The sequence below is a fragment of the Oryzias latipes genome, chromosome 20 (genome assembly GCF_053564925.1).
Source record: "Oryzias latipes strain Hd-rR chromosome 20, Olatipes_Hd-rR_3.1".
In the NCBI taxonomy this organism is placed as follows: Eukaryota; Metazoa; Chordata; class Actinopteri; order Beloniformes; family Adrianichthyidae; genus Oryzias; species Oryzias latipes.
This window is the reverse complement of record NC_136256.1, coordinates 23,919,067-25,067,392: the sequence shown is the minus strand read 5'-3', so window position 1 is coordinate 25,067,392 and position 1,148,326 is coordinate 23,919,067. Positions and strand designations below refer to the sequence as shown.

Here is a 1,148,326-nt window from a genome sequence, read left to right as displayed (position 1 = left end):
GCTTATTTGTCCAAAATACATTCATTAAAAACCAGTTTGTCACAAAAAAACAATTTAAATAAATATTTTATCCTCCAAGATACCTTTAGTAAGTTTCAATAATCCTCAAAAATGTTGCTAAATTCCTTTTTATCCTTTTCAGGACCATTAGTTTGAGCTAAAAATGTATTTTGGCTCAAGCGAACCAAAAAAAAAAATGCTTAGTATTCAGAATTCCATACAGGTTACGTGAAGCTGCATCTATTTTTCCCTCCTAACTTCCAGTGGAATTTCCAGATTTTGAATGAAACCCTGCCAAACGGGAATCGTGAGGTCAACACCGCTGACCGTCCACTCCTCACCCCAAACCCTTTGCACAACAACCAGAGGTCCCCACCCCATCCATTTTGAGCGCTCCACAACGGCTGTGCCAAGTCTTTAATCTGCCGGTGACATCCCAGTGTTTCCTGCATGGGAAAAGGGAGAGATAAGCATGCTCCTCTGTGCGGTAAATCACTCCGCACTCACACTCATTCACTGATATCACCATTATTCTATTAGGCTGCATTCAAATGGTTTTGGTTTATTTGGATCCAAGGTTTGCACGATGTTTGCAAACTGTTTTCTGAAACCTAAATTTTTATTTTCCTCTTACTTTAATAGTTTTATGGTAACTGTTCAACAACAAATGCTAACATTTAATTACTTTAAATGTATAACCATGAATTATTACTATTAGCAACTTTAAAAATCAATAAATTTATCTATTTAGCACTTATAGAAGCAGAAGCAACCAAAGTGATGAGCATGAAGTAAATTATTTTAAAAAGTTCCTTAACAATAAAAGCGACAAAAAACAAACAAACAGTAAAGGCAATAAAATAATAACAGAAAGAAAAAACAGTAAAAGCAATAAAAGAATAAAAGTTACTATAAATTAAAACAGATTATGGCAACTTTGTACAATAGAAAAAAAGTGAAACATATAGGGAAATATGAGTAGCACTCAATGTGATTTATGTGCTATTTATTTATGATTAGGAGCAATTATAATGTCATGGAGATAACTCTGTTTCCTTTTTTTATTTTTTGATCAATTTATGCAGTAATATATTTTAGATATTCGATATAGGTATTTTTTATTGCCTTTTCCTGAACGTCTTTCAAATAAACCAAGATTTATTTAGAAGTTCATGTTTATCTGTGTGTAAAAATAGAAAAACTTCAGTAGGCAAATAGGTCTATGAAGACTCTCATTCATCCGGGTTGATTCCATTATAGTAGTAGGTTGACTACTTCAGTAAGTAAAATGAAAACGAACCAATGTATCACCAAAACTAGTGAAACTATCCCCCAATTTTAAAATCCCTGCATTGGCTCCCCATGTGCCTATTTTAATTTTTAATTCCAGTGCTTCCCCAGGTGGATTCTCTCCTTCTGGGTCGGCTGCTGTTCAGCTGCTGCAGCTCTAGATGCGGACTTCCATCGTCGCTCAGTGGCGAGGCTGGTCCCTGCTGGTGATGCTGCATTTGGCTGGCTATGCAGTTATCCACAGCATATTTCCCATTGTCTATCTCCATCAGTTAGGGGGTGGGAGGTGGGGGGCTGTGTATAGGTCTGGGAAGGGGTCTCTGTTTTAAATTTTGTGCTTATTGTTAGATTAATTATTTTATTTGTTTTGTTTTAGTGTAAAGCGTTTTCTGATATGATCTGCTATATAAATAAAGTTTCATTTGATTTGATTGGATAGGCTACACCAGGCTTAATATGAGCCAACTGACACGCTTTTCTTCATTGTTACTCGCCTATTAACAAATTAAATAAGGGAACAAAACCATGAGACATACATTGAGAAGAAAGTAAATCACTGCATCCCTATTGCTTGTTGTACCAACGGTTGGCATTTTAGCACATTTCTGTAATAACCAGGCCTGAATCTTGGAGGATTCCAATTGGGTGACAAAAGTGTGAGAACAAAAACAAATAGCATCAATTTTTACCATCTGTGCAATCGACACAAGCTTAGGCCAAGACCCACTCCAATGAAAATTGTGTCTTTAACCTGTTTTTGTGGCATTTTCTGATGACTCAACTAATTTCTTTATTCATATCATTGTGAATCGGTAGTATACCAAAAAATGCAGTTTGTAAAAGAGTTAATTTGTGAAATAGAAAATACGTTGGGTGTGCCGCAACCTCCCTACCCCAAGCTCTTTCAGGACTGTGGAGGGTAAGGGGGGGCGGGGTTGCTTCACGCCAACAGGCTGCCCTCAACTTTGAGGCTAATTTCTAATGAACTTCTACCACTTTGTAGAAACTTTGTCCTAGAAATCAACATAGGTTTTTATTTTAATGATTATTTTGGCTAAATCTGCATAAGCAAAATTAAAAGACCACTGAGGAAGCTTTGAAAATAGATCAAAGGGTGATTCGAGTTGATCTTTAACGTTTTCAGATGGTACTTTTCCTTTGGCTAAATATTTAACCAAATGCGTAGCCCCAGGTCCTTGCACAGTGCCCCCTTCTGGTCACTTTTGTACTGCATTTTCCCTTCGACTCATTCAGATTTGAGCCATTGAGCAAAATAAGTGTCACAACAACTATAATTATTACCCAATGCTGAAAAACCACATGTGGAAGAATTGATTGGGAAAGTTTCTAATGACGATGTGTATACTATTATTTATATAGTCAGTGTTTTGTATTAAGAAAATGATTCTATAATGCAAGTAACGTATGGAGCCGTTGGTCTTTTTAGAGCCTGGTTATTGGGACGAGGTGGTTTATTCACAACAAAGCCTCTCAACATAAACCTGATATGCATAGAATGTGGACTATTATACTCCAGGGGACAGTGGCAGGCAGGGTCCTCCTAAACAAAGGGCTCCATACCAGGGGCTGTTGGTTTTGGAGGGCCCGTGGCTGAGGGCCAGCCCGCTGACAGGACAACCTGGCTACACGCGACCCAGATAGCAGCCCTGGGTGAGGAGTGATTTATCCGTCTGTGTTCGCATCGGTCAACCTTCCTCTGATGAAGGGTCGGCCTCTGAGCCTCTGACAGAGCTGAGTGGAGAGGGCGAGACGTCGGCGTCCTAATGGGCGAACAAATGAACTTCCCAGATGCTTTTGTCCACCAACAGCGACGGTACAATCATAGACATTTTGTGCACACACTTCATATTTCTGTCATCTTAATAATTTATTCTTAAATACTCAAACACTGCAGCCACGATAAAGAATCATTGAGCCGACCTTGATGTTCCCTGAACCGGACAACTAAAGGATGTGGTGGATCTGAGTTGCCCACTGTTTGACTTGTCTCTGCGGGCCGTTAAAGATCAGCATTCCTGCTGTTCAGAGTTCACAAACGGGTTACAGCCTCCATTCATTTTCATGCAACTGCTGCCTGTTGCACACATGACAGGGAATTCTGCACTACAAATGTAGTGGCAAGATTTCGCCCAGACTGTTTTTATAGCTTTTTTATTCTTTAAAAAAAAAAATCAGTTTTATTTGTGCGTGACAGTAATGAAGTTGCCCATAGACTCTTATCATTCAGTTGTGCTTTATTGCATTCAAAAGCTTGCCTTTTGTTACTAGAAAAGCAAAAACAACATTTACAGATTTTCTTTATGCAGAAAAACACTTTTTTTAATATATGCATTTTTCAGAAGAGAAAAAAAAACAGGTATATAACAAAGCAAGAGAGTATTATCTTATAAGCCTAAAATACCAGGCTGTGCGTCACCATGGCAGGACTTATGTCAAGGATTACAATCTCGCCAAGGTCCATACAGGGCTCGTCGCAGGCTCACGTGCTTTCCCCTTTCCGTGCTCCACAACTTCTCACCCAGTGACTCCAGGGATCACAATCTGCTGTGGAACAGTTACTGCTCCTCCTGTTACAGTTTTTCTCAGTCGCTTTAGTACAATTCTCAGATCAGAATGAAATTCCCAAAACTATTTGTTCAATCTTCACATCATGATGTCACTTGTGCACATCATATAAGCAGTTTCTCACTTCTTTGAACAAGTTGCAATTGCTTTGGTACATCCATGCAAATGATTATGTACAATTCTCTGCTCTTTGCTACATTATCAATTGTTTATGTCATGTTGATCAAAATGTATTACATAGTTCACTGTGCAATAGTCTTTCTCCTCAAAACACCTAGTCATTAGTTCATCGTATAAGTCATTAACGGCAAAATGGTTGACCAAGGTGTCAAAATGTGACAAACATATTTCACTGCATTGCAAGAGAGGATATTCACTGTGATGTGGATGAGAATTTGTGGCCTAACATACAGGAACGACAAGAGGTGTAGGAAGACCACACCAATTCCTACTGCACTGCCTGTACTGTTGTACAGAATATTGTCCTATCTTTTTTTCCCTTTGTGTTACTGTTTGCAGTGGGTTTTTTCATACCAACATATGTTGGTATGACATATGTTGACAACATATGACAACATATGTTGTTACCAACATGGTCAACAAATTACAATATGAACAATAAAAGTGTAAAACAGTGTAAATGTGAATCTTGTCCAGTCTCTTGCAATCAAACAAAAAAGGTGTAACTTACATTTTACAATAACTGTCATCAAAACTTTAGCAATATTTTACATCACAACCTCCCTCTAAAGTACACAGTTATATTGACAACATGACTAAGTCATTTGACTGTCTTGTTCATAGACAATGACACAAGGACTTGACATTCTGATGGCACTGACATGTTCAATGACATAAAGACTTAGTTTTGAGAGATAAACGAAAGATTTTGAGCAAGTTACAGGCTTTTGCAAGAAATCCATAGTGTTTTGCTGTTTGTACAAATTGTTTTGAGAAATGCACACATGTATTTGCAAACTTCAATTCTGATCTGAGAATTGTACTAAAGCGACTGAGAAAAACTGTAATAGTGTTTTTTTTTAATGCACGTAATTGATGTGGTTTCATGTCATATTTTAAATGTTGTAAAGAAATACAAATTGTGTTAAATGGCTTTAAGTATCTTTTTGTCTGACAGGACTGAAGGTTTGACTAATAAAATACTAATTCAAAGTGCAAAGTTTTTCCTTTATTTTGAAATATATTAAAAGTTAAGCACAAGTATTCCCTTAGAGTGCCTTTAACAACATGAAAGATATTTTATTGTTAAAAATAAGCTTTCATTTCATCACCTGAACTAGTCGTTTAATCAAATACTGTAATTTGTTTGCCATAAATTGAAAATTTATGGCAATTTTCAATAAATTGAAAATACACAAGTTGTTGGCACAGCTTAGGCATTTAAATACAATACAAAAAAGTTAAAATATATAAATCTGTTAAAAATATCAGTAATTATATTGTTAAGGTATATATTTAGGTTAATAGTTTCTTTACCGAAAGAACTTTTTATCAGTATTCCTGTGCACAGCTGCCCTCTGGTGGCAAAAGGTGGCTTTACACGTTCTCATAAAGGCCCTCAGTGATGAGTCAGACCGGTCAGCTTTTATACAAAAATAAAAAAATGACAAAAACAAGAACAAACATATGTGTTTTATTCTAAAATACTCTACTTTTACTGTGTTAGCAGTCGCTTCTGTCTTGAAAGAACAAAGGCTCAGCAACAAAAGAGAGCCTTTGCAGATAGACGGACATACAGCTTCAGAGGAACTGGAAGTGGACTGTTTGCTGTTTCAGTGGAAACATGTTTGATATTTTTTTTTGAAGTTTCTAACCCAACAACAGGAGCACAAAGATGCTTCCTGTGCGAGAGTCAGCTCTCAGACCCACAGTGTTGTTGGGAGAAGAAACTCCAAAGAGTGTCTAGACAATGTTTACCTTCGTTTAGGAAAACATTTACTTACAAACACTTATAGAAGCTTGTCTAACTCAAGTGCAATCTGTACTAATTTAGTTAGTTTCGCTTCATTCATTCACTGCAGTATTATCAGTATTGTTGTTGCTTGTTTAGACCCAAATTTCTACAATCCTTGGCTTCTCTTTCAGCCACAAATTTTATAAAAAAGGAATTAGTTCAAATATAAAATTCATTTTTTTTGGTCTAAATACGTTGTTTTCTTTTTGCCAAATTTCCTAATAAACCAATAAACAAAAACATATTCATACCAGCATGAAACAAGTAAATTTGCTATTCACATGTGAAATTATGAGCACAGAGGAACACTATGTAAACGCAGCTCTTCACACAGAAATACAACAAAGGAAAAGCTGACCCAGGTCATGACACTCTTCCCTGCCCCCCCCCCCCCCCCCCCCTTTATTTAGACCTCCTTTTTCTCGTCGTGTGTTTTATTCTTTAGGAAGTCCTACCAGGTGATTCCCAAAATGGAGCGAGTGGTGTGAATTTCACAGAGCATGGCTTCCTCTCGGGCAGAGGATGTTCCCAGCCAATCTTTCATAGATACAGCAAACAGAAGTCATCGGAACGAGGAAGTGGGGACAGGTGCTCTTCTGGAGATTCATAGATTGACACTGAAGAAAAAAACAAAAAAAACAATGGTCCACATTTATCTTTTCCACAAAAACACATGAAATCAATTCAATTTTATTTTAGGCTTTTGTGTTCTGTCAATCATTCACCTAATCTTTTTTTATTGGATTTAATTTACACTGTTAGTAGTTTTCTGTCACTACTTTAGCTCCTGGCTGTAATATGTTTTATTTGTTTTTATTTATCTTTGCTTAGTTGAAAAAGACTTATTTTCTGTTTTAAATCAATACTTCATCTGTTGTTTTTTAAAATGCTCCAACAGTTTGATTAAAACTGGCAATATTTTAGCTGCTGGTTAATATGAATGTTAGCGCCAACTATTCACAGTATTTTATGTCAATTATCTCAACTATAAGTTTAGCAATTTTATTTTTATTTTGGTATTTAGTTTGTTATTTGTTTAGCCATCTAGCTGATATTTTGTTTGTATGGTTTAAAAAGTTTCAAAAGCAAGATTTGCTGACAAAGACATTTTCACAGACACTTTTATAAAATTACCAGAGGACAAAAACACTCGTGTTAACCTTTCTAGAGGTCTTTGGAAATTAAATTTACTAATTCAGTTTTTTTGTTGTTGTTCCTAATCTGTTTTAAACATTGCTGCTCGATGAGATTTAAAGTGCAAAGTATATTAAAACTAAATGTATTTTATGGATTATTATCAGTGATAAGATTAACTATTCAAGTTAGTGATTTTAAATGTATTTTGGCTACTGAAGATAAGAATAAGTATGTCAAAACAGCTCATATTGTCTTGGTTAAATGAGTTTAAAGTTAAATAATAGGACTTTTTTGTAACTTTAAGTTCTGTGAACTGATTTGGTTCTTTAAAATTCACACCTGCATACTTTCCTTGAGTGTAAAATCTCCTTTTTATTTGAGAATCAAAAGATTACAGTGTGGCCCAATTGTAGGACAGTTTGTAAAAGATCAATGATAAAACTCATAGTTTTAAGTTTTCTTCACATTTTCACCTGAAACTGCACGGATTTGTATGAATTCTAAGTACACGCTGTTTCTTTTAATGTGTTATTGTGTTTTCTTGGTTCAGACTGGAGCCGTCATTGACTGACGCTGCATTTAGTCACATTCCACAGCCGTGTTCTCTGCTGCTCATCAGCATTGCTCAGTTTCCTCCTTGGAAGCGTGGTCCAGAGCCAAGTCTGCTCCCAGTCCTGTTGGAGTCAGCGAGAGCAGAGGGACGCTGTCCTCGGCCAACACCTTGTTCCTCCAAAGAAAAACACAGCAGAGCGGAAGCTGACTGCCCATGATCTCAGTCTGACGACTCGCTGGGACATGAGCTAAAAATTGTCCTGAATGCCACAAGGGGATTCAGACAAAAGAGCAGAGCGCTGATCAGAACGGGTGGATTCTCCTCCCTGAGTCAAGTCCTGATGGAGGGGGGAGTGAACACACAAGCCTTGAGTTTCAAATTCAAATTAATTGTATTTATATAGCACCTTTCCTGTAATAAACAGCTCAAGGTGCTGTGCATAAAAACAAACAAGAATGCAGAAAGTTTTCAGAAAGACTTTGAGCATCAGTTCTGTCAGCACCTCTCATTTCGTCAAGAAAGACATTTCTTTAAGCACACTTTTAAAGCTTTTCCTAATTGAAAATTTTAATGAAAAACATCACAAACAATTTTAAGTTTCCTTTTATCTTTATTGTTAGTCTTTAGCGGTTTATGCATGTTTAGGTTTCACATTTGATCTTTTTTTAAAAGTACAAAGTGAAATATTCAAAAAGTGAAAACCTATTGAAGTTTTTGTTGTTTAAAAAGCTGCTTTTAATTTGAATTTTATTTATTTTTTGACTTTTTTAAGCACTTCTTAATTAAGAATCTGTCACTTTTTCTGTTTGAACAAAAAAAAAAATGAAAATTACATTTGTAAAATAATGAATTTAGTGTGTTTATAGATTAACAAGAAAAAGCTATTCCTGGCAAAGAAAAGGGAAAAAGTAACTGATCATTCATCACTTTGGTCCAAGTGTAGTTAGGAAGTGACAGAAGCAGGGTTGGAGTGACAGGTACAAAAAAACTATCAGGTCAAGTATTGAGAGATGATCTGAGATTGACCGTATGTCAAACTATATATAGTGGGGGCACAACTGGACGGTGGTGTGCAGGCAGAGACCATAAAAGTGACCAGGCCGGAGAGGGACAGCATTTGCCCGGGATTATGAGCAACCAGCCCTGCTTTAGATGAGCAACACACCCTCTCCTGCAGCTGTCTCGCATTCTGCATTTGCAATCTACTATCAATAACTTAATCAGCTGGGATCCACGCAGCCTCCATCTGCCGCCTCTTTCGCTTTCTCTGAAACTGGACGGAGGAATTGCTCTGTCAACAATCTTGGCTGCGACCAATCGCAGACACTGATTGATCCCGCTGGTATGTAGTGCACACCGGCTTTGCTTTTTGAGGAATGTCTCTGTTGATCCAACCCCAAATTTCCACAAGTTATTTTTAGGCACACATTGGAGAACATATTTTGCTTCAACTTAGAGGTTTTGTGATCTTCCCACAAAACATAGAGAAGATAAACGTGTTTAGATGTTAAAAATACTAAAGATTCTGTAAGGATATCTACTAACAAACCTCATTTAAAGAAAACAAAAGGCATCCAGAAAATGGGCCTTTTTGGTTAAACAACATCCATTATAGGTAATTGGTTGCACCTGGATTCAGTTCACCTGCACCATCATTGCTTATTCACTAGATTCAGTTCATGCTGCCGCTCCTCTGAAATAATAATAATGACCACTAATCCTAGACTTGTTTGTTTTTTTCATTTATCCACACTTGCAACTGGTTTGTTAAACAGAATATGCCGTCGACTTTGTGGGGAAGGGAAGCCGGGTTTGGTTGGAGTGTTTGTGAAAGGCAGCTACCTGAGATGAGATTAGGGCAGTGGCATGATTAGGTGCTGCTGTGTTAATGTTGCCGCCCGTGTTGTGGTAATCTCTTAATGTGTTTCCGTAGCAGGGAAGCCCCAAGACATACAAACTCATGAACATTAACCTTAGCAAAAAAAAAGAACATTTTATAAAAAAAAAAGAATACAAGAATATTTTTTCTTAAGTAGCCCAGGCCTTTTTATAAACTACTTCCCAGCTTTTCTCTAATAATTTACCTTTAAAACAGATTTTTTTTTGGAGGGGGGGACAATGCTTGATTTCAATCTTTATATTTTTGATTGTATTACACTAACTCCACTATGAACCTAAAACAATAAAAATGGTAAAATTGATATCAAACATTTTTTATGTTTAAAAAGTAAAGAGATGTAGAGATAAAAAAAACTAAGTCAAAACAATGTAAAAAAGTCCAAAAAAAGTAGGCAAAACTAAACTAAATGATTTATTTCAAGGGGTATCACAACTGTGTGTCATAACTCTTTTTGAGTTTGTTTTAAACCAAAATAGCTGAAAACCTTTTGAAACCTTCACGTTGAATTTTGAATGAAACTGTACCAACGGGGGGGTCTGTGTTATTCCTGCATCACTATAAACAGCCGATGAGTTTAGCGAACGCAGCCATAAGTTCAGAGACTGCTGAGAGTTTTTGTGTTCATAAATTTGATATGAAATCCCTTTTTAAAGATGCAGTTAGACTGACAAAAATAATAATTTGGTCTTTCTTTTTGTCCGATTTGGCTAACAAACGTGTCATTCTCCCCTCATCCAAAGCTCTTCCTCATCTATTAGCATGTACAGATAATATCATGGCTGACATGGGGGGTCTGTTTTGCCTTAAGTCTATCCAAATGACCCCCACCCACTTTGCCGAAGCCTCAGGGATGGAGGCCTGAGCCTGTTGTTATGCACCCATTAGTTGTAACAACAGGGAGGATAAAACTGCCACTCAGCCGCAGACTGAATTTAAACCCATTTGCACCAGTTATGTCGGATTCTGATGCTCGGCCTTGAGGCAAACGGGTTAGTTAGGATGAAGTCAAAACCCCCGGACACCCTTAACATGCCAATAAGGCGAAGAAATTGAAAATGTTTTTGTTTTTTGTAAGAGCGGATTCAATTTTTGGAGCAGTCCACAATATTTACCCTAAAACCAACAGCTCCTCCCGCAAGGGAGAATATTTAAAAACCCAGAGCATGAGCACGACACACAAACATATACACCTCTGTAACATACTTCCTCTGAAGTGCTAAAAATGGATTGTGGGGTCAGGGCGATTGACCCCTCAGAGAAAAACCTCTTCCTTTTAAATCTGGGAAAATCTCTATTTTTAAAGCGGCGCTCTTGCTTAGTTATAAATACCTTAAATCATTCTCAAGGTTTCTGTCTGATCCGTTAAAGATTTTTGGCTGATAAGTTTGATTGATGTGGAGGCAGCAGAGGGGCTTTAAAGGATAAATATACCATAGGCGTCCATTGTAACGCACAGAAATAACACCTGATGTCATGACTGGGATATTAAGCACAACTGGAGGATGAATGACGAGGTAAACCTGTTGTGGTGCTGCGAAAAAGCAGCGCGTCACCATTGTTCACTGGAGGTGCAATGCATCACACTGAATTTTAATGGCCTCAGCATTAATCAGAGGAAACCAAATCATTTGTAGGGAGGGTGTCCGGGGAATAAACCGCACTCCCACGCTGTGAAAACAAGACGCCATATAATGCGGACACTGGGATTACCTTCACTCCGTCTTGGCCAGGAAGCCCCGGTTGTGGACCTTTTGGATGCTCAGCTTCCAAACTTTTATGCCTAGAAAGATCATTTTAAAGTCAAAAGACGTAATTAGAGAAGTGTAAAAGTCCACATTAGCCGTGCAATTGTGGTTCCCGTTAGACAAATTGCTCAAATTTTGACAAAAAAAGGACAAGAAGTTTGGAGATTTGTATTTATTTATCAAAAGTGCAAAAGTATAAAAAACACATTCTGTATAAACTTTAAAATAGTGACTGTACAGCTGTACATTTTTATTATGATTTAACACACTTCCCTGCAAGATAAGAAGACATTACAGCCAGTGTTCAGATTATTCTATTGCTTTACTAAATTACTAAACGAATAAGGAGGAACAGCTTCTTCAACGTTGCATTTAAAGCCACTTTGTGTGTAGTTAAAAAATAAAGCAAAGTTTTTTTTTTTGTTCAAATTTAGCAACAGAGACTTGAGGTCAGGTCAAGTGTCCTTGCAGCAACGAGGAGGTTAGGAGTTGTTGTAGCTACAGTAATACACAGCTGTGCTGGCGTCTGACAGCACCGATGATATGAGACTTTCGGGTCCTTGCATGCCTGGCTCGTGTGGCCCGTATGGCAAGCCCGTCATGTCTGCACGCGCTGAGGAGGAGCTTAGATACTGCTCGAACTCGTTGCGGTCGACCTCACCGAGTAGCTCTGAATGGTGCATCTGCTCCATGCTGTCGGCTGACTGAGAGTCTGGAGGAGGGGAGAGCTGTCCTGCCCCCCCTGGGTGCCGTTTGGGGTGGTTGGGGCTACAGTGCTGGGTGTAGTACATGGCTAAAGGGTTGTGGCATCCCATGTAAGCTTGAGGAAGGTTTGGAGTTTGGTGGGGCTGCTCTGAAACTGAGGCAGGGTGTCGATGCAGGATGGTGTTGCTGTGGTGGTTGGAAAGGTGTTCTTGGGGCTGAAAGTCTGCCACCTGGGAGGGGTAAGGGTATGCAGACATCATGTGGCAGTCCTCCTGCGTGTGCGGGGAAAAGAACATCGAGTCTGACTCCACAGCATCCAAAGGAGATGTGTCAGGGGTGGGAAGGCTGTATGGTTCATAGGAGGGGCCCCCAAGAGCTTGAGGATCCCTGTAGTGGCCGAGCGGCTGCGAAGGAACCTGGAAACCGTGCTCGTGGTAGCCAAGGCCCAGACTCTCAACGCACACTCTGCCATCTCCAGGCATCGACTGGGCCTGGTGGTCGGACACGCCGTGGACCAGGAAGCCGGAGTCCAGCCTCTTAATCCTCTTCACCTGTTTCCGCCGCCGAGGCCGGTACTTGTAGTTTGGGTGATCCTGCATGTGCTGAACCCGCAGCCGCTCGGCCTCCTCCACGAAGGGCTGCTTTTCTGTGACAGGAAGGGCTTTCCACGATTTGCCTGTAAATCAAGAGCAGAGTGTGCATCAGTGACACGTCAGGAGACACTGTATGTAATCTGCGGATGCTCACAAAAATAGCCTGTTGGCCTTTTAGGGAGTAGAAACATGTTTTTAAGGTTACAGCTGAAGCTTGATTTTAACAGCATGGTAATTTTTAAACTCATCCATTTCAAAATCAACATTTATTTAAAGAATGTTTCAGAAGAAACATAAAATAACCTAATGTAGCTGAAAGTCTGTAACAGTTTGGAAACAACAGAAAACTTTTAGGGGATACATTTCCCTCGAGTGGATAAATTCACGTACCCAGCATTTTGCTCAGCTCTGCGTTGTGCAGGTCCGGGTTCTGCTGCGCGAGCCTCTTGCGCTCATCCTTAGCCCACACCATGAAGGCGTTCATGGGCCGGCGGATCCGCGGCTCGCTCTTCCCGCGACTCTGGCTGCCCGAACCCGAGGCGCACGGCTCGTTCTTCACTTTGGCGTCCCCGAGAGGACTGAGAGCGTCGGCCCACTGGCAGTGTCCAATTCCAGGCATCATGACTGACATCGCACACCTTGCCTGGGTCTGATCGTCGCTGGCGTAACCCGCATCGGGACTACTCATCTCTGTCCAGATGGGAGGATTGAAAAGCCACTAGTCTGGACGGCTGGCAGAGAGAGAAGTAGAGAAATTTTACCCAAAAAATCTATTAAAGAAATTATCAGGATTTCTGACAGGGTGTAAACGTGATCACATCCATGCGCCGCTTCCAGCAGCAGAGAGGTAGAGACAAGCAATGAATGTGAAAGCGGGTGCTCTATAAACAGACAGACAGCCAATCATCATGGGGAGGGAGTGCCCGCTACTACAAAGGTGTAAAAAAGTTCAGAGAACCCGCCTCCGAGCCTTGTATTGAGCTTTGAGAGTCGTTCAGGGAGGAGCAGTGACATTTGTGGGGAGCGAAAAGATCACAGCGTGACTATGTACAACTAGATTTAACACTTTAAAAGCTGATCCGTAGATTTTACCTCCTTTTAAATAAAGGGATTCTATGAATCTCCCTCGGGGATTCTAGAAAAGCTATAAATCCAAGTTACGCACGGGGTACACTTTTTTGGCAACTTTACGCACAGCTGCTCTTTTTGATTTCAAACGTTTTTTTATGGGAAGCTTTGGATGCGTTCGTTTGTTTTCTTTTAAAAGTATAAAATAAACTGGGGAAAAAAAGATTGCTGACCAAATTGTGTTCATCGAAATGATAGGAATTTAAAATGATGGGAACTTTGCGCTTTTTTACGCATGAAAAACTTTCCCTTACGCACAAAGGCAAACCTGGGTCTGAGATACCAATAGGAAAAACAATTTCTCATAAATCAGGAGAGCAGTGATTATCTGATAATTTTGGTGTTAGTTTTACCAATATTCATAAAAAGTCAGACCAGATTATTCAGGGTGAATTAAAACTAGAAAACACAAACTACAACTTGTACCTTCATTTTGATTAAAAGCAGAGACTAAAAAATCCACTAATAATGTCCATGTCTTTTATAAATTGCAATTTTACTTGATAAAGATATGAAATAATTAAAAAACTAATAAAGACAAACAACGGATAGCTCCAGAAAACACACAAGAGGAAGGTTAGAACAACCTGTTGCACCTGCAATAATCAGTCTGGCTGTGTTCATGTTGCAGAAAATGAACTCCACATTTGTGTTCAGAAAAGCAAACAGTTTCTTATCAGAGCCAGCAGAACCCAACCTGTCAGCTCCGTCTTTTCTCGAACCATTCCCATCTTGTTGTGGTCTATGGTAATGTCAAAAGGGGCTGACAGAAATATGAGAGATGCTTATGCAACCTTTTCATGCCCTTAGCAGACAACAGCAGGGACTCCAGTGCGTGCCCTCTTGGGGTTAGTGGGAGTATGGTTTGGATGGAGCTCCAGCCAGGCTAAGCATGGGACAGGATCTGGACTATAATCATGTCATCGTCTATTTTACCACCGATGACCTGATAGGGTTTCCCCCCCCATCGTTCCTAGGACAGAGGAGAATGAGGGACCCGATGTGTGTGCGGCGTTTGCACGTGTGTCTCCACGCATGCGTGTGTTGACATGGGCGTTGGTGTGAGCGTGCCCTAGCTGCCATTCGCTCTGTGTGGGAGTGAAAAAAATCCTGCCGTTTGATGGGAGAAGTCATAAAGTCTGGAGTCGTAGCCATGTTTCCTCTATAAGGTGAGGTTCAGAGTCAACTGAAAGGAGGGGGTGCAGGGAGATGAGGGGAGGTGACACGCCTCATATCCCCTCTCCTCCTCCCTCCATTCCTTCCAATGTCCCTCCAACAAGTCCCCCACCCCATGCCTGGGGAGTCTGGGGCTGGGTGGGGGCCAGGGCTCCCGACGCCAGCCTCTGGGCTCTGCGCTCAGGGAGAGGTCACTTGGCTTGCTTACACAATGGCATTATCTCAGTTCCAGCTTCGGCTACTGCAGCGGTGAGCACTTCCTGTCCCTCTGCAAGCACTTCCTGTCCTTGGCGTAGCAGCACAAACTGTCCGCCTTCCAAGCCAGTTCTGAACACAGCTGAGCCGCTGGCCGCCAGTCTTTCTGTAAATGTCTGTGGGTGGCTTTCTTGGGAATTGCACAATGTGTTTGCTGGCTCCTTTGTGCTGAGCTGTGAGGCAACACTGTTAGTTTAAATCACAGGGAAGGAAGATATATATATGTTAGCACTCTGTGCTGATCCCCAGAGCTGCACAGGACAAAGCCAGAGCTCCTATAGTGCTCTGCTAATTAGCAGCAACCATCACAGTTATTGTCCTTTTTCACAAAAAAGGATGAGGCCATAAAGAAATGAGCCATTTAATCAGTTAGTCATCCTGCGATTTTGTTTGAATTTCCAGTTAATCCCATATGTAGTCCCATCCCTACATGTTTAGGTATACATGTCTTTGAGAATTTGTAAGCACAGTCTGTTGAGTTGTTTAACATTTGGATGAAATTTCAAGATTTAACTTAAACCTGCTGAAATATTTGCAACATAACCTAAACTGACCTTCTCGAAACATCTGAACACACAACTTTTCTGACTTGTTGCACAGAAGGCTGTTCTCTATTAAGGTCTGCAGGCCCAGCAGAAAATCAAAACAAGGGTCTGATCAATCTTAGTGCTGTTTGCTTCCTTTATTGCTGCAGCTAAACTAATATTTTTGTCTTGAAACGGGGATTTCTGTGCTAATCTGTCTGTTTCCTGTTTTTTTCTCTTGTTGCTGCAGTTTTATTCTCCTGAAACATTTGCCCCACTGTTTTTGTGTCTCTTTCCTCTCAAATTCCAACCGGTCACAGCAGACTTCATCTACTGAATTGGGTTCTTCTGGAAGTCTCATTCTATTCTACCATTTAGAGTTCTCCTCTCCACTGTTACCTTGTGCTTGCTCAGTTCGGTGATCACATAGATTTTAAAGATCCACTCTAACGAAAATCATGTTTTCATTCCATTTTTCTAATGATGAAAGAAAAATATTAAGAAAGCCTAAGAAGCCTAAAATTGCATTGCAGGTTGGGTTGCTCCACCGCAATGGTCCAAACCACAACTCAGAGGCAAATTTCTAATGAACTACTACCGCTCTGCAGGAATTATGTCCAAGAAAACAACACAGGCTGTAAAATTTCTGGCTAAAAACAGCATAATCATAATAAAAGACCACTGTGAATTGGCTCAAAAGATGATCAGAGTGGGCCTTGAAAGGCCTGACTGGTTAGACTAAAATGATATGGAATCCAACCAGTGACACATTTCAAAAACTGTAATATTAATCCTAATCAATTTAGCTTGATTTGATATTTTTGCATTTTGCTTTCATACAACCTGAAGTGGGACTAAACAAACTGGACTAAATTGAGGGAATCAACCTCTACATGTTCTGGTGGAGTTCCACACTTCAGAACTGTGAACAGTATCAAACCTCTTTAGTCAGGTGACGCACAGTAAAATATTGAGATGATTGACATTTATTTCCAAAAAATTCCATTGCTGTTGCTAGCTTTTGTTAGATAATGTAACTAAACTAAAAGTTATTTAAAAAAAAAAAACTCAAGATTTTAAGCTAAGTGACTGCAGTAAAGTCAACTTTCCTAAAAAGTGTAGTTTGACTTGGATAAAGCTTAAAAGATTGTCCATCCACTTCTCTTATTTATTTTAAAGTGTCATTTGTCTTACTTTAAATTACATTATCCCAGTTGATGGACTTTTAACATGTTTAATTGGGCCTAAAGATTAAGTATGACCATTTTAGTGTGATTTGGCATAGAGTTAATCTGTGCTGATCTTGTAAAATGTTCTCAAAATTAGATCAATATGAACCCTTTGAGAGATGGTGCAAATCCATACTTCAATGATGTCAATCGGAATGATGATGTGTTTCCTCATATGCGTGGTTTCTAATTATACACATCTGATGTAATAATGCTTATTTTTTCAGGAAACAATTGACAAAAAATTGTTAATTCGATATTTTTAAATAAGTTTTGGAATTTTATTTATTAAATCTCATTCTTTATTATATTTGAAACTGTAAAGGTTGAAGTTATTACCCGCTAGGTCACATGAAAAGGGAAGTGTTCTCTATAAATGTCCCAGAGGACTTTCTGAAGGCAGCCCATAACCTTTTTCAAATTGTAACCACTTAATTTCCAGGTTTCTTTTTACCTCTTAGCCCAATCAAAGGGCCATTTAAAACCAAAACTAAAAGTAGAAACATCAGTCATCTCCAGAATTACTGTAAAACTATAGGATCAGAACAATAATTTATCCAGAAGTTTTACGATTCATGTCAACTAACTTTTGCCGGTTGAGTTATGTAGACTTTTGATGACTAAGTTTGCCCAAACATCGTTGGTGGACAACTAAAAAATAGAGGAAACCATAATTTTAAAAACGTATTTAAGAGATAAGAAAATATTCCTTTAAAAAATACTTATACACTTTCAAAGGAGGAAAATAATTCACACCTGCCGGATATAGAGACCCAACCCTCATGGTGCATAACCAACAGGTACTGTGGATCCTGCTGAGTCGGGTGTCTTCTTACAGTGTTCTTACACATTAGGAGTTAACATAAAGTGATTTATTGGGCAATGGAAAGGCAGCCCAACAAGCTGTAAAAAAGGTCGCCTTATCATCCACATTAGCATTCAGTTGGAGTCATGAGTCTGCTATCTGGTGACGGTAACTAGAGCACACACACTCTTCTTTAAGCTCTGTTTTTGCTTTAAGAGCGCTTTCATTGGATAGGGTTGAAGACTCAGTGTGAATGGGCGGGGAGGGGGATAATAAAAAATTTCACACCTCCATTTGGTTCGGTTTGCTTTCACACTTGAGCAGATCAAACCGCTCAGAAATGCCATGCAGTAACATCAGCTGCTCATTTGGAGGCATTATTGCCCGAGACGAGCGTTGACCGAACGAGTGCGAAGAGGGAAAACTGGAGGATCCCGCTAGTCGTCTGGCGATCACGAACCGATTAATGCTTTCACCTCTGTACTGCACCTGTGAGGATTGAGCACTTTAGCTAGTTTGGTGGTTCGGTTGTGTTTTTGGTAATGTTTTGAGTTGTACCCCTGTCAGTCACTCCCGTTTCATGTTAATAACCATCCACAGCTGTCTTCACTTCTGTAAATTACCCTCAGTGTATTTAAGGGTCTTGTTTTCAGCTCTTTGTTGTCAGGTTCTCTGTTTAATCACCCTTTTGTTGCTCTCTTGGTTTTGTTTACTTTTATTTATTAAATGTTCAAGTTTCTGGCACCACCACTGGTTCCTTACAGAATGACTTGGCCACCCTTGACGCAGCAGGAGAATCTTTGCTGCTGTGGCAGGTTTATTGCCACAGCAGTCAAGATCATGCTGTACCATGTCAGATGAGTTTTACTGCAGCCATTTCAGAGTCACCCCATGCCAAATCCGTGCTTCCGCTCTTGAGGGGGATTGCCGGGACCATGCTTGCATGTCCTGTTTTTGAGTAAGGTCGCAGTCGCCGCTCCTCTTCATGTGCCTTTTCCTGGGGAGGGTTGCCATGGCCATTCCTCCTCTGTTCTTGAGACGGGTCGCTCCTCTTCATGTGCCTGTTCCTGGGGAGGGTTGCCATGGCCGTTCCTCCTCTGTTCTTGAGAAAGGTCGCTCCTCTTCATGTGCCTGTTCCTGGGGAGGGTTGCCATGGCCGTTCCTCCTCTGTTCTTGAGAAAGGTCGCTCCTCTTCATGTGCCTGTTCCTGGGGAGGGTTGCCATGGCCGTTCCTCCTCTGTTCTTGAGAAAGGTCGCTCCTCTTCATGTGCCTGTTCCTGGGGAGGGTTGCCATGGCCGTTCCTCCTCTGTTCTTGAGACGGGTCGCTCCTCTTCATGTGCCTGTTCCTGGGGAAGGTTGCCATGGCCGTTCCTCCTCTGTTCTTGAGAAGGGTCGCTCCTCTTCATGTGCCTGTTCCTGGGGAGGGTTGCCATGGCCATTCCTCCTCTGTTCTTGAGACGGGTCGCTCCTCTTCATGTGCCTGTTCCTGGGGAGGGTTGCCATGGCCGTTCCTCCTCTGTTCTTGAGAAAGGTCGCTCCTCTTCATGTGCCTGTTCCTGGGGAGGGTTGCCATGGCCGTTCCTCCTCTGTTCTTGAGAAAGGTCGCTCCTCTTCATGTGCCTGTTCCTGGGGAGGGTTGCCATGGCCGTTCCTCCTCTCTTCTTGAGAAGGGTCGCTCCTCTTCATGTGCCTGTTCCTGGGGAGGGTTGCCATGGCCGTTCCTCCTCTGTTCTTGAGAAGGGTCGCTCCTCTTCATGTGCCTGTTCCTGGGGAGGGTTGCCATGGCCGTTCCTCCTCTGTTCTTGAGAAGGGTCGCTCCTCTTCATGTGCCTGTTCCTGAGGTGGGTTGTCAATGCCACTCCTCTCTATGTTCCCTGTCCCTGAGGGTAGTTGCCATTTTTCCCCCTTGGCCCTGTTTTCTGTCCCAGAGGAGGATCCCTATGGCTGCTCCTCTTTATGCCTGTTCCAGAGGAAGGGCTCTCCATGTAACCCCGCAGTGTTGCAGGAACCTGAACTGTTTTCTGTTTCTGTTCTGTTGCTCCTCCAGATCTCCCCTGGAGAGGTGTTGTAGTTTGAAAGAGCATCTTGAATCTCTCCTTTCGTGGAGAGATACTGTGAGGATTGTGCTCTCCAGCTTGGTGTTTCAGTGATATTTCTGTTCATGTTTTGAGCTTTACCCTGTAACTCAGTCCAGGTTTTATGTTAAAATTCATCCACAGTTGTCTTTTTCTCAATTAAGTGTCTAACACCACCGGTTTCTGACAACACCAAGACCCCCCCCCCCCCCCCCAACATCCCTCTGTTGACCTGCAAACGAAACAAGACTCTTGTTTTTAGGCGGTCCAAGGTTTACTCAGGTGACTTTTCACACTTAATAAATAAAACACTAACCAGCTTAGGTGTACCAAGCGGTTCAGTGTGAATGAGCCCCCAACCACATCAGTACATCTTAATGCTAATGCAAACTTCTTTAGAGGCTTTAAATGTTTGTACCACATTTTTTATCTGCATTTTATCAAGCATTTCACATTCTTGCTGAAATGACAGCATTTTTTATGTAGGATAAGTTAAAGTTTGGTTGCAGATGCAAACCTTGTGATCAAACTGGAAAGTATAACAGGAATTGCTTCATTCTCAAAGCGCTTTAAAGGTGTACAGACATCTGTCATTATCAGCTGTAAGATAGAGGTTGTTTAGATTGCCTGATTAGACCATGACTTCCTCCAACACCTGCTCTGAAGAGTGGGAGGTGTTTCAGGATGGCAGGGGTTTGGGAGGCGGAGCTGTCCCGTTTTTCTCGGCAAGGAGGTTAAGGTGGGGAGCACGTAGCAGGTGTGTGGGAGAGAGGGAGAGAAAAATGCCAGAGATTTGTTCTGCAAATAGAAATGACACGTTTCCCCCCCCGCCCCCCCCCCCCCGATGCTTTGACACTAATCAATTCACCCAGGAATCATTTCCTCTTTTTTTTTTTTTTTTAAACCGTCTGCCAGTCAAAGACGTGAAATTAAACAGCCTGACTCTCAATGATGGTTTGATGGTTCGGTGATCTTTGGTAACCTTAAAATCACCCCACGTGGGGGAATGCAGATATGAGAGATCATCCACAGGCTAAAGTGGTTTTATTAAGTGCTTATGTAGGATGTGAGAGTTTGTGTGAGGTCATGTTTTTTCCAGGGTCCTCAATGCAACAGTTGCGTTTGGGCACAAAATCAGGGACTTTAAGTTCTGGCAAATTAGGTTTCCAAAAAATGACAGCAGGTTTTTACTTCTCACCAACATGTACACAGATGTTTTTAAGTGTTACCATCGGTATAGTAGTTCTCTGACCCCAGGGGATTGCTGGGAAAGTTTCCTTGCCGGAGAGCACACACACTAAACCTTGCAGACGGGCTAGCATTGGGGATGCTATATGCAGCAGACAAGTGGGGACACAGAGGAAGCTGTCTCCACTCCTGTCTCATTGTTCTGGAGGCGTTAATCTGTCAGGGATCTGCTGGGAATCAGGTGGGAATCTACTCAGCACTGGTGTGTTTATTCCACTTTTTGCAACATTTCGACATGTTCTGCAGCATCGTCCTCCACCCCCCACCTCAAGGAGATGCTCTGATGATAAAACAACTTCTTGTTTGGGTCTGCTGCTGTTTGGAGATGAGCAAATCCGCCTCGTCTTTGCGTCTCGCCCTCATTCTCCGGGTTTCGAAAACTCAAGTCCGAGTCCAAGACAAATCTTAAATATGCATTTGGTCACTCCAACATGAGGATGTTTGGAAACTTTTTACCACAAGTTGTGATGACCTCTGGGGGTTGAACACTGCCAGGGGTCAGCCAACAATAAAGCGGAAGCAACAAGTAAAATAATCAAAGTCCTTTTCCTGAGAACATCCATGGAGCTGCAGTTTCACTCAGCCGACAAAAGGGATCTCAGAGAATTCATGAAGCCAGTCAAACGACCAACTGGGCATCGAAAAAGTGACTTAAAAAAAGTCAGATTTTTTTCAGATTGTTTTGATTTTTAATGAAGAAGCATGAACTATTGAAACTGAAATAAAAGGAAAAAGGTGAAAAATCTGACCATCAGAACATGATTGTCTCCATTTGGTCTGTACTTTTTTAAACCAGGATTAAAACTTCTCACTGTAGTTCAGAAATTACACGCCAAACACCATCAGTGTGTCACACGTGCTTGTAAAAAGCCAAATAGTAAATTTACTTTAAAATTTCTCATGTGGTATGAAACAAAACCAGAGTTTGACCATTTTCTGACTGAAAATATTCAACATTTTTTCACATTACGAGTTAAAGTGAGAACAGTTGAAGATGTGAGCAGCGTTGTATAGCTCGCAGGCACCACCCTCCTTCCAATTACCACCTTTGTACCTGCCCTCACCGGCTGGGCGCCTGCTACACGCCCCTCCCTCTCCCCGTCTGCCACCCTGGTCAGAGCTGTAATTGAAAAATTATTGGGGAAAAAAAACATTTTTTTTTTTTAATGGCAGCTTTTTTATTGGTTTTATCTCCATAGCAACCATTTTATATTTTGGTCACCTGGGGGTGACGAACAGATTTATGCATGTATCAGAAGAATTGACAAAAGTAAATCTTGGAGTTTCCTTGGCAACTGGGGTTTTTGTTTACCACGCCCACATTCCTAATATGTTCTTATCATAGGTCATGTTGTTTTGGTCAGCTTCAATCAAGAATGACTGCATTCAGTTTTTTTACAATATAAGTGTGTTTTGGTTTCATCACTGGATTTTGAAATATTTTTTGGGCCCCAAGAGGGTTTAGGCCCCATGCTCATTTTCACTGGGCACTAGGTGCATCCAAAAGCAAATTTTGATGGGTTTTTGAGTAAGTGTGCCTTTTTGACTGTGAAAAGGGACAGTTAGTAAAAGGAAGTGTGAAAATATTATGGCTGTTGCAGTCCAGGACGGCTGCAGGCCTTAACTATACCTCACGTTCTTCTTAAAACTGCAGCTCAAGCTCAAACGCATTTTCTTTGTTCCGTCTTTGATATGCCGACATCACAAGGATTAGAAACTATTAATAAAGCATCTCTATTGACTTATTACCATAGGTATGCAGGGAAAGGGAAAAGCCAGATTTCCTCAGAGGGTCTGAAGGGGAGGTCAACTACACGGGAGTGCGGACTCTTTCATCTCTGCACTTTTTACTGGTCCGACCCTAATCCTCCCTACTGGTGAAACGCTCATTGTCCTGACGGAGGCTAATGAAGCCCAAGTTTATCATTTTTATGACTTTATCCACGAAGACAGAGGTACAGTCCACTTCCTCTTTGTCTGGGTTTCTCAACAGACCCGTCGCATTATTAGGGTCAAGCTCAGCTCTTGTGTTAGCGCAGCATTGTTTCTTCTGCCACTATGACCATTCCCAAACTGATAAGACTTGACTATTTTGGGTTTTTCTTTCCTTTTGCCCTTGAGCCAAAATGAGCTTTTTTTTTTTTTTTTACATTAAACCCAGACCTGTGAGACATAATTGTTGTCTTTGTAGATTTTTTTTCAACGAGAGTCAATTAGTTAACCCCCAAATCCGAACCATCAAATTTCACATGACAAGCTCAGTAACAGCTTTGTATCTTTGGGTGAGAAACCAGATGATAGATCATGTTTAAGTTGCATTATTGTTTTCCTGACGGCCACCAGCTCCATAAATACTGCTCTCCACAACTTGACCTGCTTTCGACCCCTCCGCCCAAAGAAGCCCCTCAATCCATCTAATCTGTTCTGCAGCAGCACACTTCTTTCCTCAGCAAACGGGAGATACCAAAATGTGCGATTTTTATGACGATTGACTGACGACCAGTCTAAAAATGAGGACAGGGACGTCTTTGTACATGACAGTCAGAGACTAAATTGATTCCCTGGTTGTGAAAAAAGCTGGGAGTCCTTTCATATGTGGCCTTTGCCTTGCTGAGGTGCTAAAGCATCACCGCAGAACCAAACGCTGATAGCCTGAGGGTGCTAAGAGGACGCCATGTTGGACTAAGGTGGCCCATGATGATCAATACCAGGGTGTTTGATCAGTGGCATCATAGCATGTAGGAATCTGGATCAATAGGAAGCTTTGGAAGGCGTCAGATAAGGGGAAAAAAATCCTCAACTCTTCCTGTGGGGCAGATTATGATCATAAGACTGCTTTGATACAGGATTTTTCAAATATGTTTCCTCTTGCTGCGAAAAGGTGCACTGTCATTTCTGGAGATTACAGAACAAATACTCCCAAACTCACGGGCCCAACTTCCTCATAGACACAACAACTTCTCTTATGATGGACTTTGGTGTGGAGCCTTTCATGCTGTTTCCCCACATCATTGTCGAATCTTTAAACGTCTCCTTATCATGCAAATAGTAGCAAATATAAAACTACATATCACTTCTTGATTAATTTGGGGACAAATCAAGAGTTTTTCTTGTGCTGAGGAATGCACCTTTTGTTGTTTTCAGACAGCTGTGGTTTATGGAGGAAATGCACTGTGTGTGAGAGCTTCCTCTCTGCCTTGTTCCTTTTACACTGCATAGAAACAGGCATCAGTGATAGGAAGATCCGACCCCCCATCGATCCAGTTTGCACACTTTTTTTTACAGTCAAATCGCTCCTTGTTGCAGGAACGTCTTCAGCTCCGTTGCTGGACAGGTGGATGTCCCACCACAACTCCCCTAAAAGCAGAGGAATTCGTGACGAACTAAAAACATCCACTTTTTCCGTTTTTTCTTATTTTAGAAAAAAGGTAAATCTGGGTTTCTACTTCCACAAATGCACCTTTAACACTTTTTTCATCACAGGAGAGCGTCAGATCGGTTCATCCCTTCTTTATCTCACATATCTGGCATATCTTAAACTTCAAGGAGTTTCTGTGTTTGACTAAACCTCTCGGCGTTTGACTTTGCCTGATGGAAATTATCTCCTCGCTTCATTTACACACAATGCTCTGGAGCATCAATATCTGCTCACTCAGCTGAGGTTAGAGTGCACCCAAAGGGTATCGAGGGACCCGTTTTAGAGAATTCAATTCATTTTAAACTTCTTTTTCTTTTTTACCTTTTTTCTGTTATTTAGTGATTTATTTTTTGCCTTAAAAGCAACATTTTTAAGAGGAAATTAACTTTTTTTCTCACAAATCCAAGCGTTATTTGTAGAAATGGTTAAGCAAAAGCTTTTACTAACTTAAATGTCTGCCTTAAAAATGAATGACTTCTTTGTTTCCTTTCAGTTTCATCCCAAAGATAACTAAGAAAAAGAAAAGTTCAAAACAATGAAATCATGATTGATTTAGTGGTTTTCAGGTTTTTTTCCTTAATTGTTAAAAAGTGGCTTTTACACACCATCAGCTTTGCTTAAATGTTTTAAATCTCTGAATTCTTCCAGTTGTTTTTTTTTTAACCAAATAGGACTTAATGTAAGAAAAAAACCTTTAAAACAATGAATTGTCAATTTATTTAGCAGTTTTTAGCATTTGATCCTTTATTTTTACTCTGGAAAAGTAATGCGTTTAAGGTTTATTTCATGGTTGAACTGCATTTTACCAGTTTTGAGATGTAGAAACCTGCACAAGTCAGTCAGGTGTTTGTTTGATGATACAAAATGATCTTACAAGGCTTTTTTTGACTCGCTAATAGCAAGTAACATGTGACCATTTTCTAAAATTCTCAACTCTATGCAGCATTTACATCCAGTCGGAGACAGGAAGTTGTCCTACAACCAAAATCTCTCTTTAAATGCTACTTAGGAAGAATAAATTTAACTTTGCAATCTTGAATGAGATTGTAGGTGAATATTTCTGCAAATTATGTGAGCAAACAAACCTAAATCAGTAAATATCTTGATAAAAGCAGTTCCATAACTGTTCATGAACGTTGTGGGAGAGCAGAAATCATTCCTGTGTTTATTCCTATTTGATTACTTGGGAAAACTCAGATCAGGAAACTCAGGGAAAGTCCCCCTTGATATCACCACTCACTGTTTTCAGACAAAAGCCTGACATACTGTTAATGTGTGAAACAATGGATGCCCCAGAGAATGCTGTATCTGCAGCTGAAAGCTGGTTGCAGGCATGCAGATCGATGCATGCCATAGTGGAATTTGCAACTTTGCAGTAAGCGTTGCATGAGGGTGCAGCAGCAGGTTCAGCTCTTTTGGTCCAATACTATTCAAAACATGTCTTATCACTGCAGGCTGTGGCGCTCCAGGGCTTATCTGATGGCCTTGTGGCCTTACAATAACACATGCTCTATCATGCCTCAGCAGACCTCTATCGGGCCACATCGTCATATAACAGCAACAAGCCAAGCACCTCACAATACCCGAGATACCTCTGCAGTCCTGGATCTATTCTTAAGATTCCTGCAAACTTGAGAACACTTTTTGAAGCAAAAACGACATTTTTCTCCCATCTGTGTATCACGAGGCGCAGATTTATAGAGTAAATCAAAGCAGACAATTTCCTCAGCTTAGAGGAAAACCCCTCAGAGGAGAAGGAGTTCCAATGTGCCCAGCGCTTCCTTTCAGATAAATAAATACATAAATACAAACACGCCTGGACTCCTAAGATTTATTGTTCCTTTGAATAGGCTGTGAAGTCCAGACTTCATTGTTTATAATAAGTCAATTAAGAGAATTGGTCCAGATGAGTGACAGGGGTCCCCCCCATCGCCCCCCTGTGGGCTTCCAAACCCCAGTGGGGCCAAACAACTTCCATTTAAGGCAGCGAGCGCCAAGGGAAAAGGAGGACTACAGTGTTGGTCTGACTGGGCTGAGACCGCGTCACGTTTTCTGAAGTGATAAGAGCCGGAGCAGGAAGCTGCGAGAGGGCAGGAAGGAAGAGGGCTTAAGTCTGGAAGGAGAGGAGCTGTGGATGTGGGGGATGCGGGAAAAGAGAGATGTGAGAAGAGAGGAAGGGTAGAACGAATGAATAAATGAAAAAAAATGGTTTTAAAAGCTGCAAATGAAATATGTGCAGAACACTGCTGCACACGTTTGTCTTCTCTGCTGCATGCAAAGAAGGGAGAGGAAGCTGTGCTGGAGGAGGAACCTGGGGTCCAGGCGGAAGTGAGTGGATGACTAACCGGGTTCTGAAAGGCCACAGTAATGTACTTATGTACCTGCTTCCCGCAGGCGAACAGGCTGAACCACGATTAACCGAAAAGAAAAAAAATCACAAAATCTAAAACAAAAAAACTGCTCTTGACTCGTCAGCACAGATCTGGATGCACTTCTAGATGCAGCCTGTAAACGATTCTCCTCTTGGAGCTCTTTCTGTTATCCTGCTGCACCTAAGCAGCTGTGGTTAAACCTTCAGCTAAAATTCAACACATCCCAGCATCACACTGAAGTGTGAAAAGCCACAGTCATGGCAAAAAAGTTCAGCTTTGGTCAAAAAGGTACAACTTATCCTGATTTCAGTTACGCACCTCACAAAGGGAATTAATAACAACTGTCCTCATTGATGGATATGGGCTGTCTGCAGGTGGAAAATGGGCAAACCTGTAGGGGACACTCAGGAATGTGATAGTTGTAGACCACTCAGTAAATTTGTAGAGTGAAAATGTTCATGCCAATTTTTTGTGGGAGCTGGTAGCAAGACAGTTAAAGACTCTCTCTGATGAAAATTGTGTTTTGGGTGTTTTTCATAATGTTTTTGTTGCATTTTGTTATGAAGAAAATTAAGCTTAGAATTGCATTTCTTTATTTCCTTGGTTGTTAATCATGAGAAGATGCTTCTTGGAAAAAGATGGTAGACGTCACGTAGAAGCTACCAGGCTCAAAACTGTACGGATGGATGGCTCCAATATTTTTGTTGCACTGGTGATGTTAGTTTGGGGTTTTGAGGGGTTGTAAGCTATCAGGGGAGAGAGAGTAACACGGGGGATGATGGGAAGTAAGGGCAGGCTTTCTCCATGCCAACAGTCCTGCCCACAACTCAGAAGCAAATTTTCTAATGAACTCCTGCCGCTCTGCAAAACGGTTTTTTGATTTTGTCTTAAAACGGTATAAGCAAATCAAAATAGAAAGACCACTGGGAACACTTTACAAAATAAATCGATAGCTATTCCGAGTGGGACTTCAAACGATAGATGAGTGAGGGTGAAATAGGTGACATAGGTGTGTCGTACATACTTATTTTTAAACTCCCACTAGCATGCTCTTTGAGCACTGTGCAAGGAGCATGTTAGTGGTGTTCAAACGATAAGTGTGCGCTACTTGCTGTGCAGCCTGACTGTTAGAAATGAGGATATTAGACAATCAGAGTGTAGTTTGCGTGAGCATAAGGGGTCAGTACATTTTTTTGTCCGGTCCACCAAATGAACACAGATGGCAGCTGAAGGCCTCTTGTGATGCACATGTTTTGCTTTTACAATCATGGAGTGCGTTAATGTAAACCTCTTTTGTAATAGAAATGGAACTTTACTGAGGTTTAGCTGCTTGGACAGCATTTCTACATAAATGTACAGTATCTACAGAAGACTTCCTGCCACACTTCACGCCGACCGGCACCTCGTCGTGCAAGTACGTGCAATTGCACGTCCAACAAAGAAACAAATAAAACTTCCACTATACCTGCGTTTAACCAGAAGGAATAAGTGTGTACGTTGAATGGCTTTGTGTTTCCTGATGTGTACTTGATCACATTGAATTTTCCAGTGAGAGCAGGTGGCCCAGCAACCCCCAGAGCCATTGCAGACAGAGCAGCAGTCCTGCCCCGCAGGCACCCAGGGCCCCACCCCAACAGACAGATGCCTACGAGCAACCGCCCACAAGCGTACTAGACCCCTACTTTGGGCACGGAGCGAGAGGACACGCCCCGCTCCAAGTAAACAGAAGAGCTCCGGGGCCTGGACGGGAGGCAGGCCACCGCCGGATGGTCCACGCCACACCTATGACCCCCTGAAGTTGCTGCCCCTCCTCTCTACCACCCTCGTTGGGTCCGGACAACCCAAAAATCTACAGTTCAGGTCAACCCTAACATTTGGGTGCATGTGACGAAGGCTTCGGATAAAAAAGCAAAACTTACAGGTGACATAAAATTATGTAATCTGCCAGCAGATCCAGTAAGGAGAACAGGCCAATACAGAAATGGAGAAAATCTGTTTTTTGTTATTTTTTTTAATAACAACATTTAAAGATTTCAAGCTACAACAACAGAAACGCAAACCTGCACAGAAGTCTGACTTTAGTCAAACATGCAGAGACTTCAGGCCTGACTTGAGGCTTGAACTTTAGGACTTGAAAACAATGTTATTTACTTTGGCAGTTTATCTTTGGCCTTATACTTAGGAAATGACTGTCATACCTGACTTTAAGCTCTTTTGTTACAAAATAAGCTGTAAAAACTATGAAGTTCAGCTTCACAAGATCCAACTCCACATCAAAGGATTTAACTTAGACGTTAAGAAATATTTACATAAAGAGACAATTTCACAGTAAACCCCAATGGAACCTCAATAGCGTAAAGGATAAAGAAGTATCAGTTGACACAGTTTAACTGTATTTTACATAAAGTTTAGTTTTAGCAATAAAATGACAACAACAAAAAAACAGCCCATAGGGCTGTGTAAGTATGACTATATTTCATCCAAGCAATAAGCACAAAATGTATGTGACATGACCTATAAGAGACAAAAACTGACACAAGCAGTGTAGATTTAAAGTATTATGACAAAAAGCGAACAACGGAAAACACAGCTTGAAAAATGTGAATCATGGTAACATCGGTGCTTCCATCACAGAAGTTTAACATCCCTGTTTTCCAGGATTTGCAGAACTTCTGCTGAGCTTGTTGATTGACACATGTCAGAGGACACAAAACCAAAGCCAAACGTTGGCATTTTCTTTTTTAATATCAGTTGGTTTGCTTAAAACGCCATATTTTTTGCTCCATCACTGCTTCATTGAGCTTCTCAGATCTCAAAACAAGCTTGATTTTAAAGTTTACACTCGCTTACATTTTACCCATAAAAATTACCCGAATTGGTTGAGTTTTTTTTATGAATTTCTGCCCATTATATAGGGCTATTTTATTATATTTCTATTATATATTATCCTTAATATTATATATTAAGGATAATATTCCTTTCTGGTTCAGTTGCCCCATTTTTGAGAAAAAAAGGCTTCAACAGGCTGACATTTGAAAACAAGGAACATAAAAAACATGTAAAACTTGTGACCTTTTATGTCCAAGGTAATGCCATGTGTTGTATACTTTGAACAGACTGTGCACTTTAAAAAATGGATGTTACAATGTTTAAATCTCTATTTTAAATCACTTTTCTAAGGTTGGCCAATAAACCATGTTTTTCCTACATCAACCTGAGTAATTCAAAGCTTTAAGGGAAACTTCTTTATGGAGATTTGACAAGGATCATGCGCATTTTCACACAAACAATAACACAAACTGACACAATACTTCTAAAAGCTGTGATTATCCTTGAACTCTACAAGAAGTTATTGCTGATCCCAAGACACCGTTTCTCACAAAACTGAGCTGCAACTTTTATTTTGAAGGAAAATGCATTTCCTTTAAGGCTAATGGTGGCTAAATTGAGTTGAATGTGATTGCTTTATTTGCCAAACAAGAAATAATCAATCTATTGCCCTCTTGCATCTTGGTTTTAACAAAACATTTCATCCAAATAGCAAAGTGCAGATGAATAAAAAAGGTTTAAAATCGTGTTCATGTGCACCACTCAAAGCAATGACATATTGGTTATAACTTTAACCAAACCAATTGTGCAAATGTCATCTGTGCAAAAAAGGCAAAAACACTTTTTATTAGAGATTACATTTATTAAATAACAAACAAAAACAGACAAATCAGGAGGCACTCAAACATAAAAATATAAAAATAGTTTCAACTTCTATTTCAAGAAGCATAACAGTAAATATTACTGAGATCCAAGTTGGCATGGCCCCTTTTCTCATCTCCCATGTGAGAATATCAGCTGCTGGCTTCTTCCACCCACTCATCTGTCCCCTTTTTAATCAACCTGTTCATCTAAAAAGGATTTCTCTATTTTGAGATTTTAATCCAGTGTTTGAGATAATCTCTGAAATTGAGGGATTGAAGGAGAGGGTCGGACGGGGCATCAGAGCCACTCATCGGCAGCCGTGCTCTCACAATTACACCCACAAGGCATCAAGGGGACTAATAAATCACACTCTCAATAAAGCCTCTTGAAAAAATTAATTTTTGGAAGCTTACGTGCAAAAATTAAGGTCAGATAGTTAACATAGGTTTGGTCACTTGATTTTTTACTTTTTTTTTTTTTTGCATTTATGTAGTGGTATTAGTACAAAAAAGATAAACATTTTCAGTTTTGTATTTAACACAAAGAGATCATTTGGGGCTGAACTATAATGTCAATGTCCACTGAGGTGAAATGTCTGTGGAGCAAAATTTATTCGATATTTGCAGTTTGAAGGAAAATATTGTCTTGCTGGGGTGAAACTTTTTTTCACATTTTTATGTAATTTGTTTTACCTTTCTGCTTTTTATATTTTTACAGCTGATGTGCAAGTTTAAATATTTTGAGCACAACAAGGGGGGCCCTCTTCTGGCAGCTATTGGTATTACACAATGAAGATTTTTCTTTTGACGGTTTATAATTTTCTACTTTTTTTCCCTAGACTGTCAACATTTATGCAATCCTTCTTAGTTAAAACGCATGTGATCATGTGAATAATTGAATATTTAGATTGAATTAATGAATGAAGACCACAGAAAACAACTGCGTGAAGCAAACGTCCTCAATTTTCACTGTTGACAGAAAAATTTGAAAGAATTCAAAAATGTTTTTGCATCGTTTGCTTTACTTTTATTATTTATTCCAATGACAGAGCCATTGAGTCTGGCCTCTAGGTGCCCTCTGAAGTCTTTATTAGTAGTCTATTACTGTAGCACTGCTATCAGTAACTGGGGGTGGGAAGGCTGGGAGGGTCTCCCAGGCTGCCACTAAGCAGTAAATAAATTTGAGCCCATTGTATTCTTGTAGCCTCACTGTCCTTGCTCTCCCATGCTGAGTAAATGCTCACGTACAATGGGGGGCTGGACTGACTTGTCATTCCTGATCTCCTTGCATTGCTCCTCTGGGTCTCCTGCCTGGGAAAGCGGCTGCTGTAGGAGGAAGAAGCAATGAAAACGGGATCAGACGTTGAAGTCTGCAGGCAGAAGGGAAGCTGGTGGCTGGTGTGATCTTTTTTTTATTTTGCACGCTCTGGTCCGATCAATCAGTGAACATAAAAGTATAAAGTCACACATTTGTGAGTCTGAGAAGCTGCAGATGACCTATGATCCATTCTGCTTTACATTAAATCACAGTTTTCCATTAGTGTTAAACACGAGTTATAGTTTTGTTCTCTTCGCCCCCGACGCTGGCTCTCTTATTCATCACTCATTGCTTTCCTAAATTAGACGTTGCTGCTGATGTCTGTCAGTGTGGTCACAGAGTCGTATTCCTGCACTTTTTTTGTGTATCTATTGTAGTCGATGACAAACAGAAGCTTTATTTTTTTTATTTTGATGCCGCTTTTCATCACTATATTTTACTTTAAGAAAGTTTTTTTTTTTCTGTTTTGTTTGAGGCATATAAAAAGGTTGGGCCAGCCACTTGGAGCAAAGATTAAATATTAAAGCAAATAATAAATTAATAACCTGTGACATGGTAATAAATGAAAGAAGGCGCTCAGATCCAAAGTGTCTTCTGTACTTTCTGTGCTCTCCACAGTTCCAGCATTTAACTGACTGATGAGGAAATGAGAGAACAATTGTATACAATCAAATAGAATATCTGGATGGAAATAATGTGCAGAAAAGCTGATTAAGGTTGGGCTTGACATGGAAGGAACATAAATGTTTCCAATTAGGCCAACAAGCTGGAAATGCCAAATTTGTCTGTATAAAGGTTGCATGAATAAACTCACGCAGGTAAAAATTAGGCAAGGCAAGGCAAGGCAAGTTTATTTGTATAGCACAATTCGTACACAAAGTAATTCAAGGTGCTTCACAAAACAGAAAAATGTATTAAAATCACAATATATCATAGAAATAATCAACGTAAAATTTACTTTAAAAGAAAAGAAAAAAAAATTGAAAATTGATTTAAAAATAAAGGAAGGAAAGGAAAGAAAAGTGCAGATAGGACCTTTCAGTCATATACACGGCTAAACAGAAATGTTTTAAGTCTAGATTTGAACATGAACACAGAAGAGGCCTGTCTTACGCCTTCAGGGAGGCTGTTCCAGATTTTAGCTGCAGAATATTGAAACGCTGATTCCCCTTGTTTAGTTCTGACTCTGGGAATCAACAGGAGGCCGGCCCCTGAGGTCCTCAGAGTACGAGATGGTTCATATGGCACTAACATGTCAGAGATGTACTTTGGTGCTCGGCCATGGAGAGACTTGTACACAAGCAGAGCTGCTTTGAAGTCTATTCTTTGAGGTACAGGGAGCCAGTGCAGAGACCTGAGCACAGGACTAGCACAGGAAATTAGGTAATGGGAATCTACTTAATTACTACTTAATTAAGCAAGAACATCCCATTTGCTTTTAGAAACATAAACAGAACTTCAATCAATAAATTTAAAGACGTTTTTCTACAATCGTTAAAAAAAGGAAAAAACACATTTTATAGAAGACTAAAAATGGGAAAATTACTAACAAAAACAAGTAATTAAGGAGATCACCATCCACAAATCTGAAAAAAAGATGGTGCTGTATATAGCAATGTATTACAAAGGATCTGAAATAGACGACAAAACTGAAATGACATAAAAAAACAATATTTCAGATTACGGTCTCAATAAAAAAAAAGGTCAAAAGAAAAACTAAAACAAAACATTCTGATTTGGAGATTTTAAGTCATTTTTGTTTTTATCTGGATCTCATCCTTTCCTATTTTAAACTTTTCTAAGATTTGAGGCCTTTAAGGTCCGGCTTTTTTTGGTTTTGGTTATTTACGCTTTGGTTTGTCCAGGTCATGGTTAGTGGTTCAGTTTTCTGTTCCTGCACCTGTAAGTTCCAACCATGGTTTCATTTTTCCATCATAACTTCCTGTCATTTAATTACCTGTCAAACATTGTTATTCAAAAGTTGTGTTTTTTTATCACAAGCCAAGTTCTCTATTACTGGTACTCAATTCTTTTATTTTGACAAATTATAGTTCTGAGGTTTCTAAGTTCAGCTTTTTATCATGTTGATGTTTAATAATTTCATTTCAAATCCTTCTGTCATTTTTTTTGTATTCAGAAAACTAAATCTTTTTCCAAACTACAGCATAACTTTATTCATCACCACTTTTGGAGTAAGGGGTGAATGAATAAGTGTATCAAAAAGACTGACTAAGAGGGACAGTCTGAACTTCAATTTTAGGTTCAAGGTTCATTTTTTTTCTCTAATTGATTTTTTTTTGGTCATTGTTTCTTTGCTTTTGTATCGGAACACTTTCAAAGAAGGCTTTAAATACTGAACTCTGAACACTAAAAGTATTTATTATTGAGAAGAGTTCTACCATTTATGTTTCGTTTGGATGGAACAAAGAAACTGAAAGTTGCGAAGGACCTCCTCGAGCAGCCTGGTGGAGCTTCCTCTCCGGTTTCTCCACAGGAAGAGCCCTGACCGCCCAGCCAGGAGTCACAGGGGTCCAGTCATGAAGGCAGGCCTTGAGCCAGGACGCGTGGAGTGTAGCGTCATCCTCAAGGGACAGCATTATTCAGGCCTACCCCGACCCGGTGGGCCTCTGGGCATGACTCTGCCAGCCCCAGGCAGAGGGCGGATGCTGCCGTCCTGTAATCACCGATGACATACACAAAGTACTTTTCCAGATCAGCTTTCCTGTCCCTCCAGCTGAGTGTGGGGCAAACAGCGCAGGAAGAATAAAACCCATCCCCGGTTCAGGGAATGTGGCCTCCACAAACACGGCGCACGTTAAAAAAATAAAAGCTGGAAGGCACGCTGCTCTCCTGAAAGCAGCGCAACCCTGGAAGTGAGGCTACGTCCAGCCTCATCCAGCAACAATGACCTGTCAGTCAACCCAAATGCTGTTTACTCTGACTCAACCGTAAGGTGCTGAGCTCAAAAACAAAACTCCTGTTCTGAAAAGGCTTGTTTCTTCTTTTTCTATGGCTGTTAAACCAGCTTTTATCAGCCATTCTTGAAAGAAAACTTTAAAGATTTATTGACATGTTTCAAAAATGTATATTTAAATGATCATATGAAGTGGAAACCCCTCAGTTTCTGGCTCCTCCTCCATCCTTATCATTTCACGACCCTTCAGACGGTCCCGTGACCCTCTGTGGGTGTTCTCACACCAGAAACAAGAAGCTCTTTTTTAGCACCTGACATCACAAAAACCAAAGCATTATAAGCAAAGTGGCTTTAAAGCAGCAGCAGGTTAGCACACAGTGACCTTGCAGCATGTGTCATCGTGCTCGCAGCTCGCTGCCTGCTGGGAGACCCGGCAGGATGGGAGGATTTGACCAGATAAGTCAATCAGCGGAGGTGTCAACGACGCCGCGTCAACGCAAACTTACAGAAGCCTCACTGATGTCCATAAGTGGGGAAAAATAAAGACAAAGTTGCAGAAATTCTGACTTATTTCAATGTAAATGATAAAAAAAATCCCTGCAGAGTTTTGGAGGAGCCAGCAAAAAATTATAATTAACTAGAGAAAATATCACTTTTATTTTGGTTCTTCAATAAAATACAGATGCAATGCCTTTTTTATTTTGCCATGAAAAATAGATGTCATTTGCTGAGGTAACCATGATATTTAATAAGTGAAATCAGCACCATCCATCTGAAGAAAAAGCATTTATTTTCATCATTTTTGTCAGAAGCACATTGCTGTTTGGTTTCTAAATTTTGAATTGTTTTATTTATAGAGGGAATCTTTTCTAAGGTTCACAGCAGATGATGTTTTAAGCGGGAAGGGAAGCATGGACTCAAAAAGAAGGCCACGTTGAGGCTGTTGAGGTCAGAAAACATTATCATAATTTGCGGGCTCATTCTTCACAGAGAAACCGAAACTGTGAAGGGGACTTTTCAGGTTTGAAAAAGTGATACTGTGGAAAATCCAGGTTTAAGGGGTTTATTCCCATTTGCACATCTAAGATGAATACATTGGAATTTTTTTTTCCGGCAACTCTCAGGTCAAGGTAACAGAGGGACAACAAAATGACAAAACTAACAATGTTCATAAATAAGATTAGGGACAAAATGTAAGAAAGAGATGAGCAGAGTGAAAATGAAAACATAAAATAAAAACACAAGAGTATAAAATAAAATATAAGTACTGCGGCGTCCCAACCTCTTCTTTATTGCACTTTTGTCAGGTGTTTGACACTTTGTGGTAGTTAATTGTTCATTGCACTTAGTGTCAGCTGGTTAGCATGCTGTGTGGTTCAGTCCCGTCTTCCCTGTTGTAGAAGCTGTTGTGGAAGCGTGTGGCGTGTGCGTGAATGCTTTCCGGCCTGCGGCGTCTGAGGTTGTGTCCTGAGGGGTGGTGTCTGTCCCTGAAGATCTTCACTGCTCTCCTCCTGCTGTGTTGTCTGTAGAGGGTCTCGATGGATGGAAGGTTGCAACCGCTGATTTTTCCAGCTGTGTTGATGACCCTTTGCAGCATCTTCTTCTCTCTTATGGTTGTGTTTTCAAACCAAGCTGTTAGTCCGCTGGTGAGAATTCTTTCTACAAGCCCCCTGTGGGCTCGGGTGAGGGTCCGGCGCTTGAGTCCGGCCTTCTTCAGCAGCCTGATGAAGTACAGCCTCTGCTGGGCTTTCTTCACTGTAGCAACAGTGTTTCTTTCCCAGCTGAGGCTGTCTGTGATCTGCAGACTAAGGAACCGGTGGCAGTTGGTCCGCTCCACCACTGTCCCGTTGATGGTGAGCAGCTGATGTGGCCGTGCTTTCTTTCTGTAGTCCACGATTACTTCTTTAGTTTTTCTCAAAGTTGACAAAGTACAATCACCCACAGCTTTGTCGGTGAAGAAATGGCATCCACTGCTGTCTGGGACAAAAAGCGTTTGGCAGCAGAAACAACTTTGTTGCCTCTTGTGACCACACTTTGTCTTGATGAATCCAAATAGACGTGGTGCTGCACGCACGGAGTTCACCAGGACAAATGTGGACAAACCAGCCCTGCTGTGGGTTACTGTAAAGCCCACCACAATCACCTGTTTTGCTCATTTTGGCCTCAGATTTACCAACGAGCTCAAAACCTTTCACTATGAATTGAAAGCAGGACTAATTTACTTACTTACTTACTAACAAAAACAAAAAAAATCAGTCTGGATGATGTGAGCTCAGAGAAATTCCTGATGCATCCAGCATGATTTAAAAAAAATCTAAAATGTCAAATAACAGATTTCTTTCTTTTTTAAACTGTGTAATCATGTTCTTCAATGAGAGTTTTTTTAATTTAACCCTGGAGAACCCAACAATAATTTTCTTCAGGGCTTTTACAGATGATTAGAAATTAACTTTCATGAGAACAATGAGAAATGTGGTTCTTTTTGGGAAGAGGCAATGAACAGCACCCAAAAAAGTAAAAATAAAAAAAAATAAAAATATACGAAAAAAAATTACATAACAAGGGCCAAATTTGACCCTGTGTGTGTTCTCCAGAGTACAAAAGACAAATTAGTAAATGCTTCCTCTTTATTCCTTTAACGCTGGAGAACCAAAGAACAGTTTTCTTCTGGGGTTTTTTCTAATCTGGAATGGACAGCAACAAAAAAAGATTTTACATCTTCTGCCATGATAAACTGCATAAACAAAAGTCCTTCAATGTTTGCTTCAAATGAGGCTGGAATCCATAAATTACAGTGTTATAAGAAAGTTTGGGCACGCCTGATCATTTTCAAGATTTTTCTTCATAAATCATTGGTTGTTTGGATCATCAATTTCAGTTAAATATATCAGCAGATGAACACAGTGATATTTGAGAAGTAAAATGAAGTTTATTGGATTAAAAGAAACTGTGCAATAATTACTTAACCAAAAATAGGCAGGTGCAAAAATTTGGGCACCCCAACAGAAACATGCCATCAATATTTAGTAGATCCTCCTTTTGCAGAAATGACAGCCTCCATTCGCTTCCTATAGCTTCCAATAAGGGCCTGGATTCTGGTTGAAGGTATTTTGGAACATTCCTCTTTGCAAAACGTCTCCAGTTCAGTCAGATTTGATGGATCCGAGCATTGACAGCCCACTTTTAATCACACCACAGATTTTCAATAATATTCAGGTCTGGGGACTGACTGAGATGGCCATTCCAGAACATTGTACTTGTTCCTCTGCATGAATGCCTTTGTAGAATTAGAGCAGTGTTTAGGGTCATTGTCTTGTTGAAGTATCCAGCCCCGGCGCAACTTCAACTTTGTCACTGATTCTTGAACATTGTTTGTAAGACTCTGCTGATACTGACTGGAATCCACTTTGACAAGATTTCCAGTTCCTGCACTGGCCACACAGCCCCAAAGCATGATGGAACCGCCACCAAATTTGACTGTGGGTTGTAAGTGTTTGTCTTGGAATGCTGTGTTCTTTGTTCGCCGAGCATACCGCCCCTTGTTATGTCCAGATAACTCCATTTTAGTTTCATCAGTCCACAGCACCTTATTCCAAAATGAAGCTGGCTTATCCAAATGTGCTTCAGCATACCTCAAGCGACTCTGTTTGTGAAAAGGCTTCTTCCGCATTACTCTTCCATACAGCATCTCCTTGTGCAAAGTGCGCTGAACGGTTAAAAGATGCACAGTGACACCATCTGCAGCCAGATCACGTTGTAGGTCTTTGGAGCTGGTCTGTGGGTTGAGTTTGATTGTTCTTACCATCCTTCGCCTCTGCCTATCTGAGATTTTCCTGGGCCGGCCACTCCGGGCCTTTGCTTGAACTGTGCCTGTGCTCTTCCATTTTCTCACTATATTCCTCACAGTAGAAATTGACAGCTGAAATCTCCTAGCAAGCTTTTTGTATCCCTTACCTAAACTATGATGTTGAACAATCTTTGTTTTCAGGTCCTCTGACAGCTGTTTTGAGGTTCTCATGTTGACATTCTTCAGAGAAGATAAAAACTTGTTCTTGGCCACCTTAATGCCTCTTCTCATGATTGGCTTCACATGTGTATGTAGGTCAAGGGGTCAATGAGCTTATAAACACATTTTGTGTTCCAATAATTATTACTAAAGGTAGTCAAATCCATAAAACAACAGGGGTGGCCACATTTACGCACCTGCCTATTTTTATTTAAGTAATTATTGCACTGTTTCTTTAAATCCAATAAACTTCATTTCACTTCTCAAATATCACTGTGTTCATCTGCTATATGATATATTTAACTGAAATTGATGATCCAAACAACCAATGATTTGTGAAGAAAAATCTTGAAAATGATCAGGGGTGCCCAAACTTTCTCATTCCACTGTACATCTACAGTGACTTATTAAGGAAGAAAGAAAACAAAAAAGAGGGTTTATAGTTTAAAAACAGACCAGTAAAATCATGTAAAATCTTGTGGTTTTCAAGCGGTTTTATTTAAATGTCCAGCAGAGAATGGTCACATAAGTGAGGCAGAAACAAAAACAGTGCAGAAAATAGTAATTCACATTTCTGCTAAGTCTAGGGATCGGGTTAATCATCCTGTGTGTTTGTTTGTTGACAAAGAGCTAAGAAACCCCGACAGAGTATTGTATCTGCACAGCGGGTCATGCTGCCACACCCGGCAACTCTGTTCTGATCCCCCGTGTTCCTGCAATCGTCTGTCTGACGGATGCAGAACGGGCCTAAACTGACGACAATCACGCAAAAGTTGTGTTCTGTCATCTCTCATCTGTGCCTTTATTTATTTATTGTTCATACTGGACCTTTCAAAATAAAAGCAGGCTGTTTCTCCTCTGAACAACAGGAGTCTGGCACAATATATGACCATCTCGTTACGTCTATTCCATTTACATCATCAACACAAGATGACTGCAACAACAAATATTAATAAATAAAAATAAGTAAACAGTTATTTATTCCAAAATAAAACCCACTTCCTTAACCGATCTAAGTTACTGGTTTACAGTTTTATTTAGCCTAATTAATCTCCATTTTAGGCACTTTAACGTTGGGAGTTGGGTCATCTAGACCCACTAGACAGTGCTCTGAACCTTTTTTCTTCAATGATTTGTGATCTTCACTGGTGTCCATGGATTACATGAAATCTTTCCACCTTTATCCACCTTTGTCATGGTAGGGAGAACACGTCAATGGAAGGGGGGGGGGGGTCATATAAGATAGCACAAGGGTTAAACATCTACTTACTTTTAAGTGTTTGTTTAAATGTTATATCCACACATTAACACCATAAACTGATGTGTCTGTTTCAGAATTGTCCGTGCATAAGGAGTTTAAAAATTACATTTCCTCCTTTTATTATCTTTTTTTTCGTTATTCAAATATAAGTGAAATATACCATAATGTAATTTTTTTTTTTTTACAAATTTTGGTTGGAAAAACACAGAGAAAGCAATCATTATAAAAACAATTAAGTGGTTAAAAGAAAAGAGGGAGTTTTTTTTAATTATTTTGCAAACAGTAAATTAAACCTTTTTAATTATCTAAATCTGAAATGTTTACAGTGGACACTTGGGATAATTTCAGTCAAATCATGTTGATATAAAACTGTCACCATGAAATCAACAGATTAATCCTGTAAGACCTTATAAATAACTTAATGATATTTTAAATCAATTTTAAACACGTTTAGATGTGTTTTTGCAGACTTTTTCTCTTCTCTTAATGTGCACAGTTAGAAAAATGTTTCATCTGCATGAACAACCGCTTTCCTAAGAGCATCTTAATAAAAATATTTATGTCATATTCCCTTATTTAGACTTTTAAATAACTTTTTTTCTTAAATCTAATGTTAAAAAAAAAACTTTTCTTTTTTTAATGACATTTTAAACTTGATTTTTTTCCCCCTCTTCTTTTCTTAATCGATGTATTTTTAACATGAATCTGTTAAATTCAAAAGCTATTCTACTTTGTGTTTTTATTATTATCTTACAGATTGGAGTCTAAAACCAAAATAAGAGGATCTTAAAGGAAGGGGGGTGTTGAGGATGCAAATCTGTGAGCCCATTAAATGAAAAAGTTCACTGCAGAGCTGCTCTGATGAGGTTATAGTAATCAGATAGGCCCAATTAGTGCTTGATTAGACTGGATTGTCAGGAAGTGATCAAACAGTTCAGCCAAAAGACTATTTTCTCTTAGATGTTTTGACTGGATTAAGGATTTATAAGTAAAGATTTTACTGCAGACACAAAGGAAATAATGAAGCCTTCACTTTGACTCATAATTTGCATGGGATTATAAAAAAAGTGTCTCATTCAGAACTCTTCCTGCTGAAACTTCCTCCTCTGCCCCGTGCAGAGCAGACGTCCCTGCAGAATAATACTCGGATGAGGATTATCTGCAGACGGCGGCCTCAACTTTACTCAACGTGCACTCTGGACAGGAAACTATTGATGACCTTCATGTTGAAGCAAAGACAAGAGAAACCTAAATATGGCTCACAAAATCTTAAGAATGTGTTTGGTTATTCAATGCAGGCCTGTTTTTAGGTTGATTATAAACTCTAAGCTATTCCTGTGTCAACACTGCATATTTATGCCCTTTAATCTCTAACAAGGAAAGTATTTTAGGGGTGAGGAATGTTTCCTCTGAACTGTTTGACATGAACAGATTCCTGACATTTTTTGTCGAGGATAAAGCCAAACATGCTTTTGTTAACTGCCAGCACATTTTTATTGCTACCTTTAATTGATTTGTACATAATTTTAATTCATTTACTTCATTCTTGCTAGTTTAAAACCCTCCAAATGCAAAAAAAAAAGAAAATCACAACAACCTAAACATTTGTGAATTGCAATGCTGCTGTTTCCATTGCTGTTTACTGTTAATTATATTTTCACCTGAAACTCTGATATCATCCAGTTGTTTGTCCTTCAGGAAGTTCCTGCAACTCGTAAACTGTTGCCCAGGGGCCGAACTTTGAGGAAAACAAGCAACAGCTTTCAGCTCAACCCACCAGGAGAGGAAATTTAAGGCCTGAGGGTTTACTTTATTTCGCAGATCTACTGCATTGCTGTGTTTTTTCTGCATTTCACGTGACCGCGCGTTTTGTAATTCTGCCATGGGAGTTCAAACTGACGTCAGATTTCTTCCGCTCATTCAGGTGCCGCTGGACCACAGCAGGTCTTCACTTTCCTAATCAGCTCCTCTGCTCTCTCATCCTTCCCTTGTCCACTTCCTTCCAACATTTTAAGATCTGATTTCCACTCGTCTGACTCATAACACTTCCCTCAGAAAACATATGTCCAAACTGTCTGACTCCCCAGGTGGCTGCTTAAGAATATGTCAGGTTTGAGAGCTCCTCCTCTTGAGAAACTTCTTATTCTAGTTTTCAGCAAATCATGGTTTCCAGACCTCCACATGGATATGTGCTTTTATTGGATTTAGAGTCTGAACAGAGTTTACGGAATGCATTAATAATAACTTCATTTTAAAAATTCCTGTGTCATGGTCTGGATGGATTATTATAAAATCCACATCATAACTCATTCACAAAAGAGCATCTCTGCGTCACATTCAGCATTGTTTCTTTATTCAGATAAACAGATTTATTCATTTTATTCTTAATTTTTGACTTTCTATCAAAAAAACTGCTTTTTATTTCAAATTATTTCATATTTAAGATATGAAAAACCAACGAATTAGAATTTTTAATGACCTGTAAAAGATCATAAATTCTATATTTTCAGATACATATTGTTAGTTTGTGTTGCTTTTTGTTAAAATTATACAATTCATGGTTGATATCTGTGGACATTTTTGTCTGATTATTGGGTAATATAGCTGATTTAATTACCAATAACTCTAAACTATCCTCGTTTGAAGTTTTACAGAGCACTTTATTAGCACATTTCCTTTCTTTTTTTCTGTCAGTGTCTGGGTTACATCAGAGTGTAGGCTCTTCAGTTTGACATGTCCCTGACCAGGTGCTGACGGTTGGATGGATGACTGTGGACCAGAAAAAAGGAGCTGGACCAGCAGATTGTGTACACAAGACTGGGCTCATTTGGGTTATTGTCATCTTTGTTGGAGCCTTTCTTTGAAATCTTTTTCTCCTGTTTATTTCACTGGCTAGGCGGTAAGTTTGAACTTTTATTTTTTATGGTTTTCTTTTTTTTTTTAGAAAGTCTGTTTTCTTTTTATACTAGAGGTGTTTTGTTTGTTGTTTTGCTCTTGGCTCTTATTGAAGCTAAGAAGCTCCTAAATAATAAATCTAAGTTATCATCAGTTTTATTTTATTTTTACTCATCTTTGTTGGCCACATGATGGAGAAACAGTGTGGCATCACACTTTTTCTTAAGTCAAAGCTTAAACGTGTGGTCGGCTGAGGAGTATGATGTAAAAACACAAAGATGATACTGTTTTTTTGTTTCATTTTATTTTATTTTTTTTACTTTTTTCTCTGCAGTTTGTAACAAAAGCTGGAGAAACTGGTCTCCTTACACCAGTCCAGAGTTCAACCTCAAGACTCCGACAGAAGATATGGGACCAGGAAGTAAACATTCACCTAAATGGGTAAACATTTGGCAGCCAAAGCTGAGCCAGTGTGGAGATTTGTTGATTTTTGGAGCATATTTTTAGAGCCTTTGTGACATGTTTAAAAAATGAAACAGGAAGTTGGGAGCTTTATGCTTTTGGTGCCCGCCATGCTTTCCTCACCAACATGGACATGAATAAAACAGGGTGTCAACAGTTCGCCAAATGTACAACTATAACAACATTGTACTACTATAATCGTGTAACAGACAATTTAAAAAGTCATTTTTAATTCCTAACTTTATACCTTAGATGCTATTATTTTCCTATTTCTATGTTTTTATTTGAATCCTTATACAAAAAGAAAATAAAACTATATAAAGAATTATCGTAATAAAAACAAATCAATGACTGATTACTTCCAATTTACAAGGTATGACATCAAAAATTGGAAATAAAACATCCCTGGATCAATAAATGTTTTGAGTTATGAGTTGATTTGATCCGATTCATTTTGCTGGTTTAATCGGTGTTTATGCATTTTATAAAGTGACATTGTTCAGAAAAACACAAACTAGATTATTAATTTGATATTTTATCAAACTGATAAAGTAAACTGAGAATATTAAGTGGTTTTGTCGAGTTGCACTGTGGGAAATGTGGGATTTAACTCAGAAGTTCTTGTTCCTTCAGACTTAACGGCTTGAAAGATGACTTTTTTCCCCCTAAAATTTGTTCCTGACTGACATCATATTACAACGTTTTAGGGCCAGTTTACAAAGAAAATTATTTTTTTATTACGACTTTTATGTCGTAAATTAACGAGAAAGAATGTCATAACTGTTAAATTACGAGATTTTAATTTCAAGAAAAAATCTCGTACACTTATGGAAAAAAAAGGTCATAGAACTATAAAAAACACCTAAGTTTTCCGTTTATCGGAGCCTAGCTTGGGGATGAAATATGCAAAGCCTTTTGTGAAGCTTTAATTCAGGATAGGTTTAAAAAACCGAGATTCGGAACCTTTTGGCGAAATTTACAAGTTGTTTTCTCATAAATTTACGACCTTAAATCATACTTTTTTAATTACTTTTATAATTTATTTTTTTTTGGTGGCCCTAAAACTGTCGTATCATTTTGCTGCATTAACTTGGATATTTTCTTTTCAATATATTTTGCTAAAACTGAGTTTTGATTATCAATTTAAAAAAAAGGGAATCTGATGTTAAGTTAGAAATATTTATTGATATCATTGATTATGACAGAAAAACAACACACTCAACTCAATATCACAAACAAAAATATAAAATTCCCAACATGTTATGAGGTGACATAATGGAATAATAAAAAAACTACACTAAGCTAATGAGATTTATGACACTGAATTTGTTTCTTTGTTGCTGCTGGGACTTCCTGACTCCGGTTTGTGAGGAGCTGGGCCCAAGTACTGTTCAAACTCGCTGCGGTCCAGATCATACAACATGTCCAGTTGAACCTGCTCTAAGTAAAGCTCCAGGGAGGGGCCCCCAGGGTGCTGTGAGAGCCCACAGACTTGGGACTCCCCCTGCTCAGCGCGAGGACCTGCAGAGCTGTGGAAACCAAACTGCTCTTGCTGGGAGCCAAAGTACATCTGATGCTCTGTCCTCAGGATAGGCGGGGTTGAGTGCATGGCAGGGATGTTACAGAAAGCCTCTGTTTCTGATGCTGATCTTGGGAAATGTGTGGGGTCTGTATAGGCGCCATGCATGGGCACGTGAGAGAAGGAAGGTGCATTTTGCTGCTGGTTCTGGAGCAGGTAGGTGAGGTTGTAGGGAATGCCGAAGCCTGAAGAAGCTTCTGATGTTTGAGCTTTGGCGCCCTTCTTCAGCTGCTTCCTCCGACGAGGCCTGTATTTGTAGTTGGGGTAGTCAATGGTGTGCTGCACCCGAAGTCGTTCAGCCTCCTGCATGTATGGACGCTTCTCTGCCAAGGACATGGCCTTCCAGGTTTTTCCTGCAGGGACACAGACTTGTAAAATATTTCTCCATTCATTAGTTTGGCAAACCTTTGACCTTTACAGTCAAAGTATCTGAGAGCATCATGAGGAAGACCAAAAACGTGCCCCCTAAGGTGAGCTACAGATGCTTAAAATCCACAACACATAATTCAAATGCGTCATTACCAAGGATTTTGCTCAGGTCCGTGTTCTCTAGGTCTGGGTTGAGCTGCGCCAGCCTCCTGCGCTCCTCTTTGGTCCAAATGATGAACGCGTTCAGGGGTCTCCTGACCCTCTGCGTCGAGGCAGACTTGGGTTCGGGACTGTTGCAGCTGGAGTCCGAGTTCACAGACATGGGGCTGGAGGGCCTTGAACCCGGCGAGCGCAAGTCGCTCATCTGTTCCCGCTCGGCGGCCCCTGGCTCCTCGCTTTCGAACATGTTTGCGCGGGGCTGGAGGTGAGCGAGGTCGTGGCTGAAACGCATGTTGGAATCGATGACACTGATGCTTCGGCTTGGCGGCAGGCCACTGTCATCCTTACGGTGAAGCGGAGTGACGGATTTAAGGGGCCGCTCCACCAACAGGAGGAAGAGGAGGAGGAGGACAAGGAGGAGTGGATTCAAGGTGTGAATTTAAGGTATTTTCTCAGGTCGGTGATAGGCCCACCTGAAGCCCCCCAATCAACGACCCCACAACGTTTCAGCTGGAAGACCCAAACATTAATAAACTTCACAACTGATTCACAGAAAAAAGTGAATTCACTCAAAAAGCAAAGAGTCACCTTTGCGCTTGGGATGCGTAAAAAGCGCGTAATGATGACCCTTTCATATAAATGTTTAAAGTCAAGCAAATATAATACAAGTTATAAAAAATATGCATGTAATTGATTATTGTCACAATTATCAAATAACGTTGGTTTTATAATAATTCAATTTTAAAAACTTGAAATCTGAACTTAAACTTTTAAACAAAGGACAGAAAGAAATCACGACTCTTCCTCTTTGATTCTTTAAAAGTACTTTTGAAACCAGACGACACCTTTTACCGCCGCAAAGAAACAAAATGAATAGATTCTTAGGTGATGAGACGCACGCGGGATAAACATCAAAGTTTTCTCTGGTTACTAATTACATGGCTGTACTCAAGCTCTTATCGGGCCATCCACTGCCTTTATCAAAGCGCATTTTACAGGACTGAAACAAACATGATCAAGACGTGTTTATTACACGCTCACAAGTGTTTGAAAAAGAGGAGGAAAAGATAAAGGAAGCGTGATGAGCTCAGGTCTCCATGAAAAGGAAAATAGGCTATCTTTTGTTTACCTACTCGTGGAAAAAGAGGAGCAGGTTCACAATCAGAGACGCGAGATTCCAGCACTTTAGTCTTTTACAGATAACATGGTACATTTCTGCTATTTTCTAAATAAATTAATCAAGTAATTAAAAAAAACACAAAAGTTATTGACCCAACTTTGTTTTGACCAGTGAAAAAGTTGAATTTCTACGCAAAACGTTTGGAAAATTATCCTAAATAAAGTTCCAATTGGAAAACGCCCCTCACCCAAGCCTCATGAACATTCCAAAATCTAGAAATAAACACCTCTAAAGCAACAAATTGGAAGTTATTTTAAGGATGCCATTAAAGATTTAATGCCTATTTTGTTCCTTAATGAACATAGGAGAGATCATGCTGGACGATGTCATTCCAGCTTCCTTCAGTAGATTTCATGATGCTGACAACGCCAGCGTGAAAACTGCAACACGCTTTCCTGCATTAACTGCACCTGCACCCACAAGCTTCCTTTTAAATTCACAATCACTTCAAAATAAAAGCAAGTGTAATTAAGGCAGCCCCAAATAAAATGTAGTTTGTGCAAATGTTGATGTTGATCTCCGTAGAACATTTAGTTTTGATGAATTAAAAGTTGTAAAGCAAATGAAATTATCCATCAAAACAGCCGTGCCTGCTGAAGAACGATGTGGAAACCTCATGATCCAGGTAAATGTGTTTCTCTCAGGTCGTCAGCATTAGAGCCCGAATCCACATCCGCCGCGTGAAAAGGCGCACGCTCCAGCGCGCAACGAGGAGCGCAAATGGATTTAATCAAATAGTTTGAACGTCCCAGCTGGAAAACAAAAACGTGAGTTTCGGCTGACCCTTAACGCGAATGACGTCATCTCAAAGAACAGAACAGAATATTTGTGTGTTGTGGATGAACTGTCTGAGTCATCATTATAATCATTTTTTCTGTAAATTTCACCTTAACGTCGTTCCTATTGGTAATCCTAATCTGTGCTGACCCTATCAGAGCATTGTTTCATCAGATTTTTGCAAGTCAATGTGCTTTCTAAATGGGTATTGTTCTCTAAGAATGTGTCATTGCATTGGACAGAACTCATATATGGGACACTCCTCTTCTTCTTCTTCTTCACTTTGGAGCAGTGATGATGGGGCTGGCACATGTAGAGGACCTGCAAGAGCCGGAGAAGCCGAACTGGATTTGCGGGGAGATTCTGACTGTTCTGGATTAGGGATGGAGCTTGCAGCAAATGTGGAAGTAAGACATTACACTCATTTGGGATTTAGAGCACTTCTGATTTTTAATCTGACGGACGTAAATAGATTCTAGACATTTGTCTATCCAAGGGAAGATGAGGAAATGACAAAAGTGCAACCAGCAGGCCCATCTTGGCCTCTGATAAAGAAAGCATTGTATTCCGACTATAGCGTCGACAACTGCATTGTTTCATAGAGGTGTGAAGAGGACCTAATACTGTTGTCTCAAGTGACCATGATCTTCGCAGCGAGGGACTTTATTGCATTGTGTTGGGCACAGCAGGTCAGCATCAAGATGCACTGTAAAGTCTCACACACTATATGCAGCCCCCCCACCCTCCCACCCCACTCCTCAATCATGCATTTCAGCAAATTCATTTAAAAACTAAAGCTTGCAGGGCAATGAGTGTGAGCCTCCACACTCCCCATGTAAACAGCGCCCTGCCCAGCGAGGCCCGGCCCGGCCCTGCGTCAGAGGATTACATGCCTCCCGGTGGGGAGCAGCTTAATGTAGCCTTATTAACAGAACACTGATGCCCCCACCTCTGAGCAAAGACAGCCGTTCATCCAGGCTTCAAACACTAGCTGGATGCAGGTTAACGTTTTTCACTCCAGACGACTTAACTTTAACCTCTTGGGATCTGGCGTCCACGCGTGTGGACATCACGTACAAAATTCTGCTTAACTGGGGCTGTGTCAAAGGAAAGTGAAACAATTTCTTGGGTCTTAAGAGGTTAAGCCAATGTCTCCTGAATGAATGAGGACAGAAAAGCTTTTTCGTAATATTTATTCCACTTGAGTATGGAAACAAGCAGCATCTTTCTGAAATTGAATATTTATGTCAGCAGATTACTAAACTGTTACTACTACTCAAGTTTTAAACTAAAAACCTTTATTTACCTTTCCAGGAGTAAAACATTACTGTTTGTGACTTCTGGTGCTTTAACTTGTTACAGAACATTTGTGATTTTTTCCAACTCCCCGTAAAAGTTTATCAGTGCTTTAAATATTGTTTATTTTATTTTATTTTTTATTAATAACCGTCTGCAACCCAAGGTTCTAGAGCCACACTCTATCCTCCCTTCAAGCTCTTTGGCTGTGACGAAAAATGCTAACAATTTGAATAAATAATGGGTTATTTAGTTAAGTTTGGTCATTAATTTTTAGATTTTTTATCTTACGTGATTAAAAAATAGTAGCTTTTCCATTCCTTCAAAATGCACACATAAGATAAATAAGCAAAATGAGAGTAAACTGTTTAGGATCTATCATTGGAATAAGGTTAAACTCATTCTTTTATTGTGTCTAGTTGCTGTTCAGAGACAAAGTTCTTTAAGTTAATTGCAAATCTATAACAGCAGGATCTTATTTGACACAAGGTGCATTTTATTTTTGAAAGATGTGCTGCTGTCAAAAGTTAGATAATAAGAGTAAAACACTATTATTTCATTCCTGTACATTTTTACAAGCTATTTTTTTAATCTTTTATAAATGAATGGCTTGATGGCCAAAAAAATATAAATAAATAAACTGTATTTTTCTAAACGGTAAAGTTGGACTTTGCAGCTTTTGCCGAGTTTTGGTCATTGAAATAACAAAACCCAATGGCTCTTTTAGTGTTTGTAGGTCACGGACCCCTGGTCTGGCTCCTTTTCTGGCTCTATAAGTTAATTTAGTTTGTCGACCATGTTGGCTTCTAAAGATTGAAGGTGACTAACGAGGCAAAGCTCCTGTCTTGGTGCAGGAACATCTCTATTCTTTGCAAATTAGTAATTGTATTCTGCAGTGATAAGACTCTTATCTGTGGAACTGATGAAGTCCCACTTCTGAGCCTTGTATGTCCTTCGCTTTTAACATCTGTGGTGTTTTCCGTTTCATCCTGATTCACCCTCTGACACTCGACTGTCCTCTGCAGACAGCAAAGGAAGATTCTCGCAATTAGCTGTAATTAGCTCTAATTATTACCCAGAACTTGACTGTCACTTGTGAGACACCGTGTCTGTCCTAAACGGCTCATTCACGGCAACAATCTGCTCAGCTTCTCCGGCAATGTCTGAATGTTTAATTAAAACGTGTGAACTGGTTAGACTCAGACATTAGATTATTTGGAGCGCCAACTGCAGACAACAAAACGCTGACAAACTCTCCTGGGCCAAAGTAAATGAATGGTTTCCAGTTCTTCCCTGTTTTCATGCAAACCCTCAGCAGCCACACGTTCACAGGCTGGATGTTTGCGTCTCGGTCACTCCTGCTCCCTCTCTGCTGCTCGTCTGAGACCTGATACAAATTCAAAAGGATCTGCTGCTTTGAAGATAAGCGCTGTAGTTCTGCCATAAACAATGATTGTGCTGTTTCTTTCCTGTGGCGTGATTTATTTAAAGTATTATGCTATAAGAATTTGGGCTGGTTTTTCCTGGCAGGGCTGCCTGTGTGTGTCCACTGCTTTATGAGACACTTCAGATTGAGGGGAGACCTTTGACATAAGACCATTTTATCACAATTAATAGGAAAGCCCATTCTAAATATATATATTTTAATACATATATAAGGAAAACACCTTTTCTTTAATGATTACTTACATAGAAGAGATTTCTTTTTAAAATAATGCTATTTCCTTTCATTAAAATATTCAGCGTTCCTTAAAACAATGTGTAAAATGTCAAACTATTAATAGAGCGGCATTTTGACTTTAAAAATAAATATGGGTGTATATTAAATAGACATTTATATTAAGCAGACATTACAGCCTCAGACATAATCTGAAAAGTCAATTTAGTCCCAAAAACATGTCAATGTAACATGTTTAATGAAACTTTCGGCACTTTTTTTTTTAAATATCTGAGAAGTCATATGATTGTTTGCCTTTGATTGTATCCCAACAGGGTGAGGAGGGGGAGTTTGGATCCATTGAACATCAGGATACAGCTGCCTATGACTAATTTCAGACTCCCCTACTAAGGTCCGTGCAGCCCGCTTCACAAGTAGCACACATCAGCGGGCATCTGTTTCCTGTTTTCATTCTTTGAGTTATCTTATTTTCCTCATTTCCTCCTCACCTGCTGCATCTCGCGTTCCTTCCATCATCTAACATGAGGCAGATACGCTCAGACTCATCAACATGGGGTGTGCGCAGCATTGACTATCATTAAACCGCATGAAATCTACAAAATTGAGTCTTTAAAGGATTCCCTTTATTTAAATCACAGCATTATTTTCAATATAAAATAATATACTGTACACAAAGAACCTATGACGTGTAGTATTTCAGCAGTTTTTCATCAGTTGGTTTCAGAATTTTCCTCTCTGCCATGTTAACAACCCAGCCTGGAGAGAGCCCAAAGAAGACCTGTCGAACATCCTTCCTCATAGCCAACATGTGATAAAGTTCGTCCCTTGAAATATCTGGCAACACGTAGCCGTACTTCTGCGCCAGGGCCAGCCGGGCCTGCTGGATTTTGTCTGGATCGGCCAAGTAACCTCGGTTTTCAGCGCTCGTGTAGTACGGAACCATGTCCTCCCCGGGTAGCATTCGCTTCGGGATGGGTTGGCCACGCATGAAGAATGGCACGGGCCTGATGAGAATCTCTGTAAGAGAAAAACACGTTACAGCCCGTCCTACTAAAAGCATGGACATATGAAACTGAGAGCGCTCACTGGTTAGTTACCAATACTTATGGGATCATAGAAGCTGGTGGTGATGACGCCTCCGTTTCGTTCGACAGCAGCGATGGCTCCTTCAGATGCTCTCTGAACCTCTATGTTTATTTTGGCTGCAAAAATATCAGAACCCTGAAAGAGCAAAGATAAAAAGGAGCAGGTGAACAAACATCTTTATCTGTGTATGTTAGACAATGCTGTCCTGCAGTGCCCCCTGGTGGCAAGAGTCAGTTCTGGTTGAAAATGTTCGTCTAATAGCTTCAAAATCTGAATGCAGACTTGTAAAAATAAAAAAAGGTTTGCATGAAAAGTTAAAAAACCTCTATAGCATCTTTATTGACATATCAAAGTGAAAATCCATTAAGGATTTATTTAATAAAACCCAAATTTGTTCTTTCTTCTATTAGCCAACCTTCAGGAGAGTAGTACTCATGTATACATATTTACAACAGACTATTATGGAAAAATATAACTTTGAGTTGGATTCTAACTCTTTACAGTGTGTGTTTTAAACAAGTACAATTTAGAGTTACCCTTAACCTCTACTAAGAAAGCACAACAGAGACCTGGTTACCTCATCAACAAGCTGGACTCCATAGTCCCTCTTCAGAGGCTGGATCGTCACTCCTCTGGCATTGACGAGCTGGGTCAGGTCTATGGGCTGGGTCGGGTCAACACGGCCCAGATCGATCAAGTACTGCAGTCGTTTCAGTGACAGAGGCTGGTATTGAGGACGTCGACTAAGAAAAACAAAAAAGACAAACTGGTCTTAATGAGATTTTCATTTATCTTTCCTACAGAAACAATGCAAAAATCCACGTACAAAATGGAGAAAACCTTAATGTTTTATTGGTCATTTTGACTGAGAATATTTGATTTCAATCCTCAAAGTTTTACATGAGTTCAGTTTGAAGTGCCAGGTCTGTCAAAACAGTTTGATGACGATAAGCGTGTGTTGTTGTTGTTGTTTTTTTTAATGAAAACATGAAGTTGAAGTATTTAAAACTTTAAATCAAATATGATCTTTTGAATAAAAAAAATGAAATAATTTAAATTCACAGACCTTATAAAATACATACTGTAAATTAGTTAAAATCATAATAATAATAAAGAAGCCTTACAACTAGTACTTTAGAATTGTTTTTAAAAATTTATTAGAATCCATGTTTACTTTCATAATTTTTGGCAATATTAACATGTCTTCTTGTTTGAACGTATATGAAGCTGGATGTTGTTTACCTGTGTCCTTCATTAAAGCCATATTTAGGTATAGCTAGATAAAACGGGGTCTGCCCTCCCTCAAACCCCAACCGAGGACGGGTCCCCCTCTGCCGCTCTCCTTTGTGACCTCGTCCGCTTCTGTTTCCCCCGTGCTGTCCTCTTCCCCGTCTTCTCTCCTGAAACACAAAAGCGTTAGTTTTATAGTCCAGCAGCCATGCATGGTCAAAACCCTTCACAGGGTTTAAGCTAACTACTAGTAGCTACGTTAGCAACACAGTGTTAAATAAATGTTAATATAACAAAAGGAAGAAAAGTAAAATTACCCGTTTTCTCGCTCCTGGCTCAGGCCGTAAATTCGCTAATGTAATTCGCGGAAGATTCTGCAAAACATCCAACGCTTTACCACCAGGTTTTTTAGGAAAAGACATGATTCCGGCTCACATGCCAAAGTTAGCAAACCAAGGACATACACATCACGTGATTTGGCGGAAGCGGATGTAGGGGAGAGGAGTTTTCTGTTAACTTCAAATTAAAAGTTTGAAAACTCCACGAAATAAACTTTGCGTAAACTAGTGTCAAAGTCAGTCATGAATATTAGATTTGATTGAAAAATAATATTTATACATAGTCTTCTTTGTTGTTATTTTTAATGATAAATAATTTAGGGAGCCCAAGCATGTTATTGTTTGTTCAGTGGCTACATTCCCTCCTCACTTTTAATGTTTAATATTAGCCCATCGTTGCTCCTTCATTATAAACTTTTGACAATTTAGACACCCAGCTAGTAAATTATTTCAATTATTTTTATGTTTGTAACATTTTTTTTTTTTTACTAAACTGACTAAATCCTTTAGAATCAGTTTTCTAACATGTTTTGGCCACATTTTTATTCAAAAACAACTTTTTGTTGCAATTTGTTTTAACATATTTTATAAATCTGTAACTTGATCCAGCTACTAGCAGTAATACAAGCACTTTCGCAGCAAGTGTAAATTTTTTTTTTAGTGGTCACTACTCTTACTGTGAAGGCAAATCAAAGTGACATGTTTTTCAACCAATCACATTTTCCCTAAAGACGGGGAGCAAATGAAATTAAAGGTTGTTGCTTCGGGGGCGGGGCTACAAAGGTTTGTCTTAGCAGAAGGCGAATAGCGGGCGAGTAGCTACTGAGCTGACTTGGCGTGTTGTTTACTTGGATATTTCCCTTTTTTTTTAAAAACAACAACATATCCATCTACAGGTGGCAGGAGGCAGCGCTACTTTATTCTGGATGGCCAGCAGGTGTTTGTTTATTTTAGCGTCGTTTGTGCTCTGAAGCCCGTAATTTCGACTCAGATTGACAGCAGGTCACGTCGTTATTAGCAACAAGGTGCTAACATCCCCCGTGCATATCAGCTGTCTCAGCGCTGTATGTGCGGCAACAACATGTCAGCGCCTTTACCTGCCATAGTGCCTGCTGCCCGGAAAGCCACCGCGGCGGTGAGTTTACAACAAACAACACAACGACAAAGAAAGAAAGCGTTGATTTCCACGCGCCCTTCCTGATTAGTAGTGTTCTTGTTGTTTTGTACAGGTCGTATTCCTGCATGGACTTGGTGACACTGGGTATGAAAGACAGGCTTCTTCTGTTCTTAGGTGCTGAATAGTTTCATAAAGAAAGTGTTTGTTTTTGTCTGTCTTGACAGGCACGGCTGGGCAGAGGCTTTTGCTGGCATCAGACTACCTCATGTGAAGTACATTTTTCCACATGCGTAAGTTTGGAAAAGTCTTAATTGCTCTGATTGATATTTGCATGTACTTGCTCAACTCCCCTCTCTGTTTTTTCACAGCCCCACCATGCCTGTCTCATTAAACATGAGGATGTCCATGCCTTCTTGGTGAGGGTCACCGTTGTTTTTCTTTGGACCTGTTCATGCCCGGTGTGCATGTCAGATGCCCGACTGCTTCTTGAACGTGGGTTTAGCACACGGTGCTTAAAGTGGACTGTTGCTACCCAAAACAAGCGCATGTACTCGGCGTTAAAGGAGGTGTGCAACGTCAACGGAGTGCAAATCTTGCTCCAGGCTTTTTTCTTTCAAAGCTCTATTCCAATATATGAAAAACTTTGTCATTTAACTGCAATTTGTAATTTCTCCTCCAAGATTGATTTTCAAACGCTTGGCTCTTCCGTGTTTTAGAAGGGATGCCATCCATCGATACTACCAAACCCGAGTCCCTGATTAAAGTTCAACTTTTATCGTTCAAAATGAACCTTTTGACCTTATAAATGTATAATAATATTCATTTCTCGCTATAAACAACCCCAAAGCAGTCATTTTGATCCATTCACGCATCTTTGAGCATTTATCTGAAACCCTGCTCTCTGAGCACCAACCCCTCCCAATCCACAAAAATGAGCGGGTTCTCACATTATGACTTCGCAAAGTGAAAGAGCAGAGACTGAGCTGTCAGCTCCGCCCCCTGGCGAACACACACGCCCACTTCCTCAGTGGAGCCAGGGGTGATCGGTTAAACGCTTTCCTTTTATATACACAATATGCACATCCACAGCCGATGCTGCCGAGGCCGGTTCTAGGTTTACCCACAAGGAGTAAAAGCGGAGCCGTAGAGATCCAGGCGTCTTACTTCCGGGTAGGAAATTAGCTGCGAAAATAACTCACATTTCATAGGAAATGTGTTCTTTAGAGTGCCAAAGGTAACGTATGATCTAATATATGGATGTCGTTTATTCTGAAAGGCTGAAGAATAGCACGATATAAGCCCTTTAACCCTTGTGCTATCTTAGATGACCCCACCTTTTACATTGATGTGTTATTCCTACCATGACAAAGGTGGATAAAGGTGGAAAGATTTCATGTAATCCATGGACACCAGTGAAGATCACAAATCATTGAAGAAAAAAGGTTCAGCGCACTGTCTAATGGGTCTAGATGACCCAACTCCCAATGCAATAGTGCCTAGGATAGCACAAGGGTTACAAAACTAGCCAGAGCTTTGAACATGGAAGACCAAAGGGTGCATAAACGAGCGTTTACGTCGACATTTCACTGGAAGTGGTCGCTTGAATTCCCATTTCTAGTGTGAACATAACAAAAGTTTGTCTTTTTCAGGTTTGACATCTATGGGTTGAGCCCAGATGCAGATGAAGATGAGGCTGGAATCAAGAGAGCTTCAGAGAATCGTGAGTCTTTAATGTGGGTTTTAGTTGCGAGTTATTTTATTGCAGATTTGTCAGAACTTTTCTTTTTTTCTAAATTTGATTTTCAGTTAAAACCTTGATAGAGCAAGAAGTGAGGAATGGCATCCCTTCACACAGAATTATCCTGGGAGGATTTTCACAGGTAAGTGTTGCAGATGTCAGAGGGTGCAATAAATAACATAAATCAGTGTAAAATATGACTAAAGCACTCTTTTGTTTTGTTTTATCAGTTAAAAGCACACTATAATTACATTTATTCAATAAAAAATATATCAATTATTTCTTTTTAGGGCTCAAAAGAGATCACTAATACAAAAAGATGTTATGATTTAAAGGACAAAAAGCCTATTTTTGTTGGAATCGGAAGCTTCGCACCACTTCCCTGTTGACATGATGCTAGAAGTGTCTTGTCTGTTGTCTGTGGTGATAAACAGATCCTGTGTGAGACAAACTGGATGGTGGGTTTGTTTTTCCAGGGTGGAGCATTGTCTCTTTACACAGCACTGACAACTCAGCAGAAGCTGGCCGGCGTGATCGCTCTAAGCTCCTGGCTTCCCCTCCGCAAGTCATTCCCTCAAGTTAGTCAAAACTACCGTCTTCATCCTTCCAGTTCCAAAACATATTCCAAGTAGCTGCCAATAGGCGCTTTCATGGATTTGAGCAATCCTACAGTCATGTGATAATCGGTCGTAATCAGATCATAGGAATAACCCTAATCTCTTCTATTCTCAGGCAGCAGCCAACAGTGCTAACAAGGACATGCACGTGCTGCAGTGCCATGGAGACGCAGACCCTCTGGTCCCATTGATGTTTGGCACCCAGACGGCAGAGAAAATGAAGAGTTTGATCAACCCGGCAAACATGGCCTTCAAGACGTATCGAGGTCTACCTCACAGCACCTGTCCTGAGGTCCGTGTGCTGCGTCCTCCAACCGGTTCCCTTCTTTGACTTTTGTCCTGTCCTGCAAAAATGGGGCAAAAATCTCTTATGGGCGTAAAACATGTGTTTCAAAATCCACTAACGAAACCAAAAACGTGTCTGTGATATCAAAAGGGAGTTTGGAAATGATTATGGGATAGCTGCAGGTTCTACGGCTTGGCAGCCGTTAATGTGACAAAGTGTAAAATTGAACAATTTCCACATTTTCGCACAACTTGAGAACCGGAAACGTTTTTCTAAGCTATTTTTTTACGACATTTCAGACACACTCCATCTGGTTAAGTCTAAAACCACAACCAGAACTTTTTTTTCTTCTTTTTACCAGAATATTGTGAAGTTTTAATACATTAATCTTTGGCGTTAAATATGAATGTTTTAGAAATGTGAGCATTGTTGGCCAAAAAACAACAACAACCCTGTTGTGAAGATAAAAAAATTAATTGACTTTTGTCGATTCTTCTAGAAATTACATAGACCGGTTTGTCATCCCTAGGTGACCCAAACATAAAATAGTTGCTATGGAGATGAAGCTGACAAAAAAGCCAATATATACATTTTTTTATGATGAATTTGTCACATATGGTTCTTAGCAGGGTGGCTGGGGAAGAGGGGGAGAAAAAAGCGTGTGTAGCCGGTGAGGGCGGGTCAAAGGGTGGCGGCAAGAGAAGGGACAGGTAGCACTTTTGCGGGCCTCACAACGCCGCTCGTGGCTTTAATTCATTTATGTTTCTGGCTTTTGCAGGAAATGGTGGACGTTAAACGGTTCATAGAGAAACATCTTCCCGCCGTTAGCGATGAATGAACTTCGGGCATTTTTGTTTGGATTCAGTCAGAGCTCCACTCCAGCGAGACCAGACCGGAGGAGCACCGACTCACTTGACAAAAAATCCATGCTGCTATTCCATAGATTCAGACGGGGACTGGGACAGTTTTCCTGGGAGAGGCATGACTGGCGCGGTGCTGCATTCTGACCTGGAGCCATGCGCAACCCTCAGTGTTACAGCAGAAATACCTTATTTGCTTGATTGTTAAGATCTTGCCATTCAGATGAGCCATTTCTTACTGGAAATGTGTTTTAATAACCAGGGCTATACATTATGACTTAGTATTTACTTTCTTATAAGTATTTTTTTGCCATAATTACTTAGTGTAGTACTAATTAAAGCTTGTGTTGATTCGTTGAATTAGATATTTCCAATGTAAGATCCGTTCTTTGTTGCTTACAGATTTTTAAATTTGGATTTTGCTGCTTTTTATTTTTGGATTTATCTTAAAAGAATTTCTTTCGTGTTTATTTTTAAACAAGCTAAACATGTGGGCTTCTTGAATGCCTTAATTTGTCTTAGCATCCTCTGAGGGCAATTTTGAAAATCATGTGTAATTTCAAGGCAAGCCAGTGCAAAGCTTTAGCTTTAGAAAAGAGTGGAATATTCTGTGAATGTTCAAAAGAAACGGACAACAAAACGTGATCTGATTGTGCTTTATTTAAATTGTGAGAATTCAAATAACTATTTCACACAAATTGGTTTTAAATACACAAATATCAGTGGTCATAATCATGTATTCAGTGTTTGCTTTCTTCCCTGTTTGGTTTAAATGAAATATGTGACTAACATCACAGTATTGGGACACAGGCGAGATTGATTCCGGGCGTCAGCTCATCGAGTCGTACAAAGTTTCGTCTTTGAGAAAGAGCTGAAAGCACCAACGTGTGAAGTCACTGTCGCACCATTCGTGTTTGAGCAAAGATGCTTGTGTAGAAGATGTTATTCCAAGGCACTTTCCTTCTTTTTAGGATTACAGTTAAAGAAAACCTAGACGTTTCTACAAGAACTGGAAATGCATTAAGGCTCACAAATACACCTAAATACAAATGCAGTGCTTACAGATACATGCTTCCTTTCACTAAATAAGGTAGAAAAGTGCAATGTGGAGCGCTAGGGAGTATTTATAAAAATATAGATTTGTTTTTTTTTTTCTTTTTAACAATTGCAGTAACTGATGCTGAACCTAGCGCTTGATCTAGTTTGCTCTGAGGGTTTTGGTAAGCTAATGGTGGGTAAATAAACAGCAGTTACAGCTGGACACAGACTGGGAGTCTTCAGTTCTCCACCAGTTGGTCTGGAAATAGCCGGACGCCAACACGAACATGAAACTTCTCTGTGTGGGATGCATGCGCCGCAACCTGAAGTGCCTGGCAGGGTGGGGGGGAGAGTCTATGGCTCTGGAGGAGCCTCCTCCAGGTTCTTGAGGAGATCCGTGTACATGGACGAGTTTATGAAACGAGGGTACGAGTCTCTCTGCATCAACGTGTAAATCTGCTGCTGAGCATCGTCGAATGTTTGAGAGGTCGGCTCCAGCATGTTCTTGTTGATCACCTCTCGAACGCGTGAATCCAGACTGACCTGGAGAGGAGGAGGAGGAGGAGGCATAGTGAGGAAAATATTGAATAAGTCACCTGCTGAGGTTAATGCTGGGCAAAACTTGTTGGACTACATACAATTTTTAAGTTTTCATTTGACATTTTCATACCTGAAATTAGATTCTGATGTTTTGCTAAAAGTCCACAAAGATGCTCTGATACTTTAAACATTACTTACATACAGATTAATAAAATTTTCCGCTCGTATATTATAAAAAAAAATCAACGTTTTGTTTTTAAAAAGAGGTAATAATCCTTTATTTCCTTTTTTATAACTACAAACCTAAAAATAGTCATATATAGTTTATTATTGGACCGCATTGATTACCAATTGGAGAAAATCCATAACATTCACTGTATGTCAATGTTATGGAACTGGAGCGAGTGAGCATGATGTCACCCAGGCTACAGGAAATGAAGTCAATTCGGTCCCCAGATGACATCAGTAAGCTGCGATTGGTCCAAATCGGACCAACCTTTTCTGTGGCAACTATTCTCACCAATCAGGAGTGAGCTTGTTGGAAGTCCACACCACTCAGGGCTGGACAATAAACCGATTTTATCTAAAAAATGTAAACATTTTTGGGAAAATTTTAGATTTTATTTTCCCTTGCACTCTGCTTTCTTGGGTTTCCGTTGTTTAGAGTAAGGTCAACCTGCCCATTTCAGCAAAGAGGAGCCTGTTACCAAACACGAACCGCTTCTTCTAATAGAACTAGTTCGGTTTTGTGACTTCTGACAAACGACGTGCTGTTTGAAGGCTGTTGCTAACGAAAGTGCGACAAATTTCTGTCAACACCTGAAACAGAAACTCTGTCAGGTGCAACAAAAGTTTCTCTTCACGAGTTGCTGAAGCTAGTGGTAGCTCACAAAACACATTGCCGCTTTGTTGCACTTTGTGTTCAGGCCAACTTCCAAAGAAGATGTTTAATAAAACAGTTTTTGTCATCATTTGTAATTTTTGTTCAGAGAAAGTAAAGGGAGAAAATCAGAAATCGAATTAGGTGTGGAAAAAATCGAGAGGGACCTAGCTGCAGGCAAGATGGAGCCTGACATCATCGGCGGCTGGTTGCGGAAAGTACACAACTTACCCTTACCTTAACCCTTGCCCAAAAAAAGGTTCAAAAATGTAAAAAAAAGAAGAAGAAAAACTATTAAAGCTTAAAATGGAGAAAATTTGTTTATTTTCAGGCGATATGGGGGAACTTTCAGTTCAATTCGAGGACTTCTGGTACTGGATGTTGATGTCTGCAGCCAAACAGGCTAATTAAATTATATAATATATATAGAAGTCTATAGAAGTCTACGGGATTTTGGCTTCTTGGAGTTAATGGGTACCATTTGGAACGCCTGGGAAAAGGGGTCACTCAGTCCAGTTATCATATACAGCCAATGATCCATAACAAACTATATGATCAATTTTGATTTCCCTAATTTATCAGTTTTTTAACAGAAACATATTGCCTAGTTTGACTGTATATTTTTCAGTAGTAGTCACCTCTTTTGGAGATAGGATGGAGATGAAGTCCTCATAGATCTGACGTACTTTCTCCTCCACCACAATCTTGTTAGTCTCCTTTTTGAGCTCCTCACAGGCGAGCCAGAACATCATGTTCTCCTCGCTGAACTCTGTCCTCAGGAACTGCCTGAAGCAGCTCCGTCCAGCTGCACTTTTCATCACCCTTTCAAACGACACTGCCCAAGAGTTAGCGTCTTCCAAAGTGGGCTTTGGACTGGAGAAAAACAAAAAAAGAAGAGATCAAGTTATTCATTTGAAGGCTTTACTCCAACATGCTAAAGGTGTTTGTCGTAAGGTGGTGCAATCACCTTTCTTCACAGTTATTGGTTGTCTCTTCTGTCCTGTGTTCAAATGTAGATCTCTGTATGGTTTCGTCTTCCCCTCTTACAGTCAAACTGAAACGAACATCCGTTTTAACATCAGTTCACCTCTAAAGTGCATTTTAAGAAGCAGCTGAAAAAGAAACCATGTCCAAATGAGAAGTAGCTTTCTTGAACAGAGATTTTCATCACAGCGGATGACTTCAGAGGAGGTCATTCCATGTGTACAAGTAACATTTCATGTCACAGCTGAGCCTTTTTTTATATCATTTTTACTTTTAAATGTTCCTTTTTCATCCACGTAAAAGTGTGGATGGAAATATTTCACTTCCTGAACATTTTATATGCTTAATCAACAGAAGCAGCCCCATACTATGATAGTACCCCCACAGGCTGGCAGAATAGGGAATAAGGTATAAGATCTAGGTCATGCCATTTGCTGTTTTTGTCACCTAGGAAGATTTTGGGACAGAACAGGGTAAATTTAAAGTCAAACACCGTGGTAAATGTTTTGTCTTTATCTTGGGGTGAAGTTTAGGTCCTCTATTTTATTTCAGATCAGTATTGTTGATGTAAATTTGAGATTACACATCTCGTTAGTCCTGATCTCTGTAAACTCACAAAAGTTCCCTTACTTGTTCTGTGGTTTTGACTGAAAACTTTATGAACAGATTTGGATCTTTTGAAATGTTCGTCCTCTTTTCAGGACATAGTTTCTGCAGGTCGGCAGTGGTTCATTTGAAATTTGCCACTGAGTTGTGGGCGGGTCTGTTGGCGTGGATTAACACCCTCCCCCCCTTGTTGCTGAGAGCTCTCTGTTTACATGCTCTCCCTCTTGTGGCCCACCAAGTGTGTTTTCTATGTCACAAATAAGTTATTTTTCCAACCTCAATTTTTTCATCTGCTCCTGATTCACATCAATTTGGAAAAAGAGATAGTCAGAAATGTAATTTTAAGCAAAAATGTCTTTAAATATCTCCTCCATCATCAGAAAAATGCTAAATTGTGTTAAAAAAACACAATTGTCATCAGAGTGATTGAGTCTTTAAAAAACGATATAAACCATTGTTTTTCCAGGTTTCCATCATATAATATGTCGGAACCTCTCCTAAAGTATCTTGTTGTTGGAATGTTTCAACATGACAATACATTTTTCAGCCTGGCTGGTAAAGAAATAATGAGTGTGACCCACTCTCATTAGGGGTAAATTATGTTTACAGGCTCTCAGCATGGTAATCACTCCAGTACTTTTCCCAAAAATATGTGTTTAATTAGTTTAGTTCAGTCTTTAGATCTAAAAAAAAATAAGTCATCTTAATTATAATTCAACATCATAATCTGGAAATTGTAATGCAACATTGCCACAATCCTTTGTGTTTATTTCTCATAAAGCTGATTCAACCCCATCCAGAGGGAACTGTTGCGTAAATAATAAAGTGTATCAACTGCCTTCTTCATTGTGTGGGTCTCACCTGTGTGTAATTAAAATGTTCCCAGTACCTGTAGGAGCAGCTGGGCTTTGACTAATTGGTTCAGGTGAGTCCACAATAAACCCTATTATATGTATGATGATTACAAGGCATTTAAATACATCGTGGCGACAACATATATTCTTGTCCTCAGAGGGGGGAGTTAGGAATGAGTTAGGAGTCGACCAATTAAAACTAAAAGTGAAATTCTGTAAATTATTGCAGAAATAACCTGATGTTTTGCTGTTCATCGACCAGCAGGAACTCACATGTAGTAGCTTGCAATGAGAGACAGACTGGTCTCATGCACAGAACACACAGTCTGGGATTACAGTACAGAAAGGGAAAGTATGCTCACTGCAAATATTGGTTTGTTTCTATATTTAGTCTCAAAATGAGAACAAAGCTTTGAGATGCATTTTATTGTTTGGATCACAATTGTTAATGAGGTTCCATGTTTATTTTTTATTATATTGTGAGGTTTGGCAATCTATTGCTTTTGTGTTGAAACCAGCTGTACTTTTATTTATTTTTTACCTCAGTTAATGTGTGGGGTTTTAAAAATAGCATCTTTTATTTATGTAAAACCAAAAGCTGTGCATGAATGATCAACATCACAGGCTCTGAAATGAAAAGAAGAAAGGACAGGGTGCAGTACTGCTGTTGACCAGCGTGTGGCTCTGCAGTTTTTTTCCCCCACTCCACCCTTTTGTTCAAATATGGTAATTCCTCAAAACTTCTTAAGGACAAGCTAATATCAACTTCATAGGCATACAATTTTTAGATTCTCGTTTATTTATTCTATATTTGTGCAAACACATTTTAAAGATAAGTAAGTTTAAAGAGCTGACATTTATAACCAAAGCAGCACATTTGATTCAAATACCCAATATTAGGTGACTATTTTCTAATTAACTTATTTTAGAAGTTGATCAAAATTAGATATTTTTGTTTTGTGTGGAATAAGACAGTACATTTTATTTGGAAAAGTTGCAATTGGGCCCAAACCGCATTTGTATTTTAAACTATTGGTCTCTTATCTGGAGAAAAATGCTGTGTGTTACCAGGAGCAGCTACAGCAGCAGCACCAGCAGAAGCAGCAGGCGTTTGAGGCGTTCGTGGGGGTGTTTCCCATTCTGTGGCGCGCTTGGAGGACACTGGCAGCTGCTTCCTGATGAACCTGCATCTGTCTCTTGCGCATCTCCGCCCGCTCTGAGCCCATGGACTGCTAGCAAAGGAAATCAGGGATATTAATGGGAGATAACGCACCAGGAAGATGCTTCACAAACAATTAAATGATCAGATTACACATCCAAAGCAGGCCTGAAATGTTTCAGAGTTTCCCCGAATAAGCTCTACTGATTGTCATGAAGGGGAAATACCTGCGGAATGCACTTTAGGATGTTGATGTGAGACTTTTACGCACGCGAGCTTGAAAATCGATGTGTTTGTATCCACAAACAGCGCTTAATGGGCTGCAGCTTAACAAATAATTGAGTGAAAACAGCTCAGGAAGCCATCTGCAGATATTCCACTGAGTATGATGAACAGCAGACCTCCACGCCTCCCTCTCATTCCTCTCCGCGCAGGGATGAGCAGTGATGACAGCGACAAGGCGTCACTCTGGACCGCAGAGATCGCATCCATCAGTTGTATCCTCGGGAGGATGCGCACGCGTGATGGTAGACGCAAGAAAGGCGCTCACCCCCAAAGCAAGCAGCCATTTATAGTAACACAATGAAATTATTTGATCGAATAGGGTGAAAATGTGTGTTCTGACAGAAAAACAAAAATCGGCTGTATAGGTAATGATGTCACAAATCCAAATCGCTTTGGATGACTTATCCAAAATGAATCCTAATATCCATCATGCTGGAAAGATGAAGATGCTCCAATCTCAAAGGATTCCCTCCGTTATTTTACCATTTAAGACGAGTGTTTAAAAAAATGGTACGAGCAGTACAAAAAGGCTTATTGTTAGAAAAAAATATATACGAAGGATTACTTACTGTGTCACCATGAATGCCAGAATACAGGTGATTTTCAGCTCGATCACATCCGTCTGCATCGATTTGACACAAACCAGTTGGTTTCATCTACGCGCATGCGTTTCCTGCAAGTGTGCAAAGATTTTTCTGCGCTCATGCATTGATGGCCAGAACACAATGTGCGCTGCCTTCTGCGATGGCTTCCTTCAGGACAGGCTGGAGCTGGCAGGCTGTTGCGCGGCGCGCATCACAGTTCCGTCACCGATGACTTGAGGAGCAAAATTACGCAGAACTTCATTGCAGCTCTGTTGTCACTGATACATCCCTTTATTGTCACCCATGTCTTCATTCATCCACAGCTTTATTACCTGTTAAAAAAATCTGAATCTGAACGCGTCATCCTGTCCGTAAATGACGCAGTTCCTCCCAAATATTTAGATACAGCGCGTCAACGCTTTAAAAGACTCAGTAAAACATCTGGAAACCTCAGTTTCAACATCTGTTATCGTTCTGTCTCCTGGTTCGGCTGATTAGGCCTCGCATCCACCAGAGGGCAGTGTTGATTCAATCAAAAACACTGTGGTCCAGCTTTCCAGTACAGATGAGACACCATGTAGAACAGAGAAGACTAGAAGTCAAGTCAGTACGGCTGCAAACTTTATGTAACTGTGAGCCTCTGAAATATAAAAAACAAACCCTGCGAGGCGTCTTTTGGAGATGTCATGGATGTCATTTTTAAAAATGTATTTATTCTTTTTCTTTTTTTAAAACGTTCTTTTTTAGTTCTATCACCATGTCTGGCTACTGTTAATTTCTGCTACACAGAACAAACAAACATAAAAATAAAAAATAAAACACAGTTAAATTACCGTAACTTTAAAGACCCACTCCACTGAAAATGATGTTTTGGTATTTTGAATCAGTTATTGTAGAATTTTTCTGATGATGGAGGACAAATATATAAAAGATAATTAAGCTTAAAATAGCATTTATCAGTATTTCTTTGTTCATATTGCAAATCAGGAACACACAACAAAATGTCGTTAGAAAAAAATCTTATTTTTGATGTAGAAAATATGGCCACAAGGTCTCTGCTCTGCTCCATTCTGATGCATCCACTTGTAGACAAATAGATGCACATGCATCTTAATTTTCCTTTAATTTTGAGCTGGCATTTGGCCCACAACTGGCTGTAGGGCTCCAACATTGCTCCCCAGTGTTATGTTGGGTTTGTTTGTGTCTGTAAGCTAGTGGGAGAGAGTGTGAACAGATGGATGATTAGAAATGGGGCCGGCTTACTCCATGCCAACAGTCTCGGCCACAACTAAGAGCTGAATTTCAAATAAACTACTATTGCTCTGCAGAAACTATGTCCTAGGAAGAAAAAGTTTTTTTTTTTGTGGCTAAAAATGGCATCATCGTAATAAAAAGGCCACTTTTACTTTAGATCAAAAGATAATCGAAGTAGGACTTTAAAAACTCAGAATAAAAAAAATTGTTCTTGGGTTCTCCAGGATCGAAAAAGAAGATCTATATCAAAAGTTGTGTGAGCAATTAGTCTTAATAATATATTTTTGTCCAAACTGAGGAACATAACAAGTAAAACACAAGTGTGAGTCAAAGGGGTAGTAGAGAGGAATGTTTTTGAAAATAAACTGTGACTTTTTGGTTTAAAAGTGACCACAGACTTGGAAGGACACATTACAAAGCACCCACGTCTAATGTACAGAAGAACATGTACAAGGTACACTTATGTAACAAAACCTTAAATTATAATATGTTTTTGCTTCACAGTCTTACTCTGATCATCTCAAACATTCAGAAAATGTGAGAAAAATCTAAATGAGCTAAACTGTGTGTGTTTGCTAAACTCCAAGTTCATCCACATCCTAAAGTCTCAGAGGGAGACAGATTATCTCCAAGTCTACAGTTGCATAAATCCTTCAGAAAATTTGTTCTAGTTTTTTTTTTTTACTTCAGCTAAACCCATGGAAAACTGCTGCATGATCTAAGCAGAATAGGATTTGCAGAAAAAGTTGCATGAGCAGCAAACTCATTCACTAAACGGAATAAATATACATTTGTGAGCCCTGTTTTGCAGCTTTATTGCACATCTTGGTATAATCCGTCACCTGGAGTTACAAATGCAGCAGAACGAGGTGTGTCCATCACATCCCTTATATATGACAAAACGCTGTTAAACAGATTCAATATGGAAGAGTCTCTTCCTCAAGCCAACAACATAAATCATACTTGTTGTAGCTGCAGTAATGTTTGAGAGTTATTGCCTCTTTAATGGACCCTGCTCTCTGGTGAGATAACTATTACTGTGATCTACAGCTGGAACATATAAACACACATGCAAATCTTTTCAGCGTTTTGCAAGGACCTAAGTGCCAATAAACTGCAAGCAAATCTGGCTTTGCTCTATGAATCTCATTTAAAATTTCAATGCAGTTTCTGCTTCAAGAGCCTGCAGCCTCCTGCAGAAAGATCCAGCCTCAGAAACCCGTTTGGTAAATCACCCATCCAGCTCTCTGCTGAGGCAGCTTCCCACAGAGCTCCTGCACAGAAAATGTGCTCCTGCATTCACTCGGAATATTATGATTCCATTCTGTAGCTTGATACATTAAAAGTCATCATTTCTACTTTGGAAATCAGGAGACATTTTTTTTGTTGGTTGAGTCTCAGGAATAATTGTTTTCCACCAATTCTCTTTACTGTGTAATCTCCAGACTTTGGGAGGCTCAGCAGAGTTTATCTCAGAGCTGCAGAAGTTTCCGCTATAATGATTCTGCTTCCTTTTTTTTTAACTGTCTGTCTGCTCAACAGTTTGGTCGGCTGTGCTGGACTGTCGCTGAGTGCGAGGGTGGCAGGAACAGCCCCCAGGCCCAACAGGGCTCTGGCACGAGCAAGTAATTGAGAGGTGAGGACACCTGAAGTGTGCTTTGGGGAAAACATCTCTGCCACTCAGAGCTTCAGCTGCACCAACATTGCAAGCAAGAAAACAAAAATCAGAATGAAAAAAAAAACACATTTCTGCACAAACTGTAAAAATGTTAGAATTAAATATCTTGACCATTTATTAAAGACTCACTCCATTGAAGACCATGTCTTTGATGTTTTTAACATGATCCTGTAGCATTTTTCTACTGATGAAGTAAAGAAAATTCACTTAAAACAGCATTATGAGTCATTCTTTATTCCGAAAAAACACATTTACAATAGATCAAAACGTGATTGTAGTGAGTCTCTAACATTTAAATTTTCCTTGGATCAGAAATGATTTACCACTGTGCTGTGAACATCAAAATCCCCAAATCTTAATTCAATTCAATTCAATTCAATTCAATTCAATTCAATTCAATTCAATTCAATTCAATTCAATTCAATTCAATTCAATTCAATTCAATTTTATTTGTATAGCCCAAAATCACAACAACAGTCGTCTCAATGGGCTTTGTGTGGATAATCTTCGAATTTGTAGGTCAAAATTCAGAGAATCTTGAAAAGATCAAGGTCAACCAACAGTTTGAAATATATATACATATATATATATCCTCCATCATCATTAAGTTTAACTAAATTAAATTAATTGTTTTCACTTTTTATATTAAACTTTTATGCTGAACTTACATATTACAGACAGATCTTATACAGGGCATTAAAGTGTTGCATGACAAGAGGATTGAACAAAAAAAAAACAACAACAACTGGCTTAATTTAAGAATAGCATGTACATTTTACAGATTAGTTTGCTATTTTTAATTTCTTAATCCATTAAGAAACTACAACAACCGTTTTCTTTGTTGCAGAAGCAGATGGGCTGTTCTTGATTCTGAGTTGTTGCTTGGCGACCAGCGGAGACTCACTCCAAAATCATTACTCTTTATTTCTGTCCCACAGACGATCTTTTTATAATACAAAACCCAAAGTTTTCAACAGCAGGACATTTTATCAGCAAGTTTCTGTCTGATTAAACTGCAACCTTACGTTGAAAATGTGCAGACCTTCACAAAGCAAGTCATGCAAGTTGAATCCCTTCTGCGCAGTAGGATGTATCTCTTCCCAAAAATAAATGATTACATGGTTTTTCAACCAGGGTTTTCGTAGAATTGTTAGTTATATTTTTGTTTACAAGATATCATTTAAGGGCAGCTTGCATATATCAGTTCTTACTGGTCTATATGAGGACCCACTCATTCTCGTGGAATACACAGAAATGCATGAATGGATCAGAATACCGCTTTGAGGTTTATTTTCATGAGAAATGAACATTAGATTATACTGAAAAGTTCAAAAATTAGATATTTCTTGATAAAGACACTTTAAAAACACCAAAAGCCCAATAAATGTGTGGCAGAGCTGAAAAATACTCCAAAACAATTTTTTAAATAACCTTTTGTTAAGAAAAGATCTTAAACCTCTTAAGACCTGGCATCCACATGCATGGACATGACACTTTGGGTTATACTACCACAGTATTTTTTTCTGCTTAGCTGGGACTACTTGTGTGGAGGGTTAGCTCAAATATTAGCCTGCCTCTCAAGAGGTTATTTGCTGTCAAGTAATTTTAAGTAAAATGTTGCTGAAATAAGGCACGTTTTTTTGAAATTCTCTCATCATTGTTCTTGCTGAATATAGTCTAAGAACTAAACTTCTTCCTGGATAATTAGTTTTCCATTTTAACCCAAGTCACTGTGACTTTTTAGAAGCTAATTTCTAATTATTGGAAAAAAAGTGTTTTCTGAGTGAACATCAACACTTATCCACCGAGGACCTTAACTCCCATCCTGCCAGTCAATCCAGATAGATTATTATATCGACATTTTCCTTTTGATAAAAAGAGAATTTTACCTGATTTGTTTGTGTCGGTGATGGGATGCTGAGTCAGCGTTTTGGGATGCAGTTGTTTCTTAGTAAACAGGAGGCAACACTCCAAGACTGACACGCAAAATGAAAATCATTATTTTAAATCTTTGCTGCAGGGAGAAGGACTTAACTGATGCATATTACCTTGCAGTAGAACATTACACTCCTATATTTTATTCAGGACTCAAATAAAAAATGCATGGTTCTGACTTGAGTTTAAACAATGTGCCTTTGTGCTGGAATTACCCCCAAATCCCTGCTTTCGGGTTGTGGGCTTCCAAAGCAGCTCTGAGAGTTCTGTGACACTTAATATTTAAACTTTGATTTACAAAAAGACTTACATTTGGAGATTAAGTTAAAAAAAAAACAGTTTGGATTTAGCTCACAAATGTGCTTCTTTGTACTTTTTCTAGTCAATTTGGATCTATTTTCTTGCCAGTTTCAAATATATTTCTGGGTTCTTCTTCAACAGCTCTGTTCACATCTAAAATGGATTTTAACTAAAAAGATTTGATTTTAACTTGCAATATGATCTTTTTCTGCTAGAATAAATATTTTTCAGTTTTACAAACAGACTTCACCTTAGTTTATCAATGATGATTCAGTACAAATGAGCTTAAATACAGTTGCAGGCTGTATTTTCTTTAACATTCAGATGAAAAAACGTTTTTTCTTTACATAACTTTAGCAGCAATTTGACCAAAAATGACAATAGGCGGGTTCAAGAAGGTTAAGATGACTAAATGCAGCATTTGGAGGATGTAAGTACCTAGCAAAAATGATTACTGCACATCCTTTTTTGATAATTAATTTTAAATATTTCCCTTTAAGTTGCAGATTCGTGCATGAAATGTAAAAATCTTTTTTTTTTTTTTAGAAATCACAAATCATTAATATCAGGTTTTAAAAAGTCTTTTCCTTTTCAAATTGGTTCTGAGTTTAACATCTAATCTTGCTTGAATGAAACCTCCCACTGAAAAACATTTTGTACTGAGAGCAGTAGAGGACAAATAATATGGTTTTCATTTTGTTTCCCTAACAAGGTTACTATGGTGGCTTCTCTGTGAACCAGAGCATGAGGCAACAACAATAAGTATGGCTGGAAAAAAAAGATACTCTCGACATGGATCACTGTAATGAATTTTATTAAATCCACAAAATTAAATGGTTTTCTTGTTATGAAAGTTGAAATGAAATAGCTAAATTAAGTAATGAGCTGCTGAGTCACTTTATAAAACTTGCTTTCTTATTAATTAAAACACAATATTAAACTGGATCTCAAAGTCCCACTCTGAACATCTTTTGATCTATTTTGAAAGCGATCTCAGAGTTTTTTTTTTTTAATTATGATTATGCTCTTTTTTGTCAAATTCACAAACCTGTGTCATTCTCTTGGACAGTGGTCCCCAACCTTTTTTAGGCCACGGACTGGTTTTATGTCAGACAAGATTTTCAAGGAGCGGTCACTGAAAATCCCGGTCCGACGTTTTGCATTTAATATCTTTAAGCTTCGGTTTTAAATTAAGATGCTACTCAGAGAGTTTTAGAAACTCAGAAAACAATGGTGGATTTATTTTTTCTTACAGATAATGAAGATTCAATGAAACAAAATTGTTGATTTGTAAAAGTTGTTTCTGATTTGTCAATAAGTCAATAAAAGCAACACTACAGTTTTTTTCATAGAATTTTAAACTGAAATCTAAACCAAGTCTCAGTCAGGGCAGAAAGATTTATCATATTTTCATCGGAGTTTGTCCCAAAGATGATGTTTGAAAATCATGTTACTTTAAATTGTGCTTTGTTCTTTTAACTTGGGCTTTGTGTTTCCTGTTTATTCAATTTTAAATTGACCTAATTTGTAGGTTTTTCTTTTAAGCTTTTACTTATAGTCTTTAAAATGTTTTTCTGTCTTATTTTTTCTGTTTTGGTTTATTTTCCTGTTGTATGCATTACTGCAAAAACGTCTATTCATATAATTACTGTGGCAAGAATATGGCATCATCTTCTTATAGTTATGCCAATTTTTTAAAATTTTCTAATCAGTGTATTATAATTTCTGAAACGGGTTTGATATTAAAGCTATTTTTTGTAATTGTTTTATTGTCTAATTCTATACTTAAATGCTTTAAAAGTCAAATCAAATCAAATCAAACCAAATCAAATGCTTTCATTTCAATTCTCATTGATGAATTTTGTGCTTAATTCTAAAGACAACTCAACAACACATCATTTTTCTTTGTTCTACTTCCTAATTATGAAAACAGTAGCATTTAAATTATTGTCAAGGACGATCATCACATTTCTCTATTTACCATCCAATTATTTTGTACTATTTTCTATGTTTAAGAATTTACTTAGAAGTGCATTCATTTTAACTATAGGAGGGTTTTTCTCTTTTCTTTGCTAATTCAACAACCTTTCCCGCAAAGAAATAACACAAACACCGGTGTGGCGTGCTGTCACCCATTTCAAAAGCTTTGCAGTCAGAGTGCATATCCAGGGGGAAACAGTGTAATGAGAAGGCACAGAGAGCAGGTAATAATGTGATGAGGAGTGAAGTACTTCATATTCATGCCTCATTCACCACCGCCGAGCAACAGTGTCCGCAGAAAGTTAAAAGGAAACACACAGAGAGCTGCACAAAACAACAACAGGTCAGCATTGACTCTGATTCCACACGGGAGGCTGGGATCATTATTTAGCTGGTTTTCTGGCTGATGAAACGGGCGTGTTATCCAGCTGTCATGTTAAAATGATGGGACGATGTGATCCAGCTTTCTGTGTGCCTGTGGGTGCTCACAGTTTCATTTCAGTGAAGTCGTTCACCTGTGCATTCTCACCACATGCAGCCCCAGAAAGGGAGACTTTTTAGAGTCTGTCAGAGCAGAAGCATGTTAAGATTTAATAATCTGACACCACTTCTCTGTTCTTAAGGTCCAACCCGTCTGCAGCTCGGACACCGGCTTAAAAAAATTGCTGCAGCTAATTAGTCAGGCCTCAAGAATGAGAGGAAAGTTGGGTGAAATGGAGTATGCTCCACTGAAATAATTGGACTGTGATAGTGCAGCTTGGTGACATACACGGCTGCACTCAGGCGAGGAAAAAGAGAAGAAAGAAAGACTTTATTGGCCTCAGCTTTAGCATTAGACGAGGTCTTGTTTCTTGTACTACTGGATGTTGCAGAAGAGGGGCGAGCGCTGTTTATAAAAAAAATGGTAAAGGAGCAATGGATTGAGAAATAAAATCTTTTTAAACAGTTTTCACACAAACTAAGAAGGAAACGTCACTTTTGCTGATAACGATAAGTCTCTTAAAAAAAAGAATAACATTTGTTCAAATTTATGCAAATGTTACTATCTCATACAATTCCCTATTCTTAAATTTAGCCGCAGATAAATTCTTTGAACTCCGAATGAGAACTACGTCTGTGTTTTTCCAGGATCGATACAAAATCCAAACAAAAACAAAACAAAATAAAAATCAGTCCTTAAAGCGTTTTTAAATCAAGGAGAGATTAGGCATAAATGGTGTTTCTTTAAAGGCTGTAGAAAGAATAGAACGATGTTCTGCAGGCACGGATTGCTCCAATGTCTGCACAGTGGTGTGATTTTATTTCAGCCGCCGATGTTATGTCTGGGCAGAAATATGCCTCAGAATCACCTCATTCAGCCACATTCTTGTCAGAATCTGTTTGCTTAGACATTGGAAAGGCGTCCCATGTCACCGCCGTCGTCTTTCTCATTTATAAAATGTTAAAATTGCTGTCACTTTCTTACTGACAGGCAGTTCTGGCCAATTTTTTGGCATTATTTTAGAATTTATAGTGACTCAATACTCCTCTTTTTGTTTTGCTTTTTAATATGGTTCCTTTACTAAGTCTTATATATTGTATTTATTTTAAGGTATGGGCGATGTATCGCTGACAGCATCGGTATCGGCTGATATTTGAACAATTTGAGTGTATCGGGATCAGTACAATATAAAAAAATCCGCTGATGTACCTCTGACTGCTTTCAAGAACACTTTATTTTTTTATTGAATATTTGTTCCTAATAGACTGGGAAGCTTATGTTTACAGTCATAGTCAGTAATTGACCTTTTTCAGGTACATTTCTGATGGGGATATGTTTTCCTAATGGATCTCTGGCAATGGGGAGCTTATGGTTTACAGTGATGTCCTATTATCAATAAATGGTCTGAATGCTGTCAGACATATTTATAGGAAAGTTTTAAAGTGATTATTGTTCCTATGAGATCCTTTACTGTATGTTAAAAAGGTCAAGTACAGAGTGATTGTCCAGTAAAACAAAAGTTATGCATTTCTAAAAAAGAAACAAAAAGGAAATCTAGGCAAATATCGGCCACATTTGCAGAGGAAATATCGGTTATTGGTATCGGCTGGAAAAAGTTACATTGGCCCATCCCTATTTGTCTTTACACATCTATCTGATCTCTTTTGTGTGCTGGTATATATCCCACCCTTGTTTTTAATTGTCATTGTGATCTTAAATATGTTTTTGCACTTAGTGATTTGTTGGCATGATTTGCACTTTGGGGTCACCATTTTCTTTAATGGCACCCCATATAAACGTGTTTTATTAGGCTTTTATGAGTTTTTTTTAGCAGTTATTATGCAATGGAAAATGTCTATTGTATTTTAGGTCATGCAGTCGTAGTTTAGTCTAGTGGCAAATCAATTCTTGTTGTGAAGATTATGAAGTTTTCCACCTGTCCATCGTTGGTAAATACACTTTCAAAGAACTTGTTCTTAATTCACAGCCTCTGAAGCCCTGCTGTGTCATTTCTGACTTTCTGAGTCACATCCGTCTCTGGAAAAATTGACCCATGAGCTCGTTGAGGTCCTATAAGCTTGTTAAGGTCAGGGGAGTTATTGTTTTTTTCCTATTGTCTGGGAGCAGCTGTGGTCGATTGAGCGCCGGCGGAAAATTAGAAGCGTTGTGCATTTAAAGTCATTTAAAAAAAGGACTAAAAACTAAACATTAGGTTTAAAAAAATAGACACATTTGGAAATTAAAGCAGTCATGTCAACAGAAAAAGGAATTACTGATCTCTCATTTGCTTTGCCTTCAGCCGCCAGATCAATAATAACAATACAATAGTCCTCTATTTTATGTCTCTCACGTCAACTGATGCTGGAAAGAGCTGCAGGCCTGTTATTCAAGATTTTGACAAAAGACGAAGACCCACAAGTGCAACCAGACATGATGTCCTTGATGTTCAGAAACACAATTTGTGGGTCTGTATGAGGAGAACAAGGTCAATATTCGATTTTTTTACAGAAGAAAATAAAACATTTGATTTTCGTTAAAAAGGAAATGCAAAAATAAAAAAGATGTGATTGTGAGAAAGACAAAAGTGTTTTAAATCTCAAATAAACATCATTTACGGTTGTCCGATCAGACTTTTTGGCCCTGATCCGATTCAGAGTCATTTGATTTGAGTACCATGTCCGATCTGATACTTTTGTAACACATTTAGAAAATGAATAAACTTAATACAATTTAATGAGGTTTTCACTGACTTTAATCATCTTTTTTCACTTAAAACTTAAATGGAAAACTATTGTGAAGTAGCTTAAACAATCAAGTAAAAGTAGTGCAACTGTCAGCTAAGAACAATACTAACTAGTAAAAATAGGTAATAATTAGTCCTGTCAGTTAGTTTGATGACTATCACTTTAGGATTTTCAGAACATTTGAACATTTTTGGTTAATATGTCTATTAAAATTTGGAAAAATTCTCAATTAACTCTTTTGTTGTAGTATGTTGATGATAGGTATTCATGATTACCTCAAATCAATGTAGATAGACGATCCCTTGGCCGCCATCTCACTGCCATCTTTTTTTTAAACTCTATTTAAAAATTAAACATTTTTTTAGAGATGCCTATTTGGGTCGATGTTTTCTACAGACAAACCAATAGAGACACCTGCTGTCAGTTTGAAGTTATGAAGCCCGGAAGTCCGAATCTGTGAATAATTCAGCTGAACTGTGTAAGCTAGTGGCATGTTTTGCTATTTTAGGACAATAAAATGTTATAATTCGTTCATGATATGCAGTTTCTACAACAGTATTTATCTGTAATAATAAACTTAAAATACATAGCGCTTATCATAATAATAAGGATAAAATAAATGTCCGATTCCTAATCGGAATGCAACATCGATAGAGTTTGAAAGCATGGGATTGGCTGATTTGCGATCACGTGATCAGATTGAACATTAATGCGTCTTTGTATGTAAAACAAGGAAAATCCTTGAGGTGACCTGAACTAGCTTCTCCTCGTTATGCTTGTTTGTACAGTAAAGGTGTGCACCTTTGTTCAGATAGATTACACTCGTCCTCTACTAAAAAACACATCTTCTTTAAAACATACAGTTATTCCTAGCTAAATGAACTCTGTAAATGAATCTGGATGACATTAAATAATTGTAACCCTAACCAGTGGTTTGGACTAATTACCTGGATAAACAGTGAAGATATAGAACCTTAATGACTTTGTTTTTCCAGGATGACATCCTGCTTTGAAGTGGCCACTCTGCCCGTGAAATGAGACCGGACTGAACGAGTGTTGTGATGCCTGAGCAACACTGATGTTGTTGATCAGTTGAGGATTTTCGCTCACAGTGGACACAATGGCAAAAAAAAAAAAACAGTTTCAAATTTACTGACATAATGTGAAAACAAGCTTTTAGTGTCGGCCCATTCAAAACTGCATGGACAGATGAACAGATGGACGCTTTTCCCACCAGCATCATTAACATGTTACCTAATTATAAGGAGAAACTGTCAGAGAAAGCAACTCCAACAGAAACAAACCAAAGAAAGGGAGGTAAATAAACATATCACAAATAGATTAAATTGATGCCATTCATTTGTACCAGTGCTTTTCTGTACTTTAAGCATTTATTTTTGTCTAAATTAAAGAAAACTTTAAAAAAAATCAAACTTTATTTACTCTATAAAGCACTTTTCAAGCATATGTACGGTTGCCCTGAAGTACAAATCACATCAACAAATCACTCAAAAAAAAATACAAATTGGAATGACACTTTAAAAGCAAAACAGATAAAAAGGAAAAGGCAACATTAAATTTTAGAAATAAAATAAAAAAGTTATGGTCAATATGCTTTATATCATTTTAAAAAGTCATAATTGTGTTATTTTTAATACATTCTTGTGTGATTTTTCTGGTGATGGAGGACATATAAAAAGAAAATCAGCTTAAAATAGTGTTTCTGAGTATTTCTTTATTCAAATCGTTCCCTCAACAACGGGGAGGCGCTAATGTTTCTGCCCACAACTCAGAGGCAAATTTCTAATAAGCTTCTGCCACTCTGCAGAAACTATGTCCTAGAAAAGTAAACAGGCTCTTTTTTGGGGGGCTTAAAATAAAAAAAAAGGGCATAATCATAGTTAGAAGATCACTGGGAACTATTTTTAAATAGCTGAAAAGATTATTGGAGTGGGACTTTAAATCTTTGGTTTGGGTCTGGACTGACGATGTCTTGCAGGTGTCACAGGGGGATTTTTCCTACTTGTACCATTTATGGGTTTTTAGTCTTATTTCTTATTGATCCTGGTTGTGTAACCTAAAAATCCAAGGGCTCTTGAATGGCTCATGGCAAATCGGCTGAGTCACAGGTGTGTGTAATCAAGGTGGGTTGGAGTTTTCATCCTTTAACCCTTGTGCTATCTTAGATGCCCCCACCCTTACATTGACATGTTCTTCCTACGACAAAGGTGGATAAAGGTGGAAAGATTTCATGTAATCCATGGACACCAGTGAAGATCACAAATCCTTGAAGAAAAAAGGTTCAGCGCACTGTCTAGTGGGTCTAGATGACCCAACTCCCAACGTTGAAGTGCCTAGGATAGCACAAGGGTTAAAAAGGATGAACAGCCGGACTTGGAGAGGGGATGCGACGGACACTGCAGAGGGGTGTGGTTGCGACCCACCCCTGTTTCAGACAAGTGACTTACCTTCTTAGTGCAAATCAGTATTAGCCCAAGACAATGACGTTTTCTGAACCCCCTCTAATGGATTTTTATTGCATGTGTTTCTACTATTTTTACTGTTTTATACTAAGTTTTATTTCATTTTGTGTTTTTTTTTTCTTTTCTCGATTGGTGTTTGGATTGCGAGCTCCCCAATCATCCTGGACCATTTGGACTGCCAGAGGCTGCACACTTTTGAACATTCTGAGAATAAAACTTTTGCATACTTGTACCTGGTTGATCTGCTCCTTACACTGAATCTGATCTACTAGAATCTACCTGTGTTACACAGGCATTGGATAAGCTCGGTTCAGAGGCTTGACACTGATGGTGGTGAAGGGCCAGACCATGCCAGAGCTCCCTTCCAGGTGGAGACCTGGGTGACGGAAGGCCGACAAAACTAGAAATTGGAGAAAGGAAAACTTGTGAATTTAAAGGTTAAATGTGAATGTGATTTGCTGAAATGAAGGTGGATAATTTAGCTAAAGGAACCCAAAATTCCAGGAAACAAGATGGATCTTCCTCACTGAAGTTTCACAAAAACTTCATCAAACATCTTAAAGAAAGGCCTGTTTAGTTTTCCATCAAATTTTGCAAGGAATGAATCATTTATACTTTCTTTTATTGGAACGTTGTCCTTTTTTGTGCGGAAATTGCGTCTTTGTGTCTAACTTCCAGCTTTCACACGGATCTGGCTTTTTTTCCTGCAGCAAATTTAGAGCATGGAGGGTAACCAAGCTGCTCCAGGTAGTGCAAAGAAAAGAGCTATTTCTGCTTTTGTTTTTCCCCCCTACACAACTGGTAGATGTTTAAGAAAATGAAAGTTATTTGTGTCTGTTTTCCATTTGTCCGAATCCCTGGAGCTCAGCTCAAATGAGGCCTGTATGAGTCGAGCGTACCTGAGAGACTGAGAGATGCTGTCAGAGTCAATCTTATCTGATGGCTGTCCGAGCTGTTTTAGAGCTGCATCTCTCTGGGCTAAGTGCACTCCGGCTAAAAATACTGCAACAGCCGGGAGGAGTGCTCAACTTGAAATTATTGTATCTACTCAGCAATTTTTCTGCTGCAGGTTCAGTGTGGGCAATAAAAAGATAAGAAGAGTAACACGGAAATTCATTAACCACACTGGCCTTGTGGAAAACTTTTAGAGACGTGATGAACGATCTCTCCAAGTCAGTTTCCACAATAGACAAAGAAACATAAAGAGGATTATTTCACTTGTCTTAAAATTTGCTTTTTATATTTATTTTTTTGGAAAACCTAATGTGATATCTAATTAAAATAGGAAATCTGCCTTGGCATTGTCATGGAAAATTAAAATTCTTGGAAATTTTAAAATACAAATGAACAATTTTGGCTGAGGATGGGATTCATAAACCTTCTCTGGAATTGCAGCACAACTTACAGATGTTTACAATTTGCAAATCTGTGCCTTGAATACATTGGTTATTTTCTGGCTATGATGGGTCATATTTTGCATAACAAAATATTCTTGCTATGTCTGTCATAGAAAATACTCCTAGTTTTTTTCTCTCCTTAACTCGATGTCTATCAATGTTTAAAACTACTGTATATTTTGGAGTCCTGTTTTTTTCTTTTTTTCTTCTTCCATAATTTGGCCAAGTTTTGGCCCACTTAAAAGCGACTTATGTTTGATTTAGAAAATAAATATTGGCTCAAATATTTGCAGTTTTCCTACCAACAACTTGTTTCACTTTAGTGGTTGTTTCCCACTAACAACCGCTAAAGGGCACTGTGTGTGTGTGTGTATGTGCGTGTGTGTTTGTGTGTGTGTATCAGTATTTGATATATAATTGCTATAGAATTTTCTATAGAATAGATCTTTTGTAAAAACGCACTTTGTAAGGACATTTAAAACTCTTCACTTAAAAATGACACACATTAGACTGTCAGAAGTAAGACCTCTGTCTCCCCCTCTGGTCATTGGTGGGAACCATCTCCAGAGTTATGATCACACTACATCTCCCAGCAACCCCAGCACACAGTTTCTGGATGCCACACACCTGACTCATTTGCAATCACTCACAGTGTACTTAAGCACTGTACTGAGCCTCACTCAGTGTCAAGTATTGTTTGTGCTACTCTGCCTGCATTACTGAGCATTATGGCCAGACATGAGCTTATGGTTCCTGACCCTGTTTTGTCTCTGATGCTGTTTGTCTACCCTGACTCTCACCTGGATCCTGTCTAACCTTCTTGTTATTGACCACTGCCTGCCTGACCTGGATTCAGCTGTGTGGACTGTTAGCTGAGCTAGCAAACCTGCATCAGTTGGAACCACCTCTGTTTCGTGACAGAATTGTCTGAGCTCAATGCTACTGCCGCTCCACCGACGTCCTGCCCGGCTGATGGGGTGTACACCCCTCCGTCCCATCGGAAACGGGTTCTCCACCTTGTGCATGACTTGCCTGCATCTGGACACCCAGGTATGTCCAGCACTTGAGCATTAACTGTGAACTCTTTCTGGTGGGCCACTCATATTGGTACACGTGTACCAATATGTAGCCGGGATGCATGGTATAATGCAGAATGCTACCAGGCTTTTAGGTACACAAAGAAAGCAATGTGCACAGTAACATGCATACAGGAAAACCTTGTCAAATTCTTTTGAGAAGCAGCTTTTTCAGCAAACTGGAATAAAGGTTGTTTTTTTAATTTTATTTAATTTAATTTTTTTAAATCACCAGCAAATCATCACTAAAGTTGCTGCACGGTAGCACAGTGGTTAGCGCTCTTGCCTCACAGCAAGAAGGCCCCTGGTTCAAGTCCCAGCTGGGGGTCCTGAAACAGAACAACAATGGGGGACCTTTCTGTGTGGAGTTTGCATGTTCTCCCCGTGCATGCATGGGTTCTCTCTGGGGTCTCCGGTCTCCGATTTAAAAAAACTTAAATCCCTGATTAAAATTCAAAATTGATGGAGCAATCTCTGCAAGTTTTATTTTTGAATTTCTTTTTTATTAATGTAATTTACAAGAAATTTATATTGTATGTCATTTGATTATGGGATGTTGTCACACCATTTTGTTTAATAAATGGTTTATAGTTTTTGTTTTTTGAAGTATTTTGGGGTTCGGTTTTTACCGAAGGTCAAGTTTCAAAGACTTAAAAGTTTAATTCCAAATGAAACGTCCACCAAGTTTAAACTATGGATAAGAAACCCTGAAAAGAAAAACTGTAAATTTTGGTTTTCTTCATATCTAACTGAGGAGATCTTGACTAAGGTTTCCAGAAAACTGGTCTCCCTACAACCCTGGTGTTGGTCAGCAGATGCTGCTTTAATAATGTTTTTGATCTCCTGACCCTGTTGGTTTATCACTGCAGCAGAGACTTTCATGCTTGTTCCCGAATAAGTCTATAGATGAGCCAAATGTTTCCGTGTTATTAAATTAATAATAAAAAAAAAAAAACTGCAGCACATAACTGGTTAAAACTGATGCAGACTCGCATCAAAGTTGATACTTTCAGCAAACTGCAGGATTGAGAGGAAAAACAAAGCATCCACTTTAAAGAAAAAAATTAAAGAACTAAAGCTCCCATTTAGCCTGTGTTGAACCCTAGCTGGAATTTCATAGATAACTGTTTAGGGAAGTGAACAGCGGCAGTTATGTGACCGTTTAAACTCATCCTGTGGAAGGCAAAGGGCATTTGGTCCAACAAACCAGTGATGTCGGTTTCAATCCCTGTCAAACGAGCTATCATGAAACAGCTGTCTGAAGCTGTGAACCCAATGGCGGGGCAGGATGGAGAGGGTGTAGATACACTGGAGGGGGGGGCAGAGCAGGGGGTTATTGATCTGATCTGGACATTGCTTTATTTTTTAATTTTTTCTGAGTGACTATACAGTTCTATAGAACATCCTTCATAAATTTATCCTCTCCACTCTGAAACAAGATAGATATAAGGAAGCTGAAAAGTTTTTCGGGTTTCCAAAAAAAAACTATATCTAGATAGATATCTCTTAGTTAGTAAATTGTGCTTACTCACAGGTGAAAATTTGAAATGATTCACCCTGCACTCTAATAATTGCAATATATAATATAATCAGCCATACAGACACCAGTCAAGCTTTTAATAATTAAATTTTGTGAATAATTGGGATTTCTGATTTGTAGAATTGGGATAAAATCTAAACGCATATAATCTTTAATTTATAAAGAGTAAAGTTAGGTCATACTTACCTGTAGTTAAATATCAGATTTGCTTTAACCAACAGAGAAAGAACTGATAGAAATTACTTCCATAATGGCTTTTGCATTAGCCGCTGCGAAGATGCCGCATGGGAGTGTTTGGCACTCCGAGGGTCACAGAACAGGGTAAACAAATGTAAATGCTGTTTATCTGCCTCTAATGCATGCAGTCCCCTCTTGGGGTTTTATATTACAGCTTGACAGTGCAATTTCTATATTCAATGCAGAAGTAGCTTGTTCTGAATTATGTTGTCCTGTTCTGAGCAAAAACCATTAGCCCACCACTGTTCAAACAGAAATCACAACACTTTAATGTGGCCAGTGTATAATATCTCCAAAGTTAAAACCTTGTTTTTAGGCATTAAGATGTTTTAACAGGTTTGAAGTTAACTTTTTTTTTTTTTTTTTGCTTTCTTTTCTCAAAATCAGCGCAGTGAAAAGATTAACAAATTTATATATTAGGAGCTATGGACTAAAAAAAAAGAAATGTATTATTAAAATTGAGCATCATTTTGTTCAACTCTTGACGAACTTGATTTATAGCTCAAACTCAAATTACACTGTAATGTTTGGTAATTTTTCAACAAACAATTTCAACAAATGTTGACAAGATCATGGTCAGAAATGTAGATTTATATTCTAAGAAAAGTGATAGTTTTAGATTTTGAGGATTCATTTAAGATGGGACAACTTGTGCTAGGAGAAAACTCTCATTTTGATCTGAAATGGGTCATTTTCACTTATTAAACCAGTTTATTCTACTTCAGAATAAACTACAATTAGGTACATAAAACCGCAAAAAATACAAGAATTACTTTAACCTATTTTTTCCCCCTTTTTAAACACTCGTCATTTTAACTCAAGTTAAAATGACTTTCTGCAGTAACAGATCTTTTTCCTACTTTCTACAGATTTTCTTCTTAGAATTAGTTCTCTTTTGCTATTTCAGGCTATACCTCTTTTTACTTGCAAAAGTCTTTTTTTGTTTTTTTGTTTATGTGACCAAATTAATAGGGCGTCTTTGTTTCAATTATGACATGAAATTCATTTTACTTTAGTAAAACTAGCAAATAATTGTACAAAGAGGCAAAAAACTTATAAATCCTCTGTGGCTTGTTGTCAGATAAATGCATCTAGACGTTAAAGAAAAACACAATTAGAAACAACAGACCACAACAGGAATCAAGTTTCTCATGCACGAGGGAGAAAAGCAAATGTGATGGAAAGGCCCACCATGCTTCTCTTCTCAAAGGACTGCTTCTCCCCGTGCTGTTTTGATTAAAAATTCAAGTGGGAGGTAACAATTTTTCTAGACAGAGAAAAGTTCATTAGGGGGTGTCGTATAATGACCCATTTGGGTGGATTCTAAGTTCAAACAGTATTCCTTATCAACTCAGGACAGCGTGTCGTAAAACCCCTTCATCCTAGATGCATTTATCTGACACTTGTCTATTGTGCCATTTTCTAAACCAGCACAAAATGCTGAATGACTCATGTTGCTGCTGTTTTAACACAGTCAAGCTTTTAACTCTCCAGACATGTTTTTATTAATATGTTCCTTTATTTTCTGTACTTTGCTTTCTGGTTTTGGTCGATTTTTAAAGGAATCAACCAAACCCACTGCAAGAATACGCCCCCAAGAAAGAAGTTAAAGTTTCTTAATGTTGCTGCTGCGGTGGGGTCTTGGTGTGGGGGTGGCTGGTTGCTCCTCCTCCTTCTTTTCACATTCCATCATCCATTTTAGAAGAACATAAACACTCAACTGAGCACAGGTGTTAGCTCACCTTTGCACTAACAGTTTGCGTGAATGAATTAAATCTCACACTAGTTGGCTTGAAGGCATGAGTATGCATGTGTGAACAATATCTGTACTGTGTACATGTTGACATATGGACATTTTTGCAGCTAACAGGTGTGTTTATAACATTTGAGTGTGTGTGGACAAGCCCCGCCCCTTTGAGATTTGTATTCTATCTGAACCTTACTGTAATGATAAACACCCAGTAACTTGTTGCTTTATGCTGCTTCATGGTTTTACCCCCCTCACCCTCCTATCCCCCCCCCTTTCTAACATCCATCTCCCTCCTTTCCTTTTCCGTCCGGTCCAACAAAAGAATTTCAAAAACAATTAAAATGAATAAAGTTTGGCATCGATTACAAAAGGGGTTAATTCAGACATACCTCTGGTTTGTCATAAGATTAATAACCCCTGTTGTAAAAGTAAAATATGTCCAACACAAGAGGCCTTCAGCCCTCAATTGTCTGCCCAGCTGTTGGACAGGACAAGTTAAAAAAAAAAAGTCTTAAAATGTGAACATTTTTCTTTGAATAAGCTAGAAAATCTACCGATAAGGTAAGAAGAAATGCTTTTACCAAGAATTATTTTAGACATAAATTAAGACATTTTTTCTTGAAGCCAGTTTTTATTTTAAATCTTAAATTCCATTTTTGCAGTGTTGAAAGTTGTCTCTGGATAATTACCCTGCTAAGGCATTTCTACCAAAGCAAATATTTTCCTTCTTTTTGAGAGGAGGGGCTTGTTACTCCTTAACTCGGTTGGTGCTTTACCCCCCCCCCCCCCATCCCCCAAATCTTAATGAAAAAATAAAAATAAAAACCTGCTAGATTTCTGGGTTGATAAACCTGGTTAATAGTTTTGTTTTTTGTGACTTCTAAAGGCAGAAACGCCTAACAGACAGGAGCACAGCTTATCCAAGGTGTCACCCCATTTCTGTCTTTCTGAAGTGTTGGATTTGCAGATGATAAGCTCTTTAACTGCTTTAGATAAAACAATAACTGCTCTATTATTGCTTCTGGCATGTAGTCTGTAGCATGTAAGGTCATCCTGGCAAATCTAGAAGGCATACACCTCCCATTAGCCGGCTGCCTGTCAGGCTGATGACCATTACTACAATCGTACTTGCCGGTTGTCACCTCCATTAGCGTGAAGAGCAGTGTGGGGAGCCTTGGGCTCTAAAGGTCTTAAGCAATATAAAGCTGGCTGTGGGTGAATAATGCCACTGAAACTGATAAATTATGCATAGCCTGAGCTATCATTCTGTATATCTGAATCTCACTGCTCTGGTTCAATCAAAAACTGATCATTAAATAAGAAGTTAAAGCAACTAATAACCTTTGGCATTCAAGCCCTAAAGAATTTTTTTTTGCCCTCAGCTTGAATGCATTTTATATATTAAATTACATGCATTGGAAAACACTATCACAATAAATATCTGTTATCTTTTGGCAGTTTGCTTCAATCTGTGTGATTTTTTTGATTTAAAAGTTTTTCTTCACAGCAGGAAACCAAAATCATTTTAAAAATGGGGCTTCCATTTTTGTCAGCTTCCATAACTTCGGCTCATACTATATTATTTTCTTTTAGCTTGTCTAAAAAAAAAAATAGAAATGGCAAGTGTTGCAAAAACAAGGATTTGCTGTAATAACCCCAGACTGGGGTATTAGCTCCAACTTTAGATGAAAACGGAATAAATGACCTCGAAGAATTTTCCTGCTGTCATATGTTTAGAAAAATCTGATGAAAAAGTTTTTTTTTTTTTCCTTGTCAGGGTAGGTTTGCAGGAGCTGGGCTGCTGAGCTAAATGCAATTAAACTCAGTCTGTTGAATTTTAAAAAGCAGATCTAACTAAATATACAGCACAACAACCTGGTGCAATAATACAGAAGAGGATTTGGACCTTAGAGAAAGGAAAAATAAAAGGGCATAGAACATTCAGACTTTCATCTCAGAATTCTGAGATTCAAAGACAATAAACTATTTCAAAGTCCTACTAGTGGTCACACAGCTGGATGTGTGTAATTTGTTCTCGCATTGGACCCATCCCCTCGGGGAGCTGTGTGCTGCAGACACAGCTGTGCTCATGAACCATTTGGTGTTTTAAAACCCCCAATCCAACCACTTAGTGCTGCGTGTCAAGCAGGGAGGCATTTGGGTCCCATTTATTTATTTAGTCTTTGGCTTGACTCAACTGTGAATTTGAACTCTTGACCTTCCAGTCTTGGAGAAGACACCAAGGCCACAGAGTTGGTCTATCTCTAATTCATGGAAAATCATCCACACTAAATGAAATATGAATAATTTTTATTTATATTTCTACTTTGTAATTTGATTTGGCATGAAGCAAAATTACAAAAATAAACATGTTAAATAGAAAATGGCACTTTTAAATTGATGGGCAAAAAAGGAATTATTGAACACTGAAATTGGAATGCACATTAGTTAAATCATTGACTCAGATTTTGTGTTCAAGCTGTTTCTGTGCAGTTTTGAATGGGTTTCTTGGATTGGTAACGTGGTACTTGTGTATGTTTGGCTCGTCACCAGTGAACAGAATATTGGCGCGAGTGAATTGTTTTGGCAGGAACGTGCTGCTGTAATCCTACATGTGCTGCAGCTTCTCAATGTGGAAGCCTGATTTTTCTTTTTTTTTTTTTTTTTTTTCTATCCTATCCCCACACCCCTTGTTACCATGGAGTTTTTACATGTGAGGAGAACAATAAGAGACCCAGAGCTAGAGAACTGCAGAAAGGAGAGAGTTTGGTGATTGGATCAATATCAAATCAAACTTTATTTATATAGCACTTTTCCTATAAAAACATAACACAAAGTGCTTTAAACTAAAACAAATAAAATAAATAATATAAAAACAAGCACAAAAATTCAAATGGAGCCCCCTACCCAGACTTGCACACAATCCCCAACCCTTTCACCCCTCCCACCCCCTAACTGATGGAGAAAGACAATGGGAAATGGGCTGTGCACGAAAACAAAATTTGGTTGTTGGAAATCTAATATTCCCTCCCTGTGAATAGCTGCATAACCAGCCAAAAGCAGCATCACAGGTGGGAACCAGCCTCACCACAGCTAAGTGGCGATGCAGGCCCCCCAACTTCCCTCTGGGTCGACAGCCCAGAACAGCCAGCAGCCGACCCAGAGGGAAATGCCCTGAAAATGAAAATAAAGATGTGAAAAGTAAACATACTGATAAAAGCAATAAACAAGGAAACTCTGAAATAAGGAATATTAAAATGGGTATTAATAATCTAGTGTTAATTCATAAAACATGATGATGATGATGATGATGATGATGATGATGATGATTATTATTATTGAGCATTTGTGTTTTATGTTAGTTTTTGGAAGACCAACAAGCAGTTACCAGGAGAAAAATATTTTAATTTTTACCTCTGTTAAATTAAACATTAATGTGATCAGAGCAGCCAGAATGTCTGGATTAATCTCCAAAAAGTGTCCCTTGATGAACATTACATAGAGACAAAACCACCCTTTCTTTGTACTCCATTAAAACTCACAATGAGAGAGTTGACTCTAAATCAGTTGAATAATACATTATTGAAGCAAGTTCTCTCCAAAAATTCAAAAAGGAAACAAAAAACATTGGTAAATCACACTGTATATGATGCTGGAGTCTGTTTTAAATTGAAAATAACAGGAATTAAATGTCTGCATTGTAAGTCCCTTTCCTCTTTAAACAGAGGCTGCAATTATTTTTACTCTTTTTTTAAATCTCAAACAAGAAGACAGGATTTCTACTTTCAATACCATGTAAATGTAGAAAAATGAAAATTCAATTTAATTTGCAACCATAAATGTCCTTAACAGCTTGCAGTGTTCAAACCATCATTCTCACAGGGTTAAAGTGTGTTAATGTTCTTCAAACACTTGTAACACAAACAGAAAAACTTTAAAAATCGTCATTAAATATTTTAGCTCCTCTTGAGGAAACTGTCAGTTAGTTAGCCCTGGTTGAGGATAGGCCATCAACTCCCAGCTATCGTGTCCTTGGCTTTCCTTTCCAGCTCCCTCCAGGTCTCCTTAACATCAGCCTTCATAACCCTTCATGTGTTGCTTAGTCCTCCTTGCTTTATCTTCCCCTGGGGATTCCAGGTCCGGGCCTGACAGGTGATGCTGGACGTTGATGTCCTCAGGGTGTGGCTGATCTAACCCCATAGTCTTCTGCTCTTCTTCTAATGGCGCCCTTGTGTGTTCTTTGCCAGAGCTCTTTGTTGCTGATCGTTTCTGGCCAGTTGAGCTTGAGAAATCTTCTAAAGTCTCAGTCACGTTGACCCGCAGGGTTAACTCGTATGGGTGCTGCAGGTTTTGGGGTTGTCCTGGCCCATGGAGGGTCATAGACAGGAGGTGTGTCTTACAGTTCCCTTGGGACTTGTGTAGCCACCTGAAGGGAAGTAATAAAAATGCTAATACCATTGTTGTTCATGCTTTAAGTGTCTCATTAAGTATTTGGAGAGCTAATGACATTTTTACATTCTCAACATGTACGGCTGATGCTGTAGTACAGTGCCCTTATGCCAAACTCTAGTTTTTAGTAAGGTGTGAGTACTGGCTTATTATGGAACGTACACAAATGCTGCGCACATGAGATGTGCAAGTAGTATGTAAATAGGATGCTCGTAGGATAAAGACATAAGCTACATCCTGATTAATTTCTTAATTTCCAACAGTAGCGTACATAAAGAAATGTGTACTTATTACTTAAAAAGCCCTAATAGGTTTGGAGGGGTTGAACAAAGGAAAAATCCATACGGCACGCCTGCTTCTCAACTACTTCACCTTAAAGTATCCTTAGAATTGTAAAGGTGCTTGCAATGACCCGTCGCTTGCAGCATGCCTGCAGAAAACACATGTTGCCTAATATTTTTACTCTACAGGCTCACCGGGTGGTCCTCATCCTTGACATGTTGTGTGGATCATCTGTTTGCTCCATATTGGTTTGCCCATTTTTTGCCCACAGACAGGAATTGATAAAAGTCTGTAATCCGTTCATGGTGGCTTTTGTTGATCTCCATGTTTCAGTTCTGCACAGCAGGACAGACTTGATGTGTGAATTGAACTTGCAAATCTTGATGCGCATTGTGATGAGGTTGGATCTCATGAAGTTCTTGAGATTCCACTTGCACATGCGATGAAATCCTTGGAGAAGTTCTTTAAAGATTCAAAACTCTTAAAACTTGAAATTGCTTTAAAATGAATTAGAATTCGGGATGGTGATTGTCATGGAGACTTTTCCTTTAAAAGTAGGAGATATCCTGACTCCCTTAGCAACCGAGCCAGTGTCCTGACCCCACTTCAATAACCTGAAAGCTAATACATTTAACTCTGCAAACATGCTGCCATAAAACAAATAATCTATGGAGAGAGTATCTTTTGATTATAATTGGTTTTATATTCTAAATGATGAGTTTTTACAAGACTTTATAAAATCTATTCAAGCTCTCCTGGACTTTAGCAGGCACTGGTCTAAACAACCTGTATCTTATCCCTAGAAAGCTCAGTGACAGAGCATTTGCATGGATTAACAAGATTATTAAAGCACGTGATAGACTAATGCAAACAGAAATATAATCAAAATGTATTTAGACAACGTGAACTTTATTGTGGCTATAGGAAAGAAACACTACATCTGTAAAGGCTGCTCATTTTCTGTGGTAATTATCCAGCGTTTACTCAGTTACTGAGATAATTAAGGCAGTCAATGTTATTTGCTGATGGATGTCTGTGTTCCACCCTGACAAGGCTTATTAGTAAGAGTAATGTTTTCCGTCAGGAGTCCACCTCCGAATGGATTTTTTTCCTTGCTAAGTAAAGGAAAGTTTTTTGTTTTTTTTTTCTTTTTGTTTTTTTGTGACTATCTAAAATTTATATGCTCATCTAAAATGACAAGGATCCAAACACTCCTGCAATTAAAATGTCAATTTCAGTTTTGGATTTGGACAAAACTTACCTTTTTGTTTTTATCAGAAATTCTTTGTCTAATAAAAATGCTTGATTCATATTTTACTGTTTCAAAGTTGAATCTGTGGTCAACACGCTGTCTAGTTGAAGTTCCAATGATTCATAAGTGATTCAAGAGTTCAAGCATTTAAAAAGAAGGAATAAAATTCACCCTTAATCATCTGTATTAATTTTAGGTGTTTAAAGTAATAGTTCTCTCTTAAAAATGCGGTTTCTTCTAAAAAGAACACTAAGTCACTTATCTGTGAAACTGGCATTTTTAAAAAAGAGAAATGCCCTTTTTGACACATTTGCTGTGGGTCTTCATGAAATGTCACAATCTTTGGTTAAAGAAAAGCTTTTCTTTCCAAGCTAAATGTTACTTTTCTGTTCTCACAGCTCTGTGATGGTTTGTGAATCAGCAAGACATTAAAAGCTTTATTTGCATGTCATGTTTATAAATTAATTCAGATGTAATTTTTTTTTTTTAGTTTGGTTTTGATGTTTTTGGCACATTTGTTGTGCTTGTATGTCGTATTTGTTTTTTTTTCCGTCAAACATTTCTTTTAACGCAGGGACTGGCGGACGATGAAAGGACTCAAAGATGTCAATGGCTACTAATGGTGTTTTTCTTTCTGTGCTTATTTATGAAGCAAGAAGCCATATTTCATGTAAACGCATCATTTAGGTTAATTTTTGTATAGAAAAGCAGACACAAACGATTGGGTGAATAAGGTGTTGTAAAATTCTTTGCACATTAGAAAAGCATCACACGGTCCATGGAAACAGAGTTTGACAAATCTCTCATTGGCTGACTCTGGACTTGGATGCAGACTTCTGTGGAGAGACGTCTCCGGTAATGAAAAGATTTTCTGTTTACAGATGGATGTAGTGGTGGAAGCAGACAGAGCAGTGGACAGAGATCTGTGTTGTGTTCTTGTTTTAATTACTTGACTTTAGAATGATTTCCTGCTCACTGGATGAAAGCAGTGCAAGATTAGAGAGGACTAATTTTAGCCAAGGGTACAATACCATCAGCTGATCCAATTTGGCAGCAATTATCCGGCTTATCTGGGTTTTTGAGTCTTGCCGCCGATGGGATTGTTTACCATTCTGTCAAAAAGGAGAGCACCTTAAGCTTTTGCTAAGTATTTGATTCGTCCAACCGGGGAATTCTGGAGTTATGCTATTCTGGAGTTAAGTATTAATAAGGGACTCTTAGGGTGACTTAAGACGGGAAACATTTGGTTTGCTTTAAGAGAACCAGAGTTCATTTCCCCCGACAATCCGGAAAGAATTTTTCAGCCGAGTGGACCAGGAACCGCTCTCTGACCAATCTTTTGATGTAGTCTCTGTTCGTTTCCAGTCGGACTGAGCTCCGGTTCATTCTGAGTTTCCCCAGTCAGAATATGGTCCAGAACAACTGGACCAAACGGCCGCCGTAGCCAGGCATTACGATGTAAACGGAGAGCCGCGGAGAAATGTGAAGCTATGAAAAGACACAGCAACTCATTGAAATTTGGTCAGATTATGCAGGCTCATTAAAACAACTTTTAACATGATACACATTGTGTCTCACAACCTACATGTCATAAACCCTTATCTATATACCTTCATAGCCGTCGTCTCCTCAGCAACTGCCTTGTAGCTTGCCTCAACTGTACCAAAGCAGCATTAAAAAGCGTTGTACCTGATGTTGATACATAAGTTTTAAAATTGATCAACGAAATGTAAAACTAAGTGAAGTATTCCAACAAAGACTGCAGCACTGGACTTCCGTAACTTCTGCCTCTAGCTGCCTTTCCTTGCCATCATAATTCCTAGCCAATGATTGAAAAGATCTTTAGTCACGTGGTTTTGTTTACAAGCTTTGGTTCCAAACTGGAAAATGTGCTTGACTGCAGTCTAAATACAGACCAAACGCAAGGTTCAGGACTCGATCAGGACCAAATTAACTGAACTCTGTCCGGACAAAACAATTTTTCCAGTCTGAATACACCCTTATACAGAGAAAGGGTGGATGTAATAGAATCATTTATATAGGGGCAGTTTACGGATTTCTCATTCATGACTGGGTAAATTAAAGCCAAACGTGCAAAGACAGATGCTGCTGAAGGTCCTTTCAAAGAAAGTCAAAGGTGATTTTACAGATAGTTCTTTCACATGCAATTCTACACATCTACATCCTCAAACGTATGGAATTGTCTGTGGAAAACTTAAAGACCAGCTCCAATGAACACTGTTTTTAACATGTTCTTGTCAAAAGAATGTGATTCACTACATCATGGCATTTTCTCATGATGGGTCTCAAAATTGAGCTTAATTTAGCATTTCTGTATTTAATTTGTTGTAAATTAGAAGCAGATGAAAAAATGCCCTTTTAAAAATAGTTTATTTGTTATGTATAAAATATGCTTCTGCTCCTCTCCATTCTAATGCATCCACCTGCAGACAAACTGATCCATGTATGTCTTTGTTTTTTTCATCTGAGCTGGATTCTGGCTCAAAACTGTATGCCATTTTGTTAGACCAGGAATGTCAGGTTGGGGGTGTGAGAGGCAGTAAGCTAGCGGGAGAGCATGTAAACAGAGAGCTCTCAGCAACAGAGAGGGGAGGAGGGATTGCTCTGTGACAACAGTCCTGCTCACAACTCGGAGATGAATTACTGATGAACTGAGGCTGTCCTAGAAAACTTAAATTTTGGCTAAAAATGGCATAAACATAATTAAAAGACCACTGGGAATGCTTTGAAAATGGATGAAAAGATGATTGGAGAGGCTCTTAAAGTTAATTTACAGGATGTTAGACATGGATGTGATTATTTATTTTTCTTCTCCCTGAAACTTATAACAGCAAACTATTTTATTGTCCCTTTTAATATATTCAAGGTTCAAGCTTCTGGGTTTTGCCCCCAATTTTTCCAGACAAATGTTCTTTTCTTTTTATCTGTTGGTATTTCTCTGGAGCTTTAAATCAGTTTTTCATTCAGATTTACTCTGAACTAGAATGAGTCAGAGAAAGGGTCAGTCTGTGGAAGTCTTGTCCTGGCTCTCAGCCCGCAAGCCTCTGTGCAGATTAATAACATTGTTTGCAGTCTGCTCACAGTGATGGATTAACTTCAACAAGCCTCTGGAATATCTACTCGGTTTTTCAGAATAAAATTAATGAGCTTCACAGTGAATATCTTCTTCAGAGCAGAGACTTTCAAAGGGAGACAAATAAAACGTTGTAAAACGGTTGAAATTGTCACACTGATCTAATAATCATTTTGTGTATTTTTCATCATTTCCTTTCCACAAGTCAGTTAAGTGCTGAAAGCTAACAAAAGGCAGGATATTATGAAGAAATTACTTTTTTCCTGGTAAGTTTGGACAATCACTGGGAATGCTTTTTTTATTACAATGGATTCAAATAATTTATTTTTGCTTTTACAGTTAAAATATTGGAATGGAAAGCGTGAAAGTTTATTCATTTAAATGTGCTGAAAACCCCTTTGGCTGTTTGTTTGGACGTCTTCTTATATGTTTCACATCAATGCAATGAATTTTTCTTTACAGCGTTTGACCCCACATAACAGTAGTTCAGCTCTTCTAAGATGCACTGCGGCGTGCTCTGATCCATCTGCCCTTCATGTTGAGATGTTCCCTTGCTTCAACACACCTGATTCAAATGCATGCCTCATTGTCAGATGTCTGAAAGAGCTTTATGGGATGCTGCAGGGCTGATCCTTGACTCTGAAAGAGCGTCTTTGAGCTGAGAAGACGTTAACTTGTTGACAGCTTAGTGTCCCCAAGACCTGGATTAACAACCAAAGCTCTTTGGGTCTTTTTGGATAACAATCTGATAAGAGTGAAGGAGGTAATATGTGTCCATGAAACAGATAGTGTTGCTGCCCAGGCAGAGAAAGAAATGCCTGAATCAGACTTCTTCAAAACTAAAAGTGACCCTTTCCATGGTCTTTTCTGAAATATCAAACATTTTTGGCTGTTTTCACTAGATGAGACATTACTGCTAACATCACACTGGAAACATGGAATCTTAAAGTACTGACCCTCATTAAAGAAAAGCATTGTAGCGACCCAGCCGGACCGTCACTTAAGCGGTAAAGAACCAAGCTGCTACCGTAGAGGCTTCATTGGAGAATTATCGTGTCCCATACACTGTACGACTCCGGACCGACTCCGGTTGCAAGAAACAGGCAGAGAAGTCAAGTGGCCTTTTCAGCATCAAACCCATTTATTCAAACACACCTATCAAACAGCATGGATGTCACTTCTGTTGCCAGTCCTCTCACTCATGGTTGTCACCCCAAAACTGTCCACTTCCCATCAGCCTTAGGGGCTAACCCCCAGGTCGCTATAGTATCTTATTTTATTCCTTCCACATAAAATAACTGTATAAATTGATAGCTAAATAATCTTATTTTAAGAAAATGTGTCTTAGGCTACGTTCACAAGGCAGGGCTTAATGCTCAATTCCGATTTTTTGAAAAAATCCGAATTGTTTGCTAGACCGTTCACATTTCCAAGTAAATCCGAACTTTTGTGATCTACAGTGTGACCATGAAACAACCCAGAGTAGACCCGCATGCGCAGAAGAGTACTCAACGTCGAATGACGTCACTCGTTTGCGGAAGTAGCTTACGTTAACATGGATGTCAACAACAGTGTTGTCAACAGCGGAGCTCTTTTTTCATTAATACATTTATTTTCACAAAGGAGCCAGCACAATAACAATCTTCCCATTTTTAAGAAGGCATTGGAGCCAGGATCGTCTGTAACCACTGTTGTGGAATGGGAATGTGTATGTATTGGGCCCCCACGCGCGCGCGCGTTTGTGTAAAGAGCGCGTGCAGCGGGAGAGAATGGGGGGGCGGCAGTGTGGGCGCGCATTCATGTTGTGTGTTACGGAGGAAGGACAACGGTAATAAAAGAAGGTTTCCCCCAAAATAAATGCTATGGACTCTTTATTAACCCATTCCGGAGAATCCTGGAGAATCTAAGGGTCAGAACAGGGAGGAGGAGGAGGATCCGCCTTGGGTCCCCCGCGCTTCTGACCACGGTCGGGAAGGGGAGAAAGAGAAAAAAAAAAAAAAAAAAAAAGTACTCGCGAGAAAATGTTCAACACCACGCTCGGCCATTTAGCTGTTAATTTTTTTCAAAAACCGCCCGGTTGCGATAAGAGCCCTGGAGTTTGGCCTGAATAGTGCTGTCACTCCAAATATTAATACAATCGGGGACATCGCTTCCCTTCCACTGACGGGTCTCTGCAGCATCGTCCGCCGTGGTTGCTGTTTACGTTCTCGTTCCCGCCTATTTCAACGCAGAATGATGACGTTTGTTGCGTATCGATGACGTACGATTCGGATTTAGGTGGCCTGGCCGGTCAGACGGCGGTCGCAATTTAAAAGATCGGATACGTTTCGGATTCAGGACGGCAAACCCAAGTGGCCTGGGTCGCATTTGAAAAGATCGGATCTGTGTCATTCAGACTGTCATGAAAAGATCGGAATTGGGTCGCATAGGGGCAAAAAAATCGGAATTGGGTCGTTTCAGCCTGCAGTGTGAACGTAGCCAAAGTGACTTAATTTTTTTTCATAAAATAAGAGTACATTCTTGGTAAGACTTTTTTTTTTGTTTGTTTTGTTTTCTCCACTGGAAGATTTGTTTTACTCATTGAAAGAAGGTTGATCAACTTTTAATTTCTGACTAATTTCCGAGGAGGCAGATATTCCAGAAAATAGTGGCTTGGACGAGTTAGCTTCTACTCTGAATTTTGGCGAAACTCTTAAAACAACTAAATTTGCTTTTGGATTTCGCCAGACAAGCCAAAGAGATAAAGTAAAGCAAAGTTAGATAAAGCAAAGATAAAACTGAAACCTCATATCCAAAGAAAAATTGTCCATGGGCCAGATGTGGAAAATAAATCAACAGTTGACTACTTTTCTTTTTTCTTTGAGGTCGGTGCTTCTTTCAGAAAAAAAGGTTGTTGTTTCTCTTTCGGCTTTTCCCATCAGGGGTCGCCACAGCGAACGAGTCGCATGGTAAACTTGGTAATGTTTTAGGCCGGATGCCCTTCCTGACGCAACCCTCTCAAAGCAACCGGGCTTGGGACGGGCACAGAAGTAGAGAAGGGAACAGGGAGCGGCCCGGAGTCGAACCCTGGTTTCACGGACGGAAGGTGCCGCAAACCAGCAGAAATATATATATATATATATATATATATATATATATATATATATATATATATATATATATATATATCCAAACTCAAAGGAAAGGATCTTGCAGAGTGGGAAATGCTAAATAAATAGTTGTCTCACAAAAAATGAATAGAAAATGCAGGCATTTATAGAGCCACATGGTGTAAGGATTGTTGCTATTCTGGAAACTGAGCACAATTTTTGAACAGCTCCAATCCGATTTTACGTAAACACCCATCTGCCAAAAACCCTCGACAGACATCCGCGCATGTCAACAAATGACGAATGCAAGAAACGACACGACATGGCATTATTTATGTGGTTAGATTCAGGTAATCTGTTCTGCTTTGCCACCTTCCTTTGTTTCTTCATGCATTTTGTCATTTATTCTAAGTTTGAGTTTCTGCTACCAAGCATTTTAGGTCCTACACCTCTAGTTCCTGACACTAGAAATTCTACAAAAATACTTGGGATGTTGCGTTGTTGCAGTGCAGACAAACTCCACTAAAGAAGCATGTAGAGGACATCTGTAGAAAATGTGCTTTAGAGTGATTAAACTCACTGAGATTTATTCAAATCAACAGATGTAAAAACATGTATTTTAGCATTCATTTCAAGAAAAAATGCATAAAAACACTCCACAGAATCAACTTTATTGGTCTTTGTTATCAGTATTGACTACAAAAAGTAAACTTTAAGAACTAGTAGCAATTTAGAGGGTCTGAAAATTCCCCTTATGTCTCATATTTCTAACCTGCGTTGATGACTAAAAGGAAAGACATGACCTGGCCCTTCATTATTTCCGACTTGTCATTAACCACCAGCCTTAGTCGAAGTCATTTGTGTGCCACGGTCAATTGCTCTAAAGAGCCTTGCCGGGTAGCTTTTGTATCAGAGCAACACAACCTGACAGTTATTAAAGACCGTACAGAATCCTTATCAACATGTTCTGTTTACACAAAATGTTGTGGTCTCAGCTTTCCTTTCCATTTGTAACCAAAGAGGGAGTTTAAATATAAACCTTTTATCCTTTCAGCCATTAGGAAATCCCACAGTAAAGAAGTAATCACAGCTAATATCTGCTGGGGTGGATAATATTTATGGTGAAGTATTTACAAAGTTCTGACTTTAAAGAAAAAGAATGAATGTAGCATCATAAGCCTTGAATTCTGCATTTTAACTGGATTACAGACTTTTTTTAATTTTTTTTATTTTCCCAGGACATTGATGTGTCTCTGATGTATTCAGGTTCTCAGATGCATTAAGCTTTTTCTGCTCCCACTGACGCAGCATCCCATCATTATTCCACTAGTAGCAATCTCTGGCTATTTACAGCTCCACTTCAGATGAAAATTAGGCCAAATGGAGCCACTACTCCCATTGGTCAGCAGCAGGTGTGTTGGATCCATGCTTTTTGAAAGTGACTCTTGAGGCTTTTAGAAAGGAACAGCAAATAACTGCAAATGTACAAGATAAGATCAAACTGAACAAGCTTGGAGGCCCCCCCACCACCACCACCGTTTTCAGACAAATGACGATTCATCTGCCTACTTTTGAGACAAGCCTGGATAGATCTCAAATGTTATTTATGAAGTGATAAGATTTCTTGCATAAAGCTCAAAACATAGTTGAGGTTAAAAATGAGCCAGGAATGACTCATTCTGTGTAAAAGTGGATGAAAAAGTTCCCATGAGGTTTCAACCTTCTCGTTGTCACTTCAAAGAGTTTTTCTTGAGGGGAATGATCTTCAATTTTTTTCTTTTCTCCCTCTTGAGATTTTAAAGATAATTTTCCTTTGCGCTTATTCTCTTCACAGCTGACTAAACACAGGATATATCGGCAACTTTCCTCAAATACATATTTCGGTCTGTGAATGGCATTGTTTTTAGAGGTTGGATGTTATTAAATACATGTTTTTTTTATTGGTTTAAAGGCACTTAGTGTCCACATTTTCCAACATGTAATTAGACGTTGTCAGAATTCTCTTCTAATGCTTTTTGCATGTCAGAAATGAACTTTTCAAATGTCCAAAACGTAGTCAGACAAATAAAAGGCGTGATGACTTTTTATATGCGCATAAAAGCCGTTATCTTATTGCAACCTCTTTTATATGTTAATAGCTGTAAGGAGTTACTGCGTTGCAAACATTCTTGAATAACATTGAACAGAGTTCTACAAGTGAACCCATTAGTGACCCCATGAAAAAAAAACTGAATGTGGGAATTATGCTCTTGGATTTGGTTTTGTCAGTTGTCTTGTTTTTTGTCAGGTCAGAAAGACAATTTTGATGTCTTTTGTCATCAGAAAAAAATGTCAAGAACGTGTTAAAACGTCAAAAACCAAATTTTGTTTGAATTGTTTTCTTTAGGTTTATTAATTAAACCTTTGAGTGTCTGCCAAAAGCCTGGTGTCCTGCATTTTGGGTCTAGTTGGGTTTATTCATCTCTTCTAAATAAAAAAATATAACAACAAAAAAAACACCAATTTGTTCAATAATATTATTTTGAATATTTTGCTTAAGAAAAAACAAAGACAGCATGATCGTTGAGAATAATTGCCCTCATCTCACACCCACAGCCTGCCGATGGCGCTTTGACCATATCAGAAGCCTCGACACGTGATACTCCACTTTGTCAATTTGATGTTTCATGAGGCCTCGTTTTTGCTATCCATACTCAAAACTGTGTCTCCAAACTCTCACTTTAGTCTGGATTTATATCAATATACTAAACCACTTCCTGAATCATACACGTAGTACAGCAGGGCAGCGAAGCTTTGGACAATGTCATTTTCAGTTCCTTCCCTAATTGAAGCAAGCCAAAAATACGGGCTTCACTGAAAGCCTTCCTCCACTACTCCTCCGTCACATGACTAGTTTAAATTTAAGCGTAGGGACTTAAATTATTTGGCCTGAAACTCTGAGGCAGGTTCATTTTTTTTGTAATGCACAAAAGTAAACCAAATACTCTGTCTGATAACTTCTTGAATTTATTCTTGAGCATAAAAAATGAGTAAACAAAAAAGGCTATTTTTCAAGGTTTTTCTAAATCATTCAATGGAATCTGTTGACATGCAGGGATGTCTGTCGAGGGTTTTTGGCAGATGGGTGTTTATGTAAATTCGGATTGAATCTGTTGAATGATGAATTCCCATTAATTCATTTCCAGTTGTGTATTCAACTCTTAGTCACTTTAATTAAATTTTATAATAAGGTCTATTGGTTCTGCCTTTGCTTGTTTTAGATAAAAGAAATGACATCATTCATGTTGTAGAAATACCTATGCAGGTGAAGGAAACGCCACTCATTTCATTTTCTGACTTTTTTTTTTTACTTGGTTCATTTAAATATTTCTATTTGTTCTTTATATAAACTGTACAACTCTTTTAGTTTTACTTTTGTTTTAGTTACTACAAACACACACAAGACAATGTTAACAAAAAAAAAAACTTGATTTCCTAAAGTAAAGTGCATTCATTCTACATTCCCAATTTGTGTTTTTTCATTCTACTTGTATTGATTTTATGCTTAAATAAAGTTTCTAAATGACAGAAATGATTTTCAGAAAATGGGCTTCAGCACAGAATTTTGACTCGGTGTTAGGCTGATCTCTGAGCGTGCCCCATTCTCCTCTTTGTCCATAGCAACAGCAGATGCAGAGAAGACAGTTCTGCTGCCAACCTTGTTAAAAAGACATTATGTGTTTGCACATTATGTAGCCAGCTCCCTGTGCTGTGGAGCTCTGGTTTGTTTTTTCCAACAGAGCCAGCTGCTGTAACATTACTTAAATGAATAGTTGTTGATCTACTTTTGCAACTGGCAAAGTGGTTTCGCTTCAGTTTAGTAAACTTAAGGTGATGGATGAGAACAGTGACAGAAATAATCCTCTTGACCGTTCTGCCTTTTTAAAGATAACTTTAAGAGACACCTCCTCTTGATTTTTAATAACTTGAAAAAGTACAATGTAAACTAACTGAAAATCATGAGATGGATTCTACACACAATGAAATGGAGGCAGACCAATGTAAATCAGCCATAAGGCTTTCGCATGAGGCAGGCTGGTAAATGATTTGCTGCCTCCCAGATGCTGAAGGGTGTGAAGAATGCGTTTTTTTTTTTCCTGCTCTTCATTCTAGCCGATGTGAGTGTGCTACAGGTCTGAAATTGTGGATTATCCCCTTATGATGAAATAAGAGATCTGCATCATGGAAGTACAGCTAAAAAAAAAAAAAAAAAACAGCAACTGCTTTGCATCAATAAGAGTCAACATCTCTGAAGAATCCTTGTAAATCTATGCCACGAACCACGAGGTTGGTTCCATTTTCACAGGGCGCATCTCTTAAACTTGGCTAGTCAGTTTGTACATCTCTGGAAAAAGAAAAAAGCTGCACCTTTGATTCTAAATCTCAGACCTGCATGTAAAATTTCAGCTTTTGTGTTCTCTGTTTTGATGGACTTCTGTGATGCTGAACGTGCTAAGATTTCACATTCTAAATATCGAAGAACATAATGTTTCATGTTTTTTTTAGACGTATTTTGCTGTTCATGAATACTTCAATTATTATCCTCATCATCTTAGCTATTTTGAAACTCAGCTTTTCCACAGAAAATGCTGCCTCTGATTGAGGACACTTCAGGTGAAAGAATGCTTATTGCCATAATGAACAATAAAAAGCAGAATTGCTTATTTATTTATTTTTAGGTAGGTATGCATACTGCTGCTCTCCATCAATCCTCGTCAGAAATCGGGGTTAAATAGCTTAACAGCTGCACAAATACAAGACAAAAAAGGTTATGTAGACCACCTTCAATTCCATACTTCCTACACTATTTGCACTATTTTCTCACTGTATCGTTTTGCTCTGATTGATAAGTTCCATATACGCAGCTCAGAGAGAGGATTATAAAGATGTAGAGGGGTTACACATGACAGAAATGGGGTTCAAATTGGGTTTTGGTCTGACAGGCCTGCAGGGAAATTTTCAACAGCAGCAGGGTGACTTTTTCATCCACGCAGCTCAGGCCAAGCTGACATCTCCTCAAGCTGGACGTCAAATTTTTGCCATCATCAATTCAAGCAATCCCTTTGTGGCAGAAATTCGGGCAGCGAGTCCAGTGAGAGCACATTCAGGCACATCTTTGTTTTTGTTGCATTCTTGACGAGGGGCACAAAACAAGAGTTTTTAATGAGGTTCGCTTTTGCACGGCTTTTAGGATCAAAGCATTTGGATGCTTGGCCAAAAGGCTTCTTCATGGTCAAACTTTATATTCAAACTTCATTAAGTTGTAGCTGCAGGTGCAGTTTCAATGGTAAAAGGGAGGGAAGGACTTTTTAAAAACACCTCTTCAAGCAATAACATGTTTAAAAAAAAAAAAAATCTGCAGCACATATTTTTGGAAATATGGCTGCCAATTTACTTTCATTACCTAAATCTCATTCTGCTGACTGTTAGACCAAGTTTGAAGCCCCAAAATACACACTAACTACACCAAGTAAGCCCTGACAGTGCTCTCCTGGTCAACGACATTCATCTTTGTTATCTTTATAATACAGGAGGAGCTGACAGGGTTTAATAGAAACCCACTTCCAGCACTTTTAGCGTCCCTCTCTGCCTGATATTTTTATTAATATTTGCCTCTTAAGATCCATGCAGTTCCCTTTAAGCTGCTGCCTTGTGTTTGTGGGGAAATGATTGAAGCGATGCTGGAAAAATATCAGCCTTAAATGCTTCTGGAGATGAGGCAAAGTGGTTAAAAAAAATAAATGCTTTGCAACAGTGCAGACGCAGACGGACTGAACATTTTTATTTCTGCAAAAAGCAAAGTTTCTACATTTGGCATGCTGGAAAACTCAACTTAGATCTGTATTTTATTTATTTCTTTTCTTTTCCATAACACAACAAAAACAAAATATCTTATACCTGGGAATTAAAAGGGAAAAGAAAGAAGAGCATTTTTTTTCCTGCACCTTTTACATACTTGGAAAAGAAAATGCAACAGAAAAAGTTTTTTTAACACAAATAATTACAGACACTGTCTGGCAAGTTTGTATCTTATTCTACTATTTGGTACCTTGTATTTTGTAGCAAATATTTACTTGCAAGTTTTTGAACGTGACTGAAAACAAACATTATTTGTTTTCTTTAATTGTCTGTTTCAGACTGTTCCAGATCTTGAATCCTTAAATGAAAACACATCTTTCCTTTGTTTTTCTTCATTTTTGCAATGAGAAAAATCTTGTCATTTTAAATTTTAAGTACTTTGTTTTTTTTTATCTTTCATTTTATGGTCATTTACAGATCAGCTAATAATCATTTGCTCAAAAAATTGGACCTACTCTACCATTCTGCCATTTCATTTATAACAAATGCTCCCTGTAAAACCCACCACGGTAGCCTCTACTCTTCACTAAATCAGACTTCCTCATGCACTCAACGTAAAATTCACTGGTTTCTGTTAATTTACAAAACTCTCCTCCTTGTGAACAAGCAAGCTTTGTCACACTTCAAGTACAACACACTCTGCAAAACTGATTCTGTAACAGTTCCTGCATGGGTGCTGCTTTCAGTCTGCAGCACCCATGCAGAGACTGGAATAATTAACAAAACACCTTTTAGACAGGACACTTTTATTTCTAATCAGTTTTTCAAAGGAATTTTAATGATTGTAAAGGAAAATGTTGCTGTAACCTAGTTTTATGGTTATAATTGTCTGTGTTAATGCTACTTTGTCCTGATTGTTCCTGTCTGTCTCCTTTAACTTCTTTTATTTCTCTCTCAAAAGGTCTTGCCTTTTTCTTTGCTAAAATAAGAATGTTTTCTTAATCTGTCTTGCCTGGATTAATTAAGGTTAAATAAAGTAACGTACCAGTAAATAAAGTAAAAAATATATTGTGTGGCAGACAGTTCTGACTTGCTTTATACATCTCAATTTAAAAAAACAAACATTTTCTGAGGCATCCGGCCACTTATTTGGATCTCCATTTCAGCATATAAAAAAAAAAAAAAAAATGTGACTTAAGCCAAACCCAATAAAATCATCTGCCGATCTCAATCGCCACCCTCTAATGTGTGTCAGCTTCAGAGCATTTGCAGTGGTGTTGATGAAGACGCACCCATAATGTGATGGCACAAAAGCTTGTCAGGCTGATCATTTATTCTCGTGGCCTAATGCACATTAGCATCAGTTCCAGTTCTTCCACTGTAAAGCATGAAATCGGCACTCTTCCAGCTGTTTATCTCACAGCTCAACATCAAGTCAATTTTTCCCTCCGACACATGAATTAATTTTTTTCCTGGTCCACCAACAACATGCACATGTTGGAATTAATTATTAAGTCCATTACAAAGCGATGACTATACTGCACTCCTCGCAGTCCTGCTTTCCTTTCAGTGATTTAATTTTCCAGGTGCTCCAAACACCTTGTAGGCACCTCATGTCTTTATTTAGTTAGTTTTATTTGCAAATAATTAAGAAATATACCGAATAATTCTTTTTGAAAGGTCACCACTTGCCTTGGTTGCCATGGAAATGCCAACAGGAGAAAAAAAAGGAAAGAAAAAAACAAGTCATCCGCTGCAACAGAAAAAGTCATTACATTACCACCCTATTTGTCTAACGTGCCAGTGGCTGTGATTGCAAAAGCTTGACAGAAAGGGGAGGGGGTCTCTTTTGACGCACAGTGGTCCTAATGAATATTGATGGTCTAAAAATTTCACCTCCTTAAAAATGCTCTTCTGGATCTTAGGGGCTTTAAGAACATGGATTTAAAGCATCAACTCACAGCTCAGTTCATAAATTGGAACTTTGTCTTTTTCTATTCAAGGACTATTTTAAAAAGAGGATTGAAGCATACTTAAGCTCCTAAAAAGCAATCAACATGAAATACTTGTTTGAGATTACTTAAATTTTTTACACTTTGTTTAGTTTTATGTTTTTCTTGCATTCTTTGTCAATGTCTTCATAAAGTTTGCTTTACAAAAAAGCAAAACTTAATTTTACTATTTCAACTTTTCTAACAGGATGTTGTCAAACTCAACCTAGTTATCCTTTGGACAAATGACAAACTAAAGACTTCACCTCATAAACCTTGAACAAAACAAAAATCAAAATTGCACTTTAAGATCCATCTCATTCAAAGCGAATAGAACACAATCATTGTGGACAGTGTTATCATAAGCGTGTCCTGTGGCTCATACACTAATACTAACGCCTATGAATTACTGCCACTTTGCAGAAACAAGTTTCTAGAAAACGACATGAGTTCTTTGATATAGATGGATAGATGTTTCAATCGATCTTTTTAATTCTCTCTGTTCATGTGCTTGTTGCAAAAAACATATTCTAACATTATTATGCATTTTTTTAATACTATAATTTACTAAAAGACGCTGACAGTTTGGCTGTGCTGTATCATGAGTTACGTAAGGGTTAATGGCCGACGAAGTGTGCGGTTACTACTTTTTAACGCACGCCGTGGAAGCCTGAACCGTCCGACGCGAAGCGGAGGACGGTTGCTTCCGCGAAGTGCGTTAAAAAGTAGTAACCGCACACTTCGAAGGCCATTAACCCGCTTATACCATGGTCACTTACAAAAGCAATACATATTAACCAGGTTTTAGTCCTTAATTCTTGTTTTTTTTTCCGATTTGTATCACTTTTCTCATAAACAGCGTACTATATGTTACGTGATGCGGCGCATCGCGCCGCATCACGTAACATATAGTCCGCGTCGCGCAGCACCACCGCTGCAGTTAAGATTCGGCGATATATATATGCTGATCGTCCCGATGGGTTGAATAAAGCATCAATTCAGAGGGAAAGTTAATCGCTTACCGCTTGTTTTTGCCCCGATGATGAAGCAAAAGGTTGTTTTACAGAAGCCGGCGCAGTGATACAAATCATTTAAGCTAGCCGACCGGAACTTCTTTTTTCACCGTGCGGTTATCAGGTTTTAACGCATACCCAGCAGCCAATCAGAATCGAGTATTCAACCGGACCATGGTATAAATGAGGGATAATGGCAGATGGACGGCTCAGCTTTTTGTGGCGTGCATTGGTTTCTGATAGTGCACACTTCAAAGGCCATTATCTCGCTTATAGCATGGTCACTTATAAAATAAATAAATATTCAATTAGCTCTCACAACTTTATTCTTATTTTTTCAGTTTAGATTGCTTTTTTTTCCACAAAAAGTGTACTATTTGTCACGTTGCGCCGGGTTGTCACGGTGACCTGAACTTCTTATTTAGGTGTGAATAATCACTGTGGATTATCAATTTTTAATTCATGCCCAGCATCCAATCAGAATCAAATATTCACCCGGACTCTGGTATAAAATGACTTTAAGTGCAGACCAGAGAAGTGTTATCATCTGCTTTCATTAACTTCACTGAGAAATACTGACATGGAAGTCGTCCAACATTTTTTGGTGAGACTTTTTATCCTGGTGACTGAGCGTAAAATGCATTTGAGAGCAAACGAGTTGATTCTTGCGCTGCTCTAAACACCTCAGACAGAGAGGTGAAAGCAGACAGTCCTTGAAATGAATGTGTCAACAAAACTCATTTATCACCTCATCACACTAAAAAAAAACATTTTGTCATGACACAAAGTCCATTATTCAACCCTCCACAGAAATGTGGAGGGTTGAATAATGGACCTTGTGTCATGACATGGAAAAAATAAAATTCCCATAAATTAATATCTTGTTCCCATGAGTGAATATTTCGTTCCCACTAAAGACTACTTCGTTCCCTCGAAATAATTAATTTGTGCGAGCGAAATGATTATTCACGTCATAAGTCATTCATAAACACGGATATGGTCTCCGTCCGGCCGCAAAAGCCGCTTTCAGTGGTAACTTCCGTTACTCTGTGACCCACATTCGTTCAAAAAAGGGAATATAAAAACAAGAATGATCAATTTATTATTGTCTCAATGAATATAAGAAAAATATAAGATTTAGGATACCTAGTGGGAACAGAATATTATATCGTGAGAACAAGATATTAATTTGTGGGAACGAGATATATTTTATTTTTTCCATGTAAGAACATTGATTTTTTTTTTTTTTTTTTCTTGAGAAGTTACAAAAACTTTTGATATTCCGGTCTAATTTTCTAATTAGCAAAGAGGAAAGTTTTTGAGAATTTGTTTTGGCATGAGGTTTCATTTAAGCTTGTTTTGATCTCCACATCCACACTGAAGTTTCAGTGGAGTTTTCAGGCGGCAGCCGCAGACCTTTGGGAATAACCTTAGAGAAATGTCACAACAAAGAAAAAGTAGAGACTTTTACATGCCCTTGCCCACAGGCTCCTTGTCTCCTGATATATCCATGCACTGAAGGCTAGCCGCTGCACCGCTGCCTGTGCAGGACTGAGGTAGTTACAATGAGCTATTGTTTGTCTCTGGCCACGAACAGCATTCTCAGTTATCGTAAAAAACAAGAAGCTGCTTTTGTGTTTATCACACAGGCATTCATCAATAGACAGTGTTTTAAGAAAGTTGAGACTTTAAACATGGAGGGTGCTTTTTAGAAAAAAAGTAATTTTGTACAGCTTAATAGTTGAATTACATATGGAAATAACGGTTTATTGCTGACAAAGCATTCAATGCACTACTGCCTCTTTGGATCGGGTATTTCCTCTTCTGGCCCTGTATATATAGTGATGTGATTTTATATATAATTTTTTTTTTTTTAACTTGTTAGTCCAGCAGCTGAGCAAACAGATAAAAAAATGAAGGTCTCGTGTTGGACATATTTTACTTTGACAACTTGGTGTTATGAATCTTCTGACGCACAAGGTGTGTATTTGTATAAATCGCTTTTGTCATGATTTCCTTAGCGTGGCAGACCCAAGTGCTGGAACCCAGAGAACGAGATAGGTAAGTGACAGGTAAGAAGGTCATTTATTATTTTCTCCCAGGAGGTCCGAAGGTCCGAGGGTGATCCAGAGGCGGCTGTGGTTGGTGGCGTGGCTGGAGGTACGAACGTGTTGGGATTTCTCCAGCGGTGCTCCGTGAAGCGGGTCCTGAGTTCCACTGATGTCACTCGTGGCAAAGGTTCCCTGAAGCAGGAGAGCAAGGTTAGTCAAAGGCGAGATGCAAGACAGAGAGCAAAGCAAAATCTGACTTGAGACCAGGCTTAGTCACCATAAGGGGTAACGATCTGGCGATGAACTGGTGGATGAGGTCTCCTTTTAACAGCAGGGTTTGATGAGGTTGAGTGACGACAGCTGGTGGTGGTTAGGAGAGGAGCAGCTGGAGGAGGGGAGGGGAACTGATCCGGGCACCATGACAGCTTTTGTAATTTAGGCCAAAATTTATTTATATTGACTATATTTATTTCAGTCTTTTGTTGGACCAGATGGAAAAGAGGAGGGAAGAAGAGAGAGTAAAGTAAGGGCACAAAAGAAAGGCGGGGGGGGGGGGGATCAGGGAAATAGGGGGATGATTATAGACTGTCAGGTGTAAATGTTAGTCTAAAAGGGGCGGGCCTGTCCACACACACTCTAATGTTACAAATATACCTGTTGGCTCCAGTAATCTTCACAAACATGTCAACATGTACACAATAATGCTACAGTTCACACGCACATACTTATGCATACAAACCAACACATGTAAAGCATTCTGTCACGCACACTATTTGTGCAAAGGTGAGCTGGCACCTGTGCTTGAGTGAGTGTTTATGTTCTGCTGGGGTGGATAATGGAATATACGAAAAGAGGAAGAGTGCCTTTTCATCCCCACACAAAGACCCCCACCGAAGCAGCAGTGGTGGCCAGAACCCCCGACACCCGCACAATATAGCAGATCTTCCTGCTGGGCGATCAAACAAGCCACCCTGACGAGGGCTAACAGGGCCGCCACAGGGGCCCCCAATGCCATAGAGCAGGTAGGCACAGGAGCACCCCCCCCAGGGAGCACCCCCAGCCGCAAACGAGGAGTTCTGAGCATCCTTCCAACCCCAGGCACAAACCAGGGCCCCCCAAGGGAGACCCGCCCGCGGTCCAGGCAGCCACCCACCCGTGGGAAGTCCAGGAGAGCAAGCAATTCAGGGGCCACCCATAGACACCCAGGAGGACCCCCCCCAACCCCCCAAGAGAAGTGAGAGATTTTCAAGGGTTGTACAAGTTAATAATATTTACATATTTCCGTGCACTTAAAGCATTCATTCATTTTTCTTACTGATTTTTTTATTTTTTGTTAATCTTATTTTCTTTCGCCTTGATTTATTTTGAAAAATACTTTTGCACCTGATGTACAGAGCTTTTGTGAAAATTGAATTTCCTCATGCTGAATATATTGTTTTGCCTTTTCTGCCATGATACAAAAAAAAAAAAATTAAATACAGTGATTTGACATTACAATTTAAAGATGTTTTTGTGCTCATAACTTATAGAATTATGAAAACACTATAATTTTTTAACATTTTTTTGTTCTTTATAAACTGCAAAAAAAACTAACTGCAACATTTTTTTTGCCTTATCTTGAAAAAGTAAGTTATGAGGGTAGAGCTGAAGTAAAGACTAAGTACTTAGATGTTTAATGAAGTGAAATATGCTCCACCAGTTCCTGAGACAATCACGCACCTGTTGCACAGACTTTTCTCATATTTAATGACTTGAGTTGGCTGCTAGTTGGTTTTAAAATATTAAAAGTGAGACTCAGCTTTAAAATGTACTTTGAGAAAACCCCCGTGTACACACTTCCACAAACGTAATAAAAAAAACATCAAGTATGGCTGCTGCCGGATGAGGCATGCCATCTGTGGGATGGTGTTTGTTACAGCGAGAAATACAAAGTGATTCAAAAGCAGTGGGAGGTCTCATGTTATGTCACTGAATATTCCTGGCATCCGCTTAAAGAACGGTTAATTTTAGCTGCCGTTGTGGTGCGTTGGTGGTATCTAGAATGAGAGACACATGCATACATCGTGTTTTTGTGAGACCAAAACTGCCTAAAGCAGTGTGTGAGGCATGAGCACTTGCAAATGCTGGAGCAGAACCTCCAACAGGAGTGAAGTAAAGATGCTGAGATATGCATCACCACGCCTATTGATTCTGTCCATTGACAGCTCTCACCGCTCATTAAGTGGCTGGCATAAATCAAAGGAACAGCAGGATCTCAGCAGGAAGCTGCAGTGACTGATGTGCAGAGAGGGCCGAAAACCTGTCACGGCGAGCGAATGCATGAGTATGCTGCAGAGTAGATCAGGATTTAATATGAGACAACGCGCAAGGCTGAAGTGAATCTAGGCATGGATAAAACACCCAACAAAGATGTTCGTGTCTGCAGGGAGGCCAAAGTGCTGTCTGCACAAGTACAGGCAGCAGTTTTGATGTTTTGAGACAAGTAGTTCACCCTTTAGGTGTTCGGTTCAACTTGATGAACACTTCAGCACTTTGGGATTTTATTGCATCCTTTAATTAAATTGATTCAATCATGAAATTATGGTAATTGTGAGCTACCAAGATTTCTTTTGTGTGTGTGTGGAATTTATGTGACCTTTGCTGATTGAAAAAAGTTTTATAATTATGGATGTGACTTTTGGTTTATTTATCATATTTTTCTCATTTTGGTAAGGCTTTCTATTACAGTATGATGCATACAAAGTTTACAAGGTACTTTTTGCTATGTATTAATGTGGTGCTACTTGGTTCATACTTTTGTTGTGGCTACTAAGTATTTAAATACTACCTATTGGGTATTTATATTGTACCCGCTGGATTTTGACATAGTACCTACTGGGTATTTACGTGTTGAGTTAATGGGTCTCGTCTAGTTATCACCCCATCAAAGGACTGGGTGAGTACAAAAACTTTGAACTTTGCGTCTTCAATGTGTACATATCAATTAAAGAAATGTATGCTGAGTTTATACAAATATACACCGCATGTGTCCGAAGATTCATAACCTCCCTTTGCAGCAGTAAAATCTAAGTCAAGAGACCTTTTGCTGTTTGCTCAGCACGACAAGTTAGAAAAAACAATGTAGGTGTCAATGTATTGTATATTTTAAGATATGTAACAGTGGTCCCCAACCTTTTTCAGAAAATGGATTGGTTTAACGTCAGATAATGTGGACCGGCCTGTACGAGGCTGAAGTGAGCATATGATAACTAAAATCTTTTTAGCTTCCAGTTCCCTTTAACTTTTGAGGGTGAAAGTTTATCTTTATCCTCTGTAAAACATCTGCTCGGCTTTAAGTTGTATTTTTTGACACGTCACCGAGTGATTGGCATGTGTCAATTACTTGGTTGGGAGTGGGGAGAATCCAATAGTTTTTCAAAATAAAACTTCTTTGAGAATCAAATTGTAAATTGAGTGGAACAAATGTATATTCTTTTTTCTTTCTCTGTGGCCCGGTACCAACTGTCCCACAGTCCGGTACTGGTCCGTGCCCTGCGGGTTGGGGATCACTGATACATTTAGAATAGAATAGAATAGAATAGAATAGAATAGAATAGAATAGAATAGAATGGCTTTATTGTCATTGTGTATAGTACAATGAGATTTAAGCATCACCATCAGTGCAAGAACAGTAGTGAAGGGAAAAGTAGTAAAGATAACATTGTAATATAATAAAATCAAACAAGGGATAGTGGCAGACGAGGTGTGCATTATCAGCCTGAACCAGGAAAGCAAGAAGGTGCAGTCAGACGGTAAAGTGCGTTAAAGACTGATACCATAGTCATTCACAAAAGAAATGGGTGTTAAATCAATTTTTGCATTTTTATGGCCCGCAGCAGCAGTCACTGACTGCAAGGACCATATTGTTTTCGCAGTTGGAACGACGACTTCGCCGCCTTTCAGCGAGAATTTGACCCCCGCCGCATGCTCGAAAAGTCACCAAAACGTGCACGCACCTGGGATAAATTGCAAATGAATATTCCACAAAGTCAACGTCACCCCCCCGAAGACGATGACATCACGGCCAGCGATCCCGTCAAAAAAATGAATGGGCCGAAAATCGCGTATGGGGCCGAACAAAATGTACTTCAAAATACAGCCGCGAAACCAAGACACACGTGTCGGGGATATCCCAAAGATGTTTTGAAATCATTATGGGACAGCCACACGACCTACGGCTTGGCGGCCATTTTGTGGCGAACTCTGAGAATTGGCGATTTTCGTGTTTTCCCACAATATGGGGAAAAGACACTTTTGTTTGAACGATTTTCAAGCAATTGCACACACTTGCTGCCAGCTCCAGTCTACAAACACCCCAGAAGTGTCGTTGACCTTTGACCTTGGGAAAAGGCCGCCATCTGGAATTTTCTCAAAAAAGCACCTTTAGCACCAGATACAAACGAAAACTCGTCGTTGGAATTTTCATCAATCGTCTCGTAACTTTTCGGGCACCAACGGCCAGCTACTCTGGACAAAATGTTGGAATTAGAAGTTGTAGATTTTGAACGGCGTGCGCGTGGCGAGCTAGCAACCGTTGCCATCTTGGCTAGCTCGCACATTTTTCATCGGAATGTCGTGAAGAGGAAATATGCGATTCCTTGGCCCGCGCTGAACAAAACGATGCTACGCACGACAAGATCGGTAAAGGAATGTGGGCGTGGTATGCAAAAAACTGTCGCAAAAAATTGTGCCGACTCGGCAAAAACGAAAAAATTCGGAACTTTTTTTGAGAATCGACTAACGAAACCAATATACCCTTGTCCGCGATATCCAAAGGACATTTTGAAAACATTACGGGATGGTGACACGACCTACGGTTTGGCGGCCATTTTGTGCCAAAATCTGCCATTTTGAGTTTTCGCGTTTTTACACAATATGGAAAAATGAACTTTTTTTCGAGCGATTTTCACGAAATTTGACGCGCATGTCCCTAGCGTAAGTCTACAATCACCTCTGGAGTTTCGTCGACCTTTGACCTCGGGAAAAGGCGGCCATTTTGAATTTTCTATAAAAAACACCTTTACCACCAGATTCAAACGTAAACTTGTTGTTGGAATTTTCATCGATCGTCTCGAAACTTTTTGGGCATCAACGGCAAGCTACTGTGGAAAAAATGTTGGAATTAGAAGTTGTAGATTTTGAACGGCGTGCGCGTGGCAAGCTAGCAAAGTGGCGCACTGTTATAACTCCCATGCATTTCAATACGATACAGTGAAAATTGAATGCATGCATTAATGCCTGAAACTGAATACATTAAAAAACACTGAATATGGACATATAAGGAATGTGGGCGTGGTTAGAATAAAACCACTGATGCTAAGGACAACAAAAAGTTTACTTTTACCGATTTGTCCGAAACTGACGTCAATCTGTTCGTCCTCCCGAGGGGACCAAAACATAAAATGGTTGCTATGGAGATAAAATCAACAGAAAAGCCACCATTTGGGAAAAAGTGGGTTTTTTATCAACTTATGACATATAGCTCTCGCCAATGGAGGAATGTGTTTTTCTGAGTCAGTTGATGATGCTAATCGCTATGCTAGCACTTTTAGCTATGTTAGCATAACTAGCATAGTTAGCATAATTAGCATTTCAGGTAATGTGTTTTTCTGAGTCAGTTGATGATGCTGATCGCTATGCTAGCAATTTTATCAACATTACCATAGCTAGCATAGTTAGCATAATTAGCATTTTAGGTAATGTATTTTTCTGAGTCAGTTGATGATGCTGATCGCTATGCTAGCACTTTTAGCCACATTAGCATTGCTAGCATAGTTAGCATAATTAGCATATTAGATAATTTATTTTTCTGAGTCAATTGATGATGCTGATCGCAATGTTAGCACTTTTATCCACATTAGCATAGCTAGCATAGTTAGCATAATTAGTATTTTCGGTAATGTGTTTTTCTGAGTCACTTGATGATCCTGATCGCTATGCTAGCAATTTTAGCCACATTAGCATAACTAGCATAGTTAGCATAATTAGCAAATCATGCCTTGACTAGATTTTAATTTGTGGGCGGTGAGGTAGGTAAGGGCGGCGGTGGTGGGTAGAGTTTGGCGTGGAAGGCGGGTTGCGTCTGCGGGCCTTACAACGCCGCTTGCGGCTTTAATTTAGGTTTATGTTTAAAAAAAAAAAAGCTGGCTATTTGATAGATGATGTAACGCGTTGTTATGGTAACGGCTACAAAGGCCACACCAAACTTTTTCTGCAGCATTGAAGAAAAGTGATGTGCTAAACTTCTTGATAAATTAAACAAAATATCAGTTCAGTTCGGTTCAGTTGCTACGGTTACCAGCTGTAATTTACCCAGGCCAGTGACGGAAATCATTTGGGCTATGTGACTAGTCTAGTTAGTAAACGTAAGCTACCATTAAAGTACTGCGAAGAAATGTCCAGAATTTCATATTTTACTTAGTAATTAATAAGTCAAAAAGTACTACATAAATACACAGCAAGTACTATACAACAAAAGTACCAAATAATTCATTCATTCATCTTTACCGTTTTTCCCTTTCGGGGGGTGGTGGGGTTGCCGGAGCCTATCCCGGCCACAAGGGCGTAGGCAAGGGATGCCCTGGATTGGTCGGCAGTCTGTCGCAGGGTAGAATATCCTCAATCACACGTCCATTCACTCTCACCTATGGACAATTTAGAGTTGCCAATCAACCTATGAAGCATGTTTTTGGACGGTGGGAGGAAGCCATGTTTTATCCATGCCGGAGAGAACCCACGCATGTACGGGGAGAACATGCAAACTCCACACAGAAAGGTCCCCCGTTGATGTTGTGTTTTTCATGTCCCCCAGCCGGGCCTTGAACCGGGGGCCTTCATGCTGTGAGGCAAGAGCGCTAACCACTGTGCCACCGTGCAGTACCAAATAAATACCATTTAAATCCCCCAATTAGTACTGTACCGTAAAGTGTTACCTAATTTTGTTTTTAGGTATTTTTCTACTAAAACTTAAATTCAGTGCCATTTGGGAGCAATAAAGCCCTTTGTAGGGCAATTAGTGTTAACAAAAAAATAAAAGCATGGTGTGAAAAATATATTAAGGATTTAAGACAAAAAATGCTGTAGTCTATTTTCTTAATAACTTTCATTGACAAAAGTACATTATTTAAATCCTAACAAACACTCTGTTTAAATTATATGATTAAACTGTTGCACCATTAACATATTCCTGTAATTTCAGTGTGATTTTTGGCGAGGTTTACTAAAAAGGAAAAGGGTTAATGGCAGATTGCTGCCGTTCTAATAAACTAGAGCAGAAGGCTGCTGCCCAAAAACTGTTATGAAGCCTCTTTTCCCTGAGAACAACAGGGGAAGGTCTTTTTACTTCTAAACAATGTATAAATACAAGATCATCAGGGATCAGACTCAACTTCCAATATAAAACTGTGAATGAAATGAATGCCATGAGAAACACCTGCTCTTCGAAGGATCTTTCATTTGGATTGACAATGTTCTCCTCAGTAACAAAGCACTCTTGACCTCCTGTGTCTATCAGCTTCAACTTAACTGAGATGAAATCACGCAACAAAAATGCTCAACATCAAATCTAAGAGTGTAACACAGGAACATAGTTTATGCGAACTGATGCAACAGAGAAAGACACTTTGCTCTGAACCCACTTCTAGCATAATTTGTCAAAGTGTCAAAAAAAATAAATCAACAAGATTACTTTAACACATTTCTGACAGCACTGAAAATGAAAGCAAGGTCACAAAGCTTTCCTCTGATCCTTGGTGGGTTATCACTTTCATCTAAGAGGGTGGAGGTTTCAATGGTGTTTTTTTTTTGGGATATTTTTTCTTATGCACTTTAGTTTTTGCCTCAGTCCTGCAGTGCCTCTCAACTGCAAATAGAATAAAACATATGCATAATTGGAATGGACCAAGTAAAAATGAGCCACGGGTTGTAAAATTATGAAAAAAGTTGGTTAATTTTATTTCCCAAAAACAGTAACGTTAAATATCTTTAGAAAATTTCATATTGGGTCTATAAAAGATTAATTGAACATAGGTCAAATGTACATATTTAATAGCAAACAAGAGCTTCATCATGCCTGACTGACTCAACAAAGAAACAAACTAAAGTTAAATGCAGACAGTTCTTGAGGGGTTTTATATAAGAGCTGTTCAGACACATTAGACACAGATAACTACACAATACATTTATGTTTTACACATAAAATTAAATCACTTGAACAATTATTTTTACTAGTTTAGTTTAGTATTTTAACAAAATTCTTACTCGAACAATCCCAACATTTACATTCTTTCTCTGTCTCCGGTGACCTCCCAATGAGATTCAGCACAAAAATAATTTCCACTCCCTTTTTGGTACCCAACTCTGATTTTATTAAGTTAAAATGAACAACTTAGACATCAATTTTGGTAATAATTACTAAAAAAGGGTGTTGAATCTTTTTTTTTTGATAGCGCAGGCATTAATCAAGAACTAACGACCCGATCATATTTTAAACAGTATATAAAACCGAAAAAACAACAGTTCACAACCTGGAGCATTACAGAGAATAATCTGTTTCATGTTTTGTTGAACATTTTATAGCCTAAAATTAGTTAAAATCTTCAGGAAACTTAATCCTCCAATGTGTATGATTAATTACAAATAATCTGACAAGTTGCATAGGAGATGATTAAAGAACAGAATGTTTAGAAAAATGTTTGTCTGATTACAACTAGGACACATTTATTATATATGAGTTTGACTTTGGCTACGATAAGTAATAGATTGGAGTATTTAAGTGAATCGTCTATTGAAGTTTGAGGTGCAGAGCTGCAGTCTTGTTACACCCTTGAACGATGATTGCTCTAGCCAGTAAGGCAAGACTCTCTTTTACTCCGTTGCCTTTTCATTTTGTCTAAAACTTCCATCACTTTGTCTCTTTCTCCAACTTTTCTAGTACATCAACCCTTTTACGCTCCGGCTGTCTTGGTATGGTGATCTAGAGGACCATGTTTTAGCGGTCCAGTCGCTCGGTCAAGACTGTTAATGTCCCCTTTTCTCACAGTGCACATTCAGCAGCTTTGGAGATGATCTACTGCTCCCCCGATTCATTGATCAAATCTAGTGAGCTCCTCTGGCTCCAGTGTCGAGCAGTTTCCGCCTTTGCCACTCACCCCCCCATGCAGAGGAACCCCACCACTTATGCCCCAAAACAATTCCTATGGATGCAAAAAAATTCTTCAAAATTGTCACATAGTTTGAAAAAAATCCATCAAAGAATTTGCATGTAAATACAACAAAGCACAAGAATAAAATCAAATTATAGTTGTGTATAATGTAAATATATTTAATATAATTTTATAGTTGCACATTAAATATTTAACTTAATTGTACATAACACTTAAGTTTATATTTAATAACTTCTAAATTACATTTTGACCACCATTTGGTAAGATTTTTGATAAAACTAATGACAAAAAAAAACTACAGTATTTTATTGCAGTTACTTTGAAAAAAACACTTTAATGTTCTTATGCTTTAAAGTTATTGATGAATAAATAATAGTGGAATACTACAAAGTGACTATTTGTATCCAATTTTGTAAATACAGTACATGTGCCCAGTGCTAAACCTTTTTCTTGGCCGCACGGACGTACGTGTGGCAGTAACTGAAACATAAACTTTGTAAAGGAAAATTATTAAAGACTGCAATCCAAACAACCGCCATATTTATGTAGAAAGTTTTTTTTTTGTCATGCATTGTATTTTATAGACCATGAAGTAAAAAAAAAGATTGTTTTTCTAGATTTTTGCTATCATGTTATTTCATCATAGGAGTGTGTATTGGCATACGATACGATACATATCGGGATACATCCAAAGAGTGTACCAGAACAAGTTTCAATTTTTTTTTTTTAAAGAGTATGACTTAGAAAAAAAACTCTATCACTAATCCTTTTAATGGAATAAAATGGTAAAATTTCTTTTATTTAATGATCACAACTTTAAGTACTGCACATGTATCTCATTTACAAGCACAAATTCATAGTGGTTTTTTTTACATTAGGGGTATATTTGCTCCTAAAGAGAACAGTCAACATTGTCCAATTTACACAACAAAACAGGTTTTAGTATGAGAAAAAACATATAGAATGAATGCGCCTCAAACAATAAGGCTCTGTAGGTAGTGCATGCTTCATAACTGAATATTTAACAAGAGCTGATTCTCGCGAGATCTTGTAGTTGTTTTGTGTGGTGTAGAGCTGCTCACAGAGGCTCACTGTGCTGTGCCACGGTTGTCAGATGCTGAAGGATGCTAATCAATAAATACATAACATCTTGACAACAATTTAAATCAATATGTGTCACAAATGAAAAATCGAGATATATCATCGAATCAATTTTTTTTCCTCCTGCACCCCTATATCATCCAATCATTTTGCATCATTCCAATGTTTCCAGAAAGTTGGGTTGTTTCCACACTGATCTGTTTTCTTGTCTTTACATGTCTTTACATTTTTGGTTTATGCTTTATATTCCTGTTACTTAACATTTTATAGCACTGAAACTTTTTACATTCCTAAACTTTATTGATTTATTTATTTGAGTCTCCCAAATGACTTGGAGATCATCTTTTGATCTGTTTTCAAAGCGTTCCAAGTGGTCTTTTAATTATAAATATGACGTTTTAGCCTAAATAAAAAAAAAAAAAACCTGTTGCTCTTTCTAGGACATAGTTTCTGCAGAGCGGCAGGAGTTCATCCGAAATTCACCTCTGAGTTTCGGTGAACCAGTAAACTTTTGCGTACGTTTACTTTTAGATAAGTCGTGCTTAAACAACATATTGGGAATAACAGCCAAATTACTGAGGTTATTGCTAATTGTCCAAGGTGTGTTCTGAACTATTTAAAAGTTGATGCAGATCTGAGATATTTTAGCCAATGTTTATATAGGATGTCCACAAGGGAGACCTTTAATCATTAGGGGGATGGTTGGAGGTAAATTAAATCTCTGGCAATTGGGATCCGCAGAAATTATCATGCAAAATGATTATAACTGGCTTGAATCTCACAATCTAATCTTTGTTTTTGCAACAATGTCATAAAATGTTTTAATAAACAATCTAAGTTCCTAAAGATTATTATCTTCATTAATGAAGGATGGTAACTTCTGAAAATAGGGTGTGTTTAAAAGACAAAATCAGGATTTTTCTTCTTGGATTAGCTTCCATTTCCTTTGCTTTGGATTCACTTCTTGATTATGTATAGTTTTAATTAAAACGGGTTGACAGCTCAAACGTCAAAGAATCTCAGTGATGTTCTGGAAGCTGAGCTCAGAATCCCTCTGGTGCCTTTCATTTATGGTCTTTATGGCTCAGAGGCTTGGATTAATGACACGGCCACAAGCACATTTCCATTTGAAATAATTTGTTTCTTTGTTTCCCTGATATGGGACTCTATGAATGAGTCAGGCTGCAAATGGCTTTGTTTATTGAGTGCAGCCCATGTGTATTTGTCAGATTTTTATGCCCACAAGAAGTTCAGACCAGATAAACTGTTTCCAGGGTGCTAGTGAAAACACATTGTTCAAAAAGAAAATCTCACAAAAATGCACTTTCATTGCCATTAAAATTCCAAAAGTAACAGAGCTTCTACAGCCACATTTTTCCATTATTTCCATTCACTGATAAGAATGGTCACTGCCTTTGACGCAGCTGATACAATTTGCAGACACAATTTATCCTCCTGACCTCCGAGACAAGGGATTACTACCAGTCTTATTTATTTATTTATGCTTTTTCAGCAGCACAGAGATGCATTTCAGTGCTGAGAGTATTTTTAATAACTCGCAACCATAAACAAACACATTGCCTTCACTTCTAATGGATGTATAGCTGCTTTCACGTCTGAGCATTTTCCATCCCTGCCTCTTACAGAAACCCACTCCAATGATAATTGTGTTAACATGTTCTTGTGGCTTTATTTTTCTAATGATGAAATTGCATTTCTGAGTATTTGTTTATTCAAATTTTTGGGAATCAGGAGCTGATGGAAAAATGCAGTTTGAAAAAGATTGTATGTTTGACAAAGCAAACACAATCGGCGGGTCACAACCCCCTTTCATTCCGATGCATCCACTTATAGATCCATGTACGTCTTGGTTTTCCTCGTCCAAGCTGGTCTGTACTGTATTTTTAAACAAATGCAATATTGCTCGCCATTCTTGTTCCACAGGTAATGTTAGGTTGGGGTTGTGAGCTACCAGGAGAGCATTTAAACAGAGAACTCTGCAATGGGTGAGGGGAAGGGGGGCGGTGTTGCTTTGAACCAATGATCCCGCCCACAACTTAGAGGTAAATTTCTAACAAACTCCTGCTGCTCTGGAGAAACTATGTCGTAGAAAACGACAGAGTTTTTTTGATTGGCTCCCAACAACAAAAAAAGCAAAAAACAGTATAACCATAAGTTTAGAGACCACAGGGAACGCTTTGAAAATAGATTAAAAGATGATCGCTGTGGGACTTTGTTGTTTTCTTTACTTTACTTTACAATCCCTTTTTACTGCTATAGCTCTTTATTGTCAATTCAATAAGACTTTAAAATGAAACGACATATATCAAGAAGGGAAAAAAAAAAAACAGTTGGATGCCAAATTGGTAGTGTGTGTAGATGAGAAGAAGAATGAATCACAGACAACACATAATGAGTAATGTTTGTCACCTTGTGTGTGAAGTGTGGAAGAAAACCCCCCAGCACGTTGGCGTTTGATTAAAGCCTCAATAAGGAAGGTTTGTGGGCGTGACTGTGCTGGAAGGACACAAGCAACCCTTTTGTCATTAGACACTGAAGTTCGATTGAAGTTTCCCTGTCTGACCCGCTCGCGTCTTCAGAAACATGAAGAGTCGTCCATTTGTCCGTTCGCGTCTGTGAGTTCAGCCGGAGTCGAGAAAAATACTCCGGCAACCTCCCACACGTTATCATGAAAGCTGCAAATATAAGTGAACTGTTAATGTCATCATTGGTCAAATTGATCGTGCCTCCTTTCAGAATCGGATCAAAACATTTTTCAAAGCACAAAGTGAGTAAGAAATCAATCTGAAGACATATATGAGCTGGTAACCAGCAGCCTTTAACGCCATACTTGCTTCCAATGGTTTGTGTTAGATTATTGTACTGCAAATACATCAACAATTTTAAATCTTTATCTCATCTCTGTTACTTGCAGCAAACAAAGCAAGGCTCATCTGATGCTGTTCACTGGTGAGGACAGTCACAGATTTCCAGACTAATCTCCCTTTAAACCTATTTAATCCCTCTTTGTGGCTTTATATAAGTTCCATCACAGTAGTCACACATTGATTATTTTTATTTAAGCTCACGACATTTGGAATCTGTGTGTACAGAGGGTTTGATTTGTTGAAGAATAATAATGTAATTAATTGATCCTCAAAAGGTGACTTGTTTAAAATGTCCTCTTCATGTCAAATCAAGTTTAGTTGGCAGAATATTGTCCGTGTTGGCTGCAGTCAAACAGTCCAAGCCAAACTGTGTGGATGACAGCAGATTTCAGAGAAAGCTGAACAGATGTGAACAGGAGATTAAAGCACAGACTTAACTCTCCAGCAATAAAGGGTCTAAGGTTTAAAAATGACACAGGGATTCCTGTCTGTTGTGTATCTATCAGTGCTAAACTGCTGGATGGCAAAGATGCAACTCGAAAGCAGCTAAGAGTTAGATGGATTAAGTAAGGGATAATGGGCGACAAAGTGTGCATTAAAAGAAATTAACACACGGCGTTGAAGCCTGAACTGTCCGCAGCAAAGATAAAAATGTTTAACCAGTTTTTAGTACTTTATTCTTGTTATTTCTACGGTTTAGATCACTTTTACTTCGCAAAAAGGGGACTGTTTGTTACGTGGTGCTGGCTCAGCCAACGCGAACCTTGAGTGCAGCGGCAAAGGAAAACAATATCTATACTGATTGTCACGAAGGGTTAAGTCAAGTATCAGTACAGAGAGAAAGTTCACCTCTTACCGCTTTTTTTTTTGTCCAGATGACAAATCTAGAGATTGTTTTAAAGAAGCCAGGGCAGTGATGAAGAATATCTAAACTATGTGAAGGGAACTTCTTTTTTAGGCATGTGCTTATCACTTTTTAATGCACACCCAGCAGCCAATCAGAATCGAGAATTCACCTGGACCATGGGATAACAGCTTTTCTAGTGGTCTTTTGATTACGATTATGCCATTTTTAGCCAAAATCATAAAAACAAAGCGGGAGAGCAATATTGCAGCTATCCAGCACATTTTTGAGCCAGATGCCAGCTCGGTCGAGGAAACGAATAACACCATTGTCATCAGTGGTTCTTTAAAAGAAAATGATCATGAGCGGTCTTCCTGCTCAAAGGCAACTAACTTCTTAACAAGCCAAAGTCAGCATGAGTCTTCTTAAAAGTAAACTATTTAGTAGTAAACATGCAAACGTCTATATTTCCTATTTTCTGTGGCTGGATTTTCAGATTTGCACTTGGGAACTTTTTGATAAACCTCAATATTTTTCTTCTTCATGTGGTCACATATTTGGCAAGCATATCTTTTTTTTTGCTTTTTTTAATTGCAGATAACAATCAAAATCCATAAGTTGTCCTACCTGTTGTCCCTTACTTTAAAAAGAGAAATTGTCTGTAATATGTTACCCTGCCAAGATGGTGACCATATTATCTTATAATAAACCAGTGATATATCTGATTTTGGCTTTTTTTTCTTTTATGGTCACTGAGTATGAGCCATGGAAGAAGATGGATGAGGAGATCCAGGGTGTCACCAGAATGCAGATGTTCCAGGAGGACATCAAATAAAGGGTCTATCAGGTCCTTTTTTTTACAATTTAGACACAAAGCAGGGAGAGGTAGATCTGTACATGTTAGGAAGAGCGACAGAGACGGAAGGATGTGGTGTAGGTTAGAGTGATCAAACACATGGATGAACATGTGTTGGCAGGTTCTACAAGACTGAATAAAGATGGAAAGAGACTTTGAAGAGCTCACGAATGAGGAAAACATTGGAGTATACAGAGTAGTGGAGACAGCTGTTGTGAAGCAGGAAGTAGCAAAGATCAGTAAGGATGAAGTGAGGAAGACTTTGAAGAAGATGTCAAAAAGCCTGACAGCACACCTGTGGAGGTATGCAAGAGTTTCAAATTGGTGGCAGAATGGTTTCTGACTAGTGAAAGGATGTCTGAAGAATAAAAAAAAGTGATCTGGTTCTATTTTTAAGAAGAAATGATTTGTACAAAGTTGTTGAAACTACAGAGGAATTAAGCTGATAAAGATATGGAAAAATGGTAGCTAGACTGAGATCAAAAGTGAACAATTGAGTCAACAGTTGGTTTCATGTAGAGAAAGAGAACCGCAGATACAACATTTTTTTTGAGGATGTTTCCAGAGAAGAACAGAGAAGGTCAGGAGGAGCTGCATTGTGTCTTTGTAGACCAAGAGAAAGTCTATGACAGAGAACAGAGAGGGGAGCTGTGGTTAAACAGGATTGTGGGGTTTGCAGATGACCCTGTGATCTGTAGTGGGAGCAGGTGGAGGGACATCTGGAGAGGTGGAGGTTTGCTCTGGAAAGGAGAGGAATTAAATGCAGCTGCAGCAAGACATAGTCTCTGTGAGTAAATGAGAGGAACTCAAGAAGAACAGTGAGGTTACAGAGAGCAGAGGTGAAGGTTTTTTAGAGTGTAGGAAAGAGGTGAAGAGGTGTGTGCAAGCAGGTTGGAACGGATGGAGGAAGGTTTCGGGTGTTTTGTGTGACCAAAAAGCAAGAATATAAGGAAAGGTGATGTAGAGGACTGTGGTGGAGCAGTCATGTTTGTTCTAGAGCAGGGGTCTCAAACTCAGTTTACCTGGGGGCCACTGAAGGCAGGGTCTAGCAAAGGGAGGGCCGCAACTTTGACGCACACACATGCAACTTGAGTGTCTGAGAGCCAATGAACTTGTATGGAACATATACTATGCTATTAACTATACTCTATTATTAACTGTTTTAAACACAAAAGAAGACTCCAATTCTACAGTTCTGTAACCTCCATCAATGGGTTCTTCTGAACACGGCTTCTTTTCTCTACTTCTTACTGCTGGACACTTGGCAGCACTTATACAGCTGAGACCCTCAGTGTGATTGAAGATGATTGTCTGTAAATCTGGACTGTACTTGAACTTATTGAAAGAGAGTATGTGCTCCCAATTTTGAGTCTGTGGAGACATCTTTTTTTTAAGTTTACTCTTTAAATCAAAAATCAGTAAAGGAAAAAAAAATTCAGTAACCATTTTTAGATTACCTTGGTCACTAGTTATTGTAGAGCAGCCGGTCATCCACTCCTATATTTTTATACTGGATTCAAACAATGGTTCCTAAAAGAACGGGGGCTGTTCACTGGAGATCAGAACAATCGTTACAGATCTGAGATCAAAGAAAGGCTCAAAAACGGATGGAAATGCATGTTGGCGACACCAAATATGTGCAGCCAAGATGCACAATAAGCATGTTTGAGATCACCCAGGTGGACGAAACGCTGCGCAGATCACCTGGTGTGTGACATATGTTTTTGTTCCAACATCACCTGTCAATCATCACAAAATCTCACGAGAAAGGGGCGGGAGCAAGGCCCCAACTAAGCAAACACAGCTGGAAAATTAGTACCGTGCTGACCGCAAGCCGCCAATAGACTACAAAATAATGCATTATGGGAAACGTGTCCTGATGGTTTTTGTAGTTGAGTGATCAATTCAAATCATTTCAAATACCTTTTGATTAAAAAAAGGCTACATACATTACACAACATTAAAATAAATATATAAGATACAATAACACAGATCATGCTAAGGGGAAGAGGTATATTAAAACTAAATTGAATGTTAAGGACAACAACTTGCAGTTCTCCTTCAGTGTTGCTGCCCCCCCGGCCTGGTCTCGCTAACGATCCAAGCGAGGAGCTTTGTCATCTCAAACACGTCTGTTGTTGCATTTTCCACACGTATTTTCAATGTGTCTAAGACTACATGTTGTCGCTCGCACATGTTTAATGTTGAAGCCCCGTTAGCTGTCACGCATGTAGGTGTGGGACATTTATTCTCCTCAAACTGGCCCATCTCCTGGGGGAGCGGTGGTTTGCAGTGACAGCTGCGCACGAGAACCGTGCGTAACTGTAACCATAACCTTAACCCTCCTCTGGGTCTGTGCGGCCCAGAAAAAAGTTCAGCACAAACTGCATGTATTTAGAAAATTATGAGCGAATAAATACGTTCTAAAAAGGAAAGTAAGTAACTCCTAAATGTGGGAAGGAGGGGGCTGTCAGGTGTCCAGCCTTAAATGTTCCCCTGCTTTCATGCCCGGTCATTGTCACGCCCCCCAGAGTCATATACCCCACTGTGATTGGTTAGTTTGTCAGCTCTGCGCACAACACAGAAAAAGTGTCATTCATACAAACTGGCAGGACGCATTAACATTAAACTTCCATATTAAGGCGAGGGCCGCAAAATATCATCTTGGGGGCTGCAAATAGCCCAGGGGCCGCAAGTTTGAGACCCCTGCTCTGATGCTATGTTCACACCACCCTTGTAACTCGCATTCAAGTGACCACTTTCAATAAAAAAGTCAACGTAAACGCACAAATAGGGACATTTTGGGCACAAAACGTGCACCCATTGAACGTGCGTTAAGAGTTTAACCAGTTCTAACTTTGACCGATTAGGGACTCGGATCTGGTAGTGATAAATGAATGGCGTACCTTTCAATTCATGGAAGTACCAACCATTTAAAAAAATTATCAGGAAAAAGAAAATAATAACTGCTGTTTGTGGGTGGCTGGACTTACACGACACCAAGTCTTTCATATACCAGACTAGAGCTGTAAAAGAAAAAGCCTGAAGCAAGATTCACGAGATTTGCACCGCTTTGACATTTTGCATAAAGCCTCTTTCAACTGTAGGTGCTTTTAACGAGTTCTAGAATGCACATTGGTGTGAACGTAGCATAAGAAAGAGACAGGAGGCATAGCGGAAGATGTTGAGGTTCTCTTTGGGAATAACAGGATGGATAGAATCAGGAATGAATCCATCAGAGGAACAGCTCATGGTTGGTGTTTGGGTGATAAATGCAGAAATCAGAATGAGATGAAATGGACATGTTTGGACAGTGTTGGTAAAAGGATGCTGAGGGTGGAACTACGACGAAAGAAGCTTAGAGGAGGTTTGTGGATGTAGTAAAAGATGACTTAAAAGAGGTGAGGAGGAAATAGAGGACAGTGTTGGGGAACCCAAAGCGGAGCAACCAAAGCCAAACTATATTGCAAAAGGACTAAATTTGTCTCCGAGATGGGAAAGTGATGTCTGAGTCCGGCAAAGGTCATTCCTTCCATGATCAGAGAGAAAATGAAGATGTCTACCTAATTTAATTTACAGAGGTTCCAGAAACCAATCAGCTTCTTTTCATTTAGGTTTGATTGTATTATGACTCACTTTATGATGAGAAGTCATGTTCCTGTCTCAAATAATCATGGTCTTGTGATTGTGCCTCTCAAAGCTTGTTGGTGGATTACCTGGAGATGAAATGGTGATTTATAGCAGATTAATTATGTTGGTAAGCAAATCTGTAAAATCATTCGTCACACAGAAATTAAGTGAAATGACTAAATGAAGGATTTGGAAACCTATTTTGAGCTTTGACACAAAAATTGTGTTAAACTTTTAAAGATGAAGATGACACTTGATATGAAATGAAGTTTAGAAGAAGAACAGTGTACTTTAAAAAAAGCAAATGTCACATAAAAAATGTGTAAATGGGAGATTCCTTGACAGACTACATATAAAGAAGAATCCCATAAAGCTTTATAGAAATAAGTCATTTCCAAGTCTGTTTAAGTTGCTTTCTTCCTGTCTCTAATAATGATTTTTCCATGAAACATTTTCATTTGCATTTACTGGAATAAGCTCACATAGCTGTGTCCTCCTGAGAGCCTTCAGGAAATAACAAATGAGACCTTTTCGTGTCCCCAGATGTTAGCGGTAATGCACGAGACTGGCTCTGACCCCAGCGAGGACACGTTAGCAATGATTCATGCAATGACCCGGTGCAAATCAATGCACTGTAGCATGCAGAAGATTACCCTCAGGGCGTCTGATGTAAACATTTAGATTTTCTTTTTTGTTTCATTCTAAGTGTTATTTTTTAGCTGCTGCACCCTCAGGACAGCTGTTCTGTTCAATGCAAATGAAAAATATAATGTGATGTAATAAAGAATCCACTGAGGACTCAACGGTTTGGTAAAATGTGCTCCTCTGGAATGATTTGGATAGTACAATTGTACTGTGTGAGGGGTCATAAGAGAGTTCGTATAAATGTACAAACTTAATGAGGAGCTAAATTTAAAAAGCATATTTTCTAAACGTATGTGCAACACAAAGTGTGTGATATATAAAAAGCAATAAAATTATCTAATTTCTAGTTGCTGTGCTTGACTGTCCATAATTTTCTTCCTTTTTTGTTGATTTACGTCATTTTCTGTGATAGATGTTGTTTGGTTTTTTTGGAGCCAAAAGGCCTCAACTTTATTTTTCTTACAGTAACAGGAGCGTCAATCTCTCTCTCTCCTGCTTCTTAGAAGTAATTCCCTTCAAGTGTATTTGCATCGGTCCTTCCATTCCGACTCCTTTTCATTTGATCCACACGGGGAACCCTTGAAAATTCTGAAATCAGAATTTTTTTCAAGTCTTTAGACAAGTTTGGCTCTTTGGTTTGCAAGTCTAACTCAAAGATATTTGATTTGCAGCCTTGTCTTACATTTCTTGACAGAATTTAGAGATGGATGGATGGATGGATGATTTCACAGAGAAAGGTAAATAAAAAAACAACTACTTAGCCAAAAAATAAATAAAAAAATAAAAAAACTTAGATAAAAATCCTAAAATGAGAAAAAAAATACCAAAAAATATATTTTTGGAAATTAATATTTAATTTAAAAGTGTGAAAACAAAACAGAAAAAACAGTGTCTGGTGGTGGAGGGGGAAGCAGGACTTCCACGGTCTGTCTGTGGAGTGCCCAGGGACAATGGATGAAGGAAGCTTCTCCTTTCTTAGAACACAGGACAGTTGGTGGTTTCCATGAAGGAGCAGAACGTGGCCAGCCTTCTCTGCAATGTTAACTGTCTTCACGAGTCCAGTCTCAGTCCTTCAGTCCCTGCCTTCTTTAATGATTTGTTCTGCAGGCTGACACTGCTCTTGGTGCTGCAGCTTCCCCGCAGCAGACCACGGCTTACAGCGGCACACTGGCAACCAGTCTGTGAAAATATAATAAATAAATAAATAAATAAACTGCCAATCTGGTAAATGCATTGGTAGTTGGATACATTTGTGGCAAGCATGTTGTATAAAACATTGTTTGATGAAGACAAAACATTTACAAGGTCTAATAAAAGGCTGCTTGTGTAAAAGCAAAAAGATTAGTCATAACATAGCATGTTAATACTTGTGTTGTTACAACTGTATTTTAAGTGGGACAGTTTTGAAAGTTCTCAGATCCTCAGGTTCTGCTCTCTTATCTCTACCTGAGAACGAGGATTCACAGCGAGGCCTCTTTTTTGGACTGTGGTCCTCATCTGCAGAATAACTTAACTATGGAACTGAGACTTTCTGCAACTGTGGAGACGTGAAAAAGTAAATGAAATACTTATCTTTTTAAAGTTCCACTCTGATCATCATTTGATCTATTTTTTAAAGCGGTGTTGTTTTTATGATTATGCCCTTTTAGCCAAAATTTAAAATGTATGTCATTTTGTAGGACATAGTTACTGCAGAGCTGCAGTTTTTTAGAATTTTGCCCCAAAGTTGCAGGCTGTAGCAATGGTTTGAAGTGAGCCTTCCTCCCTTCCCATCATCCATTTGTTTAGACTCCCCCTGCTATCTTACAGCCCCTCACACTCCTCACACTCCCAACCCAACATTAGTGGTGTAACAAAAATGGCAAGCAATGTTGGAGCTATCCAGCCGTACAGTTCTGATCCGGATTCCAGCTCAGACGAGGAAAATGAGGACATACATGGATCTATTTTTCTGCAAGTGAATGCATGAATAGAATGGCGCAGGATACTTGTAGTCTTCTGATTATAGATTCTATTACCCAAATTAAATCTGTTTTAAAACCACATTTTTTTGTCTGCTCCAGACTACAGTGATTTGAATAAAGAAATGCTCAGAAATGCAATTTCAAAGTAAATTTTCTCACAATTTCAACATGAGAAAAATGGCAAAACAACACGTTATAATATTAAAAACACAATTTTCGTTGGAGTATGTCTTAATATTTTCTGCTTTTAAGTATTTAGTGGATTTAATGGTTGATTTTTTTCTACTTTTTTTGCCCTTACAACTTTTAACCCTTGTTCTATCTTAGATGACCCCACCCTTACATTGACGTGTTCTCCCTACCATGACAAAGGTGGATAAAGGTGGAAAGATTTCATGTAATCCATGGACACCAGAGAAGATCACAAATCATTGAAGAAAAGAGGTTCAGCGCACTGTCTAGTGGGTCTAAATGACCCATCTCCCAATGTTAAAGTGCCTAGGATAGCACAAGGGTTAATCTGTTTACTTCCCTACATTAGTCAGTGTTTCTACCGTCTTCTGTTCATCTTTTGTTTTAAGTCTATTGTGTTTTTGGACTCCTTATTGTTTTAACCTATGCTTTTATATTACAACAAAGTGATTGATTTAAAAAAAAGATTCAAAGGTTGTCATCTGGACTTGGTTTTTGAGGTTGAAGACATTTCACCTCTTATCCAAAGTGCTTTGTCAATTCTGAAATAGCTGGTAAAAGAGCTGGTTTATATGTGTTCATGGGGGAGGAGTCAGACCTGAAACTGGATGGCATTGTCTACTTAGACCAGTGTTTTTCAACCGGAGTGCTGCTGTGGGAGATGGCCAGGTGTGCCGTGGGAAATTAACCATTTTCCCTGATCTAAAAACATATTCCATCTCCAGGATATCAGCTCTTTGTTAATCAAAACAGGCCCTGATAAAACACTGATTAGTTATGAATATGAAAGATATACTTTTTTCTTTGTGTTTATTTGATTCTATTAAAGACACTTTTATAAGAATTACGCTGCCATGATTTAGCCGCAGCTATAGCTCTGATTTTTGGAAAAGTCCCGCCATCATTCATACGTCATCAGTCTGACCAATCAGAAGTGGTTAAAGTGTTCACTTCCTTGTTCCGATTTAGCTCATGTCTCTCAGTTCCAACAAAAATACCAGCTAAATCTCGTCTTTAGCGGTGTAGCTTTCCACAGAATCCGGTGTCAGAACAAGTGAACAAAACAATGAAGCTCAGAGAAGCAAGTCTGTCTTCGTTTGGTGGCTGTTTGCACTACATCTCCCATGGTGCATTGGGTTAAAGTGACAGCGTCTCAGCGTACAATGAGTCTTCCTGTTAAACGTCTTGAAACCACAACGAACACACAAACAGTTTTTAAATCTTCTTGATGAAATTAGAGGTCAACAGTTTAGTTCTCCTTCAAGGTCTGTGTTTATTAACAGCCAAACATCCCAGAGTTTGGTCCAAGTCATCTTTCTAACTGAAACACTTTAACGTCTGGATTATTTGTCATGATCGGTAGGCGGGACAGACCCAGACGCTGAAACCCAGAATGATCACAAGAGTGTTTTAATGTCAATTCTGTTTTGGTTGGAAGATGATCCTTGGCGAGAGCGTGGCTCGTGGCGTGGCTGGAGGCAGAGTAGCGGCTGAGCGTCTCCGTATTCCGTCGTAGCAACAGGTAAGCAGCCGAGGTTTTCCACACAGGTGACCTTCGTCGTGATGAATCCTGTGACAGGGATACACAGGGTTAGAACGTGGCAAGACGAGAGTAAACAAGGCATGAGCAGGCTGACCAGGCGTAGTCACCATAAGGGGTATCGATCTGGCGTCGAATGGATGGACTGGATCTCCTTAAGAGCAGACGGGTTGATGAAGGTGAAGTGGTCACAGCTGGTGGAATCAGGAACAGAGCAGGAGGAGGCGGGGCAGACAGGGGCACCGTGACATTATTTTATATGTTAAATTTGAGAAGAAGTGAAAACAACATTTAAGAAACAGGATTAAGGTGAAGTGGCCAACAGACACAATTAAACTAAACTAAAACAATTTAATCATCTAAAAAGAAATGAAACCTTTTTGTTAAAGTTTTCAAAAACTTCATCTTTGATTAAGACAAAAGAAAACTGATCAAACTTCAACATGTTTACTGTTTGTGTAGCTACAGAAAACATAAACATAATGTTAGTCTTTTTGTGTAAAATTTATCAAACATATTGTGATCATATTGTTCAAAAATTACAGTTAAGTTTGCACCAACATTTAAAAAATATATCACTATTTAGAAAGAATATATATTTTTTTTTTGTGAGGTTACATAAAATTGCATGTTAATAAACCGGAGGAAAAAACAACCACCAGGGTAAAATTTAGTTAAAAATTATTACTGAAAACTAACTTAACTTTTATTACATCTTTTAGAAAAAACAGCTAAAACTTTCAGCTTTTTCTGCCACAATTATCACAAAAATGCACGTGAGATTGCGGAGGGGCTGTAGATCAATACAGACCATAGAGTTTCTTCTTTTTTAAGTTTTGGATGCTGGTGAGCCGTGGGATTTTGTCAAAGGTAAAGTGTGCCTTGGCTCAAAAAAGGTTGAAAAACACTGACTTAGACTGTCCTCAGCCGGGCTTCCCTCCCCAACCTAGGTTAAACTGGTTTGGTTTGTTTGGGTTTCAGAACACTGCTGTAGATGGATGGATGGAAGGATAACCATTAAATGCAAGAATAAACCTGAGACCACCATTAAATAAATGTTTCTTGTTTAGCTTTTTTTTTTTTTACATCAAATATTTCAGAGCGGAACTAAAGGAGTTTTTTGGCTGCATTAAAAATAACAGAATCAACAGCATGTGTAGAGCAGATGCTTTATTTTTAAATTGAATGAGGCCTTGGTGAGATGCCATGTAAGAGTTGCTTTCTGAGAAACTAAAGTGTTGCTTTTTTTTATACTTCTTGCCAGTTAGTTGTCTGGTGGGGAGAAATTCACCTAAACACAATTGATCGACATTTTTCATCCAAAAGAAGCATTAAGTCCACTGGCAGCTAAGTCGGAAGTGCTATTTTGTTGGTTTTTAGCAGCATGGGATATTTTTATTGCTCTATAGAGTTGGATGCAGGAACTTTAAGGTTTATATAAGAAATAAAACTAACAAAGTCTTCTTCAGGCACTGATCCTGAAACGAAAAAGTTTAAAAGACTTGCTGGAAAACTTCTGGGTTGGCTGACACCTGCAGCAGATTCATTAAATCACAATAACTCATTTTCTTTTTTATATAGAAGTGAGAACAAAAGTGAAACTTTTCATTGTAAGGTGAAGGTCTGCTAAAGCTTTTTAAACCCATTATTGATGTGGGAGTGAGAATCCTCCTTTTGGCCGTAGGGGCTGTGGAGCGGGAACCTGCTGGGACCAGCTGAAGGAGAGATGAAGGGTCATCAGTGATGAATTTTATTTTTCTTTTAACCTCAGGTATGAGAGAGTGGTGAATTTGGCCCCACACCAAAGGTTTTTGCGAGTGTTTGCCTTTCTAGTGAAGAATCTGATGGAGAATGGGAAGAGGTTTGAAAACCTTGTTTGTTTGTCTTTTTTGTTTTTTTAGATGTGAGGCTGTTTGTGCACCCTTACCCAGAGATAAGGGTGAAGCCCTTTGAGATGTCGTAATATTGAGCAATATAAATAAAACTGAATTGAATCTCTGTATTTATAGGGGTTTTGACCTGTAACAGCATGGGGCTGGTGTGGGCAGACAGTTTTTTTTCCCAATACTATACAGATTTCTAAACTCTTTGACTTGTAGGTCAAAAACCATGTCCCCACAACAAATGGCATTACAAGATTTTTTCTATTTGAAATCCCTCTATGATCAAATGAAAAGTCTGATTGGGTGGTCTAAAGCTGCAGCTTTATATAGTGGTTTAAAACTGCAGCTTTAAACCACCACATATCACATTTGTTCTGTTTGTGAAATGCAGTAAGCAGAAACGACCTGAAATGTGCCTGATTGTGTCCTGTGGAAGCGGTTATGACTCCCTATCACATTTTGATGCTCCAAAAATACCCTAAAGTGCTGACTAAAAATGCCCTTCAGATAGGTATCATTTACAAGGTGTTTTATTTAATCTGCTTAGGGCTTTGCATTAAAGCGTAAATGAGAGATGCCCTGCGTAATGATGCTGAATGCCTTTTTTTGTGACTAAATTGCGGGGAGCTGTGCGCCCGCCTGCAGGTTATTGTCATCGCTCTGTCAGCTCATATTTTCAATGACTGTGCGTGTGGGAGTGCGTCTGTGCTGGGCAGGTCTAGCCTGAAAGCGCGTCACCTCACCCACCATCCATCAGTGCGTGTGCACGGGGGTCCGCAAAAAGCCAAAGCCGCTTCTCCTCTCCGCGCGCGAGTAAAACTTTGATGGGCTTTAGACACGCGGCCAAACACAACCAGGGAAGAATTAAACACCTGGAGGACACAGCCTCTCCATACTGTCGCGCTGATTTTGGGGGATAAAGGTGAGTAACCCGAGAGATGCGGGTCAGTGATGTGGCTGCGCGGTGCGCGCTTCTCCAAGAACGACCGGAGATGCGCATGTTCGTTCCGACGATCTTTTTGCATGATCCACAAGAGAAAAAAAAATATTCTTGCAAATGTTTGTGCAAAATGACCATAAACACAATTTTTTATTCTTTTTTCTGTCGGATTTAAGTGCGTTTCTGTGGCTCCGACGCGCATCCTCGTCTTTTCCAAATCTCACACGATCCAAAGTCATTTTCTTGTATTCGTCAAGACAGGTGTCGCCATGGAAAATACTCCTGTTGAAATTTTTAAAGAAGACAACAAGTGCCTATTCCCGCTGCTGGAGGGCTGTCCGGGGAATTCATCAGCTTGGATGTCCGGTTACTCTGACAGCCGCAACGTGACCCACGATGAGGGCAGCTGGGAGCAGGAGGGCATGTCGCCCATCATCCCCATCATCACGGCTGTGTATTCGGTGGTGTTTGTGGTCGGCTTGATGGGAAACTGTCTCGTTATGTATGTCATCATCAGGTGGGTTCTTCTTTTTCTGGTTCTTTTTGTTTGATAAGCCACGAGATGCGCCAAAAACAAATCTGTATCCCAGAAAATATGACTCAAAATGACTTTTCTTAAAAAAGAAAAAAAAAGGCACCCATGCAGTCAGAAGAGGGCTGGATGCGCTTTCAGATGTTTCCTGTAGAGCTACAGGCCTGTGGTTTATCAGCACTGATGTTAGATATTTGCTATCGCCATAGCTTGCATCCAAAAACGGATGAACTGTAGAAAGTGTCTCTGTTATATAAAAAATTTCCCAAAAATCTGTTTTTTTAATACAATAGCTCTCAAACCTATTAAAGTACAACACTATTGTCTTGAATTCTGCATGTGATATTAATTATAGATATAGAAGTGCTGCTTTATCAATCTGATGGACCGCATGCACCTTATCATTTATGATCTCCAACTCCAACAAATCTGATTTAGTGTAACTGGTTTGCAGAGGCTTCTTCCAGAATCCTTTAGTCAACAGGACAATTATCATATAAGAGATGAATTGCTGCTTCTGTTGGTGCCAAGTTCATCACTTCAGATGGAGAGGGGAAAATTATGAGGCCAGTTCAGTCTAAAAAATGCACATTTTACCTCCATGGAGGTCAGTTATGCTGTCAAAATGCATCATCTCAGGGTGATTGGGAGTGAACAAATGTCTGGAATCGGTCTGATGGACTACAGAGGAGATGTTCAGTTGTAGAGGCTTGGCAGAACAGTTAGTAGTTCAATGTGCTGCTGTTTGGGTGAAGTTATTTGACGGATGCACACATTTTTATTCCACAGCTTTTGGTAAAACAGAAGCAAAACTATTAAAAGGTAACGCATTTCAGTGCATTAAAACTATTAGAACACATTCATGTAATCTTTTTAATTAGGTGTTTTGGAGGATTTACCCTGCGGCTGAGGCAGCAATTACTTACTTCATTAATTAGGAAATTCAAAAGAAAACTATTAAGGAGAAGATGCCAAAGCTGGTGACAAAGTAATAGCAAGTTTTAGAAAGATTTTTAGAAAATGCACATAAATCTGTTAGTTTCTACAAAATAATCTTTTCAGCACTGCTGTAAAATGATACTTGTCTTTTTGTGTGCCATCGTTAGATGAGATATGTCCAATTTCCCAGCTGTATTTTAGCCACTTTGATTTCAACTGTCAATTTTTAAATTGAATGTTCATTTATTTTCATTTTTTTATTAAGATACTGTTTATTCCTACAAAAAAGTAAGCAGCTGTGTTATGCAAGACAATGCCAAATAATGAATCTGCATATCAGTAAGAAAGAAAGATAGCATTGATGATATGGGATTTTTAATTTTTTTTATTTTCTCATCATTCATCCATCTGAGATTAAAGGGAATCACTAACTGTTATCCCTGCATTTTAGTTGATTCTTTGACAGCCAGGATGTGGGGAGCCGGTTTAGCTCGTGCTGGTTTGCGGCGCCTTCCATCCGTGAAACCAGGGTTCAACTCCGGGCTGCTTCCTGTTCCCTTCTCTACTTCTGTGCCGGTCCCAAACCCGGTTGCTTTGAGAGGGTTGCATCAGGAAGGGCATCCAGCATAAAACATTGCCAAGTTTACCATGCGACTCGTTCACTGTGGCTACCTCTGTTGGGAAAAGCCAAAAGGGAAACAACAACTTTGACAGCCAGGATGTAGATTTGAAGATTAAGTACATAAATAAATAACATGCATTTGTCAAATTGGATTTAAGTCACAATTAGTTTGAATCAACTATGGTCAGATTTTTGCAGGTAAACTTTAGCTGAACTACATGAAAAATGGGGTCAAATCCACAGGATGTAAGCAGAGTTACTGGTCCCCTCTTCCCTTTTTTGTTTTTCCTTTTCACCCACCTTTTCTGAACAGTTTGACGGGATGACTCTGAACAGAAAAAACAGTTTGACTTATAGATTTATTCTTTTTTTTCCTGGTCTACAGCTGTGAGATTCAAACTTGTTCTCATCTGAATATTAAAACCCTTTAGTTTTAATTCATCACCATGGTTAAATACCTATTCAGATGGAAAATTGTGTTTTAAACATGTTCTTGTGGCACTTTTCTCATGATGGAGGTCATAGATTAAGAAATGTTAACACACAATTGCATTTCTGATTATTTATTTATTCAAATTGTGATGAAATAGGAGCAGATGAAAAAATACTGTTGGAAAAAGATTGCAGTTGGGAAATGGAAGCTAAAATAAGCAGGCCCCTGCATCCACTTGTGGACAAATAGATCCATGAATGTTTTTGTTTTCCTTGTCTGAGCTGGAATCTGGATCTAAACTGTTTGGCTAGCTAGATCGTTCCAATGTTGCTTGTTGTTTTTGTTGCACCGGTAAGCAACGCTACCACCAACAACTTGGAAACAAATTTCAGATGAACTACTGCTACTTTGCAGAAACTGTCATAGATAACAACACAGGTTTGGTGGATTTTTGTTAAAAAACGGAAATCAAAATTAAAAGACCACTTGAACTGCTTTTAAAAATAAATTATATCTATGATAGATGATTGGAGTGAGTCTTTAAAAATAGTAACCCATCAGATCCAGAAACAGTTTGTTTACAAGATCAAGAGCAGGGATCAGACCCTGAGATCAGACCAATTGCCTTGGCACTCTTCCTCCTCCTCAGTGCCTTCTTCCCTTCTTAACTTTGCTATTTGTTGCTCCGCAAAGGTCACTTTTTGTTGTTGATCACTGTAACCTGCTGCCTTACCCCCTAAAGATTTACCCCACCCTCATGTGTGTTCAATCTGTCATTTAAGTCCTAAATGTTCTTTGTTTGACCTTTGCCTCCTTCACCTTTACTTTACGCTCCATCGCTCTCTACTTCTGTCCTCTGTGTCCCACTTTTTCTTGTTTATCCCTCTCCTGTTAACATCCCTCTCCGGTCATCTTTTGATCTGTTTTGAAAGCCTACCCAGTGGTTTTTAATTATGATTATGCTTTTTTTAGCCAAAAAAAAATCAATGTTGTTTCCTTGAACATAGTTTCTGCAGAGTGAGTTCATCAGAATAATCAGAATTTTGCCTCCGAGTTGTGGGTGGTTCTTTGCCGCTGAGTAAGCCTTACCCCTTTTCCCATCATCCATTTGTTCACACGCTCTCCCGCTAGCTTACAGCCCCTTAACTCCAACCTAACATTAGCCATGCAACAAAAATGGTGCACATTATTGGAACCGTACACCTTTAAGCCAGATGTTAGCTCGGAAGAGGGAAATGAAGACGTTCATGGATTCGTCTACAAGTGGATGCATTAGAATGGATCCTTCACCTTCCTGGAGCTTGTGGCCTGCCGACTGTTTTTCATCTGCCCCTTGATTCACAACAATTTGAATAAAGAAATACTCCGAAATGCTATTTTAATTTTAATTCTCTTTATATATGTCCTCCCTTCATCAGAAAAATGCCTGAAGAACATGTTAAAAACACCAGAAACAGGATTTTCATTTGAGTGTGTCTTCAACACGCTCCTTACCTTCTTCATTCCACCACAAAGTCTCTGTATCTGCTTTCCAGATGACTCACCAAATGCCTTCTTCCTGAGCATGTTAGTTGGAGATGTCCAGTCTTCTGAAAGAACCTCCAAAAGCTTGTTTCACCTCCTCCCTAAAAGCCTCACAACATTCTTCCCTTTTAACTTCCCCCACTTGGCTGTCTTCTCTTGTGCTATTCATCTTCCTCACTACCAGAGTCATCCTCACACCACCATCCTCTGCTGTCCATAGCAGTCTGATCTCTTTCAGATTAAACCATCTGAAAAGATGGAATCACTTTTTGTTCTCCTCTCTTTTCTGGAAAATTGTCTTCATCACTGACATTTGAGAGACATGTCCTTCTGGATTTCTGTCCTGAACACTAAACTTCCTCATCACTTCCTCGTCACTTCTGTTTCCTTCACCCACATCTCATCTTTCCTCATCCATCATCCACCAGAATTTCTCCTTCTCTTCTAGATTACATTTTTCTAGGCGAACATCACATTTTTTCTACTTCCAGCTTCATTCTCATCACCCAATCATCACCCCCTCCATGTCCCTTTCCACCCACACCATAAACCCTTCTAGGTCGACATTCCTTCTCTTAGTCCTAGACTCCTCCTCTTACTTTTCTCTCTTTTCCTACAAATATGTCTTCCTCTTCTTACACCCATTGTACTATAGTCCAATTTCCAACTCCACTCTATACTGTAGGTGAGAGACAGCTAGACAGGCAGGCAGGCAGGAAGATGCTATCCAACATGGACCCCAAAAAACATCTCAGACAAAATGTAATCAAGAAAAACCAAATGTGATGCTTTAGCTTTAACTGGTACAGACTTTCCTGTGGGGGTGTAGTGCAAATGTACAGAGAAATGACTTGCCTGTTAATCATTTTCTCATGATACCAACCAGCCAATCAAATGTGTGATTTACAGGTTATTAAATTTAAGCAGAAGAGGAAGTCAGAGGCAAGTTGCACTCAAAAAGACCAGGGCAACATCCATAATTCACTGGAAACAAAAGTAGAGAACCAGGAAATTGTACCAACTTTTGGAGACATGAAGACTATTGCACATGAGAAATGTGAGAAAAAGGCAGTGCTCACAAAGAGAGTGAAGCAGACAACACAAAGGGACAGAAAATAAGACTTAATTGGCGTTCTCCAAGAAAAACCAAGAGTGGACAGCGGAAACAGAGTGTTTAAGCTGAAATCAACTGTTCAGACTTCACTTTGAGAGCACATGCAAGGGCCAATGTGAAACACCAGCACAGAGAACAGAAAGGTTTTTTTTTTTAAACAAACATTTCCACCTAAGTAAGATCACAGAAAAGAAATAGCCTCCAGAGAGCTCAGTGTTTTCACTCATTCACAACCTACAACCTGTTCAGGAGTGTTTCCTCCGAATTTCTTGGATTTTGGCCCAACACAAAAAGCCATTTACTAATGGAGAGGTTCCTGGAGAATGCAGTATTGGAAACCCTACTTGAGGAAAAACAAAAGCAAGAACTACAGGATAAAATAAAACAACAAAAAAAGATACTATTGCCCCCTGGCTCCAAATGGTTCCTGAGATACCTTTTTCCCATACTTCTTGTCCACGTTTGACTCTATATGTAACTGCAAGGCATCTTTCTTTACAGTGTATAATAATAAAACCATCGTTTAAGGCTCATCAATGAACCCCTTTATGTATAAATCCACTCCAACTCGGATTCAACTCCTGGCAGGACACGCTGTGGCTCAGATGTATTCACAGAGTAACAAAATATAAGAGATTTGACTCTTAAAGGAGCAGAAAACAAGCCTCTAAAAATGTCCAAATGTGTAGAAAACATCCCTAAAACTAATTTGAGATATTGAACTTCAAAGACCATTTTAGTGTTTATTTTATTTTTAAGTGCATATGTTAGTTTGTTTTGAAAGACAGCTTTATTTCTTCTAAGTAAATGAGAAAATATTAAAGTTTAATCATCTTTCGTAATCTATTGTAAAAGCCCTCCCAGTGGTCTTTTAAATATGACAGTACAGTTTTTAGAGGCAGGAATTCATCTGAAATTCACCTCTGACTTGTCGGCGGGACTGTTGGTGCGGAGTAACACCGCCCCCCTTCCCCTCCCCGTTGCTGAGAGCCTAGAGCAGGGAACTTGTGGCCCGCCCAGCATATTTCCTACGTCTACAAATAGGATCTTTTTCAAACTGCATTTTTGTTTCCGCTCCTGATTCTCCTGATTCACAAAACCAATTTTGCTTAATTTTCTTTGTTTGTCCTCCAAATGCCACAAGAGCATGTTAAAAACATAAAAAAAACACCATCAGAGTGGGTCTTTAAAGAAAGAAAGAAAGAAAGAAAGAGTGGGTCTAAAAAGTCTAAATAGAAAAGACTAAAAACTGTTTATAAGTGATAAAAAAACCTGAACATCTGGGACAGCAGCTTAGTACAATATCGCACTCTGAGAAGGTTATATTTTTCTTTAAATACTTTGATTACTGTCAGCCTTAAGCTCATATTGTGGTCCCTTAAAAACTTTGACAACATGGTGACTAGTCTGAATATATTACTGTCCTCCTTAGATTAATTCTGAAGACACACAGCAGGAATAAATGCTGCATATTTGTTCTGCAGGTGCAGAAGGATTAAAAACCAGAAATGTCCCTGTCTGAAAAACGGTTCTCTGAAATCTAACAAAAGGGATGTTTTTTTCTTCTTATCATCCACACAAAGTTTTACTGGGTTCGCCTTTTTCCTCCTTATGTAATCTTGCACCAAATACAGTAAATGGAGCTGACTTTCTTTATCTTTAAACCTCAAACTTCGTACAAGTCAGCCTAAACAAAAGGTCATTGCGCCTTAATGTGATTTAAATAAGCTGATAATGCCTGCTTTGCAGCGAGCAGCATTGCATACATTACAAAGGGAAGAAAGCCTCGTTGGCAACTGTTTAAGGTCCCACTCTGATCATATTTTTATCTGTCCTAAAGGCTTTCCCAGTGGTAATTATGACAACACAGTTGTTAGCCAAAGTAAAAAATAAGAACTGTTTTTTTATAGGACATATTTCCTGTTGAGTGGCAGTAGTACATTAGAAAATTTGCCTCATCTCTGAAATGTTTTCGTAAAGACCACAACTTTTCTGTCTTTTTCCACGTATTCTCATGAATGACCAATTTTCATCTGTGCAAGTTGTACGTATGTTGCTGTGTGGCGTGGCCTTTACAGCCCCTCACAACCCCAACCTAACGTTACCGGACAGCAATTTTGATCCAGATACCAGCTTAGACGAGGAAACCCAATACATCCATAGATCTATATGTCTGCAGGTGGAGGAATTAGAATGGAATGGAGCGGGGAGCTTGTTGCCCAGCATATTTTCTACGTCATAAATAAGATCTTTTTCAAACATTTTTTCATGTGGTCATGATTCAGAATGATTTGGATGAAAAAAATATTAAGAAATGCAATTTTAAGATACATTTTCTTTATTCTTCATCATCAGAAAAAGGCTACAGCATAATAAAACACCAAAAGAAAAAAATGTTAATAGAGAAACAGCCAAGAGGGAATTCCAGGTAGAAAACAAAGCAATCACACCTGCCTGAGGAGTTGGTTAGCTCACGTCTCAACTGGACGGCTTTGTGTTCTATGTGTTTAACAGGTACACAAAGATGAAGACAGCCACCAATATTTATATCTTTAACCTAGCGCTTGCTGATGCCCTAGTCACCACCACCATGCCCTTCCAGAGCACGGACTATCTTCTAAACACCTGGCCCTTCGGTGAGGTGGTGTGCAAGGTCTTCATCTCCATCGACTACTACAACATGTTCACCAGCATCTTCACTCTCACCATGATGAGTGTGGATCGTTATGTGGCCGTGTGTCACCCGGTCAAGGCCCTGGACTTCCGTACCCCCATCAAGGCTAAGCTGATCAACGTGTGCATCTGGATCCTGTCCTCGGCTGCAGGGATTCCTGCCTTTGTCCTGGGCGGCACCCAGACGAACAGCGGTGAGAGCGCTTTTTTAATCATTTTCCCAGCAACTGCAGATTCATGGCAACCTTGAACTAATAGGATTTTAAGAGCTGGAATATTTTTTCATCAAATCCATCTGTCAGTGGTAAGTTTTCCATTAGCCACACACCATACCCATTATGTCTGAAAACAGATGATGCCAGACAAAAGAGCAAAATGTTCCCTTCTGAGTGCTGATTAGCCTTCCACAAAAGCTGACTAAATTGATGGAAAGCTTCAAAATGGATTTTTATTCATGGTAAAACAGAAGTGCACTTTGTCATTTAATGATCATTTTCTCCCGCCTTTCCTTCTGCAGACATCACTGAATGTGCCTTACAGTTCCCGGAGCCGTACGCTTACTGGGACACCATGATGAAGATTTGCGTGTTTGTCTTTGCCTTCGTCGTGCCTGTGCTCATCATCACCGTGTGCTACTCCCTCATGGTCCTGAGGCTGAAGAGCGTTCGAATGCTGTCCGGTTCGCGCGAGAAGGACCGCAACCTGCGGCGCATCACACGGCTGGTGGTGGTGGTGGTGGCCGTCTTTGTGGTCTGCTGGACGCCCATTCACATCTTTATCTTGGTAAAAGCTCTTGTGAGCGTGCCCGAGACCACTGGGATTATGGCGGCCTATTTCTTTTGCGTGGCGCTGGGCTACACCAACAGCAGCCTCAACCCTGTGCTCTACGCCTTTCTGGATGAGAACTTCAAACGCTGCTTCAAAGACTTCTGCCTGTCGGCCAGACTCAAAGGTGAGAAAATGTCGGGGAGCAAGAAGACTCCCAGCACCTTACAGGAGGCCGCTATTGCCCTGGAGAACCCGGATGGGACTAGTCGGCCAACATGACTAGCGGTGGAACTGTCTTCGATTTCTCATATAGGAAAAGAAGACTCCAATGATCTGGGTTTAACACACATCACATCAGCCATGTAACAGGATTTTTATCAGAAAACAGTGCCATTATTGATAGAAAAATGCTTTTTCTATTATTTCACTGGTTACTTACAAACACAGCGTTGTTGTTGTCGATTATTCTGTCATCCAGGGTGTTGAGTTTTAACCCTGCTTCACTGCGAGCAGCAGAAGTTGGGTTTGAAAAACAGGCAAATGTAAAAGAAAATGTTTCTTTTTTCCAAGAAAGGCACTACTCCTTATTTACATGCAGTACTGAACTGAAGAAGACCTTTTCTCTCCGAGGACATCTTGACAGGAATGATGGAGAGCCGATGATGACTGCACTGCGTTTAAGGGAGCCATCTTTGCTCTGAATGGCTCTAACTGTCGTTACTCAGTGAGACGCTTGATGGAAAAGAGCTTTGGTGATGTTTTTCAAAGGCATCTGTGCCTTTTCTGCTGCGTAAAAGCAAAATGTCATCTGTGAAACATCTACATTGAACAACTGCAGAAGAAATATTATATTATTTTAATCTTAAAAATGGCTAAAGTCCCTCTTATCATCTTTTGAGCTATTTCAAAAGCGTTCCCAGTCGACTTTTTATATAATTAGACAATTTTTTTTAGCCAAAATGTTTTAAAAAACGTGTCGTTAAAAAGGTTGCAAAGCGTTCATTAAACACGTGTATCACTCACATTTGATCTGCTTCTATAACATGATTCAAATACGGATAATTATTAAAATCACCTCAACAAAATGAATTTTAAAAAAGTCACAATTGCTGCAGCTTTCTTGCAGAATCTCCTTAACTTTATTTTTAACTTTTGGGCAATCATATAAAAACTTTCTGTATTGAAGACCCACTCCAATCATCTTTTGATCTATATCTATGATCTAAAATCGTCCCAGTGGTCTTTTAGTAATAATTACGCTATTTTTAGGGAAAATGAAAGAAAAAAAAAAATGTCCTATTTTTTTTATTTCTAGTTCATTTGAAATTTGCCACTAAGTTGTGGGCGAGACAGTTGGAGTGGAGCAACCCTGTCCCCTTTCCCCTCCCCGTTGGTGAGAGTTCTTTGTTTGCACACTCTCCTGCTTACAGCCCCTCACAATCCCAACTTAACATTGCTGGTGCAACAAAAATGGCCAGCAACGGTACAGTTTTGAGCCAGATGCCAGCTCAGACGAGGAAGAGGACGTACCGCAATGGACTGGAGCACGAAGCTTGTGGCCACCCAGCTTATTATCTACACAACGAATATGCTATTTTTCCAACTGCATTTTTATTGTCTTCGCCTCAATCACAACATTTAAATAAAGAAATACTCAGAATTGCAAATGTGGGCTTAATTTCCTTAATGTCCTCTTTTATCAGAAAAATGCCAGATGTTAAAAACACCAAAAATACAATTTTCATTGGAGTGAGTCTTTAATTCGTTTTATCAAAAAGTATTCTAAAGGGAACTGGCAAAGAAAAAGAAAAAAAAGCATTTCATTAAAAATAGAATTTATTATTATTTTTACTATATCATTGCCATGTTTGCCAAAAGTGCCTTCAACAGTCCAGGATAACATGACGGTAGCAGCTGAAGTGAATACCGTTTGCAGTGAAACAGTACCTTGCATGAAAAGGTAAACGTTAAAGATGGTGACACGAAACTCTGGCAACAGACATGTGCCAAACGCTTTTTAACCCCCCCTGAAGTGCGTGAACAGCACTGATTGACCTCAGTGTGAGTGACTCACAGTGGAGGAGATGAAGTTAGGCAAGAGTTAGCTGAGAATAAAAAAAAAATAACGATATATTCAGCTACGACAAAGCTCCTTTATGGAAGAGACAGAAATGGAATCAAATCCTGGACTTGAATGTGCATTTCAATTTGACAGAGGGCTCCCTATCAGTGTCCAGACTGATACATTCATGTGTGAGTTTATACCACATGCACTGTTTATGGCTTCTACCAAGATAAATCATAGTCCTGTTATGCTGTGATTGTTGTGCAACCTGAGCTGCTGTTGTGCACCTAGAGTACATGCTAACACCTGCAAAGTGTGGTTCTGTAAATTCTTTATTTTGTATAGATTAAAATAAGCAAAGTATTCATGTACAGAGGTCATTCAAGCAAACTGTAATTATGGCATGCTAACCATTTTTGTTGTATTTGTAAATGTAACAACATAATGGACTGCTGTTAGTTTGAATGTGCCACAAACAGACTGTAGTTTGTAAAAAGAATTTCAGCTCATTTAGAATTAAAATAGAGGGGGAAACTCTGTAACTGGCTGCAACATGTAAACAGACACACACAAAAAATGACATTATGTAAAGCAAGAGATGATTCCAAGAGTTTACAAACGCATTGACAGTTTTGAGCTTTTCAATCTCAATGCTCACCCTTTTAATATGTATGTAGATTTTGTCTCCTGTCATTTGTACAGGATGTGTATTGATCCTGTCTGTGATGCTCTAAATGTTAACGCAAGTTTAATAAATCTAAACTTATTCCGCTCTCCCACAGTGACAAGCTCATCTTATTGTCAGGTTTCATTTGTGGCGACTCAGTGTGACGGTGGAATTATCCCCGGCTTTGCTGTTCATCAAAATCTCATAGAGTAGACATTTGCTTTTAAATCAAAGCCTCCACACACGTTGATTTTCACACGTTAGGCATCACAGTTTTAGTTTTTGCACGGGGATGGATTCATGTTTTATTCTGGTCAAGCTTCTCCCCCTGGCGGACAGACAGTGTAATAAATAATACAACATTTTGAAAATAAGTTTGCGTTTAAATGTATTGTTGGTACAGACAGTAAAAGTTTCTGATTAAATGATTTATGTTATAAAATTGGTAATTATATGTGAAGTAAAATCCAGTTAATTTAATTACTAGCAATTAAAAAAAGAAGTAAAGTTGGGCACTAAAATGAAATAAACTAGAGAGCAAAACTGTACAAATATGCTCATTATTTCTTCTTATTATTTTATTTAATTTCTACTAGATAATGGTTGTGGGCTTACGTAGTTAATAAACAAATTGTATTTTAATAAAGTTGGGTGTGAAATATCTCTTGGGGGCGTTACCAAATGAGTAAGCACCATGTGACTCTTCTGACGTCATCTCTCAACATCTTCCGGGTGCGGATTGTCGACAAGGGAGCAGCCCAGCTTTTCTTCTACTTTTAATTATTAAATCTAGTCAAAATGAATCGTATTTTTGGTACAGGTAAACCCAAAGCTCCGCCACCAAACCTGTCTGACTGCATCGGAAACGTAAGTCTAAACCTAAGAGACAAAACTTTATTGACTTTTGTTGTGAACAAAGTAAACAACCCTGCTAACAGTTAGCTAACTTTGTGAACAGAAGAAGGGTGGAAAGTAAACGATTTGACGCAATTTCCACGTGAGTTGCTAAAACAAAACACCTTGTTATATATGTTAAATAAATATTCTTTATGTTGACCATGACTGAGTGTGTAATGTTCTATTGCCTACAAAAACCACTGATTACAGTTTTTTTCTTTGATGAAACATTTGCGGATTATATGGCTTAAGCTCGTTTCTTTTATTCTTATTTTGTAAGTGAGGATGGAAAAGTTTCATACATTTTTGAGCAGTAATTGGATCCTTTTAGGCTCTTTAGAGTTGCTAACGCCATCTAGTTTTACCGGTTGGTCGGCTATATTATTAGCCGCTTGGACTCGAGCTAAACCAAAGAAGAAGTCATATTTTCCTTCATATTTAACGCCCTAATAACCCCGCTGATTAAAATATAAATATTTACAAGCTTTTTGGTAAATTAACTACATACTATCTTTGTATATATATTTATTTATTTTAACCATTGTGTTGTTTGCTTGTAGGTTGATTCTCGGACGGAGTCCGTCGACAAGAAAATCGCGAGACTTGATGCAGAACTGGTCAAATACAAGGATCAAATGAAAAAGATGAGAGATGGGCCCTCTAAGGTCAGATTAATTTCCATTTCGTGGTGTAAATATGGACTTCAGGAACCTTTCAGTCTCTCTATAGAGATATGATTTATGTTGTTATTCTACAGAACATGGTGAAGCAAAAAGCAATGAGAGTTTTGAAGCAAAAAAGGATGTAAGTTGTTGTTTTTCTCTCCACCTCACAATGCCAAATGTTTTCAACTAAATGTCTGTTTTATTTCATTTATTTTCTGTCCCAAAAAAATGTTTTTTCCAGGTACGAAGGCCAAAGGGATAACCTCATGCAGCAGTCATTCAACATGGAACAAGCTAACTACACCATCCAGACACTTAAAGACACTAAAACTACAGTAAGAAGTTTGGCATGGAGAGGGAAAAAAATATTTCTTTGTGCCTAGGTTTTTTTTAATGTCTCTTCTTTAGGTTGACGCCATGAAAACAGGCCTTAAGGAAATGAAGAAGGCATACAAGCAAGTGAAAATTGATAAGATTGAGGTATGTTTGTGTTTAGTTTTTCCATCACCTTAAAAGCCTGTTAGGATAAAACAGATAGGGGTTTTAATGGATTATTGTATTTTTTAATAAAGGATATCCAAGACCAACTTGAGGACATGATGGAGGATGCTAATGAAATTCAGGAGGCAATGGGGAGAAGTTATGGCACACCTGAAATCGATGAGGACGACTTGGAAGCAGGTTGAGAGACAATTTTTGATCGTTTGATTCTCCTAATGTTCAATGGAATAGCTCTTATTTTCAAAAGTGCTTTTCCACACTTATCAAGGTGCTTTTCAATAATTCACCAAACTTAAAAGGTGGAGAGAGCAAATATATATTTATTGTGTTTTTCCTTCATTTGTCTGCTTGAGAAACGAACCGTTGGATAATGAAAATTCTACAGATCCTAAAACTAACAAGTCATTTTTATCCTCAGAACTGGATGCTTTGGGAGATGAGCTCCTCATGGATGATGACAGCTCCTACCTGGATGAAGCTGCGACTGCTCCCTCCATCCCAGAGGGAAATCCGGGCGACAGAACAGCCAACAGGGTACAAAAAAAAAATGTTCTTGGTGTAATTACTGTATTTTACCCCCAGGCGTTCATAGCTAAATCTTTTATTTCAGGATGGTGTCCTGGTGGATGAGTTTGGCCTCCCTCAGATTCCTGCTACATAAAGAAGCGATCCCACTAGTTTCACGTGTATCATCGCCTCTTTTCTATTTATCCAACTGGCACTCCTGGCCTTAGAGCGCAACAATGTAAACCCAAAGCATCTTCTGCCTATGAATGATTGAAACTGCTCTATAAAATAAGACTCGGTTCTTCGACTAAACTTGTGTGAAAATTTTGGGGGGGATGGGGTTTCTCTTAATGCTGTACAGTTTCTGCAGTTGCAATAAAATAAATTATATTTTTCAAACAACAGATAAGAGTGAGACTGAATTCATGTGACATTTTTTGATAAATAGCTTTTATTCGCATAATAAATAGGCTGAAATCAACGACTGCTTGCAAAAATAAAGTCTTTTTCTCTAAAGTAACGGTAGAGATCAGACCGTTATCACCAGCTCATCCTGTAGGTGTGGGGGAAGATTTTTTGATGAAGGTACTCCACCACACTGGTCTTGCTGTGCAGCTTTTCAAATTCATAGTAGGGAATCTGAAAAAATAAATAAGTTAGGGATATTTATGGTTAAGTTTTCATCAGTCCAGGCAGCATGTATCTGATGAGGATTAACTGTCTAACCTGAGCCACTTCGTATCCCAGGAGCCGCAGATGCCTCTGCTTCATGGTCTCTTTTCCCAGCAGCTGTCTGGAGTTTGAAGTGAACCTCCTCTGTCCATCAATACACAGAGCTACTCTGTAACGCAAATCAATACCGATCGATCAGCTCCTCATCGGGAAGTTTCCTCTTCTATATAGGATCATTTACCTCTTACAAACGTCGTCAGTTTGACTGGCGTGCAGCACGTATCCTCCCTCGTCCAGTTTGATCTCCACGTCTACAACAGAAGAATGCTGCACACTGAGTAAATATACAGAATTACAAAAAAAAAGAAAAAGACTTGTTTTTTACCGAGTGTATAGCAGTACGGAGTCAGGACTTTGGATGCAAAGTACGAGCGGTCTCCTAACAAATCCACTAATCCATTTTTCACAGCGTTGTATAGATGCTGATCCACTGGTGTCTCCAAGGAGCGACTGGACATGAGGAAAGATTTGACTCTGTACTTTGGGAGGAGCCTGGGACCCTAAAGATGAGGATGGACAGAAAAAACATTAAATGCAGTTTATACTATAATATTTCTATTTAGTCGCGTAAGGACAACAGAAAAAGGTGTGTGAGGTTGTGGAATAACGAGGTACAAATGTTTATGAAAAAAAGAAATACAAACTCAGACTTTTGGTCAATTACAAAATAAAAGGCATGATGGGACATTGCACAGACAGTCATGAAGTCACCTTTATGTTTTTTTCTTTTGCATCTATGTGGATAATAGTCAACATTTAAAAATGTTGTGCATAAACAGTCGTAAGATTGGGAGTTGATTCAATTTTTCTTTTAACCACTCCTTTTTTCTTTAAGGGATTTATCCATTTCTGTTCATCCTGATATTTAAGTATCTTGAGTTTGAAATCAAAAGAAAATTGACTGTAACAATACATTTTTGCCACATGATTTTGTTTAAATGTTTTCATTTAAATTTTGCACAGAAAGCCTGAGTCGTCAGCCTTTTTGTTGCTGGAATCAAGTTACAGAACATACAAAAATAAAAAGGTTTTTATGAAAAACCTTAAGAATGAAGTGAAAGATTAAAAAATAAACTTCCAGGAAGCCTTAAAATCTGTTTTTATATTTTTATTTAATTATAAAAACTTGACCTCTAGTCTCATAAACGTTTATCTTTTTACTGAAAGTAACAAAAAGCCTTTTTTTTTTTTTTTTTTTTACCAAAAAACTATTTTAGAAAGACTAAATATTTCGGGTTCTTAGGTTTTGTGTTTTTGCCTGCAAGACACAAAACAGAAAAACTGGTTCTGGCTGCAGATGCCTGACACACATACTGAATAACACAGACGGTGCGCTTCATTATCCTCGGTAACGAAGTATTTCAGTACCTCGTAGAAAGGACACTCTAGCTTCACCGTCATGTAGAGCTGAGTCAGCTGCGCCAGAACGGCCCGGTCCAATCCGGTGGTCTCATCTACGCCACAAACACAACAATCATCACAAACTTTCCCTTTTCGCCTGCTTCTGCCTCCATTTGGGATGCTCACCTTGAAGCTGCTGGAGGAAGTAGCTGCTAAAAACTTTGGAGACAAAATTGACGGGGAACCTTTCCACCAGGGTGCAGGCGTGGAGCAGGCTGAGCAGCACCCGCGGGTGGAAGTGGGAGAAACGCAACTGCAGGACGGTTTCTAGTTTCCCGAAAACCTGGCCCGCGTTGGGCGGGAGGTAACCCAGCTTTCCAAAGGCCACGATCTGCCGGGCGACCTGGGTGGTGGTGTAGTCATCCGCCCGGTACACAAAGCTCTCCGCAAGCGCGTTGAAGACGACGGGGGACAGGATGTTCCTCAGAGCGAAGAACTGCGCCACTTTGGTCACCGTCTCTGGGTTGGAGGTAAACGTCATCGTAGGGACATATTTCTCCATGGCCTCAACCAAGTAGTGATCGCTGTGACCAAAGTGCATGAGCGCATCCAGGACACAGGAGAGCTCCTCGTCGGTGAAGTAAGGTATGTGGCGCACAGCTTGTTTGCACAGAGTGATGACAAGAGGCATGGCCTGTGTCTGGTTAAGGGCAACTAGAGCACTCAGCAGCTCACTGACACCAAAAGGATCCATCCTGGAGGCAACTGTCATGGCTTGACTGTGCATCTTATTCAGCAAGTTCCTGTGTTTTCCAACATCACCCCCACATCCCTGCAGAAGTCTATAAGCAGCGACAAGTTCTTCCAGGCTCCACAGAGCCGGCTCCTGCCTCTGGATGAACTCCATCGCCTGCTCCAGCATCCCACTGGTTGGACCCTCCATGGCCAGCATGGCCTGGCCCAGGGTGCACAGTTGTCCCACCGTCATCCGTCCCTGGTCGAGCCGGGCCTGGCTCTCTGACGCCAGGCGGACCATCAACGTGCTCCCAGGGTCCAAGAAGAGGCGCGTGCCGGCCAGAAGGGCTGACACCAGCCCAGCGTCCGTCAGCCGCGCAGAATCCTGCTCCAGCTGGAAGCACAAAGCCCGGATGGTGTCTTTCTCCAGCACCGTGGGGTCTTTGAGGGAACTTCCGTCCTGTTCCAGGTCAGCCACACGATGAAGCGCAGCTGCAGCCATGGTGTCAGACAGGATCTCCACCGAGTGCAGGAGTTTGAAGACCTCCTGGGAGGAGGAGCATCGCTGGAGTTGCTGCTGGAACCCCCGTTCCTCCCCACACGAGGGGCGATGCAGCTGGGTTAGACAGAAGTGGAGAAACGACTCCTTGTGGAGTCCGACGGAGCTGCTGGCGACGAACACGGGCTCCCTGATGGTGGTTGTGAGGCGCCTCGTCCCGCAGTTCCGCTGGAGGTTTCCGTGACTTGGGACGGTGCACGGCCCACACAGACATGCTGCGCACTGGAGCGGGTTGGAGGTTCTCAAAAGGCCGGTGGGACAGACAAGTCCAAGTGCAGACCAACAGATCCTGGACCTCTCCAGCAGCAAAAGCCTCGGGACGCGTCCCAAAGCCATAACCTGCTCCAGAACTGCTTGATCCAAACGGAAAATAGAAAATAAAAGAGATGGAAGAGCAAAGGTCATGACCTATGACAAAACCAAAACAATCCATTCCAATTATGAAAATAGAATCATATACAACGCCATGAAAAGCAGTTTATATAACGTTTCATCCTAAATGGGTCATTTCATTCTCATTCCAAAAGTTTATAATTAAAAAAAAAAACTTTCAACACTTCAGAGCTTCTCTTCTCATAACAAGCCAACCTTGAGCCTCATCAGGCTAACATTAGCCACCTACGGCTACTCCAGGTTAGCATTTCCTCAACTTTAAAGGTTTTCTGCTGCAACAAGCAAACACAAGCCCGGCAACTTCTCCCTCGACAAGAACCAGTGAAGCAGGAGATGCGTGGAAACAGCTAAATGCTCACCTGGAGCCGAAAAAAGCCGGACAGGGTCACAGCGCCGCTGAGATGTTACCAAACGTGGGTTTCAATCATGACGCGTTCAGGAAAGCTCGGAAGATGGAACACCAAAAGCTAAGAAGTTGTATTTTGTCCTCCATGTGCTCTTAGATGCAAATATTAATTAAGTTATAAAATACCTATATACTTCTTATTTTTACAGTTATAAAATACACAATTAGCCTATTCTCCCATCAAGCGAATTTATTCATTTCCTTTTTTTTTACTTAATAAACATTTATTTTGGTCAAATTTACTTTTCCCCCCACTAACTTTAAGCTGATCCTGATCCAAACAAGCATAAACTGTACTACTTAAAACGTACAATGCGATTGTGACGTTTCCAACTTTTTATGAGACATGAACGCATCACCTCCAAGTTGTGAGACTTCCCCTTAAACACTAGAGGGAGACAAAAACTACAAATATGACCAAAATAAGCTGTAACACTGGAATCCCGGAGCCTGGAAGAGTACCCATCTCTAGCCCATCGTCGTGGCTCACGATGAGCCATGAACTAACAGGTTGTGTGGGGGAAATGGTTACCTGATGTGAGTCAAGACAAAGCATCTCAATGGCAGCAAGACAGTCAAGAAACTCCATCCTGTGGAGGCCTTATCTCCTTTTCAAGCACTCCCAGATGTGGACTCTTGAGGAGTTGTGAAGAAGATTTTTGAGGAATCAAGAGTTCATCCTCTCTGATGAGGATATGCCAGTACAAATGAGTTCACAGCCTCTCCACATGAGACCAACTCGTAAGGAGACTAAAAGACATAACTGTTGAAGAGGACGATGAGAAGCCTTCATCAGTAATATGAAAGTCTTCCCAATTCAAGAAAGGCAATCAGCATGTTGAAGACAAAAGTGCCAAAAACACAGGTGCAGTTGAGTCTTCCTTATAGGCCTGGTCCTCAAAACATTTTTTCTTAGATGTGTAGTACACTGAAGAGCGTGAAGGAACCAGGGTTATGCACCCAGGTCTAATTTGCAACTGGAAGGTCCAGTCATGAGGGTGATCACCACACTACCTTGAGAGGGGAGGGGGACTTTGCAGCAGAAGCTGGGGGTTCTTCTCACAAGATTTAAATTCAGAAACTTCAGATCTAATTGATTTCTTGGTGGTAAAACTTTTTTTCCAAATACCCAAAAAGCGTCTTTTTTTAATTGTTAAAAATGCCTCATTTTACAGACAAGGCTCCACCCACCACTACCTTTCCACCTCATTTAAACTTGTGCTCGTCAGAACACGTTGAATGAATTTGTGGAGTCCAATGAGGACTTGTTGAGACAAACTCCCAACGTAAAGGAAACCACTGAAGAAGAATATGTAAAACCAAGAAGAAAAGAAAAAAAGACTGTCAACTTTCAGATTGTGTTTTATGGAAGAGAAACAGTCAGCAAAAATACAACTTAATAAAGGGCTTTATTCAAAAAGTCATTCATGTATAAATTCAGCTAAACCTGATTGCATGAGTTTCATATTTATATCCCTTGGAGCTTCCAAAATTCGGTTACTTCACATCTGCTCATGATGTTCTAAACAAAACTATTCAGATGTGAACCTCTGGCAGAGGCACAATTACAGCAAACAGTGTGAACAGTTATTGCTTTGGTTTGTTTGGAGAGTGGAGGTTTGTGGCACGGTGTTGTAGCTGACGGCAGACAGGCGGGGCGGGCGGGTTTGATGTGACTCCTTAATCGTCCTTATCCCTTGCGCCGTGCTTTAGGATGCGCGTGAACTCCACATAGTTGAAGTTACTCTTCTTATCAATAGGGGCCTCCCTGAAGAGCTCATCCACCTCCTCCTCTGTAAACCTGTCCCCCATTGTTGTGAGCAGCTCCCTGAGGTAATCCTCTTGGATGAAACCTACAGTCAAACCAGGTAAGATCAATATTTTTGCGTGAAAAAAGGTCTTTTTCTAGAAGTTACCGCTAGATTATTTGTTACCAGGAAGAAAAAAAAGATTTTAAAAATGAAAATCTAACCAAAAACGAGAAATTTCTAACTGAACCACTCAGAAAGGATATCGGAATACAGCACAGGATTCCAGGTGTTGGGACTTACCTGTTCCCTCTTCGTCAAAACAAGCAAACGCGTTCCGTATTACGTCTTCGGGGTCTGTTCCGTTGAGCTTTTCTCCAAACATCGTGAGGAACATCGTGAAGTTGATCGGTCCTGGAGCTTCATTCATCATAGCCTCCAGGTAATCATCATTTGGATTCTTTCCTGTGAAAATAAATAAATATGTTTATTCAATGAAAGCCTCACATTAGTGATCTTTTGAACAGACGTTTATAGATTATTTAAACTTTTTAATGCTCATTGGGAGTATTTTTTATAGTAAAAACAAAACCCAGTTATGGCAAATATGTTTAGAGTTTCAACTTTAACAAAACGATTTTAAAAAGATGAAAGCAAATTGTGAAAGTTGAGGTATGTGAGCTTGTAAAACTAGTTTTCCACTTTCACTGACTTCAACTTCAAACCAGCAGCTTTTTCAAAAGTCTTTCGTACCCAGGGAAGCCAGCATGTCGTGGAGATCCTCCTTGTCCACAAACCCGTCCCGGTTCTGGTCAATCATGTTGAAAGCCTCCTTGAATTCCTGAATCTGGGACTGGTCGAACATGGCGAAGACATTGGAAGTGGCGCGCTGAGGGCGCTTCTTTGTGGACTTGACCTTAGCCTTTTTGCTAGCCATCGTGAAGGGTGGTTTCTTTTTTAAATCTGTTGAGGTAAAAACAGATGGTAAATCATTGAATGTGGTTTGAATTTGACAAAAAGCTCCAGTCCATCAATCAATTCCCATTCTTACCAAGTTTTATAAATAAGATTTAAATTCAAAAAAACAAAACTTTAAGCAGAACAAATACAAAATTAATCTAAAATGGCTTTACGAAGAAAGATGTTCTATTTTTCTGTCAATTTTTTGCAGCATTTTTCATCCTTAAACTGAATATTGTTTGTCCTTTATATATTCAAGTAACTAAATCCTTTAATTTAACAGCTTTGAAGTTTGTTTGTTTTTTGCATTATAGGCTGCAAACATTGCCTGGAGGCAGTATGTCCAAAGGTGAAGCAGATTAACCAGTTCCCTAAAATATCTCACCCCATCATTTCTACATGGTGCTGTAACTTTAATGGCAGCGAGTCTCCACAGTTGTGTCCCTGAAGGATCTAAATATGGAAATGTTCTTCATTTTTGTAGGTTAGTCAGCTCAATGCTCTCTCAGCGAGAACGAACACATTCCTCAGACTAAGTTATGCGGCCTTATCAGGGAATCTCTCCTATGTAGAAAATAGGAATAAATAACAGTATTGTGTCTAAATTGGAGTGTAATAGTTCTAAATTAACTTAAAACGTGAGAATTTAACTGATAAAAATTATCGAGTATTTTTACGTGCTAATGTTTGACGCACATTACCATTTTTAAGCATAGTTTTTAACTTTTAGTCTAGTTTTGCAACCTTTTTAAAGATGATCATTATTTGCTTGTGAAAGTCTATTTTTACCTAATGATCCCACCTGGCGCAGTTGCGTTCATGCTAACTTTGCGGCCTAATTTGAACCGCCCACAATATAAAGGATGAACCCACAAACAACAGTTACAACGATTTTATCCTGTATTCTCGAAACAAATTCCACACAGATGGTAAAAGTTAAACTAGTAGTGGTGCCGATAAATTCTATGCCAGCGTACCGAGCATAACAACATTAGCTGCGTACCTAGCTTAGCTAGTCAGGTTTTCAATCGGGTCTATCGGAAATACAAACATCGCATAGTGGAGAAAGTTCGAAAATAAAAAAAGCTTTGAGACTTTAAATTAATTTAACACAGAGAAGACGGAGGATGAAATCATCGGCTACGTACCTTACAACGACAAAACACTCGTCAGCTATCCCGGAGCGAGTCAACCACCGCCCTTTACTTCCTGATTTTACAGTTGGTTTCGTCTAAACGATCAGAATGAACCAACTAAAACAATAGGGGTGACAGAGGACTGACTTAACCACTCTGGTTAAATAAAACAAATACAACAACGCTAATAGTATCTAAATACTACTTCATATTTTAATTAGATTAATAATAAATCACAAAATTAGGCACACACTATCTTTATAACGGATAATAATGTTGAGAATTTACTGAGCTACCCCTCAGGTAACTGTAACTTCCACAAACGCTCCCGTTGTTGTATATTTCCTTTTAAGGAAAGAAAGGTCTCTTCCTCTTCTGTAAGGCACATTTTCCTTTCATGATCCTATAAGGAATTTTAATTCTTTTCAATTGGAAGACCGCCACCACAGCAAATGCAGAAACTTAGGGGAGAATATGGTAGTTCGTTTGTTTGTGAGAATTAATTAAAATAATTTATAACATCATCATAGTTTTATTTGTCACAGAAAACAGAATTTTTCCACAATGATTTGAGATTTTCAATTCTGTTTTTTTTAGATCCACCTTTTCTTTCTTTTATTAATTATTTTAGTTTTTGTTTTATACTGTTTAGCACATTGTTTTTTATACTCTAGCTTAAAGTACAAAACGATCCTGTTATTTATTTTTATTTATGTAAGGGACAAATGAATGGAAAAATGACAGGATGGATGACAATAGACTTTGACAAGTGAACCAACAGTTGTTGCTTCAATCAGTGCACCAAACTAAGGCTTAGTGCTCCAGCTGACTCACTTCTAAGTGTCATGAAGCCATTTGACATTCAAAGTAAACAATAAAATACATTTTTACTATCCACAAATTAAAATACATGAAAATATGTGGTAATATTTACAAAATACTGTAAACACGAACACTAAACAATAAGAAGTAGAGCAGAAATTTTCCATTAAGATATGTATTTATTTTTAGACTATGATTTATTTGAAATACTTATACTTCACTTGTAACTTGTGGCTTACTCAATGTAAGTAAAATGTTGTAAACATATTCAGCTTTACTACAATAAAGAAACATTTTTGAATATTTTTGAATATTTGCAATTTGTTTTTATTTTATTACACATCACCATCATCTATTTTGCCCAGGGGGCCTTAACCTGTGGCTCTGGAGCCACATATGACTCTTTTACGCATCCATTGTGGCTATCTGGTTAAAAAAAAAAAGGAAAAAGTAACCGTGAAATAAAAAGTAAGTAAGCACTGGTAGTAAAGTAAAAAAAAACAAAGACAAAGTAAGGTTAGAAAACTCAAACTTTATTTGACTCATTCACAAAAAGTTGGGTACCACAGGTTGAAATCTGTTGGAGGTAAGCACACACAGATTTCAGGCAAACCAGATTACATGGCAAATTTTCCATTTTTGACTAGATTTTTAAGGATTTCAAGTGGTTTGAAAAATACAGTAAGGTTAACGGAATTAGCTCTTGTTAGTAAGATTTAAATAAACTGTGCTTTGGTTTTTTAACCCTTGTGCTATCCTAGGCACTTTAGCATTGGGAGTTGGGTCATCTAGACCCACTAGACAGTGCGCTAAACCTTTTTTCAATGATTTGTGATCCTCACTGGTGTCCATGGATTACATGGAATCTTTCCACCTTTATCCACCTTTGTCATGGTAGGGAGAACACGTCAATGCAAGGGTGGGGTCATCTAAGATAGCACAAGGGTTAAATCACTACTGACATTACACCACCTACTACTACATTCGCTGCATTGAGATGATTCAATGTGAAACAAGGTGTCTTGTATTTTGAAATAAAGCTACGTAAACCTCTATCAAAAGTTAAAAATTATTTTGTAATGAAAAAGAAAAACACAGCAATTTTCTCTTCAGGTTTATGTTTTATTTATGTCAAAACTATATTCATTATAACAGTAACTATATCACAAATACAAGTCAGTGTCTTATTTTTCTAAAACTTTGTGGCTCATATTGGGTCGTAAAGGAGCCACAAAACCTCTTTAAGTGTTGAAGGTCGTAGACTGTTAATTTAGCCGATCCATTAATTGATAGATCAATTGGAATGTGTGATCACATAACAGAAAACTTCAAAAGAGAACAGATATCTGTGTTCAGTTTAACAACTTAACCACAAAAATAATCCCTGATATGTAAGGTTTTATTCACAGGTGATGAGGAAATCGGCACAAAATCCTGTCGTGGATTTGGGGCCAAATTCTTCCTAAATCTAGGAGCATCTGAGCCCAATGCTGGATGTTGGTGACCTACAAGCCTTAAAGTAAAACGATCATGTTGGCAAGAGATTCATTGGTTTAAAGTTTAATATAAGAGTAATGAAATGTATTCGATCAACAGCATGAACTCTCGTAATCCGTCTTAGTTTCTGCATTTGCTCCATCAGTGTCCAGTATAGCGGGTTAATCTCGTTTAATGGGCTCAGGCTTCATATGGCTCCCAGAACATTTTTGCTATGCTGTTATGCTGACCGTTGTATTATGCTGGAATGTTCTGGGTGAGCGCCAGACAAGAGGAACGTTTGTCACAAAAGGGATAAGTGTTCGGTGGCATATATTTGTGTTTTAGTCTTTTTCCAAGATCCATTTTTGTTTTCCAGCAAAGGGACCCCTGAGATGACACGGCCATTTGGCTTCATATAACTTTCAAATATAAACACAGACACATGCATGTCCTTCAATAAGACTGAAGCTGAAAGAGAGAGTCACGGCAAGATTTTAAGTGGCATTTGTTGCATGTGAATAACAAAAGCTCAGCTAAAGTTAGCAAAGGTCACAGCTGAGGCTTTGGCAGTATAAAGGTAGCATCAGAGCTGGTGGGAGAGAACAGCACAAGCCAGACAGGCAATTGACCTGCAAGGTTGTAGCAGACTTTTTTAGGGAGAAATGTGAGATTAATGTCAATCAAACATTGGGTTCAAGTTTTGTTTTGAAAAACTGATTTAAAAAGACTGAAAATTATTTTTTTTCTGTTAAAAAACACTGTACATTACAGAAATAAAAGATAAATCACAAAATACAGGTGCAAAATGACCTTGTATATATTTTATAAATGATCTAGAATGGATTTGCAACCTTCAACCCTTAAAGAGCCTTTTGGGTCAATTTTTCACTGATGACAAACCAGTAGGAACCACTTTTAGAAAAGTAAGATTTGTGTTTATCATATTGTTACTATTATAAGTGTTGGCCTAAACAAAACCAAAACATGACGTAAAAAAAGTCTTTAAAAAAACATATTTGTTTTCAACTTTTGACAGAGGTTCCCATAACTTCCTTTCGGAAATAAAATACACCCTGTGTACTGTAGAATCACCTCAATGCAGCAAATGTAGTAGTAAGTACAGAAGAAAAGAACAAAACACAAAAAACAATTTATTTTATTGTTTGTGATGTGGTGCATCTCACCCAGAAAATTTGTAAATCTAACTAATTGATTTTCTGTGGTACATGGAGCTCAAAGATGTGTTAAAATTTTTTTATAATTTTGACTCTGTGATACGTACTGTCCTTCATCTGTTTGGGAATCAGTTGAATAAAGTTTGAGTTTGTTTACCTTAGTTTTTTTTTTTTATTTTACTACTTGTTTTTATTTTTCACAGTTAATAAAAAAAATACTTTTTTAAAATGTTTACATTTTTTCTTTAACCATAGAGCTTCAATGGACAAAGAGCTGCAAGTAGCAAAACCCTTGACCTAGGGAAAAAATGAGAAAAATGTTGATAAAATCATTTGACATCTTGGATTTGTTTCCTCATCAGGCAACTTTGATTGTTGCCTTAAAGACCTTTACTCATTAATGCATTGCACTACAGGAATTAACCTGACCCCACCAGCTTTTCTCTCAGCTATATTTATCTCCTCCGTCACCATAAAAGGCTGTGACTGCTGCTTGGACAGTGTGGCAAGTGCCTGCATTATTTTTGTTGGGTAGACTGCCGCTCTGTACACACTTGTCTGTAGGTTTCCTGGGATATCAAGCTGTAAAAGCGGAACTGGACAGTCTTTTGCTTTGAAGCGTGGAACTTGAGGGAATTTGTCCAGGGTAAGAACCTGAAGGGGGGTGGAATGTGCTTTTTTTAAGGTTATGGATGTTGCATATGTCTCTGTTAGCATGCTGAGAAAGTGCCTGACTGTATGTCTTGAAAGCCGTTTGAGTATTTTGAAGCCTCACGAAGCTTGATTTGATCAATTGGTGGTAGTTAATGCGACAGAGAAATTCATTTTTTTTCCGATCAGCATCAGTAAGTTAAAGCATCTTTTTATGTCAATGTTGTGGTTATTCTCTGCACATAACGTCAAATCTTGAATACTAACATGACAACAGAAAGAAAAAGCCTGAGGGAGGTGAAGGAGCGGCCTGAAACATGTCTGGTTCTATACCATTCTACCAGAAGCACCATCGCCACTACGACCGTAGCTATCGCAGCACGGAAGCAGAATCTAAAATGAGCCACTACACAGCCAGCAGCAGATATGCTGCTGGCAGCAGCATCTCCAGCACCAGGAGCAGGGGGTAAGGACAAGGACGGGGAGAGGAAGATGGACCATAATAAGTTTTGTAGATCCTTTTTTTTGGAAAGCCCCACTATACCTTTCTAATTCCTCTGCCGTCCCCCATCCCAGCTGATCAGGTTCACCTCCATTACCCTTGTTGGTCGGATCCCTTCCCTGTCACAGCTTTGGGATCATCTTTCCTTGACACCAAGTAACCATCTTTCCCCCCCTTCTGATTTTTTCTGCCCTCATTTACAAAGAGAAAACCTCTGTAAATCTCACCTCTAACCTTTGGTGCATGCTGCCTGATAGACATCGTGTTTGTTTTATGCATACGTTTTAATATTTAAAGCATTTTTCACAAAGTAACTCTTTTAATCCTCAACTTTTCATTTTAGGGTGTTCAGGGAGTTTGTCAGCTGTATGTGAATTTCTTCAATGTGGATTTCCTTAGAGCAGGATTTTCATGGAAACTGGTTGTGACGGAAAGGCATCCGGAGTAAAAAATATCTCTATCCGTGTGACTCGGTGAAAGCTGCGAATCCCTGAAGGCATATAAAAGTCTAGTGTTGTTTACCAGTTTTTAATGGTGTGCGGCGCAAACAGAGAAATACAAATGTATTGAGCGGAAAAATTTAACATTTGCTTCGTCTCCCAGACATTTACGTGATGCGGGTGGACCCTGAAAAACAAAACACTCAGTTCAGTGATGTGTCAACTTTTAAATACACACATATAGAGTGTGAGCAAATCTAGGGATTTCATTTGATTGTTAGGGTGACTCTAGAGCTGAAGAATATTTTGCTATGAGGAAATAACATTGATTTTGACTGAGAACTGGATCCAGTTAGTGTGACGTCACCCGCAGAAAATGGTTTACATCCGGTTTCAAACAAATGAAGTCAATTCAGTTGCCCTAACCCGTACGTGGGCCACACAAAATCTGTCAATCAAACGTGGACGTGAGATCACCTAGTTTTATTGAGGCATTTTATGAAAAAAACCCAGCGGGTACTCCCTTTTGGTCCAAGCTGGTCAACTGAATATACACAGTAAATTTAATTGGGCTTTATGACTGACCCAGATAGATACTGGAAAAATCGAGGACAGCTGTCTCTTCTCCATCACCACCTTTTTGTTATATCAGACAGATAACGTCCACTCTGGTCCCCAAAGCTTATCCGTTTAAAGTAAAAGACGTGCATTTGTGTCTCTGTAGTGTTACTTTAATGCTCAGAACTTGTGCACTGTCTCTGTACCGTTGTTTAAATTTGTTAATGTCCAAACTAAACCAGTGCCATCCTCAACATTTCATCTAAAACTAATCAACCCTTGGCTTTTACCTCCATTCATTTTCATGGTATGGTGCTGTGTCTGGCTGTTGGCCAGGCTGATGGTGTTCTGTATGTCTCAGACTAAACGTGTCTTCACACTCGGGGTTGGAGGAAAGCAAATTAAGTCCGGTTCCCAAGAGAGCAAAGCCATCTTATTTGGCTGTGGACAAAGAGAATCAAATCATCGGCTATGTAGTGCCGATCTTCAGAGGCAGGTAACAGAGAGTTGCATTATGTTCTTCAGGAGCACCAAGGTAATTCCCTTCTAACACTATGCTTTACTCTTTCAATGCACTCCTGCCTCAATCGGCTCCGCTGACTGCAATAGCCAAGGGTTTACGACAGGATTGTCAGATACAGAGGAAACCAGAGTAAGAGAAACTGCTGCGTACATGGCACACAGGAATTTGTTCGCCAAAGGTCTGGAGATGGAGAGGTCAGAGGTGATCTCCAGGAAGGAGGCCATGCGTGAGTCGGCTGAGCGCATCTCTCTGAACAAAAGGGTCAGTGGTAGAGTCTTCCCTGCTCATAAAGGGTGTAAAATGTAAAATAAAAGTTTTTTATTTTACTTCATGTTTGCTTTAGAATGTTGTTAGAAGTTAGCTCCTATTCGTAAAACCATACAGGATCCCATATGACAACATAAAACTGAAATGTGCAGCATCATGAGGGACCAGTTTTGTCCAAGAACCTGAACACGCACTATAACATTTACAGAAAAATGGTAGTTTAGTTTGAAATATTGTGGGTTTCTTAAATTTTTCACATAACTACCGGTAAACATTTTTTTGGGGGTGTGATATATCTCAAAAAGTACCCATCCCAACCTCACAACCTTTGTGCATCATAAAATATGGTAAGATGACAACAAAAAGGCTTATGATACATGCCAGCAATACGATCTAAATCTCATTTGTGAAATGTATCTTGTAACTGTGACACCGCAGGGAATTAAAAAAATGTATTTCAACCATCATACAAGGATTTAGACATTATTTTTATTTGCGCTGCCACCATCAAAATTCAACTGACCACAGCAAACACAGACAAGCTTTGGAATGTCAACCACATGAGGATAAATTACTTTTATCACCCCTCTTTACCCGGGGGAGTTATTTATGCCTGTGGGTGATTATGTGAAGTAGCGTCCCGTCATTTAATGGACATTAAAGTAACCAAAGTTACACCCCCGCTATAATCATCTATCTCCACTCTGCCAGACGGCTCCTCTTCAGAGTGACAAATTCTTCAGGAGATCGTCTTTCTTAAGACACAAGGAAGCTGTGTCCCAGTGGTGTTGTCACAGTGTGTGCTTCACATTATAACTATTCATTCCTTTGCTATTTATGAGACACAATGGACAAAAAAAAAATCCTAAATTCCCAGCAACAAAAGCAGCACATTCTGTGTCTTGCATGTGCATGAAAATATAGGTAGGATTATGCAATGTTTGCAAATGGGATCCGTTTGTTTTTGATGCAAGTGTGCATTGTGATGTTTTTTCCTCTTGAGAATAAACTTATTTGCTTCAAAAGCAAAGCTGAAGTTGTCGTTAAGATTCACTCAGTTCTATTTTCAGATCCATGATCACGAGGAACACTTCAAGCGCATGAACGAAGACAGCCTGATGCACCCCCCAGAGTTTGTGATCAAGCCACGCTCCCACACTGTGTGGGAGAAGCAATGTGTGCGGCTCCATTGCACTGTCAGCGGCTGGCCGGATCCCAGGGTCATCTGGTAGGCTTTGGTTATCGTTCAAAACATTCTATCCTGTCAACACCTGACTCAACACGTTTTCATATTTTACAGACTTACATTTTTTTGACCGTTGTGTTTTTCTGTAAGGTACAAAAACAATGTGGCCATTGACCCTATCACCTCCCCTGGCAAGTATAAACTTGAGAGCAGATACAGCGTCCACTCACTGGAGATCAACAAGTTAGTATACAAGCAACAGAACTTAAATCATCTCCCTAAAACAGTATTGTTGACACAAGTAAAGCTGTAAGATGGATATGCGACAGAGATGTTGAATTTTGAGCATCTAGAGCAGGGGTGTAAAGCTCCTGGCCTCTGGGGCTGTCTTCCTGAATTCCTGCCTTATCTTCTGCTGTTTACCTGGATCAGGTGTGTTTAGCCAATGGGGAGCTTCAATGGCAGGTTGGTTGGAAAGCATGTCGGACGCCGGCCCTCGAGGCCTGGATTCTGACACGCCTGATCTAGAGTACACCTTGGATTTATCTATGAATCCATCCAGTTTCTAAACCCGCTTTAATTTGGGTTGTTTGGATCACTGGGTCACTGGACCTGACTATTGAGGGGAGAAGTTGGGGACAGTTTTCCAGTCCATCGCAAGGCATCACAGAGACAAACAGCCACACACACTTTGGGAAAATTTAGAACCACCACTTGACCAATGAAGTATGTATTTAGACTGTGGGAGGAAATCTCCCACACCTCTACACCAGTGGTCCCCAACCCCCAGGCGGCTGGCCGGAACTGGTCCATTGGACAGTTGGTACTGAGCCACAGTGGGAAAAAAAACTTGACTTACATTTTTTCTATTGTTTTATTTAGAATCTGATTCTAAAGGAAGTTTTATTTTGAAAAACTGTTACAACTCCCTACCACATCCGACTTGTTGCATGTCAAGTCACTCGGTCATGTGTTGAAAATGCATCTGCTGCTTTGTTAGCGTGGCTCCGTTGACCAATGATTTGAACCCCACAAGCTAGCAAAGTTAACTAACGTTACAAAAACAAACGTAGTTGAAAAGTCTTTTTATAACAGAAAAGAGCCAGTAAGGAAACATCAGAAGAGCCACCAAAGTAAAAGAAAGCTGCATTTAACAAAAAAACAGGAGTCTTTGCACCAAATATGGATTTATTGCAACAGTTGTTCCCACAGACCATAATTATAATACAAAATCTAGAGTATAAAAGATATTTTTAAAAAAATGAAGATTAACTTTACCATTAAAAATTTAGGGAAACTGGAGGCAAAACCCCCGCCCCCCAAGAAAACCAGAACGCCCACTTCAGCCTCGTACAGGCCGGTCTGTGAAAATATTGTCTGACATTAAACCAATCTTGACAAAGTTTGGGGACCACTGGTCTACTCCGCCGTGCAACCACACCTTGAATCTGCCTGTGACAAAATTATCATTCATACCAGATATTTATACTAGCAAACAATGATACACAATTTAGTGAAAATGAAAGGAACACAGGAAATGATTTGATTCGACAAGACACACATTAGTGGGAGCAATTGGACGTTTATTTCTTTCACGAAGGAGGGTCTAAGGGCAGGGATACCAGTTTAGTTTAGTCTGTTTAGTTAAAGTTTACTATTCTCCTATTGAATTCTATGCATCTATGATCCTTTTGATTGTATGTTAACTTTACAATTACCGGTACGAAGCCCACTAAGACGACTGTTGTTGTAAAGTTGGGCTATACAAATAAAATTGAAATTGAAATACTTTGCACTTTGAATTTGGCATTTGAACCACACAGTTTAATGCCATTTTACCCACAATGCATTCATATTTACCTTATACCATTTTATGTAAAGGGTGGCAAAGTAAAGTCTATTAAACTTTCATTTTATATTTAAAACTGTTTACATTTGGGCCTTAAGTTTCTGTTCATCCTATTGGAGATAAATATTAAAGCAGATTTTACGTTTCGGAAAATATGTTGGTGTCCCATACGTGTTTCATCTTTTTACCCCGTCTGAAGCTATTTGAGTCCATAGATGTCTGTAGTACTTCAGTGTGGATGTGTGCTCCTACAATCTAAACCTGTGTGCAAGATTACAATCAAACAATTCCTTCACAAAACTATGCAGCAGATCACCTAAAAGAAACAACACCAAGCATACTTTCAAGTACAGAGATCAACAGCTCCTGATGGAAATTACATCACTCATGGTGTCTATTTATTGCTCAAGTATTCCTGGCAGGGTTTTTGGAATGCGTTACAGCTGAAGCCCTCGTAGTTAGTATCATGCACGTAGCTGAGAGAACTAAGGTTGGAGGAAGGGCATTAAACGTGAATCTCCGTATCGTGGTCACCGATCAGCTGATCTTGGTTTCTTGCAGATGTGATTTTGATGACACAGCCCAGTATCGTGTCTCTGCTATGAACTCTCAAGGAGAACAGTCTGCATTCGCCTCTATTGTTGTCAAAAGTAAGCGTCCACACATCTCATCCCCACCATAAACTATTCAGAGAACAGAAATATTTTTGTAAAAAAAATCTTTTAAAGGTTGAATTCTGCTCATTTGCTGATGTAAAGATGTAACTTAAATGTTTAGAGATAGTGTAAAAAAGAAAAGTGCAGATATTTTGGTAGAATAATAAAAAAATATATAACAATAATAATAATTTTCGCCTTTTCTAAAAAAACAAGTGGATCATTGAATCTCAAATATGTGATATTTGAAACATTTATTGTTCACAAAAAAAAACAGCATTACCAAAAAATATCCCCAAAAACTGAAATAACTGCAGTTAGTTTTTACGGTCCGTAGTGATTTTGTTTACATGGCTAAGAAAACCACAATGCACACCTGCGTCAAAAACAAATGGATTCCATTTGCTCAGTTATTCTTTTTACAAACTGTAACTGAGGTCTAGCATCCCAAACACAAGTCATAGTTGTCATATTTGTGTCCTCACATTTAACAAACCAATACATTGTTTCAGGTCTACTAAATGTTTTGTCTTTCACTTATTAAAACTAAAACAGAAATTCAATAATTGGAATCTGATATCAACCTCATTTTCACTTGCTGCTTCAACAACTTGCATTATTTTTTTCCCAATACATTTGAATAAAATGCAGTTCACGTTAATTTATATTTATAAAATCTTACATTTTCAAGTGAACAGATTTTAATTTTGCACAGATCTATAAAACGTTAGTGTGTTTTCTAATGGCTGCAATACTGTACATTCAGTCCATCCTGCTGACATTCAAGCTTGTGTGTTAACTGTAAGTATTAATAGTAACTGCTGCTTGTCTTCAAAGGGTTCAAAGGTGAAGTTGATGAAGCCCTGCCTCCACCCAGATGTAAGTGTGGACTTATGTCATCTATTTTATTTTGAAGACATATTTTAATACAAATTTAGAACCCCCCCCCCCCCCCCAACTGCTGCTGATGTTGACAACAGCAAAACCAAAACCGAAGCAAAACTTCTACAAGAAGGCGCATCCATGGACTGCATATTTTCCTTTATTGACACAACTGATTTTGCTCATCTGTATCGCAGACCTGACAGAAAGCCACTGTTATTTAATTTAAGTGAGAGATGGGAAAATGATAAAACATTCAGGGTAGTTCATGAGGACCTGGATTAATAAAACATTTAGCCAGGCAACATTAGCATTTGTTTTAATATTAGTTATTTTGTTAAAATGATCTTTGGATTTTATATCTGCCTTTCTGAAAGGCAACCTTAGTGTGAGTTTTTTGGAGTTTTGTGGAAAATAGAAAACTGCAGCTAAAAAAAATCATTTTTTTTAATCTCTCATCAGTATTCCATTTAAATATTTAAATTTTAGCAGATTAACTTGAATTAAAACAGGTCACTATCAGCTGGAAGCAACCTCTTGTAGACAACGAAGGAATACATTTGGGGAAAAACTGGCTGATTAGCTTGAAGCACTTATAAACATAAACAGTGTGCCAAAAATAATAAAGTACAATTTTTATTTTATTTTAATTTTGATAGTCATATTGTCTTGTTGACATGCACATAACTGACCTAATTTGGGCAAAGGGTAGTGGGTGGGAAGAACAGCGGGTGCTTCTGCACTAACAACTGTTTTGTTTCCTTGATGCTTCGGCGACAATGCAGGGACCGTTGCCAAAGGTAACAGGGTCATAAACCTATATATGAACTTGAAAGCTTTTCTTGTGAATTACCTTCACTTGCATCCATGCATGAATCCACGTTTTGCCTTTGAAATGTCACAGTAAATATCACATGGTGTGTTTGACTCACCAAACAGGTCAAAAGTACAGATTGTCCTGCAACCACTTTTGCATTTTCATCTCTTTTTGCACAGTTTTCCTGCTGCAAAATTCCTCCTGATGCATTACAAGTCGCTTTTGATCACATATTTCCAATGATTGAATGCTGATTCTTATCAAAACCATAAAATTTATGTAAATTAAAAAACTTACTAACATCAGATGAATATTTTAGTAGATCTTTCAGTTCTGGTAATGTAAAATAGATGTAAAAACAGCATTTTATGTGTCTTCTTTGTTCAACTATTTCATGCATGACAACAAATTGATTTTTCTTAGCTCTTTTGGCAGGAACGAAGACATTTTTGGCTGTTTTTCATCTTCTTTATTGTTTTGATTATTCAAATGGTTGCACTTTATATTTTTTAAAGTGCAATGCTTCTTCGGTTGCGTTTTTTTCATATCATCAGTGACTTCTTGTAAAATTATACATCAAAAGTTCAGATTTTGTTGCTTTTCTGTTTAGATGGCCCAATTTCTGAGTACGGCATCACCTTTCAGACACACATTGTTGACAAGTTTGGTGTGTCATTTGGAAGAGAGGGTGAGACCATGAGCCTGGGGTGTACGGTCATCATCTATCCTGCCTTGCACCGCTACCAGCCAGAGATCCAGTGGTACAGAGATGGTTGGTGGAATTGATTGTTTCTGCCTAAAACAACCTCTTCATGTTACCAAGCTTTGCAGAAACGTGTGTTATTTTTGCTCCATAAAAGATGTACTGCTGACTCCATCTAAATGGACCCACGTGCACTGGAGTGGAGATCGAGCCACACTGACGCTCACACACCTCAACAAAGAGGATGAGGGGCTTTACACCCTGAGAGTCATCACCAAGTCTGGATATGAAACCTACTCGGCCTACGTGTTTGTCAGAGGTGGGAAAATACTTTTGAACATCTCTCCTTCAGTATTTAGGTCCAAAATAACCATGCAAAAGTACTTTTCTCAATGATTACACCTCAAATTTGTATACAAGTAAGAGGAGAAAAAAAACAGATTTAGTGTACTGTCTATTATAACCAGGACACTTCCACAAATAGATTTTCACAGCGTTTACTGGGAAAATGTACTCTGCCTTGTTTTTGTATTGTCAGATGAAGGTCACAGTCACTGCAGCACGTCCACTTACACCAAATAATAACCCTGTTGTTCCAATGGCAGGGAGTGGGTTTTAAATAGGATATATCGAATGGAGACACCACTGGGCAGAGTGTGTCTGGCATCTGTCGGAATACCACAGAGAAAATCCTTCTGTCAAATCTATCCTTGGTGCTGTTAAGGACACTTGAAGCTTACCGAAATCTTCTGTTGAGGTTAGAAAATAGACCCTGTTGTTTTCCCTCTGCGGCTCAGAGTCACTTAACAAAGTAGACGTCCGATAAAGTCTCCATAATCAAACGCTGTGGCCCTTTCTGCAGGCGTGCTATTCTGAGAGGGCTCTGCTATGGAATGAGTCTGATGGAACGAGTCTGGCCGTGAGTGCAGAGCTGTCAATACCAGATGGAAATAAAAATAACAGGCTGTTGAATTTCTGTTGTTAGTGCACATCCTGGAAAGCTTTGCAAGCCAGAAATGATAATCCTCTTTGTTTAAAAAGCAGCCCTGGAATTTTTGTTAGGTTTGCACTCCACCTTTTTGAAGTTTAAGTTATCTGGAAAGTGCTCATTATACTGACCAGTTATCACTGAGATCATACAAGACAATGGGTTGTAGTTAGACTTTTACTAAGGAGCACAGCGGACACATTTAGAAATTCACCGGTATCAACCTTGCTCTCTATATTTGGCCCCCTGTGACCTGCCTGCCTAGTTTTTAAAAAAAGAAATTGCATCAGGGATTGTGAATGCTCAACAAAGACCAACAAGGTCATTTCAGTGGTTTTGCAACATTGACTCAGATTTTCAATTTTAGAACCACAAACCAGAATATTTAGTGAAAAATTTATTTTTAAACCAATTTTCTTCATTTTTCACTTAAAAAACAACACTGATAAAAATGGCGTTTTTGGCATTTGTAACACCTTCTTGAAGAAGAGCTTAATTGTGGGTCTTTATTTTATTAAATGAAGCCAAAGTGGTGCATCCATTGGCAGTGCCAACCCAAGTTTAGCCTGCTACCTTAGTTGCACTGTAGAAGTAGTAGCTTTCCTTTTTTATTACCCTGACCCCTCCCAGTTCTTCACAGCAAAGTAAAGCAAAGTAAATGTTTATTTCTATAGCACCTCTCTCAGGTAAAAATCACAAAGTGCTTCACAAAAGTAAAAACACATAAACTTAAAACCAGGCAACATACATATATCGCAGACTACTAACTTGGAAAAACAAGGTCTCGTCTGGTTTTATAGCAGGTTTTTGTATTTGTATTGCAAATTTGTTGGAAGACCTCAGGGAACAGGTCAAAGAGTAGAAGGTTAAAAGGTCAGCAATGTAATCAGGGGTTGATTTTCATTTTTTTACATTTTAAACTTTTAAAATGAACTTTAAATTGAACTGTGAGCCACTGTAGTTCCCTTTTGTTGACCCAGCATCATTCTGTCAGCGTCTGGCATAAATGGTGAAAACATGCTCAAAGCCATGCTATTATTAACAATGAAGTCATTACCACATGCTTTAGATGCGGATGCTGAAGTGGAAGGTGCTCCTGGTGCTCCTCTGGATGTGCGGTGTCTGGATGCCAACAAGGATTACATTATTGTTGCCTGGAAGCAGCCAGCTGTTGATGGTGGAAACCCCATCGTGGGCTACTTTGTGGATAGGTCAGTCAGTGTGTAATTAAAAAATGACAAAAAAGAAACCTGTTGGAAAACATAAAGAGAAGCAGTGTTGTAAAGAAGACTTATTTTGATGTTTTTGCCCAGGTGTGAGGTGGGAACCACTCACTGGTTTCAGTGCAACGACACTCCGGTCAAGTTCGCTCGTTTCCCCGTCACTGGTTTGGTGGAGGGGCGCTCTTACATCTTCCGTGTGCGGGCTGTTAACAAGAGCGGCATGAGTCGTCCATCCAGAGTCTCTGAGCCGGTGGCGGCCATGGACCCAGCAGATCGCCTCCGTATGAGAGGTACAAGCACCAGGCCGTTAGACGTCACGCCCAGGACGAGATTTCCCCTTAACACAGAGGTTCATGAACATCGATATCCAATAGCTGAAGACTATTTGTAAAACTTGGGCATCGAAGGTCTTTCTTGACAAAAGAATTTAATCATCTCTTTTGATTATCATATTTTTAGGCTAGAAAAATATTTGAATTAGTGTAAAATGTAGAAAAAGGAAAAATCCAAAGCCTGATCCTCCACAGGGACTTCCGCTCCCTGGACTGGACAAATCATCGTCACAGAGGAAGAACCTGCAGGTAGAATACCAGTTTTAATTTATAGTCGGTCAAAGTAAATTCGTTCACTTCCTGTTTCTTTTAGCTTTTTGAGCCTGAATTCTTTCCTAATTGGTCATCAGAGGGTGTTGTTCCTGGCAGACCTCTGGATCTACAGGTCACAGAGGCCACCAAGAACTACGTTGTTTTGAGCTGGAAACCGCCTGGAGAGAAAGGCCTTGAAGGCGTTATGTACTATGTGGAAAAGGTGAACTTTTAAAACCACATTTTTACTTCGTAATGACTATTTTTTAATGTTGCACCAGCCATGAGCCAGTACTGGCCTTTTTGTCATTACAGCCTGACCCTTTCCTCTTTGTTTTACAGTGTGTCGCTGGCACAGACAGCTGGCAGAGGGTGAACACAGAGTTGCCCGTGAAATCCCCTCGCTTTGCTTTGTTTGACCTCGCAGAGGGAAAATCCTACCACTTCCGCGTCCGCTGCTGTAACGCTGCTGGTGTCGGCGAACCTTCCGAACCAACTGAAGCCACAACAGTTGGCGACAAGCTTGGTCAGAAAATATAGAGTTAAGCAAATGTGTAAACTGCTTTATATATTTTCTCCCAAACAATGCAATCAGACCAGCCCAGTTCTGGTTTTAGCAAAATCAAAAGACACAACATTTAAGTGGAAGCATTTCACAGGGATGCTTGCAAAGTCTAGTCTAAATCAGAGTTGTCTCCGGGGCCTCGGAGCTTACATTCTGCTTTGTAGTTGAGATATCTCTGCCCTACCTGATGCCGATCACCTGGGACAGGTGTGTTTTGCCAAAGAGAAACTACAAGGGCAACCTTTAATTCAAAAGTCAGCCCTCAAGGCCTGGGGTTTGACACTGGAATTAAAGTAGTGTTTTGTGTATTGCGTTAGCTTAGTGTTTTGGTTTATTTAAAAGCAATTTAGGAAATATTTTGTTTTTGTGCCTAAAACCTACACATTCATGCCATCATAAAGAGCAGTGGTTTCTCTTCTCAGTGATGAGTCCTAAACATTCTCATTTGCAGACATCCCGTCGGCTCCAGGAAAGGTAGTTCCCACCAGGAACACGGACACATCTGTTGTCGTTAGCTGGGAAGCGTCTAGTGATGCTAAAGAGTTGGTGGGGTACTACATCGAGGCCAGCATTGTGGACAGTGACGTGTGGGAGCCGTGCAACAACAAACCTGTTAAGGCCACCAGGTACAGGGAAATCCCTCCTTTTTTGTATTCTGTTTGTGCAGGTTTACTTTAAAAAATCCTGTCTTAACCGCCTTTAGGTTCATCTGCCATGGGCTGGTAACAGGAGAGCAGTACGTGTTCAGAGTGAGGGCAGTAAACGCAGCAGGACTCAGCCAGTTCTCTCCAGTGTCAGAGCCTGTGGAAGTGAAGGCAGCAATTGGTGAGCAGCATGAAGAGTTCAACTGAGAAAACACAATCGGGAAGGATTGTTAATATGTTTCAAGCATCGACTGTATCAGAGAACTGGACTGATGGAGTGTGACATCATGCATTGAAAATGATTTACCTCTGGCTCTAACCAAATAGTCAGTTCAGTCGCCATTTTTGCATGAGACAGACGCCACCATGTTGGAGCCAGACATCGTCAGAAAGCAGTGATTGGTCCGAGTTGGTCTGAGTCCATGTTTCTATGGCAACCACTCTGGCCAACTGGGAGTGGTTGCCTACCAAATGAAAGCGGGCTTTATAAAATCTGTCAAATGTTTTGAACGTAGGACAAAGGGGCCAGCAGGCTCCACCAACTTTTATTGAGGCATCTGATTGGCCAGTTTACAATTTGAATAGCTTGCACTACAGAAAAAAATATGGAGCTTGTGGGCACTCCCTGTTTGGAAAACAAGGGGGGAGGGGTCACTCAGTCCAGTTTTCATATACAATCAATGGTTTTAAATACAATTTTTAGTGTATTATTGTGTTGTTTAGCTTTTTGGTAGCTTATTGAAATATTGTTTTGTTAAAATGTGCAAATTAAAAGATAACACATATGAATGCATCTTAAAACCAGACTTGAAAAGATAAATATGTAATTTAAGGCTGAGTTTTGTTTAAAAAAATAACTACAGATTGTTTTTCTTTTTTGCTAAGTTGAACAAAAAAATATTATTTTGCAACAACACTAAGTTGTTTTATAAAAAAGTCTGGGAAAATGGAAAAAGATTCCTCAAGTTTGCACTTTGTTATCAGAATTCAGGGTGGCCTGTCGGGCCTTTTTTTATTCTTTGAAAGAAAGATGTCTTCAGTCCTTTTCAACATCCATCAATACCCTTTTACATTCAGCATCTATTACAGCTCTCTGTCACATTGCTGTACACCGCTTAGTCCTCTCCCACCATCTCCTCCCACCTCCACCACCTCCTCCCTGCTTGAGGCGGGTTCGGGGTCAGGACTTGTAGACTTCCTCTCTTTTGGATCGGTTCGATCCAATTCAGCGGTTGATACAAACCAGCTCAGTGTCACACACCACCTCCTCCACATGCTGCTCCCTTCCCTCTTCCTTGGACACAGAACGTGTCGGCAACCCCGCCTGGTGCTAAAAGGTACCACCACATGGACCTGCGAAAGCACCAAACTGCTGCATGTTCTGAAAGCCTAACAGCATGTTATTGCTTTGTGACTCTAACACACAACCTTGACTAATGTCTGTTATTCTAAAATACAATTTCAATGTTTTCGCTTTTGCTACAGAAATGACAAGAATTCCCCCCTTATTTACTTATTGTCTATGATTTCACCCAGTTTCAGGGCAAGTACAAATAAAAATGTCTACAAATTTATAAAATGCGTTTGTAGAAGACTGAACACAGCTTAAGCGCTAGTCAACACTTCCCTTACATGTGGATGCAGGTAGTCTGCAGGCGAAAAATATTCCGCACGAAGTACCAAAGATTGCCGGGTGAGCTCGTAAGGAAAAAATATTCATGCCCTGTTTTTTTTCTACGGGCACACTGCGGATGACAGGTTATGGCGAACATTTAAACAACACGTAAGGGTGAAGTGGGTGAGACGCAGGCGTTCCCCACATATTTTTCATTCTTTCAACCTGTCCCAAATCCTACCCACTGTGCAAGGAGCCCGTTAGTTCTTTTCCCATAGTATGTTCCATGCTGCAGCCTGACTGTTTGAAACAAAGAAATTAGACTATCAGAGGGTAGTTTGTGTGGACATCCTTCAGGTACCTACAGTATATATATCGCCTACTCAACCTCTGCGTCAAGCATCAATAAGGAGCCTGTACTTTCACATTACTAATGACTAGAGTGTGGCATAAGGGCACCGTACGATAGCATCACCTGTACGCCATTAGTGCATTGAACTTAGTTTTGCTGTACAAATACTTCACAAAACTATGAACCATGACAATGGTACGTTCCATTTTCATGAGGTCTCTTGAGGCGGCTGCAGTCGCCTCAAGACACACCTGCAGCCAATACTCTCTACCACCCTCCAGGGGCAGGGCAACCCAAGAACCCACAGCACGGGTCAACCACCCACGCTGGTTCATGTGACTATGGCTTTAAGTAGTGACATAATTATTTTTCCACTTGATTTACTATGACTCATCAATTGAGTTTATGGCCAGCTAGAAACATTTCAACAAAATATGTATTAAGGAAAATCAGCATACAATAAAGTCCTTGAAATATTATGCAAACACAATATTATAATATTATAAACTAAATGTTTCTAATTCTCTGTCAAGACACAGTAAATATCTGTCATGTTAGTGGGTAGAATCACAACCACATTTATTTTTTGTTGCCTTTAAAAAAGAAATAAAATTCATTTAGAATATTGTTTTTTTTATGATAAAAGGATCCAAAGGAGCTAAAAATTGACAGACTGAAATTTGGTAATAAATCACACTCTTCTGTAGTTTGATCATTTTAGCTGGAATTGTGAGATACTTTGGTATTTGACCCAAACAACAAAGGTTCATTTGCTGTTCTGCTCTCTTTGCATGATGTTCAGCCCTAATTTGGATGTTTTTTGTTCGTCATCTTGTCTTCATTTTCACTCCCATTAAAATGAAGACATTGTTCTGTGTTTTACAGGCTCATGGGATGAATATTTCTATTTTCATGCTGCTTTTGTGAAAACTGAATGTTTTTGTCTGTTTGTAAAAAGCCTCTTTTGCTTTTCTCTGCTAACACCTATAGGGGGCGGCATCCCACACGGTGTGTTGCTGAAGACAGGGCCGGGGGGTAACGTGGGCCAATTAATCCAGCACATGCCACTCTGGACGGTCGTGCATGAAACTGTCCAGTGTCCCCTTGACACTGAAAGCAGGGAGGGGGCCAGGGCTGCAGGCAAAAGGGGCCATGTTTCCTGGGCCCCTGACCTGGTTGATAACCTTAGCACAGGCTCAGTTTCTGAGCTGATTACTGGCATGGCTGCATGTTTTCCGGTTACCATAGAGGGTCACGATGCAGGGACAGCAGATGAGCCTGAGGGCCAGCAAGCACGTAAGTTCTCCAGAAATGCCTCTGCTCGCCTGGAACAAGATGGCACGGACTGTCAGCGTCAGGATGATGCAACAAAGGTTGAAACTAAGTTTCTCAATAATGCTTCTGCTGATCAAGATCCATGCTCTAAAGGGGATTTGGTCAATGAAAACTGGCAAGCATGTAGGTTCTTCACCAAAGGGACGGCTAGTTACTGGAAAGGTGCTACTGAGGTGCAGAAGCTACCAACAAAGACAGTTAATGAGCATGACGACCAGATGGCATGTAAGGTCTCTATAGATGCTGTCACAAAGTGGGAAAGTTCAGAGCAGAGGCCCAGAGGAGAACAGAAAGGTGAGCATCAGTCAAAGAGGAAAATCAAATCAGAGGAACACCAATTTCCTCCTTTTATACCTGCTTTTAAAGTACTACAACAGTTATGTTGTAAAAAAAAAAAAAAAACACCAACAAAACTACACAAGTGGCTTGTTTACAGGTAAGTCACTGCTGATGGCACCTCAGCATGATTTAAACCTGCACAATCAAGCTTCCTGGCACTTCCTGACCTGGGGTCAGTCACCTCCATGCCCAGAGCACCCTAACACACAAACACTCCATTATACCCGTCTCCACCTGGGTCTCCTGACTCAAGAGCTTTCTGGGAACGCAGACCTCCTAGGGTCTTTGAACTAAATATCAACCTGCACTTGGAGAGGCGATCAAGTTCATTCGACTGTTTGTTTGTGAGAGGAAGAGTTCGTATCAGCTTTGTTACACGACCCGGCTTTTGTGGAGACTCTTTGCTCACAGGGGTTTCTTTAACATGACGTCTGAAACTCCTTTAAACAGAGGTTTTCAAATTTGGTTTCCTGAAAGGAGCAGCTTTCTCATGAGATTTCTCATCAACATATATAACTTTGTTTCAAAACTTGTTCCTCAAATGTAAAACAAATATCATATAAAAAGGCAAAATAAATGTCTGTGAGCATTTCAAAAGGGAAAAGCTAAAATAACAAAAACTGAAACCGAGACATGATGCGCATTACAATTCTTCCAATGTAGGTTTGTTGAGGCAGCAAAACTCTGACTTTCCACAGCAGGCATTCGCTGTTTTCAAAGCTTCAGTAACCGGTTGCCGTGGAAACTGACTGGATTTTAACTCGTTTCAAGAAATTCAGCAATGAGAAAGTGATGACAGGCCCTCCCATTGTTTTTTTTTTTTTTATAGGTGTGTTAGAATCTGAATCTGTTTGTTAGAATAGACAAGCTCCTTCCAGGGGTGTTTTTCTGAATCTGCATGTGAACCAACTGTTTTAAGAGGCAACCCATCATCAGATCAGTCAGGTTTCAGTCTTTCTAGTTAGTTTAACTAGATCATACATTCAAATTCATTAAATACTTTTTTATTGGATTTACATTTTCAAATCCAGTAGAAAAAAGAATTAAAAAACTACAGTGAAAAAATTAATTTATCCAGATATTTTCCAAGTAAATTTGTATCCCTGTTTACTTGTGTATACTTTGTGTACTTTACTTGTGTATACTTTGTTTTGCAGTGCAATACATATTTTATCATGAACCAATGATTTAAAGAAAAATTAATAATAAAAAAGCATCTTTATAACTGTCAATAATCTAATCAGTTGCATAAAATATTGTTTAAACCTAACATTACACATAAACAATCCTTCTATTATATCTTATCTTTTTTTTTCTCGCAACAAAGTATAAATATCAAATGTAGATTTAAATCACTGCAAGTGTTTTTTCTATTATTCGTTTTCTTTGTTCTCTGATTCTGATACTATGAATGATCATAACTATAAGTAAACTATAATTACACTTTTTCATCTCATTTTCTTGTCAAAATATAAACACCATTTTATTGTGTGTTGCCTTTTGTATAATCTTTTTTGTTTGGTTAGTTGCTGTTAAAAAAAAGAAATAAATAAATAAAAACACCAGTAAAATACATAGAAATAATAGATCTTTAGAGAATCCGTGGTTCCCTTTTCAGACTCTCGTTACACCAGGCAACAAAGTGTTAATTAGAGTCTGTGTCTCAGCCTCACCTGCTCCACCGTACGGCATCTCTGTTCTGGAATGTGTGAGGGACTCCATGGTGCTGGCCTGGAAACAGCCAACCTTCATCGGAGGCGCAGACATCACCGGTTACTTTGTGGATTACCGTGAGGTAATTGATGGCGTGCCAGGGAAGTGGCATGAGGCCAACATCAAGGCGGTCAGCGAGAGAGCCTACAGGGTGAGGAGAGCCTTCCATCCTGGTCTGGATCTATCTAAGCAGCCATGGTTATGGGAGAGCTCATCCGGTGTGTTCGTGTTCAGGTGTCCGATCTGCAAGAAAACAAGAAGTATCAGTTCCAAGTGCGAGCAGCCAACATGGCCGGTGTTGGCATCCCCTCACTGCCCAGTGAGACCTTCCTGTGTGAGGAATGGACCATTGCTGTACCAGGTTGGTGAAACCCTGTTAAAACCAATTAATCAAAGTGTACTGTTTTATTTAAAAAAAGAAGGTATTTATGTATTTAAAATTGTGTTTTTGGTATTTTTAATATGCCCTTGTGGCATTTTTTTAATGATGGAGGACATCAATTAAGTCAATTGATGTAATTGCATTTCTGAGTATTGCTTATCTAAATCATCATAAATCAGGGGCAGCCGAGCAATTGCAGCTTGAAAAAGAGCTTATACAGGAGGTGGAAAACACAGTGGGAGGGCCACTGCTCTCAGCAACAGGGAGGGGATGGGGGGCGGGCTTGCTCAGTGCTAACTGAGCACAACTCAGAGGTGAAGTTTTAATGAACTTGTGTCGCTCTGTAGGAGCTGTTTCCTTGAAAACGACACAGGATTTTGATTTTGACTAAAAATGACATGATTATAATTTTAAAAAAATGTGGAACCCTTTGAAAATTAATGGAAAGATGATTGGACTGGGACTTTAATAGTTTTTTGAATTTTCTTTTTTTTACTAATGGAGAAAGCAAGAATCTTTCACACTGTAAAAGAAAATTCTGTTTTTTAAACAAAAAAAACTGTTTACAGAATAAATATGTAAAATGTTGCTGCATGCATGAAACATGATCAAGTCACATGATTTTGGTAAATTGGGTGAAAGGAAATGTTTTCAAACATAAACAGAGATGTTCATGAAAAAAATAGGAATAAAAAAGATAAAATTAAACAAATGCTTGTTCAGTCAAATTTGTACTTTTTAGTAATCTGCGAGGATTAGGTTTCTCACATTATTGCCAACAAATTGACTACAAAAATAATCAAAACAAGTATTTTAATCTTTTTTCGTTGTCAAACACACCTTTTTTTCATTGCACGTTTTTTCCCTCCCAGGACCTCCTCATGACCTGCAGATCACAGAGGTGCGAGGCGACTCTTTGGTGTTGCTGTGGAAGCCCCCAGTCTACCAGGGCCGAGATCCCATCAATGGGTTCTACATTGACATCAAGGAGGCAGATGCACCGGAGGAAGCCTGGAGAGGAGTGAACACCAAGGCTGTAGAAAAACAGTTCATCAAGGTGTCCAGCAGGAGCACGCGTCTCAGACAAAGTCTTCCTCGCACGTGCCATCTTAACTCTTGGGTTCCTCGCTTCATCCTGCAGATTAAGAACCTCAAGGAGGGGGAGACGTACGTTTTCCGGGTGCGTGCACAGAATAAAGCTGGTGTTGGAAAAGCCTCAGATGTCACAGAACCGATCCCAGCTGTGACCAAACCAGGTTAGAAAGGACTCCACCAGAAAGTGCACTACAAAAACACAAAGCATATTTGTCTCATTCCTCAAAACTCACTAATGACTTTCTTTAAGATGTGATGATAAATCTTAAATATCCTGAATAATTTGATTTAAAAACCATCTTATATTGAGTAGAATCTCTAATAAAACATGTTTTTCTTTACTTTGCATGCTATATTCATGCAGAAGTTTTGTTTGTGATGGTGAGTGCAATCTTGTTTCAGAAAACAGACCTGCTTGATTTAGGAAAACTAGAAAGTTTCATTTGACTCATTACACTGACAAGTCGTTTAATGACAATATACCTCAAAATGTAAGTGTCATTCTAGTATTACTGTAATTATAGGACTATAAGTTGCTCCAAAGTAAAAGCTACAGCAGCCAAAAAATGTGTAACGAAGAAGATACAATTCCTGTAAAAGTACCACCTGAGACTAAGACCAAACTTTGCAAAAACCTGCAACTTATACTATGAAAAAATATGGTACTTTTGGATGATTGTAATGCTCATAATAGGATAATCTGGGGGAAAAGTGTTTAAAACCCTTGTGCTATCCTAGGCACTTTAACATTGGGAGTTGGGTCATCTAGACCCACTAGACAGTGCTCTGAACCTTTTTTCTTCAATGATTTGTGATCTTCACTGGTGTCCCTGGATTAAATGAAATCTTTCCACCTTTATCCACCTTTGTCATGGTAGGGAGAACACGTAAATGTAAGGGTGGGGTCATCTAAGATAGCACAAGGGTTAAATAGACCTACTTTAAAGGTATGAAACCCATTTTTGAATAATACACGCTTAGTTTAGGACATATTTCTAATTACCAGATCAATATACCTCAATATAGGTGTTTATAGCTAATTTAAACTTTAATTCTGCCTTAAAGGGAAGGTCATCACAATTTATTTTAATAAATATTGAACTTCTACTAGTTCTATTGGCAAAATTATTCACCTATAACAAGAAAAAACAATCTTACATCCCATATTTTTTTACTTTGAGAAGGGCAATATTTCCAATGTGCCTCTGTTTCATGTTTTTTTAGGTACCAAAGAGATAGTAGTGGAAGTCGACGATGAAGGTGTCATCTCCCTTAACTTTGAATGCTGCGATACAACTCCTGACTCCAAATTTGTGTGGTCCAAGAACTATGAGGAAATCACAGAGTCCTCCCGCTTGACAATCGAGACCAAGGCAAACAAGTGAGAGGAGGATCGTTTTAGGTTTGCTTAATTGAATATTTTATTGGGTTTAATCTGTGTTTACCTGACAGGTCCAAAACTGTTTTTAATACTCCCGGGGAAGAGGACATCGGCATTTACTCGTGTCTTGTCACCCATACTGATGGTGCTTCATCCAGCTACACTTTCTCTACAGAAGGTTGGTTTGAAAGAAGGAGATATTTTTGTTGAAATTATAAATGTCTCTATTATCCTTACGATCATTCTCTTGTTTTTTTTTTTTTTTCTAGAGTTGAAGAGGCTGCTGGAGATCAGTCATGACCACAAATATCCCAGTAAAAACCAGTTTGTGTTAAATTTACTGGTCTTTAGATGTGAAATCAGTTCCATGTATCACTCTCCATCCTTTCCATAGTAATTCCTCTGAAGTCAGAGTTGGCTGTGGAGCTGCTGGAAAAGGGAAGAGTGCGCTTCTGGCTGCAGGCAGAGCAGATGTCGGCGAACGGCAAAATCGACTACGTTTTTAACGACAACGTCATCTCTCAGAGCGAGGTCCATTTTTCTGTGCTCCCATAAACTTTTGATCATGATGTTGTGCTTTTTTTTTAAAGACAATTTCACTTTTTTTTTTTGTTTTATTTAACTGTGCAGAAATACAAAATGAACTTTGACAAAAACAGTGGCATAATTGAGATGGTCATGGAGTCCCTGACCCCTGGGGACGAGGGCACCTTCACCTTCCAACTGAAGGATGGAAAAGCTACAAATCAGTCCAGCTTGGTGCTGATTGGTGACGGTAAGTTTAACAACAAAATCGAATAATTATTGGACAAGTCAGATAAAGTGAACTATGGAAAAGAACAAATTCATGTTAAAGATTAAATTGCTAGTGACTATGATGTTTTCATTGGGAACTTTTGTGGTATTTAATATATTAAGACAAAAATACAGAATCCAAAAGTGGTATCTAGTCAACACCAGCATGCAGTAAAACAGTAAGAAAGCAGCTAGGCCAGGGGTTTGCAACCTTAAACTAAAAAAAGGCCATTTCTTCCAAAACTTCACAGCGAAAACCACAAACTTCCACTTCACTGTTTAGAAAAAACACTCATTTATGCTTTTGTTGCCATTAAACCATCCATTTATAAAACTTTGCAATACAAATACTCATCAGAATTGAATGTTATATGAGTGTTTTTAAACTTCTTTTACTTATGACCGCAACACACACAAATCCTTTCAAAATAAAACTGACTTTGTTAAATAAGATCCTCCAGCTGCAGAAAATTGTTTTGATTAAAATGAAATTTTTTATCACTGTGACTGTGCACCTTCCTCCCTTTTCTCCTTTTACTTTCAAATATAAACAATATTTATGTAGAATCCGATTTTTAATATAAATCTATACATATAAATGGATTTATATACTTTAAGAAGAACTTTGCTTCTGAACAGCAACTAGACACTGTTGTGCAGCAGAAGATAATGTATGTGCTTTAAAAAGCTTTTTATAACAGCAGTAGATTAAACCTGTCACCATCATTTTGCTCAGTTATTTGACATGTTAGATGTCTTAGCATAAATGACGACCCCTAATAAAACAAAACAAATTGACCACAATAAAAAAAAAAACCATCATTTATTTAAATTATTAGCATGTTTTGGCAGAGCAAAAGAGCCACAATGGAGGCGTATGTGTCTCTGCAGACCCATGAGCTGTTCCAAAGTTTCATGAGGTGGTTGAACATAAATTCACATCCATAATAGGTAATCCATACTTTTAAATGTCACATCAATAGTTTTTTTTTTATTAGGAATAAACAAATCAGGGTAAAATAAACAAGAAAATAAGCATTTTTCTGGGAATCTTTTATAAAGTCAAGAGTCAGATGTCATAAATATGCTTTTTTTTAAATAAGTTTCCTACAAATAAAGAAGCTAATTTTGAAACTTTGTTGAATTTTCATGCAAATACACTCACTGGTTGTATGTTCAGATGCAATTAAGCTTTATTCAGCTTTAAAGGAAGCAACAAACACAAGGAGCTCCTGTTTTTAAACATTTGAAAACCAAATTTAAACCCAAGAATTATTTTTAATGAAAATCTATTTGTACGAATTCTGTTCACAGTGTTCAAGCAACTGCAGAAAGAATCTGAGTTCCAAAGGAAAGAATATTTCAGAAAGCAAGGTACGCCACCGGACAGCTGTCACATAGGCTATAAACGTTCATCTTTGTGCTGTGGTTGTCGTCTTTAAAAGCATCGCTTGTGCTCCAGGTCCTCACTTTATTGAGTATCTGGGGTATGAAGTGACACCAGAGTGCTGCGTCCTGCTGAAGTGCAAGGTGAGCTACAGCTACAGGAAGAGACGAGCCATTTCTTCTCTCGGAGCATAAATCTGTGAAATCATCTCCCCGCTGCTCTCCATGTCAGGTTGGGAACATAAAGAAGGACACCTCGGCTCTGTGGTCCAAAGACAAGCATCAGATCAAAGCAGACGAGCAGCTGGGTTTCACAGAGGGAGTTCTGAAGCTGGAGATCGCTCAGGTAACTTTCACCTTTTCTTAAAAGAAAAACAAAACAACTTCAAGCGATCCAACTGTTTGAGTGACTTTTCTTGCTGACAGATTTCCAAGAAGGATTCTGGTGTGTATGAGGTTGTTCTGAAGGATGACAGAGGACAGGACACTTCTACTTTGAGTCTGGTAGATCAAGGTAATGCCACTCTAAGAATTAAAACTTTACCATTAACTTTACCTCACTGCCAACCCAACTTTTGTTTTGTTTTTTTAGGTTTTAAAGACTTGATGAATGAAGTGTTCAGCTACATAGGTAAGGCAAAAAATCTACCTAAAAGGATCTAACTGTATCAAAGTATTAACATGTTTGTCTTTACAGCCAAATCCTCGACCCCCCTGAAGATCACGAGTACAGACGTGGGCATCCGACTCTACACCTTTGTCAGCTGCTATAACGATTTACTTCAAGTCACATGGCAGCACAAGTAGGTCTACGAAGAAAAAAGAAATCCCAACCTCTTTAGGATGTTTTTAGAGAGTTTCTCTCTCTGTCAGGGATTCTGCCATTGCCTTCTCCGACCGCATTAAGAGCGGCGTGGTGGGAGAGCAGCTGTGGCTTCAGATCAACGATCCCACAGAGAAAGACACGGGAAAGTATGCCATCGAGTTTAATGATGGGAAGGGCGGCCTCCAGAGGACTGTGGAGCTCTCTGGTCAAGGTGAGATCACAGCTTGTGGACAAAAACAACTAACTTTAGGAGTAGTTGAGCGGTTGATCTTTATTCTTTTTAATTTCTTCATAGGTTTCACCATAATCATTGTTTAAAACAATGTTTGAAGTCCCACTCAGATCATCTTTAAAGCGTTCCAATTGTTTTATTAAAATATGATTAAGCCGCTAAAAAAAACAACTGTTTGCTTTCTAGGACATGTTCAGCAGAGCGGCAGTAGTTCAGCAACCCCATCCCCCCTTCCCCTCCCCGTTGCTTAGATCTCATAAGAGGGAGCTTGAGGACCATCCATTGTATTTTCTGTCACAAATAAGCTTTTTTTCAAACAGCTCCTGATTGACAACAAATTTTTTAAAAATAAAGAAACATTTTTAAAAAACGCTATTTTTAGCTTAATTTTCTTTATATATATATATATATATATATATATATATATATATATATATATATATATATATAATTTGATCTCCATCAAAAGTAAAACACCACATGAACATGTTAAAAATACAATTTTTAACAAAGTGGGTCTTAGATTTGAAGTTGGGAGTAAATTAAACCTTTTTCCTTTAAACATTTTTTGGGGAGATGTTTAAAGCCTTCTTTTTTTTTTTTTTTTTGCAGCATTTGATGATGCTTTTGCAGAATTCCAAAGACTCAAGTAAGTTTTTAAAAACTCTTCAGTGACCATTATAATTTACATGATAGAATGTTTCACTAAAAAGCACCTGAAAGGAAAGGGTCAGTGAATAGATTTGAACATCAGAGTTGTGGCATTTAAATGTTGCTTCCCTGCAGAAGGAGCAGTAGGCTAAATCTGCGGCAGACATTCATTTTTGTTTTTTTGTTTTTCACTGGTTTTAGAGTCAGTCAGTTAGGATTAGGTTGAGCCATGCTAGTGCTGACAAAAGGATAATCTATTGATCCACGTGCCCATCTTTTCACTTTATATTGTACCTGCACTTCAGGTTTTTGACCAACGTATTTCGTCTAATTTATTGGATTTCATTTAGGATCATAACCTCACTTATTCTTACGCTGGTTTGATGAGCATAACCTAGTAAATATTACATTTGTATAGAAAGGAACAATAGGAAGTAAAGGGGAATAATTTTGTATCAAAATATGATTGGTAATTGCAGATTAGGCAATCAGATATATGACACAGAGTGTTGTTTAACTGACCTACTTTTGTCTCGAGTTATATAGTTTTATGAAGAGAACTCATGCTAAATATGTCAGAAATGCAATAAACTTGAATCTAAAAATCTGATCTATTCTCCTGTTTCTTTGTTTAAAACCTTCAGAGCTGCTGCCACAGCAGAGAAAAGTAAGTAATAGTTTGCCCTTTTTTTATGAAAAAGCAGATTTTATTTTAAAAGTGCTCATTTGCATTTATCTTGATTAATACATTTTGCATTTTGAAACAAAATCTATGATAACATTTATTAAATTATTTTTTCCTGCCATTAAAGTTACAATTTCTAAAGCATCTATTAATAGGAATACATATTTTTTTCCAGATCGTGCCCGAGTAGCAGGAGGTCTTCCGGATGTGGTCACCATACAGGAGGGCAAGGTAAACTAATTTTTTATTTGGCATGTTTTTACCCTCCATTTCCTGGCATTTGTCGCAACCCTTCTCCCCCCCACAGGCTCTCAATCTGACCTGCAACATTTCGGGTAACCCTGTGCCAGAGGTGACCTGGCTAAAGAACGACAGGGAGATCACGTCTGACGAGCACTGCATCCTCAAGTTTGAGTCGGGCAAGTTCGCCAGCTTCACCATCACTGGTGTGAACACCTCAGACTCTGGCAAATACAGCATCCTGGTGAAGAACAAGTACGGCACAGAGAGCGGCGACCTCACCGTAAGTGTCTTCATCCCTGAAGAGGCAGCCGGCAAGAACAAGTAAAGTGCGGTCCAAGTCTTATCGTAAATATCTGTAAATGACAAACATGGGAAAAATGATTTAAAAAGGCTGTAGAACTATAAAAATGTGGGTGCTCTGAAAGGACAAAGAGTTCGGAGTCCAAACAAGAAAATATTATTTGTATTCCTCCAACATGAAAATATCAATCTGTCACTGATAAAACAAAAAAACAAACAGTTTTTTGTGTAAAATTGTGGCATACAGAAGGACATTTTGGTCTTAAAAAAGAAAATCAGGCTCGACTTTATAGATTGATTAGTTAATTAAATACATTTTAGAATGTCTATAAAAAATATTTACATTATTTGTTTTCCATTTGTTAATAATTACGTGGGCTTCAGAGGAAAAAATTTGGAATTCACATGAGAAATCTTCCGTTTTTCCTGATACTTTTACTTTGTCAAACAATAAGAGTTTAAAGCTTCCATCGGTTTTGCACCAATCTGATATGACGAAGATATTTATAGATAAGAAAAATATCACAGATTTTAACTGACTGAACGTCTCCAAACTTGTGTTGCCTGTAGATTTCTTCCTAGAAAAAGGTTTTTCCTTCCTGCTTAAAGATTCCCTCCGAGCATTTTTTCATCTATTTTAAAAGCGTTCCCAGTGGTCTACTAATTATAAATATGTCGATTTTAGGCACATTTTTAAAAAGAAGTGTCATTTTCTAGGACTTAGTTTCTGCAGAGCGACGGGAGTTCAGTGGAAAATGTTGTGGGTGGGAATGTTGGAGCAGAGCAACCCTGCCCCCATTCCCATCACCTTTAACTAAGAACCCTCTGTATGCAGGCTCTCCCACTAGCTTACAGCCCCTCACATCTCCAACCTAACATCAATAATGGAGCTATCCAACACAGTTTTGAGCCAGATTCAAACTCAGACGAGGAAAACCAAGACATACATGGATCTAATCATCTACATGTGAAGGGAGTGGAGCTTAATTTTCTTTCTATATTCCCTTCATCATGGGAAAAAGCCACAAGAATTTTGTTTTTTTATCTGAGTGGGTCTTTAAGTTCTTTTTTTTTTAACACGTCAACGTTGTTTTAAAAAGTTGAGGACAAAACAGACAAAATAGATACAAAACAACGCCTTTTTTTCCTGAACTTTTTTGTTGAAGCTAACCTTCCCAGTTTGTCTAATAATGAGAAGTAAGATGGAAGCAAATATTTCATCAGTTCACCTTTGTTTGCTCCACTGTTTTCTGTCACTTTGAATGCGATCATCACTTTGTCTCACTGTCTGTAGTAATCAGTGTATGTTAGAACATCACTGCTGTTAATGTACTTCACTGTTGTCATGGCAACCGTATCACGGTCCACATAAGTATTTATTACGGTGTACGCAGTGATTGGGTCGCCACAACAAGGAAGCCTGTGAGTTCTCTGTTAATATATAATAGAAATGATTCACTTCCTGTCCCTCCTGATGAGACTAATAAAAGTAGCACATATTTCCCTACCTCCTCCTCCTTCTTCTCCTTTTTTGAGTTGTCTCACTTTCAATCCTTCACTTTTAGCCTCTCACACTCTTCTTTTTTTTCCTAGTTCACTTTTTCCCTCTCTGTCCCAGTTTCTGCTGTCCAGAGTTGGACGGAGTTTAAGATCTGCAGCCAGCATGGAGACCAAGCAAGCCCTACTGTTTGACCCCGATAAGCACTAACAAAAAAAGATATAAGGATGAAGATCAATCATCTATTTTTATTTTTTAGGTAGTATGAACTTTGGGTAAAACTATCCACTTTACTACAATATAATACTGAATAAGCCCTAATGGTTGATCTGGAAGTAAAATAAATATCAAACAAAGTTCTTTTTTTTTCCCAGTCCAGCTTTAGAATTGATCTAGACCATCAGTCTGCAACCTTTAACTCTAAAATTGCCATTTTGGCCTGTTTTCACAGACTAAAATGCGGTCGCAAAGCTGCATTTCACTGTCAATATTTATGTTTTTCTGACCATTATAAAATTTATTTATAAAACTATAGTTTTTGAATATTTAAAATAATTATATTACAAAATCAATATGTCTTTATATTTTTGAAAATACATCGTCTTCCTTTCTTTTGACTTCGGCACATACAGGTTTCTTTCAAAAGAAAGAACACATGTCAAATGAGATTGAAATTCAGCAGCATATTTACTTGACCTGCAAGATCAAAAATAGCACTCTTTTAAAATGACGTAAATATACACAATCCCCCTTTTTCTCTCCTGAATACCAAATAAAGTCTTGGAAACTCTAGTTTTTAAAAATAATGTTTAAAATTTATATTTTTTAATGTGAAATTGGCTTTACCCCAACTAGAAAATAATGATAAACTATTTTAAAGATGTATCAAACTTTTTAACAACAACTTTGTTCAATGATCTGAAATATGCTCATTTTAGATGAGTGTTAAAGCAGCTGTTTGGGGTTAGAGGTTAATTTAAGCAGTGGTCACCCTCTTCATACCGGAATTTATTTCCATTTTATGCACAAAAAATATTCTGCAGTGTTTTTTAATGAAGGGAAATCCTGGAATAAATGGTACAGTGTGAATTAGTGACATACATGGCGTGAAGAGGTTAAGAAAAAACACAAGAATTATCTCCTCAGTTGAAGATAATCTCAGTTCAAACAATAAAATGATGTTTAATCGTCAAATTTGAAAACCTAACTAAATAAAACAAATTAATGAAACTTTATTAACTATTTAAATGAGCAGCTTTTCTTTTTGAGGTTGCAAACTGCACATCCCAACTTTTCTCCATACAAGTTATATCTTTGGCTTTTAAAATGGACAGTTTTATTCCAAAAAATCAAGTAGAATAGGAAGAACAAAAATAACCACACACACAAATCACACACAAATGTATTTAGCCTGAGGTGTCTTAGTGATAAAAGTCATTCATTCTAATCAACAAGGCAGTGACTCTGAGACCAACTCAAAAACTTTTAACATCTTTGTTAAGAATGTTGGGCTTTTTTTCTTCCAGTAAAATTGAGTTCATTGATTCGCAACTGTAACCAATGAGTGTCTGTGAAAGCTTCTGTCACTATAGGCATGAATGAATGCTGTTTAAACACTCACATGTTTGACACAGAGTTGGTTTCTTCCCATCAACATTTGGAGATCACGCTGCCAAAGATGAGGCTCAACTTTTTTTTTTTTTTTTTTGGTATTTTAGGTTTTGCGGGAAAAAAAATCATGAGTCACAGATAAAAATAAACAAAATCTAACTTATGCCTTGGTCACAACTGTCCTAATAGATGGACAAGGGCCGTCTACAGTAGGTAAAATGGGCAAACCTCTACAGAGTTTGGCAGGAAATTTTAAAATTGTAGACAAACTATTGAGCCTATAAGGGGAAAATGTCACCGCACATTTTCATGCTGTGGGCGACAGGTTGGAGTGAACACTTAATGATGCAGGCATGTCGTATGGATTTCTCATTTTTTTAACTCCTTCTGAGCCATGGGCATTGCGCAGGGAGACTGTTAGTGCTGTTCAATAGAAAGGTGTGCGGTCCCTGTGGGGCAAGGAAAACAAAATGAGGAAATTGGGCATTTAGAGCGTCAGTGTGGACATCCCACAGGCACTAAGGTATCAAGCTACATTCACACCGCCGTCATCAACGCATGTTTAAATGACCAGTTCCAATGAAAAGTCTATGTAAACGCGTGCAAATACACCACTGACGCATGGATGGACGCCCTCTTCATTCACAGAAGATCCAACTGTTTAAAATAAAGCAAAAAATAAATATTTCTTTTATTGGAATAGAGCTGTAAAGAGAAAAAGCCTGGAGCAAGATTTGCTCTACTTTGGCAGTTCGCACCACACCTCTTCCAACTGTGGTGCGGATGTTCAAGTGAACTGTAGACAAAGAAGAAGAAGAAGAATTGCATCCCTGTTTGTCCAGCATGAACACCACATGTGTGCGGTCAGTAAGGGGCCGGTATTTGCACCTTACTAACGTAGAGAGTGACGTAAGGACACTAAACGTCATTAGTGCGTGTAAATTACAAATATTTCCTGATACATGGAATGGTACATTCCAGTTTCATGATGTCCCTCAAAGAGAATTGCAAGACACACCTGTGCTTCCCTGAAGATGCGGTTGCAGCTCTCTATGACCCTACTCGAGCCCGGACAACCCTAAAACCTGCAGCACCCGTAAGGTTCAACCTCCCGCAAGGTGCATGTGACCAAGGCTTTAAAAAACAAATCGGATTGTCCAAAGTAAAAGTTATGGCTGCACATAAATCCAATTTAGGAATGTATACAGACTTGACTGCAGAAAAGGCAAGAAGCTTTTTTAACAGCCGTCAGTGTTTACATCACAAAGGTTCCGGTTTTCTGCAAGAACTTGTAACTGAGTGATAGGTCTGACCTCAGTCAGTAACCTTGGTAAGTAGTTAGCATCCCTTTTTAAAACAATCTTGATGTGTTTCATGCTGAATTTGTTGTTTTTATCTCATGACAGCATATTACTTCATTTCCCCTTTTGCCAGCTTGATGTTACAGAGGGAACACCCGACTTGGGCGTGACCTCCTACTGGACCGACGCCGAAGGAAATGTGGTGTTTGGTCCAAACACTCCAAAGGACAAGTTGAAGACTTCGGTCGTTGGAAAGAAAAGTCAGAAGCGGAAGGGTAACAATACAATCCCGTGAATCTTTGGGGCCACAGTTTGGGTCACAGGCAGTAAAGTGCCTCAAACATTCATCTCCTGCAGATTCGATCTCTCAGAAAGCTTCTGTGGAAAACCAAGATGTTTCAAAGGCAGAGCAGTGTTCAGAACAACCAGAAGATGGCAAAGTTCTGAGTGACCAATCAGTGATCGCTGACAGCTCAAATGTGCCGGCGGATCCTGTGGAGCCTGAACGAGAACCTGAGACACAAACGGAAATCACTGAATGAGCACAGCAATGATCGTTTTGTTTTGTGGTATGAATTTGACTCATTATAAACAGATACACTTGTATATTTGCATGTCTCCTTGACAATAAGACTATTTTGTACACGTGTATTAATAAAAATTGTACTGTTGTGCAGTAATTAGGAAATAACAATAAAGTGCATTTGAATATGAAAAATGTGAGGTAACTGTGCCAGAATAATCACAATGCACAGTTATAAAAGAAACTCAATGTGCTCAAAGATAAAGTATACTTTAACAACTTGGTACTTAACAGTACCCTATTGGTCTGCACACTGCAGCCAGGGTTAACTGGGTTTAGTACAATTACAGTATTTTCCAGGCTAAACTATGAAAAAACCCTGCAACTTATACGCCAGAAAATATGGTAACCAAATAGTACACGTAAAGATAAAGAAATTAAAAGAAAAACAACCTTATAATTACAAGATTTGATTAAAAAAAAACATCAACAACATTTGCATGCAAAATAGGTTTTGGATTAAAAGTTTATCCAGGATTAATTGCTACAATTTATTATTAATTATATAATAAACTTTGTATTAATTGTATTGATTAAAAACAGAAAGAAAAGTAAGTTACATTATAGAAGGGACAGTGTGTCGTTGCTGAAAGTTGCGGGAGGAACCCCGCATCAAAGTGAAAGTGACGGTCACCTGCTCTCCTCCGTCACGGTGACGTCACGCGCGGCGCTCTAGGCAGCGCAGCGGAGGAAGTTGCTGCTTCCCCGGCTGAGGCGCGGAGCGACGGACGGCGCGTCCGCCTGCGGGTGACCGTCTTCCATCAGGTAGGATGGCTTCTCCGCCGCCTTTACGCACACAGCTGTCCCGTGGCTGCGTGAGGTCGACGCATTTCCGCTCCTAGATTCGCGTCTGAGTTAACGGATACTTTGGATGTCGCGACTCCTGTTGGAGACTTTAATGTCTTTCAAACTTCACGGTCATGTTTATTTTAAGCACTTCACGCTTCTTCATTTAATCTGGTTCACCTAAAATCTTCGTTGTGTCCGTCTGTCCTTGAACGCCTCATCAGTTTATTACTGAAGTATTCTGCATGAAATCATAATGTGCATTAAAAAAAAAAAATCCGCATGCGCACATCAAAGGTGGATATTAGGATTAATAGTAATTTAAAATGAAGTTATTAATAAATATATACCCAGGTAAATGTATAGGAAGAGATTTGAACGCAGCATGTTGTGTTGCTTGTTTGGGACACCCTCACCATCAATCTTATTGTGTTTTGTTGCATTGTGTTTATGCATAAACACAGCATAGAGATAAACAAACTCAATCACTTCTTAGTAAGAACTGAATTATTCCATTTTATGATTAGTAATTGTTTAATGCAATTGGTTAATTATTTGACAGCCCAATAATAAAAAAAAAGGTTTAAATAGATTTGTTATAAATGATTGAACAGTGCTCAGAAGGACTTGGACTGCGAGCGGGAGAAACGTGCCAAGTGCTGGGAAGCTGGATCTGTTCTAATCTTGTAAACAGGCTTAATGCCTCTTAAGGTCCAGTCACCCCACACAGTGAGAGTGGCGTGGATGGAAGCCGATTTGTTCAACGATGTGGTAAAGGCCCCTTTAAAGCACTGACTCTGCAGAAACTGCAAATGAAGAAGAAGTCTGTGCAAATAAACATGGAAGTGCACCTTCCCCTTGTCTCTGCTTTGGTGGGTTTTTCCATTAAATTAATAGTTTAATAGTCAGCTCTTCTGGTGGATTTCCCAGTTTCTGAATAGATTATATTTAGGCTGCAGGACAAACTATGAGCCGTTCACACACCAGGGAGACCTCATTGTCATCTGCCGCCCATAGCAGTCCTGGTAATGCTTATCTAGACACTTCTGTGTTGTAGCCTGAACAAGAGCTCATTGCAGGTTCACAATACACTCACTGTAATGCTCATTTATGTTGGGTTTCATCAATGTTTGCAGCTTACGCCTTGGTGACAACTGTCCTTACGGGCGGTTTCTGTGGATGAAAAATGGAGAACGACAAGATGCTTGCCGAAATCATCGAAAATTATACAACTTACCTTAACCCTAACCCTAAGGGCTCAAAGTTGCAGAAAAATATTTTATTCAAGATCAAAATGGGAAGAAAAAAAGCGCAACTATTAGGGTTGGCAGTCAAAATAAAGTTTTTCATATGATACGAGGCACTTCCAGTTCTGGTGGAGGACTTCAGGGTTCTGGAAGTTAATGTCTGCAGCCAGGTCCTCCTGGAAAAATGGACAAACCTGCTTTTGGCACTCAGGTGTCCTGCATAAAATATCAAGATCGCAGATTGCTCGGTTAGCCCGTAGAGCTAAAATGTCATTGCACATTTATTTTGTACGTGAATGCTGCACAACAGGTCGTAGAGAACACTTGAACAACATATCACACACATGTTTTAGCTGTGTATTAATTACCTACACAAGCCGTACATCATTTTTTCAATCCCCCCAAAGCAGCTCAAGTGATAAGTGTGTGCTCTTTGTGTGCAGCCTGGCTGTCATAAATTAGTAAAAATGCACAATTGGAGCTTAGTTCGTGTTTGGGAGTCCTCCGGGCACTTTATGTCACCTGCACATCCCATATTTGTCAGTAGGACACCAGTTTGTACCCCTTGCTAATGACTACAGTGTCACCCATCAGCCGTACATCATAAGTGTGTGCAACTTCCGTTATCTGTATAATTATTCCACAATTTGTTTACAACAAGCATGACAATGGTACGTTCCATTTTCATGACGTCCCTTAAGGTGGCTGCACTGTGAGATGTGGCCTCTCTATGACCCTCCACAGACCTGGGCAACCCAAAAACCCGCAGCACCCTCAGGCCACATGTGCCTATGGCATAAATCCGTGAATAAGCAACAGTAACGGGGATATATTCACCCAACAGTCGACTACCTTTTTTTTCCCCCCACATCACTAAATTTTAAGCATCTGGGTTGACGTGAGAGATTAAACAATTACTCAATCAAATTCGATTATAGCCGTTTTGCAATCATGAAGGTTTTTCAGAGCACGACAGCGCCAGCCGGAGTTTGGTTTTAGGATTTGTTATGCAAGACGTTGGTGGTCATTTACCCAGAATGCACGAAGCTGGGTCACAGCAGCTGTAGGCTTTCAGGACATGGAAGGCTGAAGCTCACCTTTGTGTAGTTCGGGTGGCATGGAGCTGGAAGGGAGGCTTCTTGTAGCGCAGCAGGACCAGAGCTTGAAGTCCCCCTGGACATTGGTGAGCTTCCACACTGATTTGGTTTAGGTCCTAATAGAGAAATATCAGGCAAATATCTCAATTCAACAGTTTTAACAACTAACTTTAAGATTAATAACTAATTGTGCATTGTACAAGGTTTTAAAGACTTGCAGGAGTCATATTGAATAATCAGATGATGCCTTTGGTGTGGCCCAAAAAAATTAAATAATAAAAATTAAAAAAGTAGCAACTGAGGTGAAAAAAATGTTCAAACAACAAAAACGAATGAACAACTTTAAAGATACTTACAGTTTTATTTTTTTTAAATGACAAACATCTTTTGAAATATTTACATATCAATTAAATAAACAAAATAACTTTGTTAAAGTACCATGGATCCTAAAAGGGGAAATGTACATTTACTGAGATTTTGCACATATTTTGCACTAAAACCACAGAAGCAAATTTCTGTTTTTAGTTTGATTATTATTTTTGTAATTTTAGAATTTCCTTCTTTTCTGCCATGATTATTTTTAGCGCCTTAAAGCAACTTTGATTATAAATGGTTGGTTTTTTTTGGTGAAGATTTCTGACCTACTTTTAACTTTGCAAAAACTCAATAAAATATCCGTGTATCTATTTTAGTAGCTTAAATCATAATAATCTCTTTATTACCTACTGTTAATGCAGTTTTAAGGCTTGATTTTTCTTTAATTTTTCACACTTTGGAATTTTTCAATGTTTCTGTCGGTAGTTTATAATCTTCTAAGCATATTTTTGCTCTGCTAAGTGCTTTAGAGTTGAGTAAGTACTGGTGCTGCCTCAAATCTCAAAGACTAAAAGGGTTGAAGGTCCACTCAACTGGTCTCCCCTTCTGATTTAGGACGTTTGAATGAACAGAAGTAGTAATTTATAGGAACGCACACATGAAAAAGAGCACAAAGGAAGTGGTTGTGTGCCATGCCAAGCCTGAATGAAGCTCATGTATGTGCTGAACAGACTGAAACGTGTTTGTTTTTTTGTTTATGGAAGTGTACACAAAGAAAGCATGCCGTTGTTCTGTTGCTGCGAAGTAAAAAAAAAGCCAAAAGCTTTGTGAAAAATATGCCATAATGTGGAAGTGAAAGGTGAGATCTTGTTATACCAGATTTATTTTAACTTAGTTCCTACTCAGTAGTACTGATAACTTTATCAACACTCACTTGACATTTAATAGTTGTGATTATGTTCCGTAATTTCATCCAAAATGGTAAATGATGCAATGAAAGCCACACGGCTTTGGTTAAGATGAATGAGGTGCACGTTCTACAAAACATCCGGCGCATAAATCATTGCCGAAGTTGAGCCACAAGCATCCTGTCTGTGTTTTCACAATGCTCAGTGTAAAGCGACATCTGCAACAATCTCAGATTAGATAATGACCTTTTTGATTGTCTCTTCTTAAACGGGGTTTGTCTTCATGATTCATGTGATTTTTTTTTTGCAATAACTTTCTGATAAAGAAAGTAAATTTCCACTGAAGTGACCCAAAAAATGTAAAATGCACACTACTCTTATTGTTACACACTCTTTTATTGTCCTTATACTCACTATTGCTCTGTGCACTGCTGCTGTTGGACCACCCACAATTTAACTGCTGCTGGCAATTACTGTAAAGTCTATTCTATTCTATTCTGTAAGTGTTCGAAACAGCATCATGGGTGAAAGTTTACTTTATTTTGACTTTAAAAAACGTGTACTTTTTGCTGTGTTTAATTCCAGACCATGCTGTGTGTAAAATAGGCTAATACGGGTTTATAACAGCATTCTTGGAAAATAGTTGGCCTAATTCGTTGTCATATGACTTTAGGAACACTCTTGCACACTGAAAACTACATGTGGTAAACAATTTTATGACCTAATTTGAGTTTTTGCAGGTCAATCTTCACCCACCGACCAGTGTAAACATCAAAAACGTTAATGCAATAAAAAGGCGTTGAGACCTGGACAAAAATTCTGATCAGGAAGGAAAAGGGGACAGGAGGGGACAGAAATGATGCTGCGTTCAGGGACTCCATGTTCCAAAAAAGAGAATATTTACTATTTAGTTCATGCCAACAAAAAAAGATCAAATCAGAAATGAAGGAGGTGTGTTTATGCATACAGGTGGACACCATGAACTATGTGGGCCAGCTGGCAGGCCAGGTCCTGGTGACGGTGAAGGAGTTGTACAAGGGGATCAATCAGGCGACTCTGTCAGGTTGCATCGACGTCGTCGTTGTCAGACAGCCCGACGGGACGTTCCAGTGCTCCCCGTTCCACGTCCGCTTTGGAAAACTGGGGGTTCTGCGGTCCAGAGAAAAAGTGGTGAGTCTGTGCCGATGGTAAGGTGTCCCGCAGCAGTCCTGGACTGCAACAACCGTAACGTTTTCTTTTTTTTACAGTGCATTTAAGAAGCAAATGTCGTCCCGTCACATGCTTGACATAGTGAACAACGTCGCCCTAAAATATGATGACATTAAGAAACTGTCAAAAAAATGAATGAGGCCAAAATGGAGGCCAAAAGTGTTGGGGGTGTACAAAGGAAGTTTAAAGTTATTATGGGATGGCCACAGGATGTACGGCTTGTTGTGGCAAAGTGTGAATTTTGGGGACTCACTTTTTTGCAAAATATGGTAAAAAAAATATTTTATAAATTTCACATGCATGCTGTCAGATGAAGTCTACAACCACAACCATATTTTCATTGACCTTTAACCTCGGGAAGAGGCAGCCATCTTAAAAAAAAAAAAAAAGAAAATATATGAAACACAAAATGAACGTATTAGAAATGTGGGCAAAAAACTTCAGCTGCCAAGGAAATTCAAAAATTTACTTTTGCCGATTCTTCTGAAAACAACATAGACTTGTTCGTCCCCTCCAGGTGACCATGAAATAAAATGAATAAATACATTTTTTTATGAATTTGTTGTGCAGCTCGGACCATGGTGGTAGGGGCAGAATGGGAGGGTGAAGGGCATGTAGCCGCCGCTCAGCCAGTGAGGGCGGGTCAAAAGGGGGCGGCGGAGGTGGGTAACACCTGAAGGCCATACAACGCCACTTATGGCTTTAATAGGATTTGTCGCTCCGCTTTTCTTTTGTGCTTTGAGGAAAAATATATGTCTATTTAATCGAGTTGTAAAAGATACTTCATTGAAAAATGAACAAAGCAGCAAAAAATGACCAAAAAGCTGCTCTCCGGACACTGACAAATTCTTGTATGACTAAAAGTCTAAGGAGGAGATGCTCTCAGGTTTTTGTCGGCCGAACTGCTCTTCTCTCTTTCCATCTCAAATGCATGGAGATCCATTTCACTCTGCTTCTCCTGAGAGCAGGCAGGCCCTTCTCGCTATTTATAGAGACCGTCTGCTGAGGCCCTGTATGGAGGGCACGGACTGAAAACTTCATTAACCACATAAACACTCAACGTGGAGAGGTTTATCTCATTAATAGAAGCTTCCTACTGTGGCGCCTATCTAAAGTTACAGGGGAGTTAGACCATGCAGGAAGCAGTGGATGATGCTGTGATTCCTAAGGTGGTCTGATGTGAAAGTATAAGCAGGAAAAACAAAAGAAATTAGTTACTCTGTTTTGTTTTGTAGATTGACATAGAGATCAATGGAGAAGCTGTGGAGCTGCAAATGAAGCTTGGAGATAATGGGGAGGCCTTCTTTGTCCAGGAAACAGAGCAGAACACTGTGAGTTTTGGCTTTAATATTTAATCTATTGCCTGTTTTATTCATCTATAGATCTATAAGTTTGTTTATTGATGTGTATTTCCTGAAACAGGAGATTGTTCCCGCCCACCTGGCAACCTCGCCAATCCCCACAGAAGAATCTCTGATCAGGAGCAGAGACTCCAGATGTGAGAGGTCGTCAGCAGGGATCGGTCAGCCCAACGACACAGCAGATCCAGCCTCTGGAGACCTTCATGTCTGCTCCGGCACCACCGGCAAGAAGAAGAAGAGACGAAGGAGGAAGCACAAAACCGACCCACGCAAGGAAGAGCAGACGTGTGCCGTTGTAGAGCCAGATGAGAACAGTTCAGATGAGGATCCGCATGTGGTTGGACGGTGAGAAGAAACTCCGCTCTGGTTGGATGTTGGTCGTAACTGTTTGTAATTTCAATGTTTTCTCTCATCAGTGAGTCATCACTGTTTTTGACAAAAGAGGACTGCAGACATTCCCCTCTCAGTGCTCTGGAGTGGGACAGCTACCCGTTCTCTGATGGAGATTGGTCCCCCTGCAGCGTGTAAGGCCATCTCAAAGAGTCCATTCAGTCTTTACTGAATTTACAAAACAAAAAAAAAAAGAGACAAAAAGACAATTAAGCGAGTGAAATGTGATTTTTATGCTGACTTCAGGGATGGGTCCGACTCCATTTCACCTAAAAGTGATTCGGAGCTGATGGTAAAGCCGGAGGAGAGCCTGCTGAGGGCCGATGCTCACATGCAGTGGAGCTGGGGGGAGTTTCCAGAATCAACCAGGGTAAGAAGGCTCATGAACTTCTTCATTTTCAATCTGCCTAGATTTAGTAGCAATCAAAAAAATAGGTTCAAGTTTTTGTTCTTCTTTAGGTCAACAAAAAGGATAAATCAGAGCCAAAGACTTTAACCATCACCCCTTCAGAGAACACACACTTCAGAGTCATCTTGAGCTCGGAGGCCATGGTGGAAGGACCCGCTGCAGGGCAGGAAACCACACAACCAGTTTGCCATCTTGTTAAACCAGAACCTCGGACCATCAAACCCGACCAGTGCAGCTGCATCTCAGATCACCCCGATGCTTCGACACGTGGTCCGAACATCCCAGCGGCCAAGTCAGACCTCCCTAGCAGCTTCTCCTCTGAGCCGAGCGTTTACAGTTCAGACGTTAGAGCAAAAACTACTCCCAAAGCCAGGTGGACTTCTTCTCCACCAAGTCGCAGAGACAGCTGCTCTGCTGCCAGTGCCAGAAACAAAAGCACCGGAGACTCGACAGCAGTTTGTCCCGATGCAGGAGCCGGCAAAGTCACAGACTCCCCAGTCAAGAGGAAGGGTAACTCTGCTTTTACTGTAACTTATTCTGACACCTCTAATAGTTTAAGCACTATTATTTATATGTAAAAAAAAAAATGGAATTTGGATTCCCTGGGATTCTAAACCCTTTACAAATAGTAGGATTTCAGAATTTAGTTTATCCAAAATACACTTTTATAATTTAAAAAATGAATCTAAAGTTTTAAACTGTTGGGGCTTCCTTCAGGTTTACAGTCACCTCACCCAGTTTGAATGCATGTCAGTGTGAACAGGAAGGATGTGGTTTCTGTTTGTCTAGGACTGATCTGTTTTCAAATGCAGAAGTTAAAAGAGAAAGAAAAGCAAAAAGAAAGAAAAAATAACTCAGCAGTTTCCGAGAAGTCACTCTGTGTTTTCTTTTGTTTGCTTATAAATTGAAGTTGTGAGAAAACGGAGCCAACATCAGGGGCCAGAAGATATATACTTGGAAGACCTGAATGCTCTTGAACCTGATGTTGCTGCTCGCTACTTTCCTAAAAGGTCCAGATATTTCATCAGTAGTTTTCGGTTATTGTTGATTCACTATACTGTTAGTTTTGGGTTGTTGTTTGAGTGTTTCTAAAGCTGGGCTGTCCACATTTCAGTGAGTCTGACCAAGCCTCTAAACACTGGGTGGAGACGAGTCAGCACTCCGGTTCCCAGTCGCCCCAGTCTGTTGGCAGCGCAGCGGCGGACAGCGGGACGGAGTGTCTGTCGGACTCTGCTGGTGACCTTCCTGATGTCACCCTCTCTCTGTGTGGAGGCGTGGGGGAGAACTCGGAGATCCCCAAAGGTGATAAGAGTCCAGGCCGAGTCAGACTTGTTACCATCCCATGGTAGTCATTGACTGAAATGACTAGTCTCTAATTTCTTTTTCATTTTTGAGTTGAAATTTTAAATCTTTAACATCTGAGGTGCAGAAGGTAAACAAATGACTGTTTAGTTTACATTTTTATATAATAGTATCTTAGCTTTTAAGTCAACTGCAGGATTTTTCTTTTGCTTCTCTTCAGAAAAATTTATGGAGCACATCATCACCTACAACGAATTTGCTGAAAATCCAGCAATCATTGACAATCCTAACTTGGTGGTCAGAATAGCAAACAGGTGAGTTGAACACGTGGATTGTTTTTAATTATCACATAGCTAAATATTAATTTAACTCCCCTCTCCAGATATTACAATTGGACATTGGCGGCACCACTGATCCTTTGTATGCAGGCTTTCCAGAAGAACTTGCCAAAGGTATCCATCTATTGGGAGGAGTTTAGAATCACCTGATCGCACGGCTAGTGATCAGTACTGCTCTGTTTTGAAAATGTTAGGCCACAGAAGAGGCCTGGGTGAAGGAGAAGATGCCCAAAAAGTCTGGACGCTGGTGGTTTTGGAGAAAAAGCAGCACAAAGCAGGCATGAGCATCCCACCTTTGGGTTTCATTTGAATAAGTTTGCATTGCAAATGATGAACATTTTGTGCAAAAGGCATCTGTAGTCGTGGCATCTGTGCATTATTTGTTAAAGACTCTTCCTTCATCCTGGTTGATAGTTCTTTGTGACACAAATGAATCATCGAGGTACTCGCACTTCCTGCTTTCTTTAGTTATCAGAAACGAAGCTGGAGAGACAGGAGTCGCTGAGCACAGAGAGCCCTGCCCTCCACCAGGCCGCAGACACGCGGTGAGTCAGTACATCAGGCCTGGCGTCTCCTCCAACATTCACCAACACAAAGCAGTGTTGGGTAAACATGTGTCACGCTGACTGGATTAGCTCGTTAGCCAAAGAACAGTGTTGACATCTCAAAACTCCAAAAGAAAAAGCTGAATTTGAAATGATAAAATGCTTTCAGCTCTGGTTCTATAAAAGAAGATAATATTGCATAGTCAGTATGCAGAGATGTTCAAGTTGGGTAATTCTATTTCACTAGTAGCTTTTACAATGTTGCACATTTTGAGTAATATTTTCTTTATTGTGCAGGAAGAAAGGTGCGGAGTGGTCCAGTGATGACGAGACTAAAGAACTGAACACAGCAGCACCAGCTCGTACGGCCACTGAGCATGTGCAGACGGACGGCTCAGCTCCGGCGCAGTGCCACTTTTACAAGAAATCCCTGCGCCTGTCCTCTGATCAGATCGTGAGCCCACTGTTCCCACTCAAAACACAGACAAACCACAGAGAAAGAGTTACTGCAACAGGCAAAAAATACAACATTTATCTTTTAAATTAGAGAGCAATAAATTTCTGCATAAAAATTAGAATAACATGCTGAAAAATACACATATAGGGATGTGCAAACTAGAGTGAACACTCCAAAATAAAGGCAGCAATTATTTCTGCCTTAACTCAATGTCAAGATTTGATGCTTTTTAACCCTTTTAATCTAAGTGACAGTTAAGTAGTTCAGGTCTTTGTTTTCAGTGAAAAATGTCAAATATCAATGTTTTTCATTATAATCAAGACCGCATCAGCAGTCTTGGACTGCAGGGACCGGATTCTTCTTATGTGTTTGCGTGAAAAATATACCCGCGCCACATACTATAAAAATTAACAAAATGTACCTAGTACCCGTTGAAAATGAAATTTAGGACGACCTTTACCAAAAAAAAAAAAAAATTATGACATCCAGCAGGAGAAACCGTCAAAAAAATGAATGGGGTCCAAAACCTCTTATCGGTCTCAAAATTGCTCAAAATCCACTAATAAAACCAAAACAAACGTGCTGGGGATATACAAAGGAACTTTAAATTTATTATGGGATGGCCACAGGACCTATAGCTTGGCTGCCATGCTGTGGAAAAGTGTGAAATGTGAAAATGTTTTCTTTGAGGAATCCTAACGAAATTTCACACACCGCCAGTTTAAGTTTATAACCGCAATAAAAGTTTCACGGTCCTTTGACCCCGGGAAGAGGTTACCATCCTAAATAAAAATAAATGAATAAATACGTCATGTTGAGTTCCATCCATAAAATTTAAACTACGCCTAGGGATTTCGAATTGATTTAGGCAAAAATGTTAGTTTTAAACTTGGTGGACTCACTAAAGTGACGTTCCCTTGTTGCTTAATACATCAGTCGTTGGCTCAAGCTAAATCCAATACAAGTACCTTATATTGAATGGAAAACTAATTTACATGTTTTTTTCTCAATTTTTTAAACTCAAACAAGAACAGTAAGTTTAGCGTGAACACGTATTCCTACACTATTCGAAGCATAAATCTTTTTCTACCAGTCAGATTCATGAATCGTTCATTCATTCATTCATCTTCTTAACCGTTTTATTCCCTTTCGGGGTCACGGGGTTGCCGGAGCCTATCCCACTTGGGCGTAGGCAAGGGATGCCCTGGACTGGTCGCCAGTCTGTCGCAGGGTAGAATATCCTCAATCACACATCCATTCACTCTCACACTCACACCTATGGACAATTTAGAGTTGCCAATCAACCTATGTAGCATGTTTTTGGACGGTGGGAGGAAGCCGGAGATCCCGGAGAAAACCCACGCATGCACGGGGAGAATATGCAAACTCCACACAGAAAGGTCCCCCATTGATGTTGTGTTTTTCATGTCCCCCAGCCGGGACTTGAACCGGGGGCCTTCTTGCTGTGAGGCAAGAGCGCTAACCACTGCACCACCGTGCAGCCCATGAATCGTATTTAAATAAAATGTTATATAAGTAAAGTCAAAGTTTCTTCCAGGCCAGTTTGAAGCTGCGAGACGGACCGAATGATGTTACCTTCAGCATAACTACTCAGTACCAAGGAACGTGCCGCTGCGAGGGCACCATCTACCTGTGGAACTGGGACGATAGGGTCATTATCTCTGACATTGATGGAACCATCACCAAGTAAAAGACAGAACATTTTATTTCTCTCTCTTTTTTTTTTTTTTTTACTGTAAATGATTGATTGTTGCCTTGCTGTAATGTTTCTCAGATCGGACGTGTTTGGACAGATTCTGCCTCAGCTGGGTAAAGACTGGACCCACCAGGGCATCGCAAAGCTTTACCACTCGGTTCACGAGTAAGACCCAGCCACACCTCCCACCCTCCCGACAGATCACAGAGCTGACCACTGAATACCTGTCGCTGCAGGAACGGCTACAAGTTCCTGTACTGCTCAGCCCGAGCCATCGGCATGGCCGACATGACTCGGGGGTACTTGCACTGGGTGAACGACAGAGGGACGCTCCTGCCTCAGGGACCCCTAATGCTGTCTCCCAGCAGCCTCTTTTCTGCTTTCCACAGGTGGGAAATCCGCGGTTTTCTCATCAACAACATAAACTGGAAACAACCTGGATTATCTTTAGGATTTCACTAATGAATGTTTTTCCAGATTTGAATCTGCGCCTCCAGGAAGTTTCAGTAAACACAAAAACTGAAGGACGTTTACAGTGTTTAGCCTTTTTTTTTTTGCTTGTTTCTGCCAATATAGCAGGTCATGTGAACCGCAGCCAGTTAACACAGTAATTATATGTAAACCAGCTTCTCACCGATGACCTGATTTAAACCCTACTTTACCATTCGTATCATATTTGATACAAGGATTCCTGAGACCCTCATCTTATCAGCATAATCAAAGCTTAAACTACCTAAAAAACTCATTTTACAGAACTTGGTCCATGTTTTCTGCCCTGTAGTTTCGCTAATTTTCAAAACTTTATGGCACAACGGAGTGTTAGTGCCACCATAAAATTAAAATTATGAGAAAAAATTCAGAATTTCACTGGAATAAAGGCGTACGTCTATGAAAAAATAGACACATTTACATAATCAAAAATTTGATTTAGAAAGTCTGTTTGATAAAATATATATAAAAAAAAAAAAACGATTACCGGTAACCTATATCACAATATTAAGAACACCATAAAAGAAACATGTATATAATGATATATTATATTAATATATTAATATAGACATGTCATATATTACATTAGTACATATAAATAAAATTATGAGAGGAAAGGTAACATTTTACAAGAGTAAAGTCTTTAATTTGTGATTTCAAAAGTTGTAATTTTACAAGAAAAAAATTGCTTTTTTAAAAATTGATCTGCTATTTGCAAGATTTTTGAGAGGTGTGATGTCTGACCAATTTTTTTCTTCTTTTTTCTCATCTGAGCAAAAACTTTCTAAATCACCCAATGCATCATAATTGATACTATTTGTATATCTCTATACTTTTTATATAAATGACATGTAATTCCAAAAAAATGTAACTTTTTGTCAATTTTTTGGACTATATTGGGTTAAAAGGATTGGACTTTACAAGGTTAAAAGAATTGTTTCATAGATGGTGACTCTGATAATAGTGGGAGTTTTCATGTTTTTTAGAGAAATCATCGAGAAGAAGCCAGAGAAGTTTAAGATAGAATGTCTCACAGACATTGAGAACTTGTTCCCACCAAACACTCAGCCCTTTTATGCTGCTTTTGGAAACAGGAAGAGTGTAAGTTTAACTTTTATTTCTTACCTTTTCATCACTTTAGACATTTTTATTCAATTTAAAGCCTACTGGTTTATTTTTGTGCATTTAAAGGATGTTTTCGCTTACAAGCATGTGGGTGTCCCTGTGTGCCGGATCTTCACGGTGAATCCAAAAGGGGAGTTGATCCTCGAGCAAACGAAAGGCAATAAAACCTCGTAAGTAATCAGAGCCTCAGTGGAGCTCCTGTTTGTGTTTTATTTTTGCTCAAACCATGAATTAAAAAACTGTGTTTGTCAGTTATGGCAGGCTGAGCGAGCTGGTGGAGCATGTTTTCCCTTTGCGAGGCACTCAACACAACGTCACTTTCAGCTGCCCAGAGTTCAGCTCCTTCAGTTACTGGAGGCAGCCCATTGCTCCGGCGTGTCTGGAGGAGCTGCTCTGACCTCCAGTTTTCCTTTAAGTTGCAATGGGTTCCCCCTTTTTTTTTTTACACGCTGCTAAATGACTGTGAATTTCTTTGACAATTTCAAAGATTCTAAACTATAGAAACTATAAATCTATGTAGTGACTTTTGTGCCATTATTCCAAGCACAGAACACACTGTTTTAAGCATAAAACAAACGGTTTCGTCTGCTCAAAAATAATTATTTTGGTTGTGAAAGTGAAAAATTCATGAAATATAATAATTTTGCTCTTAAAAACTGAAAAACACGTGCAATCCAAACAATTTACATTTGAGAGAACTGACACGTAAACCGTAATTTTTTATTTTTTCTTTGTTTCAAGTGCATATTTCTGTTTTAAAAACAAAATAATTTTTCAGCAAACAAAATTGGTAGTTTCACGCTTGGAATAATGGCACAAAAACCCCTCAGATCAGCTTAAAGGGAATGAAAAACCAGATTGTAAATCTAAGAAGAAAAAAAAACTTTAACTCAATCACACAAATTGTAAACTTAAAGGAAATATTGAAAATTAAACATGTTTTGAGATATATTTCATTTTGAGTAAAAGTTGCACATTTTAATGAAAGAATGTATTTCAACTTAAAAAGAAATCCAAAAAATTTTTTAAAACATTGCGTCCCTCCTCTAAACACTGTTTTGGAGCAGAGACTACATGACCATGACTCTTTTTGACAATCTTAGTGTTTAATATTTAATTGTATCCTGAACTATAATCAAAATAGCTAAAATGTTTAGTAAATTTATAATAGTGAATAAATAAACTAATAATAAATTAATTATTTACCTATGTGAATGTATACCGGTACATATTTTTAAATAAACTATCGTGACTTATCATAATAATTAATATATCCTTGTATAGATATACTTTTCTGTTTGCCATGTTTTTGTATTATTTCTGCTTTGGTTGCTTGAAAGATATTTCCAAATGCAAATCTGTCACCCAATGTAAATCATGTCCCGGTGGCCAATGGGATGAAAGCCCAACTCCCACATAAAATTCAAAGTAAAACTGTAAGTTTTACTTTTGAAAGAAATGAAAACGTTGGAAATGCGTTAGCTGTTACAAATAAAAAAATTTCATTTTGTAACAGTTTTAAGCTTTAAAGTTTTTATAATAAAGTTTCCAATTCATTTATTTTTTTCAAAATGTCTTTCAAGTTAAAAAAAATATATTTTTTCAAATCTTTTTTTTTTTTCATTGTTGATACATCGTTCAAGTTAAGAATGTGTTCTATCGAATTAAAAGCCGTTTTCAGATCTTATTATTACTTATTTATTTAATAATTTCTTTTAAATTCACAATGTAGTTTTTCATTCCCTTTATGGTTTATGCTGATCTTGATTTGACCCCATACCAATCTTCTTTAAAAGTGTTTAAATTAATTTGCAAAAAAAGCATGTAAAAGAAGGAGATCGGTCGTTTTTTCTTTCTTTTGTTTTTGCTACAAAAGAAAACTAAGTAAAGTGAAAGTGAGTCAATAAGTATGTGGAAACTCCCTAATGACGACTATAAACTGACATATTGTGTTAAAATCTAACATGTTGTACTAGGAGCTGCTTTAGTTTTGTCCATTTAATGCCTTATTTGTTATTTAAAGTATGTTATTACTGCTGAAATTAAGTTAAAGCCTAATTTTTTTCACAAACCTTTATTTGGTTTGTTGGACCCATATAGGTATTTCAAATAAAATGTAAAGGTTTGCAGCTATTTTTCCCCCCCAGATGTTGTAGTTTTTTTTACCGGCCTCTTATCTCCGTAAAAACTGCCTACGACTGACTTAATCCTTTCTATGAAAGTGACACTTTGTGTGGAGACAACACACAGCTCCTCCTCCTCCTTTTATCAACTTTATTCTGATTTTGGTGAAGATTGTTTTTGATGCTGCTGCATTTTATTGTTCCTATCTGATAGTTAAATGTCCAAAGGAAGAAGAACTGAGGCTTTTGCTGTATACTTAGTGTTTGTAGTAAAAACTGCAAAAAGCTTTAATAAAGAGATTTATGAGCATCAGTGATGTTTTCTGCGGAGAACTCTTTATTTGTTTCTGGTTGTCTGTTTTTTGTGAAAAATTATGGACGTTATATGCAAATGTAAAACACTAACAAATAAAAACATTTCTACATAAACAAATCAATATAATAATACGTAGAAAATACATTTTCGTGTTTTTACGACTTTCTTTTTTCCCTCAAATCTTAAATATAATGTCTTTCTGCTCCTTAAAAATGCATCAAACAGCTCTTGGTGTGTCACCGCACCTCGAGTGAAGGAATAAAGGAACTACCGTTTGGTAGGGGCGGCGTACAGGAGCACAGCACTGAAAGATGAGAGGATCTGTGGTGACGCTGAGATGGCGAGCTTTCCGGCGGTCAGAACAAGACCGGCGCGGTCTCCCTGCCTCAGAGACAGAACCAGGCTGAGAGAGGCGGAGCTGCTGCAGTTGCATTGTGGATGTGATGTGGATGCTGCTGCAGCTTCAGACCAAAACCCAGCAGAGTCCAGCTTCTGGATGCTGCGATTGGACACTGAGAGAACTGCCTCGATCTTCTGGCCTGGTTGCGCCGTGAGCACAGCGGTCAGCAGGTAGCGGCCATCTGTGGGAGCTGTGAAGATGCCTGAAGCAAGATGGGGTGCTATTAAGCACTTAGATGGACATTTGATCCATTTCATGCTATTTTAAAACCAAAATTACCACAGTGATGCACGAAAAAGTAACTTCACATTTGCTAGAAGCATTTCCCATTGAGTTTGGGAATTAAGGACAAGAAATTACTTTTCATTTTACTCAAAACTTTCTTAAACCTAGCATAAATAAAGGCAGAAAAACAGTTAAAAAGATCACAATAAAACTTTTGGGAAGGTGTTGGAACAAAATGCTTTTCATCACAGAAAAATGAAGTACATTTTTTGTGGAACACGCTTTGTTTTTGTTCTTGACCACTAAACGGATATATGGTAGCCTACCGTATATTTTCTAAACAAGAAATTTGTCACGCCAAATTACGTTGTACGTGTACCAACACACAAATGAAGACCTTTGTGATCTTGAACATGAACGGCACATTTGTTGTCAGTTTTCAGACTAAATGTTGGGCTGTGTGCCATGTTTCTGTTTCACTGTAGGCTAACTTAAGGGTGTATTCAGACTGGACACATTTGGTTCACATTTTCCATCTGAATACACCAAAGCGGACCCTGGTCTGGGACCAGGAACAGCCAGGCCTAACAGCCACCGTAACCAAGGGTAAGTGAGGGTTAAAGGGATATAGCGGGGGGAAAAATGGATGGATGGATGGATGGATGGATGAATGGTTAAAGAACTGCTTCATCCTCAAAAGAGATCAAACATACCTGTATCAGAATCATAATGTCCTCCATCGTTGACCAAAACTTCATTGAAACGAATGACTCCAACGTCTCCTCTGAAGGGTGGAAGAGTCAGACCAGCTGAGAACGACACTTTGTCCTCTGAAAGCAGGAAGAGAGGCATAACGTAAATGTGACCAGAGCCACAACAGCTGAATTACCATTACATGGCGCATACCATTATATGCTCTTTATCGAAATTCTTGAAATGTCAAAAAAAAAAAAAACACAATTTCACAATGACACGGTTTCCATGAAATCAGAATTATGTGAATAAAAACAAACCAACTTGTGCGATAAGTCATTCAAGAACATGGCGACTGATGTCAACAATACTGTTTTTACAAGAGAAAAATGTACATTTCTGCCACGGGACTAGCGCTCATCATCATCTATCAAAGGACACGTTGGCGTTTCATTCAGGTCGTGGAGCAGCGAGCGCCTTACACGTGGGAGCGGCTATGGATGAAGCCATTTTGGTAAATGTTGGGTGGTGATTTTACAGAGGAGCTGTGGATCCAACAATTCCTGCTGACATGCTCAACTTTTGATGAGCTGTGGGATGCTGTGGTCTCTTGTGGCGCTCGCTGTGCGGCGCTCAAGGTTGTTGGTCATTTGATGAAAGCGAGTTTTTGTGTTTGTGTATTTATTAGGTCAAATTTATTATTATGCAAAACCAATTTGGACAATTTCATAGTCAGTGGAGATACAGCAAATGAGAGCTCACCAAGTCCCTTAACCCAAGCTGTGCCACTTCTCCTTTGATACTTTTGATTATATTTCATGCATCATTCCCAGAAAACCATATGCTTTCTTTATGTACAGCACTAATAATACCAAAAAAAGGCACTGTAGCTCCTTGGCTGTCACCTTAACAAGGCCTATGTAGATATTTTGGAGCAATGAATCAGATGTTTTACAGCTCAGTGATGAGCACTGCAGAGAGGGGGTTTGAGCAACATGAATCAAAAGAGGTCCTGCGTGGGTTTAAGGCAATAAAGCTGCTGTTTATTGCAAACATGTGTTTTTTAGGGGCTTTACGTCAACCAATGACTTCTAAGGTCATTTCTGGGCCTTATAATCAGAAGAAAAACACAAATTGAGAATTTACTCTTACCTGCTAGTGTGGCAGTTTTCTCAGGTGCAAGTCTTTGTGGTTTGCTCACACCTGCTGATCAAATGATAAAGGTTTTATGAAAACTGCAAACAATTGTGGCGTGGCACAGAAAAGGAGCCTTCACCTGAGATCTGGAGGGGGTCGGCCTTTGTGGATTTTGGAGCAGAAGCTGCGAATTGAAAGATGAGAGATGAGATGCTGCTAGGACATGTGCAGAGCTGAGTGTGTGGATGAAGGAGATTTCACCTGGAGCTCCGGCAAAGCCCTGAACACCCAGCATACTGCCGGCAGTCCCCTCAGGCAGTTTGGACAGGGTCATTTTGCCTGGGGGGCCTGCCTCTCCGGTTTCGATCACAGGTGGCCGTGGGAGGGAGGAATCCGGGGGGAAAACCGACAGCCTGACAGTCGGAGTGGAGCTTTGAGGAAAACCTGCTTTTCCCAGTCCAACCTGAGAACCTGAGATGGAGAGATGAGGTGATCTCAATGTTTGAGGACTTCAAAGGAGCTAACAAATCCGCTGGTTACATGTCATCTTAATATATCTAGGGAGTCAGTTTTCAAGCTGACAAACCTCAAATCTGCCAGAAAAGGTTTGCTGCCATTATCCGGCTGTAAATCCTACAATTCAGTGCTGATTTTTAGGAAGCAGTTTGGACAGCTGCAGCGTTTAGAAGCAGCCCAAGTTGTGTCAATCTGCACCAAAACGTCATCTCTGCTGATGATCTGGCATGAACACTGTCTTAGTAAAAGCCTTTTAGTAACAATTTACTTGTTTTATTTTTTATAGAAAAACTCTGTTGTAAAACTGTCTCCACCCAAGTTCATATTTGTGACCTGCCGTTTGGATGTTGCCTCCCCTCTGATGGTAGTAATCATCACCAGTTTAGTGTTTTTATATATATATCTATATATATATAGATATATATATATGCTGAAAGGCCTGCTGACTGGTGATGAGTTCAAGTAACACCCTAAGACTTTGCTGTATTGCAAGGTTAGCTGAAAGGTTATAGGTTATAACTAAAAACTTCAGGACCTTCTTGACCCAGCGGAAACTGCATAATGATGCAAATCATGGTGACACTCCCTGGAAAGGCTGCAATAAATGTGCCAAGATGAAAAGGGCAAAGGCTAACGTGGACCCACTCCTCAATGTAATGGAGCATTACATCAATTAGGTTTGCATCTGTTTTATTTTTGCACAACTTTCAACCTTTGCATTTCAACAGAATTAAGGTTTAAAGGCCTTTTTAAGGCCCTATCAGGTAGATTTTTACATCGGTGTCTTGATGCACGAGCCGGTGTCTATAGCCAGTTTGGCCGGCGGCATAAAGATCCTCATGTCTTAGCTTCCAGTCCAATTCTTTGAAAAGTTTCAAACCTTCTGTAAACTCCGATAGCAGCTATCTGAAAGTCAACAAATGAACTACAGGAAAGAAATACTTCAAGGACGAATTGGGGTTTTACCTGCTGAAAATGTCCCTGTGGCCCCAGATGTGTTGCAGCGTGTTGCAAACTTTGAGATAAAACCAGCATGTCTATTCTACAAATCAAACATTTTTCCCTTGTGCATTGGGTTCTGTAAAAACTTTGCAATAACTTTTAAATATGTCCCTCTTTTACATGATTTGAAGAATTGATCTATTATTAAATATTTATTACATGTTTATTATTAAAAAGTTCTTCAAGACTTTTCAACAGTTGCTGTTGCATTTCCTCGCTACAAAAGTAGATATGTTTTTAGAACAGATATCCCAAACTAAGCAAATTTTCACTTCTAATAAGCAAATTGATCTGCCAACATTGGAAAGAAAAGAATGCTCTTTAAAAACAATGTTTTCTGTCCCTGGTAAACATAACTTTTCAATAATTGTGTTGTATTTGTTGTGTGATAAGTTATTTAAATGGAAATTGTGAAAATATGCTCGATAAAATTAATGAGTTAACACAACTTCTCTCTTAATTCTGCTATTTCTCACTTATTTTGCTTTAATTCTCCCCTGACCAAACACTTTTCTACCTATAAAACTAAAATAACCAAAAAAAAAAAAAAGGAAAACAGCAGAAAGAAGAATGATTTATTTTAAAATAATTAACAACTATTTATTTTACAATGGTTTTACTTTAAAAAATGAGCAATGTTTTACTACTAAAAGGCAAATTGATATGTGAATGGATAAAAATGAAGAATTATTTGTTAAAATAAATCATTCTATCTCAGCTAAATATACATTTTAAATCACAGTGTTGTATTTGTTGTGCAACAAGTTATTTTGATAAAAACTGTAAAGAACTAAAATGACTCAAAAAAAGGAAAACAGTAGAAACTACAATGATTTGTTGTTATGAAATACATTGTAAATGAATTCATTTTAGCAAATTGATCTGAAAAACAAATCAGTAATATTTTGAAAAATTGTGGTTTATATTTTATTTTTTTCTGCTTTTTCTCACCTGACCAATGATTTTTCTACCTAAAAAAACTCAAATGCTTCAAGAAAAAGTCAACAGTACAAACTAGAATGATTTATAGTTAGAAAATACATCCCAAAATAAGTTATTTTGCACTTCTGATTAGCAAATTGATCTGCCAACAGTAAAAAAGTATAAAACATTTTTTATTAAAACAAGTCATTCCATCTCAGTCAAACATACCTTTTTTTTAAAAAAATAATTGTGGTTTATATGAAGTGCAAGAAGTTGTTTTGATGGAAATTGTTTTATAGAATTTACATTTTGGTAATAAAATAAAACATCTTTTTTAATTCTACTTTTTCTATTTATTTTACCTGTTTGTATGGCAGGACTACTGGTTAACCTCATTACTAAAGGTCAAAAAATGACAAACGCACAAACCTGGGCAAAAAACCAGGTAAAAAGTGAAAATGGTGGATTTCTATGATCCAAATATCCAAATGTCTTCATTCTTCAGCCACTGCGTTTCCGCCTCCACCCAGAGGGGGTAATTTGTAAATCACGTTGTCGCGGTTTTGTCCTCACAGATCCCCCCCCCCCCCCCCCCTGACAATTTGCTGCTTTGAAAGGGAAACCATAACATGAAAGGAATACCAGCAGCATACCGAGGCTGGGCCGCATGTTCAGTCACCTGGCAGCTCGTCTCCTCACCCCAGGGGGGGGGGGCTGGTTTACTGCAGAAGCAGAGATCTGCTTGTTAAACTCAACATCTGCTGGGAGACCGGCCTGCAGCCATATAACAGCACTGGGGGTGGGGGGCACGTCTGCACTTTGGTCTGCTTTCCTCAGTCATGCTGCTCCTCTTAAAAAGCGAGGCATGCTCTCCGTAGTGCTGACTTTGATGTGAGCAACTAAAAAACAAAATGGATGTGGTGCCCTAAAGGAGGAAGGGCAGGATGTGTATCAGTGTTTATCCGGAATGAGGAGGTGAGCTGTAAACACTCGCAGACAGATCAGCTGCAGACCTTACAGAGTGCATGAATGCTCGAGTGTTTATAGTTGCTCAAGCAGGAGTTATGGTTTTAAGAGTCCCTCGTTACACAAAGGTGACACTTTCTCCATCGGCCCTGGAATCCACAACTACGACTTGAGCAATTAGGGATTTCAGTAGAGAAAGCGAGCAGCTTTCATTTATCAGGAACGCCTGTCAACAACGGCTTGAGCAACAAAAGCTTGATTGTTCCGTCAGGCTTCATCTTGTTTGTGAGGGGATCGTGTTTGACCACTGACTGACGGGTGTGCGCTTTATCTCCCACAGGTCAGAGGTCAACAAGCCTCAAACGCAGAGCGACGTCAGAAGCAGGGAGGCGTGCTTTCTTATCGCCAAAGTTTCCAAAACAGAAACCCCAATGCCTGAAGTTGCTCTACTAAAGACCAACACAAGTATCACAGGAGATGAGGCTTTAATACATTCTTCTACCTTACAGACTGTCCAGAACCTCTACAGTCTTTACCAAACCACAACATACGATGAAGATGAAGCATCACTATATTTTTATGGTCTTCACCTGCGTTTAACCACCAAATCCTCCTAATGTTGCTTTTAGCTCAATTTTGTCTGGATATTTTAGAACATCTATAGTTCCTTAAACTATGCATACTTTTATATGCATTTTTGACTAATTATATTCATACCAATAATCAATATGTATTAGGTAGAAATTATAGTGGTTTTATTTTATGTCAGCTTGGATGTGAAAGCACTTTTAAATAGCTACACCTTTCATATTTTTTCCATTTTATTCATATTGTTGTTTTCATTTTTGAAAATAATTCATTAAATTAGTAGCTTTCTTATTACTAATACTATGTGTCTGATGTTACTAATCTTTAGTGTTTCTGATCTTTAAATTCCTTTTTTATAATCTGAACCTACTGTTTTTTTAAGTTTACATTGAAATTAGTGCCCTTTTAAGCATTTTTTAATTGAAATTTCAGTAAAGTTGATATTGCTATCACTCAGTAACACTAGTTTCTAATAAAAAAAACATAAAACTCCGTAAACTGTTTGATGAAAAAACAAAACAACACTAAATATTTTAAGTCATAAAATTATGACAAAAAAATCAACTTTTTACAAGAATAAAAATTGTAAATGTATTATTCAAAAAGTCGTAACTTTACAAGGACCAAGTCGAGTTTTTTCAAAATGAAAGTTGTAATTTCAAGAAAATAAGTTGTATATCTGTAGAACAACTTAAAGCAGGTTTAGCTCTATTCTTCAGCAGAGTGATGTCATCTGGATTCTCTGAATTGTCTGCAACATAAATCAAACTATTGTTTTTGTTGAAACATTTTAAAGCCAAAGGTAATATTATATTGCCAAAATACAACATTTTGCCTTGCAACTTTTGGAAGCATACATTTACGACTATATTTTTTAATTTTTGTAAATTGTTTAATATTTTCTTGTAATTGGACACAACTCTTCTTTTAATAAGGGAAAACTCTTTTAGTAAAAACCTGACTTTTTCTCATGATTGAATTACTTTATTCTCATAAAATTATGACTTTTTTCTTAGACCTTATTATCCTAAATTGTTTAAATGTTTTTCAAAATCTTAGGCTACGACGTTTTATTATAATGACAACTATTTTTTTGCAAAAATCTGACTTTTTTTCATAAAATTTGAAATTTCTTTTCCAAAAAAGTTTATTGTCATAAATTATTAAATGTTTTTAAAGGCTATGACATTTTTTCAAAATGGTACGACTTTTTCTAATAATTTTATGACTTTTTAAAATAAAATGTACACTTTTTTTTCATAAATTTACAACTTCATTCTAAATAAATTCCTTATTTTTTTCCTCATAACAGAACAACTTATTCTCATAAAACTTGGATTTTTAAAAAGTAATTTTACATGTTTATTTGCATAATATCTTTACTTTTTTCTCATATTTTAAAACTTTAAACTCATAGGTTTTTCAGCCTTCTCATAATTTTTCAAGTTTCTTCTTGTTAAATTGTGACTTTTCTTTATAATTTTAAAACTTTTTTCTCATAATTTAATATCTTTCTTATCATGACACGTTTACTTATTCCTCATATTTTAAGCTTTTATTCTAATGTATGTTTATTTTTCTTGTTTTATGGTAGCCCTAGTATTTTGTTGTAGTAACTTGCATCCATTATGGTTGAACTATTCCAAGCATGGAGACTTGTTTTCCCACGAGATGAAATTCAGAGAAACAAATATTTCCAAACAAATACTTAAATTTAGGACATTAAAGGTTCAGGAAGGATCTTCATGTGATGTAATGTGTCATGTTAACATGCTTAAGCTGTCCACAGCTATGTTATATTCAATGTATCACCCAAATTTATACTATTTTATGCCATTACAAGGAGTAGTAAATAACTCCAAGAGTGTTGGAGTACACAGTGAAATGACAGCTCCTTATTTCCATAAACAACTCCTCTGACATCACCAAAACATGCTTCCATTTGGCCTTTGGGAGCTCTGCAAATGGATGGCAGGCGCTCAAAAATACGAGAAAACTCCAGACCGAGGAAGAACTTAACTTCTAATCTCAACACGTCAGCGGTTTAAGATGAAGAAGTGATCACTGATTAGTTCTTAGCAGATTGTGACAGAGCAGAATTTTCCAGTCTCTTGAGTTGATCCGAGGGACAAACATGAGTATGTGAGAAGTGTGAGTTAAAAAAAAAAAAAAAAACAATCCACCAAGGACAGACTGATTCATTGATCGGCATAATGACAAACAGAGACGGGTGGAGAAACAGCATTTTTCAAATCCTGACAGACTTCTCCTTTGGAACGGAAAAAAAAAACCCTGCATGTGTGACTCAGACAGAAAATGCCTTTTTATGAAATAATCTGTTGGCCCAAATAGAGAAAAAAAATCAGACCCACCTTATATGTATTTTTCAGACTGGCTGTAAATGACTGAAGCTGCTCCCAAAGGACAAACCGTGGCTCATGAACAGCATGAGAACATACAACAGTAAAAGTCGATCTTCTTCTCGTAGTATTGAGCACATTGGAACAGCGCAACGCATTCACCAATGTGAAACCTCTACTAGCAGCCAGCTATCACATCAGCAATGATTGTTTATTTGTATGATCTGCCGCGTACCTACTTAAAAGATTTGCCAGGTGCGCCTCTTGTTAGAGCCAATCATTGAGTGCCCAAGTAAGACGTGGGGAAAGGTTGCCCTACAAGCCGATTGTACTTTACATTTCAACCAAAATACTGTGAGGCTAAGATTGCACCTTTGACTGTATGAGAACGAATTGAGTGACCCCACCCATGGTGTTACAAACAGGAAGCACCTGCTGGCTCCAGGAAGCCAAAAAAATTCCCAAATAGGCTGTTCTTGATAATCCTAGTTTTTCTGTAGTATACATATTCAAGTTATAATCTGGTCAGCAAGGCTCCAGCAACCCCGTAACCCAGAAAGGGATGAAGCAGGACTAAAATACAGAAAAATGTATCTGTCATGGATGTCACACAAAGCACAAAACATCGCCTTCTAGAAGAAATATGGACAAACACACACAAATCTGCTCCTAGATGCACAAAAAAAGCCTGGTGAGGAATATGTTTTGTGCCAAGGTATTGCTCAACTCAAAAAGCCTTGCATGTGTCTTCAATTAAGTCTGCCTTCTTCAACAGAGAACACACAGTTTAGGAATAGTCTAACTTCCTGCTGCTCTGACTGCGGCACACACTAACTATTGGAGTGAGCCTGTCAAATGAAAGCACAGGAAAGCACTGGAAATCTGCCTAGCAACAAAAGGAAGTACCATAAGATAACATTTGGTCAGAATTTTGTAATTTAAAGTGAGAGGTCAGACTGTGGAAAACTTTCATACTAATAAACTATGTCAGTTGTCGTTTGTATTTGGGGCCGACTTACCTTCTTTTCCGGGAGAACTGTTCTCCAAAACGTGGAGGTTCCTGGAAGCGTCTGTGTGATTGTTCTGGAAGATCTGTAAAGATCCCCTCAGCTCTACAATGTCACGAGCGTGACCTCTAACTGTGACATTCAGCTGGTTCACACAAGTCCACAGTCCGGTGACGTGCTTGTTCAGCCCCTCTTTGATCCTCTGGAGGCTTCCAGTCATGGGGTCCAGCTTGCTGCATACCGTTTCCATCTTATCGATGCGGGCGGCGATGTTGGAGGCCTCCTCTCCTGCGTGTTGCGTTGCTTCTCTGCAGCGGTCGGCATCTGCTTTGACCTCCCTGCCCAGCTCATCCAGCTTCCTCCTCATCTCCTCCTGCTCGTCCTTGAAGATCTTTAAAATATGATTGGGCTCCTGTTCAACCTCTGCGCTGACCTGGATCCAGGAGGAGTTTAGACTGTTTGGTGCTTCAGAGTGCTGTTGTATTGATTCCAATAAAGACTCCTCTGTTCTGCCAGCAAGGCCTTGAAGGTAACTTAATTTGGTGTTTATATCATCAATGCTGATGCTGTGGTTAAGGATCTGCTGGTCCATGGCTCCAATATCTCTTCTCTGATCTTTTAGATTCGTTTCCAAAACATCTACAGTAGCTCTGAAACTCTCCACGTTTTGCTGCAGGGTATCTCCAGCAGTCATATTTGCCCTCCACCCTTGTGCACAGAAGTTGTTGAGTTTATCATCCAACGTTTGGACTGAAACTTTCAAAAAATCAATATCTTTTTGCAAATGATCTTGGTTCTTAATCTGATTTCCAGACAAACTGGTTTTGGTGTCCACCAGCAGAGTTTGGAGCCTGTCCTCCATGGACAGCAGTTTGTCCTCCACAGTCTCTTTCAGCTTTTTGACAGCATGCTCCTGCTTGCTCTGCAGTTTCTCCTCCGCAGAGCGACATTGCGCTGTCAGGGTTCTGTCCGATGCGTTGACGTGAATTTCCAGCTTCTCCACACGAGCCAGAACACCTACATTCCCTTGTTCAGAAAGTTTGGCCTTGAGTTCTTTTATCTCGTTACGAAGATCACTTTCCTTCGAGTCCATGAGCTCAGCTAGGCTAAGGTAGTTCATCTCCTGTCCTTCACACTGCTCCCGAACAGAGAGGACTTTATATTCACAGGAGCTCTTTAGGTCTGCTAGTTTGATTTCGATGCCTTCCATCATTTCCTCCCTCAGTTCCTGAATCTTGTTGTCGAGGTGGACTCGCATGTCTGTGTTCGTGGACGGAGTAGCAGGAGAGGGTGTGGACAACAGGGTCTCCATCAACAGACGGATTTGGTCATCGTGGTGGTTGACTCGACCCAGCAGGTCATCTAAATTGCTCCTTTTGGACTCCAGATCATAGGTGACCTGGTTGATCTTGTTCATCAGCTCATCCACCTGTGTTGTCTTCTGATCATAAGTGAAGTCCTGCACCTGAAAGCTTTGAATCTCATCGCCGCGCGCACTGGCAGGGTGCTTGACGTTGCTGAGTAATGAAACCAGCATTTTACTGGCATCCTCCTGGAAATCCAGCCTCAGATTTGAGGCCATGTCTGTCATTCTGGCCTGCATGTCCAGAACCATCTGAGACAGGCGCTGCACCTCCTCCTCCACGTGTGCTGGATGTTGGGATCTTTCCTCACCACTGATTAGTTCTTCTCCACTCAGTGACGGGTTGCTCTGGCCTTCAGATCTTTGGTTTGGGACTAAAAAAACATTAACAAACAAATATTCAGCTTTTCTTTCAGTTTTTTGGGGAAAAGCCGTCACACATGTGTTTTGATCGGTGATGCCCACCTTGTGGGGCTGGACGACGCCCAGAGACGGGCTGGGAGAAGGGCGGACGCTCTGCTTGAAGCACCCTTAAGTCCTTCACCTCCATGCAGTCATGACCTCTATAACCCGGACAGCATCTCCACTCCAGCTCTGTCACAGTCTTGAAAGCAATTTTATACATGGGTCTGAAATGTGTTTGATATCTGAGAAAAAGAAATGTAAAAAAAAAAAAAAAAAGTTAGTGAGTAATGCATTAAACTTTAGTGACCCACTCCAGTGAAAATTGTGCTATTAACATGTTTTTCTGGCATTCCTCTGTTGACGGATATAATCAATTGAGAAATTTGAGCTTAAAATTTCATTTTGGAGTATTTCTTTATTCAAATTGTTGTGAATTAGGAGAAGACAAAAAAAAAGCGGTTTGAAAAATATCGTAGCTGTGACGAGGAAAATACGCTGGGTGAGCCACAAGCTCCCTGCTCTGCTTCATTCTGATGCATCCCCTAGCAAACCAATAGATTTAGACGTCTTTATTTTCCTCATCTGAACTGGAATCTGGATCAAAACTGTACTGCTGGATAGGTCTGATATAACAGTAATATTTGGTTTGAGGGACTGTAGCTAGCAGGAGAGAGTGTAAACAGAGCACTCTCAGTAATGGCTGAAAGGAACAGTTCTAAAAACAGTTCTAATACAATCCTGCCACTCTGCACAAACTATGCTATAGAAATAACTTCTTTTTTTTTTTTGCCTAAAACAGCATAGTCATATGGAATGCTTTTACAATTAATCAAAAGTTGATCAGAGTGGGACTTTGATTTGTTTTTTCTCATTTATCTTTAATGAAATAGAAATTTTCATGGTCATCCCTGTGAATAATGATCTATCGGCATTTTTAAAATTTCGTTATTTAGGTCAAATTTTGACGCGTAACTGAAGTGTGAAGACAGATGTGGGGCAAACCACTGTGGGAAATGCGCAAACGCGCAGCTCTCATGATGCACTACTTTTTGGTTTAGTTGGACACTTAAGCGCCGAAACAAGCAAAAACCAGAGAGAAAAGTGAGATTTGAGTCTGCAAAACGTATTTAGGTTAAAAAAAAGTGAAAAAGCTAGGGTTTCATTTTTCTACTGACTTACATGACTTGTTGCGCACAATTGGGCAGCTCCGGCGGACAAGGCAGAAGCTCCGGTTGCGCAAAACTCTCCGTTCCGCCAACGACTGCGCAGCTCACATTTTTATGCACAACGTATGCGCACCAGTTTCTGCAAACATATTGGGTCCTCGTTGCTGTTGATCATAAACCGCAAATGCATGAAGTTGGATTAGAAAAGTCAGGGAACTTACTTGTTTCTTTGACGCGTTCCGGAGGCAGAATGGGCTTTTCCCTGAAACATGCTGTAATGGAAAGGTGTTCCACTGACGAGAGGAAACGTTATGGCAAAGCGGAGGAGCTGCAGTCCGGGCTTCATGGTTATTGCAGCTGCGGATGTTCTGTGCGCAGTGAAATCATGGAGACAAGCGCCGCTTGTGAGGTTGGATCAGCCGCTGCAGCGCGCAGAGCTTCCACAGGCTCCTTTTCCAGCGTCCTTGGATGTGACGTTTGACATACCCCCCCCCCCCCCCCTTTCCACAGACCTCTCCCCCACACAAAATAAAAAGCAGACCCAGCTGTGTTTATAGGTAATTGCCCCATCAGATTTACACCCACTTATGTTTGTATAATGATCATCTTTGCGTCCTAACAACCGTAATTGTTCGGTGTGTAAAGTTTCTCCGCACTTAAAACTAATTAATATGCTCCAGAAAAGTGACAGAAAACTTTTAATAAAACAATTTATTTTCTTTTTGTTACATTCAGAATGATAAAGTCTTTTGCAAAAACAAAACAACCGACAATTTCAAGAGTTACACAATAAAGATGAAAAGATTAAAACAAAACTTGTCAGGAGTCAGTTATGAGGAGAAGAAATTTCCTCTTTGTCTTTTTGAAACATTGGAGGGCTCAGCAGAACATCTGGATGGCCTCTTCTGTGGTCTTACTGATGCTGCAGGGAAAACATCCAAAACAAAAACAAGGTAGTTAGAAAGTACGACATTAATAAGGGCGCAAGCAGCAAGTGCTAACCATCATCGCCCTTCCAGACCCCCCATTACGTCCTTTATACCTGCCCTCACTCTGCCCCTTTGCCACCCTGATCATTTTTTTTTTCAAAACGGCGGCTTTTCTGTTGATTTTATCTCCATAGCAACCATTTTATTTTTTTGGTTGCCTGGGGGTGATGAACATCTCATATGTAACTTTTGGAAGAATGTGCAATAGTAAAATTTTGGATTTCCGTGGCAACCAATGTTTTTGGTTAACCACACCCCACTTTCCTAATATTTTCAGATTGTATGTATTATAGCTTTTGGTGCATGTTTTTGGAGGGTGGGAGGAAGCCGGAGTCTCCGGAGAAAACCCACGCATGCATGGGGCAAACATGCAAACTCCAAACAGAAAGGTCCCACATTGGTGTTCTTTTTTAGGTTAATTGGTTTCTCTAAATCCAGGCCTCGAGGGCTGGCGTCCTGCATGTTTTCTAAGCAACCTGCCATTAAAGCTCCTTATTGGCTAAACACACCTGATCCAGGTAATCAGCAGCAGATAAGCCTGGGTTTTTTGGGTAACCCAGGATTTCCCCAGCCTTCGCCCACAAGCGGCCGGGATAGGCTCGAGCAGCCCCGTGACCCCGAAAGGGACAAAACGGCTTAGAAGAAGACGAATGAGTGTTTTACAGTTTCATTCAAGTTATATTTGAGTTATATTTTATATTTAAAATATTGGGAGTGGGTCTTATATTTTTATACAATATTATGATTAAAAATATGCAAGAAACAGGGAAACGCCACTTTTGCCAGCTCAGCACGTTTACGTTGTTCAAAATATACAACTTCTAAATCCAACATTTTTTCCAAGTAGCTTCCCAATGACACCAGAGGAGCTAGGAGGTGATAGATCAAAATCCCTAGAAACTAAAATTTCTAGCTGGTACTTAAGGTGTTTATTGTTTTGTTTGGAAAATTTGAGACTGCAGCCACCAAGGTCAAAGGTCAATTAAACTTCTTAACCTGGCGGCATGTGTGGGAAATTTTGTGAAGATCGCTCAAAAAAAAGTTTTTTTTTTTTCTGATATTGTGGGAAAATGTAAATACAACCAACAACATGCACACCAAGCTATAGATATTGTGGCCATCCCATAATAATTTTAAAATGACCCATGTGTTTTGGTGTCATTAATGGATTCTGAAATATTTCTGGAGCCCAATAAGAGATTTTAATACCATTCAATTTTTTTTTTTACCATTCTATTTTTTTTTAGTGTTTTTTTACGCAGTGTGAGCAAATTTTGGTGAGTTTCTGAAAATGCGGTGGGGGGGGGGGGGGGGGGGGGGATTTGGGCAAGAAGGCGCAGTAAGAAAGAAAAATAAGCAGAAAACAATCTGGTTCTTGCCGTCCATGACAGCAGCGGGACAGAAAAAAATCTCACCAAGTTGCTTTTCAATCTCCTGAAGTTGCATCTTCATCTGGGTGACTTGTTCCTGCTTCTGCATCATTTCTGGCGATTCCAAAGTCTTTAAGTGATTCCTCTGTTCCTCTTCGGCTTTTTCCTTTTTCGTTAAGGCAGCAAAGTACTCGAGCAGCATGTCTGATTCACAAAAAAACAACAAAAAGACACAATCAAAGTGAGCAGATACACACAAACAGAGCAGCTACGTTCACACTGGACATGTCACATGCATTAAAGAACACGCTTCTAGTGGGTTCTTGAACGCGTGTGTTGCATGTCGTGTTCACACTGGACTGTCGCTACCCAATACTAACGCATGTGTGCATGCAGACGGAGGAAGCTTGGTGCAAATCTTTCTGCAGGTTTTTTCTTTCACGCCTCTCTTCCGGTACACGACAGACTTGGGCTGAACCCGAAATGCTTCCCTACCGCTCAAACTGTTGGGGCATTTGAAGCTGTAGTGGTGTCCAAAATAGTTAGACCTAAGTCTGGTCCCTCCAGCGATAGCGTGATCCGCATCGCACCGTGGAGGCGAGGAGGAAAACATCTCTTCACGTGAATTGAAAGGGACGCCACCCATAACTCACTTCCTAATCCGAGTCCTTGATAGGTCAAAGTTCAACCTGGTTTCACTGAGTGTTTTGAATGTAGAACCCAAAAACGGTTGTAGAAATGAACTCGAACTGAATTCCAACTTTTCATTGAAAGTGCTGGCTTGAACGTGCGTTGCCGAGGGTGATGTGAACAGAGCATCAAGTCGAACCGGGGCGGCTCTCACCTGTTTCCTCCTTCAGAGCGTAGTAACGTTTAGGGAAAGGCGCTGAGAAGACCTGCAGCCCCTCAATCCTAGGCGCTTTGTTCTGGGAGCCTCCAAACTTGCCTTTGGCGCTGACCCGGTTCCCATCTCTGGTTAGTATGGTGGGGCAAAACGCCTGGTTCCTCAACACCTGGAAAGAACAACTCATTCAAAAAGTAAACAAAAAGCCCCCCATTTCAGGAGGAGCCGCTCCGGCACCCACCTCCCTCCTGTAGTTGGTGGCAGAGTTCAGGTCGTCCATCACAATGGTTTCCCCAAGGAGGTTTTTAAACACTGGGAGGGAAACAGAAAAATGAACACAAAATCTGAACTAGTCCCACAAAAAACCCCCAAAGAAATCATAATGAATACATTAATTTACAAGTCACGTCACAGGAAGTCCCTCCCCCTGGGAGTCCCTCCCAGGTGGAAAGATTCGCCCAAATGCAAAATCTGAGAGCCTTTCAGGTTTGAATCTTACAGAGATTTGCTCACCAGTGTCACAGATCTGCTTTTCCTTGGGGCAAATCAGCAAGTGGCGGGCATAAACCGGATTCCCGGCCGGAGCAAAGAGCGCGCGGCCGTTTTTTGTGTGTGGCAGCGGTCTGCGAGCAGATCAAACTTGTATTTTAGAAACTCGGCGTCAGCAAAAGACAAAACAATCTAAACAAAGCTAATCTTTTAAATGTTGATTTCACATTTTCCCAGAATATTTTTGCTTTACCCTACACGGCTAGTAAAAGCTGCCTTTTTTTATCAGCCTAGTTTTAATAAGAAAACACTTTATTCCTGTTTGAAAGTGAAGCAAGAAGAAAAATTATTTTAAAAAATAATTTAGAAATAATCCAAAAAACTACATTTTTGGATTATTTCGATAAATCGAGGGCAGAAGTGCAGAAAAGCAGAAAAGCCTCCTGACTACCAGCAATGCAAATATCCCCGACCACTGCATACTACTGAATAAACTCCTTTTAGTATCTACAGGGGACATTTGGATTTTTCAATGATACCAAAGGTAAAAAAGGAGAGGGCTCTGGGAATTGTAGTTTTTTATCTTCTTTTACTGGACTACAGATATTTCTCTCTGGTAGTCAAGAGGATTTTACTGTGGCTCTGAAATGTGAATCATACCAACAAATTACTTAATGCAAAAACATATTAAGTATAATACATATACAAAATAATTTCTAGAAGTAAAAAAGTTCAAAAAATGAAACCAAAAGAAATTGGAAAAGGTATATTAAGGAACGTCCCTGATTGGATGATGGTGTTTGAAGTCTTATGTCTGAGTTTTTTTAAATGTGTCTTCAATGTTCCAATAGTTTGATCAGTACGGAGCATATTCAGTATCGCTTCATGCCAAATAACTTTTGGAGAAAATGACGGACAAACGCCATCATCCAATCAGCGATGTCCCAAAATAACTACCTTTTCCTGTTTCTTATTATGTGTCATTTTTAACTTTTTAAACTGAATTCTTTTTTTACTGCAACGTTTTATTTAGTTTTTGGCTCATTTTCTTGGAATTTTGTTTTGATTTCTAAACTATAAAATAATTTTATCAAGACTTTCAGTAATGTTTTGATTAAACCAGGGACTCCCCCTGTTGGCTGTATGAGGAAATTGCATAAACACTTTTGGAACTTGGTAGAAAAAGTCGTAAAAAAAAGATCATCTGACTTCCTTCTTTCTCATTCTTTTTTTTTTTAATTTAGTGTACATTAAACCAAAAGTGCTTCCCTTCAGATTTTTCCTTTTAATGAGCTGCTCAGAGTTTAACAAAAGCATAAAAAGGATCCATTCTGTACCGTTCTGCTGTATAATTTGAAATGCTGTCCAGGGGCATGACTTGCTGATTGCCATGAGTGTCGGCGTAGATGCTTCTGGCTGCTTCTGTTGTTCTGGTGATGACGCAGTCCATGTCCCCTCGGAGATGCCAGGAAATGACTCTTGCAGCCTCATCGTCCTCGATTAGTGCCAAATGTCCAACCTGCATTTAAAAATGACAGATTTAAAAGGCTCTAGTTTGCAAAAAGAGAGAAAAAAGAAGCAAAAGCAGATGTTTGTTTTTTTCATAAAATTGCCAGTACCACTCCCAGAACATCTGGCCCGCTGAAGTTGTTTGGGATGGAGCAAACTCTCCTTGGTGCTCTCTCAAACTGTGCAGCTTCAGCGGTTTTCTCACTAATCATCTGCTCAATACTTGCGATCTGCAAAGGAATAACACAGCAGAAAGAGCTAACTCCACATTCACACGTGAGATTAATACCATGACTCATATAATATTTTATCGATGACTTACAGATACAGATGGGAGGATTTTCAGGCCCCGTCTGCTCATGTCATTTCTAAGGGCTGTCACTTTATTGTTTGCATTTTTGGATTGTTCTAACAAGAGAAAAAGAAATGTTTTGTTTTTTTAGTTAAGTGTATTTTTAATAGATGAAAATATCAAACATTAAAGTTGTTTTTTTACTCACGTCCATATAAATTCTGGAGTTTGCGAAATGTTTCATTTGTTTGATCAAACTGAATAATGGCTGCTGTGAGATTTTCTTTCTTCTTGGTCAGTTCTGACATATTTCGCTGGTTTTCAACATCTGATAAAAAAAAAGTAAAACATAATGACAGGAAACTTCAAGATACAAAAAACCTTTTTTTAAAGTTATTATGCGTTTACAAGCTTATTCTGACACGGCATTGGTCTGGAAAAACGTGCTCTGAATGAATTAAAAACCCACTCCAATAAAAATGGTGTCAAAATGCAGAAATAGTATTTCTTTACGACCAGATGAAAATAATGCCGCTTGAACAAAAGCTTATTGCTGCGAGGCCACAAGCTCCTTGCCCTGAACTCTCAGCAATGGAAAGGAGAAGGGGAAGAGGGGGTGGGGTTGACCAACAATTCAAAGGGTGAATTTCTTTTTTCTTTTTTTTTTCTCCCAAATGGGTGAATTTCTAATGAATGACTGCTGCTCTGCAGAAACTTAATCCTAATTAAAAGACTTTGAAACAGATCGGTGTTTGTTTTTCAAAATAGAAACGTTTCATGAAGTTTTCCTTCGTGGCTCCAGCAGGTTTAGTACCGTTGTAGAAATGGAAGTTGAGCTGAAAAGGATCCAGAGGTGTGGAAACGTGTGGATGGAAGATCAGGACGTAGGTGCTGCCGTTCTCACCGGGACTCTTCTCCATGAGGGCCAACCTCTGAGAGCAGGGATGGCACAATGTTTGACATGGATGACGACAAAACACCTGATGTTTTCTGAGGAAGACGGCTTACGGAGATGTGGGCTTTTCCTTCTTCTAAAGTAAAGTCAACGCTCTTGGCTTTCCCCTCAAACAGAGGAAGATTCCTGCTACCCTCCAGATCGGGACAGCTTATGGAGACGGTCACCTTCCCCTTAAGGTTCTGTCCTGCAGGGTTTCCAAACTTATCCTGTAATCAATCAGGACAACTCAGTCACTTTGTCAGCTTCATTCATGGGTTTGTCTAAGTCTTAGTCACATGAAAGCGTATGGCTGCTGTGGGTTTCTGGGTTGTCAGAACTGGTAGAGCAGCTGTGCCCAAATCCAGGCCTTGAGGGCCGGTGTCCGACATTTTTTCCAGCCAACCTGTCATTGAAGCTCCTTATTGGCTAAGCACACCTGATCCAGGTAATCAGTAGCACATAAGGAAAGACTTCCGTAAAAACCAGCAGGAGGTCGGCCCTTAAGGCCTGGATTTTGGCACCCCTGCCGTAGATCGTCGCAGAGAGGAGCGGCGAGGGCGTCTTAACAGTTCCCTCGAGGCTCGTATGGTCACCCTAAACGACGTCATGAAAATGAAATGTTCCATCGTCATACGTGTGGTAGGAATATCATGAAGCATTTGTAAGATATAAGTTCTGGCTGACAATACTGGCCCCTTACTGACAGCGCACTGATGCTGCACACACGGGGAGTGCGGGGGATGCATAAGCGCACGTTGGGACATCCGAACAAACTACTCTCTGATTGTCTAATTTCCTCATTTCTAACAGACAGGTTGCAGCCATGCAGGGAGCGTTGAAAAAACTAAATAGCCATGAGACACGCCTGCATCTCATCTGCTTCACCCTTACGCGAGGGGGAGTAATGTTAAGCAGCATGCCTGTAGAGAAATATATGAATAAATGAATTTTCCGTTTGCGGGTTCACTGAGCGCTCTACGATCTTAACATTTCTAGCGGCCACCTGCCCGACCCGTACAGGTTTGCCCGTTTTTCACCCACAGATCCATCTATAAGTCCAGCTGCGACTGAGGCTTTAATGCTTCAATAGGTTATCAATAAAGTAAATCTCTCCGTGGACCGAAGCTCACCATAATAACCAGAGTGACGTTCTCCACCAAAGTTCTGCTGGCCACGTCGACGCTGTAGGAAACAGATGGAGTGTTGAGGGGGGAGGTGGGGGCCAGTTTGACAGGATGATTGGGGACAACGATTATCCGGATCTGGCAGACGGAAAACACGGAAATCAGACAAGTTTTGATAAACAAAGCAGGATGGTCTTTAAAACACAATTGATCAAAATTAATGTTTGATTAGAGGGTAATCAATACGTTTAATTAGGCTAAACCAGTTTCTCTGTTGAGCTTGGTGACATTTATTCAGGTTTTAGAGCTGATGCAGTTCATTTAATAGACATAAACTACATAAAGTTTCCTCACATTTCAAAGTGATACATAAAAAATCCTCAAATGTTGAGGAAAAACAACAAAACTACACTGAAAACTATTTTTTCCACACACACACAAAAAAAACTTCAATAGATCCAGTTTGACTTTAGCTGCCTGCAGCTACAATGAGAACAAAAGCGAAGCTAACATGCTCTGCTTCATTTGCTCTTTTTTATTAGAAATAGGTGTAAAGACCGGAATGTGATTAAACATTTAAACCAACCTGATTGACAAGCAGAACTTCTTTTTTGTCGTTTTGCAGGGTGAACTGAATGGTGTGTGGTCCGATCTGCTCTGGGATGGACTTTTCTCTGCAGCCAGAAGCACAATCATGTCAGCAGGGGTGGGCAAACTACAGCCCGGGGGCCATTTAGGGTCAAGCTATTTAGCATGGCCTGCCAAACTGGAATAAATCATATCGATAATTTAGGTGTCAACCCATACATAGTGCACTACAAATAGATTAATCTTTGTCTGTGTGCACAAAGATACTCTGCATCCATGTGGTGTTGGAAGATTGGTTGTTGTTTTGTGGTCATGTGCGTTTTCAGAGTTGGAAATTCATTTTTCCGATCATTCCAACACCACATGAATGCAGCATTTCTCAAAGTTTGCATTTTTTCAGATGGACATAGATCTATTGATGCAATTGGCAATAAAATGAGAAAATAAATACTATATATATATATATATATATATGATTATCTAACTGCTGAGTGTTTGGTGCATTTTGTCTAATTGGATAAACCATTTCAAATCAAATCAATCCAAATTGAAGCATGTTTCTTATTATTTCTTAACAGTGCCTTCAGCCTTTTGTAAAGTCCAATTATAACAAAATTCACTGGCTCTTTCCTGCAAAAAAGCTAACTTGAAGGTATAAATTCTTTTGCACAGCCGCTTTAAGAAAGTAGCAGATGGAATTTTGACACGTAACCGAGCCACTTGAAATCAAATTTCCTTTAGAATCAGATTATAAATAAAGCAGAAAACAGTGGGGGTTTTTTTCTCTGCAGACCGATATCAACAGACCCGCGGGTCAGTAAAGGGGGTTGGGGACCCCCGCTCTGCAACACTGACACGACAAATGTCAACAGTTTCACTAATCATTAGAAACAGTAAATTCTCCGGATGTTCAGACTCCCAGCGTCACTCCAAACGGATGAAAGAGGATGTTACCTGAAATAATAACAATCGTTCTTTCCATTTACCACTGGTTTGCTGCACTTCAACGTGGTGACCTGAGGGAGATGAGAAAACAACACAACAGAGAGCTTTAAGACTCTTTTTTTAAACGCAGTGTAAAACCTCTCCATCTTTCTGTATCTAAAGACCGTTTTTGGAGGAGTGGGTGACTCTCCCTTCCACAGCAGCATGGAAAAGTCCACTGGGTTGATGTCGGTTATTGGACTTCCCTCGTCGGACACTACAGTCACTGAGAAAACTGAAGACAAGCAGTTGAGTTTAGTGTGCTGGACAAAAACAGACTTAAAAAAAAAAAAGGCCGACACAAACCGGGGAAGGTGCCTCCTGCGAAAAGCTTGGCCTTTTTGTTGTACTCCACTGACAGTTTCACAGGTTTGTTCGGATCAGGAATAACAGTGAGGGAAACTGAGGGAGCTTTGATGGGTTTGTTGTTGAAGGAACCTTTAAAATTCAACTGATGGTACCCCCTAGAGACAAAAAACACACATTTAAAGCCTTGAAAATGATCTTAAGAAGACAAAAGAATGCTTTAAGGTCTGGAGCGAGTCTTACTTTGCACCGTTGATGGCATTAACATAGAATATGGCTTTCCCTTCTGCATCCACGGGCTGGGACAAGACTGGAATTGTCAGCTATCCAAGAAAACAGATCTCATCAGCTTTCTGTGACTTTCTGTGTACATTGAAAAGTGCTGCTCAGCCAACCTTCAGTGATTGTCGTGAAGATGCTATTTCTACCACCACTCTCTGATCTGGTGAAGGGTTTCCCCACTCATCACACAACTGCAGGAGGAATGGGGTGGGGATGCCCTGGCCTTTTAACACCTGCAACGGCTGGCAAACACAGAATTTTGGCGTTTGGGCGGTTTTAGTGGGACTTGAGCTTTGGGTTTCGCGCTTTACCTGCTCTGGTCCGCTGATGAGTTTAAGCTCTGCAGGGTCCCCAGCTGTCATTTTGATGATGACCCGCTCCTCAAAGCTGCTGTAGTGGAAGCAGAGCTCCCTGGGGCCCAGCGGGCCCGAGTGGAAACGAACACCAGTGACCGCAACAGAACTTCTGCTTTGCTGCAAAAAACCAGAGGGCAAATGGTTCAAATGGAACTAAGGCTGTGTCCAAATTTCCCCCCTAACCCCTGTTTAGTGCACTATATAGTGCATTCGCCAATGTAGTGTTGTCTGAATCAACAATTCTCAAATCGAGTGCCCTAGAAATTTCCCAGAATTCTCTGCGAAAAACAAGTGTGCTTCAATGCTCACTAGTTCTGCGACTGCAGACCACAATGCATTGCGTCGGAGGTATTTTTGCCAGAAAAAATGTATTTTTTTAATAAATCATCAACGTTTTTATCTTCAGAAGACAGTAAACTCATAAATAATCATCGCAAAATGATCAATTAATTCGATTTTAACTTTGTGAAACGTCATATCTGCCGTTTACAAAAAAAAAAAAAAAAAGTAGTGAGCATGGAGTCCAAATTTGGGAATCATCTTTACAGAGTAAAGATGTAAAATCCCAATTTATATCTAGCTTTACATAAAGTAGGCGTTGATTCACTAATAGTTGCCAGTTATTTGCAAACTCTTTTATGACTTGTGTCCCAAAAAAAAAAAAATCAGTCTAGAATGATTTAGCACTAATTCAGGATTCCTCATTTTTCTTTGTTGACATTGAAAACCTTTGCTTTTTGCAAAGGCGAAGAGCAGCAGCAGAGGCCTATTGTGGTCCTGACTTTGAACTCGCAGTTGATGTATTTATGTTTGTTCCAACCTGCCATGCGAAGGAGATTTTGGATTTATCCAGCCCCTCAGCTTCTACAGTCATGTCCTTCACACAGCTCGGCGTGAGCCTCCTGGTTTCATTATCATATTGGTCCACGAGGTTCAAGTCTGCAGGACAAAACCACCAAAGGTCATTTAATGTGCAAAGGAGAAAAAAAGAGAAGTTACAAGGGAAATGAAACTCACAGATGGGTTCTGTCATGACCTGACCGAGCTTCAGTGTGTTTTGAGGAAGAGTGGCTTTTAGCCGCGATGGTTCATTCGGACAAGGCCTATTCAAGAGAAAGCACGGAAGTTGAGTATTTTTGCAGATAATCACACTGAAATGTGATATACCATCAATATCTATTCTAATAGTTTCACAGCTATGGCTTCTTCAACCTGCAGAGATTTGTAAATGTCTTTAGTGGGAGTTCACATTATTGAAGACAAAACCAAGAGCCAATGATTTAAATAGAAAATAGTGGCTCAAAATCAATTAATAAAAAAATTAATTAATTAAAACAACTTTCACAGATGAAAGACTAGTACACATCCAAAACAGAAAACAAGACTTCTATGATTCAAACTTTTTTTAAATAAAAAAAATTAACTTAAAATTTAGTCTTTTTTTTGGAGCTGCCTTCTACCATTTTTTCATTTGCTCCTGATTTACATGGATATAGTCAAAAATGCAATTTTAAGCTAAATTTTCTTTATATTTGTTCTCTATTATCAAAAAATCCTACAAGAACACACTAAAAACACCGAAAAGACCGTCTTTAAGTCTTCGCTATTAACCTTAGAGGAAGAACTCACACGATGATGAAAGAAAAAGACACGTTCTGCTCCTGGTAGGAAACCTGACAGAAGCGCTCCTCCTGCAGCTGAGTGGGCACCGGGATTTCCGGCAGCTTCCCGAGAACCAAATCCTTAATATTTGTGTCTCGTGTCCAGTTAACCTACAAAAAACACAGTTAGAGGGCAGAAACCTAAACTCATTTAGTGCAGAACAAGTGCTTACTAAACAATGTTGGTAGTAACCCAATGCCTAAGCAAAGTAATATATTACTTTTTATTTTAACAAGGCATTACCAGTGAATTCTGGGTAACATTTTACTCATTACATGTCCAGTTATGTGTGTATTTTAATAGAATTACCTACATTTAACGCTCCTTTTAGGATCCCAATCTTTTTTGGTGACTTTATAAATTTTAAATGAAAGTCCTTATAGTTTTATTCCTTAGAGGTGTGTCTATGGTCCTTTTTTTAACCCAGAAATGCCTGTTTGGTCTTTTTTACTTTGACTTATTTCAAAGCAAAAAGAAAAAATGAAATCCAGGTGGGATTCGCTTTTAAGCATAATAATTTATAATGAATGAAAACAATGTCTCATATGTGTGTACTTTATAAATAACTGAAAATTTGTCTATTTATGATTATTAGTAACTTCAACGTCAGGAAGATGGTATCATCTTCTTTTGTCTTTATTTTCTAATTAACCTGTGACTCTATATCTGAAATAGGTTTAACATGTTAATTTTTTTTATTGTTTTATTTATTAATTTTTATTTATTTATTCCGTTATTTTTAATGATTGAAATAAAAAGATGAAGCAAAGCACCTTCTGCCTTGCATGGACTAAACGGACTAAAACTGAGGGTTGCTCTTTTACTTGGGCTTTAAATTTCCAAAGGGTAAGCAATGTTATTAAAAGTCTACCATACATGTTTTGTAGGAACTGCGTCAGAATCAGCTGATCCACGTTGATCGCGTAAAAGGTCGAAGAGTTGCTGTATTATGTCATTTAAGCGTAGCCGGCAACATCTCCGGTGTTAAAGGGTTAAAAGTAATTTAAAGAGACGTATCCTGTAAACAATAATAATAAGTAAGCTGTAATGTCCCACACACCTTTATCTTGGAGGTGATCTTAGCGGTGAGCGGCACCTCAACGCCGCGCTCATCAAACAACCTGTAGCACAGGTTCTCCAGCAATCCTCCTGCTGGCCAGCTGATTTTCTCCTCGTTCTTCAGAACCAAACACTCGTTCTGAGAGTAGACCTCCATCTGCGCGACTCGGCTACTGGGTACGACTTTCAACCTGATCACGACAGGCGGGACTTTTTCCGGCTGCGAATAGAACGCGGGGGGAAGACGTTGCAGTCTTAGAAGAGATTTAAAAAAAAACACAGCTGAACTTTTGGTTTCTAACTTACAAGAAGCTGAAAGGTCACTTGAAGCATCTGCGGCTCTCCGCCCGTTATGTTCAGCTGAATGGGCTTCGTTACAACCTGGCCCGCTCCTGTTTTGCTGCAGTCAATCACAAACGGTTTAAGCCCCTCAACCTAAATAAAAAAAAAAAAGATTTGAAAACACTCCAAAAAGGTCATTTGAGTGCTAAAGGACTAAAGATTGGTGATTTTTAAAGAATCTCCATGTCCTGGCGGATCAGCAGTTCATACCTGATAGCGGACCAACTGTTTTGGGTTGGCGGTGAGGTTTCCAGCCTCGTCATGAATTTCAACATTAAGAATGGCGGGGCTCCCATTCTCCACTGCCACTGTCTCTTCCTTCACGTGCAGAGAATGCGGAGCGCCTGAAACATGTTTACGTCATATATGTTAAAACACCTAAAAGACTTCCTTTGCGGGTGAGACACTGAAGGAAAACAAACAACAACGAAGAAAGGTAGTGGACGGAGCTCTAAAAGGAAGCCCATTAAGATAAGATGGTCGCACAAAGTAGTTTAACCCTCCTGAAAATAGTAAAAATTATTCTTAATTGGCCTACTTTTCCCTTCCAAACATTGTCAAGATGAGTTTTTTTTATCAGTTTGTTTGGAAGGTAGGAGGTGTGAGCGGATAAAACCGAAATGCTTACATCTTCCTGTTTTGACTATTGCAAAAATAATGCTTAAAAGCTAAAACATGTATATAATATGTGAGAAATAAAGACTATTTCTCTATAGTAGAGGAAGCATCTAAAAAGATCAAAACTTTTCAATGTAAAGCCAAATTACCTGGGAGAAGGCCAATTTGTTCGGTCTGTTTGGGTGTGGTCAGACCTGGCAGGGTCACCTGAAGGTCATAATTCTGCCAAAGAACACATTTATGTTAAAAATGAAGGGAAAAATCACAGTGTAGTTGCAGTTTTTTTATGTATTTAGAGTTCAAGTTTGGGAAAAACAAATCAAAATGAGGAAGCATCTTCAATCTAACATGCTCTTATTTTGAATTGATGGCGGTACAGACAACAGTTTTATGGGTAAAACTTTAAAGAACTGGTTCCTGTCTGGGTTATTTAGACTAGAACTTGTCTGCTCACCTTTGCCTGCTGGTGCATCTGGATCTTTCCTCGCACTACGACCCCTTTGATGGTGACCTTGGTGTCACTTTTGCTCACCGTTTCATAACTTATGTCAAGGCCACTGAAGGAATCGTTTGAAGACATTACTGAAGCTGTAACATGACGACACTTGTTTTGCAGTTTGTTTGGAGACTCACCTGCATTTCAGGACGGGCTTGGTGTCGGAAGACAGAGGTGTAGGGTGGCCGTAGCAGTCCTTTATCTGCAGAACCATGTTGAAGGGAATTCCCACACGACAGGTTGGGCTCAGCTGGCAGACAGTGAAGTTGTCTTCTTTGGCCGCTAACGTGGATAAAATGTGGCAAATGTGATAGATAGATCCAGGAAGAAATACACAGAGGATTGAAATATTTAAAATTTGGCTTTGGTTTACCTTTGATGGAGAAGTGGTGAGTGCTGCTCAGAAGAAGCCTGTTTCCAAGAGAAGTGGAGCTCAGTTCACCTACAACGGTGCTCAGGACTAATGTGTATTTGCCCAGATCGGTTAATGGTCCTCGAAAAAAAAAACAATCATACGCTTTCAGCTGTGGATCATGAAAATGACAACTGTTCGAGCAACATCAGAAAGTTGGAGAGAAAAAAAGTACCGATTTTTTTGAACCAGTGTCCATTTATAGCCTTCACAAATGGTGCGCTAAAAGTGGCTATCGTCTTTTCTTGTTTGGGTTCTAAAACCAGAAAGCATAAAAATATGGAGTCAAATTAAATCAAAATACATACATCAAAGCAAGAATGTAGACATTACAGTTTGACCGTACCGTGTCGGATGACTTGGAGCTTGACACTCATCGTCCCTCGTCCCTGACCACCCGTGTTGATTTGAGAAATCACATCCCCCTTTCTGTTCAGAATCTCCACTTTTAGAGGCCCTGAAATATTCCATATATGTGAGCGTTAGGCTTTTCCCGAAAAGGCAAAAGTTTGAAGTAATTTGAGGAAATAGTACCGATTGAAGTCCCGGCAGGAATCTCAGGGACGATGACGTCCTCTTTCCAAGGGATTTGCTCCTGCCACACCAGGCTAAGTTTGTCTGGAAGCCTAAAATGAAAAAACAAACATAAATATTAGGGCTGCAAGATATGAGGAAAACCTGCGATATTAGTGAATGATATATAACTTGCGATTCATGAACAAATAGCAAAACAACAAAATGCATAATTTCCGTTTCACTGCAACAGTTTAATTTAAATAAAAGGTAAACATAACTTAAATTATACTTCAAATACCCCTTTTATGCCTCAGATGGAGGCATAAAAGGGCTCCTTCTGATTGGTCAATGATGTAAAGGAGTCCATCTGATTGGTTAAATGAATAAATCGATTTATTCCATTTGTTAAATACTTCAAAGTACTTTAAGGTAACCATTTGTCGCAACCTTCGCCGACTTATGATATGCGTATTGCACAGCTTGATACTGCGATGAGGATAAATTTGCCATATATTGTGCAGGCCTAATAAATGTAAATATCAAACACACACCATCACACAGGCATGTATAAATAAAGCATTGCCTTACTTGTCATTGTCTTTCGAAATGCCCTTTTTGATGACTTCATCGCTGGCGGTTCTGTCAATTTTGGAAATAGGCATGGTTTTCTTCTCATTATAAAGAACAGACGGCTCCTGTAAGAGGAGAACGTATCGATGTTAGATTGTTCAAATTCAAAAGAAGGTTAAGAAAATATTGACACCCTTAAAGCTAATCAATGATTGTTGTGTATTTCCTGGTCACTTCACAGTAAACGAAAACCTAGAAAATGTAACGATTTGTTTTTACAACAATTATATTTATATCCTAGATTGTGATTGACGATCCGATTCAGTTGATTTTGGTTCATATTGAGCGATCCGATTCACTGACCTAAAATCCACCCAGAACATCCTCAACCAGTGTGACTCAGACATAAATAGCTGGGTACTAAACAGGAGAAGTTTTCAGGATTCCTTGGATTTCTAGCAAGATAAGTTCTTTAGTTTCCTAAAGTTGTTTGTCCACATCAAAGTTATATAAAGGGAACATTAATACCGCACTGTATGTTCACATATCTTTACAAACTCAAAGTGTTTCCACACATTGGATTGGACTGATCCTTTTTTGCTGCCTTCACATGCGTCTTTTCTGCTGTGATGATATTTGGTCTTTATTTATGCCATAGTAACATAAACCTACCGTACCTCAATGCAAATGGTATTTTCCAATATCGATATTAACGATTATTTCATTTTTAAATGATTTTATAATGATATAGGTTAATCCGATTAATAACTTGCCTCAGACAGATTGATCTGGTTGGATTGTCAGAATATAAATCGAATCATCGATTAATTGTTACACCCCTAACGTGAAATTTGAAAAAAAAAAAAAAAAACCTGCAAAAGCTCTGGGACAAGGACAGAACTGAGAATGGAGGAAGAGATCCTTACACGAGTGAACTCCACCTCTCCCCCGGTGGCAAAGATGTCTCCATCATACTCCCCACAGAGCAGGAATCGAACCACGGTGCCGTACAAGGTAGGCGTTTTTCTCTGAGACTTTACCTGCAGAGGACACACAAATACTTAAAGTCCAACTCTGATCATCCTTCGATCTACTTTCAAAGCGTTCCCAGCAGTCTTTTAGTTATGATGATGCCGTTTTCAGCCCAAATCAAAACTGTTCCGTTTTCTAAGACATAGTTTGTGCAAAGCGGCAGGAGTTCATTAGAAACTTGCAGGACTGTTGGCGCTGAGCAACCCCATCCCCACCTTCTGTCACCAATGTGTTTGCAGCCCTGCAGCCTCTTATACCCCAAGGTAACTTTAGTGTTGCAACAAAAAGGGCGAGCAATATCATCAGAGCAATCCAGCCGTTCAGTTTTGAGCCAGATGCCAGCTAAGACGAGGAAAACAAACACGCTAATATATTTATTAGTCTGAAAGTGGATGCATCAGAATGAAGCAGAGCACGTAGACTTTGGCCCACTGATTTTAGTTTCTATGTCACACAAGAGAGCTGTTTCAAACAGCCTTTTTTTATTTGCACCTGATTCATCCCAAATTCTATAAGAAAATAGTCAGAAATGCAGTTTAAATCTTAATTTGTTATATATGTGTCCTCTATCATGAGAACAATGCTGCAAAAACATGACTTTCATTAGAAAAGAACTTTAAAGAGCAATCATGAAATACATTTTAAGTTAAAAAAATAAAAAACTTTCTTACAAGTTGGCCAGCTCTGTAGATTTTTCCATCCCATTCGATGGCAGAGAACTCTCCCCAGGGAGTGTTTTGCTTGCCGGGCCCATCAGTTCGCGTTATGGTCTTTGTAAAGCCGAAAAACTTCACCTGCTTGTCGTACCTTTCATGGCAGTTTTGAAGCCACTGCATGAACTCCTTCTCAATGTTCCCTCTTTTTGAAAACTTTTGCTGAAATGCAAAGAAAAACATTGTAAAGAAGATTTATAAGAAAGGGAAAAAAAGAAAGAAAAAAAAGACACAAAAGCTTGGTTTTTGCACCAAAAAGGATCCATTTTTAAAGCTGTATGGCAGGAGGCATAGATTTTAAATTTTACTCACTAACAGTAAAATACATAATAAAAAAGGAATATTTTCCTAATAATTTTTCATTTTTCAGGTTTTAATTTTCAAATTTCATTGAGTTTTTGCAGTTTTCTTCAGGACTTGGTGAAGTGTTGCTGGTCACCTGGTCTTTAAAAATGGGGGTGAAGATGGTTTCCTTGTTCCTCAGCTTCAGCTCCAACTCCATAAACTTGAGTTTGTTGGTGCTGACGGCAAATTTGTCATTGGTGAAGAGAACCCCCGAAAGGCGGCTGAAACACTCCGCGGGCAAAGCGCAACTTTTCTTTGGTCGAGAGCACCAGTCAAACCTGAAGGATGGAGCAGATAGAGAACATCAACGAAAGCAGTTCAAGGGCAAAACTCTAGATTTTCTTTTTAAAACAAAATAGGTGTTTTCTGCTGTTAATGTTTTACAGAAATCTAACATGTGCCTTAAAACAGGGAGGGTCCCTAAGGTGGAGAGAAGAAACAGCCTTTCCTGCACTGAACACATCTTGAGGAATGGCAATCTCAAGGTTTTATTCTGATCAGATCACCTCCTTCTTCTCTGATGCTATGCACTTTCCCCTCATGGAAACCTTAAAACTGAAATTTGCAGAAAAACTCTTCATACTTATCATCCTTGCCCTGCACCAATGAAGCCAGATTCCAGATGAGCTGAAATGGTTTCACATCATGCTTTAAACAAAAAAAACAAAACAAAGACATCTAGACTAAAAAAGTGAATTTATCTCCTGGTGGTTCGGATTAAAACTGTGGCATTGTTTTTATTCAATGCACTTAATTATTTAATGTTCTTGACAAGCTATTTTTTATCATCTTTGTGTCCTTCCAAAGCTCTTTGAACTGTTACATAAAGGTGCTTTTGCTCATCGCATAAAAGACGTAGAGTCCAATGACAGAAGGGAAAGCTCCAAACGAGAACCAGTCCCTCCCCAGCACAGACTAATGCTGCATTCACGCCATCAAATTTGCGCCCGCCACCTCGTCAAATTCGTGGCTCCTCCCACACTCCTGCTGCGTGTGGGAGGAGCCACCAACCTAAGCTTTTACCCCCATAGCTACATTATTGAAGTTGTTGAGAGATCCGGTTTAACTGCAAAGGCGTTGGTAATCATGTCTGGATTGATCAGATCCTTTGGAGACTCTTCCAGTACGGTGAGCTTCACCATCTAGTGCAGGAGCTGCGTCTAAAGTACACCTTTCACGGTACTTCCATCTTTCTGTGACTCCGTTTAAAGACTTGAAAGACTTTAAAGACTTAAAGACATTAGTCAGAGGAAGGAAACAATAACATTAGGAGAGGACCTTTGTAATTGCCTCCATACGACTAAGAAAAATATCCTAAAGCTCAGGAGAACAAACAGCAACGTCAGCTTTTTCTCCATGTTGGTTTTGGACTACAACCCCTGCTCAAATCATCAAGACGTCATCACTGAAGACTAATGCCCCATGTATTTTAACTCTGGAAATATTGCGCTGTGTCTGACGCTCAAAATGGCTCATCATGTGTGTAGATTGACTTAACGTAAAAACTGGACGCCCCTGCCGGCCGCGTGAATGGCGTTTAGCGTGAAAGCAGCTTCCCATGTACATACTCAGACACGGTGGTGTACGGGACGAGCCGTCCATTCCAGAAACACTCAAAGATGTCTCGCTTCCCTCTTGCTTCACTTTCATTGTCATCACAGTCATCATCATCGGACTCTACAAAACAAATTGCACATTAGAACTAAAGGTTCGTCGTCTATTGAGAGAATATCCCATGTTTGAGTACCGTGAGAAGCACTTGGATCTTTGGGGTACGTCTCCTTGTCGTAGAGGAACGGATGATACCGAAGCACGCCCTCCACGAAACCGTCATCCCCTGGAGGGGTGGCCTGGAACTCGAAGGTGTCAGCAGCAGAGTTGATGTACAGAGTCTGCATGTCATTGTTCACCTCCCTGAGATTCAACGAACAGAGAGCTTTTGGAGGCTTTTCCCGCAACGTGACCTGCGTAAAAACAACAAGTTTGACTTGAAAACAGCCTTTCCAGCAAACCTGCAGGCGTGCACACCGACATACTGGTTCATTATGAGACGCCTGAAAGGCCCACCTGAAACGTGAGGGCCTCATCTACTGTGGAGGTTTTTAAGAAAAAGATAAATATAAAAAAAAACATAAAATAAAATATCTTTGTAGTTTCGCTTTGTAGATAAAGTTTTACACTTTTTTGGTAACTTTGTTTTAGATTTTTCATTGACTGCTTTTGTTTCTGTTAGTTTCATATGCATGTGTGGTGGATTATTAAAGTGTTCTATAAATAAAGTTGAATTTGAATTTATTTTGATCATTTTTACCGCCTAACTTGTTGTTGTTCAGCAGCAGAGCAGATAGATAGGTGCTGAAGCTGTAAGACAAACTTTAATGTCACAAAAAAGGTTGTTATTCTTTATTCTTTTCATATTTTTTAATTTTGAACCCTTAACAATTTAAAGAAAATTAAAAATGTGATAACAAACCAAACGTAAAACCAAAAGTCCAACTCCTGAAAAAGCTTAAAGTTTTGAAAATAAGAGTGGCTAGTATAGATGACAGCATGTTGAAGATTCTATGTCCCCGAAAAGAAGGAAAAACCAGGGGCCGCTTTATGAAACTGAGAATTAATTTCCTCACAGGAAACGGCAAAAGCAGAAACCCCTCATATAGGCAGAAAATCCTGAAGAAAGTTTCAATACGACATTCGGTCAGACTTAAAGAGTTGTCAAAACAAAGAGGATCTCAGAACATTGCATTTGTGATTCCAGATTACAGCAGATTACCGGGATTTTCATGCAGAAAGAGAATAAAACCAGGCAGATTTATGAGCCTCTTAAATTAATTGAGCTTGAAGGAACTTAAATTGATTACAGCCCACTCAGTGATAACAAATGCCTGATCCTAGAGCTAGCACTGTGTAGACGGTCCCTAGGCAGTCATCTCTTCCTGAAAATTGCTTTACCATGCAAAATCAACTTTTGGAGCTTTTAAGTGTATTATAATCTTCATTACTCACAAAAAACAAAACCAAAGTGGCATTTTGCTCAGGTGTTGAAAAGAACATGTTGATTAAAAAAAAAAGATTGTCAAAAGTACAGAAGATTGCTTGAAAGGGAGTGGGAAAAAGGAAATTTATATAATCCCACCCATGCTTTGCTTTACTTAACTTTTGATATTTTTATTTTCCTCTCAAATTAATATTCTTAGCTGTCATTTATACTTTGCCAATATAGATTAGGGTTATTAAAAATCCCTAAGATTCAAAACTTCACATGACAAGGATGAAGTACATATTGATTATGTAAATACACATAACTATTTCAAAACTCATCCTACCTTGTGCAGATCAAGTGACAAAAATATGTGCAGATTATTTGTTAATAGAAAAAATATCTACCGGAATATAAAAACAGGATAATTCAAGAAATTATTTTTACCCATAACATATTTGCCTATCATCAGGAATTATTATTTTAAATCCCATATCAGGAAACACAGTGAAGTAATGTCAGATAAATGCATCTAGACAGTAAAGAAACACACAATTAGAAACAATAGACCACAACAAGAATCAAGTTTCTCATGCACGAGGGAGAAAAAACCAGTGTGACTGAAGACAACCGCCACGCTTTTCTTCTCAAAGGTTCTGTCTCTCCTCATGCTGCTTTTATTAAGAACACAAGAAGGAGGTAAAAATTTCAAGACAAAGAGAAAAAGTTCATTAGGGGGTGTCGTATAATGACCCATTTGGTGGATTCTAAGTTCCCTTATCAGCTCAGGACAGTGTGTCGTAAAACCCCCTCAGCCTTGCTGGGGGATGAGAAGCAGATGAACAAACACACAACTGTTTTATAAAAAGGTCGATCTGAGTTAACATTTAAACAAATACATTTAACCAAAAACATTTAAACAATGATAATAATAAAACAATTTCCTTCACAAGTAATATGGTTAAAAATCGAATTACTTAACAATCATAATTTATTCATCTTCTGCCGTTTATTCCTTTCGGGGTCACGGGGGTGCTGGACCCTATCCCGGCTCGGGTCGCCAGTCTGTCGCAGGGTCACAATCACACACCCACTCACACCTAGGGACAATTAAAAGTTGCCAATTGACCTATGAAGCGTGTTTTTGGACGGTGGGAGGAAAGCGGAGTCCCCAGAGAGAACCCACTCATGCACGGGGAGAACATGCAAACTCCACACAGAAAGGCCCCCCATTGGTTTTCTGACTTGAACCAGGAGCTTTCTTGCTGTGAGGCAAGAGCGCTAACCACTGCGCCACCGTGCAGTCAATAATAATTTATGTATTTATTTTATTATTTTTGACAGTTTATTTTATGTTTCATAGTAATTTTTTAGCACAATTAAATGTTGTGATATGCAGGCTACTAGTAGAGTATTAATTTGAAAAAATAAACCTGATATCCATACTCATAGATCATAATAATGAGAGAAAAATAAATATCCAATCCCTGATTGGGATGCAACATTCAATTTCAATCGAGTCTGAAATTAATCGCACTAGATTTCGGATCACATTGGTGCACTAATTGGTGCATTAATTTGTTCTCGACACATTGGTGCACAAGTATGTTGTGTTATCCATATATTTGGGTACAAACATTTCCACCTTCTCAGATTCCCACAAATATGAGCAGCAGAGAGAGGCTGCGTCAACATCCAAGTAATAGTAAATTAGTAAATTAATAGTAAAACAGCCTTACCACAATGTCGATTCTCTGGGAGGGATCTCTTGGTTGACTCAAGACATTTCCATTGGCGCCATGTATGTAGTAGTGATAAATGTGCCTGCAAAACAGAAACCCCTTAAAAAAAATAAATAAAAAAGGCAGAAGGCTTAGGATGGATGTCGTTGTTTATGCTATAGGGGGGCTCACGCTAGCTCTCTGGTCCACTCTTCAAAGTCTTCCTTCAGGTGATCAATGTGATCTGGAATGATTCCTGTGATGACGACAACAGTGAAGCTTTGTTTTTCAGACTCCTCTTGAATAACATCATGGAGGAAGCGCTCGTCCTTTGTTATGTGGGAGGAGACGCCGGGCTGCAGAGAGACAGTGCGATGACACCTTTACATCGCCCTGTTATTTTACACAAAGGCTTTGGAAAAGCACCCACCATTCTGTTTAAGATGGTCCCAGAGAAAACATCCTGGTTGCTTTGCTCTTTTCGCTTAAACTCCTCTTTGGATAAGAGCAATTCATGAACATATGGAGAGTCCCGAGGTTTGCTGATCATCTAACAGTAAATAAACAACAACAAACAAAATAGCGTCATTTTGTTGCACTTTATACAAAAAGAAAAAAAATCCTAGAAGTGTGTCATTTGTTCAAGATTCTTTGATTTGTCATATAGAAATCATTCCAAAAATACAACCCAAACCAGATCAGACAACAGAAATACCCACAAACAGTTCAAGGTTGATTGAGGCGCACCTGAGATGGCACGCCTTAGACAGCATGGGTGTAGATGGGTTACAGGGGGACGATAAAGTCATTGGTGACAAAAAAAAGGTTGCATCTCCACAATGTGTACGATGTGTAGACCATTGACTGTTTCTGAGAACTGGACTGAGTGATCCCTCTCCCCTGGTTTTCCAAACAGGAAGTAAGGTATTCACTGGCTCCAAGAAGTCATTCTAGCAGTAAAGGCCCGTACACACCGGGACGAATATTCGCCAGGCGTTATTCGCCAGCGTTTTTCGCCACGTTTTTTGTGTTCACACCCAGGCGATTTTCGCTGACGATGAGTGGAGTGAACATGCAATTTCATTCCCTGACATTAGATGGCGCTTAATGTAAAACAGAAATACTCCTGTACACAAGGTGGCGCTGCGCAACTTTACGCTTCTTAAAGTCGCTTTTCACTCAGAAGAAGAGAGCAAGTATTTACACGCTTGTCAGAATCAAACAAAGAAAACATGAATATTTCAAGCACCAGTAGCTCCAACTGGTACTTGGTTCGGGGATGTTTTAGAATGTCCGTCATTATTGCTTCGCGGCTGTGTAGACGCTACTTGGCGTCTATCTTCTTCGCTGGTATGTGTGCTCAGCAAGGCAGTTTTGTGTTTGAGCGCCCCCAAGTTGTGTTTTACTGTAACTTCAGAAGCTCCAGACACGTGAGCAAAAGCGCCATTCTCATTGGTCGAGTAGATTTCGACGCGACGCGTCGAAAAAAAAAAACGAACCCGAGGCGTTTTTTTTTTGACGCGTGGCGTTTTTACGCGTCGGTGTGCACACTCTCATTGGTGCCCTTTGTTTAGTCACGAGGCGTTAAACGTCGGCGAAAATCGCCGGCGAAATTCGTCCCGGTGTGAACAGGCCTTAAGAATAACTGATTTACCTTTATTTTTCAACATGTTCTTGCAATTTCTAATTTTTCGTTTTATGATATCTACTGTAGTGCAAGTTACTCGTGTTATAAACCGACCAATCAGATGTCTCACTAAAAACATGTGATGCCCGCTGGCCCCCACATCAAACGTTTGAAACATTTGATTGACAGATTTCCCGTTGTCAGCTTTCAAGTAGTGAGGATGTGAACTTCCAACAAGCTCACTCCTGATTAGTGAGAGTGGTTGCCATAGAAACGATTACTCAAGCCGACTTTGACCGATCACTGCTTGCTGACAATGTCTGGCTCCAACATGGTGGTGTCCATATTGCAAAAGAAAAAAGGCAACTAAATTGACTTCATTTGGTTGAAGCTGGAAGTATGGGTGACATCACACTCACTCAGTCCTGTTCTGATTTACAGTCAATAATGGTGTAAACACGCAAAAACATAATTACACACGGAAACACAGTCCATGTGGTACAATGTGGATTGGTGAATTAATCCCGAGGCAAAGCTATTGGGCACATATGCACCACAACATGTACACGGGGGGGAGGGGGTGGGTTACTGGAATCTCAAGGTCAAGAGCCGAAAGTGTCTTTCTCCACACAACAGCAACCTTTCACTGTAGAAGCAGGTATGTTTGAAAAGAGCCAAGTGCAACACCCTCAGCTCAGAGGAGTTGGGGGAGTCAGATTTCATAACATTCTTCCTCGTTACAGCAGTTGTTTCGTCTTCTTGGCTTTGTCCTTGACTGGTCCAATAGAGTATTTGATGCAAATTTAATGGTTCGCCCTATGGGATATTTTGATCCGGTTAGTCTGTACTCCCCAAAGTGTCTTTCCGCAGAGCTCTGAAAGCGCATCGCTCGCTTTTTTCCCGATAAATCAGGTAGTCTTTTGCGAGGACTTCAATAATTCTAGAAGTGTCATTTTTGGCTTTCTAAATCAATCAGGCAAGACAGTATTATACCTGATGTGGACAAACATTATTTGTTCAAGAACTTCTTTTTTGTTCAGTTTTGTTCAGGCCTTCCTGGACTGGACTTAATGATGCAGTTCATCAAATGACCACAAGAGGTTGGTTTCAATGAGAAGAATTGACTCCCACGTAACAAAGTCTTAACTTCTGACCATAATTTAACATAGAAATGGCGAGGTGTCAATGTTTATTTTATGGTTATCCCATTACTTTACAATGACGTGTGTACGTTGCAAAGTGGTAAGCAGCCTTGTTTTAAAGCCAGAAGCCCTTAGTTCAAATCCTAGGACCTTCCTGTTGTGGACTTTGCATGTTCTCCTCTTGCAGACTTGGGTTTTCTCCAGGAACTCTGGTTTCCTCCCACAGTCCAGGAAACATGTTTCATAAGTATATTAGCAACTCTAAACTGTCCAACAATGGCTAGGATAGGATCCAGCAAACGCATGACCCCAAAAAGGATTAAACGGGTTTGAATGAAAGATGGATGGACAGATCTTATATTTGTTTTGTATATAAATATATTCTTGGTTGGACTTTTTAACATAGTAGCTCATTTCTGAAACCAGACACTTGAAGAACAGCAACATAAATATTTGCAGGTTTGTTTCAAGTTGCAGAGCAGAGATTTGGGTTTTGACGCTGAGACTCACCCTGACAGAATCCCCAATGAAGAATGCAGCATGCTTTCCTCCAACTCCAAAGTAAGATATATCACTGTTTAGACTGCGGTGGATGTGATCAGGGCGCACATATCCCTCTTTCTCACTAGAGTGGGTGTGGGGGTGTAAAAAGTTATTTAGCTCAAAGCGACAAAAACTATTCAAATGCATACAGTGAAGCATTTGAGTCAGACTTCGGAAGTGAAAGAATTCAAACAAACCTTGTAAATTTGTTTCTTTGCTTAGTAAATTTGGAGAGCCTGTAGACGGCCCAGTTGTTCAGCTGCTCTGATGTCATGCCACACCCATTGTCCAAAACAAGAACTCCATGTTTTCCGAGAGTTTTGTCAAAGATCTGGCAACACATAAGACATTTAGCCAGAAGTTAAAGATAAAATAGCAGAAGATAAAGACTTTTAATCATATCAGTGAATAAAATGGAAGTGTGTAACAAACCAGTCGGATTTCTATCCTCCTCAATCCTTTGTTTCTAGCTGTGGCTGAAAGGGAGTTGTCTACCAGCTCAGCAAGAGCATAAGCTGGGAAAAGGAAAAAGCAGAAAGATGCACACCCATGTCCATTTTCACAGGACTGTTTGATACCGTAAACACTCACGCAGAGATTTCTGGTTTTCGGAGTAGTACTCATGAGTCCCACTCTTGATCAGGGTGTCATAATGAGGCGTGAACATGATGTTCTTCTCTGTCGCAGTCGGCAGAGTCTGACCTTCATGCTGCAACAAGTGCAGGGTGCAGTCATCCTGAAGCTCATCTGCAAAAAACAGGAACAGCTGAGTAGACTCTTCAAAAACAGGTGCGTGCATCTATTCTCACACTCCGGTTAACTTTTGCACCACATTTACTCACCAAATCTGTCTTGATCCACAACTACCCTGTCAGTTGTGACCAGGGCAAAAGTCTCTCGTACGTCAATACCAAAACTCTAAAAAAGGAAAACACAAATAAACCTTTCAGCTGGACTTCTTCAGATTAAATAAATAATAATTTTGATCACCAAAGCAACCTTTACGGGTCCTGCAGGTTTTTGGGTTGTCTGGGACCATGGAGGGTCATAAAGAGGAGCAGTCGCTCCTTGAGAGGCCTTAAGGGACATCATTAAAATGGAATAAACCATTGTCGTGCATGTGGTAAGTACATTGTGAAGTATTTTTAAGTGTATTGTGAATTGCTCACACTCATGACATTTGTGTGATGCTGTTGTACGGTGGAGCACTTACGCCACACTCTAGTCATTAGAAAGGTACTAGTACTGGCCTCTTATTCACTGCACGTAAATGCTGCACATGATATGTAAATGCTCGTAGAACACCCTTAGGATATGCCCACTAACTAGATTCAGATTGCCCAAGTTCCTAAATTCAAACAATTGGGCTGCAAGCAAGGACAGCGTCAGGAGCGTGCACTCATCACATGAATGGAACCAACGAGGCCCTTGCGCCGTCTGCAGGATTACTTATCCTTGCATGTTATTTAAGTATTCGCTACAACATGTTGCTTGCAACATCCCAGTAGAAAAATGTGCACGAACATTTTCGCTCTACGGGCTCACCAAGCGGTTTGAAACCTTGATAGTTCATGCGGCCCGCATACCCTACTGGTTTGCCTCTTTTTCGTCTAGAAGTCACCTATAGGACATGCTGTACTTAAGGCATACTATATACCAGTAATCAATATTTTGTATTACTAGGTAAAACCACATTTTCTGGTGTACTTTTATCACTGCCCTTTCTTTCTAATTTCTTTTTTAGGTCTGTTTTTCTTGTGTACTCTTGGCACAGCATTTATTATTGTGTTGTGTTTGCGTTTTTCTGTATGATTGATTGGACTACGAGTCTGGAATAACTTCTATCTATCTATAATGAGAAAATGTATATACATTAGCAGGGGTTGACATAGCCCAGAAATTTGCACTGGCCCACAGGGCCAGTAGTTTTTGAAACTTACTGGCCCTGCCTGAAAGTTACTGGCCCGACACCGCGCATAGCGGGACCCGCCGCTCCGCAGGTGCTTGCAACTTTAGGGGGGTCCGGGGGCATGCCCCCCCATAAAACTTTTAATATGGTGCAATTTGGTGCATTCTGGTGACATCACTTATTTCTACACTTTTCAATGACTGAAAATAGACCATATCAAATTAAAATCTGCTCTAGTCTGTTTCAGATGTTTTGAAGAGAGCACTGCAGTGTAGTAGGTAACACTAGTTCAGAAGTTTTCATGGTGCTTTTAACGGCAAATATCGCAATAAATCATAAACCTTAAATGTGTTAAAACAATCTAATGGCAGCTTGAACCATTTAACGAATCAAATAAATCCCTTAATGCATTTGACCAATCGGATGGACGCCTTCACATTGTTGACCAATCAGATGGAGCCCTGTTATGTTAGATGTTTGTAACCTATGTCAACGTGGGTCATTTGGAGTATAATTTTTAAACTGGGAATGGTTATTTGGTTATTTTGCTGTTTGTTTATATACCGCAAATTATATCGTTATCGCAATTTTAATCTCTGATATCGCATATCTCGAGTTTTCCTCATATTGTGCAGGTCTAACTGAGATCATTCAGCTAACTAGAAATACTTACTGCTTACAGTGTTGTAAAGAAAAACAAAATTAAGTAGTTTAACATTCTACTGCATTTGAGTCTGAGATTCAGGTATTTGGAGTTGCCTTTGATTCTTTGACATTCAGCTTAAAGCTTAGTGGATACAGTTTCATCTTCAATGCATTCATTAAATATCTTGCTGTCCAAACTACTAATTATACCCACTACTCCATCCAACATATTCCTATCTATTCCTGCCATGTCTTCCACATCTCTGACATGCTTCAGTCTCTCTTCAGTGACGGTGTCGGATTTATAATCAAATGTAATAATAACCCACTGGCTTGTGCCTTCGTTGTTGCTGTTTAACATTGTTTTGTATTGAATTTTTACATTCAATAAAGTTTGAAAAAAAAAAGTAGTGAGCGCGTGCCGCGTGGTGCTCGGCAGTGAAAGCCGCGCGGCGCGCAGGCGGGAGAGAAGGAGAAGTGATCAAAGGTTTCCCATAGAAACCCTTGAAGTCTGAACACAGGACTAGCAGAAAAACTAAATTATGAAGACGAGGTAAATTTACACGTTTTCGCAAAATTTACTTTATTGAAAAAGGTGAAGAATATATAAACCGTTAGATATTTTAGTGGCCCGAGCGGACAAGTGAAAAGTAAAGTCTTGTGGTCCGCACTGCTCGAAAAACAGGACCGGGCCAGCGGACAAATGGCTATGTCGAGCCCTGCATTAGGGATGCCACAGTTCTTGGTTCAAAACGGAACTTTGTTACACCACTAAACCAGATTGTGGGGAAAGTGAAATGTTGCATCCTTACCACATACGTTTACATGTGCTGAAAGTGTCAGAGATGTCAGAGGGTATAGGGATGCCGTCAGATTCCCTCCTCCCCGTCAATCACATCCCCCAGCCAATCAAAGGCTGAAGAGGAGGAGCCTTCAGCCTTAAATAAATACGCTTTTTGGATTGATTGACGTTTTTTGTGTTGTTGTTAGATTGTAAGTAGGCCTGCCCAATATACTGCAAATTTATCGTTATCGCGACATCAAGCTGTGCAATATGCATAAAGCAAAAGACGGGGAAAATCGCAATTAATTGTTACCATAAATATGCTAAAACAATCTTTTGGCGGCATGAAATATTTAACAAATCATATAAACCCATTTATGCATTTAACCAATCGAAAGGACCCTTTTATGTTTGATATTTGCCTCCTACGCCGACAAGGATCATTTGGAGAATACATTTTAAACTGTTGCAATGAAATGGGAATGATTATTTTGGTTATTTTACTATTTGTTTATGCACCGCAAATTATATTGTTATCGCATTTTTAATCACCAATATCGCAAGTTTCCTCATATTGTGCAGCCCTAATTGTAAGAAGAAGAAAATGAAAAAAAATGAAAATGGAAGAAATGAAAGAGAAAGACTACATTCGTGTCTGCACACAGAGGCGCAGCTGTGACCTGACAAGTATTAACAGATATTTGTCCCTGCATTTCCATAGAAAATAAATCGCATGCAAGTTAAACTTGTTAAACAGGTCTCTCATTAATTTTCTCTGTCATCTGAGTTCGTTTTTTCTCACTTCCTCCTGTATGGGTGTCAATGCTTGAACCTCCCACAGCTCATGATAGCTGCATCTTGCAACTGGGTGCGATTTCTGCTTGCAGAGAAGTTTTATAGAAACAAAATGTTTAACCTTTCTATAAAGTATGATTTAGCATTATAATATGAATATTACACTCAAGCAAAAAAAAAAAAATCAATAAAAAGTATATTAGGAATGCAAAGACTCACTTTTCCCACAATTCAGTTTAAACCTCGATTTTTGGGTCCCGGTTTTGTTTAAGTTCGAACTATGATTGGTGAATTTCAAAACAACTACAAAAAACTAGAAATTCAGAAAAATCCTTTTTCTGATTCGCTAATCAGCAAGTAACAGTCAGATAAATGCATCTAGACCACAAAGAAAAACACAATAAGAAGCCACAAACCACAACAACAAGTACGTATTGGGGCTCCAAAATTCCTGAAAAGTAAACCACCACTTTTGTGATTTTCTTCTACATTTTCATCAAAAATAGGATCAACGTCCCGCTAAAAGCAAAGGTTAGGGTAACAGGGTTAGGTGCATGTTTGGGACACAAGTTAAATAGATAATTATTTGAATTTTAAAAAAAATATATATATTAAAACTAATGTTCCCACAGCAAGAGTCTTCAATAAAACAATAATTTAATTTGAACTTTTATTTAAAACTCGATTTTTTTTTTGGGAGGGAGATGAGGGAAAATGGCATTTTAGAGACGGAATTACTATTTTCAAAACTAATTTCAAGCACTCTCTTCTCTTGGTTTTCAGTAGATTTGGTCTGAAGACTTGTAAGTTTAGCATGGTGTAATTAAGGTTTTTGAACATGCGTTGAGCAATGGCAATCAAAAAGTAGGATAAGTCACCAGGAAAAGTAGAGTATAGACCAGCGTTTTGGACGTCAAAAACGACTTTTATACTCAAGCAGCAAACGTGCCGCGCAGCGAAAGGCGGTCGACGCCGGTCCCCACATAGACTCTCAACAGCTCCTCTTAAATAAATCATTGTTTGTTTTTCTACCACACTTCAACATCTTCTTTCTTGAGACTTTGGCAAAAAAAAAAAAACATTTCAAAAGTGCAATCTATCGACAAGACAATGCATAAAAATCTGGTACTTATTAGCCTCATATGAATATGCTTTCCGGTTACTTTACTTTTTGGAATTGTTATTTTACAAAAATATTGCATTTTTTTTAAATATATATAAAACTAATGCAGTCGCTCAGAACCCCCTAAAATCCTGGAGCCGCCCCTGCTGTAGTCCATGTCCCTCCCACGACACTGAAGTTGGCTTCCAATTCGCTAGGGCACTAAAGTAACATTCCGATGCATTTTTCGCACTATGATCACCTAAAACCGGGTCCTGTTCAAAAACCGCTGGACGTGGACTGCTCAAACCTGGATTAAATTATGCATTAGATACTAAAGAACACATTAAATACAGTTTCTGACTTGTGAAAATGTAAAATAGAAGGATTTTTTATCGCATGATTCTACGCACTGAGTCCACCTTAGTTAGTCCAGGTCCTGTGCAAAAACCACCGGACATAAGATGCTCAAAACCTGGATTAAATTATAATTTAGAGAGTAAAGAACACATTAAACAGTTTCTCTGATTTGTGAAAATGTGAAATAGGTTGATTTTTTTCGCAGTGGTTTTTGCACAGGACCTGGTAGGTGGACAGTTCGGTAAAGTTAGAAAGATATTCACAGATTCGGACTTCCGGCCTCAATAACTCTTCCAATAAACGTTCAAATGTGCCAGCAAGTATCTAATTCCTTTTGTATTAACCCAGAGAGTGAACTACAAATGCACTTCAAAAGAAAAAAGATCGTTTTTTCACCTTTTGATCAAAATTGTTCTCTTCGAGGTGTGAATGCACACACGCAGCGAGCCAGCAGCCAAGGGACCGTCAAGAAAGTGCAACCTCTGTGAAACACCTTTCTATAAAAATCAATACTCTTTTGAAAAGTGAATACATCTCTACATTTATATGAACTGCTAATGAATATCTGTCAGAATATTCATGCTAAAATAAATATTTTGTGTGTCTTTCTTTATTATATTTTATTGCACATATTTTTCACATTTATTAGGGACACAAATCAAAATTAAAGTGATCAATAGCTTTTAAAAATACTGAAGCTACAGTCACCAAACTCTCTGTACTGACTAATCATGACCTTATTGTCCGACTACAACAAAGACTTGGTCAGAAATCCGCTTTGTTTATGTTTTAATGTTTTCATATAGAAATATGGATCATATTCTGTCAAAAATCCTCAATAGCTCTGAAGATACTGAAGCTACAGTCACCAAACCTTTTGTACTGATTAATCATGACCTTATTATCCGACTACAACAAAGACTTGGTCAGAAATCCGCTTTGTTTATGTTTTTCTATTAGTCATAAAGAAATATGGATCATATTCGGTCAAAAATCCTCAATAGCTCTGAAGATACTGAAGCTTCAGTCACCAAATTTTCGGAACTGATTAATCATGACCTCATCGTCCTACTCTTTTGTTCTCTAAATATAATTTTATCCAATCTGTCTTATTGTTACCTTTTTGCTGAGAAAACTTTTTAAAAACATGTAATTTATTGGTTCTTAAAAAAGAACAAAGAAAATTTCTGACCAAATATCTGTTTTAGTCGGACAATAGGGACATGATTGTTGTGTACAGGAAGTTTGGGGACTGTAGCTTTAGTATTTGCAGAGCTATTAAACATTTTTGACCGAATATGATCCATATTTCAATATGAAAACATCAAAACATAAACAAAGCGGATTTCTGACCAAGTCTTTGTTGTAGTCGGACAATAAGGTCATGATTAGTCAGTACAGAGAGTTTGGTGACTGTAGCTTCAGTATTTTTAAAAGCTATTGATCACTTTAATTTTGATTTGTGTCTCTAATAAATGTGAAAAATATGTGCAATAAAATATAATAAAGAAAGACACACAAAATATTTATTTTAGCATGAATATTCTGACAGATATTCATTAGCAGTTCATATAAATGTAGAGATGTATTCACTTTTCAAAAGAGTATTGATTTTTATAGAAAGGTGTTTCACAGAGGTTGCACTTTCTTGACGGTCCCTTGGCTGCTGGCTCGCTGCGTGTCTGCATTCACACCTCGAAGAGAACAATTTTGATCAAAAGGTGAAAAAACGATCTTTTTTCTTTTGAAGTGCATTTGTAGTTCACTCTCTGGGTTAATACAAAAGGAATTAGATACTTGCTGGCACATTTGAACGTTTATTGGAAGAGTTATTGAGGCCGGAAGTCCGAATCTGTGAATATCTTTCTAACTTTACCGAACTTAGGTGGACTCAGTGCGTAAAATGCGATAAAAAATCCTCATATTTCACATTTTCACAAGTCAGAGGAAGGTTTCACAAATCATAAACTGTGTTTAATGTGTTCTTTAGTATCTAATGCATAATTTAATACAGGTTTGAGCAGTCCAGGTCCAGCGGTTTTTGAACAGGTTTTTAGGTGATAGTGCGATAATGGAATGTTCCTGTCCGTCCCTCCCCTTAGTCATCTAAAATCTTGGACCAACATTTCATCCTACATCATATTTAGCACTTTTTCTGTATGTTCAATTGATTAATTGTATTTGTCTTGTTTGTTTTTTTTTTAATGTATTGGCCTGCTTGGCTGACCCGATACATTAGACCCGATAGATTTAGTCTCGAAAAAGTTTTTGAATTCTATTTTTTTTTTTTAAGAAACACAGAATGCTAAAAGATATTTAAAAATAAAAGTACAATAAAAATGCATGCCCACACTACCTTGTGGAGGATTTGGAGGAACCCATGGAAGTCCAAACCCCTGGTTTCCAGAACTTTACTCGCCACATCTTCTTCATCGCGGCAGTCGTAAACAAGGATCCGCTTGTTGGGTCTTCCTCCTTTCAGGAGGGCAGCAGCGGCTGCAGCCCCCGCCGGGATGCGGTGCATTCTCCCAAAAAAGACTTAAATTACTGCTACCAAAACTGTTTTCGACACCGTTTGTTATAAACAGATCAGTTAGTGTTCCCATCTGCGCGCTGGTGCGCCGCGCATCTCTTCAACACCATAGCGGATCTACGGGTAGCAGGGAAGGACAATCGTGTTTTGTTACTCTCGCGCCCGGCGGTTAGCTTTCAGTTTTGTTTCTCGCAAATCCAACGATTTATTTCGCAAATGTTTCTGTTCCGATTTGAACGGCATCGTAATTGTGGGTGGTCCAAAGGTAATCTTCATGTCGGTGGTGTTTCAGAACAGCTCCGGATGGGTTCTGGACGCGCTCCCGCTAATCAACGGAAGCTATCAGCGGTGCGTCCGGATAGGAAAAGGTGGCTCGAGCCTGCTGAAGTGTAGTTTTAAAAGACAATATTTCCAAACATCAAAGAGCTATTACTGCCAAAGCCCCACTGCTGCCTTAGCTGGAGGAAAAGCGGATGTTTTGCAAGCAACAGATAAAAAATCGAAGGTAATTCTGCTGCAGAAACTGCATTTAGCTTCTCGTTTCATTAATTTGAATGTTGTAAACAGTTTGAGAGCACAGTCACACCGGAAGGGTCCATATAAGGACATGTTACTCACTGTAACTAAATCAGCCAATTGTGCAATGAAACAACACAGTTTCCCCTAAAATCAACAGATTTACATATATAATCTATACAAATTCTGTAAAAAAAACATTTAACACAATATTTAAACACTGTTTATACATCCACACTATGTGAAAAGCACAAATTAATTATAACAAATTGAATTACGTAAAACAATGTCGTCTTTCTTTTGGGAAAAAATATTTTTTGCAGCTTTTTTCGCAAACATTTCTATTAGATCAGGTCAGTGTGAATCAGTCATTTATTATTGACCTATGATTGAGGATGATTGCTTTGCTTAAATTAAACAGGATTTTATGAAAAAGCTCACAGTGGGGGTGACATTTCTGTTACATGTGTTATTCTGTTCTTAGTTGAAGCTTGAAAAGTACACTTCAAGTTGAAGAAACAGCCACTGATATTTATTTTTGTGCTAATCAGAATTGCTGTTTTTCTTCAAAGCTGATGATTTGCATTGCTGCAACTACTCAAATATCTGCAAGCCTGTTTTGGTTTTTCAAAATTAAAGCTCCTGCTGTGAACAATTTCTGGGGGATTTAGCAGATGAGTTGAGTTGGCGATAGGAGGGACATTTATTTGCAAATCTATTTTAACAAATAGCAGACAGTATTTAAAGCTGGAGCAACATTGTTTTATTGCAAGCAACAACAGGCTCAATTTGCATTTTCAAATAAACTTGAAGAGATTTTGAAGTCATCTTGATTCTTGTAAAAAGATGGTTTGTTGACCAGATTCTTTTAGAATGAACTTATAAGTATTTTAGTCATCATAAAAGAGAATTTCTATGGCGCAACATTTATTTTTGAGAAACTCACAGGATGACATGCAGACACCAAAATCATTCAATTTAGACAGATTGAACCTGCAGATATGCTGATACATTTATTTTATATATTTTTCAAAGGTTTTTATGCACAAATTTAGTTTTAATATGTCCTATTTTGTTTGATTTTTATTCATGATGTCTTTTAGAAAAGGAAGCGCAAACGCAGTGAACTCAACCAGGGAGAAGTCGATTCCCAGGCCTTCCACCAGAGAGTAAGTTCAAGTCTCTAAAGGAATTTCATTCTGTCAAATCAAAGATTGCTTTTTCTCCACTCAAACCCAAAAGTAGAATAGTCTACAGTCAAAAAATATTGATGTGAAGAATGGTTCTTGGAGTCAGCTGTTTTCAAAATGTCTATAGTAATTTTTTAAAAGTTTTTTACAATCTGGTTTTTCATTCACCTTAAGCTAATCCTGAATTGACCCCATGAAGGACCTTCTTAGTAAAAGTCAACACATATCTATCTACCAGACAAACAGGAGATGTTAACATGTGAAGAAGAAGCTGCTTCCTTTAAATTTAAGTTGTATTTAAGTTCAGAAAATGTATGATATTAATGTTTTTTGGCAAAACACATAACATGTGTGTCATTCAAATCTCAGCCAACACACTATTACACTACTTTCTTCACATTTTTCAATGTTTTAGTCTAACCTTGCACTTACATAGAATATCTATGGTGTAATTAGGACTTTTAATACATATCATGACGCAAATCTGTGTGTGTGATGCAGGTCAGGTCTGTAATCCTGGAAGGAACCAAGTCTTTAGTGGCTTCTGCCCAATCCCGCGGTTACTTGAATGGAGACGCAGATGCGGAAAAGGAGGCTCTTCCGGCCCCAGAGTGCGGCCTTGCCGCTCTGTGTGAGATGGCTAAAGAGCTTCCACCGGTGGACGATGAAGAGCTCAAGGAGCACCCTCAGCTCCTCATCACAGACGGCAGCTGTACCCCAAACATTGACCTGTTCACCCAAGTGACAGAGCACAACTCGGACTGTGGTGCAGTGGTCCCACTGATGGGGCAGGAGTACGTGATCCCGCCTCACACAGCCTTCCTGCTCTCCGATTTCACGAGAATGAAGCCGCTCATCGACTGTGAGTGATTATGAAGCATAAGATACAAAAAAGATGAATTCCCTTAGAATTTGACTGTTAATGGTTTAGGAACCAGTTTGTAATGATTCCACTAAACATGTTTGTGTTTTTTATTTTTCAGATGAAAAGAAATTTGACCTGATTGTCATGGATCCACCTTGGGAAAACAAGTCAGTGAAGAGGAGCCGAAGGTGAGCTGAAGATTTTTTTTAAGAAGAATTTACTTTCAGGTAAAAAGAAAAAAAAAGGAAAAGATAAAAATTAAAGTGGCTAAAGGAACTTGTAAGTGAGAAAAGCAGACAGAGATGAAGATCCATTGAAGAGATAATTAAGAAATCTCTTAAAGTTCTACTGCAATCATCTTTTGATGTATTTTCAAAGCGTTCCCGATGGTCTTTTAAAAGGCCATTTTCACCCAAAATCAAAAAGTCAATCATTAGAAGAAGTAACATTTTTGTCTGCCTCAGGAGGTTTACCTGGTTTCATAAAGTATATAAGTGAACGGCAAAAAAAAGGCTGATTGGATTAATATTTTTTCAACCCAGATACGGTTCTTTGCCTTCATCCCAGCTGAAGCGGCTCCCCATTCCCCAATTTACATCTCCAAACTGCTTGGTAGTCACCTGGGTGACAAACAGGCCCAGCCACCTTCGCTTTGTGTGCGATGAGCTGTATCCATACTGGAATGTGCAGGTCGTGGCGAAATGGTTCTGGGTCAAGGTACAGGAGATTTCACCTAGTGTGGAATTCAGGATCGTCATGCCTCGGGTCACTTCAACTCATTCTGTTTGTTTCCTGTTTCTCAGGTCACCACTTTGGGTCAGTTTGTGTTTCCGCTCGACTCACAGCACAAGAAGCCGTATGAGACGCTGGTGCTGGGCCGATATCACCCCTCTGCTCCCCCGAGGTAGAAGACCACAAAATCCCACCAAGTATTTTCCTCCATTTTCTAGATCAAATAAGATATGAGACAAAACTAAGTTACCAGTAACAGTTGTAATGACTTGTTTTAGGACAATAAATCTTGAAATATTTATTTACCGGTGTATTTATTAAGAAAATTAAGCTTAAATAGGCATTTCTGGGTAATTCTTCATTCAAATCATTGTGAATCAGGTGCAGACAAAAAAAATGACGTCTAAAAAATGATGGAATTTGTGATGTAGAAAATACGCTGGGCGGGGCCACAAGCTCCCTGCTCCGCTCCATTCTGATGCATCCACTTGCAGACAAATAGATCCGTGCACGTCTTTGTTTTCCTCGTCTGAGCTGGAATCTGGATCAAAACTGTACATCTGTATAGCTCCAATACTGCTCACCGTTTTTGGTGCAGCTCTGCTGTTGGATTGAGAGGGGCTGTAAGCTATTGGGAGAGCGTGTAAACAGATGGATGATGGGAAGGAGGTGGGGTTCCTCGTGCCAACAGTCCTGCCCACAACTAACAGATACATTTCTAATGCACTGCTGCCGCTCTGCAGAAATGATGTCCTAGAAAACGACAAGTTTTTTGTTTTAGCCTAAAAACAGCATTTTTAAAATGGGAACGCTTTTACAATAGATCAAAAGATTATTAAGTAAAATTTTGACTAAACCAAGTTGTTTTATTTTACATAAGAATTAAAAGCAGAAATTTTATTTGTCATGATGACTGATTTTGTTTGATTAAAAGAAACCAAAATGTTATATGTGACTCCTAACACAAGTATGAATGTATTTAACAACAACAGGAAAGACGGACATACATTTGCATTTAATTTAATTCTTAAGACAAATTCATCTTTAAATGTGTAATTCTAAAATAGTTGTAGTCTAAAAATGTTTAAATATACCTACTTTGAGGTAATAAAACTATTTTTTAGGCAAGAGACAGTCTTGCCAATAACAATTCACCAAAATACGAGTGTTTATAGCTAATTTTGAGATTTAATTTGGTTTTAAAAGGCAGAAGATCAAAGCTTATTTTTAGAACTCTTACCAAGAGAAATTGTACTACTTCCACTGTCAGAGTTTTTTTTTTTACTAATAACAAGTGAACTTTCTGTTTGGATATTCTATATTTTTCAACTTGTTTTGGGAAGGACATTTTTCAACAACTTTGTGTGTGAAGTGAGATATATTCAGATCACTTTTGTTCTTGTTTCAGCACCTCAGAGATGAAAGAAGTTCTCCTAGAAGACAGCCGCTTGATCGTCAGCGTCCCCTCAGCTCTACACTCCCACAAGCCCTCACTCTCAGGTAAGTGCAGTCCCTTACTCGGCCACTAGATGGCAGTGCTGCAGCATAACTGATTGTTATTTGGTACATTACATTGAGGAGTTATGGCTCCATTGTTGAGGTGTTTAGCTTTGCAAAATGAAAATGTTAACATTACTTAACACGTTAGCAGGGTGTTCAGTCTTATAGGTTTCACAATTGAAAAAAAAAAGTTAAGTTTTCAAACGCAAATTATGCAGGAATAGGTTTCTTTTTTATTTTCTTCAACATAAGTTAAACTTTTATGACCATTCTGGGCTCGTCAGCTTGCTTTACCGGATCAACTTAGGACCATCAGCAATGAATATGCAGCGATTGTGAATAAGGAAAGCTTGACGTCATCCGGCCCCTCTCAGGGGAGCACGATTTATTGTGTAGTCTGAAGAAAGAAACATGGCCGTTGTTTGCTGGTGCTGCTTTCAGCAGCCCAGAAAAAAAGAAATAACTGGATATCGTTTTAATACATTGATTTAAATTATAATGATGCCCCTATGGAGCTGTGATACCATAGAGATTAAGAAGATTAGCAAACAGATTGTGTTTAGTCTCCATGTGTGATTGTTTGTGCAGAGCAAAGCCTCTCAGCACGTTTACGAACAACTCTAGGAAGTTTTCTTTTGCAAATTTTAGGGCTGAAATGTTTTTTTTTTTTCAGATTTAAATTATTTTAGATTATCAGAGTTCAAAATGGTTTGCGGGAAAAGGAAAAAGCTGCACTGATTAAATGTGTCCTAACTGTGACACAGCGACACATTCAGAGAGCTGGACTCTGATCACCAAAGCTTATACAGCTTGATTTAGTGAATTATTTCCCATGATTTCACACCTACCAGTCAGAATTTAATCAACAGAAATCCCGAGCCTTATATCATCCCTGTTTTGAGAAGAGTTTATTTTTTCTCATCGCAACTTTGGTGGCACGAAGACGTGGAGGCCACAGTGCAGAAACACTTGTTTCTCTCTCAGATGGAGCTCCTGTCACTGGCATCCTTGGTTGCCATGGCGAGGAACGATGCAGCGTTGCTCCATAGCAGATACAATCTTGCCAGATGGTCAAGCAGCAGAGGAAAAAGTGTTTTAAGCTTTTTGAAGAGGGAACACGAGTCAGTTGTTAATTATGAGTGCGATGTTTGTTGTAATCAAGGTCTCGTTAAATTAGATTTGCCTCCTAAACCTGCTTGTTGGAGATTTGGACTGTCAACAGCGATTAAAGTGCATTATTGTATTCATAAAACTGTAGAGGACAAATCAAATAATTTTTCATGTTATTTTCTGTCACATTTGCATCCGCATCACTCCATTAAAGTTTTTTCTAGGTTCATCATCTCCTATAAAGATTTTTCTTTTCTGGTGTTTAGTTTACAACCTTTTAAATTCAGTTTTATTAAGTCTTTGTTTTTCAGTCTGATATCACTGTTTAGCTACAATGGAGTAGTTTACATAAAAACTCATCAGGGGCGGAGCTAGAACATTTTATGTGATCAACAAGTGTTTAGATGAACAGATAAGAAAATATCTTTTTGATTGATTACTTTATTTTAAGCATTTATTTAAATAGATGGAAAAAAAGATAATAAGAAGGAAAATACATAAATATATTGAGAAAAAATAAAATTCATAAATTGATTAGAAAATGAATAAAAGAACAGGATACTATCTTCTTGACCTTATAATCACTTCTAATCATAACAATACATATTTTCACACATGCAGTTCTTACACATATCACATTTTTGCTGTGCATTTGTTTCCCTTTTGCAACATTTGTGTATCAAGATTATCAGTCTGCTAATCAGACACGCTAAAGGAAGACACTAGACACCCACAACAGAAATTGTGCGTCACATATATTTATTTATGGGCTATAAATAAAGAGTAGGTTGGGATTTGAAATCCGGCTGAGTCCTCTCCGTGTGGAGTTTGCATGTTCTCCCCATCCCTGCGTGGGTTTTCTCCAGGTTCGTCCCACAGTCCAAAAACATGCACTGCAAAAACTAAATGTTAAGAAAGTAAAACGACAAGAAAAAACGTCTTATTTTTGGTCTTGCAAGAAAATAATCTAATCAAGGAAGTTTCTCAATAGAAAAAATTATCTTTTTTTTTTTTTTGTTAAAATAAAAATGCTGTTACTCCACTGGCTGATTATTTTTGTTAATTTTAAATATTTTTTTAACATAAAGGATTTCTTACATGTTTTTTTTAAGTGTGCACAAAAGGTCCAGGTTATAAGAGTTAAATGAGAATTCTTCCCTTAACTTGATTGAATACATTAAATTTCCATCTGCTCCTCCTACTTTTCCTGTAAATTCAAAGACACACAATAGTTACCCTTCTTTGCATTTTATAACAGTCTCAATCCAATAAAAATAGCTTTTTTAGGCATATACATTTATTAAAGCATACCCTAAGATTGTTCTGAAACTTTTTCAGCTGAAGCCTGCACACACTGCTGTAAATACAGGCTGAGGAGGTGTCTCGTGGCACAAGCATCTCACCCACAAATCCAGCTCTCTGTTGGTCTTTTCTGCTGAGAGAACTTAAGAGCCACAAGCCAATATCTTCCCGTGAGTGACAGAAATAGACTGCATCCGTCTCTGACTGTGTGATGTTCCTTTAGGGAAGATGAACATTATAAAGCTTTCTTTGGAAACACACAGGAGCTTCGAGGAGAAAGATGCCCACAAAGCCGCAGTAAATGGAAGCAGTTCCGTAAACAGCTTTTAATGGAGGGAGAATCGTCTTTATGACGCACACATTCAAGAAAAATCAGATTTACTTTCCTCTTCAAGGAAATAGGACATTTTCCAAACTTTGAATTTGAGATCAATGCAATAAACTAAATTCTTCTGGAAAACCTCTTTCAGATTTTCTTTTTTTAACACGCATCCCTTTGGCAGAGTGGAAAGTAGTGGCACATATTTGAGAACCGACAGGTGACACAACTGTCCAGCTGTGAATTGGACAGACTTTGGCGCTGTGGCTGCTCAACAAGGTCACGCACCTCCCACTTTAAAGTCCTAAAGTGATGATTGAACCAAACGATGCCCTGCTGAGGCGGTTTGGTCTGATGGATCTAGTTGTAGTACTCAGTCATCTGGGCTCATGGCTTTCTGTAAGGTCAAACATGCAAATGTTAACCCTCTCTTACTGAGACACCCACACCGATGAAAATGTTGTTTTTGGTGTTTTTAACATGTCATTGTGGCATTTTTCGGAAGATGGAGAACATAAATGAAGAAAATTAAGCTTCAGGCCCAGATGTAAATATGCAGCTTAAAAAGGATTTGTGACATAGAAATTACGCGTGGCGGGGCAGAAGCTCCATTCCAATGGATCCACCTGTAGACGACTAGATCCATGTTGGTCTTCGTTTTCCTCGTCTGAGCTGTCATCTGGCCAGCTGGTCGTAGTATGTGATGTGCAGGGGTGAGCTATTTGGAGAAGTGGCATCAGTCTAGGAAATGAAACAAAATAATCCAGATCTGTGACAGATCCGTGCCTAGAGTGCCTCCCTGTCCATGCGATGAAGGTTTCAAAATCTGCAAGGTCTTTCCAAAAGAAGTGCGGCGCAGAATATGAATTTACTTACACGTGACTTTATATTCCTTGCTGCACTTACAGGCGGACAGATTCACGGACACGGATGTGTCCTAGAGTTAAGACGCAGTGTGAAAACAACTTAGTGATCTAGCCTAAAAATTCAGTGCTAAGTTGACAAGTGTAGCATTAAGCATTTAATTAAGTGTAACCTAAAGCCACAAAAACGGCAAAAAACGGCATAGTAAACACAAGATCGAAGAGTTGGCACAGATTTATAGGCAGCCTGCTAAAACTGACATGCGCAGTGAGTGCTGGTAGGAAATTTTCACGGGTAGGAAGGATTTATAGAAACTGGAAAGAATGTAAATGGAGAGCTCTCAGCGACGGGGAGGGGAAGTGGGATGGGGGTTGCTCCTTGCCAACAGTCCCACCCACAACTCAGAGGCAAATTTCGAATGAGCTTTTGCCGCTCTGCAGAAACTATGTCCTAGAAAACGACCGATGGTTTTTTGATTTTGGCTAAAAACAACACAATTATAATTGAACGACCACTGGGAACGCTTCTGAAAACAGATCAAAAGATGATCGGAGTGGGACTTTGAGAGATTTTGTGGATGGAAACTGCATCCTTTGACTGCGTTAATCAGTGAAAAATAAGCTTTTCTGCAATAACAAAGAAAACCTATTTACATGAGAAAAATATGAGGAAGGAGAGATAAAGCTTGTTTGATTCTCTTAATTGTTAAATATCACCAGCAAGTTTTCGGTGCAAAGATAATCCCGAAGTGACGCCTTTCACTGGGTTTTAATGGCAGAGGTTTGGCTCATACCAAGGCAAAGAGAGCAATTAGGCTTTAACTGGCTTTTCATCTTGAGATCTAAGTCATCGTTTGAAGATGGGTTAGCTACAGGACTGCGTATTTGGCCTTTCCACCCCAAGGTTCTGTCTCTATGGCGTACAGAAAAAAAAAAAGCAGAAGTTTGTGAAGCCTGGCGTGGAGTTAGATCAGTTTTCAGATCAGACGTTAGAGCTCATTACCTCCAAGAGTGCTGCCTGAGCGGAGTGTCAGAGGGGCAGAGGAAGTGAAACGCATCTGTCAGGTGTGCCTCTTCTGCAATATTAGAACTTATAGAGACAAGGTCACTGCAAGTCTCTGCAGATAAAGATCTGTGGTGTGAAGGAGCTGGGCAGGAGCCAACGCCGACCTCTCATTACAGAGAAACAGGCAAAGAGCTTGATAACATTAATGAGGCGGTTTTCTTCTAATGCCAGTGAAGAACCAAAGAAAGTCGAAAAAAGCTGGAAAAATTCAAAAATTGGATGAAATTTGTGGAATGACATTGTTTATTTAATAACATTTTTTATTAATAACTTTGACTTTTTTATGTTTCTGAATGTTTCAGAGTGATACTTTGATTAAACAGCTATAGGTGATGGGAAGGGGGGGGTCCCCACCAACGGTCCCACCCACTCAGAGGTAAATTTCAATGGAACTACTGCCGCTCTGCAAAAACTATGTCCTAGAAAATGACACAGATATGGGGGGATTTTGGCTAAAATGGCAATATTAGAATGAAAAGACCCCTGGGAAAATTTTTAAAATTGATCAAAAGATGGGACTTCAAAGCTGCAGCATACGATTGTGGGGCATTTTTTCCTTCTAATATTATTTCCCAACATTTTTGCAAAACACAGGGACACTTGGTGAAGTTCCACTGATGTTTATAAGATAATCTTTGATGTTTTAAGTTTAGGTCATCTACATGCTTGTCCATCACTTTGCTTAGCTATGTTTTAAAAATAAAGTATATTTAATTTTAGCGCTTTATATGACATTTTAAAAGAAGAAGAAAACATATCTTTGAGGCAGATGTGGTCAGAAAAGAATAAACTAAACTGCATTTTTGTTACTTTATTTTCTGAAAATTATGACTCCTGTGATCCGGTTTAGCACAGAAACATGCTTTAAATGTCCCACTCCCATCTTTTTAAAGCATTTGCAGTGGTCTTTTATAATGATTGTCGTTTTTAGCCTAAATTAAGGAATATCTGTCGATTTTGGGACATAGTTTCTGCAGAGCGGCAGGAGTTTTGCCTCTGAGTTGTGGGCGAGGCTGTTGGCACGGTCTTCCCATTATTCCTTTAGTTTCCCACTAGCTTCCAGACCATGACAACCCCAACCGAACATTGCTGGTGCAATGCAACAAAAAATGCAAGCAACATTGCAGCTATCCACCTGTAGAGTTCTGATCCAGATTCCAGCTCAGATGAGGAAAAAAAAGTGGCTACATCTGAATGGCGCCAACTGTAGTTTTTACAAAGGGCATTTTTTGTCTGCTCCCGATTTATGACGATTTGAATAACGAAAATGTCATAAATGCAATTTGAAGCCTTATTCTCTCTTCATATTTCCTTTATCATCAGAAAAATGCCACAAGAACACATTAAAAACACAATTTTCATTGGAGATTAAAAAATTAAAGATTGAGGCTGTTTTTTTAAGAATAAAAGCAAACTCTGGATGTGTTCGCTCAGTGAAACTGTTTTGCAGCAGTATACGAACACCAGAGGCCCTCCAGCGTGCCGACCGTGTTCTGACTTTTGTCCCACACCTTCTCTTTACAGAGGTATTAAAGCCATATATTAGGCCTGGAGCAGAGTGCTTGGAGCTGTTCGCCCGCAGTCTGCAGCCTGGATGGACAAGCTGGGGCAACGAGGTGCTGAAATTTCAGCACAGCAGCTACTTCACTTTGACACCTGCAGATGATTCAGCCGACACCTCTAAAGAGGAGGCTCCTGATGGGCCCTCAGCTGCACCAGCGCGCAGTTCTCCCCCCCATCACTACGTGAACTGATGACTAACGTGAAGCGCCCCTCAGTTTTTCCATTTGTTTTTAATGAAGATTCAGCACCAAAAATATTGCTCTTGCAACTCCTTTTGATCTAGAACGTTCATGCATGCACCTTTGATTTCTTCTTTTTTTTTCTTCAAATGAGTAAATATTAAGGTGGTGAAATGCAAGTCTGAATATGCTGTTAAGAGAGATGAAAGAATGTTTTGTGCAGCAGTTTTGAGCCCAGCTGCTTTCTACACACAAACCAAACACTTCTTTTGAGCTGTTATTGGCACAATTTCTGTCTTAGGGACGATCAAAGTATTTCTATTTATACTTACTCCATGCTGTTGGGGTTAAAAATATTGGATATTTTCTGTTTTTTGTTTTTTTTATCGCTCTAAATGTGAAAAAATGTTTTGAAACGGACTCCAGCTCCAAGGTTTTTCACACCAGTAACTCTACGACGTCTCCTCCTTTATCCTCTTGTTCTGTCAAGGGCATTCAGATCATTTGGCCCCTCATTCTCCCCGTTTTTCTCTGAAAGATGAGCTCGCCCGTGTCACTTCTAAGCGGCCGGCCTGCCTTTTCATGTCGGGTGGGGCCTCTCTAATGAGTCAGATTGTGCTGTGTGAATGAGAAGGGCTGCCCGTGAGGAAGACGAGGAAGAGTTGTGGCCTCTGTAGCACACATCAGAGCTAACGAGGTCAGAATGCCACTCCAGCAGCATTGCGATCACATTATCTTGTCAACCTGGCTGTCCTTAACACACACACTGTTAATCAATAGACTAAATCATTTAAGTCTATGTAGTCTTTAGTAATAGTTATAAGTAGGTCATAGTTATAGTTTTTTTTTAAAGACTTTGTTTTGTAAACTTGCAGCTCTTTTAATAAAATACAGAAAATTTGACTATTATTCTGTTTTTGTTATTTTTGGTCCATTTTAGTGCTCAAACAAGCCAACTGTGGGTTTTTCTTCAATGGATTCTTTATTATTCTGGGTTTTACAAGTAAAAAAAATAATTTTCTTATGAATCCAGCCAGTCCAGACCACAACCATCACTACGACAGGGACAGACTGCAGAGAACCATCAGGTCTGCAAAGAGGATTTATGTTAAAGTTAGGTTCCCATTAGTTGTCACACATCTTGGTGTGTGAAATCTGTTCTCCGCATTTCACCCATCCCCTGGGGGAGCAGTGAGCTCGCGCTAGGAAACCATTTTGTGGTTTAACCACCCAATCCAACCCCTTAATGCTTAGTGTCCAGCAGGAAGTCCATTTTTGGAGTCTTTGGTTTGAGTTGACCATGAACGTCCAATCTCAGGTCAAACTCTCCTCCACTTAGCCACTATTATAGATCTCAACCTTCCCTCCATCCCAGCCCTGTACCAGTCCAAGGGTTAGGTAGCTAAAATACTAAAATCTTGCACTCCCCTAATTTTAGGCTCCTCCCCTTTGGCTGGCCTTTCAGAGTTCTGTACGCCAAAAGCACCCGCCACAAGACAGCTTCTTCCGATCAAGTTGTAACCTTGACCCCATTGAATACGAAACCACATTTGAGAATTTCCCCCCCACACACACACACACTTCTTTATGCTTTGTCCTTGTACATGAAGGCATAAGTATGTGCACTCATACTTGACCCATCAAGCCGATTCTAAGCTTTGAGCCAGAAGTAAAAAAAAATAAAATAAAAATAAAAAAGGTAAATAGTGGAGTTCTTTGAATACAAGGGGTTTAGTTAAAAAGCTCAACGCCTCCTGAAGGGGTCATTTTCTAATATTGTCACAGGCAAGATGTCTGATTTACAAAATGATCCAAAATAAGCAAACGACTTGCAGATACCGGTTGGTGGGGTTGTGCACATTGATTGGCTCCTGTGCATATGCTCGTGTCGTGTCCATTGGAGGATTCTGGGATGCGCCAAGGTCTTCTTTTATCGCAGTTTATTATAGCTTAACTAATAATACTTCACTGATGGGAATGTCCGACACAATTAAAAATAAAGAGATGGAAAAAAATCCTGTATTGATTTTAAAGTCATCTACGGCCTTATTGGACCAGAACTTTGTCTGATCTGAAGCACAGGACTGGTGACCTTAGCGAGCCCAAATGCTCATTTACAGGTGTTTTGACCATACATGTCAACAAAAATAGCTCACATCCTTAACCGTCTAAAAAAACAAATTACTGTAATGCATCTTTTCACCTTGAAGTTCTCCAGACAAGAGGACAGAAAGATGCAAATGTGTTTCTGTACATGGAGATGGAGGTCATGGAGGAAACATGCTGGTTGATGAGATTTTTTTTTATGGAGGTTACCACTCCATGGTGTTATGAGTTTGTGCACACAGAAACAGTGTTCAGGAAAAGGAGAAATTGCTTTGCAAAGCTTATATTCACTAAGACTATAGTCACATATCCCAAATATACAGTAAATGCAAGTTTTTTCTACAAATTCAGCACGTGGTTTTGGTTTTGTTGACCCAAAGCAACTGCATGAACCAGAAGACTCCGGCCATACCACTTTAATTCATGCAGTTCTGTTAAGCTCACTGGAGCATGAAATCCACCCAATCTTTGACAAAAACATGAATAAAAATGCATGTCGTGGTAAAATCTTGTATTGACAATGACACAAAAACTTTCTTGGTGACAAGAGTTTCCTTATGTCATACAGACATCAAAAGGCAGAGAACACAAAAAGTACTTTTGGATGCGATATTGTGAGGTTGCAGTGGAGAGGTCCTCAGCGTTGTCAATCAGGTCTCCAAGGATTTTTCCGATATTGTCTGTGTTCCCATAGAAACAAGAGACAATCAAGGAAGTAATCCTTGAATTTCTCCATTCTTTTATGAAAATCTGCATTAAAAAAAATGCTTTCAGGCAAACCAAATCGTCTGAATGACACTGTGCAATCCAGATCTTTACAGTCCGATCATCATTTTTAACCAGTTTTGGAATATTTATATTTGCATGTCCTTCAATGTTGTTCTTTTTTAATGTTATTTTTTTGCCACTTTTAATTTGTGATAACTTTGCATCTTTATTGAAATTATTTTTCATTGAAAAGACTTTTATTTTTCTCTTTTAGCTAATATTGATTCGTTTTTCTCTTTTTAAAAGTTCTCTGATCATCTCTCGATCTTTTTTTCCCAGTGGTTTCTTGATTATGATCAGATGATCAAATGTTATCATCATTTTAGTCAAAGTCAACAAACCTCTGTTGTTTCCTAAGACCTCGTTTCTGCAACTTGTGGGTGGGACTGTTGGTGCGGGGCAACCTCGCCCCCCCTTCCCCTCCCCGGTGTGAGATTACAGGTTCAACAAAAATGGCGAGCAATATTGGAGCCATCCAGTCGTACAGTTCTGATGTGACGTCAGAAGAAGACAGCAAAGAAGTACATGGATCTATGTGTCTATGAGTGGATGCATCAGAATGGAGCTTGTGCCCCCTCCCCCCGGCATATTTTCTACATCACAAATAAACTATTTTTTAAAATAGCGTTTTTAAATCTTTTTTAAATTCAAATAAATACTAGGAAATGCTATTTTAATCTTAATGTTCTTTATACATGTCCTCCATCACGACAAAAATGGCACAAAAACATGTTAAAAATTGAAAAATCACACATTTCATTGGAGTGTGTCTTTAAAGACAAATGTTGAATTTATTAATTTATTTAATTAATTTATTTTGACTTTGTAAGAGCTCTAATTTCTGCTGTATTGGAGTGCCAGAAAGAAATTGCTCTCTTCTGCCACCAGCTTCAAGAGGTCTTTTGAGGAACTACAGCCTTTGGTGTTTCAAGGACCTGTGGATTTGCTCTTTTTTTGTTTTTTAACCCTTGTGCTATCTTAGATGACCCCACCCTAATTTTGACGTGTTATTCCTACCATGACAAAGGTGCATTAAGGTGGAAAGATTTCATGTAATCCATGGACACCTGTGAAGATCACAAATCATTGAAGAAAAAAGGTTCAGAGCACTGTCTAGTGGGTCTAGATGACCCAACTCCCAATGTTAAAGTGCCTAGGATAGCACAAGGGTTAAAGTAACCACAGCAACATAATATCTGATTTTAAGAAGCACAGGAACAGCTTATTCTAAAAACTGAAGTCACAAATGGACATGCTTACAATTTTGTGGCGTTGTTAGATTTCAGTGCAAGAATAGCAAAGAACAACGAAATATAATATTAAATAAATAAATCAGTATATACAAGTGTACAAATATAAACTGCAATAAAGAATGTCCGAAATTTGAGTGCTAAATTCCGTACAAAACTGTGTGTGTTTAGGAATTATGGATAATTTTTCTTGCTCTGCGTTATAAATTTGGGGGAAAAAATACTCAAATTAGCTAAGGACAAACATATGTTTACTTTTTTTTTGTATTAGTGGGCACAGTGTCATTTCTCTCTGTCAGCTCTTCTTTCATGTTTTCTTCTGCTGTGTCTCACACTAAGCGATGAGTTCCAAGAACCTCGATGCACCAGAGGATGAAGTCATCCGTTTTTACAGGCGCCAGCATAGCCAGCGAGTCCTGTCAAAGAGAAGATAAAGCACACGAAGAAAAACAGTAAAAACACTTATCTTGGAATTACACTTTCTTCCTGTTGTCTGCTGAAGAAAGGAGCAAAGCGGAACATCAGCCTGTCTTAGTCTGACTGATTTGTTGATGTAGTGGTTGCCCTATTTATTTATGACTGATTCTACTAAAAATACATGCTCACTTCTCATATTATTCATAGGCATTAAAGAATAATTTCATAATTTTGAAAAGTAACACCAAATGATCAAAGTCTTATTTTCATGTTATGGAACAGAAAATAAGCAGCATTGTTAAAAAAGATGAATGGACACAGGCATAGGAATGTTTTTCATGCCAAGAGCTCATCCTTTGCAGAAATTGAATTACAAAACTGAATGGTGCTTTTACATTCAAGGTTAGAGCAGAAACATAAAGAGTTGTTTTTCTTTTAGTCATTGGTTTGACAGAGCGTATCTCACTTTGATGACAGAAGAAAACATTTCATTGCCTTTTTTTTAAAGAAATCCATACAAATGAAAGTCTTATTCATCTGAACGTCTACTATTCTCACAAAACATTTAATTGGAATTAGCATGACGTTATCCTCTCCATTAGAGGTTGTGAAATGTTTTTAATGGCCGTTTCTGAATTGATTTGTAAGATAAAGAAGCCTTTTAACGCACATGTATCTGAAAAAGTTATATCAGGTGAATCGTGTCCATTGGTATCAAACTGCAACTTTGTGGGCTGTGTATAAACAGGCTTTCAGAGAAAACACATAGGTTAGCATGCATGACACATAAAAAGTTGTGCTGGCATGCAGATGAATTATTTTTGGTAAATGCATAGTTTATATTGTGGATGCAGAACGCCACTTGGCAGATTTTGGTGCATTTTGCATTAATGTGCAAAAGTTAAACTGCAATTTTTTACTGTTCTACTTGCAAAAACAAATGATGACCAACACGGTGACATCAATAAAGAGGTCGATCAAAGAAGGGCTGGAGAGTTTTAGGAATCGGCAAATAAAAATTTCCAGAAGATTTTGATGATGATGATTCCTGCTTTGGGGCGTTTTTTCTCTCCTCACAGAGTTCTTAAAAGCTAGTTGTGAGGAAAGAATACAAAAACAGCAATATACCAAATGAAGGAACACTACCAAACAATTCCATCACAGTCAGGTAAGGCCAGATACAGGGAAGAACCACCAGCAAAGATCGAATAAAGTTCCAAGTTTTTTTTTTTTTTTTTTTTTAACAAAATATTCACTAACAATAGTACGGAAAAGACACGCACCAATAATGACCCTTCAGATAAATCAAGGGATCTTGCACAAGACAAGGCCTCACTGAAGAAATAGAGATTTCCTTAAATACAATTGGCTAATCAGCAAAGTGCAGACATATATTAATGTTAATGCTCGACAGGATCCACAGCTGAATGGGCAGAATCACAGTCAGCCTTCACAGAACCCCAAGAAAAAATACAGAATGAATCAAACAAATCATAACAAATTCAACACTAAAAACAGAGGTTAAAACAAAAAGGTAGAGTAAAAAAAAAAAAAGACAAACATTTTTCAAATTTTGTAACAAAAATAATTTTAATAGCTGTATTTCAATTTTTAAACTTTTTAAATTTCAAAAATGTTCTAAACTTTCAAAAATGTTTTAAGCTGACAGGTGTTTTTTCAACATTATGCATCATCATTAGCTTGTGTTCAAAAATGTAAAGGTAATTTCCACTTAATTATATATAACCGTAGTTTTAATGGGATCTCCTGTCCTTTCATTTTCTCGTATCACATCTGAACTAATCAACACAAACAAACAGAAAAAGCAAACTGAAGAACAAATGAAAGAGAAAGAAAAAAACAAAATATGACCACACACTTTTAAATGCAGATTTGTTCTTAATGCACCAGTTTGCATGCAAGAAAAGATGCATGACTTTGTTTGCTTCATTTATGCCTCCAGCCCCGGGTTTCAGTTGAGAGCTAAATAATATACAGAGTATAAACTGCAATATTACTATATACCAATGCACAGGAGACAAGTGGCCAAGAGAAGGTGTTTATTTGAATAAATACATATGATGATTTAAAATTCACAAACTCTTTTGTCAAGTGTATCCTTGTCATAGTCTGCCATAAGAATGTGCAGAAATGTGCTGTTTTCTTAAATATATAAAAATGTTGCTGCAGGTAAAACTGACATCAGCTGGTAAAAATATTTCATTTGATTAATTTGTGGATCAAACAAAAATTGTGTTGTGAAAAACAGCTAAAAAACTTGGTTATGAACACTGACACTATTGACAATTGTGCTATTGGTGTTTTCAATTTGTTCTTGTGGACTTTTTCTGATGATGGAGGACATTTATAAAGAAGATTAAGCTCAAAATTCTATTTTTGAGTATTTCTAAATTGCATTTTTGAGTATTTCCTCATTCAAATAGCTGTGAATTAAGATTAGATGAAAAAAATGCTGTTAAAAAAGTTGTTATTTGTGAAATAGAAAATACGTATCCAGATGCATCCTTGCAGACAAATAGATCCATGTACGACTATGTTTCCTTCGTCTGAGCTGGAATGCGGCTGGATAGCTCCAATACTGCTCGCTCCTTTGCTTGGACTGGTAAAGTTAGATTGGGGGTATGAGTGGCTCTAAGCTAGTGGGAGAGCATGTTTACAGAGAGTTCTCAGCAACAGTGAAGGGAATAGGTGTGGTGTTTCTCCAAGCTAACCCAAAACCAATGCTACGTTCTCCCCTAGGCCTGGAAAACGTTTGTGCTAGTGACCACTTCCAATGAAAAGTCTAAGTAAACGCACATATAGGCACATTTTGGGCAAATTGAAAGTTAACTCGGTTTGACATAGAGCTGTAAAAGAAAAAGAGTGGAGATTTGCACCGCTTCAACATTTGCATCAACTATAAGTATGGATGGGTATCGTTAAGGTTTTAACGGTACTGCTACTCTTATCGATACTGCTTATCGATCCGGTATTTTAACGGTACTCTTATCGATACTTTTTGAGGACGAAAAATAAATAAATAACAAATTAAGAACATAAAGTGTTTTATTTCCTCATTATGCAACAACACTTTTTTTTTTTTACAAAAAATTTTACTTTATACATGAGAATGTTCCAGACAGGATATTTATTTAATCTAATTATTTTTATTCTTTCTGAGCGTGATGTTTCCTTTGATCTTTTGTCCATTTTCCAAAACCTTGAATAGACTTTTCTGTCTGTCAAACACCAGAGTTAGGATTGAGTGAGATGATGGAAACAAATTCACTTTGATACAGACTCCTTTCTATTTATTTATTTTTGTTTAAATCCAGTAAACCCAATAATTTATATTAATTTTACGGATGACAAATATCATTAGTCATTAATTATTATTAAGTATTAGGAAGTATTTTGTATGTTAATACTTTGTTCAATAAAGTTGAAAAAAAAGTATTAGGAAGCAGCTGATAGTTTGTCACGGGTCTGGAATCATAGGCGGTGAATTTAAGCCCCGCCTCTCTACCTGTTTGTTTTGTGTAGAACACGCCGCCCCAGCGTGTTCTACACAAACAGCGCAACATGCGGTCATCGTAGCAGCAAGGTGACAGCATGGTAGGGGCTCCTTGATGCAAACTTCATTAATTTTACGCAGAAAAGGGTGTTCTTAGTCTAGGGCGCTCACGTGTCCCCTACGAGATCGCCACTGACTGTGTTGCGCTGCCTTGTCTTGTGTGTGTGCGCGCGCGGCGCGTGCTGTCTGAACAACAGCCCCGCCCCCCGCTTCAACGAGAATACTGAAATTAATATCATCATTAATTAACGGAAAATTGACTGACTTGGTGAGTTAAATATTGCAGATAACACTTGTGGGACACATAAAAGAAAAGAAAAAGTAACTTCTCCATTACCGATAGCAGAACCGTTCAGGTCAGATCTTAACGATACTGCGGTCTTGAACAATGTGGCCCCGGGGCTGGTTCAGTACCGGGGCACGGTACCCATCCCTAACTATAAGTGCTTTGAGTAGTGACATGTGCCAGTATTGGGTAACAGCAGTCCAATGTGAACACTATATCATAGTTCAAGAACCCAAGTTATTTATTGTGCATCACATGCCTGGTGTGTAGGCAGGTGAATTTCAGATAAACTCCTGCCGCTCTACAGAAATTTTGTCCAAGAAAACAACAGAGGTTCTCAAATTTTGGCTCAGAAGAGCATTATCATAATTAAAAGGTAACCGGGAACACTTCTGAAATAACTCAAAAATGACCGGAGTGGGTCTTTAAAGCCTGCCTGTTCTCCCGGTTCCTTCACTGCGGAACATCCCAGGGCCATAATGCAATCCTAAAGCTAAACGTTTTCTGAGGAGCAGAAAACGTTTCATAACCTTCTGTCCTTGATCAGATACTTGTGCTATCAGGCACTTTGACATTGGGAGTTGGGTCATCTAGACCCACTAGACAGTGCTCTGAACTTTATTCTTCAATGATTTGTGATCTTCACTGGTGTCCATGGATTACATGAAATCTTTCCACCTTTATCCACCTTTGTAGGGATAACACCTTTGCTATCCTATGACCCATAGGCTAGCACAAGGGTTGAGCTTAAGTTAATTACTTTTTTTCTTTTTTACATTTTTACATTATCAAACTACGTCCCTTATAATTAGAATTTGCAGATTTAAAAAAAAAAAACATTGTTGTGAATATTTAGGAGCTCCGTCAACACTTTGTCTCCCAGTGGGAGAAAACAAAGCCTCAGGTTATGGAAAACCGTGGAGCAAACTGGCAGCCGTCATGACCGGATCTCCCACAGGATGGCATGGGGGGGAGGATGAGCGAGAGATAATTATTTCCTAAGAGGTGTCGCTTGTATTCATCTGTCCCAGTCCCAAAACCCTGATCTCGGTGCTGTTCTCTGCTAGACACGCTCACACAACTCCGACTTCGAAGTTGGCAATAAACACGCATCAGCATTTGGTAGTTTCGTCAGTCTGCCTCTTCAGAGAGAATGTGAAATCCGAAGTGTTCCCAAGGTGTAAATTTATAACCAATAACTCTTGATGTTTGAAGGCAGCAGCTCCAGTGTGATGGATTTGTAAATTAGAGTTTTGTGAGCAAAAACCTGGACAGGGCGGAGGTTTATCTTGGTAGCCAAAGAAGCAGCACCTCCTTGTTTATTTTTAATTAGTAACTTTTTTTTCCCTGCAACTCATCATCACCAAATCCTTATATCAAGCTGAGCAAAAGTATTTTTTATTCATGAAGCTCTTCTGTCTGATGCCAAGTCAGATAATCATTTGAGCCCCTTTACCCTTAAATTTGAGATTTGAAGAATCAAAGTAATCATTTTTAAAAGTATTAATGAAGATGTGATTTAATACAGTACATCAAATGTTTCAAAGTATCCCCAATGGACTGGATACATCTGGCAGCCATTAAATATACGCATGAAGGAAAGATGCAGGAAAAAAGTCAGTTTTTACAAGCTGAGGAGTTTATAATTTTACAAGAACATCGTGTGGCTCTCATAGGTCTCGCTCTATTATCCAGAGTATGCATTGATGCTGAGCAGCAGTATTATCTGGATCTGTCTCAGTGGTCACAGCATGAGTTGGTTTCTTTGTGAAGCAGTAAATTAAAAGTGAAATTTGAACTACGATCAGAATATTGTGCTTCACAACATGATTTTCCTTCAAAGAGAAAGTGGAAACGTTCATGTGTACCTAATTGTAAAAACAACAGGCTCCTCTTTTCACTCTGTTACAGTTCTGACATGAATAAATGTTTATTTTTCATATCATGAATTAAGTTGAAAATTGTGACAGCGACAAAAATGAACAGTTGGTTACTTAATTTATGAAATACAGTGAATATTTTCAGACACTTTTCACCTAAATAAATATGTCTAAAAAATAAATAAAAGATTTGTCTTGTTAAGAGCTCCCACTGTTTTCTTCCTGACTTGAACCATTGAATGCCTGATTTTCTGGTGCAATTTGTAATGTAAAAAAGCAAAAATGTACATTATAAACATTTCTTTTTATTGTAAAGTTATCTGAGGTAGGAGCAGTATTTAAAATCAAGAGTTTTTGGGGCTCCAAAAGTGTAATTCTACAATTTATGAGGTAGGAAGATTGCTTAATTGTGTCTTTGTTTGGGTTTTTGTGGGATAGAAAATCATTTTATTTCCTAATTCCTAATATTTTGGAAATTTTAAAAAGACGTTCTGCTCAAATATGTAAAACATTTAGTGCTCAACCTCAGCTTCCAGTTTTATGATTTCAGTTTTTGCTTTTTAAGTCGACTTAAAACTGTGAAGTGATTTGTCATTCAAATGTTTTTTTTATGTCAAAAATGTTGCCCACAATTCAAATAAAAAATGTTGCCCACAATTCAAATGACAATATTTATCCCCTTGGATGGTCTGACAGACTTGATAGGGTTTGTTTTTTAAAAGTCTACTGTTTTAATTTTTTTCACGCCGCACGTTTGAGAGTGAATGGAAGTAGAGCATTTCCAAAAAGACCAAAAAAAACATGAACCGAGTAGCCCGGCTTGTTCTTTGATGGTCATACATGTTCTCTACTCCTAACTAGACCACATTTACTTTGACAAATATGTAAACGTTTCTTCATTTTCAAAAGTTTGTTTCATTTACAGTCTTTGTTTCCCTTCTGCTCTATATAACCTGTGTGGATTCACACTATTCCACTAACAGCTGACCAACCCTTCATCCATAAAGTTCACGTTTAGTTCAAATCTGCTACTTTAATAAATGCATTTATCCATTTACTTATTTAGAACTGAGAAAATAAAAAATAGTCACCATAACCAGAAGTATAACAATGAATGACTATATATGTAAAGTGATGAACTATTTATGAAGTTTAAGATCCATTTTTCAATTGAATCCAAACTTGAATGTATATAAACAGTATTTTTACAGAATTGCAAGAAATAAACGCTAAAAACAATCAATTGTGGTAAAAAAAAAGAGAGACAAAATCGGAATAATTCTTAATTTATCTTGTTACTATATCACCCTTTTTGGGTTAAATCTTTTTATGGATTTAGAATTTTATGGAATTTTCCCTGCAGTTCCATATCTGAAGCCCTCTTGAGGAGATATAGTGACGTTTAGCACAGCTGGTTTCGTCAACATACTTGATCCTCACAGATTGCATTTATTATTCCTTAGATCAGGGGTGTCAAACTCATTTTCCCTGAGCGACACATCAGCATAGTGGCTGTCCTCAAAGGGCAGATATAACTTATACATCTAACTAAATGTAATGAAAATAAACACAACTACTCCTTAATGTTAGTACTGTCTTTTTATTATTTATCCTCTCTTGTCTTACTCTTTTACACTTTTTTTAAATATCTTTCTAGTTTGCATGAGAGGATAAGACACTGAAGCCAAATTCCTTGTACATGCACTGTACTTGGCCAATAAAGCTGATTCTGATTAACACAGCAGCACCAATATATTCAACGTTTTTAGTTTGAAGAAATAGGTAAAAAAAACATTGTGCTGATTTTTTTTTCTAAATGATCGATTATTTATAATCTCATAAAGTGCAGCTGTTTTCCTGTGTTACCTGCTGTCTTTATGTCAAATACTGACACCAACTAAACGACAGGCAGACAATGAATACATTGACGGAAAATAAAGACACGTCATCAAAATGTCTACAATAGTTCATAAAGAATGACATTATTAGCATGATCTGAATAATCTAAAGGCACCGAAGATCCTGGTATTGCTCAATCCAGGCAGGGCTTGCAGTGCTCCACGACAGTCCCCCTGGCAGCCTGAGCCCTCTACCCCTCCCCTCTCCGGAGACAGGAGCAGCTGCAGCGACAGCAGTTCACAGTTTTAGGCTGTTCAAAACTCTGTTATATAACAGATAATAGTAAATCAATAGTGGCGCAGATTTTATTCCAAGCACTGAGCCGCTGTCACCCCTGCCCCCCGTTAAATTTGCGCCCCGGACAATTGCCCGTATTACCTGTGCCTAAAACCGCCACTACTGCGCGCCCCCCCTGGGTTTATATGGACAGTGTTTAAGTCCTAATGTATAGTTGCTCAATCCGATATTTCAAGTCCAATTTCCCCTGGATAAAATTAAATGCACACCAATTTTTATTTTTTTATTTTAAGAAATCATACATCACTTACATAAAATGACGTGGCGGGCCACATTTGGGCCGTGAGTTTGACACATGTGCCTTAGAATGGACAAGGCTTTGGTATCTTTTTGGTAATTGATTGGAATCATTAGGAAATCAACCAGGTCTCCAAATACTAATTATTTCAATTGATTAGTGAGTTATTATTATCTTATTAAACAGTGAGTTTAGTAAGATAATCTGTGACCTGATTCACATAAAAAAAAAAATCGAAGTTTCTCAATATAATACCTGGATCCCAATTTCTTCCTTTTTAACCAGATCAGTGGGTAATTACAAACTAAACCAGGCTAAATTATTAACTTTTAAAATCTTGATGCAATGAGGAACTGAAACTATTTAGAAAGGCTGCAGTTTTTGTGGAAGGACTCTGATGCTGATCAATTATGAAACATGTAAAACGGTATTGAAAGAAAAACCCTAAACGCTGCAAACGCCTTGAAACAGGAAAAAACAAAAAAAAAACAAAGGGATGGCAAAACAGAGGTTTTGATTGAGAAACTGAAACCTCTTTAGATGACAAATCTGGTGTAAACCTAACGTTAGCTAATAAGTTTGATTCAAAGACTTCTATATCACCAATCCACACATTTTTGTTTCTTGAAAAGAATTTACCATCAAGTCCATATTCAGATTCTCCTCAGTGACCCCAGTGAGTTAGCATTAAGAGCCAGCGGTGCCGAACGGCAGATGGACGCTTCCATCCATATTTATTCTCTGGACAGTTCACGTCTCTCATGTAATCTGTCTGCGAGCACAAAGCATGTGTCAGTGAGCCAAGGTGTCGAATAAGAAAACATCTCCACATCTGAACACGAAAAGCCGTCCAAAATTTAACCAGAGGTTATAAATTGAGGGGTTTGGGTGTCAAAAGGGCTGACAGGTGGACAACAGCAGGCAGGAAATCTTTGTGTGCCGTATTTACAAACCTCCTCAGGTTGTCAGAAAGAGAAATCTGGGATCGCTTTCCCTGACAGACATTCTGATTGTTGTGTTTTAATGTTTATGTTAAATCTCGAAATTTAAGAACAAAGTGAAATTTCTCTAAATTCGTTTGTTTATGGTGAAGCTGTGCTCCATGAATTAGAGGATTTTATGTTCATGGGTTAGTGATGGGTCCTGTTGTACCATAGCCAGTGCAATTTGTTTAGAAGTAAACAAATAGCTGCATATCTTTGAATTTGAGAGGGAAAAAAATAAATCAATGCTGGTAACCCCTTTTGCGCCGTGAGTAGAAAATGTACATTTTACCAGTTGATTCCAGGACTCAACTTAATTCAGCATCACCTTGAATGGAAAAAACACAGAATATTTTTGTTTAATACAATTGGACATAAAGTCAAGCATAAGGAGACTAATGATATTTAGTTACAGAACTAGCATTTTCTAAAAAAAAGAACAGCATTAAACAAGTTATGAAGAAACAATTTAGTGCATTTTCTGGCTTTTTAAATCAGTCACTTTTTTCCCTTTAGAATTTATTTTTAGAAAAGTCTAAAATAAGAAGTAGAGAAGAAAAGCGCACTAACCAAAGAGCAGTCCCATTTCTGCACAGGCCATCACGCTGTGAGCTCAGAATAAGGAAGCAGTCCTCCTTGTTCGGCTCGCGCTCTTGGCGTGATTGCAGCAGTGTAAAATCCAGATGAGATCAAAGAGATTTTTTTTCTCTTCATTTTTGAGGGTGAGATAAAGGCCAAATGAGAAAGATTTGTGTCAGCTGTAAGTGCCATCAATTATCAGATGATATGGTGAGACACACTGTGAAAGGGAGGATGTGTTTGTGTTGATGAGGCTGCAGCGCGGCCAGACTGCTGGCAGCTGGAGGCAGCTGCTCGGACATTCAGAGGTGTTTCCATCCATCACAGTCACAGTGGTGCATCTACACCTGCCTGAGCTGCCAGCTTTTCATTCCACCAACAAAAACCTCGATTTCTTCCGGACCCAATTTGACAAAATCAAGCAAAAACCGAAAAAAAAAGGGAGTCGCAGTTTTCCTTTTCGGATGTAAAATTGTGTAAATGAATGACTTTAATTTCACATGTGAATCATTTAAATGAGTGTTAATTGTTGCCTAATAACTGCAAACAAGCTGCCGACACAAAGTTTAGACTGGAGAGTTTTTGCAGTTTGATTGTTTTGGCGTTGAACTTAAAGTGGTAAAAGCTCTAAATTATTATAAAAAATTGTCATTTGTTCCATAGGTTTATTAAATATTCACCTTTTACCAGTCTTTAAAATTACTCTAAAACGGAAACGGAAAATTACTTTGTGTTTATGACAAATAGATTTATTGCTTTACATGGTTGAAGCTAAAATGTTTTTATTTGTCATCTTTATTTTATCCAAGAAACATTAAAGAATCCAAAACAGCTGCAAATTTTGAGCGTTTTCATTGAAATGCATCGTTTAACCCTTCCGCTCCCTTAGGTTGGCATGTGCTTTGGGGTCTGCATGACCCCCCTCCAAAAAAATATAACTCCCTCCGCTGTTTTACAGGGCATAAGTGACCCCACGAGGCATTTCTCGGTGGCCAGCACGAAACCCATTCCCTCCGCTGTTTTACAGGGCAGAAGTGACCCCACGAGACAATACTTTATTTTTAATTTTTTCTCTCCATCCTCTCTTCATTTTCCTTACACCCCAAGACCACCAGAAGGTGGAGAGGGAAGGAGGGGGGTAATCAATTTTTTTTTTAAATTTATTTTCATACCCCTCGCGCTGTGCTTTCGCTTGCATTCGACCCCGTATTATTAAAAAAACATTCACTCCGCTGTTTTACGGAGCTCAAATGACCCCAAGAGACAATACTTTTTTTTCTCCAAAAAAAGCGTTCACTCCGCTGTTTTACGGAGTGCAAATGACCCCACGAGACAATGCTTTTTTTTTTCACCCACTATTCATTTCCTTACAGCGCACGACCACCAGGGGGAGGGGAAGGGGGGGCATCAATTCATTTATTTATTTACATACCCCTCGCGCTGTGCTTTCGCGTGCATTCGACCCCTGTATTATTTAAAAAAAAAGCGTTCACTCCGCTGTTTTATGGAGCTCAAATGACCCCAAGAGACAATACTTTATTTTTTTTTCTCCAAACAAAAGCGTTCACTCCGTTGTTTTACGGGGCTAAAATGACCCCAAGAGACAATACTTTATTTTTATTTTCCTCCAAAAACAAAAGCGTTCACTCCGCTGTTTTACGGAGCTAAAATGACCCCAAGAGACAATACTTTATTTTTTTTTTTCTCCAAAAACAAAAGCGTTCACTCCGCTGTTTTACGGAGCTCAAATGACCCCAAGAGACAATACTTTATTATTTTTTTCTCCAAAAACAAAAGCGTTCACTCCGCTGTTTTACAGAGTGCAAATGACCCCACGAGACTATGCTTTTTTTTTCCTATCTTCATTTTCCTTACACCGCACGACCACCAGGGGGAAGGGGGGGGGGTATAATTTTTTTTTTTGTTTATGGCATTTGGCAATTCCCTCGCGCTGTAGTTTGGGGTGCATTTGACCCCCGTATTTTTTTTCAAAAAAAAATAAAAATTCCAACCGCTGTTTATCGGAGCACGTGTGACCCCACGAGGCGTTTTTTTTTTTTTTTTGGTGGATGGCATTTGGCAATTCCCTCGCGCTGTAGTTTGGGGTGCATTTGACCTCCGTATTTATATAACCCTCCCACTCGCTCAGGTGGGCATGTGCTTTGGGGTCTGCATGACCCCCCAAAAAATCCGCTGTTTTACGCAGCTCGTGTGACCCCACGAGAAATTTCTCAGTGGCCGGCATAAAAAACATTCAGTCCGCTGTTTTACTGATCGTAAACGACCCCACGAGAAATTTCTCTGTGGCCGGCATAAAAAACATTCAGTCCGCTGTTTTACGGATCGTAAACGACCCCACGAGACAATACTTTTTTTATCATCCTCTCTTCATTGTCCTTACACCCCACGACCACCAGGGGGTGGAGGGGGAGGAGGGGGGCATCAATTTATTTATTTATTTTCATACCTCTCGCGCTGTGCTTTGGCGTGCATTTGACCCCATATTTTTTATCATCCTCTCTTCATTGTCCTTACACCCCACGACCACCAGGGGGTGGAGGGGGAGGAGGCGATGAGGGGGGGCATCAAACTATTTATTTATTTTCATACCCCTCGCGCTGTCTTTTGGGTGCATTTGACCCCGTATTTTTAAAAAAAAAACATTCACTCCGCTGGTTTACGGAACGTAAAGGACCCCATCCTCTCTTCATTGTACTTACACCCCACGACCACCAGGGGGTGGAGGGGATGAGGGGGGGCATCAATCTATTTATTTATTTTCATACCCCTCGCGCTGTCTTTTGGGTGCATTTGACCCCGTATTTTTTTTTCTTCATTGTCCTTACACCCCACGACCACCAGGGGGTGGAGGGGGAGGAGGGGGGCATCAATTTATTTATTTATTTTCATACCTCTCGCGCTGTGCTTTGGCGTGCATTTGACCCCATATTTTTTATCATCCTCTCTTCATTGTCCTTACACCCCACGACCACCAGGGGGTGGAGGGGGAGGAGGCGATGAGGGGGGGCATCAAACTATTTATTTATTTTCATACCCCTCGCGCTGTCTTTTGGGTGCATTTGACCCCGTATTTTTTAAAAAAAACATTCACTCCGCTGGTTTACGGAACGTAAAGGACCCCATCCTCTCTTCATTGTACTTACACCCCACGACCACCAGGGGGTGGAGGGGATGAGGGGGGGCATCAATCTATTTATTTATTTTCATACCCCTCGCGCTGTCTTTTGGGTGCATTTGACCCCGTATTTTTTTTTCTTCATTGTCCTTACACCCCACGACCACCAGGGGGTGGAGGGGGGGAGAAGGGGGGCATCAATTTATTTATTTATTTTCATACCTCTCGCGCTGTGCTTTGGCGTGCATTTGACCCCATATTTTTTTCATCTCTTCATTGTCCTTACACCCCACGACCACCAGGGGGTGGAGGGAGAGGAGGGGATGAGGGGGGGCATCAATCTATTTATTTATTTTTATACCCCTCGCGCTGTCTTTTGGTTGCATTTGACCCCATATTTTTTTAAAAAAAAAAACATTCACTCCGCTGTTTTACGGAACGTAAAGGACCCCATCCTCTCTTCATTGTACTTACACCCCACGACCACCAGGGGGTGGAGGGGATGAGGGGGGGCATCAATCTATTTATTTATTTTCATACCCCTCGCGCTGTCTTTTGGGTGCATTTGACCCCGTATTTGTTTTCTTCATTGTCCTTACACCCCACGACCACCAGGGGGTGGAGGGGGGGAGAAGGGGGGCATCAATTTATTTATTTATTTTCATACCTCTCGCGCTGTGCTTTGGCGTGCATTTGACCCCATATTTTTTTCATTTCTTCATTGTCCTTACACCCCACGACCACCAGGGGGTGGAGGGAGAGGAGGGGATGAGGGGGGGCATCAATCTATTTATTTATTTTTATACCCCTCGCGCTGTCTTTTGGTTGCATTTGACCCCATATTTTTAAAAAAAAAAAAAAAACATTCACTCCGCTGTTTTACGGAACGTAAAGGACCCCATCCTCTCTTCATTGTACTTACACCCCACGACCACCAGGGGGTGGAGGGGATGAGGGGGGGCATCAATCTATTTATTTATTTTCATACCCCTCGCGCTGTCTTTTGGGTGCATTTGACCCCGTATTTGTTTTCTTCATTGTCCTTACACCCCACGACCACCAGGGGGTGGAGGGGGGGAGAAGGGGGGCATCAATTTATTTATTTATTTTCATACCTCTCGCGCTGTACTTTAGGGTGCATTTGACCCCGTACTTTTTAAAAAAAAAAACTTTCACTTTCACAAACTTTCATTTACACAGAGTATAAATGACCCCACGAGACATTACTTGGTGGCCTGCATTTGGCAATTCCCTCGCGCTGTACTTTAGGGTGCATTTGACCCCTGTGTTTTTTTTTTTTTTTATCCATCCACTGTTTTACTGTGAGTGACCAACCAGACATTCTTTTTTTTTTCTCTCTCTTCATTTCCTTACCCCTCGCACTTGCTTAGGTTGGCGTGTGCTTTAGAAAAATCCCCTCCCCAGACACAGGGACACAGACACAGAAAGCTGTAGAACGAGCTCAGAGAACACGCGCGAGAGAGATAGAGGGGGGAGGGAGGCATGCGGAGACCTCCGCTCTGTGAGGCCGACCGAGGCACGTTAGAGAAATCCCCTCCGCTGTCAAGCCAAGAGAACAGCCAGAGAAACAGCAGGCCAGACGCAGAGGAGGGACCGTGCTGCCTGCAGCTGCGAGGAAAGACCAGAGTTTTTTTTTTTTTTGAGGAAGCAAGGGAACTCGGCCGATCAGCAGCTTTCTTCTGTGTTTCAAAGCAGGGAGGTTCTCAGCTCAGGGAGCGGGCAGGGCCCTGCAAGAAAAGCAGCGTCTCGCAGCTATGCCGAGCAGGATTTTCAATGTCACTAATCACAAAGAGAAAATAAAAAGGATGCTCGTTGGAGCATTGCTGGTTTTACACGCCTGAGTGTCTGCAAGTCACGTCCAAAGCCGCTTGGCTTCGGCTCATTCGCAGAGCTCCCTCCCTGAAGACGACGTGTTTGCATTTTTACACACACCAAATACGTGTCCACAGCTCAGCTTTTTGTGGGGCCAGATCAGAGATGAGGGCAGTGGGCAGACACAGAAAGCTTTCCGAAGGGGCTCAGAGAACGCTCGCGACAGAGAAACAGAGAGAAAGGGAAGAAGGAGGAGGTGGAGGAGGAGGAGGAGGAGAGAAGGAATGTGAGGCAGAGACTGGGGAGAGGGGGTTGGAGACAGAGATGATTTGGCCTCGGCTCTTGGAGAATGACTGACTCGGACCGCCCAGTGGAGCTTCACTCACGAGCGGGCGGGAGAAACAGCAAGGCAGACCCAGAGGAGGAACTGTGGTGCCTGCAGCTGCGAGCAGGGAGTTTTGAGGAAGGAGGGGGCAGGGAACTCGGCCGATCAGCAGTTTTCTTCTGTGTTTTCAAAGCCGCACAGCCTCTGAGCTCTGCGAAGACAGGGGCCACGGCTCAGGGGGGAAGAATGCAGCCTTACTCTCAGACGAGTCACACAGCCTCTGAGCTCTGCGAAGACAGGGGTCAGCCCAGGGGCAGGCCGCAGCCTTTCTTGGTGGGGGAAGAAAGCAGCCTGTCGAAGCAGAGCCAGCCGCACAGCCTCTGAGCTCTGCGAAGACAGGGGCCACGGCTCAGGGGGGAAGAATGCAGCCTTACTCTCTGACGAGTCACACAGCCTCTGAGCTCTGCGAAGACAGGGGTCAGCCCAGGGGCAGGCCGCAGCCTTTCTTGGTGGGGGAAGAAAGCAGCCTGTCGAAGCAGAGCCAGCCGCACAGCCTCTGAGCTCTGCGAAGACAGGGGCCACGGCTCAGGGGGGAAGAATGCAGCCTTACTCTCTGACGAGTCACACAGCCTCTGAGCTCTGAGAAGACAGGGGTCAGCCCAGGGGCAGGCCGCAGCCTTTCTTGGTGGGGGAAGAAAGCAGCCTGTCGAAGCAGAGCCAGCCGCACAGCCTCTGAGCTCTGCGAAGACAGGGGCCACGGCTCAGGGGGGAAGAATGCAGCCTTACTCTCTGACGAGTCACACAGCCTCTGAGCTCTGCGAAGACAGGGGTCAGCCCAGGGGCAGGCCGCAGCCTTTCTTGGTGGGGGAAGAAAGCAGCCTGTCGAAGCAGAGCCAGCCGCACAGCCTCTGAGCTCTGCGAAGACAGGGGCCACGGCTCAGGGGGGAAGAATGCAGCCTTACTCTCTGACGAGTCACACAGCCTCTGAGCTCTGTGAAGACAGGGGTCAGCCCAGGGGCAGGCCGCAGCCTTTCTTGGTGGGGGAAGAAAGCAGCCTGTCGAAGCAGAGCCAGCCGCACAGCCTCTGAGCTCTGCGAAGACAGGGGCCACGGCTCAGGGGGGAAGAATGCAGCCTTACTCTCTGACGAGTCACACAGCCTCTGAGCTCTGCGAAGACAGGGGTCAGCCCAGGGGCAGGCCGCAGCCTTTCTTGGTGGGGGAAGAAAGCAGCCTGTCGAAGCAGAGCCAGCCGCACAGCCTCTGAGCTCTGCGAAGACAGGGGCCACGGCTCAGGGGGGAAGAATGCAGCCTTACTCTCTGACGAGTCACACAGCCTCTGAGCTCTGTGAAGACAGGAGTCAGCCCAGGGGCAGGCCGCAGCCTTTCTTGGTGGGGGAAGAATGCAGCCTGTCGAACCAGAGCCAGCCGCACAGCCTCTGAGCTCTGCGAAGACAGGGGCCACGGCTCAGAGGGGAAGAATGCAGCCTTACTCTCAGACGAGTCACACAGCCTCTGAGCTCTGCGAAGACAGGGGTCAGCCCAGGGGCAGGCCGCAGCCTTTCTTGGTGGGGGAAGAATGCAGCCTGTCGAACCAGAGCCAGCCGCACAGCCTCTGAGCTCTGCGAAGACAGGGGCCACGGCTCAGGGGGGAAGAATGCAGCCTTACTCTCAGACGAGTCACAGCACGGCTCAGAGGCAGGAGGCAGGCTGGAGGCGGCAGCCTTTCGCCATCAGAGACGCACAGCCTCTGAGCTCTGCGAAGACAGGGGTCAGCCCAGGGGCAGGCCGCAGCCTTTCGAAACCTGAGCCGCACAGCCTCTGAGCTCTGCGAATGAGCCAAAGCCAAGCTCTTCCTCTCAGAAGAGTCACAGAGGCCACAAGACAGAGCCGTGGCCTATGTCTTCGCAGAGCTCCTTGGGAAAGGTTTTTCTCTAGCTGTATAACAGAAATCAAAAATAAAAAAAAGTGACAGAAAATCCAAAGCAGCACAGAAATTTCTTTGGTGCGCGATGACTTTTTATTTATTTTTTTTTCATTACAACCCAGGGATAGCTCAGCGAAATGGAGAAAGAGTTGGAGCAGGATATTCAATGTCACTAATCACAAAGAGAAAATAAAAAGGATGCTCGTTGGAGCATTGCTGGTTTTACACGCCTGAGTGTCCGCAAGTCACGTCCAAAGCCGCTTGGCTTCGGCTCATTCGCAGAGCTCTGAGAGCCTGCCCCCACAGAGGGCCCCTGAGGAAGCAGCGGCAGGCAGGCCAGAGTGGAATTTTCCTCTCTGAAGACGACGTGTTTGCATTTTTACACACACCAAATACGTGTCCACAGCTCAGCTTTTTGTGGGGCCAGATCAGGGATGAGGGCAGCGGGCAGACACAGAAAGCTTTCCGAAGGTTCTCAGAGAACGCGCGCGACAGAGAAACAGAGAGAAAAGGAGAGAGGAGGAGGAGGAGAGAAGGAATGTGTGTGACTGCAAGAGGCACAGACTGGGGAGAGAGGGGGGAGAGAGACAGAGATGATTTTGCCTAGGCTCTTGGAGGCTGACTGACTCGGACCGCCCCAGAGCCACACAGCCTCGTCGCTCTGTTTGCATTTTTACACACACCAAATACGTGTCCACAGCTCAGCTTTTTGTGGGGCCAGATTAGGGATGACGGCAGCGGGCAGACACAGAAAGCTTTCCGAAGGGGCTCAGAGAACGCGCGCGACAGAGAAACAGAGAGAAATGGAAGAAGGAGGAGGAGGAGAGAAGGAATGTGTGTGACTGAAAGAGGCACAGACTGGGGAGAGAGGGGGGAGAGAGACAGAGATGATTTTGCCTAGGCTCTTGGAGGCTGACTGACTCGGACCGCCCCAGAGCCACACAGCCTCGGCGCTCTGTTTGCATTTTTACACACACCAAATACGTGTCCACAGCTCAGCTTTTTGTGGGGCCAGATCAGGGATGAGGGCAGTGGGCAGACACAGAAAGCTTTCCGAAGGGGCTCAGAGAACGCGCGCGACAGAGAAACAGAGAGAAATGGAAGAAGGAGGAGGAGGAGAGAAGGAATGTGTGTGACTGAAAGAGGCACAGACTGGGGAGAGAGGGGGGAGAAAGACAGAAATGATTTGGCCTCGGCTCTTGGAGGCTGACTGACTCGGACCGCCCCGTGGAGCCTCACTCACGAGCGGGCGGGAGACACAGCAAGGCAGACGCAGAGGAGGAACCGTGGTGCCTGCAGCTGCGAGCAGGGAGTTTTGAGGAAGGAGGGGCAGGGAACTCTGCCGATCAGCAGTTTTCTTCTGTGTTTCAAAGCAGGGAGTTTCTCAGCTCAGGCAAAGACCAGAGTGTTACTTGTTTGTTTATATCTTTCTTTATTTTCCTTTACATATGTAAAATACATTTAAAAAAAAAAAATACAGATTGCGAGAGGAGCAGGAGGGATAGACCAGCATTTCAACAGTTTGATTTCTGCCTGAGGCCTCCAGCACAAGCCTTGTCTACAGAATCAATGTCTTTTCTCTTTCTTTTATCGCGAAGCCCTTTTCGCACCTTAAAAGAGTTGTAAAGTGCTATATGTATGAACAAAGTGTCATTCGTTCAGGTTCCCTTCAATGAAATAACAATATTTATTAAAATATAACTGCCTCATCCAGGCCTGTGTTTGTTGAGAGTAATTTCTGTTTCCCTTCATCTGCCGTATGAAAAACAGCGATGCAGGACAGCCTCCGGGCTACATGCTGAATTTGACCAACATGATTCCAGCTGGAGCTCCAGACTCTCCTCCTCCTCCAACATACTCCAGTTAGGTTTTTCTAGTAACCGTAACGGCGATGCTGCTCTTGGTTATTTTCATCCTCACCTTGTACCCCCTTTACGGTCCAAAATGCAACACAGAACCAACGATAATGTAAAGATTTGTCTGAAATGTTCACTGATTTGTGCGTGCGTGTGGAGTGAGGAATTTGGAAAACAAATCTTCAGGCTTTGAAGCGAGCCGGACTTTCCTGGAGAGTTCTGTTGGTGGAGCAACACCAAGGTTCTGTCTCTCCTCGTGCTGTTTTTATTAAGAACACAAGAAGAAGGTAAAAATTTCAAAACACAGAAAAAAGTTCATTGTGGGTGTCGTATAATGACCCATTTGGTGCATTCTAACTTCAACCAGTCCTTATCAGCTAAGGACAGTGTGTCGTCAAACCCCCTCAGCCGTGCTGGGATGAGAAGCAGATGAACAAACACACAAATCTTTCTAAAAAGGTAAAAAGGTCAATCTGAGTTAACATTTAAGCATACACATTTAAACCAATGATAATACTAAAACAATTTCCTTTACATAATCCAACACACACACTTATCTTGCATGTCAGAACGAATGGGGGGAATGGCTGTAAAGAGTCCAGCCTGGTCTCATTAAAAAATAAAATAAAACGAACGAATGACACTTTGTTCATACATATAGCACTTTACAACTCTTTTAAGGTGCGAAAAGGGCTTCGCGATAAAAGAAAGAGAAAAGACATTGATTCTGTAGACAAGGCTTGTGCTGGAGGCCTCAGGCAGAAATCAAACTGTTGAAATGCTGGTCTATCCCTCCTGCTCCTCTCGCAATCTGTATTTTTTTTTTTTTAAATGTATTTTACATATGTAAAGGAAAATAAAGAAAGATATAAACAAACAAGTAACACTCTGGTCTTTGCCTGAGCTGAGAAACTCCCTGCTTTGAAACACAGAAGAAAACTGCTGATCGGCAGAGTTCCCTGCCCCTCCTTCCTCAAAACTCCCTGCTCGCAGCTGCAGGCACCACGGTTCCTCCTCTGCGTCTGCCTTGCTGTGTCTCCCGCCCGCTCGTGAGTGAGGCTCCACGGGGCGGTCCGAGTCAGTCAGCCTCCAAGAGCCGAGGCCAAATCATTTCTGTCTTTCTCCCCCCTCTCTCCCCAGTCTGTGCCTCTTTCAGTCACACACATTCCTTCTCTCCTCCTCCTCCTTCTTCCATTTCTCTCTGTTTCTCTGTCGCGCGCGTTCTCTGAGCCCCTTCGGAAAGCTTTCTGTGTCTGCCCACTGCCCTCATCCCTGATCTGGCCCCACAAAAAGCTGAGCTGTGGACACGTATTTGGTGTGTGTAAAAATGCAAACAGAGCGCCGAGGCTGTGTGGCTCTGGGGCGGTCCGAGTCAGTCAGCCTCCAAGAGCCTAGGCAAAATCATCTCTGTCTCTCTCCCCCCTCTCTCCCCAGTCTGTGCCTCTTTCAGTCACACACATTCCTTCTCTCCTCCTCCTCCTTCTTCCATTTCTCTCTGTTTCTCTGTCGCGCGCGTTCTCTGAGCCCCTTCGGAAAGCTTTCTGTGTCTGCCCGCTGCCGTCATCCCTAATCTGGCCCCACAAAAAGCTGAGCTGTGGACACGTATTTGGTGTGTGTAAAAATGCAAACAGAGCGACGAGGCTGTGTGGCTCTGGGGCGGTCCGAGTCAGTCAGCCTCCAAGAGCCTAGGCAAAATCATCTCTGTCTCTCTCCCCCCTCTCTCCCCAGTCTGTGCCTCTTGCAGTCACACACATTCCTTCTCTCCTCCTCCTCCTCTCTCCTTTTCTCTCTGTTTCTCTGTCGCGCGCGTTCTCTGAGAACCTTCGGAAAGCTTTCTGTGTCTGCCCGCTGCCCTCATCCCTGATCTGGCCCCACAAAAAGCTGAGCTGTGGACACGTATTTGGTGTGTGTAAAAATGCAAACACGTCGTCTTCAGAGAGGAAAATTCCACTCTGGCCTGCCTGCCGCTGCTTCCTCAGGGGCCCTCTGTGGGGGCAGGCTCTCAGAGCTCTGCGAATGAGCCGAAGCCAAGCGGCTTTGGACGTGACTTGCGGACACTCAGGCGTGTAAAACCAGCAATGCTCCAACGAGCATCCTTTTTATTTTCTCTTTGTGATTAGTGACATTGAATATCCTGCTCCAACTCTTTCTCCATTTCGCTGAGCTATCCCTGGGTTGTAATGAAAAAAAAATAAATAAAAAGTCATCGCGCACCAAAGAAATTTCTGTGCTGCTTTGGATTTTCTGTCACTTTTTTTTATTTTTGATTTCTGTTATACAGCTAGAGAAAAACCTTTCCCAAGGAGCTCTGCGAAGACATAGGCCACGGCTCTGTCTTGTGGCCTCTGTGACTCTTCTGAGAGGAAGAGCTTGGCTTTGGCTCATTCGCAGAGCTCAGAGGCTGTGCGGCTCAGGTTTCGAAAGGCTGCGGCCTGCCCCTGGGCTGACCCCTGTCTTCGCAGAGCTCAGAGGCTGTGCGTCTCTGATGGCGAAAGGCTGCCGCCTCCAGCCTGCCTCCTGCCTCTGAGCCGTGCTGTGACTCGTCTGAGAGTAAGGCTGCATTCTTCCCCCCTGAGCCGTGGCCCCTGTCTTCGCAGAGCTCAGAGGCTGTGCGGCTGGCTCTGGTTCGACAGGCTGCATTCTTCCCCCACCAAGAAAGGCTGCGGCCTGCCCCTGGGCTGACCCCTGTCTTCGCAGAGCTCAGAGGCTGTGTGACTCGTCTGAGAGTAAGGCTGCATTCTTCCCCTCTGAGCCGTGGCCCCTGTCTTCGCAGAGCTCAGAGGCTGTGCGGCTGGCTCTGGTTCGACAGGCTGCATTCTTCCCCCACCAAGAAAGGCTGCGGCCTGCCCCTGGGCTGACTCCTGTCTTCACAGAGCTCAGAGGCTGTGTGACTCGTCAGAGAGTAAGGCTGCATTCTTCCCCCCTGAGCCGTGGCCCCTGTCTTCGCAGAGCTCAGAGGCTGTGCGGCTGGCTCTGCTTCGACAGGCTGCTTTCTTCCCCCACCAAGAAAGGCTGCGGCCTGCCCCTGGGCTGACCCCTGTCTTCGCAGAGCTCAGAGGCTGTGTGACTCGTCAGAGAGTAAGGCTGCATTCTTCCCCCCTGAGCCGTGGCCCCTGTCTTCGCAGAGCTCAGAGGCTGTGCGGCTGGCTCTGCTTCGACAGGCTGCTTTCTTCCCCCACCAAGAAAGGCTGCGGCCTGCCCCTGGGCTGACCCCTGTCTTCACAGAGCTCAGAGGCTGTGTGACTCGTCAGAGAGTAAGGCTGCATTCTTCCCCCCTGAGCCGTGGCCCCTGTCTTCGCAGAGCTCAGAGGCTGTGCGGCTGGCTCTGCTTCGACAGGCTGCTTTCTTCCCCCACCAAGAAAGGCTGCGGCCTGCCCCTGGGCTGACCCCTGTCTTCGCAGAGCTCAGAGGCTGTGTGACTCGTCAGAGAGTAAGGCTGCATTCTTCCCCCCTGAGCCGTGGCCCCTGTCTTCGCAGAGCTCAGAGGCTGTGCGGCTGGCTCTGCTTCGACAGGCTGCTTTCTTCCCCCACCAAGAAAGGCTGCGGCCTGCCCCTGGGCTGACCCCTGTCTTCTCAGAGCTCAGAGGCTGTGTGACTCGTCAGAGAGTAAGGCTGCATTCTTCCCCCCTGAGCCGTGGCCCCTGTCTTCGCAGAGCTCAGAGGCTGTGCGGCTGGCTCTGCTTCGACAGGCTGCTTTCTTCCCCCACCAAGAAAGGCTGCGGCCTGCCCCTGGGCTGACCCCTGTCTTCGCAGAGCTCAGAGGCTGTGTGACTCGTCAGAGAGTAAGGCTGCATTCTTCCCCCCTGAGCCGTGGCCCCTGTCTTCGCAGAGCTCAGAGGCTGTGCGGCTGGCTCTGCTTCGACAGGCTGCTTTCTTCCCCCACCAAGAAAGGCTGCGGCCTGCCCCTGGGCTGACCCCTGTCTTCGCAGAGCTCAGAGGCTGTGTGACTCGTCTGAGAGTAAGGCTGCATTCTTCCCCCCTGAGCCGTGGCCCCTGTCTTCGCAGAGCTCAGAGGCTGTGCGGCTTTGAAAACACAGAAGAAAACTGCTGATCGGCCGAGTTCCCTGCCCCCTCCTTCCTCAAAACTCCCTGCTCGCAGCTGCAGGCACCACAGTTCCTCCTCTGGGTCTGCCTTGCTGTTTCTCCCGCCCGCTCGTGAGTGAAGCTCCACTGGGCGGTCCGAGTCAGTCATTCTCCAAGAGCCGAGGCCAAATCATCTCTGTCTCCAACCCCCTCTCCCCAGTCTCTGCCTCACATTCCTTCTCTCCTCCTCCTCCTCCTCCACCTCCTCCTTCTTCCCTTTCTCTCTGTTTCTCTGTCGCGAGCGTTCTCTGAGCCCCTTCGGAAAGCTTTCTGTGTCTGCCCACTGCCCTCATCTCTGATCTGGCCCCACAAAAAGCTGAGCTGTGGACACGTATTTGGTGTGTGTAAAAATGCAAACACGTCATCTTCAGGGAGGGAGCTCTGCGAATGAGCCGAAGCCAAGCGGCTTTGGACGTGACTTGCAGACACTCAGGCGTGTAAAACCAGCAATGCTCCAACGAGCATCCTTTTTATTTTCTCTTTGTGATTAGTGACATTGAAAATCCTGCTCGGCATAGCTGCGAGACGCTGCTTTTCTTGCAGGGCCCTGCCCGCTCCCTGAGCTGAGAACCTCCCTGCTTTGAAACACAGAAGAAAGCTGCTGATCGGCCGAGTTCCCTTGCTTCCTCAAAAAAAAAAAAAACTCTGGTCTTTCCTCGCAGCTGCAGGCAGCACGGTCCCTCCTCTGCGTCTGGCCTGCTGTTTCTCTGGCTGTTCTCTTGGCTTGACAGCGGAGGGGATTTCTCTAACGTGCCTCGGTCGGCCTCACAGAGCGGAGGTCTCCGCATGCCTCCCTCCCCCCTCTATCTCTCTCGCGCGTGTTCTCTGAGCTCGTTCTACAGCTTTCTGTGTCTGTGTCCCTGTGTCTGGGGAGGGGATTTTTCTAAAGCACACGCCAACCTAAGCAAGTGCGAGGGGTAAGGAAATGAAGAGAGAGAAAAAAAAAAGAATGTCTGGTTGGTCACTCACAGTAAAACAGTGGATGGATAAAAAAAAAAAAAAACACAGGGGTCAAATGCACCCTAAAGTACAGCGCGAGGGAATTGCCAAATGCAGGCCACCAAGTAATGTCTCGTGGGGTCATTTATACTCTGTGTAAATGAAAGTTTGTGAAAGTGAAAGTTTTTTTTTTTAAAAAGTACGGGGTCAAATGCACCCTAAAGTACAGCGCGAGAGGTATGAAAATAAATAAATAAATTGATGCCCCCCTTCTCCCCCCCTCCACCCCCTGGTGGTCGTGGGGTGTAAGGACAATGAAGAAAACAAATACGGGGTCAAATGCACCCAAAAGACAGCGCGAGGGGTATGAAAATAAATAAATAGATTGATGCCCCCCCTCATCCCCTCCACCCCCTGGTGGTCGTGGGGTGTAAGTACAATGAAGAGAGGATGGGGTCCTTTACGTTCCGTAAAACAGCGGAGTGAATGTTTTTTTTTTTTTTTTAAAAATATGGGGTCAAATGCAACCAAAAGACAGCGCGAGGGGTATAAAAATAAATAAATAGATTGATGCCCCCCCTCATCCCCTCCTCTCCCTCCACCCCCTGGTGGTCGTGGGGTGTAAGGACAATGAAGAAATGAAAAAAATATGGGGTCAAATGCACGCCAAAGCACAGCGCGAGAGGTATGAAAATAAATAAATAAATTGATGCCCCCCTTCTCCCCCCCTCCACCCCCTGGTGGTCGTGGGGTGTAAGGACAATGAAGAAAACAAATACGGGGTCAAATGCACCCAAAAGACAGCGCGAGGGGTATGAAAATAAATAAATAGATTGATGCCCCCCCTCATCCCCTCCACCCCCTGGTGGTCGTGGGGTGTAAGTACAATGAAGAGAGGATGGGGTCCTTTACGTTCCGTAAAACAGCGGAGTGAATGTTTTTTTTTTTAAAAAAATATGGGGTCAAATGCAACCAAAAGACAGCGCGAGGGGTATAAAAATAAATAAATAGATTGATGCCCCCCCTCATCCCCTCCTCTCCCTCCACCCCCTGGTGGTCGTGGGGTGTAAGGACAATGAAGAGATGAAAAAAATATGGGGTCAAATGCACGCCAAAGCACAGCGCGAGAGGTATGAAAATAAATAAATAAATTGATGCCCCCCTTCTCCCCCCCTCCACCCCCTGGTGGTCGTGGGGTGTAAGGACAATGAAGAAAAAAAAATACGGGGTCAAATGCACCCAAAAGACAGCGCGAGGGGTATGAAAATAAATAAATAGATTGATGCCCCCCCTCATCCCCTCCACCCCCTGGTGGTCGTGGGGTGTAAGTACAATGAAGAGAGGATGGGGTCCTTTACGTTCCGTAAACCAGCGGAGTGAATGTTTTTTTTAAAAAATACGGGGTCAAATGCACCCAAAAGACAGCGCGAGGGGTATGAAAATAAATAAATAGTTTGATGCCCCCCCTCATCGCCTCCTCCCCCTCCACCCCCTGGTGGTCGTGGGGTGTAAGGACAATGAAGAGAGGATGATAAAAAATATGGGGTCAAATGCACGCCAAAGCACAGCGCGAGAGGTATGAAAATAAATAAATAAATTGATGCCCCCCTCCTCCCCCTCCACCCCCTGGTGGTCGTGGGGTGTAAGGACAATGAAGAAAAAAAAATACGGGGTCAAATGCACCCAAAAGACAGCGCGAGGGGTATGAAAATAAATAAATAGATTGATGCCCCCCCTCATCCCCTCCACCCCCTGGTGGTCGTGGGGTGTAAGTACAATGAAGAGAGGATGGGGTCCTTTACGTTCCGTAAACCAGCGGAGTGAATGTTTTTTTTTTAAAAATACGGGGTCAAATGCACCCAAAAGACAGCGCGAGGGGTATGAAAATAAATAAATAGTTTGATGCCCCCCCTCATCGCCTCCTCCCCCTCCACCCCCTGGTGGTCGTGGGGTGTAAGGACAATGAAGAGAGGATGATAAAAAATATGGGGTCAAATGCACGCCAAAGCACAGCGCGAGAGGTATGAAAATAAATAAATAAATTGATGCCCCCCTCCTCCCCCTCCACCCCCTGGTGGTCGTGGGGTGTAAGGACAATGAAGAGAGGATGATAAAAAAAGTATTGTCTCGTGGGGTCGTTTACGATCCGTAAAACAGCGGACTGAATGTTTTTTATGCCGGCCACAGAGAAATTTCTCGTGGGGTCGTTTACGATCAGTAAAACAGCGGACTGAATGTTTTTTATGCCGGCCACTGAGAAATTTCTCGTGGGGTCACACGAGCTGCGTAAAACAGCGGATTTTTTGGGGGGTCATGCAGACCCCAAAGCACATGCCCACCTGAGCGAGTGGGAGGGTTATATAAATACGGAGGTCAAATGCACCCCAAACTACAGCGCGAGGGAATTGCCAAATGCCATCCACCAAAAAAAAAAAAAAAACGCCTCGTGGGGTCACACGTGCTCCGATAAACAGCGGTTGGAATTTTTATTTTTTTTTTGAAAAAAAATACGGGGGTCAAATGCACCCCAAACTACAGCGCGAGGGAATTGCCAAATGCCATAAACAAAAAAAAAAATTATACCCCCCCCCCTTCCCCCTGGTGGTCGTGCGGTGTAAGGAAAATGAAGATAGGAAAAAAAAAGCATAGTCTCGTGGGGTCATTTGCACTCTGTAAAACAGCGGAGTGAACGCTTTTGTTTTTGGAGAAAAAAATAATAAAGTATTGTCTCTTGGGGTCATTTGAGCTCCGTAAAACAGCGGAGTGAACGCTTTTGTTTTTGGAGAAAAAAAAAAATAAAGTATTGTCTCTTGGGGTCATTTTAGCTCCGTAAAACAGCGGAGTGAACGCTTTTGTTTTTGGAGGAAAATAAAAATAAAGTATTGTCTCTTGGGGTCATTTTAGCCCCGTAAAACAGCGGAGTGAACGCTTTTGTTTGGAGAAAAAAAAATAAAGTATTGTCTCTTGGGGTCATTTGAGCTCCATAAAACAGCGGAGTGAACGCTTTTTTTTTAAATAATACAGGGGTCGAATGCACGCGAAAGCACAGCGCGAGGGGTATGTAAATAAATAAATGAATTGATGCCCCCCCTTCCCCTCCCCCTGGTGGTCGTGCGCTGTAAGGAAATGAATAGTGGGTGAAAAAAAAAAGCATTGTCTCGTGGGGTCATTTGCACTCCGTAAAACAGCGGAGTGAACGCTTTTTTTGGAGAAAAAAAAGTATTGTCTCTTGGGGTCATTTGAGCTCCGTAAAACAGCGGAGTGAATGTTTTTTTAATAATACGGGGTCGAATGCAAGCGAAAGCACAGCGCGAGGGGTATGAAAATAAATTTAAAAAAAAAATTGATTACCCCCCTCCTTCCCTCTCCACCTTCTGGTGGTCTTGGGGTGTAAGGAAAATGAAGAGAGGATGGAGAGAAAAAATTAAAAATAAAGTATTGTCTCGTGGGGTCACTTCTGCCCTGTAAAACAGCGGAGGGAATGGGTTTCGTGCTGGCCACCGAGAAATGCCTCGTGGGGTCACTTATGCCCTGTAAAACAGCGGAGGGAGTTATATTTTTTTGGAGGGGGGTCATGCAGACCCCAAAGCACATGCCAACCTAAGGGAGCGGAAGGGTTATATTGACAAACCAATACCTTTTTACATGCTTATCACAGGTAAGATTGATAACCCTTGTGCTGTCTTAGGGGGAAAGAAAAGCATGGATTAAAAAAAAGGTAAGGAGGGGGGGTCATTTTAAAAACGCATACCCCCCTTTGGTATTGACCCCAGACAGGTACACCCGGTACACCCTCCCGCAATCGAAGAGGGTCGAGTTCCTGAATTTATTTTCACTGTGGATTTACTCAGTCAAATTCAGTGGGGAAATCCAGCTTCTTTCAGTCAAAGCAGCTGGTTAAAGTCAAATTGTTTTTATCAATAAAGCACTTTGACACAGTAATCCGCGCCTTTATTTCTATTCGACTGGATCAGTGTAACTCTCTTTCCATCTCTCACTCGTCCTTATCCTGTCTCAAACTGGCAAAGATCGCTGCTGTATGTTTGTTAACTGGCATGTGGAACAGAGAGCATATTACTCAAGTTCTGACTTCTCTACACTGGCTGACTGTTCATTTTAAAATTCTTTTATTTGTTTCTAAATCTTTAAACAGTCTGGCTCTGCCCTGTCTCTCTGAGCTGCTACAGCTGCATTCCTCTTAGATCAGCTGACCAGCTGCTGCTGGATGTGCCAAGGACACAGGGGAAACTCAGAGTGTATGGGGCATTTTCCTTTGCTGGCCTCAGCTTGTGGGATGCACTGCTCATGCAGGTTAGGCAGGCCAATTCTTCGAATGATTTTAAATCCAAGTTGAAAACTCCGTTTTTCTCACTGGCTTTTAACTGAGTTTGAGTTGGTGATTGTACTGATTTTTATTACTTTTGTATTATGTTGTTCATTTTGGATCGTTGTCTTGTTTTATCTTTCATCATTAAGCACTTTGGTCAGCCTCTGCTGTCACAAAAGCGCTTTATAAATAAAGTTTACTTGACTCATGCCTTGCTGGAGTGAAAACATAGTTGAAAGAAAGAAACAAAAACAACAAACAAAACACATCAACCCCGTCATTGTTTTTATTGAGTTTCACAGGCAAGTTTACTGTAGCACAAGCAACAGTAAAAAAAAAGCAAAAGCATTTTTAAAACTAAAAAAAAAACTATATTTCACACACTCAAAGCGTCTGCCAGCACAGAGTCCTTTCACTGCTAGCGCATTTCACAGGAACAGGCTGGACTGTGAATAGTAGTCGCCATCCCCGTATGTTTTGGCAGCATTAAGACCGTCTCGATGAGCGTTGTGCGACATGAAGGCGTCTGTATTTCTCCCGTCGCCTTGCCTCTCTTTGAGCACTGTGGAGGTGAGCACCATGGTGATCACGTACATGGCGTATATGAGAATGTTGAACACTGCTATGGCGCACTCCACGTTGTGCATCCTGTGTTCGTCACGAATCAGCGGCCTGTACAAGAGCTCCATGCAACCAGAGACGACTGCCATGAACAGCTCCAGATTCATCATGATCAGACAGGCCAGCACCGTCCGGGTGCTTTTGTTGAGCCTTCTGGTTCCTTCCTCGGCGTCGTCCATCTTGCGCTTGCTCTTGGCCGCGAAAAAGCTCAGCACCACGCTCACGACCATCGCCAGACAGCCCATGGTTATCACAGCTATGCCGCCGTGTATGTAAGCGTGATCGTAGCTACTCCTCTCCTGAGCCGTAGAGGAGCCGAAGGAGACGTCCCGAGCGCTCCCCCTCACGGCGTGACTGCTATCTATCAGGTAGAGGATGTTGTTGGGCAAGGCGAGGAACCCGACAATGAGAGAGGTGATGACCGCGATGGCGGCCCCCAACTTTCCCCTGAACCTGGCAACGCTCAGTACGGGGTTGGACGTCCTCCCCATCAACATCTCTTTTCCGGACGAAATCAAAGAATCGAAGCCTCCGACGAGGCCGGACCTGGTCCGCTGCATCCCGCCCAGCAGAGGTGGGCAGACGGGGTCGCGTCCTGTGCACGAGAGGGCGGAGCCAGCATAGGTTACCTACCCCCCTTTAACGGTTACTGCCGCACAGCGTCTTGGTCCACCCCGAGACATTTAATACGATGAAGCTCGGGAGGCCCGTGATCGAGTTCAGAGGGTCGAGAAGAGACCTCCAGGCGAAGGCCGTGACGCAGGACCGGTGGTACAGGGTCCGCGGCATCACGAGGACCTTGAATTCGATCGCGCGCCGCAGGAGAGGCGTCCGATCTCACAACATGATATGTGTGGACCTATACGCTAGGTTCCTTAGCCACCTCGTCCGTGACCGACGAAACCCGCTCTGCTGGTTGTCTCATCACTTGGCCATCCTGAACGCGCCTGAGGACCCAGCCCGTAAGTTTGAGGGCGAGTTGAGACGCCTGCTGGCATACGGCTCTCTCAACTTTGAGTCGTGCAGGCGCGCCTGGGACAGGAGCCGCATGTCCAGGGGCATAGGAAACGCAGTAGACGCTCAGTGCAAGGACGTGTTCAACGGAAAGAAGGCTGCTTCAGAGACCGGGCCCGTGTCTCGCCTCCTGCTCGCCCAGCTCGAGGCCCTGCGCCTCAAGCCGATCTGCGCGGGCCTCAAAGTGGCCGGCGTGCCCACGCCCGACCGAGGCGGCAGCACGTACCACAACGGCTGCACCCGGGGCTGCGGGCCACTGCCTGGACGGAACACCTTCTACACGGAAGTGGACCTGCTGGCTCACGATGCAACGACCGACACTGTGGCCCTCCTAGAGCTCAAGACCCGAAACAGCGACGTTTTGGATGCCCCTACCCTGTGGCGGTACAACGCCCAGCTGTGGCTGACCTGGACGATGTTCTCGCTCACGTACCCGAGCGTGGCGGAGCGCTCAAACGCTTACCTGGTGATCGTGAGGCCAGGCACGAACACGGTCACCATAAGGAGCTGTCTGAGGCCCTCCGTGACCAAGACGCTGCGCACCAAGTTCCCCTGGATAAACTGCCTTTGTCCGCAGGTGCTCAACTGCCTCACGCCGACCTGTGTCAACGTGAGAGTGCAGGCCTATCCGAAGCCAGGCTCTGGCGGCAGGGCGAGCATCGACCCAAAGGACCTCTGTTACAGGAACGTCATGTTCAACCGAGAAAAGGCCAGAGTGCGTCAGAGACGTTACCCCGATCAGGGATCGCAAGGCCGTCCAGCGCACCCAACGCCCTCCTCCGAGACGAGCGGGGCCCCCCAGGGGTCCTGGGTCCGCATCACGTGGGAGCCGAACACGGCTCCCACGCAGGCATGACACTCGATAAAAAGCCCCGCATGTTCGAGCGCTGGATGGAAACTGACGGACAACTAGAACTGACATGGGTCTGAGGCACCAAGCGCTCCACGGCATGCTGGCCAACCCAGACGTGTCCCCTTTCAAAGTAATCGAGAAACCCAGCGAACAGCAGGACTGGATCCTGATAGACCATCTCATTGTCACACACACAGTCAGAGAAAGCGATTACAGGGAGAGCGAACCGGAGATGTCGGTCGCGAGGATGGCGAGCTATTTCGCATCCTGGTACGTCAGAGAGAGGGCCCACGGCCGATGCGTCGTGCTCGTAAAAGACGGTCCGGGGGCGCAGAAGCCTAGCGTGAGGGAAGAAAGGGCCAACAGGACGGTCCCTGGTCACTTGAAGTTCTGTAAGGCTCACCTGGCCGAGATAGAGTACGGCACGATGAAACTGTTGGCCGACGTGGGCATGAGAGACAGCTTTTTCTTAGTCACAGGGGCGGTAGGCGAGTCGCGCTGGGCCCAGACCGCCGGCGAGCGCGCCAGCAACCTGGTCTCGTTCCACAACGAGCGCGGGGGAGAGGGGGCCAGTCCACTCACGGAGCCAGACCACTTCAAAATCGAGACCCTCCATTTTCCCGTCGTGGATCTGAGCTACTGCGACGGCAAGACCTACAGGCCTGAGGGGACGCCTGGAGTTTTCTTGACAGCTTTCGGGAGCCCGGAAGACGAGCGGCTCCAGGGCTTGCTAAAGGCTTGCGTCGAGTGTCGAGAAACGGAGGCCGACACGCTGATGGTGGAGTTGGCCAACGCCCTAACGGGCTCAGTGACAGTGTGCACAGGGGACACAGATCTGATAGCCGTGCTCGCTGCGAGCGGACGGCCCGGCCTGACACTGAGGTTGGACAACAAAAGCTACACTGAGGACAGAGCCATGCACGAATCGCCCTTCGGCGAGCTCCTTGTCGAGCCAGCGGTCCGACGGACCGCCAACAGAGCGCCGGGTGCCACAGACGACTGGCTGAGCGCACTGTGCGACCTGGGCTCCGCAGAGCACCACCTGTTGCCCAACGGCGCGGCGGAAAGACACGCCGATCTGGGTCGCCTTCTGGAGAGCCACGGGGGCGAGGCGTTCAAACTCTCAGTGTACGAGTTCTTGTACCGGGGCGGTGTTCGAGGCTCGGTTTACGTCGCTTTCCTGAGCGCGTTCTTCGAGTCTGACGCGAGGAGCAAACTGAGTGAACTGGCACTGGAGAGCCAGAAAACGTACCCCCCCGGCACACGCAGCGCAAACACGTTACGCTTCGCCTTCACGGTCCTGTGCGGCGCGGATGACCCGAAAGTCTTAGGCGCGGGGAACGCGCCCTCGTCGCAACTTTTCGGTAACGCAGCACGCTCGGTCGAGCGGGGATCTAAGCGCCCCCGCGAGCCAGAGGTCGACCGGGAGGGCGAAGCAGAACCAGAGATCGGATCCGACCCCCAGAAGACCAAGGTAAAGATCACGGCTGGGCTCAAGCGCACGGCCAAAGCCTACGCGGACGGAGCAATCCCGGAGTCCACTCACGCCCGTTACCTCAGACTGGCTCGCTCCGGAAGGCACCTGTTCCTGAGAGCCAAAGCCAGAGCGCAGGAGGACCAGAGCGTCCGATCCAAACACTTGCTGTTCATGGCCCTCTGCGGAACAGACTACAGCTTCACTCCAGTGGGGCTGGGAATCAAAAGGTTGCTGAGTGGCGCGATACGCAACCGAGAGAAGTTCAGCTCTTGGTGCGCCAAGCTCGTGACCGCGCTGTGGTCCCAGGACGGAGAGGATGGCGGAGGGAGCGAAAGGTCCCTTGAGTTTCGCGCCATGGGCGAACAGTTGGCCAGCCTCACAGGAGTCCCCAAGTCTACGAGCTCAAAGCATTGGACTGGAAAAAAGTTTGAAATCATGTGCAGGACGCTCAAATACGTGTGCGACCTGTGGACCCTGAAGGGTCCCCGGATCGGTCCCCATTATGGGTTTCGTGTGCACGACGGAGTCGTGCGTTTCATAGAAGAGGAAGACCCAGAGTCTGTGTCTTGAGAGTTGATACAGGGGCGAGATGTATTTCATTTCATTTTCTGTGTAAAAAATGAAGAAGAAAAAAAAAAAACGAGCGAACAAACACAATAAGAGGATGACCCAGAGTCTGTGTCTTGAAAGTTGATACAGGGGCGAGATGTATTTCATTTCAATTCCAATTTCTGTGTAAAAAATGAAGAAGAAAAAAAAAATAAGCGAACAAACACGATGGAAACAATAAAAGTAAATTCAAACACACCAGTGCAGTTTTCAGAGTTTTATTTCATTCGGACACGTCTGTATTTACACCACACAATGTCGATTTCAACTCTCGAAGCCATCTCTAAATTACCACTGGAGTTCGTCGTGTGTCAACCGAAAGGATGATTGGCGTACTCGAGCTTGCTCATCCATGTACATTAAGGTCATAGGCGGCGCTAAGGATGAACAAAGGCCGCAAAAGAACACTAAGAAGCAGGTCGAGGCCCCTGGCCCACAAGCGGGGAACAAGAGCGGTCGAGCCAGAGGATCCTCGGCCCGACTCGCAAGGGCAGCGCGGGGGGCCGAAGCCGGGCCGCTACGAACCCTACGACTGGGATTCGGACTCAGACGGGGGACACAGAGACGGAGGGGGTCACGGTCGAGTCGGCCGCAAAACTCGCGCGGGCCGGCGATCCCATCCGCCGGGGGACAAAGCCCGTGAGCCTGATGCGGCAGCGGTGGAGCCCGTGGGTCCTCGGCACGACTCGGAAGGGCAGCGCGGGGCCCCGAAGCCGGGCCGCTATGAACCCTACGACTGGGATTCGGACTCAGACGGGGGAGACGGAGGGGGCCACGGTCCGCCGCGGGACGAAGCCCTCGAGCCTGATGCGGCAGCGGTCGAGCCCGAGGGTCCTCGGCACGACTCGGAAGGGCAGGGCGGGGGAGACGGAGACAGAGGGGGCCACGGTCAGGTCGGCCGTGAAACTCTCGAGGACAGGCGATCCGATCCGCCGCGGGACGAAGCCCTCGAGCCTGATGCGGCAGCGGTCGAGCCCGAGGGTCCTCGGCACGACTCGGAAGGGCAGGGCGGGGGAGACGGAGACAGAGGGGGCCACGGTCAGGTCGGCCGTGAAACTCTCGAGGACAGGCGATCCGATCCGCCGCGGGACGAGGCCCACGAGCCTGACGATGGAGCGGTCGAGCCCGGGGGTCCTCAGCATGAATTGGAAGGGCAGGGCAGAGGCGACGAACCCTCCGATTGGGATTTGTACGAGTGTGAAACGGACGTGGACGAGCTCGATGGTTCTCAAAGTGAAACGGAAGAACAGCACCGGGGCCCCAGGTCATCGGGCGAGGAAGACGTCGAGGAAGCCGTTGAGGAAGACGCCGAGGAAGACATAGAGGAAGAACCAGCCGCAGAGAGCGCGAGCGTGTACCCGGATACATTTTCCTCCAAGAACGGTGAAATAAAGTGGTCAGCGAACGAGCGTGATCGGTCGAGCGTCCGGGCGTCCCCTCCTCACCAGGCCTCAGGGCCTACCACTGAGGCGAGGGAGGGGGCTCAAGACATCCTGTCTTCTTTTCTTTTGTTTTTCACTCCGAATGTAGAAAGACTGATTTTGATAGCTACCAACCGCCATAGCGCCGATAAGGCCCACGCCTTAAAGACTCCGAAACCCATGGACGAGATTGAACTGAGAGCCTACGTGGGACTGCTGATCTTGGCCGGGGTGTACAGGTCTCGAGGCGAAGCGTTGGTGAGCCTGTGGGAGCCCGAGTGCGGACGACCGATCTTCGGGGCAACCATGTCCCTTAGAAGCTTTTACCAGCGCTCTGCGACGCTCAGGTTCGACGATCGAAGCACGAGAGCCTCTAGGAGCGCTTCGGACAGATTGGCCGCAGTCAGAGAGGTGTGGGAAGAGTGGTGCGATCGGCTGCCCAGGCTTTACGACATCGGACCCGAGGTGACTGTGGACGAACGAATGGTTCCTTTCAAAGGTGCGGTTTCAGCCTCCCTTTTTACTGTTCTCAGGGTATCCTTGACGTATTCGCGTCTGTCTTAACTCTTCCTTTTGTTTTTCTTTCTCTACGCAGGACGTTGTTCTTTCAGACAGTACATTCCCAGCAAGCCTACCAAGTACGGCCTCAAACTATGGGTCGCTTGCGACGCAAGGACGAGCTACGCTTGGAGGGTCCAACCGTACATGGGCAAGCTGGCTTCGGGTGCTCGAGAGACAAACCTTGCGTCCCGAGTGGTTTCGGATCTCACCCGGGGACTGGAGCACCGTAACGTCACGTGCGACAATTTCTTCACTTCGTACGCGCTCGCCACCGAGCTCCTGAAACGGAACATCACCCTGCTCGGTACGATCAAAAGCAACAAACCCGAACTGCCTCCGGAGCTCGCGTCGGCCCGCGGACGAGAAGCACTCTCCTCCAGGTTCGCCTTTACGGACTGCGCCGCGGCCCTTTCCTACGTGCCCAAAAAGAACAAAAACGTCCTGCTCCTTAGCACGAAGCATTCGAGGGTCGAAATATGCCACGAACGCAGGGACAAAAAACCAGAGATGATCTTGGATTACAATAAAACCAAGGGCGGCGTGGACAACCTGGACAAACTGCTGGCCACGTACAGCTGCAGGAGAATGACCAAGCGCTGGCCCTTGGCCATGTTCCACAACATGATCGACATGTCGGCGTACAACGCGTACGTGATATGGAGGGAAATGCACCCGGACTGGATGCCGTGGAACCGCAACCGAAGGAGAATCTTCCTCGAGCAGCTGGGCAAAGATCTCGTCAGACCGCTCGTACTTCGCAGGAAGCGTGTTCCTCGCGCAAGGCCGGCCTACGACCTAATGGTCAGCATGCAAGAAGCCGGCGGGACGAGCGCGCGCAGCGAGGGCAAAAGAAAACGATGTCAGATATGCCCGCGCTCCAAGGACACAAAGACGCTGATCTCCTGCAAGAGCTGCGGAAAGAGCATCTGCAGAGGCTGCACTGTCCCCTTTTGCCCCCTTTGCTCCGAGCGCCAGGGAAGGGACGCCGACACAGACGCGTCCCAGTGAAAGGGATCGAGCTGTCTGGTAGCGCGACCTGATGCCTCGTTTCCCACTCGAGTAACTGAAAATCTGTTCTGTTTTGATATCAGCGAGTCTGTCCTCTGTGCCGCCCTGTATGTCCTCTGAAAATAAAACTGAGAACTGCTGTCGTACAAAGGTGTCTGTGTGCGCGTGTGTCTGTGTGAACATTCGAGAAGCAAAACTGTTGAAAGGGTTTGAGGGGTCTACGCGAAGGTACGGATATTTCGATCCAACGCGTTCGATTCACAAAGAAAGGCCTACAAACAGGGCTGGTTTGAGCTTGCAAAGCCTCTCAGCGCCCACAGGCCAACTCTGTCCTCGTTCGAGTGGATAAACAGAGTCAGCAGGGATTCTAAGCTTTACGGGGAGAGAATTGGCCTGCAAGCTCTGAGGCTTGGCGTTCTGGAGGTATCTTCACATTCAGAATGCTTGAGTCCGGAAAGATTTTTTTTTTTTCTTCCCACTCGAGCTGTCAGAATTACATGTGGAGCCAGTTTGGGGAGGGAACCGCAACAGCCGAGAGCTCAGCGGAAGGGGAAAAAAATGAGTTGGCCTTGTAGCACCAAATCTCTTATGAATCCTATGAGCTCTCCACCTAAACCTACTGTGAATGTTGTGTGAGATTTTCACTGGGTGTAAAATAAAATAAAAACAGAACAAATAATCGAAAAGAACCCAAACATTATAGTTTGTTTTTTTTGTGTGATTCGGGGATGTCTTCTGATGCAAAAGGCTCGTAGCGCTGGCCAGCCTTCGCGATCTGGTCTGCGCCCTGGAAACGAGCAGCGTGGGTTTGCGAGGGTAGCCGAGCTGCCACACGGCTGCTCGTTCTGGGATAGGATTGGCCTGCGAGCTCCTCTCATCAACGACACGCTTCAGTTTGCCTCTGATTCGGCTTCCCTGACACAGCGCGCTGTGATGTGACTCGCAGAGCCACACATCAAACCCTTCCCATAGAGCTTCATGTGCTGTCAGAGTGGAGGCGATCGGCCTGCTCTGGGGCTGGGCTCCCCTTGGGGTTGCTTCACATTTGGAACATTTGGAGATACAAGCGGAGCCAGCCCGGAGAGGGAACAGAAACGGACCACAGCTCAACGGAAAGGAGAGAATGTTGGTCTTTGAGCACTCCGCCTGAAGCTATCGCGAATATTCCGTGAGGTTTTCACTGTCTGTAAAATAAAAATAAAAAACAGGACAGAAAATCCAAACGAACACAGAAATTGTTTTTATTTTGTAAGACTTTTTTATTACAACATGACCTGGGTATCCAACCCAGGGTGGAACCGAAACGGTCAGAGCTCAGCGGAATGGAGAAAGTCGGCCCTCCTTGACACAGAGCGCTGCGGTGTGACTCGTGGCATCCAGCCTGTCTCTCAGTCAGCTCACTCTCAGGCGCAGGCTGCGTGTGTTTTTCAGACGCGAAAGGCCCCAGCCTGTCTCTGAGGATGCCCCCCTGCCCCCCGACACAGAGCTCTGTGGTGTGTGGATTGTGTTCTGAAAGGGTTTTCTCACTCGAGCGGTCAGAATTACATCCTGAGCCACGCAGAGCCGCTCGTGCGGTTCCCTTCACCCAAACCTGAGCCTCTCCACGGAGCTTCATGTGCTGTCAGAGGGGAGAGGGTCTGCATGCGGGCTGCTCTCAGCCAATGCACGATCTAGCCTGCCCCTGCGCGGTCCAGCCTTCCTCTCATTCTCCTCCCCTGCAGGCGCGGGCTGCGTGTGTGCCTCAGACAGGAAAGGCTCCAGCCTTCCTCTGCCTCGGCCCCCCTTGAAACAGCGCTCAGTGGCTTCACTTCACGCAGAGCCGCTCAGGATTTTTCCCTACACACACCCCAAGCCTTTCCGTCGAGCTTCATGTGCTGTCAGAGGGGACAGGCTCTGACTGCGGGCTGCGCTGCAGCTCGGCTTCCTTGAGGTTGCTTCAAAGTTAGAACGCTTGTGTTCGGAAAGGGTTTTCTCACTCCGGCTGTCAGAATTACATCCTGAGCCACCCTGGAGAGGGAACAGAAATGGCCCAGAGCTGAACAGACTGAAGAGAATGTCCTTCTTAGAGCTCTACGCCTGAATCTATCGCAAATGTTCCGTGAGGTTTTCACTGGCTGTAAAATAAAAATTAGAAAAAAACAGAACAGAAAATCCAAACGAATTTCCCCCCGGGAGGGGCTGCGTGTGTTTCTCAGACGCGAAAGGCTCCGGCCTGCCTCTGAGAGTGCACCCTGAGCCTCTGCAGAGAGCCTCCGTAGAGAGCCTGCCTGCGAGTGGGGACTTCCCGACAGAAGCGGAGCCCTGTGCCTTGTGACATCTGTTTCGAAAGACCGCAGCCTGCTTCTGCTTCTGCAGCTTGCTTGACACGGATTTCTGCGGAGCGTGGCTGGTGTTGGGAAAGATTTGTTTTCTCACTCGAGCGGTCAGAATTAAGTGCAGGGCCAGCTCTGGGAGTGAACCGAACGGGCCCGGAGCTCAGCAGAGTGAAGAGAAAGTTTGCCACCGAGCTCTTTGCCCGTTGCTGTCTAGAGTGTTCTGTGAGGTTTTTGCTGGCTGTGAAATAAAAATGAAAACGAAGTAAAAACGGGACAGAAAACCCAAAAGAACACAGAAAATTTATTTTGTGTGATGACTTTTTTTATTACAACACGAGCTGGGTATCGAACCCAGGGGTGGAACAGAAACGGTCCGCAGCTCAGCCAACCCTGCCTGACACACAGCTCTGCCGTGTGACTCGTGGCATCCAGCCTGTCTCTCGCTCGGCTCACTCGCGGGCGGGGGCTGCCTGTGTTTCTCAGACGCGAAAGGCTCCGGCCTGCCTCTGAGGGTGCGGCCTGAGGAAAGGTTTTTTTTTTTTTTTTTCCCTCTCGAGCTTTCAGAATTACATTTGGAGCCAGCTTGGGGAGGGAACCGCGACAGCCAAAAGCTCAGCGGAATGGAGAAAGAGTTGGCCTTCTAGCACTAAATCTCTTATTGTTTTTGCAAATGAGCTCTCCAACTCATGCTACTGTGAATGTCGTGTGAGGTTTTCACTAGATGTAAAATAAAAAACAGAGCAAAAAATCCAAAAGAACCCAAAAATTATTGTAATTGTTTTATTTTTTATTTTTTGCATGATGATTTTCTTTGTTGAGACTCGGGGATGCCTTCTGATGCAAAAGGCTCATCGCGTTGGCCAGAAAGAGTTGAATTCAGAAAGAGTTTTTCTCACTCGAGCTGTCAGAGATACAAGCGGAGCCAGCCTGAAGAGGGAACAGAAACGGGCCACAGCTCAACGGTCTGCCTGCGGGCGGCTCTCAGACAAAGCACGATCCAGCCTGCCTTCAGTCGCTCCCCTGCACAAATCCAGCCTGCCTCTCATTCCCTCCCCTGCAGGCGTGTGTGCCTCAGACGCAAAAGGCTCCAGCCTTCCTCTGCGTTGGGCCCCCCCTTGACACGAGCTTCAGTGTCTTTACTCCACACAGAGCCTGCCTGCGGGCGGCTCTCAGACAACGCACGATCCAGCCTGCCTTCAGTCGCTCCCCTGCACAAATCCAGCCTGCCTCTCATTCCCTCCCCTGCAGGCGTGTGTGCCTCAGACGCAAAAGGCTCCAGCCTTCCTCTGCGTTGGCCCCCCCTTGACACGAGCCTCAGTGTCTTTACTCCACACGGAGCCTGCCTGCGGGCGGCTCTCAGACAAAGCACGATCCAGGCTGCCTTCAGTCGCTCCCCTGCACAAATCCAGCCTGCCTCTCATTCCCTCCCCTGCAGGCGTGTGTGCCTCAGACGCAAAAGGCTCCAGCCTTCCTCTGCGTTGGGCCCCCCCTTGACACGAGCTTCAGTGTCTTTACTCCACACAGAGCCTGCCTGCGGGCGGCTCTCAGACAAAGCACGATCCAGCCTGCCTTCAGTCGCTCCCCTGCACAAATCCAGCCTGCCTCTCATTCCCTCCCCTGCAGGCGTGTGTGCCTCAGACGCAAAAGGCTCCAGCCTTCCTCTGCGTTGGCCCCCCCTTGACACGAGCCTCAGTGTCTTTACTCCACACGGAGCCTGCCTGCGGGCGGCTCTCAGACAAAGCACGATCCAGCCTGCCTTCAGTCGCTCCCCTGCGCGATCCAGCCTGTCTCTCATTCCCTCCCCTGCAGGCGTGTGTGCCTCAGACGCAAAAGGCTCCAGCCTTCCTCTGCGTTGGCCCCCCCTTGACACGAGCTTCATGAAGTGTCTTTACTCCACACAGAGCCTGCCTGCGGGCGGCTCTCAGACAAAGCACGATCCAGGCTGCCTTCAGTCGCTCCCCTGCACAAATCCAGCCTGCCTCTCATTCCCTCCCCTGCAGGCGTGTGTGCCTCAGACGCAAAAGGCTCCAGCCTTCCTCTGCGTTGGGCCCCCCCTTGACACGAGCTTCAGTGTCTTTACTCCACACAGAGCCTGCCTGCGGGCGGCTCTCAGACAAAGCACGATCCAGCCTGCCTTCAGTCGCTCCCCTGCACAAATCCAGCCTGCCTCTCATTCCCTCCCCTGCAGGCGTGTGTGCCTCAGACGCAAAAGGCTCCAGCCTTCCTCTGCGTTGGCCCCCCCTTGACACGAGCCTCAGTGTCTTTACTCCACACGGAGCCTGCCTGCGGGCGGCTCTCAGACAAAGCACGATCCAGGCTGCCTTCAGTCGCTCCCCTGCACAAATCCAGCCTGCCTCTCATTCCCTCCCCTGCAGGCGTGTGTGCCTCAGACGCAAAAGGCTCCAGCCTTCCTATGCGTTGGGCCCCCCCTTGACACGAGCCTCGCGGAATGGAGAAAGAGTTGGCCTTCTAGCACTAAATCTCTTATTGTTTTTGCAAATGAGCTCTCCAACTCATGCTACTGTGAATGTCGTGTGAGGTTTTCACTAGATGTAAAATAAAAAACAGAGCAAAAAATCCAAAAGAACCCAAAAATTATTGTAATTGTTTTATTTTTTATTTTTTGCATGATGATTTTCTTTGTTGAGACTCGGGGATGCCTTCTGATGCAAAAGGCTCATCGCGTTGGCCAGAAAGAGTTGAATTCAGAAAGAGTTTTTCTCACTCGAGCTGTCAGAGATACAAGCGGAGCCAGCCTGAAGAGGGAACAGAAACGGGCCACAGCTCAACGGTCTGCCTGCGGGCGGCTCTCAGACAAAGCACGATCCAGCCTGCCTTCAGTCGCTCCCCTGCGCGATCCAGCCTGCCTCTCATTCCCTCCCCTGCAGGCGTGTGTGCCTCAGACGCAAAAGGCTCCAGCCTTCCTCTGCGTTGGGTCCCCCCTTGACACGAGCTTCAGTGTCTTTACTCCACACAGAGCCTGCCTGCGGGCCGCTCTCAGACAAAGCACGATCCAGCCTGCCTTCAGTCGCTCCCCTGCACGATCCAGCCTGCCTCTCATTCCCTCCCCTGCAGGCTCGTGTGCCTCAGACGCAAAAGGCTCCAGCCTTCCTCTGCGTTGGCCCCCCCTTGACACGAGCCTCCGTGTCTCTACTCCACACAGAGCCTGCCTGCGGGCCGCTCTCAGACAAAGCACGATCCAGCCTGCCTTCAGTCGCTCCCCTGCACGATCCAGCCTGCCTCTCATTCCCTCCCCTGCAGGCTCGTGTGCCTCAGACGCAAAAGGCTCCAGCCTTCCTCTGCGTTGGCCCCCCCGTGTCTTTACTCCACACAGAGCCTGCCTGCGGGCCGCTCTCAGTCAAAGCACGATCCAGCCTGCCTTCAGTCGCTCCCCTGCACGATCCAGCCTGCCTCTCATTCCCTCCCCTGCAGGCTCGTGTGCCTCAGACGCAAAAGGCTCCAGCCTTCCTCTGCGTTGGCCCCCCCGTGTCTTTACTCCACACAGAGCCTGCCTGCGGGCCGCTCTCAGACAAAGCACGATCCAGCCTGCCTTCAGTCGCTCCCCTGCACGATCCAGCCTGCCTCTCATTCCCTCCCCTGCAGGCTCGTGTGCCTCAGACGCAAAAGGCTCCAGCCTTCCTCTGCGTTGGCCCCCCCGTGTCTCTACTCCACACAGAGCCTGCCTGCGGGCCGCTCTCAGACAAAGCACGATCCAGCCTGCCTTCAGTCGCTCCCCTGCACGATCCAGCCTGCCTCTCATTCCCTCCCCTGCAGGCTCGTGTGCCTCAGACGCAAAAGGCTCCAGCCTTCCTCTGCGTTGGCCCCCCCGTGTCTTTACTCCACACAGAGCCTGCCTGCGGGCCGCTCTCAGACAAAGCACGTTCCAGCCTGCCTTCAGTCGCTCCCCTGCACGATCCAGCCTGCCTCTCATTCCCTCCCCTGCAGGCTCGTGTGCCTCAGACGCAAAAGGCTCCAGCCTTCCTCTGCGTTGGCCCCCCCTTGACACGAGCCTCCGTGTCTTTACTCCACACAGAGCCTGCCTGCGGGCCGCTCTCAGACAAAGCACGTTCCAGCCTGCCTTCAGTCGCTCCCCTGCACGATCCAGCCTGCCTCTCATTCCCTCCCCTGGAGCCAGCTTGGGGAGGGAACCGAGACAGCCAAAAGCTCAGCGGAATGGAGAAAGAGTTGGCCTTCTAGCACTAAATCTCTTATTGTTTTTGCAAATGAGCTCTCCACCTCATGCTACTGTGAATGTCGTGTGAGGTTTTCACTAGATGTAAAATAAAAAAAACAGAGCAAAAAATCCAAAAGAACCCAAAAATTATTGTAATTGTTTTATTTTTTATTTTTTGCATGATGATTTTCTTTGTTGTGACTCGGGGATGCCTCCTGATGCAAAAGGCTCATCGCGTTGGCCAGAAAGAGTTGCATTCAGAAAGAGTTTTTCTCACTCGAGCTGTCAGAGATACAAGCGGAGCCAGCCCGAAGAGGGAACAGAAACGGGCCACAGCTCAACGGCCTGCCTGCGGGCCGCTCTCAGACAAAGCACGATCCAGCCTGCCTTCAGTCGCTCCCCTGCACGATCCAGCCTGCCTCTCATTCCCTCCCCTGCAGGCTCGTGTGCCTCAGACGCAAAAGGCTCCAGCCTTCCTCTGCGTTGGCCCCCCCTTGACACGAGCCTCCGTGTCTCTACTCCACACAGAGCCTGCCTGCGGGCCGCTCTCAGACAAAGCACGATCCAGCCTGCCTTCAGTCGCTCCCCTGCACGATCCAGCCTGCCTCTCATTCCCTCCCCTGCAGGCTCGTGTGCCTCAGACGCAAAAGGCTCCAGCCTTCCTCTGCGTTGGCCCCCCCGTGTCTTTACTCCACACAGAGCCTGCCTGCGGGCCGCTCTCAGTCAAAGCACGATCCAGCCTGCCTTCAGTCGCTCCCCTGCACGATCCAGCCTGCCTCTCATTCCCTCCCCTGCAGGCTCGTGTGCCTCAGACGCAAAAGGCTCCAGCCTTCCTCTGCGTTGGCCCCCCCGTGTCTTTACTCCACACAGAGCCTGCCTGCGGGCCGCTCTCAGACAAAGCACGATCCAGCCTGCCTTCAGTCGCTCCCCTGCACGATCCAGCCTGCCTCTCATTCCCTCCCCTGCAGGCTCGTGTGCCTCAGACGCAAAAGGCTCCAGCCTTCCTCTGCGTTGGCCCCCCCGTGTCTTTACTCCACACAGAGCCTGCCTGCGGGCCGCTCTCAGACAAAGCACGATCCAGCCTGCCTTCAGTCGCTCCCCTGCACGATCCAGCCTGCCTCTCATTCCCTCCCCTGCAGGCTCGTGTGCCTCAGACGCAAAAGGCTCCAGCCTTCCTCTGCGTTGGCCCCCCCGTGTCTTTACTCCACACAGAGCCTGCCTGCGGGCCGCTCTCAGTCAAAGCACGATCCAGCCTGCCTTCAGTCGCTCCCCTGCACGATCCAGCCTGCCTCTCATTCCCTCCCCTGCAGGCTCGTGTGCCTCAGACGCAAAAGGCTCCAGCCTTCCTCTGCGTTGGCCCCCCCTTGACACGAGCCTCCGTGTCTCTACTCCACACAGAGCCTGCCTGCGGGCCGCTCTCAGACAAAGCACGATCCAGCCTGCCTTCTGTCGCTCCCCTGCACGATCCAGCCTGCCTCTCATTCCCTCCCCTGCAGGCTCGTGTGCCTCAGACGCAAAAGGCTCCAGCCTTCCTCTGCGTTGGCCCCCCCTGGACACGAGCCTCCGTGTCTTTACTCCACACAGAGCCGCTCGTGATTTTTGCTTCACACAAACCGAGCCTTTCCGTCAAGCTTCATGTGCTGACGGAGGGGACAGGGTCAGCCTGCGGGCTGCGCTGCAGCTCCCGTGAAGTTGCTTCAAAGTCAGAACGCTTGTGTTCGGAAAGGGTTTTCTCAATCCGGCTGTCAGAATTACATCCCGAGGCAGCCCGGAGAGGGAACAGAAATGGCCCAGAGCTCAGCAGACTGAATAGAATGTCGGTCTTAGAGCTCTCCGCCTGAAGCTATTGGGAATGTTCTTTGAGGTTTTCAATGAGTGTGAAATAAAAAAATAAAAAAAAAACAAACAGGACAGAAAATCCAAATGAAAACAGAAATTGTTTGTTTTTGTATGACTTCTCCAGCCTGCCTCCTGCCTCTGAGTCGCCCCTCCCTGACACAGAGCTCTGTGGCGTGTGACTCGTCTGAGAGGAAGTCTCCCGTCTGCCTCCTGAGCGGGCTTCTCCTGACAGAAGAAGAGCTCCGAGGCTGTGCGGCTCTGGTTGCTAAAGGCTCCAGCCCGCCTCTGAGCGGGCTCCCCTCGACAGGACGCACAGCTCCGTGGCGTGTGACTCGTCTCGACCAAAGGTTGCAGCCTGCCCCTGAGTCTGCCTCTCCTGACAGACGCAGGGCTGCCTGGCGTATGGGTCGTTTTTGGAAAGGTTTTTTCTCTCTCGAGCGGCCAGTATTACATGCGGGGCCAGATCGGGGAGTGAACCGAAACGGCCCAGAGCTCAGCAGAACGAAGAGAAAGAGTTGGCCTTCAAGCAACAATTTTAAAGCTATTCTGAATGTTCTGTGAGGTTTGCGATGGGTGTGAAATAAAAGAAAAAAAAATCAAACGGGACAGAAAATCCAAACGAACACAGAAATTGTTTGTTTTGGTATGACTTTTTTATTTCAACCCAGGGATAGCTCAGCGAAATGGAGAAAGAGTTGGCTTTCCAGCCCCACACCTGAAGCAATTGCAGCCCGCAGAGCTCAGTGGAGTGTGACTCTTCTGAGAAGAACCCAGATTTTTGTTTTGTTCTTGTGGGCATACAACGGGGAACAGAGATGCTTCAGAGCAGGCTCAGAGACCCCGCCGAGCTTTGGAGAGTGATAAAAAGAAATGAAAAGCAAAAGAAGCTGTGCTTTTTTTTTAAAAAAAAAAACGGTGCTTAGAAAGGCGACTGGTAGTCGTGCGAAACACTTTCGGTGCTGCTGTTAGATACTGCACTCTTCATTCTGTTTCAGAGTCTGCCCATCGGAGTCCTCGCTGTCCCCAGCCACGCATTTGAGAGGGAAATACCGCCGCCCCTCACTACGGCACGCTGCCCCACGAGTAAATCCCACGCTCGAACAGTCAGGGGAAGAGCCTCGGGATTTACATTTAGGGCTGACCCAGGCTGGAAACCAAAAGGGCCCAGAACTCCGTCACGAGAGGAGAGGGTTGGCGTTCGAGCAATAGGTTCAGAAGCTATTGCAAACATTGTGTGTGGTTTTCACTGGCTGTGGAATAAAACAATAACAAAACGAATAAAAAAGCCACAAAGACACCCAGAATTGGTTTTGCGTGGTGATTTTTTTTTTATTACAGCATGACTTGGAGACGCTCTCATAGACAATAAAATGGAAAAATACAAAAGATTTGTCCAGCGAATCGCTCAGATGTTCCTAGTCAACGTCTCCGTCGCTTGTCAAGGCTCTCAGAGCAGACTGACCTGGAGGTCAGCCGTTTGCGCGAACGGCCCATCCCTCTCAGTCCAGAAGTCCTCACTTCGTGCCGAGTTTCACCTGCGCGAGACTGGGTCGAAGGCCACGTTCTCATCTCCAGAGCGGCGCGACCGTCGGCCTTGCGCAAGACGCTCACCGCGCGGGCCAACCTTCGCGATCTCATAGGCGCCCTGGACGCGTCCTCCCCCTTGACCACAGTCATGGCCACGGCGTAGTCCCGTTTCAGGCTTTCGACGGTGAACGCATCATGACCGTGCAGTCTGTTGAACACCTCGCAGGCTTCCAGCCACTCCCAATCCGGTTCCAGCTCGACGACGGGCCGGCGGGTGCCGTCTTCCTCCCTCAGCAGAATTCGCTCCTGGTGGTACACGGTTCGCGTGGCGCAGAAGGAGCTCACGTTTTTCACCGGCAGGCCCGAGTACTCCGGCGAGTAGACGCTCAAGCGAGGCCCGTGAAAAGTGTCCGCCGGGCCTCTCTCGGACTCCCTCTCGTGCAGAGGGTCCAGAGATCCCCACGGCGGGTCGTCTCCCCTGAGCCTGAAGGCTCTCGCCACCAGCCCTCCGTAGTACAAGGGCGCAGTGCAGCGAAAGAGCTGTCCCCCGATGGCGCATTTGTTGAACGAGAGCTCGTTCAGAGGATCCACTCCCGCCGTCGCCTCGAGTATCAGGGAGCGAACCGGGTCGTCGCCGAAGTCCAGGGAAAACACCAGTCTAGCGCTCCGATCCATCTCCTCGTCCCCGTCGGCCTGTGCGGTCCCGAACGCGTTGGTCTTTTCGACCGTTTCGTTGTCATAGGCGTCCATCATCGCTTCGCCCAGCTGGTCCCAGAAGCCCCGGTGCGCCTCGGGCGCGTACAGAGCCAGCATGTCGTAGACCGCTTCGAGAGAAAGGGTGACGGAGCTCACCTTTTTGGGCCGAGCGTGTCCACGCCTGCCCTGCTGCGTGTTCTGAGAGGGGGCGCATTTGTACGAGCAGAGCCTGCGGCTCCTGGGACCCGTCCCGCCACGTTCGGGAAACGTGCAGTTCGAGCAAAGCTGGAGCATTTCGTGAGCGGCGTCGTTGCCGCCTCTAAATTCGGGGCCCGAAAAACTCAAAGAATCGACGCCCGAAATGCACATCTGACCGTCCTTGACGGCGGTCTTCAGGCCCTTTTCCCGCACCTGACAAAGAAGGCGGCCCAGCGCCTTGCACGCGAAGCGTCCCTGCGCGTCCAGCACGCGGGGGCAAATGTCCGGCAGGCAGGCGGCCGCGCAGAGCTTGAACGCCGCGTTGGTCTCCAGGCAGATCTGTCCGAAAGACAGCCTGTCCAGGGCCCTCAGTCTGTTCCTGTTCAGCTGCGTCCAGAAGCCGCGGAGGTCCGGGAAGCTCCCCTCGTCTGGCACCTCCGTCCACGGAGGGACCCACACGTCGAACACAAAGTGGCAGGCCAGTTTCATGGCCTCGGCGAAGACCAGCTGGTTTATGCAGAAGGACACCCGTCTGCTCAAGGCTCCCGCGCACACGACGTGACTGGCGTACATGGCCTCGACGCAGGCGTCTCTGGCTGCGTCGAACCTCCTGTCGAACTGCATGATCTCGGACTCGGCGATCATGGTGGCCGACTGCACCAGGTTCTGCCTGTACAGGCAGACGGCAGCCACCTTGTCCATGGATCGCTTCTCCACTGTGTCCTGCAGCTGTTTCGAGCTGCGCGTCCGAGTCACGTGCGCCGAGAACTCGGATTCCATGATCACGCAGCGGTCGGCCCAGGCGTCGCTCACGAACCCCAGGGTGTTGGTGTTCCACACGAACCCGCAGTTGTGCACCGCGTGATACCTCACGGTGTCCACCTTTCCGCTGCACGCGTCCTTGCCCACCACGTCGCTCTCCAAGACGCTGGTGTCCAGCAGGTTCTTGAACGTGTTGGGTATCACGCTGGACTCCTTGTCCAGGGCCTTTAGGTTTTTCTCGTGGGTGATGTGAGCGTCGTCTATCATCACCACGCAAGCTTTCCTCTGTTGCTTGTACTTGAAAGCTTGCGGGGTGAAGGACGTGAGCGTCTCTATGCAGCCCTTCACCTGCCTGAACTGGCAGTTCAGCACGTTGTTGGCGTAGCTCTTGCCCTCCCCGGGCCCGGTGACGTTGAACAGCATGATCCGTTCGATCGTGTACCTGGGCGCGGTGTTGGTCACCACGTAGTTGAAGGTGGTGGAGGCCTGAAATAGCCTGCCCACCTGGAGGCTGTCAGAGAACATGTAGCGCACCAGCGCGTGGTCGTAGACCTTCACCGGGTTCAGCGAGCGCGGGTCCTCGGCGTAGTCGTCGTAGTAGTCCTCAGCCGGGAACTCCAGGCACAGCTCCTCGTGTATGTCGGGGAGAGCGCGGCCGAGAGACAGGCGCGAGTTGAGCATCCCTTCTCCCATCAGGTCCCGGAGCCCCGCGTACAGCGCGTCGGCGTGCGAGGAACGGCGCTTCGCGAGGATGTCGAAGACCATGTTGGCTATGCTCTCGAAGTGCCTGTGTCCTCCGTATTTCGTCTTCATGTCCTTGCTCAGGCGTTCGAGTTTTCCCAGGTGAGGGTACAGGTGCGCAAAGTAATGGTTGTAGTCGCACCTGCTCACGGAGAAGGGGTGCTGCTCGCACACGTTGTAGAAGCACGCGTACGCAGTCTGACAGTCTTCCCGGCACCTCCTCCCTCGACGATCCTGGTCGACGGCCGGGCCGGGCCGGGGGCAGGGGCAGTGGCAGCGGCCGCCCGTCAACAGCCGAGCGAGGTGCCGGGTCCTGCGGTTGGCCCTGATCTCTCGCAGCGCTCTCGAGATGCGAGGCTTCGTCACCGGCATGTGCCTGTGGAGCATGGAGTTCAGGAAGGCGTCGGGTTTGTCCCTGTCTATAAGCCTTTCGATCGAGTACCTAAACACCAGGAGCCTACCCACGCAGACTTGGGGCGCTGTCCCGCCCGCGAGGGCTCGCGTGAAGGCTCTCACCTCCTCCAAGAATCTTGCGTCGTTTGGGATGCTCGAGCTGTACCTCTGCACCACTTTGTGCCTTCTCCAGTTGTCCTCTGCGAGCCTCGAGACCAGGCGCTCGAAGAGTTCCTTGCCTTGGTCCCGACTCTCGGTGTCCGTGATCCTCCCTATCGCCTCGGCCAAGGACTTCAGCGTCAGACCGGTGATCGCCTCGGGCAGCGCGGTCGTCTGCTTTCCGCCCTGGCAGGCGGGCACGTACATCGAGCCCTGCAGTTCCTTGACCTTTTTCCGATCTATCTTGTCGGGGTTCAGCGTATCGCTGCGAATGTCTAACCACTCGAACGCAGGGTTCAGTTCTCCCTTGGGGTCTCTCATGACGATCATAGCGTTGTTCAGCGACACAGCTTTCTGCCTGACGAGCTGAAGTCTCATGAAGGCGTTGTAGGCCTCCTCTCCAAGCTCGTAGTCGATGGCGGTCCAGTCGTGTGGCTCCTCGTCGCCGTCATCGCCCTCGTCAGGCTCGCTGTCCACACTGGTGTCGGAAGGCTCGTCTCCGCTCGCCCCGGGACTGCGGAACACGCTCGCGTCCGCCTCCACGAAACGCAGTAGACCACCGCCGTAAACGCACTCGGCCGGGTCGCCGTCCTCGCGACCGCGACGTTTACCCGACTCGCGTCCAGCGGCCACAAAGCTAGAAATTCCGGGAGAGTCGCCCCCGTTCATGTCCAACACGAAACAGAAAAGCCTTCCGTGCGCAAAGTCCTCCCTGACGGGGGCCGACATGCTCGAAAAGTCCGGGTCCTCCAAGGTCAACTGGAGGACTTGTCCTTTGCAGCAATAGGTGAGGTAGAGGAGCAGCTGCACCAAAGACCTTTCGCAGGGCGGCAGAGCCCGAAAAGCCAGCTCGACCGTCTCGTCGTCGTGCAGCATTTCGGTGTCCAACGCGAGGAACAGAGCTCTCCTGTCGGTGGGGAGTTCCACCATTCGCACCACGGCGGTGTTAGATTCCCTGTGGGGCAACGCCGCTCGCTCCTTCTGCGGGGCCTTTTTGTCAGACTCCATGCTCGTGGTGTGCGCGAACCTGCTGCCAACACTACATCTGGATCTGCGCGTGGCTCACTCACTCACGAGCTCATCGGTAGGCTGGCCAAGTGAGCAGTCTGACTTCAACTGAGGCGGTGGGAAACGCTCAGAGTCTGGAGGCAGGGCATCCCCGTCAGATTTTGCTGTGGGTTGGACACTTTCAGAGGCGGCCTCTGGCTCACTCACTCACGAGCTCATCGGTAGGCTGGCCAAGTGAGCAGTCTGACTTCAACTGAGGCGGTGGGAAACGCTCAGAGTCTGGAGGCAGGGCATCCCCGTCAGTTTTTTGCTGTGGGTTGGACACTTTCAGAGGCGCCCACAGCCGGCCTCTTTTCGATCAGATTTTGCTGTGGGTTGGACACTTTCAGAGGCGGCCTCTGGCTCACTCACTCACGAGCTCATCGGTAGGCTGGCCAAGTGAGCAGTCTGACTTCAACTGAGGCGGTGGGAAACGCTCAGAGTCTGGAGGCAGGGCATCCCCGTCAGTTTTTTGCTGTGGGTTGGACACTTTCAGAGGCTGCCTCTTTTCGATCGGATCGTTTTGCTGGCGGTCGGGGCTGGTCTTTGCTACGTCGGAGATTTTAGATCGTGGCCGGACCCTTTCAGCGGCGGTCGGAGTCCTTCTGTGTAGCAAGGGGAACCTGTGTTGAGAAGAAGAAAGAAAAGAGGTGAATAAGAAAGAAGAAGAAGAAAATAGAAGAGAAAAGGAATTTAAAAATAAATAAAATAAAATAAAAATAAACCAAACACCTTGTGTCCAGTCTAAGTTCACTGTACCCCCCATTTTTTTTTTTTCTGAGGAGAACGATGGATAGGCCCATTCCTTTCGTGAATTTGTTCCCCGACATCTTTCCGAAACGTAGAGCAGTATCGCCCTCGGAAAGAGGTTTGATCGGGCTCATGGTCAAGTCTGTGATGTTTCACAGGTTGGAGGAGGCACTCTTGTGCAGGGGCTTGGTGCTGCAGGCTCACAACGGCACCACGGTGTACACCACAGTGTGTTTCAAAGTGGTGGGCATAATGCCCGTGGTGGGCTATGACTTGGAATTGGACTCTGACCAGGGCGACGCCTGTGAGAGCTGGGAGCGGGTGAGTCGAGAGTGGCGCAAACACTTTGCTGCGGAGCCGGCTCACGTGAGAGTGGTGCACGACGATGTGAAAAGGGAAGTGAAGGCCGCTGCGTTCCCGCTGGGGAGCATAGCGCTGGCCAAAAAATATATGGAGACCGTAAAAGGAGCTCTCACGTTTGGGGATTTCCACCCAGAGAGCGGCTACTACGTTGCACGGGACGGCAACACGCCGGCCCTGTGCTGCGATGTCATGTACGGACGAGTGTATTTCTTGCCCGAGGAAAAGTGTGGCGGGACCCTGGTCCCAAGCGAGCTCGTGTACGACCACGAGAGGTCCGAAGAGGAGGCCAAGCTGTTTGACACCGTGCACGCGCCGCACGTCTACAGGGCCGCCTGTCTTGACATCGAGACCGTGGTGGACGAGGCCTTCCGCGATCGCTCCCTGAGGTGCGAGTTTTTCGCCCACAGGTTCCCCTACTGCACGGAGCGCACGGTTTCCGATTTGACGGCGTACAGGAGCAAACTGGTCAAGATCCTGAGCGACTTGAAGAAAGGCCCGCTCAGAGGGGCTTGTCGGGTGTCCATACCGGCCCTGGCCAGTGACATGCCGGGACAGGAGCACGAGATCACATGCGTGTCCTTGGTGCTGATGAACTCGCACCTCCCAAAGCCCGAGCCGGGGAGTCACAGGAAACAACTGATAGTGGTCTACAACAAACTGAAGGTAAAGGGCCAGGGACGCCCGAAACCCGATGGCGCGCTCGTGGAGGCCGTGGGACTGGAGTCCGCGTCCAGGATCCTTTTCTACCCCTGCGCCGGAGAGCTCGCGCTCCTAGAGCAGACCCTGCGGCTGCTCGATCGCCACGGCGTGGAGCTCCTGTACGTGTACAATGCGGAATTCGACCTGAGAGTCATCGACCAGCGCGTGCATTTCTACGCGGACTCCAACTACGCAGAGCGATCGGACGAGGATACCCGCAGAAGGTGCGCTGAAATCCTCCGGTCTTGGCACGGGCTCTTTGTCACCAGGCACCTCTCGGAAGACCTGCCTCCCGTTTTCCGTTTCGAGTCGGTGCGCCACTTGGAAATCTACAAGGAGATGCTGACCGCCCTGGGCTCGAGCCTGACCGGAGGCAAGCTCACCGAGCGCGAGGTCGAAGCGGCGTGTCGACACGTGGACAAGTTCAACAAGGACAAGGGCAAGCTGGGCCACTTTAAGATGATCGGCTGCGGCATGACAGTCGTGGACCTGTACAGGATGGCGGGCACCAGGGAGATCAGATTCGCCTGCACGAGCATGAAGCTGAACGACGTGGCGCCCTTCGTGATTTCCAGAGACCGAGAGCTGCGCGGACTGCCTCCCAAAGACCCACGTAAGCTGCGGAAGCTGACCGACGTGCCCTACTCGATGATGGACGGCATGATCCACCGCGGCGGGACCGAACTGTTCGCCGTGCTGCTGTACAACTTGGTGGACTCGCAGCTGTGTTCGAGGATGGCCAAGGCGCTCAAGCCCGCGTCTGCGCTGTTCCACAGGTGCAGGATCACGCTCAACATAGACGTGGTGGTGCACGGGCGGGGAGACAACTTTGGCGGTTTCGTTCAGAGCATCCACTCGGTCCAGATGCCCCAGCTCAAGTACGTGCTCGACACTCTGAGGGTCAGGGCGGGACCCTCGGGCAGAGAGCTGAGCAGCCGCGAGCCCTGGGACGCCTCACCGCCGGGGCTCGACGGAGCGGGCGAGGACACGTGGAAGGGAGGGTCCGTGTGCGAACCCCTCTCGGGCCTCCACTACTCTGGGCCCGGCATGGGCTTGGAGCTGGCCTTCGATTTCGCCAGCATGTACCCGTCCATCATGTGCGCGCTCAACATTTCTCCAGAGACCACCGTGCCCTGGCCTCCGCGCTCCTTCCCCCACGATCTCTCCGGATGGGTCGTGTACAAGTGGGAGGCCGAAGGCTTCGAGTACGCGACGCTGATCCTCCGGTACGACGCGGACCGAGCCGTCTTCGAGCGGGCGCCGGCCGTCTTCTCCTCCTCCGTGGAGCATTACCTCAACAGGCGGGACGAGTTCAAGGCCAAGCTTAAGGACCCGGCCCTCTGCGACGCGGAGCGAGCGTACTACAAGGTGCAGGAGGCAGAGTGCAAAGTCATGGCCAATTCGTTTTACGGGACCGCTCCCCCACCCTGCGGGTCCCTCATATCGGGACACGGCAGGAGACAGATATCGGTGGTGAACGACTGCGTGTCGACTTTTTACAAAAACCGCTGCCCGGTCATGTACGGGGACACGGACAGCGTGATGGTGTCCGCGGGGTACGGGCCGGACGACCTGCCCGAGAGCGACGTGTCGGACGAACAGCCGGGCGACGGGGAGTCCCCGGAGCTCGAGACCGAGCGGCTTCGGAACTTCGCGGCGGCCTCCCTGGCGGCCTTGGGGGCGAAATTCGAACGCGCTGCCTCCGAGGTACCGGGTTTCCTCCGATACGTGCACCTGGCGCTGGTGGAGGACACTCTGAAGAGGATGTACACCATTGAGAGGGGCAACGAGCCGGTGGCGGTGATCAGAGACCCCGAGGGCGCCTTCACGGAGGAGGGCTACCCCGTGTACGTGGCGCAAACTCCGGACTCCCGGAGCCTCCTGGACGTGACGAGGCCCTTCGTGAAGGACCGGCGGGTGAAGCTGGAATACGAGTACAGCAGCTCGGTGTACTGCCACGTGGCGAAGAAGAGCTACGTGTCTCTCACTCACAACCTTGATGGGAGGGGCCGCATGTCCTCCTCGACGGTCAAGATCAGAGGACTCTCCGCTGTAAAAAGCCTGCGCTCGCCCTGCGATTCCGCCGTCGCGGACACTTTCGTGGCCTGCGTCATGAGGGGAGACTGCGTCAAGCTGGAGCCCCGCGGACTCTCCTGCTTCTCCACCCTACCGTGGCATCGGCTATCGGAGGGGGACCTCGTGCTGTACCCGGAGAGCGAGCTCACCGTGGACGGCCGCGGGCGGTGGGAGCAGCTGGATCGAGCGCAAGCCCTCCTCGTAGGCCACAGGGTGCTGCGCGTAACGGAGCTGAAACTGGACGGCGGATTTTCGGCCGTCTCCGTCACGTTGGCGAGGCCGGGTTCCGGCGTCGTCACGGCGAGAGCCCTGTACAAGGACGGAGCGTACTGCATGAACCACCTGTTCTCGAGCAGACACGGAGTGCTCAGGGACCTGCTCGCGTGCCGAGCCTCCGAGCTCATCGCGTCCAAGATGGGAGCGGGCTTCTTTCCCTGGAGCGCCCTCGTCAAATCGGCGAAAAACAAGCACTTCAGCCAACAGACGCTGGAACGTTTCAAAGCGAGCAAGTCAGGCGTGAAGACGACGTACGTGGAGATCGTCCGCACGTGGCTGCAGAGGATAACCGGGCTCTCTGTGAAACCCGTGGAGTGCGAGGAGTTCTACAAGTGCAGCCCCATCGAAGCCACCTTCTACAGGTACCCGCTCAACCTGCAGGCCACCTCGGGGTGCACGACCGCGATGTTCGGAGGGTCCCTCGCCTGCCTCTCGGACAAACACGCCCGAGGCGGCGACGGCGAGGCCGGCGCCCGGAGCGCCTCGGCGGGCCGTTTGGTCCCTCACCCCTGTCAGCCTCAGAGCCAGTGCTTCGCCGACGCCAGGGTCTTGACGGCGCACAAGGCAGACCGTGAGCTCGTCGGCCGATCCGGGAAGCTGGTGGCCCACTGCATCGTGGACTACTGCCTTCCGCGACGCATGTACGGGAGCGGCGCGGACGAGCTCGAGATCCTGGCAGACTGCAGGAGGCACCTGATCCTGTCATTCTCCGCCGTCCGAGAGCGCCTGAGCAGAGCTACGGCCGCGTTCAACGCGCTGATGAACGTCTGTCCGGAACACATGGAGCCGGCGTGCGGCCTCCGCGAGCTTGAGCGCCTGAGGGCTCTCCGTCGGGCTGCGCCTCGCCTCACGGGGGACAAACTGGAAGCCTGTCGCAGGGTCCTGGAGGAAGATCTCGCGCTGGTGCCCCGCGAGGTGTACGCCGGCCTGATCGGAGAGCTCGGCCGCTCGCTGGCCTTGCTGACTCGCGAAGGCGTCGTGCGCGTGGGAACCTCGGACGAAGGCGAAGGGCTCTCGGGCGAGCGCATAGCCCTCCGCCTGCCGACGTGCCTGTTGGTCGACGCGGGCCTCGCCGGCTCGGAGGGATCGCTGTCCATCTCGAAGAGCGAAGCCTCGGAGAGGGCCCTGGTGGACCTCGCGGGGCTTCTCTACCAGACGTTGCTCGCGCTGCACGTGAGATCGCCCGACGCGTTTTCCTCTGTCGTCGCCAGGGAGCCCAATTCGACGCTGCGCATCATGCCGTACACGACAGAAGACCCCGATGCCCTGAGAGCCTGGATAGAGGACTTCAAGAGCAAAAAGTGGCTCGTGCGTCCAGCGCCGCCAACGGGACAGAAAAGGACGGCCCGCGACAGGGCCTCTCTCGGAGGGACCGCGGGAGTCACGTATCACTGCGCCGGTTGCAAAGACTTTTTCAGATACCTGTGCGCAAACAAGGTGTCGGGCCGGACGCTCCTGCGCAGTGTGTACGGAGACAACGGTAAGAGGAAGCTGGGGCGTTGCGTCAACGAAGCCTGGTGGCTCCGTTGAGAAAGGGGACGGCGCCCGAGCGGCAAACGGGTCGCGGTCCGGGGACGTGAACTGGGCAGACTAACTGAACCGAGGTGCGGAGGACCCCGAGCGAGCGAGCGACCAGGAGCGGACGAGATGGCCTTCAGTCAGAAGACCTACGTCTTTTGTCACGACGTGGCTAAGGACAGCGTGTCGAAACAGCCCCTCCTGTTCGCCGTCGACCTGCGGGATCTCATCTCGCCTTTCGAAGGATGCGGCCCCATGTTTGTGATCGAACAGATGAGCTTGCGGGCGTACAAGAGAGACACCTTCGAAAGGATACCGGCAAAGTTTGCGGTGCTCAACTACGCCAAGAGCAGGGTGGTCACCAACGACCCCTCGAGACTCTCGTCCGCGTGGGAAGTGGAGTTGAACGGAAAGGATGTCCGGATCAGGGCGGCGGGGACAGACACTGATCCTTTTTGCCACACGCCGTCCACGCACGACGACGACAACAGACAGGCTCTCTTGAACGTTCTGGCCTTCATGATGTCGGGCGGGGTGCGAGCCTCGGATGGGGCGAGGCGCTCCCTCGACGCCATGAAAGGCTGTTTGTCCTCGGAACACTTCACCTACGCCTGCGAGCTGTGCAAGGGACAATGTGAGGCGACGGTCATCGTGACCCAGCCCGGCAACCCGTCCCTGTCGTTGCCCTTGTGCGTCGACGGCTACGTGTGCGTGCCCGAGCGGTCGGGCTCGACGAGTCCGAAGTCTCAAACGTACAGGAGTGTGATTTCGCTCCTCAGGACTGCGTACGAAGACAACACGAGCCTCGTGGACCGAGCGATCCAGGCCGCGTTTGCGAACTCGGGGGTCGGGCGTTATTTGAAACGGGGCAACAGAGAAGTGGAACTGTTTCCCAACCCGCTGATAAACTTTGTCGTTTCCCTGTATGACACGTTGAGCGACCAGGCCGGCAATTTCGTGGCGGTCGACAAACACGAGCCCGGTCTGAAGGTGCTGGTCGAGAGCCCCGCGGAGAAGGTGGGACACGTGACGGGCTCCCTCACTCTCACACTGCTGTACGGTCAGAGCGTGCTGGACGTGTACAGCAACGTGAAGGCACGGCACCGAGGCACCGACTGCCCACAGGACCTGCTGGACATGCACACGGCCGTGACTCGGCTCGGCTGCGACGCCTTGCTCAGACGATTCCCCTTGGACTTCTGCTCTAAGAAACGCCACCTCACCACAGTGGATTTGTGCAATTTTGACAACGACTAAGTGTGTCCCGTGGTTTATTTGAGGGTTATGCTTTATTGTGTGTTACCGGTTGCACTGTGCTCTAAACGCCAAGGTGACAATAAAAATCAAAGACAGAAAGAATATGTTTGGTCTCACGCACTCATTTATTTTGTGCACACAACCACATGGACAGAGAAAAGAAAACGAGAAAAAAAATAATAACGCAGCCTCTCGCGCTGGGCAGAGCTGACCCACGGAGGCATCTAAAGGTGAAGGTGACAGCACAATTGTCTAATATCATGTGCAGACATTCACTTGGAAAGAAAAATCAGCCTTTTTAGCCGGCTGAGCCCGTACACCAGGGCCTCCATGTCCATGTGATAAGCGAGGCACTTTTTGTCCCTCGGTCCGCACACCACGGTAAACCCACGGATGCCGAACACGACCTTGCACTTGTTGATGAGCAGTCCGTAGCCCCCGTTTCGTTTGCTCAAGTACATGATTTCGAACAAGTACCCGGGACCCCTTTCTTCCTTCACGTCCGTCAGAGCGATCATGGCGCTCGGCCTCCTCTGTCGCTGCAGAGCCGTGAGGGGATACGTCAGCTTTGGCACTTGGGCCAAGTTGGTGTACGTACCCCACCAAACCTTGCCCATGGGGCCTCGTATCAGCCTGTGCAGCCGCTCTGGTATCCTCGCGTCGGCGAAAAAGCTCCGTTGCGAGGACGTCACGTTGGAGGGCTTGCGAGCCACCGTTCGCTCGCATCCCAGTAGGAGCACGATGTCCCTCGGGTCATCGTAGTAGCCCTTGAGCTCCTTGCACACGTAAAGTCCCCTTTCCATCGCGATCTCCGTCGTCAGCACTGCGTCCGAACTGCCCTGCTTCGTCACGGAGCACAGCGCTCCGATCTTCGGCTCCAGGGGCTCCGAGACCACGACGGCGCATCGCCCCTTCTCGCTCCTCAAGAACGTAGCTATGTCATCTCGAGACACGGAGCCCCACCAGCGATCGTCCAGCCAGTTCAGGAAACCCTTCCAAGAACGCATGACGCTCAACCAGTTCTGGACGAGCGTGTCAGAGTCAGAGTAGAGCTCTTCCATGTTCACTTCAACTGCTTTCCTCGAGAACATGGTGCTAGGTACGAGCAGCTGGGAGCCATCCTCCCCGTTGATGATACACTCTTCTTCTTTATCCATTTCTACATCTTCATATTCTTCCTCTTCTTTTTCTTTCCTCCCTTCCCCTACTTTCTCTTCGTCCGCCTCTCCGGGTTTCTGAGACGTGGTGAACTTTGAATCCCGGAGCCCTCTCGCGATGCAGCGGAGCGGCTCTGAGACTGCCTGACGGCACTCGCCGACAAAGGTGTGGCGGCAGAACCCGTAGCAACCCGAGCCGCTCGGGTCCTTCACGCACACGATGGGTTCGTAGTGGCCCAACTGATTCTGCACGTATATCCCGGGCAGCTCGTTCGACCGAGGCCTGCCGTCCGGACTGTAGACTACCCACCCTCCGTGGTTGTGCGTGTACACGTTCACGTCCCAGCCGTTGGCCAGCGCTGCGATTTCCACCTCGGTGGCCCAGACACCCCGATCCTTCGGCCTCCTTTCGAGAATGTACTGCTCCACGCTCGAGTACTGCGAGCGCAGCAAATCTCTGTATTTTTCTTTATTCGAACTCATTTCCCTGACGCACCAGCTTCTGATCTTGTAGTGGTAGTCGTCCCTGCCGCAGACCAAGTAGCTGACGGCCCTGAAGAAACAGTTGCCGTCTCCCATCACCGGCACCGTCGCGCAGGGCCGTCCCAGAGGCACGGGTGAGAAATTCGGCCCGCGGCACAGAGCTCTCGGCTTCTCAGGAGCTGCCACAACGTACGCAGCCAGGTCGAGCAGCGTCGCTCCCCTCACCGGATCGAAGGTCATTTTGTTCCCCGGGGCAGATTCGATGTACATGACATCCGAGTCCGAGTCGCTCCCAGCGCTCCCTCCAGATACCGGAGTGATGTCCATTCTAACGAAGAGAGTGTTTCGGTCTGGAAACTCGAGAGAAGCAAATGAGGAAAACGAAACAAAAAACAAAACAAAACAAAAAGAATACTACTTAGAAACTTTCCAAGCGACAGAGATACAAGGTACAACAGAGACAGTGCAACAGGTTTGCTCTCATCTGCAGAGCCTGTCAAGTGCCTGCCCCTGAAAGGGTGTGGGTGGGGGAAGAGGTTTCTTAGGAAAGGTGTGCCTGTTAAATATTTAAGCGGAGGGGCTGGCTTCTCTCCTCCTATCGTCTTGCAAACAGCCAGGAATTCAGAGACATGCAGTGTTAGGAATAATTAGAAACAGAATAGTTAGAAACTCAATCTTTACTTTTATTACATTCACTTTTACCTTTTACTACACAAATGGTTTAAACTTGATTCAGTATTATCATCTCAAAATTATATTACATCCTAAGACAGCACAGCAGAGATATTGTTGTCACAGTTTCTCCTCATCCTCCCTTTTTCACTTTTTGTGTGTCCTGGTGTTTGTGCTCTGGCAAATGTCTATGAGAACATCAGAGAGATCTGGCACTTGAAGCTTTATGACCTTCGAGTGTCTAGCCTGCAACAGCATGTGGGTGGGTTTTTCACACCATAGACCCTCGGACCATCTTCTGAATAAGTAAATGCTAGGTATATAAACCGAACCTTTTTATGAGTGTCTTTGTTCAGACTTTGAGATCATGTTCCTCTGTCTGTAACCCTGCGTACAAATCTGTGCTGTTTTGTGCGGGGTAAATCTTCACTGTAGCTATGTATTGTCTCTGAGTCTTATTCATTCATTTCTGTGTGCAGGAAACTGAAGGGAACGAACCAACCGAACGTTTTTATTAAAACAGTCCTTTCTAGAAAATCCAATTTTCTCACAGGCAGCATGGACGTCGACTCGGATGAGGAAGTCAACGCAGGACGGCGGTTTGTCCCAAGACGCCGGACCATCGGGACCAATACTGGGACCTCGCCCGAAGGGCCGCAGGCCAGCGTGGAGGATTCCGAGTCAGATTCTGACAACGATCGGGCCATGATGGCTTACTTGAAAAAACGGATCAAAGAGTCTCGTCAGTCCGGGAGCGACAGCAGCGAGCTGGAGTCTGGCGGAGAAAGCGTGGAGTCCTACGACGACAAAGAAATTTTCCCGGCCCACCTTTGGGGTTTCGGGAACCATGAAATCGACTGCGAATGCTGCAACTGCGTCTTCTGGCGCGCAAAGTACCGTCGCAATTACTACCAGAGTAAGCACGGCAGGATCTATTACGATCGCACCACGCAGACGGGAGCAACGGAATCCACGAGCGCGCCAGCTCAACCCGAGAAATCTGAGCCAGCATGCGTGGATCGCGGCACGAGGCCCATAACCTCAAGATTCACCAGCAAGAAGATGCGACTCGCCCAAGCCAAGTCACATTTCAGGCGCACGGGAGACATATACGTCGACAGCACGTCTGACGAGGATGAGCCCAGAAAACCCTAGTTTTACAGTCACGGGCTGTGCACTCGTTTTACCAAACGATGTGAACCTGGTTTTGTTTGAATTGAATTCTACGTTCCTGTGTTCCATTTCAAAATAAAGACTCCTTGACTGGGGTGTTGCTCCTTGACTGATTTTTTGTTTGTTTTGTTTTTTCTGTCTCGACCCCATCTTTAACTCGATTGAATACTGAGGAGCAAGTTACACACACACATGCACAAAAGACAAGCACACAAAAACACACACAACATAAAGGTGTGCACTGTTGGACAAGCATGAAGACTTTTGGTCAGAGAGGTAAAGTATGTCCCTAGACCTTGAGAAAGCTCATGTGCCCCTTCCACCGTATTTTCTGTGTGCAGAAGAGATCTGCTCAAACAGACGTTGCATCCTACCTGCCATAACGGCCAGGCAGCGCGGAAAGTGTAAGAAGTAGAGACGAACGAGGAGAGTGCACAGAAATTTTATTTTATTTCATTTTTTCCATACATAACAGACAGCAAAGGGGAATAAATCTACAAATCCGGTCGCCACTTCAACATTCCCGCCCGCTGTCGACTGTCGAGTCACGATCGCTGTCTTCGCGGTAGCCCCTGCCGCCTTGTTTCACCTCCCTTCCCTGACCGTGCCTTGTCGAGGAGAACTCCTTCGCACTCGAGCGACATCCATTGCGAACAGGCACTCTCCCTCGCTCTGTTCTGTCAAACCTCGATTCGTCCGCTTCACGCCATCCGCTTTCCACAGCTTCGCTCGGGTCAACCCTTTCGGCGTGACGACCGGGCCCTCTCGTCTGCGCCCGGAGCTTGCCCGCTCGAGAAAGCTGCGCAAAGTCAGATTCCTCCGGAGGAGCTGACGGGGCGGGCGACTGGAACGGAGGCAACCAAGCGTGGGGGATGTCTCTCAGGGGTTCGACCGCTCCGGCGCCAGCACCCCACGCTCGAAACCTGTTGTAAATGAAGCCCCCTCGATCGGACGATGCGAAGCTCACGCTGTAGCGAAACAGCAGGTACACGTAGTACCTGGACAACTTGCGATGGTCCACGGCGATGCATTTCGGGACCTTGGCGCCGGCGTGCCCGGCGCTCTCGCACTCCATCCGATGGAGCGAGATCAGGTCGTCCTGACACACGTGCAGCGCGTCAGACCTCGTCCACATGTCCCTCAGAAGCTCGAGGCTCTTTTGAAGCGTGGGTCTGTGCTTGCTGACCACTTCGTTCTGCAGCAGGCCAGTGGCGGGCGCCCCTGCCACTATCAGGCACTCGAAAAGGAATACCGAGGCGTGGGGAGAAAACGCGATTTTCTGTCTCATTTCTGAGTTCATTTTATAAACTGACCGAGAGCCCCCTTCGGGCGCGCAAAGCATGGAGGACGGCGGACGGTGCACTCGGAGGCTTCTCGGACTGCTGGGAGAGCACCGCTTGTATCATGTTAAGACTCTTTGTTGCAGCGACGCTCCTGGAGCGCTGGAGTGGCTGGGAGCTAAAAGCTTCGATCCGTGCGAACCTCGCCGGGGAAGAGAAAACCTAGTCGCCTGGCTCACGAGACTGTGCGGGCTATGCGGCGTGGACACGGACAAGGTAGAGATATGCAGCGTGGACGCGAAACCTCGCGTCCGAGAGACCACGGAGCGTTTGGTGGTGTGCGTAGAGAGGACCTGGTTCCTGGGTCGCGACGGTTCTCTGGTCCTGTTTTCGACTGTAGGGCGAAACGCCCCATCTCAGAAAAACGACGAGGTGAGGTCCTTGTGCGCGGCCGCAAACGCGATCTTGGGCGCGGGAGGCTTCGAGTATGTCGCTCGCCGCGTTGCCCGGGGCTGCGAGTGCTCAATAAGACCCAAGGAGCAGGGGAGCGCTCCCGTGCTGAGGAGCCTGAGACCAGAGAGGTACGACACCGTGCCTCCAACGACGCCGATTGTGACAGCTGACAGTTTCGGACGGCGTAGCGAGCCAGAGGCGCCCACCCGCTCGTCTGAAAAATGGACGTTACGCGCCGTCCCGGAGACGGCGTCCGCGACGGCGGTCGACCTCGAGTCCCTGCTGCGCGACGGGAAGTCCGTGCTGGGCCGCGGCGGGTTCGGCGTCACGGTGCGCATCGAGGAGGGGCTGGTTGCCAAGGTCAACCTCTTCCCCGAAATGCTGAACTGGAGCCTGCCCGTGGTGGAGGACGAGTTCAAGCGCTATGCGCACGTCGCGACCCAGATGGAGGAGGTCCTGATCGGAGCCTCCATCAAGCACCCGAACGTGCTGCGGACATTCGGGGGCTTGTGGTGCGAGGCCCCCGGGTACCCTTTGGGTGGCAGGGTCGTATCCCTGATGGAGGAGGCAGCGTGCTCCCTGCACGAGTTTTCGGCGCACATGGGGACCGAGACGAGGTACGTGCCCCTGGTCGAACTGGACGTTCTGCGCGCCCTGGACCACCTGCGGTCGAGAGCCATCCAGCACAGGGACATTACGCACAGAAACGTCCTGGTGTGTCGCGCCGAAAGCAGGAGGCCCCTGCCACTGGTGTTCAAGATCAGCGACTTTGGCACCGCGTGCAACTTCTCCACTCCCGATCAGCCCAGGGGCACCCGTGCGAACAGAGCTCCCGAGGTGCTGTGGTGCCTGGAGTCCGACACTCAGGCGGACGTGTTCAGCTGGTACTGCATGATCTGGGAGCTGTACAGCGGCGCGCCCCTGATCGGCCACAGGGCGTCAGGTCAGCGGGAAGGTTTTTGCAGCAGGACCTACGCGAGGAATTTGTCCGAGCTGCTAGGCACGTACGAGCCTACCTCGGAAGCCGCCTTCGATTCGTATTACATGAAGAGCTTGGACGCCAAGGAGCTGCGGCGGCAATTCCGCTCGAGGCCGCGGACTAGAGACGTCGCGAAGAAGCTGGAAGCCGCGGCCGCGAGGGCGTCCGGTCGAACGGGCCCAGATCCGGAGTTCGTCGCCATCGGGGCGGCGTGCATCACGTTGTTCCCCCAGGAAAGGTGGTCGGCGTCTGAGCTGCTCGAACTCCCGAGGTATCGGGACCTGGGCGCGGATGCTGTCTCGGTTCCGGCGAGGGAGATCCCGACGAACATCGGAGCCGGCTGCTACAGAGCCTGTGACGCGGTGGCTTGCGAGGACTGCGAACCCCCCGCTTTCCGGGTGCCAGACACCTCTTCTCTCGCTACCACATTCCGATCCGAGAGCAAGATCTTCTACGGGGTCGACGTGATAAGACTGGCTCCGGGTTACATACAGCCTTACGTGTGGTACTCGAGAAAGGCCAGCGCTTCATCCCAGGTCGCCAAGGAAGACTCGGGCCGTGTCGGGCGGTCTCCGGAGAGACTCACCTTCGCGCGGATGCGGATCGGGTCTCCAGAGCCAGACCCCTGCTCCGCTTCGGCCAGCTCGCCCGCGGGAGGTCCCCGGGTCATCGTGAAAGGCAAAAGCGGATGCTGCGAGGGAGAGGTCGACACAAAGATGGCCATCCTCACCCAGGCATCTCCGGAGGACGCCGAGAGGTTCATAGAGCACGTCGTCGAGCTCTCGATTGCTGTCACGGAGCAGCGACCGGACTTGTTCGCGGGCCCGATCCGAGGCCTGTGCAGGAGCTCGGAGAGCTGCGACGGCGTTGTGGTGTTCCAGTACGCTCCCATGTTCGCTGACTGCAAGAAAGCATCCGAGTGGACTCTCGAGAACGCGCCTTTCTCAGCTGACGCCTTCGCCGCTCAGGTGCTCCTGACACTTCACCAGGCCTTGGAGGCAGAGAAGCTCCCCACGCGCGCGTTAAATCTGGACGACTTGCTGATCTGCCGAGGCTGCGCGCTGATCGACCCGGTGGCTTACCTCGCCAAGCACTTTGGTCGCGGTGGTCCTTTTTTCGGGGCGCGAAACGAGGGCCTGCTCACGCTCTGTATCGAGGTTTTGGGCAGATGCGGCTTTCGCGAGGCGGATTCGATAAGCCTCCTCTCCTCAAGGGACCCCGTCGGGATCCTCAGCGGGGCCCTGGGGATCCTGAGTGAGAGAGCGGGCCGGGGGAGAGCCGTTGTACCCAGCAGGCTCACCCTGGACAGCGCCTACTTCGCGTTCGAGGAGTACACGGCCGAGAGGTCCACGTGGCGGGCCGAGCCGAGCCTCACGGGGACGAAATACGAGTCGGGCCGCGGGCTCGGCCTGCTGGTGTTCGGCAACCCTCCGCCGCGAAGGGGAAAACAGACGTTGCCGGGGCCTCCATCTGATTCCAAGTCGCTTTCTTCCCTGATACGAAACCTGACGCTGAGACTGAAGGTCAGAGTGTTCGAGAGCCACAAGGTCGAAGTGGTCGCGTTCAACTGCACGAGAGCCCCGCTAACCGTGGACCTGAGCAGGGCCGGGCTGCGCGACGTCGCGGGGGTCGACCTACTGAGCCCCGACAGAGTGCAGCTGTCCCGAGACGGCAGGTGCTACACTCACGACGCAGACCCTCGGGTCGCCTTGGGTCTATTGAAATGGGCCCCCGTCGTAATGATCTCCAAACACGCAGCACGGAGCCCCGTGCCCGAACTCACCAAAGTGTATTACAGGATCGTCATCGCGCTCGTACGCCTGTGCGGTAACGGCGCCTCCGAGAGCTCGCTGGTCGACCTCTTTGCCAGACTTTCGCCCCTCATCGTCTCCACTCACCTGCGGTGCTAGTGAGGAGCCCTTCGATCGGAGGCCCCCGCCAAGGTGCAGCGTACATGCTCATGTATGTGTGTCGATGAATGTCCCAGAGACACGGCTACGCTACACTGAGATCTGCTTCGGCTGGCTTTGTTTCTGTACTTTTACTTGACTTTTTCACGTTTGTTTGATTGTTTTCAGGTGTCCTTCGAGGGACCTACACATTGTTTTTTTTGTTGTATCGTTGAGTGAAAATAAAATGTATTGTGTTCAGGTGTCTGGTTCTCCTTTATTTTCAGAGGTGAGATAAACTGTGCGCTCGCTCCACCGGGGGTACGGGGTACGGTAGTGTAACCGTCCGTTGGCTCCAGTGGTACTAGGGCCCGCCAGTTCTTAATAAAATCTCGCGTTCCCTTTCGGACTGCTGACAGATACTTTCGTGTATCCCGTCAGAATAAACCATGAGAGGTCTCCCATTCAGACCGTGGCTACTTCTGACTCTCACATGGACCTTGAGCGCAGCGGGTGAGTCCTCTGTAGGCTTGCTGATACTGTTCCTAGCACGAGTACGATCGATGAGCCTGTGTTTTGAGAGGCTCGATTCGATGAGTCTGTGTAGTCAGGTTACAAAGTCGAAGAGGGGCTCGGGAGGGTTGCCGGCTAAATGTTTTTTCTGCTTTCTTTCTTGTGTCGCTGTCACGTTGTTACAGACACCAACATCACCTGTCTCATCATGGAAACCTGCATCTTACCCTGCAGTTTTCAGAGAGGAGACAATCCGATAGTGCACTGGATTAAGGATAACGAGGGCACCCCCTTTCTTTCATATTACAACGCGAACCCTCAGTTCAGGAATGTCAAGGGCAGAGGTTTCTTGTTCTCGGATCAGGTCTCTAAAGGTAATGCCTCACTACGGTTGTCCTGGGTGCAGCTTCACGATCAGGGAAGATACACCTGCTACGTTACAACCCGTAAGAATGAGCGATACACTTATGTCAACGTCAACGTGCAAGGTAAGAGCGGTGAGTGACTTAGGTGACCGTTTAGCGAAAATGCGGCTCTAAATTCTAGTTTGTCTCGCAGCGGCTCCGGTCCTCGACAGTTCGGAGGGGATCAGCCGGGAACGCGAACCGGTTCGGTCGACGGAGCCCACTACGGCCAGCAGGACTTTGAACGCCGCGACCACCCCCCGGTGGTCCACGCAGCCGTTTCCCAACAAGGGCGGCTACCACGGTCCAACAACAGAGAACGTCGACGCGGACCGTGACCGCACAGCGGCGATTCCCGAACGAGACGATGGGGCGACGAAAGAGGCTGAAGGTGAGAGGGGCCGACGGTCACTGTCGAGAGGGAACGCTTGGCCCGCCAAGCAAACAGGTTGCGCTGAGCCCAGGATTCGTTTCTCGCAGCGGCTCCGGTCCTCGAAGTCCGCATGGAGGAGGTGGACGACACTGTCGTCTGCTGCTCGAAAGGGATCTACCCGAAACCCGAGCTAACCTGGTCCACCGAGCCTCCGTCCGGTGGGGCTCTGAACGCCACGACCGCCGTCTGGCGGACCTCGCTGCTGCTCTACGACATCCGCAGCTCCTTGTTACTGTCGCACGAGGACGCTGTCATGGTTTACAGCTGCGTTGTAACCTCTGGCAAGCACAGCAAGAAAGCAACTTTGATGGTGGAAGGTGTGCGAAGCAAGTGGTTCATTTGTTTAGTTTCTTTTTTTTTGCACCTACTGTTGGACTTCAGATTATGCACGAACGCCAGAGGCGTCACTATCCTCAATCTGTTCTCGCTTTCACGGCTTATTTCTTTTCGTTTTCCTCAGGCAGACTCCGAAAAGTTCTGACGATCTATGTCCTGATCCCCGTCGGTGTCGCGGCTCTCGCAATTTGCCTGGCTCTCGGGATATGGAGCATGCTAGGGAGAACCAGGAGATGCGCTCCCGCCTGACCGTGGGACTCTCGGCGACGGACCTTTCCAATCTGCCTGCTCATGCATTGTTCCAACTTCACAGGCTTACTTTTGCTACGTGAACCCTTGTGTGTGTTCGTTTGATTGCCGTAACAATAAAGACCCTAGAGTCCACCTCTGAAAGATGTCTGTATTTTGTTTTTCTTTTTGCTTTTTCAGTAATGACAAAGTGTGGTTACGAAAAAATAAAAAAGGATGGGGCATGCTCCATGAGCCTTCGAGCGCTTTGCGGCAACCCAGGGTGACCGTCCTACGCTTAACGGGGTTTCACCACGAGGTCGGTAGGGTCCTCCGAGCCCATCGCTTCACACTGCGCAAAAAACAAAAGAAAGGAAACCCAGGTTAAACGTCTGACTAGATTTTACTTTGTGTATCATCTCACACGATTACGTGTGAAAGTAGATAGAAGACAGACAAAGATGGCAGAGAGGTTCAGCCATTGAATCGAGCGGCCTTCACTGTATGAGCATGCCCTTTCGATTCTCGCCTTACGAGTTCTCTGGAATATGTAGCTCGAGAAACTCGGATGCGCCCCGAACTCGCACTTTCCTGACCTGCCTTCAGGGAATTCCCCATCTAGCGTCGGAACGGATTTGGGCGGGTCGAACGAAGCCCTTATAACTCCGCCGTGAATGCAGTGTTTGACTGAATCACCACCATCTGCTACGGTTTTACCAGGCTCCCCGAGCTCCCATTAAACTTCAGCGCCCCCTCGGACGAAAGCGAAGCGGACAGCGAGCGACGACGGTCGAAAGGTCCTTCTGTGTCTCCCACCGCCGACTCCCTCGACCCCAACCGTACTCTATCTGGCCTCAGTCATCAGAGCGGATAAACCATGAGAGGGTTCCTATTGGGACCGTGGATCCTTCTGACTCTCGCGTGGACACTGAGAGCTGAGGGTGAGTGAACTCGTTGTGTTGTGGAAGGCAGATGGTGAAACTTTGATGAATCTTTGTGAAAATGTGTGGGGTTTTGTTTTTCTTGTTTTTTTTTTCTTAAGCCGCTGTCATGTAGTTACAGACACCGACGTTACCTGCCTCGTCATGGAAACCTGCATCTTACCCTGCAGTGTTCCGAGGGAGGGCTCCATAACAGTGCGCTGGTTTAAGGATCCAGAGATAGTTCCCTTCCTCACATATGGTATAACAAACCCTGACAGGGGGAATGTCAACAACAGAACCTCCTTGTTCGAGGATCAGATCTTTGAAGGAAATGCTTCAATATTGCTGTCAAAGGTGCAGCTTCAAGACCAGGGATCATACCGTTGTGTCGTTGTCAGCTCGAGAAATGGGCATACCAGAAACGTCAAAGTAATGGTGCAAGGTAAGAGTCGCAAGTGTTGTGATTAAGTCAACCCCTGTGACCGTTAAGCGAAGACGCGGCCCTAAGTCCGAGTTTTGTCTCGCGGCAGCTCCTGTCACCGACGGTCACGCCAAAGAGGGGTTCGACCGGGATCCGAGTCTGGCCCGCCCGACGCCTCCTCCTCCACCTGGCTGGTCGAACGGCGGCGGCGCAGCCGGGGAAGAGGGGTCCAGCCGGGATCCGAGTCTGGCCAGCCCGACGCCTCCTCCTCGGACACACACCATGACCACCCCCCAGCAGTCCACGCAGACTGTCCACGCAATCAGCGACTCCCGGGTTCGACCGACCGAGGTTGTCGACGTGGACCCCAACGAAACCCAGGCCACTGGCAAAGGAGACGATAAAGCGTCGAGGGAGGTGGAAGGTGAGAGAGGCTTTCCATTTTTTATTTATTTCAATTTTTTTTTTTAAATTTGTTTGTTTCTTTCTTCTTTTAGTTTCTGCAGCATCTCCGGTCACCAAAGTCCGTCTGGAGCAGGTTGACAACACCGTTGTGTGCATTTCGGAGGGCATCTACCCGGAACCCGAGCTGACTTGGTCCACCCAGCCTCCGTCGGGCAGGACTCTGAACGCCACTACCGCCGTACGACGGACCTCACGGATGCTCTATGACATCCGCAGCACCGTGGAACTGTCTCCTGAGGACGCTGGCTTGGTTTACAGCTGCGCCGTAGCCTCTGGCATAAACAGCAAAAAAGCGACAGTGAAAATTCAGTTTTGTGAGTGGTGCTCTTATTCATTTATTCATTTATTTATTTATTTATTTATTTATTTATTTATTTATTTATTTATTTATTTATTTATCTTTAACATTTGCATTTAATATCAGTTACGTGAGTGGTGCTCTTATTTATTTATTTTTAACAATTGAATTTATTATTTGCAAAAGCTGATGGACACCATCAACTCGTGTTTTGTTTGTCCTTATCCCCATCGGTCTCGCTGCTCTCGCGATTTGCGCGATCGTCTGGAGGATGCGACGAAAGATGAAAAGGGGATTGGCTCCTGCATCTACCAACCTCAGTGACTTACTTCATAAGACATAAACCCATGTGTGTGTTCATTTGATCACCGTTACAATAAAGACCATCGAGTCCACCTCTGAAAGATGTCTCTGTTTTGTTTTCGTTATTATCCTTTTCAGTGCTGAAAAAGTGTGGTTAGGACAAAAACTATATAAAGGACAAGAAAATGCTATGAGGCACTTTGCACAATGTGGCTACGCCTAGCAGGGCCCCAGAGATTCTGCTTGAGGTCACTCGGGTCCTCCGAGCGCGAACCTGACGCGCCGATCGCTTCAGACGGTGCAGACAAGGAAAAGAGACACAGGGCAAACGTCTGACATGATTTTATTTTGTATCTCATCACACGTGATCACACTGAGATGCTGCATCGGGCACTACAGCCGTCGAAGCGGAGCACAGGTCAGAGTCTGTGCTCTCGTCAACCGAGGGAGTGTGGAAGCGTAAGCACAAGCTTTCGGTCTTCGTCCGCTTCGCCCCGTCGTCAGCACGCCCACGATGCGAGTAGACGCTCACAAGCCCGACGTCTCGGTTTCCACTCGATGAGGAGGCCTCCCCCGAGCGAGGCACTTCAACGTGGTCGGCCAGCTCTTCCAAATAGGTCATCATGCGAGAGCTCTGTGCGCCGTGCGAGCGGAGAGTCTTCGAGGGCCCTGGTCGCCGGGACTCCATAGGCCCTGCCTGAAGGGAGATAGAAGACAGAGGAGTGCAACGGAAAGGTTAAAGGGGTTGAGTCTTCTTCGTCTGCCTCCAACGGTGTGAGCTTGTCGCCCCTCTGCCATTTATAAAAGACACCGGGTAACCCGACTTTGCGACCTGCCTTCGGGGAATTCTGCGTGACGTGTCGGAACGGTCTTCGGGTGTGATCGAGTGGTGCAAAGTGGAATAGTGTTTGCGTCAATCAACGAACGTCTGCTGCTGCTTCACCGGGCTCTGCGAGCGTCCCTTCGGACGAAAGTGAAGCAGACGGCGAGCGACAACGGTCGAAAGGTCCTTCTGCGTCTCCCGCAGCAGACTCCGCGACCCCAACCCTACTCGATCGGGCCTCGGCCATCTGAGCAGCTAAACCATGACAGGGCTCCCATTCTTACCGTGGCTACTTCTGACTGTCGCGCGGACCCAGAGCGTGGCGGGTGAGTGCTCTGTAAGCTTGCTGACATTGAGCACTAGAGAACTAGTGCATATACTAAAAAAAGGAAAGGCTGCACCAGCCATCCGAGTCTGATCATGTTTATACAAGTGGGAGGTCTGTCCTGCACAAACTGATCCACGGCTGCTTTGTAAGAAATGATACTTTCTATAGCTTTTTTCTGAACATCTACCCTATTCCATATCCTAAACACTAAAATACACACTAAAACACGTCCTATCATTATTCGGAGAGCAGAGAAAGCTGTTACACCTGCTTACAACGGAGAAATCACCCCTCCTTTCTGCGAGTCCTCATCAGCCTGTCTGCAGGCTCGGGCACGCGCACTCTGATCTGTGAAGCTGCTCCCCCCTCCTTCTGCTCTGTCCTGCACTCTGAGGCTGCTTAACTTTCTATGAAATCCATAATCTTTAACCCATTTATCCAAATACTTGATTTATGTCTGATCCTGACTTCCCACATACTTCCAAACTTTATGAAAAGTTTTCTGGACCTAAGCAATGTGCTTTCTTTCTTTTTAGTGAGATTTTGTGAATGAGTCCCACCCATCTTGTCTAGGTTTATGAATGACGATCAGCCACAACGTTCTCAGGAATTCATAGACCACACCATGCTTCTACAAGAGCTAAATCCCTTGCGGATGTGGCTGTCCTGAGAACCAGCTTCTCAATTTCAATCACAAACCAGAGTTCCCACCCAAGTAACCCGGATTCTCCAGCGCTGAATCTAATCAGCAGAAAAAGCTTGGAGAATCAGAAAAGAAACCTAATTATTTGTCAACTGAGTCACTATTTTGTTTTAGAACGAGGCATTAATCAAAGCGAGCACACACCACAGGAGCCGTCACAGAAAGCACAGTCAGACACAGACAGAGACATAAAAAAAACGTTACACACACATGAATTCCCCGGAGCTCCGTTTATTCCCAAATGCCGTGCACGACGCGCCTTAACCGAATCTGTCCCTAAGCCGTCCACACAGCCGACAGCACGTTTCAACCGATTCTGTCCCTACGTCGGGGACACACAGCTTCCGACGGGTTTCAACCTAATCTATCCCTACGTCGGGGACACACAGCTTCCGACGGGTTTCAACCGAATCTATCCCTACGTCGGGGACACACAGCTTCCGACGGGTTTCAACCGAATCTATCCCTACGTCGGGACACACAGCTTCCGACGGGTTTCAACCGAATCTATCCCTACGTCGGGGACACACAGCTTCCGACGGGTTTCAACCTAATCTATCCCTACGTCGGGGACACACAGCTTCCGACGGGTTTCAACCGAATCTATCCCTACGTCGGGGACACACAGCTTCCGACGGGTTTCAACCGAATCTATCCCTACGTCGGGGACACACAGCTTCCGACGGGTTTCAACTTAATCTATCCCTACGTCGGGGACACACAGCTTCCGACGGGTTTCAACCGAATCTATCCCTACGTCGGGGACACACAGCTTCCGACGGGTTCCAACCTAATCTATCCCTACGTCGGGGACACACAGCTTCCGACGGGTTTTTCTCTTATGCTACACACTTCTCCCTGTCATCTCCCGTGAAGGAGGACACATGCACCCGCAGCAGGCTGACTGCAGGCGCTCCTGTGGTCAGCGTGCACGCGCAGCACTGTGACTGCTCACGGCTCTCTCTGTTCTTTCCCAAGAGATGAGGCACCCACACACAAGACACAGACACAGTCAACATAAAACCCTAGCAAGTAAAGAGAGGACAGACTTTCTGTGTTGCATACTCACTTCGATCAAATAACCTCGTTATTTGATGAGGGACCTGACGACGCCGAGGGCACCACCGGATCCAGGGGCAGGGCCGATGGTTCAATGCTGAGGCCGTGGTCTCAGACCGCGCGGTTTTCAGGAAAACCCCCCCCCCAGGGGTTCCAGCGATGTCCAAGGCGCGCGCCGGCCGGCCTCGAAGGACCAAATGTGAGGAAACTGGATTATCTAGAAAGGACTGTATTAAATAAAAATATTATTATTAGGTTGGTTCGTTTCCCCTTTTCAGTTTCCAGCACACAGAAATGAATGAATAACGACTCAGAGACAAAACTTAGCTTTTGTGGAGGTTTTACTTCGCACAAACACGAAGGGGACAGACATGAACATGGTACATTCAAAGTCCGAACCAACGAGCTCAGGGATGGGCTTTGGTATAAAAACCCTGCATTAGCATATTCAGAAGATGGTCTGAGGATCTTCGTGTGAAAATCACGCCCACAGGTTACTGCTGGAGGGAAGCTCCAAGGCTAAAGTGAAGATAAGTCTGAGGCCTGCTCAGCAGAAAACATGCACAGAAAAGAGGGAGTATGGGAAGAAACTGTTAGAACAATAGTTTGGCTGTGCTTTCTTCAAATGTAATATAATTTTGAGATGACAATACATGCTCAGTGAATTAAGTTTAAACCATTAGTGTAATAAAAGTTAAAGGCAGTTTCTAACTATTCTTCACACCGGGTAACCCGACTTTGCGACCTGCCTTCGGGGAATTCTGCGTGACGTGTCGGAACGGTCTTCGGGTGTGATCGAGTGGTGCAAAGTGGAATAGTGTTTGCGTCAATCAACGAACGTCTGCTGCTGCTTCACCGGGCTCTGCGAGCGTCCCTTCGGACGAAAGTGAAGCAGACGGCGAGCGACAACGGTCGAAAGGTCCTTCTGCGTCTCCCGCAGCAGACTCCGCGACCCCAACCCTACTCGATCGGGCCTCGGCCATCTGAGCAGCTAAACCATGACAGGGCTCCCATTCTTACCGTGGCTACTTCTGACTGTCGCGCGGACCCAGAGCGTGGCGGGTGAGTGCTCTGTAAGCTTGCTGACATTGTTCCGAGTACGAGCGCGATCGTCATAACCCAAACAGTCAGCGCAACGCGGCTGGAGCAAAGCGAAAACAGGGGATGGCGAATTCCACACTACGGGTTGAGATGCAGTATCGTGACGTTGACTAAAAGTTCTTTTTTTTTTTTTGTTCACCGCTCACACAAAAAGTCAATGAGGAGGTGGTGTACTACGACATCTATTACGACCCAGACTACGCCTTCAATTACAGTTATGAGGGGATCAATCCGGAACCCGATCTGACCCGGCCAACGGAGCGTCCTCCATCCAGCTGGACATTGGACGACACCCAGGCCACTCACGAAAGAGACAATGATGCGACGAGGGATGCTGAAGGTGAGAGGGGCCGGCGGTCCCTTTCGAGGGGGCCGCTTGGGCCTAGAAGAAAACAGGTTGAGCTGAGCTCTGTCTTCGTTTCAAAGCAGCTCCGGTCACCGAAGTCCACCTGGAGCAGGTGGGTGACACCGCCGTGTGCAGTTCGGTGGGGATCTACCCGGAACCCGAGCTGACCTGGTCCACCGAGCCTCCGTCGGGCAGGAATCTGAGCGCCACGACCGCCGTCTGGCGGACCTCGCAGCTGCTCTACGACATCCGCAGCTCCTTGTTACTGTCGCCCGAGGACGCAGGCTTGGTTTACGTCTGCACCGTAGTCTCTGGCGAAAGCAGCAAGAAAGCGACCGTGAAAGTTAAGCGAGGCGAGTGGTATTTTTTTTTAAAAAAAACAAACAATATTTTAATTTGGTTTTTGGACCCATTTGTTGACTGTTTCTATCCCCGCTCTCTTTCAGTCTTCTCAGGAGGACTGTTTGTCATGATATCCATCGGTGTCACGGCTCTGACTGTTTGCACGGCTCTCTGGATCTGGAGAACGCGAAGTGGAAACAGGAGACAAGCTCCCGCCTGGGCGTAGGCTTATTCACGATGTGTCTTTCTGCCAGTGCGCCATAGGGTGATGCAAACCCATGACTGTGTTCATTTGATCATTGTGACAATAAAGACCCTCGTGTAGACTCCGAATGATGTCTGTATTTTGTTTGCTTCATTTTTTTTTTAATTTTCATTTTCTGTGCTAAGAGTTAGATCAGAAAAGGTTATGTTTAGAAAAATAAATGTAAAAGCGGAGAGGTATACTCTGGTATTCCTCGAGGCATTTTCCGCGCTGCTGCAACGCAGTGTGACGTTCTACGCTTATCGGAGCTGCAGAGTTTTACCGTGAGACCGCACAAGAAAAAAAAAAAGAAAGAACACTCAAAGCAAAGCGTCTTACTTTGATTTTTATTTCATCACACATAATTACACAGATCCCACGGATGTAGAAGCGGTGCACCAGACAGTCTGCGGTCGCATCGAACTAATGTCCCAAACGAGAGCCCCAGTTTTGTCCACCGTGACTCCAATGCGTTCTGTCCGAAGGTTGGCTGAAGACAGGAGTGCAACGGAGAGGTCGAAGAGGTCGAGTCGGGTTCGTCTTCTTCGTCCGCCCCCACCGCTCGAGCTAGCCACTCCTCGACCTTTTCTACATCCACACCGTGTACGGGGCGCTTCCCTCTCCATCGCTTTCGTCTTGCGAGAGCCGCCGCTGAGACGCCTTGCGCTCGTCCTTGCCATCTGTGCAGAGGCGACCGGGTCCCTCTCCGAACCCTCCTGCGAGCAAATCGGCTCCAGGCTCTCTGTTCTCTGTGGGCTCTGGGTCCTCTGTGAGCTGCGGGTGCTCGGCGTGAGACCCCGCGCGCTCCGCGCTCCTCTTTCTCTGCGGGTCGCTCGCTTCCGAGCTGCCCGGCGAACAGCTCAGTTTAACCGGCGTGATCGGCTTTGGTTTTGCCGGCGACGTCACAATTCGACCGTCGGTCTCTCGCCTTTCGCCGCGAGACCTGACGGTTTGGCACCGCCTGCCCAGGTCCGTCGACTTCAGGGAGCTCCTGGCCTCACGCTCCCTGCGTGAACGGAGGCCTGCGGTCGATTTGTCAGAAAGGTCGGCCCCTTCGGATTCCCAACCGCTGCCTTCAGACGCGGACCCTCGACTCTCCGAACTGGAGGAGCGCGAACGAGCGATCCGAGCGCCGGACCTTTTCGAACCTCGACCGTCGACCTCTCTGCCTTTCTCGCCAGAGAAACGCAGCGGTTTCCCGGAGGCTGATTTTTGCAGCCCTCTCTCTGGGCGTCTTACGTCTTTGCGGCAGCTGGAGTAAGTCTTGGAGTGGTCTTCGGTGTCGTTGCGTTGTCGCCGCGTGAGCGCGGTTTCGAGCCCCGGCCTCTTTTCCCGCTCGACCGAGGGTCTCGACTTCGACCCTCTGCCTTTCGGCCTCGCGGAGACTCGCATCGCCCATGGGCCTTCCGTCTCCGAGCTGTCCGAGCTGAGTGCGCGCTTGTAGCCCCGCCGGTCGCTTTTGCACGAGGGCGAGGACGGCTGCGACCCGCAATACGGACGGCCGACCCCGTCCTCGTTCCACCTGGCCTTGGAGCCCGCTTCCTCGCCAGCTCTTTGTCTGTACGCGCTACTGGGCGAGGAAGGTCGCGACACGCAGTACGGACGGTCAACTCCGTCCTCGCGTCTCTTGGCCCTGGCGACGTTGTCCTCTCCCGCCTCGATGTCTTCTTCGCTGGACGACGATGCGTCGTCTATGAAACTGTCGCTGCGATCGTAGTCGTCTGAGCTTTTGTCGCAATCCGAAGAGCTCTCCGTGTCCCTGTCGCTCAAATACTCCGGCTCTTCCTCGCTTTCGGAGCTGAGAGGTTCCAGGCCGTTGTCTTCCTCGGCTTCGCTCAGTAAAAAACTGTTTCTCTGGCGGCGCCCGACCTTTCTCCTCTTGGTCGCCGGAGACCGCGAGGCTCGGACGCTCTCGGCCCAGGGGGACAACCGACGTCGAGCTCTGCCGACGGTCTGGCGGCAACTCCTCTCGGGCTTCTTGACTGGCGGCGGCGGGGAGAGGTGCCTTCGGGGAACCCGCCTGGACGCCGCCTTGCGCTGGAGTGCCGCGAAGGACCGGGCCACCTTGTCGCTCCACCTCTGCGTGGATTGGGACTCCAAGCATTGGATCAACGCTCGGCTCAGGCGATCCTTGATGCCGCGCCTGCGGAGCTCGTTGACCGTGCCCTGGTTGTACGCCACCCATTCTCTCAAGAGTTCCCTGTTCGCCTCGCCGAGGAGAGCGCTGTCCAGGTTCAGGAGCTTGCACACGGCCTCTCTCTGGTACCCCAAGGAGTCGTGCAACCAAGGGTAGCTCAGGAGCAACACGGACAAGTTTTTCATCCATGTCGAAACCGGGACGGGCTCTGGGATGGGGTTGAAAAGCTCCGAGCGGTCGTTCGGGGGCTGTCTACATCCCTCGCCTGGCTCGACCGGCTCTCCGGAAGCGGGATTTCTGCCGCCCATGTCACCGTCAAAGCGGGCTGCGTTGATCCCCAGTTTCTTGAGCTTGCTGCAGTAAACTTTGAGCTTCAGGAACGCCACTTTGGCGGCCGCGTTCACCTCCTTGGCGTGGGCTTGCGCTTCCTTGTCTTCCTTGTTGCACTGGTCGCGTTTGCACATGGTGTACCAGTCTTTCTGGATCTTGTTCACTTCCCAGGGCTCTCTGTCCACCATTTCGGCGCAGGCTTTCGCTCGGCGGGCCGTCTCGGGATCGGCGTCTTTCCGGTTTTGGCTGTAGCAGCGCAACTGCCGAGCGAGCGAACCGCACTCCTTCCTGATCAGCTCCATGACCGAGGCAGCGAACCTATCCCGCTCGCTTTTTCTGAACGTAGCGTCCGAGGCGTACCTGCTAAGGAACTCGCAGTACCTCTGCAGCTTCCCAAGTGGACTGTGCAGCAGCTCGGCCACGGCGAATGCGCCTGGGATCTTGGCGTTCATGAACGTGATGGCGAGTTCAGCGATTTCGATCATCCTGGGGTCCGCCAACTTGCTCTCCACGTGTTTGGGTATGCGGTCGCACCACCCGTTCGGATCGACGCGCTTGGTGAACGCAGACAGCGCCCATTGGTTGATTTCTTGGAACGTGAGCTGCCCCGACAGATACGTCTCCCGGGCCATCTCCTGGAGCGTCTCGTTCCAGCAGCTCGCGAGCTCTCCGTTGCCTTTCACGCAGCTGCGTTTCAAGAGCCTGTAGAACCGGAGCGTGGTGGACACGTACAGCGTGGGCAAGTGTCTCTGCTCCGCTCTCACGGCCACCGTCGGCACCAGGTTGCTTCGCCTCCCATCTGACGCTTTCCCTCCTGACCTGAAGTACACCATGCGGGGTTCGCTGGCTTTGTACGTGAAACGACTCAGGTCGCATTTCACTGCGTCCTCCCCGAAACAGTCAACGCCGGCGTCCCCCTCGTTCTTCCTGTCGCTCGAGGACTCCCATGCGTGGCTAACTTCTGGCGCGCAGCACATCGGCTCCACATCTTCCAGGTGAGAGGCCAACGCAGCCTGGCTGCTCTGATCCCTGCCGGGGGACCCGGGTGTGTTCGATATCAGCAGTTGACAAGGCTGAATCTGCTGGAAGGACGGACAGAGCGCCTCCACGTGCGTGGGCATCTCCAGCGACATGTCCCAAAAGTCGAACGCGTGGCCCGCGACCTTCCTCAGCAGCTTCAGGCTGTCCAGGGTCGGGGCGAACAGGACCTCTTGCACGAAGTAAGACCCCTTGCTTTCGCCGTCGTTTCCGGGGATGTCTGTCATGTAGGTCCCGACCATGGACCTCGCGGGGTCGTAACGCAGCAGGTTCTCCTTCGTCGAGTGCTGCGTCACCACGGGCACCACCGTCCGATCCTTTCCCCTCAGCTCCTCGGCGGGGAGGTAGTACGCCGTGTAATTTCCGCACGTCAGCAACACTTGCTTGAGGCCGGCTCTGTCCGAAGTGACGATGGATCCGAAGTCGCTCCCTCCCAGAAGGTCCACCAGGTCCATAAGGGCGAGCAGGAGAGATCGAGAGGGACGCTGGGGTATCCTACCAGAGTCCGCTATGACCGCGTCTCTGATCATCTTGTTCAGAACCCTCGGCCTGTAACGCAGGTGCTCTTCGTTGCTCAGGCGCCGTTCCTTTTGGGTCATCATGCTTACCACTGCATCGAAAACGCCACGTGGGTGCGAGCACGTGAAGACCTCGTCGTGGTCCACAGTATCGAAGTACCACGGAGGGCTGCTGGAAACGACGAAGGTTTGATTTGTAGACGCGGCCGCCTCAGTCGCCGATACCGTAGCCATTTCGAAAGCAAGACCTGTTGAATGCGCGTACGGACAAAGTGGAAACAGCAGCAACAGCTCTCCTAATCCACTCTGGTGAATTCAGCCTAAGTCCTGCGAGATCCTTGCGCTCTCTCTAGCTCTTAGAGGGGAGGTTCGAAGGCCACTTATATCCTCCCAGTTGGGGTTTCCCACCTCCTCGATGCTTTGAACAGTCCAACCCTGATCCTTGCTCTCTCTCTAGCTCTTAGAGGGGAGGTTCGAAGGCCACTTACATCCTCCCAGTTGGGGTTTCCCACCTCCTCGATGCTTTGAACAGCCCAACCCTGAGGCTCGGAGGGATAGGGCGGAGAAATCTGCTCACCACCACTGCACACAGGCCCAACCCTTAGGCTAGGAGGGATAGGGTGGAGAAATCTGCTCACCACCACTGCACACACACTCGCAAGCAACTTGCACGGAGGCCAGTCATGAGACAAACAATCCGACTGCTCTTTGCAGTGTCCGCCGGCCTTTCACAGTGTCCGACCGTCGCGCAGGGAGTCCGACCGCTGCTCAGAACATCCGACCGCCGCTCAGTGACTCTGACCGCCGTTCAGTGACTCCGACCGTCGCTCAGTGACTCCGACCGATAGTCAGAGTACGACCGCCGATCCCTGTGTACACTGAATTCAGGGAGTCCCAGTGACACGGAGCCTACAGAGAGAGCCTTTGTGCACGGACAGTGATGAAAATGAAATATCACAGTCACCTAGGTTGAATTCAAAGTCACCTAGGCTTGCTTGTAGCTTTGTTGTTTGTTTGGTTTTCTCCTCATACAGCTTTTTATTTACCCCCCTCTGTGCTCAAAGAGAAAATCGTCGGGCTTTGCGATTTGAGGAGCAGAGCTCAGCATGGATGAGGAAATTAGAATTTTGATCAAAGGTGTTCTGGGGCACTTCGTTGGACGACGCCAAGACTTTGAAGTCGAAAGGCCGCGTTGTCGGGAAGCTGTAAATGCTATGACGAGAGCTGTGTGTGAAGTGCTGGAGGTTCACAGACCGAAATACACAGGTGAGCAGCACAAACAGATCTGTTTTTTCAGAGTTATCTGTACGCTCAGCGTGATCTCTCCTTGTCCGGTGTCCCACTTTAGAGATGGTTTCAGATCTAGGTGATTCATTTCCCGATGCCGCGATGGTCAACGTCGCGAAAAGCCTTTTCGAGGACGGGATCATCAACTGGGGCCGTGTGGTCAGTCTGATATGTTTGGGGGCCGCGGTGTGCCAACATCAGGACAGGTTCAGTGGCAGCCCTGGCTCCCTCTTGGCTGACACAGTGTCAGAGGCGATCGCCTCGTACTTGCTCACAGAGCACAGAGGCTGGCTGGAAGAGATGTGTTGGGTGAGTGGCCTGTACTCTAGGGGGTTGAACTTCATGCTATCGCTGTTATGAAACAATTTGTCTTCATGTTTTGCTTTTTTTTTTTCTGTTCCTCTTTCTGTTCTTTTTTTAACGCTTTCTTCATGACCAGGATGACTTCGCTGACTTTTTCCCTTCACCTGAAGCCACGAAGTGCCATGACCTTGTAGGACCGGCACTTGGACTCTTTGTTTTTGCGGTCGGAACTGCACTCTTGTGCACGCACCTTGGGATGTGACCCGGTGGTTGTTTTCTGACAGCCTCCGGGGGCTTTGCCCTCAGAGTGCTTTAAAGTCTGGAGGGCCAGTGTCAGACACTGAAACAACCGGTGTGGACGAGAGGACGCTTCTTAGACACGCACTTTAAGGCATTGGGAACGAGGAGACGTTCCTCAGGAGCCCGTTTGATCCTTTTCTTGTTTTTCTTTTGCTCCCGCATGGAGAAGTACTACAAAGACCCAGTGCGACCAGTGATCGGGCAAGGCACCTACGGAGTTGTCTACAGGGTGCGAGATGTGAGAAACGGCCAAGAATATGCCCTCAAATGTCACAAGCAGGCAGACGTTATAGAGGACGCGACTGTGAGAGAGTTGTCCTGCCTGACAGCGCTGAAAGGTCATCCCAACATAATACAGCTCCTGGACTGTTTCATGGACGAAGATCGGGTGGCGATGCTCATGCCTCACGTGCCCTTCGAGCTGACCAAAGCTATTCACCGCCAGCCACCGGCTCCGCTCAGCTTCGTGGCCAGCTTCTCGCTTCAGACGGCGAACGCCCTGGAGTACATGCACGGACTGAACATCTTACACAGGGACCTGGTTCCGAGTAACGTGCTTCTCGAGGAAGATCTGACGGTGAAGGTGGGCGACATGGGCCTAGCCAGACAGTACTCCCGACGCATGAGCCTTTGCGTGGTGACGGAGCCCTACAGGGCTCCGGAGTTGTTTGTCCGCGGGAACGCCGCGGAGTACACGTGCGCCGTAGACATGTGGAGTTTGGGAGCTATGATACTGGACGCAAAGGAAGGCGCCGTGGTGTTCGCTGCAACGCGTGGGTCCAGCACTCTGAGCAAAGTCATGGCACTGGCGGCCTCGGATCCCGACGGGGGAGCGGAGGAATCGACGCCCGCCAGGCAGGAACTGATACCCAACACTATGAAGTGTGAGCACACCAAACGCATCGCCTTCCGCCTAATCGCTCTCAGGCACGACAAGAGGCTTACGGCTCGCCAGCTGTTGGACGATGAGGAATGGAAGCGTTTGTCCCACATGACAGACGGAGAAAAGGCTGAGGTCTTGCAACAATGCGTCACGGGTGTCATGTAAAAATACACAGTTCAAGAGGCTTTGCAATGTCTGAGTTTATCATTTTTCAATAAAAAAAAAATGAGCCAATGACCACAGACTCTATGTATCGTACAGGTGTAAATTTTGTTTATTATTTTGAATACGTTTGACCATAATAGCAGATGTATCATTCAGCACCACTGGCCCGCTCTGGGAGCACGCTTACACGTTTGTAGCGATGGAGATGAAAAGGGATGTAGCACTCAACGTGGAACACCACTTGGCGTAGTTTGTTTCGTAACTGCGTGAGGGCCCTCGGGTCTTTTGAGGGCTTCGGGCTCAACTCAGCTTCCGCTCTTCGTCTCAGAGCGCGGCGAAAACAACAGTGGCAGCCGCTGCGACGAGAGACAGGGCTAGAGGTTTGGCTCCATTTCTCTGACTAGGCCATCTATCCAGTTCCTCCTGAGCCTTTCTCACGGTTTCCTTCAACTGGCTGAGCACTGCAAACAGAAGACAGCGAACACTGGTTGGGAGAGAAGCGCTTTGCGATAGGCGGGTAGCTAAAATGCACACATACATACATACAGTCTGTCGTGTTGTGGAGTTTTCCGAAAGTCATCACGGGCTCCATTGGAACCAGGTCAGGCATGAGAATCTCAGGCCGACGAACGCCGTCCGAGTAAGAAGGCTCGTTGCTGTGATGTAAAACACAAGAGTCCACTGATGTCAACAGCACGAACACGAACAGGGTCAGATGCAGCATCGAAGTGGTAGTCATTGTGTCTTCAAGAGAAAAAAAACCCCACAAAGAACAGTTTTCTTACTGCAGTGCGCAAACACAACTCACGCCTGAAGAGGTTGCCTCTGTCAGCTCTCCACTCTTGCCTTTTATACTTGCAGAAGAAAACACTCGCTGTGCAGATTCTAATCCCCCCTGCCCAAAAAAAAAAAGTCCCTGGCCAAATCCCAACCACAAGCCCGAAAGAGAGGCCGCGACCGGTCAGCTCGCGTAAACCCAGCACGCCCCTCGCTCACAGGCAGGAGAGATCACGTAACAGGGTGATTCAGGGGAGAGGAACGCAGAGCATGGCGTCAGAGTCTGCCTGCCTCGGTCGGCCTCTCATGGCGGAGGACGGATTCTCAGAGTGGAAATCGGTGTGAGAGAGCTGAGGTCGGAGCCAGCGTTTCTCAGTCCCTCCCCTACATCTCGGTTTGGTAGCGTAAGATGCCATCTGACTCAGTGATGTGTGGTCGGACTCCCTAAGGGTCGGTCGGACAGAGTGAATGACTGTCGGACTCCCTTAGCGCCGGTCGGACAGAGTCAATTGCGGTCAGACAGAGTGAATAGAAAAGGTCGGGCTGTCTGGACGCTGACCTGACGAGGTGAAAAGCTGGCCCCATCTCTCGTCTGCAGCTTTGGAACTAGGAAATTTTAGCGGCTGTGTTCTCTGTGTTCTATGACACAGCTCCTACGTAGAAAGGATTTAGTTGGGGATTTTTTATTCTTTTTTTTTTTCTTTCCTTCATATCCAACATCGACATCACAGCCCTTACCAACAAAATGGTTGGATTTATCTACAATTCCAATAAGCTGCTCCCCGCTCTGGCCCCATCAGAGCCCCGAGCCGCTCTGAACACCCAACAGCTCTCACAGAGCCGGACATCCTCTCGCTTCATCAACCATCACGGATCCCCCACGTCTGCCCTTACCAACAAAATGAGCAAATCGGGCTGCTACAGAGACGGCGGCATGCCGCAGCAGAAACCTGACTGTCTGAACATTTCCGCCAATTACAAGACTAAATTGTGCTGGTTCTTCGCGAAGAACGGCGTCTGCAAGTACGGAGGGAAATGTCGGTACGCCCATGGCTACGGAGACCTGCGGAGCCTGCAGCTCAAAATGAACCTTTGCCACCATTTCTATAAGGGGCGCCCATGCCTCCACGGCGGAAGTTGTGGATTTATTCACAATTCCCATCAGCTGCTCCCCGCTCAGCCCACATCAGAGCCCCGAGCCGCTCTGAACAAGGACGGCTACCGACAGATGGACGTTTCCCCACCCCAGCAGCTCTCACAGAGCCTGACATCCTCTGGCTTCTTCAACCATCGCGGACCCTCCACAGTCAATGCCGGGGCCATCACCTGCTGCATCCCCACCGTCCCCGCCGTCGTCTTCTCGAAAGTCCCAAATCCCTGTAACCCCTGCCCCGGCCTTATCCCCACCGTCCCCGCCGTCGTCTTCTCGAAAGTCCCAAATCCCTGTCACCCCTGCCTCGGCCTTATCCCCACCGTCCCCGCCGTCGTCTTCTCGACAGTCCCAAATCCCTGTAACCTCTGCCCCGGCCTTCTTCTGCTTCACTAGCAAAGAGGGGCTTTGTCCAAAATTTGTGACGCGCTGGCCTGAACGGTCTACCCGGTTTCTCTCGGGGCCCTGTGGTCATGCGCAACAAGGCTTATGGCATCGAGGTCTTTATTTGTTTTTTTTGTGGTGTTTGTTTAAAATAAAAAATAAAACAAGACAAGAACAACGTGTTTTTACTACATTGTATCTGAAAAGATTCAAAGTGTGTTATTCCGTGTTGTTTCGCTGACCCTGATATCGTTGAGCTTCTTAAGCAAATAAAAAGACTCAGACACATTCACTTTTTCTGCTCTTTATTCGTTTGCCGTGGACATTCACAGAGTTGTCTTGGCGTCGCAGTATTCTGTCTGAAAATCTTTGGTGCAGACTTATACGCACTTTCCAGCCGTGCTCACTTGCGTTTTACGCAACGTATCTCCTCCAAAGAAACAGGCTGTATTCTCGTGCCCCAGTGCTTGTCCCTGTCAGGGGGGACGTGCAGCAAAGTCCAGGTGGGTGTTTGTTCGGCAATGCCCTCCAAGAGTCTTCTTTCACAGCAGCGGATGACGCCGTGCATTCCGTTGGCAAGTATTGTCCCTTCGCCGGAGTAATTCGTGCAGAGCCACGCCACCCCCATGCGCCGCAAATCCGGGTCTCCGTTCTTCTCTGTTGCAATCGCGTACTCCACGAACAAGTGAGTCTTTCCCACGCGCCTCACCCGTACGGGCAACGCTGCGATGCCGGCCGCTATCAAAGCATTCGCTCCGCTCAGAGCATCAACGTCAGAGTCCCAACCGGCGAAATCTTCGTCTGGACAAGCGCAGCGGTCAAGGGGGTAGCGACCATCTTCCGTTCTACCACCCATTCCTTCGAGCTCCGCGTAAGTCGTCTCCTCGGATGAGGTTCTGACGATCAGCGTTCTGCGACCGTTGGTTTCACCCAACCGGAGCTTGTGCATTTTGAGGGTCTCCGTGAGTCTCCGTGATCTCAGAACGGTCAGGTTGCCTTTCTTCTTCTCGGCCCCTTGGGTCGTCCTCCCGTTGCCGCAGCCTCATTAGTATGTCAAAGGAAAAAGGCCCTGACGGGAGAGCTTTCCGTCTGATCAAAAAGTGAATTTCATGATCGCATCTGGAGCAAACTCGAAATGCAAGGGCACGCAATAAAGGCACAGAACCGCTTGACACAAGGACGTCGGTATGAAATCGATTTAAACACCACACAGACTACAGCATTTTATCTTTTATTTGACTTCAACCATCCAAAACATGTTCCAAAAATAAAAGGATACAGAAGCAGCACACAATGAACCTAATGGCAAACATAATGTCTCAGGGCGGCAGCCCCACATCCTTCTCTCCCAAACAAGCGTTCCCGAGCCCAGGCTCCTATGCTCTGAACTGGTCCCCTCATGTGACAGCGGCTCAATTTCCGATCAGGGTGATTTCCGAAACCTCCACCACCGGCGCCCTGCCGCTAGCGTTGCTCGCCTTATCTACGTGATCCCAATGCGGCGGATCTGAACAGTTGACCGCGGCGGGTTGTGCAGATTTGACCTTTGTCAGCTTCGCCAAATTGTACAAGTACGGCTCCTCTGGGTTTGCGCCTCCCTCACGCGTCGCTACCATGTAGCACCTCGTCTCGCGGGCCGGATCGGGGTCTTTACTCAGCACGATGGCGTACAGGTGCTCCGTGGACGCCCCGTGGATCTCGTATCCTTCGCAAGGCGACCAGATAGCGACCAGCTTGCAGCTGAGAAGTTGCGATAGCTGTAGGAACGCTTTCGAGCACCGTAGATCCACGGCGCTGCATTTCCTGGCGACATCATCTGTGGTCTGGAGCACCCCGCAAAGGGTCTTCGGAGCGCTTTTGCTCTCACCCAAGTGTATGAGCCTCACGTCTTGATGGGTGTAATGCCGCACAATGTTTGGCAGCGATACGGAGGCCGAGCTCTCCCCGAGTCGCACGCAGTGGACACGTAGGTGCTCCGATCTTTCTGACTTGGACTCCGTTTTCAAAAAATCAGGGCGCTTGGAAGAAGCGCAGTTTGATCGGAACGCGTCTCCGCCTGACGAGGCGGCCCTGTGTACTTTCGTCGGCGTGGACGCACCGGTTTTCGAGCCTTCGTCCACCTCCGTCAATTCGCTTGTGGGGCTGGCCTGCCGGGAGCCCAGGTTCAGCTTTCGCTTGGCCACCCTTCTCCAGGTGTCGCTGCAGGACGCTTCTGTGTGCTCCATCGGAGTTTGCTCCGTACACAGAGATGACACGGTTGTCCTTATGTAATTTTCATAGTCCTGGAACAGCGAGCCTCCGGGGGATCCCATCGCTTCATCTTCGCTGCGGTCGAGTCCTTTTAGCCTTCTGACGCAGTCGTGCCGGAGCAGCCGTGACACTCTCTTCGCAGAGCACAGCGCGGCACACCGGATTCTTTCGATCAGCTCCGTCTCCACTGCGCTTTTCTCCACGCCTATCAGTTGGCACACAACGGCCACGATACCTTTCAGAATCTCTGTTTCGTACGTGAGCTTTTCCGTGAGGCACTTTTGTCCGGCTATCGTCTCATCGGCCCGTTTCAGACGTGTCAGGAGGGCCTTGGTCTGGCTCTGACTTTCGTCTGTCGCGGCTGCGTTCTCGGCGGCCAGCTCTCGACTCCGCTTCAGTTCGGCCTCCAGCTCGTTGACGCGTTTCGACCGGGACTCGTTTTCGGCCTCCGCTTGCTTCTCTCGGTCCTGCAGCTTGGCGATGAGCTTTGATGCGCGCTCCTCCTCCACCTTGCTTCGATCTAAGTGTTCTGCGGCCAGCTCTCGGCTCTGCTTCAGATGGGCCTCCAGCTCAATTACGCGCTTTGACAGGGACTTCTTCTCGGCCTCATTTCGCTTCATTTCGGCATCCGATTTCTTCGAGAGCATCAAGGCTGTCTCCTTTTCGGCTTTCATTTCCTTCACTTCGTTCTGCAGCTTCTCCAGGACTCGCCCCTTCTCGCTTAAGTCCTTCTTCGACGAGGCTATGACATTTTCAGCGAAACTTAACTCTTGCCGCAGCTCAGACAAGTCCAAGTTTGCTTTTCTAACTTTGGCTTCCATCTCCATGTGCTCTTTTGCGAGGTCTATTTTCATCTGCTGATGGGCGGATTTGTCCGTGGTGTACTTCAGGCTAACCTGCCCCAGTTGATCGCTCAGCTCAGCCAAGCGGGACTCGTATGTTTTCTGGTCGCGAGCCTCTCTTGACGCGATTTGGAGACGCTCCGCTAAACTCTGGACTTTGTCATGCAGGACCCAGCCAACACTTACCACACTTTTCCAACAGGCGCGAACGTGTGAGGGACTGAGGCGGCCCTGTGGCTCAGCTTGAGGCCAGTGAAATGTACCACAGCCCGGGGACGCGGACTCAAGTGATTCCAGGGCACGCATCAGGGCCCGCTGCCCACGTTCGGCCTCCGCTTCATTTCCCCCGGCGAGTATCTCGGACACGACTCCCAGGGTTTCGTCCGCGAGTGCCAGTCCCCCAGGTTCCCTCACGAATGTCCGGTCGCGGAACATATCCTGCACTGCTCCCGTCAACCTGTGAAGCGCCGCGTCGTAGCTGACGCAGAGTTCGGATGTCAGCTCGAATCCCAGCATCGCCTCCTGGCCCTCGGCGTAGGCCAGATTCTTGTGGAACCATTTGGCCAGGGCGTCGAATTGCCTATGGAACGCATGGGCTTCGTCAAGGGCTTCCTCCAAATAGCTGTTCCTCGTCGACGGGCGGTCTGCTGAGACGGCGGGATCGGTCCTCGATGTCGAGCAGGTCGCAGTAGAGCCCGAACGGACAAGTCCCGATATGATACCCAAGAACTCCGCAAGACAGTCCTTTCCAATAGTCTGACGAGAGAGAAGCCCCCCCGAGCTGCGCTCGCAGCTCGTCGGCCCTCCCGTTCGAGTAGTAGCTGCTCCACAACCTGAGGTAGGAGGGATCTTCTCCAACTGAGCGTCCGAGCACCTTCTCCCTGAGTTCGAGTCGAGCCCGTTTCTGCCAGATCCACCAGCCAGCGTCCGGCTCCTCCTCGGCCTCCGCGCGACGGTGAAGTTCTTTGGCTTCGCTTCTCGGCTCATCCCCCCTGCTGCCTTCCAGCCCGCCGCCGTGCCTCCCGCCTTCCCTCAGCTCTTCCGCACTGACTCCGAATGTCCTACGGTGATTCAGGCAGAGCCTCCCGCCTTGCGCCGGCACCGTTGCGCACAGGGTCGTGCAGATTTTTCCCAAGAGCAGGCCGTCGATCTGAGACACAGCCAGAGTCCTTAGGGCCGCTGGCTCGCAGGCCGAGGGGCAGACGCCGTTCGCGAAACCGCACCGTTGGCAGATTCGCCCCCAGGAAATCCCAGCGCTCCGCAGCTCTCGCGAGAGCAGGTCCAGTTCGCGAGACCAACGCGAAAGCGCTCCGCAGCACAGTGCGGTCAACACCACAGCCCAGTACGGCGCGCGGACCTGGCGGTCCGCTGAAATGACGTCTGGGCCTTCGGGCTCGACCACCTCGATCCCCGAGCGAGTGAGATGCGCTAGCAGCCACACGCCGGAGCTCGGTGGTGAAGGAGGCCTCAGGGGACTGTTGACCACCCAGCGGGACAGGGCTCCGGGGTCTGCGTCACCCTCTCGTCGCCACAGCACACTGGTGCCCCAGACGGCTTGCGTGGGGTCGGGGAGCCAGCTCGAGTCTGACGCTCTGCCGTCAGTACGAAGCGCAGCGCGGGCCACGGTCAGCCGACTTTGTTCGTGCAAGATTTTAAACGCGAGCGGGGCTCCCAGCGTGGCCAGGGTCGCGACCGTGACCTCTCGCGCAACTCTCTCCCTTTCAGACAGGTCCCCGTCGCGAGACGCCGCGACCGTGTAGTAGGAGAAGCGGTTCAAGCTGGTATATATCGAGGACACTAGCTTCTCAGCCTTATCCGTTCCATGTCCGCAGGCCAGACTCGCTCCAGGTTCTGCTGTGTCGTAGTGCTCGGAGTGGCGCAGCTCAACCCAGGCCAGGGGTGCGCTGGCCAAAACGGAGATCCTTTTCACCGGGTAGCCCTTGGCATGTCCCTTCGCGGCTCTGAAATGCCTGTCCGTCACCAGACCATAACTCTCACTCCCCTGCGAGTACACCACCCTCAGGACCATGCAGCGCGCGCCTCGCAGAGCGCCGGGCCCGACTGGGATGAAGACGGGACCTCCTAGTTTCGGGCCGGTGAGCGTCACGCTCGAGGGCAACCTTTTCTCTATTTCGTAAAGCTGCACCCACGTGTACTCCAGAAGGACCGGAGCATCGGACCCCTCCAGCTCCACAACCAGTTGAGGCTCGGAAGGCCCCGTCGCGCACATGCCGTCTAAACCCGGATCAACTTGAGAGCTTAAGTTCAATTTAAACACCACACCAACCTTTTTTTTTTGTTCATTTATTTGTCTCATACCGTCAAAAACATGTGCCAAAGGAAAAAAAAAAAAGTTACACAAGCAGCACACACGAACATAATGGCACCGCCACACCGTTATAGCAGGGTGGCCTCCCGATGTCCTTTCCCCCCCCCCCTGAAATCCTCCCTCGTATGCGGAGTGCCGAGCTCACGTTCCTCTCCTCTGCGGAGTGCCGAGCTCACGTTCCTCTCCTCGGACTCGGCTGTCTCGCACGACCCCCGAAATTCGGGCTGTTCTTTGTGTGGGAGCCATTCTTCTGTAGATCAGTGGTCTACGACGCCGAGTTCTTTGGCTTCTCCGCACCATTATTGCATCGCCTAGGATCTCCGATCTTCTCCTAAGCGGTCTGTGGCGTGCCGCGGATCGAGGAACACTCTGAGCCCTCCTGCCGCGGACTCCTCTTCTGCGTTCCCCTTCGTCGGTCGTATCGCCCGGAGAGGGGTCCTCTTCCATGACCGCTAAACTCTTGCGAGGGTCCACTATTTCCTCGATCACGCTTTCGTTCCTTCCTCTCCGAGATGGGGCGAGGCAGGGTCGCGATCATTCTGTCGTGATACCTCATGACGTACGGCTCGTAGTAGCCACGAACCCCGAACTCCACAAACCGCTGTCCCCATCCGCCTTCGGGCGCTGAAACGGCTCGCTCTATCCGGAGGGTTCGGAGAGGAGGTTGCGAAGACATCTCAGATGCCGATTCGTTTCCATGAACAGAACACGCAGCGTGTGTAGAGCGTGTCTAGGTCCACTAGTGAATGGTCTATTTGCAAGCGGGGCAGACGGTGTACGGTTTCGGGTCCGGGAAGGTCAGCGTACTAAGTGGCACGTATTTTACCTAAAAAGGGGCCTAACGCGACGTGGTGACCTCACTCTGTGCGAGGAAACCTGCCACTTTGAATGGCTGAGTTTATGAGAGCCCCTGGAGCATACTCGAAACGCACTGAACTATACTGAAGTGAACTACACACAGACTGTAATGTTGTGTCTTTTATTTGACTCGAACCATCAAAAGCGTGTTCCAAAACCAACCAAAAATTACACAAGCAGCACACAGAAACACAATGACACCAACGCGGCGTCGTGATATCGCAGGGCGTCAGCCTGACGTCTTTCTCCCCCTGAGATCGGGAGTCCCGAGCCCAGGCTCTCATGCCTCACACCCTCCCGGGCGGTCCTCGTCCCAACGCTCCCCTCCGATTTCCGCGTAGAAGCTGAGAGTGGTGTTGCTCGCCACGCCGTCCAAGTACTGCGAATCGTGCAGAGGATCGACAAGAGCAACGGGCGCTCCTGCCGAGGACGCCTCCTCCGGGATCTTGCCTTCGTTCGGAGCTGGGTCCTCTTCGACGACCGCCAAGCTCTTGTGAGCTCGGACTATCTCCTCGATCACGCGCTCCCTCCTTCCCAGCACATACACGGTGTCCAGGTACGCGGACAGGTTGTCGTACTTGCCCGTCTTCAGAGCGGGCCCTCCGCGAGGTCTTCGAGAAGAGGCGAAGCGGGCCTCGCTCCCGTAGTGTCTGTCCATTATGTCCCGAAACGTCGGGTCGGGCAGCTCGCAGACGCTTCGAAACACTGACGCCTCGGTCCCCGGTTCCCGGTCCATCTGGAGGGTCAAGGAGGGAGGGGCAGGAGGACACGACGGGATCTCAGGTGCCGATTCGGTTTGATGCGCAAAACACGCAGCGCGTGTGGAGCGTTTCCAAATCCACTAGTACTTCTGAGAAAATGGTCTGTTTGCAAGCGGGGCACACGGTGTACATCTGCTTCAGGTCGGTGAAGGTGCACGTGTTCACGGTCGACGTGCTGAGCGGCACGTTCGCCACCGGGGCCGCGCAGCAGGACGAGACGAATTTCATTTGTTCGAAATCGAACGCCACGTCGATGTTCCTGGGGTTGCCTTTCACTTCGGACGATCGGAACGTCTGGTTCTTCAGACACCTGACGCACCTCAGGTCTCCCTCCGCGGCCCGAGCCCGGTCCCGACCCGGAAGCCCCACGGGTGCCAGCAGGATCTGTTTGTGGTTGTAGTCTATCCAGTTTATGTGACAGCTCAACACGGCGTACAGCAGCATCCGTCGTTCGGGGCTCTGGCTTCGCAGCTGCCCGAACTGCTCCCTGCTGATCATGTCCGCTGCTTCCCTGAGCTGCGGGATGCACGCCGCGGCCATCTCGAGCGGCCGGTCCGTCGTGTAAGCGGCGGCCAGCCTGTAATAGCAGCTCAAGGGCCACTCCGAATTTAGCGCGAGCATCGAGTGGCCCGAGGCCTTCACGCACTGAAATGCTCTGACGAGTTTGCAGTGGTACGACCGTCTCCTGGGGGCAAAGCAGAAGCGAGACCACTTCACCGGGTCTTCGCTCGACCCGTCGCCTTCCGGGCGGCTGCTCAACGGAGCCGAGGTCGTCCGGAGGGTGGCGAAAGGAGACGCTGTGCGCAGGACACGTGTCACCCGTCTCCCGCGTTCGTTCGCTCCGAGACCCGCTCGGCTCCGCCGCGACTTGGCCTGGGGGCCCGCTTCGCCGTCGAGAGGCGCTCCCGATTTCTCCCGAGAGGGAGGTCGGACGACGGAGCTGCCCTCTGCCCGCTGGTCCGAGATGAGCCTAAAAGCCTCCAGTCTGAGGGCCAGGGCCTTGTGCGAAGAGTGCGACTCGTCAAAGAACAGATCTTCTGCTTGGAACCTGTAGAAGTCAACAAGCAGAGCCACCCTGAGCATTGCCTCGCGCCCCCTCAGCTTGGACAGCTCGTCGCAGTCGGGCACAGTCCCCTCTCCAAACAGACCGTCTGAGCCGACCAGCGCGGGGCGCAGAGTCGAATCCCAAAGGTTAGAGCACAGCGAGTAGGCTTCGCCGTAATCCTCCACCGGAGCTTTGGCCTTGCTCGTCAGCAGCCTGACCAGCTGAGCTCGAACGCTCGAACTGTCCCGAGAACCCTGTCTAATTTTGTTATGGCACACGGCGTGGTTGTGGAGGCACTCAAGGTAAGCCTGGACGAGGGCTGCTTTTGCGTGGCAACCGGACCGCACGACTCCGCCGTCGCTTACCCGTGCCCCGTGGAAGCTTTCGCGCCCGTGCTCCTCGGATCGCCCGTCACGCTGCATGTCTACTGCCCGGCCCTGTTCCCCGACAGGGTGTTGAGAGTGCACGCCGAACACCTGGGTCACTTCACCGGGATGAGGAACGTGCCTCGCGTGGACCCCGAGCAGGAACGAGCGCTCTTCTCAGGTCTGTGTGGACTGTTCGGCACAGAGCGAGTCCTCGGCCTTTACCGGGAGGCCCTGAGCGTCGGAGACGGCGGCGAGGGAGCCCCGAGCCAGGATGGCGGAGCAATCGAAAAGCCGCCGATGAGCGACGGGGAGCTCTGCCCCTCCGTGTTCGTCAAGTTTCGCAGAGAAAACACGCGGGAGGCCAGGCGGATCGCATCTCTGGCTAGCCAACTCACGGGGTTGTTCGACATGGAGGATCTCAGAGAGAAAGCGATCCCCCACGTCAAGGGAGAGGAGCCGGCTCACATGTTGTTTCTGTTTCTCGTCCAGCTTATGGCTGTGTTCCTCAGCTCCTGCCTGGACGAAGCTAGCCTCGCCACGCTCATGAGCGTGGCTCTCTCCCCGTTCCTGGAGGGCAACTTCTGCGACCCCCTGTGCGCAGCCACCCTGCTGAAGCCCATGTTCATCCCGTGGTTCGAAGCGTTCCCCAGGAAGGCGGACGGCCCGGAAGCAAAAGCAGACCCCGAAGCCAAGCTGAAGTACTACAGGCTGTACAAGGGTTACGAGATCACGAACGAGGGCGCGGACGTCTCTTCCGTGCTGGAGGACGACCTCACGTGGACCAGCGCCAGCTTGCAGCTGCGCACTCTGGGCTACAAGATCGAGGAGAGCCTTAGCAAAACGCTCTGGTTCGTGGCCCCCCAGTTCGGAGACAGGCTGCGCATGACTCGCGACTCTTGCATCGGGAAAATGGCTGTGTCCCCGGGCGAGCACGTCGACCTCATCCGCTCCTGCCTGCTCTGCGACAACGTGATGGCCTACGTGCAGTGCGCGCTCTTCGGCACGATCCGCAACATGCTGCCCTGCCACGCCAACAGCGAGTTCTGTGAGACCGTGATGGCGGCCCTGAACGGCTCCATGAGGAGGTTTGCGGCCGAGGCGCGTCACCAGAGCAGAGAGCTGTTCTCTCGCCTGGAAGGGTGGAGCGGCCCCTGCGCCGGCAACTGCCTGTACACGTCCGGGGTCAGTTTCGCTGGTCAGTCCGAGGGCAGGAGCCTGTTCTTCGGCAAGATCTTCACCGGCCCCGAGGACAGGAAGCCTCCGGGCAAGTACAAGACGGCATTTGGAGACTTTTCCAGCGTCACACTGGGCCTTTCGCTCAAGACGGGCTTGCTGGAGGCGCTCAGGGTCGCGCTGGAACGGGACGAGGCGCCCAAGGCGGGCTGCGGATTGAGGCGCGAAGCCGGCGGCCGCATGCAAAAGATGCTCTCCACGGCCCAGGAACCCGTGTGCGCGGAGAGGGTGGTGACCGAAGTCGCTTTCTTCGCTCGCTATCACCACAGGTTCAACTCCGGAGAGTTCACCGAGGTGGGTTGCGTGAAAGCCATGAGCGAGCCCGGCTTCAACGAGCAGATACACAAGGACGTGCTGGACGACAAGAGCGAGTACCGCCTGTCCCTCGCCCACGGCGCACTGCCGATGTGCGCGCTCACGCTTTCCATGACCATGAGACAGACCGTCATGATGACTTTGGGGTTCTTCTGCGTGGAGCTCGCGCACGGAGCTTACGCCGGGGCCAAACTCAACTACAGTACGCTGTGCTCCCGCTTGGTCTCCCTCTCCACCGTGGCCAAATTCAGGCACGGGAAAGACAGCGACAACACGAACGTCTTCCAGGCGTTGTACGGCAACTGCCTGAAGCTGACGTGCGCCATGTTCAGCAAACCGAATCCGCACGCACCGATAAACTATCACGATCTAGATCTAGTCGAGTGGCTGCACCCCGACAACCCCCGCCTCCCCTGCTACCTGCGCAAATCGCTGGCCATGATAGGGGGCACCAAGGCTCGAGTTAGAGACATAATGCGGCAGCACGGACTCTGCTACAACAGAGTTATGTTCAGCGATGGCCAGCGCCGGTTGCTGTTCTCCCACGCTTTCGCCAACGCGGACTGCCTGATCCACGCACCGGTTACGATCTGCTCCAGCCTCAGGCTGTTTTCGAACACCCAGAAGTCGTTCGGGTCTCTCAAAGCCTGCAGGTGGGGCTGCTACTACCGAGTGACGATCATGAGCAACGGCTGCGTGAACACGGCCCTGTATACGAACCGCGGATACGGGGGCTTTGACAGCATCGCCTCTCAAGGCAGCGCCACCGGGGACGAGGTGTTGGAGAGGATCAAGCAAGAGGTGTCTCGCGTGTTGCCCAGGATCGACGTGGGCCGTATCAGGATGATGGCCCCGGAGATGAAGGAGACAGAGTTTGCAGCCCTGGTGTCCGCGGTGAAAGACAGCAACATCGAGGTCACCGGGCAAATGGACGGCGACGCTGAGCTTGAGCCGTGGCAGGAGGATGGCGCGGGGGAAGAAAATGCGAAACGCCCCTTGGACCACTCTGACGCCGACGACGCCAAGAGAGGTCGCTGGGATGCCTGTGAGACTGGTCGGGTTTCCGAGGACGAAGAATTTTTCTTTTTGTAGTGAGTCGATGGTGGGGTGTGTGGGCTGTGATAGATGGAAAGGAAGAAAAAAAAAAACTTTGCACTTGGAATGTGGTTGAAAGCAAACATGTGCGAATAAAAATGTTGTGAGAGAACAAACACAGAGTCGTCTGGTCATTTTCTTGTCTCCATCCTTCACAAACGTACGAAATGAAACACGTTTGGCCGCGACGGCTCTACCTCGGCCGCGACACCGAGCTCAAGTGACGACAAGAGGCCCAATGCTGAGGAGAGGACCGACGGCGAGAGGTGTCGCTCGGGCTGCCTCAGAGTACAGAGACTTTTTTTTTTTTCATTTAGAGAGTGACACAGAGTGTGTACAAACCGACGGCGAGCGGCCGGGGAGGAGAGAGCAGGGGAAAAGGCTGGGGCGTCAAGAAAGCATGCCGCAGACCGCTCCGTCGTCCGTTTAGATGATTTGTGTGCGGTTGGAAAGTGATTGAAAACAAGCCTACGAATAAAGAATAAAGTGACATGACAAACACAGCCGTTTTCATTGTTTTATTGTTTCGCTGCCTCGAGTCTTCACGAGTGTAAGAAATGAAGTATGTTCAGGTGTAACAGCTCAACCGTGAGCATCAGCTGCCGGTAGGCGCAGCCCAGAGCGTGCAGATCCCGTCGCACGCAGAAAGCGAATCGGGACTCCATGCTCCCGATGGTGTTTCCCAAGCGGCCCTCCTGCGTCGTCCCGACAGGCCTTGTTTTGCGCCGGGCCTCCAGTCTGCGCAGGGATTCCTCGGCCCTGCTGTAATCGAGCTCCCCGCAGCGGGTCAGCTGCAGCTCTCCGGGCTGCACGCGCGCGCTCACCAGAGGGCTGAGGGCCCCGCAGACCGACACGAGCATTTCCGAGTTTGCCGTCCGCTCGCGGGCCACGGGACACGCGAGGTTGGTGAACTTGCACCTAGGCGTTTCTTCCCTGCCGTGGTGTCGATCGCGCGGGTCGCGGGGCTCTTCGAAGGAGCACAGCCCGTACATGTTCATGAACTGGTACGAGGTCGAGGCCGTGCTTTGCCTTTCCACGTGCTCGCGCACCATGTCTTTTATGTCAGAGAGGGCTTTGGCCCTCAGTTCGCCGTACAGCCTCCTGTATTCCACGTCGATAGGACTCTCTCCTCGGTCGTCGTCCTCCTCCCTGATTCTCTTGGGCACAGGAGGCTCATCGTTCGGCTCGCCTTCGCCCTCCCAGTCCGGGAGCGAGCCGTAGCATGCTTTGACGGCGCTCGCCACGAAAAAAAGTTCGGGGATGTCCGCGGGACGCGAACCTCCCGTTTGCGTGGACATAACCGACTGCGCCCACTTGATCCGATACCTGGTCGACGAACTCGGAAGCGCCTCGCTCGCCGACCTGCCTTTAGTAGAGTGCCTGGTCAAGCATCTGGAGCTGGTCTCCGGCCCTGACGTCTGGTCTCCTAGGGCACGCGCCTACGTCGGCTACGACCCTCAGGTCCACGGCTCTTTCGGGCGGTTGAGGCCCGGACCGGCCGGCCGCGTGCGGTTCCTGGGGAAGCTGCTGCCCGTTTACTGCAGGCTGTGCTTCCTCTGCGACTGTCACGGCAGGGCTCTGGATGCCGCGAGGACGCTGCGGTCTAGACTGACGGCGGCCGCCGAGTCCGGGGGATCGGCGGCGCCCCCGAGCCTCGCGTACGAGACCAGGGCCCTGGAGTACCTGACGGAAAACCTCTCCTCCGCTCCACCTCCCGAGTGGGACTGCGTGCGCCGTTCCCCTGACGTTTCGGCCGAAGTGAAAATCGCGAGCGAGCTGCTCTGGTCCCACTTGGTGCTGGTTTACGCCGGCAACCGCAGGCTGCTGCTCTTCAACGCGGAGCTGTTTTTCTCAAGGCCGCTACAGTCGACGGCCCTCTGCTCCAGCGAGCTCAGGGAGGCGCTGTTTTTGCACGGCAAGCATGGACCCTTCTCCCAGCGCAAAGGCCGCCGTCAGGCGCGAGGAGCGAGTATCGGCTCTGCGTGGCAGGGGCGAGACTGCCCCGTTCTTCCACCAGACCCGCGTGCACAGCGAGGGCCTAGATCCGACAGGGGGGGAGGAATGTTGCGAGAGACCCGAGTGTCTCGACTGTGCTGGCTCGCGGTTTTGTGGCTCCTGGACCAGCACCGATGCCACAGCGAACTTGGTTGGCTCAGTAGGCCCGTACCGTGTCGTCCCTAGCCCCGACGTGCTCGGGCGAGGCGGGGAGCCAGAGCCCCGGCGCCCTTCTCCGCAGGAGACAAACGACACCCTCAGGGCCGCCGGCAGCTGCGTGGTGGACCTGAACGGCTCCGTGCTCCTCCACGTGCTTCACGTGAACACGGTGGGCAACCGCAAGTTCAGCGCCGTGGTGTACTCGGAAAGCCTCAGGCGCTACGCCCTTCAGCAGTCCAACACGACGAAAACCAAGCTCGTGAGCAGGCTCTGCTTCGTCTCGGACAAGAAGAAGCTCAGCTCCCGACACGGCTACAAGAACACCCGCATCGAGTTCTCGTCCAACCCCAGCCGCAGCGCGAACTACACGTCCAACGCGAAGCACGCGCTGCAGCCCTACTTCAGGGGGCTGTTCGAGACCGTGTCCATGGCCCAGGGCACCTGCGTGGTCTCCGCTAAGCCCTTCGAGGTGAACAACGAAAACCTCACGAGCTACATGTACGGCGTGGCGAACCCCGCGAGCGTGGTGATTCGCATGAAAGACACCAAAAAGGACTTTCACACTCCCTTCTTCTTCTCCTCGGTAAACGTGACGGGCGAGGAGAACAGGCACCAACTTTTCTCCTCCATGTCCATCAATTCGCAGAGGGTGAAGAGCGCGGCCGAAGAACTCCCCCGGGCCCTGGCATCCGTGGCCTCGCTCGTGGAGCTCCACGGCCACTTCAACAGACTTTGCTGCGAGCTGGCGCACGAGCGAGGTGGCACTCTCACGACCAGGGAAAAGGTCTGCCTGGTGTACCTCACGGAGATGTACTTTTTGCGAGTCAGGGACCGGAACCACCCCACGCGCTGGCCCGGCTACAGGGAGGCGCTGAGGGGCTCATTCGCCGGCCGCTACGGGAGCCGGCTGACGGCGTTTCAGGACAGAGTCCTCTCCAACTACTACCAGAAAAACCCAGAGTTCGTCCACCTGGTCCCGTGGCTCCTGGACAACCCGAGCGTGCGGCACCGGGAGATGCTCTTGGCCCACGAAGCCTACCTGAGAGAGGAGGGAAAAGAGGCCGCTCGAGCAGAGCTGATAGCGGCCGTGGTCTGCCACTGCGAAAACGACCTGACCCGCCGCCCCCCGGAGGGCTTCCCTGACCTGCTGGACGTCGACTTCTCGCGACTCGGCTACAGTGAACTCACGCTGAGGCACGCGCTGGACAGGTCCACCAAGGCCAGCGACGACGCTCGCCCAGGCGGTCGGGCTAAATGACCGGCGCGGTCCCCACGATAGCGAGCCCCCCTACCATGACGACCGAAGTGAGCGGCGGCACCGAACTCGGGAGCCTCCCTCGAGCTTCCATCCTCAGGGTCTGGGAGATAGTGAACCGGCACTACGAATCCACCTTGAGCTCGCTCGAACGAGAGGACACCTCTCGTAGAGCCGCGGCTCGGGTGAGCTCGCTGGCGAAGGAGCTGCGTGACCTGACCGCAGCCTGCACGGAGAGGCTCGACCGCGTGGAAGCTCGCGTCAAGGAACTCAAGGCCCTCGAGTTCGGCGGAGTTCGCAACGAGCAGCCCGACGGAGCGCGGGCCGGCGAGGCGCTCGGCGGAGAGTGGCACTTTGTCTACACGCGCCGAGGAGATGTGTTCGGATACATGAGGCTGATCCCCGAAACGCTCTCGCGGCTCCCCTCGGACGCGGACGACACGAGCCTCTGCGGCGGGCAGAGGGCCGAGTTCACGCTCCCGACACAGGTGGCGGCGGAGGCCCGTCGCGTCCCCACGGGCCGGTCCGGGAGCGCCCGAGGACGAGCGGAGTGCCCCCGCTGCGGCGAGTCTCTGGATCTCTCGGAGTTCTGGAGGCACGCGGTGTATGAGATCGCAGAGAGGGGAGCCAGGGTTCCTGCGCGCCGCCCCCCGGTTCGTTCAGACGGTCCGCGACCGAGGTGGACCTTGCAAGAGGGCGAAGGTTGGGACGAGCCCATTTACAGGCCCAGAGACCTGACGAGCACGTGCGAAATCGGCGAGTGCCTCTCCCAGCTGAACTTGAAACACTTTCTCTCGGACGATGAGTTCTCCGGGGCCCTGGACCGCGCTTTCGAACTCTTGGCTCTAAGGTTGAGATCTTAACGGAGACCACAAAGACGACTCGGCTGTTGACAAAAAAAAAAAGGTTGAAAGATGAAGAGAAGAATCGAAAGGAAGAAAAAAAAAAGAAAAAGAAACGGTTGTGTGCACGCAGAAAGTTGTTGACAGCGAACACATCTGAATAAAAATAAAAGTTGTGAGAGAACAAACACAGTGCTGTTTCATTGTTTTATTGCGTCAAGGTTTCATAAGCATACACAATGAAGTATGTTCAGGTGTTACAGTTCCACTGTGACCGTGAGGGCTTTGGGTTGCTCAAGGCCGGTTGATGTTCACGAAGCGGGTGCTCAACGGTCAATCGTGCCTGGTAGCGAACAGGAAGGCTTCGACTGTCAAAGCAGAGCCACCGGGGACAAAGGGTCGGAGAGGGGAAGCTTGGACGAAACATTTTGTATTTTCGAAAAAGGAAGACTTTTTCTGTCGGGAAATCTCAGAGTGGGGCAATGAGCTGTAAAAGAACAACAACAAATAGTGGTTGAAAGCAGACGTGTGCAAACGAAAAGCAACGAGAGAAGAAAACTGAAAGTTGTTTAATTGCCTCAATGTCTCAAGCCTTCAAAATAAAGTACGTTCAGGTGTGACAAAGACTTTTTTTTGTCCTTTTATTTGTTCGGAGATTTCCGAGGTACTTTTCGCGAAGAAAGTGGTCAAAGGCAAACGCTTGCGAATAAAATTGTACGAGAGCTTTTTTTTGTCCTTTTATTTGTTCGGAGATTTCCGAGGTACTTTTCGCGAAGAAAGTGGTCAAAGGCAAACGCTTGCGAATAAAATTGTACGAGAGCTGTTTCATTTGTTTTCTATCGTCTCGAATTTCTGCGAAATGATATTCCGGCACAACAGTTTGACCGTGACCGTCGTCTGCCAGTAGGTGCAGCCCAGAGCGTGCAGATCCCGGCGCACGCAGAGAGCGAATCGAGATTCCGGACTCCCGAGGACGCTCCGATTTTGACCCGCTTATTTACAAGCCCAGAGACCTGTTGATTACCCGCGAAATCGACGAGAGCCGCTTCCACCGGCCACCATGTTCTCATACTCCTACAAGCCGAGCGCAGCCTTCGCCTCGGCTCCGCTCGGAGCCCGTCCCTCCGCCGCAACGCCCACAGTCAGCGGTGTGGCGAGACAGGCCGAGAAAGATCTCCGCTCGGAGAACGAGGGGGTCGACAGCGCGGCGGTCGGGCCTTCTCGGGCGGCTCCTGGGATCTACGAGACCCTTGCGAGCGATGAAGTGGTCACGCTCGACTGCCTGACTGGGGTGGTGCGATCTGAGCGGGGCTGCACGTTCGTGCAGTACATCCCGACGGAGGAGCACAAGCTGCGCGCCGGGCGGAAGAGCGCCCCAGTGGAACAGATCAACAGGTTCCTCAGGTCGTTAGGGGACAGCGGCGTGCCAGCTGAAACCTCCTTGATTGCGCTCTGCCCGTTGGAGCCGGGCCGCCGGAAGACCCTGTGGATAAGGGTAGCGCTGGAGGAAGTGCAAGAACTCAGCCTGGAAGCCCTGTGGATGCTCAAGGGCGAAGCGCGGCTTCACGCGGAGAGGACCAGCCTCGTCGTGTGGCTGGAGTCGAGCGCGCTGGGTTCCAGCTCGCTGAGCCCGACGGCCGAACGAACCCTGTGCCCCGCATCCGAAAGGGACGCGGAACGTCTCGCCGCTCTCGCCGAAGAGGGCCTCCTGAGCCCCTGTGAGAGAGGAGAGCGGCGCGAAGAGGGCTCGAGTCGAGAGGCCGCCCGCGTCTCGACACAACGAGACGAGTCGGGGCCCGGACGGTCCGGTCTGAAGCGCGTGAGGGTCAGAACGGGACTGGTTGGCGACTGCCCAACACACAGCCTACCCGAGAATTCGAGAGACGGCCAGCCGTGCAGGAGATCGAAAAGACAAATACGACGGCGGGCGCAGTCCTCCGGGGTAGGTTTCATCAGAAAAAGAATCAAAGCTACAAAGACAGCCGAGAAGAGGGTCGAAGCGGAGTCGACGTTTGCTCGATTCGGACGGGAGAACTCCACGATCTCTCCTGAAGAGACTTCATCGCTTCCTCCTCCTCCTCCTCCGCCTCAGCCTCCCGTTTGTCCTCACGATCCTGTTCCCCGTCACGGCACCGTCAAGGCCCCCACGCGCAAAGCGCAGGATCGGGCCGAAAGAGAGCTCGGGGCTTTGTCCCTCTCGTCTCGGCGAGTAGAAAGGCAGCCCCGGGCGCTTGGCGGAGAGTCTCCACCGTGTTCGGTTCCCAGTTTCGGACAGGCCAGAGAGACCAGTCTGTCGCCTTCCGGGGAGAGAGTCCGTGTCTCGTCGTCTCATCAACGCCCGGTGCCCACGGCGGTTTTGTCCGAAGCTTCTCGGGGCTGCGGGCTGATGTAGAGCGCGGACGGGTCGTGCGGAGCACCCGGGACCCGCTCTTCCGTCGTGACCTCTTCGCAGCTTTTCACGTCAGAGGGCCTGAGGCCGAGTTTGTTCGCCAACAGCAGGCCGTAGGCAGGCGGGTGCAGGGAATCCTTTGTGAGCATGATATCGCTCACGGAGAGGGACCCGTCTGGCTTTCTCCCCGACAGGCTGTCGGCGAACGTGGCACCGGACGTGTTGAGGAGAGCGACCAGGGCGCTGTGGAAGATGTGCACGGGGGATCCGGACTCCAGTTCTCTCACGCCGTCCCTGTGGTTGTACTGTATGGTGTTGTGTCTCCTGTTGAAGTGGCTGAATCCCGACAAGGCGCTACGCCAAAAATTTGTCCAAATGCTCAGAGTTTCCTCCAGGTGAGCAACGCTGACAGAGGACGGGTAGCTGCACACCAGCCTCACGTCCGAGCCGAGCTCGGTCACGGGATCCCGGTCTCCTTCGGCCCCGTCCTCCCGCTCGGCGAGTCGACGTTCCAGACGCCTGGACACGTTCTCCGCCATCCTCAGCAGCCCGGGATCCTCGCACTCGGACCTGAGCTTTTCCAGAGCCGCGCGAGGACGAGAGGTGACCTCGGTCAGAAATCCGCGCACCAGCAGGACCTCTTTGCCTTCGGATATCATGGAGGCCATCATCTTGCTGAGGCTGTGGGACACGCTGGCGGACTTGTGCTTGGACACCGAGGCGCACGCGCCCGACTGCAGCAAGGAGTCGGGCAGCTCGGCGTCGTTCAGCAGTCCCAGCATGTCCGTCTGTTGGTTGCAGGCGAGGGCTCGCGACAGGTTGTCCAGCAAAGGTCTGTCGGTCGCGTTGCCTACCACCGAGATGCCAGCGTCCCGCTGCTCGGCCCTCGAGGAGAGCATCACGTCTGCCACGCGCGCCAGCGACGACCGATCGGCCCCCGCGCTGGTGTACACGTGCCTCGCCGCGGCCTCGTTCAGACCCCTGGTTATCCTGCCGAAAAGCGTCCTCCAGTTCTTGACGGTGTCGTGAGCCCTCTCTGCCAAGGAGGAAAAGGAAGGACCCGAAGCCGACCAGCTGCTGTCCCACACCGACGCTCGTCTGTAGAGGACCCCGTCCACCACCGTGGTGACGAGAGCGGTGCGCTTGTCGTAGAAGGCCAAGCACGAGGAGGCTCTGCACTCGGGCACCACCGGGCACCGTCCGTGTTCGAAGGTCTTCATCACACCCCATAGAGTCACCACAGACATCTTCAGCTCTGTCTCCTTCACGGGGTTCCGAACGAAAGCCTCGCGCTCTCCCCTCACCCAGTCCGCGACTATCTTACACACCACGGCCGCCGGCGCGCAGGGCACCGACGCCATCATCAGCAACTTGGCTGTCTCCGCCAGACTGTCCAAGGGAACTTCGAGCACGCGAGGAAGCGCCTCGTCGTGAGCCTCCTTCTCTTGGATCGCTTCAGCCGCGGCCCCGGGAGGGCTGAGGCCGTCCGGCGACACCACAAACAGGCGTCCGGCACTACGGGGCGGGGCCGCTTCGACATCTTTCCTGCATCGCTTGCTGGGGCGCGCGTCCGGCCCGCTGGAGCCCGAAACCATGTTGATCACGGCAGCTTTACCAGACAGGCCGAGGCCGAGGGATCGGATTTTCTTCCACGGCAGGAAAAGGCAAGGCACGAAGCCCGCCAGCACGGTCCAGCGGATCATGTTTCTCAGGGTGCTTTTGATGTGCCCGCAGCAGGGGCGGTTGGCCACGTAGTGCCCGACGAGATAGCGGACCAGGCACGCGGCGCTCTCGCTGTTGCTGCCCAGCACGTTGCACAGCAGCAACTCCACTGACAGGGCCGGGCTGAAAGTGTTCACGATCTCCTCTATCACCACGGCCAGCTGCGGATCCTCGCTCACAAAAGCCCAAGACGCAACGTCCCTGTGTAGCGGCAACAGGTCGTAGCACTGCTCGTAGCAGTCCCAGCGCGCCTCTCCGCGGGGGCGATTACGGTTGCGTGCACGATGAGCGCAACGGCCGTTCCTGAAGTCCTCTAGAACCCTCGCGTCCCCTCTGTCCGCCAAGGCGCACTCGGCCAAGGCCGCCTCCCGGACGTCGAACGGTTCTTCGTCCGCCTTCATCGTCACAATTCTGTTCGACTCGACTTTCGGACGGTAACCGGGAGGGGTTAATGAGAATCCGCTCCTCAGCTCCTCACCCGTACTCAGCTGCTCCCGCCGCGTCTTCGACCCCTCTCGTCGGCCATGTTCTGCGTACTGTTCAAGGCGCTCTGCTGCCTTTGCGGCAACGGGCGGACGGCGCGCGGCCCGAGCGGGTACCGTTATGAGGTCCTCGGAGACAGCAGCGACGAGTACGCCGTCGAGGAAGGCGACGAGGCGGACGAAGCCGAACCTCGCCTCAGGGACTTCGCGCTGACGCGCAAGAGAGCTATCGGTCTGACCAGGTTGAAACTGAAAGCTATCAACTCCGCCTCGGACGTGTCCGTGGCGGAGAGGCTCTTGGAACGCCACGGTCAAAATGACCCAAGCTTACTAACTTACGAGGGCAGGTGCCGCGAGGAACTGCTGGCGGCTTTGAGCAAGCTCCCACCTTACGCGCACGGGACCCAGATCGACAGACCTTACAGGATAACGCCAGCCTCGCGCATCGGAAGCGAACGCAACGGAGCGATCGTGTGAGCGCAAGGGTCCCTTTCGCCGAAGAGGGGGGGGGGTGAAAAGGAAAAAAGAAAAAGAAAGAAAAAAGAAATAAATCACCATGAGCGTGGTCAAGACTGACCCCAGCGTTTACTCGCTGAGATCTCTGGAGGCTGCCAAACGACTGGTCAAAGCGCCTGGGTTTCTGGCCGACTCGACCGGGGCGTTCTCCGAGCTCGTGGCGGAGAACGTGATCAGGGCGTCCGCGGCCAACACCTCGGTGTCGGCCGACGCGGTCGTGATGATACTGCAGGCCCACATGGGAGTGTCTCTCTTCAAGCAGCAGAAGGACACGAGCCGTTTGCTGGCGGGCTTCGTGTACAAGATGTTGATCCCGGACAAGTCCGTGCCCACGGGCACGCGGTTCACGAGGCGTTACAAGATCACGGATCAGCGAGAGGCCCAGCGAGGTACCTATGACACGGTGGGAAACGGGGTTCGGACCAGGGAGTACAGCCAGGTCTTTCAGCACACGTCCAAAGTGGTGACCATGCAGTTTGGATTTCTGCTCGGCATCACGGTGCCTTCCGTGGCGGAGGAGCTGATACGCAGGGAGCTGGAGCAGGCCAGGACTTCGTGGGAACTCACCAAGACCATAGAGGTCCTGGAGTACTGCGCGGCTCAGCCCACGCTCACGGACAGGATCTGCCAGAAACTCGCATCCCTCCCCAGAGCGGAGAAGCTGGACTCTGTGCTGACGATGGCCGAGCTCATGTGCGGCACCGTGAACGCGCATCCGGATTCTTTTGTGTGCGTGGTGGAGAACGCTCGCAGGGTCCTCTGCAGCGACAGGCCAGAGGTCCTCGTCATGGGAGACACCCTCTTCAGGGTGGTGTCCCAAGACTCCAGCGCCGTCAGGACGCGCATCGCTTGCGAAAACGTGAAGCTCGCGCCCGAGTTCTGCGTCTACACCGCCGCCGACGAGAAGTCGCGGGGCGACGGGCTCCACGAGTTCACCATGGAGTTGGTCAACAAACGCGAGCTGGGCGACGGGGACCTGGCTTTCGCGGACGACTCCAGCTTCAGGGACCAGGTCACGGAGATGCCGGTGAACCACATTCTGATCGGCGGCGGGCGTTCGGTCGGCATTCCCATCGCGTTGGTGGACGGCGTGCAGATGGAACACGGATGCGGGAGGGAGACGTCCACGGAGCACAAAGCTTTCAGCAACACCCAGGGTTTCAAGTGGGAGTACTTCACGGTGGGCTGCACGGCTCCGGCGCTCGGCCAGATATCGCCGTCCAAAGTGCTCTCTGCCACTGACTCCGAAGAGGTCGGCTACAAGCAGCTGGCCCAGCGATCGCCCTCGGTCTCGTACCTGCACCAGTACGACGGCGCCGTGGTCTGCGTGACGCTGAGGGAGCTGCACCGCCTCGGCAGTCCTCGAGCTCTCTTCGGCAGGGAGCGCAGGGACAAGCTGCAGGGGGACTTGAACGCCTTCATGAGGAACGGACCCAGAGGGATCGCCGTGGGACGCATGGCGCAGTTGGCGCACAGCGATGACTGGTACCAGAAGATCAAGAACCCCGCGTCGCTGCTGGAGTTCGACGTTCGAAACATGGTTGTGCCCGAAGCCCCGGACGACGCCTCTCACGGATCGGCCGCCGTCGAGCCCGTGCGCTGGGTCGTCAGGCCCAGGGTGGCCCTGTTCAACACCTCCGCCATGAACAGCCTCTCCAACGAGATCGCGCAGATCGGAAGCGAGCTCCTCGCCCGCTTCGGAGACAGCGAGCACGCCAAGACCGTGACCCTCAACCTCACCTTTCTCAGCAAAGCCCTGGATTACCGCGGTGGTGCGCAGCGCATGCTGGAGATGAGAGGCAAGATTCTCGCGAACCAGCCCATCCGTGACTTAGAAGTGGATGGGTGGACGAGGGGCCGCCTGTTCTGGTCCTGGATGGCGGACCCCATATGCGCCGTGTACATGCGAAAGGCGCTCGGGGCCAAGGAGATCGGCGCCAATGCGCCTGATTTCACCGTGGAGGAACAGGAGGTCCTGGTGCAGCTCGAGGGGTTGATAACCGGAGTGCTGGCACTGTTTAGAAACGTGGTGGGGGACAGGTCGAACTCTGTCGTGGCCTCCATGCCCTGCTGCTTCAGCCACCGGCGCTACGCGGCCATAGATGGGTCCCAGGCCACGGTCAACGAACGCGGATATCCCGTCTGGTTCACCTTGGACGACATGGACTACTGCAACCTGATGTATTGGATCATCCTACCGAGCCTGGGGGCGAGGGTGTATCGCCGGCAACCCGTCGTCGAAAACGAAGCCCACGCGGTGCGCGACCCGCTGAGGTACAGGGACGGGGAGCCGAACCTCTCTCTCGAGCTGGGCATCGACGGCAACCTAGGATTGACCGTCGCCCGTCTGACCGGGGAATGCGTCTTCTCCAGGGTGGCGCCCGAGGCCTTCGCCGAAGACGCCAGCGAGCAGTTCGAGCCCACGGCCTCTCGCCACGTCTCCTGCACGGACCTGGGATTCCACAGGAACTCTGTGGTCACGTACATGTGGTCGATAAGACTCAGGAAGATCTCCGGCATCGGAAACGACCTGGCCAAAGCGCTCCTCGGCATGCACTACAGCACCCTGCTCACTCACGACGTGGTCAGGGATCACTACGACACCGTCTACTACTCCGGCTTGTCCTACCTGATGTTCAGGGGAGTGAGGTTCACGGGCTGCGGAGTGTCCCTGATGCAGCAAAAGTCGGCTCTGTACGCGCTGGGCACGCAGGTGCTGTGCAACCCGACGGCGAACAACACTCACCAGGTGTGCACCGTGAACCAGTACTGCGAGTCGGTGGTGATACCGGACACCCTGGAGTCGCCCGGGCTTTACATCCCCAACCTGTACATGAAAGACGTGCGAGGGGGAGACGTGCACCTGGAGGGGCGCGGAGGGCCGTACGACATGGTGATCGCGGACGCCTTCAACGGCTTCTGCCCGGAGTCCGACAGCGCTTGCGGCTACCGCAGGCCGTACATCTTCACCACCGGCCGGTCCCAGAGCCTGCAGGGACTCACGGGCGAGGTGCCCTTGGATCCGCTCATGCGCTCGGAGGCCTACACCTGCATGCCCACTCTGCTCAGGCCCTTCAGCTCGGCGCTCAGGTCGCGAGGCAGACGCAGAGGCGACGGCGGAGAGGACAGCAACCACAGCGTCTTCTGCGACGCCCTGCACGCGGCGGAGTTCGAAAAGAGCGTGCTGGATCACGTGGGGGACCTCTTCAAGGACACCACGGAGAGAGCGAATGGGAACAAGCGGGCCACGGACATCATGCAGCCCTCGCTCGGGGTGGCTTTCTGCGGTACTTACAGCATCGGGAAGACCTCGGACAGGAAGCTCATGAGCGCCTGCGCCGCGACGGGCGGCGAGCCCCTCGTCGACAGGCTCGCGCCCAGAATCAGCGGCACGGGCCTGTTCGCTTGCAACCCCATGCAGACCACCGCTCGGTTGATAGCTCCCATATTCAGCAGGATATTCGAGAGCCCCAACCATGGTCGCAGGCTGTTCTTGTGAGGGAGGAAACGGAACGTAAAACGGGCGAAGCGCGCGGGAGAAAGGAGAGAGAAGAGAAAGCAGGGAGGAAGGATGCCTCGGGTCAGGGGGCCCGGCTTAGCGCGCAAGGTGGCCCGCGGACTCTGGGCCTTTGCTGAATTGGTGCTTTTGTGCGGGGTCAATTTCTTCGTGACCCTGTACATGCACCCAGTTGACCGCGAGCGCGCCATCGCCTTGATTAGGAAGAGGGAGGAGGCCGAAGTGGACGCCGCCATCAACACAGTGGCCAGGTCCATCACGGGCCTGGACGCGAACATAGAAATGATCAAGGGGATCATCGGCTCCGAGTCATGTGACAGGGCCGTGACCGCCGAGTACGTGAACGAGCTGCGCTCGGCCGAGACTCAGAGGGACCAGCTCCGCTACATGCTCATGGCGCTCAGGGGCCGGATCGATGCTGTCAGGCTGGTGGGCGCGGTGGACACTCTGTCAGACAGCGTGGGGCTTCAACTCAACGCTTCGGCCAAGATAAACAGGACGGTGCTCGCCTTGAACGTCCACAGGGACCTCGACGACATGAGGGAACCGGTGTCTAAAATGACGGTGGAAGATGCCAGCGGGGCTTACGAAGACGGCCATCTTACTCAGAGGCACCCTCACTGGCTCGTGTGACCGCCCTTAAACTGGGTAGTCCCGCTACGGTTCTCTGATGGGGAACGCATATAAATTCCTACCGGAAGGTCTGGGTTGTTGGGGTTTCAGGGCTTTTCTTTTCTTTTCTTTCTTAGTGTACCTGCCCTTTGTATAAAGTGTGTCTCTTTTGCTGTGCTGCCTTTTTTGTTTTGTTTTCAAATGCAACAGTGTTTGACTGTCTGTGTGTGTTGATCTTGTAACAAATTCTGAATAAAATAATTTCTGAAAACACAACTGCTTGGCTTGTTTCCATATTCTGTTTGCCAAGAAATGTAGAGAGAAGATGTGAGACTACAGTAGGCGTACTTCAATCAACAGCAATATGATTTTATTCAAAGTACAAAAGGAAAATAAGTCTTACATTTCAAGAGGGTACAGTTCATGTGATTGGATTGCATGCTGAGGGTACAGTTCATGTGATTGGATTGCATGCTATGAAAAAGAAATGCACGAGGTAGAAAGACAACTACGCAAGCCTTCGCTGTTTCAATGGCAGTCACAAGGAATAACATCTGCTTGTCGAAAGAAACCTCTGAGATAACTGTGGTAAAGAAAACAAATTGTAAAAGAGTAAAAGCAAAACACTTCGATGACAATTCCTATGCAATCATGTTCCACACACCTGTTTTTTTCAAAAAAAAATATAATATAAAAAAATGATGATGAAATAATGTGAACATTGTGAGCAAAAATGTTCATACGTAGACATTTTTGTCACCTTCGTAGCAAATGGGTCGGGTCAGCGTATTTCCAGTCTCCGAGTTACGGTGGCAGTCGCTGAACTCCTCTGCCACGTTCATGTAAAGCGTCTGGGATTGGCAGCAAGACAGCGGCCTGTAGTCGAACAGAGCGGCCGCAGCTGCGTTTTTAGCCGAAAACACATCTGCGTCCAAGGCGAAGGGTCGTACCCTTTTGTGTACGTAGCTGGGATCCGCTTTCTCCATTCCGCTTCGGGCGGCAAGCTCAGCGATGGCTTGAACGATGGTGGGTCCATCGAGCGGCTTGCAGTCCAAGACCACGTGGATGTCCCTTTCAACGCTCCCGCCGCCTTCCCTTGAGCGGTACTGCACGGTGAACCACGTGCGCAGGAGGAAAATCATCCTCTTGAACTTGACCTCGGACACCGTCTCCCTCAAAGAACTGTCGATCAGTGGGAGGACTCTCATGCTCCCACCCTGGCACACTCTGGTGGTGCACCACGCTGCCAAGACGATCTGTTCCTTGAACACGAAACAGCACCAGTGAAAGTAATGCGTGCCCATGTCCACGTCGAACAGCCGCGGCAGGTGCACGTCGGGCCCGATGGCCGCCTGGGTGCTCTCGGGGCACCATTTCCCCACTAGCACGCGGTCCCAAAACCCCGGGATGTGAGGCATGCAAACGTATCTGTAGGCATCATACTCAGGCAAGAGCTTATTTTCCCAGTAGGTGAAAGACATGTCGTTTGCTGGATTCTTTATCAGGGTCTGGAACGCTGCGTAAAAAAAAAAAAGAGAGAGAGAAATCAGAGAGAGGAAAGTCAGACTCTTGAAGCTGTGCAAGGTCGAGGTGCTAGAGGGTGTGCCTCTTACCTCGCTGAAGTTCCTCGTCACTTGGCGACCCTTCGGCCAACATCCTTTCAACGCATTCCTCTTTTTCGATCCTCGTCATGAAGCGGTCGCTACCTTCTCGCTCCAGTTCCCAAGCTCCTACAGCCTCCATCTCCGGCATGTCAGCCAGCGCGTTTGCCGTGGCGTTCACCATTCCGTTCTCGGAGACGACCCAGTGCTTTCGGCAGCCTCCCTGCGCTCTGATGCACAGCGTGCACAGGACGCATCCGCAGAGGCACTGCACGGGTCGATTGAGTTGCAGGAGATACCCGCAGCACACCGGCGCACGGTTGAAAACCCGTCTGCATGATGGGCAAGTGATGAGATCTTCGAGCGTGGATAGGGAGACGCCGGGGATGCCGTCCCAAGGGCGCGGCCCCGCGCTGCCCTCTGCGCTCCAGCACGCAAGCTCCTCTTCTGCGGGCGTCCTGGGCTCGCGTCGGTTGGACTCCACGGAGAGACAGAGCCCTGGAGACTCACTCTGCAGCGCTGCGCCGGGCTCGTCTTTCGGCGGCTCGACGTCAGGCTGCGAGCTCGGGCGTCCGTCCCCTCCATGGTCGAGATCTTCGTCACCCGTCTCGGGTGGCGGAAGTAGAGAGCCTGGAAGCTCAATCGTCTCCGCGCAAGTCGAAGCGACCCGAGGAGGAACTTGGTAACCGTTTGGGGGTTCCGCCGCGCGCGGCTCGATGCAATCGGGGTACGTGATCAAGTTGATGTCGTCGTACGCTTTCGTGATGACGCTCTCGCACAGCATGGCGCTGGCTTCTTCCTCCAGCGTACCGTACTCCTCGTCCTCAGTCGAAGTCAAATAATATCTGGAGGGGTTTCTGTAACGCACCCACAGTGACACAAAAGACAACTTGTGAATATCACCTTCAAACCATGCCTCCCAGGATCGACGGGGATACCCACGGCTGGCCGCTGATGCTCCAGATGGCAGTGTGCAGCTCTTCGTCCATTCGCTTCGCGACCTCGACGCCTTCCTCGGACTCCGGGACGTCGATCTCCCCCGGGCGGAGCGAGCGTTCGCTCTCCGCGCCTCGGTCTTGCTCCGTGGCGTCCACTGGGCTAGGCGGAGGCGCCGGAGTGGGCTCGACGTGGTTTGCTTTCCGCAGGGCTTCGAGTCCAACGCAGATTGCGCCTCCCGGTACCGGCTGTCGCCCTCCATCCGCGAGGGCCTCGCGACACCCCGCGCTTTCAGCACCAGGACACAGAGGCTCGCCGCGAGCCTCTTCCGCCTCGTCTTCGGTTTCCTCCGGAGAGGCCGCCTCGTTTTCTACGCGCCCCCGACTCTTGTCGTCTTCGTCCGAGGAGGAGGCGCTGACATCAGATGGACTGCACGCGCGCTCTTTGGCCTCGTACTCGGCCGTGCGAATTTCGCCCTTCTCTTCTTCGCCCTCGCTGTACTCGCCTTCGCTGGAGCTGTCTTCCTTTGTCGAACAACACCCTAGTCTCCAGGGCCTGGTCGCGGTGTCTCGCTCCGTGCGACGGCCTCTCCGCGAGGACGACGATTGGGGGTTCGCGCGGTCAAAATTGCAACCGGCGTGAGGCACAGCCCAGCGAACTGCCTTTCGCCTGCCGTCGTGAGCTTCACCGACATCCACGCCAAAGTGCGACGGTTCTTCACCAGTGGGCCCCTCTGGCTCGGTCCTCCTTTTCACGAGCCGAATCTCGGATTTAGTCCTGCGAGGGCTGAGGCTCGGGTCCCGCTTGCGCTTGATCCTCTCGCTCCGGTGATATTTGCCGTCTCCTTTTCGCACGCAACCGCCCGCAGGGTTTGTCCTTCTGCGACGAGGTGCAAATTCAGGGTCGAGCTCCTTTCCAACCTGCCTCTTGAGTGTCGGGTAGAGGGGAGGCTCGCGGTCGAGACGGACGCATCCGAGGGCCCGCTCGCGTCCGCTTCCTCGGTAACGATCGCGGACTCCATCCCTCTGGTCGCGGCGGGAGATCTCGCCCTCGGCCCACTCGGGCGTCCAGTCGAAGCGCTTTCTTTCTCTCCTTCTCTTCTCCGTTTCTTGCCTTCTCCTTTGCTGCAGGTTGCGCAGGGGAGAAGGCGTAGTGTATCTGCGTTGGCCCCCGCCGATCCTTCTTTGTTCGGGCCTGGCCTTCCTCTGCATCTTTTCGTTCTCGTATCCAGCCGAAATCACCCTCATTGCACCGCGGGCTTCGTTAGAACAGAGAGCCGAGTTCCACCCAGATGCCGAGGGGCGAATCTCTAGTGTTCCTGTACGAACGAACGCTGGGGTGTGAGCTCAGTCCTCTGTGAGCAAACTTGGCAGCACTTATATAGCCCCTCCTCGACAGTCTCGAAATCTCTGCAACAGAAGAAACTCTCACCTTCCTCACTTTCATGCCAAAACAAAACTCATCACTATCAGTGAGTCTGACCTTCCCCCAGAGTGCAAGAACTCCGCTCGCAGCAAGACGTCTCTGGGTTGGACGAGATCCGTCAGAGTCAGGCCGATGTTTACAGCGTCTGACCGATGTGAACAGCGTCCGTCCGACAGCCACTCGCCTCCTCCGACCAGGCTTAAAAACGGCCGAGTGCAGTTCATAGAATACGACCGATGCTCGCAGTCACTGTCCTCCCTCCTCGACCTTCCCGCGAAGCTCAAAAAGTCAGACCGGCATCTCGCACGCCAAGCATCCACGGTGGCATCAATCCGCTGTTAATCGGAGCAGCCCAGACATTCGAAACACAAAAAGTTCTGGGCTCAGAAAAGAAAACTGGTAGGCTCAGGGGAAGGTAGATAATGTTTGGGAGCAATAGGAAAACAGGAGAGGCAGGGAGTAAGACATGAAGGTGGAGACTTGGGAGGAGCAGTGCTCAGGGGAAGGTGGAGAATGTTTGGGACCAATAGGAAAAAAGGAGAGGCAGGGAGTAAAAGATGAAGGTGGAGACTTGGGAGGAGCAGTGGAAGCCCATGCTCTATGAAGGTGGGGGGAGAAAAGAGAGCAGAGTGGTGTTGGTGACCATAAAATTACTTCTGATCAGCGCAACTGCTTGTGCACGCAGATGTTTTTTTTTGTTTTGTTTTTTTTGTTTTGTCAATTCACGCTTGCAGAAGCCAAGCTTACAAACCTCTCTCTTTCCCACTCCGGAGATCGGCAGGAATAAAGCACAGGGTGCACTGCCGTGAACGTGTGAACACATTTTTTGGTTTTTTTTTTTTGACAAAGAAAATGTGTAGTGTATTTTCCCAGAGATGAAGCGCAAGCTGTGTTCGGTGGCAAAACACTTCAAAGCAACGAGAGCATTTTTGAACGAGCTCCTTTATTTCGCACTCAAACGCACAGTGTCCATCTCAGAGCGCACCGAGCTTTTCAAACAGTTTCACGACAAGATACATCTGCTTATATCCAAAGGATGGTGCACATGCAACACAGACAAAATGAAATACACATGAAAACCCACTACGCAAACTACATTTCTCTTTCCCACTCCGGAGATCGGCAGGAATAAAGCACAGGGTGCACTGCCGTGAACGTGTGAACACATTTTTTGGTTTTTTTTTTTGACAAAGAAAATGTGTAGTGTATTTTCCCAGAGATGAAGCGCAAGCTGTGTTCGGTGGCAAAACACTTCAAAGCAACGAGAGCATTTTTGAACGAGCTCCTTTATTTCGCACTCAAACGCACAGTGTCCATCTCAGAGAGCACCGAGCTTTTCAAACAGTTTCACGACAAGATACATCTGCTTATATCCAAAGGATGGTGCACATGCAACACAGACAAAATGAAATACACATGAAAACCCACTACGCAAACTACATTTCTCTTTCCCACTCCGGAGATCGGCAGGAATAAAGCACAGGGTGCACTGCCGTGAACGTGTGAACACATTTTTTTGGGTTTTTTTTTTTTTGACAAAGAAAATGTGTAGTGTATTTTCCCAGAGATGAAGCGCAAGCTGTGTTCGGTGGCAAAACACTTCAAAGCAACGAGAGCATTTTTGAACGAGCTCCTTTATTTCGCACTCAAACGCACAGTGTCCATCTCAGAGAGCACCGAGCTTTTCAAACAGTTTCACGACAAGATAGATCTGCTTCTATCCAAAGGATGGTGCACATGCAACACAGACAAAATGAAAAAAAAAATACACATTCGATCCAACTACGCAAACTACAGCATCTTAGTCCTCCTCAGCTTTGCGGATCTGGGGATCGCAGGCCCTGCTCCGCCTCCCCCTCCGCAGTACACCAAGTAGATGATCCCAGCAGAAAGCGCTCCGCACCAGGTCGTGAGAAGGCCCATCGAAATCCACAAAGCCGAGCTGCTGGCGAACCCCGATAGCCAGCCTCCCAAAGAGACTCTCCCTGCCACGATCTCGTTGTACTTTGCGTCAAAATCAGTCAGGTCTCTGGTGATGTTGTTCAGGTTTTGACGCACGGACAACAGGTTCGACGTCGTGTTCACGGCTCGCAGCAGCTCCATTTCAGGAGTCCCGGGCAGACTGTCTTTCAGCAGGTCCGCGAACGACACCGGCCCGTCCGATATGTGCGGCCTGGAGAAAGGCTTCAGCGGGGGGGATTCGATCTCGACCGTGACCGACCCCTCCATCCAAGTTACCTTCTTGTCGCGGTAGCAGATGTTTCTGTGGCACTCTCCGCACACGGTCTTGCATTCCGAGGGGTCCTCGACGCACCTCCTGTACCTTTCGTGAAGCTCGGGCCTCCTGCAGTACTTTCCGTGGCACTCGGAGGGCTCGTAGAACCGTCCGTCTATGAGCCAGACATCGTAGTCTGGCCAACAGGGAACGCCATCGGTGCTGATTTTGGGCATTGGTATGATCCCTCGGACCACGGCGCGCTCCACGGCGTTCGGCAACGAGTGCACGATGAACAGCTTTCGATTTCTGTACAGGGCCGCGCCCACGGTCGGGAACTCGGACAGACCCGGGTGATCGCGCATCACGGTCATGCCACTGGGGCAGCTCCCCGAGCGCTTGGAGGCGATTTGCCTCAGACAGTTTTCCACCCCCCTGGCCATGAACTTGGTGTGCATGGCAGCCTGCGTCATCTGATGGGTCACGCTTTGCATCTGAGCGTACCACATCTGGTAGCTGGCCATCACGGAGAACTTGACGTTGGTGTCTCGCAGGGCTGCCTCGGTGTTGCGCTTCATCGCGTCCCTGAGGAGTCTAAAGTTCTTGTTGGCGATCTCGGTGTTGCGCTTCATCTTCCTCTCCTGTTCGTCTATCCTCCCGTCTATCAGCGCCACGTTGGCGTCGAGCCGGTTGCTCACCTCCACCAGTTGCCCAGCGACATTCGTGAACGCGTTCTTCACGGAGTCCATCTGGACCTCCAAGCGATCCACTCTCTGAGACACGTGCAATGCCAGACCCAGGGCAGCGCCTCCGAGCAACGAGCCCAGGAACCTCTTGTGCCTCGTGCGGCGTCGCTCGGGCCCGTCGAGTGCCGGGAAGGGTGCATTGTCGGGCAGGGCGTACGCAGAGGCCTTGCGCTCCTGCGCGGCCAACTCCTCCAGACCCTCTCTCATCAGGTCTCCGGCCCTGCGGGCATCGTCTGTGATCTCGTGCGCTGAATCGCACAGCTTGCCGTAGTCTCTCCGGCAGCCGTCATCACCTCCGCAGACCGAGATCAGGCAGGGCTTGAGGGCGCTCACGTCGTAGTTCACGCAGCTCACGTTCAGGTTGATGTAGTCCAGGCCCGGGGTGAAGTTGGACACGAAGTGAATGGCTTCCGCCGGTTTCACGATCACCCCGCGATCGTGCTCCACCACCGGCCTGTCCAACGCGTAGCTGTCGTCCACGGAGACTAGATTCAGGCCCTGGCTGCTCTCTCCCGTGTTGTGCGCGGTGCACACCCTGCTCACGGGCGGAGCGTACTCGACGAACCTTTTCGCGTCCAGGATCCCCACAGTGTAGTGATTGGGATCGGTCGTGGGCACCATGGTGTTGATGTTTATCGCTACCTGCGGAGGCCTGCCCGACGACTCGACCCGCTTGTCCGGTTCCCCGGGGGTGCACGACTCCATGGCGTACAAGTTCCCCACGTAGATCCTGTCGTAGCTGGTCGAGTACATCTCCCTGTGGGGCTCCTTGAACACCCCGAGCGCTCCGTGGACGGCCACGAGGCCGGGGCACACCAGAGTGTGGCTCAGACCCACGTTGTACCGAGGATCCAGGGAGCTCTTGGAACCCGACGCCGGATCTTTGTACGCGCTCTCCGGGACGGTGATCACGATGTCGCCCAGCTCGTCGAGCTCGGGCAGTCTTTCGTTCGTAGAGGGCAGCGGCGGCGGCGTGCGGAGCTCGGCGGACCTCGCGAACCTGGAGGGCTTCGCGGCTCCGGCCTTCGCGGTGGATATGCCCGCCGCCATCTGCTGCCTCTTCCAGTCCCTCAGCCTGTGCACGGCCGAGGCGATTCCCAGTATCGCGGGCATGTCGGAACGCACGCCACGCTTGAAGTCAGAGTCCACGGGGGCAATCATGAACTGGTTCACGCCGAAGGCCACGGCCACGAGTTCGGGAAACCGCTTCAGGGTCTCGAAAGACGTCGAAGACACGGTCACGTTCACCATCACTCCCCTGGCCCAGACCGTGGTGCTGGAGCCCGAGCAGCACTTGGTGTTGAGGTCTTCTTCGCACCTGAGCGCTGTGTTGGTCTCCAGGTCCGCTAAAGGCAGACCGCCCTCCACCTCCCACCTGCCCGCGCCCTCAGGAGCGCTGAGCTTTAGTCCTCCGGTGAGGGATAAGGTGAAGACGATCTTGTTTGCTCGGACTCCTGTCCTGAGCAGAGTCATGAGGTAGGGGACGACGGCGTAGCGCTCGTCGTCGCCGCCGTCAGTCCTCTGTCCGCTCGGGCTCACCCACGCGTTCCCAGTTGGTCAGACCTGGCCTCGCGTGCTCCGAGCTGCTCACGCAGAACGTGTTGCCGTTGGATTCGAAACAGTTGTCTCCCAGCTGCTGGTGGCAGGCGCCCATCGCCTCTGCGTCCCCCAGGCCGACGTACACCAGCACGCAGGCGTAGGCCGAGTTGCGGATGGCCAGATCTGATCCGCTTCGCTGACGCTGCGCAACTCGCCCTCCGTCAAGTCAGAGGCCCCTGCCTCGGGAAACATCTGAAAGATGGCCTCGGAGGCCATGCTCGACAAGTAGCCCGGCGAGTCATGGGACGCTTCGTTCTCGGCGCTCGACGACGACGACGGCGGGCCGTCCGGGTACCGCCCGCGTCTGCCAGCGGCCTCGCGGCCTCGATTACTAACCGCGGAGGCCCTCCGTCCCCCGAGCGGCACCCTGGTCCTTTCCCCCTCGCCTTCCGCTCCGTGACGCGTCGACCGGCATGGACGGCCCGAGGCTTCACCGCGTGAAGACGGGCGGGGCCCGAGCTCAGAGTCCATCGTTCGCGAGCCGTGAGGAGCCCGGTGCTCCATCCAGAGGAGTCTGGGGGGTGATGGAGAGCGACAGGTCGACCGTGCGTGGGGCGCTCTTTTCTTCCACGAACCCGTGGTTCTGGGGTATCCCGGCGCACAGGCGATGCGTGTTCCGCACAAGCTCGGAGCGCTCGATAGCCGTGATAGACCGCGCGAGGTGTAAATGGTGCAAACCGTCCCGCGGGGAGGTGCCGCGTTTCGACCAGGACGAGTTCGAGCGGATCAGGACGAGGTCTTACTTGCGCGGGACGTTCGGCTTGTCGCCAGCCGAAGCCGGTCGTCTTTCGGAGCTGCTGGCGGAGCTTGCACTTTCGGCCGAGGGGAAGGGCGCCTGTCCGTTCGCGGGCACCCCGCCTTACTGCACCGTCGAGAACGTGGTTCACATCTCGGGGCCGGCGCTGGAGAGACTCATGGAGTTCGACGACGAGTTCGTCTGGGGAGACAATCTTATCTTCCACGCGGGAGCCCGTCCACGCTCGTGCCACACTTAGCCACTCGAAGCGTGAGCCCGCCTATATACGGCGGCGGGTTACGTCTCTCGATGAGATGGGCGCCTCGCGATCGGGGAGAGGAGAGATGCCGAGCGGGGACTGCCGAGGATCCCCCTACGTCCCCCGGACGGGACCACTGTTCTGCCTTAAGGGCCAGAGCGTGTACGTGAAGATGACCGAGGCGGACGAGAAGAGGGCCTTGCTGAGCGAGAGCGACATGACGCTGGTGGGCTACGCCGATAGCGGCGAGTGCGAGGGCGAGGAGCTGCGCTCTGACCCGTCCGTCTTCGTGCCGATCTTCTGCAGAGAGTGCTACGGGACAGAGACACGGGATTACGAGGAGGCTCTGCGGGACATTCTCGCTCGCGGGACAAACTCGTTCATCGTGGGCGTCTGCAGCGTGTATGGCGCGGCCCCCGACGAGATTTACCCCGAATCGAGGGCCGAGTTCTCGGTGGAGAACGCGTTGTCATTCTCGGGGGCCTGCCACCCGCAGCCCGGCAAGGCCGTGTTCCTGCACGACGCGGAAAGAGACATCGGCTGCGTAAAGTGCTACTGGCACGTTCACAGCAGGTCAGCGGACAAGACCTTCCTGTTTTGCTGCGTGGCCTGCGACGGCACAGAGTACACCGCCAGGTTGCTCTCGGAGCTGAGGAAAAACGAGACGCTGAGTACGGCCTTCAGCTTGGGAACAGTGGGAGACAACTCCGTCGGGCCCGTCGTCGAGGAGTGCAGCCTGGTCTCGGTGCCCATGCGACCAGCCTGCTTCTGCGTGGCGCTCACGGACAAGGACCTCGTGTCTCGGACCATGACGAGGATGGGCTTTTGCTCGGTGAAGGACAAAGCCCTCGAAGCCGGGCTGCGCCCGGACGAGGGGGGCAGCCCGCGGGAGCCGGAGGGGACCGGACACCCCGGACTCCGGGAGGGCGAGAGCTCGGAAGATGGGATCGAGGCCGTGAGGCGGCTCGCGATCAAGCAGGCGGACGAGTTGCGAGCGCTCGAGGACGTCCTGAAAGCGATCAAGGTACAGAACGGGGTTCTCGCGCAAAGGTTGAAATGGCCCCAGGACCCCGACACTCTGTTCACGATGCGAGGGGCGAAGGACTTCACGGAGCGCACCGGGGTGAGCAACAGACTGTGTGCGGGCGAGGAAGCCCGTACTAACGCCGCGACACCGGACCGAGGGGGTCGGGGGTCCGAAAAGGACATGGAGGCCCGCGAGGATCAATCGCAACAAGCTTTGTCGAGGTACGAACTGGAAGAAGTCAGGCGACTACTCTCCGCTTCGAGACGAGCCGGGGAGGAAGTGGGCCAGCGCCTGCCGCAATACGGAGTCCGTGGGGGAGATGCTCTGGCGGCACTGGGGGGGTCGACCCGGCGAGCCCCGCACTACAGCTACTGCGAGGACGACGACTACGACTGCAACGAAGTCGCGTCAGGTCGTCCCCGGACGCGATCTCAGAGTGGGAAGACAAAGCCCTCACCGGTCGACCGCCTGACGGAGCAACAGAGGAGAGAGGTAGCGCTGGAGTACAACAGACAAGAGTCCGAGAGAGAGGAGGCCTCGCGGAAAAAGAGGGAGACCATGATCGAAATGATCAAAGCGAGCATGGGCGACTTGATCAAGAGCGGCATCAAGGATGCGATGCACCAAGAGCGCGGGTTCCAGGCGACCGCTGAAGAGGTCGGGGCACCCCAGTCAGCTTTGCCCAGCGCCGAGTTGGAGACCCTAGCGAGAGACACTCCGTACAACAGGCAGCCTAGGAACTTGGACGGGCGGCGGCCTTTGCCCGAGAGCCTGTCCGTGGACGTCCCAGCGCTGCTGAAAGAACTGGAAGAGCTGCGACAGCGATCGTTCGCGAGGAGCTCCGGAAAGAGCGGGGACAGCGAAGGATCGCTGCCCATGGACACGGACGACGACGCTCCCACCGGCGGAGGCGCGGAGGCCACTAGCTCCTTGCGCAGCAACGGCACAGACACGACGGCGGCGAAAAACAAGCAGCAGGCGGGCTACACTCTGAGGCCGTCCGGAGAGGTGCCCGGCATTTCTGACTCTCACGGTACGCTGCAAGAGTTCATTTCTGCGGTCTCGGTGCACAGATGATTCCGCTTACCGGGGCCGGGACCCTGCATAACATGTTTTTGTACACATTTTCAGAATGTCTGTAGGCTTGTATGACTTGCTTTTTTATTTTACTTTTTTTTTTTCCTACAAGAAATAAAGCAGAAAAACTCTTTGAACGCTCCACACACTGTTGTTCTCTTTCCACTTCCCGCTCGAATAAGATTAAAAAATGAACACACGTTTGCGTATAACAGCACTTGCAATCGCAATGCCTTTCCTGGGCTTCGGTCTCAGGATCTGTACGCTTTCCACTAACGACCAGCTCACGGTTCGAACGTTTTGCCAAAGTGCATCATGGCGAACTCGATCTGCGTTACCCTCAACCTGCCCTCTGTGACGGTGGCTCAGGTTCAGCAACTGCAACATTCGCGTTGCGAAGAGGCTGACGACGACGACGCGGTACACACGGGCGCCTCGTCCTGTTGGAAGAGAAGCTGCGATAACATGGCCATGGGCGCTGTCGATTTCAGTTACGTCGCATCGCAGATGATTCCTTCCACGGTAAAGCAGGCGCCTCAAGTGGGAGACCTTTGCGTGCAGCTGGCTCCCCTCGCAGCTCGCACGGAAGAGTATGCGTCGATAGTGGATCTGTACAACACGTACTGTGCAAAGGGTAGCGCACAGATGGCCGTGAGGTGCATGCGGAGCTTCGCGAGGAGCCAAAGCGAGCTGTGCATCCCCGCGATACCGATACACATCTTCGTGTCAGAATGGAACAGGTCCCTGAAACGGTTCCACGACATGGTCAGGTGCAACAGGGAATGGACGAACGCGCGCACAGGCGCTGCTCCCGCACAGGCTGTGAGAACCTCGCTGCTGAACAACGTGATCACGCTGACTCTGGGGGACGTGCCTGCTCGAAGCGAGCACCTCTGGTACCTGCTACACTGCGTGATTTCCAAACCGTCGTTGGTCAAAGAGGCGCTGCAGCTCGTGGGCTGCGTGTCCTCGTGCTCGGGCACGCTCTATCGCACGGGCGACGTGACCAACTCGACCGTTCCGTGCAAGAACGGCTCGAGCGCATCCAGGCTGTACCTGATCGCCAAGTCGGCGGCCGGCGCGAACGACACTCGGCTGGGCGAGAACGCGGGTGCCTCTCTGGGTCTGATTTGGGCGTCGAGCGAAGACGAGCTCTTCGATCACTTTCGCAACGCGAGATGCTGCCACTACGTCCACCTGGGGACAGAGTCCGGGAACGCGTTCAGGTGCAACGGGTACTGCGCGTGGCGCACCCACGACCGGGAGGTTTTCGAACGGATGAGCGAGCTCGGTGCAGAAGTTGCGTCGATGCCCTGCGTGCAGGATTCGCACCTGGCCGGAAACACGGCCGACGCGGTGAGAGCAGCGTGCCAGCTGTGAGGCGAAGGCTGACGGCCTCCGGTCCCTCGAGCTTGGGGTTTCAGACGGCGCATCTGACCGACTAACGATCGTAACGCTGCGGACGATGGTGGGGGGGGGGGGACTCGAGAACAGCAGCTGGAGAATGCTGCCGAGGACTTTCGTGCCCGATTGTGACCTGATCGCGTCGGCCGCACTGAACAGAGGAGCGGTCTTGACCTCCGGCGTCCACCCGCTATATCTATCCCCCGTGGTGTGCTGGCTCAATCGCACGCGTGAGCGATTGCGTCGGGCCAAGCGCTCTGCAGTCTGCGCGCTGAAAGGAGCGTCAAACGCGGCGAGCATGCTAGCCATCTTATCCCACTCCGTGAAGCTCTGGGATTACCCGACCTTGGACGCGACCGCGGCAGGTTGGTCCCTGACGGTCTGCGGGGCTCTGATCGCAGGCCTCGCCGTGGCCGCCAACAGTTCCAGAGCATTGGTCTCTCGAGCGGACCCCAAAGTCATCGCTCAACCGCTGCGGGTCATTCCCCTCTGGGTCAAATGCCTTCTGTCCGCACTTTTGTTCTCTGCCTACACGTACACCTGGATGTACTGCGCGGACCCGTCTCGTTCTGGCTGCTGGGAAGAGGGCCGTAGAGCCTGGCCGCCGCTCTGGTCTTGCACGGTCGGCTTGTTCCTGTGGATTAATGCGGTCGGTTTGCTGGGACTGCTCAGGCAGACCCGTTTGTGCTAAGCGAGAATGGGATTGTGCGCAATCGGGGCGAGGTTTGGGCTTTCTTTTTTCATCTTTTGTTCACTGATCATCCGCAACCCTCTGGAACGGGGTTTCCAGTGGATCGTAGGATACGAGACCCTACTTGCGGTGGCGGCCGTAACATCGGTAGCGTCCTGTGTGTGCACGAAGTTCGCCTGCCTGATCGAAACGCACAGACGCATGCAACACCTGGCCCTCTCAAACACGAGCAAAGGGGAAACTGTGGCAGTGTACAGGGAGAAGAAGCTGTCGACGGTCTCCCCTCAGGACGACGACGCGGCTCGCTACGGGAAGCGAGCCTTCGGGCAGCTCCAGGACACACCCTTCCACCCTCGCGACAGATACGACGCGCCAAACTCTTTCTGGTGCGCGCTGACGACTGTCGCGCTCGCCTACAACACGGCTCACATCGCGCTGACCGACGCCTCGGATCCCGAGCCCCTCGCCTGTGGCGCTCCGGCACTGGCGCTTTACTGGTGCGTGACCAGAAGCGCGCAGCTGGCGCTCTCTTGACAGCGTTGGCGCCGCTCGCACTCTGACCGTGATGGTATTTACAAACGGGACGAGGGAGAAGAGGATGATGCACCCGAGGACTCCAGTGCGCTCAGAGAGCTGTCTGGAGGTGCTCCTGGAGGTCTTTCTATCCGCATTGGTGATCGCCAACATCGTGCTGTGGTTGCAGAGGTTGTTCTTCCAGATACACCAAAGACTGGAATAAGGGAGAGGATGGGTACCGCGGGGAGTTCGGGAAGCGCCTGGTGGACGAAACTCGCCTCTCCGAAAGACGACGGGGCTCTGCGGAAGCGCCTCGGGTTCTCGAGCCCCGAGGCTGACCCGGCATCCCTCCGATGGTGGTCCGATCTCGCTCGCGGAGGAGCATCGGAGCAGCAGCGGGACCTCGGCCACCAAAGCGTAGAGGACGGGGTCGACCTGGGTTCGAAGCAGAAGCTCCAGCCCCAGATCTCCTCGAATCTGTCAGCAAGGAAATCTACCAGCAAAACAATGTGCACGGACGACTTTTGGAGATTGAAGGTGGCAAAAGTCCAGGGTGGCCAAACCCTTCACCGCAGTTATGACAGAAAACAGCGAAAGAAGGAAAAGAGTCAGCCAGAGTTGGAGAAACTGTTGTGACCGCGTTTGACAAATGCAACATGTTTGCGAGCTCACACGAGCGTGTGCAGGTGATTGTAATGAAACGAGAATAAACCAATCATTCGCTGAAACCAAAGTCTTTTTGTTGTCTTTTATTCGCATTGGTACACAGTACAATGTCACACAAGAGAGAGCATTCTTTTATTTGTTTTTTTTTTAAAAAAAAAAGAAAACACCACCACCAAAGAGACCACCACTCCCAAGGCCACCCTTCACCACACACACCCACACCCCTACACACCATCCACCTCCCGGCAAAGCCGACCCACTCGGAGTTTAAACTAAAAAGACAGAGGGAAACGGAGAAGTTCGACACCGTTGCGACCCGCAGACCGATCAACAAGCAAACGGGCATGCTCCGCAAATATTCGCAGAGAAGTCTTCTGGCCATCTGGGCTCCTCGATCGGCTCCGCCGTCGCCAGCCGTTCGAGAAAGCGAAATGATCGATCGGGCTGCGCTTTCTTCTCGGACGCAGCCGAGCCAGTCTCCAGAATGCTCGCCCTCGTTGCTGCAAGGTGTCGTCCTTCTCCCCTTCTGCAAAAAAGTGGAAGCGGGAATTCAGAAAACTACTACTGAGACAGACCTCGAGCAGGGATCCGATCTGGACATGACCCCAGAGCTGGACCTATCTCAGCACAATCTTCCGAGCACTTACAAAAATACGAGCGAGAGCCACAAAGTGCAGGGGGGTTATCTCCCTCACCTCCAGGAAAAGGCTGAGAAGAAGATAAAGAAAACCACCCGCGAGAGCCAAAACTCGCAGACCTCTTCTACCGAGCCGTGCGGCCTTCGGAGCCGAGAACCGGACGAAGTGGAAGCTCTTATCTCGGGGCCTCTCGTAAAAGCGGTGAAGATAGTCGTGTTCCATCTCCTCACCACCTGTTTGAGCAAGGTCCGTAAAGAAGAGTGCTACGGCTGTCAGGTCGACCACCCCAGTCAGATGCAGCACCCCTGTCTGTTCGTAATCGAAGAGGGCTTTGTTTACTCCAACTTTCCTGCTCTGGTTAAGAAACTGCTGACTCCTGGATATCTTCCAGCCGTCAAAACGTTCCTGTCCATGCGCAACATCGTAGAGAAGGACGAGAGGATCCGAGCAGTGACCGACGCTCTGCTTTACGAACTGAGACACAGCGCTTTGAACTCACACGGTGATCTCGTGTCGACTGTGTACGAAGGACTGACAGAGGCCGAGGAGATTGATTTCGAACAGCTGGAAGTTGTGTCTAAGGTTTGGGAAGGTGATCTTTCCGCCTGTCCCAATTGTTTAATTTGAAGAAGAGATGCGAAAAACACTGTGATGGCTTTCACAGTAAAAGTTTGTGTGTAACCTGTGGGGGGAAAAAAAAAAAAAAACATCTCTCACAAGATGAAATGTGAAAACAAAGAAATAAAATTCTGTCTTGAAAGAAGTGTGTGCTTCATCGTTCATCAAGTCAGACAAACCATTAGCCGTCAGACCTATATCTGGAGCCAGACAATTCTGCGAACCGGCTGCAAGAATTACATCTGAAGCCAGTCCTCGCAACTAAAAAAAAAAAAAACATTCCTCGTACTAGCAAGGCCAGAAGCCTTCGCTTGAAAAGGACAGGGTTCAGACTGCGTTCAGAGTTTCATTACCCGGTCCAACCAGGCCGCACGGTGGAATACGGTCAAGACGAATGTGGTGTGATTATCTATGCCAACGTTTAAAACAGTCACGTACCAGAATGCCTATGTTTAAAACAGTCACGTACCAGAATAGGATCGTTGTGGAACGAGAATAAATCAGTGACTCAAACCAAGGTGTGTTGTCTTTTATTCACATCAGCACAATTTCATACACGAGAGAACATCTGTTCCACAAGCAATTTCAACAAGCAAACTGCATGATTGTGCACAAGCAAAGCTGTCTTTCTGGGTCCGAGGTAACAGTCGTCCTCCCCTCTTCGTGCGGGACTCCTTCCGTCTCTGCTGCTACAACAGCCACCTATGCATGTCGAGTTGAGCCACGAACCTATCCCCAGTCCGGATCGAGCTGGCGATGTGCCCTTTCCGAGCTCGTAACACCTGTCCTCCCGCGAAACCCTGCACACTTTCCACGACGGTCATCGCGTGGCCGATCACAGTCTTGAGGAATCGCTTCGCCTCTTGGTCCTGCACTAGCCGAGCTGCCAGGTTCGAGTCGAATCTGTCGTTCACCAAAGACGCGGCCGCGTTTCGTGTGACAATGTCCACTCGATGGTAGTCTGCTCCGTTGGCCAGGAGGGTCATTATGGCCAGCACGCTCTGGGGGTGGTAAGGGGAGACCAGCTGGAACACGTCGAAGTCACCGTCATGCTTGAGCGCCTGCACGACCTCCTCCACGGGATCTCCTCCGCAATCGCAATTTACGCGTCTGGTCGCGAGCAGACCGCCCCAGATGCCCTTGTTCACGTTGAGATCGTAGCCCGGGTCCCCCTCGACTCCGAGCTGCGCCGCCACGTCTTTTCTGTCCGGGAGCTGAACAGAGAACCTGTCGCCCTGTTTCAACGTTTCGTGGCCCGTGTTGATCAGCTCCACTTCGTACAAGTGGGGAGCGTTCAGGAACGGTCTGTCCACGATGGAGCTGCTCGCGCAGCACACGGCCACCTCCTTGAGGCGGCCAACGGATTCGAGGCTGAGGCCGTGTAGAGTGGGAACGTAGCGGTTGCTGTCTTTGACAAAGTGGAACAGGCCCGGAGGGAGGTAGTTTTTCGAGGAGTCGTACTTGTAAGCTCCGTAGGGGACAGACTGGCTGCGAGGCTTGCTCTCGCTCAAGCCGTGTGTGTAAGCGCGGATCGGCTCGTGTATCCTGGTCGACGACATCTGCGTTTGCGGCTGAAAACGAAAAAAAAAAAAAAAAAACAAGCAACGACAACAACTAGTCCGCGATCGGACGACAGAGAAACTCGAGCGCTCGCAAAGGCTCTCTGCAGGTGGGCGCGTGCGGGGCGTTGGGCGCTTTCAGGACGATCAGAGCCGCGGCGAGCACCTCCAGTAGCACAGGACCCTCTTCTACGTGAACTCTGAGCAGCCTGACCGTAAGCATGTTGAGATTCTCCTCCAAGAGCTCCCCGAATGTCCGCGAGAACCACGGGCACCACTTGGTCACGATGTAAGATCTCAAATCACACCGGGACTCCGCTCGAGGGGGCTCCGGCTTCTCCACCGAGCCGTCCTCTCCTCTCGTTCGGGGGTTCGTCGCGCGAGCCGCGACCCGGCTCGGCCCTCGAGCGGCGGACTTTGGCGAAGCGAGGAGTATCAGCTCTTCCAGCGTGAGTTCGTGCCACATGGTTCGAGCGAAAGGTCGGTCGCGACGACCGTAAAGAAGAGGAGATTTCTGGCTAGGCCGAGGGCTCAGGCCGAGTAGTTCATCTCCACGCGTTTGCGGTAGGCCACTAGCCTCTCGTCGTAGAAACCCACCCGACCGACAGACTCTGCGAAGTTGCAGTTTGTCATCTGCAGCTTTTCTCTCCGAGTGACTCTGCTGAGCGCCACGTACACCGATGGTTTTATAGGGGACATGGAAAAGTTTCGCGGCGGGTGGTACAGCACCTCTCCGCTTATCGTACAGCCCTGACAGTCGTAGGTGTTCATGGCCAGCATGCAGGCCAACGGGTGCGTGGTCACCGTCCAGTTTTCGCAGTGCCACTTGGAAGGTCCCACTTTGTAAAGACGACCGGTCCTGTCTCCTCTCACGTAGAACTCGTAAGCCTGGGTCTCTTTCCGGAACGCCATCCCGCTGATCAGGCCTTCCACTTCGAGCGGCGAAACCGGGTCCCCGGCGAGGTTGGCCGCCGGCGAAAGGGCTTTACGAGGCACCGGTCCGTCCTCTACGGGCTGTATGCCGTTGTGGTCCATGTGCCAAAGCATCCTGACCTTGCAACCGACCCAGAGCTCGGGGTTCCTGAGGTAGTCCCTTTCGCGTGGGCGCTGGCCGCCCTTGAAAAACACCCTGGGCATCGCAAAGAGTTTGGGTAAAGCCTGAGTCGCCTGCTGAAGGACGTTGTACCACTGGGCGGGTCCCTTGCTCGATGATCCGTGCTTGGTCACGCTCAGGAACACCTCCGCCTTTCGTGTTGCCCTGGCGGCGTAAGCCTTTGTGTAGGCAGCGAGCTGTTGGTCCTGGTGGAAGATGCGAGTCTTGTGAGGCTCGTGCTCGGGGTCCATCGCCTGTCTCTCGCTGACGAGCAGCTGACTCCTGAAAATGGTCCGGGACTGCTGCGTCACCGTGTTGAACTGGAGGTAGGAGAGTGTCTCGGCGTAGCCCGGGTCGTCGAACTGCCGCCTGTTGACAAAGAGCGGGGTGGAGCAGCACAGCAGCGTTTCCATGCGACCGGTCTCCCAGAGGAGCGGGCCCGAACCGGCTGGCTGCAACTGGGACACGCTGCCCGCCAGGATTATCAGAGGACCCGCGTCCGGACCGTAGAACAGGGCGAGTATTCTGAGCATCCTCTCCAGAAGCCTGGCCGTCATGAGCCCGTACTCGTCCACGACCAGCACGTTCGTGCCCAAGAACGGAGGCGCGTCCGCCAAGGCGCTGCGGCCTCTCAGCCGAGCGAAGATCCTGCTGCAGGCGGAGCAGCTCTCTGGCCTCGGCAGCTCGCAGGAGTGTTTGTCGACGGCCCGGTCGACCTTCGACCGGCGGAACGCCCGGAAGGCGAGGATCGCACCCAGGTAGCATCTCCTGTAGCGCTCGACAAAGGCGTCCGCTTCGAGCGAATCGTCCAGCAGATCCTTTTTGAGACCCATCATCTTGTGAAACGTTTGCACCTTGTCCAGATGACCGGACTCCATCAGCGTTCCTGCCGCCTTGTTGGTCATGGCGCTCACTGCGACGCTGATCCTGAGGGCTTTCAGCTTTTTCTCCAGCAGACCGATCGCGTACGATTTCCCGCAGCCCGCGTCTCCGCTCAGCAAAGCCACTTTCAGGCGATCGCCTCGAAACATGTGCAACTTCACCATGCGTCGAACCCACTCCTCCTGGCAGTATCCCGAAAGAGAGAGCAAAGCCCGAGCCGCGGGGTCCTCGTCGGCGACGCGCGGTTCCTCTCTGGCGCGCTTGCGGGCACCGGGCGCGCCAAATCCCTCGGCCGGAGAGACGTCGACCCCCGGCTCGTCCATCTGTCTGTGCGGGGGCTGCGCAGTGTGACCGTCAGAGAAACGGCTCGATCTGCACCCGCTTCGCGAGGAGCGAGCTTCGCTCTGGGCGGTGCGGAGCGGCAACCCGAAGCTGCTCGGCTCGATCAAACCTCGAGGTCCTCGAGCCTCCGTTCCCGCCACTTAGTTCTCCTGGGTCTCTCTGTCTGCGTTTGATGAAGGCAGACAGAGAACGGTCAATGTTCAAGGAGTCTCGAGCGCCGAGGGATCCGTCCTCCTCCCGTTGCTTTGGAGAAAAGCTCGCGAAACGGGGGCTTTCTATGCCTTCCAGGACGGACCTGAGTACGCCGTTCCTCGCGCGGTTCGAACCCCTGTGGCGATCGCTGTGTTCCTCAGGCAGCCCCGCGTCGACCGGGACCGTGACGGCGCCCAGAGACTCGCGAGCCTGCGCGGCTCTGCCGCGAACACAGAGAAAAGACTCGGATGCCCTGGCGACCGTTTCTCTGAACAGCGTCACGCTCGAGGAGTACAGGATCTGGCTCAGTTTCACGGCCACGGCGGTGACGCCGCCCTTCCCCGTGCTGTTGAGCACGGTCAACAGCCCGGCCAGCAGCTCGACGAAGGGAGCCTGCGCCCCGTACTCGAACAGGAGCCAGGCGAAGTCTTCCGTGTCCACCTTGTCCGTGCACCTGTAGCCGTTGGCGTAGACGCGGGGCCTCGTGAAGCCAAAGTGTTTCGCGTACCACTCCGGCTCTTTCTGAGAGAGCGCGATGTTGACGTTTTCCAGCAGTATGCTGAACCCCGCCGATCGCCTCTCGCCCATCCTCATCTCGAACAGTTTCTGCAACACCCCGACCGGCGTCACGGACTCCCCGGGTCTGAACATGCGATCTTCGGGCAGAGACACCGCCAAGAAATGCCTGCCGACCCAGTCCAGGTGAGGATGAGAGCGAGGCGATTCGCTTTTACCCGCCTCGCCTTCCGCGCTCCGGGCGGCTTTCTCCCTCAGCTCGATCTCGAGGGCTTTGCGGTCTTCCAAAGCGCGGTGCAGAGCTTGTTTGGCCTCCTCGAGATCCCTCCTGCAAACCTCCAGCTCGTAGGCCATGCGGACGACAGCCTCCTCGCCCGAGCGCCCCGCTCGCGCGAGGTTTCCGCTCGACTCTCGAACGCCTGACCGCAGGTCGACACGTTCATGGAGCGCTCCTCTATCCCGCTCCCTTTCCGTTCTGTCCAGAGCGCCCTTCAGCTCTGCGATCTCGCGTCTCATCGAAGCGATCATGTTCATGTGAGAACACCGGTATTCGCAAGCGTCCTCATCTTCGGATTCTTCTCTACCCTGCTCTCCCTCGCCGCGATCTCTCTTCCGCCTGCGCGAGACCGTTGATCGTGTGAGCATGGCGATTCCTTTTGCGAGTGCGATTTTGGATTCCGAAGGATCGACCGGGGTGAAGTGTCTTGCTGTGTTATGTCAAAAGTCTGTTTGTATACTGTGCTATGACCAAAAACTGCTCTGATGCTAGTGGGGCCCGCGACAGAGACGCTGACCTGCGCAACGTTTTTCATTCCGTTGTGTCCGTTTGATGAAAAATAAAGTCGATCGCGACCGCTGCCGCCCTGTTGGACAGCTTCTCTGTGTGAAACAAACCAGTTTGCTCGAAAGGCCTGGGCGCTGCCAAAGACCCCTCTAACCTTCTCGCGGTCGCACATCTGACTGTAACAAGGCAGGCTCGCACACAAACACGCACACCAGATCGGCTCCCCTCGTGAACACACGGCTCACGTCCAGGGCGCTGACGGGACGGCGATGGCCATGAAGCAGAAGGAACCCCCGGGTCGTGTGATGACAAAAAAAAAATCACAGTGTAAAATCAAGGTGGATTTTCTGTCCCATTTTTTTTTTTAACTTTTATTTTACAGCCAGTTAAAACCTCACAGAACATTTGTGATAGCTTCAGGTGTGGTACTGGAAGGCCAACTCTTTCTCAATTCCGCTGCGCTCTGGGCAGTTTCGGTTCCATCTCTGGGTTGGATCCCTAGGACATGTTGTAATAAAAAAGTCATACAAAAAACAATTCCTGTGTTCGTTTGGATTTTCTGTCCTGTTTTTATTTTTATTTTATTTTTTATTTTACAGCCAGTGAAAATCTCACAGAACATTCGCAATTGCTTCACGCGAAGAGCTAGATGACCGACTTTCTCTCTCCTTGCTGTTGAGCTGTGGGCCGTTTCAGTTCCCTCTCCGGGCTGGCTCCGCTTTTATGCCTGACAGCTCGATTGAGAAAACCTTTCCAAATGCAACGTTTCAAATGTAAAGCAACCCCAAGAGAGCCCAGCCCAAGAGCGTTCCGATCACCTCCCCTCTGACAGCACATGAAGCTCCGTGGAGAGGCTCAGGTTTGGGAGAAGGGAACTGCACGAGCGGCTCTGCGTGTAGTCACACAACAGAGCTCTGTGTCATGGGGGGCCGACGCAGAGGAAGGCTGGAGCCTTTCGCTGAGACGAGTCACACTCCACGGTGCTCTGCGCCCTGTCGAAAGGGGCAGACTCAGAGGTGGGCTGCAATAGCTTCAGATGTGGGGCTGGAAAGCCAACTCTTTGTTCATTCCGCTGAGCTGTGGACCTTTTCGGTTCCATCCCCGGGTTGGGTCCCTTTACTCCAGTAGCTTTGGACTGGGGGAACTGACAGGCATAAGGCTGATGCGGACCTGTTGAGAGGGTGGAGGTTGAAGGGTGGTCAAGATATTTGGAGGTGACATTACAAGAGGTAAAGTGGTTAAAGATTATCTGAAATGAATGGAGGGTGGGGATAGTGAGAGGGAGCAGCAGAAACATAATCCTGGTAAAAGGGGGGACAGGGGTGGTCATCATTTTGGGACAAACATAGGCGTGTGTGATCCTGAGTAAAGGGACCTGGGTGTGAAAAATCCTGACTGAACCTATGTGGGTGAACCGGATCTGGGGAATAGCTTGAACCTGTGGCCTGGCCTGGGTGAGGTGGCGACTGGTACAAGCTTGAACCTGTGGCCTGGCCTGGGTGAACCGGATCTGGGAAATAGCTTGAACCTGTGGCCTGGCCTGGGTAAGGTGGTGGCTGGTACGAGCTTGAACCTGTGGCCTGGTCTGGGTAAGGTGGTGGCTGGTACAAGCTTGAACCTGTGGCCTGGCCTGGGTGAACCGGATCTGGGAAATAGCTTGAACCTGTGGCCTGACCTGGGTGAACCGGATCTGGGAAATAGCTTGAACCTGTGGCCTGGCCTGGGTAAGGTGGTGGCTGGTACGAGCTTGAACCTGTGGCCTGGTCTGGGTAAGGTGGTGGCTGGTACAAGCTTGAACCTGTGGCCTGGCCTGGGTGAACCGGATCTGGGAAATAGCTTGAACCTGTGGCCTGACCTGGGTGAACCGGATCTGGGAAATAGCTTGAACCTGTGGCCTGGCCTGGGTAAGGTGGTGGCTGGTACGAGCTTGAACCTGTGGCCTGGTCTGGGTGAGGTGGTGGCTGGTACGAGTTTGAACCTGTGGCCTGGTCTGGGTGAGGTGGTGGCTGGTACGAGCTTGAACCTGTGGCCTGGTCTGGGTCAGGTGGTGGCTGGTACGAGCTTGAACCTGTGGCCTGGTCTGGGTCAGGTGGTGGCTGGTACGAGCTTGAACCTGTGGCCTGGTCTGGGTCAGGTGGTGGCTGATACGATTGTCTTCTTGCAAGAAATTGTGTGACCATTGTCATCATCTTCATTTCGTGGGCGTGCTGGGCCGCTTGCAATTTCAGCTGTAGCTCTGTGTCATCTGCCTGAGACAGGGCTTCTTTGATTGTCCTAGAAAAAACATCCATTGTGGATTCTAGCTTGTTTTTGGGCGTTTGACGGGTGGTAGGTGCACCTGTAAAATGACAAATGTTTTACATAATGAGCTATTTCTTTGTTGAGTGCTTTATCAATTACTACATTATGAGTATTGCCCAATAACATTATAGCTGTATTGCTGTAATATTGATTTTTATGTAAATAAAAAAAAAGTACTTAACACTGTGAATGCAAATGAAATGACCTACTTGTAAAAGACAAAAATGAGTATGACTAACTGTGATCACGTTTGTCATGAGTCTATGATAATAAACATAGAAATGCAATATATAAAATGGAAGTAATAGCCTATAGTGTATTATATAATACTGAAGCATTGTTTGAACTATAAATACCTGTTAGCTATCAATCATACTTTGTTATGAATGATGGTAGTTGTAATATTTTAATTGCTTACATATTTTTCTAATCTGTTGAATACTAAGACAACTTTTAAATTGCTATTCTATTATAAATACAATAAAATAACATTAACAACATAAACGAAGATTTAAAATAAATTCCGTTTGCCCTTACCTGTACTGTTACTGTTCTCAAACTCCGGCTCTTCACTGTCCACCGATGACGGCACATCATCAACTCTGGTGGTATCCAGTAATTCCGGTGGTCGGAAACTTGGCCTGTCACCCAAAATGCCTTCCATTTTATCATAGAATAGGAATGTTTCACAGCTGTTTCCACTCTTATTATTGTGGTCTTTTACAGATCTGTATTTGTATTTCAAGTTTTTGATCTTTTGCCGGCAATTTAGCCACGAGCGCTTAAAACCTTGCCTCCCCATATTTGTTGAAATGTCTTCAAACAAGAATTTGTTATGAAAATGATCCTGCAATTCCGTCTGCATTGTCTCGTCGCCCCACAGACTTAAGAGGCATTTAACTTCATCATCGCTCCACCTTGTGGACTTTCCGACCTCCATCACTCTTGTGGCACACGCAAATGCACACAGTCGATTCGTTCCTGATTTATTTCCACATATGAGAGAGGCCTGTATCCGACCAGCCTGCCTCCTGAGCGTGCCTCTGTCGATTCGTTTCTGATTTATTTCCACATATGAGAGAGGCCTGTATCCGACCAGCCTGCCTCCTGAGCGTGCCTCTCGCGACAGACGTGGAGCTCCGAGGCTGTGTGGCTCTGGTTGCGAAAGGCTCCAGCCTGCCCCCACCGAGAGGAGGTCTCCAGCCTGCCACTGAGTTGGCCTCTCCTGACAGACTCAGCTGTGTGGCTCGCGTTGCGTAAGGCTGCAGCCTGCCTTTGACTTGGTCCCCCCTGACACAGCACTCCACGCAGAGCCGCTCGTGCTTTTTACTTTGACAAACCCCGCCTTTCCGTCGAGCTTCTCGTTCCGTCCGACGGGAGCGGATCGGCCTGCGGGCCGCTCTCAGACGATGTAGGATCCAGCCTGCCTCTCGGTCTGCTCCCCCGCAGGCACGGGCCGCGTGTGTGCCTCAGACGCGAAAGGCTCCAGCCTTCCTCTGCTTCGGCCCCCCATGACACAGAGCTCTGTGGTGTGACTCGCCGCAGAGCTGCTTGTGCTTTTCCGCTTAGGCCCGCTCAGGAGGCAGGCTGGAGACTTCCTCTCGGTGGGGGCAGGCTGGAGCCTTTCGCTGGCACGACTCACACTCCACGGAGCACTGCGTCTGTCACGAGAGGCCCGCTCAGGGGCAGGCTGGAGACTTCCTCTCAGACAAGGAACACTCCACGGAGCTCTGCGTCCTGTCAGGAGGGGCAGACTCAGAGGCGGGTTGCAATTGCTTCAGATGTTTATTTTTATTTTTTATTTTTATTTTTGTTTTACAGCTAGAGAAAAACCTTTCCCAAAACGAGACAAAGCTCGGCGGGGTCTCTGAGCCTGCTCTGAAGCATCTCTGTTCCCCGTTGTACGCCCACAAAAACAAAACACAAATCTGGGTTTGATATTGTTTCGCTTATTCGTGTCTTTATTTTGTATATTTTACAGCCTGTGACAACTACAAAGAATAATTGCAAAAGTTTCAGGTGTTCGACCCACTCTTGGTGCTCGTAGACCCAATTCTTCTGACCGACTGGGGGGTCCTCATGGACAGATACAGGGCTGGGGTGGTGATGCATTGCATGTTCCTTGCGGCCAAGCTCACGTTGGTCACCAGGAATAATTTCAGCTGATTGTGTACCAGGGTTTTAGTGAGAGAGTAGTAAATGCTGACAGCGATCCAGGGAGTCCAGCAGCAAACAAAAACTATGACAGTGAGCAATGAAAGGATGTAGGATTTTGCAAGGGGAAGCTGTTCTCTCTTTAAGTGAGCCGACCCCCTTCTAACATGTCTTCGCACAGTGAAGAAGATTGCGCCGTAACAAGCAGCCAGAATGATGCAGGGTGCGATAAAACAGATGGTCATCCTGATCCACGTGATGACGAACCTTTCGCTCGGGGAATAGGTGTCAGCGCACAGCGTAATCAGACCGACTTTGAAGGTTTTGTGATTGGATATGTTCACCAGAGCTGACACGGAGGGAGGAATGGCACACACCAGGGACAGGAAAGCTCTCCTCGCCCACTCTCCTTTCACCCTCTTAAGAGAGGAGAAGGCAGCTTTTCTGAGGACCACCCTGTTGTATCTCTCTATACTGATGCAGACCATCATGAGTACCCCGTATTGCAGGCAGAACTGTGGAGGAAACAAATACGCAAACAAAAAAAAAAACCAAAACAGGTAATGAGGAGGGATTGAAGAAAGCAGAGGTTTTTCATTTGTCCGGATAGAGAAAAGAACAGGAAAAAGCAAAGGCGACTCACAGTTATCACCCCCTTCGTGGCTTTGCAGACGACATATCCGAAGATCCATTCTTTGGCCATGTTCTGCATGACCCACAGCGGCGTCGCGGACAATGTGCCTATGTCGCAGAGCCCGACGACCACGAAAAAGTAATCGCAGCGCGAACGAGCCTTCGGAGGTCTGCACAGCCGTAATCCCAGGTTTATCATGCAAACGTTTACGATCAAGCCCAGCACCATCACCGCAAAGTGAAGCATGGGTACCACACTGAACGCGATCGAAGAGTGAATCTCAGAGGACGCGTTGGTTGGTGACGGGCCGGTAGCATTGTACGTTGTCCTTTTGCCAAACATCGTCGCAGCTGACCTGAGGGACAGTGAACACTAGCACAGACAGAGAGACGTACGCTTGTGGTGCTGAAATAAGCTCCTCTCTCCCTAGCTCCAAGCCCCCGACTTAGACTGCCTTGCTGTATGGACATCCAACGGCGAGCCACACTCCCCCCACCTCACTCAGTCTCCGAACGGAGCAAACGGAGTACGGCCGACTCAGCTCGGAGTCGGACCTCAGCGTGTGGAGCCAACTAGTTGGCTAACTCTAGTTCCATAGCTGCTCAAAGTCTTGCGCTCTTGTCTAGGCGATTTGTGTGCCTCTTGCCTCAGTCGAGACAAGCGAAATCTCGATAACCTATTGTGCGAGCGCTGGCTGTGGCCCTTAGAAACCTGGAACTCGATCTTGAGCACACTTTACACTCATCATGGAAGTTACTCAGCAGACGTACGTGTCGTGTCCCGCATTGGACTTTGGTTTGGCAGCGACAGACACGAAAGACCTCAGAAAAGGCTTGGAGGATCAGCTTCGCCTTCTCGACCTGTTCGACTCAAGCGCAGGACTTGACCGCTTTCTGTTGTCATCTTCCGGCTTGTTTTGGGAGTACCGAAATCGCAGGTCAGAGGCTGCTGGCTGGTTCGCGGACAGTATAAGGCGACTGAACGTCGACACCTCAGACGTTCGTTCACTGTTTTTGGGCTCGTTGAACGTCATGGACAGATACGTCGCCACGCGTGACACTGAGTCCGAGCTCGTGGAGCTTTTGACGAACTCGGAAAATGTCCGAGCGGCCTGCTTCTCGCTCTCTGCGAAGATGCACGCCACGTGCTCTCAAATCGATCTGGACGACATCTGCGTCCGCAATCGCGTCTGGGCCAACTCCACCGTCAAATCCCAGCCGGGGCCGAACCTGACGGTCGCCGACGCATCCTCTACTGGTGAGGGGATACTGAGAGCGGAGAAGGACGTATTGATCGCTCTCGGAGGAGCTGCGTTCCCTGTGAGGGAAGAGGACATTGTGCGTCTCTTGGTGAGGTTTCTTGCGCTGAAGCGTTCTAAGCGCGTTGCATTCCGAGAGCCGCTGAGCGCGCTCCGAGAGCCACTAAGCGAGCTCCGACCAACTGACGTCGAGCCGCTTGCAGCGCCGATCTCTCGAGCCGTAGATTTGCTAACCAGGGCGGTTTTGGACATTGAGCTTAAGACGCGAGTGAGCACCTGGCAGCTCGCGGCCGTGTGCTCTTTAATTGGGTTCCTGGATGTCAGCGGAGCTTCGCCGGACGAGCGAGAGCTCGGCGAGGGTGGGCTGATGGCGCTGTTCGATAGCCTGCGGCCGGGATCATTGACGCAATCCATCATCCGCGAGATCGAGGCTTCATTGAACTCACGCTGTTTGGTGTGTGGATCGGGGGACCTCCATCCGCTCGTGGCTAGGAGCCTGCTGAGCGTCTCGAAAAAGACTTGTTCGAAGTGCCGGAAGGGTAAAGCGCGAGGTAAAACTCCCCATGCCCGTGGACCCAAAGTCCGCGGAGAGACATCTACTACCCATCATTCGACCAACTCCCCTAGGGCTGCGTTGCTCACGTGCCACGAGACGATGATGGGCTCCCAGTGAAAATGCGCTCGTGGACTTTGGTGGAGCTTGGAGTCCTTTTTTTTGCACTGTATTTTTGTGTGTGTGTGTGGGTGTGTGTGAGTGTGTCTGTTGTGTACCCGAGCAACAGATGTAGAAAAAAAAAAAAAAACGTGTCCCTGCTTCACAGAGACTCTCTTCCAATGCGAAACCTGCCTCTTCACCTTAACCGTCATCGATGCTCCGTCCGACGAGTAGGCAGTATAAAATGAAAGTGACCCAGAGAATGGAATGGATACTGAGGAGGAACCGCGTCGTGTCTCAGTTTCTGTAGAGAAGATGGCAGGAAAGGAGGAAAATTGGGTGGACAGACTTCAATCCTTCGCAGATCAGCGAAATTTAACAGTCGTGTACGACACTATAATTTCAAGAGACGACGACTTCGAGATGTACAAATGTAGTGCGCGGCTTTTCGCTGAGGGCAGCGTCAAGGAAGATTCCCTCGCCTTAGGCATCGGACCTCAAAAGAGGTTGGCAAAATTAGCCGCAGCCAAAACTTTGCTATTGGGGGTGCTGAAAGAATCCGCTGCAGACAACGCCAAGCTCCCGTCACTGGAGGCTACGAAAGATGAATGGGAATCGAAGCTTGTCGCTAAGTTCGCAAGTTTGCCCACTGCGGAGAACTACGTCGGCCGACTGCAAGTGCGTATCCTATTCACGTGACCCAATGCCGCTGTTTGTGCATGAGAAAAAAAAAAACTCTCTTTGCGTTCACAGGAATTATGCCAGAGGTACAACTGGCCTTTTCCCACCTACAACTTCGAGGAACTCACACAAGACCAGTGGGTTCCGTCCGGCCGATTTCGTTGCTTCTGCTCAGCATTTGCGATCTTTTTAGACGGAGCGACCAAGGTGGATGTGCAAGCGACAGGTAACAGCGATGTGACACTGTGATTTGTTTTCCCTCAAGTTTTTGGGTTTCAACTAGGGCCGTTGTCTTACACAGGGACCGGTGAGACCAAGAAGGCAGCTAAGGCCGCGTCGGCAATGGGTGCGCTGGACGTCGTGAGACTTCTCGTCCCACTGGTTGAGAAAACCTAGAGGGGAGGTTCGCCCCAATGTATTCAGAGTCTTCTCCGCATCACAACTCAACTCTGTCTCAGCCGCCGCTCGTGGACCGGCCTTGCACTCGGAGTCTGGTCTTCATGGCTGCCTGCTCTGCTCATCGTAGTGGCATACCTTTTGTGTGTTTTCTGCCCCTATGGCAAGAAGCGCAGACGATACGGCAAGGTGTCGTCTGTTGCTTTGTAATTGTTGCAGGGATATGGATGAAGTTGCTTGTCCAGAATAAAACATCACTCGAGCATAATTTGGATCTGTGCATTTTTTATTGTGTCGACAGCTTGACATTGTGAACACACTAGTTACAATGAAAAAAAAAAAATGAAAAAAGAAAGAAGAACTGTCTGCAGCAGGATCTCAACAACTTGACATTGTGAACACGCTAGTTACAATTAAAGAAAAACAATGAAGAACTGTCCACAGCAGGATCTCAGCAAATTGGCCTCGTTGTCTTCTGGGCTGCTCCTCCTGCTATCACTGCAGACCTGCGTAAACTAGGAGAGATAAAAGGGTACAAGTTTCAGCTGTGTGCAGCTTTCTTTTTTTTTTTTATTTAACAAAGCAGACAAACAGAAGAAAGAAGGAAAAAAAAAAAAAATTCTCGCACCCCTTTAGCTCTGCCTCACAGAACCGAGGGGTATTTCTCATCGATCGGGACCTCCAGAACTTGGTCTGAGCGACTCAGGGCTGCGGGCTCCGGGCTCTCTGCCACTCTTCGCTCTGCACCCCGGCAGTTGCAGGTCTCGACGGTCTCACGCCAATTCGACAAGGTGGACGGTTGACGTTCGGTCGTGGGCTGGTACACAGCACCGACCCGTTGAGCGTTGGGCTTGTAGATGTTCCCAGCGGGCCTTTTGCAGAACCTGTGCATGATGAGCACCAAGCCCAGCACCATCAAAGGCGCTGCGACCATGGTGTATGCCGCCCACTCGTTCCGTTCGTACCACCACCAGAAACTGTAATTTTCATTCACCATCGTCTCATTGTCCAGCGAGTGGACACGGGGCAATTAGTATACCTCGGCTCAGTCTGGGTTCGCGTCACGGAAACTACGATCGCAACAAAATACCTCTGACGGCTTGCGAGTGAGAGCCGCGAGCCCAGAGCCTAACCCGGTCGCCGATCGAAACGCGTCGTCGTTCCGGCTGCGGCGCTAGGTTGGATCCGACCGCTGCCCCAAGTATCACCCCCTCCGAGTCATGTTTGAAAGCGGCAGTTACCCGGGCTCAACAGAGTTTCGCCTTGTCCTCCAGACCTCATCAGAACCTCGCGCTCAGCCACCCGGATAGAGGGGAGCAACGATGACGGACGACTCAAATCGCGAGCTACCTCCGGAGAAGTCTCCGGTCATCTCCGCAGCCGCGACCGAAGTTGACCGCGAGAGCCTCGAGGCCGTCGGCACCCGAAGCGGGACGGGATCCGGAGTGAACGACCTGACCTGCTCGACTGCCAGAATTTCTGCAGATGAGAATACGACTCCCCTTCGCCCTTTGCGGGGAAGGACGGTGCAACGCTCGCCTGCGCCGACGGAACACGATGGCGAGCGAATGGGCGGCAGTCAGAGGGAACCTTCGCCTCGGAGATTCCCGCCCTCCTCTTTTTGTACCCCTGTGGAGCAGCCCATCCCGAGGCACGGAGTTCCTGCGTTGAAAACGAAGATTCCCCACAGCAGAAGGCGGACGAAATCTTCTGACTGCATCAAGAAAAAACTTTTCAGTCAGCGTAACGCACACCCCGTCCCGTTGTGATCACGGCGCTTGTCTTGCTTTATCCCCTAACACAATTGTTCTCTCTAGCGTTGTACGCTCACTGTTGTGAATTAAACAGCATTGAAAACCTCAGCTTGTCCTGTGTCTGTTATTTGTATCGCATTGGGGTTTTGTGCCTTTGTCATATATGCGAGGGGCGCTTAGGAACACACGTAGGCCAAAGCGGGGAGGAAAAGTCAGAGCCTCTAGTCCCTTAGACCGAGAGAGAAGTGAAAACAGACAAAGACGCACCCAAGTGAGCTGAGAGACCACATGATTTTATTCAAGGGAGCACGTTCAACAACACACGCTCATGTAGCTACATGTTCAGCACACAAGCCCAACAACTTGAGTGCGGATGTGTGTCACGGTGACAAGTGCATTGTTCGCGAGCTGTCAGGTTGACACGTTACACAGAGGGTGAAAGCGAGGCAAGACCACATTTTGGAGTTGACCGGTACTTTATTGATTTTTTTTACATCATCATTTTTCTCTCACTTCATTTCATTGAGAAGAACACATGCCGTGAAAAGTGTGGACCTTTCAAAAATGTATAACAAGCAGTACGTGCACAAGGCCGGGCTCGTAGGGGATGAAGTCGTTAGGTTTGAGGATGGGCGATGCTGCATCAGCAAAATTTTGTTGCCGCTCAAGTCAAAGCAGTATCAGGATACCCAGGGAGGACAATGTCAACAGAGTGAGGGACGAGACAGAGGGCTTCGTCGAGCCCCCCTTGGCCCAAACTGAGGGACTGGGAGGTTTGACGATCAACGTCACGGAGCAGTTTGAAACAGAGAAACTGTACTGCTCGTTGCGATGGCCCACGTTCGCCCAGCGGCTACATTCGTACGAGCCCTCGTATCCTGTTGAAATTGGCGAGATGAGTAGAGTTGAGTTCGAGCCCAGGAACTTGTGAGTGGCGCTGATGCTCTCCTCGAGCTCGTACTCCAAGGCAGTTCCGTTGTCCCGGATGTAAAAGAGTCCGCGCTTGGTCCCACGTACAACCTGGTACCAGGAGAAGGCCATGAACCTTTCGGGATTCTCACGCGGACAAGTCAGTGCGACCGCACACTCTCCCCCATCCGCGCTGACATGGGTGCCGTGAGCCTCGTCCGCTTCTCTCACCTCGTGGCATGAGCGGAACGGGACCAGGGCGGTGCACGCCAACACCGTCAGAAACAGCATCTTCGCGAAAGGCCCGGAGCTTCTCTATCCTCGTGTCTTTAGCAGAGCAGACCGCGTTGGTCGAGAGGAGAAGTGTGGCGCGGATCTTCTGAACGACGGTCTTATACCGTCCGGGCTTGAGCCTTCTAGCGTCGGCCTCCCGCTGCCGACAGTCTCCTCTATGGGGAATTCCGAGATGGGAAAAATGCCTCTCAACCTCATCGGACCCTGTGCCCAAACCTTGAGCCTCTCTCTCTCTCGAGCGTCCACCCGACAGCACGAAGGTGATTGCGTTCGGCTTGGTCGAGGGCAACAGGGCTCCGCTCCTCTGTGCGTTTGTCCTCGTCCTATATGTCTGCACCAAGCACAACTTGATTTTTTTTTTTACCCTCTGGAATAAACGCAACCGTCTGTGGTATCTGACTTGTGTGAGCGTGTGTGTTTCGGTCCCACATTTACTGTTTGCAAGCTGTTAGGTTGACAAATACACAGAGGTCGAAAGCAAGGCAAACCACATTTCTGAGTTGACAGGTCTTTTATTTCATTTTTTTTTACACCTTCATTTTTTCCTCTCTGACATTTCACAGAAAACGACATAAGCCATGAAACTGTAAACTCTTGGGCTGTTTGCGGCGAGCGGCAGGTGTCTGAAACGTCAGCCGGATCCTCACGGGTCTTCGAAGTACGTGGAGAGGTCTTTTTCCGAGTATCTGTCGCCCTCAAGCGGCCTGTGGTCGCAGCAGCTTGTCATGGACACTCGCGCCCAAGGGCAGGATTCTCCGGTTATGGCGAACACAGAGGCCCTGAAGGCTTCGAGGGCGGTGTAGTCGGCGTCCGTTATGTACTCCTGGAGCGCGTCCAGCACCATCCGAGCCAGGTCTTTGTTTTGCGGGTGAGGAAACCTCTCCTTGCTGAACATCCCCAACCAGGCCTTCACGTGCGGGGGCTTCACTCTTTCGAAGACGCAGGCCAGACCGTCCACCACGGCCTCCACCACATACACGCCTGGCATCCTCTTGTCGCTGTTGGTGTAGTGCTCAGGGTGATGCTGGTTGTTTTCATAGTGGTGCCTGAAGCCGATGTTGGCCATCGGAGCGGTCATGGTGGCGTGGTCCTTGTAGGAGTCGTCTGTCTTGCTCCCCGTCGGGCTGCCGCTCAGTCTGCATCTGCGCTTGAAGCTTTCCTCCAGGAGAGCCCTTGTCATGTTCACGGCCATGATGCCGGAGTACGCCACGTCTTCCACCTCGCTGGTCTTGGAGCAGTCGTGGCAGGCGATGTTTCTCACATAGTGTCGGTCGGCCAAGAGGTCCAGGGTGAGACCCCGCAGTTCGGACTCGTCGGCTCCGTCGCCCAGCCTCTTTGCCGCCCCGCTCCTGGTCGCCTGCTCGAGAGCCCTGGCGACCACAGCTCCGATCATGGTCACGACCATGTTGTGAGTGAGGAAGGCGACGTGGTGTTCTCTCACCGGAAGGTAGTTCGCCAAGGCATTTTCGAACTCCCTGTTCCAGGATTCTTCCGCACGAAGCACCTTCTGCTCCCTCAAAAGGGCTGCGTTGGCCATCACGTGCACCAGTTTGCATACCCCTTCCTGATCTTGAGCGGGCATAGTTTCGCAGATGCTCCGCCTGGCAGCTCTCGGGAGAATTCCTTCGAGCAAGCTGTGAGCTGCCCTACTTGAGGGGCTGGTCTTGTGCGAGTACCGGTTGCGTTTGGGTATCAGGGGCTCGGGTCTTTCCTCGTCATCGTTCTTGCTCGACCTCGAAGAGCGGGGTTTGGGTGTGGAGGGTTTTGAGCTGGCCATGGTTTAGCTTCTTCCCTGGAGTTCAGCGGCTGCAATGAAGGCGGCGGTGATGTCAAATGCGGTGGTGGCAGTAGCAGGGATAAGTGTCAGTGGTTTCAATTCGTGTGGCGAAGACCCAGGGAGGACACTGTCAACAGAGCGAGGGACCTTAAGAGCAGGGATTGCTGAAGATCGAAGTTACGGTGCAGTTTGAAACCAAGAAAGTGTACTGCTCGCTTTGATGGCCCGCGATCGCCCAGCGGAAACAGCCGTAGGAGCTCTCGTATCCTCTCGTAAATGGCATGATGAGCAGATTTGAGCCGAGCAGAAAGTGACTGGCGCCGACGCTGGCCTTGTGGTCGTAGTTCGTGGTAATCCCGTTCTCGATGCGAAAGAGCCCGTGCTTGGTCCCTTGTACATCCACGAACCAGGCGAAGCCCTTGAACTGTCCTGGATTCGGTTGTGGACAAGTCAGTGCCACCTCACACCCTTTCACATACTTCTTGTCACTGATGCCTTTAGCCTTGTCCGCTTCTTTCGCCTCGCTGCATGGGTAGAACGTGACCAGGGCACTGTAGGCTAACACCGTCAGAAACAGCATCTTTCCGAAAGACCAGGAGCTTCTGGGCGCGTGTGTCTCTCGTAAAGCTGACCGCGTTGGTCGAGAGGACGAGTGTGCCGCGGATCTTCTGGACGACGGTCTTATGGCGTCTGGGCTCGAGCCTTCAAGCGCCGGCCTCCCACTGCCGACAGCCTCCTCTTCGGGGTGTTCCGGGATGGGGGGAAGCATCCCATCAGCACTTCATCTTCACGATCACCAATACCAGCACGGGGCAGGTCACGGTCGACAAAAAGAGAGCCACCGAGGCTGCAGCGGTTCCGCGGACAGCCGCCTTCTCGCACTGCCGCTGCCTTAGTGAACGCTCGTCCGCCTTGGACTCCAGTCTCTTGGCGTAACCCTTGAAGGTGGCGTTCAGCGTCTCGACGGCTCGAGTCACGGACACCCCTCGGTTGAGGAGATCGAGGGCTGCGTTGGCTCGGGCTCGCATCTCGAGGACAGTCGCTCTTTCGTCCTCACCTCTCGCGAGGTGTGCTCCTGAGAGGGTCTGGGGTTCGCCTGCCACCAGTATCTCTCTCGACCTACCCCTCCAGCTCTCTGCCTCGACCCCCTTCGTCAGGGTGTACGAGTTGAAATGGCTGTCGTAGCAGAGTGGCCCGAAACACGCAGACCCGCACACCAATGGACAATCTTGGCTTATGTCGCTGCCACGCTTCACTTGGCACGCGGATAGCGTGTCTCCGTCGACCCGTAGCGAGTCGCACAGGCCTCTCCGGTCGCATCTGGGTTCCCTGTAGCTGGAGCGCGAGTCGTTCACCATGCCCCTGTCCAGCCAGCACGTCCGATTTCCCGAGGACGAGTCCACAAAGGCCATGTACCAGCGGGACAGCAGCACGGGTTCCCACTTTTTTCTCTCGACGTCCAGCGCCAGCCCACCGTGGGTCGAACGAGAGAGGATCGGACGAGCGGCTGTGGGAACGTCCGTGTGAAACTCTGAGGGCGATCCGGGCGCGCAGCCCGTCATGTCGGCCCTCATCAGGCCCTGCGCGCAAACCGCCAGTCTCTCTCGAGCCCCGACCAACGCAAAGGTGACGGCGTTCAGCTGCGCCGAGAGCAGCAGGGCTCCGCTCCTCCACGCGTTCATCCTCGCAGCGAAGGCGCTACCGCTCAGCTGAGAATCGTCGTCGTTCTCGTAGTCTCCCTCGCGCTTTTTCTGAAATTTTTCCTCTGTGGCCTTGGCGGCCGCCCGGGCCTCTTCTATCAAAGACCTGTGGTAGCCCATCACGTCCACCGTCGCCGACGGCTGACTTCCCGAGTCGAGGTCCGAGCCCAGGTGCGCGTCGGCCAGAGCCTCGAGGTCCTTGAAGGCCGCCTGCAGCTCCCTCGCTGTCCGATACTGGCTGCGGACGGATGTGGACAAGGCGACGTCCGCGTCCCGCCAGCTACCAGAGCCGCAGAGGACGTCGCAGCCCAGCCGCTCGCCGTCGTCGGGCAGGCCTTGGCAAGAGACTTTGGCGCACTCCGGATAGTCCGAGGGAACGAAGAAAGTCAGATTTGAATTGAGGTAGAACTGGTACGAGAGGAACGTCTGACTGTCTCCCGGTCGCAGTATCTTCCACCTCCCGGGTCTGAGTATGACCCTTGGATCTCGAGGCGCAGAGGGCCCGCTTTCCTCCGAGCGAGTCGCCTCGGGACCCGGAGTCACGCGAAACAGAGTCAGGGCGACCGTAGAGAGAAGGCACGCAGCCCTTGTCGGTCGTTTCATTTCAGTTTCCTGTACCTGGGAGTCCGAGACCGAGAGCAGACTGCGCAAAGGGCCCCCATCGCGGCGGCATTGATTAATACGGAGACAGCCACCGCAGTCAAGCACAACGCGTAGGAGCGCTCCATTGCCAGGGCTCGACGCTCGGACACGACGCTTTCCAGTGCGTCGTTCTTTCGAGCCCGCCTCTCGAGCAGCGAAGCTTCGGAGCCCAGGCTCGCCAGACTTTGGTTGGCTTGTCGAAGGCAGTCCAGGAGCTGGGAGAGAGGGGAGCTCGCCTCGCCGCAGTGGCGCAGCGCGAGCGACTCGTAGGCCAGCAGGGCGAGAGCTCGGGCTTCCTGGGCGTAGTCCCTCGACGCGGAGCGGACCCGCTCTCCGGGCCTCGTGAAAAACCCTGGGAAGCTCTGCGGGCCGTCCCCGGGCCCCTCTGAGCCGAAGGAGAAGGGCCGCAAATTGCAAGGAACTGCGGCACGCACGGCTCCGTGGTCCGCTCGTAACAGGATCCTGAGCAGGATGTCGTCTCCGTAGTCGACCGCGATCCGCGCCGCCACGGGGTACCCCGTCGCTCCCTCTGGCCAGTCTCCTTCCGCAGAGTCGGCCAGTTCCAGGCACGAACCGCTTTGCTCGCCAAAGCACTCGAGTAGCAGACTCAGCTGGTCGCGTGCCCTCCAGGGCCAGGAGACGGCTGGTCGTGTCCTTTCCGAAGCCCCATCGCCCGACAGCCACTCTTCCTCTCGCCTCGTGAGAACCGGTGGAGGTAACCACCGCTTAGAGTCCATCAGTTTTCGGAGACGGGCCTTGGTCACTGGCTTTGTTGCCGAGGGCACGGACAGTTCCAATTTCACTCTCGTTCGAGCCTCGCGTACTCGTCGGGAGCAGCATTCAAGCTCGCCGTGGTCGCCCTGCGGTCTTCGATGGCAAAGCGGGCTCTCCATGCTCCGCGCTCTCGAGACCTGCGTCCGGAGTCTGGCGTGCCCCTGCCGTTTGGCCTCGTGAACGTAGATCCTGTCCGCCTCGACGAACGCCACGAGTTTCCCTCCCGAGGTCAGTTTCACAACCTGCGCCCCGACAGGCACGGACTCTGCGATCTCTGCCTGCTCTCGCAGCAGCTGGGCGCCGCCACCCTTCAGAGGATCACCGATGTTCATGCGAGAGGATAGGCCCAGTCTCAAGCCGGGAACACCCGGGATCGTCACGAAGCCTTTGGCCAGCGGAGCGTTCTCTGCAGCTCGCTGAAAAAATATCCCGCTCTGTAGCTTGTATAGGCCGTCGACCTCGACGTGGGACGAGCCCCCGTCGTCGAACGAGGAGCTCCTCGTGTACCTGTAGTGCAGGGTGCCGGAGCGTCGGGTGGCGGAGTCGATCGCTGTGCTGAGCTCTGCAAACAGCGAACTTCCCTCCGGACGCCCGAACGTGTGGTCCAGGTATCCCAGGGAGTACCGGCTCACCCCCCACCTCGCCATGTCCGAGACGATGTCCCGCAGCTCACCCGCCGAATACATACGATCGGTTGAGCTCTTTTTTCCCATGTGTCTGTTGCGCATCCTCATTGCTGAGCATTTTTCGTCCGGCTCGTAGCGGGCCGTCGGCAGCGTCACAGCGATCCCCGCTCGGTTGTTTGACCTGCGGCTGAGCTCCAGGAAAACGGACGGCCCCGTCAGGCCAAGCGGCGCTTCGCCAGCGATCGACTCGACCGAGTTGTGCTTCTCCGGGGGCCAGCGCCCGGGTTCAGTCCACTTGCAGGGGCCCTCCAGTTTTTCCATCCAGGAATCCAGGTCCAGCAAGGCGCCATGCTGAGCCGCCACCTCCCCGGCTTCCCGCAAGGCCGCTTCGGCCTCCTCGGCCCGACTCGTTTCGAGCCACAGGGCCGGCTTCCCGGGGGTCCGGGATCCTTTCTCTGCGACCTCCGCGGGCCTCAGACCCGTGGGGCACAACGCGTACACGGTGCCTCGCTCTTGACACATGGTGCAGTTCCGCCCGTGGGGCGCCGTGCGCCCACACTCGAGCAGAGGCCGTCTCCCGTGCCTTCGGTGCAGCATCCTCCCGTCCTCCCCGTACAGCGTCCCGATCTCAGAGCACTCGGAGTAAGTTTTGGTGCAAGCGTAGCGCGTCGCGTTATCGTTCTTCGCCGACATGAGGCGCGCGATGGTCTTCCCGGACATTGAGGGCATGACGTCCACGCGTGACCCGTACATGTCGCGCACGACTCCGAAGTAGGCCCCGAACCCGGGTTCACGCGGGTCCGCGTCCAACACGGCGAACTTCAGGTCTGGGCAGCCGCCCAATAACCAATCCAGCACGGCGGCTGTCTCCTCGACTCTCAGGTCTCTGCTCCTGGGCTCGGGTCGAACGAGCCTCACTCCTATCGCGCCTCCCCATCCTTGACGACTCATCTCGCGCAGGGTCTCGTTGGCCCCGGCAGGCACTCTCGGGCCGGTCTCGACCTGCTTCTGTCTCCTTGCGCTCGTTTGTCGTGCGGGGAGACGGAGGTAGGGACCGCCTTGTCGTCCCGCGTCGTTGTGCAGCAGCACGGGTACCTCGAGCAGCATCACGTCACAGCTCTTGACGTCCAGAGGCGCGTTCGGCGAGTCGCGCCTGGGGGCTGGGGCGCCGTCAAACACGGCGCTTGTGGCCTGGCAGAGGCGCTCGGTCTTGCGCGTTGTCGTCCCCCACAGCGTCCTACCCTGTGCTGCGCCGATGGCGAACTGCCGGCCGGACACCTCGAGCGTCCAGTCGTTGCCTCCGAGTCCGTGGTAAGCGTGCCTGAGGCCGATCAGGGCGCACTCGGGCGAGCAGGGGCCCGCGGGGGAGCTGTACCGCAGGAGGTCCTTCGTGCAGTTGCAGCCGGGGCTCTGCTGCTGCTGCGGGTTCGCGACGGTACGCCACTCCAAGAGGGCCACCGCTAAGAGCAGCCGCACTTGCCAACTGGGAAACATGGCCCCCTGTTGTTTTTTTTTTTTTTTTTTTAGTTTTCAATGGTTCGCTTTACATGGCCCCCTGTTGTTTTTATTTTATTTTTTTTTAGTTTTCAATTGTTCGCTTTCCGTCGCCGAGGTCGGAGTTCCTCTCGACTAACGGGGGATAAGTTAATTCACCTAACGAGCTCGCAGGCTCGCGGAGCCATGGCGCTGGACCAGGGATTTCCGTCGTCGCGACGCTGTGTGTCGAAACCCAAGACGCTCCTGAGTTTGTTCGACGGGACCGGCAGCATATGCAGGCCTTTCGTTGCCGCCGGGTGGACGGTGCGTAGGCTCGACATGGACGGGAGACACGGGGCTGATATAGTGACGGACGTAAGGCAGTGGGACCCGAGCAGGGACTGGCGGGGGCCCGCGCCCGACGTCGTTTTCGCTGGGCCTCCGTGCGAAAACTACAGCTTGGCCCGGACCAGAGCCTGCACGCCCAGGGACCTGAGACTTGCTGACTCGCTGGTGACCAAGACGCTGGAAATCATAGAACACTTTCATGGACAAAACCCTCGCATGCTGTACTTTGTCGAGAACCCGGATTCCAGCATGCTATGGAGGCGGTGGGTTTCTCACCGGCTGTACGAGGACCCCGGCAAGCACTTTCTCAGCTCCTTTGTCGAGTACATGGACGCGAAAAGGGGCGCCAAGAGCTACAAGTACCTGACTTGGGTCAAGCGCAAAAGCTTCACCTCGGGCTGCAGAGACAGTCGCGTCGTCAGGCTGGACTACTGCATGTACGGCACCAAGTACCGAAAGAGGACGAGGCTGATGACCAACAGCCCCTTCGAGGCCTCGCTGTGCAAAAAGAACTGCTCGGGTTTCAGAGAGCGCAAGCACGCGGAAGCGGCTCAGCGGGGACCCTACGACAGGGGAGCTAAGGGCGAGGGGCACTCCCTGGACGAGCTTCACGCCTATCCCGCCCGACTGGCGGACGCGATATTCACACACGTCAGCCGGGCCGAGTGGCGCGTACGACAGGGACTGAGCCCGTCGACTGCCGAGCCCGTCTTGAGACCGGTGAAGCGCCAGAAGAATGTGTGATGTGAATGAGTGGATGAGATATGCTGACATGGTGTATCTTGGGGGCCCATACTGACCGTGCGATCGTGGGTCATTTCAAAAGCTCCAACTAAAAACCAACAGGCTCTGTGTCTCCTGTCTTGAGATGTCTGGGCGATTGTACACATACACTCTTTTGCTTGCTGCTTCAGTTTCTGCTGAGCGTTCCAAATAAAGCTCTGACTAGAAAACAGCACCCTCTGTGATTCTTGTCTAACCTCGTCTGTTTTTATTTTTTTTTATTTTTTGCTCACAGGGTCAATGCATTTGCATCCAAAGTGCAAACCTAGGCGAAATAAAATGTTGACACTCGAAAAACAAGCAAAAAAAAAAAGCAACACATATAAGACTCAAATGGGGTTTGGTGCAAACTTTATTATTTCACACATATGTATTGATCCATTTGTAAGACACTGATTTTCAAAGCAGAGAAACAGAACAGAAAAGAAAAAAAAAACGGAAAAAAAAAACAGCGGATGTCAAACAACCCCAGTTTCCCCCAGTAAGTCCCTTAAGAGCATCAGTTACAAGCAGGTCTGACCCGTCTTCCTTCCTCAAGCCACAAAACATTTGGCTTTGGTGTGTGAGTCAAAGACCAGGGCACAAAGCTTGGTCCTGGAATGTACCCTTCCGTGAATGGGGCACGGGTAGGTCTCAGACTTTTCGTCGGCTTGCACGTACACCAGCCCCGATCCGGTCGTCCTCAGCGTCACCGGCACGCCCCACTGATCGGACAGTCTCCGAGCCTCGCTTTCTGCCACCGCTCGATCCGGGGCCCCTGGTCGCTCCGTTTCGGGACCAGGCCAGATTCTCTCCGCCCCGACTGCGCACTCGAAGCGTGCGCCGAGTGACGTCACGTCGGGAGCGATGGGGTTGGAGGAGAGGCCCACAGAGAGAGCGCAGGGGTCCTCGAAGCGAGGATCCTCTAAGTCTTCTCGAGCGTTAAAGGTGTCCACGTACTCGAAAGCGAAGCCGTCCTTGCTGCAGTTTGGAAGTCTCACGCACTTTCTGCAAGAATACGGAGCTTTGTCGATCGCCGAGCGCCTGCGCGAGCCGGCGTTCGGGTCCTCGGTCCTCAGCCATCCCGACCCGGACGCCCTCCGCTCACCGACCGCTCTTCTGAGATCGCACAGCCCGCACTGAGACTGGTCGTCCGGGTACGAGAGCACAGAGTAGCGCAGGGACCTTCTCTCCATCTCTCTCAGCAGCCGTCCGTAAACTTCGATTCCATCGAAGCTGCACAGTTCGACGGGCAGGTACCACAGGATCCTCATGCTGAGCTTAGCCTTGGCCGTGGACACCCTCTGGTACGCTGCGAACTTGCCCAGCGATCGGCACAGTTCCCCCGAAAGCTCGGGGTTTCCCTCGACCTCCGCGCGCTTCACTCCGGCCAGCCCGAGCACAGATTCCGCGGCGACGAGGACGAGGCTCGAGACTACGTTCTGACACAGGCGAGCCTTGGTGGCTCGGTCGGTCCTGTTCGAAAACTTCTCGCTGCATCCCCGACAGCACTTGAGGTCCAGGTCCAAGTTCAGCCTGCTGACGGGTCTGCCCGGCAGGAAGACCTCGTTGTAACAAGGGGGCGGTCGGTCGCAAGGCGACGAGGAGGATGATCTTGCGATCAGGGTGCTTAGGTGGCCTCTGGAGGTTACGGTGTACCTGCGCGAAACCTTCCCTGTGTCGCGATCAACCGGGTCCTCCATGAGGAGCACAGGGTTTATCGATCCCCAGTGACAGCGCGCGGGCAAGGGACCCAGGGGTCCCGAGGCTCGTTTCAGGCAGTAGTCGACCAGGTCGTTGAAGCGTAGCTCCGCGCCCGTGAACACAGTGAACGCGTAAGGAAAGCCCTTCGGGCCGTCCGTCAGCGTTCCGGACAGATTGTTGAAGGCGGCATAGATCTCCCCGACCCCGTGAGCGATTCCCGGATCGACTGCGGCCACGTCTTCGTCCTCGCCGCTCGCGAGGTCCTCGCCATCATTGCCGCCGACCTCCTCTTCGCGGGAGCTCCCGTTTCCTCCGCTAATAGGGGTCTCCCCCTCAGCCTCTGCGCTCCCGGGCTCTTCGACGTCGAGTTTGTCACCTTCTGTCTCGTCGACAGAGCCGTCCCGAGCCTCGCCCTTTCGGTGGTCCTCCGCAGGGTCCTCGTCTTCTTCGTAGTACCTCCATCGAGAAAACGAAAAGCGGTCCGAACCCACCAGTGGTACACCGTGCAGAGTGACGTGCTCCTCCGCACTACGGTCGAGCAGCCCCCCTGGCGCCACCATGTCCTCCACCTCGGGCGGCCCGGACCGGACCTCGGACGTGTAGTGCAGGCTCAAAGCTCGACGGAACAGGGGGTAATGGTGCGTCACGTCGTACTGCCTGCGGAGCATCTCCTTCACGGAGCGCGCAAACAAGACCTGAAGCCGGGCTCCGAGCCTTGAGTCCTCGCCCTTCTCGTCCTCGGGCTTCTGCGCGTAGCAATTCAGGAAGAGAGAACAGTCCACTCCTTTGGACAGGCACAGTCTCGTGAGCTCGTCCTGGCGCGCCGCGCACTGAAGGACGCCGCGTGCGTCTGTGTGAAAGCGCACATCTCGATCGAGGGCGCAGGCTCTGCCAGAGCACCCGAGCAGGACGAGGTCTACGAGTGCTTGCACGACAATGCTCGCGCAGCTCTCAAAGTTTCGATCCAATATCCTCGCCGAGCATTTGTCTCCGGGGCGCAGGTTCACAGCTTCGGACGACGCGTTCCACACGTTCCACTCATTCTCCTCAGATCCTCTTGTCAGGTAGCAGACGGGTTTGTACACGCGGTCAGGCGAGGGCCTCTGAGTTCCTCCCAGAGGACCAGAGCGCTGCTGCTGCTGCTGCTGCTCTGCCGTGTTCACCCTTCTTTTCGCACGCTTCATCGTGTGACTGACGTTCTGCAAGAGGGTGCGATGTTGCTGATATTCTTTTCCTACTTTTTTTTTTTTCCTTCTCTTTCGGTAACAATCCACAAAGTGAAATTCGTCTCAGATTCTCGGGCCCGACGGGGACGAGGCGCAGGGTGAGGCTCGCTCGCGCCTAGAGAACTCGCCTCCGAAGCTCGGTGACCCGTCACAGAACCGAATTTAGGAGGGTGTCTTGTAGAGCGCCCGCCAGCACTCTTATTTTGTGATAACAGCGAGGCCCGTGCTCCCCTGGGCAGCGGCCGCACATGTAGCACCACAGTTTCTCGGACAACGTTACGTATAACCCGTGGGTGAGATGAACTTTCAGAGAAATGTCCGTCCCGGCCGGCACCCACACAGCCTGAGGGTGAGCGATTAGGCCTCTAGTGAACCTGGCTTGGCCCAACTCAATGGCGATGCGCTCAGGTGTGTAGTTTGAAGTCAGGACGGGGCAAGCGCCTCCCGAGACGAAAGCGTGCTGGTTCAGATAGGTCTCGCCTGGCGCCGCAACGACCACGTCCATGCCGCAGGAGAAACATCGACTGTGCCCCGTGGGCTCGGCGGGAGCACGGCCTTGGGCGGCCTGCGAAATACCCGTTTCATCGTTCTCTCTGGGCATTCCCAGCCGTACCATTTCTTGCGCAAAATACGAATTGTCGTCCGGGTGGACGTCTCGGCCTCCATTTGTGCTGTTCAACCACTCGAGCCTGCGCGACATGGAGACGTCAAAGTACGGGTCTAGGCCGATCGGCACGTACACGCCGTCCCTGCGGACGATGTTGCTGTAGACCGTAGGTTCGTCTCCCTGTCGTCGCTCCATCCCCTGGACTAGTTTGACACCTGATGCGAGCCTGGCTGCAAAATGTTTGTGAAACAGAATCCTGGAGCCTTATAAAGAGTCACTTACCTGGCACAGATGTCTGAAGTTGGTGTTACGAAATAAAATGAAAGGAGAGAGAGAGAAAGAAAAAAGCAAAGACAGCAAGAAGAAGGAGCGAGGTGACAGAGAATGAGATAGATAGGGACGGACGAGGAGGACTAGTAAAAGAGTGCCCACTCACGTCGTTGCTGCTGGACAGAAAGTGAGCGAAGGACGAGCCCTTGTACCCGGGATCGAATCTGTACACCCGGTTCTCGGGGCTTCCGTGAACGCTCACGGTCCTCTCGGTCTGAAGGAAGGATGGGAGTCTCTGGAGTTCCTCCATGGCGGCTTCCACCCCTAGCCTCAGTGTGGTGCACATGTGTTTGTTCTGAGCCTGCACCATGACGTTGATGTCCAAGTGCAAGAGCACCGCCGCCAGTATCAGCCTCATCGCCAGGCTCTTGCCGCACTGCCTCGGGGCGAGGCACAGGGTGTACGGGTTGGCGTATCGAGCAAACTCCTTTTCCACTTCGTGCAGGTGGCTGCGCGCCGGGTCCTGGTAATCGTAGCTCTCGGAACCCAGAGGCGCGAGGTTCAGCGTGCTCAGCAGGGCGTGCTTGTGCCTGAAGAGCTCGTCTCCGAACTGTGCCTCGGTGACGCCCAGCACGACTCCTCTCAAGAGCTCCATCTGAAAGGGCTCCATGCGCATGCCGTTCGTTTGGAAATATTCAAACACCCGTTCTACCATGCGCCGAAATCGATACATGAGGCGATCGGAGGCGTCCCCTTCTAGATTTCCAGAGGCCCGTATCTCGCGCACCCTCGCCTTCGCGCCTTCCAAACCCAGCTCGCGAATCAAGACGGCTTGCGCCACTCGGTCTGTCATCAGCCGATTGTATTCCGAGACCCTCTCCCGTTCGGAGCGCCTGCTCTCCTCCTCGACCTGATCCTTGTAGAGCCTGAGCCGTACGCAGTCCACAGCCACAGCCAAAGGCACCGGCGGCCTGGAGCCAGGCACGGGATCGCGCACGATTTCTCTTCGCAACCAAAGGATGTCATCAGGGTCTGGTGACAAAGTTCTCCACGGAGCTCTCGACAGGCCAGGGCGCGCGAGGCGCAATGGCCTAGGTCCACGCGTGAGCTCGCTGCTCGAGGAGAGGGCAGCGGGTGAGGCGCTGTGTCCGGCGGAGCTCATCGCGCACAGTGCCTGGGCTCGCCGAACCCGCGACGCAGAAAGACGTCCCTGCAAGGCCGCCGTGAGCGAGTTCGTGCTGCCGCTCAAAATCCACTTCAGGTACTGCTGGCTCTTCTCCGGGATTCCCGTCAGCGATGCGGCGCGACCGAGAGACGCGTGCCTGCCGGGAGTTTTAACAGATCTCGAAAGAGTTCGCTTCAACCGCGTAATGATGTCGGGAGACGGCGATCCCGAATTCTGCTGCGAGGGAAGGCTCTCGGACGTCTTCGGGATGAAATCTTTCTGGCTCACCACCGACGGAAGGTTGGTCGTCGTCGACTCGCCTTTCGAAGACGCCAAGTTGTCTCTGCTGAGGCACCGCAATCTCACGGACGCCCTGGCTCTCTGGGAAGTGCAGCCCGAGCTGTGCTCCCGGCTCACCGAGGACTCGAGCGCTGCGCACTCAGCCTTGATCGGGCTTTGCGGGGACGCGTGCCGCCTGAGCCGAGGCCGCTTCTACAACCTGTACGCCAGGTACCCTTTGCCCGTGGAGAAGCAAAGAGGCGGCCTCGCTTCCGCACCTCCCCAGAATCGTAAGGCCCCCGTCGAGGAATGCGACGTCTCCGCTCGAGAGATACGTTCTGGTCAGGAGTTGCTCTCGATCCTCGCACCTCTCTACGCCACGTATTTCGCCCTGGTGGAGGGGGACCCGGCTTTGGATGAGCTCTGGCGCAGAGTGGATCTCCTCGGGGCGAGGTGGCTGGTTCGAGAAGAGTTTTCGGAGCTGAGCCTCTCCGTCAGGCTGCGCGACAGTCGGTTCGCGAGATTGGCGTTCGCCTGCGCTTTCTTTCTCTCCGACTGTTGAGCATGGCAGGTCTTTTGGGCGCAGAAACCGCCGCTCATTAACCCTGGACGCTGACCCGCGAAGGCCGCCTTGATCAGCTCTCGCTCCACCGAAGACATGGACCCTCCCAAGTTCGAAGACAAGGAAGAAACGATTAGGTCCATGCTCAGCACCCGCTTTGGCAGCTACCGCGTGGTCTTCAAGCAAGCTGCGTGCGACGTGTGGGTGCGAGGCAGAGATTGCACGGTCCAGTACCAGGTGCGCAAGCGCCCGGACGGGGCCGGGTGGTACGCCTACTCGAAATCCGAGTCCAGAATATTGGGGGAGTCGGCGGAAGACGTGATAAAGCTGTGCGTGAAGGACACGATTTCCGAACAGGACGAACGGGAGGACGAGGTGGTGGGGAAGGAGGACAACGAGGATGAGAACGAGGCGTCGCGGCACGACTACGAAGTGATACGCAAGCTCTTGGAGCGCGAGAAAGACAGCCGGCCCCAGGGAGAGACGATCCCGGACGTCGGGGACTATCGAAGGGCCGGGGGGTGGTTGAACTCGGGGCGGAGATGCGAGGATGGCGACCGATCGACCGAGGACGACGAGAGTGGCGATGAGCGAGACCGCTTGCGGGAAAGCTTTGGCAACCTCAGGCTCGGGGCAACGGATCGTGTGAAAGTCCAGCACCGCCATGCCGCTCGCCCCGTCAGCCCGAGTCTGGCTAACTGGGACCTCGACCCATCCGAAAGACGCTGGCCTGGCTTCCCCCCTCCAGTCCGTCGAGACCTGAAACCCGTGGAGCGCCTCTTCGCCAGGGGAATCCGTTCGATCTATTGTGGTGACGAGGAAGTCACGGATTCGAAAGGTCCATCGGAGTACGACAGCGAAGAGGATGGATACTTGTGGGGCTGCCGAGATAACAAGTCCTGAGCGTCGCAGCAAGCACCCGTACAAGCGCAAGGCAATGGGGCTGAATTTAGAAATTTAGAGTGTGTGTAATAAATTTTTTTTAAATTTTATTTCATTTTCTACCCATTTTCATCGGAACCACTTTACACCTCAGAGCTCCGGTCTATGTTCCGTGGAGATGAACGAGGTCGGACGAGCCTTTCCCGTCTACTTGAGCCCATAAGCAGCATAAGAGCGAAGAGACGAAGCCTCGGTCTTGTCTACTTGTCTGTTTCTGGAGCGTACACTCACACGAAAGCAGTCTGATACAACAAGCCCATCCGCCACTGCAGCAATGTCAACCACTCCAGAACAAGACTTGTACTCCTCGGATGTGACGCGCACCAGGGCATCGTCCTTCACGGTCACAACGGACACTGAATCGTTCACCACGGCCCGCAGTCCCGAAGGAGACGGTGTTGTTCCCGTATTCTCGCCCAGAGAGATGGCCCGCTCGGAGCATGACGGCGATTCGGGCCTTGAGGAGACCGAGGCCGAACCGGACAGCGTCCTTTACCTCCAGCTCTCGTCGAACCCTGGGATCGCAGAGCCGCGGATCGATTTCGAGCCCCCGTCCGATTCATCGGGAAGCGAGATCTACAGCTCCTCCGATGACGATGAGGAAGACAGCAGCATAGAAAATTATGATCGCTACGACCCAGCACTCCGGTGGCACCACCCAGACGTTGTAGACCACATGCGAGGACTGGGCCTGGCCATCGACGAAGAAGGATACTGGTTCGATCCGGGTTCCTTCCCCCTCTTCTCTGAGCCTAAAGGCGTCGTGTTTGAAGACGACGATTGAAGTTCTGCTTGCTGTGTGTGTGTCTGTTCACATTTTCGCTACCATCTTTATCTTATGAGACTCAATAAAGGTTCTGCTATCTGATAACCAGTGTGCTTGGGTTTGTCGAGAGCTCCCGACGCTCGTGCAGTGAAAGGTTTAGGGGGAGCATGGGTTCGAAACCCTAACGCCGGGAGTTTGAAATGGGGGACATAAAATGAAATAAAGAAACGTGACCACCGGCAACAGCAAGCGTTTGAGCCTTTTCCCTTTTCATTTTATTGAGGTGAAACAAAACAAAACACAGCTGCATTTCACGTACAATGAACCTCTCCGCATATTCTCACGGAGCTCTCTCCCCCGTGAATCTCGTCTCTTGTGTGGCAAAGGAGCAGAAACGCGGAGAGCACGTCGTCCCTGGTGTATTCGCCCCCCTTGGACTTTTTGCCTCCGGTGACCACGGTCCCCCCGCCGCCCTTGGCTGACTCCTTGATCGAGACGGCAGCCATTTCCTCCCTCAGTTTGCCCAAGAGCCGCTTCCCGTGCTCTGCGTGCAACCTGTCGGCCAACCTGCTGTCGGGTAGGGAGATGGTGTCTCGGATCTCCAGAGCTCGAGCGGTCGCGTCCGTGGCCAAATTGATACCGCTCCTCGACCTCCTGTACATGTGCACGGCCATGGAGGAGCCGGTTCTCGTGCTGGAGCCGGCGCCCCGAGAGACGCCCAGGGTGGCTTCCACGGCTCTGCCCTTCCCCACAGCCTCGGCCAGCACGGCCCAGCCGAGGGACATGACGCACTCGCAGTAGCCCAGATCGTCCCTCTCTATGGCGGACACGGTGCTGAGCACCATGGCCAGTTTGGTCTTGGCACTGACGTGTTTCCCCAGCATGTACCTGGAGTTGACCTGGGACCACTTGCTGTAAAAGAGAACCCTGAAGCCAGCGCGTGCCAGAGCGTGTTCGAGCAGCTCCTTCAGGTCGGCCAGCGCGTTCACGTAGGTGTTTTGCTCAAACACCACAACCACCGGCACCTCTTTCCAGTGCGCTGAGGGCAAAAGGACTTTGAGCAGCCTGACGTGAGCGCTCAAAAGGGCCGCGTACACCCTGGTGACTTGATCTAGGTCACGTATCTCCAGCTCGTCCAGTGACATGATCTGCAAAGAGACGGGGGAGAAAGCAGGTTTAGGTACTTTGTGGTGAAAAACGAATTGCACATAGGAAACCGCTGGCTGCTCAACACGATCACATTCCGCTTCTTAATCATCATCATCATCGTCATCATTATCATCATCATCATCACTTGTTGCAATATCACCCTTCGAGTAAGACGAAGGTTACGCTTTGTCAACATGTCTTTCTGTCCCGCGTGCCGCAGGGCTCGAAGACAACTCTTGAGCCTCATGCGCATGCCGTGGGAGCTGCTGCTCTCCCGGTACGAGTTCATGGTAGCCCTCGCTTCGTTCCGCCGCAACATGGACCTGTTCGTCGAGATGGACATCGGGCAACTGAGGACGGCGTACAGTCAGGTGGTGTCGTTCTCGCCCGCGAGAATACTGGTGACAGACTCGCTCGTCTCTCATTACGTGCTGAGTTCGAGGAACGAGCACTCGGGGCGAGAAGCTCTGGCTTCGGCCCCGCGCGTCCCTGTGGAGCTTTCGGAGGCAGTGACCCTTGCCCTCGGAAACAGCGTGCCGAGACGTTTTGTGCACGATTGCATGAGCCAGCATGAGTGGCGTGGGCATGAGGAGATGGTTCTCTCTGCCTTCGCCTCTGCAGAGTCTGTGCGCGGCGGGCCCCTTAAGTACCTGGCCCTGGTAAAGGCCAGCTCCCGGAACGTGGCCTCTCTGCACACGGTGGTGGCGCTCGCCATTACGGGCTGGCTGATGGAGCTGTCGGGGCATAGCGCGGGGAGTTGCAAGTGCGGGGTCTGGGAACAGGCCCTGGAGCTCATCTCGTGCTCCGTGCCAGATGCGGAGACCTCCCTCAGCGTGCAGGACGAGAACCGCGTAAGCGCGTACATCTGCACCCTGATGGACGTGAAGCCCGGGCCCGAGGAGCGAGCTCTTCCCGGGCCGGTTCCCGATTACGGGTACGTTTTTAGAGATCTTCTGGTGTCCGGTTTAGGGGGGACAGAGGAGGGAGGCGCCGATCGTGGGCGGGAGACCTACCACTAGCTTGCCTCCAGCGATCTCCACGGCGCAACAAACTCCGGCGCAGGACCTGGAACCTCCCCCGAAGGTTGGGTCCAGACACAAGTAAGCCCTGGTCACGATCGATCGGGCCACGTCTTCCAGGGCCCAACAGTTGTTGGACAGGAACCTGTTGATGACGGAAGCCTCGAACGGGACTGTGGTGTCGGTCTTGATGTCTTCGGACGAAGTGCTGCTGCTGCCTGTGACCTCGCTCTCGAAACCCTTGGGTGAGACCATGTTCATGAGCTCCTTGAGCTGCCCGTCCACCGAAATGTGTTGCGGGCAGTAGACGCCGAGGCAGCAGCAGGTGAGCCCCGGATCCCTTTCGTGGTATGCGCATTTGAAACTCTGAGACACCACGTGGTAAGCAGGGCCTCCCCGGTCGTCGCGGATGTCCGCGACCTTGTTCAGCCAAGGCGTGTTGTTGACGTGGCTGGTGATGTGAACCTGTTTCCGTCCTCTGAACGCGATGTTGGGCAGGACGGCCAGAAGCACCTTGGAATTCACGAAGCCTACTTCGTCCACCAGGATGAGGTCGGCGCTCTGTCCCCTGCTCGCCTGTGAAGAGAGGCAATAAAAATTGATAAGGAACAAAGAAAAGGGAAAGGAGAAGAACACAGAGAAAGGAAATACGAAGGGAGAGGAGGAGAATCGAGAGACGCTAAGGGAAATACGAAGGGAGAGGAGGAGAATCGAGAGACGCTAAGGGAAGCGCCGATGGACCGCTGGCCTTCAGAATTAATAGACGATCCGCAGTGGGTGAGCCACTGCGTGGAGGAGGAATGCGCTTTTGACGACCGATACATCCCGGGCTGTTACGTATGCTCAGCGCACCTCAGCAAGCACTCGTGCTCGGGATTCGACTGCGCCCTCGTGCGGGCTATGGCCGCCCGAGTTTCTTACGCCTCGGCGTCGGGGGAATTTTCCTGCCCCGTGGTGGGGCTAGCCGCATTTCGCAGGGAGGACCCTGACTTCAGGGGGCCCTGGTACTCTGGGACGGAGGCGACGGTGGGCTACGGAGCATTGGAAGTTGACCCGCGGACGGGCGGACCTCGCGGAGGTCCGTGGGTCGAAGACCAGTGCGGCGTATCGGCGCGGGTGCTGAAATCCTGCCTGCCGGCCATGATTGCACTTTTCTCCACCATCCTCACGCGGGAATTTGCAGACGAGTACCGGACCGTTGAGCGCGGAGAGGGTCAAGTCCCATCGCAGCGCTGCCGATGGACCTCTCGAGTGTTCAGGCTCGCGGGCTGTATCGAGTTCCGGACCGTCGGCGAGCGGGTCCGAGCGGACCTAGGAGATCTGGGAACGGTGAGGGACGCCGCTCTCAAAAGCGCAGCCGCCGTGTCCACCCTTTTCTGCTCACCCGAAGCTAGGATCAAGCGCTTCGTGAAGAAAATGGTGAACAAGCAAAGCGACAAGCACTCGAGGAGAGACGGCTTTTACACTCTGGTGATCATGGCCTCTCTTTGCTTCTTCCCTTACTTAAAACTCGCCGTGCTGAGCGAAATGTTCGACAACAGGACCCTGGTGCTCATGTTTTTCGACAAGACCCTCGCCAGGCACAACCAGTGGTCCATGCTCTCTACCAACGTCCACCTGCACGTGAAACGGCCTCAGTTTCAGAGAGCGCTCGCCGACGCCGACCCGGGTAGACTCCTGCCACTGGTCGTGAGGGCCGCCTTGGACGACTACGTTTCTCTATCGGGTCAGAGCAGCGAGCTGAAATGCCTCCCGGCCACAGTAAGGGCCGCGAGCCAGTCCGAGCCTCGCTCGGAGAAAATGGAAACGCGCTCCGATGCCGCTCCCGAGGCAAAAGGGGGATGCCCTCTCCGGCGGGCTTTTACGAGGTCCACAGAGGCAGGGTCGAGGAGAAGAGAATCCGCGTGAGCGACGAGTCGCCCTCGTCGCAGCGATCCAGACAAATCCGCGTGGGATGACGACATGCTACCTTTCGTCCGATGTCTTCGCATCTCACGCTGAACATTGTACCTCGTGGCTGTTGTTTCTCTGCTGTGTTGTACCTACGCTACCTTCAATAAAATCTCCAACGAAAATGTGTCTGATGTGTTGGTTTGCATGCCTTGCCATCTTTTCTACCCCTTCATCCCCCCTTAAGAAAAGAACGGAAAAAAAACAAAACAGCGCTTGTTCAAATTCAGGTTTGGTTTATCGGCTTTATTTTCCCAACCATGTCACCCCAATGATACAAAGAAACGATGAAACGAAAGACAACGAAACAAAAAACAAAACAAAACAACAAACATAGAACCAGCAACTCGCACACGTTCCACAGCAGCACAAAGACACAGGAGGGCCTTAGACATCCCCATATCTCTTCTCTTTCAGTTTCCTCCCTTTCTTTCGCTTGGAGCACAGAGGTCTCTTCCATTCCACCCCTTTGCGCCTCGCGCGTTTCGCCTCTCTCGTCTCCACGTGGCCGGACGCGTCCTGCTCCCGTAGGGCCGCGCTCTCCAGAGGCAGCTCTAAGAATCGCAGAGCACGATCCGATTTGAGCTTCTGCAGCGCCTCCCTCTTCCACTGGAGGTTGACCAGGGCGGTCAACGGCGCGTGTCCGAATCGCACCAAAGCGTCGTACGAGCTTTCTGGGTTGGCCCTCGCCAGCCTATCGGCGAAAAATCTCACAAACGCGATCTCGCATCGCAAGCAGTTCCGCGATGCGCTCGAAGGGCACGTGGGCTGAGGCCACGGGTTGGGCCGAGTCCGATCCTCTTTGTCCTCTCGCAGACAGCCTGAATCCAACGTGGTCGTCATCAAACACGTAGATCCCGTCCCGAGACAGTTCCTCGGGCGAGTCTCCCATGAGCACGTATCCATGAGGAAGCTTGCGCAGTGTGCAGTACGATGTGATGTGAGCGAACAGCCAGACCAGAGAAGCGATCTTTCTGTTATAGGGCGTGGGTCTTGTCGTGTGTTTTAGCTGTCTGTCCACTCCCTCGCTCAAAGTCGCTCCGATCAGCGGAACCTTCGCTACCCGAGACACGCTCCTCACCAGGCTCCACGAGGTCTCCACCGACAGCCCCGACGCCACCAGGTGCTTGAACAGAACGATCCTCTCGGCCGTCCCGTTGTACCTGTCCGTGTATCTGCGGACAGGGTTCAGCGAGGCCATGCACACGTATGAGAGCAGTTTGTCATTGGTACCCGTTGAGGCAACGGAGGCCAAAGAGAGCTTGAGCTGCTCCACCTCGAGGCCCGCTCGCGTGCGATAGTCCTCCCTCGCCGGGTCGGGGCAACGCGTCGCCAGGAGCCTGGCCCTTTCTCGGCTCCTGTTCAGCGAACCGTAAAAGCGGTGCAGCCAGCGCACGGGATGGGTGCTCAGGTACCTCGGGGCTTCCAGCTCCTCCAGCGTGCGCACGTACGATCGGAGCTGATGAACCACTTCTTTCCCTAGGGCTATCTGTTTGTCCATCTCGTCCCGCCGCTTGATCGACTCCAGCTGCTCGAGGAACCTCACGGACCTCGGGCCACCACCCGTACCTTCCGCGGGCCGCTCCGTCCCGGGAAACGCGCCTCCGCTCGGCCTGGCCCCGGCCACCTCCCCGAAGCCTTCGCTGTTGCCCAAGTCCAGCGCGGCCGACGCGGCAGAGTCCGGGTCGACGGGGGGCTCCGCGCCCTCGTGCCTCAGCGTGAAGTGGCAGCAGGAAAACATTCTCCTGGTTTCTTCCCAAGTGTCCAGGGTAATGTCGGTTTCGAAATAGCACTCAGGGCACTCCTTGGTGTCTGCGACCAGCCTCGGAATCATTGGGTAGCGCAGCACCAACGCGAAAAAGTCCCTGAGAGAGTCCAGCGCGAGCAACGACTCTTCGGTCGAGATTGTGCCGAACTCCCTGCTCAGCCTCGCGTACACCTCCAGGGCTTCGGAGAACGTGAGGGGTTGGCCCGGCCGCCTGGCGATGGCTTCTCCTTCTTCTATGCCTCGCACCGCGAGCCACAGGGTGAACTCGTTCACTCGCTCTCCACCCGGGTCCGCTGGGGTCGAGGCGGCCGTGCGGGGCTCGGAGAAAGTCCTCGCGAATTCTAGCAGCGTTGCGTCCGCGTGGCCCAGCAGGCGCGCCGCACAGGCTCTGTCGTACAGCTCGGCCACGGACCTCCGAGCCGTCACGGCTCTCGCTTCATCTCTGGAGCCATCAGGGCTTCCAGGGCGCCCGGAACCAGCGCGTTCGCGACGAGCCGGTGACCTTGCCACTCGGCCAGACAAACCATGAGTCCTATCCATCGCGGGTCCCCCGAACACGACGGGTGCTTCACGTCTGACCTGAGCCCCGCCTGAGGCCAGAGGGTTGTTAGTTGAGCGAACGTGGCCGCTCCGCTCTCTGAGAGGAACCGCCTGGGTTCGCCGTAGACGGGTCGCGCCCCGTAGCTCGACGAGGACGGCGATGCGGCCAACTCGCGGTCCAATCTCTCGGGCAGTTCTTCGAACTCGTAGGCCCCTGCCTTCGTCACGATCACGCAACGGGAGAGCTCTCGGGCGCGCTTCAGCATCTCCCCTCTGCCTCCGCGCACCACCAGCGTGACACCGAACCGTCCCGGGGGCGCGTCCGTCGATAGCACGTTGCCCAGCGCCAGAGCGCAAAGGACCAGGTCCAAGATCTTATCCCCCGCCGGGTCTGCCGATCCGTGCTCAAACACTGGCCTGAGGCCGCAGCCGAACGTCAAAACGGTGTGAACGTGATACGTCAGGGGTGAAAACGAACAGGGTCTGTAATAGCGTACGAGCTTGCCTCTTTCCGTCAGATCGAAATGCCTTTTCCAGGCCGGGTTGGGAGCGGGTGCGAAAAAAACGTGGCCCTCCACGGCAGGGACGTCTGGAACCAATTCGATTTCCAGTCGAGAGTTCAACGTGAGGATACTCGAAAGGCCTCTCTCTCGAAAGTCGCACTTTACTCTCAGGGGCGCGGGCGTTGGTACCGCAGGGTCTCCTTCTTCTCCTTCATCCACAGCTACCCCTTCTAGATCTTGGTCTTCTTCTTCTTCTTCTTCATCCTCCTCCTCTTCTACCCGTTCGTCTTCATCGTTTTCAGCTCTCTCGGTCTGCACCTGTGCATTTCCCGCCTCTGCATTGAGCGTCAGGGAGGCAGCTCGGCGCCTCATCTCGACGAGCGACGCCTTTGTGTCCACCGAATGCCAAAACCTGTCTCGCTTGAGCACGAGTCGACCGTCTGGGCTCCTCTGCCATCTCGGAGGGCTCGAACGTAGACGGGGAAGCCATTCGCAAGGTCCTCGAGCTGGCGCTTCAAGCGGCGCTTCGGTTCCCGACTCCCACCTGAACTTCAGCTCGGCCACCTTTGAGCAAAACGATCCTGGCTGTCTCTTTGACCACGGCGAGGGGTCCTTCCAGGTCTCGGGGCCTCGTATCCCCCCAGGCACTCCGTTCATTTCGCAGAAGGCCATGAGCGAATCTTTGTTGCGCATTCGCAGAGTCTCCTGCTGCTCCTCCGATGGTTCGGCGTCCTCGGGTGCGCTGACGAGCACGTGCAGGCCGGGATCGCCCCGTATCGCTGCGGCCCTTAGGGTCCTGGGCTCGGAATGCAGCACCAAGTTGCCAGAGTGTCTCACCGGTATGACCCCTTTGGACCTTTCGACCAGAAGCGCGATAGCATCGTCCTCCCGCGGGCCGTCCGGACGTGACACCAGGTACCCCGTCCTTCTGCTCCTCAGCACGTCCAAGTCCCTCGGCAGCGCGTGGGTCCAGCGACAGGCGAAAGTCTGCGAGTCTGCCTCCGGGGTGTACACAGTTACGGCGCGACTCCTGAAGGGGCCCGTGGCTCCCGCGAACCAAGCCACCGCGCGCTGCAGGTAACCGTACAGACCGCGTCTCGAGCATCTGATCTCCAGCTCTGCGTGAGTGTTCCCCGAGAGCATGGCTCTCGCGAGCGAGTCGGCGAACTCTCCGGCCGAGCTCACCTCGGCCCGAAAGCTCCAGCTCTCGAGCTCCTCTTCGCCGTCGGCCTCCGGCTCGCGGCCGTCGTCCTCTGGAACCGGCTTCGCGTACCACCTTCCGGGCTCCGCTATTTCGATCAGGCTGGAGATGGGCATGCGAGATTCGCGCTGAAACCGACTGGTGCCTCTATTCGTGACGACGCAGAGGCCTCTGGTCCACCTTCTTTCCGAGGGGCACGTCAAAACGCGCGATCGCAGCACGTCGAACCCTCTCCACTCTCTTGGGTTCAGGGCCCTGGCGTGCCCGTCTGCCATCTCCACACGCCCGAGGCCCTCGCCGGGGCGGCCGTGGTGCGTGAACTCCTCCGGCGGAGCCCCGCAGAGCCATCTGACGATCTCGACCCCTGCGCCCTCCGGGCCCGCGGACCTGGAGCTCCGGGACACCGGGTAGTCTCGCTCCCAGTCGCTCGGGCGCGAGGTCTCGGCCGGGACTTTGGCAAAAGTCCACAGAGCGTCCTTCAGTCTTTCCCAGGAGCTCTCGCTCGTGGCGTAGCCCTCCAACGGATCCCTGCGCCCCCGACGCATGAACATCTTGTCGATGGCGGACGCTTTGTCCAGGCACTTGATGCGTGCCCTGGCCTCGAGCGGCTCGGGAGCAGGCCACGCGGGGTCTTCGTTCGTCAGCGCGTCGGTCCGGAACAGCGAACAGTTCTCCGCGACCACGGCCACGGACTCCAGCCTCTGAACCAATGGGCCTTTGCCCCTCAGGTAGAACAGGGGAGACTCCGAAGCGAACGCCACCGTGTGCCCGTCTATCACGGACATGCCGGGGCGTCTGGCGGACACCGTCGACTCGGGTCTCGAGGCCCCTTCGCTCGCCAGCTTAAGAAAGCTCCAGTCCCCCAGGCTCGTCGAAACTCTGCCCGGGAAGGTCTCGACCCTCTCGAACACCAGCGCGGGTCCCAGCGTCTCAGAGTACGCCCTCAGGAGGAGGTCTTCCTCATCCCCCCGAGGCAGCAGCTCGCTCCCGGGGCAGAGCTCGGAAGCGCTCAGGGGTCTGGGCTCGCAGCACCTGGCCAGGAGCGGAGCCAGCCTGTGGTCCCGGGAGCAGAGGAAGGCTCCGATTGTGTTGACCCTGAGGCTGCGCGAGTGGCGGACCTCTGCGTCCGTTCCCCTGGTCCAGGCAGACGCACCCCTGTGCCTGCTCAGCGTGAACAGCTTGCAGGCCGGGTGGCAGGTCAGTCTGCAGCTCTCGGCCAGGTGGCCCAGGAGAGCGTGCGCCGGGGGCAGAAGGCCCCGTCCGTGCAGGACGAACTCGTAGTCGAGCATCACGTCACCCCGGCTCATCTCTGGCACGCAAGGGTGCACGGCTCTGTAGAAGCGAGTCAGGCAGGCGCTCACGTCAAAGTCCTTCTCTGCCCCCCTCGTCGCCAGGACTCTCGCGCAGTGGCCCAGCATCACAGCCTCATCCAGGCAGGCTTCGTACGCAGAGCCGCACTCTCCGGGGCACCTGTCGGCCCTGTCCAGCGCGAAGCGCTTAGGGCGCGCGTTCGCCGCCAGGTTCAGGTTGTATTCACGCAGGGGATGGGAGAGGGCGTCCTCCGAGACGCTCCCGCTCGACTCCTTCTCGGCCCTCGCCACCTCGACCGTGGGGAAGAACTCTCCGTCCCCGATGGCGCTGTGGCACTGTCGGTCCGCCGCCGGCGACCTGAGCCACGAACGCGTGTGTGGGGGCTCTCCTCCACACGGGCCTCGAGCGAAAGGCTCGTCTACGGCCAGCTCCAGCTCGCAACGCCCGGCCGTTCGGCGGGAAGATCTGAAAATGCGCGACAGCCTGCGCTCCTCGTAACCCCTGGCCTGATCGCTGCGCACGGCCCGTTCCAGGCTGGACGCGGCGTCTGCTGTGAGCGGGAAGCGCTCCAGTTCGTGGCCGGAGCGGCTCCAGATACGTTCCCTCCCTGTCTCCGGGGCGTAATTCAGCTGAAAGTAGCAGTCGGGCGGCGGGATAGTCGAGGAGGCGGCGATCTCGCGCAAGTCCTCGGTGAGCCTCGTGCAACGGGCGCCACCTGATGCGCGGGAGCCCGGGCGCACGCCCTGCGTGTCGGGAATCTTCAGGAGGGCCCTGTGACGGCCGCGTCTCGAGTGAAACACCCCGCAGACCCTCAGTATGTTCAAGTCGGCGGGCCCCAGCGTGCGTATGCCTATCGTGACCCACTTGAAACGAGAGCTCGGCCCGAGCCCCCTCCCGAAAAGGACGATGTGGCCCGTGGTCCTCTCGCAGATCGACGGAGAATCCACGCGGGCCGGCGGATCTGCCTCTTTGATGCCCCTGGCGTCCGAGAGCGGCGCCCTGCTCGGGGTGCCCCGCAGCAGAGCCAGGTCCCCATCCAAATCCTCGTGCATCGGGCGCTCGGGCGACTCGGACGGCCCAAGACTCGCTAGGCGAGGACAGGTGCCAGGTACGTGCTCTGACACGATCTGCCTGAGCTTCGACAGAATGGAGCAGTCGCTCGCCTCGAAGCGAATGCTGCTTTCCCTGGAACCTCGTTCGAAGCCCGCGTTTTCCATGCGTAGGTAAGAAAGGACCAGTGCCCGCGCCTCTGTCCACTCCAAGGGCCCCGAGAACCATAGGCTCGTCGGTACGTCTGGGCCCGCCAGCTTCGCGAAGACTTCCAGCGCGTACAGCACTGCCGCGCAGCTCGCGCCGTCGAGCTGAGGAGGAGCGATCACGTCCATGCCCCCGGGGATCAGACACACGGCCCGATCGAAGAGGTACGCCTCTGACCTGAAGCCCTGCGGCATGACACCGCTGTACCGAGGGGTCCTGTAGACACGCAACGTGGGCGTCCTGCTTGCAGACGGTGATCTAGAGTTCCCTCGGACGACCTTCGGCGAGGATATCAGCAGGCGGGGCGCCCCTGGCGCGCCTGTCTCGATCTCCAGCACAGAGTGCCCGCTGGGAAACCATTCGGTGAGCCGTCCGCTCGGGCCTTCCGCAGCTGTCCTCGTCCTCAATCTGCTCTCGCTTTTGCTTTCGGCCTCCCGGGTTTCCCGTGCTGTCGTCTTCCCGCCTCTGCTCACACCTGCAATGTCCTGGCGGCCCGTGCCCCTTCTGGCGTTCGGACTCGACTTGGGCACGATCACCAGAGCATCCCTGAGAAGGTGCCTCAGCACGGCGACGTGGTCGTTCTCGGCGAGCACCGAGAACGCCAGTGGCGTGGAGATCACCTCCCTCAGAGCCGCAAGGCCGGAGAATGCGCCGTGGCGACTTTCCGCCGTTCCGTCCAGTTCCCGTAGAAATCCCTGCCTCCCGCTGGCGCCGGGGCCTAGCGCGGGCCCCGGGAACCAAGGATCTTTAGGCTCCAGTTCCCTCAGGTCGAACGCGCGGTCGCCTTCTCCGGGTAGCACGCACCGCAGGGCGAACCGCGTCCCCAGCCCGCAGTCGCCCAAGGCAAGGGCGCAGAGCGTGCGGACAACCTCCTCGCGGCAGTCGGGCGAGAAGACGAGGCAAACGCGAGCCTTCCAAGAAGACACCACCTGGTAGAGCGACAGGCCATCTGAAGCGTAGATGATACCCGGGACGACCTCGGCTCCGCTCACGTCCCTCTCCTCGACCTCGTAGCCCACGCTCGTTTCTGGCCACCAGTGGGAAGAGCCGCCCGATTCGATCTCTGAGCGCTTCGAGATCACCAAAGCGGGCTCGGCCCCACCGCCTGCGAGCGCCCTGAAGGCCACGTCCGAGAACACAGACAGGGTCTCCCTGAACACGGCGAACGCGCTGTCTGCGGGCCGCAGCCTCCTGGGAGGACGGGGCTCCGCGAATCGCTGGATGCTCAGCAGTCTTCCATCCTCGTCGGCGGTGATCAGCGCACCGTCACCCAGCCTCGCAGCGTAGAGCGACGAAGCGTTCGAGATGCTCAGGGGGCTAGGCCGCAGGCGCCGCCGACGTTCCCGCTCGTACGCGTCGCGGCACCTCGACCGGTAGCCCTCGAGCCACTGCGGATGGAGGCGGGCTCGCAGGTTTCGGCCCCGCGTCCCAAACAGGTAGGCCAGCTCGTCTTCCGAGAGTTCTGCCTTGCCGGCGCGGAGGCATGCGTACACGTAGCGGATGTACTTATCACACATGCGGACGGGGGGCCCCGAACGGCCTCCTCCCGAAATTTTCGGAGGCGAACGGGCTTCGAGGGAGCTGCTCTCGAACGCTTCTACCCCATGGACACGGGCGCGGCCCCATCTTTCTGCTCCGCGTGGAGCCGGGCCGCCGGACATGCTGGCGGATCGCAGCGCACGACGCTGTTCCAGGCCGTGGAGTCTGCGTTTCGGAGGTATGAGGAAAGGGCTGCCGCTTGGAGGAAGATCGAACGAACGGAGCGTGAGACTAGCGGAGGGGAGCGCAGAGAGAGCAGAACCGGATGGTCCGCACCGGAGGAGGTCGAAATGAACACAGAGGACGAGTCGTTCGATCTGGATTCTCCGTCCGAGAGGTCCTTAGTGAACTTGAGGCGCTGCGAAAGCGAAGAGAGCATGTCTGTGCTCTCTCAAGGAAGCGAAGGCGAACCCGAGGGCGAACCCGGGGACGAACGCGAATACAGCATTTCCTGGGTACCCGTGAGACGGGAAAGACGCTGGCGCGAAGACTCTCTGAGCGACGGACGCCTCGGTCCGGGAGATCCTCCGTGCGGGCCCGCCCGGTGCCTCAAGTGCGAAGCCTACGACGCCCACTGCAAGTCCGCTGCTGAGAGCTACAGAAGGACCTTGGGCTGCTACACGAAAACGGTGTCCGAGCTCATGTTGGGCTTCAGGACCGTGCTGGAGAGGTATCCCGAGCTCAGGGTCGACACGGGCGACGAACGCCTGCACTTCATGGTTCAGGCCGCGCTGGGCCGTAACAACCTGGTCCGAGAAATGGTCCGCCTCTCTGCGAGGAGGACTCACGAGCGCGCGCTCGGGGAATCCAGGCGGGGAGAGTCCTGTCGAGAGTCCTGTCGAGAGTCTGCGGCGGCGGCGACCGTGTGCGAAGCGCTGAACTCCTGCTACACGGACGGCGAGGCGCTGCGGATGATCCTGGAGCGCTACACCGACCTGTACGTGAGGTACATGGAGGTGTGGAGGGGGATGTGCGCCAAGATTTCCAGGGATGTCACGCCACTGGAGTTTGTGGAAATCGTGCGGGACAGGCCCGGGGTGAGCCACGGTGAGCCGTGGAGCGAGGCGAGAGCGTATGTGGGTCGCTTGCTCGTCAAGGCATCTTCGCTGGTGCCCAGGCGCGTCGGGGACGAGTGCGCCCGGACGCTCAGGATGCTGGACCTCGAACTGTCCAGAGCCAGACCTCAGAGCTCAGAGGGTCGGGACAGGGTCCTCATAGGGCACGTGGAGAACGTGCGCGAGCGTCTCGACGAGGCGGGCTCCGGCATGTGGAGCTGGGATTTTCACTCGAACGATGCCTACTTTGACATCAGGAGCGACCTGGCGGTTCTCGAGAGCCTAATCGGCATCGGCGACATCTCCGTCAAGAGCCTGCTTTACGAGAGATCCCTGCTGATCTCTCAGTTGAGAAAGGTCGTGAGGAACGAAGGTTCTCTGGAGCTCAGCCTGAGCAGGGCACGCGGCGAGCTCGCGGAGGCCCGAGCGTCGATACGCCAGCTCGAGGCCGCCAGCTCCTACTCCGCGTTCTGAAGGTGCGCGTACGGGGGTGGGACGGGACGCGGTAAGATACTTAACGCGGAGGGCGACGGGCCGAACTCGCCATCCCCCTCACCATGGACGTCGACTGCGATTACTTGACGATCGGCGGTGTCGACGCTGAACCTGACGGTCTGATTGACTCTTGTCCGCATTGCTCCTCCGCGCGCTCCCTGCGCAGGGCATTGGTGTACCAGCCAGCGCACCAGGAATCTGACGGGGTCCCGGCTTCCATTTCGGTCAGGCCGGTCACTTTCGAGGAGGCTTCTTCCGGCAGCATGGTCCCCTACGTGCTTTCGCATGAGACAAGGGACGGTCGCGGCGTCTGCCCTGAGGACAGGGACGAGGCTGCGCTTTACTACGCGGTGCGGAACTGCCTCGCCTCGATCCGAGGCAGCGTCCACCTGAGAGACGCGGCGGAATACGGAACCTGGCTGTCAGAGGTGGACCAGTGTGCGGCGGCACTCGGCCGGTTGCGAAGCGCAGCTCACGTCTGCTGTCACCTGCCCGACCTGAAACGATTTGTGCTCGAGCAGAAAAATGACGATGGCCTGCTGCACCTCGCCAGCAAGTGGCTCAGGCGGGGAGAACACGCAACCGTCGGGATTGAGATGTTCGGGCCCTTTTTCGTCGACGTGGCTTTCGCGCCGGTTCTTCACAAGATCTTGAGATCTGACTGGCTCGTTATGCGCAAACGGAACTGTGGCACCTGCAACGAACTGAAACCGGGCTGGGCTCAGGAGTTCTACGACACTCGCGAGGTCCCGCGCTCTCCAGACAGTGAGATGAGGTTCGTGGGCCACCCGACTTGTCCTTGTTGCAAGCCGGGGGAGGCGAAGGACCTTGGCGTCGTGGCTCGGACCATTGTGAGGGAGATGAGGCTCTGTGGATACACCCCTTGGTCCGCTGTGCAGGCGGTGCGGCGCTGCGAAAGCTCCATGCTGGAGCTGTCGTGCTCCGAGTGCCGTCGGGTGATTTTTACCCATTGCGCATTTCTCATGGAGTGCGCTGCGGTCGAGGCTTCTCGGGAACGCGACTGGCTGGTCCGCAACGAGGCCGTGATTCAACTGTGCTGGGTCGTTCATTCCCTCCTTCCGCTCGAGAAGCAAGCCGCGTTCCCTGCGACGGACCTTTCGGGCGCCTGCTGCGTATCGGAAAACTTTGCAGAATCAGAAGATGGGGGTGGAGGAGAAGGAGAAATCCCCAGACGAGGAGAAGAAGGAGGGAACGGGGAAGGAGAAGAGGATTTGCCGGCCTGCGAGACGCGCCAGCACGGAGGGGCTGCTGCGATGTACGCTTGGGCTTTTTCGGTGGCCGCGCACTGCGTCGCGTTTCAAACGTACGAGCGAAACGGCTCGCTGGATTTGGAAAAGATCGTGGTGCTGTACGCAAACGATCATCTCCCCATGCTCCTCGACGATCAGGACGCCCGGGGAGAAGGCATCCTGACGACGAGCGTGTCGCCGGACCCCAGACTGTTTGAGACGGCAGCGCTGAACACTGGCTTCGTCTCTCCTGGGCTCGACCCGAGGGATCGCCTCGAGGAGCGGGACATGCGGGTCCCCCCCGCCGGAGAAGTGCTGTACGAGCTCCCTGCGCCGAGGACATTCCGTCGCTCGGGTTCCGGGACCCCGGTCGCCCTGGCGGAGATCCCCAGTCACACCGAGGCCCGGGCTCAGGATCCCGAAGCGATAGCGGCCGCCATAGCGCTTCACTTTCCCAAAGTGTCGCCGTGCGCTCTCGACCGTCTGAGCCTAAAAGTGCCTCGACCCAGCTCGCTCAGGGCTGACGCCAGCTTGTTCTGGCCTGTGTTTGTCAACCCCACAAGGTCCTGCCACAAGCTGTTCAAGGCCCTGGCTCTGCCCGCGTCTCCGAGTCCCGCTTACGCGCTAGAAACGTTGGCGCGAGGATGGCGACGGGTGAAGGACCTCGTGCGACCAGACTCGCCTCTGCCCACCGCCTCTGGAGGGTGGGTCGCTGTGGAGCGCGAGCATTACGAACGTTATTTCGAGGGCCCCCTGGACCTCTTGACGCGCGCAGGGTTGACGAGTGAGAGCGAAAAGGAGGCGATGCAACAGGCTTTGGCGAGAGGCGTTTTGCCGTGCTTCGCGGCCGAAGGGGAAAGCTTACCCGACGCGCTTGTGAATTCCACCCTGGCGCTATCGTTCGCGGCCAGCGGGTTGAGACTCTCTGCGCCTCGTCACCTTGGAGGAGTAGAGCGGGGCCGGCGAGGAGTAGAGGCGGACGGCCGGTCCGCGGTGAGAGTCACCGTGGCGGGTCTGTTGTACTTTGCGGCGTGGTACGTGCTGGTGTACGGTAACGCTCTGCACTCTCGTCCCAGCGCTCTCGAGGTTCTGGCTCGCAACCCGGGAGGAACGGACGCAGACAGGCACTTGCGTGCGGCCATGGAACTGAAGATCGACCGACGCGCCACGACAGGAGACTGGGGAGAGGACGACGTCGGCCCAGACCCGTCTTGCCGCTACTCTGTCCGCGGGTACAACGACCGTAGCATCGTGAGAGCCATGCTGATCGTGTTTGAGGGATTGCTCGATGCTCGAACCGTGCTGCGCGCGGCACAGCTGTACGTGCCCGAGCTCACGGCTCAGCTGCCTTTCTTCATGGCCCTAAACGTCGTTCCCTGTACGGTGAAGAGCGCGATCGAGGCACGCGACTCGTGGTTCGCTGCCCGCCTAGGCAACGCGGAGTCGTCTCCGGACGACCCGCCTTACGCCTACCTGGGCGACATTGCCCACGGGATTCGCAGCAGTCTGAGAGGCGCCTTAGATCGCGGCGACGAGCGGCCCGTCGCGGCTCCTCCAGCGAGCCTCGACGCTCGAGCCTCAGACCCCTGGCACGGCTGCCTCCTGTCTCTGAGCGAGAGCGACGACGACTGGGGTTCTATCCTCAGTTGCGCGACGCGCGACCTGGAGAGCATGTCTGTTCAGAGCGACCCAGATTGCTGGGAAAACGAGGTGGAACCAGGGAACCAGTACGTCGATTCGACCGCTCGCCATCCAGGCACTGCAGACGGGACGGAACGAGTAGCGACCTGCTCTGAGAGCGCCCCTCGAGACCCCCCGGTCGCCTCCGGAGATCAAGACGTTCCGAGCGCGGCACTCGCGCAGCGTGACTGCCCTCGGTCGACGCTGGAAACGCTGCTGGTGGTGGACTCTCCAGATAGTCTCGGCTTTGCGCACCAAAAGGTTTTTCCCAGCGAAACCGCGGACGCGAACGAATGGCCGGGCTTTGTTGGGGTGAGCTCGGTTCCGAGTCTGAGAAAGCCTTGCCTGACGAACGTGTGGAATACGACTTTCGCCAAGACGCGCAGGGACGCCGTGCCGAGCTCAGAACCTGCCGTATGCAGCTCGGCGTCGCGCCCGTGCAAAACCCTGGCGGAAGCGCTCTGGCTGATGTTCGTCGGCGCGTACGGACGCCGAGAGTCGGACTCGGCTGCCCTGACGGTGGAAGCCCTCGCGGTTGTTGTACACTTGGCCTCGAAAATCATCGATAGAAATTCTATCTCAGGCCTAGGGCCCTGCAAAGACATAAAGGCCCTGTGCGGCGACTTGTACGCAGCGCCGGAACAGTTTCTGCCCGTCGTCTCCATAGCGGCAGGTTTGTTCGGGCGCAACGTCACGGTCTGCTCGCAGGGGACCTTCTTTCACATTTGCAACAGCCATCACGGGAACTCGTGGGTGCAGGGCTTTCTGGAATGCGACGGATCATCGTGGCAGCTGAGGGGCCTGCCGCCGCACACGACTCCAATCGAACTTCTGTTCGAGAGTGGACCGAATCACAGAGCGGGCTCGCTCCGCGCCTACGCGAGGCTACACGACCTCGATGTGATCGAGGTTCCTTCGGATGGTTACTGCGGATTCCACAGCGTAGCCCAGCTCCTGTTCAATGACACGGCCAGAGGGGAAACCCGCGCGTCCCTGGTGACGAGGACGGCCGAGTTTGTGTTTCTCAACGCGGAAAGGGCAGACGTCAGAGAGACGTACCTGACAGTCAACGGACCCAAAAACGTCTCTGAGCTGAAGCGACTCTTGTCTGAGGAGAAGAGGTGGCTCAGTGTACAGGAGGTAAAATACATGCTAGAAGCTCACGGCAAACGCTTGGGACTCCTCACGGAGACGTCGTACCCGATCTACGATAGGGCTTGCGCTCACATCGTGTGGACCCGAAACCATTACGAGCCCTTGAAACCCAAAGTGTTACGATGCTGAGCTATGCTGTTTTCTGTCAGATGTTTTTTTTTTTTATTTTTCCTTGTTGTTTCGATGAGGTGATGGAAATAAAAATCAAAGACATACCAAATTCTGTGGTGCACGACTGAATTCTTTATTTTGTGAAAAAGGAATACACTGGAAATACTGTACATGAACACAAGTACATGAACACAACCGCAATGCAGTCAGAGGGTGAGTTTCTTTGCTTCATGCGAGATAAAGTAAACTGCAAAAATGGTACATGGCGACTGCTCTCGGTAGAAGCGACACGGGTCACTACACAGTCAGAAGGAACATTCGGTACACTGCCCCGTTGCCGAGTGAGAGACGGTGCGTGCGCTACAAATTGAAGCAAATTGAAGTGGATGAAACCTAATAGTACATGCTGCTTTGAGTGTCCTCTTCCCGCTGAGGGAGCCCTAGAGAGCTTTCCCCCGCCCCGTCACCGTGCGTGTGCTCAGACCCTCTCGAGGTCCACCCGTCTCCAGCCACTCCTTCCCCGTCGAGTTCTTCGTTCTGATTGGCAAAGGCGGCGGCGAGCGCTCTGGTGACCAGGTCGTACCTCTCCAACGGGTTGAGCTGAGCGAGGGTCACGGGCCCGGCGACAGCGGGCTCGACCACAATCACCCGATTCCACTTGATGACTTGATTTTGTATCCGTACGACAAACGGGCCGTAGGGTTGCACCTCGAAGCCTTGTTCCGTGGGCAGAGAAAGCATTTCGTATCGTCCGTCTCTACCCAGCACGTCCTCCAGCGGGCTTCGCGGTCCCGTGGCTCTTTCGGAAAAGCCGCACAGCCCGTACACTTGGTGGATGAGCTCCTCGTCCTCGGGCAAAGTCCACTCTCTGAAGTAGTTTCTCATATCCCCGGCCTGGAGCCACGACACGCAGCTGCGCTCCTTACTGCGGCCGCCCTTTGAGCACATCGGAGAGCCGTAGGCGGAGTGCGGGCACGCTCCGAAAACGGCGATGTACGCCCGCTTCAGCTTGTCAGCTGCCGCGTCGGGCACGTATTGTCGCAGGTTTAGCTGGGAGAGGGTTTCCCACACGGCGGCCAGACCTTCCAAGGCGCCCCATGCGGGCCCGTTCCCGTCCCAGACGTACAGCGTGTCGACAAGGCACGCCAGCAGGTCGACCCTAAATCCCGTCTTGACCCTCCAAATGCGAGCCGGCTGTATGCGCTTCATGGTGAAGCCGAGAACCCTCAGGGAAAGGATCTGAACTCTGAGGAGGCACTGTAGCACGTGGTAGGCCAGCAGTACCTTGTCGTCGTAGAACCACGACACGAGCGACCCCTTAGAGCACCCGAGGTTCACAGACCCGGGGCTCTCGCCCACAAACACCCCAAGCGCCATTTCCTCCGTGTCTTTGGTCACGCAGTGTAGGGCGAAGGTGCGTGCAGCAAAGGAGTGGACTTGCAGGCACGTGTGCATGTCCAGCAGATTCACCAGAGACTCGTAGGCCATGTGAATCCTGTGTATGATCAAGCCCTGGACGTCCTGGACGGTGCACACGGCACCCAGGTAGTTGGTCTTTTTCCCGAGCACTCGAAGGAGATGTGGCGTGTCCTCCTTGCACAAGCTCGGCAAACTGTCCACGAGAATCTCCGTGAGCCTGAAACCCCGGTCCGGCGGAGCGGAGAGGTCCACGGTGAAGTACCACTGCTCCGAGAGCTCGCAGTTGAGCACGGTGCGCTCCACCGCCGGCACGTAGGCAAACCCTGTGGGCCATGAGAGCTTCGTGCACCGGGCGTGCCCCCGTCTCGTCATATCCCCGTCCCTGTGCGAGTACTCTCTGCCCATCCTCCACAGAAACCTTTGGCAAGTGATTGATCCATGTACCAGGTCCAATACAGCTGGCCCCCGCTGCATTTGCTTGTCCTTTGCGCCCGGGCCCCACGCATCCCATCGCTCCGGCTTGTTGAGTCCGTGGCACGGCCTGCTGACGCAGTCCTCCTCTGAGTGACGTTTCACGGTGAGGTTGCTGATCAAATCGGTTATGTCCCTCGAAACCAGGTAAGTGACGGGGTGAAAGCGGGCGCAGTCTGACAGTTGCCTCTCCCGCCGCGAGAGCCCTCTGGACCTCCATCTCATGCAATTAGCCTTCTGCACCCGCTCGCGTTTGGCCGAGCTGAGACTGTCCTCCTCGCCGCGACTGTCCTCCATTCGGATGGGGCCCTGAAGCGACTGCCTATCTGCGCTTCCCGAGGGGTTGAGTCCTCCCGAAGCGACGAGCGCCTCTTCTCCGTCGCACCGGGTCGTCTCTGGCAAGGGGTCCTCCGATTTTAGGCGAAGAAGGGTTAGAGTCGTGTCCGCACTCGTGCTCTGCTCGGGGTAAAAGGACTCTTGTAAGACTCTGTACACCATGTCGCTGCTCTGGAAATTGTCGATGTCAGTTCTGGCGAAGAAGAGATTCGAAGTGTTGTCTGTCACAATGCAGTCCAGGGAGCCTGCCGTGTGGAGGGAGCCTGCCGTGTGGAGGGAGCCGGTCGAGCGAAGGGAGCTCGCCTCGTCCTCGTCGCAAAGTCCGAAGTCCTGCAGCTCGGCGAGGGCGTCCCGCTTTTCGACCTTGGCACTGGGCGAACTGTGGCAGCCTCTGTCACAGTCTGTCAATCTCTCCCATTCCGCAGAGAGGAGGCCCTCGTTCACGGGGTTCACGTCCGCGTCTAGGTAGGTCACGGTCCGCGGCTTGCTCGAAGGTTCGCTCGACGACTCGCGAGAGAGAGCCAGTTCCCTTGTCAGATCGCTGCTCATCTTCAGAATGTGCTCCAGGCCGCAGCATTCTTCCAGCGTCTGCTGGCTCGCGGACTGGGATGCCTCTGGAAAAAGCGGCTGACAGGGATCCATCGTCATGCTTTTTGTGACGTGCGGATTGCTCAGCGTGTTACTCTTGCGCTTCCTCCTGCCGGTCTTGGTTCGGGCTGGACTGGTGGCACGGGCGCGTCCCGAAGCCTGGCAAGATAGAATTTCCGCGAGGGTCTTACAGCGCTCCGGTGTCCTCCTCGCTGGCCCCAGCGAGGACAACTCGTCCTCCTTCAGGACCTCTATCATGCAGGCGAGCCCGGGCGCCGCTGCGGCCCCGTCGCACCGCGTCAACCAGTCGAACCGCTCTCTCAAAGAGCTGCGATCCCTGGACCCAGGCCCCAGCCACGCGGTTCGCGGCCAGCGGCCCGTCTCTTCGGACCGCGGCGGTCTCCCGAGGCAATCCAGCACCGTGGACCAGAGGTGAGCGTCCGCCATGCCCGTCCTGCAAAACTCAGAGATGGCGGCCTCCGTTGTCGAGCCATCCTCCGGGAGCGCTCCGGCGCGCAGCACGCTCAGCGCCAAGTTGGAGCACGCGGCACGAAAACTGTCTTCGTCGTCGGTCAGTGCAGAGGCCCTGTAAAGCCCGGGCATGGAAACTAAGGGGAGCAGCGACATCGTCTCCCCTGTGTGTCGGTGGATGACGAAGGCGCATGAGAGCTTGGAGGTGCGGCTGTGAGAGTCGTCATCCTTTGCGTTCTGGTACAGAACTCTGCAAGGATGGCGATCGGTGGAGCGGAGGTCTCTCAGGGAGTCCAACACGCAGACCAGCGCTCTGCGGACCACGACGTCGCGGACCTGCTTTCCTCGGGTCTCCCTCAGCCAGCTGTGGAGCGGCAGCCACCCGGCCCCCGACGTGGTCACCACGTGCATGACAGTCGACCCCGCTCCTCCCGCTTGCTCCAGCGCGATGCAATCGAGCTGCGGGTAGTGCTGCCCGACCCCCGGCGAAAAGACCTGTCCTTCGTCTTTCAGCCTGACCCTCCGCCTCGCTCTGCATTGGTTCCCGTAAGCCCTCGCGGCCTCGTGCAAGGTTTGCTCCAGGTGTTTGTTGGAAACCAACACACTCAGGACGACGGAGACGTCCCCGTGGAGCGAGGTGCGCACCTCGCGCACCCTCACCAGCGGCTTACTCTGTGTCCTTTGGCTCGTCATTTCGGGTCCGGGCGCGGCCCTCAGCTCGTGAAACAGGCAATGGTTCCTCACGAAGCCGTAGAGGGGTTCGGGCATCCTCAGCTCGAAGCGGTCGGTCGACGGGGTCCACGACCAGCTCTCCAGCTCCGAGCCCAGGTTGAAGTAGTAGGGAATCGAAACGCCTAGCCTGGTGCTCTGCTTGTCCTGATATCTCCACCAGAGCTTGAGGATGCTGGCATGAAGGTGAAGCTCCTCTTCTGGGTCGTGAGGCGAGCGCCGGGATGCGTCGGGACCTAGCGCTAGAAGTAGGTGCCTGGCCACGTCCCTCAACTCGCCGGGGGATCTGTAAAACGTGTAGCGCCTCCTTTTCGCCAGGCTGACGAAGAGCATTACGAAGTACGGAGTGTGGAGGGTGGCCAAGTGTTCCAACCGCCGCAGGTTCAGCCCCACTTCTTGCGGTGCGCGGTTATCGCAGCGATCTTCCACCTCCAGCACGTGGCGACACAACGTTGGTTCGAAACGTATTTTCACCCCTCTGCACAGCTGACAATCTTTGCACTGGCCTGAGACGAAAAACGAACTTAGTCCGATCGAGCCCCTTAGGTCTTGCGGGTGGTAGAAGTAATCTCTGCGCTCTGCTGCGAGGCGGTCCCGCTCCCCCGGTGGAATCTCCCACGTAGCCCGATTGCAGAGGTAACAGATGGCCTCTTCGACGCATTCGAAGCAGTCTCGGTCGACGTGGAGTTCCAGAGCACCTGCGTGCAGTGCTGCGGCTGCCACCAGCCACTTGGAGACGCCGTCCTTTGGATCCATGGGCTCAGCTGCGCAACTGACAAAAAAACATAACACAGAGGAATGGTTGGGCAGGGGTGAGAGACAGAGGAAAGGACTCAGATGATGATGATGATGATGATAATGATTATGATTTGTCACAGACGCGGTTAGTTTTGTTTTTTTTCACTGCGTTTTTATAACTTTGCCTCGTCCTTTTCACTGGATCGCTTCGCGCTTCGAAGAAAAGTCTGAAAAGTCTGTTAATATCCCTCACGGGACGCCTGCCATGTAAGCATCACGAGCGCCCCCCTGTCATCTTGACTCGGCGTCACAGTTTGTAAATGTTCAGCGAGGTGTCGCCGTCCAACACTGTGTGCGTTACCATCAGTCTGTACTCTCTGTCTCTCGCGTGGTAGTACAGGGTGTGTTGCACGGCTATGGCGAGGCAGCAAGCCCCGTCCGTCTTCCTGAGAGCCCAGGTCCTGAACTGGTCCCGAAAGCCTTGCGGCTCACACACACGGCGAGACCTGGAGCCGCTGCTGAAAGGCGTGGGCTTCAGGGCGCCCAGGGATGCAGGCAGCTCGTACCAGAAAGCGGGAGATCCTGCCCGCGGGGAGCCCATCCTGCTCGAGGCCTCTGGGAGCTCACCGATGGCCGCCGCGGCGAGCCCGACATCTCCCTCGAAGTACGTGTGCGCGAAGCAGGAGGCTTCACCCTCGGGTGGCTCGGGCAGAGTCCCCGAAAAACCATCCACGTCTACGATGATGTAGCGCACGCCGAGACTCTCGTTTTTGTAGTCTACGCTGCGGACGGCCGCGGGCAGCACGGTGACGTACCCGAAGAGCCAGGCCAGCACATCGGACTCGATCTTCACAGGGTCGGGCACGTGGTTGGACCAGACCACCGCCTGCATTCCCCTGATCTTCGGAACCGCCTTCATGCAAGCGCTCATCACGTCGAAGGAGTTCCAGCGGAGGTCTATCACGCAGGCTTGCTCCGTTCTCATGCCGATCAGGTGGTGCTTGCAGGCGACGGCTTTCTCGCATGACTCCGGAGACACCAGGTCGAGCGCCAGGGCTTCTCCGAAAAGCCTGTTTCCGTATTCGGGCGTGGGTGCCGTGATGGCGCGCCCTATCACGTACAGGGCGCTGAAGTTGTCGCGGCCCGGGAAGAGCTCCAGGGTTATCTCCTTGGGCAGCGCACTCTCGAAGCAATGCGGCTCTTCCTCCACCGAAGCCGGTCCCCGTCTCTGGACACGAAAATTAAACTGGTCCACCACACAGAGGGGTCTCTCTGCGGTGCATCCGAAGTGGGATGGGCGTGATTTGTACACGTACAGTCCCGGAGGCAGGGTCCTGGAACGGTCTACCTGGTAGACCAACACAGAGTCGCAGCATTTGGGGTATCTCGCGCTCCGGTTGCACATCAGCCACCTGTACGCCGCTGCCACCGGCTCCATTTCGTACGCCCACAGGACTTCTGACTGGGCTCTGGCGATTTCGCGGGAGGAGCCCTGCCCGCCCGGTTTGGTGGCGCCCCGTCGGCGGCGTTCGGGGTTCGGAACATCTGCACCGTCCCCCCCTCTGTAGCGCTGTTCCGCGGACGCGCTAAGCCGTTGCGCGCAAATGCAGGGCCCTTCTTTCGTGCCATGTCGCAGCAACGCGTCCACTGCATGCCTAAAGTTGAACCTGTGGTGGGAGCAGTTGGTCGTGCCCTCTCCGAGAGACCTCAGGCTCACGCCTTCAGTTCCGGGGGCGTACAGCACGCCGCCGATCACCGGCACGGGGTCTAGCGCCAAGGCCCTGTACAGGGAGCAGCACAGCTCCCGCTTCGCTTCCATCGTGGACTGAGCTTCCTCGGACGGCGGAGGGGGCCACGGGTGTTACGTCAACGATGTCGCGAGGAGGGGGGGAGGCTCCTCAAGAGGGCCCTCACGACGCCTTTGCAGGGAGGGTACCCGTCGAACTGTTGATGGAGTGTAAAAGAAAGCGTCAGAAGGCCTCGGTGGAGGCCGCTCTCAAGTCTACGAATCTATACAGGAGAGTTTCCACGATCAGCTACGTCGGCGGAGCGTCCAAGGTCGGCAGAGCGAGGGTCGACAAGCGGTCGGGGTGCGCAAAGTGCCTGTCGTGTCTGGTGACCTTGGTCAAAGGCAGCAAGCAAAGGAGCAGAGCCGGCGTCAAGCTCCGATGTCCTTGCGACGCCAGGGTGTGCGAGACCTGTTTCGTGAATGACCCACACTGGTACCTGACGGAGCCTCACTTCAGCAGCTGCCCGTCCCTCCGCGGGTTCATCTGTTCCGCGTGCGCCTGTTTTGCAGGACTCGTCGAGAAACCATGTTGCCTCTGGATGTGCCCGGGCTGTTCGGACGGGGTCCGAGAGAAGGGCGTCTCCTGCTCGCTGTGCTCAAAACCCGTGCCTCGCGGGAAGCCATCCGCGCGTCGCTCCCTCTGGTGCGAAGCGGCGGATCCGGGTCGACGGGCTGCGGAGCCTCCCTCGGACGCCCCATGTTTGGACGAGGGCAAAGTCTCAGACGGCAGGGAGCTGATCAAGGCTCGCGTCTTGGAGCGTGCGGCAGAGAGAAGACACCTGTCGTCTGCCGACCTCGCCGTCCTCTTCCCGGAGTGCGAGCCTCGGCCGGGCAGATGCTCGTGCGAGGCAAACGGCGACCCCAATCCCATGTGCCCACGCTGCACCCCCGTGCTGGCCGTGTTGGAGCTGCTGGCCAGGAACCCGAAACCGCTCATGGCATCTTTCGCGGAGCGCGCGGTGCCGGGACGAGCCCTGGCCCGTAACACGTACGACAGGGCCCTGCTCACGGAGATGCTGAATGACAGAGGGCTCCCTAGGTGCGCTAATCGCAACTCCTGCAAAGGAATGCTGGTCAACGTGCGGACGGGCCCCTTGACGACTCTGATGTCGCCAGAGGCTTACAAGCAATATGTTCTGGAACGAGATAAGGTGCAGCGCTCAGGCGACGGCGAGCCGAACATCGTGCCGCAGCCTTCCTGCTGCGTCCTGTGCCTGCTGTTTAATCAGTCCGCCGCGGTCGCGCAGATGTGCGGTTCGCAGGGCCTCCGGCTCGAAACCCCCCGCACGGACCCCGTGTACTACTTCAACGTGAAGTTCGCACCAGACGTGGGCCTGCCTGAGGTATCGGTGAGAGACTACCAAGGGTTCCTTGTCAACTTTCAAGGTTCCGTGGGAAGCTACAAGCCCGCGTTCTACTACAACTGGAGACACATGCTGGAAATGTTACACAGAGACGCCTCTGGAGCAGTGACCCTCATTCACCCCGGACAAAGGCAGCTTTAGACTCTTCGAGGTACGATAAGCTGTGCTCGAAAAGGGCGACTGTTTTGTAAAAGAAAAAAAAAAAAAAGAGAAAAGCCAACCGTTGATCAATTAGGATTTAAAGTATGAACTCACTTACGTGGTCCTGAGCTCTAAGCTGTGCGATCCAGGTTCAGCAACACGAAGCCTTGTGAGATTCTGCAAAGTGGAAAAAGAGGGGAGTATGCAAAGGAAAGATTGCCCTCCTCTGTGTTGCTATTTGCAGCGTGACAACTGGCTTTGCACGGGCCCTTGGTAGAAATCTGCCACGCTACACTGAGTCTTAATCTCTGTGGTTGGACCTCACTGTCCTCTTTGCCCCTCCCTCTTTCCCTGCAGCGGGTGTGGGGGGGCTTACAATCAGCCTCCTCCTCCTTCAGAATGAAGGCCCCACCTTCTGTGTCCTCCTTCTCCCTCTCTGTCTGACTCTGCCTCGCTGAAGTCTGACGGGAGTGCGGCGGACCGGAAACGGAAACTAGACCAGAAGATTTGGATCACAGGCCCTTTAAAACTTGTTCCGTGCAAACCAAGACAGGTCATAGTAACCTTACGCGAGTTTAACAAAGACTGGAGGGAAGTTGCTCCGTGAAGAGCGCGACAGTTCGAGAGAGAGAAAAGAAAAATCAATCCTTCTGCCATGGAAAAGTACTGGAAGACCAGCTTTTGCCTGGGCAAGGGGGACTTCGGCAAAGTGTTTCTGGGAAAGAGGCGAAGCGACGGGATTTCCGTGGCCCTGAAGATTATCCCGCTCTCGCGTACGAGATGCTGCGAGGTTGATGGGACCAGTAAGCCATTCGAAGCTGTCGCCTTGGAAATGGTCTCCAAAGACCCTCCGTTTCCTGGGATCATCCGCATGCTGGACTTTTACAAGACCCCGTATAATTGGGTGATAGTCACGGAGAAGCCAGAGAACACGCAAGATCTGTACGAATACATCACGATCAGTAAGCGTCTGCGCGAGGACACGGCCAGAGAATTTTTAGGTCAGGTCATCCAGGCCTTGCTCCACTGTCACAGCCGCGGTGTTGTGCACATGGACGTAAAAGACGAAAACCTGCTGGTGGACCTGACGACGCTCGAGCTGAAACTCATCGACTTTGGCTCCGCCGAATTTCTTGAACCCGACAAAGTGTACGACATGTTCCACGGGACTGCGGCATATGGGCCCCCCGAACGGCTCACACAAGGATGCTACAAAGCTCTTCCATCTGAGGTTTGGTCGTTGGGGATTCTTTTGTACGACATGGTGCACGGGGACATACCATTTGGAAACGACAGGGAGCTCCTACTGGGCGAGCTTAGATTCGAAAAAGACCTCTCTGAGGACTGCGTGGCCCTGATAAAATGGTGTTTGAGCAGGACGCCCGAAGAGAGACCGATGCTGAAAGACATACTGGCCCACCCTTGGATGCTGAAGCGAGGCTCGGAGGCGCACGAAGGCGACGCCACGGCTGGAGCCCCGAAGCCCACGCGAGGGGATCTCCAGCAATCGGAGCCCAGCTCTGCTCTGGCGGCCCGAGCCCACGATGTCGACACGCCGACCCGTCGAGGGTCCGTCTCGTCCGTGGGAAACGAAAAGCAGCTTCGTCCGGCGATGGCGACGCTCTGCTCCGAGGGCTTCGAATCAATCTGGAGGAGATTGCCGTCCTTCGACCGACTTCCCAGTCGTCAGGGGAGTATCGCCGCAGAGACAGGACTTACCGAGGCTCGTTGCCACTCAGAGGTCTCGCAGAGCGGAGCTCATCGTCCGGGTCAGGGAGAGCTCCCAAAAACGGAGTAGGATGTAGGATGTTGAACAAAATGGCTAACTGCTCATGTTGTATAGATGCCAGTTCCATGATAACTCAATAGAGCTTGTTCCCTGATGCCTACTGTACAGTTTTTTTTGCCTTGTTCGAATAAAAGTCAAACTGGAACCTCAACATTGCATATTCACTTTCTTTTTTGCTCATGGGTTTTGTCCCAACATGACTATTTGAAGAGACATTTTTCTAATTATTGGATACATCACACAACAATCTCGGTTTTTAAAGATTGAAAAAAAAAATACATTGGTGTGTACATTTTTAATCGTATAATGGTCAGCATATACACGTTAGATAAAGTGATTACCACACACAAAGGTTTCATGATTTTGGTCAGCATATACACAGGTTAAATGAAGTGATTACCATATACACACACAAAGGTTTCATGATTTTGGTCAGCATATACACAGGTTAAATGAAGTGATTACCATATACAAGGAATGACAGCCAGAGCTGTCTGCTGTGACGATACTTTGATGACCCAGTCCTCCCGCTCGCCGTAGCACCAACAGAGTGGGGTGGAAATGAAACGGTCCAAAGAACCTTCATGCAGCTCTACTCAAAAAGAAAAACAAAAACAAAACAAGAGTGTGTTGGAAAAGTCAGCAGAAGTCGATGGTATTTACTTACCAAATACCAAAAGAAACAAAATTAGTTGTAGCGTTAGATACAAGGGGGCTTACAAAGAGGCTCCGACCCAAGTTTAGGGACACTGACCTGAGTTCTGAGACTCAGACCATCAGAGGAAGCTTTGGACCCTATTCTCTCACAAAAAGAGTCTCAGTGAAAATCTGCTAAAAATGTATACTAAAAAAAAAAAAATAGTTCCACACGCTCTCTTGTAGGTCCGTTCGACCCCAACACTAACTAAAACTAAACAGTAGCTCCGCGCACTGTCTCGCGGGGTCCGTGAGACCCAACGCCGACTGGAACCAAACAGTGGGTCCGCGCGCTGTCTCGCGGGGTCCGTGAGACCCCGTACAGAGTTCGAACGAAACACAGGCTCCGAGCGCTGTCTCCCGGGGTCCGTGAGACCCCCTACAGAATTTGAAGGAAACACAGGCTCCGCGCGCTGTCTCGCACGGTCCGTGAGACCCCGAACAGAATTGGAACCAAACTGTGGCTCCGAGCGCTGTCTCGCGGGGTCCATGAGACCCCGTACAGAGTTGGAACGAAACACAGGCTCCGCGCGCTGTCTCGCGGGGTCCGTGATACCCCGTACAGAGTTGGAATGAAACACAGGCTCCGAGCGCTCTCTCCTGGGGTCCGTGAGACCCCGTACAGAATTGGAACGAAACACAGGCTCCGCGCGCTGTTTGCACGGTCCGTTAGACCCCGAACAGAAGTGGAACGAAACACAGGCTCCGCGCGCTGTCTCGCGGGGTCCGTGAGACCCCGTACAGAATTGGAGCGAAACACAGGCACCTCGCGCTGTCTCGCGCGGTCCCAGCGACCCCATCTCGATTTGGAACCAAACAGTTGCACCTCGCGCTGTCTCGCGTGGTCCGTGAGACCCCGTACAGAATTGGAACCAAACAGTGGCACCTCGCGCTGTCTCGCGGGGTCCGTGAGACCCCGTACAGATATGGAACGAAACACAGGCTCCGCGCGCTGTCTCGCGGGGTCCGTGAGACCCCGTACAGAGTTGGAACGAAACACAGGCTCCGCGCGCTGTCTCGCGGGGTCCGTGAGACCCCGTACAGAGTTGGAACGAAACACAGGCTCCGCGCGCTGTCTCGCGGGGTCCGTGAGACCCCGTACAGAGTTGGAACGAAACACAGGCTCCGCGCGCTGTCTCGCGGGGTCCGTGAGACCCCGTACAGAGTTGGAACGAAACACAGGCTCCGAGCGCTGTCTCCCGGGGTCCGTGAGACCCCGTACAGAGTTGGAACGAAACACAGGCTCCGCGCGCTGTCTCCCGGGGTCCGTGAGACCCCCTACAGACTTGGAAGGAAACACAGGCTCCGCGCGCTGTCTCGCACGGTCCGTGAGACCCCGAACAGAATTGGAACCAAACTGTGGCTCCGAGCGCTGTCTCGCGGGGTCCGTGAGACCCCGTACAGAGTTGGAACGAAACACAGGCTCCGCGCGCTGTCTCGCGGGGTCCGTGATACCCCGTACAGAGTTGGAACGAAACACAGGCTCCGAGCGCTCTCTCCTGGGGTCCGTGAGACCCCGTACAGAATTGGAACGAAACACAGGCTCCGCGCGCTGTCTCGCGGGGTCCGTGAGACCCCGTACAGAATTGGAGCGAAACACAGGCACCTCGCGCTGTCTCGCACGGTCCCAGCGACCCCATCTCGATTTGGAACCAAACAGTTGCACCTCGCGCTGTCTCGCGTGGTCCGTGAGACCCCGTACAGAATTGGAACCAAACAGTGGCACCTCGCGCTGTCTCGCGGGGTCCGTGAGACCCCGTACAGATATGGAACGAAACACAGGCTCCGCGCGCTGTCTCGTGGGGTCCGTGAGACCCCGTACAGAGTTGGAACGAAACACAGGCTCCGCGCGCTGTCTCGCGGGGTCCGTGAGACCCCGTACAGAGTTGGAACGAAACACAGGCTCCGCGCGCTGTCTCCCGGGGTCCGTGAGACCCCGTACAGAATTGGAACGAAACACAGGCTCCGCGCGCTGTCTCCCGGGGTCCGTGAGACCCCGTACAGAGTTGGAACGAAACACAGGCTCCGCGCGCTGTCTCGCACGGTCCGTGAGACCCCGAACAGAATTGGAACCAAACTGTGGCTCCGAGCGCTGTCTTGCGGGGTCCGTGAGACCCCGTACAGAGTTGGAACGAAACATAGGCTCCGCGCGCTGTCTCGCACGGTTCAGTGAGACCCCGAACATAAGTGGAACGAAACACAGGCTCCGCGCGCTGTCTAGCGGGGTCCGTGAGACCCCGTACAGAATTGGAACGAAACACAGGCTCCGCGCGCTGCCTGGCGGGGTCCGTGAGACCCCAACACTAACTAAAACGAAACAGTGGCTCCGCGCGCTGCCTGGCGGGGTCCGTGAGACCCCAACACTAACTAAAACGAAACAGTGGCTCCGCGCGCTGCCTGGCGGGGTCCGTGAGACCCCAAACACTAACTAAAACGAAACAGTTGCTCCGCGCGCTGTCTCGCGGGGTCCGTGAGACCCCGAACCGAAATGGAACCAGACAGTGGCTCCGCGCGCTTTCTCGCGGGGTCCCAGCGACCCCGTACCGATTTGGAACCAAACAGTGGCACCTCGCGCTGTCTCGCGGGGTCCGTGAGACCCCGTACAGAGTTGGAACCATCAGTTTCTCTTTGAAAGCTCAAACAAGAACCTGTTTCTGTAGATCCATGACATGTGGGTTACAGTGGGCCACAGGCTGGTTTTCCTTCTCCCTTTGCTGCGGATCAGCAGCACCAGTGTTGCTGGCTTGTGACTGTGGGGCAAGTAAGATTAACTGAATATCAAAAAAAATAAGTTGTTTCAAAGAAGTTGGATTTGACGAACATCCCACGTTGACCAACCTCAGAGTTCTTCATTGTTTTGGTCCTGGCCTCGTAGTTTAGCATGTCAAACGGGTCGAGCCACTCACCGTTGACTGTCTGTCCGGAATTGGACAGAACCAGACTGCAGGACAGCAAAAACAACCAGAGCATCTTCTCTGGAGACCAAATTGGTTTGAACTAGCTAGCTAGTACCGGAAGAAGAAAACTATGGAAGCCGAAATTGCTTCCGGTTATTTTTTTAAAAAAAAAAAAGCAGCAGAAAACCATTTAGGTTTGTTCATTTGTTTCTCTTGACCTTTCTTGATCACATAAAAAAAAAGAAACGTAAACACAAACAGTACACTTCGAAAAGCCTCAAGGGTGATGTAGACAAGTGAATGCTAAAGAAAAAAAAAATACTTGGGGTCAATCGCACCCCATGAGCCAGCGGGTGGAAGGGAACCGGAAAAGCGAGACCCCCGGTGGTGGGCCATGAGAGAAGAGTGAATGCTAAAGAAAAAAAAAATACTTGGGGTCAATCGCACCCCATGAGCCAGCGGGTGGAAGGGAACCGGAAAAACGAGACCCCCGGTGGTGGGCCATGAGAGAAGAGTGAATGCTAAAGAAAAAAAAAATACTTGGGGTCAATCGCACCCCATGAGCCAGCGGGTGGAAGGGAACCGGAAAAGCGAGACCCCCGGTGGTGGGCCATGAGAGAAGAGTGAATGCTAAAGAAAAAAAAAAATACTTGGGGTCAATCGCACCCCATGAGCCAGCGGGTGGAAGGGAACCGGAAAAGCGAGACCCCCGGTGGTGGGCCATGAGAGAAGAGTGAATGCTAAAGAAAAAAAAAAATACTTGGGGTCAATCGCACCCCATGAGCCAGCGGGTGGAAGGGAACCGGAAAAGCGAGACCCCCGGTGGTGGGCCATGAGAGAAGAGTGAATGCTAAAGAAAAAAAAAAATACTTGGGGTCAATCGCACCCCATGAGCCAGCGGGTGGAAGGGAACCGGAAAAGCGAGACCCCCGGTGGTGGGCCATGAGAGAAGAGTGAATGCTAAAGAAAAAAAAAAATACTTGGGGTCAATCGCACCCCATGAGCCAGCGGGTGGAAGGGAACCGGAAAAGCGAGACCCCCGGTGGTGGGCCATGAGAGAAGAGTGAATGCTAAAGAAAAAAAAAAATACTTGGGGTCAATCGCACCCCATGAGCCAGCGGGTGGAAGGGAACCGGAAAAGCGAGACCCCCGGTGGTGGGCCATGAGAGAAGAGTGAATGCTAAAGAAAAAAAAATACTTGGGGTCAATCGCACCCCATGAGCCAGCGCCAATCCCCTCAGTGGCCACACACAAAAAAAAAAAAAAAAAAAACTTGGGGTCAATCGAACCCCACGAACCAGCGGGAGGAAGGTGGTTGCTAAAAAAGTGGCGCCCCTGGTGGCTGAGGGCAATAAAAGAGAATGGGGTATTAGTGACCCCTAAAGGCAGGGTATAGAAATGAACGGTGGAAAACAAGACCCCTGGTGGTCTGGGGGTATAACTAAAATGGAGAAATGGCGGCCTCTGCTGGACGGGGACAAAAAAGAAAAGGGGGGTTTGGCGCCCTCTACCAGTCGGGGATATAGAGGGTGCCTGAAACGTACAAAAAAAATTTTTCAGGAACTCGACCCTCTTCGATTGCGGTGTGGTGTTACCGGTGTACCTGTCTGGGGTCAATACCAAAGGGGGGTATGCGTTTTTAAAATGACCCCCCCTCCTTACCTTTTTTTTAATCCATGCTTTTCTTTCCCCCTAAGACAGCACAAGGGTTAATCCAAATAACTTGGATTTTAACAGAAATCTTTCTCACCTCATACCCTTTTCTGTAAATTTCCCGCTTCTTTATTCCATTTTTCCCCCCATTGACACGAATACTTCTACGCACAAAACATATCTTGTTGCTATTCATCAGAATTAATCGTCAATTTGGTGAGATTTTATTTATCAAGAGTAATGTCTGCACAGAAAAACAGCCAAGGACATCAAACTTCAATGTAGTCAAAAAAGAAAAACTGTTGTCATCTATTGGTTCAAAAAATGTTTTAATCAACTCTGGATCCTTGGTGAGTTTATAAAAATACTGGTTTTTATTATTTACACAGACTTTTGTGTTTTTCACAACCACAGCTGCTGCTTTGACTTTTCTAATGTGAGCATTTATTATTTGTTGTTTCTTAAGTTTTTCTGCTGATTAGAGTGTCTGTGAAATGATTTTGTTTAAAAAAGCACAATGGTTTCAAGTCTTGATCCACAGTTGTTGCAGTTTGAAGTGCAATTTATTGCTAGAAGAAGGAAATTAAATCAAACTTACAAAAAGATCACTGAGAGTGGGGATCAGGATCAGTCAAACAAGAACAAGCTGGTGATAACCTGTAAAGCCAAATATAAGTTTTCTTTTACAAGTTTCTGTTTACAATCCTTTATTTTAGAAAATCCTGTATTTTAGTCTTTTGCAGGGCTGTTTTTAGCTCTGTGGGGGCCCTAGGCTGTTTGTGGGCCAGTTTGTAAAACTGTAATGGAGACATTCCTCCCCCCTTTGGCACCATGTATTAAAAACTTCATGACTAATCCTAAAATTAAACGGATTTAAAAAAACACTACAATACAAGGCATTTTGGCATTTTTACTTCCACACATCTATTTTTGTTAAACATTCCTGCGCTGTAAAGCGTCTTTGCCGTTTTTTAGATTTATTACTGTAAAGCAGATGCTTTTATGTCTGGGGCAGGTTCATTGTATGTAACTCCTAAAAGTACTTCTTGTCTGACAAAAATCTTGAATTTATTCTTGAGCATGAACAAATTAATGGGAAGGTGTGTCCAAACCTTTGGTCTGTACTGTATAACCACAAAAAAGGCTAATCTTCAAGCGTTTATTTATTTTTATTTTTAAGTAATTTAATGTAATCTGGTAAATGATGCAGTCAACAAAAAAACAACACCCTCTCCACGCCCAAATCGCCACAAAAGACCCAACCTGCAGGTGGACTAAAACAAAATTCACCCCTGATCATGTGACACAGAGACAACAATGACAGCTACACTTTTGATGGAGGGCATAAATAAAGAAAATTAAGCTCAAAATTGCATTTCTCTAATTGTTGAGAATTAGGAGCAGATGGAGAAAATGCTGTTTGAAACAGAGCTTATTGGTGTTGTTGAAAATACTCTGGGCAGGCCACAAGCTTCTTGCTCCTCTTCATTCTGATGCATCCACTTGCGGACAAACAGATCCACGTACGTCTTTGGCCACAACTAAGAGCCCAATTTCTAATACACTCCTGCCGCTCTGCAGGAACATATCCTATCAGAACGACTTGTTTATTTAATTTAGGCTAAAAACGACATAATTAAAAGACCACTAGGAACACTTTTACAATAGAATAAAGGATGATCTGAGGGGTTCATCTTGACTCTAATTTACTCATTTACAAGCAATTTTAAAAATGTCACATCATTACAGCATTGAAGCTCTACTACATCTTTCTGTTTCTGTCTTAATAACTTGATTTTTTCCCCATAATATTGTGTCATTTTGATGTAGTAAAGTAGTGATTCAACTGACTTTATTGAAATCGTTTTCACAAAAACATACTACTTTACACGGCGCCTTTCAGAAGCTAATAAAAAAAATAAAAGATTCCCTTTTTGTGCCCTGCAGCAGCCTCAACAACATAATTTGTCTTTGACTAAATAACACTGAAATAATCCTCCCTCACACTCACTTTAGTGACACACAGATGAAACATTTGAATATTTTGCTGAAATCATTCATCACATTGGCCTTAATAAGAATCATTGTGACCAGACATCTGCCAGACCACATAATTCCTTCATGTATTTAAGCTGCTTTTTTCTTGTATCTGGAATATTCTTCACCCATTTCTTCCTGATTTGCAAATTAATAAATAGTCATATGCAGATTAGGCAAGTCCTCCTGTCGGATGAAGTTTGCCTTCCGTGAAAACAGAATGTTTGCACTTCTGCTGGATATGAAGGAGGTTTTTTAGATTCGTTTCCTCTACAGAAATTTCCAATGTGTCAAAAAGATAAAGTTTTTGTTTTTGTTGTTGGTGGGTGTTAACTAAAACAAGTCGATGAGACATCCTGCATGGCCCAGGAAGGAAGAGCGACAGGCCGGTGACAGGCTGGGCCACACGGGCCTCAGTGAGTCACAGACATGGGACAGCGATGACACGCCGTCTCTTCAGCATCTGCTCTCCGGGGCTCTGGAGCTCCACTCCAGAAAGGAGGGACTGAACTGTGATAGCAGGGCGAAGTGGGGAGAGAGGGCAAAGGGATGTGCACGGCATCCATGAAAAAAGGTAATGGAAAAATCCTCACACACTAAGGGTGACACAGATGTACTTACGTCATCGAGGAAACATGGTGGTACCAAAGGGGAGTTTTGCTGAAAACGTCATACAGTACATTTCCACAGAAAAGACTGCAGACAATGCGGAGAGCAAAGGAGATTGGAAGCTTCTGTTAACATGGATTTAAATGGACAGCTCGCTGCTCCTAATAATATATCAGTCTTTTTGTCACTGACTAAAACGCTTTGTTTCATCAAATAAACATCATACATGAGAATTCACAAAAAGACCCTAAAGTCGTCGATTGACATCTGTGCACATCGACAAATGCCAAACACAAGAAAAACGTATGAACGACATATACTGTATCAGGCATGTGTCACGAAAGATTGAAATGTCATACATGGACCATGCGCAAAATGTAAGTAGGGGCTGTGTGACAAAGACCCGCAACTTGTCGCAACGATAGAATGACAAAGTGATCACGTGCATTATGTGGTCATCCTTGTAATTCTTTAGAACAGAAGAAAATGCGGTTCCTGCTGGAAGGGCAGCGATGATGCAACATGTTTGCAGTCCCAACTCCAAAAAATTCAAGACGTTATTTACATAAAACCAGCCTCTCCTGTGGGATCCTGAGCAATCAAAGGCAAATTAATGAATGACTTGGTTGATTCTAAATAATTTACTGAAATAATCAGGCGAGTCGGACAGGAGCTGGCACCGAGCCAGCCTTTTCTAAATAAGCAGGAGCTGAATTTGCTGCATGACTCCTCAGATCACTTTTAATAGCTTATAATTAAGTTTATTTATTTATTTGTCTGTGTCAAGGAAGCTGAACCACAAGAGCATTGTGGTCCCCCTCAGCTGAACACCAAAGACACGATTAGACTTTGTCTGTCTGTAGGTTCCTTGTCATATTTTGAAAAGAAGCAGCAGACTCCTGGTTTTTTCATCCAGTATTCAGTGCCCGCTTTCAGAACTGAAGCTCCATCAAGGACTAATTGGTTGCCATCATTTCAGAGAGCTTATTATATCTCCTTTGATGTGGTGATTCAGTAGGTGTAGTAGTCAGTAGGTGATTTATTATGTTTCAACAGTGGCGGGTGGCCCCTTTGGGAGCACTCACTGTTCTCACACCAAACAGTACACACCCATGCCTACAATTCTTGCACTTATTTCATGCAGGATATAATGGAACGGCTATAAAAGCAATTAAAGTGGGGCTCCTTTTCTGGAGGTGGACATTAAGGTGCTTGTTTTCCAAAACACACCATAAATTTGTCAGATTACAGAAGCAGTTCGGTTTAGTCACAGAGGTGAACGGCTTCAGGACGGACTTGCAGGAATAGACTCTGATGTGGGCCCACTATAGTGAAGAATACGGATTCAGAGAATATTATAGAAAATAGGACAACATTGACATAGCAGGGGTGTTATGAAGGTGTGATGTCATAGAGCCACCTAAATCTAAGACTGTTAAAGGATCAAAGACCAGAATTGGATGAATTCAAGTCTGTCTAATTGTGTGTCTAACTGGGCTGACGACAGAATCAGGGGATTTATTTTAATCAGTTTGAGTCAACCAGGTATGAAATAAAGACTTACTTCAACAAAAAATTTTGGGGGCAGGATTGCTCAGCGCCAACAGTCCACCAACCCAGAGGTGACCGCTCTGCAGAAACTGTCCTAGGAAACAACACAGGTTTTTTTATTTTGGCAAAGAAAAAATGGCATAGTCTTAGTTAAAAGACCACTAGATCAAAGATGATTGGAGTGAGACTTTAAAGAAAAATTTTTCTCATCTTTAATTTCTTTCTTAGGTCAACTTGAGTCGTGCAGCATCAAACTCCACAACAACATTAATTATTATTAAATAATTTGTTCTTGATTCACAAAATGTAACCTAAGGAACAATATTCCATGTTGAATTTTTTTTTTTGGGAAATTAGTCACAGAAGTTGACTTATACACTACTCTTCCCCTCTTTATTTGTTTCTCCTGCAAGATTGAGATTAAAAAAAAAAAGAGTGCTTTTGGCCTCATAGGACCAAACATCTTTTTTTGGTCTTTTTTTTTAAATAAAAAAAATAGATTTTTGCAGCAATCTCACATGTCTAATTTCACTTTTCGAGCAAGAATAGTTTGTAATTTCATTTTTCTTTTTCAAAGTTCCTATAACTTCTTTTTCTTGGACACACAAAAATGGTTCCTAATAAAGAATCCCATTCTCATCTGTCTAGTTTTGCCATGTAAACAGTTTTGTGAAATGTGTTTTACTCGCTGATGTCAGAACAGGGCATGAGCCTTCTGCATAAAATTAAGGAAAAATCACCCAGGAGGAAACACCAAAGACCTGCGTGGGATTTTATAATCTGCCAAATTATCATAAATTACTAAATGTGGCATTCAGCGAGTAAATATGCCAAAACCAATATGGAGAACGAAGCGCAAGTTTTACCCTAAACGGATTTGCAAACGCCCGATAAGCCTCGCTGATGCTGAAGTTTTTACTTTACTACTTTACTAAGCTTTTGAAGAGCTCTCCTCCTGTGTGGTAATGTGATTTAGCGGTGAGCTGGGGCCAGCAGAGAACAGTGTCTCGTGCCCTACTTAACCTGTCATGGCTGGTCTGAGAGCTGCTCAATAAGGACGCTGTGGCTATCTTAATAATAATATTTTAAAAAAGAAAAAGACAGCAGATGTGAGTGAAAAGTAGAGGGGACCAAAGACTTATTGTCTCAACGTGGAACGACAAAACACTTAAGGCGGAACTTCCTGGAAGCTGATGAGATAACAGGAAATAAGAATGAGGGCTCCTTGTGAACAATCAGTCCCTCTGGGGGAATATGTGGGTGTTGTTTGTGCAGCAACCATCAAAACACGGTGGTAAAAAATGAAATGCACAGATAAAAACAAATTCTGTGTCAACACAAACACTTAGGCTTTTCTGGAAGTCCAGTTTTCCAGTTTTATAACTGTTTATAAAAGCCTCAGTTGCATGCACCTGTATGGGTACTATGGGATGGGATTTAGGGATGTCCGGACCCGTGGAAGGTTGTAGAGAGGTGCGGCCTGGTACGGCCACCTCAAGAGACATACTATAATCGAAACTTACAATTTTTGTGCGTGTGGTAAGTACAGTATTTCGTAAAGTATTTGTTAGGCTAACGTAAGTTGCACGCACTTCTGACGCATGGGTGATGATCGGACGGTGCTCTTACTCAACAGTCGAACTGTTACTGAGGAGCTCCATACGAATAAAAAACCTCCATAAGATGACTGTAGGATGCACGCATACTACTGTATTTGTCGAACTATGGGGCGCACTGGATTTTTAGGGTGCACTGTCAATAAACGGTCCATTTTCAAACTTATGTCATAAGTATAACCCAAAAAATGATAGGTCATTGGGAAAGCTAGAATGTCCAAGTTAAGCACATCAGGTTTTAGTAGAGAACTTCAAATGAGTCAAAGGATATAAATTATAAGAAATATCCCCCTACTGAGGACATACGGCTTCCACGGCTAATTTACACTGGTCCGTCTGTGGTCCACACAGGAAAATAGAACTTTCATTAATCAGTCAGAATGTTTGCATTATATCCATCTACGTCTGCCATCCGTCCTTCTGCAACGCAACCTTTCACGTAGGAGCTCTATCTGTCGACGCGTTGATTTCACGGCATGATGCCGGAGAAACAGGACACAGGCCTTGGTTTATAAACAAAAATGTCCGTCGTTCTTTCCAAAATAAAAATATATAAAATGTTATTTTACATTTAAAGTGACGTGCTCACGCCATAACGCATGTTAATTCAGCAGATAACACTGTCGTGCATTTTCCCCATGGATGACGAAAGTTTAATTTTGGAAGTATAAAAAAACTACATCATTTATGACACAAAACATGCATTTTGCAAGGACTCAGTGAAGATGACCACGAGCGAAGAGAGTAGAACAAACTACTTAACAGGGTGGCAGGACAAACCACTTAACCAAAAGCCAGGGGGGAGGGGGGAACGGGACCAGAGACGCAAATAAGACAATGTAAAATAACTGACATTCATAAGATGGACCCCCCACGCAAAGCACGGAGCATCAGGCTGTACTTCACCTTTTTGTGTTGTATGCGTGTTTGCTACGACCCGTCACCTGCTGTATGTCTGTAGAAAAAGATGTGCATGAACATCTTGGCTCTACGGATTCACAGAACGGTCTACAGCCTTGATATTTGCGTGCCACGGTTTGCTGATTTTCAGACCGTATCCACCTGTATGGGCAGTTGGGGCTGAGGCTTAAAGTCTTTACTTCATAATGCTAAACTTTTTTCCTGTTGATTTCACGGTGGGAGGCGACAGCACAATGACACCAAAGCACTTCACTGTCCAGACGCGTAGCCCGACACAGGGATCCCTCTGCGGGGCGGTCAGGCTGACATTTGACTACATCTGCAGGGGGGGCTCCAATACGCCGTTTTGACAGAAAGGGAACATGTCAGCTCAGAATACCAACATGACAGAAACAACATGTGAGGGAAGACCAGCCTCGCTGTTATGCTCCCGTTGCTCTTCATTTCAAAAAGGGGTCATTTTATCCTCTTATTAACCCTAGTGCTATCCTAAGCACTTTAACGTTGGGAGTTGGGTCATCTAGACCCACTAGACAGTGCTCTGAACAGTTTTTCTTCAATGATTTGTGATCTTCACTGGTGTCCATGGATTACATGAAATCTTTCCACCTTTATCCACCTTTGTCATGTTAGGGAGAACACGTCAATGTAAGGGCGGGGTCATCTACGATAGCACAAGGGTTATAGCAGTTACAAATCCTCCATAGAACTTCAGCAGGAGGATGCATCCCTGATGCATACATCCTTCAGGACAAAATAAAAGGAGTGAATGAATAAAGATGGCTTTATCGCTTACTTAGTGCCAATTAAACGGAGGTCTTATCTAAACCTCCTCAGCTTTATTAAATGCCATGAACTGACAGGCCAATAACCTCTCATGGATTAATGGATTTTTGACAGACAGCTTTGTGGCAGGAGAAGAGCCCCTGAAATTATCCTGCAACACAGTTTGGCTGTTTAAAAGCAATAAAACACACGCCGACTTCATTAAACAGTAGATTTGTTCAGGACACCACAGTATATAAAACAATAAAGTGATTTGGCCTCACAGCACTAAGTCAAATGATCACAAAATGATCTTTGAATTCAGAGGGGGATTTTATTTTTTTATTGAAAGGGTTGTCTTGTTTTCTGTAACTTTTGTTTTCCTTCAAAAAAGGAGTAATTTTGGAGTAATTTTTGCAGAAATGCTCCCATATTTATAAGGGATGGGCAATACTGGGAATTTGAGTGTTGACAAAATTAATTACAGGGCAAGTATTATCTGATACGCGCACGCACTTATATGAGAAATATAGAATATGAGAAAACGGGTGTACAATTATTCCAACATGTTGATATGATCGATACTCTGACTGCGTCCACCCCTAATATTCATTGGAAGATCACAAACTGTCCCAAAGACAGAGACAATACTTTCTCTGAACACCAAAAGAAATAACAATAACAACCTAGTTTTTCGCTACACTATCATTTGCCTAAAAGTTATACAGTTAGTTAAAGAGAAAAAAAAACGTATCACATGTCAGATATTCTACTATTTTTATAGGTGAGCAACTTACTGAACCTTCATCCTTTGATGTTTAAGATGCTTTCATGACTTTTTTTGTTACAGCTTTTTACCATCCCTAAATCTCAAGTTTTCTCTTTTTCAGGTGTTTTCTTTGACTCTCTCAACAAAGCCATTCAGTGTGACTCCTAATATCATTGCGAGCAGACATCACGACTTGGCTTTCTTTTGTTGTAAAGGACAAAAGAAAATGAGACGCTGAAACTCATGTTATTCCTAAATGCCCTGCTTGATCAGAACAACACTTGTGCCATTATTCCTGATTACAAGAACATTTAGAGCGGTAGGACAGCAGAATAACAAATAATTGCACGTCTTGAGATTCAGATCAAGTGAACAAAGGATGAGGAAGTGGGGACACAAACTTTTACCCCTGAATAAAGGGCTTCAAGGAGCTTAAATGCATAGAGTGTCTTTGCAAATGAATGTCTGGTGAAATGGAAAAGTGATATCACGAGCCTGATTCTCCATTTAAAAAAGGATTCTGTAATATTTCAAATGCCTCTTTACTTTAAGAAACAAGAAAGAAAAAGTTATTTATTTATTTAATGACAAAATGTGCATACTATTTGCATACTATAGTTTATATCTAGTTGTGGTGAAATTCCAAAATGCTGCTCTTCTGTTCCAGCATAAAAAGATTATATATATATATATATATATATATATATATATATATATATATATATATATATATATATATATATATAAAGTAAAAATAATCACTTATACTTTGGTATTTTCAGAAAAGTCCTGAATTTGTCAAAAAAACTCAAAGGAAGACAAACAAAAGAGTTATATGCATAACATATCTCAAACTTTTGATTTTTAATTGCGACTTGATTGGAAAACTAAAAATTTAAAAGTAGAAGAAGATACACATACATATACAGTACATCCATGTTCTGTATCCTGTAAATGATGCCATTATAATTACTCTTAAGCAGTAAAAGATGCACTTTTTTTCAACCTTTTTTTTTATACCTCTAGCTCATCTTCCTAAATAACACCTTCTTTTTTAGATACATTATGTCAATCCTTCTGCCATTTAATCAATTTGTCTTTTTTTGTGTGTGGCTTTTTTCACCAAAGATAAGGAACAGGCTACAGTTTTCTGGCAGGTTACCTCAAGTTTGACTTCCTACTTCTGATCCACTTTGGTCTAAAATATTTTGGCGCCTCAACTTTGACAAGAAAATAGTTTTTAAATTGTCGTAGACATGGGGATTCCCATCAACAAACACATATTGTGGTGGAAGCCTCTGCTGTGCTTGTTTGGGACGGCAAAACTGATTATGCGTTGGCGGCCTTGCTGACTGTGATGTTACCTGTTCTGAACTTCTCCTCTGCGGGTGACGGGATGCGGTTTGGCAGGAGAGCGCTGTGGTGAGTCGTGATTAGACCAGATAAGGACTGCGGGGTGTGGTGTTCTTGTCACTGCCGTCACCGACTTCAAACAGTCGGGTGTCTCCGTCAGGTACGAAGGACGCAGGTAGAGTGGAGGTGGAGAGTGACTCAGAGTTTTTACTCCCCCGCCTCTCCCTGGTATCTGCTTCTTCTGTGACCTCCAGGCTTGTTTACATCCTTCAATATTTGTAAGGGGGGAGCAGGAAGGCAAGCAGATGCAGGCGTGGAACGGCCAGGGAAAGATGAAGCTTGAAAAAAAGAAAACGGGTGCAAATGAAATGACCCTGAGCATCTCTCCTATTAGCAGAAAAAACACATTTTCTGTTAGATACACTGATCCATTGTATGAATAAGATGCACCTGTCTACAAAAATACAGAAAAATAGAAATATATTACTGCAACATTACACTCATCACTGTAATCTAAGCATCTACCAGTGAAAATATATTTTCACCAAGGTTTCTTTTAAATCCACAAAAACTACATTTCCAGTGCCCCATCCACTCTCAATTGGTATTGTTGAAAGGCCCAAAATGTCCTCTGTAGATACCAAAAAGATGTAAGTCTGTTGTTTGCAGGGGATATTAGGGTTTAGAAATGTCCTAAACAGAGGATAAATTTGCATTGCTGGAGAATAGGAAGTTGCTTAAGTAAATACAATCTTAACTGAAAAAGTGGTTAAAACAAGCTTGTATTGATGATCTAAACTAAAACAATTTATTTGTGTGAAAAATTAAACAAGTTAAACTCAAAATTCTCATTTTTGTACCATAAAACATGAAAAAAAAACAGTAGACAGGCTTTGAAAGCAGCAATGTTACAGATTTTTTTGACATTGTCGTTATTCTGTGACCAACAAAAAGAAAAATGTAAAAATCTACTGCCAGAAAATAATTTTTTGTTTGTCAATTGTGCTGCGTTTATTTTTGCAATGAAGCCACACAGTTCAGGTTGAGTTAGAAACAGTACAGCTGATTTTGCTTAAATATTATCTTCAGTGCATTTATGTTCAAGGTTTTGATGCGACACTCATCTTTGCAGAAAGAATGAGAGCATTCAGAAGAAATTCAAGTGAAGGAGATTTTATTTCACACATACAGATCGGATTTTGTTTTGTGAAAAGATTTTCATTTCCAGGCGGCGTGAGGCGGCAGGACTTTTCCCCTTCATACAAGCGTGTGTGGGTGTGTCCTTGACTGAGTCTGGGTGTTTGTTTAGCAAAGAGAGCAAAGCCACGGCCAACCTCCCACATCATAAACCAGAGTATTTGGTCACGCTGTCAAGCCAAAGTTTAAGTCTCAGTCTGGATCATGTTGGACAGCCAGACAGTTTTAGCTGTCAGAAAGCGTTTTCAACCAAATCAAATGACTAAATGTTCAGTTCTAGGGAGGAATTTACATATTTGTGATTTCCACTGGGCCGGGAGGAGCAGGAGGGTCAGAGGCAGACGTCACGCTGGGGGCAACCACAAATCACAGCAGCCTTTTTTTTCCCAGTCTTTTTTTTTTTAAATCAGAAATTCTCCTCACAGACACTTTTGAGGGCAGACGTGGTCAGTTTATTGAACGGAGAAAAATTGCAGCAAAACGAAGCAAAGATCCTGAAGTAGATACTGAAAAGAATTCAAATATAAAAGCTGTTTAATCGGTTTTAAGTTACCCATTTTCTTTGTTAAATAAATGTTAATAAATGTTGTTTAAATTATAATTATGCACTGTTAAACCAATGTCTAAAAATATGTGTTGTTTTCTTGGACATAGTTTCTGCAGAACGGCAGGAGTGCATTAGAAATTCACCTCTGAGTTGTGGCTGTTAAATAGCCCTGCCCACAAAAATAAGCCTTCGCAGATATCCTCATTTACACTCTCTCCCACTAGCTTACAGCCCTTCACAACAAAATAAAATGGTGAGCAATATTGGAGCTATCCATTCATACAGTTTAGATCCAGATTCCAGCACGGATGAGGAAAACGAAAATCCACACATACAGATCGGGTTTTGTTTTGTGAAAAGATTTTCATTCATCCACTTTGTCTGCAAGTGGATGAATCAGAAATGGAGTGAAGCAGGGAGACTTTGACCCGCTCATGTAGCTTGCTGCGTCACAAAAAAGAAGTTGTTTGAAACTGCGTTTCTCATCTGCTCCACGGTCATCCCGATTTGAATAAAGAAATACTCAGAAATGCAGAGAAAAATGCTCCAAGAACATGTTAAAAACACTAAAACACAATTGTCATCGAAGTCAGTCTTTAAAATGTGAAGCAATTTTGATCAGATTTTTTTCAGGCATGTCATCAAAAATACAATAAAAAAAAGTTTTGACATCATTTGAATTCATTTATTTAGACAAAATGCTAAATAAATTGTGTGTGCAGCCAAATTCCTAAAAGGTTTTGTCCAAAATCAAGGTTTTTCCAACTCCCAGGATCAATTTCAATTTCATTCATCGTACAAACTTATTTTCCCTATTTCCCTATGTCACATCCGTAGGTAAACACCTCCTCTGCTTCATTATATGATCAGAAAGTGGTAGTATCCATCTGCAGCTGTCACGACCCATTGCTTGGATCGGTGTCAGACAGCTGATCTACATTTGAAGAATGTCCGTTAAGCTCATGTCACATCCAACCAGCTGAGGCCCAGAGCCTGTATGACGGGTGAGTGAACGACACGTGGCGAGCTGGCCGCTCCGGCACGTCTGGTGCCCTGTGATGTGCACCCTCTCCCTGTTCTCATTATCCTCTCTCTGGGTGTTAAGGAGGGGAAAAGGAGGAGTAGAGTTGAGGTGGAAGAGTGGCTGGCTCAACATCCCCTGTGGACAGGGAACAGATGGGACCCGACTCCCTCCACACAAATCACTGCCAAGAAGACTATAGCCTGCTCCAGTGACCGTTTCAAAGTGATGACTGCTTTTTACTGGAACAAGAGGAGACTCAGGGGTTGACAAAGTACAGAGTATTCTGGGATTACCGTCCAATATGGGAGATATAACTCCTGGCTTACTGTTGTCCCCAAAAATTGCTGAAATTTAAAGTGTATTGATGAAAAGTGATGCTTTTGTGGAAGTACAGTCCAAGGCTCTCTGTTGTTTTTTTTTCCCAGATTGGCATTTATGAGCGAATGTACCACCAAATTCTTCTGGCTGCATCAGTTTGTTACCAAACAAATGTTTATTGCCAGAACCCAGAGTGCCAGAACTCCAAGCTGTAAAGTCCAAAGTAATTTTGAAAGACGTTTGGATTCCAGGTGGTAACTAACTTCAACTTAGTGCACAAAGTCATGGAGCTAGGCTTTTCTCGCTACATCTGACCAAACAACCAGTAGAAAACAAAGGATTCCTGCTCCAGTGACGAGATTTCTTCACTTTGTTCTCTATATGAGACGTTCACCATTTTGTTAGGGTGTCCAAATCTACAAATTAACAATTCTGGCCACCATAAAAGAAAACATAAAAGGAATAATGTCGAAAAACTAAGAAACAGGGACAATTTAGATTAACAAATTAACCAAAGAAGCAATGTTTTTGGCATTATGTAACTGAAAAAATGTGAATTTCTAAGTTGATTTAAACTTTAGTTTGAGATTCTTTTGCATACATTTTTGAGGAAATGTGGAGGAGCATCAAGGTGATTAGCTCTGCTGGGACGGTAAGGAAGCCCAGGATGCTGTGATGGCAGCCGTTGTCTCTGCACTGTACATTGCATTTAAACATTTTTGATGTTCTAATGTGTTATTGTAATGGACCCAAAGAAGCTTTTGGTCCTGTTGTTCATGTAAATGAAAATTTCAAATCAAATACGGTACAACTAAACAGAACATCTCAATATGAGATTATGCGTACAGTTGATTCAACATTATAAGTACCATACAATCTTTTTATTTGGCCCTTTCAATTTGCAACCATTAGATGGCGCTAAGCGGGAAAATGTTGGGCTTTTGCTCAGAAGAAAAAGAAGAAGAAGCCTCGTGAAGCTTCATGAAGCTCAAACTGTGAAGGTTCTGGTTCAAGCCCCACCTGGAACATTTCTGTGTGGAGTTTGCATTTGAGTTCCACCTGTTCTTCCACCCACACTCCCAAATATGTTAAAACTTATCTATAAAAAAAACCCTAGTCTTGTTATTCTGGCATTCAGCAAATTGAAATAATTGTATTAACTGTAATTGACCTAAAACAGGAAAAGTTTACTCTTATTTCATGTCAGACCGTGAGAAAAATGTGTGTTTGCATGTAAACTTCTGGTTTCAACTGTAATTAGAGAAGTGCCACCTGTACTTTCTCTTCTGTCTTCCTTCTCTGGAGTTAGGCCGGCCTAATTAGAGAGACGGTCTGTGCGGTGTGGAAAAAAAGTAAATTAATCTGCTGTGGAAATCTGACACTAATTAGTAATTTAGTCCTAAACACTTCTCAGGTCTACTGAGACAGAGACTGATTCACTGAATACATTTTAATTGTTCTTGGTAGACACCGATAACAAAAACGCATCAAAACATATCAACTTGACTTTAACAAACATACAAAGCGAATCAAAATTGTCGGAGAGGTCAAACAAAAATGCAGGGTTTTAATTTAGTAAAGGTTTTCTTTATTTGTGCCAAAAGAAAAACAACAATTTATGCAATTGTGTGTGCACTTAGTTGTATAAATTATATTTCGAAATCTCTCATCATTTCAAGTTGAATTTTGTTTTTCTTAAGACTACAGTCTTAAATATTACCATGAAATAAGATCGAAAAGCCCATTTATTATTTGCGTGTTTGGAAAAATTAACCTTTTAATATCGGAGATTTAGCTCCTGTGTTTACATTCTTTTGACTGCAGTAACTCTTCAACCGTTTGCGCAATTAACGTGATTCCAGCAGCTTTTGAAGAGGGGAAAAGCAGCTTTGCACTGATATAATACACTTTATAATAGTCAAGTGCTTACACAATCCACGTAAGCACGGCAGTGGCTCAGGCGGTTAAGCAGCTCGTCCAATTATCGAAGATGTTACTGAGAATAGCAAAGCCGATACGACAAGTCGCATTTCTCCGCGTCAGAATCTGCAGATTCACGTTGATTGCATGAAAGGTCAAAGAAATCCAGTATGTCACAGACCGAATATTATTTAGTCTTCATCAATGGCATCTCCGGTGTTAAATGGTTGAAAAGAAAATGAGTCTAGGAAGAAAAAGAAAAGAAAAAGAAAAAAAAAAATCGCCCCATATAACATATTTGGCTCAGAAATTGTTCCAATAAGCACCATATGGTCCAAAAACTGTTTGAAAACAGACTGCACATTGAGCAGTGAAGTGTCATCTCAACATTTTTTTGTCTCAGTTCTTTTTAAAAAGGTGAGGAGTGATACATCTATGAGGAGTTTTTCTAACGCAGTGTTTTCTCCACATGCTGTCTGCCCTCTCTCACATCAAAAAGCTCTCACAACATAGACCATAAACATAAACCATAGGTCTCAGGAGTAGACACAGCCACACTTTTTGAGTGCATCATAAGCAATTCAGTCAGAACACTGCAATCAATGAGTGCAGTCCCACTGGATAATCCTGTTTCAGAATAATCCCAGGAGTAGCATCCCTCACTGCAGTGCTAAAGATAGATTTAGAGTCTATTTTTCTATGATTGAACATTGTCCATTTATATCAGAAGAAAAAAGAACAGGCACACAGGAAATTGTTTTTGATTTGAAAAGACAATGCAGAGGAATGTGGATGCAGTCGAAGGTACATTTTCAGACTGCAGATTGTTTGCCTAATTAAATTATTGGGAAATCTCACCTGGAGGCATCATTTATGAAGGTCTCTATACGCAAAAATGAGGAAAAAATTGATTTGGAACGTTGACTGTATATGAAAACAGGAATGAGTGAATCCTCCCCCCCTGGCGTTCCAAACAGGAAGTGCCTGCTGGTTCAGAAAGTCCAATATCTTCAAGACTTCTATAGAGAAATAAACAGCTTTGTTAGAGCGAGAAGTAAACCATTTTTTATGGGTGACATTACACTCAGTCCAGTTCTCGTATGCAGTCATTGGTGTATGCAAAACTTAACACAAATATCAGCGTTTGTGAAGAAACTCAGTGTGGAACTTGACCTGACTTTTGAAACACTCAACGGACTCGATTAGTCGTACAAAGAGAGGGCCTTTCAAAGACGAGCAGCGACAGCTTGAAAGGCAACGTCTCCTCTGGTTTTGTAGCGTTCTTTTTTGAAGTTTGTAAATGTTTTTGTTTTGAAGACCTCAGGGATCGGGCCGAAGAATAAAGGCCTGAAAGCAGAAAGAAAAGCAGCTTCTTCACGTCAGAATCAGCTGATTAACATTGATCGATTAGGTGTCAGCGGTGAAATCTCCAGTGATAAAGAATTAAATGTGAAAATGACCTGGGATCAGCATAGTTAGGTTTGGGAGGGATTCATCTTCAGTGATAAAGTCAACAAAGTTTCACAAATGAAGCACCTTAACTCTGCCATGGACAAAGCTAGAGAATTGATGGCAGCTTTGTCACATCAAACAGAAACTTAACTCAGCAAAATCAAAGATGCTGAGTTAACTATTGCCGTGGCAATAGTGGCAGTTTTATCACGCTAAGTCGCGCTCAGAGTAGTCAGCAAAATCAAAGACAGGAAAAAGCGGAGATTTGACACAACGCATGCGAAAACACGTTTTGCAAAAACAAAAAAAGTTTTTGAAAGCAAAAACAAAATGTAAAAGTTAAATAAAAAATAATTGAAATGCAAATATTTGATTTTTTTTTTTGCAACTCAGAAAGTTTTGTGTGCAACGTGGTGGCAGAAATATCACTCCATATGATTCATCTGTGGTTGGAATCCAAACAAATCAAAAAGTGAAGGGGGAACCAAAGTTAGTGAACCTTTGAAATGGGAATAAATTTAACAAGTCCCATCACACGATTTCAACATTGAATAAATCACAAAAGTGGTTGGAAAATGTCAAACTCCAGGCGTCGAGGGCCAGTATCCTACACGTTTTCCAACTTACCTGCTACTGAGGTCCCCACTGGCTAAAAACACCTGATGCAGGTAATCAGCAGCAAAAGGCAAGATTTCTGTAAAGCTAGACGGACTTTGAGGGCTGTAGCCTGGAATTGGTTAATGTGACGTAAAGAGGAGGTTATGATAACCCTTAGAACCGTCAAAGGACAAGTAGGATTAACCTGTTTACCTCACTTGATCCATCCCTGTGCAGATCACTTGAAACAACAAGTAAACATCTCTTAACATGTAGCTTTGTTCATTTACTATCCTGTGTATCACCAACTTAAGCTAAAAGGCACTGTATCTATAAAGTAAAGTGCACTCGAGTGCCATTACATCTTAGGGGATTCGTCCGCTTTGCTCAACACAGAAAAAAAAAATGACTGCAAGAACAACCAAAGACGGAGTGAGCGCTCGGTTAATTAACACTCTAAATTTAGCATCAGAGCACACATTGCTGTTGTCAGCATCGCTATGAATGCAGAAAAGATGTCAATGAAGATCTAGGTAAATGTGGAAATGAAAGTGTCCCAGCCATAAAGTGTCACAGAGACGCTGCAGCTCCTAACAATCAGACACTAGGACTGATTTAGGATCAGATTAGTTTCATTCCAGTGAGCAGGAGACATGGCAACAATGCCAATCTTACCAACGAGAAGACAGAAGCTACAGAGCTGGCGTCCTGCTGCCAGGACACTGAAGTATGTGGGAGGAAAAAAGGAGGTTTGAATTAAGAGTGTGAAGAAGGATGAGATACTTCAAGATGTCCATGTTTTCTCTGACAGACAATCGCAGGCAGTCTGCCAAGAGACTGTGACAAGGTGTGAGAGAGACTTACCAGGATTATGTCCACACTTAAAAACACAAGACTTTGTAATAATGAAACATAAGAGGAATTATTAAAACTTTTCTTTGTTTATTACATCTGGCAAACTAGGTGTTTTTTTCTCACGTCACTGTAGGCTAACAGTTTGCTTACAAAGTTGCTTCTAACTTTGTCATATTCAACTGAGAGTTAAGCTGCACTTCAGTGATTTGGGGTTTGACTTTGACCTCGGCTCATAAAAACATTGGCCCTTTTTTTAATTTATATTTTACATGCCCTCTGTTGGAAATACATGATCAGAGCAGAGCAAAAGTGCAAGAGCGACTCAATAATAAAATGTCGTAACAGTGCTTCCCCTCTATACGTTGTTGATACGTCTCAGCATATGTGTGTAACCCACTCTGTATCTGTGTGTACACAGCTATCTGAGAAACACCACACAGATAGTGACATTTGCGTTTTCCTCCCACTCAGCACCACATGGTGGGAAAGCAAACGCATGCATTCAGAAATATGACTTTGGAGACATTAACCCGGCTTGAGAGTAAAATACAGACCAGCTTTTTAGTCAGGATAGGTTTCAAACAGGATGTAAGAACTTCTTACTCACTTTTTTAGTTGGTAGAATGTAATTCTACAATAAAGGTTGGTAAACTTTAGATTTATGAATAACAAAAAGATGTAGTTGAGCAAAAGGTTCTAAAATCCCCTATTTTAGTCCATTTCCTGTCATAATTTAGTTGTAATGTCTTAGCACCATAGGGCTTTAATGAGTACTTGGATACTCATTACAGCAAACTGGAGTAGTCTATGAAAATTTGCAAGGATCACCGATTTGTGATCTTTCTAAAAATAGTAGAGTGTAGTAAATATACAATTCGGGAACGATGTCTTTATTGCTCTAATCCACATGTGTCAAACTTTAGGCCCGGGGGCCAAATGTGGCCCTTCATGTCATTTTAGGTGGCCCGCGAGAGCATAAAAGGTTTTAATTTCTTAAAATAAAAAATAAAAATTGGTGTGTATTTCTTTCTATCTAGGGGGAATCTGACTTGAAATATTGGATTGGGTAACTATACATTAGGACTTAAACACTGTCCATATGACCTAACCTGTCAGAATCAAACTTAAAAGGATTTATTCTAGAGTAACAAGCAAACATATGTTTTTTATGCAACTGCAATTGTCACTTTAAAATGTTATAATAAATAAATAATGAGTTATTTAACATTAAGGAGTAGTTACATTTATTTTTCAATACATTTAGTTACATGTATAATTTATATCTGGCCCTTTGAGGACAGCCACTATGCTAATGTGGCCCTCGGTGAAAATGAGTTTGACACCCCTGCTCTAAAATGTAGAATGATGTTGTATTTTGAGTTTATGAACTAAAAAAGGCGAATGTGCAGCGCAACTGTCCCCCAGACTAAACTAATTTTCAAAATAAAGCTTTGGTGAAGCTCCCATTTTCAAAGTAAAACCATCACGTTTTTGTTATGTTTTTTTTGTGGAAGAAAAAGAAAAAGAGACTGAAGTTCAGTATACTGACATAAGTTATGAAAAAACAAATTTGCTATAACACCAGGGGCCTGTTTCAGAAAGGAGGTTAAGTGTAAACTCTGAGTGCGTTAACCCTGAAATCAGGGAAACCCTGGGTTTTCCGTTTCAGAATGGGAGGTTTGTTAAACCAGAGAAAGCAGAGTAAGTCAAACCCGTTTCTGAAAGAGAGGTAACTTATACTCGGAGTCAGTGTCCATGGTTACTTACGCTGTGAACCTAACCTGGTCGGGAGCAGGTTTTATCCTCTAAACTCAAAGTTTCTGCCGGTCCCCTCTCCTTTTTAAAGACGAAGCGGTATTTTTTGCTTTAACCTTCATTGTCCAAATTTCCGTCACACAGAGACGGTCTAAGTGACAAGAATGGCTTGTCCTTTTTTGGAGGACCCAATAGACGAGGAGGCTGCATTAATTCATAGAGAATTACATTTACGTCGTGCGAGGATTTTGAGACCTAGACTCGATTTTTTTGTCATTTCCCCATATGTTTTTGTTTGAGCGTTACCGTTTTTCGTTGCAGTCAATTACATATATAAAATGAAAACAACATTAGATATGTATTGCTATGTAGATGTTTCATATGTCAAATATTGTCAACAAAGCCTACATCCATGACATGCTCAAATTTGACCTGATTGAATTATGTTTTTATACTTCATTTTTAGCTGCTGCCATGTTCTTTTAATTCCTGCAGGATTGCATCTAAATGAAAATGAAATCAGGGACATTGAATTAGATTAATGTAACAATTACTTTTTGGAAACACAATTTGCTAGTACTGCTTACTTTCTTAATCCCATATAAACCTATACCACTTGATCAATACAAGGGTAGTGTTGCAGCGTGTGTGTGCTGAGCGGGGTGCGAGCCACGAGAGAGAAGGGGAGGGGCGATTGCAGGTGCAGATGGGGGGGGGGGTGAGCGTGGTATATATTGTGTGTTCGGAGGACGGAGCACTTAGTTAAATAAAGAGAAGGTGTCATTCCCAGAATAACTGTTTTGGAGTCATTCTTAATCCGCTCTGGAGGTTGAGGGTTTCGAACGGGAAGTGAACCCCGAAGGAGAATTCCCTTCGGCCCTGAAGGAAATCTCCCCTGCGCTTCTGACCACGGTCGGTCGGAAAGACGAGAGAAAAGAAAGGAGAAGTCTTCGCGCAGCGAAAGGTTCAACAGTAGACAAAAGTTCACTTTTAAAAACACAATTGCATGTATTAATATTAAACTGACCAAGAGGGGGAGGTTAACAAAAAAGTCCTCTAAACATTACCGACGTTAAATGCATTTTCCCTCAGATTGGTTCTGTACACTATGCAGAATTTCATGCATTTACACCAGGAATAACACTTCAAAAGTACACCTAGATATCCCCATTTTTTATTTCACACCTTACGCTATTTAAAAAGTTATTACAGCCAATATTTTATAACAATGATTTAAATGCAAACTTACGCATTAACTTGAGCAGCTATGTTTTTCCATGCTAACTGTCTCTGTTTTGCAGATGCAGCGGTGTTGCTTTTCTTCCAGAATATGTGCTCATATTCACTGTAACTCTGCAGTAGCACGTCAAGTTCAGCTGGCGAAAAATATGCAGACCTCTTTGTTTTCACGGTTGCCATGGTGACTCGTAATATCTGCGCTCCATTGATAATGGCTTCGTTCTTATAGTCGCGGTGCGGACGCTTAACTCTGAATCAGTCCACTCGGAGTTGATTGACCTAACTCGGATCAGCTTCTCTGAAACAGAAAACTCAGTTGTTAATCTCTCGACTGACCAACTCAGAGTTCAAGTTTAACCTCAGAGTTGGTTGAACCTCCTTTCTGAAACAGGCCCCAGAGCTTTAGCTCCAGTGTTTTCATTCTTTTGATTATGGTAATTCTTAGACAATAAATGTAATTTCAGCGAATTCTGAAGCAGACAAGAGCAGCCTTTCAGACTGGAAATGCTTTAGAACGTTAAGTATTGCAGAACTTTGAGGATGGAAAAACAGTGGAGAACATTTAAAGGGTTTGTTGTTAAATGATCCAAAACAAAAGTGATGTTTATGTTTTTTATGTCGTTTATATTATTCTTGAATTTAACCAGAAGGTTAATAGAAAAAAAACTTGTTCAAAGAGACAAACATTTCTTTCCACTTAAATGTTTGCGTTTTCATCAGTTTTGTTCTGATCTAAAAAGGTATTGTGACCAAGGCACCGTCAGTGCAGAGTGGAACCACCGAAACAACAATGGCTGAGACAATAAAAGCTTATAAAAATTTAATTTAATGAACAAGTTTAAAATCTAAAATTGTAGTTTTACTCTGATTAACTGGACACATAAAATACAAAAAAAAAAGAGATGCAGAGATAAAAACCGGAAGGCCGAGCCGACCGCCCGTGCAGGAGGGGAGGGAAGGAGAGAGGCCGTGGACTAAGCCAGTAAAGGGGCAGCGCACCTCACTCCAATCCGTGCTGAAAACAACTAAAACAAACCCACACAAGATAAGAAAAAAAACATGCCAAAGAAACTTTCACTACACACTAAATGGGGAATAAACAAATACAGTGAGGGAACTGGAGTGAGGAAGACGCCGCCACCAGGGGCCCCCCTCACCGACTCCACACGCACCCGACTCAGACCTAGTAAACAATAAGATAAAACAGAGTTAACCACACAATACATACATCACTCTAAAAGCACATTAAAATGTATAAAAAGGGTGGGTACAGAACACGCAGTGGCTCATGACATCTGCAACACGTCCAGCCGCTTACAGCATCTAGTTAAAAAGAGTAGGATATGAGTAAAATGTGATCTACGTCCCCCCAACAAGAGGAGCTTCAGCCATACATACCACCACGCAAAGAGGCAGCCACTGTCTGTCCACTCACTCCTTGTTTCTTATATAGGGACAGACACAGCTGTACCAAATCCCCAATCAGCAGGCCTACACCTGTCACAGGCAGACCTGCCGGTTACAGTATGAACGAGGGTTATTTAACACATTTTATTTTCATTTTTCATACATCCAGTAAGAAGACATCTAGCATCTGTACAAACATATATTAAAAAGTAAGAATCGTAGTTCGATCTGTGAATCAGCAAGCTTGATTTGTAAAATCGAATTGGATCGCCACCTAAGTAACAATCCACAGCCCTGCTTAGCACCACCTCTAAGGAGTGAACTTATATCAAAACAGTAAAGCACAAAATTCTACAACTTAACTTAAGCAGCAGAAGAGGTAATAACTGGAAAAGCACAGATAATAGTCTAATGCCTCAGGCATTACACCACTAGAAAATATTGGTTGCTGCTCTTCTTGGGCTTTGATGTACTTAAACTACCAAATTAAAATAAACAAAAAAAGCATATTATTACAAAATTCTCAAATTCGTAAAACATTTCTTTAAAGGAATCTTAATTTAAAACAAAATAAAGCAGAATCACAATTGATTAATTACTTTCATTCGGGAAATGTCAGCAGATCCTTAACTAATGAACTACAATACAAATAATATTTCTCCTGTTAGAAGAGGATATTTTTAACGAAACTTGTGCATTAGTTTTATTTATTACAAAGCTCAAATGTAAAAGATTTTGTAAGCTTTCCAACCCTTTTATTCCCTCCTTTTTAGAATTATTATCCAGGTGTTTTAATAAGAATGAATTTCCTTTTAGTCTCATCTGACAACACCAATCCTCCTCTGGACCATCCAAATGGTCTCTGGAGAACTTTAGATGGGTCTGGACATGTGCTGACTTAAGCAGGAGCTCTGTTTTTGAATTCTTGACGCCATCGTGGGTTACTATGGTAACCTTCTGTCTCAGTTCTCTTCAGGTTATTGATCAGTTCTCCCTTGTAGTTCTGGACTGTTTACCTCACCGTTCTAAGGATCACTTGCACTCCACCAGGTGAGATCTTGCATGGAGCCACAGGTGGATGGAGACATCCGTCATTTTCCATTTTCGAATAATTGCTTCAAAACGTTAATCTCTGTTCATCAAGCTGCCTGCTTATTGTTAAACGGTTTGTCCCTGGTGTCCTTCAGCAGATCTTTGGTCTTGGTCATGGGGAGGAGGTTGCAGTCAGACTATTTGAGTGTGCAGATCTAAGTTTGTGCAAATTAAAGCGGTGTATATTGTAGTAGTCCTTCCACAGTGCATACACTATAATGCAATAAACACAAACATGTGATAAGAAAACAGGCAAAGCACTAAACACAGTCCATAGGAAGGTAATAACAAGCATACCATGATCAGCAGCCGCACAACGCCTCACAAATCTGGAAACGACCAAGTGGTTACACCAACACACATCCGTTCCACATTTGTACCACATACACCTCTGGACCGGTTCCCCATCGGCCACAATATTCTAAAAAATGTTGAATTTTTATTAAACCAAAAAGGAAAACTGTGTTCCCACTTAAAGTAAAAACTGTGTATCAATAAAAAAAAGTGTTTGGAGTTGTTATGCCTTTTTTTGGTAAAGAACCTTGTTTCTTGGTGAGATGAACAGGATGTCAATCAAGAATCCTGAACAAATTCTAATAGCTAACACAAAAATTAAAAATAGTTTCCCCCTTTTCTAACAAAGTTTTATTTTCACTAAACTGAATTTTTCCGCATTTGTTTTTACTCAGGAAAGAACATGGACCATCAGCGGGGTCGGTACCCAAGTCAGAGACTGCTGGGGGTGTGCTCTCACATGCAAACAGGGGGATTATGAAATTTGAGATGATACAGCTTCAAGGAGCTGAATTTTATATGAGATACTCAAACACGTGCTCAGGCCTCCACATATGTCCATGTTTGTTCATTTTTATGAGTCAGAGTCTTGAGAAGTACGCATTTTCAAATGCGCCTTAAAAATTCATCATTTTAATCCCAAGACTGATTCATAATCAGGCCATTTAGCATTTATTCATGATACTGGGCCGAGTACTGCAGGTTTTATGTTCAACTGCGAGAAAAGCATTAACATCTCTTTGAATCCGAAACCTCTCTGACAGACGGAGCAATAAACCAGTACAATGAGCCTCACAGCGAAATAATTGAAGCTCAAGCAAAGTGGTGCTGAGTGCAATTAAAAACAACCAAGCTGAATCACAACCCTGGGTGGTGCCTGACAGGAAAAACAAACAATAATACACTCCATCAGCCTCCCAGCTTTTATCAAGATCTTAAGCAGAGCTCTGCAGAGGCTGCTTGGCGTTCTCTGCAGGTTTCCTCACTTTTAAGGTCAGCGCTGTTCACCGACAGTCTGCGCTTAAAAGATTATCCACCGGCTTTACACCGAACTCTGATTCCACAACAACAGCGGCAGCGATCGATGATGAGGATGATCTTCTGCATGCAAACGCTGTCACATGGTGAGGGGAATTCAGGTAGAAAGTTAAAGGCAATGGTGAAGCGGGATACCTAAGATATGAAATCTTCCTGGGACCAAATCACTTCTAAAAAAGCTCAGTTTCTACAAATGTTCTCTGGCTCATGAAACAAAGTATTAGCCTTTTTTAGTTAAAGAAAATCACGGTTTGTTTCTATAGTTACCACAAACATATGCATAATACATAAATGTGCTTGAATTGAAAACTTTCATGACGGCAAAACAAGTTTTTGCGTTGGAGAAAGTGTAGCTTCAGAAGTTATGATGCAGTCACGTCGAGGCACTAAAGCACTTTTTACTGTGTTATAGTAAATGCACACTTACATAATTTGCTAGGATTCAATGTTATTGAGTGGGATTCAATTCAAAATTTCAAATTGTATCAGTTCTCGGTTTAACTGCGTTACTTTGGTGGGTTCAACCAATCATTAGCAGTGGATGATTTTAATTGCATGGAGCCAGACAAAACATGAAGGACGCAGGTTTTTCCTGAGGGAAACAGAAAGTTGGAATAAAATGTGTTTTTTCTCTGAGAGAAATAGGAAAAATATTCCTGCCAGTTGCATAAAAGTCAAACTGGTGCTGGCGTGCAACTCCGGAATTCTTTTAGGACCAGTAAAAAGGCTTCTGACATCCTATCCAGATCCAAAAGGAAGCTCATCAAACCACAATCTTCAAATGATTGTAGCTTTTAAACTGGAGCAGAAGTGAAATCCTGCCTTTTTGGAGGTTTTGGAGCAGAAGGCCTCTTCCTTCTATGCTTACAGGAGGATATCAGGTCAACTGAGTTTTAGCAGCTCTAGTCTGATGTGGGTCTGTCAACGAGCCCCTTTCTGGTTAGACTAGCTCACTAAAAAATACTGGCATTGTGACCAGAAACCACCACCACTGGCTGTCAGATAGTTAAGCTTTGTGTCCTTTCTCTTTAGGAGACCCAAGGCACCTTCTGCCTCCTCATACTGTGATCTTTTCTGTTCAGTAGTAGAATTACACACAAGACTGGTCAACAAAACTGTCTTCAGACTGTGTTTCTCTCTTTGTCTTTGCACAAAACCTATGTAACCCCTTGGAAAAAGAACAGACAATAATTGAAGTTTATCCAGATTGGATTATAAATGTGAACGTGATTTGTCAGAGGAATAAACCACTGTCCAAAACTCTGGTGATCTACAGAACAGAACAAGAATCATAAAGGATGGTATCACTTTACAGCTGCACAGTGTTTATTAGACACCTACACAGCGACAGACACAAAAAAAGATGCATTTATACCAGAACATATTGTGTTGCACCTAAATTTATATATTACTTTAAATGTACAATTTTGTTTTAAGAATGAAGAAATTAGCATTAAGTAAAAAAACAAAACTTGTTTCTATATCATAAAAGAAACAAAGAAGTAAATGCAAATGTTTTCTCTTCAGGCAACAAAAACTCAAGAGCAAAAATAGAAGCTTTGTTACAAAAGAGTAGATAACAAGACTGATATTTATGCTGCGTGAATATCTGCTGTGCTCCTCTTCTGTTCACATAAAACCTGTTTCATTCACAATTATTTTACAGGATGTTTGAGATGAAGTGTTGAAACAGATTCTTCATTTTCTTAACTGCTTAATAATAGAGACAAATCTCTAAAAATAGGCAGCTTTTTTCTTGTCATCCTTTTTTATTTTAGGATAAAGTTTGTGTTAAAATAAAAACAAAAATAGCACCTTTTGGTATGGACGCTCACCTTCCCATAAACAATTTATTGCTGAGAAATCAGCAGCGCAAAGATGAAATATTAAGTAAACATTGACAATTCTGCTGTGCGGCCTTTTGATCTCTTTTGAAACGTCAGGAGCAAAATAAGGACAAAATCCTTTTTGGTATTTATTTTCAATGACGCATTTCTATTTTTCTAAATCCATCCTAGGGTGTTAAAATTCAACATCTTACAATCAAAGGATTAGCATCAATTACATTTATATTGCAGCAGCCATCTGCAATCTGTTCACTTAAATTAAGTCAACAGAGCAATTGAGGGAGCAGAAGTATACCGTCAAATTTCCTGTTCTAAAAAACTCAGCATATGGGGTTTGTTTGAGAGGTAGTAAAATGATAACAACGTTGGTTTACCTGTTTGATGAGCTGGATGACATTTATAATCAGTAAACAGTTAAAGCTGCTCTCATTTGTGTTTTCATTTTGGGTTTTATTTCAGTTTTGCACCAATTCTGGGATTTAATTTCACCAATGATCAAACTTTAAAACCTCACCTGTAATAAAAACGAAATAATAAAACTCAATTTGTTTGAGGAATAAAAAAAAAGTACAAGCATTCCAAATAAACAGTGGTTTTATACACAACCTGCCGATTACAGACCATTGCTTGATTCAAGCATGAAAAAAGTTCCAAGAAAAATTTTTTAGAAGTCAAAAAATGTTTTTCAAATCTCCAAATGAGGCAAATTTGTGCTTTGCATTTAATCTTTTTCTGGATTGTCCTGGTTGTTGTTTGTCAACAGTCTGAAAAGGGAGTCCATCAATGTCGGGACCATAATGAATGAATGAGTAAATTAATGTGTATTTAAATAGCATGTTAAAACACCATTATGGCACCAAAGTTCTTAAGAAGAAAGATAAAAAAAAAGAAAATTGATGAATGTAAGACAAAATATTTATATTATATATTAAAATGAAAAAAGGCAGTAAAATACACTGAACACAAATAAATAAACAAATCAAGTAAAAGAAAATTAAATGCCATCAACTACTGAGTATTAAAAAGCATTCCACAAGACATCTTTAGTTGACATTTAAAAGTCAATGGGTATCATGCTCTGCTATGGAGAAATATTACTTTATAATAGAAAATGTACATTCATGACCTGGGATTATCAGTTAGATATTGGTTTTTAGGATGGTAGCTCACTGGACTAACTCTAGAATGGGTGCAAAAAGATAAAAGATCTGTTAAGTGGGCAGGGGCAAGACCCTATGGTGCTTTAAAAAGAAACAGTAAAAGTTTAAATTGAACTCTAAAATCGACAGGGAGCCAATGAAATGAGTAGAGCACCGGAGAGATCCGCGTTTGTCTGGATGTGCTGCCGTTAACTTTATACCAGTTCGTATCACATTTGTTACATGCATTTCTGAGACCCCTATCTCACTGAAAAGATCAAAACTTTCCTTAAAATTCCTATAACTTGGTACGCGTTTTCTGCCTTGTAGTGCATCGTCGTTCCAATATAGGCAGTAGAAGGATTTTTTACGCTTTTTTCAAAATGGCTCCTTCCATTAAATCTCAAACACTATTGGCAGGAAATGTACAAATTTTCAAAACTATATGGTAAGAACAACTTATCTATTTTTATTCATTTTTTAAAATGACTATTTGTTGTATCAAAAGAATACAACATTTTTTTGATAAATAATTCTTTATTAAACAGTTGGGGTTGGGTAAATAAGGTGCTTTTTTCCTGAACACTCATGTCATTATTTTTGCATCTTAAACCAATATTGTTGTAAGGAAAAACTAACCGAAGGAATCATGATACTTTGGGTTGTGTCTCATAAAACATATGATTTTGCTTTCTTTTCTGTGTAATTTAATCAAAGGATTTAAAAACGTCTTAATTCCATTAAAGAAAAATAAATCTCTGTGAATTATTTGATGTAGTGGGGTTTACAGGGTTAGATGAATGCTAAGTATAATATTTAGTTTTCTGTTATTTAACTTCAATTTGTTTGAAATAAACACTTTTTTCTCAGGAAACAACTCCCAGTAAACTGCTTTCTGGTTTCATGAGAAATGTGATCACTGAAACAAAAATGATGTAATTTATAGATCATGTCCTTCCCTCTCATGGCTCATTTTTGCCTGGAAATAATCAATATCTTTGCCTCTGAAGAGTTTCTTCTTCTAACCGCAGCGGTCAGACAGTGACCATCACACCAAGCTGCTGATGGACTTGTGGATGCCATTAGTTGTGTGAGTTCACTCTTAATGCACACTAAAAGCCAATCGTAACCCTTTTTTGTGGGTCATTATGTTCAAACAGAGGCTCTTTTTGATTTAATGTGTGATATTAAATATTCAGTGAACCAAGCCTTTGCCAATTAGCCAAACTGCAGGTGGCGGATGTTGCTTTTATGACTGCGTGTACTATGACTGGATAATACGTGGCTCCATGCAGTCATGTCCTGCAACAAGGCGTTTCCCTATATCTGACAGGTTTAAACGGTTTATGTCCCTTTATAAATGAAATTATCGCTTTAAAACTTTTCTGCATTTTGAAGCATTTTACATTGAAAGGGCATCAGTGTTTTGGAGTCTGTTTTAACTTATTTATGAAATTAAATTTGATGAATCTTTTCAATCAGCAAAGCAAGACAAAAGCACACTTAACAGCATTAGATGTTACCTGTAAATGATGGTAGCTCACTGGGCTAAGCTACTGTCTGTTCTATTGGATGGTCTAATGTTCAAAACCCCCATCTTTGCTGTCAATAGGGAGAATTATAGTTGTAAAATAAAACCACAGGCTGGTTTGGTTAAAAAAAAGTTTTTGTTGAATGAACACAGTTCCTTCAACTCACCGCCTTCCGGTCCAAACCCTCCCTCGTCTTCTCTGGTGAGCCCCAAGGCTCTGTCCTTGGCCCCTCTCCTTTACATCCCCTACATGCTTCCTCTTGGAGACATCTTCCATAAATTCAATATTCAGTTTTACTGTTACGCTGATGACACTCTACTTATCAACTAAACCTAACTCCACACTCTGGAACTCATTTCCTGGGCAGGCCACAAACTTCCTGCTCTGCTCCATTCTGCTCCATCTACTTGTAGACGACTGGATCCATGTACGCCTTTGTTTTCATCAGCATCTGGCTCATAACTACAGCTGGATAGCTCCAGTGTTGCTTGCCATTTTTGTTGCACAGCTAAAGTTAGCTTGGGGTTGTGAGGAGCTGCAGACTAGTAGAGAGTGTAAACAAATGGATCATGGGAAATGGAGGTAGGCTTACTCCACATTTACAGCCCCACCCACAACTCAAAGGTGAATTTCAAATGAACTAATGCCGCTCTGCAGAAACTATGTCCAAGAAAACAACACAGGTTTTCCGATGTTTTGCTAAAAACGGCATAATTACAATCAAAATGCTTCTAAAAATAGATCAAAAGATGATTGAAGTGGATCAAAATTTAAAACCCTTTTGTTCTAACCATCATATTCCTAGTTGCTTTTACCACCACCTTCCTTTCTTAATCTGTTGTTTGCTTATAATTTGCTTTATTTTAATGGTATTTTTTGTACGGTGTCCTCGAGGGCCCTAAAAGATGCTTTTAAATAAAATGTATCATCATTGTTGTTGTTTTCAATGTGAATATGTGCAGTAGTTACAAAACTTTGTCGATAAATATTTAGCAAATGCACACAACACTAGATTATCATGAATTGTAGAGCTATTGAAATGTTAAGCAAGTTATTCTAGAAAAAGTGACGGCGTCCTTTGTAGGGATGCCTATTTAGTAATAGTGCAAACGTTTTTCATGGCCTCAGAACATCTTTGCAGATGTTGAGGCAAATGTTTAATTTCAACGCTCACCTCATGTGGTGTGAGGTGGAGCAGGCAATTCTGTTGGAGACCATAAGCAGACGTTGTGGTGACTTTGACGTGAGGGAATATCGTGACTCCGTTGAGATTAAACAGCAGCAGCAGAATTGAAGGGGAGCTTGCCTCATGAATCATGGATGAGGGGAGTTCTCCCATCTCCCTTTAAAGCCCTCAAAGAGGAGGCACAAACAAACTATAAAATATTCAGACAGAGGTCAGATTGTTGGCCTTTTGGACACAGAGGAGGTAATAAGCGGAGAGACTGGCATGAGAGCATCAAGATTTACATGCAGGAGCAGAACATGACACAGACACCATTTGGTCTCATCTGGATGAAAAGAAATTAAACTGTTGCAATCAAGTGTATAATAAAACCATGTCAAAAAGGATATGGAAAATGAAAATGACTGAAAATCGACAGTTTAAATACCGTTGGGTATAGCAAGCAGAATATGGTTTTCCAAAAGGTTTCTAGTTACTCTCTAAGGGCTCTAACTTTGACAACTTCATCTTTAATTACAGTATTTTGAAGTATCCATCCATCCATCCGTCCATCCATCCATCCATCCTACTGTTGGGCAAAGGCGGGTTACACCCTGGACTGTCGCAGGACTTCTGAAGTATTCGGTCCAACAATTTATGCCAACTTCAGTCCCACAAGGCCAGGGGCAGCTTTGGAGGCAACTGCACCCCTGCTACAGAGTTTTGCCTCCCCCAAGCTGGCCTGAAGAATGTATTATTACAACTTTAGATCCACACAATAAATCATCATTAGCTTCTCAAAATGTCGAAATATGAAATCGACCCATAGTGATATTTTTGAATCAATCAAATTTGTCGGTAGTTGTCTACTAAAAGTTTTCTACACAGACGAAAGACACGAAGAAGAGATTTTCACAGGAGGACGGGAAGAGTTGAGTGATGAAGAGGAACCCAAGAAAAGAACATTAGGGATGAAACTGAGGATTACGATCCATAAAATAACTGGGAGTAGATGATAGTGACAAGAAAACGTTGTATACAAAACTTTCCTTCCATGTCAACTTTAAAGCTGCGTTCACATCAGGGGCGTCCAGTTTCAATGTTAAGTCAATGTACAGATGTCAGACATCAGAGGTCCTGCGGGGCGACTTGAGTATTGGGCGTGGCACATTGGTGTGGCGGCACGAAGAGAGTTTAAAAAATCTGGCAAAGAAGATGCGTCACCTCAACCAATCAGGGACTCAGCTTTGGCACATGACATGTTGGTGACACGATCAGCGGGTGGAGTCCAGAACTAACATGCAAGAGTTTCTGATCATTTTATTCCTGAACTTTTTAATATAATGTCTAATATAATTCTTGCTTTTATTTTTTTCCTTCCTCGGACTAATGCGAGCCAGCAAGAATGTATAAACATGCAGCCTTGTGTAAAGACATTCTCCAAAACATCAAGTGAAGCTGCAAAAAGAAGCTTCCACATATTTACAGATGCTGTGCAGACATTTGGGAACATGTCAGGTCACTTCCAGAGACAGTGGTTTTCAAGTTTGTGTCAAACCTAAACACTGTGAAAGTATAGGCTCAAAATGGCTGTTGTAAAAAAAAAATATCAATAAAAAAAATCAAAGATTGCTAAAATCTTCCTGAAACTTTGCTTTTGATTGCCATTCATAAAGCCCTGCAACTGTTTAATTATGAGAGAACCATGAAGGACGGCTGTCAAAGAGTCACATGCGTTTTTCTAACAAAGATCTGTCTCTAAGGAACACTGAAATTTGTAATTACAGTCAAAATTGATAGGATTTCTTTTCCACAGATATTGGCACACTGATAATGTCGCTGCTCAAGCTAAATTATATTAATAACTCAAATAAAGACTTTTCTGCTTTAATTGCAAGTTAAGTGTCAAACATTTCCCATCGCAACAAAGTTTCCCTGTTGGTAATTAAACATCTTTTAGGAACGTTATACTTGGGAACATGAGGTCACCGGGGTGATTTGGTTTTCCTTCTCATTAAAATAAACGATAAGCCGGCCGAAAAACAGCTGCAGGGGAGCGAGTAACTCATGTTTAATGAGAGAATTTCCAGTTAGTGCACATTTTTTGTATCAAAAACATACTTTCTAATTCCAAATATTTATTGCTTCTTTTTACCACTCTTCTGTTCATTCAAAACCTTCTACAGCATGGGATTGAGCTCTTCATCTCCCAACTACATTATGTACGTAGAATCACCTCACAGCCTTTGATATCATCCGCCGGTTCAGAGGCAGAGTGGCTGAGAAGGCATCAAAGCTCTTAGACCACTGCAGTACTTCAGAAAGTCACCTGTGCATGTCTAAGGTCTTCTCCTTCCACAGAAACACCTGCTTTATTGAAATCTTTCTTCTGAACACCAGGAAACAACCGTGAATACAAAAATGTTCATTCAGAACAATAACAAAAGTCTGACCTTGATTTTATTTGGCTTTGGTATAAATCAGGTTATTTTGTGTTTGGAATGGCCACGATGGTGTCTTACAAGCGAGATGAGTATTTGTGCCCATAGCAACAAGGAGTTCAGACTTTGCTAAAGACAGACAGTCTGGTCGATGATGTTGACAGTGGGATTAGGACAGCATTTTCCATCCTGCCGTTTTCATCACTGCAACTTTTCCTAAGACTGTTTGAAACTTTGACGATTTCACAACAATAGGAGGTGAAAGAGAGGATGGGAATTTAATGTTCAGCTGCCGTTTTTAATGACCTTCAAAAGCAGTTGAGCTTGCTCTCAGGAAATGGATGTTTGGTGAAACAAATCAGTTTTTCTTAGTCACATCTCTCCTGCAAATTTTAATCACATCATGCAAAAAACTACCCCAGTTTGAATGGGGTGTGCAAAGCAAAGAATGGCTGTATTTTAGGCAAACATGTCAAATGTAAAACAAATGCTTTGTTCAAAGTGGGCACAACGTTGTCCGTGACTACGCTCATTTTCACGGCTATCTTACCCCTTAAGCTTGTTTGGGGAGTCTCTATTTTAATTAAAAAAAAAAAAAAGGAAAAGGTAAAAAACAACACAAAAGAAAAAAACAGCGTCTTGGATCCACCAAAGTGAGCCTTTCGCAAACACCCTCTGAATAAGATGATCATATTCAACCATTGGATAAATGTACTGAGGATATCCAAGCAATGAGTATGCCGAACTGGAACGTTGTCATGCATTAAGTGTCCTTAATCTATAAGGTTTCAGGTAAAATAAATGCTCGAGACTACGTGTCATCAAGGTACTGTGGTCACATAAACCAAGCGCTCCATCAGGGCTCATTTATGATGAGTCCCCATAAGGAGGCATTACTCAAAGCCGATCCTAACATAGCTCTTATTCTTCAAGTTGTATTGATTTAATTTACAATTTAAAGCCACGTCTATGTGTATTTCATCTGTAAGGACCCCCACGTGCGAACCTTCCTACACACATTCACTATTTTCCCCACAGTGTTTCTATAGTCGGCTGCTTTATCTTAGTTTTTCTGAGCGTAGATAAATAGGAGTTAATGTGCAACCTTGTTGCGCACAACAATTTTCTCCGGTGAGATCAATGGAGAACAGTGGGCCTTGACTGAATGCATGAGAGTGTGTGGAAAAGTGGGGGCATGTAGCGCTTGTGTTAATTGACTGCGATGAACCTTTTTCTTTAAAGGGTCAGCCTAAATAGAAATCCTTTTCACAAACTATATTTTTATTTATTACTGATGACGTCTTCAAAGCAACAACAAAAAAAACCTTTCAATTTAATATTTAAGTATGATTTTAAGGAAATGGAAGAAGGAAGAAAAGACAAAACCTTGAATGATGCTTGAGATACTAAGCAATTACTATTTTTTGGAACTCTGCAGCTTTAAAATGGGAAGGATGTCCCTTAATGCTGCTTAGTATTCAACCATAAGCAACAACACCACCTCCAACTGGTCACCTCTCCTCCTTTGAGGCTATTCTGAAACACTCCCTGCAAGCCCAAGTAGCAGCTGAATTCCTGCTAATGAGCAGCAAAAAAAAAAAAAAGTAGTGACAGGTGCTTCAGGAAACAACACGCATGGGCAAGAAAAATGTGTCGCAATCGCAAGGGAAGCATTCCCTATACATTTTAATGTAACCGAGAGAAAAGAGAATGACTCTTTTGTTTGAATATTCCATTTTATTGTAATATTCCAGTCCTACATCGGATTTTTAGTGATTAAATTCACACAAATTATTTTAGAAAAACAATTTGTACGTGAAGGTTCCAGATTTGTTCACTGTAAATCATTGGTAATTGGAAAAAATGAACATTCAATCCAATCTTATCAAATCCACTTGACAGACAAGCGCCTTAACCACTGTGCCACCATGCAGCCCAATGGAGGTCATATATTAACATAATTAAGCTTAAAACTGCATTTCTGAGCATATCTTTATTAAAATGTGTGAATCAGGAGCAGACCAAAAAGAATAAAAAATGATTGTATTTGTGACGAAGAAAATATCCTGGGCATGTCCCAAGCCCCTGGCCCCACTCTGCTCCGTTTTGCAGGGAGGTAAAGGGGGGGAAAGGGTTACTACGTGCCAATAGTCCTGTAATTTGAAGTCTAATTGATTCTTTCTTGGGCCATGTTGCCCTTGTTGTGTTATTCTGTTGTTTGAAAATGGGAGCTGCATGGTGGCACTGTGGTTAGCACTGGTTTAAGTCCCAGCTGGGATCCTTCTGTGTGGAGTTTGTTCTCCCCGCGCACGCATGGACATTCCGTCTTCCTCCCCCAGTCCAAAAACATGCTTCATTGGTTTATTGGTCACTCTAAAGCAGGTGTGTTGTGAAGGAATTTGCTTTATTATTATCATTGCTTAAATGTATTTGGTTAAATGTATGTTTAAATGTTAACTTAGATTGACCTTTTTACCTCTTCTGAAAACAGTTGTGTGTTTGTTCATCTGCTTCTCATCTCCCACCCAGGATGAGGGGTTTACGACACACTGTCCTGAGCTGATAAGGGATACTGTTTGAACTTAGAATCCAACCAAAAGGGTCATTTGACGACACCCCCTAATGAACTTTTCCTCTTTGTTTTGAAAATGTTACCTCCTTCTTGTGTTCTTAATAAAAGGTGCACAGGGAGAGGCAGACCTTTGAGAAGAGAAACGTGGTGGACCTTTTCCAACACATTTGCTCCTCTCCCTCGTGCATGAGAAACTTGATTCTTGTTGTGGTTTGTTGTTTATAATTGTGTTTTTCTTTAATGTCTAGATGCATTTATCTGACATTCTTTGGTCCATTCGAGCCGGATGACAACATATCTGCGTCCTTGGGGGAGGATCATGCCGATTGAAGTCTGTGCACAGCCCGTGAGACCAGGTCTCCGGAGGAAAGTCCCTCGTAGTGAATTCTACGCCGGCCAATCGACTGGTCTGATCCCTGGGTCCGGATTGACGTTATTCGTTAACCAGTCAGACCACAACGACAAGGCAAGTAAAGCGCTTTTTCAGGGGTTCGAGTCCCCGAAGTGGCCCAGAATTCTGAGGGACAGGTTCAAGTCCTGTTGCCTAAAACACGTGTGGGTTTGGAGTCCCGGAAAAGTCCAGAATTCTAAATAAAGGTGTAGGTTCGAGTCCTGCAGCCTAAAACGCGTAAGAGGGTTCAAGTCCCTAAAAGGCCTAGAATAACAACAAAAATAAAATAAAAAAAGTTTTTTTTTGGTGTGAATGTGTGTGCATGTGTGAAAGGAGTGAACTTGTTCGAAGCAGTGGGCAGCTGGAAACCTTGCGGTGTTAACACAAGGCTGCTTGTTGAAGTAGAACAAGATTTCATCTCATTAGGCTTTAGGTGAAAAGAACCCAGAGTCTAAAACGGGTTTTGCTCCTGGGAGGACCCTAAACGTGTGACCGGATCAGACAACAGGTCTGACCTAGAAGCTTGTTGCACGGGGAGTGAAATTCGGTCCTGAGAGAAATTCTCTGTTGGTTCTGATCACACTCTGTGACTAACATAAATAAAAAAATATATATAAAAAATGGGGGAATTCAAATAAAAAAGTTGAATTACCATCAGATTAAAAATATATGGAAAGAGGTTCATCCAGGTTCAACTACATTCTTGATAAAATGGGATAAAAACTAGGATTTTAAGGGGAATCTTGGAGTGCAGGCATGTACTGAATTAGTTCAAAGGTTACAAATTAAAAACAAAATAAAAAATACAAAAGAAACAAAAAAATAGTGAAGAATTAATTTGTGCAAAACTGTGCTTAAATGAAGCAACGAAAAATAAAGAATGGCATTCAGAAAAGTAAAACTAGAGATAAATCAGATGTGAGACTCAGACCCCTGCAACAGCTGGCTGCAGCAGGCTGCAGACCGAGCAGGAGCAGGATGAAAGGGGGGGAGAGCAGAAACCAGCTGATTTCTCACCTCCTCCCTACCAGGGGACAAATGCTCCTCTGTTGACGGGTTTTAACCCACCAGTGACTGATTTAAATAAACCAGAAAAAGAAAAAATAATGTTAGGAGGAAAAGGGAAAAAACTTGTTTGGAGTAAAACTTTGGGGGTTGGTTTGGAAGAAGCTGGAGAGTCATCTAAAGTTGCATAGACATTTCCAATCATTGAAGTGCCCAATCCCAGAGCTGGAGAAGATGGCCAGAGGCCTACACTTCTTTTGTTTAGCACCTGGACATTAGAGGATGTTAGGAAGGCAGTGAGGGGAGTTATCTCTCACGGGCAAATGATGGAAGTTCAGAGAGCTTATCATCTGAATGGCATTAAATGTCAGCAAGCATGTATGACTGCTATGAAGACTGGGCAAAAGTAAAGGAATCCTATGAATGATGACGATCCACCCAGACCTCTTCCACATAACAGTTTAAGAGTTGATTCAAAGTCTTACACTTTTAGGACAAAGAATTAGAGAAGCCTTTCCAATGAGACCTGATTTTGGAAAGATTGGTCAAACTAAGCAAAAAGATGGAGAATTAGTGTTTGATTTTAGAGTCAGATTTGAAGAAGTTTTAAAGCTAATTGTGGACTCAGAGATAATGATGATGGTCCCTATAGACAGCAGCTGAAACAAGTTTTACTGCAAGCTATGAGACCAGAGATTGCAGACTAGATAAGGACACTTTACATAGATCTACCAACAGGAGCACTACAACAGTTTGTGAATTTTGCTGTTCATGCAGAAAAAATTGATGGTGAATAGAAAGAAATTTAGGAATCAAAGTGTAGATACATTTTGGCAGGAGGAAAGTAGTGATGTGTTTTTTGGAAGGAATGTGAAGAGAAGAAGAAATCGTGGTCGTGGTAAAGGAAATTTTAGAAGAAGGTTTAGAGGAAGTAGCAACAGAGGGTCAGAGCAAGTTGATGATGGATGTTGGATTTGTAGACAGAGAGATCATTGGGAGAGAGAGATTGTCCTGAAAGGAAGAAATCAGATTGATTAGATGGTAAAAGAAATGACAAGATAAAAGATGAATCTGAACTAGAAATTCAACCAATTAGTGATGAATTTTTAGATCTCACTGAAAGAGAAATAGTTTTTGTTGATGGGTCAGCAAAGAAAGATGAAACAGGCAGAAACAAAGTGGGTTTTGCTGTTGTAACTCAAGATAAGGTTTTGAAGGCAGGACCCCTGCCTGGAAATTACTCAGCACAATCAGCAGAGTTTACAGCTTTAACTGAAGCATGCAAACTGTTTAAAGATAAGCCAGTTACAATCTATACTGATAGCCAATATGCGTTTGCTATAGTGCATTTTATTTTGTCAACAGTGGAAGAACTCAGGGTTAAAACGTCAACAGGAAAACCAGTAACGCATGTAGACTTACTGAAAGAATTATTGACTGCTGTAATGTTACCATCTAAAGTGGCAAAATGTAAACGTGAGGGACACACACAGGAAGAACAGATCCTATTTCTAAAGAAAATGCCTTTGCAGATGCAACAGAAAAGCAAACTGCAACAAAAGATGTAGAAATATGCACAAATGAGGATGTGACTGCAGATGCAACCGCTGATTTTTTAAAAAGAAATGTCACCCAGTGCACCACAACAACAAAAAAGATCTATGGTTAAAAAAAAAAAAGGAGCAAAGTTAGAACAAGGTCTTTATGTCAGCACAGAAGGACAACCTATTTTACCAAAATCCATGTACAAATGGGCAGCAATTTTGAGTCATGGGCTTTGCCATGATTCAACAGGGGGGATGGTAAACTATGGTAAACTTATTAGAGAAATATTATACAACTTATGGATTTATGCTCTATAAACTCTATAAAAAAAATTTTTGTAAACAATGTGTTACATGTATGCATCATAATCCCCAAGGCAATGTTAAATTTAAGAGAGGAAAATTTCCTGAACGAACTTTTCCTTTCCATACAATCCATACGGATTTTATTGAATTGAATAAAAGCAAAGGATTGAAATATTGTTTAGTGATTATTAATGCATTTTCCAAATGGGTTGAAATTTTTCCATGTGCAACACAAGATGCTATTACAGTAGCTAAAGCTATTTGTAAAAGAATAATCCCAACTTTTGGCATACCACAAGTGATAAGGAGTGATAATGGTACACATTTTGTAAATCAAGTGATAGACAAAATGGCTCAACATCTTTGCATTGATCTAAAGAGACATTGCAGTTATCACCCACAGAGTGCAGGATTAGTTGAGAGAACTAATGGCACTATCAAATCAAAGTTAAAGAAATGCATGGAAGAGACAAACAGACAGTGGCCTGACTGAATAGACTTAGTTCAGCTAAGCATGCGTATCACACGCACAGCAGGTCAACCTTTAACGCCTTTTGAAATGTTGTATGGACGTTCTTATAGGTTACCAGACCTTGATCCTACACAGCAACATTCTCCAGATGATGATGCAAATTTAGTGGATTATTTGAGAAAAATGTTTACCACTAAAGATGTGCAAAGGACAAATCAAGTGCCAGATTCCTTTTTATCTCCACAGGACACCTCACCAGTGCAGGTTGGTGACTGGGTGTTTGTGAAGGCCATAAAAAGGAAGTGTTGGTCCAGCCCACGGCGGGAAGGCCCATTCCAAGTCCTGCTGACTACACCAACAGCTGTAAAGATTGCTGAAAGGACGTTTTGGATCCACCTGTCACACTGCAAGAAAAAGCATCTGGGTGAGGCTAATTCCAACTGCTAGGTGGGGAAGTCTGACTACAAAGGGAGGCAGCTGTATAGAAGCTGCTTGTCTCAACGTCAGCGAAGCCGAGACATCCACCTAGTCTTAGGGAAGAAAGCACACCAGAACTCTTTTGCACTACACGGATCACTGTTAGAGGACTTAAGGAGGTGATGTGCTAGTAACCTCTCCCTCCCGAAGATAGGAGCAACCACATGGATTCGATTCTTTTGGAATCATTATCCACTCGCAAGAAGAACCACCAGTGAGGAAAGAAACATTTCTCGACGATGGCTGAGTATTGATGAACATGATGTTTTGAATAGTCCAAAAATGAACATAACTCACCTGTATATGACAAATTCTTGGTATAGGTATGTTATGTTACTGGCTAAGGAAAAGAATAGATCGGATTGCTATGTTTGTTCTGTAATTGAAGCTTCATCCCTACATCCTAATTTGCAGGCAAAGCAATTTTCTGAGTGGAAAAGCAACTGTGTTATTGAATATAGTACCAGAGGGTATATTAGTACTGGAGCTGTCACCACTTCAAATGGTACTCTTGTAAGACCGAGTTGCAAGAGTTTGTATCAGTTTAAAAAACTGAAATTGACAAAATCATTAGCTCCATATGCTAGTGTGGAACCAGGAACTGTGTTTCCACATTGCGTAACTAACAATGGCACAGAGTTTTTAGGAACTTTGCCGACAAAGATGTGTCATGAACTTCTTGTTCCCTTCACAGTCCAGATAATCAATGACAGAGTTTCCCATGGTTATGCAGTTCCCTGCCCCAGAGGACGTTGTGTTGGATCTAATCCAGATTTAATGCCAGGTAACAATGGTACTTATGTGGTTCATCAAATGTTTTGGTTATGTGGGCAGGCCCTCTACCTCAGTCTGCCTAGAGACTGGAGTGGGATTTGTGTTTCTGTAAAGGTCACAGGTCACACTTTCATAGTTTCTGCAGTCCATGAGCCTCACCTGAGCCACAGACGTAACCTTATTGATGTCAAGCCACATGATTCCATTTGGGGATCACATGTACCTGAAGACCATAAACACTGGAATACTGGGGAAAAGGTAACTATGGCATTGTTTCCCTAGGTGGGAAATGCTAAAAACGCTCTCAGAATTGAGACCATTGATTATCGATTAGGTTTATTTTTGATTATTTTTGAACGCTACAATTAAAGCATTTAAAGGCTATAGTGAAGAAATGTCAAGCATGAAATTTATGGTTCTACAGAACAGATTGGTTTTGGAATTATTGGTTGCTCAGGAGGGAGGTGTTTGTAAAATGTTAAATGACACCTGTTGTACATTTATTCCTGACAACACCGATGAAGGTCACAGCATCACTGAAGCATTACATCAACTTGAAAAGGTTCAGCAGGCAATGCAGGATGACAGGAAACCCCAATCTTGGGATTTCTTCTCCTGGTTTGCTTTTGGTTCCTGGTAGCAACTTTTGTTAAAAATAGTGACACCTATTCTTATGGTACTGATCACATGTTGTGTGTTCACTATGTGCATTTTTCCTTGTATTCAATCTATGATTTCCAGAGCAGTGAATGGTTGAGTACAAAATGTTCTTATGAGTCAAGAATACAACTTGTTATTAAAGGGAGAACAAGATGACTGTAATGATTTTGAAATTGAAATTACTTGAGAGAAAAAAAAGAACTTCTCATCTGAGTGTAAATTGAAAGTTTTATGAAAATGAAGATGTCACAGAAAACTGAAAAGAGATGTGATATTGGATGTGAGATTTTGACATTTATCAATGATAAAAAGGAGGGAGTATGTGAAGGAATTTGCTTTATTATTATCATTGCTTAAATGTATTTGGTTAAATGTATGTTTAAATGTTAACTTAGATTGACCTTTTTACCTCTTCTGAAAACAGTTGTGTGTTTGTTCATCTGCTTCTCATCTCCCACCCAGGATGAGGGGTTTACGACACACTGTCCTGAGCTGATAAGGGATACTGTTTGAACTTAGAATCCAACCAAAAGGGTCATTTGACGACACCCCCTAATGAACTTTTCCTCTTTGTTTTGAAAATGTTACCTCCTTCTTGTGTTCTTAATAAAAGGTGCACAGGGAGAGGCAGACCTTTGAGAAGAGAAACGTGGTGGACCTTTTCCAACACATTTGCTCCTCTCCCTCGTGCATGAGAAACTTGATTCTTGTTGTGGTTTGTTGTTTATAATTGTGTTTTTCTTTAATGTCTAGATGCATTTATCTGACATGTGTCAAACTCCAGGCCACCTACACGTTTTCAAACTAACCTGCCATTGAAGTTCCTTGGTGTCTAGACACAAGATCCAGGTAAACTACAGGTAAAGGCATGATTTCTGGTAAACCAGCAGAAGGCTGGTCCTCGGGGAAATGGAGCTTGACACCTCTGCTCTAAAATCAAGTCTCGCTGGGTTTGCATATGTGAAATTTTATGGGTAAAAAGTTAAAGTCCCATAGTCTCAGACCATGATGTGTTAAATTTGCTCTCCAAATCTGACCCATCATCTGAGGGAGTGGTGAACCGCAGACACAATGGCACAATACAACCCCTTTAATGTAGACTGCATCGCAGGGAGCCATTGGGTCTCAGGTCTTGGAGGGCATTTAGAGTATTTGGTGCAACTCGGCTGTGGATTCGAACACACGTTGTTCCAGTGTCAGAGTAGACACTCTACCACAGAGCCACTGAACTGCAACAGACTGGCGACCTGTCCAGGGTGTGCCCAACCTTTGCCCAACAGCAGCCAGAACAGGTTCCAGCAACCCCTAAACGTGATTTTAAAAAAATGGATGGGCGGATGTTTGAAAGTGTAAACAATAAATAAAAGGAATTTTGAAAACGTGGTTTCCAGCATTCCCAAGGAATAGTCATAATACACATTTAGCCTTTTAGATATCTTTTCATAAGGAGTCTGAAAGTCTGATGCTGCATTGGTGTAACGTGCATCGACCACAAGGTCTTGGAATGAAAAAAAAAAAAAAACATCTATTAATTATAAATTTTGGCATTTGAACTTTTTAGAGAGCAGGGTGCCATCCAGCTCATTTTATAGTGCCCTTCACACATAATGAGGCACAATGCATCTTCCAGCTTAGCCTTTTTAAACTCTGCAAAATCCATTCTAAAAGTCAAGGTACATGAGAACATATAGAAGAAATTGTGTTGACAATTCAGTTAAATAATCCAACTCTGGTCTTTAACAGTGACTAAATTGTGAAAATAAACAAATTTGTGAGTAAAATATGAAAAAAGAAGCAGTTATAAGCAATGTGCAATGAAAAATAACATCTATTAAAACATGCTGAGTCAGTTTTGGACAGTTTGTCAAACCACAACTTTGTTAGCGTCCAGTTTGCCAGCTGATCAGTGCCGCTGTACGCCGTTTATTTAATGATCTTCCTCTCCCACTGAGAGCAGCTAGAAGATGACAGGCTCTGTGAAAGCTGGTGACAGAGAGAAACTACAGTCTACACGCACAACTCAGTGAGATCCTTGTTGCCCAATGGGGGGGCCGCAAGGAGACTTGATCTGTTCTGCTCCGTCTCCAGAAATGCCAGCAGGTCAAAGCCAAACAGCTCTGAAATCCCATGAGCTGTGTGTGTTGTGGAAGAATGGGAACTACTTACATCCTGTTTGTGTCGTCTGATGTGGTGACTGTACAGACTGACAAAGGCGGGTGTTGATTTGTTTGAATTTTACGTGTTTTTTTTTTCCTGTAAAATAAAAATTTAAAGAATTGTCTATTTAGATTAGTTTTCTCTGTATTTCATAAAGTCTTAAAGCAGTTTTATATCTAAAAAAAGGGGTTTATTAATTGGATTTCTTCATAGAAACTTCATTGCACACTGCAATGAAACTGATTAGCTGTCATTGTAACACAATTGTCATAGTTTGGTTGACAAAATTATTTAATGCAGGACAACCCAAATATCTCTTTAAAATCAATTTATCAAAAAAGATCTGGTTAAAATTCTCCCCCCCAAACAAACAGTGTCTTAAAATGAGCCGACAACAACAAACAAGCAAACTTGGGCTTCACTGGAGCAAAAAAGAAAAACTGTCATGGGGTCTAACAAGCAAAGCTTGAAACTGAGATGTTTAGATGCTAATCAGCAATAGAAGCAGCCGTGGTAAATCACAAGTTCAAGTCAGGGAGTAAACACGACAAGACAAAAAAGGAGCACAAACAACACAAAAGCTACGTTCACACCACCACAGCATGTTCAAGCGGCCGCTACCAATTCAAAGTCTATGTAAATGCGTGTTTTGAGCTTTGACCTAATTTTGACTTAACGGAAAAAATGTGACCAAAACTGCAAACCAAATTGTTTATGCAAAGATTTTTTATTTAAAGCCAAGGAGCCACAATGGAAAGATAAAGGCGCCGCATGTGGCTGCAGGCTCATAGTATAATTGTAGTACACTTAAATAGAACCTTTAAAGGAAATCACAAAAATCACTTCAAAAAGTACCAATCATCATAAAAGTGTTTGCAAAATAAGACCTTTTATTACATTTCATCTTTTCACCTACGTACTTCAGATTTAGTTCATCTTAAAACACTTAAATGATTTCCAACCAACTTTTTCTTTACAACACACTATGCAAAAACTCCTTTATTTTGGTCATTAATGTGTTAAAGACATAATTTCTTGCTTAGATCTCTATAAAAATGTGCTTGTTGCAGTTTTCAGTTCCACTCTATGGGTTTAAGGGTCGAACAAGTAAAAAAATAAAAATAAAAAAACAACACAAAGAATATTTCATGATTGTGTCAAATTAGAATTATGTTAGCTTTAACTGAAATAAAAACAAACAAACAGAATCCTGGAATGAAAATGATGTCTAGAAAGCCACTAAAACCACTTGATAGACAACAGTCAATAGTTTAATAAAGTAAATAACCACAAAAATTAACAAAAGTATCATATTTCTGTAAAAATCCGACTAAATTCAGACTGACTATTGGAGATCCAGCAAAACATTTTGATCTATAAAGATGCACATACATTTACATGCATTGCTTTATCTAATTGCACTAGCAGGAGTGTACAAACTAATCCCCCTCCCATGCTGTTCTCTGCTCTTTATGCAAACCTGCATGTCAAAACACACAGAGAAAATGCTCGCAACCAACAGTATGCTAAATGCCAAAGACCAATTAGCCTCCTGTGTCCAACACTGCTGAGTCTTCCAGCTGAGCCTTAATACTAATCAAGCTCCGACATCCAGCCCAGCTTTAAGGACATCACACACAAGAAATTTCCCCAACACTGGGACGGCATCACTGGTAGTAAATGTCGGAAAAGGATTCATTTGGACCCTGAGAGAACATACAGATTAAAAGATGTTTGGCTTACCTAAATGTAAATAAAACTCAAACATGGTACAATTTCAGATCACTCTCTGACAAAATGATGAATTCATTTAATTTTGATTCAAAAAGTTACAATTTGACCCAACAATCAACAAAATCCATTAAAACGAGGTAATGTCCAAGTTTACATCCCAAGCAAACAATTGTTTGGTTGATAAAAACACGTTTTACTTGACTAGAGTTAGGGGGATCCTTCTATCCATCCATCCATCCATCCATCCATCCATCCATCCATCCATCCATCCATCCATCCATCCATCCATCCATCCATCCTCAGAACCCTCTGAATCTCTTTTGGGATTGCTGCAGACAAACCCAGCTACTGTTGGGTGAAGTTAGTAAACGTTGTAATCCTCCTATCACATAAAGACAAACTTTTGACTAAAAAAGACATTTAAAAAAAATGAATGAATGGATTTAGGTAAAACTGTATTGCTTTTTTTAAATAGAAAATTAATTTCAACTAGAATAATTAAACTTTTTAGACTCGACCCTAAATGACACCAGCAGGATTTGCCTTTCTCCCGGTCAAGTCAAAGACTTGTACCATAATATTACTGTCGTTTTATTTTGTAGTTTCAATGTATAACTAGAAATCTGACAAATCTTAAAGGAAAGCTTTTGGATGAAGCCTAAATCTGTGCCGACATTTTGACGGTGCTTTCTAGACGATCAAGGAGCTTCTCGCGAGGAGCCGGCCGAGGTGGCTCAGGCATCTGGTTACCTCTCTGGGAAAGCGTTCCGGGCATGTCCCATCGGATGGAGAAGAGCCTGGAGCGACCACGTCACTGGGTTGAACGCCTGGGAATTCCCCCAGAGGAGCTATAGATAAAGTCTGGACATCTTTGCTTTCACTGCTGCCCCTGCAGCCTGGATAAGCAGAAGCAAGTGGATGGATGACAAAAATTACCTTACAATGTTACTTCTTGTGTTTTACCAGAAGACACAAAAACGTAAATATTAAAACAAAAAGTCCAGCAAACAACCACTTTTTAACATTTGGCGTCTGTTTCTGGTTGTTTTGGCACATGTGCATGCTCCCTGAGACAAAGATCTGATTGGATGCAGCAGAGTAACGATCGACTGATGGTTGCCATGACTGACATAACAGATGAGACAGAGAACGTGTGTCTGTGCCTTCAAACTTTAATGAAGGTAATGAATGGACCTGAGGAAAGGATCCTTCTCCCTCATTGCCATGGCTAACCTCACTCATTTACCCCATTCTGTGCTGCTTCTCACTGGAACAAAATCCAATGCCATGGCCGAAATACAAAACCTTACAGCTGAGAAAAAAAAAATCCCCCTTTTTCAGGAAACAAGAAAAATGTGCTTCAAATATTCCAGTCAATGCTGTTCTTTCTTGTGACCTTTATGTCATAAAAAGGGCAGGATTTTCTTCCAGATTCACTTAATGTGAAGTTATCTTTGGACTTAACATTTAATGAAAAAGCTCAAAATCTTCACATTTGCAGATAAGAGGTTTTGTATTTTGAGCATCGAGTTTTGACAAAACAGGAGAAAATCAACAGAAACACACCTTTAAAAGTGGAATCGGCATGTTGTAATGAAAAGTCATTTTACTTTAGGAAAAGAAAAAAAAAAGAATCAAAGCCAGAAGAGCATTCTTCTTTATCATCTTCATTTGTGATCTGTACGGTATATTATCCTCTTGAGATTCAAAGAAACACTTATTAATAACATAATACCTAAATTGTGAACACATTTAACACTACTGAAAATCTTGCTTATGTATTTAAGACTCCTTTAACTTATTTTTTTCAAAAATACATAAACTGATAATCAGAAATTCAGTCTAAATTCAGTCTTTTTAAATCTAAAAAGAAAAGAAGCGCTTTGGGGAAGATGTACATAAAATGCTGCAAGGTCACACCGTGTGTGCATAATACGGCGTGGATCCTGTCAAATCCTCAAATGCAGAGAAGGGCAACCTTCATCAGGACATCGTGATCATTCAATCATTTATGACTTTTTTATTGAAATCTTACTGCTGAGCGAAAAATTTGTGAGGCATGGACAAGCGGGACATTGTCAGCAGACAGTGAAGGACTCACAAGTCCTGTTTTTTTTTGTGGCCCGCAGCTCTTTGAGCCGGCTAAAAGTTCAGTTTTGAAAAAGTGATTAAAGCTCATTTTGGCATCTTTGTCTTGAAGACAGGAAGTACTTTTTATTTGGTGACCCATCCAATAAAAGATAAAAAAAAAAAAAACACATCAAAAGCTGGATATCTTAAAATGAATAAAATAAATTTCTAACTGACATAACAGAAAGCATGGAAGGTGAAAACAGACGTGGGTGTTAAATTGTAAGCATCCTTCAAAATTATTGCTGAGAAAATTAAAGCATTTTTAAAATCTGAGCTTCTTGGACTGTGGTCTACACCTCAAGCAGTTCTGTTATTCCTCCATCGTGGTTCTTAAGCTTGAAGAAAAATGACAACGATTTGAAAAAATAATGACATTTTGTGGATTTTAGATTTTTAAACTACCGCAAGGTGCTCTTATATTAGTAAAATAAATTATTTTTAAACCACTGTTGATATGACACTTAATTAAGAGGCCTTGTGTGTTTTACCACTCGTCCATGATGTAAACGTCATAACTGAGTGAAATTATGCTTAAAAGTTTAGTATAATGCCAGTGCTGTTTGTTTTTTGAATACGCTTGATTCTTAATAGTCACACGAACATCAATTAAATGTAATTTTCCAAACGGTATGGTGGGATTTTGTGGCTCCCACTTTGTTTTAGTCAGTAAGAAACTGGACCAAATGACTCTTTTAGCATTACATGGTTGCAGACCTCTGTTCTAGAAAATTGGTTAAAGTTTTTTTTGTTTTTTGTTTTTTATTAAGGAACAGCTAGAATTTAACAAGTAACAACCCTAACTTTCGAAACCAGATTTGACCTAATCTGAGTTTTACGGACAAACTAACTTGGCACTGATGGCTTTCTTGTATCCGTGTCTGGTCCAGCCCACAACAGAAAGCTGCAAAAGAATGAGCAATTTGTAAATTTGATTACTGTTATTTAATCAAAAATGTTCTTTAATGATCAGTATAATTAGAATCTTGTAGGGGTTTAGTTTTTGTTTTATCCTACTTTATTTTCCAATCGGTTCAGCCCTGCTCCAAATGAATTGCTCACACTTGGATTGATTTGCAATCACCACTTCTTCTCGTCAATGATCTTGCTCTAAATTTAGCTCCTTGTAGCTGTTCGGCAGCACTTGGTTGAAATGTGCTCTCTTACCATGTCTTATGTTACTTTTGTTGCATCTATTGCTTTCAATTTGAATAATTTTGCTTCTAGTTTATTTAAAAAAAAAAAACAACAACAACAAATCATCTGTCTGTTACACAAATGCCTTTCCCTACATCCCAACACCATTAGACGAGCACAATCAGGCAAAGAAAATCAAAATATATATACTCAATATTACTTAATAAAATTAATATTCCACAATAGAAAAATTTAATTTTATTTGGTGATTGAGCTAGAAATTTCACATCCAGCTGAATATCTCTGAACAGTCAGGATGATAACTAAACTTTGTTTATCCTATTCCACGATCATAACCAGAATAATGACTTTGTGGAAATTGTCAGGCCCTTTAAGGTAGAGCTGCCCAGAAAGGTCAGCAGATGATCACATACGCACAGACACACAACTCCACACGCTCACTTTGATGGCCAGTTAAGCAGCAGTCTGCAGATCAGCATGCCTGCCTGCATCTTTTTGGGTGGATGGGTGAGAAGTGGGGCAAAGAATAAGCTTTGGATGTGAGTATCTTTGCAATCAAAAACTTTACAGAAGAATAAAACAAATAAAAATAAAACTACAAGTGAAGTGAAAGGGATTAATGATGATGGGCCTGATGAAGAGAAATTGCTGTTAAGGGTTTTTGTAAGTAATAACGTTTTGTCTTTTATATGACTTGGAGGACTCAGATCAGCTTATGGGTATATGATGAGGATCCTTAAGTAGGCTCTGTAGGCCTCTGTAGCTCCATCTTATTAAAACCTCTATGACTCCATATTATCCATAATGCTTTGAGCTTGTCTTATGAACTCATTGCAGAGGTTTAATGAGGCTGTGGCATCATCTCTGTTCAATCAAAGAGGGTTTTTATAAAGTTTGCCACTTTTTAAACTAAGTACACAACGGGTAGTTGACATGGGTTCAAGAATGCGGGTTCTCGAATACACGTCTAGGTCACATCTACAGTTATAAGAAGCTAAATATTCTGAACCTATTTCCAGGCTTTTTCTTTCACAGCTCTATTCCGACATCTGAAAGACTTGGTGTTATAAAATTTCTGGCTGGGCACAAACTGCAATTATTGATTAATAGTTTTTAATTCTTCCTCCTCCATGATCAGTTTTCAAACTGTTGTCTCTTCCGTGAATGAAAAAGGAGGCTTCCCATTCGTCACTACCCAATCCAAGTCTCTGGTAGGTCAAAGGTCAATCTGGTTTCGTAAGTAGAGTCCTAAAACGGTCTTTAATGTGTACATGGCTACGCGTGAACGTGAAAGTTTGGAACCCAGAGGCCCAAAACGCGCATTTACATGTGGTTCCATAGACTTTTCATTGAAAGTGGTCGCTTGAAGGAGAGCTGCCAAAGGCGGTATTGACGTAGCGTGTGTGTGTGTGTGTGTGTGGGGGGGGGGGGGGGTAAACTGACATATCATAATTACCTTTATTTATAAAGTGCTTTAACAGAATGAAAGTTGAACAAAGCACTGTACATTAATTGCCAAACATAATAACATGTTTAATAAATGTGGACAAAAAAAAAAAAAGCAAAATAAACTGAAGCAAAAAGGAGATTTCCCCTGATAGATATCTATATCCACACACGCACTCGCACACACACACAGCAAACGTTTAACTAGAGGTGGTGCTGTTGGGGGGGTGGGGGGGAGGAATACTACTTCTCACTGCAAACTTCTTGTCAATTGACAAAACCAAATTAAAAAATAGACTGTTAGCCAAATACTAATTATTCTATGGAAATAATTTGTTTTTTTTCCATGTGTCATTTTATTTATTTCACTTCATGGCCCTTTAAATGTAAATGTTCTAGTTCATCTTCTGTTTGTAATCTTGTCTTATGTCATGATGCTATTCATGTGGTATACAAATAAATAAAATATTGTATTCTTATTAATAAAGATTAAGAAATCATCAATAAAAGCTTCTATAGGCATTAAAAATAGCCCTTTAGCTAAAAGAAATGCTTAAATATTAAGAACAGTAACAATATTGAAAATGTATGAAATATGTATTTTGATATTTTAATGGCCTTCGGCTTTGCTGCTCTCATTTGACATCCTTCCAAAGTCTTCTGCCCCCCACCCCCCATATATAATGTTCCAGCTCCTCCACTGAATTTACCAGAACCTTTACCTAAAAACAAGACCCAAAAACAAAAAAAACAAAAAATCACAAATTGCAAGAGAGGAGAAATGAAGCAGGGTGGATTGAGGATCATTGTCTCCTCAGCTCCCAGGGCTTCACTCTTCTGTTGCCCATAACAGTGGTGTGTCAGACAGGAGCAATTATTCACCATAAAGCAATGTGGTGCTGGCTGGGAGTAAATTACTGAAAGAGCTTCTGCCAATTACTTCTCCTAATGGTGAGACAAATCTCATTTGACACTAAAACACCCTTGCATTGAGTGGATCAATAATGAGCAAAGTCCTCATTCATAGAAGACAGTTGGTGCAAAAGCTCATCCTTCTGATCCCATCAATTAAACATTGCATGAGGGAAAGTTTCTGACGCACCTCTCATTTTCCACTAGTCTTTATTAACCTTTGTGGTTTGTGTTATAATTTAAGGCTTCAACCTGACAGCTGGTGGTAAATTGCCCGACCGGGGGGGGGGACTCATTTCCCCCTTGAGGTGGACTTTTGTTGGAGAGGTTACCCTTGGGGGTAAATGAGCTGATGAAATGCAGTGTGAGTTAAGGCCTGACTGTCGTTGGAGAAGCACCACTGTGCACAAATGAAATCTTTTCACGGAGAAGAACCAACCTTTAATGACCACTATTAACACATCTAACTTTCTGCTGATGGGGCCTGGGGGTCACATTCTGCTCTTACCTTTAACTTCACATAACAGTTAGAAGTTTAAAGTGGACACTTGATAACTGCCGTGCAGATTGCAGTCACTTGTAATGGCATTCCTGCTGCCACATGAGAAAATACATTAACCTGATGGGTTTCTTTAGCAATTAAAAAGATTGCTTTCAACCGACTTCACGTCTCTACTTCTGATTTATTCCTTTAGAAAACACTGTTTACTGTATTTCCATCACTCTTGTCATTAACATTTCATTTTAATCAAGTACCACAATTATTTTTGGACTATAAGTTGCTCCGGAGTTTAAGTCTCAGCAGCCAAAATGTGAAAAATAAAGAAAAAGTAAAATAAAAAATTATGATAGCTTTTGGGAGAAAAGTGGAATTTTGCCAGTGTAATTCTGAGTTCACTACCTCTTTTTGATGCACGTCACATTCCATGCTCAATGCTTGTCCATAAACGTAAAACTAGACCCTACTTACCGTTGTGTGCGGGAGATAACGGGGCAAAATGATGGCAAAAGGTTGAATTTACTGTCAGGACGGTTTAGTATTAGAATAAGCCTAAAGCACATTTTCTGCATCATCTTATGTTGAACAACAGTGGTGTTCAAAGTACTTCAAGTATAGAACTGTATTTACATCTATAAATAAAAAAATAAATAAATATGAAATCCCAACTGGGTACAAATTTACCAATGTTATGTTTAAAGTTCATACTAAAAAGGAGAAAAAGGAGGAAGTTGCACAAAAGTCACAATGATAGAAAATACAATTTTTTTCCTTTTCTTGCATTTCAATTGCAAGTATATGGATCTGATTTTACGCAATGTATTTTATTTTGAATGGAACTTGTGTGTGCTGTGGTTTTCCTCATTTATCTACCCTCGTTTTCAGTTTTCATGCCAGCTGTTTGCTTCCATACCCCTCATTATGTCCAGGATTGGCATTTTTATTGTGCGTTTCAGATTCTGGACTTTTGTGTATTTGAACTTCTCTCCTCCCATATTTCAAACAGTTGTGAAAACAATGTGCCAGGACGAAACAGTTTGTGTCTACTTCTTTCAAATTAAAATGTAATTTTTTAAAAGTAAATACATGTTAATAAAAGTGCATTATAGAGTGTGGATCAATTGATTTTTTTTTTTTACTTAATTTAAAAAAAACCTAATGTTGCACTTATTTCCTTTAACCCAAAATTGCCCTACAGTTCCTAAAATCTGTTTTCGGTTAACATTTTTTATTTAGCAAAAAAAAGTTTTTTTTTTTTTTTTTAAATGCATCATTTTTTTCTGCAGTTGAAAGTGTTGAAGTTTTTTATTGGCTTTCTTCATCAACACTTACACAGGGAGAATCTGAGGAGACAAAGTTTTTTTTTTGTCACTTTCTGCTAAGATGAACTGTGAAGAGCTAAATATAGAGGCTCTATTTTAGTGCTTGAAGATATTAAAGAAACATATGAAACAGGGTAGCCGAGAAGAAAAGAATGATTCACGTTGATGCACGTTCATTCATTGAGATAGTGGGGTGAAAAAAAACGAAACAATTACTGTGAAACATCCACCACCACTGAAATTAAACAGGATTTAAAGAATTCAGCTTCCAATTGTTCAACATCTGTTTTTGGTGGTTAACCTCCTGACTTATTATTCAGGAACATAAAAGAGTCAAATAAGACAAAAACCTTACATCTCACATCAGGACAAAAATAAAAATCAGCACAATCCTGATTTTAGCTGCACAATTACATTAATGCTAATGATGTGTGACGACTAAAGGAGGGCTTCAGTTTCTGAACCATGACCAGAATAATCTTCCAAACAAGCCGTTTAATCATCTATGACTTGGAAATGAATTTTCACCTAAAGAAGATTGCCACAGTAAAGCAGCTTTTGCTCAGCCAATTAGGAAATATGTTTAGCTTTGAGTCAAATCCAATTACTCTCTCTATTCTTCACCGTTTATTTGTGTGTCACCATCGTGGCGGCCTTTTGAAAAGGGTTATGGGAAGTTTTGAAGCCTGATTTAGCTCCTCTCTGGATAAGCAAAAATACGTAAATGATGGGAAGAAAAAAAATCATTAACAGAGATAAATAACAGAGGAACTGTCCTACCAGAATGTTGCTAAATAGGAGGAATTGAATGGAGTTTTATTTTTTCGAAACTTTGATGAGTTAAAAGTAAAAAAGTTCCTTCAATCATTATCCTAAAAATGTGTCCCCATTTCAGCTCAACTTGACAGGATACTAATTTCAGGGGGAAAGCTTTAAGTGCCTGTAAATTTTCTGGAACACATACAGCCCAATCCATGACAACCTCAGAAAATGGTCGGAATTTACCTTCTAGGTGTACTTCAGAAAAGAATCAGCCTCATTATGTTCTTGAGGGTTTTTGTTTTTGTGTTGGTTTTTTTACGCCAACTTCCTGTAAAGTTCCTAACAGCATGATCTGACCATGAAGAACTGAAAACCAGACACTTAAATACACTGAAGCTCATCAACACAAATCAAAACAGCTGTAGATGATTACAATCTGGTGTGATTGACAAAAATAGTAAATGGTATCGTATCTTTTTTGCATATTTTTACATAGTTTGGCTGGGAGTGTGACTTATACTCATATAAAGGTTATATTTGATATTAAAAAAAAAATTAATAAATATTAGGCTCATAAATATAGGGTCACGTGTTTCTTGTTTTACCACTAATTTGACACTCACAGCAATGCAGAGGAAGAAGCTGAATTGGCAGATTCTTCAATAGATTCACCCTGTGTCTGAATTCCCACCCTAATCCCTATATAGTGTACTATATAGGGATTAGGGTGGGAATTCTGACACACCTTTAGTGATCTGAAGTGACAGAAAGAGTTTAGTTGACTTGTAAGCATGTTCTGTATGCTGTTGTTAACTGAATAATTGTTCATATGTTGTTTTAATATATTAGAAACTTATTCAATTCCTCCTATGTTTCATCAAGACAAATATGGTTATTGTAGTGAAGCGTGCAAATATTATTAGTACCTATTCTGTTATTTTAGTTTGTCTTTCAAGAGGAAATGTCCGTTCTTGTTCCTGTTTTGTGTGAAATACGTTTCTCCTTAAACTTCCACTTAAGTATGATTTATTTCTTCCCTTTTATGCATTTTTGGTGCTGCGACTTATACCCTAGAGCGACTTATAGTCTGAAATATACAGTAATTGAATCGGTTAGTTTAAAAGGGGCCCAAGTCCACAATCTTTCAAAATAGAGATCTTATGTGTCTCTATGGTCTTCAAGGGAAAAGCTATCTGATTATGTGCAAAAAAGTCCCAAGTCCCTTGTAATGTATTGACAATGCTTGACATTTAAAATGCATTAAGTGCAAAATTCCTAGACTTGGGCCTCTCTTGCATGGGTTTTGCTTTATCCCATAGACGGCAGCACTGGTTATCCAATATGGCAGTGCCCCTGTTTAATTCAAGAAGGGCCCAAGTCCAGAGACTTTAGTTTGCTAGTCTTCTGAAATGATAAAAGTGATGTGCTTCATATTATAGCATTTGTAAGCTATGAACTGGTGCTAAATCTGGGTAAAGTATTAATCATTTGGTGTAGCCTCCCTTTAAGCTATGCAATTAAAATTAATTCCTGGAAAAACAAACCTCTTGGACTTGGACCCCTTTTGAACTAACCGATTCAATTATATAGCGCTTTTCTAGCTTCTTTGATGGTCCAAAGCGCTTTACAGTCCCATGCACGCACGCACGCAAATTCATACAATGATGAGACACTATAACCACCAGAAGCAAAATAGAGTTCAGTGTCTTCCCCAAGGACCCATGGGGCAGGGTGGGAACTGAATCTGAGATCTTCTGATCAGAGGTGTACTACTTTACCTCTGTCTGCACCAACATGATAAAAACTGAAGAACATCCCAAAAGTCCAAGTTCAGAGTCTTCCTAGATTCCAGATGCCCCAAAATAATGCAACATGCGGGAGGAGGGGACACAGAAGAACAAGAACACAAAAGCAAACCAGAAAAAGTTCAGGTTCCCGCAGCAGTGAGGGGGTAGCAAGGAGATCCCCTCCTCAGGAACTGGCACAAAGAGGGGCAGTCCCGACAACTCTCCCCAGGAAACTTGACAAGACACATGACAAGACACCTGAAGCATGGTCATGGAAATGCCCCTCAGAAATAGCCTGGATGTGGCATGCCGTGGTTTGAAAGGGCTGCAGGAAATCCGTCACCATACTTGGCATACTTGGCAGGATTCGGACAGCAATGGTAAGAATCCCGCAAGGATACAGATACTGTCAAGAACTAGTGGTGTAGGGCCCAATATGCAGTAGACCAGGCTTGGTGGCAAAACAAAAAAACATCTGATCAATAAACTTAGACAAGACAAAACCCAAAAAAGTGACAGAGCAGATGACCTGACAATGATAAAGCAGTGAGGATAATTAACTGAAATGACGTCAGCTGCAGATGACTAAAAACATGAGCCTGGAGTGACTGACAGGTCAAAACCATCACTGAAAATCCAAACTTAACTGCACAGTCCAGCTATTTTTAAGTACAGTTATGTTGACCTCTTTTCCAGGCTTATTATTTGGGATCAGAGGTGCTTTTTCTCTGCAATTTGGGAGTAAAATCAAACACTTTTCTATCAAAAATCCCCTGCCTTTCGTTTTCTCTGTCCCTAACATTCCATCTAAAAAAGAAAAAAGAAAAATTGTGCATCTTTTATTACAATTTAATTCAATTTTATTTATTTAGCCATAGTCATAGTCATTTCAATGGGCTTTAATCTTTAAAGAACTAAATCGTGAACTCTTCCTATAATAGCTTTTGCCTGAAAGGATTAGATCAATCATTTTTGCATTTTCCATTTTTGATTTGGACTGTACTGAATGCCTATTTTAAACCACAGGCCACCTGCTACTTGCACATTTGTCTGATTTTTGCACATTCAGTTTTATAATTTTTTGTAGCCTGCTGTGTTTTTTCTAGTTATTCATCTGCATTGAGCGTAAACAATATAGAGAACTGTTCCTATCTCAAATCTTTCTTGTTTGCTGCAGAACATTATACCTCAGTAGCCAACAGAAACATGCGGACTGTATCAGTTTACAACTTTTCTCTAAGACTAAATGCTCTATTTTCATACTGAACGATTTATTTTAGTTTGCAGTGTGTGCCTCCTACGGACAAGTGTAACCAAGTCAGCACAAGTGAGATAAATTAACTTAACTTCTATCTTTAGCAGGATATAAAGCAAGGAGCTGCTCTGATTTATCGCCTCCATTTTGCTGCTGTCAGGTGAATGATGGACATCTAGACCTATTTTCAATACTGTGTGAATGTCTGAGACGTGTGTTTGTGTCTGTCCAGAAATGCCGGTGACCTCATTTTTGCCGTTTGCTTAAAAGTTACCCCCATTGTTCATATTAGATATGATTTCATGTGGTGATGGGGTCTGTTAATGGAGAGATCGATAGTGTGACGACAGCGAATGCATATTAATGTCACTAGGAAGTAAGCCCTATGAGAGCGGCTCTGAGATGAGAAGGAAATGCCACGGGGGTCATCGGGAAAGCTCCGTAATGAGAGCAGCGTTCAGTCCAGATCCAGGTACACGCTCCTCGACCTCTGACTTTTCCAACCAGACCGACATGACGTCGGACTTCTAAGGAATGGTAATTGGGCAGTGATGTGCACCTCTGCGGAGAAACCCAGATAGGAGCCAACTCAACTCGAAAAAGGGTTGTGTGCCACAGTGTTTTGAAATTGATCTTTGCTCAGAGTTTGCAAATTAAAACCTGCTTCCCCTTGGAACCTAAAGCTTTAACTATAAAGGTGAAATATTTTCAGGAGCAAGAACTGAGAAATTCAGTACAAGAATGTGAGCAACGACAGCTCAAGATGCAGGAGGCGGGTGGGTAAACATCAGCTGTATAGAAACATTTTCCCCTGGACACCTCTATATTTCAATGAATTATTAAATAAGAAAACACTTGGAATTTAAGTCGTGTCAAAGCCTCCTTAGCCTGGACAGCAAGGACCAGATTGTTTTTGCAATCCTTCTTTTAACTTTGCATTTGAGCAAACATTTTGCCCCCACCACATACTCAAAATTTTACGCACTTAGTACTCGATGAAAATGAATTTTTGACATAGTAAAAAATAAATGGATGACATCACAGCGGGAGAACCCATCAATTTGGTAATTGTCACATTTTCCCACAATATGGGAAAATGTTTTTTTGTGTTCTTCAAAAGATTTCACGCACACGTCATCTGGTTAGGTCCACAACCACAACTGAAGTTTTTTTGACCCTTGACACTTTGACCATGGAAATGTGGAACGTGGTTAACCAAACCCTCTGTTGCCAAGATAATCCAAATGTTTACTTTTGCCAATTCTTCTAAAAGTTACAAGATCTGTTTGTCTATGTAAAAATGACATAATGACACAGACACTGCCCATCATCAATGATGCCTTTAGGATTTTATTAAAATGACAACAATGGTGAAGAGCCACAGTGCAACACTTAACACCCTTCAAGCGCTTTTGAGACACTTTATTTATGGTTTGTTTCAAAGTCTAAATGCTTCTAAAAATAGAATAATTTTAGCGTTTACCAACATTAGACACTAAAGTTGTAGATACCAGTCCCCAATTTGGAATCACTGGTATAGATACCTTTTTAAAAGTTTCCTCTTCAGTAATTTGAATGTTTCATCACTTTTATTGTTCTTACTATTTCCTTACTTTTATGGTACTTTCACTAGTGATTTTATTCTATGTCTTTAATGTTTCACCATCTTTTATGTATGGTTGCTTTTATATATGGACCTCGAGTCTGTAAATAAATATCTTGTGTCATCCCCAGGCAACCAACCAAGAAAACAGAGATCAAAACTAGCAGAAAAACTGCCTTTTTGAAAAAGGTGTTTTTTTTTTAAATGAGTTTTTCAAATCAAATAAAATCAACAATGTTTCCAGAGAAATGTTTGGCTAGTAGAAATCTTATTTGGCTGCTGGATTTTGGATGTTACTGGCCTCCCCGGCTGGAAAGCAAAAAAGTTCATTTTGAGCCCTGCTTGGGTGGCGAGCTCGCCAAATGTCTGCGCATATTTTTCTAAAAGTGTCTTTTCCTGAAGAATAATTTTCCAATAAGAACAGACTAAGTGTGAACTCCTATTTATTTTCAAGCACAAAATGTAGAAAAATAAACAAAAAACTGTTTTGTGTTTGTTTCTCATTCCTCTGTTTTATGCAAACATTGATGTTTGTATCCCATCAACATTCAGTCTTCCATACAGTTAGAATTACAATCTGCTCACCGCATCGTTGGTGCATTTTAGTCATGCTGTTGTTGTTGTTTCTTCTGCCATCAGTCACCTCCCACATGGCACACAGTCACCACAATCCAGACTTGCATAGTGGTGAAAATTTCCTTCACAAGATGGTGTTATTCCAGGTCAGCCTATCTTGCTGCAAATCTTAACTAGAAGTTTCTTTTTTCCTTGAAAAAAAATTGAAACATTTCCTTGAAAAAAAATTGTTTTTTTTTTTTACTCAGAGAAGTTGCTGAAAGAATTTTCTGTACAAAGGCCAATAAAAAAAGTCATTTCTGAAGTCATGTTTTCCTTCATTTTTACAAAAAACGTACTTTTTCCATTTGTTATTGTATTGTGAAAATACTGAATATGGCCACAAAGTTTCATTGAAAGAATATAATGATTAGTTTTTGTCCAAAACCACTATTTTTCTTTGTATATAAAAAAGGATGCACACATATTTATATTGACAAGCAGCATTTAAATGAGCCCTTCTTACAAACATTTTTGCCAACTCTTTCACATTAATAAAACCAGAAAAACAGTTTTGTATGGACCCAGTAGGAAAGACATTGAAGGTACTTTTGTAGTAAATACATAAAAACATTATAAAGACGTTTTATTACAACATTTTCACAAGTCTTCCACAAGGGTTGGAGGAAACCATCTGCTCTTTTTGAATAATTTATTGCTCATCTCCATTTTTTAAATAAAGTTTTTCTGTCCAGGTTTTTTTGTTTTTTTGTTTCTACTAGTTAAAACTTGTAATTTGCAGTATGTGCACCTGGCTGAACACCACCATGAATCACTCCTCATCACTCAACCTCTGTTTCCCTCCATGTGAGCCGGTTTATCCGTCACTTGCTATTTCGGCTGTGAAAGACGGCACAACCAAGACTGAAGCCATTTGAGTGAAATATATCCTCTGTGATCTTGTGATACTTGCGAGGGCCACCGGCACCCCACCCACTCCCGAACCCAACCTCCTGGGACCGGTTGCCTAGCAACACTGGCTGATTGGGTTAGCAGGGTTAAGAAAGGGTCTGGCTCAGGCCGGAGGAATCAGATCACTCTCATTGATCATCCGCCCTGCGCGCTCCGCTGAGAGCTCTAGCTGCAGCCGCAAAATCAAAGCCCTGCCTTCATGTCTGCGAGCCGGCCATTACGCACACAGGGGAGCTGGCAAAAACATGACAGCTCTTTGTGCGGTTGAGCTGACAAAAATCCCGCGCCGCACAAGTGGGTATATTTGATGGAGTTGATATTGAAGCCCTTTAAAGACAGTTGGGGGGGGGGGGGGGGGGGGGGGGGACAGAGTGCTAACAGGAGGTGGACAAATTCAACTACATTGTTCATCAAAGCTTTGGGAAAATCTTCCACACATTCAGTCTCCTTTTGGTGAGCTATTTGGCTTGAATCCAGATGCCAAAAATTACTCCTGAATGTTCTCTGCGGCCCTGAGTGGGGCATGATTGCTTTCACCCGGTGGCCTAAATTTTGGATTGAAAGATGGCAATCATGACAGAACGACCTAACGGGCTGCTTGTGAGGACAACAATTGCTCGTGTTCACCTGTTCCAGCTTCTGTGCCTTCATTCGTCCCATCATTTGGAACAACTTTGGGTTTTTTAAAACTATCTGAGCATTTGCATGAAATGATCTGAATCACATCATCACAGCATGACTAAGCTTTACTCGCATGCGCCCGTACGGGGGTCGACCCAAACAGGTTTTAGGGTTGTCCAAGGAGGATTGTAAAGAGGAGCGGCTGCATTTTAAAAAGCCAATCTGAGGAAAATTGTGGATTTGTTTTTTTAACATGTTCTTGTGGCCTTTCTCTCCTGATGAAGGACATATATATATAAAAAAGTTAAGAGTAAAACTGTATTTCTGAATGATTCTTTATTCAAATAAATCCGGAGCAAGCAAAAAAATGTTTGAAAAAGCCAGCAACTGTGGCATAAAAGCTACTACGGAGAACCACAAGCTCCCTGCTCTGCTCCATTATGATGCATCGACTTGTAGATGACTAGATCCATGTAGGCTGCACGGTGTGAGCAGTAGCTCACAGTAAGGCCCCCCCGTCCCGGCTGGGGGACCTGAAGCAGAACATCAACGGGTGACCTTTCTGTGTGGAGTTGGCATGTTCTCCCCGTTCAAGCGTGGGTTTTCTTCGGGGACTCCGGCTTCCTCTCACTGTCCAAAAACATGCTTCATAGGTTAATTGGTAACTCTAAATTAGCCCTAGATGTGAGCGTGAGTGTGAATGTGTGTGTGATTTGTGACCCTGCGAAAGACTGGCAACCTGTCCAGGTGTACCCCTGCCTTCGCCCACAAGTAGCCGGGATAGCCTCTGACAGCCCGGTGACCCCGAAACGGGTATAGAAGATCCTGGTTTTCTTCATCTGAGCTGACATCTGGCTCAAATTTACAGCTGGATAGTTTTAGTATTGCTCACCTTTTTTAGTTGCAAGGGCCTGTGAGCCAGCAGGAGACCATGTGAACAGATAGATGATGGGAAAATGGGGCATTGTGATTTATATTTTTTCTTTTTTTCCCCCTGTTTTTTCTTTTGGTTTTAAACATTAGAAACATGTTTTTATGTGAAGTACTTAGAGCTACATTAGTCAGAAAAGTGCTCCAAAAATAACGTTTTATTTGATTTGATCGTTCCCTATTTTTGCATTTTTGCTCTTCCTGTTTACAGAGCGGTCTACGACCTTGACATTTTGTGCATGTTTGACCATTTTTCACCCACAGACAGCCCGTATCAACTCATATGCGTAGTTGTGATTAAGTTAATTGGAATTTTTGTATTTGTTTTTTAATTGTAAATATCTAAACCTTAACAATTGTTTGAGTTTATGAGATCTGCAGTAAGTGTTCAGTCATAAATTGTGATTCAGGGTAATATGTCATAATTAGAGACTTTGAAAAGCTGTTAATATTGCCAAAAGACAAAAAAAAGATGTGAATAATTTAAAATGTAGCAGTCTTTTACTGAAAAATGCATGTCATTTTGCACAATTTTGGTGTTAGTTGGACCAGAAAGTAAACACTCAGGAAAAAAGAGGTATATAGTTAGGAGAACTATTGACTGAGCCTCAAAACAAATTGTATTTTACAAACTCTCCAAAATTCTTTGAAGTGTTTGTTGTGCAGATTATGACTGTAAAAGAGGAGCAGAAGGCGTTTTCGAGCCATAGTGGTGAGTTTGGTCTGCATGAAGTTTACGTTTTTAGATCTTTTAACATTCATCATAATCATTTTTCGTCTTTGAACATATTTATCTGCATTTGCAAAACCTGCACACATGTTCTTATTTCATTCAGAGACGTGGTGCTTTCAGGATGCTTGCCAGTGCAGCCGTAAATTATTGACAGTTTATTGATTTTTTAAGCAGCAATTGTTTCAATTGCTCCTCCGTCTCCTTCAGGTTCATCTTACTGACTTTCCACAAAAGGCATTTTCCACAGTTGAGCCAGACCAACTGTTGGAGTCGCCCCGCAGGTCTCTGATGGTGACTGCCGGAGCCACGGAGGGGGGAAACGTGCAGCGAGGGAGTGTGGCGAGGGCTGGGTGATCCCTTCCACGTCTCTTTTCTCATGCTGTCCCGAGGAGAGGCAGACACCCAACCAACTGTTGACACTACTCCTCGGCCAAATCACAGAGAAAACAGGGCCGAGACTTTTGGTGTCCCCTTTCCCTCCCTCTCTTTCTCTTTCTCCATTGCTGATTTATTCTGCACCTCATCTGGACCTCAACCTCTCTGAAGCTTATGAGACATTTCCTTGCATAAAATACAAAACGGTGTGCACCTTTCTGTACAGAAGAATCCCCAGAAAGATCTAAATTACCAGCTTCAGGATTTGGTGAACATGTTTTATCCTTTCGCATCTGATCAAGACCCTTGATGTTACCGGCTCCAAAGATTAGACAAAATATTTGTTGTTTACAAAAATTTATTCATACAAATTTTACAGCACGTTTTTTTTAGACATTTATTGGCTTTATTCTTGCAGATTGCATTTGAAGATCTAATAGTAAATTTTCACACTATATATATATAGATATATATCTATATATAGATATATACTCCTATAGATTTTTAAGGCTATTTGGCGCTTCATTATCATACACATGATGGTTCATGGAGAAGCGGCTGCTCCTCTTTGTTTTTGACAAAAGTGAAGAATTCTACAACAAATTGGAAAAGAAAGCAGTGTAAACAAACACTAACAACATCTACGCTGAGTGGCGCCATCAAACATCGGTGCGTGACACGTAAGCAACAACAACAAAAAAGTCGGAAATGCGAGCTGATGATGTGCAGCATTGTAGGGCCACTTAATAGCCATCTGTGATTCATGGCGATTTTTAAAGTCGATGCAAGGCACCACACCTCCCTGCTTCCTGCGTCACAAAGCCTAGAGGAGGGGTGGGATGCAAAAATTAAAAAGAAAATTGATACATTGAAAACAGATGCAATTCTTTTAACCTGTTGTGCTTCCTAACACCTACTTTCCGTGCAGTTTTTCCTATGGAGTTTGACAACTTGAAGCTCTCTGTCTGAACATAACTATCTACCACCTTTCTAATTCTTGTCTATTAAAGTCAAAAAATATCTTCTTTTTTTTTACTACCTCACAGAAAATTACAAAACTAGAAGATCTTGTTAGCAGTAAAGTACATTCAGATGCTTCTGTGGAGAACATACAGCTTGTCTGGGAATGTAAGCGAACAGAACACAACCGCATGGATGGTCTACAGTAGTCAGAAATTCAAGCACAACCATAGTTGTCTGCACAAACGTGGTGGCTGTTGCCAGAGCTTTAATCATGCAGTCTACTGTAATTTGTACATTGGTTCACATGACAGAAAAAAGGAAGCACAATAGATCCAGAGGGTTGAAACACAAGAGTTCCTCGAATGTCTCCAACAAACTGAGTGGGATTCCATTTAACAAGTATCATTCAAAAAAATGTTTTTTTTTCCTTTTTTTTTTTTTTGAATTGCCTGGTGGAGATGTCTGATACTTATTATGTGGATAGAGACAACCTTGAACAGAATAAAAGAACAGGATACATTTGATAGAAACACGGGATTGGCACAAATCCATGTGAAAGTTTACTTTGTAAGCACAGCTGAAGAAAATAAAAGAAGGAAAAACCTCAAAAGTACTCAAGTCTAGGAATGAGGGATTCATAAAATGAGTTTTAAAGCTAACACATATTCCAAATCTATTTTTTATTGTAATTACTTGTTATTTTCAAACAGTTGACAATGGGTTTAGGATTTGACCGAGCCTTTCCACTTTTAGCCTGTATGCTTCATACAGGTGGAATGAAAATCTGTGAGACGGGAGCACAGATGAGGTGGAAGAAGTCAGGGTTGAGTGCTCAAGGCAACAAAGTGGAGAAGAAGAAGAAGATTACAAAAAAAAAAGAAAGTGGACGTAAGGAGTCCCCGGGGAGGACGAGGCCTCGTGGAAAGAGCCAGAAACTCACCGCAAATTGGGGGGAGAACTGTTTCAGCCAGTCTCCCAAAAAAGCCTCAAACTCATCCCCGTCCGGGAGGGCATCAAAGTCTAGCTCTTGTAGGACACGGTGAAAAGCTACGTCCTCAAGGCTGTTGTGGATAAAGACAACTAAACTCTTAATAAAACTTCACAGAGAAAAAGCAGCATTGAATGCATTGATTGTCTTTTAAACTACAATTCACTCTCATTTGCCTTCACTGGATGTTTAAAAGACAGGAATGTGGGAGGTAAAACTTAAACGTTTAAGGATTTCTTACTTCATACTTTTCTGGGGGGAAAATTTGTTCCACAAGGAAATACATCTTTAAGTGCTTTAAGTACAAAATAAAACCCAATATTATTATCAAAATATTTATTTAATGGCTTACTTCATACATAAATACATGTTTGAACACAAAAGCGATCTACTGATTGGCCAGATCTCAGAGTGACTTCATCTGGGGGCTGCGCACACTTTTTTCTGTTCAGGGGGGAGAAGAGGAGGAAGAGAAAAGGGGGAGGCAGCTACAAATATGCCATACGTCGTCCTTTGTTTCTAATTCTCTGTCTATACCTTTTCCCCAGGACGGCTGCCAGGTATTTCTTGACGGCCATTTGCTTTCTGTAGCGGCTGTAGCTGTCCGTGAAGATCCCGTCTGAGTGTCGCTTGGACAGGGGCTCCGAGCTGTCGTCCAGCGTTTTCCCCCCCCTGTGGGAGGAGAAGAGGCAAATGAGGGCTGAAGCGGTTACAGGTGCGTTCAAGGCACCCCAACCCCCCTGTGGGCAGCCCGTGGTGATGGTGGACCACCATCTTGGAATTTCCACTAAGATCCATCAGAACCAAAGCAAATGCAGATCATTTGCATTGAAAATTTTGCCTAAGTTGAGATTTTATCTTTGAGCACACCCCGAGAGGATTCGCATTGTGCACCGAGATGTGATAGGCCTGCTCACAGCTGCAGCCCCTCCCTCCATTAGATCTGGGATCTGGCTCCATAAATTATTCATAAAGAAATAAATTTAAACGTGTGTGGGTTAATTCTTCCCTGTGCACTTTCAACAACAGCCAGCTAAGAGAATGACACTTCCCGCATCACTTAAGTAATTGTTTGTGCGCTTCTTCACCACTTTTTTTATAGCATTACAGTAATGGAGGCTGATTCACAGGGGGGGGGACGGCTCCAGATTTGCAGGATTCTAGGATGTGTGGAAACCACAGAAACACGCAACACATGAAACGGTGTGAATTATGGGCTTTTAAGGGACCGATCAACAGGGAACAAACACACAGAAGACGGAAAACAGAATTTAAAAAAAAAAAGAGAAGGACAAACAAGAAGATCTTCTTACCCTACACGTTTTGCCATCAGAGAATGAAGATATTTCCTTGCTGATAACTGACCCAGCGCTTTCCTGTAGGCTTTATTAAACATGCCGTCTGCATGCCTTTCCATTCTGGGATGATAGATAGCCACATAGTAAAAAATCACCACACACCCAGCGCAACTGGCAACAAAAATACTAAAATAAACACTTTTTTTGATGATTATGCCCCCTAATTATTGATCGTCAAGGACATTTTTCTATTTTTTTCTTATCTGCTCTTATTCCTCCTTTTTCTTTAAATATCATTTTCTATATTTTATTTCTGAGAGACATAAACAACAACTGCAAAATGATGCAATAAACAATAAAGAACAAACATACATTTTTTTTAATGCTTTGACATCAAAGGACGCACAGAACAGACACAAATACAACATAAATGCGATGTTTCCAACACTCCGAGCGCGTGGGGGAAAGTTAAAAAAAATGATGATAATCACCTTTTCTCTGGAGGATAGAACAAAGTGAAGACGTCGTCAGCGACAGATGAAGGGCTTCTCACCTCCACTTGATCACCATCATAATCCAGAGATGGTAAAGAGTTGCCACCCTCATCATAAACCTCACTGTCAAGTCTGCTGGGGGGGAAAAAAGGGGATTTTGGTTTGTCCAATTTATAAATATAATTAATTAAAAATGTTTGTCTGAAAAAATTCCCTCTTTTGTAGAACCAATTATCCAATTGTAAGAATTATCTGTGAATGACTACAGATTGAGGCACAGCAGAGTCTAAATCACATTAGCCTGCTCCCTCCTGACTGCGTCTCAGCTGTATGGATTGGTTGTCAGATGATATTATCCAGTAAACTCCTCCATGAAGCTCCTCAGCTTCTGCCCCTCTGCTCAGCACCTACCTAATGCTGGGAAAGCTGAGCCCCACAGGTGAGCAGTTGATGCTGTAATGCATTAAGATCCCATAGATGAGTAATGCTAGAGTCGCTTTACTGGACATTGTCCTGCTGTAAAAGACAAAAAAAAAGGATTTTGGATTTTAAAAAAAGTCAAAAAAAGATATTTTTTTCTTTTTGTAAAAAGCATACATTTTTTAAATATCTCTAGATAGTTACAGTCTTGATTTACCAGATTTTTCTAAATTATCCCTCAAAAGTGTTTCTTTTCTCACCAGTTCTTTGATCCGCTCAACTGGGAGAGTGAGCTCGGATCTCAGCCTCTCGCTGTCTCCCTTGTATTCCTCCAGTGATGCGCGTCTTCTTCCTCAGTCTTGTGGCTCCTCTTGCGTGTGTAGTCCTCCGTGCGCCCGCAGCTGACTTCTAGGGGACTTTTACGCGCTCTCGCTCATGGACGGATCAGGGCGCGCCAAACCGCCGTCTACGCGAAAAGTTTCCTGCGTCCCGTCAAGTTGCCTCCTCTCTGGTTTTTTAATCCATGACTCGGAAAGACATGCCTTTTTCAATCGTCAGGTCGGTGGGAAGAGGGGTGGGGGAGTTGGCGGCTGCGTCATCACCCCACCCCATCTCCGTCCCATTGGAGAGCTGCGCGTCAATGAAAGAGTCTTTTTCTTCTTTTTTTTTTGGTGTTCGTGATGGTGGTGGTGGGGGGTGGGGGGTGGGGTATTTAAACCTCATTAATTAAACTGTGAATGTCAACTTATAACGTCACGCTGTAGGAAAGATCACATGATGGGCCTTTTGGAGCCCTGGGAGACAGGTGAGAGCTGTCCAGTGCTGAAACACGGTTTAAAGCAGATACGTAGAAGACATAAATACCACATTATATAAAATTTATGCATTTATAAATAGTCCTTTGCTGAATGGATCTGCATTTGACCTTCATGAAAAGATGCAGACATAACTTATAATTCCTGACAGGGTTTTGCCAGTGTTTGAGGTTGCTGATTTAATGAAGTGCCCATAGACTCATGGTTGTTTTCTTTATTTGCTTTATTGAAATGTTCTTCACTTTAAAGGAAGGTTTCTTGCTGATTCACAATGACACATAACTGTGTGGAACTGTCCACACTCATAAAACAAAGTGACAGGTTTGACCTAAACAAGAAAAAAACTCCCAAAAGCTTTTCAAAAAATCTTATGTTTTGGTGCAAAGCCCTATCATATAGTATAAAAACCATGTTAATGTTGTCTAAATGCAGTTACTGCCCTGTGACAGAAGAAAAATCTGTAAAATCTGAAACAAAAACCTAAGATGCATTTATAAAAGATGTGTTTTGGAAATAAATTCAACTTTGAGATTGAATTCCATCATTCTGATGCATCCACTTGCAGTCAAATAGATTCATGTACGCCTTTGTTTTCCTCGTCTGAGCTGGAATCTGGATCAGAACTAGACGACTGGATAGCTCCAATAATCCTCGCCATTTTTGTTGCACCCTTAATGCCAGGTTGGGGTTGTGAGGGGTTATTAGCTAGCAGGAAAGAGTGTAAACAAAAGGATGTTGGGAAGGGGGGACAGGCTTACTCTGAGCCAATAGTACCGCCCACAACTCAGAGGTGTTCTGCAGAAACTGTGTTAGAAAACAATGCAGGTTGTTTGGTTTTGGCTAAAAACAGCACAATCATAATTAAAAGATCACTGGGAAAGCTTTAAACGCCGATTTAAAAAAAGATTGCAGTAGGACTCATCTCACTGTCTAGACACTCTTTAATGTTATTTCACAAAAAGTTTGATATGTCACTTTTATATTTAGCTCTCTGATTTTGTCTTTTTAAATCATTTTCCCATAGATTTGTTTTTATGTTTGCTATCAAGTCTATGACACAGTTGACTCCAGAATAATAAAGTTTACAGACCATCTGTACTGAGGGTCTGGTGTACATCAAGTCCAGTTCCTCTGCCGCACTGAACTTTCCACAAAAAGAGGAAAAAGTTTACACCAACTGCACTTTTCCAGCTCTTTTTAAAAATTTTCTTCCATGGTTTATTCAATTGTTTTTCTCTGGGTGGTGCATCATATTCCCCTAAATCTGACACCAAAGGTTTGGCAGAGTGAAACCATTGCTGAAGATACTTCCGTTAAATATAGCATAAAGGGATTTGTTTAGTCTTTTTGATGCCATATTTTGAACTTGTTTATGAAAAATCCTGTCTCACATAAAGCCTCAAAAGAACAGTTAAGTCTTACAGGCAAAGCCTCTGAAGTATTTCAAACACATTGATCAAAATTAATAGGTACACTCTGTCCCTATGAGCAAATCATAAAGCTGCAGCACTGCCATGTAAATTTATGTAACTTTATGACTTTCGTTGTGTGAATCTCAACAGTGTTTAGAAAAGCCCTAAAAGTCTCCTGATTATGCAAATACATCTCTGTTTGTTCTTATAAACACATTTAACTATTTAGGAAAAAGTATCTCTCCGAATAAAATCTAACAGCGCTGTCAAATGAATATTCTGATATGAAATGTACATTTTTATGCCTCACTTTGTGATTAATCTGAAGTCTAACGGCATTAGATGAAAAGCATTAACTTTGGAATTAACACTTCCACTTCTTTCCGCTTCTCTGTCCCATTCATTAAGAGCCCGGCACATCTTTCCTTCACATGGCTGGTTGAAAGGCCACGCGCTGAATCATTAGTGGTTGATTCCGACCAGTCAGTCCTCCTCGCTGACGTCATGTGACGCTCTGCTTTGTGCAATGAAACACCTCCTTTTGAATTCTTTAGAAGTGCAGAATAAGAATGAAGCATGAAAAGCACAAAAGTGAGCTTCTCTCTGGTTCTGTGCTAGCGCTGCGCCCCAGTGGTTGAAATTACAAAGTGCACAACTGATGGATGGAAGAGAAGAACCAGAACCAGCAAAGTAAAAGCCCATCCTTTAACAGTCTTTATCATTATTTGTAAAATGTTAAATGTTCCCTTTTTAAAATGAGTCAACTGCCTCCTGTACCATTAACTAAGTCATTCTAATCAACAAAGTTGAAAGAATTCTAATATTTGCACGACTAGCTTTTAATGAAATGAATTAACACAATTATTGCAAAGTGGCGATTACAGATTCAGCTTCAAATTTTCTTAATGAGCACTTCTCATGGTGTTTGCAGAATATCATCCGATCACTGAGAGCCGAAGTGGATATGAATGTTTATTTTTAATCACCTGAAGTTTGACTAAACTGCAGCTGTTAAGTGTCTTTCCTGCATGAACAAGCCAAATATTAATAAACTTGTTGACCTGGTCGGCCATCTTTTCATCTGAGCAGCTTGAAAGGAAATCCTGTATTTTATGTCATCCAGATGGTATAAAAGGAAATGATAAATGCAACACAAAATTCATCCACTTTGATCTGTAGCAGGGTAATGAATCCCAAACACAATAACAGAAATTGTCCCTGTGTTTGCTTGGAAGTGTCTGCAAACATGACCTTCTTTGTTCTCTGATTGTTTCAGAGCTTTTTGCTTGGAGTGGGTAATCAAACCTGACCACACGGAGCACCAAGAAGTTTTATCACAACCCCCCCAGCAAGACAGCAATAGAACATATGACTCATTCTAATTTTAGTACTGTTTGCTTTTTATAGCCGCTGCCGGCGCTGGCTGTGGTGTTTGAAGACTTTTATTGATGTGGCCGTCTCACGGCTCAAGTGTTGACGGAACGGCGCTTCCGTTAATTTAATTTGAAAACTGTTTGTGCATGTGCTGCCGCATAACTCATGGGCTGAAAACGCTTGATCCGTAGCACGGGGGTCGCCTGACCTCTTTGTTAGGACTTTAACCAAAAAAAAGAATCACTTTGAGTGAGAAATAAAGGTGGTTGATGTTTCTAACAAGTGATATTCCCTGTTGTCCTTGAAAAAAAAAAAAGAAAACTCATACCAGGAATATTTATTCTATTCATTAGTTTTCTGTGAAAAAAGTCAGCTGCTATAATTGTTTGGAGCTTACTTAAAATGCTGCTGTGAACACAGGGTTTTATTGGAAAAACATGTTAATAAAAAAGAGCATACATCTTGTTTTTTATTTTTTTTCGTCATCTAATTATTTTTTTTCTGCAGGACTGCTTTATTTGGAGACTTATAGATTTTGCTTGTTTCATTTCAGACAGAAAAAATGTAAAAAGTAAAAATTTTACAATGATTTCTAGCTTAACAGTACAATAATTCAACGAAAGAAAGGAAAAACACAAATTCATCTGCCTATTTTTCCTTATGAGATTGGGTCAAGAAATGCAAAGAGAACAAAATAGCACTGACAGAAGATTAAAAATGTGATGATTAAAACAATTTCCTTGACATTACATGTATGTAAGGCTCATTGTTGCATCAATTTTGTCCTTTTTTGCTTAGATACATTTTGCAAAATTGTGTCTAAAACATTTACCATATTTTCAATTCCTCAACTTGTTTTTTTTTTAACTTCTCGCTTTTCATTAAGAGAAAAATATATTTTTTATCTTGTATTTTTTCAAAGGTTTTTCCTATATTTAACTTTGGTACAGGTCTACTGTCAAGACGCTTGAGTATTTTTTAAATATATAGATGATGAGATGGTTTTAGCAGCCACAAGGCGGCTTAGGTCTGGGCCCCCCTTCTCAGAGAACAATTTGACTGCAAAAAAAAGGGAAAAACAAAGACAAAATGTATTAAAGTTTCAGTTTTTTGCAAATATTTTCACGTGTGCAATCGGTTATATTTTGAGAAACAACCTACATTAAAAAAACTGTTCACAAAAGGCTTAATATAAAAGGCAAGTTTAAGGAAAGTTTACACACGGTAAACTTATAGTCAAATAGTCAAATTTGTGGCTTTCCTGTCCCACATATGTCCAAAGGACTCTTGATGCATATGACACAGACGGATAACTTGTTTTGTGTACATATCCTGTTAAAATTATGTCATTGATGCATGAATTTGGGGGCAGATTTGGCAATTACGTTGATTTACGTGTTCTTTGCATGGTTTAATTATATTTCTTCTGTGGTTTTAACGTGGTTCATATGTGATACAACTGTGTACATCAACTTTTCTCACTTTTTTCACGTATATTCACGTATGCAATAATTCCACACATTTTCTATTGTGTATTTTAATCTAATATGTATGTAACTTTAGTTTATTTTGCTCAAGCAGCTGGAGAGCACCAGTAATTTTGTTGTAACAAGCCTCTTGTGTACAATGATATTAAAGGATTCTGATGACGAATTTTCTTCCGTGCAAAATGCGCAAAGTGTACGTCGTTGGCTGTGTGACACAGTCTTTAGAAGTGCAGCAGACTCTCTGCCTGTTTTAAAGTTAAAAAGAGATTTATTTAGAGGCATTCCTCATTGTGTAAACTCAAAATGGAACAATATCAATTCATTCTTTTCTCTGTTAACTGAGAATTTGTCAGTTCCATGTACAGATATAGCAAAAAATGAGGACATTTAAAGCTTTAATTTAATAAAAAAAAGATTGAGAATCACTTTAGTTTAATAAACTTTGTAGAAATAATAAGTTGAACTCACAGATATATGATGTTTTTAAGGATTTTATGAGCAGAGCAGACATGTGCTAATCATGAGCTGCTTTGCCTTTGTTACTGCAGAGGTTTTTTTTGTGTACTTTAGCACACATTCATGCTTTATCCACAAATGTCCAGGTTTCCTTATGAGCTAAACCAGCAGAACATCAAGCTGAGAGTCAGCTTTCCTAAAAAAAAAGTCAGAGTTACATCTGCAGTATTTTTCAGGCAGATGCAAAGCCTTTCATAACATTTTGGGGAGGGGTGAATTACTATATATATATTTTTTAAATGTCAACGTGAAAGTCTCTCAAAGTGACTCAAAGACCCAAATCTCCAACCTTTGCTCTGTAAGCATGAATGAGATGACAGCTCTAACATGTGACAGCTGATCACAGTGTTGTTTTTGGTGTAAAAGATAAAAGATTGAAGCCACATGTTCATTTTTCAGGAAGCACTTTTGAATATCTGATGTAATTTTTTAAATAAATGAGTGAGCCGTAGAGTTTTCACATAACTATTCAGGAAGACGCAGACAGCATGGTGCTGTCGTGTCACTAAAGTCCAGACTCGGGTGAAATCTAAACACCACACCCCTTTACGACACACACCGGTGTTACAATCTGTGTCTTCTACGGTTATTGTCCCCAAATTTCATGAGATTTTGAATGATATTTCAATTAGTAAGAACTGGCAATTTTATTTGTTTTAATCTACAGAAAACTTCTTTAATATGCTATTTTTTATTTTATTTTTTTATCATAAACATAAAAGAATTAGTCATTTATACATCTCTGGGACGATGGTCAGAGGATCACCTTTAGTCAGGATGGAGACTGGACTGATTTCAAGTGTATCAGACTGGACAAACCCAGGGACAAAGGAGAAGCTTCAGATAAAAAAAGATATTTTAAAAAGGACCCCCTAGGTGTGAGGTGAAAAGGTGAGCAGTTCCCAACCAACGCAAGCCCAGACTACAAACGCTCATCTTCAGGTAAAAGGTGATGTGTTCCTGACAAACGATGTGTCGTTAGAGGAGAATCCTCCTTTCTGTATATCAATTCCTTTATGTTTCATTGAAACATTTTATGTTTATGTCTCACAATTTAATTTTGTGGGTGTTGGCTATTTCTTTTATGGAAAATGATTTATTTTGTTCCATGTCTAACGAATTATTCAATTGTGGTAATGTGGAAGACCCACCTGGAAGGTTTATGTGGGATTTGAACCCAGCACCATTCAGAATGATGAAGCCACTATAGGACGAGTAGGAAAACCTTTTAATTAAAATATGGTCAAATTCCACGACTCAACCTCAAGACTTGAGGTAAAGATAGATTAAAAGCAGTATTGTTTTATTTTTGTTGTTTTCTGTTTTTTATAGAATTTATTATTATTTTTTTTCTATTGCATTTGTAAATTTTTGCCATTTTGTTGTAGTCCAGCCTGTGGCTCTGTTACCCCTCCATTGTGACTCTCTGGTTAAAAAAAACGTTACAGGATTCAGTAAAAAGTATGTAAATACTGAGGTAACTTTATTCAACTCATTCACAAACAGGTGAAGGACAAAACGTAACACAAGTTGAATTTTGACATTTCGACAGACTTTTGTGAGCCACGTCCCACCGACATTATTGGAGGTCAGAAAGCACAACCAGAATTAAGGCTACTGAATTATAAAATTGTTTTTTATTTTATTTTTGAATTGTAAGAATTTTATGGAATGTATTATAATTAAAAATAATATACTAAGAGTCACTTAATTAGCTTTTATTTAATTTTGTTTAGTTAAATGTACGCATTTCTGGCTGAGATGCACCACAAATGATAAAATAAACTGTTTTTTTTTTTCATTGCTGACATAACACTACCTACTATTTGCTGCATTGAGATGATCCTATGTGACACAGAATGTCTTATTTTAAAAGAAAGTCATGTGAACATTTGTCAACGGTTAAAAGCTTTTTCATATTTTGAAATATTTTTAATGTTTCAATTCTGCAAAAGAAAAACTCATAAAACCAACAATTACATAAACAAAAATCAGTTTCTTGTGTTCTAAAGTGTGAAGTCAGAATTTGTTGCTCCTACTGGTCAGTGTCAAATCCACATAAATAGTTATTAAAGTGTTGAAGGTTGTAGACCTCTGCTGGTCCAGCCGTGTCCTGTGTGGATCAATAATCGATATATTTATAAAGTGGGTTGCAGTACCGTGGCGCACCAGCAGAGGTCACGATAGACCTGCATTTGTGAAATAAAGCAAAATGACTTTTCTTTCTTTTCTTTTATACATGAAACTATTCTTTCCACTGTTTTTTGTGCACTCCAGTTCAGTCCTTGTTTATCAGTGGTAGTTCCCCCCCAGGCGGCCCCCACGTTGGGCCCTCCCCGCTGCAGCAGACCGCTCCGTCCGTCTCCAGCTGCGTGGATCCAGTCCCGCAGGCTGCGTCGGCCATGTTGTTATGTGGGGGCTGATGGAAGTTTAGGAAGTGGAGGCTCCGGAGCGCTGGTTGGGACACTCCAGGATCTGACCGTGACATGACGCTGATGCGTCCCCGTCCATGCGCGCGCTCTCCTCCTCCTCCACCCGCCTCCGACGCAGCAGCGCCTGATCCGCCGGGATCGAACTTCAATCAGCTGGACGCGTGAAGTAAGGATGAGGGCTGATCGGTCCCGCTCGGAGTAACTCGGATTTACTTTGTCCCGATCTGATTTACGGCGGACAGAGAGGAGGAAACATACCGGCAAGAGTCCGATTGAATTAAGGTACTTTATTGGTATTATTATTTAAAATAAATTAGATGAAGACGAGAGAGGCAGAGAGATGTAAAGGATTCTTTTGTCCGAGCAGGATCAGATGGAGATGGGCCGATGCAGCTGCTCGGCTGCTGGAGCTGTCATCAACAAAGGGAAAAAAGCGGATCATGGCCCCAAAACCAAACTGCTGACTTTCCTGCCGCAGCTATCAGACGCAAACAGAGAAAAAAGACATTGAATCCTAAATCAAGAGTAAAAAAAAAGTAGGACAGATTTATTGTTATTCTGTTAATTTTTAAATCAAACATCCCACTGAAATTGCATCAAAGATTGAAAGAGATTTTAATTGGTATTTTTGTACAATCCTTTTTCTAATATAAAGGAAAAACAGCAGTTTTCAGGTCAATAAGTGCTTCCTCTCACATGTGACCCAATTTATGACTGATCCATTCCATTATCTAAGTAGCGGTAATTTTGATTTTGTAGTTAGGTTTGCAGTCAGTTCTAGTTTGTCTTTTCTTACTCACTCCAGAGATGTTGCTTCATGCTTCCTGGGTGCAGTCCTTCCCTCTTGCTCAGGTTTTTCCTGGCTCAAAGGCGCCAGAATCCCGTCTAAACAGTTTTGCACAACTGGATTTGAATCATACAGGCTTGAATCCTTTTAGAGGCAGATGGGGAAGTTCCACTATTGCTGCTGATGTTAAAATAACAAGTTTTTTTCTATACTTATTTAACATTTTTCCTGTCAATATTTTCTCAATATAGCAGTTTTTAAAGCAGAAATCCCCCCTGTTGATGGCTTGCAAACAAAACGTTTCAAAAAAATTACTTGAATCTGTTTTTATTTCAGACACAAGTTTCATTGTTTTACATTTTGTAGGCGCTCTACTTTTTATCAATTGCTTAAAGAAAGAGTTGACATTTAAAAAGTTAATTCCCAAGACACGATTTATTTTTATATTTTTAAGTTTGGGACCCAAATTTTATATTCAAATATGTTTAGAACACAATTTATGTAATCGGTTGGAGTTATTCATTATAGCTGCATGACAGTACAAGAGATTAATCTGCCTCAATTAAAAAAAAAAGAAGGCGTTTAAGTAAAAGAAATATAAAGGTAAAATATTAGCAGGTAGATCAAAGGGAAACCCTTAGACTTCCAGTTTGAGGCTCTTTAAAAAACCAAAACAACTGAAGCCAGGTCAGTGGTGGATTGCCATACAAAGAGAAAAATTCTCAATCACTCCAACTAGGGCTGGGCGATAAAACGATAATTATCGTTATTGCGATATTACCTTTTTTCGATAGTAGTGAAATGAGTCTATTGCGATAAACTTTCGTTTTAAATGAACACGGGAGAAACCCCCGGAAGACCCGCCCTCTTGTCCAATCAGAATTAAGTATCACAGGGCTAGACCAATCACTGAATAAACTGCGCCACGTCTAGTTAGAGTGAACGTTATTTACAAGCTAGGATGCAAGCTAGTATCTGCATGCGTTGCAAATCCTAACACTTGCAGAAAATGAATGTTCCGTCTGAAGAGAAGTTAACAAACTCGAGCCAAGCGGGCGCAGATGAAGGTTCAAGAGGCATTGTAGAACGGACCGGCCCGAAAAGTTCCGCCGTGTGGACGTTTTTCGGTTATCTAGTAAAGTCGGATAAAAGTCAAAGTAACGTCTACTGCAAATTGTGCCAAAGATACGTTCCTAATAAATGTGGAAATACCACCAACCTTTTTTCTCACTTAAAGCAGCACCACCCCCTCGAGCATGCTCAATGCCAGACTTCAGAAACAACGGTAAGACCTGCGCTTCAGCAGCAGTCTTTACATTCGGGATTTTCCAACGCCATACGACAAAAAATCTACAGTGGTGGAAAATCCACGAGAAAAGTTTCCCGAGGATTAGCTGCCTGGCAAAGCGCTATTTGTGTATCCCTGCGACCATCTGAGAGGGTATTTAGTACAGGGGGTAATATTGTAACCTGTCAAAGGGCAGCTTTAAAACCTGAAATGGTTGATACACTTGTCTTCCTTGCCCGCAATCTGTAGGCTTTTGTTCATTTAGCAGAAATCACACTGACCATGGTGCCTATTTGTTGCCTCACAGAATAGGAGGCCATTTAAGTTGATCTGTTGTTCTTTTTTGACTTGTCTTTGAAAGCTATTCGAAGTTGCACAAAGTATTTAAATAAGAACATTTTTGTTTTAAGCTTTCTTTAATTTCTTGAAGAGCATTTTAAAGAAACTGAGGAGTTTCTTGGGAGTTTTTTTTAGTTTATTGCACTTTTTTTTATATTGACATAATTGTGTGTCAATTTTTTGTCTATTTTTCTGTTAAACTTGAAAGTTCAAACATTTGAATTTATTTGTGGTCTTTTAAAACTGTGTGCAATAAAGATTACTTTGAAAAATATAGTTATTTGATATCGTTTTTAATATCGTTATCGCACAATATGAAAAAAACAATATCGTGATATGAAAAATCCAATATCGCCCAGCCCTAACTCCAACATAAAGCAGCTCATCTTTAAAACAGAAAAAAATATATATATTTAAATTATTTTAAAACGTTTTCTTACGTCTATGTCAATATTTAACATCTATTACAAATGAATAAAGAATAAAAATTTGGTTGCACATTAATGGCATTTTATAAATATTAAATAAAATTGAATTCCAGTTGGGTTGTTCATATTTTTTAGGCAGATAATCCTTATTATTAGGACAGCTTTACTGGACGTTTTAACCCAGCTTTTGGAAAAGCAGAGGTATTGGGACACCCAAGTCTTCCCAATTACCACCCCCCACCACCCAAATAAAGAAAAAAAAAAAAAGAAAAGTCTTCCCAATCCAAATCAAGAAGTCACATGACCACACATTTCATCTGTGTTTTAGCAGTGATTGGGCTAAATGAAAGGGCCTTATGGACGGCAAGGCATAATCACTAAAAGGCACCAAAAAGCCACAATATATAATAAGTCACTCATGGCAGTTTTAACTTTTTTTGCTACCTTTATATTGAAATAGGCCAACTTTCAGTTTTTGTCTTTTTTTAAGCCACGTCCCATCCACGTTAATGCATACATTCTTCCGTTACGCAGCAACATATTGACCTGTAGTTGACGGCTGAAGTGTTCTCTGTTACCTCCATTGGCTGTATTTCAGAACTGGACTGAGTGAATGTCATGTCAATCATAGAAAAAGGGTTTACAGTCTTCCCCCCGTATTCGCGGGAGTTAGGGACTAGAGACACCCTTGAATCCGCGAATATGGAAAACCAGGCAGGCTTCATCCACCATCCATTAATCAGGATGATAATTATTCTCTGCTATTATCTTCTTCAGGGTATCAGAATATTTTCCAGCCTGGGTTATTCTGAGTCAGCTGATGCCATCTCTCCATCCAGTGGCACAAATGTTGGTTAGAGCGATTTAGGAACCGGGGAAACCAGCTTTTGAAGGCCGATGGGCCAGCGTGCTCTTCCTCTTGAGTTGTCTGAGCTTTTGTGATAAACCAGAGGAGTCACACGACTGAAATAAAATCTGTGAAAAAATAATCTGAAACCGCAAATATAGAAATGCAAATAAGTGGGGGAATACTGTACTCCCGGCTCCAAATGAAATCAATTTATTCGCCATTCTTTCACAAGCATATAGGATACAGCCACACATCGTAGTAAGCAGTGATTGGTCCGAGTGGGTCTGAGTCAGCGTTTCAACCAATCTTGCCTATCAGGGGTGAGCTTGTTGGAAGGCCACAGCCCTACCACTTAAAGGGGGCTACACAAAATCTGTCAAGCGTTTCAAACATTGGACGTGGGGGCCAGCATTCACCACCTATGTTTACCGAGGCATCTGATTGGTCAGTTTTTAACTTGGATAACTTGTATAATAGAAAAAATATAAGGAATAAAAATTAGGATTACAAAGAAAGTGTAAAAAAAAAGAGGTAGCAGACCAAGAATGGTTATTCTGACAAATATATTAAGTAAGAAATACCTGTTTATTTCTTTATAGAAGTCTATGGGATTCTTGGAGCCACCACCTATTTGGACTTGTGAGGGGCCACTCAGTCCAATTCACATATATAATCAATGGTTATGTTTATCACAGTGCCACCATCCTGTTCTTGAATCCAGGGGTTGGTGTCATGTCACACGTCTGTAAGGTAGATCAGTGTACTGTATCAAAGCAATGGCCGTACTTCGGGCCCAGATGGAGTCTGACACGGCCCGACTGGGGTGCTGCCAGTGGGCGCTGGGAGATATTTATACACAGAACAAAGCTTAAAACTGCTGAAAGAAAAGATCTCCGAGCCTTCAGGCGGCACTGCTTTTAAACAGACGTGACTCTGATGTGGGATTTGCTGCACAGACTCAGACCCACTTCTGAAAGCAAAGCTCATTAGTGCATAGTTCCAAAGTACACTCATGCAAAGAGAGAACAGGTAAACAAGACACAGAAGTGCTTCCTCTCTCTGGGCCTGAGCTCTTGTGAGACTGATGAAGTGACCTGTGGAGAGACAAACATCAGAAGTAGCTTTTCTTTGAATGTCAGGTAAAGAACCAGCATAAGTGAATGAAGATTCAGGCTGTTCACATGTTTGCAGATAATCTGTGAACCCATCACTCGTCTCTTTCAGGGATGACTTTTATTACAGGACAGTGGCAGACCATGAAAAGATGGCTGAGCTTTGACTCCTTGGCCTCTTCTCCATTCCTGTTAATGACAAATGGAGCCATGAAATTTAGGACAACAGGTTGAATCGCACAGTTAAAGAATTTATACTGTGCAACAATAGGGCATTATGGGGGTTCACTGAAGGTATTGTTGGTAATTTAACAGTGTCACATTATTTTTTGGGGGAAAAAGGCTAAAATAACTAGAAACAGAGCTTGTAAAATGCAGCGACAGAAGAGTAAACTCCCATAATGCACCTTACCGAAAGTGGGGAGACTATATGAGAACTGTACTGAGTGACCACCCCCCCCCCCCCCCCCCCCCACACACACACACACGTTTCAAACAGGAAGTATCACAAAGATTTGTATTGAGAAGTAAACAGATATCGCTCAGTCATTCTGTTGGACAGAGTACATGTATGTGGTGCCTGCTGGCCCCCACGTCCAACATACGAAACATTTGATGGATTCTTCTGAGCCTGCTTTCAAGTGGTAGGGGTGTGGCCTTCCAGCAAGCTTACTCCTGATTGGCAGAAGTGGTTGCCAGAGCAGCGATAACCCGGACCGATTTTTACCAATCACTACTAACTGAGGACATCTGGCTCTGACACGCTGGCAACCGTATGGCAAAAAAATGGTAACTGGATTGTTTTCATTTGGTCACAGTCAGAAGTGAAGCATTTTTTTATTGTGGATGTCACACTCACTCAGTCCAGGACTCATTCACACTCGATGGTCATTACCCTATGGAGTAAATTGTGTGCACATTTTACGGTTTCTTTAGCGGTTTGTAAAATTTATGTTTAATGAAAACGATGAAAAGGTTAGGGGCCGCTGCTCAAGAATGATTGGCATTTAGATTGGATGGGTGGGAAATTGGAGTGTTACAGATGGTCTTTATTCCCCAAACATGGAAAAATAAACCATGTAGGAGTCTGACCAACACCAATTAGCAGCCACATCCTTCTGTTTAATGTCTGTCTACGAGACATGTTCCTACTTTTTAAATTCGTTATTCTTCCTATATACTATTAAGGTTTTTCTTCTTGTTTTAGTTATGTTGGATGCAATAAATCCTCTCAATTTTACTTTGGTCTGCTGGATTGTCTGTTGTGTTTATCATAATAGTGTTTACTTTTACACAGACAAAGAGGAACATTTTATATGTTGAGCAGTCCGACTGCGTAATCCACAACATTTCCCAAACGTAGTGGATTTTCCAAGGACACAAACTAGGATTTGCATCATACAGTCCTGACGATGTAGATCAACTAAAAAAACACGAGTTTAAGATTTCAGGTTTCTTGATGATTGAATTTATTAGATCCTCTCAGCTGTTCTGTTAACCTTCTTTTTACTTTCTTCTGATCAGTTATTTGAATGAATCAATTTGAGGACTCGTAGTCTTCAAAAAAAGAGGCAGGGTTTGTGTCGGCCAATTATTCCCATATCATTATTCATCCACCTCCGCGCTTGATGTTTTTTTGTTTTATTTGTCAGAAAGCTATCCATTTTTGAGCTCATGCATTCATAGCTTAAAAGTTTTGAAGCCTTATAGTTTGACATATTTTATCTGACTTTTCTAAAGTATGATTATATATTTTAGCACATGTAATACTAGCTGTAGCCCACAGAGCCTAACATGCTGCTTATTTGCATTAGTTGATATAAAAAAGATCATAATGGGATGTTCTTCTTGGCCAAATGTCCAACTTTTGTGCTTTTGGTTAAAAATCAGTTGATCATGTGTGTTTGATTCCTTTTTAGGATTTCAGGGTTTTAAAGTAAAATCTCCGTTTTGCAAATTATTTACTTTTTTAAAATATGCTGTTTTAAATTTGTTCATCTCATCTTGTCTTAAGATTTCTTTGAAACAAGTGTTGATGCGTAAAATGTAAACATGGAAACACTTTAAATGAATTCTTTAAATATATAAAGCAAGCAAATAAAGAATCAAGTGAAAGCCTGTTTTTCATGCTTTACAGTTACTGTATCAGAAGTTGACACTTCAAACACCCATCAACGTTGTGCACTGACAAACGTCTGATCAAAAAGTCTGTCCTGTTCTCAAAATAGCCCACAACTACCCGGTCCTGGTTTTCCCATGAGACCTGTTATCATCATAAATGGGGGATATGTGTAGGATACCCAAGTCATAAGTAAAAGATAATATCCAGGACAGATTCTTTGAACTGAAACATGAGCTTCATGTGGTCACGATGCTCTTCAGACCCAGTTTTAACCATTTGAGATTAGAGGAATCCAGCGCACAGAGGCAGGCGGCATCTGCCACTGATGTGAAGCCCAGTAAAGCTCCATAGACCACTGCGGTCTGCAGATCCAGCAAGGTTTCAGTCCTAATCGGTCAGCCAGCATCACTACTTCAGCTTTTGGGTCCAGCTGTCAAATAGTCAATTTTCTAGATGATCTGAACCACAGAGGAGCACAGAGAGGTGGGAACTGGTAAAAATAGCAGGTCTAGCTATATGTTTGAGTCCGATTTGTGTTCATTATTAATATAATACGTGCAAACAGAGATTTCTTTCTTCTTTTGCCAGTAAAATTCAAAATGACACACCACGATTAATGCTTTGTTATACATTTTAGTAAATGCTTTATTGCTTAATAACTTTATTAAATGTTTGTTTTTTTTAGCTTTGCACGCACTTATTTGTAACAAAAACATGAATATCAATTTGTAAAATTTGCAGTCAAAGCAGTCCCAAGAAATAAAAAAAATATATAAATTATTAAAAGAAAAACAAACTTTAAACTTGTTTCATTGGTTATTCTTTGGCAAATTAAATGTGTTGCAAATGACAAATTCCTGCATTATAGATGGTCATCTTAATAAACGAAAACATTTTCAAATATTACCAGCACTACCAGCCTAATGTAAGATCTGATGGAGCGAATACATAATCTTAGTCAAATAATCTTTCTTTCTCTGCTACCTTTTTTTTTCAACATGTTCTTGATAACCTACCTTTTTCCATTACATTTTTCTGTAGTTGTTCAAGTCATAAACTCACCAATCAGATGCCTCAATAAAGCCACATTAGTGCCTACTGGCCTCTACATCCAACGTTTGATTGACAGACTTTCTATAGTCTGCTTTCAAGTTATACAGATGTGGACTTTCAATAAGCTCACTCCTGGTTTGCGACTCTTGTTTCTATGACAACCATTTTGTTTGCCATAAAAACTCATACTGAGGTTGTGTCTGAATTCCAACCCTAACCCCTAACTACTAAAAAACAATGTAGCGGACTATGTAGTACCCTGAATTTGAAAAGCAATGCGGACACCATGTTCACTGCTTTTTTTTTTTTTAACAGCGAATATGACGTCATCGATTTCACGAAGTCAAAATCTGATTAATATGAGCGTTTTGCGATGATTATTTATGAGTCCACTGTCTTCTGACGATAAAAACACTGATGTTCACTAAGAAAATACATTTAAATAATTTTTTGGGGCAAAAAATTGTTCCGACGCAATGCATTGTGGTCTATATTTGGCGAATAGTGAGCATCGATGCACACTGGTTTTTCACAGAGACTTCTGGGAAATTTCTAGGGCACTCGATTTTGGAATTGTAGATAGACTACAAAATGGCGAACGCACTATATAGTGTACTATATAGGGGTTATGGTGGGAATTCTGACATAGCCTCAGACTGATTCGGACCAATCGCTGCTTATTGTCATTGTCTGGCTCCATCCTGGCAGCATCTATATCGTCTAAATTGACTTCATTTGATTGGAGTCAGAAGAAAGTCATTCCCTACTGGTGACATCACACTCACTCAGTCCAGTTCTCATATACAGTCAGTGCATTTTCCTAACGGCTAAATCATATTTTAGATATCACTTTGAAGTATGAATGCTGCTGAACCTTTTCTGAAAAAGAACCAGTCCTGTGCTTTCAGTAAACTCGCCCAGCTTGACTTGGCTTTGGCTGCATTCTTTAAAATTCTCCCCCACACTGATAGTAATGAGAGCCCTCAGCTGTCTTATCAGCATTTTGTGAATCCTGTGTGGTATTATCCCACCGTGGTCAGAGTGGGGGAAGGAAAGTGCAGGAAGGTCGACGATAAGGCATCTGCAGGTTTGAATTATGGCCGCTGCACATGCAAAGCATGACCTCCCAGCTCCAGCTGGTTCCAACAGAAACTCTGAATAATTTCATGCAGCGTTCCTCCGTTTAATGTGTACCACCGCATCTTAACCTCTGTTGAAGACTGTTTCTGAACTAGGTCCTGTGTGGATTATGTAAGCCACAGGAGTAAATGAAACTCATGGAGAAACGTGAATGAGGGCGTGAGAACGTGGCTTTACAACTGGTGGAAGACACAGAGACAAAAAGTTAAGAGTCACAACCTTCGGAATCCTCTATAAACATCAGACATTCATGGAAGGATCTTGTCCCCGAGGGTAACATCTGGAGCTGAGTCAGATGTCCGCAGATAATTTTTCTGTCGTTTATTATTCATTACCAGTAAAGTCTAAGCCTCAGAAGGTCTTTTGTTCTTTAGAGAAGCTCTTTTGTTTTTTGTTTTTTCATGAAACCTTGAGCGAAGAACCCAATCCTTATCAGCTCACAAGGCAGTCTGAGCAATGCTGGAAAAGGAATATTAAACAAAGAAAGTCTGTAGTGGTAACAGGGTTGGAATCCAGGGTTGGACTTTTTTATAGCAAGAACTTTAAACCAAGATGTTTTCTGCAAGCAGTGAGGAAGAGTCCTGCGCAGACAGGAGAAAACACAGCTTTGCTTTGACCGTGGGAGTTATCTGTGTCTGTGCTTTGCTTCCATTTAAAGCCAAACAGACCAAGACAATAGCACTTTTCCTTGACAAAGCTTTACATCCACACTTTCTTCTGTAAACTCCTCACCTTCCTCCCTCACTGTTACTATTGGTCTTTGTCTGCAGCAAACGGGTGTCTTCTTGTGTTTTTTAATGCAATCTGCTGTTGTAGGTCATGCTTTGGTCCTGGGGGGCAGTGGGATGTTGTTCACAGTTACAATATGTTACTATAATTAGCAGCATGGAAGAGTTTTCCTTCTGTTTTCATGGCCGCTCAGTAATAATCCTGCATTGAGCTGATTGGACATTTTGATGCTCCTTTACATCCAAGCGTGGATATATTTGCGTGCTATCAAGTGAACGCTCTTTAATCCGGACTGCCTCGCCATCGTGAACCTAAATTATCACTCAAGGCCTTTTTTTTCTCTGTTTAATCCACTTGCCCTTCATTTGCGGTCGTTCTTACTTTGGCACCGTTCTTCCTGGTTTTTCAGCCCTCTCACTGTCATTACGCAACAAGCGGGTGATTTAGGAAATTGATTGAGAATTAACAAGGTTGAGCTCCAGCGGACTTTATCTCATCACAGCGGGAAATCTCTCAGAGCCTCTCCGACTGAAAGGCTTTTGAAAGAAACCACATTATTTCAGACGTGAACCATGGTTGTCACTCCTTTTTTTAATGTATTTATTTTGTTTTCAGTTATTATCCGATTGGAGAAAATCCACCACTCTGGTAATCCTTCTTGTTCTTCCAGCTGGTGGAGCTGGTAGCCCCTCGTTTCTTCAACCCATCTGCTGTTTTTTCTCCACTCACAGTCATTCTGATTCTTTTTTTGAGGATGCAGCGCTTCACTCATTATGATCTGCTGCAATGTATGGATTGGACACTTGAGTGGCTTGTATTTGGTAGAAAAGTGCGAAACATTCCATCAGCGGATGTCTTTAAACCGCTTTTAAATCCTGCAGGCAGTGAAAACAGACCTTTGTTGGTTTCACTAGTCTTTCCAAAAGCTGTAGCGGTGACCTTCACGGTTTCCATGACAGCAGACAGTCAATACCTGAGAGGTTTAACACGAAATGAAATAAGGTTTAGAAATGATTTTTCTCCTACGATTGCAGATTTCTTTAGGTAAACAAGCCAATGCAAGCCTTGCATGCTAAAAGTAGAGATACCTTCTTTAACTTTGTAACCGCATTCACAGCCAGGTAAACCCACTTGACTTCACAGGTGACATGCTTCAGGTTATTCTGAGTGAAGGCATTCCCTAAGGATGAAAAAGTGACGGTATTATCAGCATATTTATGTGTGCTTGAGCCCTAATAGAAGAGCCCACACAGGGTTTGGCAGCAATGTTGCAGATGCACACATGTGAATACAGATTCGGTAAAGTGCCCCTTTCAAGGTCCACCATCCATCCGTTATCAATGCCTACTATCACCTGTGCAGGTTCATGGGGAAGTGTGGTTGCTGGAGCCTATCCCTGCGACTTTAGGCCAAAAGCAGAGAACACACAGGGCAGGTTTTTCAGTCTGATCAGGACCACGCGAAGACAAACAGCCACACACAGATTGACTCTAGGCACAGTTTAGAGCAGGGGAGGGCAAAGTACGGCCCGGGAGCCAGAAATCTTGCCCACCAAACTGGAATAAATTATTATGATAATCCATGTTAAAGGTTTTTTTTTCGTTGTAATTCTATAATTCTGGTGTGTCCACAGATGGGGCACTAAAATGAATGAATATTTGTCGAGGTGTTTTCTGAGTTATTTTTCCTATCATTCTAACACCTCATGAACGCATCATTTCTCTAAGTTTGTATTTTTCCTTGAGGGACATCCAACCATTGATGCAATTGGGACTAAATGAGAACAAAAGACACAGTTTTGATACAAATAAAAATCTGCTCCTGCTCCGGCCCTTCCGTCGAATTTTTGGAACCCTTTGTGGCCCACGAGTTAAAACGTTTGCCCACCCCTGGTTTAAAGTCACCAGTTAGCATGATAAGACATATTTTCGGGAGGAAGCTAACATGCAAACTCCACATAGAAAGAACCACAACCTCCTCACTGTGAGGTGTAAGCACAACCATCAGGTGTTTTACAAGGCAAAAAAAATGTACTAGTCTCCTCACCAAGTGCCCATTAGCCGTTGTCAGTTTAGTAAACCTAAGAAAATGTGATATAACGTTTGTTGTTAAAAGCTTCTATCTGATTGCTGTTGGTCCTGAAAATATCCTAAAAGTAGAATGGGATGGAAAGTGTCTAGCTCCTGAAATATTTTTGGTTTTCATTGGAAACCAAATATATGGACCAGAAGCATTTTAGTTCAAATGTAAGCCTTGACATAAACTCACTAAAATGTATGATAGAGCTTAAATTTGAGCTGAAATTAATTGAGTGATGTTTTAGAAAGACTTCTTGAGTCCTTTAAGGTCCTACGCCTCTTAGATAAAAAAAGGGAAATCAAAGATGAATTTTGGTTTAAAAAAATGTATTAGTTTTCTTTTTGTGATTGATTAATGTGAAGAAATAAAGTTTTTTGTGGTGCATTTGGTGTAGGGCCTCATTTCACGGTGCAGATATGCTTTACACTGTGGTCAGCACCGAGCGGCGGGGCCGTGCTGTCCTTTGCCCCGTAATGAAATGCAGAACTGACCGCAGTCTGCCGCTGAGCAGTCTGCTTTCCATGACAGCGGTTTCAACCCGAGGCTGAGGAAACGTTTGGCTCGAAAACGAGAGTCTCCTTTCTGTGCCAACGTTCTCCACTGGTTGGCTGCAGATCTAACATCTCAGACTAGATTTATTTGCATATTTCTTTAAAGCGTTTTACAGGAAGTCAGTCAGCTTTTAAAAGGCTTTCACCATGTGATACAACCTGGTGCTTTTTGTTTGTGAAAAATGCTGTAAATATTTAAAAAGTATTTGCGAGTTTTTTCCCCCCCATTTGTTGGATTTTCATTGTGGTCCTGCTGGAGAACTCAGTGAACTCCTAATTGAAACAAAAATCCCTCCCCTCTTTCAGAGTCAGACATTCATTTCCATCCTAAGCCGGCCCTCTGGCTCATAATTGGATAATTGCGACCCTGCAACTAAACGATGTGGTGTCATTAACATCTGTACATGGTCCTCAGTGGAGCTGCTTGTTTTGTGTGCTTTCATCTTCCTCGCTTGTAATTAATCCTCATTGAGTGCAAATTGTTAGTGTTAACCTGGTCTGCAGCTTTAGTTCTTTGGTAATTAAGAGTTCTGATTTGCTCACACTTCTGCGCATTTGTACATTTACTCTCAAACGTGTCTATTTGTTGTTATTTCACGTCTCTGATATATTTTAGTGCATGTCAGACCACAAATCATTTTTATTATACGTGTTAGTCATCTGGGTATTGTAGTTTGGTTTTATATTGTTGTGGGTTTTTGTGTTCTCTTTGTTTTTTGTGTATTTGTGGTTGTTTTTATTAGTACTTTTTGTATATTTTTCAATCATTTGAAGTCATTTTACCTTATTGTGAGCGTTCTTTTTAGCGAGTATCTCTAGTCATTTCTTTGTTGTAATTTAGAGGTCTTTATTGCTATTGCGGTTCTTTTTTAACGGGTAAAACAAATGTAATTTCAGTAAACAAATCCACACAGAACTTCTCTTTTGTTCTGAACCAATATTTGCTTTTTCCTGAACTTTTAAGAAACCCCCATTCTCTTGGATGCATCTTAAGGTCTGTAGTACAGAGGCCCTTAAGTGCCATCCACACCAACAAATCATTCAAGGCAAAGGCAGATTAATGATCACAATTAAAAAAGCCAAACAAATAATGAAAAAAATAACATTGTATCCAAAACACAATTCCAAAAAAAAGGATAAATATTTTTAATTTTCATCAAAATTTAAAAAATGAAACACTATTAAAATGTTTATTATTATACATTTTATTACGATTTCTGGAATTTCCTTTTGTTTTCCAACAATGTTTTCTCTTTTATGGAACCTGGAAATGGTAGGGATTATGGTACATCGCTGATTGGATGGTGACTTTTATCCATCCTTTCAAACAAAAATAATTTGGCATGAGGTGATATTGGATATTCTCCATATTAATCATAAACTTTTATAACTATGCGTACACTGAAGGCACATTTGAAAGACTCACACGTCAAAAAATCAAACGTCATCCTTCAATCTGGAATTTTGTTATTCTATTTTTTTTTTAAATATAATGTTTTTTATCATTCGTTTTGCTTTTTTAATTGTCTCTGTGATATTTTTGGGTTGGGTGATTTGTTGATGTGATTTGGACCTCAGGGCCACCGTATTTTAGACCCTATCTGCACTGAAGGCACTTGGCCCTCACAACTCAATTTTTGAGCCCCCACCCCTACAGAAATGCACAATTGAACCGTCCGTGGCCACATTTGGATCACTGGAATTCAAAGCGGATTTAGTATTTAGCCATATGTCCTAGTTACAACATGGCTTAATGTCTTAAATGTTTGAAACAACGGTAGAAAAAAAATCAGATCCTGACATTTACGTTTCCTAACATTAGATTAAGTCCATCCTAAGCTTATGCTGCAGTTGTTTATCTCTGCAGCCCCTCGCTCTCCTGACTTTATCTCTATTGTTTGCATTAAATTCATGCCCTCCATTTGTGTCTGTGCAGGACACCATGGGCTGTATAAAGAGCAAAGAGAACAAAGGCCCTGTGCTGAAGTACCAGCCTGAAAGCTCCCCCATGTCCGACTCCACTGCCGGAGCCGCCACAGCCCACGTAGGTCACTACGGCCCAGATCCAACCCAGCAGAATCAAGCCCCTGCACCGTCATCCGGGTCTGGAGTTGTAAACTTTAACCACAACCTTGCACCGTTTGGCGGCTCCTCGTCCACCATTACTCCCTTTGGAGGAGCGTCAACCTCCTTCTCTGGTCCTTTGTCCAACTCCTTCTCCGGGGCCGTCTCAAGTGAGTCTCTTCTTTACTGAGGTCCTCTGACAAATTATCTAGAAAGAAATCATGAAAAAAAACTTTCAGTCAATGAATTGATCCACAGACTACCAGCTTTTTAAATACGGTAAGAACCAAAACTTAACCAAATGCAACTCATGCTCAAAATGAAGTCTTAAACAAACAGACCTAATTGTAAACTGTACAGGATATGTTAGGGCCTCTTGAGGAGCCGATGGCCTCGGGTTAATGTCTGATGCGCTTCTGCCTTACAAAATACACCACAGTCCATTCTGTTGTTTTGCGAAGCTCTTTTTTATCTACATAAATAAATCTTAGGGAGAAAATAGTAAGCTGACTTTGTCCGTGTGGAGAAAACATGAATAACAATGTAATAACAATAAAAATGTGACAGCAGAGAAACTGGTGGCGTAAATATAATGGAAAAGAGCGGTCAACAGAAATAAACAGCCACCTCCTCCATCCAGAGTGCAGGTGAGCGGGTGTTTATCTAAAATTTCACCCAGGTGTTGCTAATTAACAAATAAAGAAAGGTGAAACATGCAAAACTATAAAGTAACTAAGAGCAAAAAATCTTTATTTTGGCACCTATTCTCCAATTCTTCCACTTGATAGTTAAAATGTTGTAATTCTCTTTTTAGTTTAAAGAAAATTTGTTTTTATGATCTAGAATAAAAGATACATTCTTTGGTTCACTTTAAAACTACTATACTAAAAATAAATATTAGGTCATGTGATTTAATTCCAGTTTGATGTTTTTATATTTTTGCTCACTGGGCCCCATTTTGAGGGTTGTAGTGATTATCATTCTGGACATAGAGCGAAAAGGCCCTGCTGTCAGGTACTGGTGGTGCAGGAGCCTATATGCAGGAGATCAGACTCGGTGACGCAAAATAATACATTTAATAAATAAACCGAAACCTGACAAAAACTCTGCACAAACATGAAGGTGTTTAAGCGGAGCAAATTACCTGACAAGGATGAACTGAAAACCAGACACTTTAACCGACAGAGCAATGAACTAAAATGAAGACAGCTGTGTATAATGATGAAGCTGAAACTGATGTGACTGACGGGGCAAATCAGAACATGACCAAAACCATCATAAAATCCAAACTAAACAACAGAATCCTTACACGTTTTGATGGACGAAATGAAAAGATTTGATTGCATTTTAATGCGCACCTGTGGGGGGAACGTTTCACACACTAGTGATTTTCTTCTAAAAAAATTAGAAGAAAAAGCCTTACACCTGGTTCAAATCATAGGTGGAACATCACCATGTGGAGTTGCCATGCCCTCTTCGTGCATGCATGGGTTTTCTCTGGGTATTCCAGCCTCCTCCCTAAGCTCAAAAATATGCTTTATAGGCTAATTGTTATTTCTAAGTGTGTAGGTGTGTGTGTGTCTGTGGTGGTGGCCAGCATGCAGTCAACTGGCATCCTCCCCAGAGTGAACCCTGCCTTCGTCTAGCTGGGATAGGCTCCAGCAGCCCTGTGACCCCAAAAGGGATGAAGCGGATGTGGAAAATGGATGAAAGGATGGATGGATGGATGGACAAAGCACACAGTTACAAACATTAAAAAAAAGGTTAAAGGGGGTTTGAAGGGTTTTGGAATTATAGCCGGACTCTGTTTAGTTAGAGACAGGTCTCTTTAGACTGAAGACCCATATACAGCTGCAGAGCTTTGTGTTCTATTCATGGCAACTGTCTGTTTACTTTCAAAATCTTTCCTGTTTCTCTCTGTCAAAAACTGCTCAGTAAGTTTCAAATGTTTTTCTTCCCATCCCATTATAGAGTTTAGGATTTTACAGTTACATTACGTATAGAAGTACATATAAAAAGCACCATTTATTTTTGTCCTGTTTTATTTTATTGCCCTCTTTCAGGGTCCTTGATAATCCCGGGTGCATTTCTTTTCTTTTTTTGACATTAAATCTTTATTGTTAACATAGATTCCACGATCAGCCGTGGTCTTCAGAGCAAAGAGCTGAGATTAAACCTTCCAGCTGAAGTGGGATTTGGGTTGTAATCCTCCTCCACGGTAGATTATGTGCTCTCGCAGGGGGATGAAAGCGGCCCTGCTGTGGTGTTTGCTTTCTCGCAGGTGATAATAGCATTATTATTGACAGCATTGTTGTCAGCGTGTAGGTGAAAGTCATCCGTCTGGGAGAGGAGCTGCACAACAGACACAGAACTAGTGAACATTTGGGGATTTGATGACTCGGTTTCGGCTTGTCTGCTGTCACAAAACATTTTCTAAATTCCTCATATTTTCAATTTTCAGGCGGGGTTACCTTCTTCGTGGCCTTGTATGACTACGAAGCCAGGACATCAGACGATCTAACGTTCAAAAAGGGAGATCGCTTCCAGATTATCAACAATACGTATGAATCTTTTGGTGTTTTTGTGATTAGAAAGGCAATGATTACCAGTTCCCCTTTTATGTCACTCCTCTGGCACTCAGCTGCACCTGTCAGTGTGTCTGTCTTCATGAATGAATTAGATTACTGCTTTTGTTCTTAATGCACGCTTTTCGCTGGGGCTTTCAGCTCCGGCGCAGATGTGGCCCAAAATGACAGCATTGTGATGGGAACTAAATGGGGTTTATAGAATTTTTGCAGATCTTGCAGAGCAGATGAAACGTGCAGCTGCATGCCAGCATAACCCTTTTTTATAAACCGTCAAATATGCCTGATTTTAAATAGGAATGACCAGATTTTTTATTTTTTTTTTTTACAATGTTTTAGATCCATCTTCGGAGCAGTAGCAGTCATGGTTGACTGTTACATTTGTCTCCCCTCTCTTTGTATCATTATCCTCCTGCAGAGAAGGAGACTGGTGGGAGGCTCGCTCCATCACCACGGGAAAGAAAGGCTACATCCCCAGCAATTATGTTGCCCCCGCCGACTCCATCCAGGCTGAAGAGTGAGACTGCCCTCTGTTAATAACCTGATGGTTAATCCACCTGAAGACAGATGCGTGATTTCACCTTGCAATAAATCTGTCATTTTTGTCATTTGTGCCACTTTCAACAAACATTTTACATGTAAAATGAATTCTTAGACAGATCTTTTTTTATGGTAAACATTGCTGTCTGTTTTCTGTTTTGTTTTTTTACTGTTTTCACAGATGGTACTTTGGAAAAATGGGGCGTAAAGATGCAGAGAGGCTGCTGCTAAATCCAGGGAATGATCGAGGAACGTTTCTGGTGCGAGAAAGTGAAACGACTAAAGGTAAGAACCTTTTTTCAGGAGCAGTGGAGAAACGTTTTAAGAAATGCAGTTGAAGTGTTGAAGACATCAATTGCTTTTGCCACCTTGCCCGCTTCACAGTCTACCATGTTTTATTGTCTTTTCACTCCATTAAAAAACGAATGTCTTACATTTTTTCTTGAAAATCAGAATTTTCTCTGCTCTACCTTCAAGGATAAAGTCGATTTTTTATATTTTCCAAACAATTTTGTACATTTTAGAGTGGAAACAATGACAGCAGCAATGTTCTGGTTCTTTGGAATTGCTTCATTTCAAGCAGTTAAAATGAAAAAATACCAAAGAAGACAGACACAACAGACGTGTATCTATACATAGATATATCAAATTTTAGAATCATAATCTTGAATTGATTGGAAAAATCAAAAATTGAAAGTAAAAGACGATCCATTATATACATCTACATGTAAATGATGCTTTATAATTGTAATCATAAATAGATATTTGCATGAATACATACAGTACATACAGTACTTGACAATCTGTTAAATGTGAAGTTTGTCAAAAAGAGTTAAATTATGTGCTTGAAAAGAAGTTGGACAAAGTAAACCTACATTATCCCACCCGTATTATGTTATACTTAATAAATAAAGTTTGGTTTGATTTGATTTGATTACTTCACTTTTTTTTTTACAAAATTACGTGAGTGTTTTTTTAATGTAGTTACATGATTATTATAATCCGGTTCATGACTTCAGAGTTATTTATACTTCACCTGTCCGTGTGCTGACCCCTTTTTACTGTGGTCAGATCTCCAAAATCCCCCAAACAATAAATTCAAATCAGCAGGTTTTAGGTCAAATGGAGGGATTCGGTGTGTGGTGCTTTAGGGACAAATATAATGGAAAGTGCTTGATCGGAATTTGTTGTAAGAGAATTTCTTATGCTTTGAGGTCCATGCAGTTGAAAAACTAAAAAGAAATTCAGAAAATCTGCACAGAACGATAAATGAGAAGCACTGTCATCTTGTCTTTAACAGCCGGGAACAGTATCTCTGTTGTGATAGCCAGGAGGACTTAACAGATTAATGCTATGTGTGCACAGCAAAGGCTCTCTGCCTCATTTCTCTTGTTTTAATGGAACAGTTGGCAACTGTTTTTTTTTTTCAAAACTGCATAAAGAAGCAAAGAAATCCATACTCTGTTCGGACAGTTTAGCAAAATCGACAAAAAATGTGTTTTTAGCATCTTATTTTGGTTGCTGAAAAATGCAGAAAATGTTCAGGACACACTTGATCATTTTGACATGCCTAGTTTATTTCTGTAGCTGCATTGCAGCAAAGGCTGCAGACTTTTTTGGAGGGTGGGGTTGTACTTTTAAAATACTTTGTTTTACAGGCACTGAAGTTCAACAACAGACTGTATCAAAAGCATTGACGTCTACTTTCAGGCGCTTATTCTCTCTCAATACGAGACTGGGACTCGGCCAAAGGCGACAACGTGAAACACTACAAGATCCGAAAGCTGGACAACGGAGGATACTACATCACCACACGAGCGCAGTTTGACACATTACAGAAGCTGGTCAAACACTACACAGGTAGGATTATTCCCCACACCTGGAGGGGGTTATCTGGAGGATTCAGAGTCCCGGTGGGAGACCCTAAAGACCCATCGTCTTTCAAACTATCCTAAAAGCGTTCCCAGTGGTCTTTTATTATGATTATGCTGTTTTCAGACGAAATCAAAGAACATGGGACATTTTCTAGGACATAGTTTCTGCAGAGAGGCTGGAGTTCATTAAATATTCATCTCTGAGTTTTAGACGCGGAGCCAACCCAGCCGCCCCTTCACCTCGCCATTTCTTAGTGCTCGGAGCAAGGAGCTAGTGGCCCGTCCACCGTATTTTCTAGGTCACAAATAAGCTTTTTTTCAAACGTCACTTTTTCATCTGCTATGAATGAAGAAATACTTACAAAGGCATTTTGAACTTCATATTCTTTATGCATGTCCTCTATCAAGAGAAAAATGCTAAAATAACATGTTTAAAACACCAAAACACAATTTTCATCGGCGTGGGTCTTTAACTTTAATGAGAACCGACTGTGCAGTTATGATTTGGAGCCTGATGAGGTTAAGTCTCTGTGATTCCACTTGGTCTCAGTGTGACTCTAGAGAGGCTTCCTGTGATAAAAATCCACTTCCCCTCATCAATTTTTTACTCTGATACTATGTGAGCATCCCAGTCCGTAAGTCAGGATGAGATGACGTGGAAAACCGACTTTTTTAATGTTTTGTCCTTGCACCGCAGAGCATGCAGACGGACTCTGCCACAGGCTGACCACAGTGTGCCCCACAGTCAAGCCTCAGACTCAGGGACTCGCTAAAGATGCTTGGGAGATTTCCAGGGAGTCCCTGCAGCTGGAGTTGAAACTGGGACAGGGCTGCTTCGGAGAGGTCTGGATGGGTAAGGACAAGGTGGTTTCTGACATCAAGAGTTTAATTATCAGGGCTTTTGTGCTCGCCGTGAAAAACTGCCGTTATCCTCTTCCTGCAGTTTCTTCCTTTGTTTGTTAAACCGTCTTTATCTCCAGAGATCGCCTTTGTCAAAAGGACAGCTGAATTTCTTTTCTACTGTGAGCTCATATCCGCCTATCCCAGGGATATTTTATTGCAACAAGTGCTTGCATGACAGCACATGCCTGAGCAATTACAAGACCTAATTAATGATATTGTCCTGCTTCCAGGCCATTAAGTGGACTGATTCCCCCTGTGGGCTGCTGGCTTTTGTCTTCCTGTCTCTGCGCAGGCACATGGAACGGCACCACCAAGGTGGCCATAAAGACGCTAAAGCCTGGGACCATGTCACCTGAGGCATTTCTCCAGGAGGCTCAGATCATGAAGAAGCTGAGGCATGACAAGCTGGTGCCTCTTTTTGCCGTGGTGTCCGAGGAGCCCATTTACATCGTCACGGAGTACATGTCCAAAGGTACCTGGCGGCCTCTGGGGAAGCTCCAGACTTCATTTGCAGTCAAACAGAATCTCTAAGTTCTTTGTAAAAGAGCTGAGATCTAGTTTTAAAGGAAATCACCTCCGACTCCACGGGCAAAAAATAAAATAAAAGTGTGGCCTCGGTTTGTCAGGCAGAACAGCAAAGCCAGATTTATGCAAGAAAATCTCCTTAAAGGAAAAAAATGTAAATTTTACGGGCATTTTAATTAAAATGCTGTATGGCTCAGGAGGCCTTGGAAGCCCCTTGTGGTTCCCCGAAGCCTGAAAGTGGAATGGTTAATTGAAAAGTGCAGCAGTTTTTGTGTGAGGTCTTGTAGCTTCAGCTGCAGAGCATTTTTTATGAGTAATTCGATTCATGTGGGGCTAAATGTTAATTCCGTGACATTTGCCTCCTTGCGTGTCTGAAAAGCCTCCATTTACTGATCCACTGTGTTTTGAGGATTTCAAGAAAGCAGCTGTTTTAGTCGAATCCACACTTACTCTGGAAACAAACAGACTTTAAATGCACATTTAGGCTCAGCTTAAATTTAATTAGACTCACTTTTTGGTATTCACTCACTCCACTGCCCTTTATTTATGGCTGTGTTTGCTTTCACAGGAAGCCTGTTGGATTTTCTTAAAGAAGGTGAAGGCAAATTCCTGAACCTGGTCATGCTGGTGGACATGGCTGCAAAGGTGAAATCAAATTTAAATGATTGTGTCGTATTTTTCACGCCTAACATATTATTCTGCTTAAAGTCCCATTCCGATGAAAACTGTGTTTCTGACATATTTCCAAGGCATTTTTCTCATGATGGAGGACATAGATAAAAAAAATTAAACTCAAAATTGCATTTCTGAGTATTTCTTTATTCAAATTGTTGTAAATCAGGAGCGGACGAAAAATCCCTTTTGAAAGAAAGCTTATTTGTGACATAGAAACTACAATCACAAACACAATCTCCCTGCTCCGCTCCTTTCCAATACATCCACTAAAGGACAAATAGATTCAGGTAGGCCTTCATTTACCTCATCTGACCTGGCATCTGGCTCAAAACTCTACGGCTAGAATGCTTAAATAGGGCTCTTCATTTTTGTTTCATCTGTAATGTTAGGTTGGAGGTGTGAGGGGCTGTAAGCTAGAAGGAAAGAGTGTCAACAGAGAACTCCCAGTAAAGCTTTGACATAACTCAAAAGATGATAGGAGTGGGTCTCTCCATCCATTTTCTAAACCCGTTCTATCAATAGGTTGCCGGAGCCACTCCTGGCTACTGTTGTACGCCCTCGACAGGACACCTCTCTGTCTCAGGGCACACATTCACACCTACAGACACTTTAGAGTAACCAGTTATCGTATGAAGCATGCTTTTGGAATTTGAGAAGAAGCCAGAGTGCTTGGAAAAACCCCATACATGCACGGGGAGGTCATGCAAACTCCACACAGAAGGTCCCAGCCAGGATTCCAGCAAGCGCCTTCTGGCTGTTAGGCAAGAGCGCCAACCACTGTCCCACCGTCAGGCCCCCAGAGTGGATCTTTAGAAGCTAAAGGGGGGTTGACGCTCAAAACGTTTACTTTCAGATTGCTGACGGCATGGCTTTCATCGAGAGGATGAACTACATCCACAGGGACCTGCGCGCAGCCAACATCCTAGTGGGGGACAACCTGGTCTGCAAGATCGCAGATTTTGGACTGGCTCGGTTGATAGAAGACAACGAGTACACGGCAAGACAAGGTCAGTGCTGTGGGGATCCCCAAATTTACAGACCAGGAACCAGGTGTCAAAAAGGCAGAAATGGAAAGAGCCTCACATCTGGGACGACTCCTCTTTGTTCCAGTCATGGAAACCAGATGCTTCTTATTAGTTGCACATTCAACCAATGGGGTTATTTATCTCTGCCACGGATGCTTCTGCTGTCATTTTTTTTTTTTAATTCCATCTGGTATGCTGAAGGGTTTGTGTGCTTCTAGTAAAGTATGACGGCTTTTGGAGTTTGTTCAGAGACCAAATATAAAACTGCAGCAAAATAATGAATTGAGCTTCAATCAAAACCAAAAGGATGTTCTGCAAACATGGAGAATTTTGAATCATGGTCCAGTGAGGATTTTAAAGTAACAGGTAGTCTTGATGGATGGTCACCACATCTGCATTTTTTGCAATTTAATTTGATCGTATTACATGTTCATAAAGAAATGTCATCACTATGATGATGGATTAGGTGTGATTTTGTCATTCTTGTGCCTCTAAATACCTGAAAATGTTGTTTATTTTCAGCAGAACTGAAGGACAGAATCAGTTTCAACAAAAAAAAACAACACATCACACTTTTTTAGCCGAAAAATACAATGAAATCTTAAACTTTGAAGCAAATGCGTCACAGCAGAGAACACTTCCATCCAAGATCAGGAATGTGAAGTATGAAGGTATTAGTGAAGGTACTGTGGGCTTAGCAAAATCGCTCAATAAGTTTGGATTTCTGCTCTGACATTAACATGTTGAATTTGGAATAAAAACATGAACATATAGGTCCTTTTTTATCTTGAGCCAGTGGTTGCAGGCTGATGTTGTTAACACTGTCTTATTGACGTACTCCATTAGCAACAACTTCTCTCGAAAACCACAGCCTCTGCACTGACACGAGGAATTTGATTACCATCATTTGCCTGTTTTCTAATGTCTACCTGCGTTTTCTTGTCACAAAGCTTAAATACTCTCAGAGACGGTGACAGATTTGAATCAAATTACCTCAAATACCGTTACTGGAACTGTCAAACCCTGCACGTTTAATGACGGAGCAGCTTACCACTAGTCTGCTGGATCTGTAGTCGCATATCTGTCAGAAGTCAGAGGTTTCTCTTCCCCTCTGGTCACCGCCTCCAGAGTACTGAATGCACTACATCTCCCAGCAACCCTGCAAACAGTTCCTGACTTTTGTTTGCAATCACTTGCAATTCTTTTAAGCACCGTACTGAGCCTCACTCAATGCGAAGTATTGTTTGTGCCACTTCGCCTGCATTACTGAGCATTATAGCAGGATCTGATGTTCTGTTTCCTGACTCTGTTTGTCTCTGACTCCATTTGCCTGCCCCGAATCTCGCCTGGATCCTGATTACTCCTGTCTCTTCTCTGATGCTCTCATGCTCGTTACTGACCCCTGTCTGCCTGACCCTGAATTAGCTTTGTGGACTTTTAGCCATGCTAATAAAACCTGCTGCAATTGGAACCAGCCTTCTGCCCTTTCAGTATCAAAGACCATGGCAAAGAATGTTTTTGAATCTTTATCCTAGAAGAAAATAATTAAAGAACAAAATAGATGTAAAATGGTACGGCGAGACTAATAGCCACTTTTCTGTGGTCTATAGTCGGATGACACTAATAATTTTGATGCAAGTTGTTTTCTGCTTTTACAAAAAATGTCTTTAGGCATTAAAGAAGCCATGAAAACATAGTAAATATAGAAATTCAAATAGCTTTCACCAACTGTTTGATACTTTGTCAAAATTGCACAAAAAATGAAATTGCAAAAAAGAGGCAGAAAGAATAAATTCTGCAAAATATTTTTTATTGTTCAACGTATTTTAAAGGAAATGTCACACAGCCACATACCTACATTTTGCACACGTTGCACGGATTAAAATTGGTCATACATGAATATTCATGGCAAAAAGTGAGAAAAGTAGATGTATCACAAATGAACCATGATAAAACCACTGAAAGAAGTATGAATAAACCACGCAAAGAACGCATAAATCAACGTACAACATGAACCCTGTGTGATTATTGCACTGTTTATATGCAATTCATTAGTGATTCGTGTGTCAATTACGTAATTTGAATGTGATCTGTGTGCCGTATACATAACATAGGTGTTGCACATCGGTGGTACATGCGTGAAAAGTCCCTTAGACATACGTGGAACGGTCGTGGAAAGCCACACATTTGTGTACTGTATGCATCTCGCAAAAATCATGCACAATTGCATAAGATTTACGGAATAATTGTGCACAAACTACGTAGAATATACATAATCTGCACAATTCTTCAGCTACCAAAACTTTTGAAAACCAAATTCACATAAAGACCTGTCGGCCGAAACCCTCGACGGACATCTGCGCACATCAACGAAGGAGAAACCCAAGAAACACGTACAAATTATGTACCGAAATTTCATAAGTGGAAAATGCGCAAAATTTACAGTAAGTACTGGCTCTGTGCCACGGCCTTTAGTAGAAAATAAACCGAATTACTTCTAAAAATGTTTTGGAAAATGTGTGATGTTAAAAGGTTTCAATGAACACACTTAGATATTTCCATGGACATAAATCAAACCATAACTTTGTTCTTCTTCTTTTGTGTCTATAAGTCCATGAATGAGACTCACACTTTAACATTTGTTCAACCATTTATGATCCTATAAGGTACATAACGTTACTAAATTTGCTATTATTTGCATAAAAAACTATAAAACGTTCTGTAAGTGAGTTTTTAATATTCCTGTTAGTGGCATTTGAGGGGGTCAAATCATGATTTTAGTTAACTTACAAAGGATAGAATGAAGGTCATCTTAGACTTCTCCAATCTCCCCACAGGAGCTAAGTTCCCCATCAAGTGGACGGCTCCTGAGGCTGCATTGTACGGCCGCTTCACCATCAAGTCCGACGTCTGGTCTTTTGGCATCCTGCTCACTGAGCTGGTCACCAAAGGCAGAGTCCCCTACCCAGGTAAATGGCACACCCACAGGTGCACACACCTGATGATGGGACTCACAGGTCCTTCAATGGGTGAGCTGTTTCAAATGCCCTGATTGTAAATGTCACATGTTGAAGGGAAGCTGTCTGTCATTCTGTCCTCTTGTTTAGTCTCTACAAGGGGAGCGCACACACACACACACGTGCACGCACACACACAGGCAGATCTGAGATTAGATGAGACCATCTGGTGGGAGACGATCAGGAAATTGAACACTTGTTTATGGCCATCTGCCGCAGTGATGCTGCCCTGGGGAGCAGTCCTCTGCTGTTCTGCTCTGCTGCCACACAGCTCGTCTTCATATCTCAGCTGAAGTAATTCACAGGTTAGTTAAGTGTAAGGAATCATGAAGTCTACGCACCAAGAGATGCAGTAAAATAAACACTTTTGGCAGCATTTCTCCTTCAATGTTTTGTGAACTGAGGACACTGCGGGAGAGGTAGTGCCGAATAACCGGAAAACACGGTGGGGGTTGTATCATGATTGAAGAAAAGAGCTTAAAATAAAGATGTGCAGGATGGAAACTGAAGTTAAGAACCTAAAGTCAGATTGAAAGCAGAAAAGGTAACTGCCTTCTGGTGAGTTACCTAATGCATGAAGCTTTGAAGTGAAAACGGGTGGCAGAAATAACTTTAATACTGTCACATTTTGACAGAAATATCAGATTCAGATCTCTCAAAAAGTTTTTCAGACCCCAGGGGTCTGATCTTTTTGGGGAAGGCTGTATTTGAGAGTTAAGAACTCTTGATATCAGGTGAATTCAGTGGGTCTCCTTTGAACACTTTTATGTTGTATGGCACACAGGCGCTAGCCTTTCCCCTTGTCTCCCTCTACCCTCACTTGCCCTCGCCGCACCAACACCTCCCTCTTTCTACCCTCCCTTACTGACAGGGCGGCCCATTGTGCAGCCATTGTGTTAAACATCATCATATGCTCAACACATTGTTAAAATCTTTTGTGTTCTGTCGTCCTCAGGTATGGTGAATCGGGAGGTGCTGGAGCAGGTGGAGCGTGGTTACCGCATGCCCTGCCCGCAGGGGTGCCCCGAGTCCCTGCACGAGATGATGAAGCTCTGCTGGAAGAAAGAACCGGACGAGAGGCCCACCTTCGAGTACCTGCAGTCCTTTTTGGAGGACTACTTTACCTCCACAGAGCCACAGTACCAGCCCGGAGAAAACCTATAGCCACGGGAGACAAACCAAAAGACTTGCAGGACGTTTGCACTCACCCTGACTCGCTCCCTTTTCCCCCAGTTTCATTTGGATTCCTTTTTATCAGCGTTTGTTGGTACTACACAAGCTTACTGTGTTCACATATTGGTTTGTGGGATTGGTGTGGTTCTGTGCACACATTTTGGAGACATCTTTCATGTGGGATTTTTATCTGCATTTCGTGGTGTTTCTGTCAAATAAGCTGCCGCCAAACTGAAAACCATTTGCTAGAGTTGCGTAAATTGCATTTAAAAATTGAGGATTGAAATCCACATATATTTTGTTTTTATATTATTGAATTATCCATCAATTATTCATAGAAATGGTATGTTTTCTTAATAGGGAAAAGGTCTGAGGGAGTATTATCACGGTCCATTCAAGGGTGATTATTTTTAAAGCAAACCCCCACACAGCTTCAGTTTATTCCATTTCATCAGTTAGAGCGCCCTTTGTGTCTGTGCGATAGTCTCATTTGTGCATTCTTTTAAATTATTTTTAAATTTGTCATTCCAATCATTTATTATGGTTTATTTAAAGCACATGAACTAACGTCATTTTTTTTTCCTTTGTAAAACTGTGGTTTGATTCTGGGCTTGCTGTCTAGTCATCTTAAAATGCAAACCTAGACTCCACTGAAAAAAAAAGGTATTTCAGAACGAAGCTGAGAAATACTTTTGTTTTCACCGCTGAAATGTGACTGAGGAACTCTTTAACTCATGGGATCAACAGGACTCTGCAAAAAAATGTTTATGCCGAAGTGGATTTCCATTTAGAACATTTTACTTCTGCGATTTTATGCTCCCGCATGGACTCATCACTCAACATTGTGTTATATTGGGAATTGACCACAGAGCTTATGATAAAGGGCTTTATACTGTATATGGTGAAACACTCATTTTATATGTGATTATTAAGCTAAAAAGACATGCATTTGGGAGGAATGGTAACAATGACTTTGTACAATAAAATCCAACTTTAATTCAATTTTTTTACGTTTGTTAAAGAATAATGATACGTATCTCTTTATCTCTTTAAAGTGCTTTCTCTAGCCAAAATATTTTTAAAAAGAAACTGTAATTTTCCAGGACATAGTTTCACAGAGCGGCAGTAGTTCATTACAGAATTTGCCTCTAAATAGTCGGTGGGACACTTGATGCGGAGTAAGTCTGCCCCCTTCACCATCATCCATCTGTTTACGCACTCTCCCGCTACCAGACATTATTGATGCAACAAAGTTGCCGATCAATATTGGAGCTATCCAGCCGTGCACTTTTAAACCAGATGCTAGTTCAGATGAGGCAAAGAAAGTTGAATTCTGTCGAATTCCTTCACTACTCGCCACATAGTGCACTGTTGCGTTTTGCACAGCCGTCCGACTTTCCAAAATCGAGTTCCCTATAGATTTCCCAGAAGTCTCTGCGAAAAGCCTGTGAGCATCAATGCTCGGTCATGGAACATGACCCCTCCCACCTGGCATTCTAAACAGGAAGTACCTGTTTGCTCCAAGAAGTCAAAATCCCATAGACTTCTATAGAGAAATAAACAGCTGTTACTGGTACTCAGTCATTCTATTGATCTGAATCACCTTCCTCTGCCACTTTTTAAAAAAACGTTATTACTGTTACTATTATTTTTCTTTTTCACAAGTTGTTTATGTTATAAACTGACCAATCAGTTGACTCAATAAAAGCATGTGGTGCTCGCTGGCCCCTACTTTAAACATTCAAAATGTTTAGGGTCCAATTCCAAAATCAAGTAGCCCTAGAAATTTCCCAGAAGTCTCTGCAAAAAACCAGTGTGCGTTGAAGCGCACATGATTGGCGAATATAGACCACAATGCATTGTGCCTGAACAATTTTTGCCCCAAAAATATATTTTAATGTCTTTTTTTTAATAAACCATCAACATTTTATCTTCAGAAGACAGTGAGTTCATAAATGATCGTCGCAAAACGCTCATATCAATTAGATTTTAACTTTATGAAATTGATGTCATATTTAGTGTTTAAAAAAGAAAAAGTAGTGAGCATTGTGTCCGAATTGCTTTTAAAATCCAGGGCACTACATAGTCCTGTGCTGTATAGTGTTTTTTGTAGTTAGGGATTAGGGCAGGAGCCTGAGATGATTTGTTTTTTTTTTTTAGATGATTTTGTTGGAGCCGGAAGTAAGGCATAGGTGACGTCACACTCGCTCAGTCCAGTTCTCTTATATAGTCAGTGAGTTTGCCTTTGTAACTTGTACATCACACTTCAAAGCTTTTTCCACAACGATTTGAATAAAGAGTTACTCAGAATTGCAATTTTAAGATAAATTTTCTTTTTAAATGTCCTCATCCTCCATTATGAAAAAAATGTCACAAGATAATGTTAAAAAGCACTAAATAAAACACGTTTACATGATTAGGGTGGTTCTTTAATTTTCTGAAGAAAAAAGGGGGCGGGGTCATCAGTCAAGTGACTTCAGGGCAAACCGCTTAATCCCGGGTCAAATAACATGTCGCCTAAAATCGTGCGTGTTTCAGTGAGGGATGTGAGATTCCCGACTTCTCTGGAGCAGCACGGCTCGGATGCGATGGTATGAACCTCATGAAGAGGAGGTGAAGTTCTTGTGCTGCTGCTTTTGTGAGGAAGCTTTAGGCCTTCTTTTCCTCTCTCCGTCCGCTCCCCAGCACACAGACCCGGATTATTCCGCCGCCTACGTGGTTCTGGAAACGGACGGTGGACTGAGAGGATTCGGCCTCACATTCACGTTAGGAAAAGGCACAGAAATCGGTGGGAAAAGGCGCCGTTAAACGCCGCAAAACCAGCACAAAACAGAAGTTTGTGCCGCTACAACAGCGCTAACTTTGTGATGCGTTCAAAGGCTTTTTAATAGCTCGGCAATTGTAGCTTATCACAATAAAGCAAGGCAATAAAGGTATTTTTTTTTAAAAAGAGGAATTAACAGGTAAACTGGTAACAGAAAAAAAGCAAGTATAAGTAAAGTAGTCTTTTATATACCTACTCAAGTAAAAATAAAATAAAAATATAAGGTTTTGAATGACAGACACATTGTGAAAAGAGAAAAAGTACAAAGTCTGGTATGTTCAGATATTGAAGTAAATTATAATTTTAATAAATAAAAGGTATAAACCACTGATGTGCAAAGTAAAAAAAAAGAGTTCCACAAAAATCCTTACTATGCATATCTGGAAATCAAGACAACAAAATACATAATATAACTAAATTTGGCTAAGTGGGCCTAAATGTGTAATGAAATAGTCATAAAGTTGAGTAAAATATTATATTAAGCCAGTTTATATAAAACAAAGTGATACGATGAACATGAAGAGACAAAATCCAAAGGTGAGAGATGTTCTGTTAATGTACTTTCTGACTTAATCTGGTTGCTGAAGTCAAATCATATACAAAAAAAAAGAAGACACAGAAAACAGCAAAATAAGGCTGAAAAAAAAAATCCCATATATTAGGATTGAATTTATTTTAAGATGTAAAAAGGCCTGGTGACAATGATATGAAATAAAAACTATTTCAAAATGTCTATAGATGTTGAAATAAAGCCTTAAAATACAGAAACACATTTGGTAAATTTAAAAATATACATTTTTTTCTATTAATTTGTGTGAGAATGCATAATGCATTTTTGATAAACTAAAGTTACAATGTAGACTTAAATTATCTGCGCTCATAACTTGTACAACTACAATTAAAGTTTTTTTCCCTGAGTGTACCTGAAGGGAACATGCTTCTTGTTCTGTCCTCACAAACAAACCCTCTACTGCCCTCTTGTGGTCTGCAGACAGACTTACATGACATCAGTCTGCTCATCTGGATGTCAGGGTCTCTCACATCTGAGAATTCTCTGCTTTGTTCCTTACAGGAACTTGATCAACTTGAACTCTGAAAGCTTTCTTTCCCACTCTTTATTTTGATTTTTTTCACTGATGTGGTTGCAGTGGTGTGTGCCGTCCAGGCCATGACTGGACTGGTTGTTGGAAAATCTTTGGAGGAAATTGTGAGGGACTTTCGGGGCTTTTATCGCCTCCTGACCAGTGATGGGCAGATGAGATGGGTAAGAAAAATGGCTTCTAAATGTCTCACAGAAAAAAATAATCATGGATCTGTTTATATATCAGTTTATAATTAGGGTTTGAGAATGTTTTTGAGCATTACAATTTTTAAACTTAAGTGATCACTCAAATCCGTTTTTAATCATTGTAACGTTAAAGATTTGTTAATTAACTTGTAATTTCCTTTTCTTAGATTGTAATTAAATGAAAAAGTGGCATTGTAAGATAATAGTTGCTAATAAATTAGCAGTATGTTGAAATTGATGAAACAACAAAAGACGGATTTTTATTGCATTTCAAAATGCTAAAGTAATTAGATCTACTGGTCAAAAAAAGAATAAAACAAATAAGGTTTTTGTCGTATAATGTTGTAAACAGCTGGGCCCAGAGAAAGGAGTGATTCACCTGGCGACTGCTGCTCTCCTGAATGCTGTGTGGGATCTGTGGGCGAGGATGGAGGGCAAGGTGGGCTTTTCATCTTCATCATTGTTGCTTAATCCCCGTTCTCCATGACTCACCGCCACCCTCTCCCTGCAGCCGCTGTGGAAGCTGCTGGTGGACATGGTGAGTCACGGCTGAACTGTGACACTGATCGGGTGTTGGGGATGCGATCACGATCCCCTTCCTGTGTGTCAATTCAGAGCCCGGAGCGGCTGGTCTCATGCATCGACTTCAGGTACATCACCGACGTGCTAACGGAGGAGGAGGCTCTGGGTGAGATCCCCGAACAGTTGAGAAATCTTAATTCGGTGTCGTCAAACCAGCCGACTCTGCCTCTGTCTCTTAATCAGAGCTTCTGGTGAAAGCGCAGGAGGGCAAACGGCAGAGAGGTGAGCCCACTGGAGAGCCATTAATTACACGCCTGAATGGGATCATGAAGCACTTAAGAGCCTCTTTAGAAACCAACCCTGGTGCTTTTAGCTGTGGAAAAAAGGCAACCCTTTGCTCTATTTAAGCTCAAGTACTTATTAGGCTGATGGCTTTCTCTTATCTGGCAGAGGAGGAAATGTTGAGGGAAGGCTATCCTGCCTACACCACCTCCTGTGCTTGGCTCGGATACTCTGACCAACAGCTCAAGCAGGTTTCTGCTTATCAAAACCTACTTATCCGAGTTTTCGTTTGTCTGAATTACCTGCACTTTTTTTTTTCCAGCTTTGCACGGATGCCCTTAAAGGCGGTTGGACCAAATTTAAGGTGAAGGTCGGAGCGGATCTAGACGACGACGTGCGCAGATGCCGCCTCATCCGGCAGATGATCGGACCAGACAACACCTTGGTGAGGATGGATTTTGTTTCGTAAAGAGCGAGGAAAAGCGCTTACGGAATTGGGTTTGTGTCAGATGATCGATGCCAACCAGAGGTGGGACGTTTCCGAGGCGATCAGCTGGGTGTCCAACTTGGCAGAGGTCAAACCTCTTTGGATCGAGGAACCCACGTCTCCAGACGACATACTGGGACACGCTGCTATTTCTAAGGTCAGACAGATGTTTGGTTTTTGCTGGGTTCACTAGCGTCTCCGGAGTTTTTATTTACGAGTGCTTTTTATCGTCCAACATGCTTCCTTTGCAGGCTTTGGCTCCTCTCGGGATCGGAGTTGCCACAGGCGAACAGGTCCGGTTCTGAGTCCGTTCCTGTGCAGGTGCACTGACGGACAGACTCGGGCTTTAAACTGATGGATTTTCCGTCTGCAGTGTCACAACAGAGTCATGTTCAAGCAGTTCCTCCAGGCCGGCGCGCTGCAGTTTGTGCAGATTGACAGCTGTCGGCTGGGCAGCGTCAACGAGAACCTGGCTGTGCTGCTGATGGCTCACAAGTTCCGAGGTTACAAGAAGCATTGATAGTTATTCACCAAGAAATCAGTGAATACATGTGTTTTTGCAACTTTATCCTAATGAAATGCATGTTGGTCTAATGTCAGGTTAGATCCAAACTGTCTGGTCCAACTCTTTCAAAGCATTCCCAGCGGTCTTTTAATTATGATTATTTTGTTGCCAAAATAAAACATAAAAGCCCACCAGCTTACAGCCCCTCAAACTGCATTTTGTTTGAGCTTAAATTTTGAGCTTAATTATCTCAATTTATGTCCATCATGAGAAAAATGCCACAAGAACACATACACAATTGTCATCAGAGTGGGTCTGTAAGTTGTTGGGTACTTAGGGTTTATAGAGGCAACTTGTTGATCAGAAGACACATATAAATGTTAACATGTCCCCTTATCTCAAGGAAACCAATAAAAATAAAAGAGAAATGTTGAGATCAATGGTAAGTATTCAGAGGAGTGTTTGTGTACGTTCTAGTCCCAGTGTGTCCTCACGCCGGAGGAGTCGGTCTGTGCGAGCTCGTCCAACATCTGATCCTGTTCGACTACATCTGCGTGTCAGCAAGTCTCAGCAACCGGTGAGTTCAAACGGTTTCTACGGCCGATTTAAAAACCAAAGTGTGTAAAATTCCTCCTTAAATCGTTTCACAGAATGTGCGAGTACGTCGACCATCTCCACGAGCACTTTGTTTGTCCGGTGGTGATCCACAACGCTCGCTACATGCCCCCAAAGGTTTGGATCCCTTCATTTAGATTAACAAATTTAAAAAAAAAGTCCAGATTTATTATTAAATGTTTTTTTTTCTCTGCAGATTCCTGGTTATTCCTGTGAGATGTTGGAGTCTTCAGTCAAAAAGCATCAGTATCCTGATGGAGACGCATGGAAACTCTATCCAAAGAAATAAAAATCATATTTTTGTAATACGTCAACGATTGCTGAGTGCTTTATTTTATCGTTGGTGCGGGTGTAACAACACTTTAATCAGATCAGACCACAGACTGTATATGAGAACTGGAGTGAGTGACTCCTCCCCCTCATGTTCCAAACAGGAAGTACTCACTGGTTCCAAAATCCTAGACTTCTATTGAGAAAAATACAGCTTTTACTCAATTTATCTATTGTTTGAATTGCAAGTTATCAACTGGCCAATCAGATGCCTCTAAAAGTAGACCCACTTAGGCAATTACTGCTTAACGTCTGGTTCCAACATGGCAGCGTCCATATTGTAAAAAAAAAATAAATAAAAAGGCAATGAATTGACTTTCTTTAGATCAGACTGAAATCAAAAATCCTATTTTTACGAACAAATAGGAATTTTCCATTTAATATACAGATTCTTATGATTGATTTTCATGAAAATATAAGAAAAACTTAAGGATCTAGGATTTAATGTTATATACAACTGATGCAAATATAGTAGATCTGCTTTCTAAACCCCAACGCGGTCCTTTCATAATGAAGGGGCTTCACACAGCCATCTGCATCTTGATGGCGGGATGAGGGCTGTAGCCACAGATTTCAAAGTCCTCAGCTGTGAAGTCGTCGATGTTCGCCACCGTCCTCTTGATCTTCAGTTTGGGGAAAGGCCTGACGTCCCTCTGAAGCTGCACATTTAAAATCACAGTGAGTTTTCACGACTCAAACGGAAGGAAATGACGCGCCCGAGGCTCACCTGCTCCTGCAGAGGCTCGGCGTGGTTGACGTAGACGTGGGCGTCTCCCAGGGTGTGGACAAAGTCGCCGGGCTGCACAAGAGGAGGAGATGTGAAGACAAGGACGCACAAGGAGGAGTGTTCGACCGCGGCGAGGGCGCTGACCTGCAACCCCGTGATGTGTGCAATCATGTACGTGAGCAGCGCGTAGCTGGCGATGTTGAAGGGCACCCCCAGGCCCATATCAGCCGACCGCTGGTAGAGCTGGCAGGACAGCTCGCCGTCGCACACGTAGAACTGGCAAAGGGCGTGGCAGGGGGGCAGGGCCATGAGGGGCAGGTCTGCAAGGAGACGAGAGACTGAACATCCATCATTCCTTAAAAAAAAAAAAATCACTAAGGACGGCGATCGTCACCTTTGGGGTTCCAGGCACACATGATGATCCGCCGGTCCTCTGGGTTCTTCTTGATGGTGTCGATAATGTTCTGCAGCTGGTCGACCCCTTTGCCTGTGTAGTCTGTTTAAAAAAAACAACAAAAGAGATTTTAAAACAACCTCCAGGACGATACCTGCTGCACGACAGAGAAAATGAGAAATGACACCTTAGTGTCAAAAAGACAGTCAGGGTGAGGTCTCTGCAGGGACGTTTGCAGATGTTTGACTTGAAAGTATCTTCTAGCTGAATGTGTCAACTTCCTTTCCTTTTAAGAACTGATTTGTAAAAATAATCGTCTTTTTGTTTTTGAATAGAAGAGATCAAAAGGAATTCCATGTGACTTGGGAAGATGATTCAATGTAATGTGATGGTAACAAATTTCTCCTGCATCAGGACAAAAGGTTTCACCCAATAGGCGACCCCCACTGGGATTCAGCGGGTTTCAGATAACGTCTGGATGGATGTTTTCAATGAGTCTCCTTTTAGATTCAATTCCAAAAAGTCATTTGCACAGATGTTCCAATGCATGCTGGGAGTTCCCAACTAGATTCCTTTGTCTGCTCTGTCCAGTCTGACAGATTGACTGAATGAGACCAAGGTGCGACATCACCAACAGAACAAAGGTTTACGTCCAGCCTCAACTAAAAGGAAGTCAATTCAGCCGCCATTTTTAACAATATGGACGCCCCCGCGTTGGAACAAGACGTTAAGCAGTCATTTGGCGAAGTCGGTCTGAGTCAACAATTCAATGGCAACCAATGTCGCCAATCAGGAGTGAGCGATAATGAAAAAATTAGATGAATTGAGTAATAGCTGTTTGTTTCTCAATAGAAGTCTATATGATTTTGGCTTCTTGGAACCAGCGGATACTTCCTGTTTGGAACATGAGGGGGAGGAGTCACTCAGTCCAGTTCTCACATACAGGCCTCTGGATCATGGTGACATCCCCTTACAAGCACACTTCTAAAGATTAAAGAAGATTCTCCCCAAAAGTAGAAGCTTTGAGCAAGGCTTTGAACCTGTGTGCATGTCTTTGTATTCTGCCCCAAAGTGCCTCCACTGGAAGCCATAAACGGGTCCCAGGTCCCCCTCCTCTCTGTCCGTGAATCCCAGGTTGTCCAGGAAGGCGCGGGACCCGTTGGCGTCCCAAATCTTGACGCCTTTGTCCGACAGCTCCTTGGCGCTTGTGGACCCCTGTGATTAAAAAACAAAACAAAAAAAAAACCCACAGAAGATCACCGCTTGATTACACATGTCACACAATTACAGTAACATCACTGTTTGGGCTTCAGGTCACCTTGATGAACCACAGCAGCTCCTCCAGAATCCCTTTCCAGAAAACTCTTTTGGTCGTCAGCAAAGGAAACTGATCTAGAAACAATGCAGAAAGATGTTCTTACATTTGATGCATTTGCTAGAATTACTCCTTCGGAAAAAGCCCACAAGATTCTCAGAAATGTGTTCAAAAAACACCTTTTCCATCCTGAAAAACGCATTTTGTGTACAACACGATTTTAACCACCATGTGTCTCAAACTTTTTTGTGTTGGAATTTCCACCACCAACAGAAAGGAATTATTTACGTGTAAAAAAAAAAGCAGTAAGTAAGAAGCTGCATTATTTACCTCGCAGACTGTACCTGACCTGGGCACCGAACACAGACAGAACTCCGGTTCCGGTTCGGTCTCCTTTCCTTCTTCCATTCTGCAGGATGTGCTTCACCAAGTCAAGATACCCGCGTTCGTCGCATAGAAACCCGGACTGCTTCTCCTCGGCGCTCCGCCTCTCCGCCGCCTCACAGACGGATTCCCGCCGCTGCTCTTCGCTGTGGATTTCGGAGGTGGCGGGCATTTCGACGAGCCTCAGCTTTAACGGACCAGATGCGACAGCGACAGCGCGACGTCCAGTGGCTTCCCGGCTTAATTTTGCCGCGCAATTGACGCAGCGTGATGACGTCAGCAAGCGCCAACAAGGTTTTTGTTAAAAAAAAAAAAAAGGTTTAATGTTAATATTTCTTCTAAATGATATTTTAATTTGTTTAGAATATAATTCTAAAGGCCCGTACACACCGGGACGAATATTCGCCAGGCGTTATTCGCCAGCGTTTTTCGCCACGTTTTTTGTGTTCACACCCAGGCGATTTTCGCTGACGATGAGTGGAGTGAACATGCAATTTCATTCCCTGACATTAGATGGCGCTTAATGTAAAACCGAAATACTCCTGTACACAAGGTGGCGCTGCGCAACTTTACGCTTCTTAAAGTCGCTTTTCACTCAGAAGAAGAGAGCAAGTATTTACACGCTTGTCAGAATCAAACAAAGAAAACATGAATATTTCAAGCACCAGTAGCTCCAACTGGTGCTTGGTTCGGGGATGTTTTAGAATGTCCGTCATTATTGCTTCGCGGCTGTGTAGACGCTACTTGGCGTCTATCTTCTTCGCTGGTATGTGTGCTCAGCAAGGCAGTTTTGTTTGAGCGCCCCCAAGTTGTGTTTTACTGTAACTTCAGAAGCTCCAGACACGTGAGCAAAAGCGCCATTCTCATTGGTCGAGTAGATTTCGACGCGACGCGTCGAAAAAAAAAAACGAACCCGAGGCGTTTTTTTTTTTGACGCTTTAACGCCTGGCGTTTTTTCGCGTCGGTGTGCACACTCTCATTGGGGCCCTTTGTTTAGTCACGAGGCGTTAAACGTCGGCGAAAATCGCCGGCGAAATTCGTCCCGGTGTGAACAGGCCTTTAGGGTTAAAAAAACTTTTGAGAAATAGGGTACTGGGGTGTATTGGGGGCGTGGCTAGATGAATCAGTTACGTGATTGGTCAGATCTTTCAACTAGATTTCTTGCATCTCTGCTGACATCCAAAAGATTTCTGGTCTGAACAGTTTTGACTAAACCACAATTTTCCATAAGTGGCATAAAAAACAGAAACAAACAAACTCGAAGTAGCCTGTGTTGCAGTTCTTCTGCAACGTTTTCAAGGATCCTTTCTGTTTGTATTCGTTTTCAAGGATCCTTTCTGTGTGTATTTAATTTCCAATTTTAGACTGGGGTTGACCCTTAAACCTTTATGAGAACTTGATTGATTGACCCCACCCCCCTGGTGTTCCAAACAGGAAGTATCTGCTGGTTCCAAGAAGCCAAAATCCCACTGATTTATTTTGAGAAATAAGTAGCTGTTATTCAGTGAACATATTTGTCAGAATAAAAAAATACTTATCTTCCACCTATTTTTAGATATTATTGCTGAAAAAAATTAACAAAATAATATTTTTTGATAATGTTTCTGTAGTGCAAGTTATTCAAGTTAAAAACTGGCAAATCAGGTATGTCATGTGGTCTCACATCAAACTTCTAAAAGATTTGATTCTCCTGAGCCTGCTTTTAAGTGGTAGGTGTGTGGCCTCCCAACAAGCTCACTACTGATTGGAGAAAGTGGTTGTCATATAAATGTAGACTCACACTACCTTGGACCACTGCTTACTGGTGACGTCTAGCTCCAACACAACTATGTCCATATTTAGAAACAATGGTGACTATATTTTGTTGGTGCCAGAGGTAAACTTTAGAAATTTTCTTTTCTATTTCAAAAGCTGATAAAAAAAAGCAAATCAATTCTGGTATAAGCATTTTTATTGCATCATTTATTGCATAAAAAGTTCCTACTCTAAAGATAGACATTTACAGGAAATGACCATGAAGAACACAAATTGTATGTGGGATTGAGAGGTCTACTCTGAACAGTTTTAGGGTTTATAAAGACAAGCTTATAATGGTGAAAAAACATCAGACTGCATTTTCTTTATCCTCCGATGAAACTGCATGAAGGGACAGTTTCATTATTTCAATCCTGCAGAGAAAACATAATGTTAGTCTATGCTTTGCAGTTTAGTAACTTTCAATGGACAACGTTCTGTCCAAGACATATGTTTATAGAAGAATATTTGGATGATTTGTTTAAAATATGTGCAACTATGCATGAATTTAAAGCTATTTTAATGGAAAATTTTATATTACGTGACTTTGATACCTCTTATCTGCTGTTTCTGGAGTTTCAGAGCTTCCTGGGCAACATACTGGATGAAGGCGGGGTCATCCACCTGTAGCTCAGCTGTAACCAGCACCTTAACTGGTGCTGAGCCCAGAATGGACACGGCCACACTGCTGTCTGTTGCATGATTGCTGTTCTTCACCTTCTGCTCTTGACTCAACTGAAAACAAGGAGTTCAAATTTTGTTGAAAAGGAAATCTGCAAGTTTTAACTTAATAGTGTTAATCTATTTAAATAATGTTGAAATCAAAACAATATCTGGACTTTTATGGATTCTTCTGGGAACTGACATTTTAAGGCTGAATTCATACATAAAAAAATCATCTAAAACATAATTGAAACGTACTGTGATTACAGTGAAGGTGCTACTCGGGTCCACTGTGGTGTTCAACAGCTGAGTGACCCAAGCATATTTGTCCTGCATGCTGGTGAGCCACCGCTGAGTGTCTGCTGTGTGTCTCTGGACCAGCAGCAGCCTGTCGTTGTACTGCAGCCTGGAGGCATTCAACAGGGTTTGCATCTCCTCCATTTCAGCGTGCAGCTGCTGGACATGCGGACACTCTGAGAAGAAAACAGTAGTCCATCCAACACAGATGTGAGAGCTGAAAATCTGCACAAGCATCACCTGAGATGCCAATTTAGACATTTCTACAGCATTCTACTCACGTAAAATATATATATTTTTTAAAGATAACACAAGTTCTGGACACTGGGATAATCAGTTACCTAAAAGTTCTGTGACAAAAGAATCAACAGATTCATTTCTTTAGGAACTTTGATTTGTTATTAAATTTATTCCTTTACTGCCGGAAAAATGAATAATGAAAAAAGAAAGATTTTCTCACCAAATTTGCCAAAATACAAACAAAAACTACATGAAGTACCAACATTTGGGAGAGGGGATGATACATTAAATGCATTAATTATGGTATATTTGCCATGTGCACATGTCTTGGTGCTTTACCTCTTATTAAATTATCTTTGCATGCCTCACACAAGTCTTGGAGCTTCCAGCACTCGGACGCTTGTCTGCGGAGCCGCCTGCACAGAGATCCACTAGGCTGTTCAAAAGCAGAAAGCGAGCCTGCATCTTTTTACATTGACATAAAATATTGTTACTCAAATGTCCGCACACGTCAGTGACCACATTTCCTTAGAGTGGAGCTTCATGGATCAGATACCTCTGCTTGGAGGATCCGAAAACCCATCAGGTCCTTGGATATCTCCCATCATATCAGACATAGAGGAGCTGAATTCTTCCAGAACCTCCTTCCCAAAGTCATATGCTGACACAAGGAGGTGATCCAAACTAAAAGTTTTAAAGAACCCACTGGTTGATCCATCCTGTGCAGCTGAAGGTGAGCTTATTTGAAGCTCTGAGCTGAGGTCTGCCAGAAAGGAATGACCAAACACCTCCTGCATCTTCTTCACGACTGTGACACTGTGGTTGTACAGGATGCTGATGTTGGAGAGCAGTTGGGAGAACGATGCTTCAGCCTGGAGAACCTCCAGATTGGTTTTGTCCTCCGTGATCTGGTTTTCAGCTGCAGTTGCCTTGTCCTGGTTCTGATCATAAACAGCTTCTGCCTGGGTCACCATCTTCCTAAAAAACTCATCGACCTGTAAGAAGAGAGATTCATAAATTCATGCTCTTGCTCCACACAAGAGTCACACTCTTGCAGTTGAAGTAACACCTTAAATGAGAAGGAGGCAAAGCCACGGCGACAGGTAGAAGCGTAGAAGGCTTTACACGTATCTTCAAGACAAGGTTTGCACTCCTCCAGCGAAGATTTGGTGGACTCACGACACTGCTGCTCAGCCTCTTCAAGTTTGTGCTCCATCTCTTTTGCCAGTTGTGTCACCCCCTTTTGAAACCCCCAAACCAGAGACATTTTTTTTATTAATAATCCAGACACATGTGGCGCTCAGTTCATTTATCCCAGCTGCTGTAAAAAATAAACAAGCTGCTTTGAGGTTTCTGTGGCTTTACTTTAAAATGTAGTGGGTCTCAGAAAAACTAAAGCTGACATGAATCTGCAAAAAGGCAAACTTTGTAAAAGGGTTTTTCATCAGAAACCATGTCTTCATTGTGTGCAGGCTGTCCTCAAATGTAAAAAAAACAAACAAACCATCTTTTTGTTGCTGCCATGTTTCAGGGCCTCCATCAGGCGTTTGTGCTTCTCCTCCTTCTTTTCCATCATAACCTTCACCTGCTTCACTCCAAGGAAAGTCTGCTTTATCTCCTCCTCCAAATACTGTTCCCCGGCTGTAGACAGCTCTGCAAGAATCAGCAAATCACACTGTGTTCAGCATCTCCCGCCATCTTTCCAGGATTTGTTTTTTCTTCTTTTTATGTGTGCGGTTGTTGTGGCCTTACTTTTCAGCACGTCTTCACTCGGTGATGGAGAGGCAGCCACGTACAACACGACCACAGCCATGCACAGAACGGGAGCTGAAAGCTTCTGCATCGTGTGTAAGCTCTGGAAACAAAATGGAAAATAACTTTTGGTCTATGATTTTTAAAAGGATTTTAAGAGAGTGAAGGAGAATTCCTTCACAAGGGGGTGCCATTTCTTCAATTTAGAGCCTTGTGTGAAGTCTTGACCCACCTGAACTGAGAATGTTGACAAAAAGTTATTTAGCACAGCCATATTTTTGCCAAGTAAACAAGTATTTCTGCTAGATAAATGTAACAGGATGACATCTGTCTTTTTGTTGTATTTACACAAAATGTTATATGTCCTTATTAGGTTATTTCACCTCAATGAGGGACTCGCAACACCCTCCTTGAGTTCTTCTTTGTGGGTTTCCTCTTGTCCCTCTCCCCTTCTTGTTTCATTGTCCGATGGTAGAGGTGGGTGTCTCGTAGCACAAACTGTATGAATAGTCGTTTTACATCAGTTTTGCCCAATATTTTTTTATTATCCGAGTTTTATTGTGGAAGAAAAGGGAAATATTTCCACATGCTTGTGGCTAAAAACAAGAAAATTATCAAGATTTTAATGTTTTATATTAATGCAAAGATCCACTCATCTCTGTCTCCATCTGTTGTTCTCATGCAGGGAGGCTGACACTGTCTTATCTTGTATCGTTTCTATTCAAAAAATTGCCAGGAATGAGTTATGCTGTTGTTTTTGTGTCATTGTCCGATGGGAGAGGCGGGCGTCTTGTAACACAAACTGTAAGAATAGTTGCTTTATTCAGTTTTTCCCAATATTCTGTTATTAGTTGAGTTATATTTTGGAAGAAATGAGGGAATAAATTAAAAACAAAAAAACTACCAAGATGTTATTGTTTTATTTCAATGTAAATATTATCTCATCTATTTCTCCATCTGTTGTCCTCATTCACGGCAGCTAACACTGTCTCCTTTTTGTACTTTTGTTTTATTTTTCTCAATTGCTAGGTGTGTGTTTTCTTCTTGTCTGTTAAAATGGCTGGCGCTGTTATATCTTGAGTTTCTTTTCGAAGAAATCACCAGATGCGCAATAAATGGAGGGGCTCTCTATGGGGTGTTGGTGTGTCACAACACTTTTTATTTTCTTTAAACAAACAAGTGAAGTGGCTACATAAATGCGTGTATTTTTGCAGTAATAAGGTGGATGTGTTGAAACTGCATGAAAAAAATTCCAAAAGGGGAAAAATTGCATTCCTGAAATTATTTCATGAATCTTTGGATGATAAAAACATTCTGCTATGTTACATTTGTAGAAGTTTGAAACCACTCTTATGGTTTTCTGAATCTCTTTTACATTAAAGTGAAACAAAACAAATAAGCATTTTATCAGCAATAATTCACTTATCTGTGACAAAACATTATTTTCACCAAGTGATACTTATTTATTTTTTTCAAAAGTTGCAAAGTTTTCTCAAAGCAGAACCAAAAAAAAAAAAAAAAAAGCACAGCAAAGGAATTTACCTCAAGGACCTTGTAGACGGACTCCAGCAGGTTTTGCAGTTGCAGAGATGTGAGCAAGACGCTCCTGTGGGATTGTTCTATTTTTATGGATCGACTCAGCCGTCCAGATCCTATTACTGTATTTGCATTATGAGTTATTGAGCATCATATCTGCAGCTTAGTGCACAGTTAGCACACTACGCTTGTTTGCAAGTCTATCTCACACACTTAGCTGTCTCCTACAGACTCCAGAGCCTTCCTCAGGTAAAACTTTATGGTCTAATCTCCACCAGACAGACGGTAATCCTCGGCCCCCTGCAGGGCCCAGCATGCAGGGTCTCGGTCAAAGGCTAAGCTCTGCTTTGCAGGCCACAACTGGAGCAGGAGTGTGCGTGCGTGTGTGCACTGTTAAATGGGGAAAGATGAAACCTCATTCTCAGTTGTGGGAGTTTTTGTGTAGTCATCTGAAAACACTTTTGTTTTTTGTCTTTTTTTTATGAGCATGTAAAGCTTCAGGTTAAGATGTTTGACTTTGTGGGTTTTCTCTGTGGGTCAACGCCAGCAGGTCATCCCTGGGACTCTGCTGACATCTGCAGTGTCAGGTTGGCAGATGATCCTTTAAGTCTCGTGAGTTGTGAGGTGGAGCTTTCAAGGATCAAACTTGTTTTTCAAGCACATCTCACACAGGTGCTGAAATGGAGTCTGGTCAGGTGGACTCAGAGGAGCACAACTAAACCTTAACCAGAAAAAACGGAGGTCATTATACTAGGTCCTAAAAACCTGAGGGATGCTCTGTCTGATCAGATAGCCTCCCTGGATGGTGTAAGTATTGCCTCCAATTCCACAGTTAGGGGTTTTATTTGATCAGGAGTTGTCATTTAAGGCTCATATATCACAGGCGTGTAAAACTGCATTTTTTTCACCTGCGCAATATAGCTGAGATCAGTAATATATTATCTAAAAGTGATGCTGAAAAACTCATCCATGCATTTGTCACGTCTAGGCTGGATTACTGTAATTCTTTGTTAACAGCGTGCCCTAAAAGTGTTTCATAAGAAGTCTCCAGCTTGTTCAGAGCGCAGCAGCTTGTTTGTTAACAGGAGCTAGCAGAAGAGATCACATCGCTCCAGGGTTAGCTTCACTTCACTGGCACCCAGTTGATTCTAGAATCAAGTTCATAATCCTCCTTTTAACCTATAAGGTCTTACATGGTATGACCCCATCCTATATCAAAGACCTCATAGTGCCTTGCCAACCAAAAAAAACACGTCACTCACAAAATGATGGACTTCTTGTGGTTCCCAGAATTTCTTAATGCACAGTTGGAGGTAGAGCCTTTTGTCATTAAGCCCCTGTTTTATGGAATAAGCTCCCGGCTCATGGAAGAGAGGCCAACACAGTTTTTACATGCAAAGTTAGGCTTAAAACATTTCTCTTTGGACAGGCTTATTGCCAGACTAGCTTGTAATCAGAGAATATTTAACCTATTGCTCCCCCTACCTTATCTACTGTAATGAAGTTTGGTGGAATAATTAGAAATTTTCATTATATCCATCATACATATTTGTCCACAGAGGAATTACTATTACCATGTTTAAAATTAAATTTAATAACAATAAGAATTAGTTCTTAGTAGGCTGCTAGAAGTTAGAAGCTGGGGAAAGTATGGTGCACTGGGGCTCTGTCCTCCATTCTCGTTTACTTCTCCTGTCCTCTAATCTTGATCATTTATTTATTATTTAGGTTTCCATACTTCTGTTTGGTGCAGTGGGATTCATGCATTGTCCCTCTTTTCCAATATGCTCTATGGGAGCAGAAGTGATTCCAAATTCCAGTTGGCTCGCCTGTTCTCCTGTACTTTGCCGTGGACCTCGCCTCTGGCTCGTCTCGCGGCCCCAACCGTCCCCCAGTTCCATCTGGATGAACATGCACTTGTAGAGTTAGATAAGCCAATTATTCTCTAAGAGTTCTAGTCCATTGCCTGTCCGTCCTGAGGGAGGATCCCTCCTTCATGTGGACACCCCGGAGGTTTATTTGTTTTTCCCCGGAATCCGTTTCATTTCAGGAGTTTTTCTTACCGTGAAGGAGGGTCTAAGGGCAGGGATGTCCAGTTTACTTTAGTCTTTTTAGTTAGTTTAGCCATTACCATTGGATTATGACTGATTTCATGTTCTTAAACAATGACTGGTGTGAAACTCATTAATACAACTAATCTTGTAATATTGGGCTAAAGAAAATTGCATTGAATTGAACCTCTTCGCTGTGCTCCAAAAATGCATTACTGAATAGATTTTGGACTCTGCCCCGACAATAAACATCTCTGATGCTAGAAATCATCTGACAAATATCCCATAGAAATTACAGTCAACATCACGAAAAGGGTTGGTCCCTTTTACTGCTTCAAACTAGACATTGGACCTGTCCGATTCTGTGCGTTCCCCTCCCTGTGTGAGTATTAAATACATTTCTTAGCATGAAAAGATTAAAATCCTCTGAAAATGTTTTTTTCAAAGAGATTATATCATAAATTGTGGAATTTTAGTTAAATTTATCAAAAAATGCCAGAACCATAGTGTTGACATCAAAGTGGCTCAGTCTAAAAATGTTCTTTAAGGCCGTATCACACAGCTACTATGTGCACATTTTCCTTGTATTAAATTTTGGTGTGTTGTGTTACATGCGGGATTTACCTTATTGTTTCGTGCGTTTGTCATTTGTCCACATGCGCCGTCAAAAATTGTGGTCTGTTGAGAATTACGCAGTTTATGCGTATTTTATGTAGTTTAAACGCAATTGTTACGTGATTTCTGCAAGATGTGTACGAATTTTTGTGTCCATGTACGGCTAACAGACTTCTCGTGCATTTACCACCAATATATAACTTTTATATCGCATATCCGGCGCACATAAAGACAAAATTATGTAACTGATGCACACATTTTGGGCCAGATTTGGCTTTTACGTTGACCAATGTGTTCTTAGCGTGGTTTATTAGTACTTCTGTGGTTTTACCCTGGTTCCTTCATGATACATCTGTGAAAATCTAACACAGAAACCACTTTTCTTACTTTTTCCAAATATTACCAATTTTTCTCTGTGCAATGTGCACAAAATATACGTATGTGGTTGTGTGACACGGCATTCAAAAACAGCAGAAAAAAACACTTCCAATAATCTTATTTGAAAAGATGTCTAATGAAGTATTTGTATTTGGCCATCAGTAACCTTTTCTCTGAGGATATCTATATTAAAAGACCATAAATCAGCAATTTCTGAGTTCTTTGTGAGGTTTTAGCATACTGCTGAGGTCCTTGACCCAGCAGATACGGTCCCAACCCCTGAATGAGAACCAGCAGCAGCTTGGCTGTAACATATCCAGCTCTGGATATGTTTTTTTTATCAGATCCGCATCGTTTCTAATCTTAAACCAGCCTGCTGCTTAAATAACAGCACTTCTGAAGCTTTTAGAAAAGCAAGTAGTCCTCTTTAAACATTTCATGATGATCTGAAACCTGATATGCAATGTTCTGCTTCAAATTTGCGCTCCGTCTGGCTTTCTTTAAAACCTCTCAGGATTTCAGCAGTCAGCTTATTATCCGAGCTCGCGCATCTGAGCGCAAAATTCATCGTGCAGCCCGCTGAAAAGGCACAAGAGTGGTCCTGTCAAACTTCTTTGATGCTCCTCGTTAGTCTGGGAGGATGCAGCTGGAGCTCTATCTTTGATCGACCATCTGCATCTGCAGGCCAGAGATTTTAGACACAGGAAGTGCTGGAATCACAGCACCTGCAATTGTTAAAGGGAAATGCCCCATGATAAACCCAACAGCTGAACTTTGATGAACCATGGTCAAAAAAAGTGTCCACTGGGATGGATCTGTTGGAAATAAGTTAACATATTATTACTAAAATTGAAAAGCATGTAGGGATTCGTTCTTGGATTGTATATAATAAAGGCCGAGGCCTAGTTTTCCTCCTTTACGAACTAAAATGTATACAAAAATGTCGCCACTTTAGTGATTTGCCTGATCCACAATCCCAAGGCTTTTGAAATGATCTATAATGGGTACCAGATTTTTACCCCAGGACACATTGCCTGTCAACCCCCAGTAATTTAATTTCCTCTGTGGTAAGACTAACTGCAGAACAGCGCCAATTGTGCATGGTCTGTCCTCTGTTTCTACAAGCGGAGAAGCTGTAGAAGACGACAAGATCCTCAGTTGGACCATCTGTCTGTTTCGGGACAGACAGAACACAATAAACCAGACGGAGTGGTAAATTAGCTGTTAAAGAAGTAGACAACACAGGAAACGATATCTAAGTACAACAGACTGCAGAGAACCACCAGGTCTGCAGGAGGTTCCAACCTTCTATCCATCCAAGACCTGTACTGGTCCAGGGTAGACATCCTCACACCTGCAACAAAACCTGTTTAGACTCCTTCCTTCTATACGATAAAAACACCTGCCACAAAAATAGCGAGTAAAACCACACACACACGAGATTTTTCAAGTGGTTTAAATGTTGTATATATCTTTATTTTTTCACATATTTATGCTTTGTTTTTGTATGCTTTGTCCTTGAGAGCACAACTTCTTACCAAATTCATTCAATTATCAATCAAAAAGAAACTCTTAAGTTGGATAAGATGTGCAAAACAATAAAGTTTTAACAAGTGAACAAATGCAAGGCAACTTTTTGAGTAAGTTAATGAACGTTTGAGAGAAAACTATTGGGCGCCAAATGTAAAAATTCCCTTCATAAATATTTTACCACATTTAGACACTTCTTTCTGTATGTGCAGCATTTATGTCACATTCTGTCAGTATTTATCCAAAATAAAAGCCTTATCTGTGACACAATGGTATGTACTTTACTTTAGATACTATAGACTTTAAATACTATATTGAAATATAGTATTTAGAGTTAACCTTTTTACATTTAGAATATAGATTTGTATTTAACATTTACATTTAGATAAAACATATCATGTTTACCTTAAACATTTTTGATGCTTACATTTAGATTTAGATATGATGTTATATGTAGGATTTAGATACAGGTTCAGATTTAACATTTATATTTAATATTTGTTGTTAATATTTAGCATTTAATGGCACATACCTTCAAGTCAGAAATAATGCTTATATTTTTGTAAATACTGTTGAACAATTTTAATGAAGGGAATTTTAACATTTCCCCCCCATAGCCACCAACCCAGTCTCATTCTAAAATGTGTTGTAGCCACACACTGAACTAGTTCAAATGTTTTGTTTGTCTTTATTATATTTTTTACTATCTTTTTCTAGCTATTTATGCTTTGTCTTTGTATGCTTTGTCATTGCATGAGAGCATTGCGGAGTCCAATTCCTTGCATGTGCACTCATACTTGACCAATGAAGCTGATTCTGAGTCTGATTAGTCAAAATAAGTTTTCTTTTATGTTTTTAAATAAATATTTTACTTTTCATGTGATGGTTTACATTAAGTAAATAACACTTAGGAAACATTAATTATGAATCAGAAAGAAACTTTAATTGGATATCATCAAAAAATGGGCAAAATAAAAACGTTTTAACAAGTTGACAAATACAAGGCAACTTCTTGAGAAAGTTAATTAACATATGAAAGAATAATGCAATTTGCAAAAGGTTTACAAAATGAATATATTTGAAAACAGCCAGAAAAACAATTAAATTCTTTGCCCATCTCTTATGCTTATGTATTACATTTCAAAGGTAAACCCATGGTACTTTTAGCTCGGTGCGCCCCCCTGTGGTTGCTTTTCGTTGATGCATTAGATGTTTGACTCACCTTGTTCTTTTCTTTTAGGGAACATTAGACCCGCCCACCTTGTTACAAACTCCTAGAATTGGAATACGAAAAAAAAAACCTTGAAGTTCTGCCTGTGAGAGGTCTTTATTCTGAGTCCATCATTTCGAGGTTAAATTCCCTCATTGCTTTAGAGCTTTAACTTTTAATACATCCCATATTATATCTAACCAGGGTTGTTTTAGAGCCAAAGCTGGAAAACTTTTGTCTTTTTTTTCTAATTTCTATTTAACCCAAGTCGCTTCTCTGCAGGACAAAACTCCAGGATCATCGCAGCGGCAGTCCTGCTAAATTCAAGCAGTGATCCGCAGCAAAGATGATGGGATTTTAATTTGAGAAGAACCACTCGAAATTTTTGAATTTTCTCCCCCCAAATCCTCAATCTTTTTTTAACTTTGCAAACGTAGAACAGGTTAACTATTTCGTACTGGATGCTGCGATGCGCAGAAAGTGACGGGGATCCTCATCGCTTCTACAGATTTCAACGAGTTCGAAAACGCCATGAAAGGTAGGACTCCTGACTGCAGATGTGGGAAAAGTGCATGTCTTTATTCAAATATCTGACATTCCGATCTTTGGCTCTGCGCGCTCCGCTCGCGCGCGGATCTGCGGGCAGAGACACATCTGGATGACATTACGCGCAGAAGTTGTGAACGGCTCGGGAGTTTTTCCTCACACCGGTTGCATCCCATTGCAAGGAATCAAAGTCTTCATCCCGTTTCTTTTAAACCAATTCTGCCTCCTGACAGAATGAATTCAGCCTTAGACTTTCAAGAAAAGATGCACCCAAGCATGGCAGATGGAGGCCTTGTTGCACCACCTGCTGCTCATGATCTCCCACTTCAAAAATCAGCCAAATTAAGATGAACGTGCAGCACAGATTAGAGTTGGAGAGAAGTGATATAAGAAGATGACTCTAATACAAACCTCTTCTGACCCCTTCCATGTCCCCCAATTCTCCTCCACCTCCCCTTGGCTCCATCTGTCTACTATTACTGACATTCTCTGGGCTCTGTCCTCACTTTACTCCAGTATAATTAAGGTTTACTGTCAACAACCCGGAGAAACCACTGCATGCTGCTTCTCCTCGGACCTCCTGTATCTATAAATCTCTGCTTTTCAGTGCACAGGTGCTATTATTTGACATGATAAATCTTTGACATCATGCATCTGCTCGCTATTGTTGCTTTCTTTATGAACTCCTTCCAGCTGTTTTAAACACTGTGTACCCCCTGCTGGGCCTTATGAGGGACTCATGCCATGTGTTTCTGATTATGTCATACAGACGACTTTGCAGACGAGGAGGAAGTACAATCTTTTGGATACAAGAGATTCGGTGAGTAGGACAGGAGCTCCTTGTATTTTCTAGAAAGTAGAACTGATTGAAACCAGAAGCTCTGATCATTAAAAAAAAAAAAAAGTGGTACAAAGAAAAAGCCTGAATCTTTATTTAATTTCCAGTAGTTTCAATTGCAGCAATACATGAATAAAAACAAGACAAGGAAGACAAGAAATAATAGATCATACTTTTAATCGGGATACACAGAAATGAAGATTTGTGGCTGATGCTTTGCCGAATAGGGCATAGTTACTGAATAGTTATCAAAAATGGATGTTACGTTTTGAAAATGGCCTCAAATATTGCATAAATAGGTAAGTATGCATTTTGGACATTGTGTTCAAAGAAAGGCCCTGCCCCTTTGGCTACACCCTATTTCTATAATTCTATGGGCATTTGGAGCTGTAGTGGTGTCCAAAAGTGTTTTTTAAGGAGGAGTTGTAGAGACTTGGGGCTGGGTATCCCTACGCTTGTAGGATGATCTGCGTGTTTCTTCAAGCACAGACGTTTACATTTAAATTTAAGTTGTTTTAGTATAACTTTTATAAGTTGTAGAACTGCGCGAACGTAGATGACGGGCAACTATTCATCACGTCATCAAATGTCTGAATTTGAAGACACTATTTTCCCCCCCTTGGATGGCTAAATGTAGGGGTCCAGAGAAGCCATAGGGGTAGGGAATGATTTCGGATTTGGCCTAAATATTTAATCAAAACAGCAATTCGAAAATTAGATGGGCTAATAAAACACACAACAGAAAACATGTACACAGGTACATAACAGCACCCAGGGCCGGGACAAATTTGTCAAATCAGTCATTTTGTTGCAAGATAAAAGGACAGAAACCATGACATCTGAGATGCAACGCATTCATGCATCTCAGGCAAGCACACATCAGAAAAATACCGTCGACTTGGTATCAACAAACAGGGTTCAATGCATTCCACAAGCCTGTGAAAGCCAAAGTCTTCCACAATTTAAAAGCCTCGTTTCTAGTAGCGGTACAGTCCATTCCGTTGCAGTCCGGTATTTTGAGCATTTCCATTATATAATTCACACATCAAGCTGCGCCGAATTGTACTGTTTTTGGGCCCCCATTGATTGTAGGCCCATAGAATAACTGAACGGACCAGGTAGGGCAGAGCTACTGTTGTAACCCGTTGAATAAATACAGAGTACCAAAAGCCGAGCGGAAAAAAATGAGCTCCTGGATGACCTCCATTGTTGCTGTTGTTGTTCGCGTCACCCCGCATGTGTCGTCAAGGTTCGACTTTCAGTGGAAATGCTTACCTGCATTGCCTCGACCATTCTAAATTGGACAGGACTGGGCTGTACCACTCAGTGAAAACAAGACTTATTTGTAAATCCGTTAAATCCGTTCCCTTTGGCACTAAGATTTGTACACTTTTTCCTTCTTTTTTTTTTCAAACACCACAGACAAAGAGCTGCTAGCTTTCCTTTTAGCTGCAGTTGTCTCTCTCCTTGTGCTGTTCCTGGGGTTTAATGACATACTAATGCAGCTGTGCTAAAAGCTGTAGCAGACGTACCCCCTCTTGATAATTTAGTTACACGTTCAATGCAAATTGCAGTTTTTTTGTTGTTCTCTGTGACTTTAAAATACCTCTACACTGCTAACATTTTGAAGAAAGCGCAAGATCATTGATGCACTTTGAATAACAAAATAACCAAATTCGTGTCATTGCCTCACAAGTCACTATTTGGCCTTAGTTAAGGCTAAATGGGACTTTTTTTTGCAATATTCAGCTAAACATTTTCGGTGGCCGAATATTCGGCGAATCACTTTTTTTTTGTTAATATTTTCCATTCGTCTGGTAGAATCACCTTCATGAAAGCGTGTTGTTGCTTTTTGGTTGGTTTCCTTGCAAGGATCCTCAACCATCCCATAATGGATTTAACATAACTGTGGCTCTGGGAAGTTGAAGTCCCCACAGGCTTGCAGAGCTCAAACTCAAAAGTTTAAGAACTTCTCCCCCCTCCTCACATTTTAGACTTGCTTGAAAGCCGTTTTTAATGTTTTTGATCCACTTTTATCGTCCGAGATGTCATTTTGATTTTGCGTTTCTAAAGCAAGCATCTGATGGACAGTTTGCTTATTCACCAAAATACTGTACTGACAAAGAGATTTGAGTTTATAAAGAGGAAATGAGATCTAAACAGACACAAAATAATGAGAAAAAAACTATAGAAGCACAAAAATGTACCAGTTATTTATAAATTCAGCTGCAGATCTACATCAAAATCGCCTGATAAAAGGACCAGAGGTTGAAAGTGACAGAGGTAATTGAAGGTGAGTTTCAGGTGATGCCACATCCACTCTTACAACCACATCTCCAACGCTGTTAAACATGACAGGAAGAGAACAATGAGGAAAGAGACAAAGGAAAAGAATAAAACTCACTTTTAAAAGAATTGGAATTATAAGAACAAAAAAACTGACCACAGTAGAATGGCATTTTTTTCATATGGACTCACCGGTGCATTGGCCAATTACATTGGTTGTTTACAATGATGCCACAATTGACGTCGACTCACCATTAGTATAGTTTTATTCAAAATGAACGTGAAGGTTTCAAAAAAGTTTTCAGCTTTGAATTTTAACTGTTATGATTTTCATGTTAAGCATCTTTCGTCGTTGGAAATTAAATGGGAAAAGCCTCAGAGATGCAAAACTTAGTACTTCTCAAACTTTTTTCCAGAAAAATCCTTTTAAAGACTCACTCTGAGGATCAAAGACATCTACGAAGCAAATTAAGCTTAAAATTGAATTGGAATATTTCTTTACTCAAATCGTTGTGGATCAGGAGCAGACGAAAAATGTCGTTGGGAAAAGATCTTATTTGTGACGTAGAAAATATGCTGGGCGGGCCACAAGTTCCCTGCTCCGCTCCATCCTCGTACAAGCTTTTGAGAGCTTACAGAGCAAGTGGGAGGGAAAGACGGGGTTGCTCCGTGCCAACAGTCCCGCCCACAACTCAGAGGTAAATTTCTAATAACCTCCTGCTGCTCTATGTCTTAGAAAACAACACAGATTTTTTGATCTTGGTTAAAAAACCGCTAAGAATTGTTTTAGAATAGATTAAAAGATTATCGAAATGGGTTTTTAATAACTGTTTGAAAAATTGACAGCTATCATCCATTATCAAGAAGTGATATTTGTTTTACAGTACTTTAATCCTTTCATCTGAGATTTTTATTTCCTTTCCTTTTTTTAAAAGATATTGTTTTGATGCCTTTGATTTTTGTGACAGGACATACTTGCCTTCCAATGCATTCATTTGTGGTTTTGAAAAAGATCAAAGGAACATATTTGACTCATAAGGATCCTCTGGCTTAGAGTTAATAATGTGGGAGGCGGAGTCTTGGTTTTGAGAGTCTTTCTGCTGTTTGGTTTAAACTCATTTGGTTGAGGGTTGTGCACAGAGACGTAAGCCAGAGGAATGCTCTGTTTTACTCAGCAAACTGTGTCAATCTCCTTCACACGAGTTACCCGAGTAGAGGCATCCTGTTTGTCTTTCTCTGTGAGCATGCAAGCCCTGCGCGTGGATTAGATTAGAGGTCTGTGGGGAAGCGATCCAAATCCTGCTCACCCTTAACTTTATGCAAATGAACTCTGACATTTGGAGGAGAGCGCGCAGAGCCGTGGAGCCGGGTGTCCACTCTGGGAGGCAGCAGCTGTTTGTACGAGTCGGCTCCAGTGGTCTGCCTCAGCCCTCCAGAGGGGTTATTGTGCAATGGTGCTGCACGCATGCAAACCATCACAACTCCCCACTATTAGAGCTACAACGTACATCTCAGATAAAACAAACAGCTACGTCCCTCTCACATGCTTTGCTTCAGTCACTGCCGTCTCCTTGGAGACTCTTTTTAATGTTAGGATACGTCAAAGCTGTTGCGGAAAACAGAGTCCAGTTTTGAATCAGTGCTGAAAAGCAGAACTTTTCCTTCCTTAATCCTGCTGGTTTTATAGAGGAAGCATGAAATAATGTTCAGTACGGCTGGGTTTTTGTCATTAGTTTAATTTTTTATGCTCAGTGTGGTTTTTTTAAGTACTTGTTTTTTTCTGAAGCATCTTTGAGGTATTTTAGAAGAAACAATTTTTGTATCCCACTTGGAAACTCATCATGGAAAGTCTTTAAATCTCTATCTGTGGAGGTGGAATCAGACTTTGAATAGAAAAAAAACAAAACATATCTTTAGTGTGTCAACATCTTTAATTTTTTTAATTCCAAAACTTTATAAACAATAAAAATGAGGCTTGATTGAGAACTTACTTGCTGTTTCAACTATAGACGTTCACTTTCATGGTTCTCCTTAAGCCCTTGTGAAATCGCCATGACCAGATGAGCAGATCTTCATATCAGCAGCAGTTTAAACTTTCCTTTGGAGCTTTTAGGTTTGTGTAACTTAAAGCCAAGAAGGACAAACTGAAGCAGTGCAAGAAGTAGTCGTTGGTGCAGATATTTCTTGAAAGGACAATTTTTAGTTCTGTTTCGTTACGCTGAGGTTTTTCTTTTTTTTTTTTTTAACATAAAAACTGTCTTTCCAGAAGCAGACATCCATGCCAATCCTTCCTGTTCCACTGAATTAATACCCACAACATAGAAACACAAGTGAGGTACTGTGTTAGCTAGTTCTTTATTTGTCATTTTCACTGTTACAATAACATTTCTCCATCCATCCATCCATCCCTCCCTTCTGGGGTCACCGGGTTACTGGAGCCTGTCCTGACCAATGTTAAATGAGGGTGGGGTCCACTCTGGACAGGTAGCCATTCGATCAAAGACCACCCATTCCTAATTAAAAAAAAAGTAATTTACCCTGATAAAATTTACAACTAAAAACATAGTAATAGTGAAGCACAAATAGTAAAACACAAAAGACCTATCTGTTTGCTCAGTTTTTGGATAGGACAAGTTAAAAAAGAAAAAAAAAAGAAAATGAACAGGTGTTGAAAGATCTTTACAATAATAATTTATATTTTCTGCTTTTTTAATGATGCCCACCATCCAGTTTGCAATAAGCCAGAAAGAGCATTGTGGGGGGCGGATCACATACAGCCATAAAAACCCAACAGGCTTAAGTAACAGTCATTCAGTCCCTTCTTTATTTACAGGAATGTAAAATAAATATTTACATTTTTCTGTTGCTTATATGAGTGCATCATCTGATTGGTCTCGGATCCTTTTGTTGCTCCTTCCAAACCTAAATCCACATTAAAAATCACTTCCACTCTGCTCAGGTAGTAAACATCTATTTTTCTGTGGGGGTTTGCCATGAGAAAAAAACAGCTGAGCTTTGCCTGGATTCTTTGTGGAGTAAGGGCTGGTTAAATCATCGGTCCAGGCGTGCCAGCAGCTGTCCTTAGCCTGACTCAAACCAAAAAAAAAAAAAAAAACTTTTTATAAAACATTAAAGATTTTCCAGATTTCCAGGAGAAAGCAACTGCATCCAAAAGAAGCAAACATCTCACACTCTCTACTAATACTGAAAAGACAAAAGACAGATGAAAATATATTTGAATGCTACATTTGCTATCATATTTTAGCATCTGCTAATGTAGCATTAATGCCAGACGAGGCACCTGACTTCATCAGGTTGAAAACATTCAGCTTCTTCAGGAGATTCTCTTTTATGATTTTTTGTGACGCATCTTTTGCCTCAGAACGCCAAAACCTTGTACTTTATAAACTTTTTATCAAGATCAATCCCTAAAAGACCCACTCTGATAAAAATTGTGGTTTTAACATGTTTTTGTCTTAAGATGGAGGACATAAATTCAGAAAATTAAGATTAAAATTGAATTTGAGTATTTCTTTATTCAAATCATTGTGAAACAGGAGCAGACGACAAAATGTTTGTGTTCTTCTCCAAAAAATAATATAGATTTTGGACTTAAGTTCAAATTGAGAAAATATCTTCCAAATTTAAATGTAGGTTGGATTTACAATTAAATATTTTAAATTAAGCAAATAAAAATCTTCTCTGGAATTTCTGAAAAGCCACTCTTGATAAAATGTGCGCCTGCATGCAGGTTTATGTGGCATGTTTCAATTTTACATCAAAATGAGGATTAAGTTATCTGCGCTTGAAGCTCCATTAATGTCGGTGGAATCAAATCTCATAAAACATGGGTCAACCCATTTGTTGTGCTTTCAACATGTGAACAAAACTTAGTTAAAGAAAAGTACTGTAGGTCAAAAAGCAAAAGATTAGATAAGTCCACTCAATGAGGATATGTCCTGTTAAAATAAAGAAGCAGGGGCCCAAGTGTCTCAAGCTGAGCAGATAAAGTTAGTTTTTTCCTCCAGGGAGGTGCACCGATGACAGGAAGAGGGTCAGACTCCCTCTTTTGTCTCCTGCTCCCACATGTGAGTTTCTGGAGGCCGAGCACGAGTTTCTAGGCACTAATCTATTTCCTGCACTTGTTATGATTTCTCCTGGAACATTCCAGGAGCCGATCTCGGTGTCGGGGTGTCTGAAACCAGCTGTGTCAGCACAGATGGGGACTCGGTTTTGGTCCTGTGGGTTTTTCGTGGCAAAGAGCATTCATAAGGACACCACCCTCGTCTCCTCATCAATCCTGGCTGAAAGGAATTCCAACGCGGGGATGTTAACACGAGGGCTTGTCATGCACTGACACTTTCAATACAACCATGTGAGACTTTCTAGTAAAACACTTGCTCTTTGCTGTGGTTTTAGCTTTTCTCCAGTGTTGCATTGTGGGATTCTCAAATTCTGCTTCACATTTCTTTCCTAAACTTGTGTGGCAGCTTTTGATCACTTAATACTTTTGTGAAGTGTACAGTTCTCCTTTTTTATTTGCTGTCTGCCATAGCACTTTCAGAATTTTCCTTTGGCCCTTAGACTTCACAGTCAGCACAGTTACCACATTTATTATGTGTGGGTGGAGGACGTGCCTTCCTGACTTTTATTTAACTGCTCTTCTCGCAGCATTTGTGTCATCTCATTTACTCCCTTTGAGAAAGTGCATCTCTTCCCTCAGCTGACAGTGTTTAAAGGTGAACAATAGGACTTGGATTTTCCACGATAGGGTGAAAAAAGGACAAAAAAATGACTTCTTTTTCCACTTTTTGAACCAAATTCAGACACCGATGTGAAAAACTTGATCTTAGCACCTGTTTTAGAGAAGAGGCAGGGATGGGAAATCACTTGCTGGAGGAGTCACCTGTTAGAATGAGGCCGACAGGGTAGTAAAACGCTTGTAAAATCCAGGAACTCGGCTCTGCCCTTCTTTAAAGCCAACTCAGACATCCCAGTTTCCTTTTTCTCACCTTTAAGCTGCTAAGTGTTTATTCAGGTGTGAGCCAGAGCAGATCACATTTAAGAAAACACAATTCAGTCATATTCTTACTGTAAAAAAACCCAGAAGATCCAGGACAAGGATTTGATTCAGTTTGATCGATCTTTCTTTTTTTGTGTCTGCAAAATTTATCATTTTTACGAAAATTGCAAACAACCTGAACCTAATTTCTTTCCCTCATCCAGGATTTTGGTTGCCATAATTTCTCTATTGCTGGTATTTCCTGTTAACAGTGTAACCTTTGCTTCCAGCATTTGTTTAATCAACTTTTTACATTTCAGAACCCAATATGTCCATTTTTAAAAATCTTTTCTGCTTGTTTTATAATTCAAAAGATACTTTTTTTTTCTATTGCACAGCAATTGAGGCAAAAACTAAATCTTAAGAAAATAAAAAGAACCTTGTCTCAAGAAAAAATGTCTATTTTAAGTCTTGCAAGAAAAATATCCTCATCAGTCAAGTTTTCCTTTTGCGAAAAAATCTTAGCTTAAGAAAACACGTTTAAGTAGCTGGAGGAAGTGGCCAGGGAGAGGGAAGTCTGGGCATCTTTGCTTAGACTGCTGCCCCCTTGACCCTATCCCAGATGAGCAAAAGAAGATTGATGGATGGATGGATGGATGGATGGATTGATAGAGGCGATTGAAGATTTTGTTTAACAAATTTCAGTTTGCAATTCTCCTGATGTTACTGGAAATGTGAACATGTTAAAAAAAATGACAGGGTGAACTGCGAAAGTGGTCAGGGTGATCACAAAGCCATCTTAAAAATTTAATTTGTTAAAAAAAAACATGTTAATAAACAACAACTTTGTGAGAGGTCATCACTCCATGAAACTACATTTTGACGCACTGTTAATCCAAAGGAAAATTCAACCACTTTAACATCAGAATTTTACTTTTCTAACAAGCTGTCACCGCCCAGTAACCACTGTCTGACATGTCAGTGTTTTTTCCTCTTTTATTATTAAAAAATGTGGTTTATTTATGATTTTGCCCACAGTTTTCTAGTTTTGTACACAACAAGCAAGCAAATGTAACATCATTTTTATTAGTGGGGAGTTTTCTACTGACTGATTTTCTGTAAACCGATCATAGAGTTTGTTACTCTCAGCTTTTATTTTGGCATTATTGTTTTTTCAACAATAATTTTGGTCATCAGGCAGATTATAAATGCATGAAGCCTTCGGTAGCTACTGATTTTTGCCCGTTATTCTGCTCGTGCATGATTGGTGCATCGTTTTGGACTCAAAGAAAGACTTTTTTTCAAGTTTTATTTCTTAATTTTAATTCATCGACAAAATTAAGTATAAACATTTAAAAATGTTGGAGCTTCTACTGTCAGATCTACTCTCATTCTGCGATTCTCCTTTAATATAAAAAGTTACAGAATAAACTCATAGATTGGGAATAAAGAGTCATCTAAAACATTGAGTTTGGAGGCATTTAAGACAAAAGATTGAGGAAGAAGATAAATAATCCACAGAGATTGTTTTTCGGTTGAGGAGATACAAAAGGAAGTGAAAGAAGTAGAAGGTGTTCTGAGGAAATGCAGCTGCTTTAAACTAAATAGCAGAATGAGATGGATGAAGAGTCCCATGTGAGCAGATAAGCCTTGTAGAACTGGAGGAATTACAGGAAGGAGTTGTTTTTATAAGACTGAGCTAAAACAGTAATCGGAAGCAAAAAAAAAAACAGTTTTTACGAAAAATGATTAACCTTTTCTGTAGTGTTTCTGTCTTTGACACCGTTTTATCTCTGATGCTTCACCCTGGAATCTCTCCGAGTTATGCAGCAGCAGGCAGCCAGAGGGAACAATGTAGGCCAGGAGGAACATTTATTTTCTTAACACATTTTTATTAGAGTCTGCAGTTTTAATTTTATCTAGATAAGTTCAACAGTTGAAATGTGCTGCAAAACTATGCAAGGGATAGAATTATTCTTAAATGATAAAATTAAGAAATACAACTTGCAAAACAGTATTTCTTCAAGTCCAAACCGATGCATCAATGATCAGAAATTAACACCGTGGAAGCCTAAACTGTCCTCCACTTCGTGTTGGATGGTTGCTTCCGCGAAATGCATTAACTTCTGATAATGTACTCTTCCAAGGCCATTATCCTGCCTATACCATTAAATAACTTTATAATCGACCTTGCACCAATGTTTATAATTAAAGACCTACTCTGATCATATTTTGAGCTATTTTAAATGCATTCTCAGTGATCTTTATGATTATGGCATTTTTGTCCCAAAATCTTTTTTTTTTCTATCTCCTCCTGATTCACAACAATGTGAAGAAATACCCAGAAATGCACTTTTTAGCTTAAAATTCTTCATACACGTCCTCCATCATCAAATGAAAATGCCACAAGAACATGTTGTAAACACGATTTTCATTAGAATGGGTCTGTAGAAAGTGCAACCATCTATTTGAGTTTTAACTGCCTCTCCCAGATCTATCAGGGGAATGTCTTCAGTGAACTCTGGGGCTTCTGTCCAGCTGGAAGCGCCTGAAAACCTCTCAAGGATGGTTTCCAATCCATTATTTGTATCATGTACCAAAGCCAGCTCAAACCCACCCATCTAGAGGCTAAAACCTGTTCAGTTAATGCTAACTTTTGCAAAATATGTTTTGCTTCCTCTTTGCCCAGAAAGTGACACATCCTTACAGAATTGAAGCCACCCTGTAGTTGAACTTTTTATGGAGAAGATAGAAAAACTTTTCCATCTGGGAGAAACTCTTTTGCGTTACAGGGATGAAAGTTTCTAAATGATATTTTTTTATTTCCGATTAATAATTCACTACAACCGTTCCTGTTTAGATCTGTGTTGCTACACTTTCATACAGTTTATTAACACACTCATACAAAAGGAGCTATAATTTATTAGTTTTGTCTAAAATCCCAGCGATCAGACTTCACAAAACCTTCACATTTATTTTCCCTTTTCCTACCTGGCAGTCCAGTTTGTGGTCACAATTTTAACCGATTGTACTTTCGCAGCTGTATTGGTTCATTTTGTGGTTTGTTAATTAACCCATGCAAGCAAAAGCCGTAATTTATTTTTGCAAGGACATTCTAGACAGCAGGTAACATGGATCTCTTGTTTTAACATTACTTTCAGTTCCCAGAGATCCTGTAAACTTTGGTCCAAACTTTCCACCTCCTCCTCTTTCCCTTTGTGTTGCAGGCTGAACAAAACCCCTTTCCACACAACTACAGTTGAATGTGAAGAGCAGGCGTAGCTCTGTGATGTTTTTGCCAGATGAACACACATGCTGGTAATTAGCTGCTATTTTCAATCTGCCTTATGATCCTCCAAGTGTCAGGGACTTTTCTGACTCACCTTCTGGAGTGAGGAAAAGCAGCAAACCCTGCGGTGTTCCTCCCCTTGCTCTCACCCTCGATAATGATCCAGTGTCCTTGACGTGACCCACGCGCAGATGTCATGAGAGGGTTCCTCTACTTTAACAATCCCCCAAGATTCGTTCTTAAGTGACACACCTTACACACAAACACCAAGGAACATGGAATCCATTAGAAACATTGCTTCTCATTGGGCTGCTTTCAGAAAAGCCTTGCCAAGTCACCTGTATTACTTTGGCTTTTTCTTTGATTGGCAGGCTGCAGGTCCATGTTTTGCACGAACAACCTTTTTACAATACATTTATATTTCCTTTAATGTGCGTTCTGCTCCAGAACAACACACATTTCACTTTTCCTGGGCACTTTCACATATGCGAGTCTCTTGTGTCTGCAAACACTGAGGTTTGTCCAACGCCTCAGGCAGCAGAACACACAGGCACACTTTTACAATGATTTGGGGAGTTCATTTTTTTTTTTTTTTGTCTTTTTGTATAAGTAATAAAACCCCCTTAAATCTGCTATTCAGTCCAAAATGTTAATGAAAGCATTGATGGGGGGGTGCTTTTAGGACTGCCAAGATCAACCCGCAGCTTCCTGGTTTGCAAAGGGAGTTAAAGCGAGAGGAACAGAGTTTAGCTCCAAAACCCTGTCAGCTGTGTGATGACTATCACATTTTCCATGTGTGCCCTGAACACCACGAAGGGGAAGCTGTTTAAATATGTTTCAGGAGCACGTTACAGTGATGATTATCAAACATTTGTGTTCAATTTAGAACATTTTGAACCCAAAATGCATGTTGTTTTCAAAAGGGTGCCCAAGGTGTTGGGTGACATTGAAAATTCTGTAGCAAATGACTAGAATTTCAATTTTCCATATATGGGTCTACAGTTTGTAAAATGATTAATCTTCATCAATTCATGAAGTCTGCATGGGGGTTGTTGGCCTGCACGGGTGCTGTGGATTTTTGGGTTGTCCCATGGAGGGTTGTAGAGAGGAGCGGCTACCTGAAGGGACGTCATGAAAATGGACGTACCATAGTCATTTGTCCTACGACAAATGTAAGTTACAAGTAACAAGTGGTCTAGTTGTTTGTAATGTGTAAGTTCTGGCTGGTTACTGACTGTGCGCGAATGCCAAGCCCACAAGGTGTGCAAATGACGTGCAAGTTCCTGTAGGACACCCACACAAGCTATGGCATGATTGTCCAATTTTTTAATTTCTAACAATCAGGTCGCGTAGAGCACATAATTACCATGTGAACAGCAGGTCACAAGCACGTATTGCAGTCCACAGGGTTTGCGGGGGGGTCGAAAAATTCATAAAACAACGCCTCACCTATGCTTTACGCTTGCATGTTGAATAAGAGTTGGCTATGACCATACTCACAGAAAAACGTGCATGAACATTTTTGCTCTACGGGCTCACCGAGTGGTCTATGACCTTAATATTTTGTGTCGGCCACTTCTGTGCCAAGTGCATTTTTTGCCCGCATAGAGCCTGTATCCACCCGTAGGGGCAGTTGTGACTAATAAGATATGATTTGTGAAAAACAACTCTCATTGCATGTAAATGTGGATTCCAATATGTGTGTGCTGTTGTATTGGTGGAAATATTGGTGGAAAAGCCTTTTTGCCAAGCTTTTCTGTGTCATTTTGTTTGGTTAATGACTGAATTACACTTAGAGAACGTCCATGATCGCCCCCTAAAGTTATTAGATCAAAATGCCCCACAGGTTGGAGCTCTGTTAAAGAAGAGCTGAGACCTCTGTTTTTTACTCTGCCCAGTCCATAATCCAGATATTAATAAGATCATTTATGTGAACAAGTCTTTGTAAATGCATGAGCTATTATTGACTAACATTAAAAGTAAGTAAGTTAAGTATGTTTTTGAATAAGTCATGTCGGGGCCCATATTCCTAAAAGTGCCTTCAAGGTTTTCTGAACATTTATTTTTAAAGCTTTTGTTATGGAAATATCTAAAAAAGCTTTGAATATTTTAGACTAATTTGTTACTAAGTGCGAACTTTAACCTTTTTTTGGTTCCCTTGAGTTCCTGCTTTCCATTGTGGCGTTGTGTGGTTTACCAGCTTTTAATGAGGATGTTAAAGAATGTTCGTAACGTTAGCTGGTGGTATTTTGGGGTTTGTTGAGATTCTGGAGTTGCTGCTTGTAGTTTCAATACTGTTTTTGTGTGGATGACTACAAAAGCCTGCTGCGGATTCCAGTCGTTTTAGTTTGCTACACATAAGAGTTTGACCTTTGAAAACACGCTTTAACATCTACAGCAAGGATTTCCAAATCTGTCAGAATGGTTGTTGTGTTTGTTGTCCTTATCAGGCTATAACGCATTTTTACACAAATATGCCCTTTTTGTAGCTTTAATATGATGCTAAAACTCAAGTCTTAGTTTATTTGATAGCAAGATTTCTAACTTGATTTTTTTAGTTTTTTCTTAGGCTTTCTAGTTACCTTGTCTCTATCTTTTTTCTTTCCAGATGCTTATAGTTCAGTTTTTTATTGTTTGACTGAAGCAAATCTGACTGCATCCAGAAGTTTAGTTGCTCAAAACAGCGGCAGAAAGATTTATGGGCTGTTACACAGAGCTGAACATCATCGGCTTAATTGCGTTATCAAGCATTTTTAGTGGGACAGATGGAGCATGAACAAGTTGAACAGAGAAACTCTAACCCTGTAGTTCTGAGAAAGGATCCAAAGGAAGAATTCAAAGTAGTTTCGTTGCAGCTAGATTTTTTTTCTCAGTTTAAAAAAAACGTTGTTCCAAGTGGATTTGTGATTCAGATCAACCAGATGTACAGGGAGGAGTATTCTCTCCAGCAGTTATCTATTATTCTATACAAAAAGTAGTGTAAAGTTATTTTATTCATTGTCTGGTGTTGATAAGCGTCTTTAGTGAGTGGTATCGCCTCTGAGATTCACAAAGCAGATGTCAGACAGATCCTTTTGCAGCGTGAAGCTTCATCTCCGCTGTTTGGAGGTGAAGTGTGCCATCCTCACGTCTGAAGTGTGCCTGACTACACAGGCTTCCCCTTCTGAACAGGAGGACTTGTTGTCTTTTACACTGACACCACACACACACACACAACTGAATGCAGATGTGGTGGCCCACCCAGAAGAATTGGGAGACTCATAAGCAGTAGTAAAACGTGCCATTTGAATTCCCCTTCAGATTTTATAGATTTGTGCTTCATTGATTTTAGAAGTTTCACATAATAAGAAAGAGAAGTGATAACATTTCTTTATTTTCTTTTTATTTCTTAAATTAGGATTATTTTGTGTTTGACTGAATTTGACCTTTTTCATTTGAAAGCAGCAACTTTCTATTTAAAATGTCCAAACCTTTGATGTACAGATGACACATCTTCATGCTACTCACAACCTTTAAATCACAGAGCGGTCAACTTCCTCATGGCCAAAATGTTAAGCAGGCATTGCCCACAATGACACCTGAAACAGAGCTGGGAGCACAGAGTACATTAGAAAACATCCATCAATGGTCCAGTTTGGGTTTAACTGAGGACTAGCCTTTTGCCTAGATGGCAAAGTCTGTGGTAGTTGTGGCCAATGTGGTGCAGATTTGGGCCAAAGCTGACATAGTCAAAGCTTTTCCTGGAAGACTTTCCCAACCTTTTCCCTCGGCAAACAACACAGCCATTTGATTCTTTGAGAGTTTGATCTGGCAGCTCATTAAGGACGTTGTCGTTTGGAAAAAGTTTGTGTTTTAGGAGGTCATGGAGTGTCCTCACCAAGACCAAGAGAATTTGAAGCCTGGTGAAAATGTATTAACACAGAAATGGCAGTTCGGCTAAACATGACAGATTTAGCTAAACAAAAAGAATTTGTTTTTCAGTTGTATGGTCACTACTCTCTCAACAGGATATGATGTCAATAAAATCCAGCTTCAATCAAAATGTACACACAGGTGAAACAAACAAGCCTGGTATTTGTTGCAACATGCCCCGAATGGCTATTGAGAAGTTTACTCGTCAATTAAATAACCCCATCCCATAGATAGACGGTACATGAGAACTGGACTGAGTGACCGCTCCCTCCTCGCGTTCCAAACAGGAAGGACTTGCTGGCTCCAAGTAGCCAAAATCCCATTGACTTGTATAGAGAAATGGAGTGCTATTACTCAGTCATATTTGTCAGAGTAACCATTCTTAATGTTACCTTCTTTTCATTTTAACACATTCTTGTTTTTTTCACATTGTTTCTGTAGTTTAAGTGATTAAAGCTGAAAGCTGATCAATCAGATGACTCAATAAAAGTAGGTGGCCTTAAGTTGAACATTTAGAATGTTTGACCAATTTCATGTAGCCCACTGTGTTCCAAAAAGGTCACACCTGAGTGATGAGTGGTTGCCGTTGACATATTGACTCAAATCAACTCAGACCAATCACTGCTTACTGTGGTCGTTTGGCTCCAACATGGCAGCATCCGTATTGCAGAAAAATGGTGACTGAAATTACTTCATTTCATTGAAGCCAAAAGCAAGTCCTTTTCTAGGGGGTGACGTCACACTTACTTAGTCCAGTTCTTATAGACAGTCCGCAATTTATACCTAAGATACAATAAGGTTTATTTAGTTAAATGATTACATAATTTGTCATTTTCTTGGCTTTAATGCCATAATTCTTTTCAATTAAAAGACCGTTGTGAAAATTATTTTTCAGCTTCTTTCTTCACATTTTGACTGATTGCTCCAGGGACACAAACGGACAATAAGTAAAAAAAAAAATCTTTTTTTTTTTTTTTTTTTATTTCCATGTATGGACAGAGTTAATCAAGCAAAAGGAGTTTGTGGCTGCAGGCAACACAGTTAAACTTAGAAATATGTTTTCATTGTGTTGGCTGAACATCTATTTGTGTTACACTGTGGTTCTTGAACAAAGATTTCCAAGAAATTTCACAACAACCCCCCTCCAAATAAATGTCTTCCCCCTAAAAATATGTACAGAGGATGGTAAAAGCAGTAATTGTGAAAAAAGACAGATGCAGATATGGAATTTTTGCATATTTTAAATAATTTGTATATCTCCAAAGGAAAAGTCAAACCACAGAGAGGATTTTGGGGTTTATTGTCACAGCTGCTCAATGGAGGGTGAACATGTTACTTATTTTATTTCTGTTTTTTCCTCACTAGTGACATTTAGTTGTTTGGTTTTCTCTGAAGCCACATCTGAGGCTTGATCAACACTTGGCTCATTGTGGTGGGTTTTACCCTTTGACTGGCACCAGCAGGGCACCTATAGGCAGGACTGATAACATCAGTCAGATTAAGTTTTTGGAAGAATAAATCGAATTCCATGTCTTTGTAGGGGAACAACCTTTAGGATATTCTATACCATAGAAAAAGCTGACTGAGAACCTTCCATTTTGATGTTGTTTGATTTTTCTTGTCCTGCTTTCCCAGAATGAGCTGACCTCGTCTTTCCCTTCGCTGATGGTGTTGCATTTCTTTCAGAGTTCAGAGAGGGTGGGCCGTCAAGCCCCAGATGCTAATGTGATGGTCATTAACTGATGGGCCACACACACACACACTTTGTAGAGCTTCAGAGTTTGGAGTGCCTCTAAGCTCAGATGTTTTGCTTTGTAACTAAAACCATAGTTACTCTGTGGGCCCCCAAATCCCTGAGCTGAGTAAGATCATTCGTACTTCCCACTCCTGTGTTGATGAAATTTCTGGAAAGATAACTTGTTTGTGTAACTACAGCGAGCACTGAGGCTGTGCAGAGCCCAAAAGGGGGTCCAATGGGGGGCAGGGCATCGCGTAGGAGAGCCAAGTGATGCTGCCTGACCACAGCTTTTGTAGAAAAGCAGAGATAAATGTGTTTTCTTTTAAATTTGGCATTCAGCTATACTTTACAGTACAAGGAGACAGACTGATGACATCCTGGTCTGCTTCTATTTCTATTACATAACTTTTGCGTTTAATCATTATGTGCATTTGAAATGGTTTGAGCTTACTGTTTATTTTCTGACCATCTCTCAGCTTGCTGTTTAAATTCTTCTCTTATGAACAATAGTTAAGTACAAGTTATTATAAAGCTGTGATACAACCATTGACTGTACATGAGAACTGGGCCAAGTGACGTCACCCATAGGAAATGACTCACTTCCAGCTCCAACGAAATCAAGTCGATTACCTTTTTTGCGATTATGGACTACGCCATGTTGGAGTCAGTAAGCAATGATGGGTCCAAATCTATTTATTTCTCTATTGAAGAAATTGGCTTCTTGGAGCCAGCAGGTACTTCCTGTTTGGTATGCGAGGTCAGTCCTCATATACAGTGGATAAAACCAACAAAAACCAACCTACAGAGTGAGGAAACGACTGTGTTGCAGGTGAAAACCCAAATTTTCATATAAATGTAATTTGCCTCCAACATGCACACAAAATAATTAGATTAATAATTTCTGATACCACCAGTGGACATGATTCTGACTGGGTAAAATGAAGCTTGAAGTGTCAGCTGGAGTTTACTTTCCCCACCATAACAAAACACTGTAAACAGGACTAGGTAAAATAGGAATGTTGTTAGTCAAATAAGGGTGAAAGGGAAGTGGGGATGGGGATGCCAATCTAAAAACAAACTAATATTTTTTTTTTTCTCCACAAATTCAAGGTTTAAAATAAATAAATAAATAATCAAAGCAGATTATTTAACCGAAAATATTAGATTATTATTATGAATCAGATTATTAACTGAAAAGATAATGTTTTTAAACTTGTTAAGTTTTAGTGTAAAGTCTGACTTTTTAACTTGGTGGTGAATGGGAATGGGAAATGGTTTAGTCTCTAGTGGTCATTTGAGGAACTGCAATCCTTGTTTCAAATTAATTGAAAAGGGAATAAGGAGGCTTTGCCTCTAATAAGCAGCAATAGTTTGTCATTCAGTCTGTGTTCTATGATGGAAAAATTATTCTTAGACAAAAAATGTCTACACTGTTGATATGAAAATGATTCAAATAAACTTTACTTAAAAGAAACCTTTTTGGCAAGATTGTCTAAAAGACCGGATCTGTAAAGGAATGATTCTGTATAGATTATAAACTGTGTTTGCTTTCTTTTCATATGTGTGAAGTGCTCTGAGACACCACTTTGTTGTTACGTGGTTTTGTTTGTTTTTTGGGCATCTGTCACCATCACTGAGAGGTTCATGCTACGTCAACATAACTCGGGTTGCTGGTTCTTACAGCTCATCCATCACGGCTGTCTCCCCACCACTGGGATTCCTTGTATTACCTCACATTTTGTCTTTCCCTTTCAAGTCATTCTATTGTGACTAAACTTGGAGCGCTCTGTGCTCCTCAGCGTTTTCCCTCATTTACAGACGAGCAGGACCTTTACGCACAGCTGTCTCGTGTGATGGAGTCGTATGGTTCCCATCATTTGTAATAAAATAGGCGGCGCCAGAAAAAGGCCACACATGAAGTCGAGAGTTTTTCTGCAGGGCCCCAAAACTCGTAACCCTTTTGTTCGCAGCTCTGACTGCATCATTTGCAGGTACGACTCCAGAATTGATGCATGGTGCACAGCGAAAGGTAGCCGTCTTTATGCAGATGTTCATCAGCACTGATGCTCCACATCTACCTGAGCATGAGTGGATCAGCAGAACAGCTACAGTGGATAACGTTCTGTTTGGGGTCTATAAGGATGGAGAACCCCGCGATGCAAGGCAAAAAACACAAGTTAATAAATTAGGATACAGTAACATGAAAAATTGGGTCCAGGGAAAGTCCAGAAGAGTCATTATACCTGAAAGCCGCAGAGTTATGTCTACAAATGCTGGAAGTTACGGATTACACACGCAGCGTGCGGCACATGATTCAATGCAGGCTGTTTTACCGTCCGGCTGAGAAAACTGAGCTCCGGATGACTCATTCAGCCAGCCCACATCCCCCCTTGACTGTAAAATAACTTGGTCTAAATTACAATGAGTCAGAGGTCTTGTAAAATATTGTGTTGTTTGAGTAATGAAGGACATATGGCCTGAAAATTAAAGCAAATTTTATTAAGATGGTTTAAACAAATACAAGGCTGTGCAATTTGTGAATGCGCAGGTGATCCAGTTCTGGTTTGGATAAATTAAGGTCATCTTTGGCTGTGGTGAATTTGTGGATTTGGTCACTGGGGAGCATTCAGTCTCTGATGAAGGAGGTAGATATCAAAACAACCATCACTAACTTTGTGTTTCTTGCAAGATCCCCCTCATTATGCATTCTCTGAAAATACAGGACTATTGCACAGGAACATGTTGCTTAGCTAATATCAGCTCTGTTTTTGACGTCTATCTAGCTTTTTGTTACTAAGATTATAAATCAATTCAAAGGGCAAATATAAAGGAAAAACATCTATAAACCAAAGAGACTCTATCTTGTAACTTTGGGTAAACATTACCAAGGATCAGCTTCCAAATTTTTCTTTCAAATGAAGTCACACCTTTCGTCACAAGATAACATGAGATTAACATTTTTTTCTAATCCAGACTAAAAGAATTTAGTGGATTGGTGATAAGAGAAGCGTGTTAAGTAAAGTACTCTTTCAAACTTTCAAAGAGTTTTTGCTTCTGTCCTGTAGCTTTATCAGAAGTTATAGTCTAAAAACACTTTGTGAACCATGTTTGAATCCATGTAAAGCAGAGCACAACCTTGTCTTTTTCTTTTAGTTTTATAGATGCATATGTAACACTTTAGAGTATTTTTTTTACATGTGTTTTAGAAGCTGGAGTTTAAATAAAACAGAAGTTAACTAGCTTCCAGCTCTGACATGTACTCACAAAGATTAACCTACAGGTAGCAGGCTGATGAGAATACATTTCTAACTGCAGTATTGTGTTTGTTTGAGATTTGTGTGACTGATTTAATTAAAAAAGGAAGTCACAGCTGTGCAAAGAAAATACTTATCATTGTGCTTTGTGGTTCTTTATTCCTAATGCATGAAATTGGACTATTATTGTGGATCATCTCCACACAGAACATCAACATAAAACTGCTGTTTTTCTGCCTACAAAGCAAACCAATGTAAATGTGTTATTATCTTGTTGATAGAACATTTTCTCTCCATAAAGGTTGTTTTTATTTACAAAAGTTGCATCATGGCTGTGATTTTAGAAATACTTAGGTGTAAACGTAGGGACCTTACAATCCTGCACCTTCCATCACCACACTTGAAATGGTTCTGGACATAGAGTAAATAAACATTGCCGTTCTTCTTTTAAATCTGAGTTGGTCAGCACTCTTCTTCCTAGAAGGAACAGATATGGTGCCTGACTTGGAATAGTCCACATATCACCAGGGTTTGTAAAAATGATTCTGACAATTCACAGGGCTGTATTGCATTAATTTGATGCCTGGAAAGCATATGGAGAAAATCTTAGTTTGACTGAAAAAAATGGGTTTTGCTGAGCCGAAGTGCATGATGACAGTTATTTTCTACTTAAACCCTCTGTTGATCATGTACTGGAAAGGCCTTTGTGTTTTAGTGCTGGTGTCAGCCTCTGTTCGGGGCATCCCACAATGGTTGCTTTAGGATCGAACTACCTCAGTCTGTGAAAGGTTAAGACGATGAATCACTCTGTGATGTTTCAAAGCCAAACTTTTCTATGTTTCTTTGGCTTCAAATTGTTTAAACTGTAAAATTAAAGAAAGTTTCTTTTAAACCTCAGAGGCTGATAAGCTGAGCCACACACACACCTGCATGTTCTTGGACCCTTGTGTTATTCTAAGAGCGACAACTTGCTTTCAGAATGTGTGAAAGCTGCTTCGTCACTCCCATTTGTAGCACATCAAGTGATCTGCCAAAAGGAGGACTGTAACCCCCCTGGCTCCTCTGCTGTCTGTGTTTCATTGAGTGAGAATCTTGTTTTCTGTCCATTTACAAGCCTACAACAAGCTCTTCCATCACTATGACACACCAGTGGAGTGTGCCAACAAAAACTGCTTCAATAAGACTGCACAAATTTGAAAATATAGCTACAACCCATGGTGATTTGGTACATTTTAGCCAAAAAGACATCTGGACTTAAATCTTTTTAGTGTCTGAAAAAAATCTGTGTAGGTTCTTAAATTCCTCTGTCTAAAATTGTTCTCGATTCTGATTTCAGGAGTCAAAAAAAAGTGATAACTTTGTGAGCCGCACATGTCAGTTAGACATGGTTTGATGGTTTAATAACACACAAATGTTTTATTTTTGAGGGTTCAACACAAACTAAAGTGGTTTAAATAAAGAAGGAAACGAATCACAGACTAACTCCGATCATCTTTTGATCTATTGTAAAAGTATTTCTGGTGGTCTTTTAATCATGACTATGCCGTTTCTTGCCTAAATCTAAAAAAAAAAAAGAAAAAAAAAAAACCTCATTTTCTTTCCTGCAGATCAGCAGGAGTTTGTTAGAAATTAACCTTTGGGTTGTGGGCGGACCGTAGGCATGGAGCAACCCCGCATCTCCTTCCCGTCATCCATATCTGACCTGCTTACACGCTATTCGCTATAGCTTACAGTATTCCACAACTCCAACCTAACACTATCGGTGCAACAAAATTAGTGAGTTATGTTGGAGGTATCCAGTCATACAGTTCTGAGCCTCCCAGCTCAGACGAGGAAACGCAAGACGTACATGGATCTATTTACAAGTGAATGCATCAGAATTAGGAGGAGCAGGGACCTTGCAGCCCACCCAGCTTATTTTCTACATCACAAATAAGTTATTTTGCAAACTGCATTTTTTTCGTCTGCTCCTGATTCACAACAATTTGAAAGAAAAAATACTCAGAAATACAATTTTAATCTTAATTTTCTTAATATATATCCTTTATCATTAGGAAGAATATCACAAGAACATAAAAAAAAACACTGGAGTGGATCTTTGGAACCAGGTTCCTAAAAACATTTTTTCACAGATTGTTCGAATTATTACTTATAACTAATTGATTTATTTAAAGGTAAGATTACACACAAATAATTCAGTGATTCCAACATACACCACAAATTAATAAATCATAAAATGTCTGTGCTTTAGGAATTGTCGTAAGACTTCAACAACAGAAAGCAGATATTGTACACTCACAAGTGTGCTTTTCTGTCTCCTTTCTTTTAGTTCGGAGACCAAAAAGTTTGATTTCTTGCTCTGATGTAACATTTTTGAATGTCACGCTATACTTGACAGCCAAGTGACAATTTTCCACTTTTCCTCCAAGCATCTGAGGATAATCAATCAAAATGTAAACTGAAATCCAAACATTTCTGGCCGGCCGGTATCGTTTCAGCGCAGCAGATTTGTAAACACTGTCGATTTGTTTGCATTGGAGCAGCAGCTTGGGCAGCAGCACTTTGATTGCAACAGATGAACCGATAGGTTTGCTTCATTGTGGAAGCATGCGTGAGCTGACATTTCAAACATGCCAGCAGTTATAATTCATAAATGTAATCACTTCATGTGGCTGCATTCCTAAAACGGACCATCAGAGAAGCTCCGCCTTCAATCAGATTTGTAAATATTTTCAAAAAAAAAAAAAAAAAAAAATATATATATATATATATATATATATATATATATATATATATATATATTTTTTTTTTATTTTATTTTATTTATTTTATTTTATTTTATTTTATTTTATTTTATTATTTTTTTTAAAGCAGCTTGAAACCTTTAATTTCTTATAAATACAAGCAATACTAAAGCAAAGCAAGGCAAAAATTAAATAAAAATTGGGGGGAAATAACATAGTTATAAGGAAACTGTTAAAGATATTAAAGTTTAAGAGAAGTGCATCAGCTTGGACAGTTGGACCTTCAATTTTCTGTGTAATCTGCTGTAACTGTTATTTTAAAGCCCCATGTAATCCGAAAACGATGGATCAGGGGAGCAAACATTTTTAAGGTGTCAGAACTTTGTTGTCCCATTTAAAAAAAAAAAAAAAAACATGTTTTCATGAAACCGACAAAGTTGAGAAAACCACAAGAGTTTTTACTGTTTTCGTTTTTTTCAATATTGTGCACAGTACCACAGAACTCCACCACTATGACTCTTGTTTTGCCGTTTCCTCATTCAAAAACAAGAAGCAAACTTCAACAAATCCTCTTTAGAAATTAAAATAGCTTTAATGTAAGATCAATAACAGCTAAAGAAATTTTGATTTCTGATGGAATGGTGGAGAATATAAGTCCTTTTTATTTGCATGATTTTCTTTTACTGAATATTTATGTTATTTTTATAACAACATACACTCAATGTTTTTGTTTTATTCATATTTGTTTTGTTAACTTTTGTTTAACAGGAAAGGGTCATGAATTATGATCCAAAGCTGAAACTTTTCAGTGAACATAATTTGTAAGGAGGAATTGGTCAGAATGACTTAAGATTTGGATTTCAGAGAAATGCTTCTTCTTAGCCAAAAGAAATATTCATGCATCTACAAGAAGTTTAACTCTGCCAGCGAACATGGCTCAGTGAAAATTAAAATTAAGTTTTGTAATTCACAATTGTTATCAGGAACAAAGCATGTTTGACATTGAGACTGCTGAAAGGATGCTGTCATTCCTGGAAGAAATATGTTAGAAATTGTTTTCCTGCATCTTACTGGTCCTTCCTGCAGAGGCGTCTGTCAGACTCTATGGGTGTTCTCCCTCTCGTCCAGCTGGACTTTAACTCTGAGCGATCATTTACTGTCCCAGCACACCCGTAAGAGCCAGTCGTGTTTGAAGCTTTTGCTTTTGAACCCCCCTGGATGCCGAAGAACCGTTTCAGTGTTCCTTCAACTTATAAAGCTCACTCGGTGAAATGGTTTACAAGAAAAAGTTTTGTGCGTTTAACAGGACGAAGAGTCATGGTAACTGAGCGTCACCTGAACCTCAAGAAAAACAATACTTTCATAAAGTTTTTGGAAATACAAAGAAAAGCTGTTGAGGTGCAGAGAAGGCAGAACACCCCCATGCAGTCCGTCCTACACACTCTGCTCTTCCTGGGTTGGAAATAAAACCCAGCTGTGCTCCAATGAGCAATGTGGACCTCAACAGTTATCTGCTATGAAAATATCCTCAGACAGGAATATTCCAGAAGTGTCCTCACAAGCTAAGTTTGACTCTGCGGGACAGCTGGAGGTGCAGATGCACAACAGCTGAGGCTGCATAAAAAATAAAGCAGAGGAGTGACTGAAACAGACCGTTTGCTAAGTGAGGAGTTCACAGGCATGTCATTGAGTGTAAACAGGTTGGATGTGCGGTTGTTTTTGCGTCCCCTTGCCCCTTCTCCACCCCCTGGCTTCGGAGGGAACCGCTGGTTTCTTTGAATGTGGCCTGTTTGTCCAGATGTGGGACCACAGGCGCTCTTAGCCAACCACCAACATGTTTGGTTCAAACATTTTAAGGAAACAGAATCAATTGTGCGGCTCTTTCTATCATTTTTCTGCAGGGATCCAGGAAGGAACCCAGTGCACCAAGTGTAAGAACGAATGGGCGCTGAAGGCTTCCATAGCTCTCCTGTATGTGCTGTGTACTCTCCTCACCATCGCTGTTGCAGTACTGGGATATAAAGGTAAGACAGGTTCGATTTGACCAGCACAAAAGAAAAATCTCCTGAAATACAGCAATGATTCACTTCTCCTGAGACGGGACAGTCCAAACATAGCTTTGGGTTTCTCCCTGAATGTGAATGCTGTTTGTGGTCCCTGTCGTCACTCTGCCCGGCCCAGAGAATGACGTGAATGTTTTTTTTAAACTCTGGATCAGCCATGGAAACTGTGACAGCAGGTCTGCCTCACCTGCTGCAGAAAACAGCAGATTTCTGTTTCACAGAAAATGTTAGTTTTGAAATATGACTTAATTAGTAGTTGATTATATCACAAAACCAAATGTTTCAAGTACAGTCTGTTTGCACTTCAGTGTAACGTTACGTCAGTGCCGCTGCGCAATCATGGTTTTAGGCTTCTGTTCAAAATTTTTCATATTCTTATACCGGCTTTTCTCTGGTTCATTTACCTTCCGGGAAGTCGGACCTGAATTTTTCAAGCTTCAACTGTTTAAAGTTACACCCTGGTCTTTTGATACGTTTTCATTCCCAGTGGTCTCTTTTTTATGATTTTGCTATTTTTTTTGCTAAAACCCAAGAATACTGTCATTTTCTAGGACATAGTTTCTGCAGGGTGGCAGGAGTTCATTAGAAATTCATCTCCGAGTTGTGGGCGCCACAAACAAGATCTTTTTCTTACATACATCATCTTCATCATTTTTTTCATCTGCTCCTGGATCACAATGATTTGAATAAAGAAATATTCAGAAATGCACTTTTAAACCTAATTTTCTTCATGCGTGTCCTGTCTGTCATCAGAAAAGAATGCCACAAGAACTAATAAATTAAAGAATTAAATGACAAATAAGTGAACACAGACACAAACCCTAAACTTTAGGGATAGTTTAATTCAGTGCAGTTTTGTTTCTTTTTTTCTGTGGTTTGGCATTTTGTCTCCAAAGGAGCTTCTACTCTCTTTGGTTGCAGTTTTCTGGACATTTCCTTTTACTCTGTGGTCAATATTTCATTCAACCCCTGATGGTCATGTTGGGGGTGAATATGTTTGAGGATGGAGGGGTACTTTTTGCTTTGATGACACCAACTGTACACAGATTTCTCTGCTTTGATTTATAACTGTCTGGACAAACACATCCTTTCTTGTTTACTTCCCCCCAAAGGGCACCGAATGTTGAAAAATCCGCTCACTTCCTATTCAACGTGTTAAAGACCCACTCCAATGAAAATTGCGTTTTTGGTGTTGTTAACATGTTCTTCAGTCATTTTTCTGATCATGAAAGACGTAAAAATTAAGTTCAACTTTGCATTTCTAAATTTTGCTTTATTCAAGTCGTTGTGAATCAGGAGCAGAAAAATAAAACTGTTTGAAAAAGATCTTATTTGTGACCACAAGCTTGATGATGCTCCATTCCATTTTGATGCAACCTCCTGCAGGTGACTACATCCATGTCTTTGTTTTCCTCGTCTGAGCTGGCATCTGGCTCAAAACTGTACGTCTGGATAGCTTGAATATTACTCGCCATTTTTGTTGCACCGCTAATGCTTGATTGGGGGTGTGAGGGGTTGTAAGGTAGCGGAAGAGCGTGTAAACAGATGGATGACGGTAAGTCATTCATATTTGCAGTTGTCTTGAATACATAAATCCAAAATCACTAGTAAAAAAAAAAAGGGTAAAAAAAAACTATGACATAACTATATCCTATCATCTGTGAGGGCTGTGCAGTGCAACTTAGGAGTTTTAAGAGTAAATGAGTCTAAATCTTTAAAATTTTGTGGATTTTTGACAAAATTAGCAAAAAATGCTAATTCAAGTGTAGAACATTTTTAAGAATAAGCTTTTTTATTTGTATAAATTAGTATTTAAAACAAAATAATTATGCAATTTACTCTTTTTGTGGTATACTTTTGATGTAAAATTTTAAAAGAAATGAAAAAAAAAGTCTCTTTTCAAACTCTAACATTTTTTGTCAAAGTTGTAATGATGTTTGAGTCATTCAATCCACAAACCACATGCCCCCCCCCCCCATTTTTGTGGGGAAGTAAATGAACTCAAACCTCAAGTTAAATGTATTCATATTGATGACAAACTGAAGTTGTAGTTTTAGACTTTGAAATGCATTCATTATGTAACTGAAAGTCCTGGACTTGTGTCATCACCCTCGAACCTTCTTTTAGGGTTTTTTCCATCATTCCCCAAAAAAAAAAAATCACACTTCCAGCAAACCTCCATCTTTATGAACTGTACTTTCTTCTGTTTTCCAGTTTGGAAGCCAGTCTTTGCTTTTGCAGAATTGACCTCTGAATGTCCCTGCCGCATTTATGCTAAACATTCCCATATGTTCTGTTTTATGTCCCCTCATTACTTTCAATTGGTGAAAATGGCGTGAAGTTAACATGTTGAGGAGGTTATCAGTCTAAACGCGACACAGCCTCATGCTGGAGCGCAGGCCGTCCTTTGAGTTCCACGCTGGATGTTTTCACGCAGGCTTAATTGATCCCAGATGAGCTGTGAGTGAACCCGGTGCAAATCCAATCCAACCCACAGAAGTTGGGTTTTTACTGGCATAGAGACCAAGCTTTGTCAAGGCAACCACAGTAGAAACACTTGATTACGTAGAGCGAAGTCCAAGCACTTAAAGATCCATTCCAGTCATCTTTTGATCTATTTTCAAAGCGTTCCTGGTGTTACTTATGCCTATGCTGAATTTCTTCCAAAAAAGTAAAAAACCTGTGCCGTTTTCTAGTACTTAGAAGCAAATTTCTTATGAACTCCTGTCAATCTGCAGAAACTAAGTTGTGGGTGGGGCCATTGGCTTGAAGCTACAAGCTCTTTTTAAAAATTTCTCATCTTCTCTTGATTCACAACAATAAAAAAATTTTTTTTTAGCTTTTTTTTTTTAAATCTATGTCTTTCGTCATCAGAAAAATGCCACAAGAACATGCTAAATCATCAGAGTGGGTCTTTAACATGAGTGTTTGTCTCTGTCCTTTATCTGACCTACGCTGACCACTTAGTTGCAGCTTCTGTTCCTTTCCTTCTTTCCTGATCCGTGTGACGACTAACATAACTTTGAGAGGTTGCACTAATGGTTTACAGGATTTGTTTTTCATAGAAGTTCATCAAAAACAAAAAACAAAAAAAATGGATGAGGCACCTCATATTGCACAGTTTTAACATGCCATGTCAATAACAACTGTTTTTTTTTACAGTGACACTGTATCTTCAGGGTAGACGAAGATGGGAGTCTGCAACATTTGACTCTAAATTTATTCCAATTACTTACAGACCAAAACCCAGCAAGAGCTGCCAAGTCCCACTTCAGAAAAACACACTTGGTTTTTGTGGCCATTAATGTATTCATTTATAAAATGTAGCTTTTAAATATTTACAAGATAACACTTTTAACTTTTTACTTTGGGCAGCAGCATATACAAGCAAGTTCCTTTCAAAATAAAACACATCTTGTTAGATCCTCCTACGGGAGCAGATTTACCCTGAAGAACCCGGCTACAGGCAAGATGGCAGCACCCAGACGTCCCGTCCCACCCCTCCCCATTTTGTTGGAAAAAGACAAATTTAACTTGGAACCCTAACAGTTACTTCTTTTTTTTTTTTTTTGATTTTAAGCTTTTAAACTTTAAAAACAGAAATGTCTCTGTATCCCCTTTTACATACCATAACTCCTTACTCAATCAATGTAAACTGGCTGATCGACACTTTAAAGCGGCTTTTCACTGATATGCAACACATTACTAGTATAAAGTGTTGCATATAGCTTTTTTTTTCACAACAGAATAAGCTGATTCACGCAACGTTGAAAAGTTACGGTAGGTGAAGGAATGTAAATACTGTACGTGTAAAACAGTTCTAAAAAATATGAACACTTTTGTTGATCCATTTTGTAAGGAATAAAACTGTTTTTTGCCTTGTTTATGCTCGTCTTGCACACTAAACTGTTTATTCACGATACAAAGTTTTAATAAAAAGGTGCTACAATTTAGAAATTTTGGAAAATTCAGAAAATTTACAATTTCCAGCTCATGCTGTCTGGGCGCCATCTTGTCTGCAGCCGGATCCCCCTCACTTTACTTGCAAGAAAAATGCCAGACAATGCAAGAAGATAAAGTCAAACATGGTCTTTTTATAGTGATGGCTTTGGTGTGCCATCATCCTTATTCTCCTTTTCCAATCAAATATGAACTTGACAACAGTGGTGTATGTGGAATCCAAAGTTTTTTAAAAGTCTGTACATGCAAATTCAATGATAAACTTTAACCCTTGCGTTATCCTATGGGGTCCAGATGGCCCGATCCTTACAATGAGATGTTATCCCTAGAATAACACAGGTGGATAAAGGAGAAGAGGATTTCATGTAATCCATGGACACGATCAAAAATCGTTGAAGAAAAAAGGTTTAGCGCACTGTGTTGTGGGGTCTAGATGACCCCACTCCCAATGTTAAAGTGTCTAGGAGAGCACAAAGGTTACGAACTTTAAACTTTAATAACTCAACTAGACACTTATGTGCAGCAGAAGATAAGAATATGTGTTTTAAGCTTATTTTATTATTAAACACTTTGATCGTTGATTAAACTTTTTTACCACCATTTTGCTCAGTTATGACAAGTTAAAAATCCTAAATACAAGTGACACAACGTAATTAATGTGAATAAAACAACCAAAACTACATTAAGTGTTTTTCTTTAAAGCCAGAGAGCCACAATGGAGGGATGAAAGAGCCACATGTGGCTCTGAAGCCTCAGGTTGCAGACCCCCTGGACTGGGACACAAAAACATATTTTACTGTACAAGATGCAATACAGTCTCAAAAAATAGGTCACAAAATACAAGGCAGCACAAAAACCACCAGAGACTAAGTGACCAAACTTTCTAAATGGCTCCAACAAGTTTATACATCAATTACACTTTACTTTGTCAATTTGTTGCATCACAATGAAGATTGATTTTTTCCCAGCAGAACATAAAACACCCACAGAAAATCTGGAATCTGTTGAAAAAGCAACTCATTTCTAAAATATTTAGACCTACACGCCAAAACAATGTCGTCCTCTGCAACAACTCTATCTTTATGGATAATTTTAAGGGAGTTTTGATGCATCAGTTCTTTCTGCAGTCAAAGAACTGATGCAAAAACTGAGAGAACTGTAAAAGTGTAGTCCACTGATGGGTTATAGGTTCGGCTTCATACGGCAGAGCTTTTTTGCTCTTTGCTTTGCTGGACTGCAACTTCCTGCGACTGGAAACATGACCCATTAAGTTTTCTGCATGGACCATTTCTAATCCAAATAACCAGTTTTTTTCAAAACCCTAACATTAACATGGATGGCTGCTTTTCGAGTCAGTTTCAGGTGAATTTCTCGTCTAAAGAAGTCAGCGGGTTTAAAAAAACAACAAAAAGGTGAATTTTTCTGGATGTAATTTTTTACAACTTTAGAAAACTTTTTATTTTTATTTTATTGCATCTTATAGTCCCACTCCAATCATCTTTTGATCTATTTTCAAAGCAATTCCTGTGGTCTTTTTATTATGATTATGTCATTTTAGCCAAAATTTAAAAACCTGTTGTTGTCTAGGACAGTTTCTTTAGAGCAGTAGTAGTTCATTAGAAATTCACCTTCTGGATTGTGGGCAGGACCGTGAGTATGGAGCAACCCCGTCCCCCCTTCCCCTCACCACTTCTGGGAACTCAGAGCAGGGAACTTGTGGCCCGCCCAGCATGTTTTCTATGTCACAAAGAAGCTGTTTTTTTAAATGTCTTTTTTTTGTCTGCTTCCTTATTCAGTGGTTGGAATAACGAAATAGTCAGAAATGCCATTTTTAAGCTCAATTCTTTTCATACATTTCCTCCATTAACACAAAATTAACAATCATAGAGTAGATCTTTGAGTTCTTCGTTTCTTTCTGCAATTAAAGCATATTGACTTAGTTAGCTTGAACATTAAGTACATTTAGAGCAAACAAACAGTTTTCTGTACTTTTTAAGCCAGATTTTTACAAACAAACATTGTTTTTATGTATGGTTTAGAAAAATTAACCAGAAATTGTGCTTGTCTAAAAAAACATTGATAAAACTGGGGAAAAGCTATTTGCTATTTCTTTAATTTCCACTTAAACCTTAATGTCGCCTTCGTGAAACCTAAAATTTGAATTTTTATTTTGAACTAAGCCTTAAAACTTTCGATTAGAAGTTACCTTCATGTAAAGGACATACCTTAAATAAAGAAATGTGCTTGTTTCCATTTAATCATCTTGATTTAGCAGCTAAAATGGATGGCAAACATTTCAAATATGGATCAGTGATTGTGGAAGGGCAAACAAAAAGGGGGAAGCAGAGGGATGCACTAATTATCTTGTCATTCCTCTCAAAAACTGGAACACTTTAATGTTGTCTTAGCTGCCGGGGTAAACAGCTTCCCAGCAGAGGAGCCGAGGCCTTTCCTCGGTGAGGATGGTGGTAGAAGTGGGCTGCTTCCCGGGAATTCCAGACACATTCCAGAGGAAATGAACGCTGGTGTCGCCTGTGGGGGTGTGAAGAGCCTCCCTGCAACTGTGTCTGTCTCCAGTGGGTCGTCTTTGATCCATGTGTTTACTGAAGACCTCCCCTGGTCACTTCCTGTTCCCCAGAGCTCTTGCCAGTGTCCTCCAGATATAACCCCAGCATCAGTGTTTGTCTCTGACCACCCAGTCCATCTTTTAGGAATTCATGTTTCATTCTCCCCGTCTTTCAGATTCCATTTCTGTCTGTATATTTACCTTAACCTCAGTCACAAACTAAATCTGGTGTATTTATTACTTGTCAATAAGACATATAGATGCAGATTTTATAGCATCTGGGCGAGTTTTCTTTTGATCCTTTCACATGTAATATGTGTAATTACATGCAGCTCTTTCATTTCTTGAAGTCAAACTCCAATAATCTTTTAATGTATTATAAAAGCGTTCCAAGTGGTCTTTTAATTATAATTTTGCAGTTTTTAGCCTAAATTTAAAAAACTGTTGTTTCCTAGGTCACAGTTTCTGCAGAGCTGCAGGAGTTTGTTAAAAATTCACCTCTGAGTTGTGCTTGGGACTGTTGGTACAGAGCAACCCCACTCGCCCTTCCCCTTGCCGTTGCTGAGAGATCTTTGTTTACGCGTTCTGTAAGATAGCAAGCTTACTGCCTCTCACAATCCCAACATAACATTGCCGGTGCAACAAAAATGGTAAATAATGTTGGAGCTATCCAGCCAAACAGCTTTGACCCGAATACCAGCTCAGGCGAGGAAAACAGACTACATAGATCTAGTCCAGGGGTCGGCAACCTTTACCACTCAAAAAGCCATTTGGATCAGTTTCCCACAGAAATGAAGCCACAGGGAGCCGCAACACTGGTTTTGGCAATATATATCGGCATAGTTCATTTGGCCGTACTTGTGTTGATTCAAAATGCTATCAGGATATTTATTTAAGTATTTATTTTAATTTTTTATTGAGCCTGATGTTTCCTTTGATCTTTTGTCAATTTTAGACAACCTTGAAAAGACTTTTCCGTCTGTCAAACACCCAGATTTAAGATGAGTAAGATGATGAAAACAAATTTGCTTTAATGCAGACTCCTTTCTTTTTTTTCTTTTCTTTAAATCCAGTAAACCCAATAAAGTAAATTAATTTCATGGATGACAACTATTTTTTATTAAGAAGCAGCTATTAGTTTTGGAATCACAAGCGGTGAGTCTAAGCACCGCCCCCGCCTCTCTTCCTGTTCACATCCTCTGCAGCTCCAAGTTGTTTTCCCCAGCGTGCAAAACCCCCTATAACGGGTTCTACACAGACAGCGTAGCATACGGTCATCATAGCAGACAGTTGACAGGATAGTGGGGGCGCCCTAACGCAAATTTAATTAATTTTACTTTTTTTGGGGGCGCTCATGTGCCCCCTGCGAGATCGCCACTGGCTGTCTTTTTAGAAGAACTTTCCATCCCATAACAGACCCTGGTCGTCTGGTCGTCATCTTAGAACATGACAGTTATTTTACAAAATCACATAGAGCCGCAGCACAAGGATGAAACAGCCGCATCCGGCTCCGGAGCCGCAGGTTGCCGACCCCTGATCTAGTCGTTTACAAGTGGATGCATTAGAACGGAGCAGAGGAGGGAGCTTATGACCCGTTCAGCGTATTTTCTACGTCACAAATACGATCTTTTTCAAATGGCTGGATAGCTCCAGTATTGATCGCCATTTTTTATGCACTGCTGCTGTTAGATTGGGTTTGTGAGAGGCTGTAACTTAGTGGGAGAGAATGTAAACAAAGGGGTGATGGGAAATGAAGGAAGGCTTACTCTACTCCATCCGTCCCGCCCACAAATTTCTGTAGAACTCGTGCTGCTCTGCAGAAACTTTGTTCTAAAAAACACAGGTTTTTGATTTGGGCTGAAAAAAAAAACAGCACTGGGAACACTTTTACAATAGATCAAAAAATCATCTGAGTGGGACTTTAAGCAGTGTCAGAAAACCGACAAAGGAACAAGTTTAAATAAGCAAAAACAAAGTTGTCATTAGAATGGTCTTTAACCTGCTACATTATAAATGTGATTTCCTCTACTTTCTGCTGTGTTTTCTTTGCAGTTGTGCAAAAAGTCGACACTGTTTCTGAAGGTATCGCCACCAATGGAGGAAAAATAATTGCTGTTGAAAGCGATTTAAAAAAGCTAGGTAAAGGTTCATGTCCATTCAAAAGGTAAACGCTGCTGGAAAATACCTTTTTTTATAGGGATTTAATGTTCAAATTTTCATCTTTTTAGATGATCAAACAGGGGAAAAGTCAGAAAACACAACTACAGAGATCCAGGTTTTTAAGAGAAACATCTGGGCTGTTCAGAGGCAGCTGTCTGATGTGGAGAAACGCATCGACAGCGATCAAGTTAAGCTGAATCAGCTGCAGAACGTTGGCTCAGACATCCAGAGCAGCCAGGGTTCCATTCAAGGACTACTAAACAGCAACACAGCAGCACTGCACTCTGTAAACAACACCCTGCAGTCTTATGGCAGTGTCATCAAGGGTCTGCAGGAGGACACAGCAAGGCTGCAGCGGGAGCTCCAACAGCAGGTCAAATTCCAAAGCCAGGCACTGTTCAGCATCAGCAACCTTAATTTCACTCAGGCCCAACAGAGAGGCCTCCTCACCTCTCTGCAGCGTTCACTGGATGACACCAGCATTGCTATCCAGAGAATGCATAACGACTTCCACAGCCTGGAGCAGACGGCCCGACAGGCACACGCTGATGCTGACTGGCTTCGGAGCAAGGTGGAAAACCTGCAAGTCATGGCCAACAACGTCTCAACTTTGACTAAAGCCAACAATGACAGCTTGGAGGATGTGGGGGCACAGCTTGCCATCATGGCAAGCCAGCTGCAGAACACCAGCAGCATAGCAGATATCCATGATCAGACCCTGAGGGAAATCATGGAGCACCAGAGGGACTTCAACAACCTCACATCTGCAAAGTTTGACCAGCTGGAAGTGAGGCTGGATGAGTCAGAGCAGAGCATAGACCGTGTGACTGGCAACATCAGCTTCACCACACAGCTTCTGGGGTCCATCAACCTGAACCTCAATGACCTGCGCACTTGTTCGGAGACAGTCGGGCGCCACTCTGACTTACTGCAGAACCTCAACAGCAGCGTTATGGACGTGAGGACAGATGCTGCCAGTCTCAAGTCTCAGCAGGAAGAGCTGGCATCAAGGCTAGACAAGGAGGTCACCAGCCTTTCCATGGTCATGGAAGAGATGAAGCTGGTTGATACCAAGCACTCGCAACTAATAACCAACTTTACTATTTTACAAGGTAAGGAAACAGATCATAGATCAGCTCAATACTTACCTAAAAACATCACTATTTATTGGTCAATTCATTATTGTTTCAGGCCCACCTGGTCCCAGAGGGTCAAGAGGGGATAGAGGACCTCAAGGACCACCTGGTCAGACAGGTTCAAAGGGAGAGAAGGGAGAAAAGGGAGCTCCAGGAATAAGAGGACCAAGAGGAGAACAGGGTAGTCCAGGAACGCCAGGAATTCCAGGGTTGAGAGGCCTGCCTGGTGTACCAGGTAGCCCTGGATCAAAGGGCCCTCGAGGGTCAGGAGGCAGGGCTGGACCTCCAGGAACTAAAGGAGAGCCAGGCTCCGCTGGTCTGCCCGGAAGAGATGGGCTGCCTGGTCCAATCGGGCCTCAGGGGCCACCAGGTATTCGTGGTCCAACTGGACCACCTGGAGAACAAGGACCAAGAGGACTGCCAGGCCCAGTGGGGTCCCCTGGTGCAGCAGGACCACCGGGACCACCTGGACAACCAGGACTTCCAATTCATGCTCCAGGACTTCCATTTGAACCTGTGTCTCTCCAGGACGATGTAATGGCTCCCACACTGTGGGCACCAGGTACAATTAATTTAGAAAGTTCTTTTGGGTGACGTTTTAAAGTATTGAAAAATTTGAATTGAGAAGAACCAACTTAACTTTGTCGCAAACCTTTCAGAGAGAATCAGGCTGAACTGCTTGATGAAGGACATTCAATGCAACACAACCCTGATCTTACCACCTTGTGTGTTTTCCAACTATCTGTTCCCCATTTGTCCAGCAAATGATCAGGATCCAGGAATTCAAGGTTCTATCATGCGAGCACACCTAATCGAGGTAAATAGTATCAGACTAGGCAGGGATAGCTGGAAAGAGACAGTGGCTTTGAGACCTGAAGACGTCGAGGTTCCCTTTTGGAGTGACATAATTAATCCATCAGAAGAAGAGCACTGATGGATCCATTCCTGATCATTGAGAGAAGGGACAGGGATCATGCAGGTAAAAGGATGTTGAGATTGGAGCCACCAGGAAAAAGCCAGAGTAAGAGGAGGTTCATGGATGAGTGAAGGAGGAGATGAGGGTGGCTGGTGTGAGTGAGGAGAGAGGGTTAGATAGAGGCTGGTGATTTGCTAAAGAGAGGGGCCAAAAGACAAATATGACTTCATTCTTTTTTTAATGGGACAAAGCTTGTTTGTTTACGACTTTTGCTTGAATCAAAATTTAATTAAGCAGGTATTTCCAAACAGCATTCAGGACTATGATAAAGATGATAGTTTTCCAAGTGAGATGCTGGTCGTGGTGCAGTCAATGTCTGATTAGAAGATGATAGAGATGGCTTCCGCTTTGTGTCCTTGGCCAAGACATGAGCCCTCATTACTCCTGGTAAATATAGGTTAGTGCCAGTGTTAAGCTACTTACACACTTAATATTTGAATCTGCATTTAACCCATGGTGTTAACACCGGACAAGCAGAGAGGAGTGTTTTCCTTTTTTCTTTTTCTACTGTTTACTAGCGCATGTCCGCCACTTAAAGTTGGAAGAGGCTTGGTGCGAATGTCAAAGCGGTGCAAATGTCGCGATTTGGGCACCGAACAGAAACAGTTCAGCTCATTGCTCAGTCCTTGTGATGATGTATATGCATTAAACGTCAAGCAAGGAAAGTGCCCTTGGTTTATGAGAGGTAATCAGGCTTGTCCCGTAGTCTGGGTTCACCAAAACAATCAGCTACACTCTGAGTTTGGTGAGTTTTGCCGTGTCGCTCGCAAATTGGTCAGAGTTTGACCTGGTTTAACTGGCAATACACATTCAGTGGCCCCACTGTATGTAGAACCCAAAAGTTGTCATAAAAACTTGCATGGCTATGCATCAATGTAAGAGTTTTGAAGGCAAAAGCCCAAAAGGCTTTACATAGACCTTTCTTTGGAAGTGGCTGCTTGAACAGACTCTGCTGAGGGCAGTGTGTTTGTGGGGGGGAGAGAATGGGACTGTCACTCTAAAGCACTTTGGCCTTTCAAGGAAGGTAGAAAAGCATTGTACAAGAAAACACAATTTACTAATTACCAGATTGCAAACGCAGCACAAGCAAGTCCTGGCATTACCACTGAAATGCAACATTTCTAAGATGATTTGGATTTTTTCCTTCTTAAAGAACATATTCTGCGTTTTTGTAGTCTTTATGTTCACTTTGTCCCATTGGGGGTCAAGAAGGACAAATCCAGGACCACACAGAAGCAAACAAACCAATCACTTTGGTCAATGTAGGATCACTGATAGACCTAGCATGCAGGTTTTTGGGGGAGGGCGCTGAGGTTTATTGAGAAAACCCACAATGTCATTAACACAGACAGACCTCAGCTGAGATTTGAACCTGGAATCTTTCCTAAAACAATTTTTGTTTCTTCATGATGATCATAGTTGAAGCCACAAGCTTTCTGTCCCATGAAGCCGTGCATTCACTTTTTCCAGAAGCCTATAGACTCACTTTTTGTAGCTCAAGTACTTAAGATTAACAAAGGAATAACTAAACAAACACAAAACCTGATTTTTTGTTTTGGAGGATAATTTGTCAATTTTAACAGTCTATGCTTCTTAATCTGCTTAAAGACCCACTTTTATCATCTTTTGATCGTTCCCAGTGGTTTTTTTAAAATTATGATTAGAAAAAGTGTCAGACAGTGTCTGCATCGCGGCAGTAGTTTATTAGAAAATTCGCCTCAGAGTTCGCAATGAGCAACCCCGCCCCCTTTTTCACACTGTTGCTTAAGATCTAGGAGCAGAGCTTGTGACCAGCTTGTAACCAGTGTATTTTCTTTGTCACACATAAAATCTTTTTCATATTACATTTTATCTACTCCTTATTCACAACAATTTGAATAAAATCCAATTTTCTTGATTTATGTCCTCCATCATCAGAAAAAGGCCACAGGACGATGTTAAAAAACAGGAATTTCATCTGTCTTTAAGTTTCCAATCACACTTCAACAGATTTAAAAACGAGTTTACAATCAAATGTTTTTTTTCTGATCTTTAGGTGAAAATTTACAATTGGCTTCCTTAAAAAAGTAACTTTTTTCTTTTATGTTTAAGGGACCAAAGCTATTTTTTTCCCCAAAATTTATGATGTCTTTAAGTAAATCAATAGTTCAACTTTTTCCATATTTCCAAATGGCTGTAGTTTTGGGAAATTCAGTCATTTAAGACAATTAAGCTTTAAAATTTTAACACAGATTCATGACCTTTAATCACAAATTATAGGATAAATCTAACAATTAACATAATGTGTTCCAGGGTGTCCTGCCGAGTGGATGAACTACAGAAACATGTGCTACTATTTCTCCAAAGATATGCTCAGCTTTGATGATGCAAAAGCAGCGTGTCAGTCAAAATCTGCATCTTTAGCGATCATCAATGACTTGGAGGAACAGGTGACATGCAGTTTAGTCATTATCTAAAAAAACCAACCCCTCTCTGAAGTATGGAGTCCAGGTTGTGATTTACTGTTCTTCTGTCCTCCCCAAGAAATGGTTGAAGAAGCGAACGCTTGGAAAAGGTTATTTCTGGATGGCTCTGACAGACAGGGAGGAGGAGAACGTGTGGCGCTGGCTGGACGGGACTGAGCCGGCTTTTACGTTAGTATTAAATCACCATGTCCTCTTCCTGTGATGACTTTTTCTACTAATACCATACGCAGATGTCTGATTACAGTGACCTGTGAGCAGAACTGATCTCCGCAAATCCAGTGTCCAGTTCAACCAGCATGAACACTTTTTGTCCAATCACAACTGCTCACTTTTTTAGAGCACCGAGAAGGCTTTTAGGCAAAGATTAAAGCTTAAAAAACCAGACAATTGAAAGGAAAGGCAGCATTAAATAAGTTAAGCTCAGAGATGCCATTACTCATGAAGGAGTTTTTAATGGAAAATTCCTGCTGCCTTTTTATTTTTTGCTTTACTATGTTTGGCTGTAAATGAAGGGGCTGTAACTGTGATGTGTGATTGCCCCCTGCTGTCTACCCACAGAAACTGGAAACCCGGGCAACCTGACAATTGGGGCCACAGCCACGAAGCAGGAGAGGACTGTGCTGGCCTCATCCACGAAGGCTTGTGGAACGATTTCTTCTGTGAAGATCACATTAGCTACATCTGTGAGAAGCAAACAGAGACCTGTACGTTTGAGGCTGTTTCACTCCGGCACAGTTTTTAATGATTTTTTACTGATCAGTGATTCAAAAGTCGTTTGCTTTTCTTTACAACAGCAAGACCTACTGGACCATGAGTGAGGCGCTGACAGTGGGCCAACAGCGAGCAGCTAGACTTCACCCATGCCGCCTTTCAGGACTGATATGGACAGTCCTTACGGAGAGAGCAAAGGGACATTTTTGGAAATTTCATTTTTTTTTCCAAAGTGAAGTCAGTTCATCAACACCAGGAAGTGCAATACAGCAGCTCATCCAAAGACCAATATGTTACATTACAAAATCACCAATTGAATTAAAATTTATATATATATATATATTTTTTTTGGTAACATTTTATAAAACTGTACTCCAACTGAATATTTGAATGTATATTTCACTATGCAAAATCTGTAGGGTATCTTAACTGTTGCAGAGCCGAATTGACCTGCGGTTCCTTTTTGTATGTAATTAAAGGTGCAGAATGAGGCACAAATAGATGTTGCTGACATGCAGTCTTTAAGAAAACTCTCATCCAGCCTCATGAATGTATAAAACAGGATTCATGTATGCATACGTAGGAGTAAGTTACCCATAATCTTAGGAAAATGTCACTGTCAACTTGTGTTTTGGTCAAAACCTTTATGCTTTAATACTTTTGTTAATTTTCAGTTTTACAAACATTAACTTGTTCTTGAATTTTATTTTTCTGAGCTTTCCTACAACGTAGATAATCGTCTGCACTCAGGTTTAAATTAAACAAATGAAGGAAAAATTCAAAATAAAATTCATAAAACCCACAAAGCTCTTGTATTTGCTGTATTATATCTGTATTTACATGTAAACAAACACATCCCTTTTCACCACAAAGTGTTCCTTGGTGTTGTAGCATTGTGTTTATTCACTTTGCACAAAAAGTATTTTCACATTTTTCCTTTTTTTCCCTTAAAAATAACTTTCTTGCTGCATTAAGCTTTTTTCCCCCCTTTTTTTTTTGTCTTCATTTGTAACCGAATAAAACCCATCAACTCTTTCTGATAACATAAGCAGTTCATTAACCAACATTTCCATTCAATCTTTCACATCCTGCTTTCCTGCTTTGGGTCAACTCCAATCGCAGTCGCACTTTCAGCTGCACAGAAGATTGAAAAGATCTCACAATAGCACCTTTAGTCGGAGGAAGTAGCGCTCTGTCAGCGAGGACACCAGATTCTTAGCATTAAAACACAAGACAGAGTGAAGACAATGCGCTAACAATTAGTCGTCTAAACCGGCCAACAGAAAACATTTCTGCAAAAACTAGAATCAACTTAAGATGGGCTTTTCTGAATGAATGGAACAGTAAACATTGAAACATTAAAGAAGACAGGAGCTGAGCCAAGCTAAGTGTTAAGTTAAAGCTGTGCTGGCTCCACATGATTACAGCATGTGCACCATTTAAGAAATCGAATCAGCCACTCATTTCACATTGCATCTTTAACAAATAGATAAAACAAACATACACAAAAGCAGCAACACATTGTCTAAACGTAGATTTATTGTGAGGTATGATAGAACCGAGTGAAATTATTTTTGAAACCTTATTTTTTGTGCAGCCAAACTGACTTTTTGTTGAGAAAAACATATTAGAGTGGTGAATTTTCTTTTCGGTTTTGGGATGGCTCCGGGCTGGATGGGTAAAAGACTCCTCTCAAACTCCAGCAACATTTGGACTGTAAACAAATGTCTTGCAAATTTTTATGTCAGAATCAGCTTTATATAGCTGAGGGAATCCCACGTTTTTGTCTTTTCTATTCATCAGCTATGGATCTCGTACGACAGACTGTCAGCTGCTCATCAGGGTCGAGGTGGAGCGGAGGTGAGGGTGACGTGGAGGCAGGCTGGCTCAAACAAAGCGTTAGGTGGATCTCATTTAGTCATCCTTCTCCACGATGACTTCGCCGTGAAGCACTCTCCTCCTCTGCCGCAGCATGTGGAAGTAAAGCTGGGGAAACACTGCGAGAAGCACAAAAATCCACGAGAAGTTTAGGGGGAAAAAAGTTACATTGATCTGTTTGAAAAACACAAAATTTAAGCTTACGTTACAGCAGTAGTAATTCTGCTATTAGAATCAAATTTATGTTTAGTTTTTACAGATTGAGTTTAACAAAATGCCTCAAAAAGCAATGCCGTTAATCACAAAAGTTTATCATTTTGCACAAAACACGATTTTGTTTTGTAAACCAATGACTCGGTCCAGTTCTCATATACAGTCAATGGTGCAGAGAGAGGTAATGTTGGAAAGCAAACATGCATTGCTCCAAAAGCTGTCAATGTTGTCCATTTTTGTTCAGATTTACTAGCAGCACAGATGCTGCTCGTCTGCAGGTTGATGATCTGTAACAGTGTTCGTCTGCTTTACGTCATTTTCATCCACACAATCAGTTGAAAGTATTGACATAGTTTCGACTGACAGTGGTATGCCTTTCTAACATTGTTAGTTTTCTTTTTGTTGCCATATTTAAAACACAAAACTGAAGATACATTGTCCAACGAGGCTCATGAGGGTTTGGTACCACCATGTGTTCAATGGCTGCTTTTACGCAGACAGAGGCGGTTGTAAGGAAACAAGAAATATTGCAACTTGATAAATCTTTCTAAAAAAAAAATTGTTCATCTGATTGTTGATGCACAGCCTGAAGGAGCAGGCTGCATCTTAATCTTAAGCTAAACAAAGTGATCCAAAGATCCAGCTCTGTTCTAGGCTGCAACCAGGAAGGCAGGAGACCAAATAGTTCTGGCGAACTTAACTTTGGACCAAAGTCCCAATCACTGCAGGGCCCCCAATCTTCCCTGGAGACCTGCTCCAGTCACTGACTGTTTTTCCAGTCTGTTTTCCATCAGGCTCCAAATTGAGGGCTGATTTGGGCCATTTCTTATGCTACGTTCACATGAATCTCTGCCCCTTTTCAGGCTTCTGCATTCAAAATTCTTGCATTTACATTTGGCTATTCAAGGTTTTAGGTCAGTTTTTTGGGCTCTAAAAGCTTAACTTTGACCAATTAGGGACTCTGATTTGATAGTGACGTATGGGTAGAGTCCTTTTTCATTCATGGAAGTGCCAACCGTTTGAAAATTCTTGCCGGTTGCTGCCTCGCTGGCATTCTATGACGCCAAGTCTTTAGACACATTAGAATAGACCTGTGAAGATTTGCTTTGCTTCAACACCAAGCGTTTTCCAACTGTAGGCACATGCACTAGTTTTGGGTAATGACAGTCCAGTGTGAACACCATATGTTAAAACAAAATTCTCAGTGTGTACGTAGCATTGGACACACCATACAAGCCTAAAACGTGCTTTTGAATAAACATTTGATTGGAATTGGTCACTTGAAAGCGCTTTTGCCGAGGCCGGTGTGAGCACAGCATTACTGTAATATATTACTTTATCTATGTTTATAGTTGTTTAAATCATTCTGATCGTCTAGTCCAGTATATCCTACTTATATTATTTATCTTTTTCTATATTTTTGGCATGTGTTGTTTATTCTTTAGTGGTTTCAACAAAGCAGTTTTCCAACAAAAGGCGCTAAAAAGGTTCTCTTAGCTCATGTTGAGGTGTAAAAAAATATAATTAGATAGTTCAAAAAGGTTTGACCAGAGGTGTATGTCAGGTTTCCTCCATCCCATTCCAGCTGACAACCAAACCATTCCAATCTAGGCCCAGCTATTGTTTTACACAAAGGAATCACAGACCCTTCCAAAAAAGTAGAGAACATAACACTTCATACTTGGGGCATAATTTTCAGATATAGATGAGATGGTTCCTATAACTTTTGTGTTTATCGATCTTATCCTAACAGCTAACTTACTCCCTTTAAAGTGAGTAAGGTGAGTTTTACAACTAAAATTAGTTTGGAGTAGTTCTAAAACAGTAGGTTCAAGACAAACGGTCTCCTTACGTGGGATGTAGGACAGCATAACGATGATGAGGCAGTAGTAGTAGTCGAACGACACGTTATACTTGTTGGGGAGCCTCATGGAGTACATCCCCGATCTGCGTACGAACGGCAGGGCAGCATAAATGCTGAGCAGCTCTCCTATGACTCCCAGTGGGTACAAGACAATGAAGAAGTTGTATCTGCAGGGGAAAAAAGCAAGAAAAAAAACAAAACAAAACAGAGAATGCTCTAAAATCAAAGCAGAAAAATTAACAGAAAACCACAAGCAACCATAGAGGTGTAAGATGATGCAGTCAACATAAACTACTTCTCTTCTGCTCTGTGCAAAAATAACTAAAATGGCCACAATTTATAGAAAAATAATAAGAGCACACTGTGAAAATTTAAGTGCGAGTTTCTACTTATATGGGTATTTAGGTAATTATTTAATTTAGAGCAAAAGCTAGTATATTTCGACATCAAGGCCTTTTCATAAATGCTGTTCTTCCATATTTGGATTGGATATGCTTCCCACATTGGTCCACTAAGATGGTGAGCTTACGTCTTTAATCACCAAGTGACACAAGAAAGTCTTTTGTAGGAAAATCCCTGTTTTGTTTTAGAAAAATGTCTCAATAGAAGTTCATTAGAGAAAAATCCGTTTTTGTAGGATTGTATCACAACTTAAACCGGAAGCTATAAAAACAGGCTACAACACTAGTGATGGGTGGTGACTAATGCTTGGAACAGAGAGCCGAAGGTTGGCAACATGCTGTAATGGGCAAAGCTGCGGGATCAGCTGAGGCTTTAATTTAGGCCTCGGACAGCAATCGAGGAAACTACCTCCACCATCAAAGCTGTTTTTAGCAGAGCGGGTTTTCATTTTGGACACAGTCCGTCTTTTTATTTTTGTTGCAAATCAGCAGTCAGGCCTCCGTTTCCAGAGTATTAAGTCTAATGCTCTGAAATGCACTCAGTCCTCAGGTCTGCCGGAATCCGGCTTCAGTAGAGACTCCAGCGGCGGCTCGAGGGAGCGTCTCGGCGGATGTGGGAGAAATATTGAGCGGACATTCCATGACCAAAACAGATGGTCTTAAAAACAGGAGCAGCTGAACATGAGCCCCTCTCTGGGGGTACGGCGTCTCCTTCACCCTTTAAGACAGACGTTAAAAGTGGGGGGAGCAGGGAGAAGAGTGCCGCTCAGTGGCCAAGAATCTTGCCTGTAGACAAAAGGGTTGGCACGGAGCAGGATGGATTTAATAAAGAGGAAGAAAACCTCAGTTTTGGAGGTAATAAACATTTTGAAATGAATGCAGGATGCCAAATTATCAGAAAATACAGCTGATGTTCCACCCAGAGGGATCCTATGCAGCAAAAACAAACAAAAAAGCACGAGGACACAGAGAGTGCAGTTAAAATTTTCAAAAATACCTCTATGATTGTTGTGATTCCACATCAGCAGAATCAAAGACTAAGACGATTAACTCAGCCTCAGCACAACATCACCTGTTAGTTTATCCACAGGCAGATAATATCTGCTGAAGTGCTAATCAATAAACCCAAACATGCATGTCCTGTCAGTGCAAAGCAGCTGACACCTAATACACACCAGGCTGTGACGCTTCCGGGTGAGTAAACTGGTCTGGAGCCAGCAAGGGAACCGCGCCAGAGGTGAAATCATCAGATCAAGCCGACATGCTGCCTCTCTCTCACACACACAGTTATGAGGTTCATCACAGCCACGCTAACTGCAACTCCACCTGGCCCATTTGACGAAGTATGGCAGGTGGTTGAGCAGCTTGAATGTGTAGTAGGAATATCTGGTAATCTCTGTCACCGTCCACACGACCAAGAAAAGGATTACGCTTTCTTCATTCTGGATCTTTGGTAGAACATAACATTTTAAACTCCTTTTTTCTGAGATGTAAAAAAACTCAGGAAATTGAGATTTTATTTTCATGGGGGGGGGGGGGTGGGGGGGGGTGCACATGCAGTGATCACCTGTCTGATGCTACTGGCAACGAGCCAAACCATGAAAATCCTCGAACACACTTGAACCCCGGTGACAATGACAGAAGTCCTCACAATTCCTGCAGCAGAGATGGAGGGTGGTTAATCATCATCATTGACTATTATTTATGGCAGTGTGTTCAAATATGGACAAAAAAAAAAATATATATATATATATATATATATATATCAAATCACCACATACCAATGGCACAATGTCCCACCTAGAAGACAAATAACACGATAAGCAGGGCTCAGCTCGGTCAACACAGATTTCTTTTCCATTGGGCTTACCTCAACTAAAGCAAACGTCTGGAAAAACTTGAGTGTCCTTGCTATACTTCTGTACAGACCCTTGTGTGTGCCTTTTTTGATGTAGAAGCGCAGCATTGCCATGGCCAAAACCAGCCACCTACACAAAACATTGACAGAATAAAATTAAAAAAAAAAAAAAAATGAAGTCAACAATAAAAAATGACCAAATAAAAAAATCTGTAGGGAATTTCAACATATTCACTGTGACAAATAAATCTGGATTTAAAATGAAGAAAAAGACAAAAAGATTAAGTCGAAACCCTGTAACTTCAAGATTGAAGCGCATTCAAAAACTAAAGTAACCAAAGGCAGCATTTTAGACAATGAGGTGAGATTTCTGTCCCTAAAATGTGAAGCTGCATACAAACCGCCCTCGGCAATTGGTGTTCGAGCGACTGCTTTTCATAAAAAAAAGTCTACATAAACGGCTGTAAACCCGTATGCAAAAAGCTGGTTCATGAGTTCATAATGTGTTCTTGAACGTGCAACACGTACCCAGTGTGTACGTAGCATTAGACCCAACATGATGAGAAAAGAAACTATGAACTGCTCTCTGCATCTGTAGGTTAACTTCAGTTCATTTGCTGCTAAAAAATTTTTATTGTTCTTTATCTGAGAAGAGTCTTGCTCTTCAAAGATGAAAGGATAGGTTTTATTTTTTTTACAAACCAAGACACTAGGTCTAGAAGACTTTTAAAAAAAAACGTTCTTGTTCATTAGAGATGTCCAACTTCAACCTTTGAAAGCCACTGGCCCCTCCTGCAGAGTAGTTGGAACACTGTGCTTTTCAAGGACAATAGATTTTTGCTTTTCTTGTTCAAAAACTCGCCGACCAATGAATGGAGTTCTTGAGAAACCCATGATTCATAAGCAGAACGTATTTTGTCACGTCTTTTTTTTTAAGTTGAAAGAAAGTGAATGATTTCAATGAAGGACCAGATGTTTAAAAGGATACCAAAAACACAATGTTTAGCGAATATTCAAATCCAGTTAGTGATTTGATCCAAGTTCTCCAAGTAGTTACTGTGGATGATGGAGGCTTCCTCCGAGGTTAGTGATGCAGCATTTCTAAAAATAGGTTTATGTACTCCTGCCTCGAGTTTAAAAGACTCATCAGTGTCCAAGCATCAACAAAGTGCTTTTACTTAAAATACATGAATATGTAGAAGTTACAGTATATTGCCATTACATTTGTTTGTTTTCTGTTAACTTTTAGAAAGTGGCATGTTAGGGTTTTAAAAATATGGTTGGGGGGCTGTGGTTCACCAAGATGAGCAGCTAATTTCTTTGGTATAGGCTTTTTTGCAGTTTATAGGTTTGTGATGGCTGCAGTTACGGCCCACCTTGATGACAAACGAGCATGACAATTGTTGCCCAGTAAAACGGTTGTGCAACTTAGCATCTGACCTCCCCTTAAAATCAAACACAAGCATGTTTAAGATTTGTTAACTGGTGAATTTTTCTCCTCAAAGTCCATCAGTAGAGAAAAAAAAAGGATCTAATCAAAAATATTCTGGCATTTTCCTTGACCTCCTTTGCTCGTTTAACGCATTTTGTGCCAATGGTCACTTAATGCATAAATGACAACTAAATTAAAGAAATTAAAGTAATTAAGAAGCAACAGTTTAAAATAGGGTATAGAAATGCAAAAAAAAAAAGCATTTTCCTACTGATGATTCCTACTAATAGGATGTTGCATTAAAAAAAGGCTTTAGTGATCTTCTTTGCCATTCCCAACATGCATTTTAAGCAAACTTTTGCATTTATTGGTGCAGCAATTATTACGTTTGCCAAGAAAGGTTTTTCTGAAAAATGCTGACATTTCCATACAGAACAGTCATGGGAAAATGCTCCATTGCAGCTCAAATAACAAATCAGAAATTTATTACAGGTTTGATAATTGTGTCAAAGTTACAAGCAAAGTGTAACTAAACTAAGCAACAATCTGGATCTTGACCCTGTGATGCTCCTGCAACAGCTTCAGCATCAGAGTCAAAACAAGATTATTTGCCAGATTGGTCTGTCTGCTTAAAGCACAGATTGACATCAAAACAGCTTCATCATTAAACTAAAGCAAGCTATGCATAATTTTTACATCTGCAGTCTCAAACTGTTTTAACAAATCTGATCTCTCAAAGTTATTATAATAAAACAACACAGAAAAAAGTAATCGGGATAGACATTTGTAAAGAGCTTTGCACAGTGCAATGAAAATATTGTAAGGAATGATGTTAAGAATTGACATGTTTGATGGATTAAATGTATTTTGTATGCGTGTGCTGAATATAAAATGCATATATAATGATTGAAAGTAAATATAATGTGAGGAAAATGCATGGCATCGTCTCCCATTTTCCAATCTGTTTTATTGCTTGAAATAAACCAGTAATCCAAAAAGTATTAACATTTCTCAAATAGAAAGAAAATGTCCCAAAAAAATAAACAAACAAGAGGCTGCAAAAAAACACATATACAATTCATATTTCTCAATCATTTATAAAGACTTTGCATAAAAATGTTTGCTTTTAACATAAAAGAGGCCTTAAAGCTCAGTTAATGCTCAGATCTGCGTTGATGGATGTTTACATTCAAGTTTTTAGTGACTGAACTTTTTTCTTTCAGCTTTTCCCTTCAGGCGTTGCCAGCCAAAAGGAAAAAAAAAGTTAAAGGAAACGTTTGTATGAAACTTTTAAGATATAAGTGAGAAATGTATATATTGTTTTTAATTACTGAACTAAAAAGTGGAATTGGATGCTTCCAGATCACAACGCATCAATGTCACTCACTGATCATAAAAGTCTACAAGTTTTATTTAAAGCTTTAGGGAGTGTGCAAAAAACTGTTTAAATCACTTTTTGCATTTTATGTTGTTAGAAGGTCTCTGTTTTTTACTGGCAACAGCCACACAATGAAGGCTAAAGAACAAGGACTTAACTACTGTATGAAGTTTAATGTTAAGCCGTTATTCAACAAGTCAGCCAAATCTGTAAGATGGCATCTAAAAACACATCAACTACAGAGAAAATGCTTCTTTTTCAAATATTATTAGTTTCCATTTAATGACTTGTTGAAAAAAGGAAAATCTGCACATTGAGCAGTTCGAGTCCCAGACCTGAGCTCCAGTGTCAGCAGCGCCCCGGCTATACTTATCACTGCAACTGTCGGACGCACGGCGGGCCTTGACGCAGGCACCGTGCAGCCAGCCCTATTTGGACACGGCTTCAGCGCCAGCCTGTCACTTCAAACCGTTCATTCATTTCATAACCCTCCACCTAAACGGCCCCCCATTCTGTCAAAACCCGCGTTTTTAGGAGTCAACCGGCAGCCCGGGACCCCCAAACTGCGCCAGGCGCAGAAAGCTGAACAGGCACTTTCGGCTCCAGCCAGGAGCGCTCGCACAGTCCTATAAACAGCAACGCGCTTACAGTTTTTTAAGGAGCGGCGAACTTATCCGCCTTTCTTATTAATAGGCGACAGAGGCGGAATGGGGGCGCGTACCCGGCGGTCATGGCGATGTTGTAGAAGGTGAGCCATGCGGTGGTGAGGGCGCTCTTCGTTCTCTTCTTGTTGTTGTTTTCCTTCTCCTCAACCGTGCCGTCCTCCTCGCTGGACGCCATGGCACCGGGGGCAGGGTGGGGAAGTCAGGAAAGGGAGCCGACAGCTGAGGCTGGTGGGAAGGGGAGCAGAGGGGCCGACCATCTATTTAACTACCCCTCCTGCACCTCTCACTAGTGCGTAAAGTGCGTAGCCTTCCGGCAAGCCATGAACACCACAACTCAAAGGTTTGAGGTGGTTTTTATGTCATATTTTTTATAAAGAAGACCAAAGTGCACTTTTGTTCAGCCATGACCATCTCCAATGCTGTAATACATTGCTAAATACCATGCAAATTAAGTGATCACGCAGAAATGTATTTTAAAAGACAACATTTTAAAATATAATCCTCTGTAAACTCTGAAAAAAAACATTTAATCTAGAAAACCTAGAATAAAAAGTAACCATTTTCTTTACCATCATCAAATGGCATCATTTTTGTGTATTTCACAAAAATGCATTTATGCTACGTTTTCTTTTTTCTTGTTTTTTTTTAATTTCATTCTGCATGCAGTCTTTTTTCCCTCTGCTGTCAGTTACTATGGTGACAAACAAATTTCCCACGTGTGGGATCAATAAAGTATTTCTGATTCTGATTATTTGTACATTTATTCAAGTTGTTGTTTCCCTTTCGGCTTTTCCCATCAGGGGTCGCCACAGCGAACGATTTGAAAAAAAAAAAAAACAGTCTTAACCATCATTGCAACATGACCTTTCGAGGACAACTTAGAACATGCATTTTGCAGGAAATGCCATTTTTATCTAACATAAAAAATAAAAATTTTGTGTCATTTTAATCAGCCCCCCCCCCCCCCCCAAAAAAAAAAAAAAAAACAAACAAAAAAGCATCAGTGCAACAGTAAAAGAACAAAAAAACATCAGAAATGTGTTGGTCCACTTGGTATGTGCCACAAAATTTTCCTTTGTGGAAGAATGAATCTGGGTTCTTAGAGGTTACAAGATTTCCTAGAATGTTTATAGAGAACATGGGTTCTGATGTCAGAAAAGTAATAATAAAATCATAGCAGTTTTCCACAAGTCTTATTACATGTTTCTATTCTGTTTTTACAACTTTGTCAATTAAGAGTAACGTGTCCCCAATGCATCCAACTGTCTATTTTCCAAACTTGATTAATACCTTGCAGGGTTGCTGAAGCCCATCTCACAGTTATATCCTGGACAAGTCAACTGTCTGCTAAAGGGCAACATAACCACACAACACATACACTTGGAAACAAGGTAGAATCACCAAATGATTTCTTTGGACAGTAGAAGGAAGTCAGAGTGCTCGGCGAAAACCCAAACGTGCACAACGAACTCAGAAAGGAACCATCAGGGTTTTGAACCAGGACCTTCTTGCTGTGAGACAAGAGTGCTAACCACTACCCCACCATGTAACTTGGATCCCCAATCAATGTCTCCCCAAAATAAATATTTAATTTCTCACCCGGAAGTTATAATTTCCTATTTATCTTTTACCAGAACTGTAATTTACCTGTGCTCCCTGTTTTCCATTATTATCCTGCTTTTGTGAGTAAAACACAACAGAGTGTCTTAAAATGAAACTGACATTAACAAAGTACCTCTGTGCCCAAGATATTGTCATGGTTGATTTCTATGTATGTTAATGTGGTTCAAATCCTTTTTTTTTTTTTTTTTTTTGTGGCTTGGTTTATTATAACCAGGTTTGCAACTCCTATTTGATGTTCATCTTGTGTATTGGCAAGCACCTGTGTCCATAATTCAATGGGTGGGCATTATGCTTGTAATTTATCCCTTAGACTTTTTTCTGACAAGAGATCCTCCTGCCCTTCATCATATTGCCACCAGATGGCAGCAAAGAAGTTTGGAACACTAAGGAAGCTCCCATTTGCAGGTTTCAGCTCTCAAACTGAAATTATGTCTGCCTATAAAAAAAAAAAAAAAGTCAAAGTCATTTGTTCCATGATATCATCAAATTTAACCCTTAAAACTCCTAATTCCATGTTTATAATCATAAATGGATTGAGAGGTTTGAACCATGAGTACATCCTCCAGGGTGCAGTTACCTAATCTTGGAGTGGAGACCATATTAAAAGAAGGTAAAGGACCAGTCGCATCATCCTGTCACTAAGGTACACAAAGCCGAGTGCAGCGTAAGCAGAGAGCCAGGACTGTGGTGTGTGGAAATTGCTGGTGATGGCAGACAATGCAGCAGTCCGGGGCCTGACCAGCCCTCAGAGGGACAGGGGTTGCTTCACTGCGACAACAGCCCTCGGTCTCCCTCCCTTCTTTTTGTAACCTGCCATAGGATGGGTTTAGGGAGGACGATTAAGTTTGCCATCTTCGAGGTGCTACAGTTTGCAGGCTTGTGCTTGCCGCTCTTGATCATCATGCAGAGGTTTGCGGCAATCATAGCAAAAGTCAAAACCTCGGCACGGCCGCCCAGTGACGGCACCACGGCCTACTGGCTGATCGTGGCCTCCTCCATCGCCTACGTCACTTCCATCGCTCTGCTGATCTGGGTTCCTCTGAAGTCCTTGGTCTTCATGAAGAAGAAGTTTCTGGTCGGAAGAAAGAATTGGTGAGTGTCCGCAGAGGCATGCAGAGGTTCCTTGCTGTATGTGGCCTGCTCGGGTCCCAGTGCAACACTGATGGAGACCTGAGCTGCTGGAGTCTGAACAGGCCTGTGAAATGGTTTGGACAGCACATGGCTGCTGAATACCATGAGTAAGCAAGCCCTACAAACGCTTTTGTCTTCCCCCCTGACTTTTTTGTCGTTTCTCCCATCTGTTGTCCCTGTGACAGGAGGCCGGTGGCCCTCGTTTATGTGATCCTCTCCACATTACCCTGCTTTGCCTTTCTCATCGCCAGCTCTGAGGTATAACCTGCAATGGACTTTTTCAGATTTGTCACTAACGGTTCTTTGAATGTAGCATTTTACCTGCACGCCAAACAAAGGCAACCTGTAGACTTGAATCTTTTGCAGACATGCCAATCTTACAGAAAATGAAAAAAACGTGACACCTGTAGATTAGAGCATTTAGTGGGATCACAGAGATGGTTTTGTAAGTGCAATGAAAGGTGATGATTTGTGAGAAACCTTTACATTCTCAGGGGAGGAATATCTAACCGTATGGATAAGTTGCTACTGATAAGCAGCTTGGTTCCCTTTCCTGCTAGTGCTGTCAAATCATGGTTCCGTGAGGCACATTTCCACTTCCTTGCTGGCTGTGGTCCAGGGCTCCTCTGCTGTTTTCATGTAGCCCTCTCCAAAGGACCCAGCTGACCCCTCTTATCTGGGGTCTTTTCCATAAGAGTCATAAATTTTGCTAAGATGACCATTTTTGTCTGCTTTGTTCAGTGTCCTGTCGGAGCGAAGTCCTGACTCAGGCACATACCAGAGCTCCAAGTGCTTATGTAGTTTACAGAGACCATTGTCGCTCTCAGGTTAAGCAGTGTTGGGCTCGAATGTAAGCATGCCTAATGATATCACTGTTTGTCCAGGTGCAGATAAATAACAACATGAAACATGATACGTTCACAGAGCTCCCCGTGTCATTAGTCCTCTTCTCGCTCATCTGCATAGATGTTGTGGAGAGGATACGTTGCTGCAGACTGACGGGCCAGGGTGAGCGCAGCACACACACAGTTTTCTCCAATATCCATAAGATATCTAGCATTAAAATTGATCCAAAACAACATAGGGTTGTAGATTAAACTAATAGTTTAGACATTCTAACAGAAATTCAATCCGTTTTCTAGAAATTCTGAGTGCAGATACAGAAATTGTGTAAAATTACCAAAGCTTTTAAACTCTCAAAACATTCGTTATGTTCACTTATTTTTAAATGTAATTACAGACATTTTCAGGTTTTACAAAGTGGATTTAAAAAAAAACAAACATTTTTGGACCTTTTATTATTTAATATTTTACCCATACCAGTTTCTGAGCTGGATTTGGTTGCATTTTGTGCTTCATGTTATGTTTTCAATTGGCCGACCAGAACAGCATTTGGGCTCTTTGAAGAATCAAAATGTGACTCGTTTAAAACTCAAAAAAAACTTTAATTATTTTAAATCCATGTCTTTGTCTACAGTTGTTTTTGTCTAAGTGTACAAACCTTCAAAGGACATTTACAGGTTCATCTTGCAGTGAGCTCTCTGTGGTGCTACTTTTCACTTTGCAGTAATGTACGTTTTTTAATATCTTTCAACCCCCCCCCCCCCCCCCCCCCCCCCCCCCAAGTTAAAGTGAAGTGAAACACTCCTTTAATAAAAATAAAAAAAAGAAAGAAAGAAAGAAAAAACCCCCACCATGAAGTGAAATTTTTCATTTGAAACAACGGTCTTTTTGCTTTCTTAAGATATAGTTTTTGCATTGAAGACCGACTTAAATAATTTGAAGCCAAATATCTGTTTCCGTTTATTCTACTTTCTTTTCTGCAGACTATAGGATAAAGACTTCCAAAAACAACATCTGCTTGTTTGTTTTCCTCTCTGTTTCTGCAGCTAATGAATTAAATAGAGATGCTGAAATTCCCTCCACAGTCCTCACACATGTGGAGCAGGTTAGACCCATGACGCCAATTACCCCGGCTGTTCCAGGGCCAGCCGTGCATGGGCAAGCTGTGCCGAATCCAGCACAACCTGGACCAAGCCGGTTTAACAACAGGAACCAGAATGGTTCAGGAGCTCGACTGGAGAGCAACGGGACTGTTCCGGGGGTTCCAGGGACAAACGGCAGACCCTTTACCATTTCAGGACTGAGCCCAACGCCAGCAAACACCACAGCGTACGGATTGTCCCCACACACCCACACAGGACCTTTAAGGTTCCTGTGTGCCAGCGATGCCCGAGCAGACGAGTTCGTGGACAGTTTCATGTTCTGGATGGACACGGTGGAGATGGTTAGAGTGGCGGGACACCCACTGGTCTTCTACTCAGGTTGGGTGTTCCCCATCTACATCTTCAGCTACATCTCCTGCTTGCGTGTGGTGGTGATGCCCCACACCCCCCTGCTGTCTTCAATGGGAGTGGCCCTGCAAGACTTGCCCTTCTTCTGTGTGCGTGCCGGCCTCATTGCCCTCTTTGGCTTTGTCACACCCACCCTCTATCTAATGAAGAATCTTCTGATCTGTCTGGCCTTTGTCTACTTTAACTTCATGACCAAGCTGAGGGTCTTTAACACAGAGAGGGTTTTCTTTTGAGGTGGGAAAGTAAAGTACCAGAAGACATAAAATCTCTACTGAAGCGTGAGGAGCGTCAAGCAAGAGACTCAAAAAGTTCAAAATAACTCAAGGTTTCCCTGCACCACAGCTGGGTGCTGAAAATGACATCAATTTGATTTTTCACCTTGGAGTTACAGAGACATAACCTAAAATGTCTCTTACAAAGATGCTTTCATAATGAGGAGGCACATTAGGAGCAATGACTCTCAGAAGCTGATGAGAATAGAATCAGTCACTTAGGTTTCCAGGCTGAAGGGAATTTTTTGTTCACAGATTTCTAATTATTGTGCAACTTTGTCATTTCTTGAAAAAAGACCCACTCCAATTTTGATCTCTTGTCAAAGCATTTCCAGTGTTTTTTTAGAAAGAAAAAAAAAAATCCTGCATCCTTTTTTAGGACAGTTTCTGCAGAACAGCTGCAGTTCAGGAGAATTTTGCCTGAGTTGTGGGTTGGATTATTGGCGCGCAGCAACCCTGACCCCTTTCCCCTTCCTGTTGCTTAGAGCTTGTGGCCCATCCAATGTATTTTCTACATAACATAAGCTTTTTTTAAACTGAATTCTTTTGTCTGCTCCTGATTCACAACAATTTGAATAAAGAAACAACCAGAAACGCAATTTTTTAGCTTCATTTGTCATCAGAAAAAAGCCACAAGAATGTGAAAAAAAAGAAAAAACAGCAATTTCATCGGAGTGGGTCTTTAACACAATAGCTGCTCTATCAATTTCTAGTTTGTATATTGGTTCTTCCAGGTCAAAAGGGAGCCTTCAAGCAATCAAATTTTGTCCAGACACTGTTTATATAAGGTTTTATAACCTTTATGTGCAATTTTTACCCCCCAGAATCCCCGATCCACATCAAGCATGGGACTTTGAATGTACCGGTTCTGTCACTTTGAAATTCAGAGTTTTCTGCCGTCACCAGGGGCAGTGACACGTGGAAGAATAAATGTATGCGTTTCAAATGACTTTTTCTTCTGAAAGTACATTTTGACAAGAGAAACCAGTTGGAGTTTGTTTCAATGAGAGATTCATTTATTTTAGTAACATTAATAAAAGAGACTAAAACATTTGTCGTTTAGTGAGCCTGATTTGACCTCTTTTTACACTGGAATGTGGATTTCTTAATGTCATTTTCTCATCGCACACAAGAGCAGCAGAGGACTCAAAGGAGTGACCCAAAGATTTGAACCCACAATCTCCAACTCTCAAGGCATAGAGTCCACTGAACAGGTTATAAATTTTAGTTGAAAACTTCATAAACATTTATAAAGAAAAAAAAGAAGCATAAAAAAAATGTCTTTTCATGATTTGAAAAAAAAAAATCCTTTCAAAACAGCCTCTATCCTAAGAAATAAAGTTCTGATGTTGAAATTAGGAATTTCTCTCAAAAGAAAAAAACTTGTTGCAGGAAAAGAGCACAAATAAATTGTAGACCTATAAAAACATTAAAAAAAACATTAAAAAAAATGTTGCTTTATTTTATTTTTTTGCTGAACAGCAATTTTAATTTAAAATGAGCAACAGTTTTAAACCCAACCATAATATAAAGAAGGTAAACAGTCGTTTAGTGCCGTTTGGCTTGCTGGATTAAATTTCAATCCGTAGTAAACAAATCACTCGCAAAAATATTTTTTTTTATTTTACCGGATGGTCAGTTATTTCATGAATCCGCCACCCGGTTCCTTTTATTTCCTGCTTGCCTGTGAGATTTCACTTCCCCTCTTTCAGAGAGATCTGCGAGAGCTTGTTGGAAATTGTCTCACAGACCACCAGTGAGCAGCCATGTGACAGGATATCCATCAGTTTGATTAAGAGGAGAGAGACCCTGAGCCTCTGTGTCACTGCTGCTTTCTGCCAAACACCTCAGGACGCAGCAGACCCCTCTCTCTCTTATGAGTGAAGAACTGGCTTGCAGCATCAAGTAGGGAACACCAAACTACAGACCAAGGATGTTGCCTTACTCAAACATCATAGTTTTTTTTTGTCTCCTGCAAGTCCTCTGCATCTCTGCAAACATAGGTAGGTATGATGGGGACATTTATTGTTCTAATGTGTTTCAGGATTCGTTACTTTGGTCTCTGGTCTTTCTCAGACACTGGCTCCTTCCTGATCTTCAACCAGGACCACAATAAGTGTGTAAAGGTAGAGACTGCCACCTCGTTAACATTAGCCCAATGTAATCCCCATGCCAAGCAGCAGCAGTTTCGCTGGGCCTCCAACTCTCGTCTCCTCAGTCTGTCCCTCAAACTATGCTTAGCAGCCACCGAGATCAAAGACTGGGTCAAGGTGGTCCTCTTTGAATGCGATGAGAACAGTGACCTTCAGCACTGGCAGTGCAAGAACGATACGCTCTTTGGTCTAAAAGACCAGGACCTGCATCTCAACTGGGGCAACCGCAAAGAGAGGAATTTGATGATCTACCAAGGATCAGGAGTCTGGAGCCGATGGAGGATGTTTGGTACAATGGGCGATCTTTGCTCCAAAGGGTTTGAAGGTAAGAATTCCGATTCTGCATTGCATCAGTTTCCAGTGTCTACAGCTGTAGTCCTTCACCTTCATAGATATTGGAAATATTTATTAAAGGGTCATCCTGTAGTAAGACTGGTTATGTCATAAGGTTGGTACATTAGAAAATGTTTGGATAAAACCCCTAGTGACATTTTTCTGTAAAGTTCACACATTTGAACTCATTCGTTATTGATTTAAAGCATTTTTTGGTAAATTAGAGCAAACCGGTTTAAAACAAACAGTCTTTGGTATCACATTGGTTGTGGTTTTTATCTACACCCTCTTAGGTTTTATTAAACCATAACATTTTAAGTTGCAGCTAACGGTCTCTTCAGTTCCACTTTTAAATCCATGATTTTTGCCCCTTTAGAGATTTTTACTTTGGCGGGAAATGCATTTGGGGAACCCTGTCAGTTCCCATTCAAGTTCCAGGAGAAGTGGTATGCCGAATGCACGAGGGACGGCCGCACAGATGGACAGCTGTGGTGTGCCACCGAGAGGGATTACGATAAAGAAAAAAAGTGGGGGTTTTGCTCCACCCAAGGTAGGTGTCAGACATTTTAGGCCCATCTACAATGTTCCTCACTCCTCTACAGCTGTGAGCTCTTTGAATGTGCAAACATAGCAGCAAACATTTCATCAGGTGGTTGATATTCACAGGTCTGGTTTCTGACCCCACGTCCCCATTTTTCCCCAGCAGATAAGCAGTGTCACTTCCTTTTAGGTTGTCAACACAGCACTGTCCTTGTTTTATAAAGTTCATCTTTCCCCTTATGTTGTTCTAAGCAGGAAAAAAAACAGGAAAACAAAAGGAATGTCATGTTTTTAAAGCAACTACCTTCAAAGAGTTTAGAATTTAGGCTTTAATTATCTCTCCTCAGCTCATTTGAACCCATATAGTTTGTTTTTTGACATAATCTAGGATCCAGTGGCTGGGACTCTGACCCAGTCACAGGAGTTCAGTATCAGAGGAATGCGCAGGCAGCGCTGACCTGGCATCAGGCCCGGAAGAGCTGCCAGCAGCAGGGAGCGGACCTCCTCAGCATAGTGGAGCTGCATGAGCAGTCTTACATTTCAGGTATAATGACCACTTTTCCCAGTAATTGTAATGCTACGTCAATGAAACTAAAATGTTGTAAAATTCCCATGTTGACAAAGGGCTGACCAGCCATTTGGGAACATCTCTGTGGATTGGGCTAAACAGCTTGGATTTTGAGAGCGGATGGCAGTGGAGCAACGGAAATCCATTTAGATATTTAAACTGGGGACCAGGTACCTGCATTGAACCAAAAATAAAATGACAATAAGTTAACTTTTTTTTATATATATAAATGTCCAATTCCTTTTCCTGCAGGTCATCCCTCCTCTGAACCGGGGCTCAACTGTGCAACAATAAATGCAGGAAAAGCCTCCAAATGGGAGAGCAACGCCTGCACCAAAAAGCTGGGTTACATTTGTCGAAAGGGAAATTCTACCAACCTGCCCCCACCGCCAAGTAAACTCTCACCTGACACAATCATTGAGAACTGGTTCATCATGACTTCGCATCAGATCGATAAGAGTGTCTGCTCTTTCCATGCACAGTCAAAGGGCCAAGCTTCTGCCCCAGTCACTGGGTTCCCTATGCAGGAAACTGTTACTTCTTGGAAAGAAGTAAAAAAATGTGGAGGGATGCTTTGGCCGCCTGCCGCAAAGACGGAGGTGATCTGGCGAGCATACACAGTATAGAGGAGCAGAGCTTTGTCATTTCTCAGACTGGATATTGTAAGTAATCAAGTATTTACACAAACACTGATGTTTAAAAATACAGACAGTATTAGAGAAATTGCTGCGTTAAAAACCACTTTAGATGCAATTTAAATTTCTTGTACATAAAAAGGAAATCCACAGATTTACATGTTATGAAGAGAAGATTTTTAGGGAAAAAGGGGATAGCAGTTGATCTGCAAGCTGGTGACACTCATTAAAAAAATGTCAATGTGGAAGAAAGAAGTTTTTGTAATTTTGGACAGAACCAAGCTTGTTTTAGATCTTTTTATCCTCAACTGGATGCAGAAAGAGCAGAAAAAAAATCCTCAGACTCTGAAGATTTTGTTAAACCAGCAGTTGTACTGAACGCTAATGTAAAAATTAATAAATAAAGCCATTTCAAATAATGCAGATCGAATTTGGCTATTAAAATCTTTTTTTTTTCTTTTTACTTCAGCGCAGACGGACATGCTCTGGATCGGTTTCAATGATCAGAGGAATCAGCTGCTGTTTGAATGGTCCGATCACTCTCAGGTCACCTTCACCCAGTGGGATACTGGGGAGCCCTCACACATCATCAACCACCAGGAGGACTGTGTTCTCATCCGGGGCAAGGTAGAATCAGTAACGTAAAAGGGCAACAATCAGCATTAGGCTTAATAATCTGCTTTTGTGTTTTGCAGGATGGAAAGTGGGCAGATCACACATGTGAGAAGATGCATGGTTACATCTGTAAAAAGAAAGCTTCCACTACTATGTCTGAAGGCAATCAAGAGGAAGTGAACCCCGGATGCAAGCTTGTGAGATTCTTTTGAAGAACAAAAAATTATTTCCATAATAAACATCAAATGTCACTACGTTTTCCTCTCTTTTGTTGATAGGGTTCCTTTCGATTTGGCTCATTCTGCTACAATATTGGATCCGAAACAAAAACATTTGAGGAGGCAAAGCAGGCATGTGCCAATTCTGGTGGGAATCTGTTGGACATAGCTAATAGGTAAAATGATCATTTATTAGAGATGGAGATGGATGTAACTTTTTTAGCACTGAGATTTGGCAGAAATCATGTAAAATATTTCTCATTTTCACACAGATATGAAAATGCCTTCCTGGTCAGCTTGGTGGGTTTGAGACCAGAAAAATATTTTTGGACAGGTTTCTCCAACACAGAAGATAAAACCATCTTCAAGTGGACGACAAATCGAAAAGTCACCTTCACTCATTTCAACGCGGGCCAACCAGGTAAATTTAAGGTTCTTAGCATATAGAAATTAAACCTGCACTAAAACTAAATGGTTACATTTCTCTACAGGAAACTGCTGTTTTGTAAAGACAAAACAGTTTAATTTGACTTAAGTCACAGAAGAAGAAAAAAATCTTAGGTGCACTTGTCACAACTTCAGATTGCTTTAAATGCATATGACTTTTTTATTTAGTAAAAAATAAATAAATACAATAATTTTTTGAGTTTTGTTTTTTGAAAGATAAACACCACTAAAGTAAATTTGATTTCAAAACAACACAAACGCAGCTTGACCATCACAAACCCACTCACACTCACTGCTTTAAATAATCTAAGAGATAATGACCAAACATCCAGCAGCTGTGGTGATTACAAACAGCAATCATGTGTGGTGGTTCTTACAGAGTACACGGAAACAGGAAGCCCAAAAAAAACCCTGACATGAATGCAAAATTTAACTAAAAATAACTAAAATTGATAACAAACAAACAAAAAAATTTGTAGGGAAAAAAGGTTTTGATATTTAGAGGAATATTTTACAATAATAATGGTTAAAAGAATACTGCATGAATTTGTGTCACCTGACTGAGGTATTCAAGAACATAATTGTAAGTCAAGCTTCAGACGTGTTATATGAATTGAACTCAGAAATGGAAAAGAAAGATGTATGTATGTATGTATGTATGTATATATATATATATATATATATATATATATATATATATATATATATATATATATATATATATATATAAATATATATAATAAATATATATATATATATATATATATATATATATATATATATATATATATATATATATATATATATATATATATATATATGAAATAAATCATGGAGGAGAAATCAGTTGTGGTTTGGGCATGGTCAGAATTATATGACACCAAGACAAGAACCACGAGATTTGCACCGCTTCAACATTTCGCACCAAACCCCTTCCAACTTTAGGTGGTGGATATGCGCTAGTGTTGGGTAGCAACAGTCCAGTGTCAATATCATATGCTAAATCTGCATTATTTAACAAGCAACTCATGCAAGGGTCTGAACGTGGCTTTAGAGGATAATGTAACGATCACAAATGCATTAGCAGCATTGAAACACCAAAAAAATAAAAAAGAACAATTTCTTGCATTCAATTTGCTCATTACTTCACTAATCCTGATACATTTTTTATATTATTTTTCTTGCATTTTTAACAAAAGACAGACTACAGGGATGTGTCGCTATTACAACTGGGATATTTGCTGGACTATGGGATGTTATTAGCTGCACAAACAAGGAAAAGTACATTTGCAAAAAGGTGGCAGACAATGTGCAGATGACGACGGTTCCTCCCACCACCCCAGCCTTGAACTGTGCGCCTGGTTGGACCCCTGTCGTTGAAAGGAACACCTGCTTAAAAGTAGGAGAACAAGGTCAAGTAATCCATGAAATCAAAGTGGTTTCAAAGAGGAGAAAACAGATCAGACCTCTCTTTGTTTTTTTCACATGAAAAGATTTACAGAAAAGAAAGTGCTTCAAAGAAAACTTGGCAGGAAGCACAAGACTTTTGTAAGACCATTGGAGGAGACCTGTTGAGCATACACAGTACGCGGGACTTGAACAATATTGAGTATGCTTGGTTTTTTTTGCACGCATATGTATAAATAACCACAGTGTAAGTTTAGGTAATCATCTGAAATATTGTGAAATCTGTTGGCTTTAAGGTTTCGTAGCTCTGCCTGGATCGGCCTCAGACTGCAGGGAACCAATGAGGGATTTGCATGGAGCGATGGTTCGCCTGTAAGAAGCATCTCATTGCAAGAACAGAAAGCTTGTAGTACATTTCAAATTACCAACCCACATTTTTTTTTCTAAATCATAACCTAGTTTGAGTTTGAGAACTGGGGATACGGAGAACCAAACAACCACATGGACAGTGAACACTGTACAGAGATTCATCAATACTATGGGCAGTACTGGAACGATCGAAACTGTGAATCGTATAATGACTGGATCTGCCAGATCAAGAAAGGTAAAGTGTAACCAAATGAGTGCTAAGCCAAAACGAAATATTTTTTTCATCAGTTTAGATTTGTACTTGTTACATTTTCAGGTGTGATTCCCAAACCCGAGCCTACTGTAGTTGAAGAAGGTATGTTTACAATGATTTTTAATGTTGACATATATTAAAACACCTTATTTTTCTGACCTAAGGTGGGATCCTACTGAGTTGCAACACAAAATTGGAATAAACTTTGCAAAGTCCCAACAATTTTTGCAAGCAATAATAGTGAATTAAAATAAATAGGAATAACATACAAATTGCATCAGACTTGCTTAGAAAAGGTAGAAATTTCCTTTGAGTATTACCAAACATGTATGCTTCTAGAAAATCAGGTGCCTTTATTTTGTCCTTTAACCAGTATCACATTAGTTGAATAGGTCATCTAGGGTTAGATTTTGCAACCGTTTTCCAGAAATGTCAAGAGTAGCAGCACTTTCCTCTCGAGTTTCTAATAACATGTGGAACAACCTACCAAAAAAAGAAATCCTTAAAATAGTCACATAGTTATCTTAGGGTGTTTTCGGACTGGACACAAATGGTTTGTTTTAAGTGAACAAGAGTTAAATTCCACTAGTAACGTCACGGGATCTAAACAGAGTAGGAAGGAAGCACCCATGACGATGAGACACAGCAACTCATTGAAATTTAGTCGAATGAATGCGGGGTCATCAAAACAACTTTTAATGTGATACACATTGCTTTTCACCCTTTTCCTGAAAATCTATATGTCATAAACACTTATCAGCATAGCGAGCGTCTCCTCAGTAACTGCCTTGCTGCTTGCCTCCACCATACCGTAGCAAATAAAAAGTGTTGAACCTGATGTTGATACAGACGTTCAAAATTGGTCAGGGAAATATGAATTTTGAATAGATGAACTATCTTGACAAGGATTGCATAGCTTAGGACTTCTATTATTCTGTTTCTTATTGTTTTGCCCCGCCCTCGTAATTTCTGGCCTATGTTTAAATAGATCATTAGTCTTGTAGTCTTGTTTACAAGCTTTGGTTCTGAACAGGAAATCCACTTGGCGGCAGTTTGAATACAGATCAAACGCAAGGCTCAGGACTCAATAGGGACTAAATTAAGCGGACTGAACAGGTTGCCAGTTTGCAACTTGCAGGGTAACACACACATTGAAATTCACACCTAGAGGCAATTTAGAGGCATCAATAACCTATAAACTATTTTTGGGACTGTGGGAGGAATCCACAGTACCCAGAGAAAAGAGAACTCACTCATGCAAACTCCACACAGAAAGGTCCCCGCTGGTATTTGAACCGGGGCCTTTTCGCTGTAAGGTGGGAGGTCAAACAACTGTTTAGTTTCCATCAATCAGAAAATGCAAAAATCCATTTTTTAAAGAGCTGGTGACTTTCTCAGAACATCTGTGATAGTTACACAACACTAGTTATTCAGTTCAATTCAATTTTATTTATATAGCCCAATATCACAACACAGTTGTCTCAATGGGCTTATAATTGTACAAAAACATAGAATCAGTCATGAAATATAAACAATAGCTAATTGCTAAACTAAACTAGACAGACCCTGGACATCCTTACCCTTGGACCTTCCTTCTCGAAGGGTTATGAGTTATGAGTGATGGCATGGAAAATTTGTCGCTAAATATATTTATATTTCTCTTTCTAGCCAGCTTTCAAACAGATGATACAATTGTAACTGGCTCAGTGGGTTTTATGAGCTAAATAAGGATTTCTTTTTGACTCTGCAGTTTACAACACCACAGAAGACGGGTGGATCATATACAACAACTCTCAATTCTACGTCAACAATGAAAACTTACCAATGGAAGCTGCCAGAGCGTACTGTAAGAAAAACTTTGGAGACCTTGCAGTCATGACTGGGGATAGTGAGAGGAAGTTCATCTGGAGACAAGTAAGTAATACTTTTTACAATTGTACACCATGTTAAGACTTTACGTTGAATTTTTTCTTGTACTTATGATTGAACAGATTGCAAGATTCAGTGACATGCAGTACTACATTGGTATGGTGGTGAATTTGGATAAATCCTTTAGGTAAATAAAGACGCAAAGTAAACAGCTGAAAATCTTTGGGGCTTTTGTTTAGGTTTATTTACATTTGTTGTGATATTTCTGCAGCTGGTTAGACGGCACACCTGTAACTTACACAGCATGGAATCATAACGAGCCGAACTTTGCAAATAATGATGAAAACTGTGTTACAATATACAGAGAAATGGGTGAGCCCAATTCAGAAGATCAATAAATACAAATAAATCAATAAGTGTCAATAACTGCAAAAATAAATTTGTTTTTCATTGTGTTTCTATTTCTTTTAGGCTACTGGAATGATATAAACTGTGGTCTTGAGCTTCCTTCTGTTTGCAGACGAAGCAATAGCTTCATAAACACAACAATGGCTCCAACCGCAGTTCCTAATGGCGGGTGTGCGCCTCAGTGGATTCTCTTCAAAGGAAAGGTAACTATAAGAACAAATACATAACTAGAATGAATTTCCCCTTCTTTTCTCTTTTTTAAATAAAGCTTGACCCACATTTTCAAAGTGACACTAAAATCTTCTCTTGAAAACGCCAGTGCTACAAGTTTTTTCTAGGAAATAATAAGAACTGGCGGGATGCCAGGGAATTCTGCACTAATGAGGGAGGAAACTTGGTGTCTATTCTCAATGAAAATGAGCAAGGTAAACAGTTAGCACATTGTCTTATACACTCCTGATCAATATCTGAAAACCACTTAAGAAAATATAAGACTTTGCATGTTGCACAGCTGGACTATTACAAGGTTCTAAATATAGCTTCAAATACATAAAGAAGAAAAAGGAGCAAGAGAACAAATCATTTTAGTTGCCGATGTATTCAAAATAGCTACTTAAATTAAATATACTGTCAGCTAATCAAAAGTTCAAGACCTTTAAAAGCCAGAATTTGAAAAAAAAATTGCCTTCAATACTATTTTATAATAAGTAATCATCCTGTCAGGATCTCTTGATGGAAAAGGCAAAACAGATATATATTTTTGAATGTGGCAGAATTGTTGAGCTGCCTAAGCGAAACCTCTCACAACGTCGCTGCTGATGTTGGATGCAGTAAGATGGTACTTTTAATGTTTTTAAAGATCCTCAGGGTTACAAAACAAAAAAAGTCAAGTGTTACACCCAAAAACATTTTACCGGCCCTGGGCCGGAGGATCCAAAGGGTTGTCCGCCAAGACAAGAGACAATGCTTGACCCAGATTAAGACCATCGCTGGTGCTGACTGTTTCCAAGTAACTATCAGATGACATTTGCATGAGAAGGGCCTCAAAAACAAAAATTGTCTTCAAAGGCCACGTCTCCATCAACGCCATTAAAGTGCCTGGTTGGACTTTGCAAGGGAACACCAAATATGGCACGTTCAAAGAATGTGGGGAGTTTTTTGGGAGGAGGAGCCATCATGCCCTGGGATGTTTTTTTGTTCAAAGGAACGATGGATCTTCAGGTTGTTCAAGGGCGTCAAACCACAGTTGGCTATGTGGAGACATTGCAGAGGGCATCCCTCATGACCAAGGGCTTTGTCTATGTGGTCATGATTGTATTTTTCAACAAGACAATACTGCAGTTCATTTGCCTGACCAAGGGCTTCTTTCAGGTGAATACCCTCACTTTTTTGGACTATCCTGCATGTTCTTCTGATTTACATCCTATTGAAAACAGTTGGGAATGGATGGAAAAATAAGTTTACAAAATTGCGCAGTGGTTCCAGACGGATCTCCTTGATCAACACATCTTAACCATTGGCACAACCTTCCCAAAAGCCTTTTAGAAACATTCACATCAAGCATGCCTAAACAAAATTTGAGGTGATCCACAAGAATGGTGGAGCTACTTAATACTGACTGTTTTGTTTGAACCCTTTAATTTCGGTTATGAGGGTATAACAGGGTTTTTTGTGCTATGATCCTAAACGTTTGATCAGTGGATGAACAGGCCATTTCAGTTAAATAGTTTTTAAAAAAATTACCTACTTAAAATGTTTGGCCTTTTGTTCACCTATTTTTATTTTACATTTCTGAAGCTCTACTTAGAACCTTGTCCAAATCCAATAAAATTTAAATTCTTGCCATTTCTTAACTGGTCTTAAGATTCGCTCAAGATCAAATATGGTTTTATTTACCAATCGTTAAAGGTGAGACTTTTTGAATTATTTGTTTTTTTTGTCAAGCGTTTCTTACAATTCAGATGTTCCACTACAATGAGGATTTTTGGATTGGAATGAACGACGTCAACTGGGAGATGCACTTTGTCTGGACTGATGGCAAAGGCATTTCATACACCAACTGGGCTAAAGGGCACCCTGTATCATCACCTGATGGTCGCTACATGATGGACGAGGTCAGAAATGCACCATATTTGCCCTTCTCCCACTTAAAAAGATGAGAAAGGCCTAAAATGTCTATTATAGAGCAGTGATGTTTTGGGGCTATCTCTGAGCAACATGTACTTTCAACTCCTTCCAAGATATCCTTTGGGGTTGAGATCTGGAGACTTGTTAAGCCACTCCAGGACCTTGAAATGCTTCTTTCAAACCCACTCCTTTTTTACCCGGGCTGTGTGCTTGGGATCATTGTCATGCTATAAAACTCAGCCATGTTTTATCTTCAATGCCTTGCTGATGGAAGGAGATTTTCACTCAAAATCTAACGATACATGGCCCCATTCATTCTTTCCTTTAGATGGCTCAGTGGAGGACAGAGGATCCTCTTACAAAAGAAGTTATAGGTCTGTGAGAGCCAGAAATCTTGCTTGTTTGTTGGTGACCAAATACTTATTTTCCACCATAATTTGCAAATAAATTATAAACAATAAGACGATGTGATTTTCTGCATTTTTTCTCATTTTGTCTCTCATAGTTGAGGTATACCTATGACCAAAATTACAGGCCTCTCTTATCTTGTAAAGTGGGAGAACTTGCAGAATTGATGGCTGACTAAATACTTTATTGCCCCACGGTATCTATATACTAATCAAAAATGTATCTTTAACGCACTAGATTGCTTAAAATTTGCTTTTATCTTTTACTTTGTTACACAATGTGTTTTCCAACACCAAGAGAAGCTATTACCACCACATTAACTAATAAATGCAGTTATGCAAAAGGTTCAAGTCACAGTCTGGGTACCATTTATGCTTCTATCACCAGGTACATATAAAATAAACATGATAATAGTGTAAAGAAGAAAAAATGTTTATTTAAAACAAACTAACAAGTTTCTGCTTGCAGGCTTTTGACTGTGTGATAATGACAGGCAACCCTGCCAAACTGAAAGGAAACTGGAAGGTGGAGGACTGTGGTGCAAAACGTGGGTTCATCTGCAAAAAAAATGTTGGTGCGTACATTGCTGGAATGGTCAACCGATCAGAAAATATGTAGACAGAGTGATGCACAGACATTTAATGTTTCTGTAAGTAGTTAAAGTTAATGATATCTCCCAAAAAATTGAATGTTTCTGATTTTTAAGTATAATTAGTGTAACAAATTTTAAGCAGTTGTAAAGTCAACCATGGAAACATTGTGATGCAAATGTTTGAGAGGTCTTGTTGGTTTATTTGTTAAACTAGAATGTTTTAATGGTCATAAAAATCACCACAATCATTATTTGAGCCTTAAAGCCACCAAGTCTTATTTTCATGCATTAAGAAAAGCAGAATTCAAGTGCAGCAAAACATTTTAATCATAAGGTATTTATCATTCTTAAATCCAGTTTAAAGATGTACATTTCATCAAGGGACAAACAAATAGATATCTCAAATATATTTTTGAGCAGAGCTGAGCTAAAGCTTTAGTCATAACTTCTCTTACGGATGGATACGGGCTGTCTGCAGGCCAAAAATGGGCACTTATTTGGCCCTGCACGAGATATGAAGGTCATGGACCATCACGAAGGCTTTAATTGTAGGGTCATGAAAAACAGTTTTCCATGGGACATACATTAGGATCAACATAAATTTTAAGAAGTATCTGCCAAATACTTCAAGCTTGTCCTATTTTTTTTCAGATTCCCAGATTGTACCTCCACCTACGACACCCCAGAACTTCTACAAGCTTGGCAATGATTCTTATAAACTGATTGTCCAGAAAATGAGATGGGATGAGGCGAGGAGACAGTGCCAAGCAGATGATGCAGATCTAGCCAGCATTCTAAATCCTGTCACCCAGGCGTACATGACCTTGCAGATGTCCAGTCACAATGAGCCTGTGTGGATTGGGCTCAACAACAATGTGGTAAAGGATCTACCAAAGATTAAGGGGTTCATGGGTGATTTTAGCTTTACAATTTCTTTCCAACAATTTGCTTAAATTGAATGAACATTTGTTTGTGTTTTCAGACTGGCGGTCGCTTCAAGTGGGTTGACAACTGGTCACTTTTTTATACCAAATGGGGAAAGGATGAGCCTAAAAGCAACTATGGTTGTGTGTATATAGATGTGGACAAAACATGGAAGACTGCACCATGCACCAACACCTACTATTCTGTTTGCAAAAGATCATCAGGTCTGACCGATTCTGCTTCTCGTCAAATCAGTCAAACAGACACATACTGCAGGTTTGCCAGCAGTTTTTGAGATTGAGAATTTTCTGTATTATTTTCAGAAATAGCTCCAACCGAAATACCACAGCATCCTGGCAGTTGTCCAGAGTCAAAGAAGCAAAGGAATTGGATACCCTTCAGAGGCCATTGCTACTCATTTCGAAGTTCAGTGGTGGATAATTGGGCCTTTGCCTCAGTTGAATGTATAAAAATGGGTAAGCAATGAACATTTCAACTAATTATCAATGCTGTATAATATTAGTGTGCCTTAACCTTGACTTTATGCTGCCACGATCTTTAGGTGCTTCTCTAGTGAGTATTCAGGACCCTGCTGAGGCAATGTTTATACAGAAAAACCTGGAACTCCTGGAGGATGGTGCCAAAACGTTCTGGATAGGTCTATACAAGTCCCATGATGGTAATGACAGAGTTAAGACAGATGTCTTTCACAAATCAAAAAGCTTGAATGCTGTGAACGTGTTTTTTTTTACTGTGCTTTCAGCATGTGGTGTTCACACAGGCAGGTCTGTCGCGAGCCAATACTAGCGCTTATACTCAGATAAAAGAAGCTTGGTGTGAAATGTCAAAGCAGTGCATATCTCAGCAATCTCCTCAAGGCTATTTCTTTCACAGCTTTATTCCGATATATGAAAAACTTGCACCATATAATTTTGTCTGGGCGCAAACTGCTATAAAAAAATATCTTCCTTTGATCATTTTTTAAACGGTTGGGACCTCTGTGAATCTGAATCTGAATCCCCGATTGGTCAAAGCTCAGCTGGTTAATTTTTTTAAGGCAAGTTCAATCGCTGTGTGTTTTGTATGAAGAGCCTCAACACAGACTAAAATAATGGTGTCTCAAAAAGTCATAAATGCAATAAACAGCATTTGCACATTTTAGAAACAAGTTGTTAGGTTTGCTGACATGCAGTACTACATTGCTGTATAGTAACCCAAACCTGATAGAAACGTTTATTAAAATGAAAAAAAAATTATTTTTGTTCAGATGAGTGGATGTGGATTGATAAAAGTGTTTTGGATTACACCAACTGGAAATCAGGAATGCCAAAGTCTGAATCTTGCGTGGATATCCATTCTGACAGTGGACAGTGGAGTACAACCAGCTGCAATCGATACAAGTCATATATCTGCAAAACACCAAAAAGTAAGTTTCATATAAGTGATGTTTTATTTTTATGAAACATCAAGAATTGGACTAATAGGTTGTTATCTTGTTTCAGTTATTAAACCTACAGAAAAGTTACCAGCTGTTGGTAAGTGACAAAACAGTACACAAAGAAGATTCTGCATGAAAAGTTGAAAAAGAAAACCCGTTGTTAAATTCTAATTTGTGTTTTTGTTGCCTCCTCAGCTCATGTAGTTCAAGAGGTTTCCCATGAATCTGCTGGGATCGCTGTGGCAATTGTACTCATTGTTATTGCCATAGTTGGACTTGGCGCTTTTCTTCTTTTGCGTAAACGGACAGCTAACCCTGAACTGGGAGAGTCCACCTTTGACAACATGTTATACTTTACCAATCTGTTTCGAACCGGTGGGGACACCAAAGGCCTGGTCGTCAACATAGAGGAGAATGAGCAAGCATAGACAGAATCAAGACAACCAAAAGATCTCAAAGAAAAAATTCTCAAAGAATAATTTGAAAACAAGTCTTCTATCATTGGAATGCCACCATCAAAGTTTTGTACATTTTTCTTTTAATTAAAACATTTAAATATGTTGTTTTTTTTTTTTTTAAGATTTGTTTCTTTTCACATTGGTTGAAAATAAACTTGTTACATTCTTGTTTCTGTGTAAATAAATGCTGTAAAATTGCAAATAAAAAATGACGTTACCTAAACACTTTTTTTCTGTGTGAAATTAACAAACACTTAACATGATTTTTAGTGATGAAAATATTAGAAATAATGAAAAATGCAACTTTTCATATAGTAAATTTCAAAATTCACAAAACTTCACTGTTCAAATCATCAATTAAGACAAGTTTATATCAAAAACATGATTAACTGCAATCAAAGGTATAAACAACTTATGCTAGGAAGGAGTAAAGACTTGTTTTTTTAATGTATTTTCAAGAATTCATAAAACGCTTCAAACAAAAGCCACCTTACTGCCTAATATAGGGTAAAACTAACCTGTCTCACGACGATCTAAGCCCAGCTCACGTTGCCAATTAGTTGGTGAACAATCCAATGCTTGGTGAATTCTTCTTCACAATGATAGGAACAGTTGGACAAAAGTGGACAGGATTTCATGCATGCCCACCAATCAAAAATCAGTGCAAAAAAAAAGTTCAGCGTTCTGTCTTGTGGGTTCCATATGACCCCACTCCCAACGTTAACGTGCTTTGGATAACACAAGGGCTAGGATTACACTCACTGGTGGCCTCTACCAGGTTGGACCCCCTTTTGCCTTCAGAACTGCCTTCATAGATTCAGCAAGGTACTGGAAACATTCCTCAGAGGGTTTGGTCCATCTTGACATGACAGCATCATGCAGTTCCTGCGGATTTGTTGGCTGAACATCCATGACGTCAATCTCCCATTCCACCACATCCCAAAGGTGTTCCATTGGGTCAAGATTTGGGGCCTCATTTATAAAACCTTGCGTAGGATTTGCGTCAGAAGTGGCGTACGGATGAAACATAGGACGTGCGTACGCACAGAAATATTCGGATTTATAAAACCGTGCGCACGCACATCCTACGCATCTTTCCCTTAATAAATCACAACCAATTCTAAATGCAGCGCAGCTTTTTGCGGCTTCATGACACGCCCATAGTTGCCCATAAATAGTCCGTGAAACGCCCACAAATGAATATTTATGGCTTGCGAAATCACGGCAAACACAGAGAGGAAATCAAAAAAACGTAACTTCACTCAATGTGAAGTAGAAGTTATCGTTGGCGAGGTGGAAAAGAGGAGAAAAGTGTTGTTTGGAGGGCACAGTGTGGGCATTACTAATGCCAAAAAGGCACGTGAGCGGCAAACGGTGGCAGACGCCGTTATGCTGTAGCCTCACAACCTCGGACCGTGGCCGAAATAAAAAAGAAATGGTCGGACATCAAAGTCGAGGCAAAAAAACGTCTAGCGCTCCATCGGGGGGGGGGGGGGCTCCGGAGCGCCAGATCCACCGGGTGACACGCGTGGTTCCTCCGAGTGCTCTTCTGTAAAAGCCCGGCGTTTTTTAGTGCCAAAAAGGCAGACGCCGTAAATGCTGCCTGTAGCCTCACATCCTCGGACCGTGGCCGAAATAAAAAAGAAATGAAAGAAATGGTCGGACATCAAAGTCGAGGCGAAAAGACGTCTAGCGCTGCATCGCCAGAGAGTGTCTGCCACGGGTGGGGGACAGGGGACACCGGAGCTGACCCCTCTTGATGAGAGACTGGCGACTATTATTTGGGGAATCCCTTTAGTGGAGAGGTGACCGAGGCGGAGGGGGACAGACGCGCCAGATGCACCGGCTGACACGGGTAAAAGAAATAATTAAAATGAATACAGTCAAGTCACATGTATGCAGTCTACACAATTTCAGTTTATTAATATAGAACAATTTTATTTTAGCTGCTGGGGTTTCCAGCGGGGCCAGTGGTTACGATACTGCAGCTGAGCAGCCGTCTGGACCCAGCGTCTCCACGGCACGCGGCTCTCAACCCTCCAGCAGTGGACGTGTCCTCACCGATGCAGTCCTTGAAATGCAGAGGGAAGTCATTAGTTCAGAGAGGTGACCAAGGAGTTGGGCGAAATCAAGACTGACTGAAATAAACTGCACGATGAGGGAATTCTTGAATAAATAATATTTTCCACACCTCTTGTTCTTTACAAGTGACGCATCACTTCCAAGTGCTGGCGCACAGCAGCAGCATTTGGCTCAAATGCGTGGGGATGAGGTTCAGGGTAGGGCCAACACAGCAATCGGTGCCAGGGGGTAGAGGCACGTTTTTAAGCTGTGCCACATTGTGTAGCACAGCACATGCCGGCACGATTTGGCACACACTGTCACTTTCACGTGTTTCTTCCATCTGCCGACGGTGTCGCCGTTTCTCATTTCACCCGTTTTTGTGCGTACGCCTGGGTCGGAGCTTGCGTGAAGGACCGCACATTTTCCCGTCAAGTTTGCCTTTTATAAATCTCAACTATTGCGTAGAGAGTGGCGTACGCCTTCTTTTGTGCGTACGCAACGTTTATAAATGAGTCCCCTGGTGACTGAGGAGGTCATTTGAGTCCAGTGGACGGATTCTCCTGTTTAAGAAACCAGTCTGAGATGATTCCAGCTTTATGACATGGTGTGTTATCTTGCTGGAAGTAATCATCAAAATATGGGTACACTTCGGTCATAAAGGGTCAGCAACAATATTCGTGGTGTTGTAACTTTATGCTCAATTGGTATGAAGGGGCACAAAGTGTGCCAAGAAAATATCCCAACACCATTACACCACCGCCAGTGTGAACCGTTGGTACAGGACAGGATGCATCCATCCACCCAGGTTTGTCTAATAAAGTGGCCAGTGACACTATGCTCTTTGTGGCAAATGCACTTTAGAAGGTTCTTCCAGAAAGTGTTTTACTACCTTTTTTAATAAGCTAATTCAAATTAAGACTTACGTTTATGGAGACAAGGCAAACCAGAGTGAAAGTATCATGGCTATGGCCGAATCCGAATTCTTCCCCTACCCCTACGGGCTCTCCCTATCCCTACATTTAGTCATCCAAATGGAGAGTTGTTGATAAATTGTGTGTTCAAATGCGGACATTACTCCCACTTGTTGACGGCAACAATATTCGGCGGTCAACTACATTAGCGAGGAGCTGCTAAAGCTCAGAAATACGTTATATCGGTTTTATAACTTTAAAAAGGTCATGATAAAAAAAAAAGAATTACTAACATTTGTATGTAAACGTCTATGCATCAGAGCACACCCATGTGAAGAAAAGCACTTCTCCTCCGTGGCACAGCACGACACGAAACACCCTTATGGCAGAGGGCTTGGTATCCCTCTGCCGCGAAGGTTAGCCTTTAAAAAACCTATTTCGGACAACCATACCCTTCCACAGGCCCCTAAAATTGGAGGGGTAGGGAGAAGCTGTAAGGGTATTGGAGGAATTTGGATTCAGCTTAAGATGGGCCTTTGTTATTCATAAAGGTCAAGATTTATTACATTGAAATTTTTAATTTATTATTATAAAAACATAAGAAGAAAAAAATTCTCTAAAATTCCTAAGTTGCACATGAGCTGTTAGCATGTCAGACTCTAGTCAAAGTCCTTTATTTTGCATATAAAAGAGTCTTATAGTAGTCACGTCTTAGGGAAACACTTTAGTCTAGAAATGGCAAAAACCAAAGGTGTTACAGTTATTTTAAAATGAAAAACAACACTTTTGATATTATTCACTGTTGCTAACATTCCTGAAAATTTCTGCCTAATCTGTAGTTACCCATAAATACTAATTATCCTCCCCTTTCCAGATTCCCTCTCCCTGCCCATGTCTCTCTCACTAGCATGCACTAATCCTTTTGTTGTGAACTGAGGGGCCCAGGTTCCGACTGACCATTTGGCACTGTAAGGACTGGTTCAACTGAAGGGTGCCTGCAGAGCCCTCCTGTTCTCTGTCGGATTAGCTGTTCAGTCATGAATGCCTCCCTAACCAGGAACAACGTGTTCTCTGTTGTCCCCCACCTCTCTTTGACTGTTTTGTTTGATTAGCTCCTCTTTGTTTGGTCTCTGTCACTTCCTTCACTCAGTCCTGGGGACACCTGAGTCAACTAAAGGCAACAGAAATATGAATTTCAGGAGCACTACATCATGTTTGTTGCTGCTGCTTTTTTCCCCTCTGGGAGCTCAAACCAGTAAAGACCAGGAAAACCTGTCAGCATTGCTCAAAGGCCTGGATCTTTTGACGGGTGACAAATCGCGGCTGCAGAACACAACCAATGGCTTGATCTCAAAGGTTCTGCAAGCTGTGAATTGTGCAGAAAGGATGACCCAGAAAATGTGCAACAAGGTAAAACCCACTTCTGATTCTATAATAGCATAGTCGAGCAACAGTAATCTCCTTGGAATGTAAATCAATACTGAGGATGAAGCACTTGACGTCTTTGGTCAAACAGACCAGCTGGCATTAAGAATTCCACAGTTCTTTCCAACATCTGGTGATACAATCAGATGTGTATGTTTTGATCTGTCAACTCAGTTATATATTTGCCAGATGGTAGTTGTGATATTTTTTTATTCACCACAATCTCTCACAACTTGTTTGTGTTTATTTGACTGAAATCATTTTCCCAAAACTTTTTCGCTACGCCCACACCAGGCATGTGACACGATTTTAAGATCGCGCTAAACACAGGTTCTGTAACACGCGTATAGCCCATGGTGTTCACACTGGACAAGCAGGGAGGGGCTTCTTCTTTCTTTTCTTTTTCTACTGTTTATTAGCGCATGTCTGTCACTTACAGTTGGAAGAAGTTTGGTGCAAAACGTCAAAGCGGTGCAAATCTTGGGAATCTTGTTCCAGGTTTTTTTCTTTTACAGCTGTCTTCCAACATATAAAAGACGTGCAATATAATTCCGGCCAGGCACAAACCCCAATTATTAATTGGCACTTCCGTGTATCATTAGAGACATCATCCATGTGTCACAAACAAATCCGACTCCCTGATTGGTCATAGTTCGACCAAGTTTTCATTCAACACACGTTAAATGGTTGCGCATTCCGTACTCATAGCTCGAAAACAATTGTAAAAAAACTTGCATAGCATGGAAGGGCGAAAGGGCATTTCCATGTGTTTATAGACTTTTCATTGGAAGTGGCTGCTTGAAAGCACATTGCTAAGGGCAGTGTGAACATAGCTTTAGCCCTCCTTAGGGGACAACAAAACTGTCCTTTTTGCACAAGCTAAAGTTCTCCAAAATAAAAATAAAAAGTGTTAAAGTGACCTCTTTTCCACCGAAGAACAGATGACATGTTTTTTTTACTTTTTTTATTTCATCAGCTTAAAGTTGTTTTTATTTTGCTTATTTCACAGTGCCTGACATCAGAGGTAGCCCTCTCTGTGATAGACGATCATGAGAAAGGTTATCTCAACGAGGAAGACTACCAACGGATCTCCACGGTTCTGCTGCATTACATCATTAACATGCAAAATCTCTGCAGGCCAAATGCTGCCTCCCCTTCATCCCCTGGGGATTTGCAGTCTTACATTCTGTCCCTTGCAAACATTCATCCAGCTGAGGACAGTCAGTTTCTGTCAAATGAGGAGATAGAAAGTATGCTGCAGCTCATCAACCAACACTACCGGCCCTCCAACCAAGGCTCTCAAGTAAGGGAGGGATTTTCCATAGACTTCTCATGTCCAGTCAGATGAAAATGTGGATTTGACATGACCTACTTGAACCTACAGTGCATTGATGCAGCTCGTCTTCTAGAAGATGTAGATGCAGCGGGAAATCCAGGTGTTGGGATGACGTCTGTGCCCAAACTAGCGGCAGCTATCATCAGCCACATCCTGCAGGGTCACACTTTGAAACTGAGCAATCTCTCACACCCCGATGTCTTTACAGACTACGTTTTTAAATATGTCAATCGTACGCACTACCTGGAGATAATGGGTAAGCCAGAGGAGTCGTTGACATCAGATTGCTCCTTAACTGAGTTTTAAGCTTGAAGTGCTTCAAACTGTGCTTGTCCGGATTTCTCTGATTAGACCTGGAAAAGCTTCTTCATCGGTTGGGAGTTGGAGAGGCACTTAACAACACAGGAAGCTCACAGACGCTACATGCAGCTGACATCTGCAAACATGAAGGCAAAGGAACAAGCAAAGATTGGGAACAGGTAGATGTTAGAGCGGAAATTAAATAAATGAAAAAGACAAGCAGAAGCAAATTCAAGTTTTATGTTTTAAAGCTCACAGCTCATCTTTTGTTCTTTTGGACCACAATCAGGTCTGCTTTTCAGCCACTCAACTGGCGGAAATTTCTTCTGTGGACCCAAGATCGCCCATTTCCAAGGAGAACTTCAGACAGATCTGTCCTGCCATCATTCAACAGTTGCTGGGAAATGCGTGTAAATCTGCCAAGCCAAAACCAAAAGGGTCTCTACCAACTGCTGTGGAAAGTAAGAACATTTGCTTCATTGTTTCACTCCAAGATTTGTGTGTGTGTGTGTGTGTGTGTGGGACTGAATTTTTAGGGCCCGAGCACGGAGTGCAAGGACCCTATTGTATCTGTAAGAGTTATTATTATTAGGGCCCGAGCACGGAGTGCAAGGACCCTATTGTATCTGTTAGGTTTATTAGGGCCCGAGCACGGAGTGCAAGGACCCTATTGTAATTCGAATGTTTATTATTATTAGGGCCCGAGCACGGAGTGCAAGGACCCTATTGTATCTGTTAGGTTTATTAGGGCCCGAGCACGGAGTGCAAGGACCCTATTGTAATTCGAATGTTTATTAGGGCCCGAGCACGGAGTGCAAGGACCCTATTGTAATTCGAATGTTTATTATTATTATTATTATTATTATTATTATTATTATTATTCTACCGGAAGAGTCGCCTTTTTGAGGCCTTTAACATACCCCAAAACTCACCAAATTTGGCACACACATCAGGAGTCGCGAAAAATTTCGTATTTTAGAGGAGATTGGCATGGGCGCAGAAAAACGGCTTGATAGCGCCACCTACAGTGACTTTTGTCCCGACGCCCCGCATACGCTTTAACGTACAAGCTTGATTTTTACAGGGCATGTTCTTCAGATGGAGACCTACAAAAAAGTCTGAAAGGACCCACCTGTCACTCGCACAGGAAGTCTGATATATTGAGGTCAATATGTCATTTTTGCTTCATTTTGGACATTTGCAGGCCTCACTCTAGAGCGAACTCCTCCTAGAGATTTGTGAATAATGACTCCAAACTTTGGTTTTGTAAACTAAACACATGTCCGATGTTAAATTGCGAAGCTTTTACGTTTTTACGGTTGTTTGTGACTGTGGCGGCGCGTCGAAAATGGAGGTCATTTTGAAAACACGCCATGAAAAGAAAAATGGCCATTACTCAGCCATGCATAATCCAATCTGATCCAAAATTGATGTGCATGATTGTAGTCTGACTCTGAACACATCTGCAGTGAAAAAATCTGGAAAAAGTGTAGCGCCACCTGCTGGCAAGAGGAAATGACATGTTTTACTTGGAGCATCACTACTCCGAGTAGGATGAGCCGACACACCTGAAAATGACGTCCACCTGTTGAAAAGCCATTGAAGTTTACTCTGACAAAAAACCATAACTTTCAATGCGGGGGTGTGGTCGTGACAGAGCGGCAAAGTTGGGCATCTCGCTATGCACACAAAAGTTGCTCTCACGTGCACATTCCTTGTCCAATCTCACTGAAATTCAATGGATATGATGAAGCTTCTATTCTGAAACCATGGATATGACAATCTTGGACGAGCTCTATAGCGCCACCTAGTTATTGCATGGGGCACATTCTGCCCTGTATTTTCTCTTTGCTTTGTCCGATGTGCATGAAATTAAAACTGGAGATACTCAGAAGGGTCTTCTCTCATCATGTAAAGTTTCATGGGTGTACACCTGACGGTGCCTGCGTAACAGGAAGTGGTCGATTATGTGCACCCAAATAATGGAAATTTATTATAAATCAGCCGTTTGTCTCAGGAAGCTGAGATTTCAGAATTAGATGCCTTTAATAACCTCCAGCTTTGATATGTAACACTATAGGGTCTACGAGAAACTTCATCACTTGATTTTTTTAATGAAATTTTGGACTGAACAAAGATTTTTAGCATAAATTCTGTTAAGGTTATCAGCACCAAGAATTCAACTTTCATAGGCATTTATGTGCTACTGCTTCCTAAAAAAATTCAGAATTATTGAAGTTACAGGTGAACTTTTAGACAACATTTGATCCAAAAAGGTCCGAAAACGTCTTTTTAGGCAAAACTGCAAACACCTATTTTTTTGCATAACTTATCTTTCAAATATCAGCACAAAAAAATTAAAAATGGTAGGGATCTGTGTTTGCTGCCTTCCATATTTTTTTCAGACTTAAAAGTGTAACAGATGATTTATAAAAAATCCTTTTTCATCCAAAAACCTGTGTTAAATCTGTCTAGACTCCAAACAAACATTTTTTTATGGTAACTTATGTTTCAACAATCGACACCAATTTTCACAGACCTATAGCTAAACATGTCCCATAGCTACCTGAATATTTTCATAGATATAAAATGAACTGGTCATTCTAACATCTGGCATTCTAACATCTAACATCTTACATGTCAAAGCCTCTCTCAGCCTGGCTCTGCTGAAGGAGTCGTGTTACAACCCCGCCCCCTCCTGCTGGGACCCCTGCTATGTAAATTAGCAAGCAGTGAACAGAGAGATGAGAAGTAAGAATGGCCATTACTCAGGCATGCATAATCCAAAGACAGCCAGTTAAACACTGAAAGACATATTTTTTCGGTATGTCTTTCATACATCTTTAGTATTAAAAACTCTCCAAGATGAATGTGCCTGACTCCACCTGCAGGTGGATCACAGACTTCCTGACGGACAGACAGCAGTATGTGAGGCTGGGGAAGCTCGTCTCAGATACTCGGACCACAAGCACCGGATCCCCCCAGGGCTGTGTCCTTTCACCCCTGTTACTCTCCCTGTACACAAACAGCTGCACAGCTGGTCACCTGTCTGTCAAACTCCTGAAGTTTGCTGACGACACCACACTCATCGGCCTCATCTCTGACGGAGATGAGTCGGCCTACAGGAGTTAAATAGCCAGGCTGGTGTCATAGTGCAGCGCTAACAACCTGGAGCTTAATGCTCTGAAGACAGTGGAGATGACAGTGGACTTCAGGAAGGCCCCAGCCCCCCTCCCCCCTGTCATCCTCTGTGACTCCCCGGTGACCTCTGTGGAGTCCTTCTGCTTCCTGGGAACCATCATCAGCCAGGACCTCAAGTGGGAGCAGAACATCAGCTCCATCACTAAGAAGGTCCAGCAGAGGATGTACTTCCTGAGGCAGCTGAAGAAGTTTCACCTCCCTGAAAAGATGCTGGTAGACTTTTACACCGCCATCATCGAATCCACCCTCACGTCCTCCATCACAGTCTGGTTCGCTGCGGCCACGGCCAGAGACAAGGCCAAGCTGCAACGCGTCATTCACTCAGCAGAGAAGGTGATCGGCTGCCACCTCCCGTCTCTCCAGGAGCTGCACATCTCCAGGACCTGGAGGCGGGCAGCCAGGATTGTAGCCAACCCCTCTCATCCAGGACATAATCTCTTTCGGCCCCTCCCTTCTGGCAAGAGGCTCCGGTCCATCAGGACCAGGACCTCGCGCCACAAGAACAGCTTCTTCCCCACTGCAGCCAGCCTGCTGAACAGAACCCCAACTCCCCCAGGTGACCCCCCCTCCCCCCCCGCCCACCAAAGGACTGTCGGTGCCACTTACAGGCCCCACCATCCCAGCCCATCTGTGCTCCCACTTTAATTCACCTTACTCTACTGTATATAGTGTGTTGTTGTTGTTAACTTAATTTTTAACTTATTCTTAATTGCACTATACACCAAGTCAAATTCCTCGTTTTGTAAAGTGCGCTCTACTGAACCTGGCAATAAAACTTTTTCTGATTCCTGATTCTGATTCTGATTCTATTAATCATTGTTTTTTATTCATTCAAAATGCAATTAAATCAATATTTTATCTTTTTTCTTTTCCTTTTTCTTTTTTTTTTATCTCTTATATCCTTTTTTATAATCAATGTTTGAACTTCTTTTCCTTTCTATTGTCATGGTTTCAGTTTGTTGTCTTTTTTTTCGCTTTAGTTCTTGTTCTGTCTTGTTTGGTTCTGTTTCCTGTTTTATTTTGAAAGGTTTCCTGTCTTGTCATGTTTCTTGAGTTTTACTTCCTTTGGTCCCCATCTGCCCTAATCGTGTTCACCTGTGTCTTGTCTGCCCTGTCTGTATATAAGTCTTGTCTCTGCCTTCCTCCTGTGCTGGTCCATTAACTTCTGCTCATGTTGATCACGTCTTCTTGTCTGGCGTCCATGTCCCTTGCCATGCCACAGTAAGTTTTTGTTTTTAGTTTTGTCATCCTGCTCTGCAGCGCTTTTTGTTAGTTAAATAAACCCACTTGCCCTGAACCCGTTTGCCTCCCGTCTCTGCGCCTGGGTCCTACCTGCTCTCGAGCCTCCCCCCCACACGACATCTATACATCCAATGAAATTAAACTACAAATCAACAAACACAACTGATAACAAATGTCTCTAAAAAATGATGTGTATATTTGCAGAACCTTAAAAACACCAAACAAATAACAAATGCTTCCCAATTAAAGCACAAAAAATGGAACACAAAATGTAAAACCCAAGTTAGAAATTGCAATTTGAAAAAGATACTTTTTTCAGCAGCTTTTCAAAATCAATCACCAATTCTACTCTTCTGTGGATGAAACAAAGAACTCCAGAACAATGAAGCCATTTCTCTAAGTCTCTCTCACCTTCAGTTTTAAACAAGGTCTGTGAAAATCCACCATACATTGGTCACATGAACTCAGAGACCTGCTAAAAGTGCACAATTGTAAAAGCTCTTTTATATAGACAACTGTTTGTTTGCTTAGAGCTCTAAATATAAAAAAAATGCTTTTCTATCACCTAGACACAGATGGAGAACCATATCAACTGGATTAATAACAGGGTGGCATGTTTAGACAACATGAAGCTGTCCATCACATTTTTGACCTAAACATGTAAACACATCCTTGGCTCTGCGGTTAGGAAATGGTATTTGGGAATCTCTTTATACCAGGAGCCAGCCTGGCCATTGGAACATCGCCACAGTGCCCATCCAGACTGGGACAGCAACGGGGTCCACTTCAGAGCCGTGAGCTGCTGTGTTTAACTCCAGCTGTCCCAGCAAGGTAGACAACTGCAGTAACATCCACTGACCAAGCTGACAAGCCCTGGCAGAAAAGATCCCCACAAGAAAAACACTGGCTCAGGCAGGCTGGTCAAAAAAAAAATAGTTTTGCCATTGTCTTGCAGCTCGCAGATCAAGTGGTTTAGTTTTCCAGTAATGTCAGTCAAGAATGCAAGTTCAGATTCACAATGTTCATATTCACCATATTCAACAGACATCTCCTCCAATAGCACCTTAAAAATCCTGTGCTGTTTAGCTTTGCAGCTGAGGTTGTTTACGATTTTCAGAATAAGAGTCATTATATGTCCAGAGCCAATCACTTCTGCACATAAGGCCTGCTGGTGAATGACGCAGCAGTAATGCAGACATTTTGGAAAGTCTGGGTCAGCTTTACAGTGAGTGATGAAACCTGTTTGTCTATTGATCATAGCAGGAGTCCCATCTGCAGTCACTGCTACCAGCTTTTCTAATTGTACCTTTTTCTGCACAAAAACTCCTTCACCGTGTTATACATTTCAACTCCTCTTGTAATTGTCTGTTAGGGCAGATGTGTCAGGAGTTCTTCTCTTGTGGAAACCAAAAGCTATGCTGTACTGTTGCCGTCCACAGACTCATCACACTGGACGTTAACCACCTGCACTTTGCAAGATCCCGGTCCAGCTAATTGGCCAAGTTATCAGACATAGCTGACACTCATCTAGACATTGTAGTGGAAATTGAATGAGTTCTATTGTTCTCATCCTTAGGGACAGTGATAGAAATTATCATCATTGCTTGAATTTTTTTCATGCTATATGCAAAAGTCTTTGTCCCTTAAGGCAACAGATTACAGCCCCCCCCCCCCCCCCCCCCCCCCCCAGGCTGCTGTCGTATTAACAATAGCTTGGAGCTCCAGAATGGACAAGAAAAAACGACGAGAATGGCTCGAGCAGGGCGTTGCTCACGGGGCGGTCGCTCGTGCCATGCGGTCGCACGTGCTCGGGCCCGCTAAATGCTACTTGTAGCTTTAATTATTATTATTATTATTATTATTATTATTATTATTCTACCGGAAGAGTCGCCTTTTTGAGGCCTTTAACATACCCCAAAACTCACCAAATTTGGCACACACATCAGGAGTCGCGAAAAATTTCGTATTTTATAGGAGATTGGCATGGGCGCAGAAAAACGGCTCGATAGCGCCACCTACAGTGACTTTTGTCCCGACGCCCCGCATACGCTTTAACGTACAAGCTTGATTTTTACAGGGCATGTTCTTCAGATGGAGACCTACAAAAAAGTCTGAAAGGACCCACCTGTCACTCGCACAGGAAGTCTGATATATTGAGGTCAATATGTCATTTTTGCTCCATTTTGGACATTTGCAGGCCTCGCTCTAGAACGAACTCCTCCTAGAGTTTTGTGAATAATGACTCCAAACTTTGGTTTTGTAAACTAGACACATGTCCGATGTTAAATTGCGAAGCTTTTAAGTTTTTACGGATGTTTGTGACCGTGGCGGCGCGTCGAAAATGGAGGTCATTTTGAAAACACGCCATGAAAAGAAAATTGGCCATTACTCAGCCATGCAAAATCCAATCTGATCCAAAATTGATATGCATGGTTGTAGTCTGACCCTGACCACATCATAAGTGGAAACATCCAGAACAGGTGTAGCGCCACCTGCTGGTAAAAGGAAATGACATGTTTTACTTGGAGCATCACTGCTCCAAGTAGGATGAGCCGACACACCTCAAAATGATGTCCACCTGTTGAAAAGCCATTGATGTTTACTCTGATAAAAAGCCATAACTTTCAATGCGGGGGTGTGGTCGTGACAGAGCGGCGAAGTTGGGCGTCTCGCCATGCACACAAAAGTTGCTCTCACGTGCACATTCCTTGTCCAATCTCACTGAAATTCAATAGAGGTGATGAGGCTTCCATTCTGAACCAATGGATATGACAATCTTGGACGAGCTCCATAGCGCCACCTAGATATTGACAAATACATTTTATGTCACATTCTGACCTATCTTTTCTCTGTGCTTTGTCCGACATTCATAAAATTACAACAGGAGATACTCATAAGGGTCTTCTCTCATCGTCTAAAGTTTCATGGGTGTACACCTGACGGTGCCTGCGCAAGCCAGTGCCAAACAGGAAGTGGTTGATTGCGTTGCAGTCAGATAATTAAAAATTCATAAAAAATCAGCCGTTTGTATCACGAGGCTGAGATTTCAGAATGAGAGGCCTCTTACATATTTCCAACTTAGATACACAGCACTTGCATGGGTGAACAAAAAACGCCTCAATAGCGCCACCTACCATGTTTGTTTTTGAGAGCCCCGCCATGTTCTTTAACATACAAGCTTGATTTTTACAGGACATGTTCATCAGATAGAAACCTACAAAAAAGTCTCTTGGGACCAAGCTGTCAGTCGCACAGGAAGTCTGCTATATTGGTGTCAATATGTCATTTTTGCTGTATTTTGGTCATTTGCAGGCCTCGTTCTAGAACGAACTCCTCCTAGAGATTTTTGAACAATGACTCCAAACTTTGGTTTTGTAAACTAAACACATGTCCGATCTTAAATTGCGAAGCTTTTAAGTTTTTACGGTTGTTTGTGACCGTGGCGGCGCGTCAAAATTTGAGGTCGTTTCGAAATCACGCCATGAAAAGAAAAATGGCCATTACTCAGCCATAAATAATCTAATCTGATCCAAATTTGTTGTGCATGATTGTAGTCTGACTTTGAACACATCTGCAGTGGAAAAATCCGAAACAGGTGTAGCGCCACCTGTTGGCAACAGGAAATGACATGTTTTACTTGGAGCATCACTGCTCCAAGTAGGATGAGCAAACACACCTCAAAATGACGTCCACCTGTTGAAAAACCATTGAAGTTTACTCTGATGAAAAACAAATCTTTCAACGCGGGGGTGTGGTCGTGACAGAGCGGCGAAGTTGGGTATCTCGCCATGCACACAAAAGTTGCTCTCACGTTCACATTCCTTGTCTGATCTCACTGAAATTAAATAGATTTGATGAAACTTCCATTCTGAACCCATGGATATGACAATTTTGGACGAGCTATATATGTTCATAAATGATCATGAAGCATGATCATATAATCAAGCTTCATAGGAAATCAGCCGTTTGTCTCAGGAAGCTGAGATTTCAGAATTAGATGCGTCCTACAAAGCTCCATGTTTGAAAAGCAGCACTATACGTACGAGAAACATTTAACCACCTTAATCACCCTATTGTGCTGAAAGCAAATTTTTGGACATTTTGACTCAAGCAAATATTTTTATCATAACTTCTGTTTAGTTTATCAGCACCAAAATAAAAAATATTTACATTTATAAAATGAACTGGTCAACTCTAGGATTTTATTTATTCAATCTTACATCCTCAAGCTTTTCATCAGTCTCCCCTGCTGCAGGAGTGGAGTTAGCCACCCCCAACCCCCGGCTGTGTGCTCACATGTAAATTAGCCAGGAGTGGCAGACAGAAAGTAGAACAGTTAGAAAGCCTAGTTCAACACTAAATTACAGCAATTTCCTTTGTTTTGTTTGTCTTTTATACATCCTTAGCACTAATCATTGCTTTTTTATTCATCCAAAATACAATTAACTTTATATTTTATCTTTTTTTTTTTTACAAACAAAATATATGAATGTGCTCCAAAACAAAACCCAGCCTCAGTACACTCCTACAGATGTAACATCAGACAGTAAATGTCTCTTTTATGCTTTTTTAATCAATGCTGCAACTTCTTTTCATTTCCTTTCAATACATCCAAAGAAATTAAACTACAACGACAACAAACACAACATATAGCAAATGTCTCTAAGAAGATTGTGTATATACAATATGTACCACCTTTAAACACCAAATAAATAACAAATCTTTCTAATACAATCACAAAAAATGGAACACAAAATGTAAAACCCAAATTAGAAATTGCAATTTTAAAAAGATACATTTTTCAGCAGCTTTTCAAAATCAATTACATATTTTACTCTTCTGTGGATGAAACAAAGAAGTCCAGAGCAATGTAGCCACTTCTCCAAAGTCTTTGTCACCTTCAGTTTTAAACAAAGTCTGTGAAAATCCACCATACATTGGTCACATGTATTCAGAGACCTGCTAAAAGTCCACAATTGTAAAAGCTCTTATATAGACAACTGTTTGTTTGCTTGGAGCTCTAAATATAAAAAAATGCTTTTCTATCACCTAGACACAGATGGAGAACCATATCAACTGGATTAGTAACAGGGAAACATGTTTAGGTTTAAACTTACATCAATAGACAACATGAAGCTGTTCATCACATTTTTGACCTAAACATGTAAACACATCCTTGGCTCTGCGGTTAGGAAATGGTACTTGGGAATCTCTTCATACCAGGAGCCAGCCTGAACATTGGAACATCACCACAGTGCCCATCCAGACTGGGACAGCAACGGGGTCCACTTCACAGCCGTGAGGCTGCTGTGTTTAACTCCAGCTGTCCCAGCAAGGGAGACAACTGCAGCAACATCCACTGACCAAGCTGACAAGCCCTGGCAGAAAAGATCCCCACAAGAAAAACACTGGCTCAGGCAGGCTGGTCAATAAAAAAATATAGTTTTGCCAATGTCTTGCAGCTCGCAGATCAAGTGGTTTAGTTTTCCAGTAATGTCAGTCAAGAATACAAGTTCAGATTCACCATATTCATATTCACCATATTCAGCAGATATCTCCACCAATAGCACCTTAAAAATCCTGTTCTGTTTTGCTTTGCAGCTGAGGTTTTTTATGATTTTCACAATAGGAGTCATTATATGTCCAGAGCCAATCACTTCTGCACATAAGGCCTACTGGTGAAAGAAGCAGCAGTAATGCAGACATTTTGGAAAGTCTTGGTCAGCTTTACAGTGAGTGATGAAACCTGTTTGTCGGTCAATCATAGCAGGAGCCCCGTCTGCAGGTATGGCTACCAGCTTTTCTAATTGTACCTTTTTCTGCACAAAAACTCCTTCACCGTGTTATACATTTCAACTCCTCTTGTTGTTGTCTGTTAGGGCAGATGTGTCAGGAATTCTTCTCTTGTGGAAACCAAAAGCTATGCTGTACTGTTGCCGTCCACAGACTCATCACACTGGACGTTAAACCACCTGCACTTTGTAAGATCCCGGTCCAGCTAATTCGCCAAGTTATCAGACATAGCTGACACTCATCTAGACATTGTAGTGAAAATTGAATGAGTTCTATTGTTCTCATCCTTAGGGACAGTGATAGCAATTATCATCATTGCTTGTTTCTTAATCTGATAAAAACCTTCTTCTACTTGATGAGAAAATGAGCAGGTCTAAACGAGGCTTAGATTTAAGATTTTTTTTTTAATGCTATATGCATAAGTCTTTGTCCCTTAAGGCAACAGATTATAGTCCCCCCCCCCCCCCCCCCCCCCACAGGCTGCTGTCATATTAACATTAGCTTGGAGCTCCAGAATGGACAAGAAAAAACGACGAGAATGGCTCGAGCAGGGCGTTGCTCACGGGGCGGTCGCTCGTGCCAGGCGGTGGCACGTGCTCGGGCCCGCTAAATGCTACTTGTAGCTTTAATTATTATTATTATTATTATTATTATTCTACCGAAAGAGTCGCCTTTTTGAGGCCTTTAACATACCCCAAAACTCACCAAATTTGGCACACACATCAGGAGTCGCGAAAAATTTCGTATTTTATAGGAGATTGGCATGGGCGCAGAAAAACGGCTCGATAGCGCCACCTACAGTGACTTTTGTCCCGACGCCCCGCATACGCTTTAACGTACAAGCTTGATTTTTACAGGGCATGTTCTTCAGATGGAGACCTACGAAAAAGTCTGAAAGGACCCACCGGTCACTCGCACAGGAAGTCTGATATATTGAGGTCAATATGTCATTTTTGCTCCATTTTGGACATTTGCAGGCCTCGCTCTAGAACGAACTCCTCCTAGAGATTTGTGAATAATGACTCCAAACTTTGGTTTTGTAAACTAAACACATGTCCGATGTTAAATTGCGAAGCTTTTAAGTTTTTACGGATGTTTGTGACCGTGGCGGCGCGTCGAAAATGGAGGTCATTTTGAAAACACGCCATGAAAAGAAAAATGGCCATTACTCAGCCATGCAAAATCCAATCTGATCCAAAATTGATATGCATGATTGTAGTCTGACTCTGAACACATCAGAAGTGGAAAAATCCAGAACAGGTGTAGCGCCACCTGCTGGTAAAAGGAAATGACATGTTTTACTTGGAGCATCACTGCTCCAAGTAGGATGAGCCGACACACCTCAAAATGATGTCCACCTGTTGAAAAGCCATTGATGTTTACTCTGATAAAAAGCCATAACTTTCAATGCGGGGGTGTGGTCGTGACAGAGCGGCGAAGTTGGGCGTCTCGCCATGCACACAAAAGTTGCTCTCACGTGCACATTCCTTGTCCAATCTCACTGAAATTCAATACAGGTGATGAGGCTTTCATTCTGAACCAATGGATATGACAATCTTGGACGAGCTCCATAGCGCCACCTAGATATTGACAAATACATTTTATGTCACATTCTGACCTATCTTTTCTCTGTGCTTTGTCCGACATTCATAAAATTACAACAGGAGATACTCATAAGGGTCTTCTCTCATCGTCTAAAGTTTCATGGGTGTACACCTGACGGTGCCTGCGCAAGCCAGTGCCAAACAGGAAGTGGTTGATTGCGTTGCAGTCAGATAATTAAAAATTCATAAAAAATCAGCCGTTTGTATCACGAGGCTGAGATTTCAGAATGAGAGGCCTCTTACATATCTCCAACTTAGATACACAGCACTTGCATGGGTGAACAAAAAACGGCTCAATAGCGCCACCTACCATGTTTGTTTTTGAGAGCCCCGCCATGTTCTTTAACATACAAGCTTGATTTTTACAGGACATGTTCATCAGATAGAAACCTACAAAAAAGTCTCTTGGGACCAAGCTGTCAGTCGCACAGGAAGTCTGCTATATTGGTGTCAATATGTCATTTTTGCTGTATTTTGGTCATTTGCAGGCCTCGTTCTAGAACGAACTCCTCCTAGAGATTTTTGAACAATGACTCCAAACTTTGGTTTTGTAAACTAAACACATGTCCGATCTTAAATTGCGAAGCTTTTAAGTTTTTACGGTTGTTTGTGACCGTGGCGGCGCGTCAAAATTTGAGGTCGTTTCGAAATCACGCCATGAAAAGAAAAATGGCCATTACTCAGCCATAAATAATCTAATCTGATCCAAATTTGTTGTGCATGATTGTAGTCTGACTTTGAACACATCTGCAGTGGAAAAATCCGAAACAGGTGTAGCGCCACCTGTTGGCAACAGGAAATGACATGTTTTACTTGGAGCATCACTGCTCCAAGTAGGATGAGCAAACACACCTCAAAATGACGTCCACCTGTTGAAAAACCATTGAAGTTTACTCTGATGAAAAACAAATCTTTCAACGCGGGGGTGTGGTCGTGACAGAGCGGCGAAGTTGGGTATCTCGCCATGCACAAATGTTGCTCTCACGTTCACATTCCTTGTCTGATCTCACTGAAATTAAATAGATTTGATGAAACTTCCATTCTGAACCCATGGATATGACAATTTTGGACGAGCTATATATGTTCATAAATGATCATGAAGCATGATCATTTAATCAAGCTTCATAGGAAATCAGCCGTTTGTCTCAGGAAGCTGAGATTTCAGAATTAGATGCGTCCTACAAAGCTCCATGTTTGAAAAGCAGCACTATACGTACGAGAAACATTTAACCACCTTAATCACCCTATTGTGCTAAAAGCAAATTTTGGGACATTTTGACTCAAGCAAATATTTTTATCATAACTTCTGTTTAGTTTATCAGCACCAAAATAAAAAATATTTACATTTATAAAATGAACTGGTCAACTCTAGGATTTTATTTATTCAATCTTACATCCTCAAGCTTTTCATCAGTCTCCCCTGCTGCAGGAGTGGAGTTAGCCCCCCCCCCAACCCCCGGCTGTGTGCTCACATGTAAATTAGCCAGGAGTGGCAGACAGAAAGTAGAACAGTTAGAAAGCCTAGTTCAACACTAAATTACAGCAATTTCCTTTGTTTTGTTTGTCTTTTATACATCCTTAGCACTAATCATTGCTTTTTTATTCATCCAAAATACAATTAACTTTATATTTTATCTTTTTTTTTTTTTACAAACAAAATATATGAATGTGCTCCAAAACAAAACCCAGCCTCAGTACACTCCTACAGATGTAACATCAGACAGTAAATGTCTCTTTTATGCTTTTTTAATCAATGCTGCAACTTCTTTTCATTTCCTTTCAATACATCCAAAGAAATTAAACTACAACGACAACAAACACAACATATAGCAAATGTCTCTAAGAAGATTGTGTATATACAATATGTACCACCTTTAAACACCAAATAAATAACAAATCTTTCTAATACAATCACAAAAAATGGAACACAAAATGTAAAACCCAAATTAGAAATTGCAATTTTAAAAAGATACATTTTTCAGCAGCTTTTCAAAATCAATCACATATTTTACTCTTCTGTGGATGAAACAAAGAAGTCCAGAGCAATGTAGCCACTTCTCCAAAGTCTCTGTCACCTTCAGTTTTAAACAAAGTCTGTGAAAATCCACCATACATTGGTCACATGTATTCAGAGACCGGCTAAAAGTCCACAATTGTAAAAGCTCTTATATAGACAACTGTTTGTTTGCTTGGAGCTCTAAATATAAAAAAATGCTTTTCTATCACCTAGAAACAGATGGAGAACCACATCAACTGGATTAGTAACAGGGAAACATGTTTAGGTTTAAACTTACATCAATAGACAACATGAAGCTGTTCATCACATTTTTGACCTAAACATGTAAACACATCCTTGGCTCTGCGGTTAGGAAATGGTAATTGGGAATCTCTTCATACCAGGAGCCAGCCTGAACATTGGAACATCACCACAGTGCCCATCCAGACTGGGACAGCAACGGGGTCCACTTCACAGCCGTGAGGCTGCTGTGTTTAACTCCAGCTGTCCCAGCAAGGTAGACAACTGCAGCAACATCCACTGACCAAGCTGGAAAGCCCTGGCAGAAAAGATCCCCACAAGAAAAACACTGGCTCAGGGAGGCTGGTCAATAAAAAAATATAGTTTTGCCAATGTCTTGCAGCTCGCAGATCAAGTGGTTTAGTTTTCCAGTAATGTCAGTCAAGAATACAAGTTCAGATTCACCATATTCATATTCACCATATTCAGCAGATATCTCCACCAATAGCACCTTAAAAATCCTGTTCTGTTTTGCTTTGCAGCTGAGGTTTTTTATGATTTTCACAATAGGAGTCATTATATGTCCAGAGCCAATCACTTCTGCACATAAGGCCTACTGGTGAAAGAAGCAGCAGTAATGCAGACATTTTGGAAAGTCTTGGTCAGCTTTACAGTGAGTGATGAAACCTGTTTGTCGGTCAATCATAGCAGGAGCCCCGTCTGCAGGTATGGCTACCAGCTTTTCTAATGGTACCTTTTTCTGCACAAAAACTCCTTCACCGTGTTATACATTTCAACTCCTCTTGTTGTTGTCTGTTAGGGCAGATGTGTCAGGAATTCTTCTCTTGTGGAAACCAAAAGCTATGCTGTACTGTTGCCGTCCACAGACTCATCACACTGGACGTTAAACCACCTGCACTTTGTAAGATCCCGGTCCAGCTAATTCACCAAGTTATCAGACATAGCTGACACTCATCTAGACATTGTAGTGAAAATTGAATGAGTTCTATTGTTCTCATCCTTAGGGACAGTGATAGCAATTATCATCATTGCTTGTTTCTTAATCTGATAAAAACCTTCTTCTACTTGATGAGAAAATGAGCAGGTCTAAACGAGGCTTAGATTTAAGAATTTTTTTTTAATGCTATATGCAAAAGTCTTTGTCCCTTAAGGCAACAGATTATAGTCCCCCCCCCCCCCCCCCCACAGGCTGCTGTCATATTAACATTAGCTTGGAGCTCCAGAATGGACAAGAAAAAACGACGAGAATGGCTCGAGCAGGGCGTTGCTCACGGGGCGGTCGCTCGTGCCAGGCGGTGGCACGTGCTCGGGCCCGCTAAATGCTACTTGTAGCTTTAATTATTATTATTATTCTTCCGACTTTTCCGTCGCCTTTTTGAGGCCTTTAACATACCCCAAAACTCACCAAATTTTGTATACACATCAGGAGTCGCGAAAAATTTCATATTTTATAGGAGAACGGCATAGGTAAACAAAAATGGCTCGATAGCGCCACCTGCAAAATTTGTTTTCGCGAGCACCTCCATATGCTTTATAGTACAAACCTGATTTTAACAGGGCATGTTCATCGGATAGAAACCTACAAAAAAGTCTCTTGGGACCAAGCTGTCAGTCGCACAGGAAGTCTGATATTTTGATGACAATATGTCATTTTTGCTGTATTTTGGTCATTTGCAGGCCTCGCTCTAGAACGAACTCCTCCTAGAGATTTGAGAGTAATGACTCCAAACTTTGGTTTTGTAAACTAGACACATGTCCGATGTTAAATTGCAAAGCTTTTAAGTTTTTATGGATGTTTGTGACCATGGCGGCGCGTCAAAATTGGAGGTCGTTTGAAAACACGCCATGAAAAGAAAAATGGCCATTACTCAGCCATGCATAATCCAATCTGATCCAAAATTGATGTGCATGATTGTAGTCTGACTCTGAACACATCTGCAGTGAAAAAATCTGGAAAAAGTGTAGCGCCACCTGCTGGCAAGAGGAAATGACATGTTTTACTTGGAGCATCACTACTCCGAGTAGGATGAGCCGACACACCTGAAAATGACGTCCACCTGTTGAAAAGCCATTGAAGTTTACTCTGACAAAAAACCATAACTTTCAATGCGGGGGTGTGGTCGTGACAGAGCGGCAAAGTTGGGCATCTCGCTATGCACACAAAAGTTGCTCTCACGTGCACATTCCTTGTCCAATCTCACTGAAATTCAATGGATATGATGAAGCTTCTATTCTGAACCCATGGATATGACAATCTTGGACGAGCTCTATAGCGCCACCTAGTTATTGCATTGGGCACATTCTGCCCTGTATTTTCTCTTTGCTTTGTCCGATGTGCATGAAATTAAAACTGGAGATACTCAGAAGGGTCCTCTCTCATCATGTAAAGTTTCATGGGTGTACACCTGAAGGTGCCTGCGTAACAGGAAGTGGTCGATTATGTGCACCCAAATAATAGAAATTTATTATAAATCAGCCGTTTGTCTCAGGAAGCTGAGATTTCAGAGTTAGATGCCTTTAATAACCTCCAGCTTTGATATGTAACACTATAGGGTCTACGAGAAACTTCATCACTTGATTTTTTTAATGAAATTTTGGACTGAACAAAGATTTTTAGCATAAATTCTGTTTAGGTTATCAGCACCAAGAATTCAACTTTCATAGGCATTTATGTGCTACTGCTTCCTAAAAAAATTCAGAATGATTGAAGTTACAGGTGAACTTTTAGACAACATTTCATCCAAAAAGGTCCGAAAACGTCTTTTTAGGCAAAACTACAAACACCTATTTTTTTCATAACTTAATCATCATATATCAACACCATTTATTTTTTTAAATGTAGGGATCTGTGTTTGCTGCCTTCCATATTTTTTTCAGAAGTCCAGGTGAAACAGATGATTTTAAAAAAATCCTGATTCATCCCAAAACCTGTGCTTTTTCCGTCTGGACTCCAAACAAGTGTGTTTTAAAATTACTTATGCTTCAAATATCCACACCAAGTTTCACACGCATATAGCTGAACATGTCTAAATGCTTCTTGAATATTCTTTACAGATATAAAATGAACTGGTCAACTGTAGGATGTAATTTCCTCTTACATGCTTCAGTCTTTTCCTCATGCTGCAGCCTGCTCCTCAATCATCCCTGTTGCTGGAGTCAAATTTCACCCCCCCCCCCCCCCCACACACACACACCAGCTGCCTGTTCATATGCTAACTAACCCAGAAGTGAGGTGACAATAGTTTAGACACAAGAGGGAGGGCAGACTGCTTTTTCATTTGTTTTGTATGTCTTTCATAGATTTTTATGAATAATCATTGCTTTTCTAGTCATGTAAAATGCAATTAACTTAATATTTTATCTTTTTTTTTTTACAAACAAAACATATGAATGTGCTCCAAAACAAAACCCAACTCTCAGTACAGTTCTACAGATGTAACATAAGACTTAGACAGTAAATGTCTCTTTTATCCTTTTTTAATCAATGCTGCAACTTCTTTTCCTTAATATAAATCCAATGAAATTAAACTACAAAACCAAAAAACACAACCTATAGCAAATTTCTCTAAATAAATTATGTGTATATACAATATGTAGCACTTTTAAACAAAATAATAACAAATCCTTCCAATACAAGCACAGAAAAATGGAACACAAAATTTAAAACCCAAATTTGAAATGGCAATTTTAAAAAGATAATTTTTTCAGCCTGCTAAAAGTGCACAATTGTAAAAGCTCTTTTATATAGACAACTGTTTGGTTGCTTAGAGCTCTAAATATAAAAACAATGCCTTTATGGACGTGGCACGGATGGCACGGATGTTCAGCAGGGTAAACCCCAGGAAAGCGGCGGGACCTGATGGAGTTCCCGGAAAGGTTCTGCGGGCCTGCGCCGATCAACTCTCCCAGGTCTTCACAAAAATCTTCAACCTGTCGCTAGCTCAGGCTTTCATCCCTGCTTGCCTGAAGTCATCCACTATCATCCCGATACCCAAAAAGTCCTCATCCACAGCCTTCCTCACGGACTTCCGCCCAGTTGCACTCACTGCTGTCATCACAAAGTGTCTGGAGCGGCTGCTCCTGGGACACATCAAAGACTCCCTCCCTCCAATCTTCGTCCCCCACCAGTTTGCTTACAAAGCAAACAGATCAACGGATGATGCCATTTCCATCACCCTCCACACTGCGCTGAGCCACCTGGAACACAGAGACACCTACGCCAGGATGCTCTTTGTGGACTATAGCTCAGCCTTTAACACAATCATTCCTGACATTCTGGTCAACAAACTGTCTGAACTAGGACTCCACCCACTCACCTGCTCGTGGATCAAGGACTTCCTGACAAACAGACCACAGACAGTCAAACTTGACCCCCACCTCTCCTCCACCCGGACGCTGAGCACAGGCTCCACACAGGGATGTGTGCTGAGTCCTCTGCTGTACACACTGTACACAGCAGACTGCAGACCAGCCCACACCAGCAACACCGTGGTGAAGTTTGCAGACGACACTACTGTGGTGGGGCTGATCTCTGGGGACGACGAGACGGCCTACAGAGACGAAGTCCTGAAACTCTCAAGGTGGTGTCAGGCTAATAACCTCATCCTGAACACCACCAAGACCAAGGAGATCATCCTGGACTTCAGAAAAAACAGAACAGATCCACCCCCACTCTACATCGATGGAAACAGTGTGGAGAGGGTCCACAGCTTCACCCTCCTGGGCACCACCATCTCTGCTGACCTCACATGGTCTAACAACACCATGACTGTCATCAGGAAGGCCCAGCAACGCCTGCACTTCCTGAGAAAACTTAGGAGGAACAACGTCAGCCAGGAGCTGCTGGTAACGTTCTACCGCTCAACCATTGAGAGCATTCTGTCCTATGGCATCACAGTGTGGTTTTCCCACTGCACTGAAGCAGAACGGCAGAGTCTCCAGAGAATGGTAAAGACAGCGCAGAGGATCATCGGCTGCCCCCTCCCCTCACTGAAGGACATTTACCAGTCTCGCTGCCTCAGCAGAGTGACTAGCATCACCACTAACTCCACCCATTCTGCTTTCCCTCTGTTTGAACTGCTGCCCTCTGGAAGGAGGTACAGGTCCATCAGAACCAGGACAAACAGACTAAGAAACAGCTTTTTTCCACAGGCAATTATCATACGGAATGCACATACGTCCACCAACCACACCTCACTCTAATTTTACTACAATGCGTGCAATATCCTGACTGTCTAACCGGGTCACTGTGCAATAACTTGATATTTATTAAGCTGTGCTCACAGCAACTCATGTAATTCCATTCTATTTTATTCACAAATATTTAATATTTAACAGTTTCTGTCCATATTGTTCATTTTTTGTTAAGAGTTGTAAATACAGTATTTCTTTTTCTATTCTATTTTTATTTTTATTTTATGTAACTCCTTCACTCCAAGGCTGCTGCAATTTCATTGTATCCCCATGTACAATGACAATAAACGATTCTGATTTTGATTATATCACTTAGACACAGATGGAGAACCATATCAACTGGATTGGTAACAGCAACAACCACCGACCAAGCCGGCAAGCCCTGGCAGAAAAGATCCCCACAAGAAACACTGCAGGCTGTTCCATAAAAAATATAGTTTTACCATTGCCTTGCAGATCACAGTTGAAGTGGTTTAGTTTTCCTAAAAAAATTCAGAATGATTGAAGTTACAGGTGAACTTTTAGACAACATTTGATCCAAAAAGGTCCGAAAACGTCTTTTTAGGCAAAACTGCAAACACCTATTTTTTTGCATAACTTATCTTTCTAATATCAGCACAAAAAAATTAAAAACGGTAGGGATCTGTGTTTGCTGCCTTCCATATTTTTTTCAGACTTAAAAGTGTAACAGATGATTTATAAAAAATCCTTTTTCATCCAAAAACCTGTGTTAAATCTGTCTAGACTCCAAACAAACATTTTTTTATGGTAACTTATGTTTCAACAATCGACACCAATTTTCACACACCTATAGCTGAACATGTCCCATAGCTCCCTGAATATTTTCATAGATATAAAATGAACTGGTCATTCTAACATCTAGCATTCTAACATCTAACATCTTACATGTCAAAGCCTCTCTCAGCCTGGCTCTGCTGAAGGAGTCGTGTTACAACCCCGCCCCCTCCTGCTGGGACCACGGCTCCTATGTAAATTAGCAAGCAGTGAACAGAGAGATGAGGAGTAAGAATGGCCATTACTCAGGCATGCATAATCCAAAGACAGCCAGTTAAACACTGAAAGACATATTTTTTCGGTATGTCTTTCATACATCTTTAGTATTAAAAACTCTCCAAGATGAATGTGCCTGACTCCACCTGCAGGTGGATCACAGACTTCCTGACGGACAGACAGCAGTATGTGAGGCTGGGGAAGCTCGTCTCAGATACTCGGACCACAAGCACCGGATCCCCCCAGGGCTGTGTCCTTTCACCCCTGTTACTCTCCCTGTACACAAACAGCTGCACAGCTGGTCACCTGTCTGTCAAACTCCTGAAGTTTGCTGACGACACCACACTCATCGGCCTCATCTCTGACGGAGATGAGTCGGCCTACAGGAGTGAAATAGCCAGGCTGGTGTCATAGTGCAGCGCTAACAACCTGGAGCTTAATGCTCTGAAGACAGTGGAGATGACAGTGGACTTCAGGAAGGCCCCAGCCCCCCTCCCCCCTGTCATCCTCTGTGACTCCCCGGTGACCTCTGTGGAGTCCTTCTGCTTCCTGGGAACCATCATCAGCCAGGACCTCAAGTGGGAGCAGAACATCAGCTCCATCACTAAGAAGGTCCAGCAGAGGATGTACTTCCTGAGGCAGCTGAAGAAGTTTCACCTCCCTGAAAAGATGCTGGTAGACTTTTACACCGCCATCATCGAATCCACCCTCACGTCCTCCATCACAGTCTGGTTCGCTGCGGCCACGGCCAGAGACAAGGCCAAGCTGCAACGCGTCATCCACTCAGCAGAGAAGGTGATCGGCTGCCACCTCCCGTCTCTCCAGGAGCTGCACATCTCCAGGACCTGGAGGCGGGCAGCCAGGATTGTAGCCAACCCCTCTCATCCAGGACATAATCTCTTTCGGCCCCTCCCTTCTGGCAAGAGGCTCCGGTCCATCAGGACCAGGACCTCGCGCCACAAGAACAGCTTCTTCCCCACTGCAGCCAGCCTGCTGAACAGAACCCCAACTCCCCCAGGTGACCCCCCTCCCCCCCCCCGCCCACCAAAGGACTGTCGGTGCCACTTACAGGCCCCACCATCCCAGCCCATCTGTGCTCCCACTTTAATTCACCTTACTCTACTGTATATAGTGTGTTGTTGTTGTTAACTTAATTTTTAACTTATTCTTAATTGCACTATACACCAAGTCAAATTCCTCGTTTTGTAAAGTGCGCTCTACTGAACCTGGCAATAAAACTTTTTCTGATTCCTGATTCTGATTCTGATTCTATTAATCATTGTTTTTTATTCATTCAAAATGCAATTAAATCAATATTTTATCTTTTTTCTTTTCCTTTTTCTTTTTTTTTATCTCTTATATCCTTTTTTATAATCAATGTTTGAACTTCTTTTCCTTTCTATTGTCATGGTTTCAGTTTGTTGTCTTTTTTTTCGCTTTAGTTCTTGTTCTGTCTTGTTTGGTTCTGTTTCCTGTTTTATTTTGAAAGGTTTCCTGTCTTGTCATGTTTCTTGAGTTTTACTTCCTTTGGTCCCCATCTGCCCTAATCGTGTTCACCTGTGTCTTGTCTGCCCTGTCTGTATATAAGTCTTGTCTCTGCCTTCCTCCTGTGCTGGTCCATTAACTTTTGCTCATGTTGATCACGTCTTCTTGTCTGGCGTCCATGTCCCTTGCCATGCCACAGTAAGTTTTTGTTTTTAGTTTTGTCATCCTGTTCTGCAGCGCTTTTTGTTAGTTAAATAAACCCACTTGCCCTGAACCCGTTTGCCTCCCGTCTCTGCGCCTGGGTCCTACCTGCTCTCGAGCCTCCCCCCACACGACATCTATACATCCAATGAAATTAAACTACAAATCAACAAACACAACTGATAACAAATGTCTCTAAAAAATGATGTGTATATTTGCAGAACCTTAAAAACACCAAACAAATAACAAATGCTTCCCAATTAAAGCACAAAAAATGGAACACAAAATGTAAAACCCAAGTTAGAAATTGCAATTTGAAAAAGATACTTTTTTCAGCAGCTTTTCAAAATCAATCACCAATTCTACTCTTCTGTGGATGAAACAAAGTACTCCAGAACAATGAAGCCATTTCTCTAAGTCTCTCTCACCTTCAGTTTTAAACAAGGTCTGTGAAAATCCACCATACATTGGTCACATGAACTCAGAGACCTGCTAAAAGTGCACAATTGTAAAAGCTCTTTTATGTAGACAACTGTTTGTTTGCTTAGAGCTCTAAATATAAAAAAAAATGCTTTTCTATCACCTAGACACAGATGGAGAACCATATCAACTGGATTAATAACAGGGTGGCATGTTTAGACAACATGAAGCTGTCCATCACATTTTTGACCTAAACATGTAAACACATCCTTGGCTCTGCGGTTAGGAAATGGTATTTGGGAATCTCTTTATACCAGGAGCCAGCCTGGCCATTGGAACATCGCCACAGTGCCCATCCAGACTGGGACAGCAACGGGGTCCACTTCAGAGCCGTGAGCTGCTGTGTTTAACTCCAGCTGTCCCAGCAAGGGAGACAACTGCAGCAACATCCACTGACCAAGCTGACAAGCCCTGGCAGAAAAGATCCCCACAAGAAAAACACTGGCTCAGGCAGGCTGGTCAAAAAAAAATAGTTTTGCCATTGTCTTGCAGCTCGCAGATCAAGTGGTTTAGTTTTCCAGTAATGTCAGTCAAGAATGCAAGTTCAGATTCACCATATTCATATTCACCATATTCAACAGACATCTCCTCCAATAGCACCTTAAAAATCCTGTGCTGTTTTGCTTTGCAGCTGAGGTTGTTTACGATTTTCAGAATAAGAGTCATTATATGTCCAGAGCCAATCATTTCTGCACATAAGGCCTGCTGGTGAATGACGCAGCAGTAATGCAGACATTTTGGAAAGTCTGGGTCAGCTTTACAGTGAGTGATGAAACCTGTTTGTCTATTGATCATAGCAGGAGTCCCATCTGCAGTCACTGCTACCAGCTTTTCTAATGGTACCTTTTTCTGCACAAAAACTCCTTCACCGTGTTATACATTTCAACTCCTCTTGTAGTTGTCTGTTAGGGCAGATGTGTCAGGAGTTCTTCTCTTGTGGAAACCAAAAGCTATGCTGTACTGTTGCCGTCCACAGACTCATCACACTGGACGTTAACCACCTGCACTTTGCAAGATCCCGGTCCAGCTAATTGGCCAAGTTATCAGACATAGCTGACACTCATCTAGACATTGTAGTGGAAATTGAATGAGTTCTATTGTTCTCATCCTTAGGGACAGTGATAGCAATTATCATCATTGCTTGAATTTTTTTCATGCTATATGCAAAAGTCTTTGTCCCTTAAGGCAACAGATTACAGGCCCCCCCCCCCCCCCCCCCCCCCCCCCCCAGGCTGCTGTCGTATTAACAATAGCTTGGAGCTCCAGAATGGACAAGAAAAAACGACGAGAATGGCTCGAGCAGGGCGTTGCTCACGGGGCGGTCGCTCGTGCCATTCGGTCGCACGTGCTCGGGCCCGCTAAATGCTACTTGTAGCTTTAATTATTATTATTATTCTACCGGAAGAGTCGCCTTTTTGAGGCCTTTAACATACCCCAAAACTCACCAAATTTGGCACACACATCAGGAGTCGCGAAAAATTTCGTATTTTATAGGAGATTGGCATGGGCGCACAAAAACGGCTCGATAGCGCCACCTACAGTGACGTTTGTCCCGACGCCCCGCATACGCTTTAACGTACAAGCTTGATTTTTACAGGGCATGTTCTTCAGATGGAGACTTACAAAAAAGTCTGAAAGGACCCACCTGTCACTCGCACAGGAAGTCTGATATATTGAGGTCAATATGTCATTTTTGCTCTATTTTGGACATTTGCAGGCCTCGCTCTAGAACGAACTCCTCCTAGAGATTTGTGAATAATGACTACAAACTTTGGTTTTGTAAACTAGACACATGTCCGATGTTAAATTGCGAAGCTTTTAAGTTTTTACGGTTGTTTGTGACCGTGGCGGCGCGTAGAAATTCGACGTTGTTTCGAAAACACGCCATGAAAAGAAAAATGGCCATTACTCAGCCATGCATAATCCAATCTGATCCAAAATTGATATGCATGATTGTAGTCTGACTCTGAACACATCTGCAGTGAAAGAATCTGGAAAAAGTGTAGCGCCACCTGCTGGCAAGTGGAAATGACATGTTAGACTTGGAGCATCACTGCTCCAAGTAGGATGAGCCGACACACCTGAAAATGACGTCCACCTGTTGAAAAGCCATTGAAGTTTACTCTGACAAAAAACCATAACTTTCAATGCGGGGGTGTGGTCGTGACAGAGCGGCAAAGTTGGGCATCTCGCTATGCACACAAAAGTTGCTCTCACGTGCACATTCCTTGTCCAATCTCACTGAAATTCAATGGATATGATGAAGCTTCTATTCTGAACCCATGGATATGACAATCTTGGACGAGCTCTATAGCGCCACCTAGTTATTGCATTGGGCACATTCTGCCCTGTATTTTCTCTTTGCTTTGTCCGATGTGCATGAAATTAAAACTGGAGATACTCAGAAGGGTCCTCTCTCATCATGTAAAGTTTCATGGGTGTACACCTGACGGTGCCTGCGTAACAGGAAGTGGTCGATTATGTGCACCCAAATAATAGAAATTTATTATAAATCAGCCGTTTGTCTCAGGAAGCTGAGATTTCAGAATTAGATGCCTTTAATAACCTCCAGCTTTGATATGTAACACTATAGGGTCTACGAGAAACTTCATCACTTGATTTTTTTAATGAAATTTTGGACTGAACAAAGATTTTTAGCATAAATTCTGTTTAGGTTATCAGCACCAAGAATTCAACTTTCATAGGCATTTATGTGCTACTGCTTCCTAAAAAAATTCATAATGATTGAAGTTACAGGTGACATCTTAGAGAGCATTACATCCAAAAAGGTCCGAAAACGTCTTTTTAGGCAAAACTGCAAACACCTATTTTTTTGCATAACTTATCTTTCAAATATCAGCACAAAAAAATTAAAAACGGTAGGGATCTGTGTTTGCTGCCTTCCATATTTTTTTCAGACTTAAAAGTGTAACAGATGATTTATAAAAAATCCTTTTCATCCAAAAACCTGTGTTAAATCTGTCTAGACTCCAAACAAACATTTTTTTATGGTAACTTATGTTTCAACAATCGACACCAATTTTCACAGACCTAAAGCTGAACATGTCCCATAGCTCCCTGAATATTTTCATAGATATAAAATGAACTGGTCATTCTAACATCTGGCATTCTAACATCTAACATCTTACATGTCAAAGCCTCTCTCAGCCTGGCTCTGCTGAAGGAGTCGTGTTACAACCCCGCCCCCTCCTGCTGGGACCCCTGCTATGTAAATTAGCAAGCAGTGAACAGAGAGATGAGGAGTAAGAATGGCCATTATTCAGGCATGCATAATCCAAAGACAGCCAGTTAAACACTGAAAGACATATTTTTTCGGTATGTCTTTCATACATCTTTAGTATTAAAAACTCTCCAAGATGAATGTGCCTGACTCCACCTGCAGGTGGATCACAGACTTCCTGACGGACAGACAGCAGTATGTGAGGCTGGGGAAGCTCGTCTCAGATACTCGGACCACAAGCACCGGATCCCCCCAGGGCTGTGTCCTTTCACCCCTGTTACTCTCCCTGTACACAAACAGCTGCACAGCTGGTCACCTGTCTGTCAAACTCCTGAAGTTGGCTGACGACACCACACTCATCGGCCTAATCTCTGACGGAGATGAGTCGGCCTACAGGAGTGAAATAGCCAGGCTGGTGTCATAGTGCAGCGCTAACAACCTGGAGCTTAATGCTCTGAAGACAGTGGAGATGACAGTGGACTTCAGGAAGGCCCCAGCCCCCCTCCCCCCTGTCATCCTCTGTGACTCCCCGGTGACCTCTGTGGAGTCCTTCTGCTTCCTGGGAACCATCATCAGCCAGGACCTCAAGTGGGAGCAGAACATCAGCTCCATCACTAAGAAGGTCCAGCAGAGGATGTACTTCCTGAGGCAGCTGAAGAAGTTTCACCTCCCTGAAAAGATGCTGGTAGACTTTTACACCGCCATCATCGAATCCACCCTCACGTCCTCCATCACAGTCTGGTTCGCTGCGGCCACGGCCAGAGACAAGGCCAAGCTGCAACGCGTCATCCACTCAGCAGAGAAGGTGATCGGCTGCCACCTCCCGTCTCTCCAGGAGCTGCACATCTCCAGGACCTGGAGGCGGGCAGCCAGGATTGTAGCCAACCCCTCTCATCCAGGACATAATCTCTTTCGGCCCCTCCCTTCTGGCAAGAGGCTCCGGTCCATAAGGACCAGGACCTCGCGCCACAAGAACAGCTTCTTCCCCACTGCAGCCAGCCTGCTGAACAGAACCCCAACTCCCCCAGGTGACCCCCCCTCCCCCCCCGCCCACCAAAGGACTGTCGGTGCCACTTACAGGCCCCACCATCCCAGCCCATCTGTGCTCCCACTTTAATTCACCTTACTCTACTGTATATAGTGTGTTGTTGTTGTTAACTTAATTTTTAACTTATTCTTAATTGCACTATACACCAAGTCAAATTCCTCGTTTTGTAAAGTGCGCTCTACTGAACCTGGCAATAAAACTTTTTCTGATTCCTGATTCTGATTCTGATTCTATTAATCATTGTTTTTTATTCATTCAAAATGCAATTAAATCAATATTTTATCTTTTTCCTTTTTCTTTTTTTTTTATCTCTTATATCCTTTTTTATAATCAATGTTTGAACTTCTTTTCCTTTCTATTGTCATGGTTTCAGTTTGTTGTCTTGTTTTTCGCTTTAGTTCTTGTTCTGTCTTGTTTGGTTCTGTTTCCTGTTTTATTTTGAAAGGTTTCCTGTCTTGTCATGTTTCTTGAGTTTTACTTCCTTTGGTCCCCATCTGCCCTAATCGTGTTCACCTGTGTCTTGTCTGCCCTGTCTGTATATAAGTCTTGTCTCTGCCTTCCTCCTGTGCTGGTCCATTAACTTCTGCTCATGTTGATCACGTCTTCTTGTCTGGCGTCCATGTCCCTTGCCATGCCACAGTAAGTTTTTGTTTTTAGTTTTGTCATCCTGCTCTGCAGCGCTTTTTGTTAGTTAAATAAACCCACTTGCCCTGAACCCGTTTGCCTCCCGTCTCTGCGCCTGGGTCCTACCTGCTCTCGAGCCTCCCCCCCACACGACATCTATACATCCAATGAAATTAAACTACAAATCAACAAACACAACTGATAACAAATGTCTCTAAAAAATGATGTGTATATTTGCAGAACCTTAAAAACACCAAACAAATAACAAATGCTTCCCAATTAAAGCACAAAAAATGGAACACAAAATGTAAAACCCAAGTTAGAAATTGCAATTTGAAAAAGATACTTTTTTCAGCAGCTTTTCAAAATCAATCACCAATTCTACTCTTCTGTGGATGAAACAAAGAACTCCAGAACAATGAAGCCATTTCTCTAAGTCTCTCTCACCTTCAGTTTTAAACAAGGTCTGTGAAAATCCACCATACATTGGTCACATGAACTCAGAGACCTGCTAAAAGTGCACAATTGTAAAAGCTCTTTTTTATAGACAACTGTTTGTTTGCTTAGAGCTCTAAATATAAAAAAAATGCTTTTCTATCACCTAGACACAGATGGAGAACCATATCAACTGGATTAATAACAGGGTGGCATGTTTAGACAACATGAAGCTGTCCATCACATTTTTGACCTAAACATGTAAACACATCCTTGGCTCTGCGGTTAGGAAATGGTATTTGGGAATCTCTTTATACCAGGAGCCAGCCTGGCCATTGGAACATCGCCACAGTGCCCATCCAGACTGGGACAGCAACGGGGTCCACTTCAGAGCCGTGAGCTGCTGTGTTTAACTCCAGCTGTCCCAGCAAGGTAGACAACTGCAGCAACATCCACTGACCAAGCTGACAAGCCCTGGCAGAAAAGATCCCCACAAGAAAAACACTGGCTCAGGCAGGCTGGTCAAAAAAAATAGTTTTGCCATTGTCTTGCAGCTCGCAGATCAAGTGGTTTAGTTTTCCAGTAATGTCAGTCAAGAATGCAAGTTCAGATTCACAATGTTCATATTCACCATATTCAACAGACATCTCCTCCAATAGCACCTTAAAAATCCTGTGCTGTTTAGCTTTGCAGCTGAGGTTGTTTACGATTTTCAGAATAAGAGTCATTATATGTCCAGAGCCAATCACTTCTGCACATAAGGCCTGCTGGTGAATGACGCAGCAGTAATGCAGACATTTTGGAAAGTCTGGGTCAGCTTTACAGTGAGTGATGAAACCTGTTTGTCTATTGATCATAGCAGGAGTCCCATCTGCAGTCACTGCTACCAGCTTTTCTAATTGTACCTTTTTCTGCACAAAAACTCCTTCACCGTGTTATACATTTCAACTCCTCTTGTAATTGTCTGTTAGGGCAGATGTGTCAGGAGTTCTTCTCTTGTGGAAACCAAAAGCTATGCTGTACTGTTGCCGTCCACAGACTCATCACACTGGACGTTAACCACCTGCACTTTGCAAGATCCCGGTCCAGCTAATTGGCCAAGTTATCAGACATAGCTGACACTCATCTAGACATTGTAGTGGAAATTGAATGAGTTCTATTGTTCTCATCCTTAGGGACAGTGATAGCAATTATCATCATTGCTTGAATTTTTTTCATGCTATATGCAAAAGTCTTTGTCCCTTAAGGCAACAGATTACAGCCCCCCCCCCCCCCCCCAGGCTGCTGTCGTATTAACAATAGCTTGGAGCTCCAGAATGGACAAGAAAAAACGACGAGAATGGCTCGAGCAGGGCGTTGCTCACGGGGCGGTCGCTCGTGCCATGCGGTCGCACGTGCTCGGGCCCGCTAAATGCTACTTGTAGCTTTAATTATTATTATTATTATTATTCTTCCGACTTTTCCGTCGCCTTTTTGAGGCCTTTAACATACCCCAAAACTCACCAAATTTTGTATACACATCAGGAGTCGCGAAAAATTTCATATTTTATAGGAGAACGGCATAGGTAAACAAAAATGGCTCGATAGCGCCACCTGCAAAATTTGTTTTCGCGAGCACCTCCATATGCTTTATAGTACAAACCTGATTTTAACAGGGCATGTTCATCGGATAGAAACCTACAAAAAAGTCTCTTGGGACCAAGCTGTCAGTCGCACAGGAAGTCTGATATTTTGATGACAATATGTCATTTTTGCTGTATTTTGGTCATTCGCAGGCCTCGCTCTAGAACGAACTCCTCCTAGAGATTTGAGAGTAATGACTCCAAACTTTGGTTTTGTAAACTATACACATGTCCGATGTTAAATTGCAAAGCTTTTAAGTTTTTATGGATGTTTGTGACCATGGCGGCGCGTCAAAATTGGAGGTCGTTTCGAAAACACGCCATGAAAAGAAAAATGGCCATTACTCAGCCATGCATAATCCAATCTGATCCAAAATTGATGTGCATGATTGTAGTCTGACTCTGAACACATCTGCAGTGAAAAAACCTGGAAAAAGTGTAGCGCCACCTGCTGGCAAGAGGAAATGACATGTTTTACTTGGAGCATCACTACTCCGAGTAGGATGAGCCGACACACCTGAAAATGACGTCCACCTGTTGAAAAGCCATTGAAGTTTACTCTGACAAAAAACCATAACTTTCAATGCGGGGGTGTGGTCGTGACAGAGCGGCAAAGTTGGGCATCTCGCTATGCACACAAAAGTTGCTCTCACGTGCACATTCCTTGTCCAATCTCACTGAAATTCAATGGATATGATGAAGCTTCTATTCTGAACCCATGGATATGACAATCTTGGACGAGCTCTATAGCGCCACCTAGTTATTGCATTGGGCACATTCTGCCCTGTATTTTCTCTTTGCTTTGTCCGATGTGCATGAAATTAAAACTGGAGATACTCAGAAGGGTCCTCTCTCATCATGTAAAGTTTCATGGGTGTACACCTGACGGTGCCTGCGTAACAGGAAGTGGTCGATTATGTGCACCCAAATAATAGAAATTTATTATAAATCAGCCGTTTGTCTCAGGAAGCTGAGATTTCAGAATTAGATGCCTTTAATAACCTCCAGCTTTGATATGTAACACTATAGGGTCTACGAGAAACTTCATCACTTGATTTTTTTAATGAAATTTTGGACTGAACAAAGATTTTTAGCATAAATTCTGTTTAGGTTATCAGCACCAAGAATTCAACTTTCATAGCCATTTATGTGCTACTGCTTCCTAAAAAAATTCAGAATGATTGAAGTTACAGGTGAACTTTTAGAGAACATTTCATCCAAAAAGGTCCGAAAACGTCTTTTTAGGCAAAACTACAAACACCTATTTTTTTTCATAACTTAATCATCATATATCAACACCATTTATTTTTTTAAATGTAGGGATCTGTGTTTGCTGCCTTCCATATTTTTTTCAGAAGTCCAGGTGAAACAGATGATTTTAAAAAAATCCTGATTCATCCCAAAACCTGTGCTTTTTCCGTCTGGACTCCAAACAAGTGTGTTTTAAAATTACTTATGCTTCAAATATCCACACCAAGTTTAACACGCATATAGCTGAACATGTCTAAATGCTTCTTGAATATTCTTTACAGATATAAAATGAACTGGTCAACTGTAGGATGTCATTTCCTCTTACATGGTTCAGTCTTTTCCTCATGCTGCAGCCTGCTCCTCAATCTTTCCTGTTGCTGGAGTCAAATTTCACCCCCCCCCCCCCCCCACACACACACACACCAGCTGCCTGTTTATATGCTAACTAACCCAGAAGTGAGGTGACAATAGTTTAGACACAAGAGGGAGGGCAGACTGCTTTTTCATTTGTTTTGTATGTCTTTCATAGATTTTTATGAATAATCATTGCTTTTCTAGTCATGTAAAATGCAATTAACTTAATATTTTATCTTTTTTTTTTTACAAACAAAACATATGAATGTGCTCCAAAACAAAACCCAACTCTCAGTACAGTTCTACAGATGTAACATAAGACTTAGACAGTAAATGTCTCTTTTATCCTTTTTTAATCAATGCTGCAACTTCTTTTCCTTAATATAAATCCAATGAAATTAAACTACAAAACCAAAAAACACAACCTATAGCAAATTTCTCTAAATAAATTATGTGTATATACAATATGTAGCACTTTTAAACAAAATAATAACAAATCCTTCCAATACAAGCACAGAAAAATGGAACACAAAATTTAAAACCCAAATTTGAAATGGCAATTTTAAAAAGATAATTTTTTCAGCCTGCTAAAAGTGCACAATTGTAAAAGCTCTTTTATATAGACAACTGTTTGGTTGCTTAGAGCTCTAAATATAAAAACAATGCCTTTATGGACGTGGCACGGATGGCACGGATGTTCAGCAGGGTAAACCCCAGGAAAGCGGCGGGACCTGATGGAGTTCCCGGAAAGGTTCTGCGGGCCTGCGCCGATCAACTCTCCCAGGTCTTCACAAAAATCTTCAACCTGTCGCTAGCTCAGGCTTTCATCCCTGCTTGCCTGAAGTCATCCACTATCATCCCGATACCCAAAAAGTCCTCATCCACAGCCTTCCTCACGGACTTCCGCCCAGTTGCACTCACTGCTGTAATCACAAAGTGTCTGGAGCGGCTGCTCCTGGGACACATCAAAGACTCCCTCCCTCCAATCTTCGTCCCCCACCAGTTTGCAGAACAGAACAGATCCACCCCCACTCTACATCGATGGAAACTGTGTGGAGAGGGTCCACAGCTTCACCCTCCTGGGCACCACCATCTCTGCTGACCTCACATGGTCTAACAACACCATGACTGTCATCAGGAAGGCCCAGCAACGCCTGCACTTCCTGAGAAAACTTAGGAGGAACGACGTCAGCCAGGAGCTGCTGGTAACGTTCTACCGCTCAACCATTGAGAGCATTCTGTCCTATGGCATCACAGTGTGGTTTTCCCACTGCACTGAAGCAGAACGGCAGAGTCTCCAGAGAGTGGTAAAGACAGCGCAGAGGATCATCGGCTGCCCCCTCCCCTCACTGAAGGACATTTACCAGTCTCGCTGCATCAGCAGAGTGACTAGCATCACCACTAACTCCACCCATTCTGCTTTCCCTCTGTTTGAACTGCTGCCCTCTGGAAGGAGGTACAGGTCCATCAGAACCAGGACAAACAGACTAAGAAACAGCTTTTTTCCATAGGCAATTATCATACGGAATGCACATACGTCCACCAACCACACCTCACTCTAATTTTACTACAATGCGTGCAATATCCTGACTGTCTAACCGGGTCACTGTGCAATAACTTGATATTTATTAAGCTGTGCTCACAGCAACTCATGTAATTCCTTTCTATTTTATTCACAAATATTTAATATTTAACAGTTTCTGTCCATATTGTTCATTTTTTGTTAAGAGTTGTAAATACAGTATTTCTTTTTCTATTCTATTTTTATTTTTATTTTATGTAACTCCTTCACTCCAAGGCTGCTGCAATTTCATTGTATCCCCATGTACAATGACAATAAACGATTCTGATTCTGATTATATCACTTAGACACAGATGGAGAACCATATCAACTGGATTGGTAACAGCAACAACCACCGACCAAGCCGGCAAGCCCTGGCAGAAAAGATCCCCACAAGAAACACTGCAGGCTGTTCCATAAAAAATATAGTTTTACCATTGCCTTGCAGATCACAGTTGAAGTGGTTTAGTTTTCCTAAAAAAATTCAGAATGATTGAAGTTACAGGTGAACTTTTAGACAACATTTGATCCAAAAAGGTCCGAAAACGTCTTTTTAGGCAAAACTGCAAACACCTATTTTTTTGCATAACTTATCTTTCAAATATCAGCACAAAAAAATTAAAAACGGTAGAGATCTGTGTTTGCTGCCTTCCATATTTTTTTCAGACTTAAAAGTGTAACAGATGATTTATAAAAAATCCTTTTTCATCCAAAAACCTGTGTTAAATCTGTCTAGACTCCAAACAAACATTTTTTTATGGTAACTTATGTTTCAACAATCGACACCAATTTTCACACACCTATAGCTGAACATGTCCCATAGCTCCCTGAATATTTTCATAGATATAAAATGAACTGGTCATTCTAACATCTAGCATTCTAACATCTAACATCTTACATGTCAAAGCCTCTCTCAGCCTGGCTCTGCTGAAGGAGTCGTGTTACAACCCCGCCCCCTCCTGCTGGGACCCCTGCTATGTAAATTAGCAAGCAGTGAACAGAGAGATGAGGAGTAAGAATGGCCATTACTCAGGCATGCATAATCCAAAGACAGCCAGTTAAACACTGAAAGACATATTTTTCGGTATGTCTTTCATACATCTTTAGTATTAAAAACTCTCCAAGATGAATGTGCCTGACTCCACCTGCAGGTGGATCACAGACTTCCTGACGGACAGACAGCAGTATGTGAGGCTGGGGAAGCTCGTCTCAGATACTCGGACCACAAGCACCGGATCCCCCCAGGGCTGTGTTCTTTCACCCCTGTTACTCTCCCTGTACACAAACAGCTGCACAGCTGGTCACCTGTCTGTCAAACTCCTGAAGTTTGCTGACGACACCACACTCATCGGCCTCATCTCTGACGGAGATGAGTTGGCCTACAGGAGTGAAATAGCCAGGCTGGTGTCATAGTGCAGCGCTAACAACCTGGAGCTTAATGCTCTGAAGACAGTGGAGATGACAGTGGACTTCAGGAAGGCCCCAGCCCCCCTCCCCCCTGTCATCCTCTGTGACTCCCCGGTGACCTCTGTGGAGTCCTTCTGCTTCCTGGGAACCATCATCAGCCAGGACCTCAAGTGGGAGCAGAACATCAGCTCCATCACTAAGAAGGTCCAGCAGAGGATGTACTTCCTGAGGCAGCTGAAGAAGTTTCACCTCCCTGAAAAGATGCTGGTAGACTTCTACGATGCCATCATCGAATCCACCCTCACGTCCTCCATCACAGTCTGGTTCGCTGCGGCCACGGCCAGAGACAAGGCCAAGCTGCAACGCGTCATCCACTCAGCAGAGAAGGTGATCGGCTGCCACCTCCCGTCTCTCCAGGAGCTGCACATCTCCAGGACCTGGAGGCGGGCAGCCAGGATTGTAGCCAACCCCTCTCATCCAGGACATAATCTCTTTCGGCCCCTCCCTTCTGGCAAGAGGCTCCGGTCCATCAGGACCAGGACCTCGCGCCACAAGAACAGCTTCTTCCCCACTGCAGTCAGCCTGCTGAACAATACCCCAACTCCCCCAGGTGACCCCCCCCTCCCCCCCCCCGCCCACCAAAGGACTGTCGGTGCCACTTACAGGCCCCACCATCCCAGCCCATCTGTGCTCCCACTTTAATTCACCTTACTCTACTGTATATAGTGTGTTGTTGTTGTTAACTTAATTTTTAACTTATTCTTAATTGCACTATACACCAAGTCAAATTCCTCGTTTTGTAAAGTGCGCTCTACTGAACCTGGCAATAAAACTTTTTCTGATTTCTGATTCTGATTCTGATTCTATTAATCATTGTTTTTTATTCATTCAAAATGCAATTAAATCAATATTTTATCTTTTTTCTTTTCCTTTTTCTTTTTTTTTATCTCTTATATCCTTTTTTATAATCAATGTTTGAACTTCTTTTCCTTTCTATTGTCATGGTTTCAGTTTGTTGTCTTGTTTTTCGCTTTAGTTCTTGTTCTGTCTTGTTTGGTTCTGTTTCCTGTTTTATTTTGAAAGGTTTCCTGTCTTGTCATGTTTCTTGAGTTTTACTTCCTTTGGTCCCCATCTGCCCTAATCGTGTTCACCTGTGTCTTGTCTGCCCTGTCTGTATATAAGTCTTGTCTCTCCCTTCCTCCTGTGCTGGTCCATTAACTTCTGCTCATGTTGATCACGTCTTCTTGTCTGGCGTCCATGTCCCTTGCCATGCCACAGTAAGTTTTTGTTTTTAGTTTTGTCATCCTGCTCTGCAGCGCTTTTTGTTAGTTAAATAAACCCACTTGCCCTGAACCCGTTTGCCTCCCGTCTCTGCGCCTGGGTCCTACCTGCTCTCGAGCCTCCCCCCCACACGACATCTATACATCCAATGAAATTAAACTACAAATCAACAAACACAACTGATAACAAATGTCTCTAAAAAATGATGTGTATATTTGCAGAACCTTAAAAACACCAAACAAATAACAAATGCTTCCCAATTAAAGCACAAAAAATGGAACACAAAATGTAAAACCCAAGTTAGAAATTGCAATTTGAAAAAGATACTTTTTTCAGCAGCTTTTCAAAATCAATCACCAATTCTACTCTTCTGTGGATGAAACAAAGAACTCCAGAACAATGAAGCCATTTCTCTAAGTCTCTCTCACCTTCAGTTTTAAACAAGGTCTGTGAAAATCCACCATACATTGGTCACATGAACTCAGAGACCTGCTAAAAGTGCACAATTGTAAAAGCTCTTTTATATAGACAACTGTTTGTTTGCTTAGAGCTCTAAATATAAAAAAAAATGCTTTTCTATCACCTAGACACAGATGGAGAACCATATCAACTGGATTAATAACAGGGTGGCATGTTTAGGTTTAAACTTACATCAAAAGACAACATGAAGCTGTCCATCACATTTTTGACCTAAACATGTAAACACATCCTTGGCTCTGCGGTTAGGAAATGGTATTTGGGAATCTCTTTATACCAGGAGCCAGCCTGGCCATTGGAACATCGCCACAGTGCCCATCCAGACTGGGACAGCAACGGGGTCCACTTCAGAGCCGTGAGCTGCTGTGTTTAACTCCAGCTGTCCCAGCAAGGGAAACAACTGCAGCAACATCCACTGACCAAGCTGACAAGCCCTGGCAGAAAAGATCCCCACAAGAAAAACACTGGCTCAGGCAGGCTGGTCAAAAAAAAATAGTTTTGCCATTGTCTTGCAGCTCGCAGATCAAGTGGTTTAGTTTTCCAGTAATGTCAGTCAAGAATGCAAGTTCAGATTCACAATGTTCATATTCACCATATTCAACAGACATCTCCTCCAATAGCACCTTAAAAATCCTGTGCTGTTTTGCTTTGCAGCTGAGGTTGTTTACGATTTTCAGAATAAGAGTCATTATATGTCCAGAGCCAATCACTTCTGCACATAAGGCCTGCTGGTGAATGACGCAGCAGTAATGCAGACATTTTGGAAAGTCTGGGTCAGCTTTACAGTGAGTGATGAAACCTGTTTGTCTATTGATCATAGCAGGAGTCCCATCTGCAGTCACTGCTACCAGCTTTTCTAATTGTACCTTTTTCTGCACAAAAACTCCTTCACCGTGTTATACATTTCAACTCCTCTTGTAGTTGTCTGTTAGGGCAGATGTGTCAGGAGTTCTTCTCTTGTGGAAACCAAAAGCTATGCTGTACTGTTGCCGTCCACAGACTCAACACACTGGACGTTAACCACCTGCACTTTGCAAGATCCCGGTCCAGCTAATTGGCCAAGTTATCAGACATAGCTGACACTCATCTAGACATTGTAGTGGAAATTGAATGAGTTCTATTGTTCTCATCCTTAGGGACAGTGATAGCAATTATCATCATTGCTTGAATTTTTTTCATGCTATATGCAAAAGTCTTTGTCCCTTAAGGCAACAGATTACAGCCCCCCCCCCCCCCCCCCCCCCCCCAGGCTGCTGTCGTATTAACATTAGCTTGGAGCTCCAGAATGGACAAGAAAAAACGACGAGAATGGCTCGAGCAGGGCGTTGCTCACGGGGCGGTCGCTCGTGCCATGCGGTCGCACGTGCTCGGGCCCGCTAAATGCTACTTGTAGCTTTAATTATTATTCTTTTTCTTCCGACGGAAGAGTCGCCTTTTTGAGGCCTTTAACATACCCCAAAACTCACCAAATTTGGCACACACATCAGGAGTCGCGAAAAATTTCGTATTTTACAGGAGATTGGCATGGGCGCACAAAAACGGCTCGACAGCGCCACCTACAGTGACATTTGTCCCGAGCCCCCGCATATGCTTTGACATACAAGCTTGATTTTTTCAGGGCATGTTCATCAGATGGAAACCTACAAAAAAGTCTGTAGGTACCAAGCTGTCAGTCGCACAGGAAGTCTGCTATATTGATGTCAATATGTCATTTTTGCTCTATTTTGGACATTTGCAGGCCTCCTTCTAGAACGAACTCCTCCTAGAGATTTGTGAATAATGACTCCAAACTTTGGTTTTGTAAACTAAACACATGTCCGATGTTAAATTGCAAAGCTTTTAAGTTTTTACAGAAGTTTGTGACCGTGGCGGCGCGTAGAAATTCGACCTTGTTTCGAAAACACGCCATGAAAAGAAAAATGGCCATTACTCAGCCATGCATAATCCAATCTGATCCAAAATTGATGTGCATGATTGTAGTCTGACTCTGAACACATCTGCAGTGAAAGAATCTGGAAAAAGTGTAGCGCCACCTGCTGGCAAGAGGAAATGACATGTTTTACTTGGAGCATCACTACTCCGAGTAGGATGAGCCGACACACCTGAAAATGACGTCCACCTGTTGAAAAGCCATTGAAGTTTACTCTGACAAAAAACCATAACTTTCAATGCGGGGGTGTGGTCGTGACAGAGCGGCAAAGTTGGGCGTCTCGCCATGCACACAAAAGTTGCTCTCACGTGCACATTCCTTGTCCAATCTCACTGAAATTCAATGGATATGATGAAGCTTCTATTCTGAACCCATGGATATGACAATCTTGGACGAGCTCTATAGCGCCACCTAGTTATTGCATTGGGCACATTCTGCCCTGTATTTTCTCTTTGCTTTGTCCGATGTGCATGAAATTAAAACTGGAGATACTCAGAAGGGTCCTCTCTCATCATGTAAAGTTTCATGGGTGTACACCTGACGGTGCCTGCGTAACAGGAAGTGGTCGATTATGTGCACCCAAATAATAGAAATTTATTATAAATCAGCCGTTTGTCTCAGGAAGCTGAGATTTCAGAATTAGATGCCTTTAATAACCTCCAGCTTTGATATGTAACACTATAGGGTCTACGAGAAACTTCATCACTTGATTTTTTTAATGAAATTTTGGACTGAACAAAGATTTTTAGCATAAATTCTGTTTAGGTTATCAGCACCAAGAATTCAACTTTCATAGGCATTTATGTGCTACTGCTTCCTAAAAAAATTCAGAATTATTGAAGTTACAGGTGAACTTTTATTCAACATTTCATCCAAAAAGGTCCGAAAACGTCTTTTTAGGCAAAACTACAAACACCTATTTTTTTTCATAACTTAATCATCATATATCAACACCATTTATTTTTTTAAATGTAGGGATCTGTGTTTGCTGCCTTCCATATTTTTTTCAGAAGTCCAGGTGAAACAGATGATTTTAAAAAAATCCTGATTCATCCCAAAACCTGTGCTTTTTCCGTCTGGACTCCAAACAAGTGTGTTTTAAAATTACTTATGCTTCAAATATCCACACCAAGTTTCACACGCCTATAGCTGAACATGTCTAAATGCTTATTGAATATTCTTTACAGATATAAAATGAACTGGTCAACTGTAGGATGTCATTTCCTCTTACATGCTTCAGTTTTTTCCTTATGCTGCAGCCTGCTCCTCAATCTGACCTGTTGCTGGAGTCAAATTTCACACACACCCCCCCACACACACACACACCAGCTGCCTGTTCGTATGCTAACTAACCCAGAGGTGAGGTGACAAGAGTTTAGACACAAGAGGGAGGGCAGACTGCTTTTTCATTTGTTTTGTATGTCTTTCATAGATTTTTATGAATAATCATTGCTTTTCTAGTCATGTAAAATGCAATAAACTTAATATTTTATCTTTTTTTTTTTACAAACAAAACATATGAATGTGCTCCAAAACAAAACCCAACTCTCAGTACAGTTCTACAGATGTAACATAAGACTTAGACAGTAAATGTCTCTTTTATCCTTTTTTAATCAATGCTGCAACTTCTTTTCCTTAATATAAATCCAATGAAATTAAACTACAAAACCAAAAAACACAACGTATAGCAAATTTCTCTAAATAAATTATGTGTATATACAATATGTAGCACTTTTAAACAAAATAATAACAAATCCTTCCAATACAAGCACAGAAAAATGGAACACAAAATTTAAAACCCAAATTTGAAATGGCAATTTTAAAAAGATAATTTTTTCAGCCTGCTAAAAGTGCACAATTGTAAAAGCTCTTTTATATAGACAACTGTTTGGTTGCTTAGAGCTCTAAATATAAAAACAATGCCTTTATGGACGTGGCACGGATGGCACGGATGTTCAGCAGGGTAAACCCCAGGAAAGCGGCGGGACCTGATGGAGTTCCCGGAAAGGTTCTGCGGGCCTGCGCCGATCAACTCTCCCAGGTCTTCACAAAAATCTTCAACCTGTCGCTAGCTCAGGCTTTCATCCCTGCTTGCCTGAAGTCATCCACTATCATCCCGATACCCAAAAAGTCCTCATCCACAGCCTTCCTCACGGACTTCCGCCCAGTTGCACTCACTGCTGTCATCACAAAGTGTCTGGAGCGGCTGCTCCTGGGACACATCAAAGACTCCCTCCCTCCAATCTTCGTCCCCCACCAGTTTGCTTACAAAGCAAACAGATCAACGGATGATGCCATTTCCATCACCCTCCACACTGCGCTGAGCCACCTGGAACACAGAGACACCTACGCCAGGATGCTCTTTGTGGACTATAGCTCAGCCTTTAACACAATCATTCCTGACATTCTGGTCAACAAACTGTCTGAACTAGGACTCCACCCACTCACCTGCTCGTGGATCAAGGACTTCCTGACAAACAGACCACAGACAGTCAAACTTGACCCCCACCTCTCCTCCACCGACGCTGAGCACAGGCTCCACACAGGGATGTGTGCTGAGTCCTCTGCTGTACACACTGTACACAGCCTGACTCCACCTGCAGGTGGATCACAGACTTCCTGACGGACAGACAGCAGTATGTGAGGCTGGGGAAGCTCGTCTCAGATACTCGGACCACAAGCACCCGATCCCCCCAGGGCTGTGTCCTTTCACCCCTGTTACTCTCCCTGTACACAAACAGCTGCACAGCTGGTCACCTGTCTGTCAAACTCCTGAAGTTTGCTGACGACACCACACTCATCGGCCTCATCTCTGACGGAGATGAGTCGGCCTACAGGAGTGAAATAGCCAGGCTGGTGTCATAGTGCAGCGCTAACAACCTGGAGCTTAATGCTCTGAAGACAGTGGAGATGACAGTGGACTTCAGGAAGGCCCCAGCCCCCCTCCCCCCTGTCATCCTCTGTGACTCCCCGGTGACCTCTGTGGAGTCCTTCTGCTTCCTGGGAACCATCATCAGCCAGGACCTCAAGTGGGAGCAGAACATCAGCTCCATCACTAAGAAGGTCCAGCAGAGGATGTACTTCCTGAGGCAGCTGAAGAAGTTTCACCTCCCTGAAAAGATGCTGGTAGACTTTTACACCGCCATCATCGAATCCACCCTCACGTCCTCCATCACAGTCTGGTTCGCTGCGGCCACGGCCAGAGACAAGGCCAAGCTGCAACGCGTCATCCACTCAGCAGAGAAGGTGATCGGCTGCCACCTCCCGTCTCTCCAGGAGCTGCACATCTCCAGGACCTGGAGGCGGGCAGCCAGGATTGTAGCCAACCCCTCTCATCCAGGACATAATCTCTTTCGGCCCCTCCCTTCTGGCAAGAGGCTCCGGTCCATCAGGACCAGGACCTCGCGCCACAAGAACAGCTTCTTCCCCACTGCAGCCAGCCTGCTGAACAGAACCCCAACTCCCCCAGGTGACCCCCCCCGCCCACCAAAGGACTGTCGGTGACACTTACAGGCCCCACCATCCCAGCCCATCTGTGCTCCCACTTTACTTCACCTTACTCTACTGTATATAGTGTGTTGTTGTTGTTAACTTAATTTTTAACTTATTCTTAATTGCACTATACACCAAGTCAAATTCCTCGTTTTGTAAAGTGCGCTCTACTGAACCTGGCAATAAAACTTTTTCTGATTTCTGATTCTGATTCTGATTCTATTAATCATTGTTTTTTATTCATTCAAAATGCAATTAAATCAATATTTTATCTTTTTTCTTTTCCTTTTTCTTTTTTTTTATCTCTTATATCCTTTTTTATAATCAATGTTTGAACTTCTTTTCCTTTCTATTGTCATGGTTTCAGTTTGTTGTCTTGTTTTTCGCTTTAGTTCTTGTTCTGCCTTGTTTGGTTCTGTTTCCTGTTTTATTTTGAAAGGTTTCCTGTCTTGTCATGTTTCTTGAGTTTTACTTCCTTTGGTCCCCATCTGCCCTAATCGTGTTCACCTGTGTCTTGTCTGCCCTGTCTGTATATAAGTCTTGTCTCTGCCTTCCTCCTGTGCTGGTCCATTAACTTCTGCTCATGTTGATCACGTCTTCTTGTCTAGCGTCCATGTCCCTTGCCATGCCACAGTAAGTTTTTGTTTTTAGTTTTGTCATCCTGCTCTGCAGCGCTTTTTGTTAGTTAAATAAATCCACTTGCCCTGAACCCGTTTGCCTCCCGTCTCTGCGCCTGGGTCCTACCTGCTCTCGAGCCTCCCCCCCACACGACATCTATACATCCAATGAAATTAAACTACAAATCAACAAACACAACTGATAACAAATGTCTCTAAAAAATGATGTGTATATTTGCAGAACCTTAAAAACACCAAACAAATAACAAATGCTTCCCAATTAAAGCACAAAAAATGGAACACAAAATGTAAAACCCAAGTTAGAAATTGCAATTTGAAAAAGATACTTTTTTCAGCAGCTTTTCAAAATCAATCACCAATTCTACTCTTCTGTGGATGAAACAAAGTACTCCAGAACAATGAAGCCATTTCTCTAAGTCTCTCTCACCTTCAGTTTTAAACAAGGTCTGTGAAAATCCACCATACATTGGTCACATGAACTCAGAGACCTGCTAAAAGTGCACAATTGTAAAAGCTCTTTTATATAGACAACTGTTTGTTTGCTTAGAGCTGTAAATATAAAAAAAAATGCTTTTCTATCACCTAGACACAGATGGAGAACCATATCAACTGGATTAATAACAGGGTGGCATGTTTAGACAACATGAAGCTGTCCATCACATTTTTGACCTAAACATGCAAACACATCCTTGGCTCTGCGGTTAGGAAATGGTATTTGGGAATCTCTTTATACCAGGAGCCAGCCTGGCCATTGGAACATCGCCACAGTGCCCATCCAGACTGGGACAGCAACGGGGTCCACTTCAGAGCCGTGAGCTGCTGTGTTTAACTCCAGCTGTCCCAGCAAGGGAGACAACTGCAGCAACATCCACTGACCAAGCTGACAAGCCCTGGCAGAAAAGATCCCCACAAGAAAAACACTGGCTCAGGCAGGCTGGTCAAAAAAAAATAGTTTTGCCATTGTCTTGCAGCTCGCAGATCAAGTGGTTTAGTTTTCCAGTAATGTCAGTCAAGAATGCAAGTTCAGATTCACAATGTTCATATTCACCATATTCAACAGACATCTCCTCCAATAGCACCTTAAAAATCCTGTGCTGTTTTGCTTTGCAGCTGAGGTTGTTTACGATTTTCAGAATAAGAGTCATTATATGTCCAGAGCCAATCACTTCTGCACATAAGGCCTGCTGGTGAATGACGCAGCAGTAATGCAGACATTTTGGAAAGTCTGGGTCAGCTTTACAGTGAGTGATGAAACCTGTTTGTCTATTGATCATAGCAGGAGTCCCATCTGCAGTCACTGCTACCAGCTTTTCTAATTGTACCTTTTTTCTGCACAAAAACTCCTTCACCGTGTTATACATTTCAACTCCTCTTGTAGTTGTCTGTTAGGGCAGATGTGTCAGGAGTTCTTCTCTTGTGGAAACCAAAAGCTATGCTGTACTGTTGCCGTCCACAGACTCATCACACTGGACGTTAACCACCTGCACTTTGCAAGATCCCGGTCCAGCTAATTGGCCAAGTTATCAGACATAGCTGACACTCATCTAGACATTGTAGTGGAAATTGAATGAGTTCTATTGTTCTCATCCTTAGGGACAGTGATAGCAATTATCATCATTGCTTGAATTTTTTTCATGCTATATGCAAAAGTCTTTGTCCCTTAAGGCAACAGATTACAGCCCCCCCCCCCCCCCCCCCCCCCCCAGGCTGCTGTCGTATTAACAATAGCTTGGAGCTCCAGAATGGACAAGAAAAAACGACGAGAATGGCTCGAGCAGGGCGTTGCTCACGGGGCGGTCGCTCGTGCCATGCGGTCGCACGTGCTCGGGCCCGCTAAATGCTACTTGTAGCTTTAATTAAGCTTGTTTTACTAATTTAATACAAAACCAATAAAAATAAAGCATTCTTGTTAAATAGTGTTATCAAAAAGAACATGATGTTTAGTGTATCTGATGATTCAAAAGGATGAAAGTAATAAATAATAGATCACACAGAAATCTAAATTTATTTAAACCTTTCTTTATTTATTTAAAACTTAAACCTTTAAAACTTTAAAACCTTTTAAACTGAATCCATAGTTTTGTTTTTGTTTCTTTTATATATCGCTCTCTGTTCCTGTACTGCTGCCGCAATAAGGAAATTTCCCCATTGTGGGACTAATAAAGGAATATCTTATCTTAACACTGGAGATGCAACACCAAAAATAACACTTTGACATACTGTGAATCTTCTACCGTTTACGTGATTAATGTAAATCATCTGACTCTGATGCAATGAATAGCAGATTTTTCTTGCTTTTTGGACAGAATCAGTTGATTTACGCTGTTTTGGTAAACACTTTTGTACAGTGTTGCATATCAGTGCAAGGTTGCTTCTCTCTGCTTCAAAATCTGCTGGAATTACTGTGTTAATGTAAACGGTTGAATAGTTGCCGTTTTCAAAAGAATGGAAACACTTGAGCTGAAGCTCCGGTGTTAAATGGTTAAAAATGTCTGTGACTTGATACTCAATGTGTAGGAAAAAATAACAATTTTCAAGTTGTTAAAACCTAAGTTAAAGCTAAAAATTTGACCCGGGACTGCAGTGTTGTGGAATGGTTGGAGCTCAAGACCCTTGTTCAAATCCTGGGAACTTTCATGTGTTCCACATATGTTTGCAGGTGTTCTCTGGGCACTCCAGTTTTGTCCTGAGACATGTTTCATAGGTTAACAGATGACACTGAATTGCGTGTGGCCCTGCAACAGACTAGCAACCTGTTCAGTGTGAACCCCGCCTTCTCCCAACCCGTTGACCCTAAAAGAGATATAAAAGGTTTTGAAGATGGATGGATGGAAATTTGATCCATGGAAATGTACAATACAATTCGTAATCCAAATAACCACATTTTACCAAGACTTGTTTCCCGCTTTCAGAGTACGGCTACAGCACTGTTGCTGTCCTTCTGATCACACTGGGCTCCATGTTCAGCGTCTGCTTGATCTTTTTCCACTCCTGTAAGGAGACCTACGCGCTCGTCCTACAGCTGTTTGTTGGGCTCGCGGTGGGAACCCTGTCAGGAGAGGCTCTATTACACCTCATACCTCAGGTAGAAAATGACTGCTCCATTATAAGTGATAGCACATCTGTTCATCTGGGAATTCTTTTTTCTGGTTTTGCTGTCTGTTTCAGATTCTTGGTCTCCACGATGACCTCCACAGTCATGGTGATGGCCAACATGTTAATGAAAAGGAGTATCTGTGGAAGGTTCTGGGCCTGATCGCTGGGATTTATGGTTTTTTTCTGATTGAAAAAATGTTCTCAACTTTAGTTCCTTCACACAATCATGTGAGTTTGCATTTTAGGTCAAAGTTATTAGAAATTACTTTAATATTTTATGAAAAATAGCTACAACTACAGCCGATTTAATGTTTTTAGATCTTTTAAGGTGCCAAAACAAACACTTTTGGAATGACTGTGCATGATAAGCAACAGTGGAGTCATGACTCTCTTTATCTGCAGGGACACACGAGTGACCTTTCGTCAGAGCTGAACTGTAAATCCATTTCCACCATCCAGCTGGTAGGTTTGAACACAACTCCTCACCAAAATCTAAAATTTTGTTTCATTAATCATTTTATTTTTCCATGAAAGAGCTGCTGGCAGGTACAGGAACATGGCAGTTGTTAAGAATAAACCAAAAAACTGAAATGGTAAATGGCGTATACTTATATAGCGCTTTCTACCTTCTTACGAAGGCCCAAAGCGCTTTACAGTCACAGTCCCATTCACCCATGCACACACACATTCACACACTGGTGGCGGTGTGTGCCGCTGCCAAACACTGGCGCCAACCTCCCACCAGAGGCAAGGTGGGGTTCAGTGTCTTGCCCAAGGACACTTCAACACATGGGCGTGCAAGGCGGGAATCGAACCTGCAATCTTATGATCATGGGTCGACCGCCCTAGTTCATTAACAAGAGAAAAAACATAACTCAACTAAAATATTTGTTTTTTTTATACAAAATATATATTTTGGAGCCAAATTGCCAAAACTGAATAAACCATTATTTTTATTTTCAAGCTTTTAAAGAGCCTCAAACAACAGCAAAATATATATATATATATATATATATATATATATATATATATATATATATATTTGCCACATGAAAATGAACTTTTGTGATGGAGAAAGTACAACTTGTTCTGTCAAAGTTTATAACGCCTACTTAAACAATTTATTCAATCATTTGTGTTGATAGTTTCAAAAAAGCTCATCTGAGTGATGATGTCTAACAGTGTTCTTAAGTAAATAAGTCCTTTTTTATGTATTTAATTCAGTTTTACTTTAGCCCTGCATTGCCAATTCTGTTTGCAAAACTAGTGAACAGTTATTGTGGGAAATTTAAAGCTATCACAAATTATCTTCAGCAAATATGTCATCCTACTGTGATCAATGCTAGAAGAGAAACACTGAAGCCACAAAATATAGTTAGATAATTCAAAAGTGTTGGCTCTTTGTTTCTAGAAGGGCTTCATTTTAGATTATGCATACTCAAACGAAGAAATTATGACGCTTTATTTGGAGTCCAAAGAGGAGAAATTGACACTAAAAGCAGTAAAGTCAGTATACATGACATTAAAGCCATTTTCAAGTCCAAAGTTTGGAGCCACTAGACCAGTGGCGGTTCTACCCTGAATTACTCCCCGGGCGAGACCCTCCCCAGCCCCCCCCCCCCCCCCCCCCATAGTCACAACAGAACTTTGTTTGTCTTTGTCAACTGACATGTTATATTGTCATTGAAATTAAGAAGTGGATACAAAAGATGTCAGAATTCTGAACAGCATTATAATAGTTATCAGAACACAAAAAATAAAAGACCATAAGCATGGCAAAAATACAGTTAGCTAAGAAATATTAAATCAATATTAAATAAATAATATAAAATAAATATTTTGAAAACATTTATGAATTGGAAATTTAAATTGTCATGTTCTATATCGATCTCTACTTCAGAGAATAAAAATTAGCTCATGTTTTCCGTCTTCAATCCTTTGATTGGAAAATTTTTAGTTATGACCTGTTGAATTATGTTTTGTCCCCATAGATTTGCAGTAAATGGTAAATATTCATTTTTAAAACTACCTACAGATTTATGGAAATTCTATTGGCTAAAAATATAATCCCACATTTGTAAAACAAATAAAAAATAAACTTCATATGCAGGCTCCAAAATTAACCCCTAAATCCCCAGTTAAATGTCAAAAAAACATTGGGAAAACGTTTAGGCTGCCACAAATGATTATTAAATTAATGACCAATCTCAAATTATTTGTGTGTAACCATCACAGCTTTTTTAACATTATGAGCTAGTATACAACAGCAAAACCCAACAAAACCTTTGTGTTACAGCAGAGCAGACAGACACATGAATCATAACTAATGTTACAAGTTAAGGCAGAGCAAATTTTTAAGAATAAAATCAAAAAAAAAAAAAAAAATGACGCTATTTGCAACATTTGGGCCTACTTCAGTGTTGGTCATCGACCAAAATAAAGTTTTCATCGGCAACGTTGTTGTAGGGCAGGTAGCATTAGAATTTAGAAAAAACATGCATCAAGCTGTGAGGACTTACCCTTTTCTTTATCTCTTTTCTCCTCTTCTTCTTTTCTTTTCTTTCTAAATTGGGCACCAGATGGCTTTGACCTTTTTTTCTCCATATTTTAGATGTTTTTGGCGTTTGTTTGGCATAAATGTCCTCACGTCACGAAGAAGACATCAAGTCCGTCGACTGAACCAACTGTCACCTTAGTGACAGCATTGTTTTGTGTTGCCATTTTTTCATTTGGGCATTTCACACAAAACTAACCCAAAAAAAGCAGAATATATTTTCTATACCTTTATTAAAGTGTAGGTTATAGAATGTCACCTTATGACTGACTTATAAAAAGGTTTTATGAAGTAGATTCAAACCCCCGCCCTTGTCCCCACCTAGCCACTTAATTTGGAAGCGTCCCACAATTGAACTGATTCCCCGCAGCCCCCCCCCCCCCCCCCCCCTTTCTTCACACATTTCCAGCAGGAGCGCGTGCAGCTATAGCCAGGGGCGCTGATTCGCTACATGACGGCGCAGTCGCAGTTTTTACTTTTATTTTTTTCATCAAGCCCGCGACCGTCGCCTCCCCTGAAAGATGAGCCCGCCAGGTTTTGCGCATGCGCAAACGCGGTGGCGCTCCGTGCTCCCCCCGCGCCCCCTCCCTTCTTCTTCACACACATTTGTGTCTACTTCTCAAAGACAGGAGAGCGCACAGCTGCGGGGCGAGGGCGGCGGCGCGGCCAGGTTCAGGCTGTTACAAACTCACAAACTGTGACATAAGTAAACCAATAGTGGTGCATATAATATTTTACAAGGGCTGAGCCGCCGGTGCCGCCCCCCTTCAGTTTTCCGCCCCAGGCCACCGCCCGGACGGCCCGTGCCTAGAACCGCTACTGCACTAGACCAGTTTTATCACCTATGTCTAGAAAAGACTGTTAATTTAACAACCATTACCAAATCTTTTCATCATAAGCGAACCTGGATTATGAACTGTGTACATTTTAACACCAATGTTCTAAAAAATATTGGGGCATTCACCTAAATCCTTTCTGGACTGTTTGCTACACTGTTCATGTGCTTTCAGAGTCATGTGGGATGGAGAAGAGAACAGCAGAATGTAGGATGTTGGAAAATAAACTAATTGAATTGTCCAGAAAGTGCTGGATGCCTACAGTGTTTATTCACAAGCCTCAACAACAGTTATGAAATAAACATCTATTTACTGTCTTTTTACCAAGCTTCAACTTTTTGGAAATAGCATACCCATTACAATAAAAGTACAAGTTTTGTCATCATTATTAGACATTTGAAACCGTGGCCTCCACCTACTTTATCTCTTCTCCCTGTAATCTCACTCGTTCACTTGGGTCCTTCTCATTCACTCACATTTACTCCTTTATCTTGCTGCGGCTAACCTTCATTCCTCCCTGAGCAAACCTCCATCTCTAGCTTCTCCTCCACCTGTTCCCTGCTCTCGCTACAAATCCCTATATCGTCTGCAAACATCATGATCCACGATGATTCCTGTCTAACCCACATCTGTCAGCCTGTCCATCACCCTTGCAGACAGGTACAGGATCAGAGCTGATCACTGATGTAAAACCCACTTCCACCTTAAACTCCCCTGTTAACCCTACAGCACACCTCACCACTGTCTTACAGCCCTCACACATGTCCTGGACTGCTCTAAGATACTTCTCTGTCACTCCGGACTTCCTGTAGAGACATGTTGTATTTGGTTTAGTTTTATACTGCATTTTAATTGTATTTCGGATACTGTCTTTTTTTATTCTTATGTATCTGGAAATCTGTTTTATTTCTTCAACAACATCGACCCTCCAAATAGAAATTAGTCTAGAGTTTACAATCGAGCGTACTTACAGAATTAGTTTAACGTTTCTTCTATTCTACTGTATATGATATTATTCACAGATTTGTCTCTTTGTTGCAGGGACCGGTGGAGGACCTGGAATCTGCAGAAATATCTCAAGAGCAAACAAAGAAAAGCAGCCCTCCACGTCAAAGTAAGCAAAAACAACTCATTCAAAACGAGGTTTTCCCAATAATATGGTTGAAAGGGCTGTGTTTTTTTTTTTTTTTATTGACCCTCAGCAATATTTTTTGTAGTCAGAATCAACGCTGAATCATTTTTTTTTGTCCCAAGGTCAAGAGGTTTCCCTGCTGGCTGTGATGGTAATCGTGGGCGACAGTCTTCATAACTTTGCAGACGGCTTGGCTGTTGGAGCAGCATTCTCCTCCTCAGTGGAGACTGGGATGGCCATAACTGTGGCCATCCTGTGCCATGAAATCCCACACGAAATGGGTAACAGGTTGTGCTTTTTTTATGTTTCTGCTACATAGCCGATGTGCTTGACTGAGCACCAATCCACTGCTTCTTCTCTTTAAGGGGACTTTGCAGTTCTGCTGAGCTCTGGGCTGTCAGTAAAGACTGCAGTACTGATGAACTTCCTGAGCGCTCTGACGGCCTTTATGGGCCTCTTTATCGGACTTTTGGTTTCTTCGGAGAACGAAGTGCAGCAGTGGATTTTCTCCATTACTGCAGGGATATTTCTCTATTTGTCGCTGGTCGAAATGGTAAGAAACCCTCCTCAACCATCATTGGAGATGTCGCCGGCGACACCTAAATAACACACTTTTTGACATACTGTAAATCTTCCACCGTCAACGGGAATCAGCTCTTTTTGAGGCGGAGAAAAGTGTAAAGCTGCTTTTCTCCACTTCAGACTTTGCTGGAATTACATGAATTGAATAGTTGAAGAGTGAAGCTACTAGACAGAATGTCAACACTGGAGCCAAAGAGAAGGGTGATCACTGGCATCAAAAAAATCTGACGTGAGTTTGTTATGATAAAGCTCATGAGTAACATGGGGGTTGCTGCTGGTTTTGAATTGTCCAGGCCTGTAGAGGGTCATAAATAGGAGCTTACAGGGAGCACAAGTGTGTCTTGACGTCATGGAAATGGAATGTACCATTGTTGTGCGTGTGGTAAGTTTATCATGAAGTAAGTGCAAGGATAATCTCAGTTGTATGCACTTGTGACGTATGGGTGTTGCCACCCGTACGCCACACTCTAGTCATTGGTAAGGTTTGAGGACTGGCTCCTTACTGGCCGCGCATAGGGTGTGCACGGGATACACAAGTACCTGTAGGATGACCACACAAACTACCCTCTGTCTAATTTCTCATGGGCAGTGCAAGGAGCAAGCACTAATGGGCTCCTTGTACAGTAGCAGGATTTGAGTGGCTTGAGAAGAAGGAAAAATCTGTATGATACGTCCACACCTGGCCTACTTCACTCTGACTTAAATGTATGTGTTGTATAAGTGTTCACTTTGATATGTCGCCCGCAGCATGCCAACGGTAAAATTTGCATGAACGTTTTTGCTATACAGGGTCACCGAGTGGAATACAACCTTAATATTTCGTGCAGGTCATTTGGCTTTCCTTTATAGGTCTGCCCATTTTTGGCCGCAGACAGCCTGTATCCACCTGTAAGGGAAGTTGTGACTATAAGGTTTTTATTGATCTATAGTTTTTTGTAATAATCCATATTTTTGTGATTGCATTTTCTCACTGCTGTAAAGATTCACTGCAGCACTAAATCTGCCCCTCGATAATCAGGGTTTATATGAAACTGCACTGATGGCTAAGGTGCCTCCTGCTCTAAGCAGGATTAATTTGTTATTTAAAATGGATGTTTGGACAGATTAAAAAATAAAGAACTAATGAAACATTTCCACAACTCAACATTTTTTAGGTTTAATAGAGGATTAAAAGGATCTGATTCGTGGGTGAAAAATTCTTCAGATTAGAGCTACCAGTATTTTATGTGTTGTTTGCTGTTACAACTCTAGTTTCTTATCTATTAGAGTTTTTTGTTCATTTCCTGCCTTCAGACTTAGAACATTTGCATGTAAATGTTCCAAAGTTATTTTAATTTGTTTCCTTTTTTTAATCTTTTGTCCATCTGGCACTGTGCCTTATGAGTTGAAATGAGTTTTGAGTCAGTTTTGAGGAACATTTAACAAACTGTGCTGAGCCTGTAAACAGGAAAAAAAAGGTTTGTAATCAGCTCATGGTGCTAAATTTGTAACTGTTTTAAAACAATAAGATCAGCAAACCAAAGGACATTGATTTACACTTTTAAATGTATGTTATGGAGACAAAAAATGATCTTGAACTACAATTCCTGTTGTACTTAACACAACTGTCCCCACTTAAAAGTTAATGACTACTTTACATAATATACGTTATCTTGTCATAGTTTTTTGCAGCATTAAAAACTCAGCAAAGGTTATTAGAAACAGGATGATCATTAGTGACTGAAACCAACTCCACCTTCAGCCACATCCTTGTGTTGGAGCAGCTAGGAAAATGCTATGGTTCTTTACAGTACTTGGAAAAGAACACAGGCAGGAGAAAGACCCAAAAGCCTAAACACAGTACATATATAGAATGTATGTTGAATTAAGAGTTTGAAAAGTCAACTCTTACCTCAAAAATCAATATAAAAACCACCATGAGCTGATTGTAGGCTTTGACACCGCCCACATGCTCATGTTAGCCATATCCAGAAACCCAGTCAGGCTTTAACAGAGCTTTACAAAGAGGTTGCAGAGCAGCTATATATGCTTATTTGTATTATTACAGCTTGAAACACACTGAAAGGAGCTGTAAACTACTGAGACATGAAACAATGTATTTGTTTCATTTCTTGCCAAAACGATCTAAAATAGTGGCAGTTCCTTTTTGAGTGAAGCGGCTGAAGGTGTTGCTTAAACCTCCATGTTTTGTTCTGTGATCAGCTTCCAGAGATGAGTCGAGTGAAGTCCGACAGACCCTGCCTGATGTTTCTCCTGCAGAACCTCGGTCTCTGGATGGGCTGGGCCTGTCTCTTCTTCATCGCACTATTTGAGCACAAACTCAAATTCTGAGGACAGCGGACTAATCTGTTTTCAAATTATTTGTTTTGTTTTGTAAGCGGTTAACCACTGTGTTGATGAATCTGAATTTCTAAAATGAGATGCTTTAAACGCTATTTTTAAAGTAAAGTGTAGTTACCAGGTAAACCAGTGTGGCGTGAAAGATTTCACCAAATAAGTAAATTGCTGGGATGTCAGCTCTGTGTTTATCCAAACAGGCCCAGATTATATGTAGAAATACAAAAGATCCTAAAACACAATATGGTTTGTGTCATTTTTGTTTACTGGTTTGTGATTTTCTTTTTTTTTAAAGTGCATCTTGGCTCAGAAATGGTTGAAAAACACCGGTCTAGCTCTTTTCATATACTCAACTAGATTACTTCATTTAATTTATAAAAATTTGTTTTTCAATGTTTTAATAGTAATTTTTTTTTGTCTGACATTGATGACAAAAGTAGACATTTACAGAAATGATCAAATTTTTGCAGCATTTTAGTGCTGCTATGCAACAAAACTGGACAACAAAGGAGGCTTTAAAAAATGTAATGAACATTTCATCACCATATTGTGAATAGATTTAGTACATTTTGTATTTTAGTAAAGTAACTTGATCAATCTGGACTGATGGAAAATGAAAAACTGACATATTAAAGAAACTGCAAAGGATTTGAATCGTCTTTTTTTAAACCTGCAAAGTGTTATTTATGAAAGTGTGTTAAAGAAAAACTTTGCTGGGTTTCAGCCTCTCATCTCAAAGGTATTGTTTCTTGTTTTTGAGGCCTCACTGTGATCTAATGTGAGGGCATTTCCACCCACCTGGGCTACTTCTCTTTATCCACCAACCTGGCTGACTAATCCTCGCTGCTGTACAAGACTCAAACTGCGACCCACACAACGCGCACGCTCTTTAGCCATCAAAGTGGGCCTGTGGAGAAGGTGGAGGATGAGGAGAATGTGATGAATTTGTTAGAACAATAAGATAAATAAAAGACAATCAACTTTTCTGTCCATAAAATTGGATTTGTCGTGTTGATGGTTAGTAGGCTTAAACAGAGGATTTTTCTAATCACATCGCTTTAATTTTATGTTTAAAAATGTGACATGCGTCTGTAAAATTAAAATAAAAACAGCTATGAAGGTCTTCCTCTTTTGTGTGTTGAGGATTAGCTAGATTCAAGCTTGCATCGTGATTATGTTAATGTTGCTTTCTAGGCTCATTGTCAAGCGACGAAGTTGGTCGTGTTGACACTACGCAGGGATTATTTGCACATCATGTCAGGAAAAGCTGACTCTGTTTCCAATGACTTCCTGAGTGATTCTCAAACAATAGAAGGAAGTGCTTTTTCTCTGATTCTGGCAAATCTGCTGTTATTTTAAAAATGCCAGTCTCTTTGGCATTTTCAGGAAACTATGGGACTTACGCATTTGTGTGAAAATCAGCACTTACCAAGCAAAAAAAAAAAAAAAGAGGAGTTTTTTTTATTTCATTTTGCAAGTCTGTGTCTTCTCCCGCCAACTGCTGCCCGGATGAAGGAAGGAAAAGCTTTTATCTGGAGCATGTTGCTGCAGCATCCTCACTTTCTCAGCTGAAATCTGCCAGAGAAGGAGTTCAGCTTTGGGGTCATCGCAGAGCCCAGAAAGACAAATATATTTTACTTTTGACTTGAAAATATGAATCACACCAACAACACAGAACATTTGGGATTTTAAAATTTAGACTCAAGGTTTTCATCATCTCTGCTAAAACATTTATAAAAGAAAATATATTTCTGCAGAAATATTAATATAAAAGCATTTGTGTAATTTTTAGGACAATGAAAGAATCAAAACATGTGATTTTTATTTCAATAAAATAAAAATAAGAGCATCGTTTGCTTTAATTCATACTTCTAATTTAAAAGCACAATCTCCATTTTTACTGAAATTATTTGTGCACAAATGTGTTGTTTACACTCTTACATAATTTTTTTTACTCGTACGGGGCTTTTTTATGCTGGAAGTATCAATGGTTAATCTTCTGTTTGAGCCTGCAAAAGAGCTATAATTTGTCTGCTCATTCACTTATTTTTCTGTTTTTGTTTATGCACTTGCTTGCTGCTGCTTTTCAGAGTACATTTTTACCCTCTAAAATAAGACAACTAATCCGTTTTTAAAGTGATAAAATTTTGAGATTAAGGAATTAGTTTGGATTGAGCACTCTTGTTTGATTTTTTTTTTAGATATCTGTTGGTGTCCATGCTCTGTCTCAGTCACACCAGGTTCAGTTTGATCATCCACAGCTGTTTGAAATCTGTTAATTACTCTCAGTGGATTTAAGTGTCTGGTTTTCAGGACTTCATTGTCATCTGCTTTGTTGCTGTTTTGTGTCTCGCTGGGTTTTTGTCGTGTTTAAGTTTCTGTCTTTTGTGTTGTTGGTCTTTCACCACCACTTCCTGACATTAGTAATTTGCAGGAAAAGGTGGAATTTGTACAAACACAGATGTGACAAAGAATTCCCTCATTAGCTTCCCTGATTTGTCTTTTTTGCCTTTGTAAAATCACAATTCTTTAACACCTTTGATGGCAAATTTGATGAATTGAAAAACAAGACATATAATCCAACAAATGAGGGTTTGTTTGTTTTTCCCCCCCCTATATCTACATCCTAGATAATCTCAGTGGTATCTGTAGGATTAAACATGTCAGACCTTAACAAGTCTCAATGCTCCTTTCGCAAATCTCACAATAATCACTACAACTGGTGACTTTTACTGACACTTCTTTCGTGAGTAATGCATATTAAGCCACCAGAGGGCAACGACAGACAGTAAAGGTTCTGACCAGCCTGTAGCCTGTGTGACAAAGTTATCAAGTGGTTTTTTCTGAGGCTGCTCTGATAAACATGAATTTAACTCACTGAGATGGTCATATTATAAATGTAGACAAGTTTCAAACAAGGCATTTTGCAGTCCCCAGTTTCACGCACTTTTAGACAGCATTTAATAGACTTCACTCTACTGGTAATGCATAACATAAGAGAAAAGACCATTTCATTAGGTCCTAATCAGCATTTTACTACACATGATTTAAAATCTCTTATTTGTAAAAGGAAAAAAAAAAAACGTGTCATTTTAACTGATTTTATTGCTGCCAACAAACACATCAAAGTTCAGGTTCTTGAGCAAGAAAATGGTTTATGGTTTCTAACATGACGGTATTTACATGGTATTCAGTTCTTTAACATATAAATGACTTTTGTGTGATTGCCTTAAACTTTCTTTATGGAAAATATTTTATAGAATATTTGAATTAATGCTGGGAAGAAGTGAATATAAAGGCAGCCACATTAAAAACTGTTCAAATAATTCAATTATTTAGCTTTAATTCTTCCAATCACCTGGCAGCATCGAAAGAGTTCACCACGATTAGAAAAGGCCAATTAAATCCGGTTTTAATGTCGACCCTTAGATGAAAAAATTGAAGGGATGCCACGAATCTTGGTTTTTAAGCCGTGTATGACACCATTGAACTGAATTAAATCCTTGCATCTGCTTGCATTTGAAGGTCTTTGTGCTGGACTAAATGTATTATATTTAACCTGGTTTAATTACATCCAACCAGGTTTAGAATGAGCCACCTGAAAGGTTTTTCTTCATTGTTATTTTCTAATTAGCAAATTCAGAAAAAATATTTATTCCCCCCTGAATTTTTAGTTTTGTCGTCGTTTTGTAAGACGCAAAGCATATCAAACCCATGTCCCAAAAGTCAAGGTTTGAACCAAAATCCTGGGGAAAGTGAATCGATGCATCCCTAATGTTCACGTTTCCATGGTTTCTGGTGTGAGCATCTGTGTTGGACTGCTGCTCCGGATACACTTGGAAATAACAAATTTAAACGATGACATTAAAAGCAGTGTTTTAAACGGTGTTACATGCATCATACTCATCACTGCTGCTGAATACTATTACATGCTTTAATCGGTATTTGTCAGAATCAGCCAGTGTGGCTGCGTCGGTCATTCTGGCACAAACTGCACGCAAAAGCTGATCCTACACGGGTTGGCAAACAGTTTGATCTTCAGCTCATCTAAATTCTGGAGACAACTCCTGATCGCTTTGAGCGAAGTGTTTTCATCAAAGATCATGGAGGTTAGCAGATAGATGGTCAGTAGTTACAGGCTCTTATTTCATGACCCGTTTTCTCCAGAATAAGTTTAATTTATGTTTATTTTTAATGCCATGATCCCACACTATCACACTACCTCCACCAAAACACATTAGTCTGTAACTCGCCATTACACTTTGGCCTCACAAACCTGTCTCAAAATGTGGACCCAATCAGACGTTTGGCTGTCAACACTTTGGGACAGTTAACCTTTAAAAAAAGGTTACTGAAAGGATTTGAATTATGCTTCATGCCTCTGCTTCAAAGAAAACAGAAAAATACGCAAGCTCTCTATTGTACCTAATATAGTTTATTGCAAAAAAGGAGGAGCTGCAACTGAGAAATAATATATAGTATGTAGTGCTAAGTCTTTAAGTTAACAGGGTTTGTTTTTCCCTTTGTGTATTGTTGTTAAGGTGCACAATGTGATGTGATATTGTAGGTAGAAGTGTTAAGGTGTTTTTTTTAAGTTGTGCAGACCATTAAGCTGAAACATTGCTCAAAAGATGGTTCTAAAACTCAATAACATTTAATGAGCCAAAAAGTAGTATCACAACACCATACTTTTTACCTAAACAGTTTTAAAAATAGAAAAAACAAACCTATAAACTAGACCACTTTGCTTTGGCAAAACGATAAAAGCACCAGGAGGACTTTTAGTTTTAAGAGATGCATAAACACACTTTTTTGGGGCAATATTCGTTTTTTTTACTCTGCCACAAAAAATAAAAAAAATGAAGAATAAACAGAGGCTTAGTGTTATTTCAAGGCTTCTGTTCCCATATTTGAAGCAAATCAGAAATTACCAGATGTAGCAGTTCACCAAAATACTGTTCAAAATATTCAAGAATCCTTTTTACAGTTTATAGGATTAAATAAATATATAGTGTGTCTCATTTCCTGCATACCGAAGCTGTTTGGGTCAATGAGCAGTTTGAAATTTATTGGAGCTCAAGTTTAAGGGACAGTTAGTTTGGTTGGCATTTTTACATTTTCAGGCTTCGTTTTCACCGTGCATAATTCAATGGGTCAGTCTCTAAAATAGTTTCTGAATAAAGGAGGACTGTATGTAGCAGCTGCTGCAGTTATTTTCAGGGATCAGTCTTGTCTCTGCCTAAAAGAGAAGGTTGTTGTTCTTCCTTCTATGTCATTGATTTTGTGAACTCAGGGGAAAAACTATTTAAAAAAAATAACACTGAAAGATCTAAGGTGAGTGCTTCCCAAATTCTAAAATCCAAAAGACAATGCAGCACCCAAAATGCATCCAGCATGAAAGGCCAAATGGCCAAGGTGTGACAGGCGCATGCATGGAATACAATATACAACACAATCGCAGAAAATTGCCCTGCAACAGACCAGCAACCTGTCCAGGGGGTACACCTCCTTCGCCCAACAGAGGCCGGGACAGGGTCCAGCAACCCTGGATAATGTGACAAAGATGGGTTAAGAAAATGGATAGATGAATTGCAGCCTCACACTCTAAATGTCTGTGGACACCTAAATGTGGGATGTGGTGTCAAGTCAACTGAAATTATACTGGGATTTATTGTGATTTTATTTATTTTTCCCCCTTTTTTATTCAACACATCAACTTTGCTTGACCCACTAAGCATTGGATTTTTCTTTTATTCAGTCAAATTTTCATTTGACTGAATTTGCACTTTACTTTTTGCTTGCCTAAGTCTACAGGTTTATAGTATTTCTACAGACATTAGACTATAATTTTGTAGTTTAAACTAGGTTAAACTTTTAACAATTTCATTTGAGAAATCGCTTAAAATAAGATATTTTCAAGATGAATGAACTCAAGATATTCAAGTTACTAGTGAGTTTGTTTTGTTTTTATGTCTTGAGTAACAAGATATTTAAATTCAACTAGATGTTAAACAAAAACACTTTGTGATATTGTGTGTTTTTGAGTGTACCTTGTGCTCAGAAGGTAATATGGTAAGCATAATACAGATCTTGTGCCCACAAGAATAGCTTCTTACACTGAATACAAAACGGTTAACCGGCATAGTGAGCTGCAAGTTGAACATTTGCACAATTTCTTAAAATTTAGTTGGTATTTTTTTTTGTCTTGTCTATATAAATGCCCACCCAAGATGCTATCCTGTGAGCAAAACTGAATTATTTGTGAGAAAAGATAAAAATATAGTTTTCTGAGAGTATGGGAACTCTGTTGCTTTAAAAGACAATAACCAGCAAAAAACTGAGGACTCCTGAATGTCCACAGAACCTTTTCTCATTAAGTTTCCAATTTATCCTGATAGAGCAGCCTCAACACGCTCACTTTCAAAAGATAAGGCTGTTATTATGTAATGATAATACAAAAAAAATGTTGTTTATTTTTAGACTAAACCCCAGCCAGGGGTTCAAAAGGAAAAAAAAAAGTCTTCATCTTCTGTGATGTAGAAGCAGGACATTTTATTTTAGTATAGTTTTGCTGGGATGCAGCTCGTCCTTCTGCTGTTAGGAGGCTGAGGTGAGGTGTTGGCGTTGGATGAGAGGGCGCATGGAGCAGAAGAGCACTCAGTGTGGGTAGGAGCGAAATGATTAAGAGCCTCTCGGAGGCTGGTGGCTATATTATTCAAGAATTCACATAATTGCTGTTGAAACTGAAGAGGAAGCGCGCAGCCCCTCCACACAAGCTCCTCCTTTGAGTCTCCGGACTCCAACTTTACGCGTCGCACTGGAAACTGCGCGGAAGCGCGTCGTTTTGGTCAACATTTAATGTCTTATCAGCGATGGCGTTTTTATTTTCTCATTGATCAGAAGTGGAATATTAGTCGAGTTAAATATTGTTATGGTCAAATGGTGTAATGGTCGTCAATAATAGCCCCAAGGCTGCAGTTGAAGCACCTCTGGACAAAAACATGGAGGCTCCGGAACTCTCCATATTACCGGTAAGTTGTTGCAACTTGAGTTTTGAAGGCATTTTCACCCCATTTATTGACCATTTTATTATATGTTTCCCCCATTTTATAGTCGATAAAAAAGAAGCTAAAATGAAATCATTTTATAGTCGCTGCAAATACAATAGCAGAGCCTCTACAGTGAATTGGAAAAACAAATTAAAAGTTTACCCCACACATCTACATCTTTTCAGTGTTAAACGGACCCTTTTGATCTATTCTGTATCATTTTTTTGTTTAATTATAAAAGAAATATTGCTCATATTGGTGTCGCAAAGATAAAATATCCAAAGAACTCTTTATTTATTTATTTATGAGCAGGAAGTTTTAATTATGCTTCAAAAAGGAATGAAAAAAAGTATTAAAATAACATTAAAGTGTCTGTTAATACCAACCTGTTGGCCATTTGAGTGTTATATTTCCTAGTCCTGTTAGATAATTTATGGTCTAAAATACACATTGCAACTTAAAAACTACACATATTGTTTTAAATTAAAACACGAAGCTCAAAAAACATTAATTTATTTTAATTAACATTCATTTGTAACATTTAAATACATTTAAAATAATTATATTAAGGGTGAAATGTATTAAGGCAACAAGCTCAGAATTAGATTTTTTTTTTTTAGAATTTGCATAAATATTTTAAAGCTTTATTGTTTTACATATATTATGTGGCACAGTATGATGTGGCTCTAATATCCGGTTAGTTTTCTTTGTGTGTGTGTGTGTTTGTTTTTCATTATAGGCTTTACATTAAGTTTGAAATTAGGCAGACTACTTTATGATAATTTGTCGTTTGCTATTATTATTATTATTATTATTATTATTATTATTTTCTTTTACATTTTTTTATAAAGTCTCACAGCAAAGGAGCCAGAAGGAAAGGCAGGTTCAAAGGATCAGGAAGCAGCACCTCCTCTGACACCACAACCAACAGTCTGGTGCGGCAGGTAAGAAACAACATAGAAACCTAAATAATCAGAGAAAAGTGGTTATAAATGCTAGAATGAATTAAAGTGCCCTGCCTGCAACCCCTCCAACTTCAAATGCAATGCTTCGGTGTCATTTTTTTTAAGTTATTTGAGCAAATTGCTTTTGGCATTAAAGATCTGTCTCAGTCATCACCATCCATCAGGGATACGATGCGTTTTCCATTGACGGTTCTCTGTAAACACTTTGAGCAACAGCATAAAACGTGGAACATTGAGTGCAGCTGCGAAACTGTCTTGTGTTATAAGACAGACCCTGCAAGGAGCAACTAGTCTGGCTTTTGTTCAGCAGACCTGTAAAGGAGCAGCGTTGAGGATGCACACTAGATGTTTCTGCCTTTTTTGGGAGGAGGAGGCACGGCTCCGCTCGTCTTTGGCAGAGAAGCGGCAGAGTGACGGGAAGCTGAGGAAGCTCAGGACAAAATGGCACCTTCTAGACTGCCGTCTGCTTCATCTCATAGCCCCAGAGAACATCTGAATATGCTGCAACAGCTCAGCTGGAGCTGCTTAGTGAGAAATTGCCAGATTTCCCATCACCCATGGGAGTTTATGCCCATTCCCACAGTCTTGTGTCCAAATGAGGATTTCCCCTACAGTAAGACTCAGCTAAATGAAAAGTAATTGGCAGTCTGAGTGGTAATATGTCTCACAAAGATGAAATGCCATTCAAATACTAAGAATAAAGAGAGATCAGGGGAAAAGGGGAAACACCCTAAAAATGATGGCTTCCACCAACTTTTAATGCTTTTCAATGAAAAATGATAATAATGTCTGCTTTTTATCATATATAAGGTCTCATATATGAATTCCTCTTGAAGAAGAATTACTCATGCTCCTACAGACTGAAGGGGCAGAGGGTAGACAGAAACTTTTTTTTTTTTTTTGCAAAAGAGAGGATGAGAGACTCATCCTGTGGTCATGCCCTGATACCCAGAGGGAGTACGGAGGAGGCTGGGAAGGATGGAGGTCCAGGCCAGTCCAGACTTTTTAACCGTGGGAGTTGTGAGGTCAGTTGTTAACTGGAACTCCATTGAAGAGAGAGTACGACAGAGTTAATCACTAGCCTAAACATTCTGGGGTTTTGGATAAGAAGGAACATAGGTTATGAAAAATACTTTCTGTAATAGCAGATTTTGTGGTTTTGTTTTTGGACGGGTGACATTTTGCTCTCCAGATGATGTGTGTTTCTCATCAGCAAACTCATATAGATGTGTTCTTTTACTGCGTTTATCTCTTGAGGTGGTTATACTTGTACACATCATCTACGGTCTTAGTCCAGGTTGCCGTTACAGGTGGATACAGGCTGACTGCGGGCAAAAATGCTCATTCCTGTACGTAGGTGGCCTGCACAAAATTTTAGGACCGCTCAGTGAACCCAAAAATGTTCATGCACAGCCTGACTGTTTGAAATGACGACGTTAGAAAATCAGTGTAGTTTGTGTGGACTTGTGTAGACTGCACACTCCATGCATGCTGCATTTGCATAGGGTCAGTAAGGGCCTATACTCGAATCTTACTAAATATGAGGCTGTAGCGTAAGGGGATCCTAGGAGAGCATCACTTGTACATCATAAATGTGTTCAACTTGCATTAGCCTTACGAATACTTTACGACACACGTACCTCTCGCACGCTAGTCATCCGTATGACTAGCGTGCGAGAGGTACCTAATTCCATTCAGACACCAGTGGCGCCTCACTGAAGGCAAGGAGGGTGAAGTGTCTTGCCCAAGGACACAACGACAGTTGACTGGAGATCGAACCACCGAGCCTTCGAAGACCCGCTCAACCGCCTGAGCTACTGCAGCCCACATAGGACATAGTTTCTGCAGAGCGGAACAAATTTGCCTCTAAGCTGTGGGTGGGTCCATTGGTGTGGAACTCCGCCCTCCTTCCCCTCCCTGTTGATGAGTATTCAAAGCACGGAACCTTGTGGCTGGTCCAGGGTATCTTCTACATCAGTGTTTTTCAACCAGTGTAGTGTGCCGCAGGAGATGGTCAAGTGTGCCGTGGGAAATTGCCCTCATTAACTGATCTAAAAACATTTCCCATCTCCAGGATTTCAGCTCTGTGTTCATCGAAACAGGCCCTGATAAAACACTGAGTAGTTAGGAATATAAAAGATCGTAAAATACCTTTTCTTTGTGTTTATTTGATTCTATTAAAGACATTTTGATAAGAATGACTGTAGCGCAATTCAGCTGCAGCTTTGGCTTTATTTTGGAAAAGTCCCGCCCTGAAACCAACGAACACACATCAAACTGTTTTTAAATCTTCTAACTTAACTTTTATTGCATCTTTTAGAAAAAAACAGCTGCAGTTTCCAGCTTTTTCTGACACAATTATCTCAAAAATGCATGGGAGATTGTGGAGGGGCTGTAGATCAATACAGACTATGAGTTTCTCTTTTTTTTTTTTTTTTTTTTTTTTTGGATGCTGGTGTGCCGCGGGATTTTTTTTAAGGTTAAAGTGTGCCGAGGCTCAGAAAAGGTTGAAAAACACTGTTCTACATCACTAATACAATCTTTTTCAAACCGTATTTTTTTATATGCTCCTGGTTCACGATTTGAACAAAGAAATACTCAGAAATTATTATATATATATTTTTAGTTTAACTTTCTTTGTAAACGTCTTCCATCAGAAAAATGGCATGTTAAAAACACCAAAAACAGCATCTTCATCGGAGTGGGTCCTAAAGAGCTCCAGGTTTGTGAGAGGACGTCCACACCCACAATTATTTTTGTGATGCTCTTTCATCAGGAGACAAATTTAAACCCAGTCACCTTAAATGCTGAAACTCCGTCTTTATATAGAACCTCTCTAAAAAAACAGAAGTCATGAAGCACTTTAACAGACACTCAGAAACAAAGCACAGAACAAACAGCAGGATTATATAAACAGCTGGACCGAATTAGAAGAGATTTTGTTTGTGTTCATCAGTCCTCCTGTCAGGCCTCTTTGCAGAACTAAAGCTTATATTAGAGACAGAAATAATGTAGGAAGTGTTTCACTTTAGGTGCACATTGACACACTAAAGAGCAGGTAATGTAAACCATGGAGTTTTTCCTGCTAGTCTGTCACCACTCCAAACAGGTCTAGAAAGATTTGTTGCTGAAGAATAGATTTATAGATTGAAGGAAGAGATTTTGTGAATCCAATATTAACAAGGCCAATCCAATATTAAAGGATCTGTTAAAAATCTGGTAAACAGTTGTGTAGGTGAATTTCTACCACACCCTTTCTGCCACAAAATGTGTTTATTTTCTCACACTAGCATGTTAATGAGATTTTTTTTTAGATGCCAAATTCCTTATAAAGTCCCAAAAAACTTTACTGTTTCCAAAAAAAATAAATCATATGGCTGTTTGTTTTTAATCCTCTAGAACAATTTTAAACACCAGAACTGTTACTTTTTACTAAAATGATAGGAAAAACCGAATTAGAATAAAGTTAAAATTGCCGTTTGAATTCATTACAAGGGATGAACACACAAATGAGCTTCGGTTCCAACGGTGATTTGTTCACCTCAGAATCTGGTCAGTGAAGTTCCATTTGCTTCCCACAGTTGTGTTTATGTAAATTAATGCAGCAAGCTTCCCACTCACACTCTGTGTTGCTTGCTGCCTTCTGTCTTTTTCACCTCCAACTGTATTTGAGTAGGATCGGGGTGTCATGATGCCTCACACTGCACTATCTTTACACACCCAGGCAGTTTGATCGGCTGCGTCTGCCCTGAGAAATGCATTTGGTGATGAATGCGGTGATGGTACGAACACAAAGCTCCTTTGCCGCTTTCCTTAGCGGTGACGCTCTTCACTAGCTCCACAATCTCTTGTTTTTAGACAAAAAAGACATAAACTCTGTTGGGTTTGGTTGTATTTTCACCCAATAGATCTGAGGTTTCTTTTAAAAGTTAATATTTGTGAGAAGAAATGTGAAGGACAGCATATAAAATGAGCATATTCAAAAAGACCGGCAATTAATAATCCTTTTTAAAGTAAATTACTCGTCCCAATGCAGTCAAATTTTTCTTTTCTTGATTTAGGAAAGGAAGCTGCACATAACAGCTCAGTTAGATCACTGTTGCACTATACTGCCATCATGTGGTAACAGAAAAAAAAAACCTAATTGGCCATGAAGAAGTGCTCAAATGAAGTTCGATTTGCTGGAAAAGTATTGTCTGTCCATTAAAGGCACACACATCTCTTATTACAAGTACAAAACCTTTTTATGCTTTTGCGACATGAAGCGTCGACTTAAATCTTTTGGAAGTTATTTTTTATTTTTTTAATCAAAGTTGTATTAAAATTGTGCTTTTGCTTGAGAGTTTTGCAGATACTCCATTTGTTTGGTTCTAAATGAGTCACATGACTGAATACAGTGGACCATAAAGATAAATATTTCAGGCCTGTACGTCTCGACAGCTCTAAAATTACAACTCCATTTCCAAATACGTTTGTTTGAATTTAATGTTTTGCTGCCACTCACCGATCTGTCTTCTCCAGTGCCCTTTCATGGCTCCAGTTGCTCTGGCTTTATGCATCACTGAGCTAAAGACGGCATCTGTCTCTCACAGTTTGAGACATGCAGCAACAAACCTGCAAGGTCCTCCACCTCTGCAATGTCCACCTCAGGGGATTCCAAAGGGGAAGAGTACTTTCACTCAGAGGCTCTCTCTGGCAAAGCTGCATTACTATTTCAGGATTTATGCCTGTGCCTCACATCCGTGCTCACTTATTTACTCTGCTTTCTGCTCAGCAAGCAGTTCTTTTAGCTGGTTGAAGGTCGAAAATAACCACAAAGAAAAATCATTTCATTTGAAAGGGAATTTCTTCAGCTGTTGGAGAAGTTCAGTTTAGAGAATCTGGATCTTTGATAGAGTCGTGGTTTGGTAAATGGGTGCATTTTGACCAGAATACAATATAAGGGTTAAGGAAATCTTTTTAAAAACTGACAAGAAAGTAAAATATCCTCTTCAAATAAAACAAATAGAATTCTAAAGCTGCAGTTTACAATTATTTTTTACAAAAACATATAAGAAAATATAAGATTAAAAAAAATTTACAGCATTAAAACAAGAAAAAAAATTGTTTTTTGTTTTGTTTTCAGGTGAAGCAGTGGACTGTAACAGATTTGCCGTTGCACAGAATTGATGCTGTAACATTATTCCTCCTGTGCCTGGCTTTCTGACAAAAACATAAGCTTCTATTTTCAAATTAAAATGAAGTCTTACCCATATTTTAAAAAGATCATGTTTACATTTAAGAGCAAGGAATGCCTATAAATGAGATGCAATGCTTTCTTTATTTTACATAATAAGATGCGTGAATTGAATTATGGCCTGTGAAAGCTCGCTCTTGTGACTTTGGTGATTGATTAAATCTGCCTGTTGCATCATAATGCAGACCAAAGGGAAACAAAACTCATATTATTACCTGCACAATAATACAAATAAAACTTTTTATCTTAATTTTAAACTAACTTGAAACAGGAATTATTGCTGGGAAAAAAAGAACATTTTGATGTTATTTATGTTTGTGTTTTTGGTGGTTTAACACCATCTTGTGGCATTTTTCTGATGGACATACAGTGGTGGACAAAATTGTTGGTACCCCTCAGTTAAAGAAAGAAAGTTCCACAATTCTCACTGAAATTACTTGAAAGGTTCAAAAGTAACAATAAATTAAAATTTAGTGAAAATTAAATAATCAAAATCAGCCATTACTTTTGAGTTGTTGATTAACAGAATTATTTTAAAAACAAACTAATGAAATAGGGCTAGACAAAAATGATGGTACCCGTAACTTAATATTTTGTTGCACAACCTTTTGAGGCAATTACTGCAATTAAACGGTTTCTGTATTTGTCAATAAGCCTTCTGCACCTGTTGACAGGTATTTTGGCCCACTCCTCATGAACAAACTGCTCCAGTTGTCTCAGGTTTGACGGGTGTCTTCTCCAAATGGCATGTTTCAGCTCCTTCCACTGACTTTCAATGGGATTCAGATCTGGGCTCACAGAAGGCCACTTCAGAATAGTCCAACGCTTTTCTCTGAGCCATTCTTGGGGGGTTTCTGGCTGTGTGTTTTGGATCGTTGTCCTGTTGGAAGAACCATGACCTGCGACTGAGACCAAGCTTTCTGACACCAGGCAGCACATTTCTATCCAGAATGCCTTGATAATCTTGAGATTTCATTTTACCTTGCACAACTTCAAGACACCCTGAGCCAGATGCAGCAAAGCAGCCCCAAAACAGCACTGAGCCTCCTCCATGTTTCACAGTAGGGACAGTGTTCTTTTCGTTGTGTGCTTCATTTTTGAGTCTATGAACATAGATCTGATGTGCCTTACCAAAAAGCTCCAGTTTGGTCTCATCTGTCCAAAGGACATTTTCCCAGAAGCATCGTGGTTTTTCAACATGCATTTTTGCAAATTCCAGTCTGGCTTTTTTAGGATTTCCTTTCAACAGTGGTGTCCTCCTTGATCGTCTTTCATGAAGTCCACTCTGGCTCAAACAACGACGAATGGTGCGATCTGGCACTGATGTACCTTGATCTAGGAGTTCACCTTTAATGTCTTTGGAGGTTGTTCTGGGCTCTTTGGAGACAGTTCACACCATCCGTCTCCTCAATATGTCATCAATTTACCTATTCCGGCCACGTCCAGGGAGGTTGGCTACTGTCCTGTGGGTCTTAAACTTCTGAATAACATGTGCCACTGTCATCACAGGAACTTCAAGCTGCTTAGAGATGGTTTTATAGCCTTTACCTGTACGATGTTTGTCTATAATTTTGTTTCTAATGTCCTGGGACAATTCTCTCCTTCACTTTCTGTTGTCCATGTTTAGTGTGGTTCACACCTTTTCACCAAACAGCGACATGACTATTTGTCTCCCTTTAAATAGGCAGACTGACTGATTATGCGTTTGAAAATAGCAGTGATGTCAATTAAAGGACGAAACTGAGTTCATCATAACCCTCTGGGCAATTAGTCTTTTATGGAGGTACCATCATTTTTGTCCAGCCCCTATTTCATTAGTTTGTTTTTTTCAAAAATTCTGTTAATCAACAACTCAAAAGTAATGGCTGATTTTGATTATTTAATTTTTAATACATTTTAATTTATTGTTACTTTTGAACGTGAGGGGTACCAACAATTTTGTCCACCACTGTATATAAAGAAAATTAAGATTAAAATTATATTTCTGAATATTATTCGAATTGCTAGCAATCCAGAGCAGACAAAAAATGCTGTTTAAAAAAGAGGGTTTTTGTGACGTACGTAAAACACGTCGGGCCACAAGCTCCCTGCTCTATTCTGATGCATCCACTTTCAGACAAATAGATTCACGTACGTCTTTGTTTTCGTCATCTGAGCTGGAATCTGGATCAAAACTGTACGGCTGGATAGCTCCGACATAGCTCGCCATTTTTGTTGCACCGCTAAAGTGCCACAACAGAGAGATGAATTTCTACTGCTGCTCTGCAGAAACTTTGTCCTAGAAGATGACAGACATTTTTATTTTGGCTAAAAATAAAGATACACATAATTAAAAGACCACCTGGAACAAACTGAAGAAGCATCAAAAGATGATTGAAGTGGGACTATAAAAAAGTCATGTCCGGCAGCTCAAATAACAATTACCAAAATTTCCTATTCACAGTTAGTAAAATTATAGTGGCTGTCAAAACCATTCAAAGCCCTCTGCACAGCAGACCTGCCATTCATAAGGTCATAACAAAAGCAACTTCTGAGGCAGAAGACCGTCATGGGGAAAATGTGTCATTTCTAGCTGACGCAGCAATATGAGTGGAGTGGAGATGCGGTGGCTGCACACGTGCATGGCTGAAGTGTGTAGGTGACTGTCGTCTGCAGTACAGGCAGGGTTGGGGGGGCCGCTCTCTTCATGCTCTTTTCAATGCAAGGTGCAAAGACAAAACCAACTGACTGACTGGTCGCATTGTTTATCATTCTGGTAAAAAAAAAATTAAACTATAAAACTGTGAGGAAGGATTGACCAATGACAGGAAAGGGAGATGGGAGGAGAAAAGAGCCAAAAAAGAGCTGAAAGTACATGGTCACGAAGGCGAGAATAGTCAGCCTTTGAAAGCACACTAAATCCTGAAGAAAGAAGACAGAAAGCAGGAGCGTGTGCACCATGAGAAGGCGAGGATCTCTGGTCGTAAAGTATGCTGCATCCTCTGTGTGGCCATGCAGAGGAGGAACATTTCTGCGTGTGCTGATGGGTGTCTAAATCCTCTCACGGCAGACTCGGGGTGCCAGCATGTCACTTGCTGTTTCTGACACAGCGCAGCAGCACTGCAGAGGATTTGGCAGCACAGAGGATCCGCTGAAGCGACTGCAGACTTTTGGGTTGGAATAAACAGTCCTGACGTGCACCTTACCAGCAGCTGGCAGACCGCAACAGTCTGGACATTGGAAGATTTTGACTTTCTACATCCAGTTTTAAGGGACATAACAGGGGAGGACTACAGCCCTCTGCTCTCTGGGCTCCCTCCTCCTTTGAGGATTTCGACTACCCCGGTCTCTCCCAGTGGTCCACAGCCCTGTGGACCAAGTCTGTGAATATGGGTCGAGGCTGAACGTTGTGGATGCCGCAGACAGATGGGGAGTCTGTGAGACGGCCGTCCGTCCTTCCCCTCCCTTGTCCCCTTCATGCCGTGCTGTGGGCTGGGCCATCGTCGGAGAGCAGAGCTTCCATATGTGAGTTTCTGTCTCAGTGATTTATTGAAGTAGAGAGGCTTTATGTTTACACATATCATATTACATGCATAAGATGTAGCACTTTCTGCCAGTGGACAACTTTTCTTGAAAATTGGAGCTTCTGCAAAGCAGCAGGAATTTAAAAATTCAGTGGACGTATGTCTTGTCTCTTCCTAAACGCTATGGCTTTCCTCAGATTTAGATGTCTTTTCTTGAAACTATTCCGAATGATGAAACTGACCTTAGGTTTTTTGGGTTTCGCGTTGACCGCTTTCTGCAGTGTTTTTCTCGCTGTAGATGAGGCTGGACGTGATGAATCTTTTATTTCCTGCTCATTTTTTGTCTTTTGCACACAGAACTACAGTATTCTGTTGGAATAAAGCAGGTTTTGCTTTAATTCGATACTATAACTGTACAGAATTGAAAAAAAAAATAATTCTGTTCTATTTCTGTTCATATAACACTGAAAATGCGGGTTTATTCTTTTTTGCTTTGAAGTTACATTTTTCAGCACTGCAGATGGTACATACTATTTAGCTACCACTAGATGGAAGTGTTGCTCTTTAACTTTCCTTTTACTGCTTAATTGAGGCATGTTACAAATGAGTCAATAAAACACCTAATTTGGATAACTATTTTAAAGGGTGATCAAAAGGATGTCTAACTTTCTACTCACATCTCAGACTCTTCAGAAGAAGAAAAGACTGCACCTTTTGTTCCTCCAACTGGAGGCAAAGTGACGACTGCTGATAAGATATGGTCACAGTATAAAAAGGCTTCGAGAAAGACCCAAAGCATATGGGCTTATTATGACATATTCTGTCTAAAAATGTAGACAGAAACTGTAAAATCTCCTTCCAAGTGTAGTAAGGAAAAATGTAGTAATTCTGTGGTAATAACTCATAAAGCGACTCATACTAAGGGAGAATCAACATTTCCTGTGCTACTAAGCAGACTTTATTTGATTGGCGAGTAACTGTTGTGGGACCAAATGTGCGGCTTCCTTGACGATAACTTCTTTTTTTACTGATCTATTGTGCTGTTAAATAAACATAAAGTGAACATTTGTAATAGAAGTCAGACTTGGAGAAAACCCTGTGGACCATGACGTGCTGTTCTTTCTATGTCACATGTTTCCAATATGGAGCGCCAAACTGCTATTTTACAGCTGAAATGGGCCAGAACACAGTCCTACATTAGACGGAATGTGGAGCATGGAGAACCGGCCGGATGGAACTCCGTCTGACAAACTGAGTCGTCAGTCCCAGACGCTCCTCACGGAAACTCTGCTAATTGAAGACAGCAGGGTTTACTCCGTTCCCCAGTTTGTGTTATTTGCATCCTTGCTTAACCTAATTTAGCTATAAATAAAAGAGAAAAACAATTCAGGATTTCCGTTTGAGGTAAAGAGGACTGGGAATTCCCATTGTGTCTAATACATGACCAGGAGATTATTATTATGAATAGTTTTACAAACCAACACTTATAAACAATTGAAAATTAAATTTCATAATTAAGTAATAGTCTACTTTCTCATATCTTTAAAAAACCAGCTGTGAAATCATAAAACTGTGAGATTTACACAAAGAAAGCTGAGCCTCCATGGCAAAGGTGTGGAATTCCCACTTTCCAGGAACAGAGATTCACATTTAGGGAGGAGTGCTAAGCCGGGACGCAATAGACTGAAGCAGGATTTCCTTGGCGACAGAAATGCATTCTTTCACTTTTACTGACAATATAGGAACTTCCAGAAACTGAGAAGCAAACTGGTTACAGAGCCCTTCAGGAATTTCTTGGATTTTGGTTATTACTGCTTTTGCATAACCGTTGTGGGACTGGAAAGTGTGACATACCCGCAGAGGTCTACGTAGAGGAACCCTCTACTCTGGTATGGAAACACTGATGTCAGTGTCTTCGCGCTCTTTTCAATGCAAGGTGCAAAATGTTTTGAAGCATTCATTTTCAAGAGTAAAGGAATAATAATGCACATTGTACTAACATTAGTACGTTTTTAAGGTCTTGAATGACTCAAAATCCCATTTAATTTCATATTTTTACTTTAATTTTATTTCTGGGGATTAACCATCACTGAATTCAATGAAATGGCTGCAACCAATATGATAACACATGAAGCAATGACAAAAAATGACCCTAATATTAACTATTTCCAACAATCCAGATCACTGTACATTGAATGAAGTTCTATTTGTGTTAAGGGCATCTCTAATAGGTCATCTCCATTTCTATGAACACAACAATGTGCTTATTCCCTGATATGCACACTGGTCACGTTATTAGACACACCTATCCAACTGATCAGCCAATTACATGGCAGCAGCTCAATGCATTTAGGCTTGAAAATATGGTCAAGACGATGTTCTGCAGTTCAAACCGAGCATCAGAATGAGGAAGAAAGGGGATTTAAGTTACTTTGAATGTGACATGGTGGTTGGTGACAGACAGGCAGGCCTGAATATTTCAGATACTGCTGATCTTCTGGGATTTTTTACCAACAACTATCTCTAGGGTTTACAGAGAATGGTCCAAAAAAGAGAAAGGATCCAGTGAGCAGTTCTGTGGGCGGAAAGGCAACAGGAACTCAAAGAACAACTGCTTCAACCGAGGTCTGCAGAAGAGCATCTCTGAACGCACCCCACGTCCAACCTTGAGACAGATGGGCTACAGCAGCAGAAGACCACACCGGGTTTCACTCATGTCAGCTAACAACGGGAAACTGTCTGAGGCTACAACTCACACAGGCTCACCAAAAACTGGAGAATGGAACTTGCTGACCATGTCCATCCTTTTATGACCACAGTGCACCCATCTTCTGATGTCTACGTCCTGTAAGATAAGCCATCATGTCATAGAGCTCCAGTAATCTCAGACTGGTTTCTTGAACATGACGATGAGTTCACTGGACTCAAATGGCCCCCACATTCACTAAATCTCAACCCAACAAGGAACCTTTGGGATGTGGTGGAACAGGAGATTGGCAATATGGATGTGCCCTGACAAATCTGTAGCAATTGCATGATGCTGTCATGTCAAGATGGACAGAACTCTCTGAGGAATGTCCTTTGATGAATCTATGCCACTAACGATTAAGGCAGTTCTAAGGTGAAAAGGGGGTTTAACCCAATACTAGCGAGGTCTACTTTATAAAGTGGCTGGTGAGTGTATATGCAACATTTTATTGTACAAAGAGCATGGGTCAGACTGTTACAACTCCATGGAAATAAAGCTAGCATCATGCTAGTATGTTAGCATTAACTGCACAGCTGCAGTTTAACCTGCAAATAAGCTTGAACTTTGACTAATGGCAATTACAAAGCTTAAAATTACTGTGCAATTAGTATTACCTCATGTAATTAACAGTAGGAGTGTGAAACAGGAAAATGGGCACAGAGAAAACCAAACAAAACATCAGTTCTCCTCTTTTGCTTTGAATGCTTACATTAAAAAACTGTAATAATACTATTTAAAATGATAAAAATGATTGATTTTAACAATGGAACAACAATGCAGCTCTAACAATGTAGTGTGATAACAAATGTGAACCTGATTGATCCTTAGTGTTGACCACATCTGCACTATTTATTGCAGTCCTACACATCTGCTCTTTGTCAATGAAAAAGTGCAGCAGCATTTTAGCTGTCAGTATTTGTCAGACTTGTAATCTGGTTCAGAAGATGCACGTGCGGTGATGTGCTTCCTCTGGCTAATTCAACCACATTGGGATCTTTTTCTCTGTCTCTGTGAAAACCAGCTGCTTGGAGGCAAAGTACTGTCATCAATTTTGGAACCATTCTTGGCACAGCTTATTAGGAATTTCTATTTGTAATTGTCACATTATACTAGAAAATATGCACTTGGGGAGAAATGTAATTTTTCATCCTGGGCTGTTTGTTGAGCATCGGTGATTATTAGTTTTATAAAACACATTTTTCACACATTTTCATCTTGTATCCCAGCCATTAGTTGATTTAATTTAATGTAATGATTTTAAGAAGTCAGCTGAAAACTAGCACAGCTGATATTATTTTGATCATAAAAAATGTACAAGTGTGCACAAAAAGAAAAGCCAAACAGAGCAAAACTCAAAATAATTCCAGAACAGAAGCAGATGTTCTTTGAAGCCAATTAGCCACACAAAAATACCGACAGCCAAGTGCACCCGAGGAGAATTTCTGCCCTAAATAAAATACTTGAAAACAGAGCTTCTTAGCTATCTTAGACAGCTTTCAAAGTAAGCTTTGAAAGTGTTTTTTTTATTTTGTTTTAAAGATAATTATTTTAATATTCAACAGCCCTACAATTTTCCCTACTACCAAGTTATTTATCTAAAGTAACAAGCTCTTAGAGCAGCTATAACTGGTAAGAATGGGCTTTACTTTGTATGAAATACACAATTGTGTAAAAAGGCATTTTTCAGAATAGAACATAGCTAAATATTCCTACAGGGGTCACAACAGCGAATCAGCCTTCACAAATTCGCACAGGTGGTTTGGTAGAGATTTTTTTACTTCTTAGACAACCTTGCATTTCATCCGGGGTTGGGGGCCAGCACAGGGGAACCAGGCTTGAGGCCCCCTTTTGGCTATTGGTTAAATCTAGTAAATGAGACAAAAATCAACCCTATAGAGGCTTTCAAAATGTGTTGGTGTGTTTAAAAACCTTTTATATTTCTTTTTTTTTTTGTTAAAAACAGCAGTTGTAATCATTTTTCATTTGTCGTAAACTTTCAGAATAAAAGGAAAACTGTTAAACAAAACAAAAGGAGCATTTGCTTCCTCCTCTACTTTCCTAAGCAAATATTTAATCTTTTTCTGTTCTTTTGTCTGTTTTTATAATGTGTTGCATTATGTATGACGGCAGATCACTTTTTTTAAGTTAGTGGGGTTGATATTGATTATAAATGTTGCAGAAAAAGGACAAACATCTTTGCCAGTTAGAATTCACAGTCCAGCTCAAATTTGACCAAAGAGCATAAGCCTAAGTCAAAGTTTATCTGGGGATTAATAAGAAATGCAGATGGATCACCATAAACTGCCAACCCAGGAGCTTTTTTTGGAAGAAAACCATGGAGTTAGGCTGATGAAATCTGGTGGGAAGGAGTTTTTTTTTTGAGTGATTATGGTTTAAATTGTTGTTAGATTAAAGCAATTTAATTTCTTTGGCAGAAAAACATTGGAAGCCCTGACTGGCAAGAGATCAAGGTCTGTGCTGCTGAGCCTTTTTGCTTTGTTTGTCATGGTATTTGTCTCCAAGCAAAGAGGTGTCATGACAACAGATACTACCCAAGCGAGATGGTGCACTTCAGAGACGAAACACAGGGAGGGAAAGGGAAGACAAAGAAAAGGGTCGGAAAGTGAAAAGAAAAAGTTATAAAAGGAAAATTAGTGCTGAAAACAACTAACAGGGTTATGCTGCTTCTTGTTGTCTATCTGCTCTCCTTTAAGAATCAGTCATAATACTTCCATAACCTTAGCCTTGGGAGCTGGCCTCAGATATGCGCCACGATTGGGTGCAGGCTCTGGCTGTGCAGGGCGGAGTTAAACCTGCACCAATGCTTCATATTCATACTAAGCTTGAATACATAATCAGTCCATCAGGTCAGCTGTGTCCTGACAGCTGGAAGAAAAGCGAGAGTTCTGGATAATTGTTTTGAATTCTGCGCTGGATGCCCTGGAGAAAGCCTTCAAACTTTTTCACCCGTCTTCTTCTGGATGTGATTGCTCCTCACTGATGCCGGGTCCGGTCGGAGAGGGGGCTCTGGGCTCGTGGGTCTGCAGGACGGACGAGGACTTATGGCTGAGCTCCACGGGCCCCTGCCCGTCACCCCTGATCCCGTTCCCACTGCGCCACGCAACAGGTTGTGGCGCTAAAATCTGCTGAGGAGGGGGGCTCCTCTGACCCTGTTTTTGGCCTGCTCTTGTTGCCATGAGCAAGCATAATAAAAACAAAAATGTCTCATGGGTAAGTGAGGAGTGCTTGTTCTTTTAAATTTATACTTTAAAATCTGAAAGCAGAGTGACAAGATTGAGATTGAGATTACTGAATCATTGATTTATTCCTTTTTATGCTTCTGTCCCCCACTGGCTCTTCAAAGGAAAGCTTAGGGATTATATAACTACAAGCTACTACATGACCACTTTATAAAATCTGGTTATCATTAAGCCATCCCGGATGTGCTACAAGCAAATGTCGATAAATCTTTACAGATTAAAGTGTTTTCAAGCTGAGCCTCTTAGAAAATGCTCACCTGTAGAGTAAGAAAAAAGAATAGCAGCAGGTAAGCTTGTGTTTTCTGTCCGTACCGTGTCTCCGGTTTTGTGTATCTGATATCTGATTATTTGCTACTGCCACAGATCAGGGGAGATTATAGTGAGACTGGCTTTACAGGGATAAAATCAGCTACTTGGAGGTAGGGGGTGGGGCACAGGATCATGAGTATGGGATGGAAATATAAGGTACTACAAAAAAAAACACTTGTCTGTTGGCTTGCAATGAACGTAAGCTTTGCGGTACAAGTACAAATGTAGTTACAGCTACATTCTAGATTCACCTCCACAAATGCACTAAATATGATTTAACTTCTACATTTCATGTTTGCAGGTTTTGTTGCGTATGCATGCAGATGTGCATAAATAGATAAATTTGCTTATCCTCCTGAGGGAAACACTGCTCCATTTTTATCCTCTCATATGGCGCATATGTCCGGCATCTTTTCTGCAACTCCTTTCTGTGTCCTCACCCTGACCAGACTGATTCTGGACAGGCATACTTCCTGTTTTTTTTTTTTTTTTTTAATTGACGGGTGTAACACCCCAGTCTAAAACATTCTAACAAGACATATAACAAAAAGAAAAAAAAAAAGTTGACAAATTGAATGTCCTAACGACTCAAACTCTCACAAAGAACCCAGGAAGGAAAAAAAATTGGGATTTTTTGTACAGAAATAGAGCAACTATTTACTTAAAATTAACAATTATTTTAGAAAGACCAAAGCCTAAATAGAGGAAATGTCAGCTCTGTTGCTCCCAGCAAATACTGAGCCTCTTCCAACAGAAGACAAAAGACACAGTCCGACTAAAGCTGTTCTTTTGAACATGTTCTTGGAGGATTTTTGAGATAATGGAGGACAAAGAGTACATAAAGAAAATTAGGCCTAAAAAAGACAAATAGATTTTGTTTTCCTCATCTGAGCTGCCATCTGGCTCAAAACTGCATGGCTGGATAGCTCCAATATAGCTTGCCTAATACTAGGTTGGGAGTGTGAGGGGCTGTACCTGTAAACAGAAAGCTCTCAGTTATAGGCAGCGGAAAGGAGGGGCGGGGTTGCTCTGTGGCAATGATCCCGCCCACAACTCGGAGGTGAATTTCTAATCAACTCTGTAGAAACTATATTCTAGAAAAACACACAGATGTTTTTTTATATTTTTTTATTTTGGCTTAAAACATCATAATCATAGTTAAGACTGGGAACACTTTGAAAATGGATCAGAAGAGGATCAGAGAGGGACTTTAAATGTTTTCTTGGAGATCCTTGTTCAATCAGGTTCTTTGATCAATAAACCACAAATCGGGATGGCAGAAGAAAAGAGAGAGAAAACCCCCCTCTCCAACAGAAAACAGAAAAGAAAACCGATGCAGAAAATACAATCCAAAAGTACAAAATAATAATAATACATTTTATTTAAAAGCGCCTTTCAGAACACCCAAGGACATGGTACAGATTGAGAGAAAGTTACCGGTGAGTAGCGGCAACAGTCATGCCACCGTCCACTCAACTGGAAGTACCTGTAGAACCCAAAGTACAAAAAACACAACTATTACCTTCAAATCTAAATTTGTTAGTCTGTTGATTCAAGTCCCTGCATTCGCTGAAGTTTCAGATCAGTTCTAAATCCTGTTGCACACCAAGTCAGAAATATTTATTTCTTTTATTAGTTTTTTGGATGATCAGGGATCAAAGCTTCCTCCGATAGCAGAATCATTGAGCTTTTAATGGTCCAGCAGGACACAAAGTGGTTCTAACTGAAAACTACAGAAGGGCTGATTTTCATCATGTGAACCAACTTAAACCTCAAAACCTTTTTCTGACTGCAAGTTTTGCCATGTTTGACTGTTAACTTCCACCCACCCTAGTTCCTCTTATCACAAAAAGTGACCACTAGTAGGGTCACGAAAGGAAATGTGTAATATTTACATTCTTAATGTGTCTTTTTTAATGGTAATGACTAGATAATGTTTGCATTTACTGCCTGCTTGGTGAAACTGAAGCTGTTGTGATGCTGCTGTCGTATTATTATTATTATTTTTTTTTTGGAGAAACTTGTTTGATGCAGATGCAGCTGAGCCTGTGTCCATTTTTCTATCCAATAAGCTTAATGACTTTGAGGCCCGCATCCATAATCACAGCGGTGGGTCGTGCCACATGGATTAGAACTCCAGATGGTGCTGTTACTGCCTGTCTGTCTGGCAACCAACGCACAGCTGCAGGAGGTCACATGTTTACAACGGCGGTCATCGCTGCCTCTGCACCCTCAGCATCCCACCAAAGACATCAGAGTGGTTTCAGAGCGGGCGGGGTAAGGTATGCCTGTGCACGTCAAGAGCGTGTGCCTCTCAGGTTTAGCTGCAGAGGGTTGATTGGTCCGTGCGACAGATGTCACACTATCAAATTAAAGCTTAATGCCCAGCCAGCTAAAGAAAAACACTCCAGGGCGAACCATGACACCACAGAGCTTAAACACTTGGGTGTGTGTGTCTGTTTGCTTGTGTGTGTGTGCGTGTCAACCTCGGCCCATATCAGAGCCCCATCTGCCTCAGTGAGGCTCCTCAGCCGGCCTCGTTGCTCATGAGGCTGCTGAAGGAGCGCTTGAGGATGACCACATCTCACCACCTCTGGATTTAGAGCTGCGTGCAACCGAGAGAGCATTTATCCCTCTTGACTGAGACAGACAGGCCAGCGCTTTCTTTTTTTTTTAATGCCAGCCGTTAGCTGCTTTTATCCCTGGGTCATGGTGCTCTAAAAAAAAAGAAAAACTGAGGATTTACATAATTTATTACGGTCGGCGTAGTGTGGACAGATGACACAGGTGGCCAGGGCATTGCGGGGAAACGAGCATGCCTAAGAAGCCAAAGGTAAAGGTTGCGAATTACGCAGTCTTTGTATTTGTCGTTTTATTTGTTCTACTTGCAATGCTAATAACGTGAAATCTTTGTTGTGAAAGTTTGTTGTTTTATTGTTTTTTTGGAGTCAACAGGACTTTTGCAAACTGTTGTGGAGTCTGTAGGTTTGCATTTAGCATCCTGGTGAGCAGGGCTTAGTTTTTTCATGGTGGATTATCGAAGCGCTTGATCTTCCTTTTGTTCTATAAACTGACTAACAGGTCTTTTTTGTTAGTGAAAGGCAATCTGCAGAGTCCTCTTTCACTTCTCCATATGCAAATAACTTGCTATGGTTCAGTAACAGAGCGTTTTCTTACAATTAAATTCTCTGTAAAATTATGTTGCAGTTTAGATTTAGTAAAAGAAATAAGTCATTTTGAACCTAATCATCTGAGTCTTTTGTACAATAATACTATCCATAAAACTGCTTTGCTATAACTTCACATACGTATTTTTAATCATTTTTGTTTGCTTGTTAATTTTTATAGCCGCTTATAAAGATTTCTCAACTTTAATAATCTGAATTTATTCGAAAATGTTTTTTTAACAATACGAGACTGCAAAAATATAACACTGTCAAATCATATATACTATTCACATATAGATGGCATATCCTTTCAATTTTAAGCTATTTAGTTGTTGAACTTAAATGCAGGATTCTACTGAAATAAAAAAAAAAACACGATGAAATGCTTAGGTTTAGTACATATATAATTTAAAATGAAGCACATTTCCTTTTCAAAATAAAGCAGCCTGCATATCACTTAAATTATTTCTAATTGTGGTATGAAAGTAGGAATATTTAATGGTGTTGTTAATAAGAAATGCTTAAAAATCTGTTACAGATCTGAAAACACAAAAAACATTATTTTTTTATATTTTGTTACTTAACAAATTTTTTTGTAAAAAGCAGCTTTTTAGAAATCCTGTGCATGTCTTTGACTCTCCGAATAATATTGTTTCCCTGTTTGCATCCACATTTTATGTCAGTCATGTCTTGTATTTCCAGACATGAACAGGTTGAAAGATTTGAAGCAGATTTAAATCTCCTTACAAAGAAAAAGCAATCACTAAAAGGGAGTCAAGGGATCAAGTGGGCACTGTGCAGTCACCTCTCAGGATGAGGCTGCAGGGCATTGTGGATCGTATCCTCTGGACTGCAAGAGCATTTCACTCTCACTGATCTGATAAAAACACATATTAAAGAGATGTTACTTTCCCATACATCACATGCACACATGTGGTTGAGCATCTGTTTGAATTTGATGTCAGGAGAGGCAATGGTCCTCGACCGGAGAAAGGTAGTTTGCCATTTCTTTGTGGGTCGACTCTCCCTGCCCCAGGTGGAGGAGTTTAAATATCTTGGGGTCTTGTTCACGAGTGAGGGAAGACCGGAGCGTGAGCGTTTTCAGCAAACAGAAGTCTTCATTTCTGACATTTGTGATTCAAATATTATGACATCCATTTTTCATGGAAAGCAAAATTAGCCAAATGTTAAGTGTTTGTCTAATCTCTGAACACTTCAGCTGAAATTTAAATTAATTGAAGACGAGCATCACACCTAAACCCAGATTCTGCAACCCAACCTGAGTCTCTGGAGCCACGTTTGTCCCTTTTATGCCATAATTTCTTTGATTTTGAAGAAAATGCATACACAATGCAAACATTTGTAGTTTTGATTGATTTGTTTTAGTTAATTAGGTTTTGCGATTTACTTTTAGATTTTGTCATGTAACTTAACAAAATGATAGTAAAAGGCTGAATCTACTGATCAGAATAAGCTTAAAGTAAATCTTCTGCTGCACAACAAGGTCTAAATGCTGTTGAGAGTCAAAGTTCTTAAAGACCCACTCAAATGAAAATTGTGTTTTTTGGTGTTTTCAACATGTTCAGTGGCTTTTTTCCGATGATGGAGGACATACATAAAAAAAGCTCAAAATTGCATTTCTGAGTTTTTTGTATTCAAACAGTTGTGAATCAGGAGCAGATGAAAAAATGCAAAGACAAGGATTGTAGTACTTACGTAAAACGAAAATTACCTTCAATTTTTGTTGCACCAGTAATGTTAGGTTAGGTGTGGGAGGGGCAGTAGGATTGCAGAGTGTAAACAGAGAGCTCTCAGTTATGGGTGATGGTAAGTGGGGTGATGTTGCTCCGCACAAACGGTCACGTCTACAACTCGGAGGCAAATTCTGATGAAGTACTACCATTTTGCAGAAACCATGTTTTTGAGAACAACACAGGTTTGGCTAAAAATGACAAGAACATATAAAGATAAAGAAGTTATTCTAAACTAACTTTATTTTCTTAGGTATAAGGAGCAAAAGGATGGCGATGCATCTAAGTCATAATGATAGTAGACGTCGTGTTCCACTTTCTACACCAGGAAGCTATTTTTTGACACAATATATATTTTATTTTGAAAGGAACTTGTATGTGCTGCTGTCAAAAGCAAAATAAGTTAAAATTTTTGTATGTGGAAAAACATGTCACTGTTTAATATCAATTATTGTAAACATTTTAAAGCTTTATTTTAAAAAGGAAAGGATACTGACCACAAAAATGTGCTGTTGTTTTTGTTTTTTTTCTCAATTTAACGGGCGGCAGTGGCTCAGGCGGTTGAGCGGGTTGTCCAATGTTCGAAGGGTCAGCGGTTCGATCCCCGCTCCCCCCAGCCAGCTGTCGTTGTGTCTTTGGGCAAGACACTTTACCCTCCTTGCCTCCAGTGCGGCTCCACTGGTGTGTGAATGTGTATGAATGATCCCGGTGATGGTCAGGGGTGCCGTAGGCGCAAACTGGCAGCCACGCCTCTGTCAGTCTGCCCCAGGGCAGCTGTGGCTACAACCATAGCTTACCATCACCAAGTATGAATGAGGAGTGAATGAATAATGGACACAATGTAAGCGCTTTGAGCGTCTGGAAAAGCGCAGATAAATCTAATCCATTATTATTATTATTATTAAATAGCGTAATGAGAACTTGGTGGCTTTCGTCGGGTTTTAGTCCGTAAGAAACTGAACTAAAAGGCTCTCAGTGTGAAATATGGTAGACCCCAGACCTTACGGAAATTGTTTGTCCACGTGAACAGATTCTAACAATTTGTAACACCATCTCTGTTGTGCATTTGTGACCTTAGTGTGACTGCGTTGGTCATGTTTTTCCTATAACTGCATGTGGAAGCACCGATGTGTTGATTTGTTCAATGAGCGTGAAGGGACTCAGTCACCACCAGGCGCTGCACCGCAGTCACCACACATTGCATGGTGTTGTACATGTCAGCCGTCATCAAGAGTTTGCTCCCTTTAAGTTGTCCAGAGACTCTGAACTCATGATCTTCCTTCCCTTCGACATGCTTGACTGGCTCCCCTTATCTCCTCGGACTAAACGCATCCTAGGAAGGGTAAGCTGGTCACCTTTCTGTGTTTCCATCAGCTCTCTTGATTTAAAACAACTCTTTTTAAACTTAAACGTCATCATTTTTATAACATAATGATCACCTGATGGAGTACTTTTTCTAACATTAAAGGTAAATGATTACCCAAAGATATAAAGATGATTTGGCATTCCAGATATCTAGGTATTACAAATGGAAAAAAATGAACAGATTTGCAGTGTTGCCTTTCATTTTGCAGAGTTGATTCCTTTTCCCCAGTGTTTTCTTTTGCTTTTTTCCTGCTTCCACTCGTCTCATCATCCGTAATTAGAGAATGTCCCATGGCCCAATGGGGCTGGCACGTTGGCAGCTGTAGCTAGGTAACCTCAGTCTGATGCAGGCTGCCAGCCCTGGGGCTTTTATCAGATGAAAATCAGTCACATCAGCCTTGGCATAGATTCCTCAACTCATGGATCCTTTGTTTCATGATCAATGCAATCCATCATGCCAGCAAAATCTATTTATACTTTCAGGAGCAAATTCTGTGTCTTTTGATCTTGTAGGAGGCATACAGCTTACAAGAAAACTGCTTTTCCTGTAATGAAACTCAATGCATTTCTTATGTTTTTAATTATAAATAGAATATAACTTTTCCAAAGTATGTTGCTTACAATGTATTGATGTCTAGCAGGAAGAGCATTTGGACAGGCAGCAAAAAATATAAATGTATCTAAATGGAAAAGAAGACAAAACATGAAGATAATTTCTATTGGTTTGGGATGTAAAGGATTGAGAAAGTATCAAATTTGCCCGAGCGCTGAGTGTAACAGCAAAATCGGTTGAAAACCACAGAAATGATAAGATTATGTTGGTAAAAAGGTACTAAATCAGTCGTGAAATAACCTGGTTTCTTGCTAATTTTGTCAGTTTTTCTTCTTGTTGTGTTATGGTAACCCGTTTTTCACTACAAAGTTGTTACTCCAATACTGAAATGACTCCAAATCACGGGCCTTTGTGTAAACAACAAGTGGATGCACAGATTTCAAATCCTGACTAAAACTTTGGTAAAATGTTCTGTAAGTTTTGCTTATGGTTGCACAATGTTTGAAGTACATCTTCAGGTTAACAGCAGTAGAAAGAGGACAAAGACACACCACCAACTTGCACAGTGTGTATTTCTAAAAATAATGTTTATGACCCTTTTTCAAAAGTTAACTGTTGTTTCTGTCAGACAACTCTTGCAGTAAGAAATATTTATTTCCACATATGACTTAATATTCACATTCTTTAAGTTGGCATTGACATCTTTTCGTTTTGGCATAAGGCTCCGTTCAATTCCATGAGATAATTTTCCATAAAACTTTTGGGTAACAAAATCCCCCTTAACGGAGCCCACAGGTGGAAGCCTGGGAGGAGGGAGGGGCGATTAATGTAGCGCTGAAGGTAAGAAAGAGAATGAACAACTGCACACCTGGACTTAAATAGGACGCTGAGCAGGTGAGTTAATTAACTGAACCGCCCTAGGGGAGAACCTGTAAAACACTGCCGAGTGTCTGCCAGAAATTGCGACGGGGTCGCTCATATATTTAGGAAAAATATATATACTTTTTATCAACAAAAGTTTCTTTTTATGTAGCATAAAAGTAGCCTAAATTCAAAGTGGGGTTGTACTTTTTAAAAAAGTAAGACTAAGCATAAAGTTAGTTAAATCCTTTACGTATCGATTTGTGGACCATGTATGGTAATACGTATCAAATCATGTGATAGTTTTAATTTTATTGGACAGACACTACCTCTTTACATTGTTTTTCGCTAAACCAGCAGCTAAAATCTTTTTCTCAAAAATATATAACTACTTTGAAAAGATTCAAGATTGATGAATGAGTAGAAAGATGTAATGGAGTGCGGGGCAAGTCAGCAGGTCAATTTTAAGTCATGTTGAAATGTTAAGAAAGCATAACTGAAATCGTGTTTTGTTTTATGCCAAAACATTACTTCAAAGCACTTTGCTGCTAAATAAAAGCAGGATTAGAAAACTGCAATGGGTTTCATGACGCCCTTTTATGGTCAGGGTTTATCTAGCTCCACTTAAGGGCTTTGCAGAGTTTAATTTGTGTAATGGCATTCTTGGCAGGGCCCAGTCCTTTTGGGGAGCCCTTTTGATTTTTCTTTAGTGATCTAATTGTAATGAACTTCAGCACATTAGTGGTCCATTTGAGTTTAATGTACATACTGTTACTGGAATATGATGGTAACTGTTTGGAGAGAAGATAAAACACTGTAGGATTGTTTTGCTGTTTTGTGTTTTGGTGCCACTTTAATATTATGTAGATCTTCTGATAATTCTGGTTGCTCTGTCACTTGTTTTTGTGCTTAGCAGTGTGGGGAAGTGTTTTCGGGCACTTGATGTCCATAGCGGAGTCCTTGCTGTCGTGAGACTCTAACTACACTCTTGAATTAACAGTGGAGCAGCCAGATGCTTCTAGACAATGGTTCTGACAATGGCTTCTACTTCTGCAATGTTCACTAAAATCCTGCTTTAATCATCATTTGATCTATTTTAAAAGCATTCTCAGTGGTGTTTTGATCATGATTGTGTCATTTTCTAGAACAAAATTTCTGCAGAGCGGCAGAAATTGGCTCTGTGATGCAGGTTGGACCGACCCCCCTTCCCCTTAACGTTGCTGACAGCTTGGAGCAGGGAGCTTATGGCCCTACCCAGTGTATTTTCTGGGTCACGAATAGTCTTTCTCAAATGTCTGCTCCTGATTCACAAGGATTTGAATAAAGAAATACTCAGAATTCATCACAAAAATGGCAGGAGGACAGGTTCAAAATCACCATTTTCTTCTGAGTGAGCCTTCAAAGCAGAGAAATGACACAGACTAGTTGTCTGGATGGAAAATCTCTATCAGTTCAAAGTACAGATACACCTCAATGCGTGATGCTTTCTGTGTTTTTATATATATTTATAAATAAAGAGAAGTGGGAGCTTTGTAAATCTGGGAAACCACTGTCTGCATTGTGTCTGTGGGATGTTTCATTGATTTCTGTTTGTGGTCTAATTACTGCTAGCTGGTTCTCCTAGCTTTCCATGGCGGCCTCTGTGTGCTTGTCAGAGTGAAGAGCTGCTGATATCACTATGTGCACCGACACTTATTGATAAGCCAAAGGGAGAGCAGGGTATCATCATCATCATCGTCGTCATCATTTTGCTGCTCATCCAGAACCGAGGGAAATTGATCTGTCAAAGCTCACTTGACAGTTTTTTTTATTTTTCACACTCTGTGCCATTTGCAGTAGTTCACTTACAGTACGTTTTGTGTTAGTGTGTGTGTGTGTGCACATTTTATTGTGCAGATTAAAATTAAACCCAAAGTGGATAAACTTTTTTAAAAACATTTCCACGGCTGTAAAATGATGGCGTCTTTTTTTGCACATATTCTTGAAGAAAAAAGGTTTTACTCACAAAAAAAATGTTTCAGGTGTATATAAAGAAACATCTAAGGTTTTTGTTTTGTATTTTTATTATTATTTTTATTATTATTTTATTATTTACTATTTTTCATATGGATAGAATTTTTATTTGAAATTTGCTCCACACAAATCCCAAACAGTGAGTGTTGCATTCATCAGCTGTTGATTGGAACCCAGGTTTTCCACCAGAACCCACCTTATTTGTAGGATTTTAAAAGTGTTCTTTTTGTTCGATTCTGTGTGTTTCCGGATGCCAGCGTCTTTGCTCTGTACCCTTGATTGTGAACATCATAATCACAACGTCATTCAGCAGCAGTTTTGACATCCTTTTCAAATAGAGTTACACTCTACACATTTACATCACAAATCCATTTTCATGGTGAAATGAAAACAGCTATTCTGCAGAAAGGCACGTGCAAACGGCCCGGATGATAATCCAAGGAATTGGGTTAACCCTGATCAAACACAGCATAATCTCAGATTTAGGATGGGTTATGCAGGCAACATTTTTCTAGTATTGAGAAAATATATATTGAAAAAAAAATAATCTAGATTTTAACACAATGTCAAATAAAGTTTAGAGCAGGTATGATCTTACAAATTGAGTAAAAACATCAGAGTTCTAACTTTTAAGACCCACTCTATAAACTATAATTTGTTCTGTTTTTAATGTTCTTGATGATGGAGGACATATTTTGTTTTAAATAAGATTAACTTGCATTTCTGGGTATTTTTTTTATTCAAATTTGTGAATCAGGCCCAGACAAAAAAGGCCTTTTGAAAAAGAGTTTACTTGTAGCGTAGAAGATACTCTAAGTGGGCTTGTGGCGCACCTAGAGTATCTCTGAAAAAGCCTATAGCTGTGATGTAGACGCTACAGTCAGCGGGACACAAGCTCCCTGCTCCGCTCCATGCTGACACATCCACTTAAAGACGATCAGATTTGTGTACGTCTTCGTCTTCCTCATCTAAACTGGCATCTGACTCAAAACTGTACGGCTCAACAGGTCCAATATTGCTTGTTATTGTTGGGTTGTGAGGGGCTGTAAGCCAGCAGTAGAGCGTGTTAATAGAGAGCTCTCAGTTATGGATGATGGAAAGGGGGGGCAGGCTTGCTCCATGCCAACGGTGAGGTGAATGTCTACTGAACTACAACTGCTCTTCAGACACTACCGTTCTTTTTGGGGTATGAATGTTTTTTTACTTTGTTTGGCCGAGGGTGTGACTTCTATGGGATTTTTTTGTTTGTTTTTAATAGATAGTAACAAGTGCTAGAGGGCGCTGTAGGTGTTTGTATAAGTATTTGCTACTGACAGCAACAAAGAAGAGGAAGTCTTACGCCGGGCTTGGAGGAATTGTTTGCATGTTCCTTATGCTATGGTTATCTTGATAATTATCTATATGTTCCACGAATTTACTACATACCTTCTATCTTTCCTGAAGCTAAAAAAGAATCATTGTGTTACAGCAGCGAACCATGCAGATGTGCAGTCTATTATTGTGATCTATTCTGGCATCATGAAATTCCTTTCAAGATTAAATGTTTGTTCTTGTTCCTGCATTTTGTTAAAAAATTATTTTCAAAAAGTGCAACTTTTACTTTAGTGTGACTTATAGATGATTGTTTCTTCTTTATTCTGCTTTTTTTTTGGCTGCTGCAACTTATACTCTAGAGCACATGTGTCAGACTCAAGGTCCGCGGGCCAAATGTGGCCCGCCATGTCATTTTATGTGGCCCGCGAGAGCATAAAAGTTTTTCATTTCTTAAAATAATTTTTTTCTTTAGTCGATTACATATTATTTATTTATAGCTGCATTTGTAATTATTCAATGTTTGCAGGTCTTATGTGTGTATGCAGACAAATTGTTGTCATCAAACCATCAGTTGGATCCAAGGCTGTGTGCAGCCTTTTATTGTAAAATCTTACACGTGTAATACATGTTCTTTCTAGCTCAGTTTTATGTTGTTATTTATTCACTTGGACAATTTGATGCTTCATTAATGGAGTTATGTGGGTTTTAATAAGCGGACACATTTTAAAAGGGTTCATGGTAGAGTAACAAGCAAACATATGTTTTCTATGCAACTGCAATTGTCACTTTAAACAACTATAATAAATAAATAATGAGGTATTTAACATTAATGTGTGGTTACATTTATATTTCATTACATTTAGTTACATGTATAAGTTTTATCTGGCCCTTTTAGGACAGCCACTATGCTAATGTGGCCCCTGGTGAAAATGAGTTTGACACCCCTGCTCTAGAGCAACTTACATTATGGAATAATCATAAGTAAAGACCAGTGGGAATGTTTTAAGTGTATCAAAAGATGGTTGGAGTTGGTCTTTAAGGTGTTTTTTTGGTGATTTTGCTGTTTTCTCACTTCAATTTTATAGCAAGACTTATTATTAAGTAGTTACAATTGTGACAAACATGTCATCTCGCATTTATTAACATTGATATTGCAGGTTCTAATATATTTCCAGTTATGTCTATTAAGTAATGGCTAAAGTTTTTCGATGGATGTAGCTTTGTAGACCTTAACTAAACCAGCTTTTACTGTACAAGTCCATAGTTTAAAGATATTCAGGCGCTTGTCTTGTGATCCAGCTAAGAGAAGGACTTTTACACAGAAAGCAGAAACCACAAGCGTCATTTCAGTGTGCGCCATCAAACAAACAGATGGAAGGTTTTACTGGAATTCATCTTATTGATGATGAAAGCAAATATGGCATTTTGACGACGTAGTGGAGAAAATGACTTCCTGACGTTTTGGTCTTAACGGCATGTGCTGTGACGGCACACTGAGATCAGAGCCTTGAGCCTTTGTCTCCAGCGAGTTCACCTCCTGAAGCTGGAACAGATGTAAACTCCTCACACACAGACATACCGAACGCCTGCAACTGCTTATGGTATTTTCTGGAATTTTCAGGCCGGCCCCATTGGCCGGAGATCTTACTTCCTAACTAGCTGTGTGTGTGTGAGACAGTGTGTGCATGTGTGGGAGGGGTGAGGGGTTGTTTTTGGGGCTTGAGGACGGTCGCAACGCTCTGAAGGAGTGCTTTTCCAGCGTGGGAACGACGTTTGGCTTTTCTCTGCCTCTGAGGGACTAAAGTAGGCCAAAGAGAGGAGCCAACATTCTTCTCTGGCTGCAACTCTACACGGCGCAGAGCTGCTCCCCTCTGGAGCCGTTTCCAGGGGATTTGTAGGAGTGGAGCCGTTTGGCTGGTAGGAGTTCCTGTGCTCTGGGAGAAGATGGGCAGCAGCTGAGATTTTCTCTTAGCCTGCCTGAACAACGCAGCGACAGCAGGAGAGAAATGTTCCACTCTGCCAGTGAGGAGTCAGATTTGGTGAGTTTGTGTAAACATGTGCTCTGCAGTTCAAAAACTTTTTCGGAGCCTCTGGTGTTTGAACAAAGAAAAAGAAGCTGAGGCTGCAGGAGCGCACGGACTAATGATGCACAAAGTTTTGCTTTTGTAAGTTGATTCTAAAGACCCACTTTGAAACTTTTACGTTCGATTGAAGTTCCAAGAAAAAGGGACTTAGAGTGGTGAGCAACAGTTCCAGTAATGAGCTGAGCTGCTGGTGAGCAAATAGAGGAGGAAAGACGGAGCAGTCATGATGAGTTTGGTTTTTACGCTGTGAGATCATGACGTCGTCCAAAAACTTGTGTAGCACTAAAGATTTCTCTCAGATGAAACAGTGACTCTTTGTTCTTTTTCATGGGTTACTTAAGTTCAATCACAGTAAAGGTAAATTGCATTTTTAAAGTTTATTTTCTTAACTTTTGTTATTTTAAGGCCTTTGTGGAACTAGGATATGGATAAACTTATGGAAAAGGCTTCTTTTTGTCAATAATCAACTTTTAAAGTTATTTAAAAACATACTTTGTTCTGAAAAAAAACGTACAAAAACCCCAAATACTAATCCAAAATTTATTATAACTGGGAATCACAGCATAACTACTACTAGATTTTGGTTTTGATCAATACATTTAACATGAATCCAGTAAATATTTTTAAATTTTGCCAAATTTCTATTATAACCAAGTTTTTTTGATTAGAAAAAGCAGTTTTCACATAACTAGTGATTAAACCAAAAGTAGTAGAAGAAGTAGAATTTATAATGCTAAAATAATTAAAAATTTGTTTAATTAAAACCAAAATGGAAGAGCTGTTTTTGCCTGAAAAAGGTTTAAAAGAAAAACATGGGCCTAATTAGGCCTGCACAATATACCGCAAATTTATCGTTATCGCAAAATCCAGCTCTGCAATATGCATATCGCATAAGACGGAAAATATCGCAATAAATCGTAAACCTTAAATGTGCTAAAACAATCTTATGTCAGCTTGAACCATTTAACGAATCAAATAAATCCCTTTATGCATTTGACCAATCGGATGGAGGCCTATTATGTTAGATGTTTGTCACCTATGTCGACGAGTGGCATTTGGAGTATAATTTTTAAACTGTTGCAATGTAATGGGAATGGTTATTTGGTTATTTTGCTATTTGTTTATATACTGCAAATTATATCGTTATCGCAATTTTAATCTCTAATATCGCATATCGCGAGTTTTCCTCATATCGTGCAGCCCTAGGCCTAATCCTCTTCCGTTGTATACTAAGAAAAGAATAATTGGATCGAATAAGGTTATTATTTTTAATTCAACAGTTGAATTTCAGCTAATCAGTACTGTACTGAGGTGTGGTTTAAAGTTTCAGGAATAAACATCAGTTCAAAAAATTTTTATATTTGGAAATACTTGTTAAAAAAAAGTGATGTTGCAGAATCAAGAGGTCCAGAGTTTTTTTTTCTTCTTTCTGGAATTAAGAAGGACACCAAAGCCACAGTAATAGTACATAATTTAGTTCTTCAGTGTGAGTGATGTTCCTTTTGGCTTATTAGTATTTGCGGCACATGTAAAGTAGAAGATGATTGCGCTTCATTAGCTTTTAATGAATTCATTTTTGACAAACACTGAAGTAATTGTTTAATTCAAACTTGGTTCATGAGTTACTGCTTAAAGGGTTCCGACATGGCGGCTGCTCTGAAACGCTGCTTTGTGCGGGTCGGCCTGTCGGGGAAAACCTGTAAATGTGAGGACTTGACTGATTACAATGCAGCGCTTGGGAGATAACTCACAAAGGTGAATAATGTGAAAAAATGGCTCAGTACCTAACTTAAGGTACGTACACAGCGGCCGCGTGTGACGCATTCAAAAACGTGCGCTTCATGAACATGCAATCAGCCAGTGGTGTTCACACCAGACAAGCAGGAAGCAGCAGGGAAGGGATTCTTCCTTTACCTTTTTTCTACAGCTCACTAGCGCTTGTCCGCCTGCTACAATTTGAAGGGGCCTGGTGCGAAATGCCGAAGCGGTGCACATCCCCCATATCTTGCTCCAGGCAATTTTTCTTTCCCAGCTCTGTTCTGATACTTGAAAGATTCGGTGTCGTTTAATTCCAGGCGGGAACAAACTGCAATGGTTGATTTTTCCTTTCTGATAATTTTACAATGGTTGGTACATCCGTGTTTTGAAAAAGACGTCACCCGCACGTCACGGCCAAATCCCTGATTGTTCAGTTTTGTTAAGAAGTTCAACTGGTTGAACCTCCAGTGCGCAATAAATGAATGTAGATCCTGCGACCGGACGTGAAAACTTATGTTGCGATGTGTGAACGCAAGATATCTGGACGGGGAAGCTCAAAATTTGGGTTGACATTTTGACTAATTTAGTTGAAAATTATTATGAAACACTATTGCAACTTATAGGACAAACAGCAGCAATTTCAAATTTTTTGTGCCTCAATTATTACAAAAAATGCACGTGAGATCGCGGAGAGACTGCATATCAGTACAGACTAGAGAGTCTCACTTTTATATAATTTTTGGTTGCCGGTGTGCTGCGGGATTTTTGTCAAGGAAAATGTGTACCTTGGCTCAAAAAGGCTGAAAAACACTGCTTTGATAGAAGGCCCAAAGTGCTTTACAGTCCCAGTCTCATTCACCCTTGCACAAACACACTAACACACTGCTGCCTAACACAGGCGCCAACCTAGAACCATCATGAGCAAAGTGGTGTTTGGTGTCTTGCCTGAGAGGGCAGGGTGGGAACCGAACCAGTAATCCTCCAATCAGAGAGCGACCGCTAAACCTCTAGACCACAATTTTGGTGAAAATCTTTAAATATCTATTTTTATTTTTCACTTCTAAAAAAAAAAAGCTATTAAAAATGTTAAGTGTAATTCATTTACAAACATACATTTTTAGGTAAAGTTTGGATCTATGCTTTTGCAGAAAACTTAAATATCTGTTTCTTCCCACAGCTATAGTCAGAAGAAAGAAAATACTGTGGAAGTCCCCCAGCCCAGTCTTTAAGTAGTCCTCAACACAGGCGCTGTTACCTGCAGAAAGGTTGTTGGTCTATGGACTCTTAACATTTAAAAAATAGGATGAACAGGAACAGAGTGAGAAATGATGCAATAGATAAGACTGTCAGTTCACTTTAACTACCACCCACCAGCTTGCTGCTGCAATACTTCAGAGATGCTGTCTGTGGTGCAACAGCTGAGAAAAACCCCTTGAAAGTGTGCTGATCTCCAGGGAGTTCCTTAGTTCCTGCAGTGAGTCTTAATGTGCCTTGTATTGGTAACCAGAGTATGGAAAACGATTACTGAGGCTGAAACGCTTTAACCTGTTCACTGTTGGAGTCACGTCATGTATGTTCTTTTTTGGGTGATGGAGTGGTTAAGTTGTCTGCTGTGTGCATCACGAAGCTGTGATGTTTGCACAAAACTGCTGCAACGGTTGCAGATTGTTTGGCACTTTACTGTATTGCATTAATGACCAAACATGGTGTAAGTTGTGGTTTTTCACAAAGCAACATGAATGTGGACAATCAGGGTTGGGTGAGACCATCCATGTTGTTAGGCCTGACAGTGGCTCTGAGGAAAAGACAAAAAGCTGGAGGTAGCAGAGATGAAGATGCTTAGGGTCTCTTTGGGAGTGACCCGGATAAATGCCGGATGCACACATGTTAGAGGTTTTTGGAGATAAAGTGTGACTGAGATGGTTCGGACATGTCCAGATGTGACCAAAGACCAAAGAGGAGGTTTATGGATGCAGTGAACAAAGACATAAAGGTAGCTGGTGTTGGAGGATGCAGAAGACAGGGTTAGATGGAGGAAGCTGATTTGGAGTGGTGACCCCTGATCCACCATTGCACAGTTCAAGCAGGTCCAGATTGAATTTTATTTAGGTTTTTTAAGTCATGTTTACGATATTTGATGCAGTGGGGTAAAAACCGTTCTGGAATCTTTTAGTTCTTGCTTTTCTTGTGCTATGGGTTTTAAAGTAAGGTCAGAATGTATTATATTGTTGTACACTGTGATGACAAATCCATCCTTTGAATCTTTTGTTGGTGTAACTTCTTATCTTGTAGCACCTTCATATCAAAGCATATTATCTAGTGATGGTAGTCCAACATGATAAAGCGTTTGTTGTTGAGGAAAACATGAACCTCAGTTTTTATGCGATTCATTATTTTGCTGTAGAGGAAGATAACAGAGGGATTTGATTGAATTCCAAAGCTGAAAAGAGTATGTCAAGTAAAAATCTCTGAATAATGAAACCACTTTATCCTGCATGAAGATGCAAACAGTTTTATTAGAAGAGGCGGATCAAAATGCACATCTGAATGCTGATTTAGACCAGACCTCGGTCTCAAAGCGTGGGGGTCAGGTTGTGCTCTCAAGTAAACTCTGGCTTTGTTCACTTTCTGTGTGAATGCAGCCTAATCAAAAGAGCGGAAGTTAAGTGAAGAGAGATGAGCAAAGTGAAATAAAAAAAATCAAAGCTTAGAAAAAAAATGGAGCAAAAAACCTAACAATGTGAAGGTGTGGGTGTTGATTTATTATATTAACAAGCCTGTAAACGAACCAGCTGAAATATTCTGGCCTGAATAAACCTACAGAATTAGAACCAGCTGCTGAAAGTGATCAATTCCATCATGTCTCTACCAAATAAATAAAAGTGACTCCCGTCAACCATAGCCATGAATCCCTGTTGCAGAATCCAGTTTGGGTCCAATCGGCCTGCCACTTTTGTCATCCTAATTGTCTGAACTGGGGTTTCCTGCACAAATTATGTAAGAAGGATAGCTGCTGATGATCAGCAGGAGTAAGAGAGTGAAGTCATGATGGCACACAGGTTTTCAGCTACAAACACCCAAGTGACACAGCTTCACGTCCTTTTTTACATTTTACCCAAAATCACAAATGCAGTTTGGTTTATTGTTCCAAGAGGTCAACAGACGACTGCAGGGATGTTTTTGCGGCCGCAAAGGGATGCTGCACGCAAAGAGCCACACCCATGAGAGGTTCAGTAAGCCCTGCGTTTGCTGATTTCCATCTTTTTTCCGAATCTTATGTAATTTGGGTCACGTGACATTAAAGTGGTTAGCGGGAGGAGTTCCTTGTGACTGTCAAGGTTTCCAAGAGTCAAATTTGATAAGGCTTCTTTAAACAGGACATTACTTTCAGCAACATTTAAATGGATTTGTGAGCTGGGAAAAGCTGAAAAATGAGGTTGTTTTTTTAAAAAAGTGGTTTATACCAATATGAGATGATGTTTGTGTGAATGACACAACACTGTCTGTGTGCGGTTCAGTGCTGTCTGACAGCCTGTGGCTTTTTCTGTCTCTGCTTTTTTTTTTTTTTTTTTTTTTTGGAGCATCTGTGTCCTATCAGAGAATCAATATATCTTCAAAGTATACATCACTTTTTTTATATAAACTATCTTGGGTGTTATTGGGTATTTGTCTACTTTAGATAGAACTCAGATCTCATTCTTCTCTCCCAGTTGGATGTATTGTATCTTTTTGAGACTTCATTGATTAAATATCTGTGACTATTGCCTTTTTTGGACTTAAAGACAGCCTTTCATTTCAGGAGGAACATCATTTGAACCAGCTGAACCCAAATAACTTTTAAAAAATGGGGGATAGAGGTACTCATTATAACTCCTCTGCAGTGTTCCACCTCAGTTTCAATTTTATTTACTCTATTTAACCTTTATTTTACTAGGAGGATCAGTTGAGAACAGCTTTTCATTTAAAATGAAACGTTTTTAGGAGTGTTTGCTCACATCTAATTAAGAATTTAGGATTTATTTCTAATCTTTTTGCCAAAAGCCCATATCGAACCCTGTTTTCATGTGTAAGAAATTTGTGAAAATGTATGACACTGCAACTTTTGAATACATTTATACCTTTAGTTCTTACTTCTAAATGTGTATGTTTTAAATATCTATACAAAAATGTTAAAATGTTGTCTACAAAACTTAAAAATTTATATCTGTCTTTTACTGTGACTGCTGCATTTAGAGTCATTTTTGTATGCAACATTGGTGTTGATTTAAAAAAAAGAAGCTTCAGTGTTTGATATCTGACTGCAGCCCTAAGTTTGAACAGTATTCCTGGCACGCGCACCGTCCAGAAATGATTGCCGCAGAGACAAAAATGAGCAGATGGACTGGCTGTGAGGTGTAACTCAAGGAAAAAAAGAAAAAGAAAAGGGGAGGTACAGAGGAGGAGATGTGGATGGAAGAGAGATAGGGAGGCAGAAGCACCGAAGGAGCTCAGCAGAGCTTGTGTGAAAACACTGACAGGCTAAAAGGCTTTCGGCAGCAGCGGCTTCAGGAGTAGAGTCCGTCACACGCCGCCACACCGCGACTCTCACCGATAAACCCTTACATGCCGCTCGCAGAGAGTCGTGGGGAATCGGCTGCAGAAGCGGACTACAAAGCTGGAGCGAGGGCTTGACGGGGAGGATGAGGAGCATCACCTGACTGGGAGTCCGCCTCAGCACCTGCAGTGGCAGACTGAGCACTCCAGCTGTCAAGGAGACTGGGGCAGACGGAGGAGAGAGCTGCTGAGATTATGCGCAGGGCAGAGAGCTCCAGAGGATTCCCCATCTTTGGCAAAAGCAGCAGCTGCAGTCGGGGGAGCAGGAGCTTTGGCTCAGCAGACAGAGACAAAGTCAGGGGGAGCTGCAGCAGAACAAGGAGCTCAGACTCCAAAGCTATTTATTTACTATCCAGCGTTGAATGTAGACTTTCCGGCCAAGTTGTAAGAGGAACCAGCTGTGCTGAATGTACCTGCAGCCCCGGTCTCTGCAGCACTGGTGCAAAGGTGGCCCCAGCAGTGCTGGCGTTCAGCAGTGGTTGTCAGGGTAGGGGGGACAGTGGCTCAGGACACTGAATGACCAGTGTGGCTGATGAAGGCCACCTGGATTCGCTTGCTGAAACGAGCCAAAGGAGGTCGAGTCAAGAGCTCCGACGCCTGTGTAAGGCCATTTCTGAGTGTGTTTACATTTACACATGTGCATGCTCTCGCCTTTAATGCATCCACCCCGTGCTTCCGCCATCCATACATAATGTCGAGTTCCACAGTTGTGTATTACCGTGCAATGAAGAGAATTTAGATGCAGCAATCATTTTTAGCTGTCAGCTTCTGGGCAGAGCTCCACATAACCTCCATCTGACTCTCTAGAACAGCGCTCCTGTTGCACCTCATCTTTAACTGTGACGTGATGGAATAATAATAGTTGTCCAGGTGTTCCAAACAGCGTTTTTTTAAAGCCCAATAGGACTCTCGAGAAAGGAGAAACATTTGCAGTCCATCACAAATGGTGTGGAGCTGTGAAGGTGCTGCTGCAACCTTGAAGAATTCTGCTGGGATGTATGTTAAAGCCAATGAGAAGATGGCCTTGATATTTACAGACAACAAAGCCCTTGCATTAATAATAAACCTCCTAACTGTATCATTTGTCTCTTTATTAATTGGAAATGAGTGTGCAACAAGTTTTTGATGGAGATGGTGGGTACATGAATAGATTAGCTTCATCCCCGGCAACATTATCTTTTTGTTTTCTTTTTGTTTCTATACATAAGTGGGGCTGAGGAAGGAGCGGTGCGACTCTCCTTCGTACGTATGCGATGGTTGGGTAATTCTAATCAGGCGCAGAGTGTGGCTATTTTTAACTCAGACATCAGAGGGTTCTGATGCAGAGAAATGAATGAAGACTCTGTGAAAGAGGCATAGTAGAGTGCAGGTAAAAAGAAGACAAATACTGGATTTCATCAAAATGTTGTGTTCATTTATTGAACACAACATTTGTCCTATTTGCATTATTGGGGCTTCTGAAATCTGCACAATATCTTTTTTTTTAAATATAAATATTAATTTTCCATGTGTTTTTATTAAGTTTACAAACTTATTTTTCCTTTTTTTAAGGGAAAAAACCCAAATGATAGTTTCAATGTTAGAATTCACAATTTCATTTTGGTTGCTTTCATTTTATTTTGTTTTTTTTGATGGTATTGTAAGTATAAGTAAAAAATGACTTTATCTAGAAAATAATAGATTGATAAAATCATGTCAGACTGTGAATCTAATTATGACCTTCAAATGAATCCAGCTTACTCTGATAATTATGGTCAACATCTGGGGTTATGAACTGGCTTTAGTCAAATCTTTATGCAGAATCTCTTTATTATTGGCATCCATTTATAATCCTTTTATTAATTTATAATTTTTTAGTCTTGTAACTGTCAGCTTTCTGTATTTGACCTATGTGTTTATGTTATACATCAATGTCAATCAGAGCTCCTGAGTGTTCATGTTTCTATGAGTCTGGATATTAAAAGTTGTTCTTGTTGCTTGGATCCAAACTGAACTGGTCTGTTTCAGAACCTTCTTTGGCTTCTGTGTCATTCTCTCATTGGGCTAAACTGTGCAGACCAGAATAAAGCAAGCCAAAGAAAATCAAAAAGGTTCCAAAAATCCTATGATGTGAAGGGCATCGTATTATTTTATTTTTTGCCAGACTCTTAAATAAATTAAATCCTTGAATTGAAATTATTTTTAAATGAGTTTCTTTTTAATGGAGACTATTTTTAGTAGCTTTTTCTGAAGGAAATTCAACATTTATCAGTGAGTTTCATTTTACATCACCATATTTGTTTTTTTATTTGACAGTTAAAAAGTTGTTATTTAATCAAACCAAAAAGAAAGCTGAATCACAAACGTGCAAATCAAATTCAATCGGTTCAATAATTTGGCAACTATACCCTAATTTCATAAACGTATCTAAGAAAAAAAGACATTTTTGTCAGGGTTTTCTTCTTATATATGGATATTGACTGATTATAGATTTATTATGGGACACATTTAAAGCGTATTTGATTATTTACCATTGACATCTGTTTCCACACCTGTAAGTTGTGTTATTTATCAAGTTGTTTCCTCTAACAGGTTGTATTTTTAGCCATGTGAAGCTGAGTTTGAGTGTCACTAACAAGCTTCTGTTTGTGGGTCTGAAGGGTTCGGCCGACTCCTACACCAGCCGTCCATCAGACTCCGATGTGTCCCTTGAAGAAGATAAGGAGGCAGTTCGCAGAGAGGCAGAGCGACAGGCTCAGTCACAAATTGAGAAGGCCAAGGTTGGTATCATCTTTCACAATTTGATAACTATTCTGCTGCCTTTCACTAAGTACAAACATACTGGAGGTTTTTCAAAGGGCCTAAATCATGCTATTCTTAAGCCTTTCAGTGTAAACTATATGCATATATATGAAAATATATTACCTTTGACGCACTAAAGAACACATTTTTTATGAAATAGTTGTTTTATTGTTCATTTTGCGTCAGTACGTAAGACGACTGAATCTCTGAGGCTCCGCCTTTCGGTCCGTGTGGGTGCCGCCCACTTAGAGCCGACCTCGGTGTGTCTGCGTTTCGCCCACGAAATCAAACAACATCCGAACTTTTGCAAAGACTGATGTGCATGTTGTGTATATAAAAGGAAAGCATTTAGCAGATCCCTGCTAGCACCAAGTCGAAAGTGTGTGTGTGTGTGTGGGGGGGGGGGGGGGGGGGGGGGGTTATGGCAGTAGAGACTCTTCCTGGAAGGGGCTGTTCTTCACTTATCTACGTCACAAGGTGAGAACCCACTGGTTTTTGTGGGTTGAGAGGGGCTGGTGCTCAGAGCGCAGGTTTTTAGAAGAATGATCAGAAATGCGTAAACGGATCAAAATGTGGTTGTGAGGAATTAAGGTTATACTACACTTAAAAGTTCAAAAAAGTTCATTTTATATGTTATATGTTTACATGATAATTATTTCATGTCATAAATATGACAGCAGATTGAAAAAAATCAGTCGAGGCCGTCAGAGGCTGAGGTGTAACTCTGCTTCTTAGCACTTAATCCCAGCTTTGCAGGATCTGACCTGGGGGGTAACTGTCTGGGACATACAGTCCTGCGAAGGTTTTTTTAGCCTTTTTATGGAGGAGTGAATACATTTTTTCTCAATTAATGATTAACTCATTTAATTGAAGTTGGCGTTTTTCCCAGCTTGCAATGCTCCAGATGGAACAAGCCTTTTTTTCTGACCCATCTTCATGCATTTCCTGCTTTGACCTGAATGGCTAATACTCTGCTGGCGCTATGTTTTTTTTTTCTGAGATGTTTCAAAAGTATCTGTGTAGAGTTGATCAAGTGTTGTTTGCCATCACCAGGTGATTCCATAAAGTCTAAACCCCACACTTAAAACTAAAAATTCATGGAGTCTGTTATACAAACAGACACAGGATATTAGAGCTTATTTTAGTCGCTTTCTCACGTGGAGGAGGGCTGTAGATGTGAGGGGTTGGGGGCCTCTGAGGGTTCAACGTTGCAGTTTATCAAAGCAAAGTCTGACTTGGTCTGCTCTCGGCCACAATTAGCAGCACATAAACAAACATGCACATGACAAGGCAGGCGCGCTTTGGCAGGACAGGAAATGCAATCAGGACTGGCTTCCTCAAAATCTCCTAAAACCCTGACGCTGTTAATATTTGTGTCTTTGGTCTACAAGATATCTGTATGGAGCTCAAGTTTCTGTTACAAATGTCCTTGACATTTCAGTTAATGTGCTTCATTGGCTGTTTAAAGCCTAAACTTGACAATCATATGCATATTTTGTGTATTGTATGGATTGTTAAAATAATTCCAGCTGCTTTCTAAAATAAAACTCTGCCACACCAAGTAAAAAGAAATGCAACTTTATGGAGATCGCCCATCTTTTTACATGACAGATCTAAATATTTCGCCTCTTAGACGTCTGGCCACCAAAAAGAGAAGCAGCCTGAGGTCAGATCCTGTCTGAAAACTCTTATTGGAATAAAGTCAAAGAACACTAACAGTTAAAAAAAAAAAAAAAAAAAAAAAAGACTTACGTCTGTAACATCTAAAAAAAGCATCTTTTTTATTTTTTTTTACTGGCACAACAGGCCATATAGGACTTAAAAAAACATAGAACTGACCGTATTTATTTGCAAAAGTCAGAGGAGAAGTCGGACCGTTTGTTCCCTTATGAGGAAAAAACTCTTCATATGAACATGACTTTGACTTTAAAGGTGCCTGATAAAAAAGTCATCAATCAAATTAAAATGGCCTTATTAAAATGATTGATTAGCATTAGCAGTACTGTTGACTCATGAGGTAAAAGAGTTTCGTGCTCTTTGCGACAAAGACAAAATCTCTGCACTCGAACGAAGTTTGATCTCTCCTTACCCGATTGCAAAAGTATTTGACATTAAACACCTTTAATAAAGGCATTGCAGAGGTTCATTTATTTTTATTTTTGCAAGGAGAGACCACTCTGCAGAAACTGTGTTCTAGAAAGCGACACAGGTTTTTGTGATTTTGCCTAAAATTGGCATAGTCATAATTAAAAAAAACAAACAAACACTGGAAACGCTGTGAAAATAGCACAAAAAATGATCGTAGTGGGTCTTTAAGCACAGATTGCAGGTTTTCTGGATTTGATCATGTGAAATTCTAGTAATTAAGGTTAATAGAAATACATTACATTAGATATAGTACTTGAACTGGTAGCTTTGCTCTTCTTCCACATTTCTCCTATTGGAGGTTTTATACAACATATTTTAATGGAAAGACTAACCGTTAAATCAATGAATCAGGTGTAAAAAGTAATACTGTATATGTTTTAAAGATGTTTGCAAGCGAAATGAAATGCACTGCAGCCATGCAGCATACACTTCTCAGCTGCTTTGGTTGAGTTAATATTTTAAAATGATTGAAATACCTCCTAATTATAACGTAATAGAATTTGATGATGGCGCCATATGATATTGGAAGCAACATTTGGCGTGCTCTCGCGACAGCCTTAGGGCAGTCACCACATCAAATTGATGTACAGCAGTGAAGGTGATACAATGACAGTCTTGATTTAAAGGACCTGCGCATGCTGCTGACGGAGAGGCTGCAGCAGCGGCAGGGGTTAACTCACTTTAATTACAGAAACGCCTAGGAGCTATTATCTAATGGAAATGCGTGATGCAATGTGATATTGGAACAAGCGGCGTGGGTCGTTGATTGGCTGTGATCCATGGCGCTGCCTCGTAGGGCTTTTGGTTACAGACTGTGCTTCTTTTTTAGCCTCCTTCTCTCACCTTCCCTTCTCTGGTTTTTACATCACTCGCTCCTCCTCCCTGCTGTCTTTGTCTTCAGCCCTCCATCTGTCCGTCTCACTGCAGTCAATATGGCACCTACAGCCAAGGCTTGCGTTACATAAGAAGCCGTTTTATGTTGACATGTGGACTAATAGACCTCAAAAAAGTGTAAAAGATGCTTTTGTTGTTGTTGTTAGTGACAGAACCTGCTTGAATGGGCACTGTCCTCTGAGTCTGTAAAAGGTTATAAAAAGCTATAGCTGAGAGGAAGGCAGGCGGGATTTATTTTTTATTTATTTGTTTTTACATTGAAGCAAAGCAGACAATATTTGGCTGAGTGCATGAAAACACAGAAAACTCTATTCTTCTTGAGCATAAAAACAAGAAAAAGATGATTTCCCATCTGTCCATATAATATTTTTACAGGAAACTGTTCTCTACAGCAGCGAAGCTCATGATAGTTCATCTTTTCACGTTTGCAGAAAAACTGGAGAACAGTAGTTTTGGTAACAGTAACAGTAGTTTTGGTAACAGTAGCATATCGTTCTGAGTATCGATAGTATCGATACCATTGATACTAGCGTGATGAGATTGATACTTTTGATACTCTTGTCGCAGTTTTTCTTTGATACATCCAGTGAAATGGTTGAATTTCCTTATGGAATTTTCATGCAAGCATTTAGTGTCTGTCTGCAGGGTTGCCAGATTGGGCAAAAAGACGCCCCATTTGAGTGGAAAACTGCCCAACCTGGCAACACTGTCTGTCTGTCTGTGTAAACAGCACACCTCCACCTGTCTTGCTACACTCACTGCTTCATTGAAGAGAGTTATTAAAGACCCACATATTTGCAGGCAATAGTAAGCAATAGTATTTTTTAATGTGTTGGTTATATTTTCATATTTATTTCAACCACCAAATGGTTCCTGAACCCGGGTGTGTCTGCAGCCTAACTGCTCCCCCAGGGGAGGGATCAACAAATTTCACACAACTAGCAGTTCTGCACCACTGTATTTCTCTGCCTTCGGTGTGAAAGACTTAAAGAAACTTCTCGTCTGAGTACAAATTTAATCAAATATGAAGTCTTGCTCCAAGATGAATGAATTGGCTTTTTGGTTGCAAGCAACAAACACTTCATTCAGGGTTTAAATAAACATGAATGCAGGAAAAATGTTTGAATGCATTTTGACAAGGTTTCACAGCTCGCTGCAGCCAAATTCTAAATACTAGATTATCAAGACTTTGTTTTTTTACGCCAGTTTAGCTACGACACAACTGCCAAACAAGAATGTTGGTGTTAACAAAAATAAATGTTGAAAATAACTATAAAAACGTTGCCCATGAGAAAAGTTCATGTTTTGTTAGAGTATGCAGTCCAATTATATTACCTTTTTAATTTATTTTTTATCTGGTATTTGAAATTTTTTTTACACTTTACACTTTTGTTCTTTGTGGTTAAACAAAGTGTCTTATATTAATTTTTTCGGGTCTTTGCAACTTACAATGTTTGTTTGGATGTTTAGATACAGTCCCTTTATTATTACTGTCATTGTGATTTTTATTATTATTGTTATTAGTATTTTTTTTAGATATTTGGTCTTTTTGTTTGTAATATGTATGAAAGTGCATGTATATATACATTTTTACCCTTTTTCTTCTAAATTTACTTCTCTTGATCAACTAATGTTCTCTTTCATTTCCTTTGTAGAACAACTTGTACAAGACCTTGAATTTTTGCTGTTGTGGAAATGAAAAGAAATAAAGAAATTGAAACATGTTTAGTGCAACACACAGCCCTTTAGCCAGTTATAATTGAACTGACTTTTTGGAAGCATGCTTGTGGATGAATGTCTTTTTGCTTGCATCACATGTAAAAGAAGAGACACAAGAAGAAGAGAAACTAACTAAATTAACCAGAAATGGATTATTTACTTCCAGATCGATTTCCTTGTTACCAACATAATCTTGTTAGTTTCTTTAGTTTTCAATCGTTCGTTTCAACCTGCTGATATTCTCAGTACTATTGATTTTATTTTGCATCCATAATTTCTTTTGTTTTTTAATTTAAAAGACTGAATCCATTTTAACAGTCATCCCGACGACTTCTGGATTTATTCTTAAATTGCAACTTTGCTTTAAAAAAAATCAACTTAACAGAGTTTTTTCTAAATCAGTCTGCCGTCTAACATTAAATCAAAGCAATATGTTGAATTCCTCTGCTGATTTGTACACTATGGGTTTGTAATCCATGTTTTATCTGCAGATAAAGGTTTGGGATAGGAAGTCAGGTTTTATAAAACATTTCACACAAGAATTACTTTGTGCAAAAGTATCAAGAATAAAACCCAAATGTGAGGCTTTATGTGCACAGTTAACCGCAATGAAGCACTTCATCAGCCTGCCAGTGCACAGGGAGATTTAAAGTCAATTTCTGAATTGATCATTTGTCCAAAAGAGGAAGGGAAGCACTAATCAGGCAGGAGGGTCAGTATTGATTCAACCACTGTGAAGGCTTCTGGATTTATTTATGAAACATTTAGATGAGAGCTATTTGTGCTTTTCCATGAGTGAGACAAGAGCTTTTTTTTTTTTTACTACAAGAGGTGGATCAGCTATAAAGGCTTCAGGTTGCACATGAAAGGTGACAGCTTAGTGGGTTTGCAAAGACTTAGTGCTTCAGTGAATATGGATTCAGAGTCAGCATGGTTCGCACACCTAAACTTGTTTTTACACCTCGGTCAAAGGTGCAAAAGGTTCCTGTAGTGGCAAACGGTTTTAACATTTGGTCCAGCTTAGTCTCTTAAGTTTAAAGATACATTTTTTTCTGCCTGACATCAAATATGTTTGTACATCTTTTCAGACCAAACCAGTTGCTTTTGCCGTCCGTACAAACGTCAGCTACAGTCCGAGTCATGATGACGATGTCCCTGTCGCGGGCATGGCCATCGCCTTCGAGGCGAAAGACTTCCTTCATGTCAAAGAGGTGAGCAAACGTCACTTTAGCTTACAGCTAAATTCAAGGTCTGGCTGCTTTAAGATGATTGTTATTGTGTTCACTTTTTTGGTAGAAATTCAACAATGACTGGTGGATAGGGCGTTTAGTGAAAGAAGGTTGTGAAATCGGCTTCATACCGAGTCCAGTGAAGCTTGAAAACACTCGGATCCTCCAGGAGCAGAAAGCCAAACAGGGAAAGTTCTACTCCAGGTGAGGAGAACATTCCACAATTTCTTAAAGTCCCACTCCGATAATCTTTTGATCTATTATCGGAGATATCCCAGTGATTATGTCATTTTTAGCAACAACAAAAAAACGGTGTCGTTTTCTAGGACATAGTTTCTGCAGAGTGGCAGAAGTTTATCGGAACCTCACCTCTGAGTTGAGGGCGGAATATTGGTGCTGAGTAAATCCACCTCTATTTCCCATCATCCATCTGTATACACGTTCTCCTGCTAGCTTACAGCCCCTCACACCTCATCCGGTGCAACAAAAAAATGGCGAGCAATATTGGAGCTATCCAACCATACAGTTTTGAGCCAGATCGGATGATATTTCAAATGCCATTTTTATCGTCTGCTCCCGATTCCCAATGGTTTGAATAAAGAAATACTCATAAATGTAATGTGAAGCTTAGATTTGATATTCTATATGACCTCCATCATCAGATAAATTCCGCCTGAACATGTTAAAAACAACATTTTCTTTGGACTGGGTCTTTAAGGGCTTATCTTTAAAAGGAAAAAGAAAACTAAGAAATGTATTTATTAACAATCTTCATTTTTTGTAGTAAACTGGGAGCAAACTCATCATCTAGTTTAGGTGAAGTGGTTTCTAACTCCCGGAAATCTACTCCTCCTTCATCTGGTAAGTATCATTGCAAACTCACCACATATACACTCTTTAGAACAGAAATGAACCTCTGACATCGGGTCAAAGGTAAGATCCTGACACCAGAAGAGCGCTCAGTGATGTTGTGATAACCGTACCCTCAAATGTTAATTGATTCTCATTTGTTTTGTGCTTCTATTGATGTGAATTGTAGCCTTTCACCTGTGATTGTCTGTGTTCACCTGTGTGTGATGAAGCTCTTGTGTGTCTGTGTGGATAGCCCTTGACATTGACGCCACAGGCTTAGACCCCGAGGACAATGAGCTCCCAGTCAACCTGCGCTCCCCTAAAGCCAGCCCAAACACTGTCCTGTCACCCTTAGCAAAAGAGAAACGAATGCCCTTCTTTAAGAAGGTAAACTGGGGAGCAGCCCGACTCCTCCTCCTGTCTGTCCGCCGGCCGGCACCGCTTGACACTAAAACGCCTGCAGCTGCTCAGCCTCACGAAGCACAAGTCCCTTCTGTCCACACCATTGTCCTCTGTTCCTTCAGTGTGCACGCTGCTATTAGCATGCATGCCTGTTCTTAACTTCTCTCTCTGTCCTCTGTCGTCCACAAACAGCTAAGCAGAAGCAGAAGTCGGTAAGTCTTGATGTTCAGAAGCATAAAAGAGTCTTCTGAGATGTGAACCTTGAAAAGGATAGAAATGTCTCCCTCCTGCACTGACCTTTGACCCCACACGTCCATCCTCCTCACGTCTGTTGTGATTGCTGATCTTTAAGCCAGCCGCTTTAATCTTCATTTCAGGGGGAAAAAGAACATCCCCATCTCTTTAAGTTGATCTAGGGTCTTTAAGAGGGTCTTGAGTATTTAAATATGTGTATTTGTTATCACACATGTTTTTATTTATTATTGAGAACTGAAATTTGCACAGCTGGTGGCGTGTTTGTTACTAGGGTTACACGGAGTACAGAAGGCTGCACCCTCGTGTTAGTCAGTTCCCACAGCATCCCTGGGGAAAGTCAATGACGCCAGCAAACATACAGGAAAAAAGAAAGGAGGAGGTGGTGATGAGCTGCGTATAGTGAGCACGAAAATAGAGAACAGCTCCAGCAGGGAGTAAAATAAATGAAAAACAATCAGAAGCTGTCTGCCTGCTTCTAGTGCTTTACTGAGCTTTTTTTTTATTTTCAGGAGGGAAAAAATAATCACAATTTTTATTTGTTAAAAGATTATTTGTTTCCTATTTGTTTGTACTTAAAATACATTCATGTCAGACTCTTGTGTTGAATCAGGTTCATTTTCTGGTTGACTTTTGGTTCAAAGTCCTGCAGATAAAACACGGTGAAATGATATTTACTGGGTAAAATTGGAATCAGCTTAAAAAGAAATAAGTTTAAGGAGAAAAAAAAAACATTTGAAACCAGTTTTGAACTCGAAAGTACACATTGTAGACTTTAAGAAATTAAAAATTTGAAACATAAAACATTTGAAACAAGTAATATTGTAAATTTGAAAAACTAAGTGTTTATTTAGAACTTTAATAGAAAAGAAAACAACTTTAAACTGTTACCAAATAAATAATAATTATCTATTTGCATTTTCAACTTTTTCTCCCGTTTCTCTCTCTTTGCTTTCAGTTGTTAAAAAAATGTGGAATTTGTTCTTTTTGTAGTTTGCTAAATTTTATTATCTGTCTTTTAAACAACCCAACCAAGACAAGATCAATATATTAAAATGTTACCACAAATAAGAACATAGTCTACCAATGCTAGAAATCTTAGTAACAACAACAAAAATATACTTTTCTCCAGTATTTAAGAAAAAATAAAAATCACATTTGGATTGTTTCACACTCAGCAGTTTGTTAACTGAGGTAAAATGTAGTTTTAGCGATAGGACTTTAGTCAGGGGACATTGATTTGCAGCTCAAAAAACAATAATATTAAAAAAAGTAGATAATAACAATAATAAATAACACTAAAATACAATGAAGTGGGGCAGTTTTGTGTTTTTTTGAGAAAAAACAGCAACAGTAATAATTCACTATAAGTGACACACTAAGTACTCTATCACTTGCTTTTTCAAAGACATGTTTATCTCCTGAATTTAAGTATGAGGAGAGTTTCTTCTAACGTAAACCTCAGAGTTCAAACGGTTTTCTGTTTCACTGTCAGGCCGATGCAAAAGCAAAATAAAATGCAACGTTCAGAAGGTTCTGTGGGTGTGACTGACAGGACATTTTACATAGGAACTGACTGTTGGTCAAAGTTAGCAGCTGATGCTTAGGATTTAGAGAGGAAATCATGACGAAATACAAGGGTATTTGGCAAGTTTTGCACCTCAAGGACGGGGTTAAAGGCCAAGTTATTCCTGGAAGACAGACAAAACAGTAACCTGCACCTCAATCTCATTAAAACTTTTAGACAAATTTGAAATAAAAAAAAAATTTTTTTACCTTAAAATGAATTTGTTAGCAGTGAAACCATGACTTAGTTTTGCCCCTGTAATCAAAAACATGGAACACATGTAAGCATTAATGTCACATGGAGTGCCTGCGCTGGACATATGACGGTTGTACAGAAAGCAGATGTTTTCTCCTTCAAAGTTATTTGGTTTTTTGGGGTCAAGGCTTGAAAGGAGTCTTTCATGTGACATTTAAAAAAATAACAATGTTATGTGCGATAATCAGATAATGGATTTAGTCACCACTAAATTTAGTCAGTGTTAGCTCAGGTATCAATCAGGTCTCCTGATCTGCGACTCCGGCAAGCTGAGCATGTTTTCCTGACTCCGCCGTGACCTTTGCCGTCTGAACCTGCCGTGTTTTCCTGCCCTCTCCGACCAATCTTTCCCCCAACTTTGCTTCTTTTCTTTGAGTGACATCAGAACCATGAGGCGACAGGAGGGGCCATGAAATTGTATTTGTTGTAACATCCAATGAAAAAACTAAAAAAAAAAGCTAACAACATTAAGATTCAAGCAAAGTGCCAAATCTTATTATACCTCATCTCATTACACATCAAAGCTAACTTGAGGCTTTTTGGTTCCCTGTTAACATCTAGTTTCATGGTTCCAAAGCTGTTGTTTCAACCTCTCATGTCATTTGTGATATGGTTAACTTATTCTCACTGTGTTATAACTACTTTGTTTTTCTTTATTTCCAAAGACGGAACACATTCCTCCATACGACGTTGTGCCTTCCATGCGGCCCGTGGTTCTGGTGGGACCATCGCTGAAGGGCTATGAGGTTTGCCCAAACTATCTATCTTCTAATCTATCTTTCTGCGCACTTCCTGATTGACTTTAGCTGTTATCTCCTCTGGCTCTTCTGTTACCAGGTGACCGACATGATGCAAAAAGCTCTTTTTGACTTCTTGAAACACAGGTTTGAGGGAAGGTACGTTTCCTGTGACCTTTACGAGCTCCAATTCATGTTTCCTCCCTCATTCCTCCTCTCTCCGTGTCCACACTGGTATTTATCTGTCCCCTGAGGTTAGCAGAGGGAGTGTGTAACAAGTTTGTTGTGCCTGGAGATGTGTGCTGTTGCTTTAAATAGCCCCCTCTGCATGTCCTTAATAGGCCATAGTGGGTCTTGAAGTGGAGCAAGATTCTCTTTATTCAGTGTTGAGACCTTGAAGTTACACAAGATCAGTTCAGTCCAGCGGCAGCTGCACCTACCATGTTTTAATGAGTCATTTACTCTCTATTATTTTTATTCCAGTTTTTCAACAATTATGTGTATTTCTAAGACAACTTTAAAATGTTTAATCCAAGAATTGATGCTTTTAGAGAAGTAAAGTAGTCTCAGATTGACAGAAAAGATAGTGTTTTCGTAAAATACATCTAAAACAAAAGGCGGGCCTATATGATGCTTTTCTTAAGCCTTTCAGAGTAAACTATATCCATATATATTATGTTATGTTACCTTTGGCACACTAAAGAATGCTTTTTTTTATCAAATATGAGTTATTTTTCGCAGCTAGTTTTCCAACCCGGAAGTAAGACGACTCGATCTCTGAAGCTCCGCCTTTCTCTCCCTGTGGGTGACGCCCACTTCATGACGTCAACCTAGCGCCAAACTCGGCAACAAACAATATCCAAACTTTTGTAAAGATGGATGTGCATATTGTGGTGGTAAAATGAAGTGTTTTAGCCAATCACCATTAGCTCTGCGGAGAAATTGTGTTAGCCTGTGGGGGGGTACTGGAAGCACAGACTCTTCTTGGAAGGGGCTGTTCTCACTTATCTACTTCAGCTTGGGAGAATCCACTCGGTTTCATGGATTAGGAGGGGCTGGTGGAATACTCAGAAATGCATGAATGGATCAAAATACTGCTTTTTTGTGAGGAATTAATGTTATAATACACTTAAAAGTTAAAAAAGTGTTTGCATGATCATCCTGTGATCTATTCTAAAAGTGTTTCCAGTGGTCTTTTTATTATGCTAATGCAAATTTTATCCAAAATCCAAAAATCTGTTTTATTTTCTAGAACATGGTTTCTGCAGATTCATTAGAAATTCCTCTCTGACTTGTGGGCGGAGCAACCCTGCCCTTCTTTCCCCTTCCTGTTACTGAGAGCTCTCTGTTCACATGCTGTACCACTAGCTGACAGCCCCTCAGTGCAACAAAAATGGAAAGCAATGTTGGAATTATCCAGCAATGCAGTTTGAAGCCAGATGCCAGATCGGATAAGATATAAACAAAGACGTACATGGATCTAGTTGGCGCAGGGATCTTTTGGCCAGTCCGGCGTATTTTTTACTTAACAAAACAAAAACAAAAGCATTTTTTTGTCTGCTCCTGATTTACAACAATTTAAATAAAGAAATACTCAAAAAAGACAAATTTTTGCTTAATTTTCTTATCAGAAAAAATCCATCAGAACGTGTTAAAAGCACCGTTTTCATCAGAGTGACTCTTTATTGGGAGTTCAGCTGTCCGTTAGCTTGGATTTCTTCCTTAGTTAGAGATCAGACGGAAGCAGACTCATAACAGCAGGTCAGTTACCGATCAAAGTGGATAAAAATGTTAGATTAAAATTTGAAAGAACACTACAAAGACTCCATTATACTATTTTTTAATTTTAGCGTATTATGTTGTCTGACCATCCAGCTTTATTTGGTGAGGAAACAGTGTTTAAATGTTACCTAAAACTGCTCTCTCTGTGCAAAAGCATGTTTCTGTTTAAAATCCACAAATTTTGTTGTTACTAATTCATACTTTCCATTGCAATTGTCTGTCAAAATCAGCAATAATCATAAAGAATGTGTTTGCAGAACATGTGAGGGGTTGAAAAAAAATCATAAATCGAGTCCATATTTTTCCACTCATACACTTGCTTTTCCTGTCTTTTGTGTCAGAATATCAATCACTCGCGTCACGGCGGACATCTCTCTGGCCAAACGCTCCGTCCTGAATAACCCCAGCAAGCACGCCATCATCGAACGTTCCAACACGCGCTCAAACTTGGGTAAGCCTGTCGTGAATCCACACAACCTGGAAACATCTGGTGTTTTGATTCATAATGTTCTCAAGGAGACCACTTTAAACGCAGGAGGAAGGAAACAATTAAAGAAACCCTTGAAAATGGTAACGATAACTCCTGAAAGGCTCAGAGCTGCATCGGCCGGCCTTGTTGGTTTGGAAATCAAAGGTAGAGCAGAAACGCTCCATAACGCTCAGATGGATTGTATTTCAGATTAGAATGAAAGAGATTCTGGCGTCAAACGGAGGTGACGGGGCTAATCTCTGATATTTATCACCAGAAACATTCATTAACAAGCAGAAGTCTTTGTAAATTTAGACAAAAGAACACAAACATCCTTTTGAAATGTTCATATGGCATAATTGATGTTTAATTTCTGATATTTTAGCCATCAGTAGTTTCTCAACTCACTATTGAGTATGCCAGTCATATCAACTGTTTACAACAATGAAGGAATTTGGTTTTATTCAAAATGTAAAATTTTAAAAAAGGTTTTTCAGGACATAAACATGTGATTCCCCTTTAGTTTCAACTATTTTTAAAAAACTTTTTTCACATTGTTTTGGCTTTATCTTTGCTCTGTTAGTTTTTTGTCCCCACATGTTTATTTTTTGTTGTGAAACCCCATAGTTTTTTTAATTTTTGTGATATTGCATTAAAAAAGTGAAAAAAATTATTACTCAGGGTTGAGTTTTTGTACCATTTGAGGTTGATTGTGGAATTATAGTTAAAAAATTTGTGTTTAGTAAAAGTTGTTAAGTAAAGAACAGATTTAAAGGTAAATTAATGAAGAAAATTTAAAAAATAATAATAAAAAAGTAACTAAAGTAAAAATTAACACGAATACCATCATAAAATGATCAAAAACAATGTTACAAGACTTAAGCTGTAAAATTATGAGAAAATGTTTTAATTTTATGAGAATAAAATTGTAAAAAAAAATAAAAAATGTTTAGAACTTATAAATATAAGCAGAATGGGAAATAAATGGCTGCCATGTTTCTCATTTTGGAGATTGGGTTATAAAAGTCACTCCTTGTCAGAGGTAACATACGAGCCGTCGCTCCTCTTAGAGCTATCAGTTTTCTCCGTATGCCTCATCCCTCTAGTCATGATGTCTTAGGTTTGTGTTCCCTGGAAGACAAAGTGATACATAGTGCAGCCGTGCCTTTAACGGCGTATTAAAGGAGGACGTGCTTTCTCCTCTGGTCTCCTGCGGAATATGAGTTTGTAAAATAGGATAACAAGTCTGTAATAAACGAGGCCTTGTTGAATGTTCAGGTGTTCTAGCTGTGACGGATTGCAGCACTGGCCGTTGCATTTGAAGCCACGCAAAGCCAATGTACTGTTATTTTTAGGTTTTGGTAAAAATTGAATAATCAGTTTAATTTGGAAGGGGTTTAAGGCCCATTTAATCTGAGAGGACACTGACAAACACTTACTTGTTGTTCCTTTAGACTGTGTAATTCTAACCTCTTCTTATTACGATGTCTATTTTAAACTTAATTTGAAAATGTAAAATACGAATGGTATTAATCCAAATGATTGTTTTCCTCTGCAGCTGAAGTCCAGAGTGAGATCGAGCGGATCTTTGAACTGGCCAGGACGTTACAGCTGGTGGTTCTGGATGCCGACACTATAAACCACCCGTCACAGCTGGGAAAGACTTCCCTCGCCCCCATCATCGTCTATGTCAAGATCACCTCTCCAAAGGTGACCACATGACAAATGCACTCGTTCGACGAATGTTCTCTCGTAATAAAGAGCCGTTCAGGCCATACTTCATGCTTGCATTTATCTCGGTTTTGTTTTGGAAACCATTCGTCTTTGTCTTGCTTGACTTCGGAATTCGGCACGTCACACGCCGCAGGATCCAAAAAGGTGGCTGATTCATCGCTCTGACCTTTAGAAAGTGTAAAACAGGCTCATGAGTCAGAGATCGATAAAGAACAGAGCAACAGGGAAAATGCAGGAAAGGCACGGCGGAACAGACGCAGGCTGTAAATCAGAGCGGCAGCAGACTGAATCTTTTCTCACAGCGAGATCAAAGAAATGATCTGTTTTTGTCTGTCCTCTCAGCTGCACCCCGCTGACTGTTAATATGTACTCCAAGGGGATAATGACAGGGTTTAAGATGAATATGTCATCCTTATCAGTGTTGGAGTTAATGTCAGAGATATTTGCTAAAAATATCTAGTAGTTTGTGTGATTTAATATTATTACTGCTGGAGAATTAAGTGGCAGAGGAACCTCTTCAATCACATAAACGGCTACATTATAAACTGGAACCTGATTGATGAAGCAGCAAACATAAAAGTCCCACTATGGATGCAACTAAAAATGTTCCATCATGCTCCTGATAGATTATATACACTGATAAAGATGTGGATTCAGATCTGTTCAAGTTCAGGTTCAAATCCGATGGAAGGACATTTTTCACAGCAAACATGAATTGTAGGACTGTTTTTGAACTTTTTCAGAGATCCTTCTCCGTCTTTATCCAATGCCAGACCTCTGCTTGCTCATGGGCGGCCTGGAGTTGGTTCCATTACTGCTTTAGGAGGGCAAATGATTAAACGTTATAATCCGTATGATACAAACCTTAACAACCTGAGACTTTGATTCTCATATTCCATCAAAATTTAACTACATTTAAATAAAACAGTCTCCGACAACGGAGAACTAGGGCCTCCATAAAAATGAAAAATAACGGTCATAAAATAATAAAAAAATAAATTGTAATTTTACGAGAATAAAGTCGTAAATTTCTGTGGAAAAAAGTCATAATTTTACAGGGAAAAGCCATGCTTTATTCAAAATATAGTTGGTTGTGTCAGCCTCCATCCACAGTCCTTTTCTGAGGAGGCCTATATTTTTTTTCAATGTTCTTATACTTAAAATAATACAATCTAAACTCACTAACAGACTTACTATTTTCTTTTTGTGTGAAAGAATTTAAACCTTACAATATGAAAGTCTCTCATGCAGACACACCCTATTGTTTCTTTTTTTGTTGTTTATACAATATTTTCTTAATAAACTGACTTTTGCCTAATAAATTTATGGCTTTAATCTGCTAAATTCTCAATTTATGACTTTGAAGTTATTTGAAAGTTTTGACTCGTTTTACTGTTTTTTCCATAATTTTACAACTTTTTTCTTGTAAATTGTTATCAGTCAGGGTATTGATTAATCTGTTGTGGTTTTTAAAACATGTTTGAAAGACCTTAAATAAATAAACTGAGCTAAATGTCATAAAATGACTCCAACTAATCTAATCAGAAATTGAAATAAAATTCACAATGGTAGGGGTTTTTTTTGTTGGCTTTTTTTGTTGGATCTGCTCAACATGGCGTGAAGTCCCACAGAACCTGTTTGTTTTACCTTTATGACTTTCAGAAATTGTTTATACAAAGTACAAAAATGTTGATTTCGTTTTTGTTTATGGCAGTCTTGACCCCTGTCTCCTCCTGTCCTCATTTGCCGTAGGTCCTGCAGCGGTTAATCAAGTCCCGAGGCAAGTCTCAGGCCAAACACCTCAACGTCCAGATGGTGGCCGCTGATAAGCTGGCCCAGTGCCCTGCTGTGAGTCTCCTAACCGGACCCCTGACTTTTGCCCTATTTAGAATTTAAAAAAAGAAGACCTGCAGGGTTTCTTTGATTTGTTCAGGTCAACTGGAGACACTTTGATCAATCAGCTCCTCAAAGTGTTCTTCTTCCAGGGAAAAACGTTTTTGCACGGTTAAAGCCTTAAATTTTGCGTAAAAGTCCAATTGTTCTCATTTAGAGCCTTAGTCTTTTTAAAATCATTTTTTTTCTACTTTCTCTTGAGGTCAAAGCTTCAGAATTCCAGACAGTTCTATTTTCATTCTTCTGTAATCCGATTAATTAACATTTTAGAAAACGAAGTGAGCACCCTCAGGATGGGAAAAGTTCAAGCTTAATTTAAGCCAATTTCTTGAGGGAATTACCATTTAAAGTTTCCTGAAAATTAATAGCTAGCGGTGTTTTATTAACTCTGCGGGCCGTTCGTTTAAATATAGCTCTGACATTTTGTGTATGCATCAGAAAGATCATTGTAGGCCTCTTTTGCAGCTTAAAACTGAGTTTTTTGGGGGGGATTTTTCTCCTTTTCTTTAAACGATCTCGCTCTTCCAGGAGATGTTTGACATCATCCTGGACGAGAACCAGCTGGAGGATGCCTGCGAGCACATGGCAGATTACCTGGAGGCGTACTGGAAGAGCACACATCCCACCAGCAGCAGCAGTAACAGCCCGCCCGATCCACAGCTAACAAAGCAGCCCACCGCCGCACTGCCCTCCAGCCAGGCCCCCAACTCCGGAGTGCAGGTACAGGTGTGTGCACAAAGGGAATTCTGGGAAACCAGTGATAGTGCTATTTTATCGTATATTTTCCAAGTACTAAAAGTCCAGAGTAATGAATATCTTCATCCAAATGCTTAAACTGTTACTATTTTTTTTATGACAGAAGGAATAATTACACAGAAACGCATAGAATTAAATGACAACATAAATAAAAAGAAATAAGTCTAAAGGAAAAAATAATTAAAAAAATACACATTTATACTCACAAGTTGGTACTAGAGGAGATCGATTGGTTTATTTCAAGCAATTTTCAGCAATAAAGACAAAAGAATACATAGATATATTAAAACAGGTTAATTTATGATTTGATTAGAAAATAAATGAAAGAAAATAATCCTGTCTTCTTGACATTATAGTTGCTCCAAATCGTAAAGATTCAAGCCCCTAGCATAAGAAAGGCCTTTCTTTAGAAAGACCTTCTAGAGTGGAAGTCAAAAACGGTCCTGTTTAGTATATAAATGTTCATGAATGGCAGAGTAATACAAAGCAGTTAAATACCCACTCTGATGAACATCGTGGATTTTTTTCTGATGATGGAGGACATATATAAAGAAAATGAAGCTCCAAATTGCATTCCAGAGTATTTGTTTATTCTAATTGTTGTGAATCTGTTCAATAAATAACTTATATGTGTTGTAAAAAATAAGCTGGGTGGGCCTAAAAACTCCCGCTAACAACGATGGGGTTGCGCCGCTCTGACGGTCCTGCCCACAACTCGGAGGCAAATTTCGAAGGAACTATTGCCGCTCTGCAGAAACTACGTCCTAGACGACTTTTTGATTTGGTCTAAAAACGGCATAATCATAGTCATGAAAAAAATGTGTTTATTTATCATTTTGTCTACCTTTGTGATATTCACCCTATGATAAAACATTTTAGTGTAAAAGTGTGTTTAAAACTTGTACCTCTGCCCTCCCCTGCACTCAAAACGGGAAATGTAAGACTGTAGAGGAAGACAATGCTGAGAATGATGAAGAGCAGGAATGAGCTTGTATTTGCTAGTTTGGTAAGTGTGTGTTGAAGGGTGAAGCTCTGCATGCCTCCAAGACCAAACTCGAGTCTTCTTTGGGTCTGATTTACCTCTGTGTGTGTCTGTGTGTGACTTTATAGGAAAATGAGTTTTTGAGTGTGCGGTGATTTCGTTTGTTGGTTTTTGTTGGTTTCTTTCCGTTTGCTGACGGTTGTGTTGTCGCTCCAGAGCAACAGCACGGAGCAGAAAGGAGACAGAGCGCCAGCTGAGAGGAAGAGCTCCAAGGAAGACTATCAGCACCATCATCACCACCACCACCATCATCATCACCACCAGCAGAGTCAGGAGCAGGCGGATGCAGACGTGGAGGCAGACGGGGAGGGAAACGAGGAGGAGGAGGAGGAGGCGGAAGAAGAAGAGGAGGAAGACAGGCCCCTCAGGACAGAGTCTTCCAAAAGAGCCCAGCACATCCACCACAGGTCGTCTTCCTCCAGAACTGAGCAACACAACCATCATCATCATCACCACCACAGCGGCAGGGCCCGGGGCCTCTCTCGGCAGGAAACGTTGGACTCAGAGACTCCTGACAGCCGCAAAAGCAAAAACTCGGCTCACAATGAGCCACGGGTGCAGCCGCACCACCGGGACGAGGAAGAGGAGGAGGACGATGTGGACGTTGGGGAAGGCCACCCCCAGAGGCAACAGCGTTATGAGCCGTTGCCCAGTCGGGACCACAACCACCATCACCACCACCACCACCACCGCAGCGGGGCAGAGGAAGGCGGCCATGGCACGGGACAGCAGCGCTCCAAAGAGCGCGAGCAGGACCACAACGAACGCAACAAGCAGCGCTCCCACCACCACCACCGGCCGACACGCGACCACCACCACTACTATGACCGCGGCAGGGAGAAGGACTGAGCGGTGGCCCCCCTCAAAAAGGGGCGAGGCGGGGGAGTGGTCCAGACCAAACTCTGTTCTGTTCTTCCTTTGTTCTGCTATCCCCTTAAGCGGCACAACGCCCTATTTATGTCCACGTCTTTGTAAAAGCTGCTGTTTGCAGGATTTTGACCATGAAAATATAAACATACATGTGTGTATCTATGCATAGACTTTGTTTATGCCTGGATATGCGTGAATATTCTCAAATATGCATTCTTTGAACCTGTGTTTGATAAAGCATGACAGAAAAGCAGATTTTTTTCTGTTGTGAGCTGTGCTTTCTGTGATTAGCATAAACAATTTTGATCATTTTTATCGATATTCTTTGTTTTTGCTCGCTACCACTTGAATTTTTTCCCCCCTTTAGACTACTGCAATGGTTTATCCGCTGACCTAGTTTGTATTCAGAGATTAGTTTGGCAATTTGGGAAATTCACTCGCTCCGATTTTACACGGTTTACGAAACTGAACCTAAGTTGTGCTGAAGAGACATATGGGCTACTTTATTTTGAAAGGGTCTGCAGCATGTTTTTGGCTTTTTCTGAATTATTTTTTTACCCGAAAAAGGAATATAAATAAACCGTGTCCATCAAAACAATTGTAAATCACAAATTGCACCTTTAAAAGAACTCATTTTCAAGCCGTGTCACACAGCCACTAAGTACATTTTGTCATGTTGTGCCTTTTCCACATGCGGAACACATGCGTGATATACGTAATAAGTGTTTATTGCGTTTGTCCGTCAAGGGTTTCAACCAACAGGTCTTTATGTGAATTCGGTTTTAAGCTGTTCAGCAGTTTATGCGTATTTTATGTAGTTTTTTACACAATTACTGCTTAAATCTTTACACAATTGTGTGTGATTTTTGCAAGATGCATAAGAAAGTTTGCGGCTTTCCACGACCTTTCCACTTAAGTCTAACTGATTTTTCTGCAAGTATAAATTTTACATCACGTTAGAATTACGTAACACATGAGTTTTGGGCCAGAAATGGCTCTTACAATGATTTACGTGTTCTTTGCCGGATGTATTCGTACTTCTTCCATGGTTTCAACGTGGTTCACGTGTGATATATCTGAGAAAATTTTACGTGAAGTCCACAACTTTTCTCACCTTTTCCTCGTATATTTGTGTATGACCAATTTTCATTGTGGCTGTGTGACACAGCCTTTCAATCAAAGTTCAAGAATCTCCATGTATTTGGAGCAGGACTTTAGTTCCAGGGTTGCTGATGCAGTAACTAGATTGAGACTGGTGTCCTGTTTGAATAATAAATGTGACGGAAAGCTGTGCTAAGACCAGAAAAAAAAAAAAAAAAACTCCCGCTGATATTAGATTGTATTTCTTTACTGCATTATAAATCTACTCTACAGATGATCACATTATAATTGGAAAGCTTAGCTGCATGTGAGCAGCTGCTGACTGTAGCCTCATAGATTACAACCGTTTAAGATGTCTCATCCCAGCAGAAAAGTGGTCTTCCCAAGTTGTCAGACTACTCCTTTAATTTCTTTTTTCTTCTTTAGTTTCCCAGGATTCAAACTTTAGTTTTCAAAGGCCTCTTTTGGGACCTTAGTCTTGCCTTACAAGACGCTCAAGTTCAAAGCAAAATTCTCTGTCTGACATGCCGAAACTGCCCTTTAAAGTGGATCCAAAAACCCTTTTTCTAGCATCGTTACACCCTTTATTCTTACTGATTAACACTGGTTTTCAAGTGAAAGTGGTTTGATATGATTCTCCACTCTCTGTAGGTCTGTCTGCAGAACTGCACTGCGGCTCTCCTCTTACCAATCCCCTTTTTTAATGAATGTTTCATTTCCACTTGATTCCCTCTCTTCTTCTCTGTTCAAAGAACGTTATGAATGATTTTTTTTTTTTACATTAAAAGATAAATTTACAGAATAAGCTTTAAAATGATTAAATTTTTTACCACTTGAACATGTTTCATTCAAGCTTTCTGCCATCTCCCTCCTCCACTGACTAACACACAGGATCTATTTATAGCACATCAGTGGGTTTGGGATATTCTGAGAGCTTTGATTGATTTTGTCTCTATCATCACCACCATCATCATCACCACCACCTGCAGAGCCAGGAGCAGGTGGACGCAGACACTAAAAAAACCTAAACCATGCCTGGTTCTGCTTAGGTTACCGTACACACCGACCCGACAGTTTTTTGTTTTGTTATATGCCCCAAAAGTGTCATTCCAAACCCCCCATTTCTATGCTACATTTGTAGCGCTACGGATTTTTAACAGTGTACATGTGTATGTACATAAAGTTACATAAAGAATAAAGTTGGCAACAAAATAAACCTGATGACACAGTCGTCGGATGTGTGCTTTGTCAGAACGCCCAGAAACAGGCGGGATGCAGCTTCTATAAATAGTCACCAGAAGCTGCTGAAAAATTGAGGTAGACCCGCCCGCCCGCCGCCTGAGTCGTCATGACAACACTGAGATGAATGGCAATACCGGGAGATGCGTCTAAAATGGGAAGAGGAGTCTTCACACACACACACACAAATGGGCTTCACGAGAAGGCACTGCCAAAGAAGAGAAAAATGGAAAAGAAATCAAGACATCAAGAAAGGCTGACTGATTTGGTCAGTCATGTGCTCCTTTAACCCTTGCGCTATCTTAGATGACCCCACCCTTACTTTGACGTGTTCTACCTACCATGACAAAGGTGGATAAAGGTGGAAAGATTTCATGTAATCCATGGACACCAGTGAAGATCACAAATCATTGAAGAAAAAAGGTTCAGAGCACTGTCTAGTGGGTCTAGATGACCCAACTCCCAACGTTAAAGTGCCTGGGATAGCAGAAGTGATAATAAGAGCGCCATTGATGCACGGTGGCACAGTGGTTAGCGCTCTTGCCTCACAGCAAGAAGTCCCGGGTGGGGGACCTGAAACAGAACATCAATGGGGGACCTTTGTGTGTGGAGTTTGCATGTTCTCCCCGTGCATGCGTTGGTTCTCTCCGGGGACTCTGGCTTCCTCCCACCGTCCAAAAACATACTTCATAGGTTAATTGGTCACTCCAAATTGTCCATAGGTGTGAGTGTGCATGGGTGTGTGATATGTGTGACCCTGTGACAGACTGGTGACCTGGTGACTGGTGTCCCCTCCCTTCGCCCATTTGTGGCCGGGATAGGCTCCAGCAGCCCTGTGACCCCGAAAAGGGATAAAAGGGAAGAAGATGAATGAATGTGCTCCTATAAGCCATGTGTTACGCCTATATTCTCACGGAGAAACTCACTACACATCTTAAACATTAGTGGAGAACAGCTGACTGAACAGATCTTAACACCATTAGTTCATCTTTATGAGCTAATGGTGTCAGTTAAATGTTTTAAGATCTGTTTAGTCAGCTATTGGCTATGAGTGTTGATTGGTGTTTTCCACTCAATTGGTAACATCTGCAAGGTCATCGCTATTTTTTAAATATTTTAACAAAGCTTTAATTTTGAAAATTGGAGGAAATGTTTTTCAATTATTTAGTCCAGAGCGTTCCAAAAATAGGTTTTATGTTGTTCATATTTGGATGAAAAATCACTTTTGCATTAACAAGTAATAACTGACAGCAGATTTTTTTCTAGATTCTATTGGTAAATACACTGAAAATGTGGAAAATGAATTCATGTTGACTGATGGCAACAATATTAAGAACTAGAAAGTAATGTATAATATGCATAAGGTGCTTCTAAATGATACAAAAAAGGCATTTACAGCTCAAGATTTCAATAACACATGCTTTTATTGTGAAAAAACGTGACTTCCTCCTGGATACTGCAGTGGTTCAGGCAGATGCATCACTCGACTAATTAATTACCCCTCCCTCTCGTCTCCTGTGCTGCTAAAGATGCTAAATTGTTAATACCTCTCATGACCTCTTTCTGCTCACTACTTCCTGATCCGGAGAATCCACCGTCACCATGGCAGCAGTGTCGTCACTGTTGTTATGGCGACACAAGCATTGCTGCATTTTCCAGCCCCCATTCATTCTCCTTGCCTCTGTGTGTTTTTTAAAAGCTCATCCCTACATGGGCCGCAGATGTTAAGAGGCAGATCCTGTAAACAGCAGAGAGCTCTTTGTCAGTGCCAGCACGTCAAAGCACGCCGCGCCGTTGCAATATAAACACGTTTGTTCCCAAAAGCACACGCCTGCGGTCAGCTTTTCAGAAACTTGGCAATAAAAAACCCAATAGTGTCCCTGTCTGCCCTGCACTGGAGCGGGACGGAGGCGTCTGTCTGATCCCAGCTCAACTCCGGACTGAACCTCTGGAGGAGACGCAGCTGCTCGCATGACAAACCCGCTCCCAGCATGCCCTCTGCGCCGATGTGAGGCTCCTGAGATAGGCAGAGACAGGATTCAGGGGAGTCCCTCTAGTGTGTGTGGAGTTAAGAACCTGAGGGGAAGAAAAAGCATCTCACCTGTTGCTGCAGTGTGAGGCAGGGGAATGAACTCAAGGCCCAGGCGACCTGCTCCTCGTTCTCAGCCAGAGTCACGGTGCAGGTGCTGTACACCAAAACCCCGCCTTTCTTCAACAACCGCACCGCCTGCAGCAGATTAGGAAGTTTAGCTTTATTCTTTAGCTAAAAACACAGCCAGACAGAAAAACTGAAAAACCAAACAAAAACCTCAGAAACCCCCCCAAAACATTTTTTGTTTGGTTTTACCTTATAGAACGACTCCCATGAAAATCGTGTTTTTGGTGGTTTTAACATGTTTTTGTGGCATTTTCTGACACGCACACACGCGCGCGCGCACACACACACACACACACACACACACATATATATATATATATATCAGCTTAAAATTGTATTTCTGAGTTTTTCTTTTTTTTCAAATTGATGTAAATCAGGAGTAAGAATGCAGTTTGAATTGGAGCTTATTTGTGACGAACAGAATACACTGGACAGGCCAATCAGCTCCTGTCCTTGGCCGTGGACCTCATCCCTGGCTTGTCTCGCGCCCCCAGCCTTCCCCCAGTTCCTCCTGGATGAAGCCCATTTGCTACAATATTCAAACATGTAGTTGTAGAGTTAGATAAGCTAATTCTTCTCAAAGGGTTCTGGTACATCGTCTGTCCATCCCTGAGGTTACTTCTTTCCGGAAAAGGAGCTTTTCCTTACTGAGATGCCCTGGTTAGTTTAGTCTCTTTAGTTTAGTTTAGCAATCAGCTATTGTATTTTAGGACTGATTGGATGTTTTGTACAACCAGTGAAGCCCTACATTAATAAAAATGAATTGAACTGAAAGCTGAAAAACCAAGACGGAACATTATAACTTTATAAGTAAGTAAATTATTTTGCATTTTTCCACACAGTGCAATCGTGGCTCAAGACTTATCGTCTACAGAGGCTGAGGAAACTCCAAAATATGTTAGTATTTAGGTCCCACATTGAAATGAATTAGCTGCTCATTTAATTATCAATAAATCAAACTTTCAGCAAAATACTCATATTTTACTTGAACATCAGAAACATAACAGAAAACCAATTATTTTATTACCCTAGTTTTTTCTAAATTAAGTTTTTGATGGTTTAAGGCTTTTTTTTGTTTGTTTTCGTAAGAATCTTCTGACAAACTTTAGGTCTTTTCTTTTTTTTTTTCTTACTTAGACCACACGTAGAAAGCTATACAGTCAAGAAAAACAGGCTTTAAAACAAAAGCGTTCACGAGTATACATAAATGAGCAAATAGCTACATATAGATCCACCTGATCACTGAGGTATAACGTCTCCCCATTCTCTTCATAATTGATGGAGTGAGAATACCTGCATGATCCAGAGCAGGTAAACTGCCCTACAAGGTGGTGTTTGATCCAATCTGACATTTTTAATGATTTATAATTGTGATTTTGTACTTTTTTTTGTGAATCCCATTGCGCCCTGGACGATGACCCACAATGCTCTTGCCTAAATCTGCCAGTGTTTCATGTTTCTGTCTTATTTCAAAGTATAAACTCTCACAGATGATCTATAGCGCCTCATCTGGCCGCTGAGGGTAAATCCTCCTAAAACACGTAATTAAAGCTCTTACAATCCACTGGAGGGCGACAGTGAGCCTTTAATATTTGGCAAAGAAACAAACTAAAAAATGATGCCAGTTAAGTACATTTAGAAAAAGATCTAAAATATTTGCTACAGTTGAACAGATTCGTTTGTTCAGCTTTACCTATATACTTAATGGTATATATAATATTGTAAAACATTTAAACATTTAGACTCCTGTTATCACTTTTTTATGGATAGGATATAAAAAAGCAGCTTAAAGGTTCAAACGTACCACTAAATTGATACCAAATCACTAATAATGAGGAGTAAAAACACAAATTCATTAATAGATTTAAATTATTTCCTAGAATATTATATGTGATCACTTGAAGAAAAGTCTAACTCTCATTTGTTGCTTTTGTCAATGATATAAATGTATTTTTCTGCAGTTAAATTAATATAAAACTTTCAGCTAAACTTTAGTCAAACAAGTCGATTGCTAAAATATGATTAATAAAACCAAAGGCAGAGCTCCAGAAATAATCAGTAAAATGCTGCCATCTATTGGGCAAAACGAGTTCCTGTTAGTGCAACAAATGGTTAAAACAGATAGCAGCTGAGATAGAGGATATTCTTAAATAAGTAGAAAAAAAAACCCACAGCATGAAACAGCTTGCGCTGGAGAGGCGGATAGGAGCAGATTTCCTTGAGGCTCCAGGTGCTGGCCATGGTGGGTCTTTGTCCTAGGCCGCTGCAGGGGGCGTCCAGCAGAACCCGGTCAAAACTCTCAGGGGGGAACGGCGGCCCTGAAGCAGGAACGATTGTGAAGCGCACACAGTCTCAAACGGGAGGACAGGCGGTGAAGCGGCGTACCTTGTGTTTGCTGTGTGAGGTCACTGCTCACAGCCTGAATGCCATTGAAGCAGTAAGCTTTAATACTCTGCAGCTGCAGCGTTTCTGCATTCTGACGAATGCGGGCAATCTTGTTCCGGATTCGGTCCAAGGCCACCACCTCCCCCTGTGCAGAAGATCAACTTTAACAAGGCAGTTTACTCCCTACAAGGACAGTTGTAGAGGGTCCACTTATAATGAAATATACATCTTAATACTACAAATATTTTCTAAAACGTTTTTAAAGCATTCACAATAATTAATAGAGAATGCACTGTTACAAAAAGGCAATACATTTGTAAAAATACTAGAAAATACTTGCATAATAATTCATTTTTAAGTGGATTATTTCAATTTTACACAATTTGAAAGCCTATTTATAATGAATGATGCTGCTTTTGTAAGGTACATACATTAGTGGGATGTTGCATCAATGAAAAAAAAAAAAAAGGATTATCCCCAAACCATGTCGCTTCCACCCTGATGCTTCTCAGTGGGTATGATATTCTTGTCACCTGACCACATGACCTTCTCCCAATCCTCCTCTTGTGGTCTCTGGAGAACTTAAGAAGAATCTGGACATGAGCTGGCTTAAGCAGGAAGACCTTTGGAGATCCGCAGGATTTGAATCCATGACAATGTTGTATGTTACTATAGTAACCTTTGGTACTGTGGTCCCAGCTCTCTTCAGGTCATTGGCTAGTTCCCTGTGTAGTTCTGGGCTGTTTCCTCACCAATCTCAGGAACATTTGTTCCACCAGGTAAGATCTTCCATAGAGTTGTTTTCTGCTTGTTAATTGTAGATTGGTTCATCCCTGTCTTGTTCAGGTCTACAATCTTGGCCGCAGTGTCCTTTTTGGTCTTGGTCATGGTGGAGAGAATGCAGTCTGACTGTTTAAAGGTGTGGACAGGCGTCTTTTATACGGATAACTAATTCAAACGGGTGCCTTTAACACTGGTAATGAATGAGAGATGGAGGAGCTTCTTAAAGAATAAGTAACAGGTTTTGCTCGTTTGTGTTTTTTGCACCATTATACAAAAAATACATTTAACAAATCACAACATGTGATTTCCTGTATTTTTTTTTCTGTTACTAAGGGTGAAGTTTATCTATGATGAACATCACAGACCTCCCTCATTTTTTTAGGTGGGACAACTTGCAGAATTTGTGACTGACCAATATACTTTTTATTGTCCCACTGGAAACTAAACTCTATCAAAAGAGCTCATTTAGATTATCATCCAAATTAGATGCGTTATCATCCAAATTACTTTCAAGAAGAAGAAAAATACACACCTGATCACCCATGAGGGCAGCGATGTGGCAGGTTTTCCCTCCAGGAGCAGCACACATATCCAGGATTCGCTCTCCGGGTCGAGGTCCGAGCACATGTCCCACAACCACAGAGGGGAAGTTCTGCAAAAAAAAAACATAAACACAACACGTAAAGGTTGATAAATAAGTCATGTTAAATAAAATCACCTTTCTGTTTAATGGCTGCCATCATGAAAGAGGAAATACCTGCAGGAACGCCAGGCTGGGCAGAACCCCATCAAAGGAGGGACTTCTGTATAGAGGCTCCACCATACGAACTCCTACACCTCTGAAGCACATGGTCACCATTACAGTAAAAAGATACTAAGAACTAGATAAAATGTTATTGATCTCTGACTTTTCTGATGAAACCCTCTTAAACTCACAGGACAAAAGAAACTCAGTTGGTTAAAAGGAAACAAAAAAAGAGGCTTAAAACCTGGGATGTTCATCTGTGCAGAAAATACTTGAGCGATCCATTTCTGCAACTCCATTTCCCACAAACACCTTGTTCCCCTGGAAGCTCAGAGCTCCTCGGGTACACCTGCCCTCCAGATCGGAGAAGACGGACACAACATCTCCCACCTTCATGTCTGAGGACACAATCAAAACGAATTTCATAGTGTATAACAAGTTTGAGGATGTGTTTAAGTTCAAATCATACATTTGGGGCTGGCGACGATCCCTGGGGCGAAGACGTGGGCTCCTCTGAGTACGGCATTGCCACACTGAGCCCCCACCACCACCTCTGAGCTGAGCTGCTCCACACGCCTGAGACCAAATGCATGGACATCACTGACAGCAAACAGCTTCCCCCGAACGCGCCGGGATTCCTCACATACCTTGGGCCGTCAACAGGAAGAAGCAGAACATCTGGGACTTGTGGATGTGAAAGAATCTGAACGGACGCTGATGAGTCGCTCGACGTTTGCTTCAACAAGAACAACAACATCCGTGACTTCACCGAATGTGTTCACGGCTAACCCAGCACCGCAGGGCTGAGCTTTACCTGGCTCAGCTCCTCTTGCAGCTTGGATCGGATCTCCTCCAGCGGAGCCAGATGGGTGCTGGCTCGAACACAGGTGTGTAAAGGTGGGTGAGACAGACATAGGAGCAAATTCTGGAAGCGATGCTCTACCTCTTGGTGGCCTACAGCTGTCAGGATCTGAAAACAACACAGACAAGATCGCATTTACCAACAAAATGACACAGCGACACAATTCTTTGTATTTCTCTCAACTATAAAAATAAACTAAACGTAATGGATTATAATAACTTCATGGAAACTGAACTTTATGGAGTGTTTTAAGTAAAATCTTTTAAGGTGGAGACATGAATCTAAACTATATTTTTGAACATATATAAAAATGAAGAGAAATTATTAAAAAGCTGTGTGGATATTTCCCCTTTTCTGAAACAGTGCTTTAGTCAAACTAATCCTTACCTCCTTGTTTAAAAATACACTTTTAAGATGCTCCGCCACCTCAGGCTTCAGACATATTCTTGGAAAAATAGACATATTTTGTGGGAAGAGCAAGACCTCTGTCTGAAAAATACAAAACAAAATAGAAAGAAGATAGCTGTGAAATACAGAAAACAAGGTAAGATTAAACAATATTATTTTATCTTATTTTTTTTGTCTAATCGAATTACGTTCTGTACATTTCTTAGTTTAGTGCACTGTTTTTTATTTTGTTCTGTTTCGTAGAACAAATCGTGTTTGTTCTTGTTGTAATAGAGATATGACACAAACGACTGACTGTCGCGTTCGTGACAAAAACACGTAACTCTTTATAATTATTGTTACGTCGACAAGACATTTAAAGATGCAACTAAAAAAACGTTAGAGGAATTTTTTCTCTTCTGCTACTGACCGCATGACACCAGGGATTCGGTTGTTGTCGTTTTTTTGAAACATCTGCTTCCGTATACGTCACAAGACTGGTCACGTGGTATGTGAACATTTTCCTTTTTTTGGACGACTAAAAGTAACAGATTTTTCAATACAAAAATAAATAAATAAATACATTTTATAAATATTTATAGTATTAATTTCAAAATGTAAAGAATATAGAATACCTTTTAAAAATAAACATATAAAGACTTATGTTTACTGCAAATAAGATTATGTAGATTTTGAAATCATTTTCATGTATTGTATTTTAAATGAACATAAATCTAAAATGTAAAACATATAGTCATTGCAGGTGAAAAAAACACAATACACTTAGCTTTATAGATTTTAATGACAATTTTTCCCCATTTGTTTCTCTGTCCTTAATGCAAACACACAGTTTAATCAACTTGACTTTATATTAAATTGTAAAATATGGAATACATGTTTACTCATAAATATTACACACAAATATACACATACATAATAATCATATCTTGCTGAAAAGTTTAACAACGACGTCAACATTGATGTCTTTATTTATTTCAAAATTGTGTGTAAGAATATTTCATAACTAAACTATATCACATAGTTTACAAATATTTCTAATTTGGCATTTATTTAAACCTAACATGTCAGGTTGTTAAAAAAAAAAGAACAAAACATCTGACGTCACCACGTAAGCGTGGGACAGAACAAGTCGTGTTGCATTTCACAGCGTAGCACCATCAGCAGCTACACGGAGCAGGAGCCTTTCTCAGTCGCGTCTCCCCTGTAGGGTGCAGGGTTTTACCGATGCTTTTTTATTGAGGCTTTGATTGACAGCAGTTGATAATCCTCACCGTCTTCATCCGTCTGTGTGCTCAGTTTTAGGCAACAACGACAGGGCGCATGGAGTCCGCGTTTAAAGGCTCCGGGAGGTGTTGTGCTGGAAATAAAGCATCCAGCTAGCCTAGTCAGTGTTAGTTAGCCGCCGCCGCCAACAACCACGGACTTTACGGTGTGGGGAGAGAACCGCCACCCGGTCAGGAGACGAGACCAGCATTTTGTAGGATCCGAACAATGGGGCTCATATTCGCCAAACTGTGGAGCTTCTTTTGTAATCAAGGTGAGTTTCGATGTGTTAAAAATAAAAAGCTCAAACCTCCCGCTTTATTGCTCTAGCCGGGATAATAAAGGCAGCTGTTAGCCCGTTAGCATAAAGTGAACAGCGAGATCATGGGGGCGAATGGTCGCGCTGCGTCTCTTTGACTCCGGCTGGACGGTTTTCTTTTCTGGCCTAGATAATGAAACGCTGCGTGGATCCAGTCACCTGTTACCGCGATGATAATCTGTTGAACAGTCAGTCAACCAGCATGATGATTACACAAATCACTGCGGGTTCATCCAGTTGCCAATCGGCTTTGGTTCACCATCCAGGACACGACGATGCAGTGCTTCTTCTAGATTTTAGTAATGTTAGTCCCTATGTTGTTAAATGTGGCAAAAGTAGTTTCTTGTTTTGTAATCATTTAGATTTTCTTAATAATAAACAACAAAAATACAATCTTTATTTAATACATTTGCCTCACAGTTTGATTCATGTAATTCTGTGACATTATTTTAAATGCCCCTTTTCATCTGTAGAGCATTTTGAATCTCCCCTGTCATTGAAAGGCACCAAGCAAAGCTACTTGTACTAAATAGGAAGTATTTTTTCTTAAAAAAATGTTATGAGATCTTGGACGAGCCCCCAAAAAGTATATTGTTGGAAATGTGTTCCTTGTTCTGTTTTTTTTTTTTTTTTGTTTTTTGTTTTTTTTGTTTGGCTGAAACCAATTCTGCATAAAGTGAAGGTTAAATCATTCAGTGACAAATTTCACCCACTTATGAGAATTAATTTTTTTTATTGAGTATCAGTTTATTCTATGTAAACCAACATCTTTACCAGATCAGTCATAATGCAGCTACCAAGCAGGTTTTATGAGCTGCAGTTTTTAATGTTCTGCTTTTATACATTTTGATGGCATCAGGATTGTACCAACGTTTATTTTTGTCTTAGGGCCATTTCATTTACATGTCGCGGTTATCACAAGGTAGCGGCTTTTTGAGGAAGCAATACTCTGAGATCATCACCCGGGCTATCGCAGCTGCGAGTCGTCTGACGGGACTTCCTTCCCTTCTGACCTCAGAGGTCGTTTGTGGTCGTTCTGCTGGCCTCAGCTGAGTCTGCCGCTCTGCCTCATCGCCATGATGCCTCCATACTGCTGTTCACTGGGATTTTGGTTTACCAGCAAAGGGAGGCAGAAGCAAGGAAAGAAGGAATTGCAGCCTGTTGAATTCTGAATGGGAAGGCCCCACTGCCTCAGGCCTCCCCCTATTGTTTCTCTGCATATCCGAAACTCAAAATGAACGGTCTGTCATTGCAGAGCACAAGGTGATCATTGTGGGTCTGGACAATGCAGGGAAGACTACAATTCTCTACCAGTTGTAAGTACAGTTAGAAGCAGTTGAAATACACTGTTATTTAAGATATTCATTGGTTATATCTATGTCTAAAGTCTGATGAACGAGGTTGTCCATACATCACCCACCATTGGAAGCAATGTGGAAGAAATTGTGGTGAAGAACACTCATTTCCTGATGTGGGACATTGGAGGCCAAGAGTCCCTGCGATCCTCTTGGAACACCTACTACGCCAACACCGAGGTGAGGACATGTTTTCTTTCTGGAAAACGTCTCGGCTGGAGAAAGGAATAGCTCGGCATCGGTTTCCTTCTGCGGCGCAGCTGCTGGCGTGTTTGTTCGGCGCGCAGGCGGGCAGCGAGCGGGAGCCGCCCAAGTCAGAGGTCAGGGCTTCACAAAGGGGACCATCTGAGAAGAGAGGCGGGGGGGGGGGCAAACAGACCAGGAGCAGCAGATGTGCATGAGAACTTTAAACAAAGCTCAGCGCGGAGCTCCACTGGTGTAACACAAACCCTGGTCGTGATCAGGGGGTATTTGGCGAAGTGCACGTTTACGTTCTGCCAGATTTGCACAGACTGATCTGCAAAAGTCGATTAATTCCAGGATGTTCTGCATCTGTAAGTTATTACTTTACATTTGTTTAAATGACCCAAAACACTATTATGTTTTATTTTTCACTGGATTCATTTGCCTTAATTCTCAACTATAAATGAATACATTCTTTTATTGTGAAAGAGCTTTTTGCCGATTTCCTCATTTTGAAGCAGTTCACCTAAAAGCTGCTGGCCTTGGTTCTGTTTGTCACATTACTATTTTTTTTCTCAACGCCAAAGCTTTGACTTTTACCAAAAGCAATGTTTTATGTCGAATAGGCAAATATATATTTAAAAAAAAAAAGTGAAATACTTTTATTGCTTGTTTCTCAGTCCAAACGTTAGCAGAGGCTGTGTTTGAGGCCTGAGTCCTCCTCAGTGGGGGCTTTTCTTTGAAGGCTTTCCCACAAATGAAGGGTTTTCCTTTGGACGCGGTGACTTGATTAAAATGTACTAATGTCCCAGAATGCGTCACATGCAGGTTAATCAGTGGTTGTAAAAGGCTTGTAAAAAGAGGCCAGCTCATGGAAAAACCACACGCAGCGGGTTTCCAGTGGAGACTGTTGACACACAAACATGCAGACTCCTGCTTTATGCGCTGAAGCGGAACCTGCGACCTTCACTGCTGATCGGGTCACCTTCACTCTGACTTTTTTAACATATGAACGCTTTAAATCGGTGATCGCCTAACCTTTTTCAAGACACGCGCTGGTTTAAGGTCAGACAATAATTCTGCAGAACAGCCTGTAGTTCACCTAAGTTTTGAGTTAACTTCTCCAATACATTGTTTTTATTTAACTTGGGGGGGCTTCAATCTAGTGGTCACTGCTTTAAGAAAGTTGGATGTGGTGGAGACTCTGGTATTTTTCCCAAAAATGTAGGTTGTGTTTTTTAGAAATGTTTTTTTTCCCTTTGTGGCCCGGTATCAACAGACTTTTATGGAACCGGTATCGTTTAAACAGCTCAGGCTGCATGTCTTCTTCTAACCCTTATGGGGTCCAGATGACCCCACCCTTACATTGATGTGTTATCCCCTACCATGACAAAGGTGGATAGGTAGCACAAGGGTTTAAAAGCTTCTTGTTTCTCTGAAGTTCATCATTCTGGTGGTGGACAGCACGGACAGAGAAAGACTGGCCATCTCCAAGGAGGAGCTCTACAGGATGCTGGCTCATGAGGTAAAAACACCCCCACACTCCAGCGCAGTGTTTGAAGCCGCTGGCTCAGACGAGGAGCGTCTTTCAACGCCGGGTCGCTGTTCTCTGCCCGCTCCCTCAGGACCTGCGGAAAGCAGCGGTGCTGATATTTGCCAACAAGCAGGACATGAAGGACTGCATGTCTGCAGCAGAGATCTCCAAATACCTCACCCTGAGCTCAATCAAGGACCACCCCTGGCACATACAGTCCTGCTGTGCACTTACAGGAGAGGGGTAAGGATGGAAAACCCGATACACATTTGGAGAGTGGACATTTTGGATGCATTTAGGTGATGAAAAGACAATAGCACCCCTAATTGACTCAAGAGTCGCCAGAGAGAAGCAGCCACCTCCATCTAACTCACTCACACCAACCGCCCTCCTCCACTACACCCGTCCTTCTGGTAGCTCCAACCTCACCATCCTTCTACATCTCCATCCCTTTCTTTGTTCTGATCTCCAAAACTACTATCATCCCCCGTTCCTCTGGATTGATTCCTGATTCTGTCCATCCTGGTCACTTTCCAAAGAGAACCTCGACATCTTCAGCTCTGCTCCCTCCAACTCTTTCTGGGGCTTTAATCCAACAACATGGCTGCTCTCAAATCTGTTTTCTACTTTTTTTTTTTTTTGTTTCATTCTTCCTGACACTCGTTCCAGTCTTGTTGCACATGCCTCTCAGTTGTTCTGGACCGAGAAGTAAAGTAAGGTTCTCCACCTTGTGCTCCATCTGTCTTTAGTTTGGTTCTCTCTTTTCTTAGCTGACCTTTTCCTCTCATCACACTCCCGAACTTCTTCATCCGACCACCGAGTCTCCTCATCTGCTTCCCTCATTCCAGATGACTCGCCAAATGCCTTCCTCTCAGTCTCATTGATCACTTTAGTTGTAGATTTTCAGTCTTCTGGAAGAACCTCCCGGTTTCCTCAAAGCTTGTTTCGCTTCCTCCCTAAAAGCCTCACAACATTCTGCCTTTCTAACTTCCCCCCCTCTTCTCCTGTGCTCTTCATCTTCCTCACTACCAGAGTCATCCTCACACCACCATCCTCTACTGTCTGGTTCCACTCTCCATAGCAGTCTGATCTCTTTCAGGTTAAACCATCCTTTTGTGTGCTCCACTCTCCCCCATCCTCAGCTCCTCTTCTCTCTTCTAGAAAAATGTCTTCATCACTGACATTTCTGCTCCCATCTGTCCTTCTGCATTCCTGTCCTGAATACTCTCCGTCACTTCCGCGTCACTTCTGTTTCCTTCACCCACATCTGAGAAAGTCTGCTCCAATCACCTCTCTGGTTCTCTTCATCCACCCTCATGCAGAATTTCTAAAAGAAATTGGCTGCAGATAAGAACGACCAGAACTGGAAGTCCTAGACTGGAACCAGAAGTTCATCCGTATCACTAAAAAAATCTTTATATTAACTGGAGATCCCAACAGTGACAGTTTTTCCCGTTTGAAGCTTTAAGACACGTTTCTTTTACAATTCTAAACACTTTTGGGTTGGGGTTCGGGTTAGTTGGAAAATATCCGCTCCTGGCTGATGATTTCTAGGGTGATGATGTCACACACCTTTTAACTTCCAGATTTTGACTCATCATCAAGTTGCATGTCTTCTTTATTGTATTTTATCTTATAAAAATATAACCTCTACTAATGTGTTTGTGTTTTCCAGCTTGTGTCAGGGTCTGGAGTGGATGGCCTCCAGAGCTGGCCTCAGATAACCCCTCCCTCTGCCATCCACGGCCCGACCCCCCCCCCCTCTCTCCACAGCGTCGCAGCATCTCGTCCTCACTTTGCTTTTTTGTTGGACTCAACGGGACATCGGCGTTCAGAGACTGAACTGTGGCAGCGCACAGACTGATCAAACGCAGAGAAACCTGCGAATAAAACAAGCAGTGATCTTTTTTGTGTGTGCGTATTTCAGAGGAAACCCATCGTCCGTGGTGTTCACCACGTGCATATCGTGTTTCTATCATGTCATGTGGGGTGCTGCCTTTTTAAATCTGTGTATTCAGGGCAAACTTACTCTCATCGTTGCAACAACAGTTTTCATGGTCAAACTAAGAAATGCTGCTTATTTATTCAACATAAGTTTTTTTTTTGTTTTTTTTTATTACACAACTGTTCATGTTACAAACATTGACAGATTCATAAGCTACTTTATTGGAATTTTAAACATTTTTTTTTTACTTTTGGCATGTACTTGTACATGTCTATTCCAGATAATTGGCATCCTCCCCCTTTTCTTTGTGCAGAACTCTGATTTCCCGTTAATTAGCGCTTCGCTAACACTTTCTACGTTATGCAGCTTTGTTTTGCAGACGGATGCATTTGTATGAACAGTCGCTGCTCTGCTGCTTGAATGTTTTATACAAGAAAGGCGTCAAACTAAGCAGCTTTCAAGGAGGTGGAAGGATTTTTTTTAAAGCGGTTTGGCTGTAAAGGTGTTGAGCTCATCAGGCTGTTGAAATCCCTGAGCCTCGGCCTTAAGATCTGTACGTTTGGATCATTTTTTTCTTCTTGTCCTTGCTTTCAGATCTATGCATGTCATCGAAACGAGAAATCCTTAAAGTTCTCAAGTGGCCAAACGGGAGATGCACACATTTCAGCTCAAGTTTTGACAACCAAGGGCTGGAATCCGAGCATCAGAATTTACAGAAGCATCTCTAGATGTTTGGTCTTTAAACAGATTAGCCATGAATACAAGGTTTACAATTTTTGTGTCTTGAGCTCATCAAGCAATGAAACGGATCATTAACTGTGTGACATGTAGTCTGGATCATGTACTGTACGTTTTCATTAATAAATGTTATTTTTGAACACATCCTGTTGTCTGTTCTACTGTTGGGCAAGAAAAGGATTCACGCTAACGGGATGTATACCTGTTTTATTGACATTCAGGAGATTCCAATCAAGGAAAAAAAGAATCATTTTTGTCTTTTAGTCTGTACTACACAATCCACTTTCAAAGACAAAACACACCTCACAGACATTAACATTGGAGACAGATACAAGCCTATATGTTTCCAAGCTGCAGTGGGGATGTGAGGAGTGTCCTGCTGCTCAAACAGGTCAAAACATTTGCTAGAACAGCTCTACCAGAAGACAGATCTCAGTAAGAAAAACTAGTATTCACAGTAACACCAACGTCACGTTAAACACAAAAGTAGCACATATATTCAGGAGTCTGTTGTTTCCCATGAGCCTCTTTGTCGAATTGAAAAATGTGTGTATGTTTCTCCTGTTGCTGGTGTATTCTGGAATCCTTTTTGGAAAGAAGATGACGACTCCATCCATCAAAGTCTGTTTAGAAACTCCAGGTTTGTGGTTGGAAAAAAAAAAACCCAAAACAAATGAATGTGTGGCATTTTCACCAAACGTCCATCACATCAGTTCATCAATAGCTATGAAACATGCATTAGTCCAAAGAGTTAAAATGGCTTTGAGGCAGACAGCAAATATATCACAAAAAAAAAAAAAAAAAAAAAAAAAACGGAAGCAAAAGGAGGGCAGGAGGAAAAGATGATGATGTTCTTTGAACCAGGGGTTTCCAAAGTCTACACACACAGAGCCCTGGGGCACCTGCAATAGAAGAAAAAACATTTTTTTTATTTTTTTTTATTCTGTTCACTAAATAAATAAATAAGCAGACGTACTTGTCCATAGAAAAGCCATCCATCTCCTCTTCGTCGTCCAGCTCCATGTCCAGCTCATGCTCAAGACTTCCACAGCCGTAGCCACTCATGACGCTGCACAGGAGAAGAAGGTTCACACCTGTCAGCTAGCATTAGTCTGTTTATCCTTAAAGATCAGAAACAAAAGAGGTTATTAATTATACTATTTGCAGACTTGTTGCTGACCTGACAGAGCGACATGTAAAAAAGACAATCCTTTTCAGTTTCTTGTTGTAGAAGAAGTAGTTAAAAGACCAGAGGCTCCCCTCTTCACCAAAAGGGTCAGAATCCAGATCTGGGTTGTAGCTGAGGAGAAGAAAAAAAACAAAACTATGATAACCTTAGCAAACAAGCATTTTTGTTCTATGAGTTTGAAAAACGCTCACCTGTAAATGTCACAGCTCTGCAGGGTTATCTCCTGGTCGATGGCGTTCCACAGCTCAGGCCCCAGAGAGTTAAAGTCCTCTCCCACCACTGAGAACAGGCTGCCGTTGACCGCATTCGCCACCTGTAGGGAAACCACACCCACCATGTTCAGCGCTTTGGGATCACGGCTGTGCCCGTGCTGCAGAGTGGCAGAGTACTGACAAAGTTTAGGCTGGGCTCTCGGCTGAACTCGTGGGCGCGTGCGGCGCTGAAGTCATAGTCCGGCCTGAAGGACTCGTTCAGCGTGGTGATGAGGTAGAAAAGCGTCTTCCTGCAGCACTTGTCACTCAGAGGGTTCTCCCCATCCTCACTGCTCCTTCCCAGCCTGCACACACAAACATTGTTAGGACAACCAGCCTTCCACTCCAACATCCAAGTATTGACACAGCAGACTGCATTAGCTCCTCCTCCTTCACAGTGTGTGTCCAAACAACCTTTGCTGCAGAATCTGTGAGCATCTGTCCAAGTCCTGACATGTTTTTACAGTAAATGTCTTACTCCTGATCTTATAGTACTCACTGGGAGGGGCTGGTAGCACTTGTGGACTGGGGAGGGGACAGAGCCTCGAGGACGTGCGGCTCCCCCTCCTGGCAGAACTGTTTAAACATGTGCTTATCATCACCAGCCATCTTGCAGGAGTAGCTCTCAATCCTGCGGGGCAGAACGAATGAAACAATTTTAAATTTTATACAAGTGTGAAGCCCCACTATAAAGAATTGACAGAAAATTTCAAGTTTTTATTTTGGAATCAACCATTTTTTAATCCACCATTTAATAAAATACACAAAAACTGCAACATAACTTGATTTATTAGCTATGTATGGTATCAACTAATATATTGGGTGACGTTTTTGCTCACAACAATGTTAGTTTAAGATGTAAAAATGTGTTTAGGAAAGAGAAAGGCATCCTATTTACCAAACATCTCAAATTTGATACACACATTTTTTAACATGGGGTAACTGCACGATAAATAATTAATTATTAACAAATTTTGCATTCTTTATCACAGAAAGTTGTCATTTAAAAAAACCAATAACAACAACAGATTATAGTTATTCTCACAGTAAAGTTTTTAAAATTATATCAAATTGGGATCAAACAAATGAAATAGGGGTCTCACAAATGCATGGATAACATACGACATGAATGGATTTCTTAAGTTTGAAGACCCACTTCCATCATCTATGGTCTTAATCATCGAGCCTAGTGCAACAAAAATGGCGAGCTATCCATTCGTACAGTTTTGATTCAGATAGACGTAGACGTACATGGATCTACTCGTCAACAATTAAATGGCATTGAGCGGAGCCAGGAGGCTGTGACAAATACAAAAAATACAATTTAGAATTTTTCCATTAGCTCCTGATTCACAACAATATGAATACCTTACAACACAATTTTCAGATTAATTTACTTAATATTTGTCCTCCATCAGAAAAATGCCACAATTAGACTAAATTACTGCTATAACATAATACCATGGCATTTATTATACATGCAATTAAGACATCTTCTAGTAGATGTGCAGAAACACAAGACTAGTTCCAGCTAAAGATTTTCCATTCTCAAGTTTCTGGGTCTGTTGTCGCTGATAAGACACCCGAGTGGAGCAGAATGGTGTTTATTTTGCTCCTACTCAAGAACAGGTCACACAAGTGCAGTCTGGTAGAGACACTAAACCTTCAAGACCTCTTTGGATCGCTGCAGACTAAATATAGAAACATCACAGGATAAAGCCGTGGAAATAGTAGCACTGGCATCTACACACAGCTGTCCTGCCAAAATAAACAGCATGGGTAACCAGACGACAAAGGGAAAATAGCTCATCAACACGGCTCTTTACATAATTTAGCTGTTGCACTTCCAAAAAAAATGAATGTTGTGACACCCAAAAAGAAACTTTTTTAATGAATCCGCAGAAAATATTGTAACTATGTCCCAGTCTTAGCTCAGTTCCCTCCATAATCCACTAAGCAGCCTTAACGGCAGCGGGACTCAGCTGTTGTGCATTGCACGCACAGACGTGCACGGTGGCGCTCCTAACAACAGTCTCCAAAATAACCACAGAGGACCCCGTGATCTGCGACACTTTTTCAGCCTCTGCTGCAGAGCTCAGTTTCACCACCCACGCAAAATAGAGCAGCGTTATTCCACAGCCTACTAGCTTTTATATAACAACACTGACACTGCATCTGTATTTACAAGCCCAGCCTGGAGGGTTTACATAACTTGTAGAATGCAGGGGGGGTGTTCTAAGCTTTCAGAGTCAATTGCAAGAACTTTGGGTTATCTGAGGACTTTCAGTCTGCCATAGTTGTTTTATCATAGTATTGCATAACATGAAGGCGCTTGTCTGCTCCACTACCCCACTTGTGACACAGGAGTTATTCATCTTTCCACAGTCCACACCCCCTAACCAACCCTTCAGGTTGATAGGATCTTGTCTGCAGAAGGAAAACTTTAAACAAGTCATGAGGTGTGCAACATGCAAAACATTGCTCAAGTGCTTCTGCCGTGAAGACATTTCAAGGAATGAAGGAAATTGAACAAGCATATTTGAAGCAACGGAGCTGAAATAAAAGCATAAATATACATGTGCAATAAAATTGAAGTTTAAAGATGAGTAAAGATGGACATTTCAGATTTCTTATTGGGGAAAAGAAATAAGGAAAATGTCTCCATATAAAGCTGAAATAATAGTAAATATCTGAAGATCAGAGGCTGGCAGCCAATAATGAGTTTCTACAAGTCTGGGGGGGGGATTCCACAACTTCCTTAAAAGTACATACAAGCTACCATGACTAAATAAGAAGAACATTAAAAAAAATTAAAGGTTGCACAGTCTTTTACCTTCCAATGATACGAGATTCTCCAGTTTCAACGCAAAGTCTGGAGCTGAGAGCTTCAAAACTGGAGTTTTCCAACAGCTTCATGGCTGTAAAATACAAAAAACGTTATAATATTTTGAATACTTTCTTTTTTAAACTACCCCATAAAAAATGCGAGTGCATTAAAACGTTATAACGCATTTCTTTTAAAGTGTATGTATTAATTAATTACAACCGACAGAGAACAGCGCCCCGCGAGGACATTTCCCCCAATTAGAAGCAGCTGCCCCTCCCCCACCCCCGAAAAGAAAGTGATAAATCGTCTTCCTGGTTTAATAAAATGATTGAATTCACTTACCAACAAAAGCCTTCTCACCGCAGTCACACAGCAAAAGCTTTTAAATCCAAGTCCCCGTAAAAATCTGACCTCTTAACCGAACACTTACAGAAAAATCAACGATCCGCTGTTGTTGTTGTTGTTCCTCTGCTAACGCTAGCACTTGCTAATTGTTGTTACGCCTCTTCTCTGTGTTCGCCACCGAGCCTTAGTGTGAACTCAAGCTCGGGTATCTTTCAGAAGCACTCGGTCGAGCAGGAATTATTCTGAGGGCTTTTAATTTTATACAGAAGCTGCTTTCTCCGATTATATGCGATGAGATTAAATCCAAAGACTGTTGGCGTCCGTCGGAGTCTTTCTGCAGCGGCATCCCTTTTGACCTGATTTCCACAAAGCGAATTGTATTAGCGGGATCAAGTCGCTCCTTTTTCAGCGACTCGATCAGGAAGAAAAGAAAAAAAAGAGTAGCGAAAATGTTATTAATAAAGAATAGCGGTTAACTAACGTAGCAATACGTCGAAACCAAAAACAAAGGCTCTTCTCACATCAAAACAACGGAATACACTGTGTCAGAAAGCCCAGCCCCTTACATTTATATGCGGATGATGGACACGCCTACTGCTCGTGCACTCTCGTGATTGGCTACATTTTCCTTTCAGTCTGAGGAGCTTATAAAGTACATGTTGTTAGGTTTAGTCATTAGGATATAACAATTTGCAAGAACAGAAAGAAGACAGGGCTTTTTTGACTTAAATCTAAAATATAATAAATAAATCTGATTTTTTGTACTTGGTAATAACATCACATTTGAATGATAAGAAAAACATCAAGCAATATCAATCTCTTCTTCTGAATATGCTCTCCGTCAAGAACATTTTATTTTATTTTTTTCACAAGGTGCATATACAAAAAAAAAAAACATTTTAAAAGAAAAATGCATTGATATAAATACAAAATGCTTAATCACTAGATCCATACACTAGGTAGCGTAGATGGATCACATCTAAGTAATATAGTCTGAAATGTCCTCCAAGCCTTTGCACTCATTATCCAGGTACTCCAGGATCACATTACCCCCATTAAATAGAGGAGTGTCTGGGTGAGACAGCAGTGAGATCAGCGTGTCATCCATCTGAAGAGCTTCACCTGTTTGAGGATGGCAGAATCGCAGCTTCTGCAAATCGGCAGATAATGGTACTGTTACGGCATAAAGGCAATGAAAGAAACATTATTTTTTATAAGCTTCAAACTAACACAAAAGACCTGCTTTTGTATCAATACTTGTATCTCCAAGCACATTTTACTTTTTTTATTACTCAACATTTAGTTGAAATATATCAGAAATGATAGATAAAACATTTATAACCGAAGCACAGGAAGTGGTTGAACTGTTGAATAGAATGAAAAACAAGTAGAGTTTTTTTTTACAGAACACAAGACGGCAGGTGTAGCAGTGGTTGGTGAATTTTACTGAACTATCAGTATTTGCTCCCCAACATTTACCTTTGCTGTCAGAACATTATTGTTGTTCTTCAGACCGGCCATAGAAGCCGCATAATCCACCACTTTCCCCACACTCCATTTAGAACTGAAGAACATGGGGAGGCTTCTGTCCTTGGATTCTTTAGGAAGATAAACCTGAAAATATGTCCTCTCTGTCTGGAAAACCAAAATACAGCAAACAATATGATAAAAAAATGAGGTGTTATATAAGTAATGCCCCAAATATAATAATGACAAAAACAGATGTGATTACAATAAAGTTTTACATTTAAAACTACCTGAGGCAGTCCTTTGTCTCCTGCAGCATGCAGCTTCAGTTTCATCAGTGCTACTTTTGCTGCAGTGGCAGCGTTCTTTGCTCCCTTGCGCCCTTTGCTTTTAGAGGTATCCTTTGACTCTGAGCAGTCATAAGAAGATAATAAAAACATAATAAAAATGTAGTACTTTTAATATTCTGAGTGTATTATTCACGAGGAAGCAATTTCTTTATTAATTGACCCATTTGGAGACAGGTTTTATAACAGGAAAATAAGAGTTCACATACTGACCTACAATTTTTTGCACCAGTTCTTTGGTGGCTGCCATCCGAGGCTTTTGAACTTCCAGCTTCTCACATTTATGATCATCTTGATGACGATGGCTACAAAAAGAAACACAAGCACAAAAAAAAGTTACATTTTTTTCAGTCCAAACTTAGTGAAAGCTCAAATCAAATTATTGTATAGCATGAACCTGATGACTGAACTATAAACCTACGTTAAACAGAAGTGCTTTTCACATTGTGGACATATAACTTCCAGCAGTTCCTTTCCTTTGCAATCTTCAAACGAACAGGGGTGAGACTTGCTGCCACCTACAGTCGGGAATTCCTTTGTCTCTGGTTTCTAAACAAAAAGATACAGACAGTGAATAAAAACATAACTCCAAGTGTCCTTGTTTCGGTAAGATGATAATTCATTTTATTTGAAAAAAATAAGCTTTGAAATAACCAATGACCCAGTACAGAATGTAAAAAAAACAAACAAAAACAATGGTAGCATTAGCGACTGATGAACAGGCTGCAACTTCTGAGAAAGTTTCAGTGGGAGAATAAAGACAGGAGTTGCATAGTTGACAAGTGACAAGGCTCTGAACCAGAATGGAGCCACAGTAGAGGGTGAAAAAGGAGAATAGAAAAGTAATAGTCCGTAAGTAAAACTAAGCTGCTTGTGTGCTGGTATTAAGATGTGACTGCATAGAGAAATTGACATTAGGATGACACCCAAGTTTTTAGCCTGGGGACATGGAGAAATAAAACAAGTCAATCGATTTTGAAAAGGACTAGGATGGCAGAACTCCTCTGTGACAGTTCGCGCTGTCACAGACCGATTCTCCTTCTGCAGAAGTCTAGCATAGTTCTCATCTCCTGTGTGGTTCTTCTCTTTATTAAGGAAAAAGTCAGAACCCTGACAGGTTTCATTTTTGAGAATCTGCATTTAGTCCCAACCAAAAGAGGTTTCCTTTTATTGCTGTTAAGTTGAAGAAAATAACGCAAAGCCAAGATTGGATCTCATGTGGTCATTTGTGGAGCGAAAAAAAGAAGTTTGGTCAACTAGAAAGGTAAACATCCACAAGGCAGTAAAACTGGTTGTTAAGTTTAAAACAGATCAATCCTGTCGAATCCCAGAAGGAGGGGAAAGTTGAAAAGGAAGGAACCAAGGACAGAACCCTGAGGAACACCAGACATGACAGCGGTCATAACCAGTAGTGAAGGACGGGATGGCTAACAGGTATCACCTCTGGGCATAAGTGGGCTTCTCTGCCTCTGTGCTCAAGACTGTAAGACACAAAATACATAAAACATGACAAAGAATGCTGAAATATCATTACTTTACTGCATGAACTCTTTTAGCAGAGTTTGGAAATGAATTAACAAGTATCAAATTCTTTTTTTACTTGAGGTAAATATCTGAACATTTATTTAAAATGGCAGGAAGAAATTAAAAAGAACTTACCAGTACACGCCCCTGCACGAATCACAAACAAAGGGAAGAAAGTCTAAAAAAAAAAAAAAAAAAAAACATTAAATGAAAAAGTTAAAAACCAGCTACTGGCATATGATCATCATGACATGAAAAAGTAACTGGAAGCCTGAGTTTAAATAGCTCAAAAAAAAGATTTTTTAAGGTTAAGGTTTCTATAGTTCTTGAACAATGCTTCTCAGAACGGGTAAAAGCACCTGCGTTAGTAATAAGACTTTTGTTTATTTTTATTTTTAATTGGCACGAATAACATCATGCTACAGCAACAACATGGATGGGACTAGTAGTTGATTACTACACTAGCTAAGCTAGCCATGCTATGCCAAGGTAAATTTAAAGTACAAGAACAAAAAAAAAAAAAAATAAAAAATAAAAAAAACAGCAGTGCTGTTTAGAATCTTGGTCAAAGATTGGGTCAAAGATTAATCTTAACCAGACAGAACCTTTTAAATTGCAGGATTCAACCTGACAGTGTTTTCCGATGTTTAATTCAGCCATTTGCTAGCATAGCATTAGCCGACAAGCGAGAGTGTCAACACAAGCTCTGACAGCGGAAGTCAGATGACGTCACGTTTGGAAAACCTACTCAAAAACGTTGTATTTATTTATTTATTTATTTATTTATTTATTTATTTATTTATTTATTTATTTATTTATTTATTTATTTATTTGTTTAAATTGCGTAAAAAATATTAGAACATATAAGAAATATTGTAATATATCTGTACACAATAACGCGATACCTTTACATATTGTCGATATTTTTATTATTATTATTTATTTTGTTATCAGCACAATAGTGTTTTTTTATCCGTGAATTTAAATAAAAATAAATAAATAAAAAGAAAAAAGAAAAGCACACCCTGGCGTGGAAAAGGTTATGGAGGGAGCGAGTCAGGTGTCACGACGTCACACAGGTAGGATACTGGCTAAAGGTGTGGTGAAAGGTGCGCTCACTGGCTGGTTTAAACAGAAGGCTAAAAGCCGTCGAGCTGGAAATTCTACAACACACCTGTAAAACAGGACTGCTGTTGTCTTCATTCGAGAAGCTTTGTTGTGTTTTTAGATTTTTGTGTCTCTCTTAACCGCAGAGGCTCCAAAAATGAGCAAAGTTTCGAAGCTTTTCTCCAGCTCCTCCAAGTCCAAACACCACCGGTCGAAGGGGGGCCCGTCTGCCCAGGAGGCCATACACAGACTCCGGGAAACGGAAGAGATGCTGACGAAGAAACAAGAGTACCTGGAGAAAAAGATTGAACAAGAAATTGCGACGGCAAAGAAGCATGGCACCAAAAACAAGAGAGGTATGTGGCAGTGAAAGTATGGCTATTTTTATCTGAGATAAACAACGCTGCTAAAGTACAGGCCAGCCTTTAGTTTAGGATTTTCTTATTAACTCTCTAAGGATTTCATTTCACCAACATTTGTTCATTGTGTATTTAGGGTTATCCATTAAAACAGTCATGCAATTTTATGAAGAATTTCCAATAAATCCATGTAAATTATGAACACTGTCAAATATGTAGACCAGTAGATCCACAAAACAATATTTTCATTCAAGTTTTCTAAACTTTTTAGTTTTCTGAAACGTAGCCATTATAATGCAGAAGAGGAAAGCCAGTGTTACAGCAACATATTTTGGCACATTGGTTAAAAGTAAACACTTTTTATAGCGTTCTTGTGAACATTTTCTGATGGAGGACATATATTGAAAAAAAAAAACAAGTTTAAAATGGCATTTCTGTGTATTTCTTAATTCAGATCTTTGTGAATCAGGAGCTTTACCAAAAAAAAAAAGATGCAGAAAATATGCTGGACACAAGCTCCCAGCTCTCTGCAATAGGAATGGGAAGGGGGGCGGGGTTGCTCCACCTCACCAGTCCCACCCACAACTCAAATTTCTAATGATCTAGTGGCGCTCTGCTATGTCCTAGAAAACAATACTGTTTTTTTTGGTCTAAAAACAACATAATCATATTTAAAAGACCGCTGGAACTAGGGCTGCACGATATGAGGAAAACTTGCAATTTGCGATACTAATGATCAATTTCCCGATGATACATGAACAAATAGTAAAACAACCAAAAACGTAATTTCCATTTCACTGCAATAGTTTAATTTAAATAAGAGTCGACATTCCTTAAATTACACACCAAATGACCCTCGTCTACATGGGAGGCAAGCATCTAACATAAAAGGCCTCCATCCAATTAGACAACAACATGAAGGGGTCCATCCAATTGGTTAAATGGATAAAGCGATTCATATGACTTGCTAAATGCTTCAAGCTGCCAGGAGAATGCTTCAGCACTTTTCAGGTTGCCATTTGTTGCGATATTTGCTGCCTTTCGCAATCTGCAATCTGCACAGCTTGATATCGCTATTACGATAAATTTGCGAATTATTTTGCATTTGGCCTAAGTAGAACGAAAGATGGTTGAAGTTTACCTGTGTGGGATCTTTCCTTAGCAACATTACTTGATGAATCACTTAAAACTAAAAACAAACAAAGGGGTGTTGGCATGTCTTAATTCTGTTCAAGCCCAACACTTTTTACCTAAACATACAGTAAACCAAATAGTATTTACCGGTAAATACTTTTTCGGCATCAATCGTGTTTTATCTTTCCAGCTGCACTGCAGGCCCTGAAGAGGAAGAAGCGTTTGGAGCAGCAGCTCGCTCAGATTGATGGCACTTTATCCACCATCGAGTTTCAGAGGGAAGCTCTGGAGAACTCGCACACCAACACTGAAGTCCTGAAGAATATGGGCTTTGCTGCCAAGGCCATGAAGCAGGTCCACCAGAACATGTAAGAGGCTGAGAGAAGAGAAGAATGGTTTTCTCCAATGTCTTTTCGTTCATAGGTCTGCATGTTATCCTACATGATGCATTCCTAGTCTCTCCTCTTGTTCTCAGGGACCTTGACAAAATCGATGATCTGATGCAGGATATCACAGAGCAACAGGAAGTGGCCCAGGAGATAAGTGAAGCTATCTCCAGACCTTTTGGGGACACATTTGATGAGGTTAATTGTATTTTACTGTGATGGCAAACCATGTATTTTCCTTTCATCTCTTCTTGTAGCTCGGTTTTTGACATATGTTTGGAACTTTGTGAGTTGTTACACGCTAATCCTTTTGCATGTTTTCTTAGGATGAGCTTCTGGCAGAGCTGGAGGAGCTGGAGCAGCAAGAGTTGGAGGACAGTATGAAAAACATGGGGGGGCTGCCCAACGTTCCCAACTCCAAACTGCCTGCCCGGCCTGGTCCCCGTCCAAGTGAGACCTTTTGTTTTTGTCTAACTGTGTTTACTTCCATAATAATCATGTTCCACACCATCAAACCTTTTCGTGTTTTTTCTAAAAAAATATGATACCAAAACAATATTTTATACCTGGACAAACTATATTAGGAGAATGCAGAAGCTTGGGCCAAATTTTCAATAATGAGCTCAGATATTTGTTCTCCTTGAAAAATAAATTATTACCTAAAACCAAGTGAAGTAATTACAAAAAAGTATCTTTAAACAAAAATGATACTTCTTTAAAGTTTTTTTATGGTATTTTTTACATAATAATTTAAGTAATTAATCTTTGTCATGGGCTTTATTGATACTTTAGGATTCTTAATTCTATCTGATAAAAGCTAGGAACCGGATATTGATAAATCATGTAATAAAATGGTAACGGTATAACGGGGTGGGATTATATAAGTTCGCTTCCTTCCACTCCCTTCAAGCAGTATTTATTAATATGTCTAAATATCCTAAGTTTGATTCGTCATTGTATGAATGTATAACTGATGATTGTATTTAGGGTTGTGCCGATGGACGATATCATCGTCCATCGTGATGGGTGACTGACATCCCGATGGAGAGACCACCATCGTGATGCCACGCCCACGCCACGTTGCGCGTCGACACCATAAGCCGCGGTTACATGTACAAAATATCTTGATGGGATCAATGGTCGGATTAGAATCCAACCGTGTAGATGGGCCCAGAAAAATGTTTTCAGAATATAAAAACGTTCACTAAGGTCACAATTTCGGTCGGAATAAATCATTCGCACATGCGCAGTTTGAAAACCGGAAGGGGATACAACTTCCGCCGAGCGGCTTTTTTTCCAAACTTTATTGAATGTAACAATTCAATACAAAACGATAACAGCACCGAGCGGCTATATATATTGACATGTCAGCTCGGTAAAATACGAGATGATCTTCTAAACGTGCTTTTAATAATGTTACGGTTATTATCAAACACCTGTTCGCTCATCATTTGAATTTTAATCCGTGTGGTCAGTGCTTTTTCTGAACGGAGCCAGGATTAGCAGTATGCTAACACGGGCTAACAACATTAGTTTTGGGTGGCGCTGCACGTAAACGTGTAAGAATAACATCAGCCTTTATTTAGTCGGGACACGACTGGAAACACAAATCCACGTGATTGTTTGAATGTTTTCTAAGGACTGAGCGACATTTCTGCTTTGATGCTCAAACCGCTGTGTGTGCTGACGATCCGAGCTGTGCTCAGACACACGTTTAGACCCGGTTCTGAGTTCGGTTGCTTGTACCCCTAGAGCTGCGGGACGGATCGCAGTCTTAAATCTCCCACACATACCGCTCATGTAACAAAGCACACCCCCCCCCCCCTTCCCATCAAACACAAAGCTTTAAGTCCGCGCTCCGCCGGTCCACTTCACTAATTAAGTGCGGGAGCGACTACACTAATTTTCTATCTTGCTTGTTACTTTTTCTGTTAAAGTCACTTCCCTCAGTTTATACTGGATCATCGCGGATTAACCATTAGTTGGGAAATAAAATGAAAAAAGCAAAATAACAAATAGCAGTTATATAAGAACGAAAAATGTAAAAATACCCCCCCCCCCCCCCCCCCCCCCCCCGACGATGTCGTCCATCCCGATGGTTGACATCGTCAACGGCCAAATTAGGGGACATCGCCCAACCCTAATTGTATTGTTGTTGTTGTGTATTATTCTTATTTGATTGCTTGAAATAAACCATTTCGAATCAAAATCAAAAACAAGTAAGGCAGACTTGCATATCTTTTCACTTTTGTTTTGCAGCGACCAAGAAAAGGGTTGAAGATGACGACGACATGCATATGCTGGCGTCATGGGCGACCTAAGGACTTAAAAGCAACTCTTCGTTTACAGAGGAGTACTGAAGACTATGAACAAGGAGTTATCCTTGTATTTTCCATACTAGCTAATTTTTAAGGGAAAATTGGAGCATCATGTACCTTTTTAAATGAGATTTACATTTTTAGGATGCTTTTCTTTAGTATGAAGGAATAATTGGGAAACACTCAATATAAGATCTGTAGATACATTTTTGTTTTTATTTTACCTCAATCGTCTAATAAACTAAAATATTGATTCTGAAGAATTTAGATGTCTAACAAGAATAGGATTTGCGCTGCCACTTCATAGAGTAGAGTTTCTTTTATGTATTTTATGTAACTAAGTAGTTTATGTGTATCAATGTCATTAACAATTTAACCTCTGTTGTACAATAAAATTGTCCTCTTTATTTTGTGTCATAATTTCATAATTAAAAATAAAACTACAAGGTTAAAAAAAAACAATTATATTGTTATAAATCATACATGCGCAAAAGTTGCAAAATATGGCATGTAGGTCTGCAACACTGATAACAAGCACTTAGTTATTTTAACATTCACAGTTGTAAAAGAAAAAAAGTGAAAAAGGAATAAATGCAGATGTTTTTTTTAAATAACATTTCCAGATATTAAGCCTATCAACTTGCTAAAAAAAATCCAATAGGCTAACAAAGTTTTCAGGTTACTGAAAAATAAAATTTTATAAGTCAATTTGCTCTTCAGAAATGTCAAAACAATCTTGCCAAACCGATTTTTGAGACACGCTTTTACTTTGAAAAGGCCACCGGAAATTGCTCTGCATTTTCCGGTTTAGTAGTGACGGTGACGCTTTCCTTCTACAATTTTGTGAGGACACTAAAAGGTTCTCTAACTGTGATACGACTGAGAATGGACGCAAATAAACCACTTCATACATCAGGTAAGGGAAAAAAAAACATTCAGATTAATACGACTTTGGGAGCTTTTCAGCCAATATGAATATCGGAGCAAAAATTTGTTTAAAAAGCGAACGTTTATGTTAGCATTAACTAAGTTAGCCGAAAGGTTTAACTACTGAAGTGGGTTTGTCAGTTTGAACAACATGCGGTTAATGAAAACATCAAAAAAGTTATATTTATTTGTTTCCAGTGTTTAAACTGTATACAGTCACGTACGCACGTAACACAAGGCGTTATTTCCGCGTTAATGACGTCGCCACTTTACGTGAGGGTTTTATTTTACTAGTTTAAATGTTTAAAAACTTTGGTTCTGGTAATTTTATCTGTGCAAAATTGAGTTTGTGAAATAAAACATTACACCAGGAAATCACAAAACATTAGGAAGACAATCAGGAAATCACACCCGAGACACTTTAGGAAGTAAGAAGCAATCACATTCACACTAACTAAAGGTATTTATTCTATAGAACTTGTTACTTAAGCACGTTAACAAAGTAAAAAAAACAAAATAGACTTGTTTTTAGGGGAGAAAAATATAGTCTAAACAAGTTGTGGTATTTGTTTACATAACTACAACCACAAACAACAACATAAAAGCTATAATACAACGTTTTGATTTGACTCAGATATGCAATTTTCTCATAACATAGTAATTTATCAAAGTCTCTAAAAGTATAAAAAATATGAATAACAAATGTATTCGTGTTACCTTAAATGTGCACATTTATGCATTTACTTATGGTAAACGTAAACTAGGTGACTCTGAACTAGCAGTCTGTAGTTCAGTTGACCTTAACATTTGAACCAAAAATGAGGAAAAATTTGGTCAAAAACTGAAACTCCTTAAAAAAAATTCATAGAAAAGTATGTCAGTTATCGCTGGAATTTCTGTTCTTTAGATATTTTTATATGTTTTATGAAGTTCTACTGTAACAAAGAGCAGTATTTAAATAAATTCAAGAGAGTTTGATTCTTTATTTGTTTAATTTAAGGGGATTTATTTGCTAAAATTCTTACTATAATGTTATAACGTCTTTACCCCATGGTAAGTAGTTGAGCTGAGTGAAAGAATAAAAAAAGTATATTATTTTCCCTTACACGTATTTGAAAAAATCCTAGGTTTAATAATCTGAGTAATATTTTTTGTGACAGAAACCTTTAAAACGGATCAGTAACACAAAGTTGTGTTTACTTGATGTGGATTTAGGTTTAAAGAAAAAGGTTAAATCTTTATTAAATCCTTAAATATAATGTGAGATTTTAGTAATGTACTGGCAATTTAAATTATTTCAACTACTCTGAAACGTTACAAAGTCTTGATGAAGTTTGTTGTAAAGCTATTTCTAATCTGACAGCAGCTGGTGATGCATGTGGACCAGAGGAGAGTAACACAACGGCGTCAGCAGCAAAGGCGGCCGCCGCCCGTCTGGCTGAAATCCGTCTGGTGGTGGTGGGATGGAGGTGGCCCGGGAAAAGCCTGACAGGAAACACCATCATCGGCAGGGAGGAGTTTCACTTGGAGAGAGCGGCCGAGTTCTGCATCAAGAGGGAGACTGAAGTGGATGGAAGGGAGATCAGCGTGGTGGACACTCCGGGATGGTTTTCCACCCAGGATACACCACCCTCCTATAAACAGGAACTGGTGAAGGGTCCTTCTCTTTGCCCGCCGGGCCCTCACGCTTTTCTACTAGTCATTCCCGTTGGCATGTTCACAGAGGTGGACCGCAGCCGCATCGAAGAGCACCTGAGCCTGTTTGGGGAGCGCGTTTGGAACCACACTATTGTGGTTTTCACCTGGGCGGAGGTGCTGAGGAAGATCTCCATCGAGAGGTACATACGCAGGGAGGGCCAGGAGCTGCAATGGGTGCTTAGAAAATGCAAGAAAAGGTACTTTGTCATCAATAACTCCATCTTTGGAGAGAATCCCCAAGTGGGAAGTTTAATGGAGAAGGTGGAGAAGATGGTGTCAGAGGAGGGGGGCCACTATAGCGTAGAAGCCGAGGCGAAAGCTCTGGATGAGAACCAGAACGCAGCCGGAGAGGCTCAGGCGCTGCAGGGAGCCCAACAGAAACCGAGTCCTGAGCAGGATGTGAGCAACGCCATGGGAGTGCTGTCGCTTTCCACTGAATGATGCTCAGACTCCAAGGGGAAATCTGGCAATTCTAGAGCCCAACAAGTAAAACGTAGAGACTAAAAGTAAGTATAGTCAGTGTTTTTTATGTAAAAGAAAGAACAGCAAACGTGTTTTCCTCAACTTTGTGCTGCTTTAGAGCCACCCTCACTTTTATTCATGCTTTTGGAAATCACTTTAGATGTAAAAATAGTGTTGATGTGGCGGCCTTAACCCCTTGTGCTATCCTATGGGGTCCAGATGACCCCACCCTTGCATTGACGTGTTCTCCCTACCATAACAAAGGTGGATAAAGGTGAAGAGGATTTCATGTAATCCATGGACACCTGTGAAGATCACAAATCAGTGAAGAAAAAAGGTTCAGAGCACTGTCTAGTGGGGTCCAGATGACCCAACTCCCAATGATAAAGTGCACAAAGGATAGCACAAGGGTTACAAACATGACCTAAAAAAGCAGAGGGTCATTTTCCACGTTATCTTGATGCTGAAGAAGGAGATTTTAAGGAAACAACTCTGTCTTATTATTTTTATTTCCTCATCCTGCATCCATAGCAAACTAGGAAACAAAAGTGGGACGAGTTCACAGTAGTTTCTCACATTTAGTTTTAGAGTAAATCCAGTTTATTTTTGACTCCATATAACCAGGAAGGCTTTATCGTCGGCAGAGCTGCTTAGACAAAAAAAAAAGGTTTAAAAGTGAACCGTTACTGAAAGTATAAAGAAAAGTGGTTTATCAGTTTATCATATTTATTACACTAGCAGGCATGTTACTGTGTGCACCGATTGTGGTATAGAAAGCCTTTTTAACAACTGAGATGTGTTTTCCCGTTTTATCCTGTGATATGTGGATAAAATAAGACGTTTTTAGTAAAACGATAAAGTTTCTTCACATGCAGGAGGTTTTTTTTTTTTACCTAAAAGATGCACTGACTGTTACACAAAAGTGAGCTTTTGCCGTTTCAAAACCTAACACTCCTTCATGTAGGTGGATACATAAGCAAATCACTGTATTTTCCTGTTTTTAATGGATTTTTTTTCAAATGATTCCTGTTCTTTGGGACCAAATTGTTGATTTTATTTTTTTTCCTTTTGCTGCCATGTTTACTGTATTTCCTCTGTTTTTATGCCTCACTTATTTAAAGGAATGGGTCACACAAGTAAAGATGGTAAAACATGTTTTTAAGAAGGAATGAAATGAGTAAAAAAATTTATTTGTGGCATTTATGAGACCTGTTTGTCAACTTTTTCCAAATCAGCACACCAGATTACACTTTTTATTTTGGGCCCAAACCAGAACAACAACATTAACAGTATTGCAGTGATATTGATCATGTTTTTAGGACACAGTTTCTGCAGGAATTCATGAGAAGTTCATCTTTGAGTTGTGGGCGGGACCGCTGCTGCAAAGCGAGCAACCCCGCCCGCCCCCTCTTCCCTTACCGTTGCTGAGAGCTCTTTGTTTAACCCTTGTGCTATGTTAGATGACCCCACCCTTACAATGACGTGTTCTCCCTACCATGACAAAGGTGGATAAAGGTGGAAAGATTTCATGTAATCCATGGACACCAGTGAAGATCACAAATCATTGAAGAAAAAAGGTTCAGAGCACTGTCTAGTGGGTCTAGATGACCCAACTCCCAATGAAAGTGCCTAGGATAGCACAAGGGATAAGCAGAGGGAGTTTGAGGCCCTCCACAGTGTTCTTTCAAAGTCCCAAAAACGCTCTTCAGTTCCTGATTCACAATGATTTTAATGAATAAATACTTGTTTTTTAACTTCATTTTCTTTCTATCATCAGAAAAATGGCATTTAAAAAACACCAAAAACATGATTTCTGATGAGTTTTTACTGACAATCATAACTAAACACCTAAAAGTATAAAAATATTCTGATTGTTACGATTGTTAAGTACAAAATAGGAAATTAAATTATGCATTAATCCTGATTTATTCTTCCTCTAAACCTTTTAGCCTCATTTTTCTAAGCAAAAACTCCAAATAAACTCGTTATTTTAACGTTAGTTGGAATAAGCTTTATGATGTTTACTTTTTTTAATCCATTCACTTCCTCCAATATTAGAATGTTTCTCATGAAGAAGAAAAATGTTTTTAAAACACAAAACAAGACTGCACTGCATTATTATCTGTGATATTTGGTTAAATATCCATAAATAAAAGCCATAAATGGTGATTAAAATCATCAAAAACTATAAAAATGATATGGAAGTTTTTTGCTCCTTTCTTTTTTAATGGCATTTATGTTTTTCTTCCGATTTTCTTGCGTGTTTTTGCATCTCTGTTAAAGCACAGGCCGCCTCCGTCTCATAGCCAGGTGTGGTGCGACTGTTTTATATAATGCCGTCCATCTAGTTTAGTGAGGTCAAAAGTCGTGTTTGTTTGTGTTTTTCCATGCTGGTTTGCGTTTTCTTTCTGTAAAACTGAAGCAAACTCGGTGCAGATCGTTCACATTTGCACATCACCAGTTGAACCGAATCAAGCATGTTTATTAAATGTTACTCTGAAACCTGGTTGTGCAGCATGCTGCTTGCAGGATCTCGATGAGCTGGCGTTCATTCCGTCTGAATCTGTAAAGTCTGTTGCTAAGGAATGAAAGTGGACTTCAGTTCGTCCCTTTGCAGCAGAGTTTAGCATTGCAGGCAATTTACTCTGTCAAAATCCAAGATGGAAAAGAAAAAGAAGGGGAAAACAGTAAAAGCTCTTTTTTTTTACTTCAACCCTTTTCATACAATTCGATACAAAATGATCAAATGTATTTTTGTTGTTTGGGAAAAATATTTATCATTTAAATTAATGTTTAATTGCAGAATAACATTTTCACAGCATAACTGATTAGGAGTAATTTAAGATTGAAAGTGTACATGTTCACAGGATGCCAGTTCAGTAATGGATATCTTCTACCATGTGCTAATTTATAAACAAATACTCATAAATAGAAGTAATAAATAGTAAAAGTAGTAAGTAAAAAAAACAACCATGAAACTTCAAATATGCAAAATAGAATAAACGCAGAAATGCACCAAGTATACAGTAATCTGGTATTTAAGTGCAGTTAAACAGAAGTGGTGGGACAAAGTGTTTGCATGAATCCTTTCTGTGGTTCAGAGGTGTGATAGCAGCAGGGAAGTAAGAGTTTTTGAGTCTTGTTGTTTTGTTTTGCACTTCAATTCCGGGGGCATTGAATTATGAACAGTCCATGCTGTGGGTGGGTGGCGTTTTTTAATTATGTTGACTCATCAGAGAGTCTTACAGTCTTATATATATACTGCTCTTTAAGGTCTATTTTAAAAGCTTTCCAGGTGGAAGTTTGATTAGAAATTTGACAAAAATCGGTGTCATTTTTTAGGCATAGTTTCTGCAGAGTGGCTGAGTCTAATTGAGTCTAAATCTGACATAACTAGTAAAACTGCAATTCAAAATATAATGGTGGAGCTCGATGCATGTCATTTACGCATGTGGCCACTAGATGGCAGTAGAACCCCAAACCCAGTGTGTTTTTTTCTGAGATGAAGTTTTGCAATAACCTTGAATGGACCACATTACACTTAAAAGCCTTGTCAAAAAAATACCCTTACCCTTTAAAGGTGTTTTTGAGCAAAAGAATTTAATGAAGCCTTAAGAGACCTTTCTGCAGCTTTTCCAACCTGCCCTGTAGGCACAAAGGCAGTGCAGGAACAAGCAGTTGTGGTGCTGAAAGCACTGTGTTGTAAAGAAAGGAAAAAAAAGGCAAAACACCACAACATGTTTCCATGAACTTTTATTTCAAAAGTAATCAAAACAATACTCACATAAACTATGGATAATAGGTGATTTTTGAGTCCCATTATGTGCTTTGAAGTCTAAAGATCAAACCTGAAGAAAACTCTTTGATTCCTGCTTCTTTTTCATAGCAATTGTCTCTCAGAATGTGGTTTTATTTCTTTTAATCGACTTAACAGGTAAGTAAAAAACAGCAGCACACGTCATCAATGCTCATGAACACAACGTTTTCATTAAAATCACAGAGATAAAGACCATCCACAGCTTCCTGTTTATGAAGCAAGTGTTGCAGGTTTTGTCTCTACTTTAGCATTTGTGGTTTTCCAAAAATAGGCAAAATCTCAACCTGAATTTCTCCCTAAAAGATGTTTAATGACATGGAGAAATAACAGCCTTTTGTTCTCCTATGTGAAGGAGTTTGAAAACATTTTCTTTCAGAATTTGTAATTATGTTGAAAACAATTTGAGATTGATGTTGTGTCCCCATGTGGTTTAAGTGTAACTTTGCGCATTAACAAGAAAATAAAAGACGGGAAAAAAAAGAAAGTTAGCCCTTTGCTTAGTCCTCACCTTCATTTTTTCTTTCAACCACATCACTGTTTGCGTTCCCGAAACTGCTGCTGTGTTTTCCATTTTGCTCTCTGTTTGTTTTCATAGAAAACCGATATCTGTGGTTGGTGAGAAAAATGGTTAAAATTGGATTTTCCGTTTGGAATTCATTTGTTTTCAGGTGAGACTATTATTAAAGGGATCTATTGTGTTTCCACTGGGATAAAATCAGCAGAAAGCTGTCACTAGGCCGTTTTTCAGGATCGTTTCATCTTCAAACACGAATTCAAACTTTTATTGTTATTTCCGCTCCAATCCAGAAGGGATTTATGGGTCACAGTGTTATTTTTCCGAATCTGTGTTTATAGAAACAGCTGAAATAAGAGGGCTTTTGCATGATTTTTAGTTTGAGTATTTAACTTGTTGCACGTCCAAAATAGTTTTGGCTCCTGACACCTTCGCCAATTCAGTCAAGGGTTCAAAGCTGCTGATTGACACTTGCTGTTGCGTTGGGCAACACCTGTATCCACAAGAAATTTCCTTTAATACATTTGATGAACAATTAAAGTTGAGCCTTTTTTCTGGGTCGCAAAGTCTACGAACCCGTGAGTTTGGTCCACATCGACCATTTTTGAGTAAAATCGATGCCATGTTCAAATCAGTTTGTGGTAAATTGTCATTTCTTTTGACAAAACAAGACAAAAGCATGAGGATTTTTTTTATTAAAGTCTGACTCTGATCCTCTTTTGATCCTTGTCAAAAATGTTAGCAGTGGTCTTTTAATTATGATTATGCCGATTCAGCCAGCATAAAAAAAAAAAATCTGTTGTTTTCTAGGACGTAATTTCTGCAGAGCGGCAGTAGTTGATTAGAAATTTGTCTCGACTTGTGGGTGGGGCCATTGGCACGGATCAACCCTGACCCCTCTTCATTAATGACAACTCTCCGTTTACACTCTTTGCCCCTAGCTTACAGCCCCTCACACCCTAACATGACAGGTGCAACAAAAATGACGAGCAATATTGGAGCTTTTTAGCCATCTACTCCTGAAAATTCCACAAGAAGATGCTAAAAACACGATTTTTAAACGGAGTGGATCTAAATACTCAAACAATTGGGAAACAGAGCAGTTGGGGGAGGAGCTAATGCTGAATATTTTCCATTTATTAGACGATTCTTCCTTAAAACAGTTTAAAAATGGCTGCTGTAACTGACATTCACTTTTTGGTGCTGAATAGTGAGGTGTGGATCCTGAAGGTAAGGCTGAGGTACATTAAAAAAAAATGTGCAGCCCACTTCATCATCAGTCTTTGGTCTGGATGAGATGCCAACGAGGTGTGGAGAAAAAGGAAATTTACATGAAAAGTGTCATTTGGTGTACTTCCTCTATCCAGAAAAAAAAAATGAAATATTGCACTATGCAGATATTCTTTTTCATCAGAATTCAAAGCAACTGATCCATATCACCTCTACAAGGAATGACCTACCGTTGATGAAAACCCTCAAATTGAATTTTCTTGGAACACCACAGATTGATGATTATATAATATACCGATCCTGTATTTGCATTTTAAGTAAAAAAGTAGACAAGAAAAGGCCACCCGTAAAAAATAAGGAACAAATCTAAACTGTCCCACGTTTGTCATGAGTTACCTGAAACTGCAGACGTTTGGGCCTTGGTATTTACATTATAATGCCAAAATGAGGGAAGCAAACAAAGGATGGGTGTGTTGCTATTTTGCCAACAGATGCCAGATACCTTTAAACACAAGAAAGTTTTTTTGTTTTTTTTAAGTGTACTCATACATAACACACCTGTAAAGCAGGCGAACGCCTCACCCCAACTGTCATTTAAACTTAAAGAAGTAGATTCACTCTCACAAGCACCTGTCTTGCAATGTCACTCTAAACTCACATCAATTTTTCTAAAAAAAAACCCAAAAAACTGTGCAAAGTCTCGTCAAGGACAAACTGTCACGGCAGTAATGCAGACGGAGAAAACAGGATCCCCCTCACCCGTTCAAAGAATAACACACCAACTCACACTTCATTATCAGAAACTCCGCCAAAAACCACAAGCCAATACAGCACGGATGCTGAGAGTTCAGAGCCGGTCCTCCGAGCCGTGATTGATTGCAGTGAGTTCAGCTCACGTCATATCGCACAGCTGCCGCGGCGGCGGCTCGTTCAGCAGAGCGAGCCGTGGAAAAGTCAATTACGCCTGCGATGTAGCGGAAAGCATTACAGACAACCTGTACAGATAAATGTGCCGACCCCGTTGAAGCAACACAAACCAGTAAAAACCAAAGGAATACAAAGCTGTAAAACCTCACCACCAATAAAAGCTTCTGTTTTCATAATCTGTTTTGTTTCGGAAAATATATATCGTAGAAGTCGTCCTACACCCAAGTCGAGGAAACGAGGCTGTACAGGCTCTCCTTGGCCGCCCAGCTGCAATCTTAAAAAGGTTTTTCCATGTTTGACCGATCTTTCCATCAGTCCCCCGGCAAGTCAGAAGGTTTCCTCCCTCCATCATGTGTCCCTTCTCTAGTGCCCAGTGGGCGGATAAACAGTTTTTAAAGAGTCTCTGTGAACATGAGCTGATCCTGAAGGCTCCTGATGAGAAGTCTCAGCAGACCAGGTGTCCAGGTGGGTAGGGACATTAATGTCCCACCTCCCTTAGCACTGCTCAGACTCAATGAAGCCATCTTTCTCCTGACCCACGGGCTCCACCTCTGAGTAAGCCGGGTGACCCGACCCCCGGCGAAACTTCATGGCTGACCACTTGCTGGGGCGTCTCTGCAGCGGGGTAAAGAAGAGGACACATGTAAGGGTCAAAAACACATCCTGAGCACTTTATCTATGACGCTACCTTCCCATCGCCCTCTGCAACATGCGTTCAAGCGGCCACTTTCAATGAAAAGCCCGTGTAAATACACACAAATACGCGTTTGGGGCTTCCGCATTCAAAACTCTCACGTTCACGTGTTACCACAGACGTTTCCACGACCGTTTTTAAGCTCTACGTACAAAACGCGGCCATTGAACGAACGCACGTTGCAAGACCAAACAGGTCGAAGTAACGGGAGTCATGTTGGGGAAGTATAACTGCATTAATAACGGCATTACAAGTTAAGGAGCACAGTAATCCAATTACCTTTATCCCCACTACAACACCGTTATAGTAACGGTACTAGGTAACTAGTACGTTACTTCACAGTTTATCGATGGCATTCAATCGGCCTTGAGTGCTTCTTCTTTTTGCTTAGCATCCACAAGAAAAAAAAATGGACTCGTCCTCGGGGCTGTTTATGAAGCTACTGCTCACCTCAATGAGGAAGAGGCTGGCTGCAGAGGTCGGGTGATGGTACACGTAGATGGTGATCAGCACGCCTGCGATCATGACTAGCATCAGCAGCAATATTCCCAGGATCAGGCCGGTGTGCAGCGGATGCGTGCCCGTCATCCTGTGGACCGCACTGCTGGCCGGCATCACTGAAAAACAGGACAAAAGTGGACGCTCCAGCTTTTCAGACAGAATTTCTGTTTTCTTTGAAAGTGCATCTCCCTCTTTCTTTTTACATTCCATCATCCACCCCAGCAGAGCATAAACACTCACTCGAGCACAGGTGCTAGCTCACCTTTGCTTGACAAAAAAAATGACTATTCAGGTAAAGATATTTGTGCATATTTCTTGTTGACCGTCAGAGGGCACTCATTATACACACACAACACCTGAATACACCATGGATCCTAAAAATTTGAGGAAATTTGTCTTTAAATTAGTGATACATTTGCTGAGAATCTCAGTCGGTTATAATGATTAGAAACAGGATACGATACATTCGTATGATTTTAAAGATAAAACCCATTCTATGGCAATTACAGGGACTTTCTCCTAGAGCTACGGTTAATTTGACAGAAGGTTTGGTATTTATTGCCCTAGAGCAGGTCTATTAGTGAGGATTCATTTCCTCTGTAAATGTCAAATGTGTAGCTTAAGTTAATGTGGCTACCTATAGCCACATTTACTTAATTAATAGATCCATATTTGTACCTGAGGCCACATGTAGATCTTCTACAACACAAATGTGAGAGCTTTTGTCAGATTTATTTATTTATTTTTAATAAGAAAAGGGGATTCAAATCTATTCAAAGCTTTTTTCACGTCACAGCAGGAACACAAAACTGGCAAAGATGTGACCATGAAACCAGCAGCCGGGATCCTCCCTTCACACTGTCGCTCACGCCTCCCAGATTTACAGCAGGACAGCTTTTCCCAAAGCTGTGGATTTCTTCCTGCGTGCCCTCCTGACAACCTCGGCCCGAGCTCTTCCCTCCTTTTAATTATCCGCTGCAGGCAGCGCTGAACACGTCAGCCAGCCACCCTCCCCGGTGGTTCCCTGCCTCATTGATTTCCAGCATGCATAATAATGGGGTGGCAATCAAACCTGATATAAAATAAGTGTGTACTTTATATCATGACACAGTGGATTTCTACAACCATGAATGTTCAATTAAACCAGAATTGTAGATTTTTGAAATGTTTATTTTGTTCTAATTTCCTGTTTTAGAGGGAAGCTCGAATGATGTGACAGGCTGTTGGTCCGACTTGTTGATAGGTTAGTAGGAGCAGCGTGCGGCTTGGCAGAAAAGCAATTTAAAAAAAAAGTTAAGATAAAACTAACATTATTTTAGACTAAACAACTGAAACTGATCAGGCAGGCCTGAAAATGCTCAACTTTTGATTTGAATAAAGGAATAAAAAGGTTTAAATAAAAAGAATAAAAAGGTTTCCTCTGTTTTCACACTAATCCCTGATCATTTTTGAAGGAATTTTGGTCTAGAAGAGACACACACACAGTTGGAATTGAACCCAATTGAATAAATGACCTGTCCTAGCACAGGAGATAAGCAGAACCCTGCACCGTACCGAAATGAAAGGCTGAAAACGAGAGAAAGCCAGACTCCTCCTTTGACAGAAGAGTAATTATGGGACAGCAGCTGTGATGATTGAAAACTGAAATCTGGTGTGAACTTGAGAGAAAAAAGGCAACAAAAAGCTTAACTGCAGAGCATGTTTTAAAATTAAAGGAAAAACAAGAAAACTGAGCAAAAAAACAAACAAAAAAAGGAATCTAATGTCACAGTCTGGCTGAAAAAAGAGTCTTAATGTGCGAAAACTTTCCACAATAAAAGGAACTGGACTCAATCAGATGGCCAGTTGTGGTGTGGAGTTGATTTACCATTTCTGTCAAACAGCACATTCATCTTAAAAAAATTATAAGGCATATAAAAGGCAAACGCATCCTCAATGCACTGGAAAGGCAATAAACTTGGAAAACATGAATTTTAAATGTTGTGTTATAATTTTGAATGAGTTGAAAATATGTAAAATCATTAAATATTTAATGTATTAAAAATAAGACATATATTATATAGTCATATTTTATATTTGTCTATCACGATTCACATGTTCAGCAACATAATATAATAATCCATTCATATTTTTCTAATGAACAAGAAAATCACAAGTTAAAGCTTGATTTTTTTTACATCTGATAAACCCAAAGAGATTCAACTTACAAATCCTGCCATCAGGAAGGTCTGCGGTTCAATTCCTGGCTTTTGTAGGAAACTTAATGAACAGACGAGCTAAGCACTTTGCAGAAAGAAGTGGGGGTTGAAGCAGGCATACAGTGTACGAGTGATTTAGCTTTTCTCCAAAGTTGGAGCGAAACAAGAACATTATTAAATTTGTATGATGTAATAACCATATGTTGAGGGTTTCAAAACATTTGGATTTTTCATTTTTTTATTGTAACATAGGAAGGAAACAAATCCTAGTCAGCTATTTGTCGCAGAAAAAAGTGTTGGACAACCACGTTTTAAGACTTCATTTAACTCTATGTAAGTAGAGGAGTAGCAACAAAAGAGAAGCACTGTTCTGCATCTATTTTAATGGCTCTCAAGAAAATAAATGTGCAAATGAAAAGTCATTTAAGCTCTTTGCTTTTGACAAATGACTCCATCTGAAACAGGGACCGCTCCCCTCCGTACGTGACTATTTCCTGGATGCCTTCCTCATTGCTGCTTGTCCGCGTGAATAGAGGTATGCAGAGACAATAATAAAACAATCTGATAGTATCAGAGCACTGGGCACATAACCGGCCAGGAGTGTTACACTGATGGGAGACATTCTGTGTTTTAAAAAAAATGAAAAATGGGATAGAAGTCATGGCCTTTCTTTACAGCTGAAAATTATTTTGAAAAAACAAAACAAAAAACAGATGGAGTTTATCGCCATTTTCATGAATGTGAAAGCTTAAACCTTAAATACTTTACAGAGACTATTTATGGATTCTGAAGATGAAAACCTGAATGGTTTATAAAAATAATAAAAATAAAAAATACTTTCCATCTGTTTTTATGCAGAGACTTCTGGAAAACATCTAGGGCATTAGTAGAAAGAAAATGTCAAAAACATCATATAGTGCAGTCTGTAGTGAGAGTAATGAGGGAATTCAGCCCATAAATAAAACAACCAAACCTGAGAACAAAACTCAACAAATTTACAGGACAGTTTCACTTTGTTTTTTATGTAGGAACATTAAATATTCATAGCAACTATTTTATGTCAGGAATAATAGCCTTACAGAGCATGCTCCAACAAATACAAGTTGGTCAAAAATAGAGTTTGAAATGTCTGTTGATCTTGTTGTCTTCCCCAACTTATTGACTGTTATAATTTGGCAATAAAATAAAATAAAATCAAACATTATTTATCTCGAGCCTTGCACAAGTAGAAGCGCTTTAAAATGTAAAAATCATACACAATGTAAATGTCAATGGACGACTTTTTAACGCACGCCTGAACCGTCTGACACAAAACGAAGTGCAATAAAAAGTGATAATGCACACTTCGAAGGCCATTAACCCGCTGATACCATGGTAACTTACAAAAGGAATAAATATTGACCAGCTTTTAGTCCTTAATTCTTGTTTTTTTCCGATGTGGATCGCTTTTCTCACAAAAAGCGGACTATTTGTAACGTGACGCGCCGCACCACTGCTGCAGTCAAGATTCGCCGATATAAAGCGATATATATATGCTGATCTTTCCGATGTGTTGAATAAAGCATCAGTTCAGAGAGAAAGTTCGCCTCTTACCGCTTGTTTTTGTCCAAATGATGAACCAAAAGGTTTTTTTAAAGAAGCCAGTGCAGTGATACAAAACATTTAAGCTAGGTGACCAGAATTTCTTTTTTCATCGTGCAGTTATCCTGTGGTATATCACTTTTTAACGCACACCCAGCAGCCAATCAGAAGCAAGTATTCTCCCCCGGACCATGGTATAAATTACAATAAAAACCCAACCCACCCTTCACCCATGACCCCACACTCAATGAATACTTAAAGTTACATAAAAGTAACTTTTAAAAGGAATTTAAGGCTTGGCTCTGCTTTTGCTGTGAGGAAAGAGTATTTGGGAATCCATTCATACAAGGAGCAAGTTCAGCCATCGGAATGATTTTGTTATTTAAGAATGGGAAGTGTAGCCCCACAAGGTAAAATCTGGTTTAAATATAGACCATCTGAAAGAGTTTCTATATTTCCTTTGTCAAAGTATTTAAAACACAGTAACAACCATTGTTAAAAATCCATACGTGTTTTTCTTTCCTTCATGCAGTCATTTGACACATAAACTTCAGTGTAATTTAAATTTGAACACAGTGGAAATCAAAGACAAAGACCTACCTTGGTTATCTTGAAGATGAAGTGCAATCTTGGTATCATCTGTGAAAAAAACAAAGCAAAAGCAGAATAATCAGCATTTCTCTTTGTAGTTTGTTTGTGATGCTCTAATAATAAACACACCTCCCTTAAGGTCCCAAATTAGATTAAGCTTATTTGGTTAATGGACTCTCTTTCTGTACTCCTCTATTAAAAATGGATGCATGGAGTACAATGGCTATACATCTATAATTCAACAGATACAGTAGAACCAGTCTAAGGGCTGCCTATCCACATTAAATATGGAAATGACCCACTTTCTTTTCCAGGGAGTAGACAGATACAGGGTTTTAATGATGCATATTTGACACAGTTCTCCACCCTAAATTACTTTATACAAAACAACTCTTTTTTTCATTCAAAAAGCCAAAATACAGCCACATTTTACCATCTAAATAATCAATAAACTTGAAGTAAAACCTTTAGCAGAGGTTGATCTGTTAGGTCACCAGATTACTAGTCAGGATCTCTGCAGATTCATTTTTCCAAAGGTACAACAATGAGTTCAATTTTTCTTGCAGCGGTAGAAACCGCCAAAAAATGACTGGTGCAAAATCTCTTATGGAGCTAAAAAATGTTCCAAAACCAAAATATTGGGGATTTTTAAAAATACACAAGGGATGGCCACAGGCTTTTTTTTTCCAATTTTGTGGAAAAATGTTAAATTTGGCGTTTTCACATTTTTCCACAATATGGGAAAAGAAAAATTTTGTTCAATTGATCTTCACAAAATTTCACACGCATGCCACCAGGTTAAGTTTACAACCACAACCTAAGTCTGATTGACCTTTAACCTTGGCAAGAACCCGCCATCTTGTAAAATAAATCACCTTTAGCATCAGCTACAATTTTAAAAATCTCCTAAGGATTTTGATCTATCGTCTCAGATCTCCTCGAGCATCATTGGTAGGCTACTTTGGAAATAATGTTGGAAATAAAGTTGCTAGATTGTTAAAGCCATTAGCATTGTGAGCTCCCACAAGTGGCGTTCCCCTGTTGCTCACACAGTTTTTTTTTACCGTAATATTGTGAAAATTAAATATTAGCTGAACGAAATGATATGACACACGATGTAAACATATAAGGAATGTGGGCGGGGTTAACAGAAAAACTCAGTGGCTTTTGCCGATTCCTGTAAAAACTACATAGATCTGTCTGTCACTATTGGGCGGCCAAAAAATAAAATAGTTGCTATGGAGATAAAACCAACAGAAAAGCCGCCACTTTGAAAAAGTATTCTTTTTTTTTATGGATTTGTTGTGTACAGCTCTGAACGGGGTGATGGGGGCAGAGGTGGAGAGTGGGGGTCCTTAGCCAGTGAGGGCGGGTCAAAGGGGAGCGCCTTCGGGCCATAGAACACCACTTACAGCCTCAATTTTTTCCGAATTCTACAAATCAAATTTTCAACAACTATAAAAAAAACTAAATAAACAGAAAAATAGGACTACTTCCAATACCGTTTCTTGGATTATAGTTATAAACCCATTGCTATTTATGTCCAACTGACAGTTTTTTGCACATCAAATGTGAAGTAAACATTATTGCATTGCTTTCATCTCTCTCAGACAAACATCCTTCCACCCACATGCATGTTTTTTTTCTTCCACCTTTTTTCCCCCTGACTCCTTCATCCAGCTGCAGGTCACCAGCATGAGCGTGAACCACCGACAGTTTAAACTGACCTCTGACTGCCGCGCCTGACGGAGGCAGGTGAGAGCTGGAGAGGCTGATCCATCACAATAAATACAAACGCCGCCGTGCAACCTTTTGACCTCCTGTGTTGCCGTGTACGCAGATCATATATCGCATGCACAGGCCTCACATTATTCCTCATAACACGCCTTGTTTTTATATCTGTACTGTCAAGATTCTTTTAGTGTTTTCCCTCACAACACGACTGTTTTTACACAGCAGCTCCTTCAGCACCCCTTGGCGATTGCATGTGCGTTCAGGATCCAAAACACAGGATGATTAATGGAGAAAGGATTGGTCTCTCCTTCAGAGAGAGATGAAAGTAAAACTCAGAACAAGAGTTAGGCGGAAAAAAAAATAAACAAGGAGCTGTTAGGAATGAAGGGAGCAGAAACAGAACAAATATTTCCAAATGAATACTAGTTCATCAATTGGTTCAAAGTCAGAACTGGATGTTGGATGAACTTAAATTAAATATGGAAGTTTTAAACATTTCCAGTGCCACTTAAAAGTATGTAACAAAAAATAGAAAAATATTCAAAAGTCCTGCCAAGTTTATCCAGATTTTTTTTTATTATCGTCAAAATAAAAGGTGTCAATATAGGGGTGTGTTTGAAAGACATCAGTTAAATGACAGCTGGTTTAAAAATCAGTAAAATTTCAAACGTTTATTGAGCGTTTGTTAGGGATAAATGTAACAAATTAGATCAGAAGAAGTGGCTTAAAAAGTCAGTAACCATACATTTTTTTCAATGAAAAGCAGAGCAGCATGTCCAAAATTAAAAACATTTAAATCAATGATTCTCTTTTTACTTCACTTAGCATCATATTAATGCTTGATGCTTGTTTTCTTTCAGCTTTAAGCTTTCAGCCACATATTTCAGTTTATTTGGATTTCATTTCTATCTGCATCCTCTCTTTCAGGTCTTCCAACAACTTCCAAATTTGATCAAAACCCTTTTCCTGATTCCTAACTGTTTATCTTTTCTATTTTTTTTAACTTAATCAATTTGTTTACCATTATTTAACCAGGAAAGTCCTGACACAATTTTGCAATTACTCTGTTTCCATTAATAATAAATGCGAATAAACACAAACTAACTCACGCGATAAGTAATTCGAAGACATGGATGTGAACAATACTTTGATTTTTTTGTGAGATATGTTCATATTTCTGGCACGCCACTAGCGCTCATCATCATCTATCAAAGGAGACGTCTGCATCTTTTTCAGGCCGTAGAGTGGCGAGCTCCTTACACGTGGGAGCGGCTGGTTGTTGGTCATGTGACGCATTTCATTTGAAAAAGTGTAAAATATGTCAATTTCGATACGCCTCAAAAATCAAACTTTTTTCGATTATTGCGAGTTTTTTTCTAAATTGTCGTGTTGCCATTAGGTGAATTTATTATCGCAGATCCAATTTGCACAATTTTATAGTTAATGGAAGCAGCCAGTGGTTAGTTTGATGCATTTTGTAATGAATTGCATAATAGGTTGTATGGAAAAAATTAAAAACAAAACATGACTATGGCTCCGTTATGTCTTTAAAGGTCATCTGTCATGGTTTGCTCTCAAAGCCTTTTGTTCTTTAAAGGACTAAATTTACTTGTCACACTGAGAAGAGCAGAAGCCTGACATTAGTTCCATTAGCTCAGCGTTTGCGAGGCTGCCTGAAGTACTAGGCATGCTTTCAATGTTCATTTATGCAGCGTTTCCATGGTGACATACACTCACATGGCCGATCCAGCACATCTGTGGCTGAGTTCACAGTTTTTCAGATAAAAAAAAAGTGAGACCATTGAGAATGGAAAAACGCCTGCAACTCAAAATAAAGTAAACAAAGTTCCGAGGACACCTTGACTGTTTTTCAAACTTCGGCAGAAGATTGGAGTCAGCTGCTTTCATACATTATTTGCATTAGATAGTGCTGAGATTATGCTATGATGTGGTTATGAACGGCCTCCTGCTGCGGTGCACTGAATCATGTCCCGAATACATTACAGTACAAAAGAACGGCAGTGTGACCTTTTTGTCTTTACCTTACAATTTAAAACATCTGAATATCTAATGGAGACCTGATTGACATCAATCCTAAAACTGATTCGCTTTAATGTGTTTAGCAGATTTACAGAGGCATAAATGTATATTTGTGCACATAATCAGAGGTCAGATTTTTGCCGCTGATATGATTTGACTCCAAAATAAAAAGTCTCATGCAGCAACTTGAATTTGTGAGGATTATCAACTGTTAAGTGTCTGTTCATCCTTTTTTTTTGTTTTTCCATGGTGTTTTGGTCTTGTTTTGGTTAATTTATTAAATGTTTCGACGACCAAGCCTGGTCTCCTGCATATTGGGTCCTACAACACCATTTACTGACAGAGTTGTGCATAATTACGCTGTTATTTTGCTAAAATTGATGCTAATATTTTGCAATAAAATATACAAAAAGTCCATTTAATGATTGCACATATACATAAAATAAATAAACAAAAAAGGTAATATTTGGAATTTCTTATTTGTGCAGTTTAGTGTCTTTGTTACTTTCCTGACACATAAAGGCATGACTTTTTAGGAACCAACTCGGTTGTTTTAAGACATATCTGCTACAAACGTGATTTAATAGGAAGATGTTTTGACAGCAAATTACAACTCATATATTGCTTTTTTTTTTTTATAGAATCATTAAGGAGTCATGAAGAAAGTTTCTGTGGAGCAAGATGAGCCGCATTTAGTATAACAACTCCACGGCTGCACCAAGTGCACAATGTCTGCAGCAGAAAAGAGACTAAAAAAGATATATTTGAAAGTGTTCTGCGGCTAATTCAGTGTATGACCCAAATGTTAACTACAACAAATTGCATTTAAAGTGGAAACTCAATTTAGGAATAAAGAGAATCCCCTCTAGTATTTGATTTTTCGTATACGTGTAAAGCTAAAATCCCTGGTTGAAGTATTGTGCTGGGCTCTGACAGCTCCCTCCTTTATTTATTTTGTGTTTACCTTCAGTGGTTAAGCTGGTTGGAGGGTGGGAGGTGGGGGGCGTGTCTCCGCCTCCAGTGACCTCTTTCTTCTTGGGCGAGGTTCTGGCGAAAGCCGTGGGGGTTACCGGGTAAACCTGCGTGGTGTCAGCGATGTTGCACTGTGTATCCTTGGTCAGAAAGAAATAACATAATTCACCTTCTGCACGTGTGTTTTTATAGAGAACGACGACCGAGTCGCTTTCGGGAGAGGGGTTCTCCATGTGCATCTTAAAGCAGCCTTCACCTCATATCGACAACTGCTGTCCACCCAATCCTGGCGATGGCGGTCAAAGCCACTCGAACATCTGAAAATAGAGACAGAAAGTGTCAGAAAAAATAGAAATGAGAAGAGAACTGTTTGGCAACAAAAGTTCTAGGGAAATAAGAAAACAAGTTTCATTCTTTTTGTTGCAATGATTATCTTTGTGTTTGCATGCTGTCTCCTCTTTCTTTCTTCTGTTTGATAAAACACTAGAGTTTTAGCAAATGTTGCTCTGTGAGCAGAAGCAGGAGGGAATTTCTAGACTCTGGAATGATTTACCTTTGAATTTAAACCTACAATATCCCAATATTAGGGAGGAGAGTCTTCCACTAGTCCACATAGCTGGTAGTAGCACAGATATGACCTTTATTTAGGGATTTATGTATTAATTAAAACATCTACACTAAGATAGTCTTAATATTTTAAGATCCTTCCTCGTTAAGCACAAAATAAATCTATGAAAAGTAATTTTTCCAAAGTCTGATCTAGGTGATTCCCTCAGAAAGCAGATCCCTACGTGATACGTCAGGATCTGTTCCTCCCAGAGACATTTGATCTGAAGATCCACTTAAAAAGCACTCAGGCTGAGACGCGAACATCTGCACCTCATGTGACCCTCGGAGGTCTGGATTTAAGGATGGCGTGGAAAAAGTCGTTGTGTGAAATAGGATGACGGTGTAAATGATGAGTTCAAAGTCGTGTGAGCTTCAGGGCAGAAAAAAAAACTGTTATTGAATTGACCGTCACAGAGTGGGAGTGACTGGGCAGTTACTTGTTGTAAACAGATACATTTGCCAACTTGCCTCAATTCAGTTGAATTTTCTGTTTTGTAGGAGATCTTAAGATTCTTTTTTGTCTTTGAAAATAAAAGCCTGTCCAAGGCAAACTCAACACAAGAACCGAGCGTGTTAAAGGGTGGTATCCATGAGATAACGGGCGTCTAGGAAAGTCTCCCAGAAGAACCCATTTCTCTGGTGAACACATTGTTATGGTAATGACACAGTGTGAAGAAGGCCATATTCATCTTTCCTGCCCCTCCACCACTCCCAGTCCATCTGCTCAGTCAGGCAACACAGATTCCTTCCCCTAATCCCCCACTTTTCCCTGACTGCCTTCCCCCGAGAGCCCCGCTACAGAAGCAGAGCGAGGTGCAAAAGCCTCCAAGCATGAATATCAGCTCTTGCTTTGCTTCCTCTAAATCAGTCTTAGCGTCTTCGATTGATAGTTAATTTGAATTTATTTTATAATGCTGTTAGAAAGGACGTTTCCTTTCCTGTTATTTACTTGTAGGATGGATATATAGCACATCTTATTACTCGTAGAGGAATTAATTCAACATGAAATCTTTCTTCAAATGTCCACAAATGCATTTAGTCATTTGATGAATTCAAGAATCTAGTTGTAACACCATTATCATCTTTATGCATGAAGTTCAACCTGAATAAACCTGTGATTATTGCCTCTTATTTAGCTGAAACTGGTTTATTTTTCAGGCTGTAAACAGTGAAGTTAATTCATTTGGTAAACTTCAAATGATGAATGAATTATTTTCTTTACAAAACATTTTACTCTTAGCTTGAAACATTTCACTGTCTTGTAAAGTGACTCTAAATCTGTTGTTTTGTAGTATAATTATTATTAAGCCTTTTTGTACAGAAAAAGGAAGGAACCATAAAGCTCAGTGTGAAAGTGGCTTAAGAGTGTGAAAAATAAATTGCCTCAAACTTTGCTTCTTTTGTACTATAAGAAAAGCTCTGTTCAGACAATAAAAATCTGCACTGACATCTCATTCATTTAGTCCTAATGTCAAATAACGATACTGTGTAGCATTTGTGTTTATGGAAAGCTGGGTAACAACTTTTTGCGGAGAGAAAACCAACCGTTTTTGATGCACACCAACTGTTTTTTTTTTTTTTTCAGGTAAGAAAATCCCTTTACCAACTCCATCCCATCAATGTTCAGACGCTCTGACACTCACGGCCCCCCAAGTGTCTGCCAAGCTTTATTAACATGCTTCAGAGGCAGCTGCGTCAGCCACCACAAACTGATTCGACGTGTTACTTTGCATGAAAGAGGTGCTCCACTCTCATCCTTCCTGCACTTCCCAGTCAGAGAAGGTCATTAGGCCTGCTCTCTTTAAAAGCCAGCGCATCCTTCTATGCCCAGACTGTGGCGTGCAGGCTTGCAGTTTGAGTGTGCCGACCGCCTGTTTGACGTTTTAACAGGAAAAAGCTGAGGGTACAAAGAGCAGGAAGTGGTTGGGCAGTCAGAAATTAACACAGTCAGAAAGCTAATTAAAATGCGTCCTAATGGGAGCATCGCTGCAGGCATACAGCATCTCTACTGCTTCCATAAAACGCTAAAGAAAAGTTTTCATTTTGCTGAGCTGTGATTTAGTTGTTAATCACAAGGTGTCTAAAACTCTTTAAGAAGTCTTATATAACTAATTGAAGCTGTCAGCTTTAAAAAACTATACTTGAAACTAAAACAAAACTAGGTTGAAATTGATCATCAATGGGATTGAAAAACAAAAGGAGAGTTTGACAATCAAGACTGAGAACACCCTGATGGAAAAAAAATCCACCAAGCAGGCATAATTCTGACAGCAAACATCTGCACACTTGCATCTCGTCATAATATATTTCTCCTGTCTTCCCTTTTAACTCAGACTCCCCTATCTGACAAAACCAAACCAAATCCACCACTGCTCACAGCTGTCAGGAAGTTCTGCAGAGAAACACCAACACTTCTTTAGAAGCGCAAATATTTACTTTTGCTTCAAGTGCAGGAAGACAAAATGGATAAGATCAGAGGTTGGCAGAACTTGTAAAGGGAAGCAAATGTCGGAACCAGCTGGTGTGTGGAAGGCTCATCCAAAATGACTGGAACATCACTTTGGGGGGAAAGAAATCTAGAAATTGTGTCACTTCTTTTTCAGAAAGTTAGTGTTTGGCTTTAAACACAACATATGTTACCAACATATTCAGTTTAAAAACCACAAAACCAATGTTTTTGTATAAGGTATTGAAACGACTGCAGATGTTCTTCTATTTCCTTTTTTTTTTACATTTTATGAAATGTTTTTAGAAGTATGACCTGCTTTTGGGATACTGCATAAACAAATATTGGTTCACCCTCCTTTTTTTGTTATTAAAAACTTACAGTTTCTCATTTTCTCATCTCATCTGATCCTGCATCTGGGTGATTCCTTAAACTCCCGTATCCCCCGACAAAGGGCCCATCGGATGCCAAAAGAATGTCCACACCAAACTACGCCCTTATTGTCTATTTTCCACATTTTGACAGTCGGACGAGGTGCAACAAGAACGCATTTACTACGTGCACAACGATAACGGGCTCCTTGTGCAAGATTTGGGGAGGTCGAAAAAAGAAAAATCCGTACCACACGCCTGCGTCTCAACTATATCACGTCGTTGTATTTGTTACGACCTGTCACTTGTTCCATGGCCTTAGAAAAAAATGTGCATGAAAATGTTGGCTCTACGAGCTCACCGACCGGTCTTGAGCCTTGACATTCAGTGTGGGCCATTTGCATGTCCCATACAGTTTTTCCCATTCTTCACCAGCCCATATCCACCCATAAGGGCAGTTGTGACTAAGGCTTTCTTTATTATCCTTGAGCAAATCTGATATGTGAGATTTTAAAAAACGGAAGGTCAGATTGGAGACAAAACCTGCAGTCCATATTTAAAAAAAGAATGAAGACAATTTTAGGGAACCTGAATTCAAAAGTGTATTCAAGCCAAACCTGTTGAGTCGATGGCACCAGCTGCAGTTGAAACTGATCTGTGAGGAAATGCAGGAGCTACAGCTGGTAAACTGGAGACAAGCTGCAGATAAGAAGGGTCACACAGGTCAAAGCATTTACGATGCCAAAACCCCATCAGCCTCAGAGAAGGTCTATGTGCTAATTAGAAGTAATAATAAAGTATTCAGCTTTGACAGAGCCAGAAGTTACAATAAATCCTCCTTACTGGGTAGGGGCGTTATTTCCACGGCCGTCGAGTTTGTAATCCTTATCTTTGTCAGCTCCACGCGGTGGTACTCGTAGATCGTCCTGCGCCTCACGTCTGTATTTCAAGAGGGATGAAAAGGAGTGAGAGTGTGAAGAGAACATAACAAATATGGCACCCTGAGATAAAAACTGGGACAAGTGGTCCTTGAAGAAAGAGGGAATGCAGTGCGAGGCAGAATCAGGTCACGTGTGCTGCAGCCACAGCACTCCTCTGTTCCCTTTGTGCCCAAGCGGGCCACGACTTGACAATAATGGGAAGCAATTTTCCTTGGGATCTTTCCTCGGGTGCCCTCCCAGTCATCTCCAACATCAAGTCATAACCCAAGGATGAGATGGAGTGAATGATTAATTAAATACAAAGCTGACTCAAGTGTTTCTATTGTTATGGGACTCCATTCTCACTACTAGAAAGTGCAGAAATTGGAAAATAAAGTAAGCTATTAACATTTGAAATGCTCTTTGTAGAAAGTTCTAAGTAGTTTTGTTTGCGGTTCTTCCAAGATTAAAGCAGTAACACAGAAAAGTACAGTAACTATCAAAAGGATCAAGAACTTTTGTTAGAAAGAGGAACCAAAATCTTCTTTTCTGTTTTGTTACATCAGCTGTTTAAAGAATAAAATGTAAACTTAAAACAAAAGCTTGACACTTTTTGGAGTTGGTTTATTTTACTGCGTAGGTAAAATGTCCGCATGAAACTGGGGAAGACCACACAGACAGGCTTCTAATAAAAAAAACTGTGGCTTTAGGCATTTTAACTAAACTATTTTTAAATGAAGAAAGAAGGTAGTTTTGTGTGTTTAAAAAAGTCTGCTTGCCAAGATATTCATCTTTGGCTTCACAAATTTTATCTTAGCTAAAACCTACAATGCTGGATTTTTGTCTAATATTATAAATGAATGAGTTTTTTATTGTTAGCAATAATCTGCCTGTGTTTGTTCACAGCAGCATGAAACATGCACTTCCTGCACTGCTAATCTTTGTGACTGTTTGACTTGGATGTCATCATGGAGCTCCAGGGGTTTTCCTACAGCTGGAGGAATTACTGTTAAAGCTGAGTGTCTACTTCTTGACTTATATTAGGTATTCTTTTTTATTTTTTTAATTAGAATGATTGACTGTATATGAGAACTGGACTGAGTGACCCCCTCCCCCTGGCATTCCAAACAGGAAGTACCCACTGGTTTCAAGAAGCCAAAATCCCATAGACTTTTATTTTTAAGAATATCCATTCTCCTTCTAATACCCTTTTTATTAACATGTTCTTGCTAATGCTAACTTTTTTCACAATATTTTTTTTTTTTTTTTTTTTTTTTTTAACCTTGTCCTGTCCAACAGCTGGGCAAACAGATGAGAGCTGAGGGCCTCTTGTGTTGGACATATTTTACTTTAACAAGAGGGGTTATTAATCTTCAGACAAACCAAAGGTATGTCTGAATAAACCCCTTTTGTAATTGAGGCCAAACTTTATTAATTTCAAACATGTTTGAAGATCTTTGGTGTTGGACCGGACGGAAAAGGAAAGAGGGGAAGAAGAGAGAGGGACGTTAGAAAGAGGGGGGGAAGGAGGGTGATAGTAGGAGGGGAAGGGGGATAAGACCATGAAGCAGCATAGAGCAACAAGTTTACTGGTTGTTAATCACCATGGTAAGGCTCAAATGCAGTACAAAAAGGGCGGAGCCTGTCCACACACACACCCAAGTGTCAAACACACCTGCTAGTTGCAAAAATGTCCATCTGTCGACATGTACACAAAACAGATAGTGCTCACACGCATACTTATGCCTTAAAACCAACTAGTGTGAAACATTTCAGTCATTCAGTCACGCAAACCGCCAGTGCAAAGGTGAGCCAACACCCGTGCTCAGGTGAGTGCTCATGTTCTTCTAATATGGATGGTGGAATGTGTAAAGAAGGAAGGAGAGCGCCCAGCCATCCCCACCCCAAGACCCCCACCGCAGCAGCAGCGGCAGCCGGAATCCCCCCCACGCCACACGGAAACCGGCAGGGAACAACCGCCGCCCGGGCGACCAAGCCCGCCACCCAGGCCAGGGCCAGCAGGACCGCCGCAAGGCCCCCCAGAGCCAGAGAGCAGGGAGGCACAGAGGGAAAGAGAGCGCCGCCCCAGCCCAACCAGGAGAACAGCCCCCCCGCCGCGCCGGGAGAGCCCAACGCAGGGCCCCACCGGAGAGGGACGCCCACAGCCCCAGACGAGCACCCCACCACCACCCAGGAGTTCCGGGCATCCCCCCGCCCCAACCCCAGGTACGAGCCAGGACCCCCCAAGGGAGACCCGCCCCGCACTCCAGGCAGCCATCCGCCCGGCCCACGGTTGGTCCACGGAGGAGCAAGGCAGGGGCCCGCCGCCCCCGCCCAGGAGGGGGGAACCCCGGGGAAAAAAGAGGGCCCACAAGGGGTGTTGTAAATATGGCCCGACCAGGCTCGGCCACAGTTGGAAGTTAGGCGGGGCCCAGCGCTCAGGAGCAAGGACCAGAACCCACCCCCCAGGGACACCAACACCCCCGGCTCAGATGTAATGTGAACCCCCCCACCGCGCGGAGAGAGCACCGCCGGGCCCAGGAAGCCGGCACCCCGGGGACACGGCCGCCGCCGCAAAGGGGCCCGTACCCCCCACCAGGGAAGAGGCAGGGGACAGATGGTCCTAGGTCCCACCTTCCTTGCAAAATGTGTGTGCGTATATGTGTGTTTAAGAGGGTGTGTGTGTGCATGTGTGTGTGTTTATGTTGGGATGTATATATTGAGGGGGGAGGGGTGTGTGTACTAAGGGGGGTGCAGTTAAAATTGGCGGGTAGGGCACTAAGGGGACATCTCCTGATTACTCACAGTGATGTCCCCTCACCCTCCCCACCAAGGGGCCCTAAATGTCTAAGGTGCGGTTAAAATTGGCGGGTAGGGTGCTAGGAGGACATCTGCTGCTTGCTGGCAGTGATGTCCAAGCACCCCCCCTACCAAGGGCCCTACATGTCTAAGGTGCAAATAAAACCGAAAGAGGGGGGGACCACTCCATACGGCAACCATAGGAGGGGGGGCCACTGCCTAGTAAACCCCCCCCCCCAAGGCTCATCGCAGGCTAATCCCCCCACCCCCTCACCCTATTATGAGGTTATATGAGGAAGGGGGTAAGTTGGGGACAGCTGGTAGACTGTCCCCCGGTGGTCAAACAGCTGTCCCCCGCCCCCCCCCCCCCCCCAGCAAGGGGGCCAGGCCCACCCAGCCCAGGGGTCCCACCCCCGGAGGCGCCGACACCCCAGGCCCAGCACCACCCACCCCACACAGAGGGAGAGGAGCCAGAAAGCGCCGGCCCCCCCCGGAGCAGGCCCAGGCCCCCACCCCCAAACGCCGGCCCTAGAAGAGCTCTGGTCAGGCCTCGACGGGACCGAGGCAGCCAACCGGCCGGGGAAACCGCCGATGGCCTCAGCGGAGACCCCGACCCGTCAACCCCCCCTGCCCCGTACCAATAGCGCCCCCCCCCCTCCCCCAGAATGCCCCCCCACCGGACCGGGCCGACAAGACCCCCCACCCCACCCCACCCCAGACCCCGCAGCCGAAGCGGATGACACCCAGAGCGCCCGGGGGCCCCAAGAGGGTTGTCCCGTCCCGCCCCAGAGCCAGGGAAGGGCTGATCCCAGCACCAGGCGTAGATGGGAAGCCCATCCAGTGCCGCTGGGCCCCCCCCCCCAGCAGCGCCCCCCGCCAACCCCCCCCAGCACAGGCAAAGGGACCACCCCCCCAAGCCAAGCCAGAACACCACCCCACCCCCCCACCACGCACCCCCACACCCAAGCCCAGAGGACCACGCAGCGCCCCAGCCCGCCCCACCCCGGCGCCGGACCCGACCCCCCGACCAACGGAGCCCCCACCACCCCCCGCCAGGCACCGGAGGCCCCGGCCCCCACCCCAGCCCACGGCAGAAGGGCAAGGAGCAGCGACGACCAGGCCCCCCCATCCCCTAAGTCATGGAGTCAGCTATGGGAGACCAGAGAGACCGAATTCTTTCAAAGTTACTTGAACCTTGGGCTGACATTTTTTCCAAGCTGATCTGATCAAGCAGCAGATTTCTGTGTTGACTTATATTTATATTTTTCTTGCTTTTCCAATTTATTAAAATAGTTTTTTTAGCAATGCAAAGAGTTATGAAAATGATAGAGCCTAATCCTCCTTCTACATCGATGGCACTCATGTCACCAAGCACACAAAGTGACGGTGAAGCTGTGATTGAAACCTTAAGCCAGACTGATAAATCGGCACATACCTGCTGCCAGAGAGCCTGGACAGGCGTGCAGAACCACAGTGCATGCATGTAATTGTCGGGTAGATTACTGTCACAGTGCTGACAAATGTCTGAGTTGCTGAGACCCATCTTGAACATCCTCTGTCCAGTGTAGTAAATTCTGTGAAGGGTTTTAAAATGGATTAGCTGCAGATTTGGACTTTTTGTCAGTTTAAAGGTGTTTAGACAAAGTTCTGACCAAAAGCTTTCATCTGTGCTGATGCTCAAATCCGCATCCCATTTTGTTGTCGGAAGTGAAATGTTATTATCTAAATTACATAAAAGTTTGTATATTTTGGAGAGAGTTTTATTCATTGAGAAATTGATCAGAGTGGTAACTACATCTGGTAGCTTTAAATCGTTGTCTCTGTATTTAAATTTTTTAGTAATACTTGATTTAACTTGCTGATATTCCAAGAAGTTATTTATTCCATGTTTGTCTTGAAGTTCCTGGGGAGTTATGAATCTTCTATCAATAATTATGTGCTCTAGTTGTTTTATGCCCCCTGCTTGCCAAGCTGGGAAGTGGATAATTTTTTTGTTTATGAGGATGTCTGGGTTGTTCCAGATGGGTGTCATTTTGCACGGTTGAATTGATGATTTTGATATTTTGAGAAATTCCCACCAGGCTGTTAAAGTGGCGTTTATATTAATAGTTTTGAAACAATATTTGTTTCTGCAGTGCAAGTTGTTCAAGTTATAAACCGACCAATCAGATGTCTCGATAAAAGTAGGTTATCGAGGTGTGGACTTCCAACAGAGTAGTTACAATAGAAACATTGACTCAGACTGATTTAGACCAATCAATGGTAACTGATGTCATCTGGCTCCAACACGCCGCGCATACAACGAAAAAACTGCGACTGAATTGGCTTTATTTGATTGGAGCCAGAAGTAAACCATTTCCTATGAGTGATGGCACACTCCCTCGCTCCAGTTCTCATATACAACCAATGGTTGAACCCGAAATGTAATCCAATCAAAAGTATTGTTAGGATAAGATTAACAAATAATTAAGATAATATTACAAATTTGTAGATTCTTTAAAAAAGGCACAATTTCCCCAAATCTACTGCATGGATGTGAGAACAACAGTGGCGTGCTCGGGCACAAAACATGAAATGAGTGCAATCTGAGGCTCAGGCACAATTCCAGTCATCCGGAGTGAGTTTGCTTCAGGTTGTTCAACAGGAAAGCAGCTTCAAGCACAACAGCAAACAACAGAACCGCCGGAAAAGATACAATGATGCATCAATGCAGTCAGTGGTTTAAGACCTTGAAATGAAAACAGGAAATACTAATGTTTGCCATTTAAATCATTTTGCTCATTTATTGGTTTTGCATCACTAAAAAAAAAGAAATTTGATTTAAGCTAAACAATGATGTTAGAATTAGTCCCTCACACAAAAAGAATCATGTTTTAATGTCTAAATTTCTTGTTTTTCACTCCAATAACTTTTTGTCTTCTTTGGAAATTGTTGACTTGATGCAACGCTTTCCCCCTTTCTTTGATTAGATTAGGTTTGAACGAGTGTTCAAACCTGCAAACGTGAGCATGCTAAGGTCAACCTCTGAATTATGCCACTATTCCTCTCCCTCTTCTGCACCCCTGGCTTCCTCCTGCTCCAAACTAAGGGATTATCAGGTGCCTGAGGAGACTAGGAGGACCTGCGGAAGGTCAGCTTCCTGACCTGAGGCTGCTGATCTAAGGGGAGCCTGACGTTTGTTAGCGGAAGAACGCTTCAAAGCACATCAATTACTATCTGGTCACAGGCCAAATGAAGACAGACCAAATCAATGTTTAGTAATTTAGCCAATTGTACAAATAACTAAGCTTTAGCTCCAAAACACTACATTTAAGAAAACTATTAAAAGTATAAAAATGGTTAAAAATATTAAGTGTGAAAGCAGGAATTAGAGAAGTGTGTCTTTCCATGTTCTTATGCCTAACCTGTTAATTACACATCCCGACTGGGGGACAGCCACAAATCTCCTCTCATCTCTGCCTTTACAGGCTGGTCTGCGGCGCGATCTTCCCAAAGGCAGTGTAAAACATTTTTATTAGAGCTTTTAAACTGAAGCAAAGAAGCAGCAAGTTGAATCAAGTCCTTCTGGTTGCCATGGTTGCTCTGAGGTAATTGACAAAAAAATACTGAGCCCTTCATGCTTTATAGCCTGTAGTGGTCATGGTCATTCCAGTGATATCAAAAAGCCTGCCACAGAGTTTTCAGCCATGCAAATTCTTCGCTTTACTACAATGTGACTTTTCTTTTAGATTTCCCAAACCTGGAGTTTGAACAGAAGACAAGCGCTTCACGTTTCATTAGATTTTGCAGAGTCGGCCCAAATGATTCATCTAATACTGATTGAAAAGGCTGGGCTCATCAGTTTTTCTTTCGACCATTTCTTTTTTTTTTTGTCCTTCTGCCGAGAGAAAGAAAGTAGGAGGGACATCTGGCAGTGTATTTACTGAATGAGAAAAAAAGATTTTTTCACTTTTAAGAAAACTGGGGGCTCTTTGTGTCTCAAAAATAGAGAAAAAGAGCCTCTATCCATCTTATTTAATGATCATTGTCTACCATTCTGCCTGCAAAAGAAGAAGCCCTGACGCTTCACTTAGCAGAAACTCTTGTGCAGTTCATGCAAAACATGAAGTGCTTTGAGCTGCAAAAAGATGCCCTTTCTTTTAGACATGGACTAACCCTTCCCATCTGCATGTCTGTCTGCTGGTGCAAAGGTGAGAATGTGAAGAAAAACAAACAAACATGTAAACTCTGCAAACACAACCAAGCAGAAGAATACATTTCCTGGAATCTTTATAAAGTTTCTGATGTGGAAAAGTAGTAGAAAAAAAGAAAATGCACTTGTTCATCTCTGTTCACATCAACTGAGGCTTTTAATGATTTCACATCTGAATCTGGGATGTCACAGATTCTTGTAACCCTTAATACACCGAGCCAATCATTTTTAAAGAAAATACTCACTTTAAAAACTGTGTTCATGCTTTAAAGTTGAGTTAAGAAAAACGTGTGTGATGTGGATGTGAAAAAATGTTCGACAAAAGTTTTAGATACTCCTGAAGGTCAAGGCAACTTTCATTTAGAACAGAAACTCCCAACGTCATGGCATCCAACTGTGTTTGTACCAGTCCAACCAACTGAACTGTTGCTTCATTCATAATAGTGAAGCAAACTAAAATCCTTAAGATGTTTGTTTTGACAAATTGGTTTTATCCAGGGTTCACCCTCGCAATCAACAGAGGGTTGAAAATGCAGAATAAATCCAGCTTGACAGTCATTATTGCAGCAGCTCCCACGAGAGCAGTAGAGTCTGACTGCAGATGAAAAGGTTTGAACTGTCTCTCGCCTTTTTATTTGCTTTTAATTTAGTGGGAAATAATTGCAGCAACTTGGAAAGCAAATAGCTGAGGCAGAACTGTAGTCTTTAGAAGGGTGGGACAGTGTGACAGGGGAGGGGCTGAAAGTTAGGCCAGAGTTTGACTTTTGAAAAAAAGTGTGTAACAGGTTTGACCTTGGAGAGCCCAAGAACAATATTTCTGGGATTTTAACCCTTTAACAACTTAAAAGGACAAAAATCAATTAAGACAAAATCATCATCAAAAAAAAAAAGATTTTTCTTTTTGCTGCCTTTTCTTGCCTTGGGGTGTAAAACACACAATAATTGTCTTTAATAATATGTTTGCCAAATGTGCTCTACCGTATGACTGAGCTGGCTGTTAAAGGGTTAAAGTCAATTTGATCCTTTTCTTTTTGTTTTTCCATTTTGGATAGCAGCAACCAACAGTAGTCAAAACAAAATATATAAAAAAAGAAATAATCAAATAAAAACAAATTTAAAAAAAGAAGAAAGTAGCCTAAATTGACCCTGTGGCCTCTCCGGGGTTGAAAAAAAGTGTTTGGATTCAAGGAAAACCATGTTTCTTTCTCTCCAAATTGTTTTATTTCTCTACTGGATTTATCCAAACCCAGGACATGTTTGGAGGCTAAAATATCTGAATGGTCTGTTACAAACAATTAGGAAATAGTTGCTAAATACTGGTGTTTTAGTGAAGTATTGTAAAAATAACATCATACATCAATATCTTAACCAAAACATTAAATTTCATTCCTAATCTAATCTCAGCTACAGTTTTTATACGAGAAAGTTTCCCATGATGACTTAAAGAAACATTTTTCTAAATAAAACAAAGGGAAAATCAAAAATTGTAGCCCCTAATTTAATTTTTTTTAAATAATTTTGTCATCCTTTTTTGAAAACAAAAAAAAATCTCAACATCAACAACAAAATAGTTTTGTTATCAACCTCTTTCACAAAGTGTTAGAGTCTAAAAATAGCCTTGAATCACATTCATCGTTTCTCCACTCTGCGTTCATCAGATGAGGCTCAGTGGATCTGTTCAGGCCAACATTCACACAATGATTTCCAACATTTAGGACAGATATGCAAATGGAACACTCACTGGGTATTTGCTGGGTCTTGTGGACCACCACATAGGCGTCGGACAGGCCCACCTTGACAGGGTGATTGACAGAGCTGATCCGTGACACCTCAGTGGGGATCTGGAACAGGAAAAGAGGAAATCAATCACTGGCAACATGAAAAGCTCAGTGGGGCGGGATGTTCTTTTTTGACAGAGTTGGAGTCATCCACAGGAATCTCCGCTTTAGCCTGTGTAATGTCAGTAAGCATCTGGAGTTCTGTGGAGAGTAGGATTTAACGTTTAAAAGACAGACTTGTGCATTTCTCAGACTTGGGAAAAGAAATATTAAACACAGTAAGTGAAAAAAAGAAAAAAAGAAACATGAAATTGTCGTGATATTACTAAACTAATTATAATAGTGTAAACAAACCAGCTCTTTTTTTGTTTTGTTTTTTAACTTGTCCTGTCCAACAGCTGGGCAGACAGATGAGAGCTGAAGGCCTCTTTGTGTTGGACATATTTTACTTTAACTATAGGGGTTATGAATCTTCTGACAAACCAGAGGTATGTCTGACTAAACCCCTTTTGTAATCAAGGCCAAACTTTATTCATTTTAATCATATTTGAAAATATTTTGTGTTGGACTGGACAGAAAAGGAAAGGAGGGAGGAAGAAAGAGGGATATTAGAGAGGGGGGATAGGAGGGTGATTATAGAGGGGGGGGGGGGTTTGAAACCATGAAGCAGCATAAAGCAACAAGTTTCTGGATGTTTATTATTACGGTCAGGTTCAGATGTAATACAAGTCTATAAGGGCGGGGCCTGTCCACACACACACTCAGATGTTATAACATACCTACAACAACAAACCACATTTCTACCAAATCACAAAATCACCCAAGATCTCTGATTCAAAACAATTCATTTTAATTCATCCATCACAGTTCTGCACCCCCAACAGAAACTCAAATATACTATTGAAAAAGTATGTTCTTATTACTTATTCAATGAATGTATTTTGTGACTATTTATTAACATATTTTATTTATTTTATTCTTATACTTATTTTACTTTATTCTTAAACTTTTATATATATTATGATTTTATTTTATTTAAAAAAAAAATGAAAGAGGTACTGACCAGTCAGCATTTTAAATTTTGTTGCATGTGTGACAATGACTATTCTATTCTATTCTATTCTATTCTATTCTATTCTATTCTATTCTATTCTATTCTATTCTAAAGAAAATAAGAATATTTTTTAATATTCCCCCCAAAAAAACAAGAACATTCAAACTGTTTTATACATAAAAAAATGGAAAATTGGGAGAAGCTAATACTTTTACTAAAGCTTTTCATTGCAGTAAAATATTTTTTTTTGAAAAAAAATCAGTAAAATAACAGAAACAATTCAATAAAACGCCAAATAAAGAAAAAAATAGAAAAAAAAGAGAAAGAAGGGAAAAGTTTATAATTTTATTTTTATCAAGAGGTGAAGTGTGCATCGCAGTTTGTTTACCTATAAAAAATGTGAATCTCCCAAAATACACATGATCAAACTTTTTTTTTTCTTTTCGAAAATAAAGACACATTAATATATTTTATAATACTTTATCTACCTTCTTTCCATATCTGCATATTCCTTCTCAGGGTCATGGGGTCATGGAGCCAATCTACTGATGGGTGAAGGTACTTAAAGTACTAAACGAACAATTTAGATCCAACAATAACCTAGGTGGCATGTTTTTGGACTGTGGGAGGAAAACAGAGAGAAAACCCACACATTCAACATGCAAACTCTACACAGAAAGGAATCAGCCGCAGTTTCAACCAGGACCTTCTTGCGAACCACTACCCCACCGTGCCACTCCAATCAAAATAATAAAAATATATTTTAAAAAAAAGGATTCAATACCTCTTTGTAAGCAAAGATGATCCTGCCTGTGTTGTGCAGCGTGGCCTGGAAGGTGAAGCTCCCCAGGTTGTAGCTGTCCTGCAGGTAAACATGGTCCCACTGCACCACCAGAGCCGTTCCTATAGAAAAAGAGTGCCACAGTGGAAATACATCAAGAGTACTGCAAAAAGCAGACACATTCACAATGGAGGAAGGTCTCCGTAAAACAGAAGAAGCAGAAAAGAACTCTGCAAAAGCTTTAGCAACTCTGCGTCCATTTTCTTTTCATAAGAGTTGGCTTGAGGATTTTTTTTATTTGTTTTTAAATCTTTAAATATTTGTGCACAGCCGTACCTCTCTGAGCTTTCCCACACCCCCACCTGATGATCAGCCCCGGGTCGGCTGATCAGCTACTCTTGGAGGTACAGATGTCCAACAGGAGGCTCAGAAGGGACCCCACATTTTCAAAATGTGCTCCAAAGCTGCAGAACGCTTTACCACTGAGTGTTCGGCAGGCGTCTTTACTGTCTATTTTAAAGAACAAAACTCCTTAAAACCCATTTTTACTTCCAGGATTTTGACACGGCATGAAACTCTGCTGCGCTGGTGCTGGTTATTTTTTTTTTTCATGCTCTTGCTTTTATCAGTGTTCTATTACCATTGCATTTATTTCATATTGAACTATCTTACTTATAAATAGTTTTAACTTTTTCATATAGTTTTTATTGCTTGTAGATTTTAGTGTAGTGTACGGTGCCTTTTTTGACTTTGACCATGTAAAGGCACCATATAAATAAACAAACTCTACGTCCTGAATCAATTAAAATCCTATATGGGTAATGATTCAATTTAACACATTAAAGCACTTTTAAATAATTTTAATCCATGTGTAAATTAGGAATAGCAGTTTAATTAATATTTTAGTAGTAAAAGTGGCAATTTATACCTAAAAATTTAACAGAAAAGCAGTAATTGCCTTTTGACTTAAGTCAGTTTATTGATTTATTGAATATGTGTTGCTCTTGATGTTGCATTAAACTTAAATACATTTTTAAATCAGCCTCTATTTGTTCCCATGTTGATGGTGTCTGCTTTCTGTTGTGGGATGTGACTGACACAGAGTCAACACTGATGTGAAAGTGACACAAAAAATAAAAATAAAAAGCATTTCGAGAAATCGTGAATCAGGAAGAGGTGGTGATTGATTGTGACGCTCAGGCAGTATTTAAAAACCTTACAATCCTTTTTTTATTTTTTACTTTTAACAGTGAAATGGAACACAGATGATCCTGAGCAAGTTAATATAGAATCACACACTGAAAAGACATGTAGTAGCACTACATTTCATTTTCTGCCTTTTCTTCCTTTATAGCCTCATTGTGTTGTTAAATTTTCAAACTAATTGAATTGAAAAATTAAGCCACTTAAACCAGTTGCAGTGAAATCAGGGGGCATTTCCATGATTGTGGTTATAAAGCCTCCTGAGGACAGAGTAGCTGTGAGGAATAAACAAATCAGGGAGTAAATCACTGACGCTGCCTTCAGCTCCACTCTCCAAACAGTGTTTCTCATTACTTTTGACACAGCCTTGATTTACTGAGGACTTTGGAGAACTTCATTGATGTGAAACTCATTCTCTCCCCTCACAGTTATTCATCTGGTCGGTCAACAGGGCAGTACGGTTTGTAAACCAACGGAGCACCCCTATGAGTAAAGATAAGATTTAGGTCTGAAGAGCTGCAGACATTCCCGACACAGATGCTTCTGTCACATCTGCATCGCTCATTCATGCACATACAGTGCACGAAACAAAGAATTGGAAACTGTAGTTCTTAATGTGATACGCAGTCAAGCCACACTTGAAACAAGTCTGCTTTAAATACTTGAAACTTAAGAGGGAAAGTTGTAACGCTATCTGGGGCTTTAATGGCTAAAAATACTGGAGAAACAGAGGGAGTACACAATGACCTTGTTTCTATTTCTATAAAGGCGTTCATGCAATACAAACCTGAAAAAAAAATAAAACAGAACTGACACACCCCGACCAATTCAGCAGAGTACCAGTCGGAAGTCTTTTAAATAATTTGTCTTGTTTGATTATGTTTTGGCCCCTCTACCCAATATATCTCCTAGTGGGGGGGTTCATGTCCCGCTGCCTTCTTAAAATTTCTTCACAGACTTGACCCAGATCTTTTAGCAATTTCAAGAAGGTGGTTTGATGACTTATCAACAAAATCTCTGCATCAAACCTCCACAGAATCTATGACGGCAGTCCACTCCCACATCTCCACTTTGTTATCAAGTATTTGAGTATTTGAGCCACTCCAACTCATACGACACTGTCATTTCTACCAAATAAACTTCCTAAGATGAATTTTAAAGCTATAATGTTTTGGTAGTGGACCGTTCTGAAACTTCAGCTGCATTTTCTGTGTCAACCACCAGAGCACACAGCCTGCTATTGGATAAAGAAGCTGTCCCACAACCGTCAGTGTAGAGGCACCAAACAGCAAAGGATGGCACAGTGTGGACTGGAATATATAGACAGGTGAAAATGGTGGAAGGTGACACATTCAGAATGTCTTTACAGATACTGCACGCTGCACACGTGACATCAGTTAAAAACTATGATTTTTGTTGAGACCAGCCAGACTTTTTGTGATGACTCATGTTCAAAAAGATAATGAGTACAGATTTCCTGCATATTTGCATGCCTGAACAAAACATTAAAAGCTTCTTGTTCTGTCACATAACCTGGAAGTGTTGTTTTTGACGCAAAACATCAAATTTACACTTTTGGGGTGAAGCTTGTGAAAGCCTGATTATCAGCAATCATTTTCTTTACTTAGAAAGTTCTGATTAACAAAGACAAGTGAACGCTTGCCACATACTGTTTGGAAATGTGAGGAAATAAAACCAACATTCATCAGCCATAATTGCTTTATAAAGGCTGTTTTTTTTTCTTTTTAAATTGAGACTCCTCCACAGCGTGCAAGGCTGTGCAATATCGGCAGGAAGCTGAAGGATGGACACTGAGCTGAGGAGCAGGCGGGTAAAAATTGATCGGCTGCCAGTTTTGCTGAAGTCTGATGAGCTCCACTACAGAAGGTCACATTTGGGGTGTCAATCTACTGCAGGGTGAAGCAGCAGCAAAGGAGAAAAACAGACACAGCCCATAACATGTGGGGGGAAAAAAGGCAAAAAGAGGGCTGAAAGATGAGAAGGAATTGGTGAGGACAGTAAATCTGTATATATTTTGAGTTTACAAAATCTTTAATTAATAAAATAACAGTTCTACTTGGATAAAACCTGCCTAAAAATGTTAAATTTCAGTATTTTTCCACAATGACATTAAAAAAACAAACCTTTTGTTTTTAGGCACTGACAAAAAATCCCATAAGTGAACGAAAATGTAATTAGTTCGGGTGATTTCTTGGTGAATTTTTTAAATTATTTTATAGACAATTATCTAGATTTGGACTCTGCACTTTCTGAAAACTAGAGTTTATTGGGTGTTGGAACTATTTCTTTTTATGTAAAAATGAAAAGAACCTTAAAAAAACACATGTGTTGCATAATTCAGGATGTCATTAAGCCCCATATCATGGCAGCACCTCCGCAGTTTACTGTAATGCTTCCAGGACACTTCTTAGTTTAAGAAAATGTTTTTAGGACCAATTTGAATGAACATAACTTCATTTAATTTGACATGTAGATGCTAAATTCTTTTTGCACCTTTGTTATCCTTTACTCTTTTTCATTTTTAAGTCAAGGGCTCATTTTGAAAGTCAAAGGGGCTAAAAAATGTTTGCATAAACAGAAGATGAGTGGCTTTACCATTATCGAAATAAATGACAGTGGAGTTTCTGGAGAGACTTGGATCAAAGTTGGCCATTAGAGGAGCGATGTACTGAGTAGCTGTGAGCATCCGATGGATGACGTCGCCCGTATAGATGAAGCCTGGGGAGACACAAAGAAAACACTAATCATTTAGCATGGATTACACGCTTTTACATTGGTTAAAAACATGTCACATACATATATATGTTTTTTCCCTATTTATTACACCTTTTTTTTAAATTAAAGCTGTTTTATGACAGACGATCTGTCAGGGAGTCTTTTTAGTAACAAACTGGTAACAAACCAATGAAATGCAGCCTTACCAAGCAGAATAGATTTATTAACACCGCTACCTTTATTCAAAAGCAGAGATAAATATCAGAGTCTCAAAGGAACTGAAATTCAGCAGAGTGAGTATTTATCTTGCAGCCAGAGGCTCTGAACCAACTTCAATTTGATTAAGTCCCAAACCCCACTCATCCCCGTTAATTATCCAGTGAATATTAACAAACACATTTTGACAGCAGAAAGGACATTTTGTTAACCAATGCAAACACTTGTCCAGCAGTGCAGGGATAGATTTCTCTGCAGAGGGATGTGCTCGGGGAACACAAACGGAGCTTGCATCATTTAGTCACCTGTACACAGAGTTACTGATGGTGTCTGTTCAGACCATGAAAGATCTACACTAATGAACCAAAAGCACAGAAAACGGATCGTTTTACCTCAAACATTTTCTGAATAATGGCGTCGGTTAAGATTCATCTGGGCTTTCAAATTAAAGTTACAGGTTTTTCCGACAAGACCATTTAGACTGTTTTCATCATGTGCATTTCGACAATGTCATCTTTTTTATGTGTATCGATTTGGAAAGGAGGTGGATATAATTAAAATTGATTTAAGCTGTTGCGTTTACAAAAAAAATCGTGAAAGTTTTTCAATTAAAAAAAGAGAAATATTAGGTATTAAAAATTAAGTTATGGCACTGAAATGGAACTACAATGTTTTTCCTAGCTTTGATCTTTAGCATGAAAGAGCTACAGATGTCTAAAAAAAAAAAAGTTCAAAAACTCCAATTAGTTTGATCTGTTTGAACTGTTTCCTGAAATATTACCTCCAGATTCTTGTCAATTTCTGATATTTTTGACATTTCTTTGAGCAGACCCAAAAGCTGCCTTTGTTTTTTGTTTTTTTAATCTTTACTACTTCAGAGTTTCAGTTTGGATAAAGTCTAATCCGGTCAGTATTAGATTCTAAAAGCGGAAACATTTTTTACCTAGTAATATTTTCTAAACAACACTAAACTAGCCCCTCAAATCAAATACAAATACAGGAAAACAATCTCTAAAGGTGGTTTGAATGGGGAAATCATCCAAAGGAGTAAAAAAAGGACTTTTTTGCAAAGGGATCTCCATTTGTCTGGACAGATTTATGACATAAAGCAGCTTCAGAAAGATGAAAACAAAGGGGAAAATAAAAAAAAATGTCATTGATCCTACTTTATAAAGCCTCCACTTTGTGTCACCATATGTCTCCTTATGTGGTCGGTGGGCCATAAAAATACACAAACACATCTATCACTCTGCAAACCACAGGCAGAGACGACCATTAGAGGAATCAATCTTTCCCCCAAAGACCTCTGAGCTCAGAGTTACCTCTATGAAGAAAGCCCCTGACTTGATTCGGTTCTGCCAGTGTTTGAACAAGAAGATGCTCTCAGAAGGAAAAGTTGGTGATGTCACTTTCAGTTTCACTCTAAGAAACATTGACAGTATTAAAATATTAAACATTAAAACTTATTCTAATATTGGAATTCTGACTTGTTTTCTTTTTTAAACCAATCTGTATAAATAACATAAAACTAAAATATGACATATATTATCTGTGGAAAACCCCCAAAAAATAAACAAATAAAAGCTCGATGATGTCTCGGTGTTGCGACAGAATTGTAGGGCCACCAACAGCAAAAAAAGTCATTTAAAGTCTTACATTTACGACTTTATTCTTGGAATTTAATTTACTTTAAAGTCATAATTTAAAAAAAAAAAAAATTGTGATTGTGTACTGGCTCTAAAACTTCATTGTGCAATGTACACCAAAAGCTTTGATATTTTTTTTAGTAATATATTCCCCTCAATTAAATGCATATTAATTTTTGGTAAAGAAAATTGACACTGTCAGAGACAGTTATGAAATAAAGTGCACAATCTAATTAAAACCATAGACAAATAGGCTAAATAGCTGAATCTCTGATGACTTTGGTAGAATCGGCAAAAATGCAACCTGAAGTGATCCTGACTTGAGTTGACTCCGCCTACATCAACGATGCTCATAGTTAAGTGGGTTTTGTTAAGATGTGGGATACTAATGATCAATATTGCAATGGCGGAACGACTTATAATAGATGAAGAAAATGCAAAACAAAATTGCAAAAGGTTTATATATAAAAAATGAACGCATGTTGTGAAGGGGTGCATCTGATGAATCAAAAGCTTAAAGGGCTCTGTTTGATTTGATAAATACTTGAAGCTGCCATGTGATTGTAATAGCATGTGTGTAGGTTTACACCATGTTTTCAGTATTGTACAGGCAGATATTGCAATGACTAAAAATGCAAAAAATTCAAGACAGATCATTAAATTAGAATTCCTCCTTGTCCAGTGGTCATTTAAGAAACTGTAAAATTTCAAAATTTGGATTTACCTTCAACTGTGGGAACAGATGACAACTGTAACATGTCAACTGTGAGGAAAAAAAGAATAACCCATAGCAAAGCAAAACTGAAGATGAGATCTCGTTTCTGTCACATTTACGTCTCCTAGACATAAATGAGAACTGTTTGAGACTAAACTGCTTTTCTCATTCTTCTCAAACATTTCTCCTGAGAAATAAGTCTCACAGTGAGCACTGTTTGAGATCTCAAAATTCTCTCACAACTGTCTCTTCTCCAGATCTCAATTGAGAGAAAAATGAGCCATATTATGTTGCGCTCAAGTATGTCTCAATTTGATATCCTTACTTCAAATCCCTATCTCAGTCACGTCTCAGTGAAAGACATGAATGGTTCTGTCTCTCGTTGCTCAATAATTTAGATCTTGTTTTAGCCTATTTTTTTATTGTCTCAGCAAAAAGAAAAATGAGAGTAGTACAATCCCTAAAATGAGTCTCATGATGACACCATTACAGTTCATCTCGAGAAAATAATATTTTTTATTTTATTTATTTTCAACTTAAAAAAGTTGTTTATTGCTTACATATTTATATAACTTAATTACAATTTCAAGAAAAAAAAGTTAAATCATTAAGACGGTCATGTCCTCAAAAGACATATTTTTGAAACTTTTTAAAAAACATGAAATTTCAAGACAACGTTGCAGTGTCGATTTAATAAACTTTTTTTTTGACTGCTTAGATAAACATAAATGAACAAGAATGTATGTTGGGTTAATGATGCTAGGTTTAGTTAAACACAAACACACGCATGCACTGGCACACATGCATACACGCACAAGTGCATATACACACACTTATATATTGGTGGGTATAAAACATTTAACACATTGATGGCTGAACTAAATAAAGGACATTTAGGATCATATTTGGATCACCTTAAAGTGAACAAAAAATAGATTTTACATTTGAAACAAACAAATAAAATACACAAATAAAAATAATTAAATAAATAAATCAACTTTAGGACGGTACAGATTTATGGGGTTCAGTTTGAGTTAATTTATCTTTGTCTTTAAAAATCCCCCTTCATGCAGCCTTACAAGCTGAAAATATTTTCTGTTTTCTTGATTTTAGTCTGCATCATATTGAACAAACAGAAGCCTGGAGGAACCCGATTTGAATTTTAAACTGTATCACAGCCTCACTTGACACAGATTTCTGATTGGCTGATCACGGTGGGAGGGAAAACTCTGTGGTTGACGTCACCAACGGGCCGGAATCTGCAAGCGGGAGAAGTGCAGAGAACGAGAGACTTTTGACGAGCGCTTGTCGTATTTTTTCTGCGTTTTAACAATCCGTGGGATGAATCTCCAACATTTTTTTTGCTTGTCTGAAAAAGATTCAAGTAAAATCTTTGAAGTTTGCACGGTAAGTTTGCGATTTCTTTCCTCCAACTCTGAACTCAGTTGAATGCTAAAGCTGTTTTAAGCTAGCTCCGCCAGTACTGCAGACGACTCTGGGCTACTCGCGGTGGCTTTGGCTGTATAAGTACTTATTACATTTTACAAAGGTTTACTTGTGCTTTTTGTAATAAAAAATAGAGACATTGAAGAGTTATTTGCAGTGCAGAGTTTACAGAATGAGCCTCGATATTTTTCCAAACGCGTGACGTGAGTGCTAAGTAACTCACTAACTGTTGGAAGACATTTTGCTCTTCAGTTAAGGGTCTGCAGGGTTCGTCCCATTCACAGTTTGACGACACCACAGACAGACCATTTCCATTATTGCAAACTTCAAAATGTGCAGTTTCACTGTATGTTCAATTTTTACGCTGTAAAAAGCTTTTATCTTGTTTAAAAGATCATCTTGCAGACGTTTGGCCTGTCATGTCATCTTTTGAAACTGGTTATGGACATGTGTTTAAAGTAAAGTCATCATTAACTGCTCACATGTCTAGAAAGCATAATCTGAAAATTTAAGTATGCATATTAGGGAAACATGTTCTCAGCCCTCTGTCAGTGGTGGAGATGTTTAGAGAGCACAGATGTAGCTAAGCCAACAAATGTCAACACTGATATGTACGAGGATTTTAGTGAATCATAAATCATATTTAAAAACCTTTCCAGATCTTACTTTGTGCTGTATAAAATGTGTGTACATGATGTTTTTTTTTCTCCTCTCTGATTCAAGGTGATCTAAATTCTACATGTGAAAATAAGTGAATCAGAACCCATGTTCCTTCACACTGCCATTATGGAGGTCCTACCAGAGCCACAAAAGACATCCTGGAAGAACACTTGCAGTCCATTGGAATAAATGGAGTTGTATGAGGATCTACGATTCATAGAAGAGGCTGACTTGCTGCCAGCTTTGAGACCTGTTCAAGCCTGGAAACGTCTTGCTCTCTGGAAATTGAAATGTGAGTCTCAAACATTACAAATGAGTTTTTGTAATGCACGGAAGTGGATAAGAAAATGAATGGGTAACACACTGAGAGTACAGTGTAAACTTAATACACTTATACTGTTTGTTTGTTTTTTGTTGCAGACCAAACGCCAGAGAACAACACATCGTCATGTTGAGACCTCACCAACACAATCATCATCACTTTTGTTATAGTCACCGAGAAGTTTGTCATCCACATCTTCCAGAAGCCAAGGACTGTACATACATTGACTGGGAGGACAGCTTTGAAATTCCATGGAGTAAGTTTTCTGAGGAATTTGTGCAGAGGGGAAAGAGACCTGGCCCAAGACTAAGGAAGGAAATGGTTTGCACTCTTGTTGCAGAAATGATGAAAGCAAGACGTTTTTCCAGACTCTAAAAGGCTGCAGATGATGCAAGGAGAGCAGAGTGGCTGCTCAGAAGAGATGAGATGTTAAAGAGATGCGCTTTCTTCTGCTCTGCTACTTTAATGAGGAGGATGCCATGTTCTTGTAGAAGATGCAGACGAGGTCCAGATGCAGCAGGTGCCGTTGACTCCAACTGTTATTGTATGTGGTAAGTAAAGTTTCAAATGCTAAATTATTCTAAAGGTTTTGTCTTTGTACACTGTACATGAGTGACATGTTTACTTTATCCATTGTTCTGTCTTTAGGACAGTCTTTCTTTTCCCCAAGGAGGTTCATGCTGAGTTAGGACCGCTCCATCGTACACAACAACATTGCAGCACTGTGCCTGATGTTCAGAAGCTACTTCTGCTTTAACAGTCATTATCCAACTGAGCTGGCTTCAACCCTGGAGTTTCTGCAAAGGTACATATTTATGAGTGCTGTCATGCGATTCATTTTTGGGTGTGGTTAGTTAATCATGACCTGCAGTTAATTATTCTTATTAATCTTGTATTAATCTAACTCAGGGCTGCTCATCCCTGGTCCTTGAGATCTACCACCCTGCCTGTTTTCCAGCTGATTAGCTGGACCAGGTGTGTTCATTCAATCAGTATGTGGAGACATCTGGTTGAACTGATCAACAGCTAGCAGGGCTTGGAGATCTGGAAAACAGTCAGGGTGATGGATCCCAAGGACCAGGAATGAGCAGCCCTGGCTAACCTAAAATTTAGCTTTGAAAATCCTTATTTTGGGGTAATTTGATTTAAATAGCAAGATTGTGTCACATCAAAAGAAATAAAATACAATTTAAAGGGTGGCTTTATGAAGTTTTCTAAGTATAACAGACTTTTTTTCAATCTTTACTTTTGTACCACTAAGGGATAATTCTTCAGTCTCAAACAGAACAAAGACCTAAGCCAAAGTGCTCTCATTTAAAAAACTAATGGAAATATTCTGAACAATCCAAAAAAATATTGACCACAAAATTCTTAATCATAGCATAATATTTATTCGTTGAAATATCTTATTCCACAGTTTGCCGTCTGACACGATCAGCCCTCAGCGTCCCAATTAAGACATGGGTATTATTTTTCCCTTGTTAAGAGCCATCCATGCAAAATGTGACTTGATCATTTCTTAAATGTTTGATCTGGACTGTATCATGAAAAATGAAATGAAACAGATTTGAACCTTATTTGTTAAATAGTTAATGCCCATAGTATGCTGAATTTCAATTCTTTTAACTGAAACAGATGTCCTCTCAAGCGACGTGTGGCTGCTTTAAGGGATGACAGAAACATAATCTTATGGTAGCATTATGCAGCTGCTTTTATAAAACTACAATTTGCTTCTAGCTTGAAGTGTTATCTTTGTTTGTTATGTGCAGTCTATTATCAATTTACTCATGCCAGATTTTAATGTTCTTGTCTTACAGCTGATGTCCTAAGATGTGCCACTCTACCTGGTTGGGAACAAATTGAAGAGGCCAAGCTCAAGAAAGCCGTTGTCAACAAATGTAGGGCAGAGCAGGTTCTAAGGCCACTGCTATGATCTACAGTATGCGGACTGGTTTCTCTTCCATCTTTTTTCTTATTTTTTATCTTAATTTGGTTCTCAAGTTGGTTCATGGATTTGATAGTCTGCAAGTTTCAGAGAATGTTTTTATGTTTATGTTTTTATAATGTTTTTTTTCAGTGTCTTGTTTAAAATCTGGAAGTATTCATGACCAGCATGTCAACCACATTGAGTACGCCACGGTTCATGTACTTAATGTATTTAATATTTTAAAATGTGCCTAATACTGCTACCACAATTCAAATGCTGTACTGATGATGGTGCTGCCCAAATAAAGTGTAAAGCATTTACATTTCTAGTATTGTTTTTACTGTTACTGTATATCAGTGGTCTCCCATCCTGGTCCTTGAAGGTCACTGTCCTTGATGTTTTAGCTGTTTTCCTGCTCCAACAGATCTGCTGCAGTGGTTGAATTGCCTCCTCAAGTTCTGCAGGAGGTGGTTAATCACCTGTTGATTCACATCTGGGGAGCAAAGAAACATCTAAACCCTACAGGATGGTGGCCCTTGAGGACCAAGATTGGCGACCACTGCTATAAAACTAAATTCTCTTTTCTTTCTCAAATATATCTCAAATATAATTCTCATTAACGGCTTTGGTAAGACATTCAAGAGAAATGATTAAGACATGAAAGAGACATCAGACAGACAATGATGAGATCTCTTTTAGGACTCATTCTTCTCAGATTTGTCTCATGAGCGTCTTAGGTTCGTCTCTCCCACTTCTTAATTATTGCTCAAACCGTTATCTCAACTCAACCTCATTTGTCTCAGTGATGTCTTTTCTCATTATAGCTTAACTCTTGCTCCTAAGGGACCCTTAGGAGCAAGAGTTAAGAAGCAAATGATCACAGAATGATACAAATATGAGACGCTCAAACTGATCTCAAGAGACGAGATCAAGCAACATATGAGCAACAGATTTTTCCTATGGGAAGACAGTATAGATTTAACTTCCACCAGCGTTTTAGGAAATACCTTTTACTAAAGATGACGTCTCTGTGCAATTCATTGGGTGTTCCGATTTCCTTTAGTAAACTACCGCTCTCACAAATGTTCACATTGAATAATGAAACATGTTTTAAGACATGTATTGGAACCCAAAAAACAACAACAACATACACTGGACTCATGCAACTGTTAATCTGAACCATTCTAGTCAATGGTCACACAAGACATGCACCGCCACGGTTGTAAGGTGATCCCCCTCTGCTGCACTAAAGATAGTTGCAGAAGGCAAAGGCATACTTTCTGCAGTCACAGTATTAGCAGATGCAGAGCTGGTTCCCCTGTTGACAAGTCACACTGGGCATTCAAGGAAGTGCAGTAGCTGACACTCTGGTTCCAAGTATATCTGAGGTTCTACAAACAAAGAGTGGATCAGATTGGTATAAAACAAAGAAACAAAACCTGCATACTCAGGTATTTATTCTAAGCCAGATAAAATAGAAATAAAAAGAATGTGGCTTACAGACATGTATTTAGTAACTAGAAAACTGCTTCTGGTTATTGTCTTCTGTATTGGGAATCTTACTTAAAAAAATAAATAGTTACAGTGTTTCCTTGTCTGAGCTGGCATTTGGCTCAAAACTGTACTTTTAAAATAACACAAAAGATGATCGGAGTGGGTCTTTAAAAAGTGTGAAGCTCAAATAAGCCTAACAAACCTTCAATTGCACAAACAAATCTTTATAAAGCTTAAAAAAAGGAAACATAACAGGCGTTCACACGCTTTGCAACCCATCTGGACCTGTAAAGGAGGGTACCCAGAATTGTTCACATTAACTTACTTACAATTATGCAGCTTGTGCAGGTTTATGATTGGATATATTTTAAAGAATAAAGCCATTCTGAATTGATCCCATAGTTTCACCACATCCAGCTCAAAGCACTCACACCTGTCAAGAATCCAAAATTCAGGCTTGGAAGGATGTCTTTGCTGTTTCTGTCTCTCCTTTCCACCAGCATCCCCTTGATAACCTATTCCAACATATTTGACAATCTAAAGAAAATCAGAGAGCCTCTCAATGCCCTAAAGAGGTGAAAGATGCGCCGCACTCAATAGAGAGGCTATCTATTCATTAGGGCTGTCACTTTAGCCAGAAGGAGGCTAGGAGGGGGGTCTGGATACGCCACAGATAGAGAGGCGACATGAATAATGGAGAGAAGACAGGAACAGAAAGTAGGATGGAGTGGGGGTATCTTTTTCTGTGCTGCCTTCAGAAAGTGCCTCACTTCAACAAAAATATTAGCTGGGATTATAAACCCCTTCAGGCTGAAGCTTCACTTTCCTAAAGGGCGTGTTTAAACAGGCTTTCTATTCCTGTGAGCGGAAATGTGTTTAATACACAAGGCATTCTCTGTTTATCACAGCCTTTTTGAACTGGAAAGGGTCAGGACAAGACCTGCACGCACACAAACAAGGTTTTTCATCATGTTCAGTTCTTTTCCTGTGAAGAGTGACAAGCAAACAAAGCAATTATGAACCTGGAAAACCTCTGGCAACAGTTCATTTCTCACTTGTTAGACTCATTTGAAACACTAGTCAATGCTTATTTACGTTAATTCTCATTTTTTGGCACAAATACTGTTTCTTTTTAGTCCTGCAGTCAGTCTAATTTAAAGACAGTCAGGAAATCTTAGTGTCTGTGTGTTATGTTCTAAAACCATCTGGTCACATCCTATTTCAATTTTGTTTTTTTGTTTGAAAAAGAATCCATCCCAAATTTGGCATGATTTTGGATTTCTAGCAGCTTCAGATCGACACCTTGTTTGTGTTGTACTTTGTTGCTTTTGCTGGTGCACGGTTGCGTGATTGGACATAAATTTAAATTAGGGATGGCTCTACAGCATGTAGTTGAACGCTGCTCCCAATAGAAAAGATCTGCCTTCATTCATTTTCTTCATCTTCTCAGCAATCATAAATAGTGCCAACACACATTTCTCCTACATGGTTCTATTATGGAGTATTAGGACCACCACAAAAGAATGAAAAAAATAAAATAGAATATGAGAATAAAATATGAGGAAAAAAATAAAAAATTTCATAGGAAAGAAAAAAAAACGAAATTAAACAATCTAAAGTCATCCAATTATGAGAAAAAAAATCAACAATTTACGAGAATAAAGTTGTACATTTATGCTTCAAGAAGTTGAGGGTTTACATAAAATAAAAGGTCTTGGCCAGAATGAAGTTTGATCTCAAGAAGACTTTACAACAGAAGCAGTAAGAACTTACTTAAGATCTTATTTTGGGAACATTTTTATCTCAGTGGCTTCCTGTGATCCATGCTGGACTAAAGGCCTGATTTACTGAGATCTAAAGAGGTTAAAATTGTGGGCAAAATAGATCGCATTTGCAGTTTGTTAAACATTTGATTTACGAACAACTATTGCAAGATTCATGAAAGAAAGCCGTGGTCAGATCAGGATGTATAGTGGTTTCGTCCCCACAGGTTAGAAGGACAGAAAGAAGGTCACAAACAAAAGGAACGGATGGAAAAATAGATATTAATAAATAGGAAAGACAAAAACAAGTAAAAAAAAAAAGAAGAAAATAATTAAGACGTGTTTAATAGAAAGTATAGAAACATGTTTCTAATATTAGGTGGAGGCCTCAGATGGCAACAGCTAGGTCTGGGGAGGTGGGGAAATACGTGGAAACTTAATATGTGAAATGAGCAAAAAGGAGTAAATCAAAGAGTCTTGTCGTCAACACCTCCACCTGTTTAACATTGACAGGAGCGACAAATGTTGTGCAACACCTTGTGTGTGCTACCTAGCTGCACCAAATCCTCCCACTTTTTTACACGCTCTGCCTCGAAGGCCCACATTGCACATTTATCAAAGCCAAATGCAGTAAGAGCATCGCGTGCATTATTTTTCCCACATATAAATTGCACTCCTTGATGCGTTCAAGAAGTAAATGAAGGGTGGCTTGTTTTTTGCACATGCCATCTCGTTTGCACACATCTTTAGGCATGCAAACTTTACGCGGATGTTTTAATTGAAGGAAATGGGACTCAATGGTGGAGTTTTAAGAGGACAAGCTGACTGATGGAGAAGGTCAAAACCCCTCTATCTCCCTCACTGAGTAAAAAAATGCCATATCTTTTTATCCCTTTTCAATCTTGAAAATCCCTCATCGTCATCATCCAGAGCCAACACCCAGGCCAGACAGTGACGGTCGTGGCAACAAGAGACACCGCTGATTATTTCTTTATAATTCCAGAAGCAGTTAAACACAGCACAGAATCTATGGAATATCTGGGTTAAGAGCCAGGCTCTAGTCTCTGACGGGATAATAGTTGGTTGGGGTGTTTGTGATTTCACTGTCATGACTCAAGTGGAAAATTGCTTTGTACACTCTGGTGAGCACGTCTGCTGGATCACGTGCTTCCTCCACACATCGTCTGATGCCTCCACCTCCCTTTCCAACTCTAGCATGGTGCAACTTGGCAAGAAAAAGTCTGTTTCAAGTCCAAACCCAACTGCTTTTTGTTCTCCCACAGTTAAGCAAAGCATGCAGCCACTGGTGCTGATTGCTGGGAGTGGTTTTTCATTTCTTGGTTTAGCACAGAGGTGAGAGCGTTAATTGTCTACTATGAGGCTGATTACTTGGCTGAGAGGTTTGTTAGTGATTTTGTGCCAAACGAGGCTTTCCACCCCTCAATCTTCCGATTAAGCGTCTCAAAAGAAAAAGAAAATTCAAGAATACTTTACATTTTTTCCCTTCCCAGACTTCATGGATGAGGTTTCAGACTGTACATGCACATGACTTTGCTCTCAGAGCTCCTATCTGCCAGACTTATTTTCAAATCACACCCCTTCAGAGTCCCACAGCAATAAAAGTCTGTCACACATAGAGTCTAAATTGACCAGAGTATAACAGCATGTCCAATAATAACACCAGTAAGTGTCAATGAGATAAAAGAGCCAAACCTACCTCCAGTCGCCACGGTGATTTCACGCAGAACGTGTCCATAAAAAGGAAAATCGAAGGACAGATTGACTCTCTGTAAGGAAGACAAAAAAAGATTCCAGTCAGGCAGGAAGGTGAAAGAAGAACAAAACAAGATGAAACTGTTCACATAAAGAAACTGTGGTCAGTTTTACACAGGGGTTTTAATTAATGACATTCACCACACATTTGTCAAAGCGGAAGAAAAAAAAGGTTGCGTTTGGTATGAAGTGTTGACTCTACACAAAACGAAACCCTGACAGGGATTCAGGCAGGAATGAACCCAGATGCAGCTGCAGAGGATTGCTTCCAATGCAGAGTGTTTGTTTTCCAGCAGTGGATTTCCCCTCCTCACACCGGGGAGGAACGGTAAGAATTAACTGGTGCATGAAGAGGATCACATCTGCATATGCTGTAAATCCACAGAATCTCATTCTGTCTGGAAATTTAAATCATGATTCCTGCAGCAAGACGCTGCTTAGGAAGAAAAAAAAAAAGCAAAAACGTCCTATGATGACATCAAGTTGAAGATTAGCATTTTTTAGGTCATCAGTTTCTTTTGGGGTTAAAGCCAAAGAAAGGCTGCTGATAAAGTAACGTTAACCAAAAAGAGTATCGTTAATGCTTAAAGACCCACTCCAATGAAAATGGTGTTTTTGCTGTAGCATTTTTCTGATGTTGGTGGACATATATCAAGAAAATTAAGATTACGTTTCTGAATGTTTTTTATTCAAATCGTGATGCATCAGGGGTACATAAAAAACCACAAAAAAAAAACGCGGTTTGAAAATGCTCAGGTTTGTGATGCAGCAACTGTGATGGGCATGCCAAAGTCTCTGCTCCAATTCCGATGCATCCACTTGCAGATAAATAGATCCATGTACGATTTTGTTTTCCTTGTCTGATCTGGCATCTGGCTCAGATCTGTACATTTGGATGGCTCCAATGTTGCTCGCCATTTTTGCTGCACTGCTAATGTTAGCTTTGGAACGTGAGGAGATGTAAGCTGGCGGGAGAGAGTGTAAACAAAGGCATGATGGGAAATGAGCACAGAATACTCCGTGCCAACAGTCCTACCCACAACTCAGAGGAGAATTTCTGATTAACTACTGCTGCTCTGCAGAAATTAAGTCCTAGTAAACTACAGGTTCTTAGATTTAGCCAAAAACTGCATAATCATAGTTAATTATTCACTAGGACTGTTTTATATGTAATTATAAAAAAAAAAAAACGCCCCTCTCACCCTCCGCGGGTGGTTTCTCCTCCAAGCTCGGGTCCTCTACCACAGGCCTGGGAGCTTGAGGGTCCTGCGCAGTATCTTAGCTGTTCCTAGCACTGCGCTTTTCTGGACTGAGAGGTCTGAGGTCTTTCCAGGTATCTGTTGTAGCCACTCCTCCAGCTTGGGGGTTACTGCCCCGAGTGCTCCAATTACCACTGGCACCACTGTCACCTTCACTTTCCAGGCTTTCTCCAGTTCTTCTCTGAGTCCCTGGTATTTCTCCAGTTTCTCATGTTCCTTCTTCCTGATGTTCCCATTGCTTGGCACTGCCACATCCACCACAACGGCTTTCCTCTGTTCTTTATCCACCACTACAATGTCGGGTTGGTTCGCCATTACCATCCCATCAGTCTGGATCTGGAAGTCCCACAGGATCTTTGCCCTCTCATTCTCTACCACCTTCGGAGGTGTTTCCCATTTTGACCTTGGGGTTTCCAGTTCATATTCTGCACACATGTTCCTGTATATTATTCCAGCCACTTGATTGTGGCGCTCCATGTATGCTTTCCCTGCCAGCATCTTACACCCTGCAGTTATGTGCTGGATTGTTTCAGGCGCTTCTTTGCACATTTTACACCTTGGGTCTTGTCTGGTGTGGTAGATCTGAGCCTCTATTGCTCTGGTGCTCAGGGCTTGTTCCTGGGCTGCCAGGATGAGCGCTTCGGTGCTGTCCTGTAGGCCAGCCCTTTCTAGCCATTATTAGGACTTCTTGATATCAGCCACTTCAGTTATGGTCCGGTGGTACATCCCATGCAGGGGTTTGTCCTCCCATGAGGATCTGTCCTCCAGCACTGTATCCTCTGCTCTCCATTGCCTGAGACATTCACTGAGCACACTGTCAGTTGGGGCCTTGAGCTTGATGTATTCATGGATCTTGGATGTTTCATCCTGGATAGTGGCTTCTACGCTCACTAGTCCTCGGCCTCCTTCCTTGCGGCTAGCATACAGTCTCAGGGTGCTGGATTTGGGATGGAACCCTCCATGCATGGTGAGGAGCTTTCGTGTTTTAACATCCGTGGTCTGTATCTCTTCCTTTGGCCATCTTATTATTCCTGCAGGGTATCTGATAACGGGCAGTGCGTAGCTGTTTATTGCCCGGGTCTTATTTTTGCCATTGAGCTGGCTTCTCAGGACTTGCCTTACTCGTTGGAGGTATTTAGCTGTTGCAGCTTTCCTTGTTGCCTGCTCCAGGTTGCCATTTGCCTGTGGAATTCCAAGGTACTTGTAACTGTCCTCGATGTCTGCTATTGTTCCTTCTGGGAGTGAGACCCCTCCTGTGTGGACTACCTTGCCTCTCTTTGTCACCATCCGGCTGCATTTCTCGAGCCCGAATGACATCCCAATGTCAGTACTGTAGATGCTGGTGGTGTGGATCAGGGAGTCAATGTCACGCTCGCTCTTAGCATATAGCTTGATGTCATCCATTTAGAGGAGGTGACTGATGTTGGCCCCATTTCTGAGTCGGTATCCATAGCCAGTCTTGGTGATTATTTGACTGAGGGGGTTGAGACCTATGCAGAACAGCAGTGGGGACAGAGCATCACCTTGGTATATCCCACATTTGATGGACACTTGTGCAAGTGGCTTCCCATTGGCTTCAAGGGAGGTTTTCCACAGCTTCATTGAGTTTCCTATGAAGGCTCTTAGAGTCCTGTTGATGTTGTACAGCTCCAAGCATTCAGTGATCCATGTGTGGCATTGAGTCATAGGCCTTCTTGTAATCAATCCAGGCTGTGCACAGGTTGGTGTGTCGTGACTTGCAGTCTTGAGCGACTGTTCTGTCGACCAGGAGTTGGTGTTTGGCTCCTCTGGAGTCTCTACCAATGCCCTTCTGTGTGTTACTCATGAATTGATCCATGTGCCTATTTATCTTTGTTGCAATGATGCCTGACATGAGCTTCCATGTTGTGGACAGACAGGTTATTGGCCGGTAGTTGGATGGGACTGCACCCTTTGAGGGATCCTTCTGGATCAGGATCGTTCGCCCTTCCGTTAGCCATTCGGGGTGAGTCCCATCTCTTAGCAGCTGGTTCATTTGTGCTGCCAAGCGCTCGTGGAGTGCGGTAAGCTTCTTTAGCCAGTAGGCATGTATCATGTCAGGGCCCGGTGCTGTCCAGTTCTTCATACCTGAGACTCTTTCTTGGATGTCTGCCACTGTGATGGTTACTGGATTCTGTTCAGGGAGGTTGCTATGTTCTTTTCTCAGAGAGACCAGCCACTGGGCATTGCTGTTATGTGCTGTCTGTTTCTCCCATATACTTTTCCAGTACTGTTCAGTTTCTAGCCTTGGTGGGTCTGCTCGGCTGTTTTGACCCTGCCACTGAGCGTACACTTTTACAGGTTGAGTTGCGAAGAGCCTGTTTATTCGTCTGGCTTCATTGTCTCTTGTGTACCTCTTTAGGCGGCTGCTCAAGGCTAGGAGCCTTTGTTTGGCAGTTTCCAGTGCTTCAGGTATGGCCATCTCTTAGGTATATATATATATATATATATATATATATATATATATATATATATATATATATATATATATATATATATATATAATTAAGTGGGTCTTAAAATGTTTGGATCTCTCTTGAACTTAGAAAAATCCATTTGTAGGCAATCTTGTACTCTTTGGTTAAAAAGACCATCACTTCCATAGGATGTTCTGAGCTGCTGCAATGAAAAAGCTTTTCTTAGATTGCACGCCTCAGTCCATTATTACCAGACCGTTGGTGAAGGAGCAGAATACACAATGTGGTTTAGTATTCTGTCTCCTCAACTGCTACTGTTCACACCAGGTACTTTCTCCATTTTTTATTTTATTTTTTGCATTCTGCCCTTTTTCTTTGGTCTGCTGCTGCTGCTGACTTAATCAGTATGCAGTTCTCATGGGTCACCTGCCACTGCTGGGGAAAAGGGGACTCTTTGAAAAAAATGCACAGGAGATGTTTTGGAAAAAAATTAGGATATTTTTTAGAGAGATAAAAATCAAAAGACGCTTTTTACGTTCCACTTGTGTTTTAAGACAAAGCACAGCATTGAAAAGTCAGCATTTGTGAACAAATGGAAAGAAATGGCATGAAATATTAAAAGGTAAAACATGTTTTAAAAGAACTATGTGTACATTCTGCCTGATGTTACGGTGTTATTGTATAGATCATTTCTCCTGTCACTTTTATAAGAGAGACTTTAGATATTTTAGTCTGGATTAGTCCTATTGGGACTTGATTGGGTAGTATAGATGTTTCATTCTTGGTCTTCCCATCATCTCAGTCTCAGTAGCTTGTCTGTTGAGCCATGGCAACTAGACTTAACATCTTCCTTGAAACGTTTCACCACTCAACAATTTTTTTCCTTTTTTATTTTTGTTCATTTATTTCTCTCCGACTTCCTCCTACAGCCCAAAAACCATGCTTCATAGGTTGATTGGTGACTAAATTGTCTCGGTTGTGTCTCTGTGTGGCTCTACATTTAAGTATTTATCCTGTGTATACTTGTCAATACTTCACCACCTCATGACATGTTTATATCCATACACATCACCCAGCACATAATTGCAGAGATTTTACCTTTATGGGAAATGACTGCTTGGCGAGCCCTTAGAGCAAAAAGGTTCATGCATTTTTGTTCTATGAGTATGCTGCAGCTGATAGGTTGTAACTAAATTTATACAACACGTAAGGGTGAAATAAATGAGATGCAGGCGTGTCATAGAGATTTTTCATTTTTTTCACCCCACCCCCCCAAACCTTGCGGACTGCACAAGGTGCTTATTAGTGCTGTTCATGTGTTAATTGCAGGCTTCATGCTAGCTCCTTGCTTGTGCCTGACCATTAGTCTGAGTGCGTCCTACGGGCACTTATATTTCACCTGCACACCCTGTGTTCGCGGCATTAGCACCCAGACAGTAGGGGGCCGGTATTTGCACCTTACTAATGCTGCATAATGAAACCCTTCTACAGCTACCTCATTAGTCCGTGCAACGTACAGTATAAATGGACAGAATAGGAATACTGCATGCATAAAAATGCTAAAATTAAATAAATTTGCAATGTTATTGTTGTACTTACTAATTGTTGTTTAAAGGATACATTTGGTAACGTGAGCATTTAGGAACTGCTAATAATTTTAGTACCAGAGCCAAACAACAATGTTTTGCAGCCAACTAAGTGGAGAACGACTTTTGGTGACTTTGCAGCATAATCTTTATGGATGAAGGTATCTCAATGTCTAGTGTTTTAACATAACTTTTGTGTGATATCAACAACCATCAACTAATATTTGAATCATAAACTTTTCGTTTTCAGCATTGGGTAAATCTCCTGTGTGCTGCTGCTGACTTACCGCTGCCTGCCTGTGAGTGTTGGACAGAATCCCGTGGATCTTCACTTTGTCCTTCTCCATCTGGTCGATATTCACCCACAAGTCCTTGCTCATGGGATCAGAGGGATTGTACGTTTTTGATGTGTAGTAGTTGTGATCCATGTCCTCCTGGAGAAAATTAAAAATGTAAAAAAAAGAAAAAGTGACAGTTAATTAAGCCAGGATGTATAGCTTTAAGTTTCATTTTTAATCAAAGTTTCCTTCTTTTGTGCAGCTTTTAATGTCTGCTAACATAATTAAAGAAAGTACAGACTGCACTCAGACTGCAAAGTCAGCACTGGCTTTTATAACTTAAACATCCATGGACTTTCATGCGAGACAGGCCTGTCAGTTTTTATTGTTTCCTGTGCAAAAATAGCAGGAAAGCTTGTGTTATTTCTTCCCGTCTGGGTGTAACGATACCTTACAGCTGTGTCTTTTATCTTAAACACGATCAAAGTTAATGTTTTGCTGCATGGGGAGTGGGTAGGGGGGGGGGTCACATTGCTTCTGACTGTGATCTGTCTAATAAGAACTCACACAGCTTTGTGGATTCTTTGATATGTGGGCGGCGATGCTCAGAGCTGCTGCCTCTCGGTTGTCAAAAGGTCAAAAAAATACCCAACTGAGGTATAATCTTTTGGTTTGTTCTACCTCAGGAATTAACATTATTTTCATAGTTTAACCCAAAACTCAGTCTGAAAAGCTGGAGGATTTAAACTTCACAAGCTTCTTTAAGTAGTTCAGTCATCTATGTAGGTGGTTTCACTAATTCAACTGTCAGAAATCACCACACTCTGCAGACTAGTAGTAAATTAGGAAAGAAAAAGGCCCCAATGGACAACCGCCTTCTTGCTTTACAATGCAAAGCCTGAACTTTTAAAATGAACAGAGAAGCTTGAAGATTTTCACAGACGAAACTGTGAAAAAACAAGCAATGGACTTAAATAAGCAACCTCAAAACAAACACCTGAAAAATGAAAAAAATAACTATTTAATAAACGCATAATTATTGAAAAAACTTGCCGGTGATATTTCTTTTTTTTAAACATTATTTTTAAATCTGTTCTATTTGACAGCAAACTCACTGAAAAACCTACTCTGATGGTATTTTTGTGTGTTTTAACATGTTCTTGTGGTCATAATAGATTAAAATTGCTTTTTTAAGTATCTAAATCGTGATGAATCAGGAGCAGACGAAAAAATGCCATTGGAAATGTGGTGTAGAAGCTACAACGGCAAGCCACAAACTCCCTGCTCCGCCACATTCTGATCCATCCATGTGTAGACGACTCGATCCATGTACGTCTTAGTTTTCCTCATCTGAGCTGGCATATGACTCAAAACTGTACGGCTAGTTAGCTCCAACACTGCTCGCAATCTTTGTTGCTGCAGTAATTTTATAGGTTATGTGAGGAGCTGTGAGCTGGTGTAAACCAGGGATGGGCAACTCCAGGCCTCGAGGGCTAGTTTGTCTGCATGATTTACAGATATCCAAGCCCTACTCATGACTATGTATCTGGTTCAGGTGTGTCCAGCCAATTCGAACATGCCAGAGCAGGGTTTGTTGGAAATCATGCAGGAATTACATCCTTGGTGTTAACAGATGGATGATAGGAAGTACGGGCAGGGTTGCTCTGTGCCAATGGTCCTGCTGACAACTAGGATGCGAATTTTTAACGGAGTCCTGTCGCTCTGCAGAAACTATGTCCTAAAAAACAACAACATTTTTTTAAAATTTTGGCTAAAAACAGCATAATTATAATTAAAGGCCACTAGGAACATTTTTAAAAATAGATCAAAAGATAATCGGAGTGGGACTTCAAGTGTGCGCACACACTGGGACTCAAAGATGGCGGTTCATGAAAACACACAAGTTAAAAGATTGGATTATTTCTAACAACTGGTTCGGATATTTCTGTGTTTGTAGACATATCTTCGGAATATGAATTGGTTTAATTCAAGCAATCAAAACTGAAAAACAAAAAGTAGACAAACTAAAAAAAATGTAGATAAAACAAGCCGGATTAAAGGGTCTACAGTGTATCACGTTTTTCTGAAGCCTTTCAGAGTAAATTATATCCATCCATATGATAATATTTTACCTTTGGCACACTAAAGAATGATTCTTTTAATGAAATTTTAGTTATTTTTGCAGCTAAAGACAACTCGATCTCTGAGGCATTGCCTTTCGCTCTGTGTGGGTGCCGCCTATTTTATGAAGTCAACCTGGAGTCGGCCTCAGGAACTTTTACAAAGATACAAGTACAAATTTTGCATAGAAAAATAAAGTGGGTGTTCGCATGGGGGCGGTGCCGGCAGCGCAGACTTTTCCTGGAAGGGGCTGTTCCTCACTTTATGACATTACAATTTGAGAACCCACTTGTTTTTGTGAATTGGGAGGGGCTTTTGCTCAGAGAGCAGGTTTTTAGAGGAATACCTAAAAAATGTGAGGAATGAACGTTACAGTTCACTTAAACGCTAAAGAGTATATTTTGCATGACACGGGCCCTTTAAAACATTTATAAATTGATTGGAAAATTAAAGAAGACACTTGCAAACCCACCTATGAATTTATGGACATAATGTCATTATAAATACTCTAAATCATAAATAGACACATTCCCACCTCAGTTGAAGTCACATTGAATTTATTAAATAGGCCGAATGATTGGCAAATGGAGTTTGATTACTGTAATTGCTTGAAAGGATACTGGTAGAAGCACATTTAAAGAACCCCACTCCTTATGTTTTTTATAAATTGTCTTGAAGCCAAATATATTTATTTACCTTTGTTGTCTATTTTAACGCCAAACCGGGTGTTTCACACATTCATAAAAATATATAACATATTTAATCATTTCTAAGTATTTATAAGTAATATCTACCTCATCTTATATTTATACCCTGTTAAGATTCTCCTTGGAAATAATAATAGAAGCATGAAGGCAAGAAATCCTTTCTGTTTTATAAATCAATATGTTGCATTTCAATAAAGTTAAAAAAAAGTATCCAGAGCAGAAAATCCATTTCAGATTTTACTTCACTTCTGTCCGGGACTTTTATTTGAGCACCGTATTGCATCAATATTACATGATACCAAGACCCCAATCTATTTTTTAAAGACCCCAATCTTTTATTAGCATCTTATTAGCAAATAGTGGAGAGTAATTTTTTACTTCAGCTTAGTCTCATTAAAACTTACTTTATAGGCTTCTTTCTATATCAGAATTTTTAGTTTAAATATGTGACTAAGCTAGAATTTGTAAAAACTGAAGGAAAAAATAATTTGTATAATCTTAAATAACAAATGTTTACACTAAAAACATAGAGTTTAGAATATTTGTTTCTGAATCACGTTTTTTTTTAAAAAGGTCATGAATATTGCCATTGCTCCTGTAAGAAGCTGAAAATCAACCTTTATTGACTTATTGGTGGAGAAACATCAGAATTTTCCTTCGGTTTTGGTAAAAAATTCTGAAGAAGTTTTTGAGAGTTGATGTTTGATGTATGTTTTTTTTTCATACATTTTATGTTCAAACTCTTGAAATCTCTGCTTTATTTTCTTTTGGTTTATGTGTTGGTGGTTTTTTAATGTAAAAAGATGCTTTTTCCTATGTGTCTGATTCAGTTTTTGCATGGAATTGCAGGTTTTTTAGTTCTTTGTTGTGTTCTATACCTGTCACACCTGATCCGAATTAATGAACACACCTGCTCCTTGTTAAGTCATTACTTCACTTACTATATTATCAGTCGTCTACTTCACCTCTGTTTCTATTATCTGTGTGCTGCTGCTGCTCAATGGTTCTTTTTTTTTTGGTCTGGTCAATGATTTGTGTAGAAATGTATACATTATAGTTTTAAAATTCACACCTGAGTTTTTTTTTTTTTTCATCTGCAAACTAGTCAAATGAAGCTTTAGTCATTCAATGGTGACTAAAGTAAAGTAGAATATTTCTTGAAAAAAATAACATTTTAGTTCTATGCATGTTGTTCTGGTTATGAAGTCAAATTCATAAAAAAATAGCTCCAAAATCCAAAACAATATTATTTTTTTAAGAAATGTCATTAATTGTAACAAATGTGTATATGTATATAAGAAACTCCTTTCTGATTTTTTTTTCTTTCTTTAATCTGTTGAAGCAGGAAATTAAAAGATTGAGTCATTTTATGATCAAAAATAGTTATAAAAGAAATTATCAGTATTTAGTCAAGAAGTTGGTTTGTCAGAGGAAAAATGGTACACAAAATTTACATAAAGGCTGGCAACCTACTCTAGACCTCAACTCTTAAACAAAATAAATCTTTGGGTGGAGTTGGTTGAGCCCATGCAGCACACACATTTCACCTCTTAATAAAATAAAGCTGTAGTGGCAGAAATGAGAGCATAAAGAGTACAGATCTAATAATGCCAGAGCGAGCAAGGCATGTTTTGTTTCCTCTTTTCTTTTTCGTTCATTATTTTTGTAAGAATCTCTTTACTGAGATGTGAAATGCATTACTGCTGCAGTTCATTACAAAGCACAGAGTGGCTGGGTAGAGGTTTGCCTCTGGCTTCTTTGAAATCCCGAATGAACTCTTTTCTATTCTTCAAAAAACACAAATATTCAATAACAGCAAGAACAGTAGAGGACATTCAACCTTGCAAGTTTCTCCGTTAGTGAAGTTAGCGTCATTTTAGAACAAACGTATCTGTGTTTGCAATAAAAGTCATTAAAGCTGACAAAAAAACGTCTTTCTTGTCTCAACTTGTTATCAAGGATTGTTTTTCTGCAAATAAAGATGATAAAGAACAACGAAATGTTCATCCAGGAACATGGAGCCTCGTGAAGGTTAGATCTTTTTATGTTGTACCCTTTTTTTTGGTTGTAGACCAGCTGCTTTTTTGATAAAACAACTCATGTGTGGCTCCTGGATGTTCCAGATGATTGATCCTGCAAGGACTGCAAAGGAGGAGAATGTATCAGAACAAATAGACGTGACTGCAGGTCAGGGCTTCATATGCAGTCTGTTTGGTAGTCAGTGTCAGGAGGATTTCTCAGCCTGAATGAGTGCTGACAGTCATGTGGGGAGGAAAGTGTTTGATGAAAAACGAACACCTAAATATGTGACGGCAAAGGAATTCTGCTGATTGGCTGAATATTTCTGCCACTAACGTATACATGGAAAAAAACACAACTTCATAACAGTGCAGGAAGTAAAGCCATGTTTAGTTTCAGCACCAAACCACGACCACAGCTGTAACAATTCTGTGTTTAATAAATGCAACCTGACGTGAATTCAGTGACCTTGACTTCTTTCCACAGTTTTATTTTCCGGGTCTTTGTGACAGTGACCTGGAGAGACTGCATGAAGAGAGTCAGAATTAATGATCCGAAGCGCCTCTGCAGTGGCAGCAGACATTCAGGGCGTCAGACAGTCTGTGTTTAAACCTGCACGTTGAGGTAAGGTACAGCTCTTTGTTGGAAAATAGCTTTGAATAACCAGCTAAACTAAACACACAAGCTAAACTCAAAGCAAAGACGGAAGAAGTGGATTTTATTTAGAGGACAGTTTATGGAAATGAAACCAGCAGAGCATCAGTGTGCATGAAAAAACTGTTTATATGTGGGTTTAGTTTTATGTCTAAAAGTTTGAAGCTTTTGTTATGCTTCCATTCCATACTTTCTTGTCATTTCTGTCTGAAAACAGTTAAAATTAAAGACCCACTAGGGTGAAACTGTTGTTTTTCACAGGTTCTTGTGGAAACCTTTGACGGAGGACATACTGTGTATAAAGAAAAATAAGCTCAAAATTGCCGTACTGAGTACACTCTTATCAAAACTTTATATTCTTACACATTTCTCTCCTGTTTAAACTTTTAAAGTTCAAATCTTCACAGAAAAGAAAGTCCAGAATTATAGAATGGGGGAAAAAAAGATTTGCTAGCGATCAAGGATTTATGTAAAAGTGGCAAATTGATCGCAATCTGTACAGGAGACACAGCATGCGCTGTAAAAACAAAATGCACGGAAAAAAAAACCCAGCGAGATGGCAAAAGGTGAACTGCCGTATAGCGAGGGGCCACTGTCTTTCTGTATTTAAAACGGGAATAAGGATCAGACGGAAAATTGACGCTGGGAAAAATATCTTATGAAAACAGCAAAATCATAATTAAAAAACCACTGGGAACAATTTTATAAGTGACCAACAGTTGATCGGAGTGGGACATAAAGAAATAATTTATAAAAAAAACAGAAAAGTTATGACAGGTTTGAGAAAACGATTTAGGAAAATAAGTAAAAGTAAATAAGTAAATAAGTAGGCTTTCTGATACCGCATATTTTTCCGCAAAGTGCACCAAACCATTATGATGTAAATCCTGTAAATAAACAAGGTTGCATAATATTGTCATTAGGATATTAAGGATATTTAGACTCACACTTCCAAGATCTAATCCAGCAGGATGGCATCTAGAATATGAGGTTAAAGACAAATCATGGCTACATGAACCACTGTAATGATTTTTATTTTCACATCAGGTACTTGATATTTAACAGCACTCAAGGGCCATTTATCTGTTTTTTGTTGGTTTTAGAAAATGACAATGTTAGTGATTTCAATGGGAAAGCAATCTTTAAATGTGTTCTGTTCATGACATCATCCAATTTTATTATTTCCTTTTGAATATGGTGAAATTATAGCTGCTGTGTGTTCATAGCTTCATTCCAGAAACCACACAAAAACAATAATAGTAGGTCGACACATGTAAACACGTAGTCCAAGTGTCTTTACTTAGTTTTAAAATGTGGGCGTGCAAGAATGTTTAAGGCTGACGATCAAAGCCCCCTCGCTTCTCTCTGGGATGCTGTGAACCTAAAGTGATTAGAAGCCATGACCATGCTTAACAAGCTGCCTTAAGCCAGGTAACTACCATCATTATGACTGAATTTCTTAATGCTACACACCAGAAAGTGCCACAAGATCGGGCACGCTGATGCCAAAGCCAAAGACAGGTGGAAACACGGGTGGCTTCTGGTCTGCTGCAGGCCCACCAACCTGTTTTCAGCAGGTTCATTTCATGAACTGGAGTGTCTGAGGCCAGACTTAATAGGACTTATTCTCACACAATTGAACATCTGAGTGCTTGGGAGTTATTTTGACGTCATAGATTACACCTTTAATCATGTTTTTTATTATCAAATAACCAGATATGAGTGCAACGTATGTGTAAAAAAATTTCATATGATTTCACTAGTTTTCATTGATTTGAACTCCTAAAATAGTTATATTTTTTGACACAATCCTAGTCAGATTAATCAGTTTTACTATAAATATTAGTATTTGGCCTATTCTTTTGACTTTTTTGCTGTGTATCCCATTTATTCATTTTTTTCAAATCAAAGCTTTACATAAGGAAAATGTTTTAAAAAGGTCCTAAATGAGACCTACAGCTATGAACACAGAGTAAAATTGCATAACCTGATAAAAAGCACTGAACAATATTGGCAGTGTTAAGTTAAATTTTCTCAAACCTAGTTCTGTCTCTCATGGGAAAACTCGTATTGAGCACGGCTGCAGTAGTAAAATGCATAACTACTTTGGCTGCAAGGCACATGAATCTTAGATAGTAGAAAACTTGTCTATCAGCAACGTTGCTGCCAGATACCCTGACAGCTTTCAGAGTTCACGGTGTTCCTGGTATTCAGCACAGATTTAGTGGGATTCACCTCTATCTGTGAGCTGTTGTCGGTTTCCTCAGCAGACAGCAGGCCTGGAAAACCATCGGGCTCCTCCACATCTGGCTCCGGGTCCTGCATCTGACTGGCCCTGTTGCTGTTCATGTTGCGAGGTTTTGGGGAAACCCATCTTCTCCAACGGTGGTTGAACACCTTAGCCGCTGCGTCCTCATCTCCAGCCTGTTCCAGCACGTAGAGAGGGGCGACCTCTGAAGAAACACATAAAATATGTGGCTCATTTAGAAAAATTAAGGGGAAACTTTGGCTGAAACAACAACAAGAAACTATTAATGATGAAAGATTATAGTTTTTGTTTCTAAACGGGATTTCCTTGATGTTTCAGTAACCTAGAAACCAATAAAATCACTATAGAGCATGTTATTTTACTCTCGCTGAAGCAATCTGACATTTAGTCCCTTCCTCATCACTCTCTTTCTCTGCATGTTTTTGTAATACTCTGCAACAGATGCATATGAATGACTCAGCAGTTCATTTGACTGCAGGAGAGGCCAATCACCCCAATTCCAGCTTCTAAAATGAGACGCTGGTGACAGGTGAGAGATGCTCATCATAAGCAATGGCTTGATCAGGAGAGCCCGGGCAGCTGGAGCACAGATGAGATGAGCTGCCTCTGTTTTAAAGGACGGTTCCCTCAGAAGAAGTGATCTTATTTATGTTTGCTGGACAGGTTTCCCATGGTTACACAATACCTTTATACATTTAAGAACTACAGAGATTAATTAATAAAAATATATTCATCAGCTTTTGGTCTTAAAGGAAATTCCTAAATATGTTTTGCAGGATGTCCAAATTATGAAGACAAATAAAAAAAGTACTATTTTAATCTAAGTTTTGTCAGTATAAATATGCCATGAATGGTAATTCTTCATGTTAACACAACTTCAAAGGGAAAAAATAAATACATACAAAAAAGGTATTCATACTTGGCTGAATTAAACCTTTGTCTTAAATATTTGCTGCAAATTAAAATATTTATTTCCATGTAAAGAAGAAAAAAACATATTTACTGTAACGTATAATCATTAATGTTTTGGAGGGATTTTTTTTTTTTTTTACAAATTGGATCTAATTTATTTACCAAAACATCTTAATTGTACTAAAGAGGAGGCTATTTTTTCTCTCAAAAAATGTATATGTATAGCTAATATGTGACTGTTTGAAGCAGAAAATGAAAAGTATTTTGTTTTTGTAAAACACAAAAGCCTACAGTATCAACTTAAAATATGAGGAATAACAATAAAAATGTATTTATTATTATAAAATATACTTTTTGGCATTGTGACAATATTCAGGAAGTACAACACAACCAACATTATAATCAATTTAAGGTTAATATAGCACAAGAAGGACTACTCTGACCCTCATACTAGACCACCATTTGTACAATTAGTCCACTTGTTGCACAGCAAGTCCATGTATTGCACATTTTCAGTTTCAGCAGCCATCTTTTGTGTAGTTGTGGTTTTTAGTCCATCTGTTCCTGTTCTGATGGCCCTGTTCTGCCATCCTGAAGGTAACCGTTCAGTGTGTGTCATTGGTAGTTGTAAAAAAACTAACTCTAAAACATATTTCATTCATAATTTAGCTGAACATTGTTTTGATTCTGGTCAAATATACTTTGCACGCAGCAGTTATGTCATTTTTTGCGCCACAGTATATGTCTTGTATTTAATCACATTTTTTGTAAAAAAAAAAAAAAGAAAGAAATTGGAAATCCTTTAAAAAAAACAAAAGTCTTGTTTTATGGTTAAAACATTTCCTCCCAAAATTCTGACCCTTCTTGACGTGAAAACTGACTAAACATGAATCTTGCAAAACAATAGGAATACAGCCATTTTTACTCTATTTTCTAAGCAATTCTAAAGAAAACCCTTCTTTACTTTTTGTAATATTGTTAAAATGTTGAACGTAAACTTTTGTTTCATAACTCTCTAAATGCTTAAAAAATGCCAACACAGACTGTCCAGCTGAGGGCTAAACTTTTTCTCCATTACTTTGCAAAAGCCAAGCATGTCTGATATGATCCTGCTCCCCCATGACCTTAATCAAGTGGTTTGATGCAATTAGCCGTAAACCTGGTTTTCATTGCATGCATTCAAACTTAAAGTTTACAAAGTGGCTGCCTGCTCTTTTGTCTTGCAGAAACACCGATCTGCTGATTTCATAACGATTGCTCTCTGATGCATCTCTTTTTATGAGACAGAGGTCACAGGGTTTAACAAGCAGAGCTAATTTTCTGCTCTTTTCCCTGCATTTCTTCTCTCTTATGCCCACATTCAGTTTTTCGTGCTGTCCTCGTTCTGCAGGGGCCCCTCCAGCCACTGGTTCTTCGGAGGGGAAAGAAAGAGGAGGCGGGAGCATGTGGAGAGGCTTAAGATGCTAATTCGCCCCAAAGAGGAAGCTGACAGATTCACTTTACAAAAGAGTGTCGGCTAAGCAGAAACCACAGATAAGTCTGAACGCAGAAGTGGGTAGGTGGGTGGTGTGGATTAGAGTTACTTAGAGGAGCAGAGGGTGTGGAATAAAACATAGCTGGGATGACAAAACAACTATTCATTGTAAATTACGGGAAAAAGTGAGTTATTTCTAAGTGAAATCAAGTTTTCCTTGCTTTTCTTTGATCCATCTGGACATGCTAATCAAATATGAACTACTCTGATTAAACAGTAACATCTGGAAAAGTGTCAACAAAATAATAGACTGCTATTTTCCAAGCATGGCTTATTTTAAATGCAGGAGCAACTACGCTTCTCCACAGACCATCACAGCTGAGTTGGAGGGTTTGGTAAGTTTGGGATTTAGAAGGGCACCTAGAGGAACCCCCCTCTCCTCCATCCCCCTGACAGACTGAGGGTTAGACTTCTCTCCAGCACTCTCCGTGAAGGAAGTCTTTTCTCCTTTTTTGTTTCTTTTCATTAAGTCTAAAAAGCCCCTGCATACCTTTGCCCTGACTCTGTCGCATAGGCTTGGTGGGCAGACTTGTGCCTGTCAACGCCTTTGATTCAAAAACACAGACACTGTAATTTGGTTTCACCTAAAACCTCCCAAAGACCTTGAAACGGGCATCAAAACCCTGGCTGGATTGACAGGTCACCCACTTGGAATGCTTCTGCACATTTGTGAACATAATGAGGAGATGAAGACAGGAAAAAAACACCAATCAACAAATTCTTAACTTCCTATATTTGGTATTCTGAGAGGTTAATTTGGTGCTGCTGTTGTCAGGGCACAGAAGGACCGTCTCTCCCCGTCAGGGTCAACGTGGATCAAACTGAAATGATTGAAGCATTTGATATTTGCAGCTTGAGGGATTAGTGTCAGAACAGAATTAGCCCAAAACAAAAAAACAGGATTATAATGTTCCCTCACTATTATCATCTTTCGCTGTTTTGCAGATTTTCTTTTTGTGTGTGCAATGTTGTAGGTTTTTTTTTCTGCGTACTGATTGTCTCATTCTGTGAATGTCTCAGAATGTCTGAAGCCATGCTCAAATCAAACACAAACCGTGCAATGTTAAGTCAATGTACAGATACAATCAGTGGTCTTGTCGCATATTTTCAGCATCTAGCAGCAGTTTGTTTCAGGCGTCACAGCACGTTGCAGCACAGTGTTTTTCCAGAGTGTAAATATCTGAACTTCAAAAAATTTGTGTCATATCAACTAATCGTAACTCAGCTTTAGTCCATGATGTGTTGATAATGTGAACAGTAGGTAAGGTCGGAAGCCAATATGGAGGAAAAGTTGATTGTTCATCTCTTGAACTCTATTTTTTCTTATTTGCATTGTAAAAATAATCAAAAAGGTCCTCTAAATTATTATTTTCTTTCCTCCTCAGACTAACGCGGGACAGTAGGTCATCAAACTGGGTCACACAGGGACAGAAGTCCTACTAAAAGCTTCCATCATTCAGACGCAGCTCCTCCAGTAGATGGTGAAGTTCATCGTACTGGGAGAATCTCTGAATGATCTCATGAACCCAAACATGAAGACATAATTACCAATGTTTTGTAGAGTTCTTCAAAATAAACAAACCTGATCTCTAAAAATCATCTGTCTTCCATGCATTCACTGTTTATGAGATATACAGATATACAGTCAATGCTTTGACTACTGTACAGATTTCATCTTTCATGGGTAATTTTTAGAACATAACTCCTAGGAAGCACTTTATTGTTAAAAAATGCAAACGCATCAACCAACAGAGACATGCTACAATAGAAAACTCCCCGGTTCGTTTTTAAGAGCCAACATAAAACAGAAAAAGTTTTATAAGACTTGCCCTGGGACACTTACATGAACAAAAAAACAGAGACAAAAACATTATCTTTAACAGAATGGGAAGCCCCAGGGGTTTCTGCGTGAACTTCCTCCAGTTTTGTTTTTAAATTAACTTCAATCCAGAAGTCTAAATGAATCCCATCAGACAGACAAAGTTTTGATTCCTAACTCAAATATCAAAATATTCAAATTTAATAGTAAAAATAATACCTTTACAAATTACCGGTACATTTTCTTTTATAAACTTCTCATGAGACTTTAAACTTGTGTGACCCCAAAAAACTAACAAAAAAAGGTTTTGAAAACTGATAAAGTTAAAAAATCTAAAACAATACACGCGCCCACACACATGCTTACATACACACACACATACATTTTACAAGGAAGGTGGGACCTCAGACCATCTGTCCCTTACCCCCATCCATGGTAGGGGGTACCAGGGTACCGTGTTCCTTGGGTGCTGGCTTCCTGGGCCTGGTGGCCCTCTCTCCACGTGGGGAGAGGGATCCCTGTGCTCTCTGGCACGACCGGGGGCCGGGGTTCACATCACATCTAAGCCTGGGGGTGTTCGTGTCCCTGTGGTGTGGGTTCTGGTCGTTGCTCTTGAGCGCTGGGCTTCTCCAAAATCCATCTATGGGTGAGCCTGGTCGGGCCATGGTAATGGCACTTCTTGTGGACCACACTGCTCTGGGGCATCTTTCTCCTGGTCAGGGGTGGCTGGCGCCTACCTTGCTCTCACCTGGGCCAACCGTGGACTTGGTGGAGCGTAGGGCGGGTCTCCCTTGGGGGGCCCTGGCCCGTGCCCGGCGTCAGGGTGGGGGGATGCCCAGAACTCCTGGGTGGCGATGGGTTGCATGTCTGGGGCTGAGGGTGCTCTCCTGTGTTGGGCCCTACGGGCGCGGCAGGGGGGCTGCTCTCCTGGTTGGGTTGGGGCTTGCACTCTCTGTTCCCCGATGCCTCCCTGCTCTCTGGCGTTGGGGGCCCTGTGGCGGTCCTGCTGGCCCTGGCCTGGGTGGCGGATGTGATCGCCCGGCAGGCGGTTACTCTCTATCTGCTACCGTGCGGGTGTTGGGGGGGGGGGGGTCCTGGCTGTCGCTGCTGCTATGGCGGGGGTCTTGGTGTGGGGATGGCTTGGTTCTCTCCCTCCTTCTTTTTACATTCCATCATCCACTTTAGAAACACATAAAGAACCACTCGAGCACAGGTGCTATCTCACCTTTGCACAAATAGTTTGAGTATTTAAATGAAATATTTCACGTGTTGGCCCGAATGCATAAGTGTGTGCGTGTGTGAACATCAGTGGTATTGTGTACATGTTGACATGTTTTGTATGTGGCCATTTTTGGAGCCCACAGGTATGTTTGTGGCATTTGGGTGTGTGTGTGTGAGGGTGATAGAGTGCCATCACCCTCCTACCCCGCCCCGGCATCCCTCTCTCTTCCCCTTTTTTTCTTTTCTGTCAGGTCCAACAAAAGACTGTTACAGATATAAGTAAGATGAATAAAGTTTAGCCTAAATTACAAAAGGGGTTTATTTAAATATATACGTAGTGTGTCAAATGTTTCATAACCCCTATTGTAGCAGTGAAATATGTCCAACACAAGAGGCTTTCAGCTCTCATCTGTCTGCTCAGCTGTTGGAAAGAATAAGATAAAAATAAAAAAGTAAAACTATGAAACTGCGGCTAAAATTCTGAATGAAGTAATGCCTGATGGTGCTTCAGCTTTCGTTATTCTGTTCTTAAAATCATCAAAGCTTGGGAGGCGACATCCTGGAGAGTCCAGCTCACATTACAACCATCTATCAGAGGCATTTAAGATCAACCTCAACATTGAACATTTCTGAAAACAAATGTCATAAATGTACCAGTAAAAGTCTAAAGCAAACACCTTAAAGAGCAGTTGCATTTGTGTCAATGTTAATCATGTTCACCATGCTCAAGGTCAAACGGCGGACGTGGAAGAGCCGCAAACATTTAAAAGGACAAAAAATAGGACAGCCTTTGAGCAACTGAAGGAAACCTAAATTTTGTAGCCTCTAAGCAACCGGGTTCATCAGGTTTAACCAAAGCTAAATGCAAAAACTACAACTAAAATAAAGCATTTGAGATTTATTGATTACTACAATGCATGGCTTACAGTAATGCTTTATGGACGTCATTTGAAAACATAACGTTTTCTTTGCCTTTGCAAAAAAGACACTCCAGGCACGCATGTAACTTTGTGTAATCTAAGGAGCTGGGCATGTTCCTCCGAGATGTCGTGCCTTTTTTATTTTTTTTTACATACCCTCCGTTTAAAATGCAACTTTGTCATTACACAGAAACATAAAAGGCAAAAAGTTGACTGCAAAAGAAAGTTATTCACAGGTAGGTGGAGTCGGTGTCTGCAAAGTTGATTCAATAGATGTAAGAATCATCAAAATCTGTTTCAATAAATTTAAGATTGTAGCAAAAAGCAAGAGAACAAAAAAGATTGTTATGGATAAAATGCTGGTTGCCTGTCCCCCAGAGATAAACATCACACAGACTGTGGATGCTACGCTGTGATTTTTAATTTATCTTTCATCTGTAAATGTTCAGAAACCACATTGCTGGATTTTTGTACTGCAAACAAAGCACAAAGGCCTGTTTAGGCTTTTTGAAAATGCATGCTGTGGGATATCTCCAATAAACAAGGACTTCTGCTGCATTTGACTATTATGCTTGTGCATTTTATCAGAGAAGCTGCAAGCAGCATTGGAATCAGGAAACAAGAAAAGCCTGAAGCACAAAAAAAATCACTTTCAACACTTTAGAGACAGAAAAAGGATTAATTTTTCTCAAGAAATACTGTGTTTCACTGACAAAAATACCCTCATGCTGTGCAACAGGTGGAACAGAAGACTGAAAGAGACAATGAAGAGAAATTATGGGGGGAATTTAGAGTCAACTCCTGCGACTTTAAATCAAGGCTTTCAACAGAGAAGTCTTTAATGAGAGCTTTGTGGGAGAAATGCATGTTTCGGTTAAACACTGCACAAAAAAATCCAAACATGTTGGAACCACAAAGCACCCAAAAAACGGTCCGACCACACAGCATCAAACCCCAAAACACAGGCTTGGAAGTGGAGGAGTCGACCATCACAGAGCGTCCTGTTTCCGCAGTGGCTTTCTGTCTGTAAGTGGTGGTTAGCTTGGCTGTGGGGTCGATAAACAGAGGAAGTTTGCGTAAACCTGCTATGACACAAACAGACAAGCAGGGAGGGTTGCATTCAACTTCATAAAAATGAAAGGAGTGCTATCAAAGCAACACATGTATTTACAAAGTCAGGGCTCCAGCCAAGCACAGCCTCTATAGAGTTGTAGAGCGCAGGATGATGAAGGAGGAAATCTTGGTGGTTGCCTCAGAGTAATGAGACTCCAGAGCTCTTGAACAAATGCAGCAGTAAACTGGACACTGAAGCCTCTTCATTAAGGGACTTCTGCTTCTCCTGTAGTTCAGCCTGTTATCCACAGTAATGTTATTTTGAAAGCTGATTTAGTGACTATAAAGCTGGCAGAAAAACTCACTGCTCCTGTGCAGCACACATGTCCTAAAGAAAATACATTTCACAGACCTTCTTAAATACCACAAAATTTAAAAATTCTTGAGCTGTTTGTAAATGGGTGAAACTAATTAGTTACCTTTGTTCAGAATAGTAATAACCTTTTTAGCTAGTTGACAAATGTTAACTTCTGTTAACCGAAACGGAAATTTTCCCAAACTCTAAGAACAATCTAATGTTTGATCCATTTTTAGCTCCTTATAAGAGTACACAACACTACACAACAGGCATTCAACACAAAATGCAAAGCCATAACAATTGCAAAACTGCACTAATACATTTAAAGTCCCACTCCAGGCATCTTTAAATCTACTTTATGCTCCCCTCATTCTCAAATAAATCTCAGAAAATGTACAAATATTAGAACTATTGACTCATTTGTCCTTGACAAAAAGTTTACAAGCAGACAAGTAACTAATAAATTACTTTTTTGTAGTTCAGTATCTCATTTTTTGTTACAAAAAATGAGATACTTACATTTTTTGTTACAATTACCACTTACAATTACATTAATATTTAATCAAATTAGGTTAAATAACCCCAACTAAATAACCCATTCAAGAGCGTATATTTAGTCATTGTTCTGTCGTAGGAGGAACCTCTCTCTTTAATTGTGACAGCTGAGGCTGTCTCCATGACTCCTGAAAAAATGCAGTGGGTGTATAGATGGGCTGGTTCTTCATGGTTCATTGTGGTTCAGAAAAACCAAATATCTTAAGCAGCTAATTCAGTTCATAATCAGGAATGAAACAATTTAAGGTTTTTTCAGATTATTTCAGAGAATATTTGAGCTTTACTGTTGAGTTTGTTCTTGAGAATTTGTCATTCATTTTGTCTGAATTGTTCACTTTTGAAATTGAACTAATTTGAAGCAAAAATTGATCACTGGAGCCTTTAGGCTGACTGACCGAATCCATATAACTCCTATTGATCTGTACGATGCCTTAGAGTATGTGATAAATGCCGCATCGTGCAGCAGAAGACACCTCTTTAGCTGATGACGGATTCCCTGTGGTGTGAAATAAATGTAGCTCAAGTCTGTGTGTGTGTGTGTTTGTGTCTGCCAGCGGAGTTGCATGGAGATTGATTGTCGATCTAAGTGTATTGAGAGCATTTTTCCACTTTTTCTGAAAGCTGAGGGTCCATGCGAGGCCAAATGGGGCCTGTCCCCTCCTTCCTGCTAATCCATCACCAACAAGGAACCCTCTCACCCCATCACACCTCTCCAAACGAATGTCTTCTGTGTAAACACAAACTGGTTCAAATGTGAGAGTCAAGAACTTCCAAAGGAGCTTGATGTTCACTTACAGAGGAATTTACTCAAACAGTAACAAGAAAACACTCAGCAGAGCTTCAAAATCCCAAAAGAAAATTAAAAACAAGGGTGCTTCGAGGTAAAACTTCCTTTTCATAAATAACTTAAGGTATTGGATGGATAGCCTAAAGATTTACTAACTTTACTGTCATGTGTCTCATAATTGCTGAAAAGAACATTCCCCTGTTTCATCACATCTGTATGTAAAGAATGCAGATGTGACCAGTCCAACCAACAACACGTTCTGTGGTTTTAAGACTTCACATTTGGCCAGTCTTGCAGCAGTGAGAGCGTCCCACACTTATGCAACTCTAAATAATAAAACCTATTTGCTGCATTCATAAATTCAAAACACGTGTTTAATAGACAACCTCCTCAAAAAAAAAAAACGGGAAAAAAAAACAGGCAATAACATGTTTTTAATCCGAGGTTTGGCTATTCCTAGCGCAGATGTAAACATCTCCAAATGATTTTTGGCGAAGAAAATGAGAATCTAGCGAACATGCAGAATCTCAGTCTCCCACCAACAGCCTGCAGGCGTTCAACAATGATCAAATTGGTTTTAGCAAAGATCCACGCCAACAGTATCTAGCAGAGGCAGACCAAAAGACATACAGCATTTGGGGGCTCTTTTCTCGAGCTGTACTTACTGATTAGAGGCGGCGAAAAAACATGGGACCATTCTCAAAAGCCTGCAACACGCATCCCAACATTTTTCTGTTGACAAACCAAGTCACACACAGTCTGTCGTTGCTTCAATCTCTTTTCTACTCAGCAGTGGAGACTTGTGCGCTCAGTCAATAAATATTACATTTTGTTTACAACACAATCTTTGTGCCTCGCTGGGAGCTTTGTCGAGCAGAAAATGGTCCAGACAGAGCAGGATGTCACAATACAGATAACCAATTCCCACAATGTATCTGCAATAAGATGAAATTGGGTTCATAGAAAACAACAAATCATTCTTCTATTTCATCATAAATCAAATGCGGTGGGTGTTTTTGAATGTAATACTTTTTCCAGCAATCATTTCTAACTAGGTGAAAGCATTAAGGGAATAAACCAAATTAAAGTACCCAAACTTTTCCTGTTTCATTTAGTTTGTTTTTTTTTTCATTCTTCAGTCAAGCAATAGTAGTTGTAGCTCCCTCTGAACAAATCTGAGAGAACATTGTCACAGGGGTCGAAAAAAAAAGAGAGATGTGAACATCTGCATCTGCAGGCTGTTCAAATCTACAAGATAACTTGGCTATAAATCAGGTTTATAACAAAAGCAATTACTGAAAACGGGATTTTAAATGTTCCTTATTTATTCCACCACAAACATTTGAAACAATTAAAATACAAATATTCATGACATAAATATTTTAGCAATTATTTTGTTCATCATTTTGGTTTTGGTTTTGTTTTTTGTATTGTGTTCAACTTAGTAGCCATTTTTTGACATATCTGTGGTTAGTATAAAAGTGTAACTTTTAATGATTTCAACTTTTGATGGAATTAAATGCTGTCGATCATGGTAAGATTTTAAAACTGAATGGAAAGTTCTGTTTTTTCCCCCGATTCAGTGTAAAAAAAATAAAATCTAAATTTTTGCTAATACTGACCACCTGATTTAAGACAAAACGGTTCAATTTTAGAGCAAAAGCTTTTAATTTGGAGTATTAACATCCTCTTGATATATTTTAATGTCAGTAGTAATTTGTTTGTTTACATCTTTTTCATTTTATTTTTAAAGACCCGCCTTTGATTAAAATCTTTTTGTGTTTTCAACATGTTCCTGAGGCATTTTTCTGATGATGGAGGACTTAGATATTGAGGAAATTAAGCTCAAGGTTGCATTTATGAATATTTCTTTATTCAAATTGTTTTGAATCAACTCAGAGGTGAAGTTCTAATGAAGGACTGCCGCTGTGGAAACTATGTCCTGGGAAACGACACAGGTTTTAAGATTTTGGCTAAAAATGTCATAATCATAATTAAAAGACCACTGGGAACGCTTTTAAAATAGAAGAAAGGACGATGGGAGTGGGTCATTATTATAACCACACAAATCAAAAAATTAAAAGAAGCTGTTTTTAGAATTTCCTTGCTCAAGTCTAAACTCTTTTAACAGAAGCATATGCTCCGAAACGTTTTTATTGATGTGAACCAAAGCACGGTTCCAATCCCTGCAGAGGACACCAGGATTATTGTTCACAGTGACATTTGTCTTGTACAATTGAGGCTGGATTAACTGAAACCTTAATAGAAACAGACAGTTAAGTGCCCTCTGACAAACAGCCTGAGATTCTCTGGGTTTGAATGCAAATAGGAATGAGCCCATTTCAAACTAACTCCCTCTGTTGTTTGGGTTTCACTGTTTTGCTTCTTCCAGACAGGGTGATGGTTAATGTGGTGACGGCCAAGAAAGGAGGGGGATAAGTACGTGTGTGAGGCAGTGTCCGCCCAAACCATCCTTTTAGGATTTTCCCAGGAAAAGAATGGCCGACAGCAAAATAGTTTGAGCTCAGAATCACATTTCTTTCAAGTTTCATACAGAAAATGCTGAATTTGGCGAATGATGGGTTGCTTTACAACAAAAAAAAAAAAACATCTCAATTTTAAGCAGAACGTTGCAGCATCTCTTCAAAAACTTCCCAATAAAATAAATGAGCACCAACTTTGCAGAAGATCAAAAGTAACACAATTAAGATGCTAAATGTTGTCATTTTCTAGGAGAGCTTTGCCAACATCCCACTCTGAGCATGTTCTCAGTTTTTGGACACTCATGTGTAAAAATGCATCAACCCCCCACATCTCCATGCCATGTTCTGGGCTTGTTGCCATCAGTGCTGGACTGCTCCGCCTCTCCAGGGATCAAACCTGAGCGGGGGGCTACACTTTATATCAATGCTGGAAGAAGGCTTCTTTTCTTGTTTATTTACAAAAATCCTATGTTGAACTTTTAGTCTGTTAAAATTCTATTTAATGTTTGGATCTGGACTAAACACGTGCTTATCTGTATTTTAAACACATTTGTAGTAAAAAACAAAAATGCAGAATTATTTTGTGAGGAACTTTAGTTGTGGTTTTGCATTTGATACTTGCAAAGATTTAAAACCTTGTTTTATAAGACATTTGACCCAATTTTTTTAATTATCTTTGCTTTACACCTTTCCAAACTTATCTGAGAATCAGAAGAGTCAAGATGTTTTGTATTATCAAAAGCTAAGAGCTAGAAATAAAGAAATTGTTATTGAAATTAGTTAAAATCCTTTTCCTTCAAACTCTTGACAACAGAAAAACTTGATTTAGGACTCAAAAAAACTCCAGTTGTACTGTTATTTTCGGTTCTATTTGAAAGTTTTTTATTTTAAAGATCAATAAATGTTAACACGTTAGATTGGCATTCATTGTCATTATTTTGGAAACAAAAATTTAGATTTATGTTCTAATAAAAAGTACTAGTTTTGGATTTTTTGAGGATTTATTAAGATGGGCTAAAACGTACTAAGACCATATTCTCATTTTGTTTAAAAAAAAAGTCATTTCTACTTAATAACACTAGTTTCTTCTGTCACTGTAATCAAAATGAACCTTGATTAGATGAAAGATAATTTTACTATTTCAAGTAACTTTTCTCTTGAGTATAGTGTTCTACTATGTTTAAATCTCTTTGTGCAGTGCTGCAAAGTCTTTCTATTTTTTGGTCTTTGTCAAGGATTGAAAACTACTGTTTGTCATCGGAACATGTTTTTCGAGAAGGAAAATGTTCTCAATGATTTCATTTGTGCAGAGGATGATGGAAAGCTTTTGGCTTTTTTAAAATTAAACCAGAAGAGGAATCAAACATCATTAGGTAATTTCCATGCACAATTGCTGAAATTTCCCAAAATGAAATGTTCCCAAAATGAAATGACAACTCTCGAAAAGCATAAAGTTCCTTAAAATTTTTGGTCAACCAAGAAAACTCCCAGTAAACATTAAAATCACCTGCAGGATCTAAAATATTGGACAGCAGGTCATGTTAAAAACTCACCCTGATGAAAATCCTGTTGTTGGTTTTTTAACAAGTCCTTAAGGCATTTTTCTAATAATGGACCTTAAAGGTAGATTTCTGAGTGTTTCTTTCTACAAATCTTTGTGAATCAGAAACCCACAAAAGAAATGCTTTTGGAAAAACTTCTCAGATGTAGAAAATCTGCAGGGCAGGTCACAAGCTCTTTGCTCCGCCTCATTCTGATGCATCAGACAAATAGATCCATGTACGTCTTTGTCTTCCTCGTCCGAGCTGTTACCTGGCTAAAAACTGTGCCCATTTTTACCTGTAATGTTAGGTTGTGGGGGTGAGGGGCTGTAATCTAGCAGAAGAGCGTGTAAACAGAGAGCTCTCAGTAGAAGAGCTCAGTAGAAGTGGGGGGGAGGGGGCTGTTTTACCCCGTCCACAACTCGGGGGCAAAATTCGAATGAACTACTGCCGTTCTGCAGAAACTATCCTAGAAAGCAACACAATTTATTTAAAATTATGGCTAAAGATGGCATAATCCCAATTAAAAGACCATTGGGAACCCTTTTAAAATAGCTTTAGGGTCTCTAAGAATATTTAATCCTGAGAAATATTGTGATGCAATGCCTTGTATCGCACTACATTTTGACCCAGAAGAAGTCAGCGTGTAGCTCCAGCAGCAACTTTTAACAGCTGAGGGTCCACTCCCCAGGTATATCTCAGGCTTGGACACAAATGTCCTTTGAGCTCTGTAACCCTTGTGCCATCCTAGGCACTTTAACGTTGGGAGTTGGGTCATCTAGACCAGTGTTTTTCAACCTTTTTTGAGCCACGGCACACTTTAACCTTGACAAAAATCCCGCGGCACACCAGCATCCAAAAAAAAAAAAAAAAAAGCAGAAATTCATTGTCTGTATTGATCGACAGCCCCCCCCCCCCCCCGCGCCCGCAATCTCATGTGCATTTTTGTGATAATTGTGGCCGGAAAAGCAGGAGGTTACGGCTGTTTTTTCTAAGAGATGAAATGAAAGTTAAATTAAGAAACTGTTTGTTTGTTGTGCTTTCAAGACGTTTCACAATTCTGCAACTCGTGTGCTGGGACACTGGCCCTTTAAGCCAATGCATCACGGGAGATGTAGTGTGAAAACTGCCGAAAAATTGCAGAAAGACTCGCGTCTCTGAGCTTCATTGTTTTGTTCACGTGTTCCACGGTCTGACACCGGACTCTGTGGAAAGCTACACCGCTAAAGACGAGCTTTAGCTGGTACTTTTGTTAGAACTGAGCGACTTTATCAGCAGAATTAAGAACAAGGAAGTGAAGACTTTAAGCACTTCTGATTGGTCAGACTGATGACATGTGATTAAGCCTTCAAGAATGATTGGCGGAGACAGTTAAAGGGGCGGGACTTTTCCGCAAACTGTCATATCTGCAGGTAAATCGCGGTACAGTCATTCTTATCAAAATGTCTTTAATAGAATTAAATAAACACAAAGAAAAAGTAATTTTAAGATCTTTTATATTCCTAACTACTCAGTGTTTTATCAGGGCCTGTTTGGATGAACACAGAGCTGATTTCCTGGAGATGAAAAATGTTCTTAGACCAGTTAATGAGGGCAATTTCCCACGGCACACATGACCATCTCCCACGGCACACTAGTGTGCCGCGGCACACTGGTTGAAAAACACTGATCTAGACCCACTAGACAGTGCTCTGAACCTTTTTTTTTAATGATTTGTGATCTTCTCTGGTGTCCATGGATTACATGAAATCTTTCCACTTTTATCCACCTTTGTCATGGTAGGAATAACACGTCAATGTAAGGGTGGGGTCATCTAAGATAGCACAAGGGTTAAAAAGAAAGGGGCAACCCCTCAACTGGCGCTTGAACATAAATAAAACAAGAACATTTTCCTGCAGCGATGAGTAAACATTCAGCCAAGCCGCCACAGCTAAGTGCAGGTTATGATAACAGGGGTGGAAGAAAGAGCAAAAACGGTTTCCGTGCAGCAGCAGGAAACAGCCTGGAGAGTTTAGATGCAAGAGTGTTCCTATCAGCTGGACCTGCAGACACTTTCCTCCGGCTTCACATCACTTGTCTAGCAGAGAACAACAGAAGCAATGTTTTTGAATGAGAGAGACCAAATATTTCGAATTCAGATCATCACAAAGTAATTGAACACTTTGGAAATGTCTCAAGATGAGCACTGTCCTTAAAAAACATGCAACAATTCTATTTGACAAAGAAAAATGATCAGCTTTAGCATAAAGTCTAAATCGATAAGTGAAAATTGTCTTCGGTTGGGCAACAGAGAGAAGTCAGACCCTTGCATCATTCCCTGAATAACCTTCAAACCTGATATGAAAGAAAAAGAAATCAAAGATATTGATCAAAGTGTAATGAAAAAATGAATACGTTTTTTTTTTCTTGTGATGGAGGATTGAAGGAGAGCAGCTTTCCTGTGTTACATTAGGTTTCATCAAACACAGAACATCAAATAAGCCTGCGGTGAAGGTGTGCATGCAGAATTCAGATTTGTCTGAGATAACAACAATTCTTGTATCCTCTGCAGGGAAGTAAAAATCTGTTTTTGTTTCCACCTGAGCCACATAAAGCTCCTCTGGTGTACAAAGACATTGGAACCATGGGTTTGGTCATTGCTACCTGGAATCAATCTTCCTTGCTTTGTTTGTTTGTAGCAGTGGGAGTGGTAACTAGGCAAACATAAAAACTTGCAAAAGCCTGCCTGAAACACAAGCCTAGTCTTTACAGTCACAAAAACCATCAGATGGTCTGAAGAGAAAGGAGGAAGAAGGGCAAAATTTGAGAATAAATTGCCACAAGAAAACAAACAAGAAAGGAACTTTTCATAGAAATGATGGATAAAGAAATGTGTATGCTGCAGTTTCATCATATTAAAGTACTAAGATAAGAAGGGAAATTAAAAGAATAAATTCAGGGAAAAAAGGATGGACCGATAAAGGTGTCCTCCTCATTTTACTTCATGTCCTCTTTCTACCAGTTCAAATGGTCCCTGTCATCACTCTGTACCTACTCTCTGTCATTACCTTTTTATCCCAGAGATTAAAGCTTTGTCTCTATCATGTTTCAGTCTGGATCTGTCTCTGCAAATCTGTTGTGAGAAACGAATACCTCAGGGAGAAGCACAGGGATCTGTGTCAGGCAATTGCTGCACCCGGATGCATGCATGCAAGTTCTAGACTAGAGGCCCGGCATGCAGACTGCAGGCATGTTCAAACAACACCAACAGCTGAAACATCAGATTAACTGAAACAAAGCACCATAGGATAACTTTTTCTGTGAAAGATACTAATTTTTACACCTGAAAAGTGCATCTGCCTGAAACTATATTTCAACCTATTTCATGCCTGCTTGTTTTTCATTCAGTCAGCCTTAGGTGAGTTTGGTTTTCTCCAGCAGATAAAGTAAAACATGTCAGTTCTGTTCTGGTCAGAGCACTTTTTTATGAGCTCTTTAATAAAAGTAATGTGAACCCCTGTTTGGATTCTAACCCTCTGCCAACTGCTATGAACACAACTATAAAAATGAAATGATATCATTCCTGTAAGAGCTTGGAGCTCTCCTGCTGATTTTACAGTGTTATACTGAGGACAAGGTTTTCGTCCAACCTGCCAATTTCATGATTCAGCGTTGAATACTGTGAAGTTGGAGAGGCTGCGATCATAAACTTTCTACTGCTGGTAGTCTGAGCTCAGTAATGGCACAAAAGAAATGAGATAAGCTCAAACAAAAGCATTGAAACAAAATAGTTGTCCTTTTTTTTAATCTTTTACCCTTTACAAAACACATTTTTAAAGAAAATTTGATTGAATAAATAAATTAATCATCTACTATGAGGACAATTATTATAATTATAATGAGAATGTCATTTTTGATGTCCTATTTTCTGCCACAGATAAGTGAATTTCCCCATCGTGGGATAAATAAAGTCATCTAATCTAATCCAATCTAATCTAATCTAATCTAATCTAATCTAATCTAATCTAATCTAATCTAATCTAATCTAATCTAATCTAATCTAATCTAATCTAATCTAATCCAATCTAAAAGACCACTGAGGACGCTTTTGTTATAGATCAAAAATGATCAAAGTGGGTCTTTAAGTAAGTCAAATACAAAAAAACAAAGCATTACATTTTGCAGTAAAGCATATTTTTACGTCCCAGACATTTAATCTCCAGAAAATGAAAAGCTGTGAAGTTTAAGATGACCATAAAAGTACTTTTAAATCTTTTAAACACTTCAATGCGAATTTGAACGTTTGCAAACTGAATTGACAGATGTCATGGCACTTTCAAAATGCAGTAAGATTATGTTTAATATCAGCAAATCAAATTCCACTCATTCCTTTTTCCAAATCTGCAAAACCCCCTTTCAGGATTAGGGTTGCTGGAGCCTATCCCAGCTAGTGTTGGGAGAAGGCGGGGTACACCCTGGACAGGTTGTCACTCTGTCACAGGACCACACACACTCACAGTTTAGAGTCACCAACAAACCTATGAAGCATGCGTTTGGACTGTGGGAAACTGGATTTCCTGGAGAAAACTCCACATAGAAAGGTCCCAGTCGGAATTTGAACCAGGATCTTCTCTCTTTGAGGAGACTTTCCAGGTAACATGATTATGATCTGCTCTTCCAGTCCTGTCTGCTTCCACAGGTTCCAGCTATTTGTTTCAGAGCATGTCTTTGAGTAATCATGTATTTCCACTGAAAATACAAAAAAATATAATCCAAAAGATTAATTCAGTCCTGAGTTTTAATTTTCACTATGTTCTAACATTTAGAAAAGTCTATAAAGCCTATTGAAGCACAACACTCCTCAATGACAGTCATTTCAGAAAATACAGTTTTGCTAATGTAAAGCCAGCCTGTGACATTGTGCAGGATTTTAATTCTGCCATAAAGGTACAAAGCAATGTCCCAATTTTTTTCAGTTTTGTTTTTAAAGTAATGTCCTCAATTTGTTCTGTAGTTAAACCTTGTAAACCAAACTCTAAAGTTTCTGCTGAAACAACAGAACCCAAACCCACGGCCCCACAAAGATTGTTTTGGGGCTCAAACTTCTACCTTAAACCCTTTATAGGCCTCAGGTGCATTAAAATCGCTCTTAAAGACCACAATTCCTGGAAAGGGATTCAAACGGAGCTCTGTGTGTGATGACTAAAGGATCTCTTCTGAACTTCTGAACTACAAAGAAAAACACAATAACTGTTCAAATGACTCTACAGCTGGACTTATTCACTTTTTAGTATTTTAATTTATACTTTCCATCACTGCTTAGCTTTACTTCCTTTATGAGACACTTTAAAAGTTGTTTCTTTCCTAATGCAAAGGACAACATGACACATGTTTAAATATCTGTTCAGTTATAGACATCTCATCCCTAATAAATGTCAAATATCTATAGATTCAGTGAAGATTCAGCTTCTTATCATGCAGCAACATCCCTCAAATGTCACTTAGAGATGGAAAATCGGCTGGAATAAAGCATATTAACATTTTTTTAAAGAGAAGCACATGATTTTGTCATTTTTGCCATTTACAACAGGCAGAACTCCACTTAATGCCAGGGAGTGTGAGTGAACGCGATTTCAAACAGTGAAAGAGCTTTGGTACAAACAAGCTGGTTTCAAGGTCCTAACAACAGCTGACCTGTTTGAGATGACTGCAGGTGTGCTGATGCCTTCAAATCCAGACTATAGCAGAATAGAAATGTATTTACATAGACTTATGGCCTAATAGTAAGGCATGTTACTATTTTAAATGGAAGAGTTTCTACAAACAGTCACTCTAAAACTGACTGAAGCCTTGATTTCACTGAAAATGTGTTGGAAGGCTTTCATATCTGCTTGTGGCGTGCTTCTGTTTTCCCTCATGCCTGTGCTCTGTTGGTGATTTGTTTGGAAGAGGCCGACCCTACTGTGCTAATGGGTCTGCCTCCCTCTGGCTTGGACACACATTTATTTAGCCATCTGACTGTTGATTCAGAGCAAAGTTATTTCTTGCACAAACAAAGGGTCAAGTTGAAGGACATGTCATCATGCTGACAGTCTTTTTTAGTTCCTTCACTCTTTAAACCATTTAAGCCTCTGGTTCATGGCTTAACGGATGTGGAGAGTTCTTCCTATATAACTGCATCATTATCTCAACAGCACTGTCGCCCACCACCCCATCCATCCTCCTGTCACCACAACCTGGTGTGATTTTTCCAACAAGATCGATTCTTGTTTTTCTTCCTCTTTGTATTATGTGTGTTATTGATCTCAAAACTCTTTATCAGCAGGACGAAAAGGCAACAGAGATCAACATAAGAAGCTGCTGATCTGAAGAGAGAGCAAAGGCTGATGGGAGGTTGTCGACAAAAAGGGGGCTTCCAGTGATGAACAGATTTTCATTTGAGTCATTAAGATTCCTCATGGCACAAGAGTGAGGAAAAATTCCCCCAAATCCTGGAGATTCATTTCTCTAAGAATGTAGATTTCTATTTTTTCCCAACAACTAAGCCAAAACGGATGGCGGAGCCTTCAACTATCGGGCTCCTCTCTGGTAGAACCAACTCTCTGCTTTAGACTTGAAGGCGGACACACTCTATCCCTTAAAGGATTGACTTGTTGTTAAGGTTGGCCTGGATGACCACGCTGATATTTCTGTTGCTATAGAAACTGCAGGGGGTCTCGTTAGGATGCATCGGGTGTGTATTCTCTCTTTCAACACTGTACACCTTTCCTAAAGCCGTAGTCACATGCACAGAAACGTGCAGGTTGACCCAAACAGGTGCAGCGGCAGGTTTTTGGGTTGTCCGGGTCGTAGACAGGAGCATCTTAAGGGGAGCACAGATGGGTCTTCTACGGCCACCTCAAGGGACATCAGGAAAAATGAAACCTACCATTGTCTGCAATAGATTGTAAGGCTCCAGCTCTTCCTTAATGAAGCTGACATAACAAGTAAACTTTTAGATCAGGCTTTTGTCTAGATCACCAGGAATGAAAATATCCACAATGAATGAGCTCAGAAATACCAAGAAACTGCAGTACATCCTGCAGCTGACAGCTGCTGATGGCTCACCGTAAAGAGGCTTCATAATTCAGCAGCGGCATGATCATGCACGCTGGGAAAGCCAATATGTACGCTGACCTTTCAACAGACCATTTTACTAATCAAATTCAGACCTAACTGGTCAGTTTAACATTTTAAACATTTTGTGGTGGGAAAAAAAAAAATACTTCACACGGCTTTATGCTAGTTAACACAACAGGAATAATCAGAGAAATCACCTAAAATCTATTTGTTACCTTAATTTCCTCTTTCATAAGTTTCATTTTATTCTTTTATTTTTTTGACTGTTTGTTCTCTACAGACATTCTCTCTATGTTTAATAACTTATTAATTCCAAAAATCTTGGGAAGTTCTGCAAGCATTCAGCTTTCCTGTCACCCCAGCAGCAGTCACAGCTCATGCATATTATTTTTGCATTTATAGAAAAGGCATTGATATATTAATCATATCACAAACATCCGTCATGTCTTTGCAATGAGGAAATGATGGATCACTGGCGGACTGAGTTAGACATGCAGGCCTTCAAAACAGGCCAGCATGTCTGCCAGACTTAAGCTAAAAAAAATAAAAAAGGACCTAAAATAACTCATTTAAATTCATAATGTGGGCCACTCATTTACAATTTTTACTCTTTGATGGAGGCTGGATTTTTGATGCAAACATCAATGGCTGGCAGCCATCTGCAGAGGGGTCATTGCATGTTTGACCTCCATTCTAATTTTGCTGAGAGGCAAGTCTCTCATCATTTCAAACATTCATTTTCAGCCGCTTATCTGAAAATGAGTTGCGGAGGCAGCAGTCTAAACAGAAATGCCAAGACCTCCCTCCACCCAGAAACTTCCTCCAGTTCTCCCAGGGGAGCCCTAAGACACTCTCAGGCTGGCCAAATGCCATAATCCCCTTAGTCCATCCTAAGTCCTCTTCGAGGCCTCCTGCTAGTGGGACATGCCTGGAATACCTAAGGAGGCGCATAGGAGGATCCACAAAACCACCTCCACTGACTTATCTCGGTGTGGAGGAGCAGTCCTGTCACCCTCAAGGTGACAGAACTCCTGACCAGATCTCTAAGGAAGCATCCACGAACCCCACAGAGGAAACTGATTGTTGGTGCCATGATTTTATCCTTCTGGTCCTGGTCCCATCGCTCATAACTATAGGTGAGGGTAGAAACTTAGACTAACCTGTAAACTGAAAGCTTTGCTGTCATGGCCTCCAACTTGGAGGTACTACTTCTCATTTCAGTCACTTCACACTTGACTGCAAACCGATCCAGTTCACACTGAAGATTCTGGTATGTAAACATGAAAAATGTAATCCTGCAGACTCCCTCGCTATATATACAAATTCTGTCCAGAAAATTATGATCAGATGTGATGACAAAGGGCATCCCTGCTGGAGTCCAACAAATTGTCTGATACCTGTTAGCTGCCATGAAGGTCCCACAGTCCTCCGTAGGACTTCTTCAGTTGAAAGTAGTCCTTACTTCCAGCTCCCACCACTGGCTTTGGAGATTCCAAAAAGCCTATGTGGACATTTTGTTCATAACTTCTAAAATCAGTGTTGATAATGAAGGTGGTAGAGAAACATGGCACACTTGGATGGAAATCTCTCTCAGTACATAGTTGTGGATGTTGAAAAGCTGATTGTTGGCTGATGATGGCAGAAGTTATGGTGGTGCTGGGTGTGGATAAGTGATTATTTGAAAGTTACGGTTCTCAATTTGATCATTCACCTCCTGCCTATAGGGTGTTTACAGTGCTTTATTTTAAATTATTTTCCTTTTGTTTTTAACTGAAAAACAAGATTATGTTTTTATGATCTTCTTTATTGTGTTTTTCTGTATGCAGCACAGTAAATGGATTTATAATTTTCTTGTTTATTGTTCCTCCCTCTTAGAGCTTTCATACTTTTATGACCATGGTGTTAACTCATTTCCTGGCTTCATGTCCAGCTCAGCGATTTCAAAGAACCACTTTAAATATGCTGCAATGGGATGAATTACACTTGATCTGCTCCTGCTAATTTACCTGCCATGCAATTTGTCAAGTCTGGGTCACTTGAAACAAAACAGAACAAAAGCCTGTGAACAGAAGGCAGCTTTTAATTTATGATGCCACTAAGGCTCCTCTTCCTCCATAATAAAAGCTGCACATCATCTTCTAATGTTACAAAACACCTTAACAGTTCTGGTAAAAGTAGCCCAAATCAAAGCAGCATCCATGCTAAATTTTACTGAATGAACAAACAGTGCACAGAAATGAGGAAGAATGATCTGTGAGCCCAAAGGAAAGACATTTTAAAGAGCTGTCCTCCCCCGTATTCCTACCTAAACATTCTTATCAGTAAGAAAAGAAAAAAAGAGAAAGAAATGCTAGAAAATAATCACAGTTTGGACATTTAGACTTAGAATGAGAAACCTCAGATTTGTATCTCCTGTGGTCATTATAAAGATTTATAAGCCTCTTGGTTCTGCTGCCTTTTCATCACACCAGAAAGCTTGCTCCATCTAAAAAAAAATTGGGATTTTTAAAGATCATCTGAAAGTAAAATATTCAAAAGTTCACAATCTATAAATAAAAATATGACCTATAGTCACTTCTTCCCTTCCAAATCATTTCAAACTCACTATCCCAGGACCTCCTTGACTCTTTCATATATATCCAGTGACTCTTTCATATTTACAGTGTAACCCTTGTGCTATCCTAGGCACTTTAACATTGGGAGTTGGGTCATCTAGACCCACTAGACAGTACGCTGAACCTTTTTTCTTCAATGATTTGTGATCTTCACTGGTGTCCATGGATTACATGAAATCTTTCCACCTTTGTCCACCTTTGTCATGGTAGGGAAAACACGTCAATGTAAGGGTGGGGTCATCTAAGATAGCACAAGGGATACTGAAAAAAAAAGAAGAATAAATCATCTAATTTTGTGCAGGCTGAGTTGGAATTCTCCAACAGTATCATTAATATGAATAAAAGAGTGTGCCTCTTAAAAAAAAAAGCAAGAATTTGGTTTACTTTGCACCTGCTTGGGCCATGGCTGCCAATTTGGTTCTCACTTCTCTAAAACAACCAACCAAGAAGGCTCTTGTTTGCAGTTTCATAATGACCTCAGCGTGAAGTCAGGAGGACAGCTGGATGAAGCTTTTCCAGGAAAATAATTACTGCAGCCTCGGTGGATGCCTGTCCGTACATTCTTTGCAGGCATGACTTCTACAAAAATGGCAACTTTGTGGATGAGTTAATAGAGTTTATTTAAAAAACTGAATTTACAAAGGGATTTTGAACAGTTGCTGCACTTTCATTAAAGATACATAAACATAAATTTAAAAATGTATTAAAAAATGAGTCATTTATCAAAGTAAAGGAGGCCTAACTTAGATTTTTTCTGTCTATGGTGCCAGGGGCAAACGGTAAAACACTTTGATGCTATCATCAGTAGGTCAGCCTTCTCATAAAAACACTGGTGGTTTTGAACCTTTTCGCCTCACCTCAAAATGCTGTGGCCTGTCAAAGGTTTGTGGTCTGAGGAGCTGCATGAAAAGCACTTGCTCTAGGGTGTACTTGTCCTTTGTCAGAACCACTTTGGTGTGGAAAGTGAGACTGGATTTGAGACACATGAACACAAAGCAACAAAGGTAGCAATGTTGGACCCACAGACAGGAAAAACACTTCAGGGATTTGCTGGCATAGTTCATAAGTCTGCTAGGCCATGTTTGTTTATGTACAAAATTGGGAGGCATCCGCTGTAAAATGAGATTCAGTTGTAAAGTATTGTAATCTACAAATGTAAGTAATAAACAGTCAAACAGTTTTATCAAACATGAGCACTTAAACGTCTCACGATTACCCGATAATTTTATGACTTACACTCTCTGGCCTCTTTTTTTAGGTACATCTTACTAGTACCGGGTTGGACTCCATTTTGCCTTCAGAACTGCCTTAATCCTTGGTGGCATAGATTCAACAAGGTACTGAAAACATTCCTCAGAGAGTTTGGTCCATTTTGACATGACATTATCCTGCAGTTGCTGCAGATTTTTCAATCTCCCGTTCCGCCACATCCCAAAGGTTCTCTACTGGGTTGAGATTTAGTGACTGTGGGGGCCATTTGAGTCCACTGAACTCATGTTTAAGAAACCAGTCTGAGATGATTCCAGCTTTAATGACATGGCGCCATTTACTGCTGGAAGTAGCCATTAGAAGATGGTACACTGTGGTCATAAAGGGATGGACATGGTCAGCAACAATACTCAGGTAGGCTGTAGCATTGTAACAGTGCTCTATTAGTACAAAGGAGCCCAAAGTGTGCCAAGAAAATGTCCTCCACAGCATTACACAACCAGACTGAACTGTTGATACAGACAGGATGGATCCACACTTTCATGTTTTTGACACCAAATTTTGACCCTACCGTCTGAATGTTGCAGCAGAAATGAAGACTCATCAGACCAGGCAAAGTTTTTTCAATCTTCTGTTGACCAATATTGGTGAGCCTGTGTGAGTTGCAGCCTCAGTTTCCTGTTCTTAGCTGACAAAAGTGGCACCTGGTGTGTTCTTCTACTTCTGTAGCCCATCTGCTTCAAGGACATGTTGTGCGTTCAGAGATGTTCTTCTGCAGACCTCGGTTGTAACCAGTTGTTCTTTGAGTTACTATTGCCTTTCTATCAGCTGGAACCAGTCTGGCCATTCTCCTCTGACCTCTGTCATTTTCGTTTTCAGACCATTCTCTGTAAACCCTAGTGATGGGTGTGGGTGAAAATCCCAGTAGATCAGCAGTTCCTGAAATACTCAGATCAGCCTGTCTGGCTCCAAAAACCATGCTACGTTCAAGGTCACTTCGACCTCCTTTCTTCTTCATTATGATGCTCGGTTTGAACTGCAGCAGAGTGTCCTGACCATGTCTTCATCCCTACAAGCACTGATTCGCTACCATGTGATTGGCTGATTAGAGATTTTTGTTAATGAGAAGTTGGACAGGTGCACCTAATAAAGTGGCCAATGAGTGTAGATTTAAATTGTACAAATAACCAGCTGATTTCAAAAAGTTGCTCTATAAGCATGGTATCATTGTGCAGTTTCATTCTCTTGGCAGATTGGTTATGAAAGTGTTATTTTTTTATAAGTAAACTGGTGGTCAGATCATAGCCTTTCAAATGAAACACTTGTTTCAAGACAAATTTGAAATTTTGGCCCTGACACCAAAACAATATGACTCATGAAAGACTTGGAAAATGGCAACCTTAAAACTCCTGTAAAAAACTAGAATCTGGCTGAGCCAATTTCCAGTTGGGACTAAAATAAGTGTTTGTATCTTCTTCCTGAAAGCCAACAGTGGGAAGCCTGCATGGGGAGTCAGGGAGGCAAACACATGTAGACAGGCATGTAGCTGTACGCCATCAACCCCGATGAACCTTAGCTTTTGTTGGGTAAAGCCAAACCACTGCTCCTGCTGTGCTCAGGATGTGAAGCATAATGCAGGCAGTGTGACGGGTCTCTCTGCTAGGAAATCACATTATCTTCTTTCAACATGTTGAGACACAATAAACTGCTGAACTTTCCTGCCCCATGGTAGTTATGCATGTCAACAGTCTTCCCGCATAAGGAAAGTTTCTTCTTTTTTCTAAAGCAAATCTTTATAGGCCTTTTAGAACAAACCACATAGACATTACTGATTTGTTTAAATTCAAGAGTTCAAGGTTTTGAAACGACGTGTGCTCTTTAATCTGATCTTGTCCATACAAACATTTTCTGTTGCATACGTTGTAAACTGATCCTGTTTTTTCCTTTTTTCTTTCTCTTTTGAGGACGTACAGTTTGAAAAGACTTTCTGCTTTTGTTTGGCCGGATCACTTCTAATAAAACTCACCGAACATAGGCAGGTAGAGACCGTGTTTGTTTATATTTGGTTTGCAGTTCATGAACAATATTAAAATGAATTAGATTAATATGGGGTGGCAGGGCCAAACTGATATTTGTTCCAATAATTATTTTCTGTTGAGTAGTACGAGAAAATGTAAGCCTAGGAAAAATCAACTGCATCCACTGCTGCCTAGTATAAAATGTATTTAGGAATGAAATGATGTCCTCCACAGCCAAAAACATACTTCTTATGTGCCCTGATGTATCTAAGATGTTGTTGTATAACTCATACTGAGCAATTTATAATTTTACTGGGTGATTGCAAAGACAAACAAGTCTTCTGTCTGCTTCACCACTCCCTCACCTGTGGCCTACTTGGCTTATTGCAGTCCAAGTATTTTACTACATCCAAATCAAACTTGTTTTTTATAACTGGTTAAACTGGTTTCCACCGTTAAACTGCTCATCTATGCTTCACTTGAAACCTTTTTTAATAGTTTTAATCACCAGGGACCCAAAACAGAAATTCCACTGTCGGCTAACAAGCAGTCAACCGTTTTCTATGTAATGACTACAGCTTTGCTGTGGGACCTTGATGCTGTCATCTTAACATACCAGACACCTACTGGTGTGTGTCAGGCCCATATTGTATGCAACACTATTTAGCTTTTCTAAGCGTCAGTGTCTTTAATTGAGTGAGATTCAGCATAAACATCAAATTGGCTAAACCAGAGAAATAAATTCAACTGGAAGGAGAGTGAAGGAAACAGCATGTGAGAAGGATTATCGCTGGACAGATTAACTTCAAAGAGAAGTGCATCCTGAAATGAACTTCACTGAACCTGCAACTTGTTGCCGCTGAACCTAACTGTTAAAATAAGAAATGTATCCCAGGATAAACCTAAAAGGAAAATATTGTGGAAATGCATATTTTGCATTCAATTGTATGGATTGCCTGTCAGAGCAACTGTTGTGTTGTGCTTTCTGTTGTGTTGACAAACCCACTAGACTATTCTAATAGTTTAGTGGTATGAAAAAGTGTCTATACATGTGAATAAAATCAATTTTTTTGAAATGATTGACACAGAATGACCAATTTAGAATTGTCAGAGCAAGCTGGATCTGGCCTTGCGCACCAATGTGTCGAAGCATGACACTGAACCCCACCTTGCCTCTGGTGGAAGGTTGATGCCAGTGTTCGGCAGCAGAGCTGCCATGCTCAAGATAACTTTGTATAAAACCATCTTACAGTCCACAAGTCATCAGTCTCATTTAGACCAGAGATTTTCTCTGCAGTGAATATCTTTCATTTTTTGCCACTGAAGTGACGAACACACCATCTCTAGACATGTCTAAGTTACTTTGGAACCCATGGCCTATCCTGTCTGCCAGTTTGTTGCCCCTCTATTTAATGGAGGCTGTCAGGGATACACTTTTTTTGGCCACCTAGCGTGAAGGTGTTGCCTGGGACTCTACACTTATACTTGTCTATTCTACGGAGGTCACCAAAGACATTCCTCTTCTCCTTCTATGTCGAAGTGTCCTTGGGCAAAACACTGAACCTCACCTTGCCTCTGGTGGAAGGTTGACGCCAGTATTCAGCAGCGGAGCCGCCATCAGTGTGTGAATGGGTTAACGGGACTGTGATTGTAAAGCGCTTTGGGCCTACGAGGAACGTGGAAAAGCGCTATACAAGCCATTTTCCATCTGACCTTTGTATACATATTACCTCTAACTGTCATAAAAGCATGAACTGAGGATCAACCATCTGTTCTGATGCTCCTTTACTCAGCATACAGAGGAGGAGCCATTGACCCAGCTCTGGTCTACAAATCGTTAGTTATGAATAAAAAATACTTGTGGCTCTATCTTGAAGCCCAGAAGACAACATCCTTGTTTCTGTAAACATCCTACATCTTGTGCCTCTGACCTTTTCAAAACCTCTAGACAGATTTTGGACATAAACTTGACGTTCTGGTAGAATGGAACAAATCTTCCCAGACAAGAAGATGCCAGTGAGATTACTGAGAGATGGGAGACATGACAACCCAGGCAGGACACAGTAATCGTGGAAGAGGAGATATGAAGCCAGATGAAGGACAATGAGAACGCATAACAGGCTTCATTAAGCAGTTGCCTCTTTGCTCTTTGTCCCTGAGCCCCTTGAACTCGGTGTGGTGCTTCGGCCTCCTCAAGAATTTTCTGAGCTCCTTCCTGGACTAAAAGGGGCGGGTATCTGGGCTGTGAGGGCCGAGCGTGACTAATGCAGGAACCCGGTGATGCCGCAGCATGCTGGTTAAGGGGGGGGGTCAGTCAGGAGCGATGTGACATAGCATGCTGCTGACACACACAGGGCAGGACAAAAACTCCAGCCACCGCCTTTGCTGCCCCTCCCTATCTGTCACCCCACCGATTCCACCCCCACCTGCTATTCACAGCAGCTCTTTTCAGCAGGTCATTCACAGGGCCAATAAAGAAGCTAACTTACTCTGTTCTCTCTGAAATGTGCACTGTCAGAAAGAGAGCTGGAATGGTGGGGGTGGACTTCCAAGATATCTTACGATCTCCATGATAAAGGGAGCTGAGCTGCAACCACCATTTTGTGTCTGAGAGCAACTTTTAACGCCAAGCATTTCCAAAGAAATCAACAGAAGGAAAAACGGGGTTGAGATTCACTTCCAGATGTGGCACAAACGTCAAAACCGAAATAGTCCTAAAAAGGCTTTTTTATTGTTAACTGTAATAAAAAAAAAAAAAAAATGAAAAACAAACTTGTAAACTTATAAAAAAATATTTTCAAATATATAAAATTCGTAAGCTTGAACTATTTCTACAGTTTAATGTATTTAATTACCCCTTAGCGCATCAGGAATTAACCTGATGCTAAAGCAAACTAAGTTAAAGTTGTTTCAGACATTAATCAGAACCAGGACATTCTTTTGTGGAGAAAAGGTTCAGAGTGGAAGAGGACAAACAGAGCTGCACTTAATCCTTTAAGATGGGTGCGGCTGTGATCCTTGAATAACAAATTCCGATAAACTGACTTTCTCTCTTTCGCAATATTTTTTATTGTGTAGCCTCTAATATTTAAAAAAAGCTTGTGTTTCATTAAATTTTTCTACATCCTAAATATGTGTAACTAATTAACTACTTTTTATTTGGTGATAATAAATATATTTTTATGTGTGATTTACATGTTATGTGTAGAAGTTGGGTTTCTTTTCTGCATTTTAAACAATATTAAAGACCCACTCTGATCATCTCTTGATCTGTTTTAAAAGCGTTCCCAGTGGTCTTTTCTTTTATGCTGTTTTTAGGAAAAATCAAAAAAACCTGTGTCGTCTTGTAGGACATAGTTTCTGCAGAGCAGCGGGAGTTCTTTAGAAATTTGCCTCTGAGTTGTGGGCGGAACTGTTGTCGCGGAGTAAGCCCACCCCTACTTCCCAATACCCATTTGTTTACACGGCCTCCTGTTAACTTGCAACCCCTCACACCTAACAATACCGGTGCAACAAAAATGATGAGCAATATTGGAGCTATGCAGACATTTTGAGCCAGATGCTAGCTCAGATGCGGAAAACAAAGACATACATGGATGTAGTCGTCCACAAGTGGATGCATCAGAATGGAGCCTGTGGCTTGCTGTAGTAGCTTCCAGACCTACAAGTTTTTTCCAATGAGATTCACAATGATTTGAAAAATTGAAATACTCAAAAATTCAATTTTAAACTTAGTTTTCCCTTATATTCGTCATCCATCATTGGAAAAGTACCATGAGAACATGTTAAAACATCCAAAACACAATCTTCATTGAAATGGAATGGAATTTTGTTTATAATTCCTTGTTCCATGTGGTTGGGAAATCAGTGTTCACCTAAACTGTGGGAAAGAGAATCTCTTTAATTAACTCCTCCTTGAGTTCATGCAGGTAATCTACTGCAAACAGACTCAGAGATCATGAGCACTTCTCTGAGCCAGTTGCCTGCTGCACACACTCTGTAGAGGTTAAGTATGTGTTTGTATGACTGCAGAGGCAGCTCTTGGCACTGTGATTGATGAGTTACAGCGAGCTGGAGACATCCAGAGTGAGCATGCTCCAACCTCTGTCCTCCTCCTCGAGCCTTCGGACAGCCTCAACTCCCAGCATCCATGACACAAAGAAACTCCAAACACAACCACAGTCTTAACACATTAACAGCCTTCAGCCAGTCTTTTAAAAAGAGACCACAGCCTTACATGAGCTCTCTCATGCACATGTTCTCCAGACTCTTTTTCCACTCAAATTATCAAAAAAAAAAATAAATAAATCTGAGTGCCACTGCTCAGTCTGGAGAGCAACAGAGCCACAAAATGAAAGCTTGAATAGTCTACTCTCAGGATGTTGTTTAATTTCACCCAGATGTTCTCCACAACTCAATTCAAGAATGGAAAATGATTCTGCACATCCCAGATTCCACTAGATTTGCTCTGACACCATAAGATACGACTATCTCTGTTTTTTCTGTCTAAGAATGATGCCTTGTGTGTCCCCAGTGGAGTCCCCTGACAGAAAGTCTCCCTCTATTATTACAGCGGACTGCTGCTTTCAGCAGCAGCAGTTTAGGTCAGTATGACGAGGAGAATCCTCAGCAATAAATCTAAAAATACTGTCCTACATACACACACCTTAACTCCAGCTCAAACAAGAGAGGTGGTTTGGGAAATGATGACACTGAGGAGATTCTCTTTTTAAAACTAAACTCATGCATGGAAGTCACAGGATGCACCTGCCTGAATGCAAATGTGTTCAAGTGTTCAGTGATGGTTGCTGGCATGACATTCCTGTACAAGTGTGTGGAGTTCATTTATAGTCCCCATCCGCACAGGAGCATTTCTCCAACTGCTACCTGATACTTGAGGAAAAATTCAGTGCCTGAAAACAAAAGAACAGAAAAACAACAGCTCCTCTGTGTCAGCAGAGCGCATGTACCAATACTATCAGAGCGTGATGGACAAAAGAGATGATAGATAAGAGGAATCTTGCGCTTTCACTTTCCTTAAATTATTTTTTTAAAAGAGAAAAGCAGCTGAAAGTACCCGAAGCTCTTCCCCCCCCAAAAAGCAGAACATGTTTTTTTTTAGTCTGCAAGCAGCTTTTCTATCTCATAAGGTGGAAAATATTAAAAACAAACCAGCAGTGGTTCTACTTTTTGCCTTATTGCACGCTGTACAGTAATTATATCAGTCTGGATACAATGGAAAAGGTAGGGAAGGCTAAATATTTGATTTAAAAAATCAGATTAGTTTGTAATTACAACAATTTTAAACACTTTTTCCTGTCTTAGTCTTGTTTGTCTCCTGCACACAGGATAAAGGATTTTTGTTGCAACTTAAATAAAAGTTATTCTTATTTGCGTGAAGGAATAGAGCATGTTTATTTTTCCCGTTTCTGCAAAGTAGTAGAAGAGAATATTTTTTGCAAATATGTATGTTTTGATATGCCTACCGTTGTCATCCACTTGCATAGTCCCAAAACACTGCAAAACTAAAACAACTCCAATCAGCAGGTTGAGCGTCTTTTCAGCAGCCATATCCAAGTTCTGCAGATGTCTCCTCACTTATCCCGCTGTAATTCTCCTTCAGCCACCGCGCTCCTCCCGGAGAGGACTCCGTTTGCTCGCCTGCTGCTGCTGTCGCTTCTAAAATGCAGACCTGCCTTCTGAGCTGCTGATTTCGCTTCCGCGCTGTGCGCTCCCGGACGCAGACGCGTACTCCGCCTCCAAGATGACTCAATTAGAAAAAGACAAAGAGAGAATTCGCTGCGTAAAGACGCATCCCAGCTTCACGTTAGGGTCTCATCCTGCTGGTCCGAGGTGCTGCGCGCAATGTGAGGGAGAAGTGAAACGCGCTGTCTCTCAGAATAAAGTGCGCTCCCCACCGGCATCAGCTCCTCACAGCCAATGATAGTAATGCTCAGTGTGCACAACAATTTGAACAGCCACATAATGTGAGAGATTAGAACTAATCGATTTAGGATGCGTTATCTGTATTTTATTCTTGCAGATTGGTTAATGTTTAGTCAAAACTCCAGAATTTGCTTCATTTATTAAACTTTTTTTATTTAAAGATTCTTGTTTTCCGAAATCCAGTCATTTCTGAATAAGAGCGCCCTCCTCAGGGAAGATCTAAGGTCACTGAGAAAAGTTCCCTTTTTATTTATTTTTTGCAATCCCCAAAACACGTTCAAGAGTACAACATTTTGTATGAATTTTCCTTGGTTCAGGATGCAGATGTACTTTGAAAACATTTTTTTATGCAGGCAACAAACCATTCCGACCTGCAGCTGCAGAAGTCTCTGAATTTATAATGACTGATGGGGGATAAACCGACACAGAATAATGCATCATTCAATTTTCGTTCAATGCAATATTTTGGAATGAAAAAATGATTGCATTCAGTGAAAATTAATGTAGAAGCCAAAATCTTCTTTAAAGCTACAGGTTTTTGCTGCACATGTAGCCCAAATACTTCACACTGCCAAGTCGACCACAAAATTTGCCTGAATAAAGATTTACTTATCTTTTGTTCTCCAAGAGCCGTCAGGACAATCATCATGTTCCTTATGTGGTTTAAGTATTGCTAAAGACGGGAAATTTGGGATCTCTCATGTGGGGCAGAATCTTTGTTCTGTTTCTTTACTCGGGACGACCTGCCACATTATTTTTCTCTTGTTGCTCCTTAGTTGGCCTGTGTATCCAGGCAGGATAACTTGAACCATATGCTTGTTCCAATTAGGTTTGCGCTCATTACTATGTGGCTTCAGGGGCTGCATAACAGCCATGGAAAGACAAAGCTGTTTTGTAATATTTCTGGCAGGTATTTGGCTTTAAAAACTTGTAAGTAAAGTCTTGCTGCCTTGAATAAACTTTTTATGGCAAAAAGGTACCGGTAATACATTTATATAAAATAAAGGTAAAAACACATTTAAAAAATGCCTTACTATTTAATCATAATGAAAAAATTAACTAGTGACAGTGAGAAGCTTTATTGAGGACAAAACAGAAAACAATCACAAAATACCACATTCAAAAAAAGAGAATAGGGAATAAAGAAAGTTAATAAATGTCTTCATTGTCACTTATTTTTGCAGAGATATTCCGATTTGATCTTGTCTGCAAAGCAAACATGAAGTTTCTCACTCCCTCAGAATGACTTGGCATATTGCTTTGGTCGTGCATTTCCTCATAAAAAGCTGTTACTGCTGAATTATGCCCACGCTGTTATGGGATAAATCTCCAACCCGGGCAGTGTAACCCTTGTGCTATCCTAGGCACTTTACCATTGGGAGTTGGGTCATTTGGACCCCACTAGACAGTGCGCTGAACCTTTTTTCTTCAATGATTTGTGATCTTCACTGGTGTCCATGGATTACATGAAGTCCTCTTCACCTTTATCCACTTTTGTCATGGTAGGGATAACACGTCAACGTAAGGGTGGGGTCATAGGATAGCACAAGGGATAACCATCACATCTGTAGAGAGAGAGCGGCGCTCTCATGCACACCAGCGAGCAGGAGTGCAGATCTTCCTGTTTGATGATAGACGTCCCGGAGCACCCCGCTGCAACATTTCACTGAGCCTTTTTCTATGCTCTTGCCGTGTGACATCATGCATTCAGTTACAGGTGCTGTGAACCTTAGCTTGGATGCTGACCACACAGCCTCCCTGAAGTGAATTCAAAGAACATCAAATTGTGTGAGACATCGTAACCAAACATAATTCCAGCAACATCAAGGTCTTCAGTATGGCATTGGTGAGTGGAACTTTCCTAATGCCCAAAGTTGTGTCACTGTGGCATTTATAGTGCAGAGTCACCTAATAAATACAGAACAAAGAGACCGTCTGGCAGTTGGGCACTGAAAAACTGAGGAGAAAAGGGTGCACTCTGTCTTGGTTTTTCCATTAAAGCTTTGCTCATTATCCCACCTTGAAACAGCTTTAATGAGACCTCAAAAGCTTGTTTGTTCTACTGCTTTTGAATCTGAATTATAGAAAGGGCTGAACAGCCTAGCCCCTGGCATAAACAAACTGTAAAAAAAAAGCAGCTTTCAGGTTTATTTAGGAAGAATTAATCATAGTATGTTTTCTTTCATGTCATGTTCATACACACTTGTTTGCATGTTCTCCTTGTGGAGCACCAACAGACATCGTGGAGTGACCTGCACCTCCATCTTTGGCTTTGTGCATTCTTATGTCAGCCACAATCGAGTCATTTGTAATTTCTCAAATTAAAGCGAAAAAAAAAAAACTGTTTAAAAAAAATTACAGGTTATGCACAAAAATGTTTGTATCTCATGCAGTTACAACTGCAGACACACAGCCATCCAGACGCCACATGGGGGATGGCACGTGGGACGGCAGCATAGGGGTGGCTGGATTGGATGTTTTGCAAAATGTGATGATGCATTGACTTTATTGTGCTTTTTACTGCAGCTTAATCAACCACCTGAAGGTAAAATACAGCCAAGCATGAAGCCAGTCAATATTTAAATTAAATAAGGAAAGGTAGTGTCTTGGGTCCCACTGAACCATCCCTATTAACAGTCATGTGTATTATCGCACATAGATTTAACAGCAGGAGTGGATTTAAAAACTCATAACTATGAGAGTTTTCAGGATGTTCAGGCTACAAGGGTAATTTTTTTATTCTGACATTTTGACAGAACAAGTGTATTTTTCCAGAATCGGTAAACAAACAAAGCAGTGACCTTTTAGATGGATTCTGCTAGGTGATTAGCAAAACTGCCACAATACCTCTAGAGGAGAAACAGCTGACTAACGTTGCCTCACCAACTGCACAAAGGCTGCTCCATTCAACTGCTCAAATGACGAACCTTCCAGAGTTTTTCTTGAACAAAAAACACGCAGCTGCATATTTTTTCCATCAGGGGGGGATCATAGGAGAGCGTGAAAGCTGGACAGGGCAAATGGAAGGCGGCTTTGTTTATGTTTAGATGGTGGAACAACTGATAAAATAATTGCTCTACGGTAAAAGAACAGGTGTTATGAATTCAAAATGTTGTGTTTTTTTTCACATATAGTTACTCTTGTATTCCTCAGGTCACTTTAGTTGTTTTTAATCATGTAATTCATAAAACTTTGAGTCAACTTTGTCAAAATGAGTAAATAAAGGAAAGATTACTCCTGTTTGGCTCAAAACGGCAATATGCGGTGTTAGATTAAAAGAGAAAACAAATGGAGGGATCTACTTCAGTGCAGGAAAAAGACAAATGTGATCAAAGAAGGGAAACCACTCAGACGGATATCGATCCTGTGCTCCTTTGATAAATCTGTGACCCAGAATCCATACAGACTCACTGGAGACTCTGCAGAAATTTAAGCAAACTTTATTGAGTCTAGAGTGAAGTTTTTGTGCAACCAAAATGTGTCCACTATATTTACTTTACATATTTCTCATAAAGGAAATGGTAGTCGCTTTGCAGGTGCACTGATTCAATTCCTTAGATCCACAAACAGCTTTTTTAATGTTCTGTCGGTGCAATGAATTCCTGTTTTCCATGACGTAAAGTTTTGATTGTCTTTACAGCTCACTGTGCTAAAAAAAAAAAAAAGTGGCTGGAATTGTACTCCCATTTAACTCCAATGACAAAAATAAATAAAATGTTTTGATGGAAAACAAAACATTTCAAAACACTCTTTCAAACTCCAAACTAAAATAATATTTTTAGGATTACTGACATTTGTGTGAGGATTGTTCCATTTGGCTTGACTTTTTCGTGAACATTTCCTTCATTCTTCTTTGTAGCATTTTTTTGGCAATCAGTTGGTTGATGAATATTACTGCTACCAGCTGGTCTGGACTGTGGATCAGTACAGCTATACCATATCCCATACTATAGCTTCTGATTTAGATGGAAATAAAAAAAAAATATGTTTTACAATCATTATATTTTATTAAAATAGAAATCTTCTTGAATCTCTCTCTGCACCATTTTTGGGAACACAATTTCCACAGCTTTGAGACTTGATGCTTGACTTGCTAGATCTCTGATACCGACTTCTTTTGTGCATTTCAACAATGCAACCCTCCACAGCGAGAATGTCCCAGCAATAAATCAGATGTTTATTGATTTATGCCTCTGAGCTTTTACGGTCAGCACCATTAACATCAAGAGAGTAATTGTACAGTGGATTGGAAAAAGACATCCTTGTATCCTTCCAGTTCCAATCCTGTTGGGAAAGAAAACAGTTAATGTTTGGGCCACTCTCCCATGCACAGACAAGAGGCTGAAAGCCTGACTTCAGACACTTCACCTCATTTTCCTGTTTCCAGGGGTAGACGCTGATTGATAGCCCAGGAATAAAATTTATCTTCGAGTTAACGCCAGGACAACTGGTTCGCCTTCCATCCGCCGATGGGAGCTGGAGGGGAAGAGAATTAAACGAGTTTAAATTAGTGAGAGCCCATGAACTACAGGAACGATTAAAATCAAATTGACTTCTCACACATTTATATTTGCTTCCATAACCTCGAGAAAATATGAATCAACTAATTTTCTCTGTGCTTTAAAGTGCAGGTTGAGCTGCTGGAGAGACCACTTCACACCTACACCTGCCTATTTATAGCTGCATCCTCAGCTACAAGCAAACAAGCACCGGCCTGCCAAGACTAATACAGAAATACTTTACATCCTCGATTTGATTTGTAGAATTTTATAAAACTACTCTGACCTTTTAAGTGTAAAAAAAAAAAACTACAGGTTTTTTTTTTTCGAACTAATTCAGTTTTATGGTTATGCAACAGCATTAAAACAAATAAAAAAGCTTGGATTGTATCATCTGCTGTGCTGTGTCTTTCTCTGTCACAGCACAAATGACGTTTCCTGGGAATAATAAAAGCTCTGTGTAGTTATACACTTCTGATTCTGTTTCCTTTGGTGGCTCTGCAAATCACACCAACAAATCACTCAATGCAAAAATATTTTAAAGACCACAACAACAAATAAAAAAGTAAAAAACATTTAAAACAAAAAAAAACATGACATTTTAGAAATAAAAATAAAAATCCAGAAACCACAATTTAAGAAACCCAAAAACAAAAGTTTTTTCCAAAAATCAAAATGAAATGTTAATACATGAAACAAAATAAGAAACTGGAAAAGTAGCTATGGAGCATCACTGATTAACCCTTGTGCTATCCTAGGCACTTTAACGTTGAGAGTTGGGTCATCTAGACCCACTAGACAGTGCTCTGAACCTTTTTTCTTCAATGATTTGTGTCCATGAAATCTTTCCACCTTTATCCACCTTTGTCATGTTAGGGAGAACACGTCAAAGTCAGGGTGGGGTCATCTAAGATAGGACAAGGGTTAAGAGATGACATTTAAGTTTTGAAGAAAAGGGAAAGCAGAAGGATGCTTTGCCTGAACTGTGGTAAAGAGTTGAATAATCAAGCACCAAACTTTGCAGTGTCTGTGGCCAGAAGCTATAAGAAATATCTCCTGTTGGAAGGAATTTCCTTGCCAGATAACTTCCTAGTGAACAAAAACCATCATCCAGTCACTGACGACCCACAATAACTACCTTCTCTGGTTTCTAATTTTTATTTTTATTTTTGGAATTTCATTTTGATTTCTGGAAACGACTTCTGTTTTCTAAAACATTTCCTCTTTTTCCCCCCTTTTTATTGGAATTGTTTATTGTTGTTTTGGAAATACGTTTTAGCTGTTTTGATTTCTAAAACGTTAGGTTCCTTTTCATAATTTCTTTTTCCTTTTTTAAATTGTCATTGAGGTTTGTTAATATGTTTTCACATTGAGTGATTTGTTGAGGGTGTATGACAATACATAGAGCTTTTTATTATTATTGTTCTCAGGGAATGTCATTTGCTCTATAGGATTGATTTTGGTTTTGTAGCCTGTTTTTGCAATAATCCACAGAAGACATGAAAAAAAAAACACAAACTCGCAGAGACGACTGCAAAATCAATTATTTTGAATCTGAAATTTAATTTAGCAGAAAGCACCTTTTGACCTGGTTTAATGTGGGTGGGATCCACTTACTCAATAAATGTGTGCAAAAAAACAGTAAAAAAAATTAAATTTGTGTGGCCAAGCTACACAAACTGTATTTGCCGTTGATTGATTGGACATTTCTGTCAGCTGACCTCTGCCCTCCGCTCAAAGCCAGGGTCATTCATCACCCCGTAGTCCATTGGGTCGTGTTTTCTGTGTGGCAAAAAGACATCATCACCCATTCTGTGAGCAACAGCGCAGCCAGAAAAAAACAACAACATGCAACTGCCATAAAACAACTCACTTTGTGTGGCATTTTTTCCTGCAAAAAGCAAGAACGCAAACAGCAACTCCGGCTAAAAGGAGCAGAAGCCCGATGGCGATGCCGGCATACACAGAATCTAAACAAGGAAACGTGGTTATTTCAGAGTGATAATTAAATTCAGCTGATAGGTCAATAAAACTGGGTGGGGAGGAGAGGAGCGGTGAGTTTCATCATTACCCAGCTGTATGCCTTCTGTTGTTGGTGGAGAGGTGGTGAGGGATGGTTTCTCCTTCACATGACAGCGGTTTCCTGTCCATCCTGGCTGACACCTGCAGGCAGACAAAGAGAAAAATCATGTATAGTCAGCAGAGGATGTAGAAATTAGCTGTGGATCATCAAAATTCTGATCGATCAAAATGCACATCTGTAAATCCTTCCAATAAATCTTTATTATAGTTTTTCTTTACAGAAGCATCATATCTCTGGAACATATTACTATCTCAGCAGATGTGTATTCACTCACAACAGAAAATGGTTTAGAAAAAATGGAATCTCCTTTTTTTTTAGATATTTCTATACGGACACACTGGGCATCTGACAGACGTTCAAGAGCGCTTCTTTTTCTACTGTTTACCAGCGCATGTCTGCCATACAGTTGGAAGAGGCTTGGTGGGAAATGACAGAGTGGTGTAAATCTCGTGAATCTCACTCCAGGCTTTTTCTTTCACAGTTCTATTAAGATATGAGAAAAGCAAGGAGTCATAGCCCAAACCGCAATCATTCATTTCATCTTTATGATCAATTTTCAAACATAAATAAAAAGGGACACCATCCCCACCAAATTCAAGTCCCTGATTGGTCAAAATACAACCTGGTTTAACTTTCAACATGCGTTCACATGTTTTGCACGTAAAGCCCCAAAAACGGTCACGGAAACTTGCGTAGGAATGCTTGAATCGAGAGTTTTGAACGCAGAAGCCTGAAACAGGCATTCACGTGCGTTTGCATTGATTTTTCATTGGAAGTGGCCGCTTGAACACGTGTGGCTGAAACTACAGATGCTTTTAGACATGCTTAAGAGGAGTTTGTGTTCTCAAAGCAAATATTTGGAGAATCCAGAAATCTTTTGAGAAAAGAACATGTTTATATCTATATATGTTTTTGAATATGTAATGTATGAAATGTACAGTGATAGCTCAAAGAAAAAATCAATTTCTGTTGAAGTATTTCACTTTGAACACTTAGTATGAAAGATATCTGTTAGGCACTGTGTTTGGAATAAACAAGTAGTAAGTAATTTGTTTGATGTGCTTAATCTCAGCAGTCAACATCTGGTCAATATGAGCCTGATTTCCCAGCAACACCCTCTATTATGCAGCTCCGAGCAAAGCCAGATTGTGTCACTACCGTTCAGAGTGGTCAGCGTTCACATTGTGAGGCGATCTAGCTGTGGCAGTGAGCTGTTCCTGGCTCGCTTCCCCGGGGGATTCTGCTCAGCAGAGAGGAGACGTGAATGGAGGAGGTTCTACAGCTGCTGTTAGAGCTGGAACCGTTTCAGGAGCTCCATTCAACAGCGAGCAGCGAATGCCAGGCCAAAGTCTTGTTGCGTAATGAGAGGAGGCAGTGGTGGCGACGCTGCATTAAGGGAATGTTGGACAGGGACATTAACGGGAACGGAAATTAAATATGAAGGAGCTGATGGGGAGGGAGAGCTAGGATTTGTGTAACACAAAGCAGTTATATGTATGATCATTTTTTATTATTAAAAAAGGGAAAATGTGTTTGTGCTAAAAGCAGAAACATTGCCTTTTATTTTTACAACCTGTGCTGGACTGACGGCAGCTGAGAGGCTAAGCTGTGGCACAGAAATGGAAGGAAAAACAATAAAGAATCTGCCTACAAGTCAGGTACAGATAGTCATGTTCTTATTTCAAAGGTTACAACCTGCAGACAAAAATAAAGATATGAATGTAAGTTAAGCTTTCAGGCAAGATGCTGTTTTCTGAGCAAAAGTCCCACTCCAATCATCTTTAGAACTAAAGATATCTTAATTTACAGCCAAAATCAAGGACATAGTTTCTGCAGAGCAGCAATTGTTCATTAGAAAATTGGCTCTGAGTTTTGGGCCAGACTGTTGCCCGCTCCCCTTCCCCTTTCCATTGGTGAAAACCTGTAGCAAAACTCAATTTTCATTGGTGAAAGTCGTGTTTTAATCTTTTAAAATGTTCTTGTGACTTTTTTCTAATGATGGAGGACATTTGAAAAGAATATTAAGCTCAAAACTGTGTTTCTAAATATTTCTTTACATAAATAATTGTGAATCAGGAGGAGATGAAAACATGCCATTGCAAAAAGCTTGTAGCAGCGTCGTGAACTCAACAGGCGGCAAGCTCCCTCCATTCTGATGCATCTACTTCCATTTGATTAGATCCATAGAATTAGCTCCAGAATTGCATGACATTCTTTTCATTCCGGCAATGTTAGGTAAGCGGTGTGAGGGGCTGTAGCCTAGCTGGAAAAGGTTGGGAAGTCAGGGAAGGCTTACTCGGCCCCAACAGCCCCGCCCACAATTTAGAGGTGAATTGCTGATGAGGCACAGCCACTCTGCAGAAACTATGTCCTAGAAAATGACAGTTTTTTTTTATTTTGGCTAAAAACGGAGAAACAGCATAATTATAATTAAAAGACCACTGGGATTGCTTTTCCAATAAATTAAAGGATGATTGAGGAGAGTATTTAAATATTCTTTCGGTACATTCAGAATCTATTTAGATGTTTAATTTAGCCTATTGTTGCATTCTTAGATCTACAATAAAATCTATATTTGCAGTCATGCCAAAAGACTTAGCTAAAAAAGAATGTATAATAGAGGTCATAGTGTCTTTAGCTTTTAAACAAATTATTTCTACATATTTCAGCAGCCTGTTCAAGACCATTGACTCATGAGACCAAGTTTAAATATTGACCAAGAGAATCCTTAAGAAGGAAACCCAATGAAGGATACCAGCCTGTTTAATCTGGAGGGGGTAAGCAGATTCCCACATGGTTCAGGGAGCGTGTCTTTTTCAAGGAAAAAGGTCAGGAATGATTGGATATATGTGTCTGAATTCTCACAAAGAGAGATAAAGTGACAAGTAGAGTGAGAAGAGCAGGCGAGATACCCATCTCTCACCCTCATTTTCAAGTACAGATTAAATATTCTTTTTTGGATCAGCTTCAGAAAACCAAGGATGCACTCATCTCGTTTCTTGTTTGAAAGTGATATTTAATTATAGCTGTACAACTGTAATGGGTTTTCTTTATTTTTAATTTGTTGTTTTTCTGTAGAGCACTTCGAATTCCATTATGTAGGAATTGTACCATGCAAAAAAACTCGACGTGCCTTCCATGTTTTTGTCTGTGTTAACTTACCTACAACGAGGCCCGTGCTTCTCTGCAACACACAAACCACGACCCAGACAAAAGTTGGCAGGGCATTCTGGGGAAAAAAGCAAGCAAAACAATCCTAAATTCAAACAATAAGTAAAAAAACTTTTGCAAAAAGCTATATGACAGAGGAAAAAACAGATGAAGGCAAATCAACATTAAAATCAAGCATGAAGGTCAAAAAGAATAAATCTCAGCTTATAACTGCATTTTTTAAAATTAAATAAAAAAATCTATTGAGTCAGTTAAACTTTAAACTTTACAAAAAACACAGAGCAACAAAGACCCATTTGTTGGAAAATAAGTCACAGGTTATTTCAAAATCACATATTTTGAAATGGTGTCTAAGTTTAAAGTTTAGCTGTGATTGAGCTGTGTAGGATGAACTGACACATTGCAAAATATTATCTTTAAATTAGCAAAGAAGTCTGCAAATGAGGTACGAAAACGGTCTTACCAAGAATTCTTGTTTTTAGGGGGGAAAAAATTTTTTGTCACCAAGACATGAAGATTATTTCACAATTAAAACATTATTTTGATAAGATTATCTACCTAACAAGACAGAAAATCGGATTTTGCAGTGCTAAAAATCTGTTAGTTGGTGTGTATTTAAAATGTCAATTTAAAAAAAAATGATTTTTTTTTTTTAGGTTTAGCAATAAAAACTGTTCATTTGTTTTATTTTATATGTTCTAGCTATCTTTTTGCCTTTGTTTACAAATAATTCTTGACAAATCATCTACACTGACCAAAAATATAAACGCAACACTTTTGTCATTGCTCCCATTTTTTATGGTATGAACTCAAAGATGTGAAACATTTTCCACATACACAAAATAACCAGTTCTCTGAAATATTGTTCACAAATCTGTCTAAATCTGTGATAGTGAGCACTTCTCCTTTGCCAAGACAATCAATCCCATCTCGCAGGTGTGCCATATCGAGATGCTGATCAGACAGCATGATTATTGCACAGGTGTGTCTTAGACTGGCCACAAGAAAAGGCCACTCTGAAATCTTCAGTTGTATCACACAGCACAATGCCACAGATGTCGCAAGTTTTGAGGGGAGCGTGCAATTGGCATGCTGATAGCAGGAATGTCCACCAGAGCTGTTGCTAGGGAATTGAATGTCCATTTCTCCACCATAAGCCGTCTCCATAGGCGTTTCAGAGAATTTGGCAGCACATCCAACCGGCCTCACAACCGCAGACCACGTGTAACCTCACCAGCCCAAGACCTCCACATCCAGCATGTCCACTTCCAAGATCGTCTGAGACCAGTCACTCGGTCTCAGAGTGGCTGGTCCTCATCGAGGTGTCGACCTCACTCCAATTCGTCGTCGTAACCGACTTGAGTGGGCAAATGCTCACATGCGATGGCGTCTGGCACGTTGGAGAGGTGTTCTCTTCACGGATGAATCCCGGTTTACACTGTTCAGGGCAGATGGCAGACAGTGTGTGTGGCGTTGTGTGGGTGAGCGGTTTTCTGATGTCAATGTTGTGGATTGAGTAGCCCATGGTGGTGGTGGGGTTATGGTATGGGCAGGCATATGTTATGGGCGAAGAACACAGGTGCATTTCATTGATGGTATTTTGAATGCACAGAGATACCGTGACGACATCCTGGGGCACCATTGTTGTACCGTACATCCAACAACATCCCCTCATGTTGCAGCATGATAATGCACAGCCCCATGTTGCAAGGATCTGTACACAATTCTTGGAAGCTGAAAACATCCCAGTTCTTGCATGGCCAGCATACTCACCTGACATGTCACCCATTGAGCATGTTTGGGATGCTCTGGATCGGCGTATACGACAGCGTGTTCCAGTTCCTGCCAATATCCAGCAACTTTGCACAGCCATTGAAGAAGAGTGGACCAACATTCCGCAGGCCACAATAGACAACCTGATCAACTCTATGCGAAGAAGATGTGTCACACTTCATGAGGCAAATGGTGGTCACACCAGACACTGACTGGTTGTCTGAGTCCCCTGACCCCCTCAATAAAACAAAACTGAAGATTTCAGAGTGGCCTTTTCTTGTGGCCAGTCTAATGCACACCTGTGCAACAATCATGCTGTCTAATCAGCATCTTGATATGGCACACCTGCGAGGTGGGATGGATTGTCTTTGCAAAGGACAAGTGCTCACTATCACAGATTTAAACAGATTTGTGAACAATATTTCAGAGAACTGGTTATTTTGTGTATGTGGAAAATGTTTCACATCTTTGAGTTCATACCATAAAAAATGGGAGCAATAACAAAAGTGTTGCGTTTATATTTTTAGTCAGTGTAATATAGTGATACATTTTAATGCAACACTTTCATGTCCCAGCCCAGTGACTTGCTGCAGCATACCTGATGGATATAAATATACATTTCTTGCACTCTAAATGTACTCACGTCAAAGTATCTGCTCTACAGTACATCCCCTGTCACTTGCTATAGACTCATCATGTTAGCGAGTATCCTGGTTGCTTGTAGCATAAAATATTTTGAAACACTGATACTGTGTCACATCCTTGGTTTAGTGGCTGTGGCTTGGCAGCCAATGCAGGCCAAGTGGAGAGTTTAATGGACGGAGTTTTGGAAACCTGCACTACCCTGGGAGGTGTGATTTGAAGACTAAACAGCCAGACTTCAACATGTCAGGAGAGCCTGTGTTCACTGCAGGCTGGAAATGAGCAGAGATGAGTGGAGTCTGGCAGCACCTAAATCAGAACTGACTGACATCCCCAGAGCATTTGAGGGAGAAGAGACAGAGACTAAGGCACACCACAAAATTACACCTGAAATCCATACAGCCCTAATTAGATGCATTCACAAAAAGATTTGTGAAAAATTGGTGCTAAGTTAATCCTGGAGCCACATATGGAAATGGAAATTCCACTTTAAAGGTGAAATCTTGTCATTTTTACCTTCATCCTGCACCGATTAGAGGAGCCAATGTGATTAAGATGCAACGAGCATTCAGTCAGAAAATTATGAAATACAAAGTAGTTAGCATGTAAGTAAGTAGAGATATGTTACCATAGCAGCTGGATTCATCCGAATGGAACGGCAGACAGTTGGCAAAGCCATCACATCGCTTTAAAAGTGGGATACAACCAGGGGAGCTTTCACACACCAGTTCTTCCAGCTCGCACTTCAGCAGGGCTGGTAAAAAGAAAATGAAACACAAAGAAGGCTGAATACTAAATCTAACATTAGCATCAAATCAAAGAGTTTAAAAGGTATCTAACAACAGCCTGTCTTTTAGTTCTTCAACATTACCCTGTCAAACATGACTCATCAGAATTCAGGTTATTTATGCAGACGCTGGCAATTTCATTCCTGGTTTCAATTAAGAACTGAAAGGGAGGCAATTTTATTTTATTTATTTTTTTATGCTGACTAGAATGAAAACAACACAAATACAGTTAGGTTGTAAAATTAATAAAAGCAGCTTTAAAGCTTCAAAAGCCCTGAAACATGAATGTAATAAAGAGCTCCAAGTCAGACAGGAATGTGGCTCTGGAGTAACACTGGAGGAAATTAGAACAAGATGTTAGAAATGGAAACTGAATTAACCATCAAACTAATAGCTAAGTTCATTCCTGGATAAACTCTACAGGCCTGCGGAAAAAGTCTTTTGCATTTTTAATATACTTTTACTTATTATTGTTCCTAGTTCTTAAAGGATGTGATGTATTTTATGAGAATATATAGGTGAGAGGGAGCACCCAGTAACACTTCTGAGAAATTTCATTTCAGCCACTTACAGTATATCCAGAATCTTACCCTTTCTTTATACTATGTACACATAGTATACAATAGTGTACACATAGTGTATAACATGTACACTCGGAGACGAGTGTTCACGTGACAACTTCCAATAAAAAGTTAATGTAAATGTGCCTATATGTGGGTTTTGGGCTTCTGCGTTCAAAACTCTTGCATTCATGTCTTGCTACTCAAGTTTTTAAGTACATTTTCAGGCTCTACGTACAAAACACAGGCCCACTGAATGCGCGTTGAAAGTTAAACCAGATTGAACTTTGACCAATCAGGGACTCGGACTTGGACTTTGTGACTTATGGATGGCATCAAAACACGGAAGTGCCAACCATTTGAAAATTGATCATTAAGGAGAAAATAGTAATTTCCCAAAATAAAGCTGTGAAAGAAAAAGGCTGGAGCAAAATTGGCATGATTTGCAGTACTTTGACTTTTCGCACCGAGCCTCTTTGAGAACGTGTGCCAGTACTGGGTAGCAACAGTCCAGCGTGAACACCATGCTAAAAGCATTTCCAAGAATGCCTGTTTTCCGTGTTCGTGCCCAGTGTGTGCGTAGCTTTACGGTCATGAACTAAAAATTCAGTGGGGGAAAAAACTCAAGTCTGGGATGGGTGGATGATGTCCGCCTGGAGAATTGGTAGTCTGAGTGTTGTGTGGCTGCCTTGGGTGACATAGCTTTGTGGCATCACAAAGTGGACGTGGTAGTCTCTAGACCATGTTTTTGGACAATTCTTCTTGACAGATCTTCGGGATAACTGCCAACGGGGTGAAACTACAAGGGGATCACATTCATCGGGCTCTCTCATCCAATCCACTTGTTTTTTTCTTTGGAGAAAAAGTTTGATCTTGTCCCTCGCTGTGTTCTGTGGGAGGCGCCCTGCAAATATGGGGTTTGAGGCCCCCTACTAAAATTGTGCAGCCTCTGTACAACCAGAGCAACCAGATTTTGGGTATGATCATCAGCAGAAGGTTAACTGGTGAGGGTGTTCTTTGGTTCTTTGTCACTGATTCTGTTCTTGATTTTTATAGATAGGGTTTCTCAGGGCAGCAACAGACCATAGAGTTCAGTTGGGGGCTGTAGGATTTTACTTCTCTTTTTTGCAGATGATGTAGTTCTGTTGGCTTCATCAAGCCTGGACCATCAGTGTGTACTTAGGCAGTTTAGAGTCTAGAGTCTGGAATTAGAATCAGCTTCTCCAAGACATGGTTTTTGACTGGAAAAAGGTGGTTTTCCCTCTCTGGATGGGTGGAGAACTTCTGCCCCAAGTGGAGGAGCTTAAGTAATTTGGGTTCTTGTTCATGATGTGGGAAGGATGAAGAGTAAGACTGACCATCATTCTGACTAAAGCAATTCTTTGGATTAGAAATGACACGTGGAAACATTTTAAAAAATGACTGTAAGGTCAGCATATGATCCAAAAATAATTTTTTTGTTTCAAAAATTTCTCTAGAATTTTTTGTTTTTGTTTCGCTGAATCACTTTTATTTAGCAATATCTTAAATATAATTTTACACACGCTTGAAAGACAACAACATTCCCTACATTAAGACATTCCTCTCTGCACCAAAGTGTACTTACGGCAGAGATGCTCATCCTCTCCATTAGGACAATCCAGCACGCCATCACAGCGCAGGATGGAAGGGATGCAGAGATTGTTTGAACATTGATAATGCCCAGGGGGGCAGTCACCCTGAGGAGGAAGAGTTCCAGGTACCACTGTGGGGCAGTGCTCTTCATCAGAGTGATCCATACAGTCGGGTTCTCCGTCACACCACCAGCTCTCTGAGATACACTGAAAAGAGTGTGTACACTGGAACTGATCCACAGCGCAGGTCAGAGGTTGTGGAGTAACTGGACCTAAAGATGCAAACGGATAAAAATGTAAAGCCAAATTCTATCAATAACGACCTTCTATGAGAAAGCTTCAATAATATTTTAGGAGAGAAATTGTTTTTCTGAGTTCTGCCCCTCAAGAATTTCCGACAAAGAAGTAAAGGGATGAAAAGAAGATAAAGGAAAGGAAGCAACACAATACAACGTAATTGCTTTTCTTCCCTATTACCCCCCCCCCCCCCCCCCCCCAGATCTGTTTCTCCACATTGAGCCAGTCTCCGCAAGGAATTTATTTAGACCTACAGGGCAACAAGCTCCATTAACTCACTACACCTTTCCCCAGGGGCCCATAGTGTTTGGAAATGGAAAGGATCAGAACGACTGAAGCACAGCAAAGAAAATGTGACATTGGAATAGTTGAAAGCCAGGAAAATTAAAAGGAAGGAAGGTACAAAGACCCCACTTACCTGCAACCACACACTCTGAAGTGTATGAGATGTCATCCAGGGCAATGTCTGTCCACATGTCCCCACCCACCTCTGCCTGAAAGGTTACTCTGAAAGGTGCCGTGTTGGACAGGATGACATTAGCATATTTCCACTGGTTGCCATGGTTTCCAGTGGCTGCCCACATCAGTAAAGGTGTTCCACTGGGTCCTGCAGTGTAGACCTGATGAGATTAACCAACATCTTGATGTTAGAAATGTATTTCATCTCAAACACAACATTTGAGATGAAATACATCACAAAGTCCTTCAAACTGAAAATATGACCACAGATAACAAAAAATAAATAAACATCAGGTGTTTGCTGTGTGATTAAAAGGTGTGAAGGGTATAACTGATTTTGGGTGACCTTCAGTGTTCCCATCTTGTCAGAGCCATGCATGAAGTACCAGAAGCGCACATGGCAAACACCAATACTGGCAGGAAACCGATTCCTTGTTGTCACCTTGGCAATGTCTCCCTCTCTCTGGGGGGCTGAGTGTATGTACAAGAAACTCCCAGCCCCTTCTATAGAGAGAAAAAATGCAGCACATTAGTGCAACAACTTACTTATTGCAAAGATTGATGATGAACAAAAGTAATTCAGGGCACAGGCATCCAATTTCAGCTTTAGAGCGGGAACGAAATCCAATAACTTTCCTCTGTTGCTACCAATATAGAAAATGCTTGGAGTGAATTTGGCTACTGAGAAATGTTCAAACCTACATCCAAAAGCTGCAGAGCTTTTTCAATTTGTCTAGACTTGGACACAAGACAGGATCTCTGCAAAGCCAAAAGGAAGTCTTCCACATGATTTAAGGGGGATTTAGGTCCATTACAATCCACCGCATGCATCGGTGACACCAGATTCTTTGACTCGCTGTCTTTATAAGACTAACGGTGCACAGATGCAGTCTTTTCATTCTGATGCTCTGACCTATAGACAGTTTGTGCTGCAGAATCATTAGACTATTTTAGTCTGCATTGAATCTGGGTTATTGATTAGCTCTGTTGTAAGATCATAAGCCCTGCCCTCTACCAAACAGCCATATTTATCTCTTCGATCGATAAACTCAACTGGCCGACAAGAGCTGAAAGCACTGACTTAGGAGCAATTAAAGTAACATCTCACAAGAGTAATGTTTTTTACACCCTTGAAAAACTACTTTTCTCCAAAGTGTTAGGACACAGGAACGGTTAGAAATCCTACAAGAAGGATTTTGTTTTGTTTCAATCAAATTTGAATTAAATTCAAATTCAAATTAATTTTATTTCTAAAGCACCTTTCATGAAAAAAGAACAGCTCAATGTCATGTACACAAACAAACAAGAACGCAAAAACACCATCCCCACATATGCAATAAAATAATAATATAAGCCACATAATAACAGTATCATCAACAACAAACACAAATAAAAGAGAAATGATAAAGAAAAGCTAAAGAAGAGAGAGCCTAGAAGTCAGTCTCCATAATGGACATGCAGCATAAGCAAATAAGTAATTATTTTGAGCAGTGCACTGTTTGATTACACACACACACACACACACACACACGTATATATATATAAAAAAATCTCATTTACATTTGATGCTAAGCTCAGTCTGACTTGAACTGACGTTCATCAGTATGTTTTATTAACCCCCCTTTCACAACTGTTTCCCAGCTGTCAAGCTGCAACTACAAAGGCACCGCAATGAGCTGTCAGTGAGCTTAAACCTGAAGCGGTTTCTTCTTAGTTTTGAGAGATTATTGGTTGAAATCTCTATTTCTCATTTTAATTAAAAAAAAACATGAAAGGAATCTGTGCATTAAACGCCACAACCAAAGCTAATTTGCAGATTGCTGTGAAAAAACACAAATGTCCGTTGACACTTGAAAGACACAAGACATTGATTATGTTCTGCACCATACTGTAGGAATATTACTTTTTTGGAGCATACATTTGTAAAGCAATGCTCTAAGTTTGGTTTCAGTATGTAGGACACCCTGCTGTGTATTTGTTAATCTCATGAGAATCAAGTAGCCCAAAACTTGATTATAAGAAAGAATGGTGCCAAAGTAACCAGCAAAAATAATCAGATTTAATGTTTAAGTGTAAAAATAAATCCACAATTCATATATGAAAGGAAAATGACCTGAAGAAGTCTTCTAAAATTCAAAAAATCTCACCAATTTGACAACAATAAATAACGTTGGTACTATTTTTAATATCTTTATTTTTAGTCTACCATACTTTTTTTTTGTCAAATTAGCACAAAAGTTGCAATGCGCATTTTTTGAAGTCTGCAGATTTTTTTCATTCTTTAATCCTTTAGTTAATCAATTAAAACTTTACAAAACACATTTTTAATGTATATAAGGAAAAAAAACACTGGAAAATTATTATTTTTTCTTTTAATGTGAACTCTGTAAATTTGCACACTGAGGACACTAAAGGGTTTAGTGGTTTGCCCAGTGAGACACTTCTACTAATTGGTATCTTTAAGGTATTGAATCATTAGCCTTTTAGTGACTGATTACCACAAAGCAACTGGAAGGTCCCGGCAGGACAATAAAAAGGCATGACAATTTTCTGACAGATGCAGTAGCTGGCTGTTTTTCATTATTTTTCTGTTTTCACGATGCAGACTGTACTTGTTTCTTCCAAAGATGAATATACTGACAATGTCAAAAAACAAACAAACAAAAAAAACTTAAAACTTTGGATGAAACAGCAACAAACCTGCACTGTGGTCAGTCTGTGGTCCAGCTCCTGGAGTTTCCGTTCTCTGACTGATCCTCCAATCAAAATCATCATCAGCATCCTGAAAGAGCTGACACCTCTCCTCCCACTCAACCTCTTCCATGTTGAAATCACAAGCACCTGGTAAGTCATAAATGTGACCTATAGAAATAAAAATCCACATTTATCTATTAAGTACTTCATTAATATATATTTATATATATATAATTTTTTTCCCCTCACCACAGTTCATTTCATCAGATTGATCAGCGCAGTCAGGCTTGTTGTCGCACACCAGGTGAGACTCGATGCAATGGCCGCTTTGGCAGATGAAGTCTGTGACTGCAGGACAACTAATTGGTTTACCAGCCCCTATAAATATAAGCACAACATAGCTGCTTTATATGTTTTCAGTTTTTGTGTCTCCTTTTCCACCTGTAGTTCAGTGTTTATGTCTTCCTCTGTAACCGTGTTTATATTTGTGTGATTGTGAAGGAAACAGCCTCAGCAGAACAGGGACACTTTACACATGTTTAGCCCAATGCCAGGTCCTGTTTAATTTATAGCATATGTTGAGAACATGGACATGAAACATCATCTGTCAGACGGTGTCATCCTGCAGAAATGCTGTCTCTGCCTTCAGGTCTGTGAGTCTGTGAAGGGAGAGTTTTCCAGTGACAGAATCCATTTCCTACCCCGAACTATCAGATGGAAAGACCAGGAAATAATTTCACTGAAAAATCATCTTTGCCTGTGAAGATCATTACTTTGATAGAAGAAGGATTGAGGAAAGTAAGAAAGAGATGTCTGTATTTTATCCAGGTTTTTATGCTAAACCCAGGTTACAATTTTCATTTGTTTTTAAATATGCTGGAATTCACGAAGATTTAATGAATTGGTTCTTTAGAATGAAGAATTAGAATAGTCATTGGACTATTAACCCATAGTAGTTACTGCATTCAATGGTGCATTTGCCAGTCAGATTGCTTTTTTCCTATGACCTGATATTAGCATTTAACTATGAAACTTAACCTGAAGGTTTCAAAAAGGTTTTTTGATTTGCCACTACAAACATAGGAGTTATGACACATGATTTTCACATACCTTGGAATAAATTCTAGGAACTGTGTATGGCTTACCGTAATCAATGTTTAGTTGTTATTTTTTCCATCCTTTGATCTTGTCTTTGTTTTGTTTTTGGATTTACTCATTTTATTGTTGCTATAAAACTTTAACCTTAACCTTTTTGCATAAACATATGACCACATTTTCTACTTAGAATTTATTTTTTTCCACAGTTTCAGGTTTGTTAAGTAATTACTGTGTAACATAACATAATAAGTAAAATAAAAAAGCTGGGGTTTCAATAAAAAGATGGAGATCAAACATTGCCACAAAAAACTGTTTTAAACTAGATCATTAGAGCAACATTTAAAGTAGAAAAACTCTCAAAAAGGCTGTGGACTACTAAGGGTTGAACAAATTCTAAAGGTGCCAACTAGTCGTAATGCAGCAATTAAGCATAAATTCAGACGATTAGTGGATAATAAATCAATCAATCAATCAAAAAAAATTAAAATTATCAATCGCAATGGAAACTGCACACTGTTAAATCATTGTCTGTCTATTTTTGTTTCAAACCTAATAAAAACAATGTTTTTTTTTATTGCTTAGAGTGGTGACGGCTGTTGGATTAAAAACTGAATAAAATAAGAAAATAGAAAAAAGGCATCAACCTTTCAAACTTAAAGTTTAAAATGTGAATATATGCCTTTTCTGACTTTTAAACTAAAATGAAAGAAGCCACGGGGTAGATTTGCATTTTATCAGGGCAGACATAATTAATCATTTATGAACAGAGGTTCACTGAATTCTAGCCAATGATGATTCTGTCAGGTGCAAAGATTGCCCCACTCCATTTTGCATAATGCCATTTCAACACCCATCTTTTCCATTTTATTTATTATTTCAATAGTAACCGTTTGAGGATTCAGTTTTAAATGTAACTTTTTGTCACCATTCAGATACAACGAGTAAAAACAGAAGAAGCACAACACACAGCAGCAGCACCCATATGATTTCTCACTGGGGTGAAAGGTGAGAGGTCAACCTGTGTGTAATATCTCTGTATGTGACCTACTTGGAGCACAGTCAATGAACTCCAGGTCATCTAATGCAGCTCCGCCGCTTACATCCCTCGACCGGATCCCCTCAAATATCACCTCAAAGTTCCTCAGTTTCCTCAGAGGGACCTCGACATGGTTCCACTCGTTCCCCTGATGTCCCGTTTTGTTCCACACCTCCGTTAAGTCATTCTCTGTCTGCAGAGACGAGAAGCCAAAAAGGCAACCATGTGTTTTCACTTAACATACTTGGAAGTGCATTCAAAGCTGCAGCAGAAATCACTGTCAAAAAATTAGCTTTTTCACATCTTGATTCGTGTCAACAAAATGCAGCTTCAACAAACATTGATGGAAACCGAGTTCTGCTGCCGGAAAAGGTTGGTTGAATTCCACAAGAGAGGAGATCATTAAACTCTCATTAGCATAACATGCTAGTAATAAGTTCCCTGCCTGGAGACCTGCTTTACAGACTGTTCTTTTTGAGTTATGGTAATGGATATCTCTCATGCTACATATGGAACGTATTAGAAGACAAACCCCAGTGTATTCCTCTTGAGATCCACTTTGCCTTTCCCATGGCATTTTCCAGGCACTTAATCATCACTAATAAAGTTTAAAAGCAGCAAATAGCTCTGAAAGGAGCTTTGTGGACTTTTTACTCAATGAGCCAGCAGTGTCACCTGATATTTTATATCACTTCATTGTCACCACAATTATCCTGGAAGAACTGCACTAGAGATAGCCAAAGGGAAATAACAGAAATAACATTTAAATAACTATTCTAATGAAAAATGTGTTTTTAACATGATCTTGTGGCATTTTTCTGATGATGGAGGGCATTCTGTAAGAAAATTAAGCTAAAAATGACACATTTTTTAATTAAATTGTTGTCAAAAAAGGCTCATTTTAAAAATATGGCATTTGTTATGCAGAAAGAAAGCTGGGTGGGTCACATGCTCACTGCTTCGTTCCATTCTGATGTATCCACTTGAAGACAAATAGATCCATGAACATCTTAAGTTTTCCTCATTCCAGATGGAATCTGGCTCAAAACTGTGCAGCTGGATAGCTCCAATATTGCTTGCCGTTTTTGTTGGACCAGTAATGGGGCTGTAAGCCAGTGGTAGAGCATGTGAACAGAGAGCTCTCAGTAACCAGGAGAAGAAGGGGCGGGGTTGCTCTCCACCAACAGTCCTGCCCACAACTAGGAGGCGATTTTCTGATGTACTACTGCCATTCTGTTGATACTATGTTCAAGAAAACAACTTTTAAGAATTGCAATAATCATATGATCATAATCACTGAGAATGCTTTGAAAATGGATCAAAGGATGATTGAAGTGGTTCAATAAAGCAATAATTAAAAAAAAACACTACCAAGAATTGAAATCGCAAAGTGCTGTGGACTGAAACAAACTGAAAAATACAATACACTTCAAAGAGACACAGTTTCCCAATAAATTAGATAAAGGTTATTGTTTAAGTTGCTACATGCAGTACATTCTTAAGTAGTATTTTTACAATTTGAAATACATTTTAAATCTTTTAATTCCACTTCTCGAAGTGCAAAAACACCAGTCTCTCTGGCAAACTTTTAAATTAAACAGATTCATCAAAACATGAGAAAGATCAGATGGAACTTAAAAAAGACTCTTGAAAATCCTGATGGTTAATTGTGGGAAATCCTCTGGCAGCATGACAGCACCCAAACAAAGTTTAGAGTTTAAAGCATTACGCTGAGATTAATTACAGTTGAACATGATCTCATTATTTAGCAAAACCACAGTGTATAGTGTTTTTTGCGCAGTGGGCTGCACGGTGGTGCAGTGGTTGCCTGATAGCGAGGATGCCCTGGTTTGAATCCCATCTGGGACCTTTCTGTGTGGAGTTTGCATGCTCTCCTTATGCTTTTTTTTCTCCAGGCACTTTGGCTTCCTCCCCACAGTTCAAAAACATGCTTCATAGGTTAACTGGTTTTTCTAAAGAGTCCCTCAAAAATGAATAAAGGGTCTCAGATCTCGAAAGAGACACACCAGGTTAAGAAAATGCATGGATGGATAACCTGTAGGTCTTTGACTTCTCATTGTTGGTGTCACTTTTTTGTGTCATAATTGACTCCAACAAGGCGAACGTATCAACAAATATCAAAAACATCTTTGAAAAAAATCTCACTCTCAACTTGATATTACAAGACTGTTACCAGAGACTGGACTGCAGTAAAAACTATTTTTGTCTAATGTTCTGAAAACTGGAGGACAACCAATGTCACTTTACTCTGCTGCTGAAAGCCTATTAAAGTACACCCTAGGGGTGACGCAGGCGCATGCAGTCTCCTCTGCTGCAGCTCTGGCTTAAAATAATCTTGTTACTGTTAGAACACAGATTACTAGAAATCAGTGCAGCAGGATTTATCCAGAGTTTATGTAATGGAGTAAAAATTCAATCTGTAAAAGCATCCTCACATAACACTATCTGCAGATCTAAATCTTAGGCTTGTTGACTTGCAAACAGAAAATAATTTCATTTATTACCTTATAGGAAAAAAAAGCAAATTTGCAGTTAAAATAAAATGCATTTTTCATTGGACCCAAACATTTAACCACATATTGAATGTGCTGTCAAACTGAAATCCAATTTATATTCATGGATTTTTAATTTTACTGAAGTAGTAATAGTCTTACAAGCTTCTTATCAGCTGACTCTTTTTGCCTCTTTTGGAAATCTGCTTTTCTTATTTCAAACATAACTACAGTAAAGGATAACTTTGTTTTTCTGTGACAGAACTATGTTTTTGATGTGTTAAAAAAAGATCTAGTGCAGCTTTGTCACATCAAATCTGGGAAATAACAGTACAGTTAAACAGACCATGAAAAGTATACTGACATACAGTGGGGCAGTATTTAGTGAACCACCAATTATGCAACATTGTCTGATTTTTAAAGAATTTATATGTAAATTATGTTGCAAAAGAATATTTGGTCACCTATAAATAAGTAACATTTCTGGCTATCACAGACCTGTAACTTCTTCTTGTATTAATGGAACCTGTTTGAACTGGTTATGTATATAAAAGAAACCTGTCCACAACCTTAAATAGTGATAATAATAATAATAATAATAATAATAAATAATAATAATCACACTTCACACTTCATAATGACCAAGACCAAGCCAGTCTCCAGATCTCAACCCCATAGAAAACGTTTGGAGGGAGTTGACCCCCCCCCCCCCCCTCCAAACATCACTGCTCTAGAGGAGATCTGCATGGAGAAATGGGCCAAAATACCAGCAACAGTCAGTTAAAACCCTGTGAAGGCTTACAGAAAATGTTTGACTGCTGTCATTGCCAACAAAGGGCATACATCAGAGTATTGAGTTGAACTTTTGTTGTTGACCAAATACTTATTTTCCATCATAATTTACCAATAAATTCTTTAAAAAAAGAGACAATAGGATTTTCTGGATTTTTTTCTTTTTTTGTCTTTTATAGTTGAGGCCATGGTGAAAATTTCAGACCTTTCTCATCTTTTTAAGTAGGAGAACTTCCATATGTTTCTGCTCCACTAATATTTTAGGCTTTCTTTCAAATTTTTTTCAAGATATGCAAGCCCAAGCCTTCTATATTTTTATTTACTAATTAATCATTTTAGACTGATATATGTGGTTTAAGATTTACATGTGTATATTTGGGCCAGATGCCTCAAATAACCGATAAATCAACTTTTTATGAATTTGTAGGAAGGTAAACATCCTCCTTTCTTCATAGATATTATCAATCCCCTTTTTGCATAATTTTTCTTTAAATTTGTATTGATTCCACCACTGCATGCATCATGCCTAAACATCATAGAAGTGTTTACAATGGTTGTAAATCTTGTGTCTTCTTAATACAGTAGTCAGGATAAACAAATATGTGACCATCAACTATTATGAAGTTGTAAAAACCAGCTTAAAACAATAATCTCTAAGTGCTAATGCCTTTGAACCTGCCAGGTCATGCACTCTTAACATAAGCCCTGTGTAGTGAGATGCTGTAACAGCACATAACAGCACTCAGTTATTGATTTTTCTCCGAATCTCATAATCGCACGCTTGGATGAAGAGCCAAGAACGATCATCTCTGAACTTGTGTTTCTGAGGGAAAATGATTTGCTGCCTTAATATAATGTTTATACACGGCTTTGGATACAAAGGGACTTTTATCAAAGTAGCTTTCTAGAATAGTGTTGTGCTAGAGTAGCTCTGTGGTATTACAAGCAGTTTTAATCTTTTTTAGAGTTTCATCCCATGTTTTCAAAGGTATTCTGGGTATAATGATGCTTTCTAATTTCCTGTTGAGGGGACAAAAAGGAAATAAAAAAGGGGAAACTGGCTTTTTTTCTCTCTCGAATGTGCTGTATATTTTTCAAAATAAAATCAGCTAAATGTTAAGACTCCAAAACCATTAGGTCACTTTCATTCAAAATCTTGCACAGAATACTAAATCATCATGTTTTGAAAATACCATCGTATCTTTCCTTTTACAACAATCAATCATGTTTCATTTTGAAAGACACTGCATTTAGTCCTGAAGTCTGACGAATAAAAAAAAACACCTTTCAAAGACTCGTTTGATCCTTTCTGACCCGTTTTCAAGTCTGTTTCCGCAGCACTCAAGGACGCAGGTAATGTCCTGCTCTACTGTGCCACACATTACCAGTAGGGATGGTTCAAAGCCTGCATGCTGACCTTTAGTGAAAATGGTTAAAGTCGAATCGTGATGTGAGAACACCTGGCTACAAGGTAGAATATAAAGGTTTTAAACTTTGCATTCAGCAACAAGCTTACATTTACTAGATGCCTAACCAATACAAATCTTTCTGACAGCTGGAAGAAGCACAGTTGCTGTGGGTGACAGGTAACTGTCGACCCTACATTTTCCTATGAATTCACCACCATAGATTCAGATTCATAGATAAAAACACTAGCTGATATGCTGAGATCCCCAGGGTTCAAGTGAACATCATAAAAATGGCAGGACATCAAATTAAAATGATTAGAGAGGTTTTACCTTGATTAGCAACCGAATGGTCCCAGAGGCCTTATGGGAAATGTAGTACCAAAAGGAGAGTTTGCAGATGGCACTAGATTCTTTCCAAACTGAGCTTCTAATGTGGGCTTTATCACCTTTGAGGCCCACTGGTGTTGCCTCCAGATAGAGGAAATGTCCTGAAAGAGGTAAATAAGAACCTTTATATGTTTATTTATTTACGGATAAAGACAATCCATCATAAGAGCATGAGAACATTGGTTTGAAAAGGAGGTAAGCACACATCCATCTTTTGATCTTTGCCATTTGTCTGAAGGAGTTAAATTTAAGAAGACATTTAAAGCTAAATGTTTTAATTCATAATATTTATTTGTTTCCTTTAAAAACTGCCTAATTTGAAATCTTAGATGATTTTGATTTTTCTAACACTTGACTACATGCATTCATTTCTTTAGTTAACTTTTGACTGCCTTTCTCTCAGAAGTCTTTTGTAAGGAAACTTACATTTGTGTGTTTGCATATGGCATTTTACCACCAACCTTGCATAATGGAATGTCATGCCTGCATCACCCAAGTTCTCAGGTGCTGCACATTCACTCGCTGTGAAAAAGCTCATTGATTTTGTCCAAACCCTGAATTAAACACTGCAGAGTGCAAACACAGCAGTTTAGCTCTTAATAGTTTTTTGTTTTTTCTGCTATTTCCTTCTGAAAATGGGAAAAATGTCGCTTCCTAATTTGTTTAATGATAATGTAGATTACAGAACATTACAGTTTAAACTGAATACAATAGTTTAAGTATTTTTCTTTGCATCAGCGTAGCAAAGGACGTACCATTTTCACTCATCAGTGTGTGATCATATGGAGGCCGTATGCTTTGGACAGATCCGGTACCCAGCGCCCAGTCGAAATTATCAGCCAGCGAGCTCTTCCAGCCACAGCGGCCGTTCTCAAAGGAGCAGGAAGTCCCACAATTCCTTTCATCTGTGCCATCTGGACAATTTTCTGTGAAGTCGCAAATCTGCTCTGAAGTGTAACACCCTTCTTTTTCGCAAACAATGTAGCCTGGAGGACAAAAGCCTGGAAATGAAAGACAATATCACTCAATTTGGGAAAATTCCATTTGTGTGATTTAATCACCAGGAGAGCTGCTTCTTTAGCAGCACTGAGGCTACTTGATCCAGTTTCTGCAAAGATATCTCAAAGGAGAGTTTGAAAGTCTATAAGACTGAGAGCACTATTGCAGACAGACTCATTACATGATGCAGTAAATGAGCCCAAAATCTCCTTTTGAAGGACGTTGACCTTTGGAACTGCTGGCATGCTTCTGCATTACCAGCAATTTACTCAAGAGAAAGATGGACCTCGGGGGCAGAAATTTGACATATGAGAGATGACACTATGAAAGATTAATTTAACATTACGGTATGTGTGGCCGGAAAAGTATTCTAATGATGTTGCTTCTATGCCAAATGTGAAGCTGAAAAGCTCCTGTGCTGTATGTTCCTGTTTTGCATAAAGTCAAAAAACAAGGACAAACAGACGATTTGGCTTTGCTGCTGCTCCTTATTGACCTACAAACTTTGAAGAACAAGAGATTTGTCATTTTCTGAACAAATTCTGATCAAAAAATAATTTAGGTTTTCTATTTCCCCAAATAAAAATGTATAAATGCAGTTTAAAACATAAAAAAAAAATTAAATTAGCTGTTGTTAGGTGACTTGGAAGTTTTTTTCTGTGCATTTTTTGGGACGAAATAACACATTACTGACCATGCACCAGAAATGGGAACTTGAAATTTAAGATTAAAATTTGAGTTGCACTTAAATCTCACAAGTAAAGACTTGAGACTTGACCATAAGAGTTAAAAGACCCTGTCCGATCATCTTTTTATTTATTTTCAAAGTGTTCCCAGTGGTCTTTTAATTAGAATTTCTTCAGAGCAGCAGGAGTTCAGTAGAAATTTGCTTCTGAGTTGTAGGCGGGATCAAAGATGGAGAGGACATTTTTTTTTTCCGTCAGCTCCTGATTCACAATGATTTGAATAAAGAAAGACTCAGAAATTCATTTTTGAGCTTATTTTTCTCCTCTGGTATCAGAAAAATGCCACAAACACCAAAAACAGAATTTTCAATGGAGTGTGTCTTTGAGACTTGTGTTTATTTTCATTTTTTAGGTCCAGGACATCGTTGACAGGTCAAAATTGCTCTTACAATGAGTTAACGCAAACTGCTGTTGTGTCTCCAAATTGCCTGTTGTGTCTCCACAGATTGTTTAAAACAGTTAAATCACAATTTGTGACAAGTTAAAAAAAATATTCATCTTAACTAAGTTTCAACACCTGAGGTAAGACTTTGATTTGTATAAAGGAAGCATCACTGCTACCCACAATGATTATACTCAATGAGCACTTAATCTTTATTTGATAAATGATCTGCATTTGAAGAAGTATTAATAACATAAAAAAATCTTAATAAACTAGGTTATGGCAACTAAAAAAAAGTTAGGTAAAGCATGATGGGGATGGGATAGTATAGGTTTGTTTCTTCCTACTCCTTTTGTAGCAATTAATCAAAGTCTACTTGACAATCATTATATTTAATGGATTAGCAATTGCTTGGAATAAACCAATTAATCAATCAAACATTAATTAGTACAATAATTAAACTTTCATGCTTCCACCAGCACTAGACTCTATTGAAAACAGCATTGTAGAACTATGCAAGAAGACACTCAAGCTAATTTTGAATCTTGTCAAACTAACGCAGATGTTTTCCCATTTTCAACAGCTCAATAGGATTGAAGCATTAACTTCAAATTGGGAATATAAAAACCCTCTGAATGCTGCATTAGGGTCTCTTTAAGAGGCTTAGGGAGACAAAGACAGTTGGGGCTGTAAACCCCTATTACTGTATCATTGGTCGCAATGCTTTGGACGGGGTGGCTCTGCTTCTTTTAGAGCTGAGCATTCCAGTGGGGTCAGTGCTTATCTTTGGGGGTGTTAGAATGGGAGTTGAAGGGTGATGAAGAAGGGTGTTCGCTGTAATTAAAAGGAAAGAAAGCAGCATAAGTCCTCCCTAATCCTTTGTTCCTCTTCAAATGCACAGGACCAGAAGCAATGCGCCCCAACAAAAGAGCATATGAAGCGAGGAAGCCACAGCTCCTGCTGCCTCACTGTTGCACCGAAAGTGTAAGTGGATTAGTTTTAATGAAAAACTCATTTCTGAAGTGCCTGGCATCCCACTTCTCTAATAACAATTGCAATCTTCTGCATCCATTACTCTGGAAATGTCAGCTAATTCATCTAACTTTCACTAAATTGCATATCTGTTTTAATACAAAGGGGACTTGTAGCATATACTGCAGTAACTACAGCAGTCCGGAATTCACAGATGCACATTTTGGTGCACAGATGCACATTTGAATCCACAGAATTAAAGGAAATTCTATCTTGCCAGTTTTTTTTTTCCTTTTTACCTTTCTGGTACTTTAATGTGAGATTCAAATAAAGATGTGAATAGTATTGTGCTGATTACGTTTTTTAGTAAAGACGGACTCCAAGGAATATTGTGTTGGAATTTGTGATGGAATTTTTCAGATCATGGAGGACATCCAGTATACAAATGAAATTTAGCTTAAGATTGCATTTCTGAATGTTTCTTTTTGGAAAAGCTTGTTACAAGGACGTAGATGCTACAGTCCTCCCTACTCTGCTCCATTCTGATGCATCCACTTGTAGACAACCAAAATCATTCATGTCTTTGTTGGCATCTGGCTCAAAACTGTGTAGCTCCAATATCGCGTACAAATCTTGTTGCACTGCTAATGTTAGGTTGGGGTTGTGAAGGGTTGTAAAGTAGTGGGAGAGAGTGTAAATAAAGGGATCATGGGTAAGTAAGGGCAGGCTTATTCTACACCAAGAGTTCAGCCCACAACTCAGGGGTGAATTTATAATGAACTCCTGCTGCTCTGCAGAAACTATGTCCTAAAAAGCAACACTTTTTTTTTTAAAAGACCACTGGAAACATTTTGAAAGTTGATCAAAAGATTATTGGAATGGCAACTTTATAACAGCCTGTGAAGAACTTTATAAAACTGTTTTCAAATTTTTTTAAATTGTCTTTCTTTTCTTTTTTGCTAGATTATTATTGGTAGATTAAAATCATTTGAACACAAATATTGATAAAAAAAATATCAATGGTAATGTTAGTCTAGTTTAAAAGTGGACTTATAGATAATCAGCATGAAATTAAAATATTGTTATAACTCTTCACCAATGCTTAGCCCCATCATGTGATTTTGTATGGATGGAAGCTGTGGAAGAACGAGCCCCTCAGGGGCAGCAGTATATAATTACATTTCCCGCTGTCTCTGCTCTCATCAGTGTTACTGTTCTTCTGCAGCCTGCAGCTGCCATGATGCTGAAAGAACAGATTTTATCCTTCTCACTTTCCTGGGCCTTTAATGGCAGCATGATCCACACTTTACTGCAAGACTTAACCTTCAAGTCATGTTTCATATCCCTCTGGTCCCTTGGGGCATTTACTCTGCCTATACTAAAGCATCTCACCTAAGAAATGTGTCCCTTTTTTAATATTTAGAAAAACTTATATTCATGTTTCATTTCACTTGTAGTCAAACATATATAAACATACTGCATATTATCACAGGTAGAAAATAGTGGACCAGAACAAGAATTTGTCTAATTTATAGCAATTTTTTTACAAATACTTCTCCTGGAAGTATTTTTTTGCAACACGCCTAAACGTTACTCTTGAAGGGGAAAAATACTTGTTTTTGTTGGTCACTGATTTTTAACCTTAATCATCATCACTCGAAATATCTCCTCAACATCAGTGCATACATTCAGCTGAGCAAAGACTAATGGGATAAGCTGTCGGTCAGACACTTCTGGTAATTAACTGCAGCGAGGAATCATCATTAGCATGCATTACTGCATGAGATATGACACAAGACTGTTTCTACTGTAACGGGGGAATAATTAGTATTCCCGCAGGATTTTTTTTCAGAGGAGGCGAGCCAATTGCTTTGAATGCTGATGCAACACAGACAAATGCAGACAGACAGTCAACAAGGGAAAAGCAGCAATATGAAAGTGTGCACGTCACATTAAAAGGCCCTCAACTTTCACCAGTTTTTGTTTTTCTTGAGTAAATGCTAAAACAGTGTGTGGGGTATCTTGATGCAAAGTGCATAACCATGACATTTTGGTTGTGCACATACAGCAAATTTGCTGAGATGTTGCTTAATTATTGTATTAATAAAACTTTAATACAATAGTTTGGGAGCTATCCATTTCACCTTCAAAATGTCAGCAAAGCAATTTATTCTCTAATTTATTTTGCAGAGCAAATTATCCTGATGAAAGTAATCAAAACAACAGTTACTGACTTAGAGACAATTTTTTATAAATCTAGAAAATTGAGTTTGGCACTTCCAGCTCCACAGCAAAGTCATCCACTAAGTTTTAAATAAAAGATAGAAGTTTAATTAAAAAACTGTCCTAAGAATGATGCAGGTTTTTTTTAAAGTAAGATCTATGCTAAATTAATTTAAGTAAATCTAAGTAAAGACTATATTGGAGGCTATTAAACAGCTGGGTTGTTCAAAATTAATGATAAAAGCTAAGATGCTGCTGTTTCATTGCTAATATTTTTTATGTTTCCTTTTATCTATGTGACTCACTGTCTGTCTGACTATGAGGTTAAGCTCTAAGATTTACTCTGAAGCTGTCAAAGGTCGCTGCCGTTATCTGGCAACATTAAACACACCCAATCGCTCTCTTGATTTTATAGAGCCATAGAAACTGTGCACTATCTTGTCGGTAAACATTTTTCACCCTTCATCTTTCAGAAAACACAGATGGTTCGTCTCCATTAGGAGTCTCAATAAATCAAGCTGTAAAGGGTGCAAAACCATTCATGCACAGGTGTATTTCCTGCTGCAACATTAATAGAAATGTATTTGTGCTGCTTGATTTCGACAGTGACGGTTAAGGCATTCTATTGGTTTTATTTTTATACTTCATAAAGTATTTATTAATTTTTGGTTTTTGTTTTGTTTCTACTCCAAATGGAAACCTAATGTAAATTATCTACCAATTCCACTTCTTGATCCACTGAAAAATGTCAAGTTTTGCTTGCTTGGCTGTATTTTATTTATTTCTTTTTTTTTCTATTTTGTTATTTGGGTTTCTGTGCAGGCTGACTGTGGTTTCGCCCCTTCACCAGTGCGTCCGTCTTGGAGCGGTCACCGCTGCCTCCACTTTGCTAATCAGCCACACAACATTTAACATTTAAGAACTCCCCTCCAGCCTTTAGTATCGGCTCATTTTGTGTTCTAGCTATGCTCTCCTTGCCTTTACTTTTTTTTAATACACCTTTTGTTACATCTTGGTTTGTGGTTCTTCCCTGCACCTGCTTGCCAAAGCGTGACAGAAAATCTATCTATTTTCATTTTGTTGTGAACCCAGAAAGTTAAAAACACAAGGATTTACCTGAAATCCAACAGGATCCTAAATAAAAACTCCTAATCCCTGACATGACTGCACCTTAAAATGTTTTTTTTTATGTCAAAGATTCATGGAACCAGTTTTATCTCAAACAAAGCTTTAAATACTTATTAAAAAATAAAGAAAAGTTCAGTTCAAAATTGAGTTATTTATTGAAATTATTATTGCATAAATGTAGAGGGGACCCACAATACGAAATGTTTACAAATGAACTAAGTCATGCAACCCTGTTTGCTCCAGCCATGAAGCCAAATGTCTGCATCTCACAAAGAGAAAACATGTTTGGCTAAAACCAAACGAAACCAGAAATTACCATTTTTATTGTCCAGTATGAAAATCGAGTGTGAACTGTTCGTCCACTGTATGGGAACTGTTATCAGGGCTTCCTGTTCTTGTCAGCCTGCTCAGCATTATGAGGGAGTGTGCTTGAGTTACCATGGCAACGCTGCACAGTATTCCTAGACTCCCAAGTCACCTTTCTGCTGAGTTTCATCTGATTTTCATAAATTTATAGTCTTTTTTGTCTTTAGACTGCAAGGAATGCTCTCTTTCAACATTGTGATGTGTTTGTTGTTTTTATTTAAATTAACAGATTTTTAGCATTTTCAAGTTTGCGCAACTAATTTAGGCCTCAAAGTTTCTGTATAATTGTGTTTACATGTAAAAACTTCCTGTTTTAATTTTTTTTGTTTCGTTTTCAGTTGTGAATTTTTTCTTTAAACTTTTGAATGCAAATAATGACAGTTTCTCTTCTAAAAAAAGTCTAAAAAGTTTAAAAATTGAACAACTTTTCATAGCATTTGTTTTGAATTCTACTATAAACATTAAAAAAAGAACATTTTATGATTAAAAAATCTAATTAATGTTTGTTTTACAAAATAATCATTTTCTTTGCTGCATTATATTCATTAGAACTGATTATCATCCCTTATAGGTGCTCGTGTTATGGATAAAAATGGAAAATATTAGCATTTAGAAAATCAGTTTACAAAGTAAAACCCTAATTAATATAATGAAGTCTTAAAATCTAGTTTTTAGGGTAAAAAATTAAATGAAAAAGCATAGTTTCATCACATGAGATGCATAAACTTTATCCTTTTAGATTGACGTGAACAAAGCAGAAGTGAAGTGAGTACCTGGTGGAGGTGCAGATGTGCTTTCCACGGAGACCTCAGGGCCCAAAAGGCATCCAGGAGAGAAGGTGATATCGTCCAGGCAGATGTCGCCCTTTTCACTGCGACCTACCTTGCCCTCAAACACCACCTGGAAATCTCTGTGATGGCTAAGTGGGATCTCCCTCATCTGCCAGTAGTTCCCCTGATCTCCTGTCAACTCCAGCAGGAGATCCAGATGTCCATCAAATTTGATGAACACGCTCAGCGTTCCGATGCCATCTCCAGACATATGAACAAAGAAGCGCATCTGAACAAAAAAGATAAATCATTTTGTAAGTGTTTTAAAAAAATATGTGTTTATTTGAATCATACAAATACTATTTTTTTCTGCCATGGTTTGCTTATTGCCGGATTACAATTTCTCATTACAGATTTTAGAGGAAAACGTAAAAGTAATTTATCTTTCATCCACTCAGTCGGTCATAGAATTGATTGATTCTTCAGTCATCTCCTCTTCCATTTTAATTGACTGACGGATCAGGTTAGAGGGAAAACTGACAGACATTATTCAGCAGGACACACAATATTAGTGCACATGGTTTCTAGCGGCTTTGTTTTATATAAAAGTTTTTTCTGTAGGTACAAGCCAGAAAATGTGTCAGACATTCATTAAAATCTCTCCTAAAGGTGGAATAAATCCCCCCTCCTAAAAAAAAATCCTATTACTCTCATGTAATCAGCAGTTGGTTAGTTTGGCTTCATGGAAAGTCAGGAAAGAGGCTGATTAAAATGTTAGATAATGCTTACATAATATCCCAGCATGCACCTCCGATTGAAATAGTGAAACTACATTTGTGTGAGATTTAACGTAAATAATTTTCCTTCTTAGTTCAGCGTTGCTGCTAAAATAAGTAAACAAATTCATGAGTCAGTGTAAAGTATTACTTTAATTTCTGTTCAACTAAATAATTCAAATTAAACAAAAATGTCATTATTACATATACAATCATTTTTTTTATTGTATCCTTAACCATAGTTTGGATTAAATATTAAATAGTTGAGAGTCAGCAGAACACCTTAACTTTTCCCCCTTTAGGACTATTAAAAGGCGCACGTTTGCTCTAAAAAACACACAAAATTACTACAGGTGTATTTAAAATATTAACACAACTCAGTTTTATGTGCTTTTTAATTTATTGTTTAAAACCAGCAATAACATTTTATTTCTGAGTCTGTGTAGTAGGTTATATCCTATATTGTCATTTAAATCCTTATAGCTATTGCTTATTAGACATTTAACTTAGGCAGTCTGGAGACAGAAGATTTTGTTCAGGAAAATGTTCAGGACATTTTGAAATTATGAAGGGGCAACCTCAAAGACTAAAAAACGCTGGACATCCCTGTGATGCTGAAAGAAAATCATGTCCATTTCCCCCCCCAAAAAAACCACATTTTTTAATGTCTTTCTGGAGCCAAAAGTACATGACTGCGACTGCTCGGCTTTCAGGCTGAGACTTATTTTGTTTTTCCACCAGCACCACCTCTGTTCTGTGAGATCTGACTTGTATAATAATCTTGGAGTTACAGAATTTGAGAAGAAAGTAGACATACAGCAGCTGCCTCACATTTAAATTAATTTCTGAGTTTAAATAAAAAATCATGAAAACTGACAGCAAACAACAAAAAGCATAATGGTAATATTTGTGAAATGCATGTGCACCGATTAGGAAGTGAAGTTCCTACTGACTGCAGTGCAATAAAAGTCAAACTGAAAATAGTGTTGCATATTTCAGATCTAACTCACATTCTTGGGTTGGCATGTTCTGTTAGTGGCTTCAGTTGTTTTAATACAGTTTTCTGTGCTGAATTTTAAGCAAGTTTTGCATTTAAATAATATTTGATGGTTTGTTTGGTTTTCAAATGTGCCATTTAAAAAAAGTCAAAAGTTTTTTGTGACTGCATCAAAACATCCTTTCGTCTCTGAGCCTCTTTGGTGTTACTCTGACCTTGCAACTGGAGCTCCTGCTGCTCAATAAGGGTCCGATTATTCGGGCGGTGTCGCTGATTGCTTGTGGAAAAGAGCTCTCCAGGTAGAGGTAGTGTCCAGACGGGTCTCTGAGGGTGTGGTCATTGGATGGCCCGGTTCCAACTGTTGGGGTACTGCCCGCCTTTATCAGCCAGTCAAAGTCATCCTCCTGGCACTGGCGCCAGGAACAGAGGTCAAATTCAAAGTTGCAGCGTCCACTGAAACCCTCTGAAAGGTTGCAGCACAAAAACCATCAGTCAAAGCTATTCGATTGTAATCAGCTTTAGTCAGGACTCATGAGTGAGAGGGTCTCACTGCATATGTAGGGGTTCTCATCTGAATTATCCCCACAGTGGTTGATGAAGTCACACAAGTTGTCCTGAGGGATACAGTGGCCATTCGCACAGGCGTACTGCTCTGATGAGCATGGCTGGTTTGAGGGAAGAGGAGGAGAGCAATTGTGGAAGCTAATGTCATCTATGACCACATCACCCATGTAGCTGATTCCTCGCTTTGCTCGGAATATCACCTGAAGAGAAGCAACAAATGTGATCAGCCGTCTGTTTCCTAAGACCAAACAAATTGGTAAACATAGTGGGGGAAAAACAAGATGGACAATGAATAGCTGATCAGAAATTGATCTAAAAAATTGAACAGCTTTTTCGTGGCGTTAGTAATTATTTTTAAAACAGACAAACCTGAAAGTTGTTTTGTAACCCCAAAAACACCACCCCCTGTTTCCATTTGTTGCCTTGGTTACCAGTCTGATACCAGACCAAATTTGAGATGTTTCTGTGCCTCAGTAGAACCTGAATATAACAGAGAATCATTCATTGTTGGGATTTGTGTCCAAAGAAGCACCAGGTAAGAGCATCTTGCTCATACCTGAAGGGAACCCACTGTGAACCCGCTCATGTGGTACCAGAAGATCAAGGCGCACAGTGGCCCTGTGGCAGAGATGATCGGCGTCTGGAGGTCGGTGCTTTGACCATACGCACCATTGGAACTGTCTGCATACATATACCAACCCTCAGAGCTGTTTCTATTGGTGAAAAAGACAGAAAAATAAAATGTTATTTGCTTTGATTACTCAGCTCTAAACTGAGCCAAAAGAAAAATGGCATGGTAATTGAGTCATTAGCTTTCTTTCATTTCCTTTTCTAACAGATTTAAAGATGTGAAGTGTTTTTGCTTACTATCTACCAGAAACAAGATTTGGAATGACATTCCTTTTGTGAGGAAACTTTAAAGCAACAGAAATGGGTTTAAAAAGCAGCTTTCAACCCATTTAGACTAAAGCAAATTGTTTTATTTTTTTATTATTACAATTTAAATTTCAGGAGGAGTTTATCCAAATTATCTCTGTTTGAATCTAATGAACACAGCTTAGCTTCTAATTGCTAGTTTTACTACTGAACAGAACAATAAATAAGCAAATATATACACATTTGCTTTAATTTCTACTTTCATCAAATGTCTACTTTTTTTGTGTTTGTTTGGTATTTTGGCCATATTGAATCCAGTCTTAACATTTCACAGGGATCTGGATCTTAGACACAGGAAACACCTTATAATCAAATAAGCCTCATGGACAGAGGGGGAAAACACCACAACAAAAGTTAAAGACTCCTTTAAAGACAAAGGGAACTAAGAGGCACAAGAACATCTACAACTTCCTGAGAAAACCTGTTGATGCCTTAACCATGCAGATAACTTCTGTACATGAAACATAAATATGTTTCATTTGAATGTTTCATGCTAACAATAGAAATTGTTATCAGTTTGATTGGGCAAATTATTACAAACAAGCATTGAAGGGTTTGTAAAAGGAGTGGCTTAATTTTAGTTAAAAAAAATAAAAGTTCTCCACTGTACACAACTGTGAATTAATCCTTCAACATTAGAGCTTCCGCTGCAGTGTTTAGATTCTTTTGACTACCATAACTCTTGAACCATTTACGCAATTGACGTCATTTCAGCTGATTCTGAAGCAGCAAGAGCGACATTGCGCTGATTTGCAACACTTTACAGTAGTGAAGTGTTTATGAAATCAATGTAGCCTAAATCGGCTGATTCTGACACAGAGAAAAAAAAAACGGTTTGAGCAACATTTTCCGTTAGTAGGTGGCTAAAAGTGTTAATGTAAAGTTTGGCATATCGGTGCAAAGACGATGTGAAAAGCCGCTTCTCAGCACATCAGAATGCTCTTATTCATGTTGTTCGCATAAACGGTCAAAAAGTTACGGCAGGACAAGAAGGTTGTGTTATTTAGATCTTGTATACGATTAGGGAGTTAAACTAGAGTAAACTAGAGTGATGCTTGCAACATTTGTATAAGTTATAATAGCCTGACTATATCTTGTGTAATTTAATACATTTATCATTTGCATTCTATAAGCCAAAACATTTATGTTCATAAACAGGAAAAGCTAGACGTGTGCATACATTTTAATGGGACAAGTTTGAGAATTATCAGATGTAGTGAGAGGAACTTATCCCTGATTTTCTGCTGTATATCCTCTTTTAGGGAGATGTTTATATATAAATTGGATAATAATAGTACTGCTCATTCCTCTACATTTTTTCTGCACTAACTTTTTAACATTAAGCTGATTGATTGATCCAATGTTTAAATATTAGGATAAAAAGAAATTAAAGTATGAAGATGGACTTGGAAGATGTGCCTTCTGAAGGCAAGAAATAATCATTTTTACCTTTATGCTGTGCCTAATAGATATCAGCATACCCAACAGTAACTACCTTAATAGTTTTCTTTCTCCTCAAGCTTCTCTGACTGTTTGTGTCTCTATTTTTTTAAACTCCAATTAAAGATCTGGCTCCTATGGGGTTCAACTAGACGGACAAATCCCCCTTCGATTTCACTGCTCTGTACAAATAAGCTGCTGTGCGAATGAGACGAAGAAGCTCCAGGCATATAATGGAGAGAGAAGAAGATAATGTCTGCAATTTTACACGAGGGAAGAAATTACTTAAATTGCAGTCATCACAGGCTGCAGCTATTGTCTGCTCCATTAAAAGAAGCCAAGATCTGACAGTCAGATCAGTGTGAGGATGGCTTACGCCATTCTGGAAAATGTTAAAGTTTTGTCTAAAACAATAAAGACAGGATGTTTACATAACTGTTTTCCCTCAGAATCCCTTCTTTTTTTTTAATCTTACAACATTGGGATTTTTGTTCATTACAGCTGATTATGAGCTGATGACTAAAATGTTTGGAGGTCAACCTTTTCTATTAGTCAGTGCATGCACTCACAGGGTGTGGTCAATGGCTGGACGGTGGTTCTCCTCTCCATTATGGATGCTTTTCCCTTGGTTAGCTGCCCAGTGAAAGGCGTGGTTTAAGATTAAAGCATAGGTGATCATTTTCCAACCACATGTGTTTCCATCTTCAAAATCACACCTTTCATTCACTGAGGAAACAAGACACAGAATAAATACAAAAGACGACATGATAGTAAGAAAAAAAACCTTTAACAGACACTCTAAATCACATGTGTCAAACTCAAGGCCCGGGGGCCAAATGTGGCCCTCCATGTCATTTTATGTGGCCCGCAAGAGCATAAAAGTTTTTAATTTCTTAGAATTGAAAATAAAAATTGGTGTATTTATTCATATCTTGGGGGAATCAGACTTGAAATATGGGATTGGCCAACTATACATTAGGACTTAAACACTGTCAATATAGCCTAACCTGACAGAATCAAAAGTAAAAGGATTTATGTTAGAGTAACAAGCAAACATATGTTTTCTATGCTACAGTAATTATAACTTTAAAAAGTTATAGTAAATAAATAATGAGTTATTTAACATTAAGGAGTAGTTACATTTGTTTTTCATTACATTTAGTTACAGGTATAAGTTATATCTGTCTGAGGACAGCCGCTATGCTGATGTGGCCCCCGGTGCAAATCAGTTTGACACCCCTGCTCTAAATGTTTTACCACAGTTGGTTTCATCTGACCCATCGGAGCAATCGTGTTTGAAGTCACAAACTTGACTCAGAGGAACACACTCCCTATAGATGCCACACACAAACTCCCCTTCGGAGCAGCTGTGGGGCAGAACAGTCGGGGCAGGAGTAGTCACAGCTGGGATGATCTCGGAGGGCAGTTTTCCTAACAGGAAAGTGGGAGAATGCTGTAAATTAATTGAATTAGGGCGGTTAAAACTAAATATTCAAGTATGTTGATTAAATTGTTTACCATCATAGGGTTCACAGTCGAGGAAGGAAAGGTCATCAATGGCAATGTCTCCATTAAAATCATCTCCAACTGTTCCTACTATCAAAATCTGAAAATAGGAAAATAATTATAATTAATTTTTGTGGCTATTTACATGCGCAGTACTTATTTTCTGCCTGTCTTGTTCGTCCACTGCTAAAAGAGATCATGTTTTCTTAAAATAATGAATTCTTAAAGTCACTGTTGTTTTTTATAGCATTTTTTGGAAAAATGCTAAATAGTTTAAACATTTTTACAACATTATAGATATCAATATATATACAAGCGGCTGAAATGAGCTTCCTCCGTAGGGTGGCTGGGCGCTCCCTTAGAGATAGGGTGAGAAGCTCGGTCACCCGCGGAGAGCTCGGAGTAGAACCGCTTCTCCTCCACATCGAAAGGAGCCAGCTGAGGTGGCTCGGGCATCTAGCCCGGATGCCCCCTGGACGCCTCCCTGGAGAGGTGTTCCGGGCATGTCCCACTGGGCGGAGGCCCGGGGAAGACCCAGGACACGCTGGAGAGACTACGTCTCTCGGCTGGCCTGGGAACGCCTCGGGGTCCCCGCAGAGGAGCTGGAGAAAGTGGCTGGGGCGAGGGAAGTCTGGGCATCTCTGCTCAGTCTGCTGCCCCCGCGACCCAGTCCTCCGGATAAGCGGAGGAAGATGGATGGATGGATGGATGGATATAGATATCAATCATTATTGACAATGGTCAAAATGATAGTGTGCTGTGATGATGACACTGATTTCAAATGGAATTCTACCTGTGTATTCAAATGACAATACAACACTATGAAGAATAATGCACTAAAAAGCTATTTATAATATGGAATTAAATAAAACTTTGCAAAACTTTGCATTTATTTCTGAAATTATTGTTGAATTTGACTGTATTCATATTAGACTCAATATTCAAAGGGTTCTTTTATATTCTTTTTTATTCTTTTTATTAATATTATTCTTTTGTACTTTAATCATAACGTATTACTGATCTTTAAAAAGTTGTATTACTATATAAAGTTTTTATATCAAATCAAAAATCAAATTTCCATTGAAATTTTTTTTTTATTTTGGTATTAAAAATCAGTAACAAAATCATCAATTCCTACACATAAACGAAAAAATAGCAGATTTTTGCCTGATAAAAGTTTTCTTTTATTAAAAATTGATTACTGCCTTTGATCAATCAATTATAGTTTTAAAGCCTTGCTCTGACTAACTTGCCATATGTTGACTTAATTAATACTAATGTGGTGTTTAAATTAAGCTAGGATAAGACAACATCAAAGCTGAAAAATCCCTCATACTGAAGTCGAAAAGCTAAAGAATATTTGTGATTTTGTTCAATTACCTGGAAAGGTTTAGCGCTCTGGAGGTACAATGTCTCCCTGTACCACAGGTTTCCTTGATGTCCACATTTTTCCCAGATCATCTCACCGAGGCCTGTAGCCGTGGTCCTTAGATGCACAGCCAGGCTGAACACTTGCAAGCCAAACATGTGGTAATGGAAGCGGAAAACACATTTCTTCTGAGGTGAAGACGGGTCTTTGTCAGGCTGGTAGGTGGGCTGAAACACCTGACTCAGCAGCACAGCTGTGTCCTTGAACTCCTGGGGTAAAGAGGACTCTATGTAGAGGTAGTGGCCATTGCTGGTGCCCAGTGTGTGGTCCCTGAGGGGGCCCGTGTTTAAGGTTGGAGTAGGGCCGCTGATAAGAGCCCAGTCAAAGACATCTTCTCCACTCTGCTCCTGTTCCCAATTGCACAGCCCTTTTTCAAAGTCACACTGCAGCTCTGGAGCTGTCAGACGATGAGAATCAAACAGAAACAGACAATTATAAGACATTCATTATAATTGACCAATATTGCTTTATTGGTGTTAAAAATGCTGGAGACACTCACAGCACCCCTCTTCGTCTGATCCATCCCCACAATCATCTAAAAGGTCACAAAGCTGCAGACGCTGCACGCATGCCCTCGTGTGCACACAATGAAAATGTGTGTCAGAAGGGCACTCTGTTGCAGCAGGGGGCAGAGAGCAGTTGTCGAAGCTGATGTCGTCTAAAGCAGAGATCCCATCGAATACTCCGAGACTGATTTTAGCCAGACCGATCTGGAAAGGTTGAGTGATGCGTCCCAGCTGCACAGTGACCTGGTTCCAGCGTCTGCCTTGGTCATACAGCGTTGTCCAGATGACGGGTTGGTTTTGATCTCCCTCAAATCGAAGGTACATGCTAGCTGCTCCAACAGAAATACCTGAGTTATAATGCCTGAAAGGACATAAAAATATATATATATATATCTATAAGACTTCATTTAATATGATTTTTTTCTGGAGGAAATAAAAACAGGTGCAACTTTCTAAAAATAGATTTTTTCTTAATTATTGTATATTTGTCTGTTTGGGCCATAGTAGATTAATTCAGGTATGGACATGAAATAAATTTGTGTGTAAATGTACGTGAATTTTTCTATTGGTTTTAGGTTTACAGTTAGCATTCTTTTGTTGTTGGCCATGAACCAGTACCCCACATTCTGCTCAAAAAATGAAAGCACACCTGAAAGTACAGCATGGTGCAGTTTCTCAAGTGGCCACTAGAGGCTGGTTTCAAAAGGGAGCAATTTGTGATTGAACCTTGCTATAAAAAGTTTGATTTTACATGAAAAACACAGTAATGTAAGGCCTGGGTTTGAAACCTTTTTGCTTTGTTTTACAACAATACAGTTTAAATATGTTCACTAAAAGAAATACTTGAATGAATGACATGAAATGATCATTTTGGAAAAATAGCTGTGCATCAGATTTGAGATTTACATAGAACAGCATTATTTTTTATTTTGAAGCACTGAACTGCCACACTGTTTACTGTGATAAATAAATTAAATGTAAAAGGAAAATCTTGATCTATCTGTCCTTGGAAAACAAGATTGATCAGCATTTTACACTTGTAAATTTATGTTAAAAATAGTTTGTCATCCCTAAACCTGAGTTGCTGTGCTAAGTGACTAGCATTGGCAATCTGTACCTACTTTCACTTTTAAAATTAAGATTTTTCTGTATTTTCAAATCACAGCCCTTTGTTCTGGAGGAGACTGGAGTTGTGGATGAAACAGAAGAACCTAAAAGGGTCTTAGCATTTTTTTTTTCTTTTTGTATTTGTGTTAAGGCGATGGAAAAATGTGTTTAATTTTACCCTCCAGGACAAGACCCACTGTCATCAGTTAACCAACAGTGAGCAGCAATCATGATTCGAAACTCAACTGTGTGTGAAGAAATAAGGGGAAAAAAGCTAAATGGGACTATTAAAACTGAATAAAAATCAAAATCCAAAAGGCAAAGGTGAGGAACCAATCTGCACACAGAGATAAATTTGACCTTTAATGTAAAGACATTTTTCGAGAAATAGGTTGGACTCACCAGAATGTCAAAGTGCAGCCAGAAGCTGTTTGCTGGAACCAGGGCCCCATGAGAAGAGCTTTTGGGTGAAGACTGCTGCTGTTTTTCAGTATAACCATAAAATGGCCTGTTGTTCAACAGATGAAAACAAACAGTCAAACCATTCTGACTGTCAACAACTTTCCTGCAAATTCTTTCTGTGACCGGCCAGCGAAACCCAAGTAATTATTTTAGTATTCATTGTATAAAAACGGTATTAATGTAAAAATAAAACAAAAAGACACAGAAAAATATAAATACAGTTCATCCAAATTGTAATAGTGACAAGATACTTTAAAGATTAGGGTAAATGAAGTTGTTAGTTTGTTTAATTGGGACCAGAATAATATTTTTTGTGATCAAACCTAATGATTATTCAAATTTTCTTCATGATTTAATCAAAGCAGATTTACTACGTATTGACTTAAATTTACAGACAGGTTCTTTTATACCATGTTTAAAAATAAAGAACTTTTTTCTCCAATACATTTTCATAAGGAAGGCAGGTTTTGTCCTTGGCTGCAAGCAGGAAACGTTTGAAGCAGTGATGTAGAGGAGGTCACGGAACAAGATCTTATCCATTATGGACAACACTGAGCATCCTCTCCACCCTGTTCTGGACAAACAGCGGAGCTCCTTCTCTAGGAGGCTCAGACAGCTCCGCTCCAAAACTGCCCGGTACCGGAAATCCTTCTTACTCAATACAATAACCCTGTACAATAACTCACAATGCAATAAATAACCTTTGCACATTATTTTTCTTTTTTGCACATTTTTTTACCTGCACTGTCTGTAAATAGCTTTTTAAAATATGTAAACCTTATTGTTTTCATTTATATTGCATTTTTTTGTTTTTTTACATTATTCTTATTCTTTTTTTCTCTCATGTTTACAATGCTGTCATTTGCTGCGGTAAAAAAAAAATTCCCACGTGTGGGATCAACAAAGTTCTCGACAGAATTTAAAGGATTTAAACAATAAAACTTAAATACACAATAAAAAATGTATAGAATCACAAAAATGTTAGTTAGTTAGGGATCCAGACAGTTAAAAATCTGGGGGGGGATTTTAAAAATTTTTTATTGGTTTTTATGGGTGTGTAGTAAACACAATCATTGTTTTACAAATAGACTTTTTCTTTTTCAAAAAGGGATAATTTGTTTTTTTTGCACTATGATCACAAAACGAAGATAAAAAAAGCAACAGATGGAGCTTGAAAAGAGTCACCCAGGAACAAGATTATGTGTTAAATCCCTGCCTTGAGGAGAAAATAGAATTCTAAAATAGATAGTGTGAGGCTGTGAGAAAATGGCTCCAGTTGCTATTCTTTTTTTTCTTTTTTTTCTTTTGTTATTCATATGCTGTAGTGCTTATCTCTTAAAAGCACACGTTTGAGATTTTTCTCAACGAGATGCTGATATAAGCTGCAGATATGTGGATTGTATATCTCTTTTCAGTTTTTTTATTTATTTGCTAGATTCTAGATACAAATATATATGTCTCATAGCAGCGTTGACCCACCTTCGGTTGTGTTGGTTGTGTGGTCAGCCAGAAGTGGGTGGCTGTAGTAGTCTGCAGGCACATCTGCAGAGAAGCCTCTGACCCAGTCAAAGCCATCTCCTAGGGTAACCTCATACCAGCCACATGGACCGGTCTCGAAGTCACACCTTGAAGCTGAGAAAAAAAAACAGTTTGTAAATTTAAGTCGATTGAACTTTATTGATGAAGGAAATTGTGCGTTTGTACCATAAATAAATTACTAGCCCAACTTCTACACTTATTCGACTAATTTACTGAACTTTTTGATAATTTTGGAATTTTCTACTGCTAACTAAGAAGGCTGAGACGTTCTTTGGAAAATGAATGAAGTCCAACAGTTTTCTTTGAGAAAATATTCAAAAGAAAAATCAAAGAAATACCTGTAAATTGGCTTTTTCCCAAATGTAACTCAAATCAAAACCGTAAGATTAAAATTTTCATCAGGCTGCCAGATAAATCAATCAACTATTCAGCCAAAATAACAAGTGAAGCACAGGAAAGAATGAGTTTGGTATCAAAGCCCTTACGGCAACTGGCCTCATCCTCTCCGTGGGTACAGTGTGGGGTGAAGTCACACACTTTTTTTGCCTCAATACACTTTCCATCATCACAGGTAAACCATGAGGGTGGGCAGGCCGGTGGGGGTTGCACGACTCCCTTTACTACACAAAAAAAGTTAAAATAACACATAAGTGAAATAGCTGGGGCTGTAGTAACAGATGAAAGAAGTTTTTTGTCCATATCTAACTCATTCTAAATCCACTAAAAAAAATGTGTAAAAAGCACAAACAAGGATAGACATTTTTTTTTTACTATTTCTCATATAATTTTCTCCAACTGCATTTCATGGATAGATCCATGCAATCGCAGAATCACATCTACATGCATAAAACAACATATGTGGATTTCTGAATCATGTCAAACAGTCTTTGGGCCTCGAGAGGAAGCCAAGGGAAAACATACATGCACATTTAGAACCAACAAACTTTAACTTTGAAGCTGTGACATTAAATTTAGCCATTTCTTTTGCTGTTTTACAGTCATTTGAAAGAAAGAAAAGTTAAACAAAACAAACAAAGCAACAATTGGGAGAATGCTTAATCTTACAGTGAGACTCATGTAGGCCTAATAGATGGAGAAAATTCAGTCTGTGTTTTGTGTCTCATTTTGGTGTCATAAAGTTGAGAGAGCTGGGAACAATTGCTCAAATAGGGACACCAGGCGGTGTGCAGGAAAACTTCTCTACACTGGGTCCTTTAGATGCTCTTAGAGCAGACCGAAAAACAAGCCTTTTCTTTAGCAAAAACAACTACGTTCGATTAATCTGTGTGTATTATTCTGCTTGATAACGATCTATGCAAAAGCGCATGTAGAGCGAGGTGTTTGGAGGCTGACGACCTCTGGCTTTGGAATAAACAAGAGAATCTATTACACAGTCTGCACTGCCATTTATTTTATGGACTGAGAGCGGGAACATTATCGGATAAATTATTCAAGTTGTAAAAGTGCCTTAAATTGTTCTGGCAACTTTGCTGCTTGTTTGAACTTTGATATATTTGAGCGAGAACTCAATCATATTCCTATCACCGGCATACTTAGAAATTTACAGGTCTGACAGCTCTGTATTTAGAGCAAGAAAGTGTGTAAATTTAATAATTCAGATATTCTGTTATCAGTCATCCTGAAAGCTTTAATGCTTGAGCTCCCATTTATCAGCATTTGAGGAGGTTCCTCCAGCTCTGTTTATGTGTGCTGACATTTCAAGATGTCAACATCTGAACTCTTCTGCACAGTGAGATGTTATTAAGAAAGCAGTACCGAGAGTCACACATCCAGGACTGAAAAATAGATCATCAATGGCCAAGAACTCAGAGGATTCACTGTCAGTAGATAGTTCCCCTCGAATTGCCACCTGGTAGGAGAATAGAACAAGTCAAAAGCCATAACAGAGAGTACAATTCTTTGATTTTATAAGCTCAGCTGAAAGACGTTGGAGAACACCTACTCCTGGGCTCAGGACTCTGTAGACCTTAGATGAGCAGGATAAGAGGAAGCAAACTGTCAGAGATAACCTAAAATTACAGCTGTGAGCGTTGTTGTATGTCCCACCCCTTTGTATTAAGGTAAATATGTTCCAAAAAGGACGAGCTTATAGATTGGATGCGAGAACTTGTAAAATAGAATGTGAGAACTTACACCCCAAAAATCTGCATCTGTGTGTAAAAATCTTCTGCTGTAAAGTTTGACAAACATAATTACAACTGACAAATTCCCATTTGCATGTGTTCCTTTAGAGTTACAACCTCAAATCTGGGATTACAACTGCTCAAATGTGCTGCTGCGTGTGCTCCAATCTGCTGGTGCAAATCACAAGTGCGCCACAACTGCGCTCAGACTTCCTTGCAAGAAACCAAGAAACTTGTGTCAAAACTGATCTGTGTCCGAAAATGGAACGGGGGGGGGGGGGGGGGGGGTAGAGGAGGGGGGAGTCAACCAATCAGAGTGCAGCACTCAGAGGACTTGGTAAGTGAACTACAAATGCATTTCTAAAGAAAAATGATCGTTTCTTCCTTCATTTTACTGATAAATGATCTTTTCGCGCTTTAAATGCAGACATGCTGCGAGACAGCTGCCAACGGACTGTCAACAGGAAAATCATCTTTGTTGTAGCAGGACAATAGGGTCATGATAAGGCGGTACAGAAAATTTGGTGACAATAGCATCACTGTCCTCAGAGCAATTGAGCACCTTTATTATGAATCATATGCATTAACATTTGAAAAAAAGATGAAGTCTTTTACTATGCCCAAAATTTATTTTCACCTGGTACTATAGGTGCGTTCAAATTCAATTCTGTTGAGTTTTTGAGTATGTGGCTAAATGTTCTCTCTAACCAGAAAGAAAAATTGTGAAAACAATATGGTCCCTGCTGCAAGACAGAATGAAAATAATAAACTTCATAATCAACACCTTGTGAGGATTGTGAACTTAGGTTCGGTTTTTATCAGTTATGATATGGTTTTTGTCAAAATTCAGAGGTCTGTCTTCCCTTCGGAACCATCTTCAGAGTACTAAATGCACTTTCTCCCAGCAACCCCAGCGAACACTTCCTGGATGACTCTCCTTCATTCATCAACCACAGCATACTTAAGCACTGCACTGAGTGAAGCTCAGTGTGAAGTTTTGGTTGTGCCTTCATTACTGAGTGTCATATTGGGACCTGGGACTTAGCTTTGTGGACTTTTAGCTGAGCTAATAAACCGGCTGCAACTGGATCCAGCTGTCTGCCTGTTCTTGTGACAGTTTTGGTCATGTTCTGTTTTGAATTGTCCCTCAGTTTGCACCAGTTTCAGGTCTTCATTGCAGTCAATTAACCCCTTAATGTCTGGTTTCAGTTCTTGTCAGGTCATCTGCTCTGTTCTGCTCTTCTGTTTGTCACACCTTTGTTGCTTCCAGGGTTTCTTGTCATGTTTCTGTTCATTCATTAAATTTCTGCCACTAGTCTGGTCTTCCCGTATTTTGGGTCTTACACCACCAGTTTCCTGACACAATTTACTTGGACAAATACTGTAATTTTGTTGCACCAAAAACCACAATCTCTCATATCCAAGATGACATAAGAATAATGCTGCTGCCACACTGCTCAAAGTCTCACAGTGTAACGCACTTGATGTTTATTTCACAACTAACCACAGATAATCTGGATATAGATTAGATAAGGAGTTTTATGAAGTTGGCTGAGGACATCTTTTGAGGGATTAATTTTAATCTCAAATATAAAGTAAGAAGCTTCACTGTCATGTTTTCTCTGCATATGTGTTATTTGAACAAAAAGTCTTTGCATACTCAATTGGACATCACCAATAAGCTGCTGCTCCTGTTGTTTCAGTGTATAGGCACAGCTGTCAAAGCGTTTTGGGTTATGTCCTTAAAACAGGAAGTATAGTAGTTTACACAAAAGTAAGCTGAATGACCAGAGAGACAACCTCTCATCACCCCCATGTAACCACATCGCAAAACCTAAAAATAGATTCACATCAAGCAGAGAAGCGGAGGAAGAAAATACCCTGAAATTTGGGGGGCTCCTCCTTTCACAGTACTCCATATGGTCTTAAAAGTCTCAAAGGTCTACTTGTGTCAGGCACTTCTGCAAATAAATTGCTTCTGCAGTTAAGCTTAAGCTTCTGCGGTGATTGCCTTAATTTCCAGGAAATACTTAATAGGTTTCTCATACTGCATTCCCCATTATCGTTTCTTTTTTTTAAATTGTATTTCTTAACCAGTCAGGAGTATATTTCTAACACTTCCTCGTGAATGTTGCCAAAAACTGGAGCTTCATCTAAAAGTAATCTGCTCTAAAAATAAATAAGGCATCAGTTATAATGGTCTCACATCATCATAGTAATGGTCCCAAAATGCAGAAGGAACACACATCACAGTGCAAACCTTTTAAATTGCTTGACCTTTTTTTTCTTTTCTTTTTTTCTGGAACAAATTAAAGGGGTGAAAAATAATCTAATCTATTCATAAACATGAGTTTGGACAATTAACATATTATTGCTTTGCTTCATAACCAATAGAATTTTTTAAACCTTCAATCTATTTACACAAGTCAGCGGTGCTGTTTTCCTGCTTTGGTCACATCACTACTTTCACAGCAGATTCTGCTAAATCATCACAAACCTGAAAACTGTTGTCGCTGGTTAATTCAAATCCTATCTGCAGCCATGTTTCTGTCTGCTGATGTGCAGAGAGTTTCCATATTTCTGTCATCTGAGCCCCATGTTGAATCAGGACCTGAAGATTTCCGTGTGCTCCCCGAAAATAATAGTAGAAATAAATCTGAGGGGAAAAAAATCATTGCAAATTTGTTGAATTTAAACAAACAGCTGCGATATCAGTTTGGTGAGTTACCTGGCAGCTTTTACTAGGGAGGAAGACAAGACTGCTAAGAGTCGCAGAGGTTGTGGCTCCTTTAACGGGTAAAAGGGTCAGAAAATACCCTATAAGGGAGAAAATGAACACATAAGAATCAGTTTTCTTGCATTGTCCCGTTCCAAAAGAGCGAGCTGCACTAACCGGACTCGTTTGTGCGGTCCCTGTTAAGTCCTGCGGCTTCATTTGTTCTGGTCCATTCAGAGACTGTGTTTAAGTTTTGTATGAAGTTACAAAACCCCTCCTCAAAGTCACACGTTGTATAAGCGGAGCCTGTTAAAACAAACAAAAAAAAAACATGTGTGTTCTTCTTTTTATTGCTGTCAATTGATCTCGACATAAATTTTAAACAGCTAACTATTTGGTTCTCTTGGCACATATCTTTACATTTCTTTATTTTTTTACACTATATATTTAAAATTCTATTTATGAATTTTATATATATTTTAAACACCTTGGGAGCACCATAATTTTTGTTGTGCAATCTATGACAAGAAAGGAAATTCTGATTTTTGCACATCATTTGTCTCTAATAATAGGAAAAATACTAGTTGTAAAATGTATCAACGCTACTTTTTTTCTTCCAGCAAAAGTATTTTTGACTAGAATTGACAGACATCTACTAAAACATAAAAAGATCATGAGCAACAGGTATTGTTGTAGAAAGTTATACTTCTGTTTAAATGCATACAAAATATGGCATGTCCAGGATGATTCAAACCCTTTCCAAAGTATTATATTCTTAACTCAAAGTACTAGATAGTCCGGGCTAATCCAAAGTATCCATGTTTTAGAAAAAAAATAAATGTTTTAATCATTTCAGCAGGTAAAAAATAGCATCTGCAGCTGGTTTGTGGACAGGTAAAACACATTTTTAAGGACTTTCAGCTGCACATTATGGCTTTTCTTCTGTGATTCTTAACTTTCTCATTCACCAACCGTTTTCATAAAAGAAGTACTCAGTTAAATTCAGATTAACTGGCCGCCCTTTTTTAGTTTTCAATGCAATACTGGTCTATATTGCTGTATATGCAGGTGCATAACCTAAACAGCTTCATGTCACATGACTGTTGTGAAAGAAAAGCTGTCAAAAATAGCATTTTTATGACATGGTTTATGATCAGTTATAGTGGCACAAAGAATAATTTAGTGTTGGCAACCTGGAACAATCCTATTTTAACACAAAAAGATGAAAAAAAGTTTCTCTTTGACTCTCTCTTAAAATAAACTTTCTTTGTTTAATAGCAGTTTTTATAAACTAAAACAGTTTAAATCATTTTTTTACCCAAATTAGTGTTTTAAACTTACAGTTTCTTTTGTCGTTGCTGTCCTTACAGTCATCTACCAGATCAGACACTTGAGCGACACACAATCCCTCACTGCAGGTGAACTCCCCATCTGAACGGGAGGCGACGGTCACCTGCTTCAACTCCAAGGCGAGGGCCAACGTCAGCCACAGAGAGAAGCCAAAAAACCCCATCAGGAAATCGTTCTTGATGCTCTGCCCATGTTTAAAATTCTGATTTTCAGACGCTCAGTTGAGGTCTGTATTTCTCTTACTAGCTCGAGCTTACATAAGTATGACTGATCCAGTGTCTGCTTGAGTTGGGGGAGGAGGTTAAAGTGCAATAAATGTTTTTTTTTTATGGCTGTTGCTCAATAAAGTACCTTTGCCAGGTTATGTTTCTGTGTTTGAATGGGATCATGTGATCATTCCAGGTGAGCTCCAGGTAGTGGCTCTTTCTAGAGGCACAAAAAAGCACTTTTTTTTTCAAATCAATTGTGTATTATTTACATTATTAATTAGCTAATCAATAGATTCAATCTTCAGTGTTTATTGACTATTTTATCCACTAATATACCTCAAGAAACAGAGAAGAGCAGAGCAGATGACCTGACAAGGAAGAACTGAAATCTTAATCTAAAATTTAAAAAAGGCTCAGGACTCAACTAAAACAACAAAAGAAATAACCAATGCAAAGAAATATTCAAATGTACATAGCCTACAACTTTGGTAATAAGTAAAATGCTTAATAAAAAAATCTAAAACAAATTTTTGGAAACATTGAAAACACTGTTGAGTGTTACTTTACTCATTAATGACTGCAGAAACTAACTATGTTTATACCTTTTGCACAAATATGTGATTGTTTGTCATTTCCAAACTATTTATTTACTGTGCTTCCTTTTTTGTACACACAATTGTGCAGAAAATCACCAAAATCCTGTTCATTAGAAGTCACAAAAGACTCAGGGTTACCTTCACAGTCAGGAGTAATTTTATTTAATGATGACCAATAAAGACAGACCTTGAAATGATGAGCAGCAGGCTTAAATTAAAGTAACCTTGAGAGAAAGGTGCATTGAATGGTTGTCAAAGGAGAATTCTGTTAAAAATAGACATAAAAGCAAACTTTTTATTCCAAGCTTTGTGATATTTAAGTGTGAACATAAACAAAGGTTTTACTTTCTAGCTGAAGAAAACAAAAGAATAAGATTGTTGATTAAACATTTAAATGCAAGAGGGATCTGTTTTGTTCCATAAAAAAATCTTAAAGACTTGTCAACAACAAAACGTAACTTTTAAAAACATAGTTACACTTTTGCACAGAATTTGCATTTTTATGACATGATTTATTTTTGGATTTACAAGACTGTGTAAAATATTTTTAGTTGACATTTTGCATTTTGCCATAAAACATAATAAAAATGTTCCACAACATGGAAATTAGTGTTATCCATTTTTTAAAATGTGCAGGTGTGACATGTTTTGCCCCCCCCCCAAAAAAAGAAAACCATAAAATCTATTTGAATTTCAGCTTCTCCCTTCTTAGACCAGTTGAAACCAGAGCAAACAGGGGAAAAAATAGTTAAAATGGTCAATAAATATTGAGTAGATTCAAAAAATTTTTAAAAAAAAAAAGGTTAACAAATGACAATAATAACTAAGTGTTCTTAAAAAAAATGAATTCCTGAACATGTTGGGTAAAATGGTTGTCACTACAGAACACTACAGATAAGATTAACATAAAAGCCTTTTTTTTAAAGGATCCTTATTGCTCCCAATATATTCTCCTTGTCATTCTGTCAGATGATCTGCTGTTTCACAGCATTTCAAACGCCTTCTGACTGATTGCTCTTAGAAGAACTGTGAAAGTAAAAAACTGAGCAGACAGAAAAAAAAATCCCTCTCCATTTGTCTTCACCGTGACTTTTCTCTGACCTTGTCACTTTCAACACTTTCTTAATTAAGACATATTGAGAGGCTCCTTGTGTTGCAGCTTTAAAGCAACCAACCTGTTTTCACAATCTCATTCAAGCGATGGCGCTTGCGCAGCACACAACTGCTAATCCTCCTCCAGCTGAATCAAGTGATTCACTGCTGAGTGAACTGATCGGAGCAGCCAGGGTTTTAACCTGAACGTTTTAACAGCAGGAGATGCTTCAGTGTCCATTTCTAGTCAGGGCAGCATGAAAAATAAGATCATGTGGAGTTATGTGACAGGGGGATGTGAACAGCAGTCAGAAATGAGTAGAAATCAGAGCTTAGTAAGAGAGGACAAGAGGACATTTAACACGACTGTCTTTTTTATCAGAGTTTCAACACATTTACCCCCCCATTTTAATGTTTTAAAGCAGCTTACTTTTTGTTAATCCTCAGCCACTTTGATTTTTTTTAGTGACTGACCTATATGTCTGACTACATTTCATGGCCCCAAGTGATTTTCTTTCTTTATTTTTTTAACAAGATCTAAAATCCAACCACCAGCTCACTATTATGTTTGGCCTAAGTGATATCATTTCAAAACAACTCTATCTGATAATTGTTGTTTTTAGAACCTTAAAGACCTCCGGTTTCATATTGGAACATTGTTTTCTATTTATTTTCTGGGTATTTTCCAATTGACTGAAATTATTTAAATTTGACTGCTGCTCCAACACTGTCTGTAAAAGTATCTTCTTTCACTTTTGGCTTCTCCCATCAGGGGTCGCCACAGCGAAACAACCCTCCCACGAGGATGAGTCGCATGGTTAACTTAGAAATGTTTTTACGCCGGATGCCCTTCCTGACGCAACCCTCTCAATCCAACCGGGCTTGGGACCAGCACAGCAGCAGAGAATGGAATAGGGAGCAGCCCGGATTCAAAACCTGGTTTCATGGACGGAAGGCGCTGCAAACCAGCACGAGCTAAACCGGCCCCACCCTTTTTTCCGGCCTCACCCTTTTACTGTCTGTAAAAGTATCATTTCCATTATAACTTAGAATGTACTTAATGTGGTGTCTAATATGAATAGATCCAAATTTACAGCTACTGCCAAACAAATAATTTTACCTCAATAGAAAATTATAACTGCTCCGCTGACCCATCCATTTCCTCTGCATGATATGCTTTCCTTTGATTTTCCTATTATTGGCTCCGCCTGGGGTCTCCAACTAAAGAAAACTCACCAATCCTGAGATGATTCTGTTCCAACATACCCGCACAGTTGGACAAATTTACATTTACTGTTTACTCTTCCTAATTATCTACATTGTTTGGGTTTCAGGTTTGTCGGATTAGATGTTTATTTTATATTATTTTATTTTTTTTTCGGACTTTAGAGAAATAACAGTTGTAAGTTTATCATCATCATTTCTCAGTTCTTCTATGATCAAGTCATGGTCCTTTAGTGCCATCTACTGTTTTGTAGGTTAATTATTTTTGAAGAGGAATAAATTCGTAATTTGAATCTTATTAATGTTTTTTTTTTTTTTTACTTTTCATTTTAAAGGAAAAACAAACAAAAAAAAACTTTAAAAGATCTTTCCTGCTTCTGAAATAATAATTCTGAAAGAAAAAAATATTATATTACATTGAAAATGTCAAAGGTTTTCTATAGAAATGACGCTAAACTATAAAATTTTCATGTTTTAAATAGTGATCCTTTTTGACCATTTTATTTTCCCCCAAAAAAGAATGTGGGTTTTTTTTGTTTGTTTTTTTGCATTTTTTTTAGATGTTTCTCTTCATCTATGGAGGTCAGCAAAGTTATTAACGTCTGTAACTTTTTCTACTTGAATGTATCCCTTTACCCTTTATTTCAATGTTGAAGCCTCTTTCTTGGGTTGGGGTGTAAGATTTTGCTTTGCAGGTCCACTCACTGGTAATAACTTTTACTTTGCTACTTTTAAAACTACTTTGTTGACATTTGTTGGCGTAAATTTGTACATTTAAATAAATTATAGTTCTCAAACCAAAGGTTGCTCTTCAACTTTAAGTTTGTGTGAAACTCCATTTGCTTTAAAAGTTTCGTCGCTTTTTTATTTCGCATCTGTTGACGTCATCAGCTTGCGTCGAAGTATTTTGTAAACACTCCTCTGGATTCAAGATCGCTAACTGGAGCGGTAACGAAGAGCTTCTACGGCCCAAGCTGTTTCTATTTTTAAGCCAACGGACGATATCAGATAATGTTATAAAGGCTCATCGGTACTTTTCAGGTTTGCACCAGACTTCCTATAAAAAGCAGATTTAGAGGCGGGGCGGCTTCAGACGAGCTAGCTCGCTCAGATCATCATCATGTTTTGATCCAGCGCGCAAGACTTTTTTGGTTTTTAAAGTTCCTGCAGGTCCGGAGGTGACCATGGTGCATTGTTTGGTGAGCCTTTGTGCCAGAGAGGTGGTCAGAAGCCACAGCTCCTCTCCCAGTTGGCTCGTATGGGTTCCCAGAGAGCTGTACCGACCACTGTTAGAGGCCGCCTTCGCCAGCGGCAGACCGCTGGCTGTCGGTGAGCTGGCGCAGTGGTGGCCCGAACGCACGCTGCGTGTTGGAGGACCAAAGACAAAGGGGAGCTTTTCACCTAATCGCCTCTGCGTTCAGGCCCTGCTGCTTGCAGTGGTCAGAGGTCTGAGTGACCAAAGGTCAGACAGATTTGTTTTTGTTGTTGATGTTTTGATCATTTATAAACAATACGTTTAATTGTACTTTAAGAAGCATCGTTTTTACACTTATCCTGTTTGTATTGTGATCCTGATCAGGTGTGCTCTGCAAGTCCTGGACCTGTGCGGACTTCATGGGGATGAGGGAACAGGGGACTCGATGGGAGGCTGGTCTCTGACTGTAGCTGCCTGCACCATGGTCGTTCAGGCCAAAGCTGGAGTTAAGAGGACACAGAAGAAGGACGGAGACCGAGAAAGAAAACGAATCTCCGCTCTCGAAAGAGAAATGGACTTAAAAAGAGAGCGGGCACAAAAGAACGGTACTACGAAACCAAACAGCGATGATGCAAGTAACAGAGGGGTGACTGGATTTTCAGGTTTTACGAGTGAACAGGATTTAACGAAAGGAGTCAGGAGAAGAATGGAGATGGAGAGGAAAAAAGGGACTACTGAGACAGGTTTAGATAGTAAAGTTGACAAAAAAGAGGACAATTGTGATGTGTTGGCGCATGTGCGAGCAGACCTTTTTGTCAACGCCCGATCTTGGGAACGTGTTCGTGTGGCCCTGACCACATCGGGGCCCCTAAAGCTCCAGTGCAGATACCTCCGTGTGGAGGAGATTTCAGTGTCGAGCATCAGGACCCTCTTGAGCCTCCTGCCCCGCATTGGTCTTCTGGGTGTCGACATTCGCTACACCAGCCTTGGAGTGGCGGGGTTGGCTGAACTTCTTCCGCTTCTCTCTTCCTTTCCTTCGCTGAACTCCCTGCGTCTACATTACTGTAACCTAGACTTTAGAAGAGATCAGTTTGAGCAAGAAGATACTTTGAGGGACCTTTCACAGGGGCTGGCGTGCTTGCAGGAGCTGCGAAGGCTCAGTCTGACTGCTTTGCGGCTGCCTGGACAGCTGCGTGTTTTACTCAGGTATGTCCTGTTTTTTGTTTTTTTTTACATCATTAATTAATGTTTTTTTCCTGTAACCATGTTCAAGTAATAAGTGTTCAAAGTATAAGATAGTTTAAAAGTAAAAATGTTTTTGTTACCCCTGGTAACAAACATTTTCTGTTGTTTCTTCTCTATGAATCTATCAAACAGCCAAACACATGTTTATTTTGTTTTATGTTAATTTTGGCTTACGAAGCTACAGATTTAACAACTTTAAAAAAAATGTAGGCAACATTTCTGTTAATTTATCAAAAAACAAAAACAAAACATTTCTCCTTCTCTTTCAGCTCTTTGCCTCAACCTCTTGAGATTCTGGAGTTGCCTTATTTGAGCCTCAGTCCATCTGACTTGGCCTACCTGTCCTGCAGCCATCATGCCTCTGCGCTGCAGCAGCTGGATTTGAGTGAGAACCGTCTGGAAGACAGCACCCTGCCCTCGATTCGAAGGCTCCTCTCCCAGGCCTCCAGCAGCCTGCAGCATCTGTCTCTAAGTGGTTGTGGTCTGACCGACAGTCTGCTTGGACTCTTGCTGCCTTCCTTCGGGTGCTGTCGAGCTCTCAAGAGCTTGGCTTTGGCCCTAAACCCACTGTCCATGGCAGGCCTTCTAGACCTGGTGCAGATGGCAGTGAGACTCCCTAACTTACGCCAGTTACTCTACCCAAACCCCCTGGAGGACTACCAACCAGGGCTCCCTGATCTGCCGTCTAGCGCTCAGTTACTGGACTGGCCTCTGGATGAAAGCACAGACATCAACATGACCAGCAGCCAGCTGAACAGGGTGCTATTGGACAGCGGGCGCACCGACCTGCTTCTCACCTGCGACCTCCTTAATTACGATAAAGACTTGGTAGTCTAAAGCTAAGCACAGGTGTGCTCATAAACACGGCTTTTCTTTAACTACATTTTTGTGCCTTTTTTAAACTATTCGTAGAAATAGTACATTTTTCTTATTTTTTCTTGATTTATTTTTTTCTTTTCTTATGATAGTGAATGTTGCAAAACATGAATACCCTGTTCTGTGCTTGCAATTACGCTTCCTCCTCATCCGTGTTTTGACCTTCTTCCCTCCTCTGCTTATCAGCTGTTCATTGACCTCAGTGGAGGCCTGACAGTAGCTGGAGTTGGGTGTAATGGAGCACGTGCATCTGTAACATCCAGGGCAGTGGAACAGGAAGATCAGTAATGTTAGCTGCTGCATTAACCATGCCTCCACCTCCTTTCTTAACTGAGTTAACCAAACACGGTTCAGAGGTGGTGGAGATGAAATCCACACGTGCGTTTCTGTTTCCAAAATGAAAGTGATGCTCGTCAAGGTGACTTAAAAGAAGACCGGGTACAGCTGCCTAGACTTAATTTCATTTATTTTTTATTTTTTTGTGGGTGTAGTATTCTGACACAGAAGAATAGTTTTTTGTAAAAAAAAAAATATATATATATATATGTGCCATCGGATTCAAATACAAAGCATTTTGCTCAGTCCAGTCAGTGTATGAATTTTACCAAAAACTTAAACCACCAGTTTAAGAACAAATGATGAATTGATAAATCTAATGATTTGCCTTTTTTTTCAAAGAATTTTATTGCTTTTCTTTTAACATATAACTTGTGTTTTTGCCCCATTCCCTGTTTCTTTGAAATTATTTTTGAAACTTTGTTGACCTGGAAACAAAGAATCAGAAAAATCCCAGAAGTACATTATTACATGGATTGTATTGGAATGTCAAATGTTCTAATCAAAGGAAATATTTACTGCCTATTTTGTAGTATTGTATACAAAATTAATGCTAAATAAAAAAAATTAAAAAAGGATGATTGAGTCAAAATCCCGTCTGTTCTGGTTGGAGATTTGAAACTTGATCGAAGGATCAGTTCAATATTAATTTGAATATAATCAAATAATCCCTGGAATTCTATAAATAAGTCAAGAAATTCAGTTAATTACATTTAACTGAAATGAAGTAATTCCATTACATTAAGTACATTTGTCTAATAATTAGTTTAACACATCATCAGATATTAAATTCAAATGTTAAAAGGAGTACAGTATCACAGTGTTGTCGCAGTGAAACTTGTTCAAACTGTTCAGTCATTTTGGTCTACAAACGTACATTCATATAGGCGTAGCTGCTCTTCTAAAGAGCACAGTGTTACAACAAAGCTGTAGTAACTGTAACACACACGTTGAACTCTGTCAGGACCCTTCTGCTCGAAAGCGTGTGCAGCTTCTCTGTATTGATTAGTTTTCTAGCTTCACCTCACATCTGAACAAAACAGATCAATCACATGTTTCACTCTATAGAACATCACAGTTCAGAAATATGAAGTCCAGCTGGCTGATCCAGTCGATCGGACAACCTGAGAGCTTTAAAAGTCTACTACAGGAAAAAGTTCAATGTGTGGGTGAAAATAAGAATTTTGTGTAAAAGAATCATTCTTAGAAGCTGTTTCTTAGAAACGGAGGCGAGTTTTTTGAGGATGTCGTTACAGCCATTAGAATAAAATGAATGTTTTTTGTTTTTTAGTTGTGCAGGTTTTTGAGCACCTCCTTTTCCTTCTAAATAACTCAAAACGATATATATACATACGGTACATGTATATTTTTTTCTTTTCTGAAGGATTCAAGGAGTGTTTATGTCATTTTCAGTGAACAGAGCAGTTTCACAGAATTGGAATTTGCTGCAGTGCTAATGTGCAACATAAAACACTTAAGGATAGAAAAAATGAACAAGGATAAGCAAAATTAAAAAATCACCCAATGACGACTTGTCGTATTTTCAGGCGGGCACTCGCAGCAGTGTTTTACAGGTAAGTACCCTAGGGCGGTTCAGTCAATTAACTCACCTGCTCAGCGTCCTATTTAAGCCCAGGTGCGCAGTTGTTCATTCTTTCTTACCTTCAGCGCTCATTCTTCGCCCCTCTCTCCTACCCGGCTTCCGCCTGTAGGCTCCGTAAAGGGGGGTTTTGTTACCCGAAAGTTTTATGGAAATTTCTCATGGAATTGAACGGAGCCTTATGCCAAACGAAAAGATGTGAATGCCAACTTAAAGAATGTGGAAAATTAAGTATGTCAAATATTTCTTACTGCAAAAGTTGTCTGACTTAAATGATCAGAACAATAAATAGATTAAGTAGTGCAAAAGTGAAGTTTAAGGGGGGAGGAGTTAAAAGGTGTTCATGAGTCTGACTGCAGAGGGAAAGAAACTGTTCTTGTGTCTTGAGGTTCTGGTTAACCTCCTGCCTGAAGGGAGTGGCTCAAGTAGACCATGTCCAGGGTGAGAAGGGTCGGCTGCTATCCGACCTGCACGTCCCCCGGTTCTGGAGACGTATAGGTCCTGGAGAGATGGAAGGCTGCAGCCAATCACCTTCTCAGCTGAACGCACAATACACTGAAGTCTGTTAATGTCGCTGGTTGTGGCTCCAGCGCACCACACGGTGATGATAGACTCAATGATGGTCGTGTAGAACTGCACCATCCTCTGGGCCGGCAGCTTGGCTCTATTCAACTGCCGCAGGAAGTACATCCTCTGCTGGGCCTTTTTGAGCAGAGAGCTGATGGACGGCTCCCACTTGAGGTCTTGGGTGATGGTGGTGCCGAGGAAACGCACAGAGTCCACTATGGTGATGGGAGAGTCTGTCAGGATGAGAGGGGGCTGTGACTTTCCTGAAGTCCACTATCATCTCCACTGTCTTCTGGTTGCTCAGCTCCAGGTTGTTGATGCTGCACCGCAACACCAGCCGGTCTACCTCCCTCCTGTAGGCAGTCTCATCATCGTCAGAGATGAGCCTGATGAGGGTGGTGTCATCTGCAAACTTGATCAATTTGACAGAGTCATGGCTGGAGGTGCAGCAGTTGGTGTGCAGGGAGAAGAGCAGAGGTGAAAGTACACAGCCCTGTGGAGATCCTGTGCTGATAGTTTGGGTGGTGGAGACATTCTTCCCCAGCCGCACACACTGCCTCCGGTCCGTTAGGACAGCTTGAAGCAGGCCGGGACGTGGCAGAACTCCAGGGAGGAGTTAAAAATGTCTGTGAAGACCACTGCCAGTTGGCCTGCACAGTGTTTCAGGGTGGCAGAGGAGATGCCATCCAGGCCCGGAGCCTTCCGTTGGTTTTGCTTACAGAAAAGCTTGAGCACCTCCTCTTCTGTCACCAAGAAGACAGTGGTGGGGGAGAGGTGGTCTGGAGGGGTTGTGCTGTCCTCAGTGAGAGTGATGGGGGAGGAATGTGGCTCCAAAGTTGCTGAGGAAACCTGTTCAGTGAGGGGGGTCGAGGAGGGGGGGTGGGACTTCAAACCTGGCATAAAAGTTGTTAAGCCTCTCAGGCAGTTGAAGGTCGTCAGCAGCTTTTTAGACTCTCGGCTTGTAGTTGGTGATTTGCCTAAGCCCTCTCCAAACAGAGGTGACGTCGTTGACAGAGAATTGCTCTTCCAGGCGTTTATTATACCGAGCTCTCGCCTGTTCCACCTCTTTTGAGAACTGGTACTTAGTGCCCCCTTATAGCTCTCTTTGTCTTTAGCTCTGTAGGCTGGGTTAAGAAAAACAAAATCTATATCCATCTTTATACCCAGGTGAGTGACAAAAGTGGGGTAGCCTAGACAGGGCTCACATTCTTAACTCCCTCCTTCTCTTCCCCAAACCCTCCTCCTTCAGTGTGTGTGTGTATGTGACTGGTCTAAGGCCTGTTCTAAGCCACACCGAACTGCACCAGGGTCAGCTGCACAGCCCAGTGTGGGCACCTCCACAGCAGGGCCTCAGCCAAGGCTGGTTTCCCCTTGCCGCTTTATACCAAGGCCAGACCTCTACCATACCCATCCATTCATTCATACACAAACTCTCTCCACCCATCCCTGTCCTGAGCAGTCTCTCTCCCCTGCACCACAGTCATCCCTCTGGCATTCAACGCTCTTTTTACACCCTCTGTCCATCCCATTCGCGGTCTTCCTCTCATTCTCACTCCACTCACATCAGATTTGTATACCTTTTTCACCAATCGCTCCCTTTCCATTCTTTCAACATGTCCAAACCATCCCAGTGCCTTTTGCTCTGCTCTATAAGCCAACTCTCGCATCACACCAGTTCTCTCTCGGCTTACTTCATTTCTCATATGATCCATACGCGTCACACCACACATACTCCTCAAACATCTCATCTCAACTACATTCAGCTTCCTCTTTTCCACCACTTTAAGACTCCATGTTCCAGCCCCATATAACGCTGCAGGCACCACCACACCCTCATACAATCTTCTTTTCGCATCCTTTCCCAGTGACCTACATTCAAACACTCTCTTCACACCCCCCCCCCCCCCCATATCTTTCGTACTTCGTTCATTCTAAATTCTACCTCCCCCCTATTCCTCCATCCACACAGACATACTGCCCCAAATACTGAAAACACTCCAACAACTCCCCATTTAATGCCACATTCAGTCTACGTTCACCCTTTAACCTCATACACCTCATCACCATACTCTTTTCCACATTCACTCTCAACTTCCTTCTGTCGCACACCCTTCCAAAAGAAAAAGAAAATACTCAATGTAAAGTTTATTCTGAACAAGACAATAAAAAATATACTTTTTTTTTCTTTTTAAGTGTTTCAAAAGGATCCAAACTGTATTTGTCACATTTATATTTGTATGTTTTATTACTAAAGGACCGCAGAACAAACTGGTACACAAATATGTTACCATAAAAGTGAAAATGCCTGCCACAACATTTGTGCATGCGGTTATTTTTAAACTTTATACTGCAAATGCTTTGAAGCTATATACAGGAGAGAAAAAAAGTAGCATTTGGTTTATTACTGATACATTTTCTTCATGTGCGTTATTAAGTATAGAAATAAATACATGTCTGTTATAAATGCAGATAAATTGAACTTTATGCTCATGTAGAGTGAAATTGCTGCAGACAAGCAGCTTTAGAAGATGTTGGTTTTTAAATGGCATTATTGATCAAACAATCCAGCTTTTCCGCCTCTCCAGAGCACGGCTCGGTTAAACCTTTTGTAAAATACAGCAGCTCTATTTTTCCTGACTCGTGTGCTAAAGCTATTCCGGAATATATGTTCTGTTGACCCGAGTCCCCAAACACGGACACAGCTGTCAGCCTAAACGCCAACAAACCAGAGAAGAAAACACAGGTAATCAGGGCTTTAAACAGAGGCGTGAAGAGGAATATGCTGTCATGGACTCACCTATCATCACTCATTCTCTCTGTGATCACAGGCTGTGCCTCATTTTTCATTAGATCCCAAATTTGAAGGTTTGAAGCAGCATCCAGAACGCAGAATACTGTGGGTCTGGTCTGAGCCCACTCCACTGACAGCACTGGTTCTCCAGCTGTGCTGCCGCTCCACTCTGCCACAGGACGCTCCCGGCTAACTGTGTGCATCCTAATGCTGCCATCCATACAACCCACCTGGGCAACAGAGACATCACAACTTTTAGATCAGATGATGTTCAACAATTCTTTTCAAAACATGTTCTAGTGGCATTTTTCTCATGATGGAGGACATATATTGAGAAAATTAGTCTGAAAATAGCTTTTCTGAGTATTTTGTTATTCAAAATTGTCAATCAGGTGGAGATGAATATAAAAAGATTGTATTTGTTGCGCAGAAAATTCACTGGGCAGGCCACAACCTCCTTGCTAAAATCCATTCTGATACATCCATTTTTAGATCCACGTAAGTCTCCTTTTCCTCGTCCGAGCTGGCACTGGTTAATGTTAGGTTGGGTGTGTGTGAGGGGCTGTACACTAGCGGGAGAGCGTGTAAACAGAGAGCTTTCAATTATGGGTAACGGAAAAGGGTTGTGGGATTGATCTGTGGCAAATTTATGTCACAGCGTTTCCATCCTTTTTGTCTATTTTTTATTCCTGTTGCTTTTAATCCAATGTGTCTTATTAGTTTTCTTTATTGTATTTAACTGATGTTTATATGAGTATTTTGTGTTAAGCACCTTGTGATTGACAGCATGTTGATGAAAAGTGTTATATAAATAAAGTGGTTGATAGATTGATTGAACAGTCCCAAACACAACAAAGTTTCTGATGAACTACTGTCGCTTTTGCTGAACATATATCCTAGTTCATTTTTGGCTGAAAACGGCATAATCATAATTAAAAGATCACTGGGAACTCTTAAAATAAAGTGAAACTTTAAGAAAAATCTAATAACAGTTGATGTCTAGCAAAGCTAACAGACTTCTGGGTCCAGGCTGAAAAAGTGGGATTGATTGTTTAATTTTTAATGTCTTTTTCTACTAAATGCAGCAAATTTACTTTGAACCCATCCTACCAAGAAGCAGTCGGGTCTGAAGGGAGAGAAGTGGATTGAGCAGACATCAACAGGTCGCTCTTCAACCTCCTGAAACCTGTAAAACCTCGGTGAAGCTTTCAAACCAAAAGTTGTTCCATGCCTGACCAGACCCTGGGAAGAAATTGAGATGAGAAGTATTTCATAGAAATGGAAATCTCATTTAAAACGTCGTGAGTGATTCTCACCCGATTAGTGCCAAGAAAGAAGTGATTGGAGTCTGTCGGCAGGAATTTTAAAAGAAGTGCCTCTAAGGGCTCCGTTTTTACGGCGTTGTGCTGCGATGACCTAAAAAGTGCAAGTAAAAGAAGGCAAAAGAGCAAGTCAGTGGTTGGACCATTCACAGCCAAAAATAAACCTCAATAGTGGAACATGGTACGGCATTCTATTCCTGCTGCAGCATCAAGCCACAGTCATGTTATGACACGTTGAGGCGCACAAGAAGGGGGCCAGATGTGTGCAAAGGGAGACATATATTTATATATAAGTAAATATATAAAAGTCCAGTAGCTGGTGGATTTATACATTTCACCTCTCAGACGTCAGAATGGCTGAGCTGTGAAGCAGCTTTACTTTTCCCCCAGGCCAGAGACCTGCAAACAGGACAAATGATACCAGGTAACGGCTGAGGCACGAGGATGAGAAAGACGAGAACGTGAGGAAAGAGGGGGAGGCTTAAAAATGTGACCTAGATCTGTTGGAGAGCCTGCTTCACTGCCTTTTGGGAGCTCCACCACCACCTAAAGGACACAAGCGGGAAAAAAAAACAAAAACTTGAAACATCTACATGCTTGAAGATTGCAGAAAAAAGCCACCAAGTCCAACAGTGACTGATTATAATGAGGATTTGGAAGCACAACTTACAGAGATTTATCAAATCTTTTAATATTATTTGTTGGCCCTATCTTTCTTCTTGATTAAACGTAGATTAAAAAAAAGTTCAAATGTTAATTGAAATACAAATTACTGATCTACAATCTAATCAGTAAATTGAAAAAGTCCACTATCCATTTCTCTGATGACATCCTGCCTTCCCTCCATGTTTCCCTTCATCTGCACAATCTTTATTCCTCACTCACCACTGGATTTATTCCCATGTGCCTTAAAACTAAAGGGTACAAAAAAAAACTGTACTGCTAAATTCCAATCATTTCAATAATCAATACCAATATTCTTAAAAAAAACAATTGTGCTGAAACTGCTCTTAAAAAAACACAGAACTCCTCATGGCAGCTGACTCGAATTTATTCACCATCCTCACCCTCCTCAGTCAGACTGACACAATCTCCTAATTTATCCTTTATTCTCTAAAACCCCTCCAATTTGGTTTTAAATCTTACATTTGTCGCTGAAACCAGTTCTTTTAACTACGTGTTGTCACATCTTAACCATCAAGTTACTTTTGGTGAGCCCCAAGCTTCTGTCCTGGGGCCATATCTCTTTATTAGTGAACTCCTCCCCTGTTGGCAATATTTTTTTTTCATGAACACAACATCTATTTTCATTGCTTTGTTTTTCTAACCCTCCCATCTTTGTTTAAGAGTGTCCTGACAGCTTTGGAAAAACGTCATTTTAGATATGACATAAGTTTTTCTAATATATTTGGAGTTTATACATAAATAAAGTTACATTTTGTTCACCAGAACCAGATTGAAGTAGAAGTCATTGAATTGAAGGATTACTTTATTATTTATATAGAGTCACTGTACCAAATCTGCAGCGGGTCAGACTTGCTGTCAGACTTTGTCTGGCAGAGCAAATTGTTACTGAAAAGCAGCATGGTGATCATTCCTCTAGCTCGTTCTGCTGCTGTCAGACTGAGGGGCAGTAAAACGTGTCTGAGAGGGGCTTGAATGATTGACAGTGACATGCCTGTAAGGGGATACTGTGCCTAAAAATATTTCAACCGTGAATCCATGTGCAGAACAGGCAAGAAAACATAAGATGCGTGTTTCCTGTGACCTTTACTTAAAATATTTGTTTGTTTTTATTTATTTTTTTAGCTTATCTTACCCAGAAATTTAACACCCCGCTTTCATCCAAAGAAGCCAGTTGGAATGTCAATCCTGAAGACTCTGGGTCATAAAAAAAAAAGTCAAGAAATATAACCATGTTTTCATAATGATACAGTTTTCATACCATCGTCTGGTGATAAAAAAGACGTTGCTCCAGCCCCAACGGAGGGAACGACCTCAACAGAGGTCACAGGTGAAAGGTGACCTGTCCCTGCCATGACGGCATCTGTGATGACAAGATGATAAAGTTCATTTCAGCAATTGATCAACTTCTGAAGCTGAAGCGCTTTTTCAGGTTGAGAAGCAAGTTTAGCACTTGTCAGGGGAACTGGCTCAAGCTCATTCGGCTCACCGGTGGAGAAGGTGGGCTGCCTGACGGTCCACTCGTTCTCTCCGATCTTTAAGCTGTAATGATTACTGGCAGGCTCCCTCAGGTCCCATAAGACCACAGAGCCAACTGACGTCCCTGCAAACACCAGGATGGCCTTTCCAGGACTGAAGCAGCAACATTGCACCTGAAAACAGAAAAACAGAACCTTTCCTCCTGATTTCTTGTTTTTTTCTGATGGAAACTTTTGCTTCAAAACGTTGCTGGTATTATTGGGCAGCTTCTCTTGCACTTTAAATTCATTTTAAAAAAAAAGTTTAAATTTAAAATACTAGAAATGTCATAATCATCTGCAAGCAGCATAAAAAAGAAATCTGGACAATAATTATACTTTTTTTAAAAATAAATTCATGCTCAGTTTCCCTGGATTATTGAGTTTATTACATTTTTAGATATAAAATTCAATAAATTACAGAAGTGTTCAATAAAAACTGTTTAATGCAGAAAAAAAGGCTTCATAAGTACCAATTACTTTTACTTTGTTTATGATAACTGGAGATAAGTCACCTCAGATTCATAGAGCAGAATCTTCTGAGGTCTGGATGGCTCCCAGATGTTCCAGATGCAGATGATGGCATTGCTGTCAAGACGCACAGCGCTTGGCTTTGAAATAGGCATGTGGACTGACAGCATGGTGTGTCTTTGAACTTGAGAAAAGTGCACCAAGCTGACTTGTCGGCCTGCAAATATAAAAAAGGGACTATCAAATGACGACCCAGGACACCAAACTGCTTCTATAAAGCTCAGCTCAGATCGAAACGCTTTAAGAAGGTCTACCAAAAAGAAAAGGCAACTTGGTGTTGATCTGCAAGCTTCCTTCACTGAACGACAATGAGTCTGGTTGAGTCTTTAGCTTTATTTGGGACTTCCTCTCAGCTTGATCCTCTTCCAGCAGGACGAGCATGACCTTGATTTGGTCACAAAAGAGAGTAAAAGTCACCGTAGATGGTTGAAACAAATCTTAACCTGAATTGTCAAAGGTTGACGACCCAATTGAAAACCTGTGAGGCTGATTGCAGAAAGGATGTCAGACGCTGAGAATCAAAGTTCAAATCCTGCCTAGTTCTTTCTCGAGCTCCTTGAGCGAGGTTTGAATCTGTCGAAGAAAGATGATGACTAAAGCTGAGCATCCATGCGCATCAAAGATCAGGGATTATTCTTCACCTCCACAGGCTCCACTGTGCTGCGATGGATGCTGGGTCCACTTCTCACACATCTCTATGCCCTCCGTCTGGATGTCTCGCTCTGTGTTATCCTCGTTGCATTGAGCGTACGCCTAACAGAAAGCATATTCTGAAAAAAAGTGCAAAGGACTAAAGAGTTCTTGTAGAAAAAAAGGAAAAACTAACCTGTTTGGTGTTTGCACTTCCAAAGTTCCGGATGTAAAGCTCGTATTCACTGACGGGTGGAAGGTCCAAGAGGGAGAACGTCACAGAGAAATCCAGATCTATTAAACGGCGCAAATCTGTGCAGCGTCTCCTGCAGACAGAAATATATGATTTCTTTATTCAGTCTCATCAATCTTTTTGTCAATTTTGCATGATGTTTTGAATTCCAGTGAACTTACATCTGTTTGACAGCATCTTTCTTGCTCACTTCCCGCCGCTTTGCAGCCACAAAGTCGATGAATTTTCCACGTTGGGAGGCTTTAATCTGGCTCTCTTCAGAGTCTGGAAAGGCATCCCGTTTACTGTAACACCGAACTAAACACTGGAACAAACTGGATGACTTTTAGGAAGAGTTAAACCTTTGTTCCACTTTAGCCTGTCTTCAGTCTCTTGTCTCACAGTTTGTCTAGACTGAGCTGTTCCAGCTCTCTTGTTCTCTTCAGCCATGGCTCTCTGAATCGCTTCGATTTCTTTTTGTTCTTGAAGCGTTAGCTCCTCTTTTTCCGCTGGTTTCAGTGGTTCTTTCTCCTCCTCGCGTTCATCTGCACTCTCCTCCTCAAAATCCTCTTCATAGTCCTGAGAGTAGAAAAACTAAAATGATTAATTAGCAAATAAAAATCCATTCAACAACAGCAAAAAGGGGAGCTAACTTCCAAACGTCAGCTCTGAATACTCACCGGCTTCTTAGAATGTAAAGTGATTAAGGCATGCAAAGAATAAGCAAATACGTTTTTTTATGTGTGAAAAACAAAACAAAATGTGGTTTTCCTTTATGCTTTCACAGCATTACCTCAAAATCTTCCTCATAGTATTCTGCTAAAACCTCCTCATCAACCTGAAAATATAAACAACATTAACAACCAAAAACCTTAAAAATTACAAAGAAGAAGAACATCAAAACTAAAACATCTTACAGGCTCTTTTCCATCTTCTTCATCTTTAACTTCAGCAGCCCACTGGTCAGACAGCACGTTGGATTCCTAGATTTATAGCAGGAGAGAAAAAAAAAGGACATAAACTGTTGAACAAAATCTGCAAATAACGGATCACTGATTTGCAGAGAAATTAAAAATCCTGACAAACCTCTGCCTCTGTTGTTTTCCTTACATGTTTGTCAGATGATGATTTCTTGGAGATACTTCTGTCTGAGTGAACATGTTCTTCATCCCTGCGTCTTCTTTCTTTGTATTTTCTCCCATCCTCCTCTTCGTTTTTCCCTTTTTTCTCTTTGTGTTTCTCCCTTTCTTCTCGCCCTCTGTCACTTTGGGAAAACTTGACCTTTTCACCAGATCCTTTGGAGTCCCGGCGTTCCTTAGATTCACTTTCATCCTTTTGTTTCTCGTCCTGCATAGCAGAAAATCCCCACAAGAGGGCGAATGTACCCATACTGACACATAAGCTTATATGTTATATGCTTACCCAGACAGAAGAAATAATGTGTCTTATAAAACAAGCTAGTTAAATGTTAGTATTATTGCAAAAACGTACATAATACTCTGCCCCTCTGTGCTTCTTTTCTCTCTCCTCTTTACGTTTTTGGTGTTCCTCTTTATACGCTGAAATCAAATAGATGTATAGGTGTCACTTGAGCAACAAAACATGAAAACTGTTACCTTCTGTGGACACACCTCTTTCCTCTCTGTGTTTTCTGCGTTCCTCTTTATACTCTGAAATCAGACAGATATGTAAGCATCACACGAGCAACCCTATATATATATATATATATATATATATATATATATATATATATATATATATATATATATATATATATATATATATATATATATATATATATATATATATATATATATATATATATATATATATATATATATGTACAAAAAAAAGAAATACCATATTTTCCGGACTATAAGTCGCTGCGGACTATAAGTCGCACCAGCCCAAAAATGCATTATAAAGTAAAAAAAAACTCAGATAAGTCGCACTGGACTATAAGTCGCATTTTGACGGGAAATTTATTTGACAAAATCTGAGATCAAGAACTAATAACTTGCACAACCTCATATGACACAATCATAGCGGACTGTTTATCTCATAACTTCACAGTAATTCTTTGTCAAACCTATTTATTTATTGTTTTCATGAAGCATCATTGGCCAACTAATACTCTGTTTTCATCCTGTATTTGTAGAAACAGTTGTCATTTTTATTGCATTTCTGAATCTATGAAATCATTGGAAAATACAATATTATGTTGTTAGCCTTCAAGATCTTACTGTAAAAAAAGGTTTGCTGATTCTCTGAGTCACTAAATATACTCTTAACACTTAACATACCTCATACATTAAATTGACCCAGGAACATCATCTCTGTTCCTCATAAATGAACATAACAGGAGGGTTAACAATGTATTTATTTCAATTTATTTCTAATATAAGTCGCTGCGGAGTATAAGTCGCACCCCTTGCCAAACTATGAAAAAAAGGGCGATTTATAGTCCGGAAAATACGGTAATAATTGATGTGCACACACCCCTTTCCTCTCTGTGTTTTCTGTGTTTCTCTTTGGACTCTGAAATCAGAAAATACAAAAGCTTGCTCCCCATAAACACCCCTTTAAATAAACGTGTTACGGTAATTGAGTCATACACACCTCTTTCTTCTTTTCTTTCTGAATGTTTTAGGCCTTCGATGTCTCTGCGTTTCACCTTGCCTTCATGGTCAATTCTGTAGTGACCATCCCTCTCCTCTCTGCGCTGGTTATCAGATGGTTCCCTTTTCCTCTCCCTACTTTCCTCATATCGTCTTCTCTCTTTCCTTTTCTCTCTCTCTCGTTCCTCCTGTGTTCTGTCTTTGTCTCTGTCTTGCCTTATTTTCTCCCTGTCCTCTTCAGTGTGCTTTTCTCTGTCCCTAACTTTCTCCTTCTCAAAATGCAAGTCTTCCCTATTTCCTCTTCTGCTGCTTCTTTCCCTGTCGCTGTCTGTCGTTCTCCTCTTCTCTCTGTCTTTTTCATCTCCGTCCCTGTGTCGCGAGCTCGCTCTTCTTCTTCGTTCAGCATCCACCTCCCTTTCCCTGGTCAGATGTCTCTCCTGCCTGGACTCCTCTGAGTCTCTTTGACGTCTCTCTGTGGACTCTCCACCGCGTCCTTTCCTTTCACTGTCCTCTTTCCTTTTGACATAGTGATCACCTTGGTTTCTGTGGTCACCTGTTTCCTAAAAATAAAATCAAGCAACCGGGTTGAGTCTTCTCCACACATCAGCACTAATGATATTTTCCTCAACTCTCAGCAACGTACCCTGATGTGTCTCCTTAAATCTGCAGGCCTCCACGTGTCGTCTTTGGTTATTTTCTAAACAACAATATTTTTTAACGTCCATTCATTATTCAGTTAACACAAAAACCACTTTAGTTTAGAAACAAAACATAAGCTTGGTCGCCCTGATTAAAACGCAACAAGAATGAAAATAAAACACAGGAACCGTACCGAGTCAGTAAAACCAAACATTATTCACTTACCTTCTCGCTATGCATTTTTTAAAAAAATAGTTGCTTCTTTAGTTTTTGAGGTTTTTGACGTCCGAAAATTAGCCGCTACTTCTGTGGAGACGCCATGTTGGAAAACATTTACTGCGCCTGCGCAGTTTGTGGAAACCATGGAAAACGCGTCAGGTTCGCTTGACAACAGACAGTTTTAATCGAAAGAAGATACATCGCTGAAATCAACGGGGGTTGCCATGGCAGCGTAGGAGACATTTCCACATCATTTGGTCTGTATTTTTACACTAACAGCCACCCCTATCGTATGTTTCCATGTACTATTCTAATAGTACTGTTATTTATTTGTTTATTTTGACTCTTGGGTGTGTTTAGGTAAACTTTGGTTTATATGTGGCCCCAATACTTAAATTCCATGTTATGTTTCAGAAAGTGCCACAGATGATAAACGTATAAAGGGGAAATACTTACACGCAGTTTCAAACTAAAAGCTGATTAGATCAATATTTGGATTTAAAATACACAGATCCAACCAGATGTTGTCAGATGCTTGCGCTCAAACGGACAATTAGACCAATTTTTTTAAACCAAACTTTCTTCAGGACATGTTGCTAAAATTACAAGACAAGCATGTGCAATGTTATGTTCAATTTTGGTTTTATTTTAGTTCAACTGTGCAGTAGTGGATGCATGTTGCAGCGCATGGATTACACATTTTGACCACTTTGCATTCATTAAGGTTTATAAATGTGTCAGACACTGACTTCATGTAGTTAAAAAACCTGAAATCTGTGACCTGGGTATGTAGGAGTGAATTCAATTTAATAAAAATACTCATGTTTAGCTTAAATGTTGAGGGCAAAATACACAATTGCACGGGTTTAGCCTTATAAAATGCACGCTTTTATCACTTCTCATCTGTCTCAGCTGATTTGTTTTGTTTGTCAGTGATAATTTTGTATCTCCTGGCTGTTTTGCATCCCTCATTATATTTGCATAAAAGCCTTTGCATATCTCTGAGCAGAGGCTTGTCTTTATTAGGTTGTGTTAAAATCTCAAAAAGAGGAAGAGCTAATGCCTTTATTAACATATTTCTGACGTTTTTTGTGTGTGCAAAATATTGCACAAAAAATGATAACATGTGTTGCAAAACCTTTGAACAACAATGATATCATTTAACAAATGCTTTATTTTTACGTGTCGAAATGATTTAAATAAAACATTTAATTGTGTGTAACTGTAGTTGCAGCCAATGACCACCAGATGACAACGTAAGTTAGCTGCTGGTTCCTGGTGAGTTCTTGGAAGCGATCATTCCCACCCTGTGCAGGCAGGGCGGCTGTTTCTGCGCACCGCTCCTCCTCACAGACCCGTTTTCTCAATGAATTGCAGCCCGGAGCGGCTGTCCGTATCAGAAACTCGAGCAGCAGATGACGGTGGACCCTCGGAATGCGATGGGCAGGTGCGCGTGTGAGCCGCCGTGACAGCAGGCACCCCGTGGAAAGGCGCTCCGCACACGGGAACTGTGTAGCTCGACACCACCACCACAGCGTTTTGACAGTTTGAGGATCCACTGCGGGACGCACCGAGACATGTCGAGAGACAGCATGACAGCTGTGAGAGGAGCCCAGTCACAGAGCGCGAGCCCCGCTGCGCCCAAGGAGAACGGACACACCGCGGCGAGCGCCGCGCAACCCAACTTTCCCCCACCATCACCGGCGAGCGCACCCGACGATGCGCCCCTGTCCTCGACGGGGGAGTTGACTCAGACCTGGGTTCACTTCGCCAAAACCTTCGTGTTCATTTTTCCCGTTTATGCCTTGGGCTACTTTGAATTCAGTTTCAGCTGGCTGCTGATTGGACTTATGATCTTTTTCTTGTGGAGGAGAAACACAGGAGGGAAGCACAGCCGGCTGAGCAGAGCTTTGGCTTTCTTTGACCAAGAGGAACTGACTGCGAAGCCGGGGCTTACGACCTCTGATCTGCCACCCTGGGTAAGACAAAACCTGCATATTTGGCGTGTGTTGTTGAAAATGATTCTTGTGGGTTATAAACTATCATCAGCTGACCACATCAGGTGATGCATGCAGCATATAAGCTGTGAAGCCAGCTGTCCCCCACAAGCCCCAGTCTAAATACAGAAGGGTACAATGGTAAACCAGACACCACGCTGGGAGGGAAACATCATGCCTGCAGAGTCTGTTATTTTGGGATGCAGATTCTCCCTTGAAGAAACTCTATATATGCACGCTTTATTGCAGGAAAGTGTTGAGCTGATGCGCTTGTCTACAGTGTTTACATGCGTCAATCTAATCCAACATTTAACCAAACATACACATAATAGATTATAACACAATAATATGTACTTTCTCTGCATTTTTAAAAATGTTTTGTGCTTATTTACTTTGTCACTTACTTTATTTATAGTGTTTATATGCTTCAGTATCATCAGACATAGATTATAGCGCAGTAATATGTACTTTTTCTAATTTTTATTTTATTTTCAATTTTTCTTTTTACTTTGTAATTAACATCTGCTGACTATTTTGTTCTACTGGATGTTTTTCACAAAGCGCCTATTGAGGTTTATGTAAATTAAACAAAATAAATTCGTGGTGCTCAGCATCCTTTAGGTCCAGTAAGCTTTCTGTCTCCTTAGAGACAATAGTTTCACAGCCCAGAAGTGTGACTGATGGCTGACTCATCACTTTTCCACTGAAGAGTTTTACTGTGAAAATTAAACAGTAAGTTGTGCAAGTCAAACTATTAGTTGTCTCTAATTTGACTTTTTTACTATATAAACACAGATATACTGGAATTAAAAAAACAAATATACAATATAAACTCCAGTAATATAACAACTTTCATATTTTTATGAAAACATGTTTACAAAAATCTAAAAATTGAAGTTGCTCTAGAAACAGTGGACATTTGACAACGAAAATCATGGTTTTGGTGTTTTTAAAATGTTCTTGTGGCATTTTCTTTTTCTCTGCTCATGGCGGACATTTATTAAAGAAATAAGCTTAAAATTACATTTCTGAGGATTTCTTTATTGAAATCATTGTGAATCAGGAGGAGACGAAAAAATGCAGTTTGAAAAAGATTGTATTTTTAATGTTGAAAAGCATGCCCTGGCCTGGCTGCAAGCTCCTTGCTCTGCTCCGTTCTGATGTATCCACTCGTAGACAACTACATCCAAATACGTCTGCATAGTTCCAATACGACTTGCCATTTTTGTTGCACGGGTAATGTTAGGTTGGGGGTTTAAAAGGGCATATTCAAAGTAAAAATAAAATCACTGGGAATGCTTTGAAAATAGATATAAATATGATTGGAGTGGGGCTTTAAGTTAATATAACAATTAAATGCTTACTTTTATGAACGTTCTATTTTTATCTTTCTGGTCACTATTTGAAGTTTTTATCAACTTTTTGGCAGTTTCATAAAGTGGAATAAGTAAAGTAAGCAGATCATGTGAAGAAAATCGTTCTTTTTTGCCAAACAAATTTATAATATAACAGCTTTTTTGTACTGTATTTGAGGTTGTCTGCATGAGAAAATAAGAAAACTGTCTCCTGACTTTATGCATAAAATACATTTTTTTCAATAAAAAACATATATAGCAACAAACATATTTATACAGACTTCTTGATCAGTTTGGTTTTCTTTCAGGATGATTAGAGTAAAATCTTTTGATTCACTGTTTTGACGCTGTGGGTTGTCTCCACATTTTCTGTTTCTTTGATGTGTGGCTTTTCTTTAGCCTGATGTCTTTGAAAGGGACTCATGAGACTTAGCTGACTGCACCAGAGGGAGGAGAGATGTAAAAGTGAATTGCTTTGCCAATGACAGAACTCTTTCCCTAATGAAGGTTGAGCTAGACATCAATTTATAATAGAAGAGGCAGTACATGTTTTTTTATTTAAGAAATTGGTACAAAATTGAGAGTTTTTCCCTCATTAAAGTCTTTTTAAGGCACCATAGTGTCCTCCGGGTCCAGCTTAACTCACTCCGTTGATTACTAAGCCTGAAAATACATCCTAAATGAGCTGAAAATTAAGGTCAGCCTCACAGCTTGGCTCCACACAAATCAAAGTTTTATATGGAGTCCCTGACTCTGCCCATTTTCACTGCGGGATGCATCGCTGCAGCCTCATGTTGAAAAACAGCTAAGAGCGTATTCTGCTGACTGGTACCTCACAGAGACTATTACATGTGGGTGGTGGACCTGATGGGAATAGAGCAGCCCACTTAAAGGGGAGGGACACTGTTAAACATTAAAACTACTTTGGCTTTCAGCAACATAAAGGTCGTACCTGCAACAATTAAAATTGGCCATCTGATCACACCTGCCAGTGTTTCCCAGCATGCACCAGCCTGACGGACAGATATCAGCATATGGAGATAGAGCTCCATGGCTTCAAATTTGGACTCATTTCAGTTTGTCCATGTACCACAGATGGAGCTGCTTTTATAATATGCTGAAGCGCCCTTCTTTGTATTTTTCATTTATATCCCTGGCTCAATTTGTTGAGTGAGCTGGTGGCCCTTGGGTGCAGAAGCCCTTTATTAAAACATAAAAGTCTCTGGCATTTCTTCATAGAGCTTTTATTTGCAGTGTCCCTCGAAGTCCCACACATCTATAAATAAAGATAAGAAAAACTAAGAGTGACCAAAAGTTCCATCAGTAGTTTTCCAGTTCTATCATAGGCCAATTTTGACAGAAAGTCCCTTTTTTGTTATACGCAAACCAAATGCCAAAATAAACACCTGACGTTTAGAGGCAGCAGAACAGGAAGTTGTAACTCCACACCTGTTTTTCAACCTGCCTCATGTAAACTCCATTAAAAATGGTGTTTTCAACATGGTCTTGTATCATTTTCCCATGATGGAGGACATATATTGAGAACATTAAAATAAAAAATGCATTTGTGAGTTGTTGTTTTTTTTACTCAAATTGTGATAAATAAGGAGCAGACAGAAAAGAATGAAAAAGCGTATAGTTGTTTCATACAAACTACAAGGCCACAAGCTCCCTTCTCCACTCCATTCTGATGCATCCACTTGCAGACAAATTTATCCATGTACGTCTTTGTTTCCTCGTCTGAGCTGGAATCAAAACTGTACGGCGGGATAGCTCCGCCATTGCTCACGATTTTTGTTGCACCAGTAATGTTAAGTTGGGGTTGTGAGGGGCTGTAAGCCAGTGGGGGAGAATGTAAACAAAGGGAAGATGGGAATTTACTCTGCTCCACAAGACAGAGGTAAATTTCTGATGTACTGCCGCTCTGCATCTTTTTTTTATTTTGCTTAAAAACAACATAATCATAATGAAAATATGACTGGGAACACCTTTAAAGTAGCTCAAAAGAGGATTGGAGTGGGACTGTAACTGTTAGCAAACACTTTTCTAGTCACAGTTTCTCTTATTGTAAAAACAACAATTTGCAGGGGAATAATGACAGAAACAGTGTCCCATTTGCCTTTGTATGTTAGCCCTGATCTGTGCTAATTTATCATGTTAGCCCCCATGGTTGTGAATCGTCACAAAGGAATGTGTCTCATTTGTGAATCCCAGCAGGTACTGCAGACTCGAACCTCCATCCATCCGATTGGCAGATAGCCGCTCAACCCACTGAGCGACCCCCATTGACCACCTTTGGATCAACTTTTGTTCATTGTGCAACTGATTTTCTCTCCCCTCTCTTCGTTTCTCACATTGATTGAATCATTTCTTTTAGAATTTGTATTTTCAGTTGTCAGACTCCACTTTAGTTGTGGTTTTGATGCACTTTTTTATAAAACGATTAGAAGCTCAACAGTGTGCATTGAATGTCAAACAGCACTCAGGCTTGTTTATGTCGCTTGACTCACCTGTCACACTTCAGTTATGCTGTGCTTGCTGTGTTTTGGAAGCCGCCGTGGTTAAAGAAAGAGGCGAAGGCAGAAAGCTGCATAAGCATTGAAGCCTGAGAGTTGAGTGAAGAACAGCAGCACTTCAATTTCAGCCCATTGTTTTCACCTCTGGAAGATTTATGTCATTCTTCAGGTAATATAACGGATCAGTTTGTTTAAATTCTAGAGGATAAACTTAAATAGAAAAATAATTCTCTCAGTTAATCTATCACTTTGGTTTGATCCGACCATTTGCCGTCATTCAGCTCTTGTCATTGCTTCATCCGACGCTCTGACATAAATGCTGCAGAGGCACTTTAGCTGGCTGATGAAAAGGAGTGCAGGCTCTTGATGATTTTGTGTCTTGTGTCATGTCTCACCAAGCACCGGGAGTTGGATTGCCTCATCTTTCTTCTGGGATTACAACATGCAGTTTAGTTATTTACTAGGGCAGTTCATCACAGAACTCTTAGTTTTCTTTAACTTCATGCTATAGTGCCTGATTTACAGTAATTCAGATATGTTGTATCCAAAGTGTAAAAAATAGATCAAATTCAAACGATTACTGACTGATTTAAAAGAAAAAATTGTATGAATTAGTAAAGTGTGTGTTATATTTTAGATTATTTAGAGAAAAAATATTTGAACTTGAAAAGGAATATGTATTTTTGTAATTAATTGTTAGCCATCTGAATCCTTGCAAAGCACCATTGAAAAAATATTCACAGAAACAGTGACAACACAAAGATGGACTTTGAGAGTCGCCTGTCCATGAAGCAACCACACCCCATGTAAAAAACGATGTTAATTTATCAAATAAAACAAGTATATTCTATAAAAAATCCCTCAGTGCAGCTGTCATTAAAAAATATAACCCTAGGACTTGTCAAATCTTAAACATGTTTATTCAAGTTTTACAGGTAAGCCACTTGACATTGGAGTGAATAGAGGTTGTTTTTCTTGTGTAATCAGTTGTCACCTGATGATCTAACATAACTAATTTTGTAATGAAACCTGTCTCAAGGCTGCTTCTTCGGTGGAAGCAGAAACAGGATTCTGAATTCCAAACATTGTTATCAAGCTTTAGAGCTGTTCTGAAGAAATGCAACAGAAAAGATGGTGCAGGCTGTCAGATTTGGATGATTTTTCTTCTCGACAACAGGTTTTTCCCCCCCCGGAATTAATTGCAATCAAAAATAATTCCAAAAAACAGGACACTAAAAACCTTTATGTAAAGAAAGTCAGTTGAAAGATTTTTCCAGACGCCCTATTTATACTCTGGTTGTTTCACATTCAGCTGTACAGTGCATCCTTAGATCCATCTAAAGCCACTGAACTGCTCCTCTGGAGTGTTTTGGGGTCAAGGACACCACAGCGAGGCATCAAGGGTGAAACAAACACTGCCTGAATCCACAACTCTTCATCCTCTGGTCTATGTCATTAACCACTCAGCCACCCTTCCATAAAACCACAGTTTGCTTCTCTGTGTTACAGCTCTTAGACCATATGAAAGTTTGCCTTGTCAAACAGATTTTGTTCACGACAGCAGAATGGGTTTGAAACACGGAACGCTCTTTAGACTTTTACTTCCTTAACTTACTGGCCTCTTTATGATCAGTTCCCTTCCCTTGACAATGGCTATACATAAAGATGAATTTGTGGTTTTGTTACTTGTTGGTAGAACTTATTAAAGTATTTCCAATGTATGACCCTGAAACGCAGAATAATAAAAAGAAAAACTTACTAAACTTGCTAAAACATTCCTTATGCCTTATGGTCACATGCCTCATGGTCAGAGCTGCAACACACCCACATTCCAATTACGTTCACACGTTCACCAGTTTAAAAAATTATTGTCATCGAGAGCTAGGTTCGTGCAAATTTTGGTGAGTTTTTAAGTATGTGGCGGGGGATAATTCTCTGCTCAATTAGGAAGAAAAATTGCAAAAAAGGATCTAATCCTTGCAGTGCAGGACTGCTGTATCCCATAATAATCTTGACCTGATCCAGAGGACCCCTTAAATGTAAAAGCATTGTTCTTCTTGCTTTTTAATGGTGTTTCTATCTAATCATAGGTCCATTTTCCTGATGTTGAACGGGTGGAGTGGTTAAACAAGGTAAAAACATTTTTTTTTAATTCCCTTCCTTTTTATGTTTTATTTTAAAGACCTCCTCTAATGTGATGCCTATTTCCCAGCTGCTTACTCTCCTCCTTCCACTGGGATCACCACACTGCAGCACATTTGTCTTTAGCATGCAGCCTTGTGTCTGCAGCAGTGTGAAACGCAGTAACCCTTGTAAGTCCCCATAGCAACAACCAAGATGTGCATTCAGAGTCACTCGTGCGTATATGTTGAAACGGTTGAAAAAAAGGGAGATAAAATAAAAAATGCATGGGTTTCTGTCTATGTTGGATTAGAATCGGTCTGACTGAATGTTCTTTAAATAGAACCACGTTCTGAATATTTTAGACACGCCATTCATGGTTCAGAAGGGAAACCAAATTGCAAAGATTTTTTAAAAAAGGGCTTGATGTAGGGATTTTCAGCGTGCATAAATGCATTAATTTCCAAACTTTAAATTTTTCCCATAGACGGTGAAGCAAATGTGGCCGTACATCTGCCAGTTTGTGGAAAAACTGTTCCGTGAGACCATTGAGCCGGCGGTGAAAGAGACCCACGCCCACCTCAGCACCTTTTGCTTCACCAAAATTGACATGGGCGACAAGGTGAGCAGGTTGCTGCTGGGTTTTCTGCTAAAATGTGATCATGCGTTATTCCAGGAGGGACAAAACAGACCACCAGCAGCAGGTGGCATGGGACAGCTGGAAAGGGGCGGAGCTTGAACACATACAGTATACAGAGGTCACTGACACACATTCTTGCTGCACAAATAGTTTCCACGCATGGTCGGGACAGAGATTTACCCTGGTGGGGTTGGGAGGGGGTGTTTGGGGTGGTCTGGGGTGTAGAAGTGACCATGGTGTTTCTGTCTGTTTTCTGTAGCCCCTCAGGATCAATGGGGTCAAAGTTTACACGGAAAATGTGGATAAGCGACAAATCATCATGGACCTGCAGATCAGGTGAGCTTTGGTGCTTTGTCGCTGTGTTTTCTTGATCCTGGAAGATTTTGACCCCAGCTACTCAATTGTAGTCCCCGAGGAGCCAAACTAATGTATGCATGAGTTTTACTCCAAAAACTCTAAGTCTCACCATGTATATTTGTCTAATTTCTCGCCAAAATCCCTTGTTTTACTTGACATAAAGCAAAAAGACTGAAATGGTAAGGTTTCACTCAGATAGATTTAACTGTTTTTAGCAAAATTCTAAATATTAGAAATTAAAATCTGCAAAAAAAATGAAAAAAACAAAACGTTTTTTAATAAGCAAATACATCTACTTACATCTTTTTTGTTGCCAATTGTTTTTTCTTTAAGTTGAAGTTGAATTTTTGTACATATTTTGGATGTTTTTCTTCCACAGTAAAGAAAAAAATTTAAATAAATTAATGTAACTAGAAATAAGACAAATTATGGAATAATATTCATCCAGAGCTGTGCATGATATCATCTATACAGCTTTAAATGCCAGTTGAGGACTTCTTCTTAATTAGCTTATATTTAAAGTTTTTATTTGTTATTTTAAAACACTTTGCCACCGTAATAGCATTGTAAAGTGCTAGCTATATAAATACTTATTCATTCATGCATTCCTTCATTCATTATTGGTGAGATTTAAAGTTTTGTGTCTGACATTTTTCAATTTGAGGTTAAAAAATGATATTTTTGATTTCTGCTGTTTTACATTTTGCTAACTAGATTTCCTGGGCAAAGCAGATGCCAACATTTGCAAAAACAATGTCCTCTGATACAATTCCTGTTTTTTTACACTCTTTTCATCCCCTCTAAGACTAGTTTCTTAAAATATATTGACAAAAATGATAGTCTGTCTTCTCATATATCAAACAGAAATAGATTTTCATTAATTAGAATTCATTTTATTTTTTTAACGAGGTATAAAATATTAAATGCTTGGAAAACTTCAGACCACATTTTGTTGTTTTCGTCTCTCAGCTTTGTTGGCAACACAGAGATTGATGTGGATGTCAAGCGATACTACTGCAAAGCTGGCATAAAAAGCATCCAGGTGAGTCCAATCCATACTGTTTGATTTATTTCACATCTTTGTGGAGTAACTTCCTCTTGGCCCAGGGAAGCTTTGGACTCTGAGGTCATAGATACTAAAATGAAAGTGGGACTTGAGGTAAAAATGTCCTGTTAGCTGTAAGTTGTGAGTGTTCATTTCCGGGCGAACGGCCAAATTCTCTTTTGTACAGATTACAGTTAGAACATAAAATTAATGATGTAGGAACAAGAAAGAGTCTTATACCTTTTTTTAAATAAGACATAACTGTGGAAGAAGTTACACTAATCGTTCTTTTGATAATTTAAAATCGGAAAAATCCCACAATATTTTCATTGATTTGGTCATTGATTTTGTTTTTGTGACTCCCTTTCGTGGGTCTAAAATATGAAATTAGAAAAAGGGGAAAAATAAACCACCGAAGGTTCATTTCAGCCTGTTTGGTGGCTGCACAATCGAGATCGCTCTTTCTCTGATCACTTCAGAAAAAAAAAATCCTTGTAAATCACAAGCGGCACTAAGCTAAAGTCACTTTCCTTTAACGAATGGATTCATTACCAAAAATCAATTTGTTTGTTTCTCGTTTAGTGACATGTAGCTTCCCCTGCTTTTAAGCCATTGATGCTTGGCAAGGCAGTTTTGTCAATGCTTTGATAAAAGCATCTCAGCAGATAAATGAGGCGTGAAATGTAGCACAGACTTGAGAAACTGAATGTTTTTTTGTGATTTTTTTTTTAATAAATAAAGCAGATTTCTGAGCATCTGAACCATTATAGTCCCTGACTTTCAGTCTTTAAAATCTAAATTCATATATTTGCTCGCAGCACCTGGGATGTCCATGTGACTAAAACAAAGGGCTTCCAGCACTATAATCCTAGTGATTGTTCAATCATGTTGTGGAGAAAGTTCCAGGATGACACCAGCGGGTGTGAACTCTGGCAGTTATTGAGTTTCCAACCTGCCACATGTTTCAGCTTAAACAGCTTCACTGCTGAATGTCAAGGGCTGCAAACCCTCCATTGCTGTCAGTTTGTGACTCCCTGTGTGATTGTGTTAATCTTGTGTTTCCATAGATCCACGGCGTATTGAGAGTGGTGATGGAACCGTTGCTAGGAGAGATGCCTCTCATTGGAGCTCTGTCTCTGTTTTTCCTCAAGAAGCCAGTAAGTGCAGATTCATTGATTAGGGCCTTAAATAATTCATATTCAACACGTTGAACAGATTAAGATCTTGATTTGATTTGATTTATTTTTATTTCAAGCATTTATTGTAGCCAATACAATAAAAAAATCCCACAGGTTTATCAAACTCATTACAGAAAAGCTGAAATGCGTAGATTTATTAAAAAAAACAGGCAAACAAAACAAAAACACACTTAATCAAATCAAATCAACCTTTATTTATATAGCACTTTTACAACAACACATGTCACTCAAAGCGCTGTGCATAAAATACATTAAATTTAAAAACAAGATGACAAGACAAACAGTGCCGACAACCCCCCCACCCTAAACACAAACACACAGACATGTATACGCACACCATGATAAAAAAGTGTTAAAATGATGGAATGTAGAGACCTTAAGTCACATTTGCTTTATTAAATATAGTGATCTTTAACTAAAGTCAAGTAGAGCTTGATTTATTGCTTAAAAAGGAGTTGGAAGAAGTGATCTTATATAATCCCACTCTGACTGAGTTAATTTATTTTATAGTTTTGCATAGTTTGCATAATCCGGTTCTGACAGTCTGCCCCAGGGCAGCTGTGGCTACATCAGTAGTACCATAACCAAGTATGAATGAATAATGGACACATTGTAGGCGCTTTGAGCATCTGGAAAAGCGCAGATAAAACCAATCCATTATTATTATTATTATTGTTTTTAATCGGATAGATTCGTAAAATTATAGTGGGGCTGCAGTCTGGATGAAAAGTGTGATCCTGTAAAGCCAGGAGGAAGCATAAAAAGAGTATAAACTTTCTTGACATTTGTTTTAAAGCATTGTCACTATTTGTCCTTGCTTTAAATATGTTGCTATATTTTCTTAAGTTATTGCACCTCAGAAACAATACTCCATGCTGATAGTAGAAATGGATCCATCCTGGATGACTGGGAATCTTCACAAATGTATTCCATGCTGATCTTTTTCCTGTTGAAAACTCTAACCAGGTGACTTATGCTTTATGACTTTATGATGTGTCCAACAATTTGCAGCTGCTATTTTCAGCGTCATTTCACTTCATTTCCTTTAATTATGAATGCAGACTGTCTTTGCTCTTACAACAATAGCCTCGCTTTACAGGAACTGCACCCGGACATATTTTCCAGAGCACGTTCCAGTGACTCTGATGAGCCACTGCTGCAATGTTTTACATTGTTTGACTGATTTAACGGAAGGACTCAGTGCAAACACAGCAGGGCTTCCACTAGCTGCAGATCAACTCAGACCTAGTTAGGCAGACTTTGCCACCAGAGGCATTTAAGCAAAGCTAAAGGAGAAAAATGGACCAAGCTGTAGAAAATGAAAACAGCTTTGAGTAGTAATTCTTTTCAATCTTCTATAGCTGCAGAACAAGACCTTGGTTTTTTGTTAACAAAGGAAATTAGTTGCAATTGCAATTTTTTTCTGAATAAAAAAGCATTAAGGCATAACTCTGTCAATCCTGCACCTGAAAAAACTCATATTGTCCGTGTGCCGCTTAAAGCTAAACACTAAGCATCAAATGAACAAAGACAGAGGGGCTTGGGCACATTTGGACCAATAAGACACATAGCACTAAAAGTAAAATGATGCAATGCTTTCTGCAGGTAGTTTTCTTAAGAGATTTTATTGCTGCGGCTAGATGATATAACAGTTTATGCAATGGAATGAAGCTGCTGATCTATCTTAAGTAGCTATAATACTAAAAATATAATCACATTTCAACAAAAATATGCAAAAATTATAATTTTAACAAGCCTGTAATTGTAGATCTGGCTGTGGTGATATTATTAGGCGTCCACACTGCAGTGGTTTCCAACGTTTTTATGGATTTAAATTATCGGATGTAAAGGATATTTTCTTTAATAGAGACAAACAATAACAGAAAGTCAGAAATTAATCCCTGAGAGGGTTAGCAAGTGGATTAGAAGTAGCGCAACATCTAAAATGCACAATCTTGAAAGCACACTTCTATTCTGTGAGAACAGAACTTTAAAAAAAATAACTAACCAGTTTGTGCCTCTAGCTCCAGCTCAAAAGTTGTGCATGTGTAGTATCTCAGTGGAAAAACGTTTTTTTCTTTTTGTTTTTATTTAAAGTTTGCCCTCACTTTAGAAATAACCACTTTGAGGAAAGGACTTTTTCCCTTGTTATCTGGGATAACGATTATCTCCACCAGAGCCCAGAAACTGTTGACCTAAGACACACAGTCACTAGAATACAGCTGAGGGGTTTCAGGGTTGACTGCACAGAGAGCTATTGTGCTATTGATTTCACTCTCTGTTTGAGAAGAAATAAACAAATGTTGCTTAAATCTGACTGTTTTAAAAAGCTGATTTATTAGATCAGCAACAATATTAAGAAGGAGCGGGGGAAAAGCGCAACACCCTGCTTAATAAAGAAAACCTTGAAATAATAATTGAGCGTTTGTTTGCAGTGGACTCTTGAACCTTAAAACAACGTCTCCCAAGCATGATTGCCAGTCCTGCAGTGCCCCCCTCCTCCCTGCAGAGCTTCGTCCTTGTGCTGCAGTGTAAGCAGGCCAGGCTGATATAAAGGCTGAGAAAGGCTCATTAAAAAAACACATCTCCTTGAGCATGCAGGCAGAAACAGATCAAAGCCTCCTGAGACGCTGGATCTTCCTGCATGTCTCCTCTTCCACTCACGCTATTCACACCTCTCCCTTATTGTTCTCCACTCCTGTCCCCTTTTCAGATTGGTTACTAGCTGATTTCTGGACATGAACACACTAAAAAAGCAGAGGACTTCTGCTGACTGTATAATCCTGAACTCTAATGAGAGTTGCTGCTTTAATGAATACATCAACAGTCAGGTGCTTTTGTCTTTGTGTCCGTTGATCCATATTGAGTCATAAACTGCAGCTAAATTCAAACCAGATTTAGTTCAAGCGGAAGCTAAAGGGAATACATTTTATCTAGTTTGTTATTGACAGCTCAAAAAGTTTCAAGAATCCATGGGAATGATTTCTCAAGTCTTAATTAAAGTCCCACTCCAATCATCTTTCCCAGTAGTCTTTTAATTAGAATTATGCCTTTTTTAGCCCAAAAAAAAATTTGTGTTGTTTTTCCAGGACATAGTTTCTGCAAAGCGATAGTAGTTCATTAGAAATTCACCTCTGAGTTGTGAGTGGAACTGAGAGAGTAAACCTGCCTCACTTCCCATCATCTCTTTTTTTGCACTCATTCCCACTAGCATGCAGTGCCTCACAACCCCAACCTAGCACTACCGGTGGAACAAAAATGGCGAGCAATATCAGAGCTATATAGCTCAGACGAGGAAAACAAAGATATCTAGTCGTCTACAAGTGAAAGCATCGGAATGGAGCAGATCAAGGAGCTTGTGGCCTGTTGATTGTAGCCCCTATCACTGCTACAAGGTTTTTCCAATGCTCCTGATTCACAATAATTCAAATAAATAAATACTCAGAGATGCATTTTTCTTTTTTCTTTTTCCTTTATATATGCCCTCCATTGTGAGAAAAATGCCCCAAGAACATGTTAAAAACATTATTTTCGCCAAAGTGGGCCTTTAGGTTTTCCTGGAATAACTGAAACTTGAAAGTGGGTTGACTTTGGCTGTCTTCACTCTGCTGGATCTAGGGTTTGACCCTTTCCCCTCAAACCAGAGTTGTTTCCTTGAAAGTGCTGTTTGGTTTGTGGTGGTGTTAACTTTCTCCACAGCTTGACTTCCTTATAAAGTTGACCAAAAGTTTGGACTGAAGATTAATACATGTTTTCCTGCTCCTAGCGCTAATACTGCTTTTTAATCAACCATGTAGATAATTGGAGTGTTCTATGTAGGCTCTCCAATCATTGCAGTATATCAACTCTAACTCTAAACTTATACTTATTGTTGATGTTTCACTATTTGTAGCCTGGGCTGATGTCATAATCCACCATAGAGATCTAAGGTTACTAATCTTACTCTTTAGCAAAAGAGCCACAGTGAGCTGCAGGCTTCTGCGTTAGGAAGCAGGGACGCGCCAGTCTTTTTACTTAAGCAAATGAACAAATGAACACCTTGTCTATTGGGTATTGTGCCGCCTGCTGAGTTATTTTATTCTGATACACAGAAACAAATTTAGGATATTGGAGTTTATGAACTATTTGAACTTCAATAAAACTTTATGGATGAATTAGAAAAAGCATTTTTGGTCTACCGGCAGCAACTAATCAATAAATCCATTGATGTAGTGTATACACTGTAATTGGTTTGCGGCTATGTGGGAGGCAGACTGCTGCCATTAATCAGTCGGATATGTTTGGCAAAGGTTTCGGTTGTAACTGAGAGTAAGAAGCAGCGATGTTTTCATTCAATTACGGTCATTTTACTTCAATACCTTTGATCACATTTTTCCAATTTTTCAGCTGCTGGACATAAACTGGACCGGCCTCACCAACATACTGGACATTCCTGGACTCCAGTAAGTCACCAAATCCCTTTTTTTATCATTTCATTTAAAAAAAATTCATAAAAGGTTTGCATATGTATTAGATTTCCTTCACTTTTCTGTTGGCTTTAAAGAAGAAGTAGCTGTAGTTTTACCCAGGATTTTGTCTCTTGCTGTTTTTTGCCCTTTCTTTTTTCGCTTAACTTGCCCTTTTTAACGTATGTATTTGGAAAAAATTGTGTAAGCGAAGCATAATAGGTCAGACTGGGGCTTTTTGTTTGCCAACACTTTCTACATTCCTGTTTGCTTTGGTCAGTAAACATTCTGCAACATTGTCCCTCATTTGTTAACTGGACAAGGATTTTTCACATTCCTGCAAATTTCCCTTTCGTCATTTGGAAAGTGTTTTTTTGTGAGACTGCAGCTTCACGTTTAACATCAGGGTCATGTATACAGACAATTACTGCCATGTAGATATTTTTTTAGTCTTTTTGTTCACCGCTCAGCAGGGATTTCCTTAGCTTATGGATGCTGCATTCACTGATATGTTTGACTGATACCATAAAAGCAGAGGTCCTGGTGGGGAAATTGCAGCTGCAGGGAGTAAAAATAAACCTTTTATGTTTTGTTGTCAGATTATATGCTTCTCGACTCATTAGCAAATCTTATAAAAAAGGTTGTCATTCATAATTTTCTTGGCCTGTTGTTTTCTCCATTTTGGTTCTATGCTTGTCCTGATAAATCCATCTATTTTCCAAACCTGCTTAATCACTTTCAGTGATTAATAGTTGGACAAAGGCAAGGTACACTCTGGACAGGTCGAGAGTTAACACACACCCTGATGTCAAAATTATGTAATGAATCCTGTAGACCCTGTTTTTCTAGGAAAACTCCAAGGTAACTGTAGAATGCACATCAGCAGCAAAGCGACATCTATTCTTGTCAAACTGTGGAATTTTATCTGATAACCTAAAGTAAAGACTGTAGGTTCATTTAAATCGGAAATTCACTGAGGTGCTGCAAATGACTGCCAGCAGAAAGTGTTTGGAAAGCTATCAAAATGAAACTAAACTGATTTAAATCCTGCACCTTAAAAAAACAGTGCAACATTTAGGTATGAATTGGATTCTTTTGGAATATTAATTTTAATAACTTGGCATAAAAAAAAGAAAAGAAGGTTGATTACCAACCAACATGCAGTAACATAATAGTACTAAAAACTGTTTTGCCTAAAGCTGTCTTTGCTTGGAATTAATGGATGTTTTGAAAACATTTCACAATAAGTAACAGGGCTCCAGACTGCGACCATTTGGTCGCATTTTGCGACCAAAATTTGAGAGTGTGCGACTGAATTTTACATCCAGTCGCACATGTGCGACCAGTACATTTGCCTCCCCCACCCTACGTATTTTTTTATACATCAAACGTGGAAGGGGCACGTCACTGATCAATGAAATGATTATTGAGACGCGAGCGCACACGCACGCAGGCAGACACACACACTCGGGCACACACACACTCGCACATTCATGAAACGCGAGCACACACTCGCCTGATACCTGTCTGTGAGGTGGCCACTGCGTGTGAGAAGAATAGGGAAAGCCACTGTGAGTGGCTAAAATGCGTGGAGGGGGAGTTTTAATGAATGACACTTTTTCATTGTCATGCGCGGAGCTGACCAACCAATCAAAGTGGAGTATATGACTCTTGGGGGCGTGACAATGACAGGGCCTGAAAGCAGGAAACCTGACAGCCCTCCCCAGACCACATTAGTTCCTTACTTTCTTTTTTAGAACGTATCTATTCGCTCGTAATTTTCTACATACATGACGTCTGTGCTGAACTTTTCTCTGGGTTACACAGACCCGGAGGAAGGTTTAGGTTTTGGTTACGGCGGCGCATCAAACGGTTTATGCACGGCTGTTACGGCAGCACACCGCTCCCGCGGTAGTCGGGGCAGCTGAGGAGAATAAATGTCTCACACCTACATGCGTGACAGCTAACGGGGCTTGAACTTTAAACACGCTCGAGCAAAAACAACGTTAGTTTTAGACACACTGAAAATACGTGTGGAAAATGCAACGATCTCGCCTGGATCGTTGGCGAGACCAGAAAGGGGGGGGGGGGGGGGGGGGCTGTGAGATGAAGGCGAATCTACAGCAAGACTAAAGGGGAACAGGAAATTGGAGTTGTCCTTAACATTCAATTTAGTTTTAATATTCTTCTCCCCCTTAGTGTGATCTGTGTTATTACATATTTTATGATTATTTTAATGTTTTGTAATGTATGTAGCCTTTTTTTTAATGAATTGGTATTTCAAATTATTTTAATTAATCACTCAACTACAAAAACCACCAGGACACATGTCCCATAATGCATTGTTTTGAAGTCTGTAGGGCAGCTTTCAGTCAGTTCAGTACTAAATTTTCAGCTGTGTCCGGGTAGGTTTGCCCCTTGCTCCCACCCCTTTCTCCTGATATTTTTGTGATGATTGACAGGTGATGTTGGAGCAAAAACAAAAATATATTTCACACACCAGGTGATCTGTGCAGCGTTGAGTTCACCTGGGTGATCTCAAACACACTTATTGTGCATCTTGGCTGCACCTATTTGGTGTCACCAACATACATTTCTATCCGTTTTCTTTACTATTTGTACTGTCATGACAGCGATGCTTTTGTCAGTTTACCTTGTTGTTGCATCTTCAAAAGTGCAGATTAAAATGTGACACTGAATTTGAAACAGCACATTGTAATTTCTGCATCTATTATTAAAGTATTTATTAGTAATACAGTGGAAATTAATAGATTTGGTTAGCATGTTGATTTACGGTATGCGCCCCTAAATTTCTGGTTGTGCCCCTAAAATTTTCAGTTAGGGGCCACTGTGCTCTTAGTGAAAAAAGTTAGTCTGGAGCCCTGAGTAATATCATATTTTACATCTTATCTACATGCTGTTTCTACCCATTTTTCTCATTTTTAAGTAAAATATCTAAATTAATGCAATTTAAGTGAAATGTGTTTGTTTGCAAACAGACATTAGTTGTAGTCCTTTTTATAATAATGTTAATTTGTTTGATTTCAAAAAGAAAAATACTAAATATTTGTCCTCTGACAATAAATGTCAATTCTAAAAGAAACACTTTTATTGTTAAAAATAAATTATCCTGAATTAAATACGATCTCACTACCCTATAGCCTTTTCTGACATTTTCTCCAATAAGTCACCAATTCCAAATTGGCCTTTCTTTCAAAGGGAAATAGATTGAATGGTTTTCCAGTTGGGATCAGGAATATTTGTGGGGACCTAATGCATGTGTCGATTGATTAGGCAATATACAGGTTTTACAGCTGAGGAGACAATGTTCTCCTGCCAATTGTTAAGGTTGAGAGAATAACAAGGTACTGAGGGGCAACATTTCTTGGAAAAAGAAAAAGAAAAACATATTTTTCTGAATGAATGAAGCATTATTTATAGAGCACTTTACGACTCCTTCAGGGTAGCAAAGTGCTTTACAGTAAAAGAAAAACAAAATAACGTTTTTAAATTGGGCAAAAAACCTCATAGAATTACAAAAAGCAATTAGCAATAAAATGCATAAAAAACAAATAAGAATGTAATACAACGAATATAAGAAGATGAAAAATATTAAAACCCATTCTTAAAAGGTTTTTAGTTGACATTTAAAACTGTCATGCGCAGTTCTGCAGGAATGTTGTTCCATAACTGAGAAAAAGGCTTGTCTGCCAGGCAAAACATCAATAGAACAAGAATCTATACATACAAATATCTTTGGCACCCATCTCATCACTGGAAGTCACAATAAAAAGCTCATATAGAGCTCATCCGTGTGTGCAAATTTTGGCGTGACCTGTTTAGTTGTTGCTTATGCTTAATTGGTAATTTTATGCAAGTGCAAACTTCCTCTAAAGATGAAACAGCATCTCTGACATGTCATGATTAATGGCTTCTTGTGCTGCAATAACACCCATCTGTCTTCAATAGGAAGATGGAGATAAAGCACACAGTGATTCATTTCCATTATAATTTAATTTTCTAAACACCAATTGCAATTTTACAGTGAAGCCTTTCAGCAGCTTCATGTATTTAGCGGTAGTCACATTACTTTTTCTCACTGTTGCAGTCTTATTGCTGAATAATTAGTGGATCAGACAATACGATTTATGCCAGCATAAAGCAACAGCCTATTCACTGAAACAGTTTTTCTGCCCCTCTGTTTAGAAATTGGGAGATGTTATTTATTAAAAATAGGTTAACTTTTAACTGTATTTTCAATAATTAATTGCTTCTATTCATCCTTTGCCTTCTGTTCTCCTAACGCTCTCCTTTGTTTTTGCAGCGGCTTCTCTGATAGCCTAATTCAAGACATAATCTGCAGCTATCTGGTTTTACCCAACCGCGTCACAGTCCCCCTGGTCAGCGAAATGGAACTGGCCAAGCTTCGCTTTCCGGTGCCAAAGGTGCAAATGGAGTTTTACATATTTTCAGTGGAAAATCTGTGCCTCTGCTTTCTTCAGAAGCAGCACATGGTTGCAACATCAAAGCCCTTTATAGTGTTCAAATCTCCTGGGGTGGCAAGTTGAAGTGTACTTTCTTTTATCCTTTCCTTGAAAAAAAATCTCCTAGAGGTTGGTCTCTGTGCTAAAACTTTATAACAGAAGGCAGTACAGCAAAAAGAGAATACTAAAACAACCTGGGTCAAGGACATATCACTTAAACTCATATCCATGGCAACAAGAAAGTAAATAATGTGCAGTTTATACTGCAGCATACTAATTCCTCGGCATGTTTGCCAATTAAAAAGGCTGTTGTAATAGATTTATATACATTAAAGGGAGAATTTTCATCAGTACCTATTTATATTCCTATTTTATTTCACGTTTACTGCCACTTACATAGATTGTTTACAATTATGTAAATTATTGTTTACAATTATGTAAATGATGTAAACAATCTAGGGCTGCACGGTGGCGCAGTGGTTAGCGCTCTTGCCTCACAGCAAGAAGGCCCCTGGTTCAAGTCCCGGCTGGGGGACATGAAAAACAGAGCATCAATGGGGGACCTTTCTGTGTGTAGTTTGCATGTTTTCCCCGTGTATGCGTGGGTTTTCTCCGGGATCTCTGGCTTCCTCCCACCGTCCAAAAACATGCTACATAGGTTGATTGGCATCTCTAAATTGTCCATAGGTGTGAGTGTGAGAGTGAATGGATGTGTGATTGAGGATATTCTAGCCTGCGACAGACTGGCGACCAGTCCAGGGCATCCCTTGCCTACGCCCAAGTGGCCGGGATAGGCTCCGGCAACCCCGTGACCCCGAAAGGGAATAAAACGGTTAAGAAGATGAATGAATTTAAACAATCTGCCATTAAAAGATCAATTTAAATGTTTTTAAAAGGTTATGAACTTTGAATTTTAGGTTTAAAACAAGCATAACAAGAGTGATACATAAATGTGATTTCCACTTGGAATAAATCCTTGGAACATTTTATATACCATAGTTTAGTAGAGGTTCGCCTAGTTTTTTAAAAATGTTTTGTTTTGAAAGGGTTTTTGCTTTGTTTTTGGAAAATCTTTGTTATTAAAAATTAAAACAGTTTGACATAAATAGAAATGTAACTACTGCAGTTAAAAAAAAGATACTTACTACTCATTCTACAATGGGAAGATGAAGATAAAGCATGCAGTGATTAATTTCCATTATAATTCAATTATCTATAAAGTTTTTCTATAAAGTTTCAGGCTTATAGATAAATGATTGTGTAATATACTGAAAACATGGTTAAAAATAGAAGCTTGGGCTGTAGAGAAAAAAATGTGTATAAAATATTGCTACAAAAAACTCTTCCAGGTAAATTACTTGAGCAAATTGTAAAGTAGTAAAATATGTTCAAAAAGACCTCAAGCAACCAGGGGTTAAAACTAAAAAAGTCTAAATTATTGACTGTATTCATACATATCAGAGAACTTTCAATGTATATCTGTTAGTAATACCAAGCTAAGATTTTATTTATAAAAAGGTTTTATGCACAAAAAGATGGAGCATTAATTACAATTTTATGTACCACTGACATTAACCAATGATAATGGTGTTTTTGGTGTTTTTAACATGATCTTGTGGTATTTTTCTCATGATGGAAGGCATATATTAAGAACATTAAGCTTAAAATGGCATTTCTAGGTATCCCTTCATTTAAATCACGGTGAATCTAGAGTAGATGAAAAAAGCTTACAACACGCCGAGTTCCAGCTCAGAAACGAATTTCTAATGAACTATGCTGCTCTGCTCTATTCTGCAGAAACAAGTTCCCAGAAAATTCTGGCTTAAATTTCATAATCATATGCATATAAATAGATTATTGAAGTAGGACTTTGAGAAAAAACAGGTTGGATCTTACCATCTGATTGCATTATACTGTAGGTGTGATGAGGTGCTATGTCAAAGTTCATCCTCTGTTCTGTTCTCCCTGTTCTTTCACAGGGAGTCCTGAGGATTCACTTCCTTGAGGCTCAGGATCTGGAAGGGAAAGATAAATTTCTGGGCGGACTGATTATGGGCAAATCTGACCCCTATGGCGTCCTGCAGATCGGCAACCAGGTGTTTCAGAGCAAGACTGTTAAGCAGACTCTCAATCCCAAGTGGAACGAAGTCTACGAGGTGATGAGTTTGGGTTTTCTAGCACTGCTCAATTAACTTTAGACAGGAACAAAAGGGGTATCCGTTTGTTTCATAATATTTCTTTCTTTAACTTTTTTTCATAAATTTCTTTTTTACTTCTTTGTCTAATCTGAATGTGTAGTAGAGCTCTTAAGCATTTGGATAATTCCAAATATGCCCATGCTTATCCAAACATTTATTTATCATGGCGTTCTTGTGTGCATTAGGCTCTGGTGTACGAGCACTCAGGCGAACACCTTGAAATCGAGCTGTTTGACGAAGATCCGGACAAAGATGATTTCCTGGGGAGGTGAGTTTCTGTTATTTCCTGGCCTGCAGGGATCTTATCGCCTCTACCAGGAAAAATGTGCTTTGTGATTGACAGACAGGAATCAGAAATCAGTTAAGAGTTACATGTGGAGCAGTACAACAGTGCTGGAAGGCTATTAACCCTGTTAATGTTAGTAAGTTTTTAGCCTAAGGCAATAACACAATGCAACAGGCAGCAGCAAATCAGTGTCAAGAACAAGTCCCTCGCCTGTGGCTTAAAAGTCTGAATGTTCCACTTACAGCTCGTTCACTTCATTCCACTAATTATTTGCCTTTTGGTTTTTTTTGCAGCCTCATGATTGATTTGGCCGAGCTGCACAAACATCAGAGAGTTGATGAGGTAACTCATTCTTTTTCTGCGTTTATTTGACATTTTTTTAAGTATGGGTTTAGTGTTTGACGGAAATGTGTGGTTTTAGGGGGTAATGAGATGTGTGAGACTGTTTAGAATAGCACAGGATGGAGGCTGTTAGATCTGACCAATGTCCAGCAGCTGAATGCAGTAAGGCTCACAGCTGAGCGCGCTGGTCTTGCAATTTGCAGTCACTGCATCGATTTTTCCCTTGACACTAAGTTGAGCTGAGCTGCAGGAAAAAGAATAAAATATATTTTTGGTCCTGTATCTCTGACTGTATCTCTGAGAAAAATGTAAAAAAAAAAAAAACAAGGAAGAAAAAAGTTTTAGCATAGCAGGAAGAATACATTCTCTCAAAAGATGGTTAATTTGTGTCTAGATTTTGGTGATGGTTCAAAACACACAACAGTTCCTCATACAAGTGTCTTCCCCCCCTATCATTGCAGTGGTTTGAATTAGAAGAAGCCCCTACAGGGAAACTCCACTTAAAACTGGAGTGGCTGTCACTGTTCTCCTCTCCTGAAAAGCTGGACCAGGTACAAAAAAAGTACTTTATGTAGCACAGTAATCATTGTTCCAGTGTTAATGCGTCTACTGCTGCTAATCAGGTGCTGCGAAGCGTGCGTGCGGACCGAAGTCTGGCCAACGAGGGACTGTCGTCGGCTCTGCTGGTGGTGTATCTGGACTCAGCCAAGAACCTGCCAGTACGTTCAGATGCTTTTTCATTTCCTAAAATATGACACTGCACAACACATAAACAATACATTAACAGAACCAATTAAACAGCAAATTTGTCTGAGCAAGAAAGAAATATCGCCGTTATTGCATAATTATCCTGCGGGAATAACTACTGGGTCAGACCGCTTTTAGCTGTGACCTGCTGTTTAAGTAGAGTATGACAGTCTGTGATTTGAAGCAGGCCTTAACTGTTTTGGAAATATGTCAACGTTTCTCAACATTGCTGTCTAATAGAGGCCAGAAACTGCGCTTGGGTTTAAAGAATCAAAGAAAAAATGTATAAAATGCAAGATTCTCCTTAAGGGTTCTTGTATTTTTTTATAACAGTAGCTTTTTTTGTTGTTGTTCTGAACAAAATTGTATATTAAAAATTTGGTTTGGTATTTTGGAATTGAGACCCAGACCTATTATGAAGATTATGATTTTTTTTTTAATTTCTACATTAAAAATCTGCTAGCAGATCTTTCTTGTGTCATCTTAAAGTTTTACGTGCACATTTGTTTAACTTGAAATGTTCTAAAACGTAGACGGCCTACATACTTATCATACACCATAAATGCCATTTTTCCCCAGAAACCTCAGAATTTTCTCTCAGGATAAGATCTGTTATTCTTGTCTAGATTTATTAAAGGTTTAGCATTAATAAACATCACCCCCCTCCCCTTTCCCCCTTTTTTTATCTTCAATGAAGTTCGTCTTCTCAGGCAGCTTTGGCTGCGGAAACTTGAGTGAGAGGAGAGCATCTGGCCTCGTCTTTTATGAGGACAATACGTCTGAGTGTAGAACTGTACTCGTGAGTCTACAAGTGTCTCTGCGTCTGTTAGCATCAGCTGTGTGCAGTGATGTGAGCTGAAGATTAACCGCGGCATTCAAAGGTCTCATTAATGAGCTAACACGATGCTTTAAAACCGCAGAATGCAGCAATATTTTTGTAGATTAAATTCTTAATACATCAATTGATTTTATACCTTCTGTATAAGACAATTGCACAGCTTTCTTAGCTGTTAGAGCCAGCATGTAGTTCTACTGAAACGTATGATGTCTCAAGGGAGTAACAACAATCATCCTTGCGGGGTAATAGTGGCTCCTTATTCACTTATACGTTCAGATTTTTGCTTTTTTTCTGGGTTTTTCTCTGTAACCATGCTAACATACCCCAACTAACTATGGATGTGCTTCTTTTCCCCACTTCTCTTGTGGATTAAAGAGCAACTTGTCAGATTTCAGCTATGATGGGCTGAAGCAAGTCTCAGTCTTTAAGGTTTTGAAGGTAATGTGGGAAATTGGTCTGCATGCACAGATCATAGCCCTGTGTCTCACCTGTGCTGGCTCTCCAGTGCACCATCCAGTGTCAAGTCATTGTGCTGATTATTGGACATGTGAAATGTGCATGAGGGTGTGTTATGCCTTGGTTGTGCTGTGCCCTCCTTTTCTCTTAAGCGATATGTTGTTTTCACAGCCCATGCCCCTTGCATGCAGAAGTTTGATATTGCTCTCGGAAATGTTTTTATGAGGCAAAACTGTCTCCTTAGACTTTACACTTATTGCTGTTTGCTCAAGCTCTACACAGATCCATTTGCTTCTTAGTTTCAAAGGTTTGTAGGCAGGTTTGTCGGAGAGAACTTTTCATTTGCAGCTGGACAGCTGCTTCTCTTCCATGTGGAGTTCCACAGGACTCAATTCTAAGGCTTCTACTTTTGTATTTATAATTTACAGGAAGCTTTGCTGTGCCTAAGTCTCTTACAAGAGCCTTTAAGGAAATTAGAGCCTGAATGGTTCCTAATGTCCTCAGTTTTAGCATTGCTCCTCTCCACCTTTCTTTTAGCTCCCACATATCCACTCCTTCCCAAATGCATATTGACCTAGCAGCATCACACCAGTCAAACCTGCATTTCTACCTCTAAGAAAGTGATGCAACCTTACTGTGAAACTTTGTTCTGTGCAAACCGAAAGAAAAAACATGCATTTTGCAGCACGCATACATGTAGATACAGGCTTGTTGACAATCCCCTACTGCAGTTATAATTAACTTGTTCAGCAATCACTGCAGAAAATGACATAGTTTGTTAGTGACACAATTCTTTTCCTTATTTTATTTCTCTGGAAAGAGGCTCTTCTCCACTTCCAGCTAACACATTTTCACGAAATATCTTCCATTGTTGTGATGATTCATAGAATGAAGGAGTGGCACTCGATAGAGTGTGTGCACCTTGTTTTTGTGAGAAGAAAAGATATACATTGCGTCATCAGTCTTACGTCTTTATCTGATTTTAATCTTTATCTCTATGGTGCAGCAGATGTTCAGATTCTTTCTCTACACAGCTTCGTTTCTGATACTCAGCAGTTTAATTGTGCATCTGTTGTTATTCATTTTTAAAAAACACAGTCTGTTTTCTTCCGTTTGTCTTTGTTATCATTAACAGATATCTTAAATGACATATATGTGTATTTTATGTATCTTTAGACATCAGAATACCTCAGTCTTTTTCTGGCCTAATTAACTTTTAATTAACAAATTTCTCCAAATATTGACTTTAAAAAAAAAATTGATTAATAATTCCCGTCACTCCTCACAACAACCTTCATCTTTCCATGTTGTATGTGGAAAAGACCAGTTTCTCAAGAGTGTAATCCTGCCACAGCACATTTTTGAGGTTTTGTGTATTTATTTCCACCCTAAAAGTCTAACAGGACTCCCTGCAGACGCTTGAATACCTTTTTTATGCACCAGCAGCATCAAGCTAGTTCTGATTTTAAAACCTGAATATTTAACTAAGCCATCATGTATTATAACCTAGTACTGAAATATAGATTAAATTTTATTTAATGTTGCTATATTTAGCCTAAATTCTGTTATGTGGTACCCAAACATTGTATGAATTCAAAGTCCATAATCTTCTTGTAGGTAAACTATAAAACTGTCCCTTCTTTTATGGATAGTTTCAATTGTTAATTTAAAAAAAACCTAGATATTGAATAAGTATATAACAAGTCTTTTATTTATGTGTTTGATTGTAATTTAGGAGACCCTCCGCTGAAGGAATTTGAAACACAAGTGCATAATCTAAAAAATAAAAGATACCAAAAAAAATTCTCTGCTTTCCTTTTCGGTTTTGAAGGAAACAACATGTCTGCATAAAACAGGAACAGAGACAACTGCGGTTTAAAGAATGTGACATAGTCAGCTGAGCTGTTAACTGTGACACAGTGAAGATTTATGATCAGCCTTGACATTTTTAGAAAATTGAAAAACGCAAATTTGACAAGGACCAAGTCAGTGTGATAACCTTTAAATGCTAGTGATTTCAGTTATTTACCTTAATTTTAATAATTGTTTTTTTTTATTCAAAGCTTTTTTCCAGATATCATATTGACATTACATCATATTTTACATAAAGTCAGAAAATAGCAAGTTGAAGCATATGTTTTTTTAATGAAAATGCAGGAATATATTTTTAATAGTCAGAAAAACAACCCCCAAACAAGGCGTGGCACTTTTTATTCATTAAAAAAAATAGAAATAATTTGGTATGACAAACATTTTGCCTTGAAAAAACTAAAACAACAAATTCTGTTTGTAAATCAGTTCTTCTTGATAAAAAAAAAAGATATTTAAAGCAAAAGTAAGAGTTTTCTGTTATTATTCCTAACCATCAGAATTCAAGCATGCTAAATGTAGCCATCAGAGGAGACAGTGGCATCCTCTCTGCCTGCAGCCCTGCTCGTCTGTACAATGATCTTCCCTCGTGTTTGATCGACAGACTCTTTCAGCGATTTGTGCTTAACAGAGTCGACAAAAGTGTGTTGAGTGACTGTTATTGAACTGTGTGTCACAGCGAGTACGATCTCTATTTCTGAATGTCTCGCAGTCGGCCAAGAAGAACATCAGTGAACCCAGTCCTTATGTCCAGTTCACAGTCGGGCACAAAACAATTGAGAGTAAGGTGAGTGTTTGTTTGGCTTTTACTTTTTTCTCTTTTATTTTAATACTGTTTGGACAAAAAAAAAACGATTTATTAAAAGATTGAAAGCATCTGTCCAATTAATCCTGTAACCCATTTGTTTTCTAACACCCATCACAGTAACACAAATGATCATAGAATACAAATGATGGGTTGTATGAGACACAATAACCGCTAACTGACTTTTTAAGTTATGAAGTTTGTCCACCAGATATGCCTCATGGGAAATTTACTTTTAGAATTCATAACAACAGAAGTCAATAAATGGAAGCAGCTTCATTAGACGACTCATTGTTGATGAAATGTGGTCCGCATGAAATATTTCACCTGTCAAGATGAGTGCAAAGTAATTGGTATCAAACTGGGAAGAGATGAAGAGTCTTTAGTCATTAATTAAAAAGGTTGTGATTCTGCATTAAAGGAAAAAACAAAAGTATGGAAGGTCAATTAGGAAAAAAATCTGAAGTAAACAAAGATCTGAAATAGATGAAAGGACAGAGTCTCTAAGAGAAACAAGTATTATAAATATGATAGAGAGGTCAGCTGAAATATTTTGTACATAAACAAAAATAAATGAGAGAAAGGAAGGCTCAATTGAAATTAAAAAAAAAGTTGTGGTGGCAAAATTGCTTGTAATTGTATTTCACATTTATTAAAAAAAAAAAGACTGTGAAATGAATTACGTAAAAATTTGTTGAAAACAGTGATGGTTTCCTTAAAAAATATTTTTTTTTGTTTAACATTTAAAGTAAAAACTGGTGGTTTAGGGAAAGTGGGCAGGAAGAAACAACAAGAAAATACAAATTTAAGTTCAAAAGATTTTAATTTTAAGTTAAAAATATTATAAATAATAAAAAGGTTTATTGTTAAAAAATAATGGCAATCCAGAGGTTAAAAAACGAAAGACTTCATTTTATTGAAATTGTGAATATTTCAGAGTTTTTCTGTTACGTATTAGATAAATATTGTACTTTAAAATGTAGACGTGCAGCACAAATGAGATATAAGTATTTGTTTTAATTTACAGTTGATGCTTTCACACAGACAAAATCCAACTGCTGAAAGACCCACTCCGATGAACATTATGTTTTGGGTGTTTTGAAAATGTATTGGTGGATTTTTTCTGATAATGGAGGACATATACAAAGAAAATTAAGATGAAACTTGCATTTCTGAGTTGTTCTGTATTCAAATTGATGTGAATCGGGAGCATTCAAAAAAAACAGCAGAAAAAGATTGTATTTTTAAAAAAAGAGAACATACTGGGCGGGCCACAGACTCCCTGCTCTGCTCCATTCTGATGCATCCACTTGTAGACAACTAGATCCATGTACATCTTTGTTTTCCTCGTCTGAGCTGAAATCCGGATCAAACGTGTACATCTGGATAGCTCCAGTAGTGCTCGCCATTTTTGTTGCGCCGCTGACGTTAGGTTTGGGTGTGTAAGGGGGTGAAAACCAAAGCAGTAAAGCACGTGAACAGAGAGCTCCAACAGTCCCACTCACAACTCAGAGGCAAGTTTCTAATGAACTCCTGCCGCTCTGCAGAAATTATGTCCTAGAAAATGAAACAGGTTTTTAGTTTTTAAATTATTTTGGCTAAAAATGGCAGAATCATGATTTAAATACGACTGAATGCGTTTAAAATGAATCCAAAGATAATGGAAGTTGGTATTTTTATGTGAAATTGAACTAAACTTTTTTTTTAACATTTATTTACCTGTGCAGCAGCTTTTAGACTTCAAATATACCTTCTTTGCAGTATCATCACTGTTTGTGCACATAGAAAAACAAAGGCCTGTCGTTAATATTTATGTTTTGGAGTCATCTGAGAGAGATTGTCTGACTGTTTACCAAAATGCCGCAGAGCTTTAAGACAGCGGAAAGCGCAGATCCAATCCCTGACATATTAAAAACTAAATCTCACTGCAGACAGGAGCAAAACATGACAACATCACCACCAGAGTCATAAAAGTCTGCTGTAAAAGGTCAGACGTGTCCTCAGTTACATTTTCTGCAGGAGTCACAAAACAGTCAATTTTTTGTGAAAAGAACAGGTTTTTTTTTAAACTTTTTTAATCAAAGCTGCAGAATGGCTGCTCTCCTGAGAAACCTTCAAAATTTCTCGTCGTCTTTTGTCCTTGATTTGATTAAAATGTTGGTTGTTTGGCACATCAAACTCTCCAACTACTGAGAGATGGGACTGAAAAACATAAAAAATTAGAACAATTTTGTTCATAAAGGTTCGCTACAAGACCAAGGAGCCCCTGTGGGAAGATTGTTTCTCGTTCCTCGTCCACAATCCCAACAGGCAGGAGTTGGAAGTGGAGGTAAGAACAGGTTTTTACACAGTTCCAGCACAGCTTGATTAAAGTTAATGTAATCAAAAGCTTCCAACTTGTATGAAAGCGGATTTTCTATCGTTTCCAAACAGGTAAAAGATGGGAAGCATAAATCCACTCTTGGAAACTTGACCGTGCCTTTGAGCTCGCTGCTGTCGGAGGAAGACATGACGCTGACTCAGTGCTTTCCTCTAAAGAACTCTGGGCCCAGCTCCACTGTCAAACTCAAGATGGCTCTAAGGGTAAAAATGGACTTTATAGCTTCCTGTTTACGTGCATCATCGATGCACAAGCTTGTGCTTTCAGCCATAAACCTGCAGATTTATACTGGCAGACTTTACAATCAACTTTGAGGGTGAGCTGTTGCAGAAATTGGCTCGAATACTTGCATATTTCAAGTGCAGCTCCACAAGTACTTTTACACTGAATAAATTAATTCTTTATTCTTGTATGAAGACCAGATATCATTTCTAACATAACTCACTAATGATTGTTGCTGCACTTAGGGTTGCTTAAGCTGGGAGTGGTACTTGAGAGCTGTTCAAGGCCCTTGCAAGCATTTCTTTTTAATTGTTTCATTGCTTGTAGCACTTAACCCAAACATTTGACTTAGATTGACAACTTCTTATACATCTCTAAACTCAAAACTCAATAAAAAAAAGCATTTGAGGATGCAAAGATGCTTGTTTTGAAAAAAAAAAAGAGGCAGAGTTAGCGTCTAAAAGCTTCTAAGTCTCCTATAGTACCCTGAGAAAATAAACCTTTTTTCAAATATTGAAGAATATATTAGATCTGTTAATTCCTAAAGAAAACTGAACTGTAAATTGCATTGGCCTTCATAGCACAGAGATGAACTGTATTTCCTAAAACTGATTCCCTGCTGATCACATAAAGCAGTGAATGCAGTGATAAAACACTGACCGACCCTAAAATTTTATTCTTGATATGGAAGATATTCTTTTTTGAACTTTTTGTTTTTCTTTTCTCATCACAACACATAATAAACAACAATTCACTGAGACACATTCGACCATAAGTCCACATCCAATATAGTGCACAGTAATTGTTCTAGTTAAAACAAAAAATTGCATTGAGGCAAGATGAGACATGTAGTTCAGTTAAACAGAAACTTCTAGAACCATGAATAAAAGTACAAAAAAACAACCCCAAAAAAAGTTTAACCGTGTGCCATCTACTGTTCGTTTAAAGACATTTGTATTTAGTTGTGGAGATGTTATCATTTGTGTATTTGATTCTTTGTTTCCATTCAGTTGATGCTACATTTTCCAATTGAATCGGTTAGTTCATAAGGGGCCCAAGTCCAAGAGGTTTGTTTTTCCAGGAAACGATTTTAATTGCATAGCTTAAAGGGAGGCTACACCAAATGATTAATACTTTACCCAGATTTAGCACCAGTTCACAGCTTACAAATGCTATAATATGAAGCACCTCACTTTTATAATTTCAGAGGACTGACAAACTAAAGTCTCTGGACTTGGGCCCTTCTTGAATTAAACAGGGGCAGCTTTTTCCTTAAAGACCATAGAACATATAATATCTCTATTTTGAAAAAAATGGGGACTTGGGCCCCTTTTAAAGTAACTGATTCAATTTCCTGTTATTGTTTATTTTTATACGCAGTATATATATATTTGATTGTCATCAAAGTCTTCTGGGAATACACCAAGCAAATATAATAGGGTACTCAAAGGAATATTATGTTTTACAATTGTTTTAATCTCCCTCTTAATACGTTTCAAAAATTCACTAATAACTGGGCTTTATGGGACAAATTCAACAGCAATTTCGAATAGATGTTGTAAATCAAAATTTGCTTTTCAGGTTCAAAATTATTCAATATTATGGACCTTTAAAGTCCCGCTACGATCATGTGACCATTTAAGGTAAATCTGCTTTATATAAGTCCATCATCTTCAGAGGAAATGCCACAAGAACACAAAAAAACCCACCAAAAACACAATTTTCTTTTAAAAAAGTCTTTCCAAACTTGGTATTAGAACATAAAAAACATGAAAGCCCCTAACATTATAAAACCTCATACCTCCTCATCTATCAAAATCACACCTTTAATTCTAATGCTGTCATCCTTAGATTCTATCTCTGGAGAAAAACGTGTTCTCAGACCTCCCCTCGGCAGTCCAAGTCAGGAAATCGAGTCTCCCTCAGCCCGCCACAGCCTCCTCCCTGCGACCGTCAGTCTCTGACTCCCTGCTCCCGACAACGCCTCAGCACCCCACAAAGAGCTCCACTTTCACACTCCACCATGAGGACGGCGAGCCTTACTCAGCCAGCCCTTGCTGCAGCACCTCAAACCTGAGCACTTGTATTTCTGGTTCCCAAAAACACCTGCGTCACAAGGAGTCCACCCCCAGCCTGGCCTCTGACATCTCGCTGCCTATTGCCACCCTGGAGCTTCAGCAAAGACTTCGGCAACTCCAGAAGTAAAAGCCAGAAAAAATGATGTATAGCTGTCTGTGTGGCTGTATTTTGATTGTAAAATGTTTACCTCCTTTTTGCTTTGTAACATCCCCCAGCAGAGTGGAATTGACACTGACTTTCTGTGGGGTCTTTACAGTGGCTCAGGTCTTGGCCAGTTCCCCCTGGGTGAGGTCCAGCTGACCGTTCGGCACAGCTCACAGAGGAACAAGCTGATAGTGGTGGTGCACGCCTGCCGGTGTGTTCCAAACTGGAAAAAACTCGGATTCTGTTTTCCTATTTCAACTTTTTTATTTTTCTGTTAGATACTAAATAAGAGAATAAATAGGACACAGTTTAACTTTATATAAAATCACTTTATTTTCATCCAAACAGTATGATTTTAAATGTTGGATATTAGCCAATAACTGTAAAAACTTTTCAGAAAACCTGAAGTTATACTCTTTAGGAACTATTCTCCGTGTAACATGGTGCTTGTGTTTCCGTAGTAACTTGATAGCCTTCACCAAAGACAGCTCCGATCCCTTCATACGTCTGTATCTGCTGCCTGACAAGAGCCGGACGGGGAGGAGAAGGACGAGCACCATGAAGAAGACTCTGAACCCTGTTTATGATCAAACGTGGGTTTTCACAGCTTGAAACATCTCCTGTTGTTATTGAGCCATAAATATGTCTGCATTCATTCTTTAGTAAAATAATGTTCTTGTTGTGGTCAAATTTTGTTTTCTTAGGTTTGAATTCAGCGTTTCTATGGTGGAGCTCCACAGAAGAACTCTGGATGTAGCAGTTAAGAACGGAGGGAGCATACTGTTCAAACACAAAGGCCTTTTGGGAAAGGTGAACTTTTTTTCCTCTTTTTTCCTAGTTTAATACATAAAACATTAAAAAAACTTCAAAAAAAGAGCTTAAATAGAGGGACACAATGTTGTATTTGGGATCAATAAATAAATGTAGGATTTATTTAAAAAAAAGAGAAAATAGGAAACAAAAACTTTTATATAAGAGAAACATTCTCAAAAATATTGTATTTGTGAATAGATTTCTAAAAATGAAAGGTGGTTTATAAACAGTCCACGTATCTAAACTAAAAAAAATGCAGGTATAAGATGAAAAGAAAAAGATAAAGTACAAATTAGCAATGCAGCAAATCAGCGGGAAAAGGGAAAAACAAACTGGAGACTGACAAATAACAGACAAATTGCTCATAAAGTTGTATGCATTTATGGTATTTTAGAACATAAAAACCATATTGTGACTTAATGGAAGGGAAATTGAACTGAAGAAAAGAAAATAAGACAAAAAATAACGAGATTGAAAATGCAAATTCCAATGTTGGAATCTTATAAAATTCAAAAACAAAGGAGGAAACAAGGTTCAAAAATCTATCTTATCCATCTTGTAAAATATTTTGTTGTGTTGCTCTTGTTGTTTCTGTCATGGTGTTGCCAACTCCGTTTTAATCATCAAACAGTATTTGTCCTCTTTTTTGCCCTAAATTGTAGGTGTTGGTCGATCTAAGTGGGGACGATATATTAAAAGGATGCACACAGTGGTAAGATGCTCTCTTGTCACTCTTGTGAAAGTCAATTTTGTTGCTTTGAGCATTAATTTTGTTTGTTATTACAGGTATAACCTCAGTGAAGACGGTTTAGCGTCTGAACTCAGAAGAAGCAGTCAAGAGGCCGTCCCTTCATAAGGAAAACTCCCGTCTGCTGTAAAATACCATGAAATGACAGGAAATAGGTTCTGCTGTTGTGTTTATGTATGTTTATATGTAGTTTACTGGAATAATTTCAGCATGAAAAATGATTTTTAAGACATTTCCAGTTTTTTTTTCTTTTTTGTAATGATTAATTGACCTGTCTTCTATTTCTGTTTTCAGTGTTTTATTTAATGAGACTTATTAGATACACAATAACAAGAATTTTACAGGGGTTTTAGTGGCATTATATTTTTAAAATGGGATTTTTTTAGTAAAATCTGCTGAAATTCTTATTTATTTCTGCCCTGTTTAGCAAAATGTGAAAAATTAAATTATAATTTTATTATGAAGTCTAACCAAAGGAACAGAAAGGGAGGCTGAAGTAGCAGTCTTTGTTTGTTGTTGTCAGTCAATGTTGTTTTGTTTAAAAAAAATTGTTCTTTATGCTAGATTTAAAACATTGGATGCACAAACTGTATGCAAATGATAAAATGTTTGTTTTGTATATTTTAGGAGATTTGTGCAATATTGATGGGGGGAAAATTATGTTTTAGGGCTATGAACAAATGTTGTACATTACAAACACTGCAAAAAGGGTTTGCTTGTGCAAAAACATGTCAGTTGAAGAAACTAAGTGAAGACAAAAATGATTGATTTTTCAAAAAGCCGAGAATGCATCTATATCTTTGCTTGTACATGTTTTGTTATGTTGTTATAATTGTTTGAAACTTTGAATACATTTCTTGTTATCTATCCCGTGCCTTAAAAATCCAGTTTTTGTTTTTTTGCCTTCTTTACTATTATTATTTTGAATGATATGATGCCCTGTGACTTTTGAATAAATCCTTTACTCTTGTGAAGCCTGCTTTTATTTTTTTTAACTTTTATTTCTAAAAAGATTAAAAATAATAATAATAATAAAACAATGGAGTAAAAGATAAAACAAAATAAAGCAATGGAGTATTCTGCATTAGATTGAAGTGAAATAACACTTCTGTAGTAGTTTGTCGCCACCGTGTGGGGTATAGGTGGAACTGCAGTTTCCCCTGAAGATGAATGGCGTCAGAGGGCGGGGCTCGTGGATCAGGAACGTATGATGTCATCACGCAAAAACGAATCAAAATTTGCGCGGGGATTGCTGCCGTAATGGTCGGCTGTCACTTCACGGCTGTCGAGACTCAAAACGGATTATAAAAGGGTAAAAAAACGAAATAAAACTAATAATATGAATTTTTGACTTTGGACAATAATGTAAACATTTTGCAGACGTGGATAGATTTTTGTTTACAACTTCTAACAAATGCTAAAGAGAAGAAGACGGCCATGTTTGTTTTCCTTTTCGTAGCTTGTGTTTACTGTAGCCGCTAAAATACTGCTAACAGTGTTTCTGTTGTATTAGAAATCTTCAATTTGGGGAGCAATCATGTCTAAACGAGAGGCGTTTTTAGAAGCCGCTGGTAAAGAAAATGTGGACGAATTTCTTCACTTCATTGAGCTCCACGTAAGTAAAGAGCAGTTGTTTTAAAGGCTTAAGTTTAGGATGTTGTGGGGTGTTTTTAATTTCAACTGAGCCCCTAAAAAAATGAAGTTTCTAAGAAGCAAAAAAGGTACTGGTTTTAGTTTATTCGTAGTTTTATTCCATGTGTTTATTTATTTTCTGGAATTCTAGTTAGACTTGTAATTATTGGATTTTTAAGCCTTGAATGTCAAATTAAAACAAATAAGCAAGCGTGGACGCCAAAAAGTTTTATTTTATATATGATGCATTGCTCAGCTTTAGGTTTTTATTTTTATTTTATGTTTTCAGTTTTAATATCAATGTTTTAGCTACTGTTTTTGTGTGCAAATTTAAAATTTAGATTAAAAAAAATAGCTCATTAAATTCAAACATCTTTTATTTGTCTTTATAATAATAATGATGATGATAATAATAATGATGATAATAATAATAATTATAGATTTTGCCTGTTTTTTATTTAAATGCATAGCATGTAGTTTGCTTTGTGTGACAAGAATTTGTTTTATGATTATTAATATTGTTTGAGACTATTTTTGGTTCTTAATAAACACATATCCAAAATATTAATTTATCCTTTCAGTTTAATAAACAAGTTGTTTCTTTTTCTTATCTTTTTCGCCTAATCTGATTCCATTCCATAACCTGGGGTTTTCTTTTTACTTCTGAGCAGAGAGACACAGCTGAGCCCTTCGACGTTGAGGAGGTGGTGCAGGAGATGCCCAGTAACCAGAGAGAGGTTTTGTGGGGGAGACTGGAGTCTCTGCTTCAAAACACCCTGAAGGATTTGCCTCCACAGCACTCAGAGGAGCAGGACATGGAGCCAGACTCGGCTGCAGTGCTGGTGACAATTTACTCATCAGAAAGATTTTTCTTCTTAAGCTTAAACTTAACTAAATAAACTTGTTTGTAACATTGCATTTCTTTTATACAGAATCACATTTAGCTATAGGAATTTTCCATCTGTTGAGATCTTCTCATGCATCCATCCCACAACTTCTCTTTCAGAAACATGCCACTTCTGTCGTGGATGCAGTGACGCTGGTGGCTGCAGCATCTGTAAAGACTTTACAGGAAGGAGACACCTATAATGAACTGCTAAAGATTGCTCACAGTCTTCATGGTAAGGTTTTTAAATATAAATCTACTAGTTTCTTGTTTTTTACAGCCATTTTCTTTGAACATTTTTTTGTTAATCCCTTTGACAGATTATTGCAGAGACGTTGGGGATTTAAAAGCAACACTATATACAAAAATGAGCCCAAATATTGTGTTACATCCACCAAGCATGAAGAGTTCCTCTTTCTGCCTGATTGTTGAACAAAATTTTCCATTTTCTGGTCATAAAAGTAATCAATTTTGTAGACCTTGCACATATCATGTTGATGTACTTCACGCCTTGTTTCATTGTTCACATTTCCACCTAATTTAAAGCTAAATGGGTGGCCTTCTTCTCTTCTCTCTGAAATATCAATCCAACTTTCATTGGATTTTTTTTCAGAAGCATAACATTCTGTTTAAAAAAAAACATTTTAGTTTGTGATAAAGACGTCCAGTTTGCTAGTTTTAAGGCACACAGCTAGATGGCATAGTTGTCTTATCTTAGGCTAAATGCATCATTGGCTGTTTAGTTTCTTTACAGGTTTCACAGCAGGGTAGGTTTTTGATCACATGACACTCATCCATGTAAGCTTGACCTTGAACTCACACTTAACTAAACTGCAAAGAAAATGTTTAAAAAATTACCCTTCAGCATGTTTTAAAACAATTATTTGCAAAACTTAATTTGAGCCATTAAAAAATATCCTGGACATCTGAATTTCAGACTTACACCAGTTGCATTTGAGTGAATCTCAGTGAAAACGTTCTGCTTGGGTTCTTTCCTCAGAATTCCTGGAGCTGCTTCCTGTGTTAGGGGTTCCTCTGCAGGTCCACATACAGACTCTGTATGAGGCCTGGTGGAAGAAGGGCCTGCAGGACATGGAAAAGTTTGGTCGGGCTGCTTTCCTCATCTCTCTGCAGAAGAGCTTCACTGCAAAAAAGCCAGTCAGTAACATCTCTCATGAAGTTCATGAGATCCAAGGCAAAAAAGAGGCGCGGCTTCAGAAATAGAAGTATTGGGACCAGGTGGCTTTATCGTTTTTGTCTTTTTATTTTGTCAGGGGGCTGAAATTCAGAGAGTGTGGAGCCTCCATGATGTGCTCCTGACTCTGGATTACATGTCAGAGGACAACAAGCAGATCAAAGACCTGTTGCTTCAGTGCTTTCAGCGTCCTGCTTACATTCGAAGCGATGATGTGAGTCCATTGATGTTTAGTGGCTTTGTTTCTGTGATTCACGGCCGGTCATCACTGTGGCTGCAGCTTCCTCACTGAGCCGTCAGACTGATGACGAGTGCTTTGTTACAGGGAAAGCGATTCCTGGTGTTTCTTTTCAGCTGGAGTCTGGACTTCATCTGGGCTATTCATGGCACCTTTAAAAACGAGCTGGAGTTTTGTAACAAGTAAGACGAACGCTTGATCCTCATGAATGCTGGTCTGATTTAAGATCAGGTAATTTACTTGGTAAGCGTTGTGTTCAGGGGCTTGACCACTCATATCGCAGAGATCTACTTCAGAGCATGGAAGAAGGCTGATGGGGATTTCCTGGAGAAGATTGAGAGCGTGTGCATACAGGATTTTATGCAGAACGCCATCTTTCTTCATAGAATGTCACCTGTTTATGCCAAAGTTCGGGAGGTATTCTACAGAAAACGGCGTTTTGTTTTTTTGGTAAATCTTTGCAGAGTCTGTGAGCCAACTGTGGTGTTTGTTTCTCATTCAGATTGTGAGCTATTTCCACACAAAGAAGCGCTCTCCCAATGTGGACAAGATGCTCCATGACCTCTACAAGCCAATACTCTGGAAAGCTCTCAGCGTACGCATGCGTTGATGTTGCATTCATGCTGGCGTTCTTGTATTTTGCATTGTTTAAATGTTTTGTTTTTTCAGGCTGCCAATTTTGAGGTGCGAGCGAACTCCACGTTTCTTTTCACGGAAGCTTTTCCGGTCCATGACCCCGAGCAAAGCAAAGAGAACATAGACATGAACATTCAGAGGCAGCTGGACACTGCAATGGTGAGGCATTAAAATTACAATATTCAACATTTTTACTATTTCAGGAAAGTTAAAAATAGATTGTTGAATTCGTATCCTTTCTCAGGGCCTGCTTGATGACCCTCACCCCACTGTGCGCTCCGGCGCCATCTTGGGCGTCTGTAAAATCCTGGCAAAGTACTGGGAGCTCCTCCCTCCAGCGATCATCACGGACTTCCTGAAGAAGCTGGTGATGGATCTCGCCGCTGACAGCAGCTCACCGGATGTCCGCTGCTCAGTATTCAAGGTGGGGAACATCCCTTGACTAGTTCTGCTCGCAGATCGTCTTGAAAATAATAATTAAGGAAGCTGAAGTCATGTCAAAATGCACATCTCTTTGCCCGAATCCCAAATATTAGCGCAAGCTGCTACCACTTTAACAGAGGTATCTGCTTCTGCAAATAAAGCTTTAAAGCTTGAATATGTGCACAAAAATCTACAATATTCAACATTTCTATGGAGATGTAAGTCAAATGCATACATTCTAATTATGCAATTCAAAGCCAACAGTTAAGATGGGAATGTTTCTCAAAACATTGTTCATTTCAAATTGTAGAGCAAACCTGAAATACACGACAGGCCTTTTAAATATAAAAAAAAATCAATTAAAATTACAAGATAAAAGCCAAAGTCCTTCAAAAACGATGTTAATATGTTGCTTAAACTGTCTAGCCAATCTGTCTTTGGTCAATTAAATAAAGTCAATGCCAAAATATTAATACTCAGCAAAAATGCCCTTATTGATAAGAGGACAAAGAGATACAACAGTGGATTTATTGCTGTCAATCACTATAAATTGATGCTTTTTTTGTCTTTTTTATATTCAGAATAAATGTAAAAAAAAATCAGGAAAGCCTAATATATTTTTATTATGATATATGTTTGTTTACTATGTTTGTACTGCGCACCAACATCTACTTATATGTCTGTTTATCCCCATCAACACTAAAATCTAAAGACGTTTTAAATGTGGTTAAAAATGCTGTAAAATAAAGATGTTATAATTACATCTTTGTTTCTCAGTGTCTGCCTTTAGTGCTGGACAACCCTCTGAGTCACCCCCTTCTGGAAAAACTCCTGCCCACTTCAAAGTACAGCATCCACGACAACTCGGAAAAAGTCCGCATAGCTTTCCTCGACATGCTCATCAAGGTTAAAGCTGTTCGTGCCGCCAAGGTACTGTTTACATTTGTTTTCTGTCTTTTGCCCAATAATTACCAAAATAAGATGACATGATGGAAAACGTCACAGTGAACAAATAAAACAATCCTGTAACTAGAGGGTTTGTCACACAAAACATAAAAATAACCTCTTTCCACGTATCCAGTTCTGGGACGTGTGCAGCATGGACCACCTGATGGCCCGCCTGGCTATAGATTCTCAGTCTGTGTCCAAACGGATTGTGGACTTGCTCTTTAAGTCCTTCTTCCCCGTCAACGAATCGGAGAAAGAGTGGTGCAGCAGGTGCATCACCCTCATCCAGATGAACCCCATGGCGGCCAGGAAGTTCTACCAGTTTGCACACAAGCACACAGCCCCCACTAACATAAGTAAGGACTTCCGGAATAGACGGAGTTTTCCATTTAAAGTCTGTTCTCCACCTGGTGCTTCTTTCTTTCAGTAAAGCTGATGCTGGTTATTCGGCGGTCTCTGAACAGCTGCGTTCAGGTCAACTGTGACATGATGGACATCACTGACAACAACAAGGAGAACAGCATAGTAAGAGACAGCAATCTGGAGACAGTTAAATGAAAAACTTACTTTTTACTGTTTCATAATTTGTATCATTGTAAAAACTTAAAGACCTACTCCAATCATCTTTTGAGCGCTCCCAGTGGTCTTTTAATTACAATTATGCCGTTTTTAGCCTCATTCTCCAAACAAAAAACTGTCGTTTCTAGGACATAGTTTCTGCAAAGCAGCTATAGTTCATTCAAAATTCAAAACTGTTGGCGTACGGTAAGCCTGCCCCATTCCCATCATGCATCTGTTTACACTCTCTCCTCTAACCCCAACCTAACATTACCGCTGCAGCAAAACGGCGAGCAATATCAGAGCTATTTAGCCACACCGTTTTGAACCAGATGCCAGCTCAGTCGAGGAAAATGAAGACGTACGTGGATCTAGTCCTCTTCAGGTGGATGGATCGGGTTGGAGCGGAGCAGGGAGCTTGAGGCCCGCCCAGCGAATTATCAACGTAAAAATCTGCTCTGCTTTTTCCCCCATCTGTTTCAGATTCACAACAATTCCAATAAAGAAGTGAAAATTTAAGCTTGACTTTCTTAAGTTATGTCCTCCATCAGAAAAATGACACAAGAACACGTTCAAAAAGTCCATAAACTCTATTTTCTTTGGAATGAGTCTTTAATCATTTAAAAAAGTAATAAGAAACCTGACACCAATGAATTTATATAGATTCCACATATTTAAACCCTTTTATGAAGTATTGTAGCATTAAGTTTTAAATGGAACAATTGTTACGTGGAGAAAGATGAATCCAGATCTAAAATAGGAGGCATGCAATGACCAAAAAACACCTGCTGTAAATTTAATTTTACATTTAATTTTTTGACTGCAAAGCCATTTCAACAAGTGATTTTAAAGACTGCGCTACTGTTAGCCAAACACAGCTCATGTACCGGTACGTCTTTGGAGCCGACTTTCCTGCTTAAGCCTTACCAAGGAGCCGATGGGTTCAGTTTTGTGTTTGATGCACTCTATCCCATAAATACGCTGCATTCCATTCTGCTCATTTGCGTGTTTATTTCTTGTTATAAAAACTGTGGAACAAAAAAAAAAAAAGTAAGATTACTTTGAAAATAGTTGTGACAAAGTGGTGTCAAAATAGCATAACAAAAAAAAAACATTGTCGCAATAAACAAATAAAAAGTAGCCTAAGCTTTCCTCTCCTCTCTTCAGTACCAAGTGCAGGTGAGCGGTTAGTTTTCAAACCTGTCACACTGTCGCTAATTCACAAATTTAAAAGGTGAAATGTGCAAAACGAGGAAAAAATTAGGAAATGTGCAAAGAAACTCCCTATAATCTCATTTAGAGTTGGCATAAATGCCTTCTTTTTTACAGCTAAATGAATGTTCAGGGATGCAACGGGAAAAAAAAGCTTCTTTCATTGCTGAATCTTATTGTGAAATAGCTGCAGTTAATCTTGATTTAACGGAAATAATAAACAAATGTAATGAAACACATTTGTTTGTTATATTTGGAATTGAAAGGGTTGTTCTATGTGTGTCTGTAATAATTGAAGTCCAAAGTAAGCTTTTATTTTGCAGGCCCCCCCTGTTCATTTAGGTCAGGACATGGCTCTTGTGGCGGGGCTGCTGGAAGTTGTGGTCATCCTCTGGAGAAGTGTTGAAAAAGCACTGAAACACAACGAAGAGGCGTACAAGTACACATCAGCCAAGTTTGGAAATGTTATGTCCAAGTATTTCCAGGCTTTTGAGGTATTTCTTCTGCAGTGTTTTGTTTTGTATACTTTTTAATGAGATGAGTGTTGATCACACTTGACTGTTTTTCAGGATGAGCGAGCCACAGCTCCTCTGATCAAACTGGCATCATTTCTGCCTCCAGCTGCAGTTCCAACATTTAGGTGAGCCTCAGAAGAATTCTATATGGTACTTTTTTGGGTTTTTTTTGGCTTCACTTGTCTTTTTTTTTCTCTGTCTAGCTGTGGAGTCCTGTCAAGACTCAGGAAGATGGAGTCTGGAGTGGCTCCGGAACAGTACAGCCAGCTGCTGGACTGTATCTGCAGCTGGGGACAGGCTGCTGATGTCCTTGAACTGATCACTGACTGGCTCAGCGCATCTCTTCCCAAGCAAGCGGTCAGTCACTAAAGTCATCCTGCAGGTTTGGTTTTGACTCGAGAGCTTTTTTGGTAAAACAATAAAACAACTTATCAACATCAGGGAAAGGAGGGTTCTCGCAGAAAGGTTCGTATTCAAGAAAGTGTGGAGGCCAAACCAGACCTGGCTCTAGCATACCTGGAGGACCTTTTCAGCCACACGCCAACCCGAGATAAAGTCCTTGCTCTTGGTGAAAAACCTCTGAAGCAGCTCCACACAGTGCTGGGCAGTTGGAAGGTATCATCGATAGATTTTCTATCCATTTAGCTTTGTCTTTGCTCTTGTGTCGTCAGCTTAATCTGTGTTTTCTCAATGCAGTCAGTGTTGTACAGTCACCTCAGCTCCACCACAGAAATCCCAGAGTGTCCCAGCACGGAGACGGCACTGAAAGCGTTTATGTTCCACGGTCGCCTTGGTGCTCATTTACAACATAACGTATGTTTGATTTTTTTAAATATTTTTTATAACTTGAATTTTTTCAATCTGAACCAACTTGATCATGGATATGCAATCTTTTAGCACCTTCCTTCTACTTTATGAACAAGTTTAGCTTTTTAGTTTACTGAAAAGGTAATTACAGGTGGGAACTGATCTCAGTAAAAATAAGAATATTGGCAAAAAGAATAATTTTCATGAAGACAAAGCCGCACTCAAAGCTCCAGACTGTAAATATTTCAACAATTCTTTGAATCTGCGTGACTAAATTTACCAGCATGACTTGGAGATCTGACCCGTGCTTTTATTTTTATCTCGTATCTCATAAAACGCAGCAGGAGAGGGAGAATTTGGTGTTTCCAGCGAGTCAGAAAGAAACGATAGCGAGTGCTGTCAACCTTCATCTCAACAGCAGGGGAGAAGAACAACAGCATGCAGACTGTCATCTCATGTCTGCTCATGGAAAAAAAAAATCCTTTTTCTCTCTCTGTGTTTCAGAAGAAAACAATCCTTTTGCGACAAAACTGCTTAAAATTTGTTATGCTTATAATAAACGATCAGATTTCAGATTGTGAGGAAGATTTAGTTCTTTAATGGGGAAAGCAATCAAATAGTTATCATTAGGGGGAAATAAATGACATCCAGTCAATATTACTGGGTAATGAAACAACATTTTTAAAAGATAAGTTGCAGCTTACTATGAATTATAAATAAAATAGTTTTGAAATCATTTAAAATAACTAGTATTTTCAAAACAGGTAACACATAGGGGTGCAATGATTCATTTTAACGATTCAATTCCTATAATTTGGGGTTGCTGATATGATTTATAGTCGATAATGGTTCATTTTCAACAATCCAATTCATGAACCTAATCCTGTTTCGAAACTTCAACCGGTGTGACTCAGAGATAAATACCTGCAGCTGAACACTGCAGCTGACGTTTTCCACATTCCTGGCATTTCTTGCAAGATAGTCAAGTGTACGGTAAATTGAATATGTGTACAAACAAGCAAGTAAACAAGACTTAATGGCAAATCCGTTCACATTTTGCCTTTCTAAAGTTCAGCCCACTGTTCTTTTCCACACCAAAATAATACGAACTATTGGAACATTCAAAGTGTTTCCACACACTGAACTGGATTGATGGACTGATATGTTTTTTTGCTGTCATCACGTATGTTGTCCGCTGTGATGTCACTTTGTAGTTTTTGCATTATAGTGAAATAAAACTACAGTGTTTCAATCCGGATTGTATTTTCCAATATCAATTATAATGTATAATTTTTAATTTTGAAGTAATTGTATAGTTCTCTTCAATTAATAATTTATCCCAGACAGATCGACCTGTTTGGATCGTAAGAGTATAAATCAATGAAGTCGATTAATTGTTACACCTCTAGTTAGGCAAACAAATGTGTCCAAAAATCGACATAACAATTAACTAAATGAAAGTGTAGACCTTGTTGCTTTAAAGCAAATACTTTATTAGAACTAATTTTCTTTTATTTTGGTAAATAAAGTGAAAAACGTTTCTTTTTAGTGGTGAGTAAAAGGAATAAAAGCTTTTGCTGCTTTGACATGTTCTGTTTGTACGTCTAAATGTTGACGTCGTAAACATTTATACTCCTGTTAAAAACGTATCTTTATCTCTTGTGCGTGCTGAAGATAATGTGCAGATTTATAAATAACAAAAACAATATTAGTAAAAGAATAATTCTTCTCTCGTTTCCTTTCTTCAACACCTTCTGGAGCAGTTTCGACTTCACACATTTCACCAGCTGACTGCTTTAACAGCCAGTTTCTTCCTGGCCAGGAGCCTGTTCCTTCTGCTTAGCTGTAAAAAAAGTTACTGTCGAAAATAAACCGAAGGCTTTTGCTTTATTTCCTAGCTGACAGAAGGCCGGGAGTACCTGCTCTCCCTGGAGCATGTGGCAGTCTGGGTAGCAGACAGGGTGCTGCCCTTTCTGACTAAACAAACCGGCAGCAACCAGGAGGAATCAGACAAGTCACAGTTGCTGGCTGCTCAAATAATTGAGGTAACATCTGCTTTTCCTTAATTTTATACACAGCTGGACAATATTTAGAAGGGATTTTAGTGTTGATCTTTTCCAGATTAATGCAGAAAATGTAGCCTGTTTGCCAAGAATCAAGTGTTTTTATCTGTCAAGCGGAGAAAATGTCTCACAACGAGATATGAGGCTGTGTTTGTGTCACTCAGGGGTGTGGTCTTAGCTCGCATAAGCAAATGTGTCATGTGTGCGTACGAGCAGCCATGTCTTTCCCCTCAGAATCACACCAGCGGGAGGCCTATCGCTTTAATAAACGCCTGTTCGCTTTCCGTCTACGACAGTCGGAGGCTTTTGCAATCCGTGCAGCTCCAGTTTTTTTTTTCTCCTTTTCATAAAGAAAGAGTGAAATGCGGATAAACGCCGGCGCATTTTAGCAAGGTTATTTATGCAGATTATTGTCAAACCCTGTGATGTGATTTCCCAGCAGGCAGATTCAATCAAATGCTTTTGTTCCTACAACTTCTGGCTTCTTCCTTTCAGAGCAGCACATTTCCCCTGCAGATAAAAACAGTTTTTAGTACAGAATTTTGTCTTTTTAACCTCCTCCTTCCACATCTTGCAGTTCTGCTGAGTGAATTTTGTCTCGTTCTGCTTCTGTCCCCACTCACCATGTACAAAACTCTCCGTTTTATTTCTTATTCTTTGCCATTTCTTAGTTCACTGTTTCTCCAGTCTGACTGATATCAAAAGTGTTTCTAACGTCTAACATTTGTACATTTTTTCCAGAGCTTCTTAACCGTGTGTTGTGATGTTATTCTTGTGGATTTGGGCGATGAGAAGTTCTACAGTGAAATCCTCCACCTGTGCTCAGTCCTCCTCCTCTCAGGTGAGGGTTTTAAAAGTGCCTGTTCGGGGTCAGAACTCTTCCATATAATCTGGTGAACCGTTGTGCTTTGATGAAAATGGGAAAAAAGAAAAACCTCTTTCCACGCGTGCAGAGGGAGGCTATCGATGCATCCCTGCTGTGCTGCTGATTCTAAAGGAGGTGGCAAACAGTAAAGTACCCGAGGACAACAACCAGAATCAGGAGAGCAAGGAGGATCCAACTGCTGTCATTCTGGGGGTGGTGGCCAATATTTTCCAGAAGATAATCGAGGTTTTGGCAAAGAGGCTTCGAAAGGATCCAGAGGGGGGAAAACAGGCATGTTGTCCTCTTTACTCTCTTTTGTGAAGGCGTTACATTTCTTTGAGGTTGCTGTTCTTCGTGTCTCCTGGTTCAGCTGTGTCTGTCAGTCGTCGCGGGTATGAGAGACTTCCTCCAAGTGGCACAAACCTGGGACAGAGAACCTCTCAGTGGAGTCCTCTCTACCATTTTTGCCATCATCATTGTGGAGAAGAGACGTGTTCTCCAAAAGGTTTGAGATGACTCGGCTAAAATAAAAAAGTGTAATTGAAGTTAATGAGAGAAATGCCTCTTCTAAGCTTTTAGTATTTGGATTTTTATCAGATTGCTCATCCAGAGGAAGTGATCGCCCCACAGTCAGTAGATGAGATGCCTCCTTTGTCCAGCACATTGCTGTCGGTCATTCTGAAGTCACCACAGATTACAAAGTATGGCCTTAAAAGTATTTTAAAACATTCATGAAAAACATGTCATAGATGCTGAAATGCTTTCTTTCTTCTCTTAGGTCATTTCTGACAGAGGTGGGCTCATCTTTGGACTCTGAAGCCATAAGCAGCCTCTCTGAGCTGGCTGCCGTTCTGCGTGTTTTAGCAGTTATCAAGGGGGGTGGGTTGAGTCACCAGAATATTTATTTTAAAATCAAGCTCATGTTAAAGAAAATCTATATAAATATATGTATAAATGTTGTGTTTGTCCATCTTTAGCCAAAGGTTCTGAAGCTGGGCTGAAGAGTGCAGCGGTATCCATCCAGCAGCAGATCCACAAATACGCCATCTCTGATGAAGACGATGGAGAAATCCAGAGGTGAGAAACAGGAAAAAAGCATCTTTTTCGTACTGGTAATTCTTCATTTGACTAATTTCACTCCCTTTGTTGCTTCAGGGCCATCTATGAATCTTCAGTGAAGACTTTGAATGAGATCCTGCATTTATAACATCAATTTGTTGCCATGGTGAACAGGAAGCTATTTCCTCATTTTTCATATTTGTGTCGTAATTAGAAGCAAAGAAATCACAATATTGGATGAACTTGACGGAAAACAAGCATATAATGTTCCAGTTTCTCTAAATGGATTTTTAAATATATACTAAAGCTTTTGTATTTCCTTCTTTTCTCTGTTTACTTCCCTCCTCACAGTGCGCATGTCTTATTTTGTCAAAGCAAAAAGCTTTGACAATGTTTAAAAACATGGTGACTTAAATGAACAGAATTGTTGTCTGTTTTTTTCCACGATCCTAATTTACATGTTTTCTTGTAAATCAAAACATCACTGCATGTTTTTATATCTAGTTTTTAATCATTACAAACTATAAATCAATATAAGTAAGATGTGTCTGTTGGGTAACTATCACAGCTTTCACCCCTATAGAGGAATATTTTTTATCTCATTATGCAAAAATGCTTATATGAACTACATGATTCAAATTTTATAGATTATTTAGGTTTGTTTGAGTGTTTTGGAGGTCAAAGCTTAGAAATATGTTCTAAATTATATTTTATTTTCCATAAATGGTGTATTCAATTTTCAGGTGCTGATAGTGCACATCTCTGTTCAGTAAATAAAGCAAACTCACAACACCATTGTCATGCCTGTAACAAGTATAGTAATCAGGTGTTTTTTTTTAGGTTTCTTTTGGCGTGGTGCGTTCACGCCTCCCGGTAAAAACCATTCAGAGCGCTCTCCTCATCTCATGTGTCTGTTTGACGTCAGTAACCTGGGCGGGGCTCCTCTGTGAGGCTGGTTGCTGTTTGTGGTGCTGAAACAACGTCGGTGTTGTTACCCCTCAACATACCTTTAAAAAAATGCCAATTTAAGACCCCCCAGACCGAGCAGCAGACCCCCGCGTGCGTCCAAACATGCCGTTTTAGCGAGCCATGGATTCGGGTTCGGCTTCTTGAGCAGGAGCGGCATGGATTCGCGGTGGTGTCCCATCTTCTTCACTGCATTGGCTGTAAGCCTCTGCCCCTCATCTGCCCTCGCCGATAGAAAATTCGGTAAGTAAATATTACATCTATTTTTTTCTATTATTTGTTGTTTTTTGATCCAAATAGTGTTGCGGGTTCGTTTCAGCCTCTGTCCATGGTGCTGAATCCTTCAAACAGTCTCTTATAATGCATGACTGGATTAAAACATGTAGTCTCTGGACAAAAGTTCAGATGAGTCCCACGTGAATTGAAACATTTAGTTTTAAGCCGATGAAAGTTGAGAACTCGAGGTTTCCTGTAGTGATAAAAAAAAGATCTATCAGACAAAGTTACGTAATCTTTCAGGCTCTTACGCACAAAGTGTTTCTTCCAATACTTTTTTTTAAACGTGCTATACAACAAATATGACTTTATTTAACAATAACCAGTGAATGAAATGCGCACAAATTACTTTTAACTGCTTTGTAACAAAATTACAGTGTCATGTAAAGAAAGTGTGACATTTCAGGAACCTTTGTTGGTTCCACCTGTAATGTTTTAAATGCAGGAAAAACATGAATGACCACTTTGGTACATAGAGGGATGGAAATCCACCTCACAGCTTTGGTCTGCCAGTTGAAATCCGGTTTCCCACCGTTTCACTGTGAATGTAGCACTTCTTTAGCACCTTCTGGTCTACAGTCAGCAGCCAGAACACTACAGCACAAACTTTATTATGAGCCAGAGGCAAATATAGATTTCCGGCTGACTGATGATTCATACAGCTACTGAGCTCCATACCGTCCTGTATATTTAGAACAGGAGAATATTTAATTCCTTTCTTTCAATCTTTATTGTTTTTTGATCACAGATTTAGACATTAGTCATCAGTAAGAGATTGGTCTTCTTCCCTGAATTTTTTTTCTCCTTAAACCATCACATTTTGTTTCTCTAATTGTCTTAAATATTAAGGTTTCAATTGTCAATGCACTTCTAAAGAAGAGACGATTTTATTTTTATTTTTTTTATTTATTTTTGGTAATGAGTCCCACTAAGAATTATCACAACCCATTTGAAAATTTTAAATCTCATTGTTCTGGTTCAATAAAGGTATGTATCCGAGGAAACACTGCTGTAGACATTTATACTGGCTGTGAGTTTAATGTTAGACAAGGTTAAAATTTCTGCAGTTGCAGCGTCTCCTGCAATAATGTTTGGAAAAAAAAGTAGCTTCAACAAATTTGTTTTAGGCAACATCCAGTCAGTCATTCATCCATTCAAACATGGTTGCAGTTCAAATCGACCCACTTAAACTGATTTAACAAGCCTTTACAAGGTCTTTGGATGCCAACATGGCCGCCGCTGGCCAAGTATATGCGTTTTTGGACCGTTTTCTGAAAACACTACAGATCAGGGGTGACAGACTTCAGAGCTCACAAGCCATTGACCCGTTTCATTTCCAACTGCTCCATCCCTTTCAGCATCTTACCGGCAGAACACCTGATCCATATAATTTGAATTACTCAGGATGGGGGTAACTGGATAAAACCAGCAGGACATAGTCCCTCATAGCAACCTTTGATATTTGTAGTGTCTAAATTTAAAGAGTATTTTTCAGTTTTGTACAAAGGCTATAAAAACATACATTTTGGTGCCCTAACTTTCCTATCCAACGATATTGAGCGAAGAGAGAAGAAAAAATAAAAATAGTATGTGGCGGCTTTGTTGGTGGCCTATTGGATGTTTGGCTTTAAGGCATAAACACGTGTCACAATAATTAAACTGCTAGATTTTGAAACTGGAGTGTGAGTCTTCCTGTAGAGACTATTTAAAATTGGCTGAAACAGAAGAAATGAAAAGAAATTGTATTATTTTGTTGTATTCAACTGCAGTTAATATAATTTGGCAAATGTGGAAAATATTTTGAAAACATTTCTTCACAACCATAAATAGGCCAATTTTGATTTTATTTGAAGATATTAAATCCAAAATGCCTTTACTCCTTTCAAAGCATTTAAAGAGCCAGGTGCTTCCAATCCCCCCTTGATTTCTGATTCATTAACAGGTGGGATCACCTGCCTAAAAGCAAGTGTTTGATTATCTGGAGCTTGAAGTCAACTTTAAGAATTGGATGCTGATGTGAGCTTTTCCCAAAAGATTTGACTTCTTGTGAGAAGGTAAAAATGCTGTGAATAAGGAACCCCTTAAGTTACTCATTGTTTTTTTAGAAAGTTGAAAAATATAAATATTTCCTTACTTGAGAAAAATTCAATTTAATGTGGAACTGGAATGTCTTCAAAATAATGCCTGGATAAGGATGGGCTGTTGGTTCACCCTTTTCTAACTTAACACTGAGTTGGTAGTGTCATACAATACCTCTCCACCTAGAAAAAAAAGCAAGAAATTAATATTTTCTTAGATTCTAATTTCTTTCAAGAGACATTTTGTTCAGTTATTTGTTTAGGATCAAATGGACATTGTGCGTTGGGGTTTTATCTTTCCTGCAGCTGGAGGCTGTCAGTTTTCCATTAGTGCAAAGAGTGAGTCATTTTAATAAAGGATCAAGGCTAGCAGAAACCAGAAAAACCAGCCTATTCACATTTCAATTTGCCAGCCCTTGAAAAGATGCTGCGTCACTTTTGATGACGACATTCTGTTCTCCTGACGCACCAGTCATCTCTCTCCCTGAGAGGCGCTGTAGGTAAATCACAAATCAGTGATAAATAATTGAGAGAATCCCAATGCAACCAACCAGCATCTGGGCTCCTTTGATCCCCTGAGCTAACTTTAAAAAAAAAAAATTGAGCAAACATCATTTGATTTTAATCATGTGACCTGTTATAGCATTTTTTTTTTCAAGGAAATGCAGTTTGTTAAGGATTGGCAGCCATCCCTGTAAGCCTTTATTTAAAGGTTACTGTGAAGCTAAGACCTTGTTTGAACTAAGGCTGGAAAAACGTCATTTGAATAATGATTGTATTGAATAGCAAGTAGTGTCTAGCCAATGGAAAATTTGCTGAAATGGATTTTGTTGTGCATCAACACTCCAGTGCTTTTCCCTCAGTGTTGTGGAGGAGATTGTTAAAATTCTGTTCAGCATCTCTTTTCTGTTTGCTGAGGTTTAGCAGTGCTCAGAATCCCAATACCAACTCCTGAAAACCCCACTGCTTGTTAGAGCCAATCTCCAGCTGCAAGGTCATGTTTTGTTCTGTAACTTTAACAAGAAGTATTGTGGAAATATTTCATCTATTAAAAACCCAAGTTATGAGTGGAATTTTAGATTTGAAAAAAAAAAGACGTATCGGTCTAGCTATAAGCAAGACAATCATTCTTACTCAAGTCTGAACACAGAGATCAGGCTGAGCCTGGAGTACTACAGAAATGTAAACTTTTACTGCTAAATATTGATGAGTTTGATCGCCCTAAGCTTTAAAGGATTCTGCCTCAGCTTATTGAAGCTCAGCTGATAAAAACAGGTCTCTTTGACTCACAAATATGGAAGCATAACTGAACGTTTTGATGGCCGAGATAAAATATGACAAGGCTGCTTATCTCTAGTAACCAGTCCAAGAAGAGATTGCGCTTCTGGATCTTTTCATTACAGCTGGCTAAGAGTCATTTCCTAGAATAGCCAGACAAGTTGGAAGTGGTTGATGTACCTCTTAACTCCATCCATTTTGCCTCAGGCCTCTGTCACAGACCAGATACCAGAATTGACAGTTTATTATTTTTTTCTCAAATAAATAGTTCTCTAAACCAGCAGAACAGGCCAAAACCTGCTGCAGTGTGACGAAATATATTTTACTGCAGTGCAGTTGAATCTTTTTTCTTTCAGCAAAGCAAAGCATATTAAATAATAAAATTATGTCTTGTGCACACTCATCTTAAATTCAAATTTCACTAAAGTGATTTCAAACACAACTTTAATTTTAAAAGCTATTCAAAGATCTGCTTTCTGACATAAACACATCAGTTTTATATTGCACATTTTAACTTAAAGGTAGTTCTTTTTGTTGCCCAACTCTCATCAAAACTGAAACCGGGAAAGTGAGTAATATTGGTTGTAGTCTTCACTTAGAGCTGGTTTATTTTTCCACATTCGAAACAAATTTTGGTTTCGTGTCAAAAGGTTTTCCTTTTTTTTTAACACTAGAGGTAAAAGAAAACATGAGATTGACAGAATGGGGCTGTAAACACCTGTGGTGACACTTTCCAAACTTTACTTAAGACAGAAAGCAAAAAAGAAATGATGCAATCAGATGATACACTGGAAAAACAGCCCCTAAAGAAATAAGTTTAAAGGAAAGTCTTTAAGTCAAAAATGTGGAACTGGTGTAAGAAAAATTGTCTTTTTATTTTAGGAAAAAATTGTAGTTAACACATTTTTTAACGCTTTAACTGCCTGCTCAACCAAATCAAATAGTGCATTTTAAAAAAGATTTTAAGCTTTCTTAATGACAGACAAGAACAAATAATATATTAAAACGTTAATGATGTGTTTTATTTGGTAAAGTTGTTAAAGCATTAAATTAAGAGTATGTTTGTATTGAAAAACTTCTTCTAACTTATACTTTTTTGTGCATTCAGTTGCTGCACAGCTTATCTTGTTAAGGTTTTGCTTTCAGGTCATACAATCCCAAATGTCTCCTTTCAAATCACTATTTGGAATTTTTTTTTTTCTTTAGTCTTTGTCATCATACTATAATGTGTACCAAACTAACTCAACCCCTCTCAGTAAAGGTCACAGTGTGTTTTTTCACTTCTCTGGGGATGTCCGACTCATCCCGACTGATCTAATGAGGAGGCCAGCTTCAGACGGCTTGCATTGAGTTCAGGATTTAGGAAATTTTAAAGGTGCTCCTTATCCAAAGTGTCAATAACAGCTTTTACTCTGCCATGACCTATTGACAGATTTCTGACAGCAGCTCACCCCATCTGGGTGCACGGCGTTGTGAGACAGCTGAACAAGCATTTGGTGTCTTATTTGCAGAAGCCTGTTTGTGTCAACAGCTGCTGTGTCAACAGCAGATAAATTGATCAGCATTGGTTTTGTGCTCTAATCTGGTGTGGGATGTTAGATGATACCTCTGATTTCTATTATGAGCAGCAAATACTTTTAAAACAAGCTTTTAGTCAACGAAACTGTCAAGCAGCTGCGATAAACAGATTCTCAGTGGGTAGAGGGAAGTCTCCTTTGGAGTCATGTTGTTGGATGCTGTCAAGGCTGTTGTGACAGGAGGCCATTTCCTTTAACAGATGCTCAGAAGTGCGTTGGAAGCAGAGGAAATAGCCAAAAAATGGTGTCAAACTGCTGTTTAAATAATCCATCTCACAGGGCTCTTTCCTGCTTTGGTTCAAGGAGATTCCAAGAGATCTAGGTCAAGGAGGAGTTGTTCAAAACACATTTTTAGGGAGAGAATGTTTTTTTCCACCCCTTCAGTGGTTTTTTTCACTCATGAACAACATTACGTTTTTAAGAGGAGTGAGTGAATCGATGATCTGATAAATATTCCATGCTGGGGTACGTTGGGTTTAGATCAATAACTGTAAAAGAGATGGACAGTAGACGGTGTCCTGTGACTTGGTGTTTGGAGTTGATGGCTGCATGTTAAGCAACAGGCTTATACTTATTTGTGTGCATTTTTGAGAAAAACATAAAAGAAAATGATCATTTTCATGAATGTTTATCCTCGCCATCATCCTCATGAATACAACCTCTAGCCAAAAAGATTTTGAAGCCAGACTTTGAGTCTCTTTATTTGTTTTATGAAGGCAGACAAATCCCGAAATTGTGTTGCAAAAAATGCCTTTAGTGGTTATTGAGAAAATTGATTAATTGACGGGTTTATTTCAAGCAATTTAAGCTATTTAAACAAAGGGGGAAAAAAGACAAAAATGAGATCTTTTTAATCTAGTAATTCATAAAATTGATTAACAGGGGTGAAATTATACAAGTTTGCTTCCTCCCACTCCCTTTCAACCAATTAATCAAACTCCTATTGACTAAATATTTAATAGTTTCATGTCCTATCCTGTTTGCATAAGAGTTAATGTGTCTCCTTATGATTAAGAATAAGAATTGAATTATTTACAAGTGTATGTAGATGTAAGTGGATGTATTTACCAATCAATGTCACGGCTAATTATCCTACGTTTGCCATACCTGTGTACTTTTGCTGTTTGCATATTTCTGCTGTTTGTTTTTGCGTTGCCTTCGTTTTGAAGCAAGCTTCAACCTGGAAGTTAATTGACAGAAACTAGTCGGTGCATCTGCTGTTTGCATTTTAGCACCAGCTTGTCCAAGTCTGACCTACATGTTGTTACAGTTATGCTTGAGTTGTTTTTGGCTCCAATGCAATCTAATGGTTCCTTAGCTGAAATAAATTTGATATGGTGTTAAAATGAACATTTTGTTCAAATTGGAACGTTTGGGATTATAATTGAGAGTAAATTAATTTAATTAATTTTAGGCTATTTTTAATGTCTGGGTTATTTTTGCTGTGAATTGTTGGTTAAATGATAGAATGTAATTTGGCTAAGGTTTTTTTTTTTCTAAATTCTGGTAAATCCTGTTTAAAAGCATGACATGGCATTGCTGGAACAGTGCTTGTCGTTTCTTTCATACAGCTGTGACAAAATGCGTTTTATTTGTCCCCCTCTGCATCGACCTGATATTCATCACCTTTTGACACGTGTGAAATCATCTTTGAAGAAGAAGGCAGGGCAGCTCGTTTTCACCTTTTTTTCCTGCCGCTTCAGAGTTCAAAATAAATGGTGTTTGGAAACGGGTCAGTCTGAAGGTCACCTCCATCTTGGCAGAGCCAAGTTTTGTAATGAGGACAACAACACAGTAATGAGGATTCAGAAAGCTGCAGGTTGAGCACAAGACTTAATCAATACTATTTCGGCTGTGATTAAAGAAATAATGTGCCTGTTTTGTCGTTTGGAGCTGCTGATTTATACTCCATACCGGTTTTAGTGCAGCAAGAGGGGAACTGGCTGTGAGAAGGAGCCAAAGGGAAGAAAGAGTCGGTGAAAGTTTACATATTTTTTAGAACACAATTTTTTGTATGACTTTATTTGGCCAGGAATTCAAATAAGGGTGGCTAAGGAGTAGCTTCAACTGCAAAGATGTGTAAATGGCACAATTAAGATGGAACATAGTGGTTTCTTTAATTCCTTTTCCGTTTTGTGAGAAATGCACTTTTTCTGAGGCTGAGCTGGAGCTCTACATAGATAAACTTTTATACTCATGTTGGTCGAGGTCATATTAGTTTGAGCTCCTCAAAGCACCAGAGAGTGAACGCTCAGACTCCTAACTCCCTCTGATTCTGTACTTCAACACTCACTCCCACCTCAGATAAAGGGAGAAAATCCAATGTCTAAATTACTCAGCGCAAGTCAAAGAAAAGGTCAAGATAGTCTATTTCTGAGTCCTGCATTGCCCATGGTGTTGCTGCCATCTTTAATTCATGGCCATCGTCTGGGCTGTCACCTGGAGCTGGCAGAACTTTGAAAGAATTGTTTGATTATAGTCCTCCAGGTTTCAAGTGGTCTCATATCAGGTCCGTTCTGCTCTCTTCTGTGCTTCAGCAACTATAATCCTACGTTGTTAATTACAAGTGTTGTTTTTGCCCAAAAAGGATATGTTGTTAAATTCCTGTTGTTCTGCTAAAGTTTATTTCGTAAAATAAAAGTGGTGATCAAGGTAAAATGTAATTGTGAATAGTCAAAGATTTTTGTTTTATTTGTTTGTTCAGCAGCTGAGCAAACAGATAAGAGCTGAGGACATCTTGTGTTGAACCGATTTAACTGTTTCAAAAGCAGGGATAGTTAGCTTTAGACACATAAGGGGTCTATTTGTATGAACCCCTTCTGTATTTGAGGCAAAACATTTTTTATAATTTTTTTTATTTTGTGTTTGGTTTGTCCAAACGAAAAAATAATTTATTTATTTTTGGTTAGCAGTTGTAATATTTCATTTCTATAAGTAAGTCAGTCAAAACTTTTAATATTAGTCTTCTTTAATATGTTCCTTTATCGCCATATTAAGCTGTGGGACTGTGGAATTATTTATTAGTTATTATTTATTATTAGTGGTCATCGAAATATTTATAATACCTGTAAAAATAATGAAGCATTGTCATTTTAATTTTTCATATAGCGGGTTTATAGGGACCAATTTAAAAATTGAATCTGAAATCACCTACAGGCTGTAGCCATTTGATTTTAGCTTTTGTGCTCTTGAATCCAAAAACAATTTTTTGGGGGGGGAAATTGCACATTGTCATTTTACCAATTTGGGCTACTTCTGACGTAATTTTAATACGAATATTTAAAGTACTAGAGTCAGTAAAAGAAAATGCTACCTTTGAATAAAAATGAAAAATTATTGGGAATTTTTGCATTTTTGAAAAAAATAAAAAAAACTGTTATTCTTATTCTGTTCCAAAATATCTCTTCGATTTTTAATCTCAGCTTTTTGTTTTGACATTTTTTATTATTTTGCCTTGGTTTTTAGCTGTTCTTTTTAAAAAATGTACCGTTTTCTTACTTTAACAATAGTTAGTTGGATGCAATCTCATATTAACACACAAGACAAAAACAAAACCAACAGATTATCATCTGTTCTATTTAATTTTTTTTTTTGCATAAACAGCTGTGCTAACACTAAATTCTTTTTCAATAAACATGGGGGATAACAAGTAGATGATAATTTTGAATTGAGCTCAGCTGCAAACTCGTGACATTCAGCTTTTAACGTCAACAACCCTGCTGGAGCAAAAGAGCTCGAAGGCTTTTTTTTATTTTAACAAAAGAAAGAGGGCCTTAATGACGCAAGCTGTTTAAATTTGCAGACAGGGTGTTAAGCTAATGCTAATTTGCTTGAAGGTGATGTTATCCGCTGTTTCTGCTCCAGCTGCAGATTCCCTTGTAGTTTTATTAGTGTTGTCAACTGATGCAATGTTTTAAAATGACTTTTTTGGCTAGTGGTAGAGGTGTGCACCATTAGAAATTAGAAATGACTCAGGCGTCCTTGGAAGTGGATTGTATTTATGGTAAAAGATACACTGTTGGTCCCAGAGGGTGAATGAAATGTCTTTCTCTGCAGCGAGCTTTGGGAGGGGCCGACCACCTTGCCAGGCTTCCAGCACGCTCCTTGGCCTCTCAGACATTGCAGATGGTGCAATGGCACTGACCAGCTACATGTGACACAGAAAGTGGCACAGACCTCTTGCTCAGCCTTGGCTTTCGAATCATTGGGACATATTTAATGTTTCAGGCAAGGTCAGCCAATCACAGTCAGGTTGCTCAGACCTAAATCCATGCTGAGAACCATTATTAAAATATTGCAGTGGTGACTGTGAGATCAATATGCTGCTATTATTATTCAGTTAAAAGATCCGAGTCGCTCAAGTGTATCTGTTTTATTTTTGTCCAAAATGGCCTTTAAGAGTTTTCCCCTCCTTCATGATTAAACGTCCCTGAGGAAAGATCTTGACGCCGTTTTATCCCTGACACGCTGTGAGATTTTAGCTGAAGGTTAAGAGTGCTTCAGTGTCTGTGCACTCGCCTCCTTGTAGAGCCTTGCTGCCCTCAGTTACAGTTTAAAGTGCAGGGGCGCGCTATGAGGAGGAGTCATGTGCTGCGTTGGAGAAAGATGCGAGCCACTGGGAAGTAATCAAAATTCTGTGTGCATTCATTGAAGAGTTTCTTCTCATTTCCTGTTGAGTGGAGCTGTATGCGTTTTTGTCTTTACCTCGCACACCACCGCAGTCACAGCGCTGATGAAAAACTGTCAAGTGACTCACAGCATCCACCCAACTGATCCATCTGGATTTTCCCTGTATTTATAAAGTGGGTCAAACGGCATCTATTTTGGGAAGTGGACCTTCTGCCCATTTGGAACACCTGCAGATCTCTCCCACTCAGTGAGGCTGCTAACATTTATTTTTGAAATTAATTTATCCCATTATTACTGACCTGACAATCCCTTTTATGCCAAAAGATGGCCTACAAGTGTGACTACGTTAAATTTAAATTGCTAAGGGTCCTCACTCCTATATCTTTATTAGGAAGAAAATGCATCCGTGTCATATGGAAATTCTAAATAATGTCATTAATAAAAATTAATTTCAAATATGAAGTTCCCTACAGTTTCTTAAAGGTTTCTAGAGACAATTTCTGAAATGCTGCAGTTCAGTATTTTATGAATTGCTTTATAACTTGTGATAAACAGCATTTTTTTTAGAGTGGCAGAAATAGTTTTACCTACATCCTACCTACCTCACATCAGAGGATTGCAAACTTTGTATCAACATAACTTTATTTATAATGCACTTCACACATTTTAGACAAAGTGCTGTAAATCTAGTATGTGCCAGTAAAAATAAGAATTTAAGGCTAAAAACAAAAGAACACGTTTATAAATGTGCAAATATAACAACTATTCAATTTTTGAAAAAATAACTCTAATTGAACCCGCACTAACCGGTATCTTATGTTGTGAGATTCATTTGTGTTCTCAATGTGGTTGACATGGCAACATGACCTCAGGTCTCCACGGGATTTAGCAGGAATATTATATTAGCGAAATGTGTTTGCTGAAAGTCGAATGTTGCAACGCAGCTGCTCCTTTTGTAAAAATCTCTTCTCAAATACACAGTCCCTTCTTTGCTGCAGCAGCTTTCTTCATCGTCTCCCTTCACACTTTTCTGCGTTTCACAGTTCCTACTGTGATTGCATTTAAATTAAAAGGTGCCATTTTAATAATCCAAAGAAAGGACGTATTATCAGTGCTATCTGGCATGCCTGTGCCGGACTCACGCGCACGCACGTGCATGCACACTCAATTCCAGACCAACTATGCTTGAACAGGTCATTTGTTGCAAGTCATAATTAATATTGAGAGCTGACAAGGCTTTCCAGAGAACCATTGAATTAAGCAGGAAGTGATGAGAAGGTAACATTGAAAGGGTTGACACTAATTGCAGAGGGCAGAGATGCACAGTCAAGAGGGGCCGTGTGAATCCCAGACCTCCGCTTCAAATGAGATCTTCACAAAAGTTTGGTCTCCTCATTGTACTCAACTTCCAGCTAAATTTAAATGTTCTGATCATTTAATAGCTGTTGAATAAAGATTAGTGCTTCTGCTGGCAATTAATGTTGACTGAGAGCTTAAAGTGGGACAAACTTATTTGCTCTGAAAAATGATGTAGGACTTTTCAAAAAAGCCTTTAGAATTGACTGTTTTTAGCAAGTGTTATGGATCATAGTTGAATATGACACTTCTGTACTTTATATTTTAATCATTGAAATACTTTAATACCTTAAAACTGGATCAAAACAAAGAACAAGCTTTAATTACAATATGGTCCTTGCACTCTGAGTGCTGCGGGCCATAAATATATCACAGTTGTAAAATTAATCTTTCTCTGTTTTGAAATATTTGCTGATTTTAAATCTTTAGTCATAACCAGAAATAAAAAAACTGTTGAAAAATATGTTTCGTCAAATATTAATTAGCTAAGTAAGCAATTATAATTTTAGCTGACATTTGTCTTTGGATACATTACTATAAAAATGATCTAATCATTAATTTTAGGCCCAATTTAAATTAGATGTAATTTCAAATAAACCTTTACCAGAGATTCCAGTGAAAACTTTTGGGATGACTACTTCAGTCAGTTTTGCACAATATGTTTGTGTAGCTTTAGAATTTCAAACTGAACTGTCTATAATTAAAATTTCAGCAATAAATGTGAGGAGACTATAGAAAAGCAGTGCAATTTAAAAAAAATGCAGCAGGTCATTGATAACCGCATTCAAACAGATTTTCTATTAGGTTAGAAAGTTTCCTGAAGGTTTCTTTTAACTTCAATGTCTTTATTTCTTTACAATAACAATTTAAAAAGGATTAAGGATTCAAGGCTTCCCACATGGCTATCCTCCTTCTCTTTATGCTTTTGACACAAAGCTGCTCCTTTTCTCGGCATTTTACGCTTGAATCAATTTGTTGGGCAATTTTAAGTGGCTCAACTAAAAGCAAAAAATAATCAGTAAAAAAAGAAAAATCCTGTTTATGAAATGTTTAAAAATGTTTAAACGAGGAATAAATCACACAGGACAAATGACAAAAGACATTTAGATCAAGCTGCATGGCTATTGCTGTAAAAATGTTGAAAGCAAAATGCTGCTTGTAAACCCCAAATACAGTGAAATGAAGCAATAATGATGCATTTATGTTCAATGTTTTGTAGTGAAGTTCAGGTTCAATTTGTTGCTAGCAAAAAAAACCGAAAGTCTTAAAATCAAAGTTGTCATTTAAAATTCCAATTTTTGTGAAATGGATTCAATAAATTTGATATTTCAGAGAAACAAACTTTTAACAATTTGTTTTCTAGATGCTAAAAGAAACGTCCCTAAGAGGTTTTTGGACAACAAAATAAATTTAACTTCAGGAAAATGTTCCTAATATAAATATTGCAGGACACATGGTGAATTAGTCTGAATTTATTTGTAACCTACATGCTGAATGAGAACTGGACCGGGCGAGTGTGACATCACCCTTAGACTCCTTTACTTCCAGTCCCAACGTAATGAAGGCTTCGCCCGAATTCGCTTCTAACTCCCTAACTACTAAAAAACTCTGATGCTGGACTGTCTAGTGCCCTGGATTTTAAAAGCAATTCAAAATAAGTTCTCACTACTTTTGTTTTATTTCTTTTTTAAAACATCAAATATAAAGTTAGTGATTTAAAACATAATAAATATGAACAATTTTACAAAGACTATATATGAATGCACTGTGTTTTGATGTTGAAAACCTAGGTTTACAAAAATAAATCCAAATACATTATTTTCACATGAAAAAGTGGTCAAACACAATGCATTGTGGTCTACATTCGCCAATCTAGTGAGCATCGATGCACACTGGCTTTCCATAGAGACGTCTGGGAAATTTCTAGGGCACTCAATTTATGAATTGTAGATTCGGACAGAACTACAAAATGGCAAACGCCATATAGTGAGTAGTGAAGGAATTTGGATACAATCAAAGTCAATTTCGTCTGCATTTTTTTCGTGACATGGTCGTCGCCATGTTGGAACCAGGCAGTCTCAGTCAACATTTCTATGGCAATCACTCTCACCAATTAGGATTGAGCTTGTTGGATCACTTGACACAAAAACTGTCAAACATTTTGAACATGGTGACCTTTTTTTGGGGCAACTGATTGGCCAGTTGAATAATTTGCACTACAGAAACAATATTATGAAAAAAAAAAATAGGATTAGTAAGAACATATAAAAAAAAATGTGATTTTGGCTTCTTGGGACCAGCGACTACTTCCTGTTTGGAATGTGAGGGGGCAGGGGTCACTCAGTCCTGTTCTTATGTACAGTCCAACACTTTGTGTACATCTCATGGGGAAAAAGTGTTCTCCTTTTTTTTCCCCAGCTGTTTTTGATAGATCTTTTATTGATGAACACAAATAACACAATTACTTGTTCATGAACTAGCAATTGAGGTTGTTTGTTTAGGAAGATCCAGTTGACTCGCCTCCAGTTCAGGACATTCTGCTTTTGCTCCACAGCGTCGAATGACCTTGCATTTATGCGATGATGCTTCACTCTGCATCATTAAATAACCATTTTGCTGACATATTGAAGCCATTACCTCCAAAAAGAATAATGCCCTGAAATGTCCCCTCAGCTCCACAACAAAATTACTTTTCATTGTGTCTGTATAATTAGGTTCCTGCAGTCTGTAGATCCGTCCTTGAAAGGAAAACAGAACAGAGTCGTCATGCAGAAAGTGTCACGAAAGAAAAGTTGGACCAGCATCGATGCTTAAAACTTTCCGTCTTAGCCACACCTGTCCTGATTGTGTTATTTCTGTGTCGATCGATTAAGAGACTCGCCTCTCCAATCTCTCCTCATTATAAAGGAGGTCTGACGGCGCTCCCCTCCTGCTCGTTATTGACCGTCACGAGCGGCTCATTTCTGTCCATCAAGGCCACTGAGCCAACAGCGCCACTACTCATGAGGAGAGGGACAGAAATGATGAAGACAAAAAGCCTTTGCTGTTTGTAGGAGACCAACATAAAATGTTTAAATGTGCAGAATCACCTGTGCTGATCTTCCAGCAGAACAAAGAGTCCTCTGTGGTTTGCTGCTAATCCCCCAAGTGAGATATGAAGGCAGCGAACAGTCGGTTATAATGTTCCTGCCATCTGTTCATTTATTAGTCTGGAACAGCCTTTCTTAGTCCAAGCGTAAAAGTTCATTAATATTCATGCAACATTCATATATGGAAACATTGCCCATGGACTGGAGCTATTAGTGACTGAGACTGCGTAAGAAGAAGTTTCACTAATTGATGATTGATGGCTGAGCCATTAGCAGCGAGGCCCACAGCCAGAGTTAATGTACTACTGAGCTGTACTCTCATGGACTGATGACGTCTTGAAGAAATTGCGACATTTAGCTAATTTTGTGCAGCATTTTCTTACTTTTTTTTTCAACTGGGCTGACATTACCGTGACAAGTGCAGCTGTAATTGGTTTTCCTCTCTTTTTTTTCTGACCTCCAGGGTGTCTGTTTCAAGTTGAGCTCTGCGCCCCCTACGAGTTCTGCGTCAATGGTAAGTCCTACTGAGAAAATCCATGTCCGCCCGTTTCTCCTCATGACACATTGTAAATGTTCATTTACAGCCTTGGTTATTAAGCAAATGATGGCTAAGCTCTTAGGGATACTTTTAACACACAAGTTGGAAATGTATAGATCTGTTTCTTGAACGCTGCTCTGTTAGTGCTTCGGGTTGTTCCTAGAAGTGTTAGATGTTTAACACCAAACTGGAAGGCGTTGGCCTTTTGCGTCTCAAATAGTAATAATAATTACATCCTATGTTGTGAATTAATTTCTTTAAACACAGAAACTGCAGTGGCCATCTTATACTATCCTAATCTTTACTATCAAAACTGAATTTAACTAAACTCTTAAAATCAAAAAATATGTTGTAATTTAAAGATTTAAAGCAGATGGTTGACCTGTAGATCTGCTTTTCAGCTTTCTGCATGTTTCATCCAAACTATGACTGATGTCAGAATAAATAAACCAAATGGTGACAATCAATTAAGTGGAACATGTTCTCATTCATATGTCGTGGTTTCCACCAGCCACAAATGATCACAACCCATCTTGTCATGAAAGATGGATTGGTCTGGCTGACAGGTTGCCATGACAACCTGTTTACCGATGAATCCGAGGGAAATGTCAGACTCGTTCACCGCCATGGCATTCAGTATTGATAATTCATTGATATTGAGGATCTTCTTTATCACAGAGCCATTGAGAAAAGGTTAATGGATTCTCCCGCTGTAGAACGTTTTAGCAAGTGATGATACAGTTACACCTGTATATGGAGAAGCACTGCAGGCTAAGATAAAGGAATAACATATGTTTGTTCTTTTTAGACCACTTCAAAGTTTAAAGTGAACTCCAAATGCATATAAGAGCTAAAAGGATTTTGTTTAAGTTGAGTTTGAAATAGCATAATAGATATATACTGTATATATATAAAAAATAAAAAAAGGGATGTCACAATCCATAAAAATTAATTCCTAAATCATTGGGACATATTTGACAGATCAAAGGATAATTTTAAAAATTTATAACATAATAATAAAAAGTATTTACGCTGTACAAACATGGAGAAGATTGTGCCAGCCAAAGAGACAGCTTGGCTTATTTGGTAGTTTTTTTTCTTCTTAAAACTATGATAAAAGTTAAATGACTTTTAAGCCTTTGGCACAATTTGAACTTATTAGTTGTTGAACGGATTTGGTTCTGAAAAACACAACATCCATTTCAGAGCTTGAGGCATAAATGTGAAAACTAATATGAGCCTCACCTTCTAAAATGAATGTAAAATACTAATTCAATGTTCAAAAAATAAGCTCTATTTTCACTAAATGAGCTTTTAATTTGAAGGGTTTAAATTGTGGTTTGTTTTATTTTAAGAGGAAAAACTGGTAATTTAACTAGGACATATCTCTTAACATATAAAGTTTTTAGTTAGTTACACACAGAATACCTCCCTGCAATAATGAAGTTGATTCTGCTATACATTAAAAAGAAAAAGGGAAAAAAATCAAATTCATTACCAAGATAAAGATTGTCAAACTGTCCCAACAGTGATCATCATAAACCAGATTCTAGAGACAGATCAGACAAATGCTCAACCAGATGCTTTCACATCTGTTTGATTTCATTCTTAATAATAAAGGATCATATAATAAATGGTATCAACGCAAATCTTTTTTTAGTCCAAAGAAGACGCATGTTATGCCACAATAAAAGTTACAAAAAAAAATGCAAAAAAGTTTGTTTTACAGACATTTTAAGGATGGTAAAGAGCCTAAAGAGTTAGTAGGAAGGGTTTGGGTCTGTTGTGTACTAGAGAAATAAATACAGAGCCCTTATTTCCATATTAACCCTGTTTCAGTGGAGCAAGGGAATGAGAAAGCAGCTCGTAAAAGAGTTACAGAGAAACTACTTTACTAAATCTGGAAGCGTAGAAGGAAATTGCTGACAACTCTTCAGATAAATATCTAAAAGGAGGAAAATCTTACTTAATCTGATCACATAAGGCCAACATGAAAGGTAATAAAATAGGTCAATTGTGATTTTCCTCTTCCTTTATTCCCTTATTTGAAAACATTACACTTCTTTAGAACATGAACATGTTTGGTTTAGACCTTTATTTATTGTCAGAAAATTGCAACTGCATTGCCTGAAACGTCTAAGTGTTACAATCTGTTTTTCTCTGGACTCCTGATAAGTGGCAGCTACACCACAGACAGAGGATGGGTGGGAGCAAGTGGGTCTGCCACTTTCTCTCTCCACCACGTCCCTGAAGGAGTAACCTGGTTTATTCTGGGCTTGGCCTGCCGTTTTCTTCTGTTGCCATGCAGGATGGCGAGGGGCAGGAAGGGGCTTGAAGGAGGAGCTTCTTTGGCCAGCCTGACTGAAATTTGCTAGTGAACAGTATTGAAATGAGGCTGAAAGCTAGCTGATGCTTTAAACTCTAAAAATGAAATGTGATGCATTCATTACAAAGAAAAACCTACAGGATAATGCTTGAAAAAATCTGGCAGCAGCTATTAAAAAACAAACTTTTCCCACATGGAACCAAAAGAGGAATCTTTTTTTATAACTTTATAACTCTAAGATAACTTTATAACCCATCTCTGTCCCTCCATAAGCCACATATTTGATACATCTTCTATAGATTTTCAGGGGAATTCTACAGTTTTTTTCTCTAAAAGAACACGTAATTATCTGAAAAAGCATTTATAATTTTAAGCGGCTCTCGAGAGTCTATACCTTACTAGTTTAATAAGCAAAAGCCTTAAGTACACTGGATAAGTGCTGCTCGTCTCCCTGGGGGCACTGGTTTTTTCCTATTAAAAGTCTTAACTAAGAGTGTTGTATTGATCGCTGGATATATTGCCTGCTCTTGGATTTATTGTCATCTTAATACGGTCCACATTGTCCCTAAAAACAAAACAAAAAATAATAAAAATGAAAGATTTAGATGCCCCTGCTATTGATTGGAAGAACATTTTAGTCAACACTTTGCAGAAGCAGAGCTGAAAAGGCAAAATCCACAATTAATCAAAAAGGAAATGCTCAGTAAATAAAGATATCTAATGGAAATGAGAGTAATTGTTATAGAAAGAGGTAAAATTCTACTCATTTACAGTTAAAACTATTAGGCAGCCTGTTTTGATCTATCTGTGTTTTATCTTTATTAATTTCACCATTTACATATGCATGCATAAATATAATTACCATTTCAAAGGCCCAGCTGACATGTTCTAAAGGCCAGAATAATCCGTAAACACTTCATTAATCATATCCTGATCACTTGTGTACCTTTCTTCATTAGCAGATTGCATCTGGCCGGTCTCGCTGTGTTGATTTGAGCCTATCCATTTTCATAAGTTGCTCAGCTAATACACCTGTTCCAATGCAACATAATTTGTCTCCAGGGTCCGTCTGCATCTCTTTCAATGTACAGTCTTTTAGAAACGCTTTGCTGACTGGCTTTATTCTTGGCTCCTGTTATCCCAGAGCATTAGCTTTCACAGTTTAAACAGCTTTAGCGCGGCCAGGTGTCGCTCTATCCGTCACAGTGGGAGGAGAGACGGCGTCTGGATCTGGAGCTCTGCACCTTTTAAAGCTGAAAATCTTCTTTATTCCTGTCTACATGATGCTTATCCAGACACAGCTTTTTTAGGCAACAATGTCATGGAATTGTAGAAATGTGTCCTTAAGGTTTTATAAACTTAGTGATTTGGGAATTTTATAGTTTAGACTTACATTTATTTAAGTTTTAGGAAGGTATTTAATCAGCAGAACATCATTTTGCATTTCGTATGCATTTTACTTCATCTCTAAAACAAATTCTTGGGGGAAACGGTTTTTCTCCGACCTCTCAGCCTCACCATTTGTTGTTTTTATTGCCTCAGTATTGCAAGTACGCATGAAGCTATATTAAAGTGCTTTGTGATCCATCACTCTTCTTTCTCTGGATGGCTCAGCACCTCATCTTGATAAATCAATCAACTGTTACGTGTCTCGGTCTGTCTCGTTGCTAAGGGGAAAGTCCCTAGCAACAGAGAGGGAATTGTCATGGGCCATCTCCATGGAAACCACAGTGGGAGGAAGAGCGTCAAACATTTAGCAATTTTTCCGTCACATTATGTCACCAGGTTTTTCCTCGTTTCTTACATCATTTGACCCTTGAAAACTATGCGCTACCCTAAATCTGTCTTAGACTAGTCAAACCTTTTTTTTTTTCATTAAATTACCAGCAGGAATTTCATGTATTAAAACGTTGGTTAAAATCAACAATCACAAGACCGTTGACATCATTCCATGTGCACACCTCTGTGATGAAGAGTGTCTGTGGGCAGGAAGTGTTCTCCAGCTCTTTTTGAGATCCAAAAATAACTGCTGTGCATTGTTCCCTGTTGTCAGAGTTAATTCTTCACCTGCCGCAAGCTTTTTCTTGTGTTGAGCTGTCATTTATCAGGTCACAGGAGGATAGGGGAGTTGAAATATCATCCTGTTTTGAAATAAGACGCAATGTAGTACCTTTTATTCAGATAAATTATAGAAGAATACATTTTGGACTGATTCTTTTGCAGATGAAAAACATTTTGTAGAGATGTTTTATTTGGTGTAAAGGTGGGATTTTACTCCATATTGCAGAGTGTTACATCACTGAATTCATTTTTTTCAAAGCATATAAATCCTTGGATCTATAATCATTTATTTCACTCTGAAGCATTTTGACAGAAAAATGTGGCATGTAATGCACATTAGTATTTGTGTACATTGTGGTTTCAGACATGTAAGTGAGCATCGCTTGCATTGATGTCTGCTGTCACCGTCTGATATCTTGAGGCTAATTAATGGGAGGCTTCGGTGCATGACCAAGTGTTGATTCACATCATTACATCCCATCTAATCACTCTGGCGTCCCCTACGCTTACTCTCACGCGGCTGCATGCACGATAGCTCACATGGAGGAGGCAGCTCAGATTGAATCTGCAGGATTCATCTCCCGAGATCATCCTTAAAGCGTAATTTCATTTAGTGAGTTTAACCAACAAGACGCAAGAGGAACTGATAGAAACTGACAACTCGGTTCGTTTATATTCAAGGCCTTACGTTTGCACGCCGCTTTCTGACCTCCCGAGTCTCGGCATCCTACAGAGGTCCAGCCCAGCCATTGAATTACTGGGCTACTAGGGAGTCTGCGGTGTGGGTTGCCAAGCAACTCAGACAGGAGCCTTGCTAATAGGGGAGGTCTCTGATAAAGTCATTTGTGCTATGAATGTCTGCTTATCTCAGCACTGTCAAAGGAAAAATGTCAGCTTTTAGCCCCCTGAGGAAAAAAAAAATGCACAAAACACTGCAGGTGGTTTACACTATTACCGGCTTTAATCTAAGTAAGAAGTTATTTCACACCAGAAGAGCGACAATATCAGGTTTGAGTCTTAGTTTGTGTGAGATTCTCTATTTAACCTGCTGTTGTCTTTTTTTTCTATTCCTTTTAGATGGAGTATTTGGAAGATGCCAGCAGCTGGCAGGTGCAGACCTGCACACGTACGATATTTCTTCCTCTGCTCTGCAGCGCCTCAGGATCCTCCTACAAAAACTGGCTCAAAGAGGTGCAAACTGCCTGTCTGTCTCTGCCTGGGTTTCTTTCTGTTCTGATCAGCATCAGCTGTGCGCAGGGCTTCCAGCAAATGCCATTGTGTGAAGCAAGCCAAATAAGCCAAGCTGTCTCTTTGGCTGGCACAGCCCACCAGCGCAGAGCTAGAACAGGTCATTTGACTCAGATTGGGCTATTGTTTTGCCATCATCGCCTCACTCCAGCAGTCAGTCTTATTGGCTTAGGCACTAGTTGGGCTTTTAGAGCTAATTTCTTGTTGGAGTAACTGTAATGTGTGCTCTGCGGTCACATTAGACAGTCTCTTTTGCTCAGTGGATGATGATAATATTCCTCTATAACAGAAAGTGACAATTTCAGGGTACTACAATGCATTTACAATAGGAAATAATTATGGGGTTTCATATAAAAGGATTTTATGCCACTACATATTTGTGGTGGTCTCAGATCAGCAGTGAAATTCAGTTTGGTCATTTTTTATACAAGAAATTATTAAACCTTGCACCAAAACATTAAAAAGTTTCTTTTTAGATAGTTTTGGAATTGCCAACAGCAAATAAAGATCACCTCCAGAAAAAGTCATGCACACGGGAGATATGATATATCGGCAAGGCATCGTTATTATTAAATACATTTTTTGCGTAAGAGATTTAAAATACAATAATGTGTCTGATTTAAGGTCGGAAGAAATGTATATTTTGGGCGTTTTTAATGTATAACTGAGCAAAGTAAAAATCTTTCCTCAAATCAAGCAGCTGTAATCCTAATCATCTACCACCAGGGGGCGCAAGACACCTTCAACTTATACTGTGACCACACACATTAAACCTCCAAAAATAATTGACTTAGCAGGCCACTCTGAGTTTAATATCTTTAAACAGGCGTGAACCAGAGCTGAAAATCATTGTGATGTATATATATTTATTTATTTTTTTTATAATCTCACATCACTCGTGAATATTAAAGCAAGCAGGACCACACATTTATCTTGTCCCTTGTGCTATCCTAGGCACTTTAACATTGGGAGTTGGGTCATCTAGACCCACTAGACAGTGCGCTGAACCTTTTTTCTTCAATGATTTGTGATCTTCACTGGTGTCCATGGATTACATGAAATCTTTCCACCTTTGTCATGGTAGGAATAACACGTCAATGTAAGGGTGGTGTCATCTAAGATAGCACAAGGGTTAATGGGCGTTTGGAAGTAAACAAATTAGAATGAAAAGAACAGTCTGTTATGGGAGTTCTCTATAGTTTTTGTCTTTTCACTTTGTTTTATGGGGATGTCACGTGTCTCTGGTTTAGGTCATCTCTATGGACCTGACATCATCACTCTGAACCTTTTCATCCTCTTCCGTCTTGCAGTTTCACATCTGCAGACAGCCTGTAATCTGTGGACAAATCCACAGTGTTCTGTGGAATCTTATTTTTATCAGACTAACAGCTATGAAAGTGTCGTCTAACATGAGGAGCCGTGACTATTTTTTTTCTTTTTCTTTAGCAGAGACCAGATTACAGATTGCATTGTGCTGTAACCTAAATTCAAGAGCGGAATAAAATAGAAGGAGCGACATAAATGAAATCGATTTACAATCTTCTTTATCTTGCATCAGAGCAGGTGGAAATCACACAGACTCTGCTCACCGCACAACACCGCTGTCACTCAGATCGATACAAACTGACTCTTGTACAAAAGGGCTCGACTTGTCTGAATGTGTTCTGCTTAGAGAGAAGCTTATTTGCCGATGCATTTTTAGGATGATACTGTTAAAGAACGAAATGTTTATCCGTGAGAAAAAAAAAAGTTTGATCTCCACCCCATCATGCAAAAGATCAACAATGATAGTTAGGGTTAGTTAGGGTTGGAATCATGTAAATTTATTTAAAAAAATGCAATTTATAAGATATTAAACAAAAAAAAAATCAGTGATGAAAAGAGTATGAGCAGAAATTGGACAGAAAACCTTGATTATTTTCTGCCTTTGTTAGAAAACAGTTAAAATAAAAAAACAAGTTCTTAAACTGTAAATGTGCTGCAACAATAATTAACTTATGAACAGCGATAATGAATTGGTTCCATCAGAGATGGCACTCACTAAGTGGTGATTTGCATGGCATTTCTGGTTTACAAAGAAACTGAAAGAGAACATATTTAAACAAACCATTGGTTTGACTTTTTTTAATTAAAATTTCTGTGGTAAAAATGTGAAAGAAGAATCAAATCTGATGCAATAACTGACCTGTAAAATCAGGTCTTTTGCGTAATATTACACCTTGTGATGACCTTGACGTATTTACTTGATTAAACTCAAAGACTGAGAAACAAGAACACTGAGTCTGTTTTTTAGACTTTTACAGTTGTGCTTTGATGTTAAAGCACCCAATTCCACTCCAAGTGTTAAACTATACACAAAAATTCTCCCTTTCAGGTTTTATAGTGAAATGTTTGTCCTTTAGGGAGTTAAATTACTTTTTTAAAGAAACACCTCAGCTCAGAATACCAGAGTCATTAGCTTGTTTCGACATGAAGCGTTTTCATGTAAACTCTTTCATCAAACTCTTGATTATCTATATGTATTTTGTTGTTGAACCATGTTGCTGTTTTATGTACTCATGAATTAAATTGTGTCACAATGTCTTAATCAAACAATATTTTACAATTGTTTCTTGGTAGAAAATTGTAATTTTAATTATATTTCCTCTTGCATTTAATGATAATTCCCTCCATCTGACAACAAAACCAGTGTTTTTCAATAGGCAGTTTATTTTTATTTTTATTTTGCTAAAGGTTAACTCACTTGGTTTTACTAATTACCAGTTGTCATGATTGTTTTTATGTGCCCAAGGCTTTTTGGTTAGTTTATTTTCATGGCAACAGTTGCTAGGAAGTGGGTGGGGCTAAGCAGAGAGAATTTTGCCTGAAAGTTGCAGAGATGTGGTTAATGAACCGTGTTCACCTACAGTAAACTGCAGTCGATTGTCCGCCTGTCCCTGCCCATGTGGGCCAACAGATGATGGAGAACATCTAAGTATGATGATGCATTGTGACATTTGCATTAGCTCCATTGACAGGAGTTGTCAGTCAGGGAGAATCATTGACCATAAAGTGACTTGATGTTCCACTGGAGTTACTTTATTTATGGTCCTACATTTGCTCGTGCACAAAAGTGCTCACTGTGAAAGACGAACTGACAAACTGTTCCACCCTGTTCTGATTTATCCGTTTATTAGTGAGCAGCGAATTCGCAATAACAAGCATGCATAGAAAAGTGAAGCAGCTGTAACTGGAAGAAAACTTGTTGTTTTTTAAAAATATATATATAATTAGAGAGAAGCTTCTGTTATTTTTTAGGAAGAAAATACTAAAGAACAATATGGAGCTATGATAAATGCAGGAAAATCAACATATTAGGTTTTTATTGATTGTACAATACAGTTGTAAAGCTGCCCTTGTCTCATTTATAGCATTTAAATTAAACTAATGTTAAAATATAATAAAATAACCCTTTTTGAATGGTTAAATAACTTACTGTGTACATTTTGAAATATTTTCTCAGGTAAAATAAATTTAATAAAATTAAATGTTGAGATGTAAGTAAATCTAACAAGCACCAATACACATTTGCGTTTAATCTCTATTCATATTTTGGCCATATCCTGCTTTACAAGTGTACGATTAGTTTAATTTGTGTGTCAAACTCAGAGTGACACATTTCATTTTAACTAATTAGATAGAAGTTGCCGCTGAATTATTCAGGGTTTTTTCCATTAGTGCTTTTAAAACCAGTTGGTGGACAGAAGTAAAGGAAAAGGGGAAAATCTGCATTTCAAAACAACCAGATGAAACAAGAAGACATGTAGACAGGATCTCATCTAATAGGCTTTGAATATTTAGGAGACCCCCCTCCCCGCCTCTCTCTTTCCCACATAAAATATTGGAGGCCTGGAGAAATATCTCGTCTGTTTGAAAGCTATCAGACTAATGGCGAAGGCTTTAATTAACTGAGGCACTTGCTTGAGACAGGATGTTACTTTAAGAGGCAGAAAGTGGCAGGGTTTGATGATGATGCCTGCAGTTTCTCTGGACTTCCAGATGAATCTGCATGATGTTTAACTCCTTAGTGCCAGAATAATCAGTTGAGATGTTGATTGAGAGGAATCCAGCCACAAAGGCCCTGCCTCCTTGACTTTTTGATTTACAGAATGGATCATTTTAACCCTGTAATTTGCGTCGACACACCTTCTCCCTCAAGTGCGCCCATACTCGCAAACCATGGTATGTATGAAAATGAGTGCCTCCCCCAAGAGACGGAGGGGAAAGAGGTGTCACAGTTGATGTAGGCAGCCTCATGCGGTTTATGGTGCCGTCGCACGTTCATTCTGAAACCGTTTAAGCAGCTGCAGTAAACTGCAGGTAGCATATGGATCGTTCAGGGATGACAACAGACCTTCGTTCCTCATCGCCAGTGATGATAGCACAAATGATCATCACCACGGTAACATATAGCCAGTAGCACCCCACACTGGATAAGCCAGGGGTAGTTAACAGTTATTGTTGCATGGATGGATGACTGAGCTGCGTTCCAGAACAGTGAGAGCATACGCTGTCTTTGTGCTCCATTCAGCGCTGCCAAGAATGAATGGAGGCATCTGTAGCTGCTCTGCATTGTTCAGATCCTCATCTGGTGCTTATGAATATCGAGGAGAGATTCTGGTGTCTGTGGAAGGGAAACCGGGCTAATGAAGATATTCTGCTATGTTAATGCCTTTCATGTTTTCTATAATTCCCTCCAAGTCTGCTAGTTTGTTGACATAAACACTCCCATATCATTACAAGTGGCACTTTCAGATGAATCCTGAAAATGTTAAGGGGTGAACATAGTTATTGGCTCTTTCTTTTCTTTTTTAAATACTCCAACCCTTTCGATATGTCTATTATCTGTGGAATGCTTTCTGAACTTCAAATGCCTTTTGAGTCGGTGGGAGTAGGCAAAAATCTTTATCTTTTGTTTCCTTTGCTTGGATGGTTCCATCTGGTCCTGGCATAACTGTACTTTGCCCCCGCCCAGGAGTTATGCACCTCAACTATGTGTTGGCAATTAGCAGAGTTGTTGGCACAGCGTCAGGCCATACTGTGACAGCCTCCCCAGGCGTGTTTACTGACTGCTGTTTGTGTGTGTCTGGGCCTGTCCCTGCTCAATAGGTCTACTGAGTAATTTTAGACCTTCTCTTTCTCAGATAAAGCTTTGTTTGCTACTGCGATGTGTGCTTCTGTCCTCCTGGGTACTAAATAGATTGTTTTGCCATAAAAACATAAATTGTCAACATGGAGTCATCATGGTCTGGGCTTTTTCATTTGTTTTTTTTGTTTTGTTTTGTTTTTTTGCAACCTGTTCCACTGTAGTTGAGGAACTGAATGTAATGCTATGTGCTCAGTATTTTCAGAGTAGCTAAAATTAGGAAGGGTAACATGTTAATGACTCCCTCAAAAAAAAAGTTTACTTTCTACGAAAATATTCTAAAAACTTTGAACTAAATGACAATAGATGGTTTTGAAACATCAGTAAAGGTTGACATTTCCTTTTTCAAAAAATAGCCTTGTTTTTTATTGATTTAAGATACTGGATGCCAATCTAAGTTATTGAAATAAGACCAGAATACACCAAACTTCTTAGAGATGCATTCGTAAAAACAGTATTTAGTTTTTTTAGAAAACCATATATTACAATTCTGCAACTTAAATTTTCCTTGTGCTTGCAGCTCATGCCAGACAATGTGGGGTTAACTTAAGTCAAATTACAAAGGATAATGAGTTGTAAAGAGTGGCTTCTGGATGCCACAGGCGAACTGAACCCATTTGTGAAATTACATCCCTGCTGGATATCTCATGGTTTGTGGTAAAAGATATTTTAGAAAAGCGAAACCATCCACAGGGCAGTCCAAGGCCACAGAGCATGGTCAGCATGATTGCACTGCAGTACCAAAAGCAAGGTTTATTAAGAAATGGCTAGAAAAGTTGATTGTGGAAGACCTTGACAGACATGTGGTGTCTCTGGTGTTTGACCTCCACCTCTGGGGTAAAACAGATTCCAAGATAGTCCTTGTCATCCAACATCGGTGCTCTGCAGAAAAACCCTGAAACTGTTCAAGAAAAGTCTCACCGTCTATAAAGAAACGGTAGAATCTGCTTTAGGATCTGTTCTAAAAAACAATTTTTACTGTTGTAAGCAGTTGCTAAATTTCAAATAGAAACTTTGTTAATTTCTTTTTTATTTTGCTTCCTTTTTCTTTTCATTTTTTAGGTTTGAAATGGGAGGACGATATCACTCAAAAGGTCATCTCTAGGGAGCTTTCCAAATTGAGGAATGTCCCCTTTCACCACCAGAGCAATTCTCCAAGTCTCCTGGACCTTTACAGCAACGGGAAACCGAAGCCCGATCAAACCGAACTTAACAGAAACCTGCAAAAGTACCTCACAGGGTTGGGCTTTCTGCTGCCATTGGACCATCAAATGGTCCAACAGGAGGGATCCAAGGTTCAGGTGAGCTTCGGATGGAGCACAAGCATGGTATGATGTCAAATCAATGTTGCAAAGTAGACCCAAAGAAAAAAAACAGAATAGAGAAGAATGTTCTACAGCAGGCGTGCCGTAACATTTTGCATATAGGGCTAGTATTGGGGAGGTGAAAATATGTCAAGGGCAATGATCTGGCCTGCTTCCTTTGAACCCTTAGACTAACATTAACTGCACTGTTTTCTAAAAAGAAGGAAGAATTTTTTTTTTTTTTTTTTTTTATGGGATACTTTTCTTTTTCCACCAAGAACCGAAATACATCAAAAACATTACTATGAATTTTATATTTGAAGACTAGAAATAATGGAATTTAGCCCATCGCTATCAAGAAATCCTACATACAATGTTTAGAAATACACATATTATTGATTTTATGACAGGAACCTGTAGGCCACATTTAGCCAATGTGCCAGACTTTGGACATGCCGGATGTACAGCATAAATAAAATGAATGAGCAGAATTTGGCATTAAAAGGCTCAAATCAAATCTGTTTTCTGTTTGGCTTGTTCCATTTCTATTTGCCTTGTAGGCAAAAGGGAGAAAAGCATATGATTTTGCTAATTAGTGAAAGGAGCTCTTCCTATTGCTTTTGTGGAAAAAAGTCATTATCTGTCTCTTTGCTTTTATACCCGCTTTGCTTTTGTCTCTTTCTTTCTTTCTGTCTCACTCTCTCCCACAGAGCCGGGACCCTTTTTACACAAAGGTCCTCCATCACCTCTTTACATTATTCAAGGCTCATATTTAGGGGTGGACCCCCCGTTTTTGTGCAAGATGCGCCTTCACCCCTCATAGCCGGGCAGCTTCCTGCTGCCGTGTCATTGCAGTCATAATGCAAAGTTGAAGAGTTCAGGACCTTCCTTATTGATGAAATGGGGTCCTTTGTTGGGTTGGGTGATGGAAGGAGGCAAACATGGTTAGAATGAATAGCGGAGCACCTCTGTCTTGCTGTGCTAATGCCATTATGGCCTCTCAGTGTGCCAGGGACGGAGAGACTGACATTTTCTCTATATACGTTTGAAGGGCAGAAATGGCACCCAGGGAGAGAGTCGGTATTAGTGCTGCAGTGACAAGGATAAAAACTCTATTCAGTGGGTATACTGTACGCTGTGAGCGTGGGCTTTTATTACTCAGATGAGAAGAATGATTCCTCGTCTTCATAGAGAGACGAAAGGGAAAAATCCCACTGTTTCCCGCCTGTATCAACCCCCAAATGAACGGCTGAAAAGCTCCTAAATGCCTTTATGCAGCAGTGCATTTTAATACAAATGTGTTATTCAATGTGTGTGAAACATAGACTACCATCGCAAACTTTGAAATTAGGTGACTCATATACTTTTTTTTCCAGATAAAGACTTGCTGCTCTGATGGGGGGGTTGCTTTTAAAGTTTGTTGTGTTGTGGAAATGCATGAAATTACTCTTTGAGTGACACTATCTCATCTAGGATTTCCATAATGCAATTTCCAAGGGCAGTTGTCTTTGATCTAGAATTCCTATTCATATCCTGTCCTGTCTCATGGAGAGAAGGTTGCCTCTCTCTTCATTCAAAAGCCTGTCACAACAATGGTGACCTGATATGGCCCATTTGATGTTCACATGGAGCAAAAGGCCATTTCATAGCCCGGGCAATTTATCGTGTGAGTGCTGCCACTTCAGCTCTCTAAAACTGTACAACACCAGGCTGATGCGGATGTTCCTGGGATTTTGTTTTTGTAACAAAAACTTTCATAAATGCAGAAAGCAGATTAAACTTAGAAATTGTAACCAAGAGTTTAATTTATCTTATTGGTTATTCTTATCTTACTACTTATAAAAGGATAAATATATATTGGAAATGGTTTAACTGACAGTGATTGACCCGTGTGGAGTTTGTAATTGGTGCAAATTTGGCATTTTGTATGTTACAGGATGAAGACATGATGTCGGATGCTCTGTCTGCTCCCAGTCAGCCAAAACCTAAGCAAGGCTGGAAAGAAACAACCATCTACAGCCTTCAAAAAGGAGCTGGCCAGCCTCCAGTCTCCAAAGTCATAACTAAGAGTGGAGAGGGCAGGCACCCAAAGCTCAGCGCATCCATCCAGGACCCGCACAGGGGCAAGCACCTCTCTAACCATCTGGAGCAGCTTTTTGCTGGGACAGCCGGCACACAGCAGGGCGTCCCTGGAGGTGAGGCTGTGTGGCCCAAAGGGAAGCTCCAGTACCTCAGCTATCTGCGGCCAGCTCAAAGCACAGCGAAGCCACAAACTCAGGCTTTTGACTCCAAAACATCAAAACTTGATCTCGATGGACTGCTTTTCAAGGCTGGTTCTGACCGACTCGCAGTAAAGAAGCCTCTTGATGCCATGGATGGTGAGACTTTCTGTATAGCTTTATAAAAACAAATACAATCCAAACATTTCTATGAATTTAATTTTCTGTTGTTTTTTTTTTTTTTTGTTTAGACCACCTCGTCTCGAATGCAGTTAACCAGCTGGGGAGGCACAGCTTCAACATGGAGGATTTGATAGGAAAAGACCTTCACCGGCTGGCTGAAGTCATCACTGGAGCACTGCAGGAGGTGGATGAGGAGCGGCCGGAGCTTGGGGCTCGGCCAGCACCAGGAGCCAGTACCTCCAGGGGGGAGATGGAGGCTAACCATGAGCCACTGATGTCAAAGCTTCTGAATCAGGACCAGACCCTGAAATCAGAGACGGGGAAGGATCCAAACCAGAAAAACACACTCGGAATAAAACAAGGTTGGTTTTGACATTGGTAGGAATGGGAATAACAGTTGGCGGCCTTCAGAACACTTCTATGCATTTTGTACAAAAAGATGTTGGAGTGATTATAAATTTATAAAGGCTCTGAAGCATGCTTGGCTAACAAATGATCAGACAAAAAGTTGCCAAGAGCATTTTTGTTTCAGACTCAAAAGTGTTTTTTTTTCTTAAACACAAAAGAGGATCTTGTTTTGCATAATCTGCTCACAAACTTGTGTTTGTTTACAGGTCAACAAACAGACGGTTCAGACACTGACAAGTCCACTGACAAGGTGAAAAATATTTCTGCACAAACAGCCAATTGGTTACTGAGGGAGCAAGACACGACAAAACATGCATTTAATTGCAGTTGTGTGGCACTTAAATTATTATTTAAAGCTGTTCTAGTTGATAATTTAAGGTTAAATTACTTAAACTTTGAAATCAATCACAAAAAGATCCATTTTGTTTGAAGAATCATGGATTATCATTAAAGACTTGTATTACGTCTTAAACCAGATTTTTAAATAGTTTCACACAATTTTTTGTGTTCAAACTGAGGAAAAATGGTCTCAACTCTTCTAAGGTATGTTTGTTTTCTTTTTGTTTTCTTGATTCTAAGCAGCACGGACTCTTCTTTTCTAAGCTGCTGGACTACCTGAACATGGAGCCCTTTGGTGATGCTCCAGGGTTCAACAGTGGTCCCTCAGGCCTCGTCCACAAAATGGCTGGACAAGAGAATGTCCAGAGTCGGACGACGCAGGGCCAAGCTCCTGTCCCCAGCCGCTCAGAAGAAAAGACCCTGACTGTCCCTGCCAAAGAAGGGTCCATCCTGCGGTTGATGGGGGGAGCAGAGTTGCCTGATGCACAGGTGGACTCTGAGATGGAGAGTTGGATGCAGGCCGATCAGGCGCCGGTGGAGAGGAAGAAGCCCGTCGAACCACAGAAAGCAGACATGAAGATTAAAACCCAGCTGGTTCATGTGGGGGTGAAGGAGTTTTCCAGCAGAGGGAAGGACAGACACTTTGGCTACATAATTACCGGCTCAGAGTGAGTAATGCACAACCAAATAATGATGATACAGTGAACTGTATAATGTTTTCTGTATCAAATACAGTAACATTCAAAGCATAAAAAAGGATTGAAACAAGATTCTCAAATGATGCGCAACCTTAAAAAAGTTATGAACAATCATTTGTCATTTTCTTTGTTATAAATGACTTTTATTTATTTATTGTTTTAACATCAGAAAAGTAACATTGTTAGTTTTTCAGAATCACTAAAAACTAAAATAAAATTGTCAATATAACAAATTTAATTATTAAAAGTAAAAATTTGAATCAGTTTATAATGTTTTAACTTAAAGAAAGCTTTTATGATGGTAAAACCTTGTTGGCTATCACAGCAAAATAACACTCTTTGAACTACTGTAACTCTAAAAGCGTTGATGCAATTAACATAATTCAAACAGATTCTGCTGTGGAAAAAAAGTGGCTTTGTACTGATATGCAACATTTTATGTTAGGAGAGTGTTGCGCAACAACGCAAAGCCGCTTTTCTCTGCGTCTAGATACATATTCTAAGGCACTGGATACGTTTTAGCTCACCTAAGTGGTTCTAACATGGCGTAAAAAGAAGCTCACTGACAATTTTACAGATCACACATTAAATTTAGGTAAGGGGGCACTAACGGCTGCGGTTTTGGAGTCTGATTAATATAAAAACTAGAGGAAAGTGATTACATTTCCACTGCAGGATCCAACAGCAGTGTGCAGTGTGAACAAACAAGCTTGACTTCTTCAATTAGTAAAACATAAAAAAAACAATAACACCAGCACCATTTTAAAAACAAAGATTAAATATTTTAAAAAATACTGAAAAGGATCTGGCAGGGAACATAGAAAAGCAAGTTTTGTACTTCACAAGGATTAATAATAACAAAGAAATTGCATCTCTGGTGATTTTAAAACAAAAGTCAAGGTAAAAACCAAACACAAGGCATATGAGCGGTACAAATTTTAAATTGTAAATGCAGGATTATTTTGTTTATCTGAATTTCATTTTCAGCAAATTCAAATCTAAGTCTAACATTTTTTGAAGATAATTTGAAAATGTTGATCTTTCTTTTTGCAAAAAAGTGAAATATAACTTAAATGTGTAAGTTCCTAAGAAAAAAGGAAAAAAAAATATATATATATATATATATAAATATGTGTGTGTGTGTGTGTGTGTGTGTGTGTGTGTGTATTGATTTTAAATTGAACAAAAGAAAAAAGCAAAATAATTAGACTAAGCACACCAGAATACTTAACTAAATAAAAGGAATGAAATCAAATTCATAATCAATTTAATAGAGCAGTTAAAAGTGATTGTTAATTAAGTTTTTGCTGAAATAAAGTAAAATAAACAAAACTTTGTTTTCTTCAATGTGGGCAGGAATAAGTGTGAGCTTGATGTAAGATTTATTTTTTACTCAGTTTATTCAGTTTACTTTGTTTTTTGTCTTTATAACTATTTAAAAAATAGGTCCCTCTCCCATTATTAATGTTTTTTTTAAGTATAGTGTGGTGTAGTTAATGGCAGCGTTATGTAACTGTTCAGGCCAGACGTCTGTATGGCCTGTTTCCATATTCATTGCATACCTTGAAACTAAGCACATGCCAGCTTTGCTCATTTACTTGAAATTGCCTTTAAAAGGCTTGCTTTCTGTCAAAGCCACCTACATGTTCCGGTCTTTATGGATAGGACGCTGGTGCGGGTTGAGGCCTTGCGTGCGTGTGCTGCGCACCTCATTATAATAGCAGCATTGTAATAGCAGATGATAAATTCTTCAGTGTGTGGGTATTACAGCTTTAATGATGATACTTTGTGAGAAAGCGTTGAGTCCTCTGCCTCCCCTCTCTTACCTCCTGCTCGCCTGAGCAAAGATAAATTCCTATCAACTGCATGTTCGCCCCTGGCTCTTTCTTAAATCCCTTTATGGCCTTATCAGGTCTAGTGTCGGTGGGTTGTCCTTCACCTGTACAAAACACGTAACCTCATAAAGGTCTGATACGGGTACAGGTGTCACCCGAATATTAGATTATCGCTCCTTATAGAGCGGTATGCACAGGCAGAAAGAAATGGGTCACTTTTCCAACTGAAATGTCTTCACCTCATCTTCCCCGTCTGTCCTAGTGGACACCTTCAGCCGGCCTGCAGCTTGTCTCTGCATTTGCAGCAGACCTCATGATTGCACAGTTGTTATCCCCAGCTGCTTCACCCCCTGCAGTGAAGCTACACAAACCTGCTTATCTGACAGCTCCTGACATTGTGGTGGTGGTATTGTGGGGGAGGCTGAGAAGTGGGGTGGGGGGTGGAGTGTGCATGGTGAAAAGGGGGGTGGAGGGGTATGGATCGAGGAGAAGGAGACAGAGAGAAACCCAAGGGAAAAGGGTTAGCATCAACAAGCAAGTCACTCCTGGAGCTCTCGAGTTGCTAGAATTACCGCAGAGGGATGCAGTCGTGTCTGGAATTGCTTCGGTGAAGCTTTAACTTTCAAAACCTCTCTAAAAGTAGCGAGAGAGAAAAAGAAACCTCCCACTCTCAAAGGTGGAGTGAATCAGCCACTCACGCACAGTACACTTTTTCTCATGGAAAACCGCTTTAATGTGGTGTTGCATTCAGGCTCAACAAAATATTTCCTCACGGTTCTGACTGGTGCACTTGTAAAGAAACCAGCTTTTTTTTTTTTTAAATGTAAGAGTGCTGAGCGCGACAAGATGAAACACAGTTGTTTTTACTTATTTGTTTTACATTTTTCAAAGTAAAACCCAAACTTGGTGATGTCACGTCGATGTGATTTCCAGGTTAAGCTGTCAGCAAAAACGCGGCTTTTCGAGTGCGCTGGCGTGGATTGCTTTCTCATTTCTTACGTTCAATCTGCTGGCCGGCAGATTGCCTTTGTTTGGTCTATTTCCTTGGCGATTTACTCTCTGAGTGAGAAAGCAGCCGCAGACTGAGCTGAGATGAGGCATGGCTTTATCAGACCACCATTACACTTCACCCCCATTCCATTTGCACCTTATTATGCTCATCGCACGGTGAGGGCGCGTGCGTGTCTGTGTGTTTGTGTACTTGGCGGTATCATGTTTTGCTTTGAGGCTTTGTGCGCGTGAAAAAGAGACGGTCGAAGCAGAAGAAGAAAAAGAAAGATGAGAGAATGAAAGGGAAAGAAAGGAGCGTCCATATGATGCAGCCATTACACCTCATGCAGGTTCCATTTGCACCTTATTGTTTGTCTCATTGCTGGAAAAAAAGCAGGTGATTTACCAAGCCTGGAGAGGCAGCTGATCCCTTTTCCCTTGGCACAGTGGCTTTGTGTGTTTGTTTGGGTTTGAGTGGCTGTGTTCAATGTGCAAATTCGTCCGGTACATCTACTCAGACAACCGTAGCTTTTGCTTGTGTGCAATGACCCATTTGCAGCAATTTACTGTGGCAGCACTTCCCTTAAAAAAAGTTGCATTTTCCTTATTTTGCGTGTACAGAACACAGCCAGAGGCCTCAAAATCTCACTCCTACCTCTGCTATGTTTGTTTTCCCCAGTTCCCTCACCAACGACCAGGGTTTGGACCTGATGGAGCAGCTAACCCAGAGACTGAGCCTCCATGCTTCAGATCTCACACAGCTCTCGTACGTGAAGACAAAAACATCCCACCTACTTTGCAGATATGAGTAAATAAAAGTATAAATGACTGCATTTTTAAAGACCAATTCTTTGGATTTTTGGTGTTCCTGTGGCATACTTCTGATGTTGGAACAGGGGGCGGAGCTCAGAGTGGCTAAAGGGGGATGCTGTCCCCCAAGTAAAAAGCTTCACTCTCCCACTTCCTCCCCGAATCTTTGAGTCAATATTTGAACAATTATTGACAGAGATCATCAATACAAACTTCTTTAAGCATGGGTAATGGTATCTCAGCAAAAAAAAAACCTCAGTTTTAATATTATTCACAATTACAATTAAGTAACTGTTTGAAGGACGTTTTTTTGACAACTTCATTTGCAATGGCCGTCCACTCAACTGTCCTCATTTCTCACCCTTCCAAAGTCTTCTGTCCCCCTCCCGTCCCCCACCACCATAAAAAAGGTCAGAGCTGCGACACAGTGATGAGGACATAAATTAAGAAAAGTCATCTCATTTCTGAGAACTTCTTTATTTACATCATTGTTAATCAGGAGTAGACAAAAGAATGCCATTTGAAAAAGAGCGTATTTGTGTCGTAGAAAATATGCTGGGTGGGTCGGGGGGGGGGTTGCTCCTCACCATTTGTAGCGCCCACAGCTCAGAGGTGATTTTCTAATGAATACTGCGGCGCTGCAGAAACTATGTCCAAGAAAATTACACTTTTTTTTTTTTTTTTTTGAGAAAAACAGCATAATTTTAATTAAAAGACCTCTGGGAGCGCTTTGAAAATAGATCAAAAGATGAATGGCGTGGGTCTTTGAAGTATCTGAAACTGTGAAATGCTTTTGCCCCTGCAAGGATTACCCCTGCAAAAACTCTACAGGAGCCAGTTGTTGTTTTTCTGACCTTTTAACGTGTTTGCCTTCATGCAGTGAGAATAATCAGACTTAATTACACCCAGACACATACTGAGGCCTGTTCTGTATTCAGATCTGTTTCTTAACGCTGTTGTTGCAAGAGTTCTTGTCAAAAGATGGAGCACTTCATCTATGAAAAGGATTCTTGGAAGCAAAAACAGAGAAGTGGATGCGGAGCTAGAATCAGAGCAAATGTCCAGCAGGAGGTGGTTAATATATTAATAAGCAGGCGAACTGTCCTTGAACTCAGGCTGTTTGGTGCTTGTACCGTGTTCCTGCTGTACATTTGGTGTCAGACCATGTATGAGGCGGAGGAGATGTGTTCGTCTAAGATCTGACAAGCCTTTTGAAACGCTCCTTAAGGAGAAGGGAAGTCAGGGTGGTTTCATAACACCCCCAGCATACGAATACCAAAAGCACACACTGCAGTGTGTCGCTGTACTCGGCTCATTTCACAGGTGGTGTAGTAGTTTACTACACGGTGACCTCCACATTCATGTTCCCACCCAGGCATCCTGATGTGCACATTTAATTATGATGAGCACTAATTGAGTAAATTTGGTTGTTACACCCGTCACTCACTCTCAGCTCCTGATGCATGTTAATGCCAACCATCATTCATACAGAAAGTGGTGAAAGGTCACTTTTATCTGCATAGTTTCCACATTTAAGCTTTTATTTTGGTCACAACATGGTGCTGAATATCAAATTTGAAAGGACTCGCGTAAATCATGGAATACTACTTTAATTTGCATTTGGAAAGATTGAATTTACTGTCAAATAATAAGTAATTTTGCTTGGATCTGAAATAAGATCTAGTGAAGAGTAGACCTTGTGCTTTTATGTTTATTTTGTTTGAGCAAATGTCAAAATCGCACACAGATGCCTTAAAGACCCACTCCGATCATCTTTTGATCTATTTTCAAAGCCTTCCCAGTGGGCTTTAAACCGTTACTATGCCTTTTTTTTTTACCCTAAATTCAAAAACTTGTGTTGTTTTCTAGGTCATAGTTTCTGCAGAGCGGCAGTAGTTCATCAGAAATTCGCCTCTGAGTTGTGGGCAGAACTGTTGGTGTGGAGCAACCCCGCCCCCCTTCCCCTCCCCCTTCCGGAGAGCTCTCTATCTACACACTGTCCCCCTAGCTCACAGCAGCTCACACCCCTACGTAACAACTAGAATCTTTTTCTAATAGGATTTTTTTCGTCTGCTCTTGATTCGTGAAAAATTGAACAAATTAATACTGGGAAAGGCAGCTTAAGCTTAAATTGTCTTTATATATGTCCTCCATCATGCTAAAAGAACATGTTAAAAACCTCAGAAATACAAGTGGGTCCTTAATTGGGTCTCCTTCAAGGATTTCATAATGTCCTTGTACCTTGCTTTTACGCTATCCTAATTAGAAAATTTGGAAAAAACTGTAGTCTTTGTCTGGTTTGGTTACCTCCATTATTTTTATATAATCAAGATAATGGAAACACCTTTATGTAGGAGTAAAAATATGGCCGGGCTCTTTGTGAGCCTCGACAGGTGAGTGCTTGAAAGCCTTTTTCTGAATATGAGTTGGTTGGAGAATGAGAGCTGGGTCAGAGCACGCCGCTCTACTATGGGAGGCTTGCTTTTTCCGCCGCTCCAATGAGCCCAGATAGAAACCGGGGAGAAGAGGCCTCAAATGTGAGCAGGCGGAGAGGACTTGAGAGGAAGACGTTGCAGGGTTTGTTTCTTAATGCTGTTAAGATTATCCAGACCCCAAACACTATTGCGATCGAGCTTGCTGGTGTGGTAATCAGCACAAAAACAGTCCCTTTGAAATTCTGGTCCAAGACAATGATGAGTGGAGGAATATGTATACATGTTTTAGATGACGTAAGTGTTTTACTCATCAACAACACTAGGGGGAGTGGGAAACACACTTACAAGTACATCTTGACACACTGTGTGCAACAGGACACACACACTACCCAGCTAAAACCCCGCCAAATAGTCTGCACACACATTCTCCTTATGACCCGAAAATGAGGTCTGAGCTCACACGTCCGGTAACTCAGAAGACAGTGTGGAGTCCTCCTGATAACTTATCTATCTCAACTTCATCATCCCACTGTGGCGGTGTTCCTCCTTCAGTGTATTTGAATTGCATTTGGGTGGCTTGTGAAAAAAGAAAAAAAAAATCACGTCAGTTCAATTTGAGATGCATTGAGATATCAGGCTGTGCCCCGTCGGCCAGATAAAGAGAAGGTGGGGGTAAAGATTGTGGAAACATTGACATTTTCAAGAGCAAACAGAGCCCAGGCGAAGCAACTAGAGAAGGGCACATTTCTGTCTGAACTGTGTGTGCTTGCATGCACATCAGCATGTGTATGATCATGCTCACAAATGCATGGGTGCATGGCTGCGTCCGTCCGTCGAGGGCTATTGGCTCTTGTATTGCTTCTGGCTCGGCAGCTGCTGCCGTGTCTAAAGCAGGGTAGCGGATGGTGACCAGACTGGGTGACCACACAGCATAAGACCCCAACAATACATCATGATCTCATTCTCACAACACTGTCATGTTCTTAATTTTAAAAGTCCCACTTTTGATCATCTGTTGATCTATTTTGTAAGTGTTTCCAGTGATTTTTTTTTTTAATCATCAGTATGCCATTATGCCAAAATAAAAAAAAACTGTTTCGTTTTCTAGGACGTAGATTCTGGAGAACGGTTCATTAAAAATTTGTCTCCGAGTAGTGGGCGGGGCTCCTGGCACGGAGCAACCCTGTCCCCCCTTTCTGTCATCCATAACTGAGAGCTGTTTACACACCCTCCCACTAACCTAACATTACCGGGTCAACAAAAATGGCGAGCAACACTGGAGCGATCTACGGTGGTCCTGAAGAGCAGATCACACCAACGAATCACTCAACATATTAGAGAACACAATGACAATTTAACAAGCAAAATTAGCTATACTGTAAAAAAAAATAAAAAATTGCATTTTAGAAATCAAAAGAAATTACAGAAAACAAAATGTAATAAATGAAACAAGGGAAACAAAAACTCAAAACAAAAATCAAACAAACAAAATCAAATGGTAAAAAATGAAACAATGGAAGAAACTGGAAAAGGTAGGTTCTATGGGGCATCAGTGATTGGTTGATGACATTTAATTTTCTGACGTTTGACTTTTTTAAATGCGTCTTCAATGTCCACATTATAAAAATTTTGGGATTAGTACAGAGAATTTTCAGTGTAGCTTCATGCAAAATAACTTTCGGTTGATGGACAAACGTCATCATCCAGTCTGTGATATCCCATAATGCCAACCTTTTCCAGTTACTTTTTTTAACATATCTTTTTGATTTCTGGAAATAACTTTTGTTTTCTGAAAAATAACTTGTTCTATCTTATTTGTTTTTTAATGCTGTTTTTTCATAATTTGTTTTCATTTTTTTATTTGTCGATCTTTGAGATCTGTTTTTGCGCTGAGTGATTTGTTGGTGTGATTTGCACTTCAGGGCCTCCATAGCTCTCCAGCAATACAGTTTGGAGGCAGATACAAGCTTGGCTGAGTAAAACTAAGAAGTACATGGATCCAGTCGTCTACAAGTGGATGCATTACGTTGGGTCGGAGCTGGGAGTTTTGGTCCACCCGGCGGGTTTTCCACGTCACAATGATTTGATGAAAGAAATATTCAAAAATGACATTTTTAGCTTAATTTTCTTTATATATGTCCTCCATCATCAGCAAATACCACAATAACATGTTAAAAACATAATTTTCATCACAGTGGCTCTTTAAAAGGTCCGTATTTGTAAAGCAACATTTTCATTTTTATTTTTTGGTCCATCCCACAACTTTTGCTGATATTTAGTAAAAGAATTTACATTTCAGTCAAACTGAAAACTCCAACATCATCTGTTGCCAAAATGATGACTGATAACTCTTTTAGACACTTAAAAATGGTTCTATGTACCTATACACGTTTCTATTCTTATGTTTTTAATATGATATAAAAACAGTGAAACATTGTTCTTGACATGAATTGGGGTACTTTTTTTTCCTTCATTTTTTTACTCATGGCTACACAGTTATGTTTCCCCCTCGGCCATGGAGAGGTTTTCTAACTACGTCTGCCTGGGTTGTTAGATTTTATTTCACCACCAGCCTCATGGACCTTCAATATTTATTCTCCTCTAGGGAGATGAATCCGTTACCGACTCCTGACCAGACAGAGGAGAGTGAATTGAGGATGTGCAGACAGGTTACTGTCTGTAAAAAAAATAAAAAAAAGAAGACAGAAAATCTGCAGCTCAAACAGACAGTGACTGAATTGTAGGCAAATTCAAAATGAAAACAGAAGATAAGGACAGAAATAAAACCCATTGATGCAGTTTTTCGTATTGGGTTTTATTTACAGATTCCTACTTTTTTAATTTGGTATTAAGAATAAAGTGAAGCAAGGATCTTTGAGCTGCCAAGTAACATGTTTATTAAAGGTTCATATTTTTGCAGGGGTTGATATTGGTTGCTTTTTACTGCATCTTTTTATTGAGTCATTGAATAAATAATGAAGCCTACATCAGCAGAAGCTTTAATTTGAATTTACTCATAGCATTGAGGAAATGGAAAAAAAAAAAAACATTCTGATTTGGTGCCTGATATTTTTTCAAGTAGTTTTATAAACCCTTTGCTCTGTGTCGTTCCTGCTGCTTTGTTTTTTATGCTAAATTAATCTGAATTAATTTCTACATTTCAAAGATGCAGATTATCAAGTATGGTGCCCTTTAAAGATTGGATTACTAATTTAAAAGTAAAAAACATTTTTTTGATTATGTTTATGATGTAAGCCTGTTTATAGCTTTTAAATACATGGCCACATAAATAGGGTATTTTTTTTACCTCATATTTTGGATTTAGAGAACATAAAAAGGCATTTTCTTATGAGTGTGGATGTTCAGGTGTGTATTACATTACCTTGATCTGTCAGACTTTCTAAATCTTTCTAGCTTGTTTACTTCTAATCTGTCATTCTCTTAATGTTTAAGGAAATAAATACCTTTCTTCCTTCCTTTATCTCTTTAATCAACACCTCCTGGGTTTCAATTCTGGGTCTTACTTGTGTTTTAAGAAAGTTTATCCGGTTTCTCACACATATAAACAATTCTCCTCCTTTTTTATAATAAGTTAACTGGAGAAATCTGGACAGCACCGGATATTAGCCTTGGATTATAATGCAGGAAATTCTGCAACACCTGGTACATTGCAAAAAGAAGTAGCTTAAGAACAGGCGAAGAACACTAATCTTGAAATAAAAATAATTTGTCTTAATAAATCCTCATAAAATCTAAAACTAGCACTTGTTCTTAGAATATAAATCTTAATTGTTGTTACCAAATTACAATAAACACTAAAATACAATCCTTAAATTTTAGCTTTTTTTTTAGTTCTTTTTTTCGAGTATGGAGCAGAAGGATTTTGACTCATTTTAATAATGTTTTCATTATTTCTAGATCTTAGCTCTTAATCAGACAAAAAACTCTGGATTGATTTGAGAAAACTTTGGAAAGGCGCAGAGCAAAGAAAAGTTAAAACAACTTAAAACCTGGTAAAATACCTTGATTTTCTAAAAATAAGGCTTTAGATCCTTGCAAGTACCAAATCGTTTGTAGTGCACAAATGTGTGTAGTGAAGCGGTCTTACATCCATACTGTTCATGGCAACTATTATACCATGTTTCTCCCCAAAAAATGAGGAAAAAATTGATCTTTTTGGCAATTTTAGGGATTATTGCTTACAACTGTGTTTTGACCCCAGACTAAAACTTTCATTTGCTGTTTTTCTGCAGTGTTCTGGGTCCTGCGCTGACGTTCAGGGTTGGCCCAAACCCCAGGAATGTGACCACTGCAGACCTGGTTCAACTTGCAGGTAAAAGCAGCCGACATCTCGACACAATGACCTCACTGACATCTTTTACAATGCTTTTTCTCATCATCACACGGCGGGCCGTTCTTTCACTTTCCAGGCTTCAGTAAATGAGAACACAGATTAGCCTCAGAAGATACAGTAGACATGCTGGTGTTCATCATGTTCTGACAAACCCCGGTGTCTAAGAAGATTATTGGCACAGTCAGATGATGGATGACCATCAGTTACAGGAATGATGAGCCTAACCTGCACACAGTTTGTTCCCACACAAGAACACTTGCAGATACTTTCATGCAGTCTGTGTTTTAGGGCGTCCATTGGCCAAGCTGCCTTTTCTACTGTGTATGCATACACTGCTTTAATGCAGTCATCCTCAGTATTGCATTGGCTCTGTGGTTCATTGTCTGCACCTGCAGTTCATGTGTTTGAGAGACGTGCGTGTGTGTGTGTGCACGAGTGTGTGTTGGACACGTATCTGTGTCCTTCATTTGGTCAGAAATGACTTTGAGAAGAACAGCAATACTCCCGACAGTCAATATCATCCAATATCACCCCAGTGGAATCAACATGGTGGTGTTGTTATTGGCAGAAATGTGTTTCTGCTCGAGGTTTTTTTTGAGTGGCGACAATTTTTGGCACCGGCTTGTTTTCCGTTCGGGAGGGGCTGGACGATGGCGGATGGTGCAGGTTTACTGGGAGGAATGGGGTCTGCTTTGAATCTCCGGTGTTGAGCGTTTGTTTCGACAATTAAGGCAGATATTGTATTATATGAACTACCAATGTTGCTCTTTTCCATTCTTTTTGAATCTCTGCTTTTAGTGTGCCTGACATTGAGGTTGTGTGGTGAGAGCTAATGACGGGCATGAGCGGGGCTGAAATGTCAGACCAAATGTTATGTCAACATGATCATGAGTCTGACCAATGCTGATGAATCATGAATTCAGATCACCACAATGGCAATTAATGAGAAAAGAGGAAAGGCATTTTTTTACAAGGACATAATCTTTCCTCCTGTAGTAATATGTGAATAAACATTGTAATTTTCTCTGTGTAGTGAAAGTATTCATACATACAAGGGGCATATTTCAAATATTCACAGATTTTATCCAAAGCAAGTCAAGCCACCTTCTTGAGTCTTTAAAAGGCTTACAATTAAAGATAAATTGTAAGAAGTATTTTACATTTTAGAAAAAAAACAAAAACAAATTTAAACCTGACCTTCACATTAGGGATGGGCCGATATAATTTTTACAGCCGACACCGATACCCGATATTTCCCCTGCAACTGTGGCTGATAGCCGATATTTGGTGATATTGATACTTAAATGTCTACAGTAACACAAAGTTTAGATTTCCTTTTTGTTTCTTTATTAGAAATGTACAACTTTCCTTTACCTGGACAATCACACAGTACTTGACCTTTTTAGCATACAGTAAAGGAAACTTTTATATAAATATATCTGATGGCATTCAGACCATTTGTTGACTATTGGACATAACTGTAAACCATAAGCTCCCCATTGCCAGAGATCCATTAGGAACATGTATTCCTATCAAAAAAGTCAATTACTGACAATGACTGTAAACATGAGCTCCCCATTCTTACAGAAACAAGTATTTGTAGTTTTGTAGTTTTAGTAACATTTAAAAAATAAAGTGTTTCTGAAAACAGAAGAATATGGAAAGCTTTTTTAATATCAGACCACTACCGATAAACTTAAATTATGCTAACATCGGCCGATACCGATACTGGCACCAATATATCGGCCATGCGTAATTCGCAACCTAGTTATTTTTGATTAAATTAATATTTAATCATTCATTTTACTACTTTAATTGATCTACCCTTAAAAGATGCAATATTGATTTGTAAAAATCTGTTGATCCATTTTCCTTAAATGCCATTTCTGCTTCACTGTGAGTTTTTAGCAGTTTGAATCATGCTTGACTTAATTTTCATCAGTTTAACTGATGAAAATTTTGTTACTGTAACAACCAGTAATTACTGAAGCACTGATTTGAAACAGGTCCTTTTATCTATCAATTTATATATCCATTAATTCTTAGCTGTAGTTAAAACTTCTGTGAAACTTCATGGGAGCCAAAGTCTGACTAGTGTTTTTGGGCGATATTCTGAACCAATCTTGAGTTTGGAAGGAGATCTCAAATACTGATGGCTCAAATTAGCTTCCTTTGAAAGGAGACGGGTTCCCTCTCAGAGGTGTTGTCCAGGGGAAGCCAAGTTAGGTGGTCTGATAGTCATGTCAGAATGTCTTCCAAATGTCTTCCAGGGGGTGTATTGGACATGTTCTTTATTGGAAGAGCCTTGCTGGAAAGATTACATCTCCTGGTCACATTGGGAAAGCCACAGTGTTCCTCTGAATGGGATAAAAGAGGAAGCCTGGATGTATGTTCTTCCTGTGATATGGTCCCAAATAAGCATTGGAAAATAGATGTATGACAATTATAAACCTTGATGCTTCTTTGACATCAGATGACTCCTGGCACTAGAACATAAAGTGGACTGAAAAACAATTCTGGCTTCTTATGAAAAAAAGAGAAAACATTTAACTGGCTGCAAAATGTCAAAGTTGAGGCAATATTAAATATGTAGCATTGTATAAACAGTTTGGTTCAAGTGTAGTCTGAAAACTAAACTAACACCCACATGCAGCGGCCACCTGGGTAATCCAGGCTGACCTTTGTCTAATGTGTGACTGTGCATAAAAATGGTGCCTTTCTAATGAACTCATCAAAACCCCTGCTGCATTCGGCTCTCACCCGCTGTAGAGAGCCTGCATGAACCCGTATGGCCGTTATAGTCTGACAAACAAAAACATTAAAGTATCAAAATAGAAGAAAATAACATAAAAGGAGATGTTTTTAATAATATTTTTCCTTTATTCCCTGATAAATTATGGTCCACTTGAAATCTAATTAGGTTGCCTGAATTTGTTAAAGGTGATATTATTGATTTTTGTCTGTAAAAGGAGACATTTTCATAACAATGAGTGCCTAATGCTTTAGAAAGAGGAGAATAAAAAGACCTATTTTTATCCCGAGTTCTTTCTAAACTGCAGTTTGTCTTCTTGCTTTTGTTTGTTTTATATGCTACTAAGTGTAAAATATAAAACTTTCATTAAAAAAACTCTTAAGAACTGGCTAATGACTCATCAGACATGGAGAAGCCTATGACCTTCTCCAATCGAGCTATGCCATACCCACTCTGATCATCTTTTGCCGTCATTTTTAAAATCATTCCCGGTGCTTTTTTATTTAAGATCATGCCGTTTTTAGCCGGAAAAAAAAAATAGTCGTTTTCATACAGAGGTTTCTGCAGAGCAGCAGGAGTTTGTTAGGAATTTGCCTCTGAGTTGTGGGCGGGACTGTTGGCATGGCAACCCCCAACCCCAGCATAGCTGAGCTTTCTGTGTACACACTCTCCTGCTACCTTACAGCCCCTCACACCCCCAGCCTAACATTAACAGTGCAGCATAAATGGCAAGCTGACATTTTTAACCCAGATGTCAGCGTAGACGAGGAAAACAAAGACGTACATGGCTCTACTTGTCTATAGGCGGATGCATCAGATTAAGCGGAGCAGGGAGCATGTAGCCCGCCCAATGTATTTTCTATGTAATAAATCAATCATTTTATAAGTGTTGCGATTGTTTTCTACAAAATTGAAAGCCATCTTTATTGCATTTAGGTTAAATTTCTACATTGCTACACTATTTACATTAGGTTTTTACCCATTAATAACGTTATATCTTTCTATTGCTCATTTATTTATATTTACTTATGGTTGCTGATATATAATTCTAATTTTCAGTCATGTTTATGATGTATTTTTGTTGTTAATTTTTATTTTGTTTTAATGGAGACAAACATGCCACCTCTCCAGGGACTAAAGATGAAAAATGGCCTCATGCCTAACTCTGGTGTATGTCCCTGTCAGGTAAACTATTAATTTTTTTTAAATAAGCGAAAAAGATCTAATGTTGGGAGCTTGTTACGCCCCTTTTTAGGTCTAGGGGTAACATTAAACATTAAAGGTAAATGTTTTTGCCCGTTTTAAATTGACACCAAACACCAGATGAATGCCTCCATAAAAATATAACACACTTATTTATAAAGAAATTAATAAAAACCAACAAGAACTTAAAGTAAAGCAAAAAGGTTTCAGGGTGAACCAAGGCCAATATAACAAACAAAACTCCAACCTATGTATGCCCAGAAAACAATCTTACCTGAACCAAAAGAAAGGGGAAAACAAAGACAAACACTAACCTCCCTGGACCAACATAAACAGGAGAAAAGGAGTGCTAAAGAAAATGGCAGTTCACTCCTACAGCTTAAATTAAATTTGAATCAGCAGTTTGGAAACTGATACAACGGAGACATTTACCTTTTCCACAAAAACAACTTTCTGTATTATGCATGTTCTTCTGTAACTTGAAAGAATGCACCTTATTTTCCAGTATACTGTAATTCTTTGAAATTGATAGGAAGCCCATCTTCAGCAGCTTCTATTGACCTTTTATTTTATTTTTTAACCATGGTTTTTATTATTTTCAGGTGTCAGGGGCTAATGGTCATGAAATGTAGGGCTGTCTCAAGTTCTCAAGTTCAGAGGTGTTTTAGGTGTTAACCATCGGTCGCTGCCACCTTAACTGTACTCTGCAGGGTTTGAAAGACATTTAGATTGCTCTGCTACATTGGGCTGTCTATATAACTGCCCATCAGTTCTATTTGATGTGTTCAATGCTCCATTAAAAGGGATAGACAAAGAGACTCTGTTGAATGGCATGGACAGTATAGAGGAGATTTGATAACTCATTGAAAAGCATCTTTTGGGCAGCAGGTTCTTAGCGGCTGTGTGGTGAAAGGCCTGCTGGGAGGTCTGACTGTATTAGTGGAGGTAGAGACTCTTGTGTTCTGCTCAACTGGAAAACCTCAGGACAAAGACGGGCACTGCCTAATCCCTGATTGGCTGCAAAACAAAAGAGAAAGCTGCTGCTTTATCAAAACTACAAGGCTTTCTGTGTGTGTCTGTGTTTGTGCGTGCACTGGTGTTTAGGCACTTTTTGCTTTTGCTTTTTTTTTGCTTTTTTTTTTACAGCTGTGTTCATAGTGTGCCAGGAAAATGATTTATTCAATATTTGATGAAGTGGCAGCCAAACTGTTAAAATCAATGTTGGAATGTGTTGTTTAGAACTCTCCTTTTTCCGCCATCTGGCTTCTTCTCAGTGATTTCTAAACATGTAAATCACCTTCAGTCAGAGAAAAATAGATCTGCCAGAACTGCTTTTGCTCACTGTGAAGTGACGTTTTGTAGCTGATGATGGATTTGATCCACTTACACGTCTGGGCTCCTTACAGTGAGTAGGTGGATTTATGAGTGGGAAGCGTCTTCTTGCTTGAAGAAAAAGTATTATGAAATTGTGTCTTAGCATATACAAATGTATTTATATTTATGTGCACACATTGCCACACAAGTGTGCATGCATGTTAAGAGTGGCTGCAGGTGGGCGGAGCTGGTCGGGGACACTCCTATTGTCTTGGCTGTCACGGGTGGGCGACCTCAAAGCCCCTCCGAGGCCTCAAAGGCCCCAGAGGTTAGGCAGCAGCAATGAGTCCGCAGGCTCCCAGGCCGTGAGAACCCTGGCCTTGGTCAATGAGCACTGGGATCCTTGAGACCCTGGGAGCAACTCACCGGGCCATCTGGAGCAGAAAGCGAAGACCCTGACACACGGCTGTCAGCAAAAGGAGACCAGCAGAAACGTAAACATAGTTCCGCCTCCGTCTTTCTGTCTCACATGCTCGGTGATGTGACAGGAAATAAAAAACAAAAGCAGCAAAAACACATTTTTGTTCTTTTTACAATATTTGCTTTATTGGTTCTATAATACTTTTAGTTTGTTTTTATTTATTTCCTGTGTCTTTTAATGTTTTTCACAAACTATCAGATTTTTTGGACTATAAGTCACTCCAGCGTAAAGTTGCAGCCGCAAAAAATGCATAATATAGAATAAAGAAGAAAAAACAATAAATAAGTCAGAATAGACTATGAGTCTGACTTTTGAGAGAAACTTATTTAAAAAAATACAGAAACAAGAACGGACATTTCATCTTGAAAGGCAAACCATAATAACAGAACAGCGAACAATAATAAGCTGAATATATATGCTTCACTACACTAACACATTGATGCCTATTAAGCTTCACGAAATATAGGAGAAATCTAATAATTTATTAAAATAGCCATAGGTTAAAAGGCATGCTAACAAGTCAACTAAAGCCTTTATATTGTATCAAAACCCAAATTCCGATGAATTCTTTATCGTCTGTGCTGCTTTGGATCAATTCCGCCAAGCCAGGAGTAAGACTGAGCGCAATTTTTCTTCAGTGTTGCTGTCAGTTGAAAATGCAAATGCGCCCTCTAGCGGCTCTCACTATTTATTTAATAAAAATGACATTTAAATCCGGCAAGGGCTTGCAACCAAAACACAACTTATACTCCCAAAAGTACGATGCCTTCATTCTTTGGTAATGCGACCGCTCTGGCTCCCTAATGGTTGGGTGAATTTTAGGACCTGTCGTGTCTCTTAATTGGCATCTATTAGGATTTGGAAGCACGGCAGCACAGTTCATGTCTTGCTTACGACATATTTAGTTTGTCTTTAGACCTTTGAGTGATATTTTGTGAATACATTTTTTCAATATTAATTTAAAAAATATTTTTCATAAAAGGAAGAACAAAGACCGTATTTTTTGTCCCAAAGACGAGACAGTTCCTGCTCCCCAAGATGCCAGAATGTAACAGCAACAGCAGTTACATACGATACGACCTTTCATTTGGTTTAACTGGTCATTCCCACATCAGCCTTTTAGTTTGTGTTTAACATAAAACTGAGATTTAACCCTTTAATTCTGGAGATGTCGGCTATGACACCTAAACACATTCTCTTTGATATACCGTAACTCTCCAACCGTTTACGCAATCAACATGAATCGGGTGATTTTCTTATCTTATCTTTGCATTGATATGCAACCCGTTACTAAAGTGTTGCAAAACGACGCACAGCTGCTTTTCTTCACTTCAGAATCCGCTGGAGTTACGCCGAATGCGAAACCGTCTGAAAGAATGTCAACGTTGGAGGTAAAGCTAAAGGCCTTTAAAGGCTTACAATAAAAGTTGGCTGGTAAAGCTGGGGAGATATTACTGTTTCTGCAAAATAAATCCATGTCTGAGAAGTGCCTAAAGGACGTTACTGCACACAGTCCAATTACCTGATGACATAAACCTGTGGGCCCCTATTGTGGTTTAAACATGAAGAGGCAGGCCAGGTTCTTCCCCCACATCATGTTAAATAACTCTAGAATCGCCCAAATGCTGTATGTTTGAAAACTTTAAAAACAAACCACTTAAACACTTTGTGGGCAGACAGGAAACTCGTTAAATTGTTTTGCTTTGCAGACGCAAGTGAACCAGCCCATGTATAACTGCTTCCTCTTTCATGTCACTCAGTTTTGCTGTCTCCCTGTGATGCACGCACAGGCACACTCCATCACTCACATGCACCTTCCAAACACTCACCCCTGCAGGCAGCTGAAAAGTGGAAACACAGAGCCGGGACTGCACATTGGTGCTAGCTACCATTTGAGTGGTGAGTGGTAGTCTTTTCCAGCTGAGCAGATTAGCATAGATCTCCCACGCAGACAGAGTTGACCTTCACTCTGGCAAACACTTGTCAAAATGCCAACAATAATTACCTGCTCTCTTCGCAAACAGTGCTGTGTTTTATCCACCTGCATCTCAGGCATGGAGGATGGATCTGTGGTGCTAAAACTGCCTGCTTTTGGACTTGTACTTCTTTTGTAGTTTGAAACGAAAGCGATTCCTTTAAAAAAAAAAAAAAAAGTTTGATAGTGTGATATTTACCCATCAGGAGTAAAAACACTGCCGGATAGTCGATAAAGGATGTAGTATAATGCTATGTACACGTAGCATGTTTGGCACGTTCAAGAATGCACTAAGTGCATTGCAGATGCAGAGTTTTGGAAAGTGGAAGCCCGAAACGCTCATATGTGCACGTTTACATACTTGTAATTGAAACGTAGCAGCCTATATTTATTTGTTATACCTTTATTTATTTATTATTATTATTTTTTTTAGCTATGCTTCCATCCAGACATATAAGATTGGCACCACAGGGAAACCAAACACATAAATTGTTTAAAATTATCCCTTTTTTTTTCTCCACTGATCATAAAGGCATCTGCGATTGTCTGTGCTTAAACCTTGACATCTGCATCCGTCTGCAGAATATATATTAAAAGAAAATTCAAGATTCCCTCCTCACCATGTTCCTGCTTTCCCATCACTTCCTTTCTCCTCTCTCCTCCTCATCACTGGCTGCCCTCTACGGTTGAGTGCTTGAATGTGCTCAGTTCGGTGATCAAAGTCTTCCTCAGTCTCTTCTCCTCCATTGCCCCTAGCTCTGTGAGTGAGTGTGTGAAAAAAAAAAACCTGCATGTGTGTGAGTGCAAGCAGCTCTATGTGTTGGCCATTCAGCCACAAGCAAATCTCTCAGTCTTCCAAGCCTTGTTTCACAATCTTCTTTCAGCTTCAGTGGTACCTATGCAGAAAGCATGTGCTAGGGTCTAAATAGATTTACGTACCGGTATATAGATGTATACATACTGACTGGTTGTTCTAATTGATGCAGCTCCAAACTTTGAGGCAGTGCAGCATTGGGTGAATGAATATATATATATATATATATATATATATATATATATATATATATATATATATATATATATATATATATATATATATATATATATATATATATATATATATATATATATTCCAATCCAGGCTTAAAATATCAATTAGGAAAGATGCCATATTGAATTATTGCAATGTGCACTGGGTTATCTTTTCCCTTCACGTTTGTGCATGTATGTTTGCTGCAGGCAGAAGCAGAGCTGTGACTCACAGTACACTGCATAACATTGAGCTTTTGTTTAAGCAAAAACTCTGCTTTTACTAGCGTGGTAAACTTCTTTTTAATTACAAGGTCACAATGTTTTGTTTTCCTTCTCTCCCGCATCCTCTTCTGCCTCCAGAAAGAAAAATATCTCACATTTTCAAAGACAGCTTTTTTTCTATGAAAGTGCTCTAGCAGGGCATCATTGTATATGTAAATCATTTTTAATATTTAGTTTTTTATCCTTGATCTATGACCAGGAAGAGCTTTTTGTCCCTGCTGACAATTGTTGTTCATTTTAGTGAAAAGAAGGTGTCGTTTACAAGTGTTTTCCATTATTCTGACACTGGAGAAGCTTTCCAATAGATTTATTTTGACTCTATATTTCTTTACTTTGAATATCCTCGCAGTTGCTTGTGATCTTCCTCCTCTTTCTTTCTCCTTTGCTTTAGATTAGCCCTTCACTAAAGGTGCGAGGTCAGGGCTGCACTGCTCCTGTAAACATATTTACTGTGTCAACACTGCTGTTGCGAGGCAGCTGAAGACAGTAACAGGTGCCTGTCAACAGCCGGTCTGATCTCCAGTGCATTAAAGGATCTTTGCAGTAGACGAGGATTAGTGTCGCCTGGCATTGTTTATTTGCTAATTCCATCTCCAAGGTGTTTGTGGAAAATAGGCATGAATAATTGAAAGCGTTTTCTGGTGGACGAAACGAAGCGATCAGCGTACGGAGGGAGATTAATGAGAAGGGGGTGAAACGCAGCGCAAATTGTAACAACGGTGCAACCTTTCGCAGACACCCGCAGAGACCCAGAGTTCGTAAACCAAAATTGAATATGCATTGTTTCAGAGGTGGATAAAAGCTTTGAAACTGGGAAGCGGACATGGATCTGGAGGGAAACAGAGAAATATGTTTAATAGTAAAATGTGTCAAAGCATAATGCATAGGCTTAAAGCTGCTTTTTCTACCCGCGAGTTTCTAATATTTTTAAAGCTAATCGATATGTTGTCTATCCTTAAATCCCTATTTGAAAGAAGAAAAACAATTTTAAATTAATTCTGTCTGAACAATGTCTTATTGCATTTCACCTCATGTTATTGAACGGATTGAGCAGACAAGTAACTTTTGATGTTTTTTTTTCTGTCTGTGGAAACAAAGTTGGAGAATTATCTCATGACAACATTTAAACAAAGCTTAAAAGAAACACAACACTCCAAATAGAAATAATAACACCAGTACAAGGATTCTCTGCTTAATGCTTTGGATCACGGTCATTTAATCTTTAAAAAAGCCACTAATTTTTCACAATCATTTGTTATTAGATTTTTTTCTTTAATAACAGCTGATATGTATCATGAAATGGTTATGGCATAAAATACCAAATATAGTAGAATCATGCACTTTTCTTGCAAAAAAGTGGGAGTGGCTAAGAGGCAGCAGATATTTCTGCACCAAGCTATTATAAAATGTAACAATGGTGGTTTCTTGATTTCATTATTTTTTTCTTTTTGGCTTCTAGCTTAGTACCTGCAAACTAATTATGACATTCATATCAGCCTCATGTCCCTCAGCTCTTTTATCAGATTGGATAAATGCTGCCTGTTGTGGAGATGGAGTAAACAAAAAGTGTTGTGAATTAAAAATGAAACCAGGTCTGAGTCTGGTTTCACTCTCTAATTTGAAAAATGCAAAAATCTGGACAAGTGGCTTCAACATTTTGCAAGAAGGCAAGGAAGTGGGAACGATGTGTAAAGCAGAATCTGCTCCGTGCAGCTCGAGAATCCCCTGCAGCTGACATTTGTGTAGCTGAGGACCACAGTGGTCCCAAGTTGTTTCTGTTTGAGCCATTGGCTCGATCCACACTCATGCCTGAAGCTGGAGTTCTTGGAGCTGAGGCAAAAATGGAGTCTCCGTGACTGTGATGGGACTTTAATTAGGAAGAAATTATGTTGTGTTTGGAGCTCCTAGTGCCTTCACAAGCATAAATACAAGCTGTTAAGCAGGCTAACTAAAATGGATGTTTGTGGGGGGGAGAACAGTGTCATGGTCAGCTGAAACTGTGTTGATGCACATAAAGGTGGGGTTCATAATTGACTCACAGGATCCTTAGGTTATGAAATGGCAACATATTTTTGTGGAGTTTGAGATGGTGGTGCTGACGTTTTCCGTGGAGAGACTTCCTGACTGGAGTACAGCTGCAGAGGTTTACTATTTTCTATTTTCCAGGAGCAAAATTGTTGAGCAGAAAACTGCATTTTTGTCTGGCCACAAACAGCAGTCTCTCTTTGCTTCATCTGATCCCTCCAACCTCCATCTCTATATTCCTTTGTCTCTTCATCTTCAATGCCTGCACCCGCAGTGAAACCCACTCAGAGTGAGAATCTGTGTGCTGCTGCCCCTCATACCTCGAACAGCAGGTACTCGTACATCCTGTTTGTGCAGTGGCTTGTACACTCGATAGGTGTGACCTCATGAAGCAGCAGTTACAAACAGTTACAATAATGCACCTCCTTCCTTCTTCTGCTATGATAAACTCCAGTGACAGAAATATTCAGAATTTTCATTCATTATTTAAAGTTTAAGTGTAGTGTTCACCGTGTCTTTTTTCTAGTATATTATAGCAAGGGTATAAAACATTCATCCTTAAGGTTTTCATGTTTTAACTTGGTTAGGGACAATTTACATTTTTTTATCCAATTTTGAAAACCTTCTACAAAAGTAGATTTAAATCCTAAATGAAAATATCAAAAATCTGCACAAAACAGCAACTTCAATCTTCCTTTAACAACCTCTGACTTCTTCTAGACTAACAGGTCAGTAGAAAGACATGATTTACACCACAAGCTTGCTAGATTTCTACTCTTTTTAAATTCCAAATGCCAAAATTCCTCATGTAATGACAGGATATCAGGATTTCTACTTTTTCCTTTTTTGTGGATCTTACAGGCTTAAACTATTGGTAATTATCCTCAATGATGCAGGTTTACGTTGCTTTTAAGACGTTTTTATGAAATTGCTATTATGTAAAATTCAGAAGTGGGAACTGGGTGTGTGATCACATAAACCAGTTTAAAAAGGATGAGATACTGTAGTGTTTTTCTGCAGGATTGCATCACCTGGCTGATATCCCATTTTAAAAATGTGTAGCATGACTCTAACAAAGATGGATGATGGCTAAAGTCCTGTGACCTTTTGGTAAGTGTTGAGTTGATTTTAGGCCAGTTTTTCCAGCTTTATTTCTAGTCAGAAAGCCTACCTAGCATTTAAAACATGGTCTATGAAGCAACTAAAGAGGGGAGGATGTCAATCAAAATTCCACACTCTCATTTTGGTTTGCAATTTTTAGGAATAATCCAAATTGAAATATTTATCAAAAGGTATAGATGTATTGGATAACTCATATTTTTAGACATGTAGGCAGTTATATATTATGTAAAATTGAGGCATTTGATATTAGAATGACTTTGTCCCAGTTACTACAAATCTGACTTTTGTTTACATTTTTTTCTTTCCTTTATTTCTTTAGAAAATCTTTGCACGACAGTAAATGTTTCCTTCCACATGTTGATGTATGGTTACAAAACAAAATGACATGGTTTCTTATTGTTACTTTATTCTAAAACGAAAAAACTCGTAAACGATGCTGCTTTTTTTTATGGTGCTGAAAGGACTTTAGCAGGTAAGCAAAAGGTAAATCAGGAAAGAAATGAAGTCCTAACCCACTAAAAAAAGTTAGAGGTCACAGTTTCCTTCTGTTTAGAGGTACTGTATGTCTCTGTCCTCCACAGTATAAGCTTAGTCACAACACCCCTTTCGGTTGATCCGGGCTGTCTTCCAGGCAAAAAATGGGCAAACCTGTATGGGGCACGCAGGTGTCCCCGCACGAAATAGCAAAGTCGTAGACAGCTTATTGATCCTGTAGTAGGAAAATATTCATGCACATTTTTCTACAGGCATGCTGCAAGCGACAGGTCATAGTGAACAACTATGCAACACATGGGGTAAAGTAGGTGATTTACAGAGGTGCCAAACTGATTTTTATTTTTTTTCGACCCCCAATAAATACTGGTGATTGCTTTGTGCTGCTCAGTCCCAAAAAATATTGTTTTTTCAATATTTTCAAAACTGGATTGAGATGGAAATGTGCCAGAATTGATGGTATTCTTCAACACACATGCAAGAAAGATCAAGGCTGATTCATCTGCAGAGGTAGAAAACACTCCCTGTACAGGGCGGAGATATAAGGCAGAAGAAATGCATTGTTTTTGTTGGGTGCATCTGTTAATGGACTAACAAAAATACATGAGTGTATCAAAGAGCCATCTGATGACACTTAAAGTGCTCCAAACCACAAAGGCCTGAAATCAAAGAAACGTCCATACATCTGAACAACGTGGCCTTTCCAGGTGTGTTTGTATTTGCGTGTGGATTTGTATTTCTTGAGCTTATTCCTGTCTAATCTCAGTTGTCTTTGTTTTTAGGCTTTGCCTGTTTTTTTGTTGTTGTTTTTTTGTCTCCTAATGGTACATTAATGCCGAATTGGCCACTGAATCCAGTGTACTCTGCCTGTGGTTCTGTTAACTACAAGTGCAGAGAAACAAAGCGAACCAAGGAGCTTCAAAGCGGGTGGGTGACATTATAGGCTTTCAATCTTCAAAGCATTATTTGCTGTTGTAGCATATATATCTATATAGTCTGGAAAACAGCCTCATGTATGAACCATTTCCGTGATCTCTTTACTAAAGTCACTAAATGAGCTTCTCAGGCATTTTGAAGTATATTTACCAAGATTTTTTCTATCTATTCTTGCACAGAATATAACAAAAAAAATCATAACACTCCCCCCCCCCCCCCCCCCCCCCTGTCCTTTTTTTTTTGTATTGGAGCTGAATTGATCACTGACCCAGGGAGTCCCCTCTCCCAATGAGAGTCTCTCGATGCGGGTAGATATGAAATCCATCCTGTCCTCTCATTTTCGTCCATCTTGTCTCCTCGGCTTCCTCTTTTCTCATCCAAGTTCCTCTCTATAATTCATGCCCAGGTGCAGCACCAGCGGTTGAAAGAGAACGAAGGCAGATGTCCAATTTACACTTTCTTTGTGGTTCTCTCCATACATGTTTGTGCATGCGCAGACATCTTTCACCATAACTGCTGTGTCCCTGTTCTTTGGAATGAAAAGCAATTAAAGCAAGTCACGGCCATGGCCAACTGCTGGCTGCCACTTCAGAGATACGGATGTTGCGGTTGGGGTTAGGGCTGAGTGAAGGATCTCAATCAGGAAATGAGACATTTCTTGTAAAAGCATTGAATAGTGAAACGTTCTGCTGTTTGTATGAAAATATGCTTGAAATGTTTTCATAAAAACAAGTCAAGAGCAAACGGTGAAGCTGGGCCTTCTATATAGTTTCAGTGAAGCTTGTCATAAGGGATACATAAACCCCTCATTAAAAAACAAAGTAAAACCAGAGCTCTGCAGGTGGACATCAGCACTTTAGACTAACCAATGTATTGTAAAGCAGAATGGAGCAAGTTAGTACACTGCAAATTTTGTGAGCTCTTTTGGGGTTTTTTTGTTTTTGTTTGTTTTTTTGCAGCTGTTGATGGGAATTATCAGAGCCCGATGTACCTGAAAGCATTACAAAAAAAATCCTTTCCATTATGCTTTTTCTTTTTTTAAAAAAAAAGCATCCTACCAATCTGAATAAGACATAAATGTAAATGTATAAATATAAACACACTGCATTTTTCAGACTATAGGTTGCAGATGCCAAAAAAAACAAAAATAAATAGATAAAAAAAATCATATACAAGTCACACTGGAGTATAAGTTGCACTTTTTAGAGATTCATTTATCAAAATATAGGACAGAGAGTGGACATTTTATCCAAAAAGGCAAATTGTAGAGTATATTAAGTTGTTTGAATTGAAATTCGTTGAATTGAACTGAATTGAAATACTTATATACACACCTATAACGCCCCGCAGCGGTTGTTTGTGGAAAAGTAACGGACACATGAGCCTATTCAGTATTTTTTTTAAATCAGATAAGTCACACCTGAGTATAAGTTGCACCCCCATACTCCAAAAAGGTCAATAACTATTCAGTTTAGGTGGTGTTATCCAAGTAGTAATCTTTATTCAGCAAAGTTATAAGGCAGATAGAATTAGAAAGATAATAATAATACTTTAAAAAAGAAGGAATCACAAAAATACGTCTGAAATTCTAATTAATCAACACAGAAAATTCAATTTTGTCAGAAATGGTGGATAACATATTATGTAGACTATAGATTTTAGTGGGAATCATACACAATATACTGCAGGTATTGATGTGAGATAGTGATGGGGACTTTAGACTTGAACTTAAGTCGCACTCAAGACTTGAGGTCTGGGATTTTTCAACCGTATTTGTTTGTGTATTTTGTTTTATTTCATTTTTTAGCTGCAGGACATTTCTCTCAACTCTGAAACTAAACCGTGTCTTTACCATGATTTTACATTGTGAAAAAACATAAATATTTTAAATGTAAATTTTAGAATTTAAGGTTTGACTGGAACTTTAACCCCAAGACTGGCAAACGAGGATTAGTCATCACATCTGCTGAGACACAGGTAAAGTTGATATAAGGTGCCGAAGCCAAAAGTAGTATTCCTATATTGTTTTTTTTTTTAGCTCCACTGGGTAGAATTGAAACTCTCATTTAATATAACTTAAATATTTATCAACAGAACACAAACATAAATGAGATATAAACAATATTTAGTAAAACACTGATTTTTTCCTAAAATACTAAATTCTAGTTTACCTTACAACTCAAAGCCCTGTAATACTTTTGTTTTTAGTAACATTTATTTCTTCTTGTTTCCTTTTTTTTTTTTTTTTTTTTTTTTTGAAAGCTCACATAAAAAAAATGACATGAAATGAAAAAATGACATAAAAAACAAATGGAGGTTATTTTCTCCTGTTACGCTTGTTTTTAAAATAAATCTGTAAAGTACAGCAAAATAAACAAAATGGATTAGATGTGTGTGAGAATAAATACATGTGGATTGTGCTCCGGGTTAAATAAGGTGAAAAAAACACAATAAAGTGAGTCCTTTCAGCAAATTTACTGAGGAGAAGAGCACATTTAGCTCACCTAGGAAAGATGATGTGTTTTGCTGCAGAGACACAGAAGTTAAAGAGAAAACTGTTTTCATTTTTTTTTAGACATTCCAGTGTAAAATCATATTTGCTTTTATAACAAACCTAAATCATTTTGTATTCAGTATATATTGGTTGTCTGTTCTTATTATTGCGTCTTTTTTTTCTATATTGAAAGGTGGAATCTTTTTGTTGAGTATTATTCATTTTATCAAAATATAATACAAATAAAATGCAACATATGTATATACATATTAAAAAACAATATCACATGATGTAATATTTTTTTCCACAAAATTAGCAAACCATTTCACTTTTAAAAGACACGTAGAAGAAACCAGTTTTTTACTATTTTTTTCACCAAAACATTTTTGCAAACCCTAGTTTCATTCATGAACACATTAAGGTTAGCTTCCATCATTAAAATTCATGTTTTTATACCATTTATTTTATTAGCAGCATTAAAGCATGCATTAATGGATCATTGATGCACACAACATGCACTTCGCAACAGCAATATCCAAAAGGTTTTTTCGTTGGCAGCTGTATCTCCTCTGTGTGAAATTGGTTGTTCGATCCTGCCTGTCTCTGTATCGCTGTGTGAGGGAGGGAGCCATTCGAAACAGGTTGTTGCTAATCTTTCTTTAAGTTTAACGCCAGTCTGTCGCACATTCAGTGAGAAAAAAAAGAAATAAATAGGTTGCATGAAAGGAAAAGACAATGAATTATGGATAAGTTTTAAAAGGGATATTGCTCTCTGCCCTCCTCAATGTTTTTCATTTCTTCACTCCCGCCCTTCCCCATTTTCTTCTCTCTCTGTGTCCTCTGCCTCCCATTAAATCGATATGGGCTGCCTGTCATGGGTCACTGGCCTGTATGCGTGAGGCAGGGTTGCTACAGAGGAGTGCTGTGTTCCCCAGGGCTCTCTGTGGAGGTGATAACTTGGACCTTAAACCACTCCTTAACAGTGTTTCTGTTTAACTCCATCTGTTACCTTAAAAAGACATATAAATACATACATGTACATGCATTGTGTGTGTGTGCAACAAACGTCTTATTGTGTCTTATAAAACTGCATCTATGCATTAGAATGGAAAAGTCGATTTCAGAAAAATTGCAGCAGACATCCTGTTGAATGAAACAAACATGTCTGCAGCTTCCATTTTTCTTTCTCTGGTCTACCTCTCATCTGGGGTTAGGGTCGAAGGGGGAAGTCTCAGTGCGGAATCTTATACCTCCCTCTCTCAAGCCACAATTGCACAACAATTTACAGGTAGCACTTCATCTTGTTCTCCTTTTTTGTGTTCATCAATGAAAAATTGTTCCATATGCATGTAGAATAAATAAGTACGTCTTTTCTACAGAATGGCAGGATTAGTGAAGGAACTGGGTGATGTGTTATCAGTGTTAAGAATTTTGTATTTTGTCACAAAATATTTATTTCCAATTAATTATGTTGCATTTTTTGTAGAGTTCACACTTGAGGGGTTCTGCACAACATGCAAAATCTGGTCTGCTGATTTGTGTGTTCGAATGTTTTATAGTTTTATAGTATTTTTAATTACCGGTAATATCTTTTTAAATGTTATTGTTTTATTGTTTTTTTTTTGGAGGTACTATTAATGTTATATATGCAAGCAATGGGCCACTTTCCTGGGGCATTAATAAAGATACTGTTCTATTTAATTCTTTTCTATTTTGTTGTATTCTATTCTAAATATCATCTTTGTAAAGTCCCACTCCAATACTTTTTAAAGATGTTTCAAAGTATTTCTTGAATAAAGAAATACTCAGAAATGTAGGTTTACCAAAAACACAATAGTTGTGCGGGTGGGTCTTCAAGTTATAACTGAAATCAAGTTTTTTTTCTAAATAAATATTGCCAGTGCATGTAATCTGTAAGAACATAAGTTATTCTGGCTTTAGATTCTACTAGTTTGGTTTTAAAAGCAAAAAATGTTTGAGAGAAAAAACAGTTTTTCCTACATTTTATTTTTCTGTCGATGCTTTTTCATTCAGAAATTTGTTTTTTTATTCCTGTCACAAACAAAGGCAAAGACAAACACATAAATGAATGAATATATAAAAGTGTTTGAAGCAACATTTATCTTAGATGACAAACTGAATTAAGAAAAAATCGGACATTTAGCAAATGTTACCTAAACACCAGGAACCATATCATTTATATCTGTTTTGCTGGCTATTTACGGCATAAAGTCTTCTCATTGCCAGAGATCAAGCTTCCAAAAAGTTGATTTTCTGTCAGGTTTGGAGTCAGACTGCAGTGTTTCTCAGTGGTGTTTGTATCTAGCCACAGGCTTCCTCACACTCCAAGTCCAATTACCTGTGCTAAAGCCACATCTGAAATGGGGGATTACAACATATTATTCTAGCACAAACAAAAGCCTTGCTGCAATACAACCTGCAGGCAGCCAAACACAAGCAGCTGAGGAAGGTGTGAGAGGTGTTGCATTAGCACCTGTGCGCCCAAACAGCAGATTTTTGACCTTTTGTCAGCAACAGATACTCTGCTTAGAAAACTCTTTCGCCCCCTGTTGATTCTTCTATTGTCCTCAAGGCTTCTGTCTTCCTATCCCTAACATTGTTTAACAGCAGCATCTTTTGCTAAAACTCTAGCTGTCATCGCTTTTTTTTTTTTGTGCTGTGATGCAAAGCATGCTATTTAAGTTCCTCAAGGGGGCCCCTGTTTCCCCAGATGATGTTTTCCACACTAAAAACACCTTCACAAAGAATTACAACTCCCAAGCAACAATTTCATCTACTCTTCTTTTTCATGATTTTACTTTGAAATGCTCTGCAGCTAGCATGCCTGTTCAAATTGCAGTGCCTCAACATCTTCAGCACATTTTTCTTAAAGTCACCTGCCAGGGGCTCTAATTAGACTGATAAGCAGTGCAACTGGAATCAGCTCTTCCTGGTAATCAGCCCCACGGAGTCAAGGCAGACTGCTAAATGAGGGGGAGATGAGCCATGCAGCCCAACAGGTGTCCTTAAAAAGACAGGGAGGCGTGCTTACACAGGCTTGTCTTTCTCCTACTGACTACTTAGAGTTCAGCCACAGGAGGAGCAGAGAGAGACTCGAAAAATATTTAGGAAATTAATCTTCCAAGGAGAAAAAGAAGAAAAAAAAAAAGCTGTAAGTCAATGTTTCTGTGGTGCATAGATTTAATCATCACGCTGTGAATCTAAACTGCTGCCTCGATTTTAAAAGCAATTGTTAAAGGAGCCCCGCAGTAATATGATCAATTCAGAATGGACAAATCAAAGTTTGTGTTTTTGATTTTCCAATTGCACCGTATCCTGAGCCCAATTCGAGGTGTTTCTCTGGAGACACAGCTGTTCTTGCTTTCAGCTTATAATAATGATTATCTCACTTTGTCTTGAAGCAAAATAATCATAAAAGAGTCCAATGACACACCAGACAGGCTGAATGCAAAATGATATCGGTGCTAATAAAATCTCAAAAGAGAAATGTCATATTTCTCATTTTGACACCTGCAGGAGACTGTTGCGTTACACTTTCATTTCTGCACCCACTGTTTCCAGCTGCACACTGGTATACAACGCAGCCAGATTAACACTGCGACCCGAGGAGCTGCCAGGAGGATTTACAGAGGCGGAGAGAGGACGCAACTCTCTTTATCCACCCTCTGAGGGAAGATGTCCACTAACATCTGTAGGCTGGGTAGGAGGGATTTACTTGAAGGCCACTCGCGACAAACTTGTCAGCTTTGGCATTCGCCTCTGCTAGCTGGAAACACCTTCGATTCCCTCATTTAAAGCAAATATGTAAGCAGTGCTCCAACATAACAAGTTGATATTCTATTGTTAATCAATGTTTGGTACATTTTTCAGTGTTTCACATGTTTCAGTCAATATTTCCACCTTTAATTTGACAAATTCACTGATTTTGCAAAGTTACACAGAAAAACCCATACATTTTAAACGTAAGCAAAAGTTTTCTTCACTAACTTTATACCTATCTCTTAAAGCACTCATGAAACCAGGGTCTTACCACAATAATGGCATATTTCATAAGTTTGTGATAGAAACGATTCTCATAAAATGTTGACTTTTTTTTATTTAAAGACTTTATTTTGGCGAAGTCCTGACTTTTTCTCCGTTTTTTTTTTTTTTACTTTTATCTTTTATCCGTGATTATAGGATGGCATATAAATGAACGCCCTTTAGAGCATTATTTCTCCTTTGTGGACCTGATGTTTGCAGATATTACTGTAATTGGACACATTACGGTGTTATCATGCAGAGCCAGATGGGCTGTTTGTCTGCACTGTTCACACATCACTCATTTAAACATGTAGTTTTCAGACCCTATGAACAAGAGAACATCATTTTATAATTCCGTCTTGAATATATTCATCATAATGATCTCCTGTGGTGTTGTAAAATGTTAGCTAAGTTAACATATGGTCCAAAAAGATCACGTGTGCTAAATTAGCAATAAGAGCAGGTTGTGAATTTGTATATTGTAGGATTTGATCATGGTTAAAATAGTAAAACTTGCAACTTTTCCTCAAAAAAGAAACTTCCTTACTGTGGTTATTGCTGATAGCTCCAACATACTAAGAAATAAACTTCCTTTTAAAGTAAAAGAACCAATATTGTACAGTACGTTCATACATAGTTCATTGAAACAGCCCATAAATCCAAACCTAGATCTGCACAATGTAAGTTTCCTGCCCGTTTAGAGATTGTTCTGCTGTAAAGGTGAGCTTGAAAGAGAGAAAAATAGGGCATGAAATGTGCAATAGCCTACCAACATTTGGCATTAAAACAGTGCATTTTGTCACTTGCAGTGATCTTTATCACTTGCTCACATTAGACCAGCTCGCTGGAGCAAAGATCTATGGCACCAGAAGGTGCTGTTTCTTGGTGCACTTTAAAAAAAAAAAACTGCTCATTCTCTTTAATGCAGAAGCAGTGACATGGATGAAGTGTTTCTATTAAGTGTTTCTAATAACAAATAAATAAATAAATAAATCTACCTTACTGTGGCATTTTCTTTTATTTTGAAATTATTTTTTTTCTCCTTCAGAGCTCAGCGTGAAGTTGTTTAACCATGTTAAGTATTTAATGTGTCACAGTTGTGGTGGTAATTAACCTACTTTGCAAACATAAAATTATTTCCTTGGGCCAAAACTGAATGTGTACGTAAACTCCATGTGTATTTACAGATTTGTTGAAGATAGATCTTGTTTTTCAGATCAAATGCACTTGATTATCATCAGGCAAGCACCCCCATCTGGCCCTGCTAACTCTAACCCATCCGCTCCTCTTATTCCTGACTTGATTGATGGCGTTTATGATTCCTAATGACAGTCGGAACAAATCTACGGTAATGAGGTCACATTGGTTTTTTTTTTTTCCTTTCTCTGAAATCACCCTTCACAGTCAAACTGCCACAGAAACTGGATCTCTGGTCAACCAGCATCAAACTGATCCAACCTTCCTGCAGCATCACAGTTTCCTCCTTACCTCTTGAGTCGCTGGAGCTCATATCCTGCTCTCATAGTCATGGCTCGTCACATCTCCGAAGATGCTTTGCATATTGATTCCTTTTTTTTCCAGGTTTTTATCTTGTATATTTATAGAAATGTTAGCCCTCTTTTATGACAACACGTGAGTTGCAGAAAGCTGAAATTTATACACGCTTGCGTGAACACCCAAATATGTGTTTTTCTCCAGGCTTGAGCAGGATGTGTGCACCAACACATAATTTTGATTTGCTCAAGCCATTAGCTTGTGGAGAGTGAATCGGGGATGAAAAGTGCGCTTCTGGTTGCGGATATGTGTAGTAGTTGTACTCACGGGTGTGCTGTCCTGTGTGTCAGCTCACACCCAGTGTGTGAGTATGTGTGTGTTTGGGCTCAGTGATGTGGTTAGTAATGTGGAGACCTGCAGGAGACGGTCCATGGAGAAAGGCTGCAGGATAATTGCTACAACAGTGACAGGTAGGGCTTCCTCTGTCAGAGTCCCCTCGGTGGGGAAGCAGAGACGGAATGTGTTCATGTATGCAACCGAGTTTGTGTCAGCTTCACCATCCCTTTCTTCCATGAGCATTTTTCTAGTAGGCTTGCTTTATGGTGGGAAACACTTACAAATGATTATATCTGTAAGTGTTAAGCAAAAATAAATCATTTTAATGTAAATTTTACCCCAAGAAACCTCTTAGTGATGCATTTCGTTTGAATTTACAGCATCATACAGGCACACCAAATAGATGTCAGTAGCCAAGTAAAGATTTCTGCATCTATTATAGATTTATGTGGCGTTTCATTAGCAAGAATTTTTCAAGTTTATGTACTTTGGATGTTTGTTCCATTTCTTCTGATGTTTGTCGTCTACTTCTCGGCTTGCTGTAATCCATAAATCTATCCGTTCTTTTTGAGTGACTGTCAGATACGATTTGGTCTGCATATGTCACACATCTGCAGATTGTCATCTCTGAAAGGGAGCGTAAACGATGGGAGCGCGTCCCTGGCGGGAACGCGTGGTGACATCCGTGGGTTTTTTTCTCCCCACATCTGGAGGTGTCTGCCATCGAGTCCCTTGCAAAGCGCCGCTTCTGTTCCCTGGTCTCCTGCAGTCCGTGAAGAATTGGTGTCAGCACCTATCAGAGGCAAAATGCCTTTTCCACACAGTGTCAGAGCAGCCACAATCTATTAATCAACAATCCAGCAAAGAAACAGATATTATTTATGTGTGTGCGGGTAGTGTTTGTGTGCTGTGTGGGCTCAAGAACAGCAGGTGAGGACTAGCGTAGGTGGATTATTCATCCAGCATTGAAAGGGTTTCTAATAAGGGAGGAAGCAATTATAACTGTCATGTGTGTTCCAACTGAAAAGCGAAGGTGCATAGAAGGCATTTGAAAGCATCTGCATCTAAAGCCCATGCTTATTGAGGTCAGTCACAGATGCGGGAATCACACTTTTACCTGGTTTTTGGATCATGTTTCTTTCTTTGCATTTCCTGTAAACCAAAAAGAAAATATGTTTTGTAACAGAGTTAATTTGCTGTTTTGGTAACAGTTCCTGGTGTGTGGATTCAGGCTGTATGGCAGCATTTGGTGTGTTGGGGAGCTCTGTTTTATCCACAGGAACTGATCGATAAGGATGAATAAACAGCAAGTCAGCCAGAAACCCTGATGTGAGCAGCATGGTTCTACCATGTGACGTTTGAGTGGCTTTTATGGTTGGCACTGCTGATTGGAAATTTGTGCCTAATGTCCCTGGCATGTGTTTATGTTAGTTTATGAACATTTGGCCCGTTAAAAATGTAGACTTTCTCCTCAGGTGTTAAGTCACATTTAAATGTGTCTGTGTTTCAATGAAAATTGTGTTTTTGGGGTTTTTCGCATGTTTTTGTGGCAGTTTTCTGATGATGAAGGACATATAATAAAAAATGAAGCTTAAACTAGCATTTCTGAGTATTTCTTTATTTAAATCATTGTGAATCAGGAGCAGACTAAAACATGCAGTTTTAAAACATTTGTAGGTGTGATGTCGTAGCTATAATGAGTAGGCTCCCTGTTCTGCTTCATTACGATAGATCCACTTGTAAGCGATTAGACCCATGTACATCTTCGTTTTCCTCGACCGAGCTGGTATCTGGCTCAAAACTGTACGGCTGGATAGCTCAGATACTGCTTGCCACATGTGCTGGACCGGTCATGTGCACACATACAATGTTTAAATTGTATTTGCTTTTCAATTACTTTAACATTTTTATTTACTTTATTTATGATTTATTGGTGTATGTTATTAATTTTTACTATTTTAGCTTCCTTTTTCTATTTTTAGGTTCATGTTTTTTTATCATTTCTTTTTTTTTTCTTACGTTTGCTGTGCGGATAGTAATTTCATCTGTCCCATATGGTAAAACCTATTGCACATCTGCCAACAATTAAAATCTTGAATCAACTTAATGTTGCACAAATCATATTACAGTTTAAGCTGGACATCACAGACATCAGTTCCGGTTCTGAAAAATGTAAAAGTTGTTGAGTTGTTTGTGTCTAGGTTTTAAAGGAACATATTGGTTATCATTAGAAAAAAGACCCAGATAACTTTTATAATCTTTATCTTTCTCTATACCAATTTCTGCAATATGACATAAACTTTAAGACATTTCATTTAGATAAAAAATATCCTTTAAAAATCACCTTTATGTGCTAATTTCTTTGCTACAACTCTGAAAGATAATGTCGCTTTATGAAAGCATTTTATCTTTAATTTCCTCTGTATATTAAACCTCCAAAGCTCATCTGATTTTCCTTCAACTGTAAAGTTGATGAGAAAAGTGTGTTCATGACTTAAAATAGCTTAGATTTGACTTTGCTTCACTCTGTAGAAAACACATGTTGCAGATCAATCAGCTCCCAATACTGGGAATCATTCGGTTTTAAAGACTTTAAAGTGATTAGAGCAGCTTAAGACACTCAGCACCTCCAATTTCAGTCAAGTTGTTTTATCAGAAGTCTGATATTATCCATTAAAACATAATGTGTCTAACAAATGGCAGCTTAGCATGAAGCAAAACAGTTGGAAAAACTATTGGGAAAAAAGGAGGTATTAGTAAGTATGTAATTTAGGTGGATTTATTAATTTATGTATTGCAGCACTAATCTGCAGACAAATGCACAGAATAAATAGAGCTGGACACATTTGATGTTGTGCCACAGTTAAGTATTTCAGGGCCTCCAGTTAAGATTTCAAAATGCCAACTTTTGTTGATTTTAAAAACGTTTTTAATGGTCTGGGAGATTTAATGACCTCATGTTAAATTTACTAAATGGTAAAGTTAAATGCCCCTGGTTGGCAAAGAGCTTATGCTTCAATTTTGTTTCTATTAATCCTCCAAATAATTGGTTTGTGATCTTCATCCAATAGAACATTGACTTCCCCTGGAATTTTCTCTTTTTTTTTTTACTCGTAGCACATATGCATTCAAAGTGCCACAAGTAAGAAATATGATTTCAAATGGTTTCTTCTCATTTTTTATCTCATGCATGAGTTGGAGATATTAATTTTTGCAAAAGCGATGGCTATATCTCTGCACCGAATTCCATTTTGATAAAAATCAGCAGGCATATGTCACGTCTGAAGGGCTTACCCTATGTGTTTACATTATACCTGTAATAAATATGCTCCTGCTCCAAAGTCTAGGTAACATCTCTTCATACTCTGAGCTATAAAAGAATATTACTGTTTTGTTCCTCGCCATAGATTTTGACTGAAAAATTGGTTCCCGTGCATCATATCTGTCAGTGAGATCAGCTCCTTCTCTTTGCCTTCACCTTCCTCCATTCCACCCCGCAATCGCTGCCTCCGATAGGTCGAGACAGCCGTCATATGTGCAAGAGGAAAGTGATGAGCAAAATGGCAACTTTAATATCGGTGTGATTGCCCGCTGATAGGGCTAACGGCAGTAGAGCGGCGTCAGACCTCCTCCGCAATAAACGCCTTCATTTTGTTTGGTTGGAGTGAAGGATGGAGTGATGGACGTTTTGAACGTAGAGGGCCTGAGGAACAGAAGGGAAAGGAAGCAGATAGGTGAAATGGATTGGGATGTTATTGAATATTAAAAGATCAATCAGAGGATAATATGCGGGTTTTTTTTCAACAACTGTATATAGTTTGGTAGGAGAGAAAACTATATCCGATGCTGAGCGATGTTCAAAAATTAAAACAGGTGATGCTGAATTTACGCAATAGTAAGTTTTAATCAAATTTCAGTTTCCTTTTGCTGTAAGTGCAACACAGCTACTTAAATGTCACATAAAAACTAAACCTAAATGGCATTTTTTTTCTTTTTATTCTATATTGCTCTTCATTAACACGCACATCAAGGAATACTCTCAATCATCCTTTACTTCGTTGATTGAAATGGCCTTTTCCTTTTCTTCAACAAATCCCTGAAGAGTTTCTGAAGTATTCTTCTGCTCCTCAGCCTAACGGCAACATTGATTAGGCTTTAAATTAAAGCTTCGCTCTGCACTTCCAGCACTCTGTGGAACAGTTGTGTGTTTCTCAAAGTTTGTAAATTACTTCACTGGCAATTCAAATAAATTAGACGAAGGCTACTGGCTTATTTTATTTTATTCTTTATTTTTGTCAAACTTAAAAAAAAACACTTTAGTCATATATGTTCAAGAATAAACATGCAATTTCTGTGTCTGATTTGTGTGGTGAAAGTGAGTTTCTACAGCAAAAAGCAGATTTACATTGTGAAACGTTTATTTATTATTTTATTTTGTCCTTTTGTATCTCCTTCTAAATTCTATATGGAGGAAGAAACAAATGTTATTCACTCAGAAGGAATATCCAAAAACCTTTTTTGAGCCTCAGGTATAAAGAAAGTAAGTTTGAATGTGCAGCAGAGGCAAAACAGAAAAAGAAATAATAATAAAAGGTTCACAGAGTTGATGTCTGAAATTTTAAAAACCTCGAAAGTTGAGAATTAGTTCTCAGTTTGAAACTCCTATTGTTAAAAAAAAAAAACATATTGATTGAGAGTAAACCTCCTTCAAGTCAAGTTTTTATTCTTTCAGATAAAACATGTTCCTTTTTCATTTCAGTTCACCCTAAAAACCTTCTGTGTCTCTTTTCTCCGCCTTTTTTTAAATCCGATTTATCAACCAAAAGGATCAAACTGGCACAGGGGATCAGATCTCACCAGTAAAAATTAGACTAGATAGCCTCAGACAGTGCCTATTAAAACAGATGGAGGAGCTGCTCTGAAATGAGACCTGACATCTCTTTTCCACAGCCTGTCAGGAGTATTTGGTCTCTAATTTGAAACCTATAAAAACCGAATGTGTAGGTCTTTGAAAAGAAAAAGAGAGACAGAGTCAAGCTCCTGTGGGAGGTTAATTGAAGAGGTGACCGAGAAGAAATGCTGTAGGCTGTTATCTGTACAACCAGTGAGAGGATAAGCAATCTATTGCAACTGCACCCAAAACCATCTCGTCACCAGCTAATGAGCTTGGAAAGTACAATGTATTTACATTTAAAGAGGTTGTTGTGGGACTGTCTTTTCCTTTGGGCTGATTTGACGTTTTACCTTTGTTTCCCAGCTGACCTTTAAGCATCTTTAGCTTCTTCATGAAATGGTTCCTGTCAGGCTGTCAATCAAACCTGAGCTCCTGATGATGTGTTTTGATTTCTTGGCTAAGCTAGTTTGACTCATGATGCACTGTGACCCAAGAAGGGTCCTTGTTAGGACCAAAGGTGTTGTATGACCTTTTAGCAGCTTCTTCCACTACCTATGCCCCTCACCCAGATGGGCCCAATTACCTCGCTCATTACCCCCTCCTGAACAGCACCAGACCTGGGCAGGTACTGGTAGCGAGCGACTAAATGCAGGGGTGTGAGCGTACACTCAAATTTTCCCCTCACTGACAGTGGAATGTCTTCGTTGTCTTCCTTTCTTCACCACTGTGGAGATTTTAAATGCACACTTGCCTTCTCCAACTTCCTGTTTTCATTTTGCTCCCTTTAGACAGACACCCCTTGGTGACTACCCAAAATAGAAGTTGTCCCTTTTGCTGCCGTGTTGATGGGATGATAGGATGATCAATGTTTGCAGGATCCTTAATAACCAGGAAGAGAAAAGGCGACAGAGGAAGAGCCAGGGAGATGGATGATTATACTAAAAGTAGCGTAGTTAATTAGATAGAATTTTGCATGCATTGTGGACTGAGTGGAATCATCGGGGTAGATTAAAATACTAATTAAACAGGCCCACCGCCGAATTTGGAGTGTGAGGTGGGGTTCAGCTCTTCAGGGTCATTTGCATAGCCTTCATCTGGGGAGATGGGATTTAAAGGACCTGCTCTCCCTTCAACTCTTTTTTTTTTTCCTTTTCTACATTACCAATCACATTCAGATGCAAACAGACTTAATTAAAATGATTTTTTTTTCCTTTTCAGTCTATAAATTGGTGTAATCTATTAAGGCCGCTTTGATTTTGTTTGGCAAAATGAATGTTTCCATTAAAGTGCGGAAGGCAGGATAAGCACAGTGAGGAGGGAAAAGTCGGCAGCACTGTGATCTTGAGCGATGGATATTCAGCATCGGCCCAATTTTAGTTTGATTTGCATGACAATATCCTTTGTGAACAAAGCGTTGGAAATAGGATGCCATATTTGATTAGATCAGAAGATTTGAGGATCTGATGTGGGTGTTGTATTAATTACTAGAAGAACAAAGGCTGGAGCTTAAGTATTGTGTGCCATAAATGTACAGGAACTGTATCTGCTAATCTTGCGCAAGTCAGGGCCCTTGTGCTCAATAAGTGCATTCAAAGTGATATATTTTGGATTTTTCATTGATTTTTAAGCAGGTTTTGTTGTGACAGTCTGTCATCTGCTTTAGTGCTAACTCTCAAACTCTCTATTCAGACACTTGTGGTTAGATTTGAATTTTTTTCAACAGGCTCAATATAAGGTTATCTAACACAACAGGAATTAGCATGTGGAGGTTCTAAAACTTTATTCTTAGTTTGACATAAATTAATCCTCCGGAGCTTTATTCCACAAATTATTGCAAAATAACTGATTCATACTTACATATTGTGCTAAGCTGACCTACCAACCACTCGCAGTAGTAAATATTTTGTAATAATTACTGTAATAAATTGGATGCAATATTTATAATTGTTGCAGGAACATAAAGCTTTTGATCAAATCTAATTCAATACTTTGACATTCCAGTAAGGAAAAATTGAACTAAGTGTCCCTTTTACAATTTTTCTTTCAGGACAATCTTTGTTGTCAGCTGGTGCTTCAAAAATGATTTGATTTAAAATGAATTAAGTTTCTACAAAATTGAGGTTTTATAGTAAAATTGGATTTAACCCCTAATCACCTATTGATGCAAATATGCAACAAATCATTTCCGCTCCAAACTTAACCTTCATTTAGCATCTATATTAAAGTAAAAACTAAAGAAGTTTATTGTATAAAAAAATTGTTGTAATTTTATTACTTATCAATATGAGTTACTGATGTGATTATTTTGAACTTAAAACATCTTAATACTCAAGTCCAAAATAGCTGTTCTGGAATCCTGTTATCTACTGAAGGGCTGCCTACTTTATTTCTACAATAAGATAGGAAAGTCCATGATCATTCACTGGAAAATGTCTTTAGAAGTATCAATCTGCTTGGGATGAAGAGTTTTTGTATTGTGTTAGACTTAAATCTCAGCCAGGGCTTTTGTGGCTTAGCAGCTTCTGAGATTCTTAGGTTCCTGCAGCTCATTCACAGTTCTCTAATATCCATACTAGGTCTCTTACAGACCTAAAATGAACCTGAAGTGCAAAAATTAGCATTCAAAGTTGCCTTTATTATCTGAAGAGAATAAAGTGATGACAGATATTTGAAAAGATGAATATACGTGGGATGCACACTTTCCATGAGCAGCCTGAGATCTGACTCAGATCCGCTGCATCCGTCTCAGTTTCACTGACCTCTTGTTCTGCCTCAGGAGCACATGAATCTGCTGCCCTGTCATCCATTGTTCATCCTTCTCTCATACCTCCTCTGCTTTTGTCTCCCATTGCAGTCCAGCAGAAGCTGCAGCTGGAAAAGGAGACAGGCCTGAAGATTGTGGAGGCTGGAGTTAGCGATGTAAGTATAAGTCACCCTCAAACATCCTCTACTCTGCTCTGAAAGGTAAAAAAAAAAAGAGCGGGTATGACCATGCTCATTTTCTGTATATGGGCAGATAAAACAGGAGAAGCTGTGTGATTTCAGTTTGTCTTAACACCTGCGTCACATCTGCAGCTTCAACTGTGCAGCCAAACAGTAATCTTTTACAGCAAACACATTTTTCAGTGTGCCAAGGTGATTGCTGTCCCTTCGATTCATTTCCTTGAGGTGTCTCAGAGCTGTTATCACCATTCCGAATGAAAAACAAGACAAAAGCACGATGAGCTTTATGAAACTTAAAGTAAGTGTTGTTCGCTGCCTTTCAGCAACAATAAAGGGATTATCTTGAGTGCTTGTCACTTGTCAGGAGCCTGAAGACTACTGTGACATATTCATAGGAAAAAATTAAGAGAAGAGGAGGAGAAGAAGAGCTCTCCGTATGATCCAGATGAAAGGAGAGTAATGTGTATTTATTCAACAGTGATAAATATTCATATGTATCAAAGGTGAGGATCTAATCAAGCACCCATTCATGCGTTATAGCCCTCCGTGCTTGCCTGGTAACTGAGTTCCCCTATGGAAATGAGACAGACAGCCACAGACCCTTGAGCTGCCCTGATCCTGAGGCATGCTGGGAGCTAAGTGGATATGGCCTGTGCACTGCAGGACAGTTGCCAGTGGCAACAACCATCACACAAGGCACAGACAAGATCATTTCCCTGTGTTAGTGCCATCTATGCTGTCTCTCTCCTTTTTGACGTCAGAGCCTTTCTTCACCCACCTGCTTCCTACTACTCTGTACCTTTTTTGTTTTGCTTCACAGCATCTCTCATATTATTCCACTTTGGGTTTTATCACATATCTTTTTTTGAAAAAATATTGCTTTTCTTTGTAATATTTTCTAAATGTCTTTCCCTCCCTGGCTTCCTTTCATTTGTTTATCCATGCTCAGAGTGATTCCTGTGCTTAGCTAGCTCTGGAACAAGGCTGTGTTTGTCATATTGGGCCTATTTGTAGATAATTAGCTGCAATAATAGCCTCACTGCAGGAGATAGGTTGAGGGAGGCTATGGTTAGAAAGAGGGAGGGAGAAGAGGAAGAATCCTTCTTCCACCTCATGGGGAGAAAATCTGCACCAGACTGTGTTTGCAGAGATGCATGTAGAGGAAGTGCAGCATTTACTGTTCTGCAAATATCAAGCTGGCAGAGGACAAATTGTGAAAGTCGCTCGTAAAGTGTTTTATGAACAACAGCTCTAATGCGAATGTGTTGATCTCACCAGTTTGTATCGCAGAAGCTGAGAGTTTAAGGGTAAGTTGGGGAAAATAGTAGCTTTTGACAGAAGAGCTTGTAAAGTGGGCTCTTCAAATGCATTAGTTTAAAAGGTGTTAAACCAGGAGCTTGCTTTCAGTAAATTTGCACTAAATTGACCGCATTTATGAGTGAATTCATGATGGAGGATGCAAGAAAGATGTTTTTTTTTTTTCCTAGTCGCAGAAATAGAAATGTGCTTGCTCTTTCAATTTATTACACATACAAAGCGGGAAATTAATCAGCTGAAAGTTCTGAATTTTTCCTCTTACATTTGTAGGAAAAAAGATTGGCTTGTACCGTTACGTTCTATCACTAACAGCCTCGCTCTCCTTGGTTTTATTTAAGGGGTGACAAATGACAGAACAGCTTAGGAAGATGTCCAGATAGCGCAAACGTCAATACTGGTGGATACAGCGAGGATAAGCAAATGTCAAAGTGGGGAGGAGGAGACTTTAGTCAATAAGCTGAGAAGTAGCTACCGTGTTATTTATTGCCTGGAAGATGGTTTACAAAGAAGAGGAGATAGAGATGACTTTTTACATTTTAAAACATAAGTTGGACGTAAAAGCTGTGTGTTTTATTTGAAATTTCCAAATAAAGAGCGGCTGCACTGTTTACATTCACACTGGGCTGAAAATATGTCTTCAATATGTTATTATCAGCCTGCTCTCAGTGTGGGATGTAGACCCAGGAAGTTGATGGCGCACGCTGACTTCCATAACTTAATTGTTCCTCAAAAGCTGTGTGACTGTTCCTCTCTGCCCTCCTTCTCTGAGTCACTGCGAAAGCTGTGGATTTACAGCCAGCCTGTGGTTTGTGTGGGCTACGTCAATCACTTTCTTTTTTAAGATTTTCAGCGGCCATACTGTAGATTAGATCATTAATATTAGCATCCTGCTTGGGTTTAATAAATAAAAAAATAATAAATAAAAAATTTTACTTAATGTTTGTGGGATATTTAAGCTCAAAAAATCTCTTCTGAACATTAGCATTTCTCTTAATTAAATTCCTAATGATCTCCAACTTACTCTGTAAATGCCACAGACAGTCGCATGGTTTTGGAGAGGCTTTCCTCCAGAATTATAAATGTAATTATAAGAAAACGGCAATAATAATCACCCTGACAGCTGCAAAGCTGCGTGTTTGTAGCATTTTGTGTTGTCTGTGTGCCAATATGTCCTAATAAAACAGAAAGATTTCATTTAAGCATCCATTCTCTCTGCATGGGATGTTTCCCTTGTGATTAAGTTGGTAGTTAAATTGAAATCCAATGACATTTTGACAGTGGTCTTGTGCTCAGGATAACTCTGGCAAAATGCATGTGTGAAGTACCACTCATTAAGCACTGAAATCCCAGAGCTACATGTCAACTGATTGTTCAACCACTAAATGTAAATCATATATGGCAGACGTGGAGTCTCATCACTGTAGATGTGTGAGTTGCTTTTGCATTTTGCATTCACAATTGTGAAATAAATACAAAGTTTGGTATCAATGTTTGTCCTTGACTGTGAGAAATACTCACAGACTAGCACACTATTCATTTGCACTAAGATTTTTATCTTTCTCTTGCCTGTGTTTAAAATTACATTTCAGGAGAAATAAAACTCGAAAACCTCTCTGATGTGAAGAACACACGCTGAAGGCCACAGTGTTATGAATGCTGAAAGCTCGTGTTATCTCCCTAATCAAATGACAAAATGCAGAGCCACGGACGCTGAACTCATTTCAGAAATAAGGTCACATGTAATGATGACCCCTTTACCATGAATCTGGGAGGTTTCTGTGCAATATTTTTTTCTTTACTATTATTGCAACTCCAGCAACTTAATTAAAATCTTTTTAAAAAACGTCCTTTTTTAATCTGAATAATTGTACAATGTAAATGATTTTTGCTATATTAAAAAAACGATTCAAGAGCAAGAATGTTTCTTTAATTAACCTTTTACTTGTTATCTTTTCTGTTCTAGTAAAGGAAGGACGAAGAAAAGCAAACTGGATAACTGAAGCAAGTTATCCAAATGAAGGCAAAAAGCATGAAAAAGTTTAGGCAAAAAGCAGCTAGAAAAATTAAGTAAAGGAGAGAGAAATTATTGAAAGGAAACAGCTGATGCAATTAACCACAACAATTAATCACACCTAAGTGGAAAATAAAAAGGTTAGAGGAGAGAAGGAAACAAAAATATCATGAATATTATACAAGAAATCAATTAAGAAAGAAAAATGAACTTAGGTGTTAGATTTGACAACAAATAGCTAAAAGAGTAATTCAACCTGTATGTCATAGATTTTGCTGCTTGAACGGAGCAGGGAGATTGTGTATTTTCTAGACGTCACGAATACGGTCTTTTTAAAACAGCAATTTTCTGTCTGATTCTGATTTATGATTTGAAACAAATGTAATTTTAAGCTTAATTATATTCATAAGTGTCTTCCATCATCGGAACAATGCCACAAAATGTGATAAAAACACCCAAAACACAATTTTAATCAGAGTGGATGTTTGAAGAAGACATTTAAACGTATGTTCCTATATTTTTCTTTTAAAAGCTTCTTCCTAAGATAAACATTTTTGCAAAACTCAAAAGTAACAGTCATTTACTAAAATCTAAATTTGTGTCTTTATTTTGATATTTAAAACTTCAAAATGTCACATAAAGTATGGTAGTACCAAAATAAACTTCACTTATTTTGGTTATTTTGTATCTTTAATATGCAACTTTTGCTCATGAAAGACTTCTATTTTTTTTTTTTTTACTATAACTTTAGTGTATTTTTGCTTTTTACCTGCTTTGTCCCTCAAACTGTTCATGGTGTTCCTTTTATGTCAAAATTACAATAGAATCAAAAGTAAAGAACAAAAACTACATTTGTACCACCATCCATAATGCACTCAGTGGGATCCAGCATCTTCAGCCCCAGAGATGATCACGCTCAATTTACATTTTCTTTTGACAGAAGACACTGTCACATGAATATTTATTTCCATTTTATTTTTATTTTTTTACCAGGGCCTTTTTGCTGTCTTTAATCTAACAAAGCCTGAACATTGTAGTATATTGCGCTTGTGCAACCATCAGTGACTGCAATCTAACCAAGCAAATGGGACAAATCATTTCAGCTGAGACTTCAAAGGAAAACTAAACTGCCCGTTTCCTAGCGGAGAAAAAATGTGCTCCGGCTGGAATACATGTGAAAGCAAGTTTATCCGGTATTAGCTTTGCTTCCGTACATGTGTTCCCAACTTTTTAAAACCATAAGAAGTGGAAGATAAGAAACAATCATGATCATTTTTAAGTTTTGTATTTTTCTTCTGGCATTCAGTGCCTTAGAGGAATTTTGGCTGGCTTGCTTGCATACAAATCATGAGCTCTGCTGGGTTTTGAGTTGTTTAGTTACTGTGTGCATTTATACCCTGTTTATTTCTATGAGCCAATCAATGGCACATTGGTCCTCAGCTGTCCCTTTCATATTGATAACCTATACAATCCTCCTCAAACACAGCACTAAATGTAAACAATAAATGAGAGCCATCTATAAAATTTTTAGCAGTGCAGGAGGCCATTCTGGCTGTTTTAAAAGTGGCTGAAATGCCATTGCTGTGGCAGATCTGGATGTGAAATGTCATAGTGGAGCAGCCCCACTGAGAATGCAGCCTGGAGAAACGCTTCCTCTTTGGAGACTCCAGCTGCCTCCCACTGATGAAAGCCCGTCCAGCAGCTCCGTTTCTCAGCAACCTTTTTACCATCACCTGACCTTTGGACTGAAGAAATGCCTTTGATAACATGCCATGCAGCTTGGTATTTGCCTTTCTCTATATATCATGACGTGCACTCCCCCTCTCCGGAGCGGCCAGACTTGTCTGTTTTTTAATGAGAGTCAGAATGTAAAGTGTTTACACTCTTGCTTCTTTTATGTTTGCTTTGTTAAAGGGAGATGCGGCTGCTGTGTTTGCTTGATGCTGGTCTTTTTTTTACTTTGTTCTTTGAAGGGCCGTTTCTCTTTTCCAGTGTCCACCTCTAACTTTTGGGAGAAGCTCAAGGCCGAGATGGCCTCGGAGGTATTATGTAGGTTTAGATCAAATTAAATCCAAAAAGGTGCAGCAATTAAGGCTTGTAAACTGTCATAAATAGTCTAATCGATCCACTGCTTCTCCAGACAGCTGTATCTTGTTCAATAAAACTGCAGATTACAGCTCCATAATTGGCATATGTAGCAACCAGAATGCTCTGAACTTTTTATTGTTGCTTGTCCCTTGGAAAATGCAAGCAGATATGCAGCAGTCTAATTTTTAAATTAAAATAGTACTTTGTGTTCCTGAGTTGCTTTTTTTTTTTAGTTTTTCTTCTTTTGCCTGACCCATCTCCTGACAAACATACTTAGACCATGATAACTAGGGATATAAAAGATACAGATACGTATCAAAAGGTCAATCAAGCACTGAGACTAATGGCAGTTATAAGTTTACAACTACAGATTATGTTGGTAAAAATGTATAAAATCGATCAGGAAGTAATTAATCAGTTTCTGGCTATCTTTGTCAGTTGCTCTTCCTGTTGTGCTCTCTACTGTGTCTTTATGTACATTTTATGGAAACCAAAGATGTCCAATCACAAGCTTGCTTCTGCCAAGTTGGGTCAACTGGCTGGAGATGATCCACAGTGAGGGATGGGGTGTTCTGTGCTCAAAACTCTCAAGTTCAACCATGGTTCCACAAGCCTCAGGCTCTACATACAGATTGGATGGTCATTTGTGATTATGAGTACGTAATAACTGAAATATTTATTAGTGTATGTGAGCGTATGCATATTTTCCAATCAATTTTATGACAAATTATTCTATGTTTGATGTATGCCTCTATGGGTATATGTTTCTGCTTTGATTGCTTGAAATAAAACATTTAAAATCCAAATCCAATTTCACGGAAGTGCCAACTGTTTGAAATTTGATCGCGAAGGAGAAATTAATAATTATGGTTTGTGCCCAAGCAAAATTCTATGACACCAAGTCTTTCATATATCGGAATAGAGCTGTGAAAGAAAAAGCCAGGAGCAAGATTCACGAGACTTGCACCGCGTCAACATTTCGCGCCAGGCCTCTTCCAACACTATATGACAGACATGCAATTGTAAATAAAAAGAAAAAATAAAAGAATCCCCTCCCTGCTTGTCCATTGTGAACACCATGGAGTGAACGAGTGTTCAACAACACGTTTAGTGCTGTCTTGAGCGTGTGTCATCTACCTGGTGTGAACGTAGCTTAAAAGACCTAAAATACCAGGCGTTAATGTTAGAAGCTGTTATATCCTTTAGTCATTCTTTTTTGTTGCTTTACGTAAAAAGTGCAATCAGAAAAAAAAGAAGAGTTTCTCTGTTCAAAAACATTTTAGTTTGTAGTTTTTAATGCCAAATGAATGATACATATCTAGATTGTATCCATTTAGGTAAAAAATCTGGACTGTATCATATCGCCACAAAGTTAGTTGAATCTTTTATGTATCCATTCATGAACCATGTATTGAGATGCGTATTGGATCATGTGAGAGGGAAAGATACACACCCCTAATAATAACCCCATTAGGGGTATGGTCCTTGTTGGGCTTAACGTCTGAATTTTAGAAATACAATTTAACAATATCTCTAATTAAAAACCATCCAATACTTTTTGAAACAAATGCCCTGGCAGTTTATGGAAATGTGTCGAGTGGCGTCTGGCAGTGGCAGCAGTGGGGTAGAGGTCTGGGTGCCTGAAATAGGCTGAGGTTACTGTGCCGAGGGACCCTGCAGTGTCCACAGCTGGATAGCATGGCAAAGGTTTTAAATGTCAGAGTTAAAGAGGGGATGTGTTTGCCATTTGGCCTGACAAGCTGCATGCCAAGGGACCGGCAGCAGGATGTTGGAGCAGGGTGCTCCCGGTCCGCGCTGCACAGCCCTCACCTTCTGCCATTTATCATGTGGCTTTTTGCCTAGCACATCTGGCACCTTAGTACTGACAGCAGCAGGGAAAACCCAGTGCTGCAGGCTAAGCAGCAGCCCTTGCTAATCTTTTTAATATCAAAACAAAAACCAAGCAGAAGTATTCCTTTGACAACTTGTAGTTTAAATGCCAAAAAAGCAGTTGTATTTAGAAAACAGTGATCAGAAGAAAGCATCCACTCTGCCTTATAGTTGTGTGTTTATCTTGATTTGTGATCGAGTCCTAACTGACTTTTTAGCATACACCCCAGTCTGAATGTATAGTAGCTGTAGAGCAGCATATTAATTATAGTTCAGAGGGTGCACAACACGGAAGCAGCTCTGCTCTCTGCAAATTAAACGCAATCAACTGTCGTATCATCTTTTATTGACTTTAATTGACTGTAATTGTGAGTCCTGCTGTAAATCTTGATGTTTTCTGCATGGCAAGGTCAAATGAATTGCTTGATGAGCTGTTCTGGTTTCTTTATACTGCGACCTTGAGTAAAGAGGAGTTGAGAGGATCTTGTATTTATTGAGGTAAAGCATTAGATGAAGAACTACTCTGATGACTTGTTTGACAGTATTTATAAGGTTTGGATCACTGAATTAATGCCGTCTATGTTCTAAAGAAATAATGCTATGTCAAAAAAATTCTGCAACATGAAGAGTTAATTGATAAAAATGAGAACAAATATTGATTTTCAAGAAAAATGCTGTTCAACGCGATTTCTAAGAAAAATAAATTAAAGGTAGGTCATTTTTTTATAGTTCAGTACGGAGAGATATTAGGACTGTGAATAAAGATTTATTTATATTATAGAAAAATGTACATGAAATGATTCCATGATAGTTGGCGGTTATAGGCTGTGGGGGGATGACGTCTTCCATACTTGGGATGAACTCGGACCATAGATGTATAAACCCAGAGTATAGATGATGATAGAGGCCAAACCATTCAAAATCATTTCTAAAAGTGGAGAACAGGGTGGAGGAGGGATGGCAAACTGTCTAAATTTTAGAAAGAGTAAATTATTTATGAGTTTAAAGACAAAAATAGGATTGTGATGGGCTGAGAAGAAGCTGGGCTATTTAGCTATTGGTTTCATGTAAAGTCCTAGTTGATAATAGTGTGTAGAGCGATGGAAAACCCCAACGTAGATCTTCTTTATTGAAGTTGCTCCAAAGCTTGTGTGCATTAAATTCTATAAGTGTATTTTTGCTTTTCTTACATGCCAGATTCTGTTTTCCATAAACGTTTCTTGTGGCTGAAAAGTTCTAGAACATCTCAGAGCAACTATCTCTACCAGTTTGTTCAATTATTTTGAGGTCTTACACAGTTGCTCCGACAGATGTTTGTTTCTTTTTCTCTGTAGGCTGCATGGATGCAACATCTTGTGTCTGTTCAGAAAACATTTTTAAGTCAGTCTCTTTAATTAAATAAGATATAACACTGCAAAAACACAAAATCCCAACATTTTTTCAGTTTACTTTCTTGTTTAAATATCTTTTTACACTTGATATAAGACAAAACTAACTTACTAGTAACTTTTCAGTGAGATGTAAGTAATATCTTTAATGAAAGTGTTTTTTTACTCAGAATTTACATACATTTTTGACAAGTTGATCTCAAAATGTTAAATTCTTGTCCTATATTAATTACTCTGCATGAAAATAAGGATAGCTGGACAGTTGTAGAGCTTAAAATAGGAGATCTTTTGAGGAAAAAGTAAAAGATACATGCTTATTGTTTTAAGGCATTCAGAGCAAAATACCTAAATATGAGTGCTTATAGCTATAGTTGCAAGATTAGGATTTGTCCTGAAAGAGCAGGGCATCACATCTTATTTTAGGAAATGTTACTAATATAAACTCTACTAGTTCCATTGACAGATTTTTTCACTTAAACTAGAAAAAAACACATTGTTTTCTAAATGCTTTAACTTATTTTGAGAAAAAACTGTTTTTACTAGTGAACACCACTAGATATCATGACTTATCTGTTACAAATATGATGTAATGACGACACAGTCGAGCCTCAAAAATATAAAGGTGAGGACTAAAACCAGAAGTGGATCTTAAAGCGCTCTGTGACTACGTGCTTCACACATCACAGTCCTCTGGATTTAGATGTGGTTGCCTGGAGACCTTTTTAAATTAACATGCAGTTATGTCAGGTGCTTGCTGCAAATGCTCAGATGCAGCCACCACAGGTGCATAACTGAAAGAGAGGAGAAACATTGGATTAGTTAGTTGGCAAGACCTGCATCCTGAATAGTTTGAAGGGAAACAAATGTACATATATATAATTTATAAGTGAGAAGTTGTGACTTAAAAGATGCTATTTCTGCTTTGCTTTTGATCTTATCTGTCATCTGCAGCATGATCAGCTTTGAAAGACAAGTCCTCTCTTTACAATTTTGGGATCAATCTCTGTAATTCTGTGTCATTTTCAAAGCCTTGTCTATAAGATGAACTAGTAGCAGGATTAATTTTCATTGTAGGAAACAACAAAAGGCGATTGAATCTTAGGAAGCCAAGTCCTCAAATACATGCAATCACATCTGTCACTATTCATTATATACATGAAAAAGACGACATCACAGTTTCACTAAAAGCCATTCAGTGTAATTATGTTTGCGGGTGAAAATAGGCCAGATTGATTATATGCATTCACAATAATGAGCTGCTGATATATTATTATATTACAAAGCCATCAAAATCCTGACATAAATCATAATTAATTCTGCCTTCAGAAATTCTGATCAGCCGTACTTTGTGTTGTTGTAAGAGGCTGTGGTGCGAAGCAGCGGGAGATGTGAGCTGCAAACTGGCAGCTGAAACGGCCGTGGCTGCAGCCTCATTAAGGATTCACAGGGGTTTCTCTCCACAAGCCGTGCTGCTTGGTTTGGCTCGAGGGCAGACTACTCTTATAAGGCCGCTGGAGCTGTGAGACAAACAGACATGCAAGTAAGGCTGCAGTGCTGGCCAGGAAATGTCAGCTCAGTTCATGCAAAGAAGCTGCTGTGCAGCACAAGGCCCCCTGACACGCACACACACACACAGACACACATATACACACCCCAGCTGATTGGTGTGGCTTCATTAGCATGGGCTGCGGCGCCTCCGATTAGCAGTAATTATAGAAAGAAATCAGGGTGCTTGCTTCCAGTCCAGACACAGCCAGTGCTTGTCAAGTGTGATCGTCATGGAGCAGATCTACTCGCCCTGGCTGCATGCCACCCCTCCACCCGTTCAAATCTGCAGTGGAGGTATGGGTCGGTGTTGTCTGTGCCAAGTTACCCCCCAAAAAAAATCTCCAGGCGCACACGCCTCTCCCTAAGGGCACACGCTGGGCCAGCGTTGTCATGGCGACAGCAGAGGAAAATGTTTAATGAAGACACTGATGAGAATTTATGAGGCCGTGGCGATGTGCATTTACAGGGAGATGACCCTTAGCCCATCACGCTCCGCCTCCTGTCATTCTACATCTAAATCTTCACTTACACAACTTGTAACTGATGAAGGACGCGTATGTCCGGGCAGGTGGCTTCAATATGCTCCGAGTTCTTTGTCACCAAGGTGCAGCTGGAGACATGCTGGGTGCTGGCTGTCCAATCAACTCAATCCAGTGTGATCACAAATGTTTATTGTTTTCATTTCATTTAAACTAGAAGGAGTAATGACCCACTATTGTCCTGAGAGACATCCCTATAGTGATAATTTACTCACAAATTTAATTTGAGGTGCTGCATGCTATAAAAAAGAATCAGATTTAATATTTTTAGACAGGCTAATATGGGGGACATTTGAGCTTAAGAGGCAAAAGTTTGCCATTAGGTGGATATGTCTAGTGACCAAATCTGAGGTTGCTCCCTCAGGATGCCTATTCTTACTTCTTAGTCTTATTGGCTCGTCTGTGCTCTGTCAGGTAGGGAGTCTCCTAAGCTAACAAGCACAAGGTCCAATTCACTGTAGCTGCAGTTGACACCATATTCAACAATAGTGTCGGACAGGACAGATTTGAAACGGCATGAATGCTACACAATTTCTGTCAATGTTTTTTTTTTCCATCAACACTCAACAGATCAGCAAAGCAGTGGAGAACCCACTGCAAGTTTAAAAGTATAAGGCTTCCTTAAATGAAATTCTTCCAGGGACGTAATATTTCAAAATGCTCTTAAGTAAGAAAAAAACTTTTAAGTGAAAAATATTTTGTCCTGGTAAAGAAAAGCTGTGTTTGATTGATAAAATATCACATGTTCTTGTGACATTTTTCTAGTGATGGAGTATAAAGAAAAAAAAGCTCAAAGTTAGCTTTTGGAGTATTTATTTATTCAAATTGTTGTGCATCAGGAGCAGACGACAAAATAAAGTTTGACAAATATTGCATTTGTGACGTAGAAAATACGTTAGGCAGGTCACAAGCTCCCTTTAAGCTTGTAGGCGAGCATGAAAACAGAGAGCTCTCGGTAATAGGGTTGGAAGGGTGGCTGGGTTTCTAATTAGACACGTATCAGCATTAACTATGTCCTAGAAAACAACAGCTTTTTATTTTTATTTTTAATGCCATAACTAAAATTAAAAGACCACTGAGACCACTCCTTGAAAATCACAAGGTCCACCCCCACCCAAAATGTAAAAAAAAGAAACTCTGTAGTCAAACACACAAATCTTTACCTACTAGGATCACAATGTGCTATAAAAGTGTGTACAGTCATTGTAGACATCTAAACCTTGTCCTTCCTTACTTTTGTTAGGAGCATTGTTTCAGATCTCTGAATAAAAATGTGAGATGTGAAATAAGCGATACAATCAGTCCGGTTTAGAAAGAACTGATTTGAAATGCATTCCACTTTACTGTTCTGAAATAAATCATTCTGCAGCAAAGTGAACACCAGATGCTTAAATGTGAGAGATTTAAATGAAACAGATTTCACCTGTCACTCAAACAAGAGGTCTCTTATCAATGGTATCTCCTCTGCAAGCCTTTATTTCAATTTTTTGAAGTCAAAATGGGATGAATGTCCTTTTTCCATTTTATCTGGGATGGTGACATTTTAAAAAGTGGTGGTATTTTTTTTTTTTTAATTCATGCAGAATTTTAAAGCATTTATCTAATGTAACAATAAGACGCACGCTATTCTGTGGATCCCACTAAATAGCTTTCAAATTATAATAATCCATCCATCCATTTTCTGAACCCGCTGAATCCCTTTATTGGGTCACGGGGTTAAAAATTTTAACAACATAATAGAATTTTACTCTTTAAATTAAGCATATTGACTGTGTTTTTTTCCATCATCCATGGAACAGCCATGCAAGTTTTAAAATACTTTTTTTTTTTCCATAAAAATTCACCAAAACTGTGTCACGGTTCAATGAAAATTCAATGCAGTGTGTCCAGCACTTTCAAGTATACGCTGACACGCCCCCTGAACTCATGTCGGCCTCAACACCTCTCTAAACGTCTCTATTTGTCTCTCTAGTGTAAATTTTTAGTATCAGAGTTTCCCAGCACCATTTCCCCAAGTCTCTGGTGGCAGTAGTTTCATATTTTCTATTGCTGCCTTTGACTATCTGTGTTATTCCACAGCAGACCACGTATCCCTGCCTTTCACCATTCATGTGTGACTTGATGTATTGTGTCAGTGTTTCCCCCTGCTTCTCGAAATTAATTGCAGTCTTATCTCTCTCTGAGATTAAACAAAAACGTTTGCTGAAAGCACAATAGTCTAAAAGTAGTGTGTCTGTTCAAAGAAAACAATTAAAACCGTTTGTATTTCCTACTGTTTTTAACTGTTGACAAGATGGAAAAGATGTTTTAGGTTTTTTTTTATTTCACATTATAAAATGAATTACTAATAATTAATTCTTCTGATTTAGTTCTGTTGCAATAAGCTTAGTTTCTAAGAAAATAATTTATCTTAGAATTAACATTCCAAAATTTATAGCAAAAATAAATGCAAGTACTACATACAAAACAAAGTAAAAAAGTTTGTTCTGGTTTAATGTTTTCGCAAACTTGATATTTATAATGGTGTTTTGAGCACCATTTTGCTAAGAGTAAAGTAAACTTTAGAGATCTGTAAAAAAGAAAAATTAATAAGTTTAGGTAACTCACTTAAACTTAGTAATAGATTTTCCCACCTTAGAAAAACTGAAACAAATTCATCCATTTTTGAAGGGGAATATTATATTTTAAATTTAAAGCCACACATTATCTTCAGAGAGAATTCTCAGATTAGAGATAAATTTTGGTGTCTTTAAACAGACATGTCTGTTAAATACTGATATGAACTAAGAGCAGAACTTTTATTTTGGTGGGCCGACTTTTCTCAAACTTTTCAAATTGATTTTTTGATTGATGCACAACATACAAAAATAACGAATAATGTAATATCAACAAGTTAATAGCTGTGTTTATGTTTTAGAAAAGCAAATTAAGGAAATAAACGTTTAGTTTTAATAACAGCAATAAGTCTTTAATTCAATAAATTGGTTTGCTTGTTTTGTATCTGGCTACTTCAGGGATTTCATTGGCAATTCAAGTTCCGATAAATTGCTTTATTATTCAGCAGTTTACTGCAGTCTACTGTCACACAAAACCTACAAACCGTCAGCAACGAATGCCAAAACATCTCCAGACATACACCTTTTATAATAAAAAAGGACACTACAATAGACTTTATTGTTAAGAAGGTGGTATTAAAACATTTGTTGTTGGACTCAAAGTAAAAACCTTAGAGGTGCATACACTGAGGAAGTCATTAGCTGAAAGAGAAACAGCTGTGGAGATTGACAACCTGAACCAGGTGAGATCAACTACAGCACACAGCAGTAAAAAAAAAACAGTAGTGAAACAAGATCATTTACACACAAAAAAATCCAAATTTGAATCTAAATGAAAACTGATGATGATTAAAGGAATTTTTTACAAATGTCATTACAACTAGTTGCATGAACCAACACAATCGCCCATTAAACGCATACCTATAAAGACACACTCCAATGAAAATGGTGCTTATAACATGTTTTTGTAGCATTTTTATTATTATGGAGTGCATATATTAAGCTTAAAATGCATTTATGAGTATTTCTTTATTCAAATCATGATGAATCAGGAGCAGATGAAAAAATTCCATCTGGAAAAACTTCCTGCTGTGGCATAGAAACTGCGGTGGACGTGCCAAAGTCTCTCTGCTCTGCTCAATTCCAATGCATCCACTTGCAGACAAAAAGATCCATTAACGTCTTTGTTTTCTTCATTTGAGCAGGATTCTGGCTTAAAACTGGACAGCTGGACGGCTCCGATATCACTTGCCCTTTTTGTTGCACCACTAATGTTAGGTTGGGGTTGAGAGGGGCTGTAATCTAGCAGGAGAAAGTGTTGACAAAGGGATAATGGGAAATAAGCAGAGGCTTACTTTCACTCCAACAGTCATGCCCACAATTCAGAGGTGTGTTTCTGATAAAACCACTGCTGCTCTGCAGAAACTAGAAAACAACACAGATTTTTTTTTAATGTTGGCAAAAATGACATAACATTTAAAAGACCACTGGTAACACTTTAAAAATAGATCAAAAGATGACCATAGTGGGACTTTGAAAATTGGTCTGACACAAGAATCCCACATTGTAACGCTAAATTTGCTGACATTACTCATTTCTAAATATTCAACGCTTCTTTTCTTAATTTTATGCCTATAGACCTGGTCTCTTTTTCAAGACCTGGTCCTGTTATAAACATAAAGCTGTGACGTCACAGAGTAGTTTCATTTGAAGTGCACATGTGCACGGTTCTCTGCACTTTAAACATAATCTAGGTGACAGGCATTGAGTTCATGTTGATGTTTGCTTTGAACTAGTTGGCATTGCAAAGAAAAAGATCTATTTGAGCAAGTTCATCTGGGGAAACCATACCAGAATGACATGGCTGACACACATCTGTATACACAAATGACACATACATGCTTGAAAGGGTTCCATGAGACCTGGCAACTAAAATGAGTCAATGAAAACCAAAAATGGGCCTTTTCTTTTTTGTACCTCTAAATATATATATTTTTTTATTTAAATTTTTTATTTATTTTTTACCTCCTACATATGCATTCAATTGAAAACAAGACCTTTAAAAAAATCGACTTTGCTGTGTGCCCCTTAATCAAGACTTTACACCAAAGCGAAATATTGTATCTTTCTCTGTACAACATAACTTACTCCTGTCAGGTGACATCAAGCCGTAGAGCCACAAATAATTATACAGAAATCACAGCGTTGCATTGTGAATCCCAAAAGACGTTTTCTCTCTGACCGAACTGCATCTTAACTGCATATGTGCATGTGAGGTTTTTTTTTGTTTTGTTTTGTTTTATTATAAATATTATAAACTGAACATATAAATCAATCACTTACAGAAGTGAAATCCCAGACGAAGCGCAACATTTATGCTCCTTACTTACTCCTTGTGAATCATTTCAATAACAACACAAACAGCTGGAGGATCTGGGGGAGAAAATAACAGGGCACCCAAATGTATTTTGTTTTGTGTGAATTTCGCTCCTCACAACAGTTCGAAGCTGATCCTCCAACGCCTTCCTAAATTGAGCCGCAGCAACCGCCTGGCTCACGTATTATTATGAATAATTTATTGCTCCCCATTTCAAAGAGCCAAGCAAAAACCCAACTATTTTTGGTGTATCTTACATTGCTTAAGTCACAGGTGCAAAGCGCAGCTGTTGGTTCATTGCGAAGAACTGCAAACAACATTAGCCTCTCGCTGATCTAATTATCGTGGGGTTCGTATATACTTTGTTTGCTCCACCGGGATGGTGGGTCCGTGTCGCCAGCCTTTTTTTCTACTGTTTGCTGAAACTCGCATAAAACAGTGTGGATCACCAGGTGAAAGCGCAAATGGGAACTCTCTGGTAAATGCAGTATGGCAGGAAAAGTAGCTATTGTTTAAACCCTGTGCTAATTTGAAACTCAAACAAAAGTTTACATTTTTCCACTTTTTTTGCAAGACTGTTTATATGCATAGTTATAGATTAAAACAAGGGTAAAACTCAGAGGATTTGAGATATATATTTATTTTTTAAATGCCAGATTAACCAAGAGGACGGACAAGTGAGGCCCCTGGACACCACAAACAAACTTCATAATGCGTTCAGTCACTGCAGCAGCAGTCGCACCCTTTTCTTTATTAGACACTCAGAGCATCGCGTCTGCCACTGTAAGCAGAATATTTTATCCATTGACTGCATATGAGAACTGTACTGAGTGAATGTGACGCCACCCATAAAAAAGGCTTACCTCGGCTCCAATTAAAGGAAGTCAATTCAGTCACCATTTTTTTTTTGCAACCTGCCGCCATGTTGTAAGCAATGATTGGTCCCATTCGGTCTGAGTCAATGTTCCTATGACACCTACTCTTGTCAATCAGGAGCAACCTTGTTGGAAGTCCAAACCCCGACCCTTTTAAAGCATGCACAGGAGAATCTCTCAATCAAATGTTTCAAACGTTCAACATGAGACCACATGTTTTTATTAAGGGATCTGAATGGGTCGTTTATAGCCTGAATGACTTGCACTGCACAAAAACTACCATGAAAAAAAAAATAGAAACCGCAAGAGCGAGTTAAATAAGGTAGCGCAGTAAGAATTGTTATTCTGACAGACAGAATGAATGAGTAATAGCTGTTTATTTCTCTACAGAAGACGATGGGATTTTGACTTCTTGTTTGGAATGCCAGGGGGAGGGGCCACCAAGTCAAGTTCTTATATACAGTTGATAGTTTTAACACACCACTATAGTAAACAGTCATACTTGAAGCCTGGTTTCTTTTTGAGGGTTTTTTGTGGTTGTTTGTAGTTTGTGTATGAATACAGAAAAAGACTTTTGCAGATAATGGTCTAAATAATACATGCGGATTTGTTGCACTGATTCTACAATGAACTCTTCCAGAAATTAGATGAATTCGATTAAATATTTAGTTAAAACATTTAGTCTAAAAAAAAAAGAAATAAAAGTAACACGTTATTTCCAAAATAAATAATACTTCAATGGAGTAAGTAAACGTGCTCTGTTTTCAATTTCCAAAAAGTGTATATTTTGTGATTTAATCAGTCATTTCCTACTTTTCAGGTGATGTTGATTGCAGTTTTAGATAAAGAATTGGTGGGAATCTGTTTTGAGGATGGTTCTCTTTCAGAACATTATTTTAAAGCCCTTGAATTTCCATTGATAAAATTATCTTTTAAGGATAAAGGCTCATTCGCCATCCTCCATGGCAAATAGAATGGCCATGAGAATGCTTGCCCAGGGTACAGAAAGGTTTCCATCCACCCCTGCTCCATTGTTCTGTCACTGGAACTCCTCAAACCTCCAACAGTCAACAGTCATTTTTTGCTCTAAGCCTCAATTTTAGCTCTCTAAAGACTAAATTACATAAAAAGCTACACTTTAAACATGGCAAATACAGTACAAATAAATTAATGTAACTGCCAAAAATGACAAAGTTTTACAGACTTAATGAAATGTGCTTCCACAAAATAAATCAAGAAAATCCTGAATAGAGTGGCTGTTCCCCTCTTTCATCATCCCACCAACCAAGCAGGAGGTCCTGACAGAAATACAAGAAACTTGCACAGCATCTTAGCACCCTAAAATCACATGATGACTAACTTGTCCCACTCTTTGGTGCCAGCATGTAATTTGAACACTTGACTTGGCAAAACTCTCTCATGCCGTGCAGAAGAAAAAAATTTTCATATATATTTCTGTGATACCAGCCAGCAAAGACATCACACGGTGGGTTTTTACATTGTAAACCAAAATAGTCAAAATAGTTTTGACGGTAAAAAATTGCCCTTTTTCTCCTTCTGCAAAAATTGTCATCAAATTAAACTTTATTTATGAAGCCTTTTCATACAACAGCATCCCAAAGTGTTTTATAGATTTAAAGCAAATAAAAATGAAATTATTAAACACTCATAATGATCCCAACCCTTCCGAACCATGATAAAACATAAAATTTATGAATAAATTCTACATATAACCAGAAATGGAAGATAGAAAATTGGCTTGATGCTGATGTAAGGAAATGATCCTGTGAGGAAATAATCTTAAAAATCAATATATATATATATTCTATATTTATTTTATATTTATTTATTTATTTAAGTAAATCAAATAAAGCATTAACAAAATAAATGGAAGAAAACCATTAATTGCCAGTAAAAAGCTTCTTCAGTCCCGCAATAATTCCAAGACTATATTAAAAAAACTGATTTTTTTTGTCATTCTTCACCGTAAAGGTGACTTAAAAAAAGAAAAGAAAACTCCTCCTCACTTCATCAGTGGTTGTCACAGCACTGCCATCCCAGCCAAAGCACTTGATCCTGACATTTTTTCCAACCTCCTGCATCCCTCACTTCACCCAGCAGCAGAGAGATGTGCTGCATGCCTCCTTCCTGCAGGGCTTTAACGCACACGCCACTTTTCTATCTTTCTCTTACTAGAAATCAGAAATGTGTCACGGAGGCGAACTCCTGTGCACGGGGAGGACAGATAAGGCTCGCAGAAGTCACTGCAACTGCTGGAGCATGTGTTGCCCTGAGGAAGTACCAACTGGAGGAACACAAAGGCATGACAGAGACGATTGCACGTGACCATCAGAGGGACTTCAAAGTGACTCCTGGGTGGTTTTCGTGTGAACCGATCGATCACACCAAACATCCCCAGTGTGATAACCATTAGCGCTATAAGGCATTAGTTGTGAAATTGAACTCTGCAGATGACGTGTGAAGCTACATGCATTTATGCAGAGCTTGAATAAGCAGTAGGGCAAAGTCCAGCTTTGCTGCAAACATCCACCAAAAAAAAGTCTATTCTGCCTTTTCTTTGCTGGTCTTCATTATCTGATGCTTCAGTTTTTCTGACTGAATTCTCACAGGTGTGGGACCGGGCAATCTCCAAGGGAAAGAATAAAGCAGACTCTCTTTCTGTTAAAAAAAAAAAAAGCCAGGCAGATATAATCACATGGTTGACTTCATGTCAGGACTGATTTTCTGAGGATTAAGCTCATGGGCTGCTATTTATTTCTCACTTGTAACAAAGCCCACTAACTGGCAGTCACGATAAAAGTCTCCTGCCATGCATTACTTCTGCATCCACCCAGTATTTGCACAGCAACAAGCCCTGAAAAAAAAGAATTTGTTCTTGTGCACAAGCTGAATGAAAATTCCTCAGGATTCTCTTCGGCCTGACAGGATAGGTGTGCTCTCTGGCAGCCAGACACAGAACAGAACCAGCATCCTGAATCATTTTTTCTCATATTTCAGGACACGAGTGTGCAAAACGGCTCGACATGACAAATGCCACTCTTGGTGCAATCCAACTAAGATTCATCTGTGTTCGGTTCTATTTCATGGTGGTGTTTCAGAACATGGTATAGAATTTTTGGTTGGTCGGTGGGCCGCCCTGTCAGCTCTGCTTTTCAGAGAGCAGGGTGGTGTCCACGGACCCAGGCTGGACAGCAAACTCGTTTTTTGTTCTCCCCTTCACATCGCCAACTCCAGCTGTCACACCAAGGGACAAAAGGCAGGGGGAGAAGAGGGGGGTGCTCGCTGAATGGAAAAAATAAACTGGAGAGCTCCCGTCACACAACCCCCCCCCCTCCCTAAGCCTCGTCATCTGCATTTGACAGGACCCCTGTTCTCCTCTCTTCACCGCCCCTTTTCTTTTGCTTTCTCCTTTTCTATCCCTGTGCTCCTCATAATCCCCCTTTCTCGCTCTTTCCCTGCTAAGTGCAGCTGTTGCTCTCCATTGGATCTGGGTTTTTTTCAGACTGATTGCTAATTAGGATTACATTTTAGAGAGTTTTATCTTGAAAACTTGTAAAACTTGCAATTTTCCACCCCCTCTTTTCGTTATCTAGCAGATCTGAGAGGGGAGCAGAGAAAAGACTTACCCAATTACACATAATTTACATTATAAGCTAAACTTTTTTTTTCTGCTAATCTTCAATGTGTTCAATGTTTTCCAGTACTGTACTGTGTAGCCTCTCATTGTGGCGCTCATTTCTGCTTTGAATGCGCCTCCTTTGAAGAATAGGTTGCCCCATCTCCCTCATTCTGCCCACAGAAGTGAATCACTGGGAGTGGGAGCTCATGGGGGAGAAGGAGAGCCTGAGAAAACCACAATTCACACACCAAATACAGAGACCCCTAGTAGCTCAACAAATGAGTGACTAGCCCTATGTCCATTTATATTGCCACTCGGCCGCAAGCCTATTAGCCAGGCATTGCTCCTTGAACATTCACTGTCGACAACATGTGGAGGCATCGCTATAGCAACCAGTGGATATGACATGTGCAATGGACGGGGACTTCTGAGCTGCTGAATATAAGGAGGGGCTCAGCCTTAACTAAATGATCGGGGGAGGAAAAAAAAAGCCAACCCCACCACCTCCCCTTCTCTTTTCATTGGCACAGAGGAGCTGAAAGGACTCAGTAGTGGGGCTTCTGCACATTCTTCCAAGGCTCGGAAAATCAGGCGGGCATATCCCACATTCTTCTCCTTTTTTCTTATTCTCTCCGACTCCGACCCTTTTTTTTTCCATCTACAAACTGAAGCGGCGCTCTTTTGTTAGCGCGGAGGGACGCATGGGACCCTCCAAAGGAGAACTTTTCGGTGAGGCGAGTGTGAGTGGGCGGCCGGGACGCAAACGCCTGTCGGAGCTGCGGCGAGCGCCAGTGCGCATCCGCGCTCATCCACACTCATCCACGCTCATCCACGCTCTCTGGAATAGCTCCTCGCGAAATGGATTTAGGTAATTATCTTCTGCTTTAAAATATATGACTTTTGCGGATCGATGTTAATGGAAAAAAATGGTGGTTGGCTGATTATTTATCCTCGTGGTTGCGCTTTATTCCGTTCTCTCCATGCGCGATGCGTTACTGGAGATAATTTTTTCAAAAGCTTGGGGGGCATCTAAATCAAACGAACATGTGAGCCTAACCTGAGAGGGTCGGATGCTTTGCTGTGAGCACATCTGGAGACAAAGTTTGCGCAGGTTCATACTGCGTGGCGCGGGAAGCATCTGACTCCAATGTCCAAATAAGAAAGTTGGATTTTCATTCAGTGCCGTGGGAAAATAAATAAATAAAAACACATAAAAAGGGGAGGGGGGGCTCATATTTTTACCTTTTTTATTTATTTATGCTTAATAATCTCTTATAAATGGAAACAATATTAATATAATTATATTTATGTTTTAAAATGATGAATATGAAGTATTTTTTTTATTTTGTTTGCAAATAGATTAAATCATTCCAACCATTCAATTTTTACATTAAACTTTATTGTTCAAAAAAAAAAATTTTTTTGCTTGAGTAAATCTATATGGTCCTACTCAGCACATAAAACCTTAGAATTGGTGCTAACATGTTTACTTAACAAAACCTCAACTGTAAAAGTGTACTAAAATTTAAAGTCACAGTAGTAACTTTAAACTGATTTATGGTTTTTCAGTTGTGTGAGGTTAAAGCTTTTCTTAAAGGTTATTGTGATGTGTATGAATGGACATCCATTTGCGGGACTGCACCTCTTTTACTGACCCTGCCTCTCATAATTTGAATAATCCAGAGCACCGACATCCATCTGGCCCGTCTCCCCTCAGATTGGATTATTCACCAAACAAGGGGGATGAATAGAGAGAACCAGAGATAGAAAATCTATAAAACATAGAGTAGCAGCACATTACATATGATGTAATATTTTAAATTAATGTTACTCCTTTTTATAAAAAAAAAGAGTCAAATATTTTCTCCATATGCTCTATTGCTCCACATGCAATAACTTACTAAGCAAATTTAAAGATAAAATGAACATATTTAAACTAAAAGTTACAGAGAAAAATATTTAATTTTAATAATTTAAACATTTAGTATTAGTTCAATTATTTTCTATTATTATGGTTAAATAAAATAAGTTTCCTTAAAAAAACAAAAACAGAAACCATTGGCTTTGAAGCCTTGAATCATCTTTCTTCATTTCTTTTCCTCTGAAGTCCCTCCTGTTTCTTTCAATGTGATTACTGCCTTCAAACGCTCTTTTATGCTAGCAGTGAATTCCAAGCCTGTTTGTTCCCCCAGTGGAACAGCTTTTTTATCCATTTTAAGGTGAAAATCTTTCAATAGCTGCCTCAGATAAAAGGCCATGTCTCTGATGAACTTGATTACATCCTTTTTGTGTGAGAGCCTTGGTGTGTTTTGGGCTCTCGTGCTAGATTTGTGTCTGTGGAGCTTTTTTTATTTTTTTCAAAAAGTATTTGAAAATAGATTTTAACTTTTGGAATTGTTATTTCATTGTCTGGTTTTGTCCAAATCTGCCTTAAAATGCCCCGTAAATGAAAACAGAGGCGATTGTAGTGTTACTCTGTCTGACAGACAGAGACAGACACGTCTCTGGTTGAAGAGCTTTCCCCTGTGCATCAGGCCTCTTCAGACCTCTCACATGCATTCTAACCTCTTATTGCTTGATTGGAGCTTCATGCTGGAGGCACTGCACTCGCAATCACCAGCAGCTATCTTCTGGCCCGACTCAGTAGTGGAACAAACCAACACGAAGGCCTTAGCGGTCAAAAGCCACAAGGTCATTGCTTTTGGTGTGACGTGAGGAGTCGTGCGAAAACACCACAAAATGCTGCCGCTCTTTATTTGGCTCCTTAGGCTGACTGTTGGAGCTTTTTATTTGTTTATTTTTTTTCCAAGGGTGTAGGTTTGATTCCCCACGCCCATCCATCATTCAATATTGCATGCAGACAATTAGGAGCCTGCTGATGAATGTGTGCATGGTTATTGATACTGCCCTTTTGCAGATGTATAGCTATTAGAGCGCGTGCTTCTGGTAAAATTAGATCAGAATCTGAGAAGAACTGGCTTGCACCACAAACCCAATGTTTTCATGTCAATCCCAGAGACAGTAAGGATGATTTATGTGAAGAAAATAATTCAGGGCAAATTGCATCTCTCTGCTTTTGCAACCATTTGACAGGATGCGAGTGGATTTGGAAAAATAAAATTACAATCGTGGCAGCAATTTGGGGATTTGTGAGAAATCCATCTCAATTCTGATTGTTACTGTTTTAAAATATTCAACATCAATGGAGCAGAGATAATTTGTCCCCAAAGTAAACTTTTTTTTCTCTTATCAATCAACAATTTTACCTTTCCTAAAATAAACGTGGCTCTGATAAATTAATGCACCCAAACTGTTTTCATGAAAGGAGTTTTATAACTGCTTGGTGATCCGCTCTGGCCTGTTTGTGTCCCCCAGCCCCTGGTAGCCATTAGCTGTGCAGCTTTAGGACAGGGTCTAATCCAGCCAAACTCTGGACCAGAGGAGCTAATTAAGCACAAGCTTTTAGTATCCCAGACTCCTGCAGCTTCACAGTGCCAGCCTGCTTCATGGCAGCAGTAAATGGGGTCGTAAATATCTGTAGTGGTGGTACGTAAATGGAAGGAAGCAGATGACAGATGCTAGAAATAAGGTTGAGAGAGACTAAACGCATGTTTTAAGGCAAGTGTTAGAGGTGTTTATTAAGTGGGGCAGTTCACATAGCCCTGTGGGTCGATGTAAGGAGGTGTAGGTAAGAGAAGAAGCTTTTGCCCCCCCCATTGCATTCCATTTTTGTCAACACAAGCCTCTCAGGTGAAAAATGAGGTGCTGCAGGCTTGATGTGGCGCCTGCTGTAAATCAAAAATGATGGTGTCAATCTAAGAGGCGACAGAGTAGCATCCTTTACAGCTCTGACAGTGTGTTTTCTCTCTACTTGTGTTCATTCTCCAGAGAGGCAGCCTGACCCAGATCCCCGTGGTGAAGGAGACCAGGGTGGAGTCTGGCCAGTTCCTGCTGCTCTCCATCCTCTGTGTGTTCTTCATCCTGGTGGCGGTGGCAGTGTCCGCCACCTTCTTCTGCGTGCGCCAGCGCTCACACCTCCACATGAAGGAGAAGCTGGCCAGCCTGGGGACTGACACCAGCACTGACGCCACTGCAACCTATCAGGTTAGACCAACCCCCTCACCAGGAGCCAATCAGAGGCCAGGACACAGAGCCTGTGCTCTGCTATTGGAGAAGCTCCTCTTGTGATCATTCAGTTGGCAGATGAGTGTCTGAGCAATTTTTTTCTCCTCTGTGCTTTAGATGGATTTTATTTGCAGTGACCATAAAGTTTAAAGAATGAATTGAGTTAATTTTAATCCTTTAATTTGATTACATGTTGTTGTTTTATCGTTCATTTCCTGCTTAGATTTCAATCTTTTCAAAGTGTGATTTTTGCATCTGCATGTGAGGCGGGGAAGGAGTCAGCACCATGACCTATTCCCTCAGTTCCTCCTGGGCAGGGGGTAGCTGGGGCTTATTGATTTTCCAGGGTTGGGGCTCAGCTGTGCCCAGCATGGCATTCTCAACACATTTATCTGCGTGTCGCCTTAACATTTTCAATATTTAATCAGGTTTTCACAGGGCTGATGCAAAAGCCAAAGGGGTCATAGTTATGGGCCGCATATTGTAAAAAAAAAAAAAAGAACAAAAGTTGTCCAAAAAATGAAATGCTCAATTTTTTTCCTTATAGTTTGCTTTGTTCTGCACCTACACATCAAAACGTCAAACCTTTAGCTTGATGTTTTCCAGACAGAGTTCCTGAGACATAGAAAAATGGATGTACAGATTGTATAGACTGTCCAGCTTGTTTTTACTGTTTTAAAACAGCTTTAAAAAAAAAGGTGGGGGGGCAATAGGGAGCTAGTAATCCTACGACCTGTTCCCCCCTACAGGCTCCTCTTCATTTCTACTCTGGCTCTAACTGCATCCCTCTGCCTTCTTCGGGGACAATTTCTCGGCCCTGGCAGGCAGCGGCGCTTTGCAGAGATGCTGAGAAGTGGGATGAATTATGAGGTGGACCTGGATGGTGCCCTGAGGCCAAGGCCCTGGGCACCGCTTCATGGCTCTAATCATTAAAGTCTGATGGTGAAAAAAAGCTGATCCAAGACTAGGGCTTAGAAGAGGAGGGAGGACTGTGCTCTAGAGGGAAATATCACTATGATTCATCATGAGATAGTGTGTGCTTTCACAAGACATTTTCTCTGGGCTGCCCTGTCCTCGCTCAGATTAATTGAGTATGGAAATGAATTCAGTGAAGAAGACAGCTTTGCCTCCCAAAATTAAACATGGTGAGGTTAAAAGATTGGAGGTTTAACACACAAATAAGGAGGAGACCGCAGCCTACTGTGCAGAAAAAAATTCTCTGAAGAAAAAAAAAAGGTGTAGTAAGGACCCTTTTTTCCTCGTTTTCTGGCACGTTCTGCAGATGATCACTGTGGGAGAGAAACTGAGTCATAAGCAGTGATTTCATCTAAGTAAAGGGTGTTTGAGCATGATATCCAAGGGGCTTGATCAAACCAAAGAATTAACATTCTTGATGAAGCATTTTTATCTCTTTGGCTTCTCTGCGGATTCAGTCTTTTTGACTGATTGCTCCGTTATACTGTCATGTGTCTACTTTTGCTAAAAAAATAATAAAGCTCCTCTTTTAATAAATAATAGCAAGTAACAGGGTCTGACTTTAAAAAACAGGCTGATTTTTGTGATATATATTTCTTCCATAAATAAATCCCTGGAAAGAGTCATTGAGTAGGAGGAAAGTGTAGCTTTTTTTTTTTCCCAAAGTCATCTTTGCTTTCTTAACCATGTATTTTTGACATAATTAATATAATCTCCATAATCCAAGAGGATAAGCCACTAATCTACAGTGAAAAAGACAGGATTTTACAATAAGAACTCAACTCTTTACAGCTGAGGCTCAGCACTTAAAATACATCGACTATTGTTGTGAGCATGAGAAAAAGATAAACACATGACAGTTTGCAAGGAATGTGAGGAAAAGCAGCATTCAGGATTATCCGGTCCTTCACCGTCTCCATGCTCTGTCATACCCAGGAGCTGTGTCGCCAGCGCATGGCAATCAGAACCTCTGAGCGAGTTGAGCGACCGGAGACCCTGCGGCACTCCCGCCTCAACAGCGTCTCGTCTCAGTTCAGCGATGGCCCCGCAGCCAGCCCGTCAACTCGCAGCAGCACCTCATCGTGGTGTGAGGAGCCAGTCCCATCCAACATGGACATCTCCACTGGTCACATGATCCTGGTAAGGACTCCAAAAAAACATACAGGCAGTGATTCAGTGGTAAGAAATGGGCAATAAAAAGTCTATTAAAAAAGCCTGTAGGCATGATTATATCCAAGTGTAGGTCCATGCAGTGACAATGGCATTGATAATGTCATTTATGAGGTTCACATAGCAATGTTTCAGATCTGCAAAACTGAATTTAGCAGTTTTGAATTGAAACAAAAACAAGAGTTCTGGTTAAATACAAAGTCCTGCTAAAGGGGATGTACTTTAAAAAATAACAGTAAGATAAGTGGGATTGAGCTGCTACTAGTAGTTAAAAGAGATTTAAAAAATGTTTAGAAAATCTAGATTTCCATACTCAGGTACATCCACAAGAACCTTTTTTTTAAATTAAATAATAGATTTATATATTTGACATGTTAGTAACTTAAAATTACAATATATTCCGTTTTGAATTTGCCTCATGTTTCTTTATTTATCTGTTTGGCTGTGTCTCTTTTTTTCTGCTCACTCGTACCTTGTGTTTTCAAAAGCCTCTTATCTTTGTTTGTTTCTTTCATCACTCTTCCTGCTGTTTTTCTCTTCCTGTCTTATCTTGACTCAGCTGCCTTCATTTTTTTCCTCCCTTTACTTTTTTTCCCCTTCTACTTTGTCATTTTCTTTCCTTATCACTCCTTCCCTCTGTTTCCTCTCTGACACTTTTGTCTCTCACCCATTTAGCTAAATAATCCAGACATTGTTTTTGGGTTTTTTTGCGTGATGAGAGCAGCACCAAAGTGAAATATCATTAGCCGGATAAATGTAATCTGAGCATTTTTGAGATGCTGCTCTTTTTTCTGTCCATGTGTGTGTTTTTAATGAAAAATATTTAGGTTGCCAGCATTCCCACAAACACACAATGGATTGTTTTAATTTTGCACAACTTTCATTTGAAACAAGCTTGATAAAAGGAATGGATAGATGCCTCGCGGTGTTTCCATTAATGGAGAGAGCATTCATCACACCGCATGTCTGGCTTTTATACTGGGAGTCTATAATGAATGAGAGAGAATCTGAGTAATGCCTTGCATTGGTGGTAATAGATGGGTTTTGTTGCACTCGTCAAGGCTTGTTTGTGAAGCTCCTTTTGAAAACATTGACAATAGAAAAGCATTTAGCCGCACAAATAACAAAAGAGCCACGGTGAATCATTTCTAGGGGCCGTTGTTATTATTAGCCCTTGTTTCTTTGCAGCTACAATGCAGGAATTAGAATGTAGAAAGGTAAAACGCACCAGGACTTCACTTCTGATTCAAGGCATGATTGACACAAAAATGTCCTATAGGGGCTCTTCTTTAAGATTCTACAACCATCCCACGTGAAACCATGTGTGAGATTGCCTTGTTATCACTGATATCAGGCCTATATTTCCCTCCATCTCAGCTCCTCTCTTCCACTCATATTCTCTTTCTGGCTCTTTTGAGCTCACACGCTATAAAGAGGATGATGAATACCCAGTTTTCCAAAAGGACCGTTGCTGGGGGTCCTGTTTTTCTGAGGCCAAATCACCTTACACACATTTTTTCACACACACACACACACACACGCAGAGAGATTTCGGTGGTGTCAGGATAAATGAACTCAGATGCTGTGTCCTGCTGTGCAGGCCGTTTTAAGACTGAAGAAGTCTTGCATAATGACTTCTAACTTCAGAACTGAAACTGAATGCCTCTGTGCTGAGTCATCTGTTGTGACTTTGTTCCCCCTGCTTTCTTTATCCTTTTTATATCTTTGGCAAAACCTCTGATGTTTTGCTAAGTTTTTATTCTTTTTTTATGTTGCACTGGGATGCTCTAACTAGCCCTTTTATCTGCATTGAGAGGTTAAATGATCAGCTGCGGCATGGGAGCAGCATGTGGCTGCAACAGTGCATTTCAGAACCATGGACAGCACACTCATTAAGTAGAGAAAAAGGGAGAAAACATTAAATCAGTGGCTGAAGTACTTTTTAAGAAAAAAATTATATCCCATAAGTAGCTCGAGGCTCCTGATCATTAAGAGTTTTTAATCTTTTTTATGATTTATTTGCTCAGTAGTAAAATGGATGTTCTCGCCTCAATATTTTTTTCTCTGTAGTTTTAAATTGGTTGTTCTATTAAAAGTAGCTTTTATTTAGCTATTATTTGTCACAAAAAAAGACATTTTACATTATAATTCCTTTTCCAGACTCACGGCTGCTTATTGTAGCATAAAGCACTCCGCAAAAACTGCCACCAGCGTTAGAATTTTACAGCCGAGTCGGACGTGTTACCTGTTGTGTCTGGTTCTTCTGCTTGTGCCTTCATCCTGATTTCATCCTGCGCCCTTTTGCTGCTGCCGAGACTGCTTATGAAGGATTAGACATTGTTTCCCTGACAGTCAGGCCTCCCATCCCAGCCCTGTGATTGGCAGACATAATCCTCCCCATTCACCAAGCCTTCGTTACTCTGTCTCTGGAATACACCATGGTCCGCTGCCTTCCCCCTTGGAAACGGGAGGGCTTGATAAGGGCCTGCTGGCTGCATTGCATTAAGCTATGAAAAATATGAATTTGGAATGCAATCGATTCAGGGCATCGCTTGAATAGAACGGGATGCAATTCAGAGTGGATATATCGAGTACATGGAGATGTAATATTGGTGGAGGAGGTGGGATGCTGTCAGGCTGGCATGCAGAGAGTACTTGTGCAGGGTGACAAGAGCATGGTGCTGACAGGCTCTGTCAAGTGGCCATAATGGCATTCTGTCATTTTCCTGGGAAGACAGCACTGTGTGTTCCTGTAGACAACACACAACTTGAGTTCGGAAAAACACATGCATACCCACTATTAGGACTGACATTACCTTTTTTTTCTAAACATTTGCATATGTCCCGTGCATTACATTAATGTCCCAAATATAGATACTAAAGACCCACTCACGATCATCTTATGATCTATTTTTAAAGCGTTCCCAGTGGTCTTTCAATTATGAGTATGCTGTTTATAGCCAAAAAAAGTTTTCTAGGACATAGTTTCTGCAGAGCGGCAGAGGTTCATTAGAAATTCACCTCTTAGATTTGGGCCGGACCATTGGTGTGGAGCAACCCTGCCCCCATCCCCTCTCCACTGCTTTTTTCCTACGCCACAAAAAAGATCTTTTTTTTTTTCTCAAACTGAATTTTTTCATCTGCTCCTGATTCACAACGATTTGAATAAAGAATTACTCAGAAATGACATTTTGAGTTTATTTTTCCCAATAAATGTCCTCCAATAATAGAAAAATGGCACAAGAACATAAAAAAAACAGGATTTTGTGTGGGTCTGAAATCAATAGTATCCGAATTTCCCTCAAGTGGTTCTTTGCTCTTACTTTCACTTTTAAACCTGAAATAAACCTCTATGTCGACTTTTAACAATAAACAATTATTCCATTGTATGTAGTGTTTTTAATATTTCATAAGCCTCTCTGTGCCCTTTGCATTCATGCAAGGAAATTCTGGATTCCTGATCCATCAGAGGTTAATTGCCCATTATCTGTTGGACAAGCTTCATTGTGATTATCATCTTGGTTGTAATTGTATGTGTTCTGTAAAGACTTTAGAGAGCTCTGAATGTAAGAATGGAGCATCACCTCTCTGCTCTGCCTACCTGTATACTTCCTTTAATATGGGATGAAAACGCAGCACATCCGGGTATCGTTGTCATTATATTAGCCAGCTGATCCCTGACATCAGTTTATGAGTCTGTAATCTTCTGTTTCGCACAATAGTGGACTGAACCATTAAATCCCATCGGGAGGGAAGCCATGATACAGGAGAGGAAAGGAAACAACTAAAGGGGTCTCGTCTTGGCAGCTCCAGACTCTAAGCTCCCTCCGACTTTAACTGCTTGAGGAGAAGGCCGTTACTCCTCCCCTTTTCTTCTTCCATCTTTGTCTCTCTGGCGAATTCAATTTTGTCTTCTCCAAACGTCGGCTTAAATGCAGACAATCTTATCAGGGCCTGTGCAAGCAGTGAGGGACGGGATTGAAGCACCCTGAAGTATTTCCAATGCAGACAAGTCTTCCAGGAGTCTTAACTGTGTGGTTTTTTTTTTTCTTCCTTTCTGTCTGACTCACAAATGCACCAACATTAGAACACCTTCCCACCTCAATCCTCTGCAGCCTCACCCAGTCATTCTGCTTCACTGGAGCTCGAGTTAATAATGCACTGTGACAGCTGATCATAGCTATAAACAAGAGGAGTTTTTGTCTTCTCATTTCAAGTGTTTTAAGATGCAATTAAAAATAATAAAACCTATTACTTGAAAATATAGCAAAGATTAAAAAAAAATTGTTTTCTCGGATAAAATGTGTCCAGTTTTTTTCTTATTTTTACATCTATATTTTCGGATAAAACTGTTTGGCGTTCAAAGTAGTGGCTGAGGTTATGTGTGGTTTTTTTTGTTCTAGTCGTACATGGAGGACCACTTAAAGAACAAGAACCGTCTGGAGCGTGAGTGGGAGGCGCTATGCTCCTACCAAGCAGAGCCCAGCGCCTGCAGCGTGGGTCAAGGCGAGCAGAACTCCAAGAGGAACCGCTCTGATGGCGTGGTTGCATGTGAGTCCATTAGGAAGCCTGTGCTTTTTTTTTTTTATATTCCTACGGGAACGTTCCCACCATTTTATGAAACTCATCCGAAGTTGGTCATGGAGCTCCAACAGTTTCAGAAATGTATTTGTGAACACATGCTCCAAAAATGAACATAAAGCGAGTCGAATAAACATGCCAAGGGGAAACAGTGGAAAATATGTTCTCAAAATGAACAAATAATGATTGTTAGTATTCCAGCCAAGGAGCATCTCTTAAATCCATGCTGTAGAAACTCTATGATGTAAGAAGAATCCTGTCTTGCAATGAGTTTACATCATTGGAATGGTGCTGCTGACAGACGAAAAGAAGTCTTTATAACAGTTGTTTCAGTTAAGAAACCTCTGTTAATAAATGTAATAATAATAAATTTAATAATAATTTAATAATAATTTAAAGTTAGTAATTTTCACCCCCTGAGCTTTAAACGTCTCTAAAAAATTTCAAACAATGCAAGAATTTCTTTTTTGTTAAATGTTACAATTATAACCCACTTATGCAATTACATCACTTTCTGTTTTTTCAGTTGGAGCTAAAAGATATTTTACATCTTCTTTGTAGTAAAAGGATTTGACTTTTCCAAGTCCATTTAAATTAAGGATGCAATGATTCACTTTCCCCAAGATTTTTTACATTTCCATTTCTTGATTTTGGATTTGTTTTAACAAAACATAAACCTAAAAAAATCAGAAAAATCTTGTTTTTAATTTGTTAATTACCAAGTAACTGTGGGAAAAAAAAGCTTTCAGTGGACTCATACTAAGCCCGATGGAATGTAATATAACAATATTAAATACAACACATTTAGCACAACACACATTATTGACGCTTTCAACGTAAATATATGCAAACAGAAGGGATGAAACATGTGGTTCATTTTTTAACTGAGACCTGTGGTATTATTATTCAAATCCTTTTACTTAACTTATGAAAAGTCTGTAATAGAAACAGGATGTGGTTAAATATGTCTATTTATTTAATCTCATAAACAACTGAAACAATTTGTGACATTTTTGTGAAATTTTTCATATATGCATTTAAAATGTATTTTTACTGAAAATTGAAAAAGAAATTAATCACAGACAAAAACTAAAGATTGTCATCCAATATAAAAAAAGTAATTTAAATGCATAATTCAAAGAATGGTAAACACTGATTATTTTCACTTGATTAGAATGATAAACTATAAGTTATGTTGTGATTTTCTGTTTAAGAGGCAAATTCCATGGTCTCAATGGGCATTTATCATGGAGAAAAGGAAATCCAGTCAAGTAGGCATCCTGCAATCCCTGTAACGGCCAATAGGGGGAAACTTTTCAAGATGCATGATAAACAGAAAAAAAAACTGATATGCCTAGTATTTTACAGTCATGTACACATCATCTTTTTTTTAAATTGTTCAAGTTGTGCTAGACAGCATAAGTACTAATCTGAATTGATTTGTTATTAAATTATGATATTTTTAACAGCTGATGGACCTCCTGTCTGTTGGCTTTGGCACTCTCAAAACTCCCCGTCTATGATACACAAAGAGATTTGTTTCTTTTGTTTTTTACCTACTTAAACATAACGGCAAAGCAAGATTTTAGGTTTTCATAGTAAATACATGAAAAAAAAGAAAACATACAAAGCAAAAAAGCTAAAGTGGTTTCAGATCCTCTGAAAACGATAAACCTGTCGATTTATTTTTTTGTTTTTGAGCTTTTCGGTTGTTTGTTTGTGAGATTATGATTGTGAAATTGTGTCTGTTTGAGTTTAGATTAAAACTATTAAGTGATAACCTTTTCCTCTCTGTTTACAGATGATCATTCCAGGATCACCCTGAAAGCAGAGAATAATCATGGCAACTCAGATTACATTAATGCAAGCCCCATTGTAAGTACTGTTTACTATGTTGTAGTTGTTGTTGGATCATTTGTGTGTTTTTTTATCTAAACTAAGACAGCAAATACTTTTTTCTCATGGACACCAAAGGAGTCGCTCACATTTTGTCTAGTCAAATCTTTTCATCTGCAGAAAATGTTAGGTTTATATGTGTGTGAGTGTGTGAGGGGAGTAGCAGCAGATGCAGTGGTGTGTGGATAAAAGGACAGCAATTACACCACAAATGGGACCCCTGTCTGAGTCCAACAAAACTGTGATAATTATGTCTGTCAGTGTGGCCTCTTCCCCCCTCATTAGCTGCAGGGGCAGTGCCCTACGAGTAAATACCCCGGTACTTTTTTTTTCTGAGAATGTGAGGTCAGAGAGGCAGAGGGAAGGGCTGATGTTGCCCCCCCGTGAAGCGCAGGAGGACGTCCACACAGGAAAAAGCACGGATAATGGCAAATGCTTGACCACGGATGATGTCCAAGATGTACAGCATCATTAGTGTGAGGAATGCTCGAAGGAATGCGCAGACCCAGAATGCGCAGTCCAACCCTTGTGGTTTCTTTGTCCCCTTTCATTTTGAGGCTCCTCCATTCCCCACCTGTTCTTCATGCTTCTGTCTCTGACTGTTTGTGATGAACTTGAGCCGCCAAGCTCTATCCGAGAAGGAGCAGATCAAAGCCCCACAGACAGACGCTGGAGATGTTTCTCCAGGAACTGATATGACCTATTTTGGTATAAGCTGTGTAAGAGCACTTTTTTTTCTTTACATTTAAATCATTTTTGGAGTCTTTCTTCTTCCAGCAATGGCAAAGGGAAGGACAGCCGAAGCACAGGAGTACTCTTTCATGTCTGTGCTTTAGTATTCATGCAGGGATGTCAGCAAACAGCTACAGCATGTCTGCGTCCTTGAGATTGGCGCATTTGGCGTTTCCCTGTTATTTCAGTGGGGGAGATTTCTTTTCTTTTCTTTTGCTCAGGTGTGAAATTTCAACCAGGCAGGATGAATGGAAAACTGAACGACTCAGTAATAACTAATCAAAGTGTTACAGGTTATTTTTTTCCCAGGTGTGTGTGAATTTTTTCAAAGGGAAAATTGGGGCTGAATTTTTTTTTTGTTTTTTTTTTTTTTGTTTGTTGTTGTTTTTTGGTTTTGTCACACTCATTATATTCCAATATGCCCAACCTGTCTAGCATTCATTCTTCATTATTTATAAATCTATTTTCAAATGAAAAAGGAGCAATTTAGAACTACTGCAGATCTTCAACAAAAAAGAGACACTGTGAGATTGAAATGGAAAACATTTCGAACACATTCCAGCCACTAAAATGAAAATAACTTAAAAAAACAGATTTCAGGTTTTTTTTTTCATTTTTAAACAAAAATCAAAGTTTAACAAACTTTTAGCTTGTATCTGTCTCTTTTTTTTTTTAAAGTCGAAGGACCTAATCCTGTTGTTCAGAATATTAAATGTGAAGATAGGAAATAATTATGGTAATATTAAAGCCATGAAGAAATGCTCCATAATTATTTTTCCGTTAAGGTCGAGCCTCTGCGTCTCTGAATGAAGCAGCAGCTTTAAAGAAAAACACCAAGAGGGAAAAAAATGAAGCAATTTCAGGTGTTTTTGTGTTGTTTCTCCATATAGAAAGGTCAGTAAATATAGCAAAAGCTATTAAATGTGACCATGCAGGTCACTATCACATTTACTGGCTATTATGAAACAAATAAAAGCTATATTTAAGGTTTTAAATGTTTCTTTATTATTCCTGAATTCATTTTCTTCAGAAAACATTGCCATAGGTATAATAATGCATCTTTAGAATGTGATAAAAAACCTTTCAACAACTGATCAATCAACTCTAAATTAGGTCTCACAGGCACCTATGTCCCACCCCGACATTCAGTTGATTCTGTTGTGGTGTCGTTTGATCTGGAGGGCAATTAAGAATTGCTAAGATTAAAAAAATATATATTTTTTATTTGGGGGAGTAACAAAAGTGTTTTGGCACGATCTTTGGCAATTCCAACATGTGATTGCATGGCATGGTTATAAGCTTGATAAGATGATTTCATTTACTTTATTTAAATTTACATTTATTTTCTCTTTGTATGACATCTGCTGCAAAGTGTTGCAGAATTGTGGTTTGCAAATGTGCCTTAGATAGATAAGATGTTAGTCACCAAGTTATGTATGATTTGCTAACTATTTGTTAATGAATAATAGCTACACCCTCATTAACTAGTCAGATCATGAACAAGCCCTTTGTAAATTACTTACTAATGATATGTTAAGTATCGGTTAATGGTGTATACATGTTACTAGGATCTTATTTTAAAGTTGCAACTATTCCAACTTTAGAATAATGTCCAAATAACATATAAGCTAATAACTAATACTTAATTAATACATTACCTCAATATATTACATCACACTTTACAGATCAGGTGTTAATAGTTCTAGTATTTAAATAATACTAGTGACACTTTGTTGAACAGCAAATGGGTGGAACAAGTTCAAACCTGTTGTGTTTTTCAAAAGAAACACTTTCCCAAAAAATAAATTAATATTATTAATTGACTCTGCAAGTGCTTTGTTTTCTTGAAAATGCTAGATAGAAGACATGCAAGAGAATTGCAGCTTTTCCTGTTTTACATACAATATCTTTAAAAAAAAAAAAGAGTTAACATTAACACAGATTAACGTTTTGTTGTATTGTATTAAGCCTTTATTGATGCTTTGGTATGGTCTTCCTAAAGATTTGTTCTATCCAGAAATTCTTTTCTTTTTTTTTCAAGATCTTTTCTTTTAGAGAGGGTTTTCTCAAATCTTGACTTGATGAAATGATAGAAAAGTCTCCTGAATTGCTAAAGAATTATTTTTTTACTTTTTTCTTGCTCTATAATGAAAGAAAAAAAACCCAAAAAAGAGAAACTTCTTTCTGCTCAACTTGTCAGTTTTTCTAGAAGGGGAATATGTATCTTGGACTGATCTAAGTTCCCTACCCCTTTTCAGTTTGCTATTTTGTTTGCCCAGTTGGCAATATTTCATCAAAGTCCTGTGTACCACTATTCAGTGTGTTACCAGACAGTGTGATGTTTCAGCCTTTACACTAATCAGAGCCACAGAGATGACCACATCCTGAGCAACAAAGGGTTTGGAGCACGAATAAGAGTGAATAAGTAAATCAAAGAGTTTCTTTTTCAATAGATCTCCTCTCTCTGGAGTCCAGATGGAGGCTTTGATGGAAGCAGGCAGAATGTTTATATCCTCCTCGTCTTCGTCCATTCACTGTGTCACTCTCTGTTTCCTCTCTCGCAGATGGACCACGACCCTCGTAACCCAACTTACATCGCCGCTCAGGGCCCACTTGCTTCGACTGTGGCAGACTTCTGGCAGGTACGACTCATCCGCTGCCCATCTTTCATCTTTCGACATTTTTTGTTGTGAGGAGAGCTTTGAAGAATCGAGAACAAAGCTACTGTCTTGGTGACTCAGAGGTGGGCATGTTTGGCTCTCAGTGCCGGAAAGGATTGTCCAGATTTAGGAGGATCAATAAAGTAATGAAGCAGATGAATGTGTGGCTCAGCTCGCAGGTGTTTTTCATTCCGTCCGACTTTCCATTCATCATCAGTGGTTCCTGCAGACATGTACTTACAATCTACTAGTTCTCCACAGTTTCAAAAGGAACCATTATCAACTCCGCGTACAAATATGGATGCTCTGAATTGCACTAGAGTTTAGTTGTGACAAAAAGAAGTAATACTTCAGTCACACCTGTTCTTACTGGTGGATACGATCAAAAAAAAAAAAAAAACGTTATGATCATGAACAACTTGGTGAGCGAAAATGGTCATGCACATTTTTGACAACGTGTAGTAGCGAACACTTAAACAGCACGTAAGGGTTAATGGCAGACGAAGTGTGCATTATCAGAAATTAACGCACGACGTGGAAGCATTTACCGTCTGAAGCGCAAAGTACTGAAGCAACCCATTTTCCCACCTTTACCATGGTGACTTATTAAAGAAATAAATATTCCATCAGTTTTTAGTACTTTATTCTTATTGTTTTTTTGGTTAAGATGACTTTTTCATAAATAAGAGACTATTTGTTACGTTGTGCGGCACACTAGTGCCGACCTCGAGTGTAGCAGCGAAGGAAAGTGATAAATATGCTGGTCGTGATGGGGAAAATAAAGCAAATAGAGCATCAGAGAGAAAGTTCACCTTTGTTTTATTCCAGATGATGAAGCTAAAATGTTTTAAAGAAGCCAGTCCAGTGATATAGAACATTTAAGATATGTGACTGAAACTTCTTTTTAGGGGTGCTTCATCCTTGCAGATGTTCACTTTTTAGTTCACACCCAGCAGCCAATCAGAATCGAGTATTCACCCTTACTTATACCATGGAATAAGTAAAGGTGAAGAAGGTGAGGCGCCGTCGTGTCATATAGATTTTTTTCTTTTTTTCCCCAACTTCTCAAAACCTGCATTTTGCGCAAGGAGCACGTTTGTGCTGTTTAAGTGATCGGTGTCTGGTCTTTGTGTGCAGCCTGACTGTTAGGAAATTAGACAATAAGAGCAAATGTGAGGACATCCTCTGGGCACTTACGTATCACCTGCACACCCCCTCCATGCAGCGTTTGCATGTGGTCAATAGGGAGATAGTTCTCGCACCTTACCAATGACAAGAGTGCAGCATTCGGCCATCACACATACGTCATAAGTGCATGTGCATTAGCCTTGCAAATACTTCATGATAAATTTACCACACGCACAACAATGGTATGTACCATTTTCATGCCGTCCCTTGAGGTGGCCATACAAGCCTCAAGGAAACTGCCAGTCACGCCCCTACCCTTAAGATGCGGCCGCACATCTCTATGTCTCTCCAAACCACAGCACCTGTATTGTTCAACCCCCATGTGACTACAACATAGGATAAAAAACGATTGGACCTCTTGTCCTGTTGTAAACAATGACTGTATGAGAGATGAACGGCAGGTGAGGTATCATGACACAGAATATTACTATTTTTACTATTATTAATATCAAATTTTAAGAACAAAATATAAGACATTAAACCAATATTTTGTATAAACCCCCCCCCCCCCCCCAACACACACGCACACACACACACACTCACCATGGTAAAGCATAAAATGATTGACTGAAATGATGCATTGTAGCAATCTGCCTTTTTACTGTGGGAGACGATATTTTGGGGACATGTCCACATCAGTGACCCCCCACTGAAGTCCACAGAATACACTACCACAGAACCCCTCCCAGATCTGGATCTAAGAGCCAGACCTGGGAGATCCCATTGCAGCAACCCCGTTCACTGAGAAGTGTCAGTCACCGATGTGGAGGATCCCTCTGAGGAAAACACCGGAGTCACAAATAAAGTGTAATAGGAATACAATAAATAAAAGTTAAATAACAGATAAATAAGCAAATAAGTAAATTAATGATCCTTAATAGACAGACATAAGTAAATGTGAATAAAAAAATATATCAAATTAGTAAAGAGAACATAAAATAATTAAAATATCCAAAAAAATTCCTACATTTCAACTAAAAGCTAGATTAAAAAGGTAGGTCTTGAGCCTTCCTTTAAAAACGTGAACAGTCTCTGTGGCTCTGAGGCTCTCTGGGAGGCTGTTTCAACAGGCGAGGTCCATAGAAAACTGAATGAGGCCTTACCATGTGCCTGTGAATTGTTTAAAAATTTCCGATAGAAATTCCCGATTAACTCCAATCTCTCATCATCTGATCACACACATACACACACCCTCAGGAAGTCTGATGATATTGATTTCTTCACGTTTGCTCCCAGGAGTATTCATTCCCATCTCCATGCTTGTCATATAAAGCTCCCATCAATTATTGTGTTTTGTAAAACGTGCCGGTTTATGCTGAAACTTGACTTCAATGATGCATGGTTGCCAAATGGCATTTCGCTGTGCTAACAGGACATCCCCACAGTAATTAGTAGACCCATCACCTCAATGTATCTCAAAGCAGGCGTGACCTGAGTGTAGAAATGTGAGGCGTAAAATTCTGCAGACCCGGTGCCCTCGCACTTCAAGCTCAGTTGGAGTGGTTCTGATGGAATGGATGTTGAGTTTGTGGCCCTTTTGTTTTATGTGTCCCCTGAATTTGTAAATCACGATCATTTTTTTCTTCTTTTCCATATTTAAGGTAAACTAAAGCATTTTTCACTTATTGAACTGTCATGACTGTAGCTCTTAAATGAAGTGCATAACAAAAGAGCATAAAATTCAGCTTGACTGACAGGCTGAACATGGGTTTGTGGTTTAGTCCTTCATTATCAACGTGGTCAGCCTTGGATTGTGGCAGAAGAAGAAGAAAAAAAACACACCCTTACCCCATTAAAAGTAAACAAACAAGGGGAAACACTGGCACTCACATGCAAATGGACTGTGCAGGGAGAAAATCTTTTTACTCTCCTATCTAATCCACGCCGGCCCCAGGCAGTGCTCTGAAAGGCGGCTCGACTCTAATCCTCCACTCCTCATTCCTCCATCCCCTCATCCTCTGCTCCTCCACCCATCTCCCTTCTATTACCTCAGCTGTGCTGGGCCTTTGTGAGCATCCCCTCTTCCAATTCTCAGTCAATCTGCATGAGCTCAGACAGGAAAAACTTTGGACATTCTTAAAAACTATTTAATCACATTTTTTCAGAAAGAAAACCGCAATTGGAAATGGAATGTGTGAGTACACTTTTAGCCTGCTAACTGCAAATATTTGCTAAATTATTCCAGACTAATTGGGTAATGTTACCTCACGTTATCACCTTGCCTAATCTCATCACATATTGGCACAGTTGGCACAGTTGGCGTGTAATGTGTCCACTGGGCTGGATCACAGAAGCTTGTGATTAGTGTATCGTCAAGGCCATTGTGTTTTTATAGCAATCATAAAACCTGCGTTTCCTCCTCATTTTCCTAATGGCTGCCGTGGGCCTGTACTTCTTCCCAAGGACACATTAGATTGCGATAAGATGAAATGGAGCAGCAGCGCAGTAGACGCTGTGATGTCGCCCAGACGACTGCGAGAGGGCAAAAACACGGGGTGCCCCCCTGCTGCTTCACCCAACATTTATCATTTGTCACACACAGAGAGGTGACATTTATTCATACTTCCTGTGCCAAGATCAAGAAATCAATTTCACTCTAATGCAATTCCTCAGTGTAATATGCTGCACTGGTAGCTCAGTTCAGCTACACATTAGCGCTTTTTGATTGTCAAGCAGATGTATGCGAGCACGTTTGTTGTCTCCAGATGTGTTAGGTGGGTTTTTTCGCCGTCTCTGTGTGCAGATGGTGTGGGAGAGCGGCTGCGTCGTGATCGTCATGTTGACGCCGCTCTCTGAAAATGGAGTTAAGCAGTGTCACCATTACTGGCCTGATGAGGGATCAGATGTCTACCACATATATGAGGTACGTTCAAGAAAATGACGGCTGAAGAAATGAAAAAAAAAATGAGTTTGTGCTGTTTCTTTTTGATCAATTTGGAGGAAAACCTTTCCATTATTAATAAGTCTGTTAAAGGTCCCCATTTTTCATGGTTTCTTTTAACCCTTAAGCAGTTTTTAGTCCTGATTATTTTTTGTTAGCCAACCAATCTTTCTACCAGTTAGAACATTTATTCATCAATGTCAAAAACATATAACTATTTCAACTATTTTTATTATTTTATTGTTTTCCAAAAGTTTTTCTCAAAAATAAAAAACTGTCAAACAAAGTTTTTTTTTAAACTCCTCAAACTTGCTAGAGTGTCAAACAGACACTTTATTTTTTATGCTGTTTTCAAAAAATAAATGTTTGTGTAACTCAAAATTTTATAGCTGTAAATCTATTTTAGCACAGCTGCAAGCTGGAATAAAAGCTCAGAAAGCAGGTGCTTAAAATGAATAATTTTTCATCTTCAGCACTGAACAACACCCCATGTGAAATAAATTTGCTCATAGTCCTTCAAGGGTGTGTCTTTATTTTCAATTTCAAACAATAATTTTAACAAAATGTCCCAAAACATTTTTCTGAACCTTTAATTGTGCACTTAATATTACCAAAAAGTGCCATTAGGCAAAATCAAAACACCTGTGTAGTTTTCTAGGACATAGTTTCTGCAGCGCAGCAGTAGTTTATTAGAAATTTGCCTCTGAGTTGTGGGCAGAACTGTTGGCACGAGAGGTAAGCCTCTGCTGATATCCCATCATCCCTTTGTTTATGGATCTAATTGTGGATCCATTCGAATTGTGCGCAGCAGTAAGACTGTGGCCCGCCCACTTTAATTGCTACGTCACAAAAAAGAGTTTTTTTAAACTGTCTTTTTTTTAGCTGCTTCTGATTCATCCCAATTTGAATGTAAATGTGCTCAAAAATGCAGTTTTAATCTTAAATTCATTTGTAAATCTTGAGAAAAATGCTACAAGAGCATGTTAAAAACACCATTTGAGTGGGACTTTAAGTTATCTATGTGAGTACTGTGTAAAGTTATGCATGCAGAGTGTAAAAAACATTGGCATGTTTTGTGTGTTTTAGGTCAATTTAGTGTCCGAGCACATTTGGTGTGAGGATTTCCTGGTGAGGAGTTTTTACCTGAAAAACTTGCAGACCAATGAGACGCGCACCGTCACCCAGTTCCACTTCCTGTCCTGGATGGACCGTGGGATCCCCACCTCAGCTAGGACTTTGTTGGATTTCCGCAGGTAGACAGGAGATCCTTTGGAAGAACATGAATCCTTTTTTATGACTTGTCTTTTAATCTGTGCTTGTTCTTGATCACCTGCCCCAATATTCTGTTAGCAGCTTTCTGGTCCTTCTCCCCTTTTTTTTGCCCGTCCTTCTTTTGGTATCCTTGATTTTGGTCGTTCTAATAAGGATTGCATTTCTGTACTATCCCTTTCATCCTGGGCCGATCTCCCTCACTTCCCTCTAGCACATGTGATGCAGCAAATTAGCCCCGCACTGCCTGGCTTGGCTTTGGAAGAAAAGAAAATAACAGAAAAAAAAAGAAATAGAAAAACCACCTAATTCAAATAACCAATTAAATGAGAGCTGTTTCTGTAAAGACACGGGTGGGGGAGCAGGGGGGAGTGACTAAAAAACCTCGCTCTGTTTTCCATAAAATGTGTTCTGGCAGAAGAGCAGCAGAAGCTCCTGTGGGAAAAGCCAGGAGGGATAGGAAAAGCCTTCCAAATGAGAATAGATGCATCTGATTTGTGGATAGAAGTCTGTCCCTCTGGTTTGTAACGCAGATGAAAGATTGCGTTATCCGACCCGGTTCCTTTCCTCTGAACTAAATTGGACGTAGCTTGCAGTCAGGTCTTTATTCATCACACTGGTACGTACCCAACACTGTTCACCGTGCTGTTGAGACCTCACATGAGGTTATTGGGCATCTCAAGCTCATCTGGTGAAGTCGGTACTTTGCGGTTGCCAGTGTCATTTTTGTGATGTTGCAGCTAGTAATATGAGCCCAGTTGCATAGTCACAAAAGTGATCATTGGAAACTGTGTCTCCTCAGCCAGGCCTGTGCACAAACTGTCTTTTTCTCACCCCCCTGACTCTCTGTCTGCCCCTCCCCTCCTCTCACACCTCCTTCCTCTGGCTTGCATGGAAACTCCAGCAATCTGTACGATGGTTAAAGAGGTGCTGTGCAAAATAAAGCATGAATGTAAATATATTTTTTATGCACAAATATGTAAAAGACTAACAAATAATTCCATAAAATCTGCTGCAACGTCTTAAAAATCCATTGTTGAATGTTTAGTTAGTAAACAAATAACTAAAAGATTAAAAAACTTTAGAAAAAAAAGTATTATGCAAAAAAATGTGTTTCTTTCATAAAAATGTGAAATATTATCATTATTACATTTTTTAACAACAGATACCATGAGATAACTAGCCATTTTATTATTTTTGAAAAAGGAAATCTGAAAAAAAAGGCGGAAATTGGAAGAAAAGAGCTCTGAGTGTAGTCAGTTGCCATGGTAACAGCGAGGTGTGAAAAGGCTTGTTGGCCTTCACCGCGCCTGTGGTGTAAAACATTCATAATTGGCCCGGGTTAATGCGTCGGCGGTCGGTAATCACAACATCACACCATCACGTCCATCACCCACACGTCAAAAATGATTTACTGTCCCTGAGATGATGCTCCATTTATTTACGGCTTTCTCGCTCGGCTCGATTTGAAAAGAGCGATTGACAGGTGGGAGCATCCTTCTCAGATTTATGTTTGTTCCTCTGATTATCTCAGTACCTCGATTTCAACCTCAACGTGGTGCAGAAGTCCTTCTAGAGTTTGCTCTGATTAGCATTGTGATTAATAATCTCACATTTCCTTTGAATCTGATTTTTGCACAAGCAAAGGACGGCTCGCCACCAAGCTTACAATAACATCAAGTTTTCTTTTTTCTTTTTTTTTTCCCAGAAAGGTTAACAAGTGCTACCGGGGTCGATCTTGCCCAATAATTGTTCACTGCAGGCAAGTACAACCGTTTGATCCCTTTGACAGTGGCTGACCCTACTGAATTGGGACAGTGTTTGACATTACTCTGTTTTAAGAGAGGAGAACTGTTTATTTAAACCCGCTCAGTTCATTTACTCTATCTGGGTCCACTGGAGCTGCTGTTTATTCCACCGACTGTTTCGTATGTAAATAACGTGGAACACAGCTCCTCTGCCAAAGACCCTTCCATTTCCCATTTGGTTGAGTTAGTTAACCAGCCCTGATTGTTTTGCATTAAACTCCAGGTATCTGTCTGACCACTTTTAATAGTCACATCCTGTTAAGTCATGCATGGGGCCAGTAAGCCCGTGCTCCCCCTCTGAGGAACAGAGTTTCTCGCAGTGGATTAATGAAGCTGTGCTGCACAGGCAACTCTCCCGTTTTATTGGCCTCGCCTTTATTAGAGAGATGTCCACGCCTTGTTTGCAATTAACATGCAGAGCCGTTGAATGGCCGGCAGTCACAAAGGGAGGCTTTTCATAAGGCTATCTCTGGAGTAATAGAAAAGCAAGGCTCTCAAAAAGCTGTTCTTGAACTGCCCCGGGCCTCTCAACCTCTCCTTTGCTCCTGAGGTGCATGCATTTAAAAGCTTTTGTCCCCAGCGTGGCTTAGAAACTAGTCCCTTTCCTCCAATAGCCAAACAACTCTCCAGACCACACACTTCTGTGTGACACAGCAAACCTGCAGATCTATTCCAATATTTTCACTGGAATGTTGGGAAATGTTTGTGATTTCTGCTTTTCTGGTGTGTTTTTTTTTTCCTGTATGTGACATGTACATTTGTATGCAAAGACTAATTTGTTTTTAAAGATACTTGACAGACTCACAGCAGATGCAAATGTAAATGAGCAATTTGTCTCCTTATAAGAGAAACACTCTACTGTGATTAAAGCAGCTCACGTCGCCACCTTAATGATCTCTGCCTCTCGGTCTCTGACTCTCTGCAGTGATGGAGCTGGCAGGAGTGGGACTTACATTCTGATTGACATGGTCCTCAATAGGATGGCTAAAGGTAACAATCAATGGTTTCCCTTTCACTCTTTCTGCTTGAAGTGTTGCCCTGGCAACACGAAAGCCTTCAATTTTCCACAGAGGGTCTTGGGGAGGCATTAGAGGGTGACTTCTCCGACGCCTGGAGAGGCAGCAAAGACGGAGGCGGACATGGAGGAAGCTGGTAGAAGTGGGGAGAGCAGAACAAAGAGAGACGGGAAATTAAAAAGAAACCTTTCCCCACATTAGTTGTTATCTATTTAACCAACCTTCACGCCATATTGCCCGGCTGTAGCAGCTGCTGCATGAATTTAGATAGCACATGCATGGAAATTAAATGTTTAAAGGGAAAATACATTAAAAACTGTCTGTTTGCTACACTGCCGTAAATCAATACGTAATATTTAGTGTGAACATTGTGCTTATTTGATTTGATCATTGATTTTTTTTTTTCTCAACGGGGATCATGTTGTCGTTTTTTTCCCCCCTATTTTACACAATTACATTTAAACTGTAAACATTGTCGTTGAAGGTTAATTTTATTTCTGCAACTTTTGAGTTTAACCTGCAAGTGCAGATTGACTCAGGGAATCAATGCAATGCATACTATTTTGTTCACAAATTAAAAAAAAAAACCCTGTTAAAATAAAAAATATATATTTTTGCTGATGTTAGTGATGCTAATCTCATCAGCAGTACTGCTACATACTTGATGCAGAAAGTGCACGGCACAAAATTTTGCAAAATGAATGACATGAAGAGAAAAGGAAACTGAAACAAAATCATTACGCACTACACAGTGCACTATACAGTGCATTCACCATTTCGTACTGCTGAGTGCCCTAGACCCCTCCCAGAAGTCTCTGCAAAAAACCAGTGTGTATCGACGCTCACTAAATTGGTGAATATAGACCACAATGCTTTGCGTTTGAACTTTTTTTTTCTGGAGAAAATATATTTCAATTAATTATTTAAAAAAACATCCAAGCTTTCATCATTAGGATACAGTTGATTCATAAAAAGTCTTCGTAAAATGATCATACTTATTAGGTTTCTATTCTGGGAAATCGGTGATGTCACATTTGCCATTTTTTAGTTGTTAGATAGCAGGGAGGGAATTCATGCATAGCCTACAATTTTAAAATCCACTGCACTGGACATTTCCCAGAAGTTTCTTTGAAAAACCTGTGTGCATTGATGCTCACTGGGTTGGCGAATATAAACCACAATGCATTGCGTTTGAGCAATAAGTCATCTAAAAAAGGATCCCCTTTTTCAGAAAAGCACGAAAGCCATGAGAAAAATCCAAAACGGCGGCCATTCACAAAGAAGGTGGCCATACACTAGGGCTATGTCTGAATTCCTTCACTACTCACTATATAGTGCAACTACATAGTGCGTTCGCCATTTTGTAGTGCTGTCCGATTCTACAATTCCAAAATCGAGTGTCCCAGAAATTTCCCAGAAGTCTCTGCAAAAAAAACAGTGTGCATTGATGCACACTACATAATATATACCACAATGTATTGATGGTACTACATAGCCCGGACTATTTATATTTTTAGTAGATTGGGATTAAGGTAGGAATTTGGACATAGCCTAATTTGTTACAAAAACATTCAATGTCTATTTACTCCGGTCTGAACAATATCAGCTGTTAATAAACAAAATGCAGTATTTAAACTTGAAGGGTACCTACAGAATACTATTACATATGTTGGCCTATATTTTAAAATCTTGCAATATTTTCTGGCTAATGTGCTTTTCTAAAAGAGACTATCCTAAAATATATCCATGCCAAATTTGGTGTTTGTACCACAAAATGCACGGTAATTAAAATAACCAGCTCCACTAATAGTCTTTCAGGGGTTATTTAGGGAGTAGGTAGGGAATTCTGACATAGCCAGAGACTTTTCCTTTGAGATACGCATAAAATAATAAAAGGTTCGAGGCTTTTTAGCACATAGCAGAGACACACTGTGGCCAAATAAAGGCATAACAGCCTTGTTACAATCTCATGTCAATCTTTAATAGCATAATCATTCAGGAGAATTTTAAATGCTTTTAAGGAGATTATTCATTTGAACTGAAACAGCTTTCCCTCTCAATACGATTATACGTTTAGAAATGCTACTTTGGAAATTACCTGTGATTTTTGCTAAGCTTAGCTAAATAATATAGAAAAAATATCAATTAGAGTAGTTTTGATTTTTTTTTAAATTGTGGCCTAGTATATTATAATTGCAATCGAACACATAGATACCTTGCCTTTTGAATAGCATTTAAACAGGAGCTGAAATGTATTAACCATCTTATAAATCAGTTGGTCAACAACCAATTCATTGTTGTAGCCTTGGTTTAAAATAAAAACCAAGCAAGACTGAGGAGTTGGCGACGCGTTCAACTTTACAGGTTTATCCCTGCATCATCAAAGCAGGAGTTGTGGCTTGAGAAAAACACTCAGTCAGCACGGATAACCAGTTAACTCTCTTTACCGAACTCTTTTGAGTCATCCAAGTCATAGACGTCCATTGTTGCACTCTTCTCCATGGCTTAGCCTGCTCTTTGCCCTCTGACCTTTGGCCTTTACCCCGGCTCTCAGCACGCCCTCCTCCTGCGATAGCCCCCCCATCAGAACGGTTAAAGGGGGCGGCCTCTTCCAACGCCGACTTCCCCAGCAATCTCTGTAAAACAGTAATAAGGCTGACCCTTCCTGTTGGAGTTCAGCCGTCTCAGTGATGAATGTTCTGTTGTCCGCGGTGATGAAAGCTTCTTTTCGGTTTCTTTTTAACCTTTTGTTTCCTGCAGCTGGAACCAAATGCACAAAATGTACATAAGCTTACTCCCCAAAGCTTCTTTTCTCCCTCCTTTGGTCAGAGAGCCTCTTCTCTGCTTAACTTTGGATTCAAGCACATCTAAGACATGAAAGTCTTGTCGGGGAGCTGAAGTACCTATGAGTGCTAAGTCCAGCTGCGTTAAATCACGCTTTTTTAGTCTTTCACCCACACTGCTCCATCTCCTTCACATCCTTTCTCTGCCTGGCTTTTAAAAGCAACTTAAGTGTTCAGGGGCTTCTCTCTTCATCTCCCTTCCTCTGTGTCTTTTTCTGAATAGAAGCCCGACGCAGGGCTGATCCATAAATCTTAAAGCAGAATGGGATTTTTTCAGATAAACATGGCAGGCGTGCAGGCTGCTCATTATAACAACTGTTGCATGGGTTAATCATCAAAATAGCTGCAGCAAATCAAATTAATAGTTGATTCTCAGATTCATGCATGCATGAAGGCACTCTCTTTTGTTGGACGTCATCTAAACCAATTTTAGAAAGCGACACTCACAGGCGCCAGAGTGCAGTGCTTTTGAATACATTATTGCAACCCCACACACACACACATACATATACCACACCCCAAAATGTTTTTTTGCATATTTTATCAAGAAACAGGCCGTGGCTCCCATCCCAGCCTTTCCAGGGATGAATGTAATAATTTTCAATCGCTGCGCTGTTCCAAAGGGAACCCAGTATAAAGAGAGATTGACAGATGTGAGCCGGATTACTCCTCCGCTTTGAACTCAGTCCAATTTTCGGTCTGTTGCAGGTGCTAAAGAGATTGATATTGCCGCTACCCTGGAGCACTTGAGAGACCAGAGAGCTGGCATGGTCCAGATAAAGGTAAGGTCCCCAGCTTTGAGCAAGAAGTGGGGGTGGAGAAGTATTGGGGAAGGGGCTGCAGTCATTCAGAGAGGCCATTGTCTACTCCGTGCACTTGGGATTTGGGGAAATTATGGTATTATTGATAACTGCATCAAGATAAGAGAAACACTTTTAACAGATAAGTGGACCTGAAATCTATGGTTTTTTATGTTTTTATTGCCTAAAAATCTTTAAAAGACGCAATTAGTGATAACGTTTCTTGTTCTGTAGATAAGAGATTTGACAAGAAATATTTAAAAAATATGTTTTCAAATGTGGATTTTGTTGTAATCAATACCAAAATTTACACTTGGCTAACTCCACCAATAAGACAATATATTTCTGTCATTTAGATGCTAAGTTAAGGTAATTTTGGAACCACGGTGATTCATATTTGCATCAATAGGTGTCAAGGGGTTGATTAGAAGGGAAAATACCTTTCTATGCTATTATATTCTTATCTCAAATACCCCAAAAATCAGGTTTAAAAGTACATTTTCCCAGATCTTTTACACTATTCATTATATCTAAATTCAATTGAGCAATACTACTGATGTAGGTTCACCCTTAATATGAGCAGGACCTTCACCTCACATCCTTCCATAGCAGAGTGTGGGATGTGCTCTGTTCATTTCTTTTCATGCAATTAAGGAGAGTAATAATAATAATAAAGCCAGCAAGCCTAATGCAGCGGTGGTTGATAATAATGATGTGAGCCGCTTGCTAACAGACTCCACTGTTCTTAGATGGTTCATTAAAGTTGCTTTCATAGCCGCACTCCGCTCAGCTGAAAAAGCCTTTCAAGCACTCTCTGTTTCTTTCCTGGCAAGTCTAAGTGAAATTACATTGAAATATTGTTGATTTCACTTTGCTGTTTCGTGCAGAAATTAGATTGTAACGAGGTATGAAATTTAGAGTCAAGATTCACAGAATGGGCAACCAATTATCTTTTTTTTTCCACTTTATGTTTGGATCTGAAAGAACATTAAATCCCTCTTTGACTGACATCAACATGTAGTAATTACAGCACAACATCTTTTTTCTGATTGTGGTGCAGAGATTGGTCTCCCCCCAGTGGTTTAACTGTGAACAAATAAGAATCTGGAAGCATTAAAGTCATATTTGAAAGTATGGCAGGGATACAGATACGCTTACATATTTTCTGGCTTCAGAAGATGCATAAAAATAGAAGCTTCAGATAATCTCCACTGCAAAGAAAAAGGCCCAGCCACCAGTGACTCCTCTGTATTGATTTAGCCTTTCCTCAGGCCAGACTATGGCAGGCTGTGTTGACACATCTGAGGACTGTTCCCTCCAAACTCCTACGTAGCCTCTCTCTGTGAGAGGACCCTGTGGCCTGCAGCCTGGAAAGAGGAGAGGAATATAAAAAAAAAAAATCTCGAAGTCCAGGGGGGGCAAACATCAATCAACCCCTCTGGGGGAAAAGTATGAGTTGGTTTCACAATCAAACACAAGGAGAAAGAGCTGAGACAGTTTGACTCTTAAGCTCCATTTTAAGACACACCTGGCTGGATCAATGCCGGCGCCGGCTGCTCCCGCTCGTCAGGCTGAAACCTCAGAGGGAGGTTCGGCCGGGTCCAGGCAGGGTCAGGAGATATGTAGCGGGAGGAGGAGGAGGCAGCCGCCAGTCATTCTCACTCCTTGACCTGAAGGCTTGGACAGGGCCTAAAACTTTCTTTCCTTCCTTGTTTTCCTCACATCCTTTCCTCCCCCACTCCTTTCTCCTCCTCAGGAGCAGTTTGAGTTTGCGCTGACAGCCGTGGCTGAGGAGGTGAACGCCATCCTAAAAGCTCTTCCCCAGTGATGACAGCACACCTTCCTCTCCTTCAACTTCCTCAGACGGATCCCACCCCTCTCTCCATCTTCACTTTCTCTTCTAAAACTGTTGACTGAATGTTGTGCTGGGTATCTGCCTTGGATCCATATTCGCTGATGTCAGAGCGACACACGTTGCCTCTGACTTCTCCGAGCATGAACCCACGGCGCTCCGATGTTGTTCCTGAACTTACTGTTGCAGTACCGCTGACTTTCCGTGACGTCAGGTGATGATTTTTGCTCCAAAATGATTTAATAGATGTGGAAAACAAATATTTACAACAAACTACGGTGAAGATGCAGCTGTCAAACACAGCCTGCTCTATTTTGTGTTTCATTAAAAAAAGAGAGAAAAATCCTGTGAGTTCCAATCAAGCAATCATTGGTGAAATCACAGAAGCGTTTGTTTGCACTATAGAAAAAGAATATTGCTGATTATCAAACCGACCAATCAACATGCACCATGTAGACAGGGTGAGTAGGTCCTGATCTTGTACAGATTCTGTCCTGTAGATCAGCGTTTTTCAACCTTTTCTGAGCCACGGCACACTTTAACCTTAAAAAAAATCCCGCGGCACACCAGCATCCAAAAATTTAAAAAAAGGAGAAACTCATAGTCTGTTTTGATCTACAGCCCCTCCCTCCAAAGTCTCACATCCATTTTTGAGATAATTGTTGCAGAAAAAGCTGGAAACTGCAGCTGTTTTTTTCTAAAAGATGCAATAAAAGTTAAGTTAGAAGATTTAAAAACAGTTTGATGGGTGTTCGTTGGTTTCAAGACGTTTAACAACAGATCTCCTTATGCGCTGTCACTCTCACAACCCAATGCATCATGGGAGATGTAGTGCATGAAACGGCAAAAGATCGCTTTTCGGAGCTTCATTGTTTTGTTCACTTGTTCCACGGTCTGACACCGGATTCTGTGGAAAGCTACACCGCTAAAGACGAGCTTTAGCTGGTATTTTTGTTAGAACTGAGCGACTTTACGAGCTAAATCGGGACAAGGAAGGGAAGACTTTAAGCACTTCTGATTGGTCAGACCGATGACATGTGATTAAGCCCCTCAAGAATGATTGGTGGAGACAGTCAAAGGGACGGGACTTTTCCCAAATACAGCCGAAGGTGCAGCTGAATCGCGTCATTCTTATTAAAATGTCTTTAATAAAATAAAATAAACGCAAAGAAAAAGTATTTTACGATCTTTTATATTCCTAACTCCTCAGTGTTTTATCAGGGCCTGTTTGGATGAACACAGAGCTCAATCCTGGAGATGGGAAATTTTTTTGATCAGTTAATGAGGGCAATTTCCCACGGCACACTTGACCATCTCCCACGGCACACTAGTGTGCCGCGGCACACTGGTTGAAAAACACTGCTGTAGATGAAGTGATGTGCTGGGTTCCTCCTCTGTGATCTGAATCCACTGTGTCCAAGCTGCACATGTACAGATGTGTGTCCTTGTACTCGTGTTGAGTCGCAGAAGAAGAATCTCAGAAAAAAAGTCTCACCATCCATGAGTATCACAACATATCTTCCTCACTTATCAATTTCACATGGTTTGGTATTTTTTTGAGAATATAAATGTAAAATATATAAACTGAGATAGTTATATCCTACATTATGAAATGCTGTTCTCCTGTACTAATAGTAATAATATATTGATGAAGAACTCACAATAGAATCATTGCTAAAATTGTCTGTCCCTCTGATATATCGTGATATTTTGTGCAAGATGACAGATTATTGGATCCATGTATAGAAAAATGAATGACTTTATGAATCTTACTATAGAGCTATCTAAAATACTATTTACACTGAGAGCCTCGGTGAGAACTATATATTTTGTGTGAGAAGTAACATTCAGATTGATAATAAATCCAAACAGACTACAGTGCTCTGCCGTCTGGTGTGAAATGTTATTTCTAATGCTCCCGCAAACAGCAGAGAGATGAAATGTTTGGTTCAACAGCTCTGCCTGCTGCAGAGAAAGTGACTGGGATGTGAAATGAAATCACTCTTGTATTTCACCCCCTGAGGTCGTCTCACAGTCCAGCCCCGAGTCCGCTTAAGCCAGTGACAGCTAAACGATACATACTAATATATATATCATTTTTTTGGTATAATTTTAGTTTCTCATACCAGGTTTTCTTCAACAGTTGCTAATGGTTAGAAATAAATATTCAAGCATGAAAGGTGTTTTGCTTTATTGCTACTATATAACTCTTGACTTGTAGCCGTAATTCAGTGTGAATATTAAATGGTGTTATCTGATGTTTCCCTCTGACATAGAAAATAACTACTTACATTACTGATCAAGTAATTGATTAACAATTAGATATTTCCATATTATTATACAGTCAGGACCGTAAATATTTGGACAGAGACACATTCTTTCTAAAAAAAATTCTGTACATTACCACAGTGAATTTTAAATAAAACAACTCAGATGCCATTGAAGTGCAGACTTTCAGCTTTTATTCCAGGGGTTGAACAAAAAGATTGCATAAAAATGTGAGAAACTAAAGCATTTTTTTAAAACACAATCCCTTTATTTCATTGGCTCGTAAGTAATTGGACAAATGAAATAACTTAAAACAAAATGGTCATCACTAATATTTGGTCGAAAAGCCTTTGTTGGCAATGACAGCCTGAAGTCTTGAACTCATGGACATCACCAGATGCTGGGTTTTCTCCTTCTTAATGCTCTGCCAGGCCTTTACTGCAGCAGCTTTCAGTTACTGTTTGTTTGTGGGCCTTTCTGTCTGAAGTTTGGTCTTCAACAAGTGAAATGCATGCTCAATTGGTTTAAGATCAGGTGACTGACTTGGCCATTCAAGAATATTCCACTTCTTTGCTTTAATAAACTCCTGAGTTGCTTTGCTTGTATGTTTTGGGTCGTTGTCCATCTGTGTTATGAAACGCCGCCCAATCAGTTTGGCTGCATTCACCTGGATCTGCGCAGACAGTCTGTCTCTGTACACCTCAGAATTCATTGGGCTGCTTCTGTCCTGTGTCACGTCATCAATAAACACTAGTGTCCCAGTGCCACTAGCAGCCGTGCACGCCCAGACCATCACACTGCCTCCACAGTATTTTACTGATGATGGAGTGTGTTTTGGATCATGAGCTTCTCCACGCCTTCTCCATACTTTTCTCTTGCCATCATCCAGGTAGAGGTTGATTTTGGTTTCATCTGTCCAAAGAATGTTTTTCCAGAACTGTGCTGGCTTTTTTAGATGCTTTTTAGCAAAGTCCAATCTAGCCTTCCTATTTTTGAGGCTTATGAGTGGCTTGCATCTTGCAGTGTACCCTCTGGATCTACTTTCTTGCAGTCTTCTTTTTATGGTAGACTTGGATAATGATACGCCAACCTCCTGGAGAGTGTTGTTCACGTGGTTGGCTGTTGTGAACGGGTTTCTCTTCACCATGGAAATGATTCTGCCATCATCCACCACTGTTGTCTTCCGTGGACGTCCAGGTCTTTTGGGTTGCTGAGTTCACCAGTGCTTTCTTTCTTTCTCAGGATGTACCACACTGTTGATTTTGCCACTCCTAATACTGTAGCAATTTCTTGCATGTTTTTTTTCTGTTTTCTCAACTTAATGATGGCTCCTTTCACCTGCATGGAGAGCTTCTTTGACCGCATGTTGTCTGTTCACAGCAAAATCTTCAAAATGCAAGCACGAGTCCTTTAATCAACTCCAGGCCTTTTATCTGCTTCACTCATAATGACATAACAAGGGAATTGCCCACACCTGTCCATGCTATAGCATGGAAGTCAATTGTCCAATTACTTAGGAGCCCATGAAATGAAGGGATTGCGTTTAAAAATGCTTTCGTTTTTAACATTTTTATGATATCTTTTTGTTGACCCATGGAATAAAAGCTGAAAGTCTGCACTTCAATGACTTCTGATTTGTATTATTTAAAATTTACTGTGGTAATGTACAGAAACAAAGTTAGAAAGAATGTGTCTCTGTCCAAGTATTTATGGTCCTGACTGTCGGTGCCGCTATCTCTTAATTGCATATTAATAATTATTAAAACATTCTTCCACACTGTATGGTCACAATCCTTTGCTAAATTCAGTGTTTCCACACATTGGACTTTAATGATGGCTTCATCATTTTTTGCAGCCATCACATGTGTGTTGTCCTTTGTGATGGCACTGGGTTGTTTTTATATAATAGTTGAATAAACCTAACGTGCCTCAATCCAATTTGTATTGTCCCGTATTGATATATTTCATTTATTTCACAGAAGCGATTTTATAATGGTATAGATCAATTCGATTAACAACTTACCTAGGACAGATCGATCTGGTTTGATCGTAGGAATAAAAATCAATACATCGATTAAGTCGATTGTTACACCCCTAGCAGTGACTGATTGGGTTTGTCACAACTGAGTGCTTTACTCTAACTGTGGTTAAATGTTGTTTGAGCAGGAATAATTGATGAAACTTGATTTGGGGGAATCTTTTGCTGCAAAGGAAAATGAAGTTCAGAGCTGTGTTTATGATTTTTTGTTTTATCCCAAATCACTGTTTTTTTTTTCACTTTAGGTCCCACTCCAATCATCTTTTGATCTATTTTGGAAGCATTCTCAGTTGTATTTTAATCAGGATAATCCGTTTTTTGAAGAAAAAAAACTATATTGTTTTCTAGGACATAGTTTCTGCAGAGCTGCAGTAGTTTCTTAGAAATTCGCCGCTGAGTTGTGGGCGGGACTGTTGACATGGAGTGACACCACCCCCCCCCACCCCCCCCCGCTCAGAGCTTAGAGTAGGGAAACCTGCATCCTTCTACATTATTTTTTAATCTGCTCCTGATTCACAACGATTTGAGCAAAGAAATACTCAGAAATGCCATTTTGAGCTTAATTTTCTTCATAGATGTCCCCCATCATCAGAAAATTTCCACAAAAACGTGTTTAAAGCACCAAAAACATCATAATCATTGGAGTGAGACTATAATTTATAATAACTGCTCTTTAATATGGTCAGTAAAGAGGGACGCCCGGAAGCATTTTTCAAAATTAAACATCCTAAACTCACATTTACTGCAATCATTCGTTGAAATAGCGTTATAGCGTTTAAAACTGCTTCAAAGATGAAATCCCTGATAAAACAAAACCGATTTTAACGTCTAGACTTTGTCATTGCAATGATTGGTTATTAATTAAACCTGGTTATGAGGCATCCTTCACTAAGAAGACAATTAACCATAAAACTGGATGAATGAAAGTTGTTGCACAAAAAATATTTTTAACCTGCATTTGCTTATGGCTCAAACATGTGATTGGGTTTCTCATGAGAATGCATATTCATGCATGTGCAGAGCATTGACATCCCCCCCCCAGACACTTCTAGTAGCCCGCACTGGAGCTTCATGCACTTCCTGAAGCCTCATTTACATATGATTCACTGATGAGCTGCCACCACTAACCAGCAGCACCAATGCAAAGCTCTATTAATATTCTCCCATTCAGGTTGTAAAGCACACAAACCTAATCAGCTTAGAAATTATTGTATGGAAGCTATAATTACGCATGTTTAATTGCTTATCATCTGATGGGTACAAGTTTATTAGAAAATATATTCATGGTAATTGCTTCCTGAGGTATCTGGTGTGCCACAATAGCATATGATATCCTGTCAGCTCTCATTTAGGAGGATTAATGCGTTTTGGAAAAGTCACAAAATTAGATGTTGCGTATTGCCATTTTGAATGCTTGGTTTAACTCAAAGGTCGTTTTAATCCAGAGGTTTATAAATTACTGCTTAAGCTTGGATAGAACTGTGGAGGGAGATCTGTCAAAATTAAAAACACAATGTTTTAAGAGGTCCTGGCATTTGACCGGGAAGTAGCCAAACAGCAGTTTTATCGCCGTCCGGTCTAGAAATAGTCACAAACCTGTCAAAAATCCTACCAGAAAGCTGGAAAATTTAGGCATGAAAATGTGGGATCGACTCCAAACGGCACAATCACGAACATGAAATGAAGAAGGAGGGTTTTGAAGAACTCAAAGAGGATGAATCATTCGGTCCTGAAACAAGCAGATTAAAACACAGGGCAGGGCCCTTGGAGGGGCTTCACATCGCCAAGAACGTCGAGTGGGCCTTTTCAGCCATGGGCCTCAGTGAGTCTTACAGCTCCTTCCCACTCTTTGATGATCTCTCCATGGTTCATTGCAAAGGCAGTTGGCTCTCAGTCCTTCTAGCACTCTGCAAGAAATGTGAGTCAAGCACGAAGTCCTCTTTGAATTTCTTCTTTCATCAAGTATTTTATATTTTTATGAAATATTTGTTTACAATAAATGCATCAAAATAACTATTTATCTAATATTTAATCACAACTTATCTTGTCTCAACAATATTAGAAATTTTAAAAACTTTTAGTGGTCATCTTAAGAAAAATCCAAACAATCCTAATGAAGGCGTTCTGCTGTCAGGAGCAGATGCTTAACTTTTTAGTTCTTGCGTTGCTTTAGCTGACAGAACTTGAAAAACCACCTGCAGATCATTAATCCTTGAATAACAACACCCAACATGATGACAAACATGTCATTTCCCTGTGGAGAGGAGATGGGAAATCCTGGAGTGTTTGCTTGATGGGAAGCTTTCCAGGTTTTTTCCAAAGAGGAATCGTTTTTCTTAGCCAGTGTTGTTTGGAATGAATGGCGAGCAGATTGCAGAGGCTGTGCCTCTCATGTCTGTCCAAGGCCTTGATACCTTTGATCTTCTTAAGAAACAAACAAGCTTTTAAACTTGGCACTCCCGGCTAGTGTCTCTCCTCTTCGTCTTCTCTCTGGTCGTCAAAACGCTGATCCTGAGAAAATTGATCTCGCATGAATAGTTCCTGGTGTTCATCAGTGCCTTGTGGCTTAAACGTGGACTCCCACCATGCCGTCAAAAGAAACTTTGATGCATATTTTTGAATCTGAGTCTAAAAAATACATGAGCAAATATGCTGTTAGGCAGTTTTGTAGTAAAATTACGAATTTTATGTTAAATGAAAATGAAATATTCAAAATTAGGTAGGCTATTTTTAAGAAAACAGTTCAGCTCCAAGACTTTTTCCATGCTTTAACATTGAACTCAGGGCTTTTCCAGTCTTCTAAACTGACTCTTCAGGAAAGATTTTGGATTTTTTAATTGATAATTCTATTTTTCAACTGTAAATAAAATAGAGGGAAATTGGGACACTTTCATTTCCACAAGTCAACAAAAACAAAAGATCTTTCTTAATTTCTGATACCGGGGGTTAATGAAAGGGACAGAAAGGAGAAAACGTGTTTATTTATCCCTTATACTTTTTGTATAAACAATTTTTTGAAAAGAAATAGCTGTGTATATTCACATATATACAAAAAAATATACACACACATATATATATATATATATATATATATATATATATATATATATATATATATATATACTATGCAAGAAGATATATATATATTTCTTTATCCAAATCCAGAATGACAGGATGTTAATGGCGAACCAGACAACCAGCCATGTATAACTGGATAGAGAACAGAGGAAAGCCATTGTGGTGGATGTGGCAGTGCCAAGTGATGGAAACATCAGGAAGAAGGAACATGAAGGAACATGAGACACTGGAGAAATACCAGGGACTCAGAGAAGAACTGCAGAAAGCATGGAAAGTGCAGGTGACAGTGGTGCCCGTGGTAATTGGAGCAAATTAATTGGCCAAAGCAGATTTCTGAAAGACCTCAGACCTCTCAGTCCAGAAGAGCGCAGTGCTAGGAACAGCTAAGATACTGCGCAGAACCCTCAAGCTCCCAGGCCTCTGGTAAAATTATTTTCATTGAAACACCTTATAACTTTATTTCATATAATATCTAAAGACTCAGTGTACTGGCAGGCTGCATGGTGGGACAGAGGTTAGCGCTCTTGCCTCACATCGATAGGGTCCTGGTTTGAGTCCCAGACCTTTCTTTGTGGAGTTTGCATGTTCTCCACATGCATGCGTGGGTCTTCTCTAGGCACTCTGGCTTCCTCCCACAGTCCCAAAAACATGCTTCATTGGTTAATTGCTATGTCCAAAGTGTCTCTAGGTGTGAATGTGCTTGTCTGTGGTGTGCCCCGTCTTCGCTCAACAGTAGCCGGGACAGGCTCCAGCATGTATGGATGGATATACTGGCTTGAAATAATCAGGTATTATTTTAAAAACAGAACTTGTTGGTTGTCTTCAACAGTGTTTCGTTACAAAAAAAAGAATCTACATTTTAAATTTTGGATATAAACAATTTTGCTTTGTGTTTTAATCATAAAATACAACAAATGTCTTCTACTTGAAATGCATTATGACGTGTGTAATAGGATTACAACATTTCTTTTAAATCAAACATTTTGAAAAATGTGTCTTTACTAAAGTAATTCTTTAATTTATTAGGTTTAACCACAAATTCATACAACTCATCACATTACATTTTACAAATTATGAGTGCTGCTTTACTTTTTTATAATTTCCTGCAATTAAAAGAATCTCTGTTCTTTACAATACTTTTTTTTGTAACAAAAGCCCATTCTTTAATGCTTTTTATTCATTACACATTATGTATATACATCATGGTGAGCTAACTTACCCCTGTGGCAGTTAGACAACCAGGCCCAGGAAACTTTTTAGTTAACAGTAAGAGTCAGCAAAACATGAAGTTTAGTTAAATGTTGAATAATGAAGTCAAGTCACAGCGCCCTCTGGAGAGATTGTAATTATGAATGAGTCATCCAACTCCTGGGACAACCTGCACCCGTCTCAGGAAGCAGGACTTGATTTCTAAGATGCTGTTAGGATTACTTCAAAAGTTGATTTTTTTTTTTTTCCCCAAGCAATAAATTTAAAAAAAAAATTCAACTTATTTGTGCAGAAAACTTGGAGGAACCATTGAAACTAGGACTTAAAAACATTTTTTTATGAAAAGTCTAAGTAGCTTGAAGTTTAGTGACCAATAAAGGAAACCGGTTTATAAGACAAAAAATACAATTTATTAGTATTTTTCTAAATTTATTGTCATTTTGTTCAAACCAGTATTTTAGTTCAAAATATTTAGATTGAACAATATTTTTTCCACCCAAGTAGATTCTGATTTAGTTTAACTAAAGTCATATCAACTATCAAGATCAGCTCAGATTTTTTAAACCTAAATATTAAGTTCAACATAAAATTTAAATGTCTTTAACCTCAACTACCCCAAAGGCAATTTTTCTTGTGTTTTTTTCAGGTGATTTCACATCATTTTGGTTGCAGGAATTAACTAAATAAAGACTGAAAGTCAAATAATATATTTTTTTTAAATTAAAAACACACAAATAATAAACAGTGGGCAAATTTCTCTACACTTGTTGTCTAGGGTTCAAATCGGTTCATTCTCATAGCGAATTTATAATTTTGCTCCACAATGACATGTAAAAAGGTAAGGATTGGAAAAAAAAGATCAAATGAAAGATCAAACATTTTCTTTAAAATATAAAATAAATAGTAAAAAGCGCCTTTCCATTAACTTTCCCCTTATTCTTTCATTTAGAACGGATCTCCAGCAAAAAATGAAAATCCAAACATAAACATCATCAATGCAAAATTGCCTAAAACTGCTGGTCGGTTTCATTTTTCTCCCACCTGTGCTGCAGTGAACATGTGGAAGACCACACGTTTCACCAGCACATAATGCAGAGGTTGTTGATTGTGTTAAGCAGGTGTAACCATCTTCTTGCATAGTAATCTGCCTATTTTGGCCTTTTCCAACACAGAGGCAACCCTATTTACCAGTTTGTTCCCATGTTTTGAATTAGTGTTTGAAATGCTGCAAACCAAAGCAGTAATTCCATCAATTTGAGTTTTTTTTTTTTTTTCAAATGTCTGTGTGCAAAAAAAAAACCCAGAGATTTCACAACACAGCAATTATAGGACACAGAACAGATGTCAAACTAAAATAGATTATTAATTGGGGGCAAACAGATGTAATGTGATAACACAGACACAATGCAATCGTTAAAAGATGCTAAATTAACACAACACGACACATAATTTAAAATATTAGGCAGAATAGACAACAAGGGGCTGAAAATGGCCAGTAGTATACAATAGAACCGTAAAAAATAAAA

At 41.9% G+C, this 1,148,326-nt stretch overlaps 44 protein-coding genes and 5 long non-coding RNA genes across 115 annotated transcripts; 27 read left to right on the top strand and 22 right to left on the bottom strand.

The window, feature by feature from the left end:
• Positions 1-11,668: 11,668 nt before the first annotated feature.
• sox17 (SRY-box transcription factor 17) lies at positions 11,669-13,172 on the bottom strand. The gene is made up of 2 exons (NM_001164873.1): positions 12,875-13,172; positions 11,669-12,567 (listed from the first exon to the last, which is right to left on the bottom strand). Exons 1-2 carry the CDS (start codon positions 13,170-13,172, stop codon positions 11,669-11,671), a joined length of 1,197 nt encoding a protein of 398 aa, NP_001158345.1.
• Positions 13,173-44,428: 31,256 nt separating this feature from the next.
• Positions 44,429-47,385, bottom strand: sox32 (SRY-box transcription factor 32). Its single transcript, XM_004081311.4, has 2 exons — positions 45,365-47,385; positions 44,429-45,195 (listed from the first exon to the last, which is right to left on the bottom strand). Exons 1-2 carry the CDS (start codon positions 45,660-45,662, stop codon positions 44,576-44,578), a joined length of 918 nt encoding a protein of 305 aa, XP_004081359.1. The 5' UTR covers positions 45,663-47,385; the 3' UTR covers positions 44,429-44,575.
• A 193-nt stretch (positions 47,386-47,578) lies between these two features.
• Positions 47,579-52,915, top strand: LOC144988113 (uncharacterized). Its single transcript, XR_013651916.1, has 2 exons — positions 47,579-47,734; positions 50,616-52,915. It is a non-coding gene; the product is annotated as an uncharacterized LOC144988113 (long non-coding RNA).
• On the bottom strand, positions 50,903-53,074 carry mrpl15 (mitochondrial ribosomal protein L15). Its single transcript, XM_004081141.5, has 5 exons — positions 52,935-53,074; positions 52,630-52,787; positions 51,965-52,130; positions 51,399-51,522; positions 50,903-51,318 (listed from the first exon to the last, which is right to left on the bottom strand). The coding sequence occupies exons 1-5, from the start codon at positions 53,037-53,039 to the stop codon at positions 50,981-50,983; spliced, it is 891 nt and encodes a 296-aa protein (XP_004081189.1). The 5' UTR covers positions 53,040-53,074; the 3' UTR covers positions 50,903-50,980.
• Positions 53,071-58,305, top strand: lypla1 (lysophospholipase 1). Its single transcript, XM_004081139.5, has 9 exons — positions 53,071-54,090; positions 54,185-54,216; positions 54,297-54,362; positions 54,441-54,488; positions 55,722-55,792; positions 55,879-55,952; positions 56,287-56,388; positions 56,543-56,719; positions 57,492-58,305. Exons 1-9 carry the CDS (start codon positions 54,022-54,024, stop codon positions 57,549-57,551), a joined length of 699 nt encoding a protein of 232 aa, XP_004081187.1. The 5' UTR covers positions 53,071-54,021; the 3' UTR covers positions 57,552-58,305.
• LOC101160855 (regulator of G-protein signaling 20) lies at positions 58,150-64,991 on the bottom strand. 2 transcript variants are annotated; one of them, XM_004081142.5, is made up of 5 exons: positions 64,489-64,991; positions 63,544-63,707; positions 60,999-61,085; positions 60,670-60,904; positions 58,150-59,154 (listed from the first exon to the last, which is right to left on the bottom strand). In XM_004081142.5, the coding sequence occupies exons 1-5, from the start codon at positions 64,573-64,575 to the stop codon at positions 58,966-58,968; spliced, it is 762 nt and encodes a 253-aa protein (XP_004081190.1). In that variant the 5' UTR covers positions 64,576-64,991; the 3' UTR covers positions 58,150-58,965. The 2 variants fall into 2 exon arrangements, with proteins under 2 accessions (XP_004081190.1, XP_020568088.1); XM_020712429.3 differs by having other exon boundaries at positions 58,447-59,154; positions 63,544-63,704; positions 64,489-64,701.
• Positions 64,992-67,281: 2,290 nt separating this feature from the next.
• On the top strand, positions 67,282-70,626 carry LOC144988111 (uncharacterized). Its single transcript, XR_013651915.1, has 2 exons — positions 67,282-67,393; positions 68,283-70,626. It is a non-coding gene; the product is annotated as an uncharacterized LOC144988111 (long non-coding RNA).
• An 8,915-nt stretch (positions 70,627-79,541) lies between these two features.
• On the top strand, positions 79,542-143,547 carry LOC101159953 (delta-type opioid receptor). 3 transcript variants are annotated; one of them, XM_078938217.1, is made up of 4 exons: positions 79,542-79,805; positions 132,361-132,620; positions 139,782-140,134; positions 140,458-143,547. In XM_078938217.1, exons 1-4 carry the CDS (start codon positions 79,692-79,694, stop codon positions 140,985-140,987), a joined length of 1,257 nt encoding a protein of 418 aa, XP_078794343.1. In that variant the 5' UTR covers positions 79,542-79,691; the 3' UTR covers positions 140,988-143,547. The 3 variants fall into 3 exon arrangements, with proteins under 3 accessions (XP_078794343.1, XP_011487323.1, XP_078794344.1); XM_011489021.4 differs by lacking the exon at positions 79,542-79,805 and adding an exon at positions 131,778-132,085; XM_078938218.1 differs by lacking the exon at positions 79,542-79,805 and adding an exon at positions 131,907-132,085 and having other exon boundaries at positions 132,365-132,620.
• A 581-nt stretch (positions 143,548-144,128) lies between these two features.
• chmp5b (charged multivesicular body protein 5b) lies at positions 144,129-146,419 on the top strand. The gene is made up of 8 exons (XM_004081136.4): positions 144,129-144,307; positions 144,898-145,002; positions 145,095-145,141; positions 145,244-145,337; positions 145,411-145,482; positions 145,575-145,683; positions 145,922-146,037; positions 146,114-146,419. The coding sequence occupies exons 1-8, from the start codon at positions 144,239-144,241 to the stop codon at positions 146,162-146,164; spliced, it is 663 nt and encodes a 220-aa protein (XP_004081184.1). The 5' UTR covers positions 144,129-144,238; the 3' UTR covers positions 146,165-146,419.
• Positions 146,420-146,429: 10 nt separating this feature from the next.
• fastkd3 (FAST kinase domains 3) lies at positions 146,430-150,487 on the bottom strand. Of its 3 annotated transcripts, none has more exons than XM_004081135.5 (7): positions 150,130-150,487; positions 148,270-149,727; positions 148,111-148,196; positions 147,068-147,242; positions 146,924-146,993; positions 146,737-146,851; positions 146,430-146,649 (listed from the first exon to the last, which is right to left on the bottom strand). In XM_004081135.5, exons 2-7 carry the CDS (start codon positions 149,711-149,713, stop codon positions 146,551-146,553), a joined length of 1,989 nt encoding a protein of 662 aa, XP_004081183.1. In that variant the 5' UTR covers positions 149,714-149,727; positions 150,130-150,487; the 3' UTR covers positions 146,430-146,550. The 3 variants fall into 3 exon arrangements, 2 of the variants coding, with proteins under 2 accessions (XP_004081183.1, XP_020568073.1); XM_020712414.3 differs by lacking the exon at positions 150,130-150,487 and adding an exon at positions 149,966-150,127; XR_013651913.1 differs by having other exon boundaries at positions 146,433-146,649; positions 146,924-147,009.
• A 1,035-nt stretch (positions 150,488-151,522) lies between these two features.
• Positions 151,523-154,340, bottom strand: myl12.1 (myosin, light chain 12, genome duplicate 1). Its single transcript, XM_004081134.4, has 4 exons — positions 154,033-154,340; positions 152,678-152,887; positions 152,228-152,389; positions 151,523-152,029 (listed from the first exon to the last, which is right to left on the bottom strand). Exons 2-4 carry the CDS (start codon positions 152,859-152,861, stop codon positions 151,857-151,859), a joined length of 519 nt encoding a protein of 172 aa, XP_004081182.1. The 5' UTR covers positions 152,862-152,887; positions 154,033-154,340; the 3' UTR covers positions 151,523-151,856.
• Positions 154,341-157,968: 3,628 nt separating this feature from the next.
• Positions 157,969-188,992, top strand: myom1b (myomesin 1b). 17 transcript variants are annotated; one of them, XM_023950355.2, is made up of 41 exons: positions 157,969-158,142; positions 158,425-158,613; positions 160,009-160,143; positions 160,257-160,431; positions 161,508-161,665; positions 161,774-161,866; positions 164,034-164,122; positions 164,966-165,007; positions 165,796-165,810; positions 166,438-166,599; positions 166,688-166,849; positions 168,588-168,729; positions 168,832-169,031; positions 169,269-169,322; positions 169,424-169,548; positions 169,668-169,851; positions 170,342-170,516; positions 170,594-170,715; positions 173,492-173,509; positions 175,843-176,039; positions 176,123-176,249; positions 177,143-177,327; positions 177,412-177,526; positions 178,590-178,746; positions 178,818-178,924; positions 179,016-179,060; positions 179,141-179,277; positions 179,377-179,521; positions 180,856-180,915; positions 181,004-181,071; positions 181,160-181,273; positions 181,354-181,441; positions 181,520-181,558; positions 181,625-181,730; positions 181,801-181,964; positions 182,598-182,634; positions 183,281-183,303; positions 183,497-183,552; positions 183,629-183,844; positions 188,408-188,549; positions 188,632-188,992. In XM_023950355.2, exons 2-41 carry the CDS (start codon positions 158,465-158,467, stop codon positions 188,814-188,816), a joined length of 4,713 nt encoding a protein of 1,570 aa, XP_023806123.1. In that variant the 5' UTR covers positions 157,969-158,142; positions 158,425-158,464; the 3' UTR covers positions 188,817-188,992. The 17 variants fall into 17 exon arrangements, with proteins under 17 accessions (XP_023806123.1, XP_023806124.1, XP_023806125.1 ...); XM_023950358.2 differs by having other exon boundaries at positions 157,996-158,142; positions 158,492-158,613; XM_023950356.2 differs by lacking the exon at positions 165,796-165,810.
• Positions 188,993-189,512: 520 nt separating this feature from the next.
• LOC101158806 (phosphatidate phosphatase LPIN2) lies at positions 189,513-204,988 on the top strand. Its single transcript, XM_023950362.2, has 20 exons — positions 189,513-189,622; positions 194,180-194,380; positions 195,655-195,750; positions 195,842-196,125; positions 196,197-196,304; positions 196,417-196,540; positions 196,630-197,089; positions 197,490-197,589; positions 197,694-197,881; positions 198,102-198,195; positions 198,264-198,333; positions 198,414-198,497; positions 198,688-198,764; positions 199,062-199,218; positions 200,780-200,928; positions 201,017-201,103; positions 201,175-201,327; positions 202,414-202,528; positions 202,619-202,722; positions 202,805-204,988. Exons 2-20 carry the CDS (start codon positions 194,189-194,191, stop codon positions 202,947-202,949), a joined length of 2,787 nt encoding a protein of 928 aa, XP_023806130.1. The 5' UTR covers positions 189,513-189,622; positions 194,180-194,188; the 3' UTR covers positions 202,950-204,988.
• A 1-nt stretch (position 204,989) lies between these two features.
• Positions 204,990-218,226, bottom strand: emilin2b (elastin microfibril interfacer 2b). 2 transcript variants are annotated; one of them, XM_011489019.4, is made up of 9 exons: positions 217,965-218,226; positions 217,757-217,882; positions 216,638-216,819; positions 214,822-216,546; positions 207,708-207,917; positions 207,586-207,630; positions 207,462-207,515; positions 206,330-206,446; positions 204,990-205,593 (listed from the first exon to the last, which is right to left on the bottom strand). In XM_011489019.4, exons 1-9 carry the CDS (start codon positions 218,087-218,089, stop codon positions 205,259-205,261), a joined length of 2,919 nt encoding a protein of 972 aa, XP_011487321.1. In that variant the 5' UTR covers positions 218,090-218,226; the 3' UTR covers positions 204,990-205,258. The 2 variants fall into 2 exon arrangements, with proteins under 2 accessions (XP_011487321.1, XP_004081357.1); XM_004081309.5 differs by having other exon boundaries at positions 207,462-207,512.
• A 213-nt stretch (positions 218,227-218,439) lies between these two features.
• smchd1 (structural maintenance of chromosomes flexible hinge domain containing 1) lies at positions 218,440-251,710 on the bottom strand. 3 transcript variants are annotated; one of them, XM_078938203.1, is made up of 48 exons: positions 251,543-251,710; positions 244,591-244,668; positions 244,434-244,509; positions 244,183-244,338; positions 244,024-244,106; positions 243,789-243,922; positions 243,559-243,673; positions 240,710-240,829; positions 240,472-240,635; positions 240,298-240,382; positions 237,326-237,542; positions 237,147-237,255; positions 235,673-235,856; positions 235,192-235,395; positions 234,415-234,528; positions 233,507-233,613; positions 232,937-233,028; positions 232,749-232,859; positions 232,578-232,658; positions 232,364-232,483; positions 232,128-232,272; positions 231,949-232,051; positions 231,644-231,716; positions 231,087-231,220; positions 230,841-230,969; positions 230,536-230,754; positions 229,443-229,585; positions 228,831-228,916; positions 228,634-228,752; positions 227,769-227,930; positions 227,571-227,699; positions 227,419-227,498; positions 227,176-227,333; positions 226,995-227,104; positions 226,840-226,901; positions 225,884-225,971; positions 225,304-225,435; positions 224,245-224,400; positions 224,051-224,168; positions 223,445-223,564; positions 223,267-223,352; positions 223,055-223,174; positions 222,773-222,954; positions 221,460-221,569; positions 221,188-221,258; positions 220,947-221,115; positions 220,148-220,306; positions 218,440-218,665 (listed from the first exon to the last, which is right to left on the bottom strand). In XM_078938203.1, exons 1-48 carry the CDS (start codon positions 251,708-251,710, stop codon positions 218,574-218,576), a joined length of 5,973 nt encoding a protein of 1,990 aa, XP_078794329.1. In that variant the 3' UTR covers positions 218,440-218,573. The 3 variants fall into 3 exon arrangements, with proteins under 3 accessions (XP_078794329.1, XP_023805883.1, XP_078794330.1); XM_023950115.2 differs by lacking the exon at positions 244,591-244,668; XM_078938204.1 differs by lacking the exons at positions 244,591-244,668; positions 251,543-251,710 and adding an exon at positions 249,583-249,663.
• A 283-nt stretch (positions 251,711-251,993) lies between these two features.
• On the top strand, positions 251,994-468,685 carry mettl4 (methyltransferase 4, N6-adenosine). 8 transcript variants are annotated; one of them, XM_078938206.1, is made up of 8 exons: positions 251,994-252,224; positions 253,339-253,404; positions 253,927-254,287; positions 254,409-254,478; positions 254,833-255,007; positions 255,094-255,194; positions 256,431-256,522; positions 468,642-468,685. In XM_078938206.1, exons 1-8 carry the CDS (start codon positions 251,994-251,996, stop codon positions 468,668-468,670), a joined length of 1,125 nt encoding a protein of 374 aa, XP_078794332.1. In that variant the 3' UTR covers positions 468,671-468,685. The 8 variants fall into 8 exon arrangements, 5 of the variants coding, with proteins under 5 accessions (XP_078794332.1, XP_004081180.1, XP_011487320.1 ...); XM_004081132.3 differs by lacking the exon at positions 468,642-468,685 and adding an exon at positions 262,707-263,833; XM_011489018.4 differs by lacking the exon at positions 468,642-468,685 and adding an exon at positions 261,485-261,553.
• LOC144988110 (uncharacterized) lies at positions 258,792-259,081 on the bottom strand. Its single transcript, XR_013651907.1, has 2 exons — positions 258,944-259,081; positions 258,792-258,839 (listed from the first exon to the last, which is right to left on the bottom strand). It is a non-coding gene; the product is annotated as an uncharacterized LOC144988110 (long non-coding RNA).
• On the top strand, positions 325,229-327,572 carry LOC144988406 (uncharacterized). The gene is made up of 2 exons (XM_078938753.1): positions 325,229-325,675; positions 325,758-327,572. Exon 2 carries the CDS (start codon positions 326,849-326,851, stop codon positions 327,443-327,445), a length of 597 nt encoding a protein of 198 aa, XP_078794879.1. The 5' UTR covers positions 325,229-325,675; positions 325,758-326,848; the 3' UTR covers positions 327,446-327,572.
• LOC144988403 (uncharacterized) lies at positions 332,456-334,143 on the top strand. Of its 2 annotated transcripts, XM_078938751.1 has the most exons (4): positions 332,456-333,065; positions 333,136-333,372; positions 333,462-333,731; positions 333,875-334,143. In XM_078938751.1, exons 1-4 carry the CDS (start codon positions 332,717-332,719, stop codon positions 333,997-333,999), a joined length of 981 nt encoding a protein of 326 aa, XP_078794877.1. In that variant the 5' UTR covers positions 332,456-332,716; the 3' UTR covers positions 334,000-334,143. The 2 variants fall into 2 exon arrangements, with proteins under 2 accessions (XP_078794877.1, XP_078794876.1); XM_078938750.1 differs by having other exon boundaries at positions 333,462-334,143.
• Positions 334,223-336,271, top strand: LOC144988402 (uncharacterized). 3 transcript variants are annotated; one of them, XM_078938749.1, is made up of 4 exons: positions 334,223-334,919; positions 335,035-335,160; positions 335,256-335,343; positions 335,432-336,271. In XM_078938749.1, exons 1-4 carry the CDS (start codon positions 334,856-334,858, stop codon positions 335,724-335,726), a joined length of 573 nt encoding a protein of 190 aa, XP_078794875.1. In that variant the 5' UTR covers positions 334,223-334,855; the 3' UTR covers positions 335,727-336,271. The 3 variants fall into 3 exon arrangements, with proteins under 3 accessions (XP_078794875.1, XP_078794874.1, XP_078794873.1); XM_078938748.1 differs by having other exon boundaries at positions 335,035-335,343; positions 335,432-335,746; positions 335,820-336,271; XM_078938747.1 differs by having other exon boundaries at positions 334,223-335,343; positions 335,432-335,746; positions 335,820-336,268.
• On the top strand, positions 345,810-348,547 carry LOC144988405 (cell division control protein 2 homolog 3-like). The gene has a single exon (XM_078938752.1). The coding sequence runs from the start codon at positions 347,408-347,410 to the stop codon at positions 348,293-348,295; it is 888 nt and encodes a 295-aa protein (XP_078794878.1). The 5' UTR covers positions 345,810-347,407; the 3' UTR covers positions 348,296-348,547.
• Positions 375,540-378,434, bottom strand: LOC144988401 (uncharacterized). The gene is made up of 2 exons (XM_078938746.1): positions 376,805-378,434; positions 375,540-376,707 (listed from the first exon to the last, which is right to left on the bottom strand). The coding sequence occupies exons 1-2, from the start codon at positions 377,988-377,990 to the stop codon at positions 375,929-375,931; spliced, it is 1,965 nt and encodes a 654-aa protein (XP_078794872.1). The 5' UTR covers positions 377,991-378,434; the 3' UTR covers positions 375,540-375,928.
• On the bottom strand, positions 423,628-456,490 carry LOC144988472 (uncharacterized). 3 transcript variants are annotated; one of them, XM_078938910.1, is made up of 4 exons: positions 456,449-456,490; positions 451,659-451,785; positions 425,538-426,119; positions 423,628-424,523 (listed from the first exon to the last, which is right to left on the bottom strand). In XM_078938910.1, exons 2-4 carry the CDS (start codon positions 451,659-451,661, stop codon positions 423,687-423,689), a joined length of 1,422 nt encoding a protein of 473 aa, XP_078795036.1. In that variant the 5' UTR covers positions 451,662-451,785; positions 456,449-456,490; the 3' UTR covers positions 423,628-423,686. The 3 variants fall into 3 exon arrangements, with proteins under 3 accessions (XP_078795036.1, XP_078795034.1, XP_078795035.1); XM_078938908.1 differs by lacking the exons at positions 451,659-451,785; positions 456,449-456,490 and adding exons at positions 454,538-454,639; positions 454,728-456,371; XM_078938909.1 differs by lacking the exon at positions 456,449-456,490 and adding an exon at positions 454,538-456,368.
• A 9,084-nt stretch (positions 468,686-477,769) lies between the features above and the next one.
• On the bottom strand, positions 477,770-478,617 carry LOC111946643 (uncharacterized). Its single transcript, XR_002872354.2, has 2 exons — positions 478,363-478,617; positions 477,770-478,287 (listed from the first exon to the last, which is right to left on the bottom strand). It is a non-coding gene; the product is annotated as an uncharacterized LOC111946643 (long non-coding RNA).
• A 39,794-nt stretch (positions 478,618-518,411) lies between these two features.
• Positions 518,412-522,757, bottom strand: adcyap1a (adenylate cyclase activating polypeptide 1a). Of its 6 annotated transcripts, XM_023950331.2 has the most exons (7): positions 522,495-522,735; positions 522,226-522,330; positions 521,812-521,949; positions 521,336-521,440; positions 520,560-520,694; positions 519,975-520,095; positions 518,412-518,894 (listed from the first exon to the last, which is right to left on the bottom strand). In XM_023950331.2, the coding sequence occupies exons 2-7, from the start codon at positions 522,321-522,323 to the stop codon at positions 518,886-518,888; spliced, it is 606 nt and encodes a 201-aa protein (XP_023806099.1). In that variant the 5' UTR covers positions 522,324-522,330; positions 522,495-522,735; the 3' UTR covers positions 518,412-518,885. The 6 variants fall into 6 exon arrangements, with proteins under 6 accessions (XP_023806099.1, XP_023806098.1, XP_023806097.1 ...); XM_023950330.2 differs by lacking the exon at positions 518,412-518,894 and having other exon boundaries at positions 519,265-520,095; positions 521,812-521,946; positions 522,495-522,757; XM_023950329.2 differs by lacking the exon at positions 518,412-518,894 and having other exon boundaries at positions 519,265-520,095.
• Positions 522,758-530,055: 7,298 nt separating this feature from the next.
• LOC101158313 (tyrosine-protein kinase yes) lies at positions 530,056-558,131 on the top strand. Of its 3 annotated transcripts, XM_078938202.1 has the most exons (13): positions 530,109-530,552; positions 530,638-530,806; positions 544,685-544,982; positions 547,274-547,373; positions 547,816-547,914; positions 548,119-548,222; positions 549,648-549,797; positions 550,509-550,664; positions 551,007-551,186; positions 551,808-551,884; positions 552,768-552,921; positions 555,777-555,908; positions 556,912-558,131. In XM_078938202.1, the coding sequence occupies exons 3-13, from the start codon at positions 544,691-544,693 to the stop codon at positions 557,118-557,120; spliced, it is 1,653 nt and encodes a 550-aa protein (XP_078794328.1). In that variant the 5' UTR covers positions 530,109-530,552; positions 530,638-530,806; positions 544,685-544,690; the 3' UTR covers positions 557,121-558,131. The 3 variants fall into 3 exon arrangements, with proteins under 3 accessions (XP_004081179.1, XP_011487317.1, XP_078794328.1); XM_004081131.5 differs by lacking the exon at positions 530,638-530,806 and having other exon boundaries at positions 530,056-530,552; XM_011489015.4 differs by lacking the exon at positions 530,638-530,806 and having other exon boundaries at positions 530,107-530,436.
• Positions 558,132-559,561: 1,430 nt separating this feature from the next.
• Positions 559,562-563,966, top strand: enosf1 (enolase superfamily member 1). The gene is made up of 15 exons (XM_004081129.5): positions 559,562-559,720; positions 559,815-559,917; positions 561,102-561,217; positions 561,594-561,680; positions 561,753-561,779; positions 561,857-561,929; positions 562,007-562,045; positions 562,214-562,296; positions 562,368-562,490; positions 562,555-562,689; positions 562,784-562,825; positions 562,906-563,035; positions 563,515-563,614; positions 563,688-563,769; positions 563,849-563,966. Exons 1-15 carry the CDS (start codon positions 559,640-559,642, stop codon positions 563,939-563,941), a joined length of 1,314 nt encoding a protein of 437 aa, XP_004081177.2. The 5' UTR covers positions 559,562-559,639; the 3' UTR covers positions 563,942-563,966.
• Positions 563,271-567,066, bottom strand: tyms (thymidylate synthetase). The gene is made up of 7 exons (XM_004081130.5): positions 566,749-567,066; positions 566,422-566,495; positions 566,144-566,318; positions 565,104-565,205; positions 564,854-565,029; positions 564,710-564,781; positions 563,271-564,641 (listed from the first exon to the last, which is right to left on the bottom strand). Exons 1-7 carry the CDS (start codon positions 566,972-566,974, stop codon positions 564,504-564,506), a joined length of 963 nt encoding a protein of 320 aa, XP_004081178.1. The 5' UTR covers positions 566,975-567,066; the 3' UTR covers positions 563,271-564,503.
• A 1,669-nt stretch (positions 567,067-568,735) lies between these two features.
• On the bottom strand, positions 568,736-573,312 carry LOC101162252 (clusterin-like protein 1). Its single transcript, XM_004081306.5, has 9 exons — positions 573,091-573,312; positions 571,549-571,651; positions 571,301-571,449; positions 570,866-571,036; positions 570,353-570,791; positions 570,136-570,261; positions 569,518-569,732; positions 569,151-569,331; positions 568,736-568,970 (listed from the first exon to the last, which is right to left on the bottom strand). The coding sequence occupies exons 2-9, from the start codon at positions 571,637-571,639 to the stop codon at positions 568,960-568,962; spliced, it is 1,383 nt and encodes a 460-aa protein (XP_004081354.2). The 5' UTR covers positions 571,640-571,651; positions 573,091-573,312; the 3' UTR covers positions 568,736-568,959.
• Positions 573,313-578,878: 5,566 nt separating this feature from the next.
• Positions 578,879-619,320, top strand: LOC101157577 (collectin-12). Its single transcript, XM_004081128.5, has 10 exons — positions 578,879-579,406; positions 580,184-580,234; positions 604,379-604,501; positions 613,119-613,205; positions 613,295-614,338; positions 614,418-614,924; positions 617,631-617,767; positions 617,862-617,971; positions 618,362-618,507; positions 618,598-619,320. Exons 1-10 carry the CDS (start codon positions 579,400-579,402, stop codon positions 618,615-618,617), a joined length of 2,232 nt encoding a protein of 743 aa, XP_004081176.1. The 5' UTR covers positions 578,879-579,399; the 3' UTR covers positions 618,618-619,320.
• A 69-nt stretch (positions 619,321-619,389) lies between these two features.
• hacd1 (3-hydroxyacyl-CoA dehydratase 1) lies at positions 619,390-628,499 on the bottom strand. The gene is made up of 7 exons (XM_023949951.2): positions 628,260-628,499; positions 624,741-624,858; positions 624,652-624,670; positions 624,438-624,526; positions 624,197-624,318; positions 622,458-622,636; positions 619,390-620,511 (listed from the first exon to the last, which is right to left on the bottom strand). The coding sequence occupies exons 1-7, from the start codon at positions 628,376-628,378 to the stop codon at positions 620,429-620,431; spliced, it is 729 nt and encodes a 242-aa protein (XP_023805719.1). The 5' UTR covers positions 628,379-628,499; the 3' UTR covers positions 619,390-620,428.
• Positions 628,500-630,430: 1,931 nt separating this feature from the next.
• On the top strand, positions 630,431-634,636 carry LOC101161762 (transmembrane protein 236). The gene is made up of 4 exons (XM_004081304.5): positions 630,431-630,918; positions 631,143-631,215; positions 631,842-631,965; positions 632,847-634,636. Exons 1-4 carry the CDS (start codon positions 630,647-630,649, stop codon positions 633,542-633,544), a joined length of 1,167 nt encoding a protein of 388 aa, XP_004081352.1. The 5' UTR covers positions 630,431-630,646; the 3' UTR covers positions 633,545-634,636.
• A 653-nt stretch (positions 634,637-635,289) lies between these two features.
• mrc1a (mannose receptor, C type 1a) lies at positions 635,290-649,568 on the top strand. The gene is made up of 30 exons (XM_004081303.5): positions 635,290-635,586; positions 635,660-636,061; positions 636,446-636,619; positions 636,998-637,153; positions 637,234-637,347; positions 637,430-637,570; positions 637,660-637,839; positions 638,282-638,439; positions 638,508-638,624; positions 638,706-638,821; positions 638,918-639,066; positions 640,292-640,491; positions 640,586-640,701; positions 640,796-640,871; positions 640,959-641,103; positions 641,185-641,223; positions 642,872-643,035; positions 643,113-643,177; positions 643,262-643,362; positions 643,462-643,601; positions 643,718-643,823; positions 645,343-645,512; positions 646,402-646,507; positions 647,177-647,403; positions 647,508-647,673; positions 647,773-647,925; positions 648,012-648,128; positions 648,717-648,875; positions 648,952-648,984; positions 649,083-649,568. Exons 1-30 carry the CDS (start codon positions 635,517-635,519, stop codon positions 649,313-649,315), a joined length of 4,293 nt encoding a protein of 1,430 aa, XP_004081351.2. The 5' UTR covers positions 635,290-635,516; the 3' UTR covers positions 649,316-649,568.
• A 3,785-nt stretch (positions 649,569-653,353) lies between these two features.
• On the top strand, positions 653,354-708,394 carry LOC101161276 (zinc transporter ZIP12-like). Its single transcript, XM_078938229.1, has 12 exons — positions 653,354-653,730; positions 654,755-655,048; positions 655,130-655,337; positions 655,433-655,560; positions 655,671-655,842; positions 700,122-700,294; positions 700,378-700,533; positions 700,708-700,767; positions 704,737-704,809; positions 704,950-705,108; positions 705,193-705,380; positions 707,612-708,394. Exons 1-12 carry the CDS (start codon positions 653,509-653,511, stop codon positions 707,738-707,740), a joined length of 1,962 nt encoding a protein of 653 aa, XP_078794355.1. The 5' UTR covers positions 653,354-653,508; the 3' UTR covers positions 707,741-708,394.
• A 6,007-nt stretch (positions 708,395-714,401) lies between these two features.
• cacnb2a (calcium channel, voltage-dependent, beta 2a) lies at positions 714,402-773,990 on the top strand. 11 transcript variants are annotated; one of them, XM_078938194.1, is made up of 14 exons: positions 714,402-714,777; positions 715,647-715,739; positions 752,916-753,035; positions 758,907-759,029; positions 759,115-759,251; positions 759,832-759,908; positions 760,494-760,513; positions 763,041-763,121; positions 763,213-763,271; positions 765,236-765,345; positions 766,922-767,073; positions 768,850-768,945; positions 769,519-769,716; positions 770,945-773,990. In XM_078938194.1, the coding sequence occupies exons 1-14, from the start codon at positions 714,694-714,696 to the stop codon at positions 771,635-771,637; spliced, it is 2,043 nt and encodes a 680-aa protein (XP_078794320.1). In that variant the 5' UTR covers positions 714,402-714,693; the 3' UTR covers positions 771,638-773,990. The 11 variants fall into 11 exon arrangements, with proteins under 11 accessions (XP_078794320.1, XP_078794318.1, XP_078794321.1 ...); XM_078938192.1 differs by lacking the exon at positions 760,494-760,513 and adding an exon at positions 760,153-760,286; XM_078938195.1 differs by having other exon boundaries at positions 769,519-769,710; positions 770,945-771,969.
• A 1,413-nt stretch (positions 773,991-775,403) lies between these two features.
• On the bottom strand, positions 775,404-781,893 carry nsun6 (NOP2/Sun RNA methyltransferase 6). Its single transcript, XM_004081124.5, has 12 exons — positions 781,749-781,893; positions 781,319-781,420; positions 780,884-781,039; positions 780,717-780,805; positions 780,539-780,645; positions 780,314-780,467; positions 780,082-780,163; positions 779,857-779,976; positions 778,542-778,686; positions 778,329-778,474; positions 776,100-776,225; positions 775,404-776,015 (listed from the first exon to the last, which is right to left on the bottom strand). Exons 1-12 carry the CDS (start codon positions 781,836-781,838, stop codon positions 775,836-775,838), a joined length of 1,497 nt encoding a protein of 498 aa, XP_004081172.4. The 5' UTR covers positions 781,839-781,893; the 3' UTR covers positions 775,404-775,835.
• A 523-nt stretch (positions 781,894-782,416) lies between these two features.
• Positions 782,417-788,820, top strand: arl8 (ADP-ribosylation factor-like 8). Of its 2 annotated transcripts, XM_023950450.2 has the most exons (7): positions 782,417-782,542; positions 782,636-782,876; positions 784,177-784,237; positions 784,309-784,456; positions 785,901-785,984; positions 786,085-786,236; positions 787,669-788,820. In XM_023950450.2, the coding sequence occupies exons 2-7, from the start codon at positions 782,831-782,833 to the stop codon at positions 787,715-787,717; spliced, it is 540 nt and encodes a 179-aa protein (XP_023806218.1). In that variant the 5' UTR covers positions 782,417-782,542; positions 782,636-782,830; the 3' UTR covers positions 787,718-788,820. The 2 variants fall into 2 exon arrangements, with proteins under 2 accessions (XP_023806218.1, XP_004081175.1); XM_004081127.5 differs by having other exon boundaries at positions 782,455-782,876.
• Positions 788,821-788,863: 43 nt separating this feature from the next.
• maf1b (MAF1 homolog, negative regulator of RNA polymerase III b) lies at positions 788,864-793,857 on the bottom strand. Its single transcript, XM_004081126.5, has 8 exons — positions 793,286-793,857; positions 792,950-793,034; positions 790,616-790,747; positions 790,259-790,421; positions 790,057-790,178; positions 789,857-789,976; positions 789,653-789,745; positions 788,864-789,578 (listed from the first exon to the last, which is right to left on the bottom strand). The coding sequence occupies exons 2-8, from the start codon at positions 793,030-793,032 to the stop codon at positions 789,554-789,556; spliced, it is 738 nt and encodes a 245-aa protein (XP_004081174.1). The 5' UTR covers positions 793,033-793,034; positions 793,286-793,857; the 3' UTR covers positions 788,864-789,553.
• A 251-nt stretch (positions 793,858-794,108) lies between these two features.
• On the bottom strand, positions 794,109-797,376 carry zfand1 (zinc finger, AN1-type domain 1). The gene is made up of 8 exons (XM_023950446.2): positions 797,232-797,376; positions 796,762-796,804; positions 796,544-796,583; positions 795,524-795,651; positions 795,316-795,407; positions 795,046-795,164; positions 794,768-794,923; positions 794,109-794,438 (listed from the first exon to the last, which is right to left on the bottom strand). The coding sequence occupies exons 1-8, from the start codon at positions 797,284-797,286 to the stop codon at positions 794,268-794,270; spliced, it is 804 nt and encodes a 267-aa protein (XP_023806214.1). The 5' UTR covers positions 797,287-797,376; the 3' UTR covers positions 794,109-794,267.
• A 252-nt stretch (positions 797,377-797,628) lies between these two features.
• On the top strand, positions 797,629-802,337 carry chmp4c (charged multivesicular body protein 4C). 2 transcript variants are annotated; one of them, XM_023950447.2, is made up of 6 exons: positions 797,629-797,705; positions 797,880-798,089; positions 799,417-799,594; positions 799,702-799,810; positions 799,939-800,062; positions 801,872-802,337. In XM_023950447.2, the coding sequence occupies exons 1-6, from the start codon at positions 797,669-797,671 to the stop codon at positions 801,931-801,933; spliced, it is 720 nt and encodes a 239-aa protein (XP_023806215.1). In that variant the 5' UTR covers positions 797,629-797,668; the 3' UTR covers positions 801,934-802,337. The 2 variants fall into 2 exon arrangements, with proteins under 2 accessions (XP_023806215.1, XP_023806216.1); XM_023950448.2 differs by having other exon boundaries at positions 797,700-797,735.
• Positions 802,338-802,720: 383 nt separating this feature from the next.
• On the top strand, positions 802,721-824,029 carry gimap4 (GTPase IMAP family member 4). Of its 5 annotated transcripts, none has more exons than XR_013651898.1 (3): positions 802,727-802,846; positions 804,221-805,061; positions 824,011-824,029. XR_013651898.1 is itself a non-coding variant. In XM_011489000.4 (2 exons), the coding sequence occupies exons 1-2, from the start codon at positions 802,816-802,818 to the stop codon at positions 804,994-804,996; spliced, it is 804 nt and encodes a 267-aa protein (XP_011487302.1). In that variant the 5' UTR covers positions 802,721-802,815; the 3' UTR covers positions 804,997-806,220. The 5 variants fall into 5 exon arrangements, 2 of the variants coding, with proteins under 2 accessions (XP_011487302.1, XP_004081170.1); XR_013651897.1 differs by lacking the exon at positions 824,011-824,029 and adding an exon at positions 822,009-822,135; XR_013651899.1 differs by lacking the exon at positions 824,011-824,029 and adding an exon at positions 813,497-813,515.
• Positions 808,756-898,078, bottom strand: plxdc2b (plexin domain containing 2b). The gene is made up of 14 exons (XM_011488999.4): positions 897,605-898,078; positions 865,962-866,179; positions 858,235-858,381; positions 852,612-852,681; positions 840,586-840,708; positions 836,770-836,888; positions 834,895-834,994; positions 826,086-826,181; positions 825,860-825,941; positions 822,073-822,133; positions 821,809-821,956; positions 817,080-817,118; positions 812,650-812,816; positions 808,756-812,120 (listed from the first exon to the last, which is right to left on the bottom strand). The coding sequence occupies exons 1-14, from the start codon at positions 897,687-897,689 to the stop codon at positions 812,001-812,003; spliced, it is 1,575 nt and encodes a 524-aa protein (XP_011487301.1). The 5' UTR covers positions 897,690-898,078; the 3' UTR covers positions 808,756-812,000.
• Positions 844,514-847,957, top strand: LOC111946691 (uncharacterized). The gene is made up of 6 exons (XR_002872427.2): positions 844,514-844,689; positions 845,452-845,680; positions 845,809-845,966; positions 846,051-846,261; positions 846,359-846,515; positions 847,528-847,957. It is a non-coding gene; the product is annotated as an uncharacterized LOC111946691 (long non-coding RNA).
• Positions 898,079-901,488: 3,410 nt separating the features above from the next.
• On the bottom strand, positions 901,489-949,237 carry malrd1 (MAM and LDL receptor class A domain containing 1). The gene is made up of 33 exons (XM_011488998.4): positions 948,928-949,237; positions 947,764-947,892; positions 947,599-947,687; positions 947,368-947,526; positions 944,503-944,596; positions 943,212-943,346; positions 942,667-942,819; positions 941,128-941,233; positions 939,612-939,979; positions 939,064-939,509; positions 937,696-937,783; positions 937,435-937,608; positions 936,747-936,903; positions 934,358-934,514; positions 934,171-934,281; positions 933,788-934,001; positions 933,453-933,700; positions 931,468-931,753; positions 924,634-924,879; positions 923,822-923,979; positions 918,790-918,970; positions 916,893-917,021; positions 916,650-916,811; positions 914,296-914,453; positions 913,909-914,110; positions 913,187-913,465; positions 910,861-910,986; positions 907,809-907,875; positions 904,635-904,726; positions 904,437-904,533; positions 904,285-904,345; positions 902,433-902,540; positions 901,489-902,348 (listed from the first exon to the last, which is right to left on the bottom strand). The coding sequence occupies exons 1-33, from the start codon at positions 949,097-949,099 to the stop codon at positions 902,250-902,252; spliced, it is 5,451 nt and encodes a 1,816-aa protein (XP_011487300.1). The 5' UTR covers positions 949,100-949,237; the 3' UTR covers positions 901,489-902,249.
• Positions 949,238-952,928: 3,691 nt separating this feature from the next.
• Positions 952,929-956,287, top strand: si:ch73-174h16.4 (leucine-rich repeat-containing protein 14). Its single transcript, XM_004081299.5, has 3 exons — positions 952,929-953,519; positions 953,637-954,458; positions 954,767-956,287. The coding sequence occupies exons 1-3, from the start codon at positions 953,242-953,244 to the stop codon at positions 955,332-955,334; spliced, it is 1,668 nt and encodes a 555-aa protein (XP_004081347.1). The 5' UTR covers positions 952,929-953,241; the 3' UTR covers positions 955,335-956,287.
• A 3,719-nt stretch (positions 956,288-960,006) lies between these two features.
• dync2i1 (dynein 2 intermediate chain 1) lies at positions 960,007-969,218 on the bottom strand. 4 transcript variants are annotated; one of them, XM_011488996.4, is made up of 25 exons: positions 969,066-969,218; positions 968,845-968,898; positions 968,203-968,761; positions 968,083-968,121; positions 967,215-967,253; positions 967,075-967,142; positions 966,670-966,930; positions 966,501-966,566; positions 966,377-966,421; positions 965,946-966,162; positions 965,766-965,868; positions 965,548-965,677; positions 965,363-965,474; positions 965,200-965,294; positions 964,976-965,105; positions 964,706-964,878; positions 964,163-964,325; positions 963,935-964,036; positions 963,809-963,870; positions 962,484-962,535; positions 962,328-962,388; positions 961,984-962,083; positions 961,778-961,909; positions 960,674-960,897; positions 960,007-960,586 (listed from the first exon to the last, which is right to left on the bottom strand). In XM_011488996.4, exons 1-25 carry the CDS (start codon positions 969,078-969,080, stop codon positions 960,415-960,417), a joined length of 3,174 nt encoding a protein of 1,057 aa, XP_011487298.1. In that variant the 5' UTR covers positions 969,081-969,218; the 3' UTR covers positions 960,007-960,414. The 4 variants fall into 4 exon arrangements, with proteins under 4 accessions (XP_011487298.1, XP_078794314.1, XP_078794315.1 ...); XM_078938188.1 differs by having other exon boundaries at positions 966,694-966,930; XM_078938189.1 differs by lacking the exon at positions 966,377-966,421.
• On the top strand, positions 969,205-1,004,119 carry esyt2b (extended synaptotagmin-like protein 2b). Of its 4 annotated transcripts, none has more exons than XM_023950029.2 (25): positions 969,205-969,316; positions 970,288-970,337; positions 970,437-971,038; positions 977,018-977,059; positions 977,536-977,670; positions 977,948-978,024; positions 979,015-979,087; positions 980,158-980,247; positions 984,676-984,731; positions 989,059-989,179; positions 991,198-991,374; positions 991,602-991,684; positions 991,996-992,044; positions 992,506-992,595; positions 992,668-992,763; positions 994,005-994,067; positions 996,667-996,741; positions 999,002-999,088; positions 999,193-999,342; positions 1,001,213-1,001,562; positions 1,001,697-1,001,795; positions 1,002,046-1,002,177; positions 1,002,289-1,002,394; positions 1,003,060-1,003,109; positions 1,003,184-1,004,119. In XM_023950029.2, exons 3-25 carry the CDS (start codon positions 970,637-970,639, stop codon positions 1,003,251-1,003,253), a joined length of 2,673 nt encoding a protein of 890 aa, XP_023805797.1. In that variant the 5' UTR covers positions 969,205-969,316; positions 970,288-970,337; positions 970,437-970,636; the 3' UTR covers positions 1,003,254-1,004,119. The 4 variants fall into 4 exon arrangements, with proteins under 4 accessions (XP_023805797.1, XP_023805796.1, XP_023805798.1 ...); XM_023950028.2 differs by lacking the exon at positions 994,005-994,067 and adding an exon at positions 993,489-993,590; XM_023950030.2 differs by lacking the exon at positions 994,005-994,067.
• Positions 1,004,120-1,004,319: 200 nt separating this feature from the next.
• ncapg2 (non-SMC condensin II complex, subunit G2) lies at positions 1,004,320-1,016,977 on the top strand. Its single transcript, XM_004081118.5, has 27 exons — positions 1,004,320-1,004,457; positions 1,004,659-1,004,760; positions 1,005,449-1,005,619; positions 1,005,784-1,005,898; positions 1,006,664-1,006,821; positions 1,006,938-1,007,072; positions 1,007,184-1,007,278; positions 1,007,357-1,007,513; positions 1,007,599-1,007,691; positions 1,007,766-1,007,891; positions 1,007,977-1,008,156; positions 1,008,933-1,009,085; positions 1,009,237-1,009,459; positions 1,009,531-1,009,628; positions 1,011,197-1,011,367; positions 1,011,443-1,011,513; positions 1,011,592-1,011,745; positions 1,011,830-1,012,003; positions 1,012,085-1,012,201; positions 1,014,094-1,014,240; positions 1,015,000-1,015,099; positions 1,015,212-1,015,414; positions 1,015,494-1,015,628; positions 1,015,721-1,015,824; positions 1,015,902-1,016,002; positions 1,016,101-1,016,200; positions 1,016,279-1,016,977. The coding sequence occupies exons 2-27, from the start codon at positions 1,004,683-1,004,685 to the stop codon at positions 1,016,328-1,016,330; spliced, it is 3,411 nt and encodes a 1,136-aa protein (XP_004081166.1). The 5' UTR covers positions 1,004,320-1,004,457; positions 1,004,659-1,004,682; the 3' UTR covers positions 1,016,331-1,016,977.
• A 128-nt stretch (positions 1,016,978-1,017,105) lies between these two features.
• On the top strand, positions 1,017,106-1,140,088 carry ptprn2 (protein tyrosine phosphatase receptor type N2). 2 transcript variants are annotated; one of them, XM_020712453.3, is made up of 22 exons: positions 1,017,106-1,017,391; positions 1,031,895-1,031,945; positions 1,037,434-1,037,547; positions 1,043,852-1,044,090; positions 1,046,030-1,046,471; positions 1,046,564-1,046,857; positions 1,047,110-1,047,153; positions 1,047,486-1,047,910; positions 1,051,445-1,051,531; positions 1,058,264-1,058,343; positions 1,088,095-1,088,159; positions 1,112,300-1,112,515; positions 1,114,448-1,114,651; positions 1,119,085-1,119,232; positions 1,121,064-1,121,137; positions 1,124,455-1,124,532; positions 1,128,482-1,128,601; positions 1,129,706-1,129,872; positions 1,131,597-1,131,650; positions 1,132,622-1,132,686; positions 1,136,264-1,136,337; positions 1,138,112-1,140,088. In XM_020712453.3, the coding sequence occupies exons 1-22, from the start codon at positions 1,017,307-1,017,309 to the stop codon at positions 1,138,181-1,138,183; spliced, it is 3,198 nt and encodes a 1,065-aa protein (XP_020568112.1). In that variant the 5' UTR covers positions 1,017,106-1,017,306; the 3' UTR covers positions 1,138,184-1,140,088. The 2 variants fall into 2 exon arrangements, with proteins under 2 accessions (XP_020568112.1, XP_078794313.1); XM_078938187.1 differs by lacking the exon at positions 1,051,445-1,051,531.
• Positions 1,140,089-1,148,326: the final 8,238 nt, after the last annotated feature.

Bases quoted from the DNA above. Each gene is read 5' to 3' on its own strand.
- LOC101158806 (XM_023950362.2), top strand. From the start codon at position 194,189: ATGAACTATGTGGGCCAGCTGGCAGGCCAGGTCCTGGTGACGGTGAAG. The intron at 196,541-196,629 runs GTAAGAAGGCTC...GTTCTTCTTTAG, and splicing joins AGTTTCCAGAATCAACCAGG to GTCAACAAAAAGGATAAATC. The intron at 197,090-197,489 runs GTAACTCTGCTT...TATAAATTGAAG, and splicing joins CTCCCCAGTCAAGAGGAAGG to TTGTGAGAAAACGGAGCCAA.
- myom1b (XM_023950355.2), top strand. From the start codon at position 158,465: ATGTCTGGTTCTATACCATTCTACCAGAAGCACCATCGCCACTACGAC. The intron at 176,040-176,122 runs GTGAGGAGAGCC...GTTCGTGTTCAG, and splicing joins TCAGCGAGAGAGCCTACAGG to GTGTCCGATCTGCAAGAAAA. The intron at 179,061-179,140 runs GTAAAAACCAGT...TCCTTTCCATAG, and splicing joins TCATGACCACAAATATCCCA to TAATTCCTCTGAAGTCAGAG.
- LOC101157577 (XM_004081128.5), top strand. The intron at 604,502-613,118 runs GTAAGACAGGTT...TTTTCTTTGCAG, and splicing joins TGCAGTACTGGGATATAAAG to TTGTGCAAAAAGTCGACACT. The intron at 614,925-617,630 runs GTACAATTAATT...AATGTGTTCCAG, and splicing joins TCCCACACTGTGGGCACCAG to GGTGTCCTGCCGAGTGGATG.
- LOC144988401 (XM_078938746.1), bottom strand. From the start codon at position 377,990: ATGGAGGGCGACAGCCGGTACCGGGAGGCGCAATCTGCGTTGGACTCG. The intron at 376,708-376,804 runs GTAAGAGGCACA...TTTTTTACGCAG, and splicing joins TGACGAGGAACTTCAGCGAG to CGTTCCAGACCCTGATAAAG.
- ncapg2 (XM_004081118.5), top strand. From the start codon at position 1,004,683: ATGTCTAAACGAGAGGCGTTTTTAGAAGCCGCTGGTAAAGAAAATGTG. The intron at 1,004,761-1,005,448 runs GTAAGTAAAGAG...ACTTCTGAGCAG, and splicing joins TTCACTTCATTGAGCTCCAC to AGAGACACAGCTGAGCCCTT. The intron at 1,011,514-1,011,591 runs GTGAGCCTCAGA...TTCTCTGTCTAG, and splicing joins GCTGCAGTTCCAACATTTAG to CTGTGGAGTCCTGTCAAGAC.
- LOC144988472 (XM_078938908.1), bottom strand. From the start codon at position 454,859: ATGCTCTGGTTGTTTTTGCTGTCCTGCAGTCTGGTTCTGTCCAATTCC. The intron at 454,640-454,727 runs GTTGGTCAACGT...CTTGCCCCACAG, and splicing joins AAACAATGAAGAACTCTGAG to TCACAAGCCAGCAACACTGG. The intron at 426,120-454,537 runs GTTCTTGTTTGA...CTCTCTTCACAG, and splicing joins TCATGGATCTACAGAAACAG to GCGAGCAGGGGACAGAGCGC.
- mrpl15 (XM_004081141.5), bottom strand. From the start codon at position 53,039: ATGTCTTTTCCTAAAAAACCTGGTGGTAAAGCGTTGGATGTTTTGCAG. The intron at 52,788-52,934 runs GTAATTTTACTT...TTTGTGTTTCAG, and splicing joins AGCCAGGAGCGAGAAAACGG to GAGAGAAGACGGGGAAGAGG. The intron at 51,319-51,398 runs GTAACTAACCAG...TTTCTCTTACAG, and splicing joins CTATGATCCCATAAGTATTG to AGATTCTCATCAGGCCCGTG.
- mrc1a (XM_004081303.5), top strand. From the start codon at position 635,517: ATGTTGCCTTACTCAAACATCATAGTTTTTTTTTGTCTCCTGCAAGTC. The intron at 638,625-638,705 runs GTGAGATTCTTT...TTTTGTTGATAG, and splicing joins TGAACCCCGGATGCAAGCTT to GGTTCCTTTCGATTTGGCTC. The intron at 648,985-649,082 runs GTAAGTGACAAA...TTGCCTCCTCAG, and splicing joins AGAAAAGTTACCAGCTGTTG to CTCATGTAGTTCAAGAGGTT.
- LOC144988402 (XM_078938747.1), top strand. From the start codon at position 334,965: ATGAATCTTTGTGAAAATGTGTGGGGTTTTGTTTTTCTTGTTTTTTTT. The intron at 335,344-335,431 runs GTAAGAGTCGCA...GTCTCGCGGCAG, and splicing joins CGTCAAAGTAATGGTGCAAG to CTCCTGTCACCGACGGTCAC. The intron at 335,747-335,819 runs GTGAGAGAGGCT...TTCTTCTTTTAG, and splicing joins AGCGTCGAGGGAGGTGGAAG to TTTCTGCAGCATCTCCGGTC.
- LOC101160855 (XM_004081142.5), bottom strand. From the start codon at position 64,575: ATGAAACCAACTGGTTTGTGTCAAATCGATGCAGACGGATGTGATCGA. The intron at 61,086-63,543 runs GTAACACACAGC...TGTTCGTTTCAG, and splicing joins TGCTGCTGTAGCTGCTCCTG to TTTGACTGTAAGAGGGGAAG. The intron at 59,155-60,669 runs GTGACTACTACT...CCTCCTCTCCAG, and splicing joins CCATCCTATCTCCAAAAGAG to GTCAGTCTGGATTCACGCGT.
- LOC101161762 (XM_004081304.5), top strand. From the start codon at position 630,647: ATGGGTTTAGGGAGGACGATTAAGTTTGCCATCTTCGAGGTGCTACAG. The intron at 630,919-631,142 runs GTGAGTGTCCGC...TCCCTGTGACAG, and splicing joins CTGGTCGGAAGAAAGAATTG to GAGGCCGGTGGCCCTCGTTT. The intron at 631,216-631,841 runs GTATAACCTGCA...CTGTTTGTCCAG, and splicing joins TTCTCATCGCCAGCTCTGAG to GTGCAGATAAATAACAACAT.
- sox32 (XM_004081311.4), bottom strand. From the start codon at position 45,662: ATGCGTTTCAGCCACGACCTCGCTCACCTCCAGCCCCGCGCAAACATG. The intron at 45,196-45,364 runs GTAATGACGCAT...GTGTCCCTGCAG, and splicing joins GGACCTGAGCAAAATCCTTG to GAAAAACCTGGAAGGCCATG.
- LOC101162252 (XM_004081306.5), bottom strand. From the start codon at position 571,639: ATGCAGAAGCTTTCAGCTCCCGTTCTGTGCATGGCTGTGGTCGTGTTG. The intron at 571,037-571,300 runs GTTTGTTTGTTT...GGGTTTCAAAAG, and splicing joins ATGGCAGCAACAAAAAGATG to GGGGTGACACAACTGGCAAA. The intron at 569,733-570,135 runs GTAAAGCACCAA...TTTTCTTCTCAG, and splicing joins CAAAGATAATTTAATAAGAG to AGTGTCCGCATGTCCAGCAG.
- tyms (XM_004081130.5), bottom strand. From the start codon at position 566,974: ATGCCCGCCACCTCCGAAATCCACAGCGAAGAGCAGCGGCGGGAATCC. The intron at 565,030-565,103 runs GTGACGATCGCC...GTCTCCTTGCAG, and splicing joins GTGTGCCTGGAACCCCAAAG to ACCTGCCCCTCATGGCCCTG. The intron at 564,782-564,853 runs GTCAGCGCCCTC...CCTCTTGTGCAG, and splicing joins CACACATCACGGGGTTGCAG to CCCGGCGACTTTGTCCACAC.
- ptprn2 (XM_020712453.3), top strand. From the start codon at position 1,017,307: ATGGATTCGCGGTGGTGTCCCATCTTCTTCACTGCATTGGCTGTAAGC. The intron at 1,046,858-1,047,109 runs GTTGGTTTTGAC...GTTTGTTTACAG, and splicing joins CACACTCGGAATAAAACAAG to GTCAACAAACAGACGGTTCA. The intron at 1,051,532-1,058,263 runs GTACGTGAAGAC...GTTTTTCTGCAG, and splicing joins TCAGATCTCACACAGCTCTC to TGTTCTGGGTCCTGCGCTGA.
- maf1b (XM_004081126.5), bottom strand. From the start codon at position 793,032: ATGAAGCTGTTGGAAAACTCCAGTTTTGAAGCTCTCAGCTCCAGACTT. The intron at 790,422-790,615 runs GTGAGTACTATA...TTGTGTGTGCAG, and splicing joins AGTGCTACCAGCCCCTCCCA to GCTGGGAAGGAGCAGTGAGG. The intron at 790,179-790,258 runs GTCAGTACTCTG...GTTTCCCTACAG, and splicing joins GAGAGCCCAGCCTAAACTTT to GTGGCGAATGCGGTCAACGG.
- si:ch73-174h16.4 (XM_004081299.5), top strand. From the start codon at position 953,242: ATGGTGCATTGTTTGGTGAGCCTTTGTGCCAGAGAGGTGGTCAGAAGC. The intron at 953,520-953,636 runs GTCAGACAGATT...GATCCTGATCAG, and splicing joins AGAGGTCTGAGTGACCAAAG to GTGTGCTCTGCAAGTCCTGG. The intron at 954,459-954,766 runs GTATGTCCTGTT...CTTCTCTTTCAG, and splicing joins CAGCTGCGTGTTTTACTCAG to CTCTTTGCCTCAACCTCTTG.
- LOC144988406 (XM_078938753.1), top strand. From the start codon at position 326,849: ATGGACGTCGACTCGGATGAGGAAGTCAACGCAGGACGGCGGTTTGTC.
- LOC101159953 (XM_078938217.1), top strand. From the start codon at position 79,692: ATGCTACTGCCGCTCCACCGACGTCCTGCCCGGCTGATGGGGTGTACA. The intron at 79,806-132,360 runs GTATGTCCAGCA...GTATTCGTCAAG, and splicing joins GCCTGCATCTGGACACCCAG to ACAGGTGTCGCCATGGAAAA. The intron at 140,135-140,457 runs GTGAGAGCGCTT...TTCCTTCTGCAG, and splicing joins CGGCACCCAGACGAACAGCG to ACATCACTGAATGTGCCTTA.
- LOC101158313 (XM_004081131.5), top strand. From the start codon at position 544,691: ATGGGCTGTATAAAGAGCAAAGAGAACAAAGGCCCTGTGCTGAAGTAC. The intron at 549,798-550,508 runs GTAGGATTATTC...CTTGCACCGCAG, and splicing joins GCTGGTCAAACACTACACAG to AGCATGCAGACGGACTCTGC. The intron at 555,909-556,911 runs GTAAATGGCACA...TGTCGTCCTCAG, and splicing joins AGGCAGAGTCCCCTACCCAG to GTATGGTGAATCGGGAGGTG.
- zfand1 (XM_023950446.2), bottom strand. From the start codon at position 797,286: ATGGCTGAATTAAACATCGGAAAACACTGTCAGGTTGAATCCTGCAAT. The intron at 796,805-797,231 runs GTTCTGTCTGGT...TTTTTTTTTTAG, and splicing joins TGAATCCTGCAATTTAAAAG to ACTTTCTTCCCTTTGTTTGT. The intron at 794,924-795,045 runs GTAGTTTTAAAT...TTGGTTTTCCAG, and splicing joins GAGACAAAGGACTGCCTCAG to ACAGAGAGGACATATTTTCA.
- dync2i1 (XM_011488996.4), bottom strand. The intron at 967,254-968,082 runs GTGTGTGCACAT...GTCTGATTTCAG, and splicing joins AAAACACAGAGAGGAAAGGG to AGTATAAAGAGGAACGCAGA. The intron at 961,910-961,983 runs GTGAGAATCACT...ATTTCTTCCCAG, and splicing joins TCTTTCTTGGCACTAATCGG to GGTCTGGTCAGGCATGGAAC.
- enosf1 (XM_004081129.5), top strand. From the start codon at position 559,640: ATGTCGCCTAAAATCGTGCGTGTTTCAGTGAGGGATGTGAGATTCCCG. The intron at 562,297-562,367 runs GTTTCTGCTTAT...TTTTTTTTCCAG, and splicing joins CTGACCAACAGCTCAAGCAG to CTTTGCACGGATGCCCTTAA. The intron at 563,036-563,514 runs GTTACAAGAAGC...TGTACGTTCTAG, and splicing joins GATGGCTCACAAGTTCCGAG to TCCCAGTGTGTCCTCACGCC.
- chmp4c (XM_023950447.2), top strand. From the start codon at position 797,669: ATGGAGGGAGCGAGTCAGGTGTCACGACGTCACACAG. The intron at 798,090-799,416 runs GTATGTGGCAGT...TTATCTTTCCAG, and splicing joins TGGCACCAAAAACAAGAGAG to CTGCACTGCAGGCCCTGAAG. The intron at 800,063-801,871 runs GTGAGACCTTTT...TTTGTTTTGCAG, and splicing joins CCGGCCTGGTCCCCGTCCAA to CGACCAAGAAAAGGGTTGAA.
- plxdc2b (XM_011488999.4), bottom strand. From the start codon at position 897,689: ATGGCTGCTGAAAAGACGCTCAACCTGCTGATTGGAGTTGTTTTAGTT. The intron at 852,682-858,234 runs GTAAGTCAGCAG...TCTTCCTTACAG, and splicing joins ACACTCACAGGCAGGCAGCG to AGAGTCAATCTGTCCTTCGA. The intron at 822,134-825,859 runs GTTTGGCTTGAA...CTCTATTTTCAG, and splicing joins TGGTGCCATCGACTCAACAG to ATGTTCGAGTGGCTTTGACC.
- hacd1 (XM_023949951.2), bottom strand. From the start codon at position 628,378: ATGGCGTCCAGCGAGGAGGACGGCACGGTTGAGGAGAAGGAAAACAAC. The intron at 624,319-624,437 runs GTGATCACTGCA...GTTCTACCAAAG, and splicing joins TTGCCAGTAGCATCAGACAG to ATCCAGAATGAAGAAAGCGT. The intron at 622,637-624,196 runs GTGGAGTTGCAG...TTTCCCCTGCAG, and splicing joins TACTTCGTCAAATGGGCCAG to ATACAACTTCTTCATTGTCT.
- adcyap1a (XM_023950329.2), bottom strand. From the start codon at position 522,323: ATGTCCAGTAAAGCGACTCTAGCATTACTCATCTATGGGATCTTAATG. The intron at 521,950-522,225 runs GTAGGTGCTGAG...TTTCCCCCCCAG, and splicing joins CTCAGCTTTCCCAGCATTAG to CAGACTTGACAGTGAGGTTT. The intron at 520,695-521,335 runs GTAAGAAGATCT...CTCCTCCCACAG, and splicing joins CTGATGGCAAAACGTGTAGG to GGGGGGGAAAACGCTGGACG.
- LOC101161276 (XM_078938229.1), top strand. From the start codon at position 653,509: ATGAATTTCAGGAGCACTACATCATGTTTGTTGCTGCTGCTTTTTTCC. The intron at 655,338-655,432 runs GTAAGCCAGAGG...TTCTCTGATTAG, and splicing joins GCACTACCTGGAGATAATGG to ACCTGGAAAAGCTTCTTCAT. The intron at 705,381-707,611 runs GTAAGAAACCCT...TTCTGTGATCAG, and splicing joins ATTTGTCGCTGGTCGAAATG to CTTCCAGAGATGAGTCGAGT.
- chmp5b (XM_004081136.4), top strand. From the start codon at position 144,239: ATGAATCGTATTTTTGGTACAGGTAAACCCAAAGCTCCGCCACCAAAC. The intron at 145,003-145,094 runs GTCAGATTAATT...GTTATTCTACAG, and splicing joins TGAGAGATGGGCCCTCTAAG to AACATGGTGAAGCAAAAAGC. The intron at 145,483-145,574 runs GTATGTTTGTGT...TTTTTAATAAAG, and splicing joins TGAAAATTGATAAGATTGAG to GATATCCAAGACCAACTTGA.
- arl8 (XM_023950450.2), top strand. From the start codon at position 782,831: ATGGGGCTCATATTCGCCAAACTGTGGAGCTTCTTTTGTAATCAAG. The intron at 782,877-784,176 runs GTGAGTTTCGAT...CTGTCATTGCAG, and splicing joins GAGCTTCTTTTGTAATCAAG to AGCACAAGGTGATCATTGTG. The intron at 786,237-787,668 runs GTAAGGATGGAA...TGTGTTTTCCAG, and splicing joins TGTGCACTTACAGGAGAGGG to CTTGTGTCAGGGTCTGGAGT.
- smchd1 (XM_078938203.1), bottom strand. From the start codon at position 251,710: ATGCACCGCATCCCGGCGGGGGCTGCAGCCGCTGCTGCCCTCCTGAAA. The intron at 224,169-224,244 runs GTAAGCCGTCTT...CCCTGCTCTCAG, and splicing joins AAGGAAAAGCCCACATCTCC to AGGTTGGCCCTCATGGAGAA. The intron at 223,565-224,050 runs GTACTAAACCTG...TTTTTTTATCAG, and splicing joins CAACTTCCATTTCTACAACG to ATGTTGAAAACCAGCGAAAT.
- fastkd3 (XM_004081135.5), bottom strand. From the start codon at position 149,713: ATGGCTTTGGGACGCGTCCCGAGGCTTTTGCTGCTGGAGAGGTCCAGG. The intron at 148,197-148,269 runs GTGAGCATCCCA...TTTGTGGCGTAG, and splicing joins CTTCCTCCAGCAGCTTCAAG to ATGAGACCACCGGATTGGAC. The intron at 146,994-147,067 runs GTAAAAAACAAG...CTTCTGTTGTAG, and splicing joins TCCGTACTGCTATACACTCG to ACGTGGAGATCAAACTGGAC.
- emilin2b (XM_011489019.4), bottom strand. From the start codon at position 218,089: ATGAAGCCCGGACTGCAGCTCCTCCGCTTTGCCATAACGTTTCCTCTC. The intron at 217,883-217,964 runs GTAAGTTCCCTG...ATATGTTTGCAG, and splicing joins GGAACGCGTCAAAGAAACAA to AAACTGGTGCGCATACGTTG. The intron at 207,631-207,707 runs GTGAAATCTCCT...TTCAATTCGCAG, and splicing joins GGGCTTTGCCGGAGCTCCAG to CTTCTGCTCCAAAATCCACA.
- gimap4 (XM_004081122.5), top strand. From the start codon at position 802,816: ATGGACGCAAATAAACCACTTCATACATCAG. The intron at 802,847-804,220 runs GTAAGGGAAAAA...CTAATCTGACAG, and splicing joins TAAACCACTTCATACATCAG to CAGCTGGTGATGCATGTGGA.
- mettl4 (XM_004081132.3), top strand. From the start codon at position 251,994: ATGTCGGTGGTGTTTCAGAACAGCTCCGGATGGGTTCTGGACGCGCTC. The intron at 253,405-253,926 runs GTAAGTTCAAGT...TGTGTGATGCAG, and splicing joins CCCAGGCCTTCCACCAGAGA to GTCAGGTCTGTAATCCTGGA. The intron at 254,288-254,408 runs GTGAGTGATTAT...TTTATTTTTCAG, and splicing joins AATGAAGCCGCTCATCGACT to ATGAAAAGAAATTTGACCTG.
- esyt2b (XM_023950028.2), top strand. From the start codon at position 970,637: ATGTCGAGAGACAGCATGACAGCTGTGAGAGGAGCCCAGTCACAGAGC. The intron at 991,685-991,995 runs GTGAGTTTCTGT...TTTTTTTTGCAG, and splicing joins AAAGATGATTTCCTGGGGAG to CCTCATGATTGATTTGGCCG. The intron at 1,001,563-1,001,696 runs GTAAAAGCCAGA...GGGTCTTTACAG, and splicing joins AGACTTCGGCAACTCCAGAA to TGGCTCAGGTCTTGGCCAGT.
- nsun6 (XM_004081124.5), bottom strand. From the start codon at position 781,838: ATGTTCACATACCACGTGACCAGTCTTGTGACGTATACGGAAGCAGAT. The intron at 780,164-780,313 runs GTTTTAAGCCTC...CATGTGCTTCAG, and splicing joins TGCACAGATGAACATCCCAG to AGGTGTAGGAGTTCGTATGG. The intron at 776,016-776,099 runs GTGAGATGCTTT...TGCCTATCTCAG, and splicing joins GCCTCACACTGCAGCAACAG to GAGCCTCACATCGGCGCAGA.
- sox17 (NM_001164873.1), bottom strand. From the start codon at position 13,172: ATGAGTAGTCCCGATGCGGGTTACGCCAGCGACGATCAGACCCAGGCA. The intron at 12,568-12,874 runs GTACGTGAATTT...CTTGATTTACAG, and splicing joins AGAGCTGAGCAAAATGCTGG to GCAAATCGTGGAAAGCCCTT.
- malrd1 (XM_011488998.4), bottom strand. From the start codon at position 949,099: ATGGGGTTTTTTGGCTTCTCTCTGTGGCTGACGTTGGCCCTCGCCTTG. The intron at 941,234-942,666 runs GTGGGTCAACGC...GTTGAACAACAG, and splicing joins CACAACCAACACAACCGAAG to GCCATTTTATGGTTATACTG. The intron at 923,980-924,633 runs GTACGTCCTTTG...TACCTCTTTCAG, and splicing joins CACACTGATGAGTGAAAATG to GACATTTCCTCTATCTGGAG.
- LOC144988405 (XM_078938752.1), top strand. From the start codon at position 347,408: ATGGAGAAGTACTACAAAGACCCAGTGCGACCAGTGATCGGGCAAGGC.
- lypla1 (XM_004081139.5), top strand. From the start codon at position 54,022: ATGTGCGGCAACAACATGTCAGCGCCTTTACCTGCCATAGTGCCTGCT. The intron at 54,091-54,184 runs GTGAGTTTACAA...TGTTTTGTACAG, and splicing joins CCCGGAAAGCCACCGCGGCG to GTCGTATTCCTGCATGGACT. The intron at 56,720-57,491 runs GTCCGTGTGCTG...TGGCTTTTGCAG, and splicing joins CTCACAGCACCTGTCCTGAG to GAAATGGTGGACGTTAAACG.
- myl12.1 (XM_004081134.4), bottom strand. From the start codon at position 152,861: ATGGCTAGCAAAAAGGCTAAGGTCAAGTCCACAAAGAAGCGCCCTCAG. The intron at 152,390-152,677 runs GTACGAAAGACT...TTATTTTCACAG, and splicing joins CGACATGCTGGCTTCCCTGG to GAAAGAATCCAAATGATGAT. The intron at 152,030-152,227 runs GTAAGTCCCAAC...GTTTGACTGTAG, and splicing joins TTTTGACGAAGAGGGAACAG to GTTTCATCCAAGAGGATTAC.
- cacnb2a (XM_078938192.1), top strand. From the start codon at position 714,694: ATGGTCGTCAATAATAGCCCCAAGGCTGCAGTTGAAGCACCTCTGGAC. The intron at 715,740-752,915 runs GTAAGAAACAAC...GTGGGTCTGAAG, and splicing joins CCAACAGTCTGGTGCGGCAG to GGTTCGGCCGACTCCTACAC. The intron at 760,287-763,040 runs GTAAACTGGGGA...TTATTTCCAAAG, and splicing joins GAATGCCCTTCTTTAAGAAG to ACGGAACACATTCCTCCATA.
- LOC144988403 (XM_078938750.1), top strand. From the start codon at position 332,717: ATGTTTTTTCTGCTTTCTTTCTTGTGTCGCTGTCACGTTGTTACAGAC. The intron at 333,066-333,135 runs GTAAGAGCGGTG...TTTGTCTCGCAG, and splicing joins TGTCAACGTCAACGTGCAAG to CGGCTCCGGTCCTCGACAGT. The intron at 333,373-333,461 runs GTGAGAGGGGCC...CGTTTCTCGCAG, and splicing joins GGCGACGAAAGAGGCTGAAG to CGGCTCCGGTCCTCGAAGTC.